Source organism: Phyllostomus hastatus, unplaced genomic scaffold, assembly GCF_019186645.2.
Source record: "Phyllostomus hastatus isolate PE091 unplaced genomic scaffold, TTU_PhHast_1.1 phas_scaffold_317, whole genome shotgun sequence".
In the NCBI taxonomy this organism is placed as follows: Eukaryota; Metazoa; Chordata; class Mammalia; order Chiroptera; family Phyllostomidae; genus Phyllostomus; species Phyllostomus hastatus.
In genome coordinates this window covers 6,429,774-7,583,206 of record NW_025334023.1, presented here as the reverse complement: position 1 = coordinate 7,583,206, position 1,153,433 = coordinate 6,429,774, and the positions used below count along the sequence as shown (strand labels likewise).

General features: G+C 43.9%; 2 protein-coding genes, 3 non-coding genes and 2 pseudogenes across 8 annotated transcripts; 5 read left to right on the top strand and 2 right to left on the bottom strand.

Moving 5' to 3' along the window:
• The first annotated feature begins 31,780 nt into the window (after positions 1–31,780).
• LOC123805346 lies at positions 31,781–34,309 on the top strand (annotated as a pseudogene).
• Positions 34,310–227,210: 192,901 nt separating this feature from the next.
• On the bottom strand, positions 227,211–227,345 carry LOC123805692. The gene has a single exon (XR_006783350.1). It is a non-coding gene; the product is annotated as a small nucleolar RNA SNORA48 (small nucleolar RNA).
• Positions 227,346–255,950: 28,605 nt separating this feature from the next.
• On the top strand, positions 255,951–993,185 carry TENM4 (teneurin transmembrane protein 4). 2 transcript variants are annotated; one of them, XM_045817893.1, is made up of 33 exons: positions 255,951–256,351; positions 408,128–408,184; positions 486,522–486,601; positions 607,045–607,338; positions 610,526–610,795; positions 708,138–708,347; positions 765,109–765,364; positions 774,468–774,566; positions 775,818–776,053; positions 798,610–798,780; positions 805,969–806,183; positions 807,793–808,003; positions 844,577–844,678; positions 846,634–846,828; positions 853,181–853,381; positions 871,415–871,600; positions 886,448–886,594; positions 899,223–899,439; positions 916,887–917,006; positions 921,440–921,701; positions 924,241–924,508; positions 927,689–927,832; positions 930,492–930,741; positions 932,936–932,956; positions 940,733–940,965; positions 944,911–945,065; positions 950,496–951,373; positions 967,003–967,175; positions 973,286–973,521; positions 977,042–977,338; positions 978,692–980,306; positions 985,162–985,304; positions 987,860–993,185. In XM_045817893.1, exons 3-33 carry the CDS (start codon positions 486,592–486,594, stop codon positions 988,616–988,618), a joined length of 8,574 nt encoding a protein of 2,857 aa, XP_045673849.1. In that variant the 5' UTR covers positions 255,951–256,351; positions 408,128–408,184; positions 486,522–486,591; the 3' UTR covers positions 988,619–993,185. The 2 variants fall into 2 exon arrangements, with proteins under 2 accessions (XP_045673849.1, XP_045673850.1); XM_045817894.1 differs by lacking the exons at positions 708,138–708,347; positions 932,936–932,956.
• Positions 965,512–965,615, top strand: LOC123805668. Its single transcript, XR_006783332.1, has one exon. It is a non-coding gene; the product is annotated as a U6 spliceosomal RNA (small nuclear RNA).
• Positions 993,186–1,032,502: 39,317 nt separating the features above from the next.
• On the top strand, positions 1,032,503–1,151,318 carry NARS2 (asparaginyl-tRNA synthetase 2, mitochondrial). 3 transcript variants are annotated; one of them, XM_045818123.1, is made up of 14 exons: positions 1,032,503–1,032,981; positions 1,033,832–1,033,941; positions 1,034,321–1,034,441; positions 1,036,548–1,036,688; positions 1,043,001–1,043,081; positions 1,082,932–1,083,026; positions 1,108,595–1,108,727; positions 1,112,679–1,112,777; positions 1,112,887–1,112,924; positions 1,120,007–1,120,073; positions 1,121,494–1,121,631; positions 1,145,549–1,145,646; positions 1,147,615–1,147,641; positions 1,150,747–1,151,318. In XM_045818123.1, the coding sequence occupies exons 1-14, from the start codon at positions 1,032,841–1,032,843 to the stop codon at positions 1,150,889–1,150,891; spliced, it is 1,434 nt and encodes a 477-aa protein (XP_045674079.1). In that variant the 5' UTR covers positions 1,032,503–1,032,840; the 3' UTR covers positions 1,150,892–1,151,318. The 3 variants fall into 3 exon arrangements, with proteins under 3 accessions (XP_045674079.1, XP_045674080.1, XP_045674081.1); XM_045818124.1 differs by lacking the exon at positions 1,120,007–1,120,073 and having other exon boundaries at positions 1,112,892–1,112,924; XM_045818125.1 differs by lacking the exons at positions 1,120,007–1,120,073; positions 1,121,494–1,121,631 and having other exon boundaries at positions 1,112,892–1,112,924.
• Positions 1,072,324–1,072,426, top strand: LOC123805661. The gene has a single exon (XR_006783326.1). It is a non-coding gene; the product is annotated as a U6 spliceosomal RNA (small nuclear RNA).
• LOC123805297 lies at positions 1,113,956–1,114,275 on the bottom strand (annotated as a pseudogene).
• Positions 1,151,319–1,153,433: the final 2,115 nt, after the last annotated feature.

Below are 1,153,433 nucleotides of genomic sequence, written 5' to 3'. Positions count from 1 at the left end.
AGATATTGGCTCATATGATTATGCAGCCCAAGAAGTCTCACAGTATGCCACCTGTAAGCTAGAGAACCAGGAAAGCTGCTTGTATAATCCAGTACAACTCTGAACCCCTGGAAATGAGGGGCTGATGGTATAAGTCACAGTCCAAGTCTGGCAGCCTGAGAACCGGAAGTACTAATGTCTGAGGTCGGTGGAAGATGGATTTCTCAGCTCAGTCAAGGAGTGCAAATTCATTCGTTCACCTTCTTGTTTTATTCATGTCCTCAACAGATTGGATGATGCCCACCCACATTAGTGAGGGTGATCTTCTTTCCTCAGTCAGTCAATTCAAATGCTAATCTCCTCTGGCAATAACCCCAGAGACACACCCGGAAATAATATTTTAATGGTTATCTAGGCATCTGTTAGCCCAGTCAAGTTGACACATGAAATTAGCCATCACATCAGCCATTATATCCTTAATTAATTTTTCTGCCCCATTCCTTCTTTTCCTTCCTTATAGATATTCAGAAGGAAACCTCTTGTTATTTTCCCATTATTCCTTTGAGTCTCCTCTCATTGTTTTTGACATTTTTCTCCTTTCTACTCTCAGTTTGTATAATATCTAGATTTTTTTCTTCTGTCATCTCCATTCTGCTGTTAAGCCCATTTAGTAATTTTTATTTCACATATTGGATTTTTCAGTTTGATCATTTTCATTTGGTTCTTTTTGGAACTTCTTGCTGTGCTGAGATTTTATATCTTTTTATTCATCAGAAATATATTTCCTTTTAGTTTACTGAGCATAGTTATAATAGATGCTTTAAAATCCTTGTCTACTACTTCAATCCATTGGGTAATCTTAGGGTCCCTCTCAGTTGGTTGTCTTTTCTCTTGCAATTGAGCTACAATTTTCTGGTTCTTAGAATGTCAAATAATGTTGGATTTTATCCTGGTTATTACAAATATTATGTTGTGGAGCCTCTAAATTTAGTTACAGTTCTGAAGATGTTGATGCTTTTATTTTTGAAAATAGTGAACTTGGTGTCTCAGGGATCTCCAGAGAAACAGAACCAATGCATATTATTATGATAAAATAAATGTATTGGGTCATACAATTATGGGGCCATCAAGCCTGAAATTGGTAGGGCAGGCTCAGGGCTAGAAACTCAGTCAAGATTTGATGTGCAGTGTCAAGACAAAATTCCTTCTTCTCCATGAAACCTCAGTTTTGCTCATAAGATCTTCAACTAATTGGAAAAGGCCCATCCACATTATTAAGAGCAGTCTCCTTTAAAGTCAACCTGTTGTAGATGTTAATCACATCTACAAAATGCCTGCACAGTGATGCCCAGATTAATATGTGATTAAGTAGCTGCATGCTATACCTTAGCCAAGTTGATGTATAAGACTAACAACCATCACACTTGGTTAGATTTATAATACAAACTTTCACACTGTAGTAGACATCTGTTCTTTAACCCTTAAGTACAAGCTACTTTTAGTTTACCCCAAATGTGTCAGAGTAAGGCAGGGACTAGGACAGAATTTATAAACAGAATTTGACTCTGTCTCTTTTCCAAGATTCCTTTCTCACTTTTCAGTGGCTATGGTTACCCTGAACTCTGTTATTTTGCTCTCCAGGCTGGAAAAACTGGGTTTTGTACCATAGATTTACCCACTCTGTATAATATCAATTTGGCCTATCCTCAGGCTAAAAGCTGTAAAAATGAAAAAAAAAAAACCATGCTACTATCTCCTTCCAAATTTTTTATTTCCCTTTAGAATCTGCCTACTACTTTGTCACCTTCTAGTGCCTACCGGTCATTGTTTTTGTTTTTGTTTTTGTATTTAGTCACAAGTTATACTCTTATCAGTGGAAATGTGGAATCTTATAGGAGATATATTAAAAGCAGAAACCTCATTGTGAATATTAATTGAGACAATGAAAGTAAAATCTTGGCACATTTGGAGCATGTGGTAAATGATCACTAAATAGATATGATGAGGAGGAAGAGGAGCTAACAGAGTGGTTATTCTGTTTTACCATTGGCTCACAGACAAACTCTAGATGGCTCAAAAGATTCAGGGGTCAGCAAGTCTCCAGATTTTTAAGGAAATAATCTTTTAGGAGCAAGTCAGGGTGATAGCCAACATTGTTTTCCAAGGTTGTTTCCAACCCCTTCCAAAAACTAGTGCTAACTGGGAAATTGAGGCAGCCATCCAATTATGAAGATGAAACTATTCCAGAAATTTTTCAAAAAGCAGTAAGAGAAGACTGGGGCTTGGCAAGCACTCAAGTCTAAACTATAGGCTCACTACTACAATGTGAGCTCCACGGGTGCAAGAATTTATTTTTGTCTGTTTTATTAACGCCTACATTCCCAGTATCCAGTCCTGTGTTTGGCACACTGCAGGCAATCCATAAACATTGTCTGAATGAATGGGTGAAAATTTAGATAGCAGGACTTGTTCATGTTCCTACTTGGTAAGTTTGAAAGTACTCAACTGAACAAAGACCTCAGAGAAGAAGAAAGCTGAGTCTGTGGTGGGACATCACCGGTGGCAGCAATGGAAAGGCTGCAAGGCCCTTCTGCACACAGCCTCCTTCGATCTGCTCAGCCACAGGAGTCCTCTTCTACCCCTGCCTGTCCTCGGGCTGCAAAGCATTAAGACTGCATGGATGGCCCATGGGCAACCCCCATTTGAGGTTTCATCAACATCTTGAAGCAGTTTTTAATCATTTGGGGTTTGGCACCACCAAAACCATGGGCTTTGCCAAACCCTCACTTTCTTTCATGTTTCAGCCCTAACATCCTTAAAACAGTCTTGAGCCTGTTGATTCTACTTCTTCATTTTCACTTATATCATCAGAATACTCACTTTAAACGTATCACTGGCAGGCAAAGGAATGGCCAGCTCTCGGCTGAGGCACTGAGTCAGCTCGATCTGGGTTATGTTCCCAAACACAGCACTGATCCCTCTGTCACTTCCACCCCTTCAGACTGCCCCAGCTACACAATCTTTGCACTGAGCCAGAAGCATTAACTCTTTTTAAAGAGACTAACTTTTTAACGAATGTATGCTTATTGGAAAATACTGGGAAAGTTCAGATGAATATAGAACAATCTAAGGAAAATCTTATCACCCAGAGAGCAGAGTGAACATAAATTCTTCCTTTTCATCGTGTTTCTCTGCCATGTGTTGTATACAATTGAGATCATGCTATAGCGTAGTTTAGCATCTACTGTTTCATTTAATATAAAGGGAAATTTTGTGTTGTTAAATGCTGATTTACACAATTATAATGCCTATACATATCCATTCCATCAAGAAATTTTTATTGAACATCTGCCAGATGTCTAGTAGTGAAGCCAACACTTGTGGCCTCATGAAGCCTACAGGGTCATGGAGGAGACATGCCACAGCTAAATCATTTTACAAGTTGCAAGTGCAGTGGAGGAAACTAAGTCAGGATACGAGGACCACGTGCTGTTTGAGGGAGTTTCTGTCTGGCTGGCTGAAATAACAATTAAGCAAAGGTCTCACTAAAGTGAGGCTCTATAATACTCTGCAAAGTGGGTGAGCAGCAAGTCACACATCTGACATTCAACATGTGCCTGGTTGAAAATATTTCATTATTAAAATATCACTGCCAAACACTTTGAGGTCAGCAAGCATTCTGAACTAAATAATACGCATGAAACTAAAGCTGCCAGAATGAGTTGAGTTACACAGAGGAGAAAAGAAAGAAGGAAAAAAGAAAACAAGGGCAACACAGAGAAGAGAGAGGGGAGGGGATGATGTGTGTGCGCGCATCCATGTGTTGTGATGTGATGGTACCTATGTCCATAGGCAACACCCGATCAGCGAATGGAGAGGAGATGCTTTCCCGAAAGAGCAGGAGTATCAGCAGAAATTCCTATTTTATTGGCCAAGATAGGGCTAAACATAAAGGAACAGGGCTTTCTTACAAGAGCTTAACATTCATCTTTGGTAACTGTTCTCTTCTCCCCAGTATTGTCCTCTTGGCTGCCAGTGGCCAGCCAGAAGCAACTATACCGTTCTCAAATTCCTGTAGAATCTTATCTGTGCCAAGCACAGTGCTTTGCAATTATTATAAATTTATTAAAAACTATTTTCTGAATCAATAAACAAGAATGATACTTTATGCAGTCTGCCCTGTATTATTATTACAAATGTGGTGTCTTTTTTTTTCCTCATGTAATGATGTCAGGTCACTAGGAAAGAGTCCATCTTCTATACTTACAGTATTTGGTGCAGCACAGGGAACTCCATACCACAGTAAAACATTTTAGGAGATGGGACAAAAAATAGGTAAAGGCAGGAAAAGCAATTTGTAAAAGGCCATTGCAGGGACCAGGAATTCCACAGGAACTAAAAAAGGGAAGGACAACACTAAATAGGTAGATGATAGATAGATGGTAGATAAGTAGATAGATAGATAGATACATAGATAGATAGATAGATAGATCCATACTTACATACTTACATAGACAAAAGCACAAAAAGGAAAATTGAGCAAGAGAGAAGCAGACCTTAATGGACAGAACTTAATTTTGGGCACTCATAATGGACAAACCTTAATTCTGAGCCATCCTCTGGTCAAGCCAGGGAGCAGCTTGTCCTCAACCTCTTGGCCAGTGTGAGGACTGACAAGTCTGAGTTTTAGAAAAGAGCAAAGTCCTACCTGGTTCTAGTACAAAAGACCTAAGAAGTAGAAAAGTAACAGCAAAAACAGCCACAACTACCACCACAATTCCCACCATTTATTGAGTACTTACTATTATGAGTATATTGGAGATTTTATAATTTTTATTTCATTTAATTTTCACCACAGGATGGGGCATTGTTATTATTTCAAATGGAGGAAAATAAGACACAGAGAGGTTAAGTAACAAGCTCCAGACTCTCAGAACAAAGCAGCTGCAAAAGCCATAATTCAGATGCAGCTCATTTTCAAGGTGAAGGCCATGCTGTAAACTAGCCCATGGGATTGCCTCTCAGTAGAACCACTAATGCCTGTCAAGTACTTCAGAGGCTGTTTTACACTTTTAAACCCCTCATTGCCATCAGAATCCTTCTCCGGTGGCCACAGTGTCCCTGGAGTCCTCATAGCAGCAGACATCAGAAGGCGTATTTGATCACTTTCATTTGCTGCTCGGCTCTGTATGGTCAAGGCAGCAGCTGTGTCGCATCTCAAGGCTCATTGCTGCTCAGGGTCCACACAGGGCTGTATACCCCATGGCCTCCTTGTTCACGGACAGCCCACCCTTTCCTCTGTTCTATACCCACAGTCACAATGCAGCAGTGCACCATCATGTATAATTGGCACGCCAAATCCAGGGCATGCCCATGTGTGCCTTAACACTTCTAGATAGAGAGATGACCTAGAAGGGGATTCTCTAGGCATATGATTTAAAATACCTGATGCAGACTACACACAAAACATGTCAGTGTTTACTTGTGAGCTGCTCCTGCTATTTTGTCTCAGTGACTCTTCTCGCCTTCTTACCAAGTCCACCACTAGTCTATAGCATGGGCTTCACATTGAAACTGACTTGTGTTTGAATTATGGCTTTGTAGCATCTTTGCTCTGTGATTCTAAGCTAGTTACTTAACCTATCTGGCCTTGTTTGTTTTATAGTTTTAATTGAGATACAATGGACATATAATATTATATTAGTATCAAGTATACCAAAAAATGATTCAATATATGTATATGCTGCTAAATGATCACCACAATAAAACTAGTTAATATTCAACCCTACATATAGTTATAAATTTTTTCTTGTGATGAAAACTTTTAAGAAATATTCTAGGCACTTTCAAATATGCAATAAACAGTATTATTAACTATAGTCATGATGCTGTGCATTACCTCTTTGGGACTCATTTATTTTATAAGTGGAAGTTTGTAACTTTTGACTACCTTCACCACTCACTACCCCTGACCCCCTGTCTCTGGAAAGCACCCATCAGTTTTTTGTGTCTATATGCTTGTTGTGCTCTTCTCTGTTTGATGTTTTTCACTTAGCATGATGTCCTCAAGATCCATCTATGTTGTTGCAGGGTTTCCTTCTTTTTATGACTGAATATTATTCCATTGTATATATCCACATTTTGTTTATCCATCCATCCACTGGTAGACACTTAGGTAATTTTCATCTCTTGGCTACTATAAATAATGCTGGAAAGAACATGGGGTGCATACATCTTTTTGAGCTAGAGTTTTCATTTTTTTGGATAAATACCCAGAAATGGAATTGCTAGATCATATGGTAGTTCTATTTTTAGTTTTCTTGAGGAACTTCTATACTGTTTTCCATAGGATCTGCATCAATCTACATTCCCACCCACAATGCACAGGGATTCCCACTTTTGTTTTTAGGTTTTTGGGTTTTGTTTTTTCACATCCTCTTCAACCCTTGTTATTTCTTGTCATTTTACATGATAACCATTCTAACAAGTGTGAGGTGACCATTGTGGTTTTAATTTGCATTTTCTTGGTGGATAGTGAGGATGAGCACATTGACTTGTACTACTGTCCATCTGTATGTCTTTGTAAAAATGTCTATTCAGCCCTGGCTGGTGTAGCTCAGTGAATTGAGCGTGGGCTGCTAACCAAAGTGTCCCAGGTTTGATTCCCAGCCAGGGTACATGCCTGGGTTGCAGGGCATAACCCCCAGCTACCGCACATTGATGTTTCTCTCTCTCTCTCTCTCTATCTCCCTCCCTTCCCTCTCTAAAAATAAATAAATAAAATCTAAAAAAAATGTCTATTCAGTTCCTGTGCCCATTCTTTAATCTGATTTTTTTCTGTTGAGTTGCATGAGTTCTTTATTTATTTTGGATATTAACCACTCTGTGCCCTATTTTACTCTCTTTGCAATAAGGAATAATAATGTCCCATCCCGTGGTGAGAAGTAAATAAGATGAAAATTGTAAAAGCCCTATTATGCCCATAAGAGATACTCAGTAAATGTTGAAAACTGTGGTGGTAGTTATTGCTGGGGTGTTTTTTTGTTGTTGTTATTACTTTTGTAATTCCTGTGTCTTTTGCATTGAAACTAGATAGGCCTTAACTTTTTATACATTATAAATTGTTAGTTCCTTAGTCCAGATTTAAGCTTCCATCATCATTTTATTTACTCTTCAAAATAGCTCTGAAAGGAGTTGAAATACTAGTTCTTGATTTGAGAGAGACAGAAGGTCTTTCTGGAAGAGGTGGCCTTAGGTTCAGGCTGTGGGAAGGGTTAAGTCCATGGCAGAGCAACGAGAGAAGAGCCAGGTTAAAGAGCAGCTGCAGTGCATGTCCCTTTAAAGTCTCCCTGCAGTAGTGCCCAGGAATAAGTGTGGGTATTGATCTCCATCCTGGGAGATACAGCAAGCTTGTTGAGGCTCTTTACTGCCCTTATAAATACGGTGTACTTTAACACATTACAAGCTTGTATTAAAGGACTGCATCCAGCTGGTAATGGCAGCAACATTCAAGGACTGTAAAGACCCCATTGGATGTAAGGTTACTTGGGGTTTGCAGACTGCAGAGTGCATTAGTAATACAGGGTCTGGCACAAACAATGCCCCTTTTTTATTACAAAATTATAAGCATGTAATTCTGTAACATAACAATACCATATGACATTCCAGGTGAAGTGTTCAGATTAAAACTCTAAGTTATTACACCCATACTATTACCCTCCCAACCACACTCATGCAGGCATGATTTCTGCCGGACCCTGTATTTTGGTTAGTAGTGTCATTAATCAAAACTAAGCTGCAGGGTTTTGCAGTACTTAACAAGCTTTCTCCAAATGGGGCTTCACTTTGAATTCAGTGACATGTTATGGTTCAAACCTTCTGTCTCTTAGTCATGCTATGTGTTCTCCACCAAACACACACACAATCAGGCCTCAACATCAAGTGACTTCCTCACACTTGACATTCTCTGACTGCCCCAACGGAACCCTCATGCCTCACTTCCAAATGAATGGAAGCGTTGGATGAAAATTCATGTATTTATAAGTCAGATGAATCAAACCAACCAAACTTTGCCTTGGTTTCTGTTTACAAAAGTAATCCATTTGCCTGTCTATGTTAATGGTAATGTATGGCAGCTCACAATTAAAAGCATGCTAAGGGAGTAACTCTCCTCAGTTGTGCTGTAAATTAAGTGAACCATGTGTATTTATCTGAAGGGTTTTAGCTTTTCTTTTATACTGAAAAACATGGAAATATTTTTGCCACACGTCGTAGCACAGCGATAACAGATATTTGTGCATCCTTTGGGTTTGTAAATCTGATTGTTAATACTTTTATACCCCAAAATAGAAGAAAATAAAATAAGGCTTAGATTGAAAACATGAGATTATACATGAGCAAAAATGTTATAACTTTCTGAAGGATGATTGGCAATAATACCAATTGATATAATTGTTTTATTTTTAATCTAATTTTATACATGACACAAAATTTAAAAATCTAATGAGGGTAAAATAAAATGTAAAGTAACTTTCTTTTCATCCACTCTTCAAGTTCTGCTGCTAGAGAAAGCCTTTTTTAATTACTTAATTTTTGGCTCTTTGTTAATTATCACCATAAGGCTAAATAATATTTTTACGCTTTTACTCTGTGACTTATCTACTGCAGACTGTATCCTGGGCTCCCTTCTTTAAAGAGAAATTGGTCTTATTGTATTACTTCCTTCCTGTTCTCCCACCTCCGAGAGTTTTATTACTTTTACCATATTTTCCTGCTTTGATTTTCTATTGGTTACTTTTATAACTACAAATACTAAGCTTAAACCTCTGTTAAACTTTCTTTAACTCTCAATATAGACAGTCAACTGGTTTGCCACTCTGTGAGATGAGGAAGTCAGCTCCTCTATACTTCCTCAACCTTTCCTCTGACTTCAGTCAACTATGCCATCACTGTTATTTTGTGAAGATTGTAGGGGTGCCAGACAAAATTCAGAATACCAGTTAAATTTAAAGTTCAGATAAACAATGGAAAACTTTTACTATAACTATGTCCCAAATATAGCATGGGACATACTTATACTAAGGAAATGTTTGTTGCATCTCTGAAACTATAATTTAACTGAATACCCTAAATTTTTATTTGCTAAACTAGAAACCCTACGAGGTTTATAACATTTCTATTCTTTTCTGAAACTGACCACAGTGATTTCATATTTTATCTTTAGATTGGGTTAAAGAACTGAAAACCATTATTTTTTGCAATGTTGCTTTCTACTCTTATAACAAGCTCAGTTATTGCATAGGATCTTAGGACTGTTAAGGCAGAATGCCTCTGACTTAGTCCATTTATTTCATTTGCAGAAGAAAAATCTCAGATTTAGAGGAGATAACAAACTTACACAAGCCCAAAACCAAAGTTGAAGGTCGCAATTTTATTCTCCTTTTTCTCTTTCCCACCAATTCCTTCCTCATCAAAAGTTTTGATTCTTCTGCCCACATTGGTATTTTGAAGACACTGAAGCATGGTCTAGAAAGGAAGGCGAGCTTAACAACTTGCAGGTGCTTCTCATCCCACAATAATGGATCCGCTGTGCTCTGTAGGACATACTAACACAGAAGGCTTTAGAGCTAGACAGACTGGAGTTCAAACCTCAATTCCACACTGACTACTCTGAATTTGGGCAAATCTCTAAACTCTCTGAACTTCACACCTGATAAAGTCTGCTTTGCACTGTTATTAAGATGAACTAAGACAACATGTGGTATGTGGAGCATTGTGCCTGATGAAACATAGCTGGTTCTCTGTCAACGGAAGCTGAGTGTTTACTGAGAGGATGAGTCAAATCAGTAGCCCCATGTTTCGCACATGCATAGGAATGAGAGAGACATTAGCACTATGGCAAATTAACAAACCACTTTTCAGGGTCTCTTTTACTCAGCTCTCACCTTATTCCACAGTTAACTGTTTCTGATGTCTTTATGCATTTACTCCATAAAGAATGTGCACTTCAAATTTCACTAGGTGCTAGACTATTGAACACATACTAGTTTCTTTCTTTTAAATATTTGAAGAAACTCATTCATCCTGGGCCTTTTCTTTTCTCTAAATATGTGTTGGGTCATCTAAACGCAAGCATGAGTAGCCAGGCTGTTTGGCTAAATGAAACCTGGGGGAGGGCTTCGCAATCTCTCTCTGGAGCTCTTACAGCAGCCACCTGACTTGCATCTTTGCCTCCTGCCTCTGAGCTCCTGGTCCCCCCTCCCACAATCCCACACTTCTCCAGGGAGATGTGTCTACAGTGCAGATTCTATCAGGCTGCCCCTCTGCATACACCAGCCACAAGCCCAAGAAGGCCTACTGGAGAGAGTCCAGATTCCATGGGCTAGCATTCAAATGGCCCAAAAGTGCCCTTAATCTTCACTGGCATTCAGCTTCCCCATGCTTTGCTCTAAATCCATTATCATCCATTTCTGACAATATCACCTTCACCTTTGCTGTGCCCAGAACACCCTCACTTTCCTTCCACACACAGTGAGCCTCTCTAAATACTTAATGCCCTGTTCAAATATCACATCGACCCCTATACCCATCTGCACCCCAGCAAGTTTAGCTCCTTTTCAAGAGCTTCCTGTCTATACACTCAGATACTCTGTTGTACTTTTGAAATATTATTCATCAAGTATATGTCAGGACCATTAAAAGTCACTCAGTGTCAAAAACTTAGTATCTAGGACTTCTCCCAAGATGAAGTATCAGCAGTTTATTTCAGTGGTGGGTGCTCACTCCTCTTTCATCCCCTGCACACAGATTATAGTATAATTCCAACAACATCCACCTTCATCCTCTGCCGCTACCTCCCTATCACTGTCCAGTGAACAAGGTGCCCCTCTCTGCAGATCCACCAACAGTTCTGGTTTTCATCTGGCAGAGTTTTAGTTACCATGTACAACATGTACCTCTTTTATTGCACTTACCACTTTCAGTTTTTATTTTCTTTCCACCCTTATGTTGCCTGGAGTGTCCTCAAGATCAAAGACAAAAGATAAGTGTATTATTTTATCCAACAAATGTGTAGCACAGTACTAGGTTCACCATATATAGTCAAATGTACAGATGAGGAATGAATGAACAGATGTGAATGAATTAATATGTAAAGGTTATGGAAGGTCTCACCAAATAACCCATGTATTATAGTGACATACCACATGAGCCAGTCAGCAGTTAAATGTCCCCAAGCAACAGGAACAAGAACAATGTTTCATGTCATAATAAGTAGAGCACGTCAAAACTATAATCTGTCTTTTCTTCTAAAAACATTTTTAATGAAGGATTTTCAAAGCTGTCTGTCAGAAAGGTGACCCTCCCGACAAGTAATGAGAGAGCAGTGACATAGTTGTCAAGGCGTCAGCCCTGGGGTAGTGGGCATGAGAAGGACTGATGGCTCCCACCAAGTCCCAGTGACCAGCACAGGGTGGTGCCTGACAGGCGGTGTCACTCAGTGAACAAAGCAACTGTGGATCGTGGGGCCTGTGAGGCCTGGGACTCGTGCACAGGCTTCTGCAGGGGGGCCCAACACAGCACATGAGGCCTGGCTTGGCCTTGTGGGGTTGTCTCTGGCTCCCATGGGGGGTTGAAGACTGTTCATGGCCCAGTCATTAAGAGGAAGCAGGGATGTTGATGGAGTTCTGATTTTTGAGTGTGCGTCATTTCGTGTCATTCTTACAATAATTGCTCTCCATACATCAGTATCATCTGTTTCATCTCACAGGTGAACACATTACCCAGATCATACAAAGCTGAGCTTCTGTGTTACCTAAATGAGCTATATGCATGTGGATGGTAGACAAGATCTGAAATCAGTCTCGACTTGGGCATGCTGTTTATTCAGTTTGTCCACCTGTGAAATGAAGATTATATGAATAATACTTAACAACAGGTGCTTCTGAAAATCAAGTGAGATTATATATGTAAAAGCTGTTTGTGAATGAGTGGATGCTATTATTATCAGCCTTAAGTTCAGCGTCCACATTTTGGAGCTTGTACAATTGAAAGAGTTCAGACATGTCCAGGAAAATTAACCTGATGCATCCTGACTATTGTTTATCTAGCCAGAGTTTCTTAGCCTTGGCACTATTGACATTTTGAGGCAGATAATTCCTTTTCATAGAGCTATTCTGTGGATCATGGGATGTTTAACAGCATCTCTGACATCTACCCACTACATGCCAATAGCATCTATTGCCCTATCCTACAGTTTTACTAATGTCTCAGATATTGCCAAATGTCCCAAGGGGGTGCAAATTGTCCCCCGTTGAAGAACATCAGTCTAAGTTTTTTTTTTCTGTTTTATACTATGTTAATAACTGTTTGTATCCATTTAAACTTCACAACATTTCTAAGAGGTAATATTAAGTAAGCAGCACTATCCCCATTTTACAAGTGAAATATAATTTCAGAGGGTATAATTAATGTACCCAAGTTCATGTAGTAGCTGGGAAGCCCAGATCCAGTCCAGGTCTGCCCTACTAAAAAGGACAAAACCCAGACTGGGTGATTTGGGATTAACTGACAGATGAAAAGTGTGGCCAAACACTAAAACTGGCCAGGTCCCTCCAGGGCAAGTAAATTTCTCTGCTAGCTAACAATAGGATTTATTTTTGTTCTGAGTCCTTATTCCTTCCATTATCAGACTATATAGCTCATTATGATGATGATATTTAAAGCATTAACCTTTAAAGATATCATGCTCTTTTGGACCCCCAGAAACTATGGAAAGAGTTTTAAAAGAAGCCAATGGCACACAAGCCCTCCTTTGTTTACAAAGCCCATGTTTTTGCTGACCACTTGCCCACCGCAAGTGGCTCTTAACTACATATCACTTGGCTTTTTAGCAACTTTTCTATTTTATGCATGGTTGTCCCTCAGTTGATGAAATGAACACCAAGACATGGAGATGCTGCCCCCCCCAAGACAATTATGGTGACCCCTTCCTCCTCTGTGATTACAGTAACAGCAATGATAATTATAATAATTAAGTGACAGCTCAAAAAGTATAAGTAGGCTTTATTACCTTAAGGAAACTGAGTCAAGGACAATAAATTGTATACCTGTCCAAAAAGTAAACTCTGGCCTCAGTTGTACACAGACCAAAACATGCCAACTTACATTCAGTTGTGCAAGAAAAAGCCAAATTAAAGATTGTGTACAAAATGAAAGGACTATATCTCACTGTTATGTCTAAAAAGTAAGAAAATTGGTGAATGTTTAATTTCACTTAGCTTTTAAGAAAATGTCCTTATTCTGTAAGTTCTTTGATTGACATTCTTATGCTTCAGCTTTCACACCCATTTTCAAGGACACACAAGTGAAAGTGGGTATGCCATTCTCTCAAACAGCCTTTTGTCACATCTGGTTTAAAAGTCTCAGATTTCAAATGTCATGCTTCCTGCTTCCCCCTTTCCCTCTCCCCTTCCTCCTCACCTTATCTAAAAAGTCATCAGCCAAAAGAGGACCTGGGGAAAGATTCTTAGGTTGGCATGAAAAATGAATATATTATGAAAAGGCATCTGTCTAGCAGCAGACTCAGAATCTGCCCGCAGGCCATGTGCAGATATTACATCTGGCAATAGAAAGAAAACTCAGTGATAATGGCATTGAGAATGGACAAAAATAGTCTGTGCCCTGTGGAGATGAAGGGAGGGGAAGGAGAGTAAGCCAAAGGGATCATGCTGTGGGCTCTATATGAGAGAAACACACACTTTATAAACCCAGACATGGACAATATAACCCCATGCTTTGGGATGTCCTCTTGTTTTGGGAAGAAAAGAACATTCGAGCAGTGTGGACTCCTGGTGCCAAGACTTCCCTCAGTCAATGCCTCTCTGTTAGTCAGCCATGGCCTACTTCTCTTTGTTGATCAGACTGAATTTTAATAGACTGTCCCTGTATTTCTCCGACATCACTTGTTTTTAGAAGCTTACAAAGAGGTTAAATAAATTCACCAAAGAATTGAATGACTGATTTTAATGGAAAGCAAAGTGCCTAAACTGTTGAAATGCTCTCAGGATGGACCCTTCCTTCTTTTTCCCTGATGCTCTTCTCATGGCCCAGGCTTCTGAGCTTACTTAGGAGATACCATATGAGCTTAGCAGTCTCTGTGTGTAAACAGAGTGAAGTGGGAACAAATGTTGATTCAAGGGATTAGACCCACAAAATACAAAAGAATCTCCTTGATGCCAGCCAAATAGGGCATAGTCTAAATGAATCTGCCAACGGAATAAGGTAAATCTTGTACCCAGTCAAGAGAGACAATGATCTGAGTCTTTGTCATGCCAGAAAGGAAGTGGCTTTTTATTCCTGGGTCATCCTCTTTTAAGTAAGTCTGATGAAGTGGTGGCAAGAGGTTGCTGAGAGGTGGGCAGAGTGCCGACTCTTGTGCTAGCTAGCTGATGCTGAAGGACTCACTTCCAGCAAAGTTCAACAGGAAGACACAACAGAAAAGTTTCCTTTCCATTCCATGGAACTGACTAAGGGTTGCCTGGTGCTAGACCCTGTGCCGGATACTGAGTACCTAACAGCAATGGCACCCTCTTCCTGCCCCAGAGGAGCCCACATTTTGTTCTAAGAACCAGGGATAGAATGGAAGAAAAGGAGAAAAGAACCAGAGCATATGCATTCATTCATTCAACAGCTATGAAATGACTACCTCTTTGAACCAGGCACTAATGTGGTCCCTAGGGGCAGAGGAGTGAACAGTACTCTTACAACTAGAATGTGTTCTGTGTCTGGCACTAATCTAAGGCATAAATTATCTCTATAACATGCCTATGTGTTCATTATTAGCTCCATTTTAGTTATCAGGAAAGTAAGGGAAGAGAGTTAAGTAACTTACTCTCTTGTAAGTGGTCAAGTTGGAATTTGCATTTAGACAACCTGGGTCCAAGGCTTAAAGAAAGGAGTGGGGGGGAGGGGTGGGATATTAAATGGGGTCCATTCTCAAGAGATGATATTTGAGGTGAGAACCTCAATAACCACAGGCAGACAGCTGCTGACCATGAATTAGACTCTGTGCGGTGTGGGTTAAATGCTTGCTTCCTTTTTCTCACAACAGCCCTAACCAGCAGGTAATAGCACCGTGGTTTCCAAAGAGGAAATTGAAGCTCACATTTTGGTAAATCACACCAATGTGCATGACTTTTATGTGGCAGAGTTAGAATGTATGCCCAGGTATATCCAAATCCAAAGTGTATGCTCTATCCACCAGCCACACCATGCCACAAAATGGAAAATGTTGCCATAATCATATCTAGAAGATTTGGAAACTCCTAGGTGTAGATATACCTTACCGGGAAGAGGCTTAATAGAGAAAAAGTTAGCCTAACAGAGATCTACATGATGGGTTTCCCTGTTTTTGGTTTTTGGTTTTTTTTTTTTAAGAGATGGGGCTAGGTAGTAGGAATTCTAGGAAGCAGAAACAGCACAGCAAAGGCCTGGAGGCTATAAACACTGGGGTGTACCTAGGAAACAGTACTCAAGTATGGCTAGAACTATGTGCAAGGGGTAGAAAGTTAAGAAAAGAACTCAGAAGGCTAGGTTGGGGCCAATTTTGAAGAGCCTTGCTGTATTAAATTGAGTGGCATTCAGGATAAGCTACACTGAACATTATAGTAAAATCTCATACTATCGTAAGACGCGCAGAATGTGTTTCAAGCACCTCCTATGGGTGAGGTGCTAAAGTAGAAGCTCTAGTTAAAACAAATGCCTTTTGTTTTTAATTATTGTCGCAAAATTTGTGCTAGGTACTAATCTACTCTCTGGACCTCCAAAGTATGCCACACAAAGCCTAACTCCGTCACTATTTTCTGGTTGGGTCTCCTGCCTTGGGAGCACCAGCCTGAGTACCAGTTTTCATTTTAGAGTCTGTGGATTTATGAGGAGAGAAGATTGGAATGAAAATCCACATTGACCTCTGAGCAGATTTTGGAAGTTGCTTTTCTTTAAGAAAAATCTGATATCAGCACATTTTATTCTTCTTTGCCTTTTTCTCAGGAAAAAAAAAACCCAAAATGAAACAGGTGTAGAAAAATAGCAGACTCTTCCAGCCACCCATAGCTTCATTGTGTATGTCCACAGACAGTGGCCAAGTGCCCATGAGGCCTGTCCCTGCTCTGTTAGTCTCAGTTTCCCCCATGAAAAGGGGACCATATCAAAGGCTATGTCATACAAATAAATAAGGCACTGTGTATATAAAGTACCTGGCATACAACAATACATGAGCAAGCACTCAGCACCCGTTGAATTGAATTACAATTCTCCCTAATTATTATATCAAGCATTACTTTTAAAGTGTGAAAAACAAAAGTTAGGAGGAAAATTTGTTGTTGGGGAATAAAGATTCCTCTTATCAGAGGCAAATGACCCAAACCACATTCCAATCACATATCTAAGCATATACATACAGTGATCACATTTAATTCTCAAGCCACACTGAGAGATAATAATAATAACTAATATATAATAATGTATATTATATATTAATAATAATATGAATTATTAGACCATCTCAAAGATTAAAACCCTAAGGTTTAGAAAGTGAGAGAGAAGCTAAGGATAGGCTTTGTCTTGACACTTGGTTGGCAGACAAGATATTCACCTGTGCCTCTAACAAAATATTTTTGAGTGCTTCCTATTTCCCATGGGCCATGCCAGGCTATGTGTGGTGTACAATTAACAAAATGGACATAGAGTCTATTCTCAAAGAGTAAAAGCCTAGTGGAGAAACATATTATGATGTGCTTTACAAAGAGTCGAGTCTCATCTACAATGGGAAGGAAAGTTAGGGGAACAGGGAATCCAAGTGAATGAAATAGAATGTTTCAAAGCTATGAACTAGGAAATAATTCAGTATTTTCTTGGGAATGTTAAAGGATCCAGTAGGTGAAGCTAAATGCATGAACAGCGGTAGAGTGATAGATACAACATGAAGAGAAAAGGAGAAGAGTGGCCAGCTCACACCTGCCTTGTTAAGGAATTTGTATTCTGATGTAATAAAATTGTTTTGGGGACATCTTTACTCCTGTTGGGATACTGCCAGACACGTGACTCTAGTCTGAGGACTAATAAAAGATGTCAGGATGACAGCCATCCCTCATTCAAAGAAAAGCATATTTACAGTACTTAGGAAGCCAGGATTCTTTTTAATCACATAACCAGAAATTTGGAGATAAATGGGTATAAGAATTACCAAGGCCAGAATTTTCATAAATCTCTTAGCCTCTCCCTCATGCCCACCAGGAAGCTGTTGTAGCTCTGAGCACCATATCTACATTCAAGTCAGGATTAAGCAAAGATGGCACAAGGTTGTGACAGCTGTGTCTGTATCCTTTTATCAGGAAAGCAGATGCTTTTTTAGATATATCAACAAAGACTTATGCTTATATGACATGGCTCCCAAAATGAGTCATGTGGCTGCTTCTAACTGCAGAGGAGTCTGAGAGATTGTGGCTTTGAAGTTTCAATATTATGAGACAGCTAGGAAAAAGGAGTTAGAAATAACTTTAGATTGGTGATGTCAGCTATAAATACTATAACAGTAAAATAATACCTCTTTCCTAATAATAATGTTAGTTACATGCCAGTAAGGAAAGGTCAATCAGGCCCTGACCTGTGTGGCTCCATGGATTGGGTATCATCCTGCAAAGCAAAATGTTGCCAGTTTGATTCCCAGTCAGGGCATATACCTAGGTTGTGGGTTTGGTCCCAGGTTGGGGGCATACAAGAGGCAACTGATTGATGTTTCTCTCTCACATAGATGTTTCTCTCATTCTCTTTCTCCCTCCTTTCCCCTATCTCTAAAAAATAAATAAACAAATAAATGTATTTTAAAAAGCTCAATCAAAACAGTAGACAAATGAACAAGAGACTTGAACAGGTGTATCACAGACAGGAAAACACAAATGTCCAATAAACATTTCAAAGCAACTAAGGAAATGCAAATTAAAACCATACTGAGAAATGTATAGGTATTACCAAATGGAAAATATTTAATATTGCCACGGATGTAAAAGAATGGAGATTTTTACATACTGGTAATAGAGTACAACCATTTTGGAAAACAATTTATTATTATATGTATATATTTATTTATGATCCACTCTACTTCTGGTATGCACCCTAGAAAAGTTCCTGCACATGTGTACCAGGAAATATTTGCATGATAGGTTTTTTTTTGACATAGCAAAACATCAGTTAAAATTTGAAAAGCAGGTACATATAACTTGACAAATTAGAAATATAAAATATGTAATTGAACTAAAATAATCTCAAGAAAAACAGTAAAAACACTATTACAAGATACAAAATAAGTACAGTTAAAATTAAATAATTAGGTGATTTAAAAAACATTTTTTAAGACAAAGGGATTATAAACTAAAAATGACACATGGCTACCACATGGATAGGGAGGGGCTCATAGACATGTTCAATCATACTCATAGTATTTGAATCTGTAAGTTGGATGGTGACCTCATGGTGGTTAATTTCATCATCATGTTTTATAACTTACATATACCTTACTTACAGTCCTTTATATGTGCCTAGTATTAGATAATAAAATTTTTTAATAGAAAGCAAATTATCAAAAAAAGAATGAATAATATAAAATAATTATAAATCTGTAAATATAGATACAGAGACATGTGCAAGAATATAAAATACTGTATGCAGATTAATGATAGTTTACATATTCCTCTTTTGAGATTTTCCATATTTTCCAACTTCTACAATGGATATATATTATTTTAGTAAGTAGAAAAATAAAGAAAAAAGTGTTCATTGAAAAATGTTAAAGCATTGTTTTTAGTTCATTTGTTCTAAAAGTTGACAATTCCCATTCAATTGTTACTGATTTCCTTTAACTGCACATTGGCAGGTACACCTGAAAGCTAAAGAATTTCTTGTTATCTATTTAGTAGCTCCCAAAGCCAAAGTGTGGTGTTAAGTAGCTTACATTTTCCCCCAAATCCTCTTCATTCATTAGAAAAGGAAGTTTCTAAAATATTTTTAAGTGATGATAACAGATAAGGATGGATGAAAGGGAGAACATATCATGTTTTGTCTGCTTCAAAAAAAATGTCATTGCCTCTACTCCTTTAAATATTTTTATACTCTTCTCATAATATGGGGCCTTGTGTTTACATCACCGGTACTGTCTGTGAAGGAGAAATCAATTAGAAAACTAGAAGACATTGGCTTTTGTGGATATTCCGTCTATTGTGTTCATAACTATGGTTAGCAAAGCCCTTCCTTGCTTCAAGTGAGAGATATCACCTCGCTCCTGCTCTCTGGGTCATCAGATCCATAGACTTCAGAGTCAGAACTGAGACTCAAGCCTTAGCAATTTCCAATTTTCCCAAGAACAAGAGCTTTTTTCTAGTGCCAGAGTATTTTGTGGACCCCACCACACCAGATAATTTTATTTCTTAATTTAAAAAAATGCAAAATAGATTCACAATTTGAAGAATGACTTAAGAGTTTTGTATGTTATCAATTATAACCATATTTCCACATATGTGAAAACATAATTCAGATATGAGCCAGAGATACTAATGTTTTAAGCAGCCAATGATGTTTGGTGTCCTTAGGGATGGATAACCAGTACCTTGCAATGGCCCCTGGGACAGGGAGCCACAGACATAAGTTGATATTTACTCTTCTAAACTATTCATTTTGAGAACCTGAGGTTGAAGACATGGGAGTGGCTTGTGAAAGTCAGCGCCACTGGTCAGTGTTGGGACGGGGGTTGAAAGTCAGGCATTTTCATTTCAAATCCAGTGTATTGATACACTGCATAAGCCCTCTGGGGCTTCCCTTTCTGCTTCTGCAGATACATTGAATGACTTTCTAAATGATTTGTAAAAATCATACTACATGATTCCACTTATATAAAGTGGATACCCAAATAATCAAACCTCTAGAAGTGGAGAATAAGATAGTGGTTGTCAGGGGTTAAGGGTGGGGGTAATGGGGAGCTGCTGTTCAACAAGTACAAAGTGTCAGTTATGCAAGACAAATAAATTCTAGAGATCTGCTCTACAACATAGTGCCTGTAGTTAATAATGGTATTTGCACTTCAAAATTTGTTGAGTTTAAGAGGGTAAATCTCATACTCTTACCACAAAAGTAAATAAATAAATAAACAAACAAACAAATAAATAAGACATAAGGATAGGAAACTGAGAGGTTCTGGATGGCTCCAAAACATTGATTGTCCTACTGGTATCACAGATGTCTGCCTATGTCCAAACACATCAGATTGTACATATTCAGTACGTGCGCTTCTTTGTAGATCAGTAAAGCTGGGGAGCATGAACTGTAGGCTATAAAAAACAAAATGGTAGTTATGAAAAAGATTGCCACCTCTACTTCTTTATTCAACAAATGTTTATTACACACCTTGATGACTAAAACTGTCTAGAAGGGGAGAAGTATGTAAATAATAGCAATACAAAGTGATAGGGAGAAATTAAGATCTGTTCTAAATTCATCAGGATGAAGAATTATTCCTTAAAACAAGAAAGGCTAGCTGATAAAGAGATAGCTGAAAATAGCCAAGTTCCTCTAAACCTTCTTTTCTTTTCTTCAGAAGAAACTTTTTATTTCTTCCTCATGAACTTGGTTTCCAGAATCTTATTTGTCTTCCTCTGAAGATGGTCCAGTTTGTCTACACCTGTAAGAGGAAATAAATCTCTTATGCTCTGGCCTGGATCCAGGAAAGAAAAATAGGAATCTGATTCCAGGCACTCCTTTTTATCAGTAAAGAAATGATAAATATAATTTAAAAGATGAATCAAAGTTTACAGGAAAAAGGTCAGGACAGGCACCAAAAAAAAAAAAGTTTTTCTTTGCTGCTGACATTTCTGATCCACTTCTGGCCCCAGCTCTTCCTCCAAGGTGAAATTCCAGTCATCCCCAACTCATTGATGAGTCAGTGTCCCTGCAGCAAACAGAAAGCACATTCACAGAGAATGACTGAGGAGAGTTGAACAAAGGGAGTAAGTATGACCTGATGGACACAGTGAAGGCATCCAACACAGAATGGAGAAGCACCCCAGAGCATGTCTGAAGGAGCAGTTTGGTGAGCAGTTCTCAAAGCTGGAAATCTGTTAGGTCCCTAAGACTCTTTTAGAGGACCACAAGATCAAAACTATTTTTACAATAATACCAAAATATTTTTGTCTTTGTACCCTTATTCTCTCACAAGTACAAAATAGAATTTTTCAGAGGCTACATGACTTGTAATGGATTCATTGCTCTAATAGCTAATGGAATATACATAGTTAGGCAAAAATAGGCTTACAGTTGTTTGGTATGGAAAATAATACAATAATTAATAGATAAGTACAAGAATAAACTTTATGTTTTGCGTGCTCATGACTGTAAACCTACTGTTGCCCCACCCATTCATTGCCCTAGAATGATTGTATATTCTTATGTTTGAGTATTTGTCAATTTTAATTCTAATGTGATAAACAGTGAAAGATAAACACAAGCTCTTTTGGGGTCCTCAATAATTTTAGAAGTCTAAAGGGGTCCTGAGATAAAACATTTGGGAACTATTGGGTGGCTGTAGCTCAGAAGGGGTCAATGCAGAAGATGGCCACCCAGCAGGACCTGGGTAGTGACCATGCATTTGGGCAGGGAGGAAGCCTGGGAAATAAATGCCCCAAGGAAGACTATCTTCTCCCTCTCTCCAGTGCCACCAGGGCCTCCCATTGACCAAACAGAGCTCAAAGCAGAGGGCAAGGGTGACTGTTTTTGGAGCACAGATCAGGGGAGAAAAAGCCAGTGGAAAACACCCACACACTTGGAGATTGGAAGGAAATTTTAAAATGAAAAAGAAGGAGGAAGATGGGGAAGAAAGAGGGGAAAGGAGTGAAAGACAAGGTAGAAGAAGAAAAACAGGAGAAATGGGAACAGAAGGGTAGTGGGGATCCTTTGAAATCAGATCCAGAGAACTTCCAAACAGCTCCCAAGCACTTTGTTCCATTCCCTTAGCTGGCTAAAAGAAGGAGGATCTGGGTTCAAATAATGACTCTATAATTTTCTAATTATGGTTCCTTAGGCAAGTTAATAGATCTCTGCTCAGTTTCCTCATCTCCAACATGGGATAATAACATCTAGCTCAGAGCGCAGATGACAGAATTGACCTAGTTAATATGCAGTGCTTAGTATAGACAGACCCTTTACGTTGGTCTATTCCCCTGTGTCCTTCCTATGCAAACTTCTGGAAAGAGGTTCCAGTAACTGTGAGGGTATCTTGGGCCTCGAGGTAGTCTCAATGTTAAACCACAAAGAGTGGGATTCTGATCATCCTCATCTCTTTCTGAGGGTTTACTGCCAGGTTAGCTATTCACAATGGTTAGTCATTTGGCATGAAAGAAATAGAACACATAATAAAATGTTGTATAAATGCCGGTTATGTCTTATGGGAATGAGTCCTTTGAAACAATGAACTCTTGACATCCTAAGATTTCATTGAGACAAAAAAAAATCTGCAGGGTTTTCAGATTTGCACGCCTTCCCCTACATTTCTAACATTTTTCTCTGGAGCCACTGACATTCTGCACTGGTTATGGGAAGACACTTGTTTAAGTCAGAGCAGACTGAAATTGTATTTGCTTTACCCTGGTTTTTCTGCCAAACTCTGTGAATGCCTTGATTTCTAGAGTCCCTCCACAAAACTCCAGTTGCTACAGCCCTTTGATTCTTCAATGAGATGTTCACCATTAACACATGTTTGAAACCTGCTGGGAGCATAAGCCCTGCTTAATAGAAATAACAGTGTGATTAAGGAGATAATCTGGTAAACTGCCAGTCACGTTTTGCAAAGTTATTATCCAGTTGTAAATCTCTAAGTATTAGTGGCTTCACTTTTTTTTTAAGGAACAGTCATTGCCTGTGGCCCCAAGTGAGTTTTATTTTTGCATTTTAATTAGTGGCATGTATGTCTGCAACTCCAACTCCCTTAATACACCTTCTCCCTGTGCCGGGTCACATCTTTCCCCCTCTCTCTCTCCATACACATGTACTATGTAGACATAATCTTCATGTGAAACTGGAAGCAGTTAGTAAGGCAGCGAAGCCCTCCTTCCAAAAAAACAAGCTCTAGACCAAACTGCAAATTTGTGTTGATAACATTCAGTTATTCAATTAAAGATTAGATGGAAAGTGGGCAGCCAATTTACCAATCAAATTGATGGATGGGATAAGGAACTGCTGGACCATTGTTGAAATGCAAATGACTTTAAACTCTAAACACTCAGGGAAAATGAGATTGATTATGAAGCTAGTTTTTCCTCCCATTACTCAAATGGGTAAATAGATGATAGATAAGGAGGGATGGGGGCTGGAGCGTGCTGCACTAGTGGTTGTTTTCTTGTCACAAAGGGCATTTAACAAATAAGTCTCTCTTAGTCTGATAAAGCAGGTTGAACAAAGACTTGGACTCTCCTGCCATATTTTGGGTTTTTTAAAAAAACACTGATGATGAAGATGTCAAATCAAAGAGGGGGGTGGCTCTGAAGGGAGAGAGGAAAGCTACATCCTGCAGTCTATGATGAACTTTGCAGAACTGTGATTGTTATCTCAACTCAGAGATCCCTTATTTTTTCCCCACCACCCCCTCCATATACCTCCACTCACACACACACACACACACACACACACACACACACACACGTTCATCTCTAATACAACTCAAAACTTAACAGTTAGAATTTCTACTCTCAACACCTGCATGCACGCTTTCCATAGAGCTCTTTGGAAACACATTCACAGTCTCTCCAAAACTCTGCTCCAATAAACCAAGAACTGTGGTGCAGTATAAAGACATGGGCTTGAGAGTTAATGGCACCATCTACTCTGACAAGGAAGGCAGAAAGAAGAGTTAGGTGTGGGAGGAAAATCATTAGTTGAGTATTGAGTATTGAATAGGTTAGATTTAAGAATCTTTGAGATAGCCACATGCATATATCACACATGTATCAGCAATCAAGGGCCCGAAGTAAGGAGTAGACTCTGATCTCAGGGCAGTTATTGTACTAAAGTTGTAGTTAACTATTTGCTCAGTATCTATCTTCCCTGACAAAGATGAGCCTGTCCATACACCACCATATCCTCAGTTCCTATTTCAATAAATAGCTGTGGATGAAAAGAGAGAAGTTAGGAGGGAGAGAGGGAGGGAGGGAGGAGGGAGGGAGGGAAGGAGGAAGGGAGAGAGGGAAAAATGAAAAGGAGAAAGAGAGAAAGGGAGGGAGGAAGGGAGAAGGAGGGAAGGGAGATTGATAATTAGGCAGGTATTAGTGATCAACTTTGACTCAGTCCAACAGCTAATAGGCTATGGGTGTAAACTATAAATCAGCTTCTCAGATTATTTTACAAATTCTTACCACAAAGGAAGCAAAAGGAAAGGAACTAACATTTATTAGGAAGACACTGTTTGTCAGAAAGACAAAATCCTAGGATTTCTACCTTCATCCCCTGTTATTTCTTCCAGAGTATGTTCAGCAGTTGCTGAAGATGCCTTATCTTGCTAGAATATTTTGGCTGCTCACCCTCCCTCCTTAGCTGATATCGATGAATAAATGGACTGTTCTAACATGTTTTCTTCTGTTACTTTACACCCCCTCCATCTTTTGATCTAAAACTGGTATGTTTTCTGTTTGGTTTTAAATAGATTACAGCACATACCTTCCTTCCTCTTCCCTTTGAACAAATCCTCTCAAGTTGTCTTCTGACTACACTGAGAAGTCTGTTATGTTGTTCTGGTGAGTCTGTACATGTTCACTGGTCTGTCAGACTGGAGAGTATGAATAACATGACTAATAGGACCCTGGCTGAGCTTCCTCTGTTTGCAAATCTAACATGTTCAGGAATTTTTTAATGGTACAACATAGCTTAATTTTTAAATCAGGCTAAATACTTAATACTTCCCTTAAAATACAGGAAAGAGCATTTACAGGTGTTTACTAGATGTAAACCACCGTGTTAGACACTTCTATAGGTCACACCTGGTGTAGCCATACAATCCAGTTTGCTCAAGGTGATACCAATTTACACCTATTGTCCCAGTGTAACTTTTGCAGAATTCCCCCCTCCACACACACAGTGTCCCTGTTTGAATAATAAATTGTATATCCACCCTACTCATACCTCATTTAATAGTTTGTCTGTCTTCTGAGTTGACATCGCCAGTAATCCCACCTCTAGATGATTCAACTAAGGGCTCAGTGAGGTCAAGTCACTTGCCTGAAGTCTGACAACTGGCATGTTAGAATCCACCTTCCAGCTGAGGAATGGCTGATTCTCAAGTAGGGATCTTTCCAACATCCTGTGAGTAATTCTGTATGTATTCAGAAGAATAGAATGATCAAAGTTCTTGGTTTCCTAGTGAAACACTTCTGTGTGATCATGGCCCAGTAATTCCCATTCTGCAAATAAAATGAGGCTAAACAGATGTATTTTTCTCTGTTATTAATGAATACCTGGCAGGATTTTAGTCAGGATCAGTGCTTAATAGGACTGGCAAGGGTAGAAAAATTCAGCTTTCCTGCCGGCCCTAACCCTGTACTACTCAATCTCCTCTCCAACAAAGCCTGGAGAACTGCAAAACTGTGTCAGCAGAGACATCTGAATTCAATTCCCAGAGCCAGTATTCACAGCTGTATAAAAGCAAACAAGTCAGATGACCTCTTTGTGCCTCAGTTTCCTCCTGTGTAAAATTAATAACACTGTCTACTTCATAGGATTGTAGTAAAAATTAAATATGAGGACCTTTGAAGCCCTCACACAGTGCTAACACATAGGAACTCAACAAATATCAGTCCCCTTCCTGACTCAACAAAGAGCTACTATTCCACTTCAGTTTAAGGGAATAGGAATCTCTTAGACTGTTACTGTACTCACTTAGATTGAATGGTGTCTAGAAAGACATGTCAAATATACCTCACTAGGGACCTGTAGGTATGTGGGAAAGGGGTCCTTTAAGTGGTTCACTCATAAGGTTATCTGGTGGTGGTGGTGTTAGTGCTATTGTTTGTGTATTTGTTTTGCCATGAAGATTATAAACTCTGAGAATGCATCATCATGTCATGTCACATACCTCATTATTATATCATTTTTCATGAGTCTTGACAAATCAATAGTTTATCAGTGGAAGACAAGAAAAAGGACTGTGTCATATAAAGAACCAGTGCAAAGTTGTGGAGGGAGGAAAGAGGCCAGTGGGCTGTGTGCTGTGGCTGGACTGTCAGGGGACTGGGATAAAACAATTCACACCTACTGAGCATGCACCATGTGCTCAGTGCTGTGCTAAGCACTTCACTTGGATGAACCCAATTAAGCTTCACAACAACTCAATATGAGGGAAACTCTATTATTCCATCATTCCATTTTGTACATGGTAGACTAAGATCCAAAGGGAGTGCACACTTAGCACAGTAAAACAAGATTTTGAACCCAGGCATTCTGCTTGCAGAACACAGACTCTTGGCAAGGAGTTGAAAACCAAGCCTATATGCATGTTGGCCTCAGACTGTGGGGGTCCCTGTGGGCTAGAGTTGAAGATCAACTTCCACTCTGGAGACCCAGGTGGTGAGAGCCTCCCCAGGTCCTCAACCAGAGCAGGGAGAGTATAGACGGCTATTGAATTTCCAAGCAAATGAATTTAATTGACCCAAGTTGTTCCTCTCTCTGGTTTTGTGGTATTTGCCAGTGCTTCTTCAATTACTTCAAGAGCTGTTGTGAAATTCTCAATATAATCTCCAAAGAAAATAAATTTAAAAACATATTTCTTAATGTGAATTTTTCATGAGCATTAATGTATTAAGTATATATGAACTTAAATTAGTTTCATTTGGAGATGTTTAAACATTTCAGAAGTACACATATACAAGTTACTCATTCAATATTTGTTGAAGACCTACTATATGACAGGGAACATGTTAGACACATACCTTAAGACTAATAGATGGCCTGGTAGTTAATGACAATATTCCTGAGTGTTTGCTGCATGTAAGATACCATTCCATATATTTTACATATATTAACTCATGGATCCTCCATAATACCTCTGTTACTGCATTGTATCTATTTAAGAGATGAAGAAACTGAGTAAATTGTCCCATGGACTCCAAACTGTTTATCAGCAGAGCAGAGGCTATTAATCCTGACAGTTCACATACATTTTTAGTATATATTTGTTGAATGAATAAACCAAACATCGGGAGTACAAAATAATAATAATATCTAATATTTTGTGTGAGACTGTATTATTCACTTTCCATGCACATTCTCATTTAGAAATAATGTATGTGAGGGAGTTTAGTTTTTACCAAAGAAAGTAACATATGAACACCAATATCAAACTAAATAGTTATTTGAAAGTATTAAAACATAAAAACCTTGTGTTTATAGTGGGAACTTAAAGAGGGGAGATTTGTTCTACACAGAGGGATGGAGATAGTTCTTGGATGGGGTGGCACCAGGCTGAGCCTTGGGGGATTTATGCACACAGAGATGGGAGTTAGAAGGCAGAGAGAGAAGGTTCCTAGAGACCCCTGTAAGAAAAATCACAGGAGGAGGAAAACACAGAGCCTGTATGGAGAACATGGAATAGTTTTCTTTAGCTGCAATGCTGCTGCTCAATACACCTAGTAACTTTTCTCTGCTGTCTTGTCATTCTCTTCTACCATTTAGGCCTGCATTCAGCTACAAGAACACAGGGAACCCAAATATAGTGACTTAAACATAAAGGTTTATTTTCCTCACATGCCAAGCACTCTGAATAAATGGATGGCTATTGGCATTAGTGTAGACTTTTAGCTCTCCAATGTTGGGCTGGTTGGCCTCTTTTTGAATCTCTTGATCTTTTGTTCATGGTTGTGAGTTAGCTGTCCCAGTATCAGGCATTATGCCTGAATTTAAGGCAGGAATCAAAGGCAGAAGAGAGTTAGGCCCACTGAGTGTGTCTCTTCCTTTAATCATGGAAGTACAAGCATTACCAGAATCCCCTGAGCAGACATTGCTCGTATCTTTTTGGCCAGAACTTTGTCATTGGGCCACTCATATCTGCAAATGAGGCTGGGCAATAATAGAGTGTTTGGTTTTTGTAGATTCTATAATATGAGAGAAAGAGAATGCAGTGGGAATGCAAGTTGAATCAGCTAACAAGCAGTGTCTATTAGACACTAATAATGCTGATGATAACCCCCCTTTTCCTGAGTGCTTCCTTGTGCCCATCACAAGCTAATCACTTCACATAAATTCCTCTCATTTAACTTAGTGTTCATTATAATAGATATGAGAGAGAGCCACTATCATCCTCATTTTACTGATATTCACTTAGTTTCAGTCATTGCCCAAGGTCAAATAGCAGACAAAGGGCAGAAGTGTGACACTTCTAGCTCAGGTCTCAGCCAGGATGCTCTTCCGCACCCCCCAGGATGATGACCACTAACTGTTCATCTACAACAAGACTAGCTTTCTGCGTTTGTTATTTCTGTTGATTCTCACAAAAGTCTATGAGTGGTTAGTAATAGTACCTTCTGACAGGTGAAGAAACTGAATCTCAGCAAGTTTAAATGATTTGCCCAAGGTCACACGCCTGCAGGTGGCTGAGCTGAGATTAAAAACCCAGACTGCCTCATCCCCAAGTCCACACCCTTTCTTTGGTACTGTGCCCCACTTTATCGAGATTCCACTGGGAGAAGAACTCCAGTTTATCCTCTTTCCCTCTTCTCCAGTCTATAGCCACTGCCCTGGCTCAGGCCCTCCTCACCTTGCAGATAGACTATTCTAAGAGTTTACTAAACAGTCTTCATGCCTTTCTCCTACCAGATTTACCTTCTCTGAACATTAGTCATATCATAGCCCACCCCTCTGCTCCAGGCTCCACACTGACCAATAAAGGGAGTTCAGTTTTCTTAACCAAATCTGCCTCTCACCAAATTTCCTACCTAGCCTCCCATTATGGGTTATCCTTTGCTTTTGATTCTTCCCCTACTGTTCATTACATGAAACCTTGTCTGGCCAAAATACAAATTCATCCAGTCCATATGCCCAATCCAATGGGATCTTGAAGGAGGAAAGGTGAGGGGATAGGACATTTGAAGTGAAAACACAACTGAAGTAAAGGCATGAGGGTGGAAGGATGAAGGTTTTAGTCAGTCTTCCCATTAGTCAGATGGGAAGACTAATGAACTGGGAAAACAGGGGCTGACTCTACTATCCCTAGCTGGCCAACTCTTTTGGTAAGATACTAATTAGAGGAGTGATTTTCTGGGAGAATTAGTCAAAGCCATTAGACAATGACCACGATCCAAAGAATCACTTTTGAGATTGGTGAGCCATTTGTACTCAGCACTGTACGATCCAAAGAATCACTCCTTCCACCCTCAGCATGATCAAAAGAATCACTTTTGACATCGGTTTTCCCATGTCAGATGTGGCTGCAGGAAGGAATATTGTAGTGGAAAATCTCAGTGGAGAATTCTGCCAATCTGTGTTCAAATTCCAAACTGGGAGAGAAAAAAATATCATGTTCAGCCTCATGAGTTCAGCCTCACCGATCTCAAAAGTGATTCTTTGGATCGTGGTCATTGTCTAATAGCTTTGACTAATTCTCCCAGAAAATCACTCCTCGAATTAGTATCTTACCAAAAGAGGTGGCCAGCTAGAGATAGTAGAGTCAGCCCCTGTTTTCCCAGTTCCTCCCAATTAGAGAAGGAATCCTGTGTGAATATAATGAAAAGTCTTTAGCATCAGATCACACATGGGTTTGACCCCTGACTGTGTGTGGTCTTGGGCACATAAGCACTCCATCTCTCTAAGCCTCAAGGTCCTCATCTGTCAATAGCAGGTAATTGAGCCTATCCCTCAATGTTGTCACAAGGCCTTGAGAGTTCCGGGGCAGAGCTGTGGAAAGATGAGTGTGCAAGCACATCCAACTCTAATCATTTTAAAGACGCATGGTTTTGTAGGGGAAACTGTTAAAAGACCAGACTCTGCCAACCTGAAAATCATCAGGGCAGGAGTTACAATCAGTCTGGCAAGGCAGTTAAAAGATGCAATTTGTTTCATCTGGCTTCATTTTATGTCTAAATAGGGAGGGAACTTACTAAACCCCACTCGTGACAAGGAGAGCCAAACTACTTGTGTGCAACAGAATGCGGAGTTACTAGGTAAGGGTGATGTAATGAGACTAGGAATATGCAGCCTCAGTTAAGTGCCAGCCTTACAGTGCTGAGTACAAACGGGTCAGATTCTGGGTTTAGCCCTTCTATTAACTAGTTCTGTGACCTTGTACAGGTCATGGCTCTCTGCCTCCTGCATGGCATCTATAAAATGGACACAAAAAAAGATAAAATGTCTATAAGAAAAAAATGTGAAAATAGCTAAAAAATTATATTTCATTTGAATTGTTTTGTTATAAAATCAGTTTAAAATGTAAAGCAGGTTATTGATGCTGTTATGTTGGTCCTTCTTACAATAGCCAAAGTCATCAAAAGACCCTTCGTAAATATTTCTGTCCCCAGGAGCTCACATTCTAGAGGGAGACACTGACATGTGCATAAATCACTCTGATACAAGGTAAATAGTGGTAAGTACTGCAGGAAAGGAACAAGCCAAAAGCTCTGGGGACATGGGAGTTGGGAAATTAATTTCTAATAGGGGGATCTGCAAAGGTTTCATGAAGGAGATAGAATTTGGGTTGAACCTTGAAAGCTTGGGAGAGCTATGATTTATACTATCTTGTCTGTGGCTCGTGGAGGACACAGAGCTTTCTCCTCTCTAACTCTGAGTTCCTGAAGGGGAAGGACACTGACTTTCATCTCTCCTCACCAGGTCCCCAACACAGGGCCTGGCAGCCAGTTCTCCATAAATGTTGTTTGAGTCCAATTAATAATGGTGATAGAAGGAGAGTCATACTCATAATATCAGTAGTGCTTATTTTTTTTATTGAGAACATGTTATGTTTTGGGTTACTTGAAACATCACCTGGGAAGGCAGTGGCACTGCAGATACATTTGGGGTAGGAACACAGCAGCCCATACCTCCTCCTAGGGGCCAGCCTCCACTCTTGCATGGGCCAGGCGCAGAGTACCCTCGCGGGCCACCGAGGGTCGCGCAGACCATTGGACAAGGACCCGGGTTGAAGCCTAGGAGATTATGAATAGGCCATGGGGAGGAACCAGGCAGTCTCTCCTGGATCCAGGACCAGTGGCCCTTGGGTGGGGTCACCTCACACATGGTCGCCCATAGTCATGCCCGTTGGGCTCGGCCACACTGTCCTTCCTGTCCCAGAGCAGGTGCGCCTGCCCTTAACCTTTTTCGGGACCAGGAAGAACAGAGGTGCGGAAGTTTCTTTCACCCCCAAGCTGGCACAAGTCCACTGCGGTCAGCCTCAGTTGGCGGTGAGGTCACAGTGCCGTGGGTCCTCCTGCCTGTGACTTCAGGGTTTCTAGGAGATGGGCTGTGACGTCATAGCAGTCCTTGGCCCAGAACTTGGAGGGGAAAGGCCAGTTGGTTCCATAGAAGAGAAGAAGAAAGTTCAGTCTCCTGTTGCCTGGAATCGCAGTGGATTTGAATCGAAAGTTGTTCGATATCAACATTTTACAAGTTTGATCTTTCTAGAGATCAGACCAGAAGAGAATCTAGTCACTTGCCATTACTGACTCTCTCCAGCAGGAAGCTTGAATAGAAGTCCTCAATCCTTCACTGAGCTTGACTTTTAAGAGCCTCTGCTATGTACCGAAAACGCTGGAAACGGCAGAAAAAAGTGCATCCTCTGGAAATCAGTGAGGAAACCCTGAGAACTCCCATGAGCCACCAGGAGGCCATAAAGGACAAAGAATACGAAGCTAGCCAAATGAAAGAAAGTGTCTTTCCTCCCACCTCTCCTGGTAAAGTATCATCTCAAAAGCCTTTTGAAGTCCTTCCTCCAGGTGTTCTGTGCAGTATGAGTGGGAAGAGCCCTGTAGAAAGCAGCTTGAATGTTAAAACCAAGAAGAATGCACTATCTGCAATAGTCCACCAGGGTGAAGGGGAAGGGTCATGTGATACCTGGGCTGTGTTGAAACTGGCAAATACCAAGGAGAAGACCGAATTCTTTCGAGCCCACCAGATTAGCAATAGGGTAGGACGGATGAAAATAAAAAGCTCCAAGGATATTGATGGGAGAGCTACTAAAAGAGGGAAACAATCAGGCGATCGTAAAGTGCCTAAGATCCAGATAGAAAAGATGAGGGAAATCTACATTAGATGCATGGGCCTGAGCCTTGTTTGTGTGGCACTGAGCACAGTTTTCTGCATTATATGAGTGACAGTGGGGTTGGTGTCTGTGCTGGGAGGCCTCTGCTGGTCAAACAGAGGATGGATTTGATTTGAGGAAATAGGCATGATTATTCACAGGCCAGGGAATCAAACAGTGGGTGATGACCCCAGATCAAATGTGAGGCTCTGCTGTAGAACAGTGAGACCAGTTCTCTTGTACAGCTTGCACAATAAAGAGAGCCTGAGCAACAACAATCCTGCAGGAATAAGTACAGATTCTCCTAGATGATGTCACAGAGGCATCGCTCACTTGAACAGTACGTCTAGGTGGTGGTCTGCAGTTGTAAAAGTCATTTTGCCACCTCTCACATAGACTTCAGCCTTCCTCTTCAGTTTCAGTCCCTTTCACTTTCTTATGGATCGCCCAGTTTAAGCTGTGCATGGGACATGGTTGCCTTCCTGGAGCAAAGAGAGCACTGCTCTGCTAGCATGTTGTGGGAAAAACTGCACTAAGTCACCTAACATGGTGAGGAGTTCTGGGCAATTCAGAGGTGTGTCCCCAGTCTCTGAGCCATTTTCTGGCCCAGGAGATTGCGAAGAACCCACAGAAAGAAGAAATCCTCAGGTTGACGAACCACAGAGTGGGCCAGCCCGTGTTGTTGACACAGCAGTCAGGCTGGAGTCTGAGTACCTGAAGCAGCAGAGCCTGGGAGCCTCATGAAGAATAACGGCCATGGAAAAGGAGGCCAGGTGTTATCTGCAAATGGCACTCAGATGAATGAAGTTGAAACAAACAAAGGTGCCTGGAGGCACCTGCAGCTCAGGTGAATTCTGTGGGACTGAATCTGTGGACTGGGACCTGTCAAGAGCCGACCATTGTTCTCTAATGGGGAAGCAGGCCTGGGATAGGGCTCCTCCAGGCTGTTGCTCATTGCCAGCAAGTGTGGGTTTCCACGTGGAAAGGGCAGCATTGGAGCCATATCAGCAAACAGCTGTGAGAAACAGCAATAAATAAGATGTAGACATGACAGAGGAACTTGAGTCACCTTTTCCTCCTCAAATCTGTCCCCAAGCATTGAGTTGCCCACAGAGTCTATGGATTGTATGAGTAGAAAGCTTGTGCCACAAAGTCCTGATCAAAAAAAAACAAAATCTGTGTGCATTAGCATCACTGAGTCTGAGGTGGAGAAAGACCAGCCTTCTAGTTTAAAGTCCTGTGAAGACACACTTCCACAGAGGTTGTGATTTTTTGCCGCCCAGTCAGCACCAGTTGGACTGTTCCCAGTTGAATGAAAGCACAGCTAAAGAGTCTTGGGAGGCCAGCCAGCTTGCAGATGCTGCTGAGGATGGCAGTGCATCTGAGGAAAGAAACGTTTCAGCTGATTCATTTGTGCCAACACCAGCCTCTCCTGTGAAAAGCACAGTATCGGTGCTTGAGGCAATTAGTTAGAAGAAGCAGGTATCTCATGGCTTTCTGGAGACAAGTTTTAAAATCCAGCAACTTTTGGAACCTAAGCAGTACATGGCTTCCCTGTCCCACCACATTATGATGAAAATCTTCAGGTTGCTTCCCACCACGTGTTTAGTGGCTCTTAAGTGTACCTGCTGCCATTTCAAGTTTATCATTGAATGCTACAACATCAGGCCAGCAGGTTCTCACTGGGTTCAAGACCCATGCCACACTACAGAGACCCTTGTAAGCAGTTCAAGAAGAAATATGTGAAAGGGAATATGTCCCTGTGCTGGTGGCAGCCCAAGCCCTATTGCCAGGCATCGTGCTATGGGCTGGGGGTACTGGATGTGCTGCCATCGCTCTCAGAAGGGCTTCCCCGGCTGTAAGCTGGGGCTTCAAGACAGTCACTGGGTCCCATGCCACAGCTTTAACTGGGTGATCCATAAGAAAGCGAAAGGGACTGAAACGAAGAGGAAGACTGAAGTCTATGTGAGAGGTGGCAAAATGGCTGACTTTTACAGCTGCAGAATGTACTGTTCAAGTGAGTGATGCCTCTGTGACATCATCCAGGAGAATCTGTACTTGTTCCTGCAGGACTGCCATGGCTCAGACTCTATTGTACAAGCTGTACAAGAGAACTGGTCTCATTGTTCTATAGTGGTGCCTCGTATTTGATCCTGGGTCATCACCCACCATTTGGTTCCCTGGCCTGTGAATAATTATGCCTGTTTCCCCAAATGAAATCTATCCTCAAAGGACAAAGACTTGCCACCATCGAGGATGTTCAGAGAAGTTCACTGTGCACTGTGCAGGCAGTCCCTAAAAAGGGGTTCCAAAAATGTTTTCAGCACTGGCACCATATTTGAAATAAGCGAGGAGTGTCCTGGGAAAAGTGTCCTGTGAATGAGAAGTATACTCACGAAGGAAAAGTCACCTTACCTTACCTTAGACCTTGTCTGCCTGATTCTGTGAGACCTGTGGTTGTGGTTGGAGATGGACTTCGTGCCCCGTGCTGTCTGCAGGGTGTATGAAGTAATGCTGTTAACGTCCAGTTGTGTGTGGTGGACAGCTGACTGAGTGGCATAATCGTCACAATGCAGCTAGGATAGTGTAGCTACAATGTTGTTATTGTCTCAAATTTGTGTATCCTGTATAAAATATGAATGTTTCCCAAATAAAATACAAATGTTTTCTGTATAATATGTGTATGTGAATGTCTCTAAGAAGAAACTATAAATAGTTAAGAGGTTAACCTGTTGAAAAGATGCCAAACAATGGTGTAACTGGACAACTTTAAAATTAGCTTAGAGAACAATCCTGTGTTATATTTTAGTGATCCAACAAGAATAAGATTATATAGTCTGATTATAACATTCTTGTCTACTTACTAGTTACAATTTTTTTATTTAAGTAAAAACATACATTAAAATACAAGACAAAAAGCTCTGGCTGGTGTAGCTCAGTGGACTGAGCACTGGCCTTCGAACCAAAGCATTGCTGGTTTGATTCCCAGTTGGAGCACATGTCTGGGTTGCAGGTCAGGTCCCCAATTGGAGATGCACAAGAGGCAACCACACATTGATGTTTCTCTCCCTCTCTTTCTCCCTCCCTTCCCCTCTCTCTAAAAAATAAAATCTTGAAGAGAAAAAGAAAAACCGTCATCTCATCTGACCATCCCAGCAATCCCTGAGCAAGGTGTTATCATGACACCCTAATCCCATCTGCCTGTGGGACAGACGAGGGAACCGAAGCCCAAAGGGTGCACCGCCCTCACCAGGCCCCACACTAGTGAGCAGTATGGCTGGATTCACTCTCAGGTCACGTGAGTCCCAAACCAATACGCTTGACATAACAGCCAGAACATGAGAACAGCATTCCTGAAAAAAGTCTGAGAACAATGGATTTTATGACATTTCTGGTAGAAAAAAAGGTTTGAATCTAACACACACACACACACACACACACACACACACACACACACACACCTGTCAGGACTTTCCAGGGAAACAGAAATAATAGGCCACATTTCTACATTGAATCTTTGACAGAACTACTTCTTCTCTAGGAAACCTCAGCCTTTGCTCTTAAGGTCTTCAACTGATTGGACAGGGCCCACCACATTATCAAGGTTAATTTGCTTTACCTTAAATCAACTGATTATAAATGATAATCCCATGCACAGATACCTTCACAGCAACATCTAGGCTCGTGTTTGACCAATAACTGGGCACCATAGCCTAGCCATGTTTACACATAAAATTAGCTATCACAAGATGTAGACAAATAGGGACCCCAGAAAGGTTTTAAATGTAGCCCACTGTTTCCAAATACCCACCCTATTGTCTTGTTATTTTTAATTAGCATACTTTTAATGCACGAGAACAAAAAAAGTTTGAGATTCTGTGCACTTGTTAAGAGAAAATACACTTTTCTCATAAAATGGCTATTTTTAAAAAATTCATACTTGGATTAAAAAAACATAAAATGCCAAGTTTTGATTTAAACATCAAAATATTTTATGTATGTTTAATTTTAGATTTTGCTTTATGAAGAAGAGTATTTGACTCCTCTGGTATGTGTGTGCTGACCTGCTTTAAATAGATTTCTACAAGGGAGCTCTGGGCTGTCATTCTGTGCCACCTCATGTGTCACAGACGGAAAACCAGGACCCAGACCAGGCACTCCAATGGCATAGCTGGTCACCTCAACCAGAACTCCTGCCCCATCTCTGGTGGGGCTTCATTCATCAGCCTCATTACCCAATTTTGTTATCAGCAGAGAAAAGAAAAATAAACACAGAAAACCCACATTCTATGCTATAGAGTTGCATGAGCCATACTCAGGCCAGCTGTGAGCCAGATGTCTGCCCTCCCCAACAGGGCTGCAAGGGATTCCCTGGGTCTTGATGAGCAGATGAGGGAGAAGACAATGATTTCAGGTTCAGGGGAGTCCAACCCCACTTGGGGACAGGATGAGGTGCTGAATACAGTCAGTGCCACCTGGAGTGAGAGAGCCTGCATGTCGCTGGGAACGTCAGGCAGGCGGTGAGGTGCTGGACAGAGTGAAGCCATGAGGCTAGCATTCTGAGTTTTAGTATTTGCTCCGTCTTCTATTGGCTGGGAATTTTTTTTTGCTTCTATTTGATTTTCTGGGCCTCAGTCTTCTCTGTAAATTGAGGAAAATAGTGGCCTAAAAATAGGAAGGCAGATAAATCAGAAGACTCAGGTTTAAGTCCTGTCTTTGCCACTTACAAATGAATGGCCTTTGGGCAATTCACTTAGCCTCTCAGCTCTTAGGAGAGGTAATAATTCCTTGTAAAGTAACTCATGTGAAATGCCAACCACAACATCCATCCCTCACAGCAGGTACCCAGTTCCTCCCCAGACTCTCTCTTTCCTTCACGGAATCTAAATTCCAGAGACCGCTGCTTTCCCAAGGTCTCCAGTCACCTTGAGACCCACACAAAAATCCCCATGTCACCACCTCCACACTAGTCAGTCATTCCACAACTGCTTATTTAGGAACTCTGCTGGGCTTGTCCCTGCCTTCAGAGCTGCTGTGCTAGACCTGCAAGCCACACCCTCAGCGACAGACTGGCTGTCCTATGTAGATGACAAATCTCAGCTTCACCTTGACTGCATTGATGACATTGCTTCCAGGCCCCAGCCCCCATGATGGAAGAGCTTACTACCCACATTCTCTGGGGGGAAAACCACCAGCTGTTCAAGAAGAAAGTGGAGTAGAGGCCTGGGGGTGGGTCATGACAGCTGGTGCTACTCAAGCATTGATGACATCCGCCACCCACACTTTGGAAACTAGGTGTGGCTGCCTTTGTGTCTTGCTCCAAAATAGCAACAGGGACCCACTCCTTTTCACTTGCTGAGGAACCCATGTGGTGAAGTTTCTTAAGGTCTTTGTTTCTGCCAGGCAAAATGGCAATGGTCCCCATGGGACCCCAATGACATCTGGAATCCAGCACCCAGCTGGTCTCTGTGGAGCCAGAACCGCACCTGCGCACAAACCACATTTGCCTGTGGAAACCAGGGCAGGTTACAAAGAGCTTCCTCTGGAGCAGGGCTCACGTGTGCAGGCACCTGTGAAGGTGCTGATTGTGATCTGTCATCTGAAGCCCGGCTGCCCCAACACTTTCCACTGAGTGGCATTCAAATCTGAGCTCATCCAAGACCCTTGTTTGTAGGGTTGCTCCAGGAAGGCAGGGAAATAAAATTAGCACATAATGTGTGAGTCAGAAGGGAACTGAGTAATTGTCTAAACCAACCTCCTATTGTGAGAACCTCTGGAAATTTCTACTGCTCAGACTCAAGGTCCCTGCCCAAGCCCCAGCTGGCAGCCTGCTCCTTCCCTTTCCTTCTCACCAGCCCTGGGGCTCCTGTTGCCTCCTTCGCTCTTCAGCACACCCCCAGCTGTTCCATTTCTGAGGATTCTCTTTGCCCACCGAAACAACAGGGCCCTGCACCTCCACACTAGCAACTCCACAGATAGATAAACAACAAGCAAGCCCTCTACAGTTCCCCTACATGGGACTCGAACTCAGGTAACCAATGGGCGAAAGCACCCAATATCCTTGGGTGAGAGTGGTCTTATGGCCCCTGGTCTGTCATTCCTAATGCCCTCTCTGCAAAATGTAGGGTATAGGATACTCCATCTCATTTTCATTTCAGAAGATTTAAGTCACCAAAAGTTCTCTCATCCTGTGACTTAAAATGACCTCTATTTCCAGGACTAACTAGGTCAGAGGATGAAACCCTGGCCAGACAGGGGTCCCTCTTTCCTCTAGACAGAGACCTCATCCATAGCATTATCACCTCTGGGCATGTTCTCATACGCCTTTATTTTATATATGAGAAACTGAGGCCAAGTGGGTTTAACTTGACTATTTACAAAGCTCAGTTTGGTGTATGCATGTGTGTGGTGTAGTGCAGATTTGTCTAGAAAAAGGGTACAAATGGCTTCAGCAAAAATAAAAAAGCCTTGCAGCTTGGCAACCAGATGCTCACTGTACATCAGAAATCCTGACTTCCACTGCCCCCTACTAGATGCATTCCCTAACACAAGTCATGTATATGTCTACCCTTCAGTGTCACCTGTAAAATACAACTCATACTACCCTTCTCACTTTCTACCCTAACAGAATGTAAAATATCAGATTCTGTGCACACCTGCAAGGGATGGTTATCTAAATCAGCAATTCCTAAAAGGTGTAAGGAATAATGCAAAAAGTAGTGTTCTCTAACCAAATGAGATTAGGTAATACTGGGCTGAAGAGGTTTCTTATTGCAGGACCTCTCTGTGCCTTTAAGCTGCCAAAATGCCTTTGGAATCTCTAAGTCTGGGGTATAGTGTACTATGTTTCCCAAGGACATTTGACCACTAAGTGGCATTTTGATGACCACATCATGGGCCCAGGGTTCTATAGGATCCAGTATTTTTCAAAGCACTCAGCAGACATGCTTCAAACAGCTTCCATGGCCCAGAGCATGAGAGATTTACCTGTCCCACTGTCTTCCCTAGACACAAGAGGGAAAGGCAATTTAGTAGCATAAAAGATAGCTTTTAAGAGCAATTCCTTCTGGCAGCAAGAAGTAAAGAGGGCAGATAGCGAGCTTTAAGAACCTGGAGCTAGACTAATGGCATTAAATGAAGGAGTCATTGGGAGGCCCTGTGCACCCCATATAATTATAGGAGGTTTCAGCTTAGAGGTGGCCCAGCACATCCAGGGCACTCAGGAGCAATGATGTGAAATGGCTGGATATTTTTTTAATGTTTAACACCAAGGGAAAAAATGTGACAGCCAGAACTTTTAAAATTATGGCTTGGAACTGAAAGCAGATCAGGAACATTAGCAGAGAAAATCCGCATCTTCTCTGCAGAGTGGATCCCTCTGAGAATGATTGTACCCCCAAGGACACGTATGGCTGGCAGTGTGGGCCCTGTCCCTGCTCTGGACTTTTGCACATGCTGTTTTCTCACCTGCAATGTCTTCCCCCCTCATTCAGGTACTGGGGACCACCCCACTCCAATACTCTGTTTTGTCTGCTATTTATTTTTTTTAATCAACCAGTTTGATAAAACCAATTATAATCCAAATGTCTATTAATTCTTCCTTCTTTTCTTAGCCCTAAATACCTGCTCTACCACCACCACCAAATAAATATACTGCACATGGATATCAGGAGCAATGTAAAATTTACTTAAGAGTCCACAGAGGAGCCTGCAGAGAGCATTTACATTGCATAACAACATAACATTTGAGGTTTTGGTGGTGGGATTTTTTTTGGTTTTTTACATTTCTTATCTGCCCTAGGCCCTTTCCCTACCATGTTTCTCTGGGGTCCCTTGTGTATTTTACCCTTGTATGTGGTTTATGGCTGATCTAGCACCTATCTTTTATTCCCAGATCTTAGAGCAGGGGTGTCAAACTCAGGGGCCACATCAGCCTCACAGTTGCCTTCAAAGGGCTGAATGTGATTTCAACTCTTTAACAATTAAGGAGTAGTTACACTTACACAGTCCTAGAATTATTTCAGTCCTTTGAAGGCAACTGTGAGGCTGATGAGGTCCCTGAGGAAAATGAATTTAACACCCCTTAGAGTTTAAAGGCAGAGCTAGGGACAATGCAGAGGAGTGGAAGGGGCATGACTATTGAAGTCAGTACAGACCTCACTTCAAATCCTTGCTTTGCAACTTCTGAGTTGAGGGATTTTGGTCAGGTCACTTTACTTTTTTAAGACTCTATCTCCTTTTGGAGAATATGGGGATGATGCTACGTTGCATGATTGTTTTATGGATGGGAGAAAAAGAACGAAACAGCATGGTGCCTGGCACAGAGCAGGCACTCAGTGGACTTCAAGAACAATGATTCAGAGAGGAATCATGAAGTGTTTGAACCCAGATGGTGCCTGTTACAATGGGAAAGGAGAGGCAAGTGCATAAGACATTCTATCTCAACTTAGACTGGGGCTGCACTGGAGTGATGTCAGGTCTCTGTTAAAGAGAGTAACTGCTCGGCCTGCCTGAAGCACGGAGTGCCAACCACATGGGGCTTGACAGCTGAGCATCAGGGACTGCTGTGAAAATAAGCCAGATGTCCCCCAGGGCTTGCCAGGAGTATACAAGGCTGAATTAATTAATTAAAATAATAGTTGTAGATCTGCTTGATGTTCGAACAGATAAATGACAGGGCAACCTAATTGGTGGTGAGTGTGAATGGGACAGTTAATAAATGGCTTTTTGATTATAGGTTCTAAAACATCTTTTAAAAAGTCACACTTTTTTTTTTCAAATTCTGTTTGTGGATATGCATGTTTCACACTGCTTTGCAAAGTGACTGCTGAGGCATAAAGTTGATGTACCTGCTCTAATTCTCAACCTGGTCACAAGTGACAAAGAACAGCATATTATAACAGTTGGCTCCTCCAGAAAGCAGAACAAGTCAGAATAGTCTGAAGGTCTTGAATGCTACTAATTTGTATTAGAAAGACTTAGTCTTCAAACTTAGACAAAAAAAGATCAAAGTCCTAACTTTGACCCTCAAGAGTTTGAGTTTGGCCATATTATTTAACTTCTCTGAGCCTCAGTTTCCTTCTCTATGTAATTTCTTCCTCACGCAGTTGTTCTAAGGAACAGTTAAGATGACCTAAGGGAAAGGAGTGCCTGGCACGTGGTTCAGGCTCAGTACACCTTAATTTCCCTTCCTTAAAGGTTGGATTTACATTATTGTGAGTCTTTGTGTTGGGTATAACAGGGGAGACAAAAGAAGGCTGTTTAGAGGTTTATACATGGCTTCAGTTGTCTGCGGTTGGTTGTTTAGAGTAGAAGTAGGAAGCAAAAAACACTCAAGAGTGTGCACCTGGAATTCCAATACTGCTGGTGAGCTGAGTTATATGATCATAATATAACGGTGGAAAGAGAGATACTGTTTAAAAGGAAGGAATGAAGGGAGGGAAGGAGGGAGGGAGGAAAAACTCTCATGAAAGGAGGGATTGAGGATCTAAAACAGGGGTGTCAAACTCATTTTCACCGGGGGCCCCATCAGCCTCGAGGTTGCCTTCAAAGGGATGAATATAATTGTAGGACTGTATAAATATAATTACTGCTTAACAGTTAAGCTAGAGCTCAGCATTGCCTCTGGGTAGAAACAAGGTGCCAGGCTGGATAAAACAAGATGGAGGGCTGTATTCGGCCCACAGGCCTTGTGTTTGCCACCTGTGATCTAGAAGTATTAAGATACTGAGCATCTACATAGTGCTGTGGAAGTGCAAGATAAAGCATTTGGGTCATGGATAAAAGGAAAAAAGACACATAAATGATATTATCATGGAATGAGCTTCCAAGTCATGTACCCAGTTCATCAACAGGAAACCCTAACTCAGAAGCCAGGACTTGTGCAGGGTAATAGCCCCCACTAGTGTCTTAGATAATGGAAGAAAAATTGACACATTTTTTTTCTTGACCATTTTATATGCAAAGGAAGGAGCCACATGAAGAATTGTCCCTTAGGACCCTCCTCAGGGCTGAGTGGTACTGAATCATCGATGGTGATGCACGTGTGACATGAGTTTGGTAGAAACGAACTGTGTCATAAGAGAGTCAAACTAGGTCAAGACTTTCCACTTGCGCTTTCATGCATTCTTGACTTCAGGAAAGTAGATCTCCAGAACCTCAGCATGACCTCAAGCCTTCAAGAAAACAGACTCAAGTGTTCGAAAGGGATATTTTAATGGCACCATCTTGAGTGGCCTGGTAAGTTTAGAAAAGGCTGCGTGGATACCTGTACAGTCACACAGAAAGCCTTGGTGCATTGCTAATGGTCTCATACATGTTGGTGTCATGGAAACAGCAGAGACCTGAGCTGGGCATGCCTAGGTTTGAGTTTTAGGTCTATCACTATGAGCTTTGTAGCCTCTGGCAAGTTCTTTAAGCTTTCTGAGTTTGTTTCCTTATGCATCAAAAAGAAACAATGCTACTTTTATTGTAGGATCAAATATGATTAAATAATATAATATATGCAAAACATACTACCCATCCCTAGAACATAGAAACTGCCAAAGGTAAAATATGAGGCTTTCTCTTCTGCTTGTAGAATTGTTTGGCAGGTAGATTAGAGGAAAGCCTGGGGCTGAGGGGTGGGGGCAGATTGCCGAAGTGAGTCTGAAAATTTTTCCTGCCCTTTGGGCAAGATGATGGAGGGGCAGCATTTTATCCCAAAGAAGTGTCTTGAATAGTGGAATTGACAGTCTTTGGGGGAGATTATTTTGAACTTATTAGATAGAAGATAAATGTTCAGGCAGAATTTTTCCAATCACTGTACAAGCAGGCACCAGTCTTGCCATAAGGACAATTACTTTCTTATCAGGGAAAGTTTTACAGGGTTCCTAGATCACTGCTCTCACCAGCCCCCCAGCCCCTCTTTATAAAACCTTGGGCCCCTGGCTGGTATGGCTCAGTGGATTGAGCATCAGCCTGTGGACCAGGAGGTTGCTGGTGTGATTGCCTGTTAGGGCACATGCCAGGGTTGTGGCATGGTTGTGGGCCAGGTCCCCAGTTGGGGGAGTAAGAGAGGTAACCAATCGATGTTTTTCCCCCGCTCTTTCTCCCTCTTTTCCCCCTCTCTCTAAAAATACATAAAATCGAATTTTTAAAAAAGTTGACATAGGAGACCCTTTAAAAAACAAAAAATCCTTGGCTTGGATTGCCCTTTCACCACATTATTTTGGCAGAAATGACTCACTGCATTTTCTTTCTTTCTTTCTTTCTTTCTTTCTTTCTTTCTTTCTTTCTTTCTTTCTTTCTAAGTTCTTTTAAGGAATTGAAAAACCTTTGGCATAGTAATACCACAGATGCAACCTGAGAATACAGAGCCGATATAAATTCTGGCCTGAAAAGGCAGACCACTGGAGAAGAAGCCAGGGACCTGGGACCTAGTCCTCACTCTGCTAAATTCTTAGCTCTGTGACCCTGAGCAAATGGCTGGAAATCTCTGGTCCTTAGTCTCCCTCTTCATCTGAAATACAGGGAGATGTTGGGACAAAATGTGGGGACAGTAGCTATCTTAATTTAGCCTGTTGTTAAAGTCTATTAGAATGTGAGAAATTGTGAATTGCCAGCATGGTGAAGTTGAAATGCCAGCCAAGAGGTATTTGAGTGACTACCATGTGCAAAAATTATTCACAGTCCTTTATGTTTTTAATTCTTTAATCTTCACCTGTCTATGAAGTGTTATTACTATTCCCATTACACAGGTGGGAACACTAAACCACAAAGAGGTTAGTGGTTATATAACTCGCCCAACATCACAAAGCTGCTAGGTGCCAGAGTCAGAATTTGAACCCAGTCTGCAGGCTTCGAGGCTGCAGACTTTGCCGTAGATCTCTACTTTGGAGTTGGGCAGACCTGGTGGATGAGGTCCCCTCACTTACGATCTGTTTTGTACAAGCTGAATTATGTAACTACTTTGGCCTCAATGGCCTTATTTACAAAGTACAGATGCTATTTCCTCCCTCACAGAGTTGATGCAAGTAAAAAAGTCAGATCAGTATGTATAGCAGGATGAATGAATAAGAAATAAATTAGCATCATGATTTTTTTCCCACCCCAGGAAGGGGAAGCTAGTTGCGATTCTATAAATCTTGGCTTTCCTAAGAGTAGACAATAAACTAATAGAAAATAAACTAATGGGAAAAATGAACAAAATAGTTATGGATTATGATAAATGCTAGGAGAAAGTAACCAGGATGATAATAGGGAAGAACAAGAGATTCCTGTGTGAATAGGGTTATCAGTTAAGAACACTGAGGAAGTAGGAAATTGAATACAAAACAATGGAGATGGTTCTAATCTTGTGGCAGGGGTTGGAGAGCCTCTGATAATAACTGAAGCAGCTGCAAGCTCTGGGAAGAATTTATCTGAAAGAAATAACAGAAGAGGATGGCATTTCTTTTGCCCAAGGTGGCACAACAAAGGATCCTGTGCACCTTTTCTGTGTATAGTTAATACCGTGAGTGGGGCTTGATAGGTCCTAAACAAATCTGTTTTTGTTCTCCCTCTTGTTATCATCTCCTATTATGTGGCAGTGGCCAGGGGAGGGATATACAATTAAGCATTCTTCTTTCATTTGGAAAAAAGTATGCCACTGTGATCTGATTGGAATCAACACTTCAACTTCTCTCTTCCCAGAAAAAAAAAAGATTTTGATTTTAATTTTAACATGAAAATTTGATGAGCCGAATATGCAGCATTGCCTGGGTCGATATCTACATTTCAAATGCATTTACTGTCATTACTGAAAGAATCTTCACTTGGTGAACCATTAAGACAAAGCACTGAGTAAATTAGCTAAATCATGCCTAGGGTAACCACTTTGCAGGGCTTGTTGGGAAAAGACTTTCTTCCTGCAAGTGATGATTGGTGAAGGAAAGTTTCTGGAAAATGACCATCTAGGAAGGAGAGAGCCACTGACCAGGAGAATGCTCAATGGAGGCAAAGAGGGTGGGGGACCATGTGAAATATAAAGGAACCAATAGATCCTAGCAAGACACCTTCTTATGTCTCCAACCAGCTATATGACCAGGTAGTTCACAAATAGTTATTGAGCACCTACTATGTGCAAGGTGGTGTTCCAGGCATGGAGGATTTAGCAATTTACAAGTGAATTACATAGAAAAACCCTTCCCAACTGAGGCTTACATTCAGATAGTAGTAGATTATTATGCCCTCCCTAAATGTTTGTGCCCTCCTAAATTCAAATGTTGAAGCCCTAACCTCCGTGGGAGGACCTTTGAGAGGCAGACTTAGATGAGGTCATGAGGTGGATTCCTCAGGATGGAATTAGTGCCCTTATAAGAAGAGACACCAGAGCACTTTCTCTCTCTCTCTCCCTGTCATGTGAGGACACAGGGAGAAGGTGGCTGTCTCACCTTCTTGCTACAAACCGGAAAGAGAGCTCTCACCAGAATGCAGCTCATCTCAGACTTCCAGCCTCCAGAACTGTGAGAAAATTAATATCTATTTTAAATCACCCAGCCCATGGTATTTTGTTATAGCAGCCCAAGCTGACTAAGAGAAAGAAAAATAATAAATAAATACTTGAAAATACAGTATGCCAGCTGATGGGAAGTGCTTTTGAGTAAGGATGCAGGGTATAGGAAATGCTGGCAGTGGATGGAGGAAGGAGACAAGCTACAATTTTAAATAGGGTGACCAGAGGTGGTCACAGTATAGAAGTTAAATGCACAGCTTATTAATTTTTCTGACCATCACTCATATGGCTCCCAATATCAACCCCACCCATTACCAGCTGCATGATATATAGGCCAGTGCTTTGTACAATTCAATAAAATTTTAATCTGTATCATAATTACCTGAAGGGCTTTTTAAATCATATTTCTGGGTTCATTACCAGAATTTCCAATTCAGTAGGTCTGGGTCATCTGGATATTCTGCATTTCTCCCAAGATTCCTGCCAAGGCTATGTGACTGGGAACCACACTGAGAACCACTGCAATAGATAATAGATGCCACTCATAACTTTAGCTTCCTCATTCATAAATGGAAATGACAATGTTCACATCATAGTATGCCTGTCAGGGCCAGGCACAGTTAGTTCTCAGTCAGTGATGGCTGCTGCTATTTTCATTCTTGTCAGTGAAGTTTCTACTGTCTGGGCCTCAGTTTCCTCAATTATAACATAAGACCTTTCACTAGGAGAGTTAGCTTTGTGCAAAGGCTCAATGAAGCCCCCTCCCCCCCACACACACACACACCCCAGATCTTCCTGGGGATTGGGGATCACAGGAAGATTACTGGACATGATACTTTAGCTGAGTCTCAATGGGTAACAGGGCATTAGCCAAGAAGAAAGGTGGAGAGGAGGACCTGGGGCAGGGGTTATCCTGAGCAGGGGAACCTGCATGTGCAGAAGAGGGACAGCAAGGAGAAGCACTGCATGTTGAGGGAACTGCAAAGATATGATGAGTAATAGGTTCACAGAGTGAACAGGAACTTCTATGAGGCTTAGCAAAGCAGCTTAGTTTTATCCTGAAGCCACTGGGGGCCAGTGAGGCTTTGAGGTGGGGGAGAGTGTGACTATGTCAGATTCAATTTGAGTGGTTTCCTGGGGTGGTGTAGGGGCAGGACTAGAATGGAACAGTTGGGTCTAGAGGCTGAGAGACCAATGAGAAAGCAGGTTGTATACTGTGCTGGAATGCCTGGCTGGGAAATATGGAGGTCAAATCAAGCCCTCAGTTAGCATACGTGCAGCTCTATCAAGGGGCTGGGTCAGTCCAGAGGAAAGTGAGTTCTCTCTAATTTGCCCAAATGAATCATCATTTTCCAATTCGTACATGAACTAGCTGTGGGGGGTTGTTATTTGTCTTAATTTGTTTGGGCTTCTATAACAGAGGACCATGAATTGGGTTGTTTATAAGCAACCAAAATCCATTTCTCACAATTCTGGAGGCTGGGAAGTCCAACTAAGATCCAGGTACCAGTAGATTAAGTGTCTGCTTAATCTACTACTTCCTGCTTCATAGATAGCTGTGTTTTCTTCTTGTTGTTAATTTTTATTGAATTCCTTAGGTGACATTGGTTAATAAAGCTATATAGGTTTTAATACATCATCTGTATGTTGTGTTGTGTGTTCCGCACCCCTGGTCAAGTCTCCTTTCATCACCATTTATCCCTACTTTACCCTTTTCTACCTCTCCCCACACTACTTTCTCTCTGGTAACCACCATACTGTTGTCTGTGTCTATGAGTTTGGGTTTTTGCAGGGTTTTTTTGCTTAATCCCTTCAACTTTTTCACCCAGCCAGGCAGCCTCCCTCCCCTCTGTATCTATGAGTCTGTTTCTCTTTTGTTTGGCTTTTTTGTTTATAAGTAAAATCATATGATATTTGAGGCCCAGACAGCTGAAACTTTGTGGACAAAAGTGAAAATACTAGCATATGGTAATCTATTCCATTACTCTACATATCTGTTTTTATGCCAGTACCATGCTGTTTTTATTACTATGGGCTTGTAGTATAGTTTGATATCAGGTAGTGGGATTCCTCTAACTTTATTCTTCTTTTTCAAGATTGCTATAGTTATTTGGGGTCTTTTGTGATTCCATATACATTTTTAACTATTTCTTCTAGTTATATAAAATACATCTTTGGAATCTTGATAGTAATTGTGTTGAATCTATACAATGTTTTGGATAGCAAAAATATTTTAATGATGTTAATTCTTCTTCACCATGAACACAGCATGTGCTTCCTTATTTGTGTCTTCTTCTGTTTCTTTCTTCAGTGTCTTATAATTTTCTAGGTGTAGATTTTTTACATCCTCGGTTAAATTTATTCCTAGGTGTTTTATTTTTTGATGCAATTGTAAATAGAATTGTTTCCTTAGTTTCCCTTTATAATAGTTCATTATTGGTGTAAAAAATGCAACTTATTTCTGGATATTAATTTTGTATCCTGCTACTTTACCAAACTCATTTATAAGTTCTAGTAGTTTTTGTATGGAATATTTAGGGGTTTCTACTGCAGTATCATGTCATCTGCTAGATGTCATATTTTCAATGTGTCTTCACATGGTAGAAGGGGCTACAGAGCTCTCTTGGCACTATTTTACAAGACACTAAACTCATTCATGAGGGTTGCACCCTCATGCCCTAATCACCTTCAAAAGGCCTTAGTTCCTAATACCATCATATTGTGCATTAGATTTTCAACATATGAATTTGGGGGGCAGGGACAGGGATTCAAACATTTATTCTATGGCAGCAATTGTTACCTAAGAAAGTCTTAATCCATTCATTAGCAGTAGTAATTGAGAGGAGAGGGCTTAGCTGAGGAAGGATTGTGAGTAGAAACGATTGGACCTACTTCTTGTTTTAACAAGTGAAGAGTCAAGGCCCAGAGAGGCTAAGATGATACCACACAACTCATAAGTGAGAGTCAGGATTCAAACTGAAAACCCGTTATAGGATCTAGATTTTTTTCTTCCAAATCTAAACCACCTAATGCACCTGTCCAAAAGACCTGAGTATAATATTGATAATTCTTATTTTTTTAATCTGTTACAGGCCAATGCTGGACAAGTTGCACTGGGCCAAGTACTTTTCCACGTATTATTTTAATACAATGCCTGGAACACAGTAGAACCATGATTTTTTTTTCCTTTCTGGTATGACTTCACCATTATAGTATTAAATGACAACAGGCAAAGCAAGGCTTAGAATTGGAAGAGTTCAGTTTCTATGAACAGTTAGTACTTTACATCCCTTCCTTTATGTCTACAGAAATATTCACATTGTATTATGCCTGTTGTAAGTGGCAGTAGCATGAGCTTTGGGGTTTGAGTTGTCCTCTGTCACTTACTATGATGAATGTAGCTGGGTGATCATGGAAAGATTAACCTTTCTGTGTATTTGTTGGAACAGAGTACTTTTTTTATAAACATTTTTTAATGAATGAATAGAAGAATGAATGATGTACAATTGGCATTCCAAAGGGGAGCTTCCAAGAGACATACAAATAAGAGCATAGAGCTGAGGCATATAACCTAGTCTCATTTGATATTAAAATGTATTTTGATGTCTTCAAAACCCATATCATCTAAGTCAGCTCTTGAAAACTCAACAAACTGAAAGTCAGCCAAACCTACAAAATGTGGTATAAACTTCACAAGCTTGTACTGCAACCACACTCAACTTCTCCCATTTCACAGAATATTCCAGACCCTTTCTGCCTCCATTCAACTGAAGCCACTTCTTACACCTCCTAGTGTAAGTCACAAACCACCTGTCCTGCCAGTCTCATTGATTTCCCAGTCCCAGCCCAACTGGCCCTTATTCTGGGGAGCCTTTTCTGACTCCTGCTCTCAGTTGTTTGGTCCTCTGGTTTCTCTCAGTCTCTCTGTGTTGCTTTAAGTGTATTGTATCCTAATTTACCTGTTTACATGCCTGTTTATCCCTATTCATTGCTATATACACAATGGCTAGAAGTGAGTCTGCCAATAGAATTTAGTTGAGTAGATGAGTGGATGGGTCAGTAGGGAAAGGGAGGTGTAGTGGGTGGATGGGTGGATGGATGGATGAAGGCTTTGCTTCCCATGCTGTTGTACCAAACATGTTTTGAACATTTATACAAAGAAGGTTCTGGGTGTTTACAATCTAATACTGAATCACTGCTAGTTCATACCTTCCCAGCCTCCTCCTCAGTTCTCAGTTCCCACCCTGCTCTTCCTGCTCTGTGTCAGTTCTGCTCACTTTCCTGGGAGCTTCACCTGGCTCCCAAATGCAGTGAGACACACCCCACTCTCTGTGAAAGCACAATGCTAATGACCCTGGCTGAAATTAGTACTGACATTCCTTCCACCACTGAAGCAAGACTGGACAAAGGAAACAAGAGAAAAAAGGCTACTAATACTGGCTCCCACTTTTCCACACCACCTTGTGCTTTGTTTTCTATGTCCTTTCCAGGCAGGAGTATATTAACTAGATGATAAACTGGCCTCAGAGGAAAAGCATTCTTTTTAAAGACGAGGAACTCAAGAGTTCTGAACATCTCTGTCCCTAGTTTTTCCCAGGCATAGAGCATTTGAAGGGAGTAGACCCAAATTATTAGAACCACAAAAGATTTATCTTTACAAAGACTTTTAGAAGCTGGTTCTAAGGTTTTGAACTGCATCAGACCTGTGCTCTGTTGTTCAACCAATATCAGTGGCTGGTATGGAGACCAGCTCATTGAGTGGTATCAACAGATTGATCTAGCAATCATGATTCAAATGAGACAGTGCAATTTGTGTTCTCAGCACAGGAACCCAGCAAACACATTGAATACATTTCTAAACAGTAAAAATACCAAATGAAATTCTAATATCTTTTTGTATCACTGCAACTTGACAGAATTCATTTACTATTTTCTTTTACCCAACCAATAAAATTTCTTTTTCTTCATGTAATACATCCTGACTGTTCAAACCCCAAGATGATTTGAAAGCTCCTTCCTCCTCCTTCCCACTGTCCTAGTACATTCCTCTTGTGGTTCAGTCACCTTATTCTGTAAAACATTTGTTATTATGTATATTTGCCCCACTAGACTCTGAATTCCTCAAAATCAAGGATGGTCTCATTGATGTAAGTATCTCTAGCTTCTTGCACAGGGCCTGGCCTAGAGCAGACACTCAGAAAATATTGTTGAATTATGCTGTATTTTATAATTTTACTCTCCTAAAGTTTTGAGGAGGGAGGGGTGAAGCTATATGTTATTATTTCTATCATGAAAATAACAATGCTAAGACACAAACATCTCCAGTGACATTTCTACACGCTTACTTAGTGGTAGAGCTAAAAGTGGAGTCTCTATCCTAAGGATGCTCTCAAGAGGTCTCCAGCCCCTCTTCCCTACTCCAACCTGTGCTCCCATCTCACAGAACACAGCTCTTGTGTTCAAGAAAGCTTGCTAACAGACCTTTTGAGATGAACAAACATAGGTTCCAGAGCTTGCTTTTAGATAGCAGTGAGAGCTAAGTTGCTGTGCATAATAAAATAACAGGATTTGTTACTTTTCTGTCTGGGGAAGACAGAAATTAGGGGTCTTTGGAGCTAAAGGGAAAATCAGAGATAGTGCAGAAAGAGGTTGGCTGCAATGTACACTAACTCCAAGCAAAAATGAGACAAATCTCTAGGCCCCAAGCGTACTAGACAAAGGTGCGCATTGGATGAACGCTCACCAGCTAAATGGAGTCTACAGATGTGTCTTGTTTAGGTAAAATATTGGAAGATGTTACATAAAATCCAGATTCATGCTTCTCTTAAAAAATCAGAAGTTATGATAACCCAGGTCTGCTCCATTGGAGCTGGGTAGTTGCTGCCACCTTTTGTCCCTTTGAGGATTACACTCTCTAGTTTGTCCCAGTCCCCACCACTCCCTATAGTCCTCATGCTGCTCTGACCCACTTGACTTCTTTGTCAGGCAATGCCTGCCTGACACTTGTTGGCCTTTGAGTCTGCAACATCTGCACAAAGAGAAAATGACAACTTATAAAAGAAAAGGACAGACTTTAGTCCCAGCTCTCCTGTGGGGTACATCTAGCCATGTGGCAAATGTTGTAACATCTGTGAGGTCAGAGGGGGTCAGAGAATTATTCCCATCTCCAGGTTGATGAAACTAAGGTTCAAACAGGGTAAATCTCATGACCATGGTAACAAAGCAAGTGAATGGTAGAACCAGGGTTCAAGTCCTGGTTGATCTGATTTCAGATCTTCTATTCTGTCAGACCTATCCCTCTAAGCATTTGTTCATTTCTCCCTCCTCCACCTCCTCCCCAGCTTCTTTGATTCTGAACTTGAATACTGACCCAGAAGGTCTCATTCATTTGCATATTAATTGAATGTGGTCTAAGAGGAGGGTCATTGGTTCCAGTGTGCAGCCTAAAGTCACATTTTTAAAAATCCTAGATAAACCAAGGTGTCATTTGCTGGTTCTTCTTGGTTAAGAGAAGGAAAAGGAGAAATAATTAAATGACCTGTGTGTTTGGACTTCAGTATTCAGACTACTAATTGTTAAAGGCAGGGAACTGATAAGTGAGGGGCAGGAGCTATGCTTAGTACATCAAAACCCCTGTTTGCTGCAGACATGACAAGGTAAGTTGTAACTAAAGAAGAGGATGTGTGTAATTAAATGTCAAAACATATTTTGAAAAATGGTTTTTAACTTCTCAAATTTCCCAGCAGGATGAAAAAGAGAAACTCTCTAATAGAGCTGGTTCCGCCTCATGGGAGGCCAGTAAGTCATCGCTAGATGGCAGAAACCTGGAGCAGAGATACTCCAAATGTTGGCAGTGTGTACTTCTCCTTCTAATCAGATGGTAATAGCTAAACACACAGAGGCCTAAGTGATTGTGTCAGGCACTTAAATACATTATACCATTCGATCCCCATAGTCATTGTTCAAAATGTGATTTACTCCCATTTCACGGATGAGAAAACTGAGGTTCGGAGAGATTTTTAGTAACCTACCATTTCCGTCCCTTTCCCTCAACTGTCTGCTTTAACTAGTAGCCAGCTACTTCCTACACAGCTACTGTGAATCACCAGCATGTGAAAAAGTTGTAGAAAGAGACAAAAGTGTGAAGACTTCCCTAGACCTAGGTTCCAATCCTGGCCCTCCAGCAGTGGAAACTTGAGCAGTTTAATCCAGCCCCTCTGAGACTCATCTCCCTTTTCTACAGATGAGGACTTTCAGAGTTCTTAGTAAATGAAATGAAATAATATACACGAGTGCTTGGCATACAGTAGATGGCCCAAACCTGACATTGAATTTTCATCACTAATTTAAACTAGTTGATTCCCTAGTTTTTCCTGATCATGAAAGAAACTTTTTATTTCTTTTAGTGGAATGAATGGTTTCCTCCATGCTAATTCTGGTTTTGTCTTTGGCCAGCAGGACTGGGTGGCCAGGACCAAGCCCGTGTGATGCAATGGCCTGAGCTGTGGGCTGGGAGTCAGCTGGACCTGAGTGTGGGCACTGTCTTTGCCATTTGGTAGTTGTGAGACTTGGGCCAAGTTCTTTCAGCTTTAAGACCTCACTTTCAAAAATCATTAAGTGGAGACACTAACTATTCCACAGCAAGATGGCAAAAATCAAATGAGATAAGACTCCTTAGTAAGAAATTGTGAGTCCTAATGTGCTCTTCTCTGGAGGCAGGGTTTTACCCCCTTTGAGGGAGTGAACAGCTTGAGTTATGACGCTCAAGCTTTTAAGAGTCATAAACACTTTCCAGTAACAGTCATGGACTTCCCAATCTCTCACATGCAATGTGCATAAGGCATGTATGTATAATTTCAAGGGTTCATGAACCCCTCCAAAACTCATCCATGACCTTCCAAGGAACATTCCCATCTCCAAGCTTCCAAACTCTTTTATACCTGTAGAGGATGGGGTCTGGATAGGTCCCACCATAGATGCTGATGTTTATTTCAGGGAGCTGCTGAGATACAACAGGAAGGTAGACAGAGCAACCACAGGTATGTGCCAAGCTAACTGCCAGGGAGGAAGAGCTCAAGAGAGAGAGTGAGCCCTGACAGATCTAACCTACCCTTACAGACCACTCTTTGCTTTAGCCTCTTCTTCAGAGGTATTGTGCCCAAAGATAAAAAGAGCAAAGAAGAGCTAGAGACTGATGAGAGACTCACCCTCTAGGCCTCCAGAACACATTCTGGAACTAATTCATGGAAGCAGAAAGGAGGAGGTTCCAGGGAACATGGGACAAACATAAGCCTTGAGTGCCTCCCAATTGGGAACTGTGACCTCCTCTTGCCTGTATCACCAGTGTCCAGCACAAGGGTGAGCAGCATCAATGGATCAATGGATGACCTTCTAATGAGATTGAAAAGTCTAAAGATGTATACCAGATTCTACTATCAGAGTAGAATTGAACAAGACCTTCTTCAAGTCAAGTTGAGGCTCCTAAGAACCAGATTTGTCAAAATTAACTGAACCGTTTGTTTAAAAAAAAATACATGTTGCTAGACCCTATCCCAGATGCACCAAATCAGGATCTGTGGGGTGAAGCGGAGGCGGGGGGGGGGTGTGCATTAGTGTGTGTGTGTGTGTGTGTGTGTGTGTGTGTGTGTGTGTGTTTTGTGTTGTACCTTTTCTAAGTTAGGTCTTTTAGCCTGCTTAGGCACCACATTTTTATGAGTGCAGTGTGATCATTAAGAGCTTATCTTGGTGGCATGATTAATCTAGGTTCAAGTTCTGTCTTGGCCACTTAATAGCTGTGTGATATTGGGCAGGTTACTTGAGGTAACAGCTACACTGACTTCATCTACACAATGGAGGTAAAGACACTGTTAACCCCAGGGCATTATGAGGATTCAATGGAATCCTGCACAGACTTGGCCTGGGTTAGCTATTGGCACCAGCAAAGCTGTCAGGGAGCGTTAGGTACTGCTGGGGGTGGTGAGGCTGGTGGAAGAGAATTGGTAAGGTATTCACAGTAACCAGAGGGCATCAGCAAGGCAGGTGCTCATAATTTCTGTGTTAAAGATGAGGAAACTGGTGTTCACCATGGACTTAAGGCTCATTTGCGGAGCCAGGATGTGAACCCACACATGTTGGCTGGCTTACACTCCTGAATGATGTTATTTGGATTCCCAGTAGGGACAGCTTTTTGGTGTCCTGTGTGGAACTAGGACCCACAACACACCCAGGAAATCGTCAGACTGGCCTGGGTGGAATTGGCCTACACACCCCAGGACACAGCTCAAGCTGTGTCCTGGGTTTTGAGTTGAATTAGACACAGGGGAGGAAGGACCACTTTCCATGAAGAAGCCCCTCCCCCCGCCCTGTCCACTGAGGGCCTTGAACGGACTCACTCAGGCGCTCCTCCGTGTTAACTGGTATGCTGACACCACTTGGCGTAGACAGATAGCTTTATTAGATAAAGGGTCAAATGCAATAAAATGCTTGGAGGCTTTTAAAAAAACATTGGAAACATTTACCATGACATTATTGACAATCTCGTTAATAAGCTGCCTGGACTAGAGTAATACTGCTGGGATCAGCGGCTTTTGCCTTCCCCTCCTCACTCGCTTGTGCTCCCAAAGTATGCACTTTGTGCCCCCTACGGGGTGGTTATTAGTCTGCCTTGCATCAAGATAATCTCCTCTTCCAAGCTGAAGGCTTCTTCAAGGGCAAGAACTAGTACTTTTCTATCTCTGTATCTCCAGTTCTTAGCACATGTATTGGTAATTAATCGCACTAAATAATTAATTAACATAATGACTATTTTTAAAAATCACATTTTAAAACACATCTGCATTGCATTTTAATTTTCCATTCTTCTTTTCCTATCTTCTCTCTTCTCTCCATTCTCACCCCAAATGATCCATTTTCACTTTCTGGCTCTCCCTAATAAAATTATGTAATATAAGAAAATATATAACATAAGTAAACACCAATAATTAAGTGACTGTCTGAATCTTGCGATTCTCCCCTATCCCCATGCTCTGAAAAACCACAGGGCGTACCTATTAGCAAAGTCAATCTCCTGTTGGAAGACTTGGACTTATCTCTTTGGCCAAGAAATAGTAATCATTTTTAGGCATAATTTTAAATTAAAAGGTAGTGCTGGCCTCGCAATAATTTAGTTCACTGTGACAGTAAGCATGCCAGGATCTTTCTGGGCATTGGTGTTCTCACTGGTATAAAGGGGTTAAAAATCATACCAGCTCCTCAAATGCTGACACAAGGATCAAATACAATAAAATTATTACTGAAGAGAAATATATGTCTTTCTAAAGGGAACACTTCTAGCTTTCTCAAGTTCATAATGCAGCCTCCTGAGTGGTGCATTGTTGAAAATGCAACACTTAATTTGTAGAACATGTTTTGAATGTCTAAGGAGCAACGCACGCTACCAGGCAGCCCAGGCAAGAGAGATGACAAACACCACCCTGCCCTCCAGCTGCATGCACACTGCTGTTCAGGGAGGAAAGCACCAACTCAAACAAACAAACAAACAAACAACAAACAAAATAAAACCTAATGGGAAGTGCAGAGTGACCCCTGCTTTGGAAATAAAATTAAGGGGTCATCTTAGAAAGCTTCATATGTAACTCTAGATTGTATTGTGGCTCACAAACATTCAGTCTCTCTGCCTGGGAGAGGATGACACTTTCCCACCTTGCTGATGGCAGACTTGGTCATAGCACTTTTTTTACCAAGGAAATGTTACTGGAAGTAAGTGTGCTACTCCTGAATAGAAGCTTGAAGATTCAGTATGATTCACCATGTTCTCTTTTCCCTTCTACCCTGATAGCTGACCTGCAATGGTTATACAAAATGAGTGAGAAAGGGAATAAAAAACCTCTGGTATAGTAAAGTCACTGAGATACCAGGGTCCTTTGTTACTACAGCATGATATGGTCTATTCTGATAGACACACAATAAAACACCCAAGAATTCCAAAGGAGAAGAAACCACTGAAGCAAGGCTTGGAGGCAGATGAGATATAGGCACCCCATGGAATAAAGCTTTGCAGAATGAGTATATACTGGAAATATAATGGGTGTATGGCCAAGAATGCATCCTCAGTGAGTTTTGACCTCATTCCATACTCAGTGAGGAGCCATGCAACCATCTGAACAGATGATAGGATCAGGAATTCTTTCCGTAAGCCATAGAAAAGCATAACCAGGGCCATTGCAATTGATCCACCAACCAGAAGGGCTGAGAAGGCTGCAAACTATGAAGTGTGCAAATATTATTGGCTTTGAAATTATTGGCAAAGTAGCTCCTATGAACCCACAGCAGCACAGCCCAGCCCAGCTTAAAACCTCAGCCCAAAGATATTTATGTTCATGCTCACAGTAGTCTAATTACTCTGTATCAAGTACCATGTATCAAAATACCCTTCAAGATTCTAACAGGTTTAATTAAATGCACAGTGAAATCCACTTAAGATGAGCTAATTGGGCAGAACTTGATTTTCCTTCTCACTGCGTCTGACAGACATGAGGACATCCCAGAGAAAGGGCAGCACATGAAGTGGTATTGAAGAAGGCAGGAATCAGGAGCTGGTGCCTTAGGAGCTGCAGCAGGACTGAAGTTTCCCAAAGGCAGGTATGCAGAGCTAGGAAAGCCTGGGAACAAGCCCAGTCACAGCAATCCTCTCCCACTCTAGAAGGGACGTTATTCCAAATGTGCTCTCACCTCCCGTCTTCCCCATGTTGGTATATGGCAATTCCAACCTACTGTTACTCCAGCCAAAGACACTGGAGTCACCTTCAACTCCTTTCTTTCTCATACTTCACCTTTGCTCTGTCAGCAACTCCATCAGCCTGGTTTCAAAATACAAAACATATCTGAACACTTCTCACCATTCCACCACTCCTGCCCTGGCTCAAGCCACCCTCATATTTCACCTAGGTGACAACTGGGCCTAGCATCCTACTTCCTGCTCCTTCACCCCCCAAAGTCTCTTCTCAGCCTAGCAGCCCGGGTGTGATCCTTTGGAAGCATAAGCCATATCATGTCACTCCTCTGCCCAAGACTCTCCAAGGGCTCCTAATTAATTCCAAATATAATCCACTAAACATCTTTATAATGACTTACAAGGCTGTATATCACTTCCTCCAGACACAAAGTAAATTCTAAAATGGGGTGAAGGTTCTGATGGATGTGCTGCTTCACCTCCCTAGGTGAGATAAGTCCCGGACTTCTAGACAAATACTGCCCTGAACTGTACTGCTGCCTCTCATGGACATGGAAATGAGAGGTTTTGCTCTTAGCCAGTGTCTGGTCTTGTTGGCATGAGAAACACATAAGCTCAGATGCCACTGATAGAAAATAATGTGACCACTGGCAAGGGTAGAGATTAGCATCAAGTTTCAGAAGACTGCCAAGAAAAAGCACCTAATCTAGCCTGTAAATAAATTAGTTTTGATGGCCAACCATTCTATTTGGGTTGAACTTGTCACCAGTAATATTCATTATGAACTAGATTTTTTTTAAAAAGGAAGCTAATAGATTTGGGGTTATTTTTACTTAATTCATGAGTAATGTATAGTATCTGTCAGATATTTCAAGATCATACAAAAGTCTTTTTCACCACACTCTTAATCTAACAATTCCAACCCATGTACACTCTACATGTGCCAAGAATACACAATGGGGGATGAATGGTCTCTTCAATAAATGGTGTTAGGAAAGCTGGGCATGCACAGGCAAAGGAATAAAATTGGACCTTTATCTTATACCATACACAAAAACAAACTCAAAATGGATTAAAGACTTAAACATAATACCTGAAACCATAAAACTCCTGGAAGATGGCATAGGGAAAAGTTTCTTGATAGTGGCCTTTGTAATGCATTTTTGAATATGACACCAGAAGCTCAGGCATCAAGGGAAAAACAAATAAGTGAGACTATCACTAAAAAGTATCTGCACAACAAAGGAAACAACCAACAGCCTGAAAAGGCAACCTATAAATTGGGACAAAATATTTGTAAACCATATATCTAATAAGGGTTAATATCAAAAGAATTCACACAATTCACTTAACAAAATTCACTTTTTAACAAAAAAGTTAAAAAATGAACAAAGGAACTAAATAGACATTTTTCCAAAGAAAGACATACAGGTGGCCAGCAGGTACATGAAAAGGTGCTCAACATCACTAGTCATCAGGGAAATGCTAATCTAAACCACAGTGAGATATCACCTGACACCTGTTAGGATGACTATTATCAAACAGATAAATATAAGCAAGGATGTGGAGAAAAGAAAACCCTTGTACACTGTTGGTGGGAATGTAAATTGGTATAACCATTAAAAAGGTTCCTCAAAAAAACTAAAAATAGAACTAGCATATGATCCAGCAATTCCTCTTCTGAATATACACCCTGAGGAAATGAAGTCAGTACCTCAAAGCAACCTGTGCCCCCATACCCACTGCAGCATTATTCACAATAGCCAAGACACAAAAACTGCCTAGCATCCAACAGATGAATGGATAAAAAAATCTGGTACATATCTATAGCGGAATATTATTCAGCAACATCATGGATGAACCTGCAGGACATTATGCTAAGCGATACAAGTCAGACACAGAAAGAAAAAAGCTGCATGACCTCATTTATAATTGGGGCCTAAAAAGTAAAATATGCAGAAGTAGAGAATTGAACAATGATTACCAGGAATGGGTAAGTGGGAAAAATGGAAGTGTTCATTGAAGGGTAAAAAGGGTACGAAGTTGTAGTTCCTTTATGAATAAATCTATAAATCTAATGTATGGCATAATGATTATAGTTAATAATACTGTATTGAATACTGGAAATTTGCTAAAAGAGTAGATCTCATGTGTCCTCAACACAGAAAAAAAAAGAAAAGAAAAAATGACAACTATGTGATAAGATAATGTAAATTAGCTTGATTATAGTAATCATTTCACTGTCTATCAAATCATTATGTTGTATATCTTAAATATGAATAATTTTATTTTAACATAATAAAAATAATATAAAAGTAGAACAAAACAAAAACAAAAACAAGGACCAAGAGTTCTGACCAAACAACAAGATCAAATGCCCTGCCTTCCACATTCCCTAACACACCTTTGTGAGGTGTCCAGCCAGGATTGGGCGGGTCAAGCCAACCAGATCCACAGCAGGAGAGGGAAATATGTCGGCCAAAGCAAAAGTCCACAAAGGCCTGGAAACACTTGTGAGGGGACCCCAACCTCACTGCAGCCAACATGAAGGGCGGGCCTTAGCACTTGCCAATACAGCAGACACTCACTAAATAGGTCAGAGCTGGACAAAGACGGGCTCCACATCCAGATTCCAGTTCTTCCCCAATGGAAATCCAGGACATATAACTTGCATTAGCATCACTTTATTCAGCATAAATGTAAAAGTAAAAGTATTCCACAAGTCCAGCTGCCTCTGCATCCATGACTACAGGCACCTGTGGACACTGGAATGCAGATAAAACAAGAAATCAGCTTGACCCTTTGCTTCCTCCCTTGAAGCTGTGTTAATGGCATACAACCCAATATCACAGCCCTGGAAAAATCAGAGGCAGGGTGGAAGTGGTGGTTTCATCATTGTGGTGTTTTGTTTTATTTTGTTTTGAACTTCTGTATAGTTTGCCATTAATTATAAATCTGTAAAGTTTGCTAGAGATACAAGCATGCTTACTTACACAGAGCATAGGGCAGAGAAAAAAATTTTTAAGCTTCTGATTTTGCAAACATGTCTCAAGCACCTACTATGTGCCTGATACCTTGCTGGGAACTTTTAAATGTGAAATCAGGGAGCTGTATAACTTTTCAGCAAACCCAGATATTTTGGAGTTAAAGGGCACTTTTACTAACTGTCTGAATAATTGGAATATACCAGGACTATCCTGGGCAAACCAGAGATACAGTCCCCTAGTTGTATCTCATTTACTGTCCTCAATAACACCAAACAATAAGCAGTTCTAACTCCCATTTTACCAATGAAGATCCTGAGACTCCTATAATTTGAGGTGTCCATGATCATATATTTGAATATAGTTCTTCCACTGTAAAAGCTCTGTTGGCTCCCTCTTCCATGGCAAAAGTAGCCACAATGCAATACAAAAGTGATGAAAGTTCAAAGTAAGATAGAGAAAGTGGAAATATATTTAACAGGAAGAATCCAGGAAAATGTGCAAGAGGAAGTGCCATTTCTATCTACTCCCAAGAGGTAGTAAGATTCAGACTCATGGGAGTAGAGGCTGCTCTTTCTGAGAGAGGGAGAATAAGACAAAAAAGAGAAACTGAGCAGGTGCTGGGCACATCTTAGGACCTACCAGGTAAAGCAGTTTCCATCCCCCGTGATGGCCAGAGGAGGGAAGCCGAATCTAGTAGCTTAAGTGACTTTTAACTATTCCATTCTCACAGACAGATTAGAAGCAAGTTAGGCTATATAATTTGCAAAGCCCCAGTATGAAGTGGAAATGCTGGGCCTTTTGTTTGAAAAAAAGTATTAAAAATGTCAAGACAGTGACAGCGGGGCATTAAACCAAGGTTGGGGCCCTTGCAAACATGGGACCCTGTGCAGCTGAATAGATTGCAAGCCCATGGGGCTGGACCTATGTAGCAGGCTTGTTCTACCTAAGTTCCCACCAAACAGGAGCTGAATAGAAACAGCCAGAAACTCCCCTTTTAGCCCAGGCAGCAGAGTGGGTAGAAGATGAACCATTGTGTTGCCTCAGTGAGTTCCAGAATTCCAGGTGCAGCCCTGATTCTCAGTTCGGCAATGTCTCTTCGCAGACTCATTCTTCCTCTCCAGCCCTGACAAGTGAGGAGGATCTCCATGGCACTCTTCCTTCCTTCCTTCCTTCCTCCCTCCCTCCCTCCCTCCCTCCCTCTCTCTCTCTCTCTCTCTCTCTCTCTCTCTCTCTCTCTCTCTCTCTCTCTCTCTCCCCCTCTCCCTCTCCCTCTCCCTCTCTCTTTCTTTCTTTCCTTCTTTCTTTCCTGGTTCCCTTTCACTCAATTCACTCACATTCTGGGGTGATATATCTTTGGGATGCTGTTTTTACCTCTGTGGCCCCAAAAGGGCCTTTTATAGGTACTTCTCTGTCATCTTCTTCCTAACTCCATTCTTACAAATAGTTAGAAATTTGCATATGGCATCAGCAAAGAGAAGGTACAGGTATCTGTCATAATGCAGACAGGTGGACTCTGCCTCTGATCCCAAATGTATAGATAGGGTGAACTCAAGGGGTTCTCTCTGAGTCCTAGCACTCAAGTCAGTGAATGCTTTATAGGATAGTACCACTCTGTGCCATGCCTCTTGGGAAGAGAAATTCAGATTTGCTACAGAGCCCATCTGCAGTTCCAGTCTGCAGTGTCTGGAATTCAAGTCCTTCTGTGAGTCAGCCCCTTTCCACCTGTCCTTTCTTCTTCCTTGCCACAACCTATGATGGACCTCTGGTTTCAGTCCAGTATTAATTCCAAAGTGTTTCCTGTGCTTTGGATCTCATAACTTTGCTCCTGCTGTTTTCTCTTCCAGAAGCTCTTCACCTACATTGATGGACAAATCTGCTTCTCTCTTAAGGTCTAATTCAAACATTTCCAACTGAATCTTACTTGAGCTCTCAGTCAAAGCAAGCACCTGCATTGATGTTCTGATTAGAACATTTCTGTTTCCTGAACTCTCTTCTGAATTCTCTCAGCATTTTCTCTATAATCTACTCCCTTTTTAATGTCATGGGCACATGTTTCATTCAGTTGGAACTCTGTTACAAATGTCTAATAACAAACTCATACCATTGTCAGCGTAAAGGAAATGATACTATTAGCTGGGGTTAGAACAGTCTCCTGGCTCACCTTTCTCTGGGTTGGCTCCATTTTCAGCCAGCTTCCCTCAGAGTAGTAGCCAGTTGGTTGCAGAAGCTCCAAGGTTCATCTCCTTACTTTCAACAGCAGTGAAAGCCAGGATTTCTGCTAGCACCCTCACCCCCAAGACCTAGGGCTCATAGTTTCTCCTTGACAAGAATTGGATCAAATGCCCACCCCTGAATCAATTTCTGAAATGAGCTCTCTGTCCCTGTAGCAAGGGGTAGTGGCCCATCCAAACAACAGAGCCCACAAGTAGGGAAGGACAGGATCCTCTTGCTCAACAGAGAGGATGGATGCTGCTAACAAGTAATCTCTCTTCCTTGCTAGATTATAAAATGCTTGGGATAGAGAGCATGATTCTCATCTTTTATTCATTCAGTTCATTCCACAATTATCTGAGTCCCTACCATTTCCAGGCATTTTGGTAAGAAGTTAGGATTTTAAACATGGCAGACATAGTCTCAGTATTCAAAGAATAAAGAGTCCACCCAGTCAATCAATAGCTATTTGTGAACACTTACTGTGCAGCCAGCCAGCTAGGCATTGGAAATATAACAGTTAACATAAAACACACCATTCCTGCCCTCATAGACTATTTTAATACAGACTCCAAACCAAAAATTACAAATATGTAAACAGATAGTTGTGCAGTATGATCCAGTAAGGTTCAGTGCAGATTGAGAATACAGAGAAAGTCACCTGAGTGAGGATTTTATAGGGGTAGCAGGTGGGAGAGTAGATCCAGAAAGACTTCCTGGAAGAGAAACCACCTGCGCTGAATCATGGGGGATTTGAGGTAATTCCAAGAGTACCTTATTCTATGTCTGCCATGGGCTAGATTTCCAATAAATGATGGATGGATGAATGCATTAATATAAATGTTTGAGCCTTTCCTTCAGGGAGGATAACTGAATTAATTAAGCCCTAATCCTGATGACCCAATCCAACAGAGGGAAGAGTTGTAGCTTGAAAAATAGGCAAATCACTCATTTTTGTTTCAAGAATGCATCCTGGTTCTTGTACATCCTAATGTTTTGGCTAAGCTAATATTGAAAGAAGTTTGTGTGGCATGTCCTCACTAGAGTTGGTAAGAGGCAGCCAGAAGTAACATCAATAAAAAGTAAAAACAATCAATCTTGGACTGAGAGTGACAAGTAATAGATGAAGGTGATAGATCAGTTGGGATTTGCTGAAAGTCAACTGTATTCAGGGGAAAATCCCCACAAAGCATAATGAATTGCCTGTTACTGACTCAACTATAAAATCAGAATAATAATATCTACTTTATAGAATTATAGGAATTTGAGGTTAATGAATACAAAGCATTAGTTAATATTTGCTCAACCTATCATATCAGCTGTCACTGCCATTGTTATTGCTGCTGTTGCTGATGTTGTTGCTGTTCCCAGAATATAGTGCCTTCACTTGTCCCTCTGTGCCTCCATCTGTGATGTCCTTTCACCCAGAGCTCCTTTTACCAACAGTTACTGCAGATTCATACTTCAGGTGGCATATTAGCTCTGTAAAGTATTTTCTACCCATCCCCTCCCTCAGGCTGGTGAGATGCCATATCTGAGCCATGCTTGGACTCAAGCACTGATCACACTGGACTCTTACTGCCTGTGTGTGTGTCAGTCCGTCCTATTGGCCTGTGATTCCCTCCAGGGCATGTACTGGATAGGTTTTTAAATCTTTTATATAGTTACATGCACATGGCCTATGCTGTACTTGTTTGCTATGCGAATGAAAGAACAAATGAATAAGCTACAGAAAAGTGTGTATTCATAAAATATTAGAACCAAAGAGACCTCATATTATTTTATCCAATTTGTTTCAGTTATAGGTGAGGAGGGGCAATGGTTTTCCCAGGACCACACCAAATCATAAAAGAGGACAGAAGTAAATTTAAACCATGACTACCCCCAGGTCCCAGACACCCAATCTGGAGCTCTCTCTACTGCATCACCCAGAGTCTTAAGACTCAGAAAGAACTGCCAAGGGTTTGAACTTATTAGGCCAGAGCTACATTAGCATTTCTCTAAGTCTGATCTGCTGAACACTACCTCTGGGAGAAAAGGATTATGTGGGCAAAAATATTTTGGAAAAGTTCTCCAAATCTTGTCCTCCAAATATTCTCAATGTGCTTCAACTCACTAAAGGCTTTTAGTAAATAACTTTGTCTAATTTTGTTTAACCAGATTTGACCATTGAATCCCTCCTTATATTTTGCCTGTTCTTAATTTGTTTGATTTATTAACAGCATGTGACCAAAAACTCTTCCTAGACTTCTAAAGGCTTCTGAAGGTCACTGTTGTGAGGTCACTGGCTCTGAAACTGAATTGTGAGATCAGTTTCAGAGCCAGGCTAGGTGGAAGCCTGATGTTTGCTGCCTGATGGAGAAGTGGCACTGATAGATGTGTGAGAGTCAAGTTCATTCTCTCCCCGGCTGCCATAGTGACCTACTGTTCTGAGCCATGTTGCTGTAGCATTACAATATAATTACCTAGGTTGACAGAGTGCCTTAGATACCATTGACTATCACTGCTTAACCTCATGATAGTTCCTTGGATCCTTCTTGACAGATGAAGGAAAAAAGAATTAAATAAGAAGGTCAAAAGCCTTGCCTAACCAAGGTGTCACATTTAGTTGAAAAAGAAGTAGAAGATGTCTTAGAGCCAAGTTTAAAATTCCTTTCTGGTCTCTTCTCCTGTTCTTTACTCTTTACCATCTTTCACTTTATTTTGTTCCCTCAGCAGAATGAAGTGTGTGCTTCCAGACTCTCTAGTTCCCCTGGACTGCTGTGTCTTTTCCTCTTCTCAGCTTATCCAAGTCCTATACATAGTTCAAGACCTAATTCAAAAAGATTCTCCTTTCTTCAGCTGCATCCCAGCCATGAACTTGGCAGCTCACCTGCCTCCAGATTGGGATTGATTATATCTTGACTAAAATCTTAAGACTTCTGTTCATATCCAAGTCTTAACTTCACTACTGGCTCATCAAGTGCAGGGTCTTGTTTTATTCTGTTCTGTATCCTCTCTCCTGCAACAGAATTCAGTAGAGCTCAAGCACAGCCTTTGAGCCAGAAGATGGAATAGAATTCCATGTATTGCCCTGTCTAGTCATGACCTCTATAAATCTCTTTCTCCAAAGGTAAAATGGGGACACTAGCACATAGACTTCAGGGTTGTTATAATGGCCAAAGGAGACAACCTGGATAAGTGCATCACAAAGCACATTAGAACATGTTCAGCAATGACTAATAGTGGACTAGTATTAGACTCATACCCAACTAGCACCTTCATACATACCCAGGAACATAGCATATCATGTGCTCTACCATGTTACCACCTACAACACTTATCATTCTCCAAAATCCTTGGCAGACCATATACTTTCCTTGATTCTGAAGCTATGTCCTAAGCCTGAAATGTACTTGCATACCTTCATTACTTTAAATATTTCTTCCTTCACAGAGTCCCTGATCACAGGTGTCACAATTGACCTGTCATTGCAAATGAATCTTTTAAATCAATTTTTATTTTAATCTTTGTTTTTTTTCCATTACCATTTATCCCCCTTATACCTCCTCTCCTCAGCAATCACCACACTGTTGTCCATGTCCATGAGTCCTTTTTCCTTTTTGCTTAATCCCTCCAACCCCTTCTCCCCTCTCCTCACTAGCTGTCAGCCTGCTCCCCATCTATGAGTTTGTCCCCATTTTCCTTGTTAGTTCAGTTTGTTCATTAGATTCCACATATGAGCGAAATCATATGGTATTTGTCTTCAACTGGCTCATCTCGCTTAGCATAATGTCCTCCAGATCCATTCTTGCTCTTACAAAGGGTCAAATTTTCTTTTCTTTTTTTTTATGGCTGAGTAGTATTCCACTGTGAAAATGTCCCATACTTGTTTTATCCACTCATCTACTGAAAGACAGGCTGTTTCCATATCTTGGTGATTGCAAATAATACTGCAATGAACATAGGGATGCTTATGTTCTCTTAAATTAGTGTTTTGGTTTCCTTCAGATATATTCCCAGAAGTGGGATTGCTGAGTCAAAAGGCAGATCCATTTTTAATTTTTTGAGGTATCTCCATACTACTTTTCACAGTGGTCACACTGGTCTGCATTCCAGGATACAAAATTAATATCCAGAAATCAGTTGCATTTTTATATTCCAATAATGAACTAACAGCAAGGGAAATCAAGAAAACAATCCCATTCACAATTGCTACAAAAAGAATAAAATACACCGGACTAAACCTAACCGAGGATGTAAAAGACCTGTATTCAGAAAATTATAAGACACTGAAGAAAGAAATAGAAGATATAAATAAGTGGAAGCACATACCATGTACATGGATAGGGAGAATTAACATCATTAAAATGTCCATACAACCCAAAGCAATCTATAGATTCAATGCAATTCCTACCAAGATTCCAATGACCTATTTCACAGAACTAGAACAAATATTCCAAAAATGTACGTGGAACCAAAGATGGCCCTGCAACATCAATCCTGAGAAAGAAGTACCAGTGAATCTTGTCCTCTATTTTAGCAATTTTATATTATGCTTAACTAGTCAACAGTGTATGGATCAGGCATCCCCCTTGAATTATGCTTGTATGTCTCAATGTTTATGTTTACATCATGTTGACTAGTTCACTGTCAACACTTGGTATAGGACGTATGAATGAATGCATGCATCATCTGTTTTTTTTTTGTCTTAAGAAAAATTCACTACTCTTCACAAAATGAATACAATTTAAAATGTTTTTTCCCCCCAAATAATGGATTTTTTAAATTGACTTCATGGTTAAAAGAAAGTTTATAAATGCCTGTAGACTCTTCTGAACATGTAAATGCATGATAAATGCTTGTAGGTCTCTGTTGGTGGAAAATCTGGCATACTTTCCATGCTTTTGTAACCATAGTCAGATACAAATGAGCCAAAACATCCTTCTATTCAGAGATCAGAGATCCCAAACCCCCAATCATTTGGAATGTACTCTCAAAGCCGCACTGCAGCCTCTGACTTTTTCAATCAGCTGCCTCACAGTATAAGCTTCAGGTGTAAAGAAAGGGCAGTAACATTTATGGAGCCTCTGCAGGTACTATCCTCTGTGCTTTGAGGGAAGAATGTGTTTGCTGAACACCTCCCAAGTGTCAGGCCCTGGTCCAGGCATTTTCACATACATGATCTGATTTAATCTTTACCATAATCCTGTGGGATAGTCATTATCCAGTCTTCCAGACAGCAAATAGAAGGCTGAAAGAGCTCAAGGGGCACTTAAGTGGATGACCCCGCATTTGAATCTAGGGCCAGCTATCTCCAAAGTTTTTTGTCCTTTCCCTCAAACGACTGTACCTCTGATATCAGGAAATTCTATTTTTGTGCAATACCACCTCCACTGACGGTGCTAGACAGATGAGGCTGTGTTATATGTACACTACACACAGCTACAGCTGCCCTTACCTGTGATACATCAAAAGCAGAGATCATCCCTGGATCACAGGCAACCATTTCTCACTTATAATTGAGAATTACCTTTCATGTTTTCCCCACCACACTGAAACTGCTGTATATTTATTTCATTCTTATTATCATTTTCATCATCCTAATGATTATTCAGTATATACCAAGTGTCTCTGATGAAACATGCAGGAGATGAAAAATCCTTGGGTGGGTTGGCATGCTTCAAGTTGTTAGTGTATTATTTATTAGTGTATTAATATTGCATGGGCCATATTTTTATACGCAATTTAAAGAACAGGTAGGTTAAAATGGGAACGAGACAATATTATCGGATCAATCAGAAGCTTGAGCTTTCACTCAGAGCTTTTAAATGATCATTTCAATCTGTTGGGTGAGAGAACATGTTGTCAGAAATATGATGCATCTGCACTGGCTATTTTCAGGAAGGAAAATGCATCTCAGCCGAGAGATGGGTAGGACTGTTAAAGTAAATGCTCTTTTGAATTATGCAAACATAGGGAAATTGGGTCGAACTCAGGGTCCGTCCTGTCAGGAGGCTATCTCCATCCAGCATGGGTGTCCCAAGGAGAGGGAGTGGGTACTGAAGTTGCCCTGAAGCCTTGTGCCTTGGCACTCACCTTTGTTCAGAGCTCACAGTGCTCATGTGCATGTAAATCCCTCACGTTCCCCTCCTTCACATGGTCCTGAAAGTAAGAATGCATATGATCATTGCAATTTGGAATGTTAGGAAGGTAAGGTACGGTCAGCCCCTCAGCCATATTCAGGCAGTTCCTAATAAAAAGTCCCCAATATCTGGAACACCTCTAGGCACGTTTTCACTTAGAGCCCACCAAACTCTTCAAGGTAAGAAGAGTATAATCATCCAAGTCAATATAGATGAGGAAACTGAGGCCACTACAAGTATTTTCTTCTAATTATCTATTCTCCCATCAAAATCTACTTAAGAAAGTCTCTTCGCCCACCAGGATAGCTTATGTCAAAGACCTGCCTGTTCTGGGTCTCTGTTGAACTTGTACTTGAGCCACAGCCCTAGATTGCAATGGAGAAAGGAGCTCAGTTGAAAGTCAGAAGGTCCTGTTGGAGTCCCAGCTGAGAGGCCTTAGACAAGCCACCTTTCCTCCTTCTGAGTCAAAAACTCATGTAGAAACTGAAAGCCTGACTTTCAGAAATTACAAACTCCAGTGCCTCAAGAAGCAGATTGGCAATAAGAATCAGTACAACAGTATGTATATAACATAACAAGGTATTTTAAAACATGTAAACATGATGACAGCCAAACAAAACACTCTCCAGGCTAAAGTTGTCCAGCAGGACATCAAACAGTAATCTCTAGACTTGAAGACTGCTGTGTGGCTCCTTTCAAAACAGCCTCTGCTGTGTGCAACCTCAGCCACCAACCGAGCGTATTCTAACAAGTGCAGCTTCCCTAAACATGAGGGCTCCAGAAAGGACCTCCAGAAAACCCACACAAGCACTCTCGTGTGGCTATTTCTGAACCTATAATCAAGCTAAAAGCTTTAAAAGTGTCCGTACAGACAGGGGATTTCAAAAGTGGAGAGAGAGAGCTTTAAAGGTCATTTAACGTAAATGTCCCATTTTATAGAAGAGAGAACTGAGACCCAGTAAGAGGATGAGTGTGTCAGTGCTCACACGGCTAATTAATCCTACTTCTTTGTCAGGGGCCCCAGGCATCTGCTCTGGCCCCCCTGTGGACTTAGGACCTGCTGAGGTAGGCTGTGCCAGCCAGCCCTGCACTGGCCTTCCCCCTCAGCCTAGTGCTGGGTCCACGAGGCCCGTGAATATAGAAACCAGCCCAGATGCAGGGGTGGTAGGAAATGGCTGCCCTCTGAGCCCCATAAAAGTTCCCACAGAGCTGAAAGAGTGAGAGACTGCAACAACCCCCCTTGTCTAATTACTGCCGGCCATAAAATAAGTTATCATTTATCATGTCTCTGATGACAGGAAGAAAGGTCTCTGAAGTACTGTACTTCCTGAGACCAGAACCACACAGCTCTATTACACATGGAGGGCTGACATCTGGGATTGTCCATTTGGACATTGTTCTCACATGCATACATTAGTTCATTTGTTCATTCATTTATTCATCTAGTTTTAAATTGCTATATAAGTACCTTCTTTAGGCCAGGCCCCCTGGTGGGTGAAGGTTGGAGATGAATGTGACAGGGGCCCTCGCTACAGCCAAGAGAAAAAATATTTACTTCATATTAATTTATCATCTATTTTCTCTCTCTGGCTCAGTATCAACTCATGCGTATTTAATCAAGAGTGGGAATTATCGGACAGTTTACAGATAAGAATCTGATGCTCGTAAAACCCCTTGCTCAGTATCGTCCAGTAAGCAAGTGGTCAGAGCACAAGCCCTCCTGGATCTCTGTCTCCTGCTTGTCCCACATAATACCACAACACGCAGAGCAATTTTCACAAGACAGAAATGCTCAAATAGAAGTTCAGTTACAAAACAGAGTAGGGGGTTGGGGTGATTAAAAGGAGCAACCAGCCTTACTCTCTTCTTCTGTCTTCTCACTTCCCGTCATCTCTCTCTCTGCCCCTCTTCTAATTTCAGGAAGCCAAGAACAGCTAGAGTATTCCATGTTAACGGAGCAGGGTCTCTTTGCCACATAGAAAAGTGACTATTCATTTCTCAGACTGTTTCTGACTTGTTGCAAAAATTATTACCCCATGACTTCACCTCTTATGAAAAGGATGATGAGAAAAAAACAGTAATGGCTTCTACATATAACATTCAGCATCATCTTTATTCCTTGCATAGTATTTACCAAACATTTTCTCTGAACTTTACAACATCCTTGTATTCATAGCCCCAACCATAGATGAGGAAACCACTTCCCTTAGGATCTCCATGGTCACCAGTTACTAAGTGTCCAGACCTGGATTCCAAGCCCAGCCTGTCTGGCTCCCCTCCACTCTGCATTGCCTCTTCAGCAGTAACAACAGCTGTCACTTATTCAGTGCTAAAGATGGTCCAGACACTCTTTTTTTCCTAACACAGCTAGCCTAAGAAGTAGGTATTAAGTATCTCCACTTATTAAGTGTAACAAAGGCTTACACAGATAAGACCACAGGGTTAATAACCTGGATTCCAAATGGGAATCTGCTTGTCTCCAAAGACATAACCATCTGAAAAAAAGTCCTTCACTTTTACTTTATCCTGCACTCCTGTTTTAGAGAGCAAGGACTCTGTCTCCAAGCCAGACCCAAGCACTGTGCATGGTAACCCATACCCAACCCCTTACTGAATAGATCACCTGCTCACATCGGTGCCCTTTCCATGAAGGTGCTCAGGTCTAGCCAAGCTTGAACCTTCCCTTCGCCTTGCTAGTCTCTTACCTCCCTTTCAGTCCAGAGTTTGCTGACACAGTGGACTACATTCTTTCCCTTACATCCCCTCACTCCTAGAGTCTCTGCAATCCAGTTTCTGCTGCTGCAGATCTTCTGAAGTTGCTCCCTTAAAGGCACCAGGCATCTCCTGCTCATTGAACACAATTTGCCTGTAGCCTCACCCTCCTGTCCCCTCTGTGCAATCTCCTCTTCCTGAGCCACTTCTATCTCAAAGGTCTAGCCTTCGTGGCTTTGCTGTGACCCTTCATTTTTCTAGTCTCCCACAACCTAACTCAGGATCCTTAGAGCTATGTGGGAATGCAAATGTCTTGAACTAAATCCCCAACCCAGAGCAGGAACCCTGGCATGTAGTCAACTAGCCTCTTCCAACATTCTTCCTGCAACAGCTGGCCTATATTCCCTTGGTCATTTTGGTAACTATTACAGGGGTGGGTAAGAGGAGGTTTACAGTTGAAATACAAATGAATAATACAATAATTCATAACAATACAAGAATACAACACAGTTCGTGTGTTCCATGTATTCACAACTATAAACCTACTTTTGCCCAGCCCTGCATAATGTATTCACTAGTAGTCCGTGGTTCTCTTTTTGTAATCCCATTATTTTGGTTTTCTTTTAATTATAAAAGTAATATATATACATTCTAACTAAAAATGAATAAGTAAAAAATCTAACATTTATCCTGCTCCACTCCCTTTTCAATTTTCTCTCCGTAGCCATAAAAATATACATATATGTGCCCAAGTAGCATTGCCCTTGCTGTTTGTTTTTATCCTTAAAATTATGACACAGACATTATACTTGCTTTTCTCATTTAGCAGTACCTAATAGAGTAGTACCCCACGTCAAAATTTATAGAAAGATAAAAAGCTAACTAACATGTCACATAATAATTGCACAATGTTCCCTCACCATTCCCACATTAATGGGCATTCAGATTGTTTCCAGGCTTCTTTTGTTGATGTTTTGTGTTGTTTACCACCCCCCCCCAAAAAAAGGTCTGTTATAAATAAATCCTTACATACCCATATCCAGAAGATGTATTTCCAGATCTGGCATCAAATGGTATAAATAATATTAATTTTAAAAGATACAGTCAGGTAACTTTCCAAACAAATCATGCTCCCACCAGCAGTGCCTGGGACCACTGCTGCCCGCACCCTTCTTGTAAGTAGGCAGTTTTGCTCTCTCCAGTATTTGCTGGTCTTGAGAGTGAAACGTGGTCTCTCACTGCTGTTTTAATTCCCACTTCCCTTGCTGCTACTCAGGTTGTGCATCTTTTATGTGCTCATTGGCCATTTAGATGTTCTCTTCCATGAATTACCTGTGTATAATCTTTGCCTATTTTTTTAAATTAAATTGCTTAACTTTCTCCTGTCAACTTGTGAAAGCACCTTTTACACAGAAACATTAACCTAGGTCCCTATAACCTGATTTCATATGCACTGCAAATATTTTTCCAGACTATCACTTCTTTCATTTTGTTTGAGGTTTTGGCCTTTGCTTATGGTATCTGGACATGCACAAATTGTAAATGCTTACATGTGCAAATATATTTATCTTTTCCTTTTAAGCATCTAAATTTACTGTCTTGTTTTGGAAGGTCCCCCTAATGCCCAAGGTTATACAAATATTCTGCTAACTTTCTTCTCTTCTTTTGTTTAAATCTTTAATGCACCTGGAGGTTATTGCTGTGTATGGTGGGAGGTTGGAGACTGACGATAATGCCACTTGCCTGGGTGAAGCCGGAGGCTGCCGTCAGGTTGTCTCATCTCCACGTCTTTTCTCTGCCCTTTCACCTGCCAGCTCAAGCTCAGTGACTGCAAAGCCCTGATGTGGGACACAGCTCTCTTCACCTCCTGGCACTGAGGCTGAACCTCCTCAGCCTCTGAGGCTGAGCCTTTGACTGGGTTCCAACCAATCCCACTTGGGAAGATTGATGACATTTTGTTTTCATTGTAGTGCTGTTTTTCCCCTATCTCATCCTCTACATCGGGAGGCTTTACTGGTGTGATTTCCGCCCTGAAGCTTAGCCAACCCAAAGAGTAAATACTTGTCTGAGTGAATTCCTATCACTATACCTCAGCACCTTTCACCCCCTGAGGCAATACCTCCCCAGCCCGCCCCCTCCCATGCTGTCTGGGGCCAGAGCACAGCTGAAGTGTTTTGTTCCATTTGTCTGGGGATGGGCTCATGGGAAAGTGCCACTCAATTAAGCCCTTTTGAGTTTCCTTGGAGCACTTGCCAAAATCATAATTGCATATTAATTTGCAACTCAAGTGGGTTTCCATACTTGCTGCAGGAGTTGCAGTTGAGAGTCCATGTGCCACCTGTGTCTGAGGGAGGAAGGGATGCTGCTGAGTCATGAATTTCCCCAAGAAGGAAGATGGCAGCCTCAGAGTGTGCCCTCATTTCATCAGTCCCCAAAGATCTGATAGGTATCAGGGTGCCTCGTTTGGGGTTGGCTCATTTTCATGCACATGCATGCCTGGATACTCTAGGAAATAGTATTCTTTTTTCTTGATGCTCAAAGGGAAAAGAAAACACACACAGGGGCAAAGAGAAGCAGGAAGAGTTCAATCTGCTTCATCCTTTCCCTTCTCCTCTAATTCAGTTCACTTAATATTTAATTGGGTAATTATTATGACTTTTGAGTTCTTGGTCCTAGTTAATTAACATTTACCATCTGTAAAATGGGAATGGCAGTTCACCAACTCATGAGTGTAAAGGAAATGAATCATGTAAACTGCTTCATACAGTATATGATATTGAGTGAGTATTCAATAAATTATAGCTGCTATTATTTTTATTACTACTATTATCATTACTTGGTTCCAGACACTGTGTGAAGCATTGGGATAAAATGATAAATAAGACTGAGTTTCTGCCCTCAAAAAATCAAATACCATAAAAGAGAGAAGAAAGAAATTCAAAGTAGGAAAGGAGTTTTACCGAAGAAGTGACTATGAAATGTGAATTATTAACAGGACTTGGAGAAATGGGGACAGGGGGACATTTCAGATGATTGTGTGGAGGTAGTAGAGAATACAATTGGTAACACTGGGTAAAAATCTGGGAACCAGAGCAGGGAGACAGAGAAATGAAGCAAAGTTATTAGCTCTATATACTTCTTCAACACTGGCTCCTCACTGAGTATGGATTCTTGCTGGATGCTGGGCTTACAGAACATGAACTAGTAATTTCCCTGCCCATAGAGGCTGTCTCTGGTTCACCAAAATTTCAGTGAAGACAGTGAGCCAAGTTGTACAGTCTTTTCCAGCAATTTGGTCTTCTCAATCCACAGCAGAGTCTGTGCATGAGTTTGGGACTACAGTCACAGCAGCCTGCTTTCAACTTCAAAAGGGCCCTCAAGTGTCAAGTCTAAGCTATGGCTACTGCAGAGTTTCCCTCTTCTCTAAGTTCTCCCTCTCTCTAGAACCCCTAGTTATCTCTGACAAGTAAAGTACTTGTACCACCTGATCCTTCAAGTGCCTTCAATTTCTGTCCTTCTAGGAATTCTCTCTCTGGATATATTTCACAAGAGGAGAAGAGAATAACTACTTGTAAAGTGAACCAGTGGTTCCTTTAACTTGCTCAACAAATATTTACTGGGTGCCAAGCACTCTTCTTGAAGTGAGGTTGCTGCAATGAGCAAATCAGACAAGTACCTGCTCTTGTGAAGCTCACATTGTAGCAGGGGAACAGACAGAGTGCAGTGTTGTCAGGTCATGGCCACTGAGAGCTAAGGAAAAAATTAAGTAGGCTAAGCGGGGATGGTGAGGGAGATATATTAGATGGAGTGGCAGGAAAGGCCAGGCTGAAAGACAATATTTAAACAGAGGAAAAAGAAAGGAAGAGAGAGGGCAGGAGTCCAGAGGTCAACAGTTCCTCTTGAGTTAGTGTAAGTCTATGCCCCAGTCTCTTTATCCACAGCTGAGAGAATCAGTTTGGCCTCATCCTCAGCCAGGTGGTTGCCTGCCAGCTCCTTAGTAACAGCCTCTAAAACATGTGTCTTTGTCTGACACAATCCAAAGGAATCATTTATTCCTAATAACGAAGCACCAGATCACAATGTTGCTCCCTCCTCTATGCATGATACTTGTAATTTACAAACTCTTGCACTTGTAACCTCTTATTTAACCCTCTCTAGGGCCCTGCAAAGTAGGTCAGGTTCATTGTATGGCTAAAAATGCTTCACCAGTTATCTGCTCCAATCCTCTACTGGCACAGATTAAACCCCTTAGAGGGAAAGAGACCCATGGAGGCCCAAATAAATGGTAGGCAGTAGGACAGACCTCATGGCTTTCAATGCAATGCTATTTTCCTCACCACTACTCAACATTTTTGTAAAGATCTAAAGATGATGGGAAATGTTTGGTGTCTTCTTTCACAGGCCAGCAAACAATATCCAGAAAGCTAAAGAAAACCTGTCCAAAGTGACACATCTATGTTGATGTCTTTTAGCTCTTTGCTGTTTTTCCACCTTACCACTCTTTCCATCAATCTCATAGTCATATGATAGAAAGGGTATCAGCTATATCGTCAGACCAACCTAAACTTAAGTCCTAGCTCTGCCCCTTTATCAGCTAGTCTATCTCATTAGGCCTTGATTTTCACAGTCATTAAAATGGGATCACAATAGAACCCATCTGCATTGGTTAGAAATGGTCAGGCTTTACTGCAGTAATAAATATCCCCAAACCTCAGTGGCTTATTACACTAAACTACTTGCTTATGCTAAGTCTAAAGTGGTTAGGGTAGCCTTTCTCTATCTTGTAGCCATCCATCTGGAACATATTACCTCTGAGGTTGCTATCGCAAGGAAGAAAAGAATTGGAGGGTTGAACAGAGTGTTTTACAGCCAAGCTTGGAAGAGGTATAATGTTGACCCACATCCTAATGGCTAAACTTTAATTGTATGTGTCCCAGCATAACATAGTTGGGATGGAAAATGTCTTCCTTGTGTCCATGAAGAGGCAATGGTATGATGAATACATAGCAATGTCTTTACTATACTATAGCACAGAGTAAATGTGAGAATTAAATGAGATCAGGTTGTCAAGGTGTCTTGCACAAGGTATCAAATTGCAGCTGCTCAATAAAATGCAGCTATTTTCATCATGTCATCACCACCCATTTTAGTCCTGGCCCTGATCAGGGATGGGTTAGCCATAAACACTCAAACCTACCTCTCCTATCTAGACCTCGATTTCATCATAAGAAGAGTGAGGAGAAGAGGAATAAATAATCTCTCAGGCTCACTTCAGCTCACTGAAAATCTTATCACTTGAACCATTCTTCCTAATACTCAGTAGTTCTACATGTAAACAAAACAACTCCCCTTTCTAATGATAAATCTATGTCTCCTTTACGAAGCCTAGAGGAGTCTTAACAAATGGGGGCTGAGTTCCCTTGAAATGCCTGAAAAAGATCTGGTAGGAGATTGACAATCCTTCACCCAGTCCTACCACCTCTACATCATAGCTTTTCAAGCTTGGGCACCATCAGAAATCCTGCTGGTCAGGCCTTTGCTGGAGGGTGAACTCCAAGAGTCTCCACTAATAAGGAAGTTCATGGCCAACCACAGAAGCATAGAAGTTTCTGTTTTTGTTGTTTTTGAGTATGACAACTCCTGTCCCCCATCCCCTCTTTGCATTGTTTTACATATTGGTATTCCATGCAGAATATCACTTATAGGAAAACTGTGCTCCTAAGAAAAATTTTGAAAGTTTTAGAACACAAGAGATCAGAACTTCTTTTTTTATTTTATTTTAATTATTGTTCAAGTACAATTTTCTATGAGACCAGAACTTCTTGTCTACCACATAGGACCACCTCCCAACCCCTTCACTCAGATGGTGTCTGTTGACAGCAGAGGCTCAGTCTCTCCTCACCTCCCTCACAGGAAATTCCCCAGGATCTGCCAGTAAATAACTAAATAAAATAAGACAACCCCATTGCATTTATTATTTATTTATCTTTACATAACTCCTGCCTCTTATCCCTAAAATTACTTTTTAAATCTTTGTTTCCCTCCCCAGACTCCAATCAGGCTTTCCTCTCTCACCCACCACAGCACATACCATCTCCCCAGGCTGATAAGCACTCATGGCCTCCCTATGTACAAAGACCATGATGGCCCAGAGACCAGTATTAACAGCAAAGACCAGATGGAAACAGAGTTCAAGCAAGAAAGTTCCAAAGGGCAAGGTGGAGGGCTCAGCCTGTTTCCTCTCTGGCCAGAGTGCCACAGTGAACTGTAGGCAGTATTTTCTGTATCTTCTGTAAGCAAAGAAACCCAGGGAAATCACAGAATCTCCAGTGCCAACAGTGACCTTTGAATGCCTTGTGAGCAAAAGGAGAGGCCAACATCTCCTTTCAGGCTCACTGGTCCCTAGCTGCCCTCAAGCCACTCAGTGAGGACCATCCTGACACTCAAAATGGCAAGGTTAATAAGGAGGGTGACTTCTGCTGACATTGGCATAGTGAGTTACTAGTCACAAGACACTTTCAATTTTATTTCATTTAACCTTACAATGCCCTGGGAAGTCACTTTCGGATTTATTTTGCAGATGAGAAAACTGAGGCTTTGAAATGATTCATATTTAACCAAGGTCACACAGCTAGAAAATCGTACCTTCTCTAGGATGAGATCTTTGTATTACAAATAGATAAATCCTACATTTTTACAAGTTCATATAATCAATCCATAAATATCAATTGTGTCTTAAATATGAATCCATACATATCAAACACTAGGAACAGAGAGTCAAATTGAGACCTGGACCCTACCCCCAAAACACACAGAGTCTGTAATATATTTTATAAAGAACCTTCAGAAAATAGTGCACTGACCCAGAGGTAGGAATTTCTAGCAGCAGGTAACAGGGCACAGTGCAAAGAGTGTACATTTGGCCATTGGGGAGACCTAAGTTCTGTTCATAGTATTCACTGTGTGACTTGGGGCAAGTTAGTTCTGATCCTCGTTTTCACTTTTATCTGGTTCTGGAGCCAAACTGCCTGTGTGCCAGTCTGTGCAGCCTGCCTCAGTTTTCTGTCTGTAAGTGGGGATACCTTTAGTGCCTACCTTATAGGGTTATTGTGAAGATTAAATGTTACTAACTCAATTATTATTATTTATTAAATGAGCTATTAAATCATTTTTATTACTTGAGTTATTACATGTAAAGTGTTTAGGACAGTGCCTGGCACACAGTAATCATTTAATTAATGTTAACTCTTATTGTCAATAATATATCATTATTATAATAGCAGAATTGGAGTGGATAATCTCAGAGCTCCCTATGTGAATGCATTCAGCCAGTTATAGTTTAATTGAAAGTGACTGAAAGGCAATGTCTGCTCCCTTGGCAATGGCAAGTTTAAGGATAGTATAAAGAGTGCTGGTCCCAAAAGAGCATGCTGTGTTCCTTTCTACCCTCTCACTTATTTCCATTCACAAGTCTCACTCCCCCAAACTTCCAATGTTCCTGAGGCAGACCAAATGTGGACTCAGACATGTAAGACACTTCTGATCATTCTTTATTGAATGAGGAGATGAATGAACCAACAAGACTGAAGAAGACTCCATGCCCTGATGAGCTAAACGTGTAAGGAGGAATTTCAATGACATCTATTTCTTCTGTCCTGGTAACATGCTAACGAGCTGGAGAGCTCTGACTAAATTGTGATTTCCCAAAATGAGTTAATTAATAAACTGATTTTGGGATGATTAACAGGGGGGCACAGTTAACATGATTTTAATGGGAAAGCGTCAGTGAAGCACAAACTCATTAGCACAAAACTATTTCCTGCCCCAGCAGGCTTGTCACACGCTACTTTTTATGGAGAAAGCAAATGGGAAAAGCCACACTGACAAGAACTGGGCTCATGAGTAGCCAGGAGTTCCTAAGGGCAGCACACACTCCTAAAAGGATATCCTGTGTAGTGGGTTCTGACAGCACCTCTTATAAGTGAACTCTCTGTTGATGTCTCATTGGTTTCAATGAATTGTTGATTGCTAACTAACATATTTAATACCTTAAATTCCAAGCCACTGCTGGAATAGGAAAAGAGAGTGTGTTTAAAGCAACTCTGTTTCGTTCCCCAAAAATAATAATTGTAGTGATAAGTACTATTATAGTAATCTTTATAAAGCACTTTATGATGAGTAAAATAGAATTATAATGTCATTTCAGTTTTGAAGGGTTATCGTGAGAATCAGCACTGATAACTAAAAGCTGCTCAGTGCCAGCTACCACATTAGGCACCTTCCTTGAGGATGACATAGTCACCCCATTTCCAGATGAGAAAACTGAGGCTCAGAAGAGTAAAGAGAATTCACATGTATAAAAATAGTTTGTAAAGCCCAGTTTACATATATTGTATTACTACAGTCTTCTGAGCAGTCCTGAGAGATGGATCAGAAAGATGCTAATGTTTTTCTGGTGGGGACATGGAGGTTCCAGGAGGTATAGATTTGCCTGCCAGAGTCAACAAATAATTCAAGTGGCCATTTGGATCAGCTTCAGAAAACAAATCATGTGCTCTCAATATACACAATGTGCAAATATTATAGAATATGCAAACAGGCCCCATGAGGAAGAAAAAAAAGATCTCTGGCCAGAAAAGAAAGGAAGGGTCTTGCTTCTCACCCCTCAAGACACACACTGCTCACTCTAACAATAGAGAGGGGCTGGGAAGATGTTCTGGCAGTATGTTGGTCCCCAGGAAACCTTCAACATGAAAGAATTGGCTCTTCTGAGTCCTGACTCTGATGCAATGGCCAGAGCTTAGATCTGGGCCACAGCTCATGGTTCAACCCACCCACAAATCGTGGCCCTAACACTCTGTCTATTCATGAGCAATCTGTGTTTTTGATCTCTGTAAAAGTGTCCAGGCATTAGGACTGAAGAGCCCAAATACAAATAAACCCACCAATCCTATTAAAACATAAAGCTGAAGTCAATTTATCAGTCACATTTCAAAATGTATTTTGCCCACACTCAAATGATTGCAGTATAATCAGGTGCATCATCATCAGATCTTAGGTCTACAGAAACCCAGGTAGATTAGGGAACAACTGGTGACCACAGAAAGAAAGCATCCCTACAAAGTGTTGTCTATTTGGGGGTGGAAGAGGTTGGCAGCCAAAAGGGCTTATCAAGGGATCCCAACCAAGACTCAACCTGTGCTGAGTGCTAGAAGAGCACACTTATAAATCAGTTAAGGTCACAGTGGTCAAGAACTTAGAGGGGGCATGACAAAGACAATACTGCTAACTCAAGGGGGAAGGCAACTGAGATAATAAAGGAGGCATAGATAACCTGTGTTATAGTTGTGGAAGAGCACAGTCAGCCACACCTTATTGTTAAGTTTAGTTGTGGTAGCAGTGGTGGGAGGTCTCAGTTACCACCTGTTGAATGCTTATCATGGGCCATACTCTACACTGAGAGCTTTACATGCTTCGCTTGTTTCATCCTCACCACAGCTCAATGAGGTAACTACTACTAAGATTAGCCCTACCTTAAGAGGGAAGAACTGAGGGTCAGAGCAGTTAAGTGATTTGTCAAAGTCTCAAGAGACAAAATAAGAACTCAACATAGACTCCTGAACTGCCTTACATTTAGCCATTATATTACACACTTGTGTGACCAGGAGATCATCTGTTGGTCTCCTGCCCTTAGCAGCCATATGAAATTGTCTCACAATTGCATTCTAAATCCTATGGAAAGTCAAGGTTTTCACCACGAATATTGTGAATCCATTGTCTCTAGTCCTACCGTTAGTCCCTAAAGAAGTTCTACCAGAAGTTCCACATTGCACCTGGACTGTCACTGCCTATGGAAATGCTTGTCTCTGTATCTCCTGCCAAATACAAAACCAATTTCCAGAACCATCCTGGGCCCATTATGGCGAGTGGCAGGTAAAGTGAAATGCACCTGGCATAATACTGTAAAAACTACCTTTGGGCTCTCTAAGTCTATGACTCAATGAAGTTATTGTTTAACTGTTCACAGAGACAATTTTGATACTCTGTCTAGGAAAAGGACATCTAAATGTATAAAGAGCATTAAAAGCCAGAAACGGGACTTTTCCTACAATGGCTAGAAGACTGGATCGGAGCTGACTTGAATTTTTTCACCAAATCTCTACAATAGCCAGAACTACCTTTCTTTAAAGACCTGAAGGCATCTTCTGCAACCTTAAATTTCTTTGAGGTTTCCTTTCTTAATCTTAAAATGTTGTATAGGGTGTTGTGCTGTGGTGGGGGGAAAAGGCAGAAAACTGTACTTGAACAACAACAAAATTTTTTTAAATGTTGTGTAAATTTCAATATCTACTGCACAGAGCATAATATCTTTGTTTTGGTATAAAAACAACACTTTAATTATTTGTCGCTTAACTTATTTAACTATTTTCCCAATCAAGGATTCAGGAGTGGTTGAGGTATATTCCAGGAGTATACTTAGAGCTTACGAATGCTATTTTATATAATTCTCACAACAACCCTAGGAGAAAGGTAGTCTTATTCCTGCATTTCAGTTGAGGAGACAAAGGGTACAGTGGTTAAAATGCTCACCCATGGTCACACAACTAGTAAGGGGAGAAAAAGGATTGTAAGTTCAGGTCATCTGACCCCAAAGTCTAAGCTCCTAAACAGAGTTGCCGCTCTGTTAACTTTGTAGGGTTTGCTGAGTACCCATGTATTTACATGCACTTCTTGGAAGAGCTATCTACATCCAGTTTAATAAAATTCCACTGAAATTTGCACTTAACTCAGGAAAAAGAGAGTGTGACAGCTCAGCCTGCCATCAGAACCCAGAGGCCCACAGAATCTAAAAGATGATTGTATCAGATAGAAGGAGGCCTCCTAAATTAGTCCCCAGAAATACTCTATCAGGAGCCCCCATGCACCTGGACTAACACCGCCTGTGGAAATGCTTGTCCCCAGCTCCTCTGCAAACTGCCAGCCCAATTTCCTGAGGCATTGCTGGGGCGATTAGCCTGGGCTGTGGTGTAGTGAAATGCACCTGATAAAATAAAAAGGCTTTGCACAAAAACACCCCAAATCAGATAATATGGATCCCAGCAGGTTGTCTGAAATCCAAGTATGAAAATAGCTCAAGCAATTTGGCTACAACTTGCAAAATGAAACAAGAAAGATAGATCTCTTTCCTCACATGCCATTTCCCACTTCTTTCTGGAGATTTGAGGATCACTATTCAAACTCATGGGAAATTTTCAAAACTAAAATAGAGTACAGTTTCAGAGAAGCAGACACTGTGCTCACCTTCAGGGTTGAAGGTGACAATAGTATGTTGGGGAACTGCCTGAATAATAGTCCCTTAGACTGCTGCTCCCTGCACCTCACCATACACCATGGGAATGAGAATGTTAACGTCAGATAGACCGGGGCTCAAAACTCAGCCCTGTCACTTTTATGCTATGTGGTCTGAACAAATTACTGAACTTAATCACTAATTGTTCCCCTCCTTTAAAATAAGAAGAACAAAACTTCTCTAGCAAAACAGATGAGATGAAATACAATAACAGAAACAAATAGTAGGTGCTCAAAAAATTTGTTCTCTTCCATCTTTAGCTACACATCCTGCTCCATTATTTTGCACAGGCTCTTTCATTTGCCTAAAATGTCCTTCCTGATTTTCTACCTAGAAACACCCCCCTGATCTTCAATGGCCTACCTCAAAAGTCACCTATCCTAGAAGCTGCCTAAGATCTATTTCCTACCCTCAGTCACAGAAATTATAGCTTCTCCTTCCATGCTCAATAGCCATTAGTCCATATTTAGAGCAGGTGATGATTTAAGCAGGCACTAATACACCAGGACCAGCAGATTCCTCTGCTCATCCTAAGGCAGATGGCCTGGTGTAACAGAGAAACTGCAGGGCACAGTGACTGACAAGGAAGATTCTGACTGGTGCAATGGACCAAGACTTGTGCAATCCCTGTGCCATTAAGCTATGGATCCATCAGTGCCACAAATAGTGATTGGGTGCATATTATGGGCAAGCCCTGTGGAACATGGAAAGATAAGTGAGTGGGAAACTCAGCTCCAAAATAATTCATTGCCTACCAGAGGAAAATATATGGGCAGACAGACTATAAAATTCAGAAAGAAAGCCAATCAAATCCTAAGAGTGATTCAGATAAAGTGCTATGGAAATTGAGAAAGGAAGTGAAAAAATCTGCATGGAGCATCCAGTTTGTGCTAGGCACTATGCAAAGTACATTGACAAAGTCATCTCCCAACCAACCTGAGAGGAAAATGTTATCATCCCTGTTTTAATTATCATAAATCTAATGCTGAAAATGGGTTCAGCAGCATGCTCAAGGTTATAAGGCTAGTAGGAAGTGAAATTAAGATGCGAGCCCATGCTAATTCCACACTGTCCCTGTTCACCCCCCAAACTGCAATTTGCAGGTAGTCATGATAACCCAGGAGTGATCACTCCAAATCCCAATGACACCATTTCCTTTATATTTGAAAGGACAGTGATACTTTAGTCCCCATCATTTAGACAGAGCATGCAATGTCCTGTTGTTAATATGCTGATACCCTGCATTAGGGCCTTCAGGTCAATACTGGATCATTTTGTCATAATAAATGCATGCTCAAGTCAATGTGGCCAAAGCTCTCATTGCTTAGCTCTTAGTGCCTGTATGAAAGCAGAGATGATTACTTTCTCTAAGCTGAACACAACTCCACCCCATGTATGTAATTGTTCCATAGTTAATTGCCTTCCACTACCAAAGAGCAAAGCATTTGGAGAGCCCCCCTTGCAATAATTCTTCTGTATCTTATCTTTCTTGACAGCCAGCCAATCCACACAGGGCCCCTTTTATAATTTTTATTGATTTGCATTTATCTACAGCAGAACCCATTTGCAAACCATCACTAGAGTTATTGGTCAGTTTTAATGACCAGAAAACCTGTCACTGGGAGTTGACACAACTTTTAAATATCCATGTAAAACTCAAGGGTATTCATCCCACTCACCTTGAGAGCCCCAAGATCAGCCCAATATCAGTGACTTTAAATAATTCTACCACAAAAACAATTGGAATTTGTCCTTTACTCTGCAAGTCTGAGTCCCTTGATCCATGACACCATACCCAGGGCAGTGTTATGGAGCTAAAAAGCAGAGGTCACCAACTGGCTGGTGGAGACCTCATCTGGCTCACAGAGGGCAAGTGTTTGGACCACATGGTAATTTTAATCATAACTAGCTGGCAACATTAAAAAACTTGTGAGATGCGATAAAGAAGTCAGATTTCAACTTTCCATGGAATTAGAATGTCTGGCAGAGCTGGAAGCACATGTCCACCTGATGATTGTCAGATGAGCTGTTTGGTGGTTTCTCTCCTAGACAGGCAGTTTTGTACTTCAGGTGGTATTTTACCCACATGCTTCAGTGCTTATGGAACCTACCTGGTCCCTTTCCATGTTTGCGTGGGTGGGCTCTAATTTAATTATAAGAGATTGAAGTTCAAGTCTTGATTCCCCTGGCAACCAGCTGTATGGATTTGGGCATAAAGTCACTTATAGTCTGAGCTTTTGTTTCCTCATTCATAAAAATGAAGAAATTATTCTATTTGTTCTTTTGTGGTCTGGGCTAGACAATCTGCTAGGTGCACTAAGGATAAAAAAACAAATTAGAGAAAGTATTCTCCTGAGGCTTATTATTTAGGAGAATAGGTAAAAGTGTTATTTTATAGGCTTATTATTTAGGATAACATGTAAAATTGTGTTTCAAAATCATGTGTCTATGTGCACCAAATGCAGGAATGTACAGGAAGGAAGAGGCATCATAGGGGACTCATCCATTGCAAAGATCAGGAAGACCAGAAAGGCAGCCCAGGGAAAGGACTGAAGAGGGGAGAGAATGCATGCATGCCACATTTAGGAAATAAGCCAAGGTCCATTCCTGATGTAAGTCAAGAGAACAAGAGACAGCGAGATCTGAGGAGCCTTGAGTGCCTTAAGTTAAAGACCTTAGACCATGGTCTGTGGGCAGAGGGGAGTCACTGAAGATTTTAGAGGGGATATTAGAAGAATATGACCAAAGGAATATATTAATCAGGTCACTGTGGAAGAAATTGGCCACATAGCCTCTTCCTGCCTCCCTGATCCAAGAAGTTTGTGTGAATGAAGAGCTACAATTTACTCTTAAAATGGGGAAGCTACCAGATATCTGATATCCCTAGCCTCTGACAGATCTAATGGAAACCCTATGCTAGAGGCCACCTGGAAGGGCATATGGGTGTTCACCATGGGAAGAGATCCTCAAGAGATGCATTCAGATTATAAGAAATATCAGAGATCCAGATTGCTGCAAGAGAAAACTATCTTACATGTACAAGATTGTCAAAACCACCAGCAGACACTGAATGGCAGATGTCATTCACCTGAAAGAAGATCACACATGGGATTTCTAGCATCAGTCTTGGTTTTGTTTTACTTTTCAGAGATATAGGTGATACGGCGGTGAATAAGAAAAAAACAACAGGGCTTATACTGCAAGCATGAGTGAGAGACACTTAATGAATAAATGGTTTGATAAGAAAAACAAGACATTTCAATGAAGCAAGATGTGAAGAAAATAATAAAATAAAATAAAACAAAACAATAGGAATGGCCAAGGAAGACTTTTGACAGGGTGCTAAAGGCGGGCCTTTTTAAGGCAGGGCTGCATGAGTTAAAACCTAAAAGGTGAGGAAAAACCAGCTTTGGAAAGACCTGAGAAAGAACACTGCAGATCTGATAACTACCAGCACCCTGTACAGGAGCACTAAGAGGACACCGAGTCTACACCAGTGGAATTGCTGTTTCTATTGCCATGACTTCCACCAAAATAGGCTGCAGAACAGTGCCATTGGGAATGAACTCCTAGCCATGTGCCCAAGAACTGGAGAGGAAGAAATCTTCCCTATTGATTCTCCAAGCTATTAATGGAAACTTGTATGCCCGTTTGAATTATGAAGAAATGCCATGACAAAATTCAAGCAATGCTTTTGTCATAAATCCCTCTCCCCACTTTCCCATCTCCCCTCTCTAAATCACGGTTTACATTGTGGGCATCCAGATATGAAGGAGATGGATATCCTGACAAAGCTCAGGTCACATCTTAGGATAAGGGTAGGCCTGCCCCCACTTAACTGACTGAGGATAAAACAGATAAAAAAAAAAAAGAGCCAGGATAGGGAATCAGTTCATGACTATCAGGTAAGCAACTCCCATGCATCACCTCCATCTTCCTTGCATGTGGCAGACATTATTAGTAGATCATGACTCCCTTTCCTGCTGAGACCAATTGTGACTGCAGAATCCTTCCCAACTCACAGTTCCAAGCAGCCACAATAAATCGATTAAATTTGGAACAAGAGATGAAATCTATATGTCAACCCAGAACTTCAACCATCACTAAAGCAAAACAAGACATTCTGATGCAGCTGTCTAACCAAATAATGTATGCAGAGATATCCTCATCCCCCATCCTTTTATACACACATAGGCACACACACAGCTCTCATCACTGATTTATTTATTACCGTGAATTTAAGAAAATGGTCCTGTGTCAAAGTAGCTACATAGGGTAGTTACCATTTTGACACCTCTAGGGAAGGGTCATCACTAAGCCCCATTGTGTACCTATATCATTAATTCTTAGCATCTCAGCTGCTATAGAGTAAGACACAAGTTGATCAGTCAAACCTCTACATACGGAGCCTAGTTTTTACTTTAGGCTCTGGAACCAGATGCCTAGATTTGTACTGGCTCTACCATTTAATAGATATGAGACTGTATTACTCAGCCTCACTGAGCCTCAGTTTGCTCATCTATAAAATGAGTATAAGAAGTATGCCTACCCCATAGGTCTGTTGAAAGGATTAAATAAGTTAATACATGTAGTGTTTAAAACCATGCCCAGTATGTAGTGAGGACTTAATGAATGTGAGAATATGTAAACAGATTAAGGCCAAGCAGAATTCAGAGGCACCTGAGACTCAGAAAACCATGTAGGAAGTTTGTCTTCAGCAAGAGGCCTTGGAATAGCTGAAAAGACAGCTAGGAAGAGCAAGGCAGGACCCAGACCAGGGACTGACTGTTACCCCAGGCTGTAGAACAGACATGGGCTCCAGGGCCAGGCAGACCTGGGCTGTGATCTCAGCTCTGCAGCTTCTCAGCAAGTCACTTGCCCTCTAGGAGGTTCACTCTCCTCATTTGTGACATAAGTACACATCCTAATGCCCAACTGGCAGCTTTGTTGTGAGGAACAAATGTGAACATTGTATATGGCTCAGAGGACAGTCTCAGAAAATGTGAGTTACTGCCCAACAATGGGGGTTCTCAGGTCCAGGGATAAAGGGCAGGACAGAGTGGAAGGGGGTAAAAAGAAGAGAAGGAGAAGTGTTCCAGTGCCTTGACAGGGAATCCAGGAGAGACTAGGACTCAGAAAGGTGGAGACTAGGAGTCAGTTGCTGGCAGAAGCCCAACATCAGAGCATGACAGACACAGAGCCAGGCCTGGAGCCAGGGCCATATGCTGCAAGTCATATGGCATCAAGTCAGATCCCTAACCTCTCGTGGCCAAGGGCAGAGAGGGTCAGAAATGGAGAAAAGAATTGCATGTGGGAACCACAGATCATGGAGAGAAGAAGAAAGAAGGGGATGGTACAAGCAGGGCCTTACTGCACAGACCTGCACAGCCACCAGGAAGCCAAAGGTCCTAGATTCTTTCAAGTCATGGTTTTTAATCTGTTCCCTCAGGAAATGAGGGGAAGTTTAGGAGAGTAGAGCCCTGCCTATTAACCAGAGTCACTTCAATTTTACTTATTTTATAAATTGAGATTCCATAGAGTTTTGCTTAAAGGTAAAGTCATGCTGCTTCTTAAAAATAGTTTCAAAACCACTAATAGTAACTTAGAATTAAAAATCCATCCTCAGAACTATTTAGTCTATCTTCCCAAAGCAGGAAAACATTCCCTGCCACTTATGAGGGCAATGTCCAGCGCTTTCTTGGAAATGTGTGTTGACAAGACAGCACTACCTTATAATGTCAGTGTGGACCTCCTCTAATTGTTGGAAAACTCACCCTGTCATCCCCAGGTGAGATTAGACTTCCTCTGACTTTTATCCATTGCTCTCTTTCTGCTCTCAGGATATTGGCTTCCATTAGCCCCACAGCAGGCTATCTGTTACATTTTCTAAAGAACATGTCCACTCACATCACTCTCCTTCCAAAAGTACTCTGTTGCTCTAGTATGCACTTACTGAGTATTGCAACCATGCTATGCCCATTTCCCATTCTGTATTCCCATTGCCTGGCAGAAGAAAAGATATCACTGTTTTTTTGTGAATATGGGAAGGAAGGAAGGAAGGAGGCAAGGAAGGAAGGAAGGAAGGAAGGAAGGAAGGAAGGAAGGAAGGAAGGAAGGAAGGAAGGAAGGAAGGAAGGAAGGGAGGGAGGGAGGGAGGGAGGGAGAGGAGGAAAGGAGGGAGGGGGGAGGGAGGGAGAAGGGAGTGAGCTCACGCTCTTACAGAACATCAATTTAACATTGTCATTTCATTAAAGAGCCATTAAAGCCCAGAGAAATTGTGTGAATTACCGAAGAATGCTTAGAGGCAGAGCCAGACTATGCAGCGAGCTTTCCTGGTGTCCATATGAAATGGCCTCAGAACCTAGAAAGGAGCCCGGGAAGTGTGATTTGCAAAGGCACCTGGAAAGTATGGTTTGCAAGAATCGGGGCCCTATAATCCTGAGCAGAGTGGGGAAGGGTGGGGAGTGGTTCCGAAGGCGCACAGGCACAGGACTGCACAGACATTAGAGCAGCTGCGTGTACCTCGCAGTTTCCTAGTCAATTCCACAAACCCTTCTTGAGTGCACTGTGAGTAAGGCTCCATGCCAGGGCGGGAGGAGGAATCCAAGGTGACCACATCTCCCTGAGGAACATGTTCATGACTACACATTATCCAAGGCAGGCTGTGCTTTGTGCTACTTCAGAAATGTCAGCAAAGCTCCATGAGAAGGCAGAGCAGGGAGCGATCAATTCCACCTTGGGATACCTGAGAAGGTTTCACGGAATAGTCAACATTTGACTCAAGCCATAAGGGATAAAAAGGAATAAAAAGGGGGAGAGGGTGAGCAAAGGCAGAGAGTCCTAAAATGAAGAAGAGGGGTGTGGCATGGCTGCAGCTGTAGGAGACAAGTGGTGACCTGGTAAAGGAAGTTAAAAGACAGGCTGGGGCCTCCCAGAGGAACTATAAAGCCTTGCTCAGGACTTTGTCTCTTTTCTGTGCCAGGGTGGTTACTGAAGGGTTTGGAGCAGAGGAACGATGTGGTGATTAGGAATATTGTGGGCAGCCTGTCCTGGAAGCCTGTTCTGCAATAAAGGAGCCATGCCAAGGCCACACAGACTTTTCCCTCTGGCTGCATGAGGGCCAGGCCTACCAATTTTCAGCACCTGCAGCAGCCTTCAATGTGACTCCATCCTCTGGACCTTCAAGGTTTCCTTGAGCAGTTCAACTGAGATGGACATGCATGGATTGAGAAAACACAGGTAGCAGAGAACTTGACCCATTGTCCTCTCTAAGGCTGGGAATGGAGGCTCTAACAATAACTACTGGGATGCTTTCTCTCAGCTCCACATGCACTGCAGGTCTAAATAGCCAGGAACTTTATCATTCCATACAGTAATAACATGAGTCCCCTCCCCACCAGACATGAGCTAATCAGACTTGTCTAATCAGAGGCACAGTAAAATGTGACAGAAGCAATAATCCCAATTTCTCTGTTTCCCAGCTATATAAGGCTTAGGCAAACCTCTTGGCATATCTAAATTTCAATTTCCTTATCTTCAAAATGGGAATTATAATGCCTATCGCAAGAGGATTCTTACAAGGATTAAAATTCCTAGCTCAGTGCCCAGCCCAAAACAAGCAGTCAGTAGGTGGGAAATCCTCTCGCTTCTTCTCCTCTGGACTTTGTTTCTCCAGTGCCTAGCACCCAGTGAGGGCTTGAAACTTATGGGTGAAACTTGGCATCTTATTTGTGACCTCTGCACCAATTACACAAAGCCCCTTCACCTTTTGCCTCCCCTGCCTCTCAGTGTGCATCGTTCCTCTTTGCAACAGAAGATGCAGTTTGGGTAACTGATCTGTGACTCACCGTGCTGAATGAATAGGGTACTGTTCTGTGGCAGGCTGTGTGAGTGGTGCAGATGCAAGGGACGGTGGAAGCACAGGGGTGAAAAAGAAACCACAGAGGTGTCTTTTCATGGAGCTCTATGCTTTCTCACATTTAATTAATACAGCAGTCAAAGAGCTCTGGAACCATTCGTCACCACTGTGTCGAGTAGTCTGGAGACTCTCACTGGAGCTGACACAGCCTGGGGAAAATGAGTCATAGAAGGTGAACTCAGAGCTAGAAGGCAAGTTAGAGATTGTCGTCATGACAGTGACTTGTAGAGTAAGTAAAAGATCACAAGTTACTTATTCACATACACACAACATATATATTGTTACCCCTCCCCATTCCAAAAATATTTAAGGTGGCATATACACATATACTGACCTTTATTACAGAATTTCATTCTTATAAGATATTGTGATAAGTCATTTATTCATACCATTTCATTTACTCCTTGGAATAGCCATATGAGGTAAGTACTACTTGACATTACCTATTATTGATATTAACATATCAAAAGTAATCACTGATGTGTTAATATCAATTATTAATGTATAATAATTGATATTGTCTATTATACAAGCAATTCCATTGTAAATTTGCAATGCTCCAATCTGGGCTCTGGCATCAGAAGTGCTGGGCTTGCTCTCCTGCTCTGCCAGTCCTTGCTCTTTGATGCTGAGCAACCCCTTGCACCTCTTGGAGCCTCCATTCTCTCATATTCAAAATGGAGAGAATGATATCACCCTCCTCATCGGGTTAGAAAGACTCACTGACATAATCCAAATAAAGGTTTAGAATAACGCTAGTCACATTATACATACACAGTGAATCTTGACTACTGTTATTCAGTAGCTTACCCAAGACCACACAGCTAGGAGAACTGAACCCCAACCTTTGTGACTGGGAGGCCAAACCCACCCTGCTAGGTGTTTGCCTCTTCTTTTTCTTCCCACGGCTTCATGTTATCTCCATCCACTCAGTTAGAAACTTGAGATGCAGGGAGGTTTCAGAACTTGCTCAGAGCCACAAAGTAGGTATAGGACAGGGCCCACACAAGGCCTAGATCTTTTCATCCAAGTAGATGTGTTTGCTCTTTGCAATACTACTCTGCTTCCTTAGTCCTTCACAGTACATGTTCAAAAAAAACAAGGTTCAGAAGGTTAAGCAACTTGCCTGGTGATACCCAATTATGAAGTGGCAGAACTGGGGCTGGAACCCAGATCCCAAGCTTTCTCATTCTTTCCCAAGTATTCTTTCTATACAGTATATTCAGTTGCCTTTCAGAGATACTGATTGAACAAAAGAGAACAGAGATGAAAAGACAGACAAAGATACAGACACAGAAATAGGCAGGAAGAAAAGGTATAAAGAGAAAGTAGGACTCCTGTCAGCTAAAAACATTTTTAAATCCTTCTTCTTTATTCCAAGATGTTGTTAAAATGACAAAAATGTGGTCACTTTTAAGAGGAAGGTGAAAAAGAATACAATTCTTTGGCAAGTCTGAATAAATAAGGAGCAGTGCTGAAATCATGAAATCATGACTCTGACATGTGATGGATACCGGGCCGGCAGTATCCATCGAGGCTACAGATGCTCATTGAAACACGAGAAAAACATACACAGGGACAACCGAGTCCTGTGAGGAAAATAGGGATGAAACAGCCACTCTCTCTAGTGGAGAGTGCCTTGGCCACCCTCTCTAGGGAAGAGCGCCTTGTTCTCCAGCCCAAACAGGCTTTTATTCAACGTAGGGATAGTTTCCAAATTACAAGTAGTTAGCTTTGAAAGGAGTGGCAGATCTCCTGCTGGGATTCTGAGACTTTTGGGTTTTATCATTTAAAAAGACTACAGGACTTAAAAACTTAGTTTCTTTCCTGCCTGTTCCTTCATATTCTAATTAAAGAGCATCCTCCAACAAGCAAGTCTTACAGGATCTTTCATATTCTATGTCCCAGGTCTGATTACCCCGGGGGTCTGCCGACTCTGGTCTGGACTGCACTGCTCCTGTTATTTCCGTAGGCCTGAGTCAGGCAGAGGGGACAAAAGCAGCCAGGAGACTCGGATTTCTCACAAGGACTCAGGCTTTGACAAAGCCGAGGGGGCAGGGGTTGATGTCGATCACCCCTTCATTTCCACAGCCCCCCCAAGTCCTTCCCTGAGGCCTCCATGTGATCATGCCTGTCTTAGGCGATTCCCCCATAGGAAATCTTACCCATCATTGGCTAACTGATCAAGCACTGGGGGCTGGCACAGAACAGGCAGTGTTTGTGCCAGGGAAATAAGTGTTGTCTCCTTAGTGTCTCCTGATTCAGAGGCCTCTTACTCAGCCTTAGTCATGGGCGGTTACAGTTTCCTGAGACCAGGCAGGGTGAACCTCAATACTGACATGCTTAAAATTGTTCAAATACTCACCCTCTCCATCCTGCCTTCTGCTCCTGATCTGTAGGGAAAAGCTAATAAATGTAATGAGGATTACCCAGGAGCCCTTGTGAGGTTGAAGATGTGAGAATCATTTAATTAAACTCTCAGAAAGTAGAGACAAGCATTTTGCAAGTGCAGGCCCCCATCAATTCTTGGAGTTACAGTGATCTCACCTGTACCTGTTGAACATCAAAGGTGTCCTAGAGAGGACAGCCAGGCAATTGCTAAGCTATTGCCTGCATTGATGCAGAGCCCATTGGAGGGGAGAGGAGAAGCAATGATCTGGGTAACCCAAGCCACTAAGCCATATCATGGGATAATGGAATGTGGAGGTTTGAATTATATCTCACCTGAACTGGCCTGTGACTTGACAACCAGGGCAGTGATTGATCTTCAATTGGTACTTAACAGATGTTAAACAAAACTACTCACTCTTTTTTGTATACAGTGAATGCACTTTCCCACTGCCTAGGTGTATGCTTTTTCCTCTGTCTGACATGCCCTTTCTGCTCAGCCCAATCTCCAGTCTTGAATCCCACTCTCAGAGCACAGTTAAGGTACCTTTTCTCCACAAAGGTTCTCTATACCACTAGCTAGAATCAACCTCTTCCTTCTATGAACATGTATAGCATTTTCAAGCTTCTTGTGACTCTTGAAAATTTATTTTTCATGGAACTTCATAAAAAAGACATACACATTTATGGACAGTCCATACAAAGGAAGGAGAATATGTGATTTATTATATACACAACTCAGTGTGTGTGGGATTACCATGCCAAGGAGTCCCGTCTAGCTGACTCAGTTCTACCCACTGTCCCCAATTAGGGAAATAAAATCAGCTGTTCTTTATAAGAGGTTGCCACTGGCTGGACCAGGGTAAGTACCTAGTCCAAGAAAGAGGTCTTTGGCTGTCTAGGGACTCATTCATTAATTTAATAAATATTACTTCAGCTGTTATTACATGAAGTCATTGTTCTAGACACTGGAAAGATGGCTGGAAAAAATGACTTTTGCCCCCTTGGATTTTATAGTTTGGGGTTGATAGCAATAAACAAAAATAAATAATAAGACATAAGTGATGTGGGGGAAAAGAAAGCAGGGTCAGAGGATCTGAAGTAACATGAAAGGGGAAAGGAGTGTCGCTACATATTATTAATGGTCAGAAAAAGTCTGTCTTAGGAAGGAGTGAATATGATCACTAAATTTATGTGTCAACCTGACTGGGTCACAAAGTATCCAGCTATTTGGTCAAATATTATTCTATATATTTCTGTGAGGGTGTTTGTGGATGTGTTTAACATTTAAGTTGGCAAATCAAGTAAAGCACATTGCCCTTCATAATGTGGGTGGGCCTCATCTAATCAGTCAAAGGCCTGAACAGAACAAGGGATGACCCTTTCCAAAGTAAAGAGAACTCCTCCTTTTTGACTGCCTTCAAGCTAGGACATCAGTTTTGTCCTGTCTTCATATGGAGCTGAAATATCAGCTCTTCCTTCAGCTTACTGGTCTTTGGACTGGAAGTATACCATCAGTTCTCACTGCTCTCCAGCTTGCCAATTGCAGATCTTGGAAGCTGTTAGCCTTCATAATCTCATGTGCCAATTCATTATAGTAAATTTTTTTCTAATCATATATACATGCTATTAGGTCTCATTCTCTGGAAAACCCTGACTAATATAGTGAGCCATGTGAACAACTGGGGAAAGAGAGGAGCAGAGAGTGAAAAGAGGAAAAAAGCAAAGGCCCTGAGGTAGAAGTGTGGCTGGCATAGCTGAGGAACAGTGAGAGCAGAGGGAGTAGGAGGAGCAACAAATGCTGAGGTCAGAGAGTCACCAGGTCTGACGGTGTAGGGTCTTGAGGGCTATGGAAAGGCTTAGGGTTTCATGCTGCAAAAGACGGGGATTTGTTAGAGGGTTTTGAACAGAAATGTGACGTGATCTGACTTACTGCTGAAGGATCACTCTGGCTTAGATCAGTTAGGAGGTCATTACAACAATCCAGGAGAGAGATGATGGTATTTGAACCAGTGGTATTTGGTGGAGGTGGTGAGGACTTGCTGATTTCTAGACATAGTTTGAAATTAAAACTGCAGATGGTTTGGATCTGGAGTAGCATCAGGGATAACTCCAAGTGCTTTAGCCTGAGCATCTGGAAGAACGGAGTTGCCATTTGTGGAGGTGGGGCAGGCTGCCAAAATGTGGGCTTGGAACAGGGGCCAGGACTTTGGTGTGAGATGCCATTGAACATCCAAGTACAGATGTCAACACACTATTGGGTACATGAGTGTGGACATGCAGGGAGGTCCAGCCTGGACGTGTAAATTTGTGAAGTATCAGTATAGATGGTGTTAAGTCATGAAGCTGGATGAGATCACCTAGAGACACAGAGAGAGAGAACAGAAAAGGGCTCAGGACTGTACCCTGAGGCCCTCCAACATTTAGATCAGTGTTTTTCAAGCTGAGGATTTCAACTCGTTAGAGGATTATGAAATCAGTTTGGAGGATAATGAGCAGTAGTTTCTCTAATGGGATAAAAAGGGATGGAAAATATCAGAGTCCTTTAAGAGAATATTGTTTCATGAAATATTTCTGTTATTTTGTTTCTAAAACAAACATTTGTTTATGTATGTGTGTTTATACATCTGTGTGTTTGTGTACGTTGTACATATGACTTTATATCTTTACCTCATGATGTGTATATATTTGTGTCCTACTAATGATGTAAGACATACTTTTTACAATGGATCATAATGAATGATGTTTTTTTCCAAATGGAAAGTCAGTTTTCAAAGCCCAGTGTAATACCCCAGCAGCTGAGCTCCGCCCAACTAGAGAAATAGTGGACACTAAATCACTCCCGCTGGCCCCTCTGAGTGGACTGGGAAAGCAGAGAGGGCTGGCCAGTTAGCACGGGGGAAGACTAGAGAAGATGGGCAGAGAAAATGGATCTTTCCATGAAAAAGAAATGGCAGAATCAGAAATACCTTATCCCTAAAGTCAGCATGTGGCTCCATTGGGGGTCCACACAGGGTTTTATTCACAGATTTTTTTGGTATCTTCCTTACAACAAGCTAACTATAATCCCAGTAAAACTGTGACCCCAGCAACTAACTCCACTTCTTGGCCCCTCCATTTCCATGTCTTCAAGATGATGCTAATATTATTTACTTGAGGATGTTGTGAAGGTGAAAAAGTAAAAGGCAGTCAGTGCTTCATGGAAGAGGTGGCAGCACATGAGCTTTGGTGTCCTACAGGGTTCCTCCAATGCTGCTCATGCCTGAGCACCAAGCTCATTGGTGGCACAGTCCAGGTGCTGGGGGAGGCCAGGGCTTCTTCCTCATCCACAGGAGGAGCCCTGAAGTGGCCCAAGCAGGCACACACAATTAGACCTCTTGAAACAGGGTGGGACTTTAAAGGAAAGGCAGAAGGACTAATAAAATGAACTGGACTGAAGTCACGACTGTCTTCCCTGCCATGGCTCCTCTTTCTAATGACTGAGACCACTCCTCTGCAGCTGGCAGGGAAGATGGGCACAGAATTGCCCTACCAAAGTTCGGAACAGAGCAGAGGAGAAAGGAAACACAGATGGTGAATTAAGTGGCCCTGGAGAAGTAGGTCTTGGAGGAAAAGGATTGGGTTATCTTCCCTACTCACTTTCTCCTACCAAATGGTGATGCATTTTTTTTTTTAGATTAGGAAGAACTCAAATGTGAGGATTGGAGGAAAGTGGTCTAGCAACAGGCTTCTGTGACTTCCTCTGGTCCAAACCTGAAACAAAATGTTCCTATGGAGCATTTGAAATACATGCAGTTCTGCCACATTACTGGGCTGGCTAAATTTGGACCCACACCCACTGATTTTCCCTGCTTTGGTTTTTCCACTATGTGGTGCTGTATCAGATGGCTCTAACACCATCATTTTGCAGAGGAGGAGCTTCCTTGAATGTATGTGTCTGCCAGGGTGTGTCCTAAGATGTTTTGTCCTCTTTGCACACAGAGGGTGCTCAGAACCTTCTGGAGGCTTACTGACCCCACTAACCAAACTCACCACAGTCACAGTGCTAAATTCCTAATCAAAGTCCTTTTCATAGCCTGGGACAGTGTGCACGCCACCACCTGCTGCCCAAGGTAAATGCAGCCAGCTCTCCTAGCATGAGGCCAGGGTCCGAGCCACTGTTGTTCTTCCTCTGAGCATGACAGCTGCTCCTGGAGTAAAACAAGTTGCTGTTGCCTGGTTCCCAGTGGAATGTGTGCCTTACCACAATATGGAAACTTTCAAAAACAGAGTCCTTCCACTTTTATTTACTTATATATATTCTAAGTTATATATATATATATATATATATATATATATATTACTGTATATATATTACTAAGTAAACTATATAAATTACTAAGTACATATATATTACTAAGTATTAATATATATTTAAGTAAATATAGTTACTTAGTAATATATATACTTATATATATTCTTATATATAAGTAAATATAAGTATATATTCTTATATATAAGTAAATATATATATAAGTGTGTATATATACATATATTATATATATTTATATATAATATATATACACACATATATCTATTTATATATATAAATATATATACTTATATATATATTTACTTATATATATTCTATATATAAGTGTCCAAGCTGTAAAACTCAGCCAAGTGGGCTTCAAAAGACAAGCCCTGATAGGACATAGTCATGGTGCTAGATCAAGACCACTGGGCTGACAGCAGCCCCAGGCTTCACACACTCTTAAGTCTGGACCTTCCCTTTCTATGCTGGATAAATTTATGCTTTAACTTGCAGCACTGGTCATGATGAAAGGAACGACCACTTATATAAATCAAACACACCCAAAATATCAAAGGGTTAGGGGAAAGCTTGCCTTGATTATCACAGTCACACTCATTTTTGCCTCCTCTAAATTATAAGTGATTCACCTCTAAGTGGTTGCTTACTACCTCATGATAACATGTCTATGTATCATGTATGTGTTAGCCCTCCCCATAGCCCTGGGCTTCCACTGCACTTCACATGCACTTCTGCAGTTCCATTTAAGACATTTTGTTTTACGTTTTATATTTGCATCTGTCATTTCATAAAATAACCGCAAGCCCCTAGAGAGTAGAGTCTGGATACTCTTCATAGTACCTAGCACATAGTAGGTGCAACACATTTTTTTGCCAAATAAATTTATCAATTAAGTTCAGCAAACATTTACTAAGCATGTATTATATACTAATCACCATGCTGGATGCTGAGGACACCATTATTTCCCTACCTTTAGGTATCTCACAGTTCAATATGGGAGACAAAATACTTAGCAAAGAAACATGGTATTGAGAATAAAAAATAGAAGTTTGCTAAGATACAAATTTAGCCCAATTAAAAGAGTGATTCATTTTTTATGAGAGAATAGAGAAATTTCTGGGAGGAGGAGATATCTGAGCTGGGCTTCAGAGGGTAAATAGGATTTCAACAGGTACACACAGATCAGGGTAGGTGAGAGGGAAAAGCATTACTAGACAAATTAATAATACTAATGATCATTGAATGAATTATTCCAACTGCAATGCATGCATTTTAAGGTCATAAATGTTTCTGCAGTGCTGTGAGCACGGAGCCGAACATCCAGTGCATTCTCAGAGGCTGGGCAGATGATGGTGAAAATGACTTAGACCTCCTGGCTGGCACAAGTCACAGTAGCAATGCAAACATGACTTGGGAGTAGTCAATAGTAAATGGTGGTTTTGGAAGATTGTGGGTAGGGGGATGATTGATATTCATCTTTTTTTTACTTAATTTTTCTTTCTAAGGACAGTTGAATCTAATTTAACATGTTAAGCAATTTGCTCAAATGAGCCAGACTGCCTTCCCATGTGGATGGGAGCTCCAGAGGCTATATTGCACAGGAATGTAAATGTAGAGCAATCCAGTTGATCAAAAATGAATTAGCCAGAGAGTGCCACAAGTTATGTGATCAGATAAGATGCTTCACAGCAAGATGAGGTAATTAAGGATTTAGTCTTGAAAAACGCAGCCAAGGACAATGTAAGCTAATGTCTCAGCCCCATCATTCCAACACAGAGACATTTGTGGGGACCCACCTACTGTGTGTAAGGCCCTCCCAGTGAAGGACTATTGAAATAAATGAGGTGAGTCTTGTTCCTTCTAAGTGCACAATAAGAAACAAGTGTGACTGTAAAGAAAGCAAGCATTTTTAAGCACCTGTTATATGATAGCCATTGTGTATGTTCAGATCCATCATCATAACTCACCTTCCATTCAACACTGAGACATATGGTTAGCCCCATTTTACAGATGGGAAAACTGAAAGATGGATAATGGAGGAAGAAGTACAGGAATGTGCAGCTCTGCAAGCAGCAATCTCTAAGGGTTCACAAAGAAAAGTCATATCCCATCCACACATTCATTTAAATGACATTTGATGAGCTACTAACAAGCACTGTGGTAGATGCTGGAAATATAATTATGAACAATGAATGATGTGACCCCTGCTGTCATGTTACCCACAGTTACAACAGGAAATAGATATAATGAAATAACTGCAAATTAGGATAAGTGTACTGAAGGAAAGGGGCATGGTTTTCTGAGAGCATATGACAAAGGACCTGGTCACCTAAGGAAGTGCTGGGAGAGGAGAAAGTCAATAAAGACTTCCTGAGAGAGTGGTGCTTGAGCTGCAGGACAGGAGGAATGGGCCTAATGGGAGCATTAGGAGCTGTGGGGTAACTCACAAACATTCTGTAGAAGGAGAGAGGATACCACAGTCAAGGAACTGAAAGTGGACCAGAGCCCAGAAAGCCAGAGTGAGAGTGATGTGGGGTGAAAGCAGGTGCTGCAGGACATATAAGCCATGTGGAGGATTCTGAGTTTGTCCTAAAAGAGTTTTGTTGTCATTGGATGGCTGACATCAGGCATGGGTATTTTGAAGGTAACCCTGGGTACCATGTGTATAATGGAGGAACAGAAAGAGTGGATGCAGAATGGCCAAGGGAAGAGACTACTGCAGATGTCCAGGCAATCTGGGATGACCGCTTGGCTTAAGGCACAGAAGATGGATGCATGTGGAGAGACTGCAGGAGGCCCTAAGAGTGAAGTAGAGGGTTTAGCGATGGATTAGAGGGTAATGTGGCTGAGCAGGAAGAAGTGTCAGGGTGGGACAAGTACACAAGTGAGGACAAGGTTTCTAACTAGTGCCCACTTCTCTGAGATGGGGAACAGAGGAAGAATGCTGCATCATAGAAAATGGGTGGGAAGTTCAAGCCATTCCAATGTGGAGAGGACTTTACCGAGGCCCCAACCCAATGTTGGCAATGAGGGCCAACATTGCCCAGGGAGAAAGGCTGATGTGCCTACACTTTAGGTGTGCCCCAGCTGTAGATAAAGCACTTTCCTTTAATCATACATGTTTCTTTGTCACTTCTGTTGCTAACTGACTTCCCAAAGAGTTGCAGCTTATTAAAATGAAGCTCTTTAAGTCTGTGTGCTCTATCTTCCCCCAAGCATCTGCTATCCCCTCTTCTCAGTACATAACTGACCACAACCAAAAACACACTTGTGAAGGGAAAGAAGGGGTTGTTTTTCAAAGAATGGTAAAGTTGAAAGTTTCTCCAGAACTGCCCTACTCCCCTACAAGCTGAGGCAAAGTACCTAGTGACAGTGTTGGATGTTCATGTGCACCTTTCTACAGACTGAGGGGCTGTCTCTTACCAGCTCTTTCACGGGAGGTTCTAGATTGATTATTGCCTTCAGCACTGCTACAACAGACACTTCAGCAGGCTGGAAGGCAAGATACCTGTCTTCTCAGATACTTGCTCCTTGTGAGTCTTCAACTTGATCTTGGCCGCACACTGCCCATCTGACAATTAAGTGGGAGGACTGATTCCTCCCCATCAGAAGTAGAGTCAATATTTCCCATCAACTTTGAGTAACCTACAGGAGGCACACACTGTCACATGTGACAGGAACATAACTGTATTGGGGGTTACCCAAGTATATGTTTGTTACACTGCTGCCTGCTACATCTGGATAATAAAGAACCTTCTTTATAAAGGATGAAAATCCTCTTTGGTTCTTTGTAGAGGGTGAAAAAGGGGACAGGTGTAGGGACAGGAGATTCTGAAACAAAGAAAAATCTCTGGAAAGACAGAACAAGTCTCCAAAGTTGATCCCAGCAAAGGCTCATGTGTAGTCTTGTCACTAGAGTCAACAAGATTAAAAAAGAAGCCCATCTTCATGATGAGGAGTGAATGGGAAAGGAGGAAAACAAAAAAGGTAGCAATTGTTTTTTTTCTGATTATAATAATAATTTGACTTTCTATCAACATCCTGTGAAGTTCAGAGAAATACTTAGATGCAGAGGGGTAAGGATCCTTCATAATTCTGTTACACAAAGAGACCACTCTTCTCCCAGCCTCTTCTTAAATAGATTGCTTACATTATTGAGATCACACTGTATGCACCTTTGCATCTTGTTTTTGTCACATAACATTATAACTAGCAGCCTGTTGAAGCTGGTTCACACATGTTCACAGGAGCTCATGTACATGTCTTTCCAACTCTGAACATAATGACATCACATTGGAGCTTGAAATCAGCCATGATGGAAATGTGCACACCACAGAACTGGCAGACACTGCAAAGCAGGGCTGTTTTAGGTTTTCAAAGAGCCTGTTGTTAAACTTTTGCTAACACATCACTGATTATATCATAAACATTTCTTGGCTCTTAACATTTTCTTTGTAATTAAAATTTTAATGGGTACATAATAATCTATGAAAAGTCATAACTCTCAAACATTATGCTCAATTTTTCATTATTATAAATAATACTATAGTGAACATCTTAGTGTATAAATACTTTACATTTCTTACTATTTCCTTAGCATAGTTTATTCAATGGGAAATTATCAGGTCAAAGAATATAAACGTATTTCAGGCCCTTGCAATCAATTGGCAAATTGCTTTTCTTGAAAAGTTACATCAATTATATTCCCACTAAAAACTGCTAAAATACCTACTTAACTCACTAGCATTAAATGTGGTACTAACACACACAAAAAAAGATAATTCAGTGGATGGAATATTCAGCCAAACAAATATTAATATATAAGGACTATATAAAAATGAAAAGTTTCCATGAGTGCTACAAATATAATTGAGACAACAAATTAATTTAAAATGAAATAAAATTGATATGCAGTAAGCTATTATCTTTAATATAGAGTTTATGTGAACCAATAACACATATCATAACAAATAACAAAAGGGCTAAGAACTTTAACACACTAATATCCTAATCCATCTTTAAGTATCCCATTCAGAGAACAGGAGCAAAGTACAAGGATGCCATGTACTCCCTGGTCAAGTCTAACATACCTAGTTATTTCAGCAGTGCCCATGAATGAGACTGCAATTTATTAGTATTTGTTACAGTCTGAATAAAACCAAATTCTCTTTCTTACTGAAAAAGCCATGCTTAAAACAACACAGGGACAGTGATATAAATAGGTCATGTAGTTTACCACTCAAAAAGAGAGAAATTAGGAGGATGCAATGACAGTCTAAGGCGAATTCCAACAGAACAGATGGTTCCTCTCTGGTGAAATGGAAGCTTTGTTGATGCTGCCCACCTCTGTGGTTCCTGGAGAGGAGTTCATTATTCCTTGAAGATTTCAGCTACTTGTATAAATTTCTGGCTCAGGGACTGCAGAAAACTGAAGAAAAGGGGAGGGAAAAAAACACCGAAGGCATCCATTGTTCCTGGATGTCAAACTGCTGTCAAGAATCTGGGCTGTTATAAGTTTGAGAAAATTAGTCTTCCTGCCAGTAGAAATCAGAGCCAGAGAAAAACACATTCTGATTTGTGGTACTTTTCATTATGTAAACTGCACAATAGCATCTATGTAAGTTTATAACCATTTGCCAAGTGTATGTGGAGTACCATTCTGCATCAGTGTAGGTGTGCAGAACAAAGGCAATAAAGCTCTGATCCTTGTCCTCAAAAAACTCTGAATCTTCTGGAGACAACTGTCTGGGATTAGGACTAGAGTAACATAATGCGCTAACTTCTACAGAGCCAACATAGTGCTGTTTGCATTCGGAGACAGGAGTGAGAAGAGCAAGGAGAGCAACAAGGGCATGAAGCAGCAATTCCAGAAAGCTTCATGAAATACATAGAGATGAGCTAGGCTTTAAACAAAGGATAAGACCAAAGGAGGTTTCTATCTGTCAGTATTATGTACCAGCACCAGACCAAGATCATCATGCATCTATTTTACCAAATAAATTAAACAGCATCCCAAAACATGATTAAGTTGTTTGGCTGGAATAACAGGTGCCTGGTCATTACATGGGCTGATGCAATGTGGTCCCTTCACTGGAATATTGAAAATGGAAAAGAAAAAGATATTGTTTCGGCTCTAACCTATCAAACATTTATAACCAATCAGCTTTTATTTCCTTCTGTTTATTTATTCTTATAGGGGTATTATATGCATAACATAAAATTTACCGCTTTAAGTGAATAGGGCAATGGCATTAAAGTGCATTCACGCTGTTCACAACCATCACCACCATCCATCTCTATAACTTTTTTATTATCTCAAATAGAAACTCTGTACTCATTAGACAAGAACACCCCATTCTCCTAGTCCCTGATAGCCACCATCCTACTTTCTGTCTCTATAAATTTGACTATTGTAGGCCCCTCATATAAGTGAAATCATTCCATTTTTTATAAAATGTATGGTGACTATCAGTAAGGCCCCAGCAAGAAAGAGATGGCACACTCAAACTGGACAATCAAGGTGAACTTAAGAAATAGAGTTTTTGCAAAGATTTGGGCAGGATTTAAGGAAACTACAAAGGAGGATGTAAACCACATGACTAGTATTAGCAGGGAGCAGTTACCACCCCTAGGCCTAATGGGACATTTTCCAGAACCTGAAAAGGTGTCTGTATAAAGAGGGACCCCTGACAGTAGCTGTGGCATCTAGTATAGGGCTGCAGCCAACCCACAGTGTCCCAACAGCATGGGAGCCAGGGGATTAGATACCCTGACCTCCAGCTTTCTTCCTCTTTCCATTGCCAGTCATACGCCAGAGGTCAAAAGCATTGATGCAGCCCTAAGAGGGTGGCCTCTGTGGGAACAGCAGGATGGAGAAGAGTGGAAAATGTATATGGAAGTCAAATGAAATAGATCCATCACAGTGACCTCCTTTTACATACACTGGGCATGTGATAATGTGACTGAGCCAGAGGTTGAATATGCAATAAATTAAGAGGAAGGTAATGTGGAAGAAGGAAGTAAAAATAGTATTTTAGAATTTATCAGAGGGTGGAAATAAGCACATCATTTTCTTTCAAAATAAACACCCCAGATAGGTCAAATAAAATGCACCTAGTATTTGGGCAAAGAATATGAAGCCCAAATAGCAATCAATGCACTATCATAGACTACCAGAGGTGAAAGATTCCTAATCTTGTCCACTTAGATCATTTCCTGTATAAGGACCTCATGCAGAAACGGTGGTCTCCATATATTGCACTTTCCCAAAAATTCCACCTACATGAAAATGTTTGAATCAGAGGTTTTCCTGAACCTCCTGTTAGTCCTCACTCAGTTCACATAAGTATGACTTTGAACTCATCCATCACTTTGATCAGCATTGCCTAAAAAATGTAGAGGATCACTTCACTTTCCTGACCTTTGGTCTTCACAGGTGTGGCAGCATATTTTTCAACTATGAAGCTCTATATGACTATAAAACGATGTTACAATTGTAATTTAATATTAAGGAAAAATGGGGAAACTGGCAGACAATAGTAGAAACTGAACAATATAATAAGTCCAATTAGCTTTGGAAGGGTATGAGGGAAGACAGAAAAGATCATTTTGCAAAGTCTAAAAGAATCCATTAGTGTTTCCTTGTGCCAGGGTTCAAGAAAGTGAGAGGTAGCTCCTCCACAGGGCAGGAACTCCCAGATGGAGAAATAATCACACAGATAAACAGGAAACTCACATGGTAATAGGCATGGAATATGAGTATCCTGTGAATATCAGAGACTGAAAGGCCATAGAAGAAGGAAAACCTCCAACCTATGGGTGCAGGGAGACATGGAAAGCTTCCTGGAGGAGAAGGGAGTTGAACTAGGTCCTGAGTGGAGGCCAGGATTTGGAAAAGACAAAGAGGGCATGTCAGTTGTCACTGAGCTTTGGAACCAACCATTCACTTAGGCCCTCAGTCACAGTCCATGTGTGCTGCGTCACTGCTGCACTGGATTCTCAGTGCTTCTGTCTAGGAGTGACTAGTTGAACTCCCCTTCATTCGCCCCCATAAATCAGGAGAAAAGGAAAAGCCACTGCACCGCTCTAACTACCTGCCCTTTATACAGAGGCAGGAACCAGTATTCAGGGGGCCTGGATCTTGTCCCAGCCCTGACCTTTCCTGGGAAATTCCAGAAAGATTCACAGCAGCACAAAGGTGACTTCTGTTCTCTGGGCCTCAGTTTCCTCATTGATGAAATAAACAGTTTGGACTAGGTGATCTCTAAGGTTCCTTCTATCTCTATAATTGTGTGATTTTTGCTTCTGAAGACTAATTTGCTGATGCCTATTACTTCTCATTGTAACTACCTACACTTACATTTTCTTCTGGGCAGAAATGAATATTTAAGATTTATGCTCCCACATTTCCAGCTTCTTATAAATCTCTAAACATGCTATAGAGTTCACCTCAAATGCCTAGAATTTGTACCCACCTTCCCTCAACCTGGGTGGAAGGTCTTCCTTGACTTCCCAGGCAGACTGAGATGCTCCTCCCCATGTATCCATTTCACCTTTTACATTTCTGCAATTTTATGACCCATTGTTGAGCTTTGCCATCCTCCCTTTATACATGTCTCTCCCCACCAGGACTGTGAGCACCTAAAGATCGAGAGCTGAACCCAGACCTCCCTGTACCCCCGCAATTAGCCTAGGGCTTAATTTAAGCCTGTTTATTAAGCAAACATATAAATAGAGCTTTTGTGGTCCAAGGAACAGACATCCCTGTGGTCCTCTACAGTGCCTCTATTCAGGAAGCCTCCCTTTTCTCATCTGTCCCGTTCTTCCTTCCCATTCACCTCACTCATGTGTTTCTATACGATGGCTTCTGCTTACTCAGTGTTTTGCTTCCACCTCACTTCAGCTCATCAGTACCCCACTGGTCCCTCTCTTCATCTGACCTTCCTGCTTCAGCTCTCACCACCAATAGCCTCATTTCCTGGGGATTTCTTGGCTCTCATTCACAAGACACTAAGTGCCATTGGCCCAGCTGATCTTTTTCCACCAGACCACATCATGGGTCACAGACCAGACTGCCGATTAGCTACTCTTGATTATTTCAATCAGCACTCTCCAGAGGGCAGGAACATGTATATAACTCAAAACTACAGAGAACTAACACCTTCAGCTTGAGCTTTAAGCAGGACATGCTTGACCTCTAGAAAAGGTCCAGACTGACACATCAGGGTGGACATCCAACTCTAACTTCAGTCTAACTTCCTAAGAGTACTGGATCATGATCCAACCTGGAAGTCCCAAGTCTCAGGATAAATATATTATAAGTCATTTCCAAAGGAGAGACATTCCCATATGTGGCTGCCAGAAACATCTTTTGATATTTAGAGGAATCAGACATGGAAACCAGTTTTCATAAAAGATACCACTGGCCAGAAACCATCACCCAGCACCATGAGTATCACCCAGATGCCAGCTGTGGATGCTGTGGCCCTGGGACAGACCAGTAGTTGCACCAGCCTCATTTACAGGAAATCAAATGTTCTAATCTCTGACTTTCTAAAACTGCTCCCGGGAAAATATACCAGGCTTCAATGCCCTGGTGAGGCACTGGCTGAATGTGGCTGGAATGCAGAGGTAGCAGTAGCATGCACAGGACGGTGCCCACAAGCTGCCTCTGCACCCAGACCACCAAAGTGGATTCACAGATTGATTTAGAGAGGGCTTTTTGTAATAAATGGTTCTTTTCTTCCCTCGCAGCAGGGGGCCAGCTGCTGCCAGCTCTCTCAGCATGGAGGGCACAACTGTGGATTTAGAACCAGGGAGAGCAGACGGGCGTCCTCTCAGCATCTTGAGCGTGGCTGCCAATTTGGGTTTGTGCTGCCATTTGATCTATTTTTTTCTCCTGATGCTCATAGTGTACAGTGTGTTCAGCAGCATGGTGTCTGGGAGAGAGCACTGGACCAGGAAGGCCAGGCTGAGACCCCAAGTGTGTTCCTGCTTGTTCTTCACAAAGACTGGAGTTTCACTTTCTTAACCTTATTGAGCTTCAGCCCCTATCCCAGAAGAAGTCACAGTCTAGTCGGGGACAGACCAATAAACAATCACCGTATAATGTTGCAAGTGTGATGATCAGTGCATTGAGCCAGGGAGACCTACTACAGAGTGGAGAAGAGCTGGTCCTGGAAGGCTCCCAGGAGAAGGAAATGCCTCAACAGAGGGCTGAAAGATAAATAAAAGGAGGGCCTGTCAGTAGGAGAGAGCAACATGAGCAAAGGCACAGCCTCACCAAAAAAGCACTTTTTCAACATTTATTCAATACAAGGGTAGTGCCACTGCTATTTTGTTTTACTAGAGAAAAAACTATGAGGTGAACTATGGGAGCAAATTCTGGAGTGGTGGGCAGGGGCAGGTTATGGAGGACTATGTACAAGTTGCAGATGATCATCTGGATCCTGAGGCAAGTAAGTCACATGGACTGTCTGAGATCCAGTTCCCCTCACTGTGTAATTGCTGATAATAAAATGTCCCATAATCACTTTACAGGGCTGTTGATGGGATCATTCAATCCTCATTAATAAATATTTATTGAATCTCTCTTTTGTGCCTGACATTGTAGGAGGGCCAGGGATGCAGAGATGAATCAGACATTATAAGAACTTTTAAATGTCCTTAATTGTCAGGGTGAAGGTACCCATGGAAAGAACTAATTAATGAATCAATGAAGTTAGGCAGAGAGGGCCATATGAGGAAGATGAAGGGCAAGAGAAGTATACTTATTGCATGAGTGAGATTTGTGCTAGATGCTCTGGGGAGATGTTATGCTATTTAGCCTTCACTGAAGTCCTCTGTGGTAAAAATAGAAGGTATGTATCCCCAGAATATCTCATTGAGATGGAATCACAAATTTCATGGGAGATGGAAGCATTGGCCCCAGACTCTGGATCAGACTTACCTGCTCAGCCAGTGAAGGAGGCTAGAAAAGGGGCCTTAAAGATATCCAACCTGACTCTTTCTTCTTATTCCAAGCTTTTGCCTTTTCACTCTTCAAAAGAGAATATTCACTTGCTTTCTTAGCTCTAGGATGAGAGCTTGATTTATAGGACTTATGAAGAGCTACTTGAATGTGCTTTTGAAGCTGGGTATTTTGGGGTGGAGGCAGTCTCATGCTGAAATACCTGTTGGCAAAATAACTCATGTACAGAACAGAAATGAATATTTTTAATTATGATTTTGTTTCATGGAATATTCATTACATTTGAGATTATGCCTTGAATTATATTCTTGTCTCACTGCAGACCTATTGTGAAGCCGAATTGGGCCATTGAAACTCTAATGAGAGCCACCACTTTAAGCTAAATTCATTCATTAGCACCCTTATTAATGATAATGATGAATGAAGTAGCCATTTTATTTATTCATTTGATCACTCATGCACTCATTCAACAAATATTTACTGAGTACCTAGATACATTACGCACAAATCTCTCCCTGTTCTAGGCATATGGTAATAAGTAAGGTAGACATGGTCCCTACTGAAGAAGGATCGTAGAATCTACAGAAAGAAGACAGACAGTAAACAATTTTTAAACATATAATTTATATTATTGTAATTGATATGGTGTGCATGGTATGCAACTGATATATGTTATAATTGATATCACAGTGCAGTGTACTTTAAGAACATAAAATAGGGAGGTATAACCTAACCAGATGTTTAGGGAAGTCTCCATTGAGGAGATTGCCTTTGGGCTAAGGCTTGAAGGACAAAAAGTGTGAGGGAGGTGAGGAAGGTGAAGAGTACTCCAGGCCGAGAGCAATGTATTAGAAAGACACAGGCATAAAAAGGCTTTCATTGATTTGAAAGACAGATAATATGGCTGTTTGAATAATTGAGAAACTGAAAGAAATAAAAAGGGTACTGTGATTAGTGTCAAGTGAGCAAGGTGGGCCAGTGGCTGAAACAAGGAAGAGTAGGATGGAGGAGACAAAATATTATAGAAATAACCACAAAGTCCATTGCTACTCTGGCCTGCTAGCCAGCAACCAGATCTAATATCTCATATCCTAATTCTCCTACCCTTCAAGGTACAGCATCAGTATCACATCCATCTCTCTGGGAAATGATGCATCGCACAATCTCCTCCTTAGAGACTCATCGTGCAGTTTATGATATCAACAACTTTGAGAAATCCTGTAACTAAGATATATATTTATCCCAGCATTTTCTAAATATATTAAACTACAGAAATGTAAGAGACACTGGTATTCCAAGGAACACATTTGAGGAAGCTCATTTAGTGGACTGAGTTGTCCAGACTTGGATTGAATTCTGACTGCGATGTTAAATAGCTGTTGTTGTTTAATGTTGTTGGTGTTTAATAGCTATGGTGCTTAATAGCTAGGTATCTGTTAACAGCTGGGACAAATTGTTCCACTACTCTGAGTCACAGAGCCCTCACCTACAAGCTAGCAATGACAACAGCTATCTTGAAGGTTTTCCATGAAGATAAAATAAATAGTGCTTGCAAATTGTCTATTTCAATGAGTAAAACATAGTAGCTGTACAATAACCATTAATTGCCTTCCATTCATTCAAACTTTGGGGAATCTTTATACCATAAATCAATGTGAGACCAGAAAATTTTCCAGAACTAAAGAACAAGTGTCTCCAATTTAAAGGATTCATCAAGTTCTGAGTGCAATGCATGTGAAAAACCTATACTGAATCATATCATCATGAACTCAAAGAATAAAGAGAATCTCCCAAAGCTCCCAGAGAGAATAAAAGGTCACATACAAAGAACGTGTCATCAAATTGGTCTCAGATGTCTCAATACCAAGACAAGAAGGAGGATGGCAATGGAAAGTGGCTTTAGTATTTTGAATGAAAATCATTTTCAAACTAGAAATTTATACCCAACCAACTGCTACATAATTTTAAATGAGTAATAAAGACTCAAAAGATTTTATAACTTATATACCTTTTCTTAGGAAAGTAATTGAAAAGGAAATTATAACATTAGGAGCTAAGGGCTGCAGGAAATGAGAAGCCAACCCAAGAAATCCACAAAAGGACTTCCCAGGATGATAATCCAAAGAAGATCCCATGCACCAGCTGTGTAGCCATCCTGGAATCAAGCTGTTGAGACTGGACCAGAAGGACAGCTCCAGAAGGATAACCTCTAGGCAAAAAAAGAAAAAACAAAACACTAGAATCGGTACATTTAAGTTTATGGGAAAATTACGGATAAGTGAGTGAAATCGATGTGGGAACATGTGTGAAAAATTAGAGCTAGATTAGAGGAAAGTATGCATACAAAGCAAGGAAATTATAATTTTTTTAAAAAAAAACAAAGTATAATACAAGAAGGAGATACAACTTAACTGTGTACAACATCCACAAAGTCAATAATAGCAATCCATGGAAAGGAAGCGAAGGGAGTGAGAAAGCATGTCCTTCTAAACAGTTCAAAAAAGTCAATATCTAAAACTGATCAACTAAAAAGCCACATAAACATATTATTTACCAAAAACGTGGAGCTCAGTATCAGAAGCAAAGTTAGAAGAAATCAGGTAAGACCAAAAATTGGTGCTTTCTAAGGCATATATTTTATACTATTTGGCTTTTTAAAATATTTATGTATCACTTTGATAAAAATAAAACTTCTTAATCTTAAAAGAATACCAAACTATAGCTGTAAAATCATTAAAGTTTTAATTATGCAAAAATTATGTTTACATGTGGGTAGGCCTGAAAGAGAATATAGCAAATGTAAGCAGTATGATTTGTTAGGATAATAATATCCAGAGAAACTGAGCGCCTAAGTGTAGAAGTCAGACTAGCCTATTAGCTGTGACACAGCATTGCTTTGAACCTTGCTTTACCCTTCTGTAAAGTGAGGATAAACCAGGACCCATTTCATGGGAGTGTTACCAGAATTACATCAGAGAATTCACACTAACTCCTTGGCACAGGTTTTGGACTGTGATCACTAATAGGCGATAGCTTTTGTTAAACAAGGAAGAAAGAAAAGAAGAGAGAGGGAGAGAGCAAGACATTGTTCCGCCTAAGTCATGGGAGGGAGTGCCATTTACACAGCCTCCGGAGCAGCGTGTCTGGGCAGGCTGTCCTCTTAGTGACCGTCTACTGAGAGGGACTTTGTCAAGGTTGACAGGCTCGATTTAATATAAATTAAAAAGAACTTAGCTTGTTTCCTCTGTTCCAAAAAGGCTGTCAGTGCCTGAGAGAGGGTCAGCTTCGCTGCAAGGTTAAAAGACTTGCTCAAGGAAAATACTCCACGGTCCAGCGCTTCCCTAATCATTCCATTTTGTTTTTACAGTATCCAAGTTCTCACTTGGAAAATGTTCTTTGCCACATGTACACATCATTGAAAGCCCAGATCCGCCAGGTGAAAGATACTTGCTGGGTGTAATTAGGCTCATCCAGGCAGTGTTCAGGCTTCCTTCCCACAAGGTCCATACTGTCACGCTGCCTCCTGTGAACTCAGAGTGGCTGACAGGGACCAGGCATTCACAAGCCAGGCCCCTCTATGAATTCTGTTGTATTGGTTTGTAGAAAGCAGGCCACAGGACAGAAAGAACAAGTATGTACAGCAGCAAAACATGGAGAGTGGAAATACAGAGCTAACAAGTTTTGAAGTAAAGATACTGGACTGGGTCTGACTGACTGCAAGTCCCATGCTGGTCTCCAAATACTACTCTGCCTGGCCTTCATACAGGGCACTAAGCAGCCTGGGCGAGTGGGAGGAGTGTCTAGGTGTGATCTCACGTTTCCACTTCCCCATTCTTCCACCTTGAATAAGATCCTTGAGCCCCATGACTCTCAGCGTTATCATCCATTAGAATAATCATATAATCGGTCCTTGTGTTGATGAGCTCATGATCAGACCAAAGTGGGTCTGAAATGTATAAAAGCTATGAAGAGGGACAAATGGTATTGGCCAAAGAGCAGATAACAGCAACCCCCTCCCCCTGGGCCTTGATAAGGCTTGAGCCTGTCCTACCTTATGCCAAGGAAAGCTGAGCACATCAGAACTAGCCACTAGCAGCAAGCCTAGACTTCCCTGGAACCACCCTCCTGCTGACTGGCTTTGATGTGACCCCACTGCTCACATCTCACTGTCTCTCCCATTTCCTGGCTCCATGCCCTGGTTTCCTATAGCTGCTCCTCTTTTTGTTTACCAAACCCATTCAAGCCCTCTCTCAGCATCTGATGCTCAACACACAGCTCCTAGATTTGGGCAGCACCCACCGCACTAAGGTAAAGACATTTCTCTGGCCTCTTTGGTAGTGAGTTAAGGCTGAGATCAAAGGACCAGGAGCATAGTCTTCAGCCCCTGGAGTGGAGCTGAGGGCTTCTGCCGTCTTCTGCTGCTCATTGCTGCCCTTCAGAGTTTCATGGCTCACCCTTGGTGGCTCCTGCCAACTTTGCAGCTCAGAATGATGTCAAAGGAGAGTTTTCTTTCCTGGGGCTCCTTTTTCATTTTCAGAGTGACAGGCTTATGATCAGTTCTTGATCAAAAATTGATGAGAATGGGGAGGGAGAAAGCATACAATGCAGGATGGTCTGGGGGAAAGGATGGAGATGAGAGGGAAGTAAAAATGAAAGGAGAAGTATGGGAAGTGAAAGCAGAAACAGAAGACAAAGGGGACTGCAACAAAACTAATGAAAAAAAGTCGCACCAAGAAGGAAAGTTGACATGCATGGTGGTACCATGCATTCTGCTGCCATCAGTTATTCCTTTACTCTAACTTCCCTTCCAGTAGCAAGCATTTGAATACAGAGCAGATGAGTGTTTTTGCCTTGCCTGGCAGTCTCTCTGCCACAGATTTTGGAGTTCAATGTGACACTGGGACATAATGCAGTAATCCCTGGCTGCAGCTCAGATCTAGATCAAATTTTGTGCAGTCACTTGCTCAAGCAAGTCTGCACTCTGAACCTCACTGCCCTCATCTACAAAACCAGAATAACATCCCCAGCCATGCAGGCTTGTTCTGAAGACTAAGGTAGCATGTGAACAGTAGGGACAGAGTAGCCAGCACACAGTCATCACCGTGAGGATGATCAGCTCCTCAGGACAGGGCTACCACATTGACTACAGTGCACTGTAGCTGTCATGGACCCCAAGATGCTGCTACTCACTGCTGCTAAGGAGTAGCTTGGTTTCAACTGCTCCTGCACTCAGTGTCCCTTTGGTGAACAGGGTCTTTCCGACTATCCACTTTCCTCCTTTGCTTGACCTCTTTTCATTAGTCTGTTGCAGTTTCTCAGAGGCAGATATATATTTTTTAAATTACACAAGCTTCTGAATTAGCACTTGAGAGCAGTTGTAAATTCATCAACCAAACCATCAGAGAAAGTACCACTGTCTCCATCTCAGAGGATGTGGTCTCACAGCATCTGCATCTCACTTATGTGTTCACACAAATGTGTGCCTGGGAGGGGTGTGGGTGCCCTCAAGGCCACGTGCACACCCCCAAGTAAACACGACATCAATAACTCCAAGTCCACTTTGCTCACCTTCAGCCTCCAAGGAACTCTTCAAATTCCTAGCTCCTGTGTGCAATTAAATACATTACATTGGCTGCTGTAATTGAGTTCAGTTCAATTTCTCACTTCAGACTTGGAAAATTATGTGTAAGGAAAGATTCACATGCCTTTCTAATCAGCCAGAGTTGACAGGAGAAAGAGAAAAAAAGAAAAAGAAAACTCTGATCACTCAACCATTAAGCAAACACTGCTGACAGTGCCAGTCTAATTACTAGGTTACTACAGGCTTTGGTATTTTAAAAAACAACACCCTAAGTTGTTAGGCCTCCAGACTCCAGAAATCAATGGCTTCTCGCACTCACCCACTTTGCTTCTGCACAGGCTGCATGGGGGCCAGTCTCATGAGTCCTGCGTAGACAGCCTGCCCTGACTCACAGTGGCAATAGCTCTAACCACATTTGGTGGGCTCCCACCAGAGTACCATGCATTGCATTTTATTAGTTCCTTTACTCTTTAGCTTCTCTTCTGGCTGTAGGCATTTGAAAAACAGAGGAAGATTCATTGTGATGTAATTCACAATAGTAAAAAGGTGGAAACATTCCAAGTATCCATCAATGAATAAACCAATTGTGGTGATTTGATGGAATATTACTCAGCCGTGAAAAAATGAAGTTCTGATATATGTTACAATATGGATAAACCTTGAAAATAGTATGTTAAGTGAAATGAGCCAAATACAAAAGGAAAGATACTGTGTGATTCCACTTACATGAAATATCTAGAATAGGTAAATTTATGAAGATAAGAGTAGGTTAGAGGTTACTAGAAGCTGGGTAATAGGGAAAATGGGGAGCTATTGCTTTATGAGTGTAGAGTTACTGTTTGGGGTGATGAAACCATTTTGGACCTAGGTAGTGGTTAAGGTTACACAACATTGTAAATGTAATTAATACCACTGAATTATGTCCTTAAAAATGTCTAAAGTGGCACATTGCATACATACTTTACCACAATTTTTAAAAACCCATAAAATAAAAAAAGATACAGAGGAGGAAAGGGGAGCTCATTTAAACCACTGAGTCAATTAGGGTTCTATTGGATGCAAATGAGAGAAAGCTCAATCCAACTGACTTATGTAAAGGTAAATTTGATAGCTCACATAGACTGAGCAATCTAGGGGTAGGGCTGGTTTTAGGACTGTGCCAATCATTTCCATTTTCTGCTCCAAATTCACTTGCTACCTTTCCTCTCCCTGCCCTCTGTCCACGGAGCCTGTTCTGTCTGGGCCACATCAGCAGGACTCCTGCAGCCTCTGCCTTCCAGGGGACTTGGCCAATGGGAAGAAGTGAGCAAAATGAAGTCAGGGTGTCTATTCTCCTGGCTCCTTCCCTGTACAGTCACTCCAGGCTGCCTTTGTCCCTCAATCCAAGGTCACTGTTTCTCTCTACATGACCCTCTCCCACAGGTTCTGGCAACTACTCCCTCTCACCTCTCTTTGGACCTAGAGGTGGTAGCAGCTCCACTGTTACTGGCCCTGGGTCCCTGCAGAATTTTTGCATAGGGTAGTTTGGCACCCTATACTCCGCCCACAGTGGATGGTCCCTTTATTAAACCCTCCTCATAATATCTAGTTCAAGTGAATTATCTATTTCCTGTTAGCCCTGCCTCTAATGAGGCCTCCAGTGCACTTTCTTGTCAGGACCTTATCTTCATCTCACAGATGTATCTTTTTCTGGAGTGGCTTCAGTCTTAAGCATTTAAGCTAGCAGTAACAGCGGCACCACCTGTGTTCTCTTAGTTTCAGGGCCCACAGGAAAACTTGAGATTCTCACTCCCACAGGTATTCCCCAAATTCTCATTTCCCTTCATTGGCTCTGTGTGTGCTCTTCACCCTTCCCTGGGCTCAGCAAAAGGCTCTGTACTGACTGGCTTGAGTCATGTCTCCATGCAGGACGAACAGTGGGGGAGCCAGCCATTCCCCAGGAGAAAGGCAGGGACCATTACTGTGATGTGGTAATTTATAATAAGGAATATATATTTAACCTGCATCCCTGTTTCTGGCACAGAGTTCCTAAAACCTTTGTAATTTCTTAAGTGATAGCATTAATAACAGTATCTTTTTTATGCTAATGAGGTGACTTTTGGGTGGGAGTTGGGTGTCAAGAGAAACAACCATGTGATTAGGGGGTTGGAACTTTCAGTCCCACCCCCTGACCTCTGGGAAGGGGAGAGGGGCGGGAGGTTGAATCAATCCCTGATGGCCAATGATTTAATCTATCATACCATGATTATGAAATGAAGCCTCTGTAAAAACCCCAAAGGACTAGGTTCTAAGAGCTTCCAGGTCAGGGAACACATGGAGATTTGAGACTTGGGTAGTGAACACAAAAACCCCATCCCTTTTCCCTTACCATTTTTATTTGGCCTTAAAATATAAGACTCTTGCAATTTGGTTGTTGAGAGAGCCAAGAGCCTGCTGCCCTGAGACCAAACTTACAGACCCAAGGGCCCGACAGAAGTTCAGAGTCCTCACAGTTTCAAGGGAGAAAGTAGCTCTTTGGTTCTCTTTAACCTCATCCTCTTTTTATTTTAATTGTAAAAGAAGTACATGATCATTATAAAAAATTGGAAAATTCAAGCATATTTTTATCCCATTGGAGAATCAACCACTGATGAAAACATGTTGTCATATTCTTCCCAAGATTCTTCTTAAACATGTTTTATCTTTATACCTTATTATTGATAACTTTTTTCTAAAATTTGTTCTGCTGGATTTTGCTTAACATTACATCATAAGCAGCTAGCCATGCCATGAAAATGCTTTCATAAACATCATTTTAAATTGCTACAGAATGTTCTATCCTACATAGATGAGTCATAATTTACATAAGCAATCCCAGATCAGGCATTTAGATTATTTCCAATATTTATTATTGCAAGAAGAAGCCCTGTGATAAACATGCGTGTGCATAAAGTTTTATTTGCGTTTCTGATCAGGTCCTGAGGCCAGACTTGAGGAAGAGGAATTATTAGGTGAAATGATGTGAACAATTTTCAAGCTCTTAGTATCTAAGACCAGGTTCTGTTTCAATGATGTTACCCCAGTGTGGACCCTACCAATAGTGCATGAGAGAACCACTTCTCTGCATTGCTCACACTGTCTTTATTTTCTCTATCTCCCTTTCTTAACTACACCCATTTGCACATATATCACCTTCTTTTCATTCAAACCCATCTTCTAAGTCAAAGAGACCTGGGGAAGGTAGGGACAAGGCTGAACTGATTGCATTTAGACCCTTATCCTCTTACGTAACAGGAAAAGCAAAGCCACCTCAGGCCCTGGAATTTTAATTAACCTCCTAGCAGTAGGAATCTGATCCCTGAAGTTAGTCATTGCTCTGAGCTCAGTTCCAGGCCCCCAGTAGGAAAAAAAAAAAAAGATAGAGACTGTATAGGTGATTTACAGTAGCTGGATGTGATCATGTACATAAGAAACAATCCAGGGCTGTGAGGCATGGTCTTAACCTTCTGGACAGGGAGGCCACATGACTTCCATCAACTCATAAGTAGGGGATGAAAGAGCCCATTAGACATATAGAGAGGTATTTAACTGGCCTTTCCAAGACCTAAGTCAGGGGCAAATATCCTTGCCATTTGGTACTTCAGGTCCAGGCACAAGCCTATATGGAAAAAGACCAGGAGAAGCCAGCTTGTGTCTTAATAAAATGGACTTGAGTCTGGGCTTAGAAGGAAGGCAAGAGGCTGCCAGAATCATAGACTATTAGAGAAGTCACTGAGTTTACACATGAAGAAAGTGCCCAGGGAAGGAATGTTACCAAGTATTCAGTAGAGGCAAAGTAGGTGCCAAGCTTCCTGACTTCTACCTATTTTTCTTTCTGCTACAACACTCTGCCTATGTTTTGTTCAGAGAGAGCTGGTCAGTTGGGTTCTTGTAGAAATGTTGCTGTAACAAATGCCCAGTTGTCCGGACAGAATAGTTCCCCAATGGGCTGGGTCTTCCCTTCTTTTCTCCAAGCTACTTTTTCTGGAAGAGGTGGGAAGATTTTTGACATATGGGGTTATTTTTTCTGAAATGCAATGGCCCCTGAACCCCAGTGTATGGTGACCCTATTCTTCCTGCAGGATCCCCACCCCAGTTCACACACATGAGTCAGAAAGGAGAGTATACCCAGCCTGCACCAGTCAAGACTGCTGGTGGTGTTTCTCAGGAACTCTATAGCCAAATGGAATCTGAGTGGTAAAAAGTTAACACAGGGACTGGCAGACCCACAGATGACTGGCCCAACTATCAGAGCCCAGGCTCTGCAACTTTATAGATACTCACTCTTTCCAGCCTCAGTTTTCTCATCTTTAAACTAGAGAGGACCCCACTCCTTCAGTATGTGTTTCAGGAATCATTGTTGGGATCAGCCAAGATAATGTGGTAAAACTCTTTGTAAAATCAAAATACTTCCCAGATGTAAGTCAGACATAGTATGTAAGTGAGAAGGTACTAGGGTGGAGAAAGGAATGGTAGCATTCAAGGTCAACAACAGCTGTCAGCTGCCCTCTCTCTCCCCTGCTCTAAAGATCTGCAGATCTTCCTGAGCCATCTTGTGGCAGCTGACCTCTTAGAGCAGTGGTTATAACTTTTTTAAATCATAGAACTTTTATTGACAAAGAAATATTTCATGGGATGAAATTGGATAATAGTAACATTGCTTCCATTAGATTAGAACTAGATAGTGGAGTGGTGGGGTAAAGCCATGGCTTTATTTTTAACTCCTTAGGTGCCAACTCACCAAAAATGAAATATTTGTTCAGAAGAGATGTACTAACACTCCTCAATGTTTAGGTTCTGGCTGGTCTATGTCTGCTCCTGCCCCTGAGGGGTCAGAGAAGGGCCTCTGCTGACTGGGGATTTCCTCTTACATTAAATTAAGACTCTCCTTTGCTAGTCTGGGAGGTCTCCTTTTATACTTTTCACTGATTGTTTTATCACTCATTCATTCATTTAGTGATCTAATCAGTGCAGAGCCAGAAATGAGAAGAACTCTTTCAGGATAGCCAACGTTCCCATCAATAGAACAAGGCAAATAGGTATAAAGAAAGAACTTAGTGTCTGAAGTCAGACTGATCTGGTTCCAGACTTGTTTTCACTCTTAATAAAGACAAAAGTCTGGCTAATCCTGAGATAATTGCTTAACAGTTCCCAGCTTCAATTTCCTCAATTGAAAAATGGGGCTAGTTATGCCTACCTCCAGGGCTGAATACTATAAAACAGAGCATAATTCCCACACCACCTGGACACATCTCCGCAAACCTTCTCATAAAGTATCCCAAATAATAGTGTTTGTTTTGTCAATGTCTATATTGCCAGTTAAACTATAAACTGCATGAGGGCAGGAACCAGACTTCATTGTTGGTCCATCATTGTAACCCTAGAACCTAGCATAGCCCCAGCACATGACATGCTCCATATATATTGACAGAATGAATGAAGGGCTAAGAATAATCTGGGTACCATGCTAAGCATTTTGCCTACATCATCTGAGTAAATCCTTACATACCCTATATATTGTTATTACTGTTCTTTACAGATGAGGAAACCAAAATTCACAGAGGCGTAAATAAATTGTCCTAGTCCATATAGTTAACAGGCTGAACCTGCACTTGAGAACCCAAGTCTATCTGCCCTGAGGCTCTGCATTAGTTACCCTACACTTTTGGCTAGGGAACTGGAGTGGCCCATGTAGGTCCACCAGTGCCTAGATGGAACTTCTCTGGTACTTGGAGAATGACAGAGAAGGTCCATTTGGTGTCCAGGTAGGACAAGTTGAGACAAATCAGGGGCATTCAGAGACTATCATGTCATCCAGGGCTCTGAGGACTACAGAGCCTGATAGAGGCTGGAGTCAGTTCAAGAACATCCTTTGTTACCAGACAGAAACCAGCCCTGGAGCAGGTGTGCCTCAGGCTGGCCTGTAGTGTGTTGGATCTTGACTTTATCAGTCTGGGTGATTTTGAGGTTACATTTTTTTAAAGCTGGGGACAGTGAAACATGAAAGGGCTTAGGGTAAAAGAAGCAACCAGGGAGAGCCTAGGTGGTGCTCTGCTTTGGCTCCTAAGAAATATTGTAGGAAGGAAGTGAGGCAAAGTGGAGCTCACTGGGACATAAAAGTCACAGTGATTGAAGTGAGTCAAGGCAGGGCTTCTGTTGGCTTACTAAAAAGTCAGAGAAAAAGTGGCCTTGGAGACGGTTTTGGGGGTCAGCCTGGGATGAGCTGTTGCTGCCCATTGCTCCCCTGGTTGCAAATCTCATAGGGACCCTTAGAGTTTAGGAGAGAAAAATAAAGATGCATGCCCAAGAGGGAAGAAAATTGATAGGCTTATGTGACTAATGTCGTGTGGAAAGCTGTTATTCCCGGAACTAAAATCTATAACCTACAGGGCTCCAGGAGGTCAGGAAGTAACTCCATCTTTGTGCCTCAGGGAGTCTGCAAGCTGTGGAGATGGTATCTGAGCCACTGAGCTCCAGGGAGGGAATTCCTGTGGTGCAGATAAAGAATTGTTGATCAGCAGATAAAGAAATACTAGGAAAATTGCAGTTAGACTACAACTCTTATTTGATTAACCTTTTTTCCAAACCCTTTACCTACATTTTTCTTCTTATAAAAAGGTTGACTTCAGATGAGATGTTAAGGTGGTTTTTAGGGTACATAATCCACCATCTTCTAAAATAGCAAGCATTTGAATAAAGCTCCCATAAAGATTCAATCCTTGTCTCTACTTAATGGTTCTGGTAGTGACAGGCAGCACAAATGCCAACTTTTCTTGTTTCATTTTTGTCAGGATGGTGACACCAGCAGACTTGGAAAGATAAGTCTGGCACCAGGGCTGAGGATGGATGGAAGAGGAAAGAATGCACATAGGCCCCACTGAGGCTGAGGGAGGGCTTTCAAGTCAAGATTCCCCTCTGTCTCCCACTCACTGATTGAACTTGGTTAAGTGATTTGCTGTTCTGCATTTCAGTCTTCTCATTTGTATTGTGGGGGTAATGTAGTACCCATCTCATGGGGCTGCAGTGAGGGCTGAATGGCATGAGACATAAACAGTCTGTGACACTCACTGGGCTGCTTTTATATAAGTTGAGGTGGAGAGAGAGAATTGATAGGGGAAGCACAGACATATAATCACTATTTTGAGCTCCTGCTTTGAGGTAAGCGGTGTCTGCAGAAATGGTGGTGTGTTTAGGAAAGGTGTCAAATTAGATACCCCCTGCCCTGCCAGAACACTGAGCCAAGTTCTAAAAGCACCTCCCTTGCGCTGCTCCCCCATTGGCCATGTACTAGGTATTTTGAAACACTGCTTAATTCTGTCTCCCTTTAGATGAGGAACTGTGCACTGGATTTATAAACCAACATTGAGAGAAATCAAGAAAACCCTCATGTTATTTCTCTACTCCTCTTTGTAATGATTATTAATCATAACTAATATTTGTGTAGTACTTCCAGTTTACCAAATATTTCCATTTAAATTTTATCAGGGATAAAAGAAAATTTATCAAATATAACTGGCTTATTGAAGAGTCAGAACTCAACAGGGCACAAATATAAATGTTTTATTTTTTCTCTAATTACCCCTTCAACCATGCTATCACATCTCCTTTTCCTGCTCCTGAATGAGACCTTTGGCAGACTCCATACTTTCTGGTTGATTTTGAGTCTAACAATACCCCACCTACTTTGAAACTTCAATCTCATGTCCTATTTAATGTCCCCTCATCCTATCTCCACAAGGCAATCCAGTCTTGAGCCTCAGTGACTTGTCATGGAGGTAGGGAGGAAGGAAGCACTCCCATAACTTCAAGTACACACAGGAAGATGGGATGAAAGAAGGTTCCCACGCTTATCTGGGTTGTTGTGGTCATCTCTGTTCTGAACTGCTGGAGCTAAGCCCAGTATCTGCTGGATGATAGGTGTCCAAACCCTGATTCTCTCCCAGGCACACCGAAGAGTTCTTCAGGGTTCCCATCAGGGCCAGGAGCACTTCCACCTGCTCAGATCTTTGATGAGAGAGGGAGCTCACATCTTGGCCAACCTCTCCCAAACCTGCCCCCTCCCCCAGCTGCCATCAGTGTGGTCCCTCTCACCCCCTAGCCTCTTACAGCCAGGTCCTTGTGCATGATTCTTTCATCCTGCTCGTGGGTGAGGCTTATGACTCACATTTGAAGGATTTCCCTGTCTTTCTAGTCTTCTGCTTAAACAACTTTCTGGGAGAGTGGGCCAGGAGGTCAGGGTCAGAATGTGTGGCCACTGAGCATGTTTCTTAGAATGTGGTACTTCTCTTTCCTCTGCTGCTAGGTTTAGACATTGGTAGCTGATTGTCCACTCTCCATCCAGCTAGTAGTAGTCACTCCATCCAAGTAGTCATAAGTGTTTGTAACCTTTCCCTGCCTCCCTTCCCTTTTCCTAAGGAGGGTGGGTCCTAATTTGCAGTATCAGCCCTTTTGGGAAGTGGGTGGGTAAAGCCAGGGAAGGGAGGAGTGGGAGGAAAGGGAGACCAGATTCCTGACACCAGCAAGAGTTCTCAAGATGACCTAGATGCTACTGGTGGCCAAAAGAGGAAAGCCTCTGTGGAAACTGCAGTGTGTACAGACGTTGAGAAATAGAATGATAGAGAAGGCAATGTTTCAATAATTTGTATGCTATGAATATACTCTATATTTAATGTATTTGAAAGAGCATGTGGTAAAATTAAATTGCTTGTCAATTATTTTTAATGCCATTTGGAAATGTGACACTAAAATGGGGTTGCTTTTTAACCCAGTTATAGTACCTTTCACAAGTCATAAACCTGGAAAGTTGGTATTACCATTCCCATTTCTAAGATGAGGAAACAGAGGTATAAAGAAGATAAGAAAATTTCCCCAAATTGTAAGGAGTAGATCCCAGACTCTAACTCCAGTGTGGATCTAACTCAAATTACAAAAATTGTTCTATTATATAATACTGTTACTACCTAATGTTGAAGATAACACTGCAACTCTTACAAATTCTATCAAAATGAGAAATGTGTGTGGGAAAATACCTCCAAAAATGTTAAGACTTCATATAGGCTGAGGATCCTCAAAATCCATTTTTATAAACTGAAGCTGAAGACACCCTAAAAGTCACCTTAAAGAAGCAAACAGTCAGCACCCTTCCTGCAGATGTCTGCTATTGCCACCCGCAGTCACTCACAGACAGAGTTTGAAGAGCTCAGTGGTGGTTACCAGGGCCAGGCCTCTGTCTCTGGCAGCACCACTCTAGAGAAATAAGGAGCTACATTTATAGTAAAGCAGAACCTCAAAGTCCACCTCCCAAACAGACACCTGGAGAGCAGGGGCAGGTTCCAGTCTTGAATTTCACACCAGTCTACAATGGGAGCGGGTGGACATGATGCAATACAACAGCTTTGCAAAAATATAGAACAAACAAGATGGCTGGGCTGTGAGATGCCGTTAGAAGCTAAGAGTCTGGCCCAGAGCCCAGGACGCATTGTTGGAGTCTGTGTTGATGTTCCCCAAGGCACTGGGCCCATATATATGCCTTTGTAGAGGTTGTACCTACAAAATGATACTGTAGCTTGACCTAAACACCAAGCTAAAGAACACTCTAATGCAATAGTTCTGTCTCAGTGTTGGGGAAACACCCAGTTTCACTGAATATTGAACTCAGCTTTATCCAGTGTTTCCTTTTTCTTGTTTTCATTTCTAAAGCAAACAACAAAATCCCCTGGCTATATAATACATATGCACATAATTAAAATATATATAAATATGTTCATATGTATGGCTCATTAAATGATTATTGCCTCCAATAGTTTTTATTTGTTTTTTTTAATTGGATGTGTTATATGCTAGGCACTTTACTATACCTCATTTGATCCTTACAATAGTCTTGGGTAACAGGAATTGGATACCCAACTTATAGATGGAGGAACTGGGAACCATAGCATACTTGTGATCTTTCTCAAGCCTCATTTTATGATATCATGAGACTCATGTTCTAATGGAGATGTGTGACAGTCTCATCTGTGACAACACTTCACAATTTACACATCACAGGCACCCCAGTACACATAGGCAGAGACCACAAGGAAGAGAAGGGCCAGAACATGTTTGATCTATAAAATGAGATGGGGAGGTAGGACATTGCTAGGGTTTGTTTGAACACGGTCAAGAAAAAAAAATTACCCTGCAGAAAAGTAACCAGGATATTGAAAAAGACATTCTTAACTCATTGTCATACTCTTCACCTTCATCTGGAAAGTAACAATAAAACAATAGCTCTTAGACTGGCCAGGGCATTTGTATCTGTCTCATGGCTTCTCACATCCATGATGCATTTGAGCTTCATGTCAACCCAAGAAGAAAGCAAGGTAGGATTATTAGCTTCATTCTACTAGTGTGTCTTGGAGATTTGAAGTGACTTACCCAAGTTCACACACTGAATAGTAGAGCTGGTGGTGGCTGTCCTGTTTGTTATTGTTTCTAATATGATAAGCAAATCTGATCACAGTGTTTTTCAGCTGAAAATCTCATCTCAGGAAAAACGTCTAAATCATCCCTGATCCCTGCCAACCCTCCACATTCTACCAATCTCCCCAACCTCTCCCTAATCCAAGTTCCAGAATTTGCTGACAGTGCTTGGCTCCCCAAATACATCCTGTAGTTTCACCCCACTGTGCCTTCACATCTGTGGTTCACCTGCCTCAGATGACCCCCAACACACCAACGTCCCCAGGCTCTCTGCAACACCCCTACACTTGCAAAGCCCAGATCATTTGTCTCTTCTGAGCAGCCTTTTCCCTTCCTGACCTTGGACTCACTTGTAGAAAGTTCTTTGTTTACTTCTTTCTCCATATTTAGGATAAAATGTAACTTTCTGTAGCTTTCACATATCAGTCTCTTGGAGAACATAATACCTGAAGATCCCAATATTGGCTCCCTCAAATCTCTCCTTTTCAAATGAGACATTTTATCTGCTTTCGACTGGATGCAGGACATGGACTCAAGCCTCTCATGATGCTGGTCACCCTTCAAAGCACATGCTACACTATTACTGCATTTGTGCAGAAGGAAATGAAAGATTCCAGGTGTCATGTGATCAGCACACAATGTTGGAACCCATAGGGACCAGTATGTATTGAGTTGCATCTAGAATTCTGCCAGCTGCTTTATCAACATTATTTCATTTCAATCTTCAATGAATAATATAATGGTATTATTAGTTCCCATATTCCAATAAGGAAATTGAAGCTCAGAAAGATTAAGTGACTCATCCAAGGATATACAACCAATAGGTAGAAAGGCAGAAATCCAAACCTTGGTCTGAACAACACCAGATCCAAGCTGTTCCTACTACTTTGTTAGGATTACTCCTCTTCCTCTAGATACTTTATTTCAATTAATCTAGTTGTACAGAGAAATCAAATACTAAAGGAACAGGATATTTTTCTCCTGCTCTGAAAAGTATCCTATGATTATCTTAAATTTCCTAGAATCCAGACAATTTTCTGATTGGTGAAGGTCAAAACTGTGATTTCAGTTCCCCTCTTCAAGAAAATTAAAATAATTGGTGTTCTACATCTCATCTGCTCTTCTGTACCTCTCTTATTGTGCCAGTTGCTGAACAAACATGCCAGCTACAATAGTCACATCTTTAGCAGCCTCCATCTGCTTTATTGTTTTTTTAAATAAAATATTACTGTGATGAATAATATCATCTAATTGTAAATGTGCACATTGCAGCCCAGATACTGCTGCTTCGAGTGGCTTCTCAGAGTGCCTGATGGGGACTACAGCCCTCAGTGTCTCTCAGAAGTACCCATGAAAAGTCATTTGGACAGAGACCACAGTCCATCTCTCAGCCACACAAAACAATGTCAGTGTCCCCCACTGTCGGTTATGGGCAGCACCATCCAAGATCCAGCTGATAGAGTATGGATGCGACTACATCCAGGCAGTCTTCACTACATACACCACAGCCACCCAATTAGAGATGAATGGATAGATTAAGTAATTAATTAGTACAGATATAAATGGAGGCAAGAGTGGATAAGAGAATGAATGGATGAACAGACATTCAGTGGTTAGATAAATAAATCAATAGGTAAGTGGAAAGACAGGATGAGTAGTAATGGAAAGAAAAAAGAAGGGGAGGGAAAAGAAGAAAAGTAAAAGGAAGGGGGATTCATACCAAAGGCCTGGCATCTGTGAAAAGTTACAACATAAAATTTAAAAGAGCCACTTGATAATAGTAATAATAAAAGAAAACTTTAATTGAGTACTTACCATGCCTCAGGCAATGAGCTTAACATTTTACAAAATTATCTCATTTACTTTTCACAATTAGCATTATTAGCCAGGAATAAAGATAGATGCAGAAACTGATAGAATAGGCCACAATAAATGTCCTTCTACGTATTCCCCCTGACCCAGTTCTGTCTTCTGGAGTCACACAGATCTGCTCTGCCCCCTCTTCCAACAATTCAAATTAAAATCAACAAACATCTACTGAAATCTCATACTATTGGAGGAATTACATTTGATACTAGATAGTTAAGGGTAGATAAAACCAAATCCATCAAGGACCTGACATTGAGATAGGAGAGGCAGATAAGTAAGCAAATTTATAGATTATAGTGTGATCTGTTAAATAGCATCACACACTGTTTAGAGTTTCAAGAGAAAATGAGAGGGTTGATCCTATGAGGGGGCAGTAATCACATATACCCTTTTCTGACACTCCCTTTTCTAGGAGTAACTTCCCTTCCTGCTTATGTACTCTTTATATCCCTTCAACCAGGCCACTGTCCTCTGAGTGGCTCCAGCTTATCTATGCCTTTCTCAGAATGGAATTCCTGAAAGAATATGATTGAGGAAGAGAAAGGATGGTATGAAAAAACATTCCCTGCCCTACCCCATATCCCTACTGCTGGGATAAAATGGTGAACCAGAGAAAACCACAGAGATTAGAAATCCTGACCCCATTCCTGGATCATACAATGGTTTGGGCTATGTATGTGCTATTGGCCTGGGCGGCCAGCTGTCTCCATTCTGCATTGCTAGGAAACACTAAGAGAAAATGATATCTGGTAGCCTGATTGATTTTGTCTATTTCTTTCTTTTTAAATATATTTTATTGATTATGCTATTACAGTTGTCCCATTCCCCCCCTTCATTGCCCTCTACCCTGCACACCCTCTCCCACCCACATTCCCCTCCCCTTTAGTTTATGTCCATGTGTCATAAGTTCTTTAGCTTCTACATTTCCCATACTATTCTTGCCCTCCCCCTATCTATTTTCTATCTACCATCTATGCTACTTATTCTGTGTACCTTTTCCCCTTCTCTCCTCCTCCCACTTCCCTGCTGCTATCCCTCTATGTGATCTCCATTTCTGTGGTTCTGTTCCTGTTCTAGTTGTTTGCTTTTCTTTTAGGTGTGGTTGTTAATAATTGTGAGTTTGTTGTCATTTTACTATACAAGTTTTTTATCTTCTTTTTCTTAGACAAGTCCCTTTAACATTTCATACAATAAGGGCTTGGTGATGATGAACTCCTCTAACTTGGCCTTATCTGGGAGGCACTTTATCTGCCTTTCCATTCTAAATGATAGCTTTGCTGGATAGAGCAATCTTGGATGTAGGTCCTTGCCATTCATGACTTGGAATACTTCTTGCCAGCCCCTTCTTGCCTGCAAGATCTCTTTTGAGAAATCAGCTGACAGCCTGATGGGAACTCCTTTGTAGGTAACTATCCCCTTATCTCTTGCTGCTTCTAGGATTCTCTCCTTCATTTTTATCTTGGCTAATGTAATTATAATGTGCCTTAGTGTGTTCCTTCTTGGGTCCAACTTCTTTGGCACTCTGAGCTTCCTGGACTTCCTGGAAGTCTATTTCCTTTGCCAGAATGGGGAAGTTCTTTATTATTTGTTCAAATAAGTTTTCTACTTGTTGCTCTTCCTCTTCCCCCTCTGGTACCTCTATGATTCAGATGTTGGAACATTTAAAGATGTCCGGGAGGTTCTTAAGCCTCTCCTCATTTTTTTGAATTCTTATTTCTTCATTTTTTTCTGTTTGTTTGTTTCTTTCTTCCTTCTGGTCCACTCCATTGGTTTGAAGCCCAGTTTTCTTCCCTTCACTATTAGTTCCCTATGCATTTTCCTTCATTTCATTTAGCATAGCCTTCATTTTTTTCATCTAATTTGTGACCAAATTCAACCAATTCTGTGAGCATCCTGATCACCAGTGCTTTGAACTATGCACCTGATAAGATGGCTATCTCTTCATTGCTTAGTTGTATTTGCTCTGGAGCTTTGATCTGTTCTTCCCTTTGGGCCATTTTTTTTTTTTGGTCTTGTCTTGTCATGCCTGTTATGTATGAGGGGCAGAGCCTTAGGTGTTCACTAGGCCAGGGCAACCCATGTTGCTGGGTAGTGACACTGTATGTGGGGGCAGGATCTGAGAGGGAACAATGGGGCTTGCTCTGCTCTCTGTCTGATGTCAGTCCCTTCTGCCACTTCCCCCAAGCAAACTGGGCCTTTCTGGTGCTGATCCCCATGTGGGTGGGCTTGTGTACGTTCTAGGACCCTATGGGTCTCTCCAACGAACTCTCCTGTGAGTCTGGGAGTCTCGCCCTGCGCCTCAACCCCCACAGGTGTTTTCAATCAGTGTTTTGGGTTTTATTTCCCAGCTCTGGGACCCTGGGTTGCATGGTCTGTCTTGCTCCCCAGTTTTGCCTGGTTGATCTGAGCACAAATGTGGGGCCGCCTGCTCAGCCAGCTGCCTTGCGTGCAGTGCCTCGCTCTGTCTGCCCGTTGCCATCCCACGCCCAGGGTCTGCCAGCCACCGCCTATACATCCAGGGTCCACCCACTGTCATCTTGCACACCCAGGGTACCTTGCACACTTGGTGCCACCATTTTTCGTACCTTGACCCCTCTCTGCCTGGCTGCCCAACTCTGCCCCACCTACTGGTCTGGATGAACGTGTCTATTTTAACTCCTTGGTTGTCAGACTTCCATACAGTTCAACTTTCTGTCAGTTCTGGTTGTTATTTTGTTTCTAAATTATTGTTGTCCTTATTTTGGTCATGCGAGGAGGCACAGTGTGTCTACCTATGCCTCCATCTTGGCCAGAAGTCTTAAAAATTCTGATTTTGTCTATTTCTGTTTTAAATAAGATTGACTGTTTATTTTTATTTTTTATTTTTTTTATTTCTAACCTACATATGGCAATGAAATGCATTACATTCAAATACATGCCAAGCAATATCACCCTGCCCTGTAATGATGACTTTCAAACAGTGGTGCATTGTCAAATAATGGAAAGATTGACTGTGTGTTCCCAATTAGCTGGTGATAGCAGAAGCCTACATGTGCACTTCGCCACATTAATGAACAGATGAAATTAAAGGCACATTGTCTCAAAGCATATATCATCAGATGTTGTGTTTTTCCCATACTTCATTTATGGGGTCATGCACTCATAAAAGGGTATAGTGAGTCATCTCTTCAAATGTGAACTTTAAACAATATAATGATAACATTCTTCACTTGTCTGTGTTCCCTGGGGATCCTTCAAGGCTTGGCCCAAGTCTTCTTCCTCTCTGAAGGCTCCCTACACAGTGGTTTCCAAAGTGTGGTCCCTGGACCAGCAAAATCAGCTTCTCCTGGAAACTTTTTAGAAATTCATATTTTTGAGCCTTACCAAATCAGAAACTTTGGGGTTGGGTCTAGTTATCTGTGTCTTAACAAACATTCCAGGGGATACTAGTGCATCAGAACCATTGCCCTAAAGCACATGTGGCAAACACAAGGTGTGTGGGCTGAATCTGGCCCTCCACTTTATTTTATCCAGCCCAGCACCTTTTTTCTACCCAGTGGCAGCACTGAGCTCCTTGCCCCTAGTTAAAGAGTAGTTACATTTTTACAATCCTAAAATTATATTAGGCCTTTTGAAGGCAGCCACAAGGCTGATGTGGCCCCTGATGAAAATGAGTTTGACACCCTTGCCCTAGAAGAATGGCCCCTGGGAAGTATGAATACTCCCCACAAACTTCACTTCAAACAGCAACATGTACAGAAAACCTACTATGAGTTAAGTCCTGAACTAGGCACGGGGGCAGACTAGGATAGTACTGTGCTGTTGCTTGACTGGAGGTGGGCAGTAGAATATCCAGAGCTTTTAAAATTATATATGCATAATTGTATATTTATATATAATAATTATATATTCTATATCCTATATATAAATTATGTGTACGTGTTTATCTATCTCCACATATCCAGGAAGTCTGGCACAGATACCTGGAATCCCATCCTGTTTGAAAGCATGTTGTGACTAAGAGCACAGGTTTAGAATCAGGCTTTGGTACAAAGCTTGCATCTACCATCTATTAGGTTTGTGATCATGGGCCAGCTGTCCGTTCTGCTCAGCCAAAGGATATGATGTAGTGATTACAAGCATGCAGTTTGAAACCTGATTGCCTGGTTTTGAATCCCACCTCTACCACATAACTAGTTGTGTGATCTTGAGTGAGTTAAATTGTGCAGGCTTCAGTCTTTCTGCCTGGCAGATGGAGCTACTTCATGAAATTGTAGTCTGTTGTGTGTATAAAGGACTTAGAACTGTGCATTCAAGCTATGTGGAATTTGAGGTGGAGGTATTGATAGTGATGATGGTGATCTCAAATGAAAAATAAAATAACAGCCCCTATTTCACAGCGCTGAAGGGGCAATATTAAGTGAGTAAAAGAAAAATAAGAAATATTTTATGGGGAACAAGCTTACTCCAGCTCTAACTTAGGATTTACTTTGCTTCATTTTTCCTGCTTTGGGCATATATTTCCCTGTGTAAATTTACTGCGTAGAGAAATGGCAGGTCAAGGAAGACTCAGGTATCTCTGGATATCCTAGCTAAATAGAAAAACAGTAACATCTTACTGACACCCTTTGATATTATTCAATCTTCCCATGACTTTTGACTTCCGACTATGCTGTGTATACTGTATCTCCTGAGCCTTGACAATTTGATTGCAAGCACCACACTTCTGAATATGTCTCTTTCTACCCTTAATTCTCAAACTCCATTGTGCATGTGAATGAATCACCTGGAGATCTAATTAAAAAGCAGGTTCTGACTGAGTAGGTTCAGGGTGGTGCCTGAGAGTCTGTGTTTATAATAAGCTGCCAGGTTTTACTGGTCCATGGTTCACACATTGAGTAGCAAAGCTATAGGTAGTTCTTACCAAGCATTTCTAAACCAAGCCCCTTAACGCTCTCAAAAACTCCACAGGTGGAATTCCAAATGTTGTTGGACTCTTCTTCCAGGGTCTGGAGACCATAGGTGGAAGAAGCTCTGGACAGGGAGGCAGGAGGCTTTGTTTCAGGTCCTGCCTCCTCTCCTCAGAAGCCGTGTGACTGAGAAAATTACAACCTGTCCCAAGTGTTTCTATCTTCCCAACCTTACTCCCTTCACATCCCTCACTGACTGTTCTGGAAGGCAAATGAGGATATTGTATTGTGAAGCTACTTTATAACTGAGAAGCACAGCACAAAAGGAAGACATTATTGCCAAGCATACAGCTAGCTAAGAATATGCATGTTCTACTTCTTTATCAGCCCCCGAACCCAAAACCTAGGGCATAAACTGTTTTCCCTCCTTCCTCACACTCTATCCTATCCACTTTCACACTTGGATTTCTCAGGATTGGTCAGGGTTCAATGGGAGAAAGAAGAATTCATTCCAGCTAGTTTAAGCAGTAAGGGATGTATGATACAGGGCTTAGCAAACTATAACCCACAGGCCAAATGTGGTTCTCTGCCTGCTTTTGTAAATAAAGTTTTATTAGAACATGACTACACCCATTTATGTATTTTCTAAGGCTGCCTGCATCCTGAAATGGCAGAGTTGAATAGTTACAACAGGGATCATATTGTTCACAAAGCCTAAAATATTTGTTGCCTGGTCCCTTGCCATTTTTATAAAGTGTGCTGATGCCTGGACTATAGGACCACTGAGAGCTGAAGAAACACAGGCTAGGTTGAGCTTCCAGGAATAATTCTCAAAGCCACACACCAGAACTGAGCTTCCAAGAAAGCTGCTGGCAGGAAGCAATAAAAAAGAAAGCTGCCTAACACAATGGGAAACTACCACTTCACGTGCTGGCTCTAGAGCAGTGATATAAATGCTGCAATATAAATACTGTCCCACTAGGGACCACTGCTAGGGACCACAGGAAAAATCAAATGCCTCTAGGACTGTCCTTGCCAGCAAACACAGTAGAAGCGCAGCTGCACAATGTTCTGCTTTGCATGGGCGTGTCTTAATAGAGAAACATAAATCACATCTAAACCTCAGCCATAAAGCAGTCTGGGAAATAATTTTTAGCTTTCCAAGCTCTACATTATAAGAAGACGTGATAAAAAGAGATTGGAACACACGTTGAGCAAACCAGTATCCACCACAATCAGGAGCAGGAGTAAGTTCTGTTATGGACTCATTCCATCCCAAAAGATACAATAGTTTTCCAAAATCATTTGGGCCTCTGTCTCTTCCCAGCAGCTGAAGGGGTCCTGTAAAACCAAAGCTTTATAAGCTCAAAGAATTATTTATTGAGGACTAAACCCACACTATGGGAGGGACTACCCAAAGCCCACTAACAAATCTCTTAAGCAGAAATATGCTGGTGCAATTATAAATAACTCACGAACCAGCCCACCTGCAGTGACATGCCCATGAATCCCTTGGAGGGAAGTTGCACTCACAACCTATGATACTATTTCTAACCTGCTGAGTGACTTGGGGAAACTCTTTCTCTTCCATTAGCTTTGTCTTCCTGAACCAAATGTTGTCCAAGGTCCCTTTTCACTCTAAAAGTCTATGATTTTTAAAACAGGTTGGTTTCCAAGAAATGACAACAGGATTAGAAAGCATGTTGAATTGAAGCAAGTACTGTAAAAATGCAGGATTTCAACAACCCAAGCAGAGGAAGAGGAGGCCTGGAGTTTTAGCATCATGTGACAGACAGACTTCGTGTGCCAGATTAGCAAAAAGACCTGTCTCTGGGAGATTATCTGCTTAATTCCTAGTCTAGAGCAGCCATTTCTCAAGAAGCACTGACCTGTCACCCTCGCCTGGGGGCTCAGCCACCCCTTCCCAAGGCTTCAGTCCCCCTCTGTCTTCCCTCAATTTCATTTTGACAACTGAAAAGATGACAGTGACAAGATGGGTACTGCTCAGGAAGATAAAAACAATGTGAAATGTGGAGATTGGGAGCTTATCAGCCAAACAGAACATGGAATATAAAAAAGCAATCAACCTAAAGCTCTTATCAAAATCTCTCTCAGGAAAAGGTTTTAAAATCCTGTCATTGCTCAAGGAAAAATTATCGGATTATTATAATGGAATTTCATTTGCTGTGCATTCTGTACACAAAGAATGCACACATTCATGCTGGAGGCCACAGGTAGTCCATGTCTTAAGAATGATGTCTGAGAATTTTAGGCATCACACATTCCTTAAACATAAGACAAATGATATACACAGAGGCCTACCAAGATCACGAGCACTATACTACTTATAATTCTCCCTATAGTGTTCCTAAACATTATACTAGGTATGTCATATATGTTGTTTCATTTATTCTATTCAGTAATTCTATCGTGCGTGCTATTACCTTCTCCACTTTACAAGTAAGGAACTGAGACTCAGAGAAATTGCCCAAAGTCACACAAGTGAGTGTGTTAGAAAGAGCCAAGATGCAGTCAGGCCAGTGGTCCTCCACAGCCCATGAGACACAGGTAAATCAAAACCCCGCAGGGGACTCCTTCTAGCTTCAGAATAAAATGCAAACTCTCCACTGCAGGAGACCACAGTATTAGAAAACTTTTGACCAACTCTCAGTTCCTCTGAAGGAAGAGGAGGAGTCCCAGGGTGAACCCTGAAAACACAGAAGAGGGAGGGGCCAGCTAGGGTGTTAGAAAGTAGACCATCCCACCACTCACTCCTCCTATTCCCCCATCTTCCAAATACTGTTCAGTAGTGGCATGATTTGGAATACAGGATCTGATTTATACATTCAGCTGTTTGTTCCTGTAAGTCAATCTGTCTTCTTTAATTGTTCAAGCACACCTAATACAGTCAGAGCATTCCAAGTAGTGTCATGTTTACGGAAAGCTAGTTTGGAAATTTTCATTTTTTTAATATATTTTATTGATAATGCTATTACAGTTGTCCCATTTTCCCCCTTCACTCCCCTCCACCCTGTACACCCTCTCCCACCCATATCCCCCCCTTTAGTCATGTCCATGTGTCATACTTATAAGTTCTTTAGCTTCTACATTTCCCATACTATTCTTACCCTCCCCCTATCTATTTTCAACGTACAATCTATGCTATTTATTCTCTGTACCTTTTCCCTTTCTCTCCTCCTTCCACTTCCCTGTTGCTAACCCTCCATGTGATCTCCCTTTCTGTGGTTCTGTTCCTGTTCTAGTTGTTTGCTTAGTTTCTTTTGGTTTTGCTTTAGGTGTGGTTGTTAATAATTGTGAGTTTGCTGTCCTTTTACTATACATGTTTTTTTCTTTATCTTCTTTTCTTAGATAAGTCCCTTTAACATTTCATAAAATAAGGGCTTGGTGATGATGAACTCCTTTAACTTGACCTTATCTGAGAAGCACTTTATCTGCCCTTCCATTCTAAATGAAAGCTTTGCTGGATAGAGTAATCTGGGATATAGGTCCTTGTCTTTCATGACTTGGAATATTTCTTTCCAGCACCTTCTTGCCTGTAAGGTCTCTTGTGAGAAATCAGCTGACAGTCTGATGGGAACTCCTTTGTAGGTGACTGTCCCCTTATCTCTTGCTGCTTCTAGGATTCTCTCCTTCATTTTTACCTTGGCTAATGTAATTATGATGTGCCTTGGTGTGTTTCTTCTTGGATCCAACTTCTTTGGGGCTCTCTGAGCTTCCTGGATTTCCTGGAAGTCTATTTCCTTTGCCAGAATGGGGAAGTTCTCCTTTATTATTTGTTCAAATACATGTTCAATCTGTTGCTTTTCCTCTTCCCCTTCTGGTACCCCTATAATTTGGATGTTGGAACATTTAAAGATGTCCTGGAGGTTCCTAAGCTTCTCCTCATTTTTTTGAATTCTTATTTCTTCATTCTTTCCTGTTTGGTTATTTTTTTTCTTCCTTCTGGTCCACTCTATTGTTTTGAGTCCCAGTTTCCTTCCCATCACTATTGGTTCTTTGTGCATCTTCCTTCATCTCTTTTATGGTAACCTGCATTTTTTCATGTAATTTGCATCCAAAATCAACCAATTCTGTGAGCTTCCTGATCACCAGTGTTTTGAACTATGCATCTGATAGAGTGGCTATCTCTTAGTCACTCAAAAGGATGAGCCCTGGGGCATTGATCTGTTTTTCTGTTTGAGACATGTCTCTCTGTCTCTCTCTCTCTTTTTTTTTTTTTTTTTGGTCTGGTCGCTCCTGTTATGATGAGGGGCAGAGCCTTAGGTGGTGTTCACCGGGGCTGGGCACCCCAGTCGCTAGACGTTGTATGTGGGGGCAGGGGGGGGGACAATGGCAGCAGCTCCGCTCTCCTGGGACCCCAGTCTCTTCCCTGGGATCCTGGGTTGTGCACTCTGCCCTGGTCCACACTAGCCGCCTCACTGGGTCCACCAGCTGCCGCTTGCATACTCAGGGTCCACACGCTGTGATCTTGCGTGCCCCAGATGCATTACGCACTCCCAGTTGTCTTATGCATCCAGTTTTCCCTGTTCTCCGTGCGCCGTGACCCACGCCCGGCTGCTCCTCTACGCCCCTCCTACCGGTCTGGATGAATGGGTCTACTTCAACTTCTTGGCTGTCTGACTTCCATTCAGATAAATTCTCTATCAGTTCTGGGTGTTATTCTGCCTCTAAATTGTTGTTGTTCTAATCTTCGTTGTTCATGGAGGTATGGTGCGTCCACCTATGCCTCCATGTTGCTGGAAGTCCCAGAAGTTTTCTTAACTCCCTGTCAGCAAACCTACCTGAGCACTTTACTAGAAAAAGCAGGGCACAGGGCAGCATCCTGGGGCCAGAAGATACTTTGGGGGGCGGGGGGCCGGGGGCAGTACAGGACCAACCCTTTTCATAAAACTGAAGGAACTGAAAGCCATTGAATAAGTGAGACCAGACCCAGTCTACCAGCAAGTCAAGGACAGCAGTGCCTGTCATTGATTTCAAGGACTCCTTTTGCCCTGCCATGGGTCATAAATTGCTTGCTGCCCAGAGAAAGCTTTGCTCAGGTAAACTGAAGACTCAGCAAAGGGAAAGGAAGATGGCAGTTGGACAATTTTAGTGGTATGGGAAAATGCTTACAATATTAAAGGACAAAAAGTAAATTTCAAAATCGTACAAAAAAAAACAGAAGTCAACTGTTTTCTTTAAAAATTAGCAAAAACAACTTAATGAAAATGCCAACATGTTCATAGTGATTGTTTTAAAAGATAACATTATAGATGAATTTACCTGTTTGGTGATACTTCTCTATGCTTCCCAGATATTCTGATTAGATGATAGATACAGATATAGATATAGATATAGATATAGATATAGATATAGATATAGATATATAGATATAAATATATATACATTTTATTTCTATATATAAATGTTATAACCAGAAACAATTAGTGCTCCCACAAAATACAGTGAAAAATGCTGTTGGGAAGGGTAATCTCTTATGAGAGCTGAGTGCCCCTCAGGTAACCACGGATGGTCCAAAAAGACAACACCTGTCTTCAGTTTAGGGGGCAGAAAGTCTGAATTCTGGTCTGCCTGTCACTGTGCAAAGTTTGAGCACACTACCACCTTCTCTGGGTCACTTTCTCCCAATCTGCAAAGCGAGATGCTGACTTCTCTGAGGTCCAAGGCCCTGCCTCACTCTGGCATCCTGTGGGAAATAGACCTGTACAGGTTCCTGCGAAGAGTGAGCCATGGTCAGTCTCCAGGCATGGCACCACCATGAACGCAGCACTTCTCAAATGTGTCCTCAGGTGTTTTGGATGCAAGCCAGTAAACTAGGGATCACAGCTGTAGAACACAGCAGCTGGAAGCACTGTCATTCTGGGGTGAAGGCCACCAATTTAGCTCAGTGGACTATAGAGTGAGAAAGCTCAAGAAGGACCTGGAACCACACCCTGAGAAAGCAACAGTCCTAGGGTCCTTGCCACACCATTCTTACACATTGGGAGACTCCAGCCCTACAGGCCCAAATCCTTATCCTGAGTCCTGAAAGACCACATGAAATGATTTTCATTTCAGAAAATACAAGGAATTTTCAAATAAAATGTCTTTCAATCCATACCTACCTCAGGTATTGACCTTCTCCAAGAAAGCCTCCCAAGTTCCTCCCCAGGAAGCCTTAGATCCCACCACACATCATTCCTCGGTACCCCTCCACATCCTGAGTTCCCCACTCCTGTGAAATGACCATGCTACGCAGAACCATTTGTGTGTCTCCCTCATCAGACTGTGCAATCCTTTGGTCAGGGTTGGGATTCTTTCACCCAGCACAGCGCCTCATCACGATGGGTCAAGAGTCAGCAAAGTGTGGCTGAGAGCCACTACAGGCAGCCACTGCTTGGTTTTTCAAATAAAGTTTTTTTGGCATAGAGCTGTGCACACTGGTTTCCATAGTGTCTATGGCTGCTTTTGCTCTACAACAACAGAGCTGAGCATTTGCAACAGTGACCATTTTGCCTATAAAATCCAAAATATTTACTATATAACCTTTTAAGAAGAAGTGTGCCAGCCCCTGATATATTAGTTTTCCAGGGCTGCCTTAACGAGAAACCACACACTGGGTGTTTTAAACAATAGAAATACATTCCCTCACAGTTCTGGCAGCCAAAATCAGAGATGGGGATGTTGGCAGGATTGGTTTCCTCAGAGGCCTCTCTCCTTTCTTGCACGTGGCTGTCTTCTCCCTCTGTCTTTCCACAGTCTTCCCTCTGTCCATGACCATGAACTACTCCCTTCATATGAGGACATCAGTCATATCAGATGGACCTGCCCTAATGACCTCAGTATAATGTAATTACCTCTTTAAAGACCTTGTGTTCAAATATGATCACTTTCTGAGATACTGGAGGTTAGAATGTCGACATATGAATTTGGGGAATACACAGGTAAGACCATAACACTTTGGTATAGGCCTTCGATAAGTGTTACGTAAGCTGAGCCTTTTCACTCACAGTGCTGGCACCTAGTTTGTGCTCAGTCAATGAGTTTCCCTCCTCTTTGCCTCAACAATAATCCAAACAGCTATCTTAAAGTTACAAAGGCTCATGAGGGCAATTTCTACAAAAATGGAAATTAAAGCTGTGTTTATTTTAGCATCTTTCCAACATTCATTCAGTGGTTTCTGGAAGTCCTCCATGCCCTCAGTTGTGTTCTTTCATTGGCTGGTGAGTTTCTGTGTTGTACGTTTGCCAATCAAAAAAGCTCTCCTTGCATTTCGAGTACCGACAACAGCAGTGAGGAAGTTGAAAAGGAAAGGCATGAAGCCATAGTGGATGGAAATGCTATTCCAAGGAAGCTATGCCCAGACACCAACATAAAAAGTGTAATGTGATTTTTACACATCTTAATTGTGAAATGCCAAACCCCCCAAGGAAAATCAGCTGTCACTCCCTCCCTGATGTGTTCACAGCATAGCTGCAAAGCACATATTTCCAAATCTTGGCTCAGAAATTGGGCAAATGGGAAAGGACAAGATGCTGTGGTAAACCTTCAAGAGAAAGGTGCTGATGCCCGGGACAAGACCAGCCATAAGCAGCATCTTAGCAGGGGCTGTCTGACCATGTGATGTCTCTGACTTGCCCTCAGTAGAAATGACTTCTCTTCACTCAGTGCTTTTATAGTCTGTATATATCTCTAAGGCCTAGAACATTATTGGCCCATAATTCTAGAGTGAGTGAGCCCAAAACATCCTGGGCATACCTTTGTTATATCAGGCAGTATTTTGTATATCCTGGAACTCAGTCCTCTTTGCTAGAATTTGACTTCAACGAGGAAGGATGCTGGGGTATTTCTACCACCAGGACCTGGCACTGGCTTGATAAATAGTGAATTTTCTTTCCATTGCTAATGAATGAGATAGTACAATACATAATATAAAACATGAGATAATACACATAAAAGGCTTTGCACATAGTAAGAGCTCAATAAAATTGCTGCTATTATTATTATCTATTTTATAGGTGGTCAAACTACATTTGGGCCCAGTCTTCCTGATTCCAGTGATCTCATCCAAGGGTGCCTCAGTAGATGGTTTAATTTCCAAGCCTTTTAGAGAAGGAAATAGAGGGGACAAGGACTGTTCCCAACGCTCCTAAAAGAACATGGCAATACATGATTTCTCATCTATTCTTTTGGAGAGAATTAAGATCAGAAGAAAAGATTCGTTTTCTGCTTCAGACCAATTTGTACTTGAGAAACAAAGAGGCAATGCCGGTTTATAAGTAGAGCTATAAGACCCAGTTTGCCTAAAGGAGTCCCAGTTTATTCCAGTTGCCCCAGTGTAATTATTAATAGCACTCCCTTTCACTTTCTAAATAATCCCAATTAGGATGATAAATTGTATGTCCCCCCAATTATAACAATAAGCAAAGGTTTCGGAGTCAGAAAGATCTGGGTTCATTTCCTAACTCCACCACTTCCTGGCTGCATTCTATGGTAATTTACCTCTTGGAGCTTCACATTCTCCTTCTGTAAAATGAGGGATATACTATGTGTCTTCTAGGGTGTTGTGAAGACTCAGAAAATAAGCTAAATATGGAAGGCACCTGGCACATAAAGGTGAATTCTCTTTCCAGTACTCCCCTCCTTCCCCAGTCACCCAGCACTATATAAGTCAGAAGAATATGGGTTCTTATTTTGTAGTTCTCCAAGTATCTCTTTTGCTATATACCTTTTTCATAATTCAACTCAATGCATATGGATGGAGGAGGATATTTCATACCCTAAAGGTGATATAGGCATTTTAACAAATAGCTCTGATACAAGGCAGCTTTATAGTAAGCCCTAGAAGGGAAATGCAAGATGCTATGGGGTTTTCAGCAGGAGGTGATCTCCTCTGGTTGGGTTTTCAGGCTTCCTAAAAAAGTAGCATTTAGGTGAAATTATCAAATGGTGGATGTAACTCAAGAGATATAGTTAAGTAAAGACATTCTAGGAAAAATCCCTTGCTGGTGTGGCTCAGTGAATTGAGCACCAGCCTGTGAACCAAGAGATCACTGGTTCACCTCTCAGTCAGAGCACATGCCTGGGTTGCAGGCCAGGTCCCCAGATGGGGACATGCAAGAGGCAACCGATTAATGTGTCTCTTGCACATTGCTGTTTCTCTCTCCCTCTTTCTCCCTCCCCTCTCTTCTTTCTAGAAGTAAATAATTTTTTTTTTTAAAAAAAGACATGCTAGGCAAAGAAAATAGCCTAAGGATGTACTAGTATGGAGAGGTATTCATGGAATAATAGTAGTCCAATTTAACTGAAATTTTGGATAAATTTGTAACATGTTGTAGAAGGCCTTGAAAGCTAAAATAAGAAATGGGGAGCCACTGAAGGTCTTTAAGGGGGAGGGCTGGTCTTACCACTGCTGAACTTTAGAAATAGTTCTCTGGCTGCTGTTGAGTAGAACTGATTGCAAGTAACGCAGGCAGGCAGGAGGTGGGGCACTCAGTTAAGAGGCCATTTATTTTAAGAGCATTGTTTGGGCAACTTTGTAATCAAGAGTTCAGTTCAGCTAGACTCCACTGACTGCTGACCCTGTAGAACCAAAGAAATCAAGTATGTATAAACAGAATTATATATACCAATTTCTCCTTTTTCTAACCATCTACCTAAAGAGGAAATTAAGTTGCTTTTAATTAGTTGATTTCTCTTTATAAAGCCAAGTTGATTGCTAGACAACTGGTCAAAGGACATGCTTTGAAGCTCACTTTTCTCTTAACTACATCATCAGGTATTTCATATGATACAGATATTACCTCCAGTTTCTTTAAGAAACGTACCATCATTTTTCACATCCCCTTCTCTCTTCATCCTTCCAGTCCCTATAATGCCATCATGCCTAGGAGACTGACCTAAAAATACTGACCTACAATGCTTTCAGACTTGCTCCCTGTGAGTTGTTCCATCTTGCAGGGAGTCTCAGCCTAAGTTCCTCCCAAAGTAGAGCCCAAGACTATGGTTTGAGTATAGGACACATTTGGGAATAGGATCTTAGAGATCAGAGATGTAATAGAAGGGAGAAAAAGAGAAAGGCAAAATAAAGATATGATTTTGAATTAGTCTCCACTAAAGCAACTGCTTCTCAGTCCTACCAGGACTTTTCCAGAACTCTAATGGCATGCAACAAAGAATGAAGTACCTGAGGATGAGAGGGATAAGCATATATCCCTTGTATCTTTTCCCTCATTAGTCAAGGATGGCACCATCGATGTTAACTCCCCTGAACTTCTTAATGGCATATATGTGGCTACAGCAGGCTTTACCAGGTATATTTGAAGCCCCAGGGAAGGAATTAAAGACACATAGCATGAGACCCAAGGTAAGGGTCTGTCCAATCATGTCTGCGTAAAGCTGTCAAAACCTGTATGATACTGATCATCAGGGCAGTAACTCGAAGAAAATGTTGGGCCTAGGGGATGTTGAGGTGAGGCACAGTGTGTAAGTTTTGTCCAAGAAGAAGCCATCCTGCCCTGTGTCAGTTGCACTGTGTACATATTTACAGAGGTCCTCTCTGATGAACAGAAATCCCAAAATGTGAACTCTAGTTATATATCTGGAAAAAAATAAGGATTATGTGTTTGTAATTGAGGATGTCATAAGCAAATTTCCAAGTATTACCTCAAGTTTTGAGCATCTTTATACAACACTGTCCATCTCTCTTTCCTGCCTTAGTAAGCATAGTATCCATCATTGGATCTATCCTACATATATTCAGGATACTGCTATTATGTATGTACCAAGAATCACAGCTTTTTCCTCTCTTTCCACATCAGTCATTTATTCATATCAACTAATTTTATCTTTCCAATGTCTTTCAGTTACCTTCCTTTTTAGTCTCTCTATGATCACTCAGCAACAGATCTTCATTGACTGCTCAGTGGAATGATAAAAAGACTCCTTAATTCCATTTTCTGTTCCTTTCTAATTCAATTCTCTTTATCTGTAAAATGGGAATAACAACAACTACTATTGTATGGGACTTCCATGAGGCTAAAATGAGATCTATGAAATAATGTAGATGAAGCACCTAGCTTGGTGCTTGGCATATTGGATTACTTAAGACTGAGTTTGGCTGCAAGTAACAGAAAAACTGAACATTATGATTGTTTAAATGAGATACAAGTAGACATTTTTTATTCTAATTTTTTACATTAAGTATAATCTTACTTCCAGCTATGATGGAATTACATTTACTAGACTAACCTTTTTACTATAAGCAACTAGGAAACTGAACAAAGTATATGAAGCAACCTTTCATAGACATTGCACAAAAGGCAATGCATGACTGTGATCCTTGAAATAAGGGGAGCAAAAGAGAAAAACTCATGATTGACCCAGATTTCTACCTGGAGGCTTTCTCTGTGGAATGGGGAGCAGGGAAACCCAAGAAAAGTACAACAGTCTTACAAAACTAGAGTAGTTATGGAGGCTGAGACAGCTAAAATACAGATTACTATTGCAGGGAAGCAGCAGCTATAAAAAAAAGAGAATTTGAGAAACTCAGACTAGGGATACCCTTCAGTTATTGAATTAATCCTAAACTGTGCTATGTAGGCTGAGACTAACTAACAGAAAGAGAATAGCAATGGGGAAGCTGTAAGTTGAACAATTTATCAGAGTGTTAGTTACCAGAGTTCAAACCTCCTTGAACATTCAGTAAATATTTAGTAGGAACTCCAGACAGATTGTATTTTAGGGGGAGAACTAAACTATCCTTGTAAACACTTGATCTACCCTAACAAAAAAAAGTTTTTAAGGCTCAAAAAGACCAAGCTCATCTATAATAAGTAAAATGACCACTTGCCAAATTCAAACTCAATATCCTTTAAAAGAGGAAAACAAAATTTATAATTTTGAATGCACAGTATATATAATATTCAGCATCTAATAAAAATTACTAGACATGTGAACAGAAGAAAGATGTAATTCATAATCAGGGAAAAATCAGTCAACAGAAAAAAGATGGTTTACAAATATTTTGAAGGTAGTATAGAATGGCTTTTTAAAAGCTGTTAAAAGTATTTGAGGATTTCAGGGAAAATATGAACATAATGAAGAAAGAAGTGGAAACTATTAAAAAGAAGGAAAAATGAAAGTTCCAGGGCTGAAAACTATAATATAGAAGTAAAAATTTACCAGGTAGGCTTACCAGCCAGTTAGATCCAGCAGGAAATAAAACAATTTGTGACCTTGAACAAGACTAGAAATTACCCAAACTGAATCACAGACAGGGAAAAAAGGCTTGGTAATAATATAGAGCCTTAGTGATCTGTAGGACAATATAAAGCAATATAACACCCATGTAACTGAAGTCCCATAATCCAGGAATGGGGTGGGGAACAGAAACAAACTTTGAGTCATAATGACTTAAATTTTGTGAATTTTACACACCCTAAGAAGTATAAATACAAATATAATCACATCAATGCATGTCATAATCAAATTGCTAAAAAACTACCATACAAAGGGAAATCTTTTTTATTGAATTTTATTGTGTATGCTATCACAGTTGTCCCCAGTTTTTATCACTTTGCCCACCTCCACCCAGACCCCCTACCCTCCCTGAGGCAATCCCTTCATCATTGTCCATGACCATGGGTCATGGCTAATCACTTCACCTTCTTTCATCTAGTTCCCCCACTTCTAGCAGTTGTCAAATTATGCCATGTAACTGTGCTTCTGTTTCTATTTTGTTTGTTGGTTTATTTTGTTCATTAGATTCCACATGTAAGTGAGATCATATGGTATTTTTCTTTCACTGCCTGATTTATTTCACTTAGCATAATATTCTGCAGGTCCATCCATGCTGTTGTAAAAGGTAAGAGTTCCTTCTTTTTTATTGCTCTGTAGTATTCCATTGTGTAAAGGTATCATAGCTAAAAGAAATCTTAAGGCCAGTGACAAAAACAATGACATTATAGAGAGAAGCAAAGAAGGGAATGACTACAGACTTCACATTGGATGAAATCTAAGCCAGAAGGCAATGGAAAAGCATCTTTGGGTACTGAAATACAAGTCTGGGGGAAGCTCAGTCCTGATGTGATGCTCCATAGCTTCAGGCATCTGAGCTCTTTATCTCTCATTGATTCACCATTCTCAGAGCAATGCTTTCACCATGATGTAAGACAGCTGCTCAGGCTTCAGCCATTAAATCCATATTCCAGCCAGGAGAAAAGAGAAAGGGAGGAGAAGTGACATATTCCCTCTCTTTAAAGATATTGCCTGTAAGTAACACATAAACATTGAGTGAACTTAGTTATATGACAACTCCCCAAAGCAAGGGAGATGTGGAAACATATTCTTAATTCTAGTGGCCATGAATCCAGACAAAAATATGGGGTTTCCATTACTAAAAAAGATGGGGAAGTAGATATTAGAAACAATAGCAATTTTCATCATGGTAAATAGTCAAAAATGTTTGTTTCTTTTCTTGATTCTGCTGTCATCTTGAGTAACCAACTAGTCCTTATAGATAAAGTGAAGGACTAGGAACAGATGATCTGTAGCAGTTCTTCCACTTCTGACCATCTTCGTGTCTGCCTTGTTGCTGTCACACTATGGCACATGCTACATGATTTTTATCAGAACAGGAGTCAGCAAATTAGAGTTTACAGGCCAACTCCAGCTAACCACCTGTTTTTAGAAATAAAGTTTTACTGGAACACAGTGTGACACCATTCAGTTGTGTATTGTCTGTGGCTGCTTTTATGTTACAATGGCAGAGTTGAGTAGTTATGTGAGATTTTATGGCCACAAAGCCTAAAACATTTACTATCTGGACCTTTTACAAATAAAGTTTGCCAATTATTTTTTAAACAAATAAGTGAATCCATGTGACCAAACAGTTTAAGAAAATACTGCTTTCTGCAAAGTACTCTTTCTTTCCTTCTATCCACCCCTTCTTTAGCTCATTTACTGTAATTTGACAATGAATACAGTATGGTCTTAATTTCTGAGGATTTTAAGGGAAACAAATGTAGATACTCTGCCAAAGAAATAAGTGATGGAGTGTTTTCTGAATTCTTGAAAAAACTTTCATCTGCCCTGGAAATATCAGGTTTTAAACACAGTAATCTTTCTGCCCAGAAATTGTACTACAAAAAAATTTTTTTTGTTGTTTTGGAACATATCCCAAAAGAATGAGCGCATAGGGGATAAAATCCTGGCAAGCATGCTCAAAACAGTTCTGCATTTGTAGAATGTTCTCACATCAAGGAAAAGGATCACAACCCAAGGGAACTCAGAAAGAAGAAAAAGCCAGGCAGGGTCTGCCTGGTACTCACTCTACAGAAAATCATTAGCGAAAGGAAGGGCCCTGAAGCAGGTTAATCAGCATTTCAAATTATAAGTCCTTTTTTTAAAAAAATGGCAAAGCTGGGTCCGATTCATGGCATTTGAGGCACAGCAGCCAAAATGACAATCAGGAGTGATGTCCAAGGTTCAGAAAGTGGCAGTTGTCCATAATGTTTAGAGAGGATTTGTTCAGCGGTTCTCAGGTAATGCTGGACAGAGCCTATCTTCCCAGGCAGGATTCTGGAAAGTACCAGTCAAGGCGTCTTTCTAACAGGTGGCTAGAACACTAACTACAAACCATGAACAAGGCCTTGTCCTTGTGCTAAGACCCCAAAAAGCACGTGTTTGGTGGGCTGCTTCTTAGCAGCATCACAGGGCCCTGGATTTCCCACTCAGAAGTACCTGTTAATGAAAAGAATAAATTCTCTGGAGTCAGAGACCTGGGTTCAAACACCCACTCACCACATCTAAGATGTGAGGTCTGTGGAGATGTCTTTGTCCTCTCTGAGCCTCAGTTTCCTCAACTGCAGATCGGGAATACTAGCTGTCCTGCGAGATTGTTAGGATTAGTGAGGAGTAAGTGTTTGAGAAATGATAGGTAGTGTTCTTGTCACTCCTATCAGTAACATTGTCGTCGTCGTCATCTTCATCATCATCATTTTGGTAATGAAGATTCAAAGCCAAAGTGTGTCCCCACTTTTGACCAGGACAAGCTTTGGAGCTAAAAGGGCTCAGTCAGAAGGCTGAAGACCTCAGTGTCTATAGAGAGGTGGGACTTAAAAAAAGATAGAACTTGAGGAATAGTAAGATTTCTATGGTTCCTTAGCCCTTTCAAAGGACTCTGGCCTTGCTCCGGTCCACAATGTCCACAGATATGAGTGGACAGCAAAATAGAGTGAGTGTGTGAGGGAATGCATTTGGCAGTCCATCATCCCAAGTCACTTTCCACTGGCATAAGGGAGAAAATGCAATCCCCTCTGCTATTCTCATGTTTTTAGATGTATGCACGTGGTGTCCAAGGCTCCAAATTACCTCTCTAAACTCACCTCTACTACTCTGTCTCTCATTCAGTCTGTCCCAGTCATCTCTGTCCTCTGGCCCTTCCCTGAATTCATCCAATTTGCTCCCACCTCATGCCCTTTGCTGTTTCCTCAGACTAGATGGCTTTTTCCTTAGATGTCACCATGTCATGCTGACCACTTTATTCAAGTCTCTGTCTCAGTTTCACTTTTCCAAAGAGACCATCTGTGACCTAAAATGAGAACCCTCCTCTAACCCTCAGCCTCTGCCACTTTACCTTGCTTCATTTTCCCCCATAATCATCACCATTTCCTGACATACTCTGGTTTACTTTTTTATTGTCTATCTCAGCCAATCAGAATATAATTCATGAAGCCAGAGACTTTGCTTTGTTATCCAATGTCTCTGTACCTAGAAATGTACCTAAAGTATAAAAGACATGCAATAAATATTTATTAAATTAAATCTTTCTTGAATGAATATATTCCATCTGCCTCCAGGGAAATAAAAGAAAGTTTTTTTCCAAAAAAAAAGTGGGGTCAACCCATCTACAGATAGTAGAAAATATCAGAAAGAATTTAAGTGGTGATAGGGAGAAAAGGAAAATGATTATCCTAGAAAACTTAAGCTATGTGTGGGAACTATTGCAGTTGAAAACATACAGTTCTGAGCATCCCGGCAGCCCCAGGAAAAAAGAGAAAAGGAAATGCAATGATAATCAAAGATGACTGCTCCCCCCCACCAAAAGAATACATTTAAGTGATTCACTTTTAAAACATTTTAATGGTGAAATTATTTTTCCCAATGAAATCTTACCAAGAATGCCAATTAAAAAAAGAAAAGTCTTCTTAGCTTCAATTTATTTTTTTAAGTTCAAAATGTAACATTGATTTATAAATCAGTGAAAACAATAAGATTGTGATGTTGCAACCTTATATCATCCTTAGTGTTCATTTCACTTCTCTACATTGAATAGTTTTACAAGCCCCAAGAATATGCTTGTTTGCCTATAGAAGTAGCTGTGAATGGCACATTTTTAATAGTTTGCTTTGCAATCTCAGGAAGCTTCTCAAATCATCTGATTCAAAAGCTTCAAAGAGAAGAAGAAGGGTATTTGCAAAGTTGAACCACTAATGACCTCCAACAACGCCTCATATTTATTTTACATAAGTATGAAAGGTAGGAAAGGAATACTCAAAAATCACAATAAACAACAAAACTATTCCTAATTCAGTATCATCACAAAACAAAACAGTTGAAATGCTATTTTTCACCCAACCACCTACACTGTTATAATAGGAGAGTGCTAAGGATAGTCACCTCAGCCTTGCTGGGACTAAAGAGACCCATCATTCTCTTCAGCACATTCTGTACTGCAGGGGTGAATAAATTCACATGCACGAGCAACATGCACAAGTCTGACTTTTTATAATCGAAACATGTAGAGCTGCAACTCTTCCGATCATTGACACATATGCAAGGACTTCAAAGGATGCACTAAAACACTCTATATCGACTAAGGAAACCAGCCTTTTACCTGTCTCATGAGCTATGTGCACGTGTGTGTGTGTGTGTGTGTGTGTGCTTCTGCACATATGTTTTCTAATATTTTTAAGGTCTAAATCTTTGATTAACCTGGAATTTATTTTCATGTAGTGAATGAGACAGAGGACCCACTTTTTAAATTTTTATCCTAATGGTTATCCATTTGTCCCAAAACATGTATTGAAGACTTTTTTGGGGGTGGGGAGGGGGTAGAAGGGGGTTGAAACCTTTAATAATTTACTGAATTCACATATGTAAAGGTCTTCTTTATTTTGTTTCATTAGAAAAAAATAGAACTTCTGAAATTAAAATCAAGCATTTGTAGGACCCTGCAGCAGTTCTGTGGAATCCTGAGGTCTTTACATCAGTTTTATATTATGCGCTAATCCACCCTCAGGCTGAGCTGTAACAGACACCTCTGTACTCAGCAACAAAGTAGCCACAAAATCTGGGCTCCTTGTAGCCCAACTCCTCACCCAACGCAGGAATCCCAGCCACAGCATTTTCAGAACAAGAATCTCATCACCTAACACTGTCTCCTATTTCATTGAATAGTGTTGATGGTTAGAGAATTCTTTCTTTTATCTGCTTCCTTGGATTTCTTTTCTTTCTTTCTTTCTTTCTTTCTTTCTTTCTTTCTTTCTTTCTTTCTTTCTTTCTTTCTTTCTTTCTTTCTTTCTTTCTTTCTTTCTTTCTATTGTTGTTCAAGTACAGTTGTCTTCATTTTCCCCTCACCACTGCCTCCAACCACAGCCATCCTGACCTCCCATCCTCAATCCCACTCTGCCTTTGGCTTTGTCCATGTGTCCTTTATACATGTTCCTGACAACCCTTCCCCCATTTCCCCCCATTGCTTCCTTGAATTCCTACCGATTATTCTAATTCTGTTATCTACAACCACACAGAACAGGCCTAATTCTTTTTCTGTATCACCACCTACTAGAAGACAGAACACATGTTTCCCATTGGCCTTCTCCAATTCATGTTTTTATTCCTTAATTTCTTCATGGTTGCTGGGAAATCCCAAAAGGCAGGATAGAACTTTTAAAATTAGGTGTTTGTAATGGAAAGTATCCTAAACTTAGAATAGCTGAGTTTGAGTTTCAACTTTGCAACCTTGAACTACCATTCAAATTCCCTAAGCCTCAGCTTCCTTACCTATAAAATGAGCATGATGATCATTATTATGATTACTATGGCTACGAAAGAGATCTTATACTGACAACCAGCATGAATAATATCACAAGATTTTGCCCTAGAGGAATTGTGAAGGGTGAAATAGATCTCTTTCCCTCACCTGGCCCACTCCTACCACCTCCACATCCTTAGGCAGATTGTCACAGCTATGACTTGATACCCAAATAATATGTTTTTACTTCATTTTCGAAGGGGGAAAAATGCACAGGCAGAGTTTCACCAGTGTGTCACCATATAGATTTCTCCCCCATCTGCGTAGGACAATATTTGCAGTGTAATAAAAACGCATTTTCCTTATCACTGTGGTCATGCTGAGTTGGTTTCCCATCTCACATCCTAGAACTGATGCCGACTATTGGTCACAATGATTAGGACCGAAAAGGATAGTGCCTTTATTCATCCCCCCAGAGTTTGGTAGTTTAACCCTGAGCAAAGGGAAAGGCTGGGAGAACAAGTCAATATAGTGTGCATGTCTTTCTGTTTCCTCCTTCGAAGGAAAGCAGAACTTCACTCACAGCATGTGATGAAATAGGCACCAGTTGCTTTGCAGGGCTTCCTACCTTGTTTGCAAACAAGACAATTCATAGGTGTAGTTAGTGCCATTCAAGTTTCAGAAGAGGAAGCTGCAGCTTGAAGTTTCCTCATGGTTTCTGAAAGTAATTCGCGTGCATATCAAATTTTGAGAGACTCAGTCAGGCTTGAACGTGTAGTAGGTGTTTCCCAGTACTCAGCGGCTTATGAATATTTAAGGGTAATAAATGTCAAATTACATGTTTAATGATCTTGTTTACATGTAAAAGTCCTTGAGAAAGGTCTGTTAAAGATGATGCCACTACCAATTTCAAAATGTCTTTATTCTGTTTTTCTTTAGGAACAGGAAGATGTCCTTTGATACAGTGGGGATTTTGTGGCTGCTGAGTCCTACATTTTAACAGTTTGAAATGTAGATGTTTGAATTTGTTCATTGGAATATTAGGGTTTTTCAAAATAACATCCTTTTCACCAATAAAAAGAGAAAACTTCAGAAGGAAACTTCCCTCCACTTTAATACTTGCCAGTTCTCTGGAATTAATCTAGCTACAGAAACAAAACCTAATCAGGGCTGCTGGTTTGTGGCAAAGAAACCTTGGGCTTCAGCATTGGACCGAGCTGGGTTTAAACCTTGTCTCTGTGGCTTATTAGCTGAGTAATCTTGAGCATGTTCTTCAATCTCTCTGACCCTCAGTCTTCCTTGTCTGTTGCCTGCTTCATTGGGTATCAGTGGAGCTCAAATGGCATAAACTCAATGAGATAACAAGTATAAAAGTAATTGAAACACAAGTATTCAATATATGGTTGTTATAAAATTATAATTACTAAATATATTCACTGTGTAACCTACTTTCTACATGAAGACAAAAACTCCAGCAAATGAGGGGGCCTCGAGATAGCCAATAAAATACTTCTTGTATCTACATCATGAGATGCAGGTGAAAGTTGTCGAGTTCCATCAATTTAACTAGCCACTCAGTTGCCATCCAATGGAGCTCAGACTTACCCTGAGTTGAGAACTCACTGTTGTAAAGCAAAGAGTCCTGGTCTTGGGACAACCCAATTGCAAGTTGCCTGCCTTTATCTGGGCAAACTTAACCATGATATAACTCCTCTCTCAGCTCATGCGCATGCACTGGGAATGATGATAACACTTGCTGTTGACATGGGAATCAAATGAGAGGACTGCAAAAACCAGGAAGAATTACTATTTTAGTTGTCTATTCCTGCACCAAAAAAAAAAAAAAAGACCCCAAAATGTATTGGCTTGAATCAACAAAGTTTATTATCTCACAGTTTTGTGTGGCTTAGCTGGGTCCTCTGGCCCAGTTTTTCTCAGGCTGCAATAAAGGAAAGGGAATGAAGACCCAGAAGCAAGGACCATTGAGAGCCATTTTAGCAGGCTGCCTACCACAGTCACGCGATCTGAGGCCGTCCCACTGGGAGCACTCCTGTTTTCCTCCACTAAAACTTTGACCTTCCTCACTCTTGCCTCAACTCCTGTTGGCCTGATGGACTGAGTGACCCAATTTAACTCTTTTTTTTTCACTTTGGCCTACAAGAAGCCTTAAGGCAAGAATACATACAGGACCTGTCCAGGTAACTCAGTAGGTTAGAGTGACATCCCGATATGTGAAGGTTGTGGGTATGATCCCCAATCAGGACACAAACCTCAACCAATAAGTGTATAATAAGTGGAACAACAAATCTCTCTCTCTCTCTCTCTCTCTCTCTCTCTCTCTCTCTCTCTCTCCCCCCACTTCCTCTCACTCTATAAAATCAATCAATAAAAATTTTTGAAAAAAGAATACAGATAAATACAATGAAAGCATAGTATGTGATAAATTATAAAAGAGGAATTTATAAAATATATATAAGCTAAAAGTCAAAAATTGTGGCTAAGAAGAAGAACAGAAATATAATTGCTAAACAAATCTAAAAATATCCCTCAGATGGGGCAGCCAGGGCCAAAAGGGATACCCAGTTAGTTATGTAGTCTTAATCATTGGAGGAAGAAATAGAGTCGTTTCTCAAGAGATAGAAACTACTTAAGTATTTCCTAGCACTTAAGACTTTTCTAAAAATTACTTATGAGGCTCACCAAATGATGTAGAGAATAATGACTTTAACAACTTCCCCATAGAAATACAGAAAAGAGTTTCATAAGGCAATTTTTGTATTATTACTCAATAAAAACCTAGGGCATAGCTGCCAAGCACAAAGAAAGTATGATACAAATGCAAAGCTTTCTAGTGGTTTGGCTTGACCCAGGAACAGGATCTAAAATGCTCGTGCTGTCAAATAGGTTTTATCTTGAATGACAAGACCAGATAAGTGGTAGTGACTGCCCCACGGGCTATAGCGAGAAAGATTGTGAGCCCTTATCTGAGCTCAACAGGAAAGAGTGCAGCCATCAATTAGTGATGTCTGACACAGGCACAGGAATGAGGAGGGATGGAACAGACTCTGTTTATGGCCCTGGTCTGGGGCAGAAGTCCTCCAATTTCTTTTGACCAGAGCCTAGTGACATGAGCCAAAAGATTCTGCAGCCCACCTACATCACCTCTATCTTGTTCCCAAGTGAAAAAGGACTAAGACACAACAAAGAATTTAGAGGACAGAAATGACAACCAAAATAGAACAAAGCATTTCTTAGATAATAACAAAACAGTAAAGACGCCATTTATCAAAAAGCAGAAATAGGTATTTCAACAAATCTAAAATGGCAACAACATCCTGCCACTATTATATATACATTAATAAAGGAAAAAAACTCCACCAATTAAACAGTGGCACAATGCTTCTTTAATATCTGTATATCTCAGAAATGAGGCATATCGTGATTGGTAGAAGAATATCGGCAACTGAAAATCCTATCCAACTCCAGGTGACGTGGTTGTATCTGGAGACATGAGAGCACTGAGTTTCTGAAACACCCCTGGCGGGCTCCCACTCTGCATGTGCACTGAGTGGGCCAGTGCTGCGTGGGGGCCAGGAGGGACAAGGGCCCACCCATCAGCGTCCCGTGATCTCGTCTCATTTATTCTTCCCTTGAACCATCCAGTCAATACTACGTGCACAGTCCAATTGTAGGCATAGTCTCAAGGGGGCCTCACAGCTATATGGGAGCTGGAGACAGAGTCCAGAAATCCTTCTTGAAGCCCTGCACTTCAAACTTCTAAGAATTTCTTTTTCAACAAACTTCTTCTAAGTTTAGCTAGTTCTCCCCCCAACCCCCACACACCCAGAAATAGTATGCAAAACTTTCTAAATAGGTTCTGCAAAGGCAAGTAATGTGTACCTAATTGTCTCAAAAGAACATTTTTTAAAATTTGGAGGTAAAGGTGAAGTTTCGATATGGATGCCTAGTACATAGTAGGTACTAAACAAGTGAAAGTGCTGCTGTTTCGGTCTCTGAATCCTCTGTGAGTTGTGATTAATCAAAGGTAGTCCCTTCCACTGAGCAGTGTTAATGAGTTGGACACTTAACATGGAGGCCTCCCAGCACGGGAGCTGCCCCCTCTCCTGTCCCCACTGTGCCTGACTCAGGGCCCCCTGGAGTTGCATGGAATGAGTTCTGTTCATGGTGAAGAATCCCCACTGATCCAAATAAGGCGCCCCCATCAAGCAGTGATGCCAACCAAGGAGCCAAGATGCTGGGGCTACAAAAGCAGAGATAAGAAGAGCCAGCAGTTGCGTCTGAGTGCAGTCCCTAAATCACTCCCCCATTTAACACTCTCCCGAGTATGTACATTCTTTTCCTGATTATTTAAAAGTTCAAGGCAAGAAATTGGATTCTCTGATGGAGACCTCCCCAGAAAATGACCACCTAGAAAGGCACTCCACCTCCACCAGCTCCTTCTGGGCTTTGGCAGGTGCTATGGTGGGTGCTCAGAGGGACCCAGAGATGGTGTTACCCAGTTCCTTCCTGCAGGAAGCATGTGGTTTGGCAGAGGGGTCAGCCAGACAGGCAACCAAGAGAAGGGGTGAGGGGGAATCACTGCAATTTAGGGCATAAATTAACAGTGCCACTTACACTTTCTAAGGGTGTGGGGCCTAATTTAATTTATATGAGGATTATCTCATTTCTAAACTGCTCCCTGACCCTTACTGAGACAGGCAGGGGAGGCATGAACCCAAATTCTAAAGACCCTGCCAATTTTTTTTTTATTTCTGCTAAATGATAGGCTTGGGGTAAATGACCTGTTGTTTGGCCCATCAAAGACTCAGTGAGAGGTCATTGAGTCTTTGTACATGGCAAAGTGAGCCTTTCCAGGAAAGGGGAGGGAGGGATGAGTAGAAAGGAGAGATGGAAAACCTGGAAGGGGGCAAAGTAACCTGGCCAAATAAATTCTTAGGCCCTGGCCATATAGCTCAGTTAGTTAAAGCATTATCTCCATATGCCAAGGTTACAGGTTCAATCTGCCAGGGCACATACAAGAAGCAACCACACATATACACAAATCATCAGCTCCCCCTGCCCATGAATGGGGTCAAACCAAATTAACTTGAATATCAAAGGATAGAGACCCTCAACTGACATTTGGTTATCTATAAAACCAACTAGTATGCAGTCCAGGGTGAAAGGTGTGCTAAAGAAAAAGGGAAACAATATACTTTGAAGTTGCTGGAAGAAAATGCTTTGAGCTTAATAGAAAAAAGTGATAGAAGAATCTATTCATTCATCCTAAACAATGGGATACAGAGACAGGGGTATTTAATCAGGCCTTTTACCAAAAGCCCCATTGACCAGCTTTGGAATTCTCTCTGGTAGGAATAAGTGGGAAGGATTGTGGTTAAGAATTCAGGCTCCAAAATTGAAGCCTCCAGTTCAAATCCTGTGTCCTGGGGAAAGTTGCTTGGATTTTCTAAACCTTGGTCTCCTCCTCTCTGTAACATGTGGGTAACTATGAACCTCAGCATTAAATGAGATGAAGTGATGTGCTTTACAAAGTATACGGCACAGGGTAAGTCATTCCTAAGGGTTGGTTCTTCTGCAATACCAGCTGGCCTCCCCAGGATAAGGCTGAAGAACCATTAACCACACTGAAATGAGATCTTCTCTCCTGCTTCTCACCTGGGAGGCAGGTACATAGAGTTGCATTTGTGAGAAGTAACTTCTTTACAAATCAGAGCCTACAGGTCCAGTGTCTGCACTTGGGCATCTCCATTTGGCCTTGATAGTACAACCACTGTTCCTTTCCCTGGTCCAAGTTGTCTTGAGATGGTACCACATACTTCTCTCAAGCAATAGTTACATGGGGTTTTCCTGCAGGGTGGCTCTCTATCTCTTTGAGAAAGGCCTTCAAAAGCCACCAAGTTAAGTGCATGTCAAGCACATGGCCTTATATTTTAAGCAAGACCACCCCAAACTGGTCTAAAAGAATGCAGGTATTTTAAGATAATGCAGTAACGATTCCATGGAAAGAAATCCAATTCCATTTTTAAAGGTGATTACTAATATTATTATTATTATTATCATCATCCAAAGTGCACTGGTTTCCTAGGGCTTCCATAAGAAAGTACTACAGACTTGTTGCCTGAAAAAAATGAAAATGTATTCTCTTACAGTGCTAGGAGCTGGAAGTCTGAGATTGAGGTGGCTCTGGGAGGGGGATCTGCCCCATGCCTCTCTTCCAGCCTCTTGCAGTTGCCAGCAATTTTGGTGTTCTAAGTGTGTCACTCCAACCTCTTCATCTTCATGTGGTGTTCTCATCTCTGTGTCTCTGTATGTCTACAGTTCCCTCTTCTTCTAAGAAATCAATCGTTGGAGTAGGACCCTCCCTAATCCAGTATGACCTTACCAGGTCAAAAGATCCTATTTCCAAATGAAGTCACATTCACAGGGTCTAAGTAGATGTGAGTTTGGTGGTGGGGAGGTGGATTCTACCCAGAACACAAGGTAATGACTGTTTTGGAAGTTCCAAATTTACAGCCATCATTGGAGATGGTAGTGATGGAAAGCCATGAGTCTATTTGAGATTTTGTAATGCGATTCATAACAATTACCTTTGTCTGACCACTCCCCTCCATCAATTTTACAGATGAAAAACAAAAAACAAAAAAACAAAACCTGGGGTTTCCAAGTCACAAGTCATACTCTGAAGGAATAATATGATTGTGTCTAGGACCCAAGTGCTAAATCTCTAGTCCAGTTCATTTTCCTGAACTTATGCTGCATCTCATAGTATTAGTATATACCTTATCATTTCTGTTTCAGTATGTGAATTCTGTCTTCTTGATCAGATTAGACATTCTTACTCACTTTTAAATGGGATAAAACAATTTGTAACTTATAGGCTTGGCATGAAGATTAAGAAACTACATATAAAGCACAACCAGAAACTAAGTAAGTATTCATTTAATGTTAGCCAATATGATAACTGCCTTTTCCAGCTCCAGCTTTCTCTAAAATTCACTGCACAGGGCAGGATGCACAATCAATGATCATTAAGACTGTGGAATATGATCATTTGAATTGCATGACTTTTCTGCCAAACGTGGTATTACCCATGATGCCATCTAGTGCTCTCATGATATTTGGGGTTGGGCTCCATTCAACTGCAGTAGCCATTTATTGAGCTGTTCCTATGCATCAGACACTCACCTAGGTATTGAAGATGGATACAAAGTGCTACAAAGTGGAAAAAGATACAGTCCTTGCAATCAAAGAGCTCAGAATCTTCTGGCATAGTAATAGTGAGCTGCCATTCAAATCACAGCATGATGGATGCTATGGAAAAAGGCAAAAGTATAGTGCTTTGACAGAATAGACATTATGATGGATTCCATCTGAGGTTCCCAGAAGAGTTTTTACAGAGATGCTCTTAGAATGGGGCCTCTAAGAGAATTCGGAATTTGCTGGGTGGAAATAGCATCCCAAGCAGAGAAAATAGTGAAGGCAGAGGCATGCTGATAGAGCATCCATGGTGAATTTGAGTTGTGGTAGGTACTCTAACAAAAAAAAAGACAAAATGTATGTGTTCAGAGGAGATGAGGAGAGCAGTGAGAAAGAGAAAGACTACGCTGGGACCATTTGTGAAGGCTCCTGCATGCTGGGGCAGGACAGAGATGGAGGACAGGCCTGAAATATCTGACCCCACCTGGATTTCACTCCCAGGCCCATCACGTACCAGTAGTGTTCTTCCAGCAAGTTACTAAACCTCTTAAATCTCAGTTTCTTCATCTGTAAAGTGGACACAACATTGTCTTCCTCAACAAGTTACTATGAAGATTACATAAGATAATAAAGCTTTACTCTCAATACACAAATAATACCTACTGGTACTTTAAATTTTTGAGTTTTCATGTTTTTGAGTAAACATTGATTCTTTGCACCAACACTGATCAATTGCCCGAGATGGTGACATGTTTTTTCTCACTAGGCTACAGGATCTCATTGGAGGTTTCAAGTAAGATATTAACAAACCAGTCCTGGTAACAGAGAGCTCTGCTAAAGGCAGCCAGAGGCTTCGGGGAGAGGCAGATGATGTCAGGCAGAAAACAGGACCCTGGCAAGGAGAATGGGGAAGCTGTGGCAGATAGAATAGATAGCAACAAAGTAGAACTGACAAGGCTCGATCACTGATTGGCTAAGAGGTACAGATCTAGGATGGCCTCCAATTTCTGACTTGAGCTATGATTCATGAGGGCCCAAAAGTCAAGAAGAAAAGAAAGTTGTGGAAGGGAAGGTGATGAGTTCAGTTTTGAGCACCTTGATACTAAGGGATCTATGGATGACAATGACGAGCAGGATGTTGGCTAGAAGCACTGGCCTCATCAGCATGTGAGCACCAGCTCATGCTTTGTCACACGGGTGGACTCTGCTGTGAGTATACAGAGAGAGAAGAGAGGAGGGAAGAAGATTCAACACAGGAACCCCAACACTTAGGAGGTAAGACAAAGAGAGCCAGCAGAGGGAAGTACAGTGGCCAAGTCAACTCTGACTGTACCACTCAGAGTCAGCCTGCCTCTCATTATATGTTAGAGCTGGCAGGACCCTTAACACCCATTAATTCAACTTCTTTATGAACACATAAGGAAACAGACAGGAAATATGACTTACCCAAGGTAACACAGCACCCCAGAACTAGAACAGAAGTCACCACACTTGGGCCCAAGGCTCCCTCCTCCACCCTTGCTGCTGTGTTTGCCTAGAGGCAGCCAGTGTGAAGTTCTGCCCCATCCAGGTAGGTGCTCAGCAGGCTGATATTCTTTCTTACTGTGAAGCAGCCTTATTCCTCTCAGCCTAGAAGAATGGCCAGGTGAAACTTCCAGTCAGCTCACAAACCAGCAGCAGTTGTCTTTCATAACTTCTTCATTTCCCCCAAATGTGAATTCTTGTCATGGCGTCACTGCTCCAGGCAAAACACATTGCACTCCCAGCGAGATGCCCAGAAAACTAGGGGCATCTGATGAGAGCTCCTGGGGTGCCATCTGTGACAATGTGCTTAAGTTGAGTCTGGAGGTTATGATTAGAAACCAGAATAGACAGGATAATCAGTATTTCCTCCTAATGCATGTATAGTCAAGGCTGTCAGAGACTCTTGGCCTTCTCCAGACTCTGAGGCCTCTGAGCTGCAGCAAAGTGGCCAGTGTACAGCAAGGGAGAATTCACAGAGACCTCCCCGCTCTTGTCTGTGCATTCTCAACATGGAGGTTGGCAGACCAAGAGGAACTACCAATGCATGGCATTGTTCCATACTGAATAAGCCTTAAAGGATAAAAATATTAGACAAAACCTCTACCCAAAGGGCAGATTGCAAGTGTTTAGGGCATGCATGGATGAATTCAGAATCCCTAGCCCCAATCTCTCTCCTGACCTATGTATCCAATGGTGTATATGAAATCTCCATTCAAATATACAAAAAGCATCTTTAAATTGATATCTCAGAAATGCAAAGGTGACTGCTACTCCCTGACCACAAACCTGCTCTTCCCATAGTCTCCTGCACATGCCAAATGAAAACTCTCTCAGTCCAGTGGCTCAGGAACTTGATCCCTCTCTTTCTCTCATTCCCCACATCCTCCATCAGCAAGTGTGGTTGCTTCTCCCTTCAACACATACCCTGAATCTGCTCACGTCTCACCTCCATCACAGCCAGCCTACATGGAGCCACCATCAGCTCTCTCTTGCCCCCAACCTGCCCCTCACTAGTGTGCCTGGTTCTGTCTCCCATCATCCCACCGGCTGCTCTCCATCTAGCACTCAGATGAGCTTTTAAAACCTCATTAAATGATGGCACTTCCTGCTCTCCATCCTCCAAGGGCTCAGCACTGTTCCCTCCGACTGAGCAGTCTTCAGACACTCACATGGCATACTCCTTCCATTCATCTGAGTCTCTGCCCTTGGCACCTCCTCAAAGAGGCCTCCCCTCTGACCACCTCTGACACTCTCCATCTCCTTAGCTTACTTGATTTGTCCTCCTGAGCATTTACCTCTATCCGATATCATGTGTTGTTTTATTCATCCCCCATTGGAATTCAAGGTTACACAGCGCAGGGACTCTCTGTCTTGTGTACTACCCTATCTTTACCACCTAAATAATACTTATTACACAATGAATGCTTGAGAAACATGTTAGAGAAAAAAGGGAGCAGAGGAGGGAGGGGTAGAAAGAAGAAAGGAGGTAAAATATCATATTTGAGGTCATTTAACCCTCACTAAAACCCTAAGAAGAAGGCACGGCAAGTTCTAGACCTACTGTGCATTTCCCCAGACCACCTAATAGAACTAGGCAAGGTGCACAGTAGGTGTTTTATAACTACCTTTTGATTGATTAACAATTTGCACTACTCTTCATATTGCCAATTACCTTTAATTTATAGAAAATTTTACAGATCCAGATTAAATTCATAATATTTCAGAGTTACTACTTGATATCTTTTTAGACAATATTATGGTGACTACTAACCACTATCCCTTAATTCACTGTCTATAAGCATTTAGAATTTTAAAAGTACTTTCACATCATTATCCTGTGATATTCAAAACAAGTCTGGGAGGGAAAAAAGGTAAACTTTGTTCTTCCTATTTTTCAGTTAAGGTCACTAAGGTTCAGAGAGGTTAAGTGCTTGACAAAAAGGTTCACAGCAAGTCCAGGTGTCCTTCCCCCAGCACCACTGTTCTATTATTCCAGAAATATCTGGGCTGTCACATCAAAATCAACATGAGGTCCCCCACAATGTTTTATCAACTATTTCCAAATGCCTTGCTTGGCTGGTTTATTGGGGAAGGAGACTTTAAACAAACTTGACCTGTGATTGCTGGGTGTTGGGAAATAGCTATCTCTAACCATATGACCAGAAGATGGGCACCCATGTGTCACTTTACGAGGACTGATTTTCTTTTAACCACTACAGGAGTCATTGCCAAGGACAATTTACTTTCTATTAGCAAAATGGAACCAGAAATTATTCAAAACTGCTATTAATCATAGGATGGAGAGGTCTCCCTACTCCCCCTATCAGAAATAAGAGGAGACTGATCCTCTGAATTAATGGTGTGCACTTCCAAATGCACCCTGGGCAAAAAAAAAAAGGCAATAAAAAGAAATTAATTAAAATAATGAAATGCCCTGTAATTAATGGAACTGTTGCTATTTCTATGGGATTTATCTCCCCTCTTCTGAATATCCAAAGATTATTTAGCAGTAGCATTTATGCTAAAATCTTGAACAATGCATTTTAGAATTTTAATTGTCATCTGATCATAGTCATGCTGAGACTTGTACAGCACTTTTTTTTTTTGGCTGAAAGAGTATAATACAGAATTGTCTGATAATTTTTTTAAAAGTATTTTGGAAATGCTTTATTCTTATGTGGAACAGATCTTGCTCCATGCCCTCAATCTTGTTTGTTGCTATCAGATTAATTCAATTCATGCTGTCTTAGTGTCAAAAAATTTGAGCTGAGAGAGCCCTTGGAGACCATCTAGTTGAAACCCCTAAGTGTCCAGATGTAAAAGCAGAGGTTCATAGGGGTTAAGGGTTGCCTTGGTTTCCTCTTTTGTCAGAGGTAGACTCTCATCTACCTTTTAACTTCTCGAAATGTGACAGGGCTCTTACAACACCAAAGGAAAGAATGGATGCAGGTGGGAGTGAAAATAATAAGCTCAAATGATCAATATTCAAACACAAAATTACCTTCTCTTCATTGCCCTCACATTTCAAAGCACACAGCCTAGGATGAGAGCAAGAGGATAAAAAGACAGATGGACATTTCTCCCAAGAAGAAGGAATGATGAAATAGTGATACAGTCAATTTTTAAAATGACCTTGGAGCAAGAATGAATCAAAGACTGATAACAAAGATTACATGGTATTTTCTAGGCACCAGGCACTTTCCAAGAACTCAAGAACATTACATATGTTAATGAGCTAGCAGTCCCTAAGGCAATTATTATTATTACTATCTCCATCCTACAAGTGAGAAAAGTGAGGCTCAGAGTTAAAATTCCTTCCCTAAACTAGAGAGTCACAAGGATGGGATTTGAACACACAGCTGTGTACCGGGGGTAATATTCTCAACCATGGTCCTACCTCAATCTCTTGTCTCCAGACATACCCAGGGCTCTTTCTGAATCAGACATTTGCAATAGGCAGTTTCTCAAGGTGTCCTGACAGCCTCAGTTATAAATATGGGGTGGAATGAAGCTATCTAGAGAAAAAGAAGAAATAGTCCTATGCTTACTAAGCTTCTAGAATGCTCTCAGTACCTTAAATATCCTCATGACACTGTCATCCAACAGAGGAGAACCACTGAGGCCCAGAGAAATGACTTGCCTCACCCAAGGTCACATGGCTAGTGAGTGGCCAGCCATCATTGGTTCCTGTGTCTACCCAACTCTATAGTCCTTGCACTTAGCTGCAGAGCTATTCTGCCTGTGAGGTCTTGTTTTTACCCTGAGTGTATTGTTGATTATGTATTGAGTGCATAGGGGGCTGTGATGGCCCAGGAATACCTGTACAACTGAGCTTAAAAAAGACACACTGGGTCAAGCACAGGTCAGCTGGAGTCCCAGAAAGAAACTCGACTGGCTCAGGCTGCCCATGAGGCCAGCCATCCCCCAGGGTAATTTCTGCTGCATCCAGTTTGTTCGAGTAACTCTGTGCAAAGTTGTAATTGTCAAGTTAAGGCTTGTATGAGGCCTATGATCCTCACAGAGTAAACCATTCTTCTTACACAACTCTCCCCACTCCCCCGCCCCACCATAGGGAAAATTACAATCATTAATCTCAATGAAGAGAGATATCAGGCTTTGATTTCCTTACCATGGGTCCCCATTATTCATACTTTAAATATTTGGTAGAGCTAAGATGACAAGTATAGAAATAAGTCCCCTGGAAAGGGAAGAGTCAGGACTGATGAGTACTGCTTTCTTCTGGCTAGGAGGCCATGTAAAATACCTACTCCTCTGTTGCTTTGCAGATTCAAGATATAATACAGACTTGACTCTACCACTTGCTGTAGACATTCATGCAGACACATTCTTCTGCTAAAATTGGGCTTTCCCACTTTTTCTCCTGATGAACTATCCTGGGTCCTTTAAGAACCAGCTCCAAATCTACTTCCTGATACCTCTAGCCAGAGGAACGTCCCAAGTATACATCCTGGGAAATTCTATGTAATTGTCTTGGTTGCATGTTGGTCTTCCCAGACATCTGGGACCTCCCTGAGGGTAAGAAAAGGCTCTTTGTCATCTGTGCAGGAGGGCTTTACCATAGCAATTCAGTCCTGGATGGCACAGTCAGTACCCCCACAGCCAAAGGCCCAACTATGGGGATAAAGAAACCTCAGGGCAACAAAATAAAATCAGAGTTTCCTCTTAGGCTGATATTAGGTTGAAGGCCTAACTCTACAAGGTTAGCCACATATCTTACATTCTTGGCTGAGGGACTTTAGAACATGGTACAACTGAGTGGTGTACAGTTATTGTAGACTCTGCACAGTGCAAAGGGAGTGAAAGTCATCCAGGTTGACTTGAAACAGGCCTGGCAATAGCAGTAAGTTCCTAAGCCATCTAAGGCATTTCAGCACAGCTAGAGTAACCATGCTTCATAAATGAGGGGGCACTTACTCAGGGTGACATCAGATCAACCTTTCTCTGTGCCTCAGTGTCCTCCTTCATAAAACAGGAATGGCAGTCCACACACACACACCCCAAAGAGTTGATGTCCAGCTTTATTTACCACAATAGTATATAGGAAAAACACTTTCATGAATAGCAAAAATGAGGCTCCAAGAAGCTCGAACTAGTACTCACCAATGTCTCCTGTGACTCAGGCATTGTCTAATCATTTCTATTTGCAATGTTTCATTCATTTTCCCAGCAAGTGTAAGAGATCAATTTTTTTAATTCCCATCTTCCAGAACTGGAAACTAAGGCTCACTTTGAAAGCTGTGAAGCCAAGATTTTTCATCTGGATCTTCTGTCTCCAGAGAACTTATTCCCTGATACTTCCAGTGGGATTCTTTCATGTCAGAGGAATGTTTCCTAGAAGTCTAGAGGTGCAAGTATATATCAGAGGAAGCCCCTGCCAACTAAGAGTCCCAAGTCTAGAAGAGAACTAGACGTATAGACTTGAGAGGCAGTGGAGGGTGAGGGTCAATTGTACAGCAAGCTTTTGGACTCACTTCTACCTCTTAGCAACTTGAAAGCTTCTGAATAAGTGATTTAGCCAGTCCAAAGTCTCCTCTTCCATAAATGATGATAACAAGAATACCAACCTACAAGGATTTAGGAGAGAATTAAATGAGTCAATTCATTCAGTTTAGCACTTGATATATAGTGAGTCCTAATATCAGCTATCATTAACAGTGTTAACTATCATTTGCTCAGAATAGGAACTGAGAGCTACACTGTGAAATGAGAGACCAGATAAGGGGCAGTTATATCAAGCCTGGACATTTGTATGGTTGAAGGGGAAAGGAATAAACATTAAATCCACCTCTAACATGAGCCTAATTTAGTTGGGGTCTACTTCATTTGCTTTATTTGATTCAGGATGCTTGATTTTTTAGGGGGCTTCTGTTTGCCATCTGGAGGCAGGGGACATGATTGGAGAATTAGATGAAGGTGCCAAAGGGGAGTAATAATAGAAAAAAATTAACACTGAGAAATGCTTTCAAGTTTGTATCCCACATTTATAGCCAGTAGGTCATTTGACTCTCAAAGGTAAAACAAGTAACTTCATATACAATTTACAGCTGGGGAGACCAGTAATCTGAAGAATGAAAAAAGTAGAGAAGGAAAGTGGCAAAAATTGAACAATTACTAGGTAGCATAATTTGAAAGTGGCAAAAATTGAACAACTACTAGGTAGCATAATTTGAACAATCGATCCCCTCAAATTAATTGACAGATATTGTGTAAGTGGTTTCCTGAGCTAAGCGCAGAGAGACAAAGCTAACTAAGCTATAGTTCCTGCCCTCGAGGAAACTGTCCATGTTCTGATACAGAAGCACAGAATGAAGACCTGTCATTTCAGTAGAAAGTAGCAAGTACTTTGATAAAGAGACACATACATAATGCAAATTGGAGTAATCAAGGAGGCCTCACAGAAGAGGTGACATATATTGTTGTAAAGCATGAGTAAGAGTTAGCCAGGTTAAGTGGAGAGAGAAGGGAAGAGGCTTTTCATGCACAGGAAACAGGATAAAGAAAGAGGAGGAGGGCAATTACCACATGGTCTAAATGACAAAAGCCAGCTCTGGGTCCCTGAAGTATAGGCTGAGAGGGAGGGTGGGACAGGTGGGTTGTGATGTGGACACCTGGAGGGTTACAGATTCAGGTCACCTAAGCCCCTGCGAGTCATCCTGAAGAGGTGAGATGTTGATGATGGTGATGGGGCACCACTGGAGGATTTAAGCCCAGCAATGGCACATTCCATTTGTGGTTCTGAAACTTCATTCTGACAGCTGTGTGGAGGAAAAGCGACAAGGAATGGCATTTAGCACTGGGGGCAGAGAGACCAGGGAGCGTGGAGGAGGCTACTGCAGTCATCCAGGAGAGAGTGGATAAAAGCCTAGATTAGGATAGTGACAGTAGAGATGGAGCAAAAGGGAGGACTTCGAGGAAGGAGGGTCGGCAGGATTTGTTGGTGACATGGGGAGGGGTCAAGGCCCCTCATTTATCTCAAACTTCCCACTGTGACTTCCTGACAATGTCACCTTGGAAAGCAGCAATTAGATGGAAGATTGAAAAGATAATGGGGTGCAGATTTCACACAGCAAATCTCTAAGGACTCAGAAGGCAGAAGGAGACAGAGGTGCAAGATGCTAAATGCTGCTTATTTTTCAGATTTTTGTGTTGAAAAGACTGTCCTTGGATTATTTAAAGTTCTGTGTAAAAATATACACTCAGAGAGAGATGTGCCGGCTCTCATAAATTCCCAGTCAATTTCTTCAGACTTGGGACACAGTTTTTAAAATAGGGGGGTGGGGGAACAGGTGAGGGGAGAACAACATTTTATGCCAATCATTTTACAAACAACCTTACTTTACTGATGGGAAAATAGACCTTGAAAAAGTGCAATTCATCAATACAGCTGAGGTCAGACTCCAGTAAATAAAAGAAAATTGCTATAATTGCTGATAAAATGCATCTTTTGTCATTTCATTTATGCATTTCAATTGCAATTAGATTAACAAGGATTTCAAGGGGGAGAAATTTCCATTGCAAACGACTTTTCAGCTTGAACAAGCAAGGAGTTTCAGAAATAGCTCAGAATCTACAATTATGGGCCCAGAGGGATAGCCAGTGCCAGGTCTCTACTTCCATAATCCGCTAGTCCCATCACCAGTGACATGGCTCTGTTTTCAGGCCTGATTCCAGTGACACTTGAGGGAGGGGAAAAGGGGCAGGGAGCAGTTCAACTGGAGCATTAGCAATAAGGGGGTTTACTGTCTGAAGAGAATTTGAAAACAGTGATAGAACTGAAAGAGTATTTATTATCCCCATGTTCTGACACTTCAAAAAAATGTCAGTAATAACATATTCCTCCCAGGGGTCCTCTGCTCCCACCCTGTTCCTTGGTAAACCACACCTAAATCAATGAAATTTTAGGCCAACAGTGGGGCTCCAGCATTTGATGATGGACACCATTCACTCATTATTCACTCATGAATTCAAGCACGTATTCACCCCACTTAATCCCTATCACTCTCGGATGTATCGAATAGATAGTATGGCTCCAATTTTATAATGAGAATCCTGGGGCTCAGAGAAATGATGAAATCTGCCCATACAAATCCAAACCATAGGTAAAATAAATCAGAATTTGAATCTAAGACTATCTCAACTCCCAAGCCTATAGTTTTTCCACCTTAGCAGAACTCTAACATAGTCAATACTAGGCAACCCTGCTCTTTTTCTGGAGGCAGATCCCTGCCTCTCAGGCAACAGGTTCTACTTCATTCCCCTCAGATTTTCTTCAAGACAAGGTGGACCTGTGGGGAGGAGTGTTGTTTAAGATCCCAAACATAAGGGGCTTTTTAAAAAACAGAATAATCAATCCCCTCAAATTAATATTGTACTTCATCACTTACTATGGGAACAAGATATTTTTATGCCCATGGGACAGGAAAGGGGCAAAGGAAGTGAGGAGGGGGCTGAGAGTTATTTTCTAAATGTACTGAGGACCTGATGCTCATTTTTTAAAGAAATGCCAATGTCAGACAAAGATAAGGGACAGGCAGAAAGGAACTGTTGGTGATAATATAATATATCAACTCCTCAGCACTCCCAGAGCATCACCCGTGTGCCCAGGAGGCGCAGGAGCAGGAAGCACAGTCATGACTCAGTCAGGACCACCTTGCAGAGCTCATGCTCCTGCGAACGAACGGCTTTTCCTGCCTCTGCCACCAGAAGGGAGGACCTTTGCATGGGTAAACACCTGTCCTCCCTCAAATAACCCATTTTTATAAAACTACCAAGATATGATGATAACATGTTTTTTTAATTAACAATAAGAATATTACCTTTTAATTACTATAATAATGTATAATTGGCAAAAAGCATCAGTAAGACCCACTTTTTGCGGATGAGGACACACATGAACTAGGGTACGTGCAATCGCTGGCTCACCAGTTACAACTCCTGCTCACAGAAGGCTGGGAGGCCAGTGGGTGAGAATGGAGGAGAAAGCATGAAGCTCTGGACAAAGGTCTGGGGAAGCCCAGGGGCAGGTGGGATTACTTCCAGCTGAAAGGCTAGGACAGGCTTTCCAGTACTGGTGGCCTTTGATATGAGTCATGTTAGAATTTTGAGAAATGTACCTGGAAAAAGAAGAGCAGGGTTTCCGCTGAAAGGAACAGCTTGACTAAAGCATGGCACAATGGTGAGGAGAACATAGACATGAGGCCCAAAAACTAGACCTGCAACACCAGACAATGTATTATAGAATTAGGAGGGTGGTGGATAAAAGCCTGGGACCTCTAATGTCAACTCGATACCTGGATTTGAATAGTCTCCACAAGACACAGGCTTTTTCCTCCTTAAGCCAGAGCAAACTGAAACTTCCCACTTTGTTAAGCCATGAATTTTGTGAGGTGCTTTCTCATTGAAAGACATTTACTATTAAGGCCATATTGAAGGGGCAAAAATGCAGGGTCAGAGCAGTCAGGACACAATAACCAGGAAGCAGAGAAGCTTTCAGGTTGATCAGGTGAGCAACCAGGCCAATCAGATTTAGAAGCCTATGGTCCTTGCATTGCACTAAGTTGCTTCAAAGGCTCCCTGCAGGTCGGCTTCTGACAATCACCTTCACCTGCAGTGGTGAGAACCCAGCATTTAAGGTGCAAACCCTCCCTGACCAGAACCTGAGGCACTTGTGCAACTGAACTTAAGATATTCAAGGGTGACCTCCTCCAGCTCTCTCCTCCCTGCTTCCAAGGACAGCCAGCTTGAGGTTTTGGACCCAAATAAACTTAAATGTAAATGATAACAATAATGCCTAGTTTATAAGGTGGTAGTTATGTTTAAATGCTATATGAATGTACTGACCACTGTTTCTTATACATAGTAGGTACTCAATAAATTGTTATAATTATTCATTCATTTAGTAAACAAAATCGTAGAAGTGCTACCCAAGGAGAGACACCAGCAAAAATAATAGAGTGAGGAACTCTCAAAACCGATCTATCTACAAAAGCAGTGAATAAACTACCAAAAAGTATCAGATTGAACTTTATGAGAACTCAGGAAAGAAATCAAGAGCTTACAGCAACCAAGTGAACACTTGATGGACACTTAACCTTCAGCATTTAAGGCAATCTCTGTGAAGTCATTTGTATACTTTATGCTTACACAATGTCACATGTCTGTTGTATCTGACTAAAGCTACAGGGACAGGGGGCATGGAGGAAAGATGCTCAACTTTATTAGTCATTAGGAAAATGCAAACCCAAACACTGAGATATTATGGCACACTTTCTAGGTTGCTCTTAAATTTTTAATGGAAAATAACAAGTGTTGGAGAGTATGTGAAGAAATGTGAACTTCATACATTACTGGTGGGAATGGTTCAACCACTATGAAAAACAGTTTTGTTGAAACTGTTTAATATGAAACAGCAATTCCCTTCTTAATTATATACTGAAGAGAATTGAAAACAGGTGTTCAAGGAAAAACATGCACACAAATTTTCATAACAGCACTGTTTATGGTAGCCAAAAAGTGAAAACTCCCAAAGCATTCATCAGCAATGAATGGATAAAATATGTGGTATATCCAGACAATGGAATAGTATTCAGCTATTAAAAAGAATGAAGTACTGATACATGCTGCAATATAGGTAAGGCTTGCAAACATTATGCTAAGTGAAAGAAGCCAAACACAAAAGACACCATATTGTGGGATACCACTTATATAAGATATCCAGAATAGACACATCCATAGAGAGAAAGGAAATAGATTAGAGCCTGTCAGGCTAGAGGGCATGGGAGAATGGGGGCGGGGGGGTAGGTCTTTTTGTTGTTATGTAAATGTTCTGGAATTAAATAGTGGTGGTGATTTGACAACATAGCAAATGTACAAAAAGCCACCAAGTTGCATACTCTAAAATGGTGAGAATGGTGAGAATGGTGAGAAAAAAATGCATTGTGTAGGAGATGCTGCCCTCAAAGAAAAGCCAGAGTGGTTGGGAGGATGATGCGTACAGAGAAAAGGATAAAATATGCCCCCTAAAATCAGTTAAAGTCAGTGAAAGACAAATAAAGTAGCAGACTAAAATATTACAATTTTATGAACATTTCAAACTATGAAGAAAATTAAAAAGCAAAACATAGATGAAGAATATTTGCAACAAACAGGACAGACTATTGTGTGTGATGTGCTCATAAATAAATAAGAAACAACTATAGAAATGGCATAAAAACATGAACAGAATTAGAAATACAAGTAGCCCATAGATTTACAAAAAATGTCTCTAGTAATTAAAGGCAAATTAAAATGAGATGCCATCAAATCTCTATTTCAATAATAATAATAATTAATAATAATAATAATACTCACTGCCAAAATAGTGTAATAAGGCAGGCATCATAATGCATTGCCTGTGTCACTATAAACCATTATAATCCAGAAAGGAATTTAACCACAGGTACTAAAGAGCCTTACAAATACTCAAACTCTAAGATTCCATAGCTTTTATGAAATATGTAGATATGGACTGAACAAGAATTTTTTTCTGCAATATTAGGATTTTTAAATAAAGTATTTGTGTTATTTGAAAAACATTTTAAACAATAATAAATACCAAAAATAAAAAATAAAAAAGTAAAACCATCAACCAAAATCTTACTACCTAGTAATAACTTGCCTTAAAATACAGTGACCACATTCCAGGTGCATTTCTGAACCTGCATACACAAACATGGGTAGGTAAGGTTCCTTGGTGTTTGGAGAGTTGAAAATAATTTCATTCTTAGCCCTGGCTGGAGTAGCTCAGTGGATTGAGCACGGGCTGTGAACCAAAGTGTCGCAGGTTTGATTCCCAGTCAGGGTACATGCCTGGGTTGCAGGCCATGACCCCCAGCAAACACACATTGATGTTTCTCTCTCTCTTTCTTTCTCTCTTCCTTCCCTCTCTAAAAATAAATAAATAAAATCTTTTAAAAAATTTAACAAAAAGAAAATAATTCCATCAAATAACTCATATGTTGCTATTAGTAGTCAAACCATTCTATTTACTTAATGTGTAGAAAAAAGTAGTAATTGAAGTAAAACTGGGAGATCGTTAATGTTTCTGTACCACACGAAAGTCCATTTTTAAGATAATACTTTCAAAACTCTCGTGTGTTTCCTAGGACTGCTGTAACAAAGCAGGTGGTACCACAGGAACTTACTGTCTCCCACCTAGTCCCAGAGGCCAGAAGTTCAAAATCATGGTGTCAGCAGGTCCATGCTCCCTCCAAGATGCCAGTGAAGAATGTGTTCTTTCTTCTAGCTTCTGGTAGCTGCAGGTGTTCCTTGATTTACAGGTGGCCATCATCTCTGTGGGTGTTTGTCCTCATGTACAAACATCCCCCTTTTTTCAATTACAGTTTACATTCCATATTATTTGGTGTTAGTTTCGGGTGTAAAGCATAGTAGTTAAACAGTCACATACTTTATGTGTTCCACCTGATGGTTTCAGTACCCAACCAGCATCATACATAGTTATTACAATATGATATTTTCTCCTTTTTATAAGGAACCAATCATACTGGATTAGGGCCCACCCTGATGACCTCATTTTAACTTCATTACCTCTATAGACTCTATCTCAAAATAGGGTCACCTTCTGAGGTTCTTGGCAGCAGGAACAAAGGAAAACCAAATATGAGGTAGACTGACTCCATAAAAGAAGTCACGGCCTGGGCCTGCAGGAGTTGGGCAGGGCTGCTGAGGACAGGACGCTGTCGGCATCACTCATTCCTAAAGTCACCAGGAGCTGGAGCCGCTCGACACACGTGACAACCACACGGGGTTAGAACTCCAATGCATCTATTGCGGGGGGGCACAATTCAACCCATAACAAATATATAAATAAAATAGGAAATGTCTCAATTACAGGAACAAATATAAAGGACACATGGACAAAAACTAGGGGGGTGGAAATGGGAGGGAGGTGGGGAGGGATTGGGTGGGTGCACTGGAATGGGACTAAAGGACAGAAAAATGTACTTGAACGATGATTAAAATAATTTTAAAAAAATAAAAAAAAGAAATGTCTCTTATGACAAAATACTCTGAAAAATCTTAAGCAGTTTGAATCATTGTGGTTTTTAACCATGATCTAATTTTAGACAATATTGATCAATTTTTGCTGAGAAAAATGAGAAAATTAGGACTTTTAGAAACTCCCTCCTCCTCCTGCCTTATTTCCCAGGTTTTAGATGTATTGATAATTTTACTTTGTCAACATTCATAATATTTAAAGTATATTATGTAACTGTAATTTCTATAATTGTTTAGTCTTTGTTTTATTTTTGCTATATTTAAGTTGATTCAATGCTAACCCATAGTCCCTTTTACTAAAACATCTTCATTCTAGAGTTCTGTGAATAATTTCATCTTATGGTGGCTGACTATCACCCATCAGCTTTTTATCTTTTTCTAAACAGAAGACGCACATTTATGATCTCTGAGTTCCTAAAAGTTTGAAGGTACAGGACACCTGTGCTGCACACAGACAGGCATGAAAGACAATGTGGCTGAACACAGCAGCCGTGGGTCCCACTTTTCTCCTCGGGTCTGCAGGCATTGCTTTAACTGTCCTCTGCCTCTGGGGGTGACACTGGCTTACCAGCTGCCTCAGCTCCACTCACACTTTCGATGGCTGGGTATCCACTAAGCGGTTTCTCTGGAAGGGCGCATGGATGCTGAGTCCCTATGTTATGTTTCTGAATGTCTACCTTTTGCCTTTACACACCCAAAATAATTTGGTTGGATACTATATTTATTCCCTTCATCATCCCGTCAGAACTCTTCAGACGTTGCTCTCTTACCTTCTGGCACTGAACATCCTTGTGGAGAAGTTTGGGGCCCTCTCGATTTCTGTCCTTTAAGGTGGTTTGTTTCTCTCTGTTTAGGTGCCAGAGGAATAATTTCTTCATTATTCAAGTTAGGTAGCAACAAGATATTCTTTCTTGTTTATTATTCTGACTCAGTTTTTTCTGGGCTATAGCATATACCCAGTCGATCCTTAGACAACCAAGTGAAGCGCATGTTCTCTACTCCACTTGATCGGTTCTCTTCTGCAGAGACACCAATGGTCCTTATTTTCAAATCAGCTTTGTCTTCACATATATCACCTGCTTTCTGGCTGCCTCAATCTCTGTCTTTTTCCTCAGCTTTCACTTTTTACAGCAAACCTCTTCTCTGTGTCAGAAATACAATTTTCAGCTGTCCAGTTTTTTGTTTATAATTTATGATTTCTATAATACTATAGTTTGATTTCTCAATTTGCTTAATATTGCAGACTCTCTTTTAATCTCATTGTGTTGCATTGTCACCATGCTTCTCATGGTTGAGCCCTTCTTTCACTGGGTTCAGATTCTTAAGTTCCTCTGTAGTGCAAAATACACATTGGGAGTTTTCTTTTTTCTTGGGATGTATCTTCTTTCAGACTAGATTTTTTATTTGTCTTTTGCAAGCAAGAGCCTTTCTTTTATATATTTATCTTCATTTCCTTCTTTTTTTCTTCTTCCCTTCCTCCCTTCCAGGGTGGGATGGGATGGGGTGGGGAGGGAACTCCAATGTGTTTTCTTAGTTGCTACATGCTTTCTTCTCCTCTTTCTCATGTTTAACTTGGGCAGTCCTAACTAAACTTTCTATTTCTTTGTAATTCAATGCAGTGTGGTTACATTTTCCTGCACTCCCTTCCCATTATATCTGATATCTGGTCCTCCTTGTCCAGCTCTACATGAATAGTTGTATCTTCGCCCTAATAGGCACTTCTTGGTGGCCTCAGGCCGCGCTTCCTCACCTGTTTCACAGTGTGAACATAATATGCTAGAGAAACGGTGAGCTACACTGACTTCCTGCATTGACTTCATCCCCAGATCCTGGTGGCAGCAAAAGCGGGGGGATAGGAGGCTTTTCTCTGGATGGCCTGCCTACAGCCTTTCTCTGCTTCTCTCCATACATGAGGTGATTAGTGAGAAGCCCAGCACTTTGCATAGTCTCCTCCTTCCCACAGTCTGGCTTCTTCCTTGGTGAGGTTGAGCCAAGAATCACATCAACAGGTTTGGGCACTTTGCTTGAAGTGCAAACAGGGATGGATGCCTATCTCAGGGGGTTGTTGAAAGAATAATGGCTGTGGAGCAAGTGTCAGGACTGGGGCTCGCCTAGGTCAGTCCCCTCCTTCAGGGATGGGAGGATGCCTGGGTTCTGTGGATCCCAAGGAAGGCATGAATGACTATGCAGATATGTCAGGGATAGGTGGGAGGGTCACTGGACATCTCAGAGCTGCAGTCCTTGGAAGCTTCCCCTCACTGGACACCTCAAAAGCATGAGCAGCTGAAAGCCAGGTAAGCAGGGGCCAGGAGCTGAGATATAGGCTACAGGTTACTCAGACTATGAGAAAGCCCCAGAGATGGAAGGGATATCGTTGTCACTAATGCAGTGGGAACAGGCCTGCCAACTCCAGTGTGCAGGGTTTGTAGCCAGCTCTGTCTTCACGTCTCGCCCCCACACCACCCAGTCCAGGAAACCACCCCAGGAGTTGGAATAGCCATTGGTACCTGCCCACACTCACACCAGTGGCCTCTCAAGCAACAGCTGTGAGAGAAAACCTGTGAATACCACACATGTGCTGGCAGCCCCACCCCACCCCCAAATCACGTGTGCAATTTCTCAGTACTATTAGCCTCAACCTTTTTTTTTTCCTCGTGCTTTACAACTATGGAATGAAGTGCAAGATCATAGCCACCAAACAGCCTCCCTATTAGCATCAGAACTATAGTCAAAACACGTTATGCTTGGCTAATACTTTTATTTTATATATAACAAAAATGCCATCAGAGCATAGTTAATCGGAATTTAATTGAATCATAATTGGAGCTCTTGTGCACAAGGGAGAAAAATTATTCTTTACTGTTGCAGACAGAAATGCTACCAATTGTAATTTACTTTTTTCCTCTTTTTTAAAATATATTTTATTTGTTATGCTATTACAGTTGTCCCATCCCCCCACCCTGCTTTATTCCCCTCTGCTCTGCACACCCCCTCCCACCAGCATCCCCCGCCCCCCTTAGTTCATGTGCATGGGTCATACACATAAGTACTTTGGCCTCTACATTGTCTATACTATTCTTAACCTCCTCCTCTCTATTTTGTACCTATCATTCATGCTTCTTATTCCCTGTAACTTCCCCCCATTCGCCCCCCTCCCACTCCCTGCTGATAACCCTCCATGTGATCTCCATTTCTGTGATTCTGTTCCTATTCTAGTTGTTTAATTAGTTTGTTTTTGTTTTTTTAGGTTCAGTGGTTTATAGTTGTGAGTTTGTCGTCATTTTACTGTTCATAGTTTTGATCATCTTTTTCTTAGATAAGTTCCATTAACATTTTGTATAATAAGGAGTTGGTGATGATGAACTCCTTTAACTTGACTTTATCTGGGAAGCACTTTATCTGCCCTTCCATTCTCAATGATAGCTTTGCTGGATAGAGTAATCTTGAATGTATGTCCTTGCCTTTCATGACTTGGAATACTTCTTTCCAGCCCCTTCTTGCCTGCAAGGTTTCTTTTGAGAAATCAGCTGACAGTCTGATGGGAACACCTTTGTAGGTAACTGTCTCCTTTCCTCTTGCTGCTTGTAAGATTCTCTCCTCAAGCACGGGTAATGTAATTATGATGTGCCTTGGTGTCTGCTTACTTCAGTCCCACTTCTTTGGGACTCTCTGAGCTTCCTGGACTTCCTGAAAGTCTATTTCCTTTGCCAGATTGGGGAAGTTTATCTTCATTATTTTTTCAAATAAGTTTTCCATTTCTTGCTCTTCCTATTCTCCTTCTGGCACCCCTATGATTCGGATGTTAAAAGGTTTAAAGTAGTCCCGGAGGTTCCTAAGCCTCTCCTCATTTTTTTTTTTGGAGTTCTTATTTCTTCATTCTGTTCTGGTTGAATGTTTATTTCTTCCTTCTGGTCCAAACCATTGATTTGAGTCCAGTTTCCTTCATGTCACTGTTGATTCCTGGTATATTTTCATCTATTTCAGTTTTCATAGCCTTCACTTTTTCTTTTATTTTGTGACTATACTCAACCATTTCTGTAAGCATCCTGATTACCAGTGTTTTGAACTGTGCATTTGATAGGTTGGCTATCTCTTCATCACTTAGTCATATTTTTTGTGGAGCTTTGATCTGTTCTTTTGTTTGGCCCATTCTTTTTGTCTTGGCGTGCTGGTTATGTACTCAGGGGCAGAGCCTTAGATATTTACCAGGACTGAGTAACCCACTTGGCTGCATTGTGGCACTGTTTGTGGGGGAGGAGTCCGAGAAGGAACAATGACACTTGCTCAGTTCTTGGCCAACTTTCAGTCACTTACTCTGCTTCCCACAGCAAATTGGACCCTTCTGGTGCTGATTCCCAGGAGAGAGGGGTAGTTTTGTGTACATTCTAGGATGCTGTGGATCTATCCAACTAACTCTCCTATGAGGCTGGGAGTCTTTCCTGCTGCCTCAACCCCCACAGATTTTTTCAGTCAGAGGTTTTGAGGTTTTATTTCCCTGCACTGAAACCCTGGGTTGCATGTTTTTTCTCAATCCTCAGTTGTTCCTCCGGGTTTATCTACATGCAAATGTGGGGCCACCTGGTCTGCCAGCTGCCACCTTGCTGTGAGTCCTCCACCCCAGCTGCCCATCCCTGCCCCTCCTACCAGTTTGGATGAATGTTTCTTCTTTAACTCCTTGGTTGTCAGACTTCCATACAGTTCGATTTTCTGGCCATTCTGGTTGGGGTTTTTTTTTGTTTTTAAATGTATTGTTGTCCTTTTTTTGGCTGTGTGAGGAGACATAGTGTATCTACCTATGCCTCCATCTTGACTGGAAGCCCCTACCTGTAATTTACTTTTTAAGTAAATAACCATTATTGCCAGGGAGTGGGGGTTGTCCAACCCTGGTTCGATAGGACTGACAGGCCAGGATACCTCATGTCCATGGGTCTATGGATGAGGCAGGGATGGGAAAAATGCACTGATCCAGGGTGAGACCCTGCCTAGCTGGGCAACCTCTCTAAGCCTGTTTTCTTCTCTAGGGGGGAAATGGAGATACATGCCACAGAGAAGTGCTTTGACATGCAAAGGAGATGTTATACAAAGCTGCTGGTCTCTGATTGGTCCTTAGCAGAGAAAGCTCAAACCCAGGTGTGGTTTCTACCCCATGACCTGTCCACCATACCAATAGCTCCTAACCTAGCTCCCCAGCAGGAATACAGGGAATGCCTTTTAAAAATACAAACAGTTACCCAGATCCCACCCAGGATCTTCTTATCAAGCTTTCTAGAGTTGAAGTCTAGAACTCTGCAGGGGTTTTAGTAAGCCCCCAGGTTCTGATGACAGCCAGACTTGGGAACCACTACACTAGACTTCAGTGTTCCTCACAAAAACTACAGCAACCAGGCCTGCATGCATCTCCAACAGATCAGGTTAAAACAGACAAAGCCTCCAACTTCCTGAGAGACCAAGAAAACTTTCACATAAATGGAATAATTCTAACTGAGATCAAACCCACATGCTCACATACATGCATACAGAAAGGGTTCCATCAGTAAACTGCAGTGTCTGCAGGAAGCTGTGGCATCCACCTCTAGAAACTCCTCCCCCTTCCAAGTCATGGTTTTGGGACAGTTTTCTTCTCCTCCATAGTACATGCAGAACAAATGAGAATCTTTCTCATTACTTTGTAATCAGGATGGGAATCATGTACCAGGAGATGAGTCTGGTGAACCCAATAGTTTCCAGCTTTGGCAATGATTCATGACCCTGAATGGCCCCACATAGATGCTCACTCAGCCCTCCACTCCCAGACATCCAGACCCAAGGCCACATGCAGGACAGGGAAGGAGAGAAAGCTCAGGTTTCCTGGGACTTTTCAAGAACTTTGAGCTCCCCATACTCTCTCTAAGAGCAAGATTTTCCAGAAGTGGCCAGGGAGACAGTAGCTCAAAAATTTCACTTCCTGAGTGCCTATGAGTCAGACAAATTCATGACCTGCAAGCACAGACATTATTATTTTACTTTAAAAGGCTCAGAGAGCCAAGGAACTTGCCTGATCTCATGACACATAGAATTTCAGCAGGAACTGAACTGGCACTTACGTGTTCTTTCCATCCTGCCTCTCACATTCCCCCAAAGTTTGTGCATCTCCCTCAGAAGAGCAGGAAGCACAGTGGAGAGGGAAAGAAGATAAAACATCTCAAAAAGAGACATCTTTTACCCGCACCCTGAATCACGAACACCTACCATGGGACTTTGCAAAGGCTGCACTCGTCAAATGAGAACTGCTTACCAGGGGGAAAGGATAAAGATTCAGGAAAGAACATGGGTTTGGAGTCCAACAGCCCTGGATCCATTCATACCCCAGGTCTCACATTTCCTAGCTATGTGTCCCCAAGTTAGTTAGCTATTCTAGGCTGGTTAGTCATCTGTAAAAAGGTGAATAATACCTGCCTCATTAGCTACATAAGGGTCAGACAAAATGTATGTGAGTACTTAGCATAGTACCTAGCAAGTCAGCAAGTGTTTAACAAGCAACTGCTAACACCAGAAGTAGTCATGGTAGTAGTAGTGAAACACCTAAGGCAGTGCCTGACACACAGTAAATACTCAATAAATATGATGTCTCATGTGCTGCTTCTGAGGCTCAGAGTGCTTTCTACAACCAAAAGAATCGAAAGGCCTGGATTCTGCTACTAGCCGTGCCTCTTGCAGGCTCTGTGACCTTATGGGTAGACACATTACATCTCTAGACTTCAGTTTTCCCCTCTCTAAACTTAAGGGTTGAGCTAAAATGATGTTGCTGAACTCCCCTCAGCACATAATAGGGTATCAGTCCTTGTGGACAGAATGGAGGGATTCTGGGTCCCATTTCATTGTCTTCTGAACCAAAACAGGCAAGAATCGTTTCCTGCAAATGCATGGAACCAACAGAACTTGGTAGTACTGCCCCAGTGGCAATTATGTCAGGCCCCTAATTGGCTATACCCTTGGTCTCTAATCACTGAGGAAGAGGTGACCTGACAGTGAACCTGGTCAAAATGAATTATGATCTAGTTACCAAAATACATACCCCCCACCCCGAGATGTTATAGTTGGGAGGCAAGCAGGAGATATTACATCCAAACATAAAAATCAGAAGAGGGTGAGAGCTTTTAAACATACATATTAAAAGCTTTTAAATCTAGCAAATGGATTTTTTTTAAGTCCAAAGTGATTTTTAATATTTGACGGTGGAGGCTTAATTCCCTGGGCTCTGTTTCTTATGGCCTTGTTTAAAGCACACGTTTCCAATATTACAATTTTTAAAAATCCAACACACAGGGAAAAAAAAGAGGCCTATTTTTCTCAACCCACTTAAAAATAGTAACACCAGCTCCTCAGCCAGCCTCAGCACTGCCAACACACCTGACCACCCCCTCTCCTGCATTAACCCATCTGTTTCCATAGTCAGTCCTCTCTTGCTCTCCTCTCTGCCAGAGACCCACTTCCCTGCAGATCCCCTTGTGGGGAGCTCCCATTTGCAATGTTTCAGCCTGATTGCTCCGTACCACTTCTGGTGTATCCAAAAGTTGGCATTAAAGTAGAGCTTTGAATGTCTTTTTGTTTGATCAAAGCTACTAGTTTACTTCACTTTGTGGCTTTGCCAGGATTGTTTGTCAATGTGAGAAAGGATGAAGAGGCAGGAAAGAAGGTGGGAGGGCTACACAGGGGTGCTGGGGTGAGGAATGAGGGCTGTACAGGGATCAGCGAGACAGGGGTGGAGGGAGGGCGAGGGAGTGGCATAAAGAAAAAAATCTGGCCCATTTATCATTTTTAACAAGGCTGGCCCCATGGGCATTACATAATTTCTTGAATTGACTTAGATGCTGCTTCACTCTAGACAGGATTTGAGGAAAGTTACCAAAATGGGCTTTCATAATAAACTCATGAAAAATAAGAAAGGGGTAGAGGAAAATGAAAAAAAAACCATGTGTTTAAAGAAATAGGAGAAAACAAGTGGGTGTAAAACCTGGCGCCGGGCTTCTGGGCTGCCGTGGCAAAGGAGCAATCTGAGCGCTTCCACAGGGCTCTTATCACAGCCGGAAAGCCAATGACCACTCTCTGGCTGAGGACATGCTTTTCCCAGATAAAAGTCAGGGAGAAATTCCAGACATGGGGTACTTCCTACAAATTAGGGAGTGATGCACACATGAGAAAAGATAATACACAGGCTGCTCTTCAGGAGTTTGGGAGAAGGGGCAGCCTTAGTCCTGCAGAGCAAGCTACTGGGGTAGGGGTGGCAGTGTGGGTGCCAGGGCAGCCAGGGCCAGGGGTGCATCTGGGAGCACTTTGATCATGGCCAAGCATCGAGCGGTCCTTTCTCTAGCACATATAAAATGTTCTCCTTTTGGGTTTTTATGGCATGGGGGACCTCAAGTTTGGATGTCATGGAAACAAAACCTTTCCTGAGGTTACTTATATATATGCCACATCAAAATTTGGAAGCTCCATTTTTGTACATTTATACCAAAATTGTGCCCCATTTATTCCGTGACTCTATTCATCTCCTAGCACACAGCTCACAGTCCCTAGCAGTTTGGGAAGCACTGAGTGAAAGGTGGGAGTGGTCATCTCTAAGCCTCCTTCCACGTCTCACACTCTGGGGCTCAAGCTTTGGAAAATGTCTCTGGAGCAGAATTAGATGTGAGCTACTCAGGCAGATAGAATCCTCTCCACAACCTGGTCAAGTTGGCCCACCCACTATTCCCATTCTACAGATGGGGCGACTGAGGTTTGGAGCAAGTCAGATGCTAGTGACATTGGTGCCCAGACAGTAGGTCATGCGATCCTGAGTGCAGAGCCACAATTTCTATGAGCTTTTTAGCAGCCAGGTTATCAGAGGAAAAGATGTTCAATCCATGAGATACCTGTAAGTTTGAAGACAAATAATTTTCTCCAAAAACATACAACTCTTTTGTGAGACTGAAACCACAGGCCTCCCAAGGATCCTGCAATTATAGTATACATGAAAATGATTGGAAAACTATAAAGACTATAAAAGTCACATTATTTTGACTATTTACTAGGCAAATAATGTTAGGTAAACCCTCAACCCTCGTGACTTGACATGGTCAAATAATAATTACTTTCCCCATCACAGGTTATTCTCAGTTGGCAAGGGAACAAACTCAGCATTCATTTAGGGACCCGGGTTCCTTCCCTGTTATAGCTCCCCCTCCTTTAAGTCTTCTAGCAGTCAGAGGGCACGGTAAGAGGTGGGAGGAGTCCAGGAGTCTGCAGTGGCACACACCCCATCTACCCATGTTCCACTGGTGACTGAGACACATGGACACACCTAACTGCAAGGGGGGCTAGGAAATTGGTACAGCCATGGTACCAGGGGGCTAGCAGTTCTGTCTGTGCCACACGTTTCTCCCTGGCCCCCAACTCTTGTCTTTCCCTCCCACAGTCCTAGGGGTCTCTATGGCTCCACCGGTCTTTCACCCGTATCCCATGCAGCCTGCCAGGCAGGGTGTTTGCGAGGACCAGAGGTGACAGTGGAGTAAAAGCGTTTATGTCAAGGCCCTGTGCAATACAGTCCCCATGTCCTTCAGCTCCATGTGGCCCTGTTGAATGGCCCTCAAGATTAATCACACTTTCCGTTTGTCATGAACCTCAGTGCAGTGTGCTCAGATCACCCCACCCATATAATACAGACACGCCCCCAGGAGGTGGGCACACGTTAATGATGAGGAAACAGTGGAGGTGCAGGCAGAGGTTTAGTGTCCTCCCAAGACAGCCCTGTAAAAGCCTGGAAACCAGGGAGTGACCTTTCCAACTTCAGAGCTATTAATTCTTGTTCATACTGGAGGAGAAAGCTGACGAGAGCACCAAGGGAGGAAATGAGACAGGAGGCTTCTCTGTCAGGGCCCTAGCAGAGTGGCAGCAATCCCCCCTGTGTACACACTTCTGCATGATGAGTTAAACCCCAGTCCCCTGAGCTGTGGCTCTGTACCTTAATCTCTGTGAGCTTTTTGCATGCTCAGTTTTCTTATCTCTAACTGGGGAAAATAATGCCTATTTCATAAAGATTTTGTGAGAATCAAATGGATGGTCTATACTAAACATCTTTATATCAGGAATATGCCAAGTGCCCCAAAGGTGTTGGATGGCAGTGATGAGGATGATAATGATTATAAGCAGCTCCAAGCACCACATCCCATCCCAATGCTTCCGTCTCAATAAACCTTTGCAAAAAAAAAAAAAAAGGAATCTTCTACTACTCTATAACATTCACAATGTCTAACACAGTCTGGACCAAAAACAGAGATCCTATTAATAACTGGTGATCTACTAAAGTCATGCAGATAATTTGGTAACAACCTGAAGACCACACAGCAAGTTTCTGTGAAATGGAGTATGGATTTGGCTTTAATTTATTTCTCTCTACCCTCTCTTCAGACAGAAATCCCCTCTCAGCCACACCCCACTAAGGACTGGCCAACTGGGACTTGGCTATGGGACCTTGCAAGAAATGACTTCTCTCTCTGCTCCTCAGTTTCCTCACCCACAAAAGAGGAGTGAGAGTTGTTCTTGCCATGAGGATTAAACAAAAGAATGTCTGTTACGTGCCTAGCACTGATGTCAGCTATTTAGGGCAAGACTAATTGCAACTGTCCCTGATGGTGCCATGAAGGCTTCTGAATAACCATCACCTGGGTGATGTTAAGGGTGCGGACTTGGGGCATTCATGACTCTAACCAAGTTGCAAAGGGAGAGGGCAGGATCCACATCCAAGGCAACCCTGTAATCCTCACAGCATGCAGCACAGGGGCTTGGCATCTGTCCATAGAGAATGAAATCAGATGAGTGGCATGACTTAGGTGTGCTGACCACTTGATATGAACAAAAAGACACCAAGCATTTAATGTAATTATGCTAAGATATCCCTATGTCTGAAATATTCCAAGTGCCCAAAAGAGGCTGGGTGACAATGAGGATATGGTGATGGGCAGCTCTAAACACCTTGCCCATTTCAAATGCTTCTGTCTCAATATATCTATAAGAAAAAGTTGTCCCACACCATGCTAAGTGCTCTACACACATTATCTTACTGATTTTCATCCTCCTGATCCTGCAACAAAGTTATCATCTCTATTTTATAGATGAGGAAACTATAGGGCATAGAGCTTGAACCACTTACTAAAGGTCACTCAACTGTAAGTGGTAGAGCCAGGAGCCAAAGCCAAGTTTATGCACCTGCAAAGCTGTGACTCTTTACCACCAAGCTGCACTGCCCCACCAAGCAGATTGGTTTCACTCCCTAATAGCTGCCCAGGGACATGGGCCTCTGAGTCTGCTATTGTTCAGAATAACTAAAGACTGATGAATCGAATCCCTGCTCAAAAGCTTGCTTTCTCTGTAGCCTCAGGGCCAACAGTTTAATCACCTTGTGTTCCAGTTTCTTCTATAAGCAAAACCTTATACTTACCTACATGCAAGTGGACTGGAAAGATTAATCGGATGTTCCAGTAGTGCTTTTAAAATGAAAAATATGGATTATTTGCATTATTATTTTAATAGCCTTGGACTTTAGTGTCTGCACTTTACATAGAGGTGGAAAGCTTAGAGGGAGATTGTGAGATTAATTTTCTCCAGCCAAGTCCTCTGAGCCAGACAGGGAAATACAGACACCTCTTAACCTGAGACATATGATGGATCTCCCATGTCCAGTCTCTTTGTGCCATGGCTCTAAGGGCTGACGGCCACCCACAACCATCTGAGACACAGACATCCAAGGAACTATAAAACAGCAGTCTACTGCCTGTCTCCAGAATGTGAGCACAGCAAGGGCAAGGACCTTTGCTACCTTATCAGCATACCCCCAGCACCTAGAAAAGGGCCTCATACATAGTGGTTTTCAATAACTGTATGCTGAATGAATAAATGATTGAAATCAGTGAGTGAAAGAATGAACAAACAGCAAAACTAGCCAGGAAATGTCAGAGTAGAGAGAACACACAAGGAGATTCTCTTTGCCAGAAAGGAAAAGCAGAGTTGTCTTCCAATGGCCACCCCTATTCTGAGCACCTCCTGGGTGCTGGTTTAAGTGGTTGCTAAGATAAAAACAAAATTTGACAGTCCCTAACCTCAACAAGTTTAGTGGGAGAGCAGCAAGTTCATGAACAGTGAGTAAAGACAACTACAAAGTGCCTTACAAGTGATTAATTTCACCTGGAAGTTCAGGGAAGACAAAGGAAGTAGCATTTTAGCTGGACCTCATGAAAGAACAGGGTCTTTAAGGGATGAGATAAGGAAGTCTCCTGCCATAAACTAGAAGCTCCATGAGGGCAGGAATTAGCATGCGTTTTGCTCATTAATGCATCTCCAGCCCTATCACAGCGCCTGAGGCCTGGCAAGAACGGGAGACAGAGAGAGAGAGAGACAGAGACAGAGAGAGAATATGTCCACAGTATAAACAGGGTGGCTAGCAGAAGCAAAATTGTGAACTTTCAAGGATGATAAAGAATTACTCGTTCTACAGTGAGGCAGAAATGAGTTATTTGCTGAGGAGGGAGAAGGTAGCAACCAGAGATGGGGCTAGAAAATGGGGCAAATTCGGAAGGACCTTGAATACCACACTCAGACTCAGGATTTTTTATTGTATTCTATACTTTGTCCTTGAATATTTCAATTTAATCTTTCAAACAACATTTTTTTTCTCCTAAGGCTTTCTTCTGCCAGGTCTGAGGCTATGGTCATAAAATAAGAAATCTGTTTAAATAATTAAGCCTGTGGCCAAGAGCAGTGGTCAGGGTAGAGGACTCTGGCCTATGCCATCGTAAATCACAGCCATTCCTGGTAGTTGGCCCAGCCCAGGATCATTCGGGAAAGCCTGTGACTAGCCAGTGGGGCCCTGTGCTGGCAAGCACTAAGTTAGTGCTCTGCACTTGGTTTGGGATGAGTTATGGAGAAGAGGTAGGATACTATGCTGCCCTCCCTCTGACAACCCAGTGTCCTTGCTGACAGAGGACAGCATTGATGCCTTCTCTGTCTACTCCCCTGTTTAGCATCAAGCTGGTTTCCTCTAACCTCAGCAGAAAGCCTGGGAGTCAGGACCATGACTGACATATGAGGGATCCCACTAGTTCGGGCTGGGCCCAGGCAGCTACCATGCTGGCCTGGGGAGTGTGAACAAATCCCAAAGGTCTGTGGAGGAAGGAATGCAGGGTCACCTCTCCACTGTGAGGCCACCAGGGGCTGACCCTGGGCTTACTGTTTTTTACAGGTACTCTCATCCACTTACTGTCTGAAATGAAGCGCCTACTATGTGCCAGTCAGCCGTTAAGAATAGAGACACTGGTTCTAGACAAAAAACTAAGTCTACCACTCACTAGCTGGGTAAATTCAGGAGAGTTATTTAACCTCTCTGCACCTCAGTTTTTTGATCTTTAAAAAGCAATAAATAATAGAGTTGTTGTGAGGATTAAATGGGAATTATATGCATGTCAATCACTTACAGCACTGTCTGGATCATAGTAAATGACATATAAATGTTAGCTCCAATGACCATCCAACTGGCAAATACTCACTGAACACCTGCCCATATGCCAAGCTCTGGGATACATGTTTAATGTATAATTCGTGCATTCGTGCGTTCATTTAATGAGTGTTAATGAGCAACTACTACCTATCAGTTACTGTGTGAGGTGTTTCCTTTGTTATCTCACTGATTCATTTTAGAAGTATTTATTAAGCTTTTGCTCTAAGCCAGACCAAAGCCAGGGATTTACATGGTATATAATTTCACTAATGCTTCCTGTATTTGCTTCCTAGGACTGCCATAACAAAACACAGTCTGGGTGGTTTAAACAACAGAAATATATTGTCTCAATGTTCTTCTGGAGGCTAGAAGTCCAAATTCAAGATGCCTGCAGAGCTGGCTTCTTCTGAGAGAGAATCTTTCCCTGCCTCTCCCCTAGCTTCTGGTGGTTTGCTGGAGATCGCTGGCATTCCTTCGCTTGTACATACCTCACCCTGATCTCTGCCTTAGTTTTCACAGGCCTTCTTCCAGCACATGTCTCTATGTCCAAATTCCCCCTTTCTATAAAGACACCGCTCATTTTTTATTAGAGATCCCCTTATGACCTCATTTTAATTTGATTACCTCTGTAAAGACCCTGTCTCCAAATAAGGTCACATTCTGAGGTGCCAGCAATTAAAACTCTAACATTTATTATGGAGGACATAATTTCACCCATAAAACTTCACAATAATTCCCTCTGCTAAGGCTTCTCATGCACTGTCCCATGCATTCAACAAACATTTGCTCTAGTCCAAACCCCACCAATGTGTTCTCACCTTGATCAAATCTTCCTTCCATGAACGTTCCAGGTTCTATTACAGGCACTTCGTACACAACAACACAATCTCCATATTACGATGCACATTTTACAGCCAAGGCACCTCTCTCTTGAAACTTTCAGGTCTACTGCAAAACCCAGTCTTCCCAATGTGCCTGCCACCTCTGAAATTCAGGAGTCTTTGTTTCTCCTGTAGCTCCCAAGTCAAGGGAAAACCACTTTCCCCTGTCCTAGTTGTCCAAGAGGTGCAAATTAATACACCGCTTATATTCCAGAGCAGCAGAAGAGACCATTTAAGAAAAAAAACACCACACAAGAATGGACAGCTATCCCATTAGCTGTTTGGTAAAGCTAAGAATAGCCTTGCACTGACCAACTCAGGAGTGGGAGGGGGTGGGAGAGGGGGCATTCAGTGCCACAGCCTGTCTCCAGTACACAAAAGGAGTGAGGAATCTCTGGCTGTGGCAGAGGCTTTGTAAGGAGAAAGGCAAAGGAAGAAAGAATAAAAGGGTTCACCCTTAATGAGAAATGACCTTCATAACTCCCTGGGTCTCCCTAGAGCTTCCTTTGTAGAATATTACATTTTTTCATATCTAATTCCAATCCATCTGTCTTATCACTAGTGTTGAAATATTAATAAAGATAGTTTTGTTTAGGCCTTTTATTTATTTTAATATATATAAAATGACTTTCTATTCCTTTTTCCTCTTTATATTCTTTTTGCCTGTTTTATAGGGTCTTTAATGATTATTTTAATATAATTAATATCCCATGAGGTAAAACTGACTCCCTTGCTCTTTACTACCCATGGATGCCCTGACAGGGAGCTGGGCATGTCACTGCCTGCCCACATGTGGCCATAGCCAGAAGTGGCCAGTAGATTCTCCATGTTGAGCCTCATCTTGATCCAGCCCAAAGCTTCAGTCCATAGCTCTGGTTCCTCCGGAGTGGCTAACAATTCTTTTGACCCTTTCATTTTGTTTACACATTTTGGCTAGCAGCAACTGTAAGAGCTGGGAATCTTTCTTTGGTTTTGCATTGTCCCTGGCCCTGTTTTGTCCCTCTCTGTAAGCTTAGTTTGCTCTCAGCCTTGCCTTTGAGCATTCCACACAGACTTTTACAGATTCTGAAATGAATCGGAACCCTCCTTTCACTAGTTCTGTGCTCTTGGGCAGGTGGATTAGTCTCTCTGAGGCACAGCTTCCTCAACCATAAAATGTGATTGCTAAGCCCAAGCCACAGCACCACTGTGATAGTTAGTGGGAGGATATAATGGAAAGTTCAGAAATGGTGGATTTGGTTAGTACCACATGATGATAAGGTTTCTATTAAAATTAACCTTTATCTAGTTTGGACTCCACATTTTATTCTTTTTTAGAAATATATTTACTGTTATTATTCACATTTTTTCCTCCTTTTTAAAGAATACCCTTTAACATTTCATATAATACTGGTTTGGTGGCAATAAACTCCTTTAGCTTTTTCTTGTCTGGGAAGCTCTTTATCTATCCTTCAATTCTAAATGATAGCTTTGCTGGGTAGAATAATCTTAGTTGTAGGTCCTTGCTTTCATCACTTTGAATATTTCATGCCAATCCCTTCTGGGCTGCAAAGCTTCTGTTGAAACATTAGCTGACAGTCTTATGGGCACTTTGTTGTTGGTAACTATCTGCTTTTGTCTTTCTGCTTTTAAGAGTCTCTCTTTGTCTTTACCCTTTGGCATTTTAATTATGATGCATCTTGGTTTGGGTTCATCTTGTTTGGGACTCACTGTGCTTCCTGGATGTGTATATCTATTTCCTTCACCAGGTTAGGGAAGGTTTATGTCGTTATTTTTTCAAATAGGCTTTTAATTCCTTGCTCTCACCCTTCTCCTTCTGGCACTCCCATGAAGTGAACATTGGTACACTTGAAGTTGTTCCAGAGGCTCTTTACACTATCCTCATTTGGGGGGATTCTTTTTTCTTTTTGCTGTTCTAATTGGGTATTTTCTGCTTCATCATTTCCTCCTAAATTGCTGAGTTGATCCTCTGCTTCATCTATTCTACTGTTGACTCCCTGTAATGTAGTCTTCATTTCAGTTATTATATTCTTCATTTATCACTGGTTCTTTTTTTTATGTTTTCTATCTATTCTTTTATGTTTCCTATCACTTTGTTCAAGTTCTCACTGAGATTACTGAGCATCCTTATAACAAGTGTTTTGAACTCTACATCTGGTAGATTGCTTGTCTCTATTTTGTTTAGTTCTTTTACTGGAGTTTTGTTCTGTTCTTTTATTTTGTATATGTTTCTTTGTCTTTCATTTTGTCAGCCTCCCTGTGTTTATTTTTATGTATTAGGTAGAGCTGCTATGTCTCCCAGTCTTAATAGAGTAGCTTTTTACAGTAGGTATCCTATAGGGCCCCGTGGTACAACCTTCCCAGTCACCCAGTCTGGGCACTCCAGGTGCACCCTTCTGCTGTAGTTGAGTCTTGATTGTTGTTGGCATGTCATTGGGAATTTACCCCCAAGCTGATGGACTTTGAGGATGCAACCACAACAGAGGATCTGCTGTTCAGGGACTGAAGCAGGACTTGCTTCTAGGACTCTGGTGCACAATGAGTCTGCCCCTTTAGCATGTCCTTGGTGGAGGTGGTTGGGTGGTGCTCCTGCATGGTCTGAAGTTGGCCACTCAGTACACTGGTTCTGGTGCCTCCCAGGAGGAACAGGCCAAGATTAGCTGCCTCCTGTGCCTGGGGCCACCTAGCATGAGTTACAAAGCAATCTGCAGGTGGCTGCTACTTATACTGGATTTGGAGGTGTCTGGGAGAGGCCAAACTGAGAGCTGAAGTCTTCTGCTCCTAGTGCCAAGCTAAGAGCCAGTTAGCAAGATGTATGGGGCACACTGAGGCCAGATGCTGCTGGTTTGGGGTTTGTAAACATTTCAAAGATTTTAGAAAAGTCTACATACAGCATGAGCCAAGTCAGGCTGATTGTATGGAAAAGCCATTGGAAAAGCCTTTGGTGGACCCACATGTTGGGTGAGGTGGGGTCTCAGGGGAGTACCACAGCAGGGCAAACTGTGTTAGCCAGGTTGATTTGTTAGCCAGGTTGGTGGAGACTCATATATGGTGCCTGCCTGCTGGCTCTGTGAGAAGAGGACTGAACAAAGGAACAATGGCTTCTGCCCGAAATTCTGTCTGGGAGAAAGCTCTCACTCTGAAGCCAGATAATTTAGTTTTTCCCTGTATGTCCCTGACTCACCTTTCCAGCTGCTGCCCCAGAGCTGGTATGCAGGTTGAGTGTGTCTGAGTAAGTCTCTGCATGGGTTCTTTAAGAGGAATACCTGGGACTCCAGAAGACTCCCATCTTGACTAGATGTTTCCTAAACATTGTATTCTTTTCAAAGTCATACCCTGACTTTGACACAACCTGATTTGACATAACCACCAAAAGGGAAGTGAGTGGGACAAGTATTATAACCCTCCATTTCACAGAAAAAGGAGGCTCATGAAACAATATGAAACCAGAATTGAAAGGGACCTCAGACATCCTCTAGTCCCTTATACTGGTAAAAAGAAGAAGAAGAAGAAAAAGAAAAAGAAAAGAAAAATAGTGGCCAAGATGGGAGAGAATTGCCCAAGATCAAAGCCAAAGACGGCCCCTGACTCCCTCGCCTGGGCTTTCATCACTCCCTGAGATTGCTAGGCACTGGTCAGATACTTAGTGATCACACATACTTTAGTTCATAATCAAATATCTTCTTCTGAAAATGACAAGTTTAGAGATACCACTCTTGTTTAAATCTTAAGCTTTCCTTAAGCAATCCAGATTAACAAACCTTTCTTCAGCATCTCCTGCTACTCTGCCCTCAATCACCCTGCAGCAGCCACAGAACCTTCATCTTAGTCTGGGCACAAGTCTTCTGTCAAAGGCCTCTGCCTCTCCTTGCTCTATCTGCCTGTGGTAACGCCTCCAGGATATCTTCCTGGCTGGCTCCCTTACTTTCTACAGTTCTTTGCTCAAAGGTCACAGTCTCAGGTTGGCCTTTTCCAACATCCTATTTAAAGTTGCAATCCTTTTCCACTCCCAGCATTCACTATCCTGTTCCTATTCACCTTCAAAAATGTTAAATAAGTTTACTTATTGTATTATCCCTTTCCTCCTACTACTATATAGGCTCCCTGAGGGCCTCAATTTGTGTCTATTTTATTCACTTCTGTATCCTTAGAACCTAAAACAATCCCTGCACTTAGTAGTTGCTCAGTAAATACGGAGTAAATGGATAAAAGAATGAATGCATGAGGGAGAGAATGAATAAATGAAGTAACCTATGCTCTAAGACCATCTGCACAATTTTTTTTCATAAAATACAGTAGAAGCACACATAGCTGGAAAGAAAAAGTTGGAAAAACCAGAGATATGAGTGTTGATTTCAGAGGATCTCCAATGCTCATAAAGAGATGGAAAGGAACATGACCTCATGAAATTCACACTTGAGGAGGCATCCTATCAGGTAGCCCTTGTGGTTTGGGAGTGGAGCATAGAACTATGTCAGGAAGATGAATTAATAGACTGTGGCAATGGCCCAGCTGAAAGAAGCAGGTTTAAATTGTGGTTGGTGGCAGCAAGCTAGAAAGGAAAGGGTGCATATGAGAGAAATTTCAAGGACAGAGAGTTCAGGGATAGAGCCAAGCTGGTGGAGCTGAGGGAGATTTACCCTGGATACCAGGCTATAGGGACAGAACCTGGACTCTGGTAGACAGATCATTGAAAGGAGATCCCCTGAGTTTCACAGCCCCTCACCCTACACTGAGCATGGGCAGGATGGGAGAGTTATCAGTCTCATACAGGGTTTGATGCAAAGTCATTCAGAATAACTCTAGGACTCCTCTCAATGTCTGTCTCAGGATACCCTAAAAGCCATGAGGGAGAAAAGGGGAGCTGAATCTTTTCTAATCTGATCTCTGGGTTACAGCTCTTTTCTCCTTCCTCCTCAACAACCTTTCTAACATGTCACACACACACACACACACACACACTTCATCACCTTCTTGACACCTTCCCTCTGCTCAGATTCCCAAAAGGCACAGCACACAGGAAGTTCCAGCCTACATGGAAGATAGATCTTGGACTTGGGAGGGCAAAGCCTTGAGTTCTAATGCCCATCTCCTACCCTTGCCAGTTGTATGCCATTAGGAATTTAATTCATCTCTCTGGGACTCAGTTTCTTCACCTGAAAAATGGGGTTGATAATACCTTGCTCAGCTGTTGTGAGGATTAGCTAGGAAGCATGTCAAGTGCTGGCAGATGGCCAGGCAACAGAATAAACAGCTGACACCTAACATTTACTGAGTGCTTCCCATGTGCCAGACACAACTCTAACCACCATGCATGATTTCTCTGCTTTAGTTCTCTCTAGGTGGATGTGCTCCTCTCACCCCATTTTACAGATGAGAAACTGAGACAGAAAAAGCTGTAGGTATCTTGTCCTGGCTCATATACCAATTAGAGGCTTGGGGGAAACTCAGGGATTCTGGCCATACCCCTCACCACTCTGCTAACTAAATGCTCCAAGGAGCACTGACAAAGACAGCCACAGTGAGTACTTCCTGTAGAATGGCCATAAGGAATTCATCTCATATATATAAAGTCCAGGTTCCTTGCCTACAGAATGGGCAATATATAAGAGCTCCCTTGGTCAAAGGGTCCCAAGGTCCCTTGGTTTGACTTCAAGCACAGTGATGGCTGTCACCATTAGCAATGCCTGGACCACATCCTCACCATGCAGGCAGAGGAACCACAAAGGGCTGGGGTTGAAAGTTGCAGGTAGGCTGCCTTCTTGCTTGGCATTTTCTCCTGGCACCTCTGCGGCCAGGCACTAAAAATAGCTTCCCATGTTTCTTCAGCCAACCCAGCTCCCCACCGAGGATTCTCACCCTTTACGGGCAGTGATCATCTGCTTTCTTCTGACTACTGTTGGCAATTAAAGCACTAGATTATCTCAGGAGAGGGTGTTCCAGAACCCAGGCTGGGCCTGTAAGCCTAGAGGGAAGTCACCGTTCCAGCCTCTCGGCTAAGTGATCTCCAAGGCAGCTGTGGAGGCAGGGGTGGCCAGGATCCTGGGGTAGGGGAGGAGTGCCATGGAAAGAGAATGAGAAGTAGGGGAGTGGGGTGAAGAATCCAGGTCACAAGAAAGAGGACAGCAGGAGAAAGAAATAAGAAAGGGCCTAGGTGCTTTCTTCCAAACATAGAACAGCTTCAGCCAGAATAAAGGGGGCTAGTCATAGGCAGAAGAATTAGCACCATCATAATAACAATAAATAGTTGGCAGGCCACCTCCTACAGATGTGCCAGTTATGGCCCGCACAAAGGCCTGCAGGCTGGGGTTGTGAGTGGAGCTGAAACCTTTATGAGCTGTGTTGCCCAAAGGAAGGGGTGCCTTTCTTTATAGACTAATTCACAAAAGGCACCATATGGATTCACCTTGGTTGGCCCTGATCATTTGGCATCTATCTGTATGCCCGGGGGAGTATTAAGCAGGTTCTGTTCCTTCATTTAGTCCCACAGCCCTGCTGGCTAGGTCTAATTTCCCCATCTTTCTGAGAGCCAAAGAAGTTCAGTCACATGCCCGGGTACACAGAGCTAGTTAGTAATGAAAGTACATCTTGAACCCTGACCCCACCAAAAGAAAGCTTATGCTGTTTACACTATGCCACTGAAGTTATAACAACAACCATTGATCAATTGATTGTTACTCCAGGCATTGTGCTAAATATTTTATATACATTCATTCCTCAAAATAACCCCAAGAGGTAGGAAAGGTCATCTTCAAGTTGAAGATAAAGAAAGCTGAGATGCAGGTGGGTTTAAATAAATTGTTCAAAGTCACCCATTAAATGGCCAAACTGGGATTCACACTTGAGTATCCCTACTTGAGAGCCCTTGCTCCTAACAATAATAATGCAGAAACTATCTGAGACCCCCTATTCCTACGAAAATTACATTAAAATGGACCTGAATGTCCCCTCATGTACATCGGAGCCCTCCCATATGACTGCAAATTCCCTGGAACTTGGGTCTTCACTGTAGTCAGTTCTATTCACTCTGTTCCCCACAACAGCACTTACTTCCCTTGGCTGACCAAGGAAAGACAGGAGTGATTGGCCATCCCTTAGTGGGGATGTCCTGGGGGCCTTCCCCACCCTGGCATGCTCCATGTCAGCCCAGTCCAGGGCACGATCCTTCAGCTTTGACCTTCCCAAAAGTGTGCCACAGACTCATGGAGGTCTTGAACATGGAAAGTGTTTGCATCACACCAGAGAAAAAAGATGTAAATGGGAATATTTGCCTTTCTGGCCTTTGAAAGTCTGTAGCCACCCTACTCACAGGATTTTCTCACGGGCCACTGCTCCTTATGGGCATGGGTGCTCTGTCAGGTTGCCCAGACTCTTTTCTCTCTTTTTCACGTTCTTCTCCTCGGCCCCAATGAGCAATTTCCTATTAAAATCTTATGCAAGAAAGTATAACAATGTCCTTTCAGATTGTTCTTCATCTTCCTCTGCACCCCCAAAGGAAGTGGCTTCCTGATGTATTTCTTAAGCAAATTCAATTAATTCAATTCTCCCCTTACAACTAAATCTAGTGCCCACTGTTAAAATATATTTTTCACGTCACTTCACCCCTTCAATATAGTGCCACAGATGGGACAGGTTGCTTTGAGAGGCAGTGTGTTCCCCACCACTGAAGGTAATCAAGCAGAGGCGGGGAGACAAATGTCAAAAATGTCATTCAAGGGCACAGGCTCCCAAGTCAGACTGCCTGGGCTTAAATGCTGACTGTAAATAAGGGGTGACTCATTCCTTAGCCTCAGTATCCTCATCTGGAACTTGGGATGAATAATAATGCCCACTTCACTTATTGGTAATACTTGACCATAACCACCAGGTATTGAAAAGACTGAATAAAATGATGCTTGTAAAGTACTGATCATAGTGCCTGGAGTGTAGTAAGCTTGCAATGAAGATTAACTATTGTCTTAATCAGCTTAGGTTGCTATAGCAAAACACCATAGACTGAGTGGCTTATGAACAACAGAATTTATTTCTCACAGTCCTGGAGGCTCAAAAGTCTAAGATCAAGGTACTGAAAATTTAGTTTCTGGTGAGGACTACTTCTTGTTCCACAGTCATCCATCTTCTGAAGTGTCCTCACATGGTAGAAAGGAGAAAGGAGCTCTCTGGGTCCCCTACATAAAGACACTAATTCCATTCTTAGGCGCTCCATCCTTATGACCTAATCACCTCCCAAAAGTCCCACCTCCAATACTAACACGTTGGGAGTTCAGATTTTAAATTATGAAATTTTCAGGTGTGGGGGGTCATAAACATTCAGTACACTGAGGCTCTCATTATTTTTTGTTTATATGTTATTTTCTCCCAACCCTAAGACTTTCAAAGACTCTAATTTTCTTCTCTGCTATATTACCTGGGTCTATGTCAGGACTTGACATATAGTAAGCAATTAATAAATATTTCTAGAGTAAGTAAATGACTACAAGAATGGATGAAAATGAATAAATAAATAATAAGAGGATCAATCTATATATCAGAAGAAGATCAAGAATCATTCTTAGTGTTCAGTGGTTTGATTTAAATTTCTTGCTAATCACTGTGTGTGTTTTCTTGCTTGCCTGGTATTTCAGACAGGAGAAAGTACTGTCAGTTCTGCTATAACACCATGTATGTGTTCAAAAAATCACTGTGCTATGAAAAATCATGTACTAAAAACTGTAATGCTTACAGGGGAAAATGGAGAGAAGGACACACATTCAGAAATCTCACCAATGACACAGTTAAAAAAATAAAATGGGAACCTAATAAAAACTATAGTACAGTTTTCAGTATATTAAATGATTAAATTTATAAATACTACAATTAGCATGGCAATTGCCTTGAGAAAGACCTGCAGTTTGCTTGTGGAAGTGGGTATCAGTACCATGAGTTACTGTGAAGAAGGATTGTCTGAAATTGGATGGAGAGGGAACCCAGATGTGAATGGGTGTGGCTTGTATTACAGACAATGAACTAAGGTAGCTGGTGGGTGTCTGAGGCGTGTGTGGGGGCAGGAGGACCACTGTGTATTGCTATATGGGTCCATTCAACTAGGGTTTTGGCATTCACTTAGAGTTGTTCAGAGGGGTAGTGCCCAATATGTTTATGCCATTCCCTGATATAAATTGCACTAGAATGAATTCCTTTTGTCAAACAAGCATTTAAGCAGAACAGACTATAGGTTGTTTACTTTCTTAATTGTATTTTTTGATCATGCTATCACAGTTGTCCCAATTTTCCCCCTTTTCCCTCCCTCCATCCAGCATCCCCCTACTCCCTCAGGCAATCTCTACACCATTGTTCATGTCCATGGGTCATATGCATAAATTCTTTGGCTACTCCATTTTATATACTGTACTTTATATCCCTATGGCTATTCTGTAACTCCCTATTTGTACTTCTTAATCCTCTTACCTCTTTACCCACTCCCCCACAACCCTCTTCCCTCTGGCAACCATCAAAATGCTCTCTGTACAGGGAAACAAGTAGAGTGGATGAAGCCAAGAATCAAATCAATGATTTGAAACATAAGGAAGGAAAAGAAAAACTAATCAGAACAAGAAGAAAAAAGAATCCCCCCAAAATGAGGATAGAGTAAGCAGCCTCTGGGACAACTTCAAGCATTCCAACATTTGCATCATAGGGGTGTCAAAAGGAGAAGAAATAGCAAGAAATTAGATGTCTATCTGAAAAAATAATGAAAGAGAACATCCTTAATTTGATGAAGGAAATAGACATGCAAATCCAGGAAACACAGAGAGTCCCAGACTAGATGGATGCAAAAAGGCCCACTCCAGGACTCATAATAATTAAAATGCCAAAGGTTAAAGATATGGAGAGAATCTTAAAAGCAGCAAGAGAAAAACAGTTAGTTACCTACACGGGAGTTACCCACAGCTGACTTCTCAAAAGAAACTTTGCAGGCTAGAAGGGATTGGCAAGAAATATTCAAAGTGATGAAAAGCAGGGACCTGCAGCCAAGATTGCTCTACTCAGCAAAGCTATCATTTAGAACCAAAGTGTAGATAAAGTGCTTCCCTGACAAAAAAAAAAAAACAAAACAAACAAACAAACCAACCTCTAAAGGAGTTCATCACCATCAAACCATTATTATATGAAATGTTAAAGGGACTTATTTAAGAAAAAGAAGATCAAATATGAACAATAAAATGGCAATAGATACATATCTATCAACAAATGAGTATGGGCTGTTTTAATGTTTATATTTTACTGCTTAGTAGTGCTCTTCATGTTTCTGCTTTCTACCAAAAGGGAGTGAAATAACTGGTGCCCCTTCCTTCCAATCATGCATGCTGTCAACTAGTGCCTGTTGAGCACCTACTATGTGCAAGCATTGGAAACATAGGGATAAAAGTGTAGATGGTCCCTGACTTCTCAGAGCCTCCAGTCTAAAGACAGAAACAAAAAATTAGCAAAATATTTGTATGGCACCTCAAATGATAAGTTCTACACCTTAGCAAGAACATTTCTAAACTTAGTCACACCAAGTTCCCCTCCACATAGCACGTCAGCCCTCACTGTAAGAAGTCACACCTAAGGTTACAGTGATATCTACTGTCCATGGTTTAAGTTAGGGGTACCTCCTCTCTAATGAACTGGAGAGCCACATGGGCAGAAAGAAAACCCATGCTCCCTCTTGAAAACAGGCTATGTTCTAAAAACCTGGAAGAGCACAGGAAGGCCAATTTGGAGGGTGGGTTGTTCTTGACAGGAAATATGTTTTCCTTATGTCCCAAGAAAGGGTATTATCCTGCGGGGAACTTTAGATAATACAATAGCTATTTATCTCTCTTTTTCACAATCTTTCACAAGCTCCCCATTCCTCTTAGTCAAAAATCCAAACCCCTCACCATGGTCTAAAAGGACTAGTAGAATCTGACTCTAGTCTAACTCTCCAACCTCATTTTACTGAAGTCTAACCACACTGGTTCTGGTTCTTCATCACATTGCCTCCTCTGGGCCTTTGCACCTGCTGTTCCTTCTGCCTGGAATGCTCTTCCTTGGGCTGGTTGACTCATCCCCTCCTCATATAGTCCTTCCACAGTTGTGATCTCATCAAATTGTTCCTGTTATTTATAGCCTTGATCATAATCTGTAATTACTTTGTGTACTGGTTTCCTATGGCTACTGTAACATTACCACAATTCTTTGTGACTTAAAGCAACATAGAGTTATTCTCTTATAGTTCTGGAAGTCAGAAATTTAAAATGGGCCCTGGCTGGTGTGGCTCAGTGGATTGAGTGCTGGCCTGCAAACCAAAGGGTCATGAGTTCGATTCCCAGTCAGAGCACATGCATGAGTTTCAGGCCAGGTCCCCAGTTGGGGGTGTGCTAGAAACAACAGATCTCTTGCACATTGATCTTTCAATGTGCAATCAATGTATCTCTTGCACATTGATCTTTCTCCCTCCCCTCCCCTCCCTCTAAAAGTAAATAAATAGTTAAAAAAGAAAAAAGAAATTTAAAATGGGTCAGCAGAACTACATTCTTTCTTAGATGCTCTGAGGGAAAATTCTATCTTTCACTTCTCTAGCTTCTACAGGCTGCCCTTATTCCTTGGCACCTGGCCCCTCTCCGTCCTCAATTACATCTGCCCAGCCGCTGCATGTGTCATCACATCTCTTTCTCTGACTGTTATCCTACTGCCTCCGTTTTCTAAGGACTCTTATTATGACATTGGACCCACCCAGAAAATCCAGGTAAACACCCAATCTCGAAATCCTTAACTTTGTCACATCTGCAAAATCCCTTTGACTCGTAAATTAACCTTCACAGGTTTTGTGGATTTGAATGTGGACATGTCAAGAGAGGGCATTATTCAGCCTACCATATTTTGTTTGTTTACTTGATTACTTGTTTATTACCTTCCCATTGCACTCAAAGTCCCATGAGAAAAGGGCCTTCTTTGTCTTAGTCACTGTTATTTCCCCAAAACCCAGCATAGTACCTGGCACAGAATAAGCACTCAAAAAATATTTATAGAGTAAAGGAATTGATGGGTGCAAGTTTTAATAAAACTGTGAGCAATCTCAGTTTTTTTAAAGTTGTATATGGAATACTCTGTATCTTAGTTGCAGGACAGGAATACTAAACTTTGTCTAAAAATTGCGACTAGCTGTGCGATGTTGGGCAAGTTGCATTACCTCTCTGCAGCTCCATGGCTATGTCTATAAAACTAAATACAATAAAAAATACCTCAGAGAAACTTTAGGTGTTAAACAATATTATGACTAAGAAAAGTACTTGGAAACTGTAAAGCATTAAGCAGTTATGATAATTACTGTTACATAGATTATAGATGAGCAAGGCTGGATCTAATGGGGAAATTACGTACATAAATAACTGATGCAAGGCAGATGTATGCCTTACTAGGGTTTCCGGGTGCTGAGGGAGATTGTAGAGTATAGTGGGAAAGGTTCATTCCAATTGGGGAGCTAAAGAAAACATAGTTACAAATGCTGTAAAGTGACCCAAATGGTGGCAGGAAATGGCAGAAAACAGGAAGGTATAAGATTGTTGCCAGGATCCAAATTTAAATAAATCCCTAAGAGCAAGGGAGGTAGAAAAAAGAGATGCTAGAGGACCCATTTGCAATGACTGTCTGTCTTGTTAAAACTGATTAAAGGTAAAGAGAGAAACAGAGATCTACGTCTGTGGCATCAAATTACTCCTCAGACAAGCAGGTCCTGAACTGCAGACTTCCCTTGCTCCAACCTCCAAACTATCCACAGACATGATTTTAATTTATAAAGAAAATTTCTTTTAAAACTCCAGTAGAAGCAGGCTTCATTGAGAAATGTTCAACATTGCTCAATTACTTTATTAAATCCTCTTTTTTATGTTTTATGAAGGGCCGTATGGTGTTCTGCAAAAATAAAACACGCTTTGTTTCACATCCTAGATAAGAAATAGGGACAAAGGTATGCCTTGTATCCATTATAAACCTTCTTAAAATGTTAAACATTTTGTAATGAGTTTAGAAGAAGAAAAATAATAATAGGCTTTGGAGTGAGAGGGCCTGGAACACAGGTATCACGTCCACTGCCCTCTGGCTGTGTGATCTTGAGCAAGCTAGTTGCATTTCTGAGCCTCAGTTTCGTCTTCTGCAAAATGGCAGTAGTCATGCCTACCTCCCAGGTGGTTGTGAGAAAGAGAGGTAGCACCAGCAATATTTCCTGTTCATGTCACAAATGCACCGCAGAGGAAGAAGGCAATAAATGTTGGCTCCTTAATGTACAAGAGAGAAGAAAATCACTCAGAGATGCAGATCCTGATGGGATTTCAGACGCACTTGTGCTATGGGGAAATACAGAAATCACTCCCTTCTCTGGGTCTTGTTTCCTCTTCTAAAAAACTCAAGTTTTCATCTAAGACCTGGGAATAGTCTGAATCAATAGGCATAGCCACCTGGATACTTTGTTGCAAAGGATTCTGAAGCCATATCCAGGTTCACTAGGGAAGATGGGTTAGCAATGCCAGCCATGGACAGGGCTGTAGGTGAGGTGGCACACACACACTTTGTATTTGCTCTATGGAGTTTCTGACCTCTGAAAAGCACTGACAAGTATGCTTACTGACGGCCTCCTCTTCTGGCAGAAGAGGAGGTTTGAGGTAAGCATTTGTTTATGTGACTGCTTGTTCCATCAGGCTCTAATTCCTGGAGGGCAAATGTCAAGCCTTAATCATTTTTGTAAAATCAAAGCAAAGACAAGATATCATAATAGAACAAACATCGGCTTTACTTCATCTTCTGGCTCCACCACTCCAAGATCCCTCAGACCTCAGAGAAGTCATTTTATTCCTGGATCTCAGTTTCTTCATCAGTAAAGTGCCATGACAGCTCCTCATATAGCACGTGTGGAAGCCAGAGTGGGGTTGGGATTGAGAGACCAGGCGGGAGGCTACCCCAGGATGCAGAGAGGGGAGGGAAAGGCCTAGAGAGGAGAAGGGACGGACGATGTGCCAGGCCAGGAGCAGAGAATCAGGTCAGATCCAGCCTGAGGCTGGACAGCAGCAACCCTGGGGTTGAGGTCCAAGGAGAGAATGGAATCAAACTCTTGGCCCAAAATGTATTTCCCACCTTTTTTCTGTGCCTCCTTGTAAACCTCTCCTCGATATGCAAGACTTACAAGGTTGATCCAGATTTGAGGATTAATGAGAATGCTGATTCAGGTTGGAACAAGGCTATGACAACTGGTTTTAATAACAACAACTAAAAATCCTGCCATGTCAAGTACAGGTGGTGAGATGACCGCCACTCCCCAGAGCTTCCCTTTGTCCTCCCAGAGGCACCTAAGGTCAGTAGTCTCAGCAGCCTGCAAAGATGAAGAAATCAGCAGGTTAGAGTAGCCACAGTTCCCTAAAAGGGCCATGTGTTTCCTGGGATATAGGACCTACTGGAGGGTCAGTGAAGCGGGCCTGGAGAGGGCCTGCCACAAGGGGGAGCCCAAGAGACTGAGGCCGAGGGTTGCAGAGAAAGCAAGATTAGGGGATAGAGAGGGGCAAGGAATACTGGAGGAGGCATGCTGTGTCCTGGGTGACGCTGGGTTACTCTCAAAGGAGCTGCTGTGTTTCAGAAACAAAGCTGGTGTGAAGCTTACATGACTGGGCTAATGCAGGAATGGGGCAGTGTGAGGGAACACAAGGGTGGGACAAAGGGGGCAAGTCCCCTGTAGGGCCAACTCTGGCTCTTCAGCCTCATTCGTAATGGAAGGTCAGCCAGGCTTTAAGGAGCAGAGCGGGCCAGAAGCCAGGGGCTTGATAAGGGCCTCTGGAAACAGTAATATTAATTTCCTGCAAGTACACCTTAAATTCAGGCACAGGAGAGAAACAAGATTCCATTTCACTTAGGGCTTATTCTTCTTCATGCTGATGAGTTGTAAGATGAGCATTAGTAGGACATAAAAATTATGATCATGATAACAACAATAATAAAAAGCATTTAAATTTGTACAGCACTTTCTACTTTACAAAATGCTGTCTCATTCATTAGCTCTTGTGAGGCTCATAATCACTCCCTGAGGAAGGCCAGATGACTGTCATTATCCCATTTTGCGGGTGAGGAGCCTACTCAGAGAGGAAAAGTGCCGGGCTTGAGATCACATAGCTGATGGGGGTAAAAATCTTTTCCCCAAGTCCAGGACAGCCTTCAGAGAGAGAGGTCAGATCACCCTCATACCTTTTTGTCGTCCACTGCCCTGCAATTGTCTCCCAAAGGACAGGCTCAGAGAGATCCTGGTAAGCTCTAATAGATGGGCCAGCAACCTCACAGTGTGGCTCTACTGAAAAGGGAAGATTCGACCCATTAGAAGTCAAACACATTGTTGGGTACATTCTCTACCACGATGCTCAGAATATAAACAAAGCTGGTGCAGAAGTTCTGGAATTCCAGCCTGCCTCTGTAACCACTGGGGACCACACTGATATCAGCTTCAAAAACAGCACGGTTTATGATTCAGGAACAAAGTGCTGAAAAGCGACAGATATCAAACCTGGGAGGAGCCATGCAGAGAGAGTAAACAGAGAGACAAACGACAGAGAAGAGATGGGTGAGAACAGAGAGGGTGGAATTTGGAGAACAGGCAAGAAAGGGAATCAAAAGCAGAGAGGAGGAGATGAGAAGAGGAGAGGAGAGAAAAAGGCAGTTCAAGAGTAAAGGAGTACAAGGAGACAGGGAGAGAGAGAGAGATGGAGAAGCAGAGGGAAGGAAGGAGGTGGGCAGGGAGGGACGGAGAGAGACTTTGAAAGTAGCAAGATGGAAAGCGTTTATTTTTACGAGAGCAGCTTAAATATCTTATTCTCCAATCCCCAAAATGTAAATTTTCCTTTTCCTCAGGAGTTAATCAAGCTTAAACCAATTCTAAATGCTGAAGGGCTTGGCTTAACTGCAACAAAGTATGTGTCCAATGAAGCCGACCTCTGTCCAGTGGCTCAGGAACAACAGCAGAGGACAGGAGATTAACGAGGCTGCCCTCTCTCTCACAAGGCGGCCAGTCCTGCACAAAAACAGCTTGAGCTCTTGCTCCCCCCAGCAGGGCAGACAGCTGTGCCCAGACAAGAACAAGGGCCCACAGTTCGTGACTTAGGACACCCACAAAATCACATCTGGTACTGCTCTGTCTCCCCTACCCCAACCACCATGGATGGGGTGTGGAAAGGCTTACAAGCTGGATTCTCATTGGCTGAGAGGATGGTGGGTGTGGCAGAAGCCCAAGGGGAGAGTTCTGGCAGCTGGTAGGAGCTATGGCCACCTGGGTAGACATACCCTATGAAACAGTCACAATTCTAATAATTGCTCCAATAATAAATAGTTACTTCCTCTTGTCCAGTCTTCACTATATACCAACAGTTAGGAATCCTGTTCCAAAAACTATTGCCTTGTAACCAATCACCCCAAAATTCACAGCTTAGAACAACCCAGTTTCTGTAGGTTAGGCATAAAGAGCTTATTTATACTCCACCATAACAACATCTGGGGCCTCAACTGGGAAGGATCAAAGGCTGAAATCATCTGGAAGCATCTTCACTCCACATACATGCAGTTGATGCTGGCTGTCAGCTGGGGCTGTTGGCAGGACACTTACATGTGGCCCCTTCAGGTAGCCTGTACTTCTTCACCCCATGGCGGACTTCTTGTGTGACAACACAGATTCAAGGAGAGGGAAATTAGATGCTGACTCTTGATGACGAGGAGGGGGGTGGGGGGTGCTTGTGGTGGTAAGATTTTAGAACATGTCAGATAAGAGATATTATTGTGGCCTTCTTTGGTGAATAAAATCTGCCACAACTTTTGAAGGACTTTTGTCCCTTAAATCACTGCAATAATTCTATAAGGCAGCATTATACCCCTTTATAGAGATGAGAAATCTGATCTTAAAAATATTAAGTAATTTTCCCAAGATACCCTAGCTAGCAATTAGCAGAGCAGGGATTTGACCCAAAGCAGATTCCAAAGCTCTTGCTCTTTATAACTACATTTTACTGCTTTCCTAAAACAAGAATAAAAGTGACAGCTGATACACAGCTCTTGCAGCCTTACTTCATGCCAGACACTGTCTGAAGCATTTTTTGGCTCTTTAACTCATTGAAAAAAAAATCACTACTTTTTATTGAGATTGCTATGTGCAAAGCATTGTGTTAAGTACTGCAGATTTAATATTTCCAGTCCTCAGAACAAAAAATGTGAGAGGCATGTATTATGAAAGAGGAAACTGAAGAGAGAGATGATGTAACATGCTCAAGGTCATAGAGCTAGAATGTGCCATAGCTGGGAATCTACCCTGCACTATCTGAAACCAGAGCAGGTTGGCAGTCAGTGCACACTGGGTGGGTACCACTGGTTCTGCACCAGATTGTGAGAGGAGTGAGATCAAAGGCTCTGTTCCAAATGATGCAAGCTCTGCTATAGTGGGATGGCTGAGAAGCTAGAGATATCTGTGCAAAGCTGGACACAGCCACCCTGCATCTGACTTTTATGAAATATCAGGGCTTTAGAATACCAGAAGATAATCTTACCTTCTCTCAGCAGCCCATCCATGGGGCTAAGGAAGTAAAAATATCCCCTGTCCTCAAGGGGCTCCCAGTCCTGAAAGGAATATAAAGAATATAAAGTGAACAAAATAACTAAATTATGGAAGAGCTTATGAGAAGTACTGGGCTAGAACATGAGAAAAGATATTATTTATTGAAGTAATGAGAAGGGAGCAATCTCTATAACAAGACAGATACAACAAGAGAGAAAGGCTTTCTGGCAGAAATGACATCAGGCTCTTGAAAGATAAATGGGATTTCATAGCACAGAAATGAGAGTGTAGAGCATTACCCTTCCCCGCCTCCCATCTCTGTTCCTTTGAAATCTTAGTCTCAATGAGCTATGTCTTCAGAGGATTAAAACATACTAGCGTGTGAAATCTCAAGTGCCTCATGAGATATTTTTTACTGGGAAACTCAGAAGAGATAAAGCATCTTCTTGGCTTAAGGGACATATGACCAACCCCCTGTGGAAAATGTTGAAGGAGACCTTGTAACCTCTAATCAAGTTCCCCAAATGCTAAGATTTAGACCCCATCCCATTATTATGCCATAAAGTAACATTGTATAATGTAGGCCTCTTACTCTTCAAGGACAGACGTTGCCAGAAACACATAACCTGTGTCAGGAGAGCAATCGGTGCTCCAAAAGAAAAATTATACATCCCATACCAGGCAGTGCCCCTCAGATCTCCTCCAGTGCAGCTTAGAAGCTCTGGCCAGCTTTGGTCACCACAACTCGCTAGGCGACTAGAAACAAGTCATTGAATTTGGATACGCCTCAGTTTGCACAGCTGTAGAATAGGAGCCTCTTGAGATAAATATTCAGGCTTCATGACACCTCTAGGATCCCAATCTTTAACCAACCAAGCATTATTTGAGAACTCCATCAAAGACATTATACATAATTTATGGATACTTTAAAAAATCTTGTTAAAGACCAATATATACACAACCATGTACCAACATCGGGCTTTATCCATCTTTTCTTAAGATAGTTCTACTGTCCTGGCTGGTGTAGCTCAGTATATTGAGCGCGGGTTGCAAACCAAAGTGTCGCAGGTTCGATTCCCAGTCAGGGCACATGCCTGGGTTGCAGGCCACAGCCCCCAACAACCACACATTGATGTTTCTTTCTCTCTCTCTCTTTCTCCCTCCCTTCCCTCTCTAAAAATAAATAAATAAAATCTTTTAAAAAAAAGAATCAACCAATGAATGCATAAATAAGTGGGATGACAAATTGTTAAAAAAAAAAAGATAGTTCTACTGTATGTAACATGAGTTTATAAGGAGCCCTAGAGATTGAGAAAGGACCCTGAAAATGTTAATACCAGAGAGATTTATATACATTTTTTAATTTGAAAACAAAAAGGAATTTTTTGTAGATGGCCGAGAAAATTGAGACAAAATAAAACATAAGTAGCAAAAAAAAGAAAACACTTTAAATTGATATCTTAAAAGCATATCAAAAACCCATCTTTAAATCATGATGGGAAGAAAGGATATAACACGTAAATTAGAATGTCAGCACCCTAATAACGTTCATGAGACGTGGGGCAGTGTGACATGTGAATGTACCCTCTGCAACATGCTATTGACAGTCTTTAGACAGCTGTACAAGATGATCTTGACACTGGGAGATGTGAGCGCTGGGCTGTTGGGGTTCTGTTCTCTTCCTGGTGTGCTATGCTGCCAGGGGCAGAGGGGAGGGAGGGGGACAGCCATTGCAGTACCATCCTCGTTTTTCAGAATGAAGACTCCCTGTTGCCTAAGAGTGCAGTACCCAAAGAAATGGCACATTTGTATCACAGTCAGGAGGCCGGTGTAGAAGTTCCACCTCTGGCATTTACTTGCTAAGTGACCTGGGCAAGTCAGAAAGCCTCTCTGACCCTCCATCTTGGCCTATGCAAAATGAGGATGTTGTGAGGGTTAAAATGATGAAATTATGTGAAAACTGTTTAGTATATTGTCTTCACTGTGCAAATTTAGGCCCTTCAGATTCTTTTTGCGGAGTAAGGAATGGTTTAGGTCAATCCATAAATAACACATTTACAATTATTTTAATTAGTCCAGGAGGGGACAGGAGGTTAAACTGCTCAGCAAGCAGGATTGGGAAAGTGCCTGGAAGCTGGGCGTGGGCCAAGGGATGGCCCTCCTCCGGGAGGCTGTGAAATCTGTTTTGCCTAGAGAGTTTAGAGAAAGGGTCATTGCTCTCCCAGCCTGGTGAGGCTAGAGTAGGGAGGGGGCAGGGTCAACTGGGGTCATATCAACCACTAGCCTTTCCTTACTCCCTCCCTCCTTTGTATGCAATTGAAAAGCTTCTTCCTCACACTGGCCACCACCCTCTGGCTCTCCAATCCCCCGGTATCCCCACCCCATACACCACACACCACATCCCGTCCTCAACCCCAGCACTAGGGCTCTCAACCAATCACAAGGGGTGGTTAAAATTTCAACATGCAGAACCAATGTCTGCAGAAGGGAGCAAATGCTTGGCCTCCTGGGCAACAAGCCCTGCTTTCACTCCCACTGCAATGTGAGAACTTGAGAAGGAGAGAAGGGAACAGAACAGTGGTCCTCAGGAAATGGCATCAATGTGCATGCAGAAATTAGGTAGGTCACAAACAAGTTCAGAAAAATTTGTGGTGACATCTTATAATCATGTCGTATCACATTAAAATAGCCATATTCTTGGGGTGTGTTGCAAGAAGGAGAAGATTTGATGACTCTCTGTGTTCTCACCTATCCACCCAGCTGGGTGAGCTGAAGCTGACAAGCAGCCATGCCATGTAAATGGGATAAGAGGTCTGCAGAGGCAAAAGTAGGTTCACAGTTGTGAGTATGTATGAAACACAGTGTATTCTTGTATTATGATGTATGAATGATTGTATTATTTTCCATACAATTTACTATAGTCTTACCTTCCCCCTGGACATCATCTAAATCACCTGCCCGGCCTCTGTGTGAAGGCAGTGTGAAATCCAGGGGACTGGGGTTATAACCTCTGTAATCAGTAGATCTGGGTTTTAATCTTATCTACCCTGAAGCTTTGAGCAAGTGTCTTTTACTTTTTTTCCAGTCTTTTTCTTAAAAGGATCTGTTGGGCAAATTTCTTAACCTCTCTGTTCTAAACTTTCGTCATCTTAAAAATGGACATACATTAATTCCTACCTTTTGGGTAGTCACCAGGATTGGGACAATGCATTTAGTATGTGCATAGGACAGAGCAGTCGCTCATGAAATGTGAAGTATCATCATCATTATAACAGCCCGTCACTACTGTTATCACTCCTGCCTTCATGGGGTATTTCCCATGGATGCCATAGAAAAGGATTGAGCAGATCCGTGGTTGCCAACAATCAACCAGTACACCAGGCATGGTGCCCCCATCACTCCAGGCAAAAAAGGCACAAGACCCAACCCATGCTTGGCAGGAAAATTAGTGTGGGGACTTCTGCACAAGTTGGAAAGACAGGTGGACCATGTGCCTTAGCACCATGAAGACTGGGATGTTCAGTAGCAGAGCTGGCATGTTTTATATCTCATTTCAGTAAAATCTCACATCAGCCTTGTGAAATAGACAATGACTATTGTCCCCACTAAACAAATGAGAAAACTGAGACTCAGAGGTCAAGTAACTTGCCAAAGGTCTCAGAGGGGTGGAGTCAGAACTGGAAGCCAGGACTTCTTTCTGCCACTTCTCAGGAGAAATGTTTCTTGCTGATTGAGGAAACTGCTAGTAGTAGAGTTTCACAAAGTATCATTAAGTCATGGCTATACACACGGTTAAGGCTGATAGTTAAATAAGCAAAATGTATGTTTCCCGAATGGATAAAGTCCTGTTTTTGGGCACCAGGGCAGAGGTCTAAGTCCAGGCATGATTGAACTGGACTAGATTATTTCCTGGAGCTCACAGAATGAGTCTGTGTGTCCCCCTCGGTTGTCTCAGTTCCAAGCACAGCACTTCTCTGAGCCACAGTCGCCTCGCTTATAAAAGGGAGATGATAATTGTACCCACGTCCTACAGATGGCAGGGGATTAAGTGAGTTTCTGTATGCAAAGCTCTTTGAACAGTGTCTGTCTGCCACATGGTAAGTGTTATGTGCGTGTTAGCTGTTACTATTGTTACGTGAGTATCGCCATTGGTGTGAGGTCCACACTCTTTTCACTATCCTATCCTGCCTCCTATATTGGAGTAGGAGAGACAGAGGGAAAGAATACAATCTAACTTCTGAGGGAGGATGGGGTTACAGTCAAAGCGCCCGTGTGGACACCTGTTACTATAGGACAATCCAAGTGGACAGGGTGAGAGAGGGTGGATTAGAGAAGTGTGTGATATTAAAGTCCACTCACTCCGTGGGGCCAGAGCTCCTCATCCTCCTCTGAAGAAGAGTGTAGCTTCATGCTGGCAAGGGGGAGCAGAAGTAGCCTGTCCTGAGAATCAGCAGGCCTGGTTCTAGACCCTGTCAGTCACTCACTGTGTAAAGAGCATTGTTCTCCCTGTACTTCTGTTTTCTCACTCAGCTTAAAGGATTAAACTATCCAGGAAATTCCCTTCCAATCCTGTGACAGGATGGAACAGGGACTTAGGATAAAGGCTACAGGCTTTGCTGCCAGACAGACCTGGATTTAAATACTGATTCTATCTTTTAGTACTCATGGGGCCCTGATCAGGTCTTACACTCCTGGACTCTGTTCATTTCAAGAATTGGGGTCAACACCAATAGAATCTCCTCTTGTATCTGGCTCATTGTTATTCCCTGACTTCTCTAGACGAGGGCCCTTGTCCTGGGAGAAGGCCGTGAGCCCACTTTTGTTTTCCTTCAAGAATTTAGGCCCCTTTGTCTTCACCTTATTTGAAAAGGCAACCAGGACAGCTTTCAGACGACTTTCCAGACACTGCCGTTTTGAAAACTCATGGGTGGCCAGTACTTCCAGGGCATTCAAAGTGTCCTGCCAGGAAAATGCCATTTCCCTCCGTGACTCAGCCTCATCACCACCCTGCCCCCAGGTTCGCTCTCTGAGCTCACACTTGCTCTGGCCCTTCAGATGTAGTGAAAGCCAAGGCCTCAAGAACAAAGACCAAACAGGAAGAGCAGAGGAGGTCTTCCACTGCAGACACTGCAAGGAAGAAAACCCTTATTACTTTTGGGGATCCTGAGGGTGGACCCAGAGGGGGCAGTATGGGAGCCCCAAGAATTTGGGGCTGAGGCAAGGCTCCTGTCTGCGACTCAGAACACAGTGGTAAGGTTGCCATGTCTGAGCAGGATGCCTGCAAAGTAATCCAAAGGCAACTTTTTCCACCTGCTCTGTGAGGCTAGAGCTGACCTCTCCCATCATATAAAATCTAAGGTCATCACTTGGGAATTACAAGGCCTCCTGTCACTTCTGTCACCAAAACAAAATGCTCAGTTCAGTACTTACTGTAAGGGGCCCATATGACAGTCATGATGTCCACGTTCATTTAAAGTGGGATCTTCTTCCATCCCCTGGAGGGGGCCTGCTTCCCTTCCTGGCAAGGACCTGCAGTAGGAAGGTGCCATCCCTAGGCATCACCTTTAGCTTCTTTCTGCTGCCCCTGGCCCCTCAAGGTGCTCTTCACTGTCAGTGTGTGGACCCACCCTGAGCCTTCTGTTTCCCAGGTAGCCTACACCTGGTGCTGAGAAATTCTGAGAAGAAAGCCATCCTGGGCCCAGCACCCTCTCTTTGTACCCCATCTGTGCAGATCTTGCCCTTTATTTATTTTTTTTTAACATTGCATTATTTATTTATTTATAGAGAGAGGGGAAGGGGGAGGAGAAAGATAGGGAGAGATTGCCTCTCACATGCCCCCTACTGGGACCTGGCCCACAACTCAGACATGTGCCCTGACTGGGGATTGAACCAGTGACCCTTTGGTTTGTAGGCCAGCACTCAATCCACTGAACCACACCAGCCAGGGCTCTTGCCATTTAGACTTATCAGGTGTGAATTAGACATCAGGACAAAGTGTTCCCCAAGCTCCGCAGAAACATATAGAGTTCTCTGAGTGGCCGCATGGAAGCTCTGTCCCTAGGCACATGGAGAAAAGGACAAGGCTGGAGCTCCTTCCAGAAATCCTCTTCAAATAGTGCTAGGCCACTACGATTCTTTAAAAGCTGGGGTCTGTGAATACCACATCTGACCAATCTCAGCAACATGGGTCTCACCCCTCTCTTTGGAACTGGCAGTCTTAGACACTTTTCCTAACAGAGTTTTTGCAGAAACAAAGACAGGGTAGTCCCTTTAACTCTGTGACACAACACCCCCAAGCCAAGCAGGGCAGAGTCAAAATGGCTCACAGGTGCACACAAGAATGTGTGTATAAAACATAATGGTAACAACAGCAATGTTGGGTGTTACATTAATGGGAGATGGTTATATTATTCTCTGTTAGTTTTAAAGCTTCTTGAAAGAAAAGAAAATTCATATCAAGCAAAAGAAAAAAAGAAGCAGGGAGACCATCACGGGAAGTTTCCATTCTGTTCATTCATTCATTCATTTATTTATGCAGCAAACACTTATTGGTCGCCTACTGTAAGCACTGTGTTGAGTGCTAGGACCCTCCCCTCAGGGAGCATGTGGGCTCTAGGGAACCTTGACATGGCACATCCTTTTCATACCACAGCATCCCAGCATGCATGCATTTAACAGAAGCAGTGTCATAGGCAAAAAGATCTCTAAAGATGTCCAGTCCTATTACAGAGAACTGTGAATGTGTTACTTGACATAACAAAAGAGAAATTGCAGTTGTAATTAAGAACCTTGAGATGGGAACATTACCCTGGATGGTTCAGGTGGGCTTGATGGAAGCACAGGTGAGAGGAAGAGACAGGAGAGTCAGGGAAGGAGCTGGGAGGTGAGAGCCCAGGTCTGAGTGCTGTGGTTTACTGGCCTTGAAGATGGAAGGGGGCAGAGCCAAGGAATGTGGGTGCCTCTAGAAGCTGAAACCACAAGGAAATGGATCCTTCCCTAGAGCTTTCAGGTGTAACACAGCTCTGCCAGCAGCTTGATTTTAGCCCAATGAGACCCATTCTGGATTTCTGATCAAAGTTGTAAGATAAATTTATGTTTGAACCTAAGTTTGTGGTACCATATTTTGCCATGTATAATCTACACATTTTGCCCAGATTTTTGAGGGAAAATTAAGGATACACATTATACATAGGTATAGTGATGACATACCATGGGTATAATAATTCCATGTATAATGTGCACAAACACCGCAGATGCTCACTATACACAGCAAAATACGGTAACTTGTTATAGCAGCAGCAGGAAACTAATGTAAGCAATTTCAACTAAATCATTCAGTAAAGAAAAGGAGAAGTACAGCATAGGAAATATAGTCAATAATATTCTAATAAATATGTACAGTGTCAGATGGGTATGAGATTTATTGGTATAATCACTTAGTGAGTTATATAACATCTAATCACTGGGGTGCGCACCTAATATACTATTGCATGTCAATGGTAATTGAATAATAAAAAATTATTAAATGGCAAAAAATAAAATGTCATTTTTAAAACATTAAATTAAATTAAAAATACATGTAAAAGGAGAACTATAAACGACTAAAATACTATACTATAAAGATTATAAATAGGGTAGCAATTCTGCCCACCCTCTTGGCTTTAGGAGACTTTTAGAATGTTAGCCCAGTACAAGCAACACTATTTTATCGGACCATTATTTTATAGGCAGTTGGGCCTAGCGGTTAAGGCCTTGGCCTGTGGAGTTAGACAGACCTGAGTTGAGCCCCACCTCTGACCCTGACTGGCTGTGAACCTCCCCAAGCCTCAGTTTTATCACCTGTAAAATGAAGAAATAATGACACCTTCCTCCTATTCTGTGGTAAGTGTTCAATCAGATAATGTGTATAGAGTGGCACATAGTACACTCCTAATAAATGATTGCGGTTAGTACAGTTGGAATTATTACTGGGATTATCTCTGCTGCTGGGACAGAATCTCCCTCCAAAGGCTAATTTGCCTCCCAGATAATTCGCCTGCCTCCAGTACCCCTTACACAAGCTCATTATTAATAAGCTTCCCATCGGGTTTGTTTAGCAGTCAAAGTCTTGCAGGGGGTGGGGGGACAGGGGAGAACAGGGTCCCATGGGGAAAATAATGGAAAGAGAGTCCTTGGGAGTGAAAAGAATGGGTTGAAAGACCTGATTATTTTACAGTTACAATTCATCTGATGTACAACAAGGTGACTCTCGCTCAGAAATGACACCATAGCAGGGCAGACACACGGCTTCCCAGCCCTTCTCCAGTTCCCCTCCAGCGTGGCACATGCATGTACACCAAGTGAAGTCACGAGGCTGTTCCAAAACTGGACAGTCAGACTAAGGATCACTGGTGGCCCGTCTCAGACTGGAATAAACATGAGTATTTCTAGCTCATGTACCCTAGTGATTTGTATAATGTATTTCTACTAGCCCAAATCTGATTCCTGAAACACAAATGTCAAATATCAAAAAGATCATCTTTTCCATCTGTCCAACCTTTCAACATCCTTCATTACCATTACTTTATTTTCCCTGCAGAAATTTATTGTAAGATCCAACAGACAAAATAAAATTAACAGACACAAAATTAATTGGCTTGTCTTCAATACGCAATGGGTTAAATTTAAGGGCGGCCCCTTTTGCCAGTGACCAGGAGAGCTCCCTTCCAGAAAGCACCCCCTTCTGTCCTTCTTCCCCAGGTTGTCAGTGAAACAACATTGGTTCTAGGCATCTCAACGAGGACAAAGATATCTTTGGCCTGTTCTATAGAAATTCTAAAATAATCCTGAGTCATTTGGGGCCAAATCTGGTGAACATGCTGAATGGTCAAGTTAGAGACCGTGAATTCTCCGTGAGGTTGTGATGGGAGAAGAGGAGCAAACCTAAAGTTTCTTGTGTGAGGCTTAGAAATGAGTCCCCTGAATGCTATTCCCAAAAAAGAAATCCTAGGGGTGGGGGACAGCAGACATAAACTTTGTTTTATCCTCAATGTTATTCTGGCTGGTCTAATAATTAAACAGACATGAGACAGATTAGCAAGAGAAAACAACCAAATTTACTACATAGATATGTATTGGAACCCCACATACATGAGAGAAGCAGAGACCTCACATGCAGAAGAGGTTCAGAGTTAGAAAGGGAACATGGAACATAAGACATCCTGAGCTAGGGATGAGGTAATGCACCTTGGGGGCTTCAAAGGGTCAGTTTAGGATGATAAGGAGAGCAGAGGTTTAGCAAATAAAAGTTTGCTCTGACAAATAGTGGGTCAAAAAGTTATCACTGATAATCTCCTATAATGGGCAAAGCCCCTAATTCAAGTTCTGAGTAGTTAAAGGGAGGGAGAGAAGTTCCACTTGAACCTAAATCTACAACTGTCTTTAGCTCAAAGCATCTGCACACCACAGAGACACATACTGGGGCAGCTTGGTCTGAATCCTCCCACATCCCCCCCAAAGACCTGAGCAATAGTAAAAACTTTGACATTTGTCTTTAACTTGGAGGAGAAATGCAAAAATAATATCCATACTTGCTGAACACTTAATATATGATAAGGGTCTGCTGAGTGTTCTCTATAAATGTATTATCATGATAGCTACCCTTTTAAGTAGTTATCATCATCATCATTATTTTATAGATAGAAAACTGAAATCGAGAGACTTTAAATAACATGTTCAAGGTCAGACAGCTAGGAAAGGGAAGATAGGTCTTGAACTTGGATCTCCTGAGGTCCAAACAAAGTTCATATTCTTAACCCCATCCTGCTCTACATGTGAAATGTCTACAAATCCTAATGGGCAGAACACAATGGTTTGAAAAGAAAGGGAAGAGAACACCTTAAACTTTGTGATCATTTTTTGGTGTCTCTCAGTTGTCTGTCACATTCATTTATTCAACAAATAAATGTTAGTATTTCCTTTGCTTAGAACAATAATTAGCATAAGATGAACAAAACAAAACCAGTCTCTGCCCTTTTGGACTGAGAGTCTAATCAGGAATATAAACATTAAACACTGAAGCATTTTAAGAGGAAGAGCAACATGATACCCAACTTTTATTTAGAAAATGTCTCTCTGGCTACAATGAGGATTAGATATGACTCACATCAAACACCAGGGCCAAAGGAGTTACAGCAACAACTTGTATCTCAGAAGGTCAGTTGCTCTCTTCTTGCTCTAACTTCTCAGCATTTGTTCTTCCCTCTTTAAATATCAAACTAAGTTGTTTGATGTCCAGATCCATTTTCACTATTAGATAGTAAGAACTTTGAGGTCAGGGTGTGTCCAGTTTTGTTTCCCCAATGTCAAGAAGATTATATAAAAACTGGTTATGTGAGCAATTCCTCATTGCCCATAATGTTGAATTTTATTCGTTATATTCATTGCTGTTTAATACAAAAATATATAAAGTGCAAGAAAGGCTTTATGTGATGGGGACAAAAGTGATTCTTTATTTACATCTCTAATCAACAGTCCAGAGCACAATTAACTCTTAGCCTTCAGGCCTTAGGGAAATACGGCCATTGTTTGCTATATAGTCACTGATGTCAATCAGATGAAGAGGCCCATTAATGACCAGCAGTGTAAGGGATGGGTCTGTGTTGATCCCATTCTTGGTCATTCTATGGTGGAGCACTTAATTAATGGCAACTGACTTCTTACTAAAGTAAAAATTATATCACTTAAATTTAGTAAAGTAGAAAATTGTATTTGTGTTCATTTTTTGCTTGTAAGGCTAATTCTCAGGATTTTGTTCCTTTTAAAAAGCCCCTTTAACACACCAAGAGTCATAATGAAATGTAAGTTAATTAAAAATTATGGTAAGAACTGAAATGTCAACATAGACACAGCTTTTCATTTGCTTATTGTTGATCTTAATTAAATACAACATATTTCCATATTTTAAAATTACATAAATATTTTAATCTATTCCCTTCCAAGATTGTAATTCTGGGAACTTCTTATATTGTATTTATGACTTTGGGAGGTAGCCCAGTCTCCTTTCTTTGTAATTAGCAATTTCCTGACCACTAGGGCAATCTCCTATATGGGAATGAAAGGGAACCCATTCATTCATTCCTTCCTTTATTTATTCACTCACTCACTCAGGAGCCCCTCCTGTTTTCTACAGGCTAGATTAGTCTCTGGGGAGACTAACTGAGTCTTTGGTAGGGAGCCCATGGTCTGCCAAAGAGAACAGACCAATCCTACTCATGTTTTAGTATCAGTACATAGAATATTTTTTAAATGAGGACATTTACACTAGAGAAAGCTCAAGCCATGCCTGGTAGATTCAAAATGCTATTGATGCCCTGGCTGGTGTGGCTCAGTGGACTGAGTGCCAGCCTGCAAACCAAAGGGTCACCAGTTCAATTCCCAGTCAGGGCACATGCCTGGGTTGTGGGCCAGGTCCCCATTTGGGGGTGTGCAAGAGGCAACTCCATGTTAATGTTTCTCTCCCTCTCTTTCTCCCACCTTTACCCTTGCTCTAAAAATATATACATACATACATACATATATATATACATAAAATCTTTTTTTAAAGTGCATAAAAACAAACAAAAAAATTTTCAAAATGCCATTGACATTCAGTCAATACTACACTTTCTCCTTTCCAATATCATTGTGAAAAATGCCAGAAAACTTCCAATCCCTGACTACCTCTCTGGAATGCTGTGAAGTTAAACATATAACAAATATGCAATGTTTTAAACCTGTAAAGTGCCGAGGAAGAGAAATTTCAGCAGCAATACTTGTGAGACATTTTCGAGTTCATGCAGGGTTATAAGCTCCTTCATCTAGAGTAGGCTGGGCTAGAAACAGTCCTCCTCATTTTACAGGTGCCAAAAAAGGAGGGGTGACCCAGGGACTTACCCATGATGCACAGTACATGGATGGCTATAATTCCTAGTGATGAATCTGGTTGTTACTCTCCATGCTTTAATCAAAGAACACCATGCTTTGAGCCATGTGTGCAGTGAATGTTCCTTGAACCTGATTTCCAACTAGTAGTTCTGAATACCCCCACTCTCTCTCCAAGTGATGGGTGTCTCTCCAAGAACACAATGTAACAGAATAGAAGAGGAAGAGTGTTTGACCTTCTTCTAATGAACCAGTGATTGTTCACTATTTACACCAATACATCATAATCTGTAGTGAAGTGTGCATATTTTTTACTAATAATAGCTCCTAATACCATATGATTGATGTTTGCTAATAATTTCTTTTGTAAAGCTAGAGTAGATTCAAGTTTACTCCTATAACAAATGTCACTCAGTCAAGTGTTCAAATGTGCTTTTTAGGTGGTAAAAATATAGCCAGACTCTTTGCCACTTAACCTCTTCTTCAGGTCCTGGTTTTGGAGCTACCAATACTGAGATAGTGGTGTACTGTGAAGACCAGGTAGGAAGCATCCTGCTACCCTTCTGCCAGCACACTGGGTCGCAGGGTGAGGAAGAGACCTGGATAATGCAGAATAAGGGCTGGCGAGACCTGGATACAGAGAATTTTCCTGAGGATTGGAGAGAGCCCAATCCAGCAAGCACTAGTCAAAGGCTATCCAATGGATGGTTGCTCTCTGACAAGTAGGTGAATGAGCCTTGGAAACTCCAGTCCCCAAGCAGCCACACCACACTTCCCCAGAGAGCCTCTCAGGTATGGCTGGGAACCCCAGAAGCATCCTCCTGCCCTTCCCTGGGTAGAAGATTGGCAACAAATGTCATTGTCATGGAGGCAGGGTCCCAGTCAAATGTGTGGGATGTGGAGCTTTGCAGACCTAGAATACTGGAGAGGAAGCTAAGGGAGATCAGTAAACAGAAGGCTTGAGAATACAGAAAGGCCACAAAGGTACAAGGTCATTTTAGAAAACTATTGCCAGGATCTTTGGCAGCAAAACTCCCCTTAGAGTCATCTACTGGTGGAGAGAAGGCTCCTTCCTTCCCCCTGGGCAGGTGGCACTGAATGCAGGATGCAGACTCTCCTGTCACCTTCTGAGCCTCTCTGGACTGGCCTGCCGTCTGTCCTCTATGCCTAGTGCACCACTGCCTTTCTGGCCTCACCCTTCTCCTCTCTGCTCCAGTGGATTTCCATTTTCAGTTTCATATCTTTTCCTTTTTCCTGGTTTACTCCCCTTGTTTAAGGAGAAGACATCCCAGTAGCTTCTCATAAAAGTACATAAAAGAGAAAATGTTTTGAAGCCTCAAATATCTAAAACGGCCATTATCCCACCCTGCCACCTCCACATGTCAAATTCTGGGGTGGAAGTGATCCAGGGTTGCCATTGAGCAATCTGAATGCTTTCACATTCCTCATCCCTTGTCTGGGTCTCACCCCTCTTTGGAAACTTGTCAGACCTCTTTGTTCCCAGTGTTGAGCAACATCACAGCGATGTGCCTTGGGTGAGCATTTTCAAGCATTGCTCTAGGCACTCTGTAAGTGAGCCAATAAGTCTCAAAAGTCACATCCTTCAACTCTGGGAAATATTCTTGAATAATTTGATTGATGATTTTCTTACTCCTTTTCTGTGTTTTCCCTTTCTGGAACTCCTTTTATTTATGGAAGCTTATAAGTTGGTCTTCCAATCTACTTATCTTTTTCTTTCATACTGTTGATTTCCTTTGTTTTTGTTTGTTTTTGTTTTACTTCCCAAAAGATCTCCTCAACTTATCTTCCAACTCCTCTAATGAGTATATTTTCTCTGAAAGCTTTTCTTTTCATGTTCTTTTCTCCCTGTGTTGATGCCATCTCCTCCAAGTTTCTTTTCCATGTTTTCACCTCCATCTTTCATGCTAGAGGCTCTCCCCAGGTGTCTGCCAGTACGTAAGAACTGAAGATGAAAAGCATGTCGGCTTGTGACATGCCAGCAAGCATGTCGGCTTGTGAGGTGGGCTTGTCCACATGTCACTGTGGGGAGAGCTAGCTGAGCCATGCATTGGGAACCCATTTTTTCAGTTTCTTTAGTTTCTTCTTCTCGGAACAAGTCAGATTTTCCAGAGAAGATCTTTCCAATACTTTGTGTGGTAGGCACATCAATGGTCCCCCAAAGTTGCCCTTATGTCAATCTTTAGAACCTATGAATATGTTACATTACATGTCAGAAGGGACTTTGCAGATGTCATTGAGTTAAGGATCTTGACATTAGGAGATAAACCTAGATAATCCAATGGGCCCACTATAATCATAATGGTCCTTAAAGGAAGGAGGCAATAGGCTCAGAGTCTGAAAAGCAACTATGACCATGGAAGCAGAGATCAGAGTGATGAGAGGCCACAAGCCAAGCGATGCAGGCAGCCTCTAGAAGCTAAAAAGGGAGTGAAAAAGAGCCTCCCCCAGGGCCTCTGGAAGGAACACAGCTCTGCCAGCACCTTGGTTTTAGTGCTGCCCTGCCTATGCCTTGATTTTAGTTTAGTCCGAAACTGATTTCAAACTCCTGACCTCTGTAACTACAAGATAATACATCTGTGTTGCTTGGTAATTACGGCAGCGTTGATACAGCCTGGCATTGGGAGCTAGCGGGGCAGCGGGGGTGGTGAGCCTGGGTTCTTGGTGCACAGATACATACTTGGAATCTCTTTTTTAAAAATAATTTATTTATTTATTTTTCAAGAGAGGGAGAGGGAGGGAGAAAGCAAGGGAAAGGAACATCAATGTGTGATTGCCTCTCATGTGGCCCCCACTGGAAACCTGGCCTGCAACTCAGGCATGTGCCCTGACTGGAAATTGAACCAGTGACCCTTTGGTTCGCAGCCTGTGCTCAACCCATTGAGCTACACCAGCCAGGGCATACTTGGCATTTTTTATTCAGAATGGCATCCTACCTCAATAATACCTGGTGCTTTTTAGTCCAGAGTAACTCTACTGAACACCCATCCTCTCTAGAAAATAAATCTGCAGTTGCTACCATGTGGGGGGTGGTCAGCCTCCCAGATCTGTAGAGCAAGGGCCGGGTGTCTGGGGATGTAAGCACTGCCCTCCCCTCAGTTCAGGAAGTGCACAGAGCTGCCAATGCCTGAGCCATTGCAAGTTCTGCAGCCAAAATCCTGCTGACTGACAGCTTTCCCCACCACTGACTCTGAGTCAGGCTTTCTCCTGACCATTGTCACTTGCTTTTCAGTAGCTCAAATGCTGTTGCTATCTTCTCTCCTGTTCTCCATGTCTTCATCAGACTATGCTGAAAACAAAGAAACAAACAAACAAATAACAACAAAAAACCCTCCTGTAGCTTTAGTGTACTATAAAACCAGGCAGTGCTAAATCCACCGCCTTTGCCAGAACTCTTCCCTTCATACGTGAAATCGGAGCTTTCAGGAACCATCTGGGGAGCCACCGGCACACCTCACAGTGTGACACCAGGTCTCTGCACACTTCACAATGTCTCTTCTGACTCATAATCAGGGCCTCTCCAACCTAGGCCTTCCTCCCAATTAATGTCACTGTGTGTCAAGGTGGATTCAGGGGTGTGGCCCAGGATGGTCGCAGCAGTTGTGAAAATACTAATGATGTACTTTCCTACTCATTGTAAGGAGCCACTGTTCCTAATCCCAATAGTCCCTCCCCTGCTCCTGCCTGGCCTCTACAGGCGCTGCACGGCTGTACTAGTTTGCTAGGGCTGCCCTAACAGATTACACAACAGAAGATTATTATCTCACAGTTCTGGAGGCTAAGTGTCAGGCCAAGGCATCCTCAGGGTTGGATTCTTCTGAAGCCTCCTCCTTGGCTTGCTGGTGGGTGGCCACCCTCCTGCTGCCTCTTTACAGGGTCTTCCCTCAGGGTGCGCCCCTCATATGTGTGTTCTCCATGTGTGTTCTAATAACCTCTTCTTATAAAGACACCAGTCAGATTGAATCAGGACACATTTGAGCTAAATTACCTCTTTAAAGGGCCTAGGTCCGAATACAGTCACATTCTAAAGGGCTGGAGTTTAGGACTCCAGCATACAAGTTGTGGGAGTTGGGGGGCGGATGATACAATCAGGCCTTCACTGGCCATCTGCTGGTTCTGGGCCAGGATTCTGACTGCTCTGTCTCCCTTCCACACCTGTGGTCACGTGTCTGAAATGGCAGCTCTGACCCTGCCACATTCTTCATTTCTCCCCCACAAGCCTGGGCTCTGAAACCAGTGGGGGCCAAGGCACCCACAGGCCTGGGCCCTGCCTCGGAGCACCGTGGGATACCATGAAGCCCTTTGAGTTCACATCCTATTTTTATGTGCCCACTTGAAAAATATTTTAACACAAAAATGTAAACAACATATACCATGTCCACGTATTATCTGTGGCTCAAAAATAAAATTTTCGTTTAATGCTTCGAAGATTTGGCCTACCTCTATTCACATTTCAGGTTTCAGTTAGGTCAAACAGTAAGAAATTTTTGGACAATGGCTGTTCATACCCCATTCAGATGGGCCTTTTAAAATGTCCATCGAGGGTGGAAATCTTTATAGGAGGGAAAGGTAGATAAAGACAGAGGTTTGGGAATCAGGCAGACCTGCATTTAAATTCTGTTTCTAGCACTTATTAATTGTGTGACCTTGAGCAAACTGCTGAACCTCATGAGGCCACTGTAAGAAGCACAGGCAATAAGGTCTGCACTAGGTCTGGACAGGACTGGGGGGTGGTCGGAGAACTGTGAGCGTCCTCCCCTCCCCCAGGGACCTCAGCCCCAGGGAGACTACACAGCCCCAGGAAGCATGCCCCTCCCCAGCTCTGTTCCTAATAAAATCCTCCATCCCCTTTCACCCAATGAAAAGGGTTTGTGCAAATCCTATGTTAATAGATTCCTTTGGCCAATTCACTAGGCAGGTTTTACATTTGAAAGAATATTTGACAGTTTCACTCAGCCCTTCTCTGGGGCCCTAGGGAAGGTCTAGAAATCTCTGCAGTAACTTCTGGCCTCTCTTAGCTGCTCAGACCAGCTCTTCAGCTTCTCTCCCTCCACCCCGCCCCCTTTACCAAAGGTCAAAATCCCCTGGCTGAGAAAAGTTTGGGGAAAAAATGTAGAGAGGAAGAAGGAAGAAAATGAATACTTACTGAACACATATTTTTTTTAAATCTGTAAGGCGCTTGACATCAGTTACCTCATTCAGTATTTTCTAGGTAAGAAACAGAGCTTCAGAGAGGTTAACTAACTAGGGCAAAGCTACACTAAGTGGCAGAGCAAGATTCAAGGCCAAGTCAGCAAGTCTGAACCCAGGTCCAGTGCTCTTCCCAGTGTTTCCAGCTGTGCCCTCTGCCCCGGGTCCCTCAGACCCATCTCCCTGCAATCTCTCTTCTTGACATGTCTCAGCCCCTCTCTTTTCGCATCCATCACTCTCTCCTCTGTGTTGTGGTTCCTTGCAGCCATGTCTTCTCTCCTTGACTCTGGAGCCAAGAGGAGTCCCTGATTCTTCCTTGTTTTTCTCGCACACCCCTACAATGCCAAGCATGTAGTTGGCACTTGTGGGGGGGTGTTCAATGGGTAACAAGTTAAATAAATGATTGCATAAGTAAATGAACGGGCTACATACCTATAAATAAATGAATTTGGAAAAGGTTAAATGAATGGATGTGTTGGCAGCAAAAACAGCCCCAGGTATTAGACTGGTGGAGTCAGACCAGACCTCAGTGCAGTAGCCTCAGTACTTGAGGTTTGGCTAAGAGAGAATTCAGCGTAAAGACTCAAATTATAAGCAAAAATTTATTTAGAAAGCTGCAGAGGTAGAAGAAGTGAACCATAGAAGAAATGGGTTCAGGAAACAAGTTACAGAGGCAAGAGAAGAGCCCGTGGAGCTTAGGAGAAAGAAAGGTAAAGGTAACACACCTGAGGGAAAGAGGAGGGGCACAGGGACAGGAAAGGTGCATTGGATCCTATATCCTACGGGCTTCTAAGGGCGGGGGCTTTAGGGGGAAGGACCCCAGGAAAGGATCTCAGTAGAATATTCATCAGCTTTCCAGGCATGTCCTTTCAGGATTCCGGCTTCCACTGATTGGTCAGCGCCAGGGCAGGGGGGTCATTAGTTGATGTGATGAAGCTGGTCCTGAGGCAGCCATGGCTTCGTTTGCCTGGTTTGGCTGCTTTTCTGGGCCTGGAGCTGAAACACAACTGAGGCCTAGATATTATCCTTAGGGAGGAAAGGTTAGAAAGTCTGAACTGCTGGCTCGGTGAAAGGTCACTAGGTTTAAAACACATTACCACTAATATGCTAGGGGAGGAAAAGTTACCCTGGGGGCGAGGTCCTTGTTTGCCCAATTTTGCCTGTTGCTAGGCACCCAGGGCTTTTCACCCTGGTGACCTTCTGTATCTAGTCCATCATCCTGTTTCTGCTAATGCCTAACTGCCCACCACAAATGGAAGGATGAATAAATAAGTTTGGAAAAGACTGAATGAATGAATGGATGGATAGATGGAAGGATGGATGGTTAAGTAGATGTAGGAACAAATACACATAAGAAAAAGTGAATGCTGCACAAATGCAAAAGTGAATGTATGCACATTTACCAAGAATATGGATTGCATGAATGAATTAATAAGTGAGTGAATGAATGTCAATGAATGTCTGAATTGAGTCAATAAATACATGTTATTAAATACACAAGTGAACATATGTAAGTGGATGAATAAATTAATACATAAATGAATTGATGCAAAAATGAATGAATGAATACATGAACTCATGAATGCATGTTTACAGGAATGAATGAATATGTGAAGGAGTCAACAAATGGGTGAATGAATGCCTTCCCTATTTCCCCCAGGACCACCACTCACCCTTGAATATGCTCCTGATCAGAAAGCCTAAGATTCAGAGGACACGTTGAGGTCCCAGGAGCAGCACTTAAATGGAAGCTAAAGGTCTGAGGGTGGGATTAAGGGCTAGGGCCCGACTGTGCATAAAAAACAAACTAACTTTGCTGGGAGCCCCCTGTATTACCTCCCATGTCTCCTAAGAATTGGACACCAAAGTGGTCAAAAAGAGCGAGTAAGAACACTGGGTCACTGCTCCAGGGAGCTTCAAGGCATGGCCAGTCCTCTCCTGCCCAGTATTCCCTTTGCCCTCTGTCCCATACCCCCAACAAGCACCCGCTCCGCACCCAGCCCAGAGCACAGGCAGGCAACCAAAGAAAGGAAATTAAGTCTTAGCATCCAAGAGCAGCCTCCTTTAATGAAGAGGCTGCTGCAATATCTTTGCAACCAGCAGCAACTCACATGTTTGATTACAACAGGTTGAGCCATTCCACAATCCCTAGTGCCAGGGCTCAGGGAAAGAGGGAGGGGAAAAAAACACACCTAAACACTGAGCAAGAATCCACACTTCCTGACACAAGCAGCCAGAGGCCCTGGCTCTGTCCAGGCTGAAAGAGCCATGGGGTAGCATTTCTGGCCGAAGAGCCCCCATGTCTTCACTCCTCTGCCTGCATATCTCTTAAGCGCTACTTTTCTTTGCTTCTTTGTTTTCCACTTTAGAACCTGAGCCACAGAGGATTTTGAGTGATTGACACCTTCTCCCCTCTCAGCCCCGGGAGCTGATTTGCTCAGGATTGTGGCAAACCGGTATTTCAGGTCCCCTTGGCAACCCCCCCAGTGCCCTGTCTCCAGAGAATTGCGCTTCTAAAGGCCCCTGAGGAGACTGGACTTCTGGGTGAGAATCAACACCTTCCTCTTTGTTTCTTTGCTGCCACATTCAGGCCAGGTCACTGTTTCCAGAAGAGACTTTGGTTGGAAGGAAAATCTGTCCTGGAAGTTACAACTGTCATGTAAAGAGAACCCCCCAGGTATTTAGGGACTGGAGGGAGAGAATGAAAAATACAGATTCCTTCCCTCTTCCAATTTTCACTCTTGTCATTGCTTGTCTTATGATGCAACCTTAGAGTAATACCTGCCGCTGGAGGTCAGGGTGCCATTTTGGCCCCAGAAACTTGTCGGTCATTGAATTACTCATTTCAGCACATGCACAGGCAGGGAAAGCTGTCCTAGCTCACAGCCTGAGCTGAGAAGCTGCCTGGGGAACCTGTGCGGCCCACACGGTCTGGAGAACTGAGGAGGCAGCACTGTGTGCAGTGTTCAGTGTGATGCCCTCCATCTCTGTCTCTGTTTTTTTTTTTTTCTCCACAAAAGATTGCTCAAAAATTATGTTGTTGTTGTTTTTCATAAAGACCCTGAACAGAGTTGGAGAGGCCTACATAACTATTCCCTGCTCCCACTCCTTACTCAACTTTGTGCTTTGTTTGGGGAGGGGGCGGAAGAAGGTGAAGGCAGCAGGAGAAAGACCCTGGTTGTGGTGACTAACTTAAAACAACAGGCACTGGAAAAGATAGTGATGTGCAAATTACTGATTTTTATTGGACACTTTGGGGAATATAGTTGTTTGTCAGGAAATGAAAGAGAATGTTTGTGCTTATAAAATTATATGGAAAATCAATGCAGTGTTAAGTATATTTTTCAGTTGTTTGAGTCAAGGACTGTTCTCCAGCCAATTCTAGCAGCTCTATGGGAGACAGAGGTGTCCCTAAGCACAGCCAAGGGGGCTCAGCAGAAAGGTCAAGCTGCATTTATTGCTGCACTTTTTCACTTGGATAAATGCCCGAGTGGGCGTGAAGTGATGTGGGCGATGCAAAGTTGCAAATGTGGTGGTGAGACTTCAATGATTAACAGCTCAGGACCGCACTAGACAAGCACTCTGAAGTCTAGACTTATTTTATTTTTCTTCTTCGTGTGTTCCAGCCCAGAGATTTTGAGCACTGAGTCCAAGTCACAGGTGACCTGATCCCTGGGGGAATTAGGTCATAAAAGCCTGTTGCAGGAGACAGAATGAGAGCCACCCAAAATGTAAGAGAGAGTTCTGCCTTGTCTCCTTGGCTTTGCCGTTCCTCTGCTGTGTGACCCAGGACCCTTTACTGACCTCTCTGGGCTTCCTGTTCCTTTGCCTGTGTATGTTGTTGTGAGAAGCTCCTTAAGATGTCTTCCTGTGCTAAAGTCTGGGATTCTCTGACAAGAAGATCTTAATGGGATGTAGAGTGATAGTTCAGTGAGTGAAGCCGAGGCCTGTGTGGATGGGGGTGCAAATTTTGGTTATGTCACTGGCTGTGTGTCTTAGGCAGGTTACTCACTCTTCCTGTGCTTCAGTTTTCTTGTTTAAAAAATGATTTTGTGAGTATTTTTTCTCTCAATGGACTTGTGGTGAGGATTAAATGCAGTAATACTTGCCAAACATTGAACACAGTGGATACATGTTAGTGATTGTCATTACAAAGTGTAAACACATTTTAACACATTTTAAGTATCTTACTGCTCAAAACACTTATGGAAATGGATATAAAAAATAATGAATTTCAACTGATTATTATCAAAGACCAAATTGATCCCTTTGTAACCTCATGATAGATATGACTGAAGGACTTTATTAAGATATCCGGTGCCAAAAAGAAACCCCAAAACTCATTATATTCAAATTCCATCTTTTCCATTATGCATCAGTTTCAACATCTGTGAAATGGGGGTGATAACCAAGGACTGTTGGATATCTCTTACCCAGTGCTTGAGGTACTTGATAAATGACACCAGTTATGAGATTCACATTTATTACTTGAGATCATAATTTTAAAACAGATGAAAGAACAAAAGTCAAAACCTCAATCTGCTTTTAATGTAACTTTTCTGATACTTGGACCCTGTTTTCTCTACAGGAAACCTTCTTAGGGCTGGTCTCCTGTCATTTACTCCTTCACTCATTGTTTTCTAAAGTGATGGTTGGAGGTAACTGAATACATTATCTGGATTTTACTCGAGTGTTAGAAATTTCTCAAGGCTTTTACTGTGTTGCAAACACGAACCTCAATTGTTTATTTCAATAACAGAATCTCCTTTGCGAGACGGCAATGACATTTGGGGGTGAAACATATTTAGCTGACACCACTGGACTGGCTGTGACAGTGACACCTGGCAGCTGCAGACTCAAGGACGTCTTACCAAGTGCTTGATGATGTGAGCAAGACACACGAGTCCCTTAAAAATGACTGGCCTCATTCTTATTTTTATTGTACATTCATTTGTACATACATTTTGTTGTACAGATGGATACAATAAAATTCCTTCAAAACCTCAAACTATTAGTTAGATTTCCTGCTGCATAGCAAGCCTGAATATGAGTTCATGAACATGTTAAAACTGAAGCCTCAGTTTCCAAAAGGAGGATAAAAAAAGTTTCAAAGTCTTCTAAACTATACTCAGCAGTAACTATGAGTCTCTTTCTGTCTTATTTTGTTTCTCTATTTTGTTATTTAAATTCCATATGCAAGTGAAATCAGATATTATTTTTCCTCTCTCTGATTCATTTCACTTAGCATAAAACTCTCATCCATATTGGCACAAAAGGTAAGACTTAACTCTTTTTTACGGCTGAGTAGTACTCCATGGAATGCATGTACCACATCTTCTTTATCTGTTCATCTATCAATGTACGATTAGGTTGTTTTCATATCTTGGTTATTGCAAATATTGTTGCAGTGAACATAGGGGTGCATGGATTTTTCCAAATTAGTGTTTTCATTTTCTTCAGATACCTAAAAATGGAATTCCTGGATCATATGGTAATTCTATTTTTAATTTTTTGAGGAATGTCTATACTGTTTCCCAGAGTGGCTGTACCAGTTTGCAATCCCACCAACAGTGCACTAGGTTTCCCTTTTCTCCATATCCTCTCTGACACTTGTTTGTTGATTTACGGATGATAGCCACTCTGACAGGTGTGAAGTGATGTATCATTGTCGTTTTAGTTTGCAGTTGATTAGTGATGTTGAGCATCTTTTCATGTGTCTGTCAGCTATCTGTATGTCTTCTTTGGAAAAATATCTGTTTAGGTCCTTTGTCCATTTTTTAATCAGATTGTGTTTTGTTGCTGTTACTGTTATTTTTTTATGTTGCGTTGTATGAGTTCTTTATATATTTTGAATATTAATCCCTTATCATATTTATCATTTGCAAATATCTTTTCCCACCCACTGCGTTGCCTGTCATTTTGTTGATGCTTTCCTTTGCTGTGCAAAAGCTTTTTGGTTTGATATAATCCTGTTTGTTTATTTTTGTTTTGTTGCCCTTGCCTGGGGAGACATTCAAAAATGTATTTCTAAGACTAATGTCAAAGAGTTTATTGCCTGTTTTCTTCTAGGAGTTTAGATGATTTCTGGTCTCCCATTTAAGTCTGTAATCCATTTTGAGGGTATTTTTGTATATGGTGTAAGAAAGTGGTCTAGTTTCAGCTTTTTTGCATGTAGCTGTCTAGTTTTCCAAACACCATAGCTATAGAGAACACAGTGATGAGGAAAGCGGGGTTGGGGAGGCATGGGAAAAAAGGTAAAGGAGAAAAAGAGGTACAAATTTCCAGTTACAAAATAAGTAAGTCATGGAGATGTAATATACAGCACAGGGGAATATAGTCAAAAATACTGTAATAACTTTGTATGGTCACAAATGGTTACTAGATTTATGGTGGTTACTTCATTAGATATGTAAATGTGGAAATACGGCCCTGACCAGTATGGCTTAGTTTGTTGGCAAAGGGTCACTGGTTCGATTCCCAGGCAGTGTACATGCCTAAGTTGTGGGTTTGGTCCCCAGTCGGGGCACATAGAAGAAGCAACTGATCCATATTTCTCTCTCACATGGATGTTTCTTTCTCTCTTTTTCTCCCTCCCTTGCCCTCGCTCTAAAAATAAATAAATAAATGTGGAATATCTATGTTGTACACCTGAAACTAATGCAATACTACATGTTAACTATACTTCAATAAAAATAAGCTAATATATTTTAAAATATAAATATACCAATCATAGTTATGGAATGAAAATACCACCATTGGGTATTTTTAAATGTACCTGCAATAGCGTTTGCTCCTCAGTTTTGTCCTGTGGTTTCTCTGTGAACCTCAAGCAAGGCCATCTTCTTCCAGCGTGGGCACGGACAGAGAGTCCCTTCCTCTCTCTCTCGGGGCATGTGCTCAGTGAGTTCCAACACCTTAAATTATAATGATCTTTCCTCCAGTGCAAAAGAGGAAGAGGCAACCAGTTAATTTAAAAGACATGTTTTTATTTATTTATATATTTTTTCCATGTGTCCGAGGCATGGACGAGGCATGGGCACAGACCAAAAGCCAACCTGGGATAAACAAGGAGTTACTTTGTCCCTGGCTGATTAAAAGCCATGTTTTTAGAAAACAAAAAGTTATGAGGAGAAAAAGAAAAATTTAAAAAAAAATAGTAAAAAGAAATACTATTCTTAAGGGTAGAAATACCACAATATTAAAGTTGTGGTTCTCTTCACAGGTAGAACTATTATTTTCATTTTTCTCTCTACTTTTCTATGTTTTCTAAATTTCCCATGATATACATTTATTACTTTTTTTTTTAGAAATTTGTTTAAGATTTTATTTATTTATTTTTAGAGAGGGAAGGGAGGGAGAAAGAGAGAGAAACATCAATGTGCGGTTGCTGGGGGTCATTGGCCTGCAACCCAGGCATGTGCCCTGACTGGGAATCGAACCTGTGACACTTTGGTTCACAGCCCGCCCTCAATCCACTGAGCTATGCCAGCCAGGTACATTTATTACTTTTAAGTAAAGAGGCTTAAAAGAATTTTTTATTAATTAATGGTGTTTTTCAGTGCAGCCTATTTCTGTTCTTCAAGTCAAAAAACAACTGACAACATTTCACCTTTGTGGCAGCAAATGTCCCCAACTCTAAGCAAACAACAAAAAAATGCAATTTGCACATTGCTGCTTTCATGGAGCAATGACAGTAAGTGGACATGCTCCGACTGGCTTGTCTTGACTTCAGCTCTGGGTCAAGGCTTAGTTCTAGGAGGCCTATACCCTGCCCCTGCATCCGGGATCTGGCTCGGCAGCTACTCGGTGTGATGGGCTGCACGTGATGCTCCTGGGGACTGGAGTCTATTTTTTAGACGTTCTTGGTGGGGCCTCCAACACAGGCTGCCTGCAAGTTTCCTGGTCTGACTTGTTAATGACACTCTTTGGAGTTTTGTTTTCCTCCTGATTATAAAAGCAATACATGTTCCTTATAGAAATATTATAACTAAATGTAAAGAAAAAAACCCACCACAATACCTTATTTCCTCCACCCAAAAATAATCACTCTTGCACACTTGTGAATTCTCTTCATCTTTGTGTGTGCATGTGTATACGATATATTTTAAGTACTTGAGTTATATTGTGTGTGTGTGTGTGTGTATATGTATATATGAGCATTTTCTAATGTCATACAACTGTTTGTTTATAATGATTTTTGTGCCTGCATAGTAATATATGAACCATAATTTATTTAACCAGTCCTCTTTCCTGGGCATTTAGGTCTCCCTCCTCCTTAATTTTTATTAATGTAGATAATGCTGTGATAAACAAACATAATTCATATTCCCATCTTTGATTATTTCCTATACTAGTTTGCTAGAATTTGAATTAATGAGTCAAAGAACATTGACATTTGAGAAACTTTTTATAGTCAAAGAAATGCAAAGTGGAATGATAATGAGAAGCGAGTATGCATGTATCAAATGGAAAAAAGGAAGAACATTTCCCACGTGCTCACAGAAATGGGGTTTTTCTTTTTCACCTTTGACATTGATATACCAAAACTAGTCCTTTAATATTATTTTCATTTACATGCCTTTGATTATTAGTGAGATGAAAATTTTTCATGTTTATTAACCATTTGTCTGTACTCTGCTATGAATTATTCATGTCTATTTTTCTACTGATTTTTTCTCATCTTTGTAAAGATCTATATCTACTAAAGACATCAGGCCTTTGTCACTTCTATTAAAAATATTTCCTCAGTGTTATTTGCCTTTTATTTTTTAATGAAATTTCTAATGGTCAGAAATTTAAGTCTTAAGTAGTCAGTCTATTGATATCTCTCATTGTGATTTCTTCCCTTTATTATCCTTAGAAGTGCTATCTCTTTGTCAAATCAGATACTCACTTTCAGCATTTTTGAGTTTGTGTTTAATATAGGAATAGAGTGTGAGCTGTGGCAAAGGATGAGTCCTGTGAATTTTAGCAGGTAGCTAGGGCTTCAAGAGGCTCTTTCTACCTCTTGCATCATTAGAACAAATTGAGCATTTGCTTTTGAGATGTGCCGGTGTTTCTGGAGATGCAAGCAGAGGGCAGAACAGCAAGCAGCAATTTGGAAAAAATCAGAAACAGGAATTTTGAGTAAGTAAGCATGGGAGTTTCTTCTGTCATGTACCAAGTGTGATTTTAAATGTTAGTAACTGGGAAGGCATTTGGCAGCAGGCCTCCTAAGTGCTGGTCCTACAGTGAGTCTCCGGGAGTACGTCCGTGCGTGTGGAGAAACCCGTGCTCCTTCACCAAGCCCCGGCCACCGGAGGAACGTGGCTGTGGTCTCAGGTGGCAGATAGGAAACTAAATGATTCTGAATTAGATCTTTGCCCTGGGTCACATCTGACCAACTCAATTTGCTCCTGTCATTTCGAGGCAATGGGTTTCCCCTTAGATCTCTGTACCCAGTGAATTCTGTATAGAGGAGGAAATCAGGGCCTCTGAGCAGCAGCTCGGCGGTGATGGAAACAATACGGGCTTTGGAGAGGCGCAGACCACAGTCTGACTCTTGGCTCTGCCAGTTCCCAGCAGTGTGGCTTTGAGCCTTGGTTTCTTTGACTATAAAGTGGGGATAAGAGTTAGTTTGCATGTTCACTGTGAACAGTACAGCACTTCACACGTGGTAGACGCTGGTTGCACGGGAGCTTTGGAAATGACCCAGTTCACAGCATGTCTTTTGAGTCCCACATTATGATGCAGAGGGTGGTGTGTGTGCCAGTCTGCCCAGTGGCTGTCTCACATACCACCCATCTCCCAGGACCTGATTTCTTCTAACTAAATCAGAAGGAAGGATTTGTTGGATTTGTTTTCTTCCAGCTCGTGAACTTATTTGCACAGGGGTAGATAACAGTAGGTTTACAGTTACAAGTACACAAAACACAGTTTATCTTGTACTTTTATTTATTAATTATTGTATTATTTGTTATTATTGTTAACCTACTTTTGCCCACCCCGTATATATGAAAAACCTAAGAAACATATAAAGATAGAATCACATCCCATTGTATATTTAATAATTTGCCCTTATTTTTTTTAAAGTAAAATGGTAAGAAATCAGAACTGGAAAACTGGACATGACCTTATACACAATATTTAGTGCCCTCCACATTGGAAACTCTTCAAAATTCCTAAATGGCAAACCTACTTCTAATTGATCTGCATTAATCTTATCTGAGTTTAGCTCACATATGTTATACTACTGATTCAATATGTTACCATAAACAGTTACTTATTATGGGAGGTATTCATTATTAACACTTCTTTAAATTAATGTTTACCTTGTAGCGCTATGTATAAGGTAGAATTAAATAGGAATATAATAATAGTATATAATAATGTAAATATAGTAGTAGTAAGGTGAAACTATAGCTCTTTACTAAGCAGTTACTAGGCACCAGACTGTGCACTGTTCCCTAAGACAGAAAAAGGGGGATGAGAGGGTCCTAGTGGGTAAGGTGGACAATCATGCCAGAGGCACCAACTTGCCGTTAAAGAGTTAAGTCATATTGGGGAATAAGATATAAATGAGAACATTTCAATGGCATTGTCAGATATAAGTAAAAATTTAATTTCCTACCTCCTTCTGAGTGCCTTAAATAGTGTTATAATCTTTAAGTATTTATGAATTTGATTTATATGACATACTTGAAAAGCAGTAAATAAAATTTTAAAATAAAAATGAAAGTACAGGACCTCAAAAGTGCAGGACCTGAAGGGGAAGAAAAGGAAACCTTATGGAAGGCATCCAGGTCAGCCTCCTTGTTCTATAAATTTCGGGTTCTGGGGCCCCCAGGGCAACTCTGACCTCCGCAGGCCCCTCAGCCAGCTCAGAGCAAACCTCTCTGTCACTGACTTCTGGCCTGGTGCTCCTTCCTCCAAACCCTGGGAAGCACTCCCTGGACACCCACACCCCTGCAGGAAGGGGCTGAAGAGTGTGCTGAAGGTTCAGAGAGGTCTGACTTTAATCCCTGCCTCTGTGTAATCTGGGAAAAGCGGCCAGTCTTTCTCCTCTCAGCTTTCTGCTCCGTAATCGAGGCTAATAACCTTGGAAGGCATACAACCCTGGGATGCCTTGAGAAGCAAATGAGGGGACATCTGTGCACCTCTTCAAAAAGACAGGAAGAGAGCTAAAAATTCAGTTACTTTTAATGCACTGTAAAAATGACAAAGTAGGGGAAATAGAGTCGAAACTTCTGGTTAAGAGGAATCCACAATTCCTTCCAACTGGTTCAGAAAACACCTCTGGTTTCTTTATGTCTACGTATGTTTCTAAATAGCAAATTAGGTAAAGAAGCACCCAGGCAGCTGAGAGGTATTCACCTGATGCATTAGATCAGTGCCATAAAAATTTTCAATCCAAATAAAGGGGAAAACATTGTTTGAGGGGGAAAATGAATACTGCTCAGGACATTAAAAAGACGTGTCCTGTAAAACAGGGAAAATGACAAATCGTGATGCCCTCTGAAGCTTTAGAAATCCTTTGTTAGCTTGAAAACAGAACAATGCACTGTGTATAGGTTTATGCATAAAATTATCATGTTGGGCATTCTATGTTTAAAGGTACCATCTATTCAGACAGTGTTTACACTCTTACTAATTTAGTTTATTTTTTAAATGGTTACAAATGGAGCTGCTCTTGAAGAAAGCTCTTGGTCCTCTGTTTTGTGCCCTGTTTTGGGAGGAAGAAACTTGAGCCTACAAAAGAGCATCAGCATTTGCATGAAAAAAGAAAAAAACCCTGGTATTTCTGGATTTTGAGTCTTCACAAATGTTAAGCAGATTCAGAATGCACTTATTTCCATAAAGGGTGAAGTGGGGGTAAAGTGGAGGGAAAAAAATTCTTTTATGGAGACAACTTCGCCACGTGGAACATGGTCCAATCAGCCTCACTCAAAAATCATCGTTTCTTCTGACACATTTGCAAGTCATGCTTCCATCATCCCGCCGAACCCTCATCAAAAAATCTAGCCCTGTAGAAATGCTTCCATATGCTAGAAGCCGGTTTCTCTATTTTTGCTGATGGGGGAATAAGGAAAAGTGTAGTAGAGTAGCCAGCTTGCATTTACGAGGAAACAGGTTGCTGTAGCACATAGAGATTGAGAAATAGCAGGCCTCAGAGTCAGCCATAAATAACTTTTCTAGCCTCCAGTCCTCAGCTCACTGATTATGGAGGCGTCGCTATAAAATGGCCTATTAGCAGGAAATTAATTATAATTTACATGGGTTATGGAAATAATCTAAAATAGCAAAATTATGGCTCAAGAATTCTTAATTTAGAAATATTTAAACTGGGAGTCAACATATGGCAGGCGGATCTTGGCATCAGAAGTCTTAGAAGCTAATCTAGGCTCTGCTACTAATTAGCTGGGCAATCTCAGATGGGCCGCTATATCTCTCTGGGTCAATTTCACCAATGAAATATGCAAATAATAATAACAAAAATAACTAAACCCCAAATTGTTGTACAGTAAATGAAATCAAGTAAGCAAAAGTGCTTTGTCACCCTGGCTGGTGTGGCTCAGTGGGTTAAGCACTGGTCTGTGAACAGGAAGGTCACCAGTTTGATTCCTGGTCAAGGCACATGCTTGGGTGGAGGGCCAGGTCCTCAACTGGGGGCATGGGAGAGGCAACCATAACCAACCAAAGTTTCACTCACACAATGATGTTTCTCTCCCTCCCTTCCCCTCTCTGTAAAAAATAAATAAAATCTTCAAACGTGCTTTTTTGACTACCCAGCAAAACAGACATCTATGTTGCTATTTTTTGTATAAAATGGGGGACGAGGGAAAGGTTCAGTGCAAGGAGCACTGACTTTAGAGCCAGACTGTCTGAGTGCAACTCTCGACTCCACTGTTTGCATTAAACTCAGAATTGATTTCCTGGCTCTGGGTTTAAATTTCTCCATCTGAAATGTGGAGCTGCCAACAGTGCCTATTCCACGTCACTCAGGCAATGTATGTGAAAGCATCTGGTAAACTGGAAACCACTCCAAAGGGACCATGTCTGTCTCTGCTCTCCATGGTGTCCTCAGTGCTCAGCACAGTGGCTGGAACATTGTAAACACACAATAAAGATGATTCTCAAGTTTCATATTGTTTCAGAGCTCGGGGCAAGGCCAAGTAATGCCGTTTCCAGCCATAACCCTCTTTCTAATTCCAGGATCAGGCTAGTCACAACTTGTTCTGTTTTACCTCTGAAACAACATGTAACTATTTCTGCCACTTCTATTCTGCTCTCAGATTGGAAAGTGAAATCAGAGAGGTGAAGGAATACTGTTCCATGCCAGCCTCATCATTTGCCCAGAGAAACACAGCTACTGAGTAATATAACCAGAAGTGGCACTCAGGTCAGGCTAACTCAAAACTCTTCCCTTTTCTTCCTACTTGGATATGTTGAACAACCCAAAGATCACTGCTGTCCAGAAAGGAAGCCCACTTGCAGGACAGGCACTAGAGACTCCTGCCTTCATTCTTGAGGGGAGTGCCCACTGGAGGCAGAAGTGCACAGTGCTGTGGGACGTCAACACTCTACTGCTGACTCTGTGGACTCAGAAATCACAAGGATGCATTTTTCAGCATGGTTGTAGGTGAAATGCTGCCAGTGACCCAATCTTGGGAAATTACTTTAGGGGGATGTCAAATACCCTGACTTAAGTATCTGAGTCATTCTTCTACAATAATTTTTAATCAAAAAAATTGTACTGTTGGTAACAAATTACCAGGAAAGAATCACAAATTCACAGAGACATTAGAAAAACAGAATTGATGGGAAGATTTCCTTTTCAACTCTCCCAACCCCATGCCTGGCTCCTGTGCTTTCAATATCTGTGAGAATAACCTGCCAGACAGATGCTGCTCTATACTGAATACCTGAAAAGATATCTTAAAAGCAAATCATCAAAATCACCTCATTCCCTAGAGCCCTACCCCAAAGTCCTTGGCAAATGGATCCCATCACTTTTTCCCTCTTACCCCTAGTCTTAGACACCTTTGCTGATCTGACTACCAAAGTCAAAACATGTCTCTTCTTTAGACAGTTTTGCCGGCTTCCCTAAGAAAGCCTTCATGGTCTGGGATGGTCTACACTAGCCATTGGCACGGTTTTCTTCTGCAGGAGAACAAAGAAATTCATTTCTTGTCACACATGATTGCGCACTTAAAATGTGCTGCATTATTTCATGTTATCTAATTAATGACTATCATGGGTAAAGTACAGCATTATGCTTATGATGCTGCACACACAGTACTTCAGATCATATGCATAGAATGTTGCTAATATGTATAGTACTGGGAGTTTTAACAAAACTGTGCTTTTAAAGCCTTTTAAGAATACCATGAGCACGTCTTTTAAAAAAGGAGTGTGAAATGAGGGTTTTAAATCCTAATATAGGTATAAAATGAGACTGAGCATTAACCCTTGTCTATAGTGAATATAGTATTAGCTTAACTTTCTTACAGTTCATCCTTGACCATTTGTTCATTTGTCTCAAAGTGTAGTTGACAAGATAGGCACCTGCCCTCCTGAAGTTTTCAGAATTGCAGTATTTACTGAATAAGCAATTACTGGTAATGCTGTGTGCATGTTTTTAAAGAGTCAAGTATAACCGTCAGGTTTGAGTATTCCTTTCTTGTGAGTCTGTTACACATATTGTCTGCCTAGAACGCCCTGCCCTGCTCACCTTCCCTGTGAAGGGAATCTTTCAGACAAATGCCATGCTACCTCATGTGTTTCCTAACCCCAAAGGCAGAATCAGGGGCTTTTACATGTTGTGTTTCCAGAACGTGGTGCAAGCCCTTTTAGTAAGAAGCTTTCTAGTGCCTTTCAAGAGCTCTGACCCTGACATCAGCCTCTTTGGGTTTGAATCTGGCAGCACTATCTACCACTTACTAGCTATGTAGTCTTAAGGAATTAAGAATTATATAGCCCCTGGCCTCAGTTTCTCCTTCTGTGAAATAGAAATTTATAATGGCATATAACTCTCTGGATTGTTCAGAGAATTAAGTAAATTTATCATAGACACAGTACTAAAAACAATGCCTGGCATGTAGTAAGTTTTTATTAATTGTTGGTGCTTGCTATAATAGCACTAATTAATACTTTATATTGGGATTGTGTGTTTATGTATCTATCTTTCTAACTAGACCATAAATTCTTAATATTTCAGAGCCTTTGATTTATTCATTCCTCTATTTCTAGCACTTACCACATGGTCTGGCACATGGTAGGGGCATAAGCAGTGTTTGCTAAATGAAGGGAAGAGTGGTAAGCCCCCATAAATGTGGTGCACAGGGCCCAGATCAAGGAAATTTAGGCCAAAGTCATTCTGGGAACTTGGCTCCTGGGCCCCTATATAATTTTGTTCCATTTCTTGGTGAAGAACCAGTAAGGGAAAAAAGTAAGTTCATCCTTAGGACAATCCCTTGGTGTGCACTTTGGTTCTTTTATTTAAATGCATGTTCTTCTTGGGTTCCTTGAACACCACAGACAATAACTGACATTCTTCAGATTCAGCCATCTCATTCTTTGAATAAGAAGACAATATCATGTCTCTCTTTTTTAATTATGCTAAGCCATATGCATGAGAGTCATCCAACACAATGCAATTTTATGTTGTCAAATGCCTTTCATCACAAGCTGCATCCCTAACATTCAAGTTGTAATAAATAATACAGCACAAGGTGTTTGGGGTGGTGAGGTAGGGAGGAGGGGAGTTAAGGGACCAAAACAAAGGCAGAAGGCTATGAGAACAGGGAACCTATAATCAGATTTTAAAGGACCTCCAGCTCTCCATCCAGTGGTGATTGCTTGGTAACGTTTCAGACAGAATAACTGGAATGAGATGTGGTTGAACGAATGGCTTAAACAATCGCTTTGATTTCACGGTGATGACACAGTTGCACTGTATTTGTCGTGCTGCTTTGGGGCTCTTTATATACCATGCAGGGCTTTCTATTTAGGAAGACGTGTCTTAACAGACAAATGCTGTCCCCCTCTGTGTTGTTAGAAGAGAATCAAAGCAGCCGTGGGGGTTTCTGACAGGCACTGGGAGTCCACCATGTCCCAGACTCGAAGACTGAGAGGCCTGGTGCAGTATTGACAAGGACATTTATTGATACTCCCTGTCTGCCAGGCATTGTTGTAAGCGCTTCACATACTCCTTTTCATGGGTTGGTGAACTATGGCCCACAGGCCCATTTCGCCTGTTTTCATACAGCCTGAGAGCTAAGAATGTTCACATTTTTAAAAAATTGTTTTTCAAAAAGAACAATAAAATGAATAGAAGAACAAACAGAGACCTTATGTGGCTTAAAAGCTTAAAATATTACTCTTCGGTCTTTTACAGAAAAGTCTGCTGATCCTTGCTCTGTCTCACTAATGCAGTCAGGGCAATAGCACAAGCATCTACTGTCTCCAGTCTACCATTTGGAGTCTGTGTCTCAGAAGGATAGGCACTAGCCTGATATCACCCAGCTAGTCCATGCACCTGACACCCAGGGACCACAAAGTGAACGACTTACAAGGCGAGCACCAAGGGCCTGGGGGGGCTGCAGCAGGGCAGGGGCACATGCCCCTTTCAAAGGACAGCCCCATCGCAGCTCAGGTCAACGGTGGCTCTCTAAGACCATGTGACCTATGTTCCAAATTTCTGATCTTTCAAGAAAAGCTGGGAAAATATATTTTTTAATGTAAAATCTCCTAATTTTTAAAGGCCAGCAACTGATCCAAAGGTTTTAAAAGGCTGCAGAGATCAAGCAAAACATGCTTGTGGGCTAAATGCAGCCCAGGAGCCTAGAGTCTGAAACCTCTGCTTATTACTGTGAGTTCATTTGGTCCCATCCTTTCACTTTACAGTGAGGAAACTCAGAAGTAAAAAGGGAGAGTGAATTGGCTAAGATCACAGGGCTAGTAAAAGGCAAGACCCAAGTCATTTGATTTTACATTTTGAGCTTTCTCTACTGAGTACTCCTCTGATTTCTAATTCGTAGGACACATGGTTGATATATAGGAACAATTTCCTATAAACTTATCTCAGACCACTAACTGCTCTAAGTAGAAGACAGAAGGTGAAACAGATGGAAAGGTACAGCTTAAAAATCATCTGGTTTCTCCCTTCCCCCTTATTTTATGATTTGGAAAAAATCAGAAAGGGTTATTGAGAAACCCAAGGTCACATAGCTAACTAGAGACAGAGGTGGGTCTCCAACCTCAGACCCCAGATTTATTTAAGTGCTTTTCCTTGGATCCATGATGTACTTGAATCTTTAAGATGCCTCTCCAAAATCTCCTTTACTACTATGCCTTGTGTCAAACACAGGGCGTGGTTCTAAAGATGAGAAAATCTCTAGCTGAGATTCACACATAACTAGGTATGTCTGGTAAGTTAATGGACAATCACCCCTTCCACCCAAGTTGGAAAGTAGCCTGACTTAACTTGCTATTGGGTGGTGAATTCTAGAAGAGCCAGGAGCAGGAGGTGCATGAGAGGGAAAGGGATACAGGAGGACAGAAGTTATAATTCCCTAAAAAGTCAGTCTGCAGGCAACTGGCAGAGCTGCTTTCACAAGGAACCTGTGACATTCAATGCTTCTGCTTGGAGTCTGGATGACTGAGTGGGTGAGGGCACAGCACTGCTGAAGGCTGGTAGCAGGGAACTCAGTCCCTGTCCACACCTTTGGGGTCCCATGTTTCAGAACACCTAGGGTGTGGCATGCTCACAGAAAATCCTAGAAGCAGTGGTAACTGAGGGGCTACCCTTGGAAGACTTTAGAGGTGGTGGAAAGTAGTAAGTGTCTCGTAGCCAGAGCAGCAGAGAGGACAGTGAGCACATAGGAGACACACAGGGACTCCTAGGGAAGGTGCTTAGTGGGAGAAACAGGGATCTGGTGGTCTTGCTCGAGCCCACAGGAGAGGGACACAGTGAATCAGGTACCATATGGTGCAGCTGCCATAAAAAAGACCAAATTTTGAAGGCCCATTACTCAGAGTGAAGCCCCTGGGCCAGCAGCTCAGGGTCACCAGGGAGCTTGGTACAAAAGCAAAATCTCAGCTGTATGCTAAGGCTTCTGAACTCAAAGCTGCACTCTAACAAAATTCCAAAGATTTTTTGTATGCACGTTAAAGTTTGAAGTGCTCTGGCCTCTGTATTGTGAGGTTCTAATTTGAGATCTTCCTCATCTTCATTGTGTGATATTGACCAAGTGATTTAACATCTCCTCACGTCTATTTGCTTATTTCTAAAATGAGATAATAATGCTAGTATGGATAGGGTTGTGGTGATGTTTAATTGAGATAACACATAAGACAGTGGTTGACACATATATATTCTTTGTATTAGTTATCATCATTACTATTATTCCTTTTTTTGTAATTTAGAATGTATCACCAAAGCATGTAAAAAGAAAAAAAAGAGACTTTTCTAGGTCTCTATGCATTACTTTCTCCTTCTGTAACCCAAAGAGCTTTCCTCCCACCCCCAACATAGCCTGTAGTGATAATATTAAAAAAATATAGCTGGTTCCCTGGCTGGTGTGGCTCAGTGTATTGGAGCCACACCAACCAGGCACCAGCTATGGTGCCACCAAAAAAGCTATGGGTTTGATCCTTGGTCAGGACACATGCCTAGGTTGCGGGTTTGGTCCCCAGTCAGGGCACGTGCAAGAGGCAATTGATGATGTTTCTCTTGTCACATTGATATTTCTCTCCCCCACTTAATCTCTCTCTAAAATCAATAAATATGTATCTTTGAGTGAGGATTTAAAAACTATATAGCTGGTATGTATTGATGTTTTTCAAAGGACTAGGAACTAAACATACAGACCAGATAATATCCCAGTTATCCTCATTACAAAACAAGCAGGCACTATTTTCTCTCAAAAAATGAAAAAACTCAGGCTGCTGAATTCACCTGCAGCCCTGGGTATAGCAAACAAGAGAGCCACAGTGTTTCTCAGGGAAGGAGCTCAAGACCATGGAAGTGGTGGATGCCTCTTAAAGTACTGGCCTTAAAGAAGGGTTTGGACTTTTGTTGCACACACACATTTATACCCACCCACTCCCCTTTCCCCTGCCTCTGTTCAACTACCTGTGAAAATGATAGAGAAATTAAAGAAACAAAACCACAAAAGAAAAAAACTGGAGAAGAGACAATAGCGTTTTGGATCTAAAAAGCAGATGGACAGGAAATAATTGACTTAGACAGACCTGATAAAGGAAAACATAAGCTGCTAGTTGTGAGAGCCCAGCAGCTATCTCATTTTTACAGCAGAGCCCCAGGAGCTCAGGTACTGGAAAGTTGGGCCCTTCTGAAAGTGCGGGGGCTGGGTAGGGTTGAAAACAGAAAGACTGTTTAAACAGCCTAAGATTCTGTCCTCTGTTCTGCTCTCCTGGATGCCTGCTCACTCCTTTAACAAGGAGATGACTGCTGATCTACGGCCTACAGTGAATGAGCCACAGAAACGTGGATGGGTAGAAAATGGCACAGCTAGTGGTAGAAAACTGTGCTGAAAACAAGAATGAGAGGAGTAAATGAAATCTCTATAGAAATGGTGAGGCTACCCCCCAATCCCTTCCTCATTAGACTTCTAGAAAATTTTAACAGTGAGTTTTGTCCTCCCCAGATAGAGACTGAAGGATCCTTTTCTGGTGAAACTGATTGGCTCCTGAGAAAAGATTCACAGATATTGTTAGGGAATCACCAAAGAAATGATCTAGCTAGATCATTCTACAGGGAAGTCCACCAGGCAACAAGTCTTTCTTGTACACCTTGAAATTTCCAATCAGTTTTAGCTAATAAGCAGTAGTAGCCACAGATCACTAATAACTGAACAAAACCCTTACAGTGAAAACTAAACACAAAAACAAAATAGTTTTTGGACCTCAAAGAACATAGAGACAATGTAGGGAACAGTAGAACATTTTATCAAATATATCCTTATATGCTACTTAAACAATTAATATCCTTAGTTGTTTAAATGTTTCTCTTTAAACAATCTCTGATTCTATTTCATCTACATGATATCTTTCTTTATCTCTCCAAAGATATTAATGATATATTTTATAAAGTATGACAGCAGAAGCAAAAATGTCAACAGATGGGTTGGCAGACAAAGCTGAGAAAATCTCCCAGAAATTAGAACAAAAGACAAAAATATGAAATATAAAAAAGATTAAAAATGAGAAACAGTTTAAGGAGCCTAATATCTGAAGAAAAGGAGCCTTGGAAATAGAGAACAATGAAATCAACAATAAAATATTTCAAGAAAATCTCTCAGTATTTCCAGAGTGCAAGGACCCAGACACAGCCCAGCGCAGTGAGACCCATAGTAGTCACCACGCATCTCCTGGACACTGAGCTAAGGAAAAAACCCTAAACATGTCCAGAGGGCAAATGGTCACACAGACAGGAGAAAGAGGCAAATAGTATCCAACTTCATACCAGCAACACCAGAAGCCAGAAGATGTTGGAAGCATCAATGTCTTTAAAATGATAGGGAATTTATTTCCAGCCTGGAATTCTATATCCAGCCATACCAGGCCTCACAAACTTTATTTGTTCTCTGGGAGAGGAGTAAACCAACCAGAAGGAAGGCATGGGCTCCTGGAAATAAAAGATACAAATACAGGAGTGGGATTTAATCACGGTTCCTGGAATATGGTAGAGGGAGATTCTTGAACAAGGGCTGCACAGCCAGCCCAGAAAGCAACCCGTCCAGACTGGAATGTTCAGAAAAATGGTAGTTAAATTCCTGGGAGAAAGGAAAGGAAATACAAGGAAAGAAAAGAAGTTGACCTTTATTTGATGGACTGGAATTGATAGAAAGTAAATGTATAATTTGGTAGAGAATTTGGGGATGAAATAGTGATAGGTACCTAAAACACAAAGCAAATATGAAAAAAGCTAATTATTAACCCAAGAGGAAATGAAATTAATACAAGGAAATGCATCATAATATACTAGATGGCTCAGCTGAGAATAATTTTTACACAGTCATAATAATGGAAACACTAATATTTAACCAAAAATTATATGTATGTATACTGAGAAGATGGGGAAAGGGAAGTATCTGCATAAAGAGGAAAAAGGCAGTTAAATTATTCTTCAATAACAAAAGTTCATTGACAATATCTCATGATGAAAAATTCTGAAATTTTGGTTGAGACAGATTATTTAGTAATATGAAAATGAAAATCAGAAGAAACAGTTCAAATAGTTGAAAATGGTTGCCTGGGGTGGAGTAAGGAATATTAGGTGGAACATGTGGTAAATTGTAAGGCAGGGGACTGCTGTTTTGCATTAAAATTTTTACAGAATATTTAACTTAAAATTATGGTAATGAAGCACCATAAAAATTAATTTTGATAAAAATTAAATTGAAAAGTATTGTAATTTTTATGGGCTTCCAAGTCTCCTGCTAAAGAAAGAGGGTTCTAAGGATAACATTCCAAGCAGCAGACAGGAACACCGCAGGGCCTGTTTGTCTCACCGGTGCCTATCCTCGGTCCATCAACAAAGAAGCGCTGGACAAGGTGTGGAGAAAAGGGGACCCTCCTGTGCTGTTGGCAGGAATGCAGACTGGTGCAGCCACTGTGGAAAGCAGTGTGGAGTTTCCTTAAAAAATTAAAAATGGAACTACATTATGGCCCTGTGATTCTCATTCTGGGAATATATCTGAAGGAACCCAAAACACTAATTTAAAAGAATGTATGCACCTTTATGATCATTGCAGAGTTGTTTACCATAGCCAAGATTTAGAAGCAGCCCAAATGCCCATCAGTAGGTAAGTGGATAAAACGGCTGTGATACATTTACACAATGGAACAGTGCTTGGACATAAAAAAAGAAGGCAATCTTACCTTTAGCAAAAAAGCATGGGTGGACCTGGAGAGTATTATGCTAAATGGAATAAGTCAGTCATAGAAAGACAATACCATATGCTTTCACTTATATGTGGAATAACTAACCAACAAAATAAAAACAGACTCATAGACACAGAGAACAGACAGACAGCTGTCAGAGGAGAAGGGTGTAGGGGGCAGAGTGAAAAGGGTAAAGGGATTAAGCAAAAAAAAAAAAAAAAAGCAAACTCACAGACACAGTCAATAGCATGGTGATTACCAGAGGGAAAGGGGAATGGGGGAGGTGGAGGAGACTTGACTTTGGGTGATGAACACACACTCCAACATACAGATGATGTATTATAGAAATGTATACTAAGAAACCTATATTATTTTATTTTTTAAGATTTATTTATTTATTGAGAAAGGGGAAAGGAGGGAGAAAGAGAGGGAGAGAAAATTTGATGTGGAAGAGAAACACCAATTGGCTCCCTCTCGTATGTGCCCCACCTGGGACCAAACCTGCAACCCAGGACTTCTGGCCAAGATGGAGGCATGGGTAGACATACTGTGCCTCCTCGCAAACCCAAAAGGACAACAATTTAAAAACAAAAAACAACCAGAACTGATAGAAAATCAAATTGTATGGAAGTCCGACAACCAAGGAGTTAAAGAAGATGCATCCATCCAGACCTGTAGGAAGGGCAGAGACAGGCAGCCTGGCAGAGAGGACTCATGGAAAGGCAGCGGATTGTGAAGTGGGGCGGGCAAGGCTGCAGCTGGCCAGCAAGGCAGCAGTAGACGGATCCGGTGAGGCAGCAGATTATGGGCCAGGTGGTCCCACATTTATGCGCAGATAAACCAGGAGAAACAACTGGGAGCCAGTTGGACTATGAAATGCAGGACCCCAGCGCAGGGAAAAAGCCTCAAACCACCAACTGAAAACACCTGTGGGGGTTGAGGCAGCAGGAGGAACTCCCAGCCTCACAGGAGAGTTAGTTGGAGAGACCCACAGGGTCCTAGAGCATACACAAACCCACCCACATGGGAATCAGCACCAGAAGAGCCAAACTTGCTTGTGGGCAATAGGGGAAGTGACTGAAATCCCACAGAGTGGAACAAGGGCCATTGTTACCTTTTGGACCCCTCCCCCACATATAGCGTCACAACCCAGCAATGTGGGTTGCCCCGCCCTAGTGAACACCTAAGGCTCCGCCCCTCATACATAACAGTCATGATAAGACAAGACAAAAAAAAAAAAAATGGCCCAAAGGGAAGACCAGATCAAAGCTCCAGAGCAAATACAACTAAGCAATGAAGAGATAGCCAGCTTATCAGATGCACAGTTCAAAACATTGGTAATCAAGATGCTCACAGAACTGGTTGAATTTGGTCGCAAATTAGAAGAAAAAATGAAGGCTACACTAAATGAAATGAAGGAAAATGTACAGGAAACCAATAGTGATGGGAAGAAAACTGGGACTCACATCAATGGTGTGGACCAGAAGGAAGAAAGAAATATCCAACGAGGAAAAAATGAAGAAACAAGAATTCAAAAAAATGAGAGGCTTAGGAACCTCCAGGACATCTTTAAACATTCCAACATCTGAATTATAGGGGTACCAGAAGGGGAAGAGGAAGAGAAACAAGTGGAAAAATTATTTGAACAAATAATGAAGGAGAACTTCCCCAATCTGGCAAAGAAAATAGACTTCCAGGAAGTCCAGGAAGCTCAGAGTCCCAAAGAAGTTGGACCCAAGGAGGAACACACCAAGGCACATCATCATTACATTACCCAAGATTAAAATTAAGGAGAGCATCCTAGAAGCGGCAAAGAAAAAGGGGACAGTTACCTACAAAGGAGTTCTCTTTAAGACTGTCAGTTGATTTATCAAAAGAGACCTTGCAGGCAGGAAGGGGCTGGAAAGAAGTATTCCAAGTCATGAAAGGCAAGGACCTACATCCAAGATTGCTCTATCCAGCAAAGCTTTCATTTAGAATGGAAGGGCAGATAACGTGCTTCTAAGGTAAGGTCAAGTTAAAAGAGTTCATCACCACCAAGCCCTTATTATAGGAAATGTTAAAGGATTTATCTAAGAAAAAGAAAGTAAAAAATATAAACAGAAAAATGACAGCAAACTCACAATTATTAACAACCACACCTAAAACAAAAACAAAAGCAAACTAAGCAAACAGCTAGAACAGGAACAGAAATGGATATCACATGGAGGATTATCAACAGGGGAGTGGGAGGGGGAGAGAGGGGGAAAAGGTACAGGGAATAAGAAGCATAATTGGTAGGTAGAAAACAGAAGAGGGGAGGGTAAGAATAGTATAGGAAATGCAGAAGCCAAAGAACTTACATGTACGACCCATGGACATGAACTAAAGGGGGGGGGGGAGAATGAGGGTGGGAGTGGGTGTGCAGGGTGGAGGAGAGTGAAGTGGGAAATGGGCCAATTATAATAGCATAATCAGTAAAATATATTTTAAAAAAAAACAAACCCTGCAATCTAGGCATGTGCCCTGACTGTGAATTGAACCGGTGGTGACCTTTTGATTTGCAGGACAAAACCCAACCAACTGAGCCACACTTGTCAGGCCAAAACCTATAGAATTTTATTAACCAATGTCACCCCAATAAATTCAATAAACAAAAAATCAGGATAGTAATAGTCATCTATAGACTGAGGTTACATAGGAAGAGAACAGTGACCAAGAAGTTGGAAGCCCCGAGTTCCAACATATGTGATCCCCTTTAAAACCCTGATATTCTCACCCTGTGAGACAATGTTCCTATTTTGTCTGCTACAACACAATGCTTCTGTGACAATCATGAAAGATAATGTAAAATGCTTTGTAAATTGTAAAGCACTCCACAGATGTAATAGAATGTCATTATTCTACCCACATATAAGATTGGCAGACAATTTACTATATTATAATTTATGCCATCTGGCTTATTCTTGCTTTTTAACAAATTTTTCTTATAGCAAAAATAAAATGGGCTTATTATGGAAATTTTGTAAACACTAAAAAGCAAAACAAAGGGAAATTTAAAATCATCACTAATTTAATCATCAAGAAATAATCACTGCTAACTTGCATCTTTGAAATATATTGATATATATGACATGTATATGATTTACAACTACCTATGATTTTTCCATTAAAATAGATACTATGGCTGATTTCCCAAACCATTGAATATTTTTTCATAATATCATTTATTATTTGTGATGGAAGAAGGGAGATACAGATAGAAGACTGAAGAAGTTAAGTAAAAACTGATTAGATGTATTGGTATAATTTTTCTTTTTTTTAAAAAAAAGGTATCTCCTAAACCTTCCCATTAAAAAGGCTGGAAACAATACTAACCCAGTATCAATGAGCAACTCCTAGTAGCAAGATTGTGATTTCTAAATACCATTTCCCACTAAAAAGAACCAGGGGTCCTCTGAAACATGGGTGATTTCAGGTCTGGCTTAGGACAGGTACAAGATGAGCCTTGGTAGGCAATATGAAGATGTTCCTACTGGCCAATGATGGGGCAATTTGAACATCAATGTGAATAATAACTGAAATGAATGAAACTACATCAAATAGCCCTGGCTGGTATGGCTCAGTGGATTGAGTGCCAGCCTGTGAACCGAAGGGTCACTGGTTTGATTCCCAGTCAGAGCACATGCCTGAGTTGTGGGCTAGGTCCCCAGTGGGGGAGGTATGCAAGAAGCAACCACAGATTGATGTTTCTCTTCCCCTCTTTCTCCCTCCCTCCCCCTCTTTAAAAATAAATAAATAAATAAAATCTTTTTTTAAAAAGGAAAATACATCAAATATACTGAAATACTTCAGCTCAAAATGACCAAAAAAAAAAAAACAAACCAAAACACCAAAAAACAAAAAACTCATTGCTCACCTCTAGAGGATGCTAGGGAACCAACTTATTCTTTGGAAACCCGATAAATAAAAGGAAAGAGTCAAACACTTACCCTGCCTTTTCAGTAAATACATAGTTCATAAGATAAAGTTTCTCTTTATAGAATTATTCCCATTCAAAGAGAAGGAATGATAGAAGTAGAATACAACCAGGTTACAACCTCTGGTGAAATGATGAACCTACAAGGAGCTTCAAAGACCACTAACATCATACAGACAGGTGGTAATACAAACACCAGCTACAGCACAGTCTTTCCCTGAAGAATTAACTCTCAATTGAGTTGAGCTTCTAAAACAACTAGTTTACAGGAAACATAAAATGTAGAAGACCATGTTAAACCAGAAGAATGAAATCAATAAACTCAGTTTATGAGGAACTCTATAGGATACACAGCCCATTCTCTTTAACTAGTAATGTACAAGTGAGGGAAAAATAGATGAAGAAAAACTTCTAGTTGAAAAGAGGTTTATTTGGCTCCCTGTATAAACAAGCTAAAGGAAAAAAAAAGGATTTCTGAAACAAGCAGGGCAGTTTGAACAGTAACTGGGCAGTTGATCCCATTGAGAGATTGCTGTTCCTTTAAAACGTAGTAATATGCTTCAGAAATATCTACTGAAATATTTTATTTGTGGACATAATTACCTGGAATTTCTGTCATAATAGTGGGGAAGGGAGTAAGTGAGGGGGTATATACACAAAACAAGGTTAGCCACAAATTAATAATCATTCAGACTAGGTGATGCATACAGTCTATTCATCAAACTTTATATTTGTTTGGAATTTTTCTTAGTAAGTTAAAGAAAGTTCACAAAAATACTTATTGTGAATCCTTTCCAAGTTCATTAACTATTCTACAACATGCTCTATTATAATGGCTATATAATATTTCATCATACTGTGATATACCATAATACATCTGATCATTTACTAATTGTCTGGCACTTAGATTGTTTCCAATTTGTTACTATTACTGATACTAAGACCCTTTTACATAATTCTTTAGGTCTAATCATGGTTATTTTCTTTTAATTAATTCCTGAGTTGAAAGCTTCATACAATGGAAAGCTTTTGGTAAATATTGCTAAATCAGCAGTAGAGGGAGCATAACTATTTCCTAGGTAAGTCTGTTATTTTTCTCTGATATTTTTTATTTGATAAAGTGCAAGAACTCATTACTGTGATCTTGATTTCTTGAATTTATGAGTGAGTTACATATATCATGATTAGCTTTGTAAATTAGCTTTTTGTTTTTTGCCTACTTTTCTATTGAGATGCATTTTATTATATATTTATAAAACCTCTATATATTAAGGATAATAACACTTTTCATGTATATTTTAAATATTTCCCTAACATTCTGTTGTTCTTTTGATTTTTGTCTTGATTTCATTAATATAAAATTTTTCATAATCAAATTTTTGACATTTTCCTTTATGATTTTTTCCTTTCAATGCCATACTTAAGACAGTCTTATTTCTTTACCTCCAAAATGATGTAAATTGTCATCTATGTTTTCTAGAACTCTCATGTTTTTACGTTCAGTGTGAAAATTTTAAAGGGATTCTATAAGTGATGGGGATCTAGCTTCCCTTATCCCCAAAACAATGGTTTTCATGTCCCCTAGCACTATTAATTAAAATGTTCATCTGTTTCCAACTGATAGGAAACTTCATTCTCCTATAGGTGGCTTCTTTTTAAAAGTCAACAGACTTGAGAGTGATAATATAATTTGATTTGCTTATCTGAAATTTTTGAGCAGCTACTATGTGCCTGATCTTATGTTAGTTGCTTGAGTTTTATTTAAATGGGTACGCTATAATCACTGTGATTACTATAGCTAAATTTACACAGCACATCCATAGAATGAGGAGGCACTTACTTCCAAGATATGCTGTTAAATGAAAAAAAGTAGTATACAGAACAGAACAGTACATGTTTATTTGGAATGAATATTAATAGTAATCATTTTGTCCCACAGATCAATAAGGCCTAAAAATATTGTATTACAATCTGATTTGCAAGTAATACTAGAATTTATTTTATAGGGCTTTTATAAGGAGTAAATGTTTGAATCACTCTACAGCGGCTTTGGTAATTTAGTGGAGGTCTTTGTGGTTGCTGTTTTGTTTGCTTTTTTGGTTACATTCTTGATTCCTTCTAGACTAATGGTTATGGCCCTTTGGACCAATATGCAGTTCTAATAAAAGCTGCAGATTTCCAGGAGTAGAAAATGGATTTGATTTATCTTTGTAGAAGACCAGTGTCTGCCACCTGAATTAACCCTGTGTGAAAAAAGCAAATCCACTCTAGTGGCAAAGAAGGCCCTTAGGCAAATGATAAGACATAGGGAAAAATTACCAGGAAAGGAGGCTTTGGTTGAGATGCATCCTTTTGGGAACAGATCACATAGTGTTAATCATGCAGGAGGAAAGCTTTAGGAGAACTCATTTTGATGTGCCCATTGCCATCAGCCCTCAGAAAGAAAACGTTATGCAAGCAATGTCAGAGGATATAGCACCTCTCTGCTGAAAAAGTGGGAGCTGACCTAACCAGAAAGGGTGCTTTCCCTGTGGAATTTTGCCAGCTCATCACCTTGACCAAAACAGATGCTGCTATTTTCCATCAGTGTTTTCCCTGCTATCTAGGAGCAAATGTCAAAGGAGGAGCCATCGGAACCATTATGTATTCATTGGAATCTCAGCCTAACTGCCAGAACCATATGCTCTCCAAGGCAGAAAGTATAGTGTGGCCTGATATGGAGGAAATCCATGTGAAATGCCCCTTTTACAAGCACATGGGAGAAACATGGGAGTCCCTATACGCTGATTCATGTCACAGATATTTATTGAACATGTACCTTGTGTCACTGTGCCAGGTTCTGAGGATCACCACAGTGACCAAGGTACTCATAAAAAGTATCTTATATTGCAAGTTGGGGAAATGCTTTTTTAAAAAAGTAAAACAAAATGCATACACAAATAATTGCAGCTTGTGAAACAGGTGATAAAGGACATAAACAAGCTGCAGTTGTGGAGACTAATGGAATGGCCTGCTCTAGGCAAGACTAACCGTGCAGACATGCGCTGCAGTTCATGCAGAGCTCACTTCACTGACAGCCTCATGGATTCCACCCACCCTCCCACCCAATACAGCGTGGTGGCTAGTGCCTGAACTCAGAACAATCCAAGTTGGAATCTGACTTTGCCATTTGTTAGCCATGTGACTTGGGACAAATTGTTTAATTTCTCCAGGTCTGTTTCCTTACCTATGGAATAGGGATGATAATCATATCCATCATATAGTGTTGCTCTAAAATTTAAATGAGAAAATGCCCTTTTCGCAGTCCTGGGCACTGTGCTCAACACATGCCAGCTATTTTGTTAATAGCATTGGTTTCTTCACTCAGTGAGGAAATATTTGCTAAGAATCTCTAAATGTCAAATACTCTGCTGAAGACTGAGGTGGGGGTCGGAGAGGCAAGATCCAACCATTTCTCTAAAAGAGAAAACATGTGAATCCAAGTAGAAGCTTTCCCCTTCTTTTTCAGCAGACACACTCAAAGTCATTTTTCTTACCTCAATACCCACTTTAAATTCCCACAAGATAGGTTAAACTAAAGAACCTGCCAGAGAGTACTAGCCTTACCTCTTAGCTTTAAAAACTGAGGTTATGTGTGCTGGCCTGGGAATTCTGGACAGCTGGGTTCTAATTCTGATTCTCTTTTTTTTTTAAGTTGAATTTAGTGGACTGACATTACTTAATAAAATTATATAGGTGTCAGGGGCACATCTGTATTTGTATCATGTGTTTACCACCCAAAGTCAAATCTCCTCCCATCAGCATTCATCCCTCCTTTACTTTCATCTGCCTGCTCCCCACACCTCCCTTTCCCTAATGACCGTACCGTTATCTGTCTATGAGGTTTTCCCTTTCTTTTTTTTTTTGCTTAATAACTTCACCTTTTTGCCATGCCCCCATCCTATCCCTTCTGATCTCTGTCAGTCTGTTCTCTGTATCTATAAGCAAATTTTTACTTTGCTTATATTTATTTTGTTCATTAGATTCCACATGTGAGTGAAATCATATGGTACTTGTCTTTCTCTGACTGGTTTATTTCACTTTGCATAATGCTCCCTGCACCACCTGTGCAATAGGTACGATTTCCTTCTTTTTACAACCCAGTTGTATTCCATTGTGTAAATGTGCCAAAGCAGTTTTATCCACTGATGGACACTTGGGATGCTCCCAAATCTTAGCTACTGTACATCTTAGCTTCAGTGAACATAGGGGTGCATGTATTTGTTCAAATTAGTGTTTTGGGTTTCTTAGCATATATTCCAAGAAGTGGGATTGCTAGGTCACGAGGCAATTCCATTTTTAATTTTTTGCAGTAAGTCCATACTGCTTTGCATGGTGGCTGCACCAGTCTGTATTCCCACTGACAGTGCACAAGGCTCCCCTTTTCTCCACATCCTCACCAGCACTTGTTGTTTGTTGATTTATTGATGGTAGCCATACTGACAGTTGTGAGTTAAAACCACAGTATCTCATTGTGATTTTAATTTGCATCTCTCTGATAATTAGTGACTGAGCATTTTTTTATATGTCTATTGGCCAATTGTATGTCCTCTTTGGAGAAGTATCTATTCAGGCCCTTTGCCCACTTTTAATTAGATTGTTTTTTCTTTGGTGTTGAATTTATAAGTTCCTTATAGATTTTGAATATTAACTGCTTATCAGATATATCATCGAATATGTCTCTCATTCATTGGGTTGTCTTTTCATTTTGTTGATGGTTTTCTTCACTGTGCAAAACCTTTTTAGTTTGATGTAGTCCCATTTGTTTTCCTTTTGTTCTGCTTGCCTGATTCTCATTCTTTTGAACCAGAACTATTCAAGCCTCAGTTTACTCACCCTCCTTTCAAGTTAACTTGAAGATTTGATGAGATAACATGCCATGAAAGCTCCAGAGCCACACAGAAGGCTTTCCAAGGATGCCTCCTGTTCCTTCTTTAGTTCCAGCCTCTGCTCTGCCCCTCTGGGTGTCTGTTCTTCCCATGCAGACTGGGAACAACAGGATCCTAGCCAGAGTGGGTGCAGGGCTTGAGTCAATCAACAGATGTGTTGTGGGGAGGGGGTTCCTTAAAAAGGCTTGCGTAAATGTTAATATTATTAGGTTGGGGGACCTATTCACATAGAAACATTTTTGTGAGGTGAAAACTCACAGATACCGAGGGAAACTTACCAGAGAGTGACTTACAGCAACCTTTCCAAGGAATGAGAACATCCCCTGGCTTGCAGCTCCAAGACCCCCCACCACACACATTCACAAACATTTGATGGTGCTTACCGGTGGGTGCCGAATCCTGTGTAACCAGCTTGCATGTTTGATGTAGTAGCAGGTAACACGCACAAAGCATTGTCCCTTGACCCTACACATGTCCTTGCCTGAAATAACAGCTTTCTGAAACAATTTTATAGTAACTGCTAGACTCAAGTGTTTTTGCAAATAATACATTTCCTAATTAAAACTTGCCCTTTAAAGACTCACATTTTCATGGCCCCACTATAGGTTTTCTTTTTCTTGTAACATATCACAGAATCAATAAGGGCAATGCAAACGTCTTTAATATATACAGTTTCAACAGCTCTAATAACATATCTGCCTGTGTAAGAACGCTTTCTCCTGCTCTCCATCCCAGCTGATAATTTCCCTTGATTTTTTAAATGCCTTCTTATTTCATTCTCAAAGATGAAGCTTAAAAGGCAGTTAGTTTTCAGAGGTGGGGCTGGATTGAAAAGCGATAAAGTGGAAGAGGGGATGTCACATTTTTTAATGACAGCTTTTTATTTTTGTTATGAAATTAATGAATGCTCATTGTGAGAAAGAGTATGAAAAAACATGAAAAAGGAAAATATACATATCACTCATAATCCTATCATCCAGAGGGTAATAATTGTTAATATTTGACATGCTTTTTCTCAGAGCTTCCCCCATAAAGATTTTTATCTAGTTAATAATTTTGAAGTTGCTTTTTAAAAATTTTATATGATAATACTGACATTTTTCCATAGACTGAAAAAGTCCACAAAAAAGAAAAACTTTAGAGTTACTGCATACTATTCTAGGAAGGCTGTTCCAATTTACTTACCATCCTTGACCCTTTGGGCTGTTTCAATTTTCTTCCATGATTACAAATAATATACTGCGACCATACCCAATTTATTGTGTTGATTTTTTTTCTGGTTAATTAATATATGGGGCTGGCTGCTTGGAGGGTCTTAGGCTGAATTCTTTCTTTCTTTTTTCTTTCTTTCTTTCTTTCTTTCTTTCTTTCTTTCTCTCTCTTATCCTCACCCAAGGATATGTTTATTGATTTTAGAGAGAGAGGAAAGGAAAGAGAGAGAGAAAGAACATCAGTGTGAGAGAGAAGCATTGATAGGTTGCCTTCAGTCTCCAACCAGGGATCCAACCTGCAACTTAGGTATTTGCCCTGACTGGAGATCGAACCTGCAGCCTTTTGGTGTAAGGCCCCAATTCTGTGAGCCACCTGGCCAGAATTTATGCTAAATTTTACTGCAGTGCTTCCTATGGCAGAGAGCAGCCACACAGGAGACTCTCAAATGAGCTACAGTATTAGATTACAATATGGTAACAACTGACCTTACTTTTTTTCTCTACAATTTCCACTTCCTCCTGAATTCTCTTGACATTGAAGTGAATAGTGCTGCCATCCACACATCCAGTCAAGAGTCACTTTAGTCCCTTGACTACCTACCTCCAATCAACCAATCACCAAAATCTGTTTATTTTATATATCCGTGATCTCTTCCAAGTCTTTCCTCCCTTTTATATCCTTGCTGTAATTGCTTTAGTTTACCTAAATGACCTACCTGAGCATTTTTGGTCTTCCTAAGCAATTCCCTTTAATCCATTTCTCCACACTATTGCCAGATTGTTCTTTTCAAATACACTTTAAGATCACATGTCTCTTTTACTTAATAGCCTTCAATATCTCTCTGCTCCCTGCCTGTACCCAGTACCTAAGCTTTTGGGATGTTTGAGATCCTTATCTTTTTTTAGGTCCCTTCAAAACCCAACTCTACCTACTGCTCTAGACTCCACCCAGGCACTTCCTTCATGTGCCAACTCTGTGGCCATCGTGAGTGCCTCCTGCTTTGTCCATGTCCTTATACCATTCCATCTACTTAAAAAGCAACTCCCCTTCCTTCATAGTATAGCTAACTTCTTGCCTTCAAACTCAGCTTCAATTCCACCTTCTATAGGAAGTCTTCCCCAGCCTGATTTAACTGGGCATCCTTTTGATTTCATACTCTGCCAATTCCTTAGGCAGAAACCCACCACACTGTGCTTCTCCTTGAAGGTGGGGATTGGACTTTGTTCACTTTTTTTAACCTCTAAAGACTTCAGTTGTGTATTTCCTAAAAACAAGAATAGTCTCCTGCATAACCGCAGTAATTGTCAACATCAGCAAATTAACATTGGCACATGCTGTTGTCTAATGGACAGATCGTATGTTAAGCTTACCAATTGTCCCATCAATGCCCCAGTCCAGGACCACATGCTGCATTTATTGCCTTGACAATTAAATCATCCCTTTAGTGTGGAATTGTTCTGGGGTCTTTGTTTTTCATGACATTGGGATTTTTGATGAGTCCATGACAGTCATTTCATTCAATGGTCCTCAATTCGTGTTTGTCCGATGTTTCCTCATGATTAGATTCAAACTATTCAATTTTGGCAGGAATGTCACAGAAGTGATGTTACGTCCTTCTCACTGCTTCCTATCAGAGGGCGCATGATGTCCATTCATCATATTCCCAGTGATGTTAACTTATTAACTACTTGATTACGGTAGAATTGGCCAGGTTTTTCAATGGTAAGGTTACTTATTTTCTCTCTGAATTTCCAAAGATACTTTGAGTATGGAAAATATCTTCTATCCCATTTACATTCACCTACTATGTTTAACGTTTAGGCTTCTGTTTTCTCATTAGTTAAGTGAGGATAATAGAATGAACAGTGGGTTCCAGAATTTTCACTTTCAAGGACTCCTTTCTTGTCCCCCCTTCCATGAACCTTGTAGTTTGAAAGATCTGGTTGCTAAACAGATGCTATTTTCAGGATACTACATGGAACTCATTTTCCTATTACACATTCATCAGATTTGTCTGCTGTGCTGTGCACTCACAAAGGCAGAGCATGGTGGCCTCAGCACTGGATGCCCAGAGCTAATCACAGCGCCAACCACAGAGTAGGTGGTCAGCAAATATTTGTTGAAGGACTGAATCTGACTGCCAGTCACAGCTTATGCCCAGCATTTGATGTCTGCAGGGAGGACACAAAATTGGTAAATGCTAACCAAAGGCAGAGACTTGACATTTTAGTTAGTCTCAGAGGCTTTGTCAATGGTCAGTGTTCAGTTATCATGAAGATTTTAAAAATAGATTGGACAGAGTGCATGAAAACTCCCTCCTACCTGTATCCCATCCCTGCCTTGCTGGTAGCCTCAGATAGATGTCGAAGGGGCATTCTAGCAGCCCAAGTTTGTAATTTCTGTGTCACCTTTGTAAATCAGCAGATGACAACTGGCTAGACAGTCTCCTGACCACACAGTAGAGGTTTTTAAATATCCCAGACCTGTTTTGCTTGTATATGACATTAGCATTGTCACATTTCCTCGCCCATTTCCTTAAGCACTTGAGATCATGGAGACATAATGTAGTAGAAGATCATGAAGGGAATTTTAAAAAGGGATGGCAGGGAAGAAAATGGACATTAGTTGAGCATCTCATATATGCCCCCTGCTTTCTTCCCTTTGTTTGCTCTTTTAATCTTCACCATAACTGGAGAGGTAGGTATAAATTATCCATTTATAGATGAGAAAACTGAGGTTGGGTGAGGGGCGATGTCTTGCCTTAAGTCTTACAGATGGCATGTGGCTGGGCTGGGAACGAGGTGGTGGTGGTGGTGTTCTCCAGTCTCTTTCCAACGCCCTTGGAAGTAGCCACTGCACCAAGCTGCCTCTCCCATCAGGTAAAAACGCCCATCTCTTGGAAATGTGCTGGTGATCACGATCCAAACATACGAAGGACAGACATCTCTTGGACCACCTTCAGTGCAGCTATTTTTTTTTTATAATTGTTATCAGGACTCCGTAGCTGTTACTATGGTTTGGAGGAAGTTGTCCGAGGAAGGAGAGCTTTTCTTTGGGCATCTTGCATGCCTGAGGGAGGAAAGCAAGTTCTCAGCTCTTAATTGCCTTTGGCTGTGCTGCAGCAGCAGCTTGAGAGACACCGTCCCTGGGAAAGTGTTGCAGGTGTGAAATAACATCAGGGGGTAGGCAGAGAGGGAGGTCTCGGGCCCCAGAGAGAGCGCTGGGCACGAGTGGAGGCCAAGGACGGAGAGAGAGGAAACAAGACAACACTGCGGAGAAACGGGGGAGAAAGCCTAAATGGGAGGAAAGAGAACAAAAGGCAAGAAGAGAGGAAGTAGAGGAAAGTAGGGGCAAGGAGGGAGAAAGTTTGACAAAAGGGGTGAGAAAAAGCAAGGACGGTAAAAGGAGACCGAGAAAAATCAACTAAGAGAACTTGGAGAACTCGAGAAAGAAAAGAAAAAGGAAAGTAGATGTAGAAAAAGCGAAGAGAAAGGAGGGAAGAGAGAGGAAGACATCGAAGAGAGCAGAGACTGGGATGGGGGTGGGGGGCAGAGGCTGGTGAGTGGACCCGGTAGGAAGCGCATCACCTGCTTGGCGCCCTCCCGCGCCGTGGTGCGGCCCTGCTCCCAGCACTTGTGCGCCACGGCTCGCCCAGCCGCGTAGGATTGGCTCCCGCCTCCCATTCATGTAACCTGCGTGTGTGTGTGTGCGCGTGTGTGTCTCTCGTTCGCCCTCTCTGTCTGTGTGTAAGAGAGCGAGGGTGGGGGACGGAGGCAAGCAGGCGAACAGACAGGGAGGGGAATAAGAGGAGAGAAGCTATTAAACACACACTCACACACACGCCCCAACCCCCCAGAAGCCTCGGGATTGCAGCTGTTTCATGTGGGGCAGCAGTGCTGGCAGGGACGCCGGCCGGGAGCGGCCGGGAGCGGGAGCCCGGCGTGCGCGCGCGGCTGGAGGCTCGCTGGGGCTCCGCTCCCCGCGGGAGCTATTGTTGGTCTCTCTGGAGCTGAGCGCAAACCTGGGACCTGCTCCTTCCTGGACGCCCACTTTGGGCTCACGGAGCCGAGGAACCGCGCCACCGAGAGCGAAAGGAGCCACCCGCGCGGTGCCTTGCCTCCCTCCTCCCTGCTTCCCCGGCGGTGGCAGTCTGCAGCCACGGTAAGGCGGCATGATCCGCTCCACCGAAAAGCGCCTTGGGGACCGCGGCGGCGCCTCGCCTGCTCTCTAGCTTCTCTGAGCGCACTAGCTGTGGTAGGGTTGGGGAAGCTCACGGAGAAGCCAGGGGCTCCAGGAGACGCCTGCTTGCTCCCCTGGCCCGCACCGGGGGAGGAAGGGAGGGAGACTGGGGCAGGGGTTGCCAGTGAGGCGAGCCAGTCTGGAGCCCCGAGCCTGCGCCGCTGCAGCCCCTGGAGCCCGCCGTGGACGGGAGCCTGGGAACGAGGGTTAGGGAAGAGCAGGGAGGTGGGCTCGGACTCCGGAGGGTGGGTGGGAGGGAGGCGGCGCACCCCGGGTTCGTCTGCCTCGCCGGGATACCCTTCCCGTCCCGGCCCCAGCGTCAGCAGCCTCTCGGCAGACCCTCTCGCTCAAGGGCCCAGGCGGGCGCTGGAGGAGTCCGCGAGGCGGCGCCGGGCTCCTGTGGCTGCAGACTGCCCTTCGGGGCGAGCGCCGGCGGTAGTAGCCCCGCGCGTGCCGCGGTTGGAGCTGAGAACCTGGAGGCAAGATCCCCTAGCCCCGCGCCTTCTGCAGCGGGCTCGGCGCTCGCCTCTCCCAGCCCTCCTCCTTGCAGCTGTGTTTATGTTCCCCTCCAAGCGAGTTGAGGCTGAAGCCGCCGGGGTGGATGGTCGGAGGGCTCCGGGCGTGTGTCGTACTCTGGGCTTCGGGAGAGTTCTGGGTTGAAATGTGATCACCGAGCTCCTTAGTCATTTTCCTCGAGATTTACAAATGCACTCTTTATATCCGAGGAGCAGACGGGAAGGTGTTATTGCGGTGTGTGTAAGTGTGTGTGTGCATACACAGCCAACTACTGTAAGGGGCGAGGGGAGGTTCAACTGCTGAGTCCTCTTTGGCGAGGCTGTAGGGTGGGCTTTGCTAGCGGCTGCCCGCCGCTTCTCTGCCCTGCCCCCGCATAGGCTAGGTTGGAAAGTACTGGAAATTCAAATGCGTTGTCTCTAACTTTGGAAATTCGCTCCCCTTTCAGGGTGAGACCTTAAGGCGACTTGTGCACCCTGGTCCATGTGGACGAGGGTATTATTACTTCCTTGGGCACAGACCCTCTCCAGAACCGCGCCAATCATCCCTCTTGTCCCCAACCTCTTCTCCTCCCCAGCCCTAGAAAGGAGGTTCGTAGATGTGCACTTATCCGTAAGCCATCAATGCAGCGACAGGGGCGAAGAGAAACAGCCTGGGTTTTGCTGGCCCCTGCGTGCACTCTTGGTGTTTGACTAGCTCACGAGATCGCCCTGCTGCTTTGTGGAAGGCCGCGGCGGGGCACGCTCTGGATCCGAGCACCGGGGCGAGGGGGTGCTCATGTGCCTAGCTGTGCAGCCGTGCACGCAGGGAGATCTGCGGACTGGCATCGCGAGCAGTTACATAAACTGCCTCAGTGATTACCCAGAAGCGTGATGCGAGCACCTGGTTCGCGAAACACAAGCCTGAAAGTTTTCCTGTTTGGGGAATGTAAGTACTGGGGCACTCCCAACCCCGGAGCAGGGAGCAGGAAGGCGCCTTGCACCACGGTGGCTCCCACGTCTGCCGTGGGCGTTGGGTGCTGATGCTGCTGTCCCCAAAGAACCGGTTATCGAGGCAGGGACTGGGTAGGGAATCCGGGATTGATCAGAGAAAAGGCCGGTGGGAACCCAGCGTCCACTGAGTCCTCAGAGCCCGAGTGGATGTTGGGAGACCTTCCAGCGAATGCTGTTTTAGGAAACTGACTCTATGTCCTGGGAAACCCAAAAGCCCCTCTTCTCTGCCTCTCCGAGCGCCTCCTCCCCATCATGCATACCCAGTGCCCTTCACTTGTTTGAAACCTGTCTGTGATGCCTGGTTCCCCTTTGGAGATGCCAAGCATCCCAGCCGTCCAGGCCCACTCTGGCGGGGGTCAGGAGCAAAGAGCCGGCCTCTGTCAGGGTCGGCCCCATTATGCAGCTCTCGGTGCCTGGTTTCCTCCACTGGCCCGGCGCGAATGGGGATAGGATGCGGTTGCGTGCGGAGTATGTCTTCTTCCTCCTCGCACGTCTCCTACGCTGAAGGCAGTTTGCTTCTGTTGCGTTTATTCTCAGCTCGCTACTTCCCTTCCCTTCGCCGCCGACACCGCCGCAGCCTGTAGCACGCCGATGGTCTTCGAGAGAGAAATCACAGCAGTAGAATGCTTTTAAACCTTGTTTTTCGCCTGTAGAGGGATGAGCCACCCAAGACCTGACAGAGCTGTGCGGAACGCGGAATGAAGTCCGGGGCACAGGGGCCCTGAACTCGCTCCCGCACGCAGTTAGGAGGTGGTGGTGCGCCTGGGTGGGGGGTGTTTTGTTTTTGCCACATTCCAGTGACCTGAAACTCCGCATTCCCTCCCCTTGAAAATCTTGGGTCTGAGTGCGTTCCGCAAGGTAAAATAAATCCCCCCCCCCCCCCCCCCCCAGACTCGCGGGGCTGTTCGGATTTCCTGCCGCTGCCATGATCTTCAACAATGCAAGCGCAAAGCTCGTACTCGGCTGGGAAATATCTCCAGGTGCAGACCGGCCGCGCCTTGACCTTGCTGAAGGCGCCTTTAACCTGGTCGCCTGCCCTGGTCTGGCCCGCAGCGGGTCGGGAAGGAGGAGGGCTCTGGGTAGGGACTAGGTTCGCTCCCGGGCCAGGGCGGGAACGGGTTGTGGCCGGACTGCTGCTGGGAGGATGGGGTTCCTCGGCAACCTGTTTCCCCCGCTCCCCCTCCTCCGCAGGACTGCCATCCTCCCCGCCACCTCTGACGGCTTCCCAAAATCCCGGGTTGGCCGAGGCTCCTTGTTCGCTCAGCTGCCCCCTGCAGGGTTCCTCCGGGTCGCTGCTGCTTGGCCCGCAGAGCCGCAGTCCCCCAGAGCTGGGCCGCCGGGTGGGCGGGGCCTGGGAGACCGCCCGTTCCAGGCCAAGTTCCTGCTCCGAGCACTTTGCGGTGCCGGTTCTGGTGGTGCCTCCCGCCCCTCTCCTGGCCTGGCCCTGTTCTCTGGCCCTCTTGGCGCACCCCTGGGGTCCTACCGCTCAGCTTTGCCTGGGAGCTCTGCTTGCCAAAGTTAGGAGGGATGTTTTCACAGGTGGCGGCGGTTGAGGGGTGTGTGTGTGTGTGTGTGTGTGTGTGTGTGTGTGTGAGAGAGAGAGAGAGAGAGGGAGAGCGAGAGCGCGCGCGCACGCGAGCGCACGTGCACGCGTGCCCTGGGAATGGAGGTGTGTGGCGAGGCCAAGAAGACGCTCAAAAACCGATTCCCCTCTTGTAGGTGTGATAAGGGAATGATAAGAAAGGAGCAATTTTCTGTTGTGAGGGGATGACAAGAAGTCCTTTCATGTAGTGGAACTGGACCATTCGAAGCTGATTTCCTGGGGTGACAAGTGCTGTTTCTAGGCCTTGACTTGAGTGCAGCAGTCCTTGGGAATGTTTGGGAAATGGAGCCCCCAGGTTCTTCAGGCACGTCTAACTACATAGATGTTCTTATAGTTTTAGAGAGCTAATACTGGGAAAGTTTTATTACCAGCATGTGTTTTTAAGTGATTGGAGGCATGGTGCTGGTTAACCAGTGAATTAGCCATCTTCCAGGGTGGGGAAGTTGTCAGGAGAGGTTCTGTTTTTGAGAGAGAGAGATCTTGGACTCATCAGCCAGCATCCTATTCTCATGAATGAACCTCTCTGAGGATGGGGGCTGGATGGAGAGAGTAGGCCAATAAACCACTGTGTGGACTGTGGGGGGAGGAAGGGCCAGCCTCTCACAGTGCAGGCCTTCTGGGGCAGAACCAGTGCTCAGCCTGTAGAATAACCACCAGAGAACAGATCTACAGTTAATGGAATGATCTGGAATATATGAGCTCCCCTGGAATAGGTGTTGCAGTAGAAGATTAGGCATGGCTGTTGTTGTGGGCTATTGGAAATCCAAGGTCTCTCCTCTGGTAGATCTGACTCTATGAGGTGTAATCTCCTCCCCTCTACAGCTTTGTTAATGGCATGTGACTTTAACCCCTTAACTGACTGCGTGGGTTTTATACTTGGATGACTGGCCCCAGACAAGTTACCATTGGAACTTGAGTTCTCTCATGTGTGAAAGGAAAAGATATGTCTAGTTTGCAGCACTGTAAGGACTGATAGACATAAACCTTTGACACATTGTGGGCCTTTTCCAGGTGATCATTCCCTTCCACCTCCTTCATCTGTTTTCAGCATTGTGCATTTGGTGGGTGGCAGTTGAGCAGAGGAATCAACAGCACCCCAAAACCCAGCAACATTGCACCCATAGTCTATTTAAAACTAGCTCAAATGCTTGAAACAAAAATATCTTCTCTTTTCTTAGAAATGCCATTTCCAGTTTTGTTAGAATTCCTCCCTCATTGAGTCCTTTTTTCCTGACAAAATTACATCCTTGTGCAGATTGGCATGTTACATAACCTGATATTTCCAGATCAAAAGTTACAAATATGGGAAAGAAGGTGGTTAGGAATTTAAGATGAAGATTGGTGGGCAACACAAGCAAGGGACTCAGGATGACCCCTCACGCTCTTTAACAGTCATGGAGGTTGAAGGAAGATGAGGTTAGGAAGCACGTGGTGCACATCCTCACCTGGGTCCTGTCTGGGTCTAATGAACAGATACTGTACTTGGATCCAAGCCTTCTGTTGTTCCTGGCCCAATATATTCTCCCAGATCCATGGGTCTAAAACATGAAACAAAAGAACAGTGGAATTTAAATCACTGCCTTACAGATTTGATTCCAAAAGCCTAGCAGGGTAAATCAACATCAATTCCAGATCTAAATGGCAGATTTTTACCCGCCTTTTTACATGGTTATTGTAACTGATAGCTGAATCCATCTTTGCTTTGCACTGACAGACTGCTATGGGGGCCACTTTGAAAGTAACACATGCCCAAGTTCCAAGGGAACCAAACATACATGGATCTCTGAGCTTAGACTTTTCCATAAGGAAAGCTTCTAAAGAAACAGTATAAACGTAGAGGCTTAGTTCTTTGTGGGTTATAGATTTATTACTTTGTCACAGTTTTTTTTTCACCTTGTGTCTTTATTACATCTAATTACCAAATTATATAATTAAATATAATACTAATTATATCTAATTACCAAAGTAATATATGTTCACTCTAGCACAGTAAGACAATATAGAGAAAAGCAAAAAGAAAATAAGGTTCACCACATTTTGGGTTGTAGCTTGTGACTTTATGAATGCAGAGAAAATGAGATCATACTTAAAATGCTTTTAATGCTTATTATCATTTAAAGATAAACCTTACCACGTTACAACTTTACCCCCCTGGTAACATTTTTAATGTCTACATAGAACCCCCCAGGGTTTTAATATGGAATAATTTATTTAAACAGCACCCATACTTTCACTTTGTTTATTTGTAGTTTTCGATTATTATCACAAAGCTGTTGTAACGATCCTTGTACACACTGCATTTTTCATATTTCCTTAAAAGAAATTCCTAGAAAGTGTGGTTGCAGGGTCAAAGACAGATGCCATACTGTGACTTCTGTCACACTTGACAAGCAGTAGGGTACACTGTGATTTCTGCTCCATCTTTTAACCATAATATGGCTTGTTTATGTTGCAATCTCTTGCCGGCTTGGAGCGTAAGTAGTAGAGGGAGGTAGGGGTGACAATGAAATCTCAAGCAGGGGATTTGCATAACTTTGAGCTATTCTGCTAAACAGAGAGGCAAATCCTTTCCCCAAGAACATTTTTGTTCCCTGGTTGTCTCGGAACATCACTCTGCAGAGCCTCAGTCAGCAAACGAGTCGAAATATGAAAATATGTTCCTCTGTATTGTAGGTGGGGCTGGCTCCGTGAGGAATGACAAACAGTTCCTCAGAGAATTATGTGTGTCTTCAGCATTGCTGAGGCCCTGCATTCCTCCCTCACAGCTCTTTTCCTTGTCTTTGGGTTCATGGGCCTTCATATGGCCACCTAGGAAATCTTATGAAGACTATCCCACAGCAAGCTTATGCCCACCTGCTGCATGGTCCTTCACTGGGAAAGTCAGCCCAACGGCCTCTCTTTACGGTTCCTGGACGCAATTTAAAAATTAATTAATTAATTAATTAATTAATTAATTAATTGACGTGCCTACATGCTGTTGCCAAAGTGGAAGGAGTTGGGATCTGGTCCCATGCTTATATGGGCCAGTTCAATCAGAGTGTGGATTTGTCGGTCTTGTTCTGTTACGTGTCAGATTTCTGTGTCCCAGAACAGATCTGTTCCCTGTCATTAGGTGACTAGCCATCTGACAAAGAATGCAGAGCCAGTGGAGCCAGTGGAGGAAGTCCAGTCACCCCATTTCCAAGGTGTCCCCATGCTCAGCAGGAGGCCTCAGGAGTTCCTTTGGACTGGACAGAGAGGTCACCTCAGGGTTGTTGGATCGTGTGGTCACCAAAGAGGACACCTGCTCTGCTGGTGGCAGACTTTGAATTCTGGCAAGTGTTTAGATACTGCCTTTCATCCTGACACTGCTCTGGTTTCATGAGGGAAGGTGAGGGGGTGTTTTTGTCTTTTGTCATGTTCTGAACATCAAATCAGGGCTTTCCTTTCCTTTGGGAAACAGGAAGGGAGCAGGACAGAAATGCAGCAGGGCCTCAGGAGCAGTTGAGCAGTGAGTGCCCCTGCTCCCTGTCCCCTGGAGCCCTGCATGTGCGTCGTGGATGGCAGCTCTGTGGCCTGGGCCTGCAGGGGGAAAGGGTGTCCAATGCGACTGGTGAATCATTCACAGTCCTCAGGAATGTTAGGTTTTAAGAATGTTTTTCTCGTAAAGAGCCAGTTTTCTTGCTGTGGAATGCTTGTTGATTTCTAAAATCTGGTGTTTGAACCCCTTGAAAGTCAAGCGAAAGGGTGGCATCGTATCCTTTATGGCTTTGGGTAAAACCTTTGCCTCTTCCCTCTCTGTAAAATTAAGTTACGAGAGGGGAGTGGATTTGATGTTTTGTAAGGCCGTTCTTCTCAAACTTGAATATACACACACTTCCCAAGAATCTTGCTAAATGTATGTCCTGATTCAGGATGTCTAGGGTGCAACCCATGACTCTGCATTTCTGACAGACTCCAGGGTGGTGCCATCTTCCTCATCCCTGGCCCACACTTGGAGTAGCAAGGTTTCAAGAGACTTGCTGCTCTGACATTGTTCCAGAAAGCAATAGTAATGACCACCAGATGTCAAGAGGAGCTGTCTTATATTCATAGATTGGCACTGTAAAGGAAGGTGTCCATTCTTTCCTTTTGGATTTCAGGAATTGCCATCTTCATTTCGGAAGACAGTGGGGAGGAACAGAGTCAATCTTCTCATTGGTGGTGGAGGGGGAAGGTGGAAGAAGGGGGTGGAAGAAGGTACTGAGTGCCTTTTCTGTGTCAGGTAGTTGCTGTGATCCCCATGTTCTAGATGAGATGCCCCAGGTGACACCCCCAGGACTGGCATTTAATCATAGGCCTCTCTGGCTCCTGGTTTTCCTAGAATGGCAACCTTCTAACTTTTAGACTGCCACGTAATAGAAACTGAGTGTTTATTTAGCAAAGTATTTTGCTTCAGAGGTTCTTTTTACTGGACCCACTTTGAGAGTAGATCAAGACATTTAAAAATTTGTGTCATTATCATGCAAGCAATTAAAGTGCTTAAGAGCTTAAAAGCAATTTGTTCAAGTTGGTTAAATATCCGCCCTCCCCGATCTTGTTTGTAGTCTTAATTTACTCATCAAACTGTGACATCAAAACTATGCGAAGGTAAATGTCACTATCTCCTGACTGGTGGAACCTTTCAAATGAAAGCAGTTTGCACCGAAGTGGGGGGCAGGGGGGTACAAATGGAAGGATCCTGTTCAGGGTGAGTCAGACAAACCAGCCTTTTACTGATCAAACCCAGCCCAGCTTTGGACTCTGGATAAGAATTGGTCATTTAAACGTTTTATTAGCGTGCAATTATTCTGAGGACCAGTCCACAGTGCAGCTGTTTGCGAACATTAATTAGCTGATCTTCACATCACCCCCACATGGCAGATAAATCACATTCACCCTGCCTTCGAGAAAACAAGTGGACACCGGAGATGAGGGAGGAAGAGGCAAACTGTTTTCTTGCAGGAAGTATGGGAGAGGCTGGTGGACTGCAGAGGTTACACGAAGTTTGTCACTTAGCAAGTGTTTATTGGGTGATGTGCTAGACATGCTAGAGCTGTGCTGTGCAGTGGGGTCACTAGTTAGAATTTAAAGTAAATTTAATTAAAATTAAATAAAATTAATAATTCATTTCCTCAGTCACATTAGGCAGATTTCAAGTGCTCAGTAGAGGATAGTGGCTACGGCACCGACAGCACAGACACAGAACATTCCTGTCACTGCAGAATGTTCTGTTAGACGGCGTTTCTTTATTTTTTATTTTTATTTACTTATCTTTCTATTCTATTTTTTTATCCTCACCTGAGGACACACTTATTGATTTTAAAGAGAAGGGAAGGGAGGCAGAAAGAGAGAGAGAGAAACATCAACACAAGAGAGAAATAGTAATCGTTGCCTCTTTTATGTATCCCAGACAGGGACCAGTCCTGCAACCTAGATAATCCTGACTGGGAATCGAACCTGTGACCTTTTGGTTTACGGCACTCTAACCAACTGAGCCACACCAGCTGGGGCAGGCAGTGTTTGTTTAGAAGCCTGGGACAATCAAAGACTAATGCCAATATCCCTGCCCTGGTGGATCTCTGATGTAAAATTTTCTCAAACAAGAGTTAACATGTGATGACCATTACATAACCCAAGCTGGGGCTAAGTATTTTGGGGAACAGGCTGGGGACCCAGCTTCTGAGGCTAAATAACTTAAATTCAAATCCTGTTTCAGCCACATAGTGGTTATATGTAGAGGTAGGTTATTTAAACATAGCAGCTTTGGAGATTCCCGCTACTATTTTTCACTTCTCTTATTAGCCAAGATTCTTTCTAAGACAATGTTGGATTCTGGAGAAGATGCTGGGAGACAGGTATTCTCCTTTGCTGCTGGTAGAAATGCAAATTAATACACCCTTTTAGGAAAGCAATTTGGCAATATTGCCAGAAGTCCTAGAGACATTTACTTCCTTTAGTCCACTATTCCAATTCCAGGAATCTAGCCAAAGAAAATAATCAGAGATTGGCAGCAGAAAAGATGTGAGAATAAATATGTTCATTGCAGTGTTATTGATAATAGTGAAAACAAGATAAATAATTGGGTAAGAAAAGTACGGTATGGCAGAGCCCAACAATAAGATACTATAAAAGGTTAGATGTTGTTTTTGAAAACATGCTTTTGTAACATGAGAAAATCCACAGTATAACTTATGTTTTAAAAAAATTCTGAACACTTTACTATTAAATCCCAAATATATTTTTCAAAGCAGGTATTGTGAAGCAACTGGACATCAGGAAGTACGTGCTGGCCTTGAAGGCAGACGAACACTGAGATCTCTCTGCTTTGTTGTGGTCAGAGACTCCCGGCTGCTCCTAATGTGCCCTGTTTTCAGTAATTTTGGCAGTTTTGACTTATCCAGCCTAGTCCTTGTCTATCTTCAAGGCCAGGATGTACTTCCTAAGGTCAAACCTTAATTCATCTTTAGGCCACTTACGTCAGTTTTCTACGTGCACTCTGAGGTCATTCGGACCGAGCAGCGTGGAGTATGGGGAGCCTGAAAGGGCAGGGCTCAGACCCTGACCCTGATCTCCTTGCCGTGTAACCTTGGGCAGCCCTTCTGGGTCTCCATGTCCTCATCTGTAGACTCAGAAGGCAGTAGATCCCATCTCACACACGAGGATTAAGTTTTCGCTTCAGTAGGACATCTGGCACGTACAGGTAATTAAAGACGCAAATGGCTTCTAAGGCCATGTTAGTGGAAAATGCCACCAGAATTTTGGTTGAATTCTCTGCTTTGTCACTGTCACCTGGTAGCTGCATGAATTCAAGCAAGTTATTTAGATTTTTGGAGCTTCCATCATTTTTTTCCATTTATAAAATGGAACCTAGAAATATCTGCCTCAAAAGGTTGTGTGGGATTTGTGAAGTAACTTGCACAGTACCTAAAAGGCAGTGTCTTCTATGTGTTGGTAGCTCTTGGCATTGCTATTTTTCCTGCTGTCTCTTCACTCACTCAGCTCCTTTCCTCTGATTCTTGCTTCCATAGCCCTAACTGAACTATCAAGACAGTTCAGTGGTGGACATAAGTGTGGAGGGGGTGCTTTGAGGGTCTTAAAGGAGCCCCTTCCAGGTCTGAGAGGACCTCTGGTATCCCTGAGAAAAACCAAAGGGCTCTAGATTTAGACCAGCAGATCCTGGTTCTGATTCCAGCTCTGTCTGTCCCTTTGCCATTCTGCACCAGCTTGGTCTTCATATTCTCTACCTGCTTCTCTGGGCTGCTGTTAGGTGCTCGATTTTGAATTCCAGCACAGTGCCCAACACAATGGATCCCAACCCTGGCTAGGCATTAGAATCACCTGGGAGCTCTCAGCAGCGACCAGAACAGAACCAGGTGTTGGAGCTCTGAAAAGCTCCACAGGTGATAATGCTACGGTGCAGTGAGGACTGAGAAATGGTGCATACGAGTAGAGCCTCATTAAATATTTGTTCCCTCCCTACTTCAAAGAAGCATAAAGGGATCCCATATTGAGTAATTTATGAATGAGGTGGGTAACCTAATTTATTTGAGCCATAGGACTATGAATACAGTAGTCAAGGCTTCTTTCCCACCCCTTTTCTGTCTTCTGGCAAGCTGAAGCATCTGGGTCAGGGAAGGGGCCCTCTCACTCAGCCTGCCCCTCCTCATTCCAACACAGTCACATTCCAAGTGCTGGAAAAGGCCTGTCCCTTGCCTAACGATGCTGTGATAGTCCTTGGACTTGGTTTTACTTTCTTTTTTTTTTTAAGATTTTATTTATTTATTTTTAGGGAGGGAATGGAGGGAGATAGAGAGAGAGAGAAACATCAATGTGCGGTTGCTGGGGGTTATGGCCCGCAACCCAGGCATGTACCCTGGCTGGGAATCGATCCTGGGACACTTTGGTTCCCAGCCCGCGCTCAATCCACTGAGCTACGCCAGCCAGGGCTGGTTTTACTTTCTAAATGTTCACCTCTGGGCAGAGCCCTATTAACCATTTATGCACAACTCTCCACCCACCCTGCAAGGCTGGGGAGGCTCAGGATTCCCAAGTAGAGGAGGCCTGCCTGATCTCTGGTGTTTACTACAAAAGGCCTATCAGATGGCAGCAGTTCTCCAGGGTGGATGCCAGAGACGTGGCACTGCCCAAGGGCCTGGAGGCTGTGCCCTTCTGGATGGTTAGGGTGACTTTACATCTTTTAGGTAATTATTATGTACTTGAGAAAACCTACTTGGTTGGTTGCTTTTTTTTTTTTTTTGAGTTCACCTAAAGTTCATTGCAAAAAAGTGGGCTGAAGGAAATAAATAGGCAAGTACATAAAAACATTGATCTCAGGGAAAAGTGTTATGTTTTAGAGAAGGCTTTTTAAACTTAATGTGCCTAGGCATGGCCTGGGCACTTGTTAACATAAAGGTTCTGATTCAGTGGGTGGAAGGGTGGGCTGGAGATTCTGCATTTCTAGCAAGCTCCCAGGAGAGGCTCATGCTACTGATTCAAGGCCCGAAGCTTCTACAACCTTGATCTTCCTTCCTGTTTCCGTTTTTCTCCTCCTTCTCGGCTCCCCAAGGTCAGGAGTACCAGATGTGGAGTGTCAGAGAGCAGATGAAGTCGGTCAGTTCTGTGCACCTGCTTGTCAGTACGGCAGCGGTCTTAGTGGCGGCAGTGGGATGGCAGACACAGTGCACAGGGGCCACTTTCGTAGTTCCACAGAAAAATGCCCGTTCCTGGTCTTCCACTGCATTCTCCAGGTCGCTTCCTGTCCTCAAGCTCGTTAAGCCTCATGGAACACTGTAGAATAGGTAGAGATGTTCACTACTAGGATAAGTATTATTTTGAAAGTTTTATAAAATTTATTATGTTTTTATTTAAGGTTTTTTTAATTATACCATAATACGTACAAATAGTAGAAAATTTAGAACACCTAAGATAACCCAGAGAACGAATGAAGACAACCCACAGGCCTGCCATGTAGAGGCAGTTCCTCCCACCGTTTTGGATTCCACTCTAGTGCTGTCGACACATAGAGTTCTATTTGCCCCCCGCCATCACCTCCCCCCACCATTCGAAGTAGATCGTACACACTGTTTTGTAACCTTAGTAGGTCATGATCATTTCTCCATGCCATTACATTTTCTCTCCCACGTGAGTTTTAATAGGTATGTAGTATTCCATCATAAGGATATATCATTATTTATTTAACCAATTTCTTATTATTTTCACATTTTCACCACTGTAAGTAATGCTGAGACCAACATTTTTATTACATGTCTATTTATTCCCTTCAGCCCAATTTTTTGACTTGAAATTGCTAGAATAAAGATTAAGCAGCTATATAGGGCTTTTCATATGTGTTGCTGAATGGCCCTGAGGAAGGATTTTGCCAAGTTCCCTCCAGTCTGGTAGGAGTTAGGTCAGGGAAGCTATAGACCTTCATCCCCATCTTATGTGGGGACATGTCACTCGCCAGGAGTACCAGGGTGTCACTGGAGACGCTCAGAGCAGACGTCCCCCACGTGCTCCCCAGCTCTCGGCTAGTTTGTGTTGAACTGTGTCACACTGGGTGAGATGGTCATGAGACCACTAGAGTGGACCAAGAGCACATTTTGCTTTCTGGATCTGTGAAGGTGTCTGTGTTTTTAAGGAAAGAAGGAAAGGAAGAAGAAAGGTGCTCAGACAATGTATCTTAAACTTTAGGCTCATAATAAAAATATTTCCAGAACCTGAGCACTTCTCACCATTGGCACATCTACGGCCCTGGTAAGCCCCCTTCTCTCTCACCTGGATGATTTCAGTAGCTTCCCTCACTGGGCTCCCTGCTCTGCCCGTTACCCCTTGCAGTTTGTTCTCAACAGCAGCCAGAGTGATCCTGTTGAGACATAAACCAGAACATGTCATTCTGTACAAAACTTTGTATGGCTCCCATTAGTCTCAGAGTAAAGGTCATAGCCCTTATACAACCTACAAAACCCTCCTCAACATTGTTGGGATACCGCCACCTCCTGCCCTTCATCCCTTACTTCCCATGCTTTGTTGGAACAGGTAACGTCTACTCCTGCCTCGGGGCTATTCATCTGCCTAGAATGTTCTTCCCCTAAACATCTACATGGCTAGTCACCAACCTCCAAGTCTTTAATCCAATATCACCTTCCTAACAAGGCCCACCCTGACAACCCTATTACATTGGTAACTCCCCAGTGTTCAAGACCACCCTTACCCTACTATATATTTTCTTCTTTTTCCAGTCCTCACCCAAGGATGTGTTAATTGATTTGAGAGAGAGAGACACACATACATACACACAAACATCAGTTGGTTGCCTCCTGGATGCACCCTGACTGGGGGTCAAACCCATAACCTAAGCATATGCCTTGACTGGGAATTGAACCTGCATACTTTTGGTGCATGGGGCAGTGCTCCAATCCACCGAGTCACCTGGCCAGGGTCCACTGTATATTTTATTCTTTCCATGATGTCAAATACTATGTTTTATGATTTAATAAGATCACACTGTCTGCTGTATTAAGAATAATCTGAGGGTGGGGTAAGGTGGGGGCAGGTTAAGGGCAGAACATGCTATATAATTTACTTCTTTATTATGTTTATTGACTATGAAAATAAAAGAAGACCATCCAAATGAGAACAAGGAGAGGCTATTTCTTCAGAGCTTGCTGTCACAAGGGAGCCAGCCACTATTACTTGTCTTTGGTGAGACACCAAGGCAAGCAGGAAAGTGGGAGAACTTCATAGTGAAGAAAGGCAAGGCTTCAGGGCTGCTTCGACTGGAGACTATTGGCCTAAGGAAGCTGGAGGCAAACTAACTAGAAGTGGATTCTTATGTGGTTGGTTTGGGAAGCATACCTGGCTCTCTGTCATTGGACCCAAGGTAGAAGTGGGGGCAAAAATTAGAAAAGCTGACATGTTACTGACCATTTGGTCTGGTTGCTAAAGAGGTTGAGGGGTCAGAGTTCTGTTTTCATATATAGTCTGGCTATTGTCTTTTGGTCTGTTTAGTCTCATTACTTCTGTAAATCTCCATGACACAGTGATTTCTGTCCTTTGTTGACTGAAGAGTGCCTGCCAATAAGAGGTTCTCAATTTTTGTCGAATTGTGCCACATTTGGCCTACATTACCTCATTTGGTCCTCATGACAAGTTGAGGTCTTGTTTGCCTCATTTTTCACAGGGGGAAAGGGGGCTCAGAGAGCTTAGACCTCCCAAGGTCACCCTGCCAGGGAGCCAGGGCTCCTGCACAGATTTCCTTGGACCATCAAGCAAATATCCCCTCCCTGGAGCTCTTCACAGCTTGTGCACAGGAAACGAGCTGTGGGGAACTTGCCCAGTGTACTTTGTGAGCAAGATATGCAACCATCGTCCGATGTCTCTGAACTTTCAGCCAGAACTTTTCACAGAAGAGGGTTAGCCGTTCTCAACACCTGCCTGCACTGATGAATGACCCTGTGTATCAGGAGTTAATATGGGTTCTCAGAAAGAGAATTTCCCTTTATAACCTACCCATGTAGGTGGGAAATAAGGTGGGATATTCATTCTATACCAGTATTTGGGTGATGGTCTCAGGCATCTAAGACGGTTTCTAAGGCCCCACATTGGGTGTGTGCCTACAATCTATAGCATATTCTTAGAACTTCTCAAGTTAAAGTATTGCTATGGTAACTCTCATGGTTGTCATTTCTTGATTTGTTGTTGTCACCCATCTTAGTTTTCCATCCCCTTAGTAAGCATGGAATTGAATTCACTGGTTCAGAAGTGGACCCCAGAGATAGGAGGGCAGAGGCCAAGGAGGGGCTGTGATGTGTGGGAGGCCAGTGGGTATCAGAGACCCCATACCAGAGAGAGGAGCCAGGTCCACATGAACAGACCCTGCCAGCTAAGATAGTTAGGCCGTTTGATCCCTACTATGTGTTATGCTACCTACTATGTGCTGAACATAGCAATTCCAGCAGGCAGACTTGTGATGCTCCATCACCAACTATATAAACAGTGGAAACAGGATTTTATCTAGATCTTTCTGGCTCCAACCAAGTCTGTGTTCTACTTCACTATTCCAGAAATCAGGAGAAGAACATGACAAAGACTTTGGGGCTGGTCTCTTAGGGGCTAACCAGCAGTCTTTCCACAAAAGCTCCAGAGGCTGAGGAAGGCTGTGGCTGAGGGGAGGGCTGGATTCAGTTCAACATCAGGGAGAACATCTTACCAAGTACTGGACTGCCTGTGAGGGGAGTGAGCTCCCCATCACAGGAGGACTGTAAGAAGGACCTGTCAGGGTACTGAGAAGCTTCCTATAGGGTATGGTAGTATGGACTCACTGTCCTCTTCAAAGGTTCAGTTACAGAATTCCTGGCTCCCTTTGGTGGGGCTGCTCATCTTGATCTTTGGCACTATCGTTAAGTGTCAATCTGTGAGAGCTAGCTGGGTGAGCTGTGCCCTGCAGTCAGTGTCATTTAGGACAAAAGGGAAGGGGAGTCCACCCAGGCCTCAAGGTCCTTTTGACAGAGTTAAGAGATTACCAGGCCTCATAATGTAAGAGTCAGCCTGACCTCAGTTTAAATCCTGGCCAAGCCACCTCCAGTGATTAGATAATTCTTGGCTGTCCCTGGTTGAGATCTACTGTGCTAGCCGAGGTGACCTTTGGCAGATTAGCCAACCTCTTAGTTCCATCCTCTTTAATATGGAGTAATAACACCTGCTTTCAGTATACAATGGAATAGCATTAACCAAGCTTCTAGCACAGAGCCTAGTATGAAGGAGACACATCAGAGAAAGAACTCTCATAACCAGGTTGACAGGAGGGAGGCAAGGAGAGCTTCAAAAAGAAAGAAGTGTTTGGAGTCAGACTTGGAGGATGAGAACATGTTCTCAGAAAGGACAAGAGATATTATGTTCATTATTTTCCCTCCTCCTTCCTCTACCCTTCTGGGCTTCCTCTTCCTTGCTGATCACTCCCTCTTCTCTCCTATAAAGTCGGCTAAAGAGACTCTTTGAGACCCTCAGCTCCTGGAAGCAGTGGCTTTGGTTCAGATCTTCTGTTTGCCAGTCCCTATGCCTACTTCTCCCAGCGTATGCTTAGACTTGCATCCATACCTGGAGCAGGCCAACAACAGGCTGCGTTTCACTGTCTTGTTAAGTATGAATTGGAAATTTGTCTCCATGCAGCTCCTTTGCAAGAAAATGCACTGAGTAAGCATTCAGATCTGGCTTGAAGCTACAAATGCAGCTGAATATTTCATGAAGACCTTTTCATGCCACATACTCTGCTCTTAGGGAGGGTACAAGGGAGAGAATGCAGGCTGGGGAGTCAGACAGGGAGGGTACAGGAGAGACAGCGCAGTCTGGGGAGCCAGGTGAGCTCGGACTGAGTACTCTCTTTGGTGGAAATTTGGGGGAAATTCCTTAACTTTCCTGAGCCTCCGTTTCCTCATCTGTGAAATGTGGAAGCTTGCAACTAGTTTCAGGTTTCTCATGAGGGTTATAGGGAGCTGTTGGTGTAAAGTACCTGACAGGGTGCCTGGAACATAGTAGGAGCTTAGTAAATGTTAGTTCCCCAGTTGGAGTCTTCCTGTTCCTCTTCCTGAATTTGTGCTTTTAGGGACAACATAGTCCTTCTAGGTGACACAGGCTAATTGGGCTCAGGGCAGCCTACCTGCCTGCTCCTCTGAACCTAAGCTTTGGGATCAGGCCCAGCATCCTTCGAGAGCTCCCTAGTTGGTCCCCTTCTGAAGGCAGAATACAGAGAATTCTCTGCTCCAGTAGCCCAGCTGAGCATGCTGTCAATTCAAAAATAAGCCACCTACCTGAAGGCTGGTTTAAAATATGGAAGTGACAAGCGGATGGCTTCCTGGCCTTTGTACAAAGATGAGTAATTAGAAAAACCAAAATAGAAGCCTGATGAAGCTCCCCTGCCCCAGGCCTGGCCCCAGCCTCAGCTCCTGTTCCTGCCAGGGATCCAAGGTTGCTTTAATGAAAACAAGAGGAGTGTGGTGTTTTGTAACTATTTTTATACCTACATCAGACTTGATGTTAGTGCTTTTGAATTATTTAACGTTTTTCTCCGTCAGCTGGCCTCTCCGATAAGTTGTTCTCCTGGGCAGAGGGAGTTGTTCTGTGGGAAACAATGGAGGCACACAAATACCGGCTGCAAGGCTCATGCTTTCCTACTGAGGGAATGATATTATAAGGTGTCCCATTAGGAGCCAGGGCTCTCATATGAAATTTAGGTGGCAAGTGTTCTTGTCTCCAGTTTATAGGCAGAAAAATGGAGGCTCTGAGGGGTTAGGTAACTTGCCTAAGACCACACAGCAAAAAGTGAGGGAGTCAGGATTCAAATTTGGGTCTGACTATAGAGCTGGTGCCGCTTGTATGGAGAAGGGCTCTTTCCTCTGCTGTTCTTTACCGAGTCTGTGTGTGTGTGTGTGTGTGTGTGTGTGTGTGTGTGTGTGTGTAGGTTGAGGCCACCAGTAAACTCATGGGGCTTCATGTCAAATCACCCTCAAATAGTGTGGAGGTAAGTGGAGGTGGAAGGAGGGACCTCAGAGGCTAGGAAATGAGAAGCAGGGATAAGGGAGTTTCTTGGTTCAAACACCATGTATTGGGATAATGGAAAAAACTGTCACTGCTTTTAGCAAGCAGTCCCTTCTGTGAACTTTGAAGTCCTCTGCTTCTGTCAGCACCACTTATGGGAGAAGAGCCCCTCCCTTATAGTCCAGCTATCCTCCTGCAAGTGGTATCTGCATCTTGGGCCTCTTTGAAGGGGAAGATGATTGGCAGCTCTAAACCACCCTGGACAACGGGAGGGAATGAACTAGACTCTTATTATCTGCGTCTCATAATTAAGTCCATCATAGACTTTTAATGGGTATTTTGAAATAGACATCCAGTCTTGAAAGGAATCCTACTGTAGGTTGCGATCAGGTCTCCCTGCAGAAGCACTTTCTTGCTGATAATCTGTTTTTATTTCAGAGCCAGGGAAGATTACACATTTCTGTATTCTGTCCCTTCAGCTCCTATTTAATTATGGGTGACCTCGAGATGACTCTCTTTCAAGCATTTTAAACTCCTCATTCTACCTTGGAAAAAACCCTGGTGAAATTATCGAATGAACTCTTGGTGGGAGAGAAGCTTCTGAAAATTAGCCAGGGACACGCATTTCAAATGTGCCCTTTGTTGTGGTTTCGATAAAACACGCTGGGATAAGCCAGTTGTTAGTAATGTTTATTACAGCTGTATTTTGATCAGAATGTACTTTATGACTATCAAGTAATATCACATTCCTTTAAATAAAGTAATATTTGACACAGGCAAATTCCTTGATATTAAATTCCAGGTAGCTGCTTGAAATACTAGGTCTCCTTCATATGTGTGTATTAAAGCAGCCCTGCCATTTTTTCCTGGATGCTTCTATTTATGAACACGTGCAGACTAGGCAATGAAATGACATTCCAAGATCGCTACTTATGTGAAATAATTTGATGTAAAGTTTTATGAATACTTTAAAAAATGACTGGTGCATTTTCAAATGTCTCCACTTGTGATTTTGCAAGGAGAGGGGAGGGAGTCACATTTTTAAAATACCTATCGTGTGCCAGTGCTTTTGTACATGCCTCGTGTCACCTAACGCACACATAGGTGAGTAGGAGTAGAGGTTATTCTCCCAGTTTTCACTTATGGTAAAGCTGACACCCTAGAAGGTTGAGCAACATCCTGAGGCTACACTGCTAGTGGAATTAGGATTGAACCTGGGTTTCTCTGACTCTGGGGTGCATGCTGTTACCTCTGTCCAGAGTAAGTCCTGGAACTGGCTTTCAAGCATTTTTTTCCATATTGTGAGGAAGGTATGTGGGTATGTGGAGAGGCATCATAGTTTTTATTTTCTATGGGGGAGCAGGACCACACACACACACAAAAACTGGCGTGTGCACAAATAAGTTTGAGAAATGCCATATGGGACAGGTTAAACATGCCCGTGCCCTGCAGGAACCCGCAGAGCCTCTACTGTGACAATGTTCATCCCCAAGAGAGGTAACTAGCACATAATGGTCCCCAAACTTACAGCATGAGATTGTTTCTTTAATGTTTGCAGAACATCTCCTAATAGTAGGGCCCCTTCAAAAACTCTTCGGGAACTGGACAGGATGGATTGATGAACGAACAGGGCCGTGAGCACTGTCCCCGTCCTGGAGAGGTGGTCAGAGGAGAAGGCAGGCCTGTGCAGACTCTGGCTACTGACTTTCTCAGGAGGCTGCGAGTTTGCCATCACTCTCTGAGGCATTAGTCACTCAGATGAATGGAGTGATTTTCTGTTCCAACCCTTTCCAACCTCTTTTGTTGGAAACATCAAAGAATTCATATACAAAGACTAAGGATTTAACTCTTTTTGTATGCTATGCCATCAGGAGGGAGAAAAGCTTTACCTTGTATTGTGGAAGGACTTGCAATTATTGAAAGAGCTAAAAGACAAAGATAAGCTTTTAAAGTAATATATGGGATAAAGAGAACACAGTAGGCTGGAAGCAAAATATTTAAATTTGTCTTTTTCCATTAAAGAACTAAAAAAATGATTTGGTACTCATATGTTCTCTCTCATGGGTGCACACACACACACAATATCACACAGAAAATCGCACATCCCAAACCCCCATCCATACCTTGGATCTGGAAGGGAACTGAGGAGGAATTTGGCTCACCATGTAGCTGGAGAAACTGAGGACTTGGAAGAGGAAGAGCCTTGCCTGAACCCACAAAGTCAGCTAGTTCATGGGACATCAGGCCAGAGGGTGGAGACAGAGATGGTGGCTATCATGTCTTGAACTCTTACTGTGTGGCAAAGCCTGAACTTCCCGGGTTTGCCTCACTGCCAACCCAGGAAGTATGTGTTATCTTCACCTCAAACTGAGGAAATGAGGCTAGAAAAGATTTAATGATGTGGCCCCTAGCTGGCAACTGGCTGAGTTTAACCCCCATAAAGTTTATATCACATATCAAGTCCAGAATACAAGTTTCTTGACTGAGAATCAGATTTATCATGTTCCGTATTCCCTACCCCTATCACAGGAAAGAGCTGGGGACTGACCTGGTTGCCTTCTAATGAGGCAGGAGGGATCCCATTCCATCCCTATGCTGTGGTTGCAGTGGGTGCTATTCTGGACACAGAGGGAGGGAGCAGAATGCATAGCTGTGGGCGTGAGCAGCTTGGCTTCCTCGTTTCCTACTGCTTAGGAGGTTTGTAAGCAGTGGAGTGAGTCACAGAGCAGACAAAGGCCACTGACTCAGCATATAGAGCGAGCTGCCCTGGGTTCTTAATTCAGCATTGCCATGGCTTGCTGGTGGTGGTTTGGAATTCTTTGAAAAGCCAGGTAGGGGTTTTCTTTAAATTACTGTTGAATTTTAATATTATTTTATGTTAGTTTCAAGTGTAAAGCATAATGGTCAGATAGTTACATAATTTATGAAGTGATCAGCAGCCCCCCCCCCCACCACCCAATAAGCCCAAGTAGGTTTTTATCTCCTCAGCTGCTTTGGATGCATCTGTTCTGAAGACAGGGAAATGGCTCAGCTGCTGACCAGGAGCTTCTTCCCATCCTATGCTTCATTCAAATGAGGATAAGCTAAGCCTGTAATAAATATGGGCGAGAATGTAAACAATCCAATGAGTTTGGCTTCCTTCAGAGGTGGCACCTGAAGAGGCCACACATATATTCAGGTGATGCCGCCACTGCTAGACACAAAGGCGGACTCCTCTTTGAGAATTTGAGTATTTAGTTATTCATTGACAAAGTCTTTAATATTTGTTAAGAGTGTCCAATTGGCTATGGTAGGCCAAATCAGGGGAAAAGACAGCCCTCGCCCTCAAGGAGGTCACAGTGTGTTGGAAGACACAGCCATGTGAAGGAGTGATCGAAGAGGGATGGAAATATACCAGGGGACATGCAAGAGGTCAGCCAACTCTGCATGGAGGTGGTCAGGGACGTGTCACAGAGGAGGTGAAGCTCGAACTGTGTTGAAAGGTGATCAGAGTTAGGCAAGGGGGGCAGTTGAGGACATTCCAGTTGGAGAGAACAGCATGTACAGATAGAAGGGAAAACAGGAAATCAAGTTATTTCAGTTGGACTCAAGCAGAGGATGTTGTATTGGGTGATGGGATGGCATAAGGGAGAATAACTGGAGAGGTTTCTAAGAGCCAGAATTGACTGTCAGAGATAGCTTATAACCACACTGACCTTCAGAATTAGCTTCTAACCACAGAGTTGGCTTTGTTGGCCATGGCTCATCAGGTAAAAGTGGCATCTTCCAATCAGTAGTATCAGAATTCCTGATGTTCTTAATGATCTGTATATTACAGTCCCAGTGTCTTTGCTTATTTAAAGAAATCAACCACACATTAAAGAAGCAAGTGTACCACCGTTGAGAAGACTTCCACAGAGACCTGTGCTTTTCAGCAAAGTTTCTGCAATGATGAAGATATGCTGTATCTTCACCCTCCCATGTGGTAGCTATTAGTCACATATTGTCATTGGGCCCTTCACATGTGACTAGAATAGCACTTTACATTTTATTTGTATTTTATTTTGTTTATATTACTTATGTTATTATGCATAGTTATTCCTCATATTTATGTTCTCCTTCAATTGGGAGGAAACAGATGACCCATTGCTGGTGCGAACACCAAGTGAGATACAGAAGAGGAAAAGGACCTCCCTGGAGGAGGGCCCTGGAGCTGGGGACAGTGCAGTTTAGGGGGTGACAAGATCTGCCTGGGGAGCGAGAGGAGAGACTTCTTCTTCTTCTTCTTTTTTAGAGATTTTATTTATTTATTTTTTAGAGAGAGAAGGGAGGGAGATAGAGAGAGAGAAACATCAATGTGTGGTTGCTGGGGGTTATGGCCTGCAACCCAGGCATGTGCCCTGGCTGGGAATCGAACCTGTGACACTTTGGTTCACAGCCCGTGCTCAATCCACTGAGCTACGCCAGCCAGGGCTAGGAGAGACTTCTTCTTAATGAGCCCTGAAAATTGAGGAGATCTCCAGATGGCGAAATGTGGAAGGACTCCCTGGGCAGAGGAGAGAGCATAGGAAAAGGCACAGAAGCTCTGGAAAAGAGAATCAACCTGGGGAGCAGGTTAGGATGAGGTGACCTCAGGAAGAAGGAATGCCATTAGGGAGCTTGGATTATAAAAACGATGTCACATTGTGAGGATCAGCTGGAGCATCAAGAGCATTCTCCACATTCGCTGGAGAGAAGAACACTGTTCTTTGAACAGTGGCAAGAGCTGCAGCATTCTGTAGACATGGAACTTAAATGCCACAGTTCAGAGGCAAGGTTTCAAAATCAAAATATAAAGTTGAAATTTCCTCTGCTTAGGTAGGGCTCTCCTTGTGATATTATCACATTTATTACCACTCTCATGTGTGACATTTCCTAGAACTCTCGAAGTACAGACACCAGCACCCTGGCACTGGAGGATATATTAGGGAGTGGCCTCCCATGAGCCACTGCACTGACAGCCCAGAAAGTGATACTGAAGTCCAGAAGTCTGGCTGGCCAGCCTACAGCTGCTTAGCTTCCCAGTGCACCGCATGGCCTTGCCCTTGGTGCTGCGATGTAATTCCTGGGCTAAAGAAAACTCTAGATATACTCCCAATGCTTGCCTAAGAGTCAACAACTTGAAATATACCTGCCTTTAAAGAGCAAAAATAAAGTTCTTTGAAGTGATTTCTTCCACACAACCCAAATGTACTAAACATTGACGTTCTCATGCCAGTCTTTAGATTTGAGGGCCTCAGTTAACTACTGGCCAGATATCTCTTTTGCCTTTAATGTCACACAGTCTTGATATGTCAATCAGACCTTCAGCCACAGTGCATCTTGGCTGAACTGTCCTATGTTCCTAGCAAACAGGGAATGACTGTGTGAATGGTGAGAAAGCATCAAGGTTCCATTTGTGTGCCACGTCTATCAGCCTGTATATTTGTTTGTTGGTTATTTTTGCCATTGTCTGATTATGTTCCACAGCCCTGACTGTGCCTGAGATACAGGATGTGAGTCTTGCCCAAGACTAGTGTTAATGGCAGGCACACCCTGCAGAGTATAGAGCATAAGCCCCATATAAAACCTGGCCCTGCCATTGACCATGACGTGGGACAAATGACCTAGACCTCACTGGGTCTCACTTTCCCCATTTGTAGAGTTGGATCTCAATCCCATCTTCATCGGGTTGTCATTAGGGTGACATGATAGGTCTGTAAAACTGTTAGTGTCCTATCTGTCACATAGGAGGTAACAGTTTAATAGTTTAATAAATGGTAACTAGCACTGTTGTTTTTAGCATATTTTCATGTAATAACTAATTTTTTTAAAAAAGAATAATTACATGAAAGGCTGCCTGGCATCATTAGTCATTAGGGAAATGAAAATTAAAACCACTGTGAGATACAACTTAAAACTGGCTTGAGTGCCTAAAAGGAAAGAGACTTATCATACTGAGTGTTGGTGAGGATGTGGAGCCACAGAGATGTAAAATGGGGCTTCTGCTCCGGAGAAAAGTTTGGCAACTTTTAAAAAAGCTAAATATATCCCACCCTGGCTTGGTAGCTAAATTGGTTAGAATATTGTCCCAATACACCAAGGTCGTGGGCTCAATCTCCAGCCAGGGCACATAAAAGAATCATCCCATGAATGCATAAATTAGTGCAGCAACAAATGAGTGTTTCTCTCTCTCTCCCTTTCTCTCTCCCTCAAATCAATAAATTAAAAAAATTATTAAAAAGTTAAATGTATACCTAGCTGCGACCTAGCCAGTTCACTTGTAGGTACTCACCCGAGAGAAATGAAAGCATATTTACCTACAAGGACCTGTACAGGAATGTTCATGGCAGCATCCTTGGCAACTGCCAAAAACTGCACAACCCACATGACCATCAACAGGTGAATGGGTAAGAATAGGACATGCCCATACAGTGGAATACTACTCAGCAGTAAAAAAGAAACAAATTCTTGGTAAACCCAACAACAGGGATCAAGCTCAAAATAATTATACTGAATGGAAAAAGCCAGACAGAAAAAGAGTATGTGCTGTTTGATTCTATTTATATAAAATTCTAGAAAATGCAAAGTCATATATTATGATAGAAGCAGATAAGTGGTTGCCGGGAGCAGGGAGGAGGGGATGGGGAAACTTTGGGGATGATGGCTGTGTTCGCTGTCTGGATTGTAGCTATGTTTTCACAGTATACTGACATGAAAACTCATCAAATTAAACAAAACATGTACAGTATTATACATCAATTATAGTTCAATAAATGTTTTAAGTTGATGTCCATTACAAGGAAGGACAAATAGTGTACTCATAAGACAGTGTTCATTTATAAGATGATGGGTTAGCTTCAGATGCTACCACAGTGGATGGAACTGGACTCCTACTTTAAACATTCACTGTGTCACCTTGGTCAAGTTACTTAACCTCTCTGAGATACAGTTTTCTGTATGAAAGTGGGAATGATGAAGCTATATCATACCATTGCTGTGGCATATAAAGCTCTTATCGTAGAGCCTAGAGTACGTGGATGCCTCAAACGGCTCTCTATAATGATGGCATTACTTATTGCTTTCATGTATGTAGAGGACTTACATAACCAAACCAGCAGCACACAGGCAGAAATCCCTATGAATCAGGCTGAGTGAAAACTGAAATGCTTTGTACTTCCTTGGGGCATAGACGTGAGTGCTTCCAACTTGCTCTAAAACAGTTTGTTCCCTTAGTTGATTAAATATGCTTTAATTTCACAGATACCTGTTCTATTCAGCAAACATTCTTTAAGGGGTTAGGAGGACTTCCCAAAGGAAGTGACTAGTTGTAGCATCTTAGCAGCAGATGAGACAGGAACTGCCTCTCGTCCAATATTGTCCTTTGACAGGGTTGACAGTTGGGACTGGGGAAGAAAGGTGCCTCAGTCAAGGTCACATGGTGGTGGGCCAGGTCTCCTGGCCACCCAGCCAACATGCTTGCCTGTGCACCGTGTGGCTTCTCCTTCTAAGCCAGAGTGCATTTCACAGATAGAACAGTGGCAAGGTCAGCTGAGGCCAAGTCTAAATCATCAGAATTAATGGATTCTGAATGAATGAGGTTTTCTGCCCAAGTCTTAGATTCAAGCAGCTCAGGAGGCAGCGGGCCAAGGTTTTAGCATTCTTTGTCCATGACCCAAGCAGGACTCTTTGGTTGGGTTCCATCTCTCTACTCAGCCCCTTTGTCTCTGCTGCATGTTTCAGCACCATTTATATAAGATTGCTTTGGGAATGTCTGTATAAAAAAAAAGCCAGTTGTGTTTTTATTGCTTTGGCTATAACATGTAGGGCTAAAAGAATTACATCTGTTTCCAGTAGCAAGCAGCTCGGAAACGTATATTCTAGGAGGCCCAATTCCAGAAGATTGACACTGGAGCCTTTAGACAGAGCGTGGCTATCCCTCCATGCATTCAGTTCTCAGTGTCTGTTGCTAGTGAACGTAGGTAGTAATGAGGAATGCTGAGATGATGTCTTCACAGCCTTTTCTCCTTTGGTCCTGGGACTAACCCTGTGTAATTGATTGGCAGGATTATTATATTCCTGGGTGACCCAGGAAAGTAAGACTCAGAAAAGTTCTGTGGCTTCTCAAGACTACCAGCTCCTGGTCAGCAGGGCTGGGACTGAAGTCTTCCAGTGTGGAATCCCAGCTCTTTGCTGTTCCAGGCCAGCTATTCTGGGCTTTGAACTCAAAGGCAGTGCCTTCTAGTGCACACATGTGTGTGTGTGTGTGTATACATGCATATGTGTGCATGTTTCTGTATGTCTGTATGTACATGTGTGGGGTTGGGGTACAGGACAGGGCCAAGGGTTTTTTCGTTTTTTTATTTGTTTGTTTTGACATGGAGGGCAAAGTCAAGTTGAATTTTGAAATACGGAGATAAATAATACCTATGTATCTTGTGTTTCTGATTCTCTTTCTTCATTTTTACTTTTCTGTAGGGTAAATGAATAAGGTTTATATAGAACCACAAGAAATTGATTTTTTCTCACAATATTTGCCATTATATAAGCTTTATCTCTGTGTGTATGTGTATGTGTAGATATATATTTTCTTCAGTTTTTTCATACATGCCTCTTCTAAAAATATGTTCTATATAACCATGAGCCAATATTTATACCTAAGAAAAGTAATAATAAAATACAATTGTTACCTAATGTTTACACCATATTCAAACTTCCCTAATTGTTCAAAAATGTTTTTTCATGTTTTTTTTTCTCCTCAACCAGGATCCAAACAAAATTTATGCATTATAATTGGTTGGAATGTTGAACCAACATTGTTAATAAGCAGTCTTTAGAGTGAAATGGGCCTCGCCAGCTGAGGCAGCTGTTAGGGGCTGGCCTTGAAGGTCTCATGGGAACATTTGTGCCCTCCCACTGATGTCTACTGACAAATCAGCAGGAAGAGCTGGAGTCACTGTGTCAGGGTGGACAGTTTCAGTGAGGTGGGGAAAGCAGAGTGATCTAGCTTCTTGCCAGAAAGTCTGTGGATTTCTGGGCAGCTGAAACCAAAGTGAACTGAAACCACAGAAGTTGCAGGAAGCAGAGAGTTGCCAAGGTGGGTAAACAGCCTGCAGTGTGTGCCCATGCTGCAGTCCTCGGGAACAGGGGACAGTGGCCAGGAGGTTTGGGAACCCTGTGTACAATAGCACATTTGCAACACCAGGGGCCAGAATGTGTTTTTACTTTGACTCCCTTCCCTTCCCTTCCCTTCCCTTCCCTTCCCTTCCCTTCCCTTCCCTTCCCTTCCTTTCCCTTCCCTTCCCTTCCCTCCCTCCCCTCCCCTCCCTTCCCTTCCCTCCCCTTCCCTTCCCTTCCCTTCCCCTCCCCTCCCTTCCCTTCCCTTCCCTTCTCTTTCTCTTCTCTCTCTTCCTTCCCTCCTTTTTTCTTTTCATTTTCATTTTGTTTTTGTTACATCCCTTTTAAAATGAACATGTCCCTTGGACATCTAGAGATTTTAAAAATTTGTTGTAGACATATTAGACAGCTGTTGGTTATTGCGACATCATTAAGATGCAATATAACTGACACTTCACTAAGGTGCCCACTCCTGATGCCTCTAGCACTCCACCCTCGCCTTTGTTACATAGTGGCCCTTACCCATCTTCCCATCTCTTCTGGACCCACTGTTGTCTAGAGGATGCCCAGTGTTGCATCCTTAGTGCTGATACAGTCCCTAGCTGTGGTACAGAGAAGGTGCTCATGAAATAGAAAAGGTGATCCAGAGTTATTAAGTGCTCTGATCAGGCAGAACATTATAGGAGCACAAAGGAGAAGAATGAATGAATGAAGGGGTACATGCATGCAAATATTATAATTACATATGTTTTCCAAGAGACTGGTACTAGGAAGTTATTGGGATATGTGATGAGTATTTATTCATTTGATAAGTACTTACAACAGACTTACGCAATAGCGCTATTTTAAGTGCTTTGTAAATATCTCATTTTCTTATAACTTTACAAGGTAAGGACTATTATTTTTCCTATGTTATGTTTGAGAAAACTGAAGCGTAGAAAGGTTAGGTGACTTGTCCTGGGTCATGTGGGGAGTATGCAGTGGAGCCAGGACTTGGCCCCAGGTAATCTGGCTGCAGAGTCCTCTCTCAGCTACCTCACTGTGTGTGGAGGTGGAGCCAGTGGAACTCTGTCATCATAACAGCCAAACAGGAGTGCTGCCCGTCTGGGCTCCCCTGCCCCTCGGTCATCATTGGCTCCCACTGTTGTGAAAGACCCCCTGGAAGATGAGCGTTTGTTGGCGTTTAATGATGCTGTTCATTGGTTTGAATTGCTGCAAATGCTTGTCTTTACGTGTTGAGGGAGCTGAAATAGGACCACCAGAGGAGTAGCCTTCCCGAGTTGGAAGGGAGCTAAAACAGCCTCTAATCAACACCTGTTGAGGCTTTGATCACTTCAATCGAACAGATCTTTCTTGAGCTTCTAACAGTGGCTGAGGGAAGATGAAGAAAACCTCAGGGAGCTTGCGATGTAGTGGATGCTCTCATTTCCTGCCTTTGTGAAACAAAAAACTGAGAGTCTGAGGGGCTGCTGCCTTCAGGGAAAGCAGGAGTAAGGAACAGGGGAGGAGGGCGAGGGAGGCTACAAGAAGCCGACCTAGGAAGTACTGTGTCTTCTAAGGACAACTTAGGCCGTGGCTCAGACACACTTAGATTTGATGCTTGGTTCCATTACCTATTCACTCAGTGATGGAGAACAAATTGCTTAACCTCACCCAGTCTGTTTCCTTAACTGTAAAATGGACTAATAATAACTACCTTGATGGGTTTGCCTAAGACAGTTCCCAGGGCATAATTTTCATTAAACAAAAGCAAGAGGACAGACATTAACAGAGGCATACATATGGCTGCAAAGCTCCACAGGCCTTAAGGGTCACAAGCCTTGTGGTCTCTGGAGTTCACTGGGAGCCAACCGAAGGGAGTGTGGCCTGGAGAGGGTGGAGGGCTTAGGAGTTGCCTCCCAGTGCCGAGGTTTCAAGCAACCACCTATTCTCTCTGAGCCTCATTTTCCCAATCTGTGAAATGGCAAAGTAGCTTATACAGAAGGGTCAGGACCTGCCTGGAAGTGTTTACTACATGGAGGCAGGAAGTAACAGACAATACAGAACACATGGCTGGCTGTGTAATGCAGTGACCCCATCCGTGTGTGTGTGTGTGTGTGTGTGTGTGTGTGTGTGTAAAGGGACAGGGATGATTAGCAATGGGGTAGGGGACAGAGGCAGGCTGGAAGATTCCTTTCTCTATAGAGTGTGGACATATTGTGAAGGTTGAGAGAGAAGGTAAGAAGGAGAAACAGGGAATGAAATGAACTCAAACTCGTTAAAGGCATGCCATGTCCCGGCCACTTTATATCTCTAAGCTCACAGCCATTAGGCGGGAAATTCTATTCCTAGTTTTGAGGTGGTTTCAAGAGGGACCAGAGAAGGCAAATAATTTGCCTTTCCATTAAACCCCTTTGTAGGTTCACAGATTTGTGTTAGGACAGAACCATATTTGGGGAAAGAAAGAGAGTTGATAGGAAGAGGTGAGAGCATAATTTATCTACCAACTTACCTCCTCATTGGTTGTGGATTGCTCCCAGGTGTTTCCGCCCCACCCCATGCTTGAGTCCCCGCCGCCAGAGAGTCCCCAGCAGAAAAGTGCCAGTGCCTGACTTGAGGTGCGAAGCCTTTATTGTGTGGAGACTGTGCATGGAAGCGGCAGGCGGGTTGAGGGGATGCACAGTGTCTGCTGCAGACGATGCGGCCACAGACCCAGCATTTGAGCTGGGACCCGAATCTCAGGGATGGCTGTGAAGGAGCCAGGAAAGATTAAAGCTAGAACAGTTCCTGGGGAGCCATTCCTCTGCCCTCCATCATGAAACCTGAAGCTCCAGACATGAAATGCGAGGCCATCAGCCGCGAGGCCCCACAGACCCAAATGTAGATGCAAATGCAAATTGCTAGTGGAGCTGGGTTCTCTGATCCCCTCTGTCCCTCTTTGATCCCTCTTCCCTGGGTCACACTAATATGCCTCACTCTTCTTTAGCCAGTCATCTTTACAGATGGCCTTAGAAATCCATCTCTCATCAGATGATTTAAGCTCTACTCAATCGCATCAGGATCGGCCTTTAAATGTTTCAAGTACTCACAAACAGCTAGAAAATGTGTCCCACCACTCTACCACAGCCCACGGCCAATTTCCAGCCCTTAATATATTCTCCCAGCCCTTAACATATTCTGCTTTTTCTGGAAGAAAAGCTCATAACGGGATTTGTCTTTGAGGTTTATTTTAAAAGCAACAGCAACAAACAACACATGCACACACATGCACGGAATACCCCCCCGGACAACACTCCACCAATCAGGCAGAGGGAGATAAAAAGGACTCCTTAATACTTCCCATTTATTCCATTTTGCCATTTGACAGCAAAGTGCTTTACAAAGCCATGCAATTATATTGTTTTTTTATAATTATTAATTTTGCAGTGAGCTCCAAAAAAAGCCCCAATGCCTTCAAACACTTCTGGTTTTGCCTCCTAGCCATCTGGGAGATCTTGTGCATGACATGGTGCTGCCCTTGAGTGTGCTGGGTGCTGCCACGGGTGGCCTTCTCAGCCCGCTGGCATGTGGCTTTGATGGGTGTCCCATCATGTGCATCTCCCTTTTTTACAGGCCACTTGTTTCTAACATGTTCATGCATAGAAGAGGCAGATATGATTATTTGAGATGAAATACCACTATCCCTCACGATGCAATTTTCTTTCTTTCCAATAGGGCATTCAGTGAAAAACTGAGAGTGTGTTCTCTCTTGAGAATCATTTATTAATGATATTAATAGAGATTAATAATACTAATCTAGGATTAATAATATTAACAATCAAATCACATAAGCACTATTAATAGGTGTTAATAAATTAGTGTTAATTTATTGAATACCTACTACATTACAAGGTTGGCAGGTTATTACACACAAATTCCTTTCATGTAATCCTTACAATGACCTTATCTAATAGTGATGGTCTCCTTTATAGATGAGGGACTCAGCCTCTGTGACTTGCCCGAGGTCACACAGATAACAAATGGGAAAATCGAGTTTCTGCCCCCAGTCTGTCGAATTCTAAGGCCCTTGATCCCCGAACTGGGTGGTTTTTGGAGTGTGGGCTCCAGAGCAGCAGATTCAGCATCAGGGAGACCTTGCTAGAAGTGCAGATCCACAGGCTGGCCCTCGTTCTAGTGGGTGGGGAACTCAGGAGGGTGTAACAGCCCAACAGGGCATTCTGGAGTTTTCTAAAGTTTGGGAGACCCCATCATCACCCATTTGTTAACTAATAAATGGTTAAACCAGAGGTTAAACTTTGGGGGAGCTTTCAAATTTCTCCTGCTCTTTGTGAGTATAATTGAAATGAAGAAAATGCCCACATACATTTTGTTCTTTCTCCTCTAGTGAGTGTGTCTTTCCAGTTTGGGGAGGTCTAAACTTGCAGTCCACCATCCGGATTTGTATCTAAGTCAGCTCATTAGCTGTGTGATCTTGGGACGGTTATTTAACCTCTGTAAGTGTCAGTTTCCAAGTCTGTATGCTACAGAAAATAGTACTTTTTTACAGGATTCTTGTAAGGACTAAATGGGTCAGTCTCTGCAAAAGTGTTGAGCACAATGCCAAGTGTGTCTAAGGACCCAGTAATTATTAGCCAATTGTGAATAAGTATATGATTGTTTTTTAATGTTAGCTATTATTAATTTGTAGCTCCTAACCTGTGTAGTATTTTTAAAATCATATTCTTTACTAAGGAGTTCAGCATAAGTTTTATAAAACATATTTCTGTAACTATTTGAGAGACTTTTTTTTTAAAAGATTTTATTTATTTTTAGAGAGGGAAGGGAGGGAGGGAGGGGGAGAGAGAGAGAGAGAGAGAGAGAGAGAGAGAGAGAGAGAGAGAGAGAGAGAAAGAAACATCAATGTGCGGTTGCTGGGGGTTATGGCCTGCAACCCAGGAATGTACCCTGGCTGGGAATCGAACCTGGGACACTTTGGTTCCCAGCCCGCGCTCAATCCACTGAGCTATGCCAGCCAGGAGAGACATTTTTAAACCTGCCATTTTTATGATGTTTGAATCTTAGCAGTAAATACAGTTGAGTAACGGTCTAGAAGAGGTGTTCCACGCTCCCATGAAGAATAATCTATGGAAATACAACACACAGTACATGCTCATACGTGTTTGCAGGTCAACGAATGGAATGAATGGTCACTCTACAAATGCCACTTCCAGCCCCAGCATTGCCCACATGCCCTGTTGGGTGGGGGTGGGGGTGGGGGATGGGGGGCTCTCTCACTCTCTGCTGCGGGCCCAGGGCACAGCGCAGGGTCTGGCCCTGAACTCAGTGGTCCATAATTACTTGCTGATTGAAGTTTTCTAGAAATGTTTATATCTTTAATCTCTTCTATCACAATATGTTCTGAGATCTTACGAGCAATGATCCAAGTGAAAGTGCATTTTCTCCCTGTGTACTCCACTGCCCAATATTTTTTTAAAAATCAGGTTTTCAAAGAATGATGAAATAAGACTTAGGAACCAGGAGTCCTGGATCTTTGGTTCTGCTTTGCTGCCAGGCTCGGATGGGACAGAGGCCTGCCCCATAGCGTCCAGCCTCTTTTACTCGTGTGTGTAAACGGAGAAGGTGGGACTACATCCGTGTTTTCTGCTGGGGACTGGTACCAAATGGTTGTAAACGTGTTACCTAAGCAGAGTGTTAAATAACATGTAATCACATGGCGGGGGAAGTGCTGTTTCAATTTCTTTTCAATCTTTGTGATTTAGTGGAGGAGAGAGCCTGGCAGATATTTAATACCTCGGTGACACTTGCTAATCTCCCGTTTAAAAAGGGCCTGAGTCTGGGTGAGGAGGCAACAGTATTTACCGTAGTTTGTTTTCAATGTTTATATTTTAAGTTTTTCTTCTAGCCATGAAGAGATGGTGTTTATTAACTTACCATATTGAGATACATCTTTCCTTTTCGAATCAACTGATTCCAGAAACAAAAGTTGATTTAGAAAAATTAGGTTAATAACAGTGCAGGTAACTTGGAGGTGTGGCAGAATCTAAAGATGAAGCAGAAGTTCCGAGGTTAGATGAATTTCTGCAAGCCTCAGGCCCTGCCAGCCAGGGCTGGTGTAGTAGGAGGGGAACCTCCTCTCTGGTCGAGGCTGCAGGTCTGTGTGGTCAGACCAGAAGAGGTGGGCAGTGTCACCCCAGCCCAGTATTTTAAGAGCAGAATACCAGAGTCAAGCCCCAACCCAGCCCTGGACATGCCAGTTTTAGCTCTAGGGTAGAGCCAATGGGTGTCCATTTGCAGAAATCTCCACAGATGATGGATACTCTTGTCCAGCCAGGGTTCCAGAGGAGGACATGAGGTCCAGGGCACATCTGGAACCCCAGCATCCTTAGGAACAAACCAGAAATGCAGAGAAAGCCAATAGACAAAAATGTTCACTGCAGCATTATTTAAACGCATGCATAACTGCAGCATTATTTATACGCATGCATCACTCACCTGCTCAACATTAAAAGTTAGTTATCATATTCCTGGGGCAGAATATATATAGCTATTCAAACTTACATATACAAGAACTTGTAGAAATGTGGGAAAATGTTTATGGTATAATGTTATAATGTAAGGGAGAAAAAATAGTATACCCAATTGCTTCTCTAGCTTTATTTCAACTATATAAAAGACACAGAAGCAATTAGAAGTGAATATGTTAGATCGTTGTTAATAGTGGTTATTTCTGGCTAATGTGATGCTAAGTCTTTAAAAGTATTTGTCTATATTTTAAGACTTTTGCCATGATTGGGAACATTAAATGTATTCTCCTATCACCCTCCCTGCCCCCTCATCCTCAAATCAGACATCAGCCAGATGGACTTGATTAAAATCCTGCCCCTGTCATTACTAGCGTGTGATCTTGGACAGGTTACTTAACCTTGTAGGTGTCAGTTTCTCCACCTGAAAAGTGGAGTTGCTTTCTTGTGGGTTGTTGTGAGCATTAAATGAGATGATGCATACGAGACATTTGTGGAGGTACCTGGCTCACAGCAGTCTCTCAATACGTCATACCTGCCCCTGTTTGATGATAGCCATATCACAACAACACAACAACAATCGTTGTCATTGTTCTGATAATTAGTGTCAAATCTGGTGACTTTGGAAGGTATGACATGTTACAAAACCAAAGAATCAAGCTATAAAAATGTATTCTGAAGGCCGTCCCCTCTCTGCCCATTGTGTGAACATACACTCCAGCACACCCTGAGTGTGTGAACAAAGGCACATGCATACACACGCCCCTGGGGCACGGCACTCGCTGTGTGAACAACCTCCACACCCACAGGGAACCAGCTTCAGCTAACACACACTTACTGCAGCATGGTGTATCCCACAGACTCTCTGCTCAGCACCCACAACTTCCTTCCCCCCGCCTTTTTAAAAACCAGGTAAAATTCACAGAATATTAAACCCACCATTAACCATTCCGAAGTGTACAATTCAGTGGCACTTCATACATTCACAAAGATGATCACCTCTATTTATCAGGGGTGTCCACCCTTTTGGCATCTCTGGGCCACACTGGAAGAAGACAGTTGTTTTGGGCCACGCATTAAACACATTTTGACACATAATCACCAAAAAAAACCAAACCTCATAATGTTTTAAGTAAATTTAGGGTTTTGTACTGGGCCACATTCACGGCCATCCTGGGCGGCATGCGGCCCTCGGGCTGCAGGTTGGGCACCCCTGAGTTCTAAGGCACTTCCATCTCCCCAAAGGAAATGTTCTTCCCACTAGGCAGTCACTCCCCATGCCCCCTCCCCCAGCCCCTGGCAGCCACGAGATTTCTTTCTGCCTCTGCAGCTTTGCTTTTCATTTCACTGGACCCATGTGTCCAACTTCAACCTGTGCTCTCTTTGTTGGTTTCCGTTTGTCTTTTCCCTTCGCCTGTTGGTTAATGACCCCCTGAGAAAAGAATGAGTGGACTCAACCTCCACTTCCCTGAAACCACTGAATTCATTGAAAATACAGGGTTTTTTCCTCACAAAGGATATGGGTTTCCGGGGCTTAATCATAATGTCAGGTGCTTTAGTCCACATGGGGTCCTTTGCAGAGGATCCAACATCAGGGTGGTCGTTTCCTCTGCGGTCAGGTCCTTGTGGGCCTTGTTAGTGTTTTGCTGGGAGCTGGGGGTGGAGCACACTTGGCTCTCCAGCTGGTAATGTGCTTCCTTGGGATGCCCTGCTGTCCAGGAACTGAACCTGGGTTCAAATTCCAGCTCTGCAGCTCTCTGGGCATGTGATCTTGGGCAAGCTGATGCATTCCCCAGCCTCATTTCTGTGTCTCTAAAGGAGTGACTACTGCAAGTTTTTTGTAGAGGATTACGTGAGATAAGGGCTGCCAGAGGCTCCCAGGGATCTATTACCACATACTTTGCTTTGCTTCCTTGGAAGCTGAGGTGAACATTACAAAGATTACCCAAGCATCTACAATCAGATGACCTGGTTTTACCTTTTAGTCCTGCTACTTACCAATCAAGGGCCTGTGGGAAACAGTGGAAACAAGGGTTAAGGCGGGGTGGGCAGACTCCCTTCAAACCAGGTTCTTTCACTTCAAGCCCTGTGAGTTGGGCAAGTCATGTAACGTCTCACAACCTCACAAGATGGGAATAACAGAGCCAGCCTCCCCACAGAGCTGTTGTGGAGATAAAATGTGATCATGCATATAAAGTGCTGGACGCAGTTTCTGGTATGTGTGGTCCTGGACATGTGTTCACTACCTTTCCCCGAAGGTCATGAACTCAAATATCTTGATGATCCGGGATGGTTAGTTCCCAGCCAGGCGTGGCTAGAGGGTAGGGGGAAAGGGGTGTGAGAAGGGTGGTTAATTGGGAGAAGCTGCTGTCTGGAACACTAGCAATTACAAGACAGTGGAACAGCATTACAGTGCATTTTTATTGTTTATTTGTAATCCAGCTGGTGACAGCAATGGGAGAGTGGGCTCAAAGTTAATTACTTAGTTGTCCTTCCTTTGGACCCCTGTCTTCAGGGAAAGCCTCAGTTTCTTCATGTGCAAAATGGAGACATTAGTGCCTTCTCTAGCCAACCTCACAGAGTAACTGTGAGGAACAAATGAGATTTAGTAAATGTACCTGAAAGCATTTTGTAAACTGTAAAGTGCTATGTAAATGTAACTGATTGTTATTTTACTTGAAATTGTTTTGTTGGTATCTAACCCCAAACAGTCAGTGCTGTCTTCCCGTTTGGTCAAGATGATAATGGACATTTGTATCATGAACGTGCATGGGGGAATCTCGGCTTAGTGGGTCTTTTGCTTTATCCAAGTGGTCTCTGAGCTGGAAAAGATGGAGAATTCCTTCACTAAAAGGCCATATCTTTTGAGTCTATTGACAGCATGTCATGTGCAACTCAAAATTGCCTTCATGAATGCAGATAGATTGCATCTATTAGTTTCTTCTTGTCATCATGAACTGTCAGAAGGGAAAATTAAATGTGCCTACAAATATTTCAATATTTATGCTGTGTACAAGGTTTAATATTCATCTGGAGCACGGAATGGAGGGAGAAAAAAATCCACATTCTTTACTTGGGGCTAAAAACGTGCTCAGTTCAGCAAGAAATCTTTGAGCACCTACTCTAAGCTAGCGAGTGCAGTGTGTGCTAGGGTCTATGACATAAGACACCAAATTCTAATACTGACAGCTTCACATTTGTATAGGACTTCAGAAGCCATGGAGAATCCGAAGTCATTCCTGCATGGATGACGAAATCTTCCCAACTCAGAGGTTGGGAAGAGGGACGTAGGTGCAGTGGATGGCAGACTGCAGCAGAGGTATCTGCAGTGAATCAGGAGAGAGAAGAGTGGGAGGGGGTCCATCAGAAGTCAGAAACCCACACCTGCCTGTTGGGTCATGGGTGTGTGCTTCCAGGTGGGACCAACAAATGGAAATCAGTAGCTTACAGTCATAAAAACTGAAAGATGCTTAGTATTTGCATGGGGAAACATACAAAAAAAATGACTCTTAGCCAATGAATTTTTTTCCAGCGATGAGAAAATGGATTTAACAAGTGTATTGCAATAGCTGCTAAGGGGAGAGCTTTACTAAATGGATGGGTGGTAAAGGAAAATAATTTGTAAAGCATTGTTAATTTGAAAGTATGTTGATAATTTGTGTCACTGATATGTGCATTTTGGAATATTGCTGTCATTGTCTTTTTTCCTTATGTCAATGTAAAAGTATGATGATTTCATAAGTTCACTCGTGACTTCATTCCCCTAACCCTATTTTTTCCCCAGTAAGGTCCTAAATTCCTCAAGCCCGACTTCTCCTGCCCCAGGGGTTTTCAGAAACCTAACCCCCATGGTTGGCGAGGGACTGCTGTGTGGAAATGGTAACTGCCCTCAAGGAGCTTACAATCTAGCTGGGGGTAAACGACTTGCACATGAACGCAACTAGACTGTGAGCTTCTAGAGGGCAGGGACCTTACCCTAGTCATCTCTCTGCTCACCCTGCACACCCTCCCTGAGCGGTCTCATCCATCCCATGGCGTCAACCACCACCTGTGTGCTGAGGAGCCTCTAAGCCTGGACCCTCCTGAGGGCCACACCCTGCTGTCCAGCTGCCTACAGCTGTGGGATGTGGGATGCTCTGCAGGCACTGCTGACTCAACCTGCTCCCCGAACCCGGCTTGTCATCTCTTGTCATCTGGGCCAGCCCGGGCTCCTGGGCTCTGGGGCTCCGTTCCCCTAATCAAAAATCCCAGGGTCACTCTTACAGCCTGAGCTAGATGGAAAAATGCTTATGTTTCAATGTTAAGTAATAGGGGAGCCTAACAAATTGTATTGACCTAATGAGCTCATTTATGTTAAATACCTGGATTGGAAGACAGAAAAATGCTCCTGAATGTGTCAGTGGTTGCTTCTAGTGGTGAGAAATGGTTAATGTTTTCTTTTTCTATCACTGTTGTGCTTTCTAAATCTCCTGCAAGAAATATGTATTATTTTTATAACCAGCAAATTATCTAATAAAAATGGTTCAAAGGTTTCAATTTGAATGTCACTTTGTCTCATATCTGAATTCTTTTAGTTCCACTTGGAGCCTGAGACTTTGGTGGCAGCAGCCTCTGAGTTTGTGTTGTGCTTACCCCATTAAGGGGCTCATCCCACTGTGTTCTCTTCACAAGCCCGCTGCCTCCTAGACTGTGAGCTCCTTGAGGGCAGAAATGAGGGGATAGTCGTTTTGTGTTCCCAGTGCCTAGCATAAGGCTGACACAGGTAACCACTCAATACACGGTTGGTTTTAAAAAGAAAGGGGGATGTATGGGGAAAGGAGGATGAAAAGGGGAAGGGCATTGGGATTGTAAAAATAAATTTTTTTAACTTCATGTATACCATTTATTCTTGCCCTTCTCCAACATCTGTTGTTTACTGGTTCTTAATCTACTGAACCAATGCATTTTTAAACCAGTGATTCAAATTTTTCTTATTTTTATTAATCAAAGGCCATATAAATGCTCATCAGAGCTCCTCTAGGGTGGAGTCTGGCACATGTTAGGTGCTGCCCCAAATCTGGCTTGGGCAGAGTGCCCCCTGCCTGATACACAGGGCATGACACTCAGGTCTGTCTGGAGTCAAGGAGCTCAATGTATTTTCTGGAGCATCCCTTTAAGTGGAACAATGGCAAACTGTGGTGCCTATAGAAGGGAGAGGGCAAAGGAACAGATACAACAGGAGAAACAACAATACCCGACTTCTATTGTGTGTTTACTCTGTGCCAGGCACTTTGCTAAGCTCGACCCTCAAAACAGCCCAAGAGGTGTGTACTGTTATTATCCCCATTTTGTAGATGAGGAAACTGAGGCTTAATCACAAATTACATGGGGAAACTGAAACTTGAACCGTGGTCTGAAGATTGAAGAGCATGAATCCAACACCACTTTTTCTCTTCTGAAGTTACAGGGACCGTGCTGGAAGGAGAGGTTGAGAGGAGTGCTTGGCAAAGCAGCAGAGCAGTGTCTGCACTTGCAGATCCTAGTTGGGTGAGGTTCTAGAGTAGCAGTGCTTAGCCTGGAATACACAAGCCCTTCACAAGGTCTAAGACACCCCTGGGGTTATAGGCAATGGGATCCATGTGTGTGCAGTGTTCTGGGAGTTCTTCAAAGGATCTGTGTAGTTAAAAAAATTGATTAAGAAAGCAAAGCATGGACTGAGGAAGAGCTGTAGTGACTAGAGCCTGGCTTTTAGCTGGGAAGGGTTTAACCATTAGGTACCACCTAGTGGAGAGGACTGTGGTCTTGTTGCTAAAGCATTTCTGAGAACTTTGAGAAATAATCAGTGTGTGTGTGCCCGCACATGTGTGTCCTGGGGTGTTTAGAATAAACTGATGACCGAATCAATCAACAAATATTTATTCAAGTAGAGACCTGACAGCTCTTTCGTTTGTCAGTGTTGTTTAAAGAAGGATTTCTGCCTTGGGTGGGCGTTTGGGCTAGTGAGATAATAATAATTACCATTTATTGAGTGCTGGCTGTGCATCAGGGAACTCTGCTGGGCACTTTGTATACACCAGACCACTTAATCCTCACAACAACCGCAGCAAAGAAGGCTTATGACCCACTCTCTACAGAGGAAGATGCTCAGAGAGTCTGAATGTCTTGCCTAAGGTCATAGTAGCTTAATCTGTGTAAGTAGAAGAGCCAAATTTGACTTAGTTTCCGAAAGTCCACATTCCCTCTTCTGTTTCCTTATGTTCCTTAATATTCAATGTGTGTGTTTCCACTAAAAGTCAGATCCATTACATTATCCAATTAATAAACGAAAGTTACTCAAGTTAAAGATTTGGTGTATGCTAATTGGCCAGGCTGTTTTATAAGGAAGCCCGCACTGGGTAACATGTTGAACTAGGTCACCTCCAAGATCTCTTCTAGCCTTAAGTTCTCCTTTAACATTCAGAGAATCAAAGTGTTTAATTGTCCTGACAAAGCAGAAAACATTGCCCTCCCACCTGCCTGTCCCTCCTCCTTGGCCATGGTGGCAGAGACCAATTTTTCTCTGTCTGCCGAGCAGATGAATCCTTGTCCACAAGTCATTTCCAGCAAGAAGAAAGTAACCACGTGAATAAGGGAAACCACTACTCATTTCAGCTGCTTCTCCTTCCCCAGGGAACACTACGGGACCAATAGGTTTCTGCTCACTGAAACATTTGGAACTGAGGTGCCCAACACGTTGGTTTGACATCAGAAAATTGCTACCAATTCACAGTAAAAAGGGGCAAAAAAATGCTGGGAGTCCTTTGGGTTGGTGAGGTTTGGGGCTGTGTTCACATGTCAGGGTGTGAAAAGTCGGGCAGTGCTGCCCCGTGGGTGGGTAAGCCCTGCTCCCTCCTGAAGAAGGAGGGGGCCTGGGCTTATGAGGCCCACATGGCTCCCGTGAGGCTCACTCCTCCTCACTGAGGTTCCGCCCCTCCCTCTGTACACCATCCTGCTCAGACCTCTGCGACTGTCATTCTGTTCCCTTTCCTTGCAATGCCTTCTCTTTGTTCCCTTGGCCAAATCTTACTTGTTCCCCCAAACTCTGTTTCAGCACGTGGTTCCCCCCCCCACATTGGCAGCTCCTTTTCTATTTCTCCTAGGTCTGCCGTCCCAGTCTCTACTGTGGACTGCCATCTGTTCTAGAACCTCACATGCTGTGGCCCTGAGTTTTTTCAGTGCCTGTCTGTTGTCTTCCATCACAGGGCCAGGTACTCAACGATGTCTATTAAATACAGCTGAATAATCAGTCATCCCTGAGCGTGTTTCATTCTTCAAGGTTATGTCTCATTGAGTCCACACCATCGAGTGCCACTACCTTGGCAGGAATGGAAGTAAGACTTCTCATCTGTGCAGCATCGAATGGCTTACAAAGTGTGTTTATGTCCTGGTCCCCACTCACTCCCCTTAACACAGAGAGGTGACAGGGTGAACACTGCTGATTTTCAAAAGCACCTAATCTAATTCTCAACCCAGGTGAGACACCCCCACTCCAATTGTCTGCTGCTTCTGAAGAATCAAACCTTTGCATATTGAATCCTATTTGACCTCAAGGGGCAGGTTGAAGGCCTGGGGTTTTCTTGGTTAAAGGACACATGTAGTGGGGTGCTACTAAGCATGAGAAAGAGAAAATCACAGGACTTGCAGAGACCTTGGGCCACATTTTAGATTTCATACCTCCTGTCTGCACAGGACTCTTCATAATTTTTCTTGCATGAGTTGGCGAAATGTAAATAAACGTGCATATGTAAATTCATTAATTTAAAAAATAGTCCCTCTGAGCTATAATTTTTCTTCAGTAGGAATGAGAACAATAATGCCTTCTGTGCAAGGTTGTCATGCAGATTTAATGAGAAAACACACTTGCGTGGTGGCATGGAGTTGGCATTTTTGAATGCTAGACTGTTTTCTTTCTAAGTTCCTACCAGGCAGCCTCCTTTTGACAGCATCTGTAGATTGATTTGTTGATTGCTTGCAAGCCCCAGAGGAAGGGAGGGGAAAAAACATATCTGCTCCCCCAACAAATGTTCGACTACTCAGGTGCCAGCCCTCCCTAAAAATTCTGAGATAAGTAGGCCACCCTCCATCAAAGTCCTGTGACCCTCAGAACTGAATGGCCACATCACTTCTATCTCTCTGGCTCCCAAAGAAGCTCAGCTGTTCCCACTCCCCACTAACTCTTATGCTATATCGACTTATTGGATGTCCTTCCTTGTTGGTCACGAGTGACAGCTGCCTCTGGCCTGGAAAGGAATTGTCCAGATGCCAAATATTTGAGAATAGCAATTAACTCCAGAAACAGCATCTGGAGAAGAAGCAGGATTGGAACATCTGTGCTGGCACCCAGTAGCCGTGTAGCACGTGGCCAAGAGGACATAGGCAGGCAGAGAGGGTGGACTTCGGGGTACCCAGACATAGATCAGAATCCTGATTCTGTCACTGAATGCCTTTCAGCTTGTCCAGATTACTCACTCTCTGCCTTCATTTCTTCCTCTGCAATATATGGTGATGTTAATAACAAGAATACCTATATCCTAGGGCTATTTTGAGGATCAAATAAAATTGTGTATAAAAATAATGAGCACACTGCCTGGTACATAGTAGATAAACATGGACCTCATGTCCCCAGCTGTGGCAAGCTGGATGGCCTCTGCCTTTGTAGTTCCTGCTTTTCCCTGCATCTCAGCCCTTTGAGAATTCCTCCCTAACTTCCTAAGCCAAAGTCGGTGTCTTCCTTCTCTGTGCCTTATTAGTCTGCCTTCTGAATATAAAGTTCCTGCTGAAACTTTTGTGTCCTTGACTCTAAAGCACCTTGGTGCGGCACTTAGGAAAAACAAAGGAGTGAAAGGCAGAGTCCCTTCTGTCCATGAGGATGGTCCCTGGCAGGCACAGAGTGGTTTTCCTCTGAGGGTGTCTTTTTGGGCTTTGGTGACTCAGAGTTACTCAAGCTCCTCTCCCTTCTCTGCCTCTGGGAGATTAGATGGTCACAGAGTGTGAACCAGAGAGGGGAGAGGTGTTGGGACACCCAGCAGCCACCATGCCTGAAGGTCAGAGGGAACTCTGCTCTACACAGGCTGGGGGCACATAGAAGGAGAGGAAGCAGATGCTCCCGCTTGCCCACATGAGCTATGGTGTCCCCGCCTGCCTCCCAATTAGGGTTGCAGTTTGGCAGCCATTTCCTCCCCCTTGGGCAGAGGGACCCCTGGAAGAGTGTGAACAGCTGGGCTGCTTTGGGAGCCGGGAAGGCAGAAGTGATGAGGCCATTCAGGTCTGGGGATCACAAGGCTGCTATTGAGGAGGGTCCCCTTGCCTCAACTTTTGGGCAGGGCTGGCTCCTGAGTGGCCCAATAATCAAGGGGTTTTGTGTGGCTTTTTTTCTTCCTTTTCCTGAGGCAGGCAGTGATCAAACCATTGGCAAAGCAATCTATAGATATTCCTTGAACAAGGATAAGAGAAAAAGCATGATACAAAGAAGCAGAATAGGCAAGGAGGAGCTAGGATGTGATTAAGACACAAGGAAAAGATGTCTAATTGGACCATACAACTGGGGAGATTATTGAGACTTGTGTGATTATAGAGGTCAGAATTTTGAGGAGTGGTTAGGCTGGTGGAGAAAAGCTTACAGGGGAACAAGGATTTCATCTAAGTCGTAAAAATGTATTGGCCGTGGAGAAGTACAGATGAAAGGAGGGGACATAGGCAGGTCAAGATCTGAGCAAAGACACGGACAACTACATCCATGAAGGTCTGTTGTTTATCACATACCTGCTGAGTGTTTGACACTTGTCACATGCTTAATTCTCACACTAACGACAAGCCTTCATTTTACAAATGAGCAAACTGAGGTCAAGGACCTCTAACTGTTTTGTTGCTTGAGAGCAGGGAGAAACACATCTTAATAACCTCTGTATCCCCACTACTGAGCCCCAGAACTGACTCAGTGAATATTGGAGAGCAGACAGTGTACTGTGGTACATGCAGAAGAAGCCAGGATTCTAAATCAGATTCCCCAAAGTCCGTGTTGCCGCCTGTTTGTGGAGAGGCTGTAAAGGGTTTGTAACAGAAGGTTAGGCAGTAAATGTCTAGAGAAGGATGGGTAGAATTCCGAATAAAACCTAAGAGGGTGGGGCCCGAGGCTCTGGCCCTGGGAGTCCCTGAAAGTTCTGAAGCAGAGGAGTGATCTGAACCCTCTGGCCTTTCAGAGCTTGTGGGGTGAGTTTGTCAGCACGGAGCTGCTGACAGACGAGCAGGTCATGTTTTATTCTCTTGCTACATTCCCTCAGAGCACCACGCATGCCACTTCTCCAGTACCTGCTTCCTGCTCGCCATCTCTTGTTCAGAGTGTCCTCCCTCTAGACTGTGAACTCCAGGCAGTCAGAGCTGGGGGCAGTGTGGCCCACCTCTGTGTCCTCCACGCCTGGCCCAGGTTGTAGTGGGTGCTCACAATGATGTGATGGATCAATGCTAGGAAATGGTAGTCGGTCCCAGTTAGGCTTCTTTCCAGAGATCTCTTCCTGACCACAAGTCAGAACTGAGGGAGCACAGGATTAGAAGGCACATGGTGGACGTGGAAGAGATGGCAGCACCTGCGTGCTTGTGGGGAGGAGTGAATTGCTTCTTTCTGTACATTGCAACCCCTTGTTTTTCTACATGGTGGCATGGTTGCTGTCTTAGTTTCCTAGAGCTGCCATAACAAAGTACCACAACACTGAGCACCTTAAAACAATGGATAATTATTCTCTCATGATTCTGGGGACTTGCAGTCCAAAATCAAGGTTTTGGCAGGATTGCCTCATTTCTCCCAGTTTTTGCTGCTTGTCCACCATCCTTGACTTGCTGCTGATAACTCCAGTCTTGGCCCCTGTCGTCACACGGCCACTTTCCTTCCATGGGTCTCTGTGTCTTAGCATTCTTCTCTCTCTGTGGGTCTCATCTCCTCCTCGTAAGGATACCAGTCATACGGGAATAAGGGCTCACTCTAATCCAGTTTGACCTCATTTTGATTTCATCTTATCACATCTGCAAAGACCCTATTTCCAAACATGGCCACAGACACAGGTACCAGGGATGAGGACTTCAACTTATCTTTTGGAGGGGACACAACTGAACCTCCAATAGTTGGTTATCCCATATTAGTGGTAAACAGAGCAAAACATGTATGAATATGGTGTTTTATAGCTCATGAAACAGTGGCTTTTGTATTAAATTCTCACAAAAGTCCTAAGGGAGGGTGGCATAATCAGCCCTGCTACAGATGCCGAAACAGGTGTAAAAACTGATTTGCCCCAAGTTATACAGCTAGGAAGTGGCAGAAGAGGGACATGAAGCCAGGACATCCAACTCAAACCTGGCCTTTTCCAGCTGACCTTCAGGGGCTGCTGGGATGTTGGGGCAGGTATATCAGCCCCACTCACTTGCCCAGAAGGGTACACAGGACACTCAGAGAGAGCCAAGTACCCTGTAAATACTGTTGGCTCTGCTTGCATTTGGGAGCTCACTCTTGCTCTGGAGAGACCCTTTGAGGATTGCAGACACCACTGTTACTGAACACGACTGAAAGCTTAAGGCAAATTTTGGGGGAGCTAGGGTTTACTGAGTGTTCAAATGCTTCTGTGCATGTGGTGCTAATTTCACTGTGCATTGGGGCAGCCAGGGTTGCAATTTTTAAAATTTATTTATTTGTTTGTTTTCATACAGAGGGGAAGGGAAGGAGAAAGAAAGAGAGAGAAACATCCATGTGTGGTTATTTCTTGCATGCTCCCATCTGGGGACTGTCCCACAACCCAGATTTGTGTCCTGACAGGGAATCGAACCAGCGACCTTTTCAGTTTACGGGGCAATGCCCAACCCCCTGGGCCATGCTGGGCAGGGCCAGGGTTGTAATTTTTATCCTCTTCCTTTCAAAGAACAAGGCAGAGACCTCTGCCAAAGTTCAAGCCTCAGAAGCTTCTCACCATTTTGTGTGGGCTCCTGCTCTCCAACCAGACGCACCCTTAACTGTTCCCTCCCCTAGGTGGTGACTGCCAGAGCCAGGGACATATGCTTCATACTGGCCCTGGTGTCTCCTCACTGCTGCAAGGTAAACTCCAGACATCTGTGGCTCACCACCTTCTAGAACATTCCTTTCTCCCTGAGCAGTTAGACTCAGCTCTTGTTACCATATACATTTTAGAGTTCCCACTTCTGCTTCCTTGGGAAAGCCTCCCAGCCCCCAATTCCTCAGCTGCCTTTTTAAAAACATTTTCCACCTCATTGGTCATTGTTAAAGAAGAGAAGCTGCTCAGAGGACTGGCGTGGCCCTGTCATGCAAAGACTGAGTAAATGGGAGACCCTCTCAGGACATTCTGATAGTCACTGAGGACAGACGACGGCTTTGCTGACGTCTCATTTTAGCCTTTACAAGCATCCTGTGAGAAAAGTGGTATTAGCATGGTAGGCCAATGAGGAAATAGAGGCCCAGAGATGCTTAGGAATGTCCCAGGGACCTAAGCTTGAGTCCCCCCTCTGCCACCCACCACTAGTCATGTCACTCTGGGCAAGTTTCCTCATCTCTGAGCTCCACCTCCTCTTCTCTGAAAGGGGGTGACCTGACTATTCCACAAGACTAAAGGAAGGAATCTCTGTGACTGTACTTAGCTGGCACATAATAGGCACTCAGCTGGTTATAGCTGGATTTCAGTGTGGAAGGGGATGGGGGCTGGCAGGGAGGAATCATGAGAACAGAGTGAGTAGGAGGAAAAGAGGCCAGGGTGTCGGGGGTGTGGAAGAGAAAAGACAGGGTAGTCGCAGCACCTGGGTGGTGGGTGGGAGGGGAGGGCAGAGGGTAGAGATGAAGTCGGGATCCCCCACTGAACCACACTGCACGGAGAACCATGGAACCAATGTGGATTTCTCAGTAAATTTTTAGTTGTCTCTTCATTCCCTAACTGTGTGTGTATCAGTGCCCCCTCTCTGTGTTACTATGCTGGGAATTCCAGAGCTCATTTTGGGGGAGGGGAAAGAAAAGGGAGAAAGAAAACGCAGGCTCAGGGGTTGAAGCAGCTCTAGAATCAAAACGTGTTGGATTAGGAAGGCACACAAAGATCTATGCATCACATTTTGTGGGTTTGTGAGGTGCCAGGAAGAGGGCTCTGTGGCATGGCCCTCTTCAGTGAGTGGATAGCAGAGATTGGGATGCACATTTCCCACTTGCCAGCTTAGTACCCTTTGCCGCTGTGTGCCACAGGGGTGGGGAGCAGTGCCCAGGCAGACGATTTTGGAAAAGGGGGCGCCTGTGGACAGATCGTGTACTTCCTGCTTTCCTTACCCTTTCTTTCCTTTGTGATTTGGGAGCACGTACGGGGTAGGCAAAAGCAAGTTTACAGTTGTGAGTACATGAAACACAGTTTACTCTTATATTATTATTTATCAATTTTTATATTATTTTCCATACGAACAACTATAAACCTACTTTTGTCCACCCCTATGTGGACATCATATGGGTGTGTTTCCTTCATGTAACCGTCCTTTACCAAGGAGTATTTGCACTAGCAAGCAACCCAGCCATCCACCTACTAATTTTGCCTGTCACTCCAGTGCCCCAAGGCTATTAGCAATTTGCAAAGTGGGTATCTCCCAATTAATCTATGAAGTAATTGTTCTATTTGCCACGCTCCTTCTGCTTCCAAGTTCATGGTATGCCTCTCTCTCACCCTGCTTCATCACAAGCCTTTTGTGTCTGCACAGAATTTCCCAGTGAGCAAACATCATAAAGGAAAGGTTATCCCGGGTTGGGAAGCCAGAGGATTAAGGCTTTCCCCTGAGATACCCTGCTTCATCTGCATGCCCATCCAGCAGCGTTCCCCGGAGCTAAGCCACAGAGACGTTGACGTTGGCTGTCCTTGACCTCAGACCTGGATTTTTCTGTCTGAGAACAGTCTGATGGAGTCTGCACTGGTTCTAAGATAAATATCTTTAGAAATATCAACTGCATGAAAAGAGGAAAGCCAATTTTATTTCTTGGCTCTGTCTTGAAAACACCCCCCTCTTGATTTCTTTTTCAAAGAGGAAGGAAAAGACATTCGATTGTGGGCAAACACCACTTTCCATATCTTTTGGTGGAGGGGCATGGCAGCAGTGATCTCAGCTGTCCCGTGGAAATAATAAATGCATGTCCACAGTCTGTTATCCAAAGCTCATAGTGTCAGGTATGTCTGGGATCTGGGTGTGTTTTTCGATTTCAGAAAGGAACTAGGGTACATACACCAAATATTCTGTGATACCCCAGTGGGGTCTAGGGCAGGGCTCCATAATCAAACCCATTAGTTTTTCTGCAGCAAACTGTTCATGTGAATGGGCAAAAGAAAGACAATAAATATCTTCACATCATTTCAGGTCTGGTTTTGCCAGCAAATGAGTTATTTAGGAAAAAAAAGGAAAATCTTTTGGTTTTAGAATTTTTCGAGGGCCTGGATTGATAAGAACCTGTGGCATTATGTGATAAACATTTACCATATCACTATATAAATCCATACAGTGATGAAGATTGCCCATGTGAGGCTGTATAAACTATTGTTCATTAGTTTGCAAAGATGTGTGGACCTTAGGTGTGTCGGGTGGGGGAGCCTCACTCACCTTGGCCTCCCAAGGGCTAGCGCAGGCCAGGTGCAGAGGCAGTGCCTGGAAAGTTCCGGGTGCATAAACCACCCACAGGCTCAACATTGGTACAAGATCTGTTGGTTGGATCACAGTAACTGGCTTCATGTTAAAATTACCATGGACAATAAAAATAACTATGAGGCAATACCAGTAGCTCACACGTACAGAACACTTACTTTTTCCAGGCATGGTTTCATATGCCCTATGTAGTTTAACTCACTGAATTCCCTCAAGTACACTATCAGGTAGCAACTATCTTTATAAAGTGACTTACTCAAGATCACATGGCTAGTAAGTACAGAGCTGGGCTTAGAACTCCAGCACGTTGGCTCCTGAGTTCACACTTTTATCTCCACTGCCCCTCGGCATATGTGCATTCTAGCCAGACTCAAGCAAACGGGAATTAAGACTGCTAAGAAGGAGCCACCCTAGTGAAATACTGTGCATCGTTGAGCACTTACTTACATGTGCTAGGCCCTGGACTAAGCACTTTGTACTATCTTCCTTAAGCCCCTCCACCAATTATATGGAAGCGTCTCAACCCCCACTTCCCAGGTGAAAGAACTGAGGCTCAGAGCAGTGAGGACATGGAAGCATCAGGATTTGAACCCAGGGCAGATTGGCACTGGGGCTGAGGATCTCAGGGAGTGAAAGCACCGGTGCTGGCCTCCAGGAGCTTACAAGGAGGTTCAGGGACGTATGTGACACAGAGACAAGGAGGACATTCTGAGAACAGTTAGGGGCCAGACATGTGGCTTTGGTTCCAATCAGCATGTGGAGAGGGGTACAAAGGCTTCACTTCAGCCAAGGGGCAGCTTCTCTCTGGGCCCCAGCTTCCTGTCTGTAAAGTGGGGACACTGACACCCACACTGCCTGCCATACTGGGTGGTACCTGGGGTTCATGGAGCCAAAGGACATTTCCGCATACTTCTGTTCTTTGTGCTTTTTTTTGATGATGCAGAGATGCACTAGGAAGGGAATGTCTCCAGGGGCTACAAAGAGCAAATGGGACCTTTGGAGAGAAGGGTAGAAGGCAAAGGGTCTCTAGCTGTCTCCCCTAAATGTGCTGGGACAATTCTCAGGGTGCCCCCCACCCCCGCCACCCAGCCCTGGATGGGGAAGTGGTAGTGCTGGTTGCTCTGCATGGTCTTTGGTGGTTCCAAGGCCATCTCCTGGACCTCCCTCTTGTCTTCACTCCACATGTACATCACGGCCAAGCCCTGTGCCTATCACTTCCTCTAACTTCCAAGACCTAGGCCCACCCCACCTCCATCCCACTGCCCTGGGTCATGCCGCCTTTTCCTGGGCCAAGACTAAACCATGGCCACTTCTCTTGCCTCCATCTCTCCAGACCCCTTCTTCAATTTTGTCCTCACGTAGCTGCCAGAACCCTGTTTTTAACACACCCACTACGTTACTCTCCTGCTCAAACTGTCCCGTATCTCCCCATCAATTAGAGCAGGGCCAGCAAGCATTTTCTATAAAAAGATAGCGAATAGTTGAGGTTTGTAGTTCAAGAGGCAAAATCGAGTATATTATTTGAGTACCCACATGAGAGAGAAAACAAATTTCACAAAACTTTTATTCATGAAATTCACAATATAATAGTAACGAATATATATTTTGTAATACAAGTCTACTGAAGAGAAGAATGGATTTTCATTTTGGGGGCAGGGCATAGCATTTTGCTTAATTGGAGTTTAAATTGGGGTTTGCTTAACTGGAGTTAGTGTTTCCTACCATAAACTCAGTCACAAATGTTTATCTGTAAAAAATCATTCTTAGTTCTCAAGCCCAGACCCATAGTCCGCAGGCCCCTGAACCATGTGCTTTTCAACACTGGCTGCACGCTAGAGTAACACCAGGGTGCTTCTAAGAAACACCGGATAGTGGGCCCAAGCCCAGGCCTGTTACATAACCATCTCTAACCATGAGGCCTGGACATCAGTGTGGTTTGAAAGATGCTCAGTGATTCTGATGTGCAGCCACAAGTGAGAACTGTTGGCCTACAGGGCAGAGTCCACAGAAGGCCCACCTTGATCCCTGCTGCCAGCCTCTCCCGTCTCTTTCCTAACACTCCTTGTCTCCACTCAGCTCCAGCAACACCTGCGGCTATTTCTTACTTCTGGGTTTTGCTCACACTGTTCCCTCTGTTGGTAAATGTCCACATGCAACTCTTTATCCTTTAAGCTTTAGCTCAGGTGCCCCCTTCTCTAGGAAGGTGTCCTTTCCTCTCTGGACCCTGAGTCCCTTGCATTTCTACGCATTCTAGCTTTCAACGCGCCTCATTGTCATTGCGCATTTACCCCTTGGAATCTTGCACAGACTGTAAGCTTCACGAGGGCATGATCCAGGCTTCTCCTCTAGATGCCCCGTGTCCACCAGCACAAGGCTGGCCCCCCAGCTGTCCATGTGCACATTTCTCCAGCAGGAACTGTAGAAGGGTAGAAGGGTAGAAGGAAGGGTAGACAGGACTTGCCACCTCCCCCACCTAAAAATGAGCCGGGTCTGGAGGGGGTGGGAATGAAGGGATCACAGGGGTTAGTTTCCAATTCCTTGTAATCACAACTTTATTTTCTGAGAATCTCATGGTTTCTGTAACTTGCACTTTCTCACATTGTGACTTGGCACTTGTTTTAAGGAAACAGTGGTTTTTCCTTAACTTTTTCTGTCTGTGAAGAATTTTGCTGCTGGAACATTCAGCCCATTTGTGGTTAAAAAGAGAAGAAAGTGCAGCTGCCATAGTGGCAGGCAGCGCCCAGCTGCATTCTTCCTGTCATCTTTTTGTCCCCACTGTCGTGGTCCTGGGTTAACCCTGACCTGGGTGGGTCCTGAGTTCAGCTCACAGCCCTGCTGCTGTGAGGCATGCCTGGTTCTCACCTGGGTGGAGATGCGGACTGTTTGCATCCATTGACTCTCTAAACATTGCAAGACTGAAAAGCCCTGTGCTGTGTTTAACACTCAGAACACCTTTTGTTTTGTTTTTGTTTGTTTGTTTTCACAGTCAGATGCTCTGCCCCTGAGCTGCACCTTCTTGTTTGTTTACTTCTGAATACGGGAAAGGGAAAGAGATGAAATGGTTCCTGTAGATCCCAGGTTGTGAGAAGCTGTCACAGAGTCGCAGTAGGGAAGGGAGGGGACACTTATTTATGGAGTGCACGCTCTGTGTGCCAGGTGCTATGTATGCCGAGATACTATTTTTTCCATTTCATCCTAGCAACAATTCTGCAAGGTAGGTGGAAACTTACAGAACAGGAAACTTAATATCAGATAGATTTACTGCCGTGCTCAAGATCACACACAGTTAGAAGGTGGAACAGCCAAAGTTGTGTGTGTGTGCAAATTATAATTGACATATAATATATAAAGAAAAGCCCACCACTCCTAAATATACAACTCGATGAATTTTTCACAGTGAACATACTCATGTAACCAGACCCTTCCTTCATCATGAAACAGAACATTACCACCTCCTGAGGTCCCCCCTTGTGCCCTTGGAGGCTCTGTTTTCTCCTCAGTTCCTGCAAGGAGAACTGTGCTCCGCACTTGTAATACTATCGATTAGTTTTGCTGGTCTTCTAATTGAATATAAATGGAGTCATACAGCAAATACTCTTGTGTCTGTGTCTTTTACTCAGCATTATGTTACATGAAATTTATCCATGTTATTCCATGTGGTTGTAATTCATTCATTTCTTTTGCTCGGGTGAAATTTATCCATGTTATTTCACGTGGTTGCAATTCATTCTCTTCTATCGCTCTGGAAGTGCTGCCTAGTGGTGGACATTTGGTTGCTTTGCAGTTTGGGGCTATCACAAGTGGTGCTTCAAAGAATGTTCTTTACATGTCTTTTGGCACTAACTTGGTCCTGGGATTGGAGTTTCTGGGTTGTAGGATGTATGTGTGCTCTGATTTAGTGGACACTTCCAGTTTTCTAAAGTGACGGTACAAGCTTGTACTTCCACCGGACGTGTGCAGAAGTTCTGACTGAGTCCTGATTGCTCTGTGGACTCCCTAGCAACTCCTTTTCATTGTAGCTGCTCTGGTGTTTGTGTAGTTGTAGCTCATTGTGTTTTAATTTGCATTTCCCCAGTAGCTAATGAAGTAAAGCACCTTTCGATACATTTGTTGGAATATTTGGTTATCCTCTTTTATGAAGTGCCTATTTAAGACTTTTTAAAAAAGAGATTACTTTTCTTTCCTTTTTTTATTTGTAGGAATTCTTTATGTATTCTCTTTTTTGTAAGGAATTCTTTATATATTTTTCATTTGTAAGAATTTTTATATATTATTTGTAGGAATTCTTTATGTATGTTTGTTAAATATTGTCAATGCTTTCTCCCATTCTGTGGCTTATATTTTTATTATTTTAATGGTACCACTTGATAAAGTGAAGTTTCTAATTCTGAAGTTTAATATATCAATTTTTTTCCCTTTGTGGTTAGCACATTTTACATTTTGTTTAAAAAACTTGGCCTACCCCAAGGTCATGAAGATGCTTTCTTGTGTTTTCTTGTAAAAGTTTTATTGTTTGCCTGTCTGTTTGGGTCCAGAGTCCATCTGGAATTGATTTCTCTGTTGAGTGTAGAATGAGGTCAAGGTTCGTTTTTTAAATGTGGATAACCAATCGACTTAGCAAGATCCTCTGAAAAGACCACCTTTCCCCTGCACTAGAGTGCCAGGCATCAGGTGACCGCACATCTGTGGGGCGGCTGCTGGACTCGTAAAGTCAAATTTTAGGCCAGAGTTGTCTGATGGCAAAGTGGCCTTCTTTTCATTATTCTGTAATGGAGAGAATTTGAGTAAGTGATTTTGAAACAAACTGAGGATGAAAGGACATGGTGTGGTATTTTCGACAGGGAGTGTTCTGTGCTGTCTAATAGAGATTCATCGGGCGCTCAGAGTCCTAGGAGGGAAACGGAGGCCTGCTGGGCGGGAGTGTGGGGTGGCCTGGAGGGAGGAGGGCAGGCTTACAGGTTAAGAAGGGCATGTTAGGAAAAGTGCTGGCAGTAGGGTGAACCCATGAACCAAGACCTTTGAAAAGCTTTAGGGGGATAATCTCAAACAAAGAGGGGAAAAGTACATTTTTCTATGGTTATAAAGTAAAGCGAATTATTAGATAAGGGGTTATTTGTTGAATAAGTGGAGTGTGTAAGATATTTTAATGAGAATACATAATTTGTACTTAGGGATTATTAGCTCCTCAAAATCTTGTTCTAACTGGGTTATTAATTACATTTTTTATTATAAAAGTTAATCTATATATGCTCTTTTTAATAGGGGATTATAGTTTTAAAGGTGGTGCACAAGTAAATAGAAAATGTTTAATAACCTGGCTTCTTTTAGGTTTTTGTGATTAAAAACCACTTACCTTCTGAGACTAACGCATATATGTTCCAGACGGGTATTATTGACCGTGTGGTGGATGTTCCCCAAAGTGTGGACAGTGCATGTTCATCCGTGGTTTTCCATCCTGGCCATGCATGTGAATCTCAAAGGGAGCCTTGTAAATGTACTGACGTCCAGGTAGCAGCCCCAGACATTCTGATCTGATTGGTGTTGGGGGGCATTCCTAAAACCCTTGACAGGTGGTTATTATAACGTGCGGCCAAGGTGAAACCCACTGGGCTAAATTGAGTTAATTCACTCTCTTGGGACTTGCCTTCCCCGCACCCCAGTACCACTTTGGGCTACAACCCTACCTGCGTCTTTAGGCAGATTTTTCTTACTGTCCCTTATCCTGGCTCCGTGGCAGCAGGCTTTGGGATGTGCAGTGGTCTTGTCTTTTTCACCACAGGGTTCTTCCCGATCATCCTCTCAACCACCTCACTGTGTAGGTGGGACATCTGAGGATTGGGAAAGAGGGAGTGGCTTGTGCAGGTGAGTCAGCGGGGGGCTGAGACTAAAATCCAGGCCCCTCAAGTCACAGGCCAAGACTCATGATCTGGCAGTGTCAGCACAGGGCTAGGGATGAAGAGCAGGACAGGGAATGGGTGCCCTTGACTGGGCGGAAGGACGCTGAATGGAGGAGGAAGCTCTGCAGCCCAGGGAGCAAGCGCGAGGCTGGGCATGGATCAGACTAATGTTCCACGGATCCACGAGGCCTGCCTACAAAGCCTCCTGTTAGTACTATCAGTATTACTCTTTTCACCAGAGACGCACTGACTCAGTCCTATTAGGTAGACAAAGCAAAGGAATTGTGTGCCCTGGGGCCCTCTGCTGTGGGCACATCCTGTTTATCATTCTGGGTCTGGAGGATTGCAGATTAGCATTGCTGTGGCCCTGGGAGAGAACTCCCAGTCATCTGGCTAAAGTGCGCCCATGTGTGTGCTTGTGTGTGTGTGTGTGTGTGTGTGTGTGCGTGTGTGTCCTTCCAGACAAAACCAGAAGGGCCGGAAGGGTGAGGGGCAGGCCATCTTTATTCTGACTCCAGAGCAAAGGTGGCTTTCCTTAGTCACTCGAGAGGGATATGGGGTTCCGTAGTCTGGCAGTGCTCAAGGGCAGAGACCAGGCCTTAAGCAGCTGGTCATTTCTGTACCGCAGTTTGTGGTAGATACAGGGCTGGACACACAGGAAGTTCTCAGGGCGGGTTTGGTGAATGAACGATGAATTGAAAAATCTCTATCACTATTTCTAAGATTTTGTTTACCAAGGATGTGGGTAATGCGGTATGCTATTTCAGACTAGGGTAAAAGGTAGAATCGTATATATGGTGTATATATATGGATACTCACACACACAAAGTGAGGAGAGAGAAACAGGAATGGTTGCTCCCTCCAGCTGTGGGACACCCTCTCCTGCCCAGCACCCCTGTATCTCCAGCCACCCACACATGGCACCAAATGCCAAAAGATACCAGTGAGGTGGCAACTGAGCAAGTTTATTCCTTACCTAGTTTGTGGCATGGATCCAAAATATTTCAGCTCTCTTCCTGATTTTCTTATTGTGAGATTCCCATCAGAAAATGAAGTGCATCCCAAGGGGTTCAAATAAACAGATTTTAATGCAGGATCTATTTAACATAAATGAGACAGGCACTGTTGAGGGAATTAACTGGAGATGTTGGGACCACTTGGGTGGGAGGAGCCCAAATCTCCACAGGTCTGAAGGGGCAAGCAGAGACACTGGTATTTCTAGAGCCCAAGGAGAACAAGAACAGTAGGGATGCTGTTGGAGAGGCTGTGGGCAGGAGCAGTGGTTGTGAAGGGTACAGCACCCACGCAGGGAAGGAGCAGGAGAGAAACCCTTGACCTCTCCTCCTCTGGCCCTTCTATCTCCCATTAGTTCCTTCCACTGGCCAAAGCCAACAAGGCTCTGGTAGTGACCCCACTGGTTCATCTCCTGGGTCATCTTCTCCCTGGCTCAGAGCAGGGCAGAAAGTGGAGAGAGGCTAGAGGGCAAGGTAGGAGCTGAGAAGCAGCAGCCCACTGATGCAGGGAAGAGACTGCAGGGGCTGCGAGGGATCCAGGAGATGAGGAAGCAGATCCATAGGCAGAGTGTTCCTGCCCTCAGTCCCTGGGGAGTGTGAGCTGCGGGGAAGTAATTAGACCATATCCAGGAATCTCATCCTGGGCCCATAATTACATGTACAGGAATTTTTTTAAAGACTTGATGGCAATGGTTTTAATGTCTCATAAATATTCCTCTAAGGATTCTCCCACAAGAAAGGGGTGGTTTTGTTTCTCAGGCCAGGAGCCAGCCCCGAGCCTTTGGAGATGAGGCTCCCGGCTTTTCTGGAGAGGAACTCTTGTGACAGCAGCCTCCCTGTGCTCCCACCCCCGGCTCCAGGGAGAGTGCAGGCACCGGGTTCCAGGAGCTCTAGGAACCCCTTGGGTTTTGCCTAGAGGGGAGCTTCCTTCATGAATTTTTCCCCAGAAGCTGGCAGTGGCATTGCTGACGCTGATCTCAGGGTGCGCAGTGATGTGGGTGCTGGCAAAAGCTTCTTTGGGAACTCCATGTTTGCTCATTTTGACTAAATTCTGGCATGTGCATAAGTAGGAGGCTTTTATTCCACCAAAAGCAAAGTCTGCACAAAGCAGAGGAAAGAAACACAAGGCAGAAGAAACAAGAGCATCTACACGTGTGTGAAGCCCCCAGGTTAGGGAAAGACATTCACAGAGACCATCTCCTCTGATCTTCCGAGAACCCCCGGCATGGGCACTGGTGGCTCAGCTGAACCAGCTCTGGAGTTGCCGGCTGAAGGGTGCCCAAGCCCAGGACTTAGGTGTGAATCTCAGCCCTCTGTTGAGGAGAGATGTGGCCTTGGGCAACTTCTGATACTTCTCTGATTCTCTATTTTCTTCTTTGTAAAATGGCATCATAATTGTGTCTGAGTTGAAATAATTTATGCAAAAACCTTCCACCCCATTATCTGGCACATGCCAAAGGCTCCCTAAAGGTGAGCTGATTGTGAAGTTCAGAATGAACCAAAGCCTCTCCCTTCCCTTTGTTGTGCATCTCTGCTCATGGCTCCACCCCAAGGCTTAGCAGCCACCAGTCTACCTTCCCTTTGTACCTGATGTCTGGCTCTGTGTTCCATCCAGAGAGGGGATCAGTCAAGATGGGTTGAATGAATGATTGAGTGGTGAGCAAATGGAGGGGACTTTTGAAATACAGGGCTAGGTCTTACATATCTGAGCTGCTGCAGAAGCCACTGCTGCAGTGGACAGGGAGCCCTGGGGTATTCCAGAAACCTGATGCATTTAGAAAGCTCTGCACACTGACTTTTTCCTCCTGGAGTTTCTTCAGGCCATTTAAGCTGTGGGGCATGATTGCACCATTGGCTACAATTACTGCCTACCTGAGGAGGGCTTGTTTTGAAGTCCAGGTTGGACTTAGCTGCCCCCTGACTGGTCACTTGAGAAGCCTGATAATGGCAGGGAATTGGGCCACCTGAGGAGCCCTGTTGCCAAGGGAAGGTAGAGCCAGTGGAGCAGGGAAGTCAGCAGGGCCCTCTAACCCTCACAGGTCCCACGCTGAAGAGTCAGGGCTGCAAAGAGCCTGCCAGAGATCTCCGAGCAACTAGGGAGTCCTACAGTGTGCTGGTTCCCTGCAGCAGGGCCTTCGAGTAAATTATCTCCCTTAACTGTCTCAGAACTCTGTGTTCTGTGTTATGCTTCTCCTCAACAGGCTGTTGAGACACCAAGATTCAGAATGGTCCCTTAGCCAGCTCATGGTCACCAAGCATGTTTTTGGTACCAAGCCTTACCACACAGCCTCTAATATTCAACACTCGCTACAGGACTTCTAGTCACACACACAGGAACCTTCCACATTCAATTCCGAGTGCTGTCGATTGCCTTTCCCTTAAGAATGAAAGGGATTAAATTAACATTTCCCCACATCTCTTCCCTGGAGCACTTGGAACATGAGATACTTGGCTATAAAAGTATTCTGATCAAATATATTTGGGAAATTACTCTCCATCTTCTCAGAGTGTCACAATGCACACTCCTAGGTAAGATTCTGAGAAGGCCTGCAGTAAAGAAGCCATATCAAGCCAGCTTTTCCCAAGCCTCCGGGACCAAGAACCTTTGTTTTGTTAGCATGTATTAGCATCCTACAGAGCCAAGTGAACACCGAAATCGATGAAGCAGTCTTGTTCCTAAGACCTGACTCAGCAAGTGGGTCTCCAAGTCTGGGATTGTCCTGACACCACCCCGTCCCTGACATAGCTTTGTATGCCTGCCTCCAGGGCTCAGTACAGGCCTGTGTGCCTGCCCATTTCCACTTTTTTTCACACTGTCTTGATGAGGAAAATGCCCTTGTATGCCGGTTCCAAGAACTCCTAATACCTCGTGAGAAAATTTAAAACACAATTCCACTGGATAATTTTGACTTGCTTTTCTTATTACATGTTTGTTGCCTTTCTGAATGTGTCTGCCACCCTACCTGCTTTTATAAAAGGACACTGGGAGGCTCACCCCTGTATCTGTTGAGGAGGGAGGGTTATACAGATAGAGAAAACTGGCCCTGACTCCCTTTGCCCCACCAGCCGATCCACATAGCTCCCTCCACTACTTTTCAGGGAACAGAAAAGGAGCAAGGAGCAAATGAAGGTGACTGGACCTCCATATGTCCCAAACAGAGTTATCAAACCCCAGAGGCCCCCTGTCTCAGGCCCCCTGCACTGCCCCCCACAAGCCAGTTGCTTTCTCAATTCATGCCCATATATAGACAGCATCACCCTCACCCCAGTTGCTCAAGCCTACACCCTGGAAGCCACCTCCATTTTCATTTCCTTCAACACCCTTCAGCCTGTCTACTGCCCAGGCCTGTTGGAGTAAGTGCAGTTTGTTGTGTGGGCTCTAGAACCCGTATGGCCTTAGTTCAGGTCCCACCTCTACCACTTCCTAACTGTGTAGTCTTTGGGAGTTACCTAACCTCTCTGGTGCTCAGTTTTCTCCCCAGGAGATAATAAGAGTACTGACCTCAAAGGGCTGCCAGGAGGATCACATGAGATAGTGAATGCTCAGTGCTTTATTCAGTGCTGGATAGCACTCCAGTACATGCCAGATATTATCAGTACTCCTTCTGATCCTGTCCATCTCTCTCCATCTTGACTGGTGCCACTCTGGTCCCGTGCTCCTCCATCTTCTCTTCCCAAACCTGTGCAACAATGTCCAAACAGGATCCCATTTCCACACTATGCTAGTATTGTCTCCACACAGCAGCCAGAATATATTTTTATTTTATTTTTTTATTCTCACCTGAGGACATTTTATTTTTCATTGCTTTTTAGAAAGAGAGGAAGTGGGTGAGAGAGGGAAAAAGAGAAGCATCAATGGGAGAGAGAAATATTGATTGGCTGCCTCTTGTATACACCCTGACCAGGGACCAAACCTGCAACCCAGACATGTGCCCTGACTGGGAATTGAACTCACGACTTTTCCAGTTCACAGGACGACACTCCAACCAACTGAGCCACACCAGCCAGGGCCAGAATGATCTCTTACAAATACAGATATGACAACCTCACTCTACTGCATAAAAGCCTTTAAGTAGGTTTCTCATCACGATTAAAATGAGATTTTGAGATTTAAACAATTCAGAGGCAACGTGGCCCGGAAAGTGGCTCCTTGACCTTCCTCACACCATTCTCGCCTCCCTCCCATTCTCACTTCTCTCACCTCCCTCATGCAGTGCTAGGCACCCTGCCATCCACCCCATTCCTTCTACCCCCCTACCCTTTTGCCCAAGTGGAATTTGCTTATGTTGTTGACTCAATCTTCTCTAATCCACCTGTTCTGCCCTTGCAAAGGCCTCCTGGGCTTTCTCAACAAAACATGAATTTCCTGACAGCTGTAATTATCTTATTTTCTCACTTATTGTCAGGCACCCCTACTAGCCCTCTAACCTCCATGAGGACAGAGGCTTTGGTTCACCACTGTGTTCTCAGAATGAGTGCAGAAGGTGGAATAAAAAAAAATATGTTATAATCTGGCTGAGCCTTACTTTCCCCATCTTCTTTTTATTATCCCCATTTTATAGATGGAAAAGTTGATTTCCTTTCCCAAGCTCTCCTAGTTTATCAATGGTGGGACTTGGATTTACACATAGGCAGTCTGGGACCTGCACCCACCACCTCACCAAGCTCTTCTGAGTCCTTTAGTGGTAGAAACTGAATGTGAACTTAAGGTGAGTTGAGGAAGTGTGGTTCACAGCACAGTGGCCCCCAGCGTGACAGTCTGGACTGGGGATCTAGAAGAAAGAACTGGATTTTTCCTCCCATACCAGTTACTTAGCTGGACAGTTGTGTAACTTGCCTTTTCTGCCAGTCTTACTTGTTCTCACTCATCTACTTTTGTTCCTCCCTGTGTGCACTGAGGGAGGGCTTCATCCCACATCCAGACCGTGAGGCCTCAGGTGGAGACCAGGGGAAGGAAGCAGACAGGGCCTCCTGGCCTGGGGCTCTGCCTTCAGCCTGCAGTTGGGTCGCAAAGGTGTGGGATAGATTTGGAGATTTGATGTGTTGTCCCCTGCCTCCCGCCACAGTCCAGGGCATAAGAGAGCAAAGTATTAGTACTTAGGGAGAAACAGTCTTCCTTTCATCCCCCAAATTCACTGGCAATATACCAGCAGCTTTGTGTGTTTTAAAAAATTTTAGACCATTGGGTCTAGAAAAAGTTAATTCTCAAAGAAAGCATGGAGAGTAGAGATGACAAAGTGAAAAGGTGTTCAGCTGTGTTTAGTGTTTTAGCCTGCTCTTTGTGTATGGGGAAGACACACTGGGAAGGTATCCTGGGCGGGTCAGGAAAGGGTGGGGAAAGGTCACCCTGGCAGAGAGAATTCCACAGTGGTCCCCCCTTCTCTCCAGGGCATATGCTTCAAGACCCCAGTGGATGCTGGAAACCAAAGATAGCACCAAACCCTGTATACACTACTTTTTTTCCTATACATAGATAACTTGCACTTAAAGGAAGCACTTTACAGCTTTCCTTTGGCGTATCCAAATCGCCAGCATCACTGCTCTTGCACTTTGAGGCCACCATTAAGTAAGATAGTTTACTTAAACAGAAGCCCCGAGATACGACAAGAGTGGATCTGATAAGGTGGCTACTAAAAGGCAGGTGGCACATACAGCATGGACACACGGGACAGAGGGATGGTCCACGTCCGGGTGGGACAGCAAGAGTGGACGGCATAAGATTCATCACTCCACTCAGAATGGCAGGCAATTTAAAGTCTATGAATTGTTAATCTCTTTAATTTTCCATTTAATATTTTTGGACCATGGTTGACCTTAGGTAAGTAAAACTGTAGATAATGGGGGAATACTATATATTTTGTGACTGGTCTATATATATATTTTTAACTTGTGTTTCTTTCTGGGACATTGTCCCTTTTCAGTAAATCCCTTTCTGTCCCCTGTTTTCTAGGAAGCACAAAGCACCACTCTTTTAGGGGCACATGTAACCCTTCAGACACCCTCCTGGAAAGGCCACCCAGTACCCCCTTCTCAAGTTCAAGAAGGTGGCTTAGCTCACTGTCTGGCACAGCCAGCACTTGGCCAGAGCTGACTGTTATGTTCAGAACAGAAGTCAACTTGGTGGCTTAAAACAACAGAAAGTTATTCTCTCACAGTTCAGGAGGCCAGAAGTCTAAATGCAGTACCACTGGCTGAAATCAAGTTTTCAGTGGCACTGTGCTCCCTCTGGAGGCTCTGGGGGAGAATCCATTCCTTGGCTCTTCACTGCGCTCCTGGTGGCTGCAGGCACTCCTTGGCTTGTGGCCACATGGCTCCAGTCTTTGCCTTCGTCTTCACGTCACCTCTCACGTGTACACCAAATCTCCTCTTGCCTCTTTCTTACAAGAATATTTGTGATGGCATTTAGTGCTCACCCCAATAACTCAGGATAATCTCCCCATTTTAAGATTCTTAACCACATCTGATACAATCCTTTTTCCAAATAGAGCAACATCTATAGGTTTCAGGAATTAGGACCCCATGTCCTTGGAGGCCATTAGTCAGCCTACCACCTAGCTGTAGGGTCTACACAGAGAATATTCACGGATCCTCTTCTGGGAGCTGAGATGGACAGGAAGGGGCACACTGCCCAAGCAAGAGCAGCGCAAGAAGTTAGCAGGGGATCACTGTTTTCCTTGGAGAGAGAGGTGTACTTTGGCCAGCTTCTATGAGCATTCGATGTGAGATGTTGGGACCATAGTTCATTTATTTCTTTATCAAAAAATTATCGGGCAGCCCTGACTGGTGTGGCTTAGTTGGTTGGACATCATCTCACAAACGAAAAGGTTGCTGGTTCAATTACCAGTCAGGGCACATGCCTAGCTTGTGGGTTCAACCCCAGTTGGGACATGTACAAGAGGCAAACTGCTTTCTCTCCCACATCGTTTCTCTCCCACATCGATGTTTCTCTCCCTGTCTTTTCCTTCCCTTTCCTCCACTCTATAAACAAACAAACAAACAAATAATTGATTAGAAAAATTATTGGGCAGATATTGTATACCCAGCCCTCCCTAGTTCTCACTCCAGACAGTGGAATAGGCCAAGAGACTATTCTATGTACTCTGGCAAGTGCTGAAACAGGAATGTATTGACAAAGGTAGTTCAGCCCTGCCTGAGAAGGCTTCCAGGAGGAGGCAGTACTTGAATGGAGGCAGCAAGGTAAGTAGGAGTTAGCCAGGTAGACACAGGTCAGGGAAAGGGTGTCAGCATACCATCATCTACAAAGCTGTATGATCAAGATTGAACCAACCTTTGACCTGCCAAAGTTGCCCGATAGTCACTTTAGGACTGAGCTAAATCTTGGCTGAGGACACCTAGAGCCACAATTTCATTCGTTATTTTGCTTTAAGTGTACCTGTTGCTGTTAAACGTGCCTGGTATCTTTCCCCCTCAGAGCCCCTCCTTATGGGTGAAACCCACCAAAGGAGAAAGGACAGGTCCCTGAGTCTCTACAGGGTGACAGGACTTGAACCCTGTCCTGCTGCCTTGTGCAGGTGGCCTGTAGCAGCAAGACAGGCAGACTGGCCAGCCGTGAAATCAGAATGCAAACCAGCTGCTAATTAGAGACTTGTCAGGTCTAAGGAATCCAGTCCCATGGTGTTCTCAGTGTTAACATACCTTTTCTTTTAAAATGTGAAAGTACATCCTGTGTTTTTCACAGTGTGAGTGGCTTTTCGATGTGCTTAGTATAGGGTGACCAGCAGTGCCGCTCCCCGCTCTCCGTCCCTCCCGGGCTCCCAGGGAACAGGCGCCCTCCCTCCAGCCGCTCCACTGTGCAGCCTCTTCCCCTCAGCTGGGGCTCCCTCGCTGCAGTTCCCACTCTGCCAGCCCCCACCCGCCTTCCCGCCTCAGCTTAAAGGGCATGTCTCTATTTACATGTACACAGCTTTGATTAAATATGTGTGTTAATTGTTTAATATTTTTCCTTCTTGAGGACAGAGGTCTACACTGTTTTGTTGACCCAGTCTCTACCATATAGTAAGCATACACTAAATATATGTTGAATAAATGAAAGGGTATTTTTTAAAAAATCAAAGAAAATCCAAGTATTTAATGAAGAGAATGATTTAGCATTCATGATACATCTATGCTATGTAAAAACCTTTAGCCTTAAATATGTTTTAGAAAGATTTTTTTATTAGAAAGGTTATAATGTTGAATGGAAGAAGCAAGATAAAAATCTATGTATAGTCTAATCTCAGTTTTATAAAATTCATGAATATTTTCCTGAAAATATATCAAAATATTGGCATATGGATGGTTAAGTTATACTATAATTGCTTTTGTGTTACTTTCCCCCCCCAAGTTTTCTTTAATGAGAACATACTACTTTTGTTTAAAAGAAAAAACAACTTAAAATAGCGGTGAGCCTCCTTTGAGCCATCTGGTGCCCTGGCCCTTTCTTGTACGCATCCTAATCTTTTCCTTACACATTATGGGCTTACTGGGAGTGAATGGAGGTCTCCACCAGAATGATTTAGCCAATTAACTTATTCATTAACTGCCATGGCATCTTATATGTGCTGGACAAAAGATTTAGAATAATCCTTATTATGGGATGGACAAAGGGAATATTTGAAATCTCTCTCTCTCTCTCATTCCTTTCCAGCCTTTCTCAGGGAATTCCCACAGGGACTAAAGCCCAGGAGAAAAGGACAAAGTGGCTTTAGAGTCTCTGAAAGGAGAGTGGGTTCAAGGCGGGCCTGTGGTCGTAGCCAGAGCAGAATTCCTGTGTGCTGTGCCTGTGTTTACCAATTATCCCAGACTTTCACCTGCATTTACCTTCCTTGTAGTGCATTCTTGCAGGTTGTAAAACTTTGTTGTAGCATTATGTCTTTCCATATTCTACGGCTATTTTAGAAGTTAACCTGTCATCATTTTTTTTCTAATAAACTGCCCAAAGAAAACTTTAGTATTCATCTCTGTGGGTGAGTCTGGGACAAAAGCAAATCCTCGTACAGAACAAGCTTCTCAATCCTTTTGGAAAATGTGTAGACGACACTTATATCCTGGGCTCCATGATGCCATTTTGAACTCTTACCTTAAGGATATGCTCTAAGATAAGACAAAAAAAAAAAAAAGATTTCATACCTAAAGGTAGTTTGACACTGTCCATAAACATGCCATAAACATCTGACAACAAGGCAGTGAGGTTTGCAGGCCAGCTGGCCATCTGTGTCTCTGGGCTCTGCATCTGCGGATTTCACCGACTCCAGATAGAAAACATTTTTTTAAAAAATGTTTCGTTTTGGTGGCTTGGACTACATAGTTAGGCCTATGCTGATTGCCTCTATACTGGATACATATATACTTTTTTTCGTGTCATGATTCCCTAAACACTACAGTGCAGTAACTATTTATAGCATTTACATTGCATTAGGTAGTAACTGAGAGATGATTTAAAGCGTCTGGGAAGATGTGTGTAGGTTATATGCAAATGCAACGCCATTTTATATGAGGAACTTGAGTATCTTCGGATTTTGTTATCCATGGGAGTGAGGTGGGGTCCCCATGAATACAGAGAGATAACTGTAATTGTTTTCACTCACTGGGCTAAATGCAGCTGTTTGAAATGATTGTTTTAAATAACACAAGACAGTATGTAACATGTTTATCACCTTAGATTCGGTTTCTACATTGGTGTGTAGGTATATGTAAATTTATGTGTAAAGATTATGTGACAGGTGACTTCTTTGCACAAAGACACAGATGCCCTCCCCATACCCATCCTAATCCCTGCAAAAGTACACAGGGGGCCTTTCGGCTGGTATCATTCTTAATTATGCATTAATAACCATGTGTGCTGGAGGTGATTTAGAGGGGTCAGTGTGTCACTGAGTTGGAATGATTAATCTCTGAAGATTTCAGTCCTCAAGGAGTGCCCATTATTTCCCTGGATTTTTTCCTTGGTAAATCATCAGATGACCCTTGGCTCTGGCTTGATTGACTTTATGGAAATTGCTATCTCTCCCTCACCCGCTGAGTTTGGTGACGGGACATGGATTGCTCCTGACCCAGCGTTCCTGGCTTGCTTGTGTGTCCCTTCTCTCCCATCTGCTCCTGCGCTCCAGCCTCGGACACCCCAAATGTCCTGGCACACTTGCTTTCCTCTGCTTGGGAGTTTGTGGAATTGAAAGGAATCTCTAGCAATTAGGCCCTTGAACTTTGAAATCCAGTTCTTTGCCTTTAACTTTCTGGTTCCTTTGAGATTGCATTGAACTCCATGGTGCAATGGGCATTTATGTAAAACAATTATTTTAGGAATCACCCACCTCACCAAATTTTACATTTCAGAGCAACAAAATGGAATTTATTTATTTATTATTTATTTTGCTGGAGACAGTGTAGAAATTTGGTGATCTCAGATGCTGTCTCTCAGGTAATCAGGTGATCTCCCTCCCTCCTTCGTCTTGACTGTGTAAAACTGCTGATTTCTTCCTCACCTCCTCTCTGGAATGTTTGCTGATCATCCACTTACCCATTCACCCATTCATGCACACCTCCATTCATCCACCATTCCACAATCCACCCGGCCAGCCATCTTTCCTACAGATGTTTATTGAGCATCTGTTATATACCAGGTGCTATTCTAATCACTACAAATATAGCAGTGAACAAAAGAAAAGACAAAAACATCTTCCCATATATATATATATATATATATATATAGTCTTTTGTTATACGTTTATTTTTAGGTATTTTAAAAGCTGCCTCAATAAATAAAAAAGCAAAAACTTCCCATAGTAATCATTCAGTGATCTCCCCTCTATGTTTTGAAAATGCCTGCATGAATATACTTTATTGGCTTCTTGGCTGATTCCCCAGCAGGGGGTGGGAGCAGGACCCTGGCCCGAGTCAGCTTGTCTCCACGATACCGAGGCTCACCATCCGTCGCCCTCGCGTACGATGCAGTAACTTAATTTGTCAGAAGGAAGGGACAAACGAGGGGCCTGATATTTACTGAGAAGCTGCTGCACCCCATGCCCTGTAGTCATGAGCTTGTGTATTCTGCCACACTAGCATCTTTTTCCTGTTTCACAGCAGAAGAGACTGAGGCTCGGAAAGGTCAAATGGCTTGTCTGTGACAGACCTCTCTGCTTAGATGACCTGCCGTGCGAAAAGGCCCATTTCTGATTCTGTATGTGAATAACTAGCAGTGGAGGCCTCGACCACATCGCCCTGCCCAACACCTTGGCTGATTTCCTACAGGAACCCTGGGAAGGGAGAGAGGCCTGGTTCTCCCAGAGGAGCAGGGGCTTCTGTGGTCCTGACACAGCAAAGCCTTCCATTGCCCTCGACATACTGTTTTAAACTCCCGTTCTTGCAGATTCTCTTATTATATTTTACTGCCAAAGAAAATGGTCCTGCCGTCCAAATCTCATCATATGGGTCCTGACTTGATTACAAACCTTGGGATGTCCATCTATTAAGTATTGGATTGACCTTTTGAAACCGAGATTGGAAAAAACAAAAATAAAATCACCATTCCAAACATAATTTATAACCTGGGATAATGATACAAAAGTCACTCTGTCAATGCCAAACTGTTTGTGACCCACTGAAAGTCCCGGCATTTCATCTACATGAGGGCGCAGAGGCAGAGCAGGAGCCCTGCTGATCTGGCTCTCAAAGGCCTCGCTGCTGTTTCCAAACCCAAGTCCTGCCCCTGACATGCTGGGGTTCCCCCTCCGTCAATGGCAGCCATCATTCACCGCCACCTTTCATCCCTGCACATTTGCTAAATGCTGCCTGGAGCTACTTGCACCCGCTATCAGGACAGAAGTGCAGCTCTGAGCTCAGGAGGTAAATGAAGTCTCTTTTCTTCAGAATGACAGGGGGCTGGGGACCTGGGTGATGCCACATGCTGTTGCCTTCCCCAGAGGCTTCTGTCTCCATAATCATAATCTTCTTATCAGCTCCTGTTTCCTTTGTGCCTTTTCTCAAGGAATGCAGCAAGTTTGGGGACCACAGTTCCCATGCCTGCCTGCAAGCACACCTCAGGGAAGGGCACTGTTGGGGCAGGAGGAGCAGAGATCCAGGCTGCTGGGAAGGGCAGACCCTTCATTCAGAGTTTTCCATGGGCGGGGGGTGCAGAGAGGCGAGTGGGCTGTGAGTGGGTTTTAGCAGAATGAGAAGGCAACTGTGAGCCCTGTGTTCAAGGGCATGTTATGGCCTTGTCTTGGTAATGAGGCCCATGCCACGCTGGCAAAGGTGGTAGATTTTACACATCAGAGCCCTAGAGGGCTCCCAGCCATGGGGCCAAGACCAAACTTCATTCTTCTCTGGCCCCAGTTTCTTGGAAGCATTCAGTGAACTTGGGACATGAAAACATCTTGAAACTGTAAGGTGACCATGCAGAATGCTAATCATTAACATTCTTGTACTTGGTGCCATGGGGCCAGAATACCACCTCTGTTTCTTGGCCAAGTCAGGCAGAGTCATCTGGTCGCAGGGGCGCTGTGCAGGCCGCTGGGCCTGGGACTTAAGGCCTGCCTCTGCTGCTTAGTTGCTGGGTGATCTTGGGCCGGTCATTTCCCTTTTCTGAGCTCTATTCCTGCTTCTGTAAAACGAAGATCACTTTAGAATCTTCAGGTTTTTGTTTGGATGAGATCAGAAGATGGGTGTGAAAGTGTCTTGCAAGTCTAGTCGCACACACCATTCCATCTCCACATACTCTGCCCTCGTCGTCTTTAATTGGTCAGGGTCAGCCCTAACTTGTCAACTAGTACCCATCCCCAACACCCACCCCCCTTGATTCACTCCCCCTGTTGTATTTTTCTCCATGGCAGTCATCATTCCCTGACATTGTATTTCAACCTCTTTATTGTTTGCCTGTTATCTCTCTGACTCCATGACAACAAAGGTGATGTCTCATTGGTTCATTGCTACACCCCCAAGCCTGGACATGGATCTACTAGCATACAGTAAGTGCTTACTTGTGGAATGAAAGGATGTCTGCATTGTTGTTCTGCTCTCTAAGAAGCCTCACTCTGAGAGGGAAACTGACCCACTAGTAGATCAGGCAGAGCCTAGCACAGAGAGGCCTCATCTGGAAAATTTGCCGACCTCAGGAGCCATAGAAACGTATGATACTGGCGGGGTGCATGGCCCTGTGTAAGCTGTTCCCGCTCTCAGCCTGCGGGTTAACTACTCTAAGCCCTGTTTCCGTACCTACAGAGCAAAGATGAGACTACCAACTTTAACATGTCTTTTATTATTTTTATCCTCACCCGATGACATTTTTTTTTCATTGCTTTTTGAGAGAGACGAAGGGAGAAAGAGAAACATCAGTGCAAGAGAGAAGCTTCGATTTGTTGCCTCCCAGATGAGTCCAGGCTAGGGATCACACACACCGGGACAGGGGATTGTATGTGCCCCGGCCAGGGGACGAACCTGCAACCCTCTGGTCATGGGGGGACACTCCAACCAACTGAGCCACACTGGCCAGTGCTACCATGTCTCTATATCACTTAAACCAGGGACAAATGTACAAGAGGCTGTAATCATTGTGGTTGGTATAGGTTCTAGATCTTCCTTGAGAGGAGGGTTGGCTAGGGGTGAGGAGGGATGGAGAGGATACCATGAGGTCATTGGACACCTTAGAGGTGACAGAATACCAGGTGCCCCATATGTACCCAATTAAAATCTTACCATCACTCAAAGAGGCTGGGGTCAGTAGCCTATCTCACAAGGAGCAAACTGAGCCTTGGAGAAAGTTCAGTGGCGTGGCCGGGCCCCACAGCTGCCATATCACAGAGGAGGATGTGTCAGTCTGCTTTCTAGACCATCCCAATCCCCTGCGTCCCAGCAGCTTCCTTGGAACGTGTCATGGAGGCTGCTGGCTTCCGAGAGCCAGGCTATGCTGCTACCTCAGGTGGAGGAGTCCAGCCTTTTGGTGTCTCTGGGCCACCCTGGGCGAAGAAGAGTTGTCTTGGGCCCCACATTAAATACATCATGACACATCATCAAAAAAAAAATCTAATGTTTTAAGTACATTTATGATTTTGTGTTGGGCCACCTTCGTAGCCATCCTGGGCTGCATGCAGCCCACAGGCCACAGGTTGGATGCCCCTGGACCTCTAGTGGGTGTAAAGGGCAGGGCAATAGACACCATCAATGAGGCATGTCCATGCTCTGGCTGTTGTTAGATGTCAGGTGTTGATGTTTGAGTTAGTCCTTGCTCCTGTTATGAAATATCATCATTGGATTGTGTGAAGCCCACTTTTTTGAACTATTGATTCCCTTTTATCCAGGTTCTCCACTCTTACTTTCTTCTCCCATAGGTTTGACGTTAAGCCTTTTGTTTATGTGTGTTCTTTTAAGACAAGTTTTGTATTTGTTCAAGTATTTTTAATGTGCATGGATGATCCTGTGCTACAGACCTCATCCTCTTTCCTAGTTTTTTCTTTAGCACTTTGTTCCTAAAATCTATCTTTGTTACTATGTATACAGTTTAGTTCATTGTTTCTAATTGCTGCAGAATAGTCCTTGTGTGCACAATAGTCCTTGTGTGCATGCACTGCCTCTGATGTGTGCATTCCTCAGAGAGGGGAGCTAGGGGAGATTCCAGCTCCCTATTGGTATCAACAGCACTGCAGTGGGCATCCTCCTACATGCCCCAAACAGACTTGCATGAGAATTGTTCAGTTGTGCCAGGCTCTGAATACCTGGCATAGAGCATGTGCCCTTGACTTAGCTCCAGATTGCTCGCCCTGAGGAGATTGCTCTCCCCAAGGCTGTCCCAATCTCTGCTCACCCTGACCTGAAGCTTCCTACTTCTTATATCTCCTCATAGCCTCTGACACTTAAGGGAGATATGTTTATTTTTGTCAATCTGATGGGTGCAGGCATAGCTTATTGTTTGTTTGTTTTTTATTTGTTTGCTCTTATTTATTTGACTACAAATAAGTTTGAATGTCTACATACTGTGTTGGCCTTTTGGAATTATCTTCATTGAATTATGTCTCCATATCCTTTGTCCATTCATCATTTAGGGTTCCTGACATTTTCTTGTTCCCTGGAAGGAGCTGCTCGTGTATTCTAAATATTAATCCTTTGTCACTTTTAGACAAATACCTTCTCTCAAAACATATTCATCTATTCATCTTGTGAACCAAATGCTTTAATTATTGGATTATCAAATGCATCACTTTTTCACCTTAGAGTCTGCGCATTTGGGGTTTTGAGACGTCCTTTCTCATCGCAGGTCACAAACACGCTCTTCCGCACTTCCTGCAAATAGCCCGTGGAGGCAGAAGGAGCGTCAGCCTTGCGCTCCTGCTAGCGGACGCTGAAGTTTAGGAATCCCAGTCTGGCATGGAGGGAAGAGAGTTTTGTTTTCTTTCCTTCCAAGGACCCCATAAGCCAACAGAAAGGCAATTAGGCAAAGAGGCTTTAATTAAATTTTGTATTTTTTAATTTTTCTGAACTTCAGGGGTGCTCCTACCTTGGATCACAGAGGCAGTCGTTAATGAGCGGAGGTGTCCCTCAGGAGCTCTGCTGCTATAACGTTTTCGAGACAAGGAGGCCTGTGGCCCCCATCTCCACTCAAGTCTGATAACTGCTGGTGTTGGGCACCGAGGTGCCTGTGAGGTTCAAGATTATTGGAAATCAGGGAGGAGACCGGCTTGTGCCGTCTCAGTGGGCCCATCTCTGCGCAGAAGGGCCACAGTGGGATGAGAGCAGGAGCCCGGCTCAGCGAATCACCGGGCCTCTGTCGTTTGGTGGGCTTCACCTCCAGGGCCCACGCCTCCTTCACTGATGCGGACCCCAGCTTGTGGGGTCCGCCACATTGTGGATGAGGCACAAGAAATTCACATGGATTACCGAGTCCTGTGGAGGAGAAGGGATGGTGCGATTTCTCTCTCAAGAGGAGAAAAAGCCTTGGTCCTTGCTGTGACAGACCATTATTTCTTTTCTGGGCACATTACATGATGGTCCTCACTATGCACAGGTTGGCTTTAGGTGGTTACCTTTTACAAAAAGCAAAGGAGCCAATGAAGCTAATCACATCACAGAAGAGGGATATTTGCAAATGCAAAGAGAAAAGTGGTTGAACTGGTTACTTTCCATACTGGGTAGGTTTAGCACAGACTTTAGGAAGTTACAGTAAGCATTTGCTGCCTCAATGCAGGGTGAGGGAGTTTAGCAAAAGCAAGTCTCAAAGCAGCCTAGGTACATTTCAAGCCTGATTCCCCACGGGAGAACCTATCTGTGGGTGTGGGTCCTGTGCATCTCCGAGTGGGAGCTGGGCCCTCACCACGCAGAACGGTCTCCTATACTTCACATTGGTTCTACATGAAGGTGAAGTTTAGGAAATTAAAGCAGCACAGGGGAAGTTTGTGAATGTCACCCTGTCTGGCCTATCTACCATACCGATGGAGAAACAGACCCAGAGTGAGGAAGTACCTTATTAAACATCATACCACTTGTGAGTTGGAGACTCAGGGCTAGAACCCAGGCTTCCTAACCAAAAGCCAGAGTCTGACTACTCCACTTGGAAAGATCCCAGGCTTTGGAGGCACGCAGTCCTGGGCCTGAACCTAGGTATAACACCTGTTAATTTAGTAATTATGTAAATAAACATTTGCCATTGTGGTCAGTGCTTTAAATGATATATACTCAGAGCTGTAAGATCTTGGAAGAATTTTACCCAGTCTCAGATCAGAGAAGGCTTTCGAAGTAAATGGGCTGAAGTCTACAGATGAGTCCAACTTAAGTTGTGGGAGAGGGGTCTTGTCGGATGGATGGATGACAGACAGATGTATGGATGGTAAATGGAAGATGGATGGTGGATGGAATGACTGAGAGCCTGGATTTAAGAGGTTGGTTCTTTTCCCATCCTGATCTTTCTCATTCTCACCCAGGGAGGCCTGCTGGTAAACTACTAAATCTGACAATGTGAGGAGAGGAAGATCTCTTTACCTGACTATCCATTCTTTGAGTATTTCACTTAAAGCTGAACACCTGTTCTATTGAAGCACTCACCTCTGTCCCTACCCACTTCTTTGAACTCTACCGCTGGTCCTTGGGAAGGGAAAAGGAAAAAAAAGGGGGAGAGTAAAAGCAGTGTTAATCATGCTGAAATGTGATGCTCCTTTCTGAACCTCCGAAGATGAGAAATTATACATGCTGATTTCATCCACTACTTAACACAGGGGGTGACAGTCTGCCATTGAAGAGGCTTCGGCAGGTTAAGTGCTATAAACTTTTGCACAGGTTCTTAAGCCTCTCTGGGAAACCTCTGAGATCTATTGGTGATTTGGCAGGGACAATTCCCAGTCAAAAAAAAAAATCCAATCTGGGTTAGAATGTGGCCTTGTTCTTTTGTTGCCTGAGGACTGTTAAGAGAAAAGAGGGTGGAGAAGAGATTCTGCAAAAGAAATAAGCACAGGCAAGAATGAGCCTCAAATGCTGTAGCTCCACAACAAAGCTCGTTACTGGAATGGGAAAAGAAAGGACAAAAACTAACAATGACTTGGCATTTACTGTCTACTAGGTACCTGCCACCCCTGAATTTACTGACTCCTCACATCTCTGTGAGACAGATGTTTCATTCCCATTTTGCAGGTGGGAAATTAGGCTAATTAACTTGCCCGATACAATGATGATGACAATGCTGATAGCAGTTAATATTTATGTGCCAGACATGATTCTGAGCCCTTCCCATGTATGAACTGATTTAACCCCTGCAATAACCCTGTAGGGTAGGTGCTATTATGATCTACATTTTTCAGAGGAGAAAAGTAAGGCATTGAAAGGTTAAGTATCTTGCTTTTAACTTGTCAGTGGCAGCAGTGGGATTAAACGCAGGCAGGTGGGCTCTAGTGGCAGGCCTGCTAACCACACTAGGATGGAGGTTGGGAAAAAGGGCTGACAAATTGGCAAACTCCCTGCCTGTTCAACCCCACCCTGCTGCCTCCTCCTGGGCGTGGATATCACTGATAGGAATAACATTACAGCTGACCACTTCGTGTGGACTGGCCAAAGCTGGCTGTGGACTCCCTGCTTTACATTGCTGGGTGTTTAATTCCCTCTCCCATTGAGGTAGGTGGAGGCTGAGGCTCAGAGAGGTCATTCTGCCCAAGGTCATACTGCTAATTGTGGCTCCAGGTCACTGTCTAGATGGTTCCACATGCTGGCTCATTTTATTACACTTATAAAATTGTCCCTGCAGGTTTGATCGGTTGGACGGACTGTGGTGCCATGAGCAGTGAGTGGCTTCTCCTGGACACTCTGGGTGAGGCTTGTGCCACAGGGGCAGACCCGAGACCTGCTTGGTAGTCCTGCCCTAGTGGAGGCCCTAGTGCTGAGGTGGGGGGTGCCCCTCCGTCCCCGCACAAGACACAGCAAACTAGATTTGGCAGGACTTTTCCTCCTGCCAGCACCACGCTGGCTCTCGGCAGCCTCCACCTGCTTTGGTCAGATCCAGTTACAGCCAGAGACTCTCTTTATCATCATTGCTGTTAATCTGACACAAAGGGGGTTTGAAACTCTTGATCCTGAGGAATGAAAGAACAGCCCTCCCCCAAAGAAAAGAAAGATCAATAACCATCCAAATTGTCACTTTCTGCAGGCTTCAAGGAAAAGTTGTTGGGTTCTTTCATTCTTTTCTTTTTCTTTCTTTTTTTTTTTTTTTTGGTCAAAGCAGGCCATTTGAATGTCACATTTGTTCTGTCTCCTTGTTCTTTTCTTCCAATAATCTGGATGAAAATGCTGATGAAATTACTCTGTTTTTAGGTGATTTCAGCAGACCGTTGACACATTGGATTAGCATAAGTAGGTTATTTCCAAAGCCTTAATTCATATAGCCAAGAAAATTATAAGCAAATAATTATATGTATATATTTTTTCACAAGTAGTTATTGACATAATGATGGCAATTTTTCCATTGTACCTAATCAATAACAGATGTGCATCAGGGAAGGTGTGATATGTATTAACTCCTGGTGGGAAGAATAACTGTTTAAAAGAACCATTTTCCCAGACACTCCAGGAGCGAACGCAGGAGGGAGGCAGGAGGGAGAACGAATGAAAATAGTCTTGCACCATACTGTGCAAATGTCCTCTTTCTGGCTGACTCATGGGAAGTAGCTGCTGGTATATAAACTCTCCAATGAGAGCATCAGGACTTCTAGCAGGCATGCATATATTAAGGTCAGAAGGAAAGAAAAAACATTTACTGAACAAGGATTTCTTTGCAGATGTTCACACAGAGATTTGCTCATTTTATCCTCCCAATTTTGCCCAACCAGTTAGGCCTTGATTCCCTCATTTTCCACTCAAGGAAATGAAGACCAAGGCCCAAGGCAAGGCTTGTCTAAAGTGACCCAACCAGTTTGTCTCAGAAGCCGGATGTGAACTCAGGTTTAGATAAGTGGTGTTCCTACCATTTGTAGTACTTTTTTTTTTCCCTGAGCTATGTAAATGTACCTATCTTATTATTGCTATTATTTTTTGATGCAAGGGAGAAGAAAATATTGATGTCTTAGTTGAGAGCTGTGAGTAGGTAGGTATTTGTTGACTGATGCACAGCCCTGTACCTCTGGCAGAGCTGTAGAATAAATGATAGAGTTTTTCTGTAGCTACGTGTATCATTCATTCATTCATCAACCATTTACCATAATGTGATTTCTCCTGCATTTAGATATATTTCAGCTACGAGCTGCTCTTACTGGGCCTAGAGTTGCAGGGAGAATAGAACATATCTGCTATCCCTCAAGGAGCTTACAGTCAATAATGGTGGCAGGGAAGTTGATTGCCAGGCACAATACAGTGTGATAATTGGGGTGGGGATGGGATTAACATCTAATGTCAGGGCCAGAGGTGAAAATTGCCTATGGGTTACATTACCCTTGAAAATTCCTTAAATTACCCAGAAAGCAAGAGATATGATCACATCATGAGAAGCTTGAGGGAACGGTGGACTTGCATGTTCAGGGTATGTGCATGGACTCCAGGGGCTGGTGGTTTCTTGCACTACCAGTCTCTCACTTTTCCAGCCCCCACAAACTGTACAGTCGAAGCTGCATAAGCAAACGCTCCTGTGGGGTACCCCCGCATGTTGGGTGGCAGCTGCCATGACAGTTGCTCTGAGTGGCTGGGGAATCTGGAGCAGCCTGGGCCTTCATGGGGGGGCGGACCCAGAGAGGGCACTTCCCGAGCTGTGGTCTGGAGATGCACCTGTGCAGGAGCTGCCGTGGGGCCTCAGTGCAGATCCTTCCACAGTCTCAGAGCTGGGGGTGGAGCTGTTGTGGGGAGGTCCAGTGGAAAGAGTGTGGTCTGTAAAATGGGCACATGAAGGCCTGTTGGGTAAGTTCTTTTACGAATTAAAAAAGATGTAATTTAAAGGGTCTAGCCCTATACTATCTAGCATGATAGCCACTAGTTGTCTGTGGCTCTTGAGCACTTGAAATGTGGCCAATCCAAACTGAGATGTTCTGTAAGTATAAAATACACATCAGATTTCAAACACTTACTACCAGTTTAAAAAATATATAATCTATCCCAGTAATATTTTTATATTGATTATACATTGAACTAATACAGTTTTAGAAACACTGGGTTAAATAAAATCTCATAATAAAATTGTACGTGTTTCTTTTTACTTTTTAAATGTGGCTAGTAGAAGATTTTAAATTACTGATGTGGCTCACATCATATTTCTCTTGAACTACACTGATCTAGACCAGGATCCACAAATTAAAGCTCAAGAGCCAAATCTGGCCTACCACCTGTTTTCAAATGATCTGTATGCTAAGGATAATTTTTACATTTTATATGGTTGGAAAAAAGTCAAAAAAAGAAGAATACTTGTGACATGTGAAAATTACATGAAATTCAAATGTTAGTGTCCATAAATAAAGTTCCTCTGGAGTACAGTTCTGCTCATTTGTTTACACATTGTCCAGGGCTGCTGCCAGGCCTCAGTGGTCAAGCTGAGCAGCTGTGACAGAGCCCGTGTGCTGCGTCTGCAGAGAACTCAGGTGTGTGCCCCTGGTCTCTCCATCTGCTCACCTCTGCTCACACTGTCGCCTCTACCTGCAGCCTCCCCTCATCGCTCTCCTCCTGACCCTTCAACACAGAGCTTAATGCCACCTTCCTTGGGAAATGGTATCTTCCTTCTCTGTACTCCCAACACTAATGGGTGCATTGGGAAAGTTACTCAGGTTCTTCAAGTCTCAACTTTCTCATCTGTAAGACAGGGATGATAATGCCTTCTCCAGCAAGTAGTAACAAGGAATAAATAATGTATAGTGCCTACCACAGCGAGCAGTCAATAGGTAGTGTGGCTGTTGCCACTGTTCTTGCTATTACTATTGCCTGAATGTATCCCTTTAAAAATTTTTATTGTATTTTTCCCATTACTATTTATACTCTTTATGACCCCTCCCCTCCACCACAATCACCACACTGTTGCCCATGTCCATGAGTCCCTTTTTCCTTTTTGCTCCACTCCCTAGCCACTCCCCACAGAACTGTCATCCTGCTCTCTGTCTGTGAGTCTGTCTGTATTTCACTTGTTAATTCAGTTTGTTCATCACATTCCACATAGGAGTAAAATCATAAGGTATTTGTCTTCCTATGACTGGCTTATTTCACTTAGTGTTATGTTCTCCAGGTCCATCCATGCCATCACAAAGGGTAAATTTTTTTTCTTTTTTATAGTTGAGTGGTTTTCCATTGCATAAATGTCCCATAGTTGTTTTATCAGTTTATCTACTGATAGACACTTGGGCTGCTTCCATATCTTGGCAGTAAATAACGCTGCAATGAACATAGAGCTGCTTATGTTCTTTCAAATTAGTGTTTTGGGTTTCTTTGGACACATTTCCAAAACTAGGATCACTAGGTCAAAAGACAGTTCCGTTTTTAATTTTTGAAGTATCTCCATACTGTTTTCCACAGTGGCTGTACCAATCCACATTTTCACCAACAGTGCAAAAGTGTTCCCCTCTCTCTACAACCTGGCCAGCACATGTTGTTGATTTATTAATGATAACCATTCTGACTGGTGTGAGATGATAGTTTATTGTGGTTTTAATTTGCATTTCTTTGATGATTAGTGATGTTGAGCATCTTTTCATATGTATCTCATGGAATGCAGTACATTCTGAAAGTTGCATATCCTACCTCAACCTAGGATAATTTTGGCATGGTTTTCTTCTCTTTGAGGTCATGCAGGACATCCTCTCCCTTGTTTATCCTTAGCTTGGACCTGGAAGGGGCTTAGGAAATATTTGTGGTGTGTTTGGGTCAGCCTCTACCTTTTATCAAACACAAATGGCACACACACATTCCTTTCCTTTTCCTCATCCCCACTGCCACCTTCTGGTCTCAGCCACCATCCTTTCCTGCCCAGCTACTGTTCTGAACTGGTGTTCTCACTCCCATCCTTGACCTCCCCAGCCAGTGGTACACTGGTAAACATTTAGCAACTGGTTCTTTGAGGTGGGGGTGGGAGCCCTGATTTGCAGTGTTTACCAGCTTCTGTGGTGTGAACACTCTTGCCATGGCTGATTTCATGCCACAACATGATGCTGTTGAATGTGGGGTTGGAGGAGATGCACAGAGCAGCTCTCTCAAGCTGTGCAAGCCAACTCTGCACACCAGGCTCCAACTCAGTGTCCACTCACTGCCATGGTGACCGTTCACAGTGGACACCCCTGCTTAGAGGCCATCAGTGGCTTCCCACAGATCTCAAAACAAAGTTGAAAATCCTTAACTCATTTCTGAACCTCGTATGATCTAGTCCCTGCTGCCTTATGAGCCTTATCCTGACACACTGGACATCCTGATGCTCCTCAAACACACCATGCTCTCCTAGGTCACTTCTTCCACAGACCTTCCCAAACCCTCCCAAGATCTGGTGGAGCTGCCCTTGTTCTTACACTTTTTCAGCCCTTCCTACTTCTCCCTGCACTTGTCATGATTGTGGTAGATCACTAACCCCATAACAGGTTCTTCCTGCTTTTTGCCCACTGAAGGACCACTTCCAGAGGACAGCAGGCATGGCTGTCGTGTTCATCACTGTGTCCTCAGCACAGAGCTCAACAGAAATATGTCTGGAACAGATAATGGAATTTAGAGAAGCCAGGTTAGAAGGCAGCACTGATCAGCCTCATGTGGGTATTTGACTTTTGTCTCTGCCAGGACTTTAACTACTCAGAATATCCTTTATGAGGGGAACTCTTAGGGTTGAATTTTGACCTGGCTAGAGGGAAGAAGTAAAAAGTCACAACTCTCAACCACTCCTGAACGAAGCTTTCTTTAGGACATAGGACACATCTTGAAACCCATTTAGTACATTATCACACATCCAGTAAATAAACAGTAATAACATTTTAACTACTTTATTGAGGTGTGATTGACATTCAGAAACCTGTCTATATTTAAGGTACACAACTTGATGTGTTCAGTGAAAGCACCCTCACCATCAACTCCATAAACTTATGCAACACCTCCAGAAGTTTCCTCCCACCTGTAAGGATTTAAATACCCAGGATCTTATTTGCTTTAACATTTCATGGTTTCAAACACACACACCCCCCACAATGAAAACAACCTGGCATCATTCAAAATCTAACTTGCTGCTGAGAGTTCTGAGGCTGGCGAGCTGAGAAGGGACTGTGATAAGCCTAGAAGGAGGCAAGGCCAGTGGGTTGGCTCTTTACTTCCTCAAAGACCATGCAAACTCTTTATCCCAATTCTTTGGGAAGACAGTTGGCACAACAGAAAGGCACTTATCTAAAGTCTAATGGGTATTTTGGGGCAGGTATAGTCCTTAACATCTCATCCCAAAGCCTCTTGATACTGCAATTTTCAGTGCCAGGCGTTGAAAAACAATTTGTATTCACACTTTGCTAAATCTTTGTAATTACATATATTTTCCCAAAAGCCTGAGTGTCAATCCCATATTTATACTGCAATCAAAGCCATTGTGGATTATCAGCTAAATGCCTCATTAGGAAGATTTTTGAAACATGTCTCCCAGAGGTTTTTGCTTTCCTCTTAAAAACAACTAAATTTTAAAGAAAAATCAATGTATCTATTGTATTGCAAATGTTTCTAGCTGAATAATTTTCAGTATCCCCATAAAATCCACTTTAGAGAAGAGATTTACCAGGTGATAAATTACAGAGAGTGGATTTTTAAGGGAAATACAGGAAAATTAGTGTAGTGGATGTGACCATTGGCATGAGAGTCAGACTGGCCCAAGGTCAAACCCTCACCCACTCTGGCGTTTCCAGCTGCGTGGCTGTGGGTCTGTGTGTGATCTGAGCCCTCATCCTCTTTTCTAGAACCTGAGATTGTAATACTCCCCTCAAAGGAGTCATTGCTGGATTCAGTGAGATAGCGTAGTGCCTGCTAAATAGCAGATGTTTAATAACTGCTCATCATTTTTGTTGTCATTGTTATTAATATTATCATATAATAATTCATTGCCCACTTGTAAATTCACCTCATTCATATTTTTACTAGACCTTTTCAACTCCTGTGAGGATTTTAGTTAGATATACAAGATGTCCAGAAGGCATCTAGCCATGTAATATGAAAAATAGAGAGATTTATTGAAGAAGATACAAGATACAAGAAGCATTGTACATAGGACAACGACGCCTCAGTCCCCTTCAAAGTAGACACCTTGGACCTCACATAGTTCTCCCAGTCACCATCAGCTGCCCTGTCATATTTTCCTGTATCTCATCGATGGTCTGAAATCTCTTCCCTCCCAAAGGTGATTTTAATTTTGGGAAAAGCCAGAAGGTGCAGGAGACAAATATGGGCTGTTGGGGTGCTGAGTCACCTGGGTAATTTGTACAAAAAAACTCTGCACGAAATGTGATGCATGAGCAGGCATGTTGTCATGATGAAGCTGCCAATCACTAGTTGCCCAGAGCTGTGGCCTCTGAATCATCCAAATAGTTTCCATGGAGGAAAGTTCAAGCATCATGCAAAACCTGATACAGATCCATTGCTCTGCTTGCTCAGTCATTTTGAATGTGATGGCCACACAGCACACATCCTCACTCAATGGCGTCTACTGCCCCCATTGACTAGTATAGTGAAGTCGTCATTGTTCAAGCATGTGCATTGCAATCCACTCTCCTGGGCTGCCAGGTTACATCGATGTCACACAAACCATTCTCGTTATATTAACAATGGCGGGACTTTTTCCAGACAGACCTCATATATGGAACTTGATGTCACTCTTGATGGAGATAACTAGAAAAAAGAAAGACCTGGACAAAGAAAATAGGGGTAAGGTTGCTGAAGGTGGAAGTGGAGAGAGATGGAGAGGGCTGTCACTCCCCCACCTCCAGGGCCTTGCCATCCATGGCTGGCCCACGGGACAGATAGGAGGCCATCAGTATGAGGACAGTGAGCAGGTTCTGATGTGCTCAGGCCAGTGCATGTGGTTCATGGGCACAGAGACCACATCTGTCATAGTCACTCTTTTATCTCCAGTGCCCAGCAGTGCACAGTCTGGCACCTGTAGACATGGAACATGTGTGTGTATAGGGACTAGAGTTTCCATGGCCAGAGTTAAAATTACACAGCCTTCTGCTGCATGGGCAGTGTTTGAAAAGTACATTCCTCAGCAGTGCCACTTAGGTAAAATATGGGTGCCCAGAGAATTTTTCAATCTCCATCAGCAAAGTAACCTTTTACCTCAGAAAGCACAGTGGAATTTGGAAGGTGGGAACCAATGGCTTCAGGTGAAACCATCAAACTCATTAAGATGAAGGACCAGACCCAGAAAAAATTTCTTTTGACTTAAGTATTATTTGCAATGAAACAAACAAAAAAAAACAAATAAAACACACACACACACACACACACACACACACACACACACACATCACGGGTGTCTTGTTGAAATACTGAGAGAGGAAGACCCTGGAGTGTTCCAGCTAGACTGGAATATGAAAATGAAACATATAGGGCAAGTTATATAAAAATGTATATAAAATAGCCTTTTTATAAGTGTCATCTATTATTTCGAGTTTAATTTAATGAAGCAATAGGAAGAGATTTCATACGTTCACCATTACCTCGGTCCCCCTCTCTATTTTTTCCCAGATAATGATTGCGATAATTACATCTCACTGAGAGTCAGCTCTGTGCCAGACACTGTCCTCAGCACTTTGTACCGACTGGCTCATCTAATCCCCACACCAACCCTGGGCAATGGGCACTTGATCCCCATTTTTTGGACACAGACATGTGAATTTCAGGGACAATTCAGAGACAACTGAGTTTCAGAGACAAACTGTACCAAGGCCACACAGCTGTGAGGTACGAAAGCCATGAGTCAAGCTCAGTTCAGATTCCGAAATTCATGTTCACAAGTTGCCTTCTGATAAAGCCTTACATTTCCCAACTCCATATTTTTCCACCTGCAGGTTGGGAGAAGAAAGCTTCCCATCAGGGTGTGTCCCATTCTCAAATGCCCGCAGGGAACAGGCAGGTGGAGTGAGGGGTCTGCACAGGGAGCATGGCAATGGAGGATCCGCGTGGCCCTTCTAAGGAGGCCCCTGCCACTCAGCTAAACTCACTGTCACTGAAAGGGAGGGCAGGTATTCTATTTTGTCACCACACCTTTTATTGCCCCAAAGAAACTGGAAATGCATATTTGTATGTGAAATGTTATGGCTTTAATTTATTGTCAATTAATTTGATTTAAGGAATAAAAGTAGTGCAAAGCCGACAAAACATGTCAGGGCTACATTCCAAGCAAGAGCCAGTGTGCTCATTCCAGCAGCACTGCCACCGCTTGTGTCTGAGAACCCTCCCCTGGGGGTATTGTTTGGAAGAAGACAGTGGCCCACACAAGGAAATCAGTCTAATAGTAATGGTGAAAGCTCATCGACTGGTAAGTATGAGCAGGCACTTTACCTACACTATTTCACATAGTATGCTAGCACCCCTATGAGATATTGTCATCCTTCTCTTACTGCTGAGAGAACATATTTGGAAAGTTAAGGGAGACACAGCCAGAGTAACAGTCACACATTAGCAGAGCAGGACTTGAACCCATGCCTGCCTGACTTCTCAGTCTGTGCTGTCAACCTCTGCACTAGACTGTCTCCCACAGATCCTATTAACATCGAAGAGCAGCCTCAGGCATTTCTTTGTTCAGTTCCCATTGTTCCCAACACTGGATGTCAGAAAGTGTGGGAACTTGTTCTGGAAACGAACCACATAAAGTGCTTTGTGCATTGTAACACCTTCAGTTTCGCTCCATTATATTTTAGGTCCGTGAGGGATAGACTGCAGTTTCTGCCTTCCCCCTGATTAGAGCACCCTATTTACATGTGTACAGTCCCATTAGGTGGTACACTTTGTAGAGTTAGTTCCCTGGTGAACAGGTATTACCCACCCTCTCCCCCCTGACATGCAGTGGTGGTCTGCGCTGGTTGTGTTCAGGACTCTGCACCTGAAACCTGAGGTGCCAGGGGAAATGGTGCAAAACTGAGCAGTCACATGTCTTGCCGTCAAGTTCAATGATGTGTGAGACCAGGTCCTACTGATTGTGTCCCCTTTGCTACTTATTAGGTGAAACTGGACATACCATTTAGTTAGTGTAGGCCTCAGTTTCTTCCTCTATTAAATGGGAATGATCCTTTTCTTTAACTGAATGCAGGGATCTGGTTAAAATGATCTCTTGAGATACAGCTGTTTTTGCTCCAACTTCTGTGATTCTTTGAGTTTCTGAGTATGTGCTAAGTGTTGAGTAATTCAGGACTTAGTTTTTAGACTTGCCTTGTAAGTATACATCCAGTGTGTATGGTATAGGTTTTACTTTTCTAAATGGCCAACCACTTCTCCTGACAGCATTTATTGAATAGTTTGTTCCTCCCCCTATTTATTTGTATGGTCACGTCCAGCAAAAATCAAATCCCACACATGCAAGGCCTCTGATCTTCTTCTGTTAATACATTATTGTTTATCTCCTCATTTAGAACACACTGTTTAAGTAACATAGCTTGATATCTGAAGAGCAACTGCTCCTTCATTCCTTTTTTTTTTCAAAGTAGTTGATTTGTGACTGTCAGGATCTCAGCAGGAAACAAATGGCACATTCAAATGGGGTGGCTGTGGAGGGTTTAATGAATGGACTCCTTGCCGAGATGTGGGCAAGGACAGGACCCCGTCAGGCAATGGTGAAGTTCCCAGCAACTGGCAACAGCAGGAGCCATTACCACCCTAGGCCTAGGGGTGAAGAGCCCACACCAGGCACCTACCATGCTTGTTGGTAATTCCACTGACTACAAAGGTGGCCACAGACAAACTCCTACTGCTGCTGAGAAGGGAGAGGTTCTTTGTGTAGGCAGAAGCAACAGGACAATCCGAAGTAGACAGAAATGCACATATGCTTGTTTTTTTGGACCTATGAGGTGTTATTAAAATTCTAGGGGAAGCATTTTAAAACTTATGAATTGCATCAGTATTTTTTGAAATCAGTTTAACAAAGCATTCACTGTATGTGCAGCCCACTGTGAGGAACCAGGACTCAGGAATGGGAAGATGTCATTTCTGCCCTCCTGGGGTTCACAGTGAAGTGAGGCGCATAAAGGAACTGTAATGTGGTGGAGTAAATACCATCATCAAACTGCACTAAGTATACTGGGGTATACTAAGTATAGTGGGGCCCACTGAGGGAGAGGCTGGGTTCTGCATGAAGAACTTGACTAAAGGAGGGATTTTTGTGTCTGTTTGAAGAAACTTTGGTGATGATGATCATTTTTATCTAAATGAGGAAGTAAAGGGAGGCTGGAAAATTTTGTGTGTCCAATCTGTGGTCTTCTCTCCTTTTCCTCCAGGCACCTACCCTGCTTTTCTTCAAACCCCCTCCCCCCCCACACACACACCCAAAACCAGGGTCTTAGTACTTCCCAGAAGACTTGTGTCATTTATTTTTATATGATGTTTTTTGTTTTGTACTCATTTTGGAAAATTTCAAACTTATGCAAAACTGGAAGTTAGTGTCATAAACCCCTATGTACTCCCCACCCAGCTTCAACAATTACCAGCACCTAGAGACTGGATTACTTTGAGTCAAAATCCCAGACATTTTATTATTTTATCTGGAAACACTTCAGTGAGTGTCTCTAGAAAATTCAGATTTCCACACCTTAAAAAAAAACCCAAACTGCGATCATGTGTTACTTATTGCCAGTAAGTCCTTAATAGCACCAGCTCTCCAGTCAGAATGACTGTTTCCCTGATTGTCTTACAAAGTTTCACAAGCAGCTCTTTTTAATTCTATACTTATTTTTATGCTGAAAAATAAAAATATGCCTTTTCATTTAAAAAAGATAGGTTGTGAAAATACACCAAAGCACAATGAAGGATAAAGGGGTGTTTTGTTGTGTTTTTACTACATTATCATCACTATCTAGCTCAGTGCCTGTTCCATAGTGGATGCCCACTAGTAGGTGTTAAGTGAAGGGAGGGAAGGAGGAAGAGAGGCAGTTGAGTTAGAAAGTTAGGAAGAAAGGAAGGGAGGGAGGGGAGAGGGAAGGAAGGGAAGACAGGAACCCCAGCTTCATCACCCACATCAATTTTTTTAATGCAGCTTTTCATGAACGCATAATTTGGAACTCTTGTGATTATACTGTGTCTACAATCATGTATCCTGTTCTGTGGTGATGTAAGCATTTTTCATTGGGTCCCTGAGTAATTTTGACAGGAGCCTGTCTAAATTTGATTGAAAGTCCTGGCCCTGCTTCCTGTCCCGGGAGTCGCCAGCCGGGGCCAACCGAAGCTTCTTCCCCATTTGGCCAGAGCTCCCTGGGGAGAGACCTTCCCCTCACAGGGTGCCCCGTGATCAGAGCTTTCCAGGCTGCTCAGCAGCACCATGTAATACTGGCATTTACACAGCTGGCACTGTGCTAAAGGTCATTTTTTAAATATTTATCATTTAATTTCCTGAAAGTGTCAACCCCGTGTTGCCAGGGGGGCGGGGCAGCAGTTTGCTAAGTAGATGAAGAGCTAATAATTCTAAGGCATTTTGGAGGATTCTTCATCTATCAGGAGTGCTGTGATAGGGCTGATTTTACTGGAGCCCAGAAGCCTTGAGAACGGGAGGGCCGTGAAGGAGTGATTTTTCTGGGGATAGCCCCAGATCATGGTAAATCAGGCTCTGGGCCTGATCATTGCTGTGTTAACCTTTCGAAGTGGAAACATTTCCATTCCATTTAGTCTATTTCTATCTCTCAGTTAACCTAATGCATCAGATCCAGGAGCTGTTTTGATGTTCCAGGAGTTGAGTGTTTTTGTGGTATATTTTACAGTACTGTTTACCTATAAACATATGAGGTCTGTCTGGAAAAAGTCCAGCCATTGTTAATATAACAAGAACAGTTTGTGTGACATTGATGTTACCTGGCAGCCAAGAAGAGTGGACTGGAATGTGCATGTGTGAAGAATGACAACTTCACTGTACTAGTCAGTGGGGGCGGTAGACTCTATTGAGTGAGCATGTGTACTGTGTGGCTATCTCATTCAAAATTACTGAGTGAGTAGAGCAACAAATCTGCATCAATTTTTTTAACTTTCCTTTTTTAAAGATTTTATTTATTTTATTTTTAGACTGAGGGGAAGGGAGGGAGGGAGAGAAACATCAATGTGTGGTTGCCTCTCACATTGCCCCCACTGGGACTGGGGACCTGGCCTGCAACCCACGCATGTGCCCTGACTAGGAGTTGAACCAGCGACCTTTTGGTTCACAGCTGCACTCAATCCACTGAGCTATACCAGCCAGGGCTCAACTCTTGATAAAGATATGTAAGCAAAACTCTGGGTCCTCATAGTTGGGTTGAGCTGGGGTGCTCTGTGAGAATAGGGACATCGCCAGGTGATATTTAGAATGACCTCAAGTTATTCCCTGGGACCTGGCTTGGGAGTGCCCCCAGCAAGTCCCTACCAGGCTGTGTGCCTTTTCTCTGAATCTCTATCAGCAGAGCCATCGCTAAAGTCAGACTGATGTCAGAGCTGGCAATGAAAGTGGTGTCAGAAGAGAGGGAGAAAAAATATCATGAACCACATCTGCGACATGTGCGTTTTTGGGGACACTTGAAAGAGTGTGTAGCATTTGAAAGCATGTCTTTCTTTGGAAACTCCTGGTAAGAGACTGTAGTCAGCCAAGGCATGGGTTAGTTACTGCCTTGTTTAGTAGGATGTTTTGAAGGGGGCTGCCCACCATGTGGAACCAGCTTCTCATCTACTCTGTCTTCTGGCTTTTAAGGGGGACAGGGGAAAGTGGGTGGGGAGGGCCTCTGCCTGGGGTAGTGCTTGGTTGGTTATTTTTTGGATTTCTTTTTGGTCTGTAAACTGGGGTAACACCTTTCCCCAGCAGCATTCTGATGGTACAGAAGAAGAGTCTCTTTCTGGAATACAGTAGGCATTAAAAAAAAAAAGATAGCTCTCATTATAATACCTGTTATGGATACATAATGTAGAAATGATTGCTGAGAACAAACACCAGATCATGAAACAAAGGGCACACACACAAAAAGAGCAAAGAACATTGTTCCATCAGATATAAAATTGAATAGGAATGGTTCTGTAAATTATCTCCTCACCCAATACAATAACACTTCCATCATTCAGGACTGACAATAGTGATGATGCTAATGACTTTGATTCATTTGTGAACACTGCTTCACTGTTTACAAAGCCCTTTCCTATCTATTATCTTACTTGACCCCACTGAACAGATCTTACAGAGATCAGTGTTGCCATTTGACAGAGAAGAAAAATTAATCTCAGAAGGCTTATGTGGCTTAACTCAGGTCAAATAGTGAGTCAAGTGAGACTGTGAACCCGAGCAGCCCCAGGAGGAGTCTTGCTCTTACATGTACATCAGTATAGCCCTGTGTTGTAGTGGTGATGATGGGGGGAGGGGGTATTGGGGGGGTGGTCGCTACCACGTATTGGTGGTGACTCTGCACCAGGCACTGGGGCAGTTTTTCACATGCACTTGCTTATTTGGTCCAGAGGGCAAACCAACACATATGAATATTTATTGTCCTTCAGTAGATGAAGAACTTGAGGGTGGAGAAGGATGTCACTTGCTTTAAGTTACCCAACTAACTGATTTGAATCCAGAAATCCAGAGCCCACTTATGACTACTACATGAAACTCTTGCTGAAAACAGTATACATACAGAAGGAAAAGTTCTCTTTCCTTTCCTTGGATCCGTGTCTAGATGCCAGGCAGGGACCAGCTGACTGACACCACACCTTGCCCCTGTCTTGCCCAGATGTGCTGACCACCAGTGGTACCCACCCCCCAGCCGGCTCACAGCCCTCTGTCTGGGTGAACTCTGTGGGTTTCCAAAGCTGCAGATCTAAGGAATATGAAAGTTCTGTCAGGCTTGGGCCCTTCAGACCCCAGGCATAGAAAATGATTTTAATTTTTTTCTGCAAGCTTTTGACTCTGGCTGCTAAAAGAATCAGAGTAATTTTCATTTCTCAACTTGACAAACACTCAGTTGTGTACATTTGTTCTGCTAAGGTTCTGTGATTCATCACTTTGGTCTCAGATAACTCAGGTTGGAGCCAAAGCCCTGATTAGAGCCAGCTGGCCCTGTGACTCTGGCTAAGGCACTTTTCTCAGTTTGTACTTTCCTTCTCTGTGAAATGGGAGGATATCATATGTGTCTCATCATCCTTGTGTCACTTTTTTTTTCACATTTTTATGAAGTTTTTTGTTTCTTTTCTCTGACCTTTACTTTTTCATTTTAAATCTTGTTTGTATTATATATTTGCATCATAAATGATTTTTTCACAGCTTTATTGAGATGTAATTGACATGAAAATTGTGTATGTTTAAGGTATAAAACTTGATGTTTTGACTTACATATACGTTGTGAAATGATCACCACAGTCAAGCTAACACATTAGTTACCTCTGTGTAATTACCATTTTGTGGTGGTGCAGGGTGGGTGGTTCATAGGATTTATTTTAACATCTATCCTCTGTCAACCACTGGAGCCAATTCAAGGACAACAGTAATCCCCACTTTGGGGTGTGGTAGAGAAGGAAACTTTATTCAGTGCAAACAGCTCAATTGTGATGCAGTACAGCTGTGAAAACAGCAGGACTGTTAGGCAGCCCTGGGGCCAGGCCCCTCTTCAGCTAAGCAGCTCTGCTGCTCTCTACCCTACTCCACTCCAAGCAGAGGCAATGTGTCTGAGGTGGGAAAGGAATATGTGTTCACAGAGGAAAGCTGGCTGATATGGGCAGAAGTTCTTGCCCCTGGTCTCTGATTGATCTGTCTTATGCACATGAGGACTCCAGATATTCAGTTTGGTGGGTCCAAATGACACTGTTTTGATTGGTCAGAATAGAGCTACTCTGATTGGTCAGAGATGCACAGCTCTGATTTGATGGGGAAAGCCTCAGTCCTATTGGTTGAAATATGATTCCAGGAACTCCTTTATAAGGGCTGGCTCAGATGGCAGAAACACAGTGCAGGCAGTCAGTTCAGTGCTGCTTGTCAGTGAAGTGCAGTTTGTGTGAGAAGCTCCTGTATAGAAATGGCTGCTAGGCTCTGCTTTTTAATTTGAGCTCACATAACCAGTCACCCTTCTTAGTAGGTATCTTTTTTCCCCCTCAGGGTTCACACCTGTTAGCAAATTACAAGTATAATACAGTATTGTTAGCTACCATTACCTCATGTGATTTTTTTGAAGATTAAACAAAATCAAATGCAAATTCTTTATAACTTACCAATACTCTGCACACATGGCACATTATTTTCTTCTTTTAAAGTATTTTTTATTGATTATGTTATTACCGTTTTCCCAATTTTCCCCCTCTATCCCATCTCTACCCTGCACCCCCAACCCTCTAGCATTCCCCCACCTTAGTTCATGTCCATGGGTTGTACATATAAGTTCTTTGAGTCCTCTATTTCCTATACATTTTTTTATCTCACCCTGTTTATTTTATGCCTACTAATTTTGCTTCTTCTTCCCTGTACCTTTTCTCCCTTATTTCTCCCTTCCCCCTCACCATTGAACTCCCTCCATGTGATGTCCATTTCTCTGATTCTATTCCTGTCCTGGTTGTTTGCTTAGTTTTTGTTTTTGTTTTTTAGGTTTGGTTATTGATAGTTGTGAGTTTCTTGTCATTTTACTGTTCATGTTTTTGGTCTTCTTCTTCTTAGATAATAATCCCCTTGAACATTTCATATAATAATGGCTTGGTGATGATGAACTCCTTTAACTTGACCTTATCTGGGAAGCACTTTAATTGCCCTTCCATTCTAAATGATAGCTTTGCTGGATAGAGTAATTTTGGATGCAGGTCCTTGCCTTTCATGACTTCAAATACTTTTTTCCAGCCTCTTACCTGCAAGGTTTCTTTTGAGAAATCAGCTGATAGACTTACGGGAACTCCTTTGTAAGTAATTCTCTCCTTTCTTCTTGTTTCTTTTAGGATTCTCTCTTTATATTTAATCTTGGGTAACTTAATGATGATGTGCCTTGGTGTGTTCCTCTTTGGGTCCAACTTCCTCGGGACTCTCTGGGCTTCCTGGACTTCCTGGAAGTCTATTTCCTTCTCCAGATTGGGGAAGTTTTCCTTCATTATTTATTCAAATAAGTTTTCAATTTCTTGCTGTTTTTCTTCTCCTCTGGCACCCCTATAATTTGGATACTGCAACATTTCAGGTTGTCCCAGAGGTTTGTAAGAGTCTCTTCACTTTTTTGAATTCTGGTTTCTTCATTTTGTTCTGGTTGGATATTTATTTTTTTCCTTTTGTTCCAAATCATTGCTTTGAGTCCTGGTTTCCTTCCTGTCACTGTTGGTTCCCTGAATGTTTTGAATTATTTCACTTTGGGTATCCCTCATTTGTTTTTTCATTTTTCAACCAAGCTCAGTCAGATATGTGAGCATTTTGATTACCAGTTCTTTAAATTCTCCATCAGATGGGTTGGCTATCTCCTCATTGTTTAGTTGTCTTTCTGAGGTTTTGCTCTGTTCTTTCATTTGGGTCATATTTCTTTGTCTTGGCACAGCTGATAGGCTGTAAGGGGGTGGGGCCTTAGGTATCCACCCAGCAGGGTGGCTCTCTTTGCTGTTCAGTGGGGCTGCCTGTGGGGGAGGGACCAGAGAGGGAACAGTGTGTCTGCCTGCTCACCTGCTCGTCTCTGGTGTACTTTCTAATGGACCCTGGTGTGAGACTGGGAGTTTCTCCCACTGTGGCAATCACCATAGCCCACAGCCACCTCTGAGTCTCAGTTTTGCTTTCAGCCAGCCCCACCTGCCTGGTCTGCTGCCTTACTGGTCTGGTTTTTCTAGTTGATTTTTTTCTTTAATTCCTTGGTTGTAGAGTTCCATGCAGTTTGATTTTCTGGCACTTGTGGTTGTTTATTGATTTTAGATTGGCTGTTATCCTCCTTTTGGTTGTGTGAAGAATGAAGGGTTTCTACCTACACCTCTATCTTGGCCAGAACTCTAGCACATTATTTTCTTCACATCAGCTTACCTATGGGAGAGACACAAACCTTTTGGACTTCAGATTTGTTTTGTTTTGTTTTGTTTGGCACATTTCACATGGAAAATAATCATGTATCTTTGAAACTTTAACTTATCTGAGCAGCATGTGATCAGAAAAGAGAGAGATCAGTGGCCCTGTTTTTTTCCTCCAGTGCTACTATAAATTTTGTGCGTAGAAAGACTAAAGTACTTGGAGCCAGGCTACTGTGCAGCCCCCTCCTTTTCTATGTATGTAGTCCCCTTATTTGCAGTTTTTCTTTCCATGGTTTGAGTTGCCCATGGTCAATGACAGTCCAAAAATACTAAATGGAAAATTCCAGAATTAAGCAATGCATGCGTTATTCCTACTAGCATAATTAAACCTTGTGCCATCTCATCCTGATCTTCCCAGCAGGGGATGCAACTCATCCCTGTGTCCAGTGTCTCCATGCCACAGATATGCCCCCAAACCCCCTTTGTCACATAGCAGCTGCCCTATTGGTTATTGGATCACCTGCCCAGGTACTGCAGTGTTGGAGTGCAAGGAACCCTTGCTGTAGTTGATAATGGCTCTAAAGCACAAGACTGAAGCTGGCAGTTCATATATGTCAAAGGGTGGCTGTGGAGAGTCTCTTTTAAGTGCAAAGGTAAAAGTTCTCAGCTTAGTAAGGCATTTTATTATCTCATCTCAAGAAGAAGGGTAAATACAGGATAATAAGATATTTTGAGAGTGACCACACTCACATAATTTATTGTAGTAGTAACGTGTGTTGTTATAATTGTTATATTTTATTATTAGTTGTTAGTGTTAATCTCTTACTGTGCTTAGTTTATAAATTAAACTTTGTCATTGGTATGTATGTTTAGGAAAACACATAATACAGCAGGTCTTTAAATAAGGTTATTTCCTTCAAGATTCTTTCAAAGTCATTTCATTGCAATGTTGATAAGATGCTGCAGGAATTCAGCTCTTGTTTATATAAATCAGCCTATGATAAAAATTTATTTCCTTATACCTTGTTTCACTTAAAGTTGCAGAACCTATGTACCATGTCAAGTGAGAATGTATTGTACATAGAGGACTTGGTAGTATCTGGGGTTTCAGGCACCCACTGGGGTTCTTAGAACATATCCTACATGGACAAGGGAGGGCTACTATAACATACCACCAGCTCCTTCAACCTCACAAAATAATGGGCTTAGCTTTGAAACTGACAGAGCTGAGCCTGCATTCTTTGGCCTTGTTTAATTTGTTTGGTGTGACCTTACTGAGTCTCAGCATTCTCCGAGTTCTTTGTGGCACCAAGTTCCTAGGAGAAACAGAGTTGAAATACTATGAACTTGGTAGAGAGTATCATTCACTAAATGTTCATTTCCTTCACTTCCTTTGAGATTCCCTGGAATTTATTTATCAGGACCCTGAATATAGCTGGTCAACCAGCTCTGCCTTCCCTAAGCATCTCCATGTCCTGAAAACAGCCTCTGCTGAAATAATGTTGATGACACAAAATGGGACTTCACGAGAGCTTCCTTTGTGCAGGACAGGTTATGTTGCGCTTATTTATTTATTTATTTATTTATTTTTACTTAATTCTCATTCTGAGAAATAGTTTTTATAAACCCATTTTGTGAGTGACAAAAACAAAGTTACGTAGAAAACAAACAAGTTTTGGATTTAGCTCCTGCCATCAAGACATGATGAGTTTAGGTTGTGTTTCGGAGGTGGGCAAACTTCTCTGAAGACCCAAGATGATAAATGCTTTAGGTTTTGCAGGTCACACAGTTTCTGCCACAACTCGTCAACTCTGTCTTGTACAGGAAAGCTGCAGTAAATGAGGTGTAAACAAATGGGTGTGGCTGTGTGCCAATAAAACTTTATTCACACAAACCAGCTAGCTGGATTTGCCAGAGATTGCCAAGCCCTGCTGTATAACATTGCACTACAATGTCCTCTCCCTGTTTCCTTCTCTTCTTCTTATTCTTTTATTTTAATTGTACATTTGTCACCTGTTCCTTTGTAACTTTTCTTGAAGTAGGTACATAACCTATAAGCTGTTTTTACAGTGTTTCGGATTTACCTGATTGATTATAAGTGTTTTTCATGTACTAGGCAGCATGTCAGACTCAGTTAGAAACCATGATACATTAGAGATCGTCACAGCTCCAGGATGGCACATTTGTGGAGTGAAAGATGAGGCTTAGGGAGTCCAAGCAATTCACAGAGTCTGATGTGTCAGGTTCAAGGCAAAGACTATTTTTTTCCCTTCGATAACCACATTAAAAGTCAGTCCAGAGCAAGATTGCTTAGGTCAGAAAAACTTCTGGGCTTGACCATCAGAATGGAGACTGCCCCTCTCTACAAATCATCGCCCAGAAGCCCTGCTTGTGCAATGTTTCACCAGATAGATTTGAAGGGAAAGAAAACTCCCAAAGAAAGCAAATTTAAAGGAAACTAAACTAAACTGAAACAGAAGATCGTGGCACATCAGAGATGACTTGGTCTAGGGAGGGAGACGCATGTTCACGCAGGTTTCTCCTGCCCTCAGCTGGCATTGCTTCTTCCTGCCCTCACGCCAGCTCATCTTTTTCTCCATGCCCATGAATTAAAAGTATTTAATTTTTTAAATTTACTTATTTTGAGAGAGAATGGAAGGGAGGGAGAGAGAGAGAGAGCAGGAGAGAGACATCCATGTGAGAGAGAAACATTATGATCAGGTGCCTCTTGTGCATTCCCCCGGTGGGGACCGAACCCGCTACCCAGGCATGCGCCCTGACCGAGAACTAAGCCAGCAACCTTTCACTTTGTGGGATGATGCCCAACCAACTGAGCCATACCAGTCAGGGCTGTAAAAGCATTTAGGAGCCACATTGTTCCATGTTCTTTCCCCCTCACTAACCCCCTAGTTCAGAGATAAGTTTCTTTCAAAAATTAGGAGCTGATGTCCAGACATTGCCAGCCTGGCCCCCCCACCCTGCCAACTTTCCATTCTCTAGTCCACTTCTCTTTCCGTCACATTGGCTTTTTCTCATCAACTTCTTGAAAGAGAACTTGAGCCTGGTTCATAGTGAATACTCAAAAACCTTAATTCATTGTATGGTTGTACGTGATTCTATGTCTCTGTCTCCTGCTGTCTGTCTGCCTAATTCTTGCTCCCTCCTTTCATTCTTTTCTCCTTCCCCTTGGAATAAACTCACAGAGGCCAGACTGGGAGTCTGCTGTGGGATGCCCCAGCAGGCCAGCCGAGAGAACAGGGGGTAGACTTTTCCCCACCTGCCTCTCTGACTCACCCAGCCTTCTCTGCCCAGAACCCCCCACTCCTAATCTTCCATGGGGCCTGCACACACCCTTCTGTCAGCAACTTGTACAAATCAATTTGCTGCAGGCAGTCATGCTCTGTGGCTCTCTCTGTTCCCACAGATGTCACCCAAGCAGCAGTACGAGGAGCCCATTTGGAGGGAGGAGGCCTGTAGTGTGAGGGCTGAGCATGACTGGAGCAGAGTAGACAGGAGAGGGGAGGGTGCTCTTGGTTCTGTGGGCGCCCATCTGCTCTCTGGCCCTAGAGACTTGTGGTCCTACCCCTTCTGCTTTTGACTCATGATGGTGTTTGATTTGGGCGTTTGGCTGACACCAAATGCATGCCAGCCGTCAGGGTCGCCCTAGCCACATGCCTCTCTTTTGTACCCTCCACGCTCTTTGTGAGACTCTTCAGAGCTCAGCACCAGATGAATTATTTTTTGTTAGGCACCTGCTATGTGGCACATATTTTTCCTGGAGCCTTCATACATGTTATTTCATTTTATAAAATAGGCATTATCTTGATTTTACATATTGGAAAACTACAATGAGGTTTACTTTGAATTAGTGGATAAAAGAGGAACTAGAAGTGACTCCCAGGTTTCACTTTGTTCTCATGGTACCAGCCTGGGCTGTCACCTCCTTGGCTCCAGTCAAGGCTTCCTGAATGATTGCACTGAGCCAGGGGCTGATCACACCATCAGCAGAAGAAAGGATGTCAAAGGAGAAGCAGGCTCAGGGTGAGGAAGGTGATTTGTCCATATGTTTGTTTATTCAACAGATAGTTACTGAGCACTTTCTATATGCCTGGCATTGTCCAAGCCATTGGGATATAAACAAATAAGATAAATGTCTGTCCTAACAGAACTTGCTTTGTAGTAAGGAGAGATAGACAATAAGCAAAATAAGTGAGTAAATCATACCATCTACGAGAGATTGGTACCATCTGTACCAATACCAACATCGAATGTGATGGGGATGTTGGGGGGATGGGATGGAAGCTGTGAAATAAGAGTGAGATTTGAACAAAGATTTAAAGGAGGCCAGGGAGCAAGTCTTGCAAATCTCCATAGAAAGAACATAGCAGACATAGAGAACAGCAAGTGTCACAGCTGAGGTGGGCCCATGCCTGGTGTGTGGAAAGAAAAGCAAGGAGGCGAGTGTGACTGATGAGAAGAAGCAAGGAGGTGAGGAGTAAGAAAGAAAGAAAGTCCCAGATGTAAAATGGGGCAGATCAGGTCAAGTGTTGTAGGCCAATGTAAGGGCTTAGCTTTTTTACTCAGAATAAGTTAGGGCCCACTGGAGGGTTCTGAGCAGAGGGATGCCAGACTGATAGATGTTTTAGGAGGATTACTTGCTCTGGCTGCTGAGTTGAGAACATGCTGAAGGGGTGTGATGGCTGGGGCCAAAGGCAGAAGCAGAAGCCCGGAGGCTGTTACAGTATTCCAGGCAAGAGATAAAGGCAGGGAGTTGAGTGTTAGTAGCCGAGGTGCCTGAGTGGTGAAGATACCCACAGGTGATCCCTAGCAGTCATCAATCTGGAGTCAGCATCTAATACATGTTTGTTGATTAAAGAGAGGAAGACCAGGAGACTGGAGAGCTTTTACTTAGTGTGTGCTGGACAGGCAGCCCTGTTCTGGAGGGCCTGGTGTAGACATGTGCTTTGTAACACGAGGGACAGTTAGTTATGTATGAACTTGTCTTATATGCCTCACAAGCCTGGAGCTCCCTGAGAGCAAGGATCGTATCTACTTCTTCTCTTTACCTCCAGTGCCCAGCGCAGGGCCCAGCATGCACTGATAGTGGGCAGTGTGATCGGATGGGACATGGGAGCTTAATCCTCAATGCAGACCTAGTTCACCTTGTCCCTGGGTCTGGCTTCCTGGATCCAGACGTGAGACTTGGCATTGTCCCAGGTTGGAATGGACAGAATATGAATGCAGGTCCTGGTCCACCATTTACCTGCTCTGTGGGTCTGGGCCATGTTTCCATATGTATGAAATGAGGGTCCAATCATTCCTCCAACAATCAATAATCCCTGCCCACACTGCATCTCAGAGGAAGCTTGCCCAGCTACTTAAAACAATTTCCCCAACACTCTATCCTCTTCTGTAGCTGTATTTTTCCCATAACAGTTGCCAGTATCTGAAAACATGTAATTTATTTACTTATATATTACCTTTATCCCAAATGGAGCATAAACCCCATGAAGGCAGAGTGTGTCTTTTGCACTGCTATACTCCTTGTATCTGGAATAGTGTCTGGGACATGGAAGTTGCTAATTGTATATTTATGAATGAATGAATGAATGATGGTAGATTCTCAGCTCAACAGTCTATGGAAGTGTGCTTTGCAAGCAATAAAGGGCAAAGCCAGTGAGAGGTGCCTGGCTGTCATTATAAATGTGTTTCACACTCGAGCACAGCTCTGACTGCTCCCGTGGCAATTTTCAAGGCGAACATGGGTGAGAAGTTTGTTCTCTCCACTTGGATTTTCTTCAAAAAGAAGAATGCCAACAACCTAATTTAAGAGCATTTCCAGGTGCAGAATTCAGTGATGGATCCCATCTCCTAGCAACCTCACGCAGAAGCCACTCACCACGTGAGAGAGGTGACAATTTCAAGTGGGTGTGTTAAGTGTCAGGGATGAGCACGATGCTGAGATGGGCGATGAGGAGGGAGGGTGAGACTTTCCCTGGGCGCTGGAGGAAAATAAACCTGGAACAGGAGTAAGAGACCCCAGCGTAGACTCTCCCTCAGGAAGCAAACCTGGGCCAGCCATTCCCCTCTGAGCCTCATCTCCTCCACACAGTGAGAGGCTGACATGATCCCTTCCAGTTTGGCACCTCTGATTTACATTTCCAATTGGGCACAGTGAAGAAAATAACTACAATTTATTGAGCAAGTCCCTGGGCTAAGCATTTTATATTATTGTTTTATCTATCCTCACTTCAAGTCTGTGCCCATTTTACAGATGAGGAAACTGAGGACATAAGCAACTGTGGACTCAGTATTAGTCAGGTAGGGCTGCCATAACAAAATACCACATGGGTGACCTACACATTAGAAATGTATTCTTCACAGTTCTAGAGGATAGGGAATCCAAGATCAAGTTTGGTTTCTGGTGAGGGCTCTCTTCCTGGCTTGCAGATGGCCAGCCACCTCATGGCGTGCCCTCACATGGCATTTCCTCTGCATGAGGATAGAGAAAGAGAATCTCTCTCTCTTCCTCTTCTTGTAAAACCTTTAATCCCATTTTGAGGGTTTACCCTCATGACCTAATCTGACCCTAATAATACCTCTTCAAATACCATCACATTGAGGGTTAGGACTTCAGTATAAGAATTTGGTGCAGGGAAACAGAAACATCAAGAGTCCATCAGGAGTCGTGTAGCTGCCAAGTGATAGAACCAGAATTTAATGGCAGTCACTAGCTGGCTCCTCATTCTGATTCTAAGGCATCTTGTGTGATCCCTCTGCTTTGATAGCAGACATCGATAAAGGAGACTGTGCAGCGTTGGAAGGGTCCTTCGGGAGACAACGAGTGCTTGCTGTTAGAGCTCCATGAGATTAGAGACTGCTCATCACTGCATCCTTAGCATGTAGCCTCAGACCAGAGCATAGTGATATTCAGTAAATATTTAGTGCATAAATGGATGACTCTGTTAAAGACTGATGACTATAGTTGAGTGCAGAAAGCTCAAGAAATGGTTTTGTTCAGTTATCCTGGGGAGACAGGGCCTCTTGAAGTCTCCTCAAGGGAAGCAAGGGGAATAGTAATAACTAAATGTCTGAGATATGCTTCTCACATACTTTACCTCATTCACTCTCACACAAACTGTGAGGTAAGCCCCTGTTTTTATAGGGCAGGGAAAGAGGCTGAGAGAATTACAGGGCCCCAGGAGCTGAGGAGCAGAGAAGCAACTTGCCAGAGTCACACAGGTATAGAGAGAGTGTGGCTGCCTGTGGGCCTCACCTGGAACTAAGTGATGCCCGAGCAAGCGTTGTGGGAGTGAGGTTGTCCTTAGAGGAGGCACCGAAGCCAGCTCCCAACCCCCTGTACCTCATTTAATGGGGACAAGAACCTAAAGTCAGTCAGTCAGTCAGTCACTTCAGTCTCTTTTCATTATCTTTGAGGTCACCCTGGTGAAGAAATAAGTCAAATCCACCTTATATCCTTGCCCTTAGATCTCGGTATCTTAGGGGTTTCTTAAATGGTTGTTTAGAAGATGGAGAGGAAACTGTGAGGGTTAGATACAAGGGGGCTCTGGAGTCTGTTGGACCAATGGAGAGGCACCATTGTGGTGGGTTGGGGTGGGAGAGGGTGGGGAACAGGGCTGGAGGAACTGCCTAGAAGCTTCATGTGCACAGCAGCCTGGAGTGGGGACTAAGGGAGTTTTATGGGGGTTAAAGCAACTCCCATCCCTCATATTTTGGAAGAGAAAGGGCAGTTTCTAAGGAAGGTTCATCCCCAGTAATAGTTTGAAGTGGGAGAAAGTAAAACCCCGGATGGAATTTGCAGGCACCTGGGCTGTAATGGAGGCCTCTGCAAAAGCAGGGGGTTGGTGGGAAAAGGAGAAGAGAAGTGTGAGAGGAAACAGATGAGAGCAATCTTGTGATCAGGGCTTGGGACCTAGGAGGAAGCAGAACGAAGGAGTCTTTTACATTTGTTCAGCTGACATTGTGTGGCCCTCTGGTTGGTTGCAAATCACTTTCAGATGCTTTGTGTCATGAGCTCCTCACTCCAGCCCTGAGGCAGTTAAAGGAAATGGTATTATGTCCATTTTATAGATGAGGAAAGTGATGTTGTCAGTGGTAAAGTGGCTTTCCCTGAGAAAGTTACTTGGAGACAGGAAGAGAAGGTTGGATATTCCAGTTCTCCTTTGTCTCCTCTGTAATGACAGGAGGTGATGACTCGGAGAATTTGGCTTTGGGAACAGGAGTGGGTAGCTCCTTTTGCAAAAGGGGCAGCAGCTCCAACCCACACCTCCCACTCCATACGCACATGTTGTTACTATTACTCAGGCCCCTGCCACCACAGCTATGACTGAGTGCCTACAGTGACCCAGACATCACACGCAGCGCTGTCATCTGTCTTCATTAATTCTCAGACAGCCCTGGAGGTAGGTATTATTATCCTCTTTTTTACAGGTGAGGTAACCTAGGTGGAAAGGAAAAGAGACCTACCCAGAGTCTGAGGGCATGCCTGACTTACATCAAAGCAGTGTGCCGCAGACTTGCACCTACCTGAATCAACAAACAGCATTGTTTTCATCATGCTTAGTGATCATCACTGTTGGGAGGAGGGTGGATGCTCCCTGGATAATTACAGATGCTTGCATAATGGAATTAACCAGAATGGACCTGGAGGTTTTATTTGGGAGTGTCTCTTCTCGGCTTCTCTTGTGTCCTGATTGAAACTAGGTAGTCTGGACACATTGGAGGGGAATCTCTTTTTCTATTAACTCCATGGAATCGTTATAATTAAACTTTCCCCCTCCCTGGGGAAGGACCTAAGAGTTTGTATGTCAGTAAGTTCCCAGATGATGCTGATGTTGCTGGTTTGTGAACAACACTTTGAGCAGTGAGGGTTTCAGCTCTAAGGTCCCTCCAGCTCCGTGAGTCTGTTTGGAAGTCTAAATAGTCTGTGTTACAAGTTAGTCATGTCCATGTGTCCTGTGGGCAGAGATCTGGCTGCATGATTGGAATTATTGATAAGGCACAATAACAGATCATCTGAAGGATCTACTATGTGCATTAGTTTTGTATTAGCTTTGTCCACTTACAGATGAGGAAAGTGCAATTCAGAGCGATAAGTGCGCCTAAACTCATGCTGACAATAAGTGATGGAATGAGACTGTGAAGCCTACTTTCTACACTCTGAAGAGTGTGCTTTTTTTCCCATAGGTCCCAGTGATGACCATAACACTACCCAATACCTGAGAAATGCAGGCCCTTGATACACTGGGCCATTATTTCTCTTGTTATTATAGAGATACGTAGGAGAAATGTATCATGCAAATTGTCAGGACCTTTGTTGATGCTATTTCTTATCATTAACAATCAAATAACAATTATATGAAATTTAATGGCACCAACAACATAAAAAATTTTGAGAGAGGGTAAGCATGTAAATCAGTATTTAAACAAAACATAACATTTGTAATAACACCATGTAAATATAGGAGCAGGGAAACCGAAACAATGAATAACCATTGAGAAAAAGCTCTTGGCATTAGAGAAGAATGAAACTGAGAAAAAAAGACTTGTGTTGCTTGGCTTTCCTCCCTCCCCTTTGGGTTCAGAAAATAGAATTGAGACAACACCAAAGGGGGTGGGAAAAGAATTTGAACGATGAATACACATTACCAGCATCAGCTGGGTATCTTGTTAACATTAACCTGATGCATTGCAAGTGAGCTGCAGTTAGAACAGTAATTACAGTAAATAGAATCCATTTGGAATCCTCAAGCAAATATGAGCAGGGATGAAAGATGGGCTGAAAAAAATCCATTACCCTTTGGAAGTTATGGAAGCTTCGGATGGCAGTGATTTCTACTGTGAATTGCATCCGACTAAAAAGCGGCAACTTGAATGAATCTATCTCAGCTCTCAAGTGTGTTTAGATGGTAAATAAAATGAATTACCCAACCATTCCAGCCAAGTGCAATTTCCTGAAATATTTGTCTTGGTAATTTAGGTACAAAATTTAGGTAGAATTGGGAAGGTGGCCTGTCTGTTCTGCTTCTTGCCTTGGGCTGATGGCTTTCTTAGAAAAATGAAATATTGCCATTAAGGAAGGGTCAGAGGGAAGAACCCAAGTGCAGTGGGAGGAGGTAGAGAAGGATGCTGAGACTCCCAGAGTGGTCCTGCGCTCCTGAATGCTGGTCAAAGAGAAGTTTCATCTTGAAAGGCTTCCATGCCAGCCCACTGTGGCCAGGTACTTGCAGGCCCCCTCTGAGGGTTTCTGACCACAGCCCTCCCATGCGATTTGTTCCTGATAGCTCCCAAGTTCAGCCAGCTCCACTGGGGCAGCAGCAGGAGTAAGGGACCGGCTTACAGGTCCCTGTTTCTTTCATTTCCTTGCTCTACTCCCAGCCCCTCCCCCTCTGTCTGGGTGCCAAGTGCATGCCCAGGTCAGACACTTTCCTAATTTCCTGACCTGACCTTCCCCAGTCCTTGGGAAGAGACATCTCTTCCTGGGATTCAGGTTCACAGAAGCCTGGTGCTCTGAGCCATCCCCACCTGGCCACCCATGTCACTGAAAAACACGGGTACTAAGTTTGTAAATTGGGAGACTTAGGCAGTACTAGTGAGTTTTAACGTGTTCATTCATTCAGCACATATGTACTCTGGGCCAGGCACTTCAGTCTGAGAACCTTTGTAACACATTTCCCTCTAGTGGGATCGGGGATACCCTACTGATGGAAGACAGGCTTAAAATAGGAAGAAAACATTGACTATCCAAAAGGAGACACAGTAATGGCAGTATCCCTGCAAAGGCAGCTGGGCTGTGCGTCTGGGATGCCCAAGACCTCACAGCATTCCCTGTGCCCCACGAGGGGATGCAGGCCCTCAGACGCAGGCAGTGGCCAGGGAAGCAGCCCTGCCTCGGCTTTCCCCCTGAGCACCCCAGATGGCCAACCTTAGACATCTTCTTAGTAACCGGCTGCCCGGACAAAAGCTAATTAGCATTGGTAAAAGGCTCATTACTTTCTCAGAGAGCAAGGAGAGGGAAGAATCAAAGTGGGGGGGGGGGGAAGAATACTCTGGTCTTGATCCATTTTTTTTCCTTTCAAAGTTGGCTATACTATCTGTTCACACCACCTACACATTAGCAGGGAGTCATATTTTAAAAAGCAAATCAGGGCCATTTTTATCAAGCATCTGCTGAATTCTGAACACCTTACTTGCTACTTGATACATAAGTTGATATGCTACTTTTTTAATGCTCACAGTAACCCTCGGAAGGAGGAAATGAAGCAATCCCCATTTCACAGGCGGGAAACTGAGACCCTGAGCATCAAAGCTCAGGCTCTGGAGTCAGCAGACCTGGGGATGGGACACAACTCTAAGGTTTCCCATCTGTGAAACCTTAAGCCAAGTGACTTCACCTCTCTGAGCCCCTGTGTTCTTATTTGTAGAAAAGGATGATTTCAAACATCTACTTCATAAGGTCCAATAAGGATTAACGAGCATGTGTAGAAAGCACCTAGGGCAGTGCTGGGCACAAACCAAGTGCTAGGTAAATGCTGTTTCTTTCTCCAGGGGCCAGGAGGAAGCAGCTCTCCCATTCCTATCCCCTTGTCCCCAGGCCAGTCATGGGAGAGGTCAGGTGTAGAGTGGCCTTAGTGATGGGGAAGGTGAGCTGGGGGCACTAAGGCCTCAGTGGCCCACCCCTCCCAGCTCCTCCCAGCCCCTATCAAGTGCTGGAGTGTCTCAGGACAGGGCCACCATGCCACCGAGACTTTGTGTAGCCTGTACAGGGAATGAGGCTGTTGAAACCTTATCCTCAAACAACTGCACAGACACCCCCCACAGGCCTAGTTCAGGCCAAGGACAGGAAGTGAAGTATCATGTTCAGGCAAAACTGCAAGGCTAGAGGGCATGGGTGGGGGATGGGAAGCATCTGAACAGCACTGGGAGTGGCTGAAGGTAATTCACCAAATTGGAATCCAGATAACGGATAATTGTGGGGTGGGGGGCCTCCTGCCCACTCCCCACCCTCCTGGCGCCCCGCCCCTGCACCAAGGCCTGGAGTGGGGCTTGAGCCTTGTCCTTCCTTTGGAATTCACATGAATGACAAAATATCGAATACCTAGGTCCCACCTCTGCAGACTGGAGTGTAGAGTGAACACTGGGATTTTGAAAACGCCCCGGATAATTCTTCTATGCAGCCAGGGATGGGAGCCCCTAGGACTTGTACCTCCTCATCTGACAAAAGACTTCTAGAGGCCCTGGAAGCTCCTCATGTCCATGTGGCCCTACTGTTCTCTCAAGCACCCACCCTGCTCTCTCCCCGCAACCTTTCACCCCTCTTAACCACTCAAATCCAGCCCCCAGGCCTTACGGGACCTTGAGGCCTTTGCCCCAAACATCATGCTCCCACCTTCTTAGAGCCTCCTCTCCCGGCTGGGGCCTGCCTTCTTTGTGCCTCTGCTCAACCCACAGGCACTCAGCAGATGCCCTCCAGTCCGTCAGAGTCACACAGGTCTCGGACAGTCATACAGGCTGGCTCTTTGGGAAACTGTCCCATCGTCTCAGCCCAAGAGGACCTTTGTCATCTGCCTTCAGGCAGCACCTGGCTTGGGCAGCCCCATGGTACTTAGGTCAGCCAACCGTCTGCACTGCAGTGGAGAGCTGTATCAGCGTGCAGAGCCTCTGTGTCCCCGCCATGCTGCACAGCTTTGTCTCCAGGCTCAGAGGACGGAGCAGTGACCACAGCCTTGCCAGTGCCACTTCTGGCAGTGGTGTTGGTGTGTCCATTTTATAGATGAAGAAACTGAGGTTTAGGGAACACCTCCTTAGGGAAAACCACCTTTTGGAGGTTTCTTGACTCTAAATCCTGGACTCTCTCCATTTTACCACACCACCGGAAAGGCTCATAGAGAATGCCCAGTAATCAACAGTGCTTTATGTTATTGTTATACCTAGTGTAGCTTAATTAGAAGTTTTAGTTTCCAAGGGCAACTATCCCATCTTCTACGTCCTTCACTCAACAGGATTCAATGAACATACATACATACATACATAACAGCTCTTGGATAGGATTGGGAAGCCCCAGTTCAGACGTTTGCTTTTCCAGACTTGTTGGAGCCTTCATTAAACTAACCAGCCAATGGGGACCCAGAGACAATCCAATACCTACCCTGTAGCCCTACTTTCTAGCAGAAGAGACTGGCAAATATATTATTAACAGACATTATATCCTGGGTTCAAGTTCTAGCCCTGCCACGTGCTACCTGTACAATTTTTTCCGGCAATTTGATTAACTTCCCTGGGCTTTAGTGCCCACATCTCTAAAACAGGCATCACAGGGCTTTCCAGCAGCGGCATGATAGATTGAGTGAGTTAATACATATGTGGCTCTTACAATAGGCCTGCCGCAGGGAAAGCACTCAATGTACATTGTCTGTGAAGACCATGGTGTTCTGGGGGATCTCTGGGGAGGGACAGTGAACCCTGCCCAGTTATATTTGTTTTCTGTTAGCGGCTTAAAGCAACACAAATTTGTTCTCTAATAGTTCTGGGGGTCAGGAATCCAAAATCAGTCTCTCTGGGCTAATGTCAAGGTATTGCCAGGATGGGTTCCTTCTGGTGGCTCTGAAATGCAATTCCGGTTCCTCACCTTTGTCATCTTCTAGAGTCTCCATGTTCCTCCATCTCCAGCCTCTTCCTTGTGTAGCTCCAGCCTCTTACTTCACATCTCCTACTACTACTCTGAGCTTCCTGCCTCTTTCTCATAAGGACCCTCGTCATTACATTGTGCCTTCCTACATAACCCAAGATAAACTCAAGGTAACATTTTCATAGGTTCTGAGGATTACACGTGGACCTTATTTATTTTTTTGCATGGGAGGAGCATTGTTCAGGCTACTGTTCCAGGAGACAGAGACCGAACCCTGCCCAGGATAGGGAGGTCAAGTCAAGAGGCACGTTTCAGCTGGTTCTTGAGGCTTGAGTAGGCGTTTGCCAGACTGATATGCAGGAAAGGACACTCCAGATAGAGGAAAGTGCCCCAGCTAAGGCCATGAGGCATGGAAGGAAGAACCACCCTGTTTCAGAAGAGGTGAGAAGTTCATGGCAACCTAGTCATGGGTGTGAGGAAAGAACAATGGGTAGGCGGGTCTTCTGTGCTGTGACCCTAGAGGCAAATATGTGTGGTATGGCAGCAGCTGCCGGGGTCCTCTCTGCAACACCACGTCCTGTCCAGGGAATCCTGACATTCCACGCAGGCCCCGTCTAGCCAGCCTCAAGGGTATCATGTTCCAGCGGGGTGACATTTGTGTCTGGCCATCAGGAGCTGGTGGTTCCTGGGGCTGTCACATTTGTCTCCTTTTCATTGCCATCCCCTTCAGCCCCCAAACCCTAACAGAACAGCCCCCAAGCTCACCCAGGCCCCAGCTCCGCAGCACCCAAGTCGCAGAGCAAAGGATCAGCTCTGGTGACGGAGGATGAGAACCAGTGCCCCTTTATTGGAAGCCATTTTCCATCTAACTTTCTTCTAGAGAGGTGGACCAGCAAAGCGACAGCCCCACAGAAATAATTTTTCAATTTCTTACAATAGGACATAAAAGTCGGCCCAGGGAAATTGATTCCATTCAGAGCTTCCTTTGTAAGACACTTCATCTTCCATTGCGGCCTCTGTATTTCAGCAATTTCTAAAGCCTGAGGAAATCTCCTTTAATGTTTTTTCACCATCCTGGCAGAGGGCTTTTGTACTCAGCTGAATGGCTCTGCTGACCTGTCACTTCCTCAGCCCGGGGGGGTGGGCATGGGGGGGTGCCCCAAATCCCACCCCCATCTACTGGGAGCAGCTAGCCAGCTTCCCCTCCATGTCATGTGTCCCTCGGGCCTCACATATGCAGGGCGATCCATTCCTGCTCTTTGCTGTTTCTTCTCCACCCTTCCTCTCTGTCTCCTCATTCCTTTTCTCTTCGTTCTTTCCTTTTTCAGTATTGCCTTTCACTTTTGTCCTTCTCTTGCTCTTTCATTTCTCTCCCTCCCAACCCCCACTCTGCCCCATAGGCTATATCATCAGTCAGTAACCATGGAACCCAGCAGTTTACCCAGTTTTCCTGGATCTCAGCCTCTTCATCTGTAAAATGGGGAGAGTAACGTACATTTCACAGGGTTGTGAGAAGGATTCTAGTTAGGTGTTCAAAAGACTCCAGGGAGCGAGGGATAGGCAGAGGGGAGTGGAGCAAGTGCTGGTGTTGTGGCTCGACACGGGAGCCCCTGGACTTGGGGCCAGGTGAAGAGCTGCTTCTAAACTCTGTGACAGTGTTACCGGCCAAACAAGGAGACCTCAGTTCTTGTCTACTTGAGGGAAGGATTTCAGTGAAGAGACAAAGTATAGCAAAGCAAGCAAGAATTTATTGGCCACAGCAAACACACTCAGGACAGTGAAATGAGGAAGGGCTTAGCACAGAAGAAGCAACAGGAGACATCCAGGTGGGCTGCTTGGCTTCACTGGGAAGTCAGAGAGAGGAAACGGGGTCTTGGGGACAGACTAAGGGGGTAGCCCAGAATGAGCTGCAGCTGCCCGCTGCTCCCCTGGTTACAAGTCTCATGTGGTCCCCTGGAGTTTAGGAGATACACATCTGTGGGGGAAGAAAAGGGGCAAGGGAAAGGCACAAGTTTGCTCTCAGGAGGGAGAGCGTAAGCTGGGTCCTTTGTTTTGAGGGTTTTTAAAGGCTGGGAGTTTAGGGAAGGATTTCAATAGACTATTCATTAGCTTTCCCAGGTGCCCTTTCAGGGTCATGGCCTCCAGGTCAGTGCCTGGGCAGGGGGCCATTGGTCACTGCAGCTGGTCCTGGAGTCACCACCTGATCTTGCTATTTTTCTGGGCCTGGAGCTAAAATACAACTGAGGCCTAGATGTTATCTCTAGGGAGGAAAGGTTAGAAAACCTAAACCCAATGACCAGCAATATGCTAGGGGAGGAAAGGTTACTCTGAGGGCGAGGTCCTTGGTTTCCCAGTCTTGCCCATAGCTGGGCACTAGGGGCTTTCTGCCCTGGTGACCTTCTGTACCTGGCCCATTGTCCTTGCTCTGCTTCTGTCTGTCTAACTGCCTACCACAATAGGAGGATACTCTTCAAGGGAGTAGAAATTTTCAGTTGACTAAGACTTCTCTGAACTGTTGCCATGTTTGATCTTTACGGCAATGTGTTGGTGGAGATAGAGCAGGTGTCTAGCCTAGTCTGTGGAGGAGGAAACTGAAGTTCAGAGAATGTGAGTTGGTTTGTCCCCTGTTACCCAACTGGTGAGTGAGCACTTGCATCACATGCCCACTGAAGCTCATGTGCTTTTCTCTGCTGGCTCATGGAATGGGATGGCAAGGATAGCCCCATTCAACTCTCTGCTGCTTAGCCTCTGTCTTTCTCCTGACCCTGGAGCTGGAGTCTGGGAGAAGCAGGCTATCCTGGATCTTCCCAGCACAACAAGCCTCAGCTCTGCTACTGTGTTGTATACGAGGTTTGAAAAGGATTACAAGAAGGGCTCCATCATCTCCAACGTCAGTGCTCAGCCCAGGGCCTGTGGCCCCAAAGCAAACTGAGTCTATCAGCAAAGTAAGCCTGACTTCCATGCCAGCCTGCTCAACAGCTCCTTCGAATGCTCTGAGTAGATGGATGTTACTCTTTGCTGGATGGTATTATTCTCCTCCCAGCTTTGAGGGAACTGAGGCCCAACAAAAGCTACTTGCCCAAGGTTCAGTGGAGATGAGAACCCAGGTCTCACCAAAGACTTCGTACCTTTTGGTTTCAGGGATATCAAACGGCTAGTTTCAGATTTACCCAGTAAATTTGGAATTCATGCCTCCCTAGACCCATTCCAGAATATCTTTCATTCTGTACTCCACTATGATAGTTTAGAGTGCTTGTATGAGACCCTGAGGCCTGGAGCCACGGCCAAGCAGAAGGAAGTTACAGTTAAAGTCAACATCTCACCTGCCAGGAAGGCCCTATGGTGCATGGGATTATCTCGATCCTTTGCTCCCTGACCTGGCAACTTGGGCAGGGGCAGAGGTCACTTGTTGGAGATGCTATGGCAGGGATTCCTGCATCTGCTGCCTGGGTGTCAGTCAGAGGCCAGTCCGTTCCAAGGATGCAATGGTCCTTCACTATCCCCTACTCCTGGAACTGACCGAGAGTTGAACCCAAATTGACAGCAGCTGCTTTTCACAAACAATTCCCCAGGGAGAAGGAAGTGAAAAATTTCCCCAGAAGAATCTGGAATTCCAAATGAAGCAGCACTTATTGCTGTCTGTGGGTGAGGATATGCAAACCTCCCTGGTTCTCATTGTGGCCGGAAAGTCCTGCGACTGATTAATTGATCTGGCCATTCACTTGACAATTTAAAGCATTTATTCTGCAGCAAACCCTCTTCTAGGCTGAAGGGAGACAGCAATAAGTAAGATGACACTGTCCCCACCCTCTCAGCATTTATATTCTAGTGGAAGAGACAGATGATAAACAGATTGTCACAATATCTGTCTGTCTAATATCATCTCTTCTTGCCTCTGGGACTCAGTGATAGTTACACAGTTTCTTACAGCCTGAAAAGCAGAGAAGTCCAGCAGAGGGAGAATAGAGCTTGCGTTCTGAGAACCTGGCTGGCCTTGAGTTGGGAGAGATGCTGGTCTAGCTATGAGAAGCCAACAAGTGCCCATGCCTCTCTGTGTCTCAGCTTCTTGGTCGGCAGAGTGAGGATAATGGTACTTACTTTGAATTGTCCTGCTCAGGGTCATTGATTGTAAAAAAGAGAAGCCCACTCAAGCTAACTCAGGGAAAGGGCAGCTTATTATAAGGTAGCAGAGATCTTTTGGGGAGTCTGAAGGCAAGAACCCCAATGCATCAGGGCCTTAAAGAAACCAACATGGGAAGCTGCCAGATGCTCAGGAGTCCATGGGTAGGCTCTCTCTTTCTCTCTTAGTGGCCCTGTTTCTCTCTGCATTTCTGCTCTGTTTTCCTCTCTGCCCACCCATTTTCTCTACTTTTTCATGGATTGTGGTTTCACAAAGCTTTGACCTGCAAAGGTCCTTCCTGGCCAAACTGCTCTTCTCAACAACCTGACACTTCTTAGTAACTTCTTTCACTAACACTTCCTTCTGCATACTACGCAGGCTCTGTTCCCCAAATCCAGTTCCCAATCCTCAAAGGAGGAGGAATCAAAGTGAGACACACTGCAGGTTATTGGACAGCCAAGGGTTGGACCCTTTGAGGGACAGGTGCCCACCCTGTTCAATCAGCTGTGGTCCTAACAGGACATGATCACGTGATACAGAAACCATGGCTATTGCAGGTCACATGGTACACAACATGTCTGGCTGCGGATGGTGCTATTGGTGTGCCATCACCATCACACATCTGGTGCACATCTGCTCCTCTCAGGCTGTCCCAACCAATTAAATGAGATTAAAAAAAATGCCTAGCATGTTGATTCCCCTGTTAACTGCAAGGATTTATTGAATGGATACTGTTTGCGGAAGCCTTTGGTAAATTGTAAGGTGCTGTGCAGATGTGAGGTGTGAGAATCACTGTAGACTGTTAATAGAACTTAAACTTTGCAAAGTCTGTCTCTGCTGGCTTTAGGCCAGTTGCCTTAATTGGGGAACGATTAGCTTGGTAACCTCCTTGTTCCCTTAGCTATTGTGTTTGCCTGGGGCCTGGGGAGACTGTGCCTTGAATGTGGGTTTCTCAAAGTGGCTCCATGCTGTGTTCCTGAGAGGGGCTAGGCCTCAGCCTTGGAAATTACAGTTTGTCTCATCCTGCCGGGCATGATTAAGTGCCGTTGTGCAAACTGGCCAATCCCAGCAGCTGGGGGCCTCCTGGGCAGCTGGCCAGCAGGAGTGACAGGCAGCGGCAGGCTGCTTTGGCCTCCCCATCGCTTTAGAGACAGGGAAAAAGGGTGGAGAGAACCTCAAATATGTTGCGTCCCTGTTGGGCCTGGATCTTCACATACCTTAATCTATTGCATCTTTATAGCAATATTATCAAGGGCCTTTACAATCCTCCATTTTACAGATGGAAGTAACGAGGCTTAGAAAGATTAGGTAATTTGCTCTAAGTGGTAGAAACCAAGTGGGAACCCAATCCTGGCTCTCGGGGCTCCTCCGTGCATTGCAGTGATAGCTCACAAGCATTCAATCTGCCAAATTTTTTTCTGAGCATCTACTGTGTGCTGAGTGTTGCATAGTGTGGTAGGCTTTTTTTAAGCTCTTTTCCCACTTATTATCTCATACCTAAGGAAAAAAATATGCAGGATGGCTCTTCTTACCCTTATTTAACAGAACAGAAGCTAGAGGCCCAAAGGAGGATAAAGGTTTGCTCAAAACAACAGAGCTAGTTAGTGGCGGAGCAGGGTCTTGGACCAGATTCCATGGCAATACCGTGGGGCCCTGTGGAGCAACACATGCCTTGCTCCCAGCCCTCAAGTCACTCTTCCATACAAGGGGGGAAATGCCCAAAGATTAAAAGTTACATTTGCTTGTTTCCTATTTAGTTAAGATTTAGCTAATGTCATAGCACATATATTAGTCAGACTTGGGTTCAAGTCCTGGCCTGTCAGTCACTCGTAGTGTGTGATCACTCTGAGCTTGAGGTTCCTCATCTGTAAACTGGTGAATCTCCATAAGGGAACCTAGCATACTGGTCTGGGAGTTTAGGCAGGGAGTCAGCAAAGAGGGCTTCTGGAGGAAGCAGCTCCTAAGACTTCCTCTTTGAAAGGAAGCCAGCAGTATGCCACCTGTGAGACCCGATCCCAGAATATTTGCAGGGGTGCCTAACCTGTGGCCCATGGGCCATAAGCAGCCCAAAATAACTGTGGATGTGGCCCCACACAAAATTGTAAATTTACTTAAAACATTATGTGATTTTTTTTGTGATTACGTGTCACAGTGTATTTAATGTGTGGCTGAAAAAAGCTCTTCTTCTTCCAGTGTGGCCCAGAGATGCCAAAATGTTGGACACCCCTGCCAGTGATTCCTACTTACACTTTGAATGCCCCAGGAAGCCTCTCCCAATCTTCCAGGTAGAATGAGTCACTTCCAGGCAGAAATGAGAAACCCATGCCTGGGTTTCTACCATTGACAGTCAGGGAAGGGTGTAGTAGGCACCTAGAGGCCCCTCCTTCTCTCTGAACATGGATCTCTCCCAGACTGTGTCACCTCCTTGCTACTCCCAGGCCTAGAGGCACAAAAGCCCGTATGGAATCAAGTACATCCCTTTGGCCTCCGTGCTTACAGACTCACTGCCATGCTTCAAAAGCTCTTCTCAGAGTCCTTTGAGAAGCATTCTCAGGTCTTTAATCCTTTAGATTTTGCCTTTCCACCTAAGCTGAGTAAGAAATTGATGCACATGTGCTGATGGCTGGTTTGGGCAGAGTGAGAGGACACAGCCATTTCTTAGTTTGTGTCTTCTCTGCAATGCTGATCAACCTGACTTATAGGAAACTAGCTGTTTCCTAGCAACTGCAGTCATGTAGCAGGATGGCATCTATTTTAAATCTTCCTGAAGTGACCTGTTGACTTTCTTTGAGAGTGGCAGGCATTGCCTTGAGATCACATCACCTTGCCAAGGAGAGGGCTGTGCCCACCTCCCCAGGCATGGCAGCTAGGTTCCTGGCTGGGTTCCTGGCTGGGTCCTGGCTGGGTCCTGCGGCTGGTCCAGGCTGAGCCACATCCCCATCAGGAATGGACTTGTTCAGGTTGTCATTCATTCATGGGCGTGTATCCCATCACAGAGTGACTGCAGACCACTCTTCGTGAACCATTCAGACACTGGCGTTTCTACAGAAGAATCAGGCCTGGTTCCTGTCCTTTCGAAGAGGCAGACTTGTGACAAGTCCTGTGATAAGTACTATTATCAAGGCGACAACAAAATCAAGGCTGGAGTTTACAGGAATGTTTTTCAGAGGAGTTGTAAGTTGAACCAGGCTTTGAAGTATGAATAAGAGCTTTGTAGGTGGTGAAAGAAGAATAAGGTATTTGTTGGAGGGAACAGCCTAATGCTGCACCCTAAAGGCATAAAAGACACAGTGGAAAGTTGGTGACATCACCAACTAATCAAAAAATCCTTCCCTTGGGACTTTAATGGGTGTTATTCAGATAAGGGGTTCTGTCACCAAATAACAAATTAAGGCTCAAAGTTAAATAGATCTTTTCATAACAGGACTTTAAGCCATATGCAACATGTTAATGTTCATTGTGGTTTTCAAGATCATAAGATCATTTGCAGCATTTCCTAGGCATACTGACCTCTCAGGACACTTAGACCATCTTTTAAGAGTAGAGTTTTGGGAACTTACCTTGGAAAATGCTAAGCTACAGAGTAGAGTTGTTTCCTAGGGATGGTTGTGGACATGCAGAGTGAACTCCTTAGGGACCTCTGATCAGCATAAAGTGAGGATGGAATTTTTCCCTGAAGCTGATGGGCAGCCAGGGAAAGAGTTTCAGCAGGATCTTGTGTTAGAAAGTATCTAGGGCACAGAGGGAAAGTGGGCCAGGATGGGGAGCCTGGGCATTGGCATTCCAGGTTGAAGGCTGTGATATTTACTCCTCGGTGTGAGTGTGTGGACATCCTGTCACCTGGTCTGGGTGAGGGGAGTCAGCCCCAAGCCAGCACAGGCACGGTCAGAGGCATTGTTGACGACCTCCAGACAGGACCACACTGAGGTCCCGCCGAGTCCTGTTGGACTCCATGTGACACCGTAGAGCATTCTCCTGGTTGGCGGCAGTTCGTTACTTGGAAGGTGGCTGGGCTCTGCTCATTGGTCCTGGTGCTTGTTTTTGTTAGGGCTGTCATTCTGTTTACTTTCTGCCATAGGCCCCTTTAGGGAGTCAATGATGTTTGCCTTGCTCAGCATTGATGTGCTGACTTAGACGGATCATTTTTTTGTGCTAAGAAAGGCGGAAAGAGTCACCAGGATATTGGATCAAAGATGATAGTTCAAAGCAATAGTCCTGTTCAAAAGAGAGAAAATTCAACAGGTATGAATGTGAAACCCATTGGGAAAATATGAGCCCCAAAGCCTGACAGCCAAGGGCTTATATCCCAGGTCCATGACTTACTGGCTGGATCATCACTGGCAAGTCACTCAACCAATCTGAGCCTCCCTTTTCTTGCTGGAAAATGGAAATAGTAATGTGACTTTTAGAACGTTTATAAGATGTTTAGCACATGAAATCGGCTCAATAGATGTTAGGTGTAGTTGTAATTTTCTTAGGTCTTTAAACTCAGTATCCCAAGACCAGACATGGTTCAGTAGCTGTAGCTGTGAAAACAATTTTCATGGTTTTGGTTGAAACGTTGCTTGTGGGAGAGCTGCCAGGAATGGAGCATAGGCTCCATCAGTAAAAGTAGAGAGCCCGAGTCAGGGAGGGGACACTGCCAGCCCCATGCCTGTCCAGACGCTGTTCAAAGATTGCCTTCCATTTTGGGCAATAACTGTAATGAAGGTGTTGATACAGGTTGATACCAACAAGTCAGGGAAGGAGCAAGTGCTGGAAATGGACCACGTAAAGATCAGATGAACAAGTTCAGGTGTCTCAGCCTGAAAAAATGGTGAGATGGTATGGAGAGTGGAAGGTTGTACCCTTCTGTGTCCAGGACAGTGCCTGATACATAGTAAGTTCTCAAAAAAATATTCGTTGGATGGATAGGTGGATGGGTGGGTGGGTGGGGGGATGGAAAGGTGGCCATGGAATAAGACAGACCTCATTTTGAATCCCCTCTATGTCATATACAAACTGTGACCACGGGGGTGGTACTCGGCCTCCTTGCACTTTAGTTACACATGGCAATAGGAAGCCTACTGTGCTGTGCTCTTTTAAGGTTTCCATGGAAATGTGTGTGTTGAGTACTAAACACTGAGCTTACTGCCGTAGAAGTGTTCAGTGAAAATTCTGCTTTATTCCTCTTTCTTACTCACTGTTGGTGGTTGGCAAAGCTTGTCACGTGGAAGGGGAATTGAGCATACCTCCAGACTTCCAGAGTGGCACTGGCAGGTTCGGGTGACTTTCTCATGATTAGAACCATTTAAAAAATGCCTCAGGCTGCTGTCACAGGAGCGAACTTCCTGGCCCTGGAGGAGGTGTGCAGGCTGAGGCTCTAGGAGGGCGTGGCAGAGAGAGACCATCTTCACAGTCTCTCATATTCAGTGATGTCCAAGCTGTTAGTCTGAATTTATCCTTCTGTGAGATGGGGGAGCAACGACATTGGATAGCTAAGAGAAATGAGGCAATAGACGTGCAGTGCTTATAAACTGGAAAGCAACAACAGAGGTTTTGCAAACTGCTATCCCAGAATCAGCCCGCAGCTGGATTTTGGTGGGCCTGCATAATATGGGTCTGTTGGTGGAGTTTTTTCTGTTTTGTTTTGTTTTTAACAGAGATTTCACATGAGAGAAGCTCTCTCATGTTCAGGTTGTTCAACTTATTTTGAAAAAAAGATGAAGGTGTGTTGACGGGGCCCTCATTCTCACCTGGCCACCTAGAGTTGACATACGGCGTTCTTCTACAGCTTGTCACACTCCGTACCACTTCCCACTGTGTCACTGAAACTGAGGCCAGACCTGCTTTCTGATGACATTTGGTGTGTTTGCCCTCAGCCCTCTGTGTTAAGTTCGGGGCTTCTAACCTTGCCATCTAGCATGCAATCTGTGAACACATCACTCATGCCCTGGAGGAGACAGCCTGGAGTGGTAGCGGAGGGTTTGGCTTTGGTGTTGGGCTGCCTTAGGTCACATCCCAGCTCTGCTGCTAATTTGCTGTGTTGATGCTGGTGAGTTACTTAACCTCTCTGACCTCCTTTCTTCAGCTATAAAATAGGGATAATAAACCTACTTTACAGGATGTGTGAGGATTATATTTGTGCCTGGCATGGAGTAAGCCCTTAGCAACTGGTATTTATTATTATTAAGACAAAGCAGTCTGTTATAAAGCAAATTTCTCTCCCCACAGGCTGATTGGATTTTGCTGTAGTGCAGTGAGCACCCAGATCTGACAAGTTTCTCAACAACTGACAACAGTGATTTCAGTACAAGTGCCTTTTCTGCATGAGTAGTGGAGGCTGCTGGAACTGGAAATGTTGTGTGGCAAAGCGAGGATTCTGCCTGGAGCCCCACTGTAGTGGGCTGAATGGGGGGAGAGCTGTCTGTGAGGCTCCCCTGCTGGGTGGCAGGAAGCACTGTGATTTACCAGGACCCTCAGCCTTCCTCCTGGGCCAGAGAGAACTAATGTGTCACTTACAATTGGATAACACTTAGAAGGCGGTTGATGGGATGTTTTCCTCCTGCCCAGCTGCTTGGCACCGTGTGTCCTAGACAGCGGGCACCTGGGAATGCTCCTTGATGAGGTTTGCATGCCAGCTCTCCTCCCACTCTACCCTGTGGGTTCTGTCCATCCTCACCACAGCCCTCTGGCGTGAGACTCTGATGTGCCCCCATTTTATAGATGAGAAAGTGGAGGTGCAGGGAGCTTGCATGAGCTACTTGCTCACAGCTCGTGAGTACAAAGAGTGGGATCTGGCTGCTCAGGACACTGACCCCAAGGCCTGGGCTCCTAGATCTCTATCAGCCTGGGAAAAAACCTCTGGCCATGCAAAGGGGTAAAAAAACCCACTTATCAGTCAGGGACAGGTCAGTCGGTCTCCACCAGGGAAACACACTCACCATTGTGCTGAGCACAATTAGGGCTTTTTTCAACGGGGCAGCCGTGCCTATGTCCCTAATCTTTCTCTCACTCCGAATCATTCATCCTAGACAGTGCAAGCAAATGCTCTTTTGCTCCGGGTGGGCCTCTTTTTCCCTCCTCCTTGATGAGGATGGGGACAGATCTGGTTCCCAACTCTGGCCTGAGTTTTACTTTATTCATGTTTCGCCTGCAGAACTTGGCAAAGCAGAGGTGGATGACGTGTCCTCGACACCCTGTGTGGCCTCTGCTGTTCATGGTGAGAAAGCGGAAGCTGACCAGCCCTTGGCTGGGGTGGCCTCAGCAGCTGAGAATGTCAGTCTGACTGCCTCGGGTTGTTTGAACCCTGGCTCTGCCACGTATTAGCTCAGTGGGTTTGGACACATGGCTTAATGGCTCTGAGCGTCATTTCTTCATCCGTCAAATGGGGTAGTAAATGTCACAAGGTTGATGAGAGACCATGATGTAATGCCTGTGGGACTCCTAGCTCTCGATCCTGGTAGCTGTGATATTACTTCCCATTTGATTCTCACAGTTACCATTGGAGAGTGTTACCACTCCATTTTACAGAAGAGGAAGTTGAGGTCACTCATCCTTGCATTTGTCCTTTATTAAGTTCCATCTGTGCACCCAGCTGAGTGCTGTGTGTTCAGGAAACAGGGAGGACTAGGCCTGGGGCCAGCTCTCAGGGAGACCACACCCTGGTGTGTGTCCTTTTCACCCAGAGCCTCTGGCTTTCAGGAACTCGGGAGGCCAGGGAATGGACAGAGACCAGTGGTTCAGGACGTGCCTTCTTCATTCTTCTGGTCACTGGAGTCCGAATTCTAGAAGTCACCCTTCATTCCTGCATTTCCCTCAGCCCACGCCAGCCCATCAGCGAGTGTTGTCAAGTGTATGCCCGAATCTAGTGTGTGCTAGAGTGAGAGGGCCCCCCCCACCGCCCCGCCAACCCTGGCTTGCTTACGAGAGTTGACTGTGCACAGTTCTTCCTGCTTTGGCCTGGATTGATGTCATGTTGAAATCAGCCAGGGTGGAGCATGCACACCAGGGAAACAGGCAAACAGGGCTTTTTCTTTTTCTGTGAGAGCTGCTCATTAAACATTTACTGAGACACCATGGTCTAGATCTCTGTACCTTCCGTTGTTTCTATTTCTGCCATTTTAGCCTAAGCCACATTCGTCTCACTTGGCAGGCTCTACTCAGCTCCCCTTGCTGGCCCTTCTGCTGTCTATCCCCTACAAGGCAGATGGGGAGATCTTCAAAAATTGTAAATCAGTTCCTGCCACACCTTCCCGTGGCTTCCCAGAACACTTAGAATAAAAACTTAACCCCTTGCTGCAGCCTGCACAGCCTATTCTACCTGTTCTGCCAACTTATGATCTCATCCCCCTGTCTCCCCTGCTAACCCCACCTCGGACTCACTGGCCTCCGGGCTGTAACTGGAAAAAGCCAACATCTCCCTGCCTCATGGCTTTGCTCTTCTGCTGCTGCAAGTACTCTGCCTCCAGGTCTTTGCATGGCTGGGATCTTCTAGTCATCCAGGTCTTCATTCAAGAACCACCTCCTCTGAGAACTCTTCCTTGACCATGCCTCACCCCTGAACATAAACAAATCCTCCAGTCTGCCTGCCCTTACCCAAAGTCACTTTCAGTAGCTCTCCAGGTCTTCAGTTTACTGCTTAATTTGCTATCTCTCCACCAAAACTAAAGCTTTGTACTGCCCTTTCCTGAAGTTGGAATATTAGAGGTGCTTAGCAAATATTTGATGAAAGCAGGAAAGTCTCAGTCTTCCAAGAGAAGGCACTCCTTGAAGGTTTCTCCCATCAATGCTCAGGTCGGCAGTGCAGGCAAAGTCCTGGCTCTATGTCAGATGGGTCTGAAAGAAGAATGTTTGGTTTCCAGAAAGCATGGGAAAGAGAGGACTTGCAAAGGAGGCTTTTCCAACAATCTTCCCATGCTTATGAATCCTTGGGTCCCTCAGAGCGAGGGGGGGTTGGTCAGGTCTAGTGGCTGCCATTAAGTGCACTGAAGCATCCACTTCTGAAATTGTACCCTGGAAGCATTTCCCTTTACAGTTTATGGGCAGAACCTGAAAACCCTTAGTTTTCAGGCACTTTCCTATTTTAGTGGCATTTAAAAGACAGTGGTGCAATTGTCTCTTTGGAGATACACGGAGGCCTCTGAGGCACCTGGATACATACAGCTAGGCTTAGATTCCTTCCCCAAGCCAGCATTTACTACCATTCCTTCCTCCATGGGTCCCTTAAGTTGGTCTGGGTTTGTACAAAGACCATGTGGCAGTGTAGTGGGGAGGGGACAGAAAAATCTCATTTCAAATTCTGAATCTGCCTTTACTAGATATATAAGTGACTTTAGGCAAGATGCACAAATGGACAGATTTAGTTTCTTCCCAACTGTAAAATGGGAATGATAATGGGTTTGCTTAATTCACTACAGACTTCAAACAGAGATTGACATAAACTCAGTGAGCTAACCTATATGAGTGCTTTATACAGACTGTTTGTTGTGGTGGCAATGTATAAATTGATAAAATATAAAATGCTCCTTTCCAAGGTACTTTTGCTACTGGCCCTGAACTTTCTGTATAGGAGTGAAATGAAAGGTAATTGACTTGTAGACCTTCTTCATTGATGCAAATTAAACTTTATTCTCATTCAGTGGCGAAACCCTTGGCCTCCACCTCAATCATAGTATTTTATTTCTGTAGAAAAGCCATGCCCATTAGAATTACCTATTTCTGTGGCACTTAAAATTGTCCACATAGTCTTTTTGCTTCACCTCCGGCTGACTTGTCTAACCTCGTTTTGCTAGGGCTGTGGGGGGAAGTGTCTGCACGCTTGTGAAGATTAATGTTGTGTTTAAGTATCCAGATCAGAGCAGAGCTCAGTTCAGAGCAACCCACATCCTTTCCTGAGCATCTGCTATAGCCAGGGCATTAAAGGGAAGAGAGAAAACTGAGTAGGGTGGAGCCCTGCCCTTAGACATTTATGATCTAGCTTATTTTCCTAATTTACTAGTTGTTTTCCTAATTTCTCCCATGGTTAATAGATATTTCTAAAAACCTGCTATATAGGTATCACTGGGTCTTAGGGATGGAGATGAGTAAGACCTGGCCACTTCCCCAGAGGAGGTATCTGCCTGGTTAGGAGACAGCTAGGAACATGAAAAGGCTTCAGGGACTGGGAGAAGGAGAATGGGGAGTTGAGGGAACTGTGTCTGGAAAGACAAGCCTCAAGCTCCCAGTCAAATGCTGGGATTCTGATAGGGGAGGGGATGCTTAGAAATCCCATGTCTCGTATGTGATTGCTCTTAGAGACTCTGACCTGAATATGGCAGTGAGCAGAAAGAAGGTAGGAGAAACATTCAAGAAAGTGACAGTTTGTTATATAATATTGCACAATCAGTAACAAATGAACTAAGCTACGAGATTTCAGTGAACAGTGGTCACTGTGGACTGGGGCCTTTAGAATGTCTTGATAGGAAAGGGAGCCTAGGAGGAGTGGACAGACACTGATGGGCAGGGATAGGCAAGGCATCAAGGCCAAGATGACTACAGCAAAGGCACGATGCAGTAAAGGTCATGGGGTTCACTTTGGGTGGCCTGGTAGGCTGAGCTGTGTATGACAGGAGAGGAGGAAACCAAGTGGAAAGGCCATCGGGGGCCTTAGTCATAAAGGACTTCCCTATCTGTCTTGGAGTTACTACTGCATTCTTCAGGCCGTTGTGGGGAGGGGCCCAAAAGGGGTTTTGAGCCATGTTCTACTTCAAAGAGGTGAGACGTTTTAAAAACTCCTTGGTTACACTATATTAGGAAGTCTCTTCCCCCCACAATATGTTCGTGGGATAAGGCGCACGTTTCCTCTCTGAGGGTGGTGGTTAATAATAGGAGCATGGCCCACAGCGGGAGCAGGAGAAGTGCGCAGATATTCAAGCGGGCACACGTTTAATGAGTTCACGAAGTGGTTTTGTTTCCTAATCTTCACATCCCACCCCCATTCATCCCCCACCCTACTCCAACCCTGGTGCAAAAATTCCCTGCTGGAGCTGGCTCTCACGCTTGCTCTAAGGTGGCGAAGATGGTGGGAGCCCACAGGGTGTGGTCAGGTACCTTCTGCTGGGGTTGTGGAGCCCACCAGGTGTGTTCTCATAGAGCCCTGCAAGCAATTCACTGAATCATTTATATCTTTGACCCAGAGAATTATAAGATGATGAGAATAACCTCCATTGACCGAGTGGCTACCAAGCACCAGGCAGCGTCATCTTGATTCATACAGCCCAAGTCTTGGAAGGCAGGCATTAGACAGAGGGCACTGCTATTTGGAGATGGTGTATCACTTATTCATACTCACACAGCTAGTAACAGGTAGGTGGAACTAGAATTCAGGCATTCTATTCAGAGTCTTATATGGGCCAAAAGGACAAAGCAGAGGGCAGTTTTCAAGGTCTTTCAGCCCAGCTGTGAGTTCCAGTTCCATCCTGGCCACTGTGGTTCTCTGAGCTTCCCTGTCTATAAAATGGGTGTGGTCATCCCTCCTTCCTAGTATCCTAGACAAGATTGAGTCAGCCTGTGTCTGAACCACATCAGGCATCCATAGATGTTAGCTGTTCATTATACATCAGGAGGTTGGGCCCCCTCGCTGCCCCTGCCTATGGCAGCACTCAGATCTCGGGAATAGGGCAGAGCCGACTTGAAGGCATCCCTACCCACCTTTCCCTGTAACCCCGTCTCGCCTTTCCTTCCTTCCATGCCAACTTTGGAACGTGTCAGTAGCTTATTCAGACACTGAGGGGGAGAGGGAGTTAGAGCAAATCAGTATTCTTTTCCTCAGAAAGCCTGTCACTAGCCATGTGGTAATTTACATTTTCTAAGACATTTTTCTGAGAGTGGCTGGAGACACAGAGAGGTGGGCCCTATCTCCTGAGAGTGGCCCCTTCTGACTTGACCCCTAAAGGCCAATAGCTGATTCATCACATTCATGGTTCTGGAAACTCCGTTTCCCTACTCTCTGTTTCCCTTCTGCAAAACCCTCAGGGATATGATCCTGGAGGAATGTGGTAGTGTCACCTACTTAGAATAATCAAGAGTTCTTTGTCCCTTACAGGGTTCTCCACAGGAATAGAACCAATAGGATATATATATCTATATCTATATCCATATCTATATATATCTATATCTATATTTCTATAGCCACATCTATAACTACACTTATGTAAGTCTACATATTTACATATATGTCATATATGTGTGTGAGTGTGTGTGTGTGTGTGCATGTGAGAGAGGGAGATTTGTTTCAAGGGATTGACTCACACAGCTGTGGGGTTGTGGGGCTGGCAAGTCTACAATCTGTAGTCCAGGCTGATAAACTGGAGATGAGGTAGCTGCAGTCTTGGGCCCACAGTCTGCAGGGCAGGCTTGAAGCTCAGGCAGGACATCTAGGTTGAACCTTGAGGCAGAATTGGTTCTTCCTTGGAAAACCTCAGTTGCCTGGATGAGGTGCACCCACATTATAAAGGGTACTCTGCTTTCCTGAAAGCCAACTGACTGTAAATGTTAATCATATCTTAAAAAAATACTTTCACAACAACCTCTACACTACTCTTTGACCAAACACCTGGGCACCAGAGCATAATTTGACACGTAAAATTAACCATTGTGGTCCTGCGAAGCCTTGCCCTAGAGGGTAAGGCATGTTTCTTAGGAAGCTCAGGGGCCTGATGAAGGGCTTATGTTACTACTGAGTCCTCAGACTCAGGGAATGACCACCAGGTACATGGCCAGAGAGCATGTTGATGTTTCAGAGCAACAGTTCACTGCTGGAGTCGAAAGAGCTCCAGATGGATTGTTGGAAGTTCAGTACACTTATTTATTTGTTCGTTCATCCAGCCATACAGCTGTCCATCCAGCTACTTGGCCATGTTTACTAGATGCTGATTGTATGTTGAGCCTTGGCCCTTTGGGACCAGAGGTAAGAAGGGAAGGGCCACTGCCTTGAGGAGGTGGGCCCATGCAGATACCTCCATTATAGTTAATGGCAAGTTCTCAGTACTAAACTTTCCAGATGTGTTGTGTAGGCTGTGCTTTGTGGAGAGTCCATCAGCCTGAACTGAGGGTCATTATGCGAAAGCCTCCCCTGTGAGGTGCCTGTGATTGCAGTCCATTGAATCTTAATCCTTTGTGCATCGTGGGCCCATTTGAAAGTCCAGCACAAGCCATTGAAACTTTTCCCCAAAACAATGCTTGTTCAAATGTTGTGACTGATTTAGGAAGTGCAGATACCGAGCTAAAGCCCCTCAGAGAAATTTCATCTCATCTCAGTGTTAAGGAGAAATGTTTCTATCTCATGACCATGGAAATGTATGAACAATAATGTCTTACTTTCCCTATAGGGCCCTATAGTGAGCACAGGGCCACATCTAGGGAGTCCTGTGGAGAAGATTAACCTCATTCCTGACTTGATTTTGGTTACCCACCTTTTTTTTTCTCTTTTTTCTCATCTACTACCAGCTCATGCCAAATTGCTAATTGTTGTGGTTGCATTAGATTTTTTTTTTACTTTTTTTGTATCCCTTTTAACTGTTTACCCTACTTGGGGGCCACAAGGCAGGTGGAAGGAGGCAAACAGCTGAGAACAATGATGGTCCTACCATGGAGGAGCCACCGAGGTGCTGTGAGACCGCAGAGGGCTGACACCTGACTCAGCCTCTAGGGCCGGGGGCAGGTCCAGGCTCATAATCTGTGGGACCCAGTGCAAAGGGAAAATGCAGAGCCCCTTTTAAAGACAGCACCAGCAGAACACTAAGTCAAGCATAGTGCTCTTCTCAGCACAGGCCCTGTGCTATGGCGCAGCTTGCAAGCCCATGAATCCAACCCTGCTTTGGGGCAGGAAGCTGCCCAAGTCAGGTGACACTTGAAAAAGCCAAAGGGAAGGTAGGATTTTGCCAGCAGAGCATAGGAAGGGGGACCATCCGGACAGAGGGAGCAGCTGGTGCTGAGACACAGAGATGTGGGAGTTCAGTCGTGAGAGGGGATGTAGCAGAAGGAAATGCAGGGAAGGTAAAAATAGGTGAGGCCAGAAGGATTTTATAAATCATCAAGAGCCAGTTGCCTATAATTTGTATCAATCCCAACCCTGGAAACTCTATATGAACCTGATTTCCCATAGATTCCAGGCTCCACATAGCCACATTTTAGGCAAAGACCCAGGGCATCCTTATCTGCCCTTTCCCTTCCCTTCCAAGCAGCCTGATATTCCCACCATGCACTGGGACAAGCCAAATGGTCCTCGTTAATGTGAAATTCATATGCATGCCTCCTGCTCCATGTCCTCAAGCTCCTGGTTGCCCCAAAGTGGCTACTAAGATGGGGAAAGTGCTAAGACACAGTTTTCACTCAGTGTCCCAGTCTTTGTGTGACTTTGAGACATCAACAAGCCCTGTGAATTTCTGCCTGCTCGTTCAGCATCTCCCAAATCGTCTATTTTGTGCCATTCCTGCTTGTACAGAAAGCTGTCAGAGGCGGCCCCATGACTAGTTGTTTGAGCTCAGACAGATTGCCTGCTGCCTCCTGGAGGTGTCTGCCTCCTCCTTCCCAGCAAGAGCCAGGCAGTTAACCCCCTTCCTCTTCCCTGCCAGGTCTTACTGCTCTTTTACATCACCTTCTCTGATAAATCATTAGGGACGCCATGCTGTCAACAGCATTGCCGTAAACCCTTTCTACAGATCCATAAACGAGATCGTGCTCTAAGGAGAAGCATTAAGCAGCAATTTGGGAAGCGTTGGAGGCTGTTTATTTGCCTGAAAATGTAACAGCCTGGATAGTGGGGAGGCACATGTGTGTTAAGTCTGAAGGTAGCACTTTTCTCCTTTTCTCAGTTGAGAGACTGTTTTACATAAATCATTCCAGCACCAGGGGTCCTGGTGCAGCCAAGCTGGAGGGATGGAAAGGAGGCCTCTGGTTAAAGGAGGCCCCTTACTGTCCTCACAGGTAAACTGAGGTCCAGAGAGGACAAGGGACTTGTCTAAGGATGCACAGCTAGCAGATGGTGAGCTGATCTCCACACCAGGTCTCCTACTCCTGAGCTGTAATCGTGACTAGGATAAATTCTATTGCCCTCTTAGCTGTGTGTCCGTGAGCCAGTCTGTTAACTTCTCTGGGCCTCACTTTCCCCATCTATGAATCAAGGCTACTACCACCTTTTTTTTCAAGATTGACATGAGTATGCTAAGGGAAACATTTATGCAGAGGCACCTGGGTTAGTCCTTAGCCATATGACTTTGGGCAGGTTCTACAGCCTATTTGAGCTTTAATTTCCTCATTTCCAAAATAAAGTCAGTTGGGAAGATTTAAAAATCTGGATTTCAACAGTGCTGGGAACATTGTAAGCACTATCTAAATGTTAGTTATTTTCATTATTATTATCCTCATTATGGGTTTAGTGTAAGCAAGCCCTAAGTAATTATTTTTTCCCTTGGGGCAGGCAGAGTTGCAATGTGCCTAGAATAAACACTCTGGATATAAGTGACCATGAGTTTTAAACCTTGTTCTGCCACTTCCGGTAGTGTGACACTGGCGGGGCATGCTTCTCTGCCTTTGTGAGCCTTAGTTGCCTCATCAAAGAAGTGGGATAGCTGTAGTCACCGTGAAGAGCTGCTTGTGAGGGCTGGAAATGACTGTCACATTGGTTGTACTAAAATTTTTATAGTGGTTATTATTTCTTTCTCAACTGCAATTCTGACTGACTTCAAAGTGAAATTCCTCCAGGCCAAGAGCAGGCGGCCCCACCTGCATCCGGGTCTGTGGCTATAGGAGCTGTTGCCCACAGTTGAGGTAGTTTGCATCATGCAGCTGTGCTCCGTGTTCTGTGCCATGGAGGCATGATGAAAAAGCAGCTAAGATGCACAGCCCAGGGATCTTGGCTCAGCAGGCGACTGAAACCTCTGCAGGTAAACACTGAATGCAAACTCTTGCATTCAGGTATAATCTTTGGATTTTACCAGAGGTAGAAGACTGCAGAGAGGAGAGAAGGTGAGCCAGTGGGTTCTGAACCCTACCTGTCCTACCAAAGGTGGATCATGTTATTCTTGCCCTGCCGGGACCTTGTATCACAGTGGAAGGTAGGTGGACACTGTATAGAGGGAGTAAGCTAGCTTTTAGGCCCAGTTATCACTGGGGGAGCCTCCTCTACACAGTAGGAACATCTTATCAGTCAACTGCATGCCCTGTTGGTATGCTCACCTTGTGTGGTCTCAGGGCATAGGGACAGAGCTTTGGCATAGGACATGTTAGAAGGCTGTTGGCTTAGTGTGTGGGATCATCTATGATTTTACCAAACGATAGAGAATGTGGTGATCAGTACTGGGCAAGACATCTGCACTCGCCTGTGTCTTTATGATGTGGAAATATGGCTCTGTGCTCATGTTAGGTATCTAGTTTGTATCATCCCCTCTTCACTATTCCTTGGTTAAAGGAAAAAGAGTTTGTCATTTATTAGCACAGAGACACGAAAGTTTAAATTTGGCTGTACATTGAAGCAGTTTCTCCAGTATGTCTAAATTAATTGTCCATTTGGTGGAAAAAATTTAAGTTGTAGATATTTGACTTTTTACTGACAGAGATGGTGATTTTATATGAATGTTCTCAATTGCAGATTTAAGTTGTTTGTTTATTGCTACAAAAGAAAGGAAGATGCTGTTCATTTAAATGCTTCCTTTGTGTGCTCTTGGTTGACTTTAGGTCTCTGGGCTCAGAAGGGTGAGCCAACCCTTCTGAGATGGCAACTGGGAACAGCCAGCTCTTCTTTTCTCATGCTTCTCCAGTCATTTTGCCCTGAAGGATAATGGGGGTTCATGAACCAGGAGTATAGTACATTTCTCACAACATACATGTGATGTCCTGATTTAAGAAAAAAGAGTTTTGGAGTCAAACCTTTCAACACTGCCACTCATCATTCTGTGACTCTAAGCAAGTTACCTAATATTTCTGAGCCTCAATGGCCTGATCTCTAAAATGGGGGTATTAGTCCCAACCTACCTTATGGGGTTTAGTCAAGATAAATGAGACAATGCGCACAAAGCTCTCGGCACAGTCACTGGCACACGGTAGGTACTGAAGCGCCACAGCAATGACACTGTAGCTGTGGTCGCCACTGCTGCTGCCTGAATTGGATGAGTTTAAACACTCAATTAAAGACTCATATCCATGACAAACGGCTGCCCAGCCTGGTTGCCTGCCACTCCCCTCTGGTAAAGGTCCTGGGAAGTTGTGGAATGCCTTTGTATTGACTTATGAGAACTGATTGTTTACTTTTCAGGGATTTTGTGCAATAGATAATAAGCACGCTTTACTAAATTAAATGATAAAAACTTAGGCTTAAATAAATTACAGGGTGGGGCAAAAGTAGGTTTAAGTTGTTCATATGGAAAATAATGCAATGATTAATAAATAATAATACAAGAATGAGCTCTGCATTTCACGTACTCACAACTGTGTACCTAATTTTGCCCCACCCTGTATATCAAAGATAAAGGGAATGAATACTTGATACTCATCACTTCCTGATTATTTTACTACATTATATATTGCTCCTGAGATTACTTACACTCATTTTGTCTGTGTGGTGGAAATAATATTCCCAGCTCCACTTTCAATGACTCTACTCTGAGAGCTTGAAATCATCCATAGCAGGAGAATTCAAAACCCAGAAATCAGAAAATGCTACAAATCAGGGCTTTTTGTTTTGTTGTGTTATGTTTTCCTGGAGAGCCAGTTGTTAAATGTTTACCAGCACTCCTTTGGGTAAAACTTACTAATAAGATTAGAGGTTTCATTGTTAGACAAGTGCTGATGGGCAGAAAAATTTTTATTGCATTGAAATGTTTTCCATCTAGCTTGAATTCCACTTACATTTTTCAATGTTTTTTTTTTCTTTTTTAACTGGTGAAAAAGCCATAAATAAATACCCTGGTCCAAGTCAACGTTGAGGCACCTTGTTGCATTCACCCCCCCACCCTCTTCACAGTGCATGGAACGTGGTAACAGTAATGGAGACATTACTGGTACTTTAAATTGACTGTCTTTGTATTCAGATCAAGATTTTTTTAAAAGGTTATTTTTTAGATGGGGCTTTTTCTCTCTAAGGACGAACCAGTTTCAGAAATGCTTAAATTGTGATATTGAAGAAATCCGGCCTCAGAGTTGAATTGTACTTAGATTTCCCCACTTTGAATACATGCTGTTTGACTCTTTTTGAAACTCTCTGACTGAATGGAGGGGAAGCAGTTCTCATTTGGGGCCAGTGTGGAAAGCCAGTCCCTTTCCAGAGATCCCTCTCGGGAAGTGACCAGCTACCCACACAGGGCAGTCCCTGCAGTGCCAGACAAAGCCTGGGGGTGATGTCAGCCTTCTCAGATACAAGACCTAGGGAGAGGAGAGCAGCAACTTGGGAAAATCACCGGAAGCCATGGGAAAGAAGGTTATCGTAAAATGCTGGGGTTTCTGAAACTGAGGCAGAAAAGCAGCTGAACAAGGTCACACTTGGTCAGCTTGGTTTGAGCTTTGAAGCCAGACTTGTCTGCAGTTCAGATTGTGGTTGTGTTGCTCTGTGACCTTGGGCTAACCGTCCCTGAGCTTTCATTTTACCATCTCTGAAGATAGGGATTGTAATTCTCATGCTATTGTTTGTCAAGTGGATTAAATAAGACACAGATATGAAGGCCCAGGAGCACTATACCACGTGTAAGCGTTAGCCATCCTCTTTTCATGGTAAGGGTCATGCCAACTAATGTAGGGTTTGAGGGACTTAAAATGCCCTAAAAAAGTTAGGTTCCCTGTCTGCATCAAACATGATTTGTCTTATAGGTTGTAGAAATATATTATTACTTTGTCATTTGCTTATTGAAAAAATAAACTAAAGCTGTTCAAGTTGTCCTTATCAGAGCTCACAAGAGAGGAGACGGTCATTTTGACTCTGCTGTCTTGCAGAACAAAATGCAAGTTTGGGTCCATGGAGTTGCGTCTTTCTAGGAGCTGAAACCACATGTGGGCATTAACAAACTTTTTGTCCCACACCATGACCTTGCACAATTGCCCAAAGTGGAAATATGAAGCTCAATGTTTTATAAACTTCCCTAGCCTGGGAAGAAATTATTTTAAAAGTCATTTTAGTCATCTCCCATTAGGCACCAATTTCCCAAGCAAAACAGAACGTAGGACACTGTTGAATAAATGAAGTAACAGACACGTGGCAAGAGGTTAATAACTCCCATTGCCGAGTCTGAGAGAAAAATCACGGTGTCACTTCTGCTGTTGACATTCTGTTCTATGTCACCTCTTGAAGCAAACAAAATGGCTGTGCCTTTTAAAAAGGCCTCTTTTCTTTCTTTTTGGTGTTCTTTAGAATTGCACCTCCTAATGATTTGGTTGATGGCAAGCAGTGGGAAACCTGGCCTTGGTGAGGAGCCAGTGACTCTAAGTCCTGGGCACTCCCCACTCTTCGCCCGCCCTCCTCCAGCTTCCCTGGAAGGGGTGGTAGCAAACCACCAGAGACGTGAGGGAGTCCCTAAGTACAAAAACATCAACTGCAGGTGTGGAGAAATACAAACTCACTACAATGTTTGTTCTAAAAGTTTACAACATTGTATTGAAATTAAAAGGAAACTAAGAGCACTTAAATCTACAAACAATAACACTCAAATCCAGTCCCCTCTGCTATGTATGTATCCAGGCATTTATTTATGTATTTACTTATTTTTTTTACCTTCTCCCATGATCTTCCAGCATATTCCTCTTCAGCAGGCCCAGTCTCAGCTTCCCATTCTCTTCCTCTATTGACCTATGACCTTCTTTTCTCCAACACTCACCTGGCTCAGAGTCCTGGGAGATACTGCATAAGAATCACCCATGTCCCAGGGTTAGGAGAAACAAGCAGTGGCTTTTAGACTTTGTTTAAAATGAAACTCACAGGAATAACTACGTCCTGGATCCTGTTCTGTATGCTCCTATCTGTAATAACAAAACTTGCCCTTAAGTGGGATAAACGCCAACATTTAAAATTCTTTTCTGTTCCAGTCCATTCTTTTCTTTGAAAATGCTGTTTCCAATGAGCTAATTTAACTTTTTGACTCCCAAATGAGATGGAACCTACAGCTTTGAAAACACTGGCCTAGAACAGCTCACCCGAGACTTCGCTGGGCACAGAGATCACCCAGACACTGGATAACTGGCAGATTCTGATGCTCTAAGTCTGGGGTGCAATCCACAATCCTGCATTCCCAACCAGCTCCCAGGGGACATTGACACTGCTTATCTACAGACTACAGGTTGAACAGCCTGGTTCTCTAGCACAGGGACTGTTCAGCACCATGGACAGGAGGCCATTCCCACCAACCAGCAAACCTTTGGGTCACCCTAGTGTTTGACCTCTCTGCAAGGCATGTGTCACCATTGAGGGGACACTTTACAGAGGCTGCCTGACCATGCAGAAATAACTCTCTCTGTCCAACTCTCTTTCTCTCTGAGTGGCAGAACCCTTGGAGCAGTGTCCTGGCCAAGGACTGGGGAGCATGGAGTTTAGGGCTGGGGACCCTGAGGAGCTCTGCTCATAAGAAATAGTGCAGCCCTGGCTGGATAGCTCCATTGGTTAGAGTGTCATCCCAAAATGCGAAGGTTGTGGGTTCAATACCTGGTCAAGGCACATACAAGAATCAACCAATGACTTCATAAGTAAGTGAAATGACAAATTGATGTCTCTCTCTCTTACCCTCCCCAATAAATAAAGTTAAAAAAAAAGACATAGAGACATAAGTCCAGCTTTTCTCAGTTCCCTCCTGGTTGCCCTGGTTTGCTCCTACCTGGTGACTCACTGTACCTCTGTCTTTATTTGGGATCTTCCAGAAAAGGCTCAGAATGCCCTTCCTTCAGCTCCTCCTTCTGGTGAATGCCTACACTGTCACTAAATGATAAGGCAATCTCTTTCCTGTTGTATGTGTTCCCCTTACCCTTTGTACATAACTCTGTTGGGGACCTAAGCATATATTATTAAATACATTTCTGTGTTCATAGCATCCCCCAAATATACTGGTCTTTTATGGCCCTGGTTACATTACAATCATCTGTGGAGCTTTCACAAAGTGCTGATGCCCAGGCCTCACCTCAGACCAATTAAATCACAATCTCTGGGTATGACACCTGGGCAGCAGCATTTCTTTTCTTCTTTTTTTTCTTTAAGATTTTTTTATTCTTATTTATATTTTTTTAGAGAGGGAAGGGAGGGAGAAAGAGAGAGAGAGAAACATCAATGTGCGGTTGCTGGGGGTCATGGCCTGCAACCCAGGCATGTACCCTGACTGGGAATCGAACCTGCAACATTTTGGTTCGCAGCCCGCGCTCAATCCACTGAGCTATGCCAGCCAGGGCTAGCAGCATTTCTTAAAATTCCATAAGTCAGGGCTGAGAATTACTGCATTAGTCTGTGAGCTCCATGAGGATATAGATATGTCTTTCTCACCTGTTCTTCCCCTCATCCCTCCCTCCTCCTCGTCCTCTTCCTCATTTTTACCTCTTCCAGCACAATAGCACAATCTCCTAGACTTTTGTTAGGAGTCTAATGAATAAGTAACTGACATAACTAGCTAAAATTTCCTTAGCACCTACTATGTGCCAGGCGGTAAAGGCTAGCGTTTCCCCTGCATTATCTCACTAGTACTCACAATGGACTTATAACGTCGATCTTATTTATTGCAGTCTGCAGAAGAAGGAACTGGGGCTTAGAAAGGTTAAACCACTTAGCAAGGTAACACGGCAGGGGGCACAGCCAGAGTCTGAACTTGATCTGGGTGTACTGGGCTGTTTGGAACTGGCACCCTAGGGTGCTCAAGCTCAAGCCCCAGCACCTTTTGTCAAGGGGGACACAAAGCCACAGGTAAACTGAATTCATTGTTCTCCACCATCAATTTTCCTAGAGTTTTAGGGAAAATACAGAATCTTATTAATATTATAAGTATTAATAGTATAAGTATTATAAATATAATATACTATTATATTTTTAAATAATAAGACCTTTTATTAATGCCTTCTGTCTGCCAGGCACTGTGCTTAGTGATTAACATCCTTCACCTTCATTACCCACTTGAGCTTCATGGCAACACTGTGAGACAGGCATTGCCATTTCTACTTTGCAGATGGGAAAATTGAGGCTTAGAGAAGGTTAAGTGGCTTCTGCAAGGTCACCAGGCCTGAAAGTGGCAAGTCACATTTGAACCCAGGTTTTCCTGACTGCAAAGACAGTCTCCCTTAATGGCTCTGCCCATTCTGTATTTGCAAACCATGTGCAGCATGTTTATCTCATTAGATTCTCAGAGCTCAACAGAGAGACGGATGACAGGACTGGAAGACAGGCTGGGGCTGCAGAGTGGAGGGTGAGGGATTATAGGGATTGGCCATCTGGGAGAGGAGAACATAAGTGGGGTCTCCACACACCAGAGGGCTTCACATTGAAAGTGGAAGTGGCTCAGCCTTTACTTGTGTCTCCAGAGCTGCCAGCATTCACAGTACCCCTCTCAAGAGAGTGGGGGAGGCAAGTCCAAGGCAGGGCCATCACTCTGCCTGCTTGCGGAGGGAAACAGAGGGCCCTCTTGTTGCCACTAGAGCTCCACAATGATAGATGGAGGGCCATTTGTTGAGCCAGAAGCCATCATTCATGGAGGACAGTGGCCCACTGGGACCCAACACATTTGAGGAAGAGCATGGAGCAGACATAAGCAGGATTATGTGGAACAAAGGCAAAGGAAATTTGTTAGGAGTCTGATTTCCAGAGCTTTGAAATAGGCAGGAATGAAGCTTTTCCCGCAGGAGAGTTATTAGAAAATGTATTTAGAGCCGAAGCAAGTTCGCTGGCTTCCTGGTGTCCATTACCAGCAAACATTGGAAATGATTGTGCGGGACTTAGCAGAGGATTATCCATTTAGAAAGCCTCACATAGGGTATCTTCTGATGGGGAGGGAGGGTCTAGTGCATGTAATTCACTATGCTTCCTGGTGAAGCACTGAAGTGGGAGACCTGGACCCATAGCTTCAGAACCATCAACTGGGGTTCTCTCTGTCTATCCAGAGTCCTGGTCCCTTTGCACAAGGTCTGGGAATAAACAAGCCAAAAGATTAATTTCACTTGGCTTTCGAATCATATTCTGAAGTACTAGGACACCATACTCTACTTTGTAATCTGTGGAAAAGTTAACATTGCTTGTATGAAAGGGGACTTACAGTTCCAAAGCAGCTGAGGTCAGGAAAGAATGATGTAGGCTTCACTTCCTTGCCTTCTAGTTCCGGGTCCAGGAGCTTCATCAGCCTTACAAAAGGATTATTTCTGATGGTGCCTAAGGATCGGGTAGTCTGGAAGACAAATTGAGTGTGTAGGAGCCTTACTGACTATAGAAATAGGTGGGCAGCTAGTCACGCTGGTAACAACATACACAGCTCTTAAGTCTAGACTCGCTGCTAAGAATGAATTAGCTCTCCCTGACAGAGAAGGCTGTGTGGGGTGGGGGCTGGTGCATCTCATTAAGAGGAGAACAACCCACTTCAGAATGTGCTTGTGGCAGGCTTGGCAGGGACAGTATCCACTCTGCCAGGTGCTTTTCCCATCTTGTGTCTCACCATGCCTGGTGGCAGCCTTCCAACAGAGGGGTGTTGGGAGCACTTGCTAATTGAGCCCTTGCTGACTGCCTCATTCTTTGCAAGGCACTGAGGACATGAAGATGAATGAACCCAGGGGTGGTATCGCTCAGTGGTTAAGATCGTCTTTGCTAGAGCCATTTGCCCTAGATTCAAGCAGGAGCTCTGCCACTTGCTTGAACTTGGGCCTATTACCTGACCTCTCTGTGACTCAGGTTCTTTATTAAAAAAATGGGAGTACTTACAGGAGGCTGTGAGCATTCAGTAAACTAATATATGTAAAGCTTTAAATAAGCTAATATATGCACAGCATTTACAAATATGCACAGCAATAAGTGTTACATTTTGCTTTCTGCTCTTTTCAGATTGTTATTATTATCATCATGATTTGACATATATTTACTGAAACACATTCTATGTAAGCTCTGTGCAGTGTGCCAGGGAGGTGGCAGTGAACAGGACAAGGCCCCTACCCTCGTGCTCTCACAGTGTTGAGGAGCCAGCCATGTAAATGGCTACATGGAGGGAAGTGCTATGTCCCCTGGGAAAGATTCAGATGGAGTGCTGTGGGAAGCCGTAGGTGGGAGAGATGAAGACCAGCCTGGTGGGCCAAGGAGACCTTCCTCGGTCTGAGGAGGGAGCACTCATCCTGGGCCTTGAAAGATGGGGAGGAATTACTCACATGGAGTCAGCAGGTTGAGGGTCTGCACTGTCTCTGCCTTGGAGGAGCACTCCTTCTTGTGAGAGTATGTGGAGACCTTAAAGCTTCAGAGACTCACTCAGGGCCCTGCAGCCAGTCAAACATCCCAGGGAAGAAAAGAACAGAACAAAAACGGACTGATACTCTTAGCATCATGAGATTTTTGAGGAGAGAGATGCAACAGGGGCTTGAATTGCAAGGAAATGCTTCTCGAGTGGGTGGGGAGCAGTCACCGGAAGGGTTTGGATTCTTCCAGGAGAGGAACAGCATGAGCAAATGTTCAGAGGCAGGAATGGGCAGAACACATTGAGAGAAGGGTCAGCAGACCTGAGTGGAGGCTACCAAGTGCATGCTGGGCGGGGACATTGGCCAGTTTGATTACAGAGAGCTTAAGAATTTAAGCTCAGTATTGGGCTTCGGTCTTCAAGAAAGATACTGGCAGACAAATTTTGATTTCATTCTGAAGATTTTTATGAACTCATAAAAAACTACATATTGTGGGCTTGTAAAATATTAGCCCAATCAATAAAGTATTGGGTTGGCCAAAAAGTCTGTTATGTTTCTTCCATAAAATAAAAGATACATTTTTTTCATTTTCACCAATAACTATTGATTTGGATGTTTTAAGTATGTCGGCTATATCCCACTTTTGGCTTCTAGTGGGGTGCTGCTAAGCATCTTCCAATGCATAAGAAAGCCCCACAGCAAAGAATTACTTGGCCAAAGTGTCAATAGTACCAAGAAACTTTGCAAACCACTTTTGACATGTTCAATCAGTCACAGCACCTTCTCCAAAAACTGCATAAACCTTTTTATTTTTGCATTTCAGTTGCATTTTTACTGTCTTGAAATAACAAAGCATAATACATTGGAAGTATTGCATATTTTCTTCCATCTTTAATATTAAAATGGCTGCCCCAAAATTCACTAATTTTGATAATTTTTTTTAAATACACACTGATGTGACAGCTGTCACAATACCATCTAACAAAATTGTCTTCAATGAAGTTAAAGATGACTAAACACTACTAGAACCGTTGAACAGAAAAAACATAATGGACTTTTTGTCCAGCCCAATAGGATGAGAAAGGTCCAATGGAGGCCAAGCCCAAGGAAATAAATAGCACGACCACTGTACTGGCCCCCTCCGTGCCTCTGCTGCCTCCAGCTCTCAGTCCCCAACAGCTTTCAAGTGATGGTGGCAGGGAATGGGGTGACCAGCATGCAGTGTGCTAGACACTACTGGCTAGATGCCCTATGTCTGTGCACTTGATCTTTACCACAGAAGCCCTGTGAGATCCAGGCAGAGAAACCCAGTGTCACAGTGGTTATGTGAGGTTGGGACTTGAGTCTCTCTGACTCCAAACCTCTGTCTCATCCACTTACAGTACAGGGAATGCTATGAAGCTGGGAATGCTCAGTGCACCCACTGAGCAATCAGACTGGTGTCGATGCGTGCCATTCACAACCTCCCTTCTCTGTCCCACCTCACTGCAGCTGCAGTTATTAATAGAAGGCTGATGACGGAACGAATGAACCTGCATGTGGGCTTCTGTCTCCAAGTAGGCACCCTCTAAAACAAAGTTTTCTATGGGTACCATGAAAATGTAAATAATATTTAAAAAGTAAAACCTAAAGAAAGCAGAACAGTGCCTCCCTCCTACCCACTCCATTGCTGAAGTGACTGGGGAGGTGGGGGAGGAGCTTGGGGATCCTCTTCTGTCTGATGCATTTTATTCCTTTTCCCAGAGAGACCTCACAGTGAGCACGTTGTCTCAAGTTCCCAGACCTGTGGCAATGGCAGGTCTGGAACCTCAGGGCTGGGGTGGGAGTAGGGAAATAATTCATTCAAAGCTCCACCTTGCTGCTTCATGTCTGGTATAAGTAATGGTTGGACCAGGCAAGGTGAAGGAAATTACATTGTGGCAGTGAGGATGTGGATAGGATGGAAAGAACTCTGGAGATGTGTGGATTGGCTTCAGTCCTGCCTTTCTGCCGTGGTTTTCTTATTCCACACCTGTAAACTATGAAGTCAGTATATTACCTACTTCAGGAGTTCCTGGGAACTAAGTGAGGCAGTGTGACAAAGTGTCCACTGTGGAGCCTGACACATATGGATTTCCAGGAACAACTTTGATTGCTCCCTCATTTGTCTGCAAGAGGGATGATCAAAGTAACCATGTACCGTCATTACCTGCTTTTTGGCTGGTCTTTGATGTGGTAGAACCAAAGTCTCTATTTGATCCTAGACTTGGGACCATCTGGCATGTTAACTTGATATCAAGAAGATGGTGGTGAGCTTCCCCCTGATGGTCTTTATTTGCCACCTCCTTATGCCACTCAAGACGGACTTATATGTGCATTGCCCATGGCTTCATTCAGCAGAGGGTTGTAGAGTCTTTCCCTTGTGCCAGGCCCTGTGCTGGGCTCTGAGTGACAGAGCTGCAGTCACCCTGGGCCAGAGGGGCAGACACATACGCCAACAGTGGCAGTCCTGTGTGGCAAGTGCTCTGGTTGATGGGGGTAGAGGAAGGGGGCAAGGCAGGTTCCCAAAGCTGATCTTGAAGGTCCAGTCAGAGATGGCCAGATGAAGGAGGGAACTGTGAACTGCAGCATTGGGCTGCAGAGAATATGACACATTCAAGAAACTGAGTGGCTCTGTTGGTGGTTTTAGATGAGGAAACTGATGCTTTGAGAAATCGAAAGTATTCACATAACAAACACCACCCTTGGAAAGTCTTTTCCTGTCCTCCAAACAGAGGTCCCTTCCAGCACAAATGATCCAAGACTCTTTAAGTCTGTGGCTCAGAGCCTGCAAATTAGCATGAAGAAGACTTGGATCTCTATCTATTTATCTTCCTATTTATATTTGGAAGCCTGTTTATTCATCTGTTAGAATTGCCTGCATTACCTGCCCTGGACTTATCTCTGTTTACATTGATGTGCTGTGAGCACAAGTCAAGGTCATTAATAAAACAAGGCAGCCTCACAGCAGTAAGAGGTAGGGGGTATAAACATTTTGCATTTTATGACCTGCTGTCTCTGTTGGGTGATCTTAGTTGCCCTAGTGAGAATGCCTGGCCTGCGCGGGCACCATCTGACCTCCAGGGCCAGCCCTGCCGGGGTGAGGCGAGGACCCTCTTGGCCTGTATGGGAAACACGTACCTGTTTCGTCTCCTTCCCTACCTGTACACCCCACCCCGGGGCTGCAGACTGAGAACCTGCATACATGTTTTGGGGCTCACATCCTGTTTTAAATATCAAGATATTTAATATAAAAACCAGGACATTTTGCAAAAAAAAAATATGGATTTTCATCACCTCTTAGAAAGTCAGATTTGGCATTGCTAGGCCCTGCTCCACCCACTTTGGACAGCCACCTTCCAAGGGCACGATTCCCCCAATCCACTACACAGGTCCACCATCTCACCTTCCCGAGCCTTGGTTTCACACCCTCCTGGGTGGTATCCTCCACAGGGCCTGAATGGCGGCTGCTCCATTCAGAGGGGCATGAGTTCTCAAGTTTGCCACAGTCCCCAACCCTCCTTTACTGTTTTACTCCTAAAGGCAGTGGGGTTTAGCACCCTGGGCCTTCCCCTTCACTGACACCCAAGGTTCCTATCCTTAGGTTTCACGTGAGGTGGTATATAGTAATTACTCACAAGTTGTTCATTTATACAAGTATAGAGCACTATGCAGGTAGCAAGGCCTTTTCTTGGTCCTTTCCTCATCCTCTTCCCACAGCAGCCTGCGGAGGTGGGTGTGTTTGTTCCCATTTTACGAATGAGGAAAGCAAGGCTCAGGGAAGTCGAACCATGGTCCTGTGTAGTGGGCTTCAGAGAGTCAAGCACTTAGAAGGCAGCTCAGCAAAGTGGGCAGGGCAGGGCAGGGCTGGGCAGCCCCTGCAGGCCTGTACTGGAACCAGGTTTGAACTCTCAGTCGCTGGGTAGCTCTGTGCAAGTCTCTGCCCCTTCAGGGGTTTTGTTTTCCTCTTCACTACAGTCAGGTCACTGCCCTAAATCACAGGTTTTTATGTGAGCGTGTAGCTGGGAAAAAAATTAGCATTTCTTCCATTGTGTGTATAGGCAATAAACCACAATATCATTAGATGGCTCCTGGACTTTGTTACCAGGAGGAGTCAGATATTTTTGTATCCCTTTATAGTTGTCGGAGATCCCTCAAAATAGCATTTACACTCATAACTACTTCAAGGTTATGAAAGTTATTAGACCTGCCCCTAGATCTTGTTATAAACCTTGACTTATAAAAAATAAAAATATTACTGTATCACAAAGTTATCAGTTTAACATTTTGAAAACCATTTCAATACAATTGGTTTCCACCATAATCCTAGGGATGTTATTTTATTTACTTATAAACATTTTGCTGGGAAAGGGTATTTAAGTTTCAAGAACCTGCCAAAGCAGGGGTCCATCAGACAAAACAGTTAAGACCTTTGTCCCAGATGTTTTCTAGGTTCCTTGAATACTTGCGACTCCAGGATCCATGAGCATCGGGCCTGGGGGCACTCACTTGGCAGCCCAACCCACACTGTCCATATGTGCAGCAGCTTCAGAGGAAATTCTCTAGGCCCTGTGCTACCTGGTTAACATTCAGTTACATCAGACCAATGTCTCTTAGTTTGTTGGCGGCTCAAGATGTCTGACAAGGCTGGGACAGGGCCAGAGGAGCAGGGATGGAGCACCTGAGCCTTGGCCCCTGAGGCCTCCTGCACTGGGAGCAGTGGGTGCCCAGCTCTCCAAATCTACAGACCCTCAGAGTCTCCACCCACCCACCTCCGTTCTTCCCTGCGGATCCCTGTGCAGGAACCCCAGGCCTAGGCACTTCTTGTTGTTTATCAGATAAGGAAGCCAAGCTGTAGAGAGGGCTGATGCCTGGCTGAGGGCCCCAGAGCTCATCAGGGTCAGAGGAGGGACTGGACTCCATCCAGGCTGATGCCCATTTCCTGGAACATGTGACCTGTTCTCAGCTTACAGGGGGCTGCCTTTTCCTTTGAAGGTCAATCTTCAACTAGTCTTTTCTTGCACATTCCTACTCAGGATTTGTCTTTGGAGAGCTTATTTTCCCTTTTTCTCCTTCTCTCCTTCTTTCTCTAGTATTTTTATTAATTTATTTTCTTTTAATAGTTCAAATTCTTTTTTAAAAATATTTTTTATTTATTTTTAGACAGAGGAGGGAGGGAGAGAAACATCAATGTGTGATTGCCTCTTCCTCAACCCCTACCAGGGACCTGGCCTGCAACCCAGGCATGTGCCCTGACTGGGAGTCAAACCAGCAACACTTTGGTTCACATGCCCACACTCAATCCACTGAGCCACACCAGCCAGGGCCTTAATAGTTCAAATTTTCTCTCAAGAGTTCAGTCAAGTCCCTTAGAGACCTTCACTGCTGAGTTTTCAGACCCCTTCCACACATCAAAAGAAGGGATGTAAATGAATTGGCTATTTTCTGAAATCTCTGTAGCACAGGTGGCAAACACAAGGCCCATGGGCCAAATCTAGTCTCCACCTTGTTTCTACCTGGCAGCAGCACTGAACTCTCACTTAACTGTTAAGGCGTAGTTACATTTATATAGTCCTAAAATTACATTCGGCCCTTTGAAGGCAACTGTGAGGCTGATGTGGCCCCCAGTGAAAATGAGTGTGACACTCCTGCTCTATAGAAACTCCTGGAATTTACATTTCAGCCTTCATTCTGGAGACAGGGGAAAGGTCCAAGCTTACAGCCTCATCATATTGATTATTTTTTATCAAATATTTTTCTTTTTTAAAATATATTTTATTGATTATGCTATTATAGTTGTCCCATTTTCTCCTTTATTCCCCTCCTCCCTGACACCCCCTTCCACCTGCACCACCCCCCCCATCTTGGTGCCTTAGTTCATGTCCATGGATCACACATATAAGTTCTTTGGCTTCTACATTTCCTATACTATTCTTAACCTCCCCCTGTCTATTTTCTACCTACCATTTATGCTTATTCCCTGTACCTTCCCCCCACCCTCCCCCCTTCCCCTTCCCCACTGATAACCCTCCATGTGATCTTCATTTCTGATTCTGTTCCTGTTCTAGTTGTTTGCTTAGTTCATTTTTCTTTATGTTATTTTTAGGTTCAGTTGTTGATAATTGTAGGTTTGTTGTCTTTTACTGTCATATTTTTGATCAACTTCTTTTTCTTAGATAAGTCTCGTTAACATTTCATATAATAAAGTCTTGGTGATGATGAACTCCTTTAATTTGACTTTATCTGGGAAGCACTTTATCTGCCCTTCCAATCTAAATGATTGCTTTGCTGGATGGAGTAATCTTGGATGTAGGTCCTTGCCTTTTATGACTTTGAATACTTCTTTCCAGCCCCTTCTTGCCTGTAAGGTTTCCTTTGAGAAATCAGCTGACAGTCTCATGGGAACTCCTTTGCAGGTAACTGTGTCCTTTTGTTTTGTTGCTCTTAAGATTCTCTTTTTATCTTTAATCTTCAGTAATGTAATTATGATGTTCATTGTTGTATGCTTCTTTGGGTCCAACTTCTTTAGGACTCTGAGCTTCCTAGAATTCCTGGAAGTCTATTTACTTTGCCAGTTTGGGGAAGTTCTCCTTCATTATTTTTTCAAATAAGTTTTCCATTTCTTGCTCTTTCTCTTCTCCTTCTGACAACCCAATGATTTGGATGTTGGGATGTTTAAAGTTGTCCCAGAGATTCCTAAGCCTCTCCTCATTTTTTTGAATTCTTGTTTCTTCATTCTGTTCTGGTTGAATGTTTATTTCTTCCTTCTTCTGCAAACCATTGATTTGAGTCCCGATTTCCTTCCCGTCACTATTGGTTCCCTGTACATTTTCTTTTATTTCACTTTTCATAGCTTTCACTTTATCTTCTATTTTGCAACCATACTCAACCAATTCTGTGAGCATGCTGATTACCAGTGTTTTGAACTCTGTATTGATAGGTTGGTCATCTCTTCGCCACTTAGTTCTATTTTTTTCTGGAGCTTTGATCTGTTCTTTCATGTGGGCCATTTTTTTTTGTCTTGGTGTACCTGTTATGTAGTAAGGGGCGGAGCCTTAGGTATTTGTCAGGGCATGGCAACCCATGTCCTTTGTTGTGGTGCTGTATGTGGGGAAGGAGTCCAACAGGGAACAAGGCAGCTTGTTCATCTCTCTGCTGGTTTTCAGTCACTTCTGCCACTACCCATAAGCAAATTGGGCCTTTCTGGTGCTTATTCCCAGGTGGGTGGTTTTGTGTATGTTCTAGGACCCTGTGGGTCTCTCTAGCAAACTCTTCTGTAAGGCTGGGAAATTCTCCTGCTGCCTCAACGCCCAAAGGTTTTTTCAGTCAGAGGTTTTGAGGCTTTATTTCCCTGCACTGGAACTCTGGGTTGTGTAGTCTGTCTTGCTCCCCAGTTGTTCCTCCCAGTTTATCAGTATGCAAATGTGGGACCACCTGTTCCACCAGCCACCACCTTGCCCAGTCTTGCCAGGAGTCCTCTGTGCCCAGCTGCCCATCTCTGCCCCTCCTACTGGTCTAGATGAATGTTTCTCCTTTAACTCCTTGGTTGTTGGACTTCCATACAGTTCAATTTTCTGTCAGTTCTGGTTGTCTTTTGTTTTTAAATTTGTTGTTGTCCTTCATTTGGTTGTGTAAGGGGGCACAGTGCATCTACCTATACCTCCATCTTGGCCAGAAGTCTTCTATCAAATATTGTTTGAGCCTTTCCTTTGTGTCAGGAATCAGGCTAAGCAATGGGGATAACAAAATGACATAGTCCCTGTCCACATGGGGCTTCTATTCAAGGCAGGCATTGAGCAGGTAATTCAAGGATGCTGTGTATAGCAAAAGAGCAGTGGACCATACGAGCAGCCTATGATTAGTCAGTAAAAGCCTTTCAATGTATATACCTTTTAAGCTAAAACCCAGAAGGTAAACAGAAATGAGCTGGGGAAGTTCTTGACATCAGGACAGCATATGCAAAGGCCCTGAGGACAGCATGTGTCTGGATACAGGAAGTAGAAGAGAAGAAGGACAGAAACCAACAGTGAGATTAGAAGGATAGAAAGGGCCCAAAGATAAAGACTGCAGAAACTGGGGTGTGAGTCTGAATGTATCTTGAGGATAGTGGGAAGCCACAGAACTTTTAACAGAAGAGAGACATGGTTAGATAGCACCTTTTAAAACCAGGCTTGGTGCAGGAGAAGATGCAGAGGTGGGTGAGAATGAAGCAGGGAAACTCGCTAAGGGAGTCTTTCCAGCCATGGAAGATGATGGTCTTTGGACTAAGGAGTTATCTGATTAGTAAGGACCTGGGGATGGATTTGAGAGCTCTTTATAAGGTGGACAAAGTGACTAATAATCAGGAAAAAAAACATGAAGCCCAGAAAGGCTCTCCTTCCTGTTTCCTGAGTGTCTGTAGGCAGCGGGGACCATGACTTCACCCTGTCAGGACAGGCAGCCCCTCCATGCCTACCTTGCCCACCTTGATGCTCCATTGCATCAACCCTGTGCCTTTTTCTGCCTGGTGCCTGAAGTTGTTGGAAAATATGAGCAGATACAGACAGAAAGGTAGAGGAAGCAGCACAGCCCCATTCACTTCATTCTTCATGTCCCTCAGGTCTTTTTTATTGAGACTTCACTAACTTTTGGGCTCCCTGCCCTTCCAGAGTTCAGAACTCAGTTACCTGAATAAGTATGAGGTCTGTTCAGAAAGTATCCAGCCATGTGATATTAAAAATAGAGACATTTATTGAAAAAGATACAAGAAACATTGTACATACTCAGTCCCTTTTGAAGTAGGCATCTTGGGCCATCACACAGTTCTCCCAGTTGCCATCAGCGGCCCTGTCATATTTTCCTGAACTCATTGATGGTCAAATCTCTTTCCTTTGAAAGGTGATTTTAGTTTAAGGGAAAAGCCAGATCTGGGCTGTTGTGGGGCTGAGTCACCTGAGTGATTTGCTGTTTCACCAAAACACTGCACAATATGTGATGCATGATCAGATGTGTTGTCATGAGGAAGCTGCCAATCACCAGTTGCCCATAGCTGTGGCCTTCTGAATCATCGAAATATTTTCTGTGGAGGAATGTTCAAGCTTAAACACAATTTGATGCAGATTCGTTGCTCTGCTTGCTCAGTCATTTTGAATTTGACAGCCACACATTACACATGTTCATTCAATAGCACCTACCACACCCATTGATTAGTACAGTGAAGTCATCATTGTTCACGTATGTGCACTCCAGTCCACTCTCCTTGGCTGCGAGGTTATATCAATGTAGTGCATTCCATTCTTTTTGTTTTAACAATGGCTGGACTTTTTCGGACCTCTATGTAACAATGAAATAGGAGAAGTATAGGGTCAAGAGCAGAGGTGACATGCAAAATATTTAATAATCTGGACTATATGTGCACAGACCTCCATCATAAAGCCTCAGGAGGAGTCAGGGGCCTTCCATGTGCCATGGTATATCTTCTGGATGGTGGGGAGGGATGCTGGGGAGGGATGCTGGGTCCTAGGGAGGAACTCAGGTCATGGTGAGAGGCATCCAGGAGCTTGGGCAGAGACTACATAGCAACTGATATACAAGTGTTTCCGTATTTTAGCCACAGGCTCAACAGTCTGGTGTATACCTGCTCATCTAAACTGGGAGTCTGGGAAGGCTTCCTGGAGGAAGTGACATTTGATCTGAGATATGAAGGAAGGGCCTGCTAAGCTGGGAGTAGTGGTAGAGGAATCAGTGTGTATAAATTTTCTGAAACAGGACAGGCAGTGGGTTTGAGAAAATGAAAGGGGCAGGGCATATGGTGAGAGCATGCAGACCAACCAGCGGGAGCCAGGCTCTCTGGATCCTGGAGCCAGGGGAGGGATCGCATATCCTACTGTGCAGAATGCAGGGAGACCAGTTGGGAGGCCACTGCAGCAGCTCAGGTGAGAGATGACAATGACTTCAGCTAGGGCAGTGCAGGCACAGATGGTGAGAGGTAGACAGGATTGAGTGAGTTAGAACCAGCAGAATTTGGTGATGGGTTAATACAGAGAGGGGAGTGAAGGGGTAGGGTATCAAGGGGTGGCCTGGGTTTCTAGCTGTGCTGCTGGTGGAAAGTGGCATCAGTCACAGAGATGGGGACCAGCAGAAGAGGGCTCTTTGGAGGTCAAGACTGAGCTGTTGACATGTTGAGTTTCTGGTTTGTCTGAGTTGGTCTGACACATTCTTCTAGTTCCTGCTCTGCATAAGCAGGGCAAATCACTTTCCTATCTGAGCCTCCTTGTCCTGCACTATAAAATTGGGGAAGTAACACCTGCTTTATGGGGTTGTTGTAAAAGGTTACTATGAATGTGCTATGGAAGCACCTCATATATCGTAAGCAGGCAGTGACCACAGGCAGTCACTGGCAGCGGTTGATTTTAATTAGACATGTATGCTCAGGAATTGTATGAGATCCTGTTATAATGAGGCACATCTGTGATATCTTCTCCTTTATGAAATAAAATTCTGAGTCCACGACAATGGTGTTGATGACGGTGATGAAGAAGATGGTGGTGATGATGATTCTGTTTCCTTGGCTGTTTGAAGCATATTAAGCATCTGCCTCCATCATTTAGGGAGCTGGTATTGTATAGGGGGAGGATCACTGGGCTCAGATTCAAATATTCGTACTCCATTCCCGCCTCTGCCGCCTTGGGCAGCTCATGTAATCTCTGTGAGCCTTAGTTTCTTCAGTTGTGAAATAGGGATGGTGATAATATATACCTCCCAGGATGGTTATAAAATTCAAACTAAATGGCTTTGTGTAGAGTTAATGTAATACCCATTGCCAGATGCACAGTGGTGCTTAAAAGTTACTGCTTTGCTCCTTCTTATGTGACCATAGCTCTTATGCCTTAGGCAAGTAGAAAGTGGCATCAGGCCTCTCCCAGGGGACCTTAGCCCCACTTCTGCCTTCGCCTGCTGCCACGTCCTCTTCATCCCCTGTGGGCCAGCTGTGGAAGGCAACGCTCCTCCATCCACAAGTGCCCTCCCTCAGCCTGGAGTTCCCTTTTCCCACCCTGTGCTGTCAAGCACCTCTTAGTCTCCAGGGCCCAGGCAGCTGCCACCTTTTCACGAGGCTCTGCTGATCCTACTGAAGAAAATCCATGGCTCTGTGTCTTTCGTCCCCATAGCACTGTCACTTGGCCCTCCTTGGAACACATGTAGCCTCAGCTGTGGGTTACAGCACAGACCTAGATCCTTGACCTCTTGGGCCTACAGCCCGGTCTGTTACAATCTCACACCTACCCTCAAGCCTGAGCCCGGGTCCACACACAAAAATAATTTAACTGAATAGAATTGACTAGGTTTGACTGATTGAGGCTGGGGCAGCATCTCAGCCACCTGGACTGTAGCTTAAGGCGAGAGCTTCAAGACAGTGGAGGGATTAAAGGCCTACAGCAAAGGATGCTCTGGCCCAGCTGAGTCAGGAAGGACCAGGTCTTTGGGTAGATGGTTTTCTGCTTGATGTCTGAAAGGAGCCTTGTCAGGGCAGCGGCTCAGCAGCCTTACCCACAACCTCTCATAACTGAGCCACTGGAGCCGTGCTGCCATGAGGAGCTGGGCAGGCAACCGTCAGACTCATGAGAGAGAGTTAGGGGTGCGCCCCTTGGGCCTGGATCAGCCATGGCTCCATGGCTCTCCCTGCCCCAGCCTCACCCCTCCAGTCCATCCTCACTGTAGCCAGAGTGATTGCTCTAAAGGACAATCACTGGCCCGATCATTGCCCAGCTTAAAACCCTTTGATGGATGAGCCCATTACGGTAACCTGACCTATGAGGCCTTCCAGCCTCCTGTCCTGTATCCTTCCTAGAGTCTGTGCTCTCAGAGGTGCCCCTTCTCCTTCTGCTGCTTGCTCGTCTCAGGTTGGGTCCATATATCCTCTGACTGTATACCTTTTTGTTTTGTTTGCAAATACTGTGTTCATGAGTCCTATCTGAAGCCTGTCCTGGTAGAATTGGCCCCCTTCCTGGCCAGACTGCACTGTAGATCACAGTCCTCCCCACCACCCCTCCCATGCTACCTGTGACATGTGGTCCCTTTTACCACCGGGAGCAGGTCTTATTCACCATCATTACTAGTGGATATTAGAAAAGCAGTGCATGCAGTTCTGGACTGACTTGCAGGCCCCGGCTAGTTTTTTGAGAAAGGCTATTCCATAGAATTCTCACAGCAGCCCTGGAAGGTGGGGATAAGGATCTCCACTCTGCAGATGAGGAAGCTAAGGCTCAGAGAGGTTAAGTCACTTTCTCTGTGTCACACAACTCATTGGAGTCAGAACTGGGATTTGAACATGGGTCAGGACCATGCTATATCCATCTTCCTGGCCACCAGTTCCAGTGTGGGTCTGACCCACAGAGCAGACAGCTAGAAATGCTTGTTACTGAAAGGGTGAGCCTGAAGCTGATGGGTGGAAAAGTTGATGTTTCTAGGAAAGATGACTTGCATGGTTTTTAAAAACAAAAAGGCTTTCTTTTGTGGTTCTGTGGGTCTGGTTGAAAAGAAGTGAGGGTATCATGCAACATCTTGGATCATTTTTGAATTTTCCATGTTTTAGGGAAGTAATAAAACCCGTCATCATCTCTGCCCCACAACACACAAAAAATGTCTGACTCTGAAAGCAACTTGAGTGACACTGGCTGGCAGGGGCAGCTTGGGTTAGGGGACACAGAGTAGAACACGACCAGTCTTTCGAAGGCCATTTGAAGCATTGGGGTTTCACTTTCCCTCTGCCAAGCCATGGTGGATTGTTAAGTTGTTTGGGCCAAGGCCCTGTGACCAGGGGACAATTTCCTCATCCTAAATTGCTCATGCCACCCTGATCTCACACACAAAAAGAAATCTGACCAAGAGGGAAGGAAAAATCTTTGACTCTGAAATACCCAGAAGATGGATGAAGTGAGCAGGTTTTGAGGACCTAACCAGCAGCACAAGTCTGGGAAAAAAATATCTACTCACCGACACTGATCAAGCTGGAAACGACATGCCGCAGTCCCCGGGGAGAGCTCCCCTCACTCAGACATCTGGTGGCTACACGACCTGGTAGCGTGGATCAGTAGTTTCCTGAGATCAGTGTCCATCCACCTCTGTAGAGGAGCTACTTAGAGCTCAGGAAGCACATTGGAGCCCAGGGTTCCTGGGGCCCTGTGGGCAGGGGCAGGAGGGACTTCCTGAAAGGAGGCTTGACCCTGTGCTGGCCTTCTGCAACCCTGCTTTGTGAGTCGCTGGTGCCCCTGCCCTGTGCATCCTGACCCACTCAGTCCATCCGGACAGAGTGGGAAACCCAGCAGAACCTCAGCCTTCCTAGTAGGTGGAGCCTAGAAATTCGAGTACCCTTTTTCCAGCCACAAAGTGACTAGGGTTGACCAAGGACATCCCATTACCCACCTCCATTCCCACCATATGGGCCCAGCTCACAACACAAGACTTCTACCCCAGTTTCCTACTGAAAGCCCTCATTCTCACCTAGAACTAGATGACTCTTGTGAAATTCTGTGAGCTTGGCAGACTCCCTAACATCCTGCTAGCCCTAACCCAGGTAATCACTCCAGGTGCCTGGGGTCCTAAGCAAATAAGCAGAGACCCATCATTAACAGAAAGGAATAGTAATTGTGAGTAACTAAGAATTATGGCAACTATTACATAGTAATAATTATAGTTAATAATCTAGTGGCTTGGAGCAGACTGCCTTGGTTCAAAATCCTAGCTCTGCCATTTGTTGTGTGACTTTGGGCAATTTTATTAGCCTCTCAGTGCCTCAGTTTCCATCTATAACATGAGAAAAAGTAATGGTCCCCACTTTATAGTTCTGATTATGAGGATTAAATGAGTTAATATTTATAAAATGTTTAGGACATTTCCTAGCACACAGTAATTACCAGGTTAACTAAAATTATAATAGTGGCAATCATCATATTTGCCAACATTTATTGAGCTTTTGCTAGGTGACAGTGACAGTCACGTAAGCACTGCAGCAACACAAGATGCAGGTGCTTTTACTGTCCCCACATTTCAGATGCAACACAGAGACTTAGGGAGGTTAAATATGCTGCTCAAGGTCACCCAGCTGGGATGAAATAGAGCCAGGGGTCAAGGCCAGACTCTTTTATTCTGGAGCCAATGCTTCTTAACAGCTTATTACAAAGACTTATCAAGCCCCAGGAGGTGCCCCAACCACTCTTCCTTAGACCTTAAGTGGAGAAGAACATTCCAGATAGAGGTATGTTCAAAGAAAAGGAACCTTGAAGCAGCACCCAGCAGAGTGGCTGGGGATGATGCTTCAGAAGTGGGTGGGACCAAGACTATCTATGGCACCTGGTCTTGTCTTTGCTGCTCAAACCCAGTCTCCTCCAGGGCAAGAGAGAAGCATTTACTCTTCTAAGCCACCCTTAGCATGGATGAGTGTCTAAGCCCTCCAAAATAGGCTCCAGTAAAGCCCTGATCTGATGATCTCCTTCCACCTTCTGCCCCAGTATGTGTGTGTCCAGAGTTGATCAAAGTAAGTCCGTTGATACCTTACATACAACTGAATGTTATTGTCCAGGCAAGTGTTCCATGTTAGTTCAAGAAGAGTTCAACTTAAGCCAGGGGAATAGTGGATCCACACCCTGGCCTGATATGATCCATAGTGGGAAAAGCCATCAAGTCAATAATGCCATATAATGCAAACTTATTTTAAATACTCCAGTGAATGAAATATAATTACTATATAATTTGACACAAAATTAAGTCCATTTAAGAGACATTCATTGAACGTGTGCAAAACAGGGTGGAGAAGAGAGAAGGGAGCTACAGAAAAACACAGGACGTCAACATTGCCTTTTTGATGCTGCCGCTCTAATGACCTTGTAGTTACCAAAGCCAAGGCTTTGACTTTTTCACATGGGAAGATGGGTGACAATCCTTCATGATTAGGCCTAATTAAACCAGAGGCTGTGCCCTTAAAAGCAGGCCTGGTTTTCCACCTCATCTGCCTTTTATATGATGACCCAAATTCATTTATTTATAAGACCTAGAGAGCATGGTCCTTGAAATAGATAGGGTTGTTTTTGTTTTATTTTTTTCAGAGAGAGAGTGAGAGAAACACTGACTTGTTGTTCCACTTACTTATGCATTCATTGGTTGCTTCTTGTGTGTGCCCTGACCAGAGACTGAACCTGCAACCTTGGCCTATCAGGATGACACTCTTATGAGCTGAACTATCAGCTTCCTGGCCAGGGCTAGATAGGTTATTGAAATTATTCTAATTTAGAAAGGAAATTAATGCTTTATTTGTTGAGTACCTGCTGTGTGCCCGGTACCACGCTAAGCTCCGAGTAGGCGGTGCTGGACAGAGAGCCTCAGTTCCTGCCCTTGTGAAGTTTGCAGCATGATGTTCATTAAACTGTGCCAAACAGCACTTAGTTCCAGTTGTGAGGCATACCTCAAAGGAGGACACCAGTCCATAGCCAGAGGAGCTCACTTCGTCCGGGGGTCCAGGGCTTCTCTGAGAAGGTGCTGATTAAGTGGAGAGGACCAGAGGATGGATCTGGATTAGCCAGCAAAGAGGATCACAAACAAGTTTGCATGGAGAGGGCACAGCATGCCCCGGACCTTGAGCTGGGAAGAAGTCTTAGGCATCTGAGGACCTGAAAGGAAGCCACTGTGGCTAAGTGCAGAGACTGAAGGGGACCTGGATGAATTCAGAGACCCATGTAGTATAAAAACTGGGTCCTAGACACAGCCTGGAAGGAACAGGGGCACATTATGGACTTTGAATTTGGTCTTCCGTGGACTAAGAAGCTATTAAAGGGTTTTAGGCTGGGGAGATGATCCAATTTGCATTTTAAAAAATCCCTCTAGCTTCTGGATGGTGAGGGGATTTGGAAAAAGGATGTGGGGATGCCAGTTAGGATTCACAGTAGTCCAGGTGAGAGGTGGTGGTGGTGTGACAGCAGAGACGGATAAAAATGAACAGAATTAAGGTCTACTGAGGAAGTAGGATGGATAGGACCTGGTAACTCATTGGCTGTGGACAGTGACATGCAGGGAGATGTCAAGGCAGGTAGGTTTCTGATGGGGCTGCGATTAGATGGTGATGCCATTTACTGTGATTAAACCTGCTGGAAGAAACCTGCAAGCAGTAGTCAAGGCAAAAGATAAATGGCAAACCCTCTGTACCAAACAACAAAGAAACTAACTCCTGACCAAAAAATGGGTAAAGGACAGTTAATTTGAATTCTCAAAAGAAATAGTGCAAATGACCACAAAACATAGAAAAAGATGTTCAGTTGATATTCAAAACATGGAGATTAGCCCTGGCTGGTGTGGCTCAGTGGATTGAGTGCCAGCCTGTGAACCAAAGAGCTGCCAGTTCGATTCCCACTCAGGGCACATGCCTGGGTTATGAGCCAGGTCCCCAGTGGGAGTGTGAGAAAGGCAACCACACATTAATGTTTCTCTCCCCCTCTTTCTCCCTCCTTTCCCCTGTCTCTCTCACAAAAAATGGATATTAAAATATCTAGGTTCCATTTGCCTATCATATTGGTAAAGGTTAAAAAGAAAAGCCTGCTAACACCACATACTGATGAGAGCATAAGGAATTGGTATGTCCGTATTCTGCTGTTGGAAATTGAAAGTGATACAGTCTTTTAGGGGAGGCAGTTATCTTTTAAAGTGGTAAGCTATGTAGTCCAAGTACATAGCCAAATAACCACACAAGGATACAGGGACAAAAGTATTAGGGTATCTTTACCAGTAGTGAAAAATTGGAAACAACCTATATGTCCATCAGTAGGGGATTAATTGTGTATTCGTGTAACCATTTAAAGACAGATTAAATTTAGTATGTCTAGTATGATCCCATTTTGTAAAGTATCTGGATGTGTATGTTTGTGATTGTGTGTGAGGGTATTTATACAAGAAGATTTAGAGGAAATAATCTAAAATCATATTATTAGTGGTGGGTGATTTTTAAAATGTATTTAATGTACTTGAATAAGTTTAAGAAATAATGTTTTAGAAGAAGACAATAACTGCAATATAACACACTGCAGCTAAAGTGTTACCAGAGGGAACCCAAGGGTGGGACTGGCGAATGTTGGCTCGGGGTGGTGGAGCGGTCTCCAGGGAAGAGTGTCCTCAGATGGAGTAGGAATAATCAGCATTACATGTGTTTATTTTTTCTGTTTCCACATGGTTTTGTAGCTCACATTCAGTGAGACATGGGGAACTCTACAAAAAGAAAGCCCGAGCCAATTCTGCAGGCCTTTTGGTGTGTTTGCTCTCTGGTCATAAAAAATTCATGCCAATTAATTTTACACCAGATGACAGGAAATGGAAGCTTAGAGCTCTAGAAAGACACTCAACAACAGCTTCGATCAGCGTGCAGCTCAGTCACTTTGGCACTTTCTCCCACTTCTCATGGCTCTGCTGGGACTTTATGCTCATTTGTAGTGGCAATGGCATTCCTGGATCATGTCATTGGCCCTATTTCCTTGGTTACTATCTTGGATCTCTGAATAAAGAATCACTTTCACTTCACATTTTCTAACTTAGTTTTAGCAATTATGCAGCTTCTTACTGAAGTGCCCTTTTGGGAACTTAAATATGCATTGATAAGATCTACTTCATGGAAAACCTGGTGACCTAACAGAACGGAATGACCCTGCCTTGATTGGGAAGCAGAAATTAATTGGTGGCCTGATGCCACGGAATTGCAAATTTGGGGTCTGATGAGGGCCAGGAGGGAAACTGAATCCACTCCCAGAGCTCAGGGTCAGAAGTGGGCATGTGGGGCCAAGTCCCAGCTCCTTCAGTCATTAGCTGTGTTGACACACAGTAAGTGTTAGGTGATTTGCTGTTACAGCTTTGAGATGTGGCGGACTCAGGCTCTGAGGTCTGGCTGGGGCACAGGAAGGGACCTGGAACCATTCTTTCCGAAAGAAAGCAGGGCACTGCTGGGAACTGGGTGGTGCAGGGTTCAGCATTTAAATTGCAAAGGTATTTATTTTAACTTATATTAAGAATATATATGTATAAATAGTGCCCAAACCTATGACTTCATAGTTTTACATGGAATAGTTGTGATTAAAAATTCTTTTAAATTTGTTAGCAACTATTTTGCAATGATAAGAGTCTACATCACTTGAAAGGTTGCCTTTCATTGGACCATAGATAGAAGGGGGAAAGAAATAAAGAGCTACAGAAACTTTTTTAAACAATTGTTAAAAGTAAAGGAAAACATGAGAGTTGATTTGGAAAAATTAAATGACAGCAGAGGTAAGAGATCAATATAGCAAAAATTGTGAAAATGGAAAATGACTGCAGCAGACCTCAGATGGATCCTGAAACTCACTGAGTGGCAATTTTCTCATCTGTAATATTTCCCAGGGTGGTTATGAGGATCATGAAATATCTGTAGATATTATTAGCTCAATAGTTGTCACGTAGTAGGGACTCAGATACATGAGTTTCCTTCCCTTTTTCTTAGGCTTCCCTTTTTAAATTAAAAATGATCTCTCAGATTGGCCACTCTGGCCTCCTTATTTTCCATACGAGGTAACTCAGCTGCGACTGGAGAAAGACCAGCCTAGGCCTCCTGAAGTCATGTGCTGCTCACTGGGCTCCAGTGTGCACTGTGCCTGCCAGAGATCTGACCACAGGCCTGAGAAGTCTTAGGGAAACTGACATGGGCACGGGCCTAAAAATGAGTTAACAACATAGGCAGCAGGGATGGCATAGCACTGGGGGCAGGAGGGGGCCAATGACCTGCATGGTACTTTTCAGTCCAGCACATTGTCATCACCCCTGCTTGGCCAAAGGGTAAACTCTATGCCCCAGAGGAAACAAAGGTAAAAATACCCCCAGCTGTTAGAAGTGGGTATGCTGAGGTAGTGTCATTTTTCTTCTCTCTGTTTCTCCAGGTATTAATGGTGTTTTGCATTTTGATATCTATGAAAAATAAAAAGGGCCAAAATGAGTAGAAGGCTGAGTTTTTTGTATAAGAGTTGGACACCATTGGTGCCCTGTTTGTCACATAATTATTAATTATCACACTTTATTTCTTGAAATAGTTCTCTTCCAGTCCCTGACCATTAGCAATTTTCCCATTTACCTGGAATCATAAGTAGTTGGTAACCAATATTAGGTGTAAAACCTGTGATGCATTTTAGTGCGGTGGTCTTCAGGGATTAATTGTAATTGTCTTCTTGTTTTGCAGATGGAAAAACTGAGACTCAGAGAGGGCTAGTGATCTCTTGGGCCCCTTGGTCAGCAGGTAAGTGACAATGCTGAAAGTGAGTCTGAAACAAGATACATGTCTAGTCTCCAAATCTCTGCAGGCTCTTTGTCTCAATCTTGTGACTCTTCTGATTTGGGCAATTCAAATCAGGAAGTAAGATGAGTTGTTTAGAGGCATTTAGGTATTATTTGCACTTGTGGTTTCTGTTTATTCCCACTGTCGAGTTGGAATGTGTAACAGGTGAGTTTGTGAAGGACTCTTAGGCGCTGCCTGGCCCAGATTGGATCTCTCCTTGAGAACAGTAGAGCATGGTCTCACCGGGTCCATGCTGTGCCTGTGACATCATCGAACCTTCAGCACACCCAGCTGTGTCTGGAACAGAGACCCCTGGACTAGGGGGTCGGGATCTGAGTTCTGGTCCTACCATAAGTGGCTCTGTGACCTTGAGCAAGCCACTTAATTCATGGAGTCACTTGTTTTTCATTCTTTCACTTTTTCCCCAGAAAATGTGGTGTCAGACTGTGCAGAGCATAGGGGAGAACAGGATAAAGATAATGCAGGCTCTGCCCTTGAGGCACGCATAACCCAACTGATGAGCTCTCCCATTTCTTCATTATTGTCTCATTGTGAGAATTGCTAACATCTGCTTTGGAGTTTACATTCTATGGGACATTTTGTGATCTTCCTTGAAACTCCATAAGATGAAAAGAACATATTACCATTTCGTAGAGGAGAAAACTATGGCTTAGAGAGTTGGCCAAGGCCACATAGTGAGTAAGGGTTAGAGTTGACCTTGAAATCCAGATTTACTACTCCAAAGCATTTGTTTCTGACAATAGCAACTGTTTCACCCAATGCTTTGAGCATTTGAATAAGCATTTAGTACCCTTCCCCTTAGCAGTGAGTAAATGTTGGGGTGATCAGTGCAAGGATGGATCCCATGCTAGGGGAGGAGTTCTTATCTGCAAGGGGTACTTACCTATGTCTGGTGGATTATTCCAAAAAGCAGTGCCTCCGCCTGAGAGTGAAGTTAGCCTTGGGCGCAGGGTTAGCTGGTAACCAGAGGAAAACATGCCTGGGGCGCAGGCCCAGGGTCACCACCCCTGGGGGCCAGGGACTGGAATTCAGCACATCAGATAGAATCTGCCGTGGGCCTGGCTGCACAACTCCCTTCCTCTGCAGTGACCCTACTGAACTGTTGAGTTCCACCAAAGCTTAATGATCCTGGTAGCTTCTGCTCGTGCAGGGTTGTCTGGCCTTAGGCTAGATGTGGAAAATGAGATGGATCAGAGGCTGCGCTGTTTGTTTGTGGGGATGACAACTGCCTGAGCAGGAAGCTCTTGGGCTCCCTCGAAGTCTGGAACTTCAAAGGGTGCTGAACAGCCTCAGGAACTGGGCCTGATTTTTCTGCTTTGCATCATGTATGTATGTCATGAATTGTGGCCATCCGTGATGAAAATGTATTTCCCTGTGTGTGATGTATAGGATGTGTGGGATTTGTGGGGAATGTGTGTGTGCATGTGTCGGGTGTGTGAGGAATGTGTATATGTGTGTTTAATCTCTAGGAAGCAATTCTTATGGAATAAAAAAGAAAACACAGGTGTAATTTTTCAACAGGACCCAGAAATGGGCTTTTAATAAGCATCATTAAACTCTTTGATTACCAGGGGAAGCCACTCTTCTTTCATCCCAGCTTGGATCACATAGCTCTCCCTTGCCCTGTGCTTTGGGGTCAGATAAAAACTCCTACTATTTGTGTTGGTCTCTTCAAAGCCCTTTCTCCCCCTTCCTGCCCTCCCTGGCCCCTGTCCCTACACACACTTGTCTGATCTCCCGCTTGGACCTCAGCACAGACAGGGCTGGTGTCGGGACTGACAGTTGATAGCTGCGGGTGTGCCTGGAATCTGAGTGTCCTGTGTCTCATGTGGTCCCAGCAGGAAACTTTAGGGTCTTTGTTTGGGAAGTACTCAGAGCTGAGAGATCCGGGGTTCCTTCCTTTCCCCGAGGGTCACTTACAGTCACCGACACCCAGCAGGACTGTGTGTGTGCAAACCCTTTCCTTTATGGATTGGGTTTCCCCTGGTCTGCCATGGGAGGAGGAGAAACTCTGTTGAAAGGTAGGTTTCACTCTAGACTGAAAGTATTCTGCCAGGTCTCCGAAGGAAGCTGGTTCCCAGAGCGATTATCTTTCCGGAGCCGAGAGCAAGGTGCTGTGTGACAGGAAGTGAGGCAGGCTTAGCAACAGGCTTATCAGGCTGTGCTACAGGAATGTTCATTTGTGTAAACAGGTCTGGGTTTCTGCAGCTTTGTTCCTCTCTGTGCACTGGCTTAGTTCTGGAGCTGGTGTGTTCTGATTTGCATGGCTGCTTCTCAGAAGTAATGCATTCCATGAGGTGTGGGGTTCTGCCTGCATTGTCCCCGATCGCCCCAGCACAGGGGTGCCTGGCATGGCATGGGGCTGAGTGTGCAGGAGAGGGCAGTCAGTGCTTGTGGTCTACACAGAAGCTGCTGGCTCCAGGCAGCAGATCGCCCCAGGTCTGGTACTCATGCCTTGCATAATGTAACAGATCTGCACTTTCTGCCTTTAAGTCCTAGCTTGGCCCCTTACTGCACCAACCCACTAAGTTTCTCTGTGCCTTGGTCCTGGTGGGCCTGCCCTATTTGGAGCATTCTGCCTAGATCTTGCCAGCAGCTCTGGTGAAGTGGCTAGCCTTTAGTCCCTGTGGCTCCAGTCATTGGCTCAGAACTGGCAACAAACCAGTAAGCCACTAAATATCACTGTCCTGCCCACATCCCAGGTGGACATGCTGCCTTGACCTTAAAACCTCCTCAGACAGACTGTCCAGGGCTGGATACCATAGACATCAGCATCCATTCTCCAAACACCATTAGTCATTGCTTTAAAAGACGTTTATTAAGCTCTACTATGTGTGAGGCACTGTGGTAACATCTTTGGTATATTATTTTTTAATTTTACTCCCATTTTTCCAGATGAAATAACTAAGTTTCAAAGAAGTTATCATCCCCCAGAGTACATAAATATTCAGTAAATGTGCCTGGATTTGAACCCAGGTGTTTGGATTAGAAAGCTATGCTCCTGCCCTGGCCAGGTAGCTCAGTTGGTTAGAGCATTGTCCCAATGTGCCAAGGTTGCAGGTTTGACCCCCAGTCAGGGCACATACAACAATCAACCAATGAATGCATAGATAAATGGAACAACAAATTGATGTTTCTCTCCCTCTCTCTCTCTCTTTTTTCTCTTTCTTGCTCTCCCTTCCTCTCTCTCTAAAATCAATGTTTTAAAAAACTTATGCTTTTGACCTCAATAAAGCATACAGAACACAATGGCTAGCAAAAAAATAATAATAAATGGCTGTCACTTATTAGTATTAGTTCTTTAAGGGTCATCATTAATAAAGCCCTGCCATGTGGCACCTGAACTGTGGGACCTCTGTTGTCCCCTCCCTCTGGGTGGTGAGGTTCTGGAGGGCAGAAACTGAGAGCTCCAGCCCCTAGCAGGATACAGCACCTGATCAATAAATGTTTGATTAACAATACTGGCATGGGCAAAGGTAAATTTTACAGTTGTTTATATGGAAAATAATATAGTAATTAATAAATAATAATACAAGGATAAACTCTGTTTCACATATTCACGACTGTAAATCTGGTTTTGCCTACCACTAGCTAACTACTGATCACTGACTACGTGCTAGGCAAAGCACTAAGTGACTTATATGTGTTATTTTGTTTAATTCTTTAAATAATCCTATAAGATAGATATCATTATAAGCATTTTATACAAAAAAATAGAGGCTGGAAGAGTTTTCAGTCACCTCCCAGGTCTCCCAGCTGGTAAGTGGCAAAACTAGGAATGGAGTCCCGGTTGACTGATGGGAGAGTTTGGTGTTCAACCTCAATGCCAAAGTCCTGCCTCACCCAGGGGCATGGGCCGCCCCCAGTGTTCACAGCTACAGTGATGAACTGTAGGCCCCACCAGTGAATTCCTGTGAGGCTGTCACTCAAACCCATTGCCTGCTGTCCAAGGTTTCCATCAGAAGGAATGAAGCTGGAGAAGGCTGGGAGGCCATAGTCATGTGTGAAAGACAGTGTGAAGAGTCACTAATAGAATTAACAAGGAAAGGGTATCTTTCCTGGAGAGGAGACCCGATTTATAAGACATGGTAGGGTAGAGTCAACATCAAAAGGGACAATCTTTTGAGTTCCATGGATAACTGTGGTGAAGGGTTTCAGTGGTGTTTTCTGGAGGAATTTCTTGGGCTTCAGCAAGTTGCTACCACAGGCTCATTGGTGGGTGAGGCCAGGCCAGAGGAAAGGTCTGCATTATTCCCAAGGGAGGGCCTTTCCTCCTAGTACCTTTCCACAAGACCTCACACACCAATGACTTGTTTCATCATGTGGAGTGTCATCTTATGCAAGAGGAAGAAATGGTACTGCAGCTTCACTGCTACAAAATAATTGACTCCTGGTGACTTTGTCCAAAGGGTAGCAGGATCATGTGGGGGTTGTTTTGTTTTGTTTTTGTTTTTAATGTTATTGATTATGCTATTACAGTTTCCCCAATTTTTCTCCCTCTATCCCCCCTCTACCCTGCACCTGCAATCCTCTAGCATTCCCCTGCTTAGTCCACGTCCATGGGTTGTACATATAAGTTCTTTGAGTTCTCTGCTTCACATACCATTTTTATCTCTCCCCATCTACTTTATGCCTACCAATTATGCTTCTTCTTCCCTGTACCTTTCCCCCCTTATTCCTCCCTTACCCCTCCCCACTGAAATCCCTCTGTGTGATGTCCATTTCTCTGATTCTGTACCTGTTCTGGTTGTTGGCTTAGTTTTTGTTTTCATTGTTTTTCTTTTCTTTTAGGTTAATTTGTTGATAGTTGTGAGTTTGTTGTCATTTCACTGTTCATATTTTTTATCTTCTTCTTTTTCCTCCATAATTCCCTTTAACATTTCATACAGTAAGGGCTTGGTGATGATGAACTCTTTTAACTTGACCTTCTCTGGGAAGCACTTTATCTGCCCTTCCATTCTAAATGATAGCTTTGCTGGATAGAGTAATCTTGCATGTAGGTCCTTGCCTTTCATGACTTGGAATACTTCTTTCCAGCCCCTTCTTGCCTGTAAGATTTCCTTTGGTAAATCAGCTGATAGTGTTATGGGCACTCCTTTGTAGGTAGCTCTCTCCTTTCTTCTTCCATCTTTTAGGATTCTCTCTTTATATTTAATCTTGGTAACTTAATGATGATGTGCCTTGGTGTGTTCCTCTTTGGGTCCAACTTCTTTGGGACTGTCTGGGCTTCCTGAACTTCCTGGAAGTGTATTTCCTTCTCCAGATTGGGAAAGTTTTCCTTCATTATTTGTTCAAATATGTTTTCAATTTCTTGCTGTTGTTCTCCTTCTGGCACCCTTATAATTTGGATACTGCAACATTTCAGATTGTCCAAACCACTTCAGAGGTTTGTAAAAGTCTCTTCGCTTTTTTGAATTCTGGTTTCTTCATTTTGTTCTGGATGGGTCCTTATTTTTTTCTTTTGTTCCAAATCATTGCTTTGAGTCCTGGTTTCCTTCCTGTCACTGTTGGTTCCCTGAATATTTTGCTTTATTTCACTTTGGGTATCCTTCATTTGTTTTTTCATTTTTCAACCAAGCTCAATCAGATCTGTGAATATTTTGATTACCAGGGCTTTAAATTCTCCATCAGATAGGTTGGTGATTTCCTCCTCACTTAGCTCTCTATCTGAGGCTCTACTCTGTTCTTTCATTTGGGCCGTATTTCTTTGTCTTGCTGCAGAAGATAGGTTATAAGGGGGCGGGCCTTAGGTATCCACCTGAGCCGGGCAACTCTCTTTGCTGCTCAATGGCTCTGCTTGTAGGGGAAGGACCAGAGAGGGAACAGTGTGGCTGCCTGCATGTGTCTAGCACACTTTTCAATGGACTCTCCGGCTCTCTTATGAGACTGGGAGCTTCTCCCACCTTGGCAACCCCAGCCATAGCCCACAGCACAAAGGGAGCTGACCTCTCTGCCATCTGCAGCAACAGCTGTGGGCTGCCCAGGGTGAGGCAGGTCTCTTGGGCTGAGGGCCATTCCTGGAGGACTCCACTGAGAACTCTCAGCAGCCAATGGCAGAAAGAGAAACGAGTGCCTGGGCCCCAGAGGGCTTACTAGGACAGTACATCCCAGCACCCACTACACAAGGACAGCAGGCTGCCGTGCTCTCCTTACATCCCACTGCAGACATCGCTAATTGAAACAATTCTCTTTAGCACTGTGTGCCAATGAGGTCTCAGAATTTTTTTCAAATGCAGGGCTCCAGGTAAACATTATCGGTCAGTTGGAATGGGCATGTGAGAAGGAGCCTGCTTGCTCCCGATGGCCTGCACATCTGCAGGAGGTGTTATTGGTGGTGTAAGAATGCCTCCAATGTTATGATTGTGCTTTCAGAACTGAGCAGTTGGCACATGTTAGACAATTTCCCTGACATGTCTAGTAGAAAATGTAATTTTCTTATATTTTCCCTTTTTATCCCCTCTGACCTGGTTCCATTTGGGCTCTGAATTGTTTTCTATTTCCTCTACTAAATGCAGTTTTCCCCATTATTCATTTCCTTTTCTTCTCTCTCCTTTTAAACTACACAGTTGCTCATCTCATCCATTTTTTATATTTTTAAAAAGATTTTATTATTTTTAATTTTAGAGAGAGGGATAGTAAGGGAGAAAGGGGAGAGAAACTTCAATGAATTGCCTCTCACACACCCCCAAGTGGGGACCCACAACCGGCTCATGTGCCCTGACTGGGAATCAAACTGGTGACCTTTCAGTTTCCAGGCCTGCACCCAGTCCACTGAGCCACACTAGCCAGGGCCTCTTGTCCATTTTTGTCTTTCAACCATCAACCCACTTCAGACAACTCTCCTTCACTCTGTTTCACATTACCTATATCACCTGCCAAACATATCCATCTGATTAACTTCTGGCCTTTCTAACAATAACAAATGGCATCTATGTGTAGCCAATGAAGAAATGGGAACTTAGAGGGGTTATGATGCTTTCTGACAATGAGACATCTTTCAAGAGTCAGGTCTGAGTTTTCTCTTAGGTCCTGTAACTCCCAAAGTCTGCCTTCTTTCTTCTTTCCTTCTATACTTGTTGGGGTGATTTTTTGATGACTCCACATTCTACTTATTCAATCTTTCCCAGCTGAGAACTCTACAAATTTCCATTGTTAATCCCATAGGTCATTATGAATTACTGCAGTGCTGGGAGCCACCCTACCCCATTGGATGGGATAGAAACCCTTTTTTTTTTCCTTAAACAGGGTAATTACAGAGTGCTGGGTTCAGCCTGGCCCTTGGGCCTACCAGCTATCCATTTAATTCCACAGATGTTCCAATGATGAGGAGCCTTTGAGATCACAAACTCACTATCAGAGTTGATGGGAAAGGGCTGACACTGGAGCCGACTAATGGGCTTGTTATGGCTCTTGATGAATGAGACTTCGTTCAGACTACCTGGCCAGCTGCCAAAAGTCTGGCAACATCATTGGGGACCCACCTGGGCCTCTGCACCAAATGCCTGTGCTCTGTTTTTTCTTCAAGGGAGATGCATTTAGTAAAGAGAAGTCTTTTGCTTTTGGTTGGAAGTCAGTTCAGTCAAAACCAAGGGTCAGTTAGGCCAGTGTTAAAGATACCTGTTGAGACTCCTATTCCATGCCAGATACAAGGCTAAGCCCTTGGGCGTGGAATTCTAACAGTAACACTGGTGTCCCACCCCTAACCCCTTGAGATGGGAGCTAGTGATTTGTTAGTGTTGTGTAAATGGAAGACAGAGTCCCACAGTCTCCTGATGCTGGGAGGCTTCTGAGCTCTCACAGTCGGTTGATTCTGTAGTCTGCCCTTGACACTATGACTTCTTTGCACAGAGTAATTCAGAAGCCTCATGGTAAGTGGAGAGAGGGGCTCATTTGCATTCTCCTTTCTCTAATACAGATTTTCTGTGTGACCTTGTCAAAGTACTTGACCTCTCCAGTCTTCAGTGTTTCCTCAGTGTCACCATAGAAAATGGCCACTGTAATGCCTCAAGTGCCTGCTGTGTGGGAGGCACCTTGTACAATGCCCTGGACACAAAGAGCACTCTATCAGTGATACTCTGTTTTGCATCCCCACCCCCAACTCATTACTTAGTGAGATCAGTGGAAAAGTGTGTTTACTAGACATTGATGACCTGCAGACCATGGATGTTTCCTCAAAGAAAACATTAAATCTTTTGTGGGACCAGCCTGGGCTCAGTAGGTTCTAGGGTCTCCATCTGGCATGCTCTCTCACTGGACCCCACAGCGGGACAGGTTATATACTCAGGACCTCCTCCCAGCTCTGACTCAGAGAAAACCCCTGCTCATTTTCTATTTCCTTACCCTCCACCCCATTTTCCTTCCTAGTGAGATGTAGCCTCCCATTGCTCTGAAGGAGAGGCAGCTCTGACAATGTGAAAAGGGTCCCTCAGCCTGTGAGCTGGTTTTATGAAAACAGAATACTCTTCTTAAACCTCCAGGACTCAGTCTTCTCATTTGAAAAGTGGGGCAACCACACTTCCCCCTCTGGCGCTCTCCAAGGACTTCATGTGGCTCCACACGTGAGAGCATGCTTACAACACACGGTGATTTGTGGTGATATATTCTTCCTTCTGCGGGTTTTCATTTCTTAGACTGGCCCCTTCACCAATAGCTCTCAGCACAAGTTCCCAAATATATTCGGTCAGTGCAGTAGCTTGTTCAACAAGCTGTTTGTGGATGTCTTTACTACGTGCCTTCCTAATGACCTTGTTTTAGTAATTTAGGTTTCCGTCTTCTTCACTGAACTCCAAGATTTTTGAGAACAAGGTCCGATCTTAACTCCTCTCTATCCTGGGTATGTCATAGATACCCCATCATTATCTGAGTAAATAAAGGAAGACAAAGGAAATGAGTGCTAAGGGCATCTGCTGGTTATCTGATCTGGGTATGGAAGGCCTCATGGTAGCCACCTGCGCACAGCCCTAAGAGGTGGGCAGTATTCCCACTCCTGAGAGAAGCCACCTACTCAAGAGCACCCCGTGAGCAGCTAGCAGAGGAAGGGATGACCACCTCAGAGCCCTGCACTCCAAAGCTGCTGCTCATCTCCTATACTCTCCTTCTCTTCCTTTTGCATTTTATTTCACAAACAACAAAAATGGGAAAAAATAAAATCTTCAATCTCACCACTTCTAGCAAGTCAGCTATTTCCATTTTCCACATTCCCTACAGTCTTTTTCTTGCATGTTTTTTATAACAGCATTACTGAGATAGAGTTCATATGCTATAAAATGGTTCAGTTCAGTGCCTTTAGTGTGTGCTGTGTTGGGCAACCGTCACCACTGTCTAATTTTAGAGCATTTCTTTACCCCAGAAAGAAACCCCACACTCATTATCCGTAGCTGCCCATGCCCTACTCCTCCCAGCCCCTGGCAGCCACTAATCTACTTTCTCTCTCTATGGATTTGTCTATTCTGGGTATTTTATATAAATAGATCCATATGCTATGTTGCCTTTGTGTCTGATTTCTTATACTTAGCATAATGTTATCAATATTTATCTATGTTTTAATATGTATGAATACTTCATTCCTGTTTATGGCTGAACAACACAAATACATACACACAACACATTTTGTTTATCCATTCATCAGTTTGTGGATATTTGGGTTATTTCTACTTTTTAGCTATTATGAGTGTGCTGCTGTGAACAGTTGTGTAGAAGTTTATTCATTTTTAGTTCTTTTGAGTATGCACCTAGGAGTGATATTGCTAGGTCATATGATAACTCTGGGATTAGCATTTGCAGAAACTGCTAGTCTGTTTTCAAAAGTAGCAGTCTCATTTTACAATTCCACCAGAAATATATGAAGGTTCCAATTTCTTCACGTCCTTTTCAACAGGTTTTAGGTCTCTCTTTTAACTATCCTTGTGGCTTTGAAATGGTATCTCATTGTGGCTTGATTTGTATTTCCCTAATGACTAATGATATTCAGCATCTTTACATGTGCTTATTGCCTGTTTTTATTTTTTCTTTGGAGAAATGTCTATGCAAGTCCTTTGCCTGTTTCTTAACTAGGTTTTCTTTTTATTGTTGAGTTATAAGAGCTCTCTCTGTGTGTGTCCTAATATATACGTGTTAGTGTGTGTGTGTATATATGATACAAGTCACTCGTTTAATATATGATTTACAAATATTTTCTCCCATTCTATCAATTATCTTTTCACTGTTCTTTGAGGCACAAAGGCTTTCCATTTTGAGGAAGTCCAGTTTATCTATTGTTTTCTTTTGTCACTTGTGCTTTGGGTGTTGCATCCAAGAAACTATTGCTTAATCCAAAGTCATTGAGACTTACTCCTATATGTTCTTCTAAGAGGTTTATGGTGTCAGTTCTTACATGCAAATTTATGGTTCACCTTAAGTTTGTCATTGTGTCTTGTGTAAGGCACGGGACCAGCTTCATTCTTTTGCACATGTATATCCAGTTGCCCCTGCACCATTTGTTGACAAAGCTGTTCTTTCCTCATTGAATTGCCTTACTACTGCTATTCCTATTCCATTGATCTGTGTCTATCCTGATGCCAATATCACACTGTCTTGATTACTGTAGCTTCACAGTAAGTTTGGAAATTGGGAAGTGTGGGTCCTCCAAATTTGTTCTTTTTTCCCCCCAAGATTGTTTTTGGCATGCTGTGTCTATTGTATCTGTATACAAATTTTAGGATCCACTTATAAATTTCTAAAAAATTCAGCTGGGATTTTGATAGCTGATGCATTGAATTTGTAGATCAATTGGGAAGTATTGCCATCAAAATATTAAGTCTTCCAATCCATAAATGTGGGATGTCTTTCCCTTTATATAGTGTTTTATAATATTCAATATTATACATATAGCATATAAAAAAGTCTTGTACTTGTAAAAAAAGTTTTTACTTATTTTTAAAATTTATTCCTAAGTATTTTATTCTCTTGGATGTTATTGTAAGTAGAATTGTTTTCTTGGTTTGATTTTTGGATTACTCATTGCTGGGATATAGAAAACAATGACTTTGGTACATCAATCTTGTATCCTGCAACCCTGCTCAACTTTTAGTTTCAGGAGTTTTCGGTGGACTCATTGGGATTTTCTATACACAAGATCTTGTCGTCAGTGAATAGAGATAGTATTATTTCTTCCTTTTTGAAATCTGGATGTCCCCCCACCCCACCCACTTTCTCTCTTGTCTAATTTCCCTGGTGAGAACCTCCAGTACTGTGTTGAACAGGAGTGGTGAGCACATCCGAGGGGAAAAGCTTTCCGTCTTTCACCGTGAATGGCAGTGTTAGCTGCGGGTTTTTCAAAGATGGCCTTTATCAAGTTGAGGATTCCTTGTATTCATAGTTTTTATGCAGTGTTTTTTGTCACAAAAGGGTATTGGATTTTATCGAATGCTTTTCTGTGTCTATTGACAGGATCATGAATTTTTCTCCTTTATTCTCTTAACATGGCATATTGCACCGAATGGTTTTGGTGTGCTAAACCAACCTGTATTCCTGGGGAAAACCACACCTGATCGTGGTGTATAATCCTTTTTGTATTTGTTGGATTCACTCTGACTATGTTTTGCAAGTTTGTGAAGGATTTGTATTAATCTTGCCTCCCTCCTTGTTAATTTTTTTGGAGAACTTTTTAAAAAGTTATGAGGACAAAGCTTATGGCAGCTCATAGTTATGCCTTGTCATGCGCTTGTCTGGGATGAATCTGTGAATCCAGAATCTTGACACTGGATTGAAACCTGAAATTTTACCTATGTGTAGAACAGTGACTCTCATGCCATTATGCCATGCAACACATTTAATACTAGGAACGAGGGGTTGATGAATATACAGACTTGCTTTGCCCCCCCCGCCCCTTTTATTTTTCAGCTTTAAACATTTTAGTACAAATGTCTGAATGAACACTTCACTGAAGCAAAATTTTCTTCTTCAAAACAGATAACAGATTGGCCTCTTGACCACATGCTGAAAAAGACCAACTGCTTACAATGTATCACACCCTGGAACTCGTTCTTGTCCTCCTGGAAAATTAAAATATCCATTAGTATTAACAGCTCGATCAGGCAGCTAGGTTAACAAAAGAGTTGAATGTTTGTTTTTGTTTCTTTTTAAAATTTAAAAATGAGGAAAGACTATTCCTGACTGAAATTGCTTAGAACAAGAAACAAGGGTCTGAGATGGCAACCTGAAAGGTAGTGATTTTGCTGTACTCTAGTACAGATAGACGTGATATTCAACCTCTGAACATTCCTGAAGGAGAGAAGCTTCGCATTACAGTTATTCACTCATTCCTTCAGTCACGTCATTAATTCATCCAGCAATTCTGCACATAAGTCCCCTTTCCCATATCAGGCCCTGTGCTGAAGTGTCAGGTCACACAAAGAGGAATTCATCTCAGTCCCTGTCCCTGAGGAGCACCTAGTCTGCTGGGGAATATCGGACTCTGAACAAGCAGTTACTACCAAGCATGACTGTGGCCATAACACGGGCATAAAAGGCCACAGAAATGTGAAGGGAAAAGTTTCAGGAACAAACAGCATCAGAGGAAATGTGGTCCACAAGGAAGCTTGAAAGATGCATAGGAATTTGCCTCGTGGGCCTGTGGGATGGGGCTCTGCAGCCCAAGCAGAACCAGGAGGTCAGTGAGAGCAGAGTCTGTTGGCACATTCAGAGTCACTCACAAGGATTCAGAGAAACAGAACTGAAAGATGATTTGGAAAGATCCCAGGAAGCAGATCTTTTTTTTTTCCTTTTTTAAGAGAAAGGGGGAAGGGTGGGAGGAAGGAGGGAGAGAATCACTGATGTGAGAGGGAAACATCAATCAGTTGCCTTTCACATGCATCCCAACTGAGGACCAAACCCACAACCCAGGCATGTGTCCTGAAAGGAATCAAACCAGAGACCCTTTGCCTTGTGGGATGATGCCCAACCAACCGAGCCACACCAGTCAGGGCCCAGGAGGCAGATCTTAAAGGCCTCATATGCTTTTTGAAGGAGTCTCAACTTTATCTGGGAATAGTAAAGGTTGTAATGACTTAGGACATCTTCCTAAACAGCAGCCCAAGAATACCAGAGAAGCTGAATTGAAACACGTTTTGGTAACAAAGGTCAGGTCTAGGCCTTGGAGAATTGTCCCTGAATGGAAAGTAGATCCTTAGGACCTTACCATGAACATCCCTCACCCCTTGGCACTTGTCTTCCCTGGAAGGCCCTCCTCGATTACTGGAAGGTCAGACTCAAAAATAGTGAGTTCCGGTCCTGAGTCTCATTTCCAAGGCAGGGTAGTGACACTGAATCTCAGTTGCTCGTTGGTAAAACAGGGACATTGATGTCTCCTTTCCAGGGTGATTGTAACAATGAGATGAAATGAAATTTTTGAAGGTTCTCCAAAATCTTCTAAAAGGCCCACTGAAAGCTAGACCAAAGATGTGCCCAGTCCATTACGGAAGTGAGACCATCAATGTTGAGAGCTACATGGACCTGGGTCCAAATCCCAATCCACCCATGGCTGATTACCCGTGGACAAATCATTTAGCTCTCTGAGCTCAGCTTTCTCATCTGTGAAAGAGAAGTAAAATATCTCCCATTTGGGGTTGCTGTGAGAAGCAAATGTAATGATCTCTGTGACATCCCCAGGCATATTAAAGGCGCTAAAAAGTTGCCTTTTGAATTTGAATGTGGACGAGGAAGCTCTGCTTTCTCACTCACATAGGGGCTCCAGGAAGATGGGGTGTACCTCTCCCTCATCTCTCTGTGTGCAAAGCGTACACTGTACTTGGGATGTAAAGACACTCAGGTGTTTCTGCAGCTGAATTTACTTCCTCCTTTCAATCCCTTTCTCATTCCAGGTTTCTGTCCAGTTGAAAAAAAAAATGGACCCTGGCCTTTTAGAAATATAAATAAATCAATATAGAAAAATTTTTTTCAAATCATTTTTTATGTTTATTTTGCTGATTAGGACAAGCATGTATTCATCAGGTTGGGGGTTCTCCAAGGGAGCAGGAAGGGCCCCCTGCTCCTGCTTCCACTGACCCAGCATGCCTGCCCCAGTTTCTTCTGCTGAACAGCAGAGCAGTATCTCTTGTGCATCAGGGACTCAGAAAGTTTAACCTGGGAGAGATGTGTCTTCAATGATGTTTTATATCCGGGCGCCTCCTGAGAAGAGAGTTTTGGGAAGGTTAAGTGGGGCAGGAGGCTGCAGGAGCCTCATGCCAGGGGCAAGGGCATGAGGAGATGGGAGGTATACCCTCAAATGTGTTTTGGGGGGGCATGTGTGATTGCAGCAGTCTTTGAAGCAGGATTAGTGTAATCAATGCCCCAGACCTGCTTCTATCTCTGGTCTGGTTTCCATACTTGGCATTCACTGCCTCTTATGTTCCTACCCACATGGGGCAGGGCAAGCTAAGGGGATTCAGTAAAGCCCAGAGCCTGGCCCTGGAGCAATGGTCCCCACCTAGCTGAGTCCCCTGCTAGTGCATTTACTGGGTGCCAAGCTCTGGAACAAGTGGAGCTGCTCACCCTGGGGAGACAGACATGCAGGGAAGATGGAAAGTCTTTGGGGAATTAGGAGGCTGCAGTAGCTGCGTAGGAGAAGTGGGGTGGGGGAGAGGAAGATCAACAAAAGCTGCAGGAAGGAAAGGGATATTCGATGAACATCTTGAAGAAGGAGAGAGAGTTCAACAGACAGAAGGAAGCAGTGGGAATTCCTGGCAGAGGGAAAGTTTGCACAAAGCCTCTGAGACCTGGAAGGGCCTAGATTCCTGGAGAAATGGGGACAGGAACAGTGAGTCAGAGGCAGACATGGGGGAGGACAGGTTCTGGCTTGGTTGGGAAGGGCCCTGTAGGCTGGGCCTTAAGGAACATGGGCTGATATTCTGGGGGGTAGGAAGGCAAGACAGAGACCAAGTAATGTCAGCCCGAAATAGCCCTGCATTCATTCATCAAGCACCACCAAGGGAGCACAACCAAGCACTCCCACACGGCTGGGCTCTGGGGATCCAACAGTACAGAAGCAGATATCACCCTGAGGAAGCTTATATTTCATCTCTCTGCCTGCCTCTCTCTCCTTAGCACTATTGTCCGCTGTCCCTCTGAGCTGTTATGCTACCTGCGGTCAGTGTTACTCATCTTCTGCCTGGAGCAATCCATCCAAGATCTTCAGGGCAGCAGGTGATTAGGAAACAGCTGTGAAAATGAACCTATTGGTACTTTGGGGAGTTCCCTGAGGTCATCAGAATGGAACTCTTCCAGAAGAGGTACCTAGCAAGGGAGACCCTAACATGGGGGACTTTCAGCTTGGAGGACCCTGCCTCCTGGCCCTATGCCAAAGCCTAAGGGCACTTAGGGGCTGAGCCACAGATATGTGCCTGTGTGCCTGGGGACTCTGCGGGTGCAGAGGCGTGAGAACATGTCTGCTCTGCAGGCATGCGCATCTGGGCCCCGTATGTCTGGGCGGGGTGCATCTATGTTTCTGAGCCCCATGCGATGGCCTGGGTCTGCACATGCTGGCAAGCCTGTGAGATTTCCCTTTAGGCTGTTTGTTTCTATATGGATGCCGAGCCCCTGTCTCACCTTGAAAACAATCCTGTTGTTTGTGATTTCCTGATGGTGACAGTGTCGCTGCGCCCGTCTGTCACTTGTTCACATGCACACACATACCCAGCTCCACTCGGGAGCCGCTGGCTCTGAGAATTCCTGAGAGACTGCCACGGGCCATTTAGTGGCTCACTTTCTTCCTCGTAGAAATGGTCCAGGGAACATTTCTGGAAACAAATTTTTAGTATTGGTTTAACTTCAATAAAATACAACAAAGATGAAGTGGCAAGGGCTTGGGGACTTCTTCTGGCCCCTCGTGGTGGTGAGGCCTCCCCAGTGCTGGAGACTGGGAAGAGACTCCTGCCATGAGGCTCTCAGAGGCTTTCAGGCAGGCCCTAGTCTTTGGTCCCAAGCCTTCAATCAAAATGTTGACAATAAGGCTAACTGCCCCGAAGGGTACGCCTCTGCAGGTGTCACAGTGGACAGTCAGGAGTCACTCTACCTGGCCAGTCTCATTTTCCAGGTGGAGACAGACTAATGTGTATAACTTCGTGTTTTAGCTGCCTTCACTGACTTCTTTCTGGGAGAATAGGGTCGCTATCCTCTTAGGCACTACCAGGTCCTAAGTCATTCTGCCTTAAATTCCTGTTGGAACAAATGGGAAAATGAACAATTGAATAATGACATCAATACCTACTGTTTGCTCCATATTATTACTGGTCACTCACATTGTCTCTCAAATCTGCTTTCTCCTTTTTTCTGCGTGCACGTGAGAAACCAAGAGGACCTTATCTGCACTATGCTGGTCCAGGCAGAATTAGCTTTGCTTGTTCTCTTTATTTGGTAGAGAAGAGTTGCAAGACTATGAGCTGAAACCTTGTCTGGAAGGCATGTGGGGGCCTCCTGGTTAGTAACACATTCAGTTTTCTCTCTGCCCCCACCTCATGCCCTACCATGCCCTTTCCAGGTTGCATTTCTGAGCTGGGATGGTGAGAATTGGAACCCACTGAAGAACTGCAACACAGACTCCAAGAGTCAAGGTTAAAATGCCTTTGGAGTTCCTTCGTCTGCACCCCTATTTTCCACATGGGAAAACCAAGGCTCAGGGAGGCTTAACCAGTTGGCTTGACAGGGCCAGGCCAGAGTTCAAGTCCTCTTACTCCAGTTCAATGCTTTGCTTCTCTGATCCTAACTATGGACCATACAGAGGAGTGTATGCCCACCATTTCTAAAAGCTTCTCTGCCATTATGGAAGCAAAGAGACCTGACAGCATGATAAAAAGCCAAGAGTTTGGAGTCACCAAGACCTGGGCACAGACCTCATCATTACATTGACTAGCTGCTTGTCAAGGGCCCTCATCTGTAAAACAAAGATGACAACCCTGCCCTTCTCCAAGGGCTGTTGTAAAGATTCAATGAAATCACATATTCGAAATCCTTAGTAGTGTCCCTGGCTCAGAGTAAATTATCAACAAATGTTAGTACCCCCTCCATCTGGAAGCTGGCAAATTCAATTAACCAGAACCATCCCCACCCCCATTTCCCAAGCCTCCCCATTCACAGAATCATAAATCTTGTGTTGGAAAGGAGCTCCATTAATCATCCGCTCAGCCCCCGGTTAGCAGAGCTCTCACTGTATTTGGCTCAGTGTGGTCCTCAGTCTTTTGCTGGCTCAGCCTGCCTTACTGTAAGTAGAAGAATTCCCACCAGCACAGCCAGAAAAAAGGGGAATAATGCTGTCAGTGGATTCCACACAAGGGCTAATATTAGTTGGGCAGGAGGATGGGGGATGTGCCTATATTTAGAATCTGTGTCTTCAGCCCTTTCCTGAAGCAGCAGAAGTTGGGGGGACAGAGGGGCAGTGTGGTTGCTGCCAGCTGACCCTGCCAGGCAGGCAGAGCAGCTAGGCAGGTTCTCTGTTCCTCATGTTGGTTGACTTCCTCTCTCCTCACAAAGTCGGGGAGAACAAACGAAGACCCATGGGGAAGGAGGGAGACACCACAGAATTGCAAGGACGATGATAGTGACAGAGGACTCCAAGGGTTCCCGTCACACCAGAGCAAATAGAACAGAGCAGTGGGGTGGCCCAGAGGGCCTGGGTCTGTAACCTGCTCTAAGATGGTGTCCACACAGGGGTTTTCCTGGCCTGGTCCTCTTAGAGATGCCTGAGAGTGAGGCTCAGGTGTCACAGGGTGCTGGGCCTGGGCCAGCCGAGAGGTGTATAAACTCTGATCTGTCCCCAAGGGTGGTCCTTTGCACATCCTCCCTCTGCAGAGTGTCTGCTCCCCCTTTCTCTGCCTGATAAACTCATCCTGGGGCCTGGCCCCAGTCTTCCCACTGTGAACACGTCTTGCTCCCAGGAAGTCCTGCTAGCCCTTGCAGCACTCCTGTGAGATTTAGAATAAGATGGCCCTGCTCCAGGCAGGCCACAGCCCTGCACCAGGACACACAGCTGGGCAAGCAGCGTGAGAGCCAGGGTGGACGTCGAGTTCACTCTGTGGTGGCTGTCCTGTACAGGGTACAGCCTGAACAAACCACACATGGCAGCCCTGATACTCTTCTGACTCACAGGCACTGTGTCCCTACACGTCCTCTCTTAGCCCAAGTGCTGTGGCCAAACAAAGGCCGCAGTGGAGAACTCAAGCCTTGCAAGTTGAAGGAAATGGCCAGTGGCCTGAGGCCTAGACTAAATTACTTTCCTGTTGGGGTGTGATTCCCCACAAGGAGCTTTTCCATGCTGGGTCTCAGTTTTCCCATCTTTAAAATGAATCCGATGAACCAGATGATCTCCAGGACTTCCTTGTTTGAGCTTTACAGTCTATTCATCTGCTCACTCTTTGGTGACCTAGTGAAGATATAATCAGAAAAGCATGTGAACTCTATTCTCCCCCCAAGTAAAACTGATATGATCTGAAGAGAAATAGAAATTATTTTATATTTATTCATAGTTTGCCTTTCCTCTCATTTGCTCCCCTCTGCTGGAGCCCCTGGCTGGACCAGAAAGCCTGTCTGTGCAGGATGCTAAGGATTACCAGTCACCCAGGGAGAACAGCCTCAGATCTTACCAGCCGTCACGCTGGGTCTATAGCTGTGACCTGGGATGAGCCTCAGTCAGGTTTCACCCAGTGAGCCTTTGGAAAATGTGCACATCTGCAGCCCCTTCAACGCAGATTTTCTAACATCACATCTGTCTTGAAATGGTTACTGGGCTGCATTTTCGTTTTCCATCTTGGAGAGAGAGGAGAGAATCAGGGAAGGCCTGGGGGATGGAGGCAGGGCCAGCAAGAGAAGGAGAAAGCCAGGCTGTGGTTCCTGCCTGGTGGAGCTGTGTTTCTCTCCATTGGTTTGCTTGTTTGCAAGCCTCAGGACAGCAGCGTCTTCCCCACCTGCAGACTGCAAAGCACGTGGCGGGCGCTGGGCACAGAACACACACTGGCCCTGCTTTGCCTACAGGCACTTTATGCTCATAAATAACGAGAGCAGCCAACTTTCCAGGTGAAGTGTTTGCACATGGTTTCTGTCTGAGAAGCAGAGGCATGAGGAAAAAAAGGGCTGAAGGATTAAAAAGCACACACAGAGAAGCACACAGCTCACACAGACTCAGCACCTCGAGACTTCTTTCAGGATTACTGGTTCCCGCAAGGAGATTGCAACTTGGCGATTTTTAGAATCAGAGAATGTCAGGGATGGAAGGAATGTATGAGATTATTCAGTCTGACGGATTTCAAACTTTTATTGGCCACGAAAAGCCTGTCTTCAAAGGAGATTTTACAAGGACCCAAAATGTCTAAAGTGAAAGAAAATAGAACTGTTCTGGGAGAAGGGGCGGGGAGAACTTAGGATTCCCTTGAGTGCAGTGTGAGAGCCACTGAGCTCTTCCAGCTCCCTCAAGGAAACTGAGGCCCGGAGAGAAGGAGCCTGGCCAAGGCCCTGTGGCCCATGAGTGGTGGGACCTGGCATGGAACCCAGGCCAAACCATGGCAGGGGACATTTCACAGCTGAGCTAAGATGAAAATACTGCTTTCCCCGGTGGTCCCAAACCAGCCATCTTTCGATCACCTCAGGCTGCCTCTGTTCCGTGTTCTTCCCCCCACCCCCTACGTTATAGCAGGTTCATTGAATCCAACAGCTGAGCGTGCCGGCTCAGTGGTTTCCAATCTCTCTGCTGCCTTGCCTGGGGCTGAGGTTTCAGCAGGGGATGGGAGGAGAGGGCTGGGGTGATGGGTGCCTGGCCAGCCCTGCCCTCCTCCACTTCACCAGACTGGCTCCTCTCTTACCTGCTTTCCAAAGATTTCAGCTGGAAAAATAGAAAGGGATGGAGAGATCAAGTTTAAAGGAAGAAAAGTTCTGAGAAACTCTCATTAGGTACAGACTTTCTCAGATGAGAAAATCAGTGACCTGATTTAGTCACCTCCACGGAAAGAGGCTGAACTTTCTAAGAAAACAGTATTAAAGCAACAAAGCTCTATCTTCTGCCTGCGGGACAGTGTTTGTCATCTGGGCCTCAGCAACCTGACAGAGCAAAGGTCCGGTACCTCCCGTGAAAGACCCTCACACAAGTTTAGGAGCGAATTTGGTCCCCCATAGCTAATAGGGGACCTTCTGCCTTTTAGTCTTTTGTCCTTCACCCCCATCACCAGCTATGCCTTAACATTTGACCTGCAAGTCTCAGGACTTTATGACCACAGGTGACTTCCCCACACCCTTTCTAACACCGCCTGACCCCCATTCTCGGCCACCCTCAGGCCATTTCAGCCCCTTGGACCCTTCAGCATGTCTCCTTCCCACAACTGGGTGTTCCCGAGGAGTGTTGAAGCTCACTGATGCTGCAGAGGGAGGAGCCCAGCGTGCTTTCTTCCCTTCGACTGGACGTCCGTCTGAGTGAGCCGAGCTGTACAAACCCTTGGCTCTGCCAGCCTGCCGCCCCTGGGGAGGGAGGCTCTGCTGCTTCTTCAGATCTTGGCAGGGGTCTCCTTAACCTGTTGTTTGCAAGGTTTGTTCCTGGCATTAAACCTAATAAGCTCATGCCTGACAGTTTGATCCTGAGCTTCTTTGAGGAGTTTAGGGCCTTTACAGAGCTTTAGCAAGATGCTGCTACAAGGCTCTGGGAGCTCCCATCAGCCGCAGGAGCCCGGGCCTTTGCAAATGGCTCGGCTTGCTGGAGGCAGCAGAGGCTCTGCAGGGACAAGCTCCGGGTCCATCCAGGCTCTGCCCCGGGCTAGGGGGGCAACGTAACCTCTCCGAACTGCCATTTCTTCCTCTGAAAAATGAGGAGTGTACCTAATAAGATTGTTCTGAGGAGTAATTAAAATAACATAAGGGAAGTGGCTGGCCCATAGTAGGGACTCAGTAAACAGTCCTTCCTCACCTCGCAGGGAAGCCCAGCTCCTGTGGAGCCGTGTATTCAACACAAACCGGAGCTCGGAGCTCGGCATCTCCTGCCTGAGAGTGCTGGTTGGTTACTCACCGGGGGGCAGGGGAGAGCATTTACCACATGCCGCCAATTTAAAGACATACATAATGCAACATTTAAACATCTCTGAAATATGGCTGCGCCTTACACATCACAGGCATGTCACAGTTTAACTGCATGGTTGTTGGGGCTTTCTGGTTTTTTGGGGGGTTTTTTTGGTGGCTCATAAAGTATGACATATCTCACAACTGTGACATCTTTGGTTTGATGAGATTGGGTGTTAAGCACTCACTTTGTACCAGGTGCTGTTCCAGACCACTGTACATCAGCTGCTTAATCTGTGCAGCAACTGTGCAAGGCAGGGATTGGTAGCCCCACTTTACAGGTGGGGAAACTGAGGCTCTGAGAGGTCAGGGGACCTGACCAGGACCTGAATTTATTGTGGTTGAATCAGAGATTGAACTGAGGTCTGCCTGACTCCAAGATCTATACTCTTTTGGGTAGTTGTGCAGAGAGGGGACCACCCTTGGGAGGATCCATGTCCAGAGCCTGAGGGTGCTTCTGTTTAGCACAAACTCGCTTGCATGGACAGTGCCTCCATCACATACCAGGCACAGCCCAGGCATTGGAGGTTCAGGGATAAGCAAGATATATATGGAGCATGATTGCCAGGAGCCCAAGCAGTTACAGCCCACTTAATAGGCTTTTAACGGGACCCTACAGGATGCTGTGGGGACATGGAGGAGGGGCCCTTACCCTGGGCTAAAGTGGCCAGGGTAAATTTCCAGGAGAAAGTGACCTGATTTGAAAGTTAGCTCAGCACAGTGGGGTGCAGGTGGTGCATGGCCTGCTCCAGGCAGGGGAAGAGCGTGTGAGAAGAGGCTGGAGAGTGTGGGACCAGCTCTAGGAGCTGACAGATCTAAACCTGCACAGATAATGGTCAACAGCCCCGTGTGGCTACTGAGCTCCTGAAATGTGGCTAATCTGAAAGGATATGCAAGGCAAGCATAAAATGCACCCTGGGTCTCAGAGACTTAGTATGGGAGCATAAAGAGTGTACAATATCCCATTAAAAAATTTCTGATGTTGACTCACATGTTACAACTATGTTTCCAATAAATAAATATACTTATGAGTAAAATAAGTGGAATATATTGTTAAAATAATGTCACTTGTTTCTGTTCACTTTTTAAAAGTGTGGCCACTATGTGAATTGAAAATCACAGACTGAGGCTTGCATTGGTGACTCACATTCCATCGGGACTAACGCATCAGGCAGGGAGAAGCCACTCAGGGCTTTTGACCTATGCAGGGTGGCAGAGGGAGGGGTGGGGGTGGGGAGGGCGAGTTAAAGCTAGGAGATAGAAGGTAGCAGAATTCAAGTACATTTGCTATATGAGCTCACTGAATCCTTAAAAGAACTAGAGAGATTTTTTTCATTCAGGTGTGCAGCTAAAGAGACTCAAGCTGAAAGAGGAGAAGGATGTAACCAGGACTGGTTCAGAGCCCACCGCCCAATGTGGCCAGGGGTGTGGTGAGAGCCCATGTCTCCTGAGTCCAGCCTGTCACTGTCCATTCTCTGTATCCCATCTTTGCAGGTCAGCCTGAGGGTGTCTGTGCAGTTTAGGACACAGACACCTGGATAATCTGGATCTAAACTTTCCACACCATCCCTAGGATTGGGCTCCCTTTGCAGTTGCTTTCCCAGATCCCTTACTCCAAGCAATTAGCCGAGATGTGGTATCTGACAATATTCCCCCTGCAAGCGAACTGTGAGGCCCAGCTATTTCCCCAGCTTTATCATGTGTTGTTTAGATCATCCCTGTTTTCAGAAAATGGTGCTTTTTGAAAGACCGTGGAGCACTCCTGAACATTTCTCATCACTCCTAGAAAGATTGTTCTGTGCCCTCCTCCCACCACCTCCGTCGCCCGACATGTAACCCACAGCCCATTCTCCATTCGCACCGCATCCTCTTCACCGAAACCCACAGGACGGAGAAGTAGCTGAACAGAGACACAGGAATGGTTCCAAACTCCCCAAAGGACAGTGTCCTGGGGCACAGAATTTTTTTTGTCTTCTAAAATCAAAGATTTCCTCACAAATGATTATAAAATAAAACAGTGCAGAAGGTCTTATGTGAAAAGCAGAGTCCTTCCCCAACCTCAGCCCCCGTCCCCTGAGGCAACCACTTTGAACTACTTTTGCTTTTAGTTCTTCTGGTGGTTGCTCCCATGTCATTAAATAGTATTTGCTTAAACTGTTCCAAAGTGATACATCAGCTTTACACAGTATCTATTGCTTTCCTGCTGGGTTAAGTGTTAAGTGCAGGCTTGGCTCACTGATACCCGCCTCCCACCTCCTCCCAGGGTGCACTTGCAATTAGGAGTCTCTGTAGACCTGCATGTGCAGTTCTTCCACCGGCCACCTTTGTAATTCTAAATAATACACTTAAATGAGAATGGCATTGGAGGGTCAGCTCATGCCCTGTGTGCAGCTCTCCGAAGCTTCTCCTCCAGCTGTACGGTAGCTTTCTGCAGAAAGGTTCCTTCACAGAAAGGCCTATTCTGTAGCACCTGAAAGGTACTAGTTCTTCATATTTGTAGGTGGGTTGCTGCCATTAATTCTTTGCCATACGTTATGTTGTAGATAGTGATGTAGGAATCAGCATTTGCATTCCCACCTTTCAGGAGGAGCCTCGCTCCTGACAGCCTCGCTGTCAGGACAGTGGTGACTGAGGGGCTGCGGGTTAGCACTGGATCACTTCTTGCCAAGTTTGGGGTTGTGGTTACAAAAGCTTACTCATCTCCCTCATTAAAAAAAAAATCCTCCACCAGAACCTCAGAGGCCCTCTGACCTGATTCACCAGACATCAGGGCTTAGGTGTGACCTGCAAGTAGAACTGTTCTTTGGGAGAACTAAGGTATAGAGAGATTAACTAGATGTGATCAAGTTAATAAGCTACTTAGAGACTAAGAGCAAGGCCTAGCACCCGGGTGTTGCAGCTGCAGTGCAGAGGAGCGCATTTCCACCAGGCACACGGCTCCTGCCCCAGGAGCTCCAGAGCTGTCCACGTGCCACAGGAGGGGCTGCGGGCGGGCGACACTCACAGTCGGCTGAAGTGAACTGTCAGCCTAGCCCTGGAGTTAGCCAGGGTTATAATAATTTCAGTAAAGTAGCAACAAAGTGTTAGCCGGAACAGTACTGCCTCATACTTTGTAGACATGTTTGGTGGAGGGTTGTGCAAAATCATTAACGCTAAGCTTAACTGTTAATAAAATATTTGTCTAAATTTTTAGAAAATAAAAAGAATAATTTTCTGATCAATACCTATAGTATATAGGGCTCTCTGCTGAACACTGAGGATACAGGGACATTTAAAATATCCACATGTTTGATACAGTTTTAGGAAGCAATTCCCATGTGCCAAGTGCAGTGAGGGCTCAGAGGATGAGTGGTCGCCCCACCCCTGCCTTCGAGGAGCGCACCCCGTGTTCGGGGAGGGACACAGGGCTCCAGAGGGAGACGGGTGCCATTTCCGGCACAGTCAGCTGAGAATGTGGCCTCGAGAGTCAGCTACAGTCTCTCTCTGGTGCTCACGAGCTGGGCGACCTTGAGCAATCATGACATGTCTATGTGACCTGTTTTCTCTTCTGTGTCAAGGTAACACCTACTTCATGCAGCAAGTAGTGTAAGGTCAAAGTGAGATTAAAAGATATAATTATGTAAAAACCTAAGCCCGAGGCCTTGTAGACACTTGCATAAGTGAAGTCCTCTTTTTTTTTTTTTTTATCTCCACCCGCCAGGTCCCAGACCTGCTAGAGGAGTTTAAAAGAAAAGGGGACATTTGTCTGTGCTGGAGTGTGGAGGCCTCCAGGGGGCTGTATTTGAACTCAGCCTCCTAAAGAGAAGGAAGAGTCCAAGGATTGGGAAGGGGCTGAGCTAGGGGTTGGCAAGACTATGCCTGTGGCACTTTGAGGGGAAAAAGTAGCTATTCGTAGGACCAAAATCAGAGGTGGACTTCGCCTCTACCATGAATCCCCTTTGTTTTCGTAAGGAGTCCTGGGAGAGAGACTGGGACACTGTTTGGCGCCACCTGCTCCCAGGAAGCCTTTCCTGACCCTCAGGTATAGTGCAGAATTATACAGTGGCGTGTCTAGCAAAGGCTTTGCCTTCAAGCTGACCTGGCCATGCCCTTGTCCTAACAGCAGGATGATCATGGACAGATGACAAAAATTACTTTGAGTCCCAAATCCCTCTGACTGAAATATAGGGAATAATGCAATAGGATACACCCATAGTGTTGCCATGTGTATTAAATATAAAACCTTCAGAACATGTCTGGCATATAGTAAGTACTCAGTAGATGCTAGTTTCTTTAAAAAACAAAAAAACTTGCCTTCCTACCTAGTGTGTACCACTTCCTGCTAAAATTAAGGCTTCTACCTATCTCCTGAGTGGCCTGTGACTTTGGTACCATACCTTAATTGTTTCTTACCCCATGGATTGGGAGTTTAATCTGCTCTCTGCTGGGCACTGAATCCAGCCTGCTTCCTCCCTGGCACTATCTAATAGGGTAACTTCCTTGTAAATTATACAGATTATACAAGGGAAGTATAGAGATGCAGTCTGAGGCTGGGATGAATCTTAGCAGGCTTCCTGGAGGAGGTGATGCATAAACAGAGCCTTGGAGGATGAGTAGGTGTTTGTTAGAGGGAAAGGTGAGAGGGAAGGTGCTCTAGATAGATAGGATTCGAAGAGTGGGCAGAGCCGGAGTCTAAGTGAAGAGGATGTTGGGGTATGTATGGGAACTGTGGTCTGTGGGAAACCGTGAAAAGTGCTAAATTACGGGAACAGAAGGACCTCAGACTTAAGGGGTTTGCCCTTGGTCTTACGCAGATGATACCAAGCCACTTAAGAGTTTTCATAGGGAAATATGGTAATTAGATTTTCAGTTTACAGTTGTTTATATGGAAAAAGACATGCAGGTTATGATTATTGCAATAGCTTTATTAACTTTGTGTTTCGTATACTCACAACTGTAAACCTACTTTTGCACACCCCATAGCAGATTTATTTGCATATAATTCACATACCAAACAATTTGGTAATTAGATTGCAGGACTGGAACCTAAATCACGGTGGCTACTAAGTGGCAAAGGGAATAAAACCATGAGGGACGCTCTGTGTGTGCACTGCTCCAGGCACTAAGCATCAGTCACACTCCCTGGCTCATTGCTAACAGCCCTAGTCTGCTCTGCCTGCTCCCGAAAGCCTCTTGGTGGGAAGGAACCGTCCAAGTTGTGAACAACTGAGGAGATCATTATTAGAGGTTCGTGCAGGTGGCAAGGCAAGAGGAGATGCTGGCCTGAAGGATGGCAGTACTGGGTGCTGGGTGCTAGGTGCTGGGTGCTAGCTAGGGACAGAGAGCCGTGGGAGCAAACCCAGGAGCCACTGGGTTGTCATGGCGGGAATGTGCACACTTTGCTTCTCTGTGAGGCCCAAGAAAGCCTGGAATGGACCCTCCTGGAGGGGGAGGGAGGAAGGAAAGTAGGGAGAGAGGACATCCACAGAGCTGCAGGGAGAAGAGAAAGCCCAGAAGCAGTTAATCCTGCTGGTTGAATTGTGTTTATAAACAACACTCTAAAATCAAATACATGCAATAAAAACACAGTGGCCTTTTCATTGAACATGCCTCAGAGGCCCCTGGTTAAGCAGCCCTGTCAATCAGATACGGACCATTGTCTCTCTCCCAACCCCCCAAAATTGGCATCTGTCTGGGAGGAAACAAATAAATACCTGGCTGGCATTTTAACCAAGACAGCAAAGAATGGGGTCCCTGCTTTTTGGAATCTGCTGAGCCATCAAGACAGGTGAGGGTCCTGAAGAGGCCCATCCTCTCCAGGAGGGGCACAGCTGCCAGGCCCAGCAGGTACAGCTGCCTGCTCCCCTCCCAGAGAGAATCTGCTCTCATCTTTGCTGGAAATCACTGCTCCAGAAAGCGCTTACTTCTACTTGCTGTCTGCGGAAGCCCCTGGGAGACAGGCAGTGGGAAGACATTATTTTCATATTTTGCCCTTAGGAAGTCAAGGAGAAAAGATATGGACACTTTCTCTGGCTGACTTTGGATATATCTATTTAATAACAGCAATACAGCACTCTTGTTAAATAATACAAATAGAATTAAAATAACATGGTTAATTAGTAATAGCATTATTACTGCACGAGGAGGTAGGACTATAGTGATTAACTAGTATAGTAGCAGATATCAAAACATTGTTATCAACTATTTTGTAGTAGCATTATTGTTAGCAACAACTTTGGACAACAGGTTCATACACAGGTGATTCTCATTATTCCTGGTAGTTACATTGTATAAAATCACTGTGAACACTGAATTAGTGAATACTGAACTATTGCTCCTAGGAAAATACAGAGTTGGTTTGCTGTGAGCCTCTGGCCACAACATTTTCATCAGGTGATCAATGCGTAACTTATTTAAGGTGTATTTATGTTTAAAAGCATTTTTTAGAGTGTATATTGTTGATCCATTAATGTTGAACTCACAGCCAACAGTGGCATAACTCATCCTGAACAAACTGTATTTAATACACATGTTTTCTCATAAGGCACATCATAACCTTCTTGCTCAGGAACACTAGATAGCACTTCAGCACTATATCTGGGACCATTTTAAACAGCAAAATCACCAACAAAAATGTGAGATGTGACACTAAATAGACCGCAGGAGGAATAGTGTTTACAGAATGAGAGCTGGAAAAAGAACACAGAGAAAGAGCAGTGCGGTGTGCGACCTCGGCTGGGAATGTGTGCACCAGGAAACTTACGTTTCCCGTCCTGTGCGTGTCTGCAAGACACCACGAGTGTGCAATGAGTATTGATTTGGGGGTTACGAATAAATTTCAGTGAGCAGGGAAGTTTGCAAACACATATTCCACGAAGAAGGACTGACTATACTTTTGTCTCATTTGGTTCTCACTCAGGCCAGTAACTCCCATCTTTGGGTATGGAGAACTAAGTTTCAAAGAGGTGAAATGACTGCTCAAGTCAGAGAGCAGGAATGCAGTGTGTTACATGACACCCGGGTGTAAGATGACCACAGCCCATGGGCCAGCTGCCTGTTTGTGTTAATAAAGTTTTATTAAGACACAGTCACACTCATTTGTTTACATAACAGCAACACAGCTGCTTTTGTACTGCAGTGGCAATGTTTAGTAGTCAACACAGGTCACGCAACACACAAAGCCTGACGTGTTTACAACCCAGCCCATGAGTGAACACTCTGCTGACACCTGTATTATCCCAAATTCTCTCTGACTTCCGAGGGGAGAAAGTTCTCTCTGGTCCTAGTACCAGAAGAGTTTGCGCTTTTCATAAATGCTTTTTTTTCTCTTGAACGCCGGGAATTGTATATTTGTCTGATTATGTTTCCTTCTTTACATAGATGTTAAGGAGCTCAAAGCCTAAAAACGTTGGAGCTTCCTGGCAGTCACATGACAGGAACGGGAAGGGTCTGCCATCTTGGTTACACTATAAGGAGCTAAATGATCTCAGCACCGTCACAAACATGGTCAATTTGGGGATGGTTATGTAGGCATCTGGAACTTCCCAGTGACAAAATGTCTCATCTGCAGCAGGATGGGGATTCCATATGAATGGTAGTCTTCCCTAAGCAGACAAAGACCTACTGTCTGTAAATAATCTTTTCAGCCTCCCACCATTTGAGAACTTATGCTAGATACTGGGCTGAGTGCTCTATGTGGCTTACATTGTATGTTCTCGATGGTATGTGGTAAGCAGGCAAAGACAGCCTATACCATGGAGCTAAGTATGATTATCTCCTTTTATAGATGGCGTTACCTAATTTGAACCAAAGATGTTAGCTCATTTTTCTGTGAACAGGAAGCAAGGACATGACAGGTTCCAGACTTGAAGTCTGGCGTGTCTGACCCCCAGACTTATTCCCTACACGCTGCTCCGCCATTCTAGGTAACTTACCCAGCATCAGCCTTCATCCTCCCAACCCTCGGGATCAGGACTGTGGGCCGCACGGCGAGGCATTTCTGACGTTCTCATTTTAGGACGTTCATCTCTGGATTGAACAGGTTAGGTGGTCTCAGCAGTACATGGGGCTGGAGTGAGGGCAGGGGCCATTTCAAGAGCCGACAGCCACGTGGAGATCAGCGAGGCTGCAGCAGCCCAGGTACATGAGGGCGGTGGGCTGGGTGCTGGTGCCGGCTGTGCAGATGGAGAGACGTGTGTAGGAAGTGGAATGGACAAGAGTCAGCGCCTGACCGCGTGTGGATGGCAAGAAGGTGACAAGGCTGCCCCCCTGTTTCTGGCTGGGGTGACTGTGTAGGCGACGGGGTCATTCTCTGGGATGGGGAGCAGCAGTGCTGGTTCTGTGTGGGCTGAGCCTGTCAGTCCCGCAATGTGTCCAAAGGAGACGCCCGCCTTTGAGTGGGGCAGCCTTCGTCACACTCTGGTTTGTATCTCATGATGCAGGTCTCTCCCACAAAACCCAGTGCTACTGAGCGGCAGAGGCCCTTTGTCTAATGAACACAGTGGTGTCAACTCTTTTTTTGACGGTTACTCTTTCTAGATGATTCTGAAAGTCTTACCAGTCTCCTTGGTCACTTCTGCAGTGCCTGCAAGAAAAGCGAAAGCCATGCTTTGGTCAATTCAGAGCCTCCTCTGTCTCTATCGGAACCAATAAATACCTGCTCTCACACTGTTAGTGCTCCTCCTAAACCCTTTAGCACACAACGTGCGTGGAGAGTTGTAAAGACTCTGTTGAGGAAGCCCCTAGTGGGAGTTCCACGAGGAAACAGAAGGGCCTGCACCTTTCAGAAGCAGGTGCACTGGGGCACAGGAGCTTCTCTCCCTTCTTTTCCCTCCCCCATTACCGTTCCCCTTGTCCGGCAGTCACGTCGGTGAGTTTTTATTGACTCTCTGAGCTTTGGGATGACGCCAGGTACTTTCCAGCTCTAGCACAGAATTCCACGAGAGTAGACTTTGTCTGCTTTGCTCACTGCTGTATTCCCTGTGCCTAGACTGTGCTTGGGATGCTTGACACAGAGTAGGTGCTCAGAAAGTATTTGTTGAGGAGATGAAGGAATGAATAAAGGCACTTACCGTTAGTGAAGAAAATCCATCCATTCATTCATCCAACACTTCCTGAACATGTGTCAGATCCTCAGGCAGGCCTTTGCAACACAAAACCCTGTGTTCAAAAAGGCTTGTGAAAGAGACCAACTGGCAAAAAAAAAAAATCACAATCATTCTCTGGAGAATTGTTACAATAGCCGTTATCAGCTGAGTGCTGGGAGAGGCTAATAGGGATACTCATGACTCCACCTGGGAGATCAGGGAGGGCTTCACAAAGGAGGCAGCATTTGACCTGGGACTTGAAGGATGAGTAAGAGTTCCCAGAGTGGGAAATGAGAAGGGCATCCAGACAGAGGGAATTTGGGGGGAGGGTGCTGACACGGTTGCTGCGGTCTCTTGCAAGGAACACCCTGGGCGGAGTGCAGGAGATGGGAACAGACAGTGTGTCTTTCAAGCCCTAGAAAAAGGCTAGTTTTTTTTGTTTGTGTGTTTGTTTGTTTTTTATCTCAATCCCTACTCCCTCTTCATCACTCATATTGTCATTCTACTAGAAGCTGAGGAGCAGAGGGAAAGAGAGAAGGATAGATTTTATTGGAGAACCATGTTAAAATACACACACACACACACACACACACACACACACACAAGGAAGACACGGTCCATAAGTTAGGAAAAAAAGCATAACAGCTCGGTGCTCAGGGCAGCACTTTCCCATAGAAATATAATGTTCAAATGATACAGGTAAGATTAATTTTAATAATTAGTTTATTTAACACACATTCAAATATATGATTTTAACATTTAATTGATATAAAATTTATTAATGAAAATTTTAAATTCTTGTTTTCACACTCTTTCTTTGAAATGCATTATGCATTTTACTCTTAGAGCACCTATCAGTTAGGGCCATAGTTCAAGGGCTCGCTAGCCACATGTGGTCAGTGGCTACCGTTTTGGACAGCGCAGGCCAGACTCCTAAACTCTGTAGCACACGATGTGAAGCTGAAGAATCAAGAAATGTCTGGGGTTCACCCATTCCCCATTCATATGTGCCTGTCCCCCCATTCACAGGCCCATACAGCGTTTATTGAGTGCCCGCTCTGCCGTGCCTGGGCCTTCTGGCGTGAAGTCCAACACAAATGGCGTGTGGCACGAACACATCTGCAGTTTCGTGCATCACAGGCCAGTGAGCTAGCTGTCTCCAGGGGACGGGAATCTGTCTGTTTGTCAGGGATCTCCAACCAGGGCCTGCGGCTTTGTGTGGCTGGCAGATGCTTTGGCTTTGGCCATTTGACTTTTCCTGTATAGTCCCTTAAAGACAGTATAACCTGCCAAGGGTTGTGCTCAGTCTCAAGAGAGTTTAGTCTCTTGACCACATACCTGGCCCACTTCACTCCTTCGGTTACCTCCAGGCTCACTGCAGACACTTGTGTGTGAGCACGCTGAACCAGAAATCTCTAGGAAATCCCATGCGTTGTTAGACCAAAGGCAGAATGGACCTAGAGAGCAACCAGGTCATGGTTGGCAATCCCCACTTGTGTTTCTAGGACCTGGAGCCCTTTTGAAACATACCATTTTGGGGCTCCACCCTCAGAGAATTTGATTCTCTTCGTCTGACATGGGGAGGGAGACGAGTATAGAAACTGCAGCCCAGAGAGGCTGTTTGTTTTGGCCAGGGCTACAAAGTATGCCAGACTCCTGACTCCCAATCCATGCTGTTTTTCCCAGACAACACTGAGGGCAGAGGGGCCCTCAGAACCTTCCTGAATATTCAGGAGGCATCCTGCTTGGAGCAGGGGGTTAGCTGTGTTGCCTCTTCGAGAACAAAACCCTTGTCGATTTGACCACTCTGGGAAGATTGCCAGGCTCAAGTATTAATAATAATGGCTTTGTTTTTTAAATGCCTTATAATTGCATAAATAAAGCTTACTTTCTCTCTTTTAATGGTAATGAGGCTTATTGGACTGATTGGTTGATTAAATATAATACTCTAATTCTTTTACTGACAAAACAGGAAGGCCAAATGATGGATGCTGGCTGCCAGTGGCTGGGATGGGAAGTAGCCTTCAGCTCTCCTGGCTGACTTTTAGCTGCTGCCCTATTATCTCAGGGAGAGGAAGGGTAGCAAGGCTTCTCTGCAGTCAGGTCCTGAAAGTAAAGGCAATAGTCAACCAAAGGACGCTGGCCCTGTATTTTCCTGCAGAAATATTCCTGAACACCTCTTTCTTCACAGTCCACAGTGTCCGTCCTTTGAGGACCTGTGGGAGATGTTTCTCTCGGGTTTCAGCACCAGGAACGGTTGCACTCGGTTAGTATTGTGCACCGTACACTTGTAGACCCTGGGAATGGTGAAGGTCATTGTGATTGCTGCTTCCCACTGAGCCACACCAACTGAGGCACGATGGCTGCTTCCCATCGTCTGCCGGGAAACTCAGTGCCAAACGTGTGTCCTACCAACAACAAGCATGAAGTCCTCAGTGTACAACAGTGTACACTGTTGTAATAACAACAGTGTAATAACAGTGTAATAACACAGTGTAACACAGTGTAATAACAACAGCTCACGTTTGTTGAACATTTGCTGTCTACATGGACTCCTTGTACCTTACTTTCAGCACCCTGCATGTTCCTGAAAAACTACGCTGCAGATCTTCCTTTTCTAAATCAAGTAATGTTTTCAGTGCCCTTGGGCAATAAGGGGACTCATTTAAATCAGAGTTCCCTGTGCTGTGAATAACGACCTCCTTCCACGACCAACCATTTCTGTGGTGTCATTTGCTGGTTACCAGACTTGCTCTTGACCTATAGATGAAGCCAGCTGGACCTGGCTTCTGCCTCTGAGTTGGCTGTGAACTTCAGCTTGCTTTTCCTGAACCCAGAAAAAACGTTGCTCTAGCTACGAATCACAAGGCCAGAGCCGAGCCCCAATAGAGGCCCACAGTTGTGGATGGCTTTGCACTGTCACTCACTGGCCCAGAGACAAAGGGAAGTGGGAGGACTTTTTATCGGTCACCTGCCTTCTTGCAATGGGCTCCTGATAGATAGCAGATGGAGAGACGTGGGAGTTAATGAGGTCGGTCTTCTGGCCAAATGCTTTCCATCTTCCTCTCTCCACTGAGCCCGCTGGAAAAGAATGTGTGCTGGGCAGCCAGGGAGGGGAGAACCAGATAAGCTGAGCTTTCACAGAGGATGCTGAGGAATAGTGTCTACCTCAACTCAGTTCCATGAGTATTTATGAAGCACCTTGTATATTAGTCACTTCATGCATCACCCCACCTTTTCCTCAAAAATACCCTCCCATGTAGTTATCACTCTTCCTATTTTATGGCTAAGCTACTTAAAAGACTCAGAGATGTTAAGTACCTTGACCAAGAGCACACAGCCAGCCTAGGACTTCACTGGGATTTGAATCTAAGTTTCTCTCTCTCTTTCTACCTAATACTCCCAGCTGCTTATCCAAGCAGTTGCCACACGCTGTGTTACACATTCCTTTATAAATTGTTTTTAGAGTTATATCTTGAGGTCTCATTTCTGAAGCATCTCTTTTTGCTGTAGTGAGGAAATGGGGATGAGAAAGAGACTGATTTCCCTTCAGAGCACTGGGGGAAATGGATGAAATGGACAGTTTACACTTATGAAATTTGTTTTCAGTTCTAGCCATGGGTAGTGGTAATTTAATCATCAGGGCTGGCGTCCACTTCCTCGGGGCTCTCTGCCCTGGGCCAGATGTTTTTTGTTGAATCTGGTAATTTTCAAGGAAAGGTCCAGATTGGAGTGTCAGATCAACGGCTGGTCCCTGTGAACAGAGTGAGTGGGAGGACTCGGGAAACCACCAATAAACTGCGCCGCATGGCGCTCCCCGACTCCCCAGCCTCTCCCCGTCCTCTCTCAGCAGCGCCATGAGGCGGGTGTCGATACCGGCCCCATTTCATGGGTGAGAAGCCGGAGCCCCCAAGACCCTCCCTTGTCCTGTGCAGAGCTGGCACCCACCGTGACTCCGAAGATGCAAGCCAGGTGCCTGGCACGTACGGGCACTCACGAAGCACAATAGCTTCAGATTTCTAACTCTGAGGCTTTTTTCCTCCATCACGCCATCTGTGCCTCAAGAAAAAGTAAACTATCCTGAAGGCTATTTTTCTCAAAATATAAGAAAACCCTTGCTGGGCTGTGATCTCATGTTCCTCCACAGGCCCCTTTGGAGTCTCCATGGACAGTGCACATGACCTGCTTTCATCCATCCGGAGGTTATAAGAAACCAAATGTTGGCAGCATAGCATCTTTCTCTGGAGGACCTCAGAGGCCTGTCCTAGGATTTGTCTGTGGCGGTCAGGGGAGAAACTTGAGAGGCTATAGAGGAAGAGGAACTGGCTTTGTTTTGTCAAGATCTATGTTTTTTAAACAGTTTCATCCCCAAACCCATAGCATCCTTCCTTCTAAAGAAAAAAAAATTCCAAACAAATGTTTAAGCCACTATGTCCCATAGTACCCACACTTCTCAATCTGTGTATTTCTAACTTGTCGCTCAGGCCCAGTGGAGAGCAGGAAGAGCTGTTTCTGGGGTTACTGGTATGGGACTCAGGTGGGGCCCAGCAAGGCTCAGACACAAACCACACCAAGAGGGAAAGGCAGGCGGGAATCTGGGGGCACCATCAGATGGTTGAGAGTATGTGAATTCGAACAGATAAGGAGACCCATCAGAGCACAGAGCAGGGTGTGAGGAGCTGGGTGGCGGGGTGGGAATCACAGGAGAGCACCAGTGCTTGTGGAGTGCCTCTTCTATGCCAGATGATTTCTGTACATGTTTTCCACCCTCCCGACAACTCTGTGAAGTTGCAAGATGAAGAAGTTGGGCTCAGAGTCCCAACAACTTGTCGCAGGTCCATAGAGTGACTGGTGCAGAACTGAGAGCAGAGCCCAGGTCTCCGATGCCAGAGCTGGAGTCAGGGTCAGGAAGGAGCCAGGCTGGCTGCCATGGCCACAAGCAGTGCTCCTCTATCCAGCCTGGACACCGCTGTGCAGTCAGAGGCAAGTGATCTTGAAGTAGAGTTGGATTTTCTCAGACACACTGTATGTATTGTAGGCTTAGACCTATCTTGTCTAATGCAGTAATACAGGCTACTTAAACTTAAATTAGTTAAAATAAAATAAAATGTAAAATTTTATATGCGCCACGGTTCAGGTGTTTAATTTTACATGTGACTAGTTCCATATTGGACAGTGCTGGTCTACAGAGTTTCAGGTCCAGCCAGACAAGAAGGTGGATGGTTTAAATCTGCTCTCCATCTGAGCCCAGCCAAGGCCTGACCCCAAGGGGGTGTGAGCAAGCCTGGCCCCTCCTCCACATGGTATTGGTAGCTCTGGAGCTCAGACTCCTATGACCTGTGACCTGTGTCCAGCACTTCTAAGCTCCCCTGTCTGGGCTTGTCAGCATCTGTTGTGTGTCCTCCAGCTTTCCACAGACAGAGATTCCAGATTTCCTGAGTCAGCTCCAAAGTCGCATTTCGTTCTGCTGTGCCCCCAATTATTTCATCATGAATATGCCAAGAACAGAGCCTAGCGCAAAAATCATAGACATTGGTGAAATCATAGCTCTTTGAAGAGACAGACAAGTAAATAGTCATTACAGCCTTCTGCTAAGTGTTTATTACAGACATGCATTTACCCATTCATTAATGATTTGGTACCTACTATGAGCCAAGTATGGTGGATACGATAAGAGGGATATTCAGGAGGCAGTGGCCATTTCCTGGGTGGGCAGAGTGAAAGTGGAGATGGAGTCGAGCTTGAACAGGATTCTGGGAAGTATAGTCCCAACTCCTTGTGTTCAGGGGGCTTCCTTGGATGCTGAGAATCAGGAAGGTCACAGGGATGTCCAGTAGGTATCCAGCCTCCAAGGTCAGAGCGTGTGGCCCTGAGACAGTGAACAGAGTGGTAGACCACTCCTTAGGCTGAGAATCTTAGAGTTTTAGGGCAAAAGGCAGCTTAAATGTCACATCTTTGACCTTTTCATTTTGCAGATGGTGAACCTGAGGCCCAAAGAAAAGCAGGACACTGGGACCTAGTGGCCATCCAGAACCCAGGCCACCCACTCCCAGTCCAGGGACCTTGCCTCCCCTGTGTTTCATTCTTAGTCCACATTCCTTCCTGCTCTGTAATTTGGCTGCTCACCACAGGGTAATGCTAACCTCAGCAGTCTTGCAGAATTTAGGTCTCAGGAGGGAAGGCACAGAGCAGAGCCAGTGGTAGGAAGACAGGATCAAAGGGAACCCTTAGACACAGAGGGTAGAGTCTGTGAGTATTAACTCAAGCCAGAAAACCAGGGATAGGATCCCAGCTCTGCCACTTACTTACTGTATGACCTTGGGTGAGTGAACTTCATTCTCTGACCTTTGAGTCTAACTGAGATAATGGTACCTATCTCATAGGGCTGTGGTGGGGAATACGTAAGTTATTCTATCTGAGGCCTTTAGAAGAGTATCTGACATATAATAAGTACTATAATTTTGTTAGGGGTGGATTATTACACTTTGTTCCCTATCTAGAGCTGGATATGTGATCTGACATGTGCCCTATGGGGGAGCTGGGGCAGAAGGTTATTTTCACAAAGCAACTTAGAAAAACCTGAATCCATGATCTGCATGAGCCATTTCTGACAAACTCGGTGCTCCTGCTTAAATCTCCCATAGAGCACCTGCCCGGCTCCTTCCTGCAATCTAAATGATGTGAGTATTTGGCTTAGCTTCCCTATTACAAAATAAATGAGAGTAAACTACATTTTATTTAGTAAATGACTCAGATCTTGAGTGAGAAAATAGGGATTCAAGTGATTTTTCTCTTAGTGATACATCTTTTCCTCTCTTCTCTTTCTCTCCCCCTTCCACTCCATCTCTCTATAACAGCTTTATTTAAATACAATTTGCAAAGCATACCATGTACAATTCAGTGAGTTTTAGTAGATGCACAGTGTTGTGAAACCATTACCACAATCAATTTTAGGACACCTTCATCACCCCAAGAAGAACCGCAGGCCCATTTGCCCCCGCACTTCGTGGGGTTGGGGGATGATCGTTGAATGAAGGAATGCATGGGAACAGGCCTCAGTACAGAGCCTGCAGCACAGTTGGTGCCTAATTCATGTCTGTTCCACAGGCCCTGACACAGGTCTTGGTGCATGTTTGTAGGGTGCAATTCAACAGCTTTCCACACCCCAGAAATAAGGAGGCAGCTCTGTTAGGTCACCTTCCAGAAGCCCAAGGAAGCTCCATAATGCCAAGTGTGCATTATGCTCAGAATCAAAGCATAATGGTGGGAAGGTGTTGGGCACAGGAGAGGGATTGCCCAGGGAATTTCCCATACACAGGTTCAGTCTGCATGGCCATGTCAGAAATTACCCACTAGACAGCCTCCCTCCCCACTCCTGTCACGTCAAGCCAAATTAGGAGCACTGGCCCCTGTGCCTCAGGGCAGACTGTCATTCAGTTATGGCTTCTTTAGAGCCCAGGTGATTATAGACTGATCTGGCTGCTCTCTAAAAGTGGCCTCATTTTCTCCATTTTCTTTTTCTCTTTGAAGAAGTAGAGATGCCAAGTCTCAAAAAAATGTCATTTTTATAGCCTATTTGTTCCTGTGATCAAGGAGCTACTGGAGAAAGGAATGAAATGGCTCAAGGTTGGACTGGGCCTTATCTGACTTTGGGTCTGGGGTAGAGCCTCAGGCCCCTCTGTGTAGGAAGCAGGGGGCCCATGGAGGGATAATGAGGCAGCCTTGGGGAGCCTTGAGCCAGCACCAGGAGGTGAGTTATCCAGAGAAGAAGAAGGGCACGAAATTAAGGCAAATGGTGATTCACTGATCATGTGCCTGCTGCCTAAGGCACTCACTGCATGCAGGGTCATGTGGCCCACGTTGAGGGGAGCTCTGGTCAGACACAGGCAGCAGATCTGGATTCCATGGATTTCATGACTCTATGACCTTAAGTAAATCATATACTTTCTGTAGCGTCAGTTTACTCTTCTGTAAAATGGAGCTAATCCTATCTATTTTGTAAGGCTATTGTAAAAGTTAACTAAGGTAATTGCCAGGTATTATAAAAGCTATCAGATTGTCAGCTACAAAGAATGCATTAGTTAAAGAGCTGCTCCTATTATACTGCTCATGATGCTGAGATGTAAGTGAGGCACCAGGAGTTAAATTTAAGGAGGCACTCACTATCAAGGTTGTGCAAGTATAGAGTAGGCTCTTGAGAGTGAGAACCTTCTTAAATTTTTCATCCTTGGTGCTTTGCTCACCTTACCCACATTCCAGCCTTGATGTTATATAATGATTGAAAGTTACTACCAGTCCAGTGATGTCCTAATGAAATTATATTTATATTTATCACAATATCTACCCTCTCAAGAAATAGTTGTACAACTATATGAGGCACAATATTTGTTCAGTCTACAGCCCTCCACATAGAGCCCCTGCATTTCAGTCACCCACAGTCCTCCAGTTGGTGGCTCAGCCTGTCTCCATCTGAAATTAACCATATCCTGTATCACAGAGGTGCTTAACCAGGGTGTCTAGGAAGTGGCCAGAAGAGGTGGCACAGAGCCGTGGGTCTTTCTGGGTAACTGCACTGCATGACAACTAAGGACAGTTCTTGTTTTTGTTTTTTCTCTTTTAATTTCTTCCTATAGGCTAGTGCAGTAGGGAGTACATAGTAGGTGTTTGATGGGAACTTGGTGATTGAATTGGGTATAGGAATAGATGATGAATGGATGCATGGATGCACAGATAGGAAGAGACATGGGTGGATGGATGGATAGATGGATGGATGATGGACAGATGGGTAAATAGATAAATTTTATGAGAATATAATTTCTAGGAAAGCAGGAATTCTCATCTGTTCACAGATGTATGTCCAGTTCCATTGTTTGGTGCATAGTAGACAGTCACTTAATATTTGTTTTCAAATTGAGTGGATAAATGGCTAAAAGAGTATATGAATGGGTGGCTAGATGAACAGATGAATGAATATGAGTTTACCTTTGAATAGTACTCTACAATTTACTTCCTTTACCTTACTCAATGTTCAGCCAAACTGGGCAATATTGTCTGGGCAGGTGCATAACTGACCTCTTTTGGGTCAAGAAGTATCCTCACATAGCTACTCCCTCCTGTCTTAGGAACTCCCTCCAAGTCCTTTTAAAACTATGTGCTCACCCAAGCCAGAGAATAAATCTTGCTAATGTTGTCAGTACTGAGCACAAGGCCTCACACATAGACTAGATAGTCTATATTTGTGGACCAAGTAAGTTTGATCCTAGCTACTTTGGAATGGACCAGAGAAGCAATGAAATGATCCCTGGCCACATATCTAGTGGATGGTGCAGCCAGGACTGAAACTTGGCTTCGGGTTGGTCATCTTGGGCATGTTTCAGGTCAGATGAGCGTGAAGATGATTTGGCTGCCTAGAGAAGTAGGCAGCTCACATGAATACGTGACAGACCCATCATTCTAGGAGCTGGGAAGTCGATGGGGGACACTTGCTTAAAACTGACAAGCAGCTTTGCCTGTTTGAAATAACTGCATCTGCCTAAGCCCCAGGCTGAGTTAGCAGACAAGGATTATGTGATGTGCTCCAAAGCCCGGCTCTGTATTGGAATTTAATGGAGTCACTGCTGGTAAAGATTCCCCAGTGTGGGAGGCTGATAGGATTTAGAGATAAGGGTGGGAAGGAAACTTCTCACATTCGAAGACTGGTGTTTGACAAGCCAGGGCCACTTTTGCTGACTGCAACACTTGACCCTTGTGAAATAAAGCCCTGTCCTGGTTCTTACCAGCCCAAGATAAGAGGATGTGTGGCATTGTTGAAGAGGGTTAACCTTTGGCTTCACAAAGACTTGGGTTCTGATGTAGGCCTTGCCATCTGCTAGCCTTGGGATGCGGGAAAAGAGAAGAAAGTAAATGCTTTTTGAGCACCCAGTTTGTACCAGGCCACTTGTACTGAGGTGGAGGTGCATTAAGTCATGTCATCCTTCCCATAGCCCTGTGGGGTGTATAGCTGTCTGCATCTGGGGCACAAGGAAACCAAGGCTCAGAAGGGATATGCATCATGGCCAAAGTCTTGCCATTGGTACCTGAAAGAGAGATTTGTTTGTCTGACTCCACAACCCTTTCTACTTTGGCACATAACAAGCCACTAAACCTCTCTCCTCTTCCTCTTGAATGCAAGGGGGATGAAACCACATTTTCTATTCCACTCAGTGTGTGCCACATATCAAGTGACCCATCACCTCCCAGGTATTTTCAGGAAGGAGGCTTGAAGTCTTTCACCTGAGCGGGCTCTCATTATGCATGCTATTTGCACCCACGATGTTGGTGGAGTCTCAGATGGCATGCCTTTTGAACATTTGCCAGTATCTCAACCCTTCTAATTAAAAGCACATTATCTATGATGATTCTTAATGACAGCATTTGTGGAGTCAGGATACTCTTTGGTCTCAAGTTTAGTTTGAAGTTTTCCCTCCTGAACACACATGCAGTGTGATGGTCAGATGGAGATTCTGCGTGACCTGCTCTAGTAATCTGTGTGTTCCCTTTTTATTACAGAAGCCTCTACTTGGGAGGCTCAGGCTGCCTGGCAGATGGTCTGGCAACCCATTTGCCAAAGCCACCTGTCAGCTTTCCTCATGTATTACTTTTATTGCATTAGCTATGTGCTCCTCACCTACTATCCTTATAGGATGCAGCTGAACAGAAGCAAGTATATCAGTATTCACTAGCTATGTTTGCTGTCAGGCTTCAGGAAGCATCCCTGGCTGGTGTTCAGTCAGCTGGCCCTTGACCCTTCCCACTTCCAACTAAGGACCTTTCTACCTGCAGACTTAGTGAGCTCAGGTCCTAGGTCCAACCCTGCCCTGAAACTGGAAAGTAAATAACAGCATCCTGAGTGATAGGTTTATAGGGATTCATTTAACTATTTTATTTACTTCTGAATAGGTTTGAAAGTTCTTTAAGTTCTCTAAGAAGGCACAACAACTCCATGAGAGACAGCATCCAGTTCTTGAGGCTTGCTTATGCTGGCATAGACCCAGCCTTAACCTTATAACTTAGACCTAGTTCCTTCGTACACGGAACAATTCCACCATGACTGTCCTTTCCGGCCTACCTCATACCACCCGGATAGACCCTGTGCTCAGAAACGCTGGACTTTTGGCATTCCATGCACATCAACCTGTGCTCAGACTATGTTCTTTGCCTGGACTGTTCCTGCCTCCTTCACTGCCCTGCCCCCCACACCCCCACCACACTAGTTCCTACCCATCTTTTAAAATGCAACTCAGGAATTGCTTTCTCCAGGAAGACTTTGCCGCTGATCCTAGCTAGGTGAGGTGACGTCTGCTGTGCTCACACAACACCCTGTACAGATCTCATTCCAAAGTGTGTGACAATCAGCTATTGGTGTGTCTGGATATCTTATCATGTCTCACTCATCTTGGCAACCCCACGGGGCCTGGAAGAGAAATGTCCCCTAGTAACTGAGGTGTGACCACATGGGTGGTTAAATGAAGACAGAGAGGGCCGATTAGTTACCTGAGCTTCCTTCTTACTCCCAAGCCCCAAATAGCCCAATGGAAGTCATGACATCTAAAGGAGACCCATGCGAGGCTCAGAGACCAGGAGCAAGACCTTTAGGAGCTGGAATCCATGAGGCAATATAATGGGTAAAAGACAAGATTCCTACCAGTTCCAGACACATTTGTCATGAACAGTCTTAAAAACTCAGCTTTCTAAGCGAAATAAGCCAGGCGGTGAAAGACAAATACCATATGATCTCACCTTTAACAGAAACCTAAACAACAAAACAAACAAGCAAAATACAGCCAAAGACACTGAAATAGAGAACAGGCTGACAGTGACCAGAGGGGAGAGGGGAGGGAATTTCAGGGGAAAAGGGGAAGTGTTTACAGGAACAAGTATAAAGGACACATGGATAAAAACAAGGAGGGGGTGGAAATGGGAGGGAGGTGGGGAGGGCTGGGGGGTGGGCTGGGAGGGGAGTAAAAGGCAGAAAACTGTACTTGAACAACAATTAAAATAAAAATAATAAAAAAAATAAAAAGTCAATGTATTGCAAAAAAGCATGTGAAAAACAACTATTTAAGATTATAGACTAAATTATAACATTTTCTGTGATTAAAAAAACTCAGCTTTCTAACCCTTTTAACTCTGAGTTAAAACCTTCAAATGGTTCTTTTGCACTTGGCACCATTTTGCAAATTTTTGCTGGTTACTTTAGTTTCTCAGCAATGTAATCAAGTTGTCAGATCTCTAAGCTTTAATTTAAGGTTGGACAGTCCTGGTTTCAGATTCCAGTTATTCCAGTTCCCAGAGTTGTGACCATAGTCAAATCAGTTATTCTCTTTGAGGGTCTCTCCTTTTTTGAGAAATGAGGACACTAAATGGGACAGAAAGTGGTAAGTGCAGGGAACTAATGACACCCAGAAACGTGGTAGTCGAGGAAAGTTTAATGAAGGCCAGGGTTTCAGGAAACCAATAAGGGACGGTACAGCACCTCAAAATTCATAACAGCAAGGAACCATTAGCATCTCTGGGCCTAAAATGGAAAGGTTGGGAGTGACTACTGAGAGAGAGCTGTATGTGCAGGAGCAGATGCTGGACAGGAGCCATGGCTTTAGGAAGAAGGGAGAAGCCACTGCCAACTCACCCCTAACAGGAGGAGTGGGGAGTAAATACCAGCCTCTTTCTTTCCTGCCTTCTGAGGCTGGTGCTTCCCATTGGCTAAGTCCAACCAGAAGTCAGAGGGAAAGGAATATTACTACTAATACCCCCAAAAGGTCAGCCTCCTGGAGCACAAAATAGTGTAGAGAAAGGAGGTGCAAACAGAATATCCTGTCCAGCCCTGTCCTGACACACAGTAGGTTCTCAGTGAAGGCCATTTTCTTCCCTTATTAACACCTCAATCTCTATAGAAAAAGGATGGAAGGGAAGACTAAACACATCTGAACATTTCTTACAGGTCTTCACAAGAGTGTATTAGGGACAAAGTTGAAATGGAAAGAAGGAATAAAGGATTTTTAATTCTGATTATATGTGGATTTCTTTTATCCACCTTATCTCTTTCCACCAGTCGCTGGGATAATTGAAACCTCATTGCTCTTCCCTAACTGCAGCTGTTCAAGGTGCTGAATGTACATCAAAGCTGTTTTTGTAAGGAGCTGTAGATTTTAATTAATTTTAATTTTATTTTTACATGTTATCTAATAAAGTCAAATGAATGTTGGTTGCTCAGCTATCGCCTAACTGGTGAAATAGGTCAGCCTTTATAGGGGAACTTCTTCGAACTTCTTTGCATACATAAATAACTCCTACTTGCAGACCCTGAGCTCCAGAAAGAATACCTGTCTGCAATCTTGCAGGGATCTGTGTGAGAGGCTAACAAGGTGTCAGGAGAATGAGAGGCCAGATTGAGCAGGTAGTGTCAACATCCAGTTTGTTCTGCAATCAGGTCCTACTGCATGCCAGGCACTGTGCTGGGGTGCTGAGGGGTCCTGGAGACAGAGGGGTTGCCTGTGCTTTTCAGCTTAGAGTCTGGTGTGAAAATAGACTTGGACACTTGAAATGGGAAACTGCAGACGTACTTATTTTTCTTCCCCAACCTGTCTGACTGTGGGAGAACTTCTACCTACAGTCCTTCCTCAGTGGCTAAAGCTTCCCTGTCACCCAAGGCGCTGGTGCCCATGCTCCCCAACCCAGAGGACCTCTCATGGGCTCCTCCCACAGCCTTTCTGGCGTCCTTGCTTTTGTCTCCCTGTTACCTAGGAAGCCTACTGTGTCCTTCTGTTCCCTCATGGCTTTCAAGGCTGCACGTCAAAAAACATATCATACTCTGACTCCTACTGTTTCCTTTCCACCATTCAACCCCCAGTTTCTTTTCTGATTGCCCCCAGAGGAGAATAGCTTCCACTTTCTAAAGAAACCTATGCAAAGGATTTCATCTCCCCTGCCATGTCCCTTCCTGTACCCTGGCAACTTCCCCTCACGTGAGAGGCTCTCCCAGTCTCAGCTGCATTGCTCTCACCTCACTTGCCTGGCACTTGAATGTGCTAGAATTAACATATCATACACTAAGTTGTGAGATTTGTTAGATTTTTAATGTGCGTAAGGAAAACAAAAATGGCCTTTGATGTCACTACCCAAATAACTCTTGTTAACTTAAAAATAAATAGATGTGAATGGTCAGAAGTGCACAGTACAGGAAGGTAAAACAAACCCATAAGTGATCATAGGTTCCCAGCGGCCTTTCTCTAAAGGCGACTACTGTTAAGGTGTTCCTTTTTATTCTTGCAGGAAAAAAAAAATGTAGGCCCATGTTTTATTTCCACCAAAGAGGTCACTTACCCACTGCCTTCACCTTGTGTTTTCCCCTTGACAACACATCGAGGTGATGTTTTGCTCTCAGCCCCTGCGGAACTCACTCACTCTGGTTCACTGCCGCACGTGCATCCACTGCTTGAGTGTGCCACAGAGTGTTAATCCATCCTCCGTCCACACATGCTTAACTATTTCTAGTGTTTTTGCTATTATAGAATTTTTAGCAAATTCCTTATATGCCTATCTTAGCAATAATGGGTATAACTGAAGAGTATATTCCTAAAAATAGAACAACTACCAAAATGCATGTCTAGTTAAATTTTGGAGAATATTGTCACAGTGCCCTGCAGAACATTGCAGCAGTCTGCGCCCCCCATAACAGTGTATAGGTAGGGGAAAATGGTATTTTATTGTTATTTTCATCTATATTCCTTTAATTACCAGTGGACCAATTTTTTTCATATGTTTATTAGCTGTTTGTATTTGTCCTTCTCTGAATAGACACTTCATATCCTATGTCTATTTTTTCTACTGGACCAGAAGTAAATTTTCAAATGTTTTGTCAAATCAAAAGCAGGGTCAAAATCTTGAGTATTTTAACTTTATCATCAATTTTCTTGGTTTATTTTGAGATGGCAAAACACAGGGAGGAATGAGGATCTGACACCTTTGTCCTCTGCTACTTGGACAGGAAACCCTCTGTAACCTCTCAGAAGGGCCTGCCCATTCTCACCCCAAGTAGAACAAGGCAATTAATTATTTAGCACCCCAGTGGTTTGGAGCGGGGGCTACACCCATCAGACCTGCTCCAGTAGCTGCTAAGTACCATGCTCTGAGACACAGGTCAGCTGTGGGACTCCCTGTCGCCCACTGAGATGAGGCCTCTGCTGACTGCCCATTGTGAACCTCTGAGGTCACATCCTTGACACTGTCTACTGGACCATGAAGATCATTGGCACGCCAAGGACACTGACAGACATTGACTATTTTCCTCTCCAGTGCAGGGTTGTTCTTCCCCACTGGCATGGAGGGGATTTATTTTCTTGGCAAGCTCTTTGTGCAGCACACTTCTCATAAAAAGAAAGTTAGCCTCTTTGGATACACGGATGAGTTTGTCCTGGCCTTCTGGGGGTCAGGCCCTGAGTGTGAGTTTGGGTAAGTGCAACTGATGTTTTTGGCCCCAGTAGGTGGGTTGTTATTCATCTGTCCATTCATCTGTCCTGTCACCCAATAAACACTTTTTGAAAGTAGTTTGGTACAGAAGTTAAAATTTGGGCTTTATAGACAGAATAAGCCGCAGTTCTCGAACTTACCCTTGAGTGACACTGGGCAAGTTGCATTCCTTCTTGCTCTTTGGAGCCTCTGAGTTCCCTTGCCTGTAAAATGGGGCTGCCATGCCTACATCAGAGTTGTGAAGTCTGCTGAAATACTATGGCAACTTTTGCCACAATTGCACCAATAAGCCACTTGAAAATTCAGTGGCTTAAAACAATAATTTATTCTGGCTCCTCTACCTGGGCATCAACTAGGTGTCAGTTGATCTAAACTGGACTCACCTGGGTTTGGCTGCATTCTAGAGGTTGGCTCCATGAGTCTCTCATTCCCCTTGGATCAGTGGGTAGCTCACATAGTCTTGATTCTACCTTTAGTTGGAAGTACTGAGAAGTTCAGGAAAAAGGACATGAGACGAGGGATGAAGAATTAGGAACACTAATGCAATCTTCCCCTCTGTATACTCATGGTACCCAGTAGATGCCCTAGTTTTCTGGCTAACATAGGATGCAAGAGAGTAGACTTGCTTGACAGAGCTCTATTCTCCCCGTGAATGATCGCCAGGTCTTGTGCTTCTTTTAATCTATTGACGCATCTTGTTTCTTAATTCTTTACTTCCCAAAGATTGACCTCCTTGAGAAAACTAAAGGCAACCAATACTCAGAGCTTTTACAACTTTCTTCTTTGCCTTTACTATTCTATAGTTTCATATTATTCATCAGTTTTGGAATATTGTCAGCTACTGTTTCTTCAAATATTTCCTCTTCCCTACTCTCTCCTTTCCAAATTTCTAGTAGATGCGTGGTGGATCTTCTGATTCCATCCTCCTTGGTTTTAATAGGTGTATCATGTTTTCCATCTATTTCCTTATGCTGCATTATGAGAAATTTTCTCAAACCTATCTTCGAGTTTACTGTATCTCTCTTCCACTATACTTAACCTGCTGTTTCATTTAGCCTCTGAATTTTAATTTTAAAGACTGTGTTATTTTTTAATTTCTTGGGTTTTATTTGGTTCTCTTTTGAACCTGCCTTTATTTGTTCATAGTGTTTGTTATGATTTTTGTCTTTGTTTATCATTTTAGTCATTTGACTATATTATAAGCTATTGGTAGTATTTCAAGGGTATTAAGCCTCCTTGTTGTTGCTGCTGGTGAAGGGTTTTCTTTTGGGAGAGGGTGTGATGTGTAGTTCTTCTTGCAAGTTCACCTTCGGGTAACATGGTTTCTGTTGTATTTTTTCCAGTGGGATTTCCCTGCATTCACGGTGGAGGGGCTCTTACAGAACCCGTAGAGTTGTTTGGTGCCTGATTCAGCCAAGCAGCACAGAGGTTCCCCTGGCCCTGGGTGACTTTTTACATGAATTTCTTGGTTTAGGATTCCTGAAACACAAAGGTGGTGTTCATTTGGACTTCATATTTGCATGATAGTAATTTTTTTTATCCAAAGCCCTGAACAGAAATAAGTTTCTTGGCCTCCTCTATATTGTGATAGGCAGAGATCTCATTCATAAAGGAAGAACCCATTCTGATGCTTGACTGAGGCGGGGCTGTCAAGGGCTTCATGCCCTCTCCCTGACTCACCTGGCTGGGGTCTGTGGTTGTGTTTCATGTACTTCTGAGCCACTGCAACTTCCACTCTTTCACTCACAGCTCCAATTAAATGTTTCTCTCTCTCTTTTTTTTTCATTTTATTTTCTCCCACACAGCTATGTGGTTTTGTAGGAAGGAAGGTAGGGCCCCTAAACCCAGTCTATCATATTGCCAGAACCTGAAGTCCAATACTGTAAGTTTCTCAATGTAAATAAATAAATAGTCAATCCACTAGTGGGTCCTTTTATTTTAAACTTCTTCCTAGGATATAGCCTAAAGAAATGCATGTTCATTAAATAATTGAATAACCAGAAACTTCCTAGAGTTAAAAAGCGATTAGAATTAAAGCTTTTGCCTAGCAAGTTGCTGTCTAGAGTCATCTTCTATTGACTTCTATCATAATTAGAATTTCAATTATTCATTTTCAATTAGAAGCATGGCATAATGATCACAAATGTCATTAAAAAATTGAATTGTGTCTAATGTTGGATTGATAGAGGGCAATATTTCCTGGGACCACTCCTTTCTTTAATGCCTGGAAACCAGACAGCCTCAATTAGAAGAACATTAGTTATTGCAGAACTTTCAAAAGATGCAGAAAGATGTATGTGACAATGGGATTGGCCCTCAGTGACTTGGGAATGAGTGGCTCTATTCCCCATTTGGGGCAAATGTCTCAGTCTAATTACTCTCAGATGCAGGTCTGGAAGTTACCAAATGTATGTTCGGACTGCAGCTCTGCCACTTCCACCTTGCATTCTGGGCAGGTAGCCTTAGCCCCAACAAAAACAATGGCTCTGTAGCCAAAGAGGGGCCTTCCAGAGGCAGGACCAACATGAATTGCGTGGCTGCCCTGTGCCTGGCACCTTGCTGATCATTGTCCTTGGACTGATTATTGGTCTCAAAACTGACTTCCAGACATCTTCCTATAGGAAATTACTGCAGAGCACAAATGGATAATGTACCATGAATCGTGGATGCATAGTGAGTGTTTGTGTAATGAATGAATGATGCCACCACTACTACTAGTAACTGGATAGTCAGCTCCTACTAGGTGTCGGTTATTGAAATAGTCACATACATTTTCTGATTTAATCTCAAAAATCACCTCCTGATATTACTTCTATTTTAAATATGGAAAACCACCTTGGAGAAGTTAGATAAACAACCACAACTAGGGAGTGACAGATCTGGAATTCAAACCACATCTCTGATTTTAGATGACCAGCTTATTAACATTGTATATAGAGAAAGTAAAGAAGTTGAAGAAGCATTTTTCAAATAAATAAAATGTGTGATTGTTATATGTCTGGGTAGCTCATAGGCTTTTTGGCATAATTCTTATTTCTCAGAAGAGTTTCAGATAGCTGAGTTTGCTGGATAAATAAATTTGAAATAATATCTAGTACTGGTGCCTGGTCTATAGTAGCGGCTTAATAAATATTTAATAATTCAATCATTTCATTAATGATTTAGTTACTGGCTGAGGGTGATACTGTCATTTCTTTCCAAAGATACACTGGAAGCATGCTAGAAAATGCGTGGACAAGGTGCGGAATTAGAGGGACCCATGTTCAAATCTTGGCTAGCATGCTTATTATCTCCAGGCCTGTGGGCAGGTGGATTAATCTCTCCATGTCTCAGTTTCCCCATCTATAAAATGGGGCTAATCTTAATATGTACGTGGTTCCTGTGAGGATGTAATGCACTTTGACCACTCCCTGCAGATAGTAAATACTATTGTTTTTATTGTAAGCACTCAGGCAAATGGGAATTGTTATTAACAATTGTTACCACATACTACCAGGGTTATTAATGATGCTGAATAAAATTGAAGTGCAAATCATCACTGAAGACCAGGTGGGAACACCTGGATGCCACAGGTAGCATCATCAGAAAGTTGTAACTCAAAGATCACCCTTCCTCCTTTAGAATCCTAGTTAACAGCTTTTGCTATCAGAGCCCTGGCCAAGGGAAGTAACAATTCAAAAAGAATGGGGAGGGGGAGATAAAAGGAGAGGGGAGCCTTGTCTTTCCACAGAAGGAACAAAAACAGCCCATTATTCAAAGTCTGTGTTGGAAAAGAAAAAAATCTGTGCGGAAAAAGTTGACCATATTCTGCACAAGATGCTGTAGTTTCCATGGCAATTAATGATGTTAAGTGCACTTCATAACTCAAGGGTCTCTAGTGAAGATGGAGAAGGAAAAGGGAGAAAGGTGTGCGTGGTTTTTTTAAAAATAGTATAAATAGTATTGGAAGACTTTTTTCCTCTGAAAATCTTTTTAGTGAGTCTATCGGGCAGGAGTTTTATTTTTGAATCCTTGAAAAGATGTACTAAATGACTTCAGGGATAGAATTATAGATACAATTGAGACACCCAAAATAGGCTCTCCCTGAAGCATGGAAGACACTTCTGAAAGAATCTCCATTTGTTTACTTGGAGTAGCCAGCAACATGCCCTCCCCTCTAACACTGTGATGCCCGACCACAACGGGCAGGGTGCTAATTCCCACAACTGTGTGAACTCTCAGGTAGGAGGCATTTGTAGGACTCCTGCTCCAGCCCCTGAATCATCTCGGCCATTCAGTGAATACTCAATACATTTTTATTAAGTGCTTACTGTGTGCTGGGCACCTTGTTAGGAGCTTTGCCCAGGTATCTCACCTAATTCTGAGTTCGCATGATAGTATCTCACTTTGGAGGGTCTGGACCTCAAAGAAACTCACTGGGCTTCCACAAGGTCATCACCAAGCTCCGGAAGAGCCGTGTTATCTTGAGCTCTTCTGTTTCAACAAGATAGATGGTTGGGCCTTATGCCTTTACAATGGGCCAGATGCTGAGTCATGGGGGTGAAAGGGGCTTCTGGGCCCACATGGGAAAGCCCAGCCAAAGGTACAGGCCCCTCTGCAGCTCACCGACCTTCCCCTCAGTTTTCTTACCTATGCAACAGGAAGGAACATGTAACCTTAAGCACTTTGATGTTCAAACGCCCTGGAAGTCCAGAAAATTCCTTTGTTTTAGTTTTGTCTGTAGTTTAAAAACACATGTTTCTGAAGAATGTGAGTCTGGTGTAGAAGTGGGAGGCCACGCAGGAAATGCGAACGGCACCAGGCGTTGGCCTGGGACAGACCTGGGTGGAATCCTGGTTCTTTCACTTCCTGGAGACACTGAAACTTGCTCGTATTGTCATAGCTGTAGACTGAGTTATTGATGGTTACACTGAGGCCTGTCGTAAGGATGAGTGATGGAAAACGGAAAAACACCCAGCAAGGGACCTGTAACCATTGTGTCCTCAGCAGGCAGTACCTCTGCTGACAATGCCTTCTGCTGTGGAGAGGGAGCACCAAGCCTCCGAGTTGCTGCTCAGGGCCTGGCATTGCCATGTTGTTCTGCTGAGTTCTATTTTGTTCCATCCTTCCATGCCTCACCATTAGACTGAGGATGAAGTTCTGGAGTCGTATTGTAAGATAAGCCCTTTTTTGTTTGGAATTTTCAAATATTTTGTTAGGAAATATGGTGCTCATGTTTACTGTTTGGCCAACAATTGCCAAGTGAACAAAGCACCTGGAACAAAGCCAGACCACTCTGAACACCCCCAAAGCCTGCTTCGCCCCTCCGCAGCACACCCTCTCACCTGCGGTGAGAGTCTCAGTCTTCCTTTTATTTACCGTTCTGACGAGATTACTGAGTTTTGTCTGTTTTTGCATTTCATATAAATGGTATCATGTGAGAAGTATTCTTTTGTGTCTGGCCCTCTACTCAACATTAATTTTTGTGATTCATTCAAATTGTGTTTACTTCAAGTTTATTCATTTTCGGGGGGTTGGCATATGATACTCAGTGGTACAAGTATCCAGAAATCATCCATTCTACCGTTGAGGGGGACTTGGATTGTTTCTAACATCTGACCTCTAACAGTCCCTAACAATGCCACCAGGGACAGTTTTGTACACATCTTCCGGGTGTGCCTACCTGTTGGTTGTGGAATTGCTATGTCGTAAACCTTGTATCTTCCATTTCAGTAGATAATGCCAAGCTATTTTCCAGAAGTTTCTCACTTATCTTTTTATTAACACAAGCTACATGGAGACAGCTCTGCCAGTCCCTTGTAGAGAGGGCCCAGTCTCCTCATGGGTGAAATCTGAGAAATAAAAATCATCTTACAAGGTGGTTATAAAGATGGAATGAACTAACACTTATGTGCTTAGCAATGTCTTAATTATAGCTAACATTTAATGAACACTCTGTAAATGTAGTCCATTTATCTGCCCCCTGGTTTACCCTTTCCATGCATTTATCTGTGGATTTGTGGCTGAAATTATATAAGAACTTAACCTCTTACACTATGCACTCTCTCTCTCTCTTTCTCTCTCTTACTGTCATTTTGGGTATCCAATTATACTGACTTGATTTTTTTCCTTCCTTCCTTCCTTCCTTCCTTCCTTCCTTCCTTCCTTCCTTCCTTTACTCATTCTTTTTTTCAGGATCATGTATGTGCTTTTCATGTGCCACCTGATAACCTTCTCATCTGGGCTATGATGTCAGTTGTATAATTATCTCTGGTTTCCACATGAAGAAACTGGGTGCAGAGAAGTGAAGTGACCTGCCCAAGGTCTTCCAGTCAGTAACCGGTAAAGCCAGAGTTCGTTGCCAGCCTTCTCCCTCCTGGGAGGGCATGCAGCCAGAACTCAGCATGAAGGAATGTATTTGGTACTTGTTAATGACCTATTGACATTTTGCCATGGACCCTGCTTGCTAGTTTGAGTTTTGTTAGTTTGACCTGGGCCCTTACAATATTGCTATGACATTTACTCCTTCAGTGTATGAAAATAGACATGGAGACTAAGAAACTTCATCCAGTCAGCCAGCCAGTCAGTCAGTCAGTTAATCAAGCACTCAGTGGTTGCAGGGCTCCTGCTGTACTGCAGAATCTACAGCGCACAGGGTGGAGGCTCTGGAAATGAGGCATGCCCGTGTCCTGCCAGTCCAAAAGGTTCATTGCTATGGGAGAGCAGTCATAGCCATAAAGAGCTGACATATAAGAAAATGGCTTTCTGTGCTCAGAGGCAATGCTAAAGACCCATGTATTTGAGACTACTTCTGTCTGGGGAAATCAAGGAAGGCTTTCTGGGGGAGGTGACCTCCCAGGGCTTGCTTCCTCAAGCTATCTTCTGCTCTTAGCTAGTCAGGCTACCTTTAAAGAAGCCCTTTTCCCCAGGCAGACTCTCTGGGCTCTGCCTTCCTTCAGCTCAGAAAGTTTCTGGTTATGTAGGAAAGATTCTGGGCAATGACTTCACCCCTTGCTGAGTCTCCTTTCCTGTCCTTCCTTCCCCTCACCCCCACAGCTAGGCTGCTGCTGATACAGGCTTGTGAAAGAGAAGACTGTTTGTTTTATAACATGAGCTTAACATGATTCACTTCAGATTCCCCAAGGACTTTTGTAAAGTTTGGACTGAGTCATAATATATTTTTTCATTAAACTCCAAGACCCAACAAGCAGGAAGCTCTGTTCGACAACATAATATAACTGATATACTGCAAAGCAGGCTTTTTTTATGGTTGAGTCCTCAAGCTGCCCCAGAAACCCTCTGGCCTTTCTTATCACCGCCTTGTTCTAGAGGAAAATTACAAGGGCTTTTGAGACTTGTCATAGGACTCCTGTAACACACACACACACACACACACACACACACACACACACACCCCTCCCATTGCGGTAGCCAAAAGCGGAGAGTCTCAGGACAAAAGCAGCACCTCTTTGCAGTCCCACCTCCAGACCCTTCAGAGAACAAAGGCCTACTCTGTTCCCCAGAACACAGACAGGCCCCCAGAGCCACATGTGGGCAGGCTGAGAAGTGCTCCCCACTGCAGCGGGTCTATCTGTGTTGTAAGGCAAGATGCTCAGGGAGTGGTACCCAGACCAGCAGCAGCATCACCTGAAGTTTTGTAAAATGCAAATTCTCAAGCTCCATCCCATGCCTACTGAGTCACAAACTCTGGAGGTGGGGCCCAGCAATTTGCATTTTAAGGGACTCTCCAAGAGATCTGATGCTTGCTAAAGTTTTACAACCACAGCAGCGATAGGGCGGCCGTGTTACTTGAAATGTGGTCTTTGGACCATCAGCATCCCCATCACATTGTTTGGGCGCTTGGTGGAAATGCAGACTCTTAGGGCCCTTGACAGACCTGCTGCATCAGAACCTGCATTTTAATAAGACCTTCAGCTGAATCTCATCCACATGAAAGTGTGAGACACACTACTGTAGGACCCCATTGGATTCACCCTGAGCTGGTCCTGAGTCAAATTCTCACTCCGCCTCTTCCTAGCTGTGTGAGTACAGTGGGACTCACGACCTCTCCAAGCCTTTGTGTTCCTGGTTGCCCCACGTTTATGAGGATGCCTCCCACAGCCCCAGCTCCCCGGGAGGTGCTCGGAACCTTTATTCCCGCCTCTCCCTGTGAGCACAGAACCTCCTGCCCTGCTGACACTCACCCTCCCAGGGTGCCAGCAGCTCTGTTCTTGCTGCCCTCTCTCCTCCTGTGTTTCTGTTTTTCTCCTGATTAAACATCCCCCACAGCATTTGTTAAAGCTCTCCAATTCTGCTTGTGGAGAGGTTCACACAGTTTCCCCTTTGAAGTGCTTTGTTTTTTTCTTTAAATTCACTGCCCTCTGATCGGGCAGTGATGCCCAGTGACCTCGATAGCGCAAATCAGGCAGAGTTTCTCCAGTGCTATCAAGCCAGACTCCAGAATCCTCTGTGTGAGGCTGCATGGGAACACAGCTATTACACTTGTGCAGTGGAGCCTTCTCACGCAGTTGTGGTGCTTTAAAAAAGGAGACAACAGAACACCTTGAGTCTATAAACTGCTGAGAAATGCTAAAAATGACCTCAGAATTACAGACGCCTCCCCTATTCCTTGCCTCCTGTTGTGTCATGGATGCTTGATGGGAACAAGGAGCACACAGAGCCCTCTCCATGTCGCCAGATGAAAGGCAATGAGCCCTGGCCAAGTAGCTCAGTTGGTTAGAGCATCGTCTCGATAGGTCAAGGTTACAGGTTTAATCCTTGGTTAGGACACATACAAGAATCAACCAATGACCAGTGAATCCATGAATAAATGAAGCAGCAGAAACTGATCTCTCTCTCTCTCTCTCCATTTCCCTCTCTCCCTTCCTCCCTCCCTCTCTTTCTCCTTTCATCTGTCTAAAAATCACTCAATCAATAATTAAAAAAAAATAAGATGAAAGGCAATGAAGCACAAGGGGAGGAGACAAGGGGGAACAAAGTCCACTTACCCATCCTGGGGCCACCACCAGGGAGACAGGGAACCAAAGCCCTCCCCAGGCCTCAGGCCTGAGACTAGTTGTGATCTCTCTTCCCAGGTTGTAGGGCTTAAAAAATGCAGGACACAGGGCTGCCTGCATACACTGAAGGGCCTCACACACTGCTGGAGGGGCAGACATCGGGGCTGGTCATCAAAAAAGCAGTTTGGCAATAAGATTCAAGAACCTCAACAAATTCTATACCCTTTGACCCAGGAATGCTACTTCTGGGAATCTGCCATAAAAAAATCTGAAATGCAGACAAAAATTTATGCCCATGGTTGTTCCCTGCAGCTTTATTTATAAGAGTGAAAAACTGGAAACCACTAAAGGTGCCACTTTAGGCCAATGATTAGGTAAATTATGGTTCATTCACAGAATGGAATATTTTGTAGCCGTTAAAAATGATGTTTACAAAGCTTTTAATGACATGCAGAAATGCTTATGGCATAGCATTAAATGCAGAAGGCAGGATATAAAATCGTATACACAGTGTGATCTCAGCCATGTAAAACAATTAAAGGAAGCGTGCAGAAGAAACACACACAAAACAACTTGACAGTGGTTGTCGCTGGGTGGTGGGGCCGTGGATGCTGTTCCTCCGTTCCTTCCACCTTCCTGGTTTTTTCTACATTTGGAAATGATTGCTCGTCAGCTTTGGGAAATGTGTTTATTTAAGCCTCACAGCCAATGAAGGGGAAAATCACCATTAGTTTGAGGTCTGGTGAGGGCCCTGACAGCTGTTTATTCCTCCTGCACATGCATTGTTTTGGGGAGTTGGAGAAAAAATTAGATAAACACTGTTTACCAAATAAAATCAAGTCCAAATAAATAAAAAGCACCTGATGCTGAGGCCCTGTTGAGGAAGGTCTCTGCTCCCTTCAAGAAGCGATTGCCTATCTCTCTAGCTTATCATTTCTCGGGGATCTTAGAAAACCAACCACTGTGAAATTGACTTCTAACTGATCTTAATTGAGATGGGGCCCAAATGCGAGGATCAGAAATGAAATTCGGGAGGGCTGCCCCACGGGCAAGGCTGTCAATTGGGCCTGCAAACCCCAGGTCACACATATGCCCGCTTGGAGTTGGTCCACAGTTTCAGGTTTTACTCACTGCTTTTCACATGTGAGCCCAGGGTCCGGCCACCCATGAGCTGTTTTTTCACTAGCTCAGGGCCGAGTGGAGGTTGTATTTAGACTCCTCGGGCCTGCAAGGATTCTTAGAAGGCTTGTGGTTGACCATTTCATCCTCAACCATACCAACATCCCCCTGCCTATCTGCACACACTCACTTGCATGCACACATATCTGGGTGTCTGCCTCTGCATAAGTGTGTGTAGCACTTAGTGTGCTGGTCTGCAACGAGCAGGCACTGTGCTGGACCTCTGACCAGCATCGCCTGTGCACTCCCCACAGTGCCCTGAGCATTATCATCAAGCCTTGTTTTAGAGTGCACAAAACTCAAACATTCTGCTTTATGTGAAGTTCATGTGATTTCAGAGGCTAGTCTTCTCCCTGGGATTTCCTCCAGCTTTGAGTGACCAGCTCTCTTTATGTTAAGTAAACGGTCTAGGGCCCGGCCCACAGGCTGCAGGATGCCCCAGGCACTCCCTAGTCCCCCTGGCCAGCTTTTACCTGCTTCCCACCTGGGTGCCTGGCCCTCCCTCCCTGTCCCCCGCTGTGGGCCCCCTGTCTCCCAGGAGTCTGCTGTCAGACTCATTGACTGCTTTCTCACATAGAACAATATAACTCTTCTTTGTTTAAACCCAGGAGGCCTCTGCCTTAAGATCCAAAAAGGCACTTTTCCTCACCGAAAGAGTTCTCTCTCAAGGATACATTCTGACTTATTTTCAAGCCAGGCAGATTTGACTGTGGCCAGCACTTTAAAATAACTTTGTTTGTGCGTGCACTTCTTATTGCTGCAAAATAGATATAGCACTAGAAAATGTCTAATATTAAAATGAGGAGAACTAACATGTGAAAGGAAATAAAGCAACAGGGTGTGATTTTAAATGGTAACAATACAATGCACTGTTGTACTCTAACAAGTTTGATAATCTCCATAGGCTAGGCTGTTTTCTGGGAAAATGTAAATTACCCAAGCTGACTCAAGAAAAAGTAGAAAAACTTTTAAAAGGTCACAGGCAAAGGGAACACTGAGAAAGGTTTTATTGGAATGATTTATTTTGAAAACACCCTACTTAGGTTGAGATGATTTATTGCTGAAATTTTCCAAGTATCAAAGCACAGATGATTCCCATGTTTGCATACTGGACCAGCTTTGGGACCAGATGGCCTGTGTTTAAATCCTGGTTTACCATTCACTAGTTGTGTGACCATGGACGAGTTATTTCATCTCTCTGAATGTCGGTTTCCATAGGGATTCAGTGGAGGAGGTGGTTGTGGTAAGACAGAGTGGTCTCGGTCGGCTTTCCGGAGGAGTGGGCCTGTGATGGATTTGATTTACCAGTTCTAGTTAGCAATAGCTTTTTACATTTTTGTTCAGACCCCTTACAATCAAGGGATGGACTTGTAAGTTGCCTGGCCAAAGTTATGGTAAACTCCATGTTATGGACATGCTGAATATCTTCACATCCTGTGACTACTTTGGGGATGTCTAAAGCAGTACCTCCAACACTGCTCATGAAGCATTTCCCATGCCCAGGCGGGATGCTAACTTCTGCACTCAGTAGCCCCCTTAATCCTAAAAACAACCCTGTGAGGTAAATGCTGTTATCACCCCCATGTTAAATATGAGGACACCAAGACAAAGACAGTCACTGAGAGCGCCTTGCCCAAGGCCACACTATGAAATACAGGTGCCTGGTAAGCAACCCCTGTCCCTGGGTAACTTGTAGTCTGCTTATGGAACACAGCATGTAAGTGCAGCTAATGCGGCAGTGATTGCACTGTTCCTCATCCCCAGAAACACTCAGAAACACTGCCCAGGGCCTTCCCTGCCTCCATCAAGCCCACCACCTTCCAGAAGCCTTCCCAACCACTGCATCAGGGGACTTTCTTACATCTCTTGGGTCCTGTAACCCTGATGCTCTTTAGCACTCCTTTGGTGTTGCCATTTGCATGTCATGTCCTAACCTGCTTCACATTCATTCATTCAGGTCTGGCATTGCCATTTCCTGGCGCTGAGACAAGTATTACCTCCAGATAGGGACAGCAACACCACCGTCCTTAAACCATCATCAGAGAGTCAGAATATGAGGGACAGTACCTTATCTCTGGGCTTGCCCTCTCCTGTCTTTCTACCTGAGCACTGTGTCTCACTTTCCTCCTCCCCGGGATGGAAGTCATGATGCCTAGCCCACTGGGCCAGGGTGAGGATGAACTATGCAAAGCACTCAGCAGAGTGCCCCACATGTAGTAGGTGCTGTCAATGATTAGAATAATTATTGTGATGATTATGATTATTAAATGGCTATTACTCCTTTGCCTTTCCTGAGCACAGAGACATGTATCTTATTTTGCTCTGTGATGCACAGTTCTTATCAGCACATTGTCATACCAGAGTTAGTGAACACCATGGGTACAGGACAGAACACGGATACTACATTTCATGCATCGAGATCTCTGCCACCTCCTACATTGGCCCTGCACTCTGTGATTGACCTCCCGGAAGCTCAATTTTCTCATCTGTAGAACGAGGATGGTAACTTCTTCCTCACAGGGTACTTGGGAGGGTTAATGACATCTGACTCATAATATGCAGCAGCAAATATACAATAACTTCTCTTCCCTCCATGGATTGTATTTTTCAGGGAACAGAGCCATATTTTTGCCAAAAAGTAGGCAAATTGTAGAGTTTCTGTTGTGGTTTCTTTAGTAGGATGTTTTGAGGCTGGTCTGATGAAAGAGTGTTAACTGAGCACCTACTATGAGCACAGGACTTTGTGGGAATGCAGAGGAAATGTAAAATGTGCCCCCCATCCAGAGGTCCTATGAGGTTTTGCTGTGGCTTAATGGGATCAGATTCTAGTGCAACCACAGCTGTCTCCACCGAGAGTGTTCACTGGAGAGCACCTAATTTAAGGGTCCCATTTCTTTGCATCCCCACCTCAAAAACAACTTTCAAGGAAATGTTTATTTGTAAGTAGACAGAGGGATACAAACCGGACAGCACTCCCAAACTCTTAGCTGCAGACTAATCTGCAGAAACCAATATCATAACATAATTAGTATAACAGTGCTTCCAGCTTAACTGAAAAAGCTGCGCTTGAGGAGCAGTTAATGAGAAACGCAAGGTTTGATGATTCAGAACTGCCGAGATTTAGGGGGTTAGTGGGTGTAGCAAGGAAGTGTTGGATTTGTTTCCCTTTTTATTTTCTTTGTACATCTGGACAGGAAGGGGTCTGAAAGGAGTTACTGACAGTATGTATGGTGAGAGAACTTTGATTATCTGGAAGTCCCTCTGCTACTTGGAACCCGGCAGAGAGCCAGCCGGACAGGAAACGGGGAAAAGGCCTCTGCGGCGACAAAACACATTTTAATTTGTCTTTGCACCGCAGTCTTTTCACTTTTCTGATAAGAAATCCTCTCAGCCCACATCACCAGCTATTTGTTTATTCTCACTTTATACAAGATTTTAATAAGCCAGTTGATCTGATTTCCCAAGCATTTGCAACATAGCAGCAATGCATCCTAGCAGTCATGGGCGGGGCCTCTGGAGGCGCCTGTCTGTCCACCCCGCTCTTAGTGATGCAGTTGGTGGAGGTTTTAAAGACAGAGTGTGCTTTGGCCCAAGGAGAGATGAAGAGATGTGAATCCCTACTCTTAAGGAGCGTAAAGTTTTGGGGTGGACAGATGTTGTCCCAGCCAAGCTTCTAAGCTTCAGGCAACAGAATCTACCCTGGCTAGCTCAAATACAAAAAGGATTTAGTACAGGATACTTACAAACTCTCCAGGAACCTAACCTTGGATGGCACAGAGCCAGAGAAATACCCAGCACTGCACAGGCTTGTAATGGATGCCCCTGCATCCCTACACCATGGGACTCAAACTGCCAGGAATGGGCAGCAGAACCTACACTGCAGCTGTCCGGATAAGCAGACACCTCGGCCACCATGCGCTTGGGAAGTCCTGACTCACCTGAGCACAGCCCCTACCTCCCATGACAACATTGCCCTCTGTTATCCTGAGGGTGCGTTTGCTCAGAAGAACCTGGGTCTGGCCTCCAGAGAGGCAGTATGTTGGTTCCAGCTGGTCAGCCTCTGTGAATAGAAAGGCCCACTGGAAGGGGGCAGATGTGGGTGCGGTATCTGCTAAAGATGGAGCCAGGCAATTACAGTCCAGCGAGCCACGTCCTGTTACAGAGTTGTGTTCCAAGGACTAATTCACTGCCCAGCAAGGGGAACAACAAGTGCAACAAGGTGAACACAAAGTGACGTGTGAATGCTGACAGGGAGGACATGGCAGCATGAGAAAGAGTGAGCACAGAAACTTCAAAGGCACAAAAAGCCAGGGCCATCTCATTTAGAAGCAAATACGCCTACAGAGGTAGTAGTCACATCACGAAGCACATCTGTGTCATAGAGCTAAGTAAAAGAACAGCTGTGCCTGGTCCTTAGCCCTTAAGCAAAGTCTGGATTATATCCAGGAGACTTTGACTAGAGAACAGAAAGGCTTCTGAAAGATTTCCACAAATAAAGGTGTGCATCCCTTCCTTTAGTATTTGTGCTACAGGACTGAGATGTAGATAGTTGAAGCTCCACACTTTCTGTGTTACTTATCACATAACCTTTGTTCTATAATGGTACCAGGTAACTCAGGTACTGTGGCAGCATCAGAGCCCCGACTTACATCCCCAGACTGAATACTGTGTGAGGCAGGACCATGCACCCCAGTGGTCCTTACAGGAGGCCAGCCACTACAAAACAGAAGTGCAGGCCCTTTTGGAAGACTAGCCCATGGCTCACAGGGCGGCGGCAGCTTCCTCCCATGTCTGGTATGAAGGCAGAACGAGAAGAATTTCAACTTCAGTCATGAGGGGTCAAAGGATTTGGTCTAAACAACAAACAAGTTCAGGTAAAAAACAAAAATAAGATGAATGCCCTAATGCTTACCCAGAAGCGGCAGATAAATCTCTGAAAGCTAGAACAGAGAGTGGGGTGGGGTCCAAAGGTAGGAGTGTTAATACAGGCAGAACTTATTTTATCCCATTTTGCTACACTGCACTTCACAGGGGTTACGTTTTTCACAAATCGAGGCAAGACCCTCCACCAGCATAGTGATTCCATGTCGCTTCACCATGGTGGCCTGGAACCAAACCCACAACATCTCCAAGGTATGCCTGTAGTTTCCACAGGCCAGTGATCAATTTCCAAACATGACAAGCCTTATGTACATTTGTACATTATTATACTTATTTATATTCATACGTTTACATATCTGTGTCTATGCAGAGGCTGGCACTAAGGCCTGTTTCCCCCACCCCCTGCTCCAATGTTCTGTTCCAAAGTCTCTGTCTTTCCAAACATTCCTGCCCTGGGTTCCACTTGGTTACTAGCAATAATCTTGCTCAATCTTATCTTAACTTGGTCCTTCGTTAACAAGATCATTGGCAATAATGCTAACTGCCATCATTGTGCTACTATTCAAGTTCCCAAATCCCTGTCTTGAGTATCCCCCATGTGTCAGGCCCCAGGACTGGAGGGGAGAGCAGGGCTTCATCTCAGACCTCCGCCCCACACCTCTCAGTTCCTACTCCACGGCAGGCCCACCCTGCCTTTTGGAATTTAATTAGAATGTTTGTCAGGCAAACTCGGCTGAGATCTTTAGCCTTCTCCTCTTAGTATCATGATAAGGCCACGTAGCTCCCTGAATGGAGTGCCAGATAGTTGGTCTGGAAACCTGAATGCTTCCCCAGGTATTTCCTTCTTGCTTTGTCTTGCTGCCTCCTCCCAAGCCAGGTGCCCTGCATCCAGGGGAAGAGCCCCCATGCAACTCCGTCAGCAAGGATGCAGGGAAGGCTTCACGTGTGCACTGCATCTTTTCCTGAGGGAGGCACCAGCGCAGGGGGAAAACCTGCCTCCATTCCCAGGTAGCAATTACGTGCACAATTACATTTCCAGCAGGCGTCACTTACGAGGGTGAAACCCATTAAGCGTTCAGACGAGAACGCAGGAAGGAGCCCGTGAGAACGACCAGGAAAGCTGCTGTCTGCAGAGGTGAGGGGAGCGAACACGGGATGTTTCCTGAGCACTTGCCACTGGCTTTCCCATAAGTGATCTCATCCCAGCCTGAGGACAGCCCTCGGCGCAGAGGTTAACAGGCCCTCTTTGAACCAGGGCAGACACTGAGCTGAGAGCCCTGGCGTGAACTGCCCAGATCACTTAGCCAGGAAGCGTAAACTGACACAGGTGTGCACGCTTCTGCAGGGAATGACATGTTCACAGCACTCAGGGTTTTGTTTAAGTCCAGAGAAGGCCAAACCCTTTCTTAGATTTTTTTTCTAGCTATCATAGTACCCAGTAGGTACTTGGTAGGCTTCTTTATGATGGTTTTTCTCCCCATTGCTCAGGATAAAGGAGGTATCCAGAGGGAAAGAAGATCAAAGGGAAGAAAGTGCCAAGTATGTGCAGGCTTCTCTAAACTGACATTTATAATTGAAAGTGAGAAGTACTGGTCTCATTTTTTAGATGAAGAAACAGAGGCTCGGAGAAGTGAAGAGGCTCGTCAAGGCTGCTTGACTAGTTAGTAGCAAGCCTAGGATGCAAACCAGGTCTGCCTGGCTCCAAAGTCTGCACACCTTGCACTACATGAGGCAGCCTCCCTGGCGATCCCTCACATTGCAGAGGTTACTGCAGGCTTCTCGTGGGCGGCGCCATGTGGGCAGCAAGTTCAGGGCTTTCAGACTCTTCAGTGCGGCCGTAGTGAGAGAGCACCTTCCTCATTGGAAGGACCCCAGACCCTGTGCTGGGTCAGGAGGGCCTTCTGTTTGCTGTAATCACATAAATTCTGTCTTGGGGCCATCTTAACCAAGGCCTACCAACTGGAGGTTCATGAAGGGCTGCCTGGAAATAGGTAAAGAGCAAGTACAGGCATACCTGAGAGAGTGGGGATTCGGTTCCAGACCACCACAATGAAGTAAGCACTGCAATAAAACGAGCTATAATCTTGCTGGTGGAGGGTCTTGTCATCGATTTGTAAAAAAACAAAAAACAAAAAACAAAAAAACCAAAAACACAACACCTGTAAAGCACAATAAAGCAAAGCACAATAAAACAAGGTAAGCCTGTATCTGGAGCTCTGCCAGTCCATAGGCCCCCCTCTTGCTGATCAAACCAGACTCACCATATATATCCCCCACTCCTCACCTACCACCCAGTATGAAGATACACCAGGGTCTGTATTTGTCTAAATGCGTCACACTCTGTTCCATCTGAAAATGGTGAGTCAGTCTCCCTGCACCATTTCTCTCAATTTTCCTTTCCATAAGCTTACCAGCTTCTACCAAGTCCATATAACAGACAGCTCGAATCCTCTGCATGCTTTCTGCTCCCTGCCTCTGCCATAATCTGTACTATTGCCCCAGCCCCTCCAGTGATCTCCTTCCTATCTCTCTTTCTACCCCAGTCTTCCATATAGTTACAGATGAACTTTGTGAAACACTTATTTTACCCATCCAACCTTCCTTCCATCCCCAAATTATTTGTGGGATGTATAAGAGTTTGCCATCCATCACTTTTCATGCTACACTGGGATGCAGAATTAGATAGGAAATAGTCTGTCTCTAGTGTTGGAGAGAGAGAAACACATAATGATGCAGGTAAAGGGAAACCAAAGAAATGGTGTCTGACTCAGCCAGCCGCCTCAGTGGAAGCTTGGGGAGTAGATGATATGGGGTCAGGGTGTTTAAGGTGAAGGTTGGCAAAGGGGAGATAACCCAGACAAAGTGACTGCGTACGTGCAAGGGCTGGATACTGCACTGCACATGTGGGGAACTACAGATGCCTGGCAAGGTTAGAGAGAAGGGGGTTGCTTGGAAGGCAGAAGCCAACTCATGAAGCTCCTTGTTCTGCAAGTGTAGAATTGTCCCCTGTTGGCAGCATGACACCATGGATGGTTTTAAATAAGGGAGCAACACAGGCAGAGAGCTCTTCACACGCCGCCCTCCACTGGTCGCTGGGCCTGCTGGTGAGGTTTTGTCTGGGTTCCGTTCTCCAGCCACCTCACTGATGAGGCTTGTTTTCTGGCTGGTTGCGGTCCTGCCTGAACAGCACTTTTATTTTCCCAGACACTACTCCCCCAGAAGAGTTCTGAATCACACTAAAAAAAATTCCTTTTTATTCTCACGCTGTTCCAGACACAATGTGTCTTGAATGTTAGCGCAGTTCACTGGGCCTGTGGCTGTCAAGTGTGTGGAGAGTGAATTGTTTTGGGATGCGCTCAGCATCTTCTGCCTGGCTACATCTGCCCATCACTCTGGAGTGCTTGGGAAGAACAGATAATCAACAGGCCAGCAGCCACCTCCTGCTTTTCTTACCATCTATCAAAGAAATGGAAAACCCATTCTCGGTCATTGCTGAATGGGTGTGGGGTCAGCAGGCACACCTTCAGTTTAAGAGCAAGTAAGAGGAAGGCCTCATGGTGGGGACCACCCTACACAGGACATCTGTGCCTGATGAATCTGCTTGCAGTCCTGACCCCACCTGGCCCTCTCTTCTTACCTCCCTCCAGCATCTGTACCATGTGAAATGATCCCTTGGGCAAGTAACTTCACCTCTCTGAGATTTGGTTTCCATACTTAAAGCTCAGGTCTAATGCTCCCTGCCTTGCTTAAGTTTCAGAGCTGGGTGAATCAAAAGTATTATTTAAAGTAAAAAGACTTTTTAATTGTCACAACAAAGCTCAGAGGTGTCAAATAACTGGCCCAAGGTCACACAGCTAGAAAGTGGATTCTCCTAAGGAAGATTCTACAGCAAGGGATCATGTCATTTTGTTCATCCAGTATGCCTGACACTGTGGCTTGTACATAGTAGGTGCTAAATGAGTACTTTTAAGTGACAGGCTCGAAAGCATTGTGAAATAAAAAACGTTGCTAATTTACATATAATCCTATTTTTTGCTCTAATTTGTATTTCTTCGATTACTAGAGAAATGGAACATTATTTCCATGTGTGTATTCACTTAATATACTTCTGTAACATGCCCATGTCTGTTCCCAATTTATTGGTGTCCTAAATTTTTCCCACATCAATTTGCACCAGATCTTTATCAGATGGATATTAACTCTCTTCTATCTTGTATGCTGTAAATTTGATTCCAGCTTGATGTCCTCTTTACTTTATTTCTTTCTTGTTGTGCATAATTGTAAAAGTAAAATTAATTTCCATTCATGTTAAGTTGTATAATCAACATGCTGAAGCCCCAGCCAAGGTTTGGAAGCCAGTTTCCCCAGGCGGCACATACCTCTTCCCAACCCCAGTGAGTCCTGGATGGTTGAAACAAGCATCAAAGGCAGGCTGGAAGGTAAAAACAGTTGCTAAAGTGCAGCCCTAAGCCCAAGGGCCTTTGCTAGGCAGCCAGAGGGCAAAGCTTTTGTACCATAAACATATGATTGGCTTATGTATGTGTTTTACTATAAACACTTGATTTTGATCTTAGTCCAAACACCCAGCAACTTGTTTTTAAAGTTTTACCAGGTAGCACCCGCCCATGCCCCTACCTGCTCCCTGTCCATGCTATGGTGAGCAATGTAAGGGGCTTGCTTGCATGGAGAGCTCTTAAGCCATTATCCCTCAGTTTTTGGTGGGCTCTTTTCTCCTTTGTTTCTTTCTCGGTCCCAGCCAGTGTCTGTCGGTTTATGCTTTTTTCATATCCAGAGTCTTCCTGAGTAAGGAAGGATGCTCAGCCTCTCAGCAGTTCTCTTGTATGGCTCCTGCAGCAGTACTGTTGAGTTCAGAGAACGTGCGGCCTGGGTCAGTTGTTGGTGGTGACAGCCAGAGTGCTTTAGATTGGGCTTTACAGATTATAAAGTGCTTTTCCACCCAGTTGTTCGTTGGTCCTCACAGCAACCCTCTAGCAGTGGAGTACATGCTAATATTTCTTCCGTCATCTGCTGAGGGAACTGATGCTCGCAGAGGTTGTCCATGTCTCCCTGCTAGCCACTAGCAGGGTGTGCAGCCCTCTCTGTGGATGTCAGAGTTGCTGTTGTTTCTGCCTTGTCAAGTTAGTTCCTGGGGATGGTCCTGACCTCCCAGTCAGGAGCAGGAGCAAGGCTGAGGGTTGGAAATCCAGCTCCAGAAAGAGAGGGTCTCGCCTCGCCTAGAAGCTCTTAGATCTAAACTTCTGAAGAAGATCTTGAATAATACACTAGTCTGTCCCTTCTAGCCACATGGCGATGCTACTCCGTAGAGTGGGTGACGTCCTGAAAGAAGGAACTGTGGCTGATAACGTCCTTGGTTTTCCCATCTCTGGAAAGGACTCTTTCTTCTCCAACCTGGTTTCCCCACCCATAAGTGTTTTCCGCTTCACCAAGGTTGAAATAAGCATGTGTGTCTGAGTGGGTAGGTACGTGAGGTCAGGAAAGGTGATGGGGACACTGAAGTTGGGACCATGTCTGTGCAGAAGTCTCAGCCCTGATTTCCTCTCTGGAGCCCATAGAGGTTTCCAGGGAGGTAAGGCATGTGGCGGTTCATTAACAGCCTGCTGTTCCACACCTGGTGGTCCTTTTTGTTCCTGTGGGGGCCACTGGCCCGGGACAGTAGAGTCAGTCAATGAAGGCCACCTGTGAGAAGCACCTGAGCAAAAGCAGAAAGCAAATGCATCATGATCCCAGTGTCCCCGGTCCTGACTGTGGGCAGCTGACCTTTGCTAGGAACTCACCCAGCACACAAGGGGCTGCAAGCCTGATCCCTCAGTTTCTCCTTTTCTGCTTTGTCTCCTTTCCTTTCTCTTTGTCTGTCTGTTTATACTTTTTCACACCCAAATTCTTCCTTAGTAACCTAGGATGCTCTGCAGTTCTAGTTTATCCCTGCCCCCATCTTCTCACAATGAAGGATGGCTTTCCCCCATCTTCTGAGTTTGGAAGGATCAGTGCTCACCCTTTACAGCTGTGGGTGTCCACACAGACAAGACCCAAACAAGCCACATCTGTTAAGACTTCAGTGTCTCACTAAATCCACTGACAGATGTCTTCTTTGGCCTATCTCAGTCTCATTAAACTCCTGGCTTCCCTACGATGTCAAGACATGTTAACCTGCAAAGGATTTTGAAGTTTTACAACTTCGCTCCTTGGCATCTCCTGCACTGATGATCAGCTTTTCACAATCATTGGTTTAACTACCGACACAAGAAGTCACATTCCAGCTAGTTAGACTCATGAGAGAAAAAAACAGAGACCTGACTGTGTGTCCCTACCCTTCTCCTTCCAGGGCTGCTCCCCAACTTTCCCATCGACTCACAGGTGCCCTGTCTATTCCTTATTCCCTCCTGCTTGACTGCCATGGTCATTTCTGCAATGGCCCCCTACCCCAGCCCAAGCACTGTACCAGGGGCTGCAGAGTGGTATTTCCACCTGCAGATTCTTTCTCAGCCCCTCTGTCAGTCAGAGCCTAGGCAGGAAAACAGAAACCACTCTGTCTTTCAACAGAGGGACTTGAATGAAGGGAATTGGTCACACTGTTGAGGCAACAGCTAAGATCTCTGAGGCAGCCCAGTGGTCAGCAACACCAGGGAAGCACTGTCACTCCTAGATGCGAGGAGCCATGAGGGGAGGTGATGTTTCTATAGCCCAGAAGCTGGGACAGCCCAGCACGAGCTAGAACCATTATGTAGGGACATGAAGCCACAGAGCTTATGTGGCCACTGCCAGTGATGCTGTCTAAGACAAACCAGAGAGGGAGAGATATTGTAACCTCTCTCTTCTTCTCATCTCCAATCTTTTGCCATGGTCTTCCATTTGGGAAACATACCTGTTCCAAAGCTGGTGAGCAACGGAGCCTAAGCACTGCAGTTCTCTGTGAGACAGAGAAGCAAGTGTGGGGGATGGGCATCCATTTGGCTTTCTCACCCCCGCCATCCCCTCCCATTCCAGAAATGTACTCTTATAATGTCTCTGAGCAAGATAGCTGGCAGCTTGATATAGGCGTCATATTTGTATGTGATCTCCTGGACAGAACGAATGAAGGGAATCGGGATCCTCCTGCACATTGGGCAGGGACGGTGACCTCTGTAATATCTGTAGTCATCCAGTCCCACTCATGTGAATAACTGCTGTCCCTGGTCCTTCAGAGGGGAGCAGCATCTCTGTTCTTTTGTAGGATCTTCAAGGTGGAATGTTTTTGCACGTTCTTGCAATGGTGACAGCCCCAGAGACTCAGCTACACCTTGGACCACTATCTCCTACTCTATAAGACCAAACCCATAATGCACACCCTGCTCTCCAGCCACATTCTGCCCGTGAGGGCCTGTGTTCTGAGGTTATTCCAGAGGGCTGGTGGTTGCTTCAGGGGGCCTCCAGCCCTTGTCTGAGATGGTTAATCCTTTCCAGTCTGGCCTCCCTCAGATGGCCTCTCTCCTCGTCTGCCAGCTTGTTTTTGGCGTGGGAGCTCAGACAGAGGGGAATGTGGACAAGAAGAGTCCAAGGGCACTGCAGAAGAAACAAAGGCCCCTAAGTGTGTGCAGCCAAGAACACATGAAATGAGAGGGGGGATTTGGGCTAGACTTGCTTTGTTTTGGAGCATTTCAAGGGGCCAGACGTGCAGTTGTGTTTGGATTGGGAAGAAAGGCATAACTGAGCAGGAGAAAATCCTTTTCCGATTTTATTCGGGCTGTTACCGGATTAAAGAAAACACCAGGAGGATTCAAGTGCATGAATGTGTGAAGGCTGCTGCACCCAGACAGGAGGGGACCCTGTCTCTTCCTGGGACATGTTTGGACAGCATTGGGAAGCAGTGGGCTTTCTTGTCTGTCAGTCACCAGTCTGGGAAATTCAGCATCAGCTGAAGCCACTCACTTTTTCTTAACCTTAATGATAATCATTAAATATTAATAACTCTGTTGGTTAGGACTGTTGGTTCAAAGTGACAGAGACCTCAGAATTAACTTACAACAGAGGGACTTTTACGAAAGCCTCATAAAATTCTACCTTGTTGAACTTTCCAGCCAGAGAAAAGGCAGAGATGCAGTGGGATTGGGATCAGGGGTTTAATTCTCTTCTGTTTAAATATGTTCTGTCTTTTTGCTGCTGTGGCCTGCTTCTCTTATGCCTGTGAGCTTCTTTCTCTCTCACTGAAAACCAGCTTTCCCCACGGTATTAGTTTGCTAGGGCTGCTGTAACCAAGCACCACACACTGGGAGCCTTAAACAACAGAACTTCATTGTCTCGGTTCTGGAAGCTAAAAGTCCAGGATCTGGGTGGGGGCAGGGTCCAACTCCCTCTGAAGGGAAGGAGCTGTCCTGGGCCCTTCTCCAAGCTTGGTGGCTCCCAGGCTTATGGCAGCACAACGGATCTTCACACAGTGTTCTCTCCATGTGCGTGTCTGTCTCTGTGTCCAAATGTTCCCCTTTATATAAGGATTTCATTGGATTAGGGCTTAGCCCCAGTGACCTCATTTTAATGTGGTTGACTCTATAAAAACCCCATCTCCAAATTAGGTCCCATTCTGAGGTCCTGGGGGTTAGGACCCCAACATAACATTTTTGGAGGACACAATTCAACCCATGACACCTACATGGCCACCAATGGCTCTTAAGGTTTTGCATCTTATAGTCTTCCCTACTAGAGACTACATTCTATTGCACTTTGTGTTTTCAAAACTGTTCAATTTTGAACAGGTTTCGCTGTCCCCACCAGCTGCCAGGGGTCATTAGGCTGATTGACTGGCTTTATTAGGGTGCCCAGCCCAGAGCCAGTCAACGATGGCCAAGGAGGCAGGGTTCTTTGAGGATGTGCCAGTTCTCATAGGACCCACGTATCTGTCAGATCAGCTAATTAATGTTGGGTACAAATCACTCCCAAATCATGGTGGCTTATAACAACAAAGGGTTTGTTCTCCCTCGTAGTTCATGTCCACTCTGGGCAGCGGGGTGGAAGCGGGGAGGGGTTCTCATAGCCCCCCAGAGTCCAGGCTGACAAACTATCCCACTGCCAGTCACCCTGCCAGTATGAAAGGAAGCTCTAGAGGGTCCTGCAGCAGTAATTAAATCTTCCACCTGGAAGTGGTGCATTTCTGCTCACAGCCCACGGGCTCTAATTAGTGACATGGCCCTTGTCAGGGTGTGCCATCCCACCTGTGCCTGGAAGGCAGAAAGCCAGAAATAGTTGCCAAATTGCACTGATGACTCTCCCAACCCACATGCTGGGAGCAGTGGAAAAAGTGGTTCCCAGAGTCAGGGAGGCGCTTCCCCAGATAAAATGAGGTGCTGCCCAGCAAACTCCTGGGGCCTCCCAGGCCAGGGAAAGGGCAGCAGGGAAACAAGTGTTAAAAACACCTGGTCTGGCTGGAGCATGGAGGGTCTGAAGGGAGAGGGGTGGGGGCTGGGCTGCAAAGGGAACTGCTTGCTCTAGGGAGGAGTTCAGATTTCGTCCCAAAGTCAGTGGGGACCAACAAGGGATTCAAGCCAGGGAGAGCAGGGTCAGGTCTGCATTTTAGGAATAGCACTGACTGTGTGATGATTTGAAGAAAGGAACTGAAGAGCACTGGGCCTGTGCCGAGATCTCCCAGGAGCTGGTGGTAGAATCAATCAGACTTGGTGACTCTGGCTTGGGAGTGCAGTTGTGACTGGTACCGCAGAGATGGCATCGTGGAAATGCTGACACCTGCACCATCCTCCCCAGGAAGAGGAGGGGCTGGTGGATGTGAAGGGAGGGAAGGCTTTGCAGGCTGACTGTGAAAGTGAGCAAAGACATGGAGACCTGGGAGCAATCGGGTGGTTGAGAACAAGAATTTATGTTCATGCTATACATGCAAATCCCAGAATTTTTGATGGTGTGCTTGAAGGGCTTAAAGGTGAACATTGGTTAAATTAAAACAAGTTTCAGAAAATTGGGAACACCGCCCCCCCAATACCACAGACCTACCACTAACCTCACCAGGTAGCTTTCCAGCACTTGTGACTGTTTGAGAACCAGTTACTCCTCACCTGTGCTTCCTTTCCTGCCCTGTCTTATAGGCAGAGTTCTCACCCATCTTCACAGTCATGGTCTTTCTCTGTGAGAGCCCAGCATCTAGTGACTGGACTCAGCTGCTGATGCTCCCGCCTGCTCCACTCAACCTTCTGTCAAACGGCCCTGCAATAGCATGGATCCTCAGTCCTTTCAAAGACCACTTGACATGCAGTGCCAATTTGGGCAGCTCACTTGTGCAGGATTCATGAGCCACTGCTTGCCATACTAACACTGAGAACCACTTGTGAGTACACGCAGGAGGAACCACCAGAGAGAGCAGTGAGAAGAACCCTGATGCAGCTGTGGGCAAGAAAATGGCAAACAAGCTCTATGCATAGCAGAACCTCATCATGACAGGGCTGGCTGGGGCTGCCTCTCCAGACTGCAGAAAACCTGTAAAAACAAAAAAACAAAAAAACAAACTCTTAGGCCTTCGTGAAGGAGGATGCCCAGTTAAAGGTTCATAGGAAGATGACATAAAACCATCTGCTGCCTTTATTTCCCCTGGTGTGCATTAAAACTGTGCAGCTGCTCAGCAGGAATTGTTCTATTACACTGTGTGGCTCACGGGCTGGTCTTGGATATTGGGAGACAGAAAGGAAGTGAGGTACAGGGAGAAGTGGGGTGAGCACATCCCAGATTACCCCTCTGGATCTGAGGGTCTCCAGCAGGATGTTCCAGATTGCCCCACCGCTCTCTCAAGGAGGTGTCCGTCTATGTTATGTAGTTGATTCTTTCAGTGAGCTTGTGTTGGTGTGTGCATGTGTTTTTTTTTTTTCTTTTTAATCGGAAAATTGGTCTTTGAGTTCACAAGCAGCAGCTGCAGCTGCCATAATTAAAATGAAATAACCTGCTTCCTTCAGTCTGCAGGGAGCAAAGCTTTTTAAAAAATCCATATTCTAAATGGACTCAGGAATGTGGTGAATCTTCCTTCTCTTCTCTCCCTCCTCTCCTCTCCCTCTTTACTTGCAACAAGTTTTATGGCTTTGCTTTTCTCTGGAGTCAGAGCAACAGAAGGGAGTTAACCTTTCCTGAGCATCTATCTCAGCCCTAGACACTCTGCAAGGTTGTCAAATCTGCACAAGCCAGGATTCAAGTCCGGTTTTTGATGCTTCAGTTTTCCCCCTCTGCCACGTGCTGTTTCAGTATCCTGTTAGACCTCAGACCTCTCAACCTGGTCTGAGTCTTTCCAGAGACCTGGGAGGCTTGGCATTATTAAGATGTTATTGGATATGCTGGCCCATATAATTGACTTTGGATTAGAAACCAAAGCTTTTAACAGAATAACAAGGTGAAGTATTCCATCCTAATGATTATGCGATAATGAGATGGCTTTTAGAGGATTGGATGTGCTCTTGAAGGTGTTGCTTAAAAGTCATTCTTTAAACCGGGCTGGGGGAATAAAATCCCAAAAGAATTGCAGGCTCTGTGGTTTTGCTTGGAGCTCAGAATAAGGTAACTAAGGTAGAAAGGGACAACTACGTGCTGGGAGCTGGAGATCCAGTGGGCACACCATCACAAGGAGCTCCGTCTGGTGGAAGAGAGACATGCTGACAAATAATTATTGTAAGACACTGGTACTAAGCCTTAGATCACAGCTATAGACAACTTGCTCTCATTTCAGCATCTTTTTCTCAAATCCATTTTTTAATTGGTAACTTTGTAAGGACAGTAAACTCCCTGTGAGAGCAATGCCTAGAATGTTGAACATAAAAAAAATAAGAAGAAACTATTATACATTCTTTACTTATTATTATTTTTAAAAATATTTCTTTGATTATGCTATTACAGTTGTCTCATTCCCTCACCCCCTTTATTCCCCTCTGCCCTGCACATCCCCTCCCATCTGCATCCCCCTCCACTTAGTTCATGTCCATGGGTCGTACATATAAGTTCCTCGGCTTCTATATTTCCTACACTATTTTTAACCACCCCCCACCATGTATTTTCTACCTACCATTTATGCTCCTTATTCCCTGTACCCTCTCCTCCATTCCCCTCCTCTTCCCTGCTGATAACTCTCCATGTGATCTCCATTTCTGTGGTTCTGTTCCTGTTCTAGTTATGTCGTTAATTCAGTTTTGGTTTTGGTTGTGTTGTTAGATTCAGCTGTTGATAGTTGTAAATTTGTTGTCATTTTACTGTTCATAGTTTTGATCTTCTTTTTCTTAGATAAGTCCCTTTAACATTTCATATAATAATGGCTTGGTGATGATGAACTCCTTCAACTTGACCTTATCTGAGAAGCACTTTATCTGCCCTTCCATTCTAAATGGTAGCTTTGCTGGATAGAGCAATCTTGGATGTAGGTCCTTGCCTTTCATGACTTTAAATACTTCTTTCCAGCCCCTTCTTGCTTGTAAGGTTTCTTTTGAGAAATCAGCTGATAGTCTTACGGAAACTCCTTTGTAGGCAACTGCCTCCTTTTCTCTTGCTGCTTTTAAGAATCTCTCCTTATCTTTAATCTTGGCTAATGTAACTATGAAGTGCCTTGGTGTGTGCTTCCTTGGGTCCAACTTCTTTGGGACTCTCTGGGCTTCCTGGACTTCCTAAAAGTCTATTTCCTTTGCCAGATTGGGGAAGTTTTCCTTCATTATTTTTTCAGATAAGTTTTCCATTTCTTGCTCTTGCCTCTTGTCCTTCTGGCACCGTTATGATTTGGATGTTGGAACAATTGAAGTTGCCCCAGAGGTTCCAAAGCCTCTGCTCATTTTTTTTTTGAATTCTTGTTTCTTCATTCCTTTCTGGTTCAATGTTTATTTCTTCCTTCCGCTGAAAACCATTGATTTGAATCCTGGTTTCCTTCCCTTCACTGTCAGTTCACTGTACATTTTCCTTTATTTCACTTTTCATAGCCTTCACTTTTTCTTCTATTTTGTGACCATACTCAACCATTTCTGTGAGCATCCTGATTACCAGTGTTTTGAACTCTGTATCTGATTGGTTGGCTATCTCTGCATCACTTAGTTATATATTTTCTGGAGGTTTGATCTGTTCTTTCATTTGAGCCACTTTTTTTTTGTCTCAGCATGCCTGTTTACATTGTAAGGGATGTCTGTGGGGGAGGGGTCTGAGAGGGAACAATGATCTTGTTCAGTTCTCTGCTGGCTGTCAGTCACTTCCCCTACTACCCACAAGCAAATTACACCCTTCTGGTGCTGACTCCAGGGTGGGTGGTTTTGTGTATGTTCTAGGACCCTGTGGGTCTCTCCAACAAACTCTCTTGTGAGGCTGAGAGTCTCTCCCCCAGACTCAATCCCCACAGTTTTTTTTTCAGTCAGAGGTTTTGAGGCTTTATTTCCCTGCACTGGAACTCTGGGTTGTGCAGTCTGTCTGACTCCCCAGTTCCTCCTCCTGGTTTATCCGCACAGAAATGTGGGACCACCTGCTCCACCAGCTGCCTCCTTGCCCACTGCAGTCCACCAGCCACCACTTTGCCACAAGTCTTTTCCTCCTGACTGCCCATCTCCACCCCTCCTACCAATCTGGGTAAATGTTTCTTCTTTAACTCCCTGGTTGTCAGAGTTCCATACAGTTCAATTTTCTGGCAGTTCTGGTTGTTTTTTGTTTTTAAATTTGTTGTTGTCCTTCTTTTGGTTGTGCAAGGAGGCACAATGTATCTACCTAAGCCTCTGTCTTGGCTGGAAGTGAAACTATTATACGTTCTTATGTATGTATAAGGATCTAACACTCTTTCTAATCCCGTATTATCATTTTCATGTAATAGTGAAGAAATTTAAGAAGTAAGTAACTTGCCCAAGGCTGCATAGCTGGTCACTGGAAAGACTGTGAGTCAGGCCTATTCTATCTGCTTCCAAAGTTCCTGCCCTTGGCAGGGCACCACTAAGAAATCTGCACCCTCTTGTTAAGTGTATAGCACAGCTGTCACTGTGCCTTGTGTTTAGAATGAGGCATATTTTTTCCCCTTGAACAAACCAAGTTTTAAAGCGGGTGTTTGGATGGGAGTCATTCATGATTATCATTTCTGGGCTGCAGCAGGTGTAACCATCCAGTTTAAGTGCACAGAGTCCTCTGGACAATTTCCCCAAAGAATGAAGTCAGCCCAGAGCATAGAAACACTCGAATGTCAATGAGGAAACAGAGTCTTCACATGCAGTCTATGTTCCCCTGGGCTCCTGGGTCCAATGCTCCTGTTAACACGCCTTAGCTGAGAAGGGAAAGACAGAAGCAAGCATTTCCAACAGGGAAGGAGGGTGGTGTCCTGCTACCTTTGAAATTCTCTGCAGAAGACCCAAGTCCACATTGTTTGATACCCAACTCAATGCACTGTCTTAGCTCCTTGATGTGTGGTCACTTTAGGGAAGGCTGACAGAAGACACTCTGCATATAATTCCAACCGACCCCTTGAAATACAGTCCAGAAAATGATCACACTTCCACCCACCCTAGAGTAGGTGTAGCAGTACACCAGGAGTGGAAGGTGTACTGACAGTGTCAGGCATACAGGTGTCAAGCACAGTGTCAAAGCATGTTTTGTGACTCCCCTGGAACAGGGGAGAACAGGGTTCAGATCTTGTCTCCACCACTTCCTAGGTGGGGGATTAGGGCCAGGTAGCTTAAGTTTCTCAAAGCCTCCTTTCCTGATCTGCACGTCTAGAAGGATAATGCTTGTCTCTTGTAGTTGCCTAGAAGACTAGATGAAATCAAATATGCACCAACAGCTAATGCTCTGCCCAATGCTTGGCATACAACTAGGAGCTTCTATTCTAAGCACCAACCCTTAGTATTCATTCTGTGCCAGGCTTGCCAAATTCATCACCCTATAGCCGATCTCTGACTGTGTCACATCTATGCTCAAAAGCCCTTGATGGCTTCCTATTAATGACTGAATAATGGCTATCTTCTCTAGGCTGGCATTCAGGGCCCTGCCTCTTAGGGCCCACACCACCTGTTGGGTACAATATCCTCCGCTTCCCTCTACACAGCCCACACTCTAGAAAGGTGAGCTATGCACTCCTTTGTCATGCTTTCCCCTCCCATGCCTTCCTCTCTCATATGGAGCATGCTGCCCTCACCCTGTGCCACCCCCTTGACACTGTCTCCGGTGCAAGACTGAGCTGAACTGACATGTTGTCAAGTAAGTGCTTCCCGATTTGTCAGCCAGGATGACCTCTCCATCCCTTGGTTTTCTCCCTGAGTTTTATTTGTTTCTCTCAAAACTGCCTGGTTTTCTCCCTGAGTTTTATTTGTTTCTCTCAAAACTCCCTGAGTTTTATTTGTTTCTTGACAAAACTGCCAAGCATTGTAATTGTGGTAGCCATATCTTATTTTCTCTGCCAGCCTATGCTCCTGAGAGCAAGATTTGCTTGAGTTCTCAGTGTATCCTATACACCGCCTAATACACAGTATGTGAATGAATGAGTGAACAAGTGAATGAGTGAATGCTGCACGCCTTTCCTAACTGGTTGTCCCCTCCACAAAATTACTGGTATATAAATACTCGGAAAACATTTGGTCAGCCCCTGAGTAGTTTGACTTTATGAACAGTCATTGTGAAGCTTTTTGGAGGACCTGTAAAGAAGAAGGAATTCCAGGATATTAATTGAAAAGGAAATAAATGGGAAAAAAAGAGTAGAGGTTTTCCCTGAAGCCTTGGCAAAGAGGAAGGTGGAAGAAAATAAAACTGCAGTTCTAATGCTTCTTCAAGAGGGGAGAGATCAGAAGGCACAGACATGGGTCTAAAGCCCCAGCTGTGGCAGTAGAGTGGAATATTATCACCTGGAAGGAAGAGGGCTTAAGGAAGACCCTGAGTGTTTCATCCAAATCCCTGCATGGGAGCAGGCCCCCAGCAGGATCCTTGGGGGCATAGCAAACAGCTCTGAGTCCTAAAGTCCTCCTGGGCAGAGGCCCAGGCACAAGAGAAAGTGCCCCTAGTTTCAGCAAAGCAAGTTTCTGCTGATCTCTGAAACATTAGAGGGTAAACTTGTAATAAACAATGCATGGTAAATAGAAATTAGGAGTACAATAGCCATTATTTCTCACTCAACATGCATAAAATGATAGTCCTACCCTATGTAACATACTATTTTTTTATTTTAACAAATATGGTATGATTTAGGACTTTTCTAGGTTTACCTCCAAACTTTGGTTAATCCTGTATTGGCTGTCAGGTCTTCTACCCTGGGGGTGTGCAGGAGCCTGCCTCCATGTCCCCACACACACCCAGACTGGAGAAGGGGTACTCTGCACTTGAGTAGACCCCAGTGACTGTTCCTGCCCTAATACAGTTACTCTTTTTTTTAGAATAACAAGAATTTACCATAAAGAAATATATTAAATGCAGATAAAGCTAGGAAAATTTCACACTTTGCAGAAATTCATTGTTAATGGAAATTACCAGTAATTCCTCACCTTATAATACATGATAATGTCTCTTAGCTAGGATCCTTGGTATATTTGGCAAACATGTCTTTAGGGATTTTCTCAAATAATGACTTTTTGCTTTAGATGCCTGGATATATCCGTCATGCCTTGTTCTTTAGCCTAGTGGGTCTTTTACATAAAAAGACATTTTGTGGTGTTTCTAGTGTGTAAGTGTGGCCATTGGTGCCGAGCAAAGTACCCAGGTCTTGAATCTGTGAGGATCTGTGTTCAGATCCCTGTTCCTCCTCCTGCAGTGACCAAAGCAAATGACTTAAAACCTTTGAGCCTCCCCTCCCCTTTCTTTGAATGGGACAGGATTTTCTTCATTCATTTCACAAAGCTTTATTGTGTACAGGCATCTCCGTAGGTACTGGAGATTGGAGATGAAACAAATTCAATGTCATAAAATTCAAGGGGCAGAAAGTACCTCACATGTCATCTAGTTCAGGGTTTTCCTCTTTCAGATGAGGAAACAGAGGCCCAAAGAAGGGAATAGATTTGCTAGAGGTTGCAGCGCAATAAGCAAGAGGGCCAGAACCAGAACTCTTTTGTGTAAGGAATCCACCCAGGTGACTCCCAACACTCCCACATGGCATAGCACAGGGATGATCAGCCCATTTTATAGAGCAGGACACAAAGGCTCAAAGAGATTCAGTGTTTTCCAGAATCAATGACAGAATTGCTGCAGGGACCAGTGCGTCAGCCATCCCTTCACTCCCACCCCCCACCCCGCCCACCACAGCAGACAATCAATCCTTCTTCACAAAACACTCAGTTTCCACTCTGCTCTAAGCCCTTGCTGGGCACCTCAGTTGTAAAGAGGACTGACTTGCAGTCCCTGCCTTTGAGTGGTTTGATTGGTTTGAGGAAATACACACAAGATGAGAAGGGAGAACAGAGAAAGACTCACCAGAGCCTCCCAGGAAGGCTGCATGGAAGAAGTTTGCATGGGGTTCACAGGGTATTTGGGACCCCACTTCTCTGCATGGCCAAAGGACCAGGAACAAGCCCCATCTCCGCAGTGCTGTGTGTTTGCAATGACTTCGGGGGAGAGACCTGTGAGAAAGGGTCAAGGGCATCTTGCCGCCTCTCTCAGCTGCACCTGTGTTCTCTGCTTCAACAGAAAGGACCCCGCCCCACCCCCCAGGATCGGATGGCCCACGGACACTGCTGACTCTTCAGGACGTGCTGCCATGGAGCCAGGTCAGTCCCCTTGTCTGCTCTGATCTTCTGCACCATCCACTGTAAACCTGTGGTCTTAATGAGAAAGTCCATCTTGGAATTCGAAACGATGATTGTTTTCTTTGTTGAAGGTTTTTCTCACTAAGGAGCATGGGTAATTTAAGAGCTCAGGCCAGAATGGAGGGAGCCTTCTGGGGAAGCAGATGCAGTAGGACTACTCATGGGTGCTGGAACCCAACTAACAGCCAGCAGTCAGCATAGCTGGAGGACAGAGCAGGCAAAGGCCAGGCATCCGGCTGGTACGTGACAGGGGAGCTGGCAGCCAGGAGGTACCTTGCAAGTTCAGGACCACATAAGCAGCAGTAGAGAACAGAATCATTCCAGGGTCCAGGAGACCAGGAATAGGGTCCAGAGTTCAGTGGTTACATTTCAAGCTGAGCTGGAATGGGATCAGAGGCATAGTTGAAAATGGTGCAGGAGGAGGCGAGTAGGTGGCCGCCCAGGGACAGGTGGTGTGGGGGCCAGGTCCGGCTGGCCAGAATGGCTCTCTGGAGGCGTTTCATTACACTACAAGCAGAAGAGCAATGACAAAAACAGTAGGAAGCACCTGGGTTGAGTGGAAAAGTGGAGGGATATTTCAAGCTAGAGAAGGAACAAGGCACAGGGAAAGGTGGAATTGTAAACAGAGGCTGGGTCATAGGGAAAAAGGATGAAGAAGCAAAGGAGCCAGGACCTAGAAGCAAGCCCTTTACTGAAAACCCACCATGAAACAAGCACTTTTTCTTACCCTGCCAGCAATCTTGCAAGGAAGAAGTCTGAGTCTTGCTAGGCTCAGTTATGCTGCAGTAATAAATTCACTCCAGAATCTCGGTGACTTAACACAGCAAAGGTTTATTTCATGCTCATGCTACGTGTCCAACTGAGGTGGGTGGAGGGTTCTGCTCCACCTAGCAACTCAGGAGTGGACTGGTGAATGCTCGGCCAAATTTTAGGTGTGCCGTCTGGAACATGGGGCCCTCTTAGTCTCTGCAGCAGAGAAGAGATCACTGGAAGGCTAAGCACTGGCTCTTAAATGCATCAGTCCGGAAGCAGTGCATAGCCCATGGGCCAGAACTGGTCACATGTTCCTGCCTGATCTCTAGGGCTCTGGGAAATGTGGGGAACACATGGTTATTCAATGAGCAGTAGCTGCCGCTTCCATGGTAGGTATTATTTCCATTTTACAGGTAAGGAAACTGAGGCTTAGAGAAATGAACCATCTTATCTGAGGTCTCCCAGCTAGAGAGAGCTGGAGCCCAGGCCTGTTATAACCTGATTAAATAATTTATTGATATTTAGCTGTTCAGCAAAGATGTATTAAATGAAAGCCATGGGCCCAAGACTATGCTAGGCTCTGGGGATATAACAGGGAACAAAACAAAGGCAGCCTCTGCTTGCAGAGAATGTATAACTACAAACAGGAATGCATGCTCGATGGTGGAGACACACGGTTCTCTGAAGAGATCTATTAAGATTCCTAACTTCATAGAGAGGGAGAGGCAAAATGGTCTCATGTTTATTAAGGCATCTTGCCACGTACTTGATTTATTTATATCTTCTACGAGCTCTTGAGGTAGTTCTTACAATTCCATTTTTAAGATAAGAAAACTGAGGTTCATTCATCGAGGGAAGATAACTAAGCTGAAAGTGACTCTTGCAGCTCATCCATGCTCACTGGTGATGTGAAAGTTAAAATTAAAAAAAAAGAATTTTGTTTCCCCTACTACATCTAACCAGGGGTATCCAATCCACAGCCCACAGGCCACATGAGGCCCAGGATGGCTATGAATGCGACCCAACACAAAATCGTAAATTTACTTAAAACCTTTTTTTTTTTTGCTCATCAGCTTTTGTTAGTGTTTGTGTATTTAATGCATGGCCCAAGACAGCTCTTCTTCTGCTGTTGTGGCCCAGAGATGCCACAAGGTTGGCTAGCCCTGAATGTGGTCTATTTCTGCTCTAAGACACCCATCTAGGACTTTCTGTCTCTGGTCCCCCTGACATCCTATGAGTGTCACAACACGAGAACACAGGTCTCCCTGACAGTGGGAGCTGCCTGGAGCCCAGACATGTTGCCCTTCATCCCCTCATTTGGGCTGCCCATGTAGCTGGGCCCAGAGCAAGACTTGTTGAAGTCCAGGAGGGAGAGAGGACGCTGCAGAAACATAGGGGGCAGGGTCTGAATCTGACAGGATAGGTTTGAATCTGAGCCTTGGCAAAGGTGGGTTCTTCTGTCTAGAATGTGGTCCCTTTTCTCTCCTGTCTCTTGCCCCCCTCCATCTCTCCCCTTGTACTCTGTGCTCTATCTATACTGACTCCGTCACTTCTCTCCCCTCCTCAGCACAAGTGACCCCTCCTCTGCCCCACACTGGTCCAAGCTTCTTTCTCAGGCCTGGCTTATCACAGTCACGTCCTCCTGGGGCTCTGCTACAACCCTCCCCTCCCAGGTTCTGGCACCGAGGTGTCTGTTAAAACACGAGTCCGATCAGATTGGCCCCTCTGCCCCGCACTCTCCCGTGGCTCCACACCTCATGCAGAGGAAGGGCTGAAGGCCTCACAGTGACCCACCAGCGACGTGGGCCTCGGTGCTATTTCTTGAACCGTGAACACGCTCCCGCCTCAGGGCATGTGGCACTCAAGCCTTTTTTTCCAATCTCAGGACAAGCTCTTCAGGCAGAGGGAACAGCGGTGAACAGACCTGTAAGTCTCCATCCCAGTGAGCAGAGCCCTCATGGGACTTAAAGGTCCTGTGCTCAAGTCTGTTTTCTGCTTAAAGAGCGTCTGGAGACCAGGGGTGTGAGCAAGGCAGACGTAGTGGAGGTGGGGGCAGCAGGCCTGCCCTGACCACCCTCTACAGGGAGCATCTCCCCAGCTGAGTTCTTCCCATGCCCCCTTCCACTCCATCTTTTCTGCATAGTGTTTCTCTCCATCTAATGCAGTAGATAGATACTACACTGTAAGTTTAATTGTCTATTTCTCATCTTCTCCCATTGGAACAGAAGTCCACGAGGGCAGGGACTGACTTGGTGTTGTTGCCCACAGTGTTCTTGTGCCTGGAGCATGGCCTGCTGTGCAGCAGACACTCAGGAAATATGCACTGAATGAGTAAACAATGAACAAATAATTGCACAGCTAATTCCTTATTGTCACTTGTCTACACTCCATTGTCCATACCATCCTGCCTTTACTAACAGTGTTCCCTCTTCCTAATGTCCCCTCTGCCTTTCTCTCTGCACTGACTCCCTCATTCTTCTCACTCACTCTGCCTGCCCAGAGGGTGAAGTCCCCACAGCGCGTGAGCAGGCATTATCCATCTGTCCCTGTGAGGCTGGGGCTTTCCAGGGCAAGCACAGCTCCTCTTCTCTGGGCCCCCAGACCTAGTGCACAGTGAGGCATGGTTACTGTGCGTCCTATGGGCCAGAGCACCATCTGGAACTGCAGCCTAGAGGCCCTGTTCTCTTCCTGTGCGTGTCCCCCTCAAGCTCAGCCAGGAAGCAGGAGCCCCTGTTGCCAAGTCAGTCTCTTCCTGCTTCACAGCTGCCTGAGAGATCAGGAAGAAGAGGCAAATGGGACACTAATGAAATTCAGAGAGAAAACTAAATTGGGAGGTGTTGCAAACACCACAGAGGAGGGAGATGCAATTCACCAGGATGTCTCCGGAGCGGGCGGGGGCGGGGCAGAGTGCAGACAGCGCTGGAGGTGGCGTCACATGGGCCCTCCCCCGACTCCGACTCCTCCAGGTGAGGTGCCCTGTGTGGCCGCTGTAGGGGCTTCACTGTTCTAACTTTAAGTCAGGGACCTTTTAATCGATTGACTCATTCATTTATGCCTTCCCACCTACTTGCCAAAAAAGATTTGAGTGGGTTAACAACTGTAAATTGATTACATCGTTAAGACCAAGAATACTTAACGCAAAATTCAGGTAGAAAGTACTGGAGAAAAAAGGGAGGGGGGGAAGAAAAAGATTATCAGGGCCATCCAGAAAAGGGGTTCCTGAGGAGCAGCTCAGGGCTCATGTGACAAGCACATGGGACCGTGAACGTTAAAGACATTTAGGGATGGAAAAGCTCAGGTCACATGGCAGTGATGAGGACCAGTGTCAGAGAACTTTCAAGTCCATTGTCCATTCCTTCAGGTACAGGCATTGACTGTGTGCTGCGTGCGAGGGAACCCCCTCATGAGGTACTTTTTCTACCTCAGATGTTCATGGCACCCTGCAAGATGGTCTCTTAAAGCTCATTTTAGGGAAGAGGTGACTGAGGCTCAGAGACACTGAACCATCTCTTCACACAGGGTGCTGGGACAGCCAGATATACGCATGCAGACAAGCGTAAAGATGGACCCCTTCCTCACACCAAATACAAAAATTCACTCAATATGGGTCATTGACCTAAACTGAAGAGCTAAAACTCTAAACCCTTAGAAGAAAACATAGGCCCAAATGTTTATGACCTTAGGTTAGGCAATGGTTTGGCACCTACAAAAGGGAGAAAGGATAAAACATAAATTGGACACCGTCAAAATTTGTAAAAATTTTGCTTCGAAGAATATCATAAAGGAAATGAAAAGACAACCATGGAATGGGAGGGAATATTTAAAATCATAGGTCTGATAAAAGATTTGTATCCACAATATATAAAGAACTCTTATAACTCATCAATAAAAGGACATACAGCCAAATCTGAAAATCGGCAGTGAGTTCGAATAGACATTTCTCCAAAGAAAATACAAAAGTGGTCAGTAAGCACATAAAAAGGTACCCAACATTTTTTAGCCATCAGGGAAATGCAAATCAGAGACTTTGAATCATCTGTTTGGGCCCTGGTGTCCTAACACCAAAGCCTCCTGAGCACAGCTCTCCTTGAGCCTGGGAGGAGGTGACAGCCAGGAGAGAAATGGGGCTGCCATTGAGGGTTTTCACAGGAAGGGAAGGGGAGGGAGCCACAGGGAATAGTGGGCATGACAGAAAGGCCCACCCAGAGACAGCCTGCCTCGGTCTCCCAGTCATGGGCAGGAACTGCCATCCAAGAAGGGCCAGCTGCATGCTTGGCCCTCTCCTGCCAGTTTACAGTGTGTCCTAAAGCAGTGTCTCCAGCTCTCTGGTTCCACAGCCCTGTCTTACTCTTGAAAATTATTCAGGACCCCAAAGAGTTTTTGTTTATGTGGATTATATCTATTAAAACTTGTCATACTAGCCCTGGCTGGAGTAGCTCAGTGGATTGAGCATGGGCTGTGAACCAAAGGTCACCAGTTCAATTCCCAGTTAGGGTACATGCCTGGGTTGCAGACCAGGTCCCCAGTGGGGGCCACGTGAGAGGCAACCACACATTGATGTTTCTCTCCCTCCCTTTCTCCCTCCCTTCCCCTCTCTTTAGAAATAAAGTCTTTAAAACCAGGATTAATGTATTAACCAATAAATCACCATTATAAAAAAAATTGCCATACTAGTCATTAGCACTGAAAAAAACCCCACTAAATTTGTTATTGACAGCTTATAAAATAATGGCGATAGACCCCTACCTTACCATAAAGAACACACTTTGATAAAAACTGACTTTTCCAAAATAAGCTGAAAGGAATGGGATGTCGTTTTACATTTTGTCAAATCTCTTTCACAGTTGGCTTAATAGACAATATTTCTGCTTCTGCCTTCGATCTGGAGACTCCACCATATATTCACGAGAGAGTCGGGATGAAAAGGGCAGATAATGGCATAACATTATTATAACTAGTTTTGACTTCACAGATGTTCTGGAAGGATGTCTGGGATGGGCAGTGATCCCCAGGCCACACCTTGAAAACTGTGGGTGCAAGAGGTGAGAGCCGTGCTGCAGAGTTCAGAGGGGAGCAGGGGAGAAGTCACTGTGAGTCTGGATGAGAGGAAGGGCAGTGAGAACAGGCTTAGTGGCAAGGGGACTGGGATTCTCCCCAGTGAAGCCTGCCTGCCCTGGGGATATTGCATACGATATTCTTCCAGCTCAGAATGCTTTCTGCCATCTTAGTCTACTTGTCAAAACCCTCCTTTCACTTTAAGGTTTATTTAGGTGTAACTGCCTCTGTATAGCCTCTCTTACCACCCTTAACCTCCCCAAGGCCGGGATAAGCCCTCCCCCACAGCAGCACCTTTGTGCATCTCACTAGCACAAACTTTGCAACCAAAGAGTGGGGAAGGGAGGAGAAAGAGAGAAACATCAATAGGAGAGAGAAACATCATTTGGTTGCCTCCCACACATGCCCTGACCGACCGGGGACTGGGACCGCAACCCAGGCAAGTGCCCTGGCCCAGAATTGAACCCATGACCCTTCACCTTCTGGGTGATAGCCAACCTACTGAGCTATGCCAGTCAGGGCTTTGTTATTCTTGTTTAAGAAATGAGAAGAAAGATGTTGAAGGCTTTTGCGCAAGCATTTACCTGATGGTATTCAAATTAGTATATACAGAATACTGTGGTCACCCACATGCAGATAAAGTCATCCACTACTAATTCTAATTCACTAGTGAATCAAGTATTACCAGTTATCTGGAAAAGAAGGGGGAATGAGGAAAAGAAGGAGGAACGAAACTAACAGCTAACTGAGCACTAACTACATGCCAGGCATTTACCATGTTATCTAGTTGTCACAGCAGTTAGGTGGTATCTTCCCATTTTACAGATGAATAAACTGAGGCATCCCCTCCACCAAAGACACCTTGCTAGTAAGTGTCAGGGCTGGGATTCAAAAGCAAGCCATTCTACTTCTAAAGCCCATGATTCCTTTTCTCATGACTTTACATGAACTTGGCACCATTTATGTGACCTAGAGTGTTTACTGCTGCATACTCCTCTTTTTAAAATGTGTTTCTATCATATCTTTCCAAATGTACTCTTTAGCTGATTGGAAAGTTGAAGAGAAATAGCAATGGTGCTTATTTGTTCTGCCCTTTTGGAGTCAACCTTGGCTGCATCTCTGCACAGAGAAGACAATCAGTAATCTGCACTTTTGTATTGCTTACTTTTCATGGAAGACATGGCCACAATGGAGATATTAACCTGAGTTCCCATTAACTACAGTTATTACTGACTGAGAGATTACTGAGTGCTCAGGTCTGGACAGGACTGTCTGTCCTCGTAGGTGCTGGGAGCCTGGGAGGCCAGAGGGCTTGGGACAGATACATCGTTTTTCTGGGTCCGGTTGGAGAAATAATTTTATTTTTTTAAAGATTTTATTTATTTATTTTTAGAGAGGGAAGGGAGAGAGAAAGAGAGAGAGAGAAACATCAATGTGTGGTTGCTGGGAGCCATGGCCTGCAACCTAGGCATGTGCCCTGACTGGGAATCGAACCTGCAATGCATGGTTCGCAGCCCAAGCTCAATCCACTGAGCTATGCAGCCAGGGCTGGAGAAATAATTTTAAATGCGACATCCTAGTTCTTATGTAAACATTGAATAAACAAATAAAGGCTTATGAGGCTAGGGCTGTATTGTCACATATGGTGACAATTACATCAGTAAAGCAAGGATAAATGAACATTTAATGGACTCGTACAGTGGATTAGTATCTGTGAAAGGTATGTTCATGTTTTACCGTCTTTAGGACACCTGTCTGCTTTTGACGCTGAGATAGGAAAATCCCTATCTTCCCAGTGATCAGACAGACATATGTCTTGCCCAGGGGCATAGATGTCCTAGTGGATGGTGGAACTGGGGTTTGGACCCAGGTCTGTTTGGGAACATCCCACTGTCCTTCACCCAGAGAGAAAATGCTGAGTCCGTTCCCAAGTGGGCACTATGTTCCAACTGATGAGGTGTGATAGCCTGGCAGACTTTTGTGGCCACTGACATCCTTGTGCTGGTGTCAGCTCTTTTCTTCCCAGCCCATTTTCTGTCCTCCAAGGCTCCTCTGCCCTCCCTGAGTTTGCACCTTCAGCCTTCACTCAGAGCACCTGGAATGCCCGCCACCCTACCTGCAATGCCACCATCATCTTCCAGCACTCAAAATCTGCTTACTCAATGTTCCTGGGCTGAGTGAACACACAGACGGTCTTGGGGGCGGGGGGAGAGAAGAAAGAGCAGGTAACCTAAGATGAGTTCCAAAAGGACCAAGGATTAAGCTTGAAACCCAAGAGTTTTCTATTGGCTCAAAAAAAGAATCCCTTCAAGGGAACCACGTCTGGCCCCAGCCTCCAATGCCTTGGGAAGCAGGGGTAGAACTCTGTCCTTCCCCAGGGCCTGCACAGGTGAGGTTGGCAGAACGACATGACCACTGCTATGGGTATCACTTCCCTTCCGACCCTTATTTACCTGTCTGCCATCTTCAGAGGGGTGCTGCTGTATAGCCCTGGGTAAAATACACAAAATGATCACAGAGCCATTTATAAGCCACGTGCCTGGTTAATTTTCAAATGGGAAGGTCAATGTCATTACCCTTGGCGGATCCAATGACCAAATCCTCATAATGGTAGGGCTTGCTTTCTGTCACTAACTGCATCTTCATCTTCCCATCTAGGTGGCCAGTTCCACCAAAACAGTCAAGGCCAAGGCCTGAAGGCCTTTTTCCTAAGTCTGTGGACCTCTATCACTGTATTGCCTTGACTTACCTGCTGTGAGATGGATGCATTTAGGTATCTTCCACCGCCCCACACTGATTTTGTGAAAGTTCCCTTGGTGGAAAAAAACCTTAAGTCGATATCAATAAGCACAGAATCTTGTGCCTCTTTGGATTCTAACCATGGTAGAAAAGCCGAGTGTGCAGAAAACACTCCACAGGTGAGAACAGACATTTGTTGAGTACCTATTATATGTCAGCCACTGCACTAGGCATTTCACAGTTGATTTAACCCTCACAGCTACTAGTGGGGCCAGCATTGTTATTTCTGATTCACAGATGGGGCTGTGGAGACTCAGAGAGGGTCACTGGCTTCAAGTCACACAGCTGGGAAGTGGGGGAGCCTGGAGCTGAAGCTAGGTCATCTGCTACAAAGTGCAACTCCTTCCCACTAGGTTGAAAATAATAACAAGAGCAACAACAGCAAGATTTACCATTTATGATGCATTCACTACACACCTGACTTGTATTAGCTCATTTAATCCTGACAACAACCCAATGATGTCAGGTACTGTCATTCCCATTTAACACATGATGAAACTAAGGCACAGGGAAGTGCTCTCAGAATGAAAAATTTTCCAGAAATGGCTATTCAGAAAGTCAGCCCCAGCAATCTGTCACTGTGTGCTATTCTGTCATAAATAGCTCTTGTCTAAAATAAGCACAGGTCTTGCTCATAGGATGTACTTAATATTGAGTTGGCCAAAAACTCTGTTATGTTTTTTTCATATCACAGCTCTAGTAGTGCTTAGTTGTCTTTAACTTCACTTGAAACAATTTTGTTAGATTGTATTGTAACAACTGTCATATCAGCATGCATTTTTAAAAACACTTGTCAAACTTGGTGAATTTTTGTGCAACAATTTTAATATTGAAGAATAGTGCCAACATACTCAAAATATTCAAATTAGTAAAGTTATTGGTGAAAATGAAAAATGTATCTTTTATTTTATGGGAAAAACGTAACAGACTTTCTGGCCAACCCAATAATATTTGCCATTGAAAGTTAGCTTCACGGTGTCCTTGCCACCTCATTCCGATTGCTATCAACAGTCCATGCTGGCCATTGAGCAGCCCTTCCTCTGGGAGACTCCAGGTAGGTCAGAGGATCCTGGAACTGGAATCCCAGATGTTAGGAGTCAAGCAAGTCGGAGGATGTATGGTGCAGTGGGTCAGCGCAGGCTCTACAGTCAGACCAGTGGGATCCAAGCCTGGCTCACCGGCTCTGGGCAAGGTACTTTATCTCTCTGTGCTTCAGTTTTCTAATATGTAAAATGGACATATTGTAATAAGAGCCCCTACCTCAGTCGGCTAGAGTAAGAATGATAAAATCCTGTGAAATGCTCATAATCAGGCATGGGACAGAAAAACAGGCACCCAGTAGACATGATCTATAGATACGTATTATAAAATATCAGTCTATAGAACTGGGCTTACGAGGCAATCTAGTTGTGCCTCTCATACTCAGGTGAGGAAACGGAGGCCCAGAGACAGGCAGTGATCGGCCCAGGTCACACAGCATTTCGGTTCTTTGATCCCGACCCCAGGCTTCATTCTGACACCACCAGCGTATTTAGAACAGTCTCAAGAAGCCCACCCATCAGTCTCATTTCTATGAGTTTTAGTTGATGAGCTCGAACTCTGCTGTATCTCTGTTGATAGTCCATTCTTTGTTTACACTGTCACTGCCCATATATATTTTAAATGTACACATTTATTTCATGTTCTGAGTCTGATCATGTCAGTACCTGTGGTATTTTTCATCAGTATGACTCATTTGTTCATTGTTCTCCTGTCTCTCGCTCACGGGTGGCTTGTTTCCCACGCATTCTGTGCTTTTTCTAAACTGTGGGTTCATGGCTGGTAAACCTCTGTGGTACTTCTTTAAGGCCTGAGTTGGAAACGCATTCCTCCAGAAAGGATTTGCATTTGCTTTTGCCAGGTGGCCAGAGGACCACCAACTTGTGGTCACTTAAAGTTAAATGCTCAGCTTGGATGCAGGTTTGTTTTCTGGCCACAAGGTGACATGTATCCAAGTGAGAGGCCCATGTGAGGGCCAGGGTGTGACTGGGAATCCCCCTCTGCCCAGCCCTAGGGTCAGGTTGTCTCCCTGTCTCCTGCTGTGGGGTGGGACTTGTTTGTTTCTTACTCATCCTTTCATCAGGTGGAAATGTGTCCTTTCAGAGTCCTAGCCCTAAGTGAGGATCTCAGTTTGAATTTTGCCTTTTGAAGGACGTTGACTCTGCCTCTTTTGTTGGCCCTTTAATACTAAAACCCCCAGATCACCAAGGACTGGCAGATGCCCTCAGGGCTGTCACCTGCTCAGTGCTTGGGAACCCCTATGGATTCATGTTCTCCTGTGGTGATTGTGGCCCCTGAGGGTTTCCTTCTGTTCTCCACAGCGCAGCTCTATTTTAAAAGTAAGGTTTTTTTTTAATGTGATAGTTTTCCATGTCCTGCATTAGGGGAATTCTTTAGGGTGAATGGCAGCCACAGTCCTGGAAATAGAAGTCTAACGTGGTCATCACTGCCCTTCGTGGGTGTGAACATGGGATTTCATGAGCTGTGGTTTTCCGGGTTGTTACTCTTTGGCAGTTTACCATCAAGGCCTACTCAGTGTACCAGGAGAGCTGCAGGGAAGTTTCCGTGCTGTAGGCCAAGTCCCTGTCTCTCAGCATCACCCCATCACTCTTCCGAGTTCCCAGCTTGTGTTTGTCTTAGCCTCACAGGGATGTTGACCTAGCACATTACCTATAGATGATGCCAGATGAAAACTCACGTGTGTAAAATGTGCCTAGAAGGTACCACATTCTGAAGGCACCCCTCCATGCTGCTGCTGTGATCCAGCCACCCCAGATGTGGTCCAGAACTGCACTTGCCCATTGTTCATTCATTGCACAGGCATTCACTGAGCAGCTACTACAGGCTCTGCCTATGTTAGGCTTAGGGATACAGAGATGGATAAACCACAGCCCTTCGCCTTGTGTACAAGGGCACTTAAATGGACCATGATCGCTGCTGGCAGAATGAAACTGGAGGACAAAGAGACTAACCCAGCCTCACGTGGGAGTGTCTAGGCAGGCTTTCCATAGGAAGTGGCAAGTGAATCTCAAGTATAAGGAATAGATAGCAAATCCAGGGTTGCGTGGGGAAAGGATCAAATCACCAGACTCTCAAAAGAAAACATCAACCCTCCACTCAAGAAGAAATGGTCCAACTGCTTTTCCTTTCCTGGTCTTAGTCTGTGGGTAAGCATTTCCCTCTTGCACTCAGAGGACAAGGCTTTGAGAACCACTAGTATGATGTATGCATTTTCAACATGGCTGCTATTTCTCAAGGGGGAAAGGCTGGTTTTGAGAAGCTAGAGGTGAGAAAGTCTTATTTATTCTAATGATTTGTGGTCCTCCAAAGGGCCACAGTACATAAACAGATATACTGTATATTTCAATATTAAAATTTCATAGGAAAGATGGATATTTGGGAGGAAAATATCTATGAAAGCTTTTTGGCAGGGTGGGGTGAGTGGGGTTACAATAAAAAAGAAAGGCTGAGAATCACCCATGTAACTGAATGAGCAGTAGCGTTGGAGCTAGATAGACCTAAGCTCACAGCTGTCTCCTTCATTTAATAACCTGTATAATCTTAGACATATTAATCTCTCTGTGCCTCAGTGTTCTTATCTGTGAAATGGGGTGATAACACCTCCCCTCACCAAGTTGTTCTGAGGGTTAAATAAAATCATGCATGTAAATATATGTTGTTAGGTGTGAGTTCCCTGCCACCATCCAGCCCAACACACACTTGTTCCAGAGGGGTCCAGTGCTGATGGCACTTGCTGAGGAAGCTGTTTTCAGGCAGTTACCGCCATGAACAGCACACATAGGAGAATTCTTCTCCTGAGGACCACACGAATGTGTTGTGTCCCAGGAGCTCTTGGACTTCACTAAGAGAGAGACCGGATGCTTGGTCCATCTGGTTCATCTTTCAGAGGCACAATTAATAATCAACCTGTTTGGAGCAATTAATGTCAGGGAAGCCGAGACATCCAGGTGGAGTTAAATCTTATTAGTGATTGTCTCTTAAGGGGAGAGAGTGAGATTTTCCAATGGGTTGCAAGTTAATTCTGGGGCCTCAACTTGAGCTCCTGGCCTCTGAGGCCCCTGCACCACCACGTAGGGAAGAAATGGCTGGCCTCAGACCAGCCAGGTGTAGAAGGGAGTAGCCTGTGAAAGGACGGGGTGGAGGACAGTAGGGAGAGTTGGGAAAGGAAGGTAGATGGCTCTTCCCTTCGTCAGTGTCCTCACTTGTGCCCCAGTGGGGTCCTGCATAGATTAGGATAATGCCTGGCACACGATAGACCCTCATTACATATGTGGAACAATTAATTTCCTCCCCCCTAAAATCGTAACTGACACCATCATTAAATAATGTGTTGTTTTACTGTATTATCACACAGTAAACTTCATGTTATAGACAAGGAAACTGAGGCTGGGAAAAGTTAGGATGTTGCCCCAGACCTCTGAATTGCAGGGCAACCAGCAGCTCACCCTGCTTGACTTTCAACCCCGAGCTGACACCCACTCTGCCGTTACTGGATCTTCTCGAGGACAAGGTCAGAGGCTGGTTCAAGTCTGAATCCCAGTGCCTGGCATGAGGAAGGGAGGGGAGATCCCTGCTTCCCAGCAGTGGGCACTTCTGTCTTTTCCCCCATCATCCTCCCAGCAACGCTGCCGGCCCAACTCTCGTTGGGGCCTGTCCTGGTCAGGGGTGACTAGATGTCACCTCCTCCATATCTCGGACACACAGACAGCAGTGCCCAGCCCTGCAAATGGGGGGTGCTGCTGTGCTCCGCCAGGCCGGGCAGAGGGACCTGGTCCCTGGCACCTGCTGTTTCCCCACCAGGCTGTCTTGTGTGGTGAGGAATGGTGTCTGAGCGGGTTTATTATCTCCGCTCAGGACTTGTCGGGGCCCAGGCCTAGCAAATCCAGACGTGGTCTGGAGAAATGCTCTGCAGCTCCCTCACCTCCCCCAGCCTCAGACCCCACCCCCCGCTACCCAGGAGACACACACACAGAGACACGCAAAGGCAGGTTGTCTGGAAGTACTAAATTAGTTTTTAAATAATAAGATAATCTCTCACTTTGTAAAGCATGTTGCAGTTGGCCAGTATTTTTCTGTGTGTTCTCTCATCATTGCAGGCCCGGGGTGGTTGTCGCCATTCCAGCTGGAGACCTGAGGGTGTGCTCTGCCCCAGGCGCTCTGGGTTCTCCAGGAGGAGTCCCAGGGATACAGGGACATTTGACCTCTTCTCATCCAACCTCCTCCCAATCTAGACCCAAGCAGGCACGGGTTTTCTGCAGCTCACACAGGTGGCAAGTGGCAGAGCCAGGACTTACGATGAAAGCTGGAACCCACTGGCTAGGAAGGCCTAGTGTTTCTCCTCCGTGTGGGGGGCTATCTGAGAGGGAGAGAGGACCTGGACACTGGTCCAGCACAGTGGGTGGGACCTGGGAGCCTCAAGGAAGACAGCATCCCTGCTTGGAGAAATACCAGCCATCAGGCTTCCGTGCACTTGCATTTGGTCTTGGGGGTGGGGGTGGGGTAATGATGCAGCCACGTCCAGGGGAAGGTCAGAGTGGTGAGGTGGAACCGAAGTGGATGATGAGGAGTTCAGTGGGTCTGGAACGCTCTGGAGAGGGCATGTTTCCTGTACATGCTGGCTTAGACCCCCACCCGATGCCTGCAATTACAGAAAGGGGCATTGCCCAGTTCTCTAAAACAAGCTTAATTTTAGCTTGCCAAAATGGTAACATACAAAATAAGGAAGAAGCTCAGAAGAAAAGCAATAAAACCAAGGAGTTGGGCCTTCAGAAAAGTTAAGGAGGGTACTTGCGGTGCCCTCAAACAGTGCCCTGGATAGTGTCCCTCAAAGAGAAGTCTGCTTGTGGCCCAGTCTGCTTCGTGATTTCGTTGTGGCTTCCCTCTGACCTCCAGAGGAAGCCCACACTTTTCTTTGTATCATAGAAGGCCCTATTTATCCTTTTTCTCAGAAGAGTTTATCATTAACAACAAGGAGCTTGGGCTCTAGGTTCAAATCCTACCTCTTCTCTTTCTGAGAGGTGTCATCTGCAGCAAGTGTCTCAACCATCCTATTCCACGTGAGTTCAAGTGTAACACTGACATGACAATATGCTGTTGTTAGGATACAGTGGGGCAGTACACTTAAAGCTCTCGGCACAGTGCCTGGCCCGGAGTTAGGGCTCTCGGTTGAGCTGTAGTATTGTTATTAGTGGCTGCAGTGGGAACAGCTGTCATCCCAGTTCTTCCGGGCCCCGGGCTCTCACATGCTCTTCTCTCAGGGTGAGAGCCCCGTGGAGCCCTGACCCTGTCGGAATGCCTCTCGTTCTCCCAGGCCCATCTGGAAGTGGGGCTCTGCAGCAGCCCAAGCCGTGGCCTTGTTCCTGTCTCTCTACCACGCCGAGGGACCACAGAGACCCCACCGGCTTCTCAGCACACACTGTAGTTCTCTGGGCATACGGGGGCATTTCTGGCTGTCCCAGCTAAGACTTACTGAGGACAGGGGGTCTGCATGACAGGCAGCCCCCAGTGGGTATGTGTAGCATGAATCTGTCACTGCCCCACGCTCTTCCCAGAACTGAGAAATTCATAATTGGTGTTTGCAGGGATTCAGGCAAAGGCGATTGAGAGGGTATAGGAGGCACACAGGAAGCCAGGGCAACACCTGTCTGCCCTGCACCTGGCAGCAACTGATAGTGTCAGGGCCTCGTTATCCACCCACTGGAAGCAGAATTTCCACACAGCTCTAACTTCAGGTAAGAAGAAAGTTCCCAGTCTTTTCTGTTGCCTTCCCTGGTGTTCCCTATTCCAGCACGGTTCAGGCAGCCACTCTGCTGCAATTTCAAAATTTTCTCAATAGCCTTTGGAAGATGCCATGTTTCATTCTGTCTACCGTGAACACTCTCCCCTTTTCTTCTGCTTCCTTTGTGATTTTCTTTTGGGGCAGCCCACGCACACATCCAGACCTCAGAAAGGGCTCTGCAGTGAAATGGGGGGTTCCCCTGAACTGTTGCCCCATGGGCCAAAGGACTCGGACAGGCTTCCTAGTACCCATGTGAGGCTTAGGGCCAACAAACAAGTAAACGCTCAGGCCCCACTTCCTAAACACCAGACATGCCAGGGGCCCGGAGCCTTGGCCTCAGTTCCCCTGAGCTCCGCACTCTGCGCTGCCCTCTCTCTGAGCCCAGTGGCTGCACAAGGCTGCACCAGCAGTAGTGGTACCTCCTTCCTCCTTCCTTTTTTTATTTCAATTACAAAATATTCTTTGCATCAAGAATAGGATAAATAATACCTTGAAAATCCAAATACCTACCACCCAATTGGAGAATTAAAACATTAGGTATTATAATAGCCCCAAACTGGAATTGGTCCAGATGTCTTCCCAAAAGTAGATGATAAAACAAACCGTGATATGTTCACGCCATAGAATACCACTCAGCCCCCAAAAGGAGTGAACTACTGGCACCTGCCACAGCTCACATGAATATCCAGGGAATTATGCTCTGCCAAAAAAAAAAAAGCCAGTCTCAAAAGATTACATGCCATATGACTCCACTGACATAACATTTTTAAAATGACGACTTTAAAAGTGGCGAACAGCTTAGTGGTGAGAGGGTTTAGGGGCCGGGCAAGGTGTCGAAGTGGAGTGCTGAGGTTCTAAGAGGGCAGCACAAGGGGTCCTCGCAGAGAAGGAATGGTTCGGTGCCTTGACTGTGATGGAGGACTACATGAGCCTCTGCAGGTGATAAAATTGCACAGAACATAACACATGCACACATGGACACAAGTAAAACTGGGGACAACTGAGCAGGATCGGTGGATTCTGTCCATCAGTATCCTGGTGGCAATAGCACATCAGGCCTTTGCAAGATGTCACCTTTGTGGAACACTGGGCAAGTGTGTAAGGGAATCTCTCTGTATTGTCTCTTACAGCTGCATGTGAAGCTACAATTATCTCAATAAAATTTCAATTTAAAGATAAGACAACACAAGTGACTTCTAAAAAGAAACATGATGGATACAATTGAAGACCCCAGTGACCCCAATCTCATTCCTCTCCTTCCTGGGGAGCAACCAGCGTCGGGAATTCGGTGTTGATCTTTCCCACACCTGTTTTCTATACTTTCACTACATGTGCATAAGTTTTTGAGTTTTGTGTTCATTGTATTTTGTTGGAATTTACACAGTGTGTATCATCCATGGTACCACTATAGCAGAGTTTACTTAGTGTTTCTCTCATCAATAGACTTGGTTTGTCCCAGTTTTCTGGTGTGAGCTGCATTGCTGTGGACATTGTTTGTGTCCCTTTGTCCCACGAACAAGGGTCTATTCAGGTAACACCCTAGGGGCACATGGAGGGGCTGGGCCATAGGGCATCAGTATCTTTAGTTCTACTAACACTGCCAAACTTCTTTCCAATTTATGCCTACGTATTTATTCTCCCTCGAGCAGTGTGTCAGAATACCTGGGGCTGTGCATCTTTGCTAGGGTGGTAATGTCAAACTTAAATTTTTGCCAACCTGGTTGTGTGAAATAGTATCCTCCTGTTTAAGTTCCCTCAGCTTCTTCGTCCAAACATCGTGATTATCTGTGCCCACATCTTATTTCTCCATCCAGACTCGGAGCTCCTAGTCACAAGCTGCCAGAGTTACATGCCCAGCCCATACCATAGCAGAGGCTCAGGATCTACTGAAGGAATGAAAACAATTCGGGATGCTTTCACTTGAGAGGATCATGGTGGTTTTCTTTCTTTCTTTTTTTAATAGTCAACCATAGGCTTTTAAAAATAACATTTTGGGGATATAAATTCACACATTGAAAGTAGTATATAATTCACTGATTTTTAGTGCATTTACAGAGTGATGCAACCATCACCACAATTTGAGAACATTTTCATCATTTGCCCCCAAATATTCTTACACATTAAAGTCAGTCCATATTCCTCCCTCACCCCCAGCCCTAGGCAACCACCGACCTAGTTTCTCTGTAAATTTTCTACTCTGCCCATGCCATGTGCATGGAATCATGCAATATGTGGTCTTTGGTCTTGGGCTTCTTTCTCTCAGCCTAATGTGTTCGAGGTTCCTCCACGTTGCAGAGCTTTGCTGCTTTTTATCGCCAAAGACCAGTCCACTGCATGGACATCCTGCATTGTACTTGTCCATGCATCAGCTGATGGTCATTTGGGTATTGTCCACTTTTCTACTATTATGAATAATGCTGCTATGAATATTCAAATGTCTGTGTGCATACATGTTTTCATTTCTCTTAGACATATATGTAGGCGCTGGATCACGTAGTAACTCTATGTTTAACCATTTAAGGAACTGCCAGACTGTTTTCCATGGTGTCTGTAACATTTTATGTTCCCACCAGCAGTATCGGAGAGTTCCAATTCCTGCACATCCTTGTCAACACTTACTATCATCTGTGTTTGTTTTTTTTTAATATAACTCCATCGTGAGCTTTTGAATTAAGCAAAACGGGCTAGAATCCCAGTTTTGCTGTTTACTAGCTGTGAGATCCTAACTTTTCCCTCCATTTTTTTCCTTCTGTAAAATGAGATTAAGAATACCCACTCTTCAGGGCAGTTATGAGGACGGGTTAAATAAAACCATTGGCTTCATAAAGACTTTGGCACAGTGTGAGATGCAGCCACTTCTTGGAACAAAGTAACAGTGATAGCTTTTCATTGTGAGCCTCCTCTAGTTCATGACCTTTCTGCCTGGGGTGCCCTTTAAGTCACCTAGAACTTCCGTGAGACCTCCTCCGAGCTGGCTGGGAGCCAAGGTTTGCGTGAAAGCCCGCAAGCTGCCCCGTGTTAGTGCCCAGGACTCACGCGGATAGATTCCAGAGGAGTTCCACTGCAACCACGGTTCCCCAGGTCTCCCTATCAGGCTCCAGTTTAGGAAGCCTCAAATTGGGTCAGAACCACTTGAGTTTCTTTAAATAGGTTTTTTTCATTTTCTTTGGCAGGAGCCCCAATTTTCATTCCATCATTTTTGCAACAATCATAAACATTATCTGCACACTCGGGTGTTGTATGAGGGGAATACAAGTGATTGCTTGCTGATTGCTGTTGTTCATTTTGGAGATGACTCCGGGGACGGAAGGAGGACACAGCTGGGTGTCAGAGGAGCGGGGAGCAGCAGAGCTGTCATTCCAGGGCATGGGGAGGGCGGAGGGGGCGGAAGTCCTTCGAGGTGAGGGCGACCTGGCACTGAGCGTGGCCGCGGCTCTCAGGACGAGGTATCTGTTGATGGCAGTGTCCCAGTTAGTGTGTTACAGGAGGCCCAGCCACGTCCTCTCCGCTCCAACGCCTTCCACAGGCCTCCCTTTCTTAGCCGGTGACCCATCTTGATCCTGCAGCCTCCTTCTGCTTGTACAGCTGGTCTCTCAAATGCGCCCACCCCTCTCCGGGATCTCGCTGCTGGACCACTGCAGCAGCCTCCCCGCTGTCTTCCCGCCTTTCCGCCTCTAGCCCTGCCCTTCCTGAGGATTCCTTCTCCAGCCTACAGTGATCTTCCCATAAAACAAATGAAGACCCCATCACTTTCTGTCTTAAAACCCGACAATGGCTTCCCTTTGTCCTGAGGATAACATCCACTTCCCCTCTTCTTCTTCTTCACTCTTGTATATTTACTGCGATCTCTGCATTGACTACCAGTGGTTCATTTCTCTGTCTTCTCCATTTACCCCAAGGTCCTCTGAGGTCAGCCATTCTGTTTTATGCATGTCAGGATCCTGCCACCAGAGCTTGTTACTCATCATATGTCCCCAATAAATGTTTGCTCCCCCTTACATTTGAATAGTCTTTACAACTTCTACAGCTTTGTTGCTTTAAACTGCTCTCTCTTGCACCCTCACCACTCTGAGGCACAAAGAGTAGTTGTTATTCCCATTTCATAGACTCAGATGATAAGTGATGGTCCAAGGCTCCTACACAGCAGGGAAGTGGCAGAACCGTGCAGGCACACAGATCTGCTGAGGGGCCTTCACCAGAACCCTGCGAGGGAGGCGAGGCAGGATACTCTTGCCTGTGCTTCTCCAGGTGTGGTCCCTGGACCATCGGCATCAATGTTGCCGGGAGAGATGCAAAATTCAGGCCCTGCCCTTGAGATGATAGAATAGCAAGTGGCCAAGCCCAACTTTCCAGCCACCTTCCAGCCAAGATTATATTCTTTGTGTTGTCCAGTGTTCTCCTTCTGAAGTTGCTCATGTCCTTGAGCCCTGGCAATGGGCTCTGCTGCACCAGTGGAATAAAAGCTGTCCTTCCCACAGACCGTTCGCAGCATGGCCCTTTCCCGTAAGGTCAGCAAGCTTTGTGGGGCATAATAGTGTCCGTCCTTCAGGCGTACTCCCTGCCAGGATGATTAAACCAGGGCTGACAAGCATGTCTCCTGGGCATGTTTGGGTGTTGAGGCGACCAGAGTGTTAGTCACTTGTAATGCCACGGGAAGAGCAAGTATTTCCACGGCAGGGTAATCTCCCCGTCTGGACAGAAACCACTATGGGCAGGCACAGAGCTCAGAGGCAGTGCTGGGGCCTGGGGCGGCACCTCGTTGTCTCCTGCCCCTGCTTTGACTTTGAAACACTCTCTCAAGAATGATGAGCCTGGAGTTGAAAGGCACCCGTGTGCCAGCTGAGCCAGATTCAGAGAGGGGGAATGCAAACAGAAGTTGCCCCCAGTGGTTTTGCTGGACGCTCATCCCCCAAGGGTAGCAAACATGGCCACGCAGTGATGCGGGGTAAGCCTGGAAGGCCCGGCCTGTATCACTCTGATGTGTGACCTTGGATGACCCTTCCCCTCTCTGGGCCAGATCTGCTCTGATGTTAAATCCCCAAGGCTCCTTCCAGCACTGATGTGGCTCCGAGCTGCAATGGGAGTTTGGCCAGCTTTCTCCCAACTTCACGATGGGGAGTAAGCTGATACCACAGGACACCCGTCAACCCTGGCTTTTCAGCTAAAACTGTGGCTGAGGTCTCTGAAAGAAAAGGGAAGGGGAGAAGGCGAGGTCAGTGTCCTCCTGCATCTCAGTGTTTCAGGTTCCGAAGGGTTGTTAAAGGTCACCTCGTCCTTTCCAACCTGCCTATCCATTCTGGTCTCCGCAAGCCCATTGGTTCTCAGACTTCTCTGTGCCCCAGAACCACCTGGAGGGCCTGTAAAATGTGGCGTGCAGTGTCTGATTGGGTGGGTCTGGGGCAGAGCACCAGAGTCTGCATTTCCAGCCAGCTCCCAGCTGATGCTAATGTGCTGCTCCAGTGTCAGCATGAGAACCATTGCTCCACAGCACAGCACCCAGCAGCCTCTGCCGTGTGTGTCCTGGGACAGGACCCCCCCTCCTGAGGCAGCCCTTTCACCCCTGGGCAGATCCTCCTCAGGACAAGTTCACAACCTGTTTCTCCTGTGGCTGCCACCCACTCTTCATAGTTCCTCCCTGTAGAATCCATGGTGGGAACCAACACTTGAAGGGGAAAATAAGTTACCTCCTCTTGCTAGGCACCGGGCTAAGCACTTTGTTTACAACACCTCATGGGTTTCCTCAGTCATGTGGGAATAAAAGTGTTCTTCCTGCTTCACGAAGTCACTCACATGTAAAAATCAAAAGAATCAAAAACTATGAAATCGCTTTGTAACCGTATACACTGTTCAGAGTTTTGTTTTTGTTTTAAAGCCTTGATTAGTTTGGGCTCCTCTAGCAAAATACCCAGACTGGATGGCTTAACCAACATAAATTTATTTCTCTCATAATTCCCAATGCTAGAAGTCCAAGATCAGGGTGCCAGTGGGTTGGGCTTCTTCTGAGGCCTCTCTCCGGCTTCTGAAGGCTGTCCTCTCGCTCTGTCCTCACTCGGTTCTCCCTGTGTCTGTGCTGTCCCGGACTCTCCTTCTGACAAGGACACCAGTCCTGCTGCAGTAGAGCCCACGGACATGGCCTCATCTGCCCTAACCACCTCTTTAAGGGCCCTGTCTCTAAATGCAGCCACCTTCTGAGTACTGGGGCGGGGGGAGTTGCAACACAGCAATGGGGTAGTGAGAGAGCACAACCCAGCTCATAACAAGCGTCTGTCTGAGCCTGATTAGTGATTATGTGTGTGACCACAGAGAGGTCCCCTGACCTTTCTGAGCCTTGTTTTCTTCATCAGGACCCAGCTCGTAATACTTCTAGGCCCAGTGAAAGGATCCAAATGTGGGAGATTGTGTTGCCACCCTTCAAGGACAGGCAGGTTCATGGTATTCCTGCAGACGGAAAAATATTCACAGAGCTGTTAGGGTGTCTGGCATGCCTTTATTCATGGGTGGGCAAGCCACGCATGCTGCAAGTTGTGTGTCTCTGCATGTCTCATGTCGTGGCCCCTGCTCCCCAGTGTGACACCCATCATGTCACCTATCCCCTTGCATGTCTCTCATCATCATTGCCCCAGCAGGGAGTCCCTACCTATTTAAGTACTAGAGGGGAACAAAGCCAGAAAACTGCCAAACCCTTATATAATGTACTAGTTCTGTGCATGCCAGCTCACTTTATGTTATGGGAGCAGATTATCGGACCCGGTCTCAAGGCTATGAGAACACTACTTATCAGGCCCCTCCAGGACTATGGAAACACTGCTCCCCTTAGTTACCCGAACACCTGGGTGAGGAAGCCAGACTGCCTCCACTTACCCTACAGAGATGTTTAAACTTCCTAGGGAATTGGATTTGGACAGAATCTGGCTGAGAATCAGAGTTGGGGGGTGTTGTCCAGGCACCACTGTGGACTGGTGTGGGGCCCCAACTCACACCCGAGGGGACGTCTGCAGAGGAGGCCCCAGATGGTTGCATCATTCCAGAGCTTGGCAAGGCTTTGTGGGGAGGCAAGAGATGGGTGTCCTTGGTAGAGCACACGCTCGAGGCCCTGTCAGCTTGAACCCTGCGCTCTCCGCTCACCCGCGAGTTTGCTACTAATCTGCAAGGTCTCCGGCCAGGATGCCACCATCAGAGCCGTCCCTGCAAATTCCCGAATGTCCCAGAGAAAGGTGGCAAGAGAACAACATGGGTATTAGAAATAAGCTAAATATCTATCAGTGAGGGAATCATTAACTCGGTTATAGTTCAATGGCGTTTGTTGACTATTATTATTACAGGCATGTACTGAGGTGTTAAGAAAAGTACCATATTCACCTTCATAACAATCCTGAGATGGGTACTATTACTGACCCCATTTCATAAACGTGAAGACTGAGGCTCACCGAGCTTAAGTGGCTGCCCACGGCCACAAAACCTGCAGGTGACAGAGCCAGGACCCAAACCCAGATCTGTCTGAAGCAAAGCTTGCATGCTTAACCTCTACACTATACTCTCATTAAAACACTGTGTTGTAGAAGAATACTGAGTGACATAAGGAAATACCTTTGATGTGATATTCATTAAAAAAGATGTAAAGTGCACTGTCCCAATTCCATAAACAAGGTGTGTGTGTGTGTGTGTGTGTGTGTGTGTGTGTGTGTGTGTTATATAGAGAGGAAGGAGAAAGGAAGAATAGACTAAAATCAGTGGTTATTTCTGGATGGTAAGATTACCTTTTGATGTTTTCCATAATAGCTAGAATAAATACATGTATCTTTTAAAATCCAGGGAAAATGGATATTTAAAGTGGAAACAGAGCAAAGGATTTGGAAGGAGACGAAGCTGGGTGAGAACCCCCCGCTCAGGCTCTCCCCAGGTTCTGGAGCTGTGCCCCGTCTCTGGGTCCTTCTGAAGGATTCTGGGACCAGTGGGGAGGGGTGAGGGTAAGGAAGCACACTTGATTGGGGCTCTATTTTTGAAGGAAGCCTGCACTGCATCCCTGGAGACAGAGCACATTGTATTTCCCTGAATAACCACTGCTATTTTTAGAGGGCACCAATGAACTGCACCCAAGGGGAGAGGCGGAGAGGAGCAGCTGGATGTTCTGGAGATCCCGAGGGTCCTCGGCCAGATCTCGGTCTTCCTCTTCAAAGGTGCCTCCCTAGGAAGTTGCTCGTCAGCCGCCCTGTGCCCTAGGTCAGGGCGGTAGGGCTGCTAGTGTCCCTTACGCTGTGAGGGCAGAGAAGGCTGGGTGCCAACCTGAGGTGACCCCTTCAGACTCTTGGCCAATGTGTCCTTTACAAGGGTGGTCAGCTCCTGGGACACAGGAGGTGTCTGGATTTGAGGTCTCTTTGTCATGGCAGGAATGCAGGCAGGAGAGAATTGATGTATGGGAGCAAAGCTTCCATGAAGTGTCTGTGAAAATTTTTAGAGACGAGCAGTAATCTGTGGAGATTAGAGACAGGTAGTATCATGGATCCTTAGAGCGCCAGGACACCTCCTCCAGCTGCCGTGCTCATGGGCCAGGCCAGCCCTGTGCTGCACGCCTGCGACGGAGGGCACTTCCCCTGTGGTGCCCCTCCCACTCTGGACGGGTGGCTCTTTGCACATTCGTTCCCCAAAATGCCATCTCCTCTGCCCGGCACATGTAATGATTAAAGATCGATAATGGTGATGGCGAACCTATATCACCTGCTTACCACCTTATCAGGTAGTGTTGTGAGTATTCCACCTGTATTTCCTCATTTAATCTTCAAATAGCATTCTGAGTTAAATGTATAAGTATTCCTGTTCTGCAGATAAAGAGGTTGAACCAATGCCTAGCGCATAATTATGATTGCAAATGTTTGTACGGTACTTAATGTGTTCTGGGCACTCTTCTAAGTGGTGTACATGAATTAACTAATTTCATTTTCACAAAAGCTCTTGGAGGTGGATAGCATTACTGTCCCCAATTTGGAGATGAGGACAGAGAAGCACATACATATTAAGTATGTAACCTAAAGTCACAGAGCATATAAGTGGCTGAGGCAGGATTTGAACCTTAGCCTTCCGGTTCCAGGGGCCGTGCTGCCAACTGCCACGGCCCCGTTATTCCACCGTTCCATGAATATCTGACCACTGCCTGCCTCTTTACTTTCATCCTGACCCATGCTTCCCCCTCACTCTCTCCCACACACATTGGCCATCTTTTAGTTTTTCTGACTGCCAAGCCCTCTTCTGATGTTGGGGATTCCTCCACACTCTGTCCCCTCTTCTGGCTACCTCCTCCTAGTTGTCACCCCTCAGGTTATAATTTTATTGTCACTGCCTCTAAGGGATGCTCCCATTTCCCCAGACCAGGTCAGTCCCCTTTCCTCCCGGTACCTGTGCTCCTTCTTCAAGGTCCCGTCCCCCTCACCCCATCCACTAAGGATGGCAGCTCCATAAGGACCGGGCAGTGCTACTCCCACCTGCTGCTTCCCCAGCATGCTGCTGCGTGCCTGACACAGACAAGGTGCCCAATACCCACTTGTCCATGAAGTGCATGGGAGCTGGAAAACAGCTGGGGCCAGCTCCTGCAGGAGACATGGGTGTGGCTGACAGCACGTTGGGACTGTTCTGTCAACTCACCCTACGTTACTGAGAGTGCATTTGTGTCCCTCTGAACAGTCTGGAGATTGTCTCCTCGAGTAACATCAGCCATTTGCAAGGGGAGGGAACCAAGGTTCTGAGAAGAGAAGAGGAGAGAAGAATTATGCAGAGGCTCTCAGACCTGGCTGCTCACTGGAATCACCTGGGAGCTTTAGTAACCACCCCAGCCTGAGCTGGCCTGGGCTGGTGGAGCCAGAGCTACTTGATGGTGGGGTCTGGGCATCAGCACTTTCTACATTTTCTGTTTCCTGAGCCTGATCTTCATAGAGTGTGTTTCGGAGGCCAAGCCCCCCAAAGGGAAGAATTTCTTAGAGTGCCCAGTCCCGTCCTTGCTGTTCAATGGTCCCTCCAAACATCACAGCCTAACTGAAGGGCCTGGCGGTGCAGAGGCCAAAGAGTAGGGTGGCAGCTGAATAATGATCATCTGTAGTGTTTAGTTAAAACAGCTGTCTTTTTTAAAAAAACAATGTGTGGGGCCTTTTGCAGTCCTCCCCTTACCTCATTTTCCTTTTGCAGTCCTCCCCTTACCTCATTTTCACGTGCTTGTAAACTGGGGAGCCTGGGGTGGTGCTGTTTTCCAGAGGAGGATGTCCCGGACCAGTGCCTAGCCTAGGTCGTACGGCCGGGTCGCAGCAGAGCCCAGGTTTGTACTCCGGCCACTATGGGCCCTGAGCCTGCACTCTGGGCGACCTGCACAAACTATGGTGTGTCAGTCTCTGTCCTGCACACGGAGCACAGTGCAAAGGCAGGTGTGAGGGCTTCTGGCCTAATGACCAACAAGACTCTGGAAAGAAAAACATCCTGATTGGAAGCCTGTTGCATTATGTGCTAGGATTTAGAACACAGAAAGGCAGCTTTCTCAACAGTGTCCCTCAGCAAAACAATGCATTTTAAATGGCTCCCAAATTGCTGAGCTATTTCACTGCTTCCTAGGAGAAATAGCTTGGGGGAAGCTATTGGCCCTTTATGCCCTGAACATCAAAACAAAATGCCAAATGGGAAAATGCAATCACTGGAGGTTATGGGAAGTGACGGGGGTCACATGGGAACAGTTTGCTGCTGCAGGTGTAGGGAGAACATTGAACCTGGATTCTGGGTGGATGGCTGGGAGGCTCAGCAGTGTGGCGGTCTTGAAGCTGGGCTCTGGGGTTGGATGGACCCAGTTCAAACCCCAGCCCAGGACAAATGCCCCAATGGTCATGTGCCTATGAGGATTAGGTATGAATAAAAGGCACCTCTTAGGCACAGGATTCTGCCTGGCATTTTGGAAAAGGCTGGGGCTGGCCCAGGGAGAGGTGGTTGTTGCAGCTCCTCAGGTGTCTCCAGTGGACAACCCAGGCTGAGAACCTCGGCCCAGCTCCACCGTTCCCCTCCCTGAAGCACTCTCTCCCCTTTTAGAGTCCCAGTTTCTCCCCTCTCAAGTGACTGTGATGTTTTGTGAGGCAACAGTCCCCAGGCCTTCCGGTGGGACACAAGGTGGGACGCAGACCTGCTGCAGGCACACTGAGGTGAATGGTTGGGAACCATTCCGGCACCGCTTTCTAGCTGGCCTAGGAGGAGCACGCGGGGCAAGGGCCTGTGGTTCGTGTGGAGCACTGAGGACTCACAGCCGTGTTGCTTTTGGCTGAACACCCATCACCCCTGTGCATGGCATCCACTGAACATGCTTGATGCACCGTAATCTGGCCCTGAGCGGATGCAGTGCGTGCATTCCCAGGACCAAAGCTGCTGATGTAGGCTGTCTCCGTGAGGCTGGTTGGAAGGTTCTAGAAAGGTAAGGTAGACTGTTGGTAAGATAGCCTGTCACAGCAGAGAAATTCCTAGGTCCCCAGGAGGCAAGAAAAATAATTTCTCCAGCTTCTAGAGCTTTCTATCTGCTGAGCAATACGGTGGGGTGAGAAGTCTGAGAATGGGCGTGTGTGACGAGGCCCTTTTAGGAAGAGAACGCATCTCCCTGGAAACAGCCCTTGGGAAACTTGGAGAATAATTTCCAACCTGCACGCAGATCTCTGCAGCGTGTTCTGCACATGGCAGCAGTGGCCAGGCTGCTGCTGATGGAGCTCCAGCCAGGGGCCGACTCTTCCAACATTGTCACTACTATCCCCAAACCCTTGCTCACACACACACACAGCCACCCTGGGCGGCAGGACCAGGATCCTGATCTCACAGGCAGAGAGACTGAGGCTCCAGGGGACACAGAACTGGTCAGTGGAAAGGTTCAGGCTTTGGAAAATTTGAAGCTGCAACTTTCAGACATGTTTTCTGATTTGATCTTTTCAAGAGGCTTGTGAGATGGGCCAAGGAGAAGTTGTTTTCTCTATTTTGTTTATTTATCTATTTATTCATTGAGGTTATTGGGGTGACATGGGTTGATAAATGACACAGGTTTAGGGGTACAGTTTTATAATATGTCATCTCTATACCGTGTCGTGTGTTCACCTTCCCCACCCCAAGCCAAGTCTCCTTCTGTCACCATTGATCTGCTTCTTACCCTTCCCTGGCCCCCTTTCCCTCTTGTAATCACCATGCTGTCCTCTGACTAGGAGGCTTTTGGGGGTTTTTTGCTTAATTAATATGTGGAAAACTGAGGCTCACAGCCACACAGTGGTTTCTCCAAGCATCACACAGCCGAGAAGCAATAGGGCCTACACTCAGGCCAGGCCTGCTGGGCTCAGGCCAGGGCTCCCTCCCCTTGGCCTGGCAGTGGGCTTGGTCCTGCATCCACCTGTCACTCCCCCTCTGGGGAGCCCTGTTATCTAGCTTTATGATTTTGGACAGGCTGATGGCACCCTGACCTCTGTGAGTTTTCACTTTCCTGCAAGTTAGGGAGAGGAGTGCCTGTGTCCCGGGGCCACTGTGACCATGACCATCTCCAGCACCGTGCCTTGAACAGGGGTCCCTGCTGCATGCTAAAGGACACTTGCTGGACCAGATAACTTAACCTGTGGAGAAACTCCCACAGAAGTCACCAAGCCCAGCCTTTCCTTCACAGAGGAGGACACTGAGGACAGAAGAAGACAGTGACTTGACCAGTGTATCCAGTGAGATGGGACAGGGCTGGCCAGCTCTCAAACCCTCGCTTCCTGATTCTCCGTCCACAGCTCCCTGTACCACACCAGACAGCACCCGAGGGCCTGGAGGAGAGAACGCAAGGGACTAAATCCAACAAGGATCCCAGCCACCTTAAACCCCTAAAATCAAAACTACCCTGAAGGGCAGCAGCATGGCATTGGGAAGGAGCCAAGATGTTCTCTGTGGGACAACTGAGCCCCAGCCTGCCCTGCACTGGACAGGGCATTAGCCCTCAGGGCCAGGTTTTGAGCCTGTGGAATAAGGGTGGGGAGAGGCTGCTCAAAAAATGCCACCCATCATCCTAAGGCCTTTTTCTCACTCCCTCACATCCCAAAAGGAAACAGTCACATTCCATTTTGCAGTGGGAAGCAGGTAGGAAGTCTCTGGCAACCAGCTTTTTCCCTCTGCTCAGGCAAGGTCCTAGGAGCTGGGAGTCGTGAGGAGAATGAGCAGATCTGAGGGAGCCTGTGGGCTTCCTGTACCTTCTACAATATCCCTGACTTGCCTGGAAAGGGACACAAGGTAGGAACTTGGAGCTGATGGCTGAGAAAGGTTGTCGCCACTGTAGCCGTATAAAAGAAAATAACCATTTCCCCCGGATTACTCTCCAAAACCTTTGTGCCTGAAACACCCTGCTGCAGACTCTGTACTGAAATCTTTTTTTTAAACTATAATTATCATTAAGCCTGCTTTGCAACAGGAAAAAAATGCTCCTAATGCTCCTAGAATTGCACCACCTGTTCAGATTATTTACATTTTTATGTGACTCCTTCCACATTTATTCTACCACAGACTGTATTTCTGTTTGGAGGGGCAGGCTGTATTCAGGTCTTCGGGACGCTTGGTGGGAAGGATTGGGGAGTAGCATTGCATGAACCTGACACTCATTCATTCATTCTGAAAATAAACACTGAGTACTTACCCTTTGCCAGGCTCTGGGTAAAGTCCTTGAATATCTTAAAGAAAAGTAAGGCTTGGCTCTGCCTTCCAAAGAGGACAAGGAAAGGAAAAAGGAAGAGTTGCCATTTATGGAGTACCTACTATGTGCAAGGCTGTGTGCTAAGCACTGTACACACTTTATCTCATGTAAGCTTCTTGCCAACTGTGAGGCAGGCATTCTTATGCCCATTTACATGAGGAAGTTGAGACCAGGAAGGTAGAGTCAGTGCTGTGGGCATTTGAGCTGGGAGCTGGCAAGAGGCAGAAATGGAAGCTTGTGCCTATTTAACTGGAAACCATGATCGTCTTTCCAAATGCCCTGGTGGTGTCTACCAATTAAGGCCCACATGCAAACAGTGAATTATCCTGTAATGGGGATAAAGCTGCAGAATTTTTTCTCTCAAGCTATAGTAAGAGCAGAGAGAAAGGAGAGATCAGTGTTGCCTGGACTGAAGATTCCAGAAGGCTGCCAGAGCAGGGTGCCATTTCAGTGGACTGGAAATCATCTCTATCTGCACCCTGCTAGGGGTGGAGAGGCTGACCTCCATTACAGTAAGCAACCGACTGCCCACTGAAGCATTTCCTCCGGCGCACAGTGGCCTGGAGATCCCACGGTCCTCTGCAACCCAACACCAGCAGCAGGCCCATCAGTGGAGTCTGCCTAGGCAGGCCTGGACGCAGCAAAGCCATTAGAACTGAGCAATTTCTAACGTTACGCTCTCAGGCCCCTTTCTTCTATTATTCATGCCAACTAGGGAACCCAGTCAATATTAGCTTTAGTTCTATTTCAAATCAAAGCAAAATCCATTTTGCAAATATTTATTGAGGCCCTACAACTTTTTATGCAGGTACTACTTACCCAGGGTATAAAAAGACGGGTAAGACCTAACTTTGGACTTCAAGGGACTCTCATTCTAGAAGGGAGAAGAGAGTTACTTAATATCGCCAGAGCTGTCCAGGGCACTGCAGGGGTGTTTGAAAAAGAAAGGTTGATGGAGTCATTTGCAGCTGCTCAAGGAGCACTGCCTCTGTCCCAGCATGGTTCTGGGGCCTGGGAGTCACAAAGGAAGACTGTGGTATCTAATCTTAGGGAGAACACACCCTGTTTCCTAGAAACTCAGGAAAATAGACACCTAACTGAGAAAATATCTGTGCAGTGGTGGAGAAGGGGAGAGCTGTGGGCAGTCAGAGGAGGGCTCACTGCCAGTGGAAGGAGGGAAGGAACCTAGTGTTCCTCAAGTGCCTAGTAAGTGCCAGCGGTTTACAGGTGCTACCTCACCGCTCTGCTGTCCTTCATGGAATTCTTTGCACAGATTTGGAAATTGAGACTCATAGAGTTACAGTAACTTGCTCAACATAACAAATTATGAATATATAAAATTTCGCGTTCTATTCCATAGTATATTCATGTTTATATTCATATAAAACAATGTTTTAAATGACTTGCTAATAAGTAAAATGTATACTCCATTGAGATTCACCAGATGTACCCACTGCTCACTCGTCTATACCCGCATAGGTACTCAGTTTGAGAAGAAGCATGGGGTTCAAGAGAACAAGATCAGGAGAAAATATACAAAAGCCCCTAAATGTATATTTATATTCCCTAAAACTCAACGAGAAAGAAATGCTACCTAAGGAACTATGCCAATTACATCTATTTTTATGCTTATAGATTTCATACTAATAATTTCCATGAGCACTAGGAACTCCTTAGGATATTCCGTCCTTCACAATTTCAATGAGATGTTTAAATATTTATTTTGCATACTTGAAGGTAAAATGTGTGCTAGAATTTTCCCACAGCTGGGCCTCCAAGTATTGCCTGCCCTTCTGAGGTCAGGACTGGGATTTGCCAGCTGCCTATCCTTCTGCTTTCCCCATCCTGGACCCACCACAGGTAGAGCCCAGCCCTCTTGCCTTCCGCCCCCTCCTTCCTCGAATGCTCCCCAACCCCTCCCCTCCCTCTCTGTCCTCCCCTCCTCTCTCCTTTTTCCCTCTTTTCCATCCTCACCCCCATCTGCTGCCCTCCCTTCTCCCTTTCCCCCTTCCTTCTTCCTCTCCACTCTCCCCTTGCCACTCTTCCATCCTCCTTTACTTTCTCCTCTGTCTTCGTGTCTTCCGTTCTTCGCTCCTCCTACCTCCTCTCATCTTCTTCCCTCTTCTCTTCCTCCCTTCTCCCTTCTTTCACCTCTGTCATCTCATCTCCACCAGGACTTCACTGAAACCTACTCTAGGGTTTATAAGCAGGGGTCCATGATCCCCTACAGGATCTGTCCTCAAGCTTCAAAGTGTTAGGTAATTAGCCCAGGACAGAGAATGCAGCATTCTGGGTTTGTGGGCAGGGACGGCTTTGATTCCTGGACTTGGGCTCACCAGTTCTCTTTGCAATTCTTAGTCTTCAGTTTGTTGTTTCCCCAACTTCCCACAGGCAGGGAGACTCACTGTTTGCTGAGAAATGATTCAAAAATATGCAACTGTTGAAAAAGCAGGTGCACAGAAAACCTTTGTAAAGAGAGCTCACTGTCAGGGAAGTACAAGTGTCCCCAGCAGTTGTGCGGATTAAATGAGATCTCATGGGTGAGTGTTCGGCAGGTAGGCAGTGCTCAACACAGTCTCCATCCCTCACAATTGGCACCGAATCACCATTCTTTGCAGACGAGTAAAACTGTTTATAGCTTGCTAGGGCTGACATAACAAAGGGCCACAGACCAAGTGGCTTAAACCACAGAGTACCATTTTCTTCCACTTCTGCAGGCTGGAAGTCTGAGATGAAGGTGTTAGCAGGGTTGGTTTCTTCTGAGCCCCTCTCTCCTTGGCTTGTAGATGGCTGTCCTCTTCCTGTGGCTTCCTGCTGTGTGTGTCTGTGTCTCACCTCTGCTTAACAGGACACCAGTCATATTGTACTAGGGCCCACTCCTATGACCTCATTTTACCTTATTACCTCTTTAAAGACCCTATCTACAAATAAAGTCACATTCTGAAGGACTGGGAGTTAAGGATTCCACATGTGGATTTGGGGGGCAGCACACTTTGGCCAGTAACAAATTGGGTAGAATCCCTTCCCACACCAGCGCCCTGCCTCAGGAGGCAGGTGCAGGGAGGACAGAAGTGCTCCAAGCCAATCAATGGGAAACAATTGCATTTAGAACTTGGTCTTAATTCAAACCACTATTGACAGAAGGTTATTTAGGAAGCACTTTCTGGCTGAGCAGGTTCGACATTAATTATTAAGGACCCATTCCCAGGCCAGGCAGGAGCTGTGGACACCACGTGAGCCAGCAGCAGACCCACGTGGCTGCCTCGTCTTCCTGACAGGAGGATGCTGTGTTTTATTTATACGTGCAGCTATTCTCAGTCTTGTACTTCTACCTTTATCCCCAGTGGAAGGGATTATTGTAACTGCTCTATCTCGAACCCCTCTCATCGTCAAATTAATAGGTGGGGTTCAGGTCACTGCCCTGGAATTCAAGAGCCAAGGTATATTAACCCAAATGCATTATCAGACCATTAGAGCTGTGTGTGTGTAAAAGTTTAACTTCAGAATAGGAAGGGAGGGGAGGGAGGGGAGGGAGGGGGGCAGTGGAGCTAAGAAACACGTCTAAATTTTATATCAATATGCCACTCTCCTGGGAGAGTTCGGTTAACAAGATACTTGTTATAACATTACCTGCATCCGTGACCAGTGTGGTTCGGTTGGTTAGGCATCGTCCCGTGAGGTAAAAGATCGCCGGTTTAATTCCATCAGGGCACATGCCTGGGTTGCACGTTCATCCCCTGCAGGGCACAATCGAGAGGCAACTAGTCGATGTTCCTCTCTCTCATCGATATTGATGTTTCTCTCATTCTCTTTCTCCCTCTCTTCCCCTGTGTCTAAAAATAAATAAATAAAACAGTTTTTAAAAAATTACCTGCAATAAAAATTAAATGGTCAAAGAGAATCTTTCACCAAAGCCAGGGGCCAGAGAGTCAGGCTCCAAAGGGCTATTCCAGATTCAATAAATTAGAGCTTTGTGCTTAATAACATACATTGGATACAGATGAATCAATAATCTCAGTGCATTGAAGTATAGATCCAAAGTAGTTTATTTCAGGAGCAATAACCCATGCTATTTATTTGCATAGTTCTATGGCCTTAGGTGATTTTTAAAGAAAATTTGAGATGATGAGGGTCTGTCTTCCCTCACTGGTCCCCCCATCCTCCAGTGTGTAACTTTGCCAGATTGCCTGCCTCATGGGTAGTAACCTTGTTTATAATCTCACCACCCTCTGCTTTTTTCTGTTATGTAGACTGGCTCTGGTTCCTGCCATGAGCTACTACAATACGAAGAGGAAAGTGCACCACTGACTAGCTGTTTTGCTTTGTATTGTCACGCCATTACCTTTCTGCGCTCATTGTAAAATGAGGATAATCTATTCGCTTTAAGGAATTTCTGTACGGATTAGAGACATAGCATGTGAAACCTTTTCAATAATTGCTGGTATACGAGTTCCTTGAAAAATAGATGTGGTTGGTATTACAAGTTCCATAGATGACTTCAGGGGGTCAAAGGAGTGCTCAGGGCAGGCAGTGCTCTGAACACCTGCCTCTTATCTGCTACCGAGCGCACTTCCACTCCAAGCTACATCTGCCAGCCTAGAAACTGAGGCTGTTACTAGCTTAGCCAGCTACCAGCATGAGGCTTGGCAAGATGACAGTACTTATCCAAGACATACAAGTGTCAGTGAAGGCAATGTGGTATAGAAAAAAAAAATACAGTTTGTACAGATAAAGAGATCTGGATTCAAATCCTACTTTGCCACTTTACCTTGGGCGCATTACCTCATTTCTCTGAGGCTCAGTTTCTTGATCTTTAAAAGTGAGATAACAATATTTGCTCGGAAAGATTATTGGAACAATGAAATCGTCTACACGTGTAAAGTGCCACCTTCAGTCCCTGGCACAGAAGAGCCTCTCAAACCTGGTGATGTTATCACCATCACCATCATTGTTCTAAATACCGCCTCACTGGCAGCTGTTCCTGGAGATCTCAGCAAAACTGTATAAGGAGGAATTTTGAAAAAGGAAATGTTCTCTGTGGTGTTACTGTTCTGTTTCGTTGTTTGGTTTGTTTTTTCCTAAGCCAATGCATTTTTTCTAAGGACTTCAAAGGTTTATTATTCCATCAGAATGAAGAATTTGGTGAAGGGCATGAAAAGTTACACCCCAAACCTTGGGCAATGATCTATCACCCTTCGCTGTCACATGTTCCAAACATGTGAAAACCAAAGAGCATAAGCCAATACTAATGGTGAACAGGCTTCCCGTGGAGAATTCCATGCTGACTGTCTTCTGTGGGCACTGAGCCACCTGATGGTGATGCTGCATGGAGACCGACTGGCCATTGTCTGGGCCCGGTCGGCCTACGGGCACTGCCTCAGAGGTGAGGCCGGAAACTTCTGTTACTTTTCAAGTCCTGGGCCAGAAGTAAAGGACTCTATACATTTGTTTTGTATTTTTAAGGTTTTTTAATTTCAATAAAATTGGTAGATTGGTTTGGTCAGAATACACAAAGTGGGGCAAATATAGGTTTACAGTTGTTTGTATGGAAAATAATACAATAATTGATAAATAATAATACAAGTATAAACTCTGTGTTTTGCATACTCACAATTGTAAATCTACTTTTTCCATACCTGTTATAAGACAGAACCTGTAACTGCCATTTGTACTTAGAAGGGAACATTAAAGGTTTTATTAGTTTTTTAAATTATTAAATTGTGGTAGATAGAAGACAAAATTCACCATGTCAACCATTTTTAAGTGCCCAGTACAGTAGCATTAGGTACACTTACATTGTTATGCCATCACCACCATCTGTGTCTCCAGAACTCATCATTTTCCAAACTCAAACTCTATACTCATTAAACAGTAACTCCACTTCCCATCCTGCCCTCCAGTGCCTTGCAACCAACATCCTACTTTCCGTCTGTATGGACTAGCCTAGGTACCTCACGTAAGTAGACTCATATGGTATTCGTCCTTTTGTGACCAACTTGCTCATGTATCACCATGCATAATATCCTCAAGGTTCATTCACATGGTAGCATGTGTCAGAATTCCCTTATATTCTAATGCTGAATAATATTCCATTGTATGTATATGCTATATTCTCTTTCTTCATTCTTCTGTTCATAGAGGCTTGGGTTATTTCTACCTTTTGACTGGGGTGAATGATGTAGCTATGAACATGGGTGTACAGGTATCTGTTCAAGTAGGTGCTTTTAGTTCTTCTGGGAATGTACCCAGAAGTAGAGTTGTTGGATCACATGGTGGTTCTAGTTTTAATTTTCTGAGTAATTGCCACACTGTTTCCCACAGCAGCTTCATTTTCCACTCCCACCAGTGATGCATGAGGAGTTCCAGTTTCTCCACATTTTGCTGACATTTGTTATTTTCTGGACATCATCCTAATGAATGTAAAGTATGAAGTCTTATTTATTTACTTACTTTCTCCTTTTTTAATGAATAAACTTCATTTTTTAGAGCAGTGCTTATGTTCACAGGAAAACTGAGTGGAAACTATGGAGAGTTCCCATATGATCCCTGCCCCTTCACATACACAAGCTTCCCACTTCCAGAATCTCACACCGCAGTGGTCCACTTGTTACAGTCCGTGAACCTGTCTTCACATCCTCATCCCCCAAAGTCCACAGTTTATATTAGGGCCCGCTCTTGGTGCTGTACCTTTTAGGGGTTAGACAAATGTACAGTGAAATGTATCCACCATTATAGTAGCGTACAGAAAAGTCTCACTGTCCTAAAAGTCCTGTGCTCTGCTTATTCGTCACTCCCCTGCCCTAACCCCTAGCAATCACTGATTTATTTTTTCACTATCTTCATAGTTTTGGCTTTTCCAGAACATTATATAGTGAGAATAATGCAGCTGATAGACTTTTCAGATGAACTTTCTTCACTTAGCACTATGCATTTAAGCTTCCTTCGTGTCTTTTCCTATCTTGATAGCTCATTTCTTTTTAGCACTGAATACTATTTCATTGTCTGCATGTATCATGGTGTATTTATCCACTCACCTACTAAAGGACATCTTGGTTGCTTGCAGGTTTTGGCAATTGTGAATAGAACTGCTATAAATATCCCTGTGCAGGTTTTTATGTGGACATAACTTTTCAATTCATTTGGTAAATAGCAAGGAGCATGAGCACTGGATCATGTGGTAACAGCATCTTTAGTCCTGTGAGGAAAGGCCAAACTGTCCTCCAGAGTGGCTGGGCTTTGCAGTCCCATCAGCTGTGAATGAGGGTTCTTGCTGCTCCACATTCTGGACAGCATTTGGGGTTGTCACTATTCTCAATGTTGGCCATGCCAATAGGTGTGCAGTGGGATCTCATTGTTGTTTCAATTTGTAATTTCCTCATGGTATATGATGTTGAACATCTTTTCAGATGTTACCTTATCATCTTTATAGCTAGCTTCTTTGGTTGGATGTTTGTTCTGGCTTTGGCCCATTTGTTAATTGGGTTGCTTGTTATCTTGTTGAATTTTAAGAATTATTTGTATATTTTGGATTGCAGTTCTTTATCAGCCATGTCTTTTGCCAGTATGTTCTCATGTTGTGTCTTGTCTTTCTCTTTCGGTTGACATTGTACTTCAGAGCAGAAGTTTTTAATGAAGTCCAGTTTATCAATTATTTCTTTCACGGGTCCTGCCTTTGGGGTTGTATCTGAAAAGGCATCACCACCTGAGGCCACCTGGCTTCCCTCCTGTGTTATTATGAAGCATTGCTTATGCTTTTGTCTTCTGCCAGAGGTTGTAGAGAATTGGTTTAATTTCTTCTTTAAATGTTTGGTAGATCTCACCAGTGAATCTATCTGGTCCTGGTGCTTTCTGTTTTGGAAAATTATTAATTATTGATTCAATTTCTCTAACAGATATGGACCTATTCAGATTGTCCATTAGTCTTATTTATTTATAAACATGCATCATTACAAAAATATCAGGACAATGCAAATGACTGAAAAAGCACAATGAAGCATAGCCATGACTGACCATCACAATGACTGTTTATTGAGTGCTCCTACAGGCCTATGAAGTTAGGAACTGTACAGTATTCTCACTTGACAAATAAGAAATCTGATGCTTAGGAAGATTTAAGGACCCGACCATAGCAGCACTGCTGGTTCGTATCAGAGCCAGATCCAGTTCTGCCTGGTTGCTCAGCTAGTGTTCTAGGTACCGCACCACGATGCTTCTTCCATCCTAAGGTAGTTTGGCCACATGGTTTTGTGAGGAGACTCACATCTGATCCAAGCTTTGTCTGTCTCATGGCCACATTCCTCCCTTGGTAGCCAGAGAAGCTCCAGAGTCAGACAAAAATGATGTTTGAAAAGCAAAATCACTGTTTTCTCTTTCCTTGTTTGCTTGGTTGATGATGAGCCTGTTCCTAAATCTGTTAACACTATGGTACCATTGAACCTGCATTGCAATTATAAGCTCAGACCTTAGCCTTTAAAGTCAGAAAGATCCTGAAAACATAAAAAGTAAAAAAAGTCAGAGAGATTCCGGTTTATCTCTGAAAGCTACCATTTGCTCACTCTGTGCCCATGGGGAGACACTTAATCTTTCTAAGCCTCAGCTTCTTCTGCAAAAGGGAACAGGCTTATAAAACCCACTCATCAAGGGTTCTGTGAATTAAATAAGATAACATATATAAAGTCTTTAGCACCACTCTTGAAACAGGCTGGAGATTCAGTAAATGGTAACATACTATTTCAAACCATTTTGAGCACCTACTGTATGTCAACCCCTCTGCTGCATCACCTGCTTGGTCTTCAAACTTTTTTCATCATCTCTCCCTAACAGTAGATGATGCTTGACCACACATTCCCCGCCTTTTCGTGCTTATTTACAAACGATATCCATGACTCACTCTCAGTCCATGTGCTAAACACTAGGAAAGTTTAATGCTTCCTTCCTCAAAATTAAAAAAGAAAGAGGGAGAGGTTCAGACATTTTCTCCCAAAATTCCAGTGGACTGTCCTGAGTACCTGCCTTGTTGGGAGGTGTATGGTTTTGCTTGTCAAAGACAACAGTTGGCAAATGCTTTCTGTAAAGGGTTAGATTGTAAAGAGGTTTTACTTTGCCCAGTCCCCGTTGCAATGACTCACCTCTGCTATGCAGCACAAAAGCAGCCACAGACAATATGCTAACAGATAGGCATGAGCCAATAAAACTTTGTTTATAAAAACAGGTGCTGGCTGCAGAGGCAAACCTCTGATCCAAGACAACTTGACCTGCTATTTAATTTTATTTCAATTGCAGTTACATGTGATATTTTGTATTAGTTTCAATGGTACAGCATATTGGTTAGACAATCATATTTCAGGGACTATTAATAAATATTAACTTTACAAAGTGCTCCCTTAATATTTCCATTGCCCACCTGGCACCATGCATAAATATTACAATGTTATTGATTGTATTACCTATGATGTACTTTACATCCCCATGATTGTGTTTTGTGACTGCCAATTTGTACTCCTTAATCCCTGCACCTTTGTTGACCCATTCCCCTGACCCCCCTCCCATCAGAGAGCAGCCATCAGTCTGTTCTCTGTGTCTAGGAGTCTGTTTCAGTTCTGTTTGCTTCTTTGTTTGGTTCTTTAGGTTCCACCTATAAGTGAAATCACATGGTATTTGTCTTTCTCTGACTGACTTATTTCACTGAGCATAACACCCTCTAGGCCCATCTATGCTGTCACAGAGAGTATGATTTCATTCTTTTTATGGATGAGTAATATTCCCTTGCATATGTTTGCCAGAGCTTTTTTATCCACTCATGTATTGATAGGCATTTGAGTTGCTGCCATACCTTGGCTGTTGAAAATAACACTGCATTGAACATAGGGTGCATATATCCTTTTGAATTAGTGTTTTGGGATTCTCTTGATATATACCCAGAAGTGGAACAACTGGGTCATAAGCAGGTCCATGTTCATATTTAAAAGACCCTCCACACTGTTTTCCATAGTATCTGCACCAATCTGCTTTCCTATCACCTGTGCACAAGGGTTCCCTTTTCTCCACATCCTTGTCAACACTGGTTGTTTGTTAACTTATTGATGATAGCCATTCTTATAGATGTGAGGTGGTATCTCATTGTGGTTTTAATTTGCATTTCTCAGATGATTAGAGGTGTTGAGCACATTTTCATATGTCTGTTGGCCATCTTTGGAGAGTGTCTTCTTTGGAGAAGTGTTTGTTCAGGTCCTTGGCCCATTTTTAATGGAATTATTTGTATTTTTGATGTTGAGTTGCATGAATTCTTTATAAATTTTGGATATTAACCCCTTATCAGATGTATCATTGGTGAATACATTTCCCCATTCCATGTTTTATCTCTTCATTTTGTTGATGGTTTCCTTTGCTGTGCAAAAATCTCAGTTTGAGGCAGTCCCAATCATTTATTTTTCTTTTGTTTCCCTTGTCCAAGGAGATATATTAGAAAAACATTGGTAAGAGAGATGTCAGAGATTTGACTACCTATGTTTTCTTCTAGGAGTTTTATGGTTTTGAGTCTTCAACCTGCTATTGAAATACAAGTGTTCCTTAAAGGACTAAGGGCAGCAACACTTATAATGTAAGCTTGCTGGCAAAGAGGAAAAGTGATGTGATACATATGATAGCGCCTTCTCAAATGTACAGAGGATGTCATATCATCATTGGTAACACTATTAACACATTTCCCAGACACAGGTGAGCAAAGGCACTGACTTCCTTGTACTGGACTTATGCAGGAATGCTATGGAGTCTTGTGTGAAAAAAAAGATAGCCCTAGATGACACTTGTCATCTAGGCAAGACCCCTAGCTGTCAAAAAAGGTAGGACGCCTCCTACCTTTTTCTAACCCCTTGATCTCATCCAGATACATACACATCTTTGCTGTGGGAGTGTTGGGGTCCATGAACAGGGACATATAGAAGATTAGTGGCTACATGGAGACAATGGCTCAGCCATTAGCAGATCATTCTCATTGCCTGCTGTGTGCTAGATATTGGGGGTGCCTGAGGGACAGAGAAATGAGTGAAAGGTGGTCTCTCCACTCAAACTTTCTCCCCACCACCCTTCCAACCTTAGTCTTGTCAAGGTCCCCAGTGATCCCCATGTTGCTAGATCCAGTGGTCATTGCTCAGTCCTCATATGACTCAACCATTTCACGTGGGTGGTTACACACTCCCTGAGCACTTCCTGAGCACTGCCTTCACATGTGCCGGAGACTGCAAGGCCCCCTGGTCCTACCTTACCCTACAACCCACTGCTTCTATCTCTTTTACTAATTCCTCCCTGTGTCTAACCTCTAACCACTGGGCTGCCCCCAGGTTCAGACCATGGGCCTCCACTTTCTGCTCTATACTCCCTGGGAGATCTCACCCAGTTTCAATGTTTAAATCCATCTATACATAGAAGACTCCAGCTCAGACCTCTGTCCTAAACTCTGAACTCATATATCCACCCAGACAGGCAACATATTGGGCTCCTCAACCCTAACAAACCCGTTCCCTGACTTTCTCCATCTCTCTCACCAATCCGCTTTTCCTGTGGCAGCTCCGCTCCTCGTTTTGCTCAGGCTAAACACCTGAGAGGTTTTTGTTGTTTCCTCTCTTTCTTTCTCATTTCACATCCCACATCAAATCCATCACTAAATACAGTCAGTTCTACCTTCAAAAATGTGTGAAGCCTTGGACGACTTCCCATCACTTCACGCTCTTGCCCTGGTCATTTCTTACCTGGATTATGGTGATATTCTCCCACCTGGTCTTCCTCTTTGCTCCCCTCCAGTCTGTTCGTGTCACTTCTCTGCTCAAAACCTTCCAAAGATTCCCCATCTCAGAGGAGACAAAGTCTTTGTAATGTCCAATAATGTCCCATGTGGCTCTGCACATCTGACACGCTCATCCAAGCTCAGCCTCACCAGCGTCCTCGCTGCCCTGCAAACATGCCGAGCACTCTTCAACCACCACCCCTCGCCCTGGCCGAAACCCCAGTCTCCCCAGGTGTCTGTAGGGCTCGTTACCATGCTTCCCTCAGGCCTCTGCCCAGTGTCACTTTATCAGAGAGCCTTCCATGACTGAACTGTATGAAATAGACCACTCCCATCACTCTCCTTCCTCTTTATGCCCTCTGGTTTTCTCTTTAACATTTACCACCACCTAACGTGTCATGTATTTGTTTTTTGCCTGACTCCCACATTAGAGTCTAACACTCTGAAGCAGAGGTTCTGTCTGTGCAGTGCCCTGGGCCTAGAGCAATACTTATAGATGTTCTGTGAACCTCTAAAGGGAGAGGAGGAGAGGGCAGGGAAAGAGAGGAGAGGGGAGGGAGCAGGGAGAAGCAATGTGGTGGAGGATCCTGCTCAGCACTGAAGTAATGATATGTAGGATGATGGGTGTGCTAGATCTGGAAACCATGGAAGCCCAAGTAGGCTGCAACCCCTCACCCTTGCTTTAAGTAGAGCAATTCTTCTTTAATCTGTTTATATAGTGCGTGCATATATATATGTATATACACACGCATATATATGGTGTGTGTGTGCATATATAGTTAAGCAGTTAATTAAGCACAACTGTTCTAGGCAGTGGGCAACCATCTGAGCAGGTGGGTGGCTTGATTATGTCTGCATATATGGTGATGAGTCTGGTGGGGTGGGGGCATCCGTGGAGAAGAGTGAGCACCAGAGCAGAGAATACAGCAGCAGAGGCCATAGCAGGGTCGAGCAAGGCTAAAGGTGATGACACTATGAACCCCTCAAGCAGGGAACCAAAGGAACCTCAGCGAATCCTCACTCTTTCCCTCACTCCGGTCAGCTGATGCCCGCAGCACACTTCAGCCTGTGGCTTCTGTGCCTGCGTGCACAAAGTGCATGTGGTTGTGTTTACATGCACTAAACACCATGTTATTGTTGCCAAACATGTGCCCAGAGTGTGCATTAAACCCTACAGCTCCATGCGGGTACAGGAACTTGCCTTCACACATGAGTGTGCGTGCGGCTTCACGTTGGCTAATTAGCTTCTCTGAGTCCTTTGGAGAAGGAGGCAGAGTAAAAATGAAGGAGTAAATACTTAGGTGTCAAATAATTAAAAGTACTGTTGAGAAAGAATGCCTTTTAAATACTTTTAATTGGGTTTTTAATATGACTGACTTGGAAAGTTACTCTCAGAAGATGGTGTTGATTGACAGGCTATACAGTTATTAATAACCTATAGTCAATCTGCTAGGAATATATTAAATATTCAGGGGAGAGAACACCTGAAGACGGCTGCCAAGGCTGCGGGCAGCAGTCTTGGTCTGGATCACGTCTTTTCCTTGGTAGACTACCAGCGGCCACTGCACAGAGCTGGAGTCGGGGGTGTAGGGAGGAAGATCCCCGATGGCCTAAGGCTCTGCATCTCACTGTTGAAATGTCAGCCGCACTGAGGGAGACCAGAAGTCATCGGGTTAATGGTTGGTCCTGGGGCAGCACGTCCAGCAAACAGTTCGTAACCAGAGACTAGTAAACAAAGTCTTAGGGATGCCGCATCTCTATAGCTGGGCTGGTGACTTTCAAAAAGAACGCCGTTCTTGTTATATTTTCTCATTTAAAAATCATGCTTATTCATTCTAATAAATTTAGAAACTCAAGATAAGCAAAAGAAAATAAAAATATTTACTACCCTGCTATATGAAAATAAATGTGGTTGTTTTGTGCAAAAACACATACATACATACATACACACAATCTTCATCTTTTTTTATTTCTAAAAATAGGCCCGCACTCCATATTGAATTTTGTAATCTGCTTTTTTCACTTAATAATATATAATATACAACTTTCTGTGTTGTTAAATATTCATCTGTAGAAAGGCCCATTGTGTAGGCAGTGTAGTACTCCATCATGTGAAATGCCAGCGTCGATTTACGTTTCTCCCGCTGCTAGATATTTAGGTTGTTTCCTACTTTTTCCTCACTCGTCTGTGTGACATTGCAGGAAATCCCCAACCCTGACATCCAGCCAGCTGGTCCCGACACAGCCTGCCCTGTTTCAGCTGGAGGGTGCCTGTAACAGTCATGAATATTACCCTAGGAGACATCGATATATAAATCCATGGCTTCCTAGAAATATTTTTTTAAAACTATTAGAAGTTCTGGCTTATTAGAAGTCAGCATTTTTACAGATTTTTGTTGTATTTTTGCAAACAGACCTCCAGAAAACAAATACTAGGTTGTACCAGGTTGTATGATCTGGAAAGCCCTCCTGAGCTCTATCCTTCTGGGGCATTTGTTCAAAAAGTTTCAATAGGAAGGGAAAGAGGGCTCAATTTGGAATCAAAGATGGACATAGGTATTGACACAGAGCTACAGTGTATTAATAGGGTCCTGACCAGAAACAATTGCATTTCAGATGGGGAAATTAAGGAGAGGGCAGTGAAGGCAATATGCTTAAGGTGGCAGGATTAGAAGCAAGGACAAAGGTTGGTGAAGCACCAGGAGGTTAGTAGCAGCAAAGAGCCTTTACCACCCATAGGCCCGATGGGGCAGACGGAGGGGGCGGGGACAGGCACCGGCACGGGGAGAGACCTTTAGCTATATTGTAGCTCTAGTGAAAGGCTGCTCCAAAAGATTGTGCCCTCCTACACAGGAACACAGCCGCCACCAACCCACAGCCAAGCAGGGAGATTACCAGGAGAATAAACACTCCAACCTCATTCTCCTCCCAGCCTTGACCTCCTCCCAGGGCTCCCATCAGCTGGACCCTGCAGACAAACAGAGGGAACACATTGATGCAGGTTACAGAGTGGCCCCTCAGGCCACCGAGCAGGCTGGAGAAGGGCGGAAGGCTCTGGACCGGCCCACAGAACTGTTCAGCTGGCACAGCCCTGGACATAAGCATGAGCATCAATCTTTTCAAATCAGTGTCTGAAGAAGGAAGGAAGAGGTCTTAAAGTAAAAGAAATTAAAGATGGAGAGGAAACAAACTTGAAATCCCAGCTCTGTCTTTTGCCTGCTATTGGAATATCCAGGACATAAGAGGTATGAGACAGTAGATCTCTCCCAAGAGCATGGTGAACTAGGTTTCACCTTGCCACCTCTCACAAGCCACTCCCAGCAGAGTTTTGAAGGTTTTCAGTAGCACCCAGGCGAAGAACAGACAAAGGGAGGATGAGGTGGGAAGGGGGGAGGAAGCACGATAACCTTATGCAACTTACAGTCTTAGGAAAACTCCTTTTGCTTTTATTTTAAGAGGTGCTATTTATGAGTTCTTCAGGGGGTTAAAAAGCATAAACAATGTTGCTTTTTGTTTTTATCTTTGGTGAGGTTTTTTGTTTGTTTTTGATGAGATGTCAATGTCTTAGCTCCTGGAATAAATGTTGCTTTTGTTTTGATTTTCTATTTTTCAAAAAGGCCATCTGTTTTCATAAACATAAATGAGTATCTCTAGTCACCTTTTTCCTTATAACCCCCTGTCTCTTTACACAAATGACAATATTCCCTTCGTGATTCATTCCTGAAGTCATTCTTCTGGGCTAAATGCTGATGCTAAATTTGTACTTGAGTTTTCACGGAGTCCCACATGATCCTCGCTCAGCCAGCAACTGCACTGTGACAGCTTTCATTTCTCCAGTCCCAGATTGTTGTACCCTTGGGTTCCCAGTGGCTCCGTACCAGGCTTTATGCATCCAATTACCTTATTTTTCAAGGGATGTTTGGGGTCTTTGAGGGAACCCAATAAATAGCACTTCTTTTTCCACCTGAGTCTGAACAAATTGAGAAATAAAAGGTGGCAGATGGAAGCCCAAAATACAGTGTTTATTACTGATAATGAATACCTTGGCTTGGCAGGAGAGCCAAATCAACTTGGAAATTGGATCCAGGACTAGGCAGACTGACCCACTTGGTCGTGGGCGGGGCAGGATGGGGCAGAAGAGCTGGCCCTTGGAGAAGGTAACAAACAATGTTGCCAGCTGCCAAGAGGAGGAAGAATGGGCTCCGCTGAGCCTGTCTGGTTTACTCCTCAGTTCACCACCCATGTAGCTCCGTCCACTGCCCGAGAGTAAAGAGGATGAGACAGACCAAGGGGGACACTAATGGGGTTCCCTTCGCATGGAAATAAATACTGTATTGGGAATTAGAAGGACTCCCAGCAAGGGCACGGGTTGCAGAAGCTGGAAGACATGCCTCCTCTGAGCCTTGTACATAAATATACTCAGCAAATGCTTGCTGACTTTGCGTGTTCATTCTCTTAACAAATATTTATTGTACAAAGACATAGAGCCAAGGTAAGGAGTTTAGCTTTCTTAATTTGCAGTATAGGGAGCTACTGGAAGATTCTCAGCAAGGGAGAAACGTGATCCCATTTACATTTTTGAAAAATTACTCTGGTTGCCTTTTGGATAATGACTTATAAGGACAAGTGGAAGTGAGGAAATGGATTAGAAGGCTCTTGCTGCTCCCCAGGTCAGATGTGATAATACCTAAGACCAGGATGAAGTCGGAGGAGGATGCAAATGGGCAAGTGGGGACATGATGTGCAGCTCCGGTCGGCAGGTTCGCCGATGGGCTGGAGTGGGGCATGGGTGCCAGTAACGGAAAGAGAAGAATTGAGAGTGACTGTGTGTGTGTGTGTGTTTTATCGAATGCATTAGTGTAACATTGGCTAATAAAATCATACAGATTGCAGGTATACAAGTCTGTAATATACCATCCGTATATTGTATTGTGAGTGAGAGTGATTTGTGCTTTTATTGGAGCAACTGAATGGATAGATCCACGTAGACAGGGAGGGGCAGGTTTTGTGTAAGCGAATGAACGAACCCTCTTTTGGAGGCTTGTAAGTAGGAGGATCACACATCCCTGTTTGCTGGGCCAGGGCTGCTTTAGGCCTGCTGACCCTACGTAATTACTAAGAATACTCCCTTTCACCCTCAAAGTGACTTGGTTTGACGGATAAAGTACCTGCTTACCCCAGCTTAGAGGGAATTTTTAGCTAGTATAGAAGTGTTGGGAAAGCTCTTTGACATGTGAAAACACTATATAAATGTAAAACATCAAACAACATGAGCGATGTTAATGAAGATTTGTCCAAAAGCTGAATCATCTCTGCTCATTAACTGACTCGAGTATTTTAGGTTACATTTGCCTTCCCTGCCCTGTGGGTCCCAAACCTAGAATGGGACTCTGTTCCCACATCCTCCTCCTCCTCCCAGCCTACCCCATTCTTGATGATTTCTAAAACACACACTTCCTTGCCCTGTGGGGACTCTGTATTTAAAGGAAATCCATGGTTAATGTTTTTGTAGATCAAAGGCTTGGTTAGGTGCTAAGCAGTGGCCCTTCAGCTGGGTCTTGCCTAGGTTTGCCTGAAGAAAGGCTAGGTCTTGAAAAACAATCCTCAAACAGTCCAGGACCCTGGATCCCAGAGTACTTTGTGAAAATGAAAATACGCACTTTGCAATGCCTTCCTTTCCCAAGAATGTTTAAATATACAGTTGTGCCCACAGAGTCTTTTACATTTCACCCAAGTGCAACAGCTCTGTGTGTTTCCCGGGTGACTCATTTGATGCTTGGAGAAATATAATGCCCAGGTTCGAGTCCCAGCTCCACTCCTTTGTGGGACACCAGCAAAAATACTTCCCTCCTCACCTGTAAAGTAGGGGATGGGGGTCTCTGATCTTTATAACTGCTTCCAATGCATCACTTATTTTCATTATGTAATAAGGAAAAAAGTGTGAATCCCAGTGCGTGTAGAGCCAGGGAGAATCTCATCATAAACCTTACTTCTCAAGTCTACTTCACGCCGGCCCGAGCCCTCACTCACAGATTGATGCAAGTTCTGATTTTCTTTTATGCTTTTCTGTCCCGCTCCCCTTCCCCAACCAATGGCATTTGCACAATCCACCCCCACAAAAAAAACGTTCTCTCAGACTCCCCCTCCCCATCCTGTATTTGTTTCCTAGGTCTGCTGTAACAAGTGCCACAAACTGGTAGCTTAAATAACAGAAAATTGTTGTCTGGAGGCTGAAAGTCCAAGAGCAAGGTGTCAGCAGGGTTGGTTCCCTCTGAGGGCTGCGGCGAAGAATCTAATCTGTGCCTCTCCTCGAGCTCCTGTGCGGGGTTCGCTGGCAGTCTTAGGTGTTCCTTGGCATGTAGAAGCATCACCCTAGTCTCTGCCTTCATCTCCACACCCTCCTGTGTGTGTCTGTCTCCAAATTTCCCCTTTTTATAAGGACACCAGTCCTCCTGGATTGGGGCCACCCTGCTCCAGTAGACCTCATCTTAACTACTTATAATGACCATACGTCCATATAAGGTCCCATTCTGAGGTACGGGGGGGTTACAATATTTGGGGGGACACAACTCAGCCCATAATACTTCCCAAGTATGGGAAACTGTTGCTTCAGCTTACTGCTATAGTTACCACCAGTCACTGGCCCACAGCCATCTGTCCAGTGTGGGCCTCTCGGCGCAGCAAAGCCTTACTTTCCCAGCTTCCTACTCGAGCCTACATGACCTTGGAAGGAGAGGGATCTTATTGGTGCTAAGTATTTCCCCTGGCGTTCCCCACTAGACTCCTGAGACCACTAGGCTCCTTAGCACCATTCTCCTCCCGGAACTCCCAAGGTCCCACCGTCTCAGAGGTGATCAGAACAGCTGGACAGGAAGAGTGCATGGGGACACAGTGAAGCCAGCCAACTCTCTTTAGGGTCAAGGATGCTCAGACATCAGCAACAGAGTCCTGTTCCATTCTTCCTTGGAACAGGGGAAAACGTTACATTTCTGCCAGATCAATGTAAGGGTCCCCTGCCCTACCCAAGATGGCTTTCTTGTTCTGTCAACGAATAGAAATACAAGTTAAATCCCCCAGAAGATATCCTGCTACAACGCACAATTAATAAATGTGTATTGAACAGCTCAACACTATATTCATTAGATTCAAAGTTGGACACCCCATGGCTCTGCTCTCAAACAATTTATGGTCTATGTTTTAAATAACCAGTTCACCCCCAATCTGCCAAGGAGAAGGTCAGTGACTTGCCCAAGGTCATGCAGCTGTTAAGTGTCAGGATTAGAACTAAGATCGAGGTCTGTTAGCTCCTTGTTCATGTTCAGAGTCAGTATAGCTTTCAACTTCGTGTCAGGAAGTTTTGAACACATCTCTTGCCGCTTGATCAGCGCTGCCATGGTCTCTGACCACGGTGGGACTGGCTGTGGCTTGTGGTCGAGTGTTGGTCTCATCATCCTTTGGGTGGGAGGGAGCACATCACACAGTCTGACACTGGATCTTGTAAAGAGAACCATCTCCGGGAACCAGAGCATGACCAGAGATTTGTTAAATTAACAGTCTCTGGGGAGCTTCAGTTACTGTGACACAAATGTGTTGATTAAAGAAGCAGCTTGAAGCCCTGGCTGGTGTAGCTCAATGGATGGAGCGAGGGCTGAGAACCAAGGTGTCGCAGGTTCGATTCCCTGTCAGGGTACATGCCTGGGTTGCAGGCCATGACCCCCAGCAACTGCGCATTGATGTTTCTCTCTCTCTTTCTCCCTCCCTTCCCTCTCTAAAAATAAATAAATAAAATATTTTTTTAAAAAAGAAGCAGCTTGGTGGAAGGGGAAGGATTGGGAGGCCTGGGCCTGCACCCTATTGCCTGTAAGCAATGGCTGTGTGATCCTGAGCAGGTTACTTAACCACTCTGAGCTTCAGTGCCTTCCCTCTCATGACCCACTCACTGTCGTGCTCAAGGGGAGGAATCTAGCTGGTTTCCAGCTGCTACTGAAGCCAAGAGGCTAGGCTTCATACCCAAACGTACCAGTGCATGTGTTACCTATTGCCATATAATAAATTGCCCAAAACTTGGTGCTTTAAAACAACAATCTCCTCTTGCTCCCTAATCCGTGAGTCAGCTGGGCAGTTCTGTTGATCTGCATGAAGTTTAGCTGAGCTCATTTATGCACCTGAGGTCCACTTAGGGTGATCAGCTATCCCCATTTGCCTGGGACTGAGATGGTACCTGGGGTGTGGGGTGTTCAGTTTTAGGAGTACGGAGGTCCCACACTCAAGAGGATGAGTTGGTCACTCTAGGTCAGCTGGTGGATGAGCTGAGGGCTGATGTCATGCCATGTGGGGCAATGAAGGTACAGGGGAGGGGTGCATGACATGCCTTTTGTCGTCCAGTAGACTAGCCTGGGCTTGATCACCCAGCTGCTGAGCAAAACTTCAAGAAAGCAGGAAGGCATGAGCAAAACCTGTTGAGTCCTAAACTCAGAATTTGTACATTGTCATTTCGCCTCATTCTGCTCGTTAAAGTAAGTCACCAGGTCAGCCTTGATTTACCAGATGGGGAAATGATTGTCACCTCTAGTCACTTTGCAAAGGAATGTAGAGATAAGAGGGAAAGAATTATGTCTACTGCGAGCACTAAGAAGTCTGCTTTCTGCAGCAATCGCATTCATGTCTGCCAACCCCCAGGATACCAGGTGCTGCAAGTGTGATCATGAAACAGAGCAGGCATGGATCTCCCCAAAGACTGTCCTTTAATCTTCCCCCTCCCCTCCACGCATGTGAAATACCCTGTCTTCCTCTGCCTGGCCAACTCTTCTCTTTTGGAATGAAGGTTGGTAGTCACTTCCTTCAGGAAGCCTGCCCTGGCCTCACAGGCTGGTTTAGCATCGCCTCACCACCTGCCTCAAGACCACCGCTTCATGGTCCCAAAACCCTCTGTGCCTTCCTGCAGCACAGCACTGCTCATTGGTGCCAGCGGCTTGGTTGGGAGCTCCTTGTTTTCAGGGGTGATCGGATTTGTCTCTGCAGCCCAGCACCCCACTGAGGGCATTGCCCTTAGTAGTTGTTCAGGAAATGTTTCCTGAAGAGGTAGTTTAAGGTCACTGCTTATCAAAGGTCCAACTGGAATGGAAGCTCAGGTCGTTCTGAGTCCCAAAGTCACTGTTCTGCCCGCTCCACTCAGCCCCTGTCAGTGCAGACGTCAGCATCACCCAGTTCCCGTCTGCCAGGCAAAAGGCGGTGATCTAACCATGGCCCCAGACCTGCAAACTAGTTCATGCTTTTTTGGGCCTTGGCGTTACGTAGGGTGAGAGCCTGCACACGGTGCAACAATGATGTGTCAGTGTGGAAGTCAGACCTGCGTCAGGCTCTGGCTACGCAGTGGTGTGACTCTTTTATTAGAATCCCTGCAGTGCCCAGCATTGATGCCCCAGCCACAGTCCTGCAGGCCTTGTGGACTTAGGAGCTTAGTTTAGGGAGGGGGAAAGTTCTGGGTCTCTTCCACTCACCCCTCACCCAGGACCCCAACAAGGTTCTAACCATTTCTTGCACACATGGCTATCACCCTTACATGGGCTTCATCCTTTCACCTGCAGGGTTCAGGCAACCTCTTGTCTAAACTCTCTGCCTCCATACTCACACATCCATCTTGTAGTCAGAGTGCTCTTTCTAAAATTCAGGACGTTGAGCCCTGGCTGGCATAGCTCAGTGGATTGAGTGCGGGCTGTGAACCAAAGTGTCGCAGGTTCGATTCCCAGTCAGGGTACATGCCTGGGTTGTAGGCCATGACCTCCAGCAACTGCACATTGATGTTTCTCTCTCTCTCTCTTTCTCCTTCCCTTCCCTCTCTAAAAATAAATAAATTAAATCTTCTTTTTAAAAATTAATTAATAAATAAATAAATACAATTCAGGAGGTTAAGAGCAAAACTCAGGAGCCAGATCACCCAGTTTCTGCCCTCCTTCTGGGAGGCACAGGGGTAGAGGGGAACCATTCAGGGTGCAGTAGGTCCAGTTCTGGCTTCCAAACCCACCAGTCCTTTAGCTGTCACTCCTTTCAGAGCACGCCTGTTTCCTAGGTCTAGTGCAACAAATTGCCATGAAGTTGGTGACTTAGAACAACAGAATTTATTCTTCCACAGTTCCAGAGATTAAAAGTACAAAGTCTAATGGTCAGAAGGGTTGGTTCCTTCTGAAGGCTCTGAGGGAGAATCTGGGTCATGCCTCTCCCCTCCCTGGCTCCCTTGATGTTCCTTGGCTCCTGCAGACTTCACCCCAGTCTCTGCCTCCGTCTTTACATTCTGTTCTTCTCCTCCGCATCTTAGTTTGTTCTTTTCTGCCTTTTACAAGCATATTCTCATTGGGTTTAGGGTCTATCCTACTCCCTTATGATCTCATCCACACTGTTACATTAATTACATCTGCAAAGACTCCAATTCCAAAAAAGGCCACATTCTGCAGGTCCCAGCAGACATAAATTTTGAGGGGACACTATTCAACCATGACAGAGGAGATTAAGTGAGGGAGCAACAGAAGCCAAGAGTGTTCTTCTAAAGGAAGTTTCTCCATACAGAAACATGATACAAAAGATTCCTCCCATATTCGTAGATCTGGGCTTGGCTGACTTACCGGAGATCAAAACAACAGTGACCAAAGCAAAGCAGATGCTCATTTCTTTGGCACATAGACTCAGTTGGGGCAATAGAATAGCTTTGCTTCACAACGTTCTGCAGGGATGAAGGCTTCTTCTGTATCGTGTGCTGCTGTGCCCACAGCCCTCAAGGACAGGATGGCACACTAGAGAGGGTGCTGCTTTAGCCTGCAGGTGGTAAGAGAGAACATGGTGAATAAATGAGTAAATAAATGATGAAGTGAATCAGTGAACGAATGAATGAGTGTAGTTTTGAGTATATGAATAAGTGGAAATTTGAGGAAACAAATGTGAATGAATGAGCAAATAATTGTAAATGAGTAAAAACATGAATAAGTAATTGGATAAGTGATTGAATCAATGGATGAACAAGCCAGCAGCTGAATTACTCTTCTGGGCAGATATGATTGGCAGCAAGACTGGAATTGTATGGTTGGACTGGAGCCCCAACCAGCTGGAGGCCCAAGTTCAGGGTCAGTCATGCTAGGTCATAGCTCTGACATTCACCCAGCTTGCTTCTAAGGGCACAGCCAAGAAGTTGCATATAACACCTCTGCTCACACCCATTGGTTAGAACATACCATTCACACTTTGCTGCAAGGCAGTCTGAGAACCCTAGTCTTTTGCAGAGAGGTCATGTGACCAGCTGAAACTCAAGGGATCCTATTTCTGAAAGAAAGACCCAGAGATTGACCAGTACAGGACAACTACCATAAAATATGGGAAGTACCTGGCACATGGTAGGTGGTCAGTAAATTATGATTTTGATCTTCTTCAATGTCATTGCTAACAACTTCCAGTAAATCTCTGCATTTTCCATCAACCTTGTCACCTGTCATCACAGTAACCTCAGCCCAGATGGATCATGACTCCATAATCCTGAGACAGGCCACCCCTTTCCCCACCCCTTAACCTGGCTCACAAAGTCGACTACTATGCAGGCCTGCCTTTGTCTCCAGCTCATCCCTGGACTCCTGGTCCTGCAGGAGGGAGGCTGTCCAAGTCCTCTACAGCTCTGACTGCCAGGAACCTGCCAGTATCCTGGATGGAATCTGAACCCCTAGGCACTGTGCGCCCTGCTTGGGCTGAGTGGTTGCCTCACTGCATGCTGGAGGAGTTTGTGGAAAGAATTTTCTGGCATTAGAGGGTGAAAGTCAAAACAGTAATTACAAGAACATCTGTTCCTGAGTGGAAAGCGTATCCTCTGCACACCAGGATGCACGCCTGCACAGTTCAGCAAGCTGGAAGTTAAAATGGAAGAGAAGGTTCTGGGAGTGAGGACTAATGGACCCAGCCCTGATGCAGGCTCTTCTTCCTGGTAGGAGGCTGTGCTGGGGAATAGGGAGGAACATGTGTAGGTAGAGAGTGAGGGACTGGCTGAGCCAGTGCATGAAAGGAGTGAGTGAATGGATAAGTGAATGAAGGAGTAAATTGATGATGAGTAAATGAAATAAATAAGCAATAAATGAGTGAGTAAATAAATGAAGAAGTTCATCAGTGAGTGAGTTAATGAAAGTGTGATTTTGGAGAAATGAATGTGAATGAATGAGTAAATAATTATAAATGAGTAAAGAGACATATAAGCAATGGAATACGTGATTGAGTCAATGAAGGAGCAAGCCAACATCTGAATTCCTTTTCTAGGAAGATAGGATTGGCAGCAAAACTGGAGTTGTAGGGCTGGACTGGACTGAAGGCTCAAGATCAGAGTCAGCCGTGCTAACTCACAGCTCTGATGTTCAGGGCCTGCAGGGCAAACTCCAAACTCACTTCCCAAACAGCCAGTGGAGGGGAGCCAGAGCTCCAGCCCATGGCCTGTCCCTCTGGAGCCTGTGCCTTGAACGCCACCTGGCCTCTTTCCTGGGCAGGTGAGTGCCTGAGGCAGCCTTTGTTCCTGTTGTCACCATTGCCTACACTTTCCACATAATGGAAGCTCTCCTCTTGCAGGGAAGAACTTGAAACCATTTTAAAAATTTAAACATTTTTGTAGTTAAATTAGTCCTCTGGCAGGCAATATGTAGGTAGGATGGGTTGGCTGAGAGATGTGGGGAAGTGGCAGATGGAAAGGAGTAATGGGAATCGGGGAGCTGAGTCAGAAGGCAAGTTCAGAAACTCGGATGTGCCTCCCAGATGCACACCTGCAGGCCTAGACCCCAGATTTCAAGAAGAAAATTAAGGCCAAGATATTCTTAGAGTAGGAAGAGGAAGAAGAGGAGGAAGGGAGGTAGGGAAGGAGGCAAGTTAGTGAACTCTACTTGGAAACGAACATCAACTATTATTTAAACATCAAATATTACTACAGAGAGAAACCGGCGGGTGTCCAGAGCATTCTGGAGTCCATCCGGAGAGGCTGCCTTTGCTCTGGGGCTAGCAGTAGAAAATAGCATTCGTAAGTCCCCACATTAGCCTGTTTGTTGTTCTGTGGACGGTGACAGCTGCATTTTACATGTTAATGGCTGACCATTTATTTCACACACAGCCCCAAAAGGTATTTGTAGCCCGTGAAGCAAGTATTCAAGGTTGGAAGCTTTGCCCCCAGAAATGGATTGTAAGGCAGAAGCTCCCTGAGGAGCAACCCCTGCATGCCCCCTCCATTGACCTCATCACCCAGTCTCTCCCGTTTCCCAGTCCCCACCTGGTTTGCCTCTCCAGGCCTTCCTCCAGGCTTTGTGGTCTCAAAAGAGACAAGTTGCTCCCTTGAATAGTGGTTTGGCCACAGTGGCAAGTGATGCACGGAAGGGCCTACATTCAGGGCCAGAGTCAGTGAGAGCCAGGAGACCAGAGGAGGAGGACCAAGCTGGACCAGCTCCAGGAAACAGGAGGGCTGTGGACTGGGCTGGGAAAGAGGATGAGGAGAGATCCTAATAAGAAGAATAGCTATATTTACATAGTACCAGTCACCTGCCTGACCTTGTTTTAAGAACTTTAAATATATTATTTAATCCTCACAATGACTCTGGGAGGTAGGCACAATTATTATCCCTTCTTGAATCAGTGCAGAACCTGAGGCACAGAGAAGTGAAGTCACTTGCCCAGAGCAAGACAGCTCTGAGCGGGGCAGCCAGGCTCAGACCGGGTATTCTGGCTCCAGTGCCCACGACTGTGACCCTCTGCTTCCAGCAAGTCCTTACACGTGATTTTATCCCATGAGTATTTATTGAGCACTTACTCCATGCCATCCTCTAGACGCTAGGGATACATCAGTGAGCAAAGCAGACACAGATTAACTGAGTGGCCATTGTGTACCAAGCCCATGAAGTCATCGCCTGGGGACATCCTGGTGAACAGGACAAAAGGGGGCCCTACCCCAACTACTTTGGAAGATAGAGAATAAACAACTAGTTCTGCAAGTAAGTATGTAATTACAAGTGCCCTAGACAGTGTGTAGTGGAGAAAGCACTTCCCAGGGAGTGGCTATGCGTCTATGCTGAGACCTAAACCAGAAGGGGTTGACTCCTGGAAGAGCAAGCAGCATTTGCTCCTGAGTAGAATGGCCTGAAAGACAACTGCTTGCACGGAGCTCAGGAACAAGGGGGATAGACAGGAAGACAGGGTGCGTGAGGTGGGCTGGGAGCAAAGTGGAAACTTAATGCTTATTAAAGGGCAATAGGAAGCTTGTGAAGGGCTTGAACAAGAGCAACATATTCTTTAGCATTTGGCCCAATTCCCAGAGTTTTTTACACCCACCCTTTTTTGTCTGAAAGCAGTCTGGTCCCAACCTAACTGATCAGAACAGTGAAGTCCCTCCAGAATCATCACTGAAAATTGGAAGAATGAGGACGAGGGTCCAGGTCTTCCTGCTTAGGGGCTGGCTGGCGAGGCAGAGAGGAGTGAGGAGGCTTCGCAGGCCTGCACTTGCTGTGAGCAATGGCGTGATGTGACAGCGTGACAGGGGTTGGAGAGGACCCCCAATGACAAAGGGTCCTGACTCCTGGTACTGCTCAGTAAACACCCACCCCCCTCCCTTCAACTAGAGGAAGCTTTGCTTTCGTTTTGCAACCTGCCTGACCACCATCTCAACCTTCTATGTCAGTGGGTGTTCTGGTGGATGTTTGGCTGTTTTTGGTGCTCTGCGTAAGAGAGGAGGCAATTCTTCCAGGTTCCTTGCCCAAGTCAGGATCCCTGCTCCTCTGCCCCACAATGCTCCACACAGAGATGTTGCAAAAAGTGAATGGACTTGTCTCTGCCCAGACTCTGGACACAGAAGCTCTGGGAGACGACTTCCCAGGCTTCCCCTGCTCCACTCCTGGCTCTCCACTGCAATATTCTGTGGTGCTTTCTTTGGTCAGAAAGATTCTTCATCAGAAAGAGCTACTTTGAAAATGTATTTATTCAAAAAGAATCACTAGCCTTCACTAAAAAACCCTTTCATCATTTAATCCCTTATTTAATCTTAGGAGATAGTTATTTATTTATCAACACTTTATAAAGGGGAATTGAAGTAGTTGTTATGCATGTTGAACATAAACAAAAAAATCCAAAAAGAGATTCTCTGACCCCAGTCCAGTCTTCTTTCAGCTGCGTGACGGTGTCTTTCTTGGTTCCGTCCTTTGATACCAGCTGCTCAGAGACATCACAATAGACTTTTCCCTGCCTTTGGGATTTCTTGCTCATTGGAAGGGAATTTCAGATGTGTTCCTGATCACTGGAGGGTGAGCACAGCCCCTTTCGGAGTCATGACTCCCAGAAGCCCAGAGCTCAGAGTTGCAGTCCCTTCTGTGTGGCACATCCACCAGACATCAGCAGATGGGTGCCAGCCAGCATTAAAATTGTGGCATCGCAAGGGGCCCGAGGAATGTGGCTGGCTCCCAGCCTCTTATTTTCCAATTCCACTGGAAGGTCATGTTCATTTCAGCATTTAAACCAAAAATAAATTATTGTAATCCATTTGCTAATTATACCATGCTGAAGTTCTAGGCGCTGTAAATTGCAGCCGTGATATATCTACATGAAGTTTCTGGGAGTTTATTTTTAGCCATTCAGAAAGCACTCCAATTCCTAGAGGCTTCATTTGCAAGTCTAGGAGGGGACAAGAAAAATGCATCAGCACTGTCCTTGCCCTGTGACCAGGATGGAGTTGTCTAAGCTCTCTGGCCCTCCTCTGTGAAGCAGGTGGTTGTCGTAGCTGATCAGAAGCCCCAGGTATCCCGAAGCTGTAGCTCACATTTCCTGACTATGGAAACCAGAGTGTGTCCAGACATGGTCTTTCCCTGCTGCTTCGTTCATCCTGCAGAATGTCGAAAGCTACCACCCCAACATGTTTGTGAACTATGGAGTACAGGCCTTCAGCAACCTCAGCATCAGTGGATTCCTGGTTCCCCATTTCTGATTCATATTTTTTGGCAGGTGGAGAGAAGGATGTTATATTTATCTAACACCTGCTATGTGCATCACCCACTGCTAGGTGTTTGCATTTGAGTGATTATTTGGAGGGCCTCCCCCGCTGAAGGCCAGTGTCATCCAGTTTCAGTAGGTCAGTCAGTCTCAGACATTATGTGTGCCAGACACTGGGCTTGGTTCTGAAAACACCATGAAGGTGAAGTGGCTGCAACTCCCAGCCCCAAGGTGGCCAGGACAGGAGGTAGACATGAAATGGATATGTTCAAGTGCTTTTTGAAATGTAGTATTATCTGTGGATGATCAAGTTGGTGAGTGCCATCAGAGATGTATCACAGATACCTTATGGCAGGGGTCTCCCCAGCAGGAAGAGGAAAATCAGGGAAAGCTTCAAGGATGAAAAGGTATTTGAACCAACTTGATATACAAACAGGATTTAGAATGTGAAGACTGGGTAAGGAAAATTGAACAGACCTGGTTGGTCACCTTGGAAACCTCCCTGGGCAGATGGCAGGGTGCCTGTCTCTGACTGGTCAGCGTTCACAGATGCCCAGCAGAGCACACTCCTCCTCCACACCTCGTGGCCTCTAGCAAATTTTCTTCAGTACTGACGAAAGTATGATGTATGTTTTCAAAGGTAGAGCATAAACAATTCCTTGAAACAATTCCTTTGTGTGAATGCTTCTAGTATGTAGACTTCTGGATAACTTCTGGATAACAGTTTTCTACTGTGTATTTCTTGGGCAGACAGATGGATGTGGGTCAGAGGGTTGGGTGGGTAATTTGGTAAGCATGTGGGGCTGTGAGGAGGTGGAAGCAATTCAACCGGCTGGGCTTCAGGCAGCTTCATGGGAAGAAGTCCATTGGATCTGGGCCTTGAACCATGAGTAGAATTTTCTTAGCACACAGTACAGATACTGAACTTCCATTGAGAGGGAAGCAAAATGGAAACATGAAATCCATGAGACAGTGGGGCAATGGTGAGCCACAGAGGTCAGGGTTTAGAAGGGTAAGATAAGTGAGTGAAGTGGCCGAGAGCAGAGGTTTGAGTTAGATCGTGGTTTGAGTCCCAGCTCTGCTGCATCATAGCCAAGTGGTCTTGGGCAAAGTACATTTCCTTTCTTAGCTTCTCCTTTCTCATCAACACAATAGAAATATTAATAATACCTACCTCAAGTGGTTGTAAGTGAAGATTTAGTGAAATAATGTTTAGCATAGTGATTAACATATACTTAATAAATGGTAGTTTGTGATTCCTATTTTTTTGAGACAATTCTAATGAAATTATGAAATGCCAATTTAAATTACAGAATTTAAGGAGGGAGAGAAGAGGGGGCTCTTTACTCTTTCACATTTAAGGATGAGGCAGGAAAAAAAGGGACCAGCAGAAGAGACAGAGGAAGTCCTTGGAGGAAAGAAGGCACATCAGGAGAAGCTGGTATTCTAGAAGCGGATGCAGGAGAGTGTCCAGGGGAGGCTGCAATCCTGCTGGCAGGTGGCCCAGAGAGGCTACAGCAGATTGAGAAGTCTCTGGAATTTGCAGGGACAGCATCATTGTGACCTTAAAAATAATGTCTGGGAGCCACACTGCAGTGATTCTCGGGGGCGTTGTGGGGAGAGGTTGGGACTGGAGGAAGTGGAGGTTTGGATGACTCGGGAATTCTTCCTGAGAAGGAGAAAAAGAAATTAGGGTGCAATGAGGACAAGGTCATGGGAAGAGCATTGTTAGATGAAGACTATTAGAACTAAGCACAGTATTTCTCTACCTTTCTAAACCCATACCTCCATTTGACAGACAAAAACATCACTCTTCTTTCAAGATTCTGATATTTTGGCACCCTCAACCCAACACTTATCTTCAGCTCAATTTTGGGAATCACGTCTGCCAAGAAAATCTTGTCTGGATTTTCTCCTTATAGCTGTATTTTTAAAAGAGTAGGAATTTAATAATCTGTTGGAATAAGGCAGGTAAGAGATGATGCAGGGGGGCTGAGGGTGATAATGAGGGTGGGATTGGTGAGGCAGTGAGAAGCCTGAACTGAGCAGCCTGAACTGAGAAGTGGGAGGAGTGAGGGGGAGAAGTCAAGGAGGCCCCTGGGGCCCTGGCTCAAGGCACGGAGTGAATAGCCACACCAATGTCCCTTCTCCATGCAGGTCTTCGCCTCCACCTGTCTGGGTGTCACTTCATGGATTTGTTGAGAATAAGAAAGCAAATGGCACATGTGGTCATCGTTTGGAAACTTTCAAGTTCTTTATATATTTAGGGTTATAAGCAAGAAATACTACCTTGGCTCTCCTTCTCATGTTCCTCTCTCTGTCTTTGCCTGCACAGCCTCTGTGTCAGTAAGTGTTATTCTAAATGGCAGGAGGGAGCTAACTGGTATTGCTCACATGCCCTTTAACAGATAAGGAAGGGGAGGTGCAGGGGTGAGGGGGCAAGGGGCGGAGGGCATTACAGAAAAACTACTGTATTTTGCCATGTATAATGTGCACCCGTGTTTTGTGGGCATTATACACAGGATTATTATACCCATGTATAATGTACATCCTTATTTTTCCCTCAAAGATTTGTGCAGAAAAGTGTGCATTATATACAGCAAAATACAGTAGTCCAAAATTATACCCAACAACTGGAGAATATATTCCCAACAATTGACTGAATCCTAGGCCATAAAATATGTCTCAGTAAATTTCAAGGGATCAGTCAGTACCCCACAGACCACATTCTCACATCATAGTACAGTTAAGGTAGAACTCAGTAAAAGAGAGATGGCTTTTTAAAAAAAAATAGAGACAGATTTACAAAAACACTTCTCACTAACTCATGGGTGAAAAAAAAAGAAATGATAATAGAAATTATAAAACACTTAAAACTTAATAGCAAAAATAGTAAATATTAAAGTTGTGGAATATAGCCAAGAAAGCTCTTAAGGGAAATTTATGACCTTAAATGCTTGTATTTGAGAAGAAAAAGGGCTGAAAATTAAAGAATGGCTGAGTACCCAATTGAAGAGCAGCAGTAAACACAAATAAATAAGCTAGCAAAAGGATCGTGTCGTTGTAAGTGGTGGGTATGGCTGGCTCCGGGAGCCCTCACTCTCTGTACTACATCGTGAACATTTCTCTGTGCCATTTTCCATAATATGCCCAGTGCCCAGAAATTCTTTTTCTCTGTGAGAGTCAAAGAGATGAGCCTATAGGACAACTCCCTGTATCAAAGGTTGGTGAGAAATCTCACTCATTTATTCATCCATCCTTTCTTATGCATTCATTCATTCAATATTTATTCAGCATTTGCTCTGTGTCAGTTACTGTCATCTCTCCCTTAGTTGCCTTTTCTCTGAGGATTCCAAATCCAGTCTTTGGCCTGGGGCCAAAGCTGCTGCTCCTGCTGCTATTGCCAGTCCCTACCCCCACCCCTACGCTGCCTGAATCTTTTCTGCTGCTTGTCAGAACAGCAACTCATCAGAAATGACTGATTTCTCTCTTGTCTCTTTCAACAGGTAGACTGAAATTACCATGTGTCCAAATTAAAATTGCATACTTCAAAGATTATTTGAAGGACTATTCTTAGACCCTTTTAAGAAGATTTAAAGAAAAGTGAGTTGATTTTTTTTTACCCTTCAGAAAGTATTCATGATTTAAGTTAATGTTATGGGTGCTTTTTTTCTCTGCCTCTTTCTTAAATATGCATTAATAGGTAGACTTTATCTCCACTTATTTTGTAATACTTCCCCCCCCCCAAAAAACAATGAGCAGGTAGTACAAAATTACTGCTTGTCTTCCCTGTAAGATTTTAGTACATTTCAAAGCTTGTGGAATCTTAAATCTTTCAGGGACTTTCAGGGTCTTAGAGGCATGGACCATTCGATGGATGGATGGGTAAAAAGATGGACAGATGGATGGATAGATGGATAAGTGTAGATTATAGCTATTTGGCCTATGCTTGAATATCATTGAGGACTTTGGGAGAGTTCTCCCATATTCTGGATTTGAAATCCACTCCTCCTCACATCTTGCCAAGCCTCCTCCTTCTTTACTACACAGAGCTAAAAATGATTGAAGACAAAGACCATGTCTCTTTTTGAGGTCTTTTCGTATTCTTTGTTCCTCCAATTACTTGTCATAATTTGGTTTCAACAGCAGTTCCTGCTCTATTCACATTCTTTCTAATATTATAAATGTCTCCTTAAAAAAGGCATCAGCCTAGAGCACAGACAAAGCTCTGCCAGTGTCCTTTGTCCCAGGAGGTCCGTGAGAATCTGAGCAAGAAAAACACGAGGACCAAATTTGGGTTCCAGCCCCAGCTCTGCTCTTGCTGTGCTCTGAGGAAAGTCCCTTCATCCCTCTGAGCTCAGAGAAAACAAGGCGGATGGGACAAGAGGGTCCCTAATGTGCCACCCACATCCACATGGATGGTTTGCTGACTCAGAGTAAAGAAGTTACTGCTTCTCACTGTCCCAGGCACTGGAGGGGCCAGCACTTGTGGATCAGTGGGACCAGAGTCCAATCCCTGTCCTATCATTTGCTGACTGTGTGGCCATTGGGCAGCTCCTTTCTGAGTGTTTCTGTCCTCATTTGTGAATTAAGGTTATTAAGACACGTGGCAAAGGATTTATGTGAGATGTGCTACAATAATGTACATGAAGCATTTGGTGCCTGGCATGTTGGAAGTGTGGTAAATGCTAGTCCCTAGGAGGGACAGAGTGCCTTACCTTTAGATGAAGGAGAAGGCAGGAGGTGGTGAAGACTCTAATAAGAGGAGAAGGGAGTAGATGTAGGCATGTTCATTAGGGATAGGGGACAAGTGTCCATGTCCAATAAATGCTCATGCAAACACAAGCTCAACTCTGGAAACTTCTTGGAATTAAAACTCTACTCAGAACCGGGTAAGGAAGGGTTGGTCACAATGGAATATGCAGTTAAAAGGAAAACTTTCAGTGGGCGCCGGGCACCTGCACACACCCTGCCCACCTCTGGCTGTTGCCACAGCCTGGCTTTGGGTAATAGGATTGGTATCTCCATAAGGAAGGTGCTTAGACCCAGACTGGACTGGGGAGCCTTGAGAATCATCAAATATTTATATATGTCAGAAGGCTGGTTGTGAGGGTGAGATGAGAGACTGGGTGTGAAAAGCATTTATAAATGGTAAAGTACCCTGAACATACTCATGTTTATATTATTCCTGTATTATGGGCTGTTTTGGTGCTTTGGAAATTAGGAGAGATGGTAAAACTCAGAGGAGCTGAGTGTGTAATGAACAGCAGAGTCCAGCCCACTTCTGAGTAAAGCAGGATATACGTGTGCATGCGTTACATTTCCATGCATACACACATGTGTGCCTGTATGTGTCTGCCTGTGTGGAGGGGTTTCTGTATGAGTGTGAGTGTATGTGTGTGTGTGTGTGTGTGAGAGAGAGAGAGAGAGAGAGCGGGGAGAGAGGGGGAGAGAATGAGACAGACAGACCTTTGGGTCCTTTGGAGGTAGTCACTACCATTTACACAGTGATGGCTACCTGGAAAAACTGTAACATGAGAATGAAAACACAGACCATGGGGTCAGCATCCTCACTCTGTAACTGAATTTGGCCACATTTTTCACTTGTTCCACGGCTCCTTTTTTCATGGAATTTAAAGTCTGTGGATAGGGCTGCTCTGAGGAGTTCAGAGGGTACTGTGTAGAATGTATCTTCACTTTAAGAAAGCACCCAGGAGGTATGAGTACCCTCCTCCCATGGTTAATGGAGTCTGTCGGAGTTTAGGGAAAGTTATCTTGAGCTGTTGGATAAAAGGAAGCTCCTGAGGTATCTTAGATGCCACAGGACCATCCCCCTGAGGGCCCAGGCACCTCAGCTGATGGACAGCCCTAATGGGTGAACATACCCTCTGGCCCTGCAGAAATATTGCACACCACAACCTCAGCGACCCTCACAAGCATATTGCCGAAAGCAAAAGCCGGGCATGAAGAAACGTTATGACTCTATTTATGTAAGGTACAAAACCAGACAAAACTAATCTGTGCTGTCATCAAGTCAGGATAGTGATTATCCTCGGGGAGGAGTTGGTACAGGGCAGTGAATGGGAGGGGGTTTCAACGTACGGCTCAGTCTTTTGATCTGAGGGCCGATTTTCAGTTGTCAGAAGGCATCAAACTCTTCATTTATGACATGTACACTCAACTGTCCTAATGTGCTTCAATTAGAGTTTATAAAATGAATAAAAAGGACAGAAAATATAGCTGCTACTTGCGAGGGTAAGCATTATGAAGTGAGACTTGAGTTACATGTATGTGTTATACATGAGTCAGAGTCCAAAAACTTGAGAGCCACTGATTTCATCTAACCCCCTCTCATTTGAAGATGTGGAACCTGAGACCCAGAGAAAGGGGGAGTTAAGAGCAGGGCTAGGAGCAGAGCCGGGAAGAAGACTCTAGGTCTCTTTCTGCTGATCCTCTGTCTCCCGTGGCCACTGCCAATGGGTGGAATGGCGCATTCGGTTGAGCGGGGCTCTGTCTGGCACCTTCATCTCTGCGAGACTGCCCTGTGCTTTTGGTCCAAGGGGAGTGATTGTTTTTCCACCCACAGCCAGGTTCATTCAGAGGCCCAGACACCTCTGCAGGGGCCCGGCTCCAGCTCTCAGCCCCTTCCCTCCTCCTTCCGGCCTCTTCTGCCTGACCTGCTTCCCACCATAGTGCTCAATTGTGTTCTTGTCTGTGCAAAATGACTGTCATGCCAAAGCTGCTTTATGGTTGTAGAAGTTAGAGAACTGTGAAGAACATACATTGGGAGAATAAAATCCATTAAGGCTTGCTTCTGTGCTGGTTTGGTGCTTTTATTTTGTTACAAAAATGTGAGTCCTTTCAGCAAACCTCTCCTGCAGGAGTCAGGGGGCCACCAGCTGCTGAGGGTGCAGGAAGAGCAGGCTGCAGCCCTGTCCCTGCCAGGCAGAGCTTCACAGCTGAGAGGCCTGTTGTGTGGGTGCTAAAAGGCTCAGGATGAACCTCTCACAGGGCCTAGAACTATCTTAAATGGGTGGGTTACATAACATCAGTGGCTTCCCACTCTTTTGACTGTAGCCCGCAGCACAAAATACAGGGGGCATCTTCACTCAGGCACATGCCCACACCATGGGGAGACAAGGACAGTTTAGGATGTAATCGTCCAGGCCACCCAGGAGGGACACCCAGCTCAACCTTGGGGGTGGGGAGCCAGGGGCATCCTCAGAGATTTCATAGACACCAAGAGTTTTGAGCTAAAGATGAAAGTAAGGGAATCCACACAGGCAAGATTGCTGAGGACTCAGCAGGTGGGACCCTCATTTGAAAGAGGCCGGACTGCATTAGGGAAACTGCCTGTGGTTCTATAGAAAGTCGTGGGACTGTGTAGGGAGTGTAGGGAGGATCCAGGAGAGGTGGGCAGGGGCCGGGTGGTGAAGGGCCTCCTCTGTGTCCTGACAAGGATGAAGAGCAAACCTTGTCTCGAGATTCATACAGGCAAGAAGTGGCTGTCGTCTTGGAGACAGAAGAGATGCAGACTTAGCTATGAGTGTTGGTGCAGAAGCAGAATTTTTTTTATAGCACTCACCCTTGCCATCCTTAAAAAAAACAAAACAACAGAAACATTCGGACAACTGCTGTGATCCAGTCCTGGCGGAAGGTAGGAGCTGAGGAGCTGGAGTGATGAGAAGATAAGAGTTGCCAGCCTCAAAGTCCTGCCAGTGGCCTGAGGGGTCAAAATTGAATGCAGATTTGACATCCTAAATGTTTACTGCTTCTTTGTCTTCTAATTTTTAAACATAAAGTGAAAAGATAATTATGCTTTTAAATAAAGAATTTGAAATCCAATTCCAACATTTTTTTTGAGATAGTAGTTGTTATTCTAGAGCAAAACATCCCAAACCTTGCTCCAGGATACATAAAAAAAAATTTTTAAGGAGCAGGGTTTCCTTTTGAGTGAACTGAGAAGCACTGTACCCTGAACCATTCCTGGGAGGTCTCGCTGCCCCTGGCGCTGAAAGGCTCTGAGGAGTCCTGCAGTGAGGGTGCTGGCCTAGTGTTAGGGCGTCTGTTCAATCCCTCTGTTTTTCAGAACTCATTTTGGAAAACTCCATCCTAGCGAATAACCTGAGGCTGGGTGGCAGCTCTGGGGGAGGACAAATGGGCTTGCCTGCTGGGGGACGAGGAGAGATTCCGAGAGGAGGGAGCTTTTGTGTGTGTTATATGAGGCCCAGCCTGAGTCTAGCCCAGGGTCTGGCCCCCAGCAAGTGCTCAGGAAACAGTTAATGATGAAGGAATGGCCACTGTATTTTCTGGTGAGAGGAGTCCAGAGTTAGCAGAGGCAATGGCACTGTGCAAGTGTGCCTTTGGCAGTTCAACGCAGGCTCTCTTTTCTCCTACCTGCCCCTTCTCTTGACTGTTTTGGAAAAGGCAGCAGTAGGCAGCAAAGGCAAAGTGGTTTAAGGTCACACACAATAGAGCCAGACTGCCTGGGCTTGAATCCCAGCTCCATCACATCCTAGCTAGTTCCTTAGACATGCTACATTTCTGTGTCTCAGTACCATCATCTGTCAAACGGACTTAAAAATAGTGCCCAGCTTAACAGCACCAGGATTACGTGTTAATGCAGGCATGGTCCTTAGATAGGGGTCTGCAGATCCTAAGCACCACATAAGCAGTGGCATTTGTTGGCATCTTCGACTGGTTTCCAGGCCTTTGAGTTCCCTTTCCCTGTGTTTCCCAGCAGACTGCAATCCTCACATTCTTGAGCGAGGCTACCTACACATTTGTTCCATCCCCCTCCCTACCCCAGGATCGGGAAGGGCCAGGATACTGCCGCTTCTTCATTTTCAATACATTTTCAATACTCAGGGTTGTTTGAGGTAAGGCTCAGGTTCTGTTCCTGGTTATTGGGGCTCAACCACTCTGGCTAGGTAAATATTTCTGAGGGAGTCCAGCACTTCTATTATTAATGTACTTCAAGCAGTTCTGTACTCTCCAGAAGTCCTTCTGCCTACAGATGTTGTTGTCAGCCGTGTAGAGGACGCACGAGCTTACTGCAGTTCGTGGGGTATGGCAGCAGTCAGGCCGGCCCGCCTTTGTCTCACTGGCGCAGACAGCTGTGTGAGCAGTAGGCAAGGGGTGTGCATGGCTCCTGTGTGATGCTGAGAATGGAGCTGGCAGAATCTTGTTCTTTGCACCTGCTACTTTCAGCTTCATGCCTGGCTTATAGGCCAGAAACCTGAGTGTCATCCTTGAGAGCACCTTCTCTATCATGGCCCCATGTCTAGTCAGTCACCAAGTCTTAGTGACACCATGTCTGCAACCTCCCAAATCCAATCCCTCCTCTCTTGTCCTATCACTGTTCAGCTGGTCCAAGCAACCATCTTCTCTCATCTTCCTTCATCACTAAACTAAACCAGACCTCTGCTTTGTGTTCCCATAGAGTGTCTCCCCCTTCTTAAATTGCCTTTTAAGGTAATTTACCTGTTCCTGGTCTGACTGCTCTGCTGTAGATGCCCCTGAGAATAGAAACCAAGTTCATCTTGGTAATGGTGCTCAACAAGTAAAAATATCCCCCCAGTTAAGGACAGTCGGGAGTATCCTTTTCTTATCTTCTTTCCTGCCTCCCTTCTCTCCTTTTTTTTTTCAATCCTCACCCAAGGATAAGTTCTTTGATTTGAGAAAGAGAAACAGAGAGAGAGAAAAAAACATGGATGCAAGAGAGACATCCATCAGTTGCCTCCTATATGGACCCCAAATGGAGACAGAACCTGCAACACTTTAGTGTATGGGATGATGTTCCAACCGTTGAGCCACCTGGCCAGGGCTCTCCTTTCTTTTTCTTAATGACCACTGAAAGGGGACTGGGGATTACCTACTCAAGTTGTGTTCCCTAGAGGAACCTCAAGATCACTGCAGGGGGAAAGGAAGCAAAATAGCAGGACCCTGAGCCCCCAACCTCTCACCAACCCAGAGACTATCTTATCTCCCTGAGACATTAGAAATTTACTTTAAAAAAAGGTTTGGAAAACACTGATCTATTCTTATATTCTCATTTTTCAGAGCAAACTGTGTCACATGTTTTGCATATGTTTACCATAAACAAGAAAGGTATTACCCTCAATTTATGGATTCAATAACTGCTACCCAGAGTAGTTAGGAAACTTGTTCATGGTCACACAGCCAAAGTGTCCAGAATTTTCATCCAAGATTGCCAGACTCCAAACTCTTTCCATTACCACCTGCTGCCTCCCAAAAACCTGTCCTCCAACAAAAAGCAGCTTCCCAAGCCAGCCTCTCAGTTTGGCTGCAACCAGAGACAGATCATTGGCATTTAATTGGGCACCACATGCTCAGAGTGACAGGGCCTTCATTCCTAGGGTTTCTTGGCTGTGTGATGCCAGTTAGGGGGAAATGATGTCCTTTTAAGCCAGGAAAGGGCTGAGTGGCTTTATGCCTAAAATAATGCTTCCTAGACTAGGAGCTTTGAGTCCCCAATACAGTCCACACAACCTGGGTTTCCCTTTCCATGTGTGGAATTTCTCACAAGGAATCTTAGCCAAAATAACAATGCAGGAAAAGGAAACTGTGCTCTAGGTTATACAAGAAGGCAGCTTTTGTTTCCCTTTGAGCTCTAGAGTGTCTCTTGTCTTTCCTTTGTCCCCAAGGCAGGTTATTTTGACTTCAGCTTTGGGGTGAAGCCTGGCTTATTTAAACCTCGCTGAGACTAGAATGGAAACAGGGAAGCTAAGTTCTCACCCCAGCTCCCTCAAGAACTCACCATGTGACTCTGGGCATGTCACGTGGCCTCTCTATATCTCAGTCTCCTTATCTTTCAAATGAGAGTGTTTGGACAAGATGAGCCTGCCCACCATGATGAGGGGAATCCAAGCACTGACTCTGCAGCTGTACTTTCTAAGTAAATCCCAGCTTCATCCCTACTGCTGTGTGGCCTTGAGCAAATGATGGTCAGTTTTATCAGCTGCAGTGGGAGAATGGGAAACTCTTTCTCATAGATTACTGTGGGGGTTAATAAATAAAGCACTTAGAACAATGCCTCACATGTAGTTAAGTTATTTAGTTACCTACTGTGGTTGTGGTTGTTATCATCCCCATTCATGAAACTGTATGTGATGATTCTACACTTCTTTTTATCTAGAGCATGTCCAAATCTCCCAGTGATTAGTATTTATACTTTCAGCTTTCATTGGCTGAGAAAATATATCATGACAGAAAGTTGCTGTGAATTCAGTCATGTTTGAAGTCAATGTGTATTCGTCATTATAGCTGCTGCATAGGTTGTGTGAGACGTCGACTCAGCTATAGACAGTGCTTGGTGAGCCAGCACACAGTTTCCCAGGTTCTTCCAGCAACAGTGTGTCCCCCACTTGGAAACCTCTGATCTGGATTACTGCTGTTTCCTCCAGCATATTCACGGCACTAAGTCAATGTTTGAGTACAGAAGTGACTAGACTGACGACTGAGTCTGTTTTACATTTGCCTCATTATTTGAACAGAATAATAACTATGCATATGTGTTAACGTGTGTATCTATGAACATTTGCAAAGAAAGCCCCAGCTCTTTCTGCCCCAGGGAGGAAGATGGTTGTAGTTACATAGTTTTCATATTCCCCCATGTTTTAGTTTATAAAGTCATTTTCACTGGAGCCCTTTCAGCTGTCTGGAGTTGACAAAAGATAAGCATTCCCTCTGCCTCTCCCATGCCTTCTTCTTCCAACAATGAGGGCTTTGTGCTGGGAAGATTGCCTATGGATGCTTCTTTCCCAAGGCCCCACAGCCTTGTCTGGCTTCTATCAAGAGTATTGATGGGGGGGGTGGCGCACAGACAGTTGAATTCAGGGAGGAGTGCGTTTGGCCTGGTGCCAACTCAACAATTTGGGCTGGGGGAGATAATTCAATATCTGTTCTGGGATATAGGCAGCCTGATGACCTGAGCTGGTCTATCCAGCTATCTGCAGCCAGTGCCCTGGAAGGCATCAGGCTGATATCCAGACCCCTTCCCTCTGGGCCCAGGAGAGGATGCAAAACTGAAGAGGATACAAAGCTGGAGAGGATGGGTGATGGCAGAGGGGTAGGTTGCTAGCCTCAGAGGGTGGAGAATTGCACTCCATGGGGGAAAGGGCTGCTGTAGCTATGGCATTTTAGGGCTTCAATTTACTAATGAGATTAAAATGCCAAAGACCTGCCTCTTACTTAAGAACACATGGCTTGAGCTGCTTAATGAGTGTTAGGGAACCTAAGAAAGGCCTGGGCAGGCGCCTGATGAGATGCCTTGTTGGTTGGAATACTAAATGTGTCACCCTTTGAAAGCCAGCGATTGCTAGAGAGCAAACCCAGAGCTGAGATTCCCTGGTAGCCCTTACATTCCCACTGTTTCTACATGTTTACAAATCAGCGAGCTGATCTGGGTGAAGAATGCTTCTGAGGGTGGTTTTGATTAAAGATAAGGACAACAATGACAATGATCACAATAGTAAACAAGTAATCAAACTTAGCTGCCTACCAGACACAGCCTTGGGCTTCTGTAGAGTTTTTTGGTATTGTTTTGAAAATACAGATTCCTGGGCCCTAACCCTAGTGATTTTATTTCTCTAGACTTGGGGGCCCAGGAAACTCTACACTTAAACAAGTACACTGGATTGTTCTGAAGTTCCTGGCTGAGCCTATACTTTGGAAACCACTACTCTGTAGAATAAGGGCACATTGGACCCAATTGGCATCTGACTGTCACTTTCTAAACTGTGGGGCCTCATGCCTCTTGCTTAGCCTTGCAAGTTTAGATATATCATTTTCAAAAAGGGATTAGGTAAAATGGTCAGCCACTGTGGTAAACAGTGTAATGATTCCTCAAAAAATTAAAAAATACTATCACCATATAATCCAGTGATTTAATTTCTGGGTATATACCAAAAGAATTGATAGCATGGACTCAAACTATTTGTGCACCCATGTTCATTATGCACAGTAGCCAAGAGGAGGGAGAAAACCAAGTGTTCATCTGCTGATGAACGGGTAAACAAATGTGGTACACGCAGAGTGTGGGATATTAGTCAGCATTGGAAAAGGACAGAATCCTGGCACCTGCTACAACATGGATGAACCTTGAGGACATTATGCTAAGTGAAATAAGTGAGTCACAAAGGGACAAATTTTGTATGATTCTACTTATATGAGGTAATTAGAGTAATCAAATTCATAGAGACAGAAAGTAGGATGGTGGTTGCCAAGGCTGGGAGGAGGGGGAAATGGGGAGTTTTTGTTTTATGGGCATAGTCTCAGTTTTGCATGATGGAAAGAGCTCCAGAGAGGGATGGTGGTGGAGGCTGCATGATAATGTGATGCACTTAATGCCGCTGAACTGTACACTCAAAAATGGCAAAGATGGGTGCCGGTCAAGATGGAGGCGTAGGTAGAAACCGTTTACTTCCTCACACAACCAAAAGGAGGATAACAACCAATCTAAAATCAATAAACAACCAAAAGCGCCAGGATATCAAACTGCATGGAACTCTGGCAATCAAGTAATTAAAGAAAAAATCATCCAGAACAACCAAACCAGTAAGGCGGCAGACCACATGGGCCAACTCAGAAAAATGGTGGAAAAGCAGCGGGCTGCGCAGGCAGGGCTGACTGAAGGTGAAACTGAGACTCAGAGGTGGCTGTGGACTACAGTGGTGGCTATGGTGGAAGAAACTCTCAGCCTCACATGAGTTCCTTGGAAAACAGACTAGAGATGAGCAGGGGAGCAGGCAACCTGCATGGTTCCCTCTCTGGCCCCACCCCCACAGGCAGCACCACAGTGCAGCAAGGAGGGTTGCCCTGTCCTGGTGAATACCTAAGGCTCCACCCCCTTATGACTTATCAGGTACACCAAGACAAAGAAATACAGCCCAAATGAAAGAACAGAGCAAAACCTCAGAACGAGAACTAGTTAAGGAGGAGACCACCAACTTATCTGATGGAGAATTTAAAGCCCTGGTAATCAAAATGCTCACAGATTTGATTGAGCTTGATCAAAAAATGAAAAAACAAATGAAGGATACTCAAAGTGAAATAAAGCAAAATATTCAGGGAACCAACAGTGACAGGAAAGAACCAGGACTCAAAGCAATGATTTGGAACAAAAGGAAAAAATAAATATCCAACCAGAACAAAATGAAGAAACCAGAATTCAGAAAACTGAAGAGACTCTTACAAACCTCTGGGATGACGTGAAATGTTGCAATGTCCAAGTTATAAAGGTGCCAGAAGGAGAAGAACAACAGCAAGAAATTGAAAACTTATTTGAACAAATAATGAAGGAAAACTTTTCCAATCTGGTGAAGGAAATAGACTTCTAAGAAGTCCAGGAAGCCCAGAGAGTCCCAAAGAAGTTGGACCCAAAGAGGAACATACCAAGGCACATCATCATTAAGTTACCAAGATTAAATATAAAGAGAGAATCCTAAAAGAAGCAAAAGGAAAGAAGAGAGTTACCTACAAAGGAGTGCCCATAACACTGTCAGCTGATTTCTCAAAGGAAATCTTACAGGCAAGAAAGGGCTGGAAAAAAGTATTCCAAGTCATGAAAGGCAAGGACCTACATCCAAGACTCCTCTATCCAGCAAAGCTATCATTTAGCACAAAAGAACAAGTAAAGTGCTTCCCAGATAAGGTCAAGTTAAAAGAGTTCATCATCACCAAGCCCTTATTATATGAAATGTTAAAGGGACTTATCTAAGAAAAAGGAGATAAAAAATATGAACAGTGAAATGACAACAAACCCACAATGATCAACAAATGAACCTAAAAGAAAAGAAAAAAAAACAAAAACTAAGCAAACAACCAGAACAAGAACAGAATCAGAGAAATGGACATCACACAGAGGGATTTCAGTGGGGAGGGGGAAGGGAGGAATAAGGGGGGAAAGGTACAGGGAAGAAGAAGCATAATTGGTAGGCATAAAGTAAATGGGGAGAGATAAAAATGGTATAAGAAACAGAGAACTCAAAGAACTTATGTGTACAACCCATAGACACAAACTAAGGGGGAGGAATGCTGGAGGGTTGGGGGGGCAGGGTGCAAGGGGGATAAAGAGGGAAAAATTGGGAAAACTGTAATAGCATAATCAATAAAAATAGTTTTAAAAAAGGCAAAGATGGTAAATTTTATGTTATGGCATTTTACCTTAATTTTTTTTTATTTTGGTAATATCTTCTCTCCAGAGTCATTCCAAGAGTGGCATAATTGTAGCATTTATAAACAGCCTAGCACAGCAATTTTCAACCTTTTTCATCTCATAGCACACATAGGCTAATTATTAAAATTCTGCAGTACAATAAAAAATGTTTTTTGCCACTCTGACAAAAAATAGGTATAATATTTATTGATTTGCAAAAAATAATAATAGTAACTACCAACCCTTTTTTGTTCATTTTTTTGGTAGTTAATGATGTTTTTTAATGTTTTTGTATTTTTATTGTACTTTTTCCGCTACCATTTGTCCCCCTTATATCCCTCCCCGCTGCAATAACCACACGGTTGTCCATGTCCATGAGTCTTTTTTCCTTTGTGCTCCCTCCTTTCACCTCCCTGAGCTGTCAGCCTGCTCTTTATCTATGAGTTTGTCTCTATTTTGCTTGTTAGTTCAGTTTGTTCATTGGATTCCACATATGAGTAAAATCATATCACATTTGTCTTTCTCTGTCTTATTTCACTTAGTATAATGTTCTCCATGTTCATCCAAGTTGTCACAAGGGGCAAAATCTTCTTCTTTTTTATAGCTGAGTAGTATTCCATTGTGTAAATGTCCCATAGTTGTTATATCCACTCATCTATTGATGGACACTTGGGCTGCTTCTATATCCTGGCAATTGTAAATAGTGCTGCAATGAACATAGGGGTGCTTATGTTCTTTCAAATTACTGTTTTGCGTTTCTTTGGATATATTCTCATAAGCGGGATTGCTGAGTCAAAGGGCAGGTCCATTTTTAATTTTTTGATGTATCTCCATACTGCCTTCCACAGTGGTTGCACCAGTCTGCATTCCCACCAACAGTGCAAAAGAGTTCCCCTTTCTCCACATCCTCACCAGCACTTGTTTGTTGTTTTTTTGGTGATAGTCATTCTGACTGGTGTGAGGTAGTATCTCGTTGTTTTAATTTGCATTTCTCTAATGATTAGTAATGTTAAACATCTTTTTATATGTCTATTGGCTATCTATATGTCCTCTTTGGAGAAGTGTCTATTCAGGTCCTTTGCCCATTTTTTAAATGGATTGTTTGCTTTTTTGGTGCTGAGTTTTATAAGTTCTTTATATATTTTGAATACAACCACTTATCAGTGTATCGGCAAATGTGTTCTCCCATTCCATGTGTTGTCTTTTCATTTTGTTGATTGTTTCCTTTGCTGTGAAAAAACTTTTTATCTTGATGTAGCCCTATTTGCTTATTTTTTCTTTTGTTTCCCTCACCTAAGGAAAATACTGCTATAAGCAATGTCCAAGATTTTACTGCCTATTTTTCTTCTAGGATTTTTATGGTTTTGGGTCTAACATCTAAATCTTTAATCCATTTTGAATTTATTCTTCTATGGGGTATAAGGAGGTGATCTAGTTTCATTTTTCTGCACATATCTCTCCAATTTTACCAACAACATTTATTGAATAAACTGTCCTTAGCCCATGTATGTCCATGCTTCCTCTGTCAAATATTAATTGACTATAAAGGTGTGGGTTTATTTCTGGACTCTCCATTCTGTTCCATTGATCTATGTGTCTTTTTATACTGGTACCATGCTGTTTTCATTACTATGGCCTGATAGTATAGTTTGATATTAGGTAGCATGATTCCTCCAACTTTGTTCTTCTTTCTTAAGACCACTGTTGCTATGTGGGGCCTTTTGTGGTTCAAATATAAATTTTTGAAATATTTGTTCTAATTCTGTGAAATACATCATGGAATCTTGATAGGAATTGCATTAAGTCTATAGATTGCTTTGGGTAGTACGGACATTTTAATGATGTTAGTTCTTCCTATCCATGAACACGTTATGTGCTTCCACTCATTTGTATCTTCTTTAGTTTCTTTCTTCAGTGTCTTGTAATTTTCTGAGTACTGGTCTTTTACATCCTTGGTTAGATTTATTCCTAGGCATTTTATTTTTTTTGAAGCAATCATGAATGGGATTGTTTTATTAATTTCCCCTTCTGATAGTTCATTATTGGCATATACAAATGCAACTGATTTCTGGATATTAATTTTGTATCCTGATACTTTGCTGAATTTATTTATCACTTCTAGTAGTTTCTTGGTGGAGTCTTTAGGGTTCTCTGTATACAGCATCATGTCAACTGCAAATAAAGACAGTGTTTCTTCTTCCTTTTTGTTCTAAAGTGACTTTTTAAAAAACCAAGTGCCTATACTTGTATATAAGGGTTTCTGCTATGAAGAATTAACCAATCATTTGACTCAGCAATTCCACTGCTGGGACTATATCCTAAGAACACTAAAACACCAATCCAAAAGAACCTATGCACCCCAATGTTCATAGCAGCACAATTTACAATAGCCAAGTGCTGGAAGCAACCTAGATGCCCATCAGTAAATGAATGGATCAAAAAACTATGGTACATTTACACAATGGAATTCTATGCAGCAGAAAGAAAGAAGGAGCTCCTACCCTTTGCAACAGCATGGATGGAGCTGGAAAGCATTATGCTAAGTGAAATAAGCCAGGCAGTGAAAGGCAAATACCATATGATCTCACCTTCAACAGGAACCTAAACAACAAAACAAAGAAACAAGAAAAATATAACCAAAGACACTGAAATAGAGGACAGGCTGACAGTGACCAGAGGGGAGAGAAGAGGGCATTTCAGGGGAGAATGGGAAGGGTTTACAGGAACAAACATAAAGGACACATGGACAAAAACTAGGGGGAGGGTGGTAATGGGAGGGAAGTGGGGAGGATTGGGTGCGTGGGCTGGATTGAGCGTAAAAGAGAGAAAACTGTACTTGAACAATGATTAAAATTTTTTTTAAAAAGAGAGGAAAAAAAAAAGAATTAACCAATCAGACATAACCTTATTATGTGACATGCCCAATAATATACAACTCTGTTAAATGACCTATGTATTTATAACAGGGCATTCACACTGGAGTGATCTTGTTATGTAGGCTGTTGTCATTTTTTTAATTTGACAGTCTAAGGGAAAAGAGGTCAGTGCCCCCAACTAAATAGTCAGGTATTGCATGTTTTAAAAATTCTTTCAGCACACCAGTTGAATATCGCTGGCCTAGCACAATGTCTGATGTGTATCAACAATGCTTCTCTTCCCTTTGTCATTACTGACTCCTTTAATAATCTTTTTCTTCTCCTGGGGCTTTTTTTATCCTTGTCCCTGGCAAAGGTTGTCTGAAGGAAAAGGGCAAAGGGCACTAATGTTTGTCGAGAGCTATTGTACTTGAGAGTGATCGCATCTGACCCTCACTTACCCTTGGGAGGTGGGTGGTCCCATTTTACAAATGAAGAATATAAAGTTGAGAAAGGTCAGATGACTTACCTCAGACCACAAAACTAAGTAAGACAGAGTGAGGCTTACCTTATCACATCCTTTACATGACTTTTGACCTACAGAGGGCAGGAGAAGGTGGCTACTGCTCTCTGGGGAGAAAGTGCAAAAAACTCCACTTACTGATTGACTTTAATATCATTTGAGGCAGTGGAAAGTTTAGTTAAGCATCTTCTCCAAATTCTTTGAGGAAATAGAGCCTAAGCCAAGATTGTGTGTGTCACCTGGCACTCTGAGCCAAGCACCTGACAGCCATTCTCATCCAAGTTACTATTGGGCAAGACCCAGTCATGCTCAGAGCATCTAAGTAATGACCTCTGCTGGAGACCGGGCTTCTCTGACATCACCTTGATTCTACATCAGCCATGAAATTACCCACCTGCCCACTCTGTGCAAGCAGGAAGGATGGATACCACTCATGTACAAAGAAATACTGATTCCCCTCACAGCACTTTTAATATGTGCCTACGTGCGAGATGAAGACAACACTGATGAAGGAGAAAATCCTGTGGGCACAGTGTGATCAGGATGCCAGGGGTGTGGTTACTGCAAAAGTCAATATTAAGGTTAGGCCCTCCTTGCAAATGTGTGCATTGAATTCTACAGCAAATTGAGTAGCTGTATTATCAACATCAGCATCATAGCAAAATAAATAGCTCAACTGGATAGCCTAATAAAATGATGATGATGATGGTGGTGGTGGTGGGAGTGGCAGTGATATTGATAGGGGTGACTTGATCAGCTGACCTGGATTATGAATTGGATCACCTAAAAAATAAAAATTGTACTTACATGTGGATCTGTGCTAAGCATTTCACACAAGTTTCCTCTATCCCCCCTACCAAAGTCCTATGAGAGATAATCATCTCAGTTTCACAGATAAGGAAAACAGGCCAGGCGACCCAAGTGTCCAAGGCAACAAGCTGATGTTGATCTGAAATTGGAACCTGATGTCTACCTGGCCCTAGACAATACATTTTTGACTCCAGCAAATTTATTATGCAGAAGGTAAATAAGGGTTGATTATTCATTTTCAGAAACAAAATCATTTACTTGCTTTACAGGAAGAGTCCTTTGAAAAGCAACTCTCACATGGTGCATTTAACATAAAACCCTGATTATAAAGATTCATTGGGGGAGAACATTTTTAAGAATAATTCTGCCATCTGTGTGTCTATAATACTATTTCAGAGCACGGTCACAGGAATTGTGTTAAACACCAACTTGAGTTAGACTATAAACTTATCCCTCTTTTTCTATGGCAATACCATTTATTAGGTATCCATCATGGTTAAAAAAAACAAACAAACAAAACAGGCTTTAGTGCTGTATTTGAACCCTAGTGCCACCACTTATTAGCTGTATGAGTGAAGGCAAGCTACTTAGCCTCTCTGAGTCTCAGTTTCTTCATCTGTGAAATAGGCATGATAAGTGGGGATTTATGTATAATGAGTATTAACTCTTGTCCTCTCCATCCATCTGTGCCTCCGTGTCTTTACCCTGATCCAAGGTTCTGGTGTCCTGGGCAAGTACCTTGGAATGTCCTAATAGGAACATCATTGAGGCCAGCTGGCAAATTGGCCAGCCTTACTCTCAGACAATAGAAATCCTCAGGAACAAAAGCAGTTGTATATTTAGATTTGAAATTCAAGTAAGGGGTTAGAGCTGGAGAATAAGATTCAGGCTGAAGCCCAAAGTAAAAAGCAATCACCCAAAAGAGGGTATAGCAGGAGAAGAAAAGGCCAAATCAAGTTTATTGAAAGGATTTAAGGGAAATGAAGACCCAAGCTTGTCCATTGTAGTGGAAACAGAAGAAAAATTACTAAGGTATGATCAATAGGATGTGGTTTCCGCTGCTTTGAGGGTTGGGGAAAAAATAAAGAGATGGTTCAAAGGTGACTAAATCCCAGCCCCTCCCAAGCCCTTCTCTGTCCACCCCAAGCTGGACAGGCTGCTCCTTGTCTTTGCTCCCACCAAGCCTCTCCATGACGAACCTCTCTGTGTGTTGTGTATGTGTTTACCTCTTCCCCATTTCTATCACCCAAGTGCTCATTCACTTCCTTTCAGGTCCTCAGCCAAATAGTATGGCCCCCTCCTCCAGCCTTCTGTGGCTCCTTGCTTTGATTTACCTGTCTTTATAGCACTACCCAACGTAGCCAGTTGTTGGTTTACTGTGGGTCTCCCCTGACTAACACTAAAGCTCGTCAGAGAAGGGACTTGGCTTGCTTTGTGCACAGTTACATTCCTAGGGCCAAGAAGAGTGTTCAATGTGCTCAGGAAACATGTGCTCAGTCTCCCCTGGCTCTCCACATCCCCAGGCTAAGCATTTCAAATTCTGGTGTGGCTTCCTCACTGCCCTGACCACAGCCTTGGAGACCCTCCCTGACACATCAGTCCACGTTGTTGCTGTCAGCATTGTTCTCTTCTGAATAATTGGGCGGCTATGTCTCTTGGTGAAGACACTCTGATGAACAGGGCCAGTTACATAAATTGTGGGGACCAGTGCAAAATTAAAATATGGGACTCTTTGTTGAAAAATTATTAAGAAGGTTGAGATGACCATAGCAGACCATTCAGCCCAGCGTGGGTCCTCTGAGTGCCGGGCCTCGTGCCACATGGTCACATAGTCACATACACCCATGAGGCTGGCGCTTTGACGAGGACCAGATTATAGAAAGTCGTAAATAACAGGCTGCGGGTTTCTGTTTTGTCATGTAGAAAATAAGGAACTACAGACAAATTTTGAACAGAAGTGACATTTAAAGTTTACTTCTTGGAGTAAACTTCATTTTTTTTCCTGTTAGTGAAACTCATTGTGAAAGTTTGCACAAGTAAGAAAGGTGTAAAGCCCTGTTAATCTCCTCCTCCTCTTCCTCCTCCTCCTCTTCCTCCTCCTCCTCTTCCTCCTCCTCCTCCTCCTCCTCCTCCTCCTCCTCCTCCTCCTGCCTTGCAGGTGCCAAAACCAAGAGTAACCAGTGAGCATATGGTTAATTTCCCTCTTTCTTTCTGAGTTGTTGTTTTTTTTCTATGTAACATAGTTAAGATCAAACTTCAACCACAGCTTGGAGTCCTGCCTTGTTTTTCCTGACATTGAAAGAGGAGGAGGGGGACTTCTTAAATGCATGCTTAGGAGGCCAGTTTAGAGTGGACTGGGGGTGTAGAGGTGGCAGCAAGGATTGAAATGCAGACAGATTTACGGTCTTGGAAGAGAGAACTGAGGAGGTCCTAGACTAAGGGTAAATTCCCTCCACTCGTGGGGAAGAATGTCACAGTCTGGCCCTGCCTTTCGGGGTTCTGCAGGTAACAGCAAGCACAGGGGTCATTTCTCAAACACAGCTCTTAGGCTACTCCTCTCTAAGGCTAGACCAGCCCTGCCTCCCCCACCTAGGGCTCAGAAAGCGGGCCAGATCAGCAGCCTTCAGCAATAGCAAATGGGAGTCCCTAGAGAGAGCAGGCCTGGCAGGGTCAGGGTTCTGGGTGTCAGCAGCAGATGCCTCAGGGGTTTGATATGCCCATTTTGTTGCTGATCTCCAGTGCCTGGGCTGGCAAAGGGGAGAGTTAACATTGTCATTGGATCCTTAATTATGCGTTTCATGAATTTTCATGTTTCCGCTTGCAAGCTTAATGTTGCTTTCTCGGTGAGTTTTTTGTACTTGAGCACAAGAGCCTTGTAATTATGGAGTGTTGTGGATTGCAGAGAGTGATTAAAATGGATTTCATGAAATCTGAAGCTCCCTCTCTTACCTCGTGCCCCCCACCACCACACGCACACATACACACCGCTGTCACCGCCGCCACCGCCACCACCCCCGCTACTGCCACCACCACCACCCCCGCTACTGCCACCACCACCACCCCCGCTACTACCACCACCACCACCCCCGCTACTGCCACTACCACCACCAGTCTCGTAGGTGGGAGAATAACTCAGCGAAGTCCCATGAAGAAGTTCAGAAAATCAGGGTATAAAGGATGTGAATTTTCTTCCCCATGTTGTTCCTGTCTGGGTCTAGGATCAACTCCAAGACAGCCCTCCCCCATCTCTTCCTCCTCCCCGCCCCACTTTCCTGAGTGAAGCTACATCCCTGACCCCCAGCCAACTCTGACCCCTCAGGCTGGCTGCTTTGTGACTCCAGAGACAATAAAACAGAGGAGATTTTCATCCTAGCTTTTACACTGCCATTGTGTTTCATTTACCTCTCATCTTCCGACACCCCCATCTAAGACGGTCATTCAGTTTAAACAGAGGCCTGAAAATTCCTGAATGCAGTGATGGTGTAAGAATTCCCATTTCCAAAGTCTGTTCCTTCTAAGACAAGTTAGTGCTTCACAGAAATCAGGTCTGATCTTCAATCTACTCTGCATCAGGGAAGACTGGTCAGTGTTCAGGGGACATTTAAATGAAGGGGACTTGGGAGTGGGAACAGGGCAGGGGGAAGAGGGTGTCTGGCAGGTTTCTGGAAGGATGTGAGGTTCTGCCTTGAAGAAAGAGGAGGGCACCGGCGGATCCCTAGGAAAGGAGTCCAGCCCGGCTAACCTGGATGATCTTCTCCAGGAATGATCCTCCTCGACGAATAAGGAACTTACTTGAGTGTGCATGTGTGTGTAATGGTCGTGCTGGAAGGGACTTGGGAAGCCACCCGAGTCAGCTCTTCAATTTAAAAGAATCTCTGCTTATGCCCTGGCTGGTGTGGATTGAGCACCGGCCTGTGAACCGAAGGGTCTTGGGTTCAGTTCCCAGTCAGGGCACATGCCTAAGTTATGGGCCAATGTCTCTCTCTCTCTCTCTCTCTCTCTCTCTCCTCCCTTCTCTCTAAAAGTAAATAAGTAAAATCTTTAAAAGAATCTCTGCTTACTACAGCCGGCCTGACCCAGCACAGCCCGGGCAGCCCCTTTGTGTGAATTAGGAAATGGTGAACCTCCCCACCCCAGGCGAGCCCAGCCCTACAACACCCCCATCAGCTGTGTGTCCTTGAGCCGTGAACGACCTGCCTAACCAGCTGCAGCATCACTAGAACACAGCCCGAAACCAGGTTTCTTCTCAGTCGACACCTCTCCCTGGGCCCTCTGCCGTACTTCCTACCATACCATAATCTCCATCATACTGAACTCTACCTGAGTTCCTAAGAGTTTCTTTACATCTCAGAGCTCAACCACCCACATTCTAGAACTTGACTGGTCATATTATCTATATATAAGCAGATACGCGTATATTCACTTGTGCATGTCTTGTTTAAGCATTCAAAGATGGTACAGCTGCTGGCAGAACGCGTTCACGGTTGGGCAGAAGAGACCACCTCCCCTGCACCCACACAAGGATGAAGCAGGTTGAATCTTCCTTCTGCAGCCTCATCACCCCCTGCCTCTCTCTGCTCACACCTTACCCACCCACTGGGAACTTAGAGTTCCCCACATAGACAGTATTTTTCATAACTCCGTATCTTTCAGGGCCGACCCCTGTGCTGGGAGTGCTTTTCTCCCACTGATTCCATCTCACAAATTTCCTCCAAGCCTTGCTTCAGCCAAGTCTCTCTGACATCCTCTTTGACCCACCCCCACCTTCCTTTCTCTCTCTGACCTGTGTCCCTGTGCATAACACATCTATTGCCCATGTGGTACCATATTATATCTGGGTTTGTATGGCAATTTCCCCACCAGAGAGTGGGTTCCTGAGAGCAGGCTCATGGCCTTAGCCATCTGTGTCCCTTGTGCCCTGCACAGGTCCTGAGCATGCTTGAGGTTGAATGGAGCCGACACCTTTTTGGTGAATGAGTGAGCCCTGGAAGAGGAAGGGAGATCCTTTTCAGCACAGGCCCAGAAATAGCCACACTTGGTAGCCTGGGAAGGCAGGGTCAGGTGCTTTATTGACAAAGGGCCTGTCTCTCAGATACCCTGCCCCAGGTTCCACTGTCACCCTCCCAAAGCAGACACATCTCATCCATCCTTCCAGACAGGTAGTCTGTGGAGCAGGACAACTTCTTTCTTTTTGCACTGAACTTTGGGACTCCCCTGGAATACACATCCCTTGGACCTGGCTGGTCTGTGGTCTCTTCTGCTTATGGGTCCAGAGCTAAAACAGATAGTCCTCTTTTCTCCTAGCCTAGCACTGTCTGCTGGTCCTGCTCAAACTGTGGACAGGGAGAGGTGGCAGCTACTAAAAGAAGCCTGCGGCCCATCTTTCTCTCACCAGCTTACATTCATTCCCCTGGTACCTCCTGAGTGCTGGACCAAAGGATGCTAGGCACCAGGCCAGAGCTACCCACCCCTCAGGTGCTCAGAGTGCTATGAATGAGTTACAGAGGGGCACAGCTGTCAACCCTCCACTGCAGGCCAGTTAGGGAGGGGCCTGCTGTGCCAGACCAATAATAGCATCTTCTCCATGTGCTATGAATCGATAAGGGCTGGGTAGCTGTGTGGCAGGTTTTCAGCAATGGATAAAACCTGGTCACACCCTGAAGGTGATAGGGTGAGAGGGTCTTCTGTAAAGCAGTGTGGGCATCAGACTGGGAGAGTCAGCATGGTGGAGATGTACGAAGTATCTCAGCTGCAGAGAAGGGGAATCTCATTATTTCTACTCAAGGGATCAGGGAAGACTTTGCAGAAGAGGTGATATTTAGAACTTCACCTGCAGAAAATGCCTTTTGGGCCTGACTATGGAAGGAAGTGGGCAGAATATAAGGGAAGAAATTACAACAATAATGGCAGTTATATTGGCCACCAATGGAGTGCCAAGTATGGATTGTCTCATTTAATCCTACTGCAACCCTGTGAGTGTCCCCATTTTGTAGCTGAGGGAACTGAGGCCCAAAGGGGTTCAGTCATTGCCTGGAGTCACACGGGCAGTGAGTAGCAGAGCTAACATTCAAAACCAAGCTTTTTACCACCAAGAGTCCACCCTCTCATAAGCATTAAGCTGCAGATCTCTGAGTACCTATTATTCGGAAGGCAGTGAGCAGCATTTTCCTAATGTGGACTTTGTTGGCCCTTTGAAGCCCTTCCTACCCATTTTTGGTGTGGGGAAACGGAGATTTCAAGGGGTTCCCCAGCTTGTCAGCTCACTTGACTGGGTGGGGCTTTGACCCACGGCCTGGCACCTGGCTCCAAAGCTCTCTCCACCACACGTCAGAGCCGGCCTCCAGGGGTGTCCAACCGGCGGCCCAGGATGGCTGTGAATACAGCTCAACACAAACTCATACACTTACTTAAAACATTATGAGATTTGTTTGTAATTACGTGTCACAATGTATTTAGTGTGTGGCCCAAGACAACTCTTCTTCCAGTGTGGCCCAGAGACACCATAATGTTGGATACCCCTGCTTAAGCCATGCTTCCTAGAGAACACCTCCTGAGCTCACCCCTGGGCCCTGCACAAGGAGAACCACTCACTGCCTGAAAATGCCTGTAAAATGGGGTTGGTTCACATTCAGGCTGCAGGAAGCTCACTGCACGTGTCTCTGCCCCCAGAGCAATTAGGCCGTTGCACCAGGCCTGCCAAGGCTGCTTCATAAATAACATGTGGTTGGCCAAATTTATTGGCAAGCTCTATTAATCACATTCTTAAAATGAAAAGTGAAATAAATAATAAGTGGCAGTATTCTGCTTCCATAAAAACCACCTGCAGCCCGGGAAAGTAGCTGGCACCTCACTTTCTTGAACTGTCACACGTCCCTGCTCACCGCCGTAAATGTGAGCCTCCCTCCTTAGACAGCTCCCCAGCTCTGACAGGAATTCACAGATGTGCGCACAGTAACTCTAGCAGTGTCCGATTGAGGCAATGGGATTATCCTGGGCCTGCTGGGTGGCAGGGAGGAAATTCCCGACTATGGGTGTTTGCAGGTCTGAGTGTGCTTGTCACGGGGAGAGACGGGGAGAGCAAGGGGTGCAGAGAGAAGAGGGCAGACGGAGGACAGATTCCCATCTAAGCATGTCCACCCAGTCCGTTTCTGGGTCAAGTGCTTGCCAGTCACCAGGCCCAGAGGTAAGGGCCATGGTTGGCCTGGGAGCACCTACAGAAAGAGGAGAGATCTTTTTTATTGTTCAAAAGTAATATCACTTAAATGATTCTGTGTGTTTCTGAGGGGGAATTGTTTGCGGGCACAAGACACACTTTTGCCCCTTAATGGTGACATTCATTGCGATCACTTGGTTAAGACTGTGCATCGGTCAGGGCTCTCCGGACACGCAGAGCAAACAGAATACTGGAATACACAGACATAGCTGTGGGTCTGAACACAGATTCATGTGAAGGAATAGGCTCTGCAATCCCGTGGCACATCTGAAATTGGCAGGGTGGCCCGGCAGGCGGCAGGCTGCACACTCAGGCAGCAGTTGATCCTTCAGTCTTGAGGGAAAATTTCTTTGAGGAATCTATTTTTGCCCTCAAGGTCTTTCAACTGATTGGATGAGGCTCACCCCATTACTGAAGATAATCTCCTTTACTTAAAATAACTGATTATAGATGTTAATGGCGTCTGCAAAATAGTTTCACAGCACCGCCATCTACGTGTGATGCAACAGTGGGCACTATCGTCCAGGCCATCCACACCCAAAACTAACCGGCCTGGGTGCTCTCCAGCCTACTCTATTGCCATGTTTTCCTCTGAGAAGTTTTTTTGTGGGAGATACTTCGAGACTATGGAAATATCCTGTTCCTCATCAAATTTCCTCCCCTTCTCTTCAGCATCTAATACTGACTCTTGTTGGAATCAGTTTTTGCTACAACATTACAGAAGAGCTTACCCTCAGACAAGGGATTTGGGATCCCAGTTCCAGGCCCCCACTCTGCCACTCAGTAGGTCACGTGGCCTCACACAAGCAACTCTCCCATGCCAGGGTCCTCCCTGCTCAAACAGGGGTGATGGTGTGTGCCCCAAAGCAGGTACCAGGAAGGCACTCCATGAATGTCTGTGGCCTCGAGGGCATTAAAGACGCATCCGCACCTGGGATGAGTGATAGCTGACCTTATTCCAAAGAACCTCGGATGAGCGGAGTCGTCAGAGACCACCGAGAAAGTTCCTTCCCCAAAACCATTGTCTTCTTGGTCCTCGCCATCATAGGATGCAGTGTCGGACCGCACCATGAACACCGACCCAGGGCGCGTTGGCCCACTGTGACAGGAGACGTCACCTGAAAAATGTTGTCAGAGCTGACCACACTCAAGCTGATGAAGGACAAGGCTTGGAATCAGACAGGAGAGGAAAAGGGTTCCGGGTGAAAGGAATGGCACCTCCTCTAAATGGAGGTGAGGGGCAAGCAGGAAGGCTCTTTTGGAAACCTAGGTCGGTACTTGTACGTTTCCCAAAAGAGTCACAGAGGGAACTGTCTATGTGCATTGCTTTCATTTTTCTTGCTATTACTATTAAGATTATGAGTGTCATTACTGTGCTCAAGTAATGTGTAGGTATGCTCTTGTGTACATGGTAGAAAGCAATTAATTCATTAGTCTGAGTGAGATGCAGCGTGGCACAGTGGTTGTGATATGGACACTGGAGCCAGATTGCTTGGGTTCAAATCCCAGCTCTACCAGTTTACTAGTTACAGGACTCTAAGCAAGTTAATTAACCTGTCAGTGCCTCTGCTTCTTCATCTGTAAAATGGGGGTGATCGCAGCAGTAACTTCATCATAGGATTGTGGCGATTATTGAATGAGTATTTTTCTTAGTTATTACCTGGCAGGTGCACAGTAAGCGGTAGATACTGGCTTGATAATTAAGAAAGTATATTTTAGATATTTACTTTTTGGTCAAAAAATTATTATTTTCCTTTAAGCTACCCAACAACTTATTAACACTCTCATTTACCTCTGTTCTACTTACATGACACCTTACTTGGCTGCAGCTCTGAAGAGGCAGTCACTAACCTGCTGTCACAGCAAAAGCAGAATGTGAGGGGTCAGGAGATGTGCGCCCTGGCCCCTTCTCTGTCTGAGCCTTGATTTGCCTATCTGTACAGTGGGAGAGTTGAGCACTTCCAACCCAAAACCCTGGGGGCTAGTGACCTGCATAGAGCTTTCATTTCAGGGACAGGCAGGGGACTGGTGTCCATCAAGTGACTGCTGCGTGCCAGGTACTGCCAGGCCCTCCTCCCCACACATGCTAACGCAGCTGGTCCTCACAGCAACCCTCTATAAAAATGTTGTGTTCTCACAGCACAGTTGGAGATGTCAAGGCCCTGAGGGGTTAGGTGGCCAGTTGGTCACTCAGATAACGGTCACAGATAGGACTCCAGATTGCCCATCCCTGAGCACCTTCTTTCCACTACACTGGGACCCCTCTCCAGCAGGTATTCAGCAAAGGTTTAATGTGTGAGTGAACCCAACTTGCTTAGTTGTGTTTGGGGCAATTTCCCCCATTCGTCCAGGTATCTACACAGACTTGGGTGAGAATCCTTCCTTTTGTGCTTACTAGCTGTGTGACTTGGGGCAAATTATTTAACCTCTCTGAGCCTCAGTGTCCTGGGGTATTATAAAAGCATAATTCCTACTTTATATGACCATCTTGAGACTTGAAGAAAGGATACATGTGAAATATTAGTACAGTAACTGGAATCTAGGTGATTTAAAAAAATAATGTAACTTTTGTTGTTGCATAAGTCAGTGGTTTTCAGATTTTGAGATTTCATAGAAAAGTAGAATTTCAAAATAAAAGCTGCCAACTGTGCATTTTGTTTAGTAAGCCTATTAAAGTACACAATTAGCATCTCCTAGCCACCAATTATTCATAAGAATCAACTAGAATCAGCCCAGCACTGAGCTGGTTCTCTCAACTGCCCAGCTATACCATCACCTCACTCCTGCAGACTGCTGCCAGAGTCAGCCCTTTACCTAACTGGTTAAATTAGTACTTACCAAGGTGAAGTTTGGGGACTCATTTAGGTCTGTACCATGGGGCTGAAACTGGCTGGGCAAAGAGGCAGGGAGATAGGCACTATCCAGCCTGGCCCACCTAGCAGGCTCCTTCTCCCCTACCCTGATACAATGGAAAGGGCTGTGAACTAGAAGTCAGAAGATGTAGTCTTCACCTCAAATCTACCTATTTGCTGTGTGACCTTGGACAAATCCCTTTCTTGTCCTGAGCCTCAGATGAGTCCACTGAGATGAGCCTCAGTGGACTCATCTATAAATTAAGCCAATGACCCCACCTGGCCAACCTCTCAAGTCTGTTGTGAGGATCAGGTGTGATAAAGGAGGGAAGGTGCATAATAGCCAATACATGCTGTTTACATATGAAGGATCAGCACCACGGTGATATCTGACTGCAGGGTAGGCAGTTAAGACCAGAGCTGGGAAGAGCAGAGAGAATTGGATTTTGATGGCGTGGACCCTAGAAAACAGGCAAGCACATGTTTTCACACATTATTTGTTCACACCTTTCCATATTGGAGCACTTGACCCAATGTGAAACTGGATTTGTTTGGGGCCACAGGTGACATGAATTGCCAGGAAGCAATGACAGAAATGAGAGTTCCAAATGAAGCCAAATTGTACTCATTGGTTTCACATTAGCTATTAAGTGGTTGAGAGGAAAAACATAGTGATTTCACCCTTTTGCACTGAAATTGGAATGGACCAGTGACTTGTACTGGTGCTCTGAGGGTGGGTTCAGTGAGGTAAGTTACAGAATGTAATGATAAATTGCACTTTACTGACTATGCATGTATGTACCTACATATTTCAAGATATAACCTTTCGAAATAGTTCATTTTTAAAAAATACTGTCTTCCATAAGACCATACAAACAAGCCCACAATGGCTTAGCCACTAGCTCTGGGTGGCTATTTGGGCAGGACCTAGAACCTGCACAGAGGTACTGGGCCCCTGGGGGGTCTCATACATCTCTCCAATGAGGCAGCAGCTGACAAAGGCATGGAGACGGGCCTGTCTCCTGTCTCTTCCTCAGCCCCTTCTGAACCTTGCAAAAAAATTCTCGTGCATAGAAGGATTTCTCACCTGAAAAGTGGCCCATTCTCACTATTTATCTAAGTCCAGTAATAAGTCCTTTGATGGACAGAAGTAGACAGTCACACAGCCCTGGCTGGCATAGCTCAGTGAATTGAGTGTGGGCTGCGAACCAAAATGTTGCAGGTTCGATTCCCAGCCAGGATACATGCCTGGGTTGCAGGCCACAGCCCCCAGCAACCACACATTGATGTTTCTCTCTCTTTCTCCCTCCCTTCCCTCTCTAAAAATAAATAAATAAAATCTTAAAAAAAAAAAAGACAGTCACACAAAGGTATCTGTACCAAGACGCTCCTTGGCAGCATGGCTTGCCGGCACAGGAGGACTGGGGGAGCCTCAATGCCACCTGCTGGGGCTGGTCAAATCCATTAGGGTTACTCCATCCCAGGACATAGTATGCCCTCTCAAACCGGGCTGGCCGGCTGTGTATCTGGATGTGAAAGATAGTGATGATGTAGTATATGGAGGGAAAGGCAGGTTACAAAGCAATATAAATAGATTACATCTTTTTGAAAGCAGTCACTGTGTATGGCACACACACACTGAAGACGTCTGGAAGGGAAGCTATGCACTGAGATGTTAATTGCAATTCTCTGATCAGTGGGGCCACAGGGAGTCTGTATTATTTTCTTCACGCGTTTCTGCATTTTGAGTTACAGAAATGTCTTGAGTACCTACCAGATAAAATCCTTGCTTTTGAGAAGCTTACAATCTTGTTGGGGAGAGACAGAGAGTAACAAATACACAATTAATTCCAAATGCTGATAAGTGCTGGGAAGAAAATGAGATAGTTAATTTGAGAGAAACTGTGTGGGGGAGGGTGAGAGTAACTTCAGCGGGGAGGGTGACTGAAGGCGGCTCTATGGAGGGGCAATTTACATGGAACCTGGAAATAAGAGAGGCTCCCAGGTGAAATCTTGCGCAGGCGTGTTCTCAGAAGAGGAACAGCTGATGCAAAGGTCCTGAGATGAAAACGAATTTTGTACAATAACCATGCATTATTGCTATAATCAGAAAAGCATTTTATTCAAATAGCCATTTGATCCATTAAAAAAAAACCATGGGACACATCTGCATCCTCCTATTCTGGGCGCCCAACAAGAGCAGGCGGAACAAGACACAGGAAAGTTAGAGTGAGGCACTGAGGAGGTGCCCGTCATGAGCTGCTATTGAATGATTCACTGGAGAGGCATTCCCAAGAGGCCAGCTCAGGGTTTGCCTCACTATTTTAAGCAATTTTTTCTTTACATGTGGACGTTTCTGAAAGCTAAAAGTGTCTTACAATCAATGTGTCATTTACACGTTGGCTTTGTTTGTTTTCTTTTCTCAAAAAGGCTGTTGCTGAATCAATGATGCATCTTACAGTTGCTGGCATCTTCAGGCTCTGAAATACAATGTATGCCCATGATGCTAAGAGGACCAGCTTTGATGGAAGTTGGTGCTTCGTCTTCAAAGGCAGAAGCATGGGGTCACAAGGATGGGCTGTATCTTACAGATCTCTGTGCACTCCCAGGCACCAGCCATAGCTAAGCCCTGTACAGGGCACTGGCATACAGAAATGCTTAGAACATGGCCTGGTCAGCCCTCAGGGAGCAACTAGAAAGGGAGCCAGGCCAGTAGTCAGTCAAGTATAACCCTGCTGAGTAAATAGCAGGGTGAGGAAAAGTTCTAGAGGCTCAGGGAGACAGACGTGGTAGCATCCTTACCCCTGCTTGGATGGGAAGAAGCCTGAGAAAGCTTTCTGAAGAGATTCCCAGGCAGACAAAGCAAAAAGGGCATTTGAAACAGAGCCCTTTCCAAGGGTGGAGCACAAGCCAATGTGAGCCTGTTACAGTGTGGAACCGTGGCTGCAGGGCAGGGCGTGCACAGAGACCCTCTTCTGGAGGCTGCTGGGCCTTGGGTGTATGTCAGAAGGACTGGGAACCTGGAAAGATGTGAAGCCAAGAAGTGATGTGTCTGCTTACTGTGTTGTCCACTATGGTAGCCCCCAGTCACAAGCAGCTATTTAAATTAATTATAATTAAATAACTTTTGGAAGGCCATGAGAGCACTTGAAAAAAGTTAAATGAATTAGAGAGATCACTTTGTAAGTCCTACAAATGTCTAATCAACTGTGCCATACACCTGAACCTAACATAATATTGAGTGTTGACTATAACAGAAAATAATGTTTAAATAAGGAAAAATCATTGAATTAAATTTAAAACTCTCGGTTCCTTTGAGTTGCATTAGTCCCATTTCCAGTGCTCAGTAGCCACATGTGGCCAGCTTGGACTTGGGGCCATTGCAGACCCAGAACATGTGTACCATGACAGAAATTTCTTTTGGACAGTGCTGCTTCAGAATGACCACTGAAGGTGGACAGACAAAAGAATAGCAATGGCTGTAGGGTTGACTGTGTGTCAGGCACCATCTACGTGCTTCACATGCGTTATTCCTTGAGCCTTCGTGACACCCCACAGGTTCACAAACAGGTCCACTGTGGGGATAACGCTGTAGGCTATTCATCAGCATTCCCCAAGCCTTTATCTAGCTCAGATTATTCTGGCTTCTCCTTAACTCAGGGTTCTTTTGCTAGGTATTTTTGAAAGGGGGAATCTGAGAGATGTTAGAACTTCAGCTTTGCTGAATTGTTGCCTTCTTGGCCTAGTTGGCCGAGAGGAGGCACTACTAGGGGAATCCTCCAGATTCCGTGATGGGCACTATGCAGCCTTACAAGGAGTTTTTTTCCAGGTGTCTAAACCAGCTTTCCAGTTGCTGCCTGCAGTTGTTTCTTAACATTTAACTTTTCCCCTTAAAAAATGGAGACTCTATCATACTCATATGAGGCCTACTCTGTGCTCAGTTCTATCCAAGCACTGTACATACTAACTCATTTAATCCTCACAAATGCTCTATGGCATAGATATTATTTTCTGATAAGACAACTATCTGAGTCTTGGAAAGGTGAATCAACTTGCACCAAGGCCATGCTTTATCCAAGCTAGTAAGTAGTGGTGCTAGGATTCGAACACACACTGTTTGTCCCCAAAGTCCAATTCACAACCATGGTACTATATAGCCTGTCATCATAAATCTTGAGGAACTGGAAGACATCTGCTAAGTGTACTTTCCACCTGTTTTGGCTGGAATGGTATGAGAACTTGATTCCATTCCAGAAAACCTTGGCTGAAAATTGTGCCCAGTCATAACACAAATGCCTCCCATTTGGGGGACACTTTATATCATTTTAAGAGTACTTTTCTTCCAGGAGTAGTTATGGTAATAGTCATCCTACAGTTACACCATGTTTTCTGGTTTACAAAGCGCCTTCATTTATATGTTCTCATTCAATCCTCACACCAGCCCTGAGAGAAAGGTGAGGCAAAGAACATAGTGTGTTCGTGTAACACAAGGAGCCCAGAGAAATGGAGGCACCTGTTCAGGATTACTCAGCCCCTCTGGGATGCAGCTGTTTCTTGAATTCTGCTCCCATTGATCAAAAGCCTCAGCCTTGTCAGTGGGTTGCAAAGTCAAGTCATGTAGGGGTTGCAAAGCCATGACCCTGTGTGCCAGCCCTGGAGTGTGCTGAGGTCAAGGCACAGCCTAGTAAACAAGAAATCACTGCAGAATAACTCGAGACTTCCACTCCTCATTTCTCAGATGTTGCAAGAGACACCAAATCCCCTGTAAAACTTCTTCAAATCTGCTTTTTCTGTGTTCCCTCGACTGCACTTAAAGAATCAGCTTCTCCTACAGCTCTTAATATATTTATTATGAAATTTTTTCACAATGATGCTTTCTCAGAGTGAAGAGTATTTATAATAAATGTGTGTGGTTTAAAGACTATCATCCCTGCTGGCTAGCTTAAGAAACAGCACGTGACACTGCCTTCAAGGCCCTGTGGGGCCGCATCCCACCCTCATCCCAGGTAACTGCTCTCCTGCAGCTGTTCTGATGTCTTTCTTTATAGTCTGACTCCTTCAGCTCGGGCTGCCTCAACAGAACACCATACACTGGGTGTCTTATAAGCAAGAGCTGTTATTTCTCACAGTCCTGGAGGCTGGAAGTCCAAGATAAGGCGCTGGCAGATCCAGGGTCTGGTGAGGTCCTGCTTCCTTGTTCTTAGCTGCCCTTCTTTTTACTGTGATCTCACATGGCAGAGGGGCTGGGGAGCTCTCTGGGCTCTCTTTCATAGGGTGCAATTCCCATTCATGAGTGTGACATCCTCATGACCTAATCATTTCCCACAGGCCCCACCTCCTTACTACACCACAATGAGGATTAGGTTGCAACATATGAATATTGAGGGACCTTAACATTCAGTCCATGACCTAGTCCTGGACTGCTTTTCAATTCTTTCCCAGCAAAATATTCTCCCTGGCCACAGCCCACATGCCTCTTGTGGCTCGGTCCTTGTGCTTTGCCCTGTATGGTCTGCTGTGACCACTTCTGGGGAGTAGGGAAGGGCCTGGAGTGAGGGCCTGAGGACCCAGGAAGAGTGCTCTACCAGGTCGGGGACACTCCTGTACCCACGTTGGGAGGAAATGGGAGGGTGTCGTTTTAAAGTTAGTCCTGGAGCACTGTTGTCACTATGTCACCTGGAGCAGGCGCTTCCACCAGGAGGACTTCCAAACTGGCGATGGACTTGCACAGACTGGGGCTTCCTAAACTTGTCAGTTATTGTGCTGCAGACACTTGCTGAGCAGTTACTATGTTCCGAGCAGTGCCACAGGTGCAGGGGATGCTGTCGGTGGGAGGTTTTCTGGCCTCGAGGCCTGTACTCTCAGGGAGAGGTGTTGTCCCTGCTGCACCAGTGGCTCAGATCCTCCCTTCTTCACTATTACCAACCCATTCACCTTTAAAGGTTGGAATGGGGATAAAGTTAGATGGCACTCTGCAAGTGCTTGAAAAACTGAGGCAGATCCTGGCTGAAATAATAACAGACACTATCCTGGTGGACCATTATAATCCCTGAATTGAGGTCAGCTAACACCAGTCTGGAGCTTTGGGTACTCACACCTGTAGTTATCCTGGCCTGCCACTAGATGTCAGTGATGTGCAAAAGGGGGCAGGAAGCCAAGAGTGTGAGTTTCTTGACAGTTGTGAAAAGTGCAAAGTAACGGCTTACTGTGTGTTAGATGCCATTCTGAGTATATGTGGTATGTCCTCTAACGTTCACAGGAACCCTATGATTTAAGGATTGCACACAAAAGCCCTCGTCCCCATTTTACTGATGAGAAGACATGTGCTCAGCAAGGGGAGGGAGCTTGCTGGCAGTTTCCCCTGCTTCATGTGAGTGTGCCAGGCCAAGGCTGCCAAGACTAAAACAGCCCTGGTATGAAAGAGTGATCAACTAGGAGGCCCTTTACTGCCACTGAACTGCTGTGAACAGCGTTTCCCATTTTGGGGCAGCCAGTGGCTGCACAAATGCATAGGAGCCGGAAAGCTCTGCAGTCATCAGAGCCCCTGGGATGAGGTTGCAGTACAGTGTTTGTTAGGCACATACACTGTCCAGCCACGTGGCAGTAGGAGTACCATCTGTGCTCTCAGTCAGGTGTGTTGGAGGCAGCAGTAGCTATTGCCAATTTAGGCTTGCTGTGAGGATTATAAAAAGGTCTCCGAGCCTTAACAGATGCCCAGGGTGTCAGCTATGGGGGGGGCTCCAGTCCAGTCCCTGAAAAGCTGCACTGAAAAGTTAGAGGGGAAAGTAGGGAAGGGTTCACAGCAACATTCAGTGGTAGCACACTGTATGTAATAGTTGCAATGGATAGGTCCCATGATGGCATTGTTCACCTCTTCTTTTGCTCCTGGAAGAGCAAGTGCCCATGGGACAGGAAATGACTAGGTCAGGGTCACACAGATGAAGAGGACACCGCGTCTCTAACCTAAGTGTTCACAGGCCTTGAATTCACACCGTGGGGCATGACAAGGCAAAAGCCGTGCCCTGTGGCATGATGGGATGCTTCACAAAACACCACCTTGCAAAGGGCTGGTGCAAGGCACTGGGGCTAGATTCCCACTGAAGAAAATCCCAGCATCACTCTCAAATGCAACCCCTCCCAAGAGGGGAATCTAGGTAATGCCAGAAGCAAACTTGAGACTCCCTCACCCTCCAGAATAGCTGAGGGGTGGACCTGCTTAGGCAGGAGGAGGGAAAGGTCAGAAGTCCTGCGTGATGTCTCAGGCACCTGTGGCCACAGAGTGATTTACAAGCAGCAGGTTTTAGCTCAACAAAAGAAATGCTTATATTTGTACCAGTTAAGCAGTTTATAAATCCATTTTTCATATGCATCATTTCATTGAATCCAGACAGTCACCCTCTGAGGGAGTTTTTATCCCATTACAGACAAGGAAAGTGAAGTCAGAGAAGTTCACATATTTGCCCACATTCCAGAGCTGGGATTTGAATCCAGGTATTTCTAGCTATAGCACTATGTCCTTTTCACACTGAAATTGTCCAGTGAGAATGAGGATGATGTCCATGATGTTGTTGCTGGCTGTGAGGGAAGACTTCTTCACCATGTTTTGCAGGTAGAGGCTTCTACAGGTGCAGACGCAGGGGTCTGGGCAGCTCAGAGAAGGGCAGCAGGCCCTCCTGGGGGCAAACTGTTCCATGAGCTGATAATATTCTCTGCACCTTGACAATTATGCTTAGTTCTTGGTAGACTTCACCAGTTAAAGGATAAACCCTTCTCTTCCTGTCCTTGGGTTCAAACTTGATGTAAACATTTTCATTTTCTTGAGCCACTGTCTTCTTTGTTTCACTGAATTGTCTATATATCGTTTAACATTTTTTAACATTTTTATTTATTGATTTGAGAGAGAGAGAATTGGAGAGAGAGAGAGAGAGAGAGAGAGAGAGAGAGAGAGAGAGAGAGAGAAATGTTGGTTTTCGTTGTTCCACGTATTTATGCATTCACTGAGAGATTCTTGAATGTGCCCTGACTGGAAATCAAACCCACAACGTTGGTGAATGGGGGTGACACTGTAGCCAACTGAGCTACCTGACTAGGCCTGTCTGTATATTTTAATATTTTATTTGCTTGTGGTGTTTTAACTCAGAATTCCAATCCAGGTGGTGTTCATTTATCAAGGCCTCTTACCTGTTTCAGATTCTGGTTTTAAAGAAAAAGGAGCATGTGAACATAGGCTCAGTGAGAGTTTTTGGGTGAGAAATATCATTACTGTATCCCCAAGATTGCCAAAGGGTGTTGAGACAGATCCGCACGTTTGCTATTCTGTAACATTTTGGAAATGCCACCCTGAGTGTTGATTTTTCTATTCTCAGCTTACAGGGCAAAATGGTTTTCACTTCTTCTATTTATTTTTGGAGAACGTTCTGGGGAAAGAAGAAATTCCTTTGGCATATTTTGAAAAGGACAAAAATACAACCTAGCTTTTGTGTGGTGAAAATGTGGGGAATTTCAGTTTCCAAATATCTGTGCTGGAGGAAGCAAGCTAAACTATGAGGCTTGGTTCCTGCATTCTGGGCCCCAAGGAAGGGACCCCTGGCAGGGGCTGTGCTGCCCGGGAGAGTCAGTGAGCGAGTCATGAGTCAGAAAGTGCCAGAGCAACTTCAGGGTTCTTTCCTGAGCCTCCAGGTCAGGGACTCCAGCGGCGACAAAGAACCTCTCTTTGTCAGCCTTACATACCCAAAGAAAAGAAAACATACCCAAGCAGAGTAAACTGCTCCCATAGGTTAACCCCTTCAGCACAGCTGGAGCCCGCAGCACAGAGGAGAAGGTGGGCCCCTGGTCACCAGACCTGCACTGCTGACCTGCAGTCTGACCTTCGAGAGTCAGTCCCCCTCTGTTACCTCACCTGTAAAGTGGGGACAGCTGGACCCCTCTCTCAAGGGTTGTTGTGAGGACCAATGAGATGATGAGTATAACTCCTTCTTACTTAGCATGTACTAAGCAAATATTAGTTATTGCTCTTATTAGATTTGTCACTGAAAATGTATTTAATCATCCGCAGGAAAAATTGAACATGTATGTGTGCCTGTGTGCTCCTGTGCACCCACGCAAGAATGTCTTCCAAGAAAAGGGATTTAAGTGTGTGAGAAAGGAGCAAGTTGTTCCCTTAGAGACTGTGATATCCTGGGAAAATTTCTCTAAGTTGCTGAGACTATGTCTTCTCACCGCCACAATTATTCAAGAAGCAGAGAAGAAGTCAGCCAGTGGTCCAGCTGTTGACTTGACTGGGCTGTAGGTCCATATGTTTGGCGGGGTTCGGCCTTCTGGCATCGCAGCCTTGGAATGGCTGCCCTGGGTACCTTCCAGACAGCTGCTTCGCTGTCCCGAAGAAACAGCACGGGGGAGGTCTGAGGCACAGCAGGGGAAGGGGAAACTTGGCACTTTCCCGATTTGGGTGGGACTTGAAGGCAATGGAAACCAAAACTACAGTGGATGGGGGAGTCCCTAGGGGTCTGAGCTATGGGACTGATGGTCTGGGATGATGAGCTCCATCTGGAAATCGTCCCCCACCATAGCAGCACCAGCAGCTTTATGCAGCTCTTTGTCAAGCCGTCATCCCGATCCACATCCTTGTTGAGTCAGCAGCCTTCTTTCTGGTCATTGGCCATGGACTTGGCATTAGCCCCATGTTGCACACCCAGGGAACAGGGCGGTTGTGACAGTGAGTATTCGTTGATGCTTACCATGGGCCAGTGGGGTGCTAGGTGCTTCTCAAGGATGAAACTTGTCGCAGTAGGTCCCTGAGGTAGGTAGGTAGGCAATATCCCATTTTGCAAAATAGGAAACAGACCCAGAGAGGTTAAGTTACTGGTGGATAGTCACAGAGCTGGTAAGAGGCAGCACTGGGACCCAGACCCAGTCTCTGACTTTCTAAAATCCACACTTGTCACCCCGACCATGTGCACCGTTGCCTTGAAGGGAGTCACCACCCAGCAGAGAAACAGAGACGGCAGTTGTACTGCACACCATACTGACCCTCCCTGGTTAACCCGGGCTGGCACATGGCTAGAGGCTGGATGCTGCAATGGGCATGCAGGGGGCTTACAAGGAAATACAGCCCAGTTGAACCCTAGCTCTGCTACTTATTACTGTAGGGGCATTAACCCCTTTGGGCTGGTTTTGCTAATCAGATAAAAATAGACTTTGCAGGTTACTGAAATTGTGATAACTGGGTGTCTTGCTACCTCCTAGGTGAGTGTCTTTAAATGGCAACAAGTGTTATGATTGCTGGAGAGTTAGAGCTTCAGTGAGCAGTGGGGACATTCCTCCCCTCCCATTAAGAAAACCGGGTTGGTCACTGTGGGGGTCTCAAGCTAGAAGAGACCTCATGAGGTCACCAGGCCCACGGCTCTCCTGGCAGGCTGCAGGCCTGGACGTCAGCCCTGGCAAGGGAGTTCGTCCTGGCTTATACACTTCCCAGGGACGAGTAATACAGTCTCCTCTCATCACTCATTTGAGCGTATGGAAGAGCTATCCTATTTAAGATATAAGTTGTAAGTTTTGTCTTCGTTGGTCAAGGAAGACTTGCTGAGTGTGGGATTCTGCACAAGGAAACGGAGCACAAGAAGCAGTCTTGGTGTCAGGCCTGTGTTGGAATCCTGTCCTCTGCTCATCACCTGGGCACATTGCTGCCCTCTCTTGGCTTCCACTTCTTCCTATGACAAGGGGAAGGTTCTAGCTCCTGGAAGGGTTGTCAGTGAAGACTGAAGACTGGATATGGGGCTGCTTCTGCAGGCAGAGCTTTCTGTCTACAGACTGGACCCCATTTCCAAGGATAGCCTGGCCCTGTTCTCTCATCCCCTCACCCCATCTTCTATCAGGCAGGACCAAGAATGCCCAAGCTGATCCAAGAGCTTAGAGATGGACACATCCCCCGCCAGGTATGGCTAACTCCAAACCTTCTTGCAGGGGAGAAGGAACAGATCTGGCTCCAAGCCAGGTCTGACCTCAGATGCCTTGAGCCATCCTTGGACTAATGAGTGCACAGCTGGGAGCTAGTGTAGGCACTGTATCTGGGACAGCCTGGAGCCACTGGCTGCCTTGTAAATCAGGCACTGGCCTTTGAAGCTTCTGCGAGCTCCCTGGGAGAGCCTGAGCAGCTTGATCTTCTTGCAGCAGGAGCTCTTCTCCCCTGATCTGGAGTCTCCAGCAGTGACTGGGGCCTGATTTAGAGGTCTCAGAGGTCTCTGAAGGCAACAGCGAAGCCTGGGAGGATAGGCCCAGGAAAGAATGAGTATGCCCTATGACCTGGCCTCCCAGGCTGGGGAGACAGTCAGAGCTACCCTAGAGAGAGGGCCACCTCCCACTGGGCCTGTGCAGGCAACACCCCCAAGCCCTACTGGAATTTGAACCTCCCTGCTGAAAAGATCCGTCTCTTCCCTTCAGTCACTTCAGGAAAGAGTCAGGGGAGGAAGTGGCTCCAAACCTGACACCTTGGAGGAGAGAGGCATGGTGCATGGATCTGGGTGTGGAGTCACACCTGAGTCCATATTCCAGCCATTTCCTAGGTGTGTGGCTTTGGACGAGCCTTTTCACATCCCTGAGGTTCAGCTGCTTTATCTGTCACATGGGATTAATAGAATGGCGCTGATGTGGATTTGGCGTGAGGGATAACTGAGCTAGCTGGCAGGTGTAAGGCACTGTGGCCGCACATCGCAGGCACTCAGAGCGTGTTCTCCTCCCTCTGTTCAGACACCCAGGTCACCTGGCTCCAGACCCCAGGCTCTGGTCATCATGCAGGCCTATGCTCTCTAGGCGGAGATTTGTGACCTATTCTCTGATCTTCCCAAGCTTCTGCACTGGCACTGTCCGCTAGAATTTTCTGCCGTGATGAAAATGTTCTATCAGCACTGTCCAATACAGTAGCCACCAGTCACATATGGCTTTTGTACTACTTAGATGTCACTAGTGTGACCAAGGAAGTGAATTTTATTTCATTTTAATTCTAAATTTAAATTTAACTAGCTGCATGTGACTAGTGGCTTCCATGTTGGACAGCATAGGCCTGACTTGGCTTGGCATTGACTCAAATATGTGACCGTGGACAAGTCACGTCACCTCTCTGCACTTTCAGCTTCTTCATCTGTAAAATAAGGGCCGCAGGTAGAACTAAATGAGGCAAGAAGTGAACCCTATTCAGTAGACACACATACATTTAATGTGATTATTCAGCATTTATCGAGTTGAGAGAATGGAGGCTCTGCGAGGAGAAAGCAGGATCCCTGTCTTCGGTACAGTCGTGCAGAGTACATCTGCACCTTTGAAACACAGACAGGGTGCAGTTCCAACCCCGCCCTCACTGCTTCTCGCCTCTGAGCTATTCCCACTATGGCTTTGCTCCAAGACTTTCTACATAGGACCATAACTAACCGTTTTCAGAATCAGCATCTCCGTCCCACTTTTCCAGCTTATCCCTCAGAGTTTATTAAGAGACAGCATCTGGTAATAAGCTGCAGCCACTGTGCAGGAGAGAGGATGGGGCATGAGCGGGCCACTTATCAGGACTGGGGACGAGGGAAAGGAAAGTGAATCCACTCCACCAACCTTACGAGGGGACTTTTGGTCTTCATACCTCTCACTTCACAGCCCCCAGACAGCTACCAGAACTCACATGTTACCACCACAGCATTTAAGACAAGAATAAGAAATGAGCTGGATCACCTACAGTCTTCCCAAAAGCTCCTTCAGCCAGTGGACTTCCTTTTTCATCTTATTGGCCAGAATTGGGTCACATGGTCACCATTTGCTGCAAGGAAGGCTGGGAAATGGAGTATTTCTGGCAGAGAAGACAGTGTTGAGCCGATGAAGAAGATTAATGATATTAGTATAAGAGCTCATGTCTGACCTTTTTGGTTATGAATAGATCATATTTGTTTGTATGTTAGGTGAATTAGTCATTGTTGAATTGCTACTAGGCAGTTATTAATTAATCAGTTGGCTGATGGAAGTAGAATATCAGGAAATACAATAATTTGTCTGATTGCCTTAGCCAAATCATGATTTGTTGCCCAGGGCTGAGCATGTGGATTTTCCAAACAGAACTGAGCTTTTGTTAGTCTGGAAAAGGGGCAGAATATGTGTTTGGGGTTGGCTATTAATAATTAGTGTGACCATTGCACAGTTAGTATAGTGCTTTTCAATTTACCAGCCACTTTATGATTCTTTTTGAGCCTCTCAAGTTAGTGAGACAGTGCATCTTCCATATTACATATCACAGGTGCGGAAATTGGGGGATCTAAGACATAAAGCGACTCAGCTAGTAAGCAATAGATCCCAGTTCTCTGAACTCTCAAAATGTCTCCCGTGAGTTGGGAAAATAACTTCTGTTGGGGGAAGGGATGAGAAATCATTTATCTTTATATCCTAAATATCTAGCTCAATGGCCTGGCATAAAAGAGGTATTCAGTACATGTTACATGGACATATTAATTAATGCATTACTTTAATTAATTAATTACTCCTCATTCCTGTCACTGAGAACTATAATTAATCTATTAACTTGACCCCTGGAGCACAGGATGGGAATAATTGGAGTTGGCCACCTACTACTTACTCTTCCATCAAAATGAGGAAGCATCATTCTTTCCAGGCCTGGCTGGCTGGAAAGAATGTCCTAGCACTCATGCTAGCCATGTGGGAAGACAGAGGCCAAGCAGAGAGGAGCCCCTCTGGCCAGGGAATGAGGAATGGAGCTGGGTTCACACACATGCCTCAGCCTGCCGAGAACTCAGTCCAGAAGCCCAGAGCACTCCCTCAGTGGGACATGAGGAGGTCTGTTGGGAAAGAGAGAAGAAGGAGAGAGAGCCACTAACCATTTTCCCTAAAAGCAAAGCCATCTCGTTCCATCGGCCTCGAAAAATGCAGCTCAGTAAGCATCCCATTCATTGCCACCAACCTGTATCCAGAATATGTACTCACGCTCATTACTTTAAAAGCCTGTCCATTCCACCAAACAGGGTACCCCTCAAGGCAGACTCTAGATTCTGCCTGCATCCTCAGTGATGGGCAGCACAGGGGCTGTGTGGATGAATGGATGTAAAGAAGGAAAAGGCCTGTCCTTACCTCCAGGGCTCATCATCTTTTAAAGGAGATAGACCCACCTAAATGACAGACACAAATTCCAGAGCACTGAGCTCTCAGATACGCAGTTGCTGGGCTAGCTGAAGAAATGATGAGATGATGAAACAAAGGAGTCAAGTGGCAGGTAAGAGGGGAGAAGGGATCTAAGGAGGCTCCTAGAGGATTGAGCCTGACTTCCAAGAAGGGAAGGGATTTTTAGCTGGCAGCTAGGGAGAATGGATATTCTAGGCTGAAGGCCTCATGTATACAAAGGCTTGGAGATGGGAGAGGACAGGTGGGCAGAGCAGACTGGTATTGAGTATGATATGGTGGAGAAAGGGTGGGGATGATACAGGACAAGTAACAGCAGGTGTCAAGATGTGAAGGGTGATTGGATATCCTGCCATCCTGTGCATCTCAGATACTGGTGTCATAGGACTCACCTGGGGGTCTAGTTACAGATTCTGACTGAGTAGGGCTGAGGTGGAGCCTGCAATTCTGATTTCTAAAAAGGTCCAAATAATGCAGATGCCACTTGTCTCTGGTTCAAAGCCACACGTTGAGTAGCAAGGCTTTAGGTAAGAAGGAGCCATTGAAATGTTTTGAGCCCTAGCTGGTGTGGCTCAGTAGACTGAGCATGGACTGTGAACCAAAGGGTCACTGGTTCAATTCCAGTCAGGGCACATGCCTGGGTTGTGGGCCAGGTCCCCAGTAGGGGTTGCATGAGAGGCAACCACACATTGATGTTTTTCTCCTTCTCTTTCTCCCTCCCTTTCCCTCTCTCTAAAAATAATAAATAAAATCTTAAAAAAAGAAATGTTTTGAGCAGGGACATGATTAAAGTCCAATTTGCTTCTTAGAAAAACTACCCTGAAAGCTGTGAAGAAGTTTCAGCAGGGCAGAAGAATGCAGACAGGGTGAGAGATTTATTTTTTCCTTTATCGCCAACATCTGGAATGGTGTGTAGATCATAACTTGTTTTGGGCCAAGGATCTGATTCCTTAAATGAAATCCTAAATGGAGATCCAGTATGTGCATGAAATAAAAACAGTTCCATACTTGGTTGACGCCAGGGTTTCAGGCCTGATACCCTACTCCTTCCCCTCTTTGCAGATCCCCACTCCCTCCTCCAGAATTTTGAAGGCGTTGGGTGCCCCAAGAAACACCTTTTCTCCTCCCCTGCTGCCAGGCTGGGTGAAGCACCCCTTCTTCAGGATCTTAGTGGGCGTTATCTGATTCTGGCACAGTTTCCTGCATGAGACAGGGCCGTCTTTCAGGACAGGGCCATGAAAGAAAACCGTCTCAGAATCCTCATGTCCAGCCCAGGGAGCTGGTCAAACAGGGGCTCAGGAAAGGACAGTAGGCAGAGGTGAGCCAGCAAGTCCCAAGGGAAGGGCTTGAGTTCCCAGAACCCCAGGCACACAATCCTGTTCCTCCCAAGCAGCAAAGGCATTTGAGCACCTGGTTCCATCGAGAGATGTACAGGGGATGTGCAGGGGATGGAGTTGAGATTTGAGTAAAACTATTCTGGGTTCAGATCCCAGCTCAGGCACTTACTGACTGTGCAAACTTAGATGAGTCTTGAGCTTCTCTGGGCCTTGGCTTCCCATCCATACAATAGGAATAACCAGTCCTCCCTCAGAAGGACGTGATACAGAAACAGTGAGTTACTAGGTGTGAGAGTTGCTTTCTAATCCATGCGCTGCGCTCCGCATGCTGCCCTTGCCAGCTCCCAGCCTGCCTTTCTTTTGCACGAGTGTCTGCACATTGTATTTAAGCGGGAAACATCAGTCACACTGACAAATCTCTGTGCCCCCAGGCAGTGTTCCTAGCCAGTTAGAGGTTTGGCATTTATTCTCAACTGCTTGTTGTTATATTTTTCAAATAGCTGAGTATTTAAATTTCATCAGCCTGAGTGCTCCTGCAGATTTGTAGCCCTTGTCCTGCTCAGGCAGGTGTTCCAGACGGCAGCTGCGGCCTGGTGGAAGGGACATGAGGCATCAGAACATTGGGATCACGTAACAGCTTTGCTCTTTGCCAGCTGGGTGACCTTGGACATATCACTTCACTTATTGGAGCCTTAATTTTCTCAACAAGTATAAGAAATATCTGCATAGTGTTTCATGGTTTCAAAGCCTCATCCACCTGCTCCTGTGACAATCCAGCCTCAGTGTAAACTGATCTCCATATATAGCTAGAGAAATTGACACTCTCCAGGTAGGGCCCCATGTCCCAGGTCCCTTATAAAGCTGTGTGACTTAGGGCAAATCCTTGCCCCTTCTGAGCCTCAGATTATATAAAATGGCAACAATTTGGCAAACAAGTATCATCAGGCACACACCGGGTGCCCAGTAAAATAAGAGCTGCTGTTTGTATTCGTCATTTATATATTTTTGTCATTTGCCTAGGGTTACAAAGCCAGGTCTCAGAGTTGGCTCCCCTGAGCCAGTGCCCCATGCTCCTGCCTGCCTGCCCCACTTCCCTGCGGCAATAAAGATGTAACACGCACTTCTCAGGGCAGGAGAGGGTGAGCAGTGTAAGCACGATCAGTGGTGCTGTGTACACTGTAAAGCGCCAGCCCCAGGAGAAGCCCTAGCATTGTGTTTTCTCAGTGCAGCCTCTGGGCCGTTCCCTCTGGGAAGGTAAATTCAATTGCTTGTCACAGGCTGTGAATTTTAAGCCTGGACTTTTTCTAGACTGTGCTAAAAATTATTCTACAGGCCCTTTCCGTTTGCTTCCTAGCTCAAGGCTCTGATTTAAACACCCTTCTCTTGCACCCATGGGACGGGAAGAGAAGGAAAAGGAAACAAGCTCCTCCCTATCCCCTCCTCCCCGCCCCCTGTCAGGCTGAAGGGTAGACAATTCTGGAAGGTCAGGCAAAGGGGGAGTTTCTAGCCTTCTGGTTTATTTGTGGGGCCTGGCCCTCCTGGGGGCTAATCCCTACTTTGTAATGCTCCCTTGGAGCAGGCGCAGCGTCTAAACCAATTAAAACCCTCTTTGAAGAGAGTTCAGGTTTCCTGGAAATCAGGGGCCTGCACAGTGACTGACCATTACATAGGTCATCACTTCAGGGACTGCTCATCTCTCCTCCCCCCCTGGCCAGAGCTGGAGGAGGGCCAGGGCTCCAGTCCAAGAAGGCTCGGTCACATGTTCCCTCTCCAGGCCTCCGAAGACCACGTGGGTCCCCTGGAGAGGCAGGATGGCAGGGGTATAAGTAACAAGTGAGGCCCAGAGCGCCTTGCCCATGGCTCATACATAGTACATGCAGTGCCGAGATTCAAGGTGGAACAGACCTTTTCAGAACTAGTGTCTCTTCTGCTCTGGCCAGGCTGCTGTGTTGGTGGGAGCGTCATTCCACACACCAAAAGGTTGCGTGTGCATTCAATCCTAGGTTGGAGCACATATGGGAAGCAATCAGTACTCTTTTCTCTGTCTCTCTCTTTCTCTCCTTTCCCTCTCTCCCTTCCTCTCTCTGTAAAATTAATAAACATATCCTTGGGTGAGGATTAAAAAACACACACACACACTGGTATCTTTTCTGTTTTTCTGGGACAAGAACCAAACCCTTGTCACCATGCACCCAAACACAGATCTGGGCACGTAGTAAACTCCTAGTAAATATTTGCTCAGTGACTAAATGAATGAATAAATAGTGCTAAGCAGAACCATTCATGTCTTTATTGTTGTTGTTGTTGTTGTTAACTTTATTTATTTAAGAGGGGAAGGGAGGGAGGAAGAGTGGGAGAGAATCACCAATGTGAGAGAGAACCATCGATCGATTTCCTCTTGTGCACACACCAACCAGGGACTGAACTTGCAGCTTAGTCATGTGCCCTGAACAGGAGTTGAACCAGCAAACCTTTGCTTTTTGCAGGATGACAGCCAACCATCTGGCCACACCGGTGAGGGCATAGGGCCATTCATGTCTTAATGCCATGGTATGAGTAGGCTGGAGAAACCCAGAACAGCATCTGGGCCAGAGTCAAATATACCACACAATAACAATAGTAATAGTAATAGTAACAGCCAAATGCTAAGCCTTTCCTAAGTACTTTGCACATATTAACTCGTTCAGTCCTCCCAACAGTCTACGTGTTCGGTACAATTATCATCTCACTTTAGACGGAGAGGTGGAGAGGTTAAATAACATGCCCAGAGCACACAGCTGGGCAGCGACAGAGCTGCGAGTGGAACCCTGGCTCTTGGTGCTCTTGGCCGCTTTCTCTCAGCTTTCTCTTTGTGGGGGAATGTCCTCACCGGCAAGCTGGAGGCGGTGATGATCGCACTCTGCCTATCTCACAGCATGGCGGTGTCTCAGTGACTTTGGAAATGTGAAAGCGCTTTACATTAGAAACGCTGTACTGCCCAGATCTGGGTTGTTGCTGGCTAGCAGAGGCCAGGTGGGGCTGGACCCAGATCCCAGATCCTGTAGCCCCGCTGGGGCCAGCCCTGGAAAGAAGCAAGCAGCCCTGCTCCACTTTCTCTCTTGGCTGGAGTAGCCTTGAAGACTGGTACAGTTAACAACCCTAACAAGCAGAATTAATGGAGTGACAGGCAGAGTTTTTAATGAAAACAGATTTAGGACTACAATCAGGAGAACAAAGTGAGCGTCTGCCCAGGAAGTCAGACGGCAGTGACCCAGGTGTAACATTAGCCTGCAGAGGGCCAAGGGCCAGAGCTTCCCCATGGAGAAGACAGGCTCAGGGCCCCTCTAAATCTGAGAGGCTGTGGCCACCGAGCCTGCATAGGAGGCCAGCCCTGTGCTTGGGCAGCCTGGTGGTTTGTAGAGGAGCATGACATCTGTCCTGTTCCTGGTGGCTGTTGGGAAGGCAAACAGAGCCCCCTCAGGTGGAGTCTGGGGTTCAGGGAGCCAGAATGGTTACGGGCATTCTGAGAATGTCACCTCTGTGTATTGAGCAGCAGGGGAGAGGGAAGGGGGCCCCTGGAACAGGAGAATGCAGAGCTTGGCACTAACATCTGCTGAGTCCTCCCTAAGGAACATGAGGCCCGGGCCCCTGGCCGAGGGCAGAGCTGTTCAGCGTTCCTGTGTTTGCTTGGTGGTTTTGTATCTGATTGGGGCGACTCCCATGGGGATTGGGGGCTAGATGGTACAAGTCCTCATGGAGTTTGTGGTAACAGGCATCTCTGATCCCAGGCACAGAGGTTCACACTGCAGAACATTGCTGCTCCAGCTGGGAGCTTGGTTTGATTGGAATCCCCTTAGCATGGGGATTGGCATTCCTTAAACATGTGGAAGTCATCCAACCACATTCCCTCCTAACTGTGGGTTAGTTATTCATTTCCTTGTCTGTCTCCCCTCGGGATGCACAGAGAATTTAAGGCAGACCTTTGCACCTGGAGTCAAAAGACCTGGGCTGCATCTGAGCCTGCCTCTTGCTAGCTCTGTGACTTTAAAACAGTCTTTGTCTATAATAATAGGATCATCACATAGCTACTCAGAGGTGTTTGTGCATTTATTCGGTTAGTCATTATTTATTATGTGCCTACTATTTGCAGGGCTTGAAGTTTAAGACTTGATGCTGAGACAGATGAACACGGCCCTATCTTCTTAGAGCATATAATTAAACTACTGAAATATAAATATAATGTTGATAAGTTCCCCAAAAGAGAGGTACAGATGGTGGATTAACTTGAACAATAATGAAGAAGAAATTTATAAGCTCAGAAGTACTGTTTAAACATTAGACATTACCCTTACTGTCCTCATAACATTTTTTCTTATTTTTTAAGGTACTTTAATGATCTGAGCCTCAGTTTCCTCATCTATGACATGGAAATTGTAATAATACCTGTATTGGTTCACTTTTCTATGTGACATATCCCTGTAGAACATAGTGGCTTACAATGACTATTAATTGGTCCCTGTTTCTGAGGGTCAGTGACTCAGGCTGGGCAGAGCTGGGCAGTTCAGCCATTGTCCTTGGGCTCACTCATGCAGCTGCAATCTCTGTGGGGCTGGCTGGCTCGGTCCTGTGTCTGCGGCAACAAGTTGGCTAGCCTGGTTCTCTTTATATGATGGACGTTTTCCAAAAATAGCAAGCCCAAATACTCAGGGGTTTTTCACATCTGTGATTCGTGCCTGCTAACATTCCCTTTGCCCCTTGCCCAATGCAGGGCATGCGGCCAACCGTGGACCCAGTGTGGGAGATGACACAACACACAGTGTGGGCCCAGCAAGGCAGCATGGCTGTAGTGCTCTACTCCCATTCCAAACTCCTGGTGCTTTCCCAAGGGTTCTGTCATAGACATGTGATGCTTCCCCGCTCGTGTGTATATCAGTATTAGTGCCTGTGCACAGGAGATGCTTAAGAATTGGTAGTGAATGTGAATCTCAGCATCTTGCTACCTCATTGGGGGAAATAAAGACATTACATAGGAAATAAGTGACAAGCAACTGGCCAAAAATAGCATGTAAAGTGTGGCATCAAAGCTGGAAATCACAAGATGCCACGGCAGTTTCTGGCAATGAGACTGTTATCAGACTCCGTTTCACAACCCTGGTGTTTTGAAGAGTGACATCAACCAAAAGACACTTTTCCCAAGATCGCTGGCTGGATGGAAGAAAGGTGGGTGGGACCAGGGCAAGGCACAGAAATGTGTGTCCTGGATAATAATACAGCATTTACCTCTGATGTTTATTAAGTTTTTATTCATGTGCCAAGTTCAGAGTTGAATATTTCCATTGGCTGCCTCATTTAAACCTCCAGATAACCCTGAAAAAATGGGCTAGATATGATCCCCATTTTACAGATGAGAAAACTGAGGTTTCAAAGAGTTTATGTGTCCAAAGTTGCACTAGAAGCTTATGGTATGTTCAAGGTTTAGACCCAAGTCTGCCTGACTCCAAAAACCTATTTTTCATTGAAACATTCATCGAGATCACCATAGTTCACATGCAGTTGCAACAAACATAATAGACAGATATCCTGGGTACCTTTTACCCACTTTTTCTCATTAGTAACATTTTGAAAAAACTCTAGTAAAAGAGCAGATTACAACCAGGATATGACCATTTATAAATACCAATTATTTTATTCTAATTTCCCCAGTCTGACTTGTACTTATGTGTATGTGTGTTTCCTTCTCTACTGTTTTGCCACCTGTAGCTTAGTGGATCCAGTCAAGAGAGTAACCCCTTTCTTCACCACAAGTGCACACTGTCCTTGTATTATTACCCCACCCCTTTCCCACCACTGCCCCATTAGCAACGGCTAATCTGTTCTCCATTTCTAAAACTTTGTCCTTTCAAAAAATGTCCTATAAATGGAATCACGTAGTATGTAACCTTTTGCGATTGGCCTTTTTTCATTCAGGCACACTACCGCAGAAATTCATTTGTATTATTAATTCATTTCTTTTTATCATTGAGTATATTCCATGGTATTCCCCCATTTATGTAACCATTCGCCTCTTGAAGGAAATCTGGACTGTTTCCACCTTTTAGATATTACGAAGAGGGCTTCTATGAACATTGTGCAGATTTTTGTGTGAACATAAATTTTCATTTCTGAGGGATAAATGCCAGGAGTGCAGTTGCTAGGTTGTACAGTAATTGCATGTTTAAATTTATAGGAAACTGCCAAACTGTTTTCCAAAGAGGCTGAACTACTTTATATTCCGACCAGGAGTGTTATTCCTACCAGCAGCGTATGGGTGAACCCGCTTCTCTGCATCCTTGCGGCCATTTAGAGTTACCGCTGTTCTTTATGTTAGCCATTGGGACAGGTGGGTGGTGGTGCTGTGGCTCTCATCTGCGTCACCCTCATTGTGGCTTTCATTTGCATTTCCCCAATGATCGATGATGCTTTTCATGTGCTTATTTGCCATCTGTACATCCTCAAGAGCGAAATATCTGTTTGTATCTTTTGGCCATTTTCTAATTGCATTTTGGGGACTTTTTTTTTCTGTTGATTCTAGATGCTAGATCTTTGTTGGATGTGGGCATGCAGATGTCTTCTCCCACTCTGTAGCTTGACTTTTCATCTTCTTCATGGATTCTTTCACAGAGCACAGGTTTGAATTTGGGTGAGGTCTGATTTATCGATGTTTCCTGTTTTAGGTTGTGCTGTTGATGGAAAGCTTGTGTTTTTTTACCACTGTGCCTCACTACTTCCTGGAGCCAGGGGAGGAGAGAGTTTGCTCTGGGGAGGAGGGAACAGGGGTGTCTGCCAGGTTCTAAGACAGAGTTAGGGCCAGCGGGAAGGCTCTTGCAGGGGGGAAATTCAAGCTTAATGTCAGAGCGTTCTGTCTGAGGCCGAGCTTAGAGGATGAAGTGTGTTAGGAGACCAAGCAGAGGCTGCTGGTGTCTGTGCAGACACACAGAGGGAGTTCAACCGTCACAGGGGGATTGAGCAACTGTATCCTTCATGTGCCCACCACACTCTAAGAATCTGGAGGGTGGTGTTTGCATTACCCCTGTCTAAACGGGCATGTCTATCAAATATACCGCCACCCCCAAAACTGTCTGGGTTGAGAAATCAGAAAGACTTTGAGTAGCCCTCCAGGCTGTTTCCAGTTTGGGGCAGGTTGAACCAGCCTCAGCAGGAAGTGGCCAGCAAAACCACGAGGCCTGCAGCCGTCCTTCTAGAGATGCGACGCAGAGAGGCCAAAGGCGTGAGAGGGCTGGTCTCAGAGGCTGGGCCATCTCCTTGCTCTCTGTGCCCCACCTTGGGGCCGGCCACATGCCTGCCTGTCCCACCTCCACCCCAGCAGCCTCCTGTTTGCTCAGACTGCCAAGGAGAATCACTTTCTTGACGGCACTTAGGAGACTTAATTACCGATGGGGAAGTCTTTTGAGGCCTTGGATGAAAGGGAGGAGAGCCGTGAGGCTTGATTAGGCGTGTAGAACCCTGGGCGCAATCAGCTCCATGAGAGACTGGCCCTGCCTTTATCTGTCTCCAGTTCTGTGTCACTTACAGCAGCTAATTATGGAAGTAAAAATCGCCTGACCACCCAGCTTCTGGAAGGAGAGCCGTAATATCTATTAAGTCTGCCTTTAATTATTGGAAATGGCGGCAGTTTTAGGCAATTAGGGTTTTCCCATCATTATGAGACTCTTTCTCTACTTTTTTGAGGCTTCAGTACACAGAGGTGTAAGTGAAAGTCTGCCAAAGCCATGGCTAGCTCCCTTGCTTTCCTCCTGGACACCCCTTTCTGGGACGCCTTGGCTAACAAGCTTTGTCTGCTGCCAGGACCCCTCTTGGCACTTCCCCAAGGTGCTTTGCAGTCACTGAATCTCACAGAACTTTACAGTACTTTGAATCCATGGTGTGTGTGTGTGTGTATATGTGCGTATGTATGTTTAGGAGTTTAAAGTCAGCCCTCAGGCATGGATTACACATGACCCCCACCCCCACACCACCCCATGTTGCACGAGAGAAAACTGAGGCCATGGAAGGAAACACCACGTGGCTGATGGCTCTTTGGTCTGCACTTGCTGAATGTGGCTATCAGCAAGCCACAGCTTCCCAAGCCTCAGCTCCCTTCTCTCTATAAACGCTGAGCCATTCTGCAAGAGCAAATGCAGTTGCTACCTTCCCAAATCTGGGGAGCTCACGTGAATTGGGGGAGTTAGTGTTAAAACTAAGAGTCTCGCCACTTACAGAAGCCTTAGACTAATGCCTGCTCCCTGTGGCACCGGGTTTCCCCTCACAGAGTGAGGCTTAATGCAGGAGCCCCTGGTAATTGCAGATTAGGCCTTGGACACAGTAGGGGATGTGCAATTAATCAGCCCAACTATCTCTCCCCTCCTTCTGATTATCTCCTAATATGGTCCTAGAAAAAGCCCATAGAAAATCAGAAGTATGTGGGGCCCTTGTGCACTTTTCACAAAGAATTAGCACTCTGATAGCCGGCGCTTCAGGCTTTACCCTGGAGTGGGTTTTCTAGGGAGAAGAAAAGGGGTCCCTTTCAGTGGGGGCTAAAGCAGAAGACCATTGCTCAAGCTGTTTTTCTTGAAGAAACTCAGTCCCGGCAAATAGCCAGCTCAGCCCAGGGCTTCCGTAGATGTGCTTCCAAGAAAGCCACATGGGGTTGGGCTACCCTGTGGGGATACTGTGTTTGTTAGGTGCAGACAAGACAGGTGCATGGGAGACGTTTCTACTGCACCAAGAGGTTCCCAGGGATTCTAGCCAACCCCGCATGGAAGGCATGTGGACCTGTGTGAGCACCCTCCTCTCCCTGTCCCCAGGCTAATCCCTGCTCAGCCTTTCAGCCCCAGCTCAGGTGTCACCTCACTCAGGCAGCTTCTGCTGCCTACCTCACTGGAGCTAGTGTCCCCCTCTGCCCCAAGACTGTCTCTGTGAGTTGTTCTTTTGTACTCTCTGTGCTGGAATCACCTGTAGATGTCTCTCCCTATGACTTCATCTGGTCCAAGTCCTTGGCCTCAAATCTGGCCCTGGATCTTACAAAGCCTCATTGACGGGAAAGAGGGAATATGGATGGATGAACCCATAGAAAGTTCCCCAGAAAGATGAGGCTTGAAAACTGTAGGAATGATGATCATTCTGAGGAGAAGACTGAAATACATATACACTAGCCCATCTTTGGTCTTTTTAAAAAAAAAATTATTTATTTTTGGAGAGAGAGGAAGGGAGGGAAAAAGAGAGGGAGCAAAACATCCATGTGTGAGAGAAACATCGATTGGTCACCTCTTGCACTCCCTAAACCAAGGACCTGGCCCACAACCCAGGCATATGCCCTGACTGGGAATTGAACCAATGACTTTTCAGTTTGTGGGACTACACTCAACCCACTGAGCCATACCAGCCAGGGTCCCTCTTTAGTCTTGAAGAGTTATTGTCAAGGCACAAGCATTGAACTTATTTCCTGAGACCTCAAGGTATAGAGCTGAGGCCTACCGAAGGCAACTAGGAGGAGGCAGCATTCCATGTCAGGAGGCATAGTCAGAGCTGTCCCTGGAGGTAGGAAAGGTCCCAGCTTTAGATAGGGTGTGACCAACTGGTAAGGACTGGACCAAGGCGGTTCGAACATTGATGGTGCATGACCTTTCATGGTAATTTCCATCATACAATAATAAGTACATTTTCTGACACTGAGAAGCCACCATTTTAGAGGAGGAATCATTGGCTGGTAGATGGCTTTGGGAGGGAAAGAATGTAGATGGAGGAATCTGGAAAACACAGCCCTTGTACTTCCTGGGGCTGGACAAGGGCCCATCATGTCCTGGCCCTGTGTGTCTCAGCCCTTTGAGGGGGCAGGCCAGCTCTGGTGAGAGCTCACACACTCGGGATCAGAGGAGCAGTGCCTGCACAGCAACTTCCACCTTCAAACCCTGGCCTGTGACCAGCCCTGCAATAGAAGGGCGAGATGGCCCCTGAGGGCAGCAGCACCATCTGTCACCTGCCTGCCAGCCACTGATTAGGGAAGTCCCCACAGCCAGGCTGGGCACATGGCCACATTCCACCCCGAGCCCAAGAAAGCCCTTTCCTGGGCCTATGGTGCTGCCCTCCTGTGCAGGACACACTTTGAGAAGCAGCTGGAAAAGTATTCCTCCCAGAAGCCCAGGTCAAGTGCTAATTCATTTGTCTGAGAAATTAATACTGCTAAAAAAAAAAACAGGGAAAGAACACAGAGAGCATTTAAGCAAATTAGAATAAGGGGTGACCTGGGTGGGAAGCAATACAAGTCCTGATTCAGACCTTGAGCCTTAGGCTCCTACAGACCCAGGCTCTGCCATGTCTTTGCTGTGAGCCTCTGGGCAAGGTACTTAACCTCTTTAAGTCCTGGGCTTTTCATCTATAAAATGAGGAAGTTTTAGGGGTAAGGTGAGGATTAAATGAGATAATACATGTGAAGAGCTTGCCATTAGTCACTGTTGTTATAACTATTGTGTGTTTAAAAAGGCAAGGAATCCCCTAAAGGGAAAGGGCCAGAGAAATGTGCAATAGGGAGTACTGACTTGGGAGCCAGACCTCCCAGGCTCCAGTCTGGGCATACTGTGTGAACTTGAGCATCTCTTTGCTACTCTGAACCTCAGTCTCCAAGTTTGTAAAGTGGGTATAGCAATGCCTACTTCTCTGGTTTAAACAGCCCAACACAGTACCTGGCATAGACCAGGTGCCCTTTCTGTCCCATTCGCCTTCATATCACACTGGAGTTTAAAACAAAGGATTTGCAAGACCAGATTTCAAAGGACTAAGGCATCAAAAAATGTATGATGATTTTACACACATAGACACACACAGATACTGCCCAGGGCTTGTATTTTAAAGAACACATTTTAGCTCTGAAATATTTATGGGCCCTTTTTGACACACAAACAACTAAAAATATCACCATGTGCTTATGTTAAGGAAAACTTATAAACCCTTAGTCCAGTAGGAATTCAGACAATTTCTGGGTTGTCCTGGCTGCTTCTGAGGTTTCCGGGGAGCCCAGGGTGGTCTCAGCATCCATTTTCCCCGAGAGCCCTGGAGGGGGCAGAGGGGCCTCAGCAGTGCTGTGCTTCTGATGAAGTATCCCTGAGACTGTTCCAGGCCCTTGCTCCTCATAAACATTGCTGGAGCCCAAGTAAAGGGCCCAAGTTTGCTTCTGAGTTTCTCCCTGCACATCAAAAGTTTTGTTGCCCCATCCCCTCTCCTCTCCTCCAGTCCTACACCATGGCCATTCTTCCAGTCCAGATCCTGTCCCCACCCCCACCCCCGATCACCCCCCACCCCCACCCATCCCAGCCCCTGAGAAACAGCTGGCCCACATGCTCCCCAGCGATCTCAAGATCAAGGCTTTCCGCCACATGCACAATTGCACATTGTTGTCTACTTGTATTATAATCATTCATGGAAATTCCTTTTCTTTCTACCCGGCTGCTCGCTCCTCACCTCTCAAGCTTTATCTTGAACCACTTTCCCCCCCTGGAGCCTCGAGCTCAGGAATGACTGGGCCTGTCTGTCCCCACATGCCCTCCCACCCCCTGACTTTCATCCACAGTGTTACCTGGGAGGTGTTTTCAAACTGCAGGTTGGCAACCCACGCATAATTCTATTTCAGTAGGCTGGAGTGAAATAGAAGTATCAGGTTTCACTCTTGAGGAAAAGTTAAGCATAGTTTTTGGGATTTTTGTTTTAGTTAGAAATGTATAGATTGGTGTGTGTACTGGACTGTGAAGTGAATGTCTGTTTACTGTAGGTCGGAGAAGTTGGAAGGCCTCAGATCTACACTTCTTCTCTCTCCTCACCGCAGCTGCCCAGCCTGGCCTGCTTCCATGTGCAGGCATCCCTGAGTCACGGTTCAGATGTCACTTTCTCTGGACAGTGGTCCCTGATTGTGTCTTTACCTCTGGCCCACTGGGCGTGGCTTAGAGGCTTGTGGTGACCTCCTCCTGCCTCTCTCCCTGTTTGACTCACACACTGTCTTTCTGAAACTCCAAGGAGTAACAGGCTCCCTGGTCTTGTCCACTGAGGCCTCACACAAGACTCGGAACAGCCGGGTGGGTTGCAGTGTTGTGGGGAGGAGGGGAGGTGAGAGACAGAGGGAAGGGGGTACGGGAGGGGGTGGGCTCAGTGTGTCATCTCCATGCTTCTTCCAATAGCATTTAGGACAGAAAAGGTCCTTAGCAATTATTTGCCAAATGAATTAACTGATGGTACTAGGTGTAGAGCACCTTTCTTCAGGTTTGAATATTCTCTCTGGTTCAAATCCAGACCCTGACATGTAATCTACAGCGGGTCACCTTTTCTTTGCACTTGTTATCTCATTTGTAACATAACAGAAAACATAAAATAAGAGGGTAATATCTAACTGCATACGTGTTGTGGGGATTAGAAGTAATCCGTACAAAGTCCCCGGGTATTCGACTGACAGCGGGTATTCTATTGTGACTGCCTCTTTTCCTGCCTGAAATGCTACCCCGACCCCCATCACCACTCTGGGTCCCCCAGGCCTCCCCATGTTCACGTACCTGTTCAAACCTTCCAGATCCATCCAAGCCCAGCTCCATGTAAAAGAAGAAAAAAAACCCAAAATGTGGATTTTAGAGGCAATCCCGGCGCTGTCGCTGGCTGTGTGAACATGACCACTCTGCCAGGTCATGTAGCCTGCTCTCTCAGACCAGAGGTCAGCAGGGTCCTTGCAGGTTATGTGACGAGCACAGAGCACAGTGATCAGTGCATCCACGCTTCTGCCTGTGTCTTGTCCCAAGTCCACTCTCCTTCCCCACACAGGCACCAGAAATGACCCCCATGTCAGCATGAGGAGCAACCTGTAAAACTGTGCTTGCAGCCTGCAGTCTGTGCTTTACCAAAGCTCTCATCCCTGTTCCCTGTGGCTGACTCCCAAAGAGACAGTTAGCTGTCCCCGAGGTGCTGGCGTCCAGCTCATCTGTGGGCCCAGTGCCCAGCATAAGACCAGTCTAACAGGGTGTGGAAATGAACTCTCTGAAGGCACCTCTGTGGTGCTCAGGTTTTACCTGTAGAAAGGTTCAGCAAGCTACACCCCAAGAGCGGGCCAGGGTCTCACACGTCGCACATCTGTGGTCTCCACCAGCATCCTCCCATGGGGACCACAGGCCCTGGGTCTTGGTTGTAAACCTCAGCTGGGGCCACAGCAGACCCTCATGCTTAGCCTGAGGCCTGCAATGACTGAGCTGCGAGTCATGCATGTTTTTCAGGTGTGTTTTGCTACTTGGCTTCCCAGAACATACTCAGCTGCTTGATTTCCTCTATGCCTAAAGCAGTTGTAGGGTTTGTTGTTTGGAAAGAACACCAAAGCAGCGAAGATGATTGTGATGGCATTATAGCAATAGTCCTCCAATCCTGTATGTCTATAGGAATAAGGCGCGTTGCAGTTTACAAAGCTCCTAACAAACCCAGCGTCCTGGGGTGAGGGACTTGCCCAGGGCCACACAGCCAGAAAGTGGCTGGAGCCGGATGAGCTCTAAATGTGGAGCTCATTCTATCACTGTGCATGGCAGGTGCCTGTGGGAAGGAAGATTTGGTGATGAATGGATCCAGCTCTTGATTCAGTTCCTGCCTGTGTGGTTTTAAGGAAGTTGTTTAACTTCTCTAAGCTTTAGGTTCTTCATCAGTAAAATGGGACCAATACAGAGACTAGGAATGGTGACAACTCAATGGTGACATCTACCCAAAGCACTTCGCCCAGTGCTTGGCCTGTCGTGCACCCTGAGTAAGCGAGAGCTGCTGGTGTCATTAGCTCCATGGTGATGATAACTAAGGTTATGGAAAACGAACCCAAGAGTAAGAGGTGACGGGGCATCACGGGGCAGGATCCCCACAGGAAACGGAATTCACCCCAGATGGTTTAAATGAGCAGACTTAAATAAAGAGATGCAAGTGTGGGCAGGTGAAGGCAGCCAACCAGTATGGTGGGACACCCAGGGTCTGTCTGCTGCAGGAAACTGGGGCTCCCTGGGCCTGGAACGGGGAGGGCAGGGAAGGGTGTTCACTGAGCCCTGTAAGAGCTGGAGGCCTGGAAGCGGGGCCCCCTGGTGGGAGACGGAGTGCACGAAGGTCTGCAAAGCAGGGAGAGAGCAGAGAAGCAGCACTCTCACCTCTCTCCTATACCCTTCTGCCCCCATCTCCTTCAGGGGGCTCCCTCAGGTGAACCCCGTGAACAACATATGCAGAGGCTCAGAGTGAGGAGGTCTGAGATGCGGCCGGCAGCTCCGTGGGGCAGAAACAGAAAGTGCCTGGGAGAGAGGAGTATGGAGGTGGCGGGTTGTCCTGTGCGCTGTGAGAAGAAGTGGAGGGAGAGTTACGAAGAGTCAGGCTAGTGGATTTGGACACTGCAAGGAACCACTGGTCAGCAGGTGAGGAGGTACTGACATGTTTCAACACACATGTGCTGGTGTTTCTGTCCCCTAGCCCATGGGTGGGGTCACAGAGTCTGAGCTGGGCACCCTTCCCCTCATCTCTCCCCTGCTCCTGCCGGGGTCTCTGCACCACTGCCCCGCAGACCCTTGCTCCGAGAAGCTTCTCTCCACCGCCACGTCTCACATCCCACCCCCTTCTTTCTCTCTCTAGTAAAGGCCATATGAACCATGACCGACCACCCATCTGCTGGAAAAAAAAATATTTACTGAATTACTTGATAAGCCTAAAATGGAAAAAGGTGAAAGGAAATGAGAGCAAGGCATGTGTTTTCCCTGCCTCTGCTGTGTGACAGGGAAGACATGAGTTTGGGGCTGTGTGCTTAACAATTCACCATTCCTGGGTCTTTGCCTTGCAGCCAGTGTCTCCAGTCAGCAGGCACACACTGATAAGAAGACCGTCCTCCACCGATTTAACAGCCTAAAATGTGTCTCAGCCTTATTAACATATGTTTCTTCGCCAGTTATAACTGACACCTAGCTGGAGACTTCTAAAGTGTGCCTTTTAAAAATAAAATGTGGGGTTTTTCTTCTGATGGTAATAATGGCTAACATATTCAGCACCCATAGGTATCGGCGACCCTATGTTTCAGGGACATGTACTCATTCATTTAATCCTCAGAACAACCCCAAGAGGTTGGTGCTGTTTCACAGATGATGAAACTGAAGCACAGAGTGGTTAAATAACCTGTCCTAGGTCACACAGCTGCTAAGTGGGGGTATGTACTTCAAACCCAAGCTGCTGAAAATTTTTAAAAGAACACTTCTAAGTAATGCATCTAATTCCATCTTAGGTGTACCTCATACATATTTACCTCAATGGAACTACCAATATTTTATATTACTTAAGGCTGACTAGTAAGAAGAGCTGAAGTGTATTCATTCATTTCCCCCACAGACACTTCATGAGTTCTGTGGATGCCAGGCCTGCCCTCCTGGAACCACTGTCCAGGAGAGGGGCAGACACCTAGTTAGGTGGATATCCTATGGTGGAACAACATTCACAGAGGTGGAGAGATCACAGAATTAAGGTCCAGAAGGTGGCTCAGTGAGAAGGAAGGAAGATAGGCCGGACATAGAACACCGTTTTGACCAAGAACCAGGCACTCACCCCAAAGGCTCTGCAGGGCTGCAAGAGGGGTGTAAGCAAGGCAGTACCCTGATCTGAGCTTAGGAAATTCACCTGGCACAGCAAGTAAAGGGGATACTTTCTAGCGGTTATATCCACGTGCCGACTTCAACTACCTGGGTCAGAACTGTGGCTCCGCCGCTCACGAGCTGTGTAACCTTGGGCAGGATACTTCACCGTGCAATTTCTCACCTGTGATTTGCAGACATAGTACCTATATCACTGGATTGAAGTGAGCATCAAAATGTTTCCACACAGTATTAGTAAAAGTAAGTACTCAGTAAGTATTAGCTACTATTAATATTATGTTGGCTATTATTAATACCATTATTAGTATTGTGAATTATGAGTGACTACTATTAATAATGGCTAGTATTACCTGAGTGCTTACACTTATTATTATTGCTATCACTGTCACCAGGGATGGGTTGGAGATGAAAGGCCAGAGGTCACAGGAGCTAGACAGCAGTCACCATAAATCTTCATCCAAATTAGACAAGAACAGTGCTTTGGGTCAAAAGCTATTACTGGGTCATCAGTTTTGGGAGTCATAATCAACCTTTTAAAAAAAATTTATAGAGAATGAAATAGGAAATGTTAGAGTGCATTGCTCATTCTACAATAACTTTGGTGTGAATCTTATTTCAATTTTATATATTTAAACACACACTCACATACATAAATGTGTTCAGGTCACAATGTGAGATGTTTTTTAAATTATGAATTTGAAAGCGGTAGCGTCACCGGTCTTCCCTGTGCCCTCCCCTGGGGCACTCAGGGCACCGGCTTCTTGTCCCTCCCTGCCAGGAGGTCAGAGCTCAGAGCTCTCAGCTTGGGCCCCAGTAAGATTTGAGTTCCCTGTATCCGGGGTCATGCTGCTGTCCCAGCACTAGTTCCCGGGACTACTTTGAGAATTGGTCCTCCCATGTTGATTGGCTCTCATGACAACCCTAAGGCACTGTCACCTGTCTAGTAATGCTGGCTTTGCCACTAATTTACCGTGCGGGCTTGGGCAGGAGGCTGTTTGCCTCCGCGTCACTGTTGCCCCATGTATAAATGGGAATGAAAATCATTGTCATATATGCTTCAAGGTTATTACAAGGCACCAATAAAGTCACAAATGTTTGCATTCTTTTAAAATAATGGAGAACATGTAAAGGAAAGTCTACAGTAGATACCTGGGGCCCATGATAAATCCCAAGACACCCAGTGGTGACCTCAGACATTCCCTTGAGCAAAGTGAGGCAGCTTTTCAGGTTAGGACTTGCCACCCGTGTGAGTTGGTCCAGAGGGCTCTTTGAGGAGGACAGAGTTTGCACTGGAGCCAAGGCAAGAGCTGCCCAGGAGAGAGCCCCTGGGGCCTGGGGAGGGAAGAGAGCGCCTGCAGGCTGAAGGGATGCCTCAGATGTCCACGATTAAAGGCAGGGCTTGCAAACCACTAGTCCTCAGACCAAAATGACCCAAACAGTATGCTTTGTTTGGCCTGTGAAGTATTTTGAAATTCTAAAACATAATAATGGATAGCATTTAAAAATTATACATTTTACATCTAAGTCCACATTTCTAGCTTGTCTTAAAAAATCACAAGACACCCTGCACTCCTCCATCTCAGCATTGGCGGCACTGAGTGGCCACTGCCCTCTCGGACAGGCCCACCTCTCTGGCTGTCAGTGGCCTGACCCTCACCCGGGACCCCGTGCCGACACTGCCCCTCTCGCTCTGTGGTTTCTCTGGAAGGACAGGTACACAGTGGAATGTTTTGTATACCCATGTTCCTCTGAAAAGTGGAACAATGAAAGAAAGAACTGAGTAGGTTGTATTTGTCAAGAAACACAAGTGCTCTCATCAGACTTTGTGCAGGATATTCTACTTTCCTTCTGGGCTGACCTGCCGGCTACCCCAGAGCCAAAGGAAAACATTTGGAAGGATAAAGAGGGTGCTCTGACAGCTTTAAAATTATGGGGGTCAGTCTAGGGCAAAAGGGTCAAGGTGAGGAAAAGAGGAAAAAGGGGGATTAGAAGCTTCCCACCAGACACCCAGGCAACACCCAGCCATGTGGGGCAGGTACTGTGGCTGCTCCAGGTGCGGGTGGTGCCACCTCTGAGGTGGGAGTCTGGAGGTGAGGGGTCCTCCCTCCGGTCTGCAGAGCCAGCCTAGCGGGAAGGTTACTCTTAGGTTCCAGCCTAACTGGAAGGTGTAGTGAGAGTGAGAAGAAGGGGACATAACAGCACAGGAAAAACTCAGGCTTTAGAGCCAAGCAGACCTGGGTTCAGGTTCAGGCTTTGTAACTTACCGCCTCATGGCCTTGAATGTTTTTCTCCACTGTCAGATGGGGTTTGGTTGGCCAGTCAATTAACCCAATGTGTATTAGGCGTGGCAGGATTCACTGGAGGTGCAGTAGACCGGGAGTGAGCAAAGCAGGTGAAGCCCCTGCTCTCATGGAGCTTATATGTGTTAGTGGAAGAAAACAAACAATAAGCAAGTAATTAATTATCTGGAGGTGATAGTGTGGATTGGTTGTTTACACCTTGGCTCATTTGATTTAATGAGATAATGAATGCAAAGTGCTTACCCCAAAATGAATGGATACAGTCATTCATTTTACAAATTCTTAAGGAGTCACTGTTGCATGTCAGGCCCTGCAGCAGCAGGGACGTGATGGGAACAAACACGTGATTCCTGTCTAGGGGATTAGGAAGACTAGTGGCCTTCTTTAGCTTCCTCGACACACACCACTGGAGCAACAGGTTGAGGCATCTTCTTGGTGAAAAGGCGAAGGAGCAGAAAGACAGGATTCGTCACTAGCGGCTCTGGATGCAAGGATCTCTGCCTGTGTGGCCTCGGAGCACGAGGTCCTTCTCCGCAGCATTGCAGGTGGAATCGAGGCCCTGGGTGGACCGGGCTATTGTCTTTGCTTATTGGGGCTCAAGCTCATGCCCTTTCTTTCGTTTCCCCAGCTCCAGAACACTCAGCCCTGAGTGCGGCGAGGACCCTGTTCGTGGATGTGGAGGAGTGTGGGCCGGAGGCCATGGACGTGAAGGAGAGGAAGCCATACCGCTCGCTGACCCGACGCCGCGACGCCGAGCGCCGCTACACCGGCTCCTCTGCGGACAGCGAGGAGAGCAAGGCCCCGCAGAAGTCCTACAGCTCCAGCGAGACCCTAAAGGCCTATGACCAGGATGCCCGCCTCGCTTACGGCAGCCGCATCAAGGACATGGTGCCTCAGGAGGCCGAGGAGTTTTGCCGCACAGGTGAGGGCGGGCTGTGGGCAGAGCACAGAGCAGGTATGGGCGCAGGTGTGCCCGGGTGCATGGGCACCACGTCAACACGAAGTCTGCTACTTTGGCACCTGTATCTAGTCAAAGCCTGCCCTATAGTTCATTCTTAGTTCCTTTATTTTCATGGTCACCCACTCCATAGGGATACTGAGGCAGTTAGAAATTGGGCTCTGTGTGGTGTCAGGCGGCCTGAGGTTGAGTTCAGAGCCTCAGGCTCTCCTCTGAGCCTCAGTCCTCACCCACTGGGTGGGCATGAGTGGTCTCCCTACTGCACTGAATTGTTATGAGGATCAATGAGGTGATGTGTTTCAGTGGTGAGTTGTTACCACCAAGTGCTAAAAAAGTCTTAGTTACCAGTTTTGTCATTTGTTCACTTATTCATTCAACAAACAGCACCTTTTTGTGTCAAGTACTGCCCTGACCTTGGGTGGAAGCCATTTCTGAGAGAGAGCTAAAAACTTGGTCGTTTGGGCACTGTCCTGGCTCCCACGCCTTCATTTCCTGCACACCGTGGTTACTGAAGTCTGTTCACCCTACTCCAGAATACCTTTCAGATTTGTCTCTCTTCTCCACCCCCTCTACCACTGTTCCAGTTCAGGCCACTATCATTTCTCTGGGAGGGTCGACCGCAACTCTCTCTGCCCAGGGCTGCCCCCCATCAACTAATCTCCACTCTGTAGCTGGAGTGAAGTTGGAAATGGCTCCCCATTGCCCTTACCCTGAGCTCCTTAACCTAGCTTAGTAGGGCTTTCCCCAAATTCATTTGTCTTTTGGAGGATTTTATTGCCTGCCTCTCCACCTCACCACCCATGCTCCAGACCCACCAGACTGCTCATTATATCCACACCTGCCATGACACATGTTCGCTCCCCTGGTGCCTCGGCGTTTCCTGTTTTTCTGCCTGTAGTGCCTTGAGCCTTCTTTGATGCCTCAATTCCTGCATGTTCATGCAGCCCTCCCTGATTCTGCCCTGTCCACTTCCCTTCTACAGACAGGGTTAGCCAGGCATGGTGCTGTGTAATTTATATCTGCTTTGACTTTGTTATTTAATCCTTACAACACCACCAAGCTGAATCATTTGCCCAAGATCACAGAGGTAAGAAGAGCTGGGTACACCCTTCCCCTCCCCTGCATATAGCCTGACAGCTTACGGTTCCCTCCCACCCCCCTATACACAGGCCTGGATCCACATGAAAGCTGACTTGTTAGCCAGGCTGCCTCTCAAGCTTGAAAGATGAGGGCTCTTCCTCTCTTTCCCAGCTTGTGGGTAAGAGCTCACACACTGGCATTAGACCTGGATTTGAATTCAGGCTCTGCCAGTTACTACTCTCGGCCTCTTCCCTTGGGCAATGGGAGGAGGGTCAGAATTCATGAGGACTACAAATAAAGCACTTGACACAGTACCTGGCACGGAGTAGATGCTTCATGAATGCGGCCTACTACTAATTGTCATCTCTGGGTCTCACTGAGGGGAAGGGAAAAAGAGTATCAAAACTTTTCTTCAGCCCTGTCCTGTCCATAGTGATAGAGCTCGGTGAGCCCTGGCAGGTCCAGCTTGGCCTGGATGCCACCCTAGCACCTGAGGCTGCAGAAGGAGCCCCTTCTTAACTTTGCAAACAAAAAGCATTCTCATCTCACAGGCAGGCGCGAGCATTGCTGTTTACAAAATACTCTCTCTCCCATTACCTCCCTGGGTCCACAAAAATCCTAAGGGTAGCAGGTCAGAGATTATCATCCCATTTTAAAAACGGGAACATAGGTCCAGGTGATGTCACCAGCCCAAGACTGCTCAGCTAGATGTTGGGTGAAGTGGGATGTCAATCTGTATGTATCCTGGGCTCCTCAAGAGAGAGGCCAAAAAGACTTAAAGCAAACAGGAGGGTATCTTATGCTCGGTAAAATAAATCTTCTAAACTCACACATCAGAGGCACCAGGCGGGCTCAATGGAATCACCGAGCCCTTAGAGTCAACCCTCACCTTGCATTTCTCCAGTCCTGGGATGTCTCAGCTCACTCATACTGACACTGAGTCTGGATGCTTAAAAGGGTATGCAGGGGAAGTCATACGGAAATCAATGCAACCAGAGCTGTCTATTGCAAATAAATTTGATTTTTCACTTAACATACCTGTCATTCTTCATAATGTGTGACAGGTCTCCCTTGAGAGGGCTGGCCCAGAGCAGCGGGAATATGGGGTGGGGGTGGTGAATCGGGGGGTGGACAGGACAGGGGTGGGGAAAGGAGAGCAGACGGGGGCAAATGGGCATGCAGGACGTGTGGTGTGCTTCAAGGGTGGGAAGCAGACGGAGAGAATTTAGGCTTCAATGTGGAGTTTTCTCCTACTTAGAATGAGAGTGAAAGAGGAGAGCAGATTGGACCATGGCATGTAGGGGTGATATTCACAATATTTAGCATCTGGTACTGGCCAGTCAGAATGTCCTACTGGCCACGGGACAGCCCAGAGGGCCCTGCTGTGCTGAGCCTGCTGACATTAACCTTCTAGTGACTGCATCATGGACAGACTGGGAGGTGATCTCATCATGGTGGGTGAGGGCGTTGTAGGGGAAGGGGGATGATGTAGGCAGAGCCGAGGTTGGGGCCCTGGGTATGAGAAGGCTTGGGCATCAGTAATTGACCAAGCGCTATGGAACTAGTGCGTGACTTTAACCTCCGTGCTGGCAAGCACTGTGTCCCCACCCTGCCTGGAAGAGGAGGCCCAAGACCCTCTATTTAACTTGACAGACATTTATTGGGCCCCTTGAAGTAGCTGATTGTTTTTTCTGGGCACAGGGATTAGGAATGAGGAAGGCACGGTCCCTACCCCGGTGAGGTCTTCATCAGTGGAGGAGTCAGGCCTTGAATTCTGTGCCAGGCGACTGGGGCCAGTGGCTTTCAGAAGAAGAAGCAGTGACTTCTGCACAGGGTGTAGAACTGGAAGAGACCCACAGAGGAGGTGCCATCTGAGTTGGCCCTTCCTGGGAGGGTTGGAGGATTTGGGCTGGTGGGGAAGGGGCAGAAGGAGGCATCAGGCAGAGGAGAGGCATGGAACAGCACAGTGAGCTCAAAGGGCAGCAGTGAGCCCTTGGATGAGGGGTCAGGCTACTGGTGGGGACACCCCCTCCGCAATACCCTAACCAAGCTCACCTTGCTTTCCTCCCAGGAGCCAACTTCTCCCTACGTGAGCTGGGCCTGGGGGAGGTGACACCTCCTCATGGGACCCTGTACCGCACAGACATTGGCCTGCCCCACTGCGGCTACTCCATGGGGGCCAGCTCTGATGCCGACGTGGAGGCCGACACCGTGCTGTCCCCTGAGCACCCTGTGCGACTGTGGGGCCGGAGCACACGGTCAGGCCGCAGCTCCTGCCTGTCCAGCCGGGCCAACTCCAACCTCACGCTCACTGACACTGAGCACGAGAACACCGAGACCGGTGAGTGGTCCGCTTGGCCTGTGCCAGGCACGGGGGCGCAGGACCAGGTTTCAGCTACGTGGATTGTGTGCTCCATGGCGTGGGGCTCTGGTGAAGTTGGTGAAAATTGCTTTGCTCTCGGTGGTCAAAAGTGAGAACTTCTTGCACAGTCTCATGAAATACCCACCAACTGGTGACATGACAGAGATTAGGTCTCTGTTCTTTCTTTCCAGATTAGGAACGTGCCCTAATCTGATGAGGGAGCAGAGGAGCCAGGGGTTGCTGGAACGCACCCCTCACAGCCTATCTGCTAAGGCAGGAACCTCACTGATCCTGCCTGATTCCTACTCATGCAGACTCCAGCTTGCAGGGTCTCAGCAGTCCTGGGCGACTGCTCCGGATGCTGCCCCACCCACTAGTTTATGTTGACTAGAGGAAGGGTTCAAAACAAAAAATGTCATGTTGGGATGATTTAAAACTTGAGACCTTGCTTTAGGTTTCCCCTACCTGCAGATTTGGGGCAGTGCTGGCTATTCTGAACTACTTATTCTACTCCCATGTCTGTAGTCCCTTCTTCTAAGACCTCCTTTCTGTGGAAGAGGAAAGGGAGTCTGGTTTCAGAATTTTTCTGCTCACTCTCAGACATGACGGGCTCTGAATTAGCTGCAGCCCGCAGTTTGCTGCTGGTGGACCTCCCTTTCTCTCATGCTTTGTGCCCCACCCAGCCTCAGGCAGCTGGGCAGACCCAGGTCTGCACTGAGGAGGGTTCTGCTGGAGTCTGGCAGTGAAGACTCAGGGAGGGCCACAGAGACCAGGGGCAGCCCCTCTGCCTGGGGGAAGGCTTCTGCTTCTCAGAAGTCCAGTGAGGGGGTCTGCTGGTGCTTTGACCCCACAGGTGGGAGGGGGGATGTGGGGAGGGCCGTGTGAATGAGAACTGCAAGAGCCAAGCCTGGCAGCAGGGCCCCCTACTGGTTTCCAGCTCTAGCTACAGAGTTGAAGGCTTAGGTGGATTAGTCTCTAGAAAGGATGATCCAGCTGGGTTCCGTCCACAGGATGCAATTCCAGATCGGGGATCTTGCAGAAGACCAGGTAAAGTTTTGGTCAGATTTGGGAAGTCTATCTCCTTAAAGAGTCAGGGGCAGCAGAATTCTGTGTCCATTTTGCTACCCCTCCCAGATAACATGGCAGTTTTCCTAGGGAAAACTGGGCACTTGTCTGAGGGGAAGGAGGATGGCAGGTCATGGATAATGGCTTGGCAGTGTTAGCCTCCCCTGACCCCAAACCAGCACCCTGAGACAGCCAATGAGTCCAGCACCTGAAGAGCTACCCCGCCCTGCAGTGGGGAGCCATCCACACTCCCTCATCTACCCTCCCACCCAGGCCCAATCCCAGCCAGCAGCCCCCCCTTTCCCCACCGTCACCACGTGCTGAACCAGAGCACCAGTGTGATGTGTGAGGCCTATGCAGCAAAGTGATGTCTGATTAGGAGACAGGACACTTCTGTCCCATCACTGACCCGGGATGTGGCACCAGATAAGTTGGATCCTTTCTTTGAACCAACTTCAGTTTCCTCATGTATAAAATAAGTGATTTAGATGAAATCAGAATTTACTGTGTTCTCAGAATATTAATAGTTCTTGGATAGCAGGAGGGGTATTACTCTGTGGTCAAATAATGTAGGAAACACTGGGTTAAAGGAATTTACATCAGTTTCATTGTGTAGGACATTTTAGAGATTTTAAACTATGTTACTGGACATGCTGTCAGATACATTACCAAGGAAGGACAGAAGCCCCCTCCCCAAATTGGTCTGAGCATAGAACTCTCTATTCCCAGAGCATCTGCTTGGGTCCAAGTTCTAATGAACACCTTTTGGGTATAACTGAGCTGAATGATCTGCAGGCCTGTTCAGATCTAGGGCTCTATAATTCTAAGTGCTTACATTGAGATAAGGTGCACAAGAAAAGGATAATAATAGCATGAAGAGCTCATAGCCAGTTGCTGATTATCAGATCGCAAGCACAGTGCTCATTCCTTTGGTGATATGGTCTCATTTACTCCCTCTACAACCCTTGGAGGTAGGTTTTATTACCCTCCCCTCAACCTGAACAAAATGAGGAAACTGCAGCTCCAAAAGGTTAAGCAACCTACATAGGTCACACAGCTGGCAAGGTGGGACTTGAGCTCTGGCCTGTGTAACTCTAAAATCTTTACTCTTGTAGCCCTAGGTATAGTGAATTTCCTCTATAGCCAGCTTCTTGCTAGGGTGACAAATGATCACTTTTTCATAAAGTCATGACAGAGTGAGGTGCACACCGCCCACATTATTGTATATTCCCTGAGAGCTGAATTACTGCTGAATTAAGCCTCTGTTGGGCTATAATGACACAATCAATGAGCCTGAAGAGCCTCAGCCTTTGATAATGGGGACAGGGAAATGGCTGCTGCTTCCCCTGGCCTCGCCCCCTCTCCCTCCAATTATCCATTTCCATGCTGGCTGCCACACTCTAAGCCTCACTGTACTCAGGGAAGGTGGGCAGGCAGAGGAGGTGGGCACGGGAATCTAACAAAGAGCCCCTGGCCCCTGCATCCCTTCCAGAAGTGGGTTCCCCAAACCCAGACACCCCGAGGTGCCCATGCGCTTGTCCACTCTCTCCCAGTTGGAAGTTACATTAACAGCTTTGTTCTACTCAGGTCCAAATGACAGTGACTCACACTGACAGTAAATGAGCCATAGGAATGACTCCCTGTTATCCATTGATGAGGTTGATAGTACTCTTGCTCACACCATTGTCTCCTCAATTTACAGCTGAAGACAGACTCAGAGAGGTGAAGGGCACATGGGCCTCATCTAGTTGAGCTGGAGCCAGGCTCTCCTTCCCTCTGGCTCTTTCTCTTGCTCTCTGCTCCCTGTCCCCGACCTCGTCAGTCTTCCTCCCCTGCCCTCCTCTTCTCATCTTCATCCTACTGGCCCCTTTCTCTGTGATGAGAACTCAGATCTTACTCTCAGAACAGGGCTCAATTCCACAGGCCATGTAAAGCAACACACCACAGTGTGGCCACCTTTCAGGAGCAGGGGGAAGACATACCGAGGGCCTGTTGTGTGTTAAGCCGCTGCACATATGCGGTTGATTGCCATGAATCCTCATGACACCACTATGGTGTTTCCACCTCCCAGATGGGAGACTGAGACTCCAGAGAGGTCATCTGACCTGCCAGAGATTGCACAGACAGTGAGTCATCAAGTCAGCAAAGCTCGAATTTAAACTCAGGTCTCTCTGATCCTGTAGCCTGAGCCCTTTGCCTGGCTGCACTGGAATCATCGAGAGTGTTGGGCCTTCAGTTGAGGCCACCAAAAATGTGTGACCAGGTTTTCAGAGCTCCTTACCGGATACAAATGCAAAGCACAGTCCCCAGAAACTTCCAACCATGGGAACCGGACTCTGCCTCCACCCACACCCGGCCTTGCATTAGTCAATAGTAATTGTCAACAGTATTGATAGTGGTGGAGGCTTCTGCTGAGGTCACAGGGATGCTGCATGCAGCTGCCATCAATAATAACTTTTTATGGGGTCCATTAAAGCCAATTTCTGCCCCTGAAGGTTAATGTCAGCAGCTTTTATGTCACTGCTTAATATCCAAAATAAATACAGAATTGACTGGGTAATGTAAACACAAATCTTCCTCTTCGGGGCCACCAGGCAGAGCCAGCTCCTGCTCTGGCCTTTCCTGCTGAGTGTGGCCCGCAGGCTGGAGGGCAGTGAGGAAGAGCTGGCATCATCCATGCACACAGTTGGCACTCAATAAATGTTTTGTAGAAAGGAAAGGTTGCCCTGTGAACTCCATTTCCACCCACAGGGTCAGGATTACAGTGTCTCTTTTGTAGATTTGTTCTGTAACTTGTTCTATAACTACACCTAGTTCCTGAGTATACCACACATTATTCTAGAACAGGGTTCTAGATGGATATCGGGGAGGTGGTGATACGACAACCTTGTGACCCAATCTATAATGGAGGGATTGCAGGCAGTGTCACAGAAGGGGAAAGAACAGTGGCTTCATCCAGAGCTTGTGAGGACACCTGGCCTGAAACTCTAGCTGTGCCAGGGGTTACCCAGGGGTGCGAGAGGGAGGAAAGGGGTGTTCATGTTTAATGGGTGCAGAGTTTCAGTTTGGGGTGATGAAAAGGCTCTGAAGATGAGTCAGTGGTGAAGGTTGCACAGCAATGTGAATGTACGTAATGCCACCGAATGCACGTACCTGTAAAAATGGTTAAACCGGGCCAGGACTGGCCATTCCAGACCAGCTTCCCGATCATGAAATTCCAGCAGAGGTGGTGCTGTGGAGAGCAGGCCCAGGTCAAACTTCACCCAGGCAGTTTGAGGCAGGTGAGTAGAAGGAGGAGCTGGAATTATGGCCCAAGAGAAGCCAAGATTATAACAACAACAACAACAAAAGATGGTGCCAAGTGTCACATGTGGGAGGTAATACAAGGCTGGGAGTGGGCGCTAGTGGCAAGGTCAGAAACCAAGGTGATCAGCAGCAGGATGGAGGATGGTATGAGAAAGGGGCAAGGGGCGAGGTTCATGGCCACGGCCATGAACTGTGAGAGGGACTGTGGAATGTGACATGAGACAGACCAGTGCTAAAGAACTCCGCAGCTGAGCCAAGAAAGCTGTGAGGAGAAGGATTGGATGTGCCCCCTCCCCTAAGAGCACCTGGGAGCCCATTTCGGTCACAGAACATGAGAGTATCGAGGTCTTCCTCACTGCTAATGAGGCCCTACACACAGCAGGGAAGAAGCAGCTCATTTCCTCACCTGACACTGATCTGATCCCCACTGCCTCCATGTCCCCTTCTGGCTTGAGCCCCCGGCCTGTCTCCTGGACTTCTGCAGGAGCCGCCTACCTCGACAGAGCCCACTAGAGCTCAGTACAGCTTCCAGTATGGTCCTGTCACTCTGTGGCCCCCTGGTCAATGGCCTGCAGGCACCCCTACTCCACACCACCTCTTTGACCCCCTCCCCTCCTCTGGCCACACTGGCCTCCTTGCTGTTTTTCAGATGAGCCAGATCTCTTGAGCCTATCCTTCCTCTACCAAGATTGCTTTTCCTCCAGACGTCCTTAGCACTGTCTCCCTCACCTGCCTCAGAGGTCATCCTATCAGTGAAGCCCTCCCTGGCCATCATGTTTAGAACTGCAACCCCTCTTCCACCCTGGAACCCCCAACCCTCTTCCATAACAGTGATCATCTTGAAACACTCTATATAATTCAGTTGTTAAATTTGTTTATCATCACAGTCCCCATGGATGAGTGGGCAGGTTTGCCTGTCTTGGTCATGCTGGAACCGCACTACCTAAAACAGTAGCTGGCACATGGTAGGTGCTCAGCAAGTTCTTGGCAAAGAGCAGACAAGCCCTGTAACTTGCCAGCCTTCCCTCGCAGCACACCCTGCCCCCACAGTCACAGTCACACACCGATGCTCCAGCCTCATGGGACAAACTTATGTTTGTCCACTTCCATGCCTTTGTCACACGGAATCCTCTTTCTTCCTCCTCTTGGCCTGCCGAAGTCCTTCCTGCTTCTCAAAGCCCAGAAACCAGCACTTCTTCCATGGAAGCTTCTCAGGTACCTGCTGGCTAGAATTTTTCTCTTTAACCTCACAACCATAAATGTCCTTTCTCTAGCACATCACAATTCGAGAGTAGCCTGTTATGGTCTCTGGCTCCTGATCAGCTCTAACAGGTTGTGGATTCAGTTTGTTTTCTGGAACTTTCTAACACTGACAAAAGTTTATGTTTTAGCAACAGCTAGAATCATCTCTCAGATTATATATACTATATGCATTAAGCCAATAAAAAACAATTTCTACAGGACACACTGTAGAGTGTGGCAGTCAGTAAATAGGCACTGGGGTGAGGCAGATCTGGACTCAGCCCTGGACCTCCCATTCACTAGCTATGCAATCATCAGCAAGTCACCTAAGTCCTCTGGATCTCGGCTGAAATGTGGGAAAAATTGAGAGTCAGTGTCTTTAAGTTCTCTTCTGGCTCCCAGATTTGTAGGTGCTCTGACTCTACAGGACCCTCCCCAGTTCTTTTTGAAACTTGGGGCCTTACCGCCTTTATTACACGAATAACACTGTTCAATGGGAGATTCTAATTCCTTGAAAATATTGGACATCGGTGCATTCCTGGGAGGAAGTGCAGCTGGCTCACAAAGCCAGCAAATAGTCAAATAAGGGGATCCAATCCCTACTCCAGCTAAGGGAGCCTGGCATCCTGTCCCAGGTGAAGTACAATGGCTGGGGAGCTGCAGGAGGGTGCCCACTTAGGGAATTAATGATAGATCTTCTTATAGATTTTTAAAACCAAGTCTCATGAGCGTGAAGCCAGGAAGGGTAGAGGATAAATTGAGTTCACTTGGTAATGAGCTTCTTTCTTACTGTGCTTTGGAGATGCTCACCTAATCTCCTGACTTGAATAAGCAATTTGGCTGCCTAATTAGGTTAACCAATAATTTCCCTGTTGACACCCCAGCTGCTTGATACTTTGGGGGTAACTGTGATTCTGTTTGGGTGTTCCTTTTCTAAGTGAATTTCCAGTTTGCCTCTGAGATCAAAGCCCAGAGTAAATCCACAGTAATGGTCTGAGCCCAGACCCACAGTGCCTCTTCACGCGGCCTCTGCTGGGACGCCTCTCTGGTCCCCGTGGCTCAGTGGGATCCTGCCTGGCCTTCAAGCCCAGGTGCTTGCCACAAATGGAATGAAGGAATGAGCTTTTGCACCCTCAGGGCCCAATGGATGGCTCCTCTCACTGTCATCCCTCAGCCCTTTAAAACACTAATATTAATAGCTAGCATGAATTAAGGACCAGACCAGACACCTCACAAATGTAGCACAGGCTCACAACAACACTTCAAGGAAGGAAGATGACATGCTGAGTTTGTTGCTGTTGTTAGTGTGGTAAAATACCCATAACCCTTTTTTAATGTGTCCCAAATCCACTCTTCGCTGGTGAGTTCTGTTGCTCCCCCTGGTGGGCAAGTATGTACTTGAACCAGAGCACCCGGCTTCTGTACTGGGAGGGAGAAGAGAGAGGTGGAGATCCAGGGCTACACTAAAGATAGATTGCATTCTTGAAACTAGGTTAGGACCCGCTGTGTGCGCACAGAGGTGCAGCAAACCAGTTTTGCTTTTAATTTGAGCCAACATGACTTTCAATTCCAGTGGAAGCAATGATGTGCACAGTGTCAAACTTCCTACCAGAAGACATTTGCAAGGCATTTTTTTCCCATCAGTGAGCTCAGCCTTGTCCAGGGAGAGTGACTCCTGGGCCTCTTTCGACTTCATCAAACCCAAGATGACTTCAGGGAAGAACAGAATAACTGATGATGGAAAATAGCTTCCAACCCACAAGAGCTTGATTCCAGTGCTGGGTGTGTGGAGTCCAGGGATAAATCTGATTCCTGTTTGGGGCTCTGTTACCAGTCCCAGAGTATCCTGGAACACGTCACTTCTCCTTGCTGGACATTAGTTTCCCCATGAGCCTAATGGGGGTCACTGCAATCTCAGTTAACAAGATAACTCTGAAGGAGAATGGACTTTGGAGTCAAACTCCAAATTCCAGCTCAGCCACTCAGGAGCTGGATGGTTTTGTGCAAATCATTGAACATCACTGAGGTTCCTCGCTTTCTTCCTCTGCAACATGGGAGTGAGCACATGCCTACCTCCGACCGCTGGGCTGAGCACGAAAGGCAACTGCACGTGGAAGACTCAGAACTGCATGTCCCAGACTGCAGATCATAACTGATCCTGGAGTCAGTGCTGCAGCTCAGCTCCATCATTTAAAACAGCGAATGGAACAAAGGGGAACAGAATAGGGTACATGGCACACGGTATTATTTTGTGGATTTTTGTTTTTTACACATAGCACCTGTACTAGGTCACCACGTACAATGTGTTTCTTACTGTAGAGTTCAGTTTTAAAAAAAAAGTTTAAAAGATGGTGCCTGGCATATAGCAATACCTTGTGAATGTTAATGCCTTTCCTTCCAGAATCTCCTCAGCTTGATGTTTCTGTGATCCCTGTTGCCACAGTCTTGTCCAAAACCATTGACATAGTATTTTTAGGGCCCCCTACTAAGGATGGATATCTGGGCAGGGCCTCATGATTCAGTTGAATGGGTTTAGATGGACTTGGCCAAGGTCACGTGGCTTATATAATGACAGAACTAGAATCCCTGGTTTGTAGACCCTGGCCATCTCTTCTGCTCTCATCCCCCAAGTCCTCCTATATCGATGGCCATTGGGGTGACTGTTCAGCCTTAGGTTAGTTATGAGCTGTGACGACAGCAGGAAAAGCACCCCCAAACAGGCAGGGCTGACCTAAGAGAATACAGGGGCCGAACGAGTTGTACTCTCAGTTCATATAACCAGCTGAATCTCGCCACTTAGCACAAAGGCAATTGGAGAGGAATCCTGAGCACCACAGGCAACTAGGATGTCCCCCAACCCATGGGTCCTTATCACAAATTTAATCTCACATTGGTTAACCAAGGCAGACCAAAATATGGAAATGACCCTTCTTCCCTTGACTTGGGGCTGGAGGGAAGTGTGTGTAGTGAGGTGTGAGGAAGGGCTGCTGGAAGTCCAAGTGGGTTTGGCACTCAAAGCCAAGGGGGAGGGTGACAGTGATCACCCACAGGCTCTCTGGAGCCAGGCTTAGTGCGAACCCCACAAAACACCTCTTTGGGGAAGAGGTCTCAAAGGAGACCAGACACTCTCCCAAACTCTTCCCAAAGTGACAGGCCCAATTTCTTCTGGTGGTCAGAAGCAGAGATGGTGAAGAAAGGGAGTGAACTGGCTGCCAGAAACCTCAGATCCAACTCCCAGCTGTGTGGACTGTGTAGGAAATGCAAGGGGTTCATTATGGCTGAGCTTGTGGGGATTACGAGGAGATGAGGCCAGAGAGGAGAGCAGGGCTCCAGAATTTAGCCTTTCTCTCAAAGGTCATAGGATCCACAGGAAAGGTTTAAGCAGAGAGAGGTCAGAGGTGGCAAATACCTTTCCTGATTCCGATGAGGACATCAGTCTCTAAGATTTGTTTTTCCCATTTTTATGGATGGTGAAATTGGGGTCCCCCACTATGGAGAAAATTATATCCCTCCTTAAATTCCTATGTTGAAGCTCTAACCCCTAATGTGATGGTGGTAATTGGGAATGGGGCCTTCGGGAGGTAATGAGGGTGGACCTTCATGATGGAATTGGTGCCTTTACAGGAAGAGGAAGGGAGAGAGAGCAATCTCTCTGTAGCTGGCCGGGAAGAGTCCTCACCAGAACCCAACCATGCTGGCACTCTCCGGAACTGTGAGAAAGTGAATGTCTGTTGTTTAAGTCAGCCAGTCTGTGGTGTTTTGTTATGGCAGCTCCTGCTGACTAGCAAAGGCCCCAGCCAGGACATCACAAAGCTAATACCTCACACTGTGTTATTGCAGTCCACAGCTCCTACCCCAGCCTTATGGAGACAGGCATGCAAAACTGTTTGAATGAATGTGCCCGCCAAAGCTTCTGTGGGTTAAAAAGGTACCAATATGTCAGCCCATCCCCTCAAAAGAAGAAGAAAAGCACTAAGTACCAGGAACTCACATGCCTTTCCACTTATTAGCTATGATACCTTGTGTTACACAAGGCATGCTTCTTAATATGCCCATGCCTCAGTTTCCTAACCTGTATGATGGGTCTAACTCTACTGTCTATCTAAGAGTGTAGTGACACAAATTAAAAGAGCCCAGAGAGTGAAAGCACTTAGAATAGTGCCTGGCACACAGGAGGTGCTGTATAGGCATCTGCTGTTTGTACAGTGCTTTGTGATTACAGGGAGTTTTCACATTTTGTTTAACATTTGCAGCCGCCCGTGAGGCAGACGTCAATCTCATCACTGTTTAAATGTGCTCTGAGATCACACAGCCAGAAAGTGGTAGAGATGGGGTTCCACCGTGGGTCTCCGTGGCCCCACACTAGGCATGGCTGTCCATGGCTCCATCTGGCAGCTGGTCAGCCTGGCTCTTTCTGCCAAAGATGAGTCCACAGCTAGCAGGGCCAAGTCTGAAAAGATTCCAGCAGGCCTGATTGTCCTCAGGCCAGTTTCTCTCCCAGTCTGTGGGAGGAGGATCTCAGCCCAAGCTGTCTGTCCAGGAGGATGCTTCCCTTCAAATAAAGAGCCAAACCTTTTATGTTCCAAACATTGAAGAGGACTTTTCTTCCCACTCCTGCTCAGCAGCCTGGCTCCTAAGTGAGTCCACTGGGCTCTGCTTTGCAGGACCTCAACTCCCAAACAAAGTGCTTTCCTGAGTATGCCTCCAACAAGGAAATTATTGTATGGAACAAACCAGGTTCAAAGTGTGGTATAAGCCAAGGGAAATTGTTTGCCATTCCAGCTGCTTCCTGGGATGGCAGGAGGAGGAGCAAGGAGCATCACGGGTGTGAAGTGGAATGTGAAAACTCAGAGGAAGGCTCTTCAAACCGGAGCCGCATGGGCTGTCGGAAGTTAGCACATCAGAAGGGAGGCATCCCAGGCCCCTCTCTCACCCGGCTGCCTCCCACTGCATAAGCCCGAAGGAGTTACCCTTCTTTCTACCTGCATTCACAACTTTCAATAATTTATTACTTCAGCACTAGAGTTTGTAGTGCTAAAAGGTACATTTTATTTGGAGAAAATAGTGTGTCATTTTTTCCCTAGCTAAATTTAAAAAGCTCTTCAAAAGTCTCCTCTGGTATTGGGCCATTACTCACATTTAGGGACTGTGTAATAGCTCACAGTGTCCTTTAGGAGCCAACATTTCATAACTTATCACATCATCTCCCTGGTCCAGGGCACCCGAGCCCACACCCTGACTTTGAATGGATCTTCGCACTGGAGACTGTGCCAGGGTTGTCAGAGGCTCAGTGAGTCACAGCAAGAACTCATAGGACTCAGCGTATAGTGGGACTCAAGGGTAAGATTTATGATTAGAGCAAAAGGACACACAGCAAACCAGCAAGGGGGAAAGGTGCAGCGGGCAGAGTTCGGAGGAAACCAGGCACCAGCTTCCCAGAGGCCTCTCCTAGCGATCACATGGGACACCCCTGGCCCCTCCAGCAGAGTTCTTATGCAGAGGACCGTCCACCAGGGCAGCTCAAGGGAGACCTCGTGCCCAAAGATTTTATCATGGGGCTGGACACAGAGGCACCTTCTGCCTAACACATGCCAAAATTCCAGATTCTCAGAAGGAAAGCAGGTATTTAGCATAAAGCTCATTATTTGTACACACGGTGTAGGCACCGTGAGACACTCTACTCATTTAGGGAAAGTTTTATGCCAGGTGAGGCCCTGTGCCCAACGAGTTCCCAGATGCCGGCCAAGAGCCAGCCTTTCCAAGGTGGCAGTCTCAGGCCTGCTCTCCTGCACGGGCCTCTCGTACTTTCCTCTGGTTTCACTCGAGAGTAACCCTAGCAGAACACCTGGTGTATACCTCCCAGCTACGTACGCCTTTTTCCTCTCTTTGTCTTTCATGCAGTAACTTTTATAAAGTGATTATAAACTTTACCTTTAAGAAATTGCTTGATAAAGAAAGTTCATCATTAGTGATGGTAATAAAGGAAAGAAAATGAAATGATGCCTCTTACACAGGAAAGAAAATGAAATGATCCCACAGTGGTGCAATGCTACTACTGGTCTGCAGTGGTGCTCATGAGTTGGGGTTGGGGAAAGGAAGCTAAATGACTGAGCAGGTGCCATGTAAATGCATGCTTGCATTCAGCAACTGTCAGCAACACTACGCTGCATGAATGCTGAGGCGAGGCAGGCATGGTCTCTGGCCCCAGGGGCTCACAACATAAAGCAGGCAGACACACGCCTAGACACTATCCTGCAGTGTTATGTGAGTGCCGCAAACAGCCCTGAGTGGCCAGCAGTCAGAGAATCAGCAGAAGAAACCTAGCCCTCCTTAGGCAACTGAATAAAGTGATTCCCGAGGCCCCCATCTTGGGAGCGTGGGGACAGGACCACAGGAAGCAGAATGTCTACCACAATGGCCACTCACTCCTACCAATACTGGGACACAATTTTCAGGAGTCCCAATGGCAAAAGAGGAAGCTGTGGGTCCAGAATGCTATTTGATACAAAAGATAGGGGAGAAAGCTTTATCTGGCACACGTCAAGGTGTAGAAACGTCACAGACTCCCTGTAGCCTAAGTCAGCCTCTCTGCAGGGATGGGGAACAGCAAAGTCCTTTAGTGTGCTCCAGCCAGAGACTACCAGGAACTCACTTGTAGTTGAACAAAGTGGGGCTCATTGACCCCTTCCCAGGGAGGTTGGAGAACACACACCATAGGGACGTCATTGGTGTCTCTGGAAAGCATGTCAGAAAAGGTATTCAGGGATTGGCCTTGTGTTAGGTGATTTGGGGATGGGTTCAAGGAAGAAGTGGAGCTTTGTTCTGGATTGGACAGTCAGGAAGCAGAGGTAGTTTTGTGCCTGGGTGTCTTAATAAATCTTATATAGAAAGCAGGAAGAATGAAGTAAGGTTAAAGTTGTAATCGAAAAAGAGGTAGCAATCACTCATATTAGCCAGGATAGGATATTTGGTCATTTTGTGGTTTGGACAATGTTCTTGTTATTTTCTGAGTTCAGACATGATTACAAGTGGCCTAGCCTTCATCTTGACCCATTATGGCCACAGAGGTGCCTGCCAGTCAGAAGTTGTCCTGTGAAATTGCTTATATTTTAACAGGAGAAAGCACTGCCTAGCTCTGAGTGCCAGGCCAGTGCCTGGCTGTCAGGAACTGCTTTTCTCTCTTTCATCCAAAGCCAAAAGACCAGGGACCAGACCCACTAAACAGACAGGGAGTGTTGGGGACCACAGCAATATCATGGGCCCCAGAAGCCCAGGCCTTGGTAGGGTGTGGTGATTCCTGGCAACTGCTGTCTTATTTCTAGCAAAGTGAGTCCATCTGGCATCCCCAGAGAGGGGGGTGAGCTGGATCTATTTTTTATTCCTGCACAGTTAGTTAATTAATATGAAAAAGAGCGCCCATTATTGATTAATTTTACCTTCCACCACGACAATGTCTTAATGAAACTCAATACCTATACTTCAAAAGCTGGGGTGAATCTTTTAAGTGGCAGTGATGGTTAACCTTTCCATCCCCTTCCAAGATTCAGCAGGTTTAATGGGTTGGGTGGGGGGTAGGACCCGAAGACCTGTTTAAGTTGGTCCCTTGACTAGAGGCATTGTTTTTCTTTCCGTGGTCCATTTTGTATTTATCTAGAAAGGTTTTCACAGGTCTGTGTAGCTCTAGGCAAGACTGTGGTATAACTATCTCAGTATAATAGAGACCCAGCACATCAATTTCTATAAATATGTATCACTTAAAATGGGTGCTCAGTGCATCCTGATGAATGAACATACCAGCGTTTCAGAGTTCTAGACTAAGGCTCAGAAAGAACAAGCAGGAGAATGGGCCTAATAATCTGTATTGTATTTTTTTCCTGTGGCTGCTATAGCACAGTACCGTGAACTGGGTGCCTTAAAACAACAGCAGTTTGTTTCACAGTTCTAGAGGCTAGATGTCTAAAATCAAGGTACCTTTTGGGCCATATTCCCTCTGATCCTGTAGGGCAGGGGTGTCCAACCTGCAGCCTGCAGGCTGCACACAGCTCAGGATTGGTATGAATGTGGCCCAACACAAAATCTTAAATTTACTTACAACATTATGAGGTATTTTTGTGACTGTGTGTCACAATGCATTTACTGTGTGGCCCAATACAACTCTTCTTCTTCCAGCTTGGCCCAGAGACACCGAAAGGTTGGACACCCCTGCAGAGGGGAATCCTTTCTTGCCTGTTCCTGGTTTCTGATGGTTTGCTGGCAGTCACTGGCATTCCTTGGCTTGTGGCTGCATCACTCCAGTCTCTGCCTGCATTGCCCCTGTAATGTCCCTGCCTTCACATGGCTGTTTTCTTATAAGGATACCAGTCTTATTAAATTAGGGGGACTATCCTACTTTAGTTTAACCTCATCTTAACTAACTACATCTGTGATGATTCTATTTCCAATTAAGGTCACGTTGTGAGGTGCTGGGAGTCAGGACTTGTTTTAGTCCATTCAGGCTGCTGTAACAAAAATCCTACAGACCATTGCCTTAAACAACATTTATTTCCCACAGTTCTGGAGGCTGGAAGTCCAAGATCAAGGTGCTGGCAGACTGACTATCTAGTGAGGGCTGTTCCTTGCTGCTTCTCACTGTGTCTGCACACGGCAGAAGGAGTGACAGAGCTCTCCAGGGTCTCTTTAGTAAGGGCACTAATCTCATTCATGAAGTCTCCACAATTACGACCTAATTACCTCCCAGATGCCCCACCTCCTGATACCATCACAGTGGGGTAAAGATTGCAATATAGGAATTTGGGGGACACAAATGTTCAGTCTAAAGCAGACTTCAACATCTCTTTTTTGGTGGAAGTCCATTCAGTCCATAGCAGATGCCTACTGAGTTCCAGCCACCATCCCAGGCACTGTGGCCCCCCTACCACTCAGCAGCCTGGCTCTCAAGTGAGTTTGCAGCTTTTTAGTGTCCCAGGAACTCTAAACAGGAGAACCCCTTCTAGTCTGAATGACATGGCAGTTGTGATTCTCCATGCTGGACTCCAGAGCCACTGGGTCCTGACTTCACCCCCCCTTTCCTCTCCCTGGCTCACACCACCTCACAGCCAAGCAAGCCGGCTCCAGGCACCTGATCTTCAGCCTCTTGTGAGTGAGTGAATACCTTCACAGGAGATGTGTATGCCACAGAGAAGATTCCTGCCTTCCTGCCTGAGACTGTGTGAGTGACCCTGTGGCCTTGCCTGTAACAGCAGGGGTTGTAAGTGTGTGAGAATATGTGTGTTCATGCAGACGTATGTGCTGAGTGTGTAGGGGTTTAGGAATACATGTGCATGTGTGATTCTATCATAAAATATACTTGACATTATATGAGTTCAACTGTAAGACAAGTCAGTGTCATTACATGAGAGGAAGAATAATTGTGTGATGGGTGTGGGAAGCAGAGGACAAAGAGTGTGTGGGTGTGACTGTGTGTGAGGGTGTTTGTGTGTGTCTGTGCATGAGTGAGGGAGTGGGTGGGGATTTCTGCCAAATACCTGTTGTGTTTTAGACTCAGGTAGCAGGCAAAGGTGAAGTCTTTTCTTCCATTAAGATGGAGAAGAAAGGCTTTGGGGGCCTTTTTTAACTTAAAAAAATAAATAAGAGGCATCATCTAGTTAGTGGTTGTTAATTAGGACCAGGTCCCAGGGAAGCTGCTTCTGCAGCAGCACCAATAAATCACTCATTAACTGTCCATGGCTGCCTGCCTCCACGTCTGGCTTCTCTGCAGCTGCAGCTCCATTGGCAGCCAGGCCAGGGCTACCCACTGCAGATTTACCCAGGGGGGTGTTGCATATCTCCCAGCCCCCTGCCTTCTAAGAGCATCCCCAGGACAGGCAGAAGAGATACCGAGCCCCGCCCTCCATTCGCTGATTCATAGACTCAAGTCCAAGTTTCTTTTTTTCTGTGAAAACAATTTAATTTCACCAAATGGTCCACTAGTGAAAGAAATTACTTTTTTGTTTTTGAAGATTCGTTTCTCATTTCTTCTTTTTTCGGTTTGTTCATTAAATTGCACATATGAGTGAGATGATACAGTATTTGTCTTTCTCTGACTGGCTAATTTCATTGAGCATAGTGTTCTCCAGGTCCATCCACACTGTTGCAAAAGGTAAAACTTTCTTCTTTTTTTGGCTGAATTGTATTCCATTGTGTAAATGCCCCATAGTTGTTTTACCTACTCATCTGCTGACAGACATCAAGTCCAAGTTTCTGTGCACCAAGGCCACCCCCATCTCACCCCCCTGACCTCCTTGACCTCATCTCTCACTGTTCTTCATTGATTCAGGTTTCAGATCAAGTGTTCCCTAATCATAGCCTCCTTCACAGACTGCGCATGCCTGATAAAGCGGTTGCTGTGCATCTGCCTTTGTCTCATACAGAGGTGAGCATGCAGTGGGCGTTCGGGAAAGAAACTCTTGCTTAACCAGCCAACTTTCTCACCAGAACAGTATCCACCAGCAATGTTGTAAAGTATTGAATTTAGCTAAAATCACCATAGTCTTGCCCATAGGAAGTGAGAAAGGGACTGTTTAATAAATATGGGCTGGGGATTTTTGGTGTGTGGGGGGGGTGATTAAAATGTTCTAGAGTAGTAATGGTTGTCCAACATTGGGAATGTACACAATACCACTGAATTATACACTTTAAAGGGTTAAAAGAACTTTATGTATAGTTTCCTATAATAAAAAAAATACTTAAAAAATTAAAAACCAACCTGGAGCACCTTATACCTCCATCCCTTCAGCATACCTTACTGATTGCATCTGCAGAATGAGGCTCCGGATACAGAAGTGTCTGGGATTAGGGGATGCAGACAAACCTGCGGCAGGTAGATGCTTCCAGTTTAACACAGTAATCTGTGTAATTCTCAAAGCAGGTGCAGGTTGCTCTTTTTGACCCTACTTTAAACATGATCAAACTAAGAATCACAGAGGCAGGGGACTTGTCCCAAATCACAGAGCTCCTGAGAGGTGGAATAGGATGTGAATCTGGGTCTATCTCCTGCAAGCTGGTCCTGTTTCCACATACTTCCTCTGAGTTTCAGGCCTGGCATGCTGACTAATTTAAGAATAGCGTAGCAAGAAACTGAAGAAGCAGACTGAAGGGTCATGTGGATGGCAAAAGGAACATTACCAAGAACAATTTTTCCACTACCTCCTTCATTTGAGAGCCCCACACCCCTCTTTCCCAGCCTCCAGACATCCAAGCCCCCAGCCCCACTCCATTCTCAGCCCCGCCAGCACACTGATCTTACTAATCTGATTAGCTAGATGCTTCCTGCTGGATGTTGGTATTCATGTCCTGACCTTCTTGCTAAGCAGCAATTTCAGGAACCTGTGACTTTGGAATGACATTCTTTACATTGATGTTTATTTTTGAAAGTATATAAAATCAATCCCAATCTCACAGCCTCTGCTTTTGTGCTTAACGGAAATGTATTGAAAGACTTAAGGATAATTACTGAATATGTTCCCTATGTGTAAAAAGATATTTGGTCTAATGAGGCCATTCTTTAACCTGGGGGAAACGAGTATCAGAATTCGAAGACTTTGGTTCAGGGAGCTTAGAAATACCCATCTTTGGGGCCAAGTACAGATATAACCCTGTAAACATAAAGTTCAAAGGCAGATTATGGATTTGTGGAAAACTGTCAAAAATGTCACCAGTGCCCTTCCTCCACACACTGAGGCATAAGCCAGGATCTGCATACAGCTTTGTTTGCTATCAATACAAAGATACTTCAGAGAGAGAAATCAGAAGGTTAAATCCTGCCTCTGGAGCCAAATAGAGGTAGGAAGAACATTCCACTAGTATAGGGGAAAGAGGAGTATGAGGGTGTTTATTATATGCCATTTTCTTTTGGCTCCAGATCTCATGCTCTTTTCCCTAGGCTTCTTTGTTCATTCATTCATTCATTCCTGCATTCATTCATTCATAAAATGTCCATTGGAGAATCTGATATTTCCAGGCCCTGTTTTAGTGATTATAGGTAGAAACAAGTTTTCTGTAGTAGTCGGTATCAGTTAATTTTTGTTGCAGTAACAAACAATCCTAGTATCTCAGTAGCTTAACAGAGTTTCTCATGTTACATGTTCAGCACGCTTCATGTATGATTGGGGTAACTGTGTGGATACACTGAGGAAATGCTGGAGCACATTTGTGAAGAAAGATAATAAGCCAAGTATTCAACATTGTTGAGTCTGAAGTGCCTGTGGAACCTCCAAATCAAGATTTCTATGAAACTCTTGATATTAGGGTAGGGTCTAAAGTTAGGAGAAAGTCTGAGTACTCTCAGAACTTAGTACTTAGGTACTCTGAGTACCCCTCGGGGGCATCTAAGAAATGATAGGTGTGGAGGTATCCCTGTGAGGAGAATAGCTCTTTCCTACAGGGATCTCAAATTATGCATCTATTGGTACCAGAATTGCTTTTTAAACTGTATTTCAACCTGGAGTCTTTAAAAATGGAGTCATTTCATACTGATCAGTTCCCCTAGACCCCGTTTCCCTGTGAGGAGGGAAACCACTGCTCTCTGGCCTCAGCAGCCCTGCTGTGGCCCCTACCAAGTTGCTGTTTTTCAGCCCCGGAGTCCCTGGAGGGCTGGTACCTGTTCATCTGGCCAGGCACCCAACTGCTCGTTCTTGAGTAAATTAATGCATTAACTACAAACTATTAAAAATTGTTGGGTCTCTTGTGAGAATATAATAGTACTTACATTTTCCAAATGCCTTTAATAAATTAGAACTCACCAAAATTAAAATAAATAGTTGTTTTAACTTCCACAAACCAAGTCTCTAGAGGATTTGACACCTTTTCATCTTCAAAATGCTTTCAAAACAAGAACTGGCTTCCCCCAAAGGTCCCTGTTTGGAAGCTGTAGACTGTAAACAGATATAGAAATGTATTAACATTCAGAAGTGAAGATGCCTCAGGCTAGGTTTGAAGAGACCCTTTTCCAGGGAAGAAAAACAAATTGCTTCTTTGATTTTTTGAGTGCCTTCAATGTGCCAAGAGTTGTGTTAAAGGCTTTTAGTATCTTACCTTTTTCTCTCAATAATTATGCAAGGTAGGTAAAGCCATTCTGACTTTAGAGGAAAGAAAACTAAGACCAGCCCTGGCTGGTGTGGCTTGGTGGATTCAGCACAGGCCTGTGAACCAAGGGGTCACTGGTTCAATTCCTGGTCAGGGCATGTGCCTGGGTTGTGGGTTGGGTCCCCAGTGTGGGGCAAGTGAGAGCCAACCAACCTTAATGTTTCTCTCTCTCTCTTTCTCCTTCCCTTCCCTCCCTCTAAAAATAAGTAAATAAAACATTTTTTTAAAAAAAGAAAGAAAGAAAACTGAGACCAGGGAGAAAATGTCATCTGCCCAGAGACACATAGCTGGCAAGAGAGTGAACCAGGAACCAGTTTTAAGTTCTTCAAATTCCAGAGCCACTGACTTTTCTTTGCCTCACTGTGTCTCAGCTCTGGCTTGCATATGATCTTCATTAGGCGCACACAGGTGTGAATTCTGGGGCTCCGTCCCAGACTTAATGGATGACACTTTGGAGAGAGATGCTTGGGCATCTGCACTTTCAATAAACTTTCCAAGTGCTTCTTATGCACACTGAGATTTGATAACCTATACTTTATACCCATAACAGACTTCTAAAACATAGAGGGATTTCTGTCTAAAGGGATGAGAGAAAAAATAAAGGGGGATAACTAAACCCCAGACATTGTGTGCCTTCCACCGAACGGGGCAGATTCGACCTTCTGCACACTAAGTGTGGCAGCATCTTCCCCCATCTCTGCCTTTCCAGGCTGTGCTGGCCAAAGTAGAAAGCTTCCTCTATTCCCCTGCTTTTCGTGGCAAGCTTGGGTGATGTTTTCCCTCCACTCCATATGGATTTTGCAATTAACTCACTAGAAAAGTAAATCACAGGGAGCCTGGAATAATAAGTGCAGTGAACACCAGGCCTCAGCCAAGCAGACCGGGACTGGATCCAGAGCGTAGCTAAGGTTGCTGGGCTGGTGCAGGGAAGAGGCAGGAAGCCAGAGGCTGGCGGCGCCTGGAGGCTGGACAAAGACAATAGATGAAGAAGAAGCGGGGAGGACTACTGGTTGAGATTGGGCACCTTTTGTATTTGTTCAGCATAATGCTCAGTGTTTTGCGTTCTTTATGTCACCAATTCCACACAACTCTTTTTGGTCAGTATTATTGTTCCCATTTTACAGGAAAAGATACGGCAGCTCAGAAAGACAAAGTTGAATCCCAACTTCCAGCTTCTCTAGGAAGCCTTAATTCCTCCTCATTGGCTGTAATCTTTCTCTGAGCAGCTAGATAGAGCAGGAAGAACTTCTATAAGCAGGCAACCTAAGGGCAGTTGGGGGACAATGAGAGCTGATCTCCAGGAACCCAGCTCTTTATCTGTGAAATGGGGCAGTGACTGTTACCTAGGTGTCAGGGCTGGTGTGAGTACTGAATCTGATCTCTGATGTTGGAATACTTCAGACACGCATGGCACGTAAGTGAACACATAGAAGTTATTCTCCTATTGCCTCCACATTACTCACCTAAACCATTTCCACAGAATGAGTGACACTTCCTTCAAAGGTAAAATCCCACTGGGTCACACAAAGAACAGAGAGGCATTCAAGCCAACTCAAGGAATGGGGTTTCGGGAAGGGTTATGCATGGAATGATAGAGCACCTGGCATGGGAATCCAGAACAGGTGCCAAACCAGCCTAGTCTGGACTGGACTTTGGACGGGAGCTAGCTGGAGGTTCTGGGTTCAAGGTTGGAGGTAACACAACTCTACCTCACTTTCTTGCCTTCTAACAGACTGTGTGTGTTTTGACTGCTTCCTCTTGGTGGTGCCCCATTTCCAGAGAGAAAGAATCAGATCAGCTAAGCCCATCTTCAAATGTCAAGCCATAGGCCAAAAATAAGTGAGTGGAGTCAAGCAGGGCAATCTGCCCCTCAGCAAAAGTCATGGGCATGCTGCTGCTTCTGAAGGGGCCACAGGCAGGCACAAGGTGATCCCTTTGCCCCAATGGCCCTATCTAGACTTTTCACTCCAGAAGAAGAAAGACTTTTGTCCTCTCCATCTTTCTGTCCTTGCACACCGGGCCTCCACTCAGTCCTCAGGAAAGGCTTCCAGGGTCAGGGAGAATAAAGGGAGTAAAGATGAGGAGAGGTTCTATTTGCTGTACCTGACTGTGAAGTCGACAGAAATGGCTTACCTGGAAATATGGACACCCCCACAGAGGGAGTCCTGCCCCCCTGCTGGTACAGTTCTTTTCTGTGAAGGGGCTCTGTCATCCCTGTGATGTCCCTATTCAAATTTGTTTTGTTTACAAGCCCCAAGATGTTTTCTCTTCTTGCCTCCAGAGCCTAAAAATCAAACTGGCTTCTCTTTGCTTCTAGCAGCTTCCTGAGCAATAAAGATTCTGAAATCTGAGCCAGGCCGACAGCCCCACTGGTGTATGGGAAACGCAGGGCTGGGATTTGTGCTCTGTGTGGTGGCATTCATTCCGCCGTGCTCACAGCTTCAAAACCCTTTGGGGGCTGTAAGGCAAGTGGGCATGACTCAGCAAAGCCCAAGAACAGACATGGAATCAGAAGAACATTTTGGCTCTTGATAGGGTTTGATGGTTGTTTCTTTGCCTAGCTAGAAAATAGAGCAAAGAGGGCAGGACTTTAAAAAGCAAGTGCAACTTTCTAAGCTAAACTCAAAAGAATAGGGGCCCCCATTTCCTGTAGAACTGCACTCTGGGAGAGAGAGCTTTGTGCAGTGATGGAATGTTCTGAGTCTGCATTGTCCTGTACAGTAGCCATTAGCCACATGTGGTTACCCAGCATGTGAAGTGCAGCTAGTGCAGCTGAAGAAATGAATTTTTAATTCTATTTAATTGATTTAATTTTAAATCTAAATTTAAATAACCATATGCGGTTAGTGGCCACCATATTAGACAGCACAGCTCTAGAATCAAGAGTCTGTTTTCAGCCCTGGCCAGGTGCCTTAGTTGGTTCCAATGTCATCCCATACACCAGAATATTGCGAGTTTGATTCCCAGTCAGAGTGTGTATGGGAGAAAACCTGTGGATGTTTCTCTCTCACATCTTCTCATCGATGTCTGTCTGTCTGTCTGTCTCTCCTCTTCTTCCCTCTTCTCCCCCCTCCCCCTCCCTCCCTGCCTTCTTCTCTCTAAAATCAATAAACATATTCTCAGGTGAGGATTATAAATAAATAAATAAAAGTCTTTTTCAGCTCCATGAGGGCAAGGAACATATCTTGTGCCCATATCCCCAATGCCTAGCACATTGGCTGTCATTGGGCTCAGTAACATTCAAATGAATGAATGGAGTAGACAGTGGTTGTGATGACATGGAGACAGTATAACACAGAAGGGAGAGCACAGGATTGAGCTGGTGGGACCTGAATTCAAAGTCTGGCTCCAACATTTACTTATCTCTGTGTCTGTGAGAATGTTACTGACATCCTTACGTCTGCCTCATAAAGTTGTTATGAAGAATAAATGGGTTGACATATTCAGAGTGATTAGTGCAGTGCCTAGCCTTAAATAAGCCCCTGGCATAAAATAAGTAGTAGCTTCATAGAAAAGACAGAGAAAGTGAAAAATAGCCTTGCTGACAACCAGACTCTGATATTCCTAACAGATACAAAACTCTGTACAAGACTTAGGCAAAGCCTCTCTGGTGACCATGTTTAGGATATAAATGTGGCTAGTGTGTGACCACAAAAGTGACCAAACATCCACCTTTTCTGACTGTCATTGCCTTTCTTGGAGTGAGTATTGCTTGCTTATTTCCCTGTTGCCACACTAGCCTGGCTTTAGTCCTCCCACTTCTCAATAAAAACACTCATTCATTTCATTGTCCCTACTTCCCAAGAGCCTTCACTCCAGAACTAGCCCCTGGTTCCCTGATTCTTCTTTAAAATCCCCCAACATGAGCCCAAACCTTGTAAGCAGCCCCTCCTAAGCCTGAGCTAACTGCAGGATGCATTCTGTCTTATTTCAGCAAGCTAAATAGCTGTTTTGTGTCTACAGATATCCTGGTAAACTTCATCAGTTTCAAACCTTACTTTCCCATGGTGATACCTGAAAGCAGAATAGTCACAAAAAAGCTTCCTGTCCTGGTTCTTCATGTGAGGCTAGGCTTCCTGCAACCTAACTGCTAAGTTAAAATTCCTGCACAAGCCAGGATTTGAGCTTATGACATCTGTAGTTAGCCAGAGCTCTTGGCCGGTTCTGTTTCATTGCAGCTAAAAAAGCAGCAGAGGGATATGAGGGAAAAGAACAAAAAAAGTTGTTGGGTTTCTTGTCTCAGCTGAAAGAGAGCTCAGAGAGCTCAGCTGCCTGTATGTTTGGCTCCTCTCCTCTCATTTACAAAAAGCCTTCAACTTCAGATGTAATCTATATTTAAATAAGAAAGGCTAGTAAGGAAAGGCAGGTGAGGAGTGAGTGTCCTGGGAAAGCATCGGAGAGGAGTAGCATTTGCACTGGGAGTTCAGTAGATGAAGAAGGTGAGAAAGAACAGTTCAGAGAGTCAGAGATGGTGCCAGAATTCTGGAGTCCCAAAGGAGCAGTTTGCAGGGATGAGGTGGTGCTTGATGAGTTTGAGGTATGATGAAATATGATGAATTGGAAGCACCTGTGGAACAGCTAAGTATGGGTAATTACTAAATACTTGAAGCTGAATAAGGGGTCCTGGAGATATTGATCTAGAAGTGATCATTCATTCTCTTATCCACATTTTCATTCATTCTTCATTCAAGGGCAATGTATGTAGTCTCTCCTCTAGGCAGACCCTATGCTAGATGCTGGGAGTGTAGTGATGAGCAAAACAGAGGTCCCAGATGATGGTGGTCCCTGACCTTCTTTTCCTAGCCTTGCAGGACCTCTGGTTGGGATGGTCTGGCCATATGTCCCTGCTATATTTTCCTTAGAAATGCCCCTCCAAGGAAGGCATCTAAGAGTTGAGGGTGATTTCAAACATTGGTTCTTCTGCTTTGTTCCACCATAAGAGTCATTTTCTAGTACAGTAGTTCTGATTTGATTAGGAAAAAACAAAATATTTCTGATGATTCTCATGTAGGTCAAGTTCATGAAAGGTGTGTTAGAAATATACAGGGATGGGCAAAAGTGGGTGTACAGTTGTAATACAAATAATACAATAATTAATAAGTATTAATGTAAGAATAAACTGCGTTTTACATACAACTATAAACCCACTTTTGCCTATCTATGTATATTCTGTTACCTCTTGCAGTCTCTATTTTGAATATCTTGATGGATTGAATGAAAACTGCAACTAAGTGTCTGCTGGTCGTCTTGAGCAGGTTGCAGTTATTTGGGGGTTGCGGTTATTTGGGGGGAATGATATGTATAATCTATACGTATTATGCACAAATCATGGAGAAAAACCACATGAGCGAAGAAAATTTGAAATATGTTTGTCGATTAAGGAAAGATTTCTCCTAAAGGTTTTGGGTGAAGTTATTCTCTAGTAGCCATAGTTTAAAAAAATGAAGCAAAATGAAATATGGTTCCCTTAACTGTAGGAACCTAAACAAATGTGTCTTCCAGGTTCTTCTTGTACTGTCCCTAACCAAGCAGAAACCCCCACTCTGATTTTCAGAATGCAGTGGCTGGAGGGAAATTCTCATTAAATCACCCAGAATGATTATCCCTTAGACACTGCCCTTCCCCCACACCCCAGGGCTGGGGTGAATGGCAGGAGGCTGACATTTAAGAACCACAACAGGTGGAGTTAGTGGTGGTGTTGAGGGCTGCCTCACATGAGCAGCAGCTGATGGCAGCAGAGCCTCCTCAAGGGTCCCACCTGAAGCTGGAGTAACAGGTGAGGACAGAGAAGGACAGCGCAGGACAGCATGCTTTCACTAACTCTCCCATCTGCCTTCCTCAGGTTCCACCCATCACCTACTGGAAAGCACTTGATCACTTCAGCCAAATTCTGGGTTCTAAATCTTGCTCTGCCTCTTTGAAATTTTGCCCCACCCACTCCCACTAGGATTAAGACCCCCTCTTCTTCTTCCTTTGTATGTCTTTTGGTCCAGCATTCATGCCACACCTATTGGGAGTTTGGCATTATGGTTATTACCTCTTTGGTTCTTCTGCATGTTTCTTCCCTGCAGAAAAGACCTGAATACTTACTTAACTGTCTTTTATTACAGGACCTAGATCCCCAGGAACTTTATATTACCAGTTACCCAAAACCTTGCGGGAAACTCACGCATTGGGCTTAATTCTGGATAATCAAGGAAAGCAGGTGATGCAGGGGCATGGATACATGGGAGAAAATGGTCAAGGTAGAGTTTCTGGTGGCCCAGGAGAAGAATTTGGGTCTTGGGCAGATATGTGCCCTGGGACCTTGCTCTTCAAAGTGGACAGACTGCACGAGCTGGTTAGAAATGCAGATTCTCTGCCTGACTCCAGGCCAACTGGATCAGAATCAGCTTTTAACAGGCGCCCAAGTGGTTCATACACACACTGAAGTTGAGAAGCGTGCCCTACCAAGAGTGTCCAACCTTTTGGCATCTCTGGGCCACACTTGAAGAAGAAGAGTTGTCTTTGGCCACATGTTAAATGCATTGCAACACATAATCATACACACAAAAAGCTCTCATAATGTTTAAAGTAAATTTACGAATTTGTTTTGGGCCACACTCATAGCCATCCAGGGCTACATGTAGCCTGCGGACTGCAGGGTAGACATCCCGCCTGCCTCGACTTTCATAACAGTTGGCTTCAGAAACTTCAGAGAAAATACCAAGTTTAGTCTTAAGGCCAAACACTTTGATAAAAATGATTCAAAAATGGTTGAGAAAGAAAATAGTAGGGATAATGCCACCTTTCATGATTTTAAACATCAAAGTAATATGGAAATACATAGGAAAATGTCTGTAACACAATATTTAACAGTAGTTTCCTCAGAAGACAAGGGGGAAGGAGGGCATGAAAGGGGGTGAAGGAAGACTTGCATTTGTGTTCAGCGTCCTTCCCTATATGTTAGTACTATTTTGGAGTTAAAAAGTATGTAAGTTAACTAATACAATGTAAGGAAGAAGGCTGAGTGATTTGGGTAAGTGTAAGTTTGACGACACAGCAGAGACCAGCCCCAGGAGGCTGCACAAGCATTCTGAAGGTGAGCTTACATTGCAGAGGCACACACAGGCAGCATAGTGCCAGGGGTGGAATTGTTGGTGATTTTTTTTGTTTCGCTTCTTTTTTCTTGTCTGAATTTTTTAAGTCTCCAGCATTTGAATGTGTGTCACTGTACAATAAGAAAAGTCGACCAAAAATATTTTAAGGAAGAATTATAGAAGCAAGATGAAGAGGCACAACACTAACATGGGCACAGTGGAGTGATATGGATGTCAGGAGCTTGAACTGATAGTGAGCTGAGTGTCAGGACGGGCAGGGAAGGACAAAATGGCAGCTGAACTATAACCCAGAAAAGACAGCTGATGTCAAACTGGGGCGCAAGGAGAACCACCAATGATATATTGCCGCTTTGTTCAAAGGGGACCAATCCCCAGCTCCCACGAAGAGAGCCAACCAAGATAAAACCCCGCCATATTCCCTGCTTGGGCGCGGCTTTCTCGGCCCCACCGTGCGGACTGAGAAATCTCGCCCAGGCGTGCAAACCCCAGTAAAGCTCTATACTGCCTAACTTTGTGGCTGATTAGCATTTATTCCTCAGCGGAGCCTAAGAAAACCTTTCACTGAGAAATTTTCCTAATGTAAAAAAGAAAACAACAAAAGAAGGTTTTAGATGTCCTAGGTGTCAATTCTGGAGCTTTGGCTGTGTGCTAGCTATGTGCCACATGTGGTCTGCAAGGTGACACCATGGCCCTAGCAGAGCTGAGGAGACAGAGGCCAGGAGAGGTCAAGTACCTGCCTAAGGTCAAGACAGGGGTGAACTGGCATTAAGACTTCATCTTGTCTCTGTGCTCTGGACCCCTTGGTTCAGAACAGTGGAGGCAATGTTGAGACTGAAGATTCACACTTAAGGTGAAGGCCATCTAAAAGGCCTCATGTCTTCATAATTTTCCAAGTTTTAGGGGACCTGCTTTGCAAGGAATAAGAGGACTATCTTAGTCTATTGAGCTTCTCTAACAGAATACCACAGGCTGGTTGGTTTATAAACAACAGAAATGCGTTGTTTACGATCCTGGAGGCTGGAAGTCTAAGGTGAAGTTTCCAGCATGGTCACTTTGTGGTGAAAGCCCTCTTTGTGGTTCACAGCCAGCACCTTCTCCTTGGGTCCTCACATGGTGGAAGGGGCCAAGGAGCTCTGTGGGGTCTCCTTAATAAAAACACCAAGGCCATTCATGAGAGCTCCACCCTCATGACCAAAGCACCTCTCAAAGGCCACACTTCCTAATACCACCCCATTGGGCTTTAGAGTTTCAACATACAAATTTGAGGGCACACAAACATTCAAACTAGAGCAGAGGCCTTAGCTCCAGCCCTCTGTAGCTCCTGAGACCTCCTTCAGGAGCCACTGGGATTCTGCCAAGCACAATGTGAAAACCAGGTTTCCAGCAGAGGTTCTGAAAGTTTGTTCTGCAAATAACTAGTCCCCCAGATGCCCTGAGGAGTGAGGTTTCAAAATGCATGTGGGAACGTCAGCCTGCTGGGTCTACTTTTTAGAGCTGGGCTGTGCACGCCAGCCCGGCACATGCCCAGACATGTCCCATAGGCCTGCTGACCACAGACAGCTTTTTCATGGAATGCCCATTAATATCCCACAGAAATAGTGTTCCAAAAAATCATTTTGAGATGCTTTTTTAGGCCCCATGAGGACCTAACATTTCATTTTTTAATGTTTAAAAATTAAATTTCCACAGTATATTCTACATGGTAATTTAAAATATTTTGAGAACACCCTGTTCTTTGAAGAAACTTCTAGAGAGCTAAAAATGTCTCTAATTATACCCACAACAAGAGCAAGAGCTCCAGTGCATACCTCTGAGGGCAGGAGGCTAACGAGGATCACGCCTCCCTGAGGCCCAAGAATAGAATCTGGGTCATACTCACTCAGCTCCAGACACCGAGGTCCTCTCGGCCCCGACGGGAAGTGGGAGAGGAAAGATGCCGAGCTCAAACAGTGACATTCATGAGCAGTTCCAGCGTTGTACTCTATCCAGGCTAGTGGTTTATATTTTTAACTTTAACCAATATACATAATTAAAGCTTCTTTGAAGTAATTTAGCCCACAAGTGAGCATAAAATGCCAAAATTTTCCCAACAACTGTATTTGATGCTTTTATGTTGCTTTGCAATTTATAAACCTGTTTTCCAAGTCTGTGCCCTCAAAACAGACCTGACAGAGCTGGGTGTTATTACCCCATCTTACAGACCAAAAAACCCCCCTGAAAACTGCTAGTAAGTGGCAGCTTGTGACCATACCCTGCTCTTCTCACCCTCCACTCTATGTTGTTTCCATTATACTCATTTGTCCCCTATTGCTAATGGTAATAGCAAAACCCTAGATTTCCTGAGGTAGGCCTGATTTCAAGGAATTTAAAAAGTAAAGTTGACTCATTAAATGTATAAGCAGAAGGTAGTTTATTTGTCCCTTCATAGGACTTTTCAAATAAATAACTTCATAAATCTTAAGTCCACAAATCAAATCAGTTTGTTTGTTTGCTTGTTTGTTTGTTCAAACCTGGGAATAAGTTTCCAGTGCTCTGATAGCACGGAGAACTGCTTTTATTAAATGTCTGTGTTAGATTTGAAAACATCATGAGCCGCAGCTCTAATGTGGCAAATTCCTACTGACCCAAGCAGCCACCATCAGGGTTTTACTGAAGTGCAGGAAGCATGCTGTCTATGTGATGCAAGACAGTGTAGCCCGTGCTGTGGTGCCATATCATCCCGCCTCTCAGAGTATTCATTTCCTTATCAGTGAATGGGGGAAAAAATGCCTTGCTTGTAGGCTTGTCAGGAAGACTAAACCTGCACCCCTAAGTGCCTTGTGCATAGTAGGGGATCAGGAAATTGTAGCATCCTTCCTTCTTAGGTAGAATCTGAACATCAAAACAGTATTTAGTCCTTCATCCCCAACACACACACACCCCATTCTACCTGTGGTACGCACATTCTCCCCAGAGCACTGCTCCTGTTTTACTTTAACGTATCAACAACTACTTATTGAGAACCTGCTGTACACCTACCCCTGGGCCAAGTACTTGGGGCAGATCTCAGTCTACAGGAAGAGACCAATGAGTCCATTAACATATCAGGGACGTTCTGGGATGCAAGGATCAATGGGTCTAGTGATGGCCAGAGGGAAGTGGGAGCAGGGGCTGGGGGGAGGTGGGCACAGTGGAGGGGGAGGGGATGGGGATATCTGTAATAGTATCAACAATACAAAGTTAAATATAAAGTTAAAAAATATAAAGTTAATATAAAGTTAAAAAAAGACCCTGGCTGGTGTGGCTCAGTGGATTGAGCTCTGGCCTGTGAACCAAAGGGTCACTGGTTCGATTCCCAGTCAGGGCACATGCCTGGGTTATGGGCCAGGTCCCCAGCGGGGCATATGCAAGAGGCAACCACACATTGATGTTCTCCCCCTCTCTTTCTCTGAAAATACATAAATAAAATCCTATAAAGAATCAATATTTGCATCAATAAGTGGAACAGCAAAGCAATGCTTTTCTGTCTCTTTCTCTCTCTAAAATCAATTAAAAAATAATTTTTTAAAGGTTCAATGGGTCATCAAATGATGCAAATTTAGTTCTTCCTTGAAGAGGGGATTAGAAATGCTTTGACCCTAAAGTTGAAGGCTGATATAGGAACAGTCTCCAGAGATGAGGAGGTGGATAGAGGATGAGGGGCAGAGGGAATTTTAGTGCTCCACAGCTTGTTAAATTACCCCATCTTTCTGGCTGAACCTTAATTTTCACTCCAAATGAGCTAGTCACGGGCATGTTCTTTCTGGACAAATGAATAGCAGCTTTTTGTCATCAAAATAAGTCTCAAAAGCCTAGGGTGTGGAGAAGAAATAGTACTGCCTGTTTTGGTGCTAATCTTTTTATTTCCTAATACCACCTTTTCTTGAGACAATAGGGTGGAAATATCCTAATTATTCATAAAGTCATCTTGCTCTTTGGGTCTTTGGAAAACCTCATGAATGCTTAAAGACATCTTGAGGCAATCCTTTTTGTGGAAGGTGAATTACTCATCAAAGCCATGGGCTGCCATTAGAACCTTCTCTTAGGCTCTTGCTCCTTTAGCCTTAGGTGAGCTGGACCTGATTACCTGAGCATTTGAAAGGCTTTCAAAATGTCACTTACATGTATTGCGTACTTATCAATATTGCAGGAGGCAGTTTTTAGAAACTTATGTTACCAGAGGCTCTTTCTTATGGAAAGAACTGTAGGATAACAATCTAGAGATCTGGGTTCCTGGCCTGGTTCTGCCACTCACTTGCCACGTGACCCTGGACAAGTCCTGTGTCATTCCCTCTTGGGACTTCAGGGTCTTTATTTGTAGAAGAAGGCAGTGAGACCAGTTGTTGCTCTGAATCCTTCCTGTCCTCAAGTCTTGGCTGATAAATTCCAGAAGGATAAAGAGACGCTGCCAGTGTAAAGTCCCCCGGTGGGTGCAGTGGTGCTGACTGGTATGATCTTCAGGCTTCCAGCTGGTCTGTGTGATGAGTCATGTTCATATCAGTTTTCTCTGAGTCCCATACCACTGTTGTCTGTTTTAAAGGGGGGAAAAATCAAGATGACAGGTATCTTTTTTTGCATGTCGTGGCTCAAATCTCTATTGATGATAGTGATCTTGATTGTGGTGACTAAACTACCTGAAAAGGAGACCTTAGGTTATTCAGGATAAGGGCAGGGGGCAGGGGGACAGCAGTGTTCCCGTGGAGCTACAGGCCAGGTAATTCTTCATTGTGGGGTCTGTCCTATGCCTTGCAAGGTGTTTATTCAGAATCCCTGGTTTTACCCACCAGATGCCAGTAGCAGCCCTCCTCAGTCATAACAGTCCAAACTGCCTCTGGACATTGCCAAATGTCCCCCAGGGTGTCAAACTGCCCCTGTTGAAAACCACTACTCCAGAGTGAAATTAGAAACAACATCCTCTTATGTTTCCAGGAGCACCAAGTCTTAAGACAGGACATGTTCAGCCCAGTGTGCCCCTTCACAAAGCCTCTATACCCACCTCACAAATCACACTGTCCTTTCACAGGTGAAGTCCCAAACCCCTTATCCTGATGTTCTTATCCCCAAATCCTGTTCTCATTCATTCATTCGGCAAACTTCTACTGAGTGTCCCTTGGTTGCCTGGATTCATGCCAGTATGTGAGAAAGTGGTGATGAGCTCCTGACTCTATTCCAGGGATTGAATGCCTGTTACTGACTTCTTGTTGCCTTTTAGAAGGTTTCTTTCCTTTCTGATTCTCCATTCTGGCTTTGAAGTCCCAGGCCTTAGTCTGAGCCCCTCTGGTTGGGCACAGCCCTTGGTCCTTAGCCCTCAACCCTCAACACTTTCATCCTTTGGTGGCTCTCTACTGGGCACTTGTCCTGAAAACTGGGTTCCCTTCCTTTTATTCCAAATACTGTCTGTCTGTATGTGTGTATGTAGTCGATCAGTCAAGGATATACTGAGCAATTCTTATGTGCCAGGATTTGTGTTCTCTGTACTTTTATGCCTCCTTATTTTTAATTTCCTTCACTGAGTACTTATGAATGTGTCCTGTGTGTCAGGCACTGCTGGGTGCTGAGGAAACAAGAGTGAGCAAAAGCAGACAGCTTCCACAGTGTGTAGGAAGGGGCAGCTCTCATCACATAAGGAATCACCCGCATCACTGTCCTTTATCGGCCTCAAGGTCTCCTTTCTCCGTCTTCTCCCTTTATCTCTGCCTTTCTCCCTTTTTGCATCTTTCTCCTGTGTCTCTGGCTGTCTGTCCTTCATCCATATCCAGCAGTATCCTTGGTTGGGGCCAGCCACGAGGCTTCCCAGGGGTGCTGGATCTCTCTGATACCTGCCACCCCAGCTTCCTCCTAGTGGGAGAATTACTGTCATTTAAGGGGGTCTGCTGAGGCTGTGTGACAGGAGTGTGCCAGGCCGGGCTCTAAGTAAGAAAAATCACTCCTTCCTGGGGATGGTAGAGGGATATGAAGCCCATACATCATCCTCTGAGAGCCGGGCCCAGCAGCACATGGCTCTGCTCTGCTCAATGGGCCACTGAAGGAAGATCCCATCTGTGGAAAGGGATTAAGGGAGGGCCAGTACCCCAAGAAGGACAGGCTGCTGATCCCCAATGTGGGATCCTCTCTCCCCTTCCTGCCTGAAGAGAAATAACTGTCAAGTTCTGCTTGTGGTATGTCCAGCTGAAATTGTTCTTTAGGTGTTTGAAAGAGGCACAACTATTCCATTTATAGGCCAAGGTGGCTCCAAATTCAACATTTCAGCCAAGGTGAGGGAGAGTTTCAGAGACTTTCTGGTTTAGAGGAAGTGATTTAAAGTGATTTAGGAACCCACCCCAGGCCCCACATGCATGCTGGGCTAGCCTGCACAGGTCCCTTCACTTCTCTGAGGTCTATGTAAAGTGGGAGTGATGTTAGATGCCACATGACCCGGCAGGAGACGGAGTCATTACATAATGCTTGTAAATGGCTGAGCGCAGTAGCTGGCACGTCAGTGCTCAGTGGACACCAGCGCTAGACCTCTTGTTATTCTCTGGGCTTCCCCGTCCCTTCCTCTGATTACCCTCCTGACTGTGGAATGCAGAAGAGGACGCAGAAATCTTGCTCTGAACCCTGGGTACGTTCTGATTGCCTCTCATAAAGAAGGTAGGGTTCTGTCTATTTCCTCTCCCTAAATTTTTTCAAGGCCCCAGACCCCCTTTCTCTCACTAGAGTAATACAGGTGTTTAACAACTGTTAACTCTGTTCAGGTGATCAAGTTCATTGTCAGTGATATGATTTCTCCCCATAAAGGACTTGGGAATTTCTTAAAATGAAAGGTGTTACCAAAGAGAGTAGTGTTATTAGTAGGGCTTCCTGGAAGAGAGCCTGCCTGCCTCAGAGACACCTGCATAGAGAAAACTACTCACCACAGATACCAAATCACCCATCCTGTTTCACACCCTTCCCCTCTTTCCTTTGTCCTTTAACTGAGGAAGTACTTTCTGAATTAAGATTCTAACTACAAAGGCCCCTCTGGAAATGGGACTGAGAAATGTGAGTCCTGGTTTGCAGGAATTCTAAATCACCCAGTTCTCCGGGGCCTTCCGTGCCCACAGAGGCTCTTGGATTTCCAAGACAGCCAAACGTCTAAGCTGAAATAGATGGCCGTATTTGGACGAGAACAATTTAATGATCCAGAAAGTAGAGAATATGGACAGAGGAGAAAGTAAACCAGTCATATGCTGCCCTCAGACAGAAATAAATTGATTGAGGATACGGGTAGCGGGTGGGTAGCAGTCCCCGGCAAAACAAGTTTTCCAACTTCATAAGAGCATTGGTTATCAACTCCCAGAAAACAAATTTGAGAGCAGGGGAATCTAGCAGCCAGAGAGGAGGCCAGCAGAAAAATTGCAGATCTGGAAGATAGTCTGTACATTACTTCTTGGCTAGATTCCGAGCTCCTTGAGGAAAGAGGCTGGATTTTCATATTGTTATCCCCAGTAGGTAGTGAAGATTCAAAGACAGGAAGTGGAGCTTCTCAAACTGGGGTGCTGAGGTTATCAGAAAAGATAATAATGACCTGTATTTCTGAAGATATGACAGAAAGATAATTTTGTATTAAAACTAATAGGAATATATCATGGGAGAAGATGCAAAATTTGGGTGAATTCTTAAGATGAAATATGAGAATTGAATGAAATATCAAACAAGTAGCTGATTACCTCAGGCCCATTTCTTAAGCTTTATGGCATTGGTTCTCAAACTACAGGGTGCACACCTACCACCTTGGGCACTTGTTAAACTTGCAGAACCCAGGGCCCCTTGCCCAGAGAGTATGTTTGACACTTGTTCTAAGGTGGGGCTCAGAAAGCTGCATATGAAGTATTGCCTGGGCCCTGTCAGTGCAACTACACTAACACAAGTCCTGCCTTGGGGAGGGGTCACTCACCCTTCTGCTCCTCCAGGGGGCAGCAGATGCTCTGGTGCCTCACTCAATATCTCCAAGATGAGGCACTCATTTTCCCAGATGCCAGGAAGTGTTTGGCAGCCCACCATTGACAGCCACTTCTTTCTCAGGGAATTGTTTTCCACTGAGGAAGGAGCCTTACCCAGCTCAGACTAGCCCTGCAGGCAGCCTGTGCCCAGTGACTCCTCCACAAGGAAGAATGCTGGGAGTTAGGATTATAGAAAGACCCAAACTCTTCCGTCCAGTCTGACACCATTCTGAAAAGTCAGTCCAGCTCCAGACCTCTCAGTGTGATTGACTGAGGCTGGTGTAGCTGCACTGCAGCTCCAGTTCTCCCTCTGCCCTGTCTTGCTGCCCTCCCTCCCATACAGGACCTGCTCCTAAGAGCAAGAAACCACCCGCCAGCATGTGCCCATCTCTGAGTCCCCCAGGGAACCTGACCTGAAACAGGCAAGTTTAGGAAACATTAGATAGTGGATGGTGCATAGTCTTGAGAATCAAGTACCCTAATGTAATAATAATAATAATAACAACAACAACAACAACAACAACAACAGCAACTAATATGTTACCATGTTCTGAGTACTTAATATTTTTTCCCTAAATCTTTACAACAACTCTGTTACTGTTTTTATTTCACAAAGTATGGAAAGTGAGGCACAGAAAAGTTAGGCAACTTGTCAGGGTCACATAGCTGCTAAGGGTCAGAGCTGGGGTTCAAATCCATACTGTCTGGCTCCAACAGACTCTTAACCTCTAAGCTTTACCAGTTCCAGGAGTCTCATCCAGGTTTTTCTGTGTGCTAGCTCTATACTCTTCGTGCAAGTGAACCCAGCTGAGCTTCAGTTTCCTACCCTGTGAAACAGGGTTTGTAGTACCCACACTGCAAGCCATAGTAGGACTGACGAGGGGCCCAGCAGGTGCCAAGTGAGCAGGTAGGTCTAGTGTAGCCTGGACAGGCACTTGGGAAATACTTTTCAGTACATACATGAAGGAAGTGGGTTCTCTTGCAGGAAGCCCAGAGGTGGTCAAGGTTCAAAAATGTCGGAGAAGAAATAGTCAAGGAAATGGGAAGCACAGGTTAAGAGGAGATAAGTATGTGCAGTAAGACTGAGGAAGGGGAGGAATAAGCTACAGCAACACACAAGTCTGTAACTGTTGAGAAGGTGGGAATGTCAACTCAGGAAGCTTAAGATGCAACTGAGAATTCTTGTGTCTAGGTCTTTATGGGAACAGTGGTCTGGAAGATTCAAGGTGCTCTGGTTCCAGGTTCTGTAGCCACCCAAACCACGCAATTCTCAGTTAACAACTACTAGACTCTGACTTGAAGAACTTCTTTTTCTCAGTTAATTTATTTTTAAAAGAACTTCCATTTTTATTTTTTAATTACAGTTTATATTCAATATTATTTTGTATTAGTAATTAGTTTCAGGTGTACCACATAGTGGTGAGACAATTATGTGCTTTACAAAGTGCCTCTCCCATATTTCCAGTACCCACCTGACACCATACGTACTAATTACCATATTACTTACTATATTCCCTGTGCTGTACTTCACATACCTGTTACTATTTTCTAAGTACTGATTTCTGCTTCTCAATCCCTTCACCTCTTTCACTAAGTCCCCCAAGCCCCCTGCCCTCTAATAACCACCAGCCTGCTCTCTGTGTCTGAGTCTTTTTGTTTATTGGTTTATTTTCTTCTTTAGATTCCACATATAAGTGAAATCATATGGTGTTTGTCTTTTCCTGACTGGCTTATTTTACTTAGCATAACACCCTCCAGGTTCAGTCATGCTGTCACAGATGGTAACATTTCATTCTTTTTATGGCTAAGTAATATTGCATTTGTATAAATATATATAATATATTATGCAATATATATATATGTATACCAGACTTCTTCTATATGTAAGTGATGGGCTTGGAGTATGGAGGTGGAGTTGCTTCCATACCTTGGCTATTATAAATAATGCTGCAGTGAAAATAGGTGCATATATTCTTTTGAATTGGTGTTTTGGGTTTCTTCAGATATATATTCTGAAGTGGAATTACTGGGTCTTAAGGCAGTTCCATTTCTAATTTTTGAGGTCCCTCCGTGCTATTTTCCATAGTGGCTGCACGAATCTTCATTCCCACCAACAGGGAACAAGGGTTCCCTTTTCTCCATGTCCTTTCCAACACTTGTTGTTTGTTGATTTATTGATGATAGCCATTCTGACCAGGGTGAAGTGACATCTCCTTGTGGTTTTAATTTGCATTTCTCTTGAGCACTTTCATATGTCTATTGGCCATCTCTATGTCCTCTTTGGAGAAGTGTCTATTCAGATCCCCTACCATTTTTTTAATTGGATTGTTTGGATTTTTGGTGGAGTTTGTATGAGTTCTTCATAAATTTTGAATATTAGCCCCTTAGATGTATCATTGATGAATATCTGTTATTCAGTTATTCTTTTCATTCATGGTTTCCTTTATGTGCAGAACCTTTTAATTTCATATAGTCCCATTTGTTTATTTTTTTCTTTTGTATCCCTTGCCAATGGAGATATATCAGAAAAATACTGCTAAGAGAAATGTCTAAGATTGTACTGCCTATGTTTTTTTTTCTAGGAGTTTTATGATTTTAAGCCTTATGTTAAGTATTTAATCCACTTTGAGTTTATTCTTGTGTATGGTTTAAGAAAATGGTCTAGTTTCTTTCTCTTTTTTAAAATGTATTTATCCAGTTTTCTCAAACCATTTATTGAATAGACTGTCTTCATTCCATTGTATGTTATTGCCTCCTTTGTCAAATATTAGTTGACCATACAGGCATGGGTTTATTTCTGAGATTTCTATTTTGTTCCATTGATCTATATGTCTGTTTTTATGCTACTACTATGCCGTTTTGATTGCTGTAGCCCTGTAGTATAGTTTAATATCAGATAGTGTGATACCTCTAACTTTGTTCTTCTTTCTCAAGATTGCTGAAGCTATCTGGGGTCTTTTGTGGTTCCTTACAAATTTTTGGATTACTTGTTCTAGTTCTGTGAAATCATGACATTGGAATTTTGATAGGAATTGCGCTGAATCTACATATTGCTTTGGGTAGTATGAACAGTTTAATGATGTTAATTCTTCCTATCTATGTATACAGTGTATGCTTCTATTTATTTATATATTATTCAGTTTCTTTAGCCTCTTATAATTTTCTTTTACCTCCTTAGTTAAATTTATTCCTAGAGATTTTTTATTTCTGTGTCAGTATCAGTTTATTACTTGGGAAATAACTGGGAGGAAGTAGTAGAATAGTAAAATTTCCATTCAAGATTTTCATCCTGGGAATGCTAATTCATTATAAAAATTAGAGCCAAAAAAAAATATTACAAATCTTGATTTCAGTTCTATTCACCAAAGTAGAAAATCTTTTAGTGTGCCTCTTTCTGATCCAAATGAAAAAATCCATAGTGCTTTTTCTCAAGGTTATAGCCCCACCATTTCTCTGCTGAGGACTTCATCAGGTTTAATACTGAGAGCTCACAGTCAGCTCCTGTCAGTGAGTCCCTCGAAAGCTAGAAACTTAGATTATCCTTTGTCTACATTCCTCTTACTCAGACTTGTTAACCTTCCATTCCCAATTTTTTTTTATGTAATTCTAAATGGGATTATTTTCTTTTCCTTTCTGATAATTCATTATTAGTGTATGAAAATACAGCCAATTTATGAATATTAATTTTGTATCCTGAAACTTTATTGAAGTCCTTTATCAGCTCTAGTCATTTTCTGGTGGAATCTTTGGGATTCTTTATATACAATATCATGCCATCTGCAAATAATGACAGTTTTACTTCTTCCTTTCCAATTTGAATGACTTTTATTTCTTCTTCTTATCTGATTGCTGTGGCTAGGACTTGCAGTATGATGTTGAGTAAAAGTAGTGAAAGCAGACATCCCTGTCTTGTTCCTGATATTAAGAGAAACATTTTACTTTTCCCCCACTGAGTATGATATTGGTTGTTGATTTGTCATATGTGGCCTTTATTATGTTGAGGTATGTTCCTTCCATTCCCACTTTGCTGAGAGTTTGTACCATAATTGGGTGCTGGATTTTATCAAATGCTTTCTCTGCACCTATGGATATTGTCATATGATTTTTATCCTTCATTTTTTGTGTTGTATCACATTAATTGATTTGTGGATATTGTACCAACCATATATTACATGAAAAAATCCCACTTGATCATGGTGTGTGATCTTTTTAATATATTGCTGGATTCAGTTTGCTCATATTTTGTTGAGAATTTTTGTATCTGTGTTCATCAGGGATTTTGGCCTATAATTTTCTTTCTTTGTCGAGTCTATATCTAGTTTTAGAATTCAGATAATGCTGGCCTCAAAAAATGAGCTTGGGAGTCTTTCCTTCTCTCTAGTTTTTTTTTTTTTGGAATAGTTTAAGAATAATGGGTGTTACTTCTTCTGAATGTTGGGTAAAATTCACCTGTGATGTTATCTGGTCCAGGACTTTTGTTTGTTGGGAGCTTTTTTATTATTACTTCAATTCCATTAGTTGTAATCAGTCTGTTCAGATTTTCTGACTCTTCCTGACTTAGTATTAGAAGATTGTATGTTTGTAGAAATTTATCTCCCTTTGTGTGTGCTGCTGTGGAGCTAATTGGGTCATGCTCAGATACAGTTTAAATCCCACCATGGGTTCTATTGGTTCTGAGGCCACTTGAGAGGGGCTCTGGTGCAGGTCAGTGTTAGGCTCTGCCTCTGATCTGCCCTGGTAGCCCAGTTTGGAACCACAAAGAGATCCACAATGTGTGGCTGCCTCCACTGGGCTTGGGTGTTCATGGAAGGGGCAAAGATGCACACCAAGTCTGGTTTTCACCAGCACCAAGCCCAGGGACAGAGCAGCAAAAGGACCATGCACCCTGATATCTGCCTCTACCTACTAATTGTCTGTTAGGCTCAGACACTGAAAGAGCCTCTGGCTATGTGCAAGTTGCATGAGGTAGATTTTTAATGAGATACCAGGTAGGAACAAATGGTGTTCACCAGACTGATAAAGATTCAAGCTTAGCACCCGAGAGGGGGTGCCACCACTTTGGCACATGGCATGGAGGGCAGGGCCCCTGACCCAGAACCACACAGCTCAGTCTCTGACACCACCTGAGTTCACCCTCAAGAGCCCTTCCAGAAAATCTACTCCTTGAGCTCAGGCAGCAGATTCCTCTGGAGGGCTAAGTTTAGAAGGGTGGGGCCACTGGGAGTTAAGAGGGTGGGGCTAGTGCTTTCCTCCAGGCTAGTGCAGTATGGAGGAAAGTTCTTGACCCCAGAAAGTTGGGATCTGTGTACTGTGTGATAGAGGGACTCAGCAGAGGGACCATGGTGGCTGTCCCTTCAGCTTTCTCCCACAGGAACCACACAACCCAGTCTGTCCTCAAAGGACTCCAGTCCATTCTGACCTACCCTCTCCCTGCTGATGTGCAGGATGAATGGATGCAAGTGAGGTTTTATGTGCTAGCCCTTAAAAGGGTCCCTGGGTTTCTAGTGGAATTCTCCCCAGGCAAACACAGCCCTTGCTGAGTTTCAAAGCCAGGTGTTATGTGTGCCTCTCTTTCTAGTTCTGGTGTTCTGAGCTGGGGAGCCCTATGTAGAGTTGGGAAGCCCTATGTGAAGTTGAGACCCCACAATTTTCAGGGGGTTTTGACATGGCTTCTCCTCTAAATCCTTGGTTATAAGACTTCTGTTCAGCTAGTCTTCACTTGGTTATTCAGGTTGATTGTCATACCTGAGAAGAGGCTAGTGCAACTTCCACCTACTCCACTTCAGATTCCCCAAGACTGTCTTATCCTGGCTCTTTCACAAAATAGCTCATGATCCATGAAAAGTCAACATCGTCTGATCTCTGCTTCATTTGGAAATGGAGGGGAAATCAGGACCCATGATCTCCACTACACAACCAGCTCAGAAACTTGATGATTGCAGGAATCTCTGGGCCACACCTTAATTTGTGGATAATTGTTGGACCTCCATGGTCTGCAGAAGGAAACCACAATCCTACTTTTAGAAGCATTTTCTGCCCTAACTTCTTTCCCTAAATCTCCCAAGATTCCCTTTTAGAACTTTTATGTCTGGATAATTCCAAGTTCAAGCCTCTTGCTTTGCCCACATTTACCCTGTCTCTGCCTCCTCATTCATCACTTACACTTTTGTATTCCACATGGAGTGTTTGTCTTTGAGCACCTTTAAGAACAAGGTCTTAATTCAAGTCTTAATCCTTCCAGCTTAAACGGTAGTGTAGAGGAGGTCTCAGGGTGAAATATCCAGCCAGAACTCCCACAGCTGTGATTTACAGCCTCACTGCCACCTTCAGCTTTTCTCTTCCCTTTCCTCTCTATCTCTCAATTCTGATTTAGAGATCTTGCTGCCATCCCTAGCTTTTCCTCCCTCTGTCTCTCTCCCCACCCCCTACACAGAAAGGTACCAGAATCTATACAGAGTGGCCAGCTCTGCACAAGTTTGTTTCGATGGAAGGCTCCCAAGAAATTTCATCTGCATTGCTCTTTTCTCCAAGTCAAAACCATTCCTTTTCCTGCATAGTCATCTTGATTCATCAATCCATTTTGTCAAGAAAGTCCACAGCCACTCTGCTGGGTTTGGGAATCAGACTTCCCAGCTTTTTAGTCAACTGACAAGTCATTGAATTCCCTTCTCTATAAAGCTAGAATAAAAATTTTCACCTTTTGAGATTTTTGTGAGGATTAGATAATTCATAGAAAGTACCCAACGATGCCTGACCAAAAGTAGGCATTCTAAAAAGTATTGAAGTACCACTTCTAATGCTACTTTTGGGGTTCCAGGAGGGCTGGACTCTGCTCAGTCTTGGAGACGTGGGAGATGTCCTAACTACTCTAATCCTTTCTTTATCTGAGGTCTTTGATACCGAATGGTCCTGTGCATGCGTCCATGGTGCCCTTTATAAACCAGCCTTCTACTCACTTCTTTGGATAATGACACTAGTTCCCTATAGCCTGATCACTGTCTGAAAAGGTTCTGCCTTGAATCCTACCTGCAAACATTTGCTCTTGTTCCACCTTGAGATAACAGTACCTGGTTGATGGGGCAACTTTTTTAGGTTGGTTCTACTATACTTACTGTCATATATTTACTATCTCCAGTATCACACACACAGTCAGGTGGGGCTGGTAGAGTACCTTTAATCAATGTTAAACAAAATAAAAACTAAGAGAGTAGATTTCAGGTACTCTCATCACCTATCCCCCAAAAGGCAGCTATGTGAGAAATACATTAACTAGCCTAACTATAGTAGTCATTTCACTATGCATAAGTATATCAAATTCATCAGGTTATACATGTTGAATATATACAAATTTCACCTAAAAATAAAATAAATGTAATACATGTAATTCCTCTCAGCACTAGGACTGTTGCCTCTCCCCCCACCTCATTTCACACTGGCCAGGACTTGCCCTGAACCCTATTTGCACATGCTGTGATCACTAACACCATTACCCCACACTGTTGGTACACAGGGAATGGAAGGCTGGTGGCCTCTAAGAATATTAAGAGATCTGAATGGGTCTGTTGTGTTTCTGCCTTAGAAAAGACAAGTAGACACACACACACGCCCACACACTTATACTCATAAGCAGCATGCACATGACCCAGAGCTAGCCAGGAAGCTCACTTGCAGACTTATGTTCCTTGTAATTGAGAGATAGGGTTTGTTTCTATTATTCCTGTAAAATTCCCAATTAGCCTTTGTTCAGCTGAGAAGACCATCAGCCTGACAGTGTCTCATTAGGGCTTCCAACTCCAAGTTTTCAGAATGCTGGTCCAGGCAGTTTGGCCCTAAGTGGAAATTGCTCAGGCTTGGGTGCCAGATCATTTGGCTTGAAACAAAGTTACTGCCCATGTGACCCTAGGCAGCTTACCTTCTGGGGCCTCAGTTTTCTCATCTGAAGAAAAGGGATAATAATAATATCTATCAGAGAAGGTCATTGCCAAGGATTAAATGAGCTATTACCAGCCAAAGATTTGACACAAGCTCAGTGAATGTTAGTGACTTACACTGTCTCTGTGATCTTGGACAAATCTTTTAAACTGAGATGATAAATCTTGCCTTGCAGATGTGTTATAAAACTTCATAGAGCTAGGGAAACATTGATTACTATTATCCATTAAAAAGCACAGAGCATTTTCAGGGACTATGAAACCATATCTGCTATTAGAAAGTATCTAGATGTCCCCCTCTGTATTTACTGAATCACTTCATTCATCCATTCTTCCATCCATTCATTCATTCATTCAATATGTCCGATCTTCCCTGGTATTGGTGGGGATGGGCATACATGTGAATATGACCCAGACCCTGACTTAAGGAGCTCTCAGAGATGCACTTAAAATAAGCAAGCCCTGTGACAAGAAGTGACAGTTCTTTGAACTGGAGAAAGTACAAGGAATCTACCCCTCACTTTTTCTTGCTCAGCTGTCTTCCTAGGTTTCCCAAAGGATCCATGACAATGTTTTAAATGCCACCTCTGGCGGGTGTTTCCAAGGGGTGCTTTGTCTTCAGGAGAGGCAGTTCCTAACATCCTCATCCCTCTTTTAGGGAGGAATATCTCCCTCTGTTGAGGGCTAATGACAACATCCTCAGCCGACGGCTCAGGAGGCCTGGTGCCAGCCCAGCTCCACTGTTCCCTGGTTGTGTGGCCCGTCGCCAAGCTCTTGTGCTTCTCTGAGCCTCGAGTCCATCTGTAGGAAATGGGGATAGTATTCAAAGCATTATCCAAGGTGACTTCTGTGTTAATACTAAAGGCACCATAACCTGTGCTAAAACTATTTTTTCTAATAATTCAATCAGCAATATTTATCAATCCCTTTTCATGCCCAGGGCTGTGCTAGACTCTACATGACCGCCAAAGAAGCAGGTGACACAATCCCTGCCCTCGACCGGATCACCTTCTTACTGGGAAAGGAAATGAACATGGGTGACCTAGTCAGGAAATGAAAGAAGAGGAGGAAATAGATCTGGGTTAAGAGTATAAACGTGTTTTCTAGAAATTGACTCTGGCTTTTCCATTGAGTTACCTGCTCACTGAAGAGACGTGTTGTCCTGCATGTGAATCACTTTGTTTCAGTATTCTAAGCCTTTCTGTTTAAGCTATGTGACTACCCACCTCCCACCCAGGCCTCGTTCTCTCCTGGGGTTGTTCCTGTGACCAGACGAGTTACAGAGTAAGTCGGCCACCTGTAAACCAATCTTAAAAGTCTGGGGAGACTGGAAAGGGACCAGAAACCCCACAGACCAACCACTTCTGTTTACCAGTGAGGCTCCTGTGGCACAGAGAGCAGAGGACTACAGGGAGGGGCGCAGTGCGAGGCAGCAGTAGAGCCTGATCTGGGCCCACTCCATGCCCTTCATTATTTTTGTCCTTCCCACTACTGGAGGTGGGCAGGGCATTTCTATTTAGAGCAACCCTTAAGTAAACTACAAACCTCATGGATAGATATATAGTCAAATCTTAATTCCTCGACCTACTAACTGAATGACCTAGAGAAGTCATTTAACTTCTCTGAACTGTAAAATTGTTGTAATAATGCATAATGCTTTTCTCTCATGGTGCCACTATGCAGTGGTATTCAGTAAATGCCAGAGAATGGAGCCCCCATCGCCCATCAGGCCCTCCCAGGGAACAGTGGTACAGTAGTGCCACCTGACTCTACAGCCATATGTGTCCCCCAGAAGTAGGCGTAGCACCAGGAGCCATGAGGAGTTCCTCCTGCTGACCCCTCATCTTGGTCTGTGGGGTCCTCAGCCTCGAACACAGCCTTCAGTAAAAAGCAAGACAGCCCTTTTCCTTATCAACCAATTACTGAGCAGCTTTTTACTGTAGTATTTATTAACAGTGAAGCTATTCATTGACATTTGCTTACATAATTTCAAAAACCATGAATTGTTTTTCTTTTTTTGCACTAGTCTTGGTAGCATTCTTTGATAATAAATCTTGACTTGAATGTAATTCACCCTCATTTTCATTTATCCCTAATGTGAGGATAGAGATATTTTCTTAACAAATTGGGAATTAGAAAGTTCTAGAAGCTATTTTAGGTGTACCTGGGACTATATAAGTATTATTAATAGATGGATGATTTTTTTAAAACAGTCAAACAAATTGAGGAGCAAATGAATGAAGCAATTGATTAGTGGTTACAGGCACAGGATTGGAGTTATATTCAAGCACAAATCTCTGATCAATCCCTTGCCATGCCTAGCACTCTCACCCAGCAGGTCACTTCTGAGTTTCAGTCTCTCATGGGTGAAATGGGAACACTAATCCTCATCTTACAGGATTATTGTGATACTCAACAATAATATACATAAAATGCCCAACACAGTAACTGACCCACGTAGGCGCTCAGGAAATGTTAGTTGCTGCCGTCATCATCACCATTGTCTTCATTATAATCACCATCTCAGTACAGTCATCATCATTATCACAATAATCTTCATCCATTATCATCACCACCATCCTCTTCATCAGCTTCATCATATTCACAAAGTTTTATGGATTTGATCAAAGTTAGGCTTTGTCCTTATTGGGAATATCAGTTTCAGAGAAACAAAATGCAGTTTTTTCCATGCCTTTTAGAAACCTTTTATTTTGAAATAATTGCATTTCCAGACGGGACCCTTTATTCTGCAGTCTTCAGGATAATTGCTGCAGCCACTACTGCGTTGAAAGGTTTCCAGGGCCGTGTGAATGGAAGAATGCATGAGTGAGGACAGCTCTTTCCCTGGTCCTGGGACTGATTATCGTGTTTGCCTTTAATCACATGTCAGCACAAAGATCCTTTGCTGGGGCTGTTTGCTGCATAGCTGAGCCCAGTGGCACCGCCTTTGAAGGTCTGTGGGTGAACAGCTGTAGAGAGGGCACTTTGGGGTCACAGAATGAGAAACAGACTCATATTCCCACCTTGGATTTGCATTTACTATTGGGTTTCTCTGAGCCTCAGTTTCTTCATCTGTAAAATGGTATTTTTATAACATCTTTCAGGGTTGCTGGGAAAAATAAATGATACAAATTAATGTGTGTGAAGAGTACAACACAGTGCCTAACACAAAATAGGTGGCCGGTAAATTGTCAGATGATTTGGTGAAGGCCAAAAAGGTGACTGGACCTCCCTAATATTTCATGTGAGGACTCCAGCCCAGCACCTCCCCAGTGTTATGGGTTATCTCATTATCTCACCTGCTTTCTCTACATTTCTGCTTTCATATAGGAATAATTGAGCCAAACAAAGTAGGTATCTTGGTATATGCCCTCCAGTCACATATGTACCACTTTTACTTGCTGAACCCAAAGACAAAAGAATTTTCTTCTAAAGATGGTTTGTACTCCACAAGTCAAATGGACACATGGAGTCATGACATTCTAGAATGATCAGATCCCCTCTAATCCGAACCTCCAGATATATGGTGAATGTCTGAACCCCTCACTTCTCTTTGGATTCTCTGGGGGTCCCATGTCATCATGCGATCATAATTCCTCCTCTGCAGCTGCTTCAGTGGGTACCCCATTCCTACCTGCTGTTCATTGCAGTACAGTCACCCCAACTTCCAACTGTACTCTTTTCATTTTTCCCTGAGGTTCTCTGGACTCTGAAGCAAACCAATGATTGATGGGAGTTGGTGTATAATCACCCCAGTTTTCTGACTCCCCAAGTGGGATAATTCAGAGAATGTACCCGTTATTGGCTGCCTTACCTTCCCTGTTTGACAAACCCTGTTTTTCAGGGTTTTCTCCTGGGGAAACATACACACTGGGACAGTAGTCTTAATATAAGAGGAGGCACTGGAGGAAACATGGCCATTCACTCTACAAAAGTTTCTGGAAGACCCATGAGTGAATGGCCAAGTGGCCCCTGCCTTCCAATGTTTACATTTTGGGGAAGAGACTTCGAAACATTCAAGTTCAGTGTGATGAGGTCTGTGTAGAAGAAAGGACTATGTTCTGGGTTGCTGTGAGGTAACAATAATATATGTAAAATTCCAACAATTCATTAATATTCAGCAAGCCTTTGAGTGTCTGTTGTGCACCAGGCTCTGGACCCTGCAGAGATACAAAGATGAGTGAGACACATCCTCTATCCCTGAGGGCATAGAAACAGGACAGGTCACTTCAATATCGTGTGATCTGTAATTGGTGGCAGTATTCAGCTTCAGGGGATATTGTGGGATCTCAGAAGAGTGAGGCATGTGATCAGCAATAGTTTTTCTTTCCCTATGGAATTATCTTTTTGGACTTAGGTCTAGCTCAGAACTTGGCATTTAGTAGGTACTCAGTCAATGCTGGCTGAACCAAACCGGATGTTTCATTATGAGAGGAAGAGACCTCTAACCACATGATTCCTTTGTTCAACCTAGAAACAACTTTCTCCTTAGATCATTGATCTTGAGGTCCAAGTGGTTTGAACAATGTCAGTCATAGTCAACAACTGGGTAAAAAATATAAAGGATTTTTTTTTGGTTTTTCGTGCCAGGAAAAATTCACATTTTTATTCCAAGGTTTGAAAGCATTTAGAAGTAGGGTGGGGAGGAGGAATCAGAGCTGAAAGCTATTGTTCATGCTTGGCTGATATTTAATCAGTTGGTTGGGTTATAATTGAGACTACAGCTCCAATGACACATAAATTCCACCAATCAAGCCAAAGCCAGCGGTGAGGCTTCCTCATTATTTATCTTACCATAGAAATAACCTTTCCACTATTGAAATATAATTACCAAATGTGATAGTCAATATTAAAACAGGATTAGCAACATGAGCTCAACATTTGGAAAGAAATTTCTAACAGCACTTTTTATGCCTCCAACAGTAGTGTTCGGTATCAATCCTGCTGTTGCATTAATTGATGGTTGAGTCTCCGTGAGGGACCAGTTCCAGCTGTACTACTCTCTAGCAAGCAGTTCTCTTTGAATCTTCTGGATCAGTAAGGTAACCTGATGTTGTCTGTACCTAGAAGACAAGAAGCTTTTTTAAATTCTAAGTGTAGACCATTGTTGATCTATTCTGTTTAACCAAGACATGAGGAATTCAGAGAAAAGGGTAGGGGATATGGGGGTGTGAACAGATGAGTGAGTCATGCAATTTCCCAAAAGCTGGCAAGGTGGTAAGATATGTGATAATAGAATACTAGGTGTTCAGGTAGCCTGCACATGTCTTTACCTTTCACCTTTGTACCACCCACCTCCCAGCCCCAACCCCAGTACTTTAGGCTCACCTTTTAAGATGCAGCTCAAGATTCAACTTCTCAAAATTTTCTTTTGAGCTCTGTCCCAGCCACTTTTTTTTAAATCCTCACTCAAGGACATCTTTTCATTGCTTTTAGAGAGAGAGGAAGAGAGAAACACCAATGTCAGAGAGAAACATCAATTGGTTGCCTCCTGCACACACCCCAACTGGGGATTGAACCCACAACCTAGGTATGTGCTCTGCCTGGGAATCGAACCCACAGCCTTTCAGTGTATGGGGCAACGCTCCAACCAATGAGCCACACCAGCCAGGCTGAGCCACCTTTTTTAATGACATGTTTTCTAAGTTTTCACCTCCCTCAATTCCCATCTTGAGGACAGTAATAGTATCTTATTCATCTCAATTCTGTGCTCCTAGTGCAGACCCTGTGTATAATACAGAATACAGTACACAGCAGGTGATCAATAAATATTCACTGAAATCTAAAGAAATAAGGATGGAAAAAGTGCTTTATGAACAAAGTAAAGAGGGCTTTCTGGAGGAAGTGACATTCAAACAGGAACTTGACATATAGGGAAAGTGGTTCCACCTTTTCCAGCAGTCACTGTTATGGCTAGTTGAGGGGAAATGGCACTCTGCATGGTTTTACAGGTAAAGAAGTTGGTTTTGGAGGAGGTGGGCTGTTCTACTCTGTGGCCTCCATTGATGGCCTTTTTCTTTCTTCCATCCCCAAAGAAGAAAGGGAATGGAGGTGCGGGATGATGCTCAGGGCCTTGTGTCCAGAATCCTGCACTAACTTCTATCTGTGCTTCCTACCTGTCTGCATTTCTCTCCCAGGCTCTAATCCAGGCCCTGGGCCTTAGCAAAGGGTCTAGTCCTTCCTTGGAGGCATTTTCTTTCTTCAGTACCAATAGGCAATGGGATCATAGGTGGAGGCAGTCACTTTCAGAGACATGAAAGTACGCAGGGGAAGTAGATGGTCCAGAAAATGCCTCTGGATATTGTTTGTAAAGTATTTGTTTTGTTTCCCCATGCATTACCTCTAAACTTCTGCCACTGAATAGAGAGGTTCCCAGAATATCTCCAGGTAAGGTGGGGGAGTGGGAGTGGAAATGAGAGTTCCAGAGTGTAAGACCCAGGGCAAGCCCTTCCCTTCTCTGGGCCTCAGCATTCCCTTCTGTGAAATGAGGAGGTTGTACTACTGTCTCATCTCTAAATTCCTGCCAACCCTGTCATTCTAAGAAAGTCTGGCTAAAGAAGGTCACAATGAACATGTGGATTAGCTTGGTTGGAGTGGATTACCTCCATTCTTTACTCCCTGCCCTGCTCAAATCATGTTTTACATGTGAGGCCCATTCTGAAAATAAAGGGAGGGGAAGGTCTCCGGGAAGCAAGAGAACATGTTCGGAGTAATCTCTCTCTGGCCTTTCTTTCCTCTAGAGACAGAGATAAGCACATTGTTTCAATCAGGCCTGTGGTCCATTTCCCTATCTTAAAACTATCTTCTGTCACATTATAAATAATCAGCTTACCATTGAGTGGGGCCAGGCGTGTGTGTGTGTGTGTGTGTGTGTGTGTGTGTGTGTGTGTGTGTGCCTGTGTGTCTGCGGGTTGCTGATGAGGTCCACGCAGCTGCCTTGATCCTCAAGCAACCCAAGTGAATGTGGTGTCTCCTGGCCTTAGGTTAGGGTGGGCATACAATTTGTTGTCTAGACTGTGAGGCTTCTCAGGGTAAATGGGACCGCTGTTAGTAATTACACTTGGACAACAGGCACAAACCAGAACCATCCCAAGCCAACTGAAACATGTGCTCAGCTGGTGTAAGAAACACCTATCTCTAGACTGTTCCAGCATTCAGCCGGGCACCAAGATTTTATTTCAAGTTCACCCAGTTTGTTCTCCCTCCGTGCTTGAAGCTGTCCCACAGAATTCAGAGGATCACCATTCCCCACTCATCAGGACCTGCCGTATGATTTTTAGAACCTAGTCCAAAAAGGAAGTGCAGAGATCCATATATAAAGATTATTAAGACTTTCGCCCTAGCCAGTAACTCAGTTGGTTAGAGTGTCATCCCAATACACCAAGGTTGCATGTTCGATCCCCAGTCAGGGCACATATGGGAATCAAATAGTGAATGCATAAGTAAGTGGAACAGCAAATCAGTCTCTCTCGCTCTCTCGCTCACTCTCTTCCCCCTGTCCCCTTTTCTCTCTCTAAAAATCAATATTTAAAAAAAAGAATGTTAAGACAGCAACAGTAGGGCTTGATTTGTTTTCCTGCAAGTTACCTCCAAACTCCTGCTTCTGTATAGGGAGTCCCCCAGAACTTATCCAAGTTGTGTGTGTGTGTGTGTGTGTGTGTGTGTGTGTGTGTGTGTGTGTGTGGTGGAGGGGATGTGAGTGGGAGTTAGAGTTCCAGGGTGTAAACAGGTCAAGGATAGGACCTTCTGAGCCCAGGGCCCAATAGCACCGACCACACAGGCCCCAAGCCCATGAAGCTGGTCCTGCTCCCCAGGCAGCCTACACCGTGTTTGAGGAGCTCTGACTCTGGAACTACTTCCCCTCTTGCCTGCTTGCTTGCATGCTTGCTTTCTTCATCAATTATACTTCTAATTTAGCTTTTTGAATATAAAATATGTTCACATGGTTCAAAAGGCAAAGAAGATAAAATGATATATTATACCATTTTTGCTTTCACTTCTTTTCCCCCTTCCTTCCCAACCAATTCCCAACATCCCTATACCTTCCCCAAAGGTAACTATCTTAATTTCTATGTCTCCTTCTAGGATTTCTTCATGCAAATAGAAATATATAGTCTTTCTCCCTGTCTTAATATCCAAAGGTTGCATATTAAACAGATCATCTGCACCTTGTATTAGAACATTCTTCCTGTATCCACTAGCAGTATGTCTCACTGAAGGTGCCCCTGCTGATCCTGCCCCCCTTTAGAACCACACAAAACAAGGCCAACTCTTTGTCCCTGGCAAAGCCCTTCAGAGATATGAAAATGGAGACCATCCACCACCCACTATACCTCTTCCAGCCTCCAGTTCTTTTATCCACACTGTTCCTGCAGCCTTTCCTCACAGGGTGTGAGGTCTGGACCACTCTTGTTCATCTGTAATTTTCTGAGTGTGTGTGACCCAGAATGGGCCAACAGATCCACCAGGAGTGGTCTTCCCTGCTCAGAGAAGAGAGCAGCTGATCTCCATCATCCTAGTCATCTGTAGATCCAGCTCAAGGGTAATAATTGTTCCCATGGGAATTCGCTCTGTCCCAGGAAACTCCCAGGTGCCTGAGAATATCACTTTTACCCTTCTGACAACTATGGTGTAGGTGTTATAATCACACCTTTACAGATGAAGCATGTGAAACCCAGGGAGGTAACCCAATAGATAAATGTAAAGGGAAGGATCCGAAGGCAGGTCTAACTCCAAACCATGCTCTCCCTGTGCTCTTGACCACCTCCCCTCTCAACCACCTTTGAGTCTTTTAGTGGCCCCAGTATGAGACTGGAAGCTGAATGCTTCCCCTAAAGACTTCCTAACATTCATGATATTAACTATGAAATTTCACACAACTAGTATTTCTTGGGCATGGTGAGCAGTGTCTATTTTATTATCTGTCTTGTTGTTTAGGAGTCCCTATCTTAACTCTCAAGCTGATCTCATTCATTTCTGTGCCTTAAATACCAGTCAGATCTTATCTTCACTGCAGACCCCTTCCTCAAACTCCAAACTTCCATCTCTAACCCTCTGCTGACATCTCTAGCTGGGTGTGTAGTGAGCCTCTCAAATTTAACATAACGAAACTGAACCCATAATCTATTTTCCCACAGTTTTCCCCTTATCAGTAAACAAAACTATCCACCTACATGCCTGAGTTAGATACCCATAGCATTTTTTATTCCTGTCTTTCTTTCAGCTTCCATGTCCAAATCACTAACTGGTGCTATTGGTTCTATCATCAAAGATGTATCCAAAATTCATCCTTCTCTCCATCTCTACTCATAACCATAATTCAAGTCCCCATGGTCTCTCACTTGAACTACTGGGACATCCTGCTTACTCTCCTGCCTGTTTTTCCCCTTATCTCCCACACAATAGATTTTTGAAAGATATAAAGGGGAGCATCATTATGTCCCTTCTATGACTTCCCTTCATTCCTAAAATAAAACCCAGAGCATTTATCTTTGCCTACAAGACCCCCCAATGTCAGTGATTCAGTCTAGCTTGCTTCCTCTCTTGCCCTTGACACATTAGCAGTCTGTGGACACATCCAGCTCCTCTTTGCCTTTGGCTTTTACTCAGGGTGTTCCACTCTTGGAATGTCCTTCCAAATATTTCTGGAATTCTTTGCCCCTGTCATGCTTTAGGTCTCAAAGTAATTGTCACCTTTTCAGAGAGGTCTTTTCTGACAAGCTGGTCTGAATTAATGCCTTGGTATCGTCTCCCAAGTTGTCCTGTTTATGCCCATTGCAGCACTGTGGCCGTGCATTCCTGCTTGTTTGCTGTGTTGCTGTGTGTCTCCTCACCAGACTGTGTGCTCCATGATGGCAGGAGCTACGTCTCTTTTGTCCACCATGTCAGCTCCAGCGGTGAGCACCGTGCTCGGCACACAGCAGACTCCCAAACATTGGGGAATATGTTCCTTTCTCTTCATTTGTTCTTCTCCATAATAGACCTTACTAGAAAGCTGCACTATAATTTTTATTACCTGTTGTTTCCATTGAATAGGCATTTGCACTGTGGGAGAATTGCACAGTAAAGATGCCTCATAGAATACATGCACACACTACGTGGCTTTTTTCTGATGGAATTGGCAGCATAGCTATTCCCTGTATGTTGGTGATGCATGTATGAAATGGAAGGAGGTGGCCACTAGCATTCCTGGCACCAACAGAGGCCCTGGAGCATCATTGATTACAGTGGTTCCTGACACCAGAAGTGCAGCAAAAGTAGTTGCTGTTGCTGTGGCTTAGCCCACAAACTCAGGACCCAGACTTCTGGGTGAGTTCAAACCCCAGATCCACTTCAATGCTTCATCTCTACAGTGAGGTGATAAAAACAGTACCTACCTCCCATGGTGGCTGGGAGGACTGCACGTGTCAACATGTGTAAAGTACTTAGTGCCTGGCAGGCAGTCAGTGTTTAGTCAGCGTTAGTGATCATTAGCCTCATTACCATGTGCTGAGCTTTGCATATATAGTTTCTCCCAATAGCCTAATGAGGTGTTTTTATTTTAGTTCAGTTCAACAAACATCTCCTTGCGTCCTTCTGCCAGGGCCTGGAGATACAAGAACAACTTAATCCTAAAGGGGCTTTCAACTTTTGGAAGCACCATACCACTGTTGTATGGTGAAGCAATGCAGTGAGTGTAGTGGCAGAGTGTGACTGATTAAGTCAGGGTGTACACGAGTGTGTGTGTCAGTATGTCCACCTGTCAGCGTGTGTACAAGTGTGTCAGCATGTTCATGTATCAGAGTATGCCTAAGTGCGTCCGAGTGTGCTTCAGGCCCAGAGAGGGGCTATTACCCCAGGGAGAGCTGTGTGCAGGTCTCCCGCCCTTACTGTCCCAATGGAAAGGTTGTGACTCTTGGCCGCAGCTGCATTAAGTCTCTCTTGTTCATCTTTGCCTGTCTTTTTGTTTCCCAGAGCCCCCTTTCTCTGTGGTTATAACTCAGTTGACAAATGACAGACAAACAAATAGAAAAGAGTCTTTTTCGCTTGTCACTGGGACCCTGCGCTAGGCTGCCTCTCACTCTCCAAGAGCCTGGTGGCCACTGTTCAATTAGACTGTTTGGGTGCTAATGAAGTGAAAAGGCAATTCCCTGCCCTGGACCTGGGAGTGCAACAGTTACAGGCCGCTGAAGGCAGACATTAAGGAGAACCATTTTAATTGATTAGAATGCGCATTATGCTGTATTGCTTTAGTTTGAGGGCATTTTGGAACAAATAGCGCTGTCATTGTGGGCCTTAATTAGATAATAAATTAATAGATAAATGGATTCCAAAGTTCCGCTGGCCTCCCCCGCCCCCTTGCCAGCTAACTCCAGCACAGAAATAGAGGCTTCCTCGAGCTTGGCTGTGAGCTGTGGGGAAGAGGGAACAGAGTGGCTGGTGATGGCTGTAAGGCTCTTTTGGCCTGCTCATCCTGTGGATAACATTCAGGCTAGATGCTGAGTCAGCGGGCAGCTTTTCATTAGAGCAGAAATGGCACACAGCATGAGCCTGAGCCTCACTCATGCCTTTGCTATCTATTCTTTCACCAATATTTAGGGAAGGACTGGCAACTGTGTGCCAGGGACTGTTCTCGGCAGTGGGGACACAAACAGCAACACCCCTGCCCTGATACACAGATAAATAAAATTGTCATAGAGTATGTTGGGTAATAAAAAATATTATAAAGGAAAATAAAGTAGGAAGGGGAGAGACTGGGAATATATGAGGTAGGGAGGGCAGCGGAGAAGGAATTGCAATTTTGAATAGGGTGGTTAGAAAAGAAACAGAGGAGGTAGTGTTTGAGCAAAGAATGAAAGGTGGTGAGGGGTGAGTCAAATGGGAGAGGAATTTTCCCAGCAAAGGGCAGGACAATACAGAGACCTGGAGGCTGGAGAGAGCCTGGTAAGTGTGAGTGGAAGTGAGGAGGCCAGTGGGCTTATGAGCACAGGGAGAGGAGAGGCACAGAGGCCAGAGGGGCCGCTGGATCCCGCAAGGCTGTAGAACCACTGTGGGGCTTGGGCTTTGACTAAAATTGGGGTGAGGAACCATTGGAGCACTTCCTCATCCGTAATTGACAAGGGTGCATTGATCGCAGCCTTTTTACAGTGAGCCTGATTTGACCGTGGAACCTCACTCATGCATCCATCCAGGAGCTCCACCAATCCCTCTAAGCTGAAGCTCCAAAGGAAGCACTAGAATCCAGTCACTTCCCCAGCATGTCTGTACCAGGCCTGCACTGATGGGGCCAGCAGAACAGCATCGGGCCTGGCTCCTGTCCCAGAGAGCTTGGTGCAGAGGGCTGGCAGAGACAGATCCATCAAAAATAGATAGATAGATGGATAGATAGATAGACAGATAGATAAACAGACAGATAGATAACAACAGAACCAGTCTGATAAACGCCATAGAGACACAGACCAGTAAATTCAAGGGGGTGACATTCGAGGGTAGCATGAAGGATAGGTAGGATATTATCAGTGTGGAAGAGCATAGGAGCCTAAAGAGGCATCATGAGGGATGCAGGAGACTGGAAAGGAGTGGGAGACAGTCTGGCGTGGCTGCTCTTGGTGAAGGTATGAGAGAAAGAATTCAGGAAGCACTTAATCAGAGCTCTGTGTCCCCTGGATGTTTGCCATGGTCTGAGTGACCACTTTGAAAGGCACAAAAAGATAAACCACATCAAGTATATTCGTTAGGATAATACCAATTATAGTAGGAAACCCCACAATTTCAGAGGCTTAAGTCAATACGTCTTGTCCATGTGAATCTGATGCATGTTCCTAATATTGGCAAATAGCATTTCTTTGTTCTGGGAATGATTCAGACTCCGGTCTTGTGGCTCCTCCATCTGCTGGAGCTTCAGAGTCATCTACAAAAGGAGAAAAAAGGTGCAGAAGGCAGACCTGCTTCTTAACCATCTGGGCTAAGAAGATGTTCAATTTCCTGAGTGAGATCCAGTGCCATGGCCCCACCTACATGCAGGGAGAGCTGGGAAACATAGTCCTTGGCTGAGCAGCCACTTGCAGCCCCAGTTCTATACTCTGCATGGGAGAGCACATGGGTGACAGGCCATTAGCATCTCTCCTACACAAATATGCAAAAAACTCAGTAACCACTCTTATACATCTATAGCTCATTCTGTACCACAAGATAGTAAGTTAGAATTTTTCATATTTTCGGGGAACTGTCATTTCTCAAGAGCTTGGAGATGAGTTCAGGTTGATAAGCATCTACTTTTGCCACACTTTGCCTCCGTTTCCTTCTCTGGAAACAGGGTAAATTTGCTCCTCGGGTCAAGGTTGTTACAAGGCTTAAGTGGTGAATTGCCTGGCACATGGTAGGTCAGCTCTTAAACCCCTCCTTCCAAGCTTCCCCAGGAAGCAGCCTGAGGGTAGGTGTGATGGTCTGGCAGCCATCTCTCGTCTTTAGGGCCCTGGCTTGAAAGCCTCACCCTACCAGTGGGCAAAGAACCTACTTGCAGGCACAGACCCATTGGGGAAAGTTGAATGCGTAAGAGTCAAAGATAGAGGCAACCCTCACAGCTCCTGTCTGAGTGAAAAATCTAGAAACCGTGCTGGTAGGGTCCTAGTTCATGTTTCCCAGGGCAGAGGAGTTGGTCCCATTTTGCTAGATCCACGTGTGGTGGGCTTTGTGAATCTGTGGCCCATTGTAAAGAGCAGAAAACAGAGACTCGGAGAGGCGAAATAAGTTGTCCAGGGTTTCACAGCTAGTCAGGGGCAGAGCCCAGCTCTAAAGCTTATATTCTTTCTCAGACCTCTGTGGGCAAGGTGTCCAAGTGGAGCTTTCTGTTCAGCCTCTCTGTGCTTTGCTGTCACCTGGCAGACTGGGGGACACTTGCCAAGGACAATGACAGCCAAAGGAAGACTACTACCCTGATCTCCCCAAGCCGCCTCTGAGCCCCTGAGGCCTAAAGGACGTCCCCGTTAAGTTCTTCTGATTACTTATACATTTTCTCCCCACTGACTGTGAGTTCCTTAGGGGCAGGACCATATTTTTAACTCCATGTCATTGTCTTTGTCCTTGACACATAAAAGGTATCATGTAAAGGTAGGCAGTAGTTGAAAAAGGCAGGACTGAATGATATGTAAAGACTTGGAAGTTGAAGTGCTCACGAAAAAGCCTACACGTTCCAGCAGGAGACCTGGATTCCAGGCCAGCACTGCCATGACCTTGCCACCAGGCCTTGGTCAAGTCTCTGGGCCTCAGCTTTCTCATCTGTAAAATAGGGATGTTACCTAATGATTAATAATATCCCTTCATCAACAACCTTGTGTGATCCTGTGGCCGAAGAGTCAGTATTCCTAGGTTCAAGGACTGACCATAATGCTCTACAGAACTTAAGAAACTGAATCTCAGGTGCTGGGCTATACACCCTAACAAAAGGCATTTATTACGCCTTGCCTTGGACCCCAGTCCTGGGTGTGCTTGTTGCATTTGCAAGTGGGCTGAAAACTCATTATGGGGCTGTGTTTTACTGATCTTCACCTCCCCAAGATCTGGACACATATGGTGGGAAGAATCCAATACATGTGTGGGTGCCTACAGCTGAATTTGGGCCCAGCCGAGGCACCTAACCAAAGCCTAAACACACCACATCCCCACTGCCAAAAGCTGGGGCCTCAGAAAATCCTGGGAGTGATTATTGTATAGCTAAATATGAGTAACTAGAAACCCCTGTATGTCCAACTTTGGGTTTTGCTTAAAAAATTACCAGGAATAACAAACTGGTAAAAATAACAATTTTTTAACATATAAAGCAGATAATCCTTTTATAGGAAACAGGAAAATACTAAGGCTCCAGTACAACAAAAGAAATACAAACAGATGATACAAAAATGGGCAAAATGTTCAATTAATTTACCATTAATCCAAAAATGCAAATTAAAGCACAATGAGATGGCATTTCATTCTGAAGCTTTCGGTGCTGGCCAGAGTGCAGTAATCCAAACCTTTTCCTGTAAGGTCTATGGAAGTGTGAGTTGGTGACACCTTTGTGGAAAGCAGGTTGGCCCAGTGTATCAGGACACTTTAGAACAGATATCCCTTGATCTGGTAATCCTTCTTCTAGAAATCTATTCCAAGGAATTCATTGGAAATATGAGCAAAACTTTATGTTCCCAGATGTTCATGGTGTCATTATAATTTTTTAAAAAATCTGAAACCACTTCCCTGTCTAACAATATGGAAAATAGTGCTACCACTTTACGGTAGATCTACCTAATGGATTTTTATTAAGTTACTTAAAATGAGCTCTACAAAGCAATTTTCATGACTTCAAAATGTTTCTCATAAAAAGTCTGAGCAAAAGTTACAAAACTCTATTACGACTATGTCCAAACTACGTCAAAAATATATGTGTGTGTATATAGCAGAATGTTGACAGCAGTATGGAGTGGATGAGGAGAGCTCATTTTCTTTATTTCAGACTTTTTATTTTATTTTTTAAATGTCTATTTTTAAGGAATGGAAGGGAAGTTTGCTGGCAGCCAGCACCAGCAGGACCCATTTGTCTCTGCAATCACCAGGCCGCCCGCTGAGGAAGCCTGTTAAAATCAGGGTGGCAGAGCCCCTGTGCTCAAATCTCTCTGTCTCCAGAGCATATTTTTTCTTTACTGAGGAAATTGCTTTCCATAAAACCAGCTCCCTGACACCTCTGAGTACCAGGGAACCATGTGAGCCCTCTTTCCTGGGGACATTCTCTAATGGGGAACTCCATCACGTTCCAGCTTGGCGCTTCCAACAAATCCCAGTCAGCCATAAAAATTGTTAGCACCCTGTATGCAAGACTGATTGTGTCGGCCTCATAAAAACCCCATTCACCGAACAAGAGCTGCAGGTCTGAAACTCTCCAGTCCCCCGCTGTTTTAAACCCAGTGGCATGGCGCATTGCTAAGTGATGCCTGGTAGAACTCCTCACAGCAAGTCAGGACTGAATCTGGGGCGGAACTAGTAAAAATAGGAAAAAATGGGCTCGTGCAGAGTGTACTGTGTACAGTCATGACAAAAGCCACCTCTTTTGGGGAGGTGCTGCTCTTTTAGGGAGGGTAAGTGAATTTGGCCAAGCAAGAGAGAAGATTTAGAGGGGATGACCATTCTTTAAGAAAGAAAGAAGGTGTACCATGTACAGATGGAAGTGAGCAGCAGAGGCATCCTACCCCCATACACCCTGCAGCTCGCTTGGGATGGGGACACTCTTTCCCTGTCTGCCCCTAGATGGGAGTGGGAAGGCACTGGCTACTTAACACCCCTCAGCCCTCTGGGAGGGCATCCCTTACCCTCCTCTGTGCAGATGGTTTCTGCACCCCCCTAGCAGGGGCCACATAACCTAAGTTTGTGTCAGGAGCCCCTTGCCTACACACAGCTGGCATTTCTTCAGTTATTGAGCCCTGATGTCCAAAATAGCTGCTTCTTGCTACATTCACTGGGATCCAAGAGGCCTGGGTTCTAGATTCTGCTTTGCTCCTAATTTGCTTTGCCACACTGGGCAAGACCCTTACATGGTCTGTCTGTCAGCTCTGGTTTTCTCATCGGTAGACTAGGATAATACATTCTTGTCTTTCCCCCTGCACTTCTCACATTCATCCTTTCTACCCATTGTATTAAAATGTTATCATAAAAATATTAATGCTCCAATCAGGTAAAATTTTGAAATAATACTTAAGATCTCAGCATTAAGTTTCTGAAAAACATTTCAGTGTTCCATACGTTTCTTTGTATGGAGTTTCGGCAACTCTATTCTCTGTAAAAAAAAAAATAGCGATGTTTCTCTCTAATGTAGGACTCAAGGTCTGTGCCATTTATCTAAATTGGGTGAATTCATATCCCAGTTTTTACACATCCTGTGTGGCTTTAAGTAACTTGCTTCACCTCTCTGAGCCTTAGTTCTGTCATTCATCAAATGAAACTCATGTTTACCTCATAGAGTTTTTGAAAAGATACAAGGGGATAATATATTAAAACACCTTGTATAATACTTGTCCAGGTTAGGAATTCAGTAAATGGCCCTGCCCTGCACTTCCCTAAATATGAATTGGACTTTCGAGTGTCGCTCAGAACACCACCTTTTAGATCCGTGTGTATAGTAGCTGTCCTATACATGTTTAGGGTGATACAAATGAATACTGCCTGTTTTGATTTCTGATACTGAACGTCAGCCCACTTAAAGGTCTTCCAAGAGGTATGGTGCCACCCATTTACTTGGGACTGCAACTCCTAATTGAATGGGGAGAGAGAGAGGTATTGATCAGGGAGGAGGAAAGAGAATCAGCGAGAACAGCCTTCTGACTTCATGAAACAGTATTCCTTTCCCAGGTCAGGGACAGTGACCCCACAGTTACTGCAGGCCATACTTTGCTAAACCAGGAAAGGGATGAAGAAGACATGTTTCTTTTTGTTGTCGATTTCTAAAGTGCAGTAAGGAGACACAACTTGTATGATTGTAATCTTTTTCTGTTTCCTGGTATTTGTCTCATGGCCTAGCATGTGGTCTATCCTGGGGAATGTTCCATACTTCCTTGGAAAGAATGTGTGTCCTTGGACACAGTCCCATAGATGTCCGTTAGGCATCGTGAGTTTATTGTGCTGTTCCAGTCTTCTATGTTATCGCTGATCTCCTGTCTAGTTTTCTACCACTTATCGAGAGTGGGAGGCTGAAAACTCCAATTATTGGTGTTGAATTACCTATTTTTCTCTCAGTTCTGTCAGTTTTTGTTCCTGAATTCTGAGGCTTTGTTGTTAGGCATGTACTCATTTATAATTCTCTTATTTCCTGACATCTTGACTCCTTTCTTATTATAAAACATTCTTCATTTCTAGAAATATTTATTGTCTTAGATCTGTTTTATCTAACATTGCCGTAGCCACTCCAGCCCTTTTATGTTTCCTGTTTTAATAGTATATCTTTCCCATTCTTTGCTTCCAGCTTGTCTCTGTCTTGCAGTCTAAACTACACTTCCTGCAGATAGCATGTATTTGAGTCGTATTTACCTAGTCTCACAGCACCTGCCTTTTGATTGGGTCATTTAGACCATTTATAGTTAATATTTTTTTTATATTATTCAATTTATATTTTTCACTTTGCTATCCATTTTCTGTATGTCCCTTGTCTTTTTTATTCCATTATTCTAACTCGACTACTATCTTTTTTGTATGTTAAATAAATATTTTTAGAGTAGCATTTTAAGTTCTTTGTTGATTTTTTAACCATATTTTAAGAGATTTTTAGTGCTTACTCTAGGGATCATGATATGTATTTTATTAGTATAATCCACTTAGGTTAATACTAACTTAATTCCAGTAAAATTCCATCTTGTTTCAAGATGGCTCTATTTTTTTCTCCATTCTGTATGGTGTTTTGTCTGTATGTGTGTATGTGTATAAATTCAGTGTTATACAATAATTATTGCTGTATACAACCTTATGTTTTTAAAAGATGTTAAGAGAAAAAAATGAAAGATTATAGATTTATTTTTTACAGTAATTCACATATTTTCCATTTCCAGTGCTCTCTGTTTCTTCCTGTGGTTTTTTTTACATTCTGTATCATTTCTTTTCAGCTTGAAAGACTTCTAAGGCAGGTCTCTGAACAACATATCCTCTCATTTTTGTTTATCTGGGAAGTCTCTACTTTGCCTTCACTTTTTTAAAAAAGATTTTGTTTGTTTATTTATTTAACAAACAAAAGGGAAGGAGAAAGAGGGACATTGATGTATGGTTGCTTCTCACATGCCCCCTACTGGTGACCTGGCCCGGCACAGCCCAGGCATGTGCCCTGACTGGGAATCAAACCTGCAACCCTTTGGTTCACAGGCCTGCACTCAATCGACTGAGCCACACCATCCAGGGCTGCCTTCAATTTCTAAGGATAGTTTTGCTAAGTGTAAAATTCTTGGTTGACACTTTTCTTTTAGCTTTTCTAGCCTCCATTACTGAAGATGAGAAGTTAGCCATTAATTGTAGTGATGTTCTCCTATAAACAATGAGTCATTTTTCTCTTATCATTTGCAAGATTTTCTGTCTTTAATGGTTTGACTATGATGTGTCTATGTATGGATCTCTTTGCATTTATCTTATCAGAGAGTCATTGATTTTTTCACATGTGTAGATTAATGGTTTTCATCCAAATTGGAGAAGATTTAGCTATAATTTCTCCACATGCGTTTTCTGATTTTTATTTCTTTACACTCTCTGGGGACCTTTTTATATGATTGTTGTTATGCTTATGTTACCTATGGGCCTCTGAGGCTCTGTTCATTTGCTTTCTAACTTTTATTTCCTCTTCTTCAGATTATATTTTTTTGACCCATCTTAAGTTTACTGAATTTTTCTTTTGCCATTTCGAATCTACTCATAAGTTCATTTTTGAATTTTTATTTCATTTATCATACTTTGACTCTAGAATTTACTTGTTTTTTTTTAAAGGCAAGATTTTTTTTTAAGATTTTATTTTTATTATTTATTTTTAGAGAGGGAAGGGAGGGAGAAAGAAAGAGAGAGAGAGAGAAACATCAGTGTGCGGTTGCTGGGGGTCATGGCCTGCAACCTAGGCATGTACCCTGACTGGAAATCAAACCTGCGACACTTTGGTTCGCAGCCCACGCTCAATCCACTGAGCTATGGCAGCCAGGGGCGAATTTACTTTTTTTTTTTAAGAGTTTCTGTCTCCTTATTGAGATTCTATATTGATAGATTAATTTTTGTCATACTTCCCTTTAATTTTTAAGAAATCATGTCCTTTAGTTCTTTGAATATTTTTAGTAGTTGCTTTACAATATTTATTTTCTAATTAAAGCATTTGGGGACACTCTCAGTCAGTTTCTATTTACTGCTTTTGTTCCTGCTTCTGGATCACACTTTCTTCCTTCTTTTTATGTCTTGTAATTTTGTTGGAGAACTGGATGTTTTAGATGCAATATTGTAAATAACTCTGGGTTCTGATCTTCCCGCATGAGGATTGTCGTTATCACTCTTTTTTTCTTTCTGTTTTTTTCTTTATTTAGAACACACCTGGGTTAAAACTGTGAAATCTTTTTCATAGTGTGGCCACTGGTGTCTCTGTTTAGTTATTTTTTTATTCTTGCTTTTAGGCTTCTGTCTGCAGAGTTTAGTGGCCAATCAATGATTGGACAAAGATTATGTGCAAATACATCAAGCCAGGTAGAACTCTGGCAATAGAACTCTGCCAATAGAACTCTGTGTGGTGAGGGAAGGTCATCCAAAGTTTAGGTCATTTTTAAGTCTCTTCTGGCTATTGCTTCCCACTGGGCCCTTTTGCATCTCCTATATTACTGCTTACAACTTCAAGGTTGACCAAGAATACGTTAGTATGTTGGGCTATCCCTGGTCTTCATTGTTCATTCATGACTCAGACAAGAACATGCTTGCCCCAATCATCACCTCATACTATTAGAACTAACTGACCTCCCTAGTTGTCTGATGCCAAAGGTCATCACTTCCATTGGCAGTACCACTGGCCATGGGCACCACCCACTGCTTCCAATCAACTGAACCCCTTCGACCTGAGCAACCAAGCTGCCAATCCTCATGGCAACCTTACCCTGGTAGAACCTCTGTTCTGACCTAGCTGGGGAGAATGGGAAGAGCCCAGGGCAATAACAATACTGAGTGTCACTGTTCTTAGCTACAGTTCAGCAAAGTGTCCAGCAAAAACACTTCTGAGTTTGTTGTATGCATTTGGTCAATGTCCAGAGTGTTGAAATGGTTATTTTTGTCAGTTTTGTCCAACTTTATAGTTCCTATTGAGGGGAGAAGATTTGCCAATTTCCTCACTCAGCCATAGCCAGAAATACTTTCTATAGTTCCTAATGTCCTTTTATATCCATGGTCTCATTTGATCCTAACGATGTCTGAGATAAGCAGAACAAATATTCTTAGTCCCATTCCAAAGACAAAAACATTGATAATTACAGAGATGAAATTACTTGCCAGTGTCATCCAGCTTGAGACTGGTTGAGCCTGAATTCCAGCTTGGTTTCCTATCTATCTTTCTATATTTTCTGCTATACCTTGGAGCCTGGGTAGGGCTCCATTAAACAATGAACAAGGAAGCTGCCTTAGCTGGCTCTGGCTGCTATGCCAAAATACCATATACTGGGTGGCTCAAACTTTAGATATTTATTCTCATAATTCTGGAGGCTAAAAGTCCAAGATCAAGGTTCCAGCAGATTTCCTTCTTGGTAAAGGCCTTCTTTCTGGCTTGTAGACAGTCACCTTCTTGCTATGTGCTCACATGGCCTTTTCTTAGTGCGTTTGCATGGAGAGAGATCTTTCTGTCTTCCTCTTCATAGAAGAATACTCTCATTGTGATTGCCCACCTCCAAATACCATCACATTGGAGGCTGGGGCTTCAGTATAAGAATTTGTAGTAAAGGGAGACACAAACCTTCAGCCCATAAGAGAAGCTACCCCAGAACTTTCTCTTGCTGCCTTGGGACCTAGCTAATTTCACTGAATCTTCATATTTATCAAAAGCCAAACTTCAAAGGGAATGAAACAAAGAATAAACTCCAACTGTGGATGCTGAAGCTCTGCAGTTCCTCTTCTCACCATTAAGATGAGAGCTGATAGTGAGCCTCCTTTTTCTTACAGCCAGTCTGCTGAGGGAAGCTGAGCTTCATCTGTGGGTAGCCCCAGAATAATAATATGCACATATTTCGCTCTGTGTTAACATTGTAACAATCATTTTATTTTTTCAGCTTCCTCTGTTAAACTGTTCAGCAGAGAAGAGTCACATTTGCTTTAAGATCCAGGGACGTATAACCACCACCCAAACCAGAGTATTATATGTTGTGCTAAAACAAAGGCTTACATAGGCAAACTTTGGAGCCCGAGTCTCCAGACAGTAGTCTGAGCTCTGTATTCTTGGGGTGATTGCTGTTGCCTCTGTTGTTAATGTGCTGTATCACCCTGGGCATTAGGGCCAATTCCCTAATGATACAGGCTGTAACATATTGAGCACTTACCATGTACCAAACATTATGGAAGGAGCTTTACATACAAACAAACCCTGGATGTCCCCACACCTCACCAACCTATGGTCTCACTAATGGTAATATTCCAGATTTCCTAGATTTCTCCCTCAACTTATGTAAGACCTCCAACTCACTCAGAGTCTTGCTCAGGGCTTTCTGGAAGACTCCAAGGGCCTCCCCTGTACTTAAGAAGTCTGCTCTGGTTTCTTCATATCACAGCCCACTGGGAAGATGGCACTATGCCTCAGTCCTTAGCTGGAGTCCACAAACCACCATACTTCTGCCCAAGGAGCTAGCCCTGACAACTCTCAAAGCTGCAGACCCTTAAATAGTTACACCGTCTACAGCGCACCATCGATATTGTTCCCTAGAGAGAGAAGGAGAAAGGCTCTAACCCTGACTCTATGCCAAACCTTGGTCCCTAAGCCCCAAAGCAGCACTGCTTAGGTCTAGAATGTAATAGCTCCTTCAGCTTCTCAATAAGGCTCAGACCTCTTCTGGGTGTCCTTTGCTGTATAACAAACTACCCCAAACTCAGTGGCTTAAAATAGCAACCACATTTTGTCTTTCACAATTCTGTGGTTTGACCAGGCAGTTCTATGAGTCCTTGATCAGGGTCTTTCATAAGTCTGCAGTCACATAGTGTCTGGGGCTAGAATGTACAAGACAGCCTTACTCCTGTGTCTGGTGCCTTAACGGCATCAGTTGGACGTCTGGCACCTCTGTCTCTCCAAGTGGTCTTAACACCTGGCTAGCTTGGACTTCCTTTCATGATAGCTGTATGGTTAATGCAACTGGTTAAAGTAGTCACAGGGCCAGCCAAGATTCAAGGGGAGAGAAAACAGACTCAACTTTCTAGTGGAGTTAATGACAAAAAATTTGTAGCTGTCCTTGATGCACTATCATTCCCCCAGTTTTTGAGGCTGTTCCCGAGGAAACTTTTGTTGCTGTGGGCTCTCTTTTCTCTGTGTAAATCAACTGGGCGAGTGATGCTCTGAAGAGTTATGACCCTATACAAACAGGGTCATTTTAGGCTCAGTGGGAATCACTCCAGTGATCTCACAGGTCTCCCTTCAGTCACCAAGGCACATTTTGGTGTTTTCCAGTTTGTAAACAAAGGAACTGAAACTCAGAGAGCTTAAGCAGCCATCAAAGGTCATGTGATGACCAAAGGCTAGTGATGACCAAACCAGGATTCAAACTCAGGTCAGCCAGACTGCAAAGACCAGAGGCTCTTTTTGCTACCCCCATTCTGCTTCTTGTCTCTCTGGGTCTCACTCACCTCTAATGGAATTATAAAGTTAAGTGAAGACCAGAATGATTTTTAAAAACCATTATAACTAAAAGTTTATCATCCTACTTTTTTATCATCCCTTCCTACTATCTTCCTGAAAAAACACATCTTCACCTACCACTTCCCTATATCTCTGTTGACAAGGTTATAATACCGTAGGATTTGTTTGTAAGTGTCTGGTACTATTTTTTGAAAATCCAAAGCCCCGGCTGGCATAGTTCAGTGGACTGAGCACAGGCTGCAAACCAAAGCATCGCAGGTTTCATTCCCAGTCAGGGCACATGCCTGGGTTGCAGGCCAAGGCCCCCAGCAACTGCACATTGATGTTTCTCTCTCTCTCTCTTTTTCCCTCCCTTCCCTCTCTAAAAATAAATAAATAAAATCTTAAAAAAAAAGAAAATCCAAATGACTCATATAAAAAGGTCACTCAAATAAGTGGTGGAAGAGAGTTAACTTTAACGGCCTTTCCCAGTGCCATAAACCCCCCTTGAATATTCAGTGCTTTTCCAAAGAGCTGAGATATACCAAGTATAAGAGTTTCCAGGCTACCTCTCCCTTGCTTAAACAATTCCCATGTCTCCTCCATGGCCATCAGCATAGTGTCTAAACTCTTCACACTACACACAAGGCCCTTCACGGATGCCTCTGCACTCTTACATTGCCACACTGAGATACGGCTTCCTATAGATAACTTCTGCCTCTGTGCCTGTGTTGCCATTGTCTAGAAGGCTCCTTCCACCCCTTGTACTCCTAGTTAACTCTTATTCATTCTTGAAGTCACAGTGTATATATCATAAGGAAAGCCAGGGCTAAAAGTCTGCCTCTCTTCTCCCAGAGCGCCCAAGGCATAACATTGTCATTTCACTCACTGCTTTATGTTGAAAGTAACTCTTTATTTATCTCTCTCCCCCCAAATACTATGAACTCCCTGGGGACAGAAATTGTGTTTTATTCTTCTTTATAACACCAACTTCCTGTACCAGCTCAGCGTCTTGCGCAGAGCAGGCACCTAGAGAATGGTGGAAATGAACACAGATCAGAACAAGATGTAAACTCCATTAGGGCAAGTCTCCATTTGTCTTATTCATCACAAAATCCCCAGTGCATAACACACAGCAGGGGCTCAATAAATATTCGCTACTCATGCTGTTTACTCTCCCCGAGACAAGCCTCCTCATTCATTGCATTACGTCCAAATCCTACCTATTCTTCAAGAAACTATTCCAGTTATTCATTTCCCACAGTTCCACTTTGGCCATGATGGAGTAACTGGAAGTGATCTAACCATCCTACCATAAAGAACTGTAAAAATGAGAACATATATGAAATTACTGTTTTCAGATATTGGACAAAAGGCAGTACAGCCCTGGCCAGGCAGCTCAGTTGGTTAGAACACCGTCCTGTTATGCCAAGGTTATGAGTTCAATCCCTAGTCAGGACACATAGAAGAGTCAACCAATGAATGTGTAAGTAAGTGAAACAACAAATCGATGTTTCTCATTCTCCTTCTTTTCCTTTCTCTCTAAAATCACTAAATAATAAAAAAAATTTTAAATAAAAACAGCACAAAATTATGGTCTCCAAGAGAAAGAAAATAAACCATATGAGCTGGTGGTCAGCCCAGCTCTCAGCTTAGAGGAATTTTATAAAACTGCAGGGAAGGAGAGGTCAGGCAGAGCACACCTTCTCACTGAGTTTAGGGCAACTGACAAATCTGGAATTGGTGGCCCAGAGTAATGATGAGAAAGAGTCCAGAAATCTACATGGAGATTCCCTTCAGTCTCTGGACAAATACCAAGCTTTGCATTCATGTTCAGGGAAATATCCATGAGACTGGACAAAGAACATCTACTAGGGAAAGAATAGCTACTAGGAAATAAAACAGCCACCCAGCAGAAGCAGTTGTCTGCCAAAGCTCACACAAGGCTGAGAGATGTTTAAGTTTCAACCTTCCAGAAACCTAGGTTTTCAGTAGAGGCCAAATGCCATGCTTTAGGAATAGGGTTAATCTAACAGTTAAGGCTATTTCAGTTTTATTCTAATGAAGCCAAAATAAGCCTTGAAAGGATCAGCTAATCTGCAAGTAAATTAACTGCACCTAAACAGACGCATAACACTTTTAAAGGAAGAAAACAAAAATCCAGACTCTGAACATTCTAGAATTTATAATATTCATTGTATAATCAAAAATTACCATGCATGTAGAGAAGGTGGTTATGGGACCCATTTGTAAAGGAAAAATAAGTCAATAGAAACAGGATTTAACACAGACGGTGGAATTAGCAGACAAGAACTTTAAAATAGCTACTATAAATATGTTCAAGGAGTTAAAGAAAAATATGAACATGAGGAGTGAGCAAATAGAGAATTTCAATAAAGTGGAATGAGATGTATATTTTTGAAATGAAAAAGAAGTAATATCTACAAAAAAATTTCATCGATGGATTTAATAGCAGATTAGACATTACAGAAGATCCATGAACCTGAATGTGTGGTAATAAAAACTACTCAAACTGAGGCAGAAGGAGACAAGAAAAAAAGGTGAAAAAAGTGAGCAAAAACTCCATAACCTGTGGGGCAATAGCAAATGGTTTAACATGTAATTAGAGTCCATTTGACATGTAATTGGAAATGTTGTAGGATCAATCAAGGAGAGAGAGATGAGAGAGGTGAAGACAGTAAAGTAATCAATGAAATAATGATTGAATTTTTTCCAAATGTGGTATAATCACTAAACCAACAGATCTGAGAAGTTCAACAAGCCAAAGAAGAATGAACACAAAGAAAACCATAATAAAAGTTCTGGAAATCAATTATAAAGAGAAAATTGTAAAAGCAGCTATAGAAAAACACAAGGCCCCCCTTCTCTGTGAACTGACTTCCCTACCTCTAATGCTCCCTTTCCTTCAGGCTTCCCGAGAACCTGTTCTCCAGCTCTCCTTTTAATCGGCCTTGGCCATGATTTTGTGTCTGTGCCTCATCTTCCCTACAGGATTGTGAGCTTTTTTTTTTTAAGATTTTAATTATTTATTTTTAAAGAGGGAGGGGAGGGAGAAAGAGAGAGAGAGAAACATCAATGTGCAGTTGCTGGGGGCCATGGCCTGCAACCCAGACATGTGCCCTGACTGGGAATCGAACCTGCGATACTTTGGTTCACAGCCCACGCTCAATCCACTGAGCTACACCAGCCAGGTGGATTGTGAGCTTTTTAATGACTGGGAATCCATCTTACTCTGAGGCTATCACAACATATTGAAACATCTTGCCAATAGTTGTTGCTCAGTGAATGTTTGTAGAATGAATGTATGGAGTACATGAATGAATCAAGGTTAGGAGTTACACATGTTGGTTAAATACTACACCTCGAGCCAAACAATTTTTAAGAAGCAATAGGGTCCAAGCAGTAGGTTATAAGAGAATTATACCTGCCCTTTGAGAATAACAACATTTTAAACTGTAACTTATAAAGCATTGACTGAATGAGTGGCACTGTGGTTAAGTCCTTTATATATACCTAATTAAACTCTTATAATGAGAAAACCAAGGGGCTAACAGGTACATCACCTCAGGTCACATGTAGAGTGACTAATGGTGCAGGATTTTCTCTCAGGTTGATTTCAAAAGGTAAGCTTTTCACCACTGTGTTCTACTTCCTGCCTACAGCACACTTATTAATAATATATTTTGATATTTTTATGTTTTGTTCATGTTATTCCTCTGTCTATAATGCTCTTTCTCTTATCCACCTGGTAAAATTCAGTTCCTTGTTCAGGTCACATCAGACACTGACTTTGGCAAGAAAAATTAGTTCACACACCACCATGAATCTGCGAGGAGAGCCCTTCTCAAATGTGCACACTGTTTAAGCCGAAGGCATCCTGAGACGAGTGAGATAGGTTTTCTGTCCTAAAGAAATACACAGTCCAATCAGAGAAAGAATCCTCCGGCAAGTGAGATCAGTACTGGAGAGAAAGAATTCTGGCGACTGGGAGAGTCCTAAAGCAACCCAGAGTGGTCAGGGAAGGCTTCCTGGAAGAGGTGATCCCTGAGATAAGTTTCAAGGATATGAGAACTAGCCAAAGGTATAAAATGCTGTTGGAACAAAAATCCATTGTGCTTATATACAGGAACACAATGGCAAAGAAGCCAGAATCTTTGGTATTACAAGGAGAAATTCTCTTAGAAGCTGCTCATTCTTTCCATTCTCTCTCTCCAGCAGGCTTTTTTTTTTGCCCGTCTCGATTCCTGTTCTTTTCCTAAGAGAAGTCTGTAGTAACTCTTGACTCCTGCTCACCACATAACACAGGGAATTAAATTCCTTTTGAATGGATCTACTTTAAGAGTGAGAAGTTAATGGCTCACAATTTTTCAAATTTAGGGGAAATCCATAGTTGTCCCAGCTTTATAGCTTGGTATTATTGGATAATCAAACACAACTATTTTCTCCAAATAGAATGGGATTTCCTCTGGCCCCACCCCCCTTTCCCTCCCCAGCTGCCTCCACAGGCAGTGGCGGGGCAGGGGATGGGTTTTGCCTGGGTCCAGGCCCACATTGCTCTTTTTATTCTAGACTGTATAATTGGTTCTTGCAGACAGAGGTTAATTTCCCACTGTGAATTCCCTACCAAAGTAGCATGAGTCCTGGGGGGAAACCAGAGGAGAAATTGCTTCCAGGTGCCACCTGGTCTCCTTGCATGGCTGTGAAAGAGGACATGTCAGGAAGTGCAAGGAGCAAGGGCTTTAGAGGCTTACAGACCAGGGTTTGAGCTGAGCTATTTCCCAGCCAAGTGCCCTGAGGCTGGTGGTCTACTCAAGGCTTAAGTTTACTCATCTGTAAAATAGGAATATGCTACCCTCTTAACCATGGTAAGAGAAATAACAGGCTGGTCAATGTTTACATGGACAGGCATTCAGCAAATGCCTTTGTTTCTTGGTTGCAGGGTCAATCTTGTCACCATCTGCATCTTTCTTCCTCTGGGAACTCTCTTTTTCTGAGACAGGTAACCTACCTTCCACATGTTTCCTCTCTGTCAATAATAGGTAATAATGTAATGAATGCAGTTTGTTTTTTTACCTCAAAGGAAATGAGAAGTTAAATGAGAAGAGACAGAGACATTTGAAAACTCTGCATTTAAATATCCTACCAGTATTTCTTAGCAGGGCTCCATTGGCATTTCTGGTAGAACATTATTAGCATCCCTGGTTCCAGGGTACTGGATACCAGCAACAGCCTCCTTAGTCACCATAACAACCAAAAACCACCTCCACACAACTCCAGTCACACCCAACCCACACACACACTCACACACCACACCCCATCTGAGCAACGACTACCGTATGACAACATGATCTCACTTGTTCAGTGTGTCATCTCTGTGTCCTGTGTCTTAAAAGCATCTTACTTATATGTGGAATCTAATAAATAAAATAAACTGATGAACAAAACAGAAACAGAGGCATGGATACATGGAACAGACTGACAGCTGTCAGAGGGGAGTGGAGAGATGGGGACACTGGATGAAGGAAGGTGAAGGAATTAGCCTCTGTGTATGGACACAGAGAGCAGGGTGGTGATGGTCCGAGGGAAGCAGGCAATGAGGACTGGGTGAAGGTGGGCAAAGGGCGCAGAAAGGGGACATCTGTAATAGCGTCAGCAATAAAAATAAAATAATAGGAAGGAAAAAAACATTCCTATAGAAACATTATTTGGATTTGGAACATTATTTTTGATGTGTATTTATTTTTAATATCTTTTTTCTAATTATACAATAACATGGTACTTGAAAAAATAAATCAATAGAGAAGTGTGACAATTAAAAAAAGAATATCCTCAGAATTAACATTTTAAACATTTATACTATTTTTATTATAAAAGTAGTAAAACCACATGTTTAAAAATTCAGTGCTAAATGTATACAATGAAAAGTGAAAATCTTTAGTATCAATCCCACCCTGTCATTAACAGTTTTATATGTATCATTCCAGAAATTTCTATGCAGAATCATATGTGCATATACTTTTTCAAACACAAATGGAATCATATACTCTATTTGCTGTTCTGCAAGTTGTTGCTGGTTAGTGTTCACTGATAATACATCTTGTAAATTACGGCTCAGGAGCGCTTTTCGGTCTTCCTCATTCATTTTAACAACGTCATAATATCCCACGGAATATGGGCCCCATTGTTTCTGCGTCCTCACTGTTACCAGCAGTGCTGCTCTGGCGCAGGCTGTCGCCAGTACAATAGGCATCCCCTCCATCCCCAGGGGGTACGTTCCGCCCCCAGTGGATGCCTCAAACCACAGAGTACGGATCCCTCTGTACACACTGTTTTTTCCTGCACATACATACTTATGATAAGGCTTAATTTACAAATTAGCCTCAGGAAGAAACTAACAGCAATATGTAATAATAAAATATAGCAATATACTGTAATAAAACATAGGTAAAGCTTGTCTCTCTCAAAATACTATATTGTACTGTACTCACCCTTCATCTTTTGTGATTGTAGAGGGTACAATGCCTGCATGATAAGAGGAAATGGGCATTGTGACACCGGCATTGTGACAAGCATTAGGCCACTGTAAGGGTTACTTGAATACAAGCACTGTGACACCTCAACAGTCAGTCTTATAACTTAGACAACTACTGAGTGACAAATGGGTGGCCAGTGTCTACAGTGTGGAGATGCTGGACAAAGGGATGATTCACATTCTGGGTGGGATGGAACTAGATGGTACAAGATGCCATCACGCTTCTCAGAATGGCACACAATTTGAAACTTATGGATTGTTTATTTCTGGAATTTTTCATTTAATATTTTCAGACCACAGTGAACCAAGGGTAAATGAAACAACAGAAATCAAAGTTGCAGATACAGGCAACTCCTGTACCAAGTGTGAAGTCTTATTGTTGTCTATGGTAATTAGAGGATGGAGATTCAGCGGATTTGGGAGGATGCACCCAACTGACGCCAAGCTGAGCAGGAGAGACTGGAAAGGCACGTGACAGGGAGTCAGAACACCTGGGTTCCACACTTGGCTCAGCCACTCTGTCACTTGGTGAGCTCGAGCAAGCCTGTTTGGGCCATAGTTTCCTCAGCTATTAAAATTATGAATTTTAATAATTTTAAAACCACAGAATTATGTGTTGGTTCAAAATGACTTCTACATCTCCAACCTATGTGTGAGTCTAAACCTGTGAAAATAAGTTCTACAGTGATACTGTACTCCAGTAAGTGCGGTGGAAATGCAAAACCATCGTTTTTATCCTCATGCCAGGCCACGATGGCATTCATTAAGCACTGCCGCTGAGAAGAGAGGGAACATTCAGGGAGGGCGCTGCGTGGGGCCAAAGGACGGGAAAACCCCTCTGCGGCTTGTGAGGAAGAAAGGAGTTGTTGAACCTGCAGATGAGAAGACTGGGCTGCGATTTAATTACTCTCTGAATACAGAGCAGGTTTCTCAGAAGAGAATTCTTAACACTTGTTCTTCATGTTCTCAGAAGATGAAGCAAAAGAGAAGGAGCCGAAATGAAAGCAGCAGAAATTTATGTGGGTTGGAAAAAGGCTTATTTGATGATCAGGATTAAACAAAAAGTAGAAAGCAGAAGTTGCTACCAAAGGACATCATATGAGCCTGTAACTCTCGATATATTCTAATGTAGTTAAAACATCTGCCTGGAGATGGAAGGACTGGGCCACAACTATTTCTAGGTCCTTTCCCCCATCCTGTGGTTCTTCCAAGCTTTAAATGCTAAGTTCTGATCAAAATGTAACCTCTGGTAAATGTTAACAGAATCAGGCAAATCTTGACATTAATGATTAACATTCTAATGAGGGGAGTTGATGTTAAACACAGCTGAATTATTGATATGCTCTGGGGTTCAATAGGGCTAATTTATTAATAAGTTGCAGATTTTTATTTCTTCTTTGTAAGATTTGACATTATTCAGGTTTAGAGGATTAATGTTAGGAGGATACAATGAAAGTATGCAATGACAGAGGTCTGGGCCTCTGTGGGCCTCAGGTGTGCATATAAGGACAAAAATAAAAGTTCAAGGCAATCGTGTAGACCAGCGAACAAATAAACACCAGCCACCACAATTGTAGTCTTCAGGCAGGGCAGAGATTATTGGCTTTGCAATTCCTTTAAGATTTAAGCACAGCTGTGAGGGCTGCTTGCCATTTGATCCAAATGACACTTCTTTACATACTAGTTTTCAATTGATATGTAACAAATTATCCCAAAATTTAGCCACTTAAATCAACACCATTACTTCACACAGTTTCTGTGAGTCAGGAGTTGGCAAGCAGCTTCCCTGTGTGGTCTCATTTGGTATTTCAGCCGGGGCGAGGATCACCTGCAGACTTCACTGGGGCTGGAGGATCGGCGTCCAAGGTGGTGCACTAGTGCTGGCTGGTGCAGGAGAGCTGAGCTTCTCATCACAAGGACAAGTCTATGGCCACTGGAGCACTCGCCCAGCATGACAGCTGGTGTTCCTTAGAGCACATGATCTAAGCAAACACAGGGAGAAAACCACAATGTCTTTTAGGACTTAGCCTAGGAAGTGCCATTGTATATTTCTTCATATCCTATTGGTATTCACAGGTCAGCTTTGCTGTAGGGGGGAGTGTCACATGTGCAAGGGTGTGAATACCAGAAGTGAATGTCATCAGGGGCCCTCTTACAGGGGGGCTGCCATACCTCACCGGGGTCCTTTGTGTTGTCAGAGGGTAAGGGCACAGACCTTGGAGACACAGAAACTTGATCCTGGGTCCTGGCCCTATGTGGGTGAGTGTCCCAAGGCAAAGAACAGAACCTATGCTACCACCAGTTTCCTCACCCCTCCAACAGACGTGTGGGTGAGATGAGGTCTGGGAAGGGCACCACACCCCGCCGACGTGATGGACTGGCCTGTGACCATGACTGCTGTCTTTATTATTTCAGATACTTTCACTTTTATCTTACTTTCAGATTTTCATTTTTATTTGACCTCTTTGAGAATTTTTTGAGGAAAGCCATGCATACATTAAAGTGTTTAAGTACACTTAAATGACATATTACATTGTAGCCATCGCTGTAGATATAAAGTACTTTATCACCCAGATCAAGACATAAAACACTTTCAGTAAACCCTCATGCACCTACATACCCTGAGACAACCACCATTGCAGCTTCTCTGAATATTGCTTAGCTTCGCCTACTTTTGAATTTTATAGAAACATATAGTATATAATATTTTTAATAATTTATTTTTAAGTTACAGTTGACATACAGTATTATATTAGTTTCAGGTGTACAACCTAGTGATTAGACTTTTATATAACTTACGAAGTGATCACCCTGCTAAGTCTAGTACCCCTCTGACACCTTACATAAGTATTAAAATACAATATCACTGACTGTGTTCCTGATGCTGTGCTTTACATCACCATGACTGTTTTCATAACAGGCAATTTGCACTTCTTAACCTCTTCACCTTTTTCACCTGTCCCTCCAACCTTCTTCTGGCCACCATCAGTTTCTTCTCTGTATCTGTGAGTCTGTTTCTGTTTTGTTTGTTTCAATTTTTAGGTTCCACATGTAAGTGAAATCATGTCTCTTTTTCTCTGTCTCACTTATTTCACTTACATAATGCCTCCATCCATATTGTCACAAGTGGTAAGATTTCATTCCTTTTTATGGCTGAGTAATATTCCATTCTATATATGTACCACATTCTCTTTTTCCATTTCTCTGTTGATGGGCACTTGGGTTGTGCTTCCACATCTTGGCTATTGTAAATAATGCTGCAGTGAACACAGGGGAGCATATATCTTCCTAAACTGGTGTTTTGGATTTCTTCAGATAAATACCCAGAAGTAGAATTGTGGGGTCATATGGTAGTTTTATTTTTAATTTTGGGGGGAGCCTTCATACTTCTTTCCACAGTGGCTGCACCAGTTCTAATTCCACCAAAGTGCACAAGTGCTGCTTTTCTCCCACATCCTCACCAACACTGGGTGTTTGTTGATTTATTGATGACAGCCATTCTCACAGGTGTGAGGTGAGATCTCATTATGATTTTAATTCATATTTCTCTAATGCTTAGTGACATTGAGCATCTTCTCATATATCTATTGGCCATCTGTATATCCTCTTAGGATAAATGTCTGTTCAGGTCCTCTGCCCATTTTTTAATTGGATTTGTTCATTTTTATGATGTTAAGTTGTATGTGTTCCTTATATATTTTGGGTATTACCTCTTATTGGATGTACCATTGGCAAGTATCTTCCATTCAGTAGGCTGTCTTTTTGTTTTGTCAGGGTTTCCTTCACTGTGCAAAACCTTTTTAGTTTGGTACAGTCTTGTATCTGCCTTCTTTCACGTAACACAAATTTCAAAAAATCAGTGAGATTCATTTGTATTGTTGCATTTCCTAATAGCTTTTTTAGTTACTGTGGAACTTTTTATTATATTAATATACTACAATTTATTGTCAGTTTCCTGTTGATGAGCATTTAGATTGTTCCCAGACACGTAGAGATGAAGCTACTGTAAACAGCACTGTTACTATATTATCAGGACAAAGTAGATTAAGGATATGCAAGTATCAAGCTGGACCCCTGTATGAATGACAGAGACATGGTGAAGAGGAAACCGTAAAAAGTTGTTGCTGTTGTTTGTTATTGTTCCTAAAATTTATTAATCTTTTTCAGTGGGTCAAACATTATACTATGTGTTCTTTTTCATTTCATACCAGAACTCATATGAAGAAACACAATTATCTTCATTTGACAGCTGAGGAAACTGAGCTCAGAGAAGTTAAGTTACTTGTTTAAAATCAAATGAACAGCAACCCAAAGAGCCAAGATAAACTCTGCCTATTGACCCCAGAGCACTTAACCACTGAGCCAGGAGTCAAGGGACAGGCGTGCAAATCCCCTGGTCCACTCACAGTGTGACAGTTTCCCATGTAATCTCCCCAGGCTACTGCCCTCCCATCTGGAAGCCAAAATGATCCTACCTATGACCACAGAGGGATAAAACTGTTAATATAATAAATATAAAATCACTTTGCTCAGTGTCTGGAATATAGTGTTTGATTAATATCAGTTTTTCTTCCGAAAAATTAAAATCTTAACTGTTAGAGATGTTTCTTTGAGCTTTAAAGAACATTCAGAAATCTTAATTCATTCCTTTAACAAATAGCCAAATGAGAATTTCCCAAGAAATTCCAAGTTTTCATCACATTTTGTCTGCCCCAACATTTCTGTGTGTCCATGCCAGGAGGACAGAGAGCCCCAAAGAAAAGAGGGAATTGCTTCTCGTGTGTCCAAATTGAAAATCAGATTTTCTAAAAAAAATTGAATCCTCCTGATATACCCTGGAGAGAGCCCAGGAACTTGAAAAAATAGGAAAGACTCTATCACACACAGAAATTCTCCTGATTGCACATGGGAGGACCACAGGGGTGGTGTTCGTGGTTTGTATAAATGCACCATCAGACCCAGAGGGAGCCTGGGGAGGCCAGATAACAGGAAAACAATCTAGGAAGGTGGCTGATCTTCACTGAATCCAGAAGCCATAAGAGAAAGACTGAGAAATACCAGGTAAACATTTTCACATGATGAGGAAAAAAAAAACACACAACGATATAAACAACGTCAAAGGAAACTGGAAAAATATTTGCATTATGTAAAATATATTAATTTACTTAACATACACAAAGCTTCACAACGAAGAAATTGGAAAAATAACCTAATACACAAAAATGTGCAAAGATGTATAGCAAGTCCCAGATATATGAATAGAAATATCTGATATTAGAAAAGTGCTCAAACACTAATAGGGTAATGAATACTGAAATGACTTCAAGATATTTTACACCTATCAGATAAGCAAGGATTCCTAAAAGTTTTTATTTTTAGTTTCAGGTGTCCAGCATAGTGATCAGACAGTTGTATAACTTACAAAGTGATCACCCCAATAAGTTGAACACCCATCTAACACAATGCAAAATTATAATATTATTGACTATATTCCCTATGCTGTATTTTACATCCCCATGACTATTTTTTTAAGTTTTAGCATTTTATTTTATTTTTTTAACTTTATTAATTATGCTATTACAGTTGTCCTGACTTTCCCCCCTTTGCTCCCAGTATCTCCCACTCCCTCAGGCAATCCCCTCACCCTTGTTCATGCCCATGCTTCCCCATGACTATGTTTATAACGAGAAATTTGAACTTCTTAATCCCTTTCACCTATTTCATCCATCCCCCCAAGCCTCCTCCCATCTGGAGACCATCAATTTGTTGTCTGTATCAATGAGTTTGTTTCTCTTTCATTTGTTCATTTATTTTGGAGTTTTTTTCCTGAGTCAACATATAAGTGAAATTATATGGCATTTGTCTTTCTCTGTCTGAATTATTTCACTAGTATAATACCCTCTTAGTATAATATGATCCATTGTGTTGTCTCAGATACCAAGATTTCTTTGTTTTTATGGCTGAGTGGCATTTCTATGTGCATGAGTGTGTGTGTATATATATATACATGTGTGCACAAGGGTACTCTTCTCTACATCCTCACTAACACTCGTTTTCTGATTTATTGATAATAGCCATTCTGACAGGTGTGAGGTGATATCTCACTGTGGTTTTGATTTGCATTTCCATTATGATTAGTGATGTAGAGAATCTTTTCATGTGTCTCTTAGCCATATGTCCCCTATGGAGAAATGTCTGTTCATGTCCTCTATCAATTTTTAATCAATTTTTTTATGTTGAGCTGTGTGAGTTTTTTATTTGGGATGTTAATCCCTCATGAGACATACCACTTGCAAATATCCTTTCTCATTCAGTAGGTTGCTTTTTGGTTTTGCTGAATGTTTCCTCTGCAGTGCAGAAGCTTTTTAGTTTCACATAGTTTCATTTTTTTTTACTTTCACTTTTGTTGTGTTTGCCTTGGAGACATACCAAAAAATTTTTTGCTAAGACCAATGTCAAACATTACCTATATTTTCTTCTAGGAGTTTTAGGGTTTTAGGTTTTACATCTAAGTCTCTAATACATTATGAGTTTCTTTTTGTATATAGTATAAGAAAGTACTCTACTTTGATTTTTTGCATGTACCTGTCCATTTTTTTCCAGCACCATTTATTGAAGAGACTGTCTTCACTCTATTGTATATTATTCCCTTTTTTGTCATAGGTTAATTGACCATGCTAAGTGTGGGCTTATTTCTGGGCTCTCTATTCTGTTCCATTGATCTATGTATCTATTTTTATGCCAGTACCATGCTGCTTTGATTACTGTAAAATTGTACTATAGTTTGATATCAGGTAGCATGTTAAATACCTTCAACTTTGTTCTTCTTTCTCAAGATTGCTTTGGCTATTCAGAATCTTTAATGATTCCATAAATTTTTGAATTGTTTGTTCTTGTTCTGTGAAAAAAATGCCATTGGCATATAGGCAGGGATTACAGTGAATCTGCATATTGCTTTGGGTAGTATGGACATTTTCACAATATTAATTCTTCCTACTTATGAGCATAATATATGATTTCATTTATCTGTGTCTTCTTCAGTTTCTTTCCCCAGTATCTTATAGATTTATGAATGCAGGTCTTTTACCTCCTTTCTTAGTTATTACTAGACATTTTTGATGTAATTGTAACTGGGATTGTTTTCTTACTTTCCCTTTGTGATAGTTCACTATTAATGTATAAAAATACAACCAATTTCTGAATATTAATTTTGTGTCCCACTACTTTACTGAATTCATTTATCAGTTCTAATAGCTTTTTTGATGGAATCTTCAGTGTTCTCTGTATAGCATAATGTCATCTGAAAATAACATTTTTACTTCTTCCTTTCCAATTCTGATGTCCTTTATTTCTTTTTCTTGTCTGATTGCTGTTGCTAACACTTCCAATACTATAATGAATAAAGGCGGTAAAAATGGACATCCTTGTCTTGTTCCTAATCTTAAAGAAAATGTTTTCAGCTTTTTACTATTAAATATGATGACAAATGTGGCTTTTTCATATATGGCCTTTTTTTTGTTGAGGTATATTCCCTTTCCCCACTTTGCTGAGTTTTATCATAAGTGTATGTTGGATTTTTGCCAAATGCTTTTTCTACATCTATCAATGTGATCATATGATTTTTATTTTCCATTTTGTTTATGTGGTGTATCACATAATTGATTTGCAAATGTTGAACTAACCTTCCATTCCAGGAAAAAAATTCCCATGATTATGGTATATGATCTTTTTAGTGTATTCCTAAATTTGGTTTTCTAATATTTTGTTGTGGAATTTTGCACCTATATTCATCAGGGATATTGACCTATAATTTTCTTTTCTTTTTTATTTGTTTTTCTTTGTCTGGTTTTAATATAAGGTAACACTTGCCTCTTAAAATGAACTTGGGAGCTTTCCTTCCTCTGCAAGCTTTTAGAATAATTTGAGAAGGGTGGGTATTAATTATTCTTTGAAGTTTTGATAAAATTCACCTATGAAGCCATCTGATATAGGACTATTGTTTTTTGGGAGATTTTTGATTAGTGATTTGATTGTCTTAGTAGTTGACAGTCTGTTCAGATTTTCTGTTTCTTCCTGATTCAGCCTTGGAAGATTGTATGTTTCTTGGGATTTATCCATTTCTTCCAGGTTGTCAAATTTGTTGGCATACAGCTGTCCATTGTATTTTCTTATAAGCTTTCTATTTCTGTAGTGTGTTATCACTTCTCCCTTTTCATTTCTGATTTTATTTATTTGCACTTTGTCTTGTCTTGTCTTGATGAGTCTGGCTAAAGAGTAGCTCAGTTGGTTAGAGCATTGTCCCAATATGCTGAGGTTGCTGGTTCAATTCCTGGTCAGGTCACATGCAAGAAGCAACCAATAAATGCATAAATAAGTGGAACAACAAATCAGAGTTTCTCTCTCTCTTTCCCTCCCTTTCTTCCTCCCTCTCTGCAAAATCACTAAATAAAAATTTTTAAAAAGCTCTTAATTTTACTGATCTTTTATATTTTTTAACTCTATTTTGTTTATTTCTGCTCTGATCTTTATTATTTGCTTTCTTCTATTCACTTTGAGCTTTGTTGGGGGTTTTTGTAGTTCCTTGAGGTATAAGGTTAGATTGCTTATTTGAGATTTTTCTTGTTTCTTCAGATAGACCTGTTGCAATGAATTACCTTCTAAGACCTGCCTTGTCTGTGTCCCTTAGATTTGGGGTTACTATGTTTTTGTTTTCTTTTTTCTTAAGGTATATTTTTATTTTCTCATTGATCTCATCATTAACCCATTCATTGTTTAGTGGCATGTTATTTAGCCTCCATGTCTTTCTCTCTTTTTCAGTTTTTTTTCTTGTTTTGATTTCTAGTTTTATACCATTGTGTTCAGAGAAGATGGTTGATACAATACCAGTCTTCTTAAGTTTATTGAGACTTGTTTTGTGGCCTAACATGTGGTCTATACTGGAAAATGTTCCCTTTGTACTTGAAAAGAATGCATATTCTCCTGCTTTTACATGAAATGTCCTCAAACTTATGTATTAATTCCAAAGTTATCTATTAATGTGTCATTTAAGACCACTGTTTCCTTGTTGATTTTCAGTTTGTATGATCTATCCATTGTTATCACTGGGGTGTTAAGTCCTCTACTATTACTGTGTTATTATTGATCTCTCCTTTTGTGTCCATCAATACTTACTTTATATATTTATGTGCTCCTATATTGGGTGTGTAAATGTTTATGAGAGTTACATCATGTTGGATTGGTCCTTTTATCATTGTAAAATGCCCATCTTTGTCACTTGTTACAACCTATTTTGTCTGATATAAGTATTGCCACTCCAGCTTTTTTTTTTTCATTTACATTTACATGGTGTATTTATTTCCATTCCTTTACTTCTGTTCTTTGTGTTTCTTTTGGTCTGAAGTGAGTCTCTTGTATGCAGCATATGAATGGTTCTGGTTGTTATTTTTAACCCATTCAGCCACCTTATGGTTTTTGATTGGAGCATTTAGTCCATTTACATTTAAGGTAATTATTGATAAGTATGTTGTCATTGCCATTTTATTAATTGTTTCTCTGATTGTTTTTGTAAGTCTTCTCTGTTCCTTTCTTATTCTCTTAAAAAGCAAGGATTAGAAATCTGTCAGCCTTTAAAAAAATATGACAACCTGTAAAAAGGACTCATATTTTGACCATTGTGCTGGGTGGCCCTCCTTACTCTTACTATTATTGATATTAATTGCACAAAACCATTTGTCACTTATTACAGGACCTCGGGCTTACTCTGTCACCATTACAGACCTCAATTTTCTCCTGTGTAAACAAATGTACAGATAGGGCTAGAGGAACATCGCTCTTTTTAAACTTCACAGAGAAGTGATTAGAAGCTCAAGCCTCCGCTGGCATCAGCTGCCTGGAGCCACTTCCTGGCTCTCTCATTCTCAGTCAGCTATGTGACCTTGGCCAAGTTGACTGACCACTGTGCATTTTTGTATCATCATCTAAAGCAAGTCATAACAGTTGGTACTTGATAAGATTGTCATGAGAATTAAAATAGATGTATGTCTACACGCAGTTTGGTACAATGTCTTGCAAAGAGAAAGTTCCCCATCAATGGTGGCTATCATAATCATTGTTATTAACTAATCATCTGTTCTCTCTCCTGCACAAAAGTCCTCTGAGAGCAAAATACTCAGTTTTTCAGGCAGAAAGCCTGAAAGCAGTTTCTTTCGGAAAATCATAGATTTACAGAATGTATGCACTTAACCTTTCTTTTGAACTTTTCTTCTTTTATCTGCTAAATGGGGGTAATAAAGAGAAACTCAGAGAGTTGGTATGAAGATTAAATGGAATAGCATAAATTGGCCTTGATAGTTTTCATTATTGAAGCTCTAAGAGAGTTTAGAAGACAGCTAAAGAGACCCAGAGTTCAATGTCTTGATTGAGATGGCACAGCCTAGTTGTTACCTGATGCTGGGGCTTAGAATCCAGGAAGGAGGGCAAGCCTTGGATTGTCAGGGACCTTTCTAGGATCTGAACCCTGCCTCTGTTCCCACTCATCTCTTCACCACCTCCACTCCCTCCCCTCCAGACAGTCCCAGCTGACCATACTCATAACTCCCTACCTTGGGCCTCTGCATATGTAGTTCTCACTGCCTGGGACACTGAAACCAGCCTACCCCTGTACACATGCACATACCTCACACATGACACACTGGATGCATACAGACACCCACAATGCCTCCTTCACTTGGCCAACTCCTCGTTCACATTCAGGCTTCTGCTTTAACATCCCTTTCTGTGGACAGAAGGTGCTGCTGTGCCCTAAGGCTTCATTCACTCAGGGCCTGGCTGCCCTTTGTGCTTCCCACTCTCACAGCACTGTCTGGTTCACTCAGCCACTAGCCTAGGAACTTTTCAAAGGCAGACAGAGCCCAACCTAATTTTCCTCCATAACTCCATCTGGGTTCTGGGTAGGTCCCCTGTGGGATTGCTGAGAACTGAATGGGCATGCTCTGGCTGACAGGACACTCCAGAAGGGTACTTATACTTAGCCTTTGTCCCAAAGAGGGTGGCACTCTCTTCCTCTGACTAGTCCAGAGACAAATACTGCACAACATCCACCACCTGTCTCAGCCTCACAGACTGCTGGGTTCCGTGGACTCAGTATGTAGGAACAGCCCCAGTGTGTTTCTTCCCCTGCAGCCACCTTTCTCGCCTCACTTCCCCAACCACATGAAATCCGAGGCAAATGCAGTCCATGTGTGCCGGCACTAAAGTCACAGGATGCTGCTTCTCAGGCTCTGCCCAAGAAATGCCTAAGAAGCTTTATACTACAGCTTTGTCCAGTGCCCACCCCTCTAGAAAGCAAGAAATCCCATTTACTAGCAGGGATCAAACTCTGCTAGCCAAGGTGTAGGGCAAGGTCTGAATTCCTGACCTTGGGATATTGCATGGCTTTAGACTCCAAAATACAAACACTTTCCTCTCCAAATGAAACTTTTTGGTTAAAGAAAACAAAAACAACCAACACCTTTATTTCTTTTTCAATTCAGGATCCTCAGTCAGGGTGACCACTCTCCCTGGGCAGCCTAAGCCGGCGGTCCCCAACCTCCAGGCTGCAGACTGGTACCAGTCCGCAGCCTGTTAGGAGCCAGGTACATTGCCTTTGAGCAGCAGGCAAGTGACCAAAGTTTCACTGTCATTACTGCCTGAGCTCTGCCTCAATCCCTACTCCGTGGAAAATTGTCTTCTACGAAACCAGTCCTTGGTGCCGAGAAATTTGGGGACCACTGACCTAGGTGATAGGGCCTTTTCATTAGCTACTTATATTGATTTCCGGCTTCATTTCTGATGTCATATTCCCCCACCCAATGCCCTAGATCTGGGCACGGAACCAGCATAGGTACAGAGTCTTCTCACGTGGCTTCAGTCCTACTCCTCCTCTCAAGGACTGCATGACCTTAGTCTTTCTGGAGCTCATTTTCTTTATCAGTAAAATGGGAACAATAGTATCTACCTTGTAGAGGTGTCACAAGGGCTAAATGTGATGATGGATATAAAAGCTCCTTTTATATAAATGATCACCAGCTGAGGAAACCCCACATCTCAAAGACGGGGTGGTGTGGCAGACAAGAAACGGGCTTGGAGTCACACCTGGAAGTTCTATTTACTACCTATAGCTCTAGGGTAAGTCACTTGGCTTTCCCATGCTTCAGGTTATTCATCTGTAAAAGGGGGCTTCTGTAGCCTTGCTCGGGTATCCCAGTTTGTTGGAGTGTCCTCCTGCACACCAAAATGTTGCAGGTTCCATCCCCAGTCAGGAGGCACCAGATCAGTATTTCCTTCTCACACACATGTTCCTTCCTCTCTCCCTCTCTCTCTCTCTCTCTCTCTCTCTCTCTCTCTCTCTCTCTCTCTCTCTCTCTCTCTCCCTCTCTCCCCCCCTCTCCCCTCCCTCTCTCCCTCTCTCTCCCCTCCACCCCCTTCCTCTCTCTCTAAAATCAATAAACATATCCTCCAGTGAGGATTTTTAAAAAGGGAGCTTCTATGTTGTAAGCTCCACAAAGGCAGTATTATGGGCTGAAATGTGCCCCCACCACACACACACACACACACACACACACACACACACACACACACACAGTTCCAAGTCCTAACCCCAAGTACCTTAGAATGTGGCTTTCTTTGGAGAGAGGATCATTGCAAATGTAAGTTCACACTGAAGTGGAGCAGTGTCCTCATAGGAAGATAGCGATATAAAGACAGACGTATGTAGGGGAGGCCATGTGACAACTGGAAGGAAGAGACTGGAGTTAATCAGCCACAAGCCAAGGACCACCAAAGATTGCCAGCAAACCAGTAGAGGTTAAGAAGAAGCAAGGCATGATTTCTACAGGTTTCAGAGGGAGCAGAGCACTGTCAGCACCTTGATCTTGGTCTTCTAGCTTCCAAAACTGTAAGACAATAAATGTCTGCTGTTTTAAGATACTCCATTTGTAGTTACTTGGTTACAGGAGCCCTCGGAAACAAACACAGACTGGGACACGTGACATGATTTTGCCTTTCACTGCATCCTCAGCACCTAGCAGAGAGGCTGACACGTGGTAGCCCCTCAATTATTTGTTGAGTGAGTGAATAATCCTTGCTGTGAAGGTCATGTTGAAAACCATGTGTAAAGTGATTAGCATAGTGTTGGATACACAGAAGCTATTTGGTAAACGTTTATTCCTTTCCCTCTTTTATCATCTCAAAGGCTCCCTTCTGTACAGAAAGTAGTTTGGGGTGAGAACAAGGCTGTTTTTCTTCTAATTTTTGCCTAAAGCCTCCTAAATGGCCCCAGGCTTTGGGTACCTCTCTCTGGGGAAATTCAGTCTGAGGGAGGACACCCCATCCTGGAGGGACAAATTTGAGCAGCCATTTCTGCATTTCTACACTGTCTCTCTGGGCCTCATTGATTTTTTTAACATTGCTTTCCTTGATTTTTCAAAATTTCCTGGAGTGAGAGTAGAGTAATTTCTGGAAAGCTTAGTCCTTTCTACTTTTGTGCTCTTCCCCCAAAAAAAGTTTTAAAAAGCTTTATATAAATCTAATGAAAGCAGAGGCTTTGGCACAGTGAGCAAGTTCAGGGAAAACTGTCTAGAATCAGGACATTTATAGGGGAAAATGTAAAGAAAATGCCTCTTGTTATATGCTTACATTCACACCAAAGGGCTTTCTATTATTTCAAAAAAAAACACAAGAAACTTTTGTTGAACCCTGGTCAGGTAGCTCAGTTAGTTAGAGCATTGTCCGATACACCAAGGTTATAGGTTCATTCTCCTGTCAGGGTACATACAAGGGTCAACCAATGAATATGTAAGTAAGTAGAACAATAAAAATCAACATTCCTCTACCTCCCTCTCTTTCTCTCCCTCTCCCTCCCCCCTTTCCTATCTCCCTAAAGTCAATGAAATGTTTTAAAGTGTTTTAAAGAAAAAAAAACTACTTTGTTGTAATATAGCAGATATCTAGAAAACTACAGAAACAATAAACCTACAGCTTGGGCTTTACTTCATTTTTTCTGGTAAATTTTTTCCCAGTTTATTGATTACACTAGTCCTAATTCCCCCTTTAAGACTCTAAGAAAGACAGAGTAAGTTTCTAGAAAGAACCCTAGCTGTAGGCCCAGGTGGCCTGGGCCAGAACCCTAGTTCCACAATCACTAGCTCTGGATTGGAGCAAGTTGTTTAACTTTTTGAACATTGTTGTTCCCCGTCTGTGGTTGAAGAGAGATCAGGGAAGTAAACCCTTGAATTTCCAAGGCATGTTCTTGTGTTTAGGGTCCAAAAGAACAAGGCCCAGCCTTGCAGCCACCAGAGGGTGACCTTGAGTAGGTTCTTTGTGTGCCTCAAATTCTGCATCTGTCAGTTGGAGAGATCCTAATGCGCCTGCAGGAGTATGAGGCTGATTGAGATGATGTATATAAAGGTGGTCTGAAGGCGGACACATGGTAGCTACGGAATTCATGTCAGTTCTCTTGCCTCTTTCCTCTGTACTCAATACTCCATTAGCCCTGCAGTACCCAAGGAGAAATGGGACTTGACAATCCGGTTGTGCAGTTCTGGGGCCCGGAATTTTACAGCTGCCTATATTGAGTGGGAGGAGGGAAATATGTATATAAACCCAGGAAATAATAAATGACTTTGAAATGGCTCTTTGGGAGCACTTTCTTAATCAAATCTCAACGCAAAGCTCGAACCTTCATCTTGAACAGAGTGCTCTGTGACTACAGATTGTCAAGGCCCGCCACAAACTTCAGTCCCTCCTTGGTCACATCTCCAGCAGATTTTGACAGAGAGATAATCCAGCTTTCACTGTGCCTTCCTTCTTCCCTGTATACCATGGAAAGTGACCTTTCTGTCCAGTCTGATTAGAACCTCTAGTGGCCCAAATGGACCATCTTAAACCCCTTTGGAAGAAACTGCTGGCAAAAGTTAAAAGAACCAGTGAGAGCCTGAGGTTGCAGCTGACAGTTGGAGTTCCGTGAGCCTCTTATTTCTCCTGCCCTCTTCCCCCAACACCTCCTTCACCACTCATCCCCTCCTACACCCCTGCCTCTCACACTATATAATGCATGTCTGTGTCCCTCATCCACAAGACTGGGCTTCCCTTTAAAGTTAGTTCTGTGTGTCTAGTACCCAGGCAGGGCCTCACACAGAGAGTCTATCTTACCTATCAGTGATGCTTATAGAGCAGTGCCTGGGACAGGATAGTCACAAAATAAATAAATGATGAAAGACTAAATGCTTACTACTCAGTAATAAAAGAGACAGATAACTCAGTTCTAAAATGAAGATCTGAAATAGACCTTTCTCAAAGAAGATTTACAAATGGCCATAAGCACATGCAAAGATGCTCAACACTATTAGCCATCAGGCAGTAGTAATCAAAACCACAGTGAGATACTACTTTGTATCCACATGAATGGCTATAATCAAAAGTCAGATAATAAAAAGTGTTTGCAAAGATGTGCAGAAATTAAAACTCGCAAACACTACTGGTGGGAATGAAAAATCTTGCAGCCACTAGAAAACAATCTGGTAGTTCCTCCAAAGGTTGAACAGAGTCACCTTCTGGTCCAGCAGTTCCACTCCTCAGTATATACCAAAGAGAAATGAAAATATTAATCTACCAAAACATTTACACAAATGTGTATAGCATTTTATTCAGAATACGCAAAAAGTAAAAACAACCCGTTTCCATCAACTGATGAATGGATAAATAAAATGTAGTATATCCATATGATACAATGTTATTTGGCAATAAAATGAAGTGAAGACCTGACCCACATTACAACATGGATGAACATTGCAAACATTATAGTAAATGAAAGAAGCCAGTCACAAAAGGTTTGTCCATGAAGTATCCAGCCATGCAATGTGAAAAATGGGGCTTTAGTGAAGAAGATTCAAGACATAAGAAACATTGTACATAGAACAATGACGACTCAGTCCCCTTCAAAGTAGGCACCTTGGGACCTCACAAAGCTCCCCCAATCGCCATCAAGTGCCCTGTTGTATTTTCCTGAACCTCAGTCTGAAATCTTTTCACCAAAGGTGATTTTAGTTCTGGGAAAAACCAACTCACAGTGTGCTACATCTGGGCTTTAGCGGGGCTGAGTCACCTGGGTGATTTAATGTTTCACCAAAAAACTGCACAAAACGTGATACATAAGCAGGCACATTGCTGTGATGAAGCTGCCAATCACCACTTGCCTGTAGCTGCGGCCTTCAGAATAGTTTCTGTGGAGGAATGTTCAAGCTTAACACAAAATTTGATGCAGATTCATTGCTCTACTCACTCAGTCATTTTTAATGCAATGGCCACACAGTACCCATGCTCACTCAACCACACCTACCACCCCCCTGACTAGTACAGTGAAGTCGTCCTTGTTCACACATGTGCATTCCAGTCCACTCTCCTTGACTGCCAGGTTACATAGACATCATGCAAACCATTCTTGTTATATTAACAATGGCTGGACTTTTTCCGGACAAACCTCATATTATATGACTCCATTCACATGCAATGTTCAGAACAGGCACATCCGTAGAGACAGGAAGTCGATGTGTGATTGTCCAGGACTACAGGAGGTTAAAAGGAAATGGGGAATGACTGCTAATGAGTATGAGGTTTATTTGGTGGAGTGATGAAAATATTCTAAATCAGTTGTGGTGATGGTTGTACTCCTCTGAGAATACAGGGATAGGCAAGAGTAGGTTTGCAGTTGTGAATACACAAAACAGTTTATTCCTGTAGTATTATTTATTGGTTATTATTTCCATACAAACTATTGTAAACCCACTTCTGCTCATCCTGTATACTGAAAGCCATTGAATAGTATGCTTTAAATGGATGACTTGTGTGTGAATTATAACTTGTATGGTATGTGAATTATATTTTAATGAAGCTTTTTTTTTACCAAAAAAAGCAATGAATGTCTTCATTTAATGTCCCTGTATCAAACAGCAGACTGGCTGTTGGGCCATCCCTGATCAAAGAGATGAAGGTGCTCTCTTTTCCATCTTGAGATGGAAGGGGCACCAGGAGCAGGCAGGGAGGCAGGTGGGAGCAGAGCTCCTTTCCTGGTGGATGCTTAACGAAAACAAGAGTGGCCCCAAGAAACCTGTGAGGAGGCGAGCCAGAGATCAAATGGGCTGAGCCTGACAAATTTACAGTGTCCTGTTTTCCTGAGACCATTTTCCCAATATAAGTCACAGAGACAGATGGCCCCAGACCTGCTCCTGAGAATAAACACTGTCTAGGAGAGGAGAGTTGACTGAGTGGGCGCTGCTCGGCCTCAGGAGGAAGACCCACAAGATTTAATAGGCTGGAAAAGAGGCAAATTTGGACCCAGGAGGCTTCAGTGCTGCCAGCTCATCCCACCAGTGACCCGAAGCAGACACGGTTGTCTTCACTGCCTTTCTGTGTGTGTGTTTTCTTCTCCTCAAAATAACTTCTATTGTTTTCATTTCATCTTGTCATCACATTTGTTCCTTGAAAAAAATTAGAAAATATAGAAAAATATAAAGAAAAAATAAAATTCACAATTAGGCTTTAAGGTAACATGTATTGACATTTTTATACAGTTTGTGCACTCACACACATTTAAACAGCATCAGAATTACTTTCATACATTTTGCCTCATGCTTTTTTAGATCCTATTTTCCATGTCCCTAAACATTCTTTACAAGCATGATTTATAATGTCTGCACATTAACGTTTTACTGACATGACTTCATTTACATAATTAGGCATTTTTAACATAAGGATCTTTTTCCTTTTTAACATCTAAATCTTTTTTTTACTTTTTAACTATTACAAGTGATGCTGTAATGGATATCTTGATAAGTAAATCTTTTGTGAAGTCATGATTATGTTATTGGGTAAATTCCTAGAAGTGGAATTGTTTGGTTAAAAGGTTTTCCCAAAGTATACTACCAATATCAGTGCCTAAAATCTTGCCTGTATTTAAAACCCACATCTATTTTTGTACTTAGTGTATGCCAGATATTTTCACATTTATTATTTCACTTCCCCCTGAAGTTTTAAAAAGTAATTTTGAAAGTATAAAAAGAACTATATGTGCTCCTTGTAGAAAAATTTGAAGCCATAAAATCATATTTAAAAAAAATAAAAATTGCCCGTATCAGTGATAGCCATTGTTAAAGATTTTTTGAGCTGATCTTTTCTCCTACAAATTTATACATATTCATTCTATAAATGTTTTATGAGCATTTACTATGCTGAAGGAGTCTGACTTTCCATTGTAACTGAAATCATTTTTAAACTATTTCTTTTACAATCTCCTTTAATGCTCAGAGCAGTCTCCCTGAGACGTGGACTGCTGTTACTCCTGTCCTGTAGGAAGTTGGACCACAAAGAGCCTCAGCGTGTCCGAGTCTCACAACACCCTGATGGGGCCTTTGAGGCATAAAGAGGTCAGAGAACTTCCCCACGACCCCACAGCATATTGCTGACTTGCACCCAATCTCCTGACCCCTAGTCTATTGCAGCAGACTCTCGCCTCTGATGTGGAGCTGAATCTATACTGCCCCCAAATGGGATGGCCCTATAACTAGTTGTCCAAATCAGGACATTTTTAGGGTGAAGGTGGGACACTAAGTAATGCAAGGTACCAGATGTAAACTAGGGCAGCCACTGACAAACCAGAATGTCCAGTCCCTCCAGGTCTCTAGTTACAGGTTCTAGCACTTTGAAATGGTTTGCAGCAGTGGAGTTCAATTCATTCCAAATACTGCAGGAATCAGTTCTGCAGACCTTTTCTGAGCTGAGACTCTGAGCCAGAGGAGATCCCCATTTTCCTCAATGCCCCATCCTCTCTTCTGAACTGAGGTTTTACTAATTCAATTGAGTCCTAATTAAGAGGAAATAGGTATGAAGTCAGTGCATGAGAAGAGAAGGGCTGCATATGGTTTTAAGTGGAGGGACTAGAGTATTTCCAGAAAGGAGACTGAGCAGGTGAAACACAGCTGGCCTTCACAGGAAAGCTGACTCCGCCAGCCCAGGGTTCCATCAAGATGAGGTACCTGTGTGGGCCCAAGGATCTTGTTTCATTCCCTGTCTCACCCCACCCCCCGCTCCGGCCCAATGTCATTTGCTGAGTAATTGCTATGTACTGGGCATTATGCAAAGCATTTTACACACTAACTTCTAAAATGCAGGCCTGCCAGGTTAAAGATTATTGGGAGGATCTTGCAGTAATAATCCAGGGAACCTGGCTGGGGAGAAAGTGCTGTCCCTACGGCACACAGTGGGTGCTCTGATTTTATAGACAGGGACTCATCCTTCCCCACTGTGTGAGCAGGCCAGGATTTTCAGTGCTGTAGCCTACATGGGGTTTAACATAGATCCATAAGATTCCATTTGGGTGTTTAGATGGATTTCTCAGAGTGCTGAGAAAAGTGTTGTTGTTGTTGTTGTTGTTGTTGTTGTTTTTTAGTGTACTTACTTCATTAATGGCTTTCTTTCTTTGACACAATAATAAACTTGTTCATCAGCTAGCCCTTCACCATTTAGTCTCATGGCATATCCCACAGACATACCCAGAATCTGGAATGCTGGAAGGCTCATCCTTGAGAACTAGCTTGCCCTAGTTATAGGTTGCATTTCAGATGCTAAGGAAAGCTACCATCTAATCATGCAATGGCAGATCTCAGGACTCCCTGGTCACATGTTCTTTTCCTATGTCACGGCTGCCTCCCTAACACCTCCCCTCTTTTTTTTTTTACCTCAACAAGTAATACACATTAATAATGGTGTCACTGGCAGGCTTGTAGGTCTGTAACTGCTTGGTCCCCAAACCACCCCCTTCTTACTATGGAAGACCTATAGCTGGAGGAATGGTAGAGGGAATCAATGTTGGTTGAGCTCTTCCAATGAGACTGCTGAGGTTCACACAAGCATAATGTCATCAATCCAGGAGCAACTCTTCTCAGTGGGTATTCGCACTCTATTTTTCAAAGGAGAAAACTGAGAAGTAAGTGACTTACCCAAGGCCATCCATATACCCAGTGTAAGACTGGGCTTTGACCCCTGGTTTATGTGATAGGAAGTCGGTGGCCTTTCCACTTTACATGTGTTTCAGTGGATGGAAAGGAATCTCCCTTTTTCTTCTCCAAACCAGGGCTGATCAATTTAGTTCACATCACTTGATGGAAATAGCATTGCAGTTCTGGGTTCTTTCCCAGGTCCTATAACAGATTACTTGACTTTTCTAAGCCTCCATTTTTTCTGACCCTGAAAATTGGGGTGAGTTTTCCTAACCATAGGTTTGTTGTGAGGAAAAGATCTTCTACATGACCTGGCCAAGTTCCTGGCCTCCAGGAGGAGCTCTGCAAATGTTTGTTCCTGGCCCCTCTGTCCCACCCCACCCATATGGTTGTCTGTGTGTGTCACTTTGTAGGTTTCTTTCTCCATCCTCATCTACTTAGAGCTAGGCTCACAGAGACCTCCTAAAAGACTTAGACGGCTCCCCTCCACCCTTCACTGGCCCCCCTTAGTCACTGGAATGAGAGTAGGGAGGTTCATTTCAATTATCTTGTCTCTTTTTTACCATGGCCAATGGAAAATTCCATAATACCAGGATCCCTTCAGCTGCTGATCAGGATACACGGGAAGGCAATCCTAAACTCCAATTTCATTGTCTCCTGGCATCAGGCATCCTTATTTGCCTAAATAAATATGCACCTGGGCCCCACCTAGAAGGCAAGCATCCTGGCTGAGCTGAGCCAATTAGAAAGGAGATCTGGGTGGCTGAGCAGATGCCTCAGATTTAAAGAGCAGATCCCTCTAAAGCACAGGTTCCTGCCTTTAAAAAATTTCCACAACTCAGCCCTGGCTGGCGTAGCTCAGTGGATTGAGCACGGGCTAGGAACCAAAGTGTCCCAGGTTTGATTCCCAGCCAGGGTACATTCCTGGGTTGCAGGCCATAACCCCCAGCAACCGCACATTGATGTTTCTCTCTCTCTCTCTCTCCCCCCTCCCTCCCTTCCCTCTCTAAAAATAAATAAATAAAATCTTTTAAAAAAATTTTTTCCACAACTCACCCAGACCCAGTAGCTTAGTTGGCTAAAGTGTCATCCTGATAGGCCAAGGTTGTGGGTCCAGTTCCTGGTCAGGGCACACACAAGAAGCAACCAATGAATGCATGAATAAGTAGAACAACAAATCAATCTTTCTTCTCTCTCTCTCTCTCTTTCTCTCTCTCCCCTGCTCTCTCTCCCTCTCCGCCCCCTGCTCCCTGCTTCCTCCTTCTCTCTCTTTCTCTCTCCCTCTCTCTCTCTCTAAAAAATAAAAAAGAATAAGTAAAAATTCCCACAACTCCCCAGTTAAGGTCTGATTTTCTTCTCATTGTGTGCAAGGCCTAAACCTACTGTTTAAAGACTCATTTTTCACTATTCTCTTTACATAAGCTTTTTGTTCCATAATCCAAGCACTCTCCTTACTTCCTGCTCCCCTTTCTTCTTTTAACCAATATTAACCAATGCTTTCTGTGTACCAGACACTGTGCTAGGCACTAGGGAATAGGTAATGGGCAAGCCAGGCAGTCTAGTGGGCGGATACAGCAGACAACTGAACACTACAGTGTGCGAAGTGTTGAAACAGGGAAGTACAGGGAGCTATGGAGGCACCCAGAAAGGCATCAGGGAATTCTTCCTGGGGGAGGTGAGCCTGAGATTAAGCCAAAGAATGAGCAGGAGCTAGCGAGACACATGGAGTAGTAACAATGAAGAAAAGGGAAGATGAGAGGAAGCTCTCAGGGAGAAGGAAGAACATGTGCAAAAACTCAGGCAAGACTTTGTAGTTGTGCTCCAAGAGGTGTCATTCAGATGGATTCAGTGTGCCCTAAGATTGTGCAACTCAGCAAACTTAGACAAAAGAGAAAGCAGTGAGTTTCTGGAAATGGGAGCAGGCTGGCATATCTCAGTAGGCTTGGTGGGAAGTTACTGATAACTAATCCATGATACTTGAGAAATAAGGGGTGTGTGAAGTAACCTGGATGCCAGACAAAGGATGAAAGAATGAGAACCTTAAGCTGCGTGTGCGGTGTTCATTTCACTGTGATGGATGCTTATGCCCCCATCTCTTCCCATTGGAATCCTCTTTGGCTCCAGAAAGCCTTTCCAGTTCCTCCTGTTGAAATTAGCCTCTTGCCTATCATCCTCTCACTGCACTGGGCTGTCTTCTGTTCTGAAAGGTTCCACCACTACCCTGCTCAGAGCTCCAAGTGACGCTCTCCCTCTCCACCCACTGCTTCTTTGGGGCTGTCTCTCTCACAGTTGGCATCACTCTCGCCTTCTAGCCAATCAGTGGATGCTTAGGAAATGTTTGTGGAATGAAACAGTGTTTCCCATACTTTTGCAATCATGCACTGCACTTATAAAAAAGAAAAGATGAAGAAAGCCAGTGCCCTCAGTTTATATACATGTATTTATGCATTGCAACATCTAACATTTATTAGGTGTTTACTGGCTGCTACACTATTTTCAATGTTACTTGTTTTAACTCCTTTAATCTTCACTGCAACCCTATGTAGTAGGTATTCTTTTTTTTTTTTCCTTATTCCATTATATAGATGAGGAAAATGAGGCACAAGAGTGAAGTAATTGCCCAAAGTCATGTATACAGAGCTAGCAAGTAGTGTAATTAAAAGTCAGATGTTGCCCTGGCTGGGTGGCTCAGTTGGCTAGAGCATCATCTTGTATACCAAAAGGTTTAGGGTTTGATTCCTGGTCAGGACACATACCTAGGTTGCAGGTTCAATCCCTAGTCGGGGCACATATGGGAGGCAACCAATCAACCAAGCTTCTTCCTACCTTCCTTCCTTCCTTCCTTCCTTCCTTCCTTCCTTCCCCAACTCTTTCTCCCTCCCTCCCTGTCCCTCTCCCCCTCTCCTCTGTCTCTAAATATCAATAAACATATCCTCAGATGATGATTTTTTTAAAAATCGAATGTCCACATTTCCTAAGATTTAACACATACAAAAAATAAAACTTAATAAATTTAAAAAGTCAAATGTATTGTCTCTTAATACCACTGTATTTTTAATACAATTCTACCCTGCTTCTGTAGATGCTGATAAATAAGAGGGAGAGAATTAACATGTTTCTAATAGCATTGTATTTCACAGAAACCTCATGAGTTATTGGGTACTTACTAAGGGGCCCAGCACCTGGTTAGGTGCTTTGCATGTTGGCTCAGGAGTATTCAGGACAACCCTGGAGGCCCAGGGTGATTTGGAAACACTAGTTTGGATGATGTTGAGGTGGTTGGGTGGAAGGGAGAAGAAACAGGCATGAGGCCTGGGAGGGCACTGTGCTGTTCTCAGCCCAGGGACTCTGGAATCTGTAATGGAACAATTTACTTAGTTCTGGAACTATTTATTTCGTGAAGTTTGACAGATTTACTCAGGAAGAGGCTGTAACAAATACCCTGAAACAGCAGATCATATTTCTGAGCTTTTGTCTGAAATTGTAACAACTCAATGTGGTGTGGTGCTGGTTATCTCCAGCTCATCAGAACCTCTGATTGGAGATTACAAGACGTCTTTGGTTAATAAAAGATGAGGAAATTAAAGTATATTTACTTAATAAATGCAGCCTGGTCAACAAAATCTTTCCAAAACTGGGACCAATCACGAATGGGTTTCTCCATGGGGTGGATTCTTTCAATTTAATGAACATTTAGTGAGTACTGACCCTGGGCTCCTGCTTCCTCGTACATACCACAGGCTCAGATTGAGTGTCTGTAGTCCCCACGACATCTGCATGAAGGGGGAAGGGTAGCGGGCCTACAAATGAGTAACTGGAAGTCATTTTCCCAAGATCACAGAGCTAATAGGAGGCTAGGTCATGACGCAAACCCCAATTCTGTTGAACTCCAAAGCCCACTCCAAGAATGTACTGTACCCCTGGAATGTGCCATATGCTATTACGTGTGAGACAGCTATAGATAACTGCAAATACAGCGGGGCAAACACAATGTCAGGACTGAAGACAAGGTCAGAGGGAGGAATGATCACCCCCATAGTGACATGCCGGGAAGGCCCTCTCAGGGTGAATTGGAAACACTGGTTTGGATGATTTTAAGGTGAATCACAGCTCAGATTCTTAGGTAAAGGAACCAAAACAGAGGGCAGTCACTCAGGGGTTGTACCGTGGCCACTGATCCATGCTGCTTCGAGTGCTGTCACTGAATTTCTAATAGGAACCAGCCAAATGGTGTACACAGCAACTCTACAAAATGCCACAAGTGGGGTGCCAAGAGTCACAGAGTCTGCAAAATCCTGCAGGATTTGGTGACTGTGACTAAGTGAGCTTCTTCTGGTGAACAGACCACAAAAAACTTTTTTTTAATTTAACATTTTTTTTTCAAATTTCAACGATGAGCAGGTCTCTGTGCCACTGACCCCTGTGAGCCCCGCCAGATCTTAGGATCTCATGTCTGGGTGCAATATGTTTCTTAAGATTCAGTCTCTTTATACAACTGGATGGATCTGATTATGTTTTAAAACTTATAGCAGTTTTAAAGGGGAGAGACAAGAAGCAGCCTTTGCTGTTGTGTGGATGCAGTGTCTTGTACTGTAAACTTTTTTATGTCTGTGCTTATTATGTCCCCTCTCCCCTGGACGATGTGCTGCACACGTCTGAAGGCCACCGCTGGCGGGACTGGAAACTGTCTGACACCGAAAGTCTCGTCCCAGACTTTCACCTTCTCCTTCTGAAGAGTGGGGAGTGTGCTCCCAGAACTTAAAGCTGGGATTTTAGAACCAGAGACTCCTGACATGTTAGAAACTTGGAGTCAAACATACTGACTTGGTGCATTATGGCACTCACTGAATATTAGTGTCCTAAGATTATAGCGTTGTTTCATCCCAGATTATTAGAATTTAAGGATCCTATTATGTTAGACACTTGGAGTTCACCTATTCAGCAAATATTTGGTGCCTAGTATATGTCAAACACTATGCTAGATTCTAGGGATAGAGAAATGAAGACTACTGAAGTTTTTGCTCTCAAGGAGTTTGCAGAGAGTATCAGGATTTAAGAATCTTAAAATGTTAGATTCTTGGAAAAGTAAAACATTAGAATGTTTAAATCCTGGAATTTCAGTGATGGAGAGGGGCCCTGGATCATTCTCTCCAGCAATCTCTACCTTTTTTATGACACCCAGAACCTGTTCCAGGCATGTCCGATTCAAATCACACTAATAAGAACATCATTTTAGTTCCGTGACATTACATAATGGCCAGCTTGCAGGGTCTCTGTGATCACCTGGTGCGGCCGTTCATTCTACCATGAGGCCACTGAGGCTTGGAGAGAGGGCAGCTGTTTGATAGATAACAAGGAGCGCCAGGACTAAACAGCAGAATTTCAGCCCTCTTAGAGAACAGGCAAAGCCAGTAGGGCTTCCCTGTGTTTTCAAGGGTGCCCTCTTTCCAAACCTTGCAGACTTCTCTGCACCGAGGCCCCCCCTCTTCAGAAGGAGTTTGCACCAACTTTCTTTCCCAGGGACATCAGCCCCGCCCCCAGGCCACGTTGTGCAGTAGATCGACCAGTGTTGAGAGCCCTCCTCCCCTGTTGATGCGTGTTTTATTTTGCTCTCTCCCCCATCCCCGTGTGCCTCAAAACCAATTTTCATTATTTTTTTCTGTCTGTGTTTGTCTTTGTGGTTCGCAGGTGCTCCCTTGCATTGTTCATCCGCTTCATCAACCCCTATTGAGCAGTCCCCCTCCCCGCCCCCCTCCCCTCCGGCCAATGAGAGCCAGAGGCGGTTGCTAGGCAACGGTGTGGCCCAGCCAACCCCGGACTCAGACTCTGAGGAAGAGTTTGTCCCTAATTCATTCTTAGTTAAAAGTGGCTCCGCCAGCCTGGGGGTCGCAGCGAACGGTAAGTCCCTCTTTCTTCCAAACTTTTGTGTTTTCTCCCCTTTTGTTGGTGATGCTGATTACTGTGCCTGCCCGGGCCGCTTGCAGGGGTGGAAGGGCCTGGTGCATGGGCCACTGGGGGCTGTTGGGGGCCAGGCGCGACTCCGCAGCCCAGGCAGCCGCGCTCATGCCTGGCTGCGTGCTGTGCTGCCGGGGTGTGCGTGGGCTCGGGGGTTGCTGTTCCCACCGCATGACAGATGTGGGGTAGACAGAGCTGCATGGACAGAGATGCACAGGCACACACAAGGAGACAGAAACATCAGGTAGAGACGGAGGCAGGAAAAATACAGACAAGATGCTCCTGGAAAAAGGAGGTTAAAACTAAAATAGCACCAATTGGCTGCCTACTATGTAGTGCCCCGGTTAACCATGAGACAGATGCGAGGAAGGATACTACTTGAATTCAAGGCTGGCTTTGGAAGTTTTGAAGTTTCACGCTGCCCAGAGACTGAGGGCCCTGAAGATGCAGGGTTGAATGCTGGCTTCAGAGAGCCACTGGGCTTAAGCATCCATGTGCCCATAATAAGCACTCTTCTAAGGGCTGCTATGACTCTTTTAAGGAGAATCAGTAGGAAGGTTGGGGAGGACCTCCAGGTGGATCAGGTGCTGTGTGACCTGGGACTAGGTGCTTGCCCACTCTGTCCAGCAGAGGCCAGTCAACTTCTTTATAAGTATGCCCTGTAGGGGATTCACACCTCCAAAACATGCGTGATATACAGCCTCTGCTCTCTTTGAAAATCAGAGTGATCTTTAGCCTTGATGCTTCTCTTCTGACGGTTTATCAGGCCCTACATTCTCTTTGACCAAAAGCCAAACCATCCTCCAGGATCGTTTCTCTGTGCTCCCTGAAGGTGGTGTCCTTTTGGTGGTTGGGTGTCACTTCTCTGTACCTTTTAGCTGCCCGTGTTTCAAGTTATGCACAGAAACTGGAACCCTGGACTAGGAGGGAGGAAACCTGTGTTTCAGTCCCAGCTCTGTGGCTCATTGGCAATTTCCTCAGCAAATCACTGTCCCTCTCTAGGTCTCAGTTTCCTCAGTTGCCAATGATGGAGGAATGGCTAAGGTACTCTGATTTTATGAGTGCCATATGGTGCTGGCTGAGGTGGCCCTGCCTGTGGTCTTCTTAAACTTGCATGGGGTGGTGGGATATATACATATATATATATATATAAAATGAAATTCTTTGTTCATTTCTGAGTAAATAAGCTTTGCAGGTAAAAGAGAAGGCAGGAGATTAAAATCTTTTATCTACCCCTTTGCTGATTAACTGAACAAGAGCAATCACTTTGTTGCAAGTTCTGCAGCAAATTAATGATGTTATTGCACTCGTGTGCAGGGAAGATAGGAGGACTTCGGCTTACAGCTTTCTGCTCAGTTATGCTCCCCTGTGCGCCTGCTCCCCAGAGAACCTGGGGACCCTGGATTTCTTCCCTGGGGCCTTGCTCTGAGTATGCCAGTCTAAAGGTTGGTAATGAATGTGTTTCGTGACTGAAGGGAGAGTCCTGGGTCCTTAGTGCTCTGCTGCTCTGGGGTTAGTGGGTCATGAGAGTACCAGTGAGTCTCACCCCACATCCAGACTCTGCCTGCTACCTTCCTGTCCCTGAGCCCAAACTGAGGGGTCTTCTAGAAGCTGAAGAGCCTGCTGGGACTGGCATGTCCCCAGTGTAGCAAGTGAAGACGAGTGGGCCCTGCTACACAGTGGGTCCAGTTAATGTTTTAGGTTGATTTTTTTTTCATGAAAATAATGTGAAATTATTTTAATGGGATTGTCTTTATTGTTTTTATTATAGACAATTATAAAAGTAACAGTGCTGGTTAACATGCAAACAATATAGAAAGGTAAAAAGTGAAATTCTCCTGTAATCCTTCCTCTCAAAAATAACCACTTTTAACAGTTTGGTGCAGGGCCTTACAGGTGGGTTTTATGTAGTGTCAACTGAACGAATGAATGAAAGTGAATGAGCAAGCCGTGCTCACTAGAGGAGAAACACAATGCAGTCAAGAAAATAAAGGCCATAGAGTCAAATCTTCTGAAGTTGGGTCTCTAATACGTGACCTTGGGCAAAACACCTAACTTTTCAGAATACCAGTTGCTCCACAAGGGAAGTGGGGGAACTTTTCAAGGTTGCTGTGGAGTTTAAAAATGCTAAAGGTGATAAACTTCCTTATCTCTCTTCCCTCTTCATGCCCCCACCTTCTTCCACTAATTTAAGGCTTTAGAAACTATCCTAAATGGATTAATTGCTCTGGAAGCCCACTCCCCCTGAGACTTAATACAGAATGTGCTTTAAATGACAAAGGCAGCCCTAAAAGGTGAAAATGATGGGTTTCCTGTGGTGGGAGCTGACTCAGCACCCTGCACACAAACACATCTGTACCTCTGGGAAGCAGTCTTCCGGGAGCTGGGGCTGTGCTCTCCAGTGGCTCCCGGGAGGCCCTCCACCCACAGCTGTGTCAACTCCAGCCCAAGGCTGTGATTCCAGGTCTGTGATGCCTCAGAACCGCCCTGCTAAAATCCCCGTGTAAAATGCAAGGAGAACACACGGGCATTGCAGAACTTCTCATTGTCCCATGGAAAAGAAAACAAGGGAAGTAGGTCTTTCTGTCATCAAAATCCTAATCCACCCCCAAGGATAACCATCTAGAAATCACTGATCTATATAAAGAAAGATTTCCCTAAAATATCAACTAGTCACAGTTGAAAAGCTAAGGAAGTGATTAGGATTAAGTAGGTATTTGTCCCTACCTCATAGAAAATTTTTAGAATAAATATTAAGTCTTCCACGAATTGTTCCAATTTAAATTCTAAAGTAAAAGAGTTTTAAAAACTTAGGGATTAATATTGAAGAGGGTCAGGGAATAAATGGCTCAGAGAAAGCTGTCAGTTTCTCAAAGCTAAGGTGAGGTAGGGGTGGGTGGGAGAATTTATATGTAATAAGCACCTTCTTTGTGTGTTTCCTTTATTTACATTGTCATATTTGAGCTTCTATGTGTCTTCAATGATCAGTGGGCCAATGACTTATTTGTATCTGCATTGCTCTTAAGGGGCATAGCAAAGATGCAAACCCAAGCATACTTGATTCTAGAACCCTCATTTTCTTTTTATTTATCTATTTTTCTTTTTTTATTTGTTTTGTTCTGTTTCCAGTACCAAGTCCTGTTATTTCTATGTCTTCTCTTTAGTAGGAGACTGGAGAAGGTAAGAGGAGTTTAAAAAAAAAAATGTTACAAAAGCTGATTTTAAAAGAATGCCAAGTTGTTGGACTCCTATTACTCACCCCACAAATCTTTACGAAGCCCTTATGTCAGATGTGTTTTAGTTCATTGAATCTCATTAAACTTCTTATTTAACTTGTGACATAGCCATTTTTAGTCTCATTAAAGCAGCAGAGGGCCAGATAGGTTAAGTAACTTCCCCTAAATCACAGTATCTAAGTGCTAAATCTGAATTTGAACCCCAGATCTGTATGATACCATGGAGTGTAATTAGTTCCATCGTGTTTTCGTGAGTACTGTAGGGTTTTCAAATCAGACCAGATGACTTGGACACTAAATTCTGACGCTGCTTCATGGGAGAGCTTTTTCCCCTCCCAGCCCTGGGCCCTTCCTGCCTCTGCTACAGGTTTCTCAAGCTAGTCACGCTGCTCAGCATCACTGTTGTTTGGCAGTTTCATTGACTTTCTTGAGGCTTAAGCTGCTGGGCTTATTGTTTTGACTTCCAATCTAGTGGAGGAATGTTTATTTTTCTTTCTAAATGGGAAACACTGCTATGCATGCAAGCTGCTTCCAAACGTGTGCTCTTAAAACAAAACTAATTTAGAACCAATCCAGATTCGGTCTTCTAGTGTCCTCTTAAGTCAGTTTGTGAAATCAAAAGGCAAAACTGTGCCTTTTTCCTACTGTTGAGGTCCAGTGAGATTTTTGCTTTCACTGTGTATTTCACGGAACCTGTTTCCGTTGCAGGCCAGCTGCAGGTACTTGGGTCTGTGTAATTCCCGAGTTCCAAGAGTAAAGGGACCCAAATGGGGTGTGTGAAGTTTTCAGACACCTTTTTCAACTCTCTTGCATCAACAGACTCCTGATGGTCCATAAATTCTTATACCAGCCACATAAGGAAGCATCTAACTCCCAGTTTTTAAAAAAATGATTTCTTCTTTTATTCATTCATTCATGATGACATTTGAAATATTTTGGATGTTTTTAAGACAAATGGGGGTAAAGGGCATTCTAAGTAAAGAGACTCTATAAAACAGATATCTAATTTATGGGGTGAAAATTCCTTCAATGAAACTCTTGGAGTCAGAAGCTTTTCAGAATTCAGAAACATTTGAATATAAGAAAGGAGAGGGTGTACATATACTATATTCTTCCTAAAATCCCCAGACTGCTGGGATGGTCCATGGTAATCAAACATTAATATTTCTGCAGCGAAACATATGAAAATTGTAAGACTGAGCCTCGGGTCAGTTCAGGTCAGGTTTTCCCACTGAAAGGGTTTGGATACAACTCTCAGTCATTGATTTTTAGAATGGTGGCTAATGGATGGCAATCTTGAATTGTGCTTTCTAAAAAAAGGGAACATCAGGCCTCAGAAAGTGTTAGTCACTTGCCCATGGTTATAGAGACAACTGGATAACTTGATGGCTAAAAGGCATAATACAGGTGCAAGTTGCTTACTGGGAAGCTGTATAGAAGGGCTTGTTGCTTATCCATTAAGGCTGTTTGGAAAGGCCAGGCGTCCTCTGCTGCAGACATGGGAGCTCGGGACACCAGTGCCAGCAAGGTGGCTAGCTCACAGGCCTGGGAGTTCAGGACAGTAAAGGCCAAGTACTTCATTTTCCAAAGTCTAGAACTTAGCAACTCTGAGCTCTTAAGGACCTTTTCAAGCCCTAGGGTGTATGGACTCTTTTTTTCTTTTTTTTTATATCCTGCTGTGTTCTATATAGACTCCCCCAAATAGTCTAGAGACCTGATTATTCCCATGTCTGGTGTCCTTGTTCAACTCCAAGTTCCTTGAGGTAGGCTTTGTCCACAGCTGTATTTTCAGTGCTGAGCACCTGTAGATGCTAAAATCAGAACTGAAAAAATTGTTGATTTTCTTTCTTCTTCCTTTCGCCCAACCCCCTTCCACACAACCACACCACTGGGAACAGTGTCAGGACCCATGTACATGATGTAACTGCAGAGACTCAAAGAGATGAAGCAGTTTGCCCAAGTGCAGAGTCAAGATTTAAAGCATGGCCCCAGACTCCAGTGCCCCTTCCATCTTACCAGGTACCCCCCTCAACTAGACAAGTCCTCATCTGTGGCCTCCCACTGGGGACAGGAGACTCTGCCCCCATAATTGGGGGCAGTGGGGACGACCACTCTGGGTTTGCCTCTGTGTCTGTACAGTTTACACAGTCCTTTTTGATACGTTACCTCAGGCAAACTCTGGTGACTCTAATTTAATTGCCACATTGGCTTTCTAGGAGGTAAAGCATCTTCCTGACCTTGCAAAATAAACAGGTCACATTTTGAATTAATGTAATCGAATGGCCTGGGAGAAACAGGGCCTTCTAATTAGTCACCCACGTGACACGATTGTAGACTCTTTGCAACTCCTTTTCCACTAATTTCCCCAAATACCATTGCATTAAAAGGTACAAGAATAACATTTTTGGTGTATTCCTTGATTAGATCTAGGAATTCCCAGACCACCCCTTGAGGAAGGCACATTAGCTGTGTATCCAGGCTTTTTCCATCTGGAAACTAAGCCTGGTTTGTGTCCCTGCTGAAATGTCAGTGACCTACTCTGTGATGCCCTCACGGACACCCAACTACATCTTAAAGCATCTCCTGACACTTCAGGGCCCAGACTGTTAAAGAGATGCCTGGACAGAGGCCAAGGCGAGTTCGGGACGTTAGTTAGTATAACTAACATTTGCATAGTCCTTGCGTTCCCAGAGCAAGTTCCCATCCGTCATCTCTTCAGATCCACAGTACAGGGCCACAAGGGTGGCCACATGTGGAGTACTGTTGCTTGCACACTACTGTGTGCTGGAGGAAACAGGCAGAGTGAGAGAGGGAAGCTGCTGGGCCCAGAGCTGCCCCTTTAGCTGCACAACTTGGAGCCAGGTCGGTCTGACCGGCGAGGCCCACTGCCCTCCGTGTCAGCTCAGTGTTCCCATTGTAAACCTCACCCAGAAGAGCCTCACCCTTGTCCAGCCCGGGTTATCCTGGAAACCTGCTTGTGAAGAGGCGTGTGCCTGGAGCAGCAGACCTGGCCTCAGGGCCCAGCGCCGCCTCTAACCTGCAGTAGGACCTTGCAAGAGCCTTGTTCTTTGGTTCCCTAGCTTCCTCGTCTGGACAGTGAGAGCACTGATTTAGATCAGCATTTCCCAAGGCTCGCGTATTTCTTTCTGGGTCACTGTCAGTATGCACTGTAGCAGTGTCCCCACCTACACGGTTATTTACTTTACTTCCTTTTAAACTACCTCCTTTCTCAAGCATTTTTTTACCTAAATGAATTTATGTATTTTCCAAGGAAATTGTATATGACTGCTGCAGTTCACTTGCCACAAATAGAAGGTAGCTGTAAAAATAAATACAGTGAAAGCAGGTTATCACATTCTGGAGAGAGAATGCCTGCTCAAGGACACTGAGCAGAGACCTGCCTCTCTTTGTTAAATAGGGACTTGGGCAAGTGATAGGTGTTAAAAACACTAGTGCCAGAGGCTTGCTCCTCCACATCATCAAAGGGATCGAAAGAAAATGGAAGCTGTCCTGCATGTGAGCGTCAGTGTGATTTAAAGTCGGTTCACACTGGTGTTACCCAAAGCCATGTCCATAGGATACACAGCAACGTGGCTTCTGCTAGTGCTCCGTCTAGGCCAGGGGTGTCAAACTCATTTTCACCGGGGGTCACATCAGCCTTGCTGTTGGCTTCAAAGGGTCGAACATAATTCTAGGACTGTGTAAATGTAACTACTCCTTAACTAGGGACAAGGAGTAGTGACCGCCGGGTAGAAACAAGGCGCCGGGCTGGCTAAAACAAGGTGGAGGGCCTGATTCGGCCCATGGGCTTTGTGTTTGCCACCTGTGCTCTAGGCCTGTAATGCTGCACCCCCACAGCGCATTCACCTCGAGAATAAACATGTCTTGCTACTCCCAGAACCTACCCTCCTTTCCTTTCTTAAGAGCAGTCTTTTCTGAGTGTCTGTTCCCACCCTCCCCCTTGCGGCCTCCTGCCCTCTGGCCCTGTCATCAGGTCTGAGCTGGGTGCTTTGCGCTCAGCTGGATCCCCCATTACTGGTTAATGGCTCCTAGTTCAGACCAGAAAACCATGTGGCTTTCTCTTCTTCCCTCCCCTTCCTCTTCTGTCTCCCCTCCTCCTACTCCCTCTGAACTGCCATTATTTGTATAGGTGTTTGAGATTAAACAACTACAAAAAAAAATTCCCTCTGCTTTAAAAGGCCTAAAAGGACTGAAGTCAGAAGAAAAACAGAAATAGCGTAATGTGGAACCATGGGAGGGAAAGATAGATTACCGAGGTCTACAGATCTTTGCTGTGCTGTGTGGCCAGGAATAAGTGGCTTAACCTCTCAGGGCCTCAGTTTTCTCTGTAAAATGGGTATTGGCTTTAACAGTGCTTCACAAAGTGGTTGTGTAAATGAGAAAATAGGGGCAAAACTTCTAACATGGAGATTGTGGTGAAATAGGTGCCCAGTGAATGATAGCTTCCTTATTCTTCTGGAACCCAGAAGTTTTGGGACGGATATCTCTGGAAGGAAGGCAGATTCGCAATACCCCCACCCCTATAGGCTTGGGGGAGGTACAACAATGAACAGCGCCGTCTTGGAGTGCTAAGCTTTAATACCCCTCCTCTTTCCTAGAGATTTCCCGAGATTTAGGATGGGTAGTGAGCCCGAGGCAGCAGCTAAACAAACACAGCAGGGGTTCTTGGAAACCGGGCCTCGGCCTTTTTGGCTTGAGGTCCCTGTCTGGCCTTCCATTCCCCACAGTTCCCACTGTGATGCCTTTTCCTTCTGGTCAGCGGGCCTTCCCCCTCAGAGTTGAAGGAGAGGAAAATGACTGGTAATTCATTTATGCTTCACTCTCTTTCTCCTGAATGGATCGTATTTCTATAAATAACTCTGGGAAGCTGCCGCATAGGTTAACAACAATAAGACATATATTTGTGCTTCCAGAAGCCCCTCTTTAGCTGCCGTCAGGGCTCTGAGGGATTACACAGTGATGTGCGCTCAGTTCCCCTGCCCGCTAGCTAGATGACCTCACCGATCCCACCTCTCACTAGTGCCGCCCTTCTGCAATATGGGGGGCGAGAAGAGCAGCCTGAGAGTTGTTCAGCAGGTGCGATGGGATGACATCTAAGACACTGAGACAACTGTAGGTGCTCAGTGTTCACTGGTCTCCTTTTTGATCTCTGGCAGAGGATGGGGTATGATTTTAGTTGGTGAGGGGGTTCCCCGATCAAAATTTAAGTTGTGATCACTTACCTGCTGGCATCCTGAGAATGAGCAAAAATGGAAGTTGAGCTGATCCTTATCTATTTGCTAGTTTTTTGAAATTCTGCACCCTTAACCAAAACATTTCCTACTATGTCTCCTCTCCTCACTGGCCTCCTTGCCTGTCCCCTCTCTCTTTAATCAATCCATCTTCACACTGTCCCAGGGCAATCCTTCAAAGCCCAGATGCCTACCTCATAGCCCTCTGGTGACTCCCTGCTGGCTCCCCACCGCTGGCCGCCTCAGGGCCTAACTCCGCAGCAGGGCTGCCAAAGCCCTTCCTCATGGAGCCCTTCCCGCTCTCTCACTTCTTGGTTTTGTACTCCTGCTAGGAGCTATGGCCACAGAAAACTAGCCCAGCTCATGAGGGGCAGAGGACATTCCCAATGCCCAATATAGGGCCTGTGGTGAATATCTGGAAATAATAGGGAGCAAAGGCTTGTGAACATTAAAAAAATCTTATCAATTTAGAATGAGAACGGGGAAGGTCTTTCTGATTTGAAGTGATATGTGAAGAAATAAAGCTTGTTTACCATTCAGAACCAATTCCATTCAGCACATTATTATTATTATTTATTATTATTATTATTAGTAGTAGTAGTAGTAGTAGTAGTAGTATTAAAAACCTACTGCGTGCCAAGGCCTGTGGAGGATAGAAGGCAGTCCACTTGCCTGTACGCTGTGAGGGAGACAGACACCTCAACAGCTCTGCCTTAAAGCAGGAATCCATGAAGGGAACAAGATGAGGGCTGCTGAGGTTTGATGCAAATTGGGAGCATGTAGGGACTCTTCTGGGGAGAGGGGATAACTCCCTGAGGGGCACAGGCAAGTTTACACCATCGGGCTATACCCGGAAGGGAGCTGTGGGTTTATGGATCTGTAAGGCTGCCATGGACTGAAATGTGTCCTCCCAAAAGTCATATGTTGAAGCACTAATGTGCACCCCCCCCTCCGCCACCTGCCATGTAACTGAACTGGAAATACATCCTTTGAAGAGGTGTATTAAAGTCCTTAGAATTATCAAGGTCAGGAGGGTGGAACCCTGATCTGAAGAAACTGGTGTCCTCGTAAAGGAGGAGGAGACAGCAGAGCTCACTGCTGCCTGTGTTGTGACACGGCAAGAAGATGGTCACCGGGAAGCCAGCCCAGGACGAGAGTTCTCACCAGAAACCAAACCCACTGGCACCATGAGCTTAACTTTCCAGACTCCAGAATGATGAGAAATAAATGTCCGTTGCTTACACCACCCAGTCAGTCTCTGGCACTTGGTCGTGGCAGCCTGAGTGATGAAGACAAGAGCCCAGACGGTGTCGGGAGAAGCCTGGGTATTCACACTTTGCTTGTCAGTTATTTGTATGCAACCACATTTCTCCCAGCCTAAATGTGGGGTCTTGCAGCATTTACTTCCTAAACATTCATTCGTTCGTTTGTTCGTTCGTTCGTTCGTTCGTCCATTTATTCTTTCAGCAGATTTCTTTAAAGTGCATGCTTTGTGTAGGGTCCTTTGTTGTAGAGTCTGACCAGTGGCCATCTGTAGCCATGTGCCCTCTATGTGTAGTCATGGGCCTAGGCTCATGGGCCTAGGGGACAAGTGAAGGGAATGCCAGGAGCTGCTGCCGCGGGGCAGGGTGGAAGGCAGGGCCAGGGCAGCAGGGCCCCGTCCCCACCCTGCCTCCTTCCCACTCTCAGGGAGCAACAGCCTGCTTACACGTCTCGATTTTCCTGTGGTTGGAGGTGGGGGGTGGAAGGGGCAGTGGGGCCGGAGGGCAGGTTTGCTGCTCTATGTCTCACTCATTTCAGAGCTTACCAAGAGAGATGAAGGTAGCAGGGTTAGCCTTAGGAGCCAGGAGGGCCTTGCACACTGTTGGATTGTGTAACTGAAGAGCAGGTTCCATTACTGTGCACCTGCAGGGTGCCAGATGCATGCTAGGTGCGTGGTAGGTGCTGCACCTTCCCCACGAAATCTGTACGGTGGCTGGGCTTTGGGGCAAGAAAGTTAAGCCTGTGGATTTGAATTTTGGCTCCCTCACTACCGGCTGAGATCTTTAGCAAACGATTTAACCTCTGAGTTCCCATTTTTCCTCCTGTGTAAAATAGGGGTAATAATAAGACCTGTCTCATAGGTATTGTTAAATTCAATGTGAAATTATGTATAAGTGCTTAGCAAAGGACCTGTATATTATAAAGTTTTCAATGAAAACTGCTGTTATTGTTATCATTGTTTCTCTGTTTAGTGTTTTACCAAACTGAGTCTCAGAAATACACAATAATTCAGCCAAGAACATCAGTATAAGTGACATTTTGCATCCCAGGGGTGCCTGGCCCCTCAGTGCAACTTGTTCTCCCCGCACCAGGCCACCTTCTCTCCTTAACAGCCATCTCTTCCCTTTCTTCACAACCCTCAGAAGCCAAAGGTCTCAGGGAGCCTCCCCAGGAGACCAGAGGCTTCTTTACACCGAGCCCTCCGTCCTGCCTGGAGGAGGAGGCTGCTCGCACACGGTGGCAGTGGTCCCCGACCCCTGGCCAGCATCCCCCTGAATGCAAACCGCTGAGTTGCACTCTGGCTCCTAGCTCTTTTAAGACACCCCTGTTGGGTCCCTGTGTGGGTGACAAGATGATGCATGAGGCCTGCCTAAGCAGCTTATTTGTCTGAGCTGGTGATGGCCTTTGTCCTGAGGTGGGTTAATAGTAAGGGGCAGTGGCCCTTTAAAGCCTAGACAATGGACAGGCTTCTCAGGTCACTGAATCACTCAGCAAATGGCCAGAGCCCCTCAGAGCATGGGAGGCCCCTGCCCCTTCCACTCAGCACTAACCCTGCTCTTCATCTAGTCAGGCGTTGTTCCCGCCTAGCAAGAAGAAACACTTGGATTAATAGGGGAGAAAGACTCAAAGAGGATTAGAAGGACAAAGGACTTCAGAGGAGGAAACTGAGACAGAGAGGGACAAGGGCTAATTCCTGACTTCCCTGAGGACCCTGTGCCCCGCTCTGCCCCACTCTGCTTTCCTAGCTTTGCTTTCTTCCCTCCCCAGATGCACTGGGTCCACAGTGACCAGACTGATTTACCAGCAGCACCTTTCACCACTGGAACCTAAATCTACAGGTTATAGTTCATATTTCTTAGGCTGGCGCTCAGGACCCAATAAAATTGACCACATTCTCTCCTTGTTGAACCTCTCTGTCTTTCCCCAAGCCCCCTCTCTAAGTGAGGCCTTCACTACCTGCTTCAACCAAAGCAGCTTCCTTTTATCTGTCCTACATTTGCTTCTGAGCAATATCCTATTTAAAGAACACTTGGGGCCCTGGCTAGGTAGCTCAGTTGGTTAGAGCATCATCCCAATACACCAGGTTTGTAGGTTCAGTACCCAGTCAGGGCACATACAGGAGCAACCAATGAATGCATAAAAGGGTGGACAACGAAAACTGGTATTTCTCTCTCTCATCAATAAATTTAATTAAAAAAATACTTTGAATATTAAATTTTTTCAATATATAAAAGCTGCTGATATAAATTAACCCTTTCATTGTATGAAGGGTGGCAGAGCTAGACATGAAGCCAGGCCTTCTGATTCCCAAATCTAATCTTCTCTCAGTGTATGTATTCATTCACTCATCCTACAAAGATTAGTTGAGCACCTACTGTGTGCCAAACACTGAGATAGGCTGAGGAGCACTGACATGAATAAGACAAAGACCCTGCCCTCAAGGATGGGGGCCTGAGGGCTCAAGAACGCACATGTGACAAGTGCCCACTGATGTCAGTATCTAGATGGCCATCAGTGACTTTGGCAAGGAATTTTGAGGTATGGAAGCTAAAACCGGAAGAGGATGGATGGAAGATGGGAGGATAGAAACTGTTTAGATAACTCGTTCTAAGAAGTTGGCCTTGGCGTCACAGGTTAACTTGCTAATAACAATGGGTGAAGGCTGCTTTACAGTGGGGAGATCAGGACTCAGTCGTCACCTCAACAAGTAATGAGACCCAGTGATTGAATGAGAAGTGCACTCCATCATACATGAGACACGCTCGCTGAAAATGTTTAACCCGAGTCTGATCATCAGAAAACGATCAGACACGTCCAGAATATAGAACAGTCTACAGGGCAATTGACTTTGCCTTTCCTAAAAGGCATCATGAAAAAAAAAAAAAAAGAAATGGGAGCCTTGCTGGGTGTGAAGCTGCTCTATATTAAATAAGAGACTAAAAAAATATAACAGCTAAGCCCTGGCTGGGTAGCTCAGTTGGTTAGAGCATTGTCCTAATATGCCAAGGTTGTGGGTTTGATCCCCAGTCAGGGCACATACAAGAATCAACCAGTTAATGCATAAGTAAGTGGAGCAACAGATTGATGTTTCTCTCTCTCTCTCCCTTCCCCTCACTCTCTAAAACCAATTAATTTTATATATCTATATTTATCTATATAGGGTCCAGCACAAATAATGCCCATTTTTTATTACAAAATCATAACCATGTAATTGTGTAACATAACAATATCACACTCAAGCACACCATATATTTTAGGTGAAAATTTCAAATCAAAACTATAAATTATTACACCCATATTATTACCCTACCAACCACACTCAAACTGGCCTTACTCTGCCAGACCCTATATATTCTGTCCAGAAAAAGTCCAGACATTGTTAATATAATAGAACTGTTTGTGCAACATTGACATAACCTGGCAGCCAAGGAGAAGGGACTGGAATGCACATGTGTGAACAATGATGACTTCCCTGTAGTAGTCAGTAGGGGCAGTAGACATCATTGAGTGAGCATGTGTACTGTGTGGCCATCGCGTTCAAAATGACTGAGCAAGTAGAGCAACAAATCTGCATCAGATTTTGTGTTAAGCTTGAACCTCCTTCTGGGGAAACTATCAAGATGATTCAGAAGGCTGAAGCTGTGGGCAACTGGTGATTGGCAGCTTCATCACGACAACCTGCCTGCTCATGCATCATGTTTTGTGCACAGTTTTTTGGTGAAACATCAAATCACCCATGTCATTCATCCCCCCTACAGCCTAGATTTGGCACCCTGTGACTTCTGGCTTTTCCCCAAACTAAAATCACCTTTAAAGGGAAGACATTTCAGGCTGCCAGTGAGATTCAGGAAAACACGATGGGGCAGCTGATGGCAATTGGGAGAACTGTGTGAGGTCCCAAGGTGTCTACTTTGAAAGGGACTGAGGTGTCATTATGTACGTTGTCTTATGTACAATGTTTCTTATATTTTTTATCTTCTTCAACAAATGTCTCTATTTTTCATAGTACCTGACTGGATACCTTCAGGGCAGATTAACATAGCCAAATGCAACACTTGAATCTGGATTGGATTCTAAGGATTTTTTAAAGACTACAAAGAAAATACATTTGGAAAGAATTGGGGAGATTTTTAAATATGGTGTATTGGTGTGTGCTAGGAAATATTCTGAAGCAGTTGTTTTCTTCATTGTGATCACGGCGTTGTGGTTGAATGGGAGCATGTCCATACCCCTAGGAGATGCAGGCTGGTGCAGAGTGGCTTGATGTCTGCAACTTTGTTTCAAGTGGTCAGAAAAAATATTTTCATATAGAGAGATATAAAGCAATGTGACAACATCCTAACAATTGACAAATTTTGGTGAAGAGTATATGGGTGTTTTTATACCATTCTTTTGCCTTTTCTGTAGGATTAGACGTTTTCAAAATACAAAGTGGGGGAGATTTTGCTTAGGTTGCAGAGAGATTGGACAATAGTAACTTAGTTTTTGGAAAGGTTTCTTGGCATGGAGGGGATGAGGTCCCATTTTTTAAGCAACAGCCCACCCTCCCCCTCTTTGAGAACTCAGACTATAGAAACCCTCTGAACCTTTACAGAGAATTGATAGTTCAGCAGTTGTGATAAAACAGGCCCTTCCTGGGCGTGGAGGGGCTTCAGCGAGGCACTGGAGCCAGTAATGGGAACCACATTGGCGAGAGTGTGCGGAGCCCCACCCCAGAGACGGCCCTTCTGTGCGGAGACGGGACAACTGGAACGAATTATGTACACTCATACTTGTTAAACTGCCTTGGCACCAGGAGTGATCCTCGTAACCTGAGCTTTACAGCGGCGCAGCCACAGTTAAAGTTGGGCCAGCCTTGCCCCCGCACCCTCTCTGTCGAAGGTTTATAGCTGAAGCATAAAACAATTCAGCATGAGCTGAAACATGAAAAACTCCTCTGGATTATAAAGGCAGACCTTTCTGTTTAAAGTTTTCTAGGGAGGCAGCATTTGGGAATAAAATATTTTTGGTCTTCTGCTTTTCCAACCCTTGGCCAGGCTCCCAAATATTCCACCCAACCCCAACCCTGCTCCCCACCTTGAACCCAGACCACAATCCAATCAAACACAGAAGCTGCTGTGTTTTGTGGTTGGAAGGGTTCTGTTGCGGCTGGGGGAGGCAGGGTTCGGAATCTGAACCCTGAAGCTGTGTGGCCTTGGGCAAGCTGGTTCCTCACTCTGAGCTTCAGTCTCTTGGTGATTTATAGATCCTACTTATCACAGGGTTGCCCCCACGTGGGGGTGTGGTCACCGAGTGCGTGGAGCCTGTGCACAAAGTGGCACTCTGTAAATGTTGTCTCATTGCTTACATCACAGTGTGTCCAATACTAGAGATCTGTAGTGAATTGTTGTCTTATTTGATCATGTAGAAAAGTTTTTCAAAAATTACTCTTACTTTTACCTAAAAGGTAGCCAAAGTCCCGTTCTCAATTGAAGACAAATTACATGGAAAGTCACAGGTGAAGAGTCGAATTTTATTCGACTCTATTATTAAGAGTTTTGGGATCCTGGCTAGTGTGGCTCAGTGGATTGAGTGCCAGCCTGTGCACCAAAGGGTCACTGGTTCGATTCTTACTCAGGGCACATGCCTGGGTTCAGGGCCAGATCCTCAGCAGAGGGCACATGAGAGGCAACCACACAATGATGTTTCTCTCCCTCTCTCTGTCCCTTCCCCTCTGTCTAAAAATAAATAAAATCTTTAAAATATGTATTTTTTAAAAGGAGTTTTTGGTATAAGGGTATATAGGATTTAAAGCCACACAGGCCTAGGTTTAAATCCCAGCTCTGCCACTTAATGGCAAAGGGACCCAGGCAGGTCAGTAATCTATTCTGAGCCTTGGTAGCTTTGTCTGTATAGCAGGGTGTAATAAACCAACTCAGCAGGGTGAGTGAAGAATCAGCACACTTTATGACAACCTCTTAGCCGAGCACCTAGCAAATGAAGCATTCAATGAACAGAGCTGCGATTCATACTGAATCTGAGACGAGGAAGGCCCCTGATCTCCAGGCCTGTCTCTCAAGTGTTGTTCTCAGGCACCAGGAATGACGGACCAAGGGCAACCAGCTGATATCAAAAGCCCTGCCTTGCAGACCTTCCAGTGAGTGGTGAAAGTGCACTGTGATTTCTGCCCTTTTGAAGTTGTCTCTCAGCCCAGCCCTTCAAGCTACTAGGGGCATGATGGGCTGGGAGAACACTGAGAATGAGAAGAAATTTGCTCACTATAAGCAAGGTAGGCAGGTAGCCCCTTCAGACAGGGCAAGCTGGTTTGTTCAGAACCTGGTACCCACCCAGACGTGTGTGTGTCAGGCAAAGGGGACTTTTGCTGGACTGTTTCTTTTGGCAAAAACGGCCAGAGATGGGTGGGAAAGTGTGGACCAGAAGGAGATCCCTTCCTGTGTTCTGCTTGAGTCGAGGTTAGGAACCCCAGATTGCTTCGTTGAAGGTTTAGCTTTTAATTTGAAGCACCACAGGCCACCAGTTCATCCTCAACAGGTTTACACTTCCAGTCCCAGCCCTACCCCCAATAACCATGTGTGACCCTGGGAAGTCACTCTACATCCATGGCCCTCAAAAGGAAGAATGAGAGACCTGCTCTGCGGGCCTCTCAGCCTGCCATACGGCTTCTGTGAGGGGAGACCCAAGAAGGAGTAAGAGCTGCGTACACAAAGGGAGGCCGAGGAAGGCGGTCCCAGGGGTGTGCTCTCCAGACTGGCCAGTTTGTTATGCGCACATCAGTGTGCAAGGCATGTCCTCAAGAAGCTGTGTGCAAGCAGAGATGTTATTACTGAAATACACGGCAAATAGAGTATTTAGTAAATAGAAACACTGTAAGTACAGGATAGGAGATAGAGATACTAATGTTCTCTTACTGTCTCTGACCCTGAATTTATTCAGGTTTTGGTATCGAGATCTTTGACTGTATTTTTGCAAATTAAAGTAGCACACCTGGATTGTCAAGGCTTTCAAACAGATCATCTACACTGTCACTAAAGACCTAGGTATGTATCTTTCCTAGGGGATAAAAGATTTTCAAATATGACACAAAAATTGCCATCCTTCTGGACAGGTGAGAATTTATGACAGGCAATTAAATGATGTGTATTTGCTAACTGTGTATTTTCTGTGTATTTCTCCTGCTTGAGCAGAGGAAGTAATATGTAAAAAGGGGCAGACGAGGACAGAAAGGAGCTGGACTCGCTTCCTGCTCATTTGCAGGTTGGGTTAAACATTTCTAATCTCTGCATTTTAGGAGCTAAGACTCCACTGCTCACACGCATTGCCAACCCCTCACCTCCCACACCAGGGTTCCTTTTCTTTTCTGTCTCTTTTTTTCTAGAGTCAAGATTCTCCAATACATGCCTTTTCCAGGACTGAAAAATTGCCCAAAAGTTGGGGGGTGATATTACCCCCTTCCTTGGGGGCCTCCTGCCCCAGCTGGGGGGCTGCCTCCTGCAGGCTGAGAACAGCTGAGGTTTCTTGTCTGGAAGGTACACTCACAAGGTGTCTTTAGCTGGGGACCCCTTCTTTAGGGCCAGCAGCCGAGGCAAATTTCCGGGTGGGAAGAAGGAATCTGTAATAAAGATCCCTACAGGATTGTGTGCCAGCTTTTGAGGAGAGAGTTTCATCAGATTGAAAACTGGTGTCCAAACTCCCGACCCTTCACTGCACTTGGAAGGCCGGGAGCACCCTCAGCCTTCAGGGTTCTCCTGGAAACGCCCAGGGTGTGGAGCCCGCCAGAGCCGTCTCAGGTCACCGTTCATCCAGTTTGTAGCCTCACGCCAGTGGTCCATCTGTCTCCCTCTCTGAGGCTTATTGTTGTCTTGTGCAAGATAGGGATGATCCTTGGTACCTGAGTGGGTGGGGCGGCATTTACAGGACTGAGTAGTTATCTGTGAAAAGGTGAGCAGGGAGCCTGGCATGTGCTGGACACAAGAAGGGTCAGTCCTTTTACCCACAGACTCCTAGAGGACAGACTACCCCCTGATGGCCCACAGAGTGATAAGGGACCTGAGAGGAGGGAGGTGGATCAGCCCTCACAGCAGAGAAGCGCCAGCTGCTTAGCCCACAGCAGCACTTCCCGGCCCGTCTGGTGTGGCTGACACCATGCGTCTCTGTGTTTAAAAGATCTCCTCGCCCCAAGTCTCACCTCTGCTCAGGGATGGGGGAAACGTCTTCCTAGGACTGTTGTGGGGACCCAATGAGATCATGTGTACAAATGTGTCAAGCACAGTGCCTGGCACATAGTAGATGCTCAGAAAATGTTGAACCATCCAAAGAAAGTAATCTGGCTAAAGACAGGCCAAAAATGCCATCTGTGTTCTGTCACAGTCAGCTCGCTGCCCGAGTCAGGGACAGCTTTGCAAGGTGAGAATGAGTCAGGGCAGCCTTGGGCTGCAGGGAGAGCCTGCTCTGGATTGTACAACACGCTGGGGTGGGCGCCAAGCGCCGAGTGGTCCATGTTCCTGTGTCTGCCCTGCCCCAGCACCTGCACCTAGCAGGATCCCAGCTGGCGCCCTGCCAGGGCTGGCCCTCCTGCCTCCTGGCCCCGAGGCCAGGCAGCTTCCAAGTCGCCTCCAAATGGGTAGTGCCAAGGCCTGAACAGAAGAACAGCCTTTCCCTGTTGGGCACTCCTGTCCCCACCCTCCCCGGGCAGCCTGGCCAAGGGATTTATGCAGGTGCTTAGGCCCCCATGCGTAGGCCCAGTGGCCAGGCATCAGCGTACCGCTTTCTGTGTAACTCACACATGCCCGGCACCTTTCACAGTTCTGCACTCTTCCACAGGGGCACCCTTGCTAGGCACCTGTGGTCCGAAGTGCTGTTGTGTCTCTTGTCTTATTTAATTATCATAGCAATTCTGGGCTACCAGCATTATTCCCTTTTCATAGGTGAGCCAGCTAAAGCTCAGAGAGATGGAGGAATTTGCCTGAAGTCAGGTAGCTCACAGGTGGCAAGCCCACGAGGCTCTGGTGCCTGAGCGTGGTCTCAGCACCCACCATGCACAGTCTGCTGGGAAGAAAGACCTTCATGGCTCCACTGGATTGAGGGGACAGGCCTGCCAGGCACTCAAAGTGCAGGATGTTTGTTCACTCTCTCACTGGACAAAGTGAGGCAATTTGTCAGGTTCTTTCAGCTATTCTTAAGCAAAGGGGCTCAGGGGAGACAGCTCTTGGCTTTAACAGAGAATGGCTTGAGGGTGCTATTTCTGGTAGGCCTAGAACCAGAGACAGAAGAGAAAGCAGCTGTAGAGATTGGGGTAAGTGCTTGGCTTGTCAGAAAGATAATCCCCCCACACCTGTGCCCTGGAAACACAATCCAGGGCTCTGCGATGTACTTTCATCTGTCACCAGGGCGTCCCCAGGGTGACCTGGCCAACCGTATCCAAGCTGGTAGGGCTCGGATTACAGGGCCCATTCTCAGGGCCCTTGAGTCCCAACAATGCCTGTTTGTCCTTCGGATCTGCCATCTCCCAGGAGGAATGTTAATGGGACCAAGAATGGAGGGGGTGGGAGGGGAAGAGCCTGACTTGAGTCTGGGCCCACTCTCAGGTCACCCTCTTGAGTGAACTCATCCATGTGTGTCTGCTAGCCCTTCCCAGAGACACTTAAGGCAGCTCCAAGAAAGAGGGATTTGTCCTCTTGCTTTTCTTAGACCACACCACCACTCCTGAAAAGGGTGCGGGTTTTCCTCTGTTCAATCTGGGGCTTAGTCTGTCCCTTGAAAGAGCTTACAATTCACCTCAAGGAATATTTTCAAAAGCAGAAAAATTGAAAATGACTTGGACGTCCAATAGTCAAACATTGGTAAAAATAACATTATCTCCATCCATATGATGAGGTTTTAGATGGCCATTAAAGTCATGTTTTCAGATAATATTTAAAGATACAAAAAAAACTCTTACAGTACAATGTTAAGTGGGAAAAAAAGTTGTATGGAAAAATGCCTATAGATAGTGTGAACTTAATTTGATGACTACATGTTTAAGACTAGAAGGAAATAGACCAGGGAATGTTCACAGTAGTTATAACTAGGTGTTGTGGCTATGATTTTTTTGTTTGTTTTTTTTTCCTTTGTACTTTTCTCTTTTATACATCTTCTAGTGAAAACATGACTTGAGGGTCAAAGGAAATTAATTTCTTGCACTCCTGGTATACAGCAGACATTGTGCTGGGTGCTGAGGGTGAGAGATTGGGAACAACCCAACCCCTGCACTCTGTGGGCTCATAGCCTAGTAGGGCATAAAAATACACAAGCAGGTTTTTTAAAAGTTGTTTTCAACAATAATACCAGCAGCAACAACAATTATACTGACATATTTAAGTGCTGTGGAATGTTCTCAATGCTTTATGTATATTTACATTTAAACCTTAAAACTCCATGAGGTGTAGGTAGTTAGTTATTAAACCATTCTACTAATAGTTAATGCAGGCTGCTGTATTTACGGAGAAAACAGAGATTGATTCTGTCTTGGAGGATCGGGGAAGCTGCAGTCAAGAGTTGGCACTGGAGCTGATTCTTCCAGGATAAATGTGAGTTCTCCAAGCAGACAGAGCTGGGAAAGGGTTTGCAGGCACAAAGAACATCATGAACAAAGATACCCAGGGACACGAAAGAGCAACGGCTAATCCCACACTCCTTCCTCCCCAGTGAGAAGCTAGGAAGGCCTTGGGAGCCACTTTGTGAAGGGCATAGAAGATCGGGCTGAAAAGTTTGAGCTTAATTCCATCAGGCAGTGGTGAGCCATTGAGGAGCCCCGACATGGTCAGCTCTGCATTGGAGGAAGATCTTTCTGGCTCTTTAAACCCCGTGAAAAGCTCAGCTGCATAGGGAGATAGAAGTGTTCCTCTGGAGGCCGAGTGCTGCAGGAAAATTCATCTCGGTTCCAGCCGAAGTAGCAGAGAAGGAGAAAGGAACCGGCGGGAGGCCATGGAAATGTGTGATTTCCTTTACCCTTATCTGCTTGTAGAAAGTCACTGCAGCCACGTGGATTCTAGCCCCTGGATGAGAGACGTTTGTGCGCAGAAATGTGTTTACCACCTAGGCTGGGAAAAGGTGTTACTGCCGGAAGAGAAACTTGGGAATTCCAAATGGACTTTCTCAGTTTTGAATGCAATTTCTGGGCTTAATTAGCACGTCTGTTTTTGCCATAAAAACAAGGGAAAGTTTAGTGTGGCAAAGCTAGAAGTGATTATATTCCAAGCTTGGTTGGGACTGCCTTTATTACGGATGTCCCCTAGCCTGTCGCCACAGAGCTGACAAAGTGCTGGAAGGTGGGGGCCCCTCCTTGGCTTCCTTTGCCATGGCTTTAGTTAGCACAGTGGTTACAGATGATGGCTGTTGTGCTTGTCCACAGGGGTGCTGCTGCCAACAAAAGAGACAATCAGCATGATGTAGGGAGTTCTTCATCAGGATTGTCTCTTATTCTAACATTGTTCTTCCTGTTGAAAAGTCCCTTTTCAGTGAAGCAATGAGGAGTAGATTTTGTTATTTTTGTTTTTGACTTTTTAAAAAAATTGACTATGAAATGCAAATGTCTGGGAACCACGGAGCCTATGCCTTATTGATCTGTATGGTTCTGGGAGACATGCAAAGATGAATCAGACATGGAAATGGCCCTTAAAGATAGGTGATTGAGTGGTAATCCAAGGTAGGAGATAATGAGTACCATTTGGAAAGGGCTGGATGGTATCATTCGGACATAGGGACTTTGTACTATTTTTGCAACTTCTAGATGAATCTGAAACTGTTTCAAAATAAAAAAATTTCAGACTGGCACCTAGGGTGAATGGTCAGGGGTCCAGAGGGTAGAAGATAGAAAGGAGTAGCCTGTGATTGTCATTTAAAGGTCATGAGGGGGAATCTTGAATGTCAAGCTGAAGAGTTCACACTTGGCTCTGTAGATAGTGTGGAGCCATGGAAGCTTTTGATTAAGGTGAAGCATGGTCAGATTTCCTACCAGAAAGATCTCTAGCTAATCAGGGCATGACTGATTGCGGAGAAGGGAACCTGGAGGCAGTTGAAATAACCCAGGTGGGAGAGGATGCTGTTTAAAGTGACCCGGCCCAGCGGGATGTTAATAGTGGTACAGGAGAGAGGGGTCCCATGCAGAAATAAATTTGGGAACTGTTAAGGTTAAAGGTGTACCTTACTGCAGGAGTCCTCAGAGGCGTTGACTTGGTAAGATGCACTGTGATCCGCTAACGGGAGGAGATAGTATGCCATCCCAAACAAAGCTTTTTGACCATCGAACCCTCTTGGAAAATTCTCACAGGACTTGTATTCAGGAAAAAAAAATACTCAGGATACTGCCTGGCATCAAAAATGGAGAGGAGCAGGTATTTGTAGCACCACTCTTCTGTGTTCCACAAACTGAAAACCACAGCCTAAATATGCTGGGGTCACTGTGCACTCGGGCCCTGGGGCAGCGGGTGCCCCCCAGAAGCCCCCTGCCTTCCCCGTATGCCTGGGGCCACCGCCTTTTGCATGGTACAGGGGGCTCCTCTCTGGGTTCATTAAAGGCAGGAGAACAGTCACATCACAGGTGCCTAGGTGCATTTTCAAACCAAATTTTTTAAACTGCAATAATAAGAAACGATTCAATGTTTTTGTAAGAAGGGAAGCATTTTTGGAGGATTCTTTAAATATCATTTTCTGATTAAGTCCCTTAATTAATCTCTTTTTTGCATTTCAATGAACAAATGTGGTAGTTTTTCATTCCTCTCCCCCTTATAAATGAACACTGCCTTAATTTTAACCTGGGTGCTGTCATTATTTAAGGTGGCCTCTTCTCCCTCCCCACCCACCCTCTCACTTACCTTGTGGTTGGCAATAGCACAGAGTGATTATTGAAATACTCAGGTTATTCAGAATTTACAGTGTAGTTCATTCAGTCCTCTGATCTTCTCACATCTATTAGTCCCTACCAGTTGTTTGGCTTTCAGCAAGTTATTTAACCTCCAGGGCATCACTTTCTCATCTTCAGTATGAGAAGAGCGATTCCTACCTCCCATAGCTAGTGCAGGAAAGTGCTGAGCACATAGTATATGTAGGTATTCAGTAAATATTCTCTCGAATGGTGTCCTTCCGGTGATTAGCAATTCCCCAGAAGTGTTTGTTGAGTGAACACAGGTACATACACATAGCGGCCACTAGCCTAATAAAGATATGAATTAAGGAGCTAACTTTACCCTTTATGATCTTTATTCTCTCTTTGGCCCTCCTTTCAATAAAAACCCTGAACTTGGAGGTAACTATTAGAACTCTCCTTTGTGTACGTGGAAAATGAGGCTCAGAGTGAAGCTGTATTAAAGTTCAAGTCTTTCTGATTCCTAAGCCCGTGTCTTTTAACATTGCACCAGGCATGATAAGATCCGTTCCTTCTTTCATTCTCGCAGTCAGCTCAACAGTTATTGACGTGTGCAGGGTGCCAGACATGAGACACATTCCAGCCCTCTAAGAACTCACCTCCTAGTTGAAGGAGATGGAACATGTGCATGAAACTTACAAGGCAGCTGGGTAACACCTCATTTATCCCTCACTGGGGAATGAGCTGTTGTACTAAGTGAATTTTACAGACGGAATCACAGAGCTTTAACTCAGAGGGGCCTTAGAGACCTCCTTGTACTACCCCATTATTTTGAAGGGAACCAATGCTGGAGGGCACACTAGATGACCTGCTTGATTGAGGCAGCTCTGTAGAACTATTCCAAAGCCAAGACTGGAACCCAGCTCCTGCCTAGGACATTAAAAATGTTAACCATTTTCGTAAAAGAGAATATGTGTTTCTTGGGAATTAGTATTGAATGGATGGTTCCCACCTTGTACTTTTCTTCATGTTCAGATCATCTTTACGATCAGCATCGTAACACTGGTCGAGAGCCTCTGGATGTACCTGTTATGGGACACAGTTTGTTCTTACGCTGTGGCCCCAGGCAGTCCCTTTACTCAAACTCATTAGGTCTTTCCAATCCTTAGAAGCATTTTTCTGGTTTTCTTTTTATACACATACATAGATACAATTGAACAAACCTTGGGAATGTTATAGGTAAACAGACTTCTATTTAGCTGTTTAGTTTTAGTCCAATTATTTTATTTCTCTGAGTCTATTTTCTTACCTGTAAAATGGGCACAGCACAATAACCAATATCATAGGCTTGCCACCGAGAAATAAAAAAAGGTGCCTGGAATGTAATAATTGGTGCTTAGCTCCTTTCTTCTCCTTCCTTTTCTCCAAGTGTTCGAGAAACTCTTAAAGTTGCTCACTTCCTCACTCACAAAGTGAACAGCAATAATGAATAGAAACAAAATAAGGGTGGGCCATGAAAAACAACCCCCTCCTGAATGGTAAATCAAAAGTTCCTCTACTCCAAAAAAACACATATAATGTGTGTAGTTTCTTCCTCCCAGGACAATAAAGAAGGCTTTAGCACAAAGCATAATTCATATCATCTCCAGATCTTGGGCCATAGCACCTCATGAAAACTATTAACACATCTCCCACCGCCTACTTTATGAACTCATATAAAAGCAGATCAGGTGAGCAGAGGCATGGAGAAGGGCCGAAATTTCCCCCAAACACAGTCTGGGACAGACCCCAGGAGAGCCCTCCGCTCATCACATGGCAAAAACAAGGAGGGACGATAGTTGAGGTTTTCTTGTGAATTTTGTTTGTGCCATTGTCTCAGAACTTTGTCCACCCCACCATCTTTTTTTAAATCCTCACCTGAGGATCGTTTATTGATTTGAGAGAGGAAGAGGGAGAGAGAAACAGACAGACATCGATCTGAGAGAGAAAAACATCCGCCATTTGCCCCCCATGCATGCCCTGACCCCACAACTAGGTATGTGCCCTGGCCAGGAATCAAACCTGCTGCAACCCTTTGGTATATTGGACGATGCCCCAACCAACTGAGCCACCTGGCCGGGGCTGTTCCCCTTTTGTTTGAATGAGCATGTCATACCCCACGACTCAGAGATTCTGTGGGCTTGGGGACGTGGAAAATCTGAACATGTGAGTGAACAGAGCCGGGATCGAAGCCCTGTCTCGTGACTGTGACTGTAGCCTGGACTTGTCTTTTTCTCAGTGTCTCCCTTTGAAGCATTGCCCCGGCCCCCTTTCTTGGCCTTTATTTGCAGCAGAGGACTGTCCTTACTGGGGCTGCCCTTCCTGGCTGAACAGACTGCCCTGAGTTCTTGCCTAAGTGGTGGGTATTCTTTAAATCCCCAAGAGTATCTCTCACACAGACAGGGTGTGGCCTAATTCCCAGCCCATCTGGCTCCCTCCCCCCAAAAAGGTATTTTGAATTTGAGTCTGCAGTTAGTAAACAGAATAGCCAAATGTAAGGCGAAGCAGAGAGAGAGGAGCTCACATTTACTGAACACCTTCCAAGAGCAACACGTTATGTCTCTTCCAGATCCGAGTACTCTTGCCTTCATTCTTCTGGGGCCCGGGCAGGCTGAGTGAGCCCTGGGCTTGCACATGCACCCTGGCTTCCAGCTCCTGTCTGCCCACCCCGAAATCTACCTGCACCTCTGCCCCAGGGCAAACTTCCTTGACCTCTTCATGCTTCTGAGCCTTCAACTTAACAAATCAGTGGCAGTGTTCTCTTTGTTTAGATGTTCCGAAACCTCATTGGCATTTAATGTGGTTGGGTGTTGGAGAGTATTTTTATGTCTTGCCTGAGGCCTGAATAAAAGTTACAGGCAGCACTGAAGACCAAACCAAAAAGAAAATGTGGGAAGCCAGCTTTGTAACCTTAGCTAATCTTTAATTACACTTTCAGTGAGGACCTATGAGGGAGAGAGAATAAGATTCATAATAATATGTTGACTTTATGCAGCATTTTAATTTTAAACCCCTTCACATGTGTTATAATGATGATAATTGTTGTCATTTACTGAGCCCAGCTGGGTGCCAGGTACTGTGTGAAGTTCTTTATATATGCTTTTTTATTTCTCCCTCTTCCTTTAAGGGAAGTATTATCCTCTCCTTACAAGAAACCTGGTCTCCCTTGTCCAGTGGGGCAGCACTGGGCAGCCTTTTGCCCCAGATGCAGTCGGGAGGCCAGGCAGGAGGTCTAGGCCATGGTCAACACTAGCTTCTAATTTATAGGTGCTGTGACCATGGATAGCTCTTACAAAGTGCTTTCTGTGTGCCAGGCAGCCTACTAAGTGCTTTGCAAGAATTATTCTAAGACATCCTCCTGTAGCCCTGTCAAGGCCAGTATTAACTATTATCATTATCATTTGTAAATGAAGAAACTGAGGCACAGAGGTTCTGTTAAGCTTCCTGAGGTCATAAAGCTGGGAAGGAGAGGATCTCACAGGCAGCCCAGGCTGGAATCCTGATCCGATTTCAACCCATATCCTTGACCATTTCACACAGTGTCTTTGCCCCTTAGCGGCATAGTTATCCTGGGCCAGTCACTTAGTCAGATATTCTATGTGGGAACAGGAACACCTGCTCCACTGGATGTGTATCAAGATTAATTAAGATAACAGTTTGCCAAAAGCCAGTGGGTGCTGATGTCTTTTCCTTCCTTCCTTCCTTCCTTCCTTCCTTCCTTCCTCCCTTCCTTCTTTCCTTCCTTCCTTTCTTCTTTCCTTCCTTCCTTCCTTCCTTCCTTCCTTCCTTCCTTCCTTCCTTCCTTCCTTCCTTCCATATGGGATCAGCGACCAATAAATACTTCCTGCTTTATTTTCTAGATGTCTTGATGCAAATGTAATTCCCACTGCCTGTTTCCTACTGCTCATCTTTTATATTTAACAACTGAGAAAGCTTGGGCTTTAGGCTGTGTGTTTGAGAATCAGACAATTCTCCAGCCCCTGCTGATTCCCTTCTTACCATGCTTCCTTCCAGGGCTGTAGATATGCTTTTTAATATGTTAGGACTCAGAGGTAGCACGCCTTGAAAAAATACTGGCTTCTGATAAGAGAGAGAAAGAAGAGAGGCAAGGAAAAAAACCTTGCAAGCCATATCAGGAAATCGTGGGCAGGGCACTTCTCCACAACCTGTTTTGTAATTTTCTTCATGACTGGAGGTAGACAGGGGGAATCCGCATACATCTGGCACCTTTTGGGGCTGCTCAAAAAAACACCCTCCCCTCCCTAAAGGGGCGGGGGTTAGCAGACCTGGGGAAGAGTTGCTGGCGGCCATCAAAATGATAAAGTGAATTTTCAAATTACATTAGATGTTTGCTTAAGGAACAACAGATGAGGCCCTGTGGATTCTCAAACCCACTTGGCAACACTGCAAAATGAAAGCATAACCATTTGAAACCCTTCCCCTGGACCCTATGAAGTCTGGGCAGAAAAGATGACCTTTTAAAGATAGCTTCCTGCCGCTGAAGGGTTAGAGTATGTCGAATTTTCCTTCGCTAAAGTCCTGGTTTTAATCACTGCCACAGTCAGAAGAAAGAGCTCATAGCCATGCTGTTCACATTTTTAAATATCTGAGGTGTTCTTCAAGTTTAAAAATCAAGATTTTTTTTGATAAGTTTCCTGCCCTTTTCCCTGTACTCTTTCAACTAAGAACCAACTGTAGGCCACTGGAACTCAGGCCAGTTCATGTAGGTGGGTGAATTTAATTTTCCCGAAGATATTGGCATTGAGGCTGTGCATTTCTCCTGTTTTATAGACCAGCAAACTGAGGCTCAGAGAGGTTAAGTCATTATCAGAATCACACAAGCTAATGGAGGAGTAACACTTAGGTGTATGGAAAAGGAAGAAAAGGGGTTTCAGGCAGAGGGGCCCGTCTGTATGTAAAAACTAACTCCAGGTCCCCTATTCTCTCTACACTGCAGCTAACTCTCTAACTAGAAGGTATGGGACTGTGTTCTGTGGACAATGGGGAACCACAGCAGGTTTCAGAGTAAGACAATGGCAGAATCAGAGCTTTGGAAGACAGTGATCTGCCAGCTTCTCTTTCATCTTTCCTGCATCAATTTAATAATATGAACATTCTTCACCATGTCACCACACAGGGCGCCCTGAGAAAGGACACACGTTGTTCCAATGTGGAAAATGAGGCCTACGGAAGTCATACAAGCTGTCCACAGTCACAGAGCATTAAATGCTCAGTGACTGTCCTTGAACTATCTTCCCCTGGGGGACACCTCCTCTGCCAACCCTTCTCTGGTCTGCAGAAGCCCGTTCTTGCCTGAAAAGCTCTCCTGGTAAAATGAAAATTAGTCCTGAACAGAGGCGCAGAGCTGCCCCGAGGCTAAGTTGTGAGTCTCTCTCCCTTGCTCCACCCCCACCCCACCATTGCAGTGGCTTCTGTTTAGTCCAGAATCCAAGTTTAATTAGTTTTCAAAGAAACCTTTGGTGGTAAAGTGGGCTCCTGGCAGAGCCGCCTTTGTTTGCAATGTTTGGTGACTAAAAATGGCACATTTTGTACCAAAATGACAGAGTCTGGGGGTGGTGAACTTTTGACACGTGAAGAATAATTCCTTCCAGAGAAAATCTACAGCCACCTGAAGCTTGGCTGGGCTGTATTTATGCAAATGGGCCCCAGCCCCAGTAGGATATTACCTTCTGTTAGAACGGGGTATCCTCTCTCCCTCCTCCCCCAAGGGGCCCTGATCCTCAACTTAAGTCTTACATTTCCATAATAAAGGCCCTTGCCTTCCATTTCATCCTGACTCTCCGAGAACCATTTAGAGACCTAGGCAGCCCCATTGTGAGAGGATTTCCCTGGATCCCCCCTTCCCTGGCCCTCTCTTCCCTCTGGTCGCTTCTGAACCTGCTGTTTTTTTTCCAAAGGAGAGATTAAATCAGTTGCAAGGAGCTGTTTAATTAAATTTCCCCCCTCCCACCTGTAAAGTTGCTGGAACCTCCTTTTGACTTCTCCTTACTAAGGCCTAATCACTGTGATTTAGCAGATTCTGTAATTACCTGCCGCACACGGAAGCACTTTGATTGCTGTTTCTTTGTCTTGCCTATTTCAACCTCAACTGACAGCTGAGTTTATAGCCGGAGAATGTCTAGAATATCCTAGCAGGCAGGTAGAGTGCTCTGCATTTACAGGCAACCTTTAAGTGGGCCAGATGTGTGGGCAAATGGGCCAAAGACGTGGATAATGAGCATTCGAAGGGTGAGGGTCTTCTCTGCTGGGTGACCTTCCAGGCTGCAGGTGTAGGCGCGCACCTGCAGGTGTGCCCACCCATGGGCATGGGCTTTGTGTTCCAGGCCTCAGCCATCAGCTTCACAGTTAGTTCGCTTTGCTCTCAGTCTCCAGCCAGGTGAGTTGTTCATTCTTCAAGTTGCAAACACATAAAGAGAGAAAGTGTCTAATACCACCATATTGGGATCTTTACATCCATAAAGATCGCCATTGTCTCCATTCTGCAGATGAGGAAAGTGAGACCAAGACTTTCCAACTCAACTCATAGGGGGTGGAACCTGGATTGGACTCCAGCCGGCCTCACATCAGTGCCCCGTTCCATGCAGCCAGTGCTCATGCCTGGGTGCCTGTCATGGGGCTGAGTGCCTTTCTTATTTTTCTTATTTAATCCTTAGCAACAATTTATTACATAACTATAGACTAGGGTTCATTATTTCCATTAATGATGAGGGAAATGGGATTCCAAATGTTACGCAACAGCCCTGGCCAGTATGGCTCAGCGGGTTGGAGCGTCGTCCCGTATACCAAATGGTTGTGGGTTCCATCCCTGGTCAGGACACATCCCTAGCTGCGGGTTCCAGTCCCAGGCCCAGGTGCATATGGGAGGCTATTAATCGATGTTTCTTTCTTGCATAGATGTTTCTCTCTCTCCCTCTCCCTCTCTCTCTCCCTTCCTCTCTCTCAAGTGAGGAATTTTTAAAAAGTTATGTGACATGTACAAAGTCACAGAGCCAGCAAATGGGAGAGCTGGAATTTGAACCTATGTGGACCTAATTCCAAAGCCCACACTATTACCTTCCCACTGAACTCCCTTTTTTTATCATATAGTGAGTTCTCATATATTCTGAGATATATTTCAAGGATAAGGACTCTATTCTGTCAAGCCCTTGCAGACTTTTGAATTCCTAGAACACCTTTTTAATTGTCTTAGCTTTCTCCTATATTTATATACCCTAGTAGTTGAGAGAGCTGTTACATTAGGAATTAGCGGTAGAATAATGTTTTTCCTCCCAGGCTAGGAGAAAAATCCTTTTTGCTTCTTAAAGCATAATGTTGCCCTCTTGAAACTTTCCAGCGAGATGGGTGGGACAGCCTCTCCTGCAGACCTGGTTTCTTCCTGGGCCTCCCAGTCTCCCTCCAAGAAATGCAAGGCTTGCAGCTTCGGCAGAAGGGAAGGCTGGGTGGAGACAAAGAGCCCGCACCCCTAGGGCTACGCTGTGTGAGGGCTGCCAAGGAGGGAGCAGGTCCTGGGGCCCCGGCCTCTGCTTGCTGAGGCAGTGCAGGGTGGGTGGTGATGATAGTGACAGCCTCAGAGCAGGCGTGTTCCCAGCACAGGACTGGGTTTTCCGATGGCAGCAACCAGTGGGCAGGGAGGTGTAGGTTAGGTGCTCTCCTGGGGAGGCTTCGGGGATCCCAGCAAGGCAGACTTAGAAGGACACAGCACATCCTTCCGGGTGTCAGGAAGTTGGAAATGAAAGTTCTGCCTGTCACTGAGGGTTGCTTTGAATTAAGGGTGACGGGAGACAGAGAGCGTGGGGCCTGACTGAGTGCCAGCTGTCCCGGGGCTCTGTGCTTTGATGCGATTCCTGACTCGAAGGACACTGACAGCAGAAGTCAGCAGACAACTTTGCTCACGCCTTCTAACCTTTAAAGATGCAGCACCTTCGCCTCAGCACAGGAGGGCGTGAGAGTCGGTCACATAAGTCTCATCCAGTGAGCACCTGCGGAGACAAGAATGTCTCCTATATTTTGGGTAAAAGCTTCTCTAAGAAAAACCCTGGGACCCATATTAGCCCCTGTTCAAATTCAGTCATTCCCCCAAATATCTCTCTCATTATTTTTTATTTGTATAAACTTTTCCTCCATTTACATATTTTACCCCACAATGTCCTAATGTTTCTTGACACCTGCTTAATTATCCTTAGTAGTAGAGGAGCGGAAGTGCTACAGAGCCAGCTTCTTTCCTTAACAAATTTTGTTTGCTTTTTTCCTAAAAATAATACTCATTGGTTCTTTTCTTGGATAATAAATGGGAATAAATTCCTATGCAATCCTTGTAGACAAACTGAATATATCAGTAAAAAATTAAATTAAAATGGCACACAGCAGCTGGCAACCTACTTTGACTTTAAATCAATTCCCTGTGCCAGTCGCCACAGTGCACACAAGCATATAATTCATCAGAAACAAGCAAGCTCCAAGCGTACAGCAAAGTAGTCCACGTGAAAGAACTCCAACGTCACACTGACACAGGGACTGAAAGCAAATGCTTCACTGAACATTAGTACATTGTAAACAAACAAAATTGAGGGCTTTATTGGAAAAACACATCTTGGTGCATAGCAACAACTTTATAACAAGCACAAAAAAATGTATAGTATCATAAAAGTTTTAATCTTTACCCACCAAAACTAGAAAATCATCATCTGCAAAGCCTGGTAAGTCAGCATTTCCTAAGCCTCCAAAAGCCCATGTCAATGATGGATTCCAGGCAATTCTCCTGATCACCGGTGCTACCACGTTAGGAAGCGAGTTATCTAGATCCGCAAAATGCTGCCCTGCAGCTCCATTCACTCTGTTCTTTCTCCAAGTGGAACATTAGCATCAAACTAGTGCTAAAGTTATGCACCTATGGCTTTAAAAAAAAACCTTTTATATGCCATATTCCAAAATGAAAATAGTATGTACCTAAACATTTTAAGTTAAATTTTAAAAAAAAGCATGTATAATAAACTGTTGCCCTTGCCCCAGCCCGCCCCACTCCCAGGTCCCACTCTTCTGCAGACAACTCTGATCTCGTCTGCCTGGTTTCCCTCAGCATTTACCTCCATGTTTCTAAATAATGTGTATATGCTAGTAGTTTATCAATTTGAGACATTATCTTTTGACTTCCTGCAATGGAAAAATTCCCACTCTACCTTCTCTCTTGCTTTTCTTCTCCCCACACCCCTAGCATAGTTGTTATAATCATTTTTGGTTCATTGGATTATATACATTTATATATACATTTAAATTGTCATCATATAATTATGATTACGTAAACTAAGGGCTTTGGGGGTTGGTTCTTGTCTTTTGGTGCCTGAGCCAAGTAGCACACCATCACCACCCCTACTTTCTTACACATACCTTCTTTGTTCTTGGGGTTGTCGAGCACCTTTCTGTTATTGCCTTGTTTGAAAAATTGCAAACGGCTCAGTGTGACTAGGACAGGAGCCTGAATATAGGGAATATGATGACAGATGAGTCTGTAAAAAGATTGTATCTTAAAGAAACTTGACTACTGGGCTAAGGAACTTGGAATTTACCTTGCGGGTAGGAAGGAGCCATATAAAGCTGGTAGGCAGGGAAATGACCTTCTGGAGCACTCCTCTTAAAGCCATGTGAGAGAACCTCAGGGAAACAGTTTTCAAACTGGCACGAAAGTGTGTTCGGAAGCACCCACATTCTCACCATCGCTCCAGCATGATGGGTGGTGCCATGTTCAGGCAGCTCCCCCGCTCAGAGAGGTGTTAGTCGAGCTGCTAACAGACACCAGATCTCCTACATTTTCCTTCCCCACAAATATCAATACATTTTTAAAGAAGGATAAAAATAGTCTCTCTGGCTGCTCCCAGTTGGAATTTCCCAAGATTCGCATGGAACTGTCCAGTCACAAAGTGCTCCAAGTTGTGAACAACAGAAAAACTATTCCTTCCCACTCCTGCTGACACCAACTTTAAAAAAAAAAGAGTCAAAATAGCTAAAATGCTGATGGATAGAATTTGTGCATCACCCATCACCAGTGAATTAGGATTTATTCTACACCTGCAATGTAGCTCTTAAGCTGAAATCACATACATCTCAGGTGGTACTTTTTGTTTTGTTTTGTTGGAAAAGGGAAAAAGGCTGGAAATTTTCAAAAGAACAAAGACTACAGAGTGAGAATTAAGATTTGAAAGTTTACTCCAATAAAAATAGAAACTAGGGTGAGTATCAGTGGCAATGGGTATGAAATTATTTCGAATTTGCAAAATCACAGCTTTGCCACAATAACGTGTCGGTGCACCTTGTAGTTAGAGCATCATACAGAAGAAACTCCGTTGTGATGGGTGATCAGGGAGTGACTACATTTCTGAGAGAGTGACTCACCAACTGCCTCTAGAATGTGCAAAGTGATTGAATTTGCTTGTCAAGTTATTTGCATTTTATTGCTACAGTCATACATTGCTATTTATGCAAAAAGATTTTTTAAAAAGATTTCTGCTGCTTTTATTTGCAGTTGGGAAATTCAGCTCATAACCAGCAGCACCAGGAAGTACAGTGGTAGATAGCAATCCATTAGGTCCAACATTATCATCATCATAATACCTATCATTTTACTGAGCCCCTGCTGAGTGCCAGCCACTGTCCACACATCTTTACAACCATCGCCTCCTTCGATCTTCACTAGGGTCCTTATAAAATGCAGATTACTTGCCCTCATTTTCAAGTGGAGCAGAGAAAGTGGGACTTGCCCAAAGTCGTACTGTTGGTAAGTGGCAGAATCAGGATTTAAAACAGTTGGTCAATTCAATGTCAATGAAGATGTTTGGGGCTGGAATTAACAGAAAATACCAAGTATTAGGGCATGTACTATGTCACATAAAAGGGAGCTCAAAGGTAGGGTGGGCTTTAGGGTTGGCTGCTTCAGTGACCAACAGTATCATCAAGGACCCAGGTTCTCTCCATGTTTCTGTTGTATCGTCCTTCAGCTGGTACCCCCTTAGAGTTGTAGGATGGCTGCTAGTAGTGATGTAGTGTACAAGCTGCTTATTGTTCATTTAATGGGCAAGATAGACTTGCTCCCCATTGCTAAGTATTAAACAAAGAGGAGCGCTGGCCAGTGTGGCTCAGTTAGTTGGGGCATTGTCCCGTAGACCAAAAGGTAGCAAGTTCAATTCCTAGTCAGGGCACACACCTACATTGCAGGTTCAGTCTCTGGTCCAGGCACATACAAGAGGCAACCATTAATGTTTCTCCCCCTCTCTTTCTCCCTCCCTTCTCCTCTCTAAAATCAGTAAGCATGTCCTCAGCTTTCAACAAATTTCCCCCTTCGGGTTCACCGGCCAGAACTTTGTCACGTGCTCCTTCCTGAACTGTTCATTGGCTCACTGGAGGGAGTCCCCTTTAGATCACTGAGGCACGTTACACGATGGTCAGTTCCCCAAACCACTGTTACTACTCAGTGGGAGAAGGGCAGAATAGAAATTGGATGGACACGTTCTTGCCTGTATCAAGGACAAGTTACATAATTTGCAATACCCAGTGCAAAACTTTTAAAGAATTCCATGATGGTGGCAGCACGTCAAACCAAATGTCCTCTGAGTGTGGGGCCCTGTGTGACTGTAGCAGTCACACACCCATGACCAGCCCTGACCACGTCATGTCTGCTGCCCTTAGAATTATTTACTATTCTGTCCTCCATTTGAAAGCAAAGACCAACCATCCCTTTCTTAACCATTTTTTCCCAGAGAATTCCTTCCTTAAACATTTTTGTTTCCTTAAGCATCTATTATATGCCAGGCGTTGAAAGAAATTCTCAGCTGAGCTGATACCTCTGGTCTCAGGAACTAGAGGTGAGGTTGGTGGTGATGCTGAGGATCTCCGAGCACCAGCTCTGCGCTTGGCACCGTGCTGTGCACTCTGCACACCACTTCCGCCCTCTCTGGTTCTGACATCTGTCCTGAGATTCTCCTACTCCCCGCGGAACCTCCCTGGTGCTGCTGTTTGCATGAACTTCCTGATATCTGAAGTCCTAAGCCCTTGGGGTTATGATGCCTGCTGAACTATAATCACACATTTCACACATCTGACCAGGATTCCCACTATCGATTCATTTTCTTCTAGTCTTTGTATGACCATGCAAAGGATTTTCTTTTTGATAAAAACCTGCCTTTGGGTAGACTACTCAGAAATGGTATTTGCTCTTGAGTCAGTCCAGTCAGTGTTCTCTTATCATGTAGGAATGCTGTCCTCATTTTGTCAGGAACACTTGAGTCAGCTTTTGTTTTAAGCAGAGCGCTGTGTGCACTCTGGGGAAAAACAGATTTAAAGAAGCGTGTAGATGTGTGGGCCTCATTGGAGACGCTGGGCACAAACCCAGGAAGAGTTAAGTAACAAAAACTGTCATCATGAAGATATCGTGAGGGCAGGACTTAGTTAATTGCCTTTTGAAGGGTGCAGACCACATTCCCTTTATTTTCTTCCCATGTGCCTGCCATCGCTCAGCTGTCACTGCAGGTTCTATCCATTTTCCCTATCCCTGAACCCATCCTTCAAGGCCTCCATAGATAGCCCCTGACACCAGATAGAGACACATTCTGCAGGGAGCCTGCTGCATGTTCTTGTCTTGTGGGCATTTATTGCCTTCTCCTAGGCTTTCTGTTTTGCAAGAGAACATCCCTTCCAGCTCTGTCCCACTGCATATATGCCCTGTATGCCAGTAGGTCCATACTGCATCTGGTTTTATTTGCTGTCTCCAAGCCTATCTCCTCCAGGAGACTCTACACCCTGATGGTAGGGGTGATACCTATGCCTCTCACTCCCACTCTCTGTGCTTGTCACATGGCCTTCTGCACAAGAGGTACCAGTAAGAGTTGGTTAGCTTGAGTCTGTACTCTGAGGTCAGAGAAGGAAAGTGTCTGTGGGTTTGAGGGTTCTGAGGGGGTGCTCCTGGTCCTCAGAAAAAGTCCAAAGTCACAGGTGATGTAGGCAGTGAGAGATCGCAGTCCAGTGAGGGCCCAGAACAAAAATTGCCTTGAGCTGTCAGCCAGACACCAGGCTCCCCAAGGCTGACACCTCCCTCATTGCCATTTTCATTGAAAAAATGAAAAGGACCCTGGCTTTTCATTTCAGTCCACGGGGAGCGGGGAGCACAGGATTGCCCCTGGATCCTGCCTGCAGTGCCTGCCGGTGGTGGACACAGCCCTGCTGTGCTGTGCAGGTGGGCTCAGACAAGGCCAACACAGAGTCGGAAAGGGATTGCCCCTGACTACAGCTCTGGCCTCCAGTGTGTGTGAAGAGGGCAGTCAGGCTCCATCTCCATGGATGCTTGCTTAGTAATATCCTGAGTGCTGCATTTGAGTTCTAGAGAGAAGGAGACAGATGTATATCTGAAGTTCCTTTGGGCGTCATCCACTTATCATTGGACATGGTCACTGTGACTCGGCAATACCTGGGCAGACCTCAGCTCTAGGGAGCTGAGGTATCTGCTGGGTCACAGGGTCAAGGGGTATCTGTGTAGAACAGATCCAGGCATCTCCCCCACTCCTCCCTGGGCCTAAGTAATGCCGAGCTATAGAGGGGGCCCAGCACAGTGCCCACATGTCAGTATTTACAGGACTGGCTGTTCCCAGCTTCGCTAATCCATATAACACGGGTAGAGGGAGAAAGAGCCTGTGCTTGTGGAGAGTCAAGTGAGTCCTAGGCATTGTTTTGTTTTGTTTAACTTTTAATTTTTTTTTAGAGAGAGAGAGAGGAAGAGGGAGAGAGAGAAACATCTAATTTGTTGTTTCGCTTATTTATGCATTTACTGATTGATTTTTGCATGTGCCCTGACTGGAGATTGAATTCTCAATCTTAGTATATCGGAATGATGCTCCAACCAACTGAGCTACCCAGCCAGAGCAAGCTAGTCCTAGGTTTGAATCCACCACTTACCAGGTAACCTCAGTCCCATCCCTTCCTTTCTCTGAGCCTCAGTTTCCTCATTTGTGAAAATGTTGTGATAAAAGTTCACAGTGCTGTCTGTACCACACAGATCAGACAGCGTATATCTGAAGTACCCAGCACAGTGCCTGGCACAGAGAAGGCTCAACGTATGCTGACAAGGGAAGACAGACCATCACAAAGATGCTTCTCTGGTGGACCCGACACAGGAAGGGTCATGAGTAACAGCCACAGCCTCAGGCATACTTTTCTCCATTTGGAATGATTCTGCCTGGTTTGCATGGGCAGTTAAGGGAATGGAGACATTAAAAGGTTTTTTGTAACATCTTGTTTGATGACTTCCTTTCTGGGGTGATGCCTAACACGTATCAGATGGCCGCTTTCACCGAATTTCAGTCATTACATTAGGGAGAGATGAGGTAGCTGGTCCTCAGGGAGAAAAAAGAAATCAATGTGAGTAAGTGTGATTAGTAACAGTGTCTGTGAATAATGCAGCGGGAGGACGAGAATTCAAACAAGGCGCCTAAATGGCGCAGCGCATGTGGGCACTCCCCCGCCTCCAGGCTCAGCGTGGCAGGGGCCCCCACTTCCCCACGGGTCATGCTTTGCCACCTGGAAGGGGACACCTCCTTATTATTTAATGTCCACGAATCATCACAGGACATTTTCTTATGAGGTAGAAATGTTCATTCTTTAGAGGAGTAGAGCATTTCTTTTTAATTAGAGAGGATGTTTGTGAGTGTTTGCTTAAAACTTTGCTGACGTCAGAGTGTATGCACCTACCTTGTGTCAAGCACTGGACTGGGTACAAAGGACATGGAGATGAAGAAGTGACCTCAAGGGGCTCACTGTCAGTGGGGGACATGTACCACGGACACATTCGGGCCCTGGGTGTGCCAGAGCGCAGATGCATTGTGATTTCATGTTCATGGGGCACAAGGGGACATGGCCAGGCCCACCTGAAGCGTGTGGAGGGTGTTTGTTGTGGTGGTCCAGTCTCTGAGCTGAGTTTCAACCTCATGGATTGAAGAGGGTGCTGTGAATAGGGCTCTAAGCTGAGTAAGCCGTGGGAGTGTGTTAGACCGGACTCCAAGCTATACGGGATGGAAACCCAACTCCGACTGTTTGTTTTTTGTTGTTCTTTTTTTTTAAGAAAACAAATGTATTGGGTGATACAACTGAAAAATCCAGGAAGGCATTTTCCCGTCACTGTAATTAGATCCAGTAGTAAAATCTTCCTGGAGCTCTTTCCCTATCTCTCGACCTTGTTTCTCTTTGTTTTAGACTCCTTCTCACCCAGGCCATCCCGTCTGATGACAGAGGCCCACCCCCAGGAGTCTGTGCCCCCAGCTTTGTAAACCCAGGGAAAAGAATGCCTCTGTCCCCATAGCACCAGCCACGAGTCCTGGGATTGATCGGACTTGACTAAGTCACGTGTCCCTCCCTGACTCCAACACGCTGGCCAGAGGAACGCGTGCTCTCATTGGCCACCCTGAAGCCAGTGCCATCCACACTCATAGGCCGAGAGTAGAGGTCCCCAAACAAGAGAGAATTTCTGTTATTGGAAGACATGCCAGGCAAACACAAGCCCCACAGCTACACTAAACAGGAGGCAAAGACATAGTGGAAGGAAACAGCCTTGAGCAAGAGGAATCCTGAACATCTTCCAGAAATAGAGACTAAATAGACAGCATTTGCCTCATTTTCCCTCCCATCACTAAGGTCTTTGGGTACCAGCAGAGCCAGTGTCTGACAACACCTCATACTCCATCCTACCTGTGGTTTCCAGGCCATTAATGATCAAGTAAACACAGGGATGCTATGAGTAATTGCCATTATTGTGAAAAGCCTGCTCTCCTCCTGCCGTAGGGCTGTACCAGCCAGCCTTTGGGGCTTCTGCTTACTGAGTATGGAACTTACTGTGCCACATGCTGGGCACTCTGCATGGCCTGCCCAGGCCAGAGGGCCAGAGAGTGAAAGGGTTAAGAAAGCAGTCTGACTCTGGAGCCAGACTGCCTCGGTTTGGATCCTGTCTGCATTATGAAATTCAGTCCTTGGGCAAGTTAGCTTCTCCGTGCCTCAGTTTCCCCAACTATAAAATAGGAATAATGACAGTAACTTCCTCATAAAGTTATTGTGAAGATTGGTTAATATGTGGGAAGCATTTAGACCAGTGCCTGGCACATAGTATATACTATATATATATAGTGTTAACTATTACTATTTCTTTTTATTGTTAGTGTTATTCTGCAATCTTACAACACCCCGATTTTAGCAAGATATGTCTAATTGTCTTCCTTTCATAGACAGGAAAGTTGAACCTTAGAGAGTTAAGTGACCTATCCAAGGCCAAACAGCTTGTAAATGGTAGAGCTGGAATTTAGATCCAAGTCTTTCTGACTCTGTATTTTCCCACCATTTACACTCTTCTGCTTCATATAAAGCATTCTTCCTTTATTTATTCATTTACTCATTCATTTAGTAAAGCCAGGGCCTGCTTGATGTCAGCAGTGGACTGGGTGCTAAGAGCCCTTTCACTGAATCCTCTTGGTCCTATCAGAAATTCTGATCATCGGTTTTACATGCATTTGATTAAAAACTAAGAAAATATTTTTAAAACATAGGGTAGTTGGGGAAAATTATTAATAGGGTTCCAGGAATAAAGAATTTGAAAACAACTGAGAGAAATACTTGCTGAGCAAATGAATCAGGTCTAACATCCTCCACTCACACAGGAAGGGACTGCCATCCAGTGAGTTGGGGTGACTGGACCCTGTGTCAGCGAGATCGTGGCAGGGGTGGGACTGGGATCCGCTCCTCCCACCCTGCCAGTTTAGGATAATGGGCAGGGCACCAGTCGGCCAAATCAGGTCACCTGGGAACCTGGTGGGCTCCTTCCCACCCCCCCGCTGTTCTGGAGATTTCTGATTTTTATTTCATCTAGAATAGTCTAGAAACCTGGAAAGCCACAGTAACTGACACAAAGCCAGCCCACTGGAAATATTTAACAGATGTTGACTGGAAATGGCAATAAAATTCTTCTAAATATCCTGAAGTATTACCCTGATTTCTGAGTTTCCCCAGGGAATCCCAATACATGAGAGGTCGAAGGGAGAAAGAAACAGGAGGTAACTAACTATCCTTGAGAATCTGCTGTCTGCTGTGTGTGAAGTGTGGTGGGTGCTGTGGAAGGAGGGGCTGTGGACGGAGAGCCCGGGTTAGAATCCTGGCTCTGCCTCTGTGGTCTGGACCCCCGATGGCTCCCCTTCTTCCTAGTTGTGTTATTCTGATTAAGTCTCCTGCCCTCTCAGAGCCTCAGTTATCCCAAAGCTGGAAAGGGGATAATAATACACGCCTTACATGTTGCTCTCAGATAAAGTAAGATCACGCATTACAAGAATTTAGCCATTCCTGACACATAGTAATCACTTAGTAAATGATGGATGTGAGGATTGTAGGCATAGTCAATAAACATTTTTATTAGACTTACAATAAAGTAGTACTTGTTCTAGGTATAGGGGAATACAAATCTCATGGTCTAGAAGGAAATTCACAGTTCTCTTAATCTCTAGTCTCTGAATAGCTAACATTATCTCCATTTTATGAATGCTCTCAGAGCAGTTGAGTAACTTGTCCAGGTCACACAGCTAGTGCGTGTCAGGGCCAGGATTCAAACCCATGTCAGCCAGACTCTGAAGCACTTGTTCTCCCCTGGACACTAAGAAAGACTGACCTTTCTACAATTCCTTAGTTCTTCCAGAAAACAAAGGAAGCTGTCAGGCAAGTTTATTTCCATTTTATTATTTAAAAAAAAAAGAAAAGGGAAATGTAGTATGACATTCAGGTGTGGGCAGAATTCTTAGGGGAGATGCCACCAAACACAGACTTGTTTCAGATTCAGCAAGGCGCCAGGCCTGGAGATCTACTCCCTTCCAAGGTGTCCCTGAGCCTGCGCACTGCACCCGGTATCATCGAGAGACATGTTCTTTAGGAGGCCCCGAGCTGTATAAATAAGCAGAACAGTGATCGCTGTGGTTATGAATAGAACTGTTTGATTAAGGCTCTATGCCTGCTGCATTATTTGTTTTGCAAACCTGAGCTGGGCTGATTGGATTTCTCTCTTTTTTTTTAACATAAGTAGATTCCGAAATTGGAAAAATAAAATATTCCACAGCTGAGAGGAAAGAATTGACTTGGGGACTGAGCCCAGGTGGTGCCCAAAGACTTTTTGCATTGAAATAAAGTTAGTACTGTCTGTGCCCTTGCTGTGGGCATTTCCTCTGTAAACAGCTCATAGCAAGAGCAGAGATAGGAGCTGGGTGTAGCTTGTGTTGGGCAAAAGCTGACTCAGGAGCATAGGGCTTCAGGAGACATTGTCAGGTATGAATAATAATAGCATCTGTGGAGCACCTACTATGTGCTAGGTGAAGGGTGGAAAGTATGCCATCATTATTAAGAACATGGAAGCTGAATCTACACAGACTTGAACTCCAGTCTTGGTACTGAGTAGCTATGGAGTATGAACAAATTGTGTCACTCAGCCTCAGTTTCCTCATCTATAAAGCAGAGATGATAATAACCAGCACTTAGTGAATACTTACTGTGTGCTGTACATGTTTTTAGCACTTTGCATGAATCCTCCTACTTGCCCCATGACTGTTCTCTCCACATTTGAAGTCAGGAAAGTATGGCACCAGAAGGGCTAAGTGACTTGCATGAGGCCACCCAGCTAGGAAGCGACAGAGCCAGGATTCAGACCCAGGCTCTCTGGCTTTACAGCCCACACTCCTAACACGCTGCCATTGTGCTCCTCTTACACCTGCCTCAGGGGACCCTTGGGTAGATGAAATGGCAAAAGAGTGCATTAAGATGCTTAGCAGAGAACCTAGCAGCCCAGCAAGCCTTCAATACTTTGAGGTCATTATTAGTACTATTATTACATTTCTGTGGCCTGGGGATTGAGCTGGACACTTTGCAGAGGACTTCGGGAGGACAAATGCCTTTTATCTGTTTCTAGTATGACTTGATTTATGGACATTGATGGATAGAATACCTGCCTAAGATCTCCTGAGCTTGTATCAAAAGGAAAACCCACATGTGGTCATGTCAGAAATGATGAAAAGCATCTCTCTGATCTGTATAATGAGTTGGATGCTTTCTGCCTTTTCCCTGAAGTGGGGCCTTTTATGGCCTGAAGAAGGAGGTAAAGAACACTTGAGCAGAGGCCTCTGTGCTGCCTGGCTGGGGTCAGATGTGTCCTCTTTGGTCAGATAGGAGGTGTTTGCATGGAAATCTTTCTACAGAGACTGGGGAGGGCACTGGGTGCAGAGTCTCTGCCTAGGGGCAGGGCTGCCGGGACAAGCCACTTACACTTACAGATCCTCAGTTTCCTCATGTGTGATAGGAGGGTAATAACACCTGCTTCTTAGGGTTGTGGTGGTGGTGTGTTATCAAACATTAAAACTTTGTGGTTCCCCAAACTATTGAGAGGATTGTTGTCCTGTCATGAAAAAACAGGGGTGTTTGCATTTAATTGCTAAATACACCCATTTAGCTTAGTACTTCAGGATTTTGTTTTCTTCTTTTGCTTCTAGGAGTCATCCAGAGTAGAAGAAAGAGCGGAGAGATCTGTGCTGGGGACTTGCTTTTATCATTTCCTGGCGGGGTGGCCATCAGTGGGTTTCTTACTATGTGTTTTTCTTTCCAGATCAATTTTGAAAAATTGATAAATGTTTACAGTTAATAAAGCCCCAAAATCTAGGGCCTGAGATATCCCATCATTGAAAAAAATTCATAAACAAAGGCATGAGTAGGTTTATGAGGCTGAGTTTTGTTTCCTGCAAAATGGGAAAACTAAGACCAACCTTACAGTGTTTCTCATAAGATGAAATGAGGAAACCTATATTTTTATTTTTTAAGATTTTATTTATTTATTTTTAGAGTGAGGGGAAGGCACGGAGAAAGAGAGGGAGAGAAACATCAGTGTGAGAGAGAAACATGGTCCATTGCCTTTTCTCAAGTGCCCCAGCCAGGACTGAACCTGCAACCCAGGCATGTGCCCTAACCAGGAATCAAACTGGCGACCTTTCACTTTGTGGGATGATGCTCAACCAGATAAGCCATGCCAGACAGGGCTAAATGAGGAAAACTTTGTAACAGCTCTGCTCATAATTATGAGTTAATAAATACAGTTCTCTTTACCCCAACAACCTCCTGGTTCCCAGACCTGGATGGACAAGGGCTCAATTTAGTTTCATTCAGCAAGCATTTACAGAGAGCGCAATAGCCTTTAAGGAAAGACAGCGGAAGGTACAGGGAAGACCAAGCACTGGCTGAAAAGACAGATATGATCTCTGCCCTCGGAGACCCTACAGCTCTAGGGAAATGTAATGTAACATATTTCTAAGGAGCTATGAGAGTGAATTAATACTTAACCTCATCTGAGTCTTACCTATTTGCCAGTACCTGTGCCAAGCATTCTGCATGCACCATCCCACTAAGTTCCTGAAACAACACCAGAAGGTAGATGGTACCATTACCCCTATTCTACAAATGAAGAAATCAAGGCTTTCAGAGTTTAGATTCATCCAAAGCCATAGAGAGCTAGTAAATGGTGGAGCCTGGTTTCAAACGCAATTCCATCTGACTTAGCACTCGCCTTCCTGGCCACTGTACTATTTGAATGAGGTTCATGGTATGGAACTGGAGTCCAGAAAAGATTTGTAGTGTGGCCAGTGTGTAAGTGGAAGAGATAGGATTTGAACCCAAGATAGCCTGAGGCTGAGCCGTGGTGCTTAACCATTATGCAATAATGCTCTGTGGGTTCTAGCCACCTGTTGCTTTCATACAGGGATGTCTGCGCCTCTTCCAAGAGAAAGCAGTTTCTTCAAAATTACTGATGACTATAAAATGTAGGGGAGCATGTTGACGTGATGGAGGAGATGTCACCTTTCGTGTGCCAGTATTTAGCCTCCTGCAGGGTCCATGCAGTGGTGGGGGTGGGGCAGAGCTAGGAAAAACGATCTGATAAACTGCCCTGACCTTCAGTGCTGGCATCTGCTTCAACAAAGTAGACTGTTCCCTGTGGGAGCCTTGAGATTCATTGTCTTGATTTCCTTTTCATGGTATCTTCAACTGTTGATAAAAATAGAGATTATGTTCACTGCTACAATCAGCTGTCTAACCTGTGTGGTTTGGAGAATATCAGGTCAAGTTTAAAGATCAAGGTGCCCAGAGTGTCCAAATTACACCATGCCCCTCGAGAATCAGTGACAGCTCCTGGGTGAAAGCAACTTCCATGTACCCCAAAGAGAGGAGTCATCCGCTTCTAGCCTCACTGCCTATGATATATTGAGACAAGATGTCTGCCCTTGGAGCGCACAGTCTAGCAAGGGAGACAGATATGCAAGCAAATGATGATAATTCAGAGTGAGCCGTGGGGCTAGAAAAGCTCAGAAGAGGGGCCTTTAACCAAAGCTGGGGGTGGGGGTGGTTAGAGAAGGCTTCCTGGAAAAGGTAACTTCTAATCTGAGTTAACCTGGTACAGGAGTAAAGTGAGCCATCCATACAGAAGAAAGCCAGCATGTGCAAAGCCATGGATATGAGACAAGCAGTCAGCAATTTCACGAATGGCTTATAATAGTTTGTTAACCTCGGCAGCTTTTTAAGGAGAGGGGTGGAGAGCTGTGAGTGGTGGGCTCAGGCCAGGTGTTGAGGAGTCTCGTCCTGTGGGCAGTGGGAAGCCACTGACGGCTTTACAGCAGGGGAGTGACAGGATCATTTTCTTTTAGGAAGCTCTCTCCAGCTGATGGATGGCAAATGAATTGGAGGGGGGCGCGGTGAGCCTGTGGGCTGGGACACTAATGTTGGCTGTGACCCTGGCTAGGTGTCCACAGGTCAGGGCCTGAGCTAAGGTAGTGACTGTGGGTGTGGTGAGGATCCCAGAGATTTGGAAAGTGGAAGAATACTTGGTAATCATCATTCCTTTGCTGAACGTAAAACAGAGGGAGGAGGCAATGGTAACTCCGAGAGGTCTGGTTTGATTGATTGGGTGGGTGGTTCTGGCAGCAGCTGGTGATGTTCTCTCGGGAACATGCGAGAGGGAACAGAACTGGGGGCTTGGGAGCTGGGAGGCATTAAGGTCAGGTCTGTATATATTTCTTTAGAATGTCAGAGGCTTGAAGTTCAGGGAAGAGGTGGGGCTAGCTATTTAAGCCTGTGCCTCACTGACAGGGAGCTTACTGTCTGGGGAGGCAGTCCCTTGTGGAGCTGGGCAGGAAGGATTCCTTAAATTGAACTGCTGGTTGCTCCAAGTAACTTCCTGGCCTTGGTCCTGATCCTTCCTCCTAAAGCCCCTGCTTGCACCCTTTAGCTGACTGAAGGCAGCAGTGGTGTTCTGCCTGTTGTCTTCCTTCCAGGCAGTTCCCTGAGAGGAACAAGAGACGGCACAGGGACTCAGGCTGCCAAAGACTGGAAGGAACCTCACGTGATCATCTCTAATATGAAGGAAGCTCATTTTTCAGACAGACAAATGGAGGCACAGAGAGGGGAAGGGACCTGCCCAAAGACAGAATGAGTTAACAGTGAGGCTAGGAACAGTTCTGCAGTGTCAGACGAGCACTATACCATGTAACTGGATGTTTAATTTCCTAGCTATGGATCATGTGGCATGAGTGGTAAGACTTGAAGAGCTGCTCACAAAACATTTGTTGTTTCACCGGAACTCCAAGACACACACACTCTTTTTACGCCCTTCCCTAACCCTTCTCCTTTCTAGGCTAACAGCATTGGCCCTTTGCCCACGCCCCTAGGAACACAGTTTCCAAATCCTCCACCAACCACCAAAGGAAGCCAGGGACAACATTAACTCACCCCAGAGACCTCAGGGGAATGACCCACAATCCAGGCGTCCTTCCTGTGGACCCGCCCCACCTGGTCAGCCCCTCATGAACCTCACCTCCCTCGTTCTCAGCATGCTGCCCCTGGGAATGGAGCCCACCGCATCTCCATGCACTTTTACCTGCTCCACCACTTGGGCTGAACTGATCCCGCCCCCTGCACACATGTGAGCACGTGCACACACACATTCCTCTCTCAGCTGTGTTTCCTTGTTGATCTGGGGCTTGACCTAAGAATCAGACCATTTTTGAAAAGGGTAAGAGGTGAAAATGGAAGGAAGAAAAACTTACTTGACAATGAGAAGGCTTTCTTAAGACAAGTTCTGCCCTGAGGTGGACACAGCTTCAAGTTGCAGGGAAGCCATGTACCCAGAAAAGCTTCACCCTGGAGGCTGCAGCCGGCCTTCTGCAAGCAGTCTGTCAGACTGTACGGGCAGGGACTCCGTCTAATCCATGTCTGTGTCTCCAGAACCAAGCAGGAGGCCTGCGTATAGTGACCTTTGTGGAAGGAATGAATGCAGGGCAGCAGGGAGGGAGGGAGGGAGGAACCGCTACACCTCTTCCTTCCTTCCCTGGAGTGAGGTCACACAGCACAACCCAGTGCATGGCTTGCAGTGACATCTTCTGCAAGCAGATGTTCATTAACAAATATCCCAGGTTCCTCTGCAAAGAATGACAAAGTCTTGATTTCAGAATTGGGTGGGGGGGGGAGGGGGACTCCCACCACCCCTTGCTCCTATCTGTTGGGGAAACTGGGACTCAGATAGGTAAAGTGCCTTGCCCAAGCTCACACAGAAATTAATGGCTAATAGGAGCAAGAACAAGAATGAAAGTTGGATGAATATAGGTTGAGAGGTCATTCTGCCAAGTTCAGATGGTGACCTGGCCAAGTTGTTCATACACCATGCTTTGAACAGATACACTTGGATGCTCTTAGCTTAGTTTATCTGTCAATTGCTGTGACCCTGGGAATGGAGAGCAGTGTTGATTACCCCTCTTCGGTGGAGACTCTGACACCTTGTTCTTCCCTCCACTGTCTAGTCAAAGGCATCAGGGGGCCCCTCTCCCCAATTCACTGTAGAAGATCATTCACTGCTGGGTGAGGAATCCAGTGTGAATTTTAATGAAGCCTGGGGATTCTGGTTCGCTCTTGTGATCGAGCAACACTCTGGCACTTGGTTTTAAAAGGCTGGGATTTGGGGTGAGCCCTCTGAATACCCTTAAAGCTGCTCCTCTGGCTCCAGGCTCCCAGGCCCACCTTCCAGGCTCTGAATGTGGGCTCCAGCCCCATCGACCTCTGCTCCATAAGGGGCCCTCATCTCTCAGCCCATGGACCTTGCTCATCCCAGCCCCATGACTAGAATATCCTCTCCCTCCCTTTATACACTTCTATCTTCGGGACCCAGTTCAAGTTCTCGATCTTCCTGGGAGCTTCCCCAGACCAGTCTGTCTATAAACCAGCATAGCTTTCAATGTCCTGCTGTTAGCCAAACCTATCTGGAAGGTAGGAAAGCAAAGGAGCCCAGTGACCCCTTGGGGGTCCCCCTCCTGTGACAGAGAAGGGTAGAGAGTGATCTGAAACTGGGGGTGGGGTGGAGGAGGCAAACAGAATAAAATCTGCTAACTGGACTGTATACTCCTGGGGTCTCTGGGTCCCGAACAGTGCAGGTGGCTGGCACTCCTGGCCTCTCCTGCTAAATGCCAGTTGTGCTTCCCAGCCATTGTAACAGCCAGGAAACAGCCTCTTCCCCATTTCCAGGCACCCCTATTTGAACACTGCTGTACCAGACCATGAGGTCTTTGCATTAGTTTAAGACACTGTCCCCTCATAATTATGTCTCAAATACAAAGCACTTCAATAGTCTGAGTGTTTTCCCAAAGGTCTGCTCTGCCTAAACGAATGAGGAAGCAGAAGCAGCCGCATCGTGACTTCAGGGCTCTCTTTTTCACTCCCAGTGAAGTCTAGAAGGGTCGCCTTGGGGAGCCCCACAGTCTGCTGCCCCTCCCGCTCTGGGACTCCACCCGGGGTTTCAGGCCAAGAACCATGCAGAATCCCTGCACATTGGCCATCACATAGACTGAACAGAATGGCCATATGAGTGAACAGGAAGCATTTGTTCAGGGAGGTAGTCAATGGGCAGAGAAAACACCACACACAAAAATTCAGCCCCTAGCCCCGTGCTCAGACCGATGGTTCCATTTTGGACTTCACTGTTTTTATTCATCCTGGGTTGAAGCAGCAATAACGGCGATAGTTGTCTGTAACTGTTGGACAGGACCCTACAGTTTGTAAGGTGCTTTCATATACACTTGACAGTTGACGAAGCTAAAACTCAGAGAGGTTAAATCAATTGTCCGAGATTATACAGCATGAAAGAGGCAGAACTGAGACTGGAAGTCAGGCCATTAGATTCCAGCTGCCGACTGTGGTGACAAAGAGCTTTCTAGCCTCTCTAAATTGGTCGTGGAGGCCAAGGTTCATTAGCTAAGCTCTCAGCACTGCTACATCACCATCCCGAGTCAGTGGTAGTCAATGGCATTTTAATGGAAGCCAAATAACTCTTTCTCTTGGCATTCTCAGGCAGCTGCAGTTTTGTCTTCTATGATAATTAAATACCATCATCTTTCATATCTGACAATCTCTAGGGCCCGATTAATGACTAGAGTGCATGCCGGGGTCATTGTTAACTCCGAAGTAAGGAGACCTTCGGGCACCTGTCAGTTGTTTTGCAGGGTTGGACGAGGGGCACCCAGCCTGGCACCCTTTCTTGGAGCCAGTGCCTTAGATCGCAGGGCTATTGACACATCTGAATTCTCTTCCTGAGCCGAAGTTCTAGAAGTTAATGCCTTTTCTCGTGAATGTGCTCTTATAAAATAATAACAATGTACTCTGCTGGAATCTTTCTAGCAGTCAGCATCTGCAGCCGGTCTGGGCCTCGCTTGTCGTTTGCCCCCACCTGGGTCATGCTCAGTGTGGCCACCAGGAATGTTCCTCAAACACTCTCTTGCTCAGAGCCCATCAGGGGACCCTCTCACCCTCTTGATAAAGGCTGAGTTCTTTTGCTTGGTAGCTGCAGGCAACCACGGGGGTGGGCACACCTAGGCCTGCCCTCAGTGTGCCCACCTCCCGTCCTGTCACTGCCCCCTCACAGCTGTCACACTACTTACAGAAGTGCCCCAGAAGGGGGTCTCCCCCCCACCCCGTGTGTCTCTGTCTCTGTCTCTATCTCTCAGGCCTTGGACACTCACGCATGCATCTTCCTCTGCCTAGAATGCCCTTTAGACACAGGCCACATGTCACTTCTCGTGCAGCCTTCCCTGACCCCAGCAGTCAGTTTGGCAGCCACTTATGTGCTCCGCGCACCTCCGATGGGGCTCTTGTGTAGGCCAACAAGGATTATAGTAGCTGACGCTTATAGAGTGCCCTTTGTATGACAGGCCTTAACATAAGCACTTTAAGCACTCTACCTGTGTCAGCATGCTTAATGCATGTGAAGAAGAGTGGTTAATTAACAGCATGGACTCTGGAACCAGACTGCTGGAGTTCAAGTTCTGGCTCCATTGCTTAATGGTTTTGTAACTGTGGGCAAAATACTTAGCCTTTCTGTACCTAGTTTCCTCATCTACAAAAAGGGGAATAATAATAGTACCTCCTTTACAGAGGTGTTAAAGAATTAAATAAGTAAAGCACACAGAGCCAGTCCCATAGCACGCACTCAATATTTAACTAGTATAATTTTGCTATAATTACCATTTTGCTTTGGTATCTGTTGGAATGTCTGTTATTTTTATTAGACTGTGAGCAATGTAAAGTCAAAAACCTTTATATCTGTTTCATACCTGGATTTCTGCATACTCAATCTATAGTAGCCCCTTTTCCTCCTCGTCCTTTTATCATGTTAGTGTTATGACGGGGGACCCCAAAAACTAGAATTTATTTATAAAAAAGTGTGTATTTATTCTTACATGTTTAAACTTCTGTCACCTTCAAAGTACTCTGCATTTGATGCAATACACACATCGAGACATTTTTTCCACCACTCAAAAGTTTCTGAACTCATTGATTTTGATGCTTTTTAGTACTTTTGCTGTTTTTTGTTTTACCTCTTCCACATCAGCAAAACATTTCCCTTTGAAGGCTTTTTTCATCCAGGGAAACAGACAAACAAAAAAAGTCACTCGTGGCAAGATTGGGTGAATGGGGGTGTGAGGTGCCAGAGGTCATGCTGTTTTTTATCAACAACTGCTGACCACTCAGTGCACTATGGGCAGCTGTGCGCCTAAGTCACCCATGGTGACATGAGCAAAAGCATTGAAAGAATCTTCAAAAAAAAATTCACCAAAGCCAAATGCAACTTCTCACAACAACACCAGTTGGTACACTGATACAGATGGGTTCCTAGAACACTCACCTAGCCGGGGAAGCCTGTACTACAGGGGGCCGCCCTCCAGAAGATAATTCCAGGTTTTTTGAGGGTCCCCCCTCATATATGTTCATTTTATAAGTAAGGAATTAGAGACTCAGAGAAGTTAAGTGACTTAAGTGACTTTCCTGAAATCATGTAGGCTGTCAGAGACAGAGCCAAGAATGAACACAGTCCTGAGAGACTCCTGTGCGCCACTGTCAGACCTTCCTTCAACATCTGTTCCCCAAGCACTGGCAGTGCGTCAAGGTTAGGACTCATCTTCATCTTAAAACTCATCGGATCCCTGCACACAACAGACAGCTGGTTACTATTGCCGACTGATAGAACCACCTCGGGGCCCCTCTCCTGAGGGTGCACTTTGAACCCAGGGCAGATCCACACCCTGGTTTGCTCTGACATGTTTACCTAATGCAGAAAGGGGCTCTCACCTTTGAAGACACGGAGACCCCATGTGTTCAGTTCTCAGTGTCAGACTGCAGCCATTCCCTCTGCTCCTGATCTGCATGTTGAGCTGCAGGCAGCTTCCCGAGGTCAGGTCTCCCAGAAGGCAGTGCATCGTCCAGAGAGGCCTGGCTGGAGTCAAAGAACACCATCTTTCTGTCAGACATGTGCCAGCTGTTTCTCTCTCAAGGGTTCTTGCTTTGGGACCCCGGTTGTAAAGGCCAGTGGAGCAATCACCATGGTGACGATTTAGCACTTCACAAATTCTTCAGTTAACATGACTTGATTGAAACTGTGGAATTCATAGTTAGGACCATTTTTAAAAGTTACCGTATTCCAGGCACTATGCTAAGCACCTTACATGCATTGTCATTTCCTTATAACAATCCTGTAAGGTGGACATTATCTCCATTTAGTGATTCAAAAAACGAAGCTCCAGAGAAGGTAAGTAATGTGAGCAAGGCCACAGAGTTTGTAAGTGTCAGAGCCAAAACCTGAACCCAGATCCTCTGCTCCCAGGTGCCCAGGTCTCTACACCATCCTTTCTGTTCCCTATGGCTCTGCCCAGTGCTCTGGGGAGACCCCCAGTGCTCTGGGGAACCAAGATTCCCTTGGTTCAGGGAATCGCAGCCTGGAGGATGCGGTCTTTAAGATTTGTGTGCATATAAAATGAACAACATCTGAGGTGTTTGAATGAACCAACCACTGCAAATATATTCAACAACTTCTAGGGCAGGGGAAAAAAAAACCTTCCTGGAAAACCAGGCTTGTAAAACTCAGATAAGGAAGTGGCCTTTACTGACGTGGTGTGCGATGTAACAGCAAAATGGCTCATATTTGGGCTTGATCCAGAGATACACTTGGTGGCTGTATCCACGAGAAGAGGGTGTAAATTGGAATTTACAGCACATCCTTAAATGTACTGATGCTTGCTGCCAGGTAGCAGGGGAGAAGCCACTGCCCACACAGGCAAGAAGTCCACCCACCTCCTTTGCTCTTCTGTCCCCCTACTCTGTAAGTATTTGCTGGGAATACAGAGATGAATGGCACATGGGCCCTACCACTCAGGGTGCTGTGTACGTGGCACTTAGGCAAAGGATATCACTTTTCATCATCTAGAAAGTAGTGACACAGGAATGTGTACACCCCTTCACAGGCACACAGACCAAGGACCAGGGAGGTGAAGTGCGTTCCTGGAGGCCACCCAGCTAGTGAAGAGAAACAAGGGAGAGTTCCTATTTTAGGCCGTCTCTGTCTCGTTCACTGTTGTATTCCCAGCACCCGGCTTACAGGTCCTGGCACAGAACAATGCTACACTCAGTACATGCTGAATGTGGGGACTGACTGTGAGCTTCCCTACAAAGATAAGAGTATAAACTGGAGAGGAAGAAGGGGAGAAAAGAAGGCCCCTGTCTGGTCCCTCCCCTCTGTTTTCCTTCCTGGCCATAAGTGCAGAATGAAGATTCCATCTAGAGCAGAGGAAACTTGCTCCTTGAGAAGGACATGTCTCTTGGAGGGAGGGGGTTGAATGAACTTCCATTGCTGAGTTGAGTCCCCAAACACAGAGCCTTTCCCTTGGGACCCTGGTATACATCGAGGTCCCCTTTCTAAGCATCCTCAGGATGGAAGGGGTGAGGGAAGGAAAGCAAAGAACCCAGCTGAAGCATCCAGAACTCACTCCAGGCAAGTAAGTAAAGGCCTGCATAGGTCCGTGGCCTGGAGAGCCCAAGGTGGTCTGCTATCATTTTTTTTGCAAATAAGTATTCTCTACACTAGCCTTATCCTCCTGGACAGACTGCCCAGGCCATTCACACGAGCCATTCGCTCAGTAAACTTCATGGAGCATCTGCTCAGTGCTAGGACCCATGATCACCAACGGAGAGGGAATGGGAATGTTTACACCTACCAGAGTGTGCAAGCTGGTTGCGGGGCGGGGGGCGGGGGGGAGGAGAGGTGAAAGAACCAGGTTTCCTACTGTCAGCATTCAACGGAGGGAAGGGGAACTTTAGAGAGGATAAATCAAGGAAGACTTTTGGAAGGGGGCAACAACTGAGCTGAGCTTCAAAAAATAGAGAGGATTTGAACCAAGGTGTTTCTTGTCCCCCTGGGAGAATTTCCTTATAGAAGTTTGATTTTTAGATAGGTGACCAGGGGTCTCACAGTTAACATCCCATCACTTCAATACTCATGGCAGTGCTTGTAGTCCCCAAGCCTGGCGTCTCCATTTAGTCGCAGAGCAGATGTCTGTAGGCTTGCAGGCAGCCCTGTCCTGAGCCAGACCGCAGATGCTTGCTGGCTGCACTGAAAGGCTTTTCCTCCCTCTGGCCATGGCCTAAGACAGCCCAGCAGATGGCTGTGTTTTATGCAAAGGCACCATGGTTTGGTAGACAACATTCAGGCTTTGGATTTGTAAGGACCACTCACTGGTCGTGTAAACCTCAGCTTCCTCATCTGTAAAAATAGGAGTGATAATAATACATGTATTGCTCCCTAGGGGTTCTTGTGAGCATTGGAAAAATTAAGGCTGTGAAAGTACACATAGTAGGTGCTCAAATACATGACAGCAACTATGAATGTCAATTAGGTAAAATGTCATGAGGAGGTTGACTCCCAGTGTGGGGCCAGGAGCAAGGACTAGGTCACTCTTGTCTGCTGGCCTCCTGGTCACCAGGGACAGTAGTGGTCCAGCCCCTCTCACTGCTCTGGTGAGCTGGACTGCAGCCAATAGCCTGAAGGGCCAAGGGTAGAGGGGACACTTGACCATCCCAGGAGGCCACTTCTGCTGCTGGCTTCTGTCCCAGGCTCCAAATGTCTCCATTAAAATGCTGCCTGAGGTCAGCTAGACAAAACAAATGACTTTGCATATTCCTGCCTTCTGTCTGGTCTTAGGCTGTCTGTTCTACTGGCCTTCAGGTTCTTTTCCCTCCCATCGAGGGGCATCCTGCTGCCTCCCTTCTGGTCCAGTACCACAGCATGGCACATCTTTGGAGAGTACCAGCCACACTCTGTGGCCCTCCTGGGTACCGTCCTCATTGGGGTTGAGCTTTCAGCCACTGAGCTGCCTCAGCAAATCTCTGTCCCCTGTGGAAAAGTGTGGCTGGCCTGTGGAGGGCACAGGGAGGGAGCTGATGAGAGACGAGGCTGGAATGACAGGTGCGGATCAAATTCTGAAGGACTCGGTAGTCCCCATCCATATGGGCCTTTCCCTGAAGGTAGCGGTTTATGAGAAGGGAGCGATTGCTCAGATGGGTTTCTGGTTTCCGGTTTTTTATTTTCTGCCCTACCCCTCCCCACCACTCCCACCAGACTTGCTTTGTAACCCATTAGCATAAAATATTGGGTTACCTAAAAAGCAGAAAGTGGTGCATCTTCCACTAAAAATAGCCATAATAGTGACAGTGCTTCACACTCAAGCTTGATGGTTTCCAGAAAGCCGTCTCCTGAGCTGAGAAAGAGCAGAGGCTTTGGAATAGCACAGGTGCCTTGGTCTGGACCCTGTACTCACTGAGTCTCCTCTCCTCTACGAAATGCGGGATTATCATTTGGAACTAATGGAGAGGAATACTTTGTAAACTATGAACTTCAGAAAGATTTCCTTCCCATGGAATGCCTCATTTGACATCCCTGCAGCTCTGTGATTCCCTTAATAAGCTCACGCCCTATTTCACAGACAAGAAAACTGAAGCTCTAAGAGGTTACATGACACAAATTGTCTTAGTCTTACACCTGTGGAAACCACACAGTGGTCCTGATGACCTCTAAATCACCTTCAAGCTAGTCTCCCCTTTTCTTGACGAACAGTGCAAGTTTGTAGTACCTTTATCGTCCTGTCCTGTGGAATCAAAGACGTCCAGCAGCTGTTCGTCTTCCATCTCCATCCCCTTTGGTTCAAACTGACAGGTTTCCTCCTGGGATGGCCGTTTGGGGCCATGGCTTAAACCCATATTCATCTCCTTATCAAATGGCCAGTCAGCAGCCTCTTTGGTGTTCTCTCCCATACATGCTTTCTCTTTTTTTCCCCAATATGAACAGGCTGAGAATTTTCCAAATCTTTGTCATGGTTTCTTTTTGCATATTAACTCCTTCCTAAATTCATTTCTCTCTTCTTGTATTTTACTATAAGCAGTCAGAGGAAACCAAGCTACTCCTTCACCACTTGGCTCAGAAATCTCCTCAGCTCAATTGCCCACGATTTCTACCTTCCACAAAATGCTGGACCACAAACACAGTTCAGCCAAGGTCTTTGCCGCTTTATAACAAGTATCGCTGTTTTTCCACCATCTGATAACCTCATCCTCATTTCTGTCCAAGGCCTCATTAGAATTGCCCTTAATGTCCATATCCCTACCAACATTTTATACCTAAATATTCATGTGTTCTCCAAGAAGATGGAAGCTTTCTCTCCATTTCTCTTCTCCTTCTTCTTCTCCCCTGAGCTCTCACTAGAATTACCTTTAACAGTCCCTTTATGGCAATATACACTTTTTCTAGCATGCATCTCAAAACTCTTCCAGGCTTTGCCCATTGCCCTGTTCCAAAACCACTTCCACAGTTTTAGATATTAGTCATACTGACACCTCACTTCTCAGTACCAATTTCTGCCACAGCATGGGCTGCTATGACACAGCACCTTAGGCTGGGTGGTTAAAACAACAAACACTGGTTTCTCACAGTTTTGGAGGCCGGGGAGTCCAAGATCAAGATGCTGGTAGACTTGGTGTCTGGTGGGCCCTCTTCCTAGTTAGCAGAAAGTCACCTTCTTCTATATTCTCTCAGGGTGGGGAGAGAAAACTAACTCTCTGGTCTCTTCTTATAAGGGCACTAATCTCATGAGGACACCACCCCACGTCCTCAGCTAAACCTAATTAGCTCCCAAAGACCTCACTGCCAAATACCGTCACGCTCAGGGCTGGGGCTTCAACATACAAATACTGGGCAGACTCACACATGCAGACCATGACAACAGTCATGTGGTTAGTAAGCGGCAGAGTCCGGAATGAGATCGGTTTCCTCACTTCTTCCCCCTCATGATACCCTCAGCTTCTGAAGACCAGGTTTTCTGTGAGCGTAGTTTAGGTGGGTGGCAGCTAGGTCTTACCTCCAGGACTGGCCTCATTCACAGCATCACGAGAAACCTGGCTCACGCCTTTTTAAATGTCATCTAGTTAGCCATGTGCCTTTGGGCACTTTCCTTACCTGCTCTACGTTATTCACCTGTAAATTTGATGATGATATCTATTGAGTCATTGAAAGGAGAAAATAAAAGCATCTTGATTCCCTCATCTGTGAAATGGGAGTAACAACAGCAGCTGCTCTGTATGGGGTTGTGGGGATCAGCTGAATTTAAACTCGTACATAGCTCCAAATAGTGCCTGGCACATAGTAAGTGCTCGATTAATGTTAATGGTGTTTTCCAGTTGATTTTTCATTAGGCTCACTCCCTTTACTCAAAATTCACCTTCTCCCCGAGTTCTTCCCTGACCATGTAGCCTAAAATGTCACCAGTCTGTCTAAAATTTCACCATTGTCCCACATACACAGGCCCCTTCCTGGCTCTGTGTGTTCTCAGATTCAGCACCATCTTGGGAAACTATATACAGGATCGGGGACAGATAACCCCCTTCCCCCCCCTTTTTTTGCAAAATCTTTTATTACAAAATCATAAGCCTGTAATTCTGTAACATAACAGTGTCACACTCAAGCACACCATATGACATTTGAGATGAAATGTTCAAATTAAAACTATAACTTCTTACACCCATATGACACCCTACCGACCATGCTCAAGCAGGCCTTACTTCTGCTGGACCCTGTATTGTACCTCGTTTGTTTCATTTGCCACACATATTAGTAGCTCCCAATTCTAGCACCCATCAAAATCAACTGGAGAGTTTGTGGAATCAGACTGCTGGGCCCCACCCACGGGCTCATGATTCACTAAGTCTAGGGTTAGGGCCCGAGAATTTTCATTTCAAACAAATTGTCAGGTGATGTTAAAGCTGCTGGTCCCAGGCCACGCTTTGAAAACTAGCGCCCAAGAGTATATCAAAGACACAGTGTGAAATTAGTGACAAAGAAGGCTAGTCTTTTCTTTAATATTATTTATTGTCTCTGCCCTACAAGAATTTAAGCTCAATGGGGACAGGGGTTTTGTTTGTTTTGTTCCTTGATGTGTTCCCAGCACCAAGAATAGTAGCTACTCAGTAAACACCTGTTGAGTAAGCATTTGTTGAATGCATTACTAATACGTTGTTCACCATTCAGCAGTTCCTGCAGGGTCCCGTTCAGACCCCCAGCCACGCAGCCCCTGGCACTGTCCGCTGACCACGTGTTTGTGCCCTAGATCACCCCGGCGGCCTGCAGAACCACTCGCGGCTCCGAACGCCGCCACCTCCGCTCTCGCACGCCCACACCCCCAACCAACACCACGCGGCCTCCATTAACTCACTGAACCGGGGCAACTTCACTCCGAGGAGCAACCCCAGCCCGGCCCCTACGGACCACTCGCTGTCCGGAGAGCCCCCTGCTGGCGGTGCACAGGAGGCAGCGCACACCCAGGACAACTGGCTGCTCAACAGCAACATCCCCCTGGAGACCAGGTACGGGCCATGCACGGGCTGGGGCTGAGCCTCAGCCTCAAGGGATGGCGAGAGGGTGGCCCGGCTGAGACTCCAGGGTCTCAAAGCTGGGGTTAGGTACACAGCTTAGGGATGCAGGTCTCTGGCTGCCAGAGAGAAAGACCATGGAATGGAGATAGGGCAGAAAGAGCTGCACTTGATCAAACAGCCCTCAAAACCAGGCCTAGCCTGCCACTTTCTAAAGGTATGACTTAAGGTCAAGTTGCTAAACCCCTCTGTGCCTTACCTTCCTTATCTACACAATGGGGATGGTACTGGCTGGAGGGGGCTGTTTTAAAAGTAGATGAGAATGATGAGTGTGAAGGTATCCAGCACAGGTATGTGGCAGACATTATTAAGTTCTCACTCAGTGATTTGGGGCCATACCTCCTGCCTTCCCTACTGTGATTTGGTCACCCTGGGCCTGGTATGGGGCCTGCTGGGCCTGTGGTGGGCACTGAATGACTGCTCTCTCCCCTCTGTTACGCCCCTCCCCTGACTCTCCTCTCCTGCTGGCCTATCTATCCCATTCATACCCAGAACCCTGACAGTCCCTAACATACACTTTGGGATATAGGAGCTTTCATACCTGTGATATGATGTAACCCTCACAGTTTTATAAAGGGTGTTATCCTCATGGATCCATGGGGGAGTGTGGAAGCTGAGAATCCAAGAGGGTCAGAGTTTTATGACGTGCAGCTGAGGTGGCCTGACTGCACGTGCAGGGCTGTTTCCCGGAACCACAGCCGCCTTCGCCTCCTCTCCCTCCTCCAACCCAGCAGGGGCTTCCTCCGTTCCGGGGCCTCTGTGGGCTTCAGTTCTGTAGCTGTGCTCCTTCCCTCTGATTAGCCACTGTTTTTCCAAAATTGAACTCTTTTATGATTATAAGAACAATAAAATCTCACTGGTGGAGAATGCAGAGATGAGAATTGCATTTACCCATACACCTACCCCTCTGAGATGAGCACTACTGACTTTGGCGGACAGAGCCTTTCCCTGCTTTCCTTCAATTGGAGATGAAGCGTCCCAGGCTGGCACAACTGAAACCTTCTAATTTTCCACCCTATTTCTCAAAGTAGTGGGAATCATAGATTTTATCACCTCAGACTCCTCCTTTTCTGTGGAGAGGACAAAGTCATACGTTTAAGGAAGGCAAATTAATGTATACATGGAAAGTGTAGTGCTGTGACTCTGCCTGGCACATGACGGTGATATTTGCACACTGCACCTGTGGGGTCCAGGGAGAGAAAAATCAGCATCCTTTCATGCCACTCTACTCCTGTCGTGTGGCTTCTCCAAAGGCAGATTTCTCAGAGAGACAGCCCAACCTGCACACGCCTCCAGTCTCCTAATTAATATTGTTTTTGTTGACATCTTTTAAAATCATGTGTGACTTTTCCCCATATGTCTCCTTTGCTCTCATCAGTGACTAAGTTGGATAATTATGTGTCATCCCACCCAAAGGAGCTTAATCAGATTGCCATTATTTCCCACGTGCTTACTGAATGAGGGCACACAGCTGAAAGAAGCCAGCAAATAATCAGTGGTTCTGAGTCTCTGCATGGAGCATGGTAGCCACTCCCTTTGCTTGGATGTTCATTTTTGTCACTGAGGATCAAAGTAAGTGGCTCTCCAGGTTTTCCAGGGGAACAGAAGGTAGAATGCAAACAGCAGGGAAGTTTTCCTGATGGTTAGTTTGGGATGCGAAGGTGGTCCCAGCTTACCTTTCTTGCCTCGTCAGCCAGTCCTTGCTTGCCTTTCTGACCCTCCGTCCTCTTACATCCATTGCTCAAACTACCGAGAACTCTGATTTCTTTTTCCCTTATATTTTATTACTCAAGTGATAAATTTTCTGTAGAACAGTTAGGAAATGGAAATAAGCAAGAAAATAAAATCAGTCATTTCTACTACCAAATAATAACCATCGTTAAGCTGCTGTCATATACTCACGCACACCATTTTGTATATATCCATACCTAAGTATAACATAATTATTTTGTATTTAATATTCAATGTGTGGTTGTGCATATACGTGTGTGTGTGTGTCAGTCTCCCCCAGTTCCTCATCTCCTTCATGCCTCAGTACCTTTGCACCTGCTGTTGGACAGCACCCTGCCAGAGTCACCCTCCTCTGCACTTCTTGGTCTAGCAAAGTCCTGCTCATTCTTGAAACCCAAATGAAATGTTTGAGATAGACTTCTTCTGTGACCCAAGTTCTGTGCCTCTAGAGATGGCCTAGAACTGGGAGGGGTACCTAACATAATAGATAACACAATCAGAATTCTGGATCTTAATACTGAGTGATGGCACAAAACCAACAGGGTGCAGGATCCGTGCTGAGTCTGGCAGATAGAATCACAAGGAGTTCTGACCAACTTGGTGAGGTGGACGAGCATGGGCTTTGGAGTCTGACCTCCTAGATCCCTGTCTTGGCTCTAACACTTGGTAGCCAGGCAAGTGCCTCAACATCCCGAACCCTGATGTCTCCGTCTGTAAGTTGGGATAAGAATGCATTCCGCTCAGGTTGGGAGGAAATTGATAAAATATCATGTGAGAAGCACACAGCACAGTGCCTGCCATTAAAGTCACATTGTAAAAACTATTTCCCTTTTTTTTCATATGTATCTGCTTCCCATACCAACACTATAAAGAAGAAAAGTCACTCAAAAATATTTATGGAGCCCCTACTCACCAGAGGAGTGGCGAGGAGATAGTAGGTTGTATCTCTTCTCTACTTGGAAGAGGTAGGGTTGGCCCTGACATTCTGAGGACACAAGTGGTGGTTCATTTACTGCAGCAAGTTGTTCAAAGCTCAGGTTTTAGGGGCAGACACATTCTATACTCAAACGCATACCCCGGTGCTCACTAGCTATGGACCTAGACCTCAAGGTTTTCTCTTAAAAAAATGAGAAAATGTTAGTAACTACCTGTTCTGATTATCTACACACACACACACACACACACACACACACACAACTTAGTGGCTTAAAGAGCCACCAGTTGGTTATACTTCACACTGTGAGTCAGGATTTCAGGAAGCACTCAGCTGGACTGAGCACGTGGTGTCTGCTGAGGTTGATCCATGGTGTTTAGCATTCAGCTGGGCTCGTCTGAAGTTGGCTTCGGTCACATGGCTGACACCGACACCTCGGGGGAGATGGCTGGAAAACTAGGCTCATTGGGACCCCTCTCCCTCTAATGTGGCCTCAGGGCCACTGCACAGCCTTCCCAGCAGGGAGCTGCACTTCACACTCAGTGGCCCAGGGCTCCATGGCACTGAGACATAAGTCATTGATCTTTCTAAGGCTCAGCCTGCCTGAAACGGGTATTGTGACTTCTACCATATTCTATTGGTCAAAGCAGTCATAAGCCATCCAGCTCCAAGGGCAGGGACCATAGTCCTTACTTCTCAAAGGGAGAAGTGCCCAGGAATATTTAGATGCTTTTAATCTAATCTGCCATCATGTCTCATAAGGCTGTTGTAGCAAATACATAATGTCTGAAAATGTCTTAGCACACAGTAAGTGCTCAACTATTTACTATGTAGTGCTTTATTATTCAGTAAATATTCATTGAAGGCCTACTATGTGCCTAACAGGTAAGACACTTTAGAGAACAGACTCTTGTGGTAGGGTAAGTGTAATAATAGAGGTAAGCACAGAGAACGTGTGATTTAATTGCCTTGGAATCCCCATCACACAGCACAGGGTTTGTATCCTGATGGGTGCTCGATAAATATTAGTACTCAGGTGAAATAAATGAATGACGGAACAAAGAAATGAATAACTGTACTCACCTCAGACTTGAGTGGAACACAGGGAAGACTTCCCAGTGGACCTGCTGTTGTGTGAGTGACAGCTGGGGAGCAAGCAGGAGTCCCCAGGTGGAGCTGGGGAGGTAGGGAGGGCCTGAGAAGCACAGCCTAAACAGAGGCCGAGATGCCCGTTCAGGCCGTGATAATTGTCCTGAACGATTGTTAGCCAAGCCCCACCAGAATGGGGAGCTCCCTGATGCCAGAGAAGCAATCACAGGCTTTTCCCTAATTGTCAAATTGAGTCTCTGTTGAGACACTAAAATAAATAGCTGAGAAAATACCATAACAGCTGGTACGATGACCAGAAGAGATTTAGATTTCATGCTGGCAGAAAAAGAAAGGCTAGCAGAAAGACAAAGGAGAGAGAGGACTTGGTTAACCCACTCCTTTCTCTGCTTTTGCTGTGACCGTGGCACCCCCAAGGGTAGCTGAGTCCCTAGGGGAAGAGACCAGGCCTCCAGTGCTCCCTAGAGCTGGGGTCAGATGTTCCTTTAAGCCCTGCAGGTGCATCTGTAGTCCATTCTTGTGGAAGCCATGTGTTCAGGGTCCCCTAAACCTTGACCTACTTCCTCACACTCTGCAGCAGCAGACTCTTAATTGATTTCCCAGGGACTGTCTGATTAATAACCCGTCAGGCTCCTGTCTGATGAAGGGTAAGCCAGAGCAGAAGGCTGCCAGACCTTGGCTCCAGCTCATCTGATCTCAGGCCTGGTTTGGGAGACTGGGGCCCATTTTCGGGTCACACTCAATTTGAGGAACAGCCCCATTCACCCTCAGGGATGGGAGAACATCTTCATGGTCTCCAACCCAGCCCCAGTATAGTGCCCAGAATGGTGCAAAGGAACCTCTGGCAGACCATGCCAACCCCTGAGCATTGCAAAGAGTTGGGATGGACAGTCATCCCTGCCATTTGGTGATTCAGTCACAGACATGCATGAGACCCATAAGCCATATAAAAAACGGATAGTCCAGTGAGAGAATCAGACCTGACCCACAAGTGAATGAATGAGGACTGCACTTTGGATAATGCTCTAATGGGGGGAGTACTGGGCAATAAAAGGAGGGTGTGGCTCCCTCTGCTTGGACATCAAGCAACGATCACCACAAACACTCAGAGAGCCCTGCTGGGTGCTCTAATGAGCTTCTAAACAAGGAAGCTCAATGCCCATAGACACCTTCTGCCTGGCAAGTACCCAGATTCCAGACTCCCAGAGGGAAAGCAGGTTTTTAGCACACCATAAGCCATATATTTTATACAAATACTTTAGGCGCAATGAGTCAGCCACCTCTTTTTTTAAAGACTTTATTTATTTACTTTTAGAGAGAGGGGAAGGGAAGGAGAAAGAGGGAGAGAAACATCAATGTGTCGTTGCCTCTCACATTCCCCTACTGGGGTCTGGCCTGCCACCCAGTCATGTGCCCTGACTGGGAATCAAACCAGCGACCCTTTGGTTCTCAGGCCGGCACTCAATCCACTGAGCAACACTAGCCAGGGCACTCAACCACTCTTAACAGTTGATGATGGACACTTCCCTGCAACCTAAGTTTCTAGACACCAGCCAAGGGCCAAACTTATAAGCAGGACTTTGAAGGGATAGCTGTCAAGAATACTATCTATAGATACTGTCTTTACTCTTTTAGATACTACTATCTTTACTCTTTTCTGCACAGGTAGGCAGTCTTATTATCATCCCCACTTTAAAGATGGAGAATCTGAAGCACAGAAATGTTAAGCAATTTGCCTAAGGAACCACAGCCAGTAAGTGGCAGGGCCAGGATCCATGAGCAGGCCAGGTGGTCCCAGAGTCCATGCACCTAACCACTACCCAGTGCCACCTGACTGTGAGAGGTAGCTTCTTGGGCAGACATTTGGAGGAAATGACAGGGGAGAAAGGAATTCTGCAGTGACGGACGGTTGTGCACTGAGCCAAGAGAGAGTTCAGTATCTTGGAGAGAGGACTAAGGGTTGGGTAAAGTGGGAGCACAGGAGGCTTCATGGAGGTGATAGTGCGTGGGGATCAGTAATGGAGGGGCTGGAGTTACATGAAAAAGAGTTTACAGTTTTCCTGTGGGCCTGGGGCCTGAGGATGTTAGGAGCAGAGATGAGTAGTTATCAACCTGTTTTTAAATAGGGGAGTAATGTTAAAGGATTAGTGTTTTGAAAAGATCGCTATGGTCTGGAAGACTTGCTTCATTTCTTGTTTCTTTGTTTATTCATTTGCTCAAATGTCTTTCTGTGTTCTTGACTGAGCCTCTGACACCCTGCACGCCTTGGGGATCTCAGCTACAGAATGTAGGGTATGATCCCTACCTGTCCTGCTCTACTGGTGGCTGTCCCAGGGCTCTGTGGACAGAAACACAGTCCAGGTCAGCAGGCTCACTGTGAGAAGCTGAGCTATGGAACAGGACAATAGTGGAGAAGTGGTCACTGCAACTGCCTAAACATTTCCTTCCCAGAAGCTTGTTCTGCCCTTGGGAGGTGGGCTCAGCCTGCCCTGGTTAAGAGACATGCAACTAGAAAGCCCCTTCAGGCAATTCAGGGGCTAGTCTAAGGCCTTCCTTCGGGCTTAAAGGGGAGCCAGTCCCCTCCCCACTCTAGCAAAGCTTTAAGGGCAACACAGCCCTTGGCTGCAGGGCCCTGCAAGTGTTTAGTGTCTTTCCTGAGGGACGTCTTGGGGCTGTGGGGCTGAGAGATCTGAGTTTGAGTCCCATCTCAACCTCCCGTCGTTGCCATAGGATCTTGGAGAGTCATCTCACCCATCTGGGCCTCAGTTTCCACATCTGTATAATAGGGTAACAATGCCCACTAAGGTGAGAGTCAAATGAATTTTGTGTCCATACCTGACTTCCAGCAGCAATGAGCTGGAGACCGTATAAGACTGTGGCCCAAGGAAGGCTCAGCAACTTGGGGTCCCCACCAGGAAACCCATGTAACTTTTGTTTTCCAGAAGAACTGGACCCCTAGCATGTTGGGGGAGGGAGGTGGACAGGAAATTCAGTGGGGAGCCTTAAACCGAGAGGCAGGACACCTAGGTTCTAGTTTCAGCCCTGCCACCGATGTGCAGCGTGTGTGGGAGCAGGACAGTGCCCCTCTGGGTCTCAATCTCAGCATCAGTCCAAGGAGGCCTAATAATGTGACCCAGAACTAAGTTTTAAAAGTACGGGACGAGGTTATTTCAGGACAGTGGGAGCATTTGGGATAGGCAGCATTTCCAGCAGGTGCTCATGTCCTCCGAAATTAGCAGAGTGGAGCACTCTCTCCGCAGACCTCGTGCTCGAGCACCCCAGAAACCCCTAGCTCCGCTGCGCTACCTCTTCCCAAAGACCCATCCCTCCCAAATAAGTGTCCTCTCTCTTTGAAATAATTGTTTCTTTTTAAATTATAAAAGTAAAAGTAAAAATCACTCTTGATCCAGACCCTGGAAAATCCCCACTGTTAACATTTTGATTTTTATTTATGTCTTTTTTTCTCTGCATGTGTTTGTTTCTGGTGGGTTTTAAGGTATAGATGTGACAGGCTGAGAGACTAGTCCTCAAACAGTGATGCAGGCCAGAGCCTCCAGGAGTTCGCTGGGGCCATGCCCTACAGGCAGCCTCAGGCCCCAGGGAGGCGGCAGGAGCTCCACCCCGGGCCCTCTGGGCACGGGCAGGGAGGGCCAGCTGGGAATTGGCATATGGACTGTAGAAAGACTGAAAATTCCCTCCTGAAGTGCAACGATCAGAGGAAATAATAATACAACATCTCCTGTGCTACCCTCAACAACTGCACGCCTGCAATGTGCCAGAAGTGCTTCCCTTTCTATACCCCATCATTCACAGTTCTCAGCAAATATTTACTGAGTGCCTATGCCACATTCCAGGCACTTTGCTAGACTCTGGACACATGGGCAGAGAACAATACAGATAAGATTTCTATCCTCATGGAACTTAAATTGCATTAGGAAAAAAAATACAATAAGCATGAATGTATGGTGTGCGTCTGGTCCTGTGGGGAAATTAAAGTAGTGTGGGAGGGTGGGAGGGTGGGAGCTATTCTACTTAGGGTGAGAAGTGAGGAAGTGATCTAGGCAGGTAATTGGGGGAAAGCAACTCAGGCAAACAGCAAAGGCGTAGCTTGCTGGAGTGACAGCAAGGAGGCTGATGTGAGTGTAGCACAGAAATAGAACTTGCAGGGGGGGCAGATCTTGCAGGGTCTTGTGGGCCTGGGAAAAACTATGGTTTTATTCTGGTGGAGCCATTGGAGGGTTGAGAGCAGAGATGTGGCGTGATCCAAATTATACTTTGCTTTTATAAGGAGAGTGATTCTCCCAGTTCATTAATGCTAATGGAGATCTGAGATCAGCTCACCTGCCTGAGGGCCAGTGAGTGATGGCACTGAGACCAGTTTGACCCCAGGGCCTGTGCGCCTCTCCATGTGCCATGAGGCTGCCCCCTTGGCGACAGAAATGAAGCCACTGTAAGGGACTTCCGCACCCCTCAGTTTCCCTCAGTCACTGTGGCCTCCCTGAACGCCACTAGAACAGCCTGCCAGCCAGGCTTTAGGACTCCCTGGAAGGGGAGAACCCTGCCACCATGGCAGTGATAGTGGCCCATCTGCAAAACAGTGTTTCCTGTGCTCTCACGGTCCCTGGAAACGTGTGCAGTGGTGCTTTGAGGCACTATGTACAGCTCCCCCTCATCCTGGTCTGGGAGGCAGATGGGGGGGCAAAGCCACAGCTGGGCGGTGACACAGGGTGGTGACAGGACTGGCAAAATGAGTGTCTGTAGCTTTTGTTTACACAGAGGCAGACAGTATCAAGTAGAGGAGAAAGCATAGGCTTTGGAACCAGATGAGCCTAAGCTCGCATTACTGCCTCAAACTTTGCTAGCTAGTAAGCTTGGCAAAATCCTGTTAACCTCTCCACTTCTGTCTGCTCACCTGTAGAATGGGGATAATACTGTCTTCCTTGTGTAGCTGTTTTGAAGATTTGAGATAACTGGATGTGACATGCCTAGCTCAGTGCCTAAGACGTAATGAGTCTTCATCAGTGAGAGCTATAATTTGATGCCCACAACAGCCAGACGTTCTGGTTTGTGTAGAGAATGCTCCCTGTATGCTCTGTGCCAGGCAGGCACCTTGCACACGTGGCTTGCACATAGACCCATCGCCTGGAAACTGCCCCGCTGGTCTCATGCACAGCTGCACCAGACAGCCACTTTCTGTGTTTCTCTACTGTCCCCCTTCATCGATGCATGACTCATTGCTTCATTCATGTCTCCATGTGTGCGTAGAAACCTAGGCAAGCAGCCATTCCTAGGGACATTGCAGGACAACCTCATTGAGATGGACATTCTCAGCGCCTCCCGCCATGATGGGGCTTACAGTGACGGGTAGGTGACATTCCCATGCTCTTCTCCGTGTGTGCTCTCCCTGTGGCTCCTGCACTTGCATGCAGACCCTGAGACCTTTCCCTGGGATCTCCTGGGGGGAGGTGATGATGCCATATTGCATGCCCATTCCCAAGTCCATGTTCAAATTGCAAGAGTTTATCCTTGGAATACCTGCCCGCCCCCATCCCAGCATATTAACATCAGTCCTGTTAATATGCAGTTCTCGGCATCTCATTGGCTGCCTCTGCCATTTTGAAAGCCATCTCATATAGCAATTTCTATGCAGCACAGGCCCTGTATTATATGTATTCTGGGCCCTGAGTATGAATTCTGTGGCCTGAGGCATCTTGCACCATACCAGGGTATGAGATTACTCCTAAGATTTACCCTTGACCCTGAGACTTGGGGGGATGCAGTGCAACCAGTGCACCCCATTTCCCAGGCTGTATACAAGTCTTCCCATGGCCATGGTTAAAGCCACCCATGGAGGATTTCCTGATCCCTGGTTTGGCCGCAACCATGTGCTCTGACCATGCCATGCTGCCCTTGAAACTGTAGCTAGGATGCAGGGTGCAGTTGCCTGTCTGTCCTCTGCAAAGCTTTTACCAGGGGCTTGGAGGGCAGCAGTCTGGCTTCTGAGCAGAGTGCTTTGAAGGCATTTGCTACCATTGGCTGTGTAACAGCCACCATGGGACTCTGGACCATGGCCAGATGTAGTGGCAGTTTCTTGGTTTTCATACTTCCAAAGCCTTCTTTTAAAAGAATGGTATTCCATTCCTTCACCAAGATGTACTGACAAAGTAGGTATTGGAAAGAGAAGAAAAATTTTCAGTTTCATTATTTCCAGAGAACAGAACAGGATTTTAGACACTTTCCAAGTTACTGCAGTCATTTTGGACAACAGCTAGTTTATTCCCCAAGCATTTCCAGTCCCATCCCTTCCCAGGAAAAGGATCTCAACACTCAGCCTTTTGTAGAGTCAGTAACACCTTCTGCCTTGACTTGGGTGGTTCTCCCTTTGGGTAGGCTGTTCCATCCGTGTTTCGTGGAAACGTGTCTTCATGTGCCCTGTTTTGTGGTCTGGTACGTGATTCTTCTTTCTTCCTGTCCCTCCGTCTTCTCTGTGAGATTCTCTCTCTCTCCAGGCTCCTCTGCATGCTTCTACTGCTGCCTCTGTCCTCCAGGCTGGCCTGGGGCCCTGGTGAGCCTGCCAGCTGACTCTGACACCCTCTAACTTTTCTCCATCCACAGGCACTTCCTCTTCAAGCCGGGAGGCACCTCCCCACTCTTCTGCACCACATCACCAGGGTACCCTCTGACTTCTAGCACAGTGTACTCGCCTCCGCCCCGGCCCCTGCCTCGCAGCACCTTTGCCCGGCCAGCCTTCAACCTCAAGAAGCCCTCCAAGTACTGTAACTGGAAATGTGCCGCCCTGAGCGCCATCATCATCTCAGCCACGCTAGTCATCCTGCTGGCATACTTTGTGGGTAAGCACCTCCCTCACCCCAGCTTCCCTGGACTCCCCGTTAGCTCACAGGGCAGTGGCCAGGACACCCGTGGGCACTTAAGGCACCTTGCCAGCATGGCAGTCAAGGAGTGCAGGGAGAGCCTTGCAGCTCTGAGGCTCCAGGCTGCCCTGTACCCCCAAACTGCTAAAGTCTGCTCCTTGGGGTCCTCTTCGTCTCTCTGAACATATTCCCGGAAATGAGCTTAGCACCTTCTCTTTCACGTGTTGGATGCCTAGCATTAGGCATAAGCACTAAGACCAGCGTTTGAAGTGGTGATCTGTGTGACTTGAGTGTCATAAATTGGAGAGGCTGGACTGCAGGCAGGCTTCTCCTGTTGGTGCTCTGTCGCCACAGTGAGGAGCAAAAAGGAGGTGGGGTGCCCTGGGGTTGCATGGAAACTGCCAAAGTTTAGGCTGTGTGACCTCAGGTCTGAAGGTGAAGGTCTGGCAGAGTGGTCCGAGGGTGCTATGGGAGCCAGGGGCCAGAGTTAAACCGTGGTTGGGAACCCAGAGAAGAACAACCCCAGGGGACAGGAGTAACAGAACGTCAGAGCTGGCCGAGGAATGTGCAGAGACTGCAAGCAGCACTGACGGCCTTCCTGCCTGATCCCGGGGCACCTCCTCCATGTAAGACACCCCTCCTGGTGCAATAAGTAGAACTGAGCTAATTGGCCAGCGGAAGGCAGAGTGACACCCACTGTGTAAAAGGACTCTGTACCGAGTGAAGGCATTTTGGATGAACAAAGGGCTGTCTGGAGATGTAGCAGGAGCCATCACTAGGAAAGATTCAGGGAGCACGGGCCCCCACTTGTTCAGGACGTGCAGAAGGGATTCAGGTATAGATGGGGTTGGGGGGATATGAGCTATAAAGTCACTTCCTTCTCAAGATTCTTGAACTTCATAATAACAAGTAATCAGGAAGACGATAGTCCTATAAACAAGGCAGCCTCCTTGAGTATCTTGAGCTATAAAAAGCTTCCTTTTGTGTGCCAGGTCTCTGTTCCCCTTGTGAAGACTGACTTAGAATCTCATGGCTCTGGGTGGGCACACATGTTTCTTCTCTTCTACATGATGGATTTGTTATCGTTGCCTTGAAAGCTGTGTTGAGAAGGATCCTGAGACTATATTCAGACTCAAAGGAAAAGTTTCTGTGATTGATCAGTGATATCTGTCGTGGTCACAGCAGTGGGGGATATTGATGGCTTACTAGGTATGTGCCATCCTGCTGGGGTCATCGGGTAGAAGGCACACCCAGGCTGGGAGAGGTGTGTGTGACTGATAGGCTTGGATGGGGTTCAGGTGAGGGATGTGGGGCTCCGAGTGCCGTCACCCAGCATGAAAGTTTCTTCCTGGCACCACCAGTGCACTGTGTCCCTGCAAACCACTAGCACACCTCTTGCTTTTGACTGGCATTTGCTGTTTCCTCAATGAGTAGACTTCTGAACAAGCAGCATTGCTGTTTGTCAAGAGTCAAGTACCTTACTGTGTATAGACTTGCTTTACATTAAAGTCTTCAGGTTTATACTGCATAGCCTAGTTCAGGGAGAAGGAATAAATTTCCATATGATTAAATAAGCTGTCTTCTGTTTCCATCCTATGGTCTTTTTTTCCCATTTAATGAAAACGTGTAGCCAGTCCTCAGGTATCTAAAGATAGGAACTACTGTTGGAGATAGTGAGCTCCCTGTCTCAGGAAGGATACAAATAGAGCTTGATGACTGTACAGTGAGAATAAGATTTAAGCTCTGACTAGAGGTTTTTACTAGATGATAGTTATTTTTCCTTGCAACTTTGATAGTTGATAGTCTGAATCTGATTCTGTAATTTTTATTTTTCATTCAGCAAACCACATGGGGTACCTGCTATGAGCCAGGCATAGTCTAACAGTTAGGGCTAAAGACGTGGCCCTTACCCTTGAGGTATAACCCCTATGTTGTCAGTAACTGAGACAGCACAGGCTGGGGGAATACCCAGCCCCTGCCAGGAGGGCCAGGAGGGCTAGGAGAGGCTCCTGGGAAAGGTGATTTAGCTGAATCTTTCAGTCAGAGTGAACTATCCGTAGACATGCAGGGAGGGCAGGGTAACCAGAGGAAAGTTTCACACTTGAAAGAGGACAATGTGGCAGCAAAGACATTTCCTATGTTTTAAGCACTTGAGAGGTACTGGGATTACTGCAGGAAAGTTTAGTCAGTTTCCAAAGATCACACTGGAGGCCAAGTTAAGCACCTTATGCGTCAGGCACTGGGGAGCTATTAGAGGGTTTTCAGCAGTGGCAGGACAGTCAGATTTCACTTTAGAAAGATAAGGGTAGAGGAAGGAAGGACAGGTCCTATTGCAATCAATGAGTCAGCGGAAGCTGAGGGCTTCAACTAAGGCCATGATCCTGAGGGTGGAAAGGAGGGGTAGATCTGAGGCTGATTCACTGGAATTTGCACCTCAGAGTATTAGTGGTCAGTCCATTGATAATGTCTCCTTGGCAGGAATAAATACATCTTTCCAATGAATCCCTATCTGCATAGAAATGTTCAAACTGGACTCTAGGTTCCACATCCAAGAACCAGGTCAGAGAAAAGAGTCTGGGGTGTGTCCTTTGCTACGCTGGAGACTCAGCTCACACGCACCTCTGATGGCCTGGATCCACTCCTAGCTCTGCTACCCGGCCACTGTCTGTCTTTGCGCAGCTTCTTTTTCTGGGCCCTGATTTCCTCATCTAGAAAATGGGCAAGACCCGTTACCTCCCAAAGGGGGCTGCGAGGCTGGGGTAAGTTAGTGTGGATGTCTGCCTTGCAGGGGCGAGGCCTCCCGAGCTGTCCTCTGGGGCTGAGGGTGCCCACCTCGGTGCCTGATCCCCACCAGCTCCTGGGGGCGAGGGATGAGTGGCCTGTTGCTCAGCTACCCTCAGAGGCCGTGCTGACTAACTTGTAAGGAACTGTCAATTATTAAAAATCAAATTAATTGTCTCAGCCTAGCATAAATATCCTTAACAAAGACTTTTTCCAGCAGGCCAACCAATCTAATCAACAGGCAAAAGCACAGATATGTAATTAGTTTTTTGATGAAAAATTGTGTTTAATTTCAAGTATAATCAATTATTAATTACTGTAATGAGTGAGTCTGACTGGGTTTACTAATTAACTCATTTAAAAATTATGAATAACCTTTTCATTTATAATTATTTTCTACATCCTATCAAGTTCTAGATAAGAGTTGCATCGCCTCACCAGCAGAGGGGGAGGAGGACTCAGAGGGTGGACGAGAATTGTGTTCTCACTCCCCGGTGTCTGCCCACGGCTGCCACATCGGCATGGCGACCCGACAGATCCATTTGACACTCAGTTTCTTAGTTGAGAACAAGCAAACGGCAACCTTTTATGTGCAGAGATATTTGCAGTTACTTCCATAGGAAGACAGAGACACAGGAGTCAACAGTGGGCGCCCACCAAGACCGCCGCGGAACCCGGGGCCTCGCCTCTGGGCCGGAGCCCCTCCCCCACCCCACCCCCTTCACTTGGCTGTTCTGGCCTGGGGTGAGAATCTAGGGAGGACCCTCTAGAGCCTGGGGAACCTCTTCAGAGAGAAGATGTGTATTTCAGAAATTAGGCTCTGCTGCTTACAATCTTTGTGACCTTAGGCAAGTTTATGAAACCTCCATAAGCCTCAGTTTACACATCTGTAAAATGAGGATAATAAGAGTAGGTACTTGACAGGTTGTTGAGAAATTCCAGTAAGATAATTTGTACTAAGTACCTAGCCCACTGCCTGGCACAGAATAACCATTCAATAAAAATTAGATTCTATTATTATTAATAGCACTATTAGTGCTATTATCATCACATGTAAGAGAGTATTAGTAAGTCCTGAGCAAGAACTTGGGCCAGCCTTGCCTCCCTGCAGCGCCTGTGGGCTTCCCAGCCCGTCGGTCACAAGGGCAGCTGACGAAACAACCAGGGGCGCCTGTCAGAAAACATCCATGGGGATGTCTCTCCTCTCCAGGGAAGCAGCCGCAAGAAGAATCATTACCATAAAAGCACCTCACATCATTTCTTTAACTAGGACAAACGTTGATTTTTGCTTCACTGACAGTTGCCTCTATCCAGAGAACACCGACAGCTTCCCTCTGTCCTGAATCTCTGTGTGAAAAGCAGGCTCTGAGTGCTGCAGAAGGGCTAGGGATTAATATCTTGAGGACTCTTCAAGCACCTGTCCCACCAGATAGACCTTTGGAATAGAAGACGAAAAAAGCTTGTTAATAATACAAAACTCAGGAGGAGCTTTACATTTAAATGGAGACGTGAGGTTACCCTCGGATGCTATTTCTCCTATCATAGGTCCGGGTCTGTGCTGCAGGGCAGGAGTGTCACTCACCAGGCTTTCTCTAAGGCAGCCGTGTTCTAATCTGAAGTGGAGACAGGAGTCAGAGTCTGACTGATCCGGTGGGAATCCCAGCTCCGCACTCTCCAGCTGTGTCATCCTTTGGAGCCTTGGTTTCCTCGTCTGCCAAGTGGGAAGAGTAATAGGACTGCACACGAGGCTGTTGTGCCTCGTGAAAAGATTAAAGGGGGTAAAGTTGAAAATAACACAGATCACTTGGGAAAAAAAAAAAACGTTTCCCTTGCTGGTGGCCTCAGGAGACTGTTGTCCCTTCTTGGAGCCCAGTTGCCTCCCCACAGGGTGTGGTGGGAGAAGACGGTCCTACTCAGTCCTGTCCGGTCCACACCTCTCTTCCTGTGGGAGATCCAGCCAGCACGTTAGGGCAGAGTCACAAATGGGGGCCGGGGCAGCCCCCTAGTAGTGACAGTGGAGCATTCCTACATGCCCAGTCACAGCCAGGGAGTCTTTCTTTTTTAATTAGGTCGTATTTTCACCTTCACCACAACTGATTGTGGATTGAAAAAAGTAAAATCAGAACCCTTGCTTGAAGTGGTGATCATTTAATTTATAACTGAAAGTGTTGCTCAGCTTAATTGCTGCATTTCAAAAGACAGTTATTACAGAGCATTGCTTGTTGGAATACCATTGCAGTTTCTGGTCTGGAAGAGCCCGGGTCACCCACTTGGATCCAGGTGGACTCTGGCACGAAGTGTGACTCGCATAGACTTGCACGGGCTCTCTCACCATCTCTGACATTTCACCGTGCAACCTGGACTTCAGCATGGCAGCAACCCCGTTAGAAGGGACACTAGGCTCTCTTCTCTTTAGGGGCGGTCTTGCTTACTCTCCTGTCTCCTAGTGTCTTATTGTCTGCTGCACAGTCAGTTCCTTGCACAAAGCCAGGCACAAGCTAGCCATACTGGGTAAGACTTGTTTTAATAAAAAAGGCCATGCGAATAGTTAAACCTGCCAAGGATTTTCTGGACAAAAGAACAGTATGGGGAAAAGTATGGTGGCAGAAATGTGCATTTTATGTCCCAGGGCTCAGGTACAAGGGAAATGGACATGAGGTGACTAGAGAAAGGGTTGGAAATAGAGGCCAGGGTGAGTGTGCCCCTCCTCCTCCCCCCGTTAGCCCCATCTGGCTCAGCTCTTGCAATAGCAGGATCCCAGATGCCATTTGCTTCATAAGTGCAGGCCTGTTGCACTTTGGGTCTAGGTGTTATTAGTGAGGAATAAGCTCATTTTCTCTCCTTTCTGTTCGCCTTCACATCATGCCTTTTGGATAGAAGCCATAGATTTAGCTTTATAGCCCAAAGAATGGGAAATGGAGATGATTGAACTTGATCTTTTAGGAGGAAGAAAAAGTGATAAAGATACAGGATCCTGTATTAAAACCTTCTCTCTGAGATTGATTCCTTCATGCTGCTCTGTGGGAATTACTAATAGCAAGATATATATAGATTATTCTCTTTATAACAGACCCTAGACAAATATCTTCCCACTCCCAAAAGGAGGACCTGAGGAGGCCAGCTGGGCTCTCTGCAATCGTCTGAAATACCACTCGGAAGACGGGCAGACGTGCTCGGCAGGGCTGCCCAGGGCAGAGATTCGGGGTCCCTGAGGGAAGACTGCTCTGGCAAGACAGCTGCCTGTGTGGGGTGGGCTTCTTGTGTCTGGAAGGAGAGGAGTGGGGGTTATGTGCCCAGACTCCACAGATGGGCGGACCTTGTCTGCACTGTCCTCCTGCCATCACTGACTGTGCTACCTGGGCGAAGACTTCACTTCCTTAAGATGCCTTTTCTCATCTGTAAAATAGGAATAAACAGACAGAAGACTAGCCAAAATGATTACATCATTTAACATGTTTTGGCTCAGCAGGAAAGAAAATTTTCCATCTTGTAGACCTCACTCTCTACCCCCACTCCGATCTCCTCCCTTTCGTGGAATCCAGCTAGAAGCCAGAGCCCAAGGGAGCCCACTGACCTAGTCCCAGGGCACTGCCTCCCCAGGCACAGAGCAGCACAAGGACGGGTAGAGTGGATCTGGAGGGCAAGTGGACATCAGTATCCTCACTCTTCGTAATTCCTTTCCTTAGCAACATGAGAGCCCTGGCCAATCCTAGGGACCCAAGACCAGGCCTGAGACCAAACCACACTCAGGCATGTCTCCCTTCCCGGTACACCCCCTGAGCCCCGAGGCCCTGACCACTTGTGTGTAAAATCAGAGTTATTGATACATAGTTCACATGCAAAAAATGAACACTTTTTAGGTGTACCCTGCTGTGAATTTGACAGTTTTGTGAACATCACCACAATCAAAACGGAGAATGCATCCATCACCCCGAAAGCTCCCGGGTGTCCCTTTGTGGTCAGTCCTCTCTTCTCCTCCTCAGCCTCGGGCGCCCACTCATCTAGTCCCCGGCTCGGTAGTTTTAGGTGCTGTTTTTGAGAGGTGTAGTAAAGAGGTGATTTATTTACTAGGTTCAAACTCAGGTGTTACCTACAATAACCTTCAGACTCCTAGAATATCAAAGTGTTGAGGAAAGTTTATGGTATAATTTGGGATTCAAAATATCAGGCAAACAACGGAAACATTCTAGGGTTTTCCGTGTGCTACACTTGACCTCCTCGACGGATAGCAGCCACACGCCTCTCTGTGGTTGGCATGAATTCATGGGTACACTCTTCTTTCTCATGGGCTGATTTTTTCATGCGGTTTCAAGAACTGACATAATTTTCATTCTTGACAAGATTAATAGCTCTACCACATTCATGCCATTATTCTCATTGTATTCCTGCTGTTTCCAATTGTTGCTATTATAAATAGTGCCCTGTGAACATCTGTATGCTTCCTGCCCCGTGTTCTTGCATTTATTTTGGGGGGTGTTCCCCTGAGCAGTATTCCTGGGTCACAAAGTATGAACAGGTTAAAGCTCATGTTACCCACTGCAGGGGGCTCTTCAGAAGGATAGGACTGAATTCCAGGGCCCCCAGCCATGTGTCCACTTCCCCCACAGTCCTGCCAGTGTTTGGCCTTGTGTCCCACCGGGGGTCAGCTGGTTCAGTGGGGGCCAGGCAAAGGAGTTTACAAGGGACCTGAGACCCAGAGCAGGGCAGGCAGAGGAATTTACAATGGACCTGAGACCCAGAGAAGCTGAAGGATCTTCATTCCTAGAGGGACACCTGCTACCCACCCCCCACCTTCTCCCAGTCAGTTCCTTTCAACAGCTATGTCCACATATCGCATCCTCAGTGAAACTGCCCTGAGCTCCTCACGCTCAGCCAGGAACCCAGTCATATGCTCTCACAGTGCTCATAGTACTCACCACAACTGTCACTGGCTGACTGTGTCATGGGTTGGCTCAGGTCTGTGTCCCCCATTAGATTGTAAGCTCCACGAGGCAGAAACAATTTCCATGTTTCTCAGTGTTACAGCCACAGCTTCTTGTACCAGGGTCTGTCATGGATGTAGCGTGTGTTCAGCAAAAGTTTGTTGAAGGAGAGGAAGGAGGGGAGGATGTCAGGACTAGAACCTAACAGACGTTGCAAGGCACGGAGTGGAGTGAAAGGTAAAGGAAAGCATAGAGGCTTGCATTCTTACCGGGAGCAGAGATGGAGAGCCTAGAGGCGGGGAGATGAGCTGAAAGTGAAGAATGAATACTGGAAACTGAGACGAGAGGAAACCAGAGGTGGTGCCAAAGCAAAGTCAGTGTGGTGCACAGGTCAGGCTTGGACCCCGTCTGTTCTTCGTGACTGTGCGACATTCAGCGAGAACCTTGCTCTGTCTGAGCCTCATGTCCTCCTCTGGGAATGTGGAGAATAGGCTGTTGCGGGGATGCAGTAACCGTCGCCCCTACAGTCCTCACTGGTGAGGACCACTGTTAAATGAAACCATCTCCTCCTCCTCCCTGCCAACCAAGGTGTGTTCCACTCGAGCAGTGCCAAGCTTGGAATGGTCTTAAAAAAGAAGGGACCTGAGTTGACTAGTATATCCATGTTTTATAACAACAGCAGCTGCTGCGGAGACAACACACTGTCCCAAGTCTCAGAGGCCCTTGGCTTGTGGGCAGTTTCCGGGCCCCCAGAGAGGCAGCGTAGCCGTAGTTGGTCAGGAAGTCGTCCCAGCCCTGGGTCCAAGGTGCTCCTGCCACAACTTCACCCCGGGAGTGTGGAAAAGGAATCTATTTTTATAGATTTTTAGCATCCTTGGAAAGGGTTTGTTCCACGTCCTTGTTTTTATTCTAGATGAATTACTGTAAAGTAAAATAATTTAATTGCACTTAGGTGCAGAGGAAAAGCAAGAACATTCTCCCTGATGGCTGCTGTAGATACCTTGCTTGTGGAGAGGAGGTCGGTGCAGCCAGGGCCCAGCTGAGGGCTGCAGGCCTGGGACAGAGGTGACAGAGTAAGCAAGCTGTTCTTCGTCACACAGAACAGAGAGGGAGGGGAGGGACATGAGAGGAGGAGAGGGCTGTAAGAAACAGTATTTTTTCCTACACCCTACGGTAAAACAACAAAACCACACTGAATAGCTCCTTCCTTCAGAGACGGCAGTACAGTCTGGTAGCAGAAGCACAGACGTGGGGCAGGGTAAGACCTGCATTCCAGCGCCAGCTCACACCGCTGTTTCTGCCTCTCTGCGCCTCCATTTCCTCATTGGTAGAATGCCAGTGAATATCTAAGAGGCGTTTTGAACACTGAGTGAGAGAACATCTTCCCAGAGCCCATCCAGTCTGCGGGTGGCCCGCAGTGGGTGTTCAGGAAACGCAGTTCTCGCCCTTCGGGCAGTTGGATCACCCAGAGATTTAAAACCCTTTCAGCTTCAGTGGCCAAAGGCCATGCCCAGACACAGGGATTTCAGGTAATCTGGGATTAAGTAGAGGGACCTTCCCCAGGCTCCTGTTTGAAATGGCGGGGAGCATTCACTGAGCCGCCTGCCCCATTGTTCCCCAGCAAAGCCGGATAAGCCAGCATCACTGCTTTGAGTCACCCACAGTTTCATGGGGAGCCAGATGTGTGAGTTGCTGATGGCAGTTGATAAAAGCATGTTACTGGAGTTTGAACCTCGTCCCTGTTTCTCTTGTTTTCTTTTTTGTTTGTTTAGTTTTATTTGTTTGTTTTTGTTTTACGGGGAGCAATTCATTCTAACCAGGAAAGTCAGATAAAATTTCCCCAAGGCATTGAGCCTTGGAAATCAATAAGATATTGAAAGAGAAGCTAGGAATGACTTTCTGGAAGATACTGAACAGCCTAAACAAAGGCAGAGGACAGTAGATAGAAATGCTGGCTATTTTTGGCACCTGTGTCAGATGACTGCACTGAAGTGTCGTGTCCATTTGTGCATTTGGTATGTCTGCAGCCCTTAGTCTCTGTTTTACTGAAGACTCTTAAACAGACAACCACAGAAATCCCAGTGGCTGCAGGGGGACACCGCCACCTGCCGCCTCAGAGGACAGGCTGCACTAGGCCACCGCACAGGGGACACCTTGCCTTTGGTGTGAGTCCTTCCCCTCTCGCTGCTTCTCCCCAGCAGCCTGTGCACTGTGTAGAATTACTAACTGAGCTTCCTTGTCCTGCGAGCCCCACATGTGGGAGCTGAGGCCCACTGCAGTTAAATAACTTGTTCGGCTGAAATGACTGGTGAGTGTTAGAGCTGGGACCAGAAACCAGATCTTCTGATGGAAGGCCTGTGTTCTTCACACAGACCATGCTGCCTCTCAGAGCCGTCCGTCCTCTGACGTCTTCTACTGCTCTGCTCCATGCATGAGATCCACAGCAAACAAGGGGTGGGGGGGTTTGCCATCCTCTTTAGGTCTTTACTCTGCCCCTGCCCCCAGCTCTTCTCCCACAACCTAAACTCATGTCACAGAGAGGGCAGCTCACATGTACTGAGAGCTAACATGTGCCAAGCATGTTCTGAGTGTTGCATGTATTTTCTCAGCAATCTTACTTATCCAACAAATATTTGTCAAACACCAATCATGTGCTAGGTACCATCCTATTTTTATTATTTCCACTTTATACATGAGAAACTGGGGCCTGAGGAGGTTAAATCATTTGCCCGAAGCCACATCGCTAGTGAGTGGAAGAACCAGGATGTGCTCCCACAGCTGGCCCTCTTCCCACTGCACTGTACGATGGCTCCCAGAGCTGGGACGCTTCCCCAGATCTGAAGGCTGAGAGGCTGCAGGGAGCTCCCAACTGTAGAGAGACTAGTGTATTTTTTTATGGAAGAAAAATTATTGTCCAGCTGCCCTTGCCATGTACAGTGCCATGAAGCCAGGGCTGCTAGGTACCTGTGGCATTGAGTGAGGCCATGGTCTGCACCCACAGTGCATCAGGACTGGAGAGGAAAGGAGGCCTAAAATGACATTGGGGACCTTGATGCACGTGGCTTATTGAGCACCAGCACCCCATATTATCTGATTCTGCTCTTCTCCCGGCTTCATCCGGCACAAGCAGACTGTCACTGGCCTCACATTTCATTTTGGAGGATGCCCTTCTTGCTCGTGTGTGGCAGCTAAATTTATCCCGCCTTCAAGCCTGGAGTTAGGTTTTGTTCACAGCTTCCAATGGGGAAAGAGACAAAAATGCCAGTGTCGTTCATTGTACTGTGGCATCCATTTATCACATTGTCCTATATTTCACCTCTCAGGCCCTCTGTAGAATTCCATAGCAAGATACCCTCTCCTCAAGCTCCCGTGTGTGTGTGCGAGCACACGCGGCTCCACCTGACTGTGCATACCGAAAGGGTATTTGAGAGGTGATGGAGGGGAGGGGAGCAAAGATTAAATGAGAATTTTAGGAGAGGTAACATTTTTCTTTTTTCTTTACCTGAAAACTCTTCTTTTGCAAGCAGTTGTTTGTCTCCTAACTTTTTTGTAGTGTATTAAGTTCCTTACATAGTACTGTTCATATCTAATTGAGTAGGTCTGGGGCTGTTTTTGAAGTTTCATATATAAATCTTTGCATTAGTCTACCTGTTAAACTTTGGGTGTTCTTTTATTTATTAACTTTTAAGCAATATACTTAAGCCTTATAGTTTCAATATACTATATAATTTGTAAAGAGCCTTCATTAAATTTAATCTTTATAAGAACCTGGGAGATGACTTTGTATTATATTTCCATTTCTATAGCTGGCAAAACTGAGGGTCAGAGTGCTCAAGTGATTTCTCTGCTGATGCATAGCTGGTGAGGGCCAGCATCTGTCTCTCTCTGCAGATCTGCTCCACCGGCTACAGGCATGGACCACAGAGCCAGCAAGGAACGGGGAGCACATGGCAGGGCAGTAAGCCTAGGGGAGGCACTGAAGTCATGGTAAGGGTGGCCCAGGGCTGGTGAGGGGAGAACAGAGGTGTTTTTGGCTTGTGTAGGAGTGGAAATCCTCACAGAAGAGGAGACATTTGAAGTAGGCCTTGAAAGATGGGAGAATGATTTTGTTTTTTTTTGGGGGGGGGGGTTGTTTGTTTTTTAATTATTACAGGAAAGACAGTGGCCATTCCACAAAGAGGCATCACATTAGCCAAATCCTGGAGGCTGGACAGATAGCTGTGTTCAAGGGACAGGAGAAACACAGTGTAAGGCTCCTGAGCAGGGAGAAGTGAGAGGAATGTCAGATACTGTGCTCAACAAACATTGCAAATGCTCTTTGAAAACTGTTTCTGGTATGAAGAGGTATTAACTCAAGCTTTTATCCTCAGGAAAATATTGCCAACAAAATTTGAGCAGTAAGGCAGGTCCATATAGTAACAAGATTTGTGTTTCCCCCCATTTTTGTCTTTTCTACACTTTTACATCTAGGCAGGAAGGCAGCTTCTACAGAGGTTAGGGGCAGGTTCAGGGCAACCTGGATTTGACTCAGACCTGAAGTTACTCTCTGCTTCTTATTAACTGTGTGATCTTGGGCTAGTTGTTGAACCTCTTTGAGCCTCAGTTTTCCTTATCTTGCAAATTAAGGTAATAATGGCACCTACCTCACAGGGCTTTGTGAGGATTAAATGGTAGATGTTTATAAGCACAAAGCACTGTGCTTGCTTGGCACAGTATAGCTCTAAGTCAGTGACACTGGTTATTTGTTTGTTTGCTTTTAGAGAGAGGGGAAGGAAGGGAGAAAAAGAAAGAGAGAAACATCAATTCATTGCCTCTCTATACTCCCAGACAGGTAACCAAACCCGCAACCTAGGCCTATGCCTCAACCTGGAATCAGACCAGCGATCTTCTGCTTTGCAGGATGATGCCCAACCAACTGAGCCACACTGGCCAGGGCAACAGTAACATGATTATCAATATCACCACAGTGCCCGAAACTCTGTGCTGCCTTAAACTTCCTAATCTAAGGACTACACCAAACCAGGGGTCTGTGTATACCAGAGGAAAACTCACATTTATTGAGAGCCTTGCTCTGTTTATAGACAAGGGCATGGAAGGAAGAAAATGTGGTGTGCTCCCAAAGAGCCAAGAAAGTGTCCAGGGCGCAGCAGACTGGGAAGCTGTGACATCACACATTCTGTCCTATGAGGTTTTAAAATGCTCTTTCAAAATGTTTCTCATGCTCAACCTGGAGCATGCTCATGCCCTGAGACTGGTATGGCTCAGTGGGTTGAACATTCATTGTCCTGCAAATTGAAGGGCCACCAGTTCAATTCCCAGTCAGGGCACATGCATGGGTTGTGGGTCAGGTCCCCAGTTGAGGGCATGAGAGAGGCAACCAATTGATGTTTCTCTCACACATGGATGTTTCTCTCCCTCCCTTTCTCCCCCCTTCCCCTAGCTCTAAAAATGAATAAATAAAATCTTTCTAAAAATTGTTTCTAATTATGAAGAAATATTATCCCAAGCTACAAATCTGGGTGACAGGCTCCATGTTCAGCTGTCCGCCCTCATTCGTCTCACCAAGGCGAATGTTCCAGAGGGAAAAGGCCTATCCTAATAATATATACACAAATTAAAACTCCACTTAGAGGTACAGTGGGGACCACCTCCTAACTGACTTTGATGGTTCAAAAAATTAGTTGCAGGGTCGGTGTGCCAAAAGAAATCAGGAAGTAGGGAAGCTGCTCTCCAGAGCCTGCCACACGCAATACGTTTCCCAGTAGCTATGGAAATGGTGCCTAGCAACAGGCATTTCTTCTGTAGATCCCAAACGTTGACCAAACCTGTGGGGTTTTCCTGCCCCGTTTGATGGTGGTTGGTTGGTACAGGTAGGCACATGGCCCCTACTGTGTGCCATATGTGAGAGGCTTGTCCTTTGCTAAGTCCACACACCCTTGCATAGAAATACTGTAGATAGCCTTGTGAACAGTGTTGACACGTGGGTGCCAGTGCCACAAAGAAGGGAACTCAGCAGCTGTGTGGAGCTTTATGCCAGCACTTCCCCTCCTCTCCGGAAAATGACAGGCGCTTTGCCACTGGAGCTTGTCCTGCCAGGGCAGTGCGGGCTGCTCACCCCAACAGAGCAGTTTGACAAGGCTGGCCACCCCCAGGGTGTCTTTGATCCCCGGGTCATTAACTAAGCCTTGAATATGAAGAGCAGACAGAGAGCCTTTTACTAGGTTTCAGCACTTCCTCTGTGTGGAGTCACTTCCTTAAATGTGTGCTTTGTTGGCAGTGATTTGATCAGAAACTGTGTGTTTACTCTGGTCAAGACTGAATGGAAGCCTGTCCTGCACTTCCTTGACATCAGTCTGAGGGAAGTTTAGGATCTGAAGTGACAGGGACCTGCCTTGCGATCTTCGTGCTGCCATGATGAATGGGGCAATTTAGACAATTCTGGAGCCTTGGTTTTCTACAGATACAAAATTAGATTAATAATATCTACCTTGTTGCCAGTTTTGAGATGCCTAATCTATAAAACAGGGTTACTAATACCTTTCTTAAAATGTTCTGAGATTAAATGGCATAATGAATGTGAATCCACCAGCATTATGTCATACACATGGTTCAATTTGAATAAATGACAGCTGTTATTATTTTAATAATAATCCTAATTATGCCTGTCTCCTTCCTTTTCTCCCTTTCTTCTTCACTCCTGTGGACCAGGTGCTGCGGGATAGAAATGAAAGGAGTAATTCCTGCCCTGAAGAGAAGGCCTCACGGTGGCCTGACCTAGCAGGTCTGTGGGTTTATTCCCTTTAGTTGAGGCTCAAGGAGAGGACTCCTTTAATCTGGGAGTGCAGTGCTGATGGAAGAACAAGCAGGAAGAGGGCTTTACTGCTCTTACAGGATTTCCTGCTGTGACTTAATGACAGGGTCATTTAGTAGAAAGAGCTCTAAGCTAGGAGTCTAGAGGCCGGGGCTCTGGCACAAATGCACCAGTCAAGTCTGAGTCTCCTCCTCTGTGCAGGGGGGCTGGGCAGAGCCCGGGGACTGGAAATTCAGCCCTAGCAATGTCCCCCCAACACCAGGGCAAAAACTCAGTCTGCCAACTCGCAAGACACCTCCTTCCTTCACTTTCTCAGTGAAAACCTTAGTATACTGTCAAGATTATGATGATAAGATACCAACAAAGAGCACCAGCCCCCTCCAGGCCCCATATTTGAGTAAGTGCCAGGCACAGTGATTTTCAAAGTTTTTTTTTATCTTATAGCACATGTAAACTAATTACTAAAATTCCACAGCATGCCTAAGAATATGTTTTTTTGCCATCCTGGCAAAAAAAAATAGGTATAATTTGGATTCATTCACACCAGACTGCTATTGCCATTTTGGCTGCTGTCATTTTTTTTATTTGACAGTCTAAGGGAAAAGAGTCCAGTGCCCCTGACTAAATAGTAAGGCACTTCATGTTTTAAAAACTCTTGTAGCACACCAGTTGAAAATCACTGGCCAAGTACCATAATAAACTCATGAAATAAATTGTTTTCTTTAATCTTCACAAAACTCTTGGATCTAGGTATGATTGTCACCATTTTATAGATGAGGAAACTAAGGCTCCAAAGGGTTCAATTAACATGAGCCAAGTCACATAACTATGAACATGAACCGAAAAAGGAACTCAGGGCCGTCTGGCTGCAAAGGCTGCACTGCTCGTCACCACTGTGCTTCTGTTCCTCCCGTTTCCTTGTCTCTGGGGCCAGCGCAGGATTGGGAGTGGGGCGGGGGAGGTCTGACCACTGGGCTGAGGTCACTGCAGGGGTTGGTGGAGGTGAACAACCTCTAAATTAGTTATGTACAGGAGAGATCTTAGCAGAGCCTGTCAGGTGAAAGGTGCCCAGAAATGACAGCTTTCTTATTCTGTTACTACAATAATAGCAGTTTACTCTATTCCGTACAAATTAGATTCTGGCCATGGTTCCCCTACAACTTGCCCTGTCACCAGTTTTCAGTGCCCGCCAAGGAAATTGATATTTCTCCTCCACCTGGGCAGTGGGCATGCCCGTTTCCCTCTTCCCAGGCTCACTGCGCCTGAGCCTGCCCCTCATGCCCAAGCCCACCTTGATTTACAGAAACATTGAGCAGCTACAAGCGAATCCTTGCTCAAAGGCCTCCCTTCCCCGCAGCATTGCCTGGTGCAGAGAAATGGTTACATGTGCCAGTGTCTGCTCTCCAGCAAACACATAATTGGGGGGTGAGAGACAGTAACCCCGATTGTTACAGTCAAGAAGAAAAGCACTATATTCACTTGATTTAAAATTAGCCACACATAGTTGCCAGTGAGATTCTGTCAGCTGCTTTGTAGTGATTCCACTTTTAAAAACTCTTTTATCCATTGGGCAAATATCTCTCGTCCCTAAGGCTGCCACCTAATGGGAGCAGGATAGGAGAGATCCCTGGGCTTAAAGAAATTTGCAGTTGCAGAGAGGGGAATCAGAGGAAATATACAGAAAGAAGGAAAAGGTGCTGTAACAGAACTGGCTTTAACAAATCTCAGAGTGGATTCAGGAATTAGGAAAGTCAGTGTAGCAAAGTGACAAGGATGACAGCTGCCATTTATTGCGTTTCTCCTGCATGCCAGGCACAGTCTAAGCAAATTACATGCATTATTTCATTTAATCCTTTGAGGTAGACACTCCTGTCTTCATTTTGCATGGGAGGAAACTGAGACTCAGAGAGGCTAAGTAATTTGCGCAAAGTCATGAAACTAATAAACGACCTAACTGCGAGAGCTCTGGAGAGAGCCGAACTTGAGGACTGACGCCACCAACAGACAAGTCACTTATTTGCATCTATGTGGTTTGGACTGTGGGGATCAGCCATGCCTAGGGGGAAGGATGGGGACCCCATGCTTCGCCCTTGAGAAGAAAGCCCCTTAACAAACTGTCTCAAAAGAGCAAACCTGGCTCTGCTGTCAGCAGAGGTTTTGCTTTAATTTTTTTTTTAATTTCAACTTTATTTCAGGCATTGGAACCCACCAGCAGTGTGATAACCCAGGAGGAGATCCTGGACTTTGGAACCAGTCAGATCTGGGTTCCAATGTGACTTTATCGTTTTCCATCTGGAAAGTGTCTGTGAGCAAGTCATACCACCTCTCTGAGTCTGCGAAGTGAGAATTGAAATTTTCTGAAGGTGTACGTAATCCCCCTGGCCTCAGTGTCTGAGACATGGCCTGTGTCCAGAGTTAGGACCCCTTCCTTCTGCTCTGTCATCCTTCTTTCCAACCTATTGCTCCCCAGGCCAAGTTGTAGAACTTCCTCTTCAATGTAAAACAACATTAAAGTAAGTTTGGAAACTAGCAAAGAAAATTGATCTATAACCTACCACTGTAATTCAAAGCCTGATGTCAGTTTTCCATATGTCTTCCCAGGTATCTTTTTTTCATATGCCTATCTGGTGTTTCAGAGATGCAGTCAGCAGAAACATGCAATTCTGTGTCCTGCTTTATTCCGCTTAATATTACATCGTAAGCATGTGCCTTCATTGTCAGTTATTCTTTATAATGATTGGCTTGTACTCCATCCAGTACCTGTATCATATTTAGCTAACACATTTCCTATTTTTAGACATCTAGGTTGCTTTCAACTTTTTTCTCTTACAGTGCAGTGTACATCTCTGTGTATATAACTTCTTTGTTTGGAACTTTGGAATGCTGTGGCTTTGTGGGAAAAGCAAGAACAGAACCTGAGAAATGAAACTCTGTCGTGTTGTTTTTGCTTTGTCTTTTTTATTTTCTCTAATAGTGAACTATAAGTCAAAGAATTCAGTGACTTATATTTTACACAAATTTTGTTGTTTGTTTGTTTGTTTTTAAATATGAGCACTAGTATAAGACAGAAAAGCTGGTGCCTGCGCAGTTGAATTGGCTCCCACTGCCTTTGGAAACCCAAAATGTCGGTTGCATCAGCAGTGTGTTGTGGTTGTGATCTCCTGTAGTCGCTGTCTGGAACTGCTTGTTTACAGACACAAGTGGCTCAAACCTTCAGTCTTTGGAGGGAGGTGTGCATTGTGACAAGAAAGACCCCCTGTGCTTGCACTGGTGATGGCCGCATAATGACTTTGTTAATTCCTCTCGCTGGCCGCTAGCTGGGTGCCACGGGGAGCCTTCCATGTCTGAACGTCTATTGAGCATTTTTCTTAAAAATGTCAAGGTAGAGCTTGCACTTTCTCAGCCATCCCTCATGTCTTGCTGGGCACGAAGAGGCGACTGGAAAATGTCAGCCCTCAGATCAGATTGACCGGAGCTGAGGGACCAGGAAACGTCCCCCAGCCCAGCTGCTGGCTTTCAGAAATCATTAACATTTCCGTGTGGGCGATCTTCTGAACCTGCTGCCTTTCCACCACCTTTCTCGGAACTCCTTAGCATCTTTTCACCTTTTCATTGAATTACAAACTAGTTTAAAGGCAAAACCAGTATGAAGCTGCTTATTTATGTCACTTGCAGTGTCCTGGAGGAGGGTTTTGCGCTGTTATAAACACAAACCACATGGTGTGATTTAGATCATTCTGTGCTGTACATTAGTGGCTGGGGCTTACCTTTAATTCCTTAGGAAACAGGGAACATGTTGATTAAGCTTATGTTGTTTCAGTTTTTGACCAGTTTATTTTGGTCCATCCTCAAAGCAGGCTGGGGAGGATCATTTACGGTACATTTCTTACCTTTTGTGGATCCACGGCTGTTAACTTTCAGATCATTTGGAAGACAGGCTCCCGATTCTGAAACTTGCCTCAACTTCATACCAGCTGTGGGGTGTTAGATAACTCACTTCACATCTCTGAGTACATCACAGTATACCACCCTATTAGGTTTATTTTCCGGTTTCATTGTATACACTCTCCATTAGTGTTTTTTTCCAACCTATATCTAAGTGAGGATTCAATTGAATTATGTAAATAAAGCATTGGCATTTAGTGTACACCCAAATGATACCAAGTTTTGTGTTGCTATTACTATTTTGATACTATCCAAGATAAAGAGCAGCAGAGGAGTGGTGGCTTGAACTTCTATACTCCTTGGATGTATCTGTGTGTTATGTCCTCTGGGAAGAGGACAACAGGGCAAACTACGGTATTTCTCTTCTCTCTTCCCTTCCCCTAGAACCCAGAACCATAAAATTAACCACCTACCTAACAATTCTGTAAAACAATGCAGGGGCCCCTGGTATGACTTATATTTAAGACTCTGGATCACAGACTGAGGGTTCCTTTTGTTTTGGCTCTAAGGCAGCTTCATTCACTTCTCTGACTGCACCTCATCCTACTCTGCTAAATCCTACCTTCCAGCTGGTGCCGTTTGGGTGACCCTGGGCTCACTTCCCTCCCACCAGCCTCCTAAAATATTGCTGAGTGACTGCATCTTCTGAGAGGGTCCACATTTGAGTCGGATCCAGAACTTGGCTCTCCCGGGCGGTTTTCAGGGGCACATCTTCCACAGGTCACAGAGACTAGCCAGCGCCACAGCTGTGTGAGGCCTCTGCTTGGGATTGCCTGGGGCAAAGCCGAGATGAAGGAGTGCCAGCATGCACCCCTAGGCCTCCTCCACAGCCGGGGGACAGTCCTGCCCTAGTTACCTTCCCTGGGACACCAGTTCTTGTGATTCTGTTCACTGATAACACCTTTCCTCCAGCTTTTCTTCCTCCTCAGTGTATTGTTTTAAGCAAGGACTTGCTTTTGCATCTTGTTAAAAGTAAGAGAAAGTTTTGACAATAAACATGTTCCTCTTGACAAAACTGTGAGAGTTCTGTTCATTCTGGGATTAGTTAATGCTCATGACCTTTGATCAAGACAGCACTTGTGCACACTCAGGAGATCTTTGATTCTAGCAGGGAAAGCGGCACCACACACTTAACTGCATATATCTGCATTGTCCATGATTCACACAGTTTCTCCATCACCTTGGAGTTGCCAATATATAGATTAAAACAGTAAGGAGGTAAGCAGAAATGGAAGCTAATTCAGCTTTGGCAATAGCCAAATATTCAATACTTTCAGGGAAGTTAACTTTTATTATTATTGGCAGCTAGACAGAGATAGTCAAAATCAGTGTAAAACATTTTAGTGCCTGGGACCTAAAAATTGCTCAGTAAATGTCAGTGACTATTTCGTTATTGTCATCAGTGGTCCAATTATAATGGTTCTAAACCAGTTATCCACACGTATGTACCATTACAAAGCACTCTGCTGTATTCAATCTCATATAATACAACAATCCTTTGAAATAGTTTTATCCCCATTTCTCAGGTGAGAATACTGAAGCTAGAAATTGCAATTAGGATTCGAAACCAGTTTTTCGCCTTCGGTCCCTCACACTGCCCCCTGCTCCACCGTCTCCAAGGGGAAAGCACAGGGTCATATCCCGTGTCTGCTCCCAGAACGCGCCTCCTGCATGTGTAGATCAAACATGTGTGTGTTCCCTGGCTGGTTTGTGTTTGTGCCAGGAGTCAGGAGAGTGTTCTGTGTTCCGGTCTCCTCTGCACAGGTTTTTGTGTCTGGAAGGCAGACACATGGCCCATCAAGGCCACACTCAGTGGACCATCCACAAACTGGGGCCAAGGAACACAACTTTCTCTCCACCCCCCAGCATCCTATGTTGCTACCTAAAAAGGCACATAAAAGCATTGGAGGCTGCCCGACATGTGAAAAGGGGTGGCTTTATAATGCTCACACAGCTTGCTAGATGGCGCTAGTGAGAGGCAGCACGGGATGTGGGCAGAGCCTGGGCCTGCAAGCCAGAGGGACTGCAGGTTATGCATTCAGGGTTTGAACAGTTTGGGATTCTAGTCTAGACACAGCCACTTGTTAGCCATTGAGCCTTCCATATGTTAACTGGTGTCATTGTCTTAGTTTCTTCATCTGTAAAATGGGGTTATTAATACTCACCTTTTAGCATCGTTATGAGAATTAAAGGAAATACTACATTTACTGCTCTTAGCACAATTCCTGGCACATGATAAACATTCAATAAATTATAGTTTTATATAATTATAATTTTAATTAACCTTCTGAGACTTAATGTGCACATCTATAAATCGGGTTTGACAGGGTGGCCATGAGAATTAGATGGAATATATGCAAATTACCCAGGGGGCTGCCTGGCACATAGCAGGTCCTCATTAAGCATAATGACCGTGGGCCTTCACATCTCTGTGGATCCTCCCCTGTGTGCCTAGGGCCCACTTAATGGGTCAGTCACCCCCTTCTCTGGGCCTTCTAGTCCTTCCAAATGGATTCTGTGGCTTGTCTCTCTCCCTTGACTGTGAGCTTATCCAAGCAGGGGCCATCTGATTCAGTTCTAGCTCTCTAGACCCGATCATAGATCCTGGTGCAGAGTGGGCTTTTAGAAAATGTTGATCAGTTGAACAAAGGTGTGATGCTAGATATAGGATGCTGTGGGGGTCCAGGCCCTGGGTGCCTACACTGTGCATGGGGAACCAGGCTAGCCATCCCAGAGGGTGAGCATGGGGCATTGTCAAGGCTCAAGTCTCAGATCTTCAGATGGGATTCAGCAGAGATTTGTACTAGATTTGGGGAACAGGCTTCCTAGGCTTCTCCAGCATCGTGTCTCCAGGGGACGGTGTCTGTTCTTTGGCATCTCAAGGTCCCACCTAGGCGGTTGCATAAGACTATTTAGCAGTTGCTACGTTGGGAAAATATTTTTAAAACAGAAATACTTGCACGTGGTACAAAATGAAAATGTACAGTAGACATACAATGAAAAGTGAATCTCTACTGCCCCTTTCCCTTAGCATCTCTCCTTCACAGGACACAGCCACTGCTAGCAATGTCTTTCATACCCTTCCAGAAATATTCTATACATATATAGGAATTTTTACTGAAAGGTGATAGTATATCACACGTACTATTCTGCATGTTATAATTTTCCCTCCAGAAAAGTACATACAAAGAGCTTCCTCACTCTTTTTTAAGGTTGCATAATATATTGGGTGACTATAACTTATTTAGCCTCTTCTTGATGGACTGGTTTCCAAAGTTTTGCTATTACAAACAATGCTGCAGTAAGTAACCTTCATAATAAGTACATGTACATCATTTAGTATGTGTGTGAGTACCTGGAGGAGAAATTTCTAAAATTGGAACTTCCAAGTCCCAGAGTAAAGGGCATGCGTATTCGAAATTAGACAGCTTTTGTCAAATTGCCCTCCACAGGATGTATAGCAGCTTTTGCTCACACAAGCCAAGTATGAGAGTGCCTATTTCCTCCTCACTGCCATTGCTGCGTGTTTTCAATCTTTTTTTATCTTTGCCAAACCATATGTGAAAAAGTTTTTCAAAGCTTAATTCACATTTCTCCTATGAGTGACATTGAGACTTTTCATATAATTGAGAGCCAATTGTATTTCTTATTCTGTAAAGTGTCAGTTCCTATGCCTGTTTTCCCACTGAGTTGTTAGACTTTGCCTATTATTTGTAGGAGGTATTTTTATATTAAAAAATTAACCCTTTGTACTACAAATTGCAAATTTCATCTGAACTAAAGTGCAAGTCCTAGACCTTCCAAAACTCCCACCCTCACCCCCTCCCAGGTCCACCAGACTCTGAGTCCTCCAGGGCAGGTCCAGGCCTCGGTCAACCTTGTGCGTGCCGCCCCCCACCCCCCGCCATTCCCTGTGAAGGGCTCGGCACTGTAGGAGCTGCCTTTAGGGGCTTTTTGTTCAACTGAACTGATCCGAATCCCCATGTTCCCCCACCCTACCTGCCTTCCCCTATGGCTTGGGAGTTTCATTTCCACCTCCAACAGAAAAAGATGACTTTTCTCATTGCTCACCACAGCCATGCACCTGTTTGGCCTAAACTGGCACCTGCAGCCGATGGAGGGGCAGATGTATGAGATCACGGAGGACACAGCCAGCAGTTGGCCTGTGCCAACCGACGTCTCCCTGTATCCCTCAGGGGGCACTGGGTTAGAGATCCCTGACAGGAAAGGCAAAGGAGCCACAGAAGGTAGGGTTGCTGTGTTGTCCGTGTCGTGAGTCCTCTGTGTCTGCCTTTCAACTGAGGAGACTTCCATTATGTGCGTCATGTGCCTGACTCACAGCTCCATGCTCTGGCGCTTCTTCCATCCCTCTGTAGTCCACGCCGGCCACCAGTCCACCTGTGTCTCCATCGCAGTTCCTTGTCACTGAGCTCATGGCAGGGCTTGGGCAGGGCTCATGGTGCTCCACGGGGTCCCATCTCATGCCTTGAGGGAAGCGTTATGGGCTTGCGCACTGCTGGGGTGGCTATCCCTGATCATGTGGGGTCCAGACGAGCTCTTCTGGGGCAACCTCATGGGATGGATGGGCACCTCCAGAAGTGGGGCTTGGTGAGGTGGTAGGTGGTGTGTTGTAACTGAAATATCCTTGGATCCTTGTGGTTTAATGGAAACACCAGTGCAGGTGTTCTGGCAGTAGCAGCCATGTGTGACCTTGAGCAAGTCACTTCACTTCCCTGAGCCCTCATTTCCTCATATGCAATAACAATAATCATTAGTGTTTGTACAGTATGTTTGTTTCAAATATTTTTGCCAAGAGCATTTCACATTTAATCCTCACAAGGATTCTGTGAGGTAAGTGTAATTATATGTACCTATTTTAGATGCAAAATCTGAAGGTCCCATTAATTAAGGGACTTGGCCAGGGTCACCCACCAGTAAATTAGGGATTTGGGAATTTGGGCCCATGTCTGTGTGACTCCAGGACTCTTGCTATCTCCATAAATCATCCTTCCTGACTAACCCTGTGGTTCCAAGATCCCGAAGATGGGAACGAGAAATCCCATTGTACAATGAGATGTGAATTTATTTTTCTATAATTGATGAAAATAGGGGTGGCATTAGGAGCTTGGCAGTCTTAAATGTGACATCATCAGCCCCACACTCTGAATTTCTTAGGGGTCTTTCTAACATGTCATTGACACAGATTCTCTCCCCATCAGCTAGGAATGACGCAAACTCACAAAAACTGGTATGAGGAAAGATGTCTGAGCTTGCAGGCCAGTCTGGACTGGGGTCCTTCTGGGTGGTGTGGCCATCCATTCTGCTGCACCTGCTGTGACCAGCTGTATCTCTGGAGTTACCTCATCAGCACTGTGGTCATAGCTGCCTCCAACCCTCTCTGCTTACACCTCCCCTTTCCTCTCAGTTAATTTTGAGGCCATGGTTTCTGAGCTTCCCTGTCCTTTCAAGGATTTGCCTTCCAGGTATTGTTTTGGTTTACAGGATAGCATTGGCTTGTTGGAGTATTCATTCATGAGCTCCGAAATGATGATCCAAAGACCAAAATCAACTTTATACTTGTCATCATTTTTATGGGGAGGTAACTGGGGTAAGTTTAGTTCCACAGAGCCAAATAAGTACCCATGCAATTTGAGAGGCAAAGCCCATCTTTTTCTTTACAAAGATTTTAAGACTTCAAGCCTTAAATAATTTACACTTTCTTTGCCCCTTATTAGGATATGAGGGCACATCCATAGGGCCATGGGAAGAGCTCTGGTTTAGGAGTCAGGAGCCCTGACTTTAAGCCCAGCTCCTACCCACTGTCCTGCAATGTCATCTTTGGCAAATCCCTTGCATAGGCCTTCTGGACTCCATTTTCCTTCTCTTTAAAAGGAGATTGTTGAGCTAGATTATCTCTAAGATCCATTCTAAATCACAAATTCTACATATGAAATTAGTAATAGAATCATCATTTCACTAACTGGATGGCTCTTCAGAATTTTTTTCACGTTGGCCCTGTCCATGGTCCTGCTTGTTGACTCGTGATACCCAAGCCAGTCAGTAGGCTCAGGTGCCCCAGGTGAACACCGGGAAATGAAGGCTGTCTTTAGATCAGCGTGTACAGATGCAGGTTAAAGATACGTTTCTCTAAAGCTACTGGCAAAGGGTCTCATTTAGCAAAATGCCAGTTTTTCCTCCATGATCTCTATCAAACATTCTTTAAACAGGAATTGGATGTATCTGAAATCTTTCACTCTAATGAAATTAGTTTGCGGGTTGTTTAGGCAAGGAACAGGAGGTGCAGATAAGAGACAAAATGAAATTGCCCCAGCTTATTGGTTTACTTTAATTGGAGGATTTTTGCTTAAAGGGATTATCTGTCATTACTAATGCAAATGGAAACCCTCTTTACAAACCCCTAAAACACGATGCAGGGCTGGAAACTGGTCAGCCTCAAAAGCAATTACTGTGACAAAAAAATACATCAGTCTAGGAAAACAGAAGACAAAGCTTTCTATAGTTTATGTGAGACGATATAGTCCTTAATTTCTTTTGCCCTGGTCAAATATGTGTCTACTCAGTTTATGTTTTTACTTATGATGTTAAAAACCTAGTTCCTTAGCCCTGGCTGGTGTCACTCAGTGGATTGAGCACTGGCCTGAGAACCAAAGGGTCGCAGGCTTGATTCCCAGTCAGAGCACATGCCTTGGTTGCAGGTCAGGTCCCCTATGGGGGGCATGCGAGAGGCAACCACACATTGTTGTTTCTCTCCCTCTCTCTGTCCCTTCCCCTCTGTCTATAAATAAATAAATAAATCATCTTTTTTTTAATCTAGTTCCCTAGACACATCTCAAGGGGGAAGTCTCAAACCCTGATCTGAGTGCATTTTTGCTGTCCCTTCTGAGGGTATCAAAGAGGAGAGCTGATTCCAGAATCAGGATTAGAAACCCTTTTCCACATGATGGGGGAAACAATGGGGTATGATGGAAAAAGGATAAAAGGGTCTTGGGGCCAGACCGTCCAGGGTTTGACTCCTGGCCCTGCCATTTATCAGGTCTATTAATTAACTCATGCCAGGTACTCCATCTCCTTTGGCCTTAGTTTCCTCATCTGTAGAATGAGGATGAAACCTAAAGAGGCACTCAACAAATATCCATTCCTTTATTCTTGTTATTCAAATCCAAAGCTGTTACATATCAGTTATTACCATCTCGAAAGTCCAGACTAGTTAACATTTTATCCTTAAAGATCCTGGAAAGGTTCGGGCATTTTATGAGTATTTTTAAAGGATATATATTGTTTAATAATGCAAATGAAACATTTTCCATGTTCACCATGTCTTTGAGAATAACATCAAACTGCAGAATATACTATATTTTCAACATGGCTCTAACCATTTCAGGGTTGTCATAGGACAGAAACCAAATACAGCAGCTTTTGCAAGTAAAGCCACAAGAACTTATGTTATACATTAATGGAGAAGGGGAAAAAACCATGAATAAACAAGCATTTCTGATGGTTGAATTGGTGGGTCAGGGATAGCATTTTCTTCTCTCTGCAGTGAAATCAAAATTGCCCATCAGTTTGAACCATGCAAATTGCTGCACACAGGCTCAGCTGGGCTCTCCAAAATGAAACAGCTTATTTTGATAACCAAATAAATTTCAAACAGTTGCTAAGGAAACTAAAGGATCCTTTGTGCAAGTTCTTGTATTGAAAAGAACAAAAAAGGATGGAAGGAGGGGGGAAGTATTAATTGATTAGGAATTTAGAACTTATGTTGATAGATCTCAGTTCAGGAAAGTAAAGACTGTGACTGGGCAGTGTGATTGGGAATTTCAGTTCTCCCAAATTTCTCATATTTTACTAAACTGTCCAATTGTTTCAGAATTTGTTGGGAAATGTCTTTTATGGACATGATTGTGTATTTGCACAGCATTGCTATAGGAAACCTGAATTTATATGTATTTACAAAGAAAAGGGCCATTACCACTAGAATCTGCCTTGTGAAACCTAATCATGCTGTTGGTGGTCCCTAATTCTGAATTAAATATTTGGTACTGTTTGTTAAGCCTCTGGGGGCACCCACTGACTGAATAGTGTCCTTCTTATGAATGTTTGAGATGGTGACTGTCACCTTTAACTTTGAGGCCTGTTTGCAGGCTCCTACTTTATAAAAATTGCCAACTTTTTGTGTACCAGCTTGCCAAGAAGCTCATCAGTGGTCTGGCCTTGGTACCCAGGCTGCTGGGACTGTACATTAAATTGGACTGTTGCTCTTAAAGAGGGTCAGCACACTCTGCCACCACTGAGAATGCCTTGGAAGAGTTGCAACTCATCATTCATCAATTTAATGCTCTTAGAAGCCATGTTCTAACAAATAAAACGGAAGCCAAAATGGCTTCATAGCTCAATGGTTTCTTAAGCAATCTGAGCTTCAGTATATATGTTTTAATAGTATGAGAATTAACTGACCCAATTTACATGAAGATGCCCACCATATAGTTAGCGCTCATTAAATGGTAGTGAAAACTACTACCTCTACCTTCACTGCTATTACTACTACTGCTAATATACTTATCATCATCATCATCATCATCATCATCATCATCATCAGAATGTACATAGTAATAAAAAGGATTTCATACACAGGTGTTTTCTACTCCAGTTACCTCTGCCTTCTACCCTCTCTCATGATTCCATCATTGGTGGGTTCTGCTGTGCAGTTGGATATTTTCTGTCCTAGGGCTCACAGCTTGGTGCTCGGAATGGAGAACAAAGAACCTTGGGTTATAGGATCTGGAAAGAAAACAGCAGTTAGGGATTTTTTAAGGCAGGAAAGGAAGGAGGTGGTTTCACTCTGAACAGCCCTTGGGCCCAGTCAGTCCAATGCCTCTTTCCCATCAGGCCGAGGTGCTTGGCAGGCCATAACTCCTTCCCTGCAAAGGCCCCTTCTCATCCCTGGAGTTAGTCCAGGGGACCACTGGGGACTGGAGGGGAGGAATAATAGAGGTTAAATCCCCAGGTGGGGATTTTCCTTCCCTTCTCAAACATCACCCTCAGTATCTGGACAGGGCAACTTCTGGTCCAAAGTCACTTTTGAACCTAAGTTCCAAGGTGGCCCTCACTGTCTCAGCCCAAAATGTCAAAGTTCTAGCTGGGGAAGGGGTGCCCTAAAGCAGACTTTGTTATTTTGATTCCATTGTGTACACACCGAAGACAACTTTTTCCTCCCATTTTGGCCTCCTGAGGTGAAATACTAGAGTGCTAGAAAAAAAATATTCCCCTCTGCCCCTCCCTTCTCTGGGGTAAGAGCCAACAACTGACTTATGCCCCTGGGGCCCCACAGACCTCTCTTGAGTGTCTCTGGGCTTGGCCCCTGCTCTGTGAGGCTAAAGAACACAGCTGATACAATAGCTGTCTCCTGAAAACATGCTCACTGAAGGGGAAATGAAGTGTGCATGGTTTGCCAGCAGTGTGCCCAGTTGCAGAAGAACTTTTTATTTATTCTCAGACATCAGAATTATTGGAAAGCAGGCTATTCCCCCATCTCACCAGCTCCGACTCCCACCTACTCACAAAGGAAACGAGTCCTTGGAATTAGCAGGCTTGGCCTTATTTCTCTGCACTTTCTGGGAGTGAAAAGCTCAGAACTCATTCTGCTTTTGTTTCGTACTCCCTCAGAGTTCTGCTTCCTGAGCAGAATTAGAAGCTGAAGGACATACTACTTTCTACCTGGACTGTAAAAGGATTGTGGTATTGAGAATTCAGAAATCAGATAAAGAATGAGAAAGTCATTCTCTTCCATTCTAATGCTTAGCGAATTTGGCTTCCGTCTTTGGACCAGGTTGTGGTGGTTTGTGGGTGTCTGCACTTTCAAGGTAAAAGTCTAGGGCACGTTCCTCCCATAAAGGAACTAAACATGAGCTTTCCCATGCTAATGACAGAATACTAGTGACACTTGCATAGAGAGCATGCATTTTAACTCTTTTTTGTTGGCATATTTTAATTAAAATAACATTTAATGGTTTGAAGCTAAAAAACCTGATGTTTCTGCCTGGGAGTTTATAAGGGAATGATAACATATGGAGAAGTTTAACATTTAAATTGAATTGTATTATTTAAAACAGTAAAATATTTTACGACTACAACAATGCCCTGCCAAGCCCCACTGCAACGTCAAATATGCTTTGTAAGGAGCCTCACAAAGCTAGGGGGAAAAGACATTTTAATTTCTTATTCCCCAAATGCTTTTTATGAAAAGTTCCCATAAACGTGTTTTCTTTACAAATGGATTCTTGTTCTCTAAAGTGTCTCTTTGAACATTCCTAACAACAGACAGGCTTGGAACTGGGATGCCCAGGGGGTGCTTTCTAACAACAAATGAGATGGAGACTTTGTTTGGGTTTTCCATTGTTTTAGGTGTGATCTTCTAACAGCCCTACAGTCTCCTGCCCCCTGCCAGTTCCTCAGAAGGCCAGTGTCTGGCAGGAAGTTAGTTAGGGTTTATATTTTTTACATGTGAATGTGCCTAATTACTAAATAGAGGATGTTGGTAAGCAACCTTCCTTCCCGGCACTTAGGGTGTCCCCAGAAAGCTGTCACTCTCTTGAATGGTAAAAGAAAAAGTGACCAAGAGAGACCCTACTCCTAACCAGCATCCCCCTCCCCGCAACTCCCTGCAGCCTGCAGGGTTGGGGGCTTTGGTCAAATTTCCAAGTGTGTCACAGGCTTTAAAAGCCTGAATTTAAGAAATCGCCTCAACTTTGCCTCTTTAGTACAAAAATGATATTCAAAGAATTCCACCCTAGACAAAGAAGCATTTTTCCTCCCTTCACAGAATGCTCTTTCTCATCTTCCCCAACCCTACTAGCCCTGCTCTCAACACAACCACCCCCCATATCTCAGCCTCAGGATTTGACTTCCAGTTACACATAAACCACTGAACTTGCCTTACTCCACCCAGGCCATGTTTTCTGCTGCCGGGGGAACCATGCTTACAGCAGTTTAATGACAGCACCTTGTTTCCTCCAGACATTCTATTTCAGCGTGCACGTTTTCTCACACACACACACACACACACACACACACACACATATACACACTCGTTCTCATGTGACTGCCAATGATTATATTTAGGATCAAAATATATCTTAACAAGCTGTGGAATTATGCAGTAAACAGATGGCCCTTGGGGAGGACCCATACTGCTTTGGAGGAATGAATATTTTGAGCAGAACAATCTGAGTATCCCTGGAAAAGCAGTTCCGGACGTGTTTGCTCTTCAGTCGGGGACCGGGGAGGGGTGCTGGCAGCAGAGCACTGTGGAGAGGAGCGCGGGCACAGGGAGTCCTGCTCCTTTGGATGCAGCCGGTGCCTGATTCACCCGTCTCTAATCGTGATGTTTTTGTCTTCCCTTCCCTGTATTTTGGTAGGAAGGCCCAGTAGTTTCTTTCCAGAGGACAGTTTTATAGACTCTGGCGAAATCGACGTGGGGAGACGAGCTTCCCAGAAGATTCCTCCTGGCACTTTCTGGAGATCTCAAGTGTTCATAGACCATCCTGTGCATCTGAAATTCAATGTGTCTCTGGGAAAGGCGGCTCTGGTTGGCATTTACGGCAGGAAAGGCCTTCCTCCTTCACATACACAGGTAACCAGAATCTCACACACCTGGGGCACCTACCTCAACACCCAGCCCAGAGACAAAAACTTACTGCTTAAACCTGCATCCTTCAGCTTGGAGGGAACTCTACACATTCGCTAGCCCATTCATCTGTTTGGCCTCTCTCAGACCTTGCCTTTCAGATGAGTGACTTTATATCATTGGGGCTTTGTAAGGGAAGGGAATTCTAGGAAATTTTTCAATTGCCTTCCTATTGTCACCCAGTCTCCCAAGTAAAATTACCTGGGAAATGTAATCTAAAGAAAAAAGCAAGCACTTTGGAGTCAGACAGACCTGAGTTTGAATCCTCTCATCATCAGCCATGAAACCTGCAGCGTGTTACCCTGTCAGAGCAAGTTTCCTCATCTGTCACATGCTGATAACAATCCCTACTTTGCAAGGCTGTTGTGAAGAAGAAAGAATAACATTTATAAGGCAGCTACCATAGGACGTGGTTCGGACTTAGGGTTACTTCCCTGGTCTCCTGCATTCTTTCTCTCCTTCAGAGTTTCACCTTCTCTCAGGCATGCGCGCACCAGAAATACTGAGTAAACTTGTCCAGGATGATTGACGCATTACCAGTCATGATGCCTAAAGAACAGACTTCTGTAATGTCCTCCTAGCTCCAGGATTGGAGTAACATAAATCATAGGTATCTAGCACACATTCCCAGGCCAAATGCAGTCTTCCTAGCACGAGTTGCTATTTAAGATTTTTAGGTAAAAGCTAGATACATAGACACATTTCCTAAGGGTGGAGTCACAGAAAAACAGAGAGAGCCTGGTCCCTGATTTTTTTTTTTTTTTGTACAACTGCAATGCTAGTCCTAGACTCCATGCCTCCAGGCATTTTTACATAAGATAGAATAAATACCTATCTTGGGTTTTTAGAAAGATGGATAGATGACTCACTTTGCTCACTGGTAGGCCCATAGGACTGGACCACCCACCTGTCGTTAACATTGTGCATCTGACTTCTCACGAGTCTCACACTAGCAGGCTCAGATCAATCAGCAATTGTGTTTGACACAGCATGTAATTATTGATAGAGTTTTGAGCTAATCCAGTTAAGTTCCCCTAACACTGCTGCCTGAAACTGGAGTGCTTAAAAAGGATCATTGACAAAAGGAAAGAGAGATGTAAATCAGCTTTTCACTTGCTGCCCTTGACTGACATTTAAAGCACCTCCAGGGCTCCAGTCCCTACCCCAGACCCTGGGTTTCCAGGAGCTGGAGTTCGAATAGTCAGGACACGGCTGCGTTGGTCATCACGTGCCCACCTTTGGAAAAGCACGGTTGTCCTGGTATACACTTGGCCAGGTGAAGACTTATCACACATACACCAAAACTGCAGCAACATGAGACCAAAAGAGCCCACTAACTGTGGGACACTCACAAGAGAATAAGCAGACTATTACCATGAAATAATGGAGTCTGGGGAGGCTTTGGAGTTGGTCGATCAACCTTCATGTGGCTTTGGCCTCTTTTGTCTGTCACAGGTTGTGCTTCCTGGGGTTTTCTCCAGAACAGCCCTGAAGAAAGAAGCTAGCATTGTGGTGAAGCGTATCCACTACTAATTATGCTCTGTTTGTACTTTAGTTTGACTTTGTGGAGTTGCTGGATGGAAGGAGGCTCCTGACCCAGGAGGCACGCAGTCTGGAGGGCCCACAGCGCCAATCTCGGGGAGTCGTCCCTCCCTCTAGCCACGAGACTGGCTTCATCCAGTATTTGGATTCAGGCATTTGGCACCTGGCTTTTTACAATGATGGGAAGGAGTCGGAAGTGGTTTCTTTCCTCACCACTGCCATCGGTAAGGAACCGCCATCTCTCTGAGGTCTGTGGGGTATTATCTGTTGGCGTGAGAAGATACCTGGGAGCTGAAGGTGACCAGGGAATGTGTGTGGTCCAGGGCTGTAATGCCACCTGCAGTCTAGCATCAGGCCAACTTGACCAGGCCTGCTGGACAGGGCGTGGGAGTGAGAGGAGGGGCTGGAAGGCCATCCCAGGCTGGCACCAGAGCCCGGAGCCCGCTGCTGTTCTGGTGTTGTCTGGGGCATGGTGTGTGGACCAGCCTGGGTGGGAGAGGCACTGACAGTGAGACAGGAACCCTACATGCCTGGCCACATGGAGGGAACATTTCTCTTCTTGAAACTTTTCCAGCACCTTTATTGTTTTTCATAGTCTCCCTTGGTTCAACTCACTGATTTGTTATTTGGGTTTTTCTGAGGCATTTTCTTGTTGTTGGTTCATTTTGCTTTGGAAGCCATCAACTTCTTGCAGATGAGACAACAAGATAAAGGCTTATAGGGCAAGGGAGAGTGGCAGCTCAAATGGTTGGGTGAACAGTGTAACTGGTCACGCCAGGGGTGCTGGGATGGAGATATCCTGATCTCCTACAGAGGGGGAGCCCTGGTGTCATAAACACGTGCTTAACACCTTCGCTGTCCCTCCCAGAGGGAGAGGGCCACAGCTCTCGAGGGGTTCAGCATGAGCCCCTTGGCTGCCTCCCAGGTCTATGGGGGTCTGGAAGCCTGGCATCCTGTTGTAAGGAATGTCTCCCCTTCACCCACACATTCTATAGACTTTGTGTCCTTACGTCACCACTGCATGCGGTAGGAGGCAGTGGTCAGTGGTTCAGGTCAGAAAACACTTTTTCTGAGTTCATATGGGGAGGGCTATGACATGGGCTGCAGATAAAAATTTCCTCCAGGAAAATAAAACTTAGAGGAAGACAGCATACCACTAAATGGAGCACTTGGAAATGAGATTGCTAGCTAGTGAAAAGTTCTACATGGTTCAGAGTTTACCTCAAAACTCTGTCTCAGTCCTTGGCTGGGAGTCTCTCTGAATAAAAACCTCTGACTCTGGTCATTGAATTCTAACACTCTTGCAAGACCCTGGCTCTTTTTCGTAAACAGCAGTAGTCATTTCCCGGCCACCTTTCTCTTATTTGTAATCTGGCCTTTAGTGTTGAGGCAGAGAATCCCTGCCCATCAAATGCAGGCATGATTTACCAGTGTCTGCTCCAACGGCAGTCTCCAGGGGTGCAGGTGCGACCATCAGGCAGCATCAGCTCGGATGCAGGAAATGCCACCTGTACTGTCCTTGTCTGAAAGTGTCTGTCCCAGCTGCTGATCTCTGAGTGTCTGAAGGACAGGGACTTTGGCATAATCTTCCCTGCCTCCCCAATGCCCAACCAGGCCCCAACACGCAGTGTCCCTCAGTCACTATGGAAAGGAGCGTGAGTGTGGCCTTTCCCCTGCGCAGCCCCCACGGCCAGCCCGACAGCAGCCATGGTCCCGTGGGTGCATGCTGTGGTCTCCTCCCTGCGTGCTGCCTCATGAGGGAGAGTGGGAAGTGTGCTTGAGTCTGAACCTCCTCCACCCACCTGGGATTTGACCCTGCACAAATGACCGAAGTTTTCCAGTCTGTGGTTTCTCGAGGTCCCGGAATTGGGGTCTGCAGTTCAGCAGTTGCTCTGACCCAGAGGCTAACAGTGCAGCCCCATTCTGTCACTGGAGAGCCAGAGCCAGTCCCCGCCATCAATAAGGCTGTCACTTTGTGGGGTTTGCCAGCCTCCAGATCCTATTCCTGCTTCCTTCCTGGGCAGGGCAGCTTCACTTTGGGGCCCCAATTGTCAAGTAGTTAGCAGGGCTGTAGTTACAGCTCCATGGTGCCACAGCCTGCTTTCTCTTAGCAGGTTCACCAAGCAGCATGGAGCTTCATGCTTGCTCAGAACTAAGCTCTCTTAGAATCGGAATTCGTTATCTGTAATAACTGAGCATAAATATGAAAGGATATTAACAGAAACCCCCAAAGAAAGTGACTTTTAATTAGGATATGCCTCTTAGAGAAATAAAATATAGGTACAGCTAGTTGGCCCTTGCCAAATCTTGGCTTGTTGCAGCTTGCTGACCTGCTTTGTCGTAATTAAGTAGATGGTGGTGTTTTCCCTCTGGTTCTCCTCTTCACACCTAAATGGTGAAATCTATCTTCACCTTCCTTAACCCTATAATGTCTTTCAGAGCAGGTAAACTATCCTGTGCCTCTTGGAGCCTTAGGAGCCACCTGGTGTCTTAATATGCAGATTCTGCTTCAGCAAATCTGGGCGGGTCCCTGGAGTCCGAGTTCCTCGCAAGCACCTGGTGACACGCATGCTGCTCCTCTGCGGGCCACATTTTGAGTAGCCAGGGGTGGTGGTACCTTATGGGTGGTCTCAAACCTTGTTGTACAAAGGAGATTCCTGGGCCTTTGCCCCACAAATGATGACCCAGTGGGCCTGAGGTAGAGCTAAGATGACCCCGATGGCCTGTTAACTAAGCTTTGAAAACAAATGCTGTATAAGCACTGATTTCCATTCCCTTCTTCCCTTCCTGTCGCACGTTAGTGCCGTGAGGATGGTCAGTCCCCTCACCTCTCTGAGCCTCATCTCTCTCGTCTGGAGAATGAAACAGTAATATTGTTGGGCAAGCCTCATTGTAAAGATTCTAGGGAGCAGGTATCAAGTGCCCAGCACAGGCTTTGGGTGCTGTGAGCATCTGATAAATGGGAGTTGTCAATAAAAGAAGACTCGTCTATCTGCCTTCAACCCACAGTGATTGTTTAATGAATACCTTTTATTCTTTCATGCAAAAACAGACCAATTCTGACATTGCTGTTAATCCCTTTCTCCCCATGAGTCCTTGGCATTGAGGCTCAGCTATCTGTGGTTGTTACCTGTGAGTTATGAGTTGTAATTTGTCTTGTCAGGTTAATTAAAAGTTTAGGTCTTGTTTTAGTGAAGTCATTATGGTCCCAATATGCAACTGTAACTCTCAGGTTTGCATAAGACACGGATTGGAACGTGACCCTCCCCTTTATTACATGTGGAAGTGCAGACTAGAATTTCAGAAGATCCGCAACGTCAGGACCCAGGGTATTCATGTCTGTTTGTAATTAAGTAACAGGAGAAATAATTGTGTTTAATCTAACAAATGGCTAGATGGTGTATGTTTTTGCTTTTCCCTCCATTTAATGCAATCCAGCTGATGATTTTAAGTTAAATGAGTTTATCTCTTGCCTGGAAAGAAATCTAAGAGCACTTTACAAACTGTGTGCACAAACATAAACGCGGAGACCTGACTCCGACAGAGCCCCGTGAACTAGATGCATTCGCACAGACACACGCACACACACCCGTCGGAGCCGAGTCGTAGGATGAAGTACAGTGGCCTTTGTCCGAGAGAACCGTCTTCCCCATAGGTGGAGATCCAGAATCCGATGGTGACATGGCTTCCGGTCCTCACTCCTCTGGGGTGGGCAGCCTTGCTGACCCCCAGCATCGAATGAAGTAGGAGGCTGTATACCAGCAGCCAAAAACAATTTATCATTGCAATTTACAAAGGGCCTTAAAAAACAGTCTGTAAGCCTTACAGTGACCCTAGGAGGAAATTATTCTTATTTTTATTATTACCTCCTAGTGCAGACGAGAACAATGAGGTCCAGGGAGGGCAAGAGAAAAGCCAGGATTGAAGTGGCATCTGTCTGACTCCAAGGCTTGTCATCTTCCTTCTTTAGCAACCTGCCTCCTTGCCGGGATAGACCCCTTTTTCCCGTGTTACACTGACTTCTGTTTTCCCCCTATTCATTCATACGCAAACACTTATTTTTTATTTTTTGTTTTGTTTAAAATTACAGTTTACCTTCCATACCACTTTGTATTAGTTTCAGGTGTGCAGCATAGTGGTTACTTTGTATACTTTACAAAGTGTCCCCCCACCACATATTCCCAGTACCCATCAAGTAGCATATATGATTATAATATTATGGGCTATGTTCCCTATGTTGTGCTTGACATCCCTGTGACTATTCTGTAACTACTAATTTGTGCTTCTTAATCTCTTCACCTTTTTCATTTAGTCCCCCAACCTCCCTCCCCTCTGGCAGCCATCAGTTGCTTTTGCATCTTGAGTTTGTTTCTGTTGTGATTGTTTATTTTGTTCTTTAGATTCCACAGATAAGTGAAATCATATGGTTTTTCTCTGTCTCTAACTGACTTATTTCACTTGGCATAATACCCTCTAGGTCCATCCATGATGTTGCAGATAGTAGGATTTCATTATTTTTTATGGCCAAGTAATATTCCATTGTATATGTGCCTCTGTACTGCAATTTTTTATCCACTTGTCTGTTGATGGACACTTTATTGCTTTCATATCTTGGCTATGAACATAGACATTTATATGTTTTTTTCAAATTCGTGTTTTGGATATATACCCAGAAGTAGAATTGCTGAGTCATAAGGCAGATCCATTTTTAATTTTTCAAGGAGCCTCCATACTGTTTTCCACAGTGGCTGCACCAATCTGCATTCCCACCAGCAGTACAGGAGGGTTCCCTCAACATAGCAGACATTTAGAGAGCCCCTACTGTGAGTTGGGGACCATACTTAGCTCCTTTCTTTATGTAATTTAATCTTCACAAGACCCTAGACTGTATGTATTTTGATCTCAACTTTACAGATGATGAACTTGAGGCTCAGAGAATTTAATTGACTTGCTCAAAATCTCAGTCAGGGCAGAGCTGGGATGCAAACTTTGTCTCCAAATCCTTCCATCTCCACACTGTGCCAGTGTCGTACTATTTGCAATGATACTGTTAAATATTTTATTTCCATTTGTGTTACATGGAATATAATTTCCCTTTTATTAACTTGCAAGCATCCTACAGCAACCTAGGAAATTTTCTGAAGAAGTCATTAAAAAGACCATGAAAAAATATTACAGCATCCAAAACTTTTCAAATAAAAATATCTTCATGTGCATTATTTGCAACCCCAAGATCTGACAAGTCAGTATTACAGAGTTCTGGGTCTCCAGAAAGCAACTTATCCTTTAATTTGGGTTGATGCTGAGGCATAGAAGGACAGGTCAGCCTGACATTGTGGCAGTGTGAGCCAGGTTGGGAAACAGCAGAGGCCCCTCAGTGGATTTAGAAACCCAGAGAAGAGAAATGAGAATCATCGTTAGAAACATAGGCCCTGGTAAATTTTATGAGAAAGATGCTCTGGTCTGAGGACATTTGTGCTAATTAAAGAAAAGGGTCCTTTTGTTCATGCCCAGGCAGCTGCCACAAGTTGATCTATTCTATGTCCAGGGACAAAACCAAATGCTACATTCCTGCTCTTTCCCAAGCTGGAGATACAGTGAAGGCATGGTATGGTTTTGGCAGAAGTAGCTCATGGTCCAGATTAAGGGGAGGAAGCACTTACACAGCAAGTGCCTCTAATCCAAGGAACGGACAAAGAAGAGTCACTCTTCTTTGTGGAGTCACCGGTGAAAGTGCCATGAGGATGGGAGACAGGCAAGGGCATGTCCAGGTGGATGGCTCAGGGAGGGCACTCTGGGTGAACTGACATTTGATGTGACCTTGAAGGGTGGGCAGAATCTGCTCATTTTAAAAAGGAAAATGGGAGGGGGGAGTTGTTGAGGAGTTCATTCTAGGTAGCGGGAACAGCATGAGCAAAAGGCAGGGAGGCAGAAAATTAATTGCTGGCTGTAAGAAGCCAGCACTTCTGTTTGATTAGAGCCCAGGATGCCCTGAAGGGGAGAAGCGAGCCATCAGGGAGAGCCTTGAATGCCGCCCTAAGGAAAAAGTTCGTTCTGTAGGCTTTTGAGTGAGGGACTAAAATGATTAGAGCCAGAGGGTTTACAAGAGCCTATTAATTTATGTAACTGAAAGAAGTTACTTGGATTGAGCTTTGTGATTTCATGAGAAAAAGGGAAAAAGGAGGGAAAGGGGGACTGGGAGGGACAGGAGGACTGGTTCAGTGGCATTCATGGTGTTTGAATCTGTTGTCCCTGCAATCCATTCCCCTTTTTCCTAGCTGTGAATAGATACTCCACATAACCTTCTATCTTGCAAGGATTTTCAAAATTGGGTCCTTTATGATTTTCCAAAGACCACTGGACTATGCTATTTCTATATGTCCCTTGCTGTGATTAGGCAAGACTGCTGTTCATTAGCCTCTGAGTGCATGCAAGGATCTGGAGAGAAAAATCCAGGACTCTCTATACTGTAATTTGTGTAAAAACCTGCACTACTTCAAAGATGAAACTAAGAAAAGTGATTAAGAATGATTTTTAGTTTTTAATACGCTCAGCCTTGACCGTTCCCCACACCCCCTTCCTCCAAATGGTAAGATACCAGACAGCGATGAATCATCAAGGTCTCTCAGTAATCAGTCAGCCTTCTCCTAAATGGCATTGGCAGCACTTTGTGACCCTTCTTCGGAGAAGTGCCCTGTGAATTCCCCTCGTCCTAGCAGCAGTGATTTATCCGGAGCAGTCTGGTGGAAGTGAAATGAAACCTTAGGCTGAGGGAGAGCTCCAGTCAGCACAGTGGAGACAAACTGTGGCCAAAAGTCCGTTCCGTGCAGGAGAGCTAGACGGTCAGAGCACTGCATCTGTAGCCCAGAGAGCAGCCTCACCAGCAGCTGTGCCTGTCACAGAGGACCATGGGGTGGGCACAGTTCCCACCGCCCGGCCCCTCCTCCTGGGCTCCCAGATCTGTCTTGGACTGCTGAACCTTCTGCATTCTCTGGGACCTGGGACCTCAAGGGCAGGAAAGAAGAAAAGTTACCTCAAGTGCACAGTGGGTACCAAGCAATAAAGCTGGTCTCTCTGTGGAAATAGTTAGAAGTGTGTTTAGTGTGCAAATAACACGGTTCCTATTAGTGGCATTTCAGCGGGGCTTTACCATTCCTTTGTGTGCTCTCAGCCAGGGGTGATTCCCTCCGGGCTGGCACAGCAGGCCAGCCCTGCTGCTCTGGCTGTGGTTCCCATGCTTGCCCCTGGCTCCTGCCCCATGGCCCTAAGATGCTGCTCCACCTTGAGAACTCATGCCTGGGCATCAGGCAGGAAAAAGAAGAAAGGGGAAGGAAACAGGGAAGCCAAATTTTTCCTGAAACACTCAGCTTACATTTCTTTGGCAGAGCTGTGTTACTTGGACACTTAGAGCTGTAAAGAAACCTGAGAAGATGAATTTTTTGCAAAAAAAAAAATTATTGACCGATTATTAGAGAGAGAGAGGAATGGGGAGAGAGAGGGAGAGACACCTTGACCTGTTGCCCCACCCCTCCATGCATTCACTGTGACTCCCGCAGGTGCCCCAGCCAGGGATCAAACCCACAGCCCTGGAACATGGGGACAGCGCTCCAGCCAAGTGAGCTACACAGCCAGGGCAGTGACTATTTTTAGTTCCCCACATTGGCACTCTATACCAAATTAGTGTTCTCCCGGGAAGCAGGGAAGGGAATACGGGGCCGTCAGTGCCTATCACAGGCTTCCCTGAGTCTCTTTGATTCAACAGGTACCCACTGAGAGCTTCTTCCTGGGAGCCTGCGCCTGGCCAGGGCACTCACGTGCATAAAGGGCACAGACACAGTGTTTGCCCATGAGGTTCTCAGGGACTAGTAGGTGAGGCTGAGAAAAAGTAGAAGCTGATCCATGTAACTGAGGAAAAGGGAAACAGCTTGATTCAGTCTCTTTATAGCACCCAAGTGACAAGGGCCTTTTTTATTTAAGCCTCAAAGGCCCTTGAATGGTGTGATAAGAGAGATGGACAGAAGCAGCAGCTGCAGAGGGGGTGCAGGCCGACCGAGACACCGCCTGTTCATTTTCTCATTCAACCAGTGGTTACAAACTGCCCGTCACATGCCGTGTCCCAAGCAGGCATTAATATCTCCGGTATGTATGTAGCCATGCTTCTTGCTCTCAAGAAGGTCATAGACATGCTTGAGGCAGCTGGAGATAGAGTCTTAAGTTTAAATACAGTCATCAAATATGTATATATGTATTATATCATGGTAAATATTCATTGTGGTAAAGAAAAGAAGAGGGTACTCTAGAGAAACACACGGGAAACCTAATTTAGATGGCTGGGGCCGGGATGGGAACAGGAGTTGTTTAGGTGAATGTTTGGAGAAAGAATACAGCAAGTAGATGGGAGGGCAGAGGCCGAGGCCGAGGCCCTGGGACAGACGAGCTGGGGTTGTCTGAGGAATATGGAGATGGGCACAGTGTAGGGTGTGGGGGTCACGGGGCCAGATGGCATCAGGTGAGGCCGAAGAGGCACCAGGAGCCAGACGGCACAGGGCTTTCAGATGGCAGGTGAAGAGTTTTTTTTTTCTTTTGTTTGTTCATTTATCCCGAGGGTAACGGGAGGCCACTGTGAGACTTTGAGCTGGTATGACCTGATGTCCATAGCTGAAAGTTTCCTCGGCTGTAGGAGCTGGGACACTGTGATCGAGGTGCAGCTCTGTCCAGAGGCCTTGGTCCTGGAGATCCATGAGCAGATTTGAGCTTAGTATATACGTACCCTTGGAGATGATTGGCAAACCCCAATAAGATGTTAAGATGTTTCCTAAGGGTTGAGGAATGGTCCATTTTAGGGGTGCGTGAACACACACAGCTAGCAAACAAGGTCGTGAAGTTCAGAGATGTGAAGGGGAGGGGACCAGAAGAGCGTGCTGGTGGGGAGCTCAGTAGGACAAATCCATGTACTTTAGGAGTCCTCCCTTTCAGCAGGTTAGCCATCCTCCTCCTCCTAGAGCCAGAGCTCCCACTGTACTTCCGGAGTATGTTTTTGCCACTCTGGGATACATAACACCACAAGCCTTCCCGACCCCTTATTTATTTCAATCTCACTTTTTTTTTAATTTTTTAAAGATTTTATTTATTTACTTTTAGAGAGGGAAAGGAGGGAGATACAGAGAGATAAACATCAATGTGCGGTTGCTGGGGATCATGGCCTGCAACCCAGGCACGTACCCTGACTGGGAATCGAACCTGCGACACTTTGGTTCTCAGCCAGTGCTCAATCCACTGAGCTACGCCAGCCAGGGCTTCAATCTCACTTTTAAAGACAAGAAAACTAAGGCTTAGAAAAGTCGCACAACTTGTCCAGGGTCACACAGCTACCAGGGGCAGAGCCAGGACCATCGCTACAGTGATCTACTGATGGAGCCCTGAGTCTGTGCCAGGCCCTGCACTGGGTGCTTTCCTGCTTAGTTCTCAGAACAACCTGCAAGTTACATTACGTGTGTTTCCATGTGACAGATAAAGACACTGAGGCTTGGCAATCTCGTGCCCTTTGCCAAGATCTCCTAAGTAGGAAATAGCTGAGCTGGATCAGCAACCTAAAGGCCGTGCTGCTTCTCTCACATCCTAGTGGCCAGGTTTCTAGTGCATGATGACATCCGTGTGTGTCCTCATACACACTCACAGAGAACTGTCAGTAGAGATGGGGCCTTCAAGATTATGACATGCACACCTGTTAGGCTCACGATGTGCCAGCGGCACACCTGCCGTCAGCAGCTGCAGGCGACCCATCTGCCTTGTTCCAAAGAGCAACCCAACCCATTCTGACTTTTGCTGAAGGAGCCCCCACTCCCACCCCATCAAGCTGGAGTGTCCAAGAGAAAAAAGAGTAGTTTACCAGTGAAGGTTTAATTCTTACAGCTGTTGATGGAATTTTTATTTTCTGACAGTTCTTTTCTCTCTCAGTTGATAAAGGTAGCTCATCCTCATCTTGCCAGCTTGCTTTTCTATTGCAAATAAGCATCTGTAGGAGGGTCCTCACACTGTGGTATCCTTTTTCTTTCCCTTTACCACTGACATGGGGGACTTGGTTAAATGTCTGCCCTCCTGTTCTGTAACCCAAGTCTGCTGCACTTGCCACGTAGATGGCTGAGATTGTTGCTGTGGTCAGAGAGGCAGTGTGGTTCGGAGAAGGGTTAAAGGCTTTGGAGTCAAACAGGCCTAGGTCTGAATTCTGGCTACACTGTTTATGAGCTATGGGACTTCGGATAAGTCTGGGGCTCACCTAACTTACCTTCTAATTAGGGAGAGAAAATCCACTTCAGAGAGTCTGACAATGACATGAAAGCATGCGATTTGTGGTAAGTTCTCAGCATTTTTTGAAATATTCAACATTTGCTGAATATCTAGGGATTCATCAGTGACTAAAACAGAAGCCTTGCCCCAAAGAGCCTGTATTCAATGGGGAGAACTACCCGTCCCATTAATAATTTAGTATAATGTGATCTGCTCCCACAGGGGGGTCTCTGCAGGCTGCCAGCAGAGAGAGAGGAGGGCGGCTGCCTCCGCTGGGGGTGGGAGGGGTGTTGAGGAGGGTGAGATTATAAAGGACTTACTGCGAAAAAGGTGCTCAGTTTGTATAGAGATATTAACTGTGACCCACTTGGGGCCAAACAGAAGTGGGAAGCAGAAAGGAAATACAGAAAAAGTTACTCGAAAGAAAAAAATGGAGAAATGGAGATAAGATCATGACCATCTCTGCTCAACCACAGACATGGTCACTGTGGACCAGTCAGGAAAGGATCGTCATTTGCATTTTGGAAATGGGGAAACAGTCAGTGAACAGTGACTTGCAAGAGTCCCCGAAGCCGAGTCTTCTGAATCCAATCCCAGCAGCTCCTCCTGAAGCCCAGTTGCCTGGAACAGGACTCTGAACAAGGCAGACCCTCATCAGACGGGCAGTGAGCACCGAGTGAAAGGGTTGAAGATCACAGATGCTCCCTGAAGCCTAGAGCCTTCTTCTGTGGGGATGACCTTCTCGTGGGCCCCTCTGAAGGGTGGAGGCACAACTGCCAATCTGGGGCACTACCAGAGGCAGCTGGCTGGGGGTGCTCGTTCAGTCCTGGAGATCTGTGCGTTCCCAGGCTGCCAGACTCAGAGGGCAGAGCAACTCTGAAACTGGTTCAAATCCTGCAATCTTTTTTTTTTAAAGATTTTATTCATCCATTTTTAGAGAGGGAAGGGAGGGAGAAAGAGAGAGAGAGAGAAACATCAATGTGCGGTTGCTGGGGGCTGTGGCCTGCAACCCAGGCATGTGCCCTGACTGGGAATCGAACCGGCGATGCTTTGGTTCACAGCCTGCACTCAATCCACTGAGCTACGCCAGCCAGGGCAAAATCCTGCAATCTTTTTATGTGGGTCCTGCTGCAGCTCAAAAATGCAAATGTAGTGTCACAGGTTCGATTCCCAGTCAGGGTACATGCCTAGGTTGCAGACCATGACCCCCAGCAACCGCACATTGATGTTTCTCTCTCTCTCTCTCTTTCTCCCTCCCTTTCCTCTCTAAAAATAAATAAATAAAATCTTTAAAAAAATGCAAATGTGCATTCCAGAACATTCTAAGGCACTGTTATTTGTCCTTATAAATTTGAACTTCTTCTGATTCCATAAGGCACTTCTCAGATGATCTATTCTAGTTTCAGATCTTGTCATTCTTTACAAACTCCTCCCTGCCTCTCTGAAACTACTTGGGAAAATTAATAATATTAATTAATAGCTACTATTTATTCAATACCTACCATCTGAGTATTATCTCAGATGTTTTACATAAACTGTTTCAGGCCCTTACAACAGGCATACAAAATAGGTGTTTTTTCCCCAGAGTGGGGTAGAGCCTAGAGTGTTTATATGACTAGGCACAACTTTCACACCCAGCCAGTAAAGGAGCTGAAACTTGAACCCAGGTCTGTCTGACTTCAGCACCCACACATCTCATGTTTTTTCCTGCTTCTGCCTTTGTGTGAGAGGGCCTACTGTGTGCACTGGGAGTGGGGAGAGGGCATGAAGGGGGTGGTGTCCAGAGAAGAGCCTAGAAAATGAGGCAGGGCCAGCCTGGGAAGGTCTTTGCAGTCCAGCTTAGAAGTCTGGTTTTGAAGGCATGCAGGATGGTTCATCGGCAAACGTGGGGTGTGATGGACATCTTGGACAGATCTGTCTGATAGGTTTCTCAGTCCAAAGCAGGGAAACCAATTGGAAGACCGTTGAGTAACCAGCAGGGTTCCATGAGAGAAGAGAGCCTGAACTGGGGCAAATGCCACTGCTCTTGTGCAAGGAAGGGGAGTGGGTACATTCCAGAACGTTGCAGACTGGTTTTCTTGACCTCTGTATTGTAGCCGTAAGGGAGAGACAAGAAGTTATGACCCTGGAGAATGGGTGCCTAGTGATGCCATCAATTACGTTAAGAAATAAGGAGAGGAAGTGGGTTTGTTAGGAGAAGGAAGTAGGGAGACAGTAAGTTCACATGAGATGTGAGCTGCAAACAGAATTTCCAAGTGGATATTAGTTGTTGGCAGTTACCAATAGGCAGGTGGGTAAATAGGTATTAACTTGGGGAAGAGCTCTGACCTGGAGACAGATGCCCAATGGGTGTCATCAGTAGGGACAAGAGAGGGGGCAGGTGAAAGGGTCGAGTAGTGAGAAGCAGGGTCTCAAGGATGGAACCCCAACATTCGGAGGGTGGGCAGGGGGAGGGATACATACAGATTAGCTTTAGAGAAAAGTTAGGGAGCTGGTTACAAAGAAGCTGCTGGAACTGGTCATTAGGAGGTGATGGGCAACCTCATTGGGGGCCTTTCCACCCTCTGTTGCAGGTGGAAGTGGGGTCACCACAAGTTCAAGAGTGAGTGAGACGTGTGGAGTAGAAACAATTCCTTCTAAACAGAGCAGGGAAGGAGACAGATCTGAGTAACCTGAGGAGGAGGCAGGTTCAAGGAAAGGTTTATTTAAGGTGGGGGGAGTCTTGAACGTGTTGTCAGCTGTGGGAAAGGAGCCAAGGGAGGAGATTGGAGGCCTGGGAAGGAGGGGAGATGATTAATGAAAGTAGGTGGGTGACGGAATGAAGGGCCGATGCAGAAGGGCTAGACCCTGGGGAGGAGGGGAGGCACCTCCTCCTGTGGGACAGGAGAGGGCAGAGAAGATGAGAAGAGGCGAGGTGAAGTGTAAAGGAGGAGAGTGGAACACAGGGCTGGGTATGCACTGATCTCAGGGCCACAGTGCTTCCTGGAAATGGACTGCATTGCTGCGCAAGCCCTTTCTGACCTGAACTGTGCGTTCCCTTCTATGCAAAGGCAGCCTCAAGGAAGCACTGAATCAATCCGTCCTGTGGTGTGATACTGCACTGGAGAGACGGGTAAGCTGGCTCAGTGGTTTAAGGGCGGACATGAAGCCAGATGGCCTGCTCTGAATCCAGGCTCTCCCACTTACTGACCGTGGGCCTGATAGATAACCCATCATTGTCTCAATTCCCTTACCTGAAAAATTAGTACACATTTCATAGGAGTAATTATGAGGATAAAATGAATTAATATGTGTTAAACTACTGAGAACAATGCAGGGCGCATGAGAGGTGCCATACAAGTGTTTGTTGTTATTGGCAATATTAGTTGCTAATAGTTTTCAGTATTTACAGGGTCCCAGGAGTGTGTTAAGTGTTATAAAATACATGCATTATCTAACTTAAATTTTGTAACTTAAGCAGAAGCAATTATTTCCTTTATATAGATGAATAAACAAGGTTCAGAAATTAACGAACTTGCCCACAGTCCCACAAGGAGTTAAGGGCCGAGCCTGGTATTCTGGTATCTGACTCCAGAATTCATGCTCTTTCTATACTGGCTTTTGTACACTTGACCGGGGCCCCTCCCAAGTCAGCACCCTTCATTTCCCCTTTCCCGTGGCCACGGGTGAACGCATGATTCAGCTCTGCTCTGAAGGCACTGCAGGGTGTGTGCTTGGTCAGTCCTTGGCACTTCTCCAGGCAAAGAGTTTGTACCTAAGGACCTCTCTACTTGTGGAAGGAGCTCCTTGACCTTTACAATCAAGCAGAGGCTTAGTGACTGCAAATCTAACAGAGGTTTGCGGAGGGTTTCGTGCTGCTTCCACAGAGCAGAGGACCTTCTGTTGGAATGACAAGACTGTAAGTGTTACATGAAGGGTTATAAAAAAACTGTAAGCCAGAAACCTCAGCACATCTGGTTTGAGTTTGAGTAGCTGCTTGTTCATGCCTTTATCTGAGCAGCACTCATGTTCAGAGCTAATAGAAGCACAGTTTGTTTCATTCCTGGTTCATATTACATATCAGCCTGATTTTTTATTTTCATTTGTGTCGTAGGCCAAAGAATCCATGCAAAAGTGCAAGGGAGGGACTGTATATTTTAGAAAAGTGAGAAAAAGTCCTATGTACTAAAGCAGGAAGGTTGGGGTGGTATTTTTCACAAATACAATTTGAGTTTTCTCAAGCCTAGAAATGCAAGCTGTTCTTTGGAAAGCTTTTATTTAAGAAAGTGTACCACCATCGTCTCTTTCTTTTAAATGAGTGGAGGAACATAAAATCTGTTGAGCTTCTCCTAGGTGTTAATTACTACGCTAGGCACGATTTATTTACATTAACTCATTTTAATTCTCAAATCCAGCCTTTGCCCATCTAAGTTATTATCCCCATTTTCCAGATGAGGCAGCGATTTTGCTGTGCATCACACAGAGTCAGAGCTAGGATTCAAACCCAGGTGCATCTGGCTCACACCTATTTTGTAAGTTTCCAACACTTTTTGAATGCACTGTGCTGAGACCTGTCTTATGTGTTCAATAAGGGTAAAAACAGCTTTGATGACAATACTAGGTCATAACAATATTGAAAATGAAAGATGAAACATACTTTGCATGACAAAGAACATCAATTTTTAGTGAAAATCTAATGCTTCCTAGCTAAATATTAGACAAAATCCCTTTAAAATCATTAAGAAATAAGGGTATATTTTTATTAGCATTGTTTTAGAAGTTTTAGCCAGTTGGAAACATTCAACAGAAACAAGAATCCAACACGAAGCTGTCACTATTGGTGTAGGATTTTTTTATTCCTAGAGTTCACACAAACACTAATTGGAAGAACTATTTTACTTGATAAGAATTCAGAACTTGTAACTGTGGTACAAGATAGCTTTACAGAAGTTAGTAGATTTCCCATATACTTACAATAACCAGTTATGAAATATAATGAAAAATGTCTCAGTCAAATAAATCAATAAAAATTAAAATATCATCTTAATGAGAACTATATGTGACCTGTGTGACAAAACTGTGAAATTTTATTGCAAGCTATAAAACAGGACATGAATAATTAGGAAATATAAAATGTTTCTTGATGAGAAGGTGAAATACTCTAAATATGTCAGTTTATAGGTTAATGGAATGCCAGACAGAACCCTAAAGGGGATTTAGGTGATTTGGTTGAATGGTTTAAGACCTCAGCTGGAATAATAAACAGATGAAAGTATGGAAAAAATTCCAAAAAGAATAATGAAAGGGCACTCATCTTTAAAAATATTAACATACCATAAATCTGTAATAAAAGAGAATAGGAGTCAAGCAGACTAATTAAATAAAATTGCCTAGAAGCATTACCAGTTATATGTAAAAATTTAATATTTGAAAAGGAGAGAATTGCAAATTGTTGGAGAAGAAGAGACTTAATCAATAAACATTGTTGGGCCCTGGCCAGTTAGCTCACATCATGGGAGCAATGGCCTCTACACCAAAAGGTTGCAAGTTCAATTCCCAGTCAGGGCACATACTTAGGTTGTGGGTTTGGTCCATGGTCAGGAAGCATGCTGGAGGCAACCGAGGGATGTTTCTGTCTCATATCCATGTGTGTGTGTCTCTCTCCCTCCTTCCCTCCCTTCCTCTGTCTCTAAAAATCAATCAGTGGACATATCCCCCAGTGAAGAGTAATTTTTTAAAAAAGCAAATTAATAAATGTTGTTGGAATAGTTTGGACAACTCCAGGCTGGCGCAGAGGCTGCAGAGTAGCATTCAAAGTGGTAGATGTGGTTGGTAAACACAGAGCAGTTTTATAGCCTACAGTGTTGGCCCAATACTTAAAAATTGGACAATTTCCCATGAAACTATAGGTTTATGGTTTACCTTTACAAATTAGAAGGCCAAAATCCCTGTAGGAACGAGCCTGTGCCTCCTTAAATACTCTGTAATTCAACACAGTCTCCACCTCATATCTCTGATTTCTCTTTTTCTTCCTCACTTCTTTAATTTACCTGCCTGGCCCCTGGAGGAATTAGAGTTTTTACCCTCTGATTCAGACTTCACCTCACACCATATGCCAAAATAAATTCCAGATGGATTAAAGAGGAAAATACTTAAAAGTCAAACTAAGAAACGGGTAAAACCCAATGTTCACATATCTCTGATTTAGGGAGGACTTTTAAGTTTGAAAGTCATTGAAGAATTACAAAGCAAAAGACTAACAAATGCTTGCTTAAAAATGTAAAACTTCCATATGTCTTATAAGACATCAAAATAAGAAGAAAAATAGACTGGAAAAGTACTTGCAGCAATTATGAGAGATCAAGGAAGAGTTACTATCTATATTATGTTAAAATGTATATCCTTTGGGGGGAAATATGATCTTATAGACAAATGGCTAAAGCTCATGTGTAGAAAAGCTCCCCAAAATGTATAGTATACTGGAAACATACCTAAAATATGTTTAACCTCAATAGTAATCTAAAAAGTGCAAATTAAAATAATTGCTTATCTTTTTTACCTAATAAATTAGAAACCCCCTCCAAGTTAACATCCAGGCCACAGTGGGCTACAGCACAACTGTACCCATGTGTATTCCTGGTTGCATTGTAAATCAACGCAACCTTCAGGAAAGCAAATTGGCATTTTGTATTAAATCATAAAAATGTTCACATTTTTAATTTCTGAGAGTCTTTAAGAAATAAACCAATACCTTTAAAAAGCTGCTTGCTTATCTCAGCATTGCTTACAGTTGTGAAAATTTGGAAACAATATAATTCTAAAATAAGAAAGCATATAAGCAAATTTTGGAATGTTCAGTTAATGAATATTATTCAACCATTAAAAATCACTGTTATGAAGAGTATGAAATGTGGGAAAATGCTTATAATTTTCAACCCCAGAAGTAGGACAGAAGTTATGTTTACAGTATGAACCCATCTGTTAATAACACTTTAGTTGCCTAAATCAGTAGTTAGAAGCAGAATTTGAACTTGAATTGAAGTCTCTCTACCCTGAGGCACTGCTGTTTCCACCACCCTCTTCCTGCTGTTGAAACCAAAATGACATTTAGAGGGTGCTGGTCAGGGTGTCTGTCAGGCTGGCCATTGGTGTCTGGAGCTCTCCCAGACTGAACCCAATGCAGTGCTTCAAAGCAGTAACCACTGGGCGCTCTGAAAGAGGAGACTGTTGTCAGCCTAGGAGCTGGGATTTTGTAAAGGTTTCCTGTTCTCCCCAGTTGCACAAGTGATCGAATGGGCAAATCTGGAGGACCAGACAAGGATCTGAGCTGAACTGAAGTCTGCTGCCAATGCAGTTTCTTCAGTGCTGCAGGTGCTACAGACACGCATGTGTTCCTTCAGCTCTTGGTTGTACGCCTCTGTGTATATAAATATTGTCATTGTTCTTTTGTTCTTACTTTTTAAAGAAGGTGTTAAGTTAAAACTATTAACTGTAAAGGCACACTGTGCTTTCTAATCAGCTTTGCTTAAGGTGAAAGACAAGAACACAGGTGGTCCGTCCATCCTGAATGCCTAGTGTTAGAGTATACCAGAGAAGGCTTAGTGGAATTCACTTTAAGAAAGAAAGCAAATTTGAAAGAATCCTGAGATTTGAAACTTGAGCCTGCAATTCTGTTTCCTGCATCCTCCAAACCCAAAACAGACAAGAGTTTTCTGTGTAGCAGAGTTCTCCAGGATAGTAATAATCCCCTATGTTGTACAGGACTTGCAGCTTACTCAGCACAGTGGCATGATGTTTTTTCATTTTTATTTTGTTCTTTACAACCCAGTGAGATAGGATGGTACTCAGATTATTGTTCCTATTTAGTGGAAGCAGCGGCTGAGCTTTAGAAGGAAAGGCACTGTTTTGTTTTGTTTTGTTTTTTTCTTGGAAGGGGTTTCAAGATCACACATCAAGTATAAGGACAAGCCTGGGTTTGAATCCAATTTGATTGATTGGGCCATTCATTCATTCATCCTTGTAAGCACACATTCATCCAGTATCTGTTTCTTCCACACCGTCCATCTACCTGCCATGCCCTCTGCGATGGCGATGGTGACTGCTGTGAACACAGGGATGTGCCCTTGTGTCTCTCTCAGCCTTTAGGAGGACGTGGATCAGTGCTGTGACTGTGATGGGTTATGAAGGAGAGGGGTGGGGTCCTGGGGAGCACTGGACGAAGGTCGCTAACCTAATTGGGATAGGATCAGGAAAGGCTTATTTTGAGTATATGGCACCTAAGTTCAGGCCTCAAAAAAACTGATGGGGAGAGCAAGGTGAGTGGCAAGAGGTAGGAAGGGAGGAGGATTTAAGACAGGTGCCTGAGGATCACCAGCATTTAATGTGTAGATAAGAGCTACAAAAGGCAGGTGGGAATGAGTGGCTGTCAGAAGTTATGCTGTTTTTAAAGCTGAGGAACGAGAGCTTCGGGAAAGAGGAACTAGAAAATTGTCTCAAATTTTATTAAGAACTTGCTGTTGCATGTTAAATTTATCCCCTCCTGGAGTCCCACCATAATGAGAGCAATGATTTAAAACAAACAAATGAGGAACAAACCCACAAGGACAGAAAGAATAAGTCGCAATAGTCGTCAAGAGATGTCAGGAAAAAAGAAAGTAGGTTGCGTTAGCAGCATGGAGAAAGCCGGATACTGAGCCCCTGCTCACGGAAGTGGCATTGAGGAGTAGAGCGCTGGCCGGCCTCCGGAACAAGGCTGTGGGTGCAGCAGGAGGCATGGAGCCAGCACGTGGGTGGGCTCCGGTCTGAGTGATATGTAAGCAGCAGCAGTCAGACCCTTAGGGTTTCCCCTTCGCCTGGCATAGAGAATCAAAGAATCAATCCAGTGTTGGGTGGGATAAAGATACCTATAGCCAGACACGGAATCCATACCTCTCATTCACCTTTTCTCAGGAAGCTGCTTGAAAACGCACCCCACCAAAACCATAAAGTAAATCAACAAGGGGGGTCAGGAAACAAGGAGTTCAGCACAGGAGAGAGGTGAAGAGAAGTCACAGAATAAGGGATGTGTCGCAGGCCTAGCAAACAGCAGACTGCAGCAGGGCAGAGTGTGCAGAGCAGGCTCCCCACTGAGTGCACAACAGATGTTGATATTACTGTTGCTCCCAAGTCCACTTGCATACTTATTGTTTTCACAAAAGTCACACAGTTGTCCAAATTTAGTTTTTTCTTTTGGGTACCCAACTCCACTAATTCTGATAAAATAAAAAAATCAACTTAAAACCATGTGTATTGAGCCCTGGCCAGGTAGCTCAGTTGGTTGGAGTGCTGCCCTGTACACCAAAAGTTTGTAGGTTTGATTCCCGGTCAGGGCACATACCTGGGTCGTGGGTTCAGTCCCCAGTCAGAGCACATACAGGAGGCTACTGATCAGTGTTTCTCTCTCACAGCAATGCTTTTCTCTGTTTCTCTCTCTTCCTGTCTCTCTAAAATCAGTGAGTATCTTCTTGGGTGAGGAAAAAAATGCATATTGATTGTACATTTATTTATGTATTTATTTTAGTAAACAACTAAGCTGCTCCGTGGGGGAGGCAAATGCATGAAAGTCTGGGGTCCTTGTCCTCTCAGCTTCTCACAGCCGGAGAAGACACACACTAATAGCACTGAGGACAACAGATGAGGGAACTGTGCAGTGCAAAGTGAATTGTTAAGGGAATTTTGAGAAGGTCAATACTCAGGGTAACACTACAACCTAGGGTGGAACAAGAAGCACAGGAGGATTTGGAGAGGAAGAAAGGGAGGGAGGAGCCACGGGACAAAACTCCAGGATGAGAAGCCTATTGGAGTGCAGGGTAAAGTCCAGGAATGAGAAGAGCAGGTTCTCATCCAGTTCTGCAGCACCCAGCTGTGTGAGCTTGAAAAAGGTGACTATCCTCCTTGAGCGACAGAGGGGTTTAATGAGATAGTACATTGGCATCTGCCTGACACTCAATGGGCTCCTATCTTATTTTCTTTAATTTGTACTTTGAATCTGAGTCCCAAAGCAGGGACATGCTGACTGGCTGAAGGTATGAATGAAGGTGTTTTCTGGGCAGGAGTCAACCAACCTGGTTAGTCTTTGTCTCAAAAAGTTGCCCAGAAGGAAAGATATTTACAACAGTGGACACTTCGATTTGCCTCAAGTAGAGCTCCTTCGGCCCCCAGCTCAGGCTGTGGGAAGTCCTTTGTCCCTGGTTACTGGCATCCGTGACCTGATCTCCTTTCACAGCCTGGTTTCTGCTGCGCATCCTGCATTCCTCCCCTGCTGCCCTGCCTGATTCAGAGAACATGTATGTTTGAACATGGTCTGCTTTTTCTAAATTCTCAAACAGCCCCTCTCTTCATGGAGGCGCTCTCCCCAGCCCCAGTGCTGGGCTACACTGCTTCCACGGATGTCCCCAAGGGCTTGCTTCCTCATCTGGGCTTTAAACATTTATTCACTGCAGGCACTGACCGCATCGTGAGCCAGCTCTTTGTCACCCATGTCAGACTGTGAAGTCAAAGGGCAGAGGCTGTGCCTTCATTATATCTCAGCAGACTATTTAATAAGCATTTGCTCTTCACCTGGCCTTGAACTGGGATCTGGGGTTACAGAGCAGCCTAGACCCCACCTTGGCTCTCCAAAGCACTGATTGCGCTGGAGGAAGCAGGCATGGAGAGGCCTAACTGCCATGCAGTTTCTCTTGAGCTGTCGAGAAAGCCTGAGCAAACCTGTGCAGGGAGGGGGTCAGGCAGAGAAGGGAGCAATGAAATCAGTTAACCTCCCCTAGCTGGCACAGAGTAGATTTTCAGTAACCAGTGGTTTGGGCAAGCCATCCCATCCTCTATGCCTCCATCTCCTCATATGAAAAATGCAGATGACACCTAACTATTAACGCTGGGGTGACAGTTAAATGAGATAACATGAGGCTGGTGCCTAGAACATAGTAGGACTCCATAAAGGATGGCTATTGTTGTAGTTATTGATCTTTTTCTTAGATAAGCCCCTTTAACATTTCATATAATAAGGGTTTAGGGGATAAGGGTAAGGGGATGATGAACTCCTTTAACTTGACCTTATCTGGGAAGCACTGTACCTACCCTTCCATTCCAAATGATAGCTTTGCTGGATCAAGTAATCTTGGATGCAGGTCCTTGCCTTTCATGACTTTCAATTCTTCTTGCCTGTAGAAATCAGCTGATGGTCTTATGGGAACTCCTTTATAGGTAACTGTCTCCTTTTTTCTTGCTGCTTTTAAGATTCTCTTTATCTTTAATCTTGGGTAATGTAATTATGGTGTGCCTGGGTGTGTGCTTCCTTGGGTCCAACTTCTTTGGGACTCTCTGAGCTTCCTGACTTCCTAGAAGTCTATTTCCTTTGCCAGATTAAGGAAGTTCTCCTTCATTATGTTTTCAAATAAGTGTTCAATTTCTTCCTCTTCCTCTTCTCCTTCTGGCACCTCTATGATTTGGATGTTGGAATATTTAAAGTTGTCATGCAGGTTCCTAAGCCTCTCCTCACTGTTTTGAATTCTTTTTCTTCATTCTGTTCTGGATGAATGTTTATTTCTTCCTTCTGCTCCAAACCGTTGATTTGAGTCTGGTTTCCTTCCCTTCACTATCAGTTCCCTATATATTTTCCTTTATTTCAATTTTCATAGCCTTCACTTTTTCCTCTATTTTGCAACCATACTCAACCACTTCTGTGAGCATCCTGATTACCAGTGCTTTCAACTGTGCTTCTGATAGGTTGGCTATCTCTTCATTGCTTAGTTGTGTTTTTTCTGGAGCTTAGATCTGTTCTTTCATTTGGGCCTTTTTTTTTTTTTTGGTTGTGTGTATTACATAATAAGAGGCAGAGCCTTAGGAGCCTTAGGCCAGGGTGGGGCAACCCACATCCTATGTTGTGGCGCTGTATGGGGCGGGTGGGGTCCAAGAGGGAACAATGGCATTCATTCAGCTCTCTGCCAGCTGTCAGTCACTTCTGCCATTACCCACAAGAAAGTTGGGCCCTTCTGGTGCTGATTCCTGGATGGGTGGTTTTGTATTCATTCTAGGACCCTGTGGGTCTCTCCAACGAACTATACTGTGAGGCTAGGAGTTTCTCCTGCCACCTTAACCCCCACAGGTTTCTTCAGTCAGAGGTTTTAAGGCTTTATTTCCCCACACTGGAACCCTGGGTTGTGTGGTCTCTCTTGCTCCCCAGTTGTTCCTCCCAGTTTATCCGCATGCAAATGTGGAACGGCCTGCTCTGCTAGCTGCTGCCTCACCCACCTCGGTGCTCCAGCCACTGTCTTGCTGTGAGTCCTCTCTGCCCAGTGTCCTCTCTGCCCATCTGCCTGCCTCTGCCCCTCCTACTGATCTGGATGAATATTTCTCCTTTAACTCCTTGGTTATCAGACTTCCATACAGTTCTATTTTCTAGCATCCTGGTTATTTTTTTGTTTTTAAATTTGTTGTTGTCCTTCTTTTGGTTGTGTGGGGAAGCAAAGTGTATCTACCTATGCCTCCATCTTGGCCAGAAGTCCTATTTTTCTAGTTATTGTTACCTTATTAGATGTCTGCATTTATTACTTTAGTATTAAAAACCTGTAGCTCCACTAGAAATGTAAGCTTAGAGGGCAGAAGTGAGAAGTCAAGTATTCTAGCCCATCTTCATCTTTTGGAGGATGTATTTGAAAATATTCTCTGGCTAGTGCCTTTCTCTTAATTTTTTGTCCTGGCAGTTGAACTTGAAGGTTGGGATTTGCTCAGGGTCTGCAAGGAAAGAGGGGTGATACTCAGCCATCATGAACAAAAGCTATTCTTCCTAAACCTTTGAAACCATCAGATAGCCAGAGCAGCAGCCCCCTCAGACCTGGCTGCTCTGGAAAGGACATGCACCTGTGTCCTCCAGAACTCTGGCTAGCTGCTAGGAAGTGAAGCTAGGTGACAAAAGACTCGGCAGCTGCTAAGGCCAAGGCAGGTAGAGATATTGTGTCTACAAGTGTAGGGCTCAGGATCAAAGGGCCTTTTACCCCAGCTCAGCTGGAGGTTCTGTTCCCTGGGAAGGTGATGATCTGTTTTTCCTATTTTCTACTACCTTTTTTGGAAGCCTCAAGACCCAGCAAGCCTAGCATTAGCTCCTATCACCTTCAGTTTAATGAGCAGATGGCAGCTTCTCTTCTGATATAGCCATGTGCATGTGCATGCTCTGCCTTTGGCTACTGAGCCCAGCCCCTAGCTGCAGTGATGGATCAGACCTAGTCAGCAGAACCAGCCTTGCATGTCATAGGTGCAGCCGTGGTGCTTAGGATAAGCCATGACAGAGGGAAGAAGCCAGGGGTTCACAATGTGAAGAGGTACATGGGAAATGTCCCCAAGGCTCTAGGAGAAGCTGGACCCTTACAGCTCATCTGTCACAGAAAGGGGGGTGATGTCTGTAGAATGTACACCCAAGGCTTGGAGGTATGAGCTGAGAGGAAGAAAGAATTCAGTGTCCCCGATATGACCATGCGGGCACAACCCAGGATGTTGTAGTATGCGTTGCAGGTGGAAGAAACGTAATCTTCCATGGACTTAGTTGAGTCTTAATAAGGTAAGTCAGTACAATGTAGAGATAGTGTTGGAGCATTAGTTGCTGCTTTCCCGGCTCCCTGTTGTCCTGTGGTCAAAAAGTGCATGTACCCACACGCATGACATCAGCCAGAGGATAATCAGGAAATACTAACCCTTGGAAGTGTCCAGGGCTCCCTGTTCATAGTCACCCAGATGCTAATACTGTAACAAGGAAAATGGAGCACAGAGAGGTAAAGTGACTTGTTCAAGGTCACACAGGCATCTCATTCTAAAGCCTGTGCTCTTTCTGTTATACTAGACAGCATCTGACCTGGCTTGTCCAAAATGGGTTTGCTCCATTTGGTTTGTTTTGGCTTGGTTTCATTTTACCTGCCAGTGATGAGACATTTACTGCAAACCCTACTCTGTGCTTTACATGTATTAGCTCATTTCCTCCCCAACCTTGCAATGAGATAGGTAAGGAAACCAGGGTTACTTAGGGTTCAGAGACCCCAAGTGATGTGTCCAGGATTGTACAGCTAGTGAGACTTAGAAGTGGAAGTCACATCGAAGTCTGCCTGATTGCATAGTCTGTCCTCAGTCATGGTCAGGGAGATCTAGTCAAGTGAAACTAATTCATGTCACAGACAGGATCCAGCCCTGAGGAACTGAGCATGCCTGGGTCTGTGGTCACACTCTAGCCCAGTGGTCACGTACAAGGGATCAGGGACCAGGGAGGAAGGCTAGCCAGCCACAGGGCTGCAGCCTAGTGCTTCAGGGGTCCCAACAGCCCTCGTCATTCAGGCGTGCAGACAGCTGAAAGTAGGAGCTATGGACTGCTTCCAAACATCTTACCAGGTAGAGAACAGACAACCCTGGCACATGGACAGGCCAGCCTTTCATTGGTCAAGGAACTGAGGACACTTCCCTTTCGGTTAGGGCCAGGTAGGAGTTCACATTTGCATTATACGCTAGTGTAATGGTATGTTAAAGTCCTGCTGCAGCCGGAGAGTCAGGTGGCCAGAAGGTTCCATGAACTTTTTACAACAGCAACTATTATTTCTCAGTTCCTTGCAAGATATGTAGCATTTGTTTTTGTCATTGGGTAGTCTTTGCCTAGAGGCTGAAGGATTGATCTTTCTTGGTGGCTAGAGCAGCTAAAAAATATTTAACTTGAACATATAATTATATTACTATGGTTTCTAATAGGATTTGGTGTCCAACAGAACTCCAGCTTGGCCTCTGGCCCAAAGATGTAGACCCAAGTTATTATGTTCAGTGTTACTTACTAGATAAATAAGAAATACTGTTCAAATCACTGTGAGACAGACCAACACACATTATAATTATTGTAAAGAAAAATCCACTAGAGTCTGAGAATTTACCCACTTTGTTAATCATTGTATTGCGTATGTCCTGGAAGAAGTCATTCAAGTATATAATTCACAGAAGCCATCTTGACAGTTCTTGCTGGAGAACAGATCTGGGGCCCCACCAAACTTTATTGTTGCACATGCCCCAGACACATGGCTAGTGCTGTTTTAGGGGAAGAGGGCCCAGTATGGGGGCTAGCTGAGAGTAACAGGCCCGGAGGAAGAGAAATGAGAGTGGAGCTGCAGGTCTGGGGAAAAGTGTATAACAATGAAATCTGAAAAAAAAGAAAAGAAAAAAGCAAGGAAGTGAGCAGTCCAGACCCCACAGAAGGAGGCCTGTGTCAGGACTGCAGGCAGAAATCAGGCGCTGTCGCCCTTTGTCATTCGATATTTGACAAGCATTGAGTGAGTAGCTGCTCTAGGCGAGGCAGTATGCCAGTCACTGGCAGACTCAGACAAGATGGCGCATTGGAAATGGACCTCTTACTTTCGAGGAATTTGCAGTCTACTAGGGGTAAAGGTCACATTCATAAACAACTATGCGTCAAGGTAGAAAGCAGTAGGTGATAAGTGAAGGATAGAAATAAAGTACCATTAAGATTCAGATGAGAGAGAAACTTCGTTTGCTAGAAGGGATCTGGGGAGGCTTCACCGACCACGTGATGTTAAACTGGGCCATGAGGCATGGTTAGGACCTGGACGGGTGCAGGGGGGTGGGCGGATGGCTTTGCAGGTGAAGTCACCGGCTCTGGCACCTCCGGGAGGCTGGAAGGGTTGTGTGGGCTCAGGAGCAAAGCAGGGAGCAATTTGGCCACAGCACAAAGTAGACACGAGGAAGACCTTTGTGGCAATGAAATTAGTTTGGAAAGGGAATTTAGAGCCCTGAACTCCTGGCTCAGAAATTCAGGCTTTCACCTCACCAGTATTTCCAAAAGTCTAGTTCTTAAGATTCATTTAGATCATATAGACAGATTCTTTTTCAAAAATTATGGATTTACTTCAGTAAACTGGAAAAAAAAGTATAATTAGGTATGTCAAATCATGACTTCATAATGATACTGAATTTCTATTTTAAAAATTTTTTTAAAAAATAAATGAGTCAAGAAAAAACCCAAGTGAATCATAGGACAAGCGGTATGTGACTGTGACAACAGCATGAAGACCATACTGGAACACGCATTGGGAAGTGCTCCTCCAGGCCAGGGTCATATGTCCATATGCCTTGGGGGCCAGGCTGGGGGCAGTGGTGCCGGAAGCTGCAGATATGGAGCGTGTCAGCCCCGGTGCCTCTCCTAAATGAGAGGCGGTTGTTGCCATGCTGGATTTTCCAATTCTTAAAAAAAAAAAGTATGATTTTTCTATGAGTGCTCCTATAAAAAAATCTGACAACTAATTCAAAGTTTTAAAAACATTTTCCAAACAAAAGTGTCCACAAGCCTCCAGTTTGCAGTATCTATGCTAGGTGCCGTGGAGCAGGGACCTGGAGAGACACAACTCCAGGATGCAGCTGTGGCTGCCAGGGAGACTGAAAGGGACGAGGCTGGAGGCAGGTGCCCACTTGGAAGGCTGACGCAGTGGGTCAGGCTGGAGGTGACTCCGACCAGACATTTCCACTTTCCACGTGAAGCCCAGGCCAGCAAGGGAGTTTTAACCCGCAGTCATCTGGGTCGTCTTTATGTAGTTCTGTGCATTTTGAGTCCTGGCTATGCTGATATAAAGGGGGTGGGGTGGTTTTCTCCTGTTTTGTGAGCAGTATCAAGCTTGCTGACAAGCTCTGATAAATGATTGGTGAATAATTAATAGCTCCCCCACCCCATCTCCTCGGAGCCTGTTTCTGCTCCCCCATTGTCTGTCATCACAGAATAATTCAGCACAAAGTGATGCTCATTAGATGGAACCCTCCAGCTAGCAGCTGAGTTGAGCTTTTAAAAAACTGGTTTCTTAAATAATTTGTTCTGAAGACAGACTTGACGTGAAGTTGGCATGATGATCAGCAGGTCACTGTGTGGGAGCAGCAAAAGATGATTATTCTGGAGCTGCTTACTCGACCCCCATCTTGCCCAGAACTGCTTTGCATTTCAAAAGACTGTCTATTCTTGAACAGCTATTCAAATACCGCCTCCTGGAGGATCAAGCCCTCCTCTTTGGAAGCGGTCCACAAGTGTTTTACAGTTGTTCAGAGTTTGGATCTTTCTGTCCCCTCTGGCTTCTGTAGCTAGACCTGTGTGTAAAGTCTCAGCCTTTCTTCCAGATCTGTGGCTCTTAAAGTGGTACCCACACTTAGGGCATCAGCATCAGGTGGGACCCTATCCCAGACCTATTAAATCAGAAACTCTGGGGGCCAGGCCTAACATTCCATGTTTTAACAAGCCCTTCAGGGGACTGACTCAAGCTAAAATGTGATGATCACTGAAACTGTCCTAGAGTTAGGAGTAAAGCAACATTTCCTGAGCATCATCTATATACCAGGTGTATGTTTATATATGCACATACATATGTATGTACATGATGGTTTTATTTCATCCTCACAACAAGGCTATGAGATAGTAGTTTTCTCATTTCACAGATAAACCAAGATCTCAGATGCAGTGACTTATTCTAAGTCCCACCCTAGAAGTAAGGCCCAGATCTGTTCCTACTTCAAAGCCCAGAGCCTTGCTACTGCTCCTTGAGAAGCAGGACCACACTTGGGATCCCTTGATGGCATCAGCACAGTGGATTCCACAGAGACTTGTTTGAATGAATGAGTGATAATGAGTAAATGGATCAATATTATTGTCCAGTATGATATGGTTGTGAATGGCTGGAACTGTGTTTTGATTTTTGAATGCTAGTAGATGTATTTTAAAATGAGAATTTCAATTACCAAAGTTAAAATAGGTGCTATTTGGAATTTCCTGGTCCTGGCAGCATCCTTTGTGTAGTCTTCACTGTATTACCGACAGACCAAAGGCAACAGGAGGGGGATCAGCAGGTGTTCTTATCGGACCGGCAGTGGCGGGTAATGAAGAAACCCCTGCCTTAGGTAAGATGAGATAGTCCTGTCACTGACTGGCCGCAGGAACCTCAGCAAGCTCTCTGTGCCTTTGTGTTCTCATCTACAAAACAGGAAATAATAAATAGCACCTTCCCTTCCTCCATACAGAGCTATTGTAAGGATCAAATAAAGCCGTACGTAGAAATGCTTTACAAACATTAAGTCCCGCACTTACCAGCTATCATCAAAGCCTGCAATCTACCAGGTAGAGCCTGATAAGGTCCAAGGCAAGTAGATGTGTCAGGGTTCTTTCAGCTGCAAGGAGCAAAAACACACTCAAATAACCTCAAGGCCAGGCAGATGTGACAATGAAGTAGTTTCCAAAAGATTGACACACTTTGGGACTAACAGAGGCTCTGAGAAGCCTCTGCAAGTCCAGGCAGCTCCAGGGTCCCCATTCACTCTCTTCTTGTCATGGGTTGCACGGCCTCTTGCTGTGGGGTCCCTGCCTCTCTCAGAGCTTCAGCTCCGTTCACTTCTCCCTGCTGATAGGCCAGCATCCTCTGCTCACTCAAGACCACTTCCTCTGAACTTTGGCTCCCACTTAAGGCCAGAATAACCTTACCAGCCCCTCTTTCCACCTTATCTTCTGACCTCCACTCTCATGCTGTCGTCACTGACCGCCACATCCCCTGGGTATATTTTAATTCAAATACAAAAGGCTGGAACTGTGGCCATGTCATAGAGTGCTGGTCAGTCAGCCTGTGGATCGGGTATTCTTGGGTCAGGTGCTCATCCCAGTCCAGTCACCTCAGGCCAGTGAAGAGGTGGCATCATCTTGTCTACCTATGCCTGCTGTTTTGAGAGGAACTAAGGGCAGAGCAGTGCCCCTCAGAAGGAGCTGTGGGTGAAGGACTGATAAATTTATAAGGGAAAGAAAAGTGTCTCCAAACACATGAGCAGCCCCTCTCCTTGGAGGGCCCTCATGCTCCTGAACAACACAGCACCTGTCGTTCTCATCACCATTTGGCGTGTGTGTCTCAGTGGCCTCTGGCACGTGGGCACATGGCACAGAGAAGACGATGCATGTGCAGCGTTCCTGGGAAAGGCAGCAGAACCAGAGCCAACTGCAGGGACTCTGACATCTGTGAGAGCTGCTGCCAGCAGCCCCGGGAAAGGATGTGGGAGCTCTTAGCTAGAGGCAGCCAGGAAGCCGCCTGCCCTCCAATTTCATCCCTGCTTACACAGCCTTGGTGACTCGCCAGAGACCCCTCTCACAGGAGAGGTGATCATATAATGCTACTTATCTGAAGACACAGCAGGGAGGTTGAAAAAGTTGGAGCCTGCCCTCAAACAACAAACTTCCTTTTCTCCCTCAGGTCCTAAGCATGATGATGATCTTAGCTTTTTCAAAAAACATCTATTTCTAACTGACAATCTGGTTTAACTCATTAGATCACAGGATGTTAGATCTGAAAGATCACTCAAGCCATCCACTTCCCTTGGAACACTTCCTGAGACAGAGGAGATGCTCAGGAAATACCTGCTGAATAAACGTAATGGATTTTGGAGGTGAAAAGAAAGTCCTGGAGAGAAAAGGACCAGGCCAAGTTCACCTAACAAGCTAGTGGCAGGTATAGGACTAGAACCCAAGTTTCTTGATATACTCCAGGCATGTTTCCTTCCACCGTGATTCATAGAATCATAAGATTTTGGGTTTAGAAGATGCCATACAGCTTATCTGTTATCCCCCTGGAGTACCCCCACCAATCATTAACTTGCCCTCTTCTTGAATACGTCCAGTGACTGAAAATGCATGACCTAATAGGTTACCTAGTCCATTTAGTCATTCATCCGACATTCACTCATCACCTGCTTTGAGTCAAGGGTGATACTATTTATTGAAGATTCAGAGATGAATAACACATTTCTTGCCCTCAAGAAGTTTACAATATTTGGGCACATGCATACCCATCCATGGACTATAACCCAACACAGTAAGTGGTATTCTGCTCTGCCTCTTACAAAATTCTTTCTTCTTTTGAAACAAATTCATTTCTCAAAGACCTTAGTCCTTACTTGTTGGACCTAGGTCAACCTATTGGGGTCACAAAACCAAAGCCTAATCCTTATTTCACATATCAGCCCTTCAGATATTTTTAAACAGAGCTCATACTCCCTTAGTAAGCTAAATTCCTAATTCCTTCAAGAATTCTTTATTTGAAATGTGGTTTCAAGCTCTCTTCTCCTTCTGGTTGTTCTTTGATGAATGCGTTCCCGTTGATCTTACCAGGCTCATAAATGTGGCCCCCAGATGTGAACTATTGAACTCCAAATGCGGTCTGAGAGTACAATGCAAAACCGAGCCTCCTGTCACTCCCTACATTCTACGTGCTGTACATAAAAAATATAGGACAAGGAAGCAATAGCCTCTTGGCCACCAGCTGTTCTCTTGAGTCTGTTGTGCCATTCTTACTGCCTTGACCGCCACCCTACAGCTCACTTCTCCCTTGTATTCCTGCTGAGTTTCTCAACAACAGACATTACTGAGGACTTGTTTTGCGTGTCCCACTCACTAGACTCTCTGAAGAACCAGACATGATGCTGGTCTTCAAGGAGTTCACAGTCTTACTGATGAAATTTGTTTGCCCCCAAATAAATAATTAACGAAGGACCCAAACTGAATATAATCAAGGAAACGGTGTCTCTCTCAGACCCCTCCTTAGAACTGCTCTTAATAGTGGTTGGTATGATTGAAAACAGATTTCCCAGTTCAAATGCCAGTGCAGAACTGGCTTCAAGCCCAGGCTGTCAGGGGCTTTGTCAAATTTTTGTCATTGCATTGACCTAGACGGTTGCAGATGAAAAGCGTTTGATTTCCATCATCTGCAGAGAAAGCTGGGGCACCTACAGGGATTGACACCTCCCGGGCCATGGACCAGTTTTCCAGCACCTGGCACCTGCCCAGTGCCAATCTGGAATGCAGAGGGAGGAAGTTCTTTCAGTTGTTGGCATGAGTCTGCCTGTGTTTGGGCTTCTGGGAGACAACAGGTTTAATTTGCTTTGACAGTGCTTTTCCCCAGGAGGGAATTTACCCAAACACCCTGCCTTCTTCACATTCAGCACAGTGCTTGTCTGCTTTCCTGTTTTAACTGTGGGGAGTTTCTGTGTGTGTGTGTGTGTGTGTGTGTGTGTGTGTGTGTGTGTGTTTATTCCCAGTGATCCACATTGTGTGGTTTGGATTCATTAGACCAAGTTAGTATGTTGTTTTGGCTCACAAATGAAATGCATGTATGACCCTGTCTTCAAACAAAATACCAAATCTGCCAAGTCCTGAGCAAACCTCTTTATATGCACAGCCTTACCCTGTTTGCTCTTCAAAATAACCCTCTGAGGCAAGTGCTATTATTAACCCATTTCACAGATGAGGAAATTGATGTTTAGAGATGACCTGTCCAAAGGGTATGTCACTAGTAACAGATAATCTGGCTCCAGAGCCCAGATTTTGGTCTAGGCCATAGACTACACACTTTGGCTTCAGATAGAACTTGATTCAGCTACCAGATTCTCCCTGATAGCTGTGACCTTGAAAGCGTGGCACCAGCTCTCAATCTCCATCTGAGACTGTAACATGGTGGCAAACATACCTATTTCTCATAATTATGATAAGGAGTGAAGTAGAATATATATCTTTCACAGTTCAGTTTGAGGAAATGAGAAGATCTGTATGAGAGTCTTCTCTCAACCTTGAGCTGCCGTAGAATTAAATCACAACTATACTGTCTAGTTTATTTTCCTCTTTTTTTTTTTGGTTGCCAATAATAATCCCAATCCCCTTTCAGGATCAAAGAGGATGTAATAGATGTAACCTAAACTACAAATGTCACTAGCTGCTGTCAGGATGACATATCCAGTCATCCAACTGGCTGTCCTGTGTCCAAGTCCTTTCCTTCTTGCCTGAAGCATGAGCATCCATCCTACAGAGTAGCCGAAAGGAGAGACATCAGAGAGTGGACCTCTGCCAGGCAGGAGCTGGATCTTGGTTCCTCGACTGAGCACTCCCAGACATTTGCCAGCACTTACTTTTACAACTTAAGGAAAGATGAGAGAAGTAAAGAAAGAAGTTGCAGGTAGTAAACACAAGCTTCTGTTGTGTGGGACACATCACAGGGAAGCAGGACAGGGCTGGGAGGGAGGGATAGTGCTGAGTGAGCAGGGAGAGAGAGATCAAGGATGGTTAGTAAGCACGGACCTCACTCACAGCTGGTTCCTTCTCTCTTTGGTGACAGAATCCAGCATCAGGCCCCTCTGACCACCGAGGTGTGCCTGCTCAGACCAGGGCCAGAAGCCGTGCCCCCAGGACATGATGCAGGGGAAGAGCCTCCTTCCCTCTTCTCATATAATTGCCCCTGGGAGACAGGAGTCCAGTAGGTGGCTAGGCTCCCAGTAGTCCTTCTCCAGGCAGGATTTCCCTCCGTGGCCTCTCCTTGTTTCCTACAAAATGAGGCTTTGGATTTCAAAACAGAAAAGAAAAAGGTGGCAAATAAAGGCAGGCTTTTCCAGGCATCAACTCTGGACTCAGGAGGACATATTTATCAACTGTTATCCTTTCACCTTGGCACGTCAATGCTAATGATTTCTTTCTGGAAAAGTGCAGTGAACAGGCAAAATGAGGCTAGGCGGGGGTTCCCCGAGGCCTCTGGTTTCCTGTCTCCCGGTTCTCCTCCAGGGAAGAACACTGGTATCTTTGCTCCCTTCTGCAGTTGCCCCTTGTGTGTCAAGCAATATTTTGTTCAACGTGCAGAAAGCACACCCACTCTCAACACATGTCCAGAAAAAGAGCTAAGAAAACATTTAAACTCTTCATTTCAATATTGATGGAAGGAAAAACAAGTTCCTGAGAATCAAATTTTCTAGCAGGACCCACTGCTGTGATAGAAAAACAAAGCTGAGAAGCGGGGCAGGCAATATACCATATACCCAATTATGAAATTCTGTTATTCATAGGCAGCTGAAGTTTTCATTTAAATTTGAGCAGCTCTAACGGCACACCTCCTGCAGAATGAAGGCAGCTGCCGTTTGGACACAAGCAAAACAGGAAGGAACTATGGAGGGAAGAAATTCACCAAGCACTAATTGGAAACATAACAACAAATTTATTCAATGAAGTTCACACTTCTCCCACGCCAATGAGTGTCACTTCTGCATGAGCCTTTAGCATGGAGATGTCTCGTTCAGTGGGGACTTATTACGTGTGGGATCCCAGGTGGGACCCAGGTGGTTGAAATATTTCCAAGTGGAAGAAAAACTATATACATAAACATTTCATCAAAAGGAAATATTCTCCAAATGTCTCCCTTCTACTTCCTTGTTACTATCATAAAATTATTCCATGTTTCATGTTTTCTAAAACTTCTGCCTTCTCTGAAACCAGCAGCCTCGGGCAAGTTTTGTAGCAAACAGTATTCTGTGCTGTCAGATTCAGCAACCAACCCTATACTCAGTCATAGAAAATATACTTTCCTCACTTTTTCACCATGAAGGCTTTCTGGCAGATGATTAACAGGTTTGTACCTTGCAGGCTTCATAAATCAAAATCTAGAAAGTATATACATAACACATATCTGCAGTTGATCCTGTTAAAAATGCAACTGGTAATTACAGTAATTTTTATTAGGAGACTGTTTAATACCATGGTTTTGAGAAGTACTGAACCACAGGATTTGAGATCTGGGAGAGTCTCTGAGATCATCCAGTTGAATTCTTTCAGTGATCACAATGAACATTTATTCAGACCCTCTTTGAACCCTGGCAAATATATAAGTGAATACACTCAGTTCCTGCCCTCAGGGAGTTCGTAGTCAATAATGGGGACTGTTTGGAGCTTTAGTAGGGGTGAAGGAAAGAGTCCTAGGGTAACCGAGCCTGTTTAAGAAGTCAGGAAGTCTTGTCAGAGGAGGTGACCTTTCAGCTGTATTTGAAAGGAATAGGAGTTGCCAAGCAGGCAGGTATGTGAAGAGCAAGTGCAAGGACAAGGAAACAGATGCAGAAAGATGATGAAGTGACATGGTCAAGTCCCCGCAGCCATTCAGTAGCAGGACGAGACCTGGAGGCCAGACCTCCTGCCCTCTGTCCAGTGCTCCCGCAGTACTGCAGGTGGAACCTGCCCTCCAGTTGTACCTTTAGCCAGTAGCTAAACGGGAAAATAATCTTACCTTAATCTTACTCAAAATTCTAATTTTTAAAAGAATATTCAAAATGAAATTTTCTAAGTCATTCTCTTTTAAAGAATGTGTTTATGAAGCTACTTCAAACTTAAAGGTATCCATCAGGAGCATGGCATCTACAAAGCAAAGCCACTGGAGAGCAGAGACAGACACTCAGGGCCCTGGCTTGTGACCTTGTTCTGAGTGGAGTCAGGCCACTTCGCCCTGAAACAAGAACATATACTGGGTTAGATCCTCTCGTTCTTAACTCTGTGCTAGTATAAAATGCTGTTGGTGCATTTTAGCAGAGGAACAACGTGGAGTAAGTGGAATTCCCCACCCACTCACAAAAAGAACCACACATTTAAACCCTATTTCCAAACTTTTTAAGTAGTTTCCAAGTTGATAATGGCAGATAGTTGGGGAGAGACCTTTCTGGGAAGTACATGGTGCCCTGAACTCCTCACTGCCTCCCCACCTTTTCCCTGATCCATCTGTACCCAAGCCATTCCTCAAGCCCACCTCCTCTGAAAAGCCCGCCCTCTGCTGGTTTTGCCCCATAGCAGCAGGCATTGCATTGGCACTAAGAGCTTTGCTTCCTTTAAGGCTTCATGTCCTTGTTTGGATGCCCTTCCTGTACAGTTGCTCTCTTAATTATAGACTCATAGAATATAAGAACAGGAAGCAGTCCTAGAGGTCATCTCTGCCATCACCTTCATTTCACATTTGAGGAAGGTGAGACCCAGAGCCAGGATGGAAGTAGCTTTAGGTCACCCTCCGTGGGACCAGAAGAATGGACCCCGGAACCAGGTTTCCTTACCTCCAGGCAGAGCTGCTTCCATGTCCTGTGCTGCTACTCATTGACAGTGTTATCTCGTTCTCCCAGTTAGGCTGCAAGTGTCCTGTGGACACGACTCGTGTCTTATATGGTAACATCTCATTTGACAGAGACCTTACCTTTGGCTTCATGACTTAGAGTTGTGTGCGAAGAAGACATGTGGTTGAATCGTCCACTCTGCCCTCCTTACTAACCTTTCCCTCTGCTTTCAACTCTGACTCTGTGGACTCACTCTGAGACCTTGGGCAGGTCACTGCCCTTCCTCTACTCTCTGTTTCCTTCTCTGTTGAATGAAAGCTTTGGGCTAGATGGTCTCTTGGATCCCTTTAAGCTCTACAAATTCTAGATTTCTCTACCTTCCAACTGGGTCCTTTGCAGTCTTCAGGACTGGCCTCACTGTCCTACAGACCTGTCACCTGGCTCATTCTCCTGGCTTCTGCTATAGACGAAGTTCCTTTAAGACTCAGAGAGCATATTACTGAAGAAGACCCGGCTTGGGGTCCAGAGGCCTGGGGTTGACTCTTCCATCCATGACACAGTGTGGCCTTCAGCAAGTTACTTCATCTCTCAGCCTCCTTTTTTTTTTTTTTAAATACAAATAACAATCCATTCTTTGGATATGGTGGCAGTGAAATGAGATAAACTTTGTGGAACTACATGGCACAAAGAAGGCTTTCACAATACAGTGCCTGCTGTCCTTTACTCCACATCCAGCAACAGTGAGAAGTGGGCTATTCCACATAAACAGATTTCCCAGCTGACAGGTTCAATACCTGGAGCTACAGAACATGGACTGGTTTTGTTTTGGTTTTTTTTTTTTTTTCACTAAAATCTTTCTGAAATGAAGTCTGTATTTCCTTGACATGTCACATAGGCAATCCCAGAGTATGAGCGAGACTTAGAGAAAGTAACATCTTTGCAAAGGTGGGCATGCTGGTCGCAGAAGCTGGGGCTGCAGGTGGGGCAAAGGGAATAGGAAAGGGAACTCCTATGCCTTTTATGAGCTTGGTGCTTTCATTTCTCCCCCACTGAAGGGTTTTAAGTAGGAGAGTGACAGGATCAGATTTGCTGCAGAGACATCACCTCAGGCCGCTGGGTGGTGAATGGAGCACGTGGGGACCAGGACCAATGAAAAATCAGAGGTGGGAAAAGGCAGATTTACAAATGCTCAGTAGCTTTAAAAAACAAATTCCTGGAATATCAACCCATTATGAGGAAAATGTAAAACATGGGAAAGTGTAAAGACCCCAAGAATTGCCCAGCATCCAAAGATAACCACTGCTAACAAGTTAAATTGTTTTTCCCTGTGAATTTAGAGAAAATTCTCTAATGTATTTGTAGATACAAATTTGATTTATAAAAGATTGGTTCAGGCAGACATTTTCCAGAACACGTCTCCTAGTGTCAGTGGAGATGGACCTCAGTAAGAGTAAAATAACATGTACTTTTTTTAACTCAGTTGCTTTCAGCGACTGAGCCAAAAGAACTCAAATTCGTGGGTCCTGGTTAACCTGAGGCTTGATTCCTGGGCCCCCTGTTTGGGGAAACAAGCTTCTGTTTTCAGCTCTCCTTCCCTTTCCCCGCAGAATCGGTGGATAACTGCCCCAGCAACTGCTATGGCAACGGTGACTGCATCTCGGGGACCTGCCACTGTTTCCTGGGCTTCCTGGGCCCTGACTGCGGTCGAGGTGAGAGCCCTGCGCCGGCCTGCAGTTTCCACTCCCCAGGCCCCTCTGGCAGCTCCACTGTCACTTCTCAGAGCAAGTGCAGAGCTCCAGCCCACCCCCTGACTCTCGTGAGAAGGGCTCCCAGGGGCCATTCCTCAGAAACCCAGACAGGGAGGTCTGCAGCAGAGCGTGGCCTCATCAGCCATTGTGACCCCCACGTGCATGACCGGGGACATCACGAAGGAAGGCCCTCAGGGGGGCAGCCACAGTGAACTTCATGTTCCATTGTAAGGGCAGAGGGAGTGGCATGCGGTCCTTTTAACGGCTGATTTCGTCTTAGAGGAGTGATCAGTGTTTGCCAAGGGCCTTTGAAGTTCATCTTTAGCTAGAGTAGCTTCTTCCTGCCCCTGTGCAGAGGGGTGGGGGCTTATTTGCTGCTCGGTTATTGCCTTCTAACTGCATAGGCAGAATCATAGCTGAGACCACCAAGGACTTGGAAGGCGAGACAGCTCTTCTCCACACAGGACCCTAATCGTGCTTCAGATCTGGGCACACATGGGGCTAACAATAACCACTGTTGCAAGAGTTTAAAGGCTCCCCATGATCTACCTGTGCATTTGGCCCCCATTTCTGTCCTGAAAGAAGTGACAAGGAAAATGCCAAAGGAGATCCGGAGTCCTGAGAATTTGGCACTCCCTTTGGGGGTGCTCAAAAGGTCCCCTCCCTTCCCTGGGTTTTTCCACCTCTTCAGTCATTCAGCAGGCATTTGCTTTGTGCCCTTTCAGGCAAAGTCCTGTGCTAGACTCTGAGGTTACAACACTGAGCATGCCCAGCTGCTCTCAGAATGGGAAAGAGGCAAAATCAACAGTTACAAAGCACCTAATAGGGAGAAACACTGTAGGGAGATCACAGGCAGGGAGCTCCTAGCAGAGTGAAAGTGAGCAGCTGTCTTAGCTTGAACGGAGTGAGGACCAGGAGAGGCTCCCCAGATGAGGTGACACTGGAACCAAGACCTGACACTTGAGTTGTTCACTGGTGGAAGCCAGAGAGAGCTTTCCAGGCTGTGGATACAGCACCTGAAAATACAGTGATATGACGCTGCTTTGGGGATCCTGCCTATTCTTTCCCGCATGAAATAGACTCAGTTTGAGACAGCAGAGCCGGCAGCCCTGAGGCAGCCCAGTGATTACTGGCTGAGTGCTTTCAAAACACAAGATGCCAGGTGGGGGATCGGGGAAGGTGGTACAGAGAGAAGAGATGAGTCATTCCTTCTAACAACAATTACTGTCTCGTCCCATATGCACTTAAAGTGAAGAGTCATGTATGAAACAGCCTCCTCACTAAGGCTGGTATGCACTTACAGCACAATGAATATAATTTATTTTTATATAGTGTCCTCCGTACAGGTGTTCACAAAACACTTTACACTAAGAGGCAGAATGGAAAGATAATACTTTCAAGAGCTAAGTTGGGCCCAGCTACTCTCTCTCATGGGACAGTGGAGTATGGGGTTTTAGTGAAAGCCTGAAAGGCAAGAAAAACTGAGATTTGCTGCTTCAAGGCAACAGTAAGTGGTGCTGCAGCAGGGGTGTGGGGAAGCAAAATGGAATGCTATCAGATGGGGCGCGTCAGAGGAGGGGCTGAGGCAGGTGGGAGGCTAACTGTGTTTTCTAGAGGGCCCAAGGAACAGACTGAAGCTTTCCACCTAAGGATCCTGGCAACCACCATGCTGCACCAGGAATATAAGGGGGATGGAGAAAAGCAGGGTTCAGGGAACCAGCTCTGCCAGCCTATAGCTCCAGATGGGTTTAACCTGGAATGAAGTAAAACATGAGAAACAGATGGGCACGCGTGGGAATTGTGGCAAAGCACTTGAGGCTCTTGGTCAAGCCAGCAGGCCAAGGGGAGAAGGGGCAAAGGCTGCTGGGGGACGCTGGGCTTTGATTCACGCCAGGCTTCCTGTGCCATCTCCCCAGCCTCCTGCCCCGTGCTCTGCAGCGGGAACGGCCAGTACATGAAGGGCCGGTGTCTGTGCCACAGCGGCTGGAAGGGCGCGGAGTGTGATGTGCCCACCAACCAGTGCATTGATGTGGCCTGCAGCAACCACGGCACCTGCATCATGGGCACCTGCATCTGCAACCCCGGCTACAAGGGCGAGAACTGTGAGGAAGGTAAGGCTTGTGCGCAGCCAGCACCGTCACCTTGCTTGGACTTAGAGGTCAGCACACAGGGCTAAGAGGACATCCAGGGAGCAGAGGAAGCCACCTGAGCAACCCTGTGATCCCTACCCCCTGAGTGAGGAACTCGTCAGCAGCAGGAATTAACTGAAAGGAAGAGGACATTCAAATTTGGTCCTACTCAGTGAAGGGAAGTGCATTGAGTACTTACTGTATATGAGAATGTTATATTGAGTACTCACTGTGTATGAGGCTCTGTGCTAGACGCCTTGCATTGTTTAACTTCAAATCCACTAGGGAGGGGAATCATCTTCATTTTATAGTTGAGGAAATGAAGACTCTGAGAAGCAAATGACCTGCCCAAGGTCACACAGCTAGTACATAGCAGGGCTGGGATTGAGCCTAGTCTTTCTGTCTCCATACCCCAAGTTCTTTCTACTCCTTTTAAGCTTATCTGCTCCCCATTTCTGAACTGTAAGTTTATTTTAGATCTCCAAACTCTGCCTCCTTCATATTTATGTGTGTGTTCATATATGTGGCTTTGAGGTGCTCATAAGCATGTCTCTCGCCTTCATAAGGTAAATATACAAGGTCTGTCCAGAAGGTATTCACCATGTAATATGAAAAATAGAGGCATTTATTGAAGAAGATACAGGATACAAGAAACATGGTACATTAAGACAATAATGCCTCAGTCCCCCTCAAAGTAGGAACCTTGGAACCTTACACAGTTCTCCCAGTTGCTGTCAGCTGCCCTATTGTATTTTCCTGAAATTCGCTGATAGTCTGCAATCTCTTCCCTTTCAAAGGTGATTTTAGTTTTGGGAAAAGCCAGAAGTTGCAGGGCACCAAATCTGAGCTGTAGGGGGGCTGAGTCACCTGGGTGATTTGGTGTTTTGCCAAAAACCTGCACAAGATGTGATACATGTACAGGCATGTTGTCATGACAAAGCTTTCAATCACCAATGGCCCATAGCTGTGGCCTTCTAAATCATTCAAATAATTTCCACAGAGGAATGTTCAAGCTTAACACAAATTTGATGTAGATTCATTGCTCTACTGATTCAGTCATTTTGAATACAATGACCACACAGTACACATGCTCACTCAATGGTGTCCACAGCCCCCACTGACTAGTACAATGAAGTCGTCATTGTTCAAGCATAACCATCCCTTCTCCTTGGCTGTCAGGTTACACCAATGTCCCACAAACCATTCTCATTACATTAACAGTGGCCAGAATTTTTCCAGACAGACCTTATATGCCTATATAGATCAAGGCTAGAAAGTGAACTGCTGATATAACCATGGCATCAGTTCTTCCCTAGGAAATCTAACAAGGTGAGATAAGTAAATATTTGTATTTCACCGGTTAAGGAGCTCAGACCCAGGGATGGGCAGTGGCATCACCATGGTCACAGTGCTAACTGGTGACAGGGTTGGGGTTCATGAACCCAGGTCTTTTCACTTCTGATCCAGTACTCTCCCCTCTTGGCTGCGTAGAATTTCCAGAAGAAAGGAGGTGTCTTATTCACAAGCAATATAGAGTAGCTTTTAAGAGCACACACTCAGGAATGATATGTAGGTTTGAGTCATGGCTATGCCAATAACTAGCCTCAGTTCCCTCGTCTATAAAATGGGAATTCCTTCCTCAGAGAGCTGTTGAGAGGAGTGAATTAAATGACCCACGTAAAGTACTTAGCTCAGTTTCTGACACATAGTAAATGCTCTATAAATGTTATCTCCTATTAGTATTATTCTGGTGACAACTGAAGCACATTTCCTGTTTTACTACACTCCTTGCATCCAAGTACTTTTGCAATGGATGGACTTGGCCACTGGAACTGAGGGATGATGCTAATAGACTTTAGCTCCCCTAGGGCCCTTAGCACCTTCTCCATTGGGTGGAAGAAGCTCCAAGGAGAGCAAGTCTTCTAAACTCATTCAGGATTTAACAGATAGTCCCCTCCGGAGCCTTCACTCTCTCTAAAAAAAAAGAGAGAGTGACTATAACAGGCCCATTTAAAAGAGTGGGGCACAAGAAGGAACTGGTGTCTGAAAAGCATCGCCCCTAAGAGACACACTATCTGTAAACCCTAAGTGTGACTGGAGGTCCTGATTCAGACCCATTAACATGGGTGCGGAGTACTTGGGGACGTCTGAGAGAGGAGGCGGGCCAGCCCCTCGCACAAAGGGACTTGGCTTTCTCATCCTGACAATGGTGACCTTCATCTGCTTTCCCTTTTCAGTTTGGTCACTTGAGGTGAAAACTCTGAGAAGGAAAGAAAAACAAAGAGGAGATTCCTCTTGGAACTGTGGGGCTGCCCCCCCCAACCCCGCCAACCCCACCATGCTGTGTGGGCCAAGGAGGGGAAGTTGTCCAGCTCTGCGGGCCCTGGACAGTGCCCCAGAGCACAAGGGTACTTACAAAGAGAAAAAAAGAGGTTGTTTAGCTCTTTGATTTACATTATCTATTTGAAAAGAAATGTTTTTACTCCTGCTTTCTTTTCTGAGGAAGGCCATCTGGTACTGATTCCCTTTATTATTTCTATTTCTCTGGTGAAGCGTCATTGTATAGTCCTTGTGTTTATAATGGGGGTTTCTTGGGGCCTTTGCTTCCCCCATCCTGTCTCCCCTCCTCCCTCAACTCTCTTCTAAGGGGTTTCACTGTGTTTATAAAACATCAGCTAACAAGCTTACTTTCCCCCCCTCTCCCGTTTCCTTCTTCTGAAGTTTATTGCCCTATATTTTTTTTAAAGCCTAAACCACGCCAACAGGACCCTTGGAGGGAGTTGGGGGAGGGGCAGAAGAGAACAACTTAGGCCTTTTGCAGTGAAAAGTGAGACTATGATTTTGGTCCTGAAGAGCACCTAGTAGCCTGTATGAGCATTTTGAAACAAGAGCTGTGTTTATAGCCTAACCATACAGGCCTCATCATTTCATCAACAGGCTGAGCTTCCTCCAAGAAAGTTTGGCTTGAGCAGCAAGCTCTTTAGAGGAAAAAAATATAACTGCTTGGCACCTCTTCCAAGGAGAAATTTTAAGTAAGACTGTCTACATGAAGTGCAGTCCATTCCTCCCATGTTACGCACAGTTCCCTGCAAGATAGTTATCACGTGGGAAACCATCCAATGTCATGAAAAGGGACCACTCTCATCCCATCCCAAGGTTCCTGTTGCCCCAGAGGCCCAGGGAAGGGAGGGCAGGTCCATAGCCGATGTAGGATCTCTTTGTCAGAACGTCACTACAGCATAGATGATGGCCCTATGTTCAGGATGCACAGGCTGCACAATGATGACACAGGATGACAATGTTCTCCCGGCAGGATCCTCAGCCAGTTCAGCTTAAGCTTCCTGGAGCAACCTTCCCTAGAGGTGCAGTCCTCTGTGAAACTTCCCTGGAGTGCCTCATTCACTTTGACCTTCAGCAGTGATGATTAATTGATAATGAATTGCCTGGAGGTAGTCTCTCCTCAGTTCCCTCTGATCTTTCCTTGTCTGAATGATCTTCTGAGATTGCAGGATTCACTTTGCTGGTTCCTGGGTCCCTAGCAGACTTATTGTGTCTGAGGGAGAACAGGACTGTGACGCCAAGGGCCTTGTGCTAAACTTGGCATCCTCTCAGCCTCCTTGCTAACAGTGCAGATTTATAGATTCAACCTTAAGGGCGCCTCAGAGACAGCTTCAACCCAAGGCTGGGGTCAGGTATTCATGGAGCCGGAAATACCTTTATAGGTCTTAGGATAGAAATTGCTGACTCATTTCCTTTAAAATTGGAAAACTCTCTGGATCTAGGGAATTATGATAGTAGCCTAATGGGCTGGAATAATCCTTCTGAGATTCTGAGATCTGAGGCAAGTCATGAAAATTTATCACTGTTATTATTTTTATTTTTTTTAATTACCAGGCACTCCCACAGGCCATGCTTGAACCATTATTAAACGGTGTCCTGAGACTACAAGAGACTCTTTGCCTTTATTTGGCTTTATTAATTCTCCAGTTTGCCCTATTTCTTTCCTTGTTTTCCTGTTTTTTTAACCATTTTATGTGCTTATGTCTACATCCGTGAATAAATGTATTTCTGAACCAATAAAATTTTAAAGGAAATCACAAGAGATCTGTACTAGCCAAGAGTGATTCAAATTTGAATTACCACTGTGTGATCTAGGGCAACTTATTTAACCTGTCTGGGCTTCAGTTTCCTCATCTGGAAAATGAGCACTGTAATGAAATCTACATCAAATAGTTGTTAGGGTTAAGTGAGATGATATAGATACACACACACACACACACACACACGGTTTAATAGCAAAATATGGTATATAAGAGGGACTAAATTTAAATTGATCGTTATTGTTGCTGTTTTGTTGTCGTGACTATGTTTTTAGCAAGTGGTTGCTCCCAACCTCTGGTCTTCTTATTTATCATTTAGGTCATTAAGTTGAACTCCTTTAAAAACCTAAGTAGTAAAAGAGCTTTCTTAATAAGCTGGCCCTCAAAATAAACAGCCTGTTCCCAGAATGTTGCCATTTATAAAGTCTGCTCATTTGTGTCTGAGACTAATATAACCAGGCTGGGTTTCCCAGTCTTTTGTGCAAAAGTCAAATATGCTGGGTTATAAAATTTAATTGATAAATAAAGTACAAGCATGTCTGAATTATAAATGAGCTCTGACCACAGTTTGCTTAAGTCATGCTGCTGAATGTCCTGATAGGACAGAAAAACAACTGTTTCCAGCAATTTACGGTTTATACAGTCCTTTTAAACCCTCAATGGCATTTGGTCATCAGAGAAACCTGAGAGACAGGTAATTTACCATACCTGCTTTATAGATGGAAGCTCAGAGCAGATATGTGACTTGCCCATGGTCACAGAACCAGTGCATTTTGTCCTGTGACCCTTGAACTCAGGGTCTCAGACTTCAAATGCTAAAATCTCTTCTTTGCAGTATAGGGCTTCCTCACGCATTCCCACAGGAGCTAACTGACTGCACTGTGGCGGCCCCATCAGCACTGTTTTCCCAACAGCAACATGGTGGGGCTCCTGCCAGGACACCGCTCTGCCCTTACCACTGCAAGATGAATAGAGTCCCCTGCCACCCAACACGCAAAACTGATTGACACACTTTTTGGTTGAGTAGAGACGTGGACCAACTCCCTTTGCCCATTCTGTCTTCTCTCTGCTGCCTTTTGCACTTTCCGGGTGAGCAGAAGCCACATGATAAATCCTCTTCTTCCACTTTTTTCTATATAATACTTTATGGAAGATTAGAAGTCTCCGCTGGCTTTGTACAGCCCTGTAACTAAAGCATCGATTTAGGAAAATCAGCCCCAGTAACCGAACTATCATTAGATTCAGAATCAGACAGATCTGTCTTCAGATTCCTCTCTGGCAGGGTTTAGCTGTATGATCTGGCATAAGTTATTTAGCTCTGTGAGCCTCAGTTTCCTCATCTTACCTCACTGGGTTGTTGAGAAATGGATTCTCATGAAGTTAGTAAAGTACTTCCTATAGTACAAGCAAAGAGTTGGTAACCCACAGTGTTCTTCCCCTTTCCCTCTTCCTCGGTGGCCTCATGAGACCACATTGACCTCGGGCCCCAGGGGCCTGCAGGGGTGTCTTGTCTGTGAGCTATCGCCATGGAGTTCCCCCACCACATGAGAACAAGCTGTGCAAAGCCTCCACATATGACTCTGAATAGCCGTTGAAATGCTTGCCTAGAAACATTTCTCAAGACAAGTGCCTGTCTGGAAAGTGAGGTTTGAAAGTTTGTATCAATCACAAGATGATAAAGACATTATGAAATTTAAATGCAAAATAAATTCTCATTTAAATTAAGAAATCTATTTTAGTACCACATCCGTGTAAATAAAACTGCATTATGAAGTGGAAAACAGTAATAGTTTGTTCTGCAGGGATATTTTGAGTACCTCCTCTGTCGGCACTGTTCTAGGAGGCAGGCATGCAAAAAGGCACAAAGCAAAGTCTTAGCCTCGATTATTGCAGTTATTACAGATACAGTAGGCACTGGGTGCTATGTGAACACTTGATATGTATTTCTTACTCTGTCCATCCCTCAAACCAAGAGGTAGGAATTTGTATCCACATTTCACAGGTGAGGGAACCAAGACAAAGAGGGAAACATCAATCACAGGTAGAGTCAGGGAACCCATACCATTCGCTAGTGTTACTGTTCTTCACCATACTAAGTGGCCTCACCACAGGAAATGTGTGTCCTACCAGAGTGTGTGAAGCCCCTTCACTCCACTACAGGGTATGGGACTTTGCTTAAAGAAGCCTCACCGTGGCCAGCCACTTACCTGTGCTCTCTTTCCTCCATGTAACAGTGGACTGCATGGACCCCACGTGTTCTGGCCGGGGCGTCTGCGTGAGAGGCGAGTGCCACTGCTCCGTGGGATGGGGAGGCACCAACTGCGAGACACCCAGGGCCACGTGCCTGGACCAGTGCTCGGGCCACGGAACCTTCCTCCCAGACACCGGGCTTTGTAGCTGTGACCCCAACTGGACTGGACACGACTGTTCTATCGGTAAATGTGTGGGGAAGACGGGTGCAGCACAGATGGAGGGAGGATGTTTCTGCTGTAGCGTGTTCACCAGCTGGTCCCGATCGATGCCCTGACGCTGTCCTCAGACTCGGAACGGTGTGCACCCCATGTACTGAACACTTTAGTCTCTAACCTCTACTCCTAGATGGGCAGAGGATTGAAAAACCACGTCTTCCCATTCTTCCTTTCATAGTGGTGGCCTTCGGGGTCAAAACATTGCCCTTAACCATGTTAATCCTACTTACAGATGTTTCACTGAAACTCATCCCTCACGTTATTACCTAGAGGCAATAACACAGGGAGCAGTGTGCCTAGTGAGACATGCCAGAGCGGAGCTTTGGTTCTACCCACTCCTCATGATGAAGTCCGAACTTAGCGTAGTACTTGGGTTCTCTGTCGTCTGACCCCCACTGCCTTTCTGGCTAGATCCTCTGTGTGACTATAGTAAGTTCCATGAGGACAGTAAACCTGTCTTACTTACCTCTCCATTCCCCGGACTTAGACTAGGCCTGGCCCGCAGCGGCTGCTCAGTAAACACTGGTGAATGAATGAATGAATGAATGAACGAACATATGATTGAATGTCATCTTGATTGTAATATCTGCTTCACCACAGGGCTTACACAAAATTGAAAGGATAATTATATTGGTACCCTCTGTTTGTAACCACTTTGTGATTTATAGAGTCTCTCGAGGTGAGGATTAAATGAAAATGTGAATCACCTAGCACCATATTGGTATGTAGTAGGTATGTTCACTTCTAATATCTCATTTAAACAGTGTCCACTATTTAAATACACACACACACACACACACACACACACAAAACCCCTGTGAGAATGGCATCATCATCCCTCTTTTACCAATTTACATAATACTTTACTCAGTGAGTACTTACCAAGCACCTACTATGTACTAGGCACTCTTCTAATCAGAAGGGATGAAGAGCTAAGAAAGTTCCCACCTTTCTGAGCTCACATGCTAAGAAGGGGGGGAACAGCAAACAAACAAAGGAAGAGAAATCAATTGATGGAAAAGCTTAGACCCAGGAAATTTTGAGTAATCTTTCCCATGCCACACAGCTAAGAAGTGATAGCATCTCTGGCTGCGTGTGAGTTTTGTTTTGTGTTTTCCACCCCATCACTTTCCCTACCCTATCATGCTGTTTAAACAAAGTGAAGCTAAATTAGCTCATTATGTTGTATATTGACAATTCTGGTGGTGGTCAGGAAGGATGTTTGAGACCTTTGGCAAAAATGAGATCCATGCAGCAGTGGTTCCTTTGGAATATTTTGACTTGCCTTTCCTTGTTGATGGGAGAATTGATGTTTAAAATGCAGTCTGAATTGGACTTTTATCCAAGTTTGCAAGGCCTGAGTAAAGACATGATTGCAAACACAGATGCACAGGGTCTTATAAATAATTCTTTTTATATAGCTCTGTTTATAGCAATATAATAAATGGTTCTGTTAAAGCTAGGCTGGGTTGTATCGTTCGTTATGTGGCCACAAAGCTAATTTATGGTAGGTATATACGTGTCTGTACATTGTTGATCCCCAATGAGAATCCACAGCCTCCCATGGACGTAGGTACCATTTTGGGTGAGATCACTATGCACCCTTTAGCTGGCCCTGCAAAAGGAGACAACAAAATCTCCAGAAGGGACTTTGAATAAAATTGTGAGAGTTCATCTTTCTCACCTCTGTGCACACCACTCCCCATAACTGGTCTCAAGCATGCATGTGGCTTCACTCACAAAGGCAAAAGAGCTTCATGTGTTGAGAATGGTCCCCAAGTCCAACAGACCTGGGTTCAAACACTGGTCCTACTACTGACTGGTTATAACTTTGGGTAAGTTACTTCACCTCTCTAAGCTGGAAAATGGAGATAATAATAGTACTTACCTTCTGGAGTTATTGTTGAAGAATTATTTAAAATAATGTGAAAAGGCACTTAGCATGCTACTTAGCCCATGATATGGGCTCAGTAAATGTTAGCTATTGTTATGGTTATGATTGGAATATCCATTGGTGAGGGCCCTTGATATTACGAAGAAATTTGATAGAGGCACAGTAAGATGTGCCCTTTCAGACATGTCGATTGTAGCTTTAAATCTCTAACCTATAATTGACTAAAACATGATTGCCACAAGGCCAGGACTTTAAAAGATGGCTTCAGAATGACTCTCTCCCCTTGAAATGGTAATAACAGTTTGCGTTGCCTCACAGCATAGAAAGACATTTCACACACACAACAGCAGCAGCAGCAGCAGCAGCAGCAGTAGCAGCAGCCACCACCGCCACCCCGTGAGGCAGCATGACAGGCTCATCATTATCCCCATTCACATTGAGGCTCAGGGAGTTGCAGCACCTTGCCTGAGTCACATGGCCCTGGTACATGCCGAGACGAGCCAGTAGCTACGTCCAGCCTAGGGCCTCAGCCTGGCCACTTCCCAGGCCCCTGTGCTCCTGCCCCATAGGCCACTGCCCCACAGGCCACTGCTTCTCCTCAGCTGTCACTGCCATTCCTGAACCAGTCTGGAGGTGAGTGGAAGCACTCAGATGGTGACTCTCTCTCTACATCCCCTACCGGGTAGGCAGGGCCTGCCTGGGCTCAATCCCGGTCCCACCACATGCCATGTGACCTTGGCAAGGTACTTGACTTTTCTTGGCTTCAGTTTCCTTATCTGAATAGTAGAGTTAATAACAGTGCCTACCTCAGAGGGTTATATAATCATTAAATTATACAGTGTGTGTCTACACGTAGAAGAGTGCCTGCCCAGAGCGAGCACTTCATGGCTTTCTCCGCCCTCCCTTCCAAGGGTGCTCTTACTGAGTGAAGTAAGACTCATTATTGACTCAGGGACCATCGCCAAGGGGCTCCCTGTTCAGGGAGTCAGGGCATCGGAACAGGCACTAGACTTTGTTGCAGAAGACCTGCTCCCCATATTGGAATGGCTTCAGCAAGTTGCTTCAGCTTCCTGACCCACAGTTTCCTTCTAGGTCAAACTACTGTGGGACTTTTATGAGAATTCAGTGAGGAAATGTAGGTGAAGTGGTTAATCTAGTGTCTGGCACAACTAGGACACCAGCGAGTGGCAGCTTTAGCCGTGTTGTTTGTGTTGTCGGCTCCCGGACTGCGGGGCTGGGGCAGGGCCTTCCCATCAGGAGCTGCAGGCCGGCTGACACATCCAAAGTAATTCTTGCACCATCAGCACTGACTGCAGGATGCAGGCTTGGCAGAAATGGGCCTCCACAGTCTGGCATGCCTAGGAAGGAAGACTAGCTCTTCACTGAGATGGGTTTCTTGCTGTTTGGCATGGAGAAGAGGGTTTAATGAAAGCAGCTTAAATCAGCATGCCCGGTTCTCAACAACCAGCCTGTAATGAAATGCGAGCTGACAAGTTCCCTAGCAGTTTGGTTAGGGTTATGGAAACAGTTAAGTCAGGTTTTATGCACTCTTTACTGAGACCCCTGGGTTCCCAGCAACTTGGCTTCTAGTCTCACGTCAGAAATCCCTCCTTAAATGTAGCTTCATTAATGTGGTTTTCCTTCCTGACAAACCACACAAGAGAGCTGCTTGAACAGATTCCTGTGTCCTGGAAGAGCACAGATTGTATGTCCACCCCATATCCCCAACACACCTACATATCCCCAACATACCCTAAACTCCGGACCCAGTGAGCCTTCACTTCTTCGGTCTTCTGAGGGTAGTGGCAGTGATGATGATGATGGTGGTGGTGGAGGTGATGCTACTGCTGTTGTTTTACAGATGGGAAAGAATCAGCGAGGGGAAGTGATTTTAAAATAATTCAGCTCATCACTGGCAGAGTTTGAATTAAGTCCACACCCATTGTTGCCAAACCCTCAGCTCTTGCCTCGAGCCCCCTTCCCATCCAAAGAGGTCTCCTTGTTAGTAATTTTGTCTTTCTCCCTGACAAGCCACAGGATGTAGCTTTAACTAAAGAGCCATCTGTTTCTCAGTGCTTATCATATACCAGGTACTCAACTCAGTGCTTTACAGCCATCCCCTCAGTTAAGGTTCAGAAGGACCCTGTGAAGGAAGTACTACTAGTTCCATTTCCCACCTAAGGAAACTGAAGCTCAGCAAAGTTAAACTCCTTGCCAGTGTCCTCCTCCCCCACCCCCACCCCACGTCAGCAAGTGGCAGATCTGGCCCTAAGCACCCTCCTCAGCTCTGTGGTAAATCGAGCAATGTATTGTAACAGAGCCATTCTTCTGCCAAACTCTGAACTCCATGAGGTCAGGGTCCATGGATATTACTAGCACAGGGCCTGACACACATCAGGTCCTCAGTGATCATTGAATGAATGACTTATCCACTGAAGATCAAAGGGGAGGGAGGGGCTGCAGCTACAAGCTCTGACTGCCCAGGAAGATCCCAGCACACTGACAGACAGACAGTCTTATCTCTTCCCACAGGACTCCTGCCGCCCGACCCACTCTGCAGGGCTGAAACCAAGTCCCCCGGCTCCTTCTCCATCACTTTCCGAAACTAACTCCTGTTAGTGTCATGCACAGTGCCCCCCCAGGAGCTGGCATCAGCTCACCTCTTGCATCCTGCTGGGCTGGATTCCTCCCCAGCGTTTGTGTAAAGTGGCACGCGCGGCCACATGGCCCAGCAGAACGACTACCCCCATCCCTTCCCCAAGAGCTTGTGTTGGCTTTTCATCTTAGGCTTGGAGCTACTTCAGAAAGGGGAAAGCCATCTTTGAAATGGTCTTTAAAATTGGAAAAGCCTACCCTTTTTGTCAGGCCCTAATGCCTTCTGAAGGAGATTTCAGGCTCTGTGGCATTTTCCAGGATGCATTTCAAATGTGACCCCTTGGACCCGTCATTCGCCCTCCACTGTCTCTCCCTCAGGTCTCCTTCTCCTCCGCCCCAGCCTAGTGGCCACTGTCCTCAGCCTCATAAATTCATCCTCATTTCCACTGCTCTGTGAGCTCTCTGTAGTCTTCCTTAAAAGACTTCTTTGGGGAAGGCCCTCTCACGACATCTTATTCCTTTTGGTCACTGGCTCATAGAAGCAATACATGGCAGAGACTGTGTCTATAAAATGCTCATGCTGATGGGTTATGAACCTTATCATTTCGTTGCAACTAAGTTTCATGAAACAACAGGTGGAGATGTTTTAGAGACTCAGCAGTACAGGCTTGGAGGCATCGCATGCAGGCAGTACAAATGCATGGGATTTGGAGTGGGACCAAGCCAGCCTTTTAAGACTCAGCTTGTCCAGAGAATATAGCTAATGATACCTGCCTTGCATTGTTGTTTTTCAAATTAGATTTAATATGTATGAAAAAAATGCCTAGCATGGTGGCTGGCACTCAGTAAGCACTCAGTAAATAAAGTATTAGTATACATTTTTAGAATGCATGATTTAATCTAAATTAGCCAAATAGTACTTAGACTCTAATAAAGTTTAAGCTTGAAGGCAGTTTTTATAGTAAAAGGTTCAGAACCAGGCCTGTATGTGGGCCTATGTGACCTTGAACAACTTGCTTACTCTCTCAGAAGCTTGATTTCTGAGATTGTCTACCACCAGTACTGGTTACCAAGTCTAGATAAAGAGTCATTAATTTACTGGCACACCTATCCCCAAGTAACAGAACGAGGACCACAAAGCATGAGCATCAGCCTCCTCCCAGAATAATGAGCTTCCTGAGTGCCATTCAAGAGGAGAACACAGCCTCTGGAGAGAGCACACAGCCCAGCTCCAGGCTGCACACCTGCATGCCTGCACATACCCGACACACACATTGTCTACTTCATTTACTCAAGAACTTTTCTGGCTTCCCTGTGTGTGGGCACTGATCTAGGCACTGAGAATCAGAGAGCCACTGTCCATAAAGGAAGCGACACCTAATCATAAGACATGATAAGATCTCTGACTGATATGTGTACAGTTGGGTTTGTGAGCACAAAGCCAGGAGCAGTGAGCTCAGCCAAAACAGGAATGAGAGAGGAAGCTGGAAAAGTCCTCCCCAGGGATGAGACCGGTGAGCCAGACCTTGACAGGGTACTGAAGGGGGCTCTCTGGTGACATAGGAGGGGACGAGTCCAGGCAGAGGGAACAGTGTGTGCAGAAGTATAGAGAGCTATGCAGAGCACCATCTGTGTGTACAGCCCCACCTCAGACTGACGAGAGAACAGCAGCCACATGTGGGTGTAGGAAGTTAGGTCAGAAAGGTAGGCAGGGTCCAAATCATGGAGCCCACCAGATGCCTTGCTGGAAATCTTGGATGAAAGAAGTGTTTTCATGCACATTGTAGATTTCCCTTTTGGACTCCACATCAGAGCCTTTTCTTGAAGTCTCTCAGCTCAATTTGGCCTAGGTTCTACCTTCACTTAGGGGGACCTTGTAGATTTCAAGCTCAGGTCCTCTGAGCTTTCCATTTCTTCTCTATTACTGTCTTCCCCTACCAAAAAGAAAAGCAACTCAATCATAATTAATGGCAATAATGGATAGATGGATATGGAGCAGAAATGCTCTAATCAAACTAAGTCACAGTTGACCACAAAATAAGCTCAATATCTTAAAAACGAATAAGCTGAAAGTAGCAACAGGGTTAAAAAAATTAAAGCTCTAAACGTAGCAGTTGCATTAGTGCTAAATTTTGAAAATGGTAATTCAATTTTATTTACGAGGCAAAATATAATTACATTTAAATTCGAGGGAACAGAATTTAGTTCTTATTAATGACAGAAAGACTGAGTGAGAAGCTTTAATGCCAGAGAAATTGTCTTATGTTCATGGATGGGAGAGAAAATTAGATTCAGCATCGAGCATTCTCCCCTGTTACAAGTCTCATTTGTCTATAGCTGGAATTGTTCCTTCTCTGAGCAGCATTAGCTTCTCAGCCCAGAAAGCACAGCACTGACATCCAATTAAACATCAAAAGGAAATGATCACACTAGGCTATTTCTGTATAGGTATGTTACAGGAGGGGAAACTCAAGGTTAGAATTTCACGCGAGGAATAATATCCACTGAGACTTGACATTTCCTGTACCCCTTCCAACAGCAAGTGCTAGCCTAAAATCAAAGTTCAGAATAATAAATATCTGAGAGATTGATGCCGAGGCAGAGAAAGAAGAGGAGGTGTCAGAAGGAGGCAGAGAAGAGCCCACCCGTTGTCAGGAAAGGAGAGTGGAGGTTTAAGCACAATGAGATGGTCAGTTCCTAACATTTAATCAAATACTGGGAAATTGGGCCCAGACAGGCATACTCCTAAATACTGCCAGAGTTAAAGGTTGATAAACCAGGAGCTGACAGCTTGGTAATTTAGTAGAATTTCCCCCGACAGCCCTGGAACATTTTCTATCAGAACTGGAGCTCTTTAGTATGCAAATATAAGCCCTCCTGAAATTGGGTTTCTGAATCGGGTTTCTGTTTGGATGCCCAAGCTGATATCTTACACGAAATCTCTGGTTGTCTACCTGAATCAAACTGCTGGTATGATAACTGGTAATTTTAAAATAATAACTGTTCTTTGAATGGAAGTTTAACAGAGCTCCTTCATGTATGTGCTTCACGATTGATTCGAACAACAAATACATAAGCCTCTGACATTGCAGATGGTGTTATTCCCAGGAAACCAGGGTCCAGAGAGCTTAGGTGACTTGCCCAAAGACACTCTGGGAAAACAGGGATTCCAATCCAGCCTTCCCTGGCTTCAGAGCCCCTGTTTATCCCCTGCATAACTTTGCCATTAGCTGTTACCAAGGTTTATGTGGATACTGTCAATGAGTCAGGTAACAGGCTTATAAAGTACCACTTCGTTTGGTACCATTTCCAGGAACCATGTGACACTGAATCATGACCAGTACTGTACTGGGCAATACTACCAGCATTCAAGGAGAAGAGGAGTTGCTTTCTGGGGTGATCAGGGTACCTTCCTGGAAGAAGTGGGATTTAAGGTGGGTCATGGAAGTTGGATTTGAGTTGGCAGAGGCAGAAGGAGGAGACGAGCATGCTGCAGAAGTCAAAGATTTGCAACAAAGATGGGACAGATCATGGCATTTTCTAGGAAAGACCCGTAGTTTGCACCGGCTTTGCTTAGGGTATCTGGGGCAGTGGTGAGAGGGGAAGAGGTGAGGGAAGTTGGCAGGCATCGGATCATGATTGGTCTTGAAAGAATTTAGGTTTTATCTGTCAGTGGGAGCCGCTGAAAAGTTTTAAGCAGAGGTGAAACACAATCAGATTTGGTTTTACAAAGCTTGACATTTCCTGTACCCCTTCCAACAGCAAACTAATATTGGCACACAGTTTGTGGTACCTGGGGGACATCCAGGTGGAGGTGTTCAGGAGAGAGTTAGATGAGCACGTGACTAGGTGGAAAAGCGGGCCTTTTACAAGGGATATCTGGGTTGGACAGCTTTGGGAAGGACATTGAATATCAGCTGTGTTTTCAGTTCACCCATTCTGGTTCCTTTCAGTGTGGTTTGGGTACGTGGGCCAGCCCTGGCTGAAAATACACATCCAGTCACATTCATGGCTCCTCTGCACACCAGCCCTTTCCTAGCTTGTTATCCTTCAGCAAAGTCAGACTCTGTTGGAAGACCTCCTCCAAGCTAGGTCGGAACACTTCTGATCAGGAAGCCCAATGCCCTCCAATTAAGATGAATAGCAGTGGCCTACTACTCCTCGTGATGGGTGCTTCACAAAGCTTGAAATCCTAGTCCTGGGGGAAATAAGTGTGGAGACCACTCTGCACCGACATACTGGAATCCACTTTTCTGTGTGGTTTGAAGACTTCCCAGGCTCCTTGAGCGAGGTGAAAGGCCATGTGGTTTCCAAGGCTCATTAGCAAGCTGCCATCTCGATCTGTGGAACAGTGCCATGGCTTGGAGCAGCTCGGACTCTTGGGTGCTGGGGACGGAAGTTGAAAAGCACAGGAAAGTGGCTTGGGTTTGACCTCAATGTCAAAAGGAGACTAATTACTGTGAGGAGGCTCCTTTCCTGCACCTTCCTTCCCTTCTGGCTTCTTCCTGAAACCTGCACTGAGACTAAAAAGCCCTCTGCCCAATTTAGTGAGAGAAGGAGGGAGGGAGAGTAGGTGCTATATTCGAGCCTATTTGCTCAAAATGTAGGGATATGTGGCCTGTGGGAGAGAAAGTGAACGTGTAATTGGTTTACTGCACACCGGACAGGGTGGCCAGCTTTGTGCTCATTAAGCATTGGTAGACTAGAGTTGCTTGAGGATAGGAATAATTAGCTATAATTTCTGAATCCCCAGTCTAGAGGTATCTGACACATAGTAGGTGTGCAAAACAGGGGTGGGCAAAAGTAGGTGTGCTGTTGTTCATATGGAAAGAGACGTGCGGGTTATGAATATTGCAATAACTTTATCAACTCTGTGTTTCATGTACTCACAACTGTAACCCGACTTGTACCAACCCCATATATTTTTAAATCAGTTTTAACATTCTGGTAGATATGTATCATTATTGTCATTTTATAAATGACAAAAGTTAAAGTCAGAGGTGTGCGATATTTTTGCTCATATCTGGGAAGCAACAGAGCAGGCTCTCTCGGCCAGCTTGCTTACATCCAAGCCTCTGTTCTGTGCAATAGTTAGGTCAGGCACCCGCCTCATACCACTGGAATCTGGCACGACGTGAGCACAGTCAGAAGATCCATTTCCTGTGTAAGACTCACTGTAGAGTACAGAGTTTAATACAATGATGGCAGGATTTGGGAGGCAACACTAACAACCCTGGTAAAGAAAAGTGCCCGTAAAGTGCCTTGGGGATGCAGGAAGAGAAAATGTCTTCTAGCTGAGGAACCGAAAAGAGGCTTTAAGGAGGAGGGGGCATTGGAGTCAGAACTGGAAGCACATTTGGAGTTGAACATGTAAAGATTGGGGTAAAGGAAACCCCAGACCATGGAAACAGCGTGTGCAGAGACACAGGGGAGAAACCAGAGTGTGGTTGGGCCTCCCTTTTAGCCATTTGTCTGGCTGGGCCTTTACATGACTCTTTCCTGAGACAGTCATCAAGTACTGACATGTGTGTCACTTGTCAGTACTGCTTGAGTACTGACATGTGTGTCACTGTGCAGCACAAGACAAGGCATTCCACTTTCAGGGACCTCGTTTTCCTGTCTACAGAATGTGAGGGCATCTCTGAGGTGCCTTCTCATTCTCTGACCACAAAAACTGCTCCTCTTTTTGAGTCTTACCCTAAACCTACCTCGAGGAGGTGCCCTGCCCACAGCCAGGCTCCTTCCTGCCCAGTGTCAGCACTCCCTTGGCTTCCCCTCCTCCTTCATTTTCTGCTCTTCCCATGATCCTTCGCCTCCAGCTCTTTTACTTTATCACTCACAGCTTCCCTGTCTCTGTGCCTTTCTTCCACATCCACCTTGAAAAACCCAGCAACATCCCAACCACTCACCATCTCTGATCTTGGAGTTGGGCTTCTGAGTGCTGTAAGCCAAGTCACATCATGCTCATTATCTTTAGTGACTCCTGGGCCCTCCCAGCTGCAGTTCTTCTTGTACTTTGTGAGTTACAGCTCTTGTTCCCAAGAGGCTCTTTCAGACTTCCACATTTATTGATCAGCATCCTGCTCAGCAGAGAGTTCTATCTTACTGAGAACACTGAAACATTAGTTATGTGCTTTTCCATTATCCTCACACATCCCTCGCATGGGTCTCTACATACATACCTGTCCCCAGAGGATGAGGTGCCCACCAAGCCTGTCCCTCGTTGTGCTCTGTATCCAGTCCTCTTCAGCTGTTGAGAGGCACCTCAGTTGTTCACATCATCCCCTTGCTCTCCCAAGTATCTTCACATCATCCCTTCCCCTGGATCTTTCCAGCACATAAGTGTGATATAGTTGCTATGTAGTGAGTATTTATGAAAGAATGCATATACTAGGCCCATAGCATGCTGTTCATGTCAGCCTCACATGACCCTAAGAAGTTGGTGTCTATGCCTCATTTTGCAGAAGAGAAAGCTGAGGCACAGAAAGATGAAGTAACTTGCCCAAGTCACACAGTTAGTTAGATGGATGGATGGCCAGCCTGGTGACTGGATAGCTGGTTAGATGATTAGATGGTTGGGTGGATGGACAGATGGGTGGGCTGATGGATGGATGGAAGATGTATAGACAAATAGACAAATAAACAAAAGGAAAAGTACATAGTATGTTGAACACTGGATCAAGGTGAGGAAGGAGACGCAGACTCTGATTTCAGAGATCCCATAGGTTAGCTGGGGTGTTGATCTAATACATAACTAACAGTCAGGGAGATGAGTCACATCATCTGAGATTTTGCCTAAACCTGGTCCCATAATTTACAGACCAAATAGCTGTGTTAATCAGTCACCTTTTATTCTAGCTAAGTATCTTTGAGCATGTCTCTTAATCTCTCCAACCACTTTCCTCACCTATAATACTGAAGTGAAAATATCATTGCAGGATTGTTGTGAGGATTTAATGAGGCAGTAGTTGTGTGCCAACAATGGTTCTACATTTTCTCCTTATTTTTGCCTCAAGTTCTGTGTCATGAGGCTTGGTCTGAAAATGTACCAGGATTTCAGAGAAAGTCCCCAAGTTGTTCACTAACTCAGATGAGCTGGTAATAAAACAAAATCCTAGTGGGAATCATTTTAAATTATTTAACCCACTATTACATTTTCTTAAGGTTACTCTAAGAACTTTAGGTCCTAAGCAAAATGGAACAATTTCCCCTATCATCCCTTTTAGTGCTCAGTGCAGACTTATCAAAGGACTTCCCAGGAGGTCTCATGGGGCCAAGGCTCTAGTCACACACTCCTGGAATGTAAAAAAAAAAATCTTCACCAGTATCTGTTCCTGGCTCAGCAGGAAAGAACACAGATTCTTGGGTGGGGTCCTCTCCATCCCCAACTCATGCCAATTTTTTTCATCTTTCCAAGTTGAAGAAACTGTGAGAAAATTACACAGCTTCCCCTACCAGCTGTGTTAAAGAACAGGATTGTAAAGTAAGTCAGGACAAATTAAAATGTAGCCCCATGATAGATCTCCAGCTTCATCCGGGCTCTTACAAGATCAATATCTAGCAAGAGGAGCCTGGGGCAGCATTTTCCCGTATATGTACACTTTGGGGCACAGTCAACCAATAGCTAAACCTTGTGTCTTTCCCTGCCCTTTTCACCTTCTCCTCATGTATCCACTGGTGTTGTACAAAGAGAATGGGTGGGACACAGATGTGGGGATGATGAAGATGTGTGTGAGGGTATAAGGACGGAACACTTTAAAATTGTAGCATTCTCAGTTGGCGACTGGAGAAGATGAGTTTCTAACAAGGTTAGGCACAAGGCAGACTGAGCCCACATGAATATATTTAACCAAATAAATTTTGCACGATATGGCAGTGACATAGAGTTGCACCAACTGACATGACACCTCTTCCATGAAGCTTTTTTGTTTTTTAATTCGTCTGTTCTTTCGACAAATATTTGTTGAAAGCTCATGCTGTGCCAGGCCTCAGGCCTGCTACCAGGGAACCAAGATGAATAAATGTTCGAGCTGCCCTCAGGTGGGCTTCCAGTCTAGAGAGAAGACACGTGCACAGGTGAGACAGGGCAGAGGTAGGGTGGGAAGGGGAGGTGTCTAGGGAAAGAACTAAGATGTTCAGTCCTGGCCAGTGTGGCTCAGTTGGTTGGAGTGTCACCCTGTAAACCAAAAGGTTGTGGATTCAATTCCTGGTCAGGGTATATGCCTGGGTTGCAGATTCAGTGCCCCGTCAGGGCACATGCAAAGAGCAACCAGTCAATATTTCTCTCTCTCATATCAATGTTCCTCTCTCTCTCTCTCCCTCCCTTCTCCCCCTCCCCTCTCTCTAAAATCAGTAAACATATATCCTTGGCTGAGGATTTTAAAAAGTGAGGGGGAGAGCTAAGGTGTTCTTGGGCCTAGCTTGGTTCATCTCCAAGGACTTACATGGTACAGTCAGGAACACCATAGGCTTGGAATTGTAGAAGAGTCAGGGATTTTCACCTGTTTTCAAGAGGACACCTAGACTACAAATGTAAATAGCTTTTAAATGGGTTTTGAAGGTCTTACTGATGGTAAGACCATGCTAGGTGGCCAGAGAAAGGGCTTACTATCCAAGGTTCAAGGCTGATACTAGAAAAGCAAATATTTTGCTCATCAAGAAGGTGCTCCTCTGCTATTTGACTAGGAATTGTGCTGATACAGGATGTCTTAGGTCCTCATTATTCAGTCGTGTACATAACATACATTGAACTTTTTACATATACTTCCTCATCCTGTAGGGGGCTGTTATTGCTCTCCCCATTTTGGGGGTGAAGAAGTATGTCTCAGAGAGATTAAGTAATTATCTCAGAACTCCACAGGGACCCAAAGAAATTGGGGGGTCAGAATCTGAACAAAAACGTACCCAATGGATTGTGTGCCCCATGGTACTTCAGAAGAGCCCACCCAGGCCCTGACCCTCCAGCATTTAGTGAGAAAGCTCTGATGTTAATCACATGAACGTCAACTAGCATTTATCCAATGCTCACTTGTACTGGGTATGGTGCATGAACCAGAATTCTCATCTGATCTGACTCCATGTGAACAAGTGTGCAAGTCTGATACACTTGCCTCTCTGCCTCATTTCCTTTCTTACAAGAATGCGCGTGCACAATTGATGACATCCTGACCATGTGCCAAGCACTAGGCTAGAAGCTGCACTTCCATTCATGTGACCTCATTTAATGGATTGAGGTTCGATCTCCCTGCCATGCTACAATGTAAACCCCTGAGGTCAGGAAAGAATACATTTGTCAGAGTCACCACTGGATCCCCAGTGCCCCCTGTAGTGAGCGCTCATGAAATTACACAACTGAGAGCAATTCCTACAACTCTACAGTGGCTGGTGTCATCTACTGTTTACGTGTAAGGAGACTTGAGACCTAGAGAGGAGCCAGGACCCAAATTTCACGAAGTACCATTCACGTTACATGAAGGGCATGTGAGCTGTCAAAGCATGTTCTTTAGCCTCATACTGTTTGGTTTTCATTCTCCACTCTGGGAAGTTCCATCTGCTTTAATGTCAGAGCAGAAGTGAGAAGGAAAAATAAAGGAATTCCTTTTACTTTAAGAACAAAAAATATTGAGGTATACGTGTGTGTATGTGTGTGTGTGTAAACAATATAGTGCCTGTAGCTTGAGGACAAATAATAAAGTAGCATCTCAAGCTTCTGCGGTGAGCCAGTGGGTCTCTTCCACTCAGATGGAGGAGAACCTGGACCCTGACAGGTTGTCTGACCATCAGTCAGCACCCCATAAACATCAAGGTCACCCTGTTCAGGCCCCTTCCACTAACTAAAGTGTAAGAGCTCACACCCAGCTTGTAAAGGGCTGATGGAGGGGCACCTGGCCACCAGGCAACAGGAGCTCCAGGCCAGGAGAGCACGTCTAGTGTAAACTAACTGGCCAGGAAATGGAGTGTTTGGATGGACAGCGCAGCGGACTCCAGATGAGAATAGTGAGACTGAGTGTCTGGGAAACTCTGCGAAGAGGATCTCATTTCACTTCACATCTACCCAGGGTCTGACTTGGGTATCACAGGGTCACAAAAGGGTGGAGGTGGGTTGGGGGTGGGGTGGGGGTGGGGTGTGCTTAAAGAACTGGAACTTCAGAAGTTCCCCTCAAAGGGAAGGCTGCCCCTTTACCTGACTTCCCTTATCTAGAAATTGTCTGCCTTGCAGCATTGCTCTGAGGATTGTCAAAATGAGGAAGAAGCACCAGGTGACTACATGACCTTGTGGAATCCCCTTATGCTGCGTGGGTCTCAGTAGCCCCGCCTGAAGGAGACATAATAGCCAGGTGTTTCACAGGATTGCTATGAGTTAAATGAGAAATGGTACATGGAGAGTTATAAGTGTTAACTATTAAGCCAAATACAGCTTTCTCACACATTACCTCATTTCATCTAACACCAGCCCTGTAAGATTGGTGAAGTGGGAATTATTCCCATTTTATAGAAATGAAAAGCAGGGCTCAGTGAATTTCATAACTTGCAGGTTACCCAGCCAATAAGTGGTAAAGCCAAGGGTAGACCTCAAATCCATCTGGCCCTAAGATTCATGGTTTTTATTCATTGCACATAAGGAAAAAGGTGCAGAAGTGTGCAGCAGCTGTGGATTATTTGGACAGTCTTTGGAACACCAGTATCAGTTTGTGCTTTGTCTGGACTGTGAGCTCCTGGAGGGTGGAGAACATATCTTATTGACCTCTGGATTCCTAGCCCCAGGCACAGTCTCTGGCACATAGTGGACATACATGAGATATTATTGGAAGAATAAGTGAATCAGTATGAATTTATTGATACCTACTGCATATCAGGAACTCAGTACTCTCTGAAGTGTGTGTGATCATCATCCCCATTTTACAGAGGAAGAAAATGGAGCTCAGGGCCATTGAAGAGGTTGCCCAAAGTCAAATAATTGCCAGAACTGACATTCAGAGCACATCTGATTCTAAGTCGTGCTCTTTCATCCCACTGCTTCCAGGACGCTGAACTGCCTGCTGGCTAAGACCTGAGGTCAGACAGTCAAGCTGTGGGGAGAGCCTGCCTCTTCTGCTCTCTGCCCCCATGACCTCTGCCTGCCCTGCTGGCTGAATCACCAAGGCTTGGGCCCCAGCAGCCTGTCCCTCCCATGGCTCACACCTTGGTGCCACCATAAAGTACCACCTGGAAACAGTGCTGAGTACACCCAAATAAGAGCTAAGCTAATCTTCCCTCCCAGTCTCTCAGGAAAGGTCTAGCCCTGAGTGCAGGCTCAGCCTCCAAAGTCGCCGGGGGTCACTGCCCTGTGCAGCGCTGTGCAGAGGGGTTGGAAACTTCGGAAACAGGACTTGGGGAGGCCTGGGGCCTGGAGATTGTCATTGTGTTCTGTGTGCAAAGGTGGTAAAGAAGTTTGAAGAGCAGACTTGGAAAGCCCCATTCCAGGAGGGCAGCTGTCTGGAGAGACACTGTTCCACAGTCCCACCCTCACTTGGGAAGTTTCCACAACCACAACTCACTAGAGAGAACCAGGCAAATAGCCCTGCACTGATTTTCAGCCAGGCTGCTCAGGGGATCTGTGAACTGTTGTACATTCTCAGGTACCTACATAGCCCCAGGCACTCGCAGATTCTCCCATTATCCAATAAACTTTAATTAAGGGTCTGTTGTGTGCCAAGTTCTGTGCTGGGTCTTAGGCGTAAAGTGGATCAGAAGAATTTGACCCAGCCTCCAGTGTCCCTATTGTGAAAGTGAGACAGATACAGAAACAGCAAATCACTGTACCGTGTAGTAGGGGGAGAATAACCGCAGGACGAATCACAGGAGACTCCAGAGAAGGAGGGACACTTGAGCTGAGCCTGGGCATAGACGATGCTCTGTCACATGGAAGTACTCATATCAGACCCCCACAGGCTTGGAGCCAGGAGATGCCATCAGGTTCCCCCTGCAGTGGATGAGGAAACTGATACCCAAAGAGGGAAAGTGACCTTCCCAAGGTCATGTGGCAGACTAGTGGCTGAGCAGGCACAGAACTCACAAACCTGGTCCTTGGACTCCTGGTCTAGAACTCATTGTCCCAAGAAACATTTCTTGAGTGGGTGAGCTTTGTCGTACCCTTTCGGTCATCTGTTTCGCCGAGTGCTCATCGCAGGTCCGATGGCCAGCACAGGTGCGGTGAGGCCGCATCATTACTGCCTACCCACAACACATCAGAGAAGTCAGAGAACCTGGCTCTAGGTCAGGGCTCCATGAACCCATGGTACAGCGGCCTCCCTCCCTCTGGGTAGCTAAGAAATCCGGTGTGTTACTGCACGCAGCACCTCCCCTTCAGGTAGTGTGCTTGGCGAACTGTCTGGCATGGAAAGACACCACAGACTTTTTTTTTAATTCTTGAACATTTTAGCCATTGCCTTGTAGATTCATAACAAATGTCTGAGCCTCCAAGATCTAACTTTGTTTTCTTTCCTTTTTCAAAAGTAGCTAGACTATTAGTAGCTTAGAAGGGAGTAGTAATGGGCAAATGCAATTTGACACAGATGCCAATTACGTTAGCTTGAAAGGAATTAGAGGTATTGGGATTTTCACTGGAAGATGGCTGGGCTGCGAGGCCCAGAACCGAGTCAGGATCTCCATCAGAGCCCTGGCAGAGAGTGTCGGTGGCTGTGGTTGCTCAACCCATTTCCTAAAAAGCAGTTATGTTTGGAGCCTTCACAACCTCTGTCTGAGTACCCTCGAAGCTGCATTGACCCCAAGCCTGTGGAGCTTCTGAATCAGGTCATGTGTGTGTGTGTGAAAGGCCAGGCACTTCCACCCTGGCTGTGGAGTGTGCCAGCCCCTCCACCACCGTCTCTGTGCTTGGGATCAGAAAGGCCATTTGGGTGGTGCTTGAAGCTGCAGTGATGAAGCACAGAGCAGGACAGAATGTGAACCCAGCAAAAGCACCAAACAACCACCTGGAGTACATGCGGAGGTGCAGGGGCCAGCCTGTCTTTGACCCCACATCAACTAGAGTCAAGGCTGGGACGAAATGCAGGCCCAGAACCCTTCACACACCCCCGCCAGACCCACAAACACTTCTCTCGGCGATCGGGGCTCATCCTCACTTTGTTTTCACACATAACTGGTTTTTAATTAAATTTGACTTTTCCTCACATCTGTTCAGCAGGACGGTCCCCTCTGCAAGTGGCAAGCACAGAAGAGGGGACAGGCTGGCAATAGGGAAAAACAAACAGAGCAGAGCCCTTCAATCCATCCTATTTTGGTGAAGAATGGGCCCAGGCAGGCTTCCGCCCAGAGAATTGTTCTTGTCCGAGGGTCGTTGTCCTCCGAGATTAGCTTCCCAAGCCCCTGGAACCCTGACTGCTCACAGGAGCCAAGGAAGGTAGCCAAGTGTGACCCTTGTTCCAACAACAACTTGCTCAATACTTGTGTTTTCTCTCTCCCCCCTCTCCTATCCCTCCTGGCCCTCTCCCCCACCCACCCCCTCCCCACAGAGATCTGTGCCGCCGACTGCGGTGGCCACGGCGTGTGCGTGGGGGGCACCTGCCGCTGCGAGGATGGCTGGATGGGGACGGCCTGTGACCAGCGGGCCTGCCACCCGCGCTGCGCCGAGCATGGGACCTGCCACGACGGCAAGTGTGAATGCAGCCCCGGCTGGAACGGCGAGCACTGCACCATCGGTATGGCGGGCCAGGCCCGGGGTGCCTTCTCCGGCCTGCATGGTGCCTTTGTCGGCCGTGTACTCCAGGGCCAGGGCAGGGGCTCCGCCGCATGCGGGAACGGGGCCAAAAGTCCTTTCATCTGGTGACATTATGGTTGGCATTTCCTAGACATCAACTGGACTTAAACTCATAACTGAGCACTCTTAACCTCTCCTCCCCAGTCTGCATTTCCCAGAGCCCAGCGAGCAGGTTAGCATGCCTTGCCATCTAGCCTTCCCAGGCCAAATGCAGTATAGCTCTGTGTTAAGGAGCTGGGGTTCGAGAATGAGCCAGTGGAGTCTCCCCTAGCAGCAGTGGGCAGGTCCTAATGCCTCTCCAAGCCTCAGTTTCTGCACCTATAAAGTGGGGATAATAATGCATATAAAGAGCTTACAACAGGCTGGCACACAGTAGAGTGCCCAATAAATACAGCCATTATTATCAGATTTGTAATCTGGTTGGGAGGAGTTGGGCTTAGTCTGAGTCCTCCATACCCACTGGCCTCCTAGGTCTGAGCTCCCAAAGAAGGCTGAAATCCTGGGGAAAGCTTCCCACAGGCCACATCTGCATCCCATTAGGCCTAGGACCCCTCCCTCCCCTGTCCACAGCTTCCGTCCTGTCTGCGTTTGTCTCCTTTCTCCTCTCTTGGGGGCTCCGCGGCACCACCGCCCCCGCTAAAGCAGCACTGTTGGCAGCTTTCAAAACAAGCTGATCACTCCATTCCCTTCTTTCTGCCTTTCCTGCTGGTTTTGTTGATTTTAAACACAGCCAGACATTTTGCTTGGTTTATTATCTGGAATGAACACTCCCCGAAAGCTCTTTATTGAATCAACTGGTTTGTGTATGTGTGTTTTAACTTCTTCCCCTTCCATGTTTTTTAAAAGAAGGATCTGTGATCAGATGGTGAGCACATGGCTTTAGAAGGCAGGATTCTGGATGCCTCTCCAGCTCTGAAAATCACCTCCTGAGTCTTATTGCAACTGGGAGACAAGCCCCAAAGCCTTGAGGGGTACAAAGGGATTTTGAGCAAATAGAGCTGCCTCTTATCTCATTTTTTAAGGCTTCATTCCTTTTGTTTTGTAGCCTGAAATAAGTTTGTATTAACCATGCCTGCCCTCACAACATCGCTCTGTTTCTAATCGGCTGTAGAATACCTTGTGCTTGTTACTATTCGTAATAACGGCCTCTGATTTTCAAATATTTACAATGTGCCAAGTACTGTGCTCAAGGCTTTAACTGCACTATTACATACTTCTAACAATCACCCTGTGAAGGTAAACATATTCTTTCCTTTTCAGGGACCTGAGGCTGAAGGCCACCTAAATTTTAAGAAGTGTAGCAGGTATCGGAGGCTGTTTTCTGAGCCATGGGCAGGGGCTGCTGTCCAGCTGCCTGCTCTGCAGTCCTTGTGGGACAGAGCCCGGGGTTTCTACAGAGGCATCCAGCTCGTACCCTCCCCGGAGGCTGTGTCTTGCTGTTACGGGAGTGTTCAGAGCTCCGGGCCTCATGTGCCAGCCCACATTCTTAAAAGCCTCTCAGAGCCAGTGGCAGCCCGCCCTGCTTTTCCATGGCTGAATGTGCTGCGTGTCTTACTGTGTGGCTCCCAGGAGCATTCTCTCTGTCAGCGGCATCTTGCCTTATGCTTGTCCTGAACCCCCCTTGAGAGAAGTGGCCCAGGTGCCCAACGGGCCTTCTTCTTTCAGCTCTGCTTTCTCTTTTCTGGGTGACTGAGGACAGGCTGACCTTTCAGCCTCTCCAGCCCACAAGGGGTCCCATCCCCAGCAAAACCAAAAGCAGAGCCCAGAGAGAGTACATTCTGTTATTCCATCTTGTTACAGAGACCTGAGTTCTCCTTACCAAGTTCCACAAAGTTGACAGACGTCAGACTTTTGTAAGATAAAAGCATCTCATTTGAGTCCCGTGACATGAGGGATTTAGTGCTCTTCTCCCTCAGGGCAGCCACAGGGGTCTCGTGGCAGGGCTGCGGGCAGGCCGTGCCACGTGCAGCGTCCCGGGGGTGCTCAGCAGCGTGGCCTGAAGAACACCCCTTTTGTTCTGATGCCAAGCAGTCAAGCCACCCCGCCACTCCTCCCCTGCTCACCCGGTTGTCACTCTTGAAGAGCAGATTCCTCCTCGGATGGCAGATGCGTCTTCCCCTCCAGATAAGAAATACATCAAGGTAAATGTGCACGATTCAAGAGGGAGGCTGACAGTCATAAATACCAGAAAAATGTCACAGGACATTGAAGAAGTAATGGACTAGTCATAGTGGCTCAGATGAAAGGACGCTGGCTGGGAACTTGATTACCTTTCACTGTGTGGTGAGCATTTCTTTGTCCTTGTCTGATCTCCCCGCATGGCAACGTGCTCTGGTGGGTCTCTGCCTATGGACGGCTGCATCTCCGCCAAGAAACCTGACACCCAGTGCTGAGGGACACTTCAGTAACCTTAGGGACAGAAGGGCAGTGGTGGGCCGTGCAAAGGAGGGAAACAATGGAGTGCCTTCTTTTTCATTTTGGAATGGAAATGAGTCAAGGAGAAACCCCCTTTTAAACTTAAACATGGATGGTAACAAGAAACACTTTTTATATTTCCAGGAACTTTGCTCCCTGTGAGGATCCTTTAGGAAAAGGAAAAAAAAAATGCTGATGCCAAAATTTAGAAATTCAAAGTGTTACATTTTCTCTTGTTACCAGATTGTTAGGCAGTGGGTCGTTACAGTGCTGCTAGCCCACAGGCTGTGGCACAGTCACGTCCCGCACCAGAGAACGGGCCGGCACCCACAACGCAGATGCGTGTCCACCACACAGACCCCGAGATCTCACGCAGTGGAAGCGGAAGAGAGGGGGGCCTGTTTATTCACACACTACTGTCCGTCCTAAACAGGAAAGGGCTGCTTGAGTACTTCTAGCAGCTGGCATCAAAGACTAAGACGAGTCTGCACTCCTTGTGTTCAAGTCCGCAGCATATAAGGGCCTTTTTACCCCAGTGACGTTCCCCAGAGCAGATTACTAAAGTAGGAGCTAAATTTCCCCTTTGTAGGATTTGGTCCATATTTTCTTTGGGGAAGCTACTTGCCTTTCTTCAAAAGAGGTTGGTTTTCAGAATAAAAGGGAATTTGACAGCGACATCGTCTTTAACAGGCAGCAGTTTCTTTCTTTTCTATTCTTGTCTTTCTTTTTTTTGTTGTTACAAAGCAATAATATTTCACATTGAATTCTAATTCCTTATGCTCAAAATTATCTACCTTTTTGCATCTTCAAGAAAGGTCAGATCGCGTGGTCAGAGGGGGCCTCTGTCTCTCCCTCGGTGGACCGCGGAGGGGGTGGCCAGAGGAGGCCTGCTGGTGCCCGTGGACCCGCGCACCCAATGGCCTGAATCCGAATTACGTGCTCCTAAAATACCACACACATAAAAAGGGATTTTTCATCTTTGCTCTCACTCGTCACTAATACTCCCACTTGCACATATCAGCAATTTTCAGCCTTTATCATCTCCTGCACACACAAACTAATTACTAAAATTCTGCGACACATCAGAAAAAAAAATATTTTTTTGCTGATCTGACCAAAAAAAGGTATAATTTTGATTTATTCACACAGGACTGCTATTGTTGTATTGGCTGTTGTCATTTTTTTATTTGCCCATCTAAGGAAAAAGAGGTCAGTGCCCCTGACTAAACAGTCAGGTACTGCATGTTTTACAAATTCTTGTGGCACATTGGTTGAAAATCACTGGCATATATGAAACCCAGTTTTCCTAATCCAGAAGTTAAGGTAAAATGGATTGATTTGGAACTGTTTCGTAAGTATATGGTCAACACAGAGCCAGCAAAAGCATTATTTTTGGATGTCTTTTCCAGGAATTTTATGGCTCTCTTAAGTCTTGGGCTTGACATCCAGTTTCTTTAGAGAAAGCTAAATTTAAGAAGGTGTTAAATTTAAGAAGGTGTTCAATTTTTTTCCTATTTCTTTGAAAACACTACTGACATTTTGGATCACTTCTATGATAGTTATTTTATTCACTTTGGTGCCCCTTGTCCATAAAGTCTCAAAACACATGTGGGAAATGCCAGCTTCTGATTACATTTGTCAAATTCCAACCTTGACCCCAAAGTTGTGATTATTCAAGATGCCAGATATACAGAATTATTTAGTAGGCTTCAGGAGAGCTATCCAATCATATAAATCTTGGTTCTTAAACAAATCCTCCTCTGGGAGTAAAGATCAAAATAATACTCTGGTGATGCAGTTGCCGGAGTGAGCAAAACCAGATGAAGAGAAACGATAAAGACCACAAAATCCTCTGGAGCTCTGTGTTCACTTCTGAATGGTAGCTCTCAGCATGGGGCTTTTTTGGGAGGGTGGTATTTTTTGCAAATTAGTCTTCAAGAGAGAACTCATGAGGCACTCACAAGGCATCGGCTCCTGTGTGACAGCCCTGTGTTTATCCCTCCTCCAAAGCATTCTCACAACAGGACCTATGGCCTGACAAGGAGGAAGAGGAAGAGGAAGAGGAGAGGGACCTACCCCAGCTTATCAGAGCAGGATGCTGGTTAGTCGCCAGTTCTGGCAAGCATTAGCCCTCACGAAGTAGGGGTGGGAAACTGCAGGAAAGTTAGCATGTCTTGTGAGTCCCTTTCAGGATGGGTGTCATTGGTCACATGCTCACTGACCACCCAAAGAGAGAAGAGTGTTAATGTATCCAAGATCTTAACAAGAACGTGTCTTTGATGGTTCTTCATTCATCTGAAAGAGATTTAGACAACTATAACCACCCCAGGCATCACCTGCTATAATGGTCCTTGTTTAATCTGGCCAAACGTGTTCCAATGATACTCCTGTCAGAGTCAGCGGATGCTCCCTTGGAATCAGAATGAAAAGCCCCTTGCCGTGTTCTCCATAGCCTTCCACTGGGGGCCCCTGAAGCTTCTTGGGATTACCCTAAGGGAAGCTTTTGTTGGTACAGGCAAGTCAAGGAAAGAAGTTTTCCTGTTGGCAGTTAGAGAGATGCTGACGAGATCTAAGACGTCACAGGGCAGCCCCGTGGCCAAGGCTCAGTGTCTGTGTGATGAACAGCTGTGTGCCACCACTGTCCCCAGCTTTGGGCAAAGTGACAGGAATGCAGGGGCACAAGAAACATCTGTGCAATGTTGAAAGAATCAGTATGGCCCAGCAGGAAAAATGATTCTTCTGCCATTGTCTTCATCCTGAGGTTCTGAGGAGAAAGGCAAAGGGATTTTGTGAAGTCCTGAACCCACCATTCATAATGCAAACTTATGGACATTATGCCATCTTTTCTTAAAGTTAATACTTTAAAATCACTATGAATTTTTAAGTGACCACACTCAAGGGCATATGTGCCAAGATTTTCAAACAGCGAAAGCAATACTAGTGTGGACTTCTGCGTGTGCCTCTTATAAATAAATAGCATTGGACTTGAAAGACCCAGTTATCACCTCCATGCTCAATAGCCAGAGACAAGGAAGCTCCATTCCTTCCCAGGAAACTTTTGGACTTAGCATTGACTGGCTGTTGCCAGCTTTCAGACTCACATTGTGAGTTGAGGTCACTGTGTAAAAGTGACTCATAATTTGTGAAGTCAGAATTTGAAGTTTTGAACGTCCTCTCTTGTCTCCCGAAATCCACGACGTTGATTGCAACTGGAGTCTACCGCAGGTGACCCTACTGGCTGCTACTGCTGCCTGAGTCTGGAGAAATTAGTAAGCATTTTTAAAGGTATTAAAAATGTATTTACATTTAATAGAGATCTTTATTACTAAAAAAATTTTCAAAAATAAAATGGCATTAGAAAAGAGAGAGCTCTCTGAAGTCAGCCCCTGGGCTTGGGGAGATTACCCAATAGAGTGGATGTAGTCTGTATGCACCACCAGAGCCATGATATCACCATTAAGTTTGCAGACAATCAAAGTGTTTCCAGCTGGAGAACTCTCTCAGAGTGGATGCTGCATGGTGGTATGGCCATTCGGATCATGATGGTATCTCGTTCAGCCTAGTCACCCTTCCCAACCCCGTGAAAGAAATCTAAGCTCACTTCATCTCTTCTGCAGCTGGGCTGGGCTCAGAGTTTTCATGAGAATATGTGATTATGACCCTCCACAAAACTAAGAACAACTGAGCCAGAGATCCAGTGTGTTATTATTGCTCTCTGGTGGCGTGTCCTGGGAGGTGACATCTAAGAAAGTTTAGATCACTTTGCAAAATGAGATGATGAGCTTGACTAAGACAAAAGTGACAGATGAACCAAGAATTGAGAAAGCCTCCACTTTAGCCAGAGGTGTTTCCTGGGCTGTTTTACACGCATGCTGGCCCTATTTTTCACTGTTTGGTATTCCACAGCTTTGTTTATTCACTCCTGCTTAATAAGCCACTCTCCATCATTTTCCCTGTTATAGCCTATTATCTCACAGACTCCACAGCATCTATAAGAATGAAGGAGAAGCATGCAGCCCCATCTCCTCTTCCCAATTTTCCACTTGGCTGTGCAGCCTCCAGGAGCATGTTTCATCTTGAAACCCAGACCACATGGATACCCAAACTGAGAACAGAGCCTCCCATCTACCAATCTTTTGAGGCAAATATATATTGATGAAAGGCAATAGTACCTATCCTATCCGGAGGAGAGTAAGAATGTCCTTACAGATAGAACCCTCAGGCTTCCAGATAAGGCCCCACCATTGCAGTCCAGTCCCAACTATGGACATTTGACTCAGGTATGAAATCAATGAGCTAAGGATGGGGGCCAGTCTGGCAAAAAGCATCAGGTCCTTTAGGAAACAGCCATGCACCTGCCTTTGAGGGAGCACGCGTGGAGGAATCATACAGGGTGGGGGAGCTCCTCAAATGATTAGACGGCAGCGGAGGTGGAGGAGGTGCAATGGTGTTAACTGGTTTATGCTGGGAATGAAGAGGTCTGCCCTGCTTTCTTTCTTTCAGAGCAACATTTGACCCCCACCCTCACAAGTAAGGAAAACTTTAGGTTGCCAAATAATTCAGTGCTTGAATGCAACCCCTCCAATAGGAAGCAAAGCATGCATCATTCTGTATTTTGAGTTAATAAACATTAAGAAGGGGTCAGATTTTCTTTTTCTTATTTTTCTCAGTGACATCCATTGACCAGCACCTCACAGTCTCTGTAAGATACACAAAGGAGAGATGCCTCTTTCTTAGAACACCAGGCATTCTGTGTTCAAGTCTGTGTGGACACACATGTCAATGGAACATTCAAAAATGGCCAACAGAAAATCCAGTGGTATATTTGACCAAAGACTCAACCCACTTCCCTAGTGCACATCAAAGATGATTTCCATATTGCATAGTTGTAAGTGCCCAGACGGTGCACTTGCTGTTGTACCACTGCTTACCCAGAAGGGAAGTTGGATGCAGCTCTGGGAAGACAAAGGGCAAGGTCTAGTCTGCCATAGAGCTGAACAAACCCGACAGAACAGGAGTGTGGCCACTTCTGCAGCTTCCCATCCTCCTTAGTCTCCCATTTTCCTTATCCATTTGTCCTCTCATTTATATGATCATACTTGAGTTGCAGTTCCTTTTGGCCCTTTCTGGAGAATGTGCTTGCTCTCCCTCCTCCTCTCTCATGTTATCCTGTCCCAAAATATGGGGTGTACCCCCACACTGTAACCCTGGCACCTGGCATGGTTATGTGGCAGGCAGTGTTGCACTTATTGATCCTACCTTAAATGTCCTGTCTTTTATTTCCCAAGCTCACTATCTGGATAGGGTAGTTAAAGGTATGGTCTTCCTTCCTCTATTTTCCTGTTGTCATTGTGTGTGTGTTTGTGTATAAGCATAAAGAAGAATTGCGTATATAAAAAATGTATATACACCCCATAAGCATGGTGTCTAGATGCTGCCACATCCCCAGCTTTGTCACAACATCCAGTGCCCAGAGGGTGGGGTTTTGGTCACAAGGTGATTGATATACCTGGAGTGTCCTTCTTCCCCCCAAAGTGCTCAGTCTGTTTGTGACATTACCATTGCGCTGTTGTCCTTCCCTCCCCATACACACATACACTCCTCATCATTTATGACCCATCTCATGTCACCCTGCCCATCCCTTATGGCCCCTGGTTCATTAGAATTTAGATGGTGGGAACCAGGGTAGGTGGCCTGAAAGAAGAGGAGGCTCCAGAACAAGCTAAGAAGTCTGAAGAGCTGCGTCCTAATGGAGCACTGCTAGTACTAGATACTGTTCCAGGCTCTGGAGAAAGGGGGGAAACAGACCCCTGACCTCAGGGAGTAGATGGTCTTTTGTTTTATTTTGTTTTAAAAGACACCAAGCTCCCTAAGGAGAAATACCATGCCCTCGTCATCTTTTTATCCTTAAGTCCTAACACAGCACGTGGCACAAAATATGAGCTCAGTGGTTAAGGACTTGGGCACTGGAGTCAGACTGCCTGAGTTGAATCCCAAGTCCAACACTTAATGAACTGGGTGACCTTAGACAAGTTACTTAACTACCTTTTACTTCAGAGTCTTTAGAAAACAGGCTTATAATAGGACCCACTTCATGGGGTGGGCGTGAGGATTAAGTGAAATAATGAATGTAAAGCAAGCAGCACGTGGGCAGGAATGACACTCAACAGATGTCAGCTCTGCTCTTTTATCACTGTGCTTATCAACCCTTAGAGAAGGACTTGTTAGTCAGACTAATTTTTGAAATTGTAAAGAAAAGGCCAAATTAGCTTTTAATATGAGAGAGCAGCTTCTGTTTAAAAACTTGTGGAAAGAGTTTGGGGGAAATGTAAATTACTAAATGCTTTCAACCAGGGCATCTCCTCCAAATACAGCAAAGATGTTACTAGGACCCACCAGGTAGATGACTAGCAAAGTTCCTCACATTTTAGATGTCGGTCCTCAACTGAGAATAAAATCATTCCAGCAAGAGGGAGTACTACCCATGAGTCTATTTAGGAATTTCACAAATAATCATTAGAGGAATCATCAGAATAGATTCAATTTAATAGTGTTACCATCTGTTTGGTGGATTTTTCCTGCTTTGTGAAATACTTCACATTCATGAGTCAGTGAATCATAAGTTGCTCTAAAAGACCAATGTTTCTTGGCAAAATCTGGGTCTGCACCAAGCCCCCATCTGGCTGACTTTCTGGTATAATGGGTAATCCTAATGAAAGAATTCAGAGATCTATATAAATGCAAGCTCAGGACTTGTCAAAATACAGTGCTTCTCAGTGCGAAGACAAGCCAGCTTCTATTCTGTGCTTTCCAATTGCACTGATACAGACCCAAGAAACAGAATTCACTCAACAAGTACATTAAACTCCTTCTAAATGCCAGGAAATGTGAATAGCACACAACAGAAATAGTCCCTTCACTAGGGTTGCCCACAGTCTAGCACAGAAGACACTAATAAAAATTCCAATAAAGAGGGTTATGGTAGGGCAAGTCTGGGGTCCACTTAGCAAGGAGATCCGCCAAATTCAGGCAAGACCTTATAGACCAAGATTGTGAGCTTTTATGTAAGTGAATGAGAAAGCCAGTGAAGGTTTTTTAAAAAAGGACAATGACTTGATGACACTTGTGATTTAGAAGGGTTTCGATCTGCCCAAATGTTGGAAAAGAGTCGGGAGGGAACATGTGGGGACAAGGAGGCCAGTGGGACTGTTATTTTTTTATCTAGGTAGGAGATGATAGTGACCTTGTCTAGAGAAAAGTACCAGAGGACCAGAAAGAGAACCATAAAGAAACAGGACATTTTGATGTGTAATAGGTGGGTGTATTGCATAGCCTTAACTAAAAAATAAATAAATACATACATAAATAAATAAGGATTCTAAAAGTCTTCTAGTCATACCTGATGCTAGCTAGCTTCAAGAGGGGATGGGTTGAGGGGGGCTCCTTCATAGGCTTAAGCAGACAGTTGAAGATAAAGTGGTCCCTTGTCATTTAAAGGGCATCATTTCTTTAGAAAAGCTTACCCCTTCTCTAAAGCTTAAAATTACATTATTTTGGCTCTAACAAATGCCTGGTGTGAGTCCTTCCAGAGGGGATTGTTAATGTCACTTGGGCTCTTGAATTATTGATGAGTTTCAGGGTTTGTGGAATTAATGAGCTTCAGTAGTGGGTAAGGCTAGGCACGTTGCTTTAGCAAGTCGGCCGGTCGCCCTGACTGGTGTGGCTCAGCGGTCTGGGCATCATCCCAGTCAGCTCATAGCCTGGGTTTCAGGCCCGGTCCCCTGTTGGGGGCTTATAAGAGGCAACCAATCAATGTTTCTCTCCTCTTTTTCATTCCCTCCCCCTTTCTCTAAAAATAAATAAATAAAATCTTTAAAAAAAAAGAAAAAAGAAAGTCAACCAGTCACCCCAGAGGAGGCTTCCTCTTACTGCCCAATGGGGTGTGATCACCCCAGAAGCAGATTCAGAACAAACCTCATTCAACCCACAGGTACTCAGGGTCCCTCTGAAACCCTGAAACTGACAGAACAATGCAGACCCTTGGGACATAACTTGGTCCATTTAAAGAAACTGCCTGTGGATAAAGTGTTCCATGATGTCAGGTTTGGAGCTTTCCCTCCAGGGGAACACCTGCCCCTCCAGGCAGTTTCGGAGCTGCACAGGATGTGGGCACCAGGCCCTAAGGGCTAAGATGAGCTCCCTGGACCACGGCCTCCCAGAGTGGGCTTTGTGGGATGGAGTCCTCCACATTTCTGTAAATGGCTATGGGGGAAAGAATTCTGAGGTCAAATTGGAAAATGTCCTGATAGCATCATAAGCAGGTTTGTTTTCTGTAACACTTCTCAGAGTCTTTGATATATTAATATTGAGCATGACTTTCTAGGATAAGACCATAGGATGCAATGTTTTCCAAACTTATTTGGCCGCAGAAGCTTGTTTTTGATGAACTCATAGAAGTGATATTCCACAAAATTTACACTGGGAAGGATTGTTTGAGATATAAGACCCACTTTAAATCCTTTCTGGAACAAAGTACAGTAAGTAGAATATAAAATTCTTGAAATAAGGGGATATCTCATCTCTGTATACCCTACAATTAACACAGGTCTTGCATCCAGTAGGTGCAAAGTAAAATTTGTTGAAATGAAGAACTAAAACACCAAATCTGAAGTTGCTTTGACCTTCTTACTGGATTGCTTACATGGAAAGAACCTAACAGATCATTACATTCAAACTCTCGTTTTATAGATGAGGAAGTTGAGTCCAAAAAAGGAAAAGTAAACTTTCCTAAGATCCCACAACTTAGGCAGGCAGGAGGCAGCAGCACGCAGGCTTCCTGTGACACTCACTGATTCATCTCAACAAGTAGGTACTGAGAGTGTGCAAGGCATGGATTAGGCCCCAAGTCGCCTTTATGGAAGTTACATTCTAATGAAGGGAGTAAGATGTTAAGCTAATCACAAAATGAATAATTTAAATATACTTGGGAGCATTGCTCTCAGGGAGAAGGACACAGTGCTAGGAGAGTGTGAAATGGTGGTCCTGGACTGGGACCCCTGGCCCTGAACACATCTTGCTGTCTCCTACGCCACTGCATGCTGCAGCCTATGCCACCTGGCTTGTCTGAGGTCTCTGGCAAGGTTTGCATTCACGAGGACCATAGCTTTGGACCCAAATGTTGACACACTTTGAACTGGCAAAAGGCTATTTTCTGGTTTGTCAATTTCTTAGTGAAGTTATACAGCATTAAAACAAATCCAATAATAAAAATAAAAATAATAGTAGCTTTCATTTATTGAATACCTACTTCTGTCACCCACTGTGCTAAATGGTTGACATACATTATTTCATTAATCTTCTCAACAGCTGTTTGAATTAGGTATTATCTCCATTTTACAGATAAGAAAACTGAGGTCTAGAGAGGTAATTAATTTGCCAGTCATCCTACATGTAGTAAGTAAAATGGTGGTGCTGGGATTTGAACTGAGATCTGCCCAGCTCCAAAGTCCACACTGTATTACACCACATGGTCTTTAAATAAATGTTTAGGATTAAATATTGTGAAATTGTAACTGCCATAGAAAATCAGAATCTGAAAGATATAACAAAAGTTATTTAATTTAGAAATAATGTATATAAAGTGTGTAGCACAGTGGCATAGACATTTAGTCATCGTGATTACTGTCCCAAAGCACCTAACTCAGGGGTTGGCAAACTGCAGCTCACAGACCAAATCTGGCTCATCACATGTTTTTTTAAATAAAGTTGTATTGGAATACAGCCATGCTCATTCATTTATAAATCGTATATGGCTGTTTTCAAGCTACTAGGACAGAGTTAGGTTATTGCAACAGAGACCTTATGGCTTACAAACCTAAAATATTTATTAACTGGAAGTTGATAGAAAAAGTTTGCTGACTCTGATATAAATAACTGCCTTAGTTTTCTATTTTGCCTTTCTATAAGCCCTGCCTGAGGTTATGGGTACAACTTACAATGTCATTCAAAACAGTAGGTAAAAGTGAGTAGAAGACTCAAATATTATGTTCGAGCCATAAGTCAGGCTTTGTTTACCATGCCTACATGATCTTATGTAATCCTCCCGACAACCCCAATTTGTAAGTTGACCAAGGCTCAAAGAACGAAATGTTGCCTAGATTCAAAAGCCACTGAGTGGCAGAGCCAGCCTTTGTTATGGTCCCCAAGCTTGTGCTACTGCTCACGAGATGTTCTTGGCATGTTACAAGGGGCTATATCTTAGAGCAAGAAAAAAAAATATACCATTCTTAACATTTGGACCCTGTTTCCTCCCAAGACTAGTTTCAAATACAAATAAGGTTTAATCAACAGCAAGTCCCAGCTGGATGGACAAACATTTGAATGGGACTAATTGAGGAATGAGGGAGTCTATAACTGTTCAGATCAGGAGGGGTGGCTGATGTTGGCTTCCAAATTAGAATGCCCGAGTAGTCACCTGCACGTCCCAGCACTGCTCCTGTGCTTTTGCAACTGCTTTCTGTGTCACTTTTGGGTGGCAGTGCTGATGGCATCTGTTTCACATTTCCCAACAGGCTTCTTTGCAAAGACCATGTAGCCTACACTTGCTTCTAAACTTCTGGAGGAAGCCCTCCTAGGCTTGGTGTACACACTCAATAAATGTTTCTTCCATAGAATGGAAAACACAGTGGCCAGATTGATTGATTGTTTGCTGTGTGAACATCTCGTAAATGAGCATTTATGAAAAGAAAAGTTCTTTTGGAACTGAAATGTTCTTTTCTTTTACTTTGTTATTAACAGTCAACTTTCAAAAGTCCCTGAAACACTAAAGTTTTAGATTCCAATTGGTTGGCCACTCAGGGAATGCTTACCTTGGCCTAGGCCTTATCCTGGACGGCAACGTTCACATTTGTCCTTTTAAAAAAAAAAGGGGGGTTGATTTTCAGTTATTTCATGGCAGAAAATTCAGTTTGTAGCCATATTTGTAGCAGTCAGTTGCTCATAATAATAGATTTTTGTAGACAACAGAGTGCTTTCACATCTATACCTTTCCCTGAGACTGAGCACAGGCAGAGAGAAAACATGAACGCTTGCCAGGGAAAGGTGGTTTCTTGATAGCTCCTTGAAGACAGGGTTTGGCAGGTTTGTTAAAATGCAGACTTGAATGAAAACAAGTGGCAAAATAGAAACTGAAGTGAACCAAGTAATTTACCAGATTTTCCGACATAGATTTCTAAGCCACATGCTCAGAAAGAGGGGTTTGAAAAGGTGGTCATCAAAAACCTGTAAATCTATTTGAATAGTAATAAAAACTCCCCACCTTATGATATAGTCAAAGATATAGTCAAAGCAGAACCAAGGCAGAGTCTAAATACTGCCTGACACTTCTTGATTAAATCATATGTGGCCCTCTCAGACAGATGGCCGCTCCTGTGTTAGGTTCCCACCATATTTCGTACATCTCCCTTAGGACACTTAGCAGTGAAATATTTTGCTTATACAAATCTGTCTCCTTTCATAAGCTACATGCTTCTCAAGAATAAGAACTAGGTCTTATTCATCTCTGTACCTCCAGTGCTAGCTCAGAGGAGGTGCATAATGAATGACAGGCAGGCAGATGTACAGATGAACAAAGTTAGGGAAGGGCAGTCTGCCCGAGCCTGCATTAGTAATTGCAGGCAGCCCTGGGTAGCCTCGCTAATGTCCATCATCAGGGCTCCTCTGGGGCGAGAGCCCTTGTTAGTGACTGCAGATGAGATGGGAAGAAAAAGACCCAGGGACTCGTCCTCAAGAGCAAAGACAGTTGTTTAGCAGAAAATAGGACAAAATAAACAAAAAGCCTACGGTCCAGTACAGGTGATGTAGAAACAAGAGCTGGAAAAAGGTATAGCCTTTAGAAGGAGACCCAGGGTGCTGAGGGAATATGAGGAGTAAACAGAGAAATGATCGCTTTGTCCCAGACAGCTGCCACGGACAGGAAAAACAAGAGTGAACAAGGAGCAAGGATCAGACAGAAAGCGCCATTGGTCAGATTCCAACAGGCCCACATCTACTGATTCCCACTCTATGGTCCTGATCACTTTTGAAAGGGGAGATTTTAGATGCAGGAGGTGTGGGTTTCAGACCTGTTCCTGCCACTTCTGACTGTACCACCTCCTGACTGTGCAGCCTTAGCAAGTTCTCTACCTCTTGAGTCCTGGCTGCCTCTCAGAGCAATGGCAGTTCCTAATGATACCAGCCTCCCTGGGTGCTCAGGGCACCAATGTGCTGATGGATGTGAAAGCATTTCTGTCAGTTTGCAGGTGGAGTGTGAGTGTGTGTGACTGCCCTTGGCCACGGACGATCAGACCGCAATTCCGTGTGCTTTGCCTTGCAGAGGGCTGCCCTGGGTTGTGCAATGGCAACGGCAGATGCACATTGGACCTGAATGGGTGGCACTGCGTCTGCCAGCTGGGCTGGAGAGGAGCTGGCTGTGACACGTCCATGGAGACCGCCTGTGGTGACAGCAAAGACAACGATGGAGGTAAGGCTGTGGCACCCATGAGTCCCGAGCAGCTCTGGGTTGGGGGAGACTCCAGGCAGACAGTGGGCATCATGAGTAAACAGACCACCAATATACCAGCTGGCCAATCAAGGAGGCCTTCAGGGCAGACATAAAACTGTCCATGTGGTCTAGGGAATGAGTACACATCACTAGTTTTTCCATTTGAATTAATTAAAAATAAGTAAATAAAATTAATTGCCATCCAACAGCGAGTGCAGAGGAGAAAGCATATGGAACAAAGAATTTTCTAACAGTTCAATAGTGGAATGAGTTGCCTGACAAAGCTATGAGATCCCCTCACTGAGAGTGGATAAGGCCATCCAATTCTGGGTCACAGAAAGTAGCTGAAAGGATACTTCTCCAAGGTAGAGTTGCCTTGGGTCAAGGTTTCATCTCTGATTGTGGTGGTAACCCTCAACAAGCACATTGGGGGCCACCTTCTGCCCCTGTGATCTTGTAATAGAATTTTTCTCTGCTATTGGGATTTTTTTCTAAGTGCTGGATAGTCAAAACGCTAAGGAAGGGAAGCCTCATCTTGTGAAACATTTATTACCTGAGAGTGAGGAGATCAGGGTTCTAAACCCAGTTCTTTGACTCCCTGTGTATCCTCAGGCAAGCTACGTGATGTCTCTGGGCCTCGTGCTTCCTATTTGTAGAATGAAGTGGTTGGATGATGAAAACCTTCCAGTCCTTAAATTAGAGCTAGAATTAGCCTCCATCTTTCTGCTGTATAAACTTGGATAAATACAACCATAATGTGCTCTACTTTCCCACTTGGAAAATGGACTGATTCTTCCTGACCCCTACCAATCTTGGGGGTTATAAAGAGAATAAAAACACAGAAATATGAAAAAAATTGAAACAGTTAACCTTCCTTTTCTAATGCAGGCCTACCATTGGGCCTGGTCCAAATGTGTTTATGTGGCTCCCTCACGTTCATGCTGGGGACTGTCTAGTACACCACAGAACAGGAAATCAGCAGACCAGGAAGTCTGTATCCCACCCATTGGAATTTTCTACTTAGCATGATTCTATAATCTCAAAGCACCATAAGGATTAAAAGGCCAATTGTGTGCTGTTGTGATTACTATGGTTCATTTATTTGCCTTGAGCTGGCTGTAGCAACCTGGAAAGGACTGTTTCAGACTGCTGGTCTTTGTCTGAGCCACTTTTCATTCCTTCCATCGGCTGCCTGCATCCAGGAGGTGGTCGGGCCTGTCCACCCAGGCCCGGGTCCATGGAGTAATTGTCAACAGTCTCTTGTGGGCCTGGGCCTTGGTTCCGAGGCAGAGACAGTATGTACGTGTTCTCTTCTGACACCTTGCAGGGCTGAAATGTCCCTTAATCAGTCTGAAATTTGTGGAGTTCATTAATTCTTGTGCTCCATAAATATTCAGAACTCCTGTAGTAGGGCCAGGCTCTAGGCACAGAGATGAAGAAGTCTTGTCCCTGTACCCCAGGTATGCAGATGAGTAGAATAGGAATGACCTAAAGTTGAGTGCTAATGGATGTTCATAAGCACGGCTGTAGAGTTAGATATTTGTGCTGTGGGAGTGGGCAAACATTCATCAGGGGGGTGATACCTGAGTAGGGCAGCATTTCCAGAAAGGAAAAGGCTTTCTGTCCAGAGAGATCCTTATGGCAAAGGCAGGCTAAGCAGGGAAAGGCACCAAGTTTCCCTTGGTGATACCAGTGGTCTTCAGGTAAGAGGAAGTGCAATAATACTTGCTTTTCATAGGAAAGAGATGTTAACCTAAATTATGTGCATAATTTCCTCCACAGTCCCCTTCATTTTGCCCATGTAGACACAATAGCAGTGACCAACAGGAAATTCATGCAGTAGGAGAGAGGGGCAGAGGCACAGCACCAAGAAGTCATTCTCTTCTCAAGAGCCCAGGGTCTCGGCCAAGGCCTTCAACAGCTATTGAACATCTAGGCAGCAACAGAACTGAATGTCCTTGAGAAATGTGGGGAGAGGGTGCATCTCCCCCACAGCACACACACAAAAATAGGTTATAAATCGAGGTTCATTTATTCTCTCATATTAATGTAGTCCAGGGTTTCCTCTGTAACTAACCCTCCAAGCCAGCCCTCCCAGCACTAGAACTCACCTGTGTTTACATGGCGGGGGGAAGTCCATAGCCCCACAGCTTTGGTGGGAGAAAGAGGGAAACATGGCTGATCCAGACCCCAAAGGAGCAGAGCTTCCTCCAGCTGCTCTGGCAGATTAGCCAGCAGGGGCTAGAAAAGAACAATCAGAAAGTCCCCCAATTTTTGCTTACATTTATGAAGCATGTTATAGGCTGAAAGGTGCTTTTACTTTTTAAAAAAGCCATATAACAGCAGCCCTGTAACCTGGGTTTATTCACTTACTCGACAAATGTTAACTGAATGTTTGCTCAGCACGTGGTCCTGTCCTGGGTCCTGGGGCCTCAGAGAGAGATAAGACAGTCCCTGCCCCTGTGAAATTCACAGTCTGGAGGGAGAGAGAAACAGCACACAGGAGCATGCAAGGGATTGTTGCTGTGCTGAAGAAGCATCAACTCGTTCAGCTGATGCTATCAAATGCCGGGATATTCCACCGGAACCTTGATATGGTCCCGCTCCTGTGAGCTCCTGTGAGGCTTCCAGTCTAGCCAGGAAGACAACTAGCTGGAGAGACCAGATTATTGAGGGGGCTCAGCCTTGGGTTTCGACTATGAAATGAGGAAACATGCCACCTCAGGGCCCTTTCAGTTTGGTGGCTTCTCCACCGTTTGGGGCAATCCAAAGGAAAGTGCAGGTGGACCCTGCTTTGCACGAAGACACAGATGAAACAAACCATGCTGGCAGAGACAGGGCCCTTCCCACTGGCCTCTCTATCACTCTGGGCCTTCGCCAAATGGGGACAGTGTTAGTGGAGGGAAAAACAGGGCAGGCTGAACAAGGCAGCACAGAGTGAGCCATATGTAGCTCTGGGCTGTTTTCAGTTGAGTCAAGCACACATTTGTTGGGCTCCTGCTGTCTACAAGTCTCCATGCTCCTTTCTGAGGGGGTGTAAAGACCAGTGAACATGGCCTAGTCTTTTTCCATCAGGAAGCTCACAGTCATTTGGAAGTAATGATACCCAAGCAACTAAATTGAATGGAAGCAGAATGAAAGAAGTGCCTTTATTTCAGCCATGATGTGGGATGCAGTATAATCCCAAATAAGTCAGTCAGGGTGGAGGAAAAAAGTGTTAAGAGTCCTGCTGAGTGGTTATTCTTGGCTCATATGACTCAGCAGCTTGGAGAAGGAATTAGCAGGTTTTCAAGTCGTAACAGAACTGGAAGAGACAGGACATCGACTCCAGCTCCCTTCTTCTACTCCCCTGCACGTTTCAGAGAGGGAATGTGACATCATTACCCTCTGTGACAGCAGGGACGGACCTGGAGAACATTATGCTGAGTGAAATAAGCCAGTCAGAGAAAGATAAGTACCATGTGATCTCACTCAGATATGGAAACTAATGAACAATGTAAACTAACAAAGTGGAGACAAACTTAATGGATACAGAGAACAGACTGATAGCTGTCTGAGGGGAGGGTGAGAAAGGTAAAGGGATTAAGCAAAGGAAAAAAATAAAAGGAAGGCTCGTGGACACAGACAACAGTATGGTGATTGCTGGAGAAGAGGGGGAGAGGGGGAGGTGGAAGAGGGTAAATGAGGGATAAATGGTGATGGAAGGAGATTTGACTTGGGTGGTGAACACACAATACAATATATAGATGGTGTATTACAGAATTGGACAGCTGAAACCTGTATAATTGTATTAACCAATGTCACCCCAATAAATTCAATTTTAAAAAAAGTCACAAAGAAAGTCATTAACACAGCCTGGACTGAGAGCCAAGACTCCGGAGCCATTCCATGTAGCCCTGTGAGCCTAGAGGACGTCTACCTTCTCCTAGTGATTGATTTACTCTCCTCCCAGAAATGTAGTGTGGGCACTTACTTGAATTTAAATAGGCTACAATAGTATCACAAAGCCAGCCAGAGTATGAGAAGGATAACTTGTATGTCATTTTACAGTTTGCAAAGCAATTGTGCATCCACCCAGCATCACTGGGAGGCCTGTGGTATTGTTTGCCCCTTACTATGTCCTTATGATGGGGACACCAGGGCCTGAGGAGCAGAAGTATTTTGCTCATGTCTCGCAGCCTGCAGGGGGGCATTTCTGCCATAGATTGTGAGGTCTGGCCACATTAGAGCGTTTTCACTGTGCTCAGACCTCAGACTTACGGCTCTACCATAAACTCAGCTGTGGTTCTTTAAGTTATCTGAGAACTCCTGGTTTCTCTTTCCCAATTTTCTAGGCTTAAAGCAATCCTTTCCAAATTAAACCTGAATTTCAAGCTTCATTAAGAATGCAATTGCAGTGTTTTTAAAGTATGACACCAAAAACAAAAAAGTTACACGATATGGCTGAGTTGGCTTTAGCATTATTGTTTTGTTTTTGTTTTCCTTTATGGTTGTTGTCTAGATTTAAAAACAAAAAACAGATCCCGAACTGATCTCAGTGACACCCACCTCCGGGGACCCTGTCAAGCCTGCTGTGTCAGTCTCGAAGGCCTCCAGATTTCACCCAGGGCACAGTTGGTGGGAGGGACCTGCAGAGCGGGCAGGCACCGAGGCCCTGACTCCCCAAGGTGAATCACTCGGTGTGCCCCACTTTGAGAACAAGGCGTGCCTATTCCTGCTCCTTTGTCGAGCCCTGTATGAAGTGCTGTCACATGCATCTTCTCATGTGTTACACATAGACTTTGATGGATGTTTTTTTCATGCCCATTTTACAGACAGTAAAACGGTGCCCAAACATGCTAAGTGTCTATAAAATAAGGGTAATGATGCCTACCTTGCAGGGTTGCTGTGATCATATGCTGAAATATATTATAGGTGATATATTTAAAGTGCCTGAGAGACAACACAGCACAGTGATTTGAGGTAGAGGATCCATGCCCAGAGTGGACTGACATCCTGGCTCCCCCTTTTGCCAGTGCACGACCTTGAATGAGCCATTCAACTTCATCACCTGCAATGTCGGCTCCCTTTCTACTGCTTCTTTCCACCTATGATCACAGCAACATGATGTTTATTATGAAATAAATGTATATTTATATATAAATTATCATTCTTAAACATTGAAATTATACTCTATAAAAGTTTATATCCTACTTTCTTCACTTAGAATTATACTCTTTTTCTCCATATAATAATGTATTGTGACCTTTTTTTATTTTCAGATTAAAATTTGTATCTCAAACTGTCACGCCCACTTATAGAAGGAAAAAATATAAATGTATGCAAAGTAAAACAGTAGCCGTTGTTTAGAGAGCATCCGAGGTGCCAGGTGCAGTGTGGGACTCTGCCCATGATCACCAGCCCTCACCCCACTTGCAAGGCAGACACTGACATGTAGGGAAACTGAGGCTCGGCGAGCTGACATGCTTTGCTCAAAGCCACACAGTGGGAGAGCAAGGATAAGGATGGAACCAGTGTTTAAAAAGAACCCAGGATAAATTGTCACTGGGGTTTAACCAGACCTCTTTTGATAAAGAATCTTCCATAAGCTTCAAGGTGCGATCATTTCTTTAGGCAGTGCTGGTCCCGTGAAGAATAATCACGGATTGCAATTTAGATCGTTGATCACTGCAGCCTGGATGGAGAACCTCAGGAAAACTGAGAACAAAGCGCTCTGTCCTTTCTCCTGCTCACCTCCCATTGCTGGGATGGAGAATTCACATTAAGTCATAGAATTTGTTCACCCTTCAGACTATCTCTAAAACCATGTTTCCTGTGATAAGAGATAAGAGAAATTGACCTTTAAAAATCCTGTGTTCTAAGGGACAGATAAAGATTTTGTAAGCCTTTTCAAAGAAAGCAGAGAATTTTATTATAGTAAATGACAAAAACTTCTCCCAGATGTGTACAGAAAAAGAGGCTCATTCCACCCTCCACCCCCTAGGGCCTCCCACATGCTGCTCACAGCCGGTGAAACAGCTCTGTGGCCAGACTGCTGACAGTAGTGCGATGAGGTTGGCTGATGAGCTGTGGAGTGGGGGAGGAGTTAAGCCTGCAGAGAGACAGATGGACTTGTTATACACTGTCCACAGGACTATCAATTTAAGGAACCACGCAAACAACAATGATGCAAAGAGTATAGTAGCCCACAAATATCCCCAACCTACCCCCAGCTCTATTTTCCTTTTGGCTTCTTGTCCATCTTTCTAGTCTCTGTTTAAGCATCCTTTCTTCCAGGAAATATTCTGGCCCCCAGCCTGAGTTGGGTTCCCACTGTTGGCCTTCCACAGCCCCTCCCATTCCCTGCTTCCTTCTTTTCCATCACTCTGTTGTCTGACCAATCAAACTGAATCCTTTGGAGGCATGACTGACTGTTTGTCCAGTGCCCAACACAGGGCCTGCCAACTACATGACAGGTGTTAAAAGAACAGAACAGGCCTGCCCCCTGTGCCTTCTTTCTAAGGAGAGGAACCAGTTCTTCCAGGGAGGGCTGGCTTCATTACATCCCACGGCCCTCAGTGGACCCTGCCAGACTGATCCATTTGGGATTCTCACATAATCATTCATTCGTTTTTTTTCACTCATTCATCAACTACAGTGCTTTGTGTGCAAGGCGCTATGCTATGCATTTGGGATACGGAAATAAAACAGGCCAGTTCCTGCCCTCTGTAGAGGGGGACAGGATAGAGAAATAGATCTAACAGCTGGACTTGGAGAAAGATAGGGGAGCAAATTCCCAACCCTGCCATTTTATTAGCAGTGTGACGACAGGTATATCACTTAACCTGAGCCCCAGCGTCCTTGTTTGTAGAGATGGGAAGGCTCACTGACCACCTTCGATAGAACTCTCATGCACACCTTTCACTCTCTGCGAAAGTTACAGCAGGTAGCCAGCCACCAGAGGAATAGGGCCTGGGGCCTATGAAGGCCAGAAGGTAGCTGTCAGGCAGGTTAGCTTCAGAGGCTGCCCCATTGACCTTCCACTTTACAGACGAGGACACTGACATCAGAGAGGGAGGCGAGTCGCCCAATATCCCTGGCAGCTATTAAGATCACAACAAAATGAGCAGAAAGCCACTTCTAGTCAGGACTTCAAGGGATGGCAGAGGGTTTCACCCACCCCTGTGCCCCTGCGGCTGTCTGCAGAGGAGGCTCCTGGGACAGCAGCAGGAATGGGAAGGACAGCAAAATTTTCTTACAGTGAATTCACTTACTCTTCCCAACCTAGGAACCTTTCAGCAATGCTGAGAGTTTGGCAGAGCTTATTATCCCAGTTTTACGCCCATAAATTACTTCTCAGACATATGAAGGGACACACCCAAGGTCTCATGGCTGGAGAATGGCAGACCCAGGGAAGGAAGTAGGTCTTCAGGCTTCTAGCCTGGATTTTTTTTCTCCCAAATACTCCTGCCCCTAGTTCTTAAGGTCATTTGACACTCAGCAGCAGGGTAGGCAGTGAGGGATGCAAGAGGAAATGGCATGGCCCTCATGCTCATGTTGATAGCATGCAGATGGAAATGTCAGCAGAAACCAGTGCACCCTGCAGCATTTCAGCATGGGGCAGGGGTCTTCAAGTTCAAGGGTTACAAGCACATGAACCACTTTGGAATGTTCCTTTAATGATTCAGTAACCTGGCCTCCTTTTTTCTTTGTTTTTTTTTCCCTCTCTCCTTGCCTGCCTGCCTTCCTTCTTTTTCTTCTTTATTCTTTCTTTCATCTTTCTTTTTAATTCCTGTTCTGCCTTTTTTTTTCTGGCCATTTCCTTTCCTCTTCTCTTTGCCCTCCACCCCCACCAGAGCTCACTGCTGAGTGTGGCATTGCTTCACCTCTCCCAGCCTCGAGCAGTCTGAATGGCCTCTGACATTTTCTTCTGCCCCTCTCCACTTCCACCAGAAGCTGGGCGTTAGAGTTTAGGAGGGTTTTATTGAAAACTTGAAGGAGCTCTGGCTGTGTGGCTTGGTTGGTTGGAGCATCATCCCATACACCACAAAGGATTCATTCCCTAGTCGGAGTGCTTATGGGAGGCAACCGATTGATGTTTCTCTCTCTCTCTCTCTCTCTCTCTCTCTCTCTCTCTCTCTGTGTGTGTGTGTGTGTGTGTGTGTGTGTGTGTGTGTCTCAAATCAGTGAAACATCCTTGGGTGAGAATTTTTTTTTAATTTTAAAGAAAAGAAATCTTCAAAATTCTCTTTTCTTGTTGGTGTTTTGAGGCTTTTTAAAGTTTTTCTGCTGTGATAATGAGGGTCTTGCCATAGGAATAGCAAATAGAGGAAACAGGGACATTTTCTAAGTCAAACAGTGTGTGTGTAATATACAATTGAGTGAAATATGAAGTGTTTTGGGAATGTAAATGTTTCCAGACTGGCCAAAGCCAGAGAATCTCAAAAACTATACATTGATGTTTTCTGGTCTACCTCAAATTTACTTTTCTATCCCCAAAGCATACTTTTTCCTCTTAATATAACTCTTCTAAAATTGTCATCTGTGCCTAAGAAAGTGAAACTGTGGAAGATTCTCTCTTGCTGTAGAGCAGTTGTATGCCCTGTTGCAGGCTACCATGTGCTGCATTTGACAATATAAAGAGGGGCTTGCCTTGTCCAGGTGGCTCAGTTTGTTGGAGCGTCGTCCCATACACCAAATGGTTGTAGGTTCAATTCCCGGTCAAGGCATATACCTAGGCTGTGGGTTTGATCCCTGGCCAGAGTGTGTACAGGAGACAACCGATGGATGTTTCTCCCTCACATCAATGTTTCTCTCTCTCTCCCCTCCCCTCCCTGCTCTAAAATCAATTAGTGTATCCTCGGGTGGGGACTAAAAACAATAATAACAAATACAAAATAAAGAGAGACTTGTCTGAAAGCTGGTCTTGTATATTGAGCCTGTGATAAGAATTTTATGGGCTCTACTCCTTTTTAAAATATGTACATGTCATTTAAATATGATTGTCTCTATTAGCAGAGATTTAGCCCACATTTACTATGCAGCAAATATTTGCTGAATGAATGATTAGGGAGCATCAACATAGGAAGGTGTAGGCAGACAGAATTCTTGACCTGGCATTAATCACTTACCTGTGATGCATACCGTGAGCAATTCCCCAGTCCCAGGATCTCTCATGAGAGCGCTGTTTATGGGATACCTCCATGTCAGAGGACCTTAATTTTCAAGTCCCCTGAGTTCTCTACCATCCTAACTTACAGATATGTTGCTATGGCCATGTTTATCTAATTCATTTCTCCCAGGCAAGACTGCATGAGACAGGGCTGCCCAGAAATGTATGGATGGGGAGGAGGCCACCACAGGGCCAAATGGTGGGTTTGTTATCATGATATCTGTTCCACAGAAGCACCTGGCCAGGAGCTAACAGTAGCTATCAAGCACTTAGGCGCTGGTCATCAAGCTAAGTGCTTCACATCCATGATCTCACCCAATCCTCCCAGCATCTCTGTGAGGAAGATCTGACTGTTCATTTTACAGATGGCAGACTGAAGCTCAAAGCCCTCGCTAAAACTTTCACATCCAGCAAGATGGCCAACTAGATCATCACGAAGGCCCTCCGGCCACAAGAACAATTTGTTTTTAAAACTTACCTCTGAGTGTCTTTAAAAAGGAAAAGAAAAGGGATGAGGGGGAGCCCATATTCCAAAAGCAAGAGTGAAGGTGAAAGCTAGAGCCGTGGACACTGGGATCCTGAGATGAGTTGGACAGCCCAGTCTCCAGGAGCTTGTGGTGTCAGGAGGGAGACAGAGACAGTTAAAATTACACCAGCGCGGAGGTGAGTGCAGAGGGAGGCTGCCGTGGGTGCCGACAGTGCCCAGGAGAGCAGCATCTCAGCAAGACTCAGAAATTCATGTTTTCCACCTAAGAAATAGTTCCTAAAAATTTTTTCATGACTCAAAAACCTTTCATACATCACAAAGTACTGAGTTCAGATTTCTGAGTCAGCTTCTTCACTGACTGTGAAACGGTGACCAAGTTACTTGACCGCTGTGAGCCTCTGGTTCTTCCTCTAAAATGGGGGTGATGGGGCTGACAGTGAGAGATTTGGGAAGCCTCAGTGACACTTTCCTTCAAAACATTCCCTGTAAAGCATTTAGCACAATGCCTGTTGCTCAGTAAGTGGTAGCTGTGATCATCATAGTCATCGTCATCATCATCATCACACTTATACCAGAAGTATCAGTAATAATAATTCCGGGATAACCTTCCAAGGTGCCACAGAGCAGAGTGTTTATAAAGAGGTAAAAGACTGGCTTCCAGGGACAGCTTTGGTGGTAAACAAGAGCAGGCAAGAGCTAATAAAATTTCAAATTAGCCATGACTTTTCACGGCCCTTCAATTGTGCTAGCTGATTTAATGGTCAACGTTCCTGCTCACTGGGATTGAATAATGGACCATTTCTGCCGACTTATGGATGCAGCAGCCGAATCTGTCATGCTAACATCAATAGCAGAATGCAAATAACCCTCAGCCTGGGCTGTAATTATGTGTTTAAGCAACGTCTGACAGGGCAGTATGATGGAGCCTGCCGACTGCAGGAGGAGGCAGGTGGTTTGCTAGGTGGTTAGCTGGTGTATCTGGGAACTGGGACAGGAGCCACAAGTTAGGACCCAGGACTGTGCTAGTGTGACGAGACCTGTCCACATCTCAGCATGAATCTGGCAGGTGAGCAGACAAAAGACAAATGGCCCTTCACTGTAGTGAGCCTGTTCTAGGTTCAGAGTCAGGAAGGGGAACTACCCCTTACTCAGCAATAACTGAATGCCAGGTACTCTGCTAGATGTGGGGACATGTTTATTTACGTAACAAATACTTACACGACACTTACTCTAATAATCCCCTTGTGAGAGATGTGACAAACTGAAGCCAGGGACCTTAAGTAACTTGCCCAAGGTCACACAGTATAAGTTTCAGAGCCAGAATTTGACCCCAGACAGTCTGCCTCTGGAATCCATACCCTTTATCATTGTGCTGCCCTCAAGGAGAATATAAGGTCTTGGATACCGTGTAGAAGTGAACAAGAAATATAGGGGATTTTTATCCCTAATTTATTAAGGAGGAAAAAAATGGGGTTTCAGGGAGATCAAGTAAGTTACCTGGGGTCATGACCACTCTGAGGTAAGGAGGTTTAGGGGTGCTGCCCGCTTGGGCGGGGCATCCAGGCTTGCCACTGCATACTCAGTAGCACTCTGGTGGGCAGCAGACCCACAGAGACGCAAGTGAGGGAGCCTGGGGCTCAGCGTGAGAAGAGAAACTCAATCCGGAACTTGAACTTCAATCTCTGAGCCTCATTGATCCTCCCACCATACCACACTATTTATTAAATGGAATAAAGATAATAGTTTTCTGGCACGTATGGACTATCATTTGTCTTCATATTTTTATTCACCTTTCAATTCATTAAATTTTTATTCATTTATTTACTTAATGGTCCTGTTTGAAACGCCTGTCCCAAGTGCTGGGGATACAACAGAGACACCAGAACAGGATCAGTGCCCCTGGGTGGTGCAGAAGTTTGCCCGAAGCCACAAGCTAACAAAGCAGGACACGAAGAACCTGATTCCGCCCCCTTAGACTGTTCTCTGCCTGCAAAGCACATAGACTATAACCCTGGGCTTTTCTGCCCCTCGCTTTGGGCAGCATCCTCTAATCCCTGGGTTTGTTATCCATTTTAAATTAGTCTATGGCACACCTGTAAAAATACTTCAGGATAATGCAAGCAAAAACCTGTGGTCTGGTGGAATTTCTTTCTTTAAACTTTGGGGAGCTGGAAGTTGTAATAGGATTTTCAGTCCTGAGGAAATCCATCCGTGTGGTAAAGAGAATTCCCTGCTAATGGCACCTCGGCCAGACGCTAGAAACCATACAGTAAACTCGGAAAGCCACTCTCACGGCAGGCAGAGCCGGGCTGCAGTACTTACTTCGCAGCTGGGAGAGGTGCTGAGGGTTGCAGAGCCTTTACTGCACAGCCCCTTCCTCACCCCCAAAAGCCAGGCAATCACCAAGTCTTCATGCATTTACCACTTAAATGTCTCACAAAACCTCCACTCCTCTCAGTCCTCACTGTTAGTACTCTCTGCTCAGCAACCATCATTTTTCCCTGCACTACCGCAACAGCCACCCCACCGCCATGGAGCCCCCAGCTTCTCCTTGCTTAAGACTTTTCAGTAGCTCCCATTATCCCTGGGGTAAAATGCAAACTCTCTACCCTGTCCCCACACCCAACAGTCTTACCTTCCTCCTCCAACCCTTCCCTTTCTGAGCCCAGCCTTTGAATTTAGCAGCTTCAATGTTCAATGTGTCCTCTTACCTCTGGGCCTTAATATGTATAATCCCTTCTATTTCTCTGAAAAAATAGCACATGTCCACTACTTGTCCAACTCTCCTATGAGGCTAGTGGTTTGCGACCAGACCTGAAGTACTTGGATCTCCTGGGTACCCAGCAAAAGTCTGGCACTTGATAAAGTAATTTAATGAGTGGGAAATATAGAAGTGAATGAAGGTATTGTGGACAAATGTGGCTTATTGAACATAGTGATGCAAACCTCATGCTCTGTCACCCCTACAGATGGCTTGGTGGACTGCATGGACCCCGACTGCTGCCTCCAGCCCCTCTGCCATGTCAACCCACTGTGCCTGGGCTCCCCTGACCCACTGGACATCATCCAGGAGACACAGGCCCCTGTGTCCCAGCAGAACCTGCACTCCTTCTACGACCGCATCAAGTTCCTCGTGGGCAGGGACAGCACTCACATCATCCCTGGGGAGAACCCCTTTGATGGAGGGTGAGTCCATTGGGCCCAGTTCCAGTCTGGGTCTCTGAGGGAGAACTGAGTCACCTCCAGGGCAACATTTGGGTGGTGGGGGAGAAGGGGCCAGGAGAATGGGCATCAAAAGCTTTTAATGGAATGTCAGGGGAGCCTCAGATACCACATTTAGAAAATATGCTATCCAAGGCATTTGGAATTTTTTATGAGCAAAGTTTTGTTATTCCTGCCCAGTGATAGATGGGGAGAATGAGAAATCAAAGGTCCAGGGGGAATCTTGGATCAATACCCACTTTGCAGTCAGCTATTACTGATTCTGCAGTCCACAGATGAGCTGAAGGCTTTAACACTTCACCCTCAGGACCGAGGTCCGGACGACTTGTTAGGCCAAGGGTGGGTACATCTGCTGACATCCCAGACCGTATGTCCACGCACTCTTTCACGAGTTTTCAATTGTGTCATCTACTGGACAGCTTTTTTTCTGAGGTCTCTTCTGCCAGGTCCTGTGCTAGAATCAGAGAGATGAATGAAATATACCCCCTGCTTGCTGGTCACTCACAGTTTACTACTTGGGGGATAAAAAAAGAGGAGATTCTGTGTGAGAGTCCAGAAATAAGCCCGGAGGACTCTGGGAACATAGAGGAGGTGTTCCTGGGTAAGGGGAAGCTCAGTTCTTAGTTAAGAACTGAGTCTTAAAGATGAAAAATAGCTGGGCAAGGGTTGGAGAGGGCGACCCAGGGCGAGGTGCTGATTGTGCAAAGACCCAGGCTCATGAAAGGGCACAGGAGCCAGCAAATGACTGTTCTCTGTTCTTTGTTCCCCAGTTCAGGGTCTGTGAACAGGAAAAGGTATTCAAGAAGGAGGAATTTGTAACAATTTCTTTTGAATGTCTTCCAATGTAGTAACACCTCATGTGCAAAGGTTTCTCTAAAAGTCAGCACACGTTAATTGAGCAGTCACAGATTGTGTGCCCTCTACATCCATGACTTCCATGCTGAGTGTTCCTGCCCTAAGGGGACAGTGGGGTGGTGATGTGGGTGGAGATGGTGAAGGACATTCTCAAGTTCTGCTTAAAGGGGGAAGTCGGCAGGGCTCAGTCATGGGTTGGGTCTGAGAGATGCTAGAGTTAGGAGACTCTTACTTGGATGCCTGGGTAGGTGATGGCTTCTCACCAGGTTGGCCACCTGAAAGCAAAGCAGGGTTGGGAACGAGGTGATGACCTCCACCTGAGCACCATAAAGGCAAGTAAGGGACACACTTCAGTAGGACACCCCAGAGGAAATGTCTGTTTGTACCTCATAAGCAATTCTGGAGCTCACGCAGAGGTGAGGGCTGGAGATCTCAATCGGGAGCCATCTACAAACAAGCTGGAGCTGACACCATATGTACACAAAGGTTTGCTCAAGGAGAATGTGCATGGGGAGAAGAGCAAGGGCTTTCTCCCCAGCTTTTCTCGCGAAGAAGGAACCAGGGCAGCCACCTGGTAAGAAGTATTATCAACCCCAGAGTGCAACTGGACTCCAAGGAGAAGGCCTCGCTATGGGGACGTGATGGAGCCTGATTCACACCAGAGCCTATCGGACTCAGGGACCCATGATTTCCCTGGCCTGGCCCTTCCTCATGGAAACAGTGACAAGACAGCAGAAGTGAAGTTGGGAAAGTGCTCTGAGCCCAGCCAGAAGGGCTTGATACGAGTGTGTAAATGCATTCAAACTTGAACCTTTTTTAGAGATAAAGGCCCTTTATAGTTCAAACCCTTCAACTTGCCCTGAGAATATTGAGAACCTCCAAGGTTCAGTGACCTTCCCAAACTCACAGGCCAGTCAAGTGGCAGAGCCAGGAACAGAAAGAGAATGAGGAAAAACCTATTCTTTTGTCTTAGCCAGAAATGCTGATTTTGTCTCTGGGTAAGAAGCTTCCTGCTGTCTCATTCAGTTGTATGATTTTGTATATATGTTTGTGGGCCTTGCTGTGGTGTGAGTTCTTCTAATCAACTGGAGATACAAATATTATTCCAAAGAATAATTATTCCTCCAAAAACAAACACTGCTTGCTCATCCTTTCCTTACTGGACCCACTGTGGGATCTGATTAGGGCTGTTGCTGGTTGGTTTCCAGTGGCTGTTCTGTGTAAGAGGTGCCCTTACTATGCCAACCTGGTCAGTGCCAGCAAGGCCCATGAACCTATGTATGTCCTCTGGTCACTTGCCAAGCCAGCAGATCTGACTTGCCTTAAGGAGCCTGTCAAGTCAGGAACTTGAGAATCCTGTACTAATGGGAGAAGTGGACCCATCAGCGGAAGGAGAGTGTATGGGCCTCAGAGTCAGGCCAGCTTGTGTTTCAGAGCCTGGCTCTGCCTCCACTACTAGATGTATGGCTCTGGGCAAGTGGCTTTATATGCTGAATACGTGAGTGTCCATCAACATTCTAAACCAAGTCCTCTAGGAAAGAAGTGCAACATATCATTAATTTTAGCACCTCGATACTCAAAAAATATATACACAGATATTGCCTTGAACAATAAAGAAATAGAAAGAAGGAGAGAGGGAGGGATTGAGGGAGGGATGGTAAGAAGGAGGATGGATGGATACGTTATCTAGTTTACTTAATTTTATCCTGTGGATTCAGAGCCCAGAGAGGTTAAATCATCTACTGAAAATCACATTACAGATTAGTAGCAGAAGCAGGAGAAGTCAGCTCCCACATCATTGTTTATGTATCTGTCACCTTCAGTTAAATTACAAATGCTTTCAAAGATGAGACCATTCAACTCTTCAAACCCATAACACTAGACTATACTATTTGCTCTACAAATGAATGGATAGTGGTAGCTTCCAAATGTTACTGTAAAAATTCCTTTTGCCTAACATTTTTCTGAATCATCATGTCCAGCTCCGCACTGATCTAAATTCAGACGAAATGGCTATCTGTCACTGCTGAGTAGCCCCAAGTAGATTCTTATGTAAAACAAGCCCTGGTGACTGGACACCCAGAAACGGGAGGCAGCAGATGCTTTTCTCTTTTGACTACCTCCTTGGTGTTCCATAACCTTGATCTCAGCAGTAATGTGGCGCTTATTTACACAATTGGGATAAAGTGAAATTGGTTACCAAGTTTGGGTTGTTGCTTTCCTTCCTCTCACGTGAAGGAATGTGGACCAACAGAAACAGCCCAGAGTTTGAATCTTGGCTTTTCCTCCCACTAGCTCAGTGTGACATCAGGAAAATGACTTAACCTTTGTGCACCTACCTTCAATTATAAATTGACAATAATAGCAATTATTCATAAAAGCCATTGAAAATATTAACTAAAGTAAAGCCCCTGGCACAGGGCTTGGTACACAGGTGATCAGTAAATGGTGGCTTTTATGGCAGCAGCCTGACCTGGTGGAAACAAGCTGTGGAATTAGCCAGACCTGGATTTAAAGTTAGTTGCATCCACTTGTTAGCTATGCGAACTTGGGAAAATTCTGTGACTTCTCTGAACTGTTTTTCTCATCTGTAAGAGTGAGATAATAATGTCTATTTTGCAGGGTTTCTGTGAGAATTGAACAACAAATATATATATATATATATATATATATTTGTGTGTATGTACACACACACACACACACACACACACACACACATAAAATCTCAATCTAATACTGGCCACACACAAAAATGCTTGCTAATTATATGATAATGGAGGTGATGATGATGAAGATGATGGTGGTGATGTTGAAAACAGCTTCCAATTCCACTTCCTTAATTGGAAGTGAAATTTGAGAGTAACCTGCCTCCTGGAAAGTCCAGCAGCCACCCAGAGAGAAAAAGGGATTAGATTGTCCAGTTCTTATTTGGGGAAGGGAAAACACAGCATTATGCCAGCTGACTATCAGCCAGGACCCTTGTTAGGGAGGAATCCAGTGGCACTTGTCCAGAGAGTGGGATTTCTGATGGGCAGGCAGACTTGACTTGGTGCTTGTATGTAACAGTAATGAGGCATGTGCCTGGCAGAAAACCCCATATCCTCCTGCACCTGGTATGCCGTGCCACAATTTGTATAGTCAGAGTGGGAGTCCATTTAATGGGTTCCAACAAGCAGGCTGTCACCCAGAAACCCAGCAGCATTTCTGAGCCCAGCAAGGCAAGGCAGCCCCTGGAAGTACAGCTCCTTCACTCTGAAGGTTCTCAACTGCACATCTCGCTCAGGGAGGGGGTTCCCTATGCCTCTGTGCAGCACCCCAGCTGGTGCAAGAGGTACAGGAGCAGGAGTATCCCTCAGGGAAAGACGGGCAGCAACTCCGCAGGATATGAAGACCCCAGCCAGGCAGACTGGGTTCTGGGCTGAGCTAGACCTAACCTTAGAGGAGAGCATAGAGCTTGACTCAGAGCTGAAGCAAAAGTACTGCCAGATGGACCTAGAGTGAGGAAGGCCTCCCTCAAGAACCCTGTCCACCTCATCTGTGTCCCCAGAGCCCAGGACTGTGCCTGGAGCAGAGCAGGTGTCAAGTACAAGGTTAATGAAGGCAGTAGCTCTCTCTGACATTCTGCCATGGCTGTCCTCAACTCCACATGAAATGACAGAGGTGTGAATGACCTCAGCTGATCCAAAGTAGGAGGAGACATACATAGTAAGCACAGGAACCACCATCACCAGATTAGGTGGCTTGAATACCATCTTTCTCTCCTGGCCTGGATGCCTGGACCCCATCTGCCTGGTGTGACACCTGTCCCTTTCCTGAAGTTATAGGGAGAATACAATGCAGAGTGCCCTCTATCGACACTTGAGTGGGATGAGAAAGGTCCCAAACTAGACTGCCCATACAAGGAGGACAGCTAACAGGCCCAGACTGTGGAGCTTGGGATCAGACAACTGGAAAAAAGAGGGCAGCATAGGACATTTCCTCCTCGAAGAGCACGGGAGGCAGCCATTTCCCTGCTACACAGCTTCGGTTGTATCTCTTCCCTGGAAAGGACTGACTGGGTTGAAAGGGCTGGACATAGGACAGCCACATCACTTTAGTGAATAGTTGTGGCTTCCAATGAGGGAAAGGGTAGCAAATTACAGGAAGAGTTTCTCACAAAAGAGCTACCCCCAAGTTAATTGAATATCAGTTCAGAATTTGTTTGAAGACACTGTATTGTGACAGAAATAATGTGATGTTATCACATCTTTCTGGGCTCCCCTAAACATAGTAGGTATTTAGCTCACTCAAGCAAGTAGTTTGGTGAGAAAAGATCGCTACAAAAGTCAGCTGACGAGACACCATGAACCAAAAGAGAAAAGACTAAGGAGTCAGGGGGACTTTAAAAAAGGAGGGATGGCCCTGGCCAGGTGGCATAGTTGGAGCATTATCTTCTATACCAAAGGTTGTGGGTTCAGTTCCCCACCAGGGCACATACTTTGGTTGTGGGTTTGATCCCCAGTCAGGTGGGTATGGGAGGCAACCAGTCGATGTTTCTTTCTCACATGGATGTGTTTCTCTATCTCTCTCCCTCTCGCCCTCTCCCTCAGTGCTTCCTCTCTCTCTAGTATCAATAAACATCTTCAGGTGAGGATTTTTTAAAAAGGAAGGAGGGGTGACCAGAGCATTCATCCCAAAGGAGACAGATGATCATATACTGTAGAAAGGGTCAGATCCCATGGAGAGGAGAGATTGGGCAGGCTCACAGAGGGTGGAGGTGCCCACAAAACACAAGCTCTATTTAGTAAATACTGGCCAGTACCTACTCTGCACTAGGCCTGCAAGAAGATAAGCATCTGTGCCCCATTACAGTATGGGCTTCTTGTGTGTCCCAAACTTTGTTAGTCATTGAACCCCTAGTGTCTAGCACGGGGGGTCGGCACAGAGTAAACCACAGTGAATGGTAGAATGAGTCAGTGAGGCAGCCAGTCAGCCACAGCTGAGTGTCTGAAGAGAAGTGAAGACAAAGTGTTCTGAGAATTCAAGACAGGGCCACCTCCCGCCCCGCCTCCCCCCCCCCACACACACACACACACTGCAAATCCATGTCCCCGAGTCCACACCACAGGACCGTATCTGGTTGGTGCCTCTTTGTTTCTGCAGCACCAGTCCCAGGGCCTGGCTCAGGGGAGGTAACAGCAAATGCTAGTTTTGGAAAATGAATAAGCAAACAAACAGATGAACTAATGAATGAAGACCTCTGTTAGGAAATGGCCTTTGGCCTGAGACAGACTTCAGTAAGGAGGATTGGCCATTAAAATATTATTTATCCAACTTCAGGTCAAAATAGCCCATGAGTACATCATGAAATCAATTTAGTAGGTTGAAATTATTATTATTATTTTAATCCTTGCTCGAGGATATGTTTATTGATTTTAGAGAGAGAGGGAGAGAGACATCAATGTGAGAGAAACATCGATCAGTTGCCTTCTGTTCGTGCCTTGACTGGGAATCAAACCCTCAACCTAGATAGGTGCCCTGACTGGAAATCAAACCCACAACCTTTTGGTGCACAGGATGATGCTCCAATAAACTGAGCCACCTGTGTAGGGCTCAAAATTATTTTTTAATAGAAGTAAATTCAAATGGAATTGGGTACAATGAAATGGAAAATATCACTGCAGCACTATAAAAAGAATATGTATTTCATGAGTCTTGTTTTGGTTTTGTGCATGTGTGTGTTTGTGTATGTTTGTGTGTGTGTACGTACAACTGCATAGTAGTATGTATTGTTTGCCATGGGTTTCAGTTGAATAGTATTTAAAAATGCATTCTAGACTGAGGGACCAGCATAACTTTTCAGGATAATCACAGAATAGAGAGAATTTTAGTGTGGTTGGAACATAATTATTATACTAATTTACAAATCAGAAGTCAATAGACATGCTCTAACATTTGAAATCAGGTGGTCTTAGGAAATCTGGAGTGTATGATCCTGGTGTGTGGGGGGGGGGGGCAGGCATGCGAGGGAGGAAAAACATAAGGGAGTATGAGGCCAGAAAGGGGTTTGGGGGCAGGAACAAAGAAAGACATGCCTCTCACTTGTTCACTAACTAGATTAAAGCATTTCATGTCCTTTAGGACTTGAAATTGGCTGTAAACAGAAGTAATATCACCTTGATGTCATGCTAAGTCTTCAGAATTTCTTGCAGACCCTTTATTAAGGCACAAAAGTTTCCAGGAATTTTAAAAGCAAGAGTTGACAAGAAGAAAAAATGGAAAGGAGGGAGAAAAGATCATGTGTACAATACAATTTTTTTTATCAGCCCACTGTAGATCTAAAGCCACACACAAGTGTTGGTAGCAGAACAGTTACAGAAAAGCATTTGCTTGCCACTCCCCCCTCACCCCACCTCAGGCCTTAGACAGCCCTCAGCTAGCCCTCAGAGAGGCTGAGGAGTAGAGATCATCTAATGGAGTTCAAATAAACACCAGCTTCCTGACAGCTGGCCTCTGAGCGAATTTATTATTGAATTATACTCCAGCGTTTTCAGTACAAGCTGAGCTGACAGGCTACCCCATCAGTTTAAGGGTGGGGGAAGGGGGGAGAGATAAAGACAATGATAAATGACTCTGATGGAAGATGGAAGACGGTAAAGATCCTACTTTCTCCAAAATGTCAACCATCATATATTATTCATGTTGGTTTTTTAAAAATCCCTCCCCACATTGAAATGAACGTTTATGATGATAAAGCAACTAGGTGAATTTAATTCAGGATGCAGGCAGCAACTTCTCACATCATCTTTATGAGCAGCTAACAACTTCTCCTCTGCCACTTGATCATCCTTTTATTGATTTCAAAACCGAATTATAATCTCTGTTTGCTTTGTAGCTTGAGTTTGTTCCTTGCTGTCCATCATAGGAAGCATTAGCAGCCGATGCTGTGCTGACACTGGAACCGCTCAGGGTGTAGAGGGAGAGAGCCTGCATTCAAGTCTTTGGGCAAGTTAGAGCAAGTGACCTTGGGTGAGCAAGGCTCAATTTCCTCATCTGTAATGGGGGCTTACCAATTCCCACCCTGCAGATTCCTGGGAGATTAAATGAGATAAAATACCCGAAAGCCCAGTGGCTGGCACATAGCACACATTCAATAATAACACAGAGCACTTACCAAGGACGGTCTATGTATTAGGCATTATTTCAAATGCTTTGTAAGTACTAAGACCTTTACATCTCCCATCAAATCACATGACATAGATACTTCATCACCCCTCTTTTACAAATAGGAAATCGAGGTACCATGAAGTTGAGTAACCTAGCCAAGGGCATAGGCCACATGTGTGACAGAACCAGCATTTGAGTCAAGCCGATTGGCCCTGGATCCCATGTGCTGAGCTTCTGTTCTTCGCTGCTAGGTCCTTTATCTTCCCATCTCCGCGTCTTCAGTTTGGAAATGTAGACAGCATGGTGCTGCTACAATGCTGCAATCTCTGCTGTCCCCGACTTTCTCTCTAATACTGTGCAACAAAAGCAAAAGCTACTGCACAGTAGGTCTTAGTGCTTCAGAGCACTGGTAGCCTAGTGCTTGAATCTTAGCCCCACCCTTTGCTAGCTGTGTGACCTAGGACAAGTCTCTCAATCACTCTGCGCCTCATTTTCTTTATCTGTCATATGAGGATAATAATCCATACCTCATGGGGATATCTGAGAATTAACTGAGATGTAAAACAATTATGTGTTAGGGTAGTAAGTATCTAATAAGTGTTAATAGCTGTTTTCACTAATAGCAGGAGTCAGTGTTAGCATTTGTATAGGTTTTGATGCCGCCGTGAAAACCAGGAGGATAGTGAGAATCTTAGCCTGAAGCATTAGCATAGTTCTCTAATTGATGCAAGTGTCCTACACCATGGCAAGCAGAGGCCAGTGGACCTTTGAGGTCCTCAACCATTGTTGGTAGAAGAGGAAGCTTTAACACAGAGTAAGCCCTTGGCTCACCAAGGTGGTAGCAAAGCCTAAGTCCTGGGAATCTGGGGTCCTCAGATTCCCAGGGCCTAAGTGAGGGTTCTCTTAGGCAGTAATTTCAGTGTTTATATGTCAGGGAGTTTTTGCATTTCCTTCCAGGTAAATTTCAAGTGAGAAGAAGTTAAAATATTGGAGAACCATGTATCACATTATTAATATTGTCCTCACTGGAAAATATTGGATGAGGACTTAACCAGATACCTCTGTGTGAGTCTAACTGGCCTCCCGTCCAATTCTGGAGGCATCAAGTGTGGACTCTAAGTGGACTCCACAGTGAGGGGCTGTGGTGTGGGGAGAGGCTTCCTCTGGACCGCATTCTGGCGGAGGGGAGAAGCTCCATCCATCTCTAGAGATCACCTGTGACTCACCTGTAAATGAGAGGCTTGGATTCAGGCATCCCAAGGATCTTTCTGGCTTAAAAATTAAACTTGGATTAATCCGAAGAAGTCTAGGGATTTCTTCCCTCTCTTCACACATATGCAAAACTTTCCAAGAGGAAAAAAGTGCATTTATATTCATTCCAGAATATGAGTTCACCAGAAATAGGGATTGTGTCTCATTTATAGTTATTTGGCTGTTTATAATACAGTGGAAAATGAAACAGAAATTACGGCACTTCCTTTCTGTAGTTTCCATAAAGAAATAAGAAAATAGATGAATGAATATCTCCCCTACTACACAGTACTGTATGTAGCACATGGTAGTTGCTTGATTAAATTTTTAATAACTGAACTCTGTTCTCATTTACCAGGCCTTTGTCTATGTTTCTCTTCCCTCAACCCATATATATCTATATTTACTTTGGGATTTGTAAAATAAGGTATATTTTTTCCTGTCATAGTTTTTTTTCCATTCATTTCTATATTTCTTTACTCAACATGTATTAAATGCATACTATAAACCTACTCCTGTCTAAGCACTGGAGTTACAGAGATGAAAAGGACTTGGCTGTTCACCTCCAAGAACTTGTAATCTAGAAAAGAAAATGAAGTGTTTGAACTAATGATTACTGTTTAGGGGAGTAAGTACATTGTGCCTTGTTCACCAAAGAAGAAAGCGACTTCTTTGTGCTGGGAAGATCAGAAAAGCCTGACTGAGAGACAGGACTTAAAGGAGAGGTGAGGGGAAATGAGGAGGAAAGACATTCAAGGCAGATGAACCAGCACAGACGGAGTCAGGGAGGTGTGGAAATGCATGCCAAGGCAAGGGCATGAGAAGTAATGTAACGAGGCAACAGCACAGGGTGTGGGGCAGACAGGAGCCTAAAGAGGCTGACAGGGGCCAGATCCTGAGGGGACTTAGGTGCCAAGGTAAGAAGTTTGGACTTTATCTGAAGGCATTGGGGTGCTACAGAAAATGACCGGTACAGCACAGAGTTGCTGATGATGTGGCAAAAGAACCGTGATAAAGCTTAAAGAGTTGGGGATCTTCGATTTACAGGAGCATTTAAAGTAAATCATTAGTTCAAGTTCTGTTGATTTGGACCTAAGGTGATCAAAAGAGATACAAAGTAAACATAGGAAGAGCTTTGAAATAAGTTAGAAAGAATGAAGCACAAGTAGAAGCTGGCTTTAGAAAATGTCATATATAGCACATTAGAGTTTGTTTCATCAAAAGAAAGCACAGACATACACCATCGTAATTCGAGTGCACCCAAGGTGAGTGCCCAATGTGGTCCGTGAAGGACAGGAAGAAAACACCGGAATGTCTGTCTGTCTTTACTTTTTATCTTAAAAAGTAGGGGGAAATGAACATTTTACCTGTATGGAATTCTAAATTTTAGTTTGCTCCCTTGGTCCCCATGTTAGCTGGTTACAAGTCTGGACCAGCCCACGAGGTGTCCTGAGGGAGATGGGGATCCCCTCCTTAGCGAGGTACACAGTGGACCTTCACTGGTTTATTCCAGGGTGTTACAACATGATGACAGGGGATGTTAGTGTAAAATCTAGTTTTAACCAAACCTATGTATAAAACTGTGCAGTGGCATGAAAAAAAATCTTGAAAAGTAACTACAGAGGACAAGTAATACAGTCCAAGCAAACACAACAGTGGCTGAGCTGATCATTGTAATACAAAGTCTCCCTCAACTCCATGAAGTTAAAACCAATAATGGTCATTTTCATCAGATCGAACAAGAAGGTAACCAAGAGATTCAGAAGGTTCAAGAATCTAAAAAAGAGTTAACCAGAAGATTTAAAATTTAAAGGAAACCATTGGAAATATACATTTTTATGTATTAACTGTTGCACTGACCAAATGGAGAGCACGCTTTCCAATATTTTGGCTCATGAAGGCAGCACATGTGTGCGTTGTATCAGTAAATATAAGTGCACCCAAGGAACTGCTCAAAAATGCTTACAAAGGGTGTGTAATCAAAAGGAATTTTAAGAACCCTGCTCTGATAATGTTTACTCTGACTTTTGAGACAGCTAAAATAAATTGAGATTCTCGACCATTTAGGTGTGTGTCGGGGTCAAACAGTAAGTAGTTTGAGGGGTGAAGTGACTTTCCCGAGTTCCCATTGATAATAAATGAGGAGTCCTTAACTTGAATCCTGACTTCTCAGCAACTCTTGTAAAAACAGGTAAGTCTGCTTCCTATGTGGACTTTCTTTTCCCACCTCTACAATGAGAAGTTTGAAAGAGATGACCAGAAAGGTCTCTTCTAATATGTCATGACTAGTGGGTTACCAAGAATGGGTATATGGGTATAGGTGGGAGACATCAGGCCAGAAAAGCTGGTTAAGAAACCTGAGGCAGAGCACTGAAATGGAAAGCTAGAGAAAGAGAGAGAGCTACAGAACAGCCCGTGTGGCCAGGCTGGAAAGGCCTTGGAGGCTACATTGTGGAATCGGTCAAGGGTTTCGCTGGGAACCCCCATGAAGTGGAGCTTCTTATTTGGACCCAAGTAAGGTTCTTACAAGACATTGAGTAAAGTGTAGTAGATGCTGGAAAGATCCCCGGTCAAACACCATGAGTTAGCAGAAAACAGTTTAAGGGTTGGTACAAGTCAGACATATAAATCTGCTCAAAATATGCAATGCAAAGGACTGATTTGCACAGCCAGGAGTGGCATAGAGTAGCAAATACTTTAAAGCAGAGAAAGACTAAAGTTGCTTTTTGTCACCTAGATCTGAAATGATTATTCCAGTCTCCTGAATATGAGTTTCATTTATTAACCAAAAAAAGTTAAGCTGCAGTTTTTCTCCCTTTACCTTCCTTTATCTCCTTGTATAATATACATCAAATAACAAACCTAACTTAATTTCTGGCATTCTTTGTTTTTTAAATTTGGTGCGTAAAAAAGAGGTGCAGGTGAGGAGGCTGTAGAATCAGAGTCAGATTCTGCAAGCTGAGGCGGGGGATGTCCTCTGAGGGAAAAAAACAAGCTTTGCGATGTAGTTAGGGCAGACCAGCTGGAAAGGCCCAGCCCCTCTGTCCCTCAGGTCCCTAGCCATAACCCCTCAAGGTCAAGTAACTCAAAGTTCTCTGGCATCACAGTTACAGACACATACATTATTCATTCAGTAATTAATTTATCAGGAGCTTACCTTGTATAGCTTATATTCAAATTCCAAGGCAAGCCCTTGTTTTGATGGAGGTTTTCTTTGGCCCACTCAGAAAGAACATTAGCCATTCTCAAAGCCAGGGTTACAGCAGCGAGGGAGATGTGGTCTGCTGGGGGCAAAGGATTGTCCAATACATGACAGTGCCCAGCAGTTTTGCAGAGGAGCCCAGAGGGCCAGGAGTGCTGGGGAACCATTCGGTGAATGCTCCAGGTGGGTGCTGAGGGTGAGCAGGCAGTTTTCAGGTGAACAGGACAGGTGGAAGGGTCCAGAAAGAGGGAACACTTCAGAGGTAAGTATAAGCATTGTATGAGCTCCATTAACATTCTGAAGCATGTAGTAGAACTACTTGTGCTGGTTTGGGTAGCACCAGATAAAAACCATTACCCATTCTTAAATATGCATTGTATTCTATTTCATAGCCCATTGCGAAAATCTTCAGCCTGAGTGACAGATGAGAGAATGGAAAGCCAGAGAGGTCGGAGGACTCTCCAAGGTCATACAGTTAGTGGCCAGGGTTAGAACTGGGAACTGGTCCCCTGACCAGTGCTCTGTTTCTCTGCACCCCTGCCTCTGCTCCCTGACTCACAGCTCAGGCTAGTTTCTTACTTGCTTGGATTTGTCTCTCCAACAGTTTCCTGTGTTGATCCCAAACCTGGCCACTGTCCCCAGGAAGTGGTCAGGCAGGAGTTAATGCATAACTCCTCACTGGCCTCAGCAAGGGCACCTCGATCAGGCCCGGAGCTTGTGATGGGCCTATTGCCAGCCTGTTTGATGCCCCCCTTGGCCTGGCATAAGCGCTCCTTCCTGGCAGAGTTCAGCCAGCCTAATTGCTTGTTTTGTATCCCAGCTGCCTGACATATGCCAAACCCATGTGTTGGCTCACTGGTGTCGGAGACAGCTACGCTCAGGCTTTTCAGATTGGCTTTGGTGAGCTCCAGCACACAAATGGGGACTGCAATTCATGCATTTCTAAAGCCCCAGCACCTAACACAGTGCCTAGCTTTTTGTAGGTGCCCAGTTTTTTAATTAAATTAAAGAGAATTTTCGTGACTACAGATATACAACACAGTAGTGAGAGTAAGGACCCGGAAGTAAGAAGTCGTGCCTTTGAGTGTCAGCTCAGCCAACTGAGCTCTTTGCTGTCTGACCTTGAGCAAGTCTTTTCTCTCTGAGTTTTAATAACTTAATCATTTTTTTTGCCTAACAAAGTCTCAGGGAGTCATAGCCCATGCTTACTCTGGCCCCTGGGGATGTGGTCCCCGCCCTCCTGTAGCTCACGGGGAAGTGTGTAAGATAGCTATGCAAGTGTGAATGATATAATTGCATGCCGACCACAATCAAGGAGGGACTCTTGGAAGGTTTAGAGGAGCCCAGGGGAGGGGCAGTTAGTAGTGCCAGGAGAAAATGGTAACAGCCTCAATGAGGTGAGGACAGCTTAGAGGGGACTCTGAGGATGAGTAGGAAATAACACCCCAAAACCCCATTATGCCAAGACAGTGACCAAGGGAAAGCAAAACGCATCAAATATAGGACAGGTAATAAGAAGATCACGTGAGGCAGCTGGGAAGCCAAGTTGGTGACGGTGATTTATACCCCGTGTTAGTGATCTCTCACCACGATGGTCTTGCTTGTGGGTTGTCACCGCTGCAGAAGCAACTGTTTCTCAGCCATGTTGACCCTTCATGGGGGCCAGTGTTCCCCTGGTGCACAGAAGACGGCTCACACCAGCGCCCAAGGACCGACTATTAAATGTCTGAGATTTCCACAAGCTAGTTTTCAAACACATTTATTAAAAATTAAATTATATGAAATTAAAACTAAATAAGTTATAGTAAAAACAAGTGTAATAAATAATCAAAACTCATCACTTCCCAGTTATTTTGCTGTGATCCCTGCTCCGGAGTTCATTCGGACTGTCGTGCCCCTTTGGTAGAAATACCAAATAATGGTGTGTTACGGGCATCTCCTCCCAGCTCTGGGTTCGGTGACAACTCATTGGTAGCTGAAATCAGCCATGGCAGAAGTATCATATTTGCACCACAGAAGTAGGCAAATGCCACAAAAGAAAGCTGTTTTTTCTTTTGAAGTCGATGGTTAAATGTTTAGCAGTACATCACTGGTGGTATCCATTAAATAAATGGAGGAAGAAAGAAGGCATTTGGAAGCCCAACCCCCACGTCTTTTCAAATCTCCCTGGACAAAACCACATGGCAGGAGACACATTTCAGAGGCCTCCACGGAGCAGACTTCCCATCTCCTTTGTTCCAGGGAAGTCTTTATGTTAAACTGGGTTTTCTTGACAACTGAAAATCACAGTCAAACAGAAGGAGGATGGAAGTGTTTTTCTCCAGGACTTAATTCCTGAGCCAAATGCCTGTTTTGGCAAGAGGCCTCCGAGGCCTGCAGGGGCACAGGGAGTCAGCTTCGCCTTGTCCAGAATCCACAGGAGCCTGGGCTAAAATTTCATCTGCTCTGGCTTGCTGACGTGGAGGCCACGTGATAGCAAAATGGTGCTGATACAACGTTTCTCAATTATCAAGAAATCCCCAAAGAAAGATAAATCAGAGGAGGCTGGCCCGCATGTGTATGAGGGGCGGCAGTCAGGGCAGCCCCCAAAAGGAAACCATTCCCGGAGGACTGGTTATTGTCCAGGCAGAATGTGAAGACACGTGTGTCAGGAGAAGGCTGGACACTGGCCAGCACCAGGAGAGGAGGTCTGTTAGTAATCCTCGGGAAGGACAAAGTTCCAGCAGTACGAAATTCAATTTTCCTCCATTAAAGAAAGCATCTCTCAGGACCAGCTGAATACAATTGATGGAATAAATCTTTCCCATTAGCAGAGAGATAATTTTACGTAAATATATCGGGAGACCTTCAGAGCAGGACTGAGAGTCTTTGCTGAGCCCCGGCTGCTTAACTTGTTTGCCATGTAATTGCATTTAGACCAAGGGCCTCGGAAGAAAACCGCTGACTGAATTAGCATTAACCAGATTGTGTGTAGTGAGGTGAGGTGGGGTGGGGTGGGGTAGGTAGGGGTGAGGAGCTTGATGCATTCTGGGTAGTTGTTCTTGCTGTTCTTGCCTTCAGAAAGGACAAGTTGACACTGGTGAACCAGCTGCTTACAAGCCTGGTGTTAATTGCTTTTCTCATCAAACAGAGAAAAGTTTATCACTCCAAGAAGGTAGAGATGTAAGCACCTAATAAAGCAGAGGCTGAGTTTGAGACTTTTTTTTATGAATGCCCACAAACTTCATCAGGAGCTCTTCCCTAGGCCAGACAAAAGCCTTCTGACCTAAGGTGAATGGAGAAAGTTGTCTGGACAACAAATGCTACTTACATCTTCGCCTCAGATTTGTCCTGTCAACAAAGGCTGCCTCCCTAGTGCTCTGATCCCTTAGCACGTTGACCCTAGCGGGCACCTTCATTTCTACCCATTTCTTCCCAGCAAACTGATTGGTCCAGTCGGGCCCAGAGCGGTGAGGCCTGGATTCCAGGTCTGGCTCTGCCACCACCTCCCTGCGTGGCTTGGGGCAAATAACATAACCTTTGTGGACCCCAGTTTCCTCTAATTCCACCAGTTCAGTGATTTTCCATCTGGCTTTTCTCTGGCATCTACAGGGACTAAGACCCCACAGACTTGCCTTCAGATTCACTCCAAGAGAAAAGGGGGCCCCACTTCTGCTTCATCTAGAGCAGACAAATCTTGTTTATATTTGTTTCCTACTTGGTGGTCCTTATAAAATGCTAAGAAGGCCCTTTCTGAAATAGTAGGGAAAAAATCATTCTAGATGATCTGTAATTGTCCCACTTACTTACTCAAGCCCCCATTTTCTTTAAACAGTGACCGGGGCATTTCCAGGTGCTGCAGACAGGAGGAAATAGACCTTGACCCTGCCCTTGAAGAGCTCATAATCTGATGGGGAGGAGAGACAAGTACAGTGAGCTAGGTTATCAAGGTGTTTGTGGCAGGTTTTAGAAGAGAGTGACTAGTTCTACTTAGGGTCACCAAGGCTTTGTGGAAGAGGCATCCTTTGAATCTGGGTCTAAAGGGTGAGGGCGTGGGCAAAGGGATGCAGGAATGACATTTGAGGCAGGTGGAAGATCATGGCACAGACACAGAGGCTTTAAACAAATTTGCCTGGCAAGTGTGGGGAAAGAAGATGATTAGTTGTCTGGAATACAGAGGGAAAGGGGGATGGGAGACACTGGAAAGTGATAGGTTTCAGAACCTACCCCAAGGGGACGATGCTAGCATCTGCCCTTCTCCTGTTTGCAATGCCAGATGAGAAGTACCGTCTATTCTGTTCACTCCCCGTATGTCCACATCCAGTGAGACTATTAGTGACAGTAATAACCACTGCCATTTATGGAGCTTCCTCTGTACCAGGATGAAAAAACAGAGATTCAAAGATCTGTCACATACTTACGCAGGTTTAGAGAGCTAGAAAATGGCAGAGCTGGGATTTGAACCCAAATTCACACACATAACTACACTCTATAGTTTTATCTCCTTACAGCGTAATATAGTATTCTTAGAAAATAACCTTTGAGTAAGATATCTGAAAACATCTCCCAGTAATAATTCTTTTTTAAATCCTCACCCGAGAATATGTTTTATTGATTTTTAGTGGGGAGGGGGGAACATTGATATGAGAGAGAGAAACATCAATCAGTTGCCTCCTGTACGCACCCTCACCAGGAATCAAACCTACAACCTCTTGGTGTAGGGGACGACACTCCAATCAACTAAGCCACCTGGCTAGGGCCCAATAATAATTCTTTAGAGGACAATTTGCTGTCTTAAATTGAGGCAGTATGAAAAAAAGGAAGGATATTATTCATCTTGAGTAAATACCATGAGCCCCAGAGTACCAAGACCATCTGAGTGACCTGCCTTCTGCCTTCTGACCTGTTGGGGTTCCCTGCCAGCCAGGGTTCTGAGTGTGAAAAGTAGGTCATGTTATTTACTCTTCTCTACCCACAGGCACGCATGTGTCATTCGCGGTCAGGTGATGACATCAGATGGAACCCCACTGGTTGGTGTGAACATCAGTTTCGTCAATAACCCTCTCTTTGGATACACAATCAGCAGGCAAGACGGCAGGTAGGACGCCTTTTGTGGGCCAGGGTCGGGCAAGGCCTTGCTTTCGTGGTCTTGCCACATAACTGCTGATAGAATGACCACAGGGAAAAACGACAGGACTTGGGTTCAGGGGGCCTGAATTCAGATGCCCAGCTCTTCCACTCACTACCTGTGTGACCTTGCATCTCAGTCTGGCCTACGTCCCTTTGGCTATGAATTAGGCAAGCAGTTTCTTCTCGTTTGGTTCTCACAGTGAACCTAGGGCACCTTAGACATCTTATCCTTCCTCATGACTTAAGATGTAAAACACTCCCACCACTGTCTACAGACCAGACAGCTCCAGATATCTTAGCACGCCTGCTGTGTTTCCCATCTGCAGCCACCTAGGGCTGTGGAAACCACTGAGTGATAACAGAACTCTGACCTTGGGGTCCCTGTGAGAACAATCGGCAAAATAAAGTTTTTTAAATCACTGTAGCCCTCTCATTTGCTAGCTACATGTTCTTGGACGAATCTCCTCACCTCTCTGGGCTTCAATGTCTTCATCAGTTAAATGGTCCGAACACTATGTAGTTCACAGATTGGTTGTAAGAATTAGATTCTGTGATGGATGGGGAAGCACCTCGAGCATAGTTGATATCTGATAAATCTTAGCTCCCTGCCCTGCTCTCATTCACTGCTGTATTTCCAGGGTCTGGCACATGGTAAGCATGCAGTAAGTATGTTATTTATAAAATTCACAAGCTATTAAATAATAAGAAGATAGTGATTACAGTACAAACAGTGGAAACATTTTGGAGAAAGGGGAAGGGGAAGGGGGAAAGTGGAACATTTAGGCTGTCAGTGGTGACAAGTCCTCTATTTTTAATAAAATCAGGTGGTAGCAGTCCATCTGGCTACGTGTGGGCCCATAAGGTTGATTTTCACTCTGTGTTGGAAATTGTGCTCCAGGCTGATTGATTTTAGCACCTCTTTAATCCAATATCAGATGTGAACATGTCCCGGCCGAGGTGATAATGAAGCAGAGGCTCATCTGTTTGCAGACATGTGTGCCTCTTAGACAGGGTTGGCAAGCTTGACACCGAGAGCCTTCTCCCCCTGCTCTCACTCCTGTGAGTGGGAAGGGGCCCAGCTGGAAGGGGTTCATGGCCAGTCACTGGGGTAATCTGTCTAGGCCAGGCCACGGCTGCCTGCCCTGCACACATTCCATCCCAGGAAGGACCTCAGCACAGCCTTCCATCACAGCATGGAGGAACCTCCCTCCTCACGCTCTGTGTGTCCTGCCTTCCAGTTCAGGGTCACCTGCTTTGCGGAAACAGCAGTTACTCTGACTACAGTATTACCTGCTATGAAACAGTCATCAGAAAGGAGCCATAGGAACTGCCCTTTTTTGCCATGAAATGTGACTGTCATTCATGTGATGTGGCAAATCATCAGTCCTTTGCCTTGCTGTCCCTGGTTAGGGTGGGTCCTTAAAACATACCATAGTAGCATGAATTTGGTGGCCCTGGAGGAAACCTCACTCTAGCACCTCCAGACTTTGATCCCTCCTGTATGCGCTGCTCCTGCAGTCTGTAATACCCTTTGAGCGTACAGGAACCCTGGGAGGTACGCATCAGACGTATTTCCCCTATCAGCCTGCTAAATTACATCACAGGAACCCAGTAGGAGACTGGAGACTGGTAGCTTGGGTTCAAAACAAGTCTTACCAGTGCATTATGGGGTTTAAATTTTCTTCCCAACTTAGACACTGCATGATATATGGGAAAGTCACTACTTAATCTCTGAGAGTCTGAAGATCCCTGTTTGTTATATGTGAATGAGTAGCATCTGCCCATTTTCCTCCCGCTCTCCTCTGCCTCACTCTCTTTATTACCTCTCAGACCCCAGGAGACACTGTAAGGCTACAGATACAGTTGGAGATGACACTGTAGATATGCAAATCCAGAGACCCTGCCTAACTCACCTTTGTGACCTTCACTCTCCCTGCAGGCCCTTGTCCGGTCCCCCGCACCTGCCAACACACACACATGCACACACCACACTGAGATGCCAGACCTCCAGTCTTAACAAGAATTCATAAACATTAAGCAGTACCAGAGAAGTTAGCTAAAAAAATCATTACAAAAGATGAAAAATAGAAGTCATGAAGAAAATTTTCAAAAGAGGACCAGACAAGAGAAACAGTTCAAGCTCATTGAATTGAAAAATGGGATTATATAGAGCCTGATGCTCAGGGAATGGGGCCCTGTGCTTTTCCCATCCATTATCCCATCTATCTAATTAAAAACCCTGCCAAGTGATTATGATCATTAACTTCATTTTACATGAAGAGATCGAGGCTCAGGCAGGTGACATAACTCACCTATGGAGAAAGTGGCAATGCTTGGGCTGCCTGAAACCGCTTGGGCTTCATCTGAGAACCAGGCCTTCCCACTGGGGTCAGATTCAAATATGCGTCCCCAACAGGTTTCCCTCCAGACGAGCAGGACTGGCTCTTGGAAAGAGCTAATTACACCAAGCTCTTGGCAAGGCCAGCTGCCCCCAGCTTGCTCACAGCCACGAGAATGCCTTTCAGTGTTTGTCTTCACTCACTCCTCACCTTTATCTTCTCGTGAAGGGGGCTTGTAGGTTGGGTGAAAATTCTGTTTGATGGTTTAAAAATGTTCTGTCAAAGTACACATGCTATCCAGTTCTGTGACAGAAAAGTTGCTCCTTGGGTGTTCCTCCAAACCATAGATATTCTCCTGGAGAGCCAAATCCCAAAGCCTTAGTTCAAAATGGGCACCTTCTCTGGTGTTTCTCTCTTACTACTTAACAAAGCAGAGTGGTGCGCAATTTCCTTTACCCAAGTGTGGGCCTAGAATGGGCTGAGAAGCAGGCGAAGTGGTTGGAAAGCTTCTGCAGAGGACAGAAGGGTCAGTCTTTGGAGCTTGGAGAGCTGAATCTGGGAGTGCTGTCTTACCAAGATTTGGCACCAGGATGGAACAGTTCATTGCAAAATCCTTCCCCCTTCTAGAGGAGGGGAGAGAAGTTGGAGCAATGACCCCAGTCCCACAAGGTGTATTTACCAGAGATAGAGAGGCCTTGCATGGGGGTCTTTAAAATCCACAGCACCGGTCAACATCGGTTAACTTACAGTAACAGCCAAAGTAAGAAGGAATGAGGGTGCTCAGTGGACAGCCCATTTAGAAGACATCGACAGTACCACTCATGCATTCATTCTCTAAACTAGAATCATCAAACACTGGGCTAGGTTCTACAACCAATTAGAAGAATCAGCGTCCCCAGGCCAAGAGTTAAACTGGTGATTCCAGGGCAATGAGATGCGGGCTCTGAGGAGGAGTGAACCTGGTACAGCGGGAGCCCAGGGCTGGGAGCTAGAATTCTGACTGGGTAAGGAGTTAGCAAGACAAGAACAGGCCTTGAAAGTGCATCCTAAAAGTCATAGCTAAATGGACTTTGTCCGAAGAGACGTCACAGCCAGGAGGTGGCAGGTAGGCACAATTTACAGACTAGTCTGTAGCCACCTCAGCAGGTAGAACAAGGACCAGGAGCTAAAGAATTATAAGGAGAGGGATCCAGGCTCAATTAAAAAAAAACGTCTTAACAATCAGAATTAACAAAAGATGGGAAAGTCCTCAGTCCTCCTGGGAATATAGCAAGCTCCTTGTCACTAGAAGTGTGCAAGTGGGAACCAAGTGGCCCCTTGATAGTGAGGTTTTATGGAAGGAACTAAAGCATCAGGTTGGGGAGGGCAGTGAGCACAGGCTCTCAGGGGACGCTGTCATGGAGATCTCATCTCAATGGGGAGGTTGGGACTCAGTCTCCTGGTTCCCCGTTCACTTCTAAAATACTGCAATTCTAGCCATGCCACCTCTAATGGCTTAGCTATTTTGTAATCCCAAAGGCCTGTGTTGAGTAATCTATCATAGGCAGAACTAAAATTGATGTAAATTCATAGAATTTTAGTGACTTAAGAATAATCCATTTGAACCTTTACATTTTATAGGTCAGAGAAGTTAAGTGACCTACCCAAGATCACACCGTACTTCATGGCAGAGCAGAACTAGGCTTCGGTTCCTAACACCAGGGCTGCCTGGTTTCTGCTGCCTTTTCACTGAGGTTCAGCTCCAAGGGACCCTAAGTACCAGGAGCATCATAGAGGCCCATGAGCTGTCCTGTGTCTTGGCAGATGGCTTTCCATCACAGTGGTTTTTAATTTGGTTTTGGCAAATTCTCTATTGTGAATCAATTTTTTTTTAAATAATGCTTTCTGGACTGTTTCTGTTTGTGGGTACAGTGAAGTCTTTTAGGTTTCAGAGTCTCCTCAACAATGACTCAGATCTTTTGGTGTAGTTTTTCTTCTTTCCTTGTCTTTCTCCTCCTCCCGCTCTTCTTCCTTCTGCTCATCATCATTTCCTGTTTCCTCTCAACCCTCCCTTCCCAAACAGCTTTGACTTGGTCACAAATGGTGGCATCTCCATCATCCTGCGGTTCGAGCGAGCGCCTTTCATCACACAGGAGCACACCCTCTGGCTGCCTTGGGATCGCTTCTTTGTCATGGAAACCATCGTCATGCGACATGAAGAGAATGAGATCCCCAGCTGTGACCTGAGCAACTTCGCCCGCCCCAACCCTGTTGTGTCTCCATCCCCGCTGACGTCCTTTGCCAGCTCCTGTGCAGAGAGGGGCCCCATCGTTCCAGAAATTCAGGTACCCAGCTTTCCTAACTGTGTTTCTCCATGTCTTCATGTCATTTAGGGAGTGGAGGAGGATCTCAGAGACAGGGGAAAGGGAGACCCCAGCCGCCCACTGAGCAGAATGCAACCGCCTGGCACCCTCCAGCATATGATGAATTCCCACTCTGCTTGTACTCTGTCATCTGGTTCACATTCACTTTCCTTTTCCCCAAGCTCCAGTGTCCCCCTCTCTCATTATTTCTAATAACAATGTTTATGATGATAGGTTCTACCAACAGAGGGTCCCAAATAGTAAGCATCATAACAAAGATTAAGTGAGAAAATGTCGGTGAGGTGCCTGGCACAATGTCTGGCATTCAACAAGTGCTCAATGAATTTTAGCCATTATTATTATTATTATTATTATTATTATTATTATTATTATTATTATTATTTTACATGCTCTCTGCCTTCGTGCCAATTAAGGATTACTTTGACTCAAATCTACGTATGCAAGTGCTTTACTTAATTACCATTAAAAGGAAGTAATTTGGAAAGATGCATTTTAATCTAATATTTAGAAACCAAGAGAGATTCTTTGCCCTGCAGAGCCATGCAGAGTTGAATTTGTTCCGCCATCCCCACCCAGTTTCTAATGGCAGAAACGAAGGCCTGGTGAGGAGGAGAGACGGCAGTGTAGGGCGAAGCCCCCGTGGTCCGGTGGTCCGCCTGCCTGTGGAGAGCTCTGGTTGTGTGCATGTTAATGGGTTGCCAGGGCTGAGGGAGCAGGGCGGGTGGGGACTTACATTTTGTGTGTATATTTCATGCCTGGCTGAGCAAACACATCTCTCTGCAGTGCGCCCTGTTGAGTGGCTTCAGCCACCAGCCCACGAGGAGGAAATACACCTATTTTGAAATTCTTATTGTACCCCAAGGTTGAAACCTCAGTGCTTTTCAGAGATTCAGCGCTTGTCTCCTGTCTCAACTACCAAGCTGACCTTTCTTATGAAATGGTTGTCAACAGAGACAAAGCTTGCTGGAGAAGAGTAATTTGCTACCCAACCCCGGTTCAGCTCCAGCTCGGCATTTTCCTAGAAGCAGGGACTTGGGAACAAATGAGGTTAAAGGTCCCACCCTCTTTACAACGGCCGCTGGGCTGGGTGTCTCCAAGCCCAGCTGAGTCACAAACCTTGCTTATTATCAAATTGACAAAATACATAAAAACAAACTCTTGGGTTTTCCCAGTCCAGTCATTGGCTACCCTCTGCAGGTCCTGGGAGATGTAAATTTTAAATAGTGTGTTAAAGAAAGTAAATATTTATTAGAGCACCAGGATGGCCCGTGAACCCTGCCTGTGACTCACTGGGGTGTAGAACCTGCATTGCCCAGAACTTGTAAGCTGAAGAGTGCTTTGGTTTAGGCCCAATCCCTAAAATTTTATGTATTTGGGAGAATGGAGTGAGAATTCACACCCATATATGAAATGGACAGAAAGGAGAGGATTTCTTTGGGGAGGCCCAGTTTTTCTGTGAACACAAGAGTAGAATAATCACTGTCCTTTTAATGGATATGTTAGCCTCAATTGATTTAATGTCCCTTTCTTGAAACAGAGCCCAGAGCATCAAGCTGATACAAGTTCTCTGTTTTTTGCCATGTCTCAGAAACTCCTGACATTAATTTTAACTTTCCACTGTGGAACTGAGCCCATGACAACCAGTTGAAACACTCTGCTCATCTAGCACAGCACTGGAGCGTGGAAACTCCATGCAACCGGTCCTACCCCTTTCTGTGGATGAGCTGGGACATTAGCCATAGGTCCTTGGCAGGCTGTGCCCTTAACCCTGGGTAACGGGTCAGAATCTCCTAGTCTCTGTCTACTCTCCTGAAGAGAAAAGCCATTGAAAACAGATCTTACTTTTGGAGAGTTCTGAGAGAAGCGGTCTTGCTGAGGCAGCTGTCTGCATTAGTCTGACGGAAAGGTCCTTCCTCACAGTCCCCCTGCTCCCAGCACCGCCACCGTGCCAGCACACCATCTTCCCACTTAGACATTTCATAAGTCTCTGTTATGTGCTGGGCACTTTCTATATGTGACTGCACTCAATCCTCACACTAACCCAGTGAGGAAACTGAGCTCCAGAGGTTCCATGAGTTTTCTAGAATGACACAGCTCATGAGTGAGAGGCGACATTGTAAGTATTTTATGTGCATTAATTTACACATTCCTCTCAATATGCAATGAGCTGAGCATTGCCATCCTTGTGGAATGGAGGAGGAACCTGAGGCTCAGTGAGGCAGGGCTGTACCCTGGAAACCAGGCCTCTGACTCCTCTTTCCCTCCTCCACCTTCTCCCTTCTCTTCCCCTTCTGCCTCTTCCTCCTGCTCCTCTTCATATTCTGCCTCCCACTGTTGTTTCTTCTCTCTCTTTTAGTTCCTGCTCCTGCTCTCCTCTTCTTCCCTCCTTTCTCTCTGCTTTCTCCTCTGCCTCTTAAATAACCACAGTACATGGGGCCATGGCCATCTTCCCTCCACTGGTGATTCTGTGACCATCACTTGCTGTGATCTGTCTCTCTAGGCTTTGCAAGAGGAAATTGCTATCTCTGGCTGCAAGATGAGGCTGAGTTACCTGAGCAGCCGCACACCTGGCTACAAGTCTGTCCTGAGGATCAGCCTCACCCATCCTACCATCCCCTTCAACCTCATGAAGGTCCACCTCATGGTGGCGGTTGAGGGCCGCCTCTTCCGGAAGTGGTTTGCTGCAGCCCCGGACTTGTCCTACTATTTCATCTGGGACAAGACAGATGTCTACAACCAGAAGGTGTTTGGGCTTTCGGAAGCCTTCGGTAGGTCTCCTGGCCACGGGACTCAACACCATCCTCAGACAGACAACAGTCTTGGGGGACACGCTCTTTTTCCACCTTGCTTGTTTCTTCTTACTCTTTTCTTCTTCTCAGAAGTACCTAAAGCTTAGTTGGCCATCAAGACCTTTCTAAGTGACATAAAAGACTACTGAAAGAACAGAACATGGTAAATTCGTCCATTAAAAAGAAAAAGAGTTAAAACCCAAAAAGGCCCTTAAAAAAACATTGTGGTGGTATGCGAGGGGCTAAAAGAGGCTTCGTGCACCCGAGACAGGGCCGTGCAGACATTGCCTTGGCCCCCACAGCGGTCATGCCTGAACACGCCCATCAAAAATATGGGCATCTTAGCTCCAGTTTTATTGAGGTGCAGGAGTAAGATTCTTCCTTCATCGGAGAGGCTTTTTGGCCTCTTATCTCATTTCCAATCACAGAAGTGTTCTCTTTGTTGTTGTTATTACTGTCTTTGTTTCTGTTGAAGCAGAAGGTGACTCTACCCTCCCCTGAGTTCCAGCCCCACTTACACTTTGGGCTTCTGGGGGCTGCCTGTGCTCATTTCAGTTTCTGGATTAGGGCAGCATCTCAGGATAGGTTCAGAGCTGGACTGTTAGCAGTTCTAACCCTGAAGAGCTAACCCTCCAAGCACTTACAGCAGTGATTTTCAACCGGTGTGCTGCAAAAGTTTTTAAAATATGCAATACCTGACTGTTTAGTCAGGGGCACTGAACTGTTTCCCCTTTCTGGGGTGTACAATCTGTAGCCCACAGGTCACATGCAGCCCAGGGTGGCTGTGAATGTGACCCAACACAAAATTGTAAATTTACTTAACACTTTGAGATTTTTTTGTGATTACGTGTCACAATGTATTTAATGTGGGGCCCAAGACAACTCTTCTTCTTCCAGTATGGCCCAAAGACTCCAAAAGGTTGGACACCCTGCCTCAGATTGTCAAATTTAAAAATGATGACAGCCTTGGCCAGGTGGCTCAGTGGGACCATTGTCCCATACACCAAGAGGTTGTGGGTTCAATGCCCATTTGGGCACCTATGAGAGGCAACTGATAGAAGTTTCTCTCTCACTCTGCTCCCCTTCCCTTCTCTCTAAAATCAATAACAAAATTTCTCAGTTACAGATTTTAAAATAATGGCAACAGCCAAAACAATAATAGCCACCTATTGTGAATGAATCAAAATTCTTCCTATTTTTTGTCAGCTTGGCAAAATAATATATTTTTGGTGTGCCACAGAATTTTATTTTTTAAAAGATTTTATTTATTTTTAGAGAGGGGAAGGGAGGGGAAAAGAGGGAGAGAAAGATCAACGTGTGGTTGCCTCTAGCACACCTCCTACTGGGGACTTGGCCCACAACCCAGGTATGTGCCCTGACTGGGAATCAAACCAGCGACCCTCTCATTTGCAGGCTGGCACTCAATCCACTGAGCCACACCAGCTAGGGTGAGAATTTTAGTAATTAGTTTATGTGTGCCATGAGATGAAAGGTTTGAAAAATCACTGACTTAAAGTAATAACCCAGAAAATCCCTTCTCATCTTGAACCCTACTGCAATTGCATTCCCTTTCTAGATTCAGTAAAGGCAGAATGAGGAAGCAGAGAAGAAGTAATGCTATAAAAAGAAGAAATAGATGGGAGGGAGAAAATAAGAGAGCATCTGTTGAGCATCTGCTCTGGGCAGTGTGCTCCCCTGCACACTGGTACCTGAGTCAATCCTCACAACCACCTTGTGAGTCAGCACTTGTCCCCAAATTCTGCATGAGGAAGCTGAAGCCCAGAATGGCGAGGTGACTTGCCAAGGATGTACAGGGAAAGAACAGAGCTGGATTTACTCCAGATCTTTCCTGTAGTTTTGCATCCCATCCTGGCCCACAAGGACCTGCTGGGAGCAAAGACACCCTCCCACTGTTCACAATCCCTTCTGTAAACCGAACTACCTTTGTGGATTCTTCAAAAACAGTGAAGCCTTACAAATTCTTCAGATGAAATGAGCACACTTAGTGCTCACCTGCCAATTAGAAAGGGAAGTGTCTGCTCAGCAAGACTTCAAGGACTGCAGTTAATTTCCTGAAATGACAGGTGGCCAATAGGAGGCATTATGACTGCTTAAGGAACTTGAGGTCACAGGGACATTTTTTTCCCTGTTTCCCTCTTGTCATAGATGGCCAGTAATCTTTTATGGTACTTAAAAGAAACTTTAAGGGGCTGCCCAATTGTAAATGCCTGTCTTGAGCATGTGGTAAGGTACTGTCTGCTGGAAAGTAGCATCTGAGAAAAACCACCTGGGAGAAATGGCATTCTGACCTCCGCCAGTTCCTTTCCATGGGGAAGTCACAGGGCGTTTTACAAGCCAGCCTTGGGGAGCCTGCTGTGGTTGGCCTGTATCCTGGGGACCTGAGGAGCCTGGGACTTGTGAAACAGAAGTGAAACTCAGGGTTTTCAAGCTTTGAGACCCCAAAGCAGCTTCTAGTACCTTAACTGAACTCCTTTCCATAAACTCATTATAAATGATGTTGGATCTTTCTTTATTAAAGTACTACTATTCTTATTAATAAAAACTGGATAAATGGACAAAATAGAAATAAAGTCATACCTGTTCTTATAAGCAAATACAACCACTTGTTAACATTTAATTTTTTACGTATGGTTTTTCTTAACATAGACATAATACTGCATGTAACTAGTCTTTTCGACTCATTCCTGTGTCACCCATGGTCTTTATAACCATAATTTCCAGTGGCTGTGTAACATTTCTCTAGTGAAGACACTTCGGTTTGCTCGACCTCAGCTCCTTTTGAACCTTTATGTTACTTCCAATTTCCCACTATTAAAAATAATGCTGCAGTGAAGACCTTTGTGCCTAAGGTATTATCCATGCTAAAGATTGTTTCCCTGGAATCAGTTCCCCTGGCTCCTTTTAAAAAGTAGTCAGTGCGTTTGACTTTTCCTAATACTGTACGCTCACTCTTCAACAAAGGGATATTAAGGCTCAGCATCCCTGTGTTAGTTAGCATTGCACACACATCTGGTTCCACATAGAACTATGATCCTTTCTCCTTTTCTTCAAATGACAAGTAGGGGCCTTGCATGCAGATCAACAGCCAAAGAGGAGCCTTTGCTCACCTGCGCTTTTCATGCCTTTTGTCATCTGTAGTTTCTGTGGGTTACGAGTATGAATCCTGCCCAGATCTGATCCTGTGGGAAAAGAGAACCGCAGTGCTACAGGGCTATGAAATCGATGCTTCCAAGCTGGGAGGATGGAGCCTGGACAAACACCATGCCCTCAATATCCAAAGTGGTGAGTGGATGGATAAAATCCCCAGAGCCCGGCCACAAGTGTGGCCTTGTCTCATGTTCTTCGTACCCTGCAGACAAAAATTCACACTCAGATTCCACAGGCTCAGATGTGATCCATCGGTCAGAAGGATTAGTCAACAAATGTTCCTTGGGTACCTGCTCTGTGCTTGTCACTGCTAGGCTCCGGGACTCAGGATTGAAAAGTCCCCAGCATTTACACTCTGGTCCACTGGGCAATTTCCATGCTGTGCCATGGATGTCGCCATCACCGAGGGAAGCAAGGACACTGTGGGGTGTAGAACAGGAGCCCCTCACCCAGCTTCTTGGTTCAACAAGGCACCTCTTTGGAGAGAACTTCCAATCCGAATCTCAAATGGTCTGTAGGATTAGCTCTGTATCTCAAGGAGGGAGAACGTTCCAGGCAGAGGGCACATTATGTGCGAAAGCACTGAGCCCTGAAGAAAGAGTATTTGAAGAGAAGATTCATCATGTTTTGAGCAGTGGGTGATATGAAGGAAATAGTGAAAGCCAAAGCCAGGGCTTAAGCAGCTAGAGCCAGGATAAGAAGGTTAGGACCTTCAGCTTCATCCAGAGGCAAATGTCAAGTCTCCAAAAGTTGTAAAGCATGCACGTGACACAATCAGGTCTGTAGTTTACATAGCCCACTCTATGTTCCGGCCTGAGACCACTTAATGTGGTAATGATGTCAGATATCTCTGAATCTATAGATACAAAGAGTGCCCAGAGAAGCCACCACATGTTTTGGGGGAAACTGACAAACTAAGTTTAAAATTTATGGTATAAAAAGATTTGTAAATAGCTAAGGCAATCTTCAAAATAAGAATAAAAAAGAACATACACCAGATATTAAGCTATCTTAGGAAAAAAACATTATATCTAAAACTGTGTGGTGCTGGCATAGGAACAGATACAGAGACTCCACGGGACAAAACAAGGAGTCCAGACACTGACCTGTGAGTAGTAATTAGGGCTAGATTTATCCATAAGTGACCAAAAAGCCAAAATACAGAATTACAAACAAGTTAAAAGTCTCTGACTCATGGGAAAGTCTGGAGCTAGATAGCCCAGGGCTGGTTTAGCTCTCAGCGGGGCCAGAGGTCTGGGCTCCTTGCCTTTCATTGCTCTACTCAAGCCTACACCCCCAAGGTCATGGTCCTCCGTGACTACTTTAGCTCCAAACTTCACTTTCACTTCCCAAACAGCCAGAAGGAGGAAAGAGCAAGCTCCTTCCATTTTAAGGACTCCTCCCAGCAGCTGCCCATGCTGTTTCTCCTTCCGCACCATGGGCCAGAACTCAGTCACCTGCTAAGTGAAGCTGGAGCCCGGCTGGGGAGGAGAGTCAGTTCCAGGTAGTTCTGGGCCCAGCTAAACATCAGGGGTTCTGTCACTACAGAGACAAGGAAGAGGGGAATAGCATGGGTACCTGTGGGTAACTGCAAGTTCCTGCCACACATCCTGCTTACATTGGGACTTGGTATATGATGGAGGTAGCATCACCTACCAGTGGAAAATGGGTAGGTGTTTTAGAAATTGATTTTTGGAAATTTGGCTCCATATGTGGAGAAAAACAAAAGTAAGTTTATACTTCATACAAAGTAAACTATATAAAGTTTAATTAAAGATCTGGATTTGAAGGAAACACTTATGGAAGGAAAGGAAAATATCTTTATGATCTCAGAGGGTTCCCTAAAAGCTAAAAAACCAGACCTCCAAGCAGAAAAATGATTGATTAGACTACATAAAAATGAAAGGCATTTCTTGAGCAGGGGACAAAGCTAACAGGTGACAGCCTGAGAAAAGATTCTCCTGACCGTGGAAAACCAGGCTCACTCCGGCCTCGTGTGGAAGGGTTGAGGCAGGAGGCCACGCCCAGTTTGCTGGCTGTGGCGACAATGCAGGAGATGAAGGATGATCTGGGCCTGAAAAGAAACAGTATGAGTATGGGATGCAGCTTATATATCATTGATGTCAATCCTTTCATTTTGCTGGTGGGAAGCTGAGGCCCAGGGGCAGTTAAAGTAGTAAAGAGATCAGCAAGATCTGGGATCAGCCCACTAATAGCAAAATCAAGTAGAATCCAGTTCTCTTGACTCTGTCTTGGTGGGAGGAGACTATAGTTCATTTTCTTCATGCATTTCTGTAAACATTTATTGGTACCTACTCTGTGTTAGGTTCTGTACTGGGCACTGGGGATACAAAAAGGAAAAAGACATAGTCTTTGTACTTGAAATGGTATCAACCTGAAGAGAGAAAAGCAGTCGTATGCAGTAAAGAATTCCTGCTGTAATAGAGACCTGGGCTAGGTATATGAGCTGGGTGCAGGCTGTCTGGGAGGCAGTAGAGCTGAATGAGTTAAGACCCTGGACTAAGGGTGCTTCCACTCTCACCTGTGTGGCCCCAGGTAAGCCACCTAGCCTGTCCCCATTATCTTACAGAATTATGGTGAGGATTTAATCCATAAAGCAGTATGGACTGTTCAGGGTTTCATTCTTGGTGCTGAGGCAGCCTTGGGAGATGGGTCTGGAAATGATAGGCAGAGATCCTGCATTCCTGACAAAACCAGGGCAACTCTGTGGCCAGCCACAGCAGAGAGCCTATTCCTGCTCCATGGGTGATTCTGTTCTCTGTCCTTGTCACAGGCATCCTGCACAAAGGGAATGGTGAGAACCAGTTTGTGTCTCAGCAGCCCCCTGTCATCGGGAGCATCATGGGCAATGGGCGCCGCAGAAGCATCTCCTGCCCCAGCTGCAATGGCCTTGCTGATGGCAACAAGCTCCTGGCCCCCGTGGCCCTGACCTGTGGCTCTGATGGGAGCCTGTACGTGGGAGATTTCAACTACATCCGAAGGATCTTCCCCTCCGGGAACGTCACCAACATCCTGGAGTTGAGGTATGTGAGGTGCTGCCTTCCTCACAGTTCCTCATACCATCCCTTTGCCATCCTGTGAGCCCACCTGGCATCACCCAGTGGGCCCAGAGAAAAGACAGGACAGCCACTCCCCTCTCAGACTCCGGGACTTTTCACTGCCCAGCTCAGAGGCTAAACTGAGCTGAGGGCCCTGGGGAAGCGGGTGCTGATTTCCACAGGGCACTGCCATGAAGACCAGCCTCTCCTGGGGCGGGGAGGTATCCTTGGTGTCCAGGTGATGTAGATGGCTGCTGGCAACCAAGAATTAGACTCCTTGGAAGCCCCTGAATCTTCTTTCTGCCTCCTAGCATCAAATTGGTTGGGATTAACCACATGAGTCTTTTTATAAGGACACGGGATGGCATAATGACCCCAGTGCCAGTGTTACCAAGTTGGGCCCTGTTACTTACCACTCAGAGTCAGGGGCAGCTCTCGTCAACTGCCTAATCCTGAGATACAGCCACAGGCAAATGCTGTTCCTATGGTGTTCAGAGCCAGCCTGGTCGGCCTTTTCTGTTTCCCTGTGATCATCAGAGATGGTGCACAGCCACACTTAGGGTGTGAGGAAGGGCCTGGAGGGCTGGATTTTCTCTGTGCATCTCTATACCAGATCTTTTTAGAAGCACTGTCATAGGGAGGGTTCTGGGGTTACAGAGAAGCTGTAGTTAGAGTCAGGCGAGCTATGCTGTCCCTTTCAGGAGCCACTGCACCCCGTTCTCCACGTTTGCTTTCCCCTGGGCTGGGGGCCCAGTGAACAGAACAGGCCCTGGAGCTGCAAAGCCTTCTTCCAAAGTGGCCAAGGGAATAGGAAACTCACTTTTGTGAAGCTCCTACAATTTATCCAGTATGAGTTCTGCAAGATAGTTACCACTATTGCCCTTGACGAACCAAAAAAAAGGAGAGTCAGGGAATTTTTAAAAACCTGCCGAAGGTCAGGTCCACCATTCGGTGGACCCAAACCCAAAGGCCATCATGCAGTTCTGCCTCACCACAGAATGGTCACCTGGGCCTATGAAGGCCACTCTGGTTCAATGCCTGTTAAGTTATTCCCTGGAGGTAAGGCCCTGCTAAGAATCCTGTTCTGCAGTGCGTACATGAAAAGAGGGGAAGGCATGCCGGCTGAGCAACAGTCATGATAGCCCCCCAAGAGGGGAGCGTTAGTGTTTGCCCACACACACACGGGAACAATGAAGGAGAGGGTCTTTGGCCATGAAGAGAATTAGCTCACATTCTGTGGACTCAGAGGAAATCAGATCCGGCTGAATGAGAACCAAGCTCCCGATGGAATAGTCTCTGCCTTTCTTCTCTCTTTGATGAGTTTGATTGTCACAGGCATCTGTCAAGGACAGTGGAACCCCCCAGTGTATTTGCTGCGGTCCATTGCTCATAGTGCCCTTCCATCTCCCGTGCCGTGATGGAAAGGGCCATGGCCTAGGGGCCGGCCCGCCTTGGCAGACAAGCTGTACAACTTCGGGCAAGGCACTTACCCTCTCTGGGTCTTCATTTTCAATCTTTCAAATAAGAGATTTCATTTTCCCTGTCTCCCTCCCACCATTTTGGGGAGATCCTGGAAGACAGTGGGTAAGGAAGGAAGAAGTAAATGAAATTTAGAAAAAAAATAAATTTATCAATACATTATCACCTTAATATATTTTTCTTCAAGTCTTTTTTCCCAGGCCTGTTTCTCTGTGTTACTATCCTCCTTTTAATTATTGTATATCTCCAATTCTGTATTCTATTATAAAGATAATTGTGGTAGGCTGTGCAAGTTTCAATAACTCTCTGTAAGACTTGCAGGCAGAGACACATCAGTGAGCGTGCACATCTCTGGGAATGTGTCTCTGTCTGGGGGGCGGGGGAGTCGACTATTCCAACCTCGGTCTTCGCCTTGGTAAAGGCAGCCGCATGTGTCAACCTCCTCCTCTTCCCCGGAGTCAGCAGTGGCAGCGCAGGTGAAACCATGCCTCTTCTGTGATGTGTAACTGCTTGTAAGCGAGCTCACTGACAAGTAATATCCAGTATAAAATATATCAGTGTCATAGCTGCTAAGTCTTTATTTATTATAGTATTGTGCAGTACCATTGCTGTCAAGTTTTCAGGCTGCTAATAATGCTTCTAACCCTGCTGCTAACACCTCATTCTTTCTTCTATTCCCTGCTCTCCTGTCTTCTGTCAGAAATAAAGATTTCAGACATAGGTAAGCCAACCAGTGGAGAATTTCCTGTCTCTCCTCTGCCTTGTTGCACGTTGTATGGTAAGATGCATGTGTCAATTTCAGATGGCTCAATGGCAAATGAAGCCTGTGTGGTTGGAACTGATTGGGGGTAATCAGTTACCATGAGAGGAAGTCATTAATAATGGTGGGGACAGCTGGTGAGAGCCTGAACTCCTTTAATCTCTAGCAAAGCGCAGCAGTTGCTTTGGTAGTCTGTGGATGTGACAGACAGAAGTAATAGGGAAAATTTTAATCTTGGCATAGTAACTTGAACACCACAGTCTGCTTACCCTTCGAGTAAAGGGGAACATCATCCGAACAGTGTTGAGTGACTTCGACGGTCACAACAGGGAGTCCTGAGAACATCTTGATCAGGCAAGGACCTGGAAGAAGACAGGTTGCAGATTTGCACTTCTGTGGGCATTCCCTGTGCCTAGGCTTTGATGGCTGTGGTGCCAGGTGACCCCATTGGAAAGTTTGCCGGCAAGGACAAAGTAGGGGAGGGTTTCCAGACCTGACAGACCAGCTGAAGGGAACAGTACCTGAAAAGGAACTGTGTCCCAGAGCAGATTTGTCATGTAGGCTCACAGTGACGCTGCAGCAGACAGAACTGGTCCTCCTCAGACCGGCCGAAAGAAATGTCTGCCTGTCGTCATCACTGGTCATGGTGGCACTCATCTGACTCCTGGGTCATAGCGACCTCAGAGTCCCCCAGCCTCACACACATTTGAAAGTCACCATGGGCAGACGGACCTGAGGCTTGCACTGCTGCAGAGGTGGCCTCGGTTACCCACGGTGGCTCAGGTCAGAGTGGCATGGTGGGGGTGAGGGGTGTCAAAGCTGGGATAGAGTTATGGGAAAGTCTTAGGATGGTAGAAAGAGACAGACCCCAAACTCAGTGATGCTGATATCCATGTCTGTGTAGTGAGATACAGTATTAAAGTGACGATCACATACGTTATTTTAAGGTCATAATGATAGTTAACATGTGATAGAGCTTTTAGCGTGTAGCAGAGGGGGACTAAGTGATTTACACGGATTAGAGCAGGTCATCCCTAAACCGCCCTGTGCATTAGGTACTCATGATACATATAAGTTACAGATAACAAAACTGAAGACCCCCACTGTGTCATCTTGAAAAAAATTACTTTATCTCTTTGAGCTTTAGTTTCTAACTTGAGGTTAATAAAATCTCCCATGGAGGCTGTTATAAGGGTTACAGATGATGTTTGTAAAGTACCTAGCTTTTTACCAGGCACAGAAAAGAGCTCCTGAAATGGTAGTAATAATAATGATGATACATTATTATTGTTAATGTATCATCATTATTATAATTAACTTAACATCACCATAACAATTGTATGATGATGGTGGTGGTGATGATGATGATGATGTGTCCATCTTGCCCAAAAGGAATTCAGTCTTTTTAACTACAAAAGGCACATGCATTAAAGTACATTAAATACAACTTGAGAACAAAAGGGAAAAAAAGGAAACACATATATGTGATCATATGTCAAATTAGACTCTGAACCTCCTGGCTGCCAGAATAAACAGGGACATATAATTATCTTCATGGTTTGCATTATCAGAAATGGGGAAATATGCCCACTCCTCAGAAGAGGGATGTTTTTTTCCTAACACTGAAATCTAAAACAGATTTTCAGTGAGCTTTGTAGCTGAACTATGTGCTGATATGTGCCCTCAAGTTCAGTTTTACCAAAAACACAGAGGTATATTTCCTATGAAGATCTTTGAAGAGCTAGCATTTAACACTGAAACCTTCAATCAGAGGTGGTTTGGCCTGGGACACCGCTGGGTTACGGGGGAACCTAGCTAGGGAAAGTCAGGGGGCCGGGGCGCTTGTGCAGCTTTGCCATGAGGTCATCGTGGGGCCTTCAGCTGGCCACCTGGCCTCTCTGGTTTTAATCTCATTGTCTGTAAATTGAGAGTTGTGGTTTGGTGCCTTTTGTTTCTGATATTGAGCCATCTTTTGATATATCCATGGTATGATTTCAAAGCCAGTTTCCTGGTCTCTCTCTATTCATTGTTTTTCTCAGGTGCTAAAAACTATTTCTAAAGTGAACCAATGTGGGAGGGAATAAAGGAATTTTCTTTCTCTGCCTTTTGTTTTTCTAAGGTCAAGCAAGAGTGAGAAGACCCAGGTTCCAGCTCTGATTTTAGCTGGCACCTGGATATTGACAAATCTCTTCCTCTCGTTGGGCCTCCATGTCCCCATCAGCAAATGTCAGAAGTAGCTTAAATTCCAAAAGCTTGCCTCTGTATCCATGAGCACTTACTGTTTCAGCTGTTCCCAGAAATAGTCTCTGGCTCAAGCTGATGCTCCCAGCCCACACAGGGCTCCCCCGGGCCGCCTTGTCTCTGCCTTTGGCCTTTTCTGCCTCAGTGCCAGCCCACCATGCTAGACGTGTGCAGTCCAGGGACCCCTCCTCCTCTGGGCATCTTCCTCCGTGGACCCCATCAGGGAACAAGGATCTTTACTTCCTCCCAGATCTCTTCCTTAACATCATGGAGGAAGGTTTGAAGGCTGTCGTTGTTTAGAAGTATATTTGAACCCCTCTCCATTAATCCCAGCTGTACATACTCTGTTAACTCTAACAGAGTCCTTAACTGCCCATAAAGTAGATTGGAAAGGACAATATTAAGCCTGTCATACTTGGCTTTTCCATTATACAATAACATAAATATTCTGGAGGTTTCTCAAGGTGACCAGCCTCCATTTATTAGGCATTTTTAATGGAACAGGTACCATGCTCAGAGATTTACATTCATTATATAATTTTGTCCTCAAAATACTCCTTTGAATGTGATCATCCCCATTTCCGAGATGAGAAAACTGAGGCTCAGAGTAATGACGTAGTTTGCCAAAGGTCACCTACCAAGTGGGTGGTATAACTGGTATTTGAACCCATGTCTGTGTGGCTTCAGTACTCAACCTCTTCCCCCTGGTTCTAAGAACCAGTAGATCGAGTTCTGCCAGAGCTGCCACCAGATGTGGTCAAAGGATGCTGCTTTGCACGAAGCAGACCTTACTCGAGACAAAGGGAGAATTCCCACTCAGGAACAGGGACTAGATTGCCTTTCGTCTCAAGAGACCCCTGGGCTCACAGCTCCTGCTAGGAAATGCCCTACCAGGGGTGTCCAACCTTTTGGTGTCTCTGGGCCACACTGGAAGAAGAGTTGTCTTGGGCCACACATTAAATACACTGTGGCACATAATCACAAAAATATCTAATAATGTTCTAAGTACATTTACAATTTTGTGTTGGGCCGCATTCACAGCCACCCTGGGCTGCACACGGCCCATATGTTAGTTGGACACTCCTGCCCTGCATCATCCGGAAAAGGGCCAGAGTGGGCTTGACTTCCTCTCACCACCTTCAGGAATGAAACCCTTACAGTCTTAGATTTTACATAGCTTCCAGAGGTGCCAAGGTTATGTTCCAGGAAGCTGAAAAGAATATGGGTCCTATGGCAGATGCTGGGAAACAGCCGTGGCCATGCTCTGTGCCCAGCCCTGCTCAGGATCAGACTCCATCAGACATGCCTCTGCCAAAGAACTGGGCCTTGGGTCTCAGCTCTGGGCCATCTTCTGCATTCATGGCTGGCAGAGTACTCTAAGGCCATGTTACTTGAAGTTGTGGTTTTGGCATTCTCTGAGAACCTGTTAGAAATGTAGACTTGAGGCAGCAGCGCCCCAACACCGCTAAACTGAAATGTGCATTTAACAAAATCTCCAAGTGATATATATGGACATTAAAGTTTGAAAAGCACTGGCCTAAAGCCACAGCTTCCAAATCTGGCCATGCCTCCAAGTCACCTGGAAACCTCTTAAAGGGACAGATGCCCGGACCCTTCGATGCGTTCATGTTTGAGAACCATCACTCTAAGATCTGTAGCAGTGGCTCTCTCCTGCGTTCACTACCAGGGAGGCGGGTGGCCATTCACTTCTGATTCACGAATTCAGCGGACCTTTCTGGAGCATTTCCTCCGCACCAGCCTAGGTCTATGCAGCAGGGACTCCAAAGCAGACCCCGCCCTTGAGGAATTCAAGATGTCTTCGAGGAGGCAGACCGCTAAACAGAAAAGTGTCTTAAGGTGCTAGTATATTTTGTTTATACTAAAAGTATGATCTGCTTAAGGTCTAGTGAGAACACAGCAAGGGAAGTGGCCAGTTCTACCAGTAGAGTAAGGAAGACAATAATGGCATCCCAAATGAGCTGATGCTCGAGCTCAAATCGGGAGATGAGCAGGTGCCGCAGGGAGCGAGGGCAGTGCACTGCTGTCCACACCCCGAGAAGCAGGATGAGGCAGGAGAAGAGCAAGACTTCGGAGTCGAGCAGATCAAAGTTGGAAGACCGTCCTGTTACTTAGCAGTTTCTGGCCCTGGCCAAGTCATTTCACCTCTCTCTGTCTGTTTTCTGAAATAGGTTTTTGTTTTGTTTTGTTTTAAGGAAAAACACACCTGCCTTATATGTTAGTTGTGAGGGACAAGAGGTCATGAATGTAAAATGTTAGCAGAGTCCAGGACAGATTCCAGAGTCCAGGGCACCCAGAAGTGGTAGCAGATGCCTCTGTACCAGTGACAGTCATCTCCACAGCTGCACTCTGCAGACTGGTGGCTCTGCTCCAGGCAGAGGCCAGGTGCGGCTCCCCGTGTAGGTGGCGTGAGGAAGAAGTGTGCTGAAGACTGTCCGAGAGCTCTGCCAGCTGGAAAGGGCTGCTGAGATGTATAATTTCATTTGATCCTAATGACAAGCCTGTGAACAAAGGAGAGCAGGAACTTAGTCATGTGACAGCCGAGGGGCCTACAGCTTGAACAATTTAGGTGACTTGCTCAAATTAGAACCCACATCTTATAGGTTCAAAGCCAAATGCTCCTTTCCCTGCATTTAAGTGACTGGCAGACTCAAGTTTGTCCTAGGGCACAAAAGACAGGGCCACAGCTTTTGTAGACTCTGGAACAATCCTGACAATGCCAGTCTCTTCTGGAATTCACCCATCTGAGAAACACCACATGAGTGGCACTTCTCCGGGGTGGAGCAGGAAGTGCAGGGGACCCCTCATCACACGCCCTCGGGGACCCGTTCTTCTGCCCAGATGGACAGCACCAGGTTATCATGAGTGATACATGAAGAAATGAAATAATCACCCACATCTCACAACTTTTACCAGGAAAGCAGGAAGATCAAGGCTCTATAGCATTGCAGAGTGGGACCTGAGGTCACTGCTCTTACTGAGTCAGAATCAGTGGCATCTGGAATGATTAAATGTGGGCTGCAGGGTGGGGTAAGCTGTAGGGACATTTCACAATAAACAGGATACCTGTCCTGTTACCACCACCCCCAATGACAAGTAAAATAAAAACTCAGTAATTTGATTGAAAATATCACTTAGATGAACTAAAAATGGAGATGTCGCCCACTTAAAGCAAGTGGCTGCTATGGGCTAGAAGGCACCAGTCTGAACACTGAAAACATAAAAATGAATAAAGTCCCATCTCTTCCCTTCAAGCACTGACTGTCAGAGCTAGGAGACAGGCACATAAATGAATAGCCATGCCTTAGGTTAAGTGTCCTGTAACCCAGAGATGAACCTCAGAGAAGAAAGGTCAGGGAAGGTTCAGCCAGAAAAGGTACCAGGTGAGCTGAGCCCTGAAGAGTGAGTAGCAACTCAGCAGGCTGAAAAAAGAAGGGAACGGGACCTCACACAGAGCAGGTACTGGAGGCATGAAGACACTTGTCATGGAGGGACACTTGTCAGTCTGGCTGGAGCACAGGGTGTCTGTGAGGAAATGGCTGTGAGGAGGCTGGGAAGACAGAGCAGCAGCAGAGCCTAAAGGGCCATGTGTGCTGCTAGGTCAGGGAGTCTGGATTTGGCCTGTAAGTCATGGACATACCTGGAGGGAAAAGCATTGAGATGATGTGTTGGTATTTGGGTTAGGTGAGGGAAGAAAGCCCTGGGGACAACCCAGGCTGCAGGCAGAGAAATCTGCCCTTTCTTTACTCAAGAAAGAGGTGATGTGCAGGCAGCGTTAGGGCCAGAGAGGCAGGACGGGTGGAAACAATCACGCTGTCTTAGTCAAATTCAGGGAGAGAAAACAGGAAGGAAAACCTTAGGTCTGGAGGCTGACCCTGTTAGAAGCAGCCAGGGCCCAAGACAGGGTCCAAAGTAAGGGATGGTTACGATGACAGAACAGTCGGGGCCAGATTAAGACCTTCGGAGACCTTGACACTGAAAAGATTATGGTGCTTCAGTCTTTGTAAGTAATTCAAAAAATACCAGGCTGTAAAAATTTGTTGTTCAAAAGGACCCAAGACTTATGTGCCTGATAAAATGCAAAATAGCCTCTTTCTAGGCTTTTCTGGTTCTCTTACTTGGATGGTGAAGGGTACTCAACACCCCTGCGCTGCTGGTGCTCTAGGCATTGCTCTGTCTGCCCCGGGCCCCTAGCTCAGTGTGTCCCACTGCTCAGTGAAAATGGCCAGTGACAGGCCACCCAGCCTGAACACACAGACTCCTTTGAATCAGAAACTTTCCAGAGACTTGGAGGGGGGCTGTCAATAAATAGTGAGATGCCATCTGAGAACCCAGGAATTATCAGGCTGCACAGGAACTGAAAACGGCTTCCCAGGAGTTCTGAGTCCAACTCCAATATGGCCTAGACTTGGAAGAAATTGTAAATCAGTTCCATGTGCTAGCAAAATCCAAGCCTAATACGAGGTTCCTACCTTGTAGTCCTTTCTAAGTGCAAAAACAGGCAGAGTGACTAGTAATTAAAATAATAATTATGATTATTGAGTACCTACAAGGTGCCAGGCATGATGCTAAATATTTGTCTCATGTGATTTTATATGATTTTCACAATACACCAGCAAGGTAGCTATTAACATCCCCGTTTTGCAAAGAAAGAACACCTGAAGCTCAGGAGGCCAAGTAATTTGCTCAAGTTTCAGAACCTGGAAATAACAGAGCTGGACTTCGAACCCAGACAGCTGAGATTCCAAAGTCTGTGCATTCCTCCTACCCTGTGCCTAGAGGCAGTGCCTTGTCTCTGGAGTGCCCCTGTGCAGTCGCGGTCTGACTTCCCTCTCCTCCGTCAGCACACCCTTGTCTCGATGACTGTTTTCCAGGTGCAGAGCCATCAGCATTGCCCCTGTGTTTTGTTTATTTTTCCTGGGATGTTGCTGCAAAGTACAAACTAATCCTGCAGCCCATTTATATCTGGCTGCAAGAGGGGGACTACTGGGCTCCTGATAAGCACAGCATGAGTGTCCAGTGAAGACGCTGTTGCTGCTGGCAGGGAGTCAGATCTGGCCGGGGTCTTGTCAGTCAGTCCCAAGAAGGGTTATGGCAGCTGTAAAATTTCTGTAGAAGAAGAGTTTATGTGTCAAATTCTTTAAGTGATTTTAAAGTCAAGCCCTTCCACGTTTCTGGCTTGGATGTACAAGCCACTGTTGTTAGCCCCACTGATAATCCTTTGAAGAAAACATGTACTGAGCACTTGATGTGGGCATGGCAGGTGGCCGGGAGTGGTAACTGTTAGCATTAACAGTGGGGTGGGAGGGAGAGGGAGAGTTAGACCGCCCACTGGGGTCAGACGAACTGGGGAACTGTCACCCAACATGGGGATGTCATCCACATAAGATGTTTTTGCTCGGATTTAAGTTGTGCGTCTCTGGCTACCTGATGGGAAAAAGGAAAGTGCCCACCCACTGGCGTGTCCTTGTTTTCCAGTCACAGTCCAGCCCACAAATACTACCTGACCACAGACCCGATGAGCGGGGCCGTCTTCCTCTCTGACACCAACAGCCGGAGGGTCTTCAAGATCAAGTCCACCACGGTGGTGAAGGACCTGGTCAAGAACTCCGAGGTGGTCGCAGGGACAGGTGACCAGTGCCTCCCCTTTGATGACACGCGCTGCGGGGACGGTGGGAAGGCCACAGAAGCCACGCTTACCAACCCCAGGGGTAAGGCTTTTCTTTTAAACACTTGCAGTAACCTCTATGGGGTGTCTTCCATTTCTAAAAGAAATACATGTTTATCATGGTAAAAATTTTGGAAAATATCCTGAACTCTATGGAGAAAAGTTGAGGGTATCATAGTTCTACCTGCCAAAAATGTTCTGCTAACCTTTCCTAGCTTTCCTCCTAGTCTTTTTTCTAGGTGTTCGAGTGTATGTAATACTCACCAAAAATAAAATGAGATCTCATTAGACAAACTTCTGGTAAACTACTTTTTCCCCTAACTGATAAATTATGGACATATCTCCATGTCATTAGTCTTCATACTGACTTTCAGTGGCTGTATGGGACTCCATCAAATGGATGGCCCACCATACCTTCATCCATCCCCTACTTCTGGGCATTTATGCCAGCTCCCACATTATCATTTTATAAAATCATAGCACTGTGTCATCTCTGCACATGTTCATGTGCATCAGATGGGTTAACTGTAAGTTTCAATTTTGAGTCCTGTGAGAAGTTGGGCTTCTTTATACCCACAATCACAGTTTTTCATTCACTGACTCATCAGGTACTTACTGAGAATGCACACTGAGTATGCAGTACGTGATGGTAGCACAGATAAGGTTATTGTAACAGAAGAAAGATTTGAATGTGAATCACTCTGATCTGGGAGAGGGGAGAAGCATTTCCTGAGGTGCACAGAGGAAGAACTGTGCGTAGGAGTCCAAACCGAGAGAGGCCTCTGTGCCTGGGAAACTAGAAAGGCTTTTTACACGAGAAGCCATCATTCACAGTAGAGCCTGTGACCTATAGTGACTAAGCCTCACAGTCCTCATCAATAAAACAGGGATAAGAATACCTTCTGTGTCTACCTCCAAGGATGATTCCAAGGATCTAAATTAATATATTTTATACTACACCTGTAAAAATGCCACAAGTGATTATATTATTAAATAGTGTCCGGTTTCAGGGCCTTGTTTCAAATCAAAGCAGATGCTAGTGAAATCAGGCAGTTCTGTATTCAAAATCAGACATTGCCACCTAATAGCTGTGTGACTTTGGGTGAGTTGCTTAACCTCTCCAGGCCTCATTTTCCTCGTCTTTAAAATAGAGATGTACTATACAGTTGCAATAAACATTAAATATTATCAAGAATGTAAATGCTTAGTGCACTGATATCAGTCACATGATAAACATCCCAAAATGATGATTCCTATTATAATTGCTATATTATATTATATTATATTATATTAATTATATCACAGCATATCATATATCATTATATAATATATGTCTCTACCACATACCTGCAGTGGTCAGGTGGTAACTCTGTGACATGGGCATTGTGACATCTGGGGTAAACCTTCCTCCTAAGTATGATTTCCTGACACTGAGAGAGTAGCCTGGGGTGGAAAGAGCTTGCTCTGAGGGACCCTGCATTATGGTTCTGCTCTGCCACTCCCTGGCTCTGCGGCCTCCTCCACTGGGCCTCAGTGTCCACATCAGTAGATGAGCAGATTGGGCTAAATGACCCCTGAGACCCCTTTCAGTTACAACATTTTACTCTGTGAATTAAAACCAGTTTTTCTTTTTCTGAGGGTTTTTGTTCTCTCCAGGTCTTTCTCAGTTGCTGTACACCAGGGATTTTCAACCTTTCTCATCTCAAGACACACATAAACTAATTGCTAAAAATCTACTGCACGCAAAAAAATACAATATTTGCCAATCTGACAAAAATAGGTATAATTTTGACTCATTCACAGTGGATGACTATTGGTGCTATAGCTGTTGTCATTTTTTAACTTGACAATCTCAGGGAAAAGAGGTCAGTGCCCCTGACTAAATAGTGAGGGAATGCATGTTTTAAAAATTCTTGCAGCACACCAGTTGCAATTCACTGCTTTACACACGCATGTCCCCACCGTACACACACACGCACACAGATACAGTGGCAGTGAAATTGCCCAAAAGCCTATAATTAACCCAGATAGAAATGACAAGGGTGCCACAATATGCAGACACTTTGTAGCAGGGAGAAAAAAAGATGTTCATCTATTTAGCACAACAAAAGGAGAAAAAATGAAGTAATTAATTAGAGGACAGATCACTTCTATTAGCCTGCGCAGCCGACTCTGTAAACAAGAAACCCGATTGTTCGTAGAGTGCTCGTCAGTCCCAACAGATGGAAGCGAGTGACAGCACATCCAGGCAGATAAGGGACTCCTGTCTTGGTGCTTGAGGAATGTAATGGATTTACATTCCAGGCAGACAGGGATAGAAGAAAGGCTTCCTTGCCCTGAGGCGGCCCAGTCCTCTGTGGGGAATCGCTTCCCAGCCCTGAACAGTCCATGCAGGGGGTAGATGGAACTAGTGCTCCAGTGCATTTTGGTCCCTCAGAGGCCCTGGGTATCCAAAACCAGCCTCTGACCTTTCCTAGACATGTGGGCCTCGAGAGCAAGGGCCTTGAAACGCACCAAGTGCTGCTCACATTCTCATAATTGTAAGTCACTAATAATTATTGAGGACTAACTACTACAAGTCAGATGTTATCATCCCCATTTTTCAATGAGGAAACTGAGACTTGGAAGTGAAGTGACTCACCCAAGATTATACAGCTGGAAAACTTTATATTTCAAGAGTCTCCACCTCTGTGAAGCTTTTTCTGACCCCTTCATTCAGTTCCTTCCCCAGAGAAAACTGAACAGAACAATACTGACCAGAAACTCCTTCATTTCATCATGAACCCTCTTGGCCTTCTGCCACTCCCTAGGGACACTCTACATGGCACTGACTCACTCCTGGGCCTCCCCTCTAGACCTTGTGCCCCTCGGGGGACACAACTCGTCTGTGGCTTGGCCCCAGCCCCCACACTTCTACCTCCTGTGATTCTTGACCTGAGGTGGAGGTCAGCATCTCCCATGAGCATTTGAACAGCCTCGGTCCTCACCCCAGCCACCCCCTGAATTCGTATTTTCAGGAGTGAGGCCAAGGTATATGTTGAAAAAAACTCTTCCAGTAATTCTGATGCATATCCCTGCTTAAGAAGTATGGATTTGCTAGAGAGGTTCTCAAACTTGGATGTGTCTCGTTATCACCCAAGGTGCTTGTCAAAAATACAGATAGATGTTGAGGCTCCACTGAGAGTTTCCTGAACAGCTTTCCTGGGGAGTGCATTGTAGCAGGCTCCTGGGTGATTTGCACACATCCAAGAGTGAGAAATACAGTTAGGGTAATCCCTCCATTTAATAGCTGAGGAAACGAAGGCAGAGCCATCCAGTGACTCACCCCAGGTCAGGCAGCTGGTCAGGGGGAAGGTCAGTGGCATGGGACAGTCTAGTGAATGGAGCAGATGATTTTTAATAACTTTGACTCCCCTCTTCAGTGTACCTTTTTTAGAAATCAGTTTCACCAATATTCTCTACACAAATCCATAGGGTTCTTTTTCTAAGTTCTGTACTTCTTCAATGACCAATGAAACTAAAATAGCAACAGAATAGAAAAACATGAAGGAGAATAGAAAAATATGAAGGATGATTATCTTGGAAGAAAAGAAAAATTGTTACCAAAAAGGAGACTTGACTACTATAATGACAGATCTTGAGGAGTAGGTTAGTTTAAATAATTCACAGTTTTGATAAAGATTCTCCTTACCACTGCCTCTAGTACTTAACAAACCCCCAGAAGTTACGAGTCCAATCTCAGTGTATGGCCAAGGCGATAGTAAACTTCCCCAGCACCAGAGCCCTGGAGAGTCTGAAGACTTGGGTTCTAATGCCTCCTTTGAACAAGTCGCTCCACATGTCTAGTGTCTGTCTCCTCATATTTAGGAGAATGAATGACGTGCAGGAGATCGAATTAAATCGTGGAGGGGAGGATCTCTGTCAGCCAGCAAAGGCTACGTGAGTATGTGGGTTGTCACCACCCCTAACCCTGAACTCTCTGCCCCAGGCATCACGGTGGACAAGTCCGGGCTGATTTACTTTGTGGACGGCACCATGATCAGACGCATTGATCAGAATGGGGTCATCTCCACCCTCCTGGGCTCCAACGACCTTACCTCAGCACGGCCCCTCAGCTGTGACTCCGTCATGGATATTTCTCAGGTAAGGAGAAAGCTTCCTCTGACAGGACCCTGGGTCTGGGTGTGCATGCTCGTCCTGTCACTTCATCTTTCTACCACACAAGCCTTTAGGGGCACACTCTTGGTGCTGGGTCTGTGAAGCACACTCAGGACACTAAGATGAGTGGGGTGCAGCTTTGTGCTCTGGGAGCTCACCATCAGGGGTGACAAGTGGGTGACAGAGAGAAGCTTCCCCAGTAAGAAATCTGCCCCAGGAAGCCTCAAAGACAGCAGAGATGCACAGTGTGAATTTATATCCATAGCCACCTGACTTTCCTCTTTGCAAATACAACTACTTAGATGTTATCTGTCCTTTTTCTAGACTGTAAGCTGCAGGAGGACAGGAATCCTGTCCATCTTTTCCTCTACTATAACCAGGGTGTCCGGTACACAGTGGGAACACAATCAGTGTTTGGTGATTTAGTCACTGATTAACTGACTGATTCCGGACTTTGCCGCTCATTAGCTGAATAACTGTAGACATGTTTCCGAGGTCCTTCAATCCTCGTTGTTCACATCCATAAAATAGCAGGATTGCTTTAGGAATACGTGAAACAGTGCTCGTGAGTCTCCTAGCACTCCTTGGCACATCAGAGATGGTCAATAAACAGAAGTTTTAGTGCACACTTTCTCAAAGGAGGTGACATTTGTGTCAGGTGTTGAAAGCTGAATAGGGGTTTGCGGGTGGCAAAGAACAACAGAGACATTTCACACAAAGGAAACAGCATGTGCAAAGGTACAAAGTTGTTAAAGGACCTGGTACGTTCAAGGAACACTGGAAAATTGAATGCCTGAGCGTAGAGTTCTTGTGAGGAAATACAGGCAGGAGTTGAAATGAGAAGTGTGATTTAGGGTCCGTTGGTGAAGGAACTTACCATTCTACCCCAAAGACCTTTGATCTCAGCAGGTGGGCACCGGGAACCTAGTGTAGACCAGAGGAAGACAGAAGCAACTGGCTGTTCAGCATGTCTTTAATTTACCTTGCACAGACTTGGTAAGGGATGTGCCCATTATTGCTAGAGTTTTTGGCAGGGCCTGGCCAGCGCTGTCACTGAACACCCATCTTGCCAATGTTAGCAAAACCAAGGAAATGAGAGGCTGAGTTATGATAAATTGCACACTGGTGTCAGCAGTAGCCACACTCAGCTTTTCAAACCCCCTCACTTCTAGGGGAGCCTGCACACGGGCCCTTTTCCACTCCCTGATGCTCAGCAGGCAGCAGAGGCTGGGAGGCCTCACCGGTCACCCCCACCTCTGTTACTGAGGTGTCACGGAGCCCCTCTCCCAGAGCCCCGTAGCTGCTGCCAGCAGCCCCAGCACCCATGTCCTATCTCTGGCGGGTGCTCGTATGATTTCCCTCTGCACCAGCTAATGTGACTGTTACACTCCAGCATGAAATCTGGTCTCTGCCATTCATCTTTCCAGCTTGGCAGCTTACCCTTGTTGGCTGCAGAGCTTCCCTCTCCCGTCTGTGAGCAAGCTAGAGTTGCCCAGGCAGGAAGCTGCCAGGGCCTGAGGATGTGAGTACAAGTATATGCAATTCTCAGAGCGGGCCCTCCACCAGCCAGCACCGGATGCTGAAAATTCTCAATCCACTCATTGGAAAGTGGTTCGGCTTTAGATGGAGGTACTGCCAAGCAGCCAGATCAAAGGCTTGGAAGACAAACTGGCATATAACAGTGGGGGTGAAATCCCACACTTTGATTCAGAAATCCTGGACAAGAAATCTCTGTGTCCTTAGTCCTCACTAGTCTTGTCTAAGCATGGAATTCTTTCCACCGAACTCTCCAGACACAGGCATATATTTTTATGTACACATATGGGCAGGCGGTACCGGCTTTTGTTCTCAGAGCTGCCTCTGTTACAAACTCCCAGCTACCTTACCATCCACTGGGAATAGAGAGGGGAGCCAGAGAACTCAGAACACAGCTCAGAGGCAAGGGTGGGGGCAGAAGTGAGGAACTCAGACCAGTTCCTCTGGGAGGAGATGAAAACCAGACCCCAGGAGAAACTAGAGGCAGGCACAGAGTGCAGAAGGGACAGAATATGTCACCTGTTCAAAACAGAAGGTTAGTTCTCAGCTCCTCAAGCTATGGCCACCACAGGCAAAGAGGATAACTCTACTTAGGGTGCAAAATGATTTCCTGAGGACCTATTATGTGCCGGGCACTGTTAGAAATGGGGATGCAAAGATGAGTACTCCATCACTGTTCTTATTAGCTGTCATAATAATCCTGACAGGTAGATATTTTCTATCCCATTTTACAGATCAAGACACTGAGGCTTGGTGACACAAAATGCAGTTATAAATGCAGGGCCCTGCCCTGGGCTCCACCAGGGATTGGAAATGAATTTTTTTAAATCAAATCATGTATATCAATGCCTAGCATGGTGCCTGCCAGCTAGCAATAGGCTGTAAATATTCATTCTCTTTTTAATTTGCAAAGACTTGCCTTGTACATTGTCTTGTTTGATTCTCACAATTACTTTATTTAATATTTATTACCTGCATTTACATATGGGGAAAGCAGTTCAAAGTGTTTAAGTCCTTGAATAAGATTACACCTGCAGTAATTGTAGAACTGAGATAGGAAGTGAGGTGTCCTGGCCCCAAACAGCTCACTCTCTCAGTGCCGTCCACAGTCACACATTTGTTCATTCATTCGACAATCCATTTTTTAAAGCAAGTAACTCTGTAACAAGGCAGCCAGTTCAAAGTGCTTTCATAAAGACAGAGAATGCCCGGGAGGGCAGGAAAGTGGGGATCCCCATGCTACTTCAGGACCACGGCGTGTGGGAGCTGGAGGGACCACAGAGATTATGAATGCTGTTCCTTTCCATTTGGGTGATGGGAAGTTAGGTTTCAGTGTGATCATCACTAATAGGAAGGCCAGATCAGAGAAACTCAGGTTCTTGGTCTGGTCTGGAACACCACACAGGCACTGTGACAGCGAGGACTGGCTCCAAGAGCACTGGTCTTTCCCAGGCGCCTCTGCGCCCCTGGGTGTAGAGGAGAGAGCAGGAAAGCGCTCACTCTTCCCTTCCTTCCCCCTTCCACCTCCCCGCCCCTGCTCCTTCCCCTACACCCATCAGGGAGCCATCTTTTCATCACAATGACAGGCAGAAAGGTCTGGGCAAGCAGGTCCCCAAGGTGCCACAGGACCAGAGGGCATAAAATATTTAGCAGCTAGTGTTGACAAGAAATGGGTTTTAGGAAATTGAAAATTCCCCTGTCACTTTAGAGTAAACTGTGTTCTGGATGCTGCGGAAGGCTGCTGGGCCTCCGCGCTCTGGAGAGCACCAGCTGGCTGGGGGCTCTGCCCTGCCGCAGGCTCCCTTGTTCTGGGAGGACGGTGGGAGAGATCCAGGCTTGGAGTGAGGGGATAGGAAGACTTCAGGAAGCAGGGCCTGAGGACCCTTCAGGGAAGACATGAGAAAGGCCCTGAACTAAAGGGGCTGGAGAAGGAGGCCCCATCTCACGAGTATACAATCCACTGGGGTTTCCTTTTACACTTGTGAACTGCCACATGTACATGGTAGGAAATGTAAAACGTTCAAAGTAACAAAGAAGAAAGTTAAAATGACCTCTAATCCTGATGTGGTTAATATCTTGGTATATTTCCCTCAAGCTTTTCATCTCCCCTCTATCCATAATCCATCTTATTTGTGTGTTTTTCCCCAATTGGGATCACAAACACACTGTACTTACAGTTCTGTAACCTGTTCTTTCCACATAATACATGGCAAACAGTTTCTGATACCATTAAGTATCATTTATAACATCATTTATAACTGCTACCCAGAATATTCTAACTTATGGGTGAACTAAATGTACTATCATTTATTCAGCCAAATCTCTGTCATTGGGCATTTTAGTTGGTTCCAGTTTTTCACCATTATTAAAAATGGCTGTGATAAATACCCTCGTGGACAGTGCTGTACAAGATTAAATTCCTGGAAGAGAAATTTCTTATCTAAAGGTATACCTGTGTTTAAATAAGCCCAAATTAGACCAAATGCCAACAGTTTGTAGGGGGCTCAGGAACCTAAGCTGATGCGTCCCTAGGGGTCAGGTAAACAGATCAGCTGAAGGCAGCACCTGTCAGTACTTTCTGCCCATGTGCAGTGTGGCTGGACCTCTTGGGGACACAGTGGGCAAGGGCTTCCCTTAGTGCCAGCTCCTCCCAGTGCAAAATATCCAGAAATCCAGCCTCCACATCCACTCAACAAAGCATTCCTCGCCTCACCCAAACATGCCAGCTGCCACCCCTGTGTGCCCACCTGCAGACTCACCATGGTCCCTGACAGCTTCCCAGACTGGCTCAGAGGAGACTCAGATATGGAACTAGGACCTCTGAACCCTATCCTTCCCGTTGTGGGCTCCATTAATCCCCTCTGGGAGCACCTGCTCTCCGTGGTCCCACACACCAGTATCTAGAGCAGGGCTTCTCAGATTTCAGCGTCACCCAGGGATTTTGTGGGAATGCAGATTCTGATTCAGTAGGTTTGGGTGAGACCCGCTGTTCTGCATTTCCAACCAGCTCCCAGATAATGCCAGTGCTGCTGGCCAGGTGGTCACAGTGGAAGGAGAGAGGATCCGGCTGTGATTTCCAGCCCCACATTACGGTCACCTGGGCAGCGTTTGAAGCCATGCTGGGGCCCGGCCCCATGACCAGGGCTGTGATTTAGTTGACCAGGGGTGGGCTTTGAGCACAATACTTTCTAAAATCACTGCAGGTAATTTGAACATGTGGTGTGGCCAAATTTGAGAATCACTGGTCTGGAACTATGTCAGACCGAGGCCATGGTTATTTTGTCTTTACATCCCAGCACCCAGCCACGTGTTAATCCATGAACTCAAGCACTGAGAGGTCATCTTTCCTATAAAAATATTACCAACAGTTCCTGAAGCGTTTCTCTTAAGCCTCCGGGCAACACCTTCCTCAGCCTCCAGACTCGCTCTGCCCTCCCTTCCCATCCATACAGCGTTAGCTGCCGTTACCTGCGCGCTTACTGCGGGGCAGGCGCTCTCTACCTAGGTCGTTCCTACTTCACAGGTGTAATACCGAGACTCAGGGAGGCAAAGGAACCTGCCCAAGGTCACGAGTGGTGGGGCTAGGATGTGAACCCAAACCTGTCTGACTCCAAAGTCTGTCTCTTGCCTACTTTTTGTGTGTGTCTTTGCTTTTTTTGTTGTTGTTGTTCTTCATGTTTTGTCAATCTAATGGAGACCATGAGATGTCTCAGTGGTAGCTTTGCATGGTTTCACCCTGACCAGGGGCCTGATGGCCGGTGTTGATGACAGGCTGCTGCAAGGACCAGGCAGGACTGCATGTGAAGGCACTTGGGTGTGTGGGGCAATTAGTGATGGGTACCTTGCCAGGCATTTGAGTGTTGGTGTCTCCATTGTCAGGTTCGCTTGGAATGGCCCACAGACTTAGCCATCAACCCGATGGACAACTCTCTCTATGTCCTGGACAACAACGTGGTCCTGCAAATCTCTGAAAACCACCAGGTGCGCATTGTCGCCGGGAGACCCATGCACTGCCAAGTCCCCGGCATCGACCATTTCCTGCTGAGCAAGGTGGCCATCCACGCAACCCTGGAGTCTGCCACTGCCTTGGCTGTCTCTCACAATGGCGTCTTGTATATTGCGGAGACCGATGAGAAGAAGATCAACCGAATCAGGCAGGTCACCACTAGCGGAGAGATCTCACTAGTTGCTGGAGCCCCCAGTGGCTGTGATTGTAAAAATGATGCCAACTGTGATTGTTTCTCTGGAGATGATGGTTATGCCAAGGATGCTAAGCTGAATACCCCATCCTCCTTAGCTGTATGTGCTGATGGGGAACTCTATGTGGCCGACCTTGGGAATATCCGAATTCGTTTTATCAGGAAGAACAAGCCCTTCCTCAACACCCAGAACATGTATGAGCTGTCCTCACCAATCGACCAAGAGCTCTACCTATTTGATACCAGTGGCAAGCACCTGTACACCCAAAGCCTGCCCACAGGAGATTACTTATACAACTTCACCTACACTGGGGACGGTGACATCACCCTCATCACAGACAACAATGGCAACATGGTGAACGTCCGCCGAGACTCTACGGGGATGCCTGTCTGGCTGGTGGTCCCAGACGGCCAGGTGTACTGGGTGACTATGGGCACCAACAGTGCCCTCAGGAGTGTGACCACACAAGGACACGAGTTGGCTATGATGACATACCACGGCAACTCCGGCCTTCTGGCAACTAAAAGCAATGAAAATGGATGGACAACATTTTACGAGTAAGTATCAAGCAAGGCCATTTGATGGCTTTGTTTTGTGAGAAGTATTGTAGAATTAGAGGTGAATTGGTAGAGTGCTAATTTGGGGTGCAAGCCATTATCTACAATGTGTTCTGCATGTTCATATTCCAATGACTGCTTCTAGGAGGCAGCATGGTTAGTGGAAAAGTCATGAGCTTTGGAGTCAGAGGAGTTGGGCTTGAACCCCAGATCTCCCATGGGCTTAATGTCTCGAGGCCTCGGTTTCCACATCTGTAAAATGGAAACAAGGAACACCTTCCCAACATACCACATAGAGGTGACGTAGAGGAAAAGTACTGGATGGAGGGCTAGCATCTCCAGAAACATGGCCATGGGAGAAGGGACAGTTCCATGTGGATGAATTGTCCACATATTTGAAGCTCAGATCTTCAAGTGTAACATTTTTTTACTTGAACCATTTTGCATGGAACTTATGAAGTGCTCTATGTGCCTCCCTTCTCAAACACATTATACAGATATAATAAAACTTTTTATGAGTCAAGGTCATTGATAAGGAACACCCACAATTATTGCATATTTTGCTATAATATGAAGATAGCTTCAAGAAAGTGAGGCAGTGAGGCTACAGAACCCTTCAACCCTGCCCAGAATGATTCTAAACTTTCTTTTACTAGCTCCTGTGTCTAAGTGGCGTAGTTCTACTGCTTCCTTCCTCAGCATGGCCCTATTGTGCCACTATTTGTTTCTGCAGGGGCACCCCCCCTTGACCCCCACCAGTAGCTCACTTCCCTTCTCTTCATCCAGGACAGGGATTCTTCAGTGGTGTGGTCCAAGAACCAGAGTTCAGTTTATTCCAATCCTATTCAAAATCAAAGGTATGTGAGGTGTTGTTCCTTTAAGAGCTGGTTTAATCAATGGACTTTGTAATATCTCTTCTAGTTCAATTTTAAGCTTCTTTTCGAGTTCTTAGCCATATTCCAAAAAACCAAGACAGTTGAACACGTGGCCAGTAGACAAGTATGCAGAAGGTGGGGAGGAATTAGCCTTGTTGTGCATCAGCTGTGGGCTAGGGGCCACATTATTGCATTTAATCCTCACAGCAGCTCCGGAAAATGGGCGATATTATCCGTTTTACAGAGACTGAAATGGGGCTCAGGGAGGCTCATCTGCCCACAGCTGCACAGCGAGAACACAGCAGGATCAGGGGCATGCCCAGTCGGGCTGATGCCAGGGCTCCTGCTCTCCCAGCCCTGCCCTGCTGCCTGCTGCTGTTTGCTAATCCCAGATGAACCTGAGTCTCTGAACCATGAACTCTTCTTCAGCTTGATCAAGCATCAGTTTCTCAGAGCCCTAGAATCTAAAGGAAAAGGATCTTTAATAGACTTTTAAATACAATTTGCACCAAAAAATGTCACAGCAATTTGTACAAAGTTCACTGACTGAATTCCTTTCTCCAAACAAGGGCCTTGTTAATTATAAAGAAAAGACAAAGATCCAGGAAAACAGCAATTATCTTGATTAACTCACTGAAATGGAAATATGCTAAATAATTCAATTTTCCCCCATTGCCCCATGGAAGTCTCTTATACATTATTTAGCTGATACAGGGGTCTCTTTGTCAGAGCAAGTTGGTGCGCTCAGTCAGCTTCCCAGGTCACCCTCCAACCCCGCACAGCACGCTCACCCATCTCCACAGCCACCACTCTCTCTCCCAACCTGAAGTCTAAGACCGTTTCTTGCAGCCCCACCAGATAGGGTCCCATTTCCCCTCCCTGCCTGAAATATACAGCCAGAGGGGATATTTTATTAGGAAGGAAAAGCTAGTACAGTTGCTTTTTATAAAATTGTATTCGGAATTCCAAAGTATCCACTAAATAGCATTACCCAGGAGTGGAAGATAACAGCCCTAAAATAAAAATAGAAACTCACTTTTGGGGGGCCAGGCTGTTTCCCATTTAATCTTTCCAGCAGCCTCAGACGGCAGAAATTGCCATCCACATTTCTTACAGATGAACAGACTGAGGCACAGAGAGGCTGGGGGACCTGTGTGTCTAAAACGGTTGGGAGCGCATGGCAGAGCCAGCACACAAATCTGTGTTCTTTCAGCTGCACTGACTGGGTTCACCCTCGGTTCTCTGTGACTTATCTGTATGACAGGGATAAAAATAGTATCTGTTCCATAGGGATAGTCTGAGGTTCAGAATTTCAAAGAGAAGAAATATGGAAAACTCAATTTCTTACACATCATAATATTCAAATATAGCTACTGTCATTATTGTTGTTAATTTTTTTTCAAGCAGTATTAGTGGCAGTACCAATAATTGCGGAAGTGTTGTCTGGTTATGAAAGATGTTATGGGGGGGAGGGAGGCAGCTGTAAGTAAACTAATCAAAGACAAAAGTTGTAATTGGAGTAGGTGGGGAATTAGAGGTGAGACCCGAAGAGCAGAATCAAGTGTCACATCTCAGGGATCAGAACTAGGAAAGGGCCAGGCACCCGAGAATGTCCAGTATGGGCTGGGGAAAGACAAGCAGGGTGGGTCAAGGAAAAATGGCTCAGCTCGACTGTGAACAGAGTGAGGGTACCAGGCAGCCCCTTCCTCTGGGTGATAGCCGTGCAGCTCACGGGCAGGCTGGCTGGCTTCCAGACCAAGTCTCAACCAGGCAGTCTGCTGTGTACCCTATTTCAGGGCCATTGTGCAGATCAAAAGAAAACTAAATAAATACTTAACGTAAAAATACTTTGCAAACTATGAAGCTCCTAAGAAGTAAAGGTGTGATACTATTATGGTGTTTCTTAACATAGATTTGGACAGGTCATTCCAATGCACCATTGTTCCAGTGGATTTTCTACTTTTAGCTCCATGAGGCAGCTTAGTGGATTCCAACCCAAATGCTCAAATATCTGTTTTTAAAAAGTCAGCCCAAGCTTGCCTGTGACATGGGCCATTACTGAAACAAATTTTAAGTTGGCTTTATTGATCTCTCAACAGATTAAATAATACATGTAACATAAACATCACACACTTCAGAGCAACTTCACTTAAAGAGTTCACAGTCCTGGGGCATCAAGGTTTGTTTCCTTCCCTCAGCCCACAGATCTGCCGGTAGAAAACTTCTAAGGAATCTGTAATGCAACTTTCATCTCCAGTGTGTGGCATCATTAATTTGAGACTTGAGCTCCTGGGCAGATGGTGTTTGATGGCTAAGAAAAGGACCAGATAAGCATGAGGCAGGTTCCACATGTGGCTTGCGGAGCAGATGTGAGTGATCCGTTTCCCCGAGTTCGGTAGGAGAAGTGGCTCTGGCAGCCTGTGACAGCCCCTTTTGCAGTTATCCTCACACTCACTACTCCGAGACCCTAACTAATAAGCTTAGGGCTTGCCACCTGTTGGTGCTCAGTAAATATTTTGTGAATGAAGTATAAATTCAGGAGGGGAATGAGATAAAGAAGGGAAGAAAAAATATGATGTAGTTAAAAAAATACCAGATTCAAATCCCAGCTTCAGCACTGTCAGTGCTCCCGGCAGGATTTAAAATTCAACTCAAAAGGTTCAAATGAAGAGCATGGGCTGCTGGGGTTTGCTGAGGATGTAAGAGCTGTAAAGAACATGTTTCTAACCTTACAAAGAAAATAAACCAGACGAATGGCAAATTCATGAGTTTTCCCTGAATTCCTTCTCTGAGGTCACAGGGTAATAAACTGACCAAATCCAAGGGGAAACAGACTCCTGAAGAGAAAGACACAGAGCTAGCTTACCTGGGTAAGGGTAACCAGTTTGCAGTAAGAAGAGTTTGGCTAGGGTGGTTAGCAAATTTATAAAGGCTAAGTGTGTGCTGACAAGAGAGATGAAGCATTTGGAGGGTGCAGAAATTGGGAGAACCCACATTCTCTTCAGAACTTTCCTCTTCAAACACCACCAGCTATGCTCTCAAAAAAGAGTAGGGAAAGATTTAAGAAAGTGTCCCTTGTAGAACACCTGGGGAAGGTGTGCAGCAGGCACTGAAGGGGGGGCACAAATGTCTACCTGCTCCACCCAGGCTCTTCTCACCTTACTCCTACATGAAACAAAAGCCTTAATCGGTGGTGCGAAGGGCAACTAACACTGTCCTACTTGGGTACTGGTGGAAACCCATTACAGATGAATGAGGGAGTAAAACACTTTAGAACCTCCTGGGGTGGGGAGTCCTCTGAAATGGGCCAAGAATTACAGCCTGAAAAGGGGCAGGAGCACTGAAGAGGCCACACTCCTGAGACTAGGGACACGTGGGTACATATGACTGAGGCTCACTCAGAGCAATAGAGAACTCTGTCCAGCTCATGAACCCTTACCACTAGCTGAGAAGCTAAACACAACAACAAAAAGCAGAACAGAATTGGGAAGGAGGTAAGATAGGGACGAGAGCATGGGAAGAAACCATCTCTGGTGAGCAGCACAAACAGGGAACCTAAAGCTGAGGATGGAGTCAACAGTGAGGGGAAAAAATAGTTTTACACCCTAAACACATGGTGGTTAGAGGAATTTTAAAGCCTGTAATGAACAGAGTTTAGCCACAGAAACAATAATCTTCAAAGCCAGTCCAAACCCTAACTGAAGTAGTTCATATCCATCCTCAGGCATGAAACATGTTACCCCAGTTTCTACTGTGCTACACAAGAAGTGATACTGTCGACAGAACATACAAAAATGCCCCCCGACCAAAAAGGCAAGATACTCCCAAGAAACAAAGGAATCATCAGAACCACACTCCGTTATGACACAGAGGTTAAATTTTCTTTCCGGGATTTTAAAGTAACTATAATTATGTTACAGCTTATAATGGAAAAGGTGAATAACATATAAGATCAGGTGGATAATTTCAGCAGAGAAGTGGAAACTGTAAGAGAATAAAATGGAAGTGCTAGAATGAAAAACACAGTCACAGAGGCAAGCAGTGCCTGTGATGGGCTCATCGTAGACTCGACACAGCTGAGGAAGATGAGGGGGCAATAAAATCACCCAGTTTCTCAAACTGTAATCCTGATGTTGGACAATTAGACTGAACAAATTGCCCTGGCTATCAAAAGACTACTTCAGGTTCACTTTAGATTTAACAGAAGTATTTTTAGTCCCTATTTATATATAATTCAAGTCATTTGAATGGAGGCTTCTTTTTGGATATCTGCTTACAGTGATACAAGTTCCAAATGGTCAAGATTACCTACATACAGGACCTATTTCTCTTTGTTTTGTAACAGCTTTTATTGAGATGTAGTTCACATGTAATAATATAGCACCCACTTTTAAACAACATTCAAAATTATAATTATAGTTCAAGTACCTGACCGGTGTGGCTCAGTTGGTTGGTCATCATCCCACAAAGTGAAAGGTCGCTGGTTTGATTCCCCATCAGGGCACATGTCTGGGTTGTATATTTGGTCCCAATCAAGGTGTGTACAAGAGGGAACCAACCAATCAATGTTTCTTTCCCCCTCTTTCTTCCTCACTTCTCCTCTCTCTAAAAATAAATAAATAAAAATGTGTTTAATTATAATTATAGTTCAAGTAAACTCTGGACCTATTTTCATAATAAACTTGAAATTATGACTACTGTTGTATGAGCAAAGTGGCAAATCATTAAAGGTCCTACTAAAAGTCTTGAGGTGGTTCTTCAGTCCAATACTAAAAGAGAAATACATACTACCAAGGTGAAATGAAACTGTGGAAGTGAGATCAAATTATTAAAATAAAAGTGCAGTCTTCAAAAACAAAAAAGAAATTACCTACACTGCAATATAAAGAGGAAAAAAAGTGAAAAAAATACAGACCTGGTTATCCAAGATCCGGGGGATAACATCAGCTGTTCTGCTCCACATGTAGTCGGAACTCCAGGAGAAGAGAGAAGGAATAAGGCAGAAGAAGAAAATACTTGAGGATTTAATGACCAAGAACTATCCATAAGTAAAAACAGACACCAACCACAGACCCAAAAAGCTCAGAAAATACCAAGCAGAATAAACACACACACACACACACACACACACACACCCTTTGAGGCATATGTTCAAACTGCTGGATACAAAAGAAGAAGAAAATCAAAAGGCATTTTATACAGAAGAACAAAGATAAGAATTACAGTCAACTTCTCATCAGAAACCATGCAAGCTAAAAGACAGAGTGCTGGGGCGGCAGGGAGGGGAGGGAATGTCAACCCAGAATTCTATACCCAGCAAAAATATTTTTCAAAATGTTATAGAAGTATAGGCAGTGGGGGAAAGCGGGAACCAGGAAAGGATGGTGAGACACTCAGGAAATAAAAATAGTGAAAAGCCATGATCAACCATCAGGCTAAAGGGCAAAGCAGGGAAGGAATAGGATATTGTTACTGAATCCCATCAGGAGCTATAACCATGAAGGAGAAACTGTCTGGTAAAAACTGTAATTGCAGACAGATGCAGCCACTATTAGACATATGGTACTGAAGGAGATGGGAGAAAGAACTTCTCTCAACCCCCAATCTCTTGTGCCAGTGCCTACCATTGGCTGAGTCCAACCAGAAGCAAGCCAGCAAAAGCACCCCAGTGGTGTAGTCTGTGAAAATCAGCTGTTCTGGGCACAGAATGGATCTGAGGGGAGAACAGAGAATAAGTGGCACAGACATGTACTGGCTCTGTAACACTGTGTGCATAAGTGTCAGAGCCAGGATTCAATCCCAGATCAGCCTGAGTCCTTTCAACCAAATGCACTTTCTACCACATGCACTGCCTCAACTACATCATCAGCGAGAGAGAAGACCTCCAGTGTGGCATGAGCCAGATCCTAGAAATCCTGAAGGCTAGAATTCACTACTGGGACTTAATTCTATGGGAGGTGAGCAGCAAGTATAAGTTTTTATTGCAGGCCAAAAAGTATCCTGGCTTTGATACAGTTTTGAAGAAATTAATAATGCAGTGATGCCATCTATTATAGTGACCTGAAACCAAAGGAACTATAGCCTCACGTGCATGGGCTATATTCTTCTTGTTGGTGATGGTGGTGTTTGAAACAATCATGGATGAAAGTCATAAAAGTGAAATATTTTCTTTTTCCAAACCAAAAAGTCCCAATCAACAAAAGTTGGTATCTGAGAGGCAATTTGACATTTTCCTCCATAGCTGCACAGAGTTAAGAGGTTTGAGATGTGAAGTATTGAGTGTGAAGAAGAAAGCTTTGCAGTGTGTGTGAAGATACCCTTTAGTGGTCCTCTTCTGAGAGCCAAGTTCACAGCAACTATATAAATCTTTTATATGCCTTCTTTCCCTGTGCTCCAAAGATGCTCTGGGGAAAGGAAGTGAAGAAAAGTCAGTGGAAGGAAATAATAAAAAGCCCGTCCACTGGCCATCTCCATCACACCCCCATGCAGGGCTGCCATCACCGAAGAGCCAGTTTCAGTGGCATCAAAGCAGAGCATCTTGAAGAGAAAACTGTCAATCTTCTTGACTGAGACTTCCAAACACATTCTTTTCTTTAACACAGTGATAAGCACAAAGGTTTAGATTTGAAACAGCATCATTTTTATGGGAAGCCTGATGAAAGAACACACCCTGACTTGGAATCTATATCCCTCTGCTAGCTGTGTGATCTTAGGCAAGTTACTTCTCCTTTCTGAACTTCAGCTTCACCAATTGCAAAATGACGATAGTAATGCCTACCTCAGAAGATGATTATGAGCATGGTGCTTGGTACCTAAATGGTACTCTATGAATGTCAGTGAAATTCCATTCCTCATATAGAAGCAGGGAGTTAAATGGGTGAGGTTCTTAGTTATTCTCAGCCCACATCTTTAAAAAAAAAATAAGTATCTACTATTTATTTATTCATTCACAAAAAAATATATGTATTGAGTACATTTTATATGCTGGATATTCCTCTCGGCACTGAGAGTGTAGACAAGGCCCCTCTCTTTATGGAACTTATATACTCTGGGGCACAGACAGACAACAAATAAGTAAACACACAAACAATATAATAAGTATAATGAAGACAATAAAATAAGATAAGATTACAGAGATGGAAGGCCTATTTCAGAAAGGGTGATCAGGAAAGGCCTGGAGGGATAATTTTTGAATTAAAACATGAATAATGAAAGGAGGTAGCCATACCAAGATTGGAGGGAAGAGCATTCCCACCAAGGGAAACAGTGAGAGAGAGCACCCCAAGCCTCACTGGACCTTGGCATGTTTGCAGAGCAGAGCAGATGGAATGGAATGCAGGAAGCACAGAGGAATAGGGTTCAAAGTGAAACTGTAAAGAGAGGCAGGAAGGAGCAGATCTTTCCACCAACATTCATTCACGTTGTGGAGCACATGCCAGGTATTCTTCTAAGTCTGGGGATACATCAGAGCTGCTGGGAAGACCACACAGAGTTGTTTCCCTCCAGGGCTGACAGTCTAGTGAAAGAAACCTCACTGGGTCCTGCAGGCCCTAGGAAGCATTTTCATTTCATTTTAATTCTGTTGCCTTGTTTGAGCTTCACAATTCTGTCTAAGATAGGTATTATTATCCTCCTTTTATAGAGGAGAAAATAGAAGCTCCCAGAGCTCAGGTTTTATAACCTGCCTGAAATATATCATTTGTGGTGCAGGTTGTGGTGCGGGTTTAGCAGGAGAACAGAACCACATGACCATCCTCGAGTCATGTTGCTGGCAAGTGTGGAGCCTGGGTTCAAAGCCTAGACCATCTGGCCCCAAGGACCTTTCCCCACCACCACACTCCTTCACTCCTTAGTTAGAAAGAAAGAATATTCACCAGTACTTTAGGTAAAGCCATGACAAATGTAACTAAACCATTGTCCAGGAATCACCCAATCGTGGGGCCAGGGTGGACTCCAAGAGTGCAGAGAACTGTCCCCGTGCCCCTTGTTGGGTCGGCAGCGGCCCCCTTCTCTTAGCATCTCTGCAGCAGGAAGAAAAATGCCTCCGCAGAGAGGACCACAAGGCACAGGTGTCCAAGGTCTCGAGGACGGGCGGCTCCAGTCCTTCCCAGCAGAGGCAGAAGCAACAGCGTTCTGATGGGATAATCACAAGCATTGATCCTGCCACAGAGCAATCCTGTGGCATTTCCCAAGCTCTGGAAGGCACCACAGTGAATGGATTGGCTATTCTATTTGGTGTTCACTTAATTAAGATGTCTAGTCCTTCTAATGGACAGTATGAGTGGAAATTACTGTTTTTCAGCCATCTTGTATAAAATGAAAACCAGATCTTAAAAGCATGGGTCCTTTTCATTGTATTGTCTTCAGGCTCAATTTAATTATGTATTACAGGCTATCTTCAATAATAATTACAATTATCTGCCTTTATATGCAAAGCCTCCTTCTGTCTGTGGGGAGGAAAGCTCAAGGGAGATACCTAGGGAGATTGCTCAAGTACCATTTAGTGGAAGCAGTTGTTTCCGTATTTGTGTGTTCAGCAGATGTTCATTATGTGCCTCCTGTGTGTCAGGCCTCTGTAAGGTCCTACAGGAGGCAGCATGTGGGTGAATCATGGTCTCTGTTCTCCAAAAGAGCAGGAAAGAGGCCCCGCTCATCCAATCAGATACTAATTTATTTGTTCAGCCAACATTCCCTGCTTGTCTTCTCTGTGCCTGTTCCAATGCTGAGGAAGCAGAGATGAACTGAGAGCCAACCTTCCACAGTCCCTTTGCTGGCAAGTGGTGGAATCCAAATTCCCAGCCTGGCTGGCTGGCTGACTCCACAGCCCAGTTCTGACTCAAGCACTCCCAGGTTTAATCAGGAGACAACTTGTACATCGGCTATTTTTTTAATCCTCACCAGAGGATATGTTCATTGATTTCAGAGCGAGCAATCTATGTGAGAAAGAAACTGATCAGTTGCTTCCCATATGCTCCAGAACCAGGTATTGTGTCCCTAACCTAGGTATGTGCCCTGATCAGGAATGGAACCCACAACCTTTTGGTATATGGGGTGGCACTGCAACCAACTGAGCAACCCAGCCAGGGCCATCGGCTATTCAATGAGGGGAACACATTCTGTGAGAGAACTGTGCCAGCATCTCACAAGAGAGACCAGGGAGGGGTGTTTTTTTGTTGTTGTTTTATGAGATGGCATTTGAACAAGGCCTTGTTAGAAGTAGTATCGAAGTGACATCTGACCCCTAATCAATAATCTCTCTATCAATTCTTACTTATAAGACTCTAAATCTCCTTTTTAAGTATTCTTCATGATATAATGAAATGCTTTTTATCCAGTTAGGTCAGGAACTTAGATAGTTTGAGTAAGTTAGTCTCATTAATAAAGAGTATGTACATGGATAACAGGTGTTGAAAGAACCAGACTCAGTCAGCATCCACCCCATGAAATTGTTGGATAAAAATAGATCTTCCTGGATTCAGAAGATGACTCGGGGTCTGACATGGCTCAGCTTACTTGTGGACCACAGATGCAGTTCAGACGACTGGGACAGAGCCAGTTTCAGGAATCTTGACTTTGGGCATCCCCTTTTACTGGAGAGGCATGGGCATTGACATTGGCTGGTGCCCTACAATGAGACTCTTCTATAAATGCCAGTCATTTAAGAGGTCCTCTTCCCCAAGGTGGCCTTGGTCACAAGTTTCTTCCCTGTGTGCTGTGAAAACTATGGGGGGGGGGGCTCTACCCGCAGGGTCCCCCAGGCCTCCACGGATGAGAATAAGTCTACCAAGACAGGATCTGCTTGGGGAGGAAAGGTGGCCAATCTCTCAAAGGAGAAGGACCAGGAGCCTTTTCCTCAATGGGCTTTTACTGGGTTCATTTGCACAGGAATACAGGTAAAGCTCATTAATCATTGTCAGGCAGTAAGGATCAGACAATAGATAACAAAGAACTCTGAGGGCCTATTCTGAGTCAGGGTCTGATAGCTAAAGAGCTGTAAAACTTTGAGGAACAAACATATTTCTTGTTTGGACCCTTATCATTTAATTGAGAGCATTCAAAACAAAGCAGTTTTCACAGGATTTTACATATTCTTTCTTAGGCCTGATCGCCTGGGGAACCCGCCCTTTTCAGCACAGGGCTGCACTGCCCTCTCTCATTGTTTCAGGCTTAGGTGGAGCAAGGGAAGTAAGGCAGCCAAGAGATTAGGAGACTTCTTGCAGACAGAATGAGGACTCAGGCTTTGTCAAAGCTGAGGGGTGAGGGTCCATCACCCCCTTTTGCTGTACCTCCCAAAGTCCTTCCTTGGGGGCCTCCCATGTGATCGTGCCTGTCTTAGGACATTCCCCCATTGGGGAATCTTACCCATCTTTGGCCAACTGACCAAGCATTGGGGGCCAGTTATGGATGAAGTAAAAGGAGCAGAAGTGGCGCTCCTGCCAGGGAGGTAAGCTTTGTCTCCTTAGTGGCTTACAGTCCAAAGGTCACGCCCTCAGCCTTAGCCTTGGTGGGGTTACAGCTTCTGAAACCAGGCAGGGTGGTTCCTGACAGACAACACTTCTGATAATGAAAATGACCATGCCGATTATAGAAAATCTTGGGATATAAAACATCTATAAATAAGCAACTAAAATCTATTTCCAAGAGATTACCACTGTAAACATTTTAGTGAAATTCCATCCTGTGCAAACCGTCCAGCAGCCATAAAGGGTCCAAAAGAAGAGCAGCCTCTCCGGGAGTGACAGGGAGCAGAGCTCTGAGGGAGTCTGCAGGTGAGAAGGGCCTTCGGATAAACGTTCCAGATCTTTATCCAAAGATCCCAGAAGCGGTCTCTGAGGACCACTCCTCATCCAGCTCCAAGGGGCACACCGCACCTCTTGTTACAGAACAGAACAAGGGGAGCCTGAGACAATATACTATTATTGAAAGAAGGCCCCGGGTCCGTTATGTCCGCTGCCCGAGGAAAGACATCTCTCAATGCCAGAGATTCGTGAAAAGGAAAGGAAATGTTTATTTAATGCTATACAAACTTAAAGTAGTGACCTAATGTCTTTATCAAAAATCCCTAAGTCCTTTAAAACACCCACAAACACAGTCACAGTCCTTCCTTCCTTCCCCCTTTGCCCAGTCCAGAGTACCGTATCTCAGGGAAGGAAAACGAAGTCCATGGCTCAGACAGTCCTCTGGTTCTTAGTTAGTCCTCCTTCTCAACTGGGAGACCTCCCTGGGTTCCCGGCAACCTCGGCTGAGTCGCCAGGATCTCTGCTAAAACCAGGTGGTGGTTCCCCCTTCTAAAGCTGCAGGGGTCCCCGCTCTGTCGAGGCCTCGTGGTTCTCCCTTTCAGGGCTGCAGGAGTCTCCACTCTGCTAAAGCTGTGTGGCTCTCTCTCTCAAAGCAGCATGGTTCTCTTTGGGATGCAGGAGTCTCCACTCCGTCAAAGCCGCGTGGTTCTCTCTCCTATGGCTGCGGGAAGGGAGAGTCCTCACTCTGCCAAAGCCGCGTGGTTCTCTTTCTCAGGGCTGAGGGAAGGGGAGAGTCCCCACTCTGCCAAAGCCGCGTGGTTCTCTTTCCTATGGCTGCGGGAAGGGAGAGTCCCCACTCTGCCAAAGCTGCGTGTTTCTCTCTCCTAAAGCAGCACGGTTCTCTCTGGGATGCAGGAGTCTCCACTCTGTCAAAGCCGCGTGGTTCTCCTTCCTATGGCTGTGGGAAGGGAGAGTCCCCACTCTGCCAAAGCTGCGTGTTTCTCTCTCCTAAAGCAGCACGGTTCTCTCTGGGATGCAGGAGTCTCCACTCTGTCAAAGCCGCGTGGTTCTCCTTCCTATGGCTGTGGGAAGGGAGAGTCCTCACTCTGCCAAAGCCGCGTGGTTCTCTTTTCTAATGGCCGCCAAGTCTGGGTTTTAAATCCCCACGGCCAATCTTCCTCTGCAGCCTCATTTCCGACTCCTCCCACACTCGGCTTCACATGCCGGAACTCGTATCCTTCCAGCTTTACTGGGCTGCCATCTTGAGTCTGGGCAGGCATGGCCCCATGTCCTGGAGCCAATCTTCTCCAAGCTCCCACGCAGGCGCTGTAGCTTGGGGGGTCTGCCCCAGTCACGTGTTGGTGGGGAAGTCACTTCCATTCCCCTGGCTCAGAGATGATCACAGTTATTTAACATATCTAAGCGACCAGCCAAAGGCTATAGATATGTTAAATGACCACGCCAGAGGGTAGCTGCAAGGCTGTTGCTATGCAAAACAGATCTCAATGGCCTTGCTCCATTTGTCCCTTCCCCCAACCCACACCCTGGGTGGGGGGGATGGAGACATCTTAAAATCTCCTGGACACCTTAAGTTCCGGACCCCATTTTAAATGCCCATTTGGGGTCCCCCCTCTAGGCTGCACCCTGTAACACTCTGACACTCCAGTCCAGGTCTCAGGCCATACCATCTCCCTTCCCTAATCCACACTGACCCCTTCTTACAAGAATCGGACTCAGTGCTAAGGAAGAAAAAGGAGAAATCATGACAGGAAACAGGTTTCCACAGGTCCATCAGTAATTGCCTGTGGGAGAGCGGGAAGCAATGACAGCAGCCCCACAGCCCTGCTCCTCCGAGCCCAGGCACGAGATACGTGGTAGAAACCAGTGCATTGCTTGTCATCTAGGAAAGGACTTCCATTTCCCTTCCTCATGCCTCAGCAGCAGAAATTCAGCTTCCCCAAAGCCCCTTGGCCCCTCCCTCAGAGTTAGTCATGGGTCAAAGCCTAGGGTGAGTCATTCAAAAGACCTTTACCAAGATAACATGTAAGATACAACACCTCCTCTGTGGCAAACCATGCCAGGGACTTGCACCATTCAGTGTAGAGGTTGCCATGCTCAGTACCAGGCACAGGGAAAGAAAGAAAGAAAGAACTGGCAGGTGGCAGAGTACATGCAGCACCCGAAGCTGACCTTTGGCAGAAAGTTACTCAGCAAAAGGCCTACCTAGTCCCACTTGTCAAGCCTCACCTGAAACCATAGAAGCTGCAGGACCCAGAAATCCACAGGAAGCCAGGCCCAGCGAAAGGAATCACAGAAGACCCAGGACAGAGCTGAACTTCTGGGCCTTTCATTTCACCATTGTTAAAACCCTCAGGGGCCCAAGGGTGCGCTTTACCCCAGTAGTAAAAGCAAAGCAGGAAAAAAAAGTCCAGTGGGGAAACCCAGAGCACAGGGGGGAGACATATGTGGATGAACTCACGCTGCAAGCCTGAGTGTGAGTGGCAGTCAGAACTATTGGCAGCTAGTGCTCACTTCAGTAGCACATACACTAACGTTGGAACACTACAGAGATTAGCACGGCCCCCACGCAAAGATGGCATGCAAATTCATGAAACAAAAAATATTGACAGCTGATGAGTTTTTTCCCATTCACACGCAAGTGCAAAAAGGTACCTCCCTTTTGACACTTCAGCCTCCCCTAATTAAAAATAATAACTAAAATGCCTGGCTGGTATGACTCAGTGGATTGAGTGTTGGCCTGGGAACCAAAGGGTCACCAGTCCGATTCCCAGTCAGGGCAAATGTGTCTGGGTTGTGGGCCAGGTTCCCAGTGGAGGGTACATGAGAGGCAACCACATATTGATATTTCTCTCCCTCTCTTTCTCCCTCCTTTCCCCTCTATCTATAATTAAATAAATACAATCTTTAAAAATAATAATAGTAACTAAAATGTTAATGGCCTGCCATCTTGGAACCACTGTACAGCAGGTAGGTGAGCACACACAATGGATACTTGCAAATAGACAGTACAGAAATGCTTGTTCAAGGCAGAGAAGCAGGTGGTGGCTGGGAAGCAGATAGGTCTGCATTTGAACTTTGACTCCACCACACTTATCTGTGTGACCTTGAGCAGGTGACTTCACTCTTCTGAGACTCCTTCAAAAGGGAGGCAATACATACCTTTCAGACTAGTTGTGAGGAGGATTGAATGGCAGGATGTATGAAAAGGGACTAGCACTGGTCCTGGTACATTGGAGGTATTCAGTAATGGTAGGTGCTTCTTTTATTATTATCAGGAGAAAGGGGAAGTGGATTAGAATTCCATTACAGTACTTCAGATGGACCACACCAGGGCAAAGCCGTGAGTTGAGAGAGTTGCTTGGTACCAGATATGAAGTCTGAATGGGAAGATGTGGCAAGAGCCTATCTGTTTAGCCTGCTTATGTGGCACAGAGTCCTGGTTTGAATTCTGAGTCCTTATTTCCCAGGATCTATAGCTTCCTAGGAAACCCCATCTCTAGTGTTGTCCAGGGAAAAATCTGTGTACGAGCTCTTGAGAGGGGTTGAGACAGTATTCAAGCATCAGGTCTGCCTGCATCAGGTCTGCCTGCGTCAGCTCTGGGAATGCCCCGGCTTTGAGACTCCAGGTCAGCAGTCTCCTATGGTCACCAGCATCTCACCCTCCACGAGTGAGCATTAGTTCATAGCTACCAGGCACTTTCACAGGTTCCTCACAGCAATCCTGGGAGGTAGGCAGGAGAGGGCCTATCATCTCCACTTTATGAAATTAGGAAAGGATGACTCAGAGAGGTTAAATCACTTGCCTGGAGCCAGATATCAGCAAGTGGAGTCTTATCCTGAAAACTATGTGCAAGGGGATATAGGAAACATGGAAATGTATCCAACCAGAAAGAAGAACGGAACTTGCAGAACTGTGGCATGAGGTAGAGTGTGCCGAGTTCCAGCTCTAGCACCATTCTATTTCTGTTTCTCAGAACCACCCCTTGGTTTTCAGGTACGACAGCTTTGGCCGTCTGACAAATGTGACCTTCCCTACTGGTCAGGTGAGCAGTTTCCGAAGCGATACAGACAGCTCAGTGCATGTCCAAGTAGAGACCTCCAGCAAAGATGATGTCACCATAACCACCAACCTGTCTGCTTCAGGTGCTTTCTATACACTGCTGCAAGGTAAGCCAGGTGGGGGCTAGGGGACTTAGAGGCGGAGAGGTGGGGAGACCCATTTGGAAGAGGCTGATATAAGAAACCAGCTGCTATTGGAGCTGCCAAAGAATAGGAAAGCTATACCACTGGTTTCATTCTGCATTGCCACCTAATTTGCAGAACACACTGGCTGAGTCCTATAAATTCTCTCCCAGCAGCTTCAGAGTAATATTTCATTGTCTCATCCCATTATCATCAGAACAAAGGGTAGAGAATCCATTAGCTCCTAATGGAGGTGACCTCACTGTTCTGCCATTCTAATGGCTCTCAGATTAAAGACTTACTCTTACACTGGTGCAGGCGAGGACAAAGGACAGAATAATTCCACCTAATTGTGAAAGGGATTTGGGCATGGAGAAGTCCTTCCTGAAGCTTAGGTGAGAGCAGCTTGTGCCTCTGCTAGGATTCCATGGAGAGGAGCCCCTTCCTCTCTGCATCCATCATATAATCCTTGGTACGGGCTGATCTTTTAGCTTCAGCCACATCACACTGGTGAAACATCGCTGTGAATTGTCTGCCTCGAGTGTTCTCCTGGGATGTGGTGACTCAGAGTGGAGCTTGCAGCTTTGTTGGACTTAGTAAGCATTAAAAAAAAAAAAGATATCAGTAGGAAAAGCCCTGCTTGGTTTGTCCCTTACTCCCAAAAGCTTTGACACAAAGTAGTAAAAAGAACCTTAGGCTGGGAGCCAGACACCCAAATTCTAGTCCTGACTCTGCCATATTACCATGACCCTCAATTTTCTTCTCTGGAAAGAGAAAGCAAGTTGAAGACATGTCGAATGGGGTGGGGCAGTGAAAACAGCTGGGCTAGACAGATGGGGATCCCTACGCCTGCTGCCCCAGCTCCCACCTGTGTGAACTGGATGGGGTCACTCTTCTCCAGGCCTCAGTTTCTGGGTCTGGGAGACGGGGCTGACTTGTAGTGCCTGCCTCATAGGCCGCTCAGATCATCTAAGGCAACATACATTCATAGAGTGCTGAGCATGGGCCAGGCACACAGTGTTGCTCTGTAAGTATTTTTCAGATTAATTAGCTAAGTAATTAACAAGCAGTTAATTACTTGTTATTTGATTTGCCATAAGAAAATAATTCTATATTTTCACAACCACTTTTACTCCCAAATGTATCCATGTGCCTTTAAAAACTCAAAGAACATACAAAAAAAATGAAACTAGACCACCAACTTACACCACACACAAGAATAAACTCAAAATAGATTAAAGACTTTAAGTGTAAGTTGCAAAACCATAAAAATTCTAGAAGAAAACATTGGCAGGAAAATTTCAAACCTTTCTTATAGCAATATTTTGCTGATATATGTCCTTGGGCAAGGGAAACAAAGGAAAAAATAAACAAATGGGACCATATCAAACTAAAAAGCTTTTACACAGCAAAAAAAAATCAACAAAATGAAAAAGAAACCCAATGAATGGGAGAACATATTTACCAATGATACATCTGATAAGGGATTAATTTCCAAAATATATTGTACAAAGAACTTATACTACTTAACACCAAGAAGACCAAAAAAAAAATTTAAAAACAGGGAAAGGACCTGAATAGACACTTCTTCAAAGAGGGCATACGGGTGGCCAATAGACATATGAAAAAATGCTCAACATCACTAATCATCAGAGAGATACAAATTGTAACCACAGTGAGCTATCACCTCACTCCTGTCAGAATGGCTGCCATCAGTAAATCAACGAGTGCTGGTAAGGATGTGGAAGAAAGGGAACCCTGGTGCACTGTTGATGGGAATGCAAATTGGTGCAGCCACTGTGGAAAAGAGTATGGAGTTTTCTCAAAAAATTAAAAATGGAACTGCCTTATGACCCAGCAATTCAATTTCTGGGAATTTATCTGAAGGAACCTGAAACACTAATTCAAAAGAATAGATGCACCCCTGTGTTCATTGCAGTTTGTTTTACAATAGTCAAGATCTGGAAACAACCCAAGTGCCCCTCAGTAGATAAGTGGATAAAAAAGCTGTGGTACATTACACAATAGAATACTACTCCACTGTAAAAAAGAAGGAAATCTTACCTTTTGTGACAGCATGGATGGACCTGGAGAAATTATTATGCTAAGTGAAATAAGCCAGTCAGAGAAAGACAAATACCATATGAACTCACTCATATGTGGAATCTAATAAACTGACAAACAAAATAAAACCAGAGGCATGGGTACATGGAACAGACTGACAGCTGTCAGAGGGATGGGGTTGAGGGGCTGGAGGAGAGACAGGGAGGGTTTAAGCAAGCACGCACACACATAAAAAGCACAGAGGCACAGACCACAGACAACAGTGTGGTGTTAGCCAGAGGGAAAGCGGGGTGGGAGATAGGTGGAGGTGGGCAGATGGGGGAAAGTGGGATAGAAAGAGACTTGGCTTGGGACAGTGGGTGCACGATGCAGTGTGCAGATGCTGTTTTTGTTGAGTTGGACACCTGAAATCTGTATGGCTTTGTGAACCAATGTCACCCTAATAAATTCAATTTGAAAAGCGCAGAACGATAGCAGTTCTCAGTCAAAGAAAGAAAAAATAAGCCCTGGAACTCCTTCCCTGCCAGCCACCTGTGGCAGTGGGTTGGGACGCACCCCAGGTATTTACACTCTGCCTGGGTTATTACCCAGAGAGGCACAATTCCAAGCCAGCCATGCTTTTGCCTGACCAGGGACAGCAAGGCCACTGATTGCTCAGACATCTTGTCCTTCTGGCCTGTTTTCTTCCCTGTGATTAAGAATTGTCTCACCCACTCCATGCCTCTGAGCTGACTTTGAGCAATTTTCTCAAATGTTAATGCAGGCTTTCTCATATTTGGGCAACTTTTTGAAATTCAAAAGCACTATCAAAAAGGTTTTAAAATTACCATCAATTTAATAACAACTTCAAAGGTGGTCGTATGGGGCAGGGGAGACACACTGTGTGAAATTTATACAAGGACTTAAGGCACATTGCAATTTCAGAAACATTAAAATGGGAAAAGGAAGGATACATATTGGAATCCAGGAGACATAGTACCTGTTCTTCCTTTTCGGTGCCTCTGCCATGCTCCCTTTCCTTCTTTCGTACCAGGCCCAGATGCTCAGTTTTGCAGCCACCTCATCAGTCTTTGTAAAAAGCTCTTTCGGTTTCATCTTGTGTCTGAACTCTGGGAAGAAATGGGAAGTAGCTACTAATGAGCAACAACCTTGGGAAGTCACAGCTCCCAGTAAACAGGGATCATTGGAGACGGGCCCGTGCAGATGCTGCTCCAGCCCAAGTCACCATTAATGGACATATGTGGATTCAGAAAGAAGCAGCTTTGAAAGATAAATTGACACAAGTGTTTTCACTGTTCAAAGGAAGTACAATACAGATTGTTAGTGAATAATGCACTGCAAATTTGAGGCAGATTTTAGAATTCTGTGTGTGAGAGAGAAAAAGGAAGAAAATGGAGGGAGGAAGAAATGGGAGAGGGGGGCCAATTTGATGCTATTCTAACAGGGAAGGTTCACTGGGGGTTTCCCACAAAAACTACATCCTTATGGCTTGTCACAGTCTGGAATATATATAATGCAGACCAGCAAATGTTTACTAAGCACATGCAATAAAACAGTAATGATAACTAACATTTTGGAGCACTTAATGGTATGAAACCTATTTTTAGTGTTTTACATTCATAGTCCTATTTAATCCTCACAACAACCTGATGAGACAGGAGTTACTAATTTCTCCCATCTTCCCAATGAAGGCACTGAGGCACTGAGAAGTCCAGTAGCTTGTCCAAAGTCACGCACCTCGTAGGGGTGTGTGGATCCAGACAAATGGTCTCCTGAGCCCATTTTATTAACCACTAATCTAAAGGCAGTGAGGAGCTATTGAAGGACCATGATCATCCTAGAAAAGTTCACTGTGACTGATGTGTAGAATGGGGTGGTGCAGACAGAGATGACTAGATATGTGACCATGACCAGCACAGTGCCAGGCACCTAAAACCAGTAGTAGCCAAAATTTATATAACTTACTATATTCCAGATACTGTTCTCTGTTGTTCACATTCATCACCTCATTTAATCCTCTGAGGTGAGAGTACAATTATGAAACCCAGTGTACAGATGAAGAAACAGAGACATGAGAGGTTAATGAATTAGCCCAAGGTCTTAACAAGAGAGTGGCAGAGTGGGGACTTGAACTCAGGTGGCCCGGTTCCGGGTCCAGGCTCTTAATCTCAGTGCAGTAGTGCCTTTCACAGAAGGCACTAGATATTTGAGAGTTTTGTCATTAACAGAGTGGCGAACCCTATATCCCTCAGCTGCAGGACCACTAATGAAGCCCTTAGAGAGGTTAAGGGGTGTATAGCAGGAGGAATTCATTCTACCCAGAGGGACAGGGGAAGCTTCTAAGAAGAGATAACATTTAAGCCAAGCTTTTAAGGAGAGACTTGGGCTAGCATTGATTGAAGAGAGGGGCAGTGCAGACAGAGGCAGCAGCCAAGAAGGGGCAAAGGCCGGAGAGTGCAGCATAAGGTCAGAGATGTTACTTCCATTTTTAGAAGAGAATTCAGTGTGCATTTCACAGCTGAAACTTACCATACTTTTTTCTCCAGAAGCACCTTGTAGCTAAAGATCCAAGTTAAAATGTTTTAACCAGATATAAAATTTCAAAGTCAGATGTATTTTTTAATTATTATATATATATATATATATATATATATATATATATATATATATATACACATATGTGTGTGTGTGTCTGCTCCTTGACTTATGATAGGGTTATGTCCCAATAAACCCATCATAAGTTGAAAATCTCCTAAGTTGAAAATTCATTTAATACACCTAACCTACCAAACATCACAGCTTAGTCTGTCCTACCTTAAACATGCTCAGAACACTTACGTTAGCCTACAGTTGGACAAAATCATTAAACACAAAGCCTATTTCACAATAAGCATTGAATATCTTGTGTAATTTGTTATGCACATGGCTTTCACACCATCGTAAAGTCAAAAAATCATAAATAGAACCATGTGAGTTGGGGACCATCTGTATGTATATATATGACAGTGATTTAAAACATATATATATATATATATATATGTTTTCATTTAAACATATATATATGTTTTAAATCATGTATATGTTTTAAACCACATATATATTTTGCATTCAGTCAGTGATTTAAGCATTGGAGTTATTTTTTACCTTGTTATAAAGAACATTGTTACCCTAGTGTATATATCAAGAGCCTTAAAAATGTTTAACCCTTCTCTCTACCAATCCTACTATTAGGATTCTATTTTGATTAAATAACCCAAAATGAACACATCGACTTATCCAAAAAAGTATTTTTTCACTTGTAATAAAATTCATATACCACAAAATTCACCCTTTGAAAGGGTACAGTTGAGTGGTTTTTAGTACATGTAGAAAGTTATACAACTATTACTGCTATCTAATTCTAGAAAAATGTTATACTCCCCAAAAGAAACCCATGCCCATTAGCAGTCACTCCCCATTCTGCCTTCTCCTCACTTCTGCTTTCTGTCTCTGTGAATTGGCCTGTTCTGGACATTTCAACATAAATGGACTCACCCGGGATGTGACACCTTTTGTATCTGACTTCTTTCTCATAGCATACTGTTTAAAATATATTTATTAGCAGTATTACATGTAATTATGAAAACTGGCGACAATTGGAAATCTATTTGAGGGTTGGTTAAATAAATGGTAGTATTTCTATACAATGGAATAATACTATGTACTCATTAGCAAGACCTTTCATAAAAATATTCAACAATATAATACAGTCATCAGTGAAAAACTCTATAAGCAACACTTTATATTATAAATATATTGGGAAATATCCTAAATTCTAGGAATATACCCTCATATTTACAATGGTTTTTTGGAGGGATATTGAGATTATGTCTGATCTCCATATTTTTCCTAGTTTGCTTCAATGATAATGTTTTTATTTCTATAGTCAGAACAATGAACACATTTGAAAACCACAGCCTGCCTCTGCCACACACACAGCTCCCTCCATCCTCCTCCCTCCTGAGCCAAGTTTGTCCCTCTCCTTCCCTCAGACCAGGTCCGCAACAGCTACTACATCGGGGCAGACGGCTCCCTGCGGCTGCTGCTTGCCAACGGCATGGAGGTGGCGCTGCAGACAGAGCCCCACCTGCTGGCCGGCACCGTCAACCCCACCGTGGGCAAGAGGAACGTCACACTGCCCATCGACAACGGCCTCAACCTGGTGGAGTGGCGGCAGCGCAAGGAGCAGGCCCGGGGCCAGGTCACCGTCTTTGGGCGCCGGCTGCGGGTGAGCAGGACCCCCAGGGAGGTCTGTGCCTCTGGAGGCCAAGTCCTGGGAGGAAAGCGTGAAGAGGAACCTGGAGAACTGGGTTCTGTTCTTAAAACTGTCCCTGGGGGAGAAAGTTTTCCTGGGCTCGCAGTTTCCTCACCTGCAAAAGGTGGAGAGTAAAGCAGGCGAGTCACGTAATGAGAGTCTTGTACAAATGTTCTATTGTTACTTGTGGCAAGATTGCTGGCTTTGGTGTTAGCCAGGCCTGAGTTGGATTTCCAACTTCTGTTATTTATTCCCTGAGTGAACTGGGGCAAATCCATTATCTCTTAAAGCCTCGATTTCATTATCTATAAAATGAGAAAGATAGAACCAATTTTATAAGTTGCTACAAAGATTAGAAAAAACGTCTGAAGTGCCTCATACAGAGTCTGGGCCATAATAAGTAGTCAATAACACCCCCTAGTGTCATTGCTATTATCGCTATTCTTACTACTGTTACTGTCGCTAGTGTATCCAAAAGTTCAGTTTCGCTGTTTGGAACGTAAGCCATACTCTCCAATTTTTTCAGGCTGTTATCCTTTCTAAATGAACCAAACAACCCCCACCATAGCCGTCACTGCCAGTGGGTTGGCATCGGCGGCCTGGCGCTTCAGAGCGCTTTTCAGTATGCAGGTGCCCCTGAACCTGCCCTTTCTCTGCCTCACTCCCCTGTGTCCATAGGGTGTGGCTTCTCTGCTCCAGGGCCTGACTGCCTGGCTTCTCTGCCCTGAAGTTTCAGAGAGGAAGAGGATGGGAGAATGACAGCAAAGGGACTAGCCCTGGCTTTCAGCATAGTACCTCGGAGACCACAGGTGCTCGGTAGAGACTTGCTGAGCTGAGCCAGATGTTCCTGACTCCTAGAAACCATAGAAGTGCCCTCAGTGCCATGTGTCTTGGGCTGTCTTAACCCCTGCCCTTTAGCAAAGGAAGTTCATTTAAGCCCCTGTTTCACACATGGGGCACCCGAGTTCCAGAGAGAAAAGGAATTGTCCCGGACTCACATAGCTAGGTGGTGGTAAGGACTAGAGAATAGGCACCCTGTCTCATAGTTAAATTCTCACCACAGATATAGAAACATTCAGTGACTTATCCAATATCACACCACTAGAGCCAGAAAACTAGGCTTCCTGTCTCCTCGCAACAGCCAAGAACTCCAGCAGCGATCTAATGTGGGAAGCAGCCTTCCACTAGTTCCTTACGGAATGCCTCTCTGCTTTTCCTCTGTGGCCTCACTGAGCCCCTGTCTGAATCCCCCAGCAGCCTCTCATGAACGTGTGAGGCAGTGGGCTAAACAGGAGATTTGGCCTGGGCCACGTGCAGCCTCAAGCAACTCCTCTGAGCCTTAGACTCTCCTGCAGAACGCAGATGATATATTTGATATACCTAGCCAGGTGCTGGTAGACCCCAGGTGTCTATAAGTGGCAGCATTTACTGCTATTAGCATTTCCTCTCAGCCATGTGAACTGGACCAAAAGTTTCCCAGGCTCGAATTGGTCCCTCTCCCAGCCTGAGATTAACAGCGCTCCAGTGAGGTGGCCACATCTCCACATCCTCCTAATATAAATGGCCACCCACGGTGGCAGCATGTGGAATTAGAATGTTAGCCGGTGCGCCTCCCCATAATGGTGCTCATTTTTTAATACAACCGGGAACTTTTTTAATAAAGAAAGATGTAAAATAATCTCATTGCCGCCACTGCCAAGCACAGGAAGCATTAGGCAGTTCCCCAGTGAGCTGCTTAATTCAATTTTATTAATTTTGCCACAGAGGTGTAGCTCCTCTTCACCAGGGGTCCTCCAGAGGGTGACGGGGGGCAGCTGGCTGGGTGGCAGCACTTTGGGGGGGGTCACAAGAGACCTTCCAAATGATGCTGTAAAAAGGGCTCCGGCATTGTTGGTGGTGCGGACCTTGTAGCTTCCTTTGTGCTCTCGGCAACAAGCACAGCTTCGGCCTCCAACGCCTCAGATTTTTCATGGGAATTGTCTGCCACACTGTTTTTGCTGCTTCAATTGTGTTTGATTACCCCTGGGAAGGCAACCTTATTATATCCAGGCCATTCACAGCTAAAGTCGTCTCAGCATCATCATTATAAATCCTTATTTTACAGGCTTTAGAATTTGTTTGGGAAGAAGGGGTAGATACACATGTCTCTACTTCCTCAGAGAATGACCATGATCATTTGTTGTCATTTCAAGGAAATAATTGCAGTCATTCATTCAATACCTTCTATGTGCCCAACACTCCACTAGGTAATTTACTTAGGTTTCTTCAATCCTCTCAACAGCCCTTTGCTTTACAGAGGAAGAAACTAAGACTCAGAGAGGGAAAGACACTTGCCCAAGGTCACACAGAAAGTCACAGAATTGAGGCTGGAATCCTGGCCTTCATTTCTAGACCTGAGCCCTGTTTTGCCACACAGGTCCCCAGACAGCCTTCTGTAACCTCAGTCCCCATGTGCTGTTCTGCATCACCTGACCTGCCTTGTCCTCTTTAACCAGTGACTAAAGAAAAAGTGAGACCATGTCCCCAAATGTACCCAGACACCGATTCAAGGCAGTCAGCATTTCAGCTGTAGAGTACCTAGCAGTGTTTCAGGGGTAGCAGATACCAAATACAGAAACAGGCCTCTGAAGTATATTTCTTTATTAAAATATGAAAACCCCTGACTCCCCGCCACCCCTGGGGGAGCCCTGTGTTTCTGACTCTGAAAGAAAATGAAATCATGCTGACCTGGCAGCCCAGGTGGGGACCACACAAGGGGCTCCTGATCCTAGAGGCAGGAGCCAATGTTCCAAAGCTAGGACTGTGTCCCCACAGCCAGAGAAGCCATCCCACATTCAAACCCGCACTGCCCCCCAGGGCCTCCAGGGAGGAGAAGCAGCCTTGGGAGCTGAGCAGCGTGACCAGAAGCCCTCACTGTAGTGACAGAGGGCAAGAGAAGTCCCAGCTGGGGAGGAAAGTCCAAAGCCCCAAGAAGGGTTGGACTTTCTTAGAGGACCACTGAGCATTTGTTGGCACATTGCAGTGGGCACAATCAAACACAAACTCAGTCACTCACCAGCCACCAGACCTGGAGCATGTCCCTTCATATCCCTTGGTGTCAAACACGAGCACAGTGCCTGGCACATAATGAGTGGGGTAAGGCATTGATTTGCTGACCCCATGGGGTCTTTCCCTTTTTAGGAGGGAGTCCAGAGGATCTGCCTTTTGTCCTCATTAGAAGAATCACAGTAGGACATGATGTGGATCGTCTTCAGGAACAGCTACTGTTTGCTCAGCATCTGCATCATCTTTGCCCCCACAACAGCCCTCTGTGATTGGCACTATCATTCCCATTTTACAGATGAGAAAACTTCACAGAGCTGACACGTGACAGAGTCAGGACCTAAACCTTGTCGACACCCACAACCTGTGCTGCCTCCTCTACTCGGGAGCTTCTCATACTGAAGTTGTCACTGTCCAGATTAACTTCCTCCTCCCTCCTACCCCTTTCCAGGTTCACAATCGGAACCTCCTGTCTCTGGACTTTGACCGCGTGACACGTACAGAGAAGATCTATGATGACCATCGGAAGTTCACCCTCCGGATCCTGTATGACCAGGCGGGGCGGCCCAGCCTCTGGTCACCCAGCAGCAGGCTGAACGGCGTCAACGTGACGTACTCCCCGGGGGGTCACATTGCCGGCATCCAGAGGGGCATCATGTCGGAGAGAATGGAATATGATCAGGCGGGCCGCATCACATCCAGGATCTTTGCTGATGGGAAGACATGGAGCTACACATACTTAGAGAAGGCAGGTGTCTGTCTCCTTCCTTCACTGGCCTTGTCATTGTGGCTCAACCCATGTCCAGGCCCACTCCGCTGACCTTGATAGGACAGGTCTGACCCATGTGGTCTCCAAGAGGAAATGTTTAGGAAAATCTGCAACAGAGGGCCAGGGGGTCCTGAAAGGCATCTGGTTGGGTCATGGTGATAATGTGGCAGAATCAAACACTAGCTCAGCTTACGGAGTCCCCAAACAGGCAGAGGTCTATTCCCAGGTCTAGGGCTTATGGGGTGATCTGGTCACTGAGAACAAAGCAGAAGCCTCAGGATCAGTTCAGAGGCAAAGTGCTTAATCCTGAGCTGCAAGTGCTGGGTGTGGTCTCGGTCAATCCCTTCGCTTCAGGTCAGGATTCATTTCATCCAAGGGATGAAGAATCAGAAAGGACTGAATGATTTCAGAATCAAATGTTGGTCCCAAAGAGGAGGAAATGGTACTTTGATGCCTAGATCCCTCTGGTCTCTTTTCTGATGACTTTGTCCTGAAAGAGAGCTTCCTCATGTCCCAGTTTTGGTACCCAGATCCTTACTTGGTTTCCTGCTCCTGGTCACCAGCCCAGAACCCAGGCCCTGCTTGCTCTGGGATCAGTTTCCCCTGCTCTGTGGTGGCTGAGCACCTCCAAGAACAGTGTTCTGTGGCCGTAGTAAGAGAGACCCTGAAGGTCATCCAGCATAGTGAAAAACAAAGGCTAGGGAGGGAAAGAACTTCCCCAGGGCTACACAATGAGTCTGTTGTTAGAAACCAGGTCTCTCCATTCCCAACGACCTGTTACTGCATAAACAATTGTGCAAAGCCTTAAATGCCCTCAGACATGGTCTTTATCCTGTAGGCCACGGGGAATCAGCAGAAGTTGTTTAGCAGTCAATAGGCATTGTCAGACTGTGTTTTAGGAAAATCATTCTTGCTTGAGTAGGAAGATTGATTTTAGAAGGGATCTGGAGGGAAGAAGCCAGGAGAAAAGATGCTTTAGGCCAGGGCACCCAGCCCTTTCAAACACCCCATCACACACTAAAGGCATCATTTCTGTACCACACAGAGGGGCAGACAGACAAGGCTGCTTGCCCTCAAAAGGAAAATGGCCAGAGTGCTCTGGGGCCCCAGGCCCTGCCAGGCCAAGGGATGAGGGCAATCCTTACCTGAGCACACCTGTGCCCCACTGCAGTGTCTTGTGGCACATTGGTTGGAAATATCTGGTTGGGGCATAACTTAGGAGAACCATCAGTTTCCTTGGCCTGTCATTCCTTTCCTGAAGCCTTGGCCACACAGACCTACCCTTCCTCCCCACCACCTGGCTCTCATCTCTTGGTTTTCTCTTCCCTCCAGTCCATGGTGCTGCTCCTCCACAGCCAGAGGCAGTATATCTTTGAGTTTGACAAGAACGACCGCCTCTCTTCCGTGACGATGCCCAATGTGGCCCGGCAGACATTAGAGACCACTCGCTCAGTGGGTTACTATAGGAACATCTACCAGCCCCCCGAGGGCAATGCCTCAGTCATCCAGGACTTCACTGAGGACGGGCACCTCCTCCACACCTTGTACTTGGGCACCGGCCGCCGGGTGATATACAAGTATGGCAAGCTGTCCAAGCTAGCCGAGATGCTGTACGACACCACCAAGGTGAGCTTCACCTACGACGAGACAGCAGGCATGCTGAAGACCATCAACCTACAGAATGAGGGCTTCACCTGCACCATCCGCTACCGTCAAATCGGGCCCCTGATCGACCGCCAGATCTTCCGTTTCACCGAGGAAGGCATGGTCAATGCTCGTTTTGACTACAACTATGACAACAGTTTCCGAGTGACCAGCATGCAGGCCGTGATCAACGAGACCCCACTGCCCATTGATCTCTATCGCTATGATGATGTGTCCGGCAAGACAGAGCAGTTCGGGAAGTTTGGTGTCATCTACTATGACATTAACCAAATCATCACCACTGCGGTCATGACCCACACCAAGCACTTCGACGCATATGGGCGGATGAAGGAAGTGCAATACGAGATTTTCCGCTCACTCATGTACTGGATGACCGTCCAGTATGACAACATGGGGCGAGTGGTGAAGAAAGAGCTGAAGGTGGGACCCTATGCCAACACCACCCGCTACTCCTATGAGTACGATGCTGACGGCCAGCTACAGACTGTCTCCATCAATGACAAGCCACTCTGGCGATACAGCTATGACCTCAACGGGAACCTGCACTTACTGAGCCCAGGGAACAGTGCCCGGCTCACCCCGCTAAGGTACGACCTCCGTGACCGCATCACTAGACTAGGCGACGTGCAGTACAAGATGGATGAGGATGGCTTCCTGAGGCAGCGGGGTGGTGATGTCTTTGAGTACAACTCAGCTGGCCTGCTCATCAGGGCCTACAACCGGGCTGGGGGCTGGAGCGTCAGGTACCGCTATGATGGCCTGGGGCGGCGTGTGTCCAGCAAGAGCAGCCACAGCCACCACCTGCAGTTCTTCTATGCTGATCTGACCAACCCCACCAAGGTCACCCACCTCTACAACCACTCTAGCTCTGAGATCACATCCCTCTACTACGACCTGCAAGGACACCTCTTTGCCATGGAGCTGAGCAGCGGTGATGAGTTCTACATAGCTTGTGACAACATCGGGACCCCTCTTGCTGTCTTCAGCGGAACGGGCCTGATGATCAAGCAGGTCCTGTACACGGCCTATGGGGAGATCTACATGGACACCAACCCCAACTTCCAGATCATCATTGGCTACCACGGTGGCCTCTATGATCCACTCACCAAGCTCGTCCACCTGGGCCGACGGGACTATGACGTGCTGGCTGGTCGCTGGACTAGCCCAGACCATGAGTTGTGGAAGCACCTTAGTAGCAGCAACATCATGCCTTTTAATCTCTACATGTTTAAAAACAACAACCCCATCAGCAACTCTCAGGACATCAAGTGCTTCATGACAGGTGAGGATCAGGGCTCATGCACGGGGTGGACACTGGTCATCTCTTCCTGTTGCTCTGGTCATCTGACAAGATGGCCATCCTTCAGAAAGCTGCCATGGGGTGATGGGAAGCACCAACTCTCTCTTAGAGCAGCATTTTCCAAAGTGTATTTGAAGAAACACTAGTTCAGAGAAATGCCCTGGAAAGAAAGGCTCTGTTTATGGCATCAAATTAATTTGACAGGGCAGCCACCATTGTTAAATTTTCATACTGCGTTTCAGCTAATAAAGGCTCTGAGAAGGCCTGTAGTAAAGAGAACCGTTTAACATATTTACCCACTATTTCTTAAACTCATTTGACCACAAAACCCTGTTTTCCACCCTGAAACCCTAATATCTCACTGGACACATTCCTTAGAATGCACTTTGTGAGTTTCCGACCCAGAAGTCAGGCTGGCTATGAGTTTCTGAGAAGTTGTGTGAAGGTATGGTTTTTTTGGTTTGTTTTTTTTTTAATGCTCTTTGTTGGGATGACATAATGAGAAATTCGGACTTTGGAGAGACACAACAGTGGATGAAGGGCCCCACCATTCCTAAGCTATCTAGTCACAATTACTTAACTTCCCTGAATTCCCAATTTGTACAATGAAGTTAAAATACCCACCCTGACTCTGATAAGTTAAGTATGCATATTGTAAATCCTAGAGCAACCACTGAAAAGTAAGACAAAGGCATTGCAAATCAGTCAACAGTGGAGATACAAAAATATCCAATCTGAAGAGGGTAGGAAAAGACTAACCAAAAGGGTAAAGAACAGACAGGCAAATAGGAGGAGAAAAGAACTTACCTGGGACAAGGCTAAACTGAGATGCCTTTTAGAGCCTGCCTAGCACAGTGCCTGGCTCCCGCTGGTCCCTTTTCCTCCAGCCTCCGATTTAAAAAGTGGGCTTTGCTTTCCACTACTGTGAAACCAGCTTGTGAGTATACAGTGTCCTGTATGTCACACATGCCACACATGTCTCCAGCAGCCACAGTCCTCCCAGCAAGCAGCTACTCCCAGCCACAGATGATCTCCATGTCAGAGTAGCTATGGGGATTCAGGTCTGGTTGGATAAAGCCAGCACTTTGTATAGATGAGAGTTTGTGGCATATCCCAACTTGTAACATAGTTCTCTTGCCCCCTGTTTTAAGGCAGTTTCATTCATTCAACAAGTGCCCCCTGCCCCGTGCAGCCACTGCTTCAGGCATTAGGGGTGGAAAGATGATCGCTGCCCTCCAAGAATGCACACGGTGGGAGAGGAGACAGACACCTGCTGTCCAGCGTGAGGGGCCCATGATGAAGGGCTACGCTGATGGCCCTGCCCGGGGAGCAGCTGGTATCTGAGGTCTGCTCATGAGTGGACCTCTACCAGGTAGTGGACAGAAGGGCAGTCCGGGGAGAGGGAATGGCACAAACCAGAGTGGAGAGGGCCATGTGTACAGCTCACATGAGTGCCACTGAAGGACATGCTTCCTGGCCCCATCTGGACCCTGTTTCTGCTGACAGCGATTGGAGGGTTCTTCTTGCAGGGAAGAATTCTAGGAGGCCGTGTTGAGAGAATTCAGGTGGCTATGTGAAGAGTCCCAAGGGTGGGGAAGACGAGAACACAGTGGTGGGCAGGTGCGGTGGGAGCACCTTGGGGCCCGTGGCTGCACTGGAGTGTCCCCACTAGGTTTCCCCACCACGCTCGACTGCTGCCAGCCTTCAAACAGCTTAACAGGCTGAAAGGACATTTCCATTACATCTGCCTGCATTAATCTCACTCCCTGCCTCACTATTCAGTGAGTTTCCTATGAGATGTCTTGGCAGGTTACTATAGCTGAAAAAAAATGGTGCAAAAAACCATTTTACTACTAAAACCAAAATACTGCTAATTCTCCCTAAATCTTACCTTGTAGCTTCTCCATGGTCTACATGCAACCTCATTCACATCCAGCAACAACAATATTAAAAAGAGCATCCTTTTTCTGAAAATTTCTTCAGGGATTTTGAGATACACTCTAATTGGATAGGCTTAGGTCATGTAAGCCTGAATGAATCACTATTACTGGGGAGATAGAATACGCTGATTGGCTTCACCTAGGTCACATGTTCCATTACTGAACTCTTAGGTGGAGTCAGCTTCCCTGGAACTACATGAAGACCCCAGAAAGAATGAGTGAGCAGGCAGAATGGGGTGCTAGGAAAACAACCAGCATATGTCCACCACAGAGGCACCACACACTATTGCAGTTACCCCTCACTTGCAGCCCCAGTTCTACAGGAGGAAAGTGAGGGGCAGAAGTACAGTCATAGGCCCATTTAGAAGGGGCAGGCTGGGGTCAGACCTCTGCTCTGTCTGACTCCGAAGTCCTCATTCTTGGACTCAGACTCACTTTGTAAAGAACAACAAATGGATTAGTATTCATCACCACCCCAGGTGGCTACCCTGCAGTCTGGGACAGATGAGCAGAGAAGACCCTTTTCACTTGAGGGACAGGTCTGCATCTGATGCCATAAGAAGGAAGAGTAAAAATCTCAACACTTCAGAAAAGCCAACTGTAAAAAAATAAAATAGAACCACTTCAGCATTTTTCCTAAAGGCATAATGAGAACGTTTCCCACTTTCTGTCACTTACAGTGAAGGCCTCCCCCTGGGACTTTGCACTGTTCCTGATGGATTTCCTTTGCACCCACAAATTCAGATGCAAGTTCTCAGCCTCGGGCAAAATGGCTTGGTAGAGTTGCCCCAACGCCCCTCTCTTTGTTGTTTGTTTTCATTTTCCAAAGAACCATCTGCCGAGATTCACAGAGTCAGAGATTCTCAGAAACTCACTGAGGACAGGGAATTTGCCCAGCACCTCACCTTACAAATGAGGAAATGGAGGTCTAGGGAGGTGGAGGCAAGGGTTTGAGGAAACACAGAAAACCTTCCATGAACCAGAAAGGGAGCTGGACACTGTAAATACACTTCTGTAACAAACGCACAGCAGCCCCTGTGGTCTGGTGGCTGCCCCCAAACAGTGACACTCCTAGTATTCTTCTCCATTACTTCCTGGAAACCGTTTCTACCGACAGTGTGCAGGGAAGGAAACTCAGCCTCAGAATGGTTAAGGAGACTGTCCGAGTTCAGGCAGTTTGCAATCTGGGAGCCAGAGTTTGGACCTGGGCTTTGTCCTGCCTCACCATGTCCTTTCTCTATGATCTCTTTCTAGAAGTGGAACCTGGGTTTCTAAGCTTTCTTTTCCACCACCCCTCCACCTTGGTGCCTCCCAGTGTCACATTCCCCAGAGGGGCTCTGGGACATCCAAAAGAAACAGCAAAGGCAAACAGAAGGTTCTTGAATGGGAAGGCAGCATGCAAGGGACACAGTCTTTGGCCCTCAAAAAACACCCCCATGACTGGGATGAACTCAGTGGGTGGTAGGGAAAGACAGTTCCACCAAGGCCTGGACCCTAAACAGGACCTCCCTGACCAGGGATCTAGCTCCTTGTAAAGAAGCTAAAAACAGGCCTGGGTGCCCACAGCCCGGAGCTGCTGGCCTTGGGCCTCACTTCCAAACCCTGCCTTCCCCAGACTTCTGATGCCAAGCCTCTGGTCAACAACTGCTTTGCGTCTCAAGCCATGCTCATTCTCTTCTAGGCCCCAAATCTCCCCTGCCTGCCATCCAGGTTCTGCTTCTCCAACCACGACGGTCCCTTCTGGTTCTCTCTCTGCTGTCCAGTTCCCTGAACACTCCCTGCACTCACCTGCCCTCTCCAGGCCTTGCCCCTTATGTGCCAGTCTTCCTGCAATGCCCCCGTCCTCCCCATCACAGCCTGACAAAATGGGCACGGCGTTCAGTGTCTGGCTTAAACGCTACCTTCTTCATGAAGACTCGTCGGGCTATCCAGCTGAGAGACTTCTGACCTCTGCACACCTCTCCTCTGCGGTCAGAGTTGCCCATGCCCCACCTCCCACCTCCCCTTCAGGTACCCGTGGCTGGGGAGGGTCTGTGTGACACAGTGCTGGGCACACAAAAGGCATCAGCGACAGGGGCCAGGCAGCTGGTCGCACACCCTCCACTCGCTCTTTTCCTCCTGCCTTGGCTTTCTGATTCCATTCTTTAATGAACCAAATGCCCATGGCAAAATTCTACCTGTCCCTATATGTAGTGTCTGTAACTAGTAACCCCTAAGGAATGTGACAAATGGATGAATCCCATGTCTATGGGGCTAGGTCCTCAAGCCCAATATAAAGACGGCACAGGACGTTGGCGCCAGTGACTTCTTTAGGCTGACAGGCAGGATCGGGGGAACTCAGACATCGGGCAGAGGCTATCTCTGTGCCCAGTGGGGCTTTGGCCCTGAGACTCCAATCTCAGCAAATGGGGCCTCAGGAAGGAAGAGGGAGAGTTTGTTTCTTTCTCTTTGAAAGTCATTCCTATAGATCTTTCCTTTGGGAGTGGCAGTTGTCCTGTGCAAGAGTTTCCTATTGATGTTTGGAAACATCAATAGGAATGATGATTGATGATGTGGAGGAGTCTTCCCCCATCAATGGCTGCCTCTGGTGTACAAAGCTGATGGTCCCAGTGGGGTAGAGTGATGGTAGAAAGGGGAGCCTGGAAACCGAGGTTCTACTTCAGGCACATCTCTCTGAGATTTATAGCTAGGATGGGGTCGCTAGGTCCCAAGGGCATCTTCAGCATTAATGCCATGAAACCAGTTCCCAGAGTGCTTGCACCAGCTGACCCTCCCACAGCTCCACGCCACATCCTCACCCCAGCTGCTGCCCGACTACAGGCTGCTTTATTGGGTCTGCCACACCTGCGGTCCACTGACTTACCCCACGGGGGTGTTTCTGCTTCTCTCCCACCCAGATGTCAACAGCTGGCTGCTCACCTTTGGATTCCAGCTTCACAATGTGATTCCTGGCTATCCCAAGCCCGACACGGATGCCATGGAACCGTCCTACGAGCTCATGCACACACAGATGAAAACCCAGGAGTGGGACAACAGCAAGGTAACTCGGGCACATTTCAGGAGTGAGCCCCGCCAGCTTTTCAGGAAGGTCTGGGTCATCGATAGAAACAGATGTGCATCCACAGCGCCCACCAGAAAGTGCTCAGCAAACACTTTGTCGCCGCACCACTAGTGGGCCGCCGTGGACGCAGCTAGAGCAGCACATGGACCCTCACGCCCTCGCAAGCTGTATTAAGTTTATATGTTACACTGAGTTTCGAGTTCCACAAACACAATGAGCCTTTGTCACTGCCCACTCCCAATGTGCAAGGAGGGAAGAAGCGTTCTACAAACAAATGTGGCATTTCTCTGAGCACCTCCTGCACCTGTCCTTGCGTGAGGCATTCTACACAAGTTAACTCATAGTTCTCCCCTGGTACCACTGTTCTCATTTTGAGGATCTTATTCCTGAGGCTTTCCAGTGCCACATGGCACAGAATGGGTAGGGCTGGGATTCAAACTCAGATCTGTCTGTAGATGCTCAAAAAACATTCCTTTCTCTTGTCTCTCTTTCATGACTCAGTTTCAAAGGCTCAAAGAATCATATCGCTGTAAAGGTCCCTTGAAACAGTTCCCCACCACCCCCCACTTCAGACATCCATTTGCTCACCACTGCTGCTGCCTACTCATAATGTCTGTGCTAGAGGCTGGCTCTCCTGGGCCCCGCCTGCAGCCAGTGAAAGCAGGAAAGAATCGGGCAGAGACCAGGCTTTCAGGGGATCCCGGTGCAGACAGGAGGAAGGCGGGGTGGCCAGGAGGCACACTGCTGGTGGTGGAAACTTATGTATGCATCCATATTTCCATATTTCTTACTCCTGCCTGATTCCCTTAGGCCTCCAGCTGTCTCCTTCCCCCAGACTCTGCACCTCTCTGCTCTGGTAGCACCCCATCGCTTCCCCCTTCACAGCACTCACCACCCTGGGTTTTAAGTCCTGTTTTCCTTCCTGTCTCTACACTAGACTATGAACTCCATGAGGGCAAGCACTGGGTCTTATGTGGTTGGTGCTCAGCAAAGCTCCTAGCCCAGAGTCAGTGCATGGAACACTTTCATTGAATGGACAAGTGGTTGAGAAAGTAAACAACCTCATGAATTAGGCATGTCTCCCCATGTTATAGATGAGGAGACCTGGGTTCAGAGAGAACTTACCCGAGGTCACTCACTCAGCTGGAAGAGGCAGATGGTGATGAGAACCCAAGTCTGTCTGGCCACCAAGCCCATCCTCTTTCTGCTGCTCTCTGCTGCCCTCCCCCTGCCCCGCCCCTCCCCGGCCTCCACGAGCCCTCCAGGCTGCCCAGATGCCCATGGCACAGCCTGGTCCCAGGGCTGATTCCAGTGGCTCAGCTCCTGCTCCACCACCAGGTCGCCTTCTCCGCCACACAGAGAGAGCCCCAGCTCTGACAGCCTGTTCGCCAGCCCAGCCTGTCAATGCGTTATTGATTTCTGCCCTTGGCAGGCATCGGAGATCTTTGTTGTTGAGCACTGCAGCTTTCGTGAAACTCTAGGAAATAATTGTTCACAGACAGGGTTCTATTAATTATAAAGAGGACTTAATTTCAGTGAGAAGCCAATGGGCCTGTTTCTAAAGCCATTTCCCTGAGTTGCTAATAAGGCCCAGGGGCCTGCTGCTCTGCCGAGCTCCCTGCGCCATGGAGGGACAGGTAGGCAGTATGCCAAGGAAACAGGGCCCAAAGTGCCCCCCAAAGCAGCCAAGAGTAGGGGCACCTGAGGATCCTCCAGGAAGCACGGTGGGGCAGAGGCCCTCCTTGAAGATCATTTATGAACACAGCAGAGAGCAAGAAAGCAGAACAAGAGGGTTTATATAAATCACTCTTGACATCTTACTACGTCTTCTTGCCATTCCTCTATCTAACATTACCCCCTTGTCCTCCCAGTCCCAGCTCAAATATGGGCTTGTCCCTGAACCCTGCCTCCTTCCTCCACCTCACCCCTCCACCTTCAAGCTGAGATATTCTGAGCCTTGTTTGCTGCTCCCTATTCAGGAGCCCTCCCTCAAAAACTGAGCCTCTGCAGTTAGACAGACCTGGGTTTGACCGTTGACCTGAGTACTTGGTGGGCCAGTTGTAACCTCGTTGATCCTTGGTTTTCTTAGGTGTTAAGTCAGGATAGCAACAACACCAGCTATATAAAGTTATTGTGGAGATGAAATGAGACAACGAATGTGAATTATCTAGCTGTGGCTATTCCTGCTCTTTGGCCACATTTGATTGCACTTATTTGCTGTCACACTGTCTTTCCCTACTAAGTGATGAGTTTTCCAAGGGTAGGACAAGGTCTGATTCATTGCTGTAACTCCAGTGACCAGGGAAGGACTCGGCATGGAGTCGATGCCCCCTGAACAGTTTCTGAATGGAAAGATGGTTAACAACTGGTTGGAGGGTGACTGGATGCTCTCAGGATCAAGAGTAGAACCACATGCTAAGCTGAATAAATGTGGATAGATTTGACTTAGTTGTATAAACTGATTCTCCAGACCCTTGGGTTTTTTTCCTTTATCTCACTCTTTTTCTCTCCTTCCTCCCTCTGCCCCCCTTTAGTCTATCCTTGGGGTACAGTGTGAAGTGCAGAAGCAGCTCAAGGCTTTTGTCACCCTAGAACGTTTTGACCAGCTCTACGGCTCAACAATCACCAGCTGCCAACAGGCCCCAAAGACAAAGAAGTTTGCATCCAGTGGCTCAGTCTTTGGTAAGGGGGTCAAGTTTGCGCTGAAGGATGGCCGAGTGACCACAGACATCATCAGTGTGGCCAACGAGGATGGGCGGAGGGTGGCCGCCATCTTGAACAATGCCCACTACCTGGAGAACCTGCATTTCACCATTGAGGGGGTGGACACCCACTACTTTGTGAAACCAGGGCCTTCAGAAGCTGACCTGGCCATCCTGGGCCTCAGCGGGGGACGGCGAACCCTGGAGAATGGGGTCAATGTCACCGTGTCCCAGATCAACACGATGCTCAATGGCAGGACTAGACGCTACACAGACATTCAGCTCCAGTATGGGGCGCTATGCTTGAATACCCGCTATGGGACGACATTAGATGAGGAGAAAGCGCGGGTGCTGGAGCTGGCCAGGCAGAGAGCCGTGCGCCAAGCCTGGGCCCGTGAGCAGCAGCGACTTAGGGAAGGGGAAGAGGGCCTGCGGGCCTGGACAGAGGGGGAGAAGCAGCAGGCGCTGAACACAGGGCGGGTTCAAGGCTATGACGGCTTCTTCGTGATCTCCGTGGAGCAGTACCCAGAACTGTCAGACAGCGCCAACAACATCCACTTCATGAGACAGAGCGAGATGGGCCGAAGGTGACAGAGAAGACCCTGGCCTGGACTTCTTGCCAAAGACAGCTACTCTTTTGTGGCCGCACACCTGACTGTGTTGTACTTTGAAAAAAAAAAAAAATCCTTTTTTTAACAAGTGCAGAAAAGAAAAAAAAAAGATACTGGTTGCATTGTAATTTATGCAACATTCTTTTTTTTTTTAAGAAAAGAAAAACACAAAATTGGCCTTCACACATTTTTTTTGCAAAGAACAGAAGGTATTTTTTTCTGTAGTGTGATCACAATGAAAACTTTATTGTCTTTTGTTCCCTTTTCCTTGAGGATTTTTCCTTGTTGTTTGAGGTATATCTCTCCTCTCTGAGACGCATCTCCTGGGGTGTGTCTTTGTCCCTCGGTACCCAGTGTGATGTGAGACACGAGTGTCTGTGCTAACTTGTCTCATGTAACCCTTTCCTCAGTGGGGGTCGGGCAGGAGTGAGGGGTGCGGAGAGTAACAGGCCAGTACCAAGCTTCTAAGGGGGCCTGGAAGGAGGGGCTGCAGGGCCTGAGGATCCTTGGCTGAGCTCCCACAGAGCAGTTACTGCTTTTTATTCACTGTGTTCTGTGAATGGGGAGGATCCCGGATGGCTCCATCTTTCTCCGGAGAATTTCACAATTCATTCAGCACCTCCTTCAAGCTGCCCCAACTCCTGGTCAAGCTTTATATTGTTGATGCTAAATGAAACCCCTGCCCTTTTTGCAAACCCTGTGTAGTTGTTGGTGCGACCCCCATGCTGGGATGGAGAAAGTGTCTCCCAGGTCCTTCCCCCCAGTCTGGTGACAGAGCATCCTGTGGCTAAGAGCCTCGTGCTCTCTAAGAGGCAGAGGCACCCCGGATGACTGTGGCTAGCTGGTCCTCCCGTGATGCTCCTTATGCACCTCCTCTTCTCTGCCAAAGTCCGATGTGAGAACCAGCACCGCACAGCAAGCCCTCTGTGTGAGCAACAGGTCCAGGGAGGGGGGAGGCCGCCATGGCCCAAGGATGGCAGTGGTGGCAAGGGTACCAGCCTGCCTTCCGTGGTGAAGCCCTCTCCCCAGGACTTGGGGTATCTTCCCTCCATTGCTCAGCCGCCACCACTGAGAAATAGGAGTGTGGAGAGAGGGGGTTGGTGGCCTTCGATTCTGGAAAGATGTTTAAGAAAACATCAGCCAAAGAGAAGATGGCATGAGCCAAGCATCCTTCTAACCAGCTTCTGAAGGCTCCTCTGCCTTCCACCTATGGGCTAATTGCAGAGCTGAAGGCAGTAGGAGAGGCTTTCAGAAAATTCCTTCTGTGAAGTTATTCTAAAACAGCTTCCCTGGGGTTTTAAAGAAAGAAGGAAAAGAGCTACTCTGGTGTGGCCTGGTGATGTCAAGCCCTGCACCAGGATTGGGGACAGCTCCTAAGGCTGGTGCCCATGGATCCTGGAGGCCGTGGTCCCAGTTGTCGCTGTGAAGACCTTTGCCTGAGGTCGTTAGGAAGAAGCTAAAGCCCTCTCAGGAGTATGTACATCCCACACCTGGAGGGCATGCCCAGGGAGAGGCAGCAGCCAACCAGGCCAGAGGAGGCGTGGAGGGAGGGGAGGGCGGCAGCAAGAGCCAGGAGCTTGTTCCTGGTTCATCTGCCTAATTACCATCATCATTACCACTCACAGGAGGCTCTGGGAGACCACAAGGGGAAGCCAAATGCTTCTTTTGAGCTGGGCTTCTTAGAAAATGGGACTTTTATGGGTTACATTTACATTAAGTATGGAAAATGAATTCTGAGTCTGAGCTCTTCCCCGTGGCAACCTTGTTGGACTGATAAGCTCATGGCACCTTTATAGCCTTACTCACAGAGTCTTCAGAATATTACACAAGCTAATGAAACCAAGAAGGTCTCTCACTGCATGAGAATCGGAGCAGCGCGGAGCCTGGGTTCTGCTTGGCAGCGGGAGGCAGCCACAGCTTCTCGGGAGGGGGGCTTTGCCTTATGTCATCCAACTGGGATTAGAGGATGCATTTCGCTAAGTGCTCTTCCTGTTTCCAAAATAAGTCACGCTGCTGCGACAGTGCACCTTGGCCTGTGTGTCCGCTGGATGCGCAGTGCCTCTGGGCCCAGAGCTCCACCGAGTCAGACGCGCTCCTCAGGTCCACCGGGCGCAGCGGGAGCTGGCGCAGGGCTCCCGCCCAGCAGGATCGTTCTTGAAGGGGATGGAAAACAGCTTGGCCTGAGGAACACAGCTTTTTATCCAAAATAGACTTCTGCCTCTCAAAATGTACTCTCAGTACAGGGGCCCTTGCGCAAAGCTCTCCTGCCCCTTGGCCTTGCTGAGCAGTTCCATGCTGGCTGCCAACATCAGTCAAGGCCCTCCAGGGACTTCCCTTGGAGCCAGCGACAGCACAAGGGCCAGGGGCGTCCTTGCCCTGCACCTCCCAGCCCTCTGGCCACCCACACCCACCAAAGTAACAGTGTAGACATTTAAAGATCAAAAACACAGAATTAGTGAGTGCTCCTTTTCTTTAAATGGCTGATGTCCTATTTTCCCTGGGCTACACACCACCAAGGAGGCCCAGCTTCCGTGCAGGGAGAAGCTGAAGCATCCCCAGGCTTGAGAGAAGGGGTCTCAGGTGTGGAGCAGGCAGCACCGTGCACCTCGGTTTCACATGGGTGCATTGCCCCTGGAGACTGTGTTCCTGGCCCGGGTTTCATCAGCCCGTTAGGAATTGGTTTCCGTTTGGGTTGGCAGGCAACTGGGTGCTTCCCCTCTCAGTCCCTCCTCCTGCAGAGGCCAGTGATCCCCGTCCCGCAGCGAGAGTGAATCTAAAGGCATAAGCCAGAGCTCCCTGAGCCTGTTCAGTGGCCTCTAGCCATCAGATCCCATCCTTGATGGCACCTGCCCGTTTGGCATTAACCAGCCAAAACGGGTCCATTGCTTGGAGCAGCCAGCCCTCCCTCTGGCTGTGTTCGTGATTCTGCGGGATGTCACCTTCTCACCCTAGAAAGAGATTCATTTCGGAGGAGTTCTCCCCTGCTCTCCACATCTGCCACCAGCACCTCATCCTCAGCCCTCTGCCATCACCTGAAACAGGACTTCGGTGATTCCCCAACTTTACTTTCTATAGGATGAGACTTTCTTTTTACCCAGCTCCAGACATAGCTCTGAGGGGCAGAGCTATGCCAAGGGGCAGCAGGGGCAGAAACTCCATGGTAGATGACACCTTTGTTGGCCGCTGGTGCTTGTCTCAGAATTGCTGGCTGATTTCTACCTCGGGATGGAGGATTTGAAACAGTCCCTAACAAACAGGCCGGAGGTTGAGGATGGCCAGGAGGTGTGATTTTACACAGTCAGGATGGGGCGGGATGGGAGCGTAAAGTGAAGGTGAGAAAAACTGGGCAGTGATTTTATAGACACATAATGAGGAATCAGATTTGTTTTAAAAAACGAAGGGCTTTTGTAGCTGGGACTTTAAGTACCACCTTTATAAGGGGCAGGATCTTGCGTTATGCCTTTCAATGTGAAATCCCAGAATGCTGATTCACAGCTGAAGCCATTCTGTGGTGGCCACAGTGTGAGAGCTGTGATGCTGAGCTTGGTGCCCAGGAGGGAGGAGCTTCCCAGGCCTCAGAAGGGTCCCCGGCTTCGGCTTCGGGGTTTGAGCTCCCGGTGCTCAGAGTCAAATCTCTTCTCCATTCCCCACAGCAGCCACTACACCCAGGCGACGGCTTCCGGTCCCGAGGTGCAGCCCATCTCCTGAGCGGTCCAGAAGGAGCCCGGTCTCTCCTTGGGGTCCTCATTAGGACTAAAAGCCCTCCATTGAAGGCTCATAATTCCCAGCTAGGTTTATACACTTGTCTATATTTTATTGGGGGGAAGGGGATTCAAAGGAAGAACTCTGGAGTTCAAGGCCCTTCCCTTTAACCTTCAGAAAACAGCAAACTCGTTTTGAGGACTCATTGCTCAGGTGACAGACACTCTATCCCCTCCAACCTTTACATTCTCAGAAACCAGCCTCGTGTACTTGACCACCCCAGGCAGTGGTGAGCTCTTAGGTTTTATCCTGCGTGTGGACGATCAGAGTGGGGGAGGCCTGGGGGGCGCCGACGTTGGGTTTCTCACCCCCTCTGGAATGCCAAGAGCATGCTACTGGGCCACCCCTGGGTCCCCAAGAAAATGTGATTGAGTCGGAGGGCCAGCTGCCCACGAGGGACCAACACTCGGGCCGCTGGGCCCCCTGCCGGAGGCGGGGCCGCAGACACCTGGTGGTGCGGCAGCCCAGGACTCGCCCAACACAACACCGGGCCCACTTTTCTAACCCTGCCTGTCCTTGAAGATCCCTGAACCCGCAGCCTTGGCAAACGGACTCTATGGAGCTGCCTCTGGACGACCAACACTGGAGACTCTGGCCTTACCATGTGGAAATAGTTTTCCTGAAGTCTGGAACTAATTTTGAGAAGTTTTTTTCTCAACACTTTTGTGTTTCTAACACTGTATTCTTGACTGTGTAAATACCGACCAGGCTGTAAATAAATGCAGATGTAGATACCTTCTAGGGGGAGAGAAAGAGGCATAAAAAACGAAACCAGAAGTGATCCTGTGTAGCCTTCGTTGACAAATAAAAGAATATTTTGTGTTTAAAGGTGTTGGGTGGCCTTTGTCTGGAGAGCAGGGGCTGCCTGAGTCAGTCCTTCGAGCTGCTGCTCCCCTGGGGTGGCCTGCGCCGCTCTGGTCCTTGCCCCAGAGTCCCTCTGCACCCCTCCAGGGGGCAGCTGCCAAGGAGAGGCATCTCCAGAGGACACAGGGCCCTGGGGCTTAATCTCGTGAATGTCAAAGTACCTCTGACATCAGCTCTATCCCACCGCCACCCCGGGCCACATCCCAGTCACTGTCCTTACCGGCCTTGGGGGCAGACCCCAAGGGCTGGCACAGCTGGACACCATCCTCTGCCACTGGGCACAGGCTTGTCCACTGTGGTCCCCACGGGGTGTCACCGGTCACACTTTCAAAAATAAATGAATGTATCTTCATCACACAAATTGCTATAACCACATAGCACAACTTGTAATGGATTGTAAAATTCCTTTACAGTTGTTTTTATTTTTTTCTCTGTGTTCTTAATGTATGTTTTTCTTTAAAAAAAAAAAAAAACCCTCTAAAGTAATCACAGCATGCAGGTAATTTTTCACTTGGCTTTTCTCACTTAACCTCTCATTTAACCTCTTGGTTCGAGAATTCCCAGATGACAGCTGGTCACTTAGGAAAGTCCATTTGCTAAGCTCAGCTCCCTGGTGCGAATGGCAAACCTTATGGAAATTCAAATAATTGGGGACAGGAGTAGGAGCAGAAGGCTCACTGCTCTCCCGTTAGCCTCAGCACCGGCCCACCACTGGGCCCTCCAGGAAGGAGGCCCCCCAGCCTCAGGCCCCTTCCCACCCAGGCAACCGTGGGCTCTGGGGAACTGCTCCCCGGGCTATTACTTGTGTGTGGTGCCAGGAGGCCCCTGCAGTGGTGGGAGGAACCTGTTTTTGGAGCCAGGCCAAACTGGGTGCAGAACTTGGCTGGAGCACTTACTGTGAGATCTTAAGCAAGTCATGGAACCCCCCGAGGCCTGGGTCTTCCGACTGTAAGTGAGAGTGTGATGGCACAGAACCTCCCAGTGACTGCTCAGGTCACCTCAAAGGGGAGATTAGAAATGTCACTCACTGCTCAGACAACAGGTCTTCACCCATGGGAGTTCTCCACCTCACACCTCCCTCCCCAGCACCCCCACCCTCCTCCCAAAGCCTGGTCCCCTTCCCAGTACAGCACACCAGTGGCTCTCCAACCCCGGCCTGCATCAGAATCACCTGGTGGCTCATCAAAACATTACTGCCCCCACCCCCCGGGGTTTCTGAATCAGAGGGTCTGCGATGGAGCCCCATAATTTGCATTTCCAACACGTCTCCGGGTGACACTGATGCAGACCCTGAAGGCCCTTCAGGCTTTGAGAACCAGTTAACTACACTATCCTTTAAACTAGACTCAGAGTAAGGTACTTAGTGTGGCACTTCAGATGCCCTTAGTCAAGGAAACCTGCCACTTCTGGCCAGTGGAGCAGGTGCATCAGGTCCTCCTTGTCCCTCCTCTCTCTCCCACACTACAGACAGCTGCACAGGAGTACGCCCCACCCCCAGCGTACCCACGGACATCCTCACCTGCGCACCATTGCACACACGGCTTCCTCAAGCCCAGCTGAAGCCCTCTCTCAGAAGCACTCACTGAGCACCTGCCATGTGCCCGACCCTTTGCAAAACTGGATTGTTTTGGGTGTGAGCTCCTCGAAGCTATGACTGTCTGTCCTGTGTGTATCCCCGGTGACCAAAGCAGGTGCTCAGCTGTGCGTCACCCTAGTTCAGCTTCCCCTTTCCCTTAGGGGTCCACTCCTGGTGTATTTGAGAAAGAGGGTGGTTGTTTCCTGGCCCCTTCTGAATGGAGCCACCTCTCCTCTGAAATGGGTGTTGCGTCTGCCTCCCTCCCCTGTGTTCCTGGCAAATCCATTGCAGCTGCCACTGGCCCTGTGCAAGGAGGAAGGGGTGGGTAACAGAGGCTTCTCCCTGAAGAATTCCCCGGCCCCGCCTGCCCTCTGTAACCCACCCTCAAGGTTGCACAGACGATTCTTGCTTCCCTGGTCCATCAGAAGCCTTGGAGAATACTGCACCGTGTGCGGAAAACAACTTCAAAAGTGAGTACTAATGTGCCTTTTCCGTAACAGGAGCATCTAGATCCCAAGGGGAGGAGTGTCTAGGAGTTAGACCTCACACACCTCTCCATGTGGGCGCACCCCACCCTGACTGTTTCCGGGCCTCACCCTGGCATCTCTGTGGGGGTCTCTCCTTCCAACCTGGTAGTCTCCATGACTCCATCGCTACCGGAGGCTGGGCAGGCCGTGGGCATTTGCTTCTCAAGTCTGAACTCATCGGTCGGGAGTAACCCCAGGGTGGACTGCAGCCGCCACCCCCAGGCCAGTCTCCTTTCAAGGACTCCGGGGCAATAGGAGCTGCAAATACATTCTTTATCTTTCAATAATCCCAAGCTTCCTTGTGGAGACACACACACCTTGCAAGGACAAATGTCAATTCTTAGGAGCAGTTGAGTCCCCAGCACATCAGCGTGGGGCAGAATTGAAGCGTTTTCCCACATCCCCTGCAATCTGCAGGCCCACTCCTGCCCACTGCGATGTAAGGACCTGACATTGACATTGGATGCACAGCACTCATGCCTTTTCTTTGTTATCCTGTGTGCAGCCTTCAACTATGTCCACTCCACTCTCCTGGGACTAAGTTCTTCGGGGGAAAATCCCTTCCCCAGTCTGTGAGATGGGAACAGAGGAAATGGAGTCACTATTTCAGATACAGATACTTCTTACATGACTTGAGTGGGTGGGGAGATAAATGAATGGAAAGAGAATGAATGATGAAATGAATGAATGGCATAGCCAGGCCCTACGGGAGGCCTAGACGAGGAATCGCAATTAATCACACATTTAATGAGCATTTCACGTACGTAAGCCAAGCCACCTTAGAGAACCTAAGGAGGTAAAACTAGACCCTTTGCTTATACACATCACCGCTCAAACAGGCAGCCCAGAAAGGTTCAGAAAACAGGCTCCGATATACCAAGGAGTGTGGGCTTTACACATGTTACAGTCCAGAGGTCTCTGCGCCCAAGGTTGCTAGAACTCAGAAGTCGGGTGAAGGAGCAGAAATCTTCCAGGTTTCACAAGGGAGAAGTGACCAGAAACCCAGCCTCTGGCATCGAGAGGCACCATAAGTTCGAGCTCAGTCGAGGAGATAAGGAGTTGCCAGCTTTGTAGCAGAAGTATAAGAAGACAGCCAGGTGCTCTAGGCAGTGTCCCCATCCACGTCCACAGGTCAGGCCCAGACCCTGAGGGGAGGTGTCTGGGTCTGGGCAGCCTGGCTGTGCAGATGCCGGGCATCCAGACTTACTGACAGAGGTTTGGTTGCAGGGAGAACTGAGCTCTGGAGGACTGAAGCTCCTCCTCCACCCACAGCTATGATTCCATGGTGGCAAACCAACCCAGCTCCCACCTCCTTGCCTGACCAGCCTGTGATTTCAGCTAGAAATTCAGAGACTCCTGCTACCTTGAGGAGACGGTGGAAGTGGGCCGTGTGGCTCCAACAAAAAAAAAAAAAAACACTTTCCCCAGTGCCAATGAAGAGAAGCCCAGTGTAGACCGGGCAGGGAGAGGAAGGCATCTGAGAAAATGTCGTGGAATAGGTGGGTTTGGTGAGAAAAAAGTTAATGAAAGTGAAAGACATCCCTGGCTGTTCAAGTGGGCCTGGGAGAGTCCAGCCCTCTAAGCCCCATTCCCGTGAACCTAGCCTAGGCAGGCACAAAGCCCCAAATTCCCAGAGGTCCGATCTAGCATGTCTCAACTGTTTGAACACAGCAAAACACACAGTGGTTGATATTTACATGCAGCAGCCACTCTACGGGTACGTCTAGGTTTACAGTAATCAAAGTGTAGATCACGTGCAAGGCCAAGCCGGCAGGACGGCCTCCTCTTGTGTCCCACTCAGAAAGCATATCTGCATGCAAGTGAGGCAGCGTGAGCCCATCACAGGGGTAATTTGGAACGCCCTCCCTAGCAAAAGAAATTATTGTGCAAAGCCATACTTTATTATTCGTAATGACTTACTTCTAAGACTTTGCATCACTGTCTATGGTAGCATGAACACAGGAACCATCACTACCTCCTTTTTTCTTCTCTTTCTATCGCTAGTGGAGAAGTTCCTCATAAGTAGATGTTGAACAAGGAAGGAATTGTCTGAAAGGAAGTTATTAGGAAGAGATCCCCAGATAAACAAATGAAGGTGAGGGGCAAGAAAAGGAGGGCCATCAAGGGCGTGAGATCAGACAACATCCCAGGAGAGCAAACTTGGGCTCAGTCCAGCGGGGGAGTTGTGGCAGCAATCTAAGTCACACCTGAGACTTGTCCCCAGCTGGGCTGAAGTACTTACACCTCTGTACCTGTCAATCATCAGTTAAGGGCTGTCGTTTTCCAGTCATTTCTGGCTCTCTGTGCACACTGCAAAGAGAGCTCCAGCAGCCTGAGGACAGCCCACCTGCAAAGAGTCGCAGGTGTTGGCTGTCGGGAATGAAAGCACACAGCTTTCATTCATTTCAATCGGAGGAGGGTGGCAGAGTCTCACAGCACCTGTTGTGGTCTCATTTCCTGCCTCACGGTGGGCACCTAGTAAACTCCGGCCAATTGTCGGCTAGTGGCAGATGCATCCAAGAGAACAGGGTATTGAGTGAACAAAGGGCAGGCCCCCACCTGCTTTGCTTGCCACTGTATCACTGGCACCTGGCACAGGAGGCATTCATGTGCATCTGTCAGATAAAGAACCAATGAATCTCCCCCATGGTGATTCTGTGACCTAAGAGTTTCTCCAGGGCCTCCCTACTTCTCTTTCATTCCTTGCCTGACTCAGCTGATGCTGCCAGAGACCATGGGGACTTGCCGCATGGTGACCTTCCTCACTGAGCAAGCACTGCCCAACCATTGGGCCTGACATCTGCCTGTTCTCTCCTGATCAGATGCTCCTGAGATCAGCAGTGCAGCTTGGAGGGGAGGGCTCAGTGAGACACAGTACACATGGGCTCTAGACCAGGGCTTTCTACATGAAACCTCATTCAAACCTACAGCAATACTCATGGTAGGTGTTATTACGTCCCATTTTGTAGATGAGGTCTGGAGCTACTCATGATTTGTGCTGTTAAGTAATAGAATCAGACTTTAAATCCAGGTTTACCTAACTCTAAATTCTAGACTATTTCTCTTACGTCTTAAAATTGGGGAGTAAAGGCATTTCCAATGTCAAGGGCTTCACACACCATAAGGTCAATGATGGCCAAGCACCTTCCGAGCCACCAGTGGGTCACCTGATAGCCATTCAACAGGCACAAGGCCCACCCGGGACTTCACTCCACTCCAGGCTCGGGGCTGCCTTGCGGGCGTGCAGGCTGAGCAGTCACACTGGGCGCTGGACTCAGGAGGGCCCCACTCCTGGTGTAATGCTCTGCTGCCTCCATCCTGACACTTACTAGTGTTGGAACAAGGGGTCCTGTATGTTCATTTTTCTCTGGACTATGCAAGTTACATGTAGCCAGTGTTCTCCACACTGTTTACCCAGTGTGGACAAACTCTCAGCGTGTCTAGGACTTTCTCAGGGCTTTGAGGCAGAGAATGAGCCCTGGGAGCCTGAGGGATGCTGTGGATGATGAATCCCTCACACACCTTTGGGGGCCAGTGATATTGCACAGAACCACCCCGCCCACAGACACCTAGCCAGGAAATTACCACTCAGTGGCAAATATCCCAGTCTGCTAAAGTGGCCAAGACCTGCAGAAGAAGGAGGTGTAAGTACAGTGGGGCACAGAGAAGCTAGGAGACAGGTCCATCTGGGTGAAGAGGGGCTTCCAGAGGGAGGTGACACCTTGACTGAAGAGAAAGGAATGAAGAACGGTGCAGCAGGTGGAGGGCGCACCAAGGTAAGGGCCCTGAGGCCTCCTGCAGGTGCCTGGGCAGGTCTCCTGGGCAAGGCAGAGATGGGGCCTCAGAATCAGGGCTGGACCTGTAGACAGAGATGGGACAACCAGGCAGGCTTCACTTTTCCTCCGCTCCCTCCAGGTTTTCATGCTCCTGCACCAGGTACATTCTCCTGGGTCAGTCTCTATTCTCACCCCAAATCTTACCAGATGGCTGGAATTTATTGAGATGAGGGGTTTGATTTTCCCCAGATAGATGTTTATCTGCTCTTCCAGTCTATTGTACAGGGCAGGTGACGAGCTTTTGCCCAGACTTTTTCACCTCGATGGCACCACCTAGTGGCCATCTGTCACGTGCTCCCATCCCTCCAGACTAACATGCAGAAAAAACATGGACAGATCATACATACCTAAAACTGTTATAATCCCCGGTTCCTGCCCCTGCACTTTGTGTGGCTCGGATGACTGCCATACAGGAAGACTTTTCTTCCCCAAATTTAAAGTTCAGTGCTCTTTATTTCAAAAAACAAATTAACAAAATCCCAAAAGTTAAAGTGTAAAAGTAATTTTTGCCCCAAAGAATTTACCTTTGGATATAGCTGTTCTGATGTCACATAAAAAAAAAAAGCCTTATGTAAACCGTATATGGAATATAGAACTCAGGGTAAGACTTTGAACTCCATGGTGCCTCCCACATCACTTTCCTTTCCCCAGATGCTCCCCCCAAACCCTGCCCCCCACCCCGCCCTACATACAGGAATCGTTTTGACCAAAGTTGAGCAATGACTCTCGGAAGATGCTCTCCAAAGCACCACACACACATTAGAAGAGGGACACAGTTCTGAAGGTCCCTTTCTCCCCTACCTCAGTGCCTTCTGAGTCTTGGGCCACTCTGAGGAGGGTCCCTCAGTCCTGAATGTACTGTCTCCAGCACCACGTGATGACTGCAGAGGCTGCTGCTGAGCCTGAAGCTGGAAGAAAGTGGGCCACACAGTACTCATGAGTCAGAGGCCTGGAGACTTACCTGGGGCCTCTTCAAACAATCGATAATGCTCACCTCAACAACAAAGAGGGAGGATGGCAGGAGCTGGAGGGGAGGCTGCTATTTCTGGAGGGCCATCCCCTGTGCCACACACTAGGTGCTTTAGGTGTCTTCCTTGAATGCACTTGTGCAAGAGCATTGGAATCTGTCTCAGAGCAAGGCGAGGTCCCAATGACAATAGGCACTGGTTGCCCACCGTGTGCCAGGCACTTTTCTCAACAGATTAAATGCATTTGTTCATTCAGTCTTCAATGTGGTAGAACTAGAGAGGTGCTATTTTTACCCTCATTTTGGAGGTGGAGAAACTGAGGCACCTGTCCGAGGGCATGCAGCTAATTAGTGGAAAAACAGAGTTGGACCTAAGCAATCCAGTCCCAGGGCATGCCACCATTAATCACTACCCAGGCTACCTGTTTGAGAGACAAAAAGTAAATGAATATACCCTGTCCTAGAGTCTGCTGGGAAGGAACAATATGTGATCAAATATCTAGAATGCATTTACTTATTTGCTCATTTGACAAACTTTTCCTAAAGGACCTCTCACACCAGGTGTGGGTGGGTGTGTACATGTAAATTACCCCAGAGTGATGGAGAAGGGAGGCTGAACCAGGCTGGACCTGCACACAGGTGATTCAGGACGGAGCACGAGGCACAGGGACAAGAAGCAGAGTCTAGGCACAGCTAGCCTGGCAGCAACTCCAGTCTGTGTCTACGGAATACCCAGTAAATAACGACTCCTCAGAAAACTGCATGAGAACCCTGATTATATCTGAGAAGCTCCACTGATTCTCTCTTTTCAGCTTTATGCCTCATACCTGGGAAGAGAAGGGGAGCACTGGTGATGAGGCAGGACACTGCTTCTCACAGCCAAACTGGATTAGTTCCCTCACCATGCGAGGGTTCCAGATAGACTGGTCTGAGCTGCCATCTACTGGCCGACCACACACACTGCGCTCTCCATTGCCAGGGTCCTGCCTTCCTACCCATGTTCTGGAGGAAAAGGAGCCTAAGGTAGATGAATCCTTTTATCCTTGAGCAGCCCTGAGGGAGAGGCTGTCCTCTCCTGTGTTTTACAAATGAAGAGGAGACTGGGGCTTGAGAGGTGACAAGAAGTAGTAATAGCACTCATCTACCATTTCCCAGACACTGCGCTAAGCACTTTACATTCATTATCTCCTTGACTCTTCTTGAGCATTCCCGTGAGATTTATCCCCACTTGTACTCATTCTGTCTTTGAAGTCCTTTAATCCGTAATAGTCTCACCTTATTCTTCTTAAAATGTATTTTATTGATTATGCTATTACAGTTGTCACAGTTTTTCCTCCTTTGCCCCCCTCCACCCAGCACCCCCACTCCCTCGGCAATCCCTCCAATTTAGTTCCTATGTCCATGGGTCATGCATAATAAGTTCTTGGGCTGCTCCATTTCCTATACTGTACTCTACATCTCCATGGCTATTCTGTAACTACCTCTTTGTACTTCTTATTCCCTGCACCTTTTCCCCCATTCTCCCCATTCCCTTTCCCAACTGATAGCCCTCCAAAGGATCTCCATTTCTGTGATTCTGTTCCTGTTCTGCTTGTTTGCTTAGTTCATGTTTTAGATTCAATTGTTGTTAGTTGTCAATTTATTGCCATTTTAATGTTCATAGATTTTATCTTTTTCTTAGATAAGTCCCTTTAACATTTCATATAATAAGGGCTTGGTAATGATGAACTCCTTTAGCTTTACCTTGTCTGGGAAGCACTTAATCTGCCCTTCACTTCTATACAATAGCTTTGGTGGATAGAGTAATCTAGGTTGTAGGTCCTTGATTTTCATCACTTTGAATGCTTCTTACCAATCCCTTCTTATCTAGAAAATTTCTTTTGAGAAATCAGCTGACTATCTTATGGGAACTCCTTTGTAGGTAACTCTCTCCTTTTCTCTTTCTGCTTTTAAGAAAAAATCATTATTTTTTCAAATAAGATTTCAATTTCTTGCTCTTCCTCTTCTCCTCTGGCATCCCTATGATTCAGATGTTGGTATGTTTAGAGATGTCCCAGAGACTCCTTAGCCTATTGTTTTTTTTTATTATTATTATTCTTTTTTCTTCAAAAGAATTTTGAAGAAATTCAAAATTTCTTCAAATTGGGGCAGAATTTTGAGTGTCTCTGAATTGGCAGTGAGCTTACCTCTTTCCCCACTGCTGGATGCCCCCAGCCTTGACCCAAGGTAGCCACAAACCTAGAAGTGGGCATCAGCACAGACAGAACTCTAGAACAGTGGCTGTTCTGATTGAATGCTTTCTTTCTTCCTTGTGTTCCAAATTGTTGATTTGATTCTTGGCTTCATCCCCTCCACTGATAGTTCCCTGTATATTTTTCTTTATTTCACTTAATGTAACCTTCATTTCTGCCTGGGTCTTTTTTTTTATGCTGTTAAAGTATCCAGCAAGGTTCTAGAGCCTCCTGATAGCCAGTGTTTTGAACTCTGTGTGTGATAGGTTGCTTACCTTCATTTTGTTTAGTTCTTTTTCTGGAGTTTTATTCTGTTCTTTCATTTGGACCATGTTTCTTTGTCTCCTCATTTTGGCTGCCTCACTGTGTCTGTTTCTGTGTATTACGTAGAGCTGCTTTGACAGCCTGTTGTGGTAGTGTGACCTGTTGGAGAAAAGCACACCTGTAGGTTGTATGGAGCAGAGCCTTAAATAGTAGCCTGGGTGGGGCAACCCATGTCCCCCTCTGTGGCTCTGAGGTAGGGAGGGCTTGGAGAAGAGACAGCACCACTGCCTGGCCTCTGGAGTTTTGCCCAGGAGCAAGCTGTGTCCCCACTTACACTTCACTTTCTCCCCATATGCCTCTTGTGCCCTTCCAGCTGTCACCCTGGTGCCGAATCCCAGAGTAGGTATGTCTGCCTAAGTCCCAAGTCTGCTGCAGGCCCTTTAAGAGGAGTTTCCTGAGAATCCCATTGTTTCTTCCATCATTTCAACCTTCACTGGTTTTTACAGCCGCAAGTTTTGTGGACTTATCTTCTTGGCTCTAGAATACTGTGCAATGGGGTCTGTCCTGGGGCTGGATCCTTCACTCCTGAGAGGTATCCCTCCTCGTTTTTATCCACCACACATGGATGTGGGACCGCCTGTTCCACACCTCTGCACCTCTCTGTGCCTCTCCGTGCATTTCTGCATCTCAGCTCCTCCTACGCAACTGGATGAGTGTGGCTTCTTTAATTCCTTGGTTGTCTGACTTCTGTAGAGCTCGATTTCCTGACAATTTCAGGTGATATTTGTTTTGTAGTGTGGTTGTAACTTTTGCTCTGTCGAGTGAGGAGGCAAGGCATGTTTACCTGTACATCCATCTTGACTGGAAGTCTCACCTTCTTCTTAATGCCACTCATTTGTTAGAGACACCAGTTCATTTGCACTGCAGAAGGTCCCATGACCTGGCTTGGGGTGATGACTCATGAAAGTGTCATTTCACTCTTACCCCTCCCTATCTCCTAGAAGCTGGCAGTAGCTCCTTTAAAGGCTTAGTGAAATTCAGTCTCAATGGTCTCAAGAAAGACTAACTTGTATGTACTTCCTACTGCATCTCCTCAGGAGGCACGTAGTGTGTGGCTGTCCTGCTTCTGGTGGTGGTACGATTTCGTGATGTTAAAACGGTGCAAAAATGCTGACTTTCTAAATCTATCACTCTTTTATTAAGTGGACTTCTTCCTTAAAGAAGAACTTTCAGGTTCTGGCTCCAGATAAGATGGAGCAGCTCTTGACTCTGAAGAGTAAACAGCGGCAGGCAGGTTTGGGGCAGGGAGTGGGGCAGAATTTTGAGTGTCTCTGAATTGGCAGTGAGCTTACCTCTTTCCCCACTGCTGGATGCCCCCAGCCTTGACCCAAGGCAGCCACAAACCTAGAAGTGGGCATCGGCACAGACAGAACTCTAGAACAAACCCTCTATGTCAAACTTGAGAAATAAGAAGGAGGAGCCTAGACAGTGGCAGGCGAGGCCCCAGACACCCGGAACTCTGAGAGAGGGGATCCATCCGCCCTGATCCAAGGAGTGTAAGTGAATGGATCGCTTGCTACTTTTTTTTCCTCGGTCCTCCCACTACACAGCCCAGATCCGGTTACCATAGTTGCAAGAAGTGTATGTCAGAAAGGGGGTTGAATAAAACCTCAAATTTATGGATGCAAACCCAAAAAGGGAGCCTCAGGGAAACAGGAAATACCAGTAGGACTGTAGAGCAGGGGGAGCGCAGTGCAGTGGGACCACAAGTCGTCTGTCAACCCCTGGGCCCAGGGGCCCATGGCCCATTAGGAAGCAGGCAGCACAGCAGGAGGTGAGGGGCTGGCAAGCAAGCAAAGCTCCACTCATATTATTGCCTGACTTCCACCTCCTGTCCCTGCTGCCCCATCCACGGAAAAACTGTCTTCCAGGAAACCGGCCCCTGGTGCCAAAAAGGCTGGGGACCACTGCCTGGCCCACTCCCAGCTGCACACACTGAGATCTGGCCCTAAGCTGTCTACCAGTAACTCAAGGACTAAAATAAGAAACAGACCATGGGCCCGGTCCCAGACAGGCCATTGGGTGGCACACACGTGGGACAGAACTGAATAGCCTGACAGAGTCTTTGAAAAGACAACGGTGCGACCACAGCCCATCGACGCTTGGCCAGAGCTTGTGGCCTGAACCCAACCTACTCAAATGCTTGCTTTGGAATTTTTTTTTACCTCACCATAGAATTGAAATGAGATCCAGAGACTCATAATATTCAAAACATTTAGGATTCTTGGCATATGAAGAACCAGGAAAATCTCAACTTAGCCCATAGGGAGATGACACAGTTGCTGAAATTATCTAACAAAGTCTGTAAAACAGCTAGGATGTATTGGGTTGGCCAAAAAGTCCGTATGGTTTTTCCCATAAAATAAAAGACACAGCCCTGGCTGGTGTGGCTCAGTGGATTCAGAGCCAGCCTGCAAAGCAGGGGGTCACTGGTTCAACTCCCAGTCAGTGCATGCCTGAGTGCATGCCTGGGTTGCCAGCCAGGTCCCCAGTCGGGGGCACATGAAAGGCAACTGTGCATTGGTGTTTCTCTCCCTCTTTTTCTCCCTCCCTTCCCCTCTAAAAATAAATAAATAAAATCTTTTTTAAAAAGACACAGTTTTTATTTTCACCAATAACTTTATTGATTTGGATACCAAGTATGTCAGCTATCTACCATGTAATGTTGATTATTCTCAGTTAATATCTTGATTTGATCACTATCAACTTCAACTGATCTACCGGACTGTAGAACATCATCCAGAGAAAACTCTCCAGCACAAAACTTCACCAACCACTTTTGATACTTTCGATCAGTCACAGCATCTTCTCCACACGCTGCACAAAATTTGTTTTTGTGTTTCAGTTGCGTTTTTACCTTTCTTGAATTAATAAAGCATAATGTGCTGAAAATCTTCAATATTAAAGTGGCTACACAAAAATTTACCAATTTTGATAAGTTTTTTTAAATGCACACTGATATGACAGCTGTCATAATACAATCTAATCAAATTGTTTCAAATGAAGTTAAAGACAACTAAGCACTACTAGACACATCTTATAGAAAAAAAAAACAAACTTTTTGGCCAACCCAATAAAAGTGCTCCAAAAGTAAGGGTGAACACATGAAGCAAATGAAAAAATAGAAAATCTTGAAAATAAACAATATATATAAAAACCAACTGGAAACTTTACAACTAAAAATACATTAACAAAATATTTTAAAACTCACTGGCTCAGCTCAATATGGCAGAATTGAGGTGACAAAAAAAGAATCAATGACCTTGAGCACAGACTGATGAAAGGTATCCAATTGGAACAACGTGGACAAAAAAGAGGAAAAGGAACTTTATTTTTGAACTATGTCAAGCACGTACATGCACCAAAGTCAAAGCTACACAGGAGTGGGTAAAAGTAGGTTTACAGTTGCCAGTACACAAACACAAACCTTATTGTTGTGTTATCATATATTAATTGTTGCATTATTTATTTGTATTACAATGTAAACCTACTGTTGCTCACCCCTGTATAGGGACCCCACGTGAGAGGGTCGAACACTGTGTCCCTCAGGCCGGAGAAAGGGAGGCAGTGCAAAACCATGCTTGAAGCAATGAAAGCTGAAAACTCCCCAAATTTGGAGAAAAACATAAACTTACATATTCAAAAGGCTCTGCAAATCCCAAACAAGATAAACGTCTGCCTGACAAGCCTGCTGGCACTTGGCAGGCTGCTCTTGGATAGCCGGTGGGGTGCCACAGACACCAAGGGGTCTCTGCACAGGAAACGGTAGGAGCCCCAGCCAGGTGGGATAGAAGAACTGAGGACTCATGAATCCCAGTCCCCAATATTATTGCCGATGGTGAGGGGCTGAATTATGTGGTTGTCAAAGTTGACCAGTTTCATAAGATAATTCTGTAATCACAAGCAATAGTTTGGACATTTCTCAAACTCTTTTGGTAATATTTTTGTGGTTCAGAACTTCAAACCATTCTATCAGTGAAGCATCTTCGTAAATGGAAGGTCATCGTTAAATGAATAAACTAGTGAATGAGAGAGGGTCTGGGAGGCACCAGTGATACTAGTATATGTTAAGCCAAGGATTATAATCAATCCAGTTTGATACATGTGAGATAGTTTTTAAAACATAAAATAATTAGAGTAGTTATTAGAAGGGTAGAAGAAAAAGGAGGAGGACGAAGAGCAAGTGGGGGAAGAAGAGGATGAGAGAGAATGTCTCTCTTTCAACTATTACCTCTGAAAAACAACGTATATAAAAAAGGTAGGACACATCCCTAATTCTTTCTGCCCTTTATCCATTTTCAGATCAATTAATTGTTATATATAACAGTTATATGTAGGAATTTTAAAAATAAGGTTTTTGTCAAGTGTCGTGATGAACTAATGACTTTGCATCTGGATGTGCGAGTTGTCCTATTTTAGGCCAGTTGGCCCCTCTATCCTTCTGACACGCCCCCGAGGTCTGATACTGCTTCCGTGCTTTCCAACAGAGTGAGCTCTCCAGAGCTCACGGTGTGCCTTCCATGCCTCAGAACTGGAATCAATCTTTTGTTTTGTTCTTTAACTAAGAAATTGTATTTAGATATCACAGTCTGGAAGATATGGGTACTCATCGCTACCGGGATTTGTTTGTTTATTTATTTATTTATTTATTTATCTATTTATTTGCGAGAAAGAGAAGCATCAACTTGTTGTTCCACTTATTTATGCGTTCATTGGTTGGTTCTGAGTGGGGACCAAACCTGCAACCTCGGCACATCAGGATGATGCTCTAACCGACTGAGCTACCCGGCCAGAGCCTTCACAGCTTTTGGGCCTTTGCAATGAACAGAGCAAGAAATATTACATTTTTTAAGTGAGGAGGAAAATCATAAATCCTTAATGTATTTTTTATTGTAATCTTAAAACTACATGATTTTTACTTAACTTCTCTGATTTTATTCTTGCTGTTTCTTTCCCATCACTTGCAAGTCTTGATTTCAAAAGACATTAACATAATTACTTTTTCAATGTATTTCACAATAAGCCTATGATAGTTTCAAATTGACAATAACAAGACAAATATAGTATGATTTCTCTGCACTATTTTGTGGGTTTTGTTGTTATTGTTGCAGTGTTTTACATCATTTGAAGAAATTTTTTCTCCACCACCTTGATATAGTTCATTTGTATAGTTCATTCCTTGATATAGGATTCATTTGTTTCCATTTGTTTTTTATTGTTAAGAATTGATATTATTCTTTCTTCATTTAACTTTATTTTTTAACTATATAAAACATTTACATGCTCTAAAGTCAAAACTACACAGGAGTGAGCAAAAGTAGGTTTATAGTTGTGAGTACACAAATACAAAGTTTATCCTTGTCTTATCATTTATTAATTATTGTATTATTTGTATTACCACTGTGAGCCTACTTTTGCTCACCCCTGTATAATGACCTAAATTTATAGAAATCTCACCTCTATGTCTATCTTCTCCACCGTGTTTTTTCTCCCATCCTACATATTAATTTATTAGGTTTTAATTTACTTCTATTTTTTCTTTTTTTTGATGTATTTATATATTCACTGAGCATTAGCATGCTCTGAGCCCTGTTCTGCACCTTGCTTTCCCCCCCACTTAACAGTCCCTCCTAGAAATCCCGTTATATCAGCACACAGTTGTCTCTTCATCACTCTCCGGAGCTTCACCGCACCGCATTGTGTGGGACATGCCATCGTTTCTTCCTCTGGTGCCTCCAATGGACACTCACGCGGCTGCCTCTGATCATTTGTTGTTACAAATTATACCACAATGTTGCACTTAGCTAATATTTGACTTTTGTTTGTGTATCTTTAGAGTCATGTTCCTAGAAGTGGGACTGCTGAGTCAAAAGGTAAATGAGTATAAAATTTTGTTAATATAGCACCAAATTCCCTTCCACAGTTGGATTTCTACGAGAAAGGTATCCCATTGCCCGAGTGCCCATTTCCCTCACAGCCTTCTCAACAGGATATGTTGTCAAATTTTGGATGTCTGCCCTGGCTAGTATGGCTCAGTTGGTCAGACCACTGTCCCACACACGAAAACACTGTGGGATCAATCCCCAGTCAGGGCACATACCTGGGTTGCAGGTCCCATCCCCGGTCAGGGAACATACAGGAGGCAACTAATCAATGTTTCTCTCACACATCAGTGTTTCTCTCTCTTTAAAAAGCAATGAAAAAATTGTCCTTGGGTAAGGCTAAATAAATGAATGTTTGCCAGTTTGATTAAATGCAAATTGATAAATCAGCATACTTTTAATTTATATATTTTATTACTGCAGTTGGGTATCATTTCACAAATGTAAAAGCTTTTATTTTGTTTCCATTTCTGTAGAATGTATGGTCCTATCTTTGGCCTATTTTTCTAAAGAATTATTGGTCTTTTTTTCCTCAGTTTTAAAGATGTTCAGGTTTTTATTTGTTATTTGAATAGCAAATATTTTCCTAGCTGTCACTTGTCTTTTAGCTTTTCTTATGATCAGTTTTGCTGCATAAAAAATTAATAGTCAAATTTATCAATATTTTCTTTTATTGTTTTTAGATTTTGAATCATAGGAAAGCTTTGCTTTTCCCAGGTTATTAAAATAGGAGAAACATTTAAACTGTAACTGACAAGTTGCCGGAGGCTCAGTGCAGAAGGGTTTTTGAGTTAAACATTCTCAGAGCCCAACTTAGGGAGGACCACCCCCCCCCGCCCCACTTTTATGAGTTTTACCCACCAAGGCCTCAAAGTAAAGATCAAGGAAAAATTCCTTCATGCCCCATCAAGGGGAGGGAAAAGTAACCATTATGAAATATACCTAAAGCATTCTATTTTTCTTACCAAAAGGCTGCTCTCCAAGGAAATACTTTACCAGAGCCAACCTTACTGGAGGAAGGGACATACCATCATGTGCGGCTCAACGTTAGGGACACATTCTGAGAAATGCATCTGTAGGCAATTTCACTGTTACATGAATATCACAATGTATACAACCTAGATGGTACAGCCTACTACAAACCTAAGCTGTGTATCAACAGTATAGACTATTGCTCTTAGGCTACAAACCTATACAGCATGTTACTATACCGAACATCATAGGCAACTGTAACACAATAGTAAGCATTTGAGTATCTAAACAAAGGGCACAGGAAAAATACAGTGTAAAGATAAGAAGTGGCATGCCTGTGTAGGACACTGACCATGAACGGAGCTCACAGGACCAAAGGTTATCTGGGTGAGTCAGTGAGTTGGTGGTGAGTGAGCATGAAGGCCGAGGGCATTACTGTGCACCACTGTAGACTTTATAAACACTGTGCACTTCAGCTACACCAAATTTATAAAACAACATGGGATTAAGTCAAGCACGAGAGAAAATGATGCAATCAACAGACAGAAACACAAGGTATGTGAGGCTGCTGCAGACTTAATGTAACCAGTGCACCATTTTACAGAAAGGTTTTTTTGTAAGTAGAAAGAATATACTCTAAAATGGGATAAAAGTGTAGTAAACACATAAGTCAGTAACATAGTTATTATAATTATCAGGTATTGTACAATTACATGCACTACAGTTTTGTACCACAGGCAGCTCAGTGGGTTTGTTTACACCAGCATCACCACAGACACCAGCCTGATGTTGCACCACAACATTACAATGACTACTGCCTCAGGCCGACGGGAGTCTCTCAGTCCATTGCAATCCTACGGGACTGCTGATGTATATGCCTCATTCCAATGATTCCATCATTAAAATGGCATTAATGAGATGCTTAACTGCACCCAACTACAGCCCTTTCTAGACTCTGTGTCCTACCTGAGAGGGTGAGAATTATTTGTGAAGGTCATGGCCTAGAGGCACAGACTCACTGAAGGCCTGAGACTGAATCGGAAAATTATGGGATGCTTCCGCCCACGGCCACCCACACCCCACCACCCTGTCAGCCAAGCTCCTGGGTGATACCAGGGGGTCGTTCCTGAAAGAACTGCATAGCTGGACCCTGTTTCAGAAAGTGTCTCTAGGGAATTCCAAAGACAGAAGGGAAGACAAAAACAAGGACAGTGGAGGGAAGTTTAGCCTCTACCCGCTACAGCTACAACAAACAGTAAACATAGTCTAACAGTCAGATAAACACAAAACCTCACAATAAAGTCCCTCTTTACTCAGTTTCTTTCCCCTACATCATGCCCAGCCCATACACATACAAGAATGTGCTAAAAGACACAAACACAGTCTGAAGAGACAAAGCCAGCTCAGAACCAGACTTGGATATGACAGAACTTTTGAAACTATCAGATGAGGAATTTAAAATACACAGGACTGATACACTACAGGTGCTGATGAAAATGTGAGCAGGCAAAACAGGTGGGCAATGTCAGCAGAGAAATGGGGACTCTAAGAAAGGACCCAAAGAAATTCTAGAAATCGAAAATAACAGAAGTGAAGATGTCTTTGAAGAACTCATCAGCCAATGAGATGCAGCTGAGGAAAGAATCAGCTACTTTGAAGAGATGTCAACAGAGGCTCCCCAAACTGAAAGCGAAGAGAAAAAAGAACAGGGCAAGGAAGAGATGGAGAGAAATACATGAGAACTGTGGGGCGATTACAACACACACAGCACACGAGGAATGGGGCACCGGAAGGAGCAAAGAGGAACAAAAAAACTACTCGCAGTGACTGGCGGCGGAGAGTTTCCCAGCAGTGAACACGGACACCACCGCTGCTGACCGCTGACGGAGGAGCGCATCAGGCTGGCAAAGGTCCAAACCGGCCCGCAGGCACGCAGTGCTGGGACTGCAGGGAACCGAAGACAAAGAAGAACAGCTGGGAATGAGCTGCAAAATGGGGGTACTTACCTATGAAAGAATAAGCATTAAGAATTCTACCAGACTTCTCTTCAGAAACTGTGCAAGCAACAGGAAGATGCAGTGACGTATTTAAAATAGCAAAGAAAAAATACCAACTGAGGACTCTGTATCCAATAAACATTTGTCTTTCAAAAGGAAAGGAGAGAATTAAAGAAGTCCTCATACGAAAATTGAGGGCATTTGTCACTTGTAGATATGTCTTGCAAGAAATGTTAAAAGTTCTTCAGAGAGAAGAAATGGGTATAGGTTAGAACCTCAGATCTGCAAAAAGCAGGAAAGAGCCTTATAGAAGGAATAAATTATGGTAAAATATTTTTTATTTTGTCATACTTAATTGATCTAACAGATAACAATTCAAAATAATAATACCAATAATATATTCAGTGATTGTAGCTTATTGTTAAGTAAAATTATTGACTGCAGCACTATAAGAGTGTAAGAGTGTAAGACAAAGAAAGAACAAGGGAAACAAATAGAAAATAGTTACACATATGGTGGATATTAAACCAACTATATCAATAATCACTTTAAATTTGAATGGTCCAAATACATCAAATAAAAGACAGGCTGTCAGACTGTATATATTAAATATAAAAATAAAACAAGCCCCAATTATATGTTGTTCAAGAAACTCACTTGAAATATAAAGACATGTATGGAACATGAAGGTGTGGGAGGAGCCTTCCTATGCTGATCCTCATTGACAAGCTGGAGTAGCTATGTTAAGTTCAGACAAAAGAGACTTCAAAGCAAGAAAAATTACCAGGGATAAAGGGGCACGTTACACAGTGATAAAGGGATCAAGTCTTAGCTCTTCAAATCAGGGGCTATTTGGTAGCGAACACAATGATGGAGAGTGATGATGAAAAAGGATGCAAAACAGGAACTGATTATACAATATAAAGTTTCTCAAGGAAACTCATAGGGATGATGGACATGTTCACCCTCTTGAGTGTGGTAAAGTTTTCATTGGTGAAGAGATGTGTCAAAACTTGCAAATTGTACACTTTAAATATGTGTGGCATGTCAATTATAACTCAGTAATGCTGTTCAACATTTTTTGAAAATATATGCCATCATTATTCTGCTCTGACTCAAAGGCATTTTTTCCCCCACAGTTAAAGAATTTGGAGTACAGAGAGGTTAAATAACTTGTCCAAGATCACACAGCTAGTAAGTAGCTGTGTCAGGATTTGAAGTTGATTCTACTCTAGAACCCATGCTCTCAACCACTTGCCTGAGTGAATTAACCGAGGCCCCTGACTCCACTGCCAGCTGTCGGGCTGACCTGAGGGGCGCTCAGTGAGTGTTTGCTGCTGTTGAAGTAACACTTGAGAACAGGCACCTTCAAACAACTCAGAGAGGAAAATTCTAGGAAAGGCCCGAGTTATCTCAGTGTCGGAGAAACCAGCTTACAGCTCTGCAGTGTCATGGGGATGAGTGATCGCATTTGAGTCTTCGACATCTGCATTTGGACTCTTCCCTACAGCCTCCCTAGGCCATGCCCACCCACACTGCCCAGTGCTGGGCATCCCCTTCAGAGCTCCCGTTCACACACTCTGATACTGCAGTCAGAAAGTGCACTGGGGAGATGACTTGAGCACACCTGCCACAGATAAGGAGGAAGAATATGCTGTGCCAGGAGGCGGAAACATGCATTCTGGAGTTAGACACCCTGGGATTGGGCAACTCCATATAAATTTTAAGATTAGTTGTTCTAATTCTGAGAAGAATGCCCCTGGTGTTTGTTTATATGAGGACTGCATTGAATATGTATACAACTTTAGATAGTACAGACATTTTCATAATGTTAATCCTTCCAGTCCATGAGCAAGGTGTATATATCCTTCCATGTTTTTGTATCCTCACCTGAGGATACGTTTATTGATTTTACAGAGAGGGAAAAGCAGGGAGGTACAGAGAGAGAGAAAGAAACATTGATCAGTTGCCCACCAGACACACCTCAAGTGGGGGTCAAACCTACAACCTAGGTATGTGCCCTGACCGGGAATCCAACCTGCAACCTTTTGGTGTAAGTGACAATGCTCCCACCACTGACCCACCCAGCCAGGGCCAATTTCTTTTTATAATGTCATATAGTTTTCAGAGTACAAGTCTTTCACCCTTTTGGTTAAACTTATTCCTGAGTATTTTATACTTTCTGATACAATTATAAATGGGATTTTTTTTCTTAATTTCTTCTTTTGACCATTCATTATTGGTGTATATAAATGCAATAGATTTCTGTATATTGGTTATGTGTCCTGTAACTTTACTGAAATCATTTATTAGTTCTAATGGATTTTTGGTGGAGCATTTAGGCTTTTCTATATACAGTATTATGTCATCTGCAAATAATAAGAGTTTTATTTCCTGATTGCTGTGGCTAGGATTTCCAATACTATGTTGAATGGAGCTGGTGATAGCGGGCACCCTTGTCTTGTTCCTGAGTGAGTTTTAAATGATGTAAAATATGTGGACTATCTTAAACATGCACAGGAACAGGCACATACTACATGCACAGTAAATAGTGGTCACTGTTATTGCACCAACATCATTATTCTGTGGAAGGGATTTCACACAGTAAGTTGTCAGACACTGTTCTAGATCATCACACAGTGAGTTCAACATTATTTTGGAGAGGTTTCAAAAGGAGGATGTATGTGCCCCACTATCTGGGTTGAATTTGGAGGGGTCCCGCCAAAATCGGGGACCTGGAGAAAATTACCTCAGTGGTTCATTCCGATGCTGGTATTCTCTGGTCTCAGATTTTGAAGCTCCCATGGTTGAACTGAGACGGTAGGGAATGATGAAATGGATAGCCAGCAGTCATAACTGTAGGTTCCCTTGTCAATAAACACCTTGAAGGCAGAGACAAAGATGTCTTTGTTTGTGTCCCTGGTACCTAAGACAAGGTCTGGTCCACAACTGTTCAGTAAACATTTGATAAATCAGTCAACCCCTACACCAGGGCTTTAGGTTGCTGGTGGCAGGTCGCCAGTTGTCCCTATTTAGGATAGCTTAGGCCAGGAGAAATGAGAATGCATCCCAAGAGCCACCAATAACATAAGTCTTTCTGTGTAAAATAGTCTTTCCAACTGAACATTACTTGAGCACTGATTTATACAAGTTACTTACGCACAACTTAACACAAGAGTTAGGTATTAAAAGAAGACCTATCTACTAAATACAAATTAAATAATCTTATCAAGAACAGATATTATCAACGTTTGCTCATCTAGTTCTTCCTTTCCTTCCCAGGCCGCCCAGGTCCCTCTGGGGGTCTGCAGCAAATGCTCAACCTCCTGACCCAGCACAAGGGCCCACTGGTTTGCTAACACCTTCCTGTTACTCTGAAATGCTCATAATTGTTCCAAGCCTCAGTTCCCTAGAAGCCATCTGAGCTCCTGACCTTTGCATATTTTCTCTGTCACCAGATTCTGAACTGGAGCCACAAAATGGGAGGTGTTATTTGCTTTGGTTTCATAGCCCTGGTTTTCTTCCTGCCTGATGCTTACTTTTCATTCGACTTTTTACAAAAAGGGAGGGGAAAGGGCTCTAGATTTCTTGAAAGGATAGGACACTTTTACCTTCAGAATTCCTTCCATAATGTCAATATTTTAAAACTAACTAAAATGGCAAATTTTTAAGCAAGCTTACAGATTAGGATCTTTGCAATATGTTACAGCTAAATGTCAGAACTGGATAATGTCAACATTAATCAAAATGTCCAGCTAAGAATTGAAATGATGTATGAACTACTTGGGTCCCTGATGTTCAGAAGGTAATATTGCTCTAGCAGATGTCAAAGTTAACCATGTTAGCCAACTACACCTGGCACTTCCTGAGCAGATGGAGGTGAGCTGATCAGCATTGATATTAGTTCTGCTTTGGACCATAGATGGGCGATCTATACACACCCAGTTAATATCAAGAAAATGGATTCTGCTTTCTTCCATTGCTACTGAAGCCTCAACCATATTTCTTATCATACTTGCAGTAATGTCATTGACTATGTTCTATCTACACTTTGTACATACTTCTGTGGTGGAGTTTACTGCCATCTATCATAATCACTTGTTATCTACCTCTTTTCCTACACTAGACTGTAAGATTCTTTTTCTTTTTTTCATTTCACTTGTTTCTTTTTTAAGGTGGCTTGAGAAAATTTAAAATTACAAATGTGGTTAGTGTTTGTGGCTTGCACTGTATTTCTTTTTTTTCTAATTTTATTTTAATCATTGTTCAAGTACAGTTTTCTGTCAATTACTCCCATCCCAGCCCAACTGTAAGGTTCTTGAATTCAGGGATTGTGATTACTACTATCTGCCAGGCCTGCAATGCAGTAAACAGAGGCTTGGGGAGTAAAAAATATATATTTGGATTTAAATGCCAGCTCTAGAACTCACTGTGTTATTGTGAGCAAGTGTCTTCACTTATTTGAGCCTCATACTACTCATCTGTAAAGCAGGGGTTCTGATACCTGCCTAGGAGAGTCAGTGAGAATGAAAGTATGTACATGACTATATTATAAAGTTTCTCTGGTTAGAAAGAACAGAAAGAAACTATGTCATTCAGACTCTTTGGTTATAAGCAGCAGAAACAAACTCCGGCTAACTCGAGAAAACACACATTGCACGTAACGACAGCTAGATGCAGTGTGTGATCACGGGGCGGATTCAGGCTGGAGGGGAAACTCGTGTAAGCGGCATCACTGGGGAAACTTGTGTAATCTGGCATATGGACTGTATATTGTAAAATAGGATTCGTTCATCTCAAATTTTATAAATGTGATCATCATGTTGTAGTTATATAAGAGAATATCATTGTTTTTTGGAAATTTACGATGTAGGATTTAGGGGGAAAAGAACATGAGGCTTAAAATTCTCTAATGGCTCAGGAAAAAAGTTATATGAATATAATATGTATGTATGTATAATGTATGTAATACATATATATATAACACACACCCACTCACATATATGGAAAGAGGAATTAAGAGAACAATAAATTAAATATGGCAAAATATTAACAATTAGTAAATCCAAGTAAAGGATATGGGAATTTTTTGAAGTGTTCTTGATCATTTATATTACTTTGAAATAATTTCAAAAGAAAGTTTAAAGAAAAAAGAGGGAATTCATTGAAATAATCACGGAACTCTCAAAGTCAACAAGAAGGCTGGAGAACTAGGCTGGGAAACTAGACAGAAACCAGGACGAGTACTATTCAACTATCAGTGAGCAGCGGTGGGAAAGATGACTTTCTCCCTCCTTTTCCTCACTTTGCACAGGACTCACCGTCCCAGGGGAGAGAGGATTGTTCAGTGACTCAGTGCAGGGGTGGGGATAGGATCTGGCAGACGGAGTTTCCAGGAGGGTTTACTGATGTGTTCCTTAAAACCCAGGACGGTGCCATTCTTGGCATATGGTAGTTCCTCAAAACAATTTCAATGTGTATTTGTACCCCAGCACATAAGAAACCTACACAGAAGTATGTGTTTCCTTTCTTGTGGTGTGTATCCTGAGTTCTGAGCACTCTTCCCAGCACACAGCAGGTGCTATAGAATAGCCACTCATCACACTGCAGCCGTGGTCTGGCCTGCAGTGCTGTCAGTGTGAGTGTGTGCATTCCGGGGCCCTGTCTTCCTCACTGGTGAAGGGATACAGCCTGCTTCCCAGACAGTAACAGCTTCAAGTGTCTATTGCAAAATATAGGGAGAGGTGCCCAGGAAGTACAGTGGCCTGATTTTAGAGTTACTACTGCAGGCTTTGGGAAGTAAGGCTCCATCTCTCCAAGCCTTGCTAATCTCATATATAAAGTAGGACATTACATAGCACTTACCTTATGGCTACTGACCTCCAAGAGAACTCTTTATTGCTACTTAGAGCAACCATAACATATTTCCTCAGCACATTCACTCACCTGGTCTCCTAGATCATTTTCGTGTTTCTTTCAATCATCTACATCTTCCCTCATCATCATGCTTAGCTGATGAACCCTCCCTTTGATGATTCTTCCCAGAAGTTGCACAAACCACTTCTATGTTCTATTTTCCAGGATTTAGTTACCTAATTACATGACCATGCCTACCTGCAAGGGAACATAGGAAATGTCTTTATTATGAAGGGCCATGCACCCAAATACAATTCTGGGCTTCCTTTATTATTATTATTATTATTAGTAGTAGTAGTAGTAGTAGTAGTAGTAGTAGTAGCAGCAGCAGCAGCAGCATTTGTAATCCTCACCTGAGGACCTTCCCCCCACCCCATTGCTTCTTAGAGAGAGAGAGGAAGGTACAGAGGAAGGGAGAGAGAAAAATAGTGATGTGAAAAGTTGTATCGATTGGTTGCCTCCCATACATGCCTGGACCTGGGCTCAAACCTACAACCTAGGTATGTGCCCTGACCAGAAATCAAACCTGCAACCTTGTGATTATGGGATGATGCTCCAACCAACTGAGCCACACTGGCCAGGGCTGGCCTTCTATTATTTAAGGGAGAAAACTGGACATTGAGAAATATTAGCAGTTTTTACTATAATGGATTTACCTTGTTTCCTGACTCCAGGGACATCCCTTCAAAATATGACTGAGAGCCTCAAGTGAGCCCTAACTCTGGCAATCACACTTTCTGTGTGATTTCTATCTTTCTGTGGCCCATCTACTCTCCCGGTCTCATAGATGATCATTTCATAATCTCTTTCTCCCTTTTCAGAACTTCGACATCCACTTCATACATCTGTCTCTCTCCCTCCCACTCTCCACAGGACCTTGCCTTCTATTTCACTGTACAATAGGAGCAAATCAGAGAGGACTCCCACCAGCGCCCATTACCATGTATTCCACCACCCTGAGCGGACTCTGCCTTTGCCTGTTACCGTAGATAAACTGCTCAGGGTGTTCTCAGCTACGCCAGCCCTCCGCCCCACCTACTCAGATGCTTCCCTCCAGGAATTCGCTCTTTCCTGCGTGGATTTTCCCCCTCCTCCAGATCTTCCCCTCCTGGTTTACGATCTAGCATGTGAGGGGGGTTGGAAGTCACCAATCTTGTCCTCACATCAAGAAAAAAGCTGAATAAACTGAAAATCAACAACTCTTCTTAGATCCATCAGAAAATTGAAGTCACAAGGCAACCCGCTGCCCCAAAAATTGGAAAGGCAGACAAATTTATTTAAAATGCAACTTACAAAAATACAACTTACAAAAATTGACTGAAAAGAAATAGAAAATCCGCACAATATATTTATGGAACATTCGAACTTTGTCAGTTAGAACCTCCTGAAGAGAGCTCCAGGCCCACGTGGCCACACGAGTGACGTCTACCGAACATTTCTCGCACAGATGCCTTAGACAAATACCCTGTGCCTGTTCACGTTTCTGTCTCTCTTTGTATAGACATATGGAAACATCTTTTTCAAATCAACTTTTAGAATCAGGATTGACAAAGATCCACATATTGCATTTGGGTGATGGGTCTCTTAATTTTCCTTTATTCTATCATGTCCCCTCTCCTTTTTTAATGCTTTTGGGTGTTAAGAAACTGGTTCATTCATCCTGAAGAATTTCCTAAATTCTGGATGAGGCTTATTTCTTCCTCATGGTATTATTCAGTTTTTCCTCTAATCCCCATATTTTCTGTAAACTGGCACTGGACATAGCACCAGGGGTGGCAAACCATGGCCAGCAGGCTGTTTCTATAATTCCTAGAGTGAAGAATTGTCATTTATGTTTTTAAAAGTTTATAAAAACAAACAAGAAAAAGAACGTGTGATAGAGACCATATATGGCCCACAAACACTAAAATATTTACTATCTGGCTTTTTACAGAAACCCCTGAACTAAAGGCAATCAAATTTAAGTTTTGTGTATTTATTTGTGTATTGTGCAATAATGCTTCACATATTCTTAGTATGCTAAGTGTTTACTACTGTATAGGTCATAGGAGGTAAATAATGTCTCATTGTCACGTGCTTAGTGATGTCAGGATATATCAATAATTTCAGAGGTGTCAGACTGATCTATTCTTTATAAAGTCTCCTATAACACTTCTCCTAATTGTTTTAGCATTCATTGATGATTGTTCCCTAGATATTTAACTAGAGATTATGAAGTGGGGATTTTTCTAATTCCATAAATCCCTTTGCACTCTTCAGTTGAAATTCTGCAATGCAGTGTAATTTTTCTCTTATTACTGATTTGGTTACCCTGAAACCCAGTTCAGGAAAGGGGATAAGAATTTGTTTATTATTATTTATCAATTTTCAGAATAATGAATTGGTGTTCTAACACTCTCGAGAGATGGTCAATAGGGCTTCCTGGTTTTGTTTTGTTTTTTAAGATTTGTGTTTAAGTAAACGGTATTGATGATTTCTTGGAGGTTTATAGATTTAATATTCAAAAAAATTGCAGATGTTATTTTTTTAAAATGAAGACAATGATTTCTTTATTGTTTTTCAAGTAACTTTTTTTATTTTTTTTTTTAGAGTTCATTTATTTATTTTTAGAGAGGGAAGGAAGGGAGAAAGAGAGAGAGAAACATCAATGTGCAGTTGCTGGGGGCTGTGGCCTGCAACCCAGGAATGTACCCTGACTGTGAATCGAACCTGCGATGCTTTGGTTCACAGCCTGTGCTCAATCCACTGAGCTACACCAGCCAGGGATGCAGATGTTATTTTTGATGCACAAAGAGTCCTGACTTTGGGAGCCTCTCAGAATCATTTTCTCATCCCTTTGACAAGGCCTGGTTAGCACTGATGCTTCCTCACTTCTGCACTGATGCTTCCATACAACAAGCTGCCCTACTTCGTATGTCTCCTGCCTCAGACCCGGACTCAGCCATTCCTCCAAGGAGCCCCACTTCCACTGATGGCTCCAGTTGGGCTTTTGCCCCCTGCATGCCCCTAAAATAGCTTGTTGGTGTCACCAAAGGCTCCATGTTTCTAAATCCAATATTCTTTATCACTTCTCATCTGACTTGACCTGTCTGTGGCTAATCAATCCCTCCTGAAAGTGCTTTCTTCACATGGCTTCCAAGCACACACACTATCCTGACTTTCCTCCTCCCCCGAGGGCCTCTCCTCAGTCTCCTTTGCTGGTTCTTCCTCCTCTTCTTGACCTCTCAATGTTGGCTGCCCCAGTGCTCCGTGCTTGCATGTTTTTTTTTTTTTGCTTGTCCCTACACTGACTTCACTTGTGATTTCATCAGTTTTATGACTTATTTAGATACCACCTATATGCTAATATCTCCTGATTGCCAATCTAAACAGAATCCCTGAATTCCAGACTTGTATTGTCCCATTCCTACTAAATTTTCCACTTGAATGACTAAAGGCATCTCAGACCTTGAATGTCTAAAAGCAAGTTCTTAATCCACCCTCAGCAAAAACATACTTCTCCCGTAGTCTTTGTCTTAGTAAACAACAACATCACTCCTTTGCTCAGTTCAAAATTGTGGTGTCACCCTCAATACTTTTTTCATACCCCACATACAAATACCTCGGGAAATCTTGCTGGCTTTGTTTCAAAACATATCCATAATCGGAGCACTTCTTAAGATACCCTCTGTTACACTGCTTTGCAAACCATGGTCATTTCTCTTCTAGGTTATTGCAGGAACTTCCTACCTGCTCCCTCTGCCTCTGTCTTGCCCCTCCCCTTTCATCTGATCTCAATACAGTGGCCATTGTGTTTGTATTAAAATATAAATCAAATTGTTGTGACTGATCGAACATGTCAAAGTATTTCGCAAAGTTTTTTAGTACTATTGACATTTTGGCCAAATGATTCTTTGCTGTGGGGCTGTTATATGCATTGGAAGATATTTAGCAGCACCCCTGGCCTCTGCCCACTAGAAGCGAATAGCGGGAGATAGCTGTCATACTAAAAATATCCACATCAATAAAGTTACTGGTGAAAATGAAAAAAAAATATATATATATAAATCAAATTGTTACTTTCCACCTTCAGGTGGCTCCCAATTTCACTCAAAGTCAAAGTCAGAGTCCATCCTCCACTTTACAAGTCCCTGTGTCTTGTCGCTCCTGATTGCCCCTCTGACCTGTTTCTTCCCACCCCCTTCCCCTCCAGCTACACTTCATTGTTCTTGGAGACCACCAGGCATTCTCCTGGGTCAGGACTGTAGCGCTTGCTTTCCTCTCTGCCTAGAACCCTCTTCCTTCAAATATCCTGATAGCTTACTCCTCACCTTCTTCGATGCTATCTTCTCAATAACATCTTTCCTGGCCATTACTTAAAATGTAATTCTCCCCAACACTCCCTTCCCTTTTCCCTGATTTAATTCTTCTCTACAGCATTAAAAACACTCTAACACAGTACCTGACTGATTGATTTATATATTTACTGTCTGTCCCTACTACTAGGAGGTACTCTCCGTGAAGCAGGGGTTTCCATCCTGTTTGTTCACTGCTTTCTCTCCAGCTCCTGTATGAGTGCCTGGCACATAGTATTGTGTGAATAAGTGAATGAGTAGAATTGTTGAGAGGATTAAATGAAACAATACATCCAAAGCCCTTAGCATAGTGAATGGGAACTATTGATATTAACATTGTTATTATGAACCATTTTATTTCCTCTATGTGAATCCACTTGCTAATCTAAGTCAAGAGTGACTTTCAGAGAAGGGCAGAGAGGGTGGTATGGGACAATCCTCTTGTAGAGACTATAAGACTGATTTCTCCCTGGGTTAATACATTAGTAGCTCAATATCTGTGCCTCCTTTGCACATGTTAGTATGAGAATACTAATAGGCTATTTCAGAGAGCGTTGGTTTTTTTCTGTAGAAGGCTGGCCAGAGAATATTCTTTTGAAAATCTGTGAAGGCAATTACAAAGTCCCCTTTTCTGAAACTTTCATTGTATAAAAAGTTGACATGACTTTTCTCAGACTCAGATTGCATTGCTGTCAGTGCCCAGCCTCTGCGCGGGATGAAAGTTCACTCACTGCAATCTTTTGTTTCTCCACAGAGGGGAGGAGTGCAGAATAAGCAGTCCTTTCAGGTTCTGCTGGTTACCTAAAGAGGAAAAGACCATTTTCAACTTCATTTTATTTTTAAGAGTATTTTTATTGCCAACGTGCTACCTTTTGGCTACATTATAGGTTAGACCGGTTTTGTTTTTTATTAACCATTTTCATTGAGGTACCATTGACATATAGCATTGTAGTAGTTTTAGGTATATAACATCATGACTTGATGTATGTATATATTGTGAAATGATTACCACAGAAAGTTAACATCCACCACCACACACAGTTACAGTTTTCTTTCCTTGTGGTGAGAACCCTGAAGACCCGCACTCTTAGCTACTTTTAAATATGCAACACCATATCATTAACTACAGTCCTCATGCTGTACATTACCCCCAGGGCTTGTTTATCTGACAACAGAGGGATAATGTGGGCGGGCACCATCCAATTTATTGGTGGACTAGAACAAAAAGGCAGAGGGAGGTTGGATTCTCCCGTGGCCTCACTGCATGAGCCGAGACATCAGTGTTCCCCTGTCCTCCGTGGTCCTGGGTCTCAGGACTGCAGACTTGTTGTTCTTAGAGTTTCAAACTATGCCAGTGGTTTTCCCGAGTCTCCAGCTTTGCAGAGGACAGATCATGGGACTTCTCAGGCTCCATAATCACACGAACTAATATAAATAAATAAATAAATAAATAAATAAATAAATAAATAAATAAATCCTCATTAGTTAACTCACTGACTTGCTCAGGGGTCTCCAGAGGGACAGAATGAATGGAATAGACACATACCCTTCCTTATAGGGTTGCTGCAGTGCTGAGGATGGATGGGATGCCTCAGTTCCTTGCCCTGTGGGTGTCTTCACAGGACTCGTTGTGTGTCTTCATGACATGATACCTGGCAGCACCCAGAGCAAGTGGCTCAAGAGAGGAAGGTGGAAGACATGATGTCACACACAGACACATCTGCTGTATTCTTTTAGTTGTATGAATTAATCGTGCATGACTGCTGTGGACAGGACAGAACAAGCTGTGAATACCAGGAAGAAAGGGTCTCTGGGGTTAGGGTTAGGGTTAGGGTCTTGGGGACCAGCTACCACAGCCAGTCCCTAGGAAATGTAAACAAACTATAAATTTTGCTGGGCTCCACCCAAGTTGATAAATATGAAAATATATTTTTTAAAGATTTTATTTATTATTAATTTTTTTTAGAGAGGGAAGGGAGGGAGGGAGGGAGAGAGAGAGAGAGAGAGAGAGAGACATCAATGTGTGGTTGCTGGGGGTTATGGCCTGCAACCCAGGAATGTACCCTGGCTGGGAATCGAACCTGGGACACTTTGGTTCCCAGCCCATGCTCAATCCACTGAGCTACACCAGCCAGGGCTGAAAATATTTTTAAATAAGATTCAATGAACAACTTTATACTATAATTTATGATTTGTGTATGTATAAATAAATATTCATACACACATATGTATGTAGAAATACACACATATACATCACATTCCTTGATTTTATATCATAGTCTATTCAGAAATGTTAAAATGCTTAATCTATTGAAAATTAAAATTATTATATCTGTCAACGTACATTTTTTTAAAAGTAAAGCCTGAAAAGAGGAGGATAAATCAGTTTTCAGGTGAAGTTACATTATCAGCCAATTTTTTTACTGCCGTTCATAGGAACTGGTGGAGCCCAAGGAAACTCTGCTAGGAACCCGCTAAAGGAAATCTCCAGGTCCCCAAATTACTGTTCATGTGGTAGAATCTACTTGCCATTCTTGTTCTAATACACCTTTCACAAGCTGCTTCTATAGGAAGTTCAAAAAAGATTACAGAGCCATCTGTATTTTTTTTCCTGTTTGAAAAAAGGGGGGCATGAGCTCATCTAATTGTCTATTAGTTTTAGACCAATGGTGAGTGTGAACAGTGGTATGGATTACAGGAAAAGCTCTCTGCCAAATTCTTTGTCATAAGGACAAAATTTTCTTCCACCAGAATGTGTATATTTTTAATCAGAGACTATGCTTTTCCAAAAATATCTCTCATCAATTATGGTGTTATGTGCCTCTTTGACCTTATACTTGGGGGAGTGGGTAGTAATTCTCAGGAGCAGTGGGGAACTCCCTTAAATTAATATTGTTTGCCAAAGTCTATAGAAAATGCCACATTTAACAGCAGTACAGTGGCAGCCATGGCCTGTGTGACTCAGTTGGTTGGAGCATTGTCCCCTAAACCGAAAAGCTGCAGGGTCAGTTCCTGGTCAGAGCACATGCCTAGGTTCAAGTTAGGTGCCTAGTCAATGCAGTATGAGGGGCAACTGAGAGGTGATTGATTTTCTCTCTCTTTCTCTCTCTCTCTCTCTCTCTCTCTCATCAAAAAATACACAAAGTAAAAAGCAGTGGCAAGTGGCATAGCAAGGGAGGGCAGTGGGCATGGTCTGCCCGAGGTGCAGGCAACAAGGGGTGCACAACAACACTGACCAAAAGCCAATCTGCTTTATATTTTCAGTTGCGAACTAAAACTCTGTGGTAAAGTACACCACCCTGAAACATGCCCATATATCTGAACATTTCAGGAGTTTTACTATTTTGGAAGTGTTTCTTTTTCATGTGTAAGGTTTTTGGAAACTTTGGAGTACAAATGATCTATTCTTTTCAGCCTCACCTCATCAATGGAAAACACCGCACAATGGAGGTGAGAAGAGAGGTGCAGGCTGTGAGAAAAGGCTTTCCCACACAAGATGAAGCACTCGTTATGAAGCTGTGTGTGCATTAAAGACATTTTGAAAAGCCAACCTCAATCTTTGAAGCACTGTGTGATCCAAAAGAAAAAAATGAACACAGGAGGATCAGCTCAGATTTTATTGCTTGTTACATGTGATTTTTTTTTTATTTTCTGAGTTATCTTTTTTTCTGGTGTGACATTTCAGAGCTTAATTATACCCCCAAAATATTTGCCAAGAGCCAGAATCAGCCTCAAACATCGTACAGCAAATTCTAAGCTGTAAGATTGCTTTCTGAGGATTGGCACATAGGCATTGTATAGGAGCCCATTAACCATGCAACTCAAAAACAAATTAAGAAAATAAACATTTAAATGGGAAAAAACTCCATTTGTAAAGAAAAGTGACAGGAGAAATGACATAAAATGCTGGTCTTACATCACCAAAAAAAAATCAGAAGGCTAATTTTGAATGTCTTAATTTTCTTCAAGAATTCAACACTATTTCTAAAGCAAAGGACAAAATAATGTCAAGGTTTGCTATCATTCAACCATTTTCTCATCATTAACCATTGTAAAGGCAACCAACAAAGTGGATGAAGATATTTGCAATGCTTATAACAGAGAAGAGTTCATATCTAAAACACATACATAAAAATTTATATAGATTAATAAGAAAATCTATTAGAAAAAAAGGTTACTCAGTAGAAAAATGGACAAAAGACTTAGTCAATTAAAGTAGAAAACCCAATAAAAACAAAAACTGAAAGATGCTCAGGAATAATAATCAGGGAAATGAGAATTAAAACTACCATGAGATACAACTACACCTCCATCAATATGACTAAATTTAAAAGTCTGATGAGGCCAAGTGTTGACAAGAATATGAAGTAATAGTGACTTCCATAAATGACTGGTGGCACTTTGGAAAAAGTTTGGCCCTATTTATTACAGCTGCAGTTGCATATCCTATGATACAGCAGTTTTGCTCCTAGATATTATTCCTAGCTTAAATGCATACTCATATACAAAAAGTTATACACAAAAATATTCATAGCAGTGTTACTCATAATAACCCCAAACTGGAAACAACCCAAAACTCCATCAACAAAATGGATAAACAGATCGGGTTACAGTCATAAAATGAGATATCATATGGCAATCAAAGAAAATGAAAAAAACTATAGCTACAGGCAATGACACAGTTGATGTTCACAAAAATAATATTGAGCAAAAGAAATCATACTCGAAATAGCACAGATTATATGGTTCTACTCACATAAAATTCAGAAACAGTTTAAACTGAATTATAATGTCTGAACTATATACTGAGAGAATAAACAGTGAGGAAAAACAAGGGAAAGTTTACCAAGAAGGTCTGGAGAGAAGGGAACTTGTAATTGCAAAGTGGAAGGGGCTGGGTAGAAGAGCGCTGGCAATGTGTTTTTTCTCGACCTGGGTAGTAGTTATGCAGGCATTCATTTTAGGCACATTTATGTTATTTTCATCATCACAAAAGCATCTTTAAACCTGTTATCCTCAGCAGTGAAAACCCAGGAAATTACACCAACTTATCCCAAATAATAAGACCTAAAAATTGGTATGCCCCACACATTCCCTTGTTTGCAGATGATATTACAGTTTAGTACTTTCACCCCATTTTGGAAAATACAGACATTTACCAATGAGCCAATCACTTAGCAAGTACCAAACTCCAGGAATAATTGTACAAAGTCAAAATTTCTAGTAATCCCTCTAGTGGCGGTCAGTGTCCAATCTCTGCTAAATTCAAATTTTAGCAGGTGATAAAAACCTTAGGAACTCCTGGGAGTGTGGTTTCTGTAACCTTCAATGTGGTCCCAGAGCATTACAGAAACCTATTTTCTAAAATTTCCAGAAGGTATTTGCAAACACATAGAAAGCAAAACCACAATGAACAAGCCTGACATCTCAAATTGGCAATACGGACAGAGACTAGACATATAAAACAACATTTAAGGTATTTTTAAAACAAATTTTGGCGTTATTTCTAGGAATCGATGCTGCAGATATCCAAGTGCTGTGTGCACAGTGTATGGACAGCATGTCCCGTGCAGACAGCACTGGGGCCCCAGCAGAGCCCGCTGAGGAAGGGGCTGCTGCCACCCTCCTGTGGTCATGCTCCACCCCCCCCCCTGGGGCCTCCTTCACTCTAAACCAAGAAGGCAGCTTGAACTGTACATTGTTTTATTACAGTTTCTTTGAAAATACATTAGGAGTTTATTTTTTTTTAAGATTTTATTTATTTTTAGAGAGAGGGGAAGGAAAAGAGAAAGAGAGGGAGAGAAATATCAATGTGGGGTTGCCTCTCGCATGCTCCCTGCTGGGGACCTGGCCGGGCAACACAGGCATGTGCCCTGGCTGGGAATTGTACCAGAGACCCTTTAGTTCACAGGCCAGCACTCAATCCACTGAGCTACACCAGCCAGGGAGAAGTTTAATAATAACAACAACAACAATAGTAACATAATAAATTAAAAAGAAGTCCAAGAAGTCTAAATCTCAAAGAAAGGATCTCCTGGAAGCAAAAGGAAGAAACCAGGGAAAGGAGGAGATTCTCACTCCCAAAGTGAGTCAGAATCATCAGGCAGGAGACCCAGAAATTTGCATTTTGACTAGCTCTGCTGGGGATTCTTATATACCCTGAGAGACTGTACCTAAATGAAATGCACGCAAAATGGATGGAATTAATCTTGGGCCTTCTACTTTGGGATTTCAATAGAGTTGGCCAATAAAATTCAGGGGACTCCCTAACTCTAAAACAAAACTCATATGGTAGAGAGTATCCAATCAGATACAACACGTTTCCCTATCACAAAATTCACAGTGCATTTCAGTTAATACTGTGAACAGCCTTGTGATGGAAGTGTAGAGTTTAAGTTACTTTGTGAAGATCCCACAGCTAGTGAGCCACACAAATGTGATCTGAACCAGGGCTTCTGATCACCGGGCCAGTGCTCTTTGCCACTGCGCTGTTGAAAATGATTGGGTTATGGGTGAAATGGAGTTTCAAGGAAAAAAAGAGAATCAAAAACATACAATCTCTAAAAACACTGAGATACTCTTTCTTATCCGACACTGATAAAAATGAGAAATTCTGACTATCAGTGTCACTAAAGGTGTCGAGATATGAGAACTCTTATAAGCCTGCAGGAAGGTGTATAAACCGAAGCCATCAATTTGGGGAGAAATTTGCCAGTACCTAGTAAAGCTAAAGATGCATATACCTTCGGTTTATGATCCAGACACTCTGTCACATGTGTCCTGTATATATATTGCAGCAATCTTGTGATAAAAGGCAGATCCAGTTTTGTGTGTCTTGAGACTTTACATAAATGAGGAGGTTCTCTTCAAGGAAAATGATACAAAAGTACAAATATTAAATATTTCTTTAGAATGAGGGAAGTAGTTACAAGAAACTTTTAGAGCCTTGGAAATCCATGTCCCTTTATTCTGAGTTCCTTTAGAAATGCTTCCGACTGCCTCTCTTCTCACTCTCCAACTCCCAGTACTGCGGGGGAGAGCGGTGGTAAGGAATTGGGAGGTGGTAAGGGAACAAATACGTGCAAATAAGGGACTTTGAGTTTAACTTTCATCAGCTTCATGGTAAAGCCACCTCACAACAGCCCAAATAACTATCAGAATGAGAGTGAATAAATTGTGGTACATTCATATAATGGAATATTGAAAAGAATGAACTGGAGCTACATGAACAGATCTCAAAAAAATAAATTTGAGTTGTAGAATACTATATAGAAAGATACCACTTATTTAAAGTTTAAAATATACAAACAAGACACTGTTTATATATACATACATTTATATATACATATATGTACATGTGTGTATATGTATGTATGTGTGTATAAAATTATAATAATATGGAAGGAAATGATAACCTCTGAATTCCAGACAGTAGTTTCCTCTATCCAGAAGGAAAGGAGAAAAATGCAGAGGGGTACAGAGGAGATTCATTTTATCTGGATTTTATTTTTCCTTGAAATAAAAGAGAAAGATCTGAAAGAGATGTGACAAAATATTAAGATTGGATTCGACAAACCTAGGTGGTGACTATGAAGTGTTATTGCATGATCCTCTAAACTCATCTATATGCAGGAAATAGTTCATAGGTTTTACAAAGAAAGAGTGTCATTTGCACTACCAGGAAAACAGGATACTTTAATTCTCACAACAGACCTGATTCCTCTATTTTTAATATTTAATTTATATTTTTATTGAAGTGTATGTAAGTAACATGCACAGCTCAAGCAATGTTTACATATGTGAGCCAGGTAAGCCCACCTCCACCATTATACAGAATGCTTGCCACTCCCTGCATCGCACACAGTTCCCCCTTTACAAGCTAATACTCATCCTCTGGTCTTGGCTTAGATGTCACTTCCTCTAGCAAAATTGCCTTGCTCCCCCAAGACTTGGTGACTACTACTCTCCCGTGCTTATGGCTTTAATTCACCATTTATTTGTCAGCTTCTCTTTCTAGATTATGAGTTGCTTCTCTGAATAATACAAATTACAAATGTGACTTCTTTTTTCTGCTCTGAGCATGTGCCTTTCCATTTTCTGAGATAAATTGTACCCACCATTGTTAGCTATTTCAGAGAAAACCAAGATCCATTCCTTTTCCACACCTAACGTCTCCATAATTTCTGTGTCAACTATTATGTTCCTCTATACTCTGAGGTCATAACCTTGAAATCAAGTTTTAGGTGTTGACCATTTCATGAGTAAATTCAAGCTTAATGAAAACCCTGAACAGAGTTATATTCCACGACCACATGGGGTATTAGAGTAATGCCTGCCTTTTAGAAGCCCTGAGGTTTGCAAGGGAAACTGAACCCTGTCGTGAGCCTGATTAAAACCTTCCCCAAAGCTGATGAGTAATGCCAAAACTGTTCAATCCACAGATCTAAAGTATCAAAAGGTAACAGTAAGGATGTTTCACTTCTGTTCCTCATACCAAGGACACTTCAGAGAATCTCCTGGATCATAGACAGCCTTGGAGCCATTCTAAAGAAAGCAAGTTCTCTTTGTGCTGCAGAGGGAGCAACTGGAGCGTTGTTTAATCACTGGAGTTTAATCACCTGTTGGTGGATAAGAAAACGGACTCTGGTGCCAGACTTCCTATATCAATAGGACAAACATGAAACCTTTCTGAGCTTCAGTTTTTCATTTGGAAACTGGGGATGGTGATGCTACCCTGCTTCAGAGGACTACTGTAAAGACTAAATAAGTTAATGTGTAAAGAACTCCTGGCACATAGCAGTCTATAGCACTAGTAATCGTTACTGACATGGTAATATATTGATTTTGGAAAGATCATTCTGGTTATTGTCTGATGGATGATGATTCTAAAACAGGAAGTGTCATTCCAGCATTGAAAACAAAATAAGATGATATGCACTGGCTGAGTGGCTCAGTTGGATGGAGTGTCATCCCATGCACCAAAAGATGGTGACTTTGATCCCTGGTCAGGGCACATACCTAGGTTGTGAGTTTGATTCCTGGTCAGGACACATACAAGAGGCAGCTGATTGATGTTCTTTCTCTCTCCTCTCTCTCTCTCTCACTGTCTAATTGATGAAAGTATCCTCGGGTGAAGATTTAAAAATTTTTAATTAAAAATAAGATGATGTGATTTAATACAGAAAATGCTCTAGGTAGGAAGTGAGTCAACTGGTCTCTACTTTTGGTCCCTTGGATGAGGTAGGTCTGTTTACAGAGATTTGAACTGGGAACCACGTCATTTCTGTGAACCCCAAGTTGTCTCATTCCCTAGGTTTTGTAACCAGTACGTTGAAGGCATATTTTTATAAAAGGTCCACAGCTACATAATTCTGAAGGCATTTGGCAGGAAGTTTCTGCATTTGTTTTCTCAAGGTTCAAAAACTGCCCAAGAACTGTGATATTTTCATGGGATATATTTTCTAGTCTATCTTGAGAACAATTTTACAATTCTTCCAGACTATTTATCCTCCTGGCAACCTTTTCCACTCATCTTCTGGTATGAAATCCTCTTTCTTACATCCCAAACTGGCTAAGTTAGGATCCTCCTCAAAAACTCAGCTTAATTATTTCCTCCTCTAAACTACCACTCCCCTTGTGTGCACTTGCATGTACTTCTTGGTTTATGTTGCAATGATCTGTTTTCTTGCCAGTGTTCATCTCTAGGCCATGAGCTCTTTGATGGAAGGAACCACGATTTTATTTACCATCTTGAAACACTGCGTGGCATAATAGTTTAGTACATGGAGCCAGAATTTGGAGGTTAAATCTCACACTTACAGGCTGTATATCTTTGAGCAACTCATTTAACTTTCCTGTGCCTAAGTTCCCTTATTTGTAAAATTGGCATAATAGTAGTGGCAAATTTAGGTAACTAGCCCTTACTTCTTTTAATTAGAAACCTTTTCGTGACTGTCACTGAGTTACAGGGGGGGAAAAAAAGAAAACTTTGGATGCATTTTAAAGGTAGTCTAATATATAAAAGGGTCAAGGTTTCCAGGTAAAACAAATGCAAATAACTGTGTTGGGGGGAAAAAGAGACTTGCAGATTCTGGCAGGCTATGCCAGACATCCTACCAGTTTCTCTCCATCATCGTGACACTGTGTGCCTTCTCTAACTCCCATAATATTCAAGGTTTCTTCAGTTACTCTTACTTGCGAGACGGCTACCTGCCCGGGCCATGCCTGGCATCCCACACTTAGGCTCTGCCAGGCAACTGATCCCCCTTTTATGTCACCGTCTGTGTGTACATGTTCGATACCACACGACCGTCTCTGTGCTCAGAACTCCGGAACGACTGATAACCAGCCTCAAGCTAATTTTCTCAACAACTTAAATCTCCTTTTGGACGTTTTCCCACGTCACCAGTCACTCTTTGCCTCTCAGAGTTCCTTAGCATCACCTGTAACCTTTAGAAATTAAGACACTCAGACCCCGCCCTTCGTGGGCTCCGTAATTACTTCGGCCAACAAACTCCTAGGACCTTAAAGCCTTGGCTCCGCCCCATTTTAGCTACTGGCCCCGCCCCTTCCTCCACTCCGCCTTCCCTTTAAACTAAAGTCCCGGGTGCACCTGGCTCTCTGCCTCCTCGTAGCGTGATGACGTTTGGGCGTGGTGACGTAGCGGCTGCGTGCGTTTCGGCCGCGGTGGCGGGGAAGGGAGTGGGTTTAGAAACATCGCGCGTCGGTGGTGTGCCCGGGCCACCTGAGGCACGTGGCTTTCTTACGGTTCAGGCCGCTGAGTGTGTTGTCTGCGGTCTGCCCCCTCGGGGAGAGGAAAACAGAGAGGTTCTTTGGGGGACAGAGCTGGAGCTCGTAAAGAGGAAGGGAGCAACCGGGGGCTTTAAAGCTCCTGACGGCAGGCCTGCCGCCGGGAATCGTGGAGCAACTGAGAGGGCACGGTCCCGGCAGCCAGAGTGCGCCCCCCTAGGATCTGGGCTGGTGCGGAGGAGGGAGGGCCTGAGCCACCCGCGCGATGTTCGGGGCCTGGCGCCTGCTCCGAGTCCTGCGCTCCTGTTCCTCTGCCCCCTGCCCGAGACCCAAGCCTGCAGCCAAACTGAGCGTGCGGGAAGCTCTCAGGGCCCAGAACTCGAATGGGGAGCGCGTTAAGGTTCAGGTTGGTGTATGGGAAGGGTTTTTTTGGTTAGTTTGTTTTTTGGGTTTTTTTTTTTTTTGGTTTTCTTTTTAGTGACTTTTTGGTTTTCTTTTTAGTGACTTATATGACACATCCACGTCTAGGCTTGGCTTGTACTGTCAGGTCAGAACGGCTGGCAGGGAAAAGTTAGAAAATGCAGGCAGTCGTGTGCATTCACACTTTCCTCCTTTCATTGGCTTCTGTATTTGCAACTTGTGACGCCTATAAAACGCTGGAAATTTGCTTTCACGGTACTACGGCATTACCTATAAACTTGGTCATTGTACAGCAAAGTAAACGAAGAAGTCCCATTTCCTTTAGTCCTTGTAATTAATAATCCACAATTATATGCCGGTTGTCTTGAGCTAGCTCTTTGAGAGCAGAAAATATGTCTTACCTGTTTTGGTATTCACACATGGTTGACTGTAAATATTTGTTCAACTAAATCATACCTTTCACTCGACCACAGTGCCTAACCTGAGGCTTTGCATGTAACATGTTTAATCAACTAGGAAAAAGAGTGGAGCGTAGCAGCTTGAAAGCTCTGGAGTCAAGCTGCTTATGTGTGACTCTCATTATGGGGCATGTTACGTGCCCTAACCCTCAGTTTCCTCTTATTAAAATGAAGGTGATAACAGGTATAAGACAGAACAGTGGTCCATATAAAATTATATATGCATGTGAGTGAACTAAAAGCAATTGATTTGTTAAGTCAGGATTATGAGGACATTTTTTCTCTTGGCTTCATGTAGTCTGCTATGTGTATGTGTAATGAAAATGTAAAATGTTTACATGTTTTAAACTCACATTTAGAAATATTTCTCTTCATTAGGGATGGATTCGTTCAGTCCGATCCCAGAAGGAAGTCTTGTTCCTGCATGTAAATGATGGGTCCTCTTTGGAAAGCCTTCAGGTTGTAGCAGATTCAAACTTTGACAGTAGGTGAGTTAAAAAAAAAAAAAAGTGAGTCCTTTGACTGTTTTTCATCTTTTCTGCCTCCCATTTCCCTAATCCAGCATTCACATTGTACCCTGCATGGTCTTTCTAAACAAATCTGCTTTTCATAATTTTGAGGTTCAAGTCCAAATACTTAAAATCAAGATCCTTCAAGCTCAGGCCTTTCCTCCTCTGTCAGACATATTCATGTGACAATATTCCCACCTATCCTTTGCTTCAGTCTTTCTTAACTATCTGCAGCTTTTTACCTAATTAAAGGTAAAAACTCCTATCATTAAATATTTTAATGTCCTTATAGCAAGGTTTGTATGAAAATGAGGGTTGTGTATAATGATATTTTGTTTATTCTGTGTTGTTACTATAGAGAACTGGCTTTTGGGAGCTCTGTGGAAGTTCATGGAAAGTTGGTAAAAAGTCCAGCCAAAAGACAAAATGTGGAGCTGAAAGCAGAAAAGATTGAAGTTGTTGGCAATTGTGACCCCAAGGTATGTTTTCTGCCACTTTAATGGAGGCTGTTTAGGCTTAATTTAAAACATTAGCAATTTGTTTTAGGTGTGATTATTGGGAAGAATGCGCTTAGAATGTGTTTTGATTGTGGCTTCCCACGTCATTGAAACAGGCAGTAGAGCCCAAGGAATGTAGAGAGAGTAGCAAAAAGTATCTGTGTAGACGGATGAGTGTTCTGAGTGAGAGCTAAGTTTTACTCTGTGCATCTCTGTCACAGTTGAAAGTTGCCACTTTTACAAGCATGCCCAATGACAGAGACATACCAGGGCAGACCATGTTCTAAGGAAAGTTCTGTCTAGAAGTGACTTGCATGACCTGGAACTGTTATGTCCAATACAGTAGCCATTAGCCACCTGTAGCTGTTTAATATTAAATTAGTTAAAATTAAATAAAAAACTCCATTCCTTTGAGTCATGAGCCATATTTCAAGTCTTCAGTGGTCATATGCAACTAGTGGCTACCATACTGGAGAGCACAGATACAGAATATTTCCATTTCTCATAGAAAATTCAACTGGACAGTGCTAGAGTGTTGTAATTCTTGACTGAACAAAGAAATTCTACATTAAGACATGTTTGTACCTGTTTTTGCAAGACTTTTCTGTTAGTAGCTTTTTATTTGTAGCCTGATGAAGAGGTTAGCAGGAATAAAGGAATAGATTATCAATCTAATTTAATTTTTTTTTAACTTTTCAAAAAATTTCTTCAGTTGGAGAAAATGAGGCCCAGCCAGGTGAAATACTTGCCCAAGGTGATACAGCTGATTCATGGCACAGCTGAAATTGACATATGTAGTAGCTGTTTGACTCCCTGTGGTTTATAGATACTCATCTTTAAGTGTTTAGTGAACAAAAAAATAAGGAAATATAGAGAAATTGAATTATTTTAATTCATTTTTAGTTTTTTGGGATAACTGAAAAATTAAATATAGGCAATAAGAAGAAAACAGGCAGTTTCTTAAATGTGTCATTTTGAATAATTTTCTAAGAAATTCTAATTGACAAGTAAAATCAAGAATCAGGTTCTGAGATATCTGAAAAAGAAACTGAAAATATTTGGAACTCAGAAAGGAATGGAGACAGTAACCATTGTTGTTTTTCCTTTTTTAGAGGGATATATGGCTATTAAAAATTTACTGTGTTTTAAATTGTTCTCCCTTTGTTTGTGTGGATGTTGATAACTTTCACCTTCTCATTCCCTTCATTTCAGTGTTATTTATAAGTACTCAGACATTAGGGAATTCTGAACCACTTAACAGTTTCCAAATTCCTGTTAATGTGGTCATATTTTTCACTTTGGTAAGTGGGGTGCTTATTTCTGTACAACGTAAATTAATATATACACAAGGCCTAAAAGGAATAGACAAGTCTAAAAAGGCTACCAGGGTAGCTTTTTCACTTAGCTTCTTTGTTATCTTTTTATTGAAACTTTGAATTTGGTCTGAAAGTTTGTTTCTGTCTTCTTAATCTTGTAACACCAGTGTGAGTCAGGTGGAAATACTTCTAGGTAGATTCATAATTTTCTTTAAATTTTCTGCTAGATGACAGAAAGTTGTTGACCATTCATATTGTTAGGTAGTAGTGCATGCTGGTAAACAGTGATTAACCTGTCAATTAATTGTGAATGATTGTGGACTTTCAAGACATTTGGGTGATTTAAAAATTAAGTACCAGCTGTATGTAAACAACTGTAGAAAACAATCTTTAATATGTACAATATTCTAAACTACTCTGTGCCAAACACTGGACTATTTTGCATAATTATATCCTAATCTCTCTACTCATAAGTAGTGGTTGATAGCTGACAGACAGAAATTTGGTAAATAACAGATTAGCCTCAAAGACATTAAGTGCACTTGCCCATGGTTTCATAGCTAGTAAGTAGTAGAGCAGAATTAAAAATTACATCTCTCTGATTCCACCTCCACCATTCTACTAACTCATTGGAATTAATATGGACTATATTCAGTTATATTAAGAAATAAAGAAGGAAAACATCTTAGTTTTGTTCTAAAGCACTGCTATTTTAAAAATGCCCTGGAAACTACCTTGTTAGCTTCTAATTTTTTTTTTAATTTATTGGCAGGATTTCCCTTTTAAATATAAAGAGAGGCCTCCTCTGGAGTATCTAAGACAATTTCCTCACCTTAGGTGTAGGACTAATGCCTTGGGTTCTATACTGAGGGTTCGCAGTGAAGCCACAGCTGCTATTCATTCTTTCTTTAAGGTAAGGTGTTTTGCTTCTTAGTGTTCTGTCTTGTAAAGAAATTGTATAATTATAACACTGGAATATTATCCTGCAGGTTCTGTTAGTTATTCCAAGCACCCTTTACCCTTTACTATCATGGTATTTTTCTTTCTTTCTTTTTTTTATTGATTTTAACTTTTCTCTCTCATTTTTAAAAAGATTTTATTTATTTAGTTTTTAGAGAGAGGGGTATGGAGGGAGAAAGAGAGAAACATCAGTGTGTGGTTGCCTCTTCGGGGCCCCTGCTGGGGGCCTGGCCTGCAACCCAGGCATGTGCCCTCACGGGGAATCGAACCAGCAACCCTTTGATTCTCAGGCTGAGCCACACCAGACAGGCTAAATTTTCTTTTTGATTCTGAGCAATTTAATTATGATGTGTCTTGGCACATGACACATCATGATTATGATGTGTCTTGGCATATGATTTCTTTTGTGGTTGGAGTTTGTTGAGTTTCTTAGATCTATTTTTTATTTTCATCAACTTTTTTATGTTATTATGTTTTCAAATATTTTTTATGTTTCTTCCATCCTTTGGGGACTTCAGCTACCCAAATATTAGGCTACATGATGGTATTCCCAGAGCTCACTGATGCTCTTTTATTTTTAAAAATTCTTTTTTTCTTTGTGTTTTTCTTTTGGATAATTTCTGTTGCTGTGTCATTGAATTTGGTTTTTTTTTACAACATTTAATTTGTTGTTATTTCTATCCAGTGCATTTTTCATCTCACACATTTTAGGTTTCATATCTAGATGTTTGATTTGGACCTTCTTAAAAAATGTATTCCATTTCTCTACTTAATTTTGAACATATTCAATATGGTTTTGAACATATACAATGCAGTAAAAATACTGTTTTTATGTCTTTTTTTCTAATTTTAACATATCTGTCAGGAGTCAGTTTGGATTTATTAATCTCCTCATTATGGATTATGTTTCCCTTCCTCTTTGTATACCTGCTGCAAATCTTTGATTAGGTGCCAGACATTGTGAATTTTAAGCTGCTTAAGCTTTGTTCTGGTATGCAGTTATTTGAAAACTGTTTGATCCTTCGTGTCCTGGCTTTAAGTATTCTGGAGAAGTTCTCAGTCTAGAAGTAATTATTCCCCACTACTGAGCCAAAGCCTTCCTGAGCACCTAGTGCCTTGTGAATTAGTGGTTTTTTTCAGTCTGGCTTGTGGGTTCAGGCAAGGCTTCCAGCCACATGTGAGCACAAGGCACTGTTTTCCGGTCTTTTTGGGTGGTGCTTTTTGTGCCCTTGGTTGGTTTCCTCACAAGCATAGGCTTGATCACTCCTCTACTCAGGTGTCAAACTCATTTTCACCAGGAGCCACATTAGCTTCGCAGTTGCCTTCAAAGGGCCGAATGTAATTTTAGGACTGTATAAATGTAACTACTCCTTAACAGTTAAGCAGGAGCTCGGCACTGTAGCCAGGTACAAACAAGGTGCCTGGAAGGGTTTGGCCTGTGGGCCTTGTGTTTGCCACCTGTGCTCTACCTAATGCTGCTGCATGTGACCCTCTACCCATCTCTGGAGTTTTCTGCACATCTCTGGAGCTCTTTCCTCTCTGGTACTCTGTCTTGAATTTTAGTCACTTTGGTCTCCTGAGACTCTTAGCTCCATCTCCTCAACACAGGGACTCTGCTGGGCTCCACTTTATCACCCCACTCTCCTTGCTATGGCTTGGAAAATCTCAAGGCAGTAAGCTGGGCTGCTGAAGCGGTTCACTATGTTTGTTTCCCGTCTTCCAAGATCACTGTCCTGTGTTGTCTGGTATTTAGTATCTTGAAAACCATTCTTTCATGTGTTTGCTTGTAGGGGTTTTTTGTTGTTGTTCTGTTTTTGTCTTGTTTCAGTTAGAGTAAATCTGGTCCCTATTTTTCCAATTTGGTCATAGACATACTATAGACATGCACACATACTGTATATATACTATATGTATATATGCACCATATATATTATATATGGTATATTTATATAGTATACATAGTATTTATATATAATATATGTAAATAGTAATTAAAATTTCAAAGAGGTGTTGATCGAGTAGATTGATCTAATGATTAAAGGCATTTTGTCTTATTTAGTTTTGCTTTTCCACCATTTCCCCCAACCTGGGAAAGCTGCAGTGGAATGTACAATGGTTGGTAAGTTGATGAGGTGAAGGGACCTCCCCTTCATGTGGATGGAGCTTGGGGGGGCAACAGCAAGGAGTGACCCAGAACATAAAGTTCAGTGTGATTCTGTGTGATTTTGGTACTCTTCCTATGGCACTTCTCCAGATCCAGCTAGTGTGCAGAGGTTGTTTAATGTATACCCTTCCCTCTGTCCAAAGTCATGTGGACCCACCTGTTGCAGCAGATAAGAGAGTTCTTGGTTTTTGAAAAGTTCCTTCAGAGTTGATTTCTGGAAAAATGGCAAAAGAACGGCTTTAAAGCATATACTGTACTCTTGAATAAACGAAAATAAATCACATTATACAGCATCACCCCATTCCAGTTTGAAAGGGGGCATTTACATATGGCCTCATAAACTTTCTTATGCAGCGTCCATATGGCCTTTCAGTAGTGCTTGAACCACACAAACAGAAAATTTGTTCAGATCTGAAAATGTTTTCCCTCATTTGGCCTTAACAGCGGAGAAAGAGGACCTATACTAACTCTGAAGTAGTTTTACACGTTTCTGGCCACCAGGTGGTGGTATTCGCAGTCCGTTGACTAGTGGGCTTTACCTTTTTTCTGCATTTCTTTGTTACATGAAGCTTTTGCAGATATGTAAACAATTAAAAAAAATAAGGGAAGAAATTAGGAATTCTAAAGTCAAAAAATAAGGAAAATAAAATTAAAAAGAAACACTTTAAATGGTTGAAAATAAATTTTAACACTCGGTGATCATTACAAAATAGGTACTTTTTTTGAGTGCTGTAAATTCACATTTTAATTGTATAGACCTGGAAAATATAATCCAACTTCTATAATGTTACCCAATTGTATGTGTGACAGTTAGGATTGAATTGTTTACAAAGATCAGAGGAGAGCTACATGACATATTAAATAATTGTTATATATTATCTAGTATTTGGTACTTCAGGGTCTGGCAAAGTAATGCCTACTTAAGTGTGGTTGGTAAGGTAATAATATGGGTGTAATAATTTATAGTTTTAATTTGAACATTTCACCTAAAATGTCATATGGTGTGCTCGAGTGGGATATTACATGCTTATTATTTTGTAATAAAAGATTTTGTAATAAATCAGGGGTGTTATTTGTGCCAGACCCTACATTTCTATGAGTTGTGACTATAGGCTCTCTAAAAGATGTTAGGACTTAAAATGTAAACTCTTCATAAATTTCAAATCTAGAAATACAGAAAAAATAAACTTGAGCAATACCTTTTAATTAGGATACTTTAAGCTTCTAGAGTTACTGTTTTGGTTTGAGTATCAAAAATGTTTTGTGTATAACTTGGTTTGCTCATAAAATTGACACATTTGCTATGAACTAAAAACTGGCTATCTACAATCCTCAAGGAATGAGTCATTAAGAAGAGCTGAGTTTCTCAAATAACAGGATTATCTGTTCAGGCACCAAATTTTCTAAATTCCAGTGGAAATTATCCTACAGTGTATTGCATACTTCCCGGGCTTTCTAACTTCCAGGGAAAAAAGTTTACCCTTTCTTGATGAGTCAAAATTCTTCCTTTGAGTATCAGATTTTTTCCTCTTCTGTATGGCAGTGCTTTCAAAGCCTGTCACAGTATGGAGTATTCTTTGTCCCTGTGTTGAATGACCCCAGACTGCTGTGTCTTCGAATTCCTGTAACTGTTTTCTGTGGATTATTTTTTGGGGGGTGGGGGGGTGTCTCCTTTTGCTTTCAGTTTTTGTTGCCAGTGGTGTGCCTGTGGCTGGCAGTTGCTGCTGTGTTGTTGTTGTTGCTGATTCTGATAAATAAAGATACTTATTTTGGGTGTGTGTGTGTATGTGTGAAAGAAAATATAGTCCATGAGTCATTGAGTGATGTGTATGGGCCTTAGTACATGGATTTTATAATTTTCAGATATTCAGTGCCTTATAAAATATCTGGTTCCAGAATGTCTGTCTATCAAACTATTTTGATATTTAGAGGCAGTGGGTGCAATCTGAAAAATTGGATGAAAATGTGTGCTTTTTATTTTTGGTTCCTTCTCTGGCCTTCATAGTTCTAATTAGGAGCCACCTTGCTGTGGTAAAGGATAAGGAACTCACACTAGTACCACAGTGGAACAGCTGCTGGCAGGGCTTCTTCAGTCCTGGTTGTTTATTCTCCCTTTTATCTTTCTCCTTCCCTGTCCGCTCCCCTTTTTTGGAATATATTCTCAATGCTTTATTTTTCTTCCTTTTGTACACTGTATAGCTTTCAGTGGTAATGTCATGGACTTTGATCTGATAAGCCTTGCTTGCAGCATTAAGCCTTTAAAAGTTGGTGACCCCTTTTGAAAGGTTCAGCATTGGTCGAGGGTTAAAAATAATTCCCACTACTTGAGTGATTTTTAAAAAATACCATATAGTTATTTTCATAAGATTTACAGTGATGTTTCTTGTGGCAGTTGACCAGTTCTAACTTTGGCAATTATATTTAGCCGTTAAATTTTCTCCTCCCTCTCCCCCACCCTCTCTCCGCCCTCATTTCCTTTGGATTTTTCATTTCCTTTCTTTGTTTACTGCACTCAAGCTCATGGTTGCCTGCATTTGTGTGGAATAAATGATTCATGTCCATAATTCGGCTCCTGAGAGATAAAAATTTTATGCAGTAATGTTATTATTGATTACGTTTCACGTGTTCCCTGTAACGTGCTCTGTGCAGCACCTCCAGGCATTTGCTCCCAGACTGAGTGCATATCTGAATGCTTTCTGAGATTCCTGATTTAGAGTTTGAGCGTTTAATCCGTCTACATCATAAGGCACGTTGTTAACTGGATGCTCTGTATCTTAACCAGAAAACTTTAATTTAACCTTTTTACGAAGGAGGGAGCAAACTTGGAAGGTCCCTGGTAACACACTGAGACATTTTGTATCCCACCAGTGATAGGCAGATTTAGCAGGTTAGAAATATATATACAAATTCATTGTATTGATTTCAAGACCACAATTTTTAAAAATACTTCTATTTAAGATTTTATTTATTCATTTTTAGAGAGAGGGGAAGAGAAGGAGAAAGAGAACGGGAGAAATATCACTGTGTGGTTGCCTCTCGCGCACCCAGAACTGGGGACCTGGTCTGCAACCCAGGTGTGTGCCCTGACTGAGAATTGAACTGGCAACCTTTTGGTTCGCAGCCCACGCTCAATCCACGGAGCTATACCAGCCAGGGCAAGACCACAATATTTGCATTAAACACATAGTATTCTGCCTTTTGTAGCCCAATTCCCCTTTGGTTACCTCTACACCCACCCTGCAACATTTATGCCTAATGCAACCTTTTGCCTATATCCATAGTCAAAATGAATGAAGCTTAACCTTGAAGTTGTTGAGTTATTTCAATTCTACTAGCAACAGCTTTTGTGGTTCACTAATGGAAATAGTCTGAGACTCTGGAGCAGAAAAATTGCAGTTGGGCGCCTCAGTAATGGATGCATTTGCTGCTCACAGTCCTCTTTGAGGCTAACGGAAGTGCACTGCCAGTGCTCTGTGCAGTGCCCTTGCCATCAATTTAATGACAGACATCCTAAAAAATCGTTTCTGCCTTGTTTGCAGTTTATTTCTGTAGGGCATATTTGTCAGCTTTGATTTTTCTCCTTTTCAGTGGTTTGTTATAATTGAGGATCTCATTGCAAAATAACTGAACTTTTCATTGATCACTTTGTATTCTTTTAGCAATGTGGACAACATTAGTTATTATACTTTAACTTTGAGGGGTTGGGTGTGTGTGCACGTTAAATCACTACCAGTATGTTAGAAAAGGGGAAGAAGAACTGGTACCAGAGACAGACCCTGAAGACCTAGGTTCCAGTCCTGGGCTGCCACTGACTAGTGTGGCTTAGCAATTCATTAACCTCTCTGTGCTTCAAGTTCCTAATCTTTGAAATGAGGAAATTGGACTAAATAATGTCTAATTCATTTCCTGATATAAAATTAGTTGTGCTTCTCTACATAGTAAAACACTCAGCTTGGTACTTCAGTAGTTTTATTTGTGGGGTCGGGGAGGGATTTAATATGGCATTCTCTTAATGCTCTTTTAATTGTATAATATATATTTTCTTGGAATTATTTCATATGCAAGTATACTGAAAAAAAATGGTTTTTCTTTTTCTTCCAGGACAGTGGCTTTGTGCATATTCATACTCCAATAATCACATCCAATGACTGTGAGGGCGCTGGAGAACTTTTCCAAGTTGAAGTAAGTCGTGCTTGCCACTTTGGGGGATGCACTGCTTTCTGACATTTTTCATCTGAGGGTTTGTTTTAAATTCAGTAAGAATTCTATGGGTAAACCATGACTAGAACCTGAGATTTTTTCAGTAGTAATCCTTAAAAAAAAATGTAGAAAATTCAAACTTCTCTGATTCCTGTCCTGTCAGCTATATTATTTAAAAGGAGTAGGTTTTCAGTTTAGTACTCCATTTGTTTTCTTATATAACTGTGAATTGGTGAACTGGAATAATTTGAAGAAATTAATAAAGATTCTAAGATATCTTTTGTGCAAATTCAACTCCCAGTTAATATTTTTGGATGTAAGTCATATTTTAAAAAATAAGTCAGCCCTGGCTGGTGTGGCTCAGTGGATTGAGTGCTGGCCTGCAAACCAAGGGGTCACTGGTTCGATTCCTGGTCAGGGCCTGGTCCCTGGTCAGGGGCATGCAAGAGGCAGCCACACATTGATGTTTCTCTCCCTCTCTTTCTCCCTCCCTTCCCATCTCTCTAAAAATAATAAGTAAATAAAATCTTTTTTTAAAAAGATCAGTTAAAATAGAAAAGTATGCATGTGACTATTTTCTTTTTCAAAGTCTTTAAAAAAACAAAACAAAACATTTTTCATAAGAAAGATTCATGCTCTAGCTGAGCGGCTCAGTTGGTTGGAATGTTGTCCCATACACCAAAAGGTTACTGGTTGGATTCCTGGTCAGGACACATACCTAGGTTGTGGGTTCAATCCCCACTTGGCGCACATACAGGAGGTCCCCAATGTTTCTCTCTCATATCAATATTGCTCTTCCTCTCTCTCCTTGCCTTCCTCCCCCCTCCCTCCCTCTCTAAAACCAATAAAACATATCCTCAGATGAGGATTAAAAAAGAAAGAAAAAGAAATCATTTATGTTCTGTACACCTCATGAAGGCTCTTATTGTAATTCTTTATATTCAGCAACCATTTTTTGAACTCTTAATAAGTTCAGGCATTGTCAGCTTGCCCTTGTAGGTAATTTAAAATTTACTAGTTTTTCTTACTTGTAGGCAGTTGAAGCCTTTTCATTTACCAATTTGCCAGCCTGCTTAAACTCATTGGATAGTAGTGTAGTAGTTTACAGGAAATGTATTTTGATAAGTAGTGCTTTTTGTATTTCTTTCATTTATTCACTGACTTCTTCCTCCTCCTCCTCCTCCACCTCCTCTTCCTCCTTCTTCCCTCTCTTTCTCTGTCTCTTTGTTTCTGTCTCTCTCTCTTTCTTTCTCTTCACCTGGGGACTTTTTTTCCCCCATTGGTTGTAGAGACAGAGGAAAGGAGAGAGAGAAGTATCAATTGCCTCCCAAAAGTTCCCAGACTGAGAATCAGATTGTACATGTATGTACCCTAAGGGGGGTTGGGAATCCAGGATTGAACCTGAAATCTAGGATGTGCCCCCATGGAGAATTGAATTGCAACCTTTCGGTTATGGGCTGGCGCTCCAGCCAACTGAGCGACACCGGCCAGGGCCACTGATTTCTTTAAGAACTCAAGATTCTTTAAATTGGGTTGATTCCACTGAATGATAAGACTTATATATAACTGCTCTCTCTGGTTTAGTATGTTTTTACTTTTGTAAAATTTTAACTACAGTATTATATTAGTTTCAGGTGTACAACTTACTGTTTAGACATTTACATAATTTTGTGGTGATCACGCTGATAAGTTCAGTACCCATCTGACACCATATATAGTTATTGCAACATTATTGACTGTATTCCCTATGCTGTACTCGACATCCCCATTACTATTTTTATAACTGGCAATTTGTACTTCGTAGCCCCTTCACTTTTTCACCCAACTTTACAGCCACGCCCCCGCATGCAACCATCTTTTTGTTCCTGTATCCGTGAGTTTGTTTCTGTTGTTTGTGTATTTTTGATTCAACATATAAGTGAAATCATATGGTATTTGTCTTTCTCTGTCTGCCTTATTTCACTTAGCATAATATCCTTTAGATTCATCCATATTGTTGTAAATGGCAAGATTTTCTTTTTTATGGTTCATTTTCCATTGTATGTATGCACCACATCCTCTTTATCTAATTATCTGTCAGTGGACACTTAGGCTGATTCCGTATCTTGGCTGTTATAAATAATGCTGCAGTGAACATAGGGGAGCATATGTCTTTTCAAATTAGTGTTTGGAGTTCTTCAGATAAATACCCAGAAGTGGAATGCCTGGGTCATATGTTAGTTCTGTTTTTAATTTTTTGAGGAACCTCCATACTGTCTTCCACAGTGGCTGCACAAATTATCAATCCCACCAACACAGCACTAGGCTTCCCTTTTCTCCTCATCCTCACCGACACTTGTTTGTTGATTTATTGATGAGAGACATTCTGACAGGTGTGAGGTGATATCTAATTTGTATTTCTCTGATGATTCAGTGGCATTAAGTATCTTTTCATATGTTTATTGGCCATCTGGATATCCTCTTTGGAGAAATGTCTGTTCAGGTCCTTTGCCCATTTTTTAATTGGATTGTTTTTTGTTTTGTTTTGTTTTGGTGTTAGACTGTATGAGTTCCTTATATATTTTGCATATTAACATCTTATTGGGTATATCATTGGTGAATATCTTCTTCCATTCAGTAGGATGTCTTTTTGTTTTGATTTCTTTCACTGTGCAAAAACTTTTTAAATTTGATATAGTCCCATTTGTTTATTTTTTTTCTTTTGTTTCCCTTGCTGAGAAGACATCCAAAGAAATACATATTCTACCAATGAGGTCAAAGACTTTACTGCCTTTGTTTTCTTCTAAGAGTTTTATGTTTTCAGGCCTTAAATTTATATCTTTAATCTATTTTGAATTTAGTCTTGTATATGGTGTAAGAAAGTGATCCAGTATCATTTTTTTGTATGTATCTGTCCAGTCTTCCTAACACCATTTATTGAAGAGACTGTCTTTATCTCATTGTATATATACTTGCCTCCTTTGTCATAGATTAATTGACCATATAGGCATGGTTTTATTTCTGGGCTGTCTATTATGTTCCATTGATCTAGATGTCTGTTTTTATGCCTCTACCATACTGTTTTGATTACTATAGCTTTGTAGTATAGTTTGATAACAGGTAGCTTGGTATCTGCAACTTTGTTTTTTCTCAAGATTGTTTTGTTTATTCAAGGGCTTAAGTAGCTCTATATTTTAGGATTACTTGTTATAGTTTTGTGAAAAAATGCCATTGGTATTTTGATAGGGATTTCATTGAATCTGTAGACTGCTTTGGTTATTATGGACGTTTTAATGATGTTAATTCTTCCTATCCATGAGCACAGTGTATGTGTCCATTTATTTGTATCCTCATCAGTTTCCTTCTTTAATAACTTATATTTTTCCAAGTACAGGTTTTTCACCTCATGGTTAAATTTATTTCTAGGTATTTTATTCTTTTTGATGCAATTATAAGTGGGATTGTTTTCTTAATTCCTTTTTCCAAGAGTTCATTATTGGTGTATAAAAATGCAGCCTATTTCAGAGTATTAATTTTGTATCTGTCTATTTTACTGAATTCATGTATTCTGATAGTGTTTTGATGGAATCTTTAGAGTTCTTTCTATGTAGTATCATGTCATTTGCAAGTAATGACAGTTTTATTTCTTCTTTTCCAACTTGTATGCCTTTATTTTTCTTTTCTTGTCTGATTATTGTGGCTAGGACTTCCAATACTATGTTAAATAAAAGTGGTGAGAGTGGACATCCTGTCTTGTTCCTGATCTTAAAGAAAAAACTTTTAACTTTTCACCATTGAGTGTGACGTTACCTGTGGATTTGTCATAAATGGCCTTTATTATGTTTAGATATGTTCCCCCTATTCCTACTTTGTGAGAGTTTTTATCAAAAACAGATACTGGATTTTGTTAAATGTTTTTTCTGCATCTCTTGATATTGTCATATGATTTTTTATCCTTTATTTTGTTTATGTGCTTATCACATTAATTTATTTGCACATATTGAACTAGTCTTGCATCCTGGGAATAAATCCCATTTGATCATAGTGTATGATCTTTTTAATATATTGCTAAATTTATTAATATTTTTTGAGGACTTTCGCATCTATGTTCATGTAGGATATTGGTCTATAATTTTCTTTTTTTATAGTGTCATTGTCTAGTTTTGGTATCAGGGTAATGAGGGCCTCATAAAATAAGTTTGGGAACCTTCCCTGCTCTTCAGTTTTTTTGGGATAAAATAAAAAGGATAATTATTCTTTAAATGTTGGTAAAATTTAACTGTGAAGCCATATGGTCCAGGACTTTTGTTTGTTGGGAGTTTTTCAATTAGTAATTCTATTTCACTAGTAGTTATCAGGCTGTTCCAATTTTCTCTTTCTTCCTGATTCAGCCTTGGAAGATTGTATGTACCAGGAATTTATTTTTTCCTGGTTATCCAATTTTTGGCAGATACTGTTAGCCTGGTTTTCCAGGGGTGTTCCCTGTATGAGTCGTGTGTTCTCTCCTGTTGTAGTTGGGCCTCAATTGCTGTTGGCACAGCAGTGTCTGGGATTGACCCTTGGGCTGACTGGCCGTGACTACAGCAGGTAAGCTGCTGTGTGGGGACTGAAGTGGGAGTCACTGTAGCAGGACTCTGGTGCTGAGTCCATTCTTAAGGGGGGTTGTTTGTGGAGCTGGTTGGGTGTGTTGGCCACCAGATATGTTGGCTGTGGAGCCTTTTGGGATAGGCTCAGGTGCAGACCAAGGTCAGCCTATGTTTGTGTTCAGTTGGTGCTGCCTCATGGACTCTACAAAGTGGTCTATAGTCGGTTGCCACCTGTTCTGGGTTTGAAGGTACTTGGGAGAAGCTATGTTGTGAACCAAGGCCAGTTGCCACTAGAGGTAGGCTTAGCACCTTTTGGCAGGTACCATGATAAGACCTGAAGGCAACAGGCACTTAATGCCAGGCTTGTGGCTGCTTAGTAGAAGCTATATTTCAAGCCAATACTGGCTGCAGCTTTTGCCAGGCTTGGGACCAGCTGATGAGAGTTACAGTGCAAGTGAGACTGGTAGTCATTTGTGCCAGGTTAGGACTGCTTTGCAAAAGGTACAGGGCATGTTGAGGCCAGACAGTGCCTGTTTGGGGTTTGTGGACCTTTGGGAGATTTTAGGATAGTCCACAGTGAGCCAAAGTAGACTTGCGTGGGAAAACGCTGGGAGTGGCTCAGGCCTGGTGCACAAGCTGGGTGGGATAGAGTCTTAGAGAATCACCAGGGCTGGGTGAAAGATGTTATGTTAGCAAGGTTAATGGAGGGCTCAGGTTTGACACCTGCCTTCACCTGCCAGCTGGGTTGGGGAGAGTTCTCCATAAAGGATCAGGGGTGGCTGCCAGCTCTTTTGTTCCCAGGGGGAGCTGCCCTGACACCTGTCCCTCCAGCCTTTGCCCTGAAGCTGGTCAGTTCAGTTCCTTTCTATGTGTCCCTGGCTCTTGGAGCTACTGCCCCTGCACTGGAGCCCAGAGCAAGTGAGTTTGTGGGTGAGTCCCTGCACGGGCCCCTCAAGAGTCACACCTGGGACTCCAGAAGCCCCGTTTCACTTAGGTGCAATCCCCACTGGTTTTCACAGCCAGATGTTATCAGGACTCCTCTTCCTGGCACTGGTGCTGTGGGCTGGGCAGCCAGTTTTGGGGTGGGGTCCTCTCCCTCCTCATGGGGAACCTCTGCCTCTGAGATATCCCTGCAGATTCTTAACTGCCACACCATGGCATCTGCGTCCGTGTTTCTCCTACCCGTCTCATTGTGACTTATTTATGTCCTTAGTTGTAAAGATTTAGTTCAGGTGATCTTTAGGCACTTCTGAATGACGGTGGTTCTATAATTTAGCAGTAATTTTGATGTGGTCATGGGGGGAGGTGAGCACAGCATTTCCCTACTACCCTGTCTTGACCCAAAGTTGCCTTCACTGTTGACTCCTAGTAATGATGCTTCCTCTTCATATTATTGAACCAAGTATTTACTGGGAGAAATTGTCTTCATATATTGAAGTTCTTAATGAAAAAAAAATAATGAAATGCTATCTTTTTTCATACATAGCTTGAAAAAGTCTTGATAGTCTTCTGTAAAGAACAAAATAAAATTGCTTCTTTGAACATTTAAAGTGAGATTGTTAGCATCTGTCTATGTGAGTTCAAAGAAGGTAGCAAATAATAAAATCACAATACATTCAGCCCTTTGCAGTGTTCTTCATCCACAGATTCAATCAACCAGAGATTGATCATATTGTTTTAAAAGTCACATTGCTTCTCACATGCACTGTGTAGTTACGCCTACAATGATTGTGTTTGTACTGAATATGTACAGACTTTTTTCTTGTCATTATTTCCTAAACAGTATAACATGATGACTATTTACTTAGTGGTTACTTTGTATTAGGTACTATATGTAATCTAGAGATTATTGAAAGTACATAGGAGGGTGTGCATAGGTTATTTGCAGATATTACATGTTTTATATAAGGAGCTTGAGTATCCACAGATTTTGCTATCAGTCAGGGATCCTGGAACCAATCCCCTGCAGAGACTGAGGAATGAGTGTATATAAATTATAAAAATACATTTTTTCTAGGTATTTATGTTGCTTACTTTCTATTTTGCACCTTAATAGTCTTCTCATTGTTGAAGTGAAGATGAATCATCTACCTTAAATACATTTATAATCCCTCAACCACTAAATATTAAAAAATAAATGACAAGGAAGGAAATTTAAAGGCATTTTTACAAACAAAAGGAATTATTAAAGAGACCCAAAATAAACAGTAAAAAAATCTGTAACTAACTTTAAAAAATGATAAATTTGGAGATAACTGCTTTGCTACAAGGGAAATCGCATAAGCAAGACTGACTGATCACAGTGTGTGTATATTGGCTTCTAAGCAACACAAGGCAAGTTACCAGATAAGTATAAATACGTCAGAAGGGAAAAAAATCTATGTGTTTCTGAAGCTACCCAAATGTTCTATATTCATAGTATTTCAGGGCCAGGTTGAGTAATTTTATAGTGGAATTTGACTTCCCTGTTCAGAGTGCCCGAAGAGATGCTCTTGACTCCATTGATCCTAGACCCCAGCAGTCAGGCTCTGCCTCAGGTTTCAGCAAAGTGTAGCTTTTTGCTGTGACCTGCAGTCTTTGTTGCTTTCAGAAGTTCTGCTGAAAGACTCCTGCCCCTGCCAACCCTCTATCCTTTGAAATCAGTGCTTCTTATTTCCACCTCACATACCTCTATCCTTCCAAGCTTTATTGTATTAATTTCCTCCTTGCTGCAGGTGGAGTCAGAGGGGGTTGAATCTTGGCAACCCACTGTCAGGAGGAAGCCGTTTCATATTTAAATTGTTGCTTTTCAGTAATAGTGCTCTTTTCTTCTCTGACAACAACGGAGTGTCAGGTTTGAGGGCAGCTGTAAGAGGGCACCTTGAAATGGACGGTGAAAATGTGCACTTTTGAAATACAGATGAGAAGTGAATGTGTGTCTCATTAATTCAGGTTTTTTTTTCACATTTCCATTTCCTGCTTTAATTAAGACTTTGGATGTTGAGGTTTGGGAACTACTGAATACATATGTAGAAAGTTGCATTCAAGCCATCCATTTGTTATTCTGCTGGCATCTGGTTTCATCTGTGTTCAAGATGCTGTGCTAATTGTTATGAGGGATATGGGATGTAGTTGAGGTTCTGGCTGTAAAGCCGGTGAGTTGGCAGGGGTTGAGAGGCTGGAGCATGCCTTTCATTCACTTGTGATGTGACTTACCTTTCAATACTCCTTGATTGTACACCCTTTCCACTTTGTCTTAAGGCTCAGGCTGTGCCCCCATAATTATGTTTGGTCTTGACAATACTAGGAGACTAAAGGAAAAATTAAGATTGTAGCAAAAAGTAGACATTTTTGAGAAATAGGTGAAGCTGCCTTATGTGTGTATTTGAGGTTACATTGTTACTGGTTTTAAGTGGTATGGGATCTAGAGGAAAATCAGGGCACTGAGGATTGACTTGGTTAGAACAATCTGCAAACTGAGTATGTGACTTGCCTGTACCCTAAGGAGGACATTCTATGCAGGGGAAAAGGTGAGCAAAGTCAAGTGTTTGAAATAGTGTGGGGTTTTCATTGGAGTCTTGGATGAACAGATTAGAAGGCTTGTATCAGTGGCTAGCTATAGGACTGGAGATGAAGCAGGTTTTTAAAAAACTACATACCATACAATTCACTCAAGTATACAGTTCCATGGTTTTCATTATAGTCATAGGGTTGTGCAGTCATCACCACAGTCTAATTTTAGAGCATTTTCATCACCCCCAAATGAAACCTGGTACCCATTAGCAGTCCCTTCCCTTTCCTGTAGGTAACCTAAAACTACTCTATAGATTTTGCCTCTTCTGGAGCATTTTATATAAATGGAATCATGCAACATATGGTCTTTTGTGTCTGGATTCTTTCACTTAGCACAAAGTTTCTGAGTTTCATCCATATTGTACAATGTATCAGTGCTTAATTTCTTTTTATATTCAACTAGTATTCTGTTGTATAGATATACAACATTTGTTTATTCATTTAGCAGTTGATGGCTCTTTGGATTGTTTCCACCTTTTGGCTATAATGAATAATGCTACTGTGAACATTTGTGAAAACATTTGGATGAGCATATGATTTCATTTCTCTTGGGTGGAATTGCTGGGTCATATAGTGACTGTTTGAGAAACTGCCAAACCATTTTCCAAAGTGGCAGCACCATTTTACATTCCCATCAGCATGTATGAGTCTTCTGATTTCTCCACATCATTGCCAACACTTACTATTGCACTTTTTTTATAGCCATACCAGCCTGTGTGAAGTGATATCTTATTGGGGGGTTTCTTTTTGTCTTTTATTTTTGAGTATTTACAATTTATATAGAAATGTGTGATTCATATTTAAACTTTTAATTTACTGATTCTTCTATGCCAAAGTGTACTGGATAAATGGTTACACATTATAAAATTAGATTAGACTGAGAAAATCTAAGAGTAATACATCATATAATAGAGACACTACTCAACTCTAGAATTTATACACTTAAATACTTTTTAGAATGAAGAAGAACTGAAAATGTAAGCCTATTAAATGGAACCCAAGGAGACATGTACAATTTTATATATGAATCTCGTACTGTGGAAACTCTTATACTGTGCCTGAAGTTTGGCATTAGGTTGGTTTGCTTTTTAAATTATTTTGGTTATATATGAAACAAGTATATATATGTGTATATATATATATATCATAAAATTGACTGTTTTAACCATTTTAAGTATACAGTTCACTACCATTAGTTATATTTACATTGTTCTGTAACCATCACCAGTGTTTCTAAAACCTTTCCATCACCCTAACAGAAATTCTATAGCAGAAATTCTCCATTTTCCTTGTCCCAGTCCCATGTAACTTGTGATCTATTTTTTGTCTCTGTACTTCTCTATCTAAATATTTCATGTGAATGGAATAACATAATATGTGGCCTTTCATGCCTTGCTCCTGTTGTAGCATGTACCAGAACTTTCTTTCTTTCTTTTTTTTTTTAAAGATTCTATTTATTTTATTTTTAGAGAGTGAAGGGAGGGAGATAGAGAGAGAGAGAGAAACATCAATGTGCGGTTGCTGGGGGTTATGGCCTGCAACCCAGGCATGTACCCTGGCTGGGAATCGAACCTGCGACTCTTTGGTTTGCAGCCCATGCTCAATCCACTGAGCTACGCCAGCCAGGGTAGAACTTTATTTCTTTTGATTACTGAACAATATTCCATTGTATGGATATACCACATTTTGTTCAACCATTCATTTATTGATGAACATTGGGGTAGGGTTAGGCTAAAAAGGCTAGTCACTTTTGGACTGTATTTACCTCTGTGATCCTCAATTTCCTGATTTGTAAAATGTTACTAACACTTTGCTTATAGGTTGTAAGAATGAATTGAAATAACATAGATGGAAACTTAAAATTGCTATTCAAAAAAAAGACGAAAATTTAATATTCAGGAGCAAGCTAATGTAAGCACCAAAGATTTCTCTTTTCCAAACTGTTGTGCATTCCTGAAATGGTAACAAGAAGTTATTGGACCTGGAATTTTGATGCTTGTACATTTTTATGGTGAGGTTATTTATGGCACACATCATTTTGGTTCTGCTTGATGTTTTTACTTTTTAATACTCTTACCTGTTTCTTTTAAACCTTTTAGATGGTATGAGGGCTAACCCAGGTCAAACTTCTTTTCAAAACAATTCTGTCTCAGGTAACATTAATATTTTTCTCCTTATAGCTCCTGTTGTACTTGTGTTCAGTTGCTATAGCCTGTTTTATTTTTTAATTTATATTTTATAGATTATGGTATTACAGTTGTCCCAATTCTCCCCCTTTGCTCCTGTCCACCCAGCACCCCCTACTCTCTCAGGCAATCCCCGAACCATTGTCCATGTCCATGGGTCATGCACATATATTCTTTGGCTAATCCCTCCACCTTCTTATAACCAGTTCCCCCAAGCTCCCTCCCCTCTGACAGCTGTTAGTCTGTTCCATGTATCCATGCTTCTGATTCTATTTTGCTTGTTAGTTTATTTTGTTCATTAGAATCCACGTGTAAGTGAGATCACATGATATTTGTCTTTTACTTCCTGGCTTATTTCACTTAGCATAATAGTCTCTAGGTCCATCCATGCTATTACAGAAGGTAAGAGTTCCTTTTTTACAGCTGCATAGTGTTCCATTATAGCCTGTTTTAATATTTAGTTCTTTAATGGTAATGGTTTTTAACATCAATTTTGTTTCCTCATTAAGCTCCTTACAGGGAAGAACTATGCACTCCATGCTTCCTGACATGGGTGGGACATTCGGGTACCTGTTGATTATTATTTTCTGTGGGCTCTTTCAGTTTGCAGAACTTTCAACCTTAAGACTAGTCATTGTCTTTTCTATGAGGATGTCTGTTGTTATTAAGGCCCAGTTTCTGCATGGGAAAAAATGCCTAGGGCATTTTTCCATTTTGGTGGAAAAGTGTCCATATTCTTATGACAGATAAGAGATTCACGGTAGTGTTTGCCTCTGGGCGTAGGGTCCACTATTCTGTATTTTTTGAATTTTTGGTCATACGCATATGTTTCTATCAGCAATATGTGTGAGTGCTGTTTCTTACAAATTAGCTTTCAGAGTGTGTTACAAAATTTTAAACTCTTTTCCAATTTTAACTTGATATATTACTTTTTTAATTAAAAAAGAAAGTGCCACACTAGATTAAGAGAAGTGAATCTGTTTTCAAGGTCACTGAGAAGAGAACTGACCTAGAAGCTGGTGTGCTCTCATTCATAATGTTTTTGCCACTTCTTCTGTAAAGTGAGGATCTTGTGAATTAATACTATGTTAAAATAAATAATAATAATTCCCTAAGATTCTGAGCTGATACAGCCTGCTACTGCTTCCTGTTCAGAAGACTGAGTGATTTCTTCCATACTCTGGTATTCACCAAATGGAGTGCATTTTTAAAATGATCTGATCCCCATCACATGTACACTGGACTAAAATTGCACTATTTGATTCATCCTGTAAATATTTGTTAAGCTTCCTTTTTTGTAAAAAGTACTGTGCTACTGCTCTTTGACTTACAAAGTTATTTCTGTTTTGCCCCTTAGCAACATGAATTTGCAAGATATTTTTAAATGGGAAAAACAAAGTTCTGTGATAATAAATGCCACTAACTAATGTGAATTTGATTTGCATTTCCCTAATAGCTAATGCAGTTGAACATCTTTTCATATATCTGTTGGCCATTCGTATGTCTTCTTGAGAGATGTCCATGCAGGTCCTCATGGCCAAGACGTGAAGACAAAGTGGCCTTCGATAGAGGATTGGATGAAGAAGATGTGGTTCTTGGTCTCATCCACTCTACTGCTGGTTCCCTGTAAAGTGCTCTTCATTTTGATTAGTGTATGCCTCGTTTCTGACTGGATCTTTTTTGTGCTGTTGAGGTCCTCACTAAGTTCTTTAAGCATTCCTATAACCAGAGTTTTAAACCCTGCATCTAGTAGATTGCTTATTTCCATTTTGTTTGGTTCTTTTTTCTGGAGTTGATATGTTCTTTCACTTGGGCCATGTGTCCTTGTGTCCTCATTTTGGCAGCCTCCCTGTGTTTGTTTCTATGTATTAGGTAGAGCTGCTATGTCTCCCAGCTGTGATAGAGTGGTCTGATCTAGTACATGTGCTGTAGGGTCCAGTGGCACAGCCTCCCCTATCACCCAAAGTGGGTACTCAAGTTGTACCTACTGTGTGGACTGTGTACACCCTCCAGTTGGAGTTGAGCCTTGATTGCTGTTGGTACATCAGAAGTCAGCCATCACCTGTGTTCTGTCCAGGGCCACCCAACATAAGCTACAAAGCAATCTGCAGCTGGCTGCTGCTTGTGCTGCGTTTGGAGTTGCCTGGGTGACGCCAAGCTGTGAACCAAGGCTGACTGCTGCTAGTGCCAGGACTTAGACAACAAATCAGTGATTTGGAACATAAGGAAGCTGAAAACAACCAATCACAACAGCTAGAAAACAAAGGAATCCAGGATAGTGTAAGCAGCCTCTGAGACAACTTCTCACATACCATTATTTGCATTATGGGGGTGCTGGAAAGAGAAAAGAGAGAGCAAGAAATTGGAAACCTTATTTGAAAAAATGACAAAATTTCCCTAACTTGATGAAGGAAATAAACATTTAAGTCTGGGAAGTGCAGAGAGTTCCAAACAAGATGAACCCAAACAGACCCACACTACACCACATCATAATTAAAATGCCAATTGTGAAATACAAAGAGAGAATCTTAAAAGTGGCAAGAGAAAAGCAGTTAATTACCTACAGGGACATCCCCATAGACTGTCAGCTGGTTTTCAAAAGAAACCTTGCAGACTAGAAGGGATTAGCAAGAAATATTCAAAGTGTTGAAAAGCAAGGACCTACAACCAAGATTATGCTACCCAGCACAGCTGTCGTTTAGAATCCAATGACAAATAAAGAGCTTCCCAGACCAAAAAAATCTAAAGGACTTCATGACCATCAAACCAGTATTAGATGAAATGCTAAAAGGGCTTTCTTTAAGAAGAAGAAGTGGAAGAATCGACAATAAAATGGCAATAAATACATATATGTCAACAATTGAATCTAAAAAACAAAATAAACAACAGAAACAGTCATAGATGGTAGTCAGATGGGAGGGGGTCAGAGAGAAGGGTGAAAAGGGTGAAGAGATTAAGAAGCACAAATTGGTAGCTACAGAATAGTCATGGTGATGTGAAGTACAGCATAGGGAATAGAGTAGTCAAAGAACATAATATGCAGGACCCATGCACATGGACAGTGACGTGGGGACTGCCCGAGGGGAGGAACTATGTGAAGGGGAGCAAAGGGAGGGAAATTGGGACAACTAGAATAGCATAAACAGTAAAATAATTTTTTTTAAAAAGGAGACGTGATATACATACTATGGAATACTACTCAGCCCTAAGAAAAAACGAAGTACTGCCATTTGAGACAACATGGATGGACCTTGAGAATATTATGCTAAGCAAAGTAAATCAGAAAAAGCTAAGAACCATATAATTTCACTTATATGTGAGATATAAAACTGAAACTCATAGACACAACAGTGTGGTGGTTACCAGAGGAAAGCAGGTGGAGGGTAGTAAAGGGGGGCAAAGATATGATGATGGAAGATGATTTGCCTTTGGTGGACATACAATGCAATATACAGATCCTATATCATAGATATGTGCACTTGAAACCAATATGATCTTGTTACCCAATGTCATCCCAATAAATTTTAAAACAAAAATTAAAAATGTTGCCCTGGCCGGTGTGGCTTAGTTGGTTAGAGCATCTTCCCATGAACCAAAAAGTCCTAGGTTTGATTCCTAGCCAGAGCACATGTCTAGGTTACCAGTTCCATCCCTGGTCAGGGCATGTGCAGGAGGCAACTGATGGATGTTTCTCTCATATCAATGTTTCCCTCCCTCCCTCCCTCCCTTCTTCTCACTCACTTTCCTTCCGTCTCTTCCCCCCCTCTCTCTCTCCTTCACTCTCTGGAATCTAACAAGTGAGGATTAAAAAAATAAAATAGCCCTGGCTGGTGTGGCTTAGTGGGTTGAGTGCCAGCCTACAAACCAAAGGATCTTGGTTCAGTTCCCAGTCTAGGACACATGCCTGGATTGCGGGCCAGGTCCCCAGTGAGGGGTGCGTGAGAAGCAACCACACATTGAGGTTTCTTTCCCCCTCCTTCTGCCTCCCTTCCCCTTTGTAAAAATGAATAAATAAGATCTTTTCAAAAAATTTAAAAATAAATGAATTAAAATATTATATAAATAGAATCATACACTAAAAAAGTAATATCATTTTGAAAGCTAGCCATATTAAAAGCAAACTGCAGATATTACACAGGTACATTTTAAGTTAGATCATGAAGAATTTTTTTTACAAATCCTGTGTAATCTAAACCCAATTATGTTTGGGTTCATAATTTTAAAATACTTTTAATTTGCTTCAGGTGCCAGCATTTTACCTGAGGATGATAGATCAGACAAATAACATCTAACATTTGCAAAATATGTTAAGTCACCTAAACTAATGTTTGCTTCAGGTGCCAGCATTTTAACCTGAGGATAGATCAGACTAATAATATCTAATATTTGCAAAGTATGTTAAGTCAACTAATGTTTGTATAATACTTCACTGTCATTTATGTTATTTCTCCGATTTTTTTATGTGTTAGACCATTAGACAGGGTTTCTAAAAGGAATAATCTATCTGTAATCCAAGCAGGAAAAGAAAGAAATAACAAAACTCAATATTTATTGAATACCAGCTATATTTCAGGCACCACGTCAAGTTCCTTTATATATTGTATAATCTTGTCAGGAACCCTTTGAAGTAGGAATTAGTTTGCCTTCAGGAAGGCAGAAACATTGTTTGTTGTACACTGTCGTATATAATACCTGGCACACAATAGAAACTCTATAAATATTTGTTGAATAAAATGAGGTAACTAGACTCAGATAGAAAAACTGACTAAAAGCCACCCAGAAGGAGACAGAGTTATAGTTTAAATGGGATGTTTGACAATACAGTAAAGGCTGTTTGTACACACCACACTGACTCCTGAAGTTGGCTTTTGAGAGAAGATACCATAACTTTTGACTAAAGTCTCTCAATTCTCTGTCTGCTTCTCTCTCTCTATCAAAAGAAACATCGATCATTTGCCTGCCACATGTACCCAGACCGGGGATCAAACTGGTAACCTAGGTTTGTGCCCTGACTGGGAATCGAACCCCCAACTTTTTGGTGTAAGGGATGACACTGGAACCAACTGAGCCACCCAGCAAAGAAAACTCTTTATTAGGTCAACTGCTTAACAGACAACTGTTAAGAATGAACACTGCGCTGAAGTAAAGCATCCTTGCTATTTCTTTTAGCCACTCCTCTAAAACACCATTTTTTCCCTTGGGAAAGGAGAATAACATTTACTGATAGTCTGCTGTTGGCAATAACCATGAGTACACTTCTTTTTTTTTTTGTATAAACTATTAATAACACTTATTTTTATAAATATTGTATAGGTATTAAATAATAAAAGCTATACAGACAGTTTAAGGGATGTACCTGTAAAACTACTAAGCTGAAAATGAACACTATTAGTACCTTTGATTCCCCACTTTGTGCCTTCTCCATCTGTGTTGATTTTGTGTTTATTATTCCCATGTTTAAACAAAGGTTTTATTATGTGGATGAACCTCTAGGCAAAATATTGTTTGCATGGTTTGCAACTTATTTGAGTGGAATTATACTTCCTTTTGTTCTCTCAGTATTATATTCCAATTAAATCAAAATCTCTGGGAAACAGGACTTGGCATTAGTATATTTAAGACTCTCTAGGTGATTCAAATGTATCTTCAGGGATATATACAAAATAGTGGAAGCATGTTTATAGGCTCAACTTTGCTAGAGAAATCCAAAATTTTATAGGATGGGAAGAATGAATTTAAACTCCCACCAGCAGGGTGTGCTGTTCTACATCCTTGCCAACAAGACTGATATTTTCAGTCTTTTTGCCAATCTCATGGATATAAAATGGGACCTTATGTGATTTTAATTTGCTTTCCTCTGATAACTTTTGAGATTGTGAATATTTTCTTATGGTTATTGGCCACTCATTTTTTCTTCTATATTTTCTATTGTGCTGTCTTCACATGTCAGTGTTTTTATATTTATTTAAGAAATCCTTCCTGTATTATCTCCTAGAAGTTTTATAGTTTATGCATTACACTTATATGTCCTTTATCCACTTGGAGTTGAGTTTTGAGTATGATGTAAGAGTCCATTTTTTCCCCAAAATATGTAACTAATTATTTTAGTACAATTTGCTGAATAGTAACTTTCTCTCCCTGTAAACACAATTACCAGCTCTGTCATCATCCAGGTGTACATGTGTGTGTCTACTTCTGTGCACTGTATTCTCTTCCATTGGTTTATCAGAATACCCTGTGCCAACAGTTCACCCTGTCAATTGCTCTAGTGCTTTGATAAGTTTTAATATGTAGTGAGGTAAATCTTTTGATCTATTTTAAGAGTTTTTGTGGCTATTTTTGACCCTTTTCCATGTAAACTTATGACTTATCTTGACAAGCTTTGAAAAACCCTATTCCATCTTTAATTGGAATAACATTGATTCTTTAGATCATTTTGAAAGAATTGTTATCTTTATGGTATTGAGTGTACCTATCTTTGGACATGGTGTATCGTTCCACATAGTTCAGAGTTTTTAAATGTTTTTCAATAGAGTTAATAATCTCATTCATAAAGATCATAAATATTTTTGTTACATTTCTAGGTACCATATATTTCTGTGATATTATAAATGCATCTTTGGAAAGGGTATATTTTTCAGTTATTGGGTACAGTGTTTAATATATATGTATTAGAACAAGATTATTAATTGTATATGCAAATCTGTAGTATGCTTACTGGTATTTAGTCTTCTTTATCTGCCATTTACAGTGTATTAAAATTCTCTGGTATATTTTTCAATTTTTTGTCATACTTTTGCTATATATATTATTTCAGGTCATGCTATTGGATATATATAATTTTAGAATCACTTCTTAGTCAAATCAACCTTTAATTTTATAGTGACCTGTTTGCTCAAGCACAGCATTTTACCTTATAGTCTATTTTGTTTGGTATTAATTTAAACATGCCAGCTTGGTTTTGATCAGTTTTTGTTTGCATTTTTTTCCTGTTTTGTCTTATGTTTTAAAAGTGCATCTTGTATGCACATAGCATACAGCTCAGTTTTTTTTTTTAAATTCAGTCACTTAGTCTTTGCCATTTTTACTGTTTAATCTAGTCCACTAATATTTATTGTCATTGCTTATGTATTTTGATTTTAAATTTTTTTTTAAGATTTTATTTATTTTTAGAGAGGGGAAGGGAGGGAAAAAGAGAGGGAGAGAAACATCACTGTGTAGTTGCTTCCCACATGCCCCTCACCTGGGGCCCGGCCCGCAACCCAGGCATGTGCCTCACTGGGAATTGAACCTGTGACCCCCTGGTTCCGAGGTCAGAGCTTAATCCATTGAGCCATACCAGCCAGGGCTGGTTTTTTTTTTAATTAATTTATTGATTTTAGAGATGACAGAGAGAGAGAGAAACATCCATTTGTTGCTCCTATTTATGCATTCATTGATTGAATCTTATGTGTGCTCTGACAAGGGATTGTACACACAACCTTGGTGTCTGATTTTTTTAACCATCTCATTTTGTGCCTTTTTCTTTTAAAAAAATTCCCTCTTTTTTTTGCCTTCTTTTGAATAAATTAAACATTTGTTCTCATTTCATTTTTTTTCTTCACTAGTACTACTAGATGGAGTAAAGGAGAAGGGGGAGTTTAAGACAAGATTCTGAGTCTCAATTGCATATTGAATTCACCAAAGAACATTAAAAAGGATGAATGGTCTGGGCTCAGTCCCCAGAAATTCAGATTAATTGGTCTGGGATGCATTCTGGCACGAGGATTTTTAAGCTTACCAAGTGCTTCTATATGTAGTCAACATTGAAAGCTACTGCCCTGGAGAAACTTGTAAATGTAGGGCATCAAATATAGACACAGGCTGAGAAAGCTAAGTGATCATGACCAACACCCTCTTCACTCCATATTCATAGCTGTGTTGTCTCTACCAACTAGGGGAATTCTCCAGCTACTTCAATTTTCTTTTTGTTATACTAGTATGCTCAGATTTGCATTGTGTCATATGTTGAGAATTTTGAATTAAAAATTGTTTTTTATATTAAAATGAATTGGTTCTCAAGAAATTGTATCTTATTCAGAAGACAGAGCTGACACATGAAATTGTAGACAGCATAATTATGTAATTGGGTTTTATAAGGGTAATTGTACAGAATAATTTACGAATATATAGAGTTGTTAAATGTCAAGTGGGGCTTGTATTTTATATGCGCTAGAGGAGCTTTCTGACAAGGCGACACTAGGTGCTGAAGTGATCAGGGATGTCTGCTGGGCAGAGTAAGCAGTTCATGACCCTTTTTGATATTTCTTCTTATTTTTGCCTCCAACTTTGTCTTTCATTTTTTGCTTCCCAAATAATCCAGATTCATCACAGGTTCCTTTCCAGGGGGTTATGTTGGTCGGCAGTTGGGGGAGGGAGAGACCCATGGGGAGAAGCAAGCATATAGGGTGAATTATTGGTGCATATCACTTAACTAATGCGATAATTCTTTTTTCCAATTAATATTGAGTACATAACGTGCTGGGAGTACAGTTGCAAAAAGCACATATAAGTCTTTTTCCTTAAATATGTATATCCTTGTAGAAAGGGAGGTGTAATAAATGAAGTATTTAAAGTAAAATCGGTAATATTTTAGGTATTGTCATAACAGTCTAAAGATAGCTCACTAGTGTACTCTTCTTCCTGGTATGTACACCCTCCTGTTGTCCCCTCCCGTGCTTCATTTGAGCTGATCCTGTGTAACTAACAGAGCAAGGTAGAAATGAAGCTTCCTCGGCCAGATCATGAATCTCAGTTTCTGACCTGGCCTTTTGGAATGTGAGTTCTGGAGAATGCCAGTGTCAGTATCAGAAGTCTGACTACCATAGAACCACCATGTTTGAGCTAGCCCAACTAGTCATGTGGGAAGGCTAAGTAATGAGACAGATTCCTGGCCAGCACCCAACTGTTTAAGCCATCCTAGCTAAGGACCAGACTTGTTGAAGAGGTCATCTTGGATGTGTAGCTCAGTTGAGTCTGCAGATGACTTCAGTCCTAGGGACCTTTTGGTTGTAACCATATAACAGATCCCGAATCACCCAGCTGAACTCACAACCCCAGAATCATGAAAGATAGCAACAGATGGTTGTTTTAAGCTGCTGAGTTTTAGAGTGACGTGTTACTCAGCAATAGGTCATCAGAGCAGATGATGATTAGTACTGCAGAGGAAAGTAAAGCGGGAAGAAGAGGTTAGGGAGTGCCAGAGAGAGAGACTTGGGTTTATATCGGGTGGTCTGGACAGCCTCGCTGAGAAGATACTAAAAAACATGATGGATGTGAGGGAGTAAGTAACTGTTGATACCCAGGAGAAGAGCATTCCAGTCAGAAGGTATAGCAAGTACAAAGGCCCCATGCCTGGAGCCGCCTGTAGTTCTTAAGAAATAACCACAAAGGCCAGTGTGGATGGAACATAGTGAATGCAGGGAAGAATGGTGGGAGTTGAGGGGAGACAGGTAGGTATAAGGCAGGGGTGTCAAACTCATTTTCACCAGGAGCCACATCAGCATTGCGGTTGCCTTCAAAGGGCTGAATGTAATTTTCAGACTGTATAAATGTAACTACTACTCCTTAACAGTTAAGCGAGAGCTCAGCACTGCCACCGAGTAGAAACAAGGTAGAGGGCCAGATTCAGCCCTCAGGCCTTGTGTTTGCCACCTGTGGTATAAGGGGTTGGGAGCAGGTGCAGATTATATAGGGCCACAGTTTTAGCTTTATATGAGGTGCAACACTCTTTATAACAAATGCATTGTAATAATCCCTTTTCTCTCCTGAAGTGACATATAAACAATATAAGCTTTTTATGTACTCAGTTTAAAAAAGAAAATGATACACTGTTTTGAATGTAATATAAAGAAGACATAAGATGACCAGAGGGGAGGGAGGTAACAGGGGAAAGAAGGGGAAGGGTCAAGTCAAGCAACATGTTTAAAGGACCCATGGACCAAGACAATGGGGTTGGGGGGGTGGATTGAACGTGGGGGGCAGGGGATAGTAGGGCAGAAGAGAGTAATGGGGGGAGGACAACTGTAATTGAACAACAATAAAAAAGAAGATCTAAGATGAAAGAAATATAATTTCATTATGTAAATGCTGTGGTATAAAAGTTTAGAATACAAGTAGCCCTTATATGAGTTGCTGACTTTGAGAGCTATAAATTAGGATTTATATATTTTTTTCCAATTATAGGTTACATTCACTATTATTTTGTATTAGTTTCCGATGTACAGCATAGTGGTTAAACAATCATAATGCTTTACAAAGTGTTGCCCCCAATATTTTCAGGGTATACAGGTGTCTTATGTTGGTGATTCAGATATCGTGAACAGTGTGGCTAATGATGATGGGATTTTGTGAAATAGTGAAAAAAATCTTGGTAGAGTTCTACACCAAAGTGCGGTGTAGAACTCTACATGGAGGGTACACTCTAGAAAATTCAGAGTACATTGAAAGGACAAAATTTGTGTAATTCACTAGCACAAATATTCCAAGGGATATTTGAAACTCAAGTAGTACCCACTGAACTCCAGTACCTCCCTCTAGTCATCATGATCATCAGAAATACTCCTACTAAGAACCTTCAATATAGGGCTTTGCAGGCCCTATAAAGTTTTATATTGTAAGAACTTTAACTCAGAGAGATGAGAACTTTAAGTCAGGGAGAAAGTCAGAAAGTACTAAGCAAATAAGTAACATAAATCACTTATGTCTTAATGCCATAATTCTAGCTGCTGTATGGAAAGGAAATGGTGGGTGGGTAAGTACAGAAGATGAAAAAAACAGTTAAAAGTTATGCTATAATCCAAGTGGACAGATGATAGTGGTTTAGACCAGAGCTGAAGTGGTAAATCCTAAAGTGTGGTTGGATACTGGATATATTTAGAAAGTAGTTTATGCATGTCAATACCAGGGCACATTTTTAAAAAATTATCTTCACTCCTGGCCTGTGTTTTCCCAGAAGTAATATTGGCTATTTCATCTCTGTTAAAGACCTTTGAACTTCTAATATTGTGGGGATTGTTGTTTTCTACAAATGGTGTTTCCATTGCTAATTAAAACAGAAAGCAGATTTTTTAAAAAATTTTACATGCACTTTTATGATGCTGGTGCAGACATTAGAATTTAGTTACGCTCTCATAAATGAAAAGAAAATGTCATCTTCCTAAGCACTAGATAGCCTTTTGAGCTTATAGTCTTTATAGAGCCAGTGCCATTTAATTGGTTTGGGGGATGGGTTTTTGTTGGAGATTGGACATCCATTTTACAGATGCCATCTTTGAAGGAAGCAGTCCATGACATTGTGGACTTCAGGAGACGCTTTGATCCCCCAAAATGATAAGAATCTTTTCTGGGTAATTTTTGAATGGCATCAGAGTGATTAAATTTATGTCAATATGTCTTATAATAGATTATTCTTAAACAGCGCAGCCAGAGGTGAAGGACAGCCAAGCCCTTCTGTCCCAAGTATCAGTAACTTGCTTTGCTCCATGTAGCAACTGCAAGAAAATGTTGTTTTTGAAATTGTTGGTGGGATACAATTTTTGCATTGGGAGGAGCTGTGGGAAATAAGGGACTAGATTTCATCAAAGGACATTTGATAAGGATTCAAGATGTTTAGTACAGTTTCATTTTATAAATATTTATTGAATGCCTACTGTGTTTAGTGGGAACTAAGTCCTTTCAGAGGGATAAAAGAAATATAAAATAGTTCTTGCCAGGAAGGAGCTTATATTGCAGTTGAGAAGATGTGTACATATGAAGTTGAGTACTATTACAAAGTAATATATGATTGAGTGTTAAAAATGAGTATTATTTCTCAGAGGGAGAAAGGCATGTGTATTCTAGGGGGGAAATATAGCATTAGCAAACACTCAACATAAGAATGATTAAAGCAAAATCAGAGCAACAAGACCAGTTGAGTTTGAAGGGTATTATCAATATGTTTCTCTATTTTTTAATGTTTTTAATGGAGAGTAATGGGGAAGAAGCTCTAAAAGGTATGGTAGGTTAGGACAAAGTAGAGGACATTCCACAGGAGCAGTGAGGATTGTAAGCATGGGAAAGAGTTGATGAAGGCAGCAAAAACAGATCAGAAGAGGGAGAGGTGGGAGAGGAGGAGGGAGCAGGCCATTGGCATTAAATCTAGATGTTAGTGCCATGTACTAGGTCTTGGTAGCAATTGTAAACATAGGAGGGAGCAAAATAAAAGTTTAGGTGTTAAAGGGGAAGAAAAGGTTTAGAAACAGTACTTCATGATCGGAAAGGGCTAAAAGGGGAATATTTCAGATAAGCAGTATTCCAAATTTACTGCGACTACTTGAACAGTTCCCTTTTACCACCTCATCCCAAGATTCTTTTTACTTCATCTCAGTAAGTGGGACAAAATATTCATTTAGTTGATATGTACAAATGGTTTAGGGGCTGTCACCCTTAGAAAGTAAATAACAAAGGTTATCAAGCAACATAAGAGTTTATTTGGGAATAACAGGAATTGCAATCTGGAACATGCGAGGTATGGTGAACCATAGGCAAGTCCGAAAGTGATGCAGAAACTGGCCCACAGTGTCCATGTTGTTATGGATGAAATGAGACATTCACACGGATTACCGAATCGGGTGGAGGAGAAAGGATGGCATGGCTTTTCTCTCAAGGGGAGCAAAAGCCTTGGCCCTTGCCATGACCAGCCTTTATTGGTTTTCTCAGCACATTACATGGTGGTCCTCATTTACTATGCACAGATTCGCTTTAGGTGGTTACCTTTTACAGAGAACAAAGGAGCCAGTGGTGCTAATCACATGACAGAAGAGGGATATTTGCAAATGAAAAGGCAAAAGTGATTAAACCGGTTACACTCATCTTTGGAAGGTTTAGCATGGATTTTAGGAAGTTACTTTACAGTAAATGTCCTCAATTCAGGGTGAGGGAGTTTAACAAAAAGCAAGACTCATAGCAGCCTAGGCACATTGCAGGCCTGATTCCCCACAGGAGAACCTATCCATGGGCGTGGGTCCTGTGCATCTCTGAGTGGGATCTGGGCTCACGCCACACAGAATGGTCTACTACATGAAAGGAAGATCAGCTTTTACTGAGTTCGAAGAGCAAACTGGGGAGGGTTGTTTTGAAAAGGAGCCCATTGGTAGAGAACAAGAGTTTGAATTTTGGCATTTTCTTATTGGCAGGGAGCATAGAGAGGACCGTTGTTGCTGAGGCAAGAAGGGAAGAAGTAGCCTTCTTCCTGCTGGTTATGTAAGATGCAGGGAAGCCTCCCTCTATAGCTCCCCAACTCCATTTAAATGAGGTTTCCTTATTCATTCACATAGGGCTTAACTCAGTCAGTCACTGTCCCTTCTTACAGAAGAGGCCAGAAAACGGGGTGAGAAGATAGGTAATGGTCTGGGACCATGTGATATCTATCTTTATAACCCCAGTCTGACAACTAGTAAGCCCAAATTAATATTTTATGAATGATAGTGAGGAAAATGTTTGTTACACTTTTTCCTGACCCCTTCACATGTAGCAGCAAATCCGACTTTTGGCCATTTGCATTGTTTTTCTGCTGAAAGAAAAAAAAACACCTTTTGTTTTGCACAGGCCTCACTCTAATATTACAGACTCCAGACCCCTTTTCTTGTTTCTTCCCTTGCCTTGCTCATTCTTACTTTCTCAGACTGCTCAGCAGGAAAGCAGACTGTTTACAAACAGTCTGAGCTAGCAACTTCCTTTCCTGCTGATCAAATAGTTGCCCAAAGGAAACCTTTCTCAGAGCTGAGAGTGGGTGTTCTGGAATGTAAATGGATCCTTATTTTAAGGAAGATTAATTTTATACTAGAAGTTCTGTGTACATACACCAAGATACACATTTGTGGCAATTAGAAAAGATGGAAACATAAACTGGACTTAATTAGAAATTATTAGAACTGTGAAAGGCGGCCTACTTAGATGGTTTGTTAATAATAGGAGGATCTCAACACTGACACCCAGTGATGAAGACTTCAGTTTATTGGACCTGTTTGTCCGGGCTTTGGTTTTTTTGGTGAGGTACAGTCTGACTATAACTGAGGAGACAGGCCCATGCACAGGGCGCCCTGATGCATGACCCAACAATTAGTATTGGAGGAAACAGGTTTTTATTTACAGGGGTGAAACCTCAAGGGGATGGGGGGTAGGCTGAGAGCACTTCTGCTCAGAGCCCTACTCTCCCATGAGACCCAGAACTTCCCTTGCTCCCCACCATGGCTAGAAGCCAAAAACAAGCCCAGTAGTTCCCCATATTCTTATCTGCGCTTAACCCAGCTGTGCCAACAGTTCTCCATCTCCTCTAAAAAGTACAGTTGTGGGTTTTAAAGTTACCATCCTCTTGGAGCAGCTTTCCCCTTCAGGATCTGAGGTACATTGTCCTCAGCCTCCTTGTAATAGTCCAGGAAAGCATGTGGCGTGTTCACTGGATCATGGTGAAGTCCAGGAAAGGCACAAGTCCCAAGAGAGTGCCCTTTCCATATGTCCCGAGTCCCAAGAGTCCAGATAGTCTGAGTCTGTGAGGCAGCAGGTCAGTGTCTTGCAAGGCAGAGTCCTTGGTGGCTATGGAGTTGGCTAGATTGGGCACAATGAGAGCAGCCACTTGCTGTTCTCTCCCTTGTTACACCAGGCTGCATGGCGGAATCCTGACTACAAACTGCCCAGCTGCTGCATCATGGCTCCTCTCCCCTACACTCACCTGCATGGCTTCTGTCTCACTATCATGGCTTCTGGCAGCATGGTTGAATCACCCGCCACCCCCCTCCGTTTCAGACCACCCTTAGTTTAAATCCTGACCCAGAGCTTCCTACATGATCTCCTATGCAGCTCCTCTCAGAATGAGCTGCATTTGCCAGTTTCCCTTATCATTTACATTCTTTTGGCTGCCATTTTTTGTTGGGGCCAGCATGACTGACTCAGTGACACAGGGGGAAGCCCTCACAGCTACGTCACAAGTCACCATGCATTCTAAAAGTCACATACACACCTTTGCCCCTCAGGGTTACAACTAAAAACTAGCTACTAACTTGCCATAGATATGCAGAGTATCTTAAGCCATATCATCCACTTCCCTGATCCCTCAGGTCCCAACCATGGGCTGTGGGAATTTTGGGAGGTGCTCACTCTGCTCCCCATTTCATGACAGCATGCCAGGGCAATTTCTGTAGCATGATAGTGGCCCCTTTTGAGACACTACTTGATGGGGAACATAAAACTACTGAACCACAAATCTTTGGGGACTGTATGATGGATTTAGTTCCTGAGTTTTGTTTTATATGATCTGAATTTCATACTCTGAAGAGAGTGATAGTCTTTGAAAGCATTTTGAATCCAATAGCATTATTTCTTCTGTCCAGGATAAAAATAGAGGACCAACCTGGTATATTAAGAAAATGATTATCCTAGAAGTTGAAAATCTGGATTCTGTGATTGTTCTTGCTAAAACTTGATGTTGTATGACATTTGGCCTAATGTTTAATACAACATTTTAAAGCTTTAGGGAGATGATTGATTGATAGATGGATAGATAGATAATCTCACATTAAGTTCTCATCTCCATCAAGTGTTCTTTGATTCTTTATCATCTGTGTTACAAAAGGCATAGCCTCTATAAAACCCTTAATTGGAGTAAAGGAAGAAAATAGGATATTCATTGATTATGTGGAGCTTACAATGGTGAGCACTCTTGCTTCTCTTCATACTCTTCAAAGGAAATTGCAGATGACGGTAAACAGGGCAATGGTGTGCTGTTTTGATTTTACACCTTTTAGGTGTCTGTGCCATGCTTCATCTTTATGCATTCTGGTCTCAGCTGTTTCTTTCTGGAATTATGAGTAAACAGAATAGGGAAAATGTGGGGGTGGAGGGACAAAGTAGAAGATGGAAAAAGAATAAAAGGGATAGAGAGGATGTGGGTGCTTCAGTAACTGTGGAAGTCAAATGAATTTTCCACTGTTGGTTGTACTCCTTTCCACTCTTCAGCTGACTACTGTTTGCCCTCTCCCCACCGCATATTTTACAAGGAGGCGGAGTCAGACTTTTGTGGATTTTTCTATTTCATTCCCTTCAGATTTAAAAACTATTCAGCTATATTCTGCTCTGAGAACAGATATCTGGAGGGCAATTCAAAATATTTACTTCATCTTTTCTTAGAAATCCTCAAAAAAACAGGGAGGATTTCAGACCCCCATGATGATGAAACTCACCAGGATACACACATTTTTAAATGTTTGGTAGTTCATGTTATTCCTTTTCTTGGTTCTACATTTTCTGTCTTTCAGTGACAGAATAACTTAGCAAAAAAAGAATTTTCTGTTGTACAGGATTTTCTGTTGCATTAATAAACTGTATATTCTGGGAAAGGTTAGTTGAATCATAATATTAAGGGTTGGAAGAAATTTAAAATTTATCCATTGTAAGCCCTGGCTGGCATAGCTCAGTGGATTGAGCGCGGGCTGGGAACCAAAGTGTCCCAGGTTCAATTCCCAGCCAGGGTACATGCCTGGGTTGCAGGCCATGACCCCCAGCAACCGCACATTAATGTTTCTCTCTCTCTCTCTCTCTCTCTCTCTCTCTCTCTCTCTCTCTCTCTCTCTCTCTCCCTCCCCTCCCTCCCTCCCTCCCTCTCCCCCTTCCCTCCCTAAAAATAAATAAATAAAATCTTTAAAAAAAAGTCACAAATATTTTTTAAAAAAAGTTTATCCATTGTGATTTTCAAATGATTTTGCTCAGAAGTCTTTTCCAAACGTAATCTTATACGAAGACCCAATATATAGACTAGATAAAAGCAATGGCTGTGTTTATCAGACAGCTCCAGTCTGTGGTGTTTAGTCGATAATTTCATACCCGTCACCTCTGAATCTCTAGAAGAACATTAGAAAATTGGGAGATTTCAGGAAGTCTTGGTTATGTAGGACTTCATGCATACTGCAGGACAGCCTTGACTCCTGCCCACTGGACACCCCTACAGATTCCCAGTATATTCACTAGGGAACATTACTACCACCACTGGGGAGCACTAATCTGTAATCATTCCCCTAGTCATCTTAACCAGTTCCAAGGTGTTGTAGACCATTGACGTAGTTATTGATAACTACAAACTTTTATCTCTAGCTCCAGCCTCTCTTTCTGAACTGTGGTTTTATAGAAGCAACTGCCTATTTAACATTTTTCCTGTGACGTCCAATATACATTCAAACATAATGTATCTTAAATATCTTTTTTTTCCACCTCCAAAGCCTCTTCAACTTCTCATCTTTCCATCTCTAAAAGTTAGTGCTGTCTACTCAGTTAAGTTAAAAACCTAACAGTGAATTGTAATTCATGTTTCCCCTGCCTGTCTTTTTTAACCCCACATCTAATTTATCAATAAATTCTTTTAGCTAAACAGAATTCTCAGTTGCTCCATTTCTATTTCTAGTGTTTCCTGTCTAATTTAAGACACTATCTTTTCTCCTATTACCTATTCTCCACCCAGACACTAGTGTAATCTTATTACATATCATGCCACCACCCTGCTGAAAACATTTTCAGTGGTTCCTGTGTGTTCTTAAAACTAAAACTCCTTATCATAATCTATAAAGGAGCTACAATGACCTCACTCCTGCCTACCTCTCCAACAGAATCTTTTAACACTCTCTCTAATGCTTGATCTTCTCAAGCTATAGTAATCTACCTTCTACTACTTGAGTATATGAAGCCCTCATCTCACCTTCTGATTTCATGGCTGTTCTTTGTACCCGGAATATTCTTCCCAGCAGAGTATAACAAATGCATTCTCATGGAAGGAAGAAAGAGAAGCAGAGAAACATTGATTGGTTGTCTCTCATACATGCCCCAGCCGGGAACTAAACCCGTACGTAACCCAGGCATGTGCCCTGACTGGGAATTAAACCAGTGACCTTTAGTTTTGCAGGACAACACCCGGTCCGCTGAGAAACACAGGTCAGGGCCATCTTGTTTCTTTATATGTTCATTTTCTTTGTTCCCCATTAGGCAGTATAAGTTCTCAAAGAGAGCTGTGTAATTCATTGCTCTGTCTCCACTGTCTAGTACAGTGTCTGGATGAATGAATGTGCATGTATTTACCAGGTTAGTATGGAAGTACATAGGAGGGTCATCTTTCCTGTCTAGGCACAAAGTGGGCAGACCTCTGGGGAGAGGGAGCAAATATACTTTGTATGAAGACTCAGAGGTTAACAAAAATGTATTATAGTTGAACATGATTAGCATGTACAATGTGAGTATGAATTAGAGTTAGAAAGCTTTAGAGGGTAAATGCCAGAAAATGAAGTTTCTTTTATACTAGTTCAAGGGAAGCCATGGGGAACCATCAAAACAGTACATTTTTTGTACTGTTTTCAAAGTAATAAAAATTCCAGTTTTATGAAGATTAACCTGGCAGGTAGCTTGAGGTTTGATTGGAGGTTTTTGGACACTTATTTATTAAGGCTTTGTCTGAACATGACCTTGGTTATGTTAAGAAACTCAGTTTGCTTCCTGTTGGGGAGTGTTTGCTGTTCTCTAGACCCCTTTACACTGAAAGTTGTGGAGGATCCTGAAGAACTTTTGTTTATGTGAGTTTCATTTTGTTGATATTTGCTATAATTAGAAATCAAAACTGAGACAAAATTTTAAATACGACTTCACTTAAAATTAACTATAATAATAAACTCATATTTTAGTATAAATAAACTTTCTAGGAAAGATAAATATATTTTCTAAAACAAAGAATTGGTGAGAACAATGATATTTTATGTATTTGCACATCTCATTAATGTCTGACTAACATAAGACATCTGGATTCTCTTCCATCTGCATTCAGTCTGTTGCAGTCCATTGTTTTGGATGAAATATATTAAGAAAACCTGCTTGCTTCAGCAGCACATATACTAAAATTGGAACGATACAGAGGAGATTAGCATGGCCCCTGTGCAAGGATGACACACAAGTTCATGAAGCATTCCATATTTTTATCTAACCAGAGACACTGAAATTGAGATCAGGTTGACATGAACCAGAAGGGAGAGGGAAGGGAATTTCAGGGGGAAAAGGTGAAGAGTTTGCAGGAACAAGTATAAAGGACACGTGGACAAAAACTGGATGGAGTCGTTAAGGCTTTCTAGATATACTATCATGTCATCTGCAAATAGTGACAGTTTTACTTCTTCCTCTATGATATAGATGCCTTTTCCCTTCCTTCCTCCCTCCCTCCCTGTCTTCCTTCCTTCCTTCCTTCCTTCCTTTATTGCCTAATTGCTCTGGCTAGAACTTCCTTCCATTACTGTGTTGAATAAAAACAGTGAAGTAGACAACCTTGTCTTATTCCTGATTTTGGAGGAAAGGCTTCAGCTTTTCACCATTAAGATGTTAGCCATAGGATTGTCATATATGACCTCTATTATGTTGAGGTCCATTCCCTCTAAGCCAAATTTGTTGAGATTTTTTTATCATGAAAAGATGTTGAGTTCTCACATTCTTTTTCTGCCCCTGTCGAGATGATTTTGTGGTTATCAGACTTCATTTTGTTAATGTGGTGTATCACTGTAACTGAGCAAACTAGGGCCTGTGCATGTGGCACCTTGATGCATGACCCAGCAATTAGTGTTGGAGGAAACAAGTTTTTATTTACAGGATTCCAACCTCGAGGGGCCTGGGAGCACTCCAGCTCAGAGCTGCATTCTCCCATGAGACCCAGCACTTCGCTTGCTCCCTACCACACTACAAGCCAAAACCAAGTCCAGTAGTTCCCCAAATCCTTATCTGTTCTTAAGCCAGCTGTGCAAACAGTTCTCCATCCCCTCTGGAATGTGCACTTGTGAGTTTCAGAATCACCATCCTCTCACAGCAGCTGTCTCCTTCAGGATCTGGGGTATGTTGTCCTCAGCCTCCATGTAACAGCCTGGGAAAACATGTGCAATGTTGTACTGGATTATGGTGAAGTCCAAGAGAACACACACCCCCAAGACAGTGGCTTCTCTGTATGTCCTTCAGAGAAACTGCACTCAGTATTCCCCAGTCACAGTTCAGCATTCCAGCCATCTCCCTCTAGTCTGTGTTTGGTTCTGCAGGTTCTCATAATTCCCGGCTCCATCAGCTCACTCCTTACTTTCTTTCAGACCGCATACCTACTGCTACCTCTCTTCTCCCATGGTGAACCAACTCCTTCCACATGGCTACCTCCCTTTCAAAACTGCATGGCTACATCTTTCTTTCTCACATGGTGAACCACCCCTGTTCTTTCTCCACCCACTCTTATTTTAAATCCTGACCCAGAGCTTCTTACGTGACCTCATCTCCAGCTCCTCCCACAAAGTGCTACCTTTATCAGTTCCCCTGTGTCTTTTTACCTTCTTATGGCTGCCACCTTTAGTCAGGGCAGAAGTACCCCATGACATGGGAGCCTCTGCTTCCTGCCACTCAAGCAGACACAGTAAAAGTTTCCCCTGCTATGTCATTTCAGCCATGTACTCCTTTTGCCCTGGGGCAGTAGCCCACTTCCTTGAAGGAAAAACAGGCTACCCACTTGCCATTGTAATGCAAAGTATCTTTTAAAAAAGTATCATCTCCTTCTCCTAGCCCCCAGCCGTGGGCTGTGGGGAATTTTAGGGGGTCCTCACTCTGCACCCTGTTGCATCACTTTGATTGGTTTGTGGATGTTGAACTGTCTTTACATCCCTGGAATTAATCACGCTTGGCCATGGTGTATAATCTTTTGAATGTGTTTAATTTGGTTTACTAATATTTGTTAAGGATTTTTTCATATTTGGTTCATCATGAATATTGTTCTGTATTTATTTTTTCTTGTCTTTGTCTAGCTTTGGTATTTTCAAGGTAATGCTGCCCTCTAAAAATGAATTTGGAAGTGTTCCCTCATTTATTTATATATTTTGAAGAGTTTGAGTAAATTGGTATTAGTCCTTCCTTAAATATTTAGTAGAATTTAAGAGTGAAGCCATTTGTTCCTGGAGTGTTCTTTATTGGGAGTTTTTTGATTACTGATTCAATCTCCTTACTAGTAATGGGTTTGTTCAGATTTTTTATTTCTTCTTCAGTGTGGGCCAGTTGTGTGTTTGTAGGAATTTGAGCTGTGTCTCTTTTTTTCTTGCTAGGTCTAGCTAATGGTTTGTCTGTTTTGTTTATCTTTTTTAAAAAAATCAGCTCTTAGCTTCATTGATCTCTTCTGTTGTCTTTTTAGTTTCTATTTTTTGTGTTCAATATAATCATTATTTTTAAATACATTTTATTGATTATGTTATTACAGTTGTCCCACCCCCCTCTTTATTCCCCTCCTCCCTGACCTCTCCTCCCACCCGTATTTCCCTTCTTTAGTTCATGTCATGGGTCATACATATAAGTTCTTTGGCTTCTCCATTTCCTATGCTATTCTTAACCTTGCCCTGTCTATTTTGTACCTACCATTTACGCTTCTTATTCCCTGTACCTTTTCCCCCATTCTCCCCTCTCCCCTTCCTGTTGATAACCCTCCATGTGATCTCCATTTCTGTGATTCTGTTCCTGTTCTAGTTGTTTGCTTAGTTTGTTTTTTCCTTTTTTTTTTTTTAGGTTCAGTTGTTGATAGTTGTGAGTTTATTGTCATTTCACTGTTCATATTTTCGATCATCTTCTTTTTCTCAGATAAGCCCCTTTAACATTTCATATAATAAGGGCTTGGTGATGATGAACACTTTATCTTATCTGGGAAGCATTTTATCTGCCCTTCCATTCTAAATGAAAACTTTGCTGCATAGAGTAATCTTGTTTGTAGGTCCTTGCCTTTCATGACTTTGTTTTTATTTTCACTTGGATAACTTCCACTTGTACTAACTTTGGGCTCAGCTTGTTCTTCTTAGAAAAGTAATGTAATGTTCTGGTGCTCAGGTTAACAGTTACCTTTGGGGAGGGAAGAAGAATTACTGAGGGAGGGACACTAGAGTCTTGGCAGATGTTGTGACTCTTCTATCTTATGGTGTGGGTAGTAGCCCCATTGACATTTATTTTGTGATAAATCATCAAGCTGTGCATTTTCTGTACTTTTCTTCATGTGTATTGTATATTACAATAGAAAAATTAGAGAAAAAAGATAACATTAGCAGGCTTTTAGTAGTATTTTAGTAAACACTTTTAGTAGAACACATACCATTGTGTCTTGTAAGTAAATTATCAATTTTTAAAGTGCCTTAAACCTTGCTAACACCTGCTTCAAAAACTGCCTTTTTAAGAGTTTAACATTTAGGAATTGAATTTTTTTTTATATCCAGTGAGATTATAGTCTTCATTGCTAGTCTATTATGCTTCAAAGCTCCTAATGAGTGTTTTAGATAATATAGTGATAATTAAATAAGTCCTGTTCCTTAGTGTTTATTTAATTACTGGTTTTATCATCTAATTCTGAAGCCTCTGGGCACATTTACAAAGTGTAAGATAAATTAAAAAAAAAAAACAAAAACCTACATCTCTATTTCTGAGTCTCATCTTTGCAGTAAAGAAGCCAGAGTGAAGATCAAGTTGTACCCTATATGAATACAAACAACCTCCTCAGGTTGCTTGCTGGTCCCACCTGTTTCTGTCTGAGTTCTTTATCTCACTTATGTTTGCTGAGACTGATGGGAATGAGATCATTTCTTTTGGCAAATGAATGATATAGCATATGGATCATTAGAAATCCATATGCTGGTTGTTGTTTTTTTAATAAAAACAGACTTTTTTAGAGCAGTTTTAGGATGACAGCAAAACGGAGCAAAGATGTAAATATTTCTCATGTACCCTGCCCCCACACATACTTAGCCTCCCCCATTATCCACCTCCCACACCAGAGGTTGCGGCTGCAACAAATGTTATAGTTGATTATCCTACTTCAAGGGTGTGGAACTTATTTTAACCAGGGGCCACATCAGCCTTCAGCCTTGTGGTTGCCTTCAAAGGGCCAAATGTAATTTTAGGACTGTATAAATGTAACTACTCCTTAACTAGGGGCAAGGAGCTTAGCGCAGCTGCCAGGTAGAAACAAGGTACCGGGCCAGATAAAACAAGGTGGAGGGCCGGATTCGGCCCTCAGGCTTTGTGTTTGCCACCTGTGCCCTACACTGATGCAGCATTATCACCTAAAGTCCATGGTTTACATTAGGGTTCGCTCTCTGTGTTGTGCATTCTACAGGTTTGGGCAAATATATAATGGCACGTACCCACTATCGTAGTGTCATACAGAATAGCTTCACTGCTCTAAACCCCTCCAAGTTCTACTTATTCATCCCTCTCCTCCCAGCCTCTGGCAGCCTCTGATCTTTTTATTGTCTCCATAGTTTTGCCTTTTCCAGAAAGTTATATACAGTTGACCATTGAACAATGTGAGGGTCAGGGGTGCTGACCCACCGCACAGTTATTTGAAAATCTGCATATAACTTAAGTCCACCCTCCGCATGCATGGGCGGATTCCCATCTGTGAAGGAAAATACAGGCAACCCTTGAAGAACACAGGTAGGAGTCCATGTATAAGTCAATCCGCGCAGTTCAAGAGTCAACTGTAGTTAGAGTCATGTGGTATGCAGCCTTTTTCAAATTGGCTTCTTTCACTTGGCAATATGCATTTGTTTCCTCCATGTCTTTTCATGGATTGTCTTTTCATGGATTTTTAGTACTGAATAATACTTCATTATATGGGTGTACCATAGTTTATTTTTCCATTCACCTACTGAAGGACATCTTAGTTGCTTCCAAGTTTTGGCAATTGTGAATAAAGCTGCTATACACATCTATGTGGACTCCAGCTCCTTTGGGTAAATACCAAAGATTGTCATTGCTGGGTATTAGGTCAAGAGTATATTTAGTTTTATAAGAAAGCGCCGAACTGTCTTCCAGAGTAGCTGTACCATTTTGCATTCTTACTAGAAATGAATGAGAGTTTCTGTTGCTGCACATCCTCGACAGCATTTGGTGTTGTAAGTGTCCTGTATTTTCACCATTCTAATAGGTGTGTAGTAGTATCGACTTGCTTTTAAGTGTACTTGGCCAGGATACTGCTTTTTAGCCTTTTTCGTGAATCACATAGTTTGTGCACGCACAACCCCACCTGCAGCCATTGAAATGAGCGGCAGTTGGCTCTTTCAGAACCTGCGAGCCAGTTATCTTTGGAATGTTAGTACACCTAAAGGAGCAGGAAACTTGGGGGAAGTTCTGTAAGTTCCTTCCAACTGTTAACAAACTAACCTGAATAATGAGTGAATAAATTAGGACTTGGCTATGTAACCCCTCCAGATATTCACAAGTTTCAAAACCTCTTAAGATGAAAGCTTCATATTAAACCTCTTTTGTTTCATGGTGTTAAACCATGAAATTAATATTGTAGTTCCTTGGATATGTTATTTCTTATTCATTACTGTAACCCTGCATTTAGCCTCATACCTGTAACATGGTAGTCACTGAAATATTTGTTCAGTTGAAAAATGAATTGAAGAATGGCCTGGAAATATGGGAAATATCTACATTTGAGATGAAACATAAATTTATTTCTCAGTGGAGCTTGGAAAGAGAGCTTGGAAACTCTTCATTCATGTTAATAGCTCTAAGGAATACAGTAATCAAAAAACTTGAAAAACCAGAAATTAAAATATACTGTAAAGTCCCTAATTAAAATAGTATGGTATTGGTGCACAAATAAACCAATGGGAGACAACTGAAAGCTCAGAAATAGATCCAAGTTTGTCTGGATATATATAAAGGTAGTATCTCAACTCACTGAGGTAAGTGGTGCTAGGTCAGCTTGGTAGCCATATAATTGTATCGACCAGGAATAAGTTGAAGAATTTTTACTTACATTGTGGCAGGTAGAGTGATATAAACACATGGTTTTTTTTCCTGTGGAACTTCAGGATAATGATGCTGTGGTAATTTCTGGGATTTGTAGCATATCAGTAGTAATTTCTGTAATTCTTACAATTATGGTGCATAATTTGTGTACTCTTATCCAATCTTTAACATATATCTTTCAACCCCTGAGTATTTTCTCTCATTTGGGAGAAATAATAGAATATAAAGAATATAAAATATAAAGATATTTTTAAAGTACTGTACTGGAATACATATTTGGGATCAGAGCCTTTATTCATTGTGAAAAATCTTTCTGAACATAAACCATCAAGAATGCTTCTTATCTCATTACTTGCACCATACTTACTGATTTTTGTCATTGTGGTGTTTTGATAGTACATAAAATACTTTCATTTTTGCTTTATTTATTATGTTATCTTGTTTTCTTTAAGATACAGAGAAATCTATTCATTTGGAAAGTTCTCTTTATTTTATTTTAATCATTGTTCAAATACAATTTTCTCCCTTTTACTCCCAATCCAGCACCCCCCCAACCCTCCCCACTTCCCTCCCATTACCACCCTCCCCCTAGAAAGTTCATTTTTAAGTGGGTTATTTTGGATCTTAGATCTCATTTTCCCTTACAGAAATAGGTAATAATTACATTCACATGGCAGCCATAGACTATTTAATGCATCAGATATGTGAAATACAGCAACTGTTCATGAAAATGTATAGAACACTAGTAAGTAAACAAAACAAGAACAGTGGAACTGAATAAGAAACAATTTCATGCTTGAAGAAAATAGGAGAATGAAAAGTATTGACACTTACAGGGATCATACAATACTATGCTGTACATTTTTAAGAGCTGTAAATATTGATCTGTAGTTTTTAAATAGTTTTAAACATACTAAAAAGTATCGAGAATAATACAATAAACCAAATGCCATCACCCAGCTCAATATTTTGCTTCAGAAACGTTTTAAAATAAATGAAATGTGGCATTTTTAGGGTAATGTTGATTTTTACTTTAAAGTTTATAGCTCTAATAGTGCTTGATGTAGGTCTGGGTCATTTTGCACTTGTAAGCATAAAGAAAGAAGGAAATAAAGAAGCTGTCCCGGAGGTGACTGGGGTGATTTGTTAGAGAGCAGAAGGGTTGTAGAGAATATATATCAATATATGCTTCTTTGGAACTGAGTGAGCCATATCCTTGAGAAAGCAGAAGATGAAATTAAAGATATATATACATATAATCTTCAGAATTAGGATGGATGTCAGAATTAGGTAGATGGTGTTGGGAAATTGGACAAAAGAATGAAGATATCTTTTACATTTAGCCGAGAACTGTATACAATTAATTAGGGTATCTATAAATTATGTGTTCATTGGAAATACATTCTCTACATTTTGCATTTTTAAAAAATTCTTGGAGGTGTTAAGATGATTGGTGATATTAAAGAAAAACCACAGAAAAATACCTATTTGCAGCTCTGCTAGAAAAGTAATAGAAAACTAATAAAAGCAGTATAGCTATAAAAGTTAACATAAGAAATAATTTCTTTCTGTTATATTACCTGCTTATCAATACCTATGTTTGTAAACAAACATGACACTAGTAGTGCACTTGTAGACCAACAAAGCCGTGACACTTTGCTAGCAGCTCTTATGGCTGAATGTGCCACACACGCTTTTTGTGCTTTCCTTGCTTGTTCATCAGACTTTGTCTCCTCTGATCCCTGATTGCTAGCCCCCTCTGCTCACACTTAACGTCACTCTTTTGGTCAACAAGCGTTTATGGAACAGTCACTTGTCTTTGGCACTGGGCTGAGCGCTTAGCATACTGAGATGTATAAACTTGATCTCTAATCAAAAAACTCAATATCATTTGGCCTTCTCTTCTCTTGGCCTGTCCCAACTATTGAATTTTAATTCAACATTTTCATTTTAAGTAGTACAGTGTTGGATTTTTCTGACAACCTAAGTTCTCCCTGGTATTTGACTTTGTTCTATACTTTGTTCATGGCTTTCTGATTTTTCTGTTGATGCTGATCAAAGGAATCCATGCTTCTATACAACAGAAGATAAAATTGTCACTGTTTATATGATAAAGAATACACAGAGAATAAAACCAGTAGAGTGTTTACTTTGAGTACTTGCTGATAATGCCTCAGAATTCAACTTTTTAAAATGTTACTTTAAACTTATTTTTTGAATAGGTATTGTAGTTTGTAGTTCAGAAGGTAGCACTTAACGGTGCAGAAGGACTCCATCCCACTTTTGTTCCCCGGTCATCTAGTCCCTTCCCCAGAGCTGACCATTGCTAACTATGCTGGCCAATCCTGAAAGCAGTGTGGCAGTGTCCCGTCGCCACTGTGCGCTGGAGAAGAACGAGCAGTCTGCTCTTGTTGGGCACGTTCTACCATTTTGGAGATTCCTCTTCATTCGGCACTTTTTGGTCACTATAAACAACTATTTTCCAGTTTCCCATAGTTGATTCTGATGGTTTTTACTCATTTTTTTGTTTCTCTGTGGAGGGACAGACCTTCAGAACTACCTGTCCCATCATTTTTGTTGATATGACTCTCATCAATTACTTTTTAAAACAAATATTTTATAATGTTCTTTTAGTATTCTGAAATAAAACGTACAGGTAGTATAACTTATTACACACAAGTTTTTTTAAAAAATTAATACATTAATTGTAATATAAAAGAGAAATAAAGGAAGTAATTCATTAAAAAGTAGTATGAATTTCACTGTGTAAACATCACATATGACATTGGAAGGCATAATGAAGTAGTGATATGTTTGTACCTATTCAAATAAAGTTAGATTTAAGAGGTATAAAAAGGTCAGACTCCATTTTGTACAAATCCAAGTAATGAAAGGCTAAAATCTACTCATAAAAGCTAGAATTTTTTATATGTACAAGAAGAGAGAAGTTGGAATAAAACTCCAGCACAAATTATAGACTAAAATGATGAAGGATAGGAGAAAACATAATATTCATATGTATGGGGCCTTATTTGAAATATAATTATTTAGTAAATAATAAAGAAATATCAGAGAATATATCTTTTATTTTGAAGTCCTAACATGTGTCAAGTCAAATCATTCAGTCTTGAATATTTAAGTCCTTGGAAACAATATTTTTTCAGTGATAATGGGATTTTAAAGATAGATTTTGAAAAGGAGCAATAGTACACCTGAAACATATAATTTTATTAACCAGTGTCACCCCAATAAATTTAATTTATAAAAATAAACTGATGAATATTTGAAATAAATCTAAAATTTGGTACATTTAATATCATCATTATCATTATTAAAAAAGCAATGACAGAACATTTAAAACCAATATCAAAGTAGATTTGAAAAATAATAGCCAATTATAAAATAAGTGAATGATTCCAGGTGGTAATTTTTACACTAGATTTCTCATTAACACACATGCATATCTGTATATGATATGCAGTGTTTTTAAAACAACCATTGGAATTAAATATGATACCTTCCTTTCATGTGTTTCTATAATTACTGCATTTTTAGGACTATAAGATGCACTGGACCATAAGACACACCTAGGTTTTAGAGGAGGAAAAGGGAAAAAATTTTTTGAAGCAAAAATGTAAAATATTTAATAACAAATAACATATCTCACTAATGTAAATGTAAATAACCTACATTTACTAGACAGGTAAGCTACATTCGGACTATACAATGCACCCCCCTTTCCTCCCAAATTTGGGGAGGGGTGTCTTATAGTCCGAAAAATATGGTAACTGTTTGAGTTAATATGGTAACTCTCTTAAAAGGAGTCTTACATCCTCTATTGCATATTTAAAATTGACTTATTTTTTATGGTAACTGTACCATTACAGTAGAACACTTTCAAATAAATACACAATTTGAAATACAGTAGTTAGTAAATTAGCTGGCTTCTTTCCAAAAAAATTGGTGTAATAGTCATAACTTGATTCAGGAACTTTCTTAATTATACTATTTAAATTGTGTTTGACCTCCAAATAATTTTTTAGCTTAACTGTTACAAATGTTGATTAGCTTGTTGACTACCCATTTTAAATGGAATAATTACTCTATCGATATTGTAAGTTCATAAAGATTTTTAAATCTACCTACTTATCATGTATTTTAAAGGTAGGGTCCCACTCTTACCTCCTAGTAGTAGTGACAATTAAATAAAATAATGTGTTTAAAAGTTTATAATGTGTTTATAAAAAGCTGTATTAAGAGCATTATTAATAGTAGTAACAGTTCTAGAGGCTATTCCCTTAAGAAATGAAATCTTAATCATGAGTCAGAATTTTAAGAAATTCTATAATTATTCACATTTAAACTTTTTAATTCATAATCTTTTGCCTCAATCAGAATCACTTTTTAGGGAGAAATTTTTTTTGTGACAAAAGTACTTTTTCATTTGGTTTTTGTATGTTTGGAAAATATGGAGCAAACTTCCTTGACCTAAGCACTTCACAAGCAACCATTTTTCTCTTAGGTGTGTGCTAAGAACTGCCTTTGTTTTCATGAGAATGACCTGGCCTCACATTGTTTAATTGCATTATGATTTTTAGTTGTGGCACATATGTGAGTGTGAAAAGTGATCAAAGCATGTAATAGCTTTTTGTGATTTGTGGTTTTCATTTGCAGCCTTCAAGCAAAATAAAGGTACCTGAAGAGAATTTCTTCGATGTTCCTGCTTTCTTAACTGTCTCGGGACAACTTCACCTAGAAGTGATGTCAGGGTACAGAATTTTCTTTTCTCTTTTGCTTTAATGTACTACTGATTATGGGTTGGCTGAGTGAGAGTGAATTAACATTTCCTTTCCCAATGCTAAAACCTAAAAATTGAAATCTTACTTTATAAGAATCACATTAGTCTGGACTTCTTTTTTTTTTTTTAACAATTTTTTGCATTTTTTTTATTTTAATCATTGTTCAAGTATAGTTTTCTCCCTTTTACTCCCTAGTCTGGACTTCTTAGTGAAAAAATGTAACACTGGAAATATGAAACTACAATTTTTAAAATTTTACTATATTTTTAATAATGAAAATTTAAGTATAATTAATCATGTTATGAAAATAAAGTTATAGTTCATGCCTGAACCAGGATGAAATGGGATTAGCCCATTTCATTAAAAAAAAGAAAGGTAGGCCCTGGCTGGCATAGCTCAGTGGATTGAGTGCGGGCTGCGAACCAAAGTATCGCAGGTTCAATTCCCAGCCAGGGCACATGCCTGGGTTGCAGGCCACAGCCCCCACCAACCGCACATTCATGTTTCTCTTTCTCTCTCTTTCTCCCTCCCCTCCCTCTCTAAAATAAATAAATAAATCTTTAAAAAAAAGAAAGGTACTTGAAACAAATAGAAGAAAAGTACTGTAAATGATTGGTTTACATGAAGAGAATTAACCAACAAAGTCATCATGAGAGACATGCGAGAAATTAGAAAGTCCTAGACGTCAGATCACATTAATTTTAGTGACTCTTAAATCTCTGGAAAGGCTCTATACCCCTTCCAGCCCAGCTTTCCTTTTCTTTTTTTTTTTTTTATTTATTGTTTTGAGAGAGAGAAGGCTTTGTTGTTCCACTTATCTATACATTCGTGGTTGTTTCTTGTATGTGCCCTGACTGGGGATGAACCCACAGCCTCCGTGTCTTGGGCAACGCTCTGACCACTGAGGTAGCCCACCAGGGCTCCAACTTTTCTTTCCTTTAAAACAAGGAATTGGATAGGAAGATTTTTAAAGTCCTGCGTAAATACTATGTTCTGTGATTTTGGGAGTAATTTCTTAATGCTGACTCAACAAGTACTGAGTCTGTTTTATGCATCTTTGTTTTCTCATATAGAGATTGAGACTTAAAAATTTCTTGAAGAAATGGCTCCAGTGAAAACAAGGGAATCTTTATATGCTTCCCATTGTTCTTAATATATACAGGTGGGAAAACCTAGGGGAAGTATAATAGAATAGTGTTCATGTTCTTTTTTTTTTTTTTAACATACCAGTACTTTACTCAGGATGGGAAAGTCAATGGTGGAAGAAAAATGGTCTTCAAAATAACATATGCTTTACTTAGATTCTTTCTGATTTATCTTTGAAGCAGAAATATGTTGTTTGACAATTTTAATAACCAAATAATTGATAATATTATTAAAATACTATACAGAAAATCTATCATCATAAAGGCCCTTTGAGATTGTAGAATCTGCAGAGCTGTGTGAGGGCAGGGCCTTGTCAGGCATGTCATGGAAAGTACCTAATGCCTGACAAAGTGTAGATTTTTAAAAATTTTAATATAAATTATTTTTATCCCTTCACCCACCCTCCCCTTTGGCAACCATCAGCTTATTTTATATATCTATAGGTCTGTTTCTGTTTTGTTTATTTGTTTTGTTTTTTTTAGATTCCATATATAAGTAAAATGATAAAGTATTTGTCGTTTTCTGTTTGACTCATTTTACTTATTATAATACCCTCTAGGCCCATCCATGTTGTCATAAATGACAAGGTTTCATTTGGTTTTATGGCTGAGTAATATTTCATTGTGTGTATTATACAGGGGTGGGCAAAATTAGGTTTCTCATTGTAAGTATGTGAATCAAAGTTTATTCTTATATCATTATTAATTATTATAAATCTACTTCATTAATTACTGTAAACCTACTTTTGCCCACCCCTATTATATCACCTCTTATTTATCCATTTATTGATGGACAGCTACATTGCTTCCATATTTTGGTTATTATTAGTAATGCTGCAATGAACATAGGGATGCAAGTATCTTTTCAAATTAGTGTTTTCATTTTCTTTGGGTAAGTACCCATAAGTGGAATTTCTTTGGGTAAGTACCCATACGTGGAATTATGGCAGGTCTGTTTTTTACTATTTGAGGAATCTCCATAATGTTTTCTGTAGTGGCTGTACTAATTTATAGTCCTACCCACAGTGTATGAGGGTTCCCTTTCTCCACATCTCTGCCAACACTTGATGTTTGCTGATTTATTAATAATAGCCATTCTGACTGGTGTGACATGATATCTCATTGTGGTTTTAATTTGCATTTCCTGATGATTAGTGATGTTGAGCATCTTTTCATATGGCTGTTGGTCATCTGTATGTTCTCTTTAGAGAAATGTCTGTTCAGGTCCTCTGCCCATTTTTTAATCAGATTATTTGAAGTTTTTATTTGTTTGTTTTGGTGTTAAGCTGTATGAACCCTTTATATATTTTTAATATTAACTTCTCATTGAATGTATCATTGGTGAATATCTTCTCCCATTCACTAGGAAGTCTTTTTGCTTTGTTGATGGTTTCCTTCACTGTGTAGAAACTTTTTAGTTTGATGCAGACCCATTTATTTATTTTTTCTTTTGTGTTCCTTGCTCAGCAGACATAGCCAAAGAGTTATTGCGAAGAGTGACGTCAGAGAATTTATTGCCTGTCTTTTCTTCTGGGTGTTTGGTGGTTTGAGGTCTCACATTTAAATCTTTAATTCATTTTGAGTTTATTTTTGTATATGGTCTAAGAAAGTGGTCTAATTTCATTTTTTTCATCAGTCTGTCCAGTTTTCCCAATACCACTTGTTGAAAAGACTGTCTTTACCCCGTTATGTAAACTTGCCTCCAGTAATTGACCAGTTTCTTATGCCTATCAAAGTGTAGTTTTAAAAACTAAAATATGACTCATTCAAATAGTAAGTTAACATGTATCAAGTATTTTATTTTTTAATTACTGAGGGAATAAATAAAATAGTAAGGCTAGTTCAAAGAGTATTTGAACTGTGTATTCATAGACAATTTTATAAAGGAATTTTAGAATAAGATTGCTAGGTTAGTTACAAATTGGTTAATGTCCTACAGACCAATAAACACTGACCTTTGGAATTTTGTGTTCTGACAAATTATTTACAACTCTACTGGACAAAATCTATAAATTCACATGTAACTTTGGTTAATCTGGGATATTTCATTCAATAAAAATAGAATAATTGAGCAAGTACCTTCCTCTAAGTAATTAAATAACCTCTTAGCGGGTTATTTAATATGGGTCTGTGTCCCCAAATTATTGAAAGCACATGCTATCTACCTTTTGGCCTTATATCCAAGTTTTGGACAGCCTTGATTTAACAGCCTTTCAATATTCATTTGTTTTATCTATAAAGTTGTTTTATCTATAAAGTTATCTGACTTCCCCTCATATTTAGTAATACATGAAAGATGTAAATTTATGAAATGTTGGTTTCTCTATTATAATATCACTAGTGGATTAAATATGTTCCCTCTTTCCCAGTAAAGTGCAGTGAAGCACAGAACACAGTGTACAGTGAAACTTGACAGAAGATTAAATTGGCAGAATATGAAGTTTTCGTATTTTTTTAATGTGTTATGGAGTGTTTCTAATAATGTCAGTCAAATGTTCCTAGTTTAATATGCATATTTTTAGGACTATTAATATACGGTACATCATGTCTCAGATTAATGCAATATTTAATCTCTGATAAGAAATTGTTAGTTTTCTTTCCCTTAGCTTTGTTTTTCTTGAATTTTACTTAGTAGACTTTTAAAGTAGAGTAAATGGTAGTTAAATTTAAAAGGTTAACATTTTCCAAACGGATATTCATGTCGGTTTAGTGGGTTTATGGCCCCATTTTAAAAGTTAATTTTGTTGTTTTTATATAGACTTTCTATTTTTGAATAATTTTTTAAAAGATTTTATTTATTTATCTTTAGAGAGATGGGAAGGGAGGGAGAAGGAGAGGGAGAGAAACATCGATGTGTGAGAGATACATTGACCGATTGCCTTTCATATGCCACCAACCAGAGACCTGGCCCACAACCCAGGCATGTGCCTTGATGGGAATCGAACTAGCCACCCTTTGATTCACAAGCTGGTGCTCAATCCACTGAGCCACACCAGCCAGGGCTATTTTTGAATAATTTTTAAATATAGGAAAGTTACAAAGATAGTGCAAATTTTTTATTATACCTCTTACCCAGTTTCTCATAGGTAACATCTTACGTTACATGGTACATTTGTCACAACTAAGAACCCAGTATTAGTACATTACTAGTAACTAATTTGGATTTCACCAGTTTCCCATCAGTGCCTTTTTTGTTTTCCAGGATCCAGTTCAGGGCACCACATTACATTTAGTTGTTATACTTCCCCACTGTCTTCTAGTCTGGAACAGTTTTTTCAGTCTTTCCTTGTTTCTCATGACTTGCAAAATATATCCCAGTCTGGATTTGTTTTTCTCATGATCAGACTGGAGTTGTACGGATTTGGGGGAAGAACACCACAGAGGCAAAACGTTCTTCTCATCACATCATGTCAGGGGATATATGATATCCATGTGGTGATATTTAGTTTGATTATTCAGATAAGGTGGTATTTGCCAAATTTCTCCACTGAAAATGTATCTTTTTGTCCCTTTCTCTGCTATATTCTTTGGAAGTAAGTCACTAAGCCTAGCCCATTCTCACTGGAGGTGGGAATAAGGACTGGAAAGGGGGTGATGGAATCAAACACCACCTCCAAGGAGTGGGAGTATTCAGAATTCTTCCGTAAGGAAGATTTGTTGTCTCTTTACCTTTGTATGTTCATTTATGTCAGGATGGACTTATATATATTTATTTTATAGTTTGGGTTATACTTCAGTTCTGTGTTATTTTGTTGCTCAAACTGTTTCAGTTTTATAGCTGTTGGGAACTCTTCCAGGTTAACTCTTATACCCCTCTGACCTGCCCCTGTCCTTTTGTTTTTGAGTATTTCCTTATTCTCTGGTACTGTAAGAACACCCCAGATTGATTGATTGGTTTATACATTTGTTTTTTTATGATTAATGAACCTACACTGACACATTATCATCATTAAAAGTCCATAGTTTACATCCAGGTTCACCCTTGGTATTGTATATCTTATAGGTTTGGACAAATGTATAATGGCATATATCCATCAGTATAGTATTGTATAGAATAGTTTCACAGCTCTAAAAGCACTCTGTGTTCCTCTTTTTCATCCTTCCCTCCCTCCTAACCCCTGGAAACCACTTATCTTTTTACCGTCTCCAAAGTTTTGCCTTTTCCAGAATGTCATGTAATTGGAATCATACAATATATAGTCTTTTCAGATTGGCCTCTTTCACTTAGTAATATGCATTTAAGTTTCCTCCATGTCTTTTGATATCTTGAGAGCTCATTTCTTTTTAGCACTGAATAATATTTCATTATCTATATATATTATACCACAGTTTATTTATCCATTCACCTACTGAAGGACATCTTGGTTGCTTCCAAGTTTTGGCAATATCCCAGACTTATTTTTAAATTTTCCCTACTCTGGCCCTAGAGTCAGACATTTATCCAAAGAGCCCTGGTTTCTTTTATGAGAAAATAGTAAACAGGAACCAAAATTTAGTCACTGGGTATTTTGCTACTATGGGGGGATTACTGTTTCCAAGCCTTCTCAGCACACAGATCTATAATATGGTTTTTATTTTATTTTATTTTATTTTATTTTATTTTATTTTATTTTATTTTTTCATCACTAATAGGATTTCTTGTCACCATTAAACGTCTGAATTTTAAACAGACTCTTGGACTGGGGGCTCATCTCCATCAGCTCGTTCAACTTCAGCACCCGTCTCATCCCCAGGAGCTTTTCCAGAACTGCTCCCTTTATCACGAAGCTCCAACAAGAGTTTTCCCAGTTCAAACTTGGACTTCTTCAGTAGTTTGAATTTTCTGTGTCTTTTCCAGTGGCATCTGAATCAGTTTAGTGTCCACTTCTTTCAAGTCGTTTGTCGGCAGGCATCTCTCAGGACATGATTTCCATCATCATCTTCTGGATTTAGCAGACCTGTTGGTGCTGAGCATAAGAGGTCCTCTGAATCTGATTGTTGTGGTTTTTAGTAAAACAAACAAAGAATAAACAAAGCAAATAACCACTGGTTCCCTGACATCAATATGAGCTTCAGTCATGGTCTGTCATTTTTTTACCATGGAGCACATTTTGTCACAGGTGAGATCCACACCATGGAAATTAGGCAGTTTTTGCCATGAACATCCTAACAATTAGCTTACATTTACTAAATGCAACTTCATAGTTCTGTAGATCAGCTGGGCTTACTTCTAAAACACAACCACCAGATGCAATTTTAGCTCACTGGGTTCTCATGACTAGAGGTTTTCCAATATTTCTTATATTGAACATAGCAGGTACTTTTACATCATACCAGTCTGTCTTAGAAAATGGATGGACCACTTCCTTGTTTGCTCCCTTTTTGCCACCTTTCATAAGGTGCTTATTCTTGCTGACCTCCATGGTCCTGCTCAGAGAGCTAAAAAGCTACAATTTTTTTAAGTAAGTGTTTTTATTATATTCTGCCTACAAATATAATTTATATTCTTTTATTCTGAGAGAATGCAAAATGTTCTAAACTGCAAAACCTACAATTAAGAAATGTCATCTAATAAAAATTTTCATTTCTTATCAGTTAAAGCCAGAATTGGAGGGAAACTTAGTTTTTTATCATTTTTTTGTTGTTGGTTACGTTTTGTTTATTTTGGCATTTTGTTACAGGTGTTTTTTCCTTATTGGGGATTTTTTTTTACTAAGCTCTGAAGTCAAACCTGTTTCAAGATAAAACTGATACTTTTCTTTTAAGCATTGCTGTTGGAAATATAAGTAAGCATGGCTCTCTGGAGAAATACCTTTTCATCAAGAATTTCATATCTAGGAATTTTTCTTAAGGAAATGTTCTGGCAATTCTGTCAAGATGTGTAAACAAAAATGTTAAAAGCAACTTTCTTTATACTGATGAAAAATTACTAACAACCTAAATGGCTGTTTAACAAGATTGGTTAATTCTCAGTATACCTAGAAAATAGTCATCATCTACCATCTGGGGTAATGGACCTTATTCCTTTGTTTTTTTAAATCCTCACTTGAGCATATGTTTATTGATTTTAGAGAGGAGAGAGGAAGGGGAGGCAGCAGAGAGAGAGATGGAAGAAGAGAGAAACATTGATGTGAGAGAGAAACATGGATCAATTGCCTCCTGTACAAGCTCTGACTGGGAATTGAACCTGCAACCTAGATATGTGTCCTGACCAGGAGTCAACCCACAGTCTTTTCACGTACGATGACACTCCAGCCAACAGAGAGCCACCCAGTCAGGGCTGGACCTTAGTCTTTTTTATTTTTTATTCCTAATAAATATTTTTAAGCCATCTTATGAATAATTTACAGAAGTAAAATAAGAAAATAGTGAAAACTAACTTTAATATTAATATGAATTTAAGCATAGCAAACTCGAATTTTTAAAACTGCTTTCTTGAGAGATAATTTACTTACCATAAATTACCAATTTAAAGTGAACAAAAAAGAAAAAAAGCGCATAGTCATGAAAAAAAATTTTTTTTACATTTTTTAAACTCAGTTCCTTATTTACATGCTTTTTTAAAAAATTATTTTATTGTAAGCCCTGGCTGGCGTAGCTCAGTGGATGGAGCGCGGGCTGGGAACCAAAGTGTCCCAGGTTCGATTCCCAGCCAGGGTACATGCCTGGGTTGCAGGCCATAACCCCCCAGCAACCGCACATTGATGTTTCTCTCTCTCTCTCTCTCTCTCTCTCTCTCTCTCTCTCTCTCTCTCTCTCTCTCTCTCTCTCTCTCTCTCCCTTCCCTTCCCTCTCTAAAAATAAATAAATAAAATCTTAAAAAAAAAAATTATTTTATTGTTGTTCAATTACAGTTGTCTGTATTTTCTCCCCACCCCTAGCCCCTCCAAACCCACCTCCCTCCCATGCTTCCACCCACCCCCTTGGTTTTGTCCATGTGTCTTTTATAGTAGTTCCTGAAAACCCTTCTCCCCACTGTCCCCTCCCTCCGCCCCTCTGGCTATTGTTATATTCTTAATTTCAATGACTCTCATTATATTTTGTTTGCTTTTTTCTTTTGTTGATTATGTTCCAGTTAAAGGTGAGATCATATGGTATTTGTCCCTCACCGCCTGGCTTATTTCACTTAGCATAATGCTCTCCAGTTCCATCCATGCTGTTGCAAAGGGTATAAGCTCCTTCTTTTTCTCTGCTGTACAGGATTTTATTGTGTAAATGTATCATAGTTTTTTGATCCACTCATTTGCTGATGAGCACTTAAGTTGCTTCCAGCACTTGGCTATTGTAAATTGTGCTGCCATGAACATCAGGGTGTATAGGTTCTTCTGAATTGGTGTTTCAGGGCTCTTAGGATATAACCCCAGCAACAGAACTGCTGGGTCAAAAGGCAGTTCCATTTTTAGTTTTCTGAGGAAATTCCATACTATTTTCCACAGTGGTTGCACCAGTCTGCATTCCCACCAACAGTGCACTAGGGTTCCCTTTTCTCTGTGAAAAAGAAATTTCTTTAATAAAATATTAATTACACACAAAAAAAGTGTACGTTTCATTGGGTTTTAGTAGATTTTCAGAGTTGTTCAAATATCACGATAATCTAAGGATATCTTTATAACCCCAAAATAAACTTTTTTGCCATTAACACTCACTACCCATCATCCCTCCTACCCTAGGCAACTGTAGATCATCTGCTTTGTGCTTTATGCCTCCATGGATTTGCCCATTCTGGATATTTCACATAAATGGAATCATACAATATACAGGGATGGGCAAAGTAGGTTTACAGTTATGAGTATGTAGAAGTTTACTCTTGTATTATTATGTGTTACTGTATCATTTATTTGTATTACTATTGTAAGCCTACTTTTGCCTACCCCTGTGTTGTATTCTGTGGTTGGTTTCTTTTACTTTGCATAGTATGTTCAGTGTGTGTCCGTGTTGTAGCATGTATCAATACTTAGTTCCTTTTTATTGCCAAATAACTTTCCATTATGAGTGTACCACATTTGTTTATCCACTCAGGAAGTAATGGATATTTGGGTTGTTTCTGCTTTTGGTCTATTATGATTGATGTTACTATGAACATCTGAGTACAAGTATTTGTGTAAACATGTTTTCATTTCTCTTGGATAGGTACTTTGTGTACTACAGTGAGAAAACTGAAGATGATGTAATGGTAATGACTTATTCCAATAATGCATCTTTCTCTTATCCACTATTTATCTTAAGCATCCATCATTCTTCAATTTTCATAATTACTCTTTTTTAACCTAATTAGGAGTAATTGATGATAAAATAATTTGTAGGATGTTGAAATAGAAAAATATTTCAGTATACAGGAAATCCCATGCACATCTTAGATTCGTGTAAAGGTTCAATGGGTTTTATTCTATTAGAAGAAAAAAAAATATTTTTGTCTTTTGCCTGATCTCTGTAGTGGCTTGAATTTGTCCCCCCCAAAGACAAGTCCTGTGAATGCAACCTTATTTTATGGGCCCAGCACACTTCCACCGTGCAACTCTGCAACTTTATTTTAAAATAAGGTCTTTGTAGCCCTGGCTGATGTGGCTCTGTGCAGTGAGTGCTGGTCTGAGGACCAAAGAGCCACTGGTTCAATTCCCAGTCAAGGCACACCTGGGTTGTGGGCCAGGTCCCCAGTAGGGAGCACAGCACACAAGAGGCAACCACACATTGATGTTTCTCTCCTTCTCTTTTTCCCTCCCTTTCCCTCTCTGAAAATAAATACATAAATATATAACTTTCAAAAAATAAATAAAACAACACAAATTTATAAAAAATAAAATAAGGTCTTTGCAGATATAATCAAATTAAAATGTTTGATTAGCATAGATCCTAAATCCAATGACTAGTATTTTTATAAAACAAAGAAGAGGGAGGTTTTGGATACAAAGGCTGAGAGGAGGTGCATACAGAGGGAAGAAGGCCCTGTGAAGACAGAGGTAGAGGTTGAAATGATGTTGAGGAATACTAAGAATTGCTGGGAGCTACCAGAAACTAGGAAGAGGCAAGGAAGGATTCTTCCCTAGAACCTTCATAGGGAACATGGCTCTGCGAACACCTCAGTTTCAGACTTCCATCCCCACAGCTGAAAGAGAACAAGTTTCTGTCTTTTTTAAGCCCCCCAGTTTGTGGTAATTTGTTATGGCTGCCTGAGGAAACGGATACAGTCTCTAAGAAAGTATAAAAGTCATGAAATACTAATTTTTAGAAATAGTTTAAACTTCTCAACAAAGAAACTCAAAAATTAAAAGTGGACATAAGGGACCCTGGCAATAAATTGAGAGTTAATTATGATTCGACCAAACAATGAATTAAAGCTTTACATCGTGTTGTTAAAAGAAACAAAAAAGTGGTTATGAAGCAAAGTAGAGTGTAATTTCAGTTTTTTACAACGTGTGTGTATGTATGAGTAGGAAAAAATATGGAAAAATCAATATTCAATAGCAATGGCTAGCTCTACAAATTTTTATTTTTTCTTAAACTTGTCTTTTTTTCATATTTGAAAAAATAGTGTTTATTACTTTCATAATGAGAAAATTTTAGCTATTTGTATTTTGGAGGGGGGAATCAGATCAGGATTTAGTTGATTTCATTCCAGTTTGAGAAACTGGTTGCTTTGTGATTGGTATGAGCAATCCTAAACTCATTCCCATGGATTATCTCATGAGTTCAGATGCTGAGCTCAGAAACCGTGAAACCCTCATAGTCAGGACTCGCTCATCCTGTTCAGTAGTGGCTGTGGTAACAATGGCAGCATGTGACTCAAACTGAGGTATCCTTGTAACTACTGTGTATCTGTCTTTCCATCCTGTGTCACTTTTTCACCCTTCATCCCCTTAGTATTTAGATGCTTATCTGAACTTCGTTAACATATACTCATTGATTTTCAAAATCTTTTCAATGGTGGCTATTTAATTCATGCCATGCATTTTCATGTACCTCTGTGTTTCTAATGTTCCGCCCTATGGCATTAGATTCCCTTTGCCGTAACTCATTCCTCAAGGCCCAGCTGAAATATTACTTGCTCCTTGACTCTTCTTTTTCTCTCTCCATAAGAATTATTTTTCTCTTTTTCTGTTCTCTTATACTACTTAGCTATTTCGTGTCCAAAAATAAAAAAAGTTCTCTCATTTTAACAGGTAGCTAGTTTGTAGTTCTTTTCATACATGTCTATCTTATAGATTATAAATACTGTTCTAAAGAGCTATATCTATAAAAATAGATTTCAGTATCATCAAGTTGAATTTGTAAAGCACAAATTCTCTTTCTTCTAAAATTTTCCTCTGCTGTCTCTACTATAAAGTTGATCCCACAGCAGGAGTTAAGTGTATGTTAATCTTCTCTTTTCGCTCTATTTCATGGAAGCATCACCATGAAACTTTGAGATCTTTAATTACTTTAATGTTTCCTGATTGTTTGTGAATAATGATGTTTCTTTATGCTGTTCTCTTGAAGAAGGGACCTTACAACACAGGTTTATTCTTTCAGCGTATTATTTATGTTAAAATTTAACCCTATGTAGATAGAAATACGAACTAACAGACTACTGGTATGAATGACTCAGGAACTTTATTCTTTATCACCTTTTCAATTACATTATTTATATGATATAGGCAGGAGATGAACATTTCAGGCCAATTGAGCAACTAGTGCAGAGGCTCTTTAGTGAGAATATTTAGCTTGCTTGCATGTACAATACCAAGTATATGAATGTTTGCATTAATCAAGGGTTGGGTATTGCCAAGGGAATTTGATGGAAGTAGATAGGCACAGAAGGTTATAATGATAGATCAAGGAATCTATGCTTTGGTAGGGAGCAAAGTGAGGAAATAGAAGTGGAGCGTGGTGATGGAAAAATTGGTAAAGCTAAATAACAGGAATTGTTAGTGAAGAATTAAATTGTTGGTGTGGAAGTACTATAGGAAAAAACCTAGACGAGTATAGGGTGATGGTCGAAGCAAGTCACTGTGAAATCACATCTCCCTCTGACACGGAGTCTCCGCTTAGCTCCCGCCTGTAAACTGAAGTGCCATTGTCTTCTCCAGCTGGCTAGTGTGTGACAATCTCAACACGTTCAAAGCTGAATTCATCGTCTTACACCCAAGTCTACTTGTTTTCCTTTTTGAATTTCCTATCTATGAAATGTACTATCATCCTTTTGTTGAAGTAGCTATGTGGATGTTATTCCAAATTCTCTCTGCACACCCTTTGCTTTCTTTCAGTTATTTGCTTCCGCTTCCCTTTGCTTCAGTTAGTCAAAACTGCTTATAATATTCTAATCACATCATCTGTTTCACATATTTATGGGGTTTTTTTGCATATCTTGTTTTTCTACCTAGTGTCTTTCCCCATGCCTTTGTCTAGCTAACCCCTGCCTATCAATCCAAACTCGGCTTAAAAGTGATCTCACCCAGAATCCCCACCACGACCACATCTGTCTTGTTAAACGTCCTTGTTCCGTGTGTCCAGGTTGCTTTCTTCATACCTATTTTGTAACTCTGAAATCATTGATTTTTCCCCCCTGTAGCATAGATTCTCAGCTTTTGAATTTAGGGACTGTATTTTATTTTTTATGTTACTTAATACAAAATAAAGACTTAAATACCTGTTAAAAAGGGTTTCTATCAATTCTATTTATAAAATTATTAAAATTATCTGGTTTTGTGTTTATCTTCCCATTAGCTTGTAAATTCTTCAAACTGTGTCTTGTTCCTCTTTATTTTCTTAGTTTCAGTTACTACCACATGCCTGATTCAGGGCTCAAAAATCAGTCTCAATTCAATTGAATATTTGTTGAGAGCCAATTGTGTACCAAACACTAGGAAGTTAGGTGCTGGGATACAGAGATGAGATCCGAGCCTTCAGGACTCTGATGAGTAGGACAGGCATAAATGAGAAATGAGAAATTAGAAATGCAGTAGCTGTTATAAAAAGAGATTGTCCTGAGGGCAAGAAGAGCGCATGGCAAGGAAATTTCACCTGGCCTGGGCTGAATTGAATTTAGAGGTAACCTTATCAGTAGAACATTTACATGAGAGTGCATGTTAAAATGGCATTCATATTTAATGAGCACTGGCTGTTATATTTGGTTTAGATTCTATTGCTTTTCTTTTCTTAGAACAATATAAACCCAGTTTTTCTCCCCATTATTATAGAGCATTTTATGGTGTATAATCTTTTAATTACTTTTGGTACTTTTATGTTATGTTTGATACATTATCCTTGAATGAATTATATTTAGCCAAATTATCAGAAGCTAGAAAACTCTCTAGTTTCTCTGTCCTGTTCCTTCATCTGCTTTCCAAATACTTAGAATCTTTCATTAGACTTCATATGATACGGTTGTGAGTCTGAGTCCTATCTGACTTCAGGACAACAGGCAGGATAAGAGGGATCTGGACATCACGGCCTAAAGACATGAGTTAAGAAACTGAACGTTCAGCATAGGGAAGACACGGGGAGACATAGTGTGATGGTTGTTGAAATCTATTTGGTGGGCTTCTTTGAGCATCCTATGTGTAGGTGAGTAAATGATTTTTTTAAGAACAACTTTACTGAGCTAAAACTCACATACCATAAAATCCACCCTTTAAAAATGCACAATTTTCCCTGGCCAGTGTGATGCAGTTGGTTGGGTGTTAGCCCCAAACTGAAGGGTCACTGGTTCAATTCCCAGTCAGGGCATGTACGGTGAGCAACTGATTGAGTTTTTTCTTCTCTTTCTCTCTCCCTTCCCCTCTCTCTAAAATAAAAAATAAAAATAAACAGTTTTTAAATAAGTAATATTTACTATAGTCAAAAAGTTGTGCATCCATCACCACTATCTAATACTATATTTTATCACTTCAAAAAGAAACCCCTTCTCCCTTATCAGTCACTTCCCATTCCCCTGCCCCGGACCGGGGCAAACACTGCTGAAATGAGAAACGGTGGGAGGGGGCCCCATGATCTGTGTCATAGCAAACCTGCCAGGTGACGATGCCGCTGAGGACCACTGCTTGAGAAAAGACTCCTGTTCTGTGGTTGGGGGAACATCTGACTTCCAGCCATTCTGGCAGGAGCAAGCAGAGGGTTAATGGTTCCATTATGCAAATTCTCCATGAATCTCCATTTCCCCCACCCCAGCCTTGCCAAGATGCTGTATGCAGGGCACCTTTCTGCCACAGCATACTTACTCTATTTCAAATAATGGCTTCCATGCTTTGACACATTGCTCATCACTCAACCATCTGTTTTCTACCCTCCAAGATTTGTTGAGATCTTTTGTCCACTGAAGGCCCCTTTCCTGTTTCTTCCTTTTAACTGCTTCTTATTATTTCAAGATTGTCTCAGGAAGGAGTAAATACAAATATCTGTGCTTAATTCACTACTTCAACTTCATTTTTGCTAGCTTTAGTGATATTAATTTGCTTTTCTTTAATTGCCTGTGAGATTATTGCATTATTTGCATGGTGATTTAGTGTCTCTAATGTTTCTCAGTCTGATGTAATGTCTAATGTCTCTGTCTAACTCTGCAGTATATGCATGCTACCTTGAAAGTCTAACATTAGGTTCCCTACCCATTTCTAGTATTGCATTCCTTGGTGAGGGAGATGACTAACCTGCCTTTTTGTCACTTTAAGTGTTTGGGAGACTGGCCCCACCCTTCTAGTTTGCTAAGGTCTGGCTAAGCAGGCAAAATTATTGAAGAATTGAATTCCTTTGACTACTGTATACAGTACAGCTGTGAAATCCCTGCATATATTACTTGGTACACAGATGAAAAACTTACTATTGAGTCTAGAGAGTTTTGTATTCTGTGTGTGTCCATCTGTGCTCTTCTTTTACTCCCTCTTTCTACTCCCTCTATCCTCCTCCTTCCCCCCATTCTAGAATTCAGGGAAAATGAATGTAGAGAAACAGAAATTTTTCTGCATTATTTCTGTAGGCTAAGTGCTCCTTTAAAAGCATCTTGTTTCTGTTTGTTTCTGCTCTGCCATGGTCCCCCTGTGCTTTTGTGTTTATAGATCGAGCTCTGATTTGGAGTCTGTCAGGAATATTAGATTTTTTTTTATTTTATTCACAGCCTAAAGCTATTATGTACAGTCTTTCTGTGAAATAACACCTTTCATATTCATTATTTATGCCTTTTACTTCAATCATAATTGGTAATTAGATGGTCTAGATCAGTGGTTCTCAACTCTGACTGTCCATTAGAATGTCTGGGGAGCTTTTATCAATAAAAAGTATAGGTGTATCTTGTTTCAACTCACACCACCAGAAAAACAGATTGAATCAGTGTGGGAATGGAACTGGGCATCAGGATTGTTTTCTGAAGTACCATAGGTTATTCCACTATGCAGCCAAGGTGGAGAACCACTCTCGAGGTCAGTGGGTCTCAAGATGTTGTCCTTGGACTGGTGGCAGCAGCATCACCTGGGAGATTGTAGAAACATAAACTCTCAAGCCTACCATAGGACCTACTGCCACAGGAACTCTGAGGATGAGGTCCAGTGATGTGTTTAACAACCCTCCAGTGATTCCAATGTATGCAAAAGCATTCAGACCACTACTGTAGGTCATCTAAGCATTTATAACAAAGCTTCCCTTTACTCAGATCCAACCTTTTAGGATTCACAATGTCCCAAAATAGCTCTGGACCAGAAAGCAGTTATAAGAAGGGGAGTGGACAGGTGGAGAAGCACACCACAAAAGAAGTTTTTGTTGGTAAATCCTTGAGCCTGAGTAAAAGGGGCCATAGCAGAAAGAGATATGAAGTATATTGGATGTGTTATCATTTTTTGTAACATAAAATGGAATGAAAATGTTGTGATGACTATCAATGCTTATGAATGACTATCTACTTTCCACTAAGAAAGGGCTATAGATTGAGAAAAGCACACAGCAGAAAGGAGCTGCTGTCAGTGGTAGGGAGTGGTGGTTGCAGAGATAGAAGCAAAGGAAGAAAGTTGAGCCAGGAACATGCTGTATAAAGGGCCAAAAACCACGCAAATAACAGTGATGTGAAGGGTACAAAACCTCCCTTTGGAATGTATGGTAGTGTTTGTGAGGTTATGGGACCATTAATGATCTGCGCTGCACTAGGTTAGTTTTGAGGAGTACATACGCGTAGCACAACAGAGAGTGGGCCATGGAGTCAGACTTCTTTAGTTAAAGCCAGTCTGCTCTGCTACTTAGGACTAGTTTTTTAACTTGTCTAAGCTTCAGTTTCTTCAGTTCTAAAATGATGTGAAATCACCAGTCTCATAGGGTAGCAAGGATGAAATAAAACATGTATCAAGTGCCTGATTGACAAATAGTTTCAATAAACTTTAAAATTTTTTATTGTTTTAATTGTGATAAAATACATATAACATGAAATTTACTATTAGTAGCATTGTTCAATCAATGCCACTCTAGTTTCAAAACATTTTTATTACCCAAATAAAACCCGATACCCATGAAGCAGTCACGTTCTATTCCTCTTTCTTTCCAGCCCTTGGCGGCCACTCTTCTGCTTTCTGTCTTTATAGAATTATGTCTTCTGGAAGTTTCATAGACATCAAATCATATAATATGTGGCCTTTTGTGTCTGCCTTCTTTCATTTAGTGTAATATTTTCAAGATTCATTCATACTGTAGAATATATTAGTATTTTGTTCCTCTTTATGGCTGACTAATATTCCACTTTATGTATATACTACATTTTATCTGTTAATTCATTGATGAACTTTTGGGTTATTTCTACTTTTTGGCTATTGTGAATAATGCTGCTATGAACATTTACATACAAGGTGTTTTGTGTTTTTTTTAACACCTGTTTTCATTTCTTTGGGGTGTATACTCAGGAGTTGAGTTTGGTGTATTATACTCAGGAGTTGGGTCATATGGTAATTCTGTGTTTAATTTTCTGAGGAATCACCAGACTTTTCCACAGCAGCTGTGCAATTTTACCTTCCCACCAGCCGTGTATGAGGAGTTTCTCCACATCCTCACCAGCACACTTTATTGTTCTTTTTTAAAATTATAGCCATCTGGCCCCGGTTGGTATAGCTGAGTGGATAAGAGTACCTGACTGCCAATCTAAAATTATGGCCATCTAGAAACTTTTTTAAAAGTGTACTGATTAGGGATCTAAACTTATTTTAAATTTCTTCTGGGTCACATATTAATTACTTGTGCACCCTCCCTAGAGTATCTGAATAGAAGTCTCCAAAGGTGAAGCCCAGAATTAACATTCCTCAGTAAGAACCATTGTCTACAATAGCTATTCTCAAAGTTTGATCTGGGGTTCTCTGGGGCCTTCTGGGATCCTTACAGGAAAATCCTGTGAGATTAAAATTCTTTTCATAGTAATATTAAGACAGTATTTACCTTTCATTTTTATCCTTTCATGAACATAGAACGAAGTTTTCCATAGTCTTCATGACATGTGTTAGCACAGTGGACTTCATGCATAAGCAGATATGAGACCCCAGCTGTCTTCTGTTAAGCCAGATATGAGAGAGATTTACAAAAATGTAAAACAGTGCCACTCTTCTTATGAATTTTTACTTTAAAACAATGTTCTTTATAACATATGATGGGATTGTCATTGTTTTTAATTGAATTAATAAAAATTTTTAAAATATCTCAGGTTTAATGGTAAATATTAGTAGACATAACCTACATAAACAATATCTCTTTTGAGATCTCCAGTATTTGAAAGTATAAAGCCAGTCTTTAAGGTAACCAAGTGAGAACTGTAAATCTTTGGAAAGGAAGGGGACAAAAAACAGACAAAAAAACAGTAGCACATTTGTTGAATATTTACCAGACAGTTAATATTGGGTTAAGTTTTTTACATATTTTGTTTTATTTCATCTTCATAATAACCCTATGACACATGTGTACTTAACCCAATTTTCACAGGGGGAAACTTAGTCTCAAAGAACTTAACTTGGCTAGTTTATAGGTGGAGGAGCCAGGATTTCAATTTAGGTCTGTATCACTAACATAACCTTAAAAAAGTAAGGGTGGGCACTGGCTGGTGTGGCTCAGTGGATTGAGCACCAACCTGCAGACTAAAGGGCCTCCAGTTCAATTCCCAGTCAGGGCACATGCCTGGGTTGTGGGCCAGATCCCCAGTTGGGGCATGCTAGAGGCAATCAATCAATGTTCTCTCTCCCCTCTCTCACATCAGTGTTCCTCTCTCTCTCTTTCTCCCCGCTTTCCCCCCGCTTTCCCCCTTTCTAAAAATAAATAAATAAAATATTTTTTTAAAGTAAGGGTGGGTCATCAGTGCAGGACTTGAGCCCAGAAAACTGTTGATGGTTCAAAGTCGTAATGACTCATCTACTTCTATAGTATCAGACCTTAGAAAAGGTAACTTTGAAATCTTTGTGAACTTAAATAACACATAAACACCATGTGGTGCACTTACCTAAATGGAAGTACTCATGTTGTTCTTTTCAGTGATCCTCAGTACAAGGAATGCTAAATATGAGAAATATAAGAGGAATCACCTAGGCCCAAGTAGATGCAATTAACACAGTGTATATCTTTTTTTTCATGGTGTATTGAGACATGAGGATAAATATTCAGACAAAGAATAATTAACAAATTGTGACCCTTTAGAAAAATGTTATTTTCTAATACCTCATGTCCAGTCAGTCCTCTGAAGAGCCCATGATTGCAGAAATGATGAAGTGGCAATAATTGTTTTAACTTGCTGGTGTCCACTACAGAGAAAACAAAAAATCAGGTGCTGCTCTGTGTACATAGAATGAAACTTAGGGTAAGCTTCCATGTAGCAATATTGTAGTTTCTCGAAAAGTAAAATCTTTGTTTAATTAGAGAAGTTCACCTGATCTAGTCCTTTTAAAAGAATTACTTATTGCCTACAGATTATAAACTAATGTGTGAACAGACACTTGTCAAGAAAACGATCCTGATAACTCCTAGTACCCTCTGTGAAAAATTATTTCAGAGAATAACAGGATTTTTTGCTTAGTAATTGATATTCTGTTTACCATCTTCCTCTTCTTATTCCTCCATTGTCACCCCTATCCCAATGCTGTTTCAGACATTCAGTTGGGGGATCAGCATATTTTATAGAAAAATTATTTGCTTATTTAACAATTCTTAAATGTCTAATGTGTGTTGGCACTGGATTAAGACTGAGGAAATTATAATGAACCAAAAATTAGGTAAGGCCACTTACGAAATTCACAGTCTAATGAAGGAGATGCACATTAAACAAATAACTACATTCATAGATGTCAATCTTTTTTTGAAAGATGCCTTGAACACGTACATGGTGTTATTGAAGAACCCAATGGGAGGACTGACCTAGGAAGGTTGGAAGAGGACTGAAGCCAAAGTGGGGAGAAGAGGAGGCATGAGCTCTGATTGTGGCAAGGGAAAAAATCGACTGCATAGATGGATTTATGCTTCTGGAGCTTAGGCAAGAAGTCTGGGTGGAATATAAATTTGTGAATTGTGTGCCAACAGGTAGTTAATTGAAATCGTTGGATGAAGTGAGCTGATTAAGGGAGGGTGTACACACTGAGAAAAGAAGAAGGTCTAGGGCTAAGTTTTGAGAAATGCTCATGTTTAATGAACAGCTGGAATAGGTAGAAGGAGGCAGAGATTGATGGAAATCAGATAAATAGGAAAACTAGTAGAATACAGTGTTAAATATTTCAAGAGGAGGCAATATTTTAAGGTGTATCAAATAAAATCCAGATTCTCTTTATCATGGCTCATGAAGAAGGCCCTGTGTGTTCTGATACCTTTCCACCTCTTTGACTTCATCTCTTACCACCCTACTGCTTGCCTACTTTTATTCCTTAAACAGGTCAGGCTCTTTCCCACCTCAGGACAGATGTGCTTGGTGTTTGTTTTCTTTCCTGGAATGTCCTCCCCAGCTCCGATGTCATCTTAGAGAAGAGCAGCCAACCCTGCACTCCCTTTTGCAAGACTGTTGTTAGAGTCTATCAAACTTTGAATTTCACTGTATAATTAGGATTAAATTTTGCTTGGGCCTCAAGTTCAGTTCCAAATCAAATATTTGGGAGATGTTGAAGAAAATTAATTTTGCAGGAATGTTTAGCAATTGTGGTAAAGAAAAAATTGTAGATTTTACAATGTATCTTCTCCGAGGCATCTTGACATGAGTTGATGAAGCATTGGGAGCTACATCTTTTACACCCTTCCTCCAAGCGGCTTGCACGATGGAGGAATGGGGTGAAGCTGAAAAGGAGGTGTGCGGTCCACCCCATCAGGCTTGTAGAAATAATGAATGACAAGTATGTCACTGGTATAGATGATCCAGTAGATACAAAGCAGTAGTAAAAAAGATAATTATTTTCTGAATGATGGGAATACCACTTGACAAAGACCATTTTGAAAGCAGTTTAGCCCTGGCCAAGTAGTTTAGTTGGTTGGAGCATTGTCCCGATACCTCAAGGTTGCAGGTTCGGTCCCTGGTCAGGGCACATACAAGGAACAACCAATGAATGCATAAATAAGTGGAACAAGTCAATATTTCTCTCTCTCCTCTCTCCCTCCCTCCCTCCCTTCCTCCCCCTTCTTTCTTCCCTCTCTACCTTTCTCTCCCTTTGTCTCTTCTTTTTAAAAAATCAGAAGTATAGCCATTTTAAAGCTGTCTATGAGTTCACTAGAGTTTTGTGAACTTGACTGAACTGACAGTAGAGAAGTGATAGGAGGCTGGAAGTTGGAGGCCTGAGGAAAAGTTGCTGATCCGCCTTATGCTGATTAGGTTCTTCCCCAGCTAAAGAAAAATAATTCCTCTTTCTTTCAAAATACAAAGATCAGCTCTTAAATTGCAGGGCAGAAAGAAAAAATGGCTAGGCAATCAGTGACCATTTCATAGTATTCCACTTGCCAATTTAGGGCCTCATAAATCTCCACACAAGAGAGAAAATTACCTTTGAAGAACCCTTTTTAGTTAACTACTTTTTATTTTTAAAAAGCCATTTTTGTAGCTGCCTTGGTTGGTGTGTATTGAGTGTACTTTTGTTATCTTAAACATTGACTCCAAGCTCATGGACGTTCCTTATATAGCTTTCCTCGCTCCATAATTTGGCACAAGAATGCTTTGTAGTGCTGAGTGTTTCTTTTTCTGCTGGTTTCTTCTCACAGCAATACTGGCCTTTCACCTGGTTTTGTATCTTATTTTAGAAATAGGCTTGTTCTCAGATTTTATTTTAAATGTTGGCTCATCCAAGCCTTGCTGCAAATGGCTTTCATGTCTGTGGAAGACAGAGAAAAAAAAATTTAAATCAACATAAATTAAAATAAGAGAAATCTCACATGGACCTAGAGACAAAAATCATTGCAAAGATACTAGAAATTAATGCCAAATTGCTCACCTCTTTCACTTATGGAAGAATTTCAGGACCACAAAGACTAAATGGCTTGCTAAAGGTTACAAAGTATTGATGAAAATTTATCATTCTCATTATTTACATGAAGGCAATATATCCTAGACAGTTGTAATTTTAACATATAAAACAAATAAGCTATTCATAAGGAAGGAAAATATACCAAACTACTTACCCTAGTTATCTTGGAGAAGGGGGGCTGCCAGTGTTCAGTTAGGAGCATCGTTATGTTAATGTCCTCATTAACCTGTGACCATTAGAGTCAGATCTGGATTTGAATTGACCTCTATCACTTATTAGACTATGATTCTATGACTTCTGGGAAAGCTTCTTAACCTCTCTGGACTTTCATTTCTTAGCCTGAAAATAGAAATAATAATACATAGTTTATTGAGCTCAGTATAAAGGAGTTGACTGTAAGGTTCTTCCATCTAATGCCTGGCCCACAAGGAGCACTTGCTAATGGCAGGCACTGTCACTGCCACTACTGCTACTGTCACTGCTTGTCTGATAGAACACAGGGCACTGACATGGGTGACGCTTATCATTTAAACATTTGTCTGCTTAAAGCTGGATGCTGACTTAGGCAATTTTTCAACATAGCTTCCAGCTCACTTGATCTTTCTGTTAATTCAGAGCAAGTACTATGGCCATCATTTATCCAAGTAGAATAATACTTAACTCTTGGGTACCTCAATTAGAGCGTGATCTTTACCATAATTAAAATAAAATCCCTGATCCTCTTCTATATTTTACACTAAAGAGCTTGCCCTGCATTGCTAGGGGAAATTATTAACTGTTGTTTTGTAAAATATACCTATCACTACTCTTTTTAGAGCACCCTACACAGAATTGCCATGTGAGAAGCAGATGCCCTCATGACTTGCGTTTGTGGTTCTTTGAGACACCACTGTTTCTTTGTACCTGGTATAAGACAAATAACATGTTTCTTTTGGGCAGCCATCACTTGGCCTCCCCTGTATTTCAGAAACTGCCCATTTCTTGTGAATCTCCCTAACAGCCCCCAAAGTAAATTTACCGAGTTTACCTCATTTCTACTTACACTCTGAAAAACCTCAATAAAATATTTTTTATTGTTAGTGTGCCTCTGTATACACAATTTTTTGTGATGCAGTACCAGAAACAAATGTCATTTTATTTATTTAGATATACTGGTGACAATCTACCTAGAGATTGCACAGTCATAGATTGAAAATGCGAGGCCTTTTTAGTTTTGAATTTGTTGTTTGGGACCAGCCTAGATTGTTGGACCCATTTTGGGTACTGGGTAACAGGCACAGTAAAATACAGGGCGGGGCAAAAGTAGGTTTACAGTGGTTCATATGGAAAATAACACCAGAATAAACCATGTTTGATGTACTCACAGCGGTAAACTGGCTTTTGCCCCACCCTGTATATTTGAGTATTTTTCTGCACATATCTGTAATGTTGCTATTTGCAAGGATGCTGGGCTTTTCCAGTTTACAAGTGAGGAAGCCTGTCATCATCGTTAGTGCTCATTCATTCAGCTTGAGCATCTGTTTCGTCTTAGGCACTGGAGATGCAAGCATGAATAAAACATGATTCCTGTTCTGGAAAGTTTCATAGTTTATTGGGGGAGAAAGATACTGAAATGAATAATGTCAGAGTGCTATGTTCTGTATAATAAATATATGAATAAAGTATTATCATATAAAAGAGGATACAATAAATTTGGGGCTGTATGGCAAAGTTACAAAGAGAAAGTGACATTTGAACCAAGCCTTAAAGGTTAGATGAGAATTTGCCCCCCCCTTTTTTTTTGGTTTTGGGTTTTTTTCTTTATTACTATACATTTCTTTTTTTGTTTGTTTATTTACTAATTATCGCATTTATTGGAGTGACATTAGTTAACAAAACCGTACATGTTTAACATGTACAGTTCAACAAAACATCACCTTCATACTGCATTGTGCAGTGGAATTTGCCATGTGGAGAGAAAGGAGCAACGGTGGGCATTAGAGAGCAGGGCACAACCTACGCAGAAGTCTTGCATTGTGCAGGGGCACGCAGTGTAAGGAGAATGTCTTCATTGCCCCTGGAGAAAAAGCTTTGTGAAAGAAGTTGAGTCAGAGTCAGGAGTTTGAATTTCATCCTTTGAACAGTTGGAAATTTCACCCTTGAACAGTGGGGATTTTTAAATGAGGGCTGATATAATCAGGTCTGTATGTAATCATAGCAGTTTGGGGCTGCAGGAAGAAAGACAGGTGGCAGGCACCAGTTAAAGAACTGTTGTAGTTTTCCAAGCAAAACACAAGAGTTTATTTACACTAAGACAGTATCTGTGGAGATAAAGTCTCTAGATTTCAGAGAGCTTTTCTAGGTGTAAACAATGTAATTTTGTGCTCAGAATGATATGGGAAATGTGGGCACTGGGGAAGAGGTGGGGGAGGGGAGATGTGGTTTGGGTGACTCAGTGGATTAATTGTGATTAGCAGAATTGGGGGAAATGTAAAAACAAAAGCAGGATTGTTCACTATTTTTGTTTTTTATTTGGGGAAGCATGGCAAGAGTTTTCTTTTTCACAAGGTAGGTTCAGTGTTTTCAGGGACATTCTAGTTGGTGAGTCTGGATCTGAATCTTGGGAGGGAGATTACCATAGTAATATTCTTGAGTTATTACTGTTTGTTTTTCCATTAGAAGCTAAGGTCCTCACAGGTCAACTGATTATGGTCTCAGGAAGGTGGCTGTAGAATCAAAACATAAATTCCTCAGCTTCTTACCAAGTAGGCCTTAACTGATATGGCCTCTTGAAAGAAAAAAAACAAAATCTTTTGATTTCCACTATGATTGTTTTACTATCTCATTTCCCAGAGTATCTCTACTTAAAAAAGAAAGACAAGAACTGGTATGTATATTCACAGTCTGTCCATTTTCTGCACTACGTTTTCTCATCATAGTGTTATTTCACTGATGACAGGCAAGTAAAGAATGCTAAGGATAATAGCTGAAGAACCCCAGACCTCTTTTTTTTGCTCTAGCAAAACCTTAAAATTCAAATATTAGCTGGTCCTCAAGAAATATTCATTACTTCGTATCGTTTGATCTAATCTCAGTTGTTGCCCTGTTTTTGTATGAGGGGACTGATTGTAAGTGTCAAAGAATGAGGTAGTGTTACTTGTGTAGGAATTTAAAAATACTGTTTTCATGTTTAGATTGTTGAGCTATAGTTCTTTTTGAAAACCAGAGAATTAAGTAGACAGGTATTCCCTTACCCCCAAATTTGAGTGGTCATTCAGCAGTAATTGAAACAGTTGGGCAGTTGTGAAGGACTTGGGCAGGCTTTAAACAAGGCAAATTATCACCTTACATATCTGATATTCTTCTTTTTTTTCACATATCTAAAAAATAATTAGCACACCTTTGTTTTTAAAGATTTTGTTTATTTTTAAAGAGAGGGGAAGGGAGGGAGAAAGAGAGGGAGAGAAACATCAATGTGTGGTTGCCTCTCACTCGCCCCCTACTGGGGACCTGGCCTGCAACCCGGGCATTTGCCCTGACTGGGAATTGAACTAGCAACCCTTTGGTTCTCGGGCCAGCACTCAGCCACTGAGCCACACCAGCCAGGGCTAATTAGCACACTTTATCCAGATGAAATTCTAGTTTTAACTGCCTCTATCTAGATTCTCTGTGTGGCGTCTTGGGCTGTGGTGTTTTTCCTTTACTTTGTTCTTGATTGCTGTGAAATGTGGTTGCTGCTGTTTAAGGCAGCTGCAGTGGAGTGACAATTCTATATTTAGTGAGCCATAGGGTTTGTAAAGCATTTGCAAATTCCTTCAGGATAAAATTGTTTCTATAAATGTAATATTTTTAATGAAACTATTATTATCATCCATTAGAGAAATACAGCGGCTAATATTTGTGGATATGTGGACAAGACAGAGGCACAAAACTTTTTTTTTTTTGGTTTCATTAGGAGCCCATGAGTATTTTAAAATCTTGAAATTAATCATGTGAATCCTATTTTTATACTCTTAATCTTGAATTGCAGAGCTTTTACTCAAGTGTTTACCTTTGGCCCAACATTCCGAGCAGAGAATTCTCAGAGCCGGAGACACCTGGCCGAGTTCTATATGGTAGAAGCAGAGATTTCTTTCGTTGAGAGCCTTCAAGATCTTATGCAGGTAGGTACACAAGTTTTAAAATAGTTTCTAAATGTCAGGCATCTATGACATGAAAGTGCCTCTGTATACATTTTTATATCTGTGCATTAGAGGTATTCATAGAATGAAAAAGATAACTACTTAATTTAATAAACATCTCATGAATGCCTTTAGTGCATTTTTAGCCGGATAGATTTAAGTTCATATCCCAGGCCTGCCAGTAACTTGTTATGATGTTACCTAACCTTGGTGGTCTTCAGCTTCCTCAACTGTACAATGAGAATAATAGTACCTATTTCATAGTTATTGTGAGGAGTAAAAAAAAAAACAGTGTATATACTGGAAAGCACCTCTAGTACAAGGTGAGGCACATAGCAGTCTCAATCAATAGTAGCTCTTATTATTTCATAGGCAAATGAATAAAACAGAACATCTTTATGCTTAGAGAACCTTCTATATAGCTATATTAGAATGCATCCACAGGTGCTGCAGAGTTTGTTTAGGGGGCAAGGAATAAGGCTGGACAGGTAGTCAAGAGTCTGATCATAGAAAGACTTTATATTTAAATACCATGCTAAGGGGTTTGAATTTAATCCAAAAGGTAAAGGAGAAGGAGTTCTCAGTGGGAAAGGCCATGGTCAGAGTTATATTTTAGAAAAATCTCTCTAGCAGCAACATGAAGAATGATTTAGAGGGTGATAAAAATAGGAGCGGGAGCCCTTCTAGGAGGCTGTGGCCATAATCCAGATAGAGCACACAGACTCTGGAGTTGAGTGGACCAGGGTTTGATTCTCAACTCCATCAGTTACTTGCTGTGTGCCTTAGATGAGGGACTTAATTTCTCTGCACCTCAGTTTCCTTACCTATAAAATGGGAATGACAATTCCTACTTCAATAGGGTAGTTACAAAGATCAGACAGATTATATATATAAGGCATTTAGCATAGTTCATAGCACTTAATAAGTACCCAGAAATTATTAACTGTTGTTATTATGAATTCTCAATTCAGTACCATTTTGATTAGCATCTTAGTTTGGATTTATAATTACAAGATGTTTATTTTAGCAATTTTTATCAGTTCTTCTATTCATCTACATACCCTTCTCATCTACCCAGTAAATGACCCAATTCCACTTAAAATCTTAACATCAAATATACCATCAAACAAAATGGACTCACTATTTTATTATCCCATCTTAGGTTGGGTTTCCTAGTAAACAAACTCAAAAGCAGAGATTAGCATATGGGGGATTATTGGGAAATGCTCTAGAGAACAACACCTGTGGGGAAAGGATGAAAGCAGCACTGGGCAGAGGGAAAAGGTGAGCAGTGATGCCTTTACAAGCAGAGGCCTTAGCTACTTCTCTGAGGAACTTTGGAGCTGAAATGGTCCTTCAGAGCTATCCCATATGAGGGTGTAGGGGTGGGCATTTGTGCTTCCTGCCGTCAACCAGTCATTGGACATCAGCTAGCCTTGGGAAGAGGCGTAACCATGGGTGAGATAGCACTCTTGGCCTGGTCTGTTCCTGAAGAGGGAGTCGACCATGAACCATCAGTAGGGAACATGCCCAGCAGAGAAAGCTCTTGGTCCTGACGGGTGTTCTGGCCATACACCATAGCATCCACTTCCACGCCCCTTTAACATCTTCTATTGCTGTAGCTCAATGTTCCCCAGGGGCCACTTTTGGTTGCCCCTGCTAGAGAGTGGGGAAGAGTATTTGCTAATGGCATCTAGTGGGTAAAGTCTAAGGATGCTGTTGAGTGTCCTACAATGCACAGCCTGCTCCCCCAAACAAAGAATTTTCTGGCCAAAAATGTCAGTTGTAACACTGTTCAGTAACCCTTTGCTAGATTGTAGGGATTCCAATCTGAGCCTCACATGGAGTCATTAAAATTCCTTAAGCTGCTTTCAGTTTGATCCCACAACCCAATTCTGTATTATTCTTTCACTCAGGCAGTGAGAGTGTCATAAGGAACAAAACCATACTTTTTATCTCCCTGTTCGTTCTGCCTTGACCCTGTCTCCAGTGCCCCAACATAGATTCCAGAGGGAAAGCTTACAAAAACAATATATCAGTTATGTCAGAATTTATTAAATGTTATAATCTTTGCTCTATAATTATATATTCTGTAATTAAATAATTCTTATGTACTTGGTACCCCGCTCAGTGGGACTCAGCATATACTGGTGAATGATTTAATTAATTAAAATATAAGCTTTTCTCTTAAAAATAAATGAAAAAAGTATGCTCAACCCAAAAGTGGTCTCCTGCTGCTCTTAAATTTTCTCCCCTTATAAGTTACATTCTGTGGAAATTATTATCTTGATGAAGAGCAGTCTCTTAAATATTAAATTAGAATATTATAACAAAGGAATTTTCCCTCATGAGGTATAGCAATTAAATATTACTATTTTAGTGCCATTGAGTAATATACTTTTAAAAACATCTGAGGGGTACGCTAATCCTTCAGTTAAGTTTATTTTTCCTTCAGATATATTTATAGAGCATAGTCTGAAAGTCAGGGTTAGAGAAGCCAATGATTTACTTTTTCAAATGGAAGTCGACTGCTTATAAAAGACACTGATTTAACGACTCCAGTGGTCAAAGTCTTCACCCTACAGATAGGTGTGTTGTGTCCCTCAGCAGTTCAGGTGTACCGTCCAACCCTTCTGTTCTTTTTTTCTCCCAGTATGCATTGTTCTTTTTAGTGACTGGAGGTATGGCTCTTCATAAATCATTCATTTACTTAGTGATTTCTTTATCTCACTGCTAGATTGAAGGTGATGCAGCCTCAAGGTAAAAAATCTTCAGCTTCCTTTTGTTCTCCTTCCATCCAATTATTTTTTACGTCTGAATACTATATATAGGTTCAAATATAAAAATGAAAAATGTTTATAAATATAAAAATATATAAACATATATCTGGTTGTCACTTGGTAATCAAGTACTTTCTTATATCCGGTCATATTAAATTACTTCAGTAGATGCTGGTGCCCACTGTGTTTGCAGCTTCCATAGGGTTCTCCCTCAATGCCAGAAAGGAAAGGAAGACACCTGCCTGTACGGCTCCTGTGCTTGAGAATTCTCCGGGTCTTTATGAGTACAACGTTTGGAGGGCCTCATAGGGTTTTACTGACTTCAAACCAAACATTTTAGTTTTGGTTAACAATATTTTAGAAATTTTCCATTTCAATCACTTTTTTCTTTTATAAACAAGTTTTTCCCATGAGATTTCTATGGACACTTCTAGTAGAATGAATTCTTATACGGGATGAGCAGAAGTAGTTTTACAGTTCATGTGGAAAATAATACACTAATTAATAAATGATAATACAAGAATTCTGTGTTTCACTTACAACTGTAAACCTACTTTTGCCCACTCTGTAAGCTGGTATGTGTTATTTTTACTATATGCTTTGGCAAAGCAAAAGTGTATATAGTTAGATATAGATAATACCTCATTGCCTCTCTAATTTTAAAATTTAATTCCATTTACCAATGATGGAATGAACACTTTTGAAAGTGTCTCACTCTTCACAAGTAGTGTTTGTGGTGTGCTTCCATGGGCCAGGTACAGAGCTAAGTCCTCTACACGGATTATCTCATTTAACTCTCACAACAGTCCTGCAAGCTAGGTGCTGTTGTTATGGTTCTACAATTGAGTACACTGAAATTTAGAAAGGCATCAATCCGTTTTAACTGTTTATTTTTCATCCAACTTCACTATTAGTATTGAAACTGTTAACAAAGGATTTAAACATTTTTCTTTCTCTTTTGACCCACTCTGAGAAGTTGCAGTTCCTCTTCTAATCAGTCTGAAAAACTGAACTTGCTGTAGTACATTCAGGATCAAGAGGCCTAATGGATTTATAGTTGCTAAAACCTGGGAAGCAATCCTTACAATACCCTAAACAGATTTTTCATCTGAAGTAGCTCTCATGTCAGGCAATTCTGTGTTACTTCTCATAGGTTATGGAGGGGCTCTTCAAGTCTGCAACAATGATGGTTCTCTCAAATTGTCCTGAAGATGTTGAGCTCTGTCACAAATTCATGGCTCCTGGCCAAAAGGTAATTAGTTTTGTGGATAAAGCCCAATACATCTACTCTTCAAATATGTTAATTAATATAATGAAATAATTACATTCAATAATAAATTTTCTTTATCTTTTCTTACAAGGACAGATTAGAACATATGCTGAAAAACAACTTTTTAATGTAAGTAGATATACTTTTTCTGAACTTCATTCATACTTTGTAATCATATTTATCATACTATATTAATTTTTTTTTGTTTATGTATCTGCTTTTTACACTCCCTAGACTCAAGAAAGACCCATGTTTTAATTATTTTTATAGTTCTCATGTCTGGTTCATAGTCAACAACCAAAGGTTCATGAATCAATAAATGAATAAATTACAGCTAGATAAATGAACATAGATGTTATTAACTGTATTAATGCCATTCAAACTCATACTAACTTTAGTGATCAAAATGTGGCTTATTAAAAAACAAACTTAAAATACATGCATGTAATGTCTACCTCTCAGTTATTCTCTGTATCAGTCTTCTTTCTTTTTCTTCTTTACCTTTACTTGCTAAAATGTGATAATATATCCCAAACTTTTTGCCACTTTTTAAAAAAGCATAATACATATATTATTGCTTCATTTCCAGTATAATTCTATTCAAGTAGTACTTGATACTGGACTAGTTGTTTATTTTACCAATCATATAAGCAGACAGTCATATTGGACTTAGTATTCAGTGTATTTATATTGTGTATAGGAATTAAGTTTGATACTAGTAGAGTAGAAAATTGTGTCTGAAAATAAGTTGATGTCATTGTTCAGTTGTAATTTTTAGGTTTAGGAAATTTTGTTCTAATAAAGATTTCAACCTGTCCTTGAGGAGGGAAAGGAAAAACTTGGCAGATTGACAGAGTTGAGGAAAAGGAAGAAACTTGACAGTTGATGGAGCTGAGAATTTCAGGTGTCAGCCTAGACCCTCGGGTTACAAGTTGAAAGTGATGATTGTGGAGCCTGAATGAATAAACAGCAGGGCAGCAGAGGTGGAGTCAGAAGAGGAGGGAAGAGTCAGCAGCCACCAGATAGAGAATCGAAAGACAGTGAAGTATAAGTGAAGGCTTTGAGGTTTTTTCTTTCACTTAAATTTATATTGAATATTTACTATGTGCCAGGCATTGTTCTAGAAGAAAACTCTTTTTTTCCCTGCTTCCAAGTTTTTATTAACATGACTTTTTGAAAACAAGCGTCCATACCAGTGTGGTGGGTGAGGGTGGGAGAAGAGGGGAGGGGCAGGCAGGACAAGGGGAAGGAATCCTGCCCTCTTGATAGTAAAGCTCCAGGTTCATCCTCTGGTGGATTTCATAGTTCCCAGAGAAACATGGTCCTTAAAAACTGCATACCACTTCTTTAGCACGACCTCATTCCAGTGTGAACCAATTTGGCCTGCAGTCAATTTCCTGAGGTCACTGATGGTGTCATCAGTGCTGCACCTCACGTGGACCGTCTTCGCCGGACTGTTGTTGCAAACAAACTGGACCATCCTGTTGGGAGCTCATATCACCTAGAACCTGCCAATGCCACAACCTCCTTACTTAAGGGCCAGGGCCATAAAAACTGTGTTAAAGCAGTGACCAAACAGATGGAATCCATTGCCTTCACTGAGCTTACATTTCTGGTGGACGTAGCAATAGTGAAGAAAGAAAAGAAGTGAAACATGTAGTCTGTGAGAATGAATATTAAGGAGAAGAAAACTCAGGGAAGAGAAAGTACACAAGAGACGACAAGAAAAGAATGAAGAGGTAGAAATTTTAGAAATCGTAGCAAGGAAGATTTCACTGAGATGATTTTTGAGTAAAGATCTAAAGAAAGTGAAAGAACTAGCTGTGTAGATATCTGGGAAAAGACCATTCCAGGCAGAGGGAATAGCAAGTATAAAGGCCCTAAGGTTGGAGCATACCTGATGTGTTCTAGTAATAGCGAAGAGTGAATACAGAAAGAAGGTAAAGTACGAGACGAGGCATGGATGGAAAAATCACTTGCAGCCTTGTAAGTCACCGTGAGGAATTTGGGTTTGTACTTGGATCAGATGGGGAAGCCATTGAAGGGTTCCCTGCAGAGGGCTGACAAAATCTGAATTGGACTTAACAGGATCACTTTTGCTGCTTTTTGAGAATAAACTGTAGTAGAACATGTGTAAGAACAGAAAACCAACTAGATTGATAACATACTGGAATATTACACAGCCATGAAAAAGAAATGGATCTTGCCATTTGAGACAACATGGATGGACCATGTATTAGGGTTCTCCAGAGAAACAAGACCAGCAAGGTGTATATATAAAAAGATTTATTTAAGGAATTAGTACACGCAATTGTGGAGGCTTGACGAGTTCCAGATCTGATAGAGTAGTCCAGCAGGCTGGAGGCCCAGGAAAGAGTGACAGTTAGAGTCCAAAGGCAGTCTGCTGGCAGAATTCCTTCTTGTGGAGAGGAGGCCAATATTTGTTCTGTTAGGACCTCCAACAGATTAGATGCAGCCTACCCACATTGTAGAGGGCAGTATGCTTTACTCAGAGTCCATGGATTTAAATTTTAATCTCGTTCAAAAAACACCCTTACAGAAACATCCTGAATAACATTTTATTGAATATCTGGATACCATAGCCCAGCCAAATTTGTACAGAAAATTAACCATCACAGACCAGGGTAGTTGTAATGGAGGTAGAGAGTTGTTCTGTTCTGGATATATTTTAAAGATAGAGCAAACAGGGTCTGCTGAGAGTGAGAAGGAGAAAGAGTAATGGGTGACTTCAAAGCTTTTGTCCTATATGGCTGTAAAAATGGAATTGCTGTGAACTGAGGTTGGGGAAGCCATGAGAGTAGCAGGGGGTTGGGGAAGAGAGGGGATGGTATCAGGTACCTTTTTAAGATTGAGAAGCTTTTCAGACATCTAGTTATAGAGGCTGGGAAGGCAGTTTGAATGTCCAGATCTGGAGTTTATAGGAGAGCTCTGGACATAAGCAAATTGATAAAAGTAGTAATTAAGTAGATAAGGAAAGAAGTAATTTGGGCATCTAGAAATCTGTGCTGGTGACAGAAAACCAGGGAGAACATCTTAAGTAATGTAGCTCCTACCTAAGAAATTAGACCTTAGGTGGGGGGGAAAACATAGCCACCATTTATTGAATATTTACTGTGAGCCATTGATAAACTTTGCACACATTAGTAGTTCATATTATCTTCACAAGTCTGTGAGTAGTAGTTATTGCCATTCTATGGATGAATCAACTCAGATGAGGCAAAGAAAAGATGAAATGGAGATTCAAACTCGTATGTCTGATTTCAAAGCTCATCTTTAAGCCACTGTACTGCCTATATTTGAAAGGGCATTAAAATTAATGCTAGAGTAGTTGTAGCTCACCCACTATCTTTAAGACGCTTATGTATCACTTAACTGTTGTGCTGTGAGTCTGTAAAATACTGAAGTTGGGGAAATGACCTCATGGGCTGTGCTGTTACCATCACCCATTCCACACAGCACAAATCGTAGTTGAGTTTTAAATCTATGTGTGTGGTTACTGTTTGGTGTCTGTCACCTCCATGTGGTCAGAAGCTTGTTTATATTGTTTGCTATTGTGCCCTCAGTGCTTAAGAACTCAGTAAATACCTATTGAATAACTGAGGGAACTAATAAATGACAACTGAGTGACCATGGGGTTGAGGGTGTTCTCCTGTAGACTAGGTCCTCTCCCTAAGGTCCCCGTTAATTCCTATCCCTGTTTACTTTAGACACTGAGTATAGTGGATTCTAATCCTGCCTCTGCCACTTTTTAGCCATTAATGAATGGACTAATATTTTTCAGTGGATACATATTGACTGCCTACTTTGAGTTAGGCACTGTGCCAGTCATTGAGGATTCAGTAGTGAAAATAGGCATGGATCGGTCCTGCTATGGAATTTAAAGTCTAGGGAAAAATATAAATAGCCCAGTAGTCACATGAATAATTATTTAGTTACAACTATGAGCCTGATTAATAGTAAATTTTAACCTTTCTGAACTTCAGTTTTCTCATCTATAAAGGGACCATTTGTCTGTCTTATATTGGTGAAGGGTCCAAATGCCCATTGCTGAAGCAGTGTGGCAGATAACTGGGAAACACTCCTGCTACAAACCATCTGAAAACACTAGTTAAAATATTATAAAATTATTTTATTTTTTAAAATACCTTGTTGAGTTCCCTAGAAGTCCCAGGAGCTAGAAATGAATAGGGACCTAAACACCAGAGGAATATACAAAATGACATGATACTGAGGATTCTCAAGGTGGTGGCGATCAGGGGGTGAGGGTGGGCACGTTGGTCAGTCTTTGAGACCAGAGATTTTAACAGCCAGGAGAGGACATGACAGTAAACCTAGGCATGATGAATTAGAATTGAGATACTTCCTGAAACACACACACGTAAAACATCATGTGACTATAGTCTTTTCAATAAATTTCAGTGTATTCTTGACTACTTGTTATAGTTGTTTCATATAAATATATATTACTTAAAAGATTTGTGTAGTAATTGAATTTAGCTTTATCAAGCAAAAATAGAATTTATTTACTTTCCATTTCCTTCTGGGGGTGTCCAACCTGCAGCCCACGGGCCGCATGCAACCCAAGATGGCTGCATTTGCAGCTCAACACAAAACCATAAATTTAGTTAAAACATTATGAGATTTTTTTGTGCGTGATTGATTATATGTCGCAGCATATTTAACGTGTAGCCCAAGACAACTCTTCTTTTAGTGTGGCCCAGAGATGCCAGAAGGTTGGACACCCCTGCTATGGTATGGAGGCTTTTAAAATATAGAGTCCTTACCTTTTTACTTGCTCTTTGTTTGTCTCTGTGAATATGAGGCAAAGAATACTAACAGTGATCTCTTTAGCATAGCAGTCTTACTCCAACAACTTCATAGTAACTTTCTTCATTCAACAATTAAAAATTTGAAACATGAAGGTATTTTGATACTGTATCATGCTATCTTACAGTGTCTTCTCAAATTCTTTCCTCAGAGCACTTTGGAGGTAGTTTCTAGGAAGGAGAAGAAATAGTCTCTATATATATATATCAACAAAAATTAGTAGAGAGAGTTGATGAAGGCCATTAGGAATATCCAGTATCAGACCTGTAATTTGAACTTGAAAGCTCTGCCTCAATTTAAGGTGTGGAAGGAAGAGGACAGAATATCAGAATAACAAGAGACATTTGGACATGAGAGTCATTTTTCTTAATAATGTAACAGTAACATATTAATGGTACAAAATCCTTTTTGATTGCTCTTATATTTCTCTGTGTAATGAATAGATCATATCAAGTAATGATGGACTAGAACAATGGAATGTCTAAGCAGAAAGAACGTTAGGTAATATAATCCAACCTCCTTTTTTACAAGTGACAATACTTAATTTTTTAATGTGTTATAGCACATTACAAAAAGTTTATAAAATGCTTCCATTAAAGTGAAGTGATTTACATAGCTGGTAAGTGGTGGTAGAGTGAGAGGGAAAACCCAAATCTTTTGTTTTAATTGAACAGATGAAACTCCAAGTGGTTGAGGCATGATCTCCATTGAGAGCTTAGACTCCGGAGTCAGCACAGCCGGGTTCACTACTTACTTAGACGAGCCATTTTTGGCAAGTTAATGGGTCCTCTCTGAGCTTCAACTTCCCTTCTGTAAAATGGTGGTTTAAAAATTACTACTACTACCAACACCATTCTTACTTTAGAAATTACCTGTTATTCAATATTAGATTTTTAATTTGAGTAGAAATTTCATGTTAGAAAAAACTTACCACTCAAAACATAGCTTTGGGGACTTTATTTGTGCTATAAGATACAGCTCTTTCCAGTTATTATAGCATGAGCTTCATTTTTTTTCAGAGAATAAGTTTGTGTTGGGTAAGTTATAGTTTGAGCTCAAAGTTCTTTTGGGACTTTGTGGATTTTTGTTTTTAATCACCCGAAGCACGGTTGCAGAAGACTTAGAGAAACTGGCATTATTATGTGTCATTGGTGGATACAAATCAGTATAGCCCTGTGAAAGCGTATTTGCATTTGCAGTTTTATATGTTTTAAAAGATACTGCCGAAGATCCAACAATTTCATTTTTTATTTGCAAAACTAGTATATAAGAATCATTTGTAAGAGTATAAAATAAATATATGTAGTAATGGTTTATAATTGCAAAAGATTGGAAATGGCTGAAGTACCCATCAGTAGATGACTGGTTAAAACTAATTCAGATACATGTAACAGTTCAAAAAATGAAGCATTTCATACACTGATGTGGAAAGATCTGCAAGTTATATTACTGAATAAAGATTTAAAAAATGTATGGTATACTCTGTGGCTACCATCTATTTTAAGACAGGGAGATTATATATTAATATTTGCTTATAGACGTATAAAACCTCTGGAAGGGCACTCAAAACACTGACAGCGAATGTATAAGGAGAGGAACTAACTAGGTAGCTATGGGACAGAATGGAAAGAAGGTATATACTCTTTTATACATCTTGATTTTTTAAAACGATGTCCATATATTATTTATTCAAATAGTTTGTAGAAATTTTTGGCTTGGCTTGCTTTAGGCATGAGGGTTTCTTACTGAGGTAACCAATGGCAGTTTTCCCTAACTGTTCTAAACAGTGCTTAGAGTACATTAAAAAGCCCTTACATGGCCTGAAGGAGTTCATAGGATCTGACCTGTGACTACCTTTCCTATCTAATTTCCGGGCATTCTTCCCCTTGTTCAGTATGCTATGGTCACATTGACCTTTTTGTTCCTTGAATAAGCAGACTCAGGCCTCCTTTTCAGGCCTTTGTACCCACTGTTCCTTTCACCTGGGATACTTGCCTGCAGATACTTATGTGACTCTTTGCCTTCATTCAGGTTACTGTTCAGATATTGCCAACTTGGTGAGGCCTTCTTGACCATCTTTTCTGAAACAGCACCCTCAATCATCCTCTGTTTTCTCATCTTGCTTTATTTTTCTTCATAACACCAATAAGCTCCCTGGCATCATATATTACATATTTCTGTTTATTTGTTTCTCTCTCCCCACCTGTACCCCCATCACTCACACACACGCACACGCACACATGCGAACATCTCCATAGAGGCAGGATCTTTGTTCTTATTTACTGTATCTGCAGTGCCTAGAAGAGTGCCAAGCACATAGCCCATTATATTGACCTTTCTCTGCTTTTACCGTTTCTCTCCAGCATTTCTTACACTGAAGCAGTGGAGATCTTAAAGCAGGCGTCCCAGAACTTCACCTTCACCCCAGAGGTAGTGTGTGTGTGTGTGTGTGTGTGTGTGTGTGTGTGTGTGTGTAAATATGTTTTCCTCATCCTTATCTTATTTAAAATAATCTTATTTCTCTTATTAGCAGGATTTGCTTATCTGTACATTGGCTTTTTTCAGTGTGTGTTCAACCTTGTTGAAATATTTAAAATGAAATATAATTTTGAAGTAGAATATATCATTTGCTAGAACATCAACTAAAGGGTTATAAAGAAGTTTCCCAAGTTCAGCAAGATGAAAATCCTTAAAAAGAATGGCAGTCATAGCCTGTTAGTGTAGAAATCAACTCGCTCAGTGTTTCCCAAAGTATAGTCTGAGAGGGGCTGACAGGTGACAGGAGGTTAAGTGATCAAGTGAGTTTAAACAACACACTAAACAGGTTTCTTTTTCTGTTGAACTTTATAGTGTTCTAATTTATGGTCCACTTTGGAAAATACTGAATTATTTGGGTTTTTACTTGAAGCACTCCCTTATTTTATTGGCAAAGATATAGGTCCAGAGAGGTCACATGATTCATCAGTGACCATGCACATAATGTTGGAGGCAAGTCTCCTCATTCCTGTGCAGTTACTTTCTCCGTATAATTAAGATATTGCCAGACAGATGGGAGCAGTATGTTAACATTTAGAATGTAGTACCTTCGTCTTCAAACTGTTTCTTACATCAGTCCCAACCCCAATTAAGTCAGATCCTCTTATAATAGTGCCCTGTGCTTGTTATATTTGTAATCAGTTAATTTCTTTGTATAATTTTGTATTTGATGTTTGTTTCATCCTTTGGAAGCTTTATGAAGTCAAGGATTCTGTTTTTCTTACCACTGTATCTAATACCTACCATGGTACCTAAGATTTAATAGGCACATTAGTATTTGCTGAATAAATAGATCAACAGTGTTATTAAATATTCATCAGAGAGCATCTGATAGATATATCAGCTGACTCTTATTTTTTAAAAAATCACTGAGAGAAGCCATCTAGCCAAAGATGGACTCAATATTAGAAATATTATCTTTCATCATTTAATTTCCTGAGACTTATAAACAGAAACTGTAGAAGAAGCTCTAGGCAATATTAATAAAAACTATGAGTCTAAAGTCAGTTTTTATACACTGGGGAAGGTGCACTTCATTTTCCTGAAGATGCTATTCATCTGCTAAACGCTGCTCCCTGAGATGGGTGGCAGAGAACATAGTGCTTATCTACTAGTTTTAGCTTTCATCTTTCCAGGCCTTTGGATGTTCTTGCTAACACATACCTCTGTCTAGTTTAGCTGTCTGTGGAACCTCAGGAGACAGCTCCACACATTATTGATCTTCAGGGAGAGAACTGATACAGGTTATTTTCAGGTCCGGCATTGTATATTTCAGCTGTCTTCTCCTTTGATGATCTCTTTTCTCCTCTTGCAGTGGGGTGTCGATCTACACACTGAACATGAAAAGTACCTGGTGAAGCACTGTGGCAATGTACCAGTCTTTGTCATTAATTACCCATTAGCACTCAAGCCGTTCTACATGAGAGATAATGAAGATGGGCCTCAGCACACAGTAAGGAAAGGCACTAAATAAATCGGGGTTAGTCATTTCAGGGTCTGGGTTTTTCCCTTGACTTAATTTTATCCTTTAGTATACTTTCTTAAATTAAATTCATCACTTTACATCTCTTAAAATGATAAATCTTCTCAAAGGCATCTCTAAATTTTCCTCATTTCTAAGACAGAGGTGTCCTTAGTTTAGCAGATGCAAATGTAGGTATGTTATGTTTTGTTTTGCTTTGCTTTTTATAACTGAGGGGAAGTAGCCTAGAGCACTGTATAGCAAAACCAGGTGTGCTGTCCGGTTAAGTACTGGATGGGAGACTGCAGAGGGGGCAGTGGGCAGAGTGTGGCGGGCAGGAGAAAGGAAGAGCTGGCCCAGCAGAGCCGGAGGCTGTCAGATAGAAACAGTGAGGGGAGGGCACCCCAGGGGATAGAAGCAGTCTGGGCAGATTCTCCTGCCAGCTCTCTTCTGTCCCTTCTTTCTCTCTCTTCTTCTGTCTCTTTCTCTCTCTCCCTGCTCTCTTTAGCCTTTTTTATCCTCTAGGTTTTTTTTTTCACCCCTAACTTTAGTTGCTTTTTTTAATTCTTCTGGTTTACTTTTTTTCTATTCTTTGCTACTTTACAAAATTATCAGTGTATGAAATAAGAATATATCTGACTCTTTAAATATGTACTGAATAGTTATATACTTAATATCATTAATTATAAAAGCCTATGATACAAATATGTTTAGCTCAGAAACAGTTCCAAAACTAAACTTTGCTATTTGGTATTTCCACTTGTCTTTATATAAACACCAGCAGAAAAATGTAGATCAGGACCTGCTAGTAAATAAAACATCCCCATCTCAGGGCATACAAGGTTATCTCTTCGCACGTATTTCCTGTTTTCTCTTACAGTATTACTAAAAAGTAGTAGCCAACAATTAGGAGATTCCTGTGAGGCAAGAGTTACCATTTCATCTCTAAGTCCTGAAACACCTTGCCAAGAAACTTAATCTTTCTCCTGTGTTAGAGATGCAAAGACATTAATTGCACATCCCAAGGCTATAAACGTAGTGAGGAGTTAGTATTCAAACCTGACTGCCTCTGGCTCTGAAGTCTATGGTTTGTTTGTTTGTTTGTTTGTTTGTTTGACAGGGGAGGGAGGGAGAAAGAGAAGGGAAGAAATATCAGTGTGCGAGAGATACACTGATCAGTTGCCTTTCGCACACACCCCTACTGGGACTGGACTGAAACCCAGGCATGTCCCCTAACCAGGAATCAAACTGGCCATCTTTCACTTTGCAGGATGATGCCCAACCAACTGAGCCACATCGGTCAGGGCTGAAGCCCCTGTTCTTTTCCACTCTGTCTCACTGCCTCATAATCACAAATACCAAGTTACATTTTAGCCATTGATTTTATTTATTCCCACCTTGCACGCAGCATTATCCAAATCAAATGAACAACACAATTGATTTATGATTTCCTATTTTTTCTTTCCCTAATAAGCCTCTGGTGTCATTGATTTTGAGAAATGAATTGGCCAACAGGTTGGCAGCAAAAAATAAGAGAGACTAGGGCATAGGTTATACAATCCTAAATAATTCAATATTAAGCTAACATCACAAAACAGAGGGCCATGTATCTCTTGGCCTTTTTATTACTCCACCACATCCCACTCCCACCACCTCCCATCTCCCCACTACCCACCCACATATACCATGTCGTCTTCTCATGTAATTTTCCTAGATTGAGCACTTTTCTTGATTCAGTTTTGTACTTCTTAACCTGCTTAAGGCTTTCCTTCTCTGTAAAGACTTATCCTGTGTTACCCAGTCACCGTGATCCTCCCTTTTCTAGATTTCTATAACATTTAAAGAGTTAGTAAAACTGGTAGATTTATGTCTATTTTTTGTAGCTTCTGCATGAGTTTTGCTTTCTCAAATGAAATTCTTAGTTTTTTCAATTTGACGAATGAGTTTTTAATAACCACCATGGCCCCTACAGCTCATTGCCCCACCTCTCGAACGTGACTTCCACCCGTCACACCACGTTCTAGCAGTGCTTTCTAAAGTCCGTAATAATAGTCATGTCATTGAATCCAGCAGGCTTACTTCACCTCTCTGCACTTTCTTAGTCTCCTCTACAGGTTCATCCTCTTCCACTAATCATTAGACATTGAGATTCCTCAAGACTCCATCTGTGTTCTTTTCTCTCCATGAGTGATTTCATCTCTATCCACGGTTTACTGTTTCTTTTCAGATAACTCAGAAATTTACATTTCTAATCCAGACTTCTCCCCTGAGCTCTGGATTCATGTTGCTGTCTACATGTCTCAGAAGCATCCCAAACTTAACACCCAAAACCGACCCTAGGGTTGCTACTCTTCTCCCGTCCTCCCACCAAGTTTGATCTTTCAGTATTCTCTGTCCATTTCATTGTATGAGCCTGTAACTAATTTTTGAAATATTCATCTCTCGCTTTCCCTATTCGTTATTTTAAGTTCTGTCATTTTTATACTCCTAAATGTATCTCAAATCTATCCACTTCTCTTCATTTCCACTCTTAACCTTTTTAGACTAAGACGGCATCATCTCTTGCCGGAACTACTTCAGTAGCCTCCTGACTGATCTTTTTTTTTTTTTCATATTTATTTATTTTTTTAGAAAGAGGGGAAGGGAAGGAGAAAGAGGGAGAGAAACACTGTGTGGTTGCCTCTCAAGCTCCCCCTACTGGGGATCCATCCTGCAACCCAGGCATGTGCCTTCACTGGGAATTGAACCGGCAACCCTTTGGTTTGCAGCCCACACTCAGTCCACTGAGCTGCACCAGTGAGGAAATCTGACTGATCTTTCTGTACTGTTTTTTTCCTCCTCTGAGTTAGTTCCCCCCATTTCAGCATGTGCTTTTAGAAAATGTAAATCTGATCCTGTTACCTCCCTTCTTAAAAACATTCAGTGGCCTCCCTCTGCTCTTAGGATAAAAGTCAAACTCCTTTACATGGCCTGCAAGCCCAGTGCAGCCTGGCTGTTCCTCCCTCAAGGGAGTCTTTCCCCCACCGAGCACTGTGGTGCCTCACTTTGCTCTCTCTGTTACATGCACACGGCCCTTCTTCCATGTCTTCAGACAAGCAGTGCGTTCTCTCACCACAGCATCTTTGTATATAGTGTTCCCTCAATCTACAGAAATCTTCTTCACCGAAGTAATTTCACTTACTCTCCAGATCTCTACGCAGTCATCATTTCCCCAGAGAAACCTTCCTCGACCTTCCAGACTGAGTCCGACACCCCTGTTAGACAGCGCAGTGGTTCCACGCACAGACTTAATTTTATGTTTATTTGTATGACAATCTTTGCTGACTCTTTCCTCTATGCCAAACGACTTGAGGACATCTTTTTCACTCATCATTGTGTCCCCAGTGCCTAGCATAATGCCTGGTACATAGCAGGCACCTCATATCTATTTAGCGATGGATAGGTGGTGATTGGATGGATAGGTGAATAGAGCCCAGCAGTTTTAGACACAGAGTGGACAAGTAGTGAGTGAGTGACTTGGTTTGCTAAGGACATTTCTGGGAAGCTAAAGAGTGCTTTTACTCTAAATGTTTTGAGTGATAGCAATATGGCATAAAGGAAAGTCCAGTGGTTTTAAATCAGACACTCTTGGGTTCAAGTTCCAGGTTTGTGTGTTATAAACTATATGATCTTAAATAAACCATCCCATTTCTCTGAGATCTAGTTTCCCAGTCTGTAGAAATAAGATTATAATACTTTCTAGAGTTGTGAGGATTAAATTAGGTAATATATGAAAAATACAAAGCACAGTGTTTGGGTGTGTAAATAGCACAATAAATAAATATATGAAGCCCCCTCTCCTTTCATCCTAGATTTTGATAAAGTCTTTACTGTGACAAAGCACAAGAATGTTAAAATATTTGTGTGTGTGTTGCCACATCCTAACATGCTCTTGCATAAGATTCCTTAAAGGCATTTCTCTCATAGACTGTGGTCACGGACATTTCTTAACTTAGAAGGACCTTAGAAGGGTAACTTATTATGCCAAGGCTCTCTGGTGATATCTCACAGCTTGAAACCTGAAGAGATTATAATGGTACTATAGTATACTTTATAATTTATGTAGTACTCAGAGCTTAATTATTGAAATACAATTTAGTTAAACTATATACATTAAACATAGATTATAACATTGATTCATTAGCTACCTAAATTCCTTTTATTTTAATTATTGATTGTGCTGTTACAGTTGTCCCAGTTTTTCCCCTTTTATCCCCCTCCACCCAGCAACCCCCACTCCCTCAGGCAGTCCCCCCACCATTGTTCATGTCCATGGGTCATGTGTATAAGTTCCTTGGCTACTCCATTTCCTATACTGTACTGTACATCCCCATGGCTATTCTGTAACTACCTACTTGTACTTCTTACTCCCCTCACTCATTCCCCAGCATCCCTCTCCCATCTGGCAACCATCAAAACACTATATTCATGATTCTGTCTCTGTTATTCTGTTTGCTTAGTTTTTTTTTTAGATTTACTCATTGATATACATGTATTTATTGCCATTTTATTGTTCATAGTTTTGATCTTTTTCTTAAATTAGTCCCTTTAACATTTCACATAATAATGGTTTGGTGATAATGAGGACCATCATCACCAGTTTGTTCTTGTCGGGAAAGCACTTTATTGGCCCTTCAATTCTAAGTGATAGCTTTATTGGGTAGAGCAATCTTGCCTGTAGGTCCCTGCTTCTCATAACTTTGAATATTTCTTGACAGTCCCTTCTAGCGTGCAAAGTTTCTTTTAGAATCAGCTAACAGTCTTATTGGAACACCTCTGTAGGTAACTGTTTCTCTTGCCTCATTTAAGATTCTTTCTGTACCTTCAACTTTTGTCGTTTTCATTATGATGTGTCTTGCATCCATCTCGTTTGGGACTCTATGTGTTTCTTGGACTTGCATGTCTATTTCCTTCACCAAATTAGGGACATTTTCTTTAATTATTTTTTCAAATAGATTGCCAATTTCTTGCTCACTCTCTTCTCCTTCTGGCACCCCTGTGATACAAATGTTGGATCACTTGAAGTTGTTCTACAGGCTGCTTACACTGTCCTCGTTTTTTTTTTTTTATTCTTTTTTCTTTTTGCTGTTCTGATTGGTTGTTTTGTGCTTCCTTATGTTCCAAATGATTGATTTGATTCTCAGCTTCATCCACTCTACTGTCATTTCCCTGTAAATTGTTATTTATTTCAATTAGTGTATCCCTCCTTTCTGACTGGATCTTTTTTATGCAGTTGAAGTCCTCACTTCTTTGAGCATCCTTATAACCAGTGTTTTAAATTCTGCTTCTGACAGATTGCTTGTTTCCATTTTGTTTAGTTCTTTTTCTGGAGTTTTGATCTCTTCTTTCATTTGAGCTATGTTTCTTTGTCTCCTCAATTTGGCAGCTTCCCTGTGTTTGTTTCTGTGTAGTAAATAGAGCTGCTATGACTCCCTGTCTTGGTAGTATGGCCTAATGTAGTAGGTGTCCTGTGGGTACCAATGGAACAGCCTCCCCTATCTGGGTACTCAAGGTGTGCCCTCATGTGGGCTGAGTACACCCTCTTGTAGTTGAGGCTTTGCTGTTGGCAGCTCAGTGGGAGGGATTTACCCAAGCTAGTCAGCTTCACGGACTGGCTGTGACCAGTGACCATCAACCTCCACCCTCTGGAGGATCAGCTGTGCAGGGGCAGGGTGGTGGTGCTCTGATGTGGTTTATAGTTGTTCACTGAGTGTGCAGGCTATGGGATTTCCCTGGTGGCACAAGCCAATGTCAGCCCCGATCTGTATCCTCCCTGGGACCACCCTGCATGAGCTATAAAGCATCTGAAATGGCTGCTACTTGTGCTGGGCTTGGAGATTCCCAGACAAAGCCAATCTGTGAATCTAGGCTGACTGCTGCTAGTGCCAGGTCCTGAGGCTACTTAGCAAGAGGAGCTGGGGGCTCACTGAGGTCAGCTGTTGCTTGTTTGAGAGGATTTAGGAAGTTGTGAAGCAGGAGCCAAGGCCAGCCTTTCGTGTGCAAAAGTCTCTGTTAACAGCTTGGGTGGGCCCTGAAGCTGGGTGGGACAGAGTCTCAGGGGATCTCCAAGGCAGGGCAGACAGTGTCAGCCAGGTTGATGAATTCCCAGATGTGGCACTGGCCTGCCAGCTCTTTAGCTCTGTGAGGGAGGGCTCAGAAAGAGACAGTGGCCTCTGCCCACCTTTCTGTCTGAAAGAAAACTGTCCGCCAATTCTTGCTTTGATCCCAGACACTTCATTTCCTCCCCATCTGTCACTCGTGCCTTTCAAGCTGCTACCCTGTGGAGCTCAGAGAGAGTGAATATGAGTAAGTCCATTTGTGGGTTCTTTAAGGGGAACTGCTTGGAACTCTAGAAGTTTCTTCTGCTGACTCAGTTCCCGCTGGTTTTTGCAGTCAGAAGCTACAGGGACTTATGTTCCTGGCATTGGAACCCTGGGCTGGGTGTCCTAGTTTGGGGCAGGAACTACTTTCTCCCGAGATATCTCTCACAAATTTTTGTCCACCACACATAGATATGGTACCAGCCTGTTCTGCTTCTCCATCCCTCCTACCAGTCTGGATGGATGTGGTTTCTTACCGTAGTTGTCAGACTTCATTCAGCTTGATTTCTGACAGTTCTGAGTGATGGTGGTTCTATATTTTAGTTGTAGTTTTGATGTGGTTGTGCGAGAAGGTGAGCTGTGTTTACCTATGCTGTCAACTTCCAAGTCTGCCTTCAGAGATCTAGAATTTTTTTCAACCCACTTGTATAACGTGCCTGCTTTCACCCCTCAGTGGTGAATGAACAGGCTTTGGGCCAGATAACTAAATTCTGTGCTTCTTTTGTAGGGCTATAATAACAGGTTATGGGTAGGGTTGGAAAAGTTTCTGCAGTGGGTATGATGCAATCTAAAAAATTACAACAGGTCGTGTTTCACAGGTTCCCTGTCTAGGGAATCAAAAGAAAAGGGTGGGGAAATGTTTAACTGACACTTGTAAGTTTGGCCACAGGTAATAAATAGTAAAATGGTATCTTTTTACAGTGATTTCTTTTTCTTTCTCTCCTCACCCTCTTCAAAACATACACACTCACACAGAGAAGGTATGCACTATGTTATAATGAAAAGCACACTGGACTAAAAAGTTAGTAGTGCTGAGTTTGAAATTCTGCTCTTACTACTTAGCTGTATGACCTTAGGCAAGTCTGTACAATCTGATTCCCAATTTATCCCTCCATGAAACCAGGGAATTTGATTAGGTGACCTCCAAGGTGTACTAACCAGCTCTAAGATTCTCTAATTTCAGGTAGCCTAAGTTTTTCCTCAATTGGATATATAAAAATAACTTGTAAACTATCAAACATATTTGATCATTTGAAGGGAAGAAATCTTGGGCCTAAATGAAATGAATCCAAGCAAGTGTGCAAAATGCCACATGCCCCCGAATCTGGGTCTCTGAATAAGTCCCCCCAGAGCAGGTCGCAAATATTTAGCTAGGGAAATGGCTTCACAGAAAAGAATATCCATTCATTCCAACTGTGTGTGATTAGGAAGAAGTGACTGTCCAACAGTTCTGATGAGATGCCAAGAATACCAGATAATGTTCTCACTTCTTATTTTTTATTTTTTCCTTTTTTATTATCACTTTTATTGTATTTTCCATTACCATTTATTCATCTTATACCCTCTTTCACCTACGCCCACTCCCCCCCCCAATCACTGACCGTTTGTTGTTCGTGTCCACGAATTCTTTCTCATTTATTCTTTTTTACTCAATCCCTTTGTCACAGGTGGGCACAGGTAACCAGGTTCTTGGTGGTCAGGACAAAGAATTGAACATAACACCCAGAGTTTATATAAGTGAACATGGGAGCAGGCCAACTCCAAGCAGAGATTGACCTCATGGGCTGGAGTAACTCTATTCTTATAGGGCAGATCCTTCCTGGCTAGTTTTGGTGGGCTTTTACTGCACATGTACAAGTAGTTGTATTACTTTAAAGCTACTGCACATGTGGTCTCCCATGATTTTCCCTGATTGGCCACCAGGGTAGAGGGTCCCACGATGCTACCGAATTGACCCCTCTTTCTCCTGGGGTCCCCTTGTACTAGGTTCACCTTTTCCTTCGCCAGAGAATTATAGCTCTCCATGTTAGGGATTGGGGAAAAGGAAAGGAATTATTTATTCAAGTTACACAGCCTTAAGAGTAATGACTTAATGTCTTCGTCAAAATCCCAAAGTCCCTTAAAACACGCACAAACACACACAGTCCTTCCTTCCCCCGTTGCCCAGTCTGGGGTACCGTATCTCAGGAAAAGAAATAGAAGTCCATGGCTCAGGCAGCCCCCGGTTCTTCCCAGTAATCTATGCTCGGCTGGTAGGCCTCCCTCAGTTCCCAGCACCATCAGCTGTGTTGCTGGGATCTCCAGCTAAAGCCATGTGGTGATTCTCTTCTGAAGCTGTATGGTGATTCTTTGCTGAAGCTGCGTGGTGGTTCTCTGCTAAAGCAGCGTGGTGATTCTTCTCATGGCTGTGAGGGTCCCCCTACTCTGGCCAAAGCACGTGGTTCTCCTCACTGCCACAGCCACATGGTCCCTCTCCTTACATGGCTGCAGGACTCTCCACTTAGCCAAAACCGCATGGTTCTCTCCTCAATGGCCGTCAAGTCTGGGTTTAAATATCCTTCCAGCTTTACTGGGCTTCATTGTGAGTCTGCACAGGGGTGGCTCCATGTTGTGGAGCCAATCATCTCCAAGCTCTCACACAGGCGCTGTAACTAGGGGGAGTTGCCTCCCAGTTACATCTTGGGGGGAAGTTCCTGCCATCCCCCTGGCTCAGAACAGGGCCACAGCTATTTAACATATCTATGCAACTGGTTAAAGGTTATAGATGTGCTAAACGACCAGGCCAGAGGTTAGCTACAAAGCTGTTGCTATGCAAAGTAGCTCTCAATGGTCCTGCTCCATGTGTCCTTCCCCCAACTCATACCTGTGGTGGAGGGTGAGGACATCCTATATATCTTTCTAATTTTTCCTGGACACCTTGAATTCTGGACCCCATTACAAATCCTTCTTTCGGGGGCTCCCTGGCTGCACCTTCCTATACCTTCATCCCCCCAAATTCTGACCCCCCCCACAGAGCTGTCATCCCACTCTTTATCTGTGAGTCTGTCTTTATTTTGCGTATTAGTTCAGTTTGTTCATTAGATTCCACATATGATGAAATCATATAGTAATTTTTTTTATCCTCACCCTAGGACATTTGTTCCTTGCTTTTAGAGAGAGAAGGAGAGAGAGAGGAGGGAGAGAGAAATGCCAGTATGAGAGAGAAATACCAATCTGTTGCCTCCTGAACAAATCCAGACTATGGATGGTGTGCACATGGACTGGGGATTGAACCTGCAACCCAGGCATGCACCCAGCCCAGAATCAAACCCACAACCTTTTGGTTATGGAACAACACTACAACCAACTGAGCCACACCAGCCACAGTTGTTCTCTTTTTTCAAATCATTTCAATATTACTTAACAAATTATGAAAATTTAAGCTTTAGTGGGTATTCAGTAAAGTACCTATTGTAATCAACTTGGAAGGAAGAATACTCAGTCAGGGGGTAGCTAATGAATTTCTCTGGGATGGAGCTAGTTAATCAACCTGCATCAAAATAGCATGAACCTCAAATCGGCAGAAACTGTGATGAAGGGAACTGCCAGTTTCTCCCATATCTAGGACTAATGGCTGTTCTGGGATACCATGTCAAAGTTCAAAGTGTACATTTCAGTCCATCTAAAGTGCTCTCAGACTAGCCACTGTACTAGCCAGATTCCACTTTCAGTCGCTACTATCTGCATCTGCATCTTTACACTATTACATGGAAGGTACTCTTTTTTAGCTGTGTGCCTCCTTGTTTTTAGGGGCAAAATACAGTCTGTGTCAGCAGTTAGAGAAAAAGCTCATAGAGGCTAAAACCACAAACATGTTTCCTTTGGTTTGTGGAACATTCGTCTTTTGATAATAGTATGTAATATTGCTCCATTGTTGGTAGTGGTCTATGAGATGACTATGAGAATAAGGAGGTGTTCAATTTGTGTTTTTCATCAGTATTTAAAAATACTAAGGTAGGAAGAGAGGTATCAGAGGAAGGAACATTAAACTTTTTTTCCCCTGTCTTTAAACTTAGCATGGAAAAAAAGGTAATGTATTAAAGGACTTGTTCCTATCTAGTCTGCTTGTGTTTTAATTTGAAACCTTTTTTTTTAATTTCAAGGTCTGAATTTTATTTTCAGTACATTGATTGGAATCAAAGAATAGGAGTCAAAAGGGAGTGTCATAAATAGAGACCAGAGCTTGTTCAGCTTGAATACCAACACAGACTATTTCTAGATAGCTTGCCGCTGCAGCTGCATGACTAAGGAAAGATCGAAGCTCATACACAGTGGAGGAAGATGTGCCATGCGCATTCTGGCCTAGAAGATGGAACCAGAGAGGAATGAGTTTTGTTTAAGACTAGGGAAATGAGCAGAGTGTAGTAAAATTATTTTTAGCCTTTATCGTTATCTGTGTAGGAGAGTGAACAGACAGCAGAACTAAAGTTCTGTTACGGAACAGAAAGAGTTTGTTTAACCATCACTAGCAGAGCCTAACACTAAAGAATTGCAGTGGAGAAATAATCAGTATTTTATTATGAGTGGTGCCATCCAGAAGAACAGGAAGCTAATGCTCAAAAGCCTGAATTTCATGATGGCAATGTAGGGTTACAGATAATATAGGACAAAATCACAAAACAGTAGGTTAGGAATTTGAGATTGTGCTGGGAGCTAATTGATCAGAGGTGAGGTAAGAGTAGTGGATCATTTCTTCAGTCTTGAGGACAGCTTTGAGGTCTTTTCTGGCATCCCTCTGTTCTCTCTTAAGGGAAAGTAACCAGGAGATCATCCCACTTTAGGGCTCAGGAACTGAACAATAACTTAGGTCAAGATATTGGCTTTGGCCTTGTCAGGTAACTAGTTGGTTAGATGATTGTCCCATTACACCAGGGTTGCAGGTCAGGGCACATACAGGAATAACCAATGAATGCATAAATCAATGGAACAACAAATCAATGTTTCTCTCTCTCGAAATCAATTAAAAAACAAAACGATGTTATCTGTAGCCTGCCAGAGGTCCAGACCATTTGATCATTAGTCAGGTCCAGGCTACTGTCTTCTGGGGTTGCTGATGGGGGTGGAGGGCAAGAGAGGAGGCTGGGTCTCTGTGGGTGGCAGAGATGATTTCTAGAGCCAGGATTCAAAGCTATATTTCATCAAAGTCCTAGGAACCCTCAGTTTCACTTCTACTTACTTCAAGTCTCCTAAAGCTGCACATGAACACAAATGGGGATTTTAGTTACAGAAGTGATCAAATGTGGTCAACTTTAAAAGGACATTTCACTATGCAGCCAGTGAATTTTCACTTTCCTGAATCCAGAGCAGGATTGCTCCATCCTGTTCCTTTAAGCAACCTTAGTCTCTGGAACCCACACTCCTGCCAGCACATGAAGGTACATTGTAATCCCCTGCCAGTGTTCCAGACAGCTCGCCCTTTCCCAGCCTGTCTGCACTCTAACTGCTCACCGCCTGTCACCTGGCCAACACGCAACCAAGTTGTTCTCATTCTTCTCAAGAAAGTCGCATGACTCCCTCTAAATTTTACAATTTTGTGCACCCTCACATCATAGTTTATATTCTATCTGGATGTCCCTTTTACCTTCACTAGAACTCTGGAGAAACAGGTAGTTTCTGTAGAAATTAACCCAGTATTTACCAGGGGGGAGATACAGATAGGATAGTCTTACCTGGAATGGAAATTGAGATTGTTCTAGTGATCTTTAGGGAATGCAGTAGTTTTTATATCAGAAGAAACTGCAGGTCTGAGTATACACAATGTGGATGTCTTTATTTTTAGTTAAAAATACTTTACTACATTCTAGCTTCCCAGAAAGTAAGCAGAATCTCTAGATAGATTGGAGGACATCATTATTAAAAAAGAAAAAGCAGGAAGTATATGAATCTGACATTGTTGAAGGGAAACTAAACCTAAAGTAAAAGAGAAGATTATGTGGGGGAAGAGAAGAGAATGAAACCTTTGTGGGCCTTGCTTCAGAAAGAGATAAATTTGTCCTTTACAAAAAAGAAATAGGACCCTTTGGTCATGGAATATTTATGAGACATTGTAAAGGAATGTCTTCCTCAAAAGAAACAGATCTCTTAAGAGGAGAGGCAGTTTTATTTGCTAAGTCAAGAAAACATTCAGGAAATTCAGCCACCTGAGAATTTTCAAACCATTTAGACAAAGAAAGGACATAGATAACATAGAAAGAATGTGTTCTTTCTTCTTATTACATAATTAATAGTGATGCGGGACTTTATCTAGGTGTCTTCTAAAATTTTTATTCAAATGCTAGGAAGTTCTCTTCTACTGATAAGCACCTCTCCCAGAGTACAGAGGAAGAAAATAGGGGGAGTACTCGTCCGACCCTAATTCTAATTAACAGTGAGGAATTGGAGGAGTGGAAAGGGAAGAGTCAAGGTAGGTGGTGGGCGGGGGGACAGACAACATGGTGAACTGTTTTATGATACGTCAGGAATTTTCAACCTTTCTCATGTCATGGCATGCACAAACTAATTACTGAAATTTTACAGCACACCAAAAAATACATATTTTGCTAATCTGACCAAAAAATAGGTATAATGTTGATTCATTCACACTGGATGGCAATTGTTGTATTGGCCATTGTCAGTTTTTTTTATTTGGCCATTGTAAGTTTTATAAGGGAAAAGAGGCCAGTGCCCCTGACTAAATAGTCAGGTATTGCATGTTTTAACAATTCTTGCAGCACACTGGTTGAAAATCACTGTGATACATAAATAGTTGCCACTCGCTACTCCCTTGGGGAACTGCCTGCTTCATTGACATGAGCTTAGCAACTTGCATGTGACTTGCTTTGGCCAAAGACTTTTAAGAAAACATGATCCACATACCTTACTTCTGGACAAATGCTCTTTTTTTCCATCTGACACAAGATCAGCAATACCTCAGAAAGCAGCTTTTTAATTAGCTTCAAACCAGGACATGTAGCACAAGTTTTTAAAAACCAATTCATTGTTGTAAAGCAGTGGTACTCAATCAGGGGTTATACTGTTCCCCCCTCAGACCTTCCCAGAAGATAGTTCTGGTTGTCACAGCTAGGGGTGTGCAGGTGACATCTGTGGGTAGAGGCCATGTATGCTGCTAAATAGCTCACAAGGCACAGGACAGGCCTTCAAAACAAAGAATTACCTGGCCAAAAATGTCACTAAAGGCTAAGATTAAGAAAGCCCTGTTGTAAGCTTCTGGGTTTACTTATTAATACAGCATAACTTAACCTATCCTGACTAATATAGCAACTACCTCACTAATTTCATAATAACCAATGTGGAAATAGTTGGGTTTAACTGGTGAGGTACCTTGGTTGTTAGGAAGACAGATTTGAAAGAAATCCAGGAAAAAAAGGTAGATATCATACTATGCCATATGATTTTGAAGGTGACTCAAAAGTTTCAGAAGTTTCCAGTTCCACAGCTATTACTGTGCAGTTGCAAATATTCCAGATAAACAAAAACCAGACAGAAAGACCAAAAACCAATGTGGTTGCTTGTTGAATTTTCCAGTGAACTCAAATATTAAAATAAAGGAGTTTTGTAATCAAAGATAAATATGTCTTTTGCACTCCTCTAAAAATAGCATTAGAAAAGTTAAGTTCCAAAGTTGGCATAACTTGAACCTGCAAAAACTGCTAAGATCCCAAGAGATTTTTGCTTGTTTTAGTTGTATTAGAAGCAAGACCAAGCAAGAAATGGATCTCTTGTTTGACACTTACGAACTAATAGAGAAAGCAGAACAGCTCATCAAGGGTAGCCTCAGTCCCTTACCACCAGCCACCAGCCTCAGCTGGACTACCTGACTCCTGTTCTTCCATGATAACGAACTCTGCAGCACCTGTTTGAAGCAGTGGGCCTTTTTAGCTCTGCCTCTGAAAGCTTCACATGTACTTAGAGTATCAGAAGCAGTTACTGCCCTCCTTAGTGGTTAGAAATCGTCCCACCTTTGAAACCTTGGAAATAAGTGACAGATTTTAGATATACCTATCTCTTCCTAGCATTCAGAGCTACACAAGGATGGAATGCTATGTTTCAGAGGCAGTGATTCCCAGGCTTTAAATGTTTTCAAGCAAAAACCAGTGAGCCACTGGGTTGTCGATTCTCTTCTAACCCTGATTCCCTATAATTCTAAGTTTAAAAGTCTGGATTGAAGTTAAGAATAAATATTTGGCCCTGACCAGTGTGGCTCAGTTGGTTGGGCATCATCCCTCAAAGCAAAAGGTCACCAGTTCAATTCCTTGTCAGGGCACAGGCCTGGGTTGTGGGTTCTGTCCCCATTTGGGCTGTGTACAGGAGGCAACTGGCTGATGTTTCTCTCTCACATTGATGTTTCTCTCCCTCTCTTTCTCCCTCCCTTCCCCTCTCTCTAAAGATAAAAAATAAAATCTTTTATAAAAAAACAAATGTTTAATTATGTGCCTTAGCTCCTAGCATATTTTAGCCATACCTAAATACAAGATACTAGGAGATAAAGAAGCCGGTCAATCTGTAGCCATAAAAACTCCCCTGAACCTTCTCCTTTCTCTAAAAATAGAAAGGGTAACTGCAGAGTCCTGATTGGAGTCCAGCTCTATTATATAGCCCATGAGAATTTCCTCATCACATTAGTAAGCCTCTCTTGACCATCCATCCAAAGCTGTTTGTTTCATTACCTACGATCAGGTCTGAATCACCAAATCCACATTCTAAAACACCTGCCTGTTCATTGTAGGCCCACCAAGTTCGTAGAATTACTGAGATGTGGTCAACAAGTCATGGCAGCATGACAGAGACCTGTTGTACACTTTCTCCTCACCAGCTTAGCGAGTGGTAGCAGACTTGGTAAAAGTAGGAACCACTAGGGAATTTCTGTTCTCACTCACTCTGATTCAGCTGAGTGATGAAAATCATGCCTAATGTTTTCTTTTTTAATGATAGTAATGAGAATGAGGTATATAGCATTTGGAGCACATTCTTGAATTGTAATATTCTTTATTAACCTCAATTATTTATATAAAGTATATCTCAATCAACAGTTCTAAAATCAAAACAAGGGAATAACAATAGTAAATTAAGGTAGAGTTTAAGAAATAGCTTATAATATCATGTGGCATTTTAATCTTAAAATGTGTTTTACAGATTCCTAATTTTACATCTGTTATATTAAATATTTCTTAGTTTTGTGCCATCATATTATTCATTTTACAAATGTCTGTCTACCTGCCCCACAAAAGAATTGTCAAGTCACAAGATAATACAGATAGCAAGTAAACTGTCTTAAAAATGAAGTACTACTAGTAGTTAAAGAAATACAAAGTAGCGGAGGAAGATGGCGGCTTTACTGTAGGCAGCGTTTTTCTCAGCTTCTGTGAAGAGGGGGGAAACTCGCGGATCGGTGGAGAGGCAGAGCAAGTGGGCTGGGTTGCCGAATCACTTTTGAAAGCAGGACATCAGAAATTATTGCACTCACTGGAAAACCAGACAGTAAGAAGACGGCTACAGGACAAAAGGGGCCCAGGGATCAGTGCGGGGTCTCGGGTGCGCAGACCCCAGGCCCGCCTGGTGCTCCGGGCTCTGCCCCAGGGATCCCGGGAGAGGGAAGTCGCTGCTCCCTCCCTCCCCCGAATACGGGGGTGAGCAACTCCAGGGGAGAACGGGTTGCTAGAAGGAACAGATTGGCCAGTTGGACTGAGAAAAAATCGCCCAGGGAATATGAAATCCCGCCCAGAGGCCCAGAAGTGAGAGCCTCTAGCCGGCAGGACCAGGGGCATCTCTAGCCCGGTGGAAGTGCAGAGTGGTAGAGAGCAGAAGCCGGCCATGCTCGGCTCGTGCCCCATAGGGAGGCAGGAATCACGCGCTGTGATCCCGGAATCTCGCGCTGCGATCCCAGGAGGGACGAGGGGCTGGGTGCATTCCTTCAGTGGTGGCTCAGAGATTTCCAGCCAGCCCGACCAGGAGAGCCGGGAAAGGCGCCAACATTCCGTCAAAGAGCCGTTCGGCAGGGAACACGGAGCTGGAAACGGCTGGGCTCCCGCACCTTCATCGGGAAGACTGACTCTCTCGCACCAGTGTTTTCGGGAGCGCCCCGGGTACCTGACAGACTGGCTGAGTTCTGGTTGTGAGAGAGAGAAGCATTTCAAAGGCCCCTCAGCCAGCTGAAGCTAGCAAGATCAGAAAAACTGGTCTGGCCAGTTAGAAACCAACCAGAGGTTTTTTGTTTGTTTGTTTGTTTGTTTGTTTGTTTTTTGGTTTTGTTTGGTTTTTATTGGTTTCTCTGGCTGTTGTTGGTTGACTGATTTTATCTTGTGTTTTATGTGATTTTTTTTTCAATTCTCATTATTTTTATCTCGCAATCCCTTATGTTTCTCTTCCATTCAACCTAATATTATTCTTTCCACTCCAAATTTATCTCTCCTGCACCACATCTTCTGCTTTTCTTTCCTTTTGTTTTAATCTTGCAAGTTACTGTAAATTTGTATTATCTTTTTTCTCACTTTTACGACATTTTTTTATTTTAATAATATTTTGGTATTCTTTTTCTTTCTGTATAATCTTCTTTGCTTGGCTGGTTATACTGTCATTTGATAGGTTCCCCCTGGTATCTCAGTCACAAGGTGTTGATAAGTTACTATCCTTCATCTGCATTCCGTTAATACACTTCTCAAGGTTCTATACTCTTTATTCTTGTTATCTAGACCTCATCGATTCTACCACAAGACTGTCACTTTACTATTACTGCTAGTAAGACCTAGTCTATACAATTGTAAATGCTTCTCAATACCCCTACCTGATCTCAACCCACTTTGCAATTTTCTGAACTATACTATTGTGGGGGTTGTCTCTATTCTTTTACTCACTACTCCTATATACTAATCTTTAGTCCAACCCTACCTTAGAAGCTGACCTCCCACAGCCTCACAGCTTTCTAGATCCAACTAACAATCCTCTCGTCCCCAATAAGAGTCTTACCTTCTTTCCATCCTTTCTAAAACGTGGATAGTGGGGTGGAGGATCACGGCTACACTATAAGGAGCCAAAGGATAACCCATCTCTTCTCTACTGGCTGCTAAAGTAAATATCATAGTATACTATCTTGCTGTTTTAAACCATTTTGCCTTACTCCTCCAACTGATCCCAAAAAAGAGTAGGGCAAAGCTGTGACCACCAGGATACACGAAGGAGATTGCACCACTGAAACACAAAAATTCTACCACAGAAGTTCACACCATAATTACAGGGAATCAGAACAGTTCAAATTAACAAACAAGAAGAACAAAGAAGAAACCCACGAACAATGAGAAAACAAAGAAACAACCCCCAACTGAAGGGAAACGAGGAAGCCTCAGGAAAAATGCTAAATGAAATAGAGGCAACCCAACTATCAGATAGTGAGTTCAAAACAATGATTACCAGGAAGTTCAATGAACTCACAATGAGCTTTCAGAAATTAGAGGGAAACTACATCAATCTCACTGCAAACTATATAAACATGAAAAAGGAAATAGAAACTCTCAACAAAGGTCAAGAGGAAATGAAGAATACAATTTCTGAACTGAAGAACACAGTAGAAGGAATGAAAAGCAGGATCAATGAAGCAGAAGATCGGATTAGCGAGCTGGAGGACAAAGTAGAAAACAGCATCCAGAAAGAGCAAGAAAAGGAAAAGAGGCTCAGAAAGAATGAGGAGGGATTAAGAGAAATGCAAGACAATATGAAACGTAATAATATCCATATAATAGGGATACCAGAAGGTGAGGAAGAAGAGCAAGGGATCGAAAACCTGGTTGAACAAGTAATGAAGGAGAACTTCCCTAATTTGACGAGAGAAAAAGTCACACAAATCCAGGAAACACAGAGAGTCCCAATCAAGAGGAACCCAAAGAGACCCACCCCAAGGCACATCATAATTAAAATGACAAAATTTCAAGACAAAGAGAGAATCTTAAAGGCAGCAAGGGAGAAGAAGGAAATAACATACAAGGGAGCCCCAATAAGGCTAACAGCTGACTTCTCAATGGAAACACTTCAAGCCAGAATAGAATGGCAAGAAATACTTCAGGTAATGAGAACCAGAGGTCTGCAACCAAGGCTACTATATCCAGCAAGGCTCTCGATCAAGATTGAAGGCCAAATAAGAAGCTTCCCAGACAAAAGAAGTCTAAAAGAATACACCTCGAACAAACCAGCTCTGCAAGAGATTCTAAAAGGACTGCTTTAAGGAGGAGAGAAGAGAGAGAGAGAGAGAGAGAGAGGAACACACATACATAAAAGACAATGAATAAGTACCTATCAATAATAACCTTAAAAGTAAATGGATTAAATGCTCCAATCAAAAGACATAGAATAGCTGATTGGATAAGAAAAAATGACCCACATATCTGCTGTCTACAAGAGACCCACCTCAGGATAAATGACCTACACAGGCTGAAAGTGAAGGGCTGGAAACAAATCTTCCAAGCAAATGGACAGGAAAAAAAAAGCTGGGGTAGCAATACTCATATCAGACAAAATAGACTTCCAAAAAAGGTCCATAAAGAGAGACCCAGAAGGTCACTTCATAATACTCAAGGGAAGAATCCATCAAGAAGACATAAATATTGTAAATATATATGCACCCAACATAGGAGCACCCAAATACATAAAGAAAATCTTAGAGGACTTCAAGAAAGATATGGACAGCAACACAATTATAGTGGGAGATTTTAACACCCCACTATCAAAAATGGACAGATCTTCTAAACAAAATATCAACAAAGATATTGTGGCATTGAACAATACCCTTGATGAAATGGACTTTACTGATATATACTGAGCCCTCCATCCAAAAGAAGCTAAATACACATTCTTTTCAAATGTACATGGAACATTCTCAAAGATAGACCACATGATAGGACACAAAACAAGCCTCAAGAATTTCAAGAAAATTGAAATCATACCAAGCATTTTCTCAGACCACAAGGGACTGAAGCTAGAAACCAACCCGAAGGAAAAAAAAACAAAAACACTCAAAATCATGGAGATTAAATAGCATGCTATTAAACAATGAATGGGTCAAGAATGATATTAGGGAAGAAATCAAAAGGTTTCTGGAAACAAATGAAAACGAACTCACTACAACCCAAAATTTATGGGACACAGCCAAGGCAGTCCTGAGAGGGAAGTTCATAGCGATACAGGCCCACCTGAAAAGGTTAGAAACATTCCAAACAAATAACCTAACCCTACGTCTACAAGAACTCGAGGAACAACAACAAAGGCAGCCCAGAGCAAGCAGAAGGAAGGAAATAACCAAGATCAGAGCAGAATTACATGACATAGAGACTAAAAGCACAATTCTAAGGATCAATGAATCCAAGAGCTGGTTCTTTGAAAAGATAAACAAAATAGACAAGCCTTTAAGCAGACTCATCAAGAAAAAAAGAGAGAAGACCCAAATAAACACAATCAGAAATGAAAGAGGAGAGATTACAACAGATACCACAGAAATACAAAGGATTGTAAGAAATTACTATGAAGAACTGTATGCCTAGAAATTTGAAAACCTAGGTGAAATGGACAAATTTCTAGAAAAATATAATCTTCCAAAACTCAATGAAAAAGAAGCAGAAAGTCTGAACAGACCAATAACAACAAAAGAAATTGAAGCAGTAATCAAAAATCTCCCAACACACAAAAGCCCAGGACCAGATGGTTTCACAGGAGAATTCTACAAAGCATTTAAGGAAGAGCTAACCCCTATCCTTCACAGACTATTCCAAAAAATCCAAAATGATGGGAATCTCCCAAACTCTTTTTATGAGGCCAACATCATCCTAATTACAAAACCAAATAAAGACACAACAAAGAAAGAAAACTTCAGGCCAATATCACTGATGAACATTGACGCTAAAATCCTCAACAAAATACTGGCAAACCACATCCAACAATACATTAAAAAGATTATACACCATGACCAAGTGGGATTCATTCCAGGGATGCAAGGATGGTTCAATATTCGCAAGTCAGAAAATGTAATACATCACATAAACAAAAGCAAAGACAAAAGCCACATGATCATATCAATTGATGCAGAAAAAGCATTTGATAAGGTACAGCACCCATTCATGATAAAAACACTCGGCAAAGTGGGAATAGAGGGAGCATTCCTCAACATAATAAAGGCCATATATGAGAGACCTACAGCCAACATCATTCTCAATGGGCAAAAATTAAAACCTTTTCCATTAAGATCAGAAACAAGACAAGGCTGTCCACTTTCACCACTTCTATTCAATATAGTACTGGAAGTTTTAGCCACAGCAATCAGACAAGAAAAAGAAATAAAAGGCATCCAAATCGGAAAGGAGGAAACAAAACTATCACTGTTTGCAGATGACATGATAGTATACATAGAAAATCCTATTGACTCTACCAAAAAACTGCTTGACCTAATAAATGAATTTGGCAAAACAGCGGGATACAAAGTCAATATCCAGAAATCAAAGGCATTTCTGTACACCAACAATGAAACAGCAGAAGCAGAGATCAAGGAAAAAAATCCCATTTGAAATAGCAAAAAAGAAAAAATAAAATACCTAGGAATCAACCTAACCAAAGAGGTAAAAGACCTGTATTCAGAAAACTACACAACACTGAAGAAAGAAATCAAGGAAGACACAAACAAATGGAAACATATACCGTGTTCATGGATTGGAAGAATTAATATCATCAAAATGTCCATACTACCCAAAGCAATTTACACATTCAATGCAATACCTATTAAAAGTACCAATGGTGTATTTCACAGGCATAGAACAAACACTTCAAAAATTTATATGGAATTATAAACGACCCCGAATAGCTGCTGCAATATTGAGAAAGAAGAGTAAAGTAGGAGGGATCACAATACCCGACACTAAACTATATTACAAGGCCACTGTAATCAAAACAGCCTGGTACTGGCGTAAAAACAGGCACATAGACCAATGGAACAGAACAGAGAGCCCAGAAATAAGCCCAAGTCTCTATGGTCAGTTAATATTTGACAAAGGAGGCAGCAACATAAAATGGAATAAAAATAGCCTCTTCAACCAATGGTGTTGGGAGAACTGGACAGCCACGTGCAAAAAAATGAAACTTGAGCACCAACTTACACCATATACAAAAATAAATTCAAGGTGGATAAAAGACTTAAATATAAAACATGACACCATTAAAGTCCTAGAGGAGAACGTAGGTAGGAAAATCTCAGATATTTCACGAAGAGACTTTTTTAATGACGTGTTCCCTAGAGCAAGGGACATAAAGGAAAGAATAAACAAATGGGACCTCATCAAAATTAAAAGCTTCTGCACAGCTAAAGAAAACAGTATGAAAATTAAAAGAGAACCAACTGTATGGGAAAACACATTTGCCAATGACACCTCAGACAAGGGTCTAATCTCCAATATATATAAAGAACTTACACGACTGTACTCTAAGAAGACAAGGAATCCAATTAAAAAGTGGGCAAAGGACTTAAACAGACACTTCTCCAAGGAGGACATACAGAATATCCAAAGACACATGAAACGATGTTCAATATCGCTAGCTATCAGAGAGATGCAAATTAAAACCACAATGAGATACCACTTCACACCAGACAGAATGGCCATCATAAACAAAGCAACAAACAACAAGTGTTGGAGAGGTTGTGGAGAAAAGGGGGACCCTAGTGCACTGTTGGTGGGACTGCAGACTGGTACAACCACTATGGAAAGCAGTATGGAACTTCCTCAGAAAACTAAAAATGGATCTGCCTTTTGACTCTGCAATTCCACTGCTGGGACTCTATCCTAAGAATACTAAAACACCAATTCAAAAGAACCTATGCATCCCAATGTTCATAGCAGCACAATTTACAATAGCTAGATGCTGGAAGCAACCAAGATGCCCATCAGTAAATGAATGGATCAAAAAACTATGGTACATTTACACGATGGAATTCTATGCAGCAGAAAGAAAGAAGGAGCTCCTACCCTTTGCAACAGCGTGGATGGAGCTGGAAAACATTATGCTAAGCAAAACAAGCCAGGCAGTGAAAGACAAATACCATATGATCTCACCTTTAACAGGAACCTAAATAACAAAACAAAGAAACAAGCAAAATGTAACCAAAGACACTGAAATAGAGGCCAGGCTGATGGTGACCGGAGGGGAGAGAAGAGGGAATTTAAGGGGACAGTGGGAAGGGTTCACAGGAACAAACTTAAAGGACACATGGTCATAGACTAAGGGGAGGGTGGTAATGGGAGGGAAGTGGGGAGGGTGAGAGGGGGGAGTGGATTGGGAGTAAAAAGGAGAAAACTGTATATGAACAATGATTAATAAAAAAAAATATTTTGTTGATTTTAAAAAAAAAGAAAGAAATACAAAGTAAATTATCAAGCTACCATTTTTCCTATTAAAAGTTTATTGTTTTTATTACAAAAGTGTAATAGTGTCTTTATTATAGAAAATAAGGAAATACAAATAAGTGAAAAGATGTCACTGTGGCAATTAACATCTCATGATATGGCTGTCATTGCTTTTCCTATTCATGTCTAAAATTTATCTGAGTTTCCTATTGATGTACATTTGAATTTCTTGTTATAAGTAATGCTGCAATAAACATCTTGTATGATAACCCTATTTTTGTATCTCTGATTATTTTGTTAGGACTAGTTCCTAGAACTGCTATTGCTGAGTCAAAGCATATTGCATTTTTAAGGCTTTTGATTATTTTTTACCAAGTTGCTGACCAGAAAGTTTATATCAAATGTCTGAGAGTACTGATGTGTGCATTCTCTCGCCCGTGTTGTTTGTGTTGTCTTTTATCTTCACCACTTTGATAACTCCAAAATGGTGTCTTATTGTTTTGATATTACTTCTTTGATGATAATCAGAACAAACTTGACATGTCTCTACAAATACTACAAATTAAAGAAATATCTTCATTGTTACATTATTTATAAGAGAAAACAAACACACATATACCCTTAAATGGTCAACAAAAGGAAAGCAGTTAAATAAAAACTATGATACTCCTCAACAGTAAACTGTTCAGCTGTTAAAACATTAAGTGTGCAAAGTACTTTAACTAAATAGAAAAAATATTCATTCTATATTGGTAAGACATTAGAATGGTAAACTTTTATGTGTAAGTTTATCTCTATGATACTCTTTAAATATATAAGGAAAAGAACCTGAAGCCAAAATATAATTGCCTCTGCATGATGGTAATTAATTTTTAATATTTCCTTTTTTTAAGATTTTATGTACTTATTTTTTACAGAGGGGAAGGGAGGAAAAAAGAAAGGGAGAGAAACATTGATGTGAAAGAGAAACATCGATCGGCTGCTTCTCACACATGCCCCAAGTGGGGATCAGGCCAGCAACCCAGGCCTGTGCCCTGACAGAATATGGAACAAGCCACCTTTCATTTTGCCCAGGGCCATGATTTTTAATATTTTTTACATTTTTTATAATTAACATTTATATCACATTTTGTGAAGAAAACACATTTGAAGGAAACTGTCCACCTGCAATTCATGTAGCATGTATTCTAAAGATAATATTAAACATTTGATATTAAAATGGAACATGAACAAAACAGAAGTAAGATTCTGGTAAGCAGTTAATCAGCCAGTTGTCAAAATGTGAAAAGTTTCACATGCTTGAGAATCTGACAGTGGTTGAATCCCCTGAAAATGTAATGTGTATTTTTTGTTCCTTTTTAGGTTGCAGCTGTTGATCTTCTGGTTCCTGGAGTTGGAGAGCTCTTTGGAGGAAGCCTCAGAGAGGAACGGTACCATTTCTTAGAGCAGCGACTGGCCAGGTATTGGTCAGACCTAAAAGAAACAAAATTCAGAAACGGGACAGAGACCTCAAAGGCAGTCATGACAGAGTAACAGAGAACAGTTCATGAGCCTCAACAGCTGAAACTCAGATTCTGAGTGATCTTGACCAAGTTGTTACTCGACTTTTCTCAGCTTCCCTTTCTTAAAGAATGAAACTCTTATGTGAAACAAGGCCAAAGTAAAAGTTGCCCAGTATTTGTATGTGTCTCTTCCTATGAAAATGGTTTTTTAAAAAGTTAATGATATAAGGGGAAGGGAGATTTTCCTTTAAAGCTTGTCCTTCATTTTAATTTTTCTCTTCTCTCTGTTCTTTTTTATTTACTCTAAATTATGACTCTTATAGGGACATAAAGAAAAATAGATTCTGAGCCAGAGAAAGGATAAAGATGGAAAGAGAAAGATACTAAAAATATCTGCTAAGCTCATATTTAGGAGAAGCAGTTTTCCCTTCCTCGGGTTTTCTACATTGTGTAAGGGTCTTAATTTAGCTATTCGAATAACTTATTTTAACTTGCTGTTTGAGACCTGGGAAATGAATCCGTAAACACGCAGAAAGTGTTCTAGAGAAGAGCAGCAGGGCATCATGTTTCTAATTGAACTACCACTCCTATACATGATGGCCTGCCAGCTCACCGCAGTGACTTCCTACACCAACCAAGGCTATAAACCCCCGCTTTCCGCGTCTTCCACTTTTTCTGTGCCGGACTTTTAAAAAAAGGCTCTCCCATGTTGAAGGCGTAATCCTTTTCTCCAGATAATACTGGGTTTCATAGTAACCTGGAAAAGCCATAAAAACGTTTGAAAATATCCTGCTGAATTAGCCATTTGTAAAGGCCTTCTTTTCCTAAGGGAGAAATGCTTTAAAAGTTGATGTTTTCCAAGGTCCAAACCTATAAATCTGTTGGGTAACTTGGTTTTGTAATCTTAATTATTTGAACTGCTCTATTTGGTTAGGGTCCAGAAGAAAGGGGATAAATATGTTCCGGGAGGACTCTTTTTTTTTTTTTTTTTTTTTTTTTTAAAAATCAGAGTACCAACTCCTTACTATAACAATAATGTTAGAATGTCCTGGGAAAATCACAGAATTGAAGTAAAGGTCAAACTCTTTAGATGGAAAGAATTTAAAGATTCTCTGGGTCTTTTTTAAGCACAATAAAAATCACACATGGCAAGAAACCTCATCTGTTGAAAGATTAATTGGTCTGTTTTCTTTGCTTGCTTCCTTCCTTCAGGAAACTTGCCTCATGACATTAAATGTTTTCCTAATATCTGATAATATCCAAATGTATCTTTCCTAATGAAATGGATATGTTTTCCTCTCTCACAGAGCTGCCTGTGACTTCTGTTTACACGTTCTGTATTTTTATATATTTGAGTTTTTCATCATCCTGATCCTTTCAGACACACTGTGATCTCAAACACTTTTTTAAAGAACTAAAATTACTTTTAATGAGTACTAAGAGCTTAAGACTTTAACACTTAATTGGGAAAAATCAATTGGCAATTATACTAATACTAGGAAGGTAGCTTCGGAATCCGTATTACCAGTTTAATGTACAGAGTGTCAGGTGTGTCTCTGCCCCTCGTTTGTGTGTGCCTTGAAGCAACCTCAGGTAGCAGGAGCAGTGCTTTCCTTCTGTCACAGAACAATATGTACCTGTGAAATGAACTCCTCCTCCTGGTCCCTGGACCATACTTTCCTTCTGTAGCATTTATCGACTATACCACTTACTTGGTAATACCTGGGACTATCGTTTAACTAACCTTTCTTACCATATAGTAAAGATTCATCTCCTCAACTAAATTGCATGGGATTTGAGAGCATAACCTTTGGTGTGTACTTCTCTGTAACAACCATACAACCCAGAACAAATGTTTGGTGGTTAGTATATTTATTTATCTTACTGACATTCTCTGAGAGAATTTTTTTTGTATTCCTTTTACAGCTCAGGACTGACGGAAGCCTACCAATGGTAAGAATGAGGCCTCTGATGATTGTTATTCTAGCTGTTGGTCTGAGCATTATACAGTTTTGCTTTTTATCCCAAGGCACTATGAAAGAGTGTTAAAACCAATGAACTAATTCTCACAAGATTGTTTATTCCTTCTGAGTCCTTGAAAAATAGTAATAATGGCTGCTATTTGTTTATTACTTATTGTGTTCTAGGTAACTATTAAAATTTTGATGTATACTATCTCATGTAATCAGCATAATACCCTGTGAGTTAGGTACTATTCTTATTCCCTTTGTATTGCCTGTGCAGACCTGAGGTCTAGAGATGTTAACTAACTTAACTAAGAACACACAGTTAGAAGACAGAGCTGGGACTTTGTTCCTAACTATTATGCTTCATTTTCTCCATGTGTGAAATTAGGGGCTTGAACTAAGTGATCTTCACCAACTGTAGAAATCTAAGCTGCCCCGAGAGCATCACCTGTCTGCATTCATACATTTACTTCTCCAAAGTCATGCTGGTTTTCTTTCCTCAGACCCTTTCTTCAAATAATTTTCAGTACTTTTCAATATATGCAAATTTTAATTTATATTTGGGTTATAGCACTCCTGTGGGATCTTGGCATAATAATATCAACAATATTATTAATTCTTCACCTGCCCTCAAGTGAAGGAAGGGTCAAATTACACACTCACTTTTTGGTAATAAAGGAACTAGATTTCAGAAGTGCAGAAAGCCTAAAATTGGGTTCAGGTATTGGGCCTTGAATATCTTTGTTTTCTTGTTTAACCAGTAATGATTTTAGGCATGTTTAATCTCTCTTGAGTTTTGGTTTTCTTGGCTGAAAAATGGAATGATCATATCTACTTCACAAGGTTATTGTAAGGATGAAAAGAAACAATATAGGCTAAGTACGTATATAGAGTAGAAGCTCGTAAATGCTAGTTCTCCACCCGCCTCCCCTTTCCTTCCTTTGTTCTGAATTTTGCTCTTAGGTAGATGAGCCTGATTGTTCAAGCTTATGCATTTCATGTCAGCTTCTGTCTAGAAGATAATGTCCATAGTGTGTAAAAACTAGCTAAATGCACATTTTAATTATTGGTTAAATAAGTTTAGGCCTTTTCTGGTCTTTATTAATCATTTCAGTACTATTCTTTTCCCAGCTAAAGTTTTCAAACTGTTAAGATCTCCAAACATAAATGTGTATTATTTGAACCTTGGCCCTTTTAAATGGTTATCATAATATTTCAAAGTAGAAGGAGTTTTAAAAATCTTCATGTCTGTGACCTCTGCTGGTGTTTCCCCCACTGTGAGTGGCCACCCCAGGTGTCTAGGAATCTACTCACTTCCTATTTCTACATGCCATATGCAAATAAAATTTGTAACTAGTTCCACAAATTTGGTACCAACTCTTCTAAAATCTGGCTACCCTAGAATAAATGTAACAAAAATCCATCAAATATATATTGTTTCTTAGAATTGGATTTTTCCATCTATAAAAGCAAAGGGAAGAAAAATGCCAAATTTAGCTTTCAGACATTTATACCAGTGTTTTGACATCAATGTATGAGAAATACAGAACCACCTAAGCTGTTGCTATACTTCTAGCCGCCAGCTCACATCCTGCAGGTGTTTGTGGCAGGTGGTTTGATATGCCCTTTATCTCACTTTCTCATTAAATCAATGTATACCCTGCCCCCATGCCTTACAAACTTTGAGTTAATTCAGCTACCAAACATTTCAATTATTGAAGACTGTGTTCCATCCATTTTTCCTGACAGTTCTTATTAATCTTAAGCTTTATACTAGATACTCCTGTTTATAGATCTGTCACTTGATTATAACTCACCTAGTTGCAGTTCATTTTTTATTTTAGAAAGATAAGTACTGCATCTCAACCATATCAAATACTAATACATGTATCCATTACTGTTAACAGTGGGAGACAGGTGATAGTCTTTACCCTAGAGTTGTCAAATGACTCCCAGCCATGGCGCTGAAGTTTGATTCTGGAACTTCAGAATGATTTTATAAATCATTCAAGAAGCTATACATTTGTTTTAATTAACATTATATAACCCAAGAATTCTCCCACCAAATGACATAAAAATGTTTACAGAATATTCTTCCCCCTCTTCTTTCCCGAAATAATTTTCTCTCAGGCTGGTGTGTTGACATCTGAGTTTGAATCTTGGCTGTTTCATTTTCTGTGCATTTCTAGCCACCTTAAGTGGGAATAGAACGTCCATGGATGGGCTTCAGAGGCTGTCTAGCCTTCCAGGAAAACGGCTCTGGACATCTTCCGTAGGCTTAAAGCAGAGAACTGAGAATTTCTCCTCACTCCAGCACTCAAGAGTGTATTTTTGTACCTTCAAACAATAAATCTTCATACAGTAAGCATCTACTCCAGAGCAGGCACTGGAGATAAAAGGTTGAATAAAACGTAGCTCCTGCCCTTGATGTAGCTTATAATCTAATCTATATATCATTTTATAATTTATCAGACAAAACTCTTCAGTCTCTTCTGTGTATCAAACTATGATTTTGGTAAGGAAAATGAGAGCATTATTAATATACTAAGAAATAGGAAAGGAATATATTTTGAAGAAAATTAGTAGCTTCCTGAAGCAAGTTTTCTGTATATAATTAAATAAATAAAAGAAAAAGGATCATGTAACCAAAGTTCATGAATACATGACAAGGTTTGCTGCTGCCAGGGTAACATTAAACAGATCACTTGAACTTCTCTGTGTCCTTCATCCATCTGTGGAGCAAAAGACTGGTCTACCACAATAATGTCAATGACCACAAATGATTACAAAACACTTTAAAATATAAATTCTAGTGGGCTGGGAACCAAAGTGTCCCAGGTTCGATTCCCAGCCAGGGTACATTCCTGGGTTGCAGGCCATACATAACCTCCAGCAATCGCACATTGATGTTTCTCTCTCTCTCTCTCTCTCTCTCTCTCTCTCTCTCTATCTATCTCTCTATCTCCCTCCCTTCCCTCTCTAAAAATAAATAAATAAAATATTCAAAAATATATATATATATATAAATTCTAATATAAAGCTGACCCTGAACAGCATTTATAGGTGATGATTCTCTCTTTTTCAAAATCAGGTATCTGGACCTCCGTCGATTTGGATCTGTGCCACATGGAGGTTTTGGGATGGGATTTGAACGCTATCTGCAGTGTATCTTGGGAATTGACAATATCAAAGACGTCATCCCTTTTCCAAGATTTACTCATTCATGTCTTTTATAAATGGAAGACTGATTGAGGGAAACTGCCCAAGCCACAGGTACTGTACTTGAATGTGCATATAGCAGATGCATGTTTGGATTTTAGAAATACAGAAGTTTTCAAAATGTACTTGTCATACCATAGCATATAACATATAAAGAATAAAAGTGATCATGATTTCTTATAAAGTACAGGGCATTTCATGGAAAGATGAATTCTCTCAAGAAGACATACTTATAGCAGGTAGAATCTCAAATCCATTATATCAATTAATAAGAAATGAAGGTATTGAACAAGATGGTTTCAAAGTTCCTTTCAGACTTTAAGAGAGGATGAGATTGTGTATTTTACTTTGTCTTTAATGGTTAGATCACTACCTTGTGCGACCTTTGAGAAACATTTAGTAGCTAAAAATAAAATGTTGGATCTTTTCTAGCTTGCCATTTAACCTATGACAAATGCCCATCTTATTCTCTGTAACATTATTCTCCATTTAATGTTACTAAACATTATAGAAGAAAATATTCCTTCTTTGGGTCTTGAGTTAATAAATTTGCTATTCTAAATTGAAGTCTTCTTTCATCAGATTGGATGAAAAAATCACATTTAATAACTGTTGATCCTCAATAAAATGGGTATAGAAGGAAAGTACCTCAACATAATAAAGGCCAGATATGACAAACCCTCAGCTAATATATACTCAGCAATTGAAAACTGAAAGCTTTTCCTCTAATGAACCACTGTTATTCAACACAGTACTGGAAGTCCTAGCCACAGCAGTCAAAAGGAAAGACATAAGTATTCAAATAACAAATGAAGAAGTAAAACTATCACTGTTTGCAGATGACATGGCTCTATATATCAAAAACCCTAAAGACTCCACCAAAAGAGTCTTCTAAATGGCAGACAAATACTATAAAGTTGCAGGATACAAAATCAATGTACAAAAATCCATTGCTTTCCTGTATGAGGTCTGTCCAGAAAAAGTCCAGCCATTGTTAATGTAAGGAGAACGGTTAGCACGACATCGATGTAACCTGGCAGCCAAGGAGAGTGGACTGGAATGCACATGTGTAAACAATAACAACTTCACTGTACTAGTCAGTGGGAGCAGTAGACCCCATTGTGTGAGCACTGTGCACTCACTGTGCACTGTGAGTGGCTATCACATTCAAAATGAGTTAGTAGAGCAACGAAGCTGCACCAAATTTTGCATGAAGCTTGAACATTTCTCCATGGAAACTATTCAGATGATTCAGAAGGCTGCAGCTGTAGGCAACTGGTGACTGGCACCTTCATGCATCACGTCTAATGTAGAGTTTTTTGGCAAAACATCAAACCACCCAGGTGACACTCCTCCCCTACAGCCAAGATTTGGAACCCTGCAATATCTGGCTTTTCCCCAAACTAAAATCACCTTTGAAAGGGAAGAGATTTCAGACCATTCATGAGATTCAGGAAAATACATTGGAGCAGCTGGTGGCAATTGGAGAACTGTGTGAGGTCCCGAGGTGCCTACTTTGAAGGAGTCAGAGGTGTTATTGTCCTGCGTACAATGTTTCTTATAACTTTTTCAATAAATGTCTGTATTTTTCATATTACATGGCTGGATACTTTTTGCACAGACCTCATGTACTAACAATGAAATATCAGAAAAAGAAATAAAGAAGACAATCCCATTTATGATTGCAACAAAGAGGATAAAAAATACCTAGCTGTAAACTTAACAAAGTGAAGGACTTATATACTGAAAACTACAAGACGTTGTTGAAGGAAATTGAAGAAAACACAAAGAAGTGGAAAATGTGTTCATGAACTGAAAGAATTAACATAGTTAAAATGGCCATATTACCTAAAGCAATATACACATTTAATGGAATCCCTGTAAAAATCCCGATGGTGTTTTTCAAAGAAATAAAGATTTCTCAAATTTATGTGGACCACTTCAAAATCCCCCAAGTAGTCAAAGCAATCCTGAAAAAAATGAGAAAAGCCAGAGGTATCACACCCCTGATTTTAAGTTATAGTACAAAGTTAAAATGTTCAAAATAATATGGTATTGGCAGAAAAATAGACATACAGACCAATGGAACAGAATTGAGAGACCAGAAATAAACCCACACATATGTGGGCAAGTAATTTTCAACAGAAGGTCTAAAAACACAGTAGAGAAAGGCATGCCTCTCCAACAAGTGGTGCTGGGAAAATCGGAAAGCCACATGCATAAGGATGAAATGACACTGCTGTCTGACACTACACAAAAATTAATTCAAAATGGATTAAAGACTTGAATATAAGATCTAAAACAATAAAATACAAAGAAAACATAGGTGCTAAACTTATGGACCTTGGTCTCAGAGGGATTTTTGTGAACTTGACTCCAAAGGCGAGGGAAGTAAAAGCAAAAATACATGAATGGGCCTACATCAAACTAAAAAGTTTCTGCATAGCAAAAGGAACTATCAACAAAACAAAAAAGCAGCCAACCCAATGGGAGAAGATAGGTGCAAATGCTATCTCTGATAAGGGGCTAATATCCAAAATGTATTTTAAAAAAACTTAT

Coding starts and splice junctions, on each gene's coding strand:
- NARS2 (XM_045818123.1), top strand. CDS start 1,032,841: ATGTTCGGGGCCTGGCGCCTGCTCCGAGTCCTGCGCTCCTGTTCCTCT. Junction 1,083,027..1,108,594: donor CACCTAGAAGTGATGTCAGG/GTACAGAATTTT, acceptor CTTGAATTGCAG/AGCTTTTACTCAAGTGTTTA. Junction 1,108,728..1,112,678: donor GCCTTCAAGATCTTATGCAG/GTAGGTACACAA, acceptor TACTTCTCATAG/GTTATGGAGGGGCTCTTCAA.
- TENM4 (XM_045817893.1), top strand. Junction 607,339..610,525: donor CGAGGAGTTTTGCCGCACAG/GTGAGGGCGGGC, acceptor CTTTCCTCCCAG/GAGCCAACTTCTCCCTACGT. Junction 921,702..924,240: donor CCATCGTTCCAGAAATTCAG/GTACCCAGCTTT, acceptor CTGTCTCTCTAG/GCTTTGCAAGAGGAAATTGC.